General features: G+C 43.5%; 7 protein-coding genes, 1 long non-coding RNA gene, 1 other non-coding gene and 4 pseudogenes across 18 annotated transcripts; 6 read left to right on the top strand and 7 right to left on the bottom strand.

Moving 5' to 3' along the window:
- The first annotated feature begins 85,408 nt into the window (after positions 1 to 85,408).
- On the top strand, positions 85,409 to 85,510 carry LOC123926287 (annotated as a pseudogene).
- A 155,442-nt stretch (positions 85,511 to 240,952) lies between these two features.
- On the bottom strand, positions 240,953 to 262,084 carry LOC123926165 (cytochrome P450 26B1). 2 transcript variants are annotated; one of them, XM_045979959.1, is made up of 8 exons: positions 261,840 to 262,084; positions 260,997 to 261,075; positions 259,489 to 260,161; positions 255,696 to 255,920; positions 246,997 to 247,272; positions 246,570 to 246,725; positions 244,818 to 245,102; positions 240,953 to 244,450 (listed from the first exon to the last, which is right to left on the bottom strand). In XM_045979959.1, the coding sequence occupies exons 3-8, from the start codon at positions 259,690 to 259,692 to the stop codon at positions 244,058 to 244,060; spliced, it is 1,539 nt and encodes a 512-aa protein (XP_045835915.1). In that variant the 5' UTR covers positions 259,693 to 260,161; positions 260,997 to 261,075; positions 261,840 to 262,084; the 3' UTR covers positions 240,953 to 244,057. The 2 variants fall into 2 exon arrangements, with proteins under 2 accessions (XP_045835915.1, XP_045835914.1); XM_045979958.1 differs by lacking the exons at positions 260,997 to 261,075; positions 261,840 to 262,084 and having other exon boundaries at positions 259,489 to 260,329.
- A 24,972-nt stretch (positions 262,085 to 287,056) lies between these two features.
- Positions 287,057 to 911,179, bottom strand: EXOC6B (exocyst complex component 6B). Of its 3 annotated transcripts, XM_045979317.1 has the most exons (23): positions 910,967 to 911,179; positions 827,225 to 827,390; positions 820,682 to 820,729; positions 818,258 to 818,348; positions 818,101 to 818,146; positions 796,755 to 796,959; positions 657,828 to 658,004; positions 642,035 to 642,103; positions 599,241 to 599,324; positions 598,833 to 598,879; positions 597,392 to 597,512; positions 585,711 to 585,782; positions 584,892 to 584,989; positions 583,097 to 583,202; positions 582,135 to 582,244; positions 572,595 to 572,706; positions 560,364 to 560,498; positions 546,719 to 546,898; positions 474,741 to 474,882; positions 444,914 to 444,987; positions 294,597 to 294,709; positions 293,478 to 293,489; positions 287,057 to 290,463 (listed from the first exon to the last, which is right to left on the bottom strand). In XM_045979317.1, exons 1-23 carry the CDS (start codon positions 911,077 to 911,079, stop codon positions 290,337 to 290,339), a joined length of 2,448 nt encoding a protein of 815 aa, XP_045835273.1. In that variant the 5' UTR covers positions 911,080 to 911,179; the 3' UTR covers positions 287,057 to 290,336. The 3 variants fall into 3 exon arrangements, with proteins under 3 accessions (XP_045835273.1, XP_045835274.1, XP_045835275.1); XM_045979318.1 differs by lacking the exon at positions 293,478 to 293,489; XM_045979319.1 differs by lacking the exon at positions 657,828 to 658,004.
- Positions 475,615 to 475,687, top strand: TRNAR-CCU. Its single transcript has one exon. It is a non-coding gene; the product is annotated as a tRNA-Arg (tRNA).
- On the bottom strand, positions 508,211 to 513,738 carry LOC123926140 (annotated as a pseudogene).
- On the top strand, positions 517,952 to 519,076 carry LOC123925791 (annotated as a pseudogene).
- LOC123925792 (transcription factor BTF3-like) lies at positions 688,757 to 689,509 on the top strand. Its single transcript, XM_045979320.1, has one exon. The coding sequence runs from the start codon at positions 688,762 to 688,764 to the stop codon at positions 689,245 to 689,247; it is 486 nt and encodes a 161-aa protein (XP_045835276.1). The 5' UTR covers positions 688,757 to 688,761; the 3' UTR covers positions 689,248 to 689,509.
- A 14,637-nt stretch (positions 911,180 to 925,816) lies between the features above and the next one.
- On the bottom strand, positions 925,817 to 944,841 carry LOC123926020. Its single transcript, XR_006815141.1, has 4 exons — positions 944,532 to 944,841; positions 942,268 to 942,403; positions 929,717 to 929,837; positions 925,817 to 926,226 (listed from the first exon to the last, which is right to left on the bottom strand). It is a non-coding gene; the product is annotated as an uncharacterized LOC123926020 (long non-coding RNA).
- On the bottom strand, positions 933,581 to 934,212 carry LOC123926019 (annotated as a pseudogene).
- A 23-nt stretch (positions 944,842 to 944,864) lies between the features above and the next one.
- Positions 944,865 to 951,089, top strand: SPR (sepiapterin reductase). Its single transcript, XM_045979706.1, has 3 exons — positions 944,865 to 945,260; positions 945,844 to 946,134; positions 950,293 to 951,089. Exons 1-3 carry the CDS (start codon positions 944,939 to 944,941, stop codon positions 950,481 to 950,483), a joined length of 804 nt encoding a protein of 267 aa, XP_045835662.1. The 5' UTR covers positions 944,865 to 944,938; the 3' UTR covers positions 950,484 to 951,089.
- Positions 951,090 to 978,553: 27,464 nt separating this feature from the next.
- Positions 978,554 to 995,121, top strand: EMX1 (empty spiracles homeobox 1). 2 transcript variants are annotated; one of them, XM_045979945.1, is made up of 3 exons: positions 978,554 to 979,418; positions 985,163 to 985,347; positions 987,314 to 987,343. In XM_045979945.1, the coding sequence occupies exons 1-3, from the start codon at positions 978,881 to 978,883 to the stop codon at positions 987,326 to 987,328; spliced, it is 738 nt and encodes a 245-aa protein (XP_045835901.1). In that variant the 5' UTR covers positions 978,554 to 978,880; the 3' UTR covers positions 987,329 to 987,343. The 2 variants fall into 2 exon arrangements, with proteins under 2 accessions (XP_045835901.1, XP_045835900.1); XM_045979944.1 differs by lacking the exon at positions 987,314 to 987,343 and adding an exon at positions 994,556 to 995,121 and having other exon boundaries at positions 978,557 to 979,418.
- Positions 995,122 to 1,002,786: 7,665 nt separating this feature from the next.
- Positions 1,002,787 to 1,115,392, bottom strand: SFXN5 (sideroflexin 5). 5 transcript variants are annotated; one of them, XM_045979794.1, is made up of 14 exons: positions 1,115,151 to 1,115,366; positions 1,103,559 to 1,103,627; positions 1,092,207 to 1,092,284; positions 1,077,970 to 1,077,996; positions 1,077,438 to 1,077,492; positions 1,075,497 to 1,075,522; positions 1,056,130 to 1,056,183; positions 1,055,287 to 1,055,343; positions 1,053,813 to 1,053,878; positions 1,042,937 to 1,043,027; positions 1,028,969 to 1,029,084; positions 1,026,899 to 1,026,984; positions 1,021,176 to 1,021,293; positions 1,002,787 to 1,005,918 (listed from the first exon to the last, which is right to left on the bottom strand). In XM_045979794.1, exons 1-14 carry the CDS (start codon positions 1,115,250 to 1,115,252, stop codon positions 1,005,841 to 1,005,843), a joined length of 1,023 nt encoding a protein of 340 aa, XP_045835750.1. In that variant the 5' UTR covers positions 1,115,253 to 1,115,366; the 3' UTR covers positions 1,002,787 to 1,005,840. The 5 variants fall into 5 exon arrangements, with proteins under 5 accessions (XP_045835750.1, XP_045835753.1, XP_045835751.1 ...); XM_045979797.1 differs by lacking the exon at positions 1,115,151 to 1,115,366 and adding an exon at positions 1,114,623 to 1,114,854 and having other exon boundaries at positions 1,092,207 to 1,092,282; XM_045979795.1 differs by lacking the exon at positions 1,103,559 to 1,103,627 and having other exon boundaries at positions 1,115,151 to 1,115,377.
- A 1,504-nt stretch (positions 1,115,393 to 1,116,896) lies between these two features.
- Positions 1,116,897 to 1,152,949, bottom strand: RAB11FIP5 (RAB11 family interacting protein 5). Of its 2 annotated transcripts, none has more exons than XM_045979616.1 (6): positions 1,152,223 to 1,152,949; positions 1,132,669 to 1,133,105; positions 1,131,858 to 1,132,557; positions 1,122,909 to 1,124,876; positions 1,119,429 to 1,119,618; positions 1,116,897 to 1,119,170 (listed from the first exon to the last, which is right to left on the bottom strand). In XM_045979616.1, exons 1-6 carry the CDS (start codon positions 1,152,651 to 1,152,653, stop codon positions 1,118,967 to 1,118,969), a joined length of 3,930 nt encoding a protein of 1,309 aa, XP_045835572.1. In that variant the 5' UTR covers positions 1,152,654 to 1,152,949; the 3' UTR covers positions 1,116,897 to 1,118,966. The 2 variants fall into 2 exon arrangements, with proteins under 2 accessions (XP_045835572.1, XP_045835573.1); XM_045979617.1 differs by having other exon boundaries at positions 1,122,909 to 1,124,564; positions 1,152,223 to 1,152,947.
- Between the last annotated feature and the right edge of the window lie 484 nt (positions 1,152,950 to 1,153,433).

Genomic DNA, 1,153,433 nt, shown 5'->3' with positions numbered 1-1,153,433 from the left:
CTCAGGAAACAGAAATCTCAAACACCCAGTTGGCATATGCATCATTACAACTTTTTTGGAGGTCATGGCAAGATCTATCCACATTGAAGTATTAACAGGACAAATCTCGGGATAGTTAAGATTGAAGTTGGCTTTGGTTTTGTGTTTTTTAGTTTGATGTAGTCCCACTTGTCCATTTCAGTTATGCGAGATGAATAAGTTCTAGAGATCTCCTCTGCAACATCATTCTTATAGTTAACAATACAATAGTGCATACATAAAAAATTATCAAGAAGATAGATCTCATGTTACATAGTCTTACCATGATTATATATAACATATATGAAAAATAACAAATAAACCAGAGATAATCTGCTTTTCAGCGATGCTCAAATAGAAAATGATAACCTACACCAAAAATTGGTAAGAATTAGTGTTCCTGATTCCTACCAAGATACAATATTCATGATCATGATGGCTCCCTCCCTGAGCATCGGCCCCAGAAAATCTATAGTAAGAAATACAGAATCTAGTAAATAAAAGCACAGCCATCACCACCACCAACACACACACACACACACACACACACACACCAAAAACAATCCCCAAAACTAGAATCATGTAGGGAGATCTAAGGCTGTTTGAACTGCTATGTTGGGTGTGCAAAGGCTAAGATGGAGAGTGTCTGATGATGACAATGAGAGGTTAAATTAGAGAAAAGTGGTTCAAAATCTGTTCTTGTTTTCCCCTAGATCACACTTGGACAAACACTGCGTACCTCTTATTACAGATTTTGGAGGAAGCGGTCCAGGAATGTGGGCAAGTGTCCATGGGGATAGTAGCAAGGAAGTGCACAGACCCCTCTGGAGGGGGTAATTGGGGAGAACAGGTTGGGACTGCCTCAGGATTCTAGTCTCCCCTCTCTTACCCCATACTGGTGGATGGCCTCTAAGAGACCATCTCCTTCTGATCTGAGGAGTTGCTTTGTAGTATGATGACAAACAGGTGCATGGGACTCTCTGCATATAACTGGGGGGTGTCCTTTGCCTTTCATCCTTCCTCAGCTCTTCTCAAAGAGTAGCTGAGGCTCCTGGAAAATATGTGCCAAAATAACTCAATTCCTGGGGATATGCTACCATCTCAATAGGAAAACCACAATTGGATGACGCATTCCCTCTGAAGCAGAAATTTTAGAAAAATAGATAAATACTTAAATACATTTAAGCAAAATAGAGCACAAAATATGTAATATGAAACAAGAACAAAAAAATCTTAGAGGGGCGCCTGGGTGGCTCAGTGGGTTAAAGCCTCTGCCTTCGGCTCAGGTCATGATCCCAGGGTCCTGGGATCAAGCCCCGCATCGGGCTCTCTGCTCCGCAGGGAGCCGGCTTCCCCTTCTCTCTCTGCCTGCCTCTCTGCCTAGTTGTGATTTCTCTCTGTCAAATAAATAATAAAAAAAAATAAAAAAAATCTTAGAAAGTAGCAACTAGAAATATTAGCTGAAAAAAACTTAATAGTTGATATGAATGTAACATATTAAATAGTGGAATGGATACAGCTGAAGAACAAATCAGTGAACTGGAAGATCAGATGTTGAGGAAGTCTCCCAGAAGGTAGAGGGGAAGGATAAAGAAATAGAAAATCTACAAGAAGAATTAGGAAACACAGTACAAGTGTTAACATCCAGCTGAGAGGGTCCCAGGAGAAGTTAAAGATATGTAGAAAGAATATATTTGATGAATAATAGAGATGTATTTCTCCGAATTAAAGACAATCTCAGATAAAAAGGATTGATAGAGTGCAAATACGGGAGAGAAGGAAAACCTCACTCCTAGATACACTGTGGCAAATTTTAAGAAGATCAAAGACAAAAAGAATATTTTAGAAGTTTCTATAGAAAAAGGGGTGAACAGTTACAAGGAATGAGAGTCACAGCATCAGACTTCTGAACAGAAACACCAGATACAAAAACACAATAGAATAATATGATTCAAATATTGAAAGAAAAACTTGGAACAAGGACTTTTGTATCTAATCAAGTTGACATGTGAATGATGATGCATAGTTAAAATATTCTTCATGATACAGGCCTCAAGTCACCAGCCACAAAAAACCCACATTGAAGACTTTTTGAAGTATTCTTTAAGAAAATGAATTCAAGGGGCGCCTGGGTGGCTCAGTGGGTTAACGCCTCTGCCTTCGGCTCAGGTCATGATCCCAGGGTCCTGGGATCGAGCCCCGCATCGGGCTCCCTGCTCAGCGGGGAGCCTGCTTCTCCCTCTCTCTCTAACTGCCTCTCTGCCTACTTGTGATCTCTGTTTGTCAAATAAATAAAATCTTTAAAAAAAAAAAAAGAAAGAAAATGAATTCAAGCAATGCAGCAAGATATAGTAGAAGCAAATGTAATAAAACCTCTTGGTAAATTTATTTGTTTGCTTTTATGGACAGGATCAAAGGAAAAAAAGGAAAGAACCTATACAACATGGATGAATCATAGTAGCATAATTTTAACTGAAAAAGGGGTATTTCAGAACGTGCTGGTGCTCAGCCATTATCACCCAAGTTTGAAAATGAATAAAACTAACATATATATGCTTATATTTGTGCATATATGTAAATATGATATATTTGTATTATATATGTGTAAATATGTATATATGTAAATATGATATATTTGTATTTAATATATATGTGTATACATATATATTTAAATATACATATACATATGATAAAACTACCTATTTTTAATAGGATTACCTATTTTTAGTAAAAACTACCTGTTTTTAAACTACCTATTTTTAAAAGTAAACATGATATTCAGCATAGTTACTCTGAGAAAATGGGGTCAGGGGCAGGATGGGAGAGGAATATAGGTAGTTGTAAGTTATCTGTAATGTTGGGTGGTGGTCTGTGATGTTCGGTTCCTACAAATTAACAAATATGTACATAAAAAGTAAAGGAGAGCCATGTATGAACCATGATCCTAATGGGCCAGGAACTAGGATTAGTATTACTGTAGCTTTTGCACCTGAAGTCCATACGAACATGCAGTTAAGGGAATGTGTGATGGTGCTATTCATTTGTCTTCTAGAGGTTGCATACTGTTTCCCAGCCAGTGTGAGCTTGCCCACAAGCCCCCTGCATGAAGTCAGCCTGGCCAGAGACAGGCCCCAAGGTTCCCATGTGGCCACAGGCTAGGGTCCCTCACCTTAGGTGCCTATAAGGATGCGTTTGTTACAAGGAGGGGTTTGAACACGTGGCCAAAGAGAGAGAGCTAGAGAGCGATCAAGGCACAAGTTTTGAGGTCAAACAGGCTGGGTTCAACTCCCATCCATGCCCCAGAGGAACAACTGCCATCCGATTACTGAACCCCTTCTAAGCTTGATGAAATGATACACTATCACATCTCAAAGCACTTAGCACATGGCACGTGCTCAAAAATATTAGCAGAATATACAAAGAGAATGAAGATTAGAATCATAAAATAAGAATAAGAAATAAGAAGCACTTCTCTAGAAACAAACAAACAAAAATCTTGGGGGTATTTGGGTCAGGTTCTTTGACCTAAAATTGTTGATGAATTCTGGAATTCTGTGATTGTTCCTCAACCTTTGTCATTTGCCTTTAGTTTTGCTTTGTTTGTTTCTTAGTTTCCTAGTAAACATTTTGAAAAAGTCCAACCTTATTTTGGCTGAGTGAAGGGGGAAAGGGACTTGGCTGGAAGAGCAAGGAGGAAGCTATTTGCATTCCTGCTGAAGGGGGCCACCCAGGCCTCCTGAGCTGCAGCGTTGGGACAGGGACAGTAAGTGGACCTCACGTTCTTTGAGCCCCTACTCAGAGCCAGGCACTGTGTTCATTGTTTTTGTGAAGGTCGGAGCAAGGTTGAGTGGTGTCGCAGCTGCTCCTAAAATGCCAGGATTCTATACATTAGGTTTCCTAGCTCTCAGTGAGTGAAGGTGAACTCAGAGAAGCAGTTAGCAGGTTTGTTCTTCATCACCTCGTTTAAGGTGAGGATGTGAATGGCAGGGCCCCTGCAGGCCATTCCTGCAGGAGTCCACCTGCCTGTGGTAGCCCCATGAACGCTCTAAGGTGCTTCACCCCCTCCAGGCCCCCAGGGAGGTTGGAGCCCCACCCCTACCCTCCTCCCTACACCGCCACTTCAGTTGCTAGTAAGGACCCAGAGGTGTAGAGGTGCATGCGATCTACTTGCCCCCCTTTTGGAAGCCAGTGGCCTCTGGGCCTTCCTGAGGTCATGTAGGCCTCTACGATCACCCAGGCTCTCCCCGCAGCTTGTTCTGGGGTTTCTGGGAGTTTCCCGGATTGTCTCCAGTTTGCCTGAAATGCAGCCTCTTTTCTCCATCCCGCTGCCCCTCCAGCTCCCTTCCGGCAAACCCTTGGGAAGATGCCAGTGTTCCCTCTCCCAGCGTGCGAAAGCTTGGATCACTGAGGGCCCTGGGTCCTCACTGGCAGCTGGCACTGCACACACAGAGAGCCTGCGGGTGGGGCTGGTCCCAGAGTGGAAAGCAGCCCTGAGAGGTGGCTGTCGATAGACGGCGGTCCCGGCCCCATGCTGACTCCTCCGTGACATCTGAGTCTTCGTTGCATTCGACGCTTCATCTTTTGTCTTCCTGCTTTCCTGAAATAAGGAATGACAAATCATCCCAGAACCGGAGCCACATGTCCCCAAATGCGTGTGGCTCAGCATCAGTCATGTTTTTCCAATTATCCCTTGTTCCGAATGCCATAGTTAATACGCGCGTGCACACTCACACACATACCCAGGACAATTTTTAGCTAGACATCCAGGCTCCTCTTTTCCCAGAACCCCATGGCCCTTCAAGGTCGCACCCCATCCAGTCCCTCCATCTCTGCTCCACACCCCCTGGAGCCCCCTGGCCTCTGGGCTCGCCCCTGCTCTGGGAAGGCCAGTGTTTCAAGACAGGATGTACTTATTTTTGTGTTGTCTGGAACGCCCTCTCCCCACCCCCACCCCGCCCCGCCTCTGGATTTCTAAATCCTGCCCATCCTTAGGACCCAGGGCAAGGCGGTCTGTCATGACCGCTTCCCCAGGCCTGACACCCACGCCCACACCCCAGAAACCCGAGGTCGTCCCGCACTCAGGCGCCCAAATGAGCGCCTCCCAGACTTTCGGAATCGAAGAGTAATTCCTGTGAATATTTAAAAATGGTATTTGGGACTGATAACAAAAGGAGAATAGGTTCAACGGAAATATAAATAAAAAAATAAAAAATGGTATTTGGGACTGATAACAAAAGGAGAATAGATTCACCGGAAATACAAATAAAAAAATAAAAAATAAGTAAAAATCACTCCGTTCCTTTTACCTAGAGGTAACCGCCAATCACATCTCCATGAGGGTCTGAAAGAGAGACACACACACGCACTCATACTTTTTAAAGAAAAAGAATTGAAGTCATAATTACATATGGCTTTAGAGCCGCTTTTCCTACCTTAACAATGTAACAGCTTTCCACAAAGAATCCCTTTCTACGAAGAACCCCTGTCAAAAGATTCCATGCATGACCACAAAAGAGCATTTATACTTTTTAGAAAAAAAAAATGATTTATTATGGAAAACTTTAAACATACAAAAGTAGAGACAACAATATCATAGCCCCCCATGTACTCATCATCCAACTTGAATAATTATTAACATTCTTTCCCAGTTTTGTCCACCCCCTGCCTTTTTCCCCTGGAGTATTTTAAAGGAGAGCCCAGATACGATTTTATTTCACTGTAAGTAAGAGTTGTCTTTATAAGGTCCGCTGCTAGAGATGAGGCTTAGCAACCTACAGGCAGTTTGCCTGCAGGCCCATTTTCTAGCGAATCTGTTTCATTCATGACAGCAGCATCGATGATTTGAAAAATAGTCACACATACACGTGCAAGTTGTATTATTTATTCAGCCTTCGGTTGGTGCTTGTAGGGCATATGGATGTACAGCTCCTTTGCAAGAGTTCCAGCCCGCAAACCAGGCCCTGCTGGTCTGATCCACTCACCCAGGCATTCCATCAAACTGCCTAGCATTTGTCTCTGGTTGGTTCCCACATGTGAGTTTTCTCTCTCAACCTCAGCACTCTGCCTTTACGTTCGTTTGGTGTCTGTGCTGTGCACAAGGCGGCGGGCGTCAAACTGAATTCCGACCATCAAGATGCGCGGGGGTCTTCTAGACCTATCTTCTCAGTCTGCATGTGGGCAGACCAAAGACCAAATGCAGGAGGAAGGATCCCCTTGGGGGCAGAGCCAGGACAAAATCTCAAGTCTCCTTTTTCCCTGCCTGTTTTCTACACCTTATCACTCTGTCTGTAGGCAGAACTTGGTGGAGTGGCCAGGACATGGGGAAAGTGTGACCTTGAGAATGACATCTTTTGCATCTTGGCTGAGTTGCTGTGGCGTTGGTCCCTTGTGGGGGGTTCCAGGGACGTTTGGAGCCTCGATCCTACTGCTTCCCTCCCTTCCTTCTAGGTTTCCTGCCGAGGGAGGCTTGAACAGGAAGATAAAATCCAAAAGGGAAACAAAGTAGTAGCTTTCTAATCTCTGCCCGAGTGCCCAGCATCTCCTTATGCCAGGGCTGCTCTGATATAGTAAGGTGGAAAGGAGGCTCAGCCTGGAAACCAGACGGGAACTTCCTTTTCCCAAGTCCCTGTGTCTCCGTGTGTCAGCCCCGCGTGGCAGACTCTGCGTCTGTTCCCCTGACCCTCTGTAAGCTGGGCATACCTTGTGCACCCAGCCACAGGCAAGCCGTGAAGGACACAACTGTTTTTGCTCCTGGGCGCCACACTATAGCATCACAAGTGAGAGTTGGCAGGAGGCTGGCTGGGCCTACCTAGGAGAGCTGAGTCCCAGGAAGGAGGGAAGTAAGTGGCACCGGGGTGAAATCTAGCCAGGGGAGCGTCAGCTCTGACAAGACCAGAAACTCTTTGAGTAAGGAACAGATAAGAGAGAGATGAGAACAAGGTCTTAGTTGCCCCCTGCTGACCTTTCCTAGATTGGAGAGAAGCTGGGGTGAACCCCCGCTCTGTGAACCAAACTGAACTGTGGGGCTCTGAATCTTGGGCCTCCCCATGCCTATGCAAAGGCTTAATGTTTACTGTTTTGCCTATAACCTATAGTCACTTGATTAAAACTGCAATCAGTTGTCTTTGTGAGCCACTGTGCCAGCCAGTTGTGTGCCTCAGACATACCAAACTGTGCTACAGAAAGTAAAACTATTGTATTCCCTATTTTTTTTTTTTTACATTTACTCTTCTTCTACCAGAACTTTTAGATCTGAAAGCTGATTTTCTTCTCCCATCCTCTTCCCTCCTCTCCCGTCCTTTCTTGCACCCATCTGCATCTTTGGGGGTACTTACTGAGTAAGTACTGACTGAGATTTTTCTGCCAGGCTCAGGGCTTCTGCCATTCAAAGACTTCCAGATGGGAAGGAGGCAGCTGGACAGAGGCAGTGGGAAGGAGAGGGGCCTGCGAGAAAAGTCGTAAAAACTTGGCCAGCCATTAGACACACACTCAGCTCCATGCATCCTCACCCCTGGCACTGAGGAACAGAAATCAGTCACCATAGCAGCAACCGAACCAAAGCCTCTGCTTTGGAGTCTGTCCAGCAGAGCTCCTGGGTCTTCAGACAAAGTGAGGAGGCTCAGGGTAAGACCTACCCTGCGTAGCATAAAACCCAGGGGCACTGGCTCCTCAGAGCGTCCAGGGCTGTTTTGAGAACCCCAGGACTTACTCAGTCATCTCAAACAGTCTAGCTCTTTCCTTTAGATTAGTACAGAGTCTCCCTTGTGTGGCATACAGGGAGCAGGTGCAAGCTCGCACACACGCAGACACACACACACACACACACGCACGCAGTGAGATAAAGCTCCCGTCCCTCCCCTAGTCTACATACCTCCCCAAGTTTCCTTCCCACCCTCTCATTCCTATCACCAAGAAGCTGGGCACGTTCAAGTGGATGAACTCTGAGGCATCTGGGTGGCTCATGGGACCGAGTCGGGCTCCCTGCGAAGCGGGAAGGCTGCTTCTTCCTCTCTCTCTGCCTGCCGCTCCCCTGCTTGTGTTCTCTCTCTCTCTCTGGCAAATAAGTAAATAAAATCTTTTAAAAAATGGATGAACCCTTTCTATGTATTGGATTGATTACAAACATTTATAAGCACCCACTATGTGCTTAATTTTAGGCTGGGTGCCTTTGGAGACAGAAGGAAAAAAATATAAAAGTCCTCCTCTCCTTGGCCCCATGAAAGATTTTATTATGGCTTTATAAGGCGTCAGTCTAACCTTCAGAAACTGAGGGAAAGACAGGCCATCCAGTTGTGTGGTTCAGGTTCTTGGACTGGGAACTCCAAGTGGGAAGCGGTCTTGGGGGTTTCCTGGAGAAGGTCTTGAGGGGATCTGTGACATGAGTCCTGGACAAGTTGGGGGTAAATGCTCTTCCAAGGGTGGGAGGAGGAGAGTGGTGTCCCAGGTGGAGGATAGAGCGTAGGCGAAGGCCTGAGGCAGGAATGAGCCCAGCCTGCACCCGGGATGGAAAGGAGCCAGGCCAGGGTGGAGGGCAGGTGCGCAAGCCAGAGAAGAATGTGAGGAAAAGGCTGGTGTGGGAACAGCCGACAGCAGGGGCCTGCGTCACACATTTGTAGGACACTCTGCCTGGAATTTTTCCGGAGAGGTAGAGAATTTGGGTCTGCATGTATTTTTAGCCTCGTCTTTTCCGCCCTCTTCTAAGCAACGATCCTGAGAGCTTTCAGCCTGAGGTCATCTGTTTTCCTAGTCCCCGTTCCAGGGAAGCAGATGCCAGCACCACCACCTCACAAGGAGGCTGCTGCCGCCCCGGCGCTGACCCCAGGAGAGCGACGTGTCCACTGGACCACAGGAGCAGCCTGTGGGAGGCCACCCCTGTGGCAGGCTCAGCAGTCTCGGGCTCTGCCAGGACGGCACCCCTCTGTTCTGGCATGACCCTCTGTGGTGCTGAGAAACTCTCCGAGGCCTGTACCCACTTCCCTTCAGGGCTGACAGGGTGGGAGGCTGTGGAGGGACCTGGGGTATCAGATCTAGCTTTCGCTACTCTGCTGGTTGTAGGGGACTCTGCCTTTCTTAGCTCCCTGTCCGCCTGCTTGCTCCCTCTCTGTCTCTGGCTCAGCGACTCCCTTCCCTGCCCCCACTGTGGCTACTTCCCAAGGGCCACCGGCTCCATGGAAGCATCTGCAGCACACCCCAGTCACCCTTGGAGGAAAGCTCATTTGCTTCTTTGCCTTCTAGACCCACATTTTCAAGTTTCTGGTAGACATGACTACGGGGGAAAAAAGAAACAAAAACAAAAACAAAAAACAGGACCCAAAACAACTCATAATCTTTCCTCTGGAACCTAACTCCTTTCAACCATCTTGTTCCTGTGAGAGGTAATAATCTCTAATCTCCATACTGGAAGCCCCTTAGGCAGGCCCCTTGCCTCCTCTTTAATGCTTCTATCCAGTGAAAGGACAAGACAGATTCATTCTTTCTCTGCCTGTCTTTTGCGTTGATGCTATACCCACCCCTTCGATCTTGGCTCTCATCGATGCTTGGTTGGATGAGCCTAACAGCCTCAGATGGGCTCTTCCCTGCAAGCCATGCTTACCCCACTGCTCTACACGGCCACTTCCTGCCCAATGGAGGGTCTTCTGGGTCACCTCTTTTCTCGTCTCATCAAATCTCAGGTCCTCTCCTTGGCTTCCCAGTCCTCACCTTGGCCCCTTCTCCTGTTCAGCTTTAGCTTCTCCCCTCCTCCACTCCACTCGCTGGGGACTGCTCCCCAGGCCAGGAACGTATCAAGCCCATCTCATCTCGAGGTCTTTGTCCTGGGCTTCCCCCACCTTCCTCCCATCTCTCCACTCCATTCCAAGTTCCTAGAAAAGATTCAGTCCTGTAGAAGGGAACTTTACTTCTTGGTTCAAAGTACACAACCCATTCCAGCCTGGAAATGTCCTCAGAGAAAGTTTGCAAGTCAGAGAGGAAAACCCTTCTCATTGTTAAAATGGTTTCTCTATTTCTGTTTGTATCCCAGTGGTACAAAGCATTCAGGCTTATGAGTTTGGGTCTTCTGCAAAAGCTTGCAAGACATGAGTAGACATGAAAGAGATTTCTTGGGAGAAAGGCCTGTGAATGATAAAGGAAAGGGAGCTCGAGAAGGTGAGATGAGCCTTCACATAGCAGTGCAGATCTGCCCCTGATGAAGGACAGAGGAATGGAAGGATGACTGGGGAGGAGGAGTCTGAGACCGCGGTGCAGTTACAGCAAAGTCTCAGTCGGGATGAGGAGTCTGATGGGGCATCCCTTGGCTGCAGTCAGCTGGCCAAAATGTCCTCCATCTCCAGGAATGGGCCAGCCTCCGTGCTGCCATTGCCCTTGGAAAGCATGGCCTCATCACCAACGCTGTGACAGATCTGGCCGGCAGCACCTGCGGCCGTCTTCCCATATGCTCATCAAATCAGGAGTTCCGAGCCATGCATTTGCTTGTCTGCCTCTCGAGGCTTGATTTCTGCTGCTGAAGAAATATTCGAGTAAGGCCTCAGATACTGAATCGTTCCAAAGTTGAAGAGTAGAGCCAAAGTTGCTGGAATAAGCTAGGCATTCCTAAAGAGAATTCCTTGAGGGAAGGGGGATCTGTCTTCATGGTCACATGACTCCATCATTGCTGTGATTACCATCATTACCACCACCGTCACGGCCATCATCACCACCATTATCCCTACTGCCACCACCATGACCACCATCACTACTCCCGTCGTCATCGTCGTCACTACCAACAAGTGTCATCACAAGGATGAAGTCAGAGAGTATGGCGTGGGGGAGAGGATTCTGCTTGAAGACTTAACACCTGGGCTTTAACCCTGTGTCTGCCACTGGTTTTCTGTACGACCTCAGGCAACACTCCCTGTGAATCTTTATAGCATTTTTCCATGTAGCAGATAACTACAGTGCATCTTCTCTAAGCCAGGCAGTCCTGGGTGAAGCAAAGCATAGGCTGAGATTGTCATAAGTCTGATTAACTGCCAATTCTGAAGCCAAAGAATCAATGGCATTGCCTGATGATTGACCACACCCAAGGTTTTGTGAAAACGGTGGTCATGGTAGCTGCTGAATGGGATGTGACCTTGCCCTGATTAGAATACCCAAGGGCAATAAAAGAGGTTTTATATTTTATCCAGTTCCTGTGGGGAGCCAAAAAATATACCAGTAAGCTCAAAGTCCTCAGAAATGAGGAGGAAATTCAGGAGAGGACTTGGGGCTTAAACTTCAGCACACATCTATTGAGGCCCAGGGAGGGTAAGGCCTCCCGCACGGGTAGCACAACACGATATGGCTGAGCTGGGCCCGTGATTCTCGGCCGCCAAGTCTTCTCTGGAGCTGCTGGAGGAGGATGGTGGCTGGGGTGCGGCCTGTCTGGGACGGGGACAGGAATGTTGCTAGAATACAGCTCGAGGGTGAAATGAAGGCCATAGGCCCTGGGTGATGACAGAGGCAGCTGCCGCAAGCCAGAGTCCCAGCCACATCTGGGCTGCTGATTGCACAACCCAGCTGTCGGCTGGGCCTCCTGACTCCCCAGTGGGATGGGCTGGCTGGGGGACTGGAAGAGGGTGGGCTGGAGGCCTTGGGAAAATTCAGCACCTGCAGATGGGTCTGGTGAGTCCCTTCTCTTTTCAGAGGATTCCCTGGCTAAGGATGAAAGTTGGGGGTGGGGGCAGGAAGCCAAGGGGTCCTTCTCAGTTTTTAGTATTCCCTTTGTTTCCACCAGCCTCTGCTCTCTAGGTCACCCCCATGTTCCTGAAAAGGGAATTTCCATAGTTCCCTTCCCACCCATCCTAGGGACTGGCAGGGGTGGAGGGTGAACCGAGGGGCAAAGGGGAGGTGGAAATTCCCTTAAAGTTGGCAGTAGTGGGGGATGCCATGTGTAGGACTAAAACTACTAATCTGTGACTTCAAGTCCATTCCAGGAAGGATGTGCTTTCTGCTCCACCCCCCTCACCGCCCCCCCCCCGGAACCCCTGTGTTCCCTGGAATCTGAAACAGGTCCTGATCCTGCTCAAGTTGTCCACCTTTTCATCAATCTCTGCCCCTTATCTGCTCCCGCTTCATGCAGATGTTAAGGCTGATAGCTGGCAAGAGAAAGACAGAGTCCTGAGCCATCCCTGAGGTCAAGTTCTGTGTCATTCCTGCCCCATGGTCCTGGGATTCCCTAGGGAATGGATACAGAGTATTCAAGGGATCAGGGAGAAAGGGACCTTCCTTCTTCATGAACAGGAAGAGCTAGGCTCTGTGATGTGTGAGCTGCTCATTTTGGTGCTCTTGTTTGTTTGTTTGTTTGTTTGTTTCTGAGAACTGGCACCAGAGCCCAGAAAATACCACATTTTCTCAATTCGAAAGCTTTTTGTTTAGTTGTGTTGTTATTTAGTGAGGGGAGTTTTGGGGGGTGGGGCGGCAGGTCTTCTTATCAGCAGGATTTGTTGTTTTCCAAGATGGAGGCAAAATTCTAACTATCCAGGCTTCTTTCTGCAATGGTGGCTTGGATAGAGGTGAAAGGGCTGGGTGAGAAAGTAGAGTCCTCTCTCTTCTTTCCATGACCCCATACCTAACTCACTTCCCGCACAAGGGGGACAAGTCTCCAAGGGCTGGAAGGGAACTTAAAAACATGCCCAGGCTATGTTCAGATGTATCTAGGAGCAGGAATCACAGAAGACACCCAAAGAATTCTATCCTATGTCAGGACCACTTGGAAGGTGGACGATTTCTTTTTCATGTGGAATTGGAAAAGATCCCCTTGGAGCTCTGTGGTTTGAGTTCTACCCATAGAAACAACAGAGAATAAGTGCCATCTTTAAGAAAAGGATATATCTTAGGTTTTCTCTTATTTTACATAGTTTTTTTTCTTTTAAAACATGCTTTCTAAATCCCTCCCCCATTGAGAAGTTCTTTCTGTTTGCCAACATTCTTTTGAAGTGTTGAGCCCACCACTAACCACAGTGCATCAGTGATGATGCTGAGCCTAGGACCTTTCTCAATGATGACCTGGCACTTTCATTTCTTCATTCCAAGCAGCACATTTTTTTGGTGTATGTCTTTCCTACTAAGGTTGTAGTCAATTAAAATTCTTAAGCTCTTTACACATTATAAAGTAGTCTTCTGTATCCTCAGAAATCTCAATTTGGCTGTTTTCTTTGACCTTGATGTAAAATTGTGTATTAAATCTGTATTTTTAAATATTTTACTTTGTTAAGCCATCCTGCACTTTTTCAGCAAATTTATTAGTTTTCTCTTGCTGCTGTAGCAAATTATTACCATTCTGGTGGCTCAGAACAACATACATTTATTATCTTGTAATTCTGGGAATCAGAAATCTAAAATGAGTTTCATTGGACTAAAATCAAAGTGTAGGCAAGGCTGCATAATTCTGAAGACTCCAGGAGGAAATCATGTTCCTTGCCTTTTCTAGCTTCTAAAGGTTTCCTACATTTCTCGGCTCATGATACTTTCCCCCAACTTTAAATCCAGAAGCATAGCATCTTCAAACCTCTCCCTGACTCGACTTCTGTCATCACATCCCCTTCTTCTGCTCTTCAAAGGATTATTTGATTATGTTTGGCCTAACCAGCTAATCTAGAATAATCTGTCCTTCTCAAGGTGTTTAATGTAATGACATCTACAAAGTTTCCTTTCCCATGTAAAGTTACATACATGTTCATAGGTTCCAGGGAATAGAACTTGGACATTTTTTTTTGGTGGGAGGCATTGTTCTGCCTACCACAGTCAGTCAAGATTTTTGGTCCTGACTCTATCACCTAAGGCACTAGTTAATTTTATTATATAGCATCTGTCATGTTAGCATTCAGTTATTATTCTGATCCTAATTACTGATTTAAAAAAAACATTGAGGAAGACAGGATTTTGAACTAAAATCCTTCATCAGGCTGACACTGATTCATTAGCTAAGTCTATATATAGCCTTCTTTTCCCCCTCCCTATCTTCCTTTTTTCTTCTACCTTCCCTCCCTTCTTATGTGAATCCAAATTGCATAAGCACTGCACCAAGTTTCAATGTACGGGGGGGGGGGGGGACACAAAATAGAAATTGTTCCTTCCAAATTGGATCTTTATGGTAGACTGACGAAGAAATATTACTGAACAATTCTATCAGTTAATATTAGATTTGGCAGTGCTTACTAACAATCCAACTTAAATTCCTTAAACAAAATCTGTTAACTTTCCCGCATGAGAGAAGCCTAAAGGTAGTCAGCCCAAAGTTGGTACATGTGCATTTATCTTATTTGGAAAATACATATTCATTTTTGTTTTATGAGACTTACATTTTCTTTACATTACTCTGTGACAAAGTCTAAAGTTACTCAATCTATAAACTCTTTTTCTAAGCAGTACGAAGACCAAGCACTCCCCAAATTTCATTAATATCATTTTCTAGTATTTCATTCCCACTTATGTACTTGCCAAATTTAATCATCACAATGATTATCGTTTTATAGATTTGATACTTGTTTAGATTCACCTGCATGCTGATCAATTTCTTTGCTCATTATCATTTCTCCCATACCATTGCTGAGCTCTGAGAAACTTTCTTTCCTTCTGAAAAACACCCTTCTGTAGTGTACTCTCTCTTACCTTTGTGAAAATATTATTTGATTTTCATTTTTTACTTTTATGGTAACTGAGTGCAGAATTCTAGTTGACACTGAATGAGTTGCAGGGTTTATTACTTTGAAGATGCCCCACTTGTAAATTGACTTCTTTTATTACTGATGAAAGTCTGCTGACTGTTTAAATGTTGGTCCTTTGTGAGTAATTTTTTTCCTCTGGCTACTTTTAATATCTCCTCATTATTTTTTGGGTTCTGTGATGTGTCTAGATATGGGTTTATTTTTATATCTCCCATTTGAAGTGGTTATTTCTTGAATGTGAGTTGTATCTTTCATCAAGAACTTGGAAGGTTCTTGGCAGTTATCTTCAAATATAACATCTCCTTCATTCTCTGTTCTCCCATTCATAAACTTTTATTAGAAACATGTATTTTCTCATTCTATCTTCCATATTTCTTGAACTCTCATTATATTGCCCATTTGTGTTTCTTTCTGTCCTGCAATTTTTGGGTACTGCAATTCAGAAATGACTTCCAGTTTACTGATCTTCTCTTCAGGTGTGTTTAATATGCCCATTCACTGAGTTTTCAATTTTGATGATTGCATTTTTCATTTCTAGAAGTTCTACTTGGTTTTTTTCAAACTCATCTGATCTTTTTTAGGGAGCATTTTGTTCTTTTATCATATATTTAATTTTTTGTCTTTGATAATTAAGAAGTTTATTTCACACTATTTATTTGGTAGTTTTACTATCTGAAATCTAAAGAGTATAATCCAGTTACTTGTTCTGTTTACCAACTCTTACTCACGACAGAACTTTTTCCTTCTGAGTTTTATCTTCAGAAGGTCTTTATTTATAGGCACCATGTGCAATCTGGGTTGAGTATTTTCTCTTTAAGGATTTTGTTTGCTTCTGCCTGACATCCTAGGGATATGCCTAGGATGGAAATTTTTTTCATGAAGATCCTGCAAAGTATGAAAACATGAAGCTCAAACTTGCATGAGGGCAGGTGAATGGTTAAATATTCTCAGAGGTTAATTTTTTCCACATCTAGGTCATAGAGAGAGAAAGTAGGTAGTTGAATAGAATACTATTCTATTCTTGTGCTAAGGATATATCCCAAGATCCTGGCATTATGAAGGATGATAAATTCCAACTCCCTAACATTCAGTTATTTCCAGTAGAGCATTAAAACCAAAGCATCTTAATTTCTGAGTTTTAGAAACCTTTATGTATATGAAACCATCCAAAACAGAATCTCTTATCTTGGTGGGAATCCAACTAACCTTCACATACTGGAAAAACAAACAAATAAAGAGAAACAGTTGTTTTTGAAGATAATCCAGGCTTTCTGCTGAACACTGTATATCTACTGAACACTGCATCATCTCATTTAATTCCCAGAGCAATTCTAAAGACAAATATTACCTTCATTTTTACATATAAGAAAACAAATCCTTGGAGAAGTTAAGTAATTTTCTCAAAGTCACACAGCTGTAAGTTTCATAGACAGGCCAAAATCCTAAATTTAATAGATGTTACAGCCCAGGCTTTCTCTCATTACATACACATATACATATGGTATATTAATATGATAATATTAATATAGTGTTGGTATTATAATAAACATTAGAATATTATTATATTATTAATATTAAATATTATCCAGTATATACTAAAATGCTACCTCCTTCCATCTTTAAAAAAAAATGTCTTCCATTATCTGTGCTTCCCTTTGGTTAATGCCCTAATTCTCAACTTAATCACAAAATGGAGGTTTTTGGAAGATTGGTGGAGCATGACCCTATTCAGGAGTCTTTGCCATCAGACTTCCCCTTCCTCTGTATCCCAAGAACACTTCTGCTTTTGTCTCTAATGCTGCATCTGTAGCCTTTGTCCACCTTGTCTTTGGCAGAATATTTTATTGTTTCTCACATCCTTGTTTAAAGCACCTTCCTCCTTTAGCTTATTAAATTCTGCTGATTCTTCATTTCTTTCTCTGCTTTATATCTCCTCCCTTTTTTTTCATTTCAAAGTGTATGTATTTTCCCACTTTTCCTCATATTCTCCTTGACACCAATCCCATGGCTTTGAGTTCTGCCTATAAGCAGATGGCCCTTGAGTCTCCCCTCCAGCTCAGGCTTCTCACTCCAGCTCAGGCCCACATGTGAAACTACCAACTAGACCTCTCTGCCTGGATGATTCACAGAGGACACAGATTCAATGTACCCAAACCTCTACTCATCATCTTTCTCCTAAAACCTGCCTTGGTCCTGTCACAGACAGTACCGCATCAGTTTCCATTCAAGCCTAGATCTCTGGTCTTCTCATAATTTCCTTGGATTGTATATCACCTTGCAAATTTTCTCAACCCATGACTCTTCTAAGATTCTACTATTCTTGTGGTCTCAATTTCTCAAACTTACTCTTGTTTTCCCCTATCCACGAATGCCTCTTCTCTGTTTCTGGCATTCAGACCTTCCCCAGCCTTCAGAATCTACCTACATTTAACTCTTATAGGAGACATTCTTATCTTTGCCTCCTTTAAACAAACTCCATAGTACATTATAATAGATGCTTTTGGTGCCCACATCTTCTTGCCCTTTTCATTTTAGTGCATCATGGTTCAACTGCCAACCAACCACACTCACACTTTCCTGCAGGGTTTATCTGGTTACCGGTAGCTTTGTTCTCTGTATAGTAGGCTTGAAGTATCTGGGAGTATTAACGCTCCCTGAAAACAGTTCTCAACCAATAAATACCTAGCTCCCTCACTCCTGGGTAAAATAAATGAGTGGGTGTCTTATGCTGGCCCCCAGAGAATCTCCAGTAGAATTAGATTCTGGTTGCTGGCTTGTTGGAGCACCCGTTGACCACACCCTATTCCCTGTCCCATGTTCCTGCTCCAGTATTGGTGTTTCTGGGAAGCACCTTTCAAATAAACTACTCAGCTCAGATCCTTATTTCAGGGTTGGCTTCGGGGGAACCCTAATTAGGAAGCATGTCGTCTCTGTCTCTGCTAGCACACTCAGGTCTTGGAGGGCCAGGGTGGGCTCAATCTCTCTCTGCAGCTCTGGTTGAGCCTCTACCCATCTAGAGCAAGGGAATGGTAGTTTAATGAAGAGGCTTTGGAGACTAGGGAGGAGTAAGCTATGGCCTGCTCACGATGTGTCCTGTCAGAAGGAGGATACTGGACTCTCATCAAAGGGTGGGTGAAGAGGGGTTATTACTGAAGCCATATGAAGACGAGAACACCCAGAAGAGAGAGACAGGGGGAAGTAGAGTCCTTAGTGCTATGGAGGCCAGCCTGGGAAATCACGAATGGATGTTCCAATAAGCCAAGCTGAGACAGGTGAAGCTGAAGGTCATGAGTGGAGAAAAAGGGAAAGATTTACTCTAAAACAAACAAACAAACAAACAATGAAACTTGAAGGATATGCCACTACTCAGGCATGACAATTCTACCTTCTGTCCCAGGTAGGTCACACTAGACTACTGTGGCCTTATGGGGTTTCTCCAGGCCAGTAGCTCCCAGAGCCCCATGCCCTGGACACCTACCTATCCATCAACAACTATTCTTAGTGAACCAGTGCCCCTCCTGGGAGCCTAGGGTTTCTCCAGGGCCTAGATAGCAGGACCCAGCCTCCTGAGTGCCCTGACCCTTATGTCAGACACTTCCCATGTATCTGCTCTGCTATTAACCTTAGCTTTACCTCTGAGTTGTTCCTGACTCACTCTTGTCCTTTCCTCTCTGTCCTTCCAGGACAGGCTTGGGAGCCCAATGAGCCTGGGAACTGTTCTGAGGAGGGAATGTTTCAAGCCTTCATTGCCTCCCTCCCCCTTCTGCAGGCTGGGACTGTGCCAATAGGACACTTCTTCCAGTAAATATCCCAAACTCATCTGCAGGCGCCTCAGCTAGAACCACAGAGGTGTGGCCCTAGAGTAGGTTTGGAATGTGTCAGAATTCAAGGGGATAGGAACAAGACCAGAAGGCCCCACAAGGTCATGCTTTAAGGCCAACATTTGGCTGGGGTGCCTTCCTACCTGCCTCAGAGACCAGGACCTCAGGCGGCGGCGCTCACCCAGCCTGCCCAGGGAAACAAATGGAAGTTCTGCAGAAAGTTTCAAAGTCTGTAATGATAGGCAGCTGTCAGAGGGAGATGAACAGGGATCAGCATGGAAAGAGAAAGTTGTCAGGAGTTAAAGAATTGTCCCTGGCAACTCTGTTCCAAAGATTTAAACTAGGTGGGAGCTGCATGGATTCAGGGTAAGCACCAAGAAAGGACATTTTTGAAAATCAATTTAATAAAGAAATGTTGGCCACCCAACCCTCACATCCCGTGGTCAGAGGCAGAGAAGACTCTTCTCCTGGTAAAGGCCTGCTTTCCTTCATGTTCCTTATCGGAGCCACTCTGGCTTCCTACCATCCCATAGGTCTCTGCTCTGGTTCTCTCTTCATAGGAGCCTTGAATCAGGTCCTCCCCAATGCTGTGTCCTCTTATCACCCTCAGAAATGATATTACATATTTACTTGCTCATTCTGTCCTCCCCTTCTTCCTCCTCTTTACTTTTAAACCAGAGGTTAAGCCTGATCTCCCTCTGGCCCTGCCACTAGACCATACTTCTGGAACTTGGGCCACAAGTCCAGCAGAGAAAGCCAGAGGGGACAAGGCACCTCAGATGAAGGGAGAATAGGCCTGGAAGTGAAGGGAGGGGAGGCAGAGGTCAGAAAGGGCTGCAACGAGGGTTGGGGGGTGCTGTGGTAGGTGACCCAACCAGCCCAACTGACTGTCTCCTTCTAGGTCATCTTCCTGGAGTATCCCCTCAGCATTAGCAAGGTTTGGCGGAGATGCCTCAGGGCAAGGAGCTCAGGCCCAAGGTCTCAGGCCCCAGTCCCACAGGCCTGGAGTGAGAACCACTTTCCTGAGAGAAGTGTGACAAAGTCTTTCCTGGTGCTGACTGTGAGGCTGTGGTAACTCAGGGCTCCTGGTGAACCCTGGCAGACATCACAGGAAGTGACTGGTATGGTAATTAGAGTGACTGAGTTCAGCTCTAGGATGGGGTGTTTCTCATCTCTCCTCAGCCACAGACAGAACCTCTCACAGCCCCAGCAGGCTGGAGTTTGACCCCAACTCTGCTGTGGGCAAGATTGCTACTGTTTCCTAATATCTGGTTTCCTGCCCTCGAGGTACTTGGGGGATTGTACTTCCCCATTCCCTGGACATTGAGTGGTCATGTGACTTGTGTTGGCCAATCCAATGTGGGTGGGGGGTGCAACCCTTTCCAGTGGAAAGATTAAACCAGCTGTGCTCACCCGGGCACCTCTTCCTCTTCCAATATGGCAGCTGTGGAGGCATCTGTTGGTGTGGAGGTACAACATTAAGACATTACATGGAAGGAAGGCCCTGCCCTAGAGAGATACCCAGACTCAAATACTGTTATTTGAGGGTTATTTGTCCCTGTATCAATACCTGGCCTGTCCTGACTGACACCAAGCTGAACACAGTGTTCCTTCTGTGTGGGGAATGGGAAGTGGAGAGAGGACATATGAGCAGTGCAGGTGGGGAAGAGGGATGGAATATCCTTCTGAATTTAATTCTGAACAGCAAGGGGAAGTTAGGAAAGAAAAAGACAGAGGAAACCTCATGAATGGGAACCATTCTATAGCCAGAGAGGTTTCCAAAAGTTCTGAGAAAAATACTTGTTCAGTCATTCATTCAGTCAGTCAGTCCTTCTCTATCTAGTCACCCAGCAGTTACAGAGGGCTAGGCCTGCTGCTGTGACTGAGACACCAACATCAAAATGGAAGGCTGCTGCCCTCAAGAAGCTCCTGGAGAGCAGAGGCCAGGATAGCCTTGACCCCTAAGAGCTCCACTGCTGGGAGAATCTTGAATGAGCATGATGACGAAAGGGAAGACAAGGAGCCCAAGATTAGACACGAGCAACACGCGGGACGCAGAAGGTGGAAAAGAAGATGGCAGCTCTGGTTGAGAAAACCCAGTTCCATTGCAATCACAAGTTCCGCTGATGGTAACTGAGTGCCTACATGTGCCAGCCTCTGTCCCCAGGGTGCGGCCACAAGCCAGGCCTGGAGGGAATAAATGTGCAACAATGTCATATGCGACAAGAGTAAGAAAGAAGGGGTAGATCTGGAGTGAGGGAATCTGCCTTGGTGTGTGAGGACAGAATAGGAGTTTGCGTTTCACCCTTCATGCATTTATTCTTTTGCTGATTCTCCCTTTTGGACCCCTGGAAACCTGGGTCTGGGCAGGCTAAAGAGGGGCAGGTGCCTCCCCAGGCCAAGGAGAGTGTGAACCATACTCCCCAGTTCCAGGAAGGAGTGAACAGCAGGTTGCAGGGTGAGGTGAGGGCTTTGGAAGGAGACAAACCACCATGCCCAAATCTGAAGACCGGAATCAGGTCAGATAGAGGAGTAAGGGCTGCTTGTGGGCTTTTCAGGGAGAAGCCTGAGCATGTCCAAAGCCTCAGTGGGCTGGTGGGATATGTGGGGTAGAGGGAGTTTCCCACCACAATGTGTTGAAAATGTGTCCAAATGGAAAAAATCTTAGAAACAGACCTGCTTTTGCTAAAAAGAGAAAGATATGCTTGAGAGGAAGGTCAGCTACTTCTCTAGAATGGGCTTTGCTCAGTACCAGGGAACATTAGCCCTCATTGCCCCGAGATGGGCAGGGAGTGGCCATGTTCCAAGGTGTGAGCTCTGCCTTCTGAACACTGGGGCTGGCTAGCTTGGGGGAAAGTCTCTAAGATGTGGACTTTGCTGACTAGAGCCACCACACTGCCTGGTTCATAGCCTAGGAAGGACTGAGGGCCCCCGGGGCCTTCTGAACCTGCTGTAGACAAGGTTGGCTCCCAAAGGCTCCGTTTCTGGGGGCCCCAGAACTCTGTGCCCAGACTTCCCACCTCTCAGGCCAGGACTTCAGGGCCGGAATGCCACTTTTCCCATGTGTGTGTGATTTTTTGGGTTTCTGTTGGTCTTTTTCTGTCTTTAATTAAATTCCTTTGGAAAAAATCCATCTCCACAGAATTAAGGGATTAAAAGTTTTCAGTTTTGTTTTTTGATGTTTGTTTTCACCCGATCTGTGCATGGCTTGAGGCCCTGAGTGACTGATTTTCCTGATGGGGACAACAGGCACCTGACTGAGCTGTGTTTGTGTGTGTGTGTGTGTGTGGTGAGGGGCTGTTCAGTGAGGTGACAGCGTGAGGCCAGACAAACAGAAAGCCAAGGGAAATGTCTTCCTCTTAAGCTTACATATACCTACTCTTAAATGCCCATCCTTGGCGAGCTTCCCAAGGGATTGGAGCCCCCAAAGCCCACGACTGTCAGCCTGACCACCCCCAGCTTGGCTCCCCTCTCTCCCAGGCTGTCCCCTCTCTCCCAGGCTGTCCCCTCTCCTCCTGTGTGGCCAAGGCCCAGCCTGGACACTCCATCTTCAAAGGGAGAAGACAAAGCCTGCTTGTTGCCCTGTATTTGTCTTGGGCGCTCCTGTTCCTAGGAGAGCCTCCTGGCCTCCCAGGCCAGGAATAGCGCCGAGTCTACACGGCTAGCCTGCCCGCCCCACCAGACCTTCTGAATTGCTTGTTTTTATTAAAATTCTTCTGCACGCGCAATCCCGGATGGTGTGTGGATCTTGGATGAGGTGGTGTGGGGGACCCGGGGAGAGGAAGGCCTCGGGCTTATTCGGCTTGGTGTTTATTCGGCCTGCCTTTCCAGAGTAGTCACGAATGGAAGTCCATAAAAGCAACCCAAGACTGGTGCCTCAGAGTGTGGCGGGGTGTGACCCAGAGGCCGTGGCAGGCCTCAGCCTGCCTCTGGACTGCCAGCCCCCAGACGGTACAGGAAACGCTCTGGAGAGCTGTGGGGGCAGGAAGAGGACAGGGCCCCAAACGAATGGTGAGGCAGAGCTCATAAGAACCGCTCCGTCTCGCCTCAGCTCCTACCTGCAGGCTCCCTCAGGGGGACTGTTAGCTTGGCAGCTCTTCCCTGACCACAAGCTGCGTTCTGGAGCAGGCAAGGGCTGCCTGGGACAACGTCAGCAGTGTAAGCCTGCTGGGAGTGGGGCTGGGCTCCCGGCTTCCGGTTCTGCTCAGGTGTGGGCTGGTCGCAGTGCTCCTCTGGGCTTCACGGGTCACCTTACCGGGCCTGGACACTCTTCAGCATTCCCCCTAGGGCCAGTGCTGGCCCCAGACTCCAGAGGAAGATTGCTCTGTATGGCTGGAGTTACACACAGAAACTATTCCCATCATTCTAGCCCATTTACCTGGAGATTGATTTCCTTCTTGCCCCACTGCTGTCCACTCTGCTGGGCCTTGAAGCCTGTCATTCTCCCGGGAGGCCCTCAGTGAGCCAGGCAGACAATGGCAGAACAGGGCAAGGGAGCTCCCAGCCCCCTGAGTGCACGTTCCAATGTCAAGGTTGAAGACCCAGGCTTGTGCTCCCAATAGTCTGGGCTCCGAGGCCCTGCAGGGGTGACCACCCCACAAGACCTGGGGGGATGCGGTGGAGGGCGTAGGAATGGGGGAGCAGTTTTTGAGTCAGGAAATTGCAAAAGTTCCAGCGTCTGCAGCCAAAGGCTCGGTGTGGAAAATTTCAGGCTCCAAGCAGGGTTCCAGAGGAGGGAGAAAGGAGCCCAGGGGCCAAGATGCTTGTCCCAGGTTTCTCAGACCTGGGCCCTCCCCCGACAGGCAGGAGGAGTGGTGAGGGCACAGGGCAGGAGTCTCTGACAGAAAACAGGGAGTCTGGGGGTGCTGGCTCAACCCTTTTGCTGCCCATGAGGGGTTCACACTGGTCAGAGAGAGAAACAGAGAAGAGGGTCCTAGTTCCCAGGATGGTGCTAGAGAGGAATATCAGCCCCAGTGTTCAGAGGGAAACTGAGGCACAGTGAAATTAAATTTGCTCTAGACAAGACCTGAGTTTCAGCATGGAAACCGTCTCCCCCACATAAGGGGTAAACACCCTAGCAGGACATAGGGAGAGAGGTGCCTATAGAGGGGACATAGGGAGAGAGGTGCCTTCACGGGGGATGTTTTAGAGTGGGAGGGATGGTCTGGTGGGGAGTGCCTTCCCCTCTCCCCAGATCTATTGTAGGGGCTTTCTCTAGGGTCCCCAGGACAATGAGTGGTGGGGATGAAGTGGGAATGGGGGTGCCAGGCATAGAGGCCAAAAGAGGCTGCATTCCCAGCCAGGCTGCCCCTCCAGACTTCCTCTTTCCTGGGCCAGGCCTCTGTGCAGTGCACCCCCCCCTCCCACCCCTGCCCGGCAAGGACCCCTGCTCTGCTCAGCTGTGGAGCTCCAAGTGGCAGGGCTCCCACCTGTCATCGGGAATCACTGGGGCCCCACAAGCACCCCACTGACCCCGCATCCGGGCCAGGACCATTTGACTGGGCCTGGGGGGAGCTGCAGGCCGCCACCAGCATCTCTGCTGCTTGCTCGGGCCTCCTCAGGGCTCCTGGAGCAGGGCCGAGAGCGTGCAGCCCGCCGGCTTGTGGCTGGGGATTTCACTTGGAGCCGCTACATTTGGAACCCATTATTTAATCATTAATTTCCTCCTCTCGTCGACCCCTTCCACCCCGCCTCAGCTCTGCGCCCCCGCCCCAGATTAGATCTCCACGTGGTGCTTTGCAGTGATCCCTGACAGGGCTTCTGTGCTGGGGATGGGGAGGCAGGGAGGGGAACAAGGAGGCGGCCGCAGCTCTCCCAGGCTGCTCTGTCTCGTAGGCTTGGGAGAGGAGATGGGGCAGCCCAGGGCCTGGATCAGCAGTAGTGGAGGGTGCAAAGTGTCCCAACGCTGACCCCGGGAACTGAGGGTACAAGCTGTGCCCCCCTGGAGGGCATCAGAGCAGGGAGGGCCTTCTCCCAGGCTGGCTGGGGTTGTTGAGCCAACCGAGTGCTGGTGCTTTTGGAGGCCAGGGGCTCCCCAAACCCCTGTAAGCCTCTATGGAAGGTTGAGACACAGCTCCCTGTCCTCTTCTCCCCTGGGGTTCATGGAGGAGAGGAACCATGTGGGGAAGTGAGACCATGCTTGGTAAACTGAGTCAGTGCTTGCCCCTGTTCTGAGGATCAATCTCCACCCTTGGTCCCAGGCCCAGCCAGGTAGCAGGCACATCCCCCTTCCCTGGGGAGCTTCCAATCCACGAAGAAGAGACTGCCCAAGAGGGATTAGACCTCAGCCCCACATACGGAGCACTGGCCCAGTTCAGGGGAGGCCAGCGGGTTGGGTGGGCCTCTGCTGGGCTTTGCAGGAAGTAAGGCAGGTGAAGCTAAGGAGACACAGCCTCCCTCTGTTCTCTCCACATGTTCAGAAAGTTGAGGGATGGTCGTGACCTGAATCTGGGGAGAGGCAGCCCCACATTCACTGGGCACCCGGGGAAGGAGAGGGGGCACTGACATCAGGGAAAGAGGGAAGGAACAGGTTTCTAGGGTGCCAGCTCCATACTTGGCCAACATGATAGGCTCTTCCCTGCACCGGCATCGTCAGCCACACCAGCAGCACGACTAACCCTGGCATTGAGCTTTTCTGTACCAACAACGTTCCTAGGACCGTACGTGTGGTGCCTCACTGCAGTCCTCCCAGGAGGATTAAGACAGAGGCTCTACTCTGACGCTGACCTTTGAGATGGGGACATGGAGGCTCAGGGATATGGAGTCACCTGATCTAAGGGAGAAGAGGCAGGACCAGATCTGAAGTCCATGCTTTTTCCCATAGCCAGAAGGTGTCTAGCTATGGCCTCCTGGTCAGCTGGGCTCCAGTCTGAGTGCTGCCTACTTCTACCCTCCCCTGCCCCCTGCCCCTTGGCCCTGGAGGAGGTTGGCCAGCCCTGGGATACCCCAGCTCATCTCAGCAGGAGATGGGGGAGGGGATGGGAAGCTTCTCTTGCTCACTGACCCCCTCACCGCAAAATACCCTCCCTCACGCCCCTATTCTGAAACACCTGCCTTCTTCTGAGGCCTGGCTCGGTGCTAAGCCCTCCCTGACATTCCCACCTCTTCTCCAAAGTCTTAAAAACTCCTCAAGTCTGAGACCCACCCTTTGTCTTGCACTGTTCTCCAGGTGTTTCCTGTGGGTGAGCATTTTCCCTCCCCGGCCCAGAAGCCCCTGAAGACAGAAAGGGCATCAGCCTCTTGTTGAATATCAGTGGGCCCCAGCGGCAGGGGTGAGGCTCAGAGGCCAGGGTGCTCAGGCTCTAGCTCTGTGCCCCACGGCTTTCCTATCGGGGTCGTCCCCCCAGAGGGCACGAACAGGGCTGGAAAGCTAGGGGGTAGGCGGACAGGCTCCCCTCCCTCCTTTTCTTCTCCATGCACTGACCACATGAGCTGCTGGTTGCTGGCTAAGCCTAGTTGTTCTGTTTGGTTTGGTTTTGCTTGGTTTGATTTGGTTTGGTTGTTGTTTTGTTTTATTTTCACTTTGTCCTTAGTCTCTGAACTTTTTTACTGTGCTTGGGGAAATCCTCAACTGAACAAGTCCTAGAGAAGGCCGATGCCACCTCTCACTACAGACCTGGATACCAGATAATTCCTCTGCAGATGGGACATGGGCATCTGACCCAGCCCAGGCCAACTGCAGGGTTTCTAGCTCGACTTTAAACCCGGGACAGGGAAGAATTATTCCGGGGCTGGCTGTGGCTGCAGCAGGGCCAAAAAGCATTAGGACTCCGTGCTTGGGGCTGTGTTCTGGCTTTTCAGCCTTCTCTCTGTTCATGTGTCTTCTGAGCCCATCTTCTTATCCTTGGTGTAATTCTGGGAAATACTGAATAGCTTTCTCTGCTTAAACCAGCCAGACTAAGTTTCTGTTTCTTGCAATTGACAATCTGGATTCTCAGAGCCTCTCTTCACGGCCCCTCCACCCATATCTTGAAGCCTACGTGGCCTGCAGTCAGATACTCAGTGACACAATACCAAGCTGACATTCTGTCCAGTGCTGGTTTCCCAAGTAAGACGCTTGTTCTTTCCCAGTAAGACTCTAGGGAAAAAGTAAGGACACATGATGTAATGAGTGAAAAGAGGCTTCAGTCCAGCCAGAACCAGAGTTGAGATCCTGCCCTTCCCTTTCATAGGTGATATATGACTGAAGATCTTTGACCAATAGGTTTTGTAAATGTGCAAAGTAAGCTTAATAAGATCTGTTTCCTATCAGCTGTTGCAAAGGTGAAATGAGGAGATTAATGAACACAACGCACCTGAGATGGTGTCTGACACAAAAGAGGCACCCAGCATTCGTTCATTTAGCAAGTATTTTCTGATTATTGGTTCCAATACTTCACTCCTGTTTACACCCTTTGCCATGTGAATTTGCTGTTCCTCATCAGAGGTAGAGTGTACTTGGCCAGCCTTCGACTGTGTGGGCTCCTTTATGAGACTTGCTTGGGCTAATGGGATGTTTGCAGATGTGATACAGAAACTTGACATGTGTTTGCCCAGTTGAACTTGCCCCCTTGTCATCCTCCTTCCTGTTGGTAGGAGGAAGAACATGCTCTGGGCAGGTGCTAGACCTAGGAGGATGAAAGACACATGGAGCTGACCCAACCTACAGCATGAAGCCCAGACCAGCTGATTCTCAGATGCAAGAGTAAGGATAAATGGTTGTTGACTTTGAGGATGATTTGTTCTGTAGCGCTGTTGAGGCTATTGCTAACTGACACTCACTACCAAGAAGTCCAAAGACAGATAATCCTGGGATGGCACACTCTGTTTATTAGAGACCTATGCTTTTTCTACCATTCTGCTTTGCTATCCTAGGTGTCATATGATTCCTCGTTGCTTACTGTACCTCTGAATATCATGTCCATGTTCTAGGTCAGAAGAAAGATGGGAGGGGGAGGGATGAAGGGTGAAGGACAAAAGCTGAAAAGGAATGTGTCACTTGAGTCTGCCTCTTTAACAAGTTTTCCCAGAAGCCCTATCCACTATATATTTTATATATTCTATTCTATTCTCTTATATAATATTATCCCACTTTTATTTTATTATCCAGAACACTGTTTTATGCCACCCTAGCCTCAAGCGTTTCCAGGTAGCTGAGTAGTTTTAATGAATTGCATTGTTTCCCTGAACAGATTGAGCTTCTGTTAATAAGGGAGGAGGACAATATCTGCTTCAGATTTATTGAGAACCTGCAATGTGCCAGGGAGTGTGCAAGAGCTGGAGATGCCCCTCGTCTAGGGCTCCTGGCCTTGTGTGGAAGAGAGATGAATATAACAGGTATGTGCATTCTTCTCTACTGCCCTGTATTCAGGAACATCTTGAGTGGGCTCTGTTCTGTCACATCTGAAATAGGTGTGGAGAGTTCTTCTTTCCCCAGTATCCCACCTCCCTCTTCCTCTTCAGAGCTCCACGTATCTGAGATATTGCAAAGTTGGTGGGGCTTCCCCCCTGGATGAATCAGATGGGGATTGAGTGGACATGAAGCATAGGGAGAAGCATCCTTATCTCTGGATAGTCAATAAGCAACATTCTGGCTGCTGCCATCACAAGTGCATTGAGCTATCAGGGAGGACACCATAGGGGATCCATTTAAGTGGAGATCAGGGAGTTTAGGATTGTACCAACCTGGCTTCTGCATGGCTGCCTGCTATTGATAATGAAAGATACCTACTAAAGACAGACCAGGCACCAGATGCTGATCCCATCCCTGGTTTCTCTGGGTGCAGTGCCTTCCTTCTTGTCCAGGCCCACTCCTCTCTTCACATCTCCCCTTCTCTCCCTTTGTCCTAATCAGGGGCATCCTATCTACACTCATCATTTATTCCATCCTCTCAGGGTCTATGCTTGGAATATCCAAAGTCTATTTCTGCCTTTCTACTGAAACAGACTTTCCTGGAAGCATATATGCTTTACAGTCTAAGTTGAATGGGAGAAAGCCATGGGATGAAAATAAATACTGAAATGAAAAAGCACAACAAAAATGCTAAAATCCTATCATATATGTAAATTGTCAAGCTAGTTCACTATAACCTGAAAAAAAGCTTGGGAAGCCTAACCCAGCTAGAGCTGCCCCACCTGGCTTGAGGGAAGGGAGGGAGGGCAGAATAGGAAACACTCATTTGTTCCGCATTGTTTATTGGCACCTATTTGGTGCCAGGCGCTGTCCTTGGTGCTGGGACAAGACGTCTTAACCAGGTGCATGGCAGAGGGTATTGTCTTGGCAGAGGGGGCAGCCTGTGTGGGCACAGGAAGAGTGCAGAACACTCACGGAATTACGAATGGTGTGAAGTGGGAACAAGAATGCTGGCCAGGTGGGGGTGTCAGGGTGTGGAGTTACAGTGACAGGAGGGTGCCCGGTCAGGGAGGATCTTTGGGGACAGACTTGGGAACTTGACCTCTGTGATGAAATCTGAGGAAAAACATTGATGAATTTTAAGGCAAGACAGGGGTTCATATCTGAGGAGAGGTAGATGACTTGGCTGTGATCTGGAGCATGGCTCTAAGGGGGCTCAGAGTGCATTCAGGGGGCTCACATCCCAGATGGAAGCAGCAGGCATGGAGAGAAGGGGACAGATGTGAATTTTCTCCTCTCCAGTAAAAGTCAACAGGGCAGAGTCACTGCTTCCTCCTGGTAACAAGAATGTTAGACTGCCCCCTGGTAGTCACTGCTACCACTATAGTTTCCTTCTCGAGACCAAGCCTGGTGTTCTTCAGGGGAAGACTCTGCCTGCATGGGGAGGTGGGAGTGAGGGGAGGTAGGAGAAAGGAGCTGTGGGCCAAAGTGAGCTGAAGACTATAATGAGCAAGGACACAAGATGGGAGCAGGTGCAAGTACTGAATGACTGACCGACTACCTTCTCCCTCTTGCCCACCACCAAACCTGGAGACCTCCTGCTGCCTATAGGCCCCTCAAGGAGCCTTGGACATCTCCAGCCAGGAAGGATCACCCATGCTGTAGCTGCTCGTGTTCTGGCTCTAACCTCCTGACGACGATCCCCCAGCAGCCCACTGTGGGGAGACCCACCCCCGACTTTCCTTCATTCTCTGCTCAGAGGCTAGACAGACCACCCCCTTCCTTGGCCCCCTGGTCCAGGGCCTCCTGCAGATCCTGCCCACAGCCTCCATCTGGCCTTCAAGGCACCGCTTCATTTTCTTTGGCTGTTGCTTTTTCCTCTTTCCACATACCTGGTTGGCTTCCAGGATCAGCCGAAGCTCAGACTTGGCTATATGGAAATAGAGATAGACACAGTCCCTCCATTATTTAATTTAGTGAAAGAAAAAAAAGAAAGAAAGAAAGAAGAATTCTTGGCTAGGGTGGTACCTCTCAAGCCAGGAGACCCCACATAAGACCCTGGTAGCTTGGACAGGAAGTAGCCAGCAAGGATCTCCCTTCCAAGCTCAAATGGCCTTCTCACCCCACCTCAGGTCCTCTCTTCTGGCAGGCTTCAGGCCTCCCGGCTGCCCTCTGCCTCCTACCTCCCTTGTTCCCAACCCCCCAGGGCAGTAGCCCCTGCCAAGCCCTGGCAGTGACACATTGCTCAGTCCCCGTCTGGGGCCCTCCCAGCTCCAGCGACCTCTGGATGCCTCCCCAGGCCCACCACACACTATGGGCTGTTCCAGCCGAAATTCCCTTGCACTGTGGAAAGAGGAAATGAGAGCAGGGGTGGGGGCAAGGGATAGCAGAAAAAAAGAAAATGAGATGGAACCAAGTCCTGGAAGGAGAGAGAACTGAAGGAAGAAAGAGGCAAGAGTTGGCTTGCTTGGTTGGGACTACTTTGGGGCCATGGCAGTGGGTCTTGTCAGGTCATCTTCAAAGGGAGCATGGTCCACACTCTTATATGACAATGTCTAGAGATGGATCTTGTCTTGGTCTGGCCTTGGTAAGCCTTTTGCTCTGCCTTTTCCTAAGTAGACATTACTGTCCACCAGAGTGACCCAAAGTAGCAAGGGGGCATCCGAGAGCCCTCAGGAAGCAGGGGAAGTATCTGCTCTGGCTGGTCTCACAACAGGAGCTCTGGGACAGTAGTCCCCACCCTGCAATGTTCCAGTGGGCTCGGCATATCCCTTCCTGGCCCCCTTTCTCACTTTCTGACTCCCGACTCTCAGCACCCCGTCCAGGGCCTTTCCCTACTCCACTACCTATCCCCTGCCCTGAAAAGAGCATCCCATCCAATAGATTTCACAGCACCCTATTTCACACTTTTATCAACCCACTAACTGCTTTCCAAAATGCATCATGTTGATCGTGTAACTACTGTATTGCTTCTACAAAGCTCTTTGGGAATGGGTTCTTAATACCTGCTTCTGTTCCCAGGTGTGGGGTTCCCTAGTATAGCTGCATCTGGGAACAAGCCAGGATGTCCTACCTCTTACCTGGGTCAAGGAAGAGCCCCTGGAGAGTGACTTGATTCTTGGCTGAGGTGCCTATATGACATCAGTCTCTCACCAGTTTTGCCAGTGGTAGAGGCAGTACTAAGTACTTGCTTAATGAATTAAATAAATTTATAAAGGCAGTACATTTAATTAATCCAGACTAAGGTGTATTCTCCCCAAACAAGGTGTTCCCATGTATGATGAATCTGTTCATTAAACTAAGAACAGCTCTCTCAAGCTGGGACACTTGATAGAATGATGAGAATCTTCTAAAACTGGGTTGTGGTGATGATTGCCCAACTATGAATTTCCTGCAATCATTGACAACATTGCATTACAAGTGAATATAATGGCATGTAAAATATACCTCAAAAAAGCTGTAAAGAAACCAAAAAGATAATTTTCCTTTATTTGTGTCCTTTATGCTAGGGCTGTGGAGACATGGGGAGCAGATGGGGGGCACTGTGATGAGAGCCTGGTGTTCCCTGAGCTCCTCAGCTAAGGGTTAGTTCCCTGCAGGCAAGAGATAGGATCCTGCTCTGTTCCTAATCCAACTGTACCAGGGGATGCTACACTTGGAAATCATTGGGATTCTGACCTTGTGTTTTGATCCCTATTTCATGCTGAATTATTGGAAACAGAGAGTGTGTGTGCGAGTATGTGAGTGCACATTTGCATGTGAGCATATGAGTGCATGTAAGGGTCTATGCCTGTGTATGCACACAAGGGTGTGTGTGAATACCTGGGAGTGTGTGTTCCTGTCTGTGATCTGCACCCAGAGCCTCCATCAGTGGCTCTCCACCCTGCGGTGATAGTGGATGAAACAGCTCATGGACCGGCCAGCAGAGAGGGGTGCAGCCTGCAGCCTGCAGCCAGCTTGGGAGAAGAGAACCACCAGAGGTTTTCTCCACATGCCACATACCGTGCCATTTGCGCGTGCGTGCACACACACACACACACACACACACACACATGCACACATACTGTTCTGGACTGAGACCACAGTCAACAAGATAGCCACCACCATTTCCGGGCCCGAGACACTAAGGAGTGGAGAGGATCCTGAGTTCTCCTGTTGACCCTCTTGCTGTCATCACACCATCATGAGGAGGACAAACTGGAGGGAATAACAAATATGTGGTCCTCAAATCTTTCCACTTTGTTTCAGGACCTACTTCTCATCTAGCACAGGGTGGAGAGAAAAGGGTGGACGCACCATCCTGAGTGGCTTTTAGCCAGAAACGCTTTCTCCCACCCCCATTCCATTAAATCATAAATCATAAGGTCCAGACCCCTTTTCAACCATCCCTCTATCCACCCACTTGTTTTCTCAGTGAATGTTTACTAGGCACTTACTAGATGCCAGGCACCCAGCCAGGCCCCAAGAAGGCAGTGGCAAGAAGCCCAGCTTGCTGCCCTTAGGGGGTTCACGGTCCACTGGAGAAGACAGAAAAGCTACTAGGTCTGTGCAATCACAGAGACAGAGTTTGCATGGGTGTATGTGGGTGAATGTGTGCCATAAGAGGGGTGGGTAGCATATGAGGGTTCATGGAACAGGGTCACCCAATTGAGCTTCTGAGAAGGAAGGCTGGTTAAGAGAAGATTCCAACGGGAGGTGATACAAGATGAATAGGAGTTGGCCCCACAGACAAGGGGAAAGGGTGTAGCAGGTAGAGGGAGAAGCTTTTGTAAACCCTGCCAATGAAGCTGACCTTGACTAGCACTGGGGCTGCAGGTGTGATAGGAGACGGTTGGCCTCCATATGTTCCTTGACATGCTGGAGGAAGAGGACAGGCTTTGGGCTCAGTACTGAGGCTACAATGCAACCAAGTATCCCAGCCCCACAGGAGTCCCAGCCATAGTCCTGCTATGTGTGTGGAGGCTGGAAGGTGTAGGAGGGAAGAAATGGAAGGGCGGGGATGGGGGAGGACTATGAAAGCTTACAGAAAGCTTCCCTGACCCTGGGCTGTCCGGGGACTGGAGGTTGTAAAATGCTGGTCTAGAGGGTCTCCAGCACTCCATAAAGCTCATGTTCTAGCCTTCCTAGTCCACAAACAGCAATGCTAGACCCTTTTCTCCCAAATGTCAGAGATCTCTGGATGAAACCATGCCAAAGAATGTGGGAGAATACAGGCCAAATACCTCCTCAGCAGACCCCAGATGATGGCTTCATAGTCTGTCCTCAAGGCACCGCCACCTGATGGGGGAAGGCAGGGGTCTCTCTTGCTCCCTTAAAAGAGCCAAGAAGATATAAATGGCAAGGGAGGCCCCCTCTGAGGTACGAGGTCCTGGCTGAACGGTAGCCCTGAGGAGCTGGGCTCAGGGCCAGAGGCACTCACACAGCTCCACTCTCAGGCACCAACATGGTCACAGATGTTCAGAATCTTCTAATCCCATTGAGTGTGTCACCAAAAATTTCATTTTTTGAGTGTGCCTTGAACACTCACAACATCTAAAGCACTTCTTGGAAGAAGAGCAGATGTGGGGATGTGAGACAACCTGCCCCGCACAGGTGTCTTTGAGCAGCGGAACAGGAAGTGAGTGGAGACCCCATCATGGCAAACGCATGGTTATACCCCGAAACAAGAGAATCCAAATGTCTGACCTTCCCAGCAAGACAAAAGCAGGCAAACTCAGCCCTCCTTGGGGCTGTGAATGGTCAGCACTGCACTCATATCAGGTCCCAACTTGGCATATGTCCCTCATTCAGCGGGGACACCATCCCTGCTGTGGACCAACCTACCTTTCCAAGGCCAGGCTTTGTTCTGTTGTCTGCAACTCTGCGAGGCTCCACATGGCTCTTGCCACCTTATGTCTGTTACTAAGTTGCTTGGAAGCTGTGCCAGCTCCTCTCTCAGAGTTCTCGGAGAGCAGATGGTCTCTTGCTCTATGTATCCCTGATATCCACCTATAGCAGGTCCGGTGCTGGTACCGACCAGTGGGGCCCAATAAATGTATGGCCTGCAATTTGAGTTCCCCTCCAGGTGGACCAACTGTTGCGTTCTCCAGGTTGCAAGCTTTATCTTCCCAGCTAGAATGGAAGCAAACTAAGGTCGATGTGGCCTCCTCTTTTGCTTCTTAGAGTCCTGGAAAATCTGAGCAGGCACAGTCTCTCAGGAACCCCTGATGGCTCCCCAGCTTTACTTGGAGAAAACTTGGGCCTGGGTGCAGGGGAATGGTGTGAAGGAAGACGTACTATACCTGGTCTTGCAAGGGAGGTATATCCTGTTGGTAGGACATGGGTCTCATAAACATATTAATCCTGCTTTATTAACTTTATCATTCAGATGCTCTGTACTCTTGCTTTCGTAGTTATTTTAGTAATTAAATGGTGACACGAGCATGGTAAATCTCCCATAATGCCATGCTCCTTTCAATTTCTCCTTACGTATTTGAAGTTCAGCAGTGTATTAATAGACGCGTAAAGGTTTATGAGTACTGAGGCACACATATCCTCTAGCATTTGTCAAGTGACCTTTTGGCACATTGTTTTGTTTGGTATTCTCATGCCTCCTGCTATCTTTTTTTTTTCCTCATTTGTCAGGCCTTCTTTTACTTCTGAGTCTCTGTGCCACTTCGATATAGGTGTATCTTTTGTGATTAGCATATAATAATACTTATTATCATATTTTTATCATAGGTCATCATATTTCATTCATGTTGTTTACAGATCTATGTAGGGCTCTGTTTCACGTCCTTTATAGGTTTTGTTTGCTATATGCACTACATTGCCTTACTCTTCACCCCAGTTGGCATCAAGTTCATGTGGAAAGAGAAGAGAAGCCATCTGGGGACGACAGCTCATATCTGGGGCACACTCTGCAGGTTTTGCCTAGGATTTTTATCCTTCAGGACAGTACCCAGACGTGGTGCAAATTACACTGTCATCTGAGAGTGTGTCCTCAATACCAAAGCCAAAATCTTGATGCCTGGATGAGGGACTAGCCCGTGTGAGCTGCCGGGAGCCCTAGAATCCATGTCAAAGTTGGAAGGAAGCTGGAAAGCTCTCTGAACTTGATTTACAACCTGCGAGGGCAGCTTGCTCGATACTGGATGCCTCAGACAGAGAACTGAGGTCATGTAGGGTTATATCAACTCACTAAAGTAAGTCTAACAGGGTCCCTGGTGAAAACAGTAGGCCTTGATAGATAAACAATTTCTTTAAAAATTAGTGTCTTTCCTGGAAGGGGAAGGGAGATTCCTGCCAGATTCCTTTTCGCTTCCACGACCCCGATTCACCTGCTGACATGCTTCCCTGACCCTGGGGCTGTTTTTTTTTTTTTTTTTATTTCTTTTCAGCGTAACAGATTCATTGTTTTTGCACCACACCCAGTGCTCCATGCAATATGCGCCCTCCCTATTACCCACCACCTGGTTCCCCAACCTCCCACCCCCCCCTTCAAAACCCTCAGGTTGTTTTTCAGAGTCCATAGTCTCTCATGGTTCATCTCCTGGGGCTGTTTTTTTTGTTTTGTTTTTGTTTTTAATTTATTTGACAGACAGAGATCACAAGTAGGCAGAGAGACAGGCAGAGAGAGAGAGGAAGCAGGCTCCCCACTGAGCAGAGAGCCAGATGCGGGGCTCAATCCCAGGACCCTGGGATCATGACCTGAGCTGAAGGCAGAGGCTTAACCCACTGAGCCACCCAGGTGCCCCTCCTGGGGCTGTTTTGAAGGGTAGTGCTTCCAGAAATCTAGGGTCCCTGTGTGACTTTCATGGACCCTGGGTATCGTTGCCTTTGTGGGCCTCCTCCTCCTCCTCCATAACACACACACACACGCGCGCGCGCGCACACACACACACACACACACATAAAATGACATGTTATAATGTGCTAGTGTAAAGAGGTATTCTATTATTTTATGTCATTATTATTAAGTTCCTTTTTTCTTATGATTGTAATAGATAAAATGAAAACATTCTCAAGCACACCTAAAATTACTGTGAGCCCTCATGCCTAATAAATGGGATAAATGGACCCTGCAGAGAAACCAGAACCATGTGTGGGGAGCTGCTAACCCAGAGAGATAAGGGCAAGGACCTCAGGCGGTGCTCAGAACCTCTGGTAACCAGCCAGAGAGCTCAGACTGAGAGGAAGTTTGACAGGTCAGTCAGACAGTAGGAGCATATGTGGCCTCAAAGCCACCAAAGTCTCTCCATCTGTGACAGGCACAAGGCCTGCCAGCCCTTGAATGGGCATGTGGTGGTGTGGGAAGGTGCTGGAATGCTCCGGCCACAATCAACAAGCAGGAGGAAAGGCCTCCATGGCGATGCTGGGACAGGAGAGGTTTTGTTTGGAGCCATGGTCCAAGGCTAAGGGGGAAATACTCCATAATTCGACCCTTCTCCCAGAACAAGCTGCTACCAGAGAGTCCTGGGAAGCCTGGGCTGTATCAGGGGAGACCCCATTCCCTGAGTGAGGCTTAATGATGGTTCTCTTAAAACAGACTCTCAACCTCAGCACAGCTGGGTAATCCGGGGAGAGGGCACCATCTTATGTTCTGTGGGCTGTTCAAGAAGCACCCCCCAACCTCAGCCTCCCTAGAGACCAGTAGCGACTCCCCTCCCCAGGGTGTGACAACCAAAGATGTCTCCGGACTTTGCCAAATGTTCCTGCCAGCATACTCACCCCTGGTTGAAAAGCACTGTTTCTAGATAGACAATAAGGAGTACATTTTAGGACACCAAGGAGCCAAGATGGGTCATGGGTTACGCTGAATGTTCCTTAACACTTAGATTTTACCCTGGCCACCTGCTGGCAAGTTTTCCTCCCTCCCTCCCTTCTTTTCCCGCTTTCAAATAAGGTCTAAGCATATCTTTTAGATGCCACAGTGTCAGTGGGACCGAATGGATACAGACAATTTTGCACACCGCTAACCATTTGCTTAGCTGAACCTTAGGGAGGTACGCTGAACTTTTTGTAACTTAGTTCTCCTGGGGCTGAAATTACTGGCTATTATTAGCATCAGTCATAACCCTACTATCTCGTTTGAGGATAATGGGGGAGTTTCCCTGTGCCCTGTAATAGTAACCTCTAACAAACAGACATGATTTGGGAATCATTTCTCACAAGAATTTTGTCAGTCATTATTAACGTGCACTTGTTACAACTTGTGAAATTCACCCTTAGGGAAAGGCACAGAAAATTTCTAGTGCCACTGATCTCTTTACAGTAGAAAACTATTACAATTTGTTAATCCTATTTATTCTGTGAAATTAATCAATTCTATGAAAAGAATTATGGGGCTTAAGACGTGTCAAGAGACATGAACACTATACGTTCATGAGAACAACGGTGCCCTCAGATTCTTGTAGTCAGTATCATTAATTCAGAGAGAGAAAGAGGAGGTGGGGGACAGAGGGTAAACAGGGGAAGGGAGCAGGTGGCATGGAGGCAGACCTGGAGAGCTTGGAAGAGTGAGTCAGTAGGCTTCCAAAGGAAACCTGGGGCCTTCTGGAGACTGCTCGTTCGTTTATCTCCTTTTAGGGTGTCCAGTCGCAAATGGGGCAAAGTAACCAACTCTCAGTTCACCCCCTCCCAGTCGATGGGGCCAGGTTGATTTAAGAAAAGACAAGGGATTTTTGAGCAGTTCTAGGTCCAAGGTCATTCGTTCATTTCTGGCAAGGCATCTTACAGCGAGCTTATGACACATCCCAAGACAAACTTCCCTTGTGCAGAGAATCTAGCATTTTACCCGAGAAATGAAGTTTGGAAATAAGGAATGGGTCTGTGCTGATGAACTTGGCCAGTGAGGCAAGAAAACAGCCCAGGACCACACAGCATGTGGCCTGCTCTGATGGGCTCCCGCTCCAGGTTGATGGGGGCAGAGGCTGTGGCAGAAGGGGTAGAAGAAGGCAGCACTGCTGAGGTGAAACCAGAGTTTAGGCAGGTTGTGGACTGCACAAGCTCCCCATAGCCGAGGCTATTATCATTGAATCATAACCATGAAAGATGTGTGTATTTATTACCACAATTTTTAAGAAACGAAAGGAAAGGATTTGGGGAAAGTGGAAGGCATTTTCCAATGTGCCCAAAGACATCGTGCGAACAGCGAAAGGGCACCCAGTTAATGGTATTTATTCTCAGGGGTGAGAGTTCCAACGCTTTTGATATAGGTGGATTTGGGAGGAGTCTTTCATTTTGTCTACCTGTATGAACATCACTCACATCACAGTAGCACATTAATGGGCCAGGCAATTCCTCATGGTCAAACAAGCATCATGTCCTGAAGAGAAGCTGCACGTAGAAAGGCTGGTTAGGTGGCGGGTATCCCCTCTCCAATTTTGGATGGGAGCAATCATTTTTCTTTAAACTCTATTAACCACAAAGTCTGTATTTAGCAGTGCTCACTGTCATCCCATGCTCTGCTCTTACCATTCTTGAGTTCTGTATTGGCTGGATTATGTCTTCAAGTGGATTATGTTGTACATGTACTTGAAATAAATGCTTACTTATAAATGTTATAAACGTATCTATTTCTTCCAGGAAGAGTATGTAGGTGTGATACTCTGAGCCCTTTCCTATCTGACATGGCCTTCCCACATAGATGGCAACGTGGCTGGTTTGTGCTTTTAATCCCAGACTTTCTCAAAGCTCCTCCATAAGACCTTATTCCTGTGCCTTCTATTGTAAGTGAACTGTGTTCTTTTTCATCATGATGCTTTTCATCTTTGAGTTTTGGATATTTTCCTAGAGGTATATCCAATGGGTTGATTCCTTTTCAGGTCGTTGCTCAACTCAGGAAACTTCCGTTTCTGTTGTTATGCCAATAGTTGAACCTACACTGACTCCTTATTACCACCCAAAGTCCAAGGTTTACATTGGGATCAACTCTTGGTGTTGTGCATTTTAGGGGTTTTGACAAATGTGTAATGACATGTATTTACCATTGTAGTAAGATTTTATTATATATCACAGAACAGTTTCACTGCCCTAAAAATCCTCTTGTGTTCTGCCTCTTCCTTCCTCCCACAAGTTTTGCCTTTTCTAGAATGTCATATGGTCAAAATCCTACAGTGGGTAGTGTATTCAGATTGGCTTCTTTTACTTAGTGATATGCATTTGAGTTTCCTCCATTTTGGCTTGATGGCTCATTTCTTTATAGCACTGAATAGTATTCCGTGGTCTAGATGGACCACAGTTGTTTATCCACTCATCTTCCGAAGGACATCTTGGTTGCTTCCAGTTTTGGCAGTTATGAATAAAGCTGTTCAAACATTCACATGCAGATTTTGTGTGGACATATGTTTTCAACTTATTTGGGTAAGTACCAAGGAGTATAATTTCTGGGTCACAGGATGAGAGTATGTTTATTTTTGTAAGAAACTGCTAAGCGGTCTTCCAGAGTGGCTGCACCATTTTACATTCCCACTGGCAATTAATGAGAGTTCCTGTTGCTCCACATCCCTATTAGCTGTTTTCAGTGTTCTGGAATTTGGCCTTTCTAATAGGTGTGTGTAGTTGTTTTAATTTTCATTTTCCTGATGACATAGGATGTGGAGTGTCTTTTTATCTGCTTATTTTCCACCTGCATGTCTTCTTTGGTGGGGTGTCTGCTTAGGTCTTTTGCCCATTTTTTAATCAAGTTGCTCATTTTTAAAAATTTTACGATTTCTTTATATACTTTGGATAACACTGCTTTATCTAATGTCTTTTGCAAAAACTTTCTTCTGGTCTGTGGCTTGTCTTTTCATTCCTTTACAGTGTCTTTCATGGAGCAGCAACATATTTCAATGTAGTCCAGCTTATCAATTATTTTTCTCATGGATTGCCTCTTGGTGTTCTTTCTAAGAGGTCATTGCCAATCTGAAGGTATCTAAGTTCACTTCTGTGTTACCTTCCAGAAGCTTTCTAGTTCTGCATTTTACATTCAGGTCAATGAACTCCATTTTGAGCTCATATTTGTAAAGGTTAAAAATTTGTATCTGCATTCATTTTCTTTGTTTGTGTGGATGTGTAGTTGTTCAGCCCCGTTTGTTGAAGAGGCGATCTTTGTGCTATCAAATTGCCGCTGCTCCTTTATCAAAGATAAATTGTCTGTCTTGACGGAAGTCTGTTTCTGGGTCCTCTGTTCTGTTTTACTGATCTTTAAGTCTATTTTTTTCACCAATACCACACCATCTTGTTTACTGTAGCTTTATAGTAAGTCTTGACATGAGGTGGTGCCAGTCCTCCAACTTTGTTCTCCTCCTTTAATGTCATGTTGGCTCGCCAGGATCTTTTGCCTCTCTGAAATTTGTAAACTTTAGAACCAGCTTGTCAGTATCCACAAAATGACTTACTTCAATTTTTATTGGAAATGCCTTGAAACTATAGATAAACTTGGAAAGAACTGACATCTTGACAATACTGACAATGGAGATCCATTACCTTTTAAAATCATTCTATATATATATATTTTTTTTGTTCTTTTCCTTGGCATTCTGAGAAAAATTCTCAAATAACTTTTATGTCACTGACTTTGTTTTCTTTAGGGTCAAATCCCTCTTTCTGCTCTAATGAAGATTTTGACTCTTCAATGGTATTTTCAGTTTCCTTCCTCTTTTCCGCATCACCAAACTCCCTTTTCTCTTAAACCCTGAGTCTTATCCCTTTCCATCTCAGTCTAACATTTCATCATCTCATCTGTTACCTCTTTTTTCATAGAGTTCACATTTTCTTGAATTATTTTAGAACACAAAGCAGCTATTTCCTAACCTTTCTTCTATTTCCTGTACTAAGTAATGGAGAAAAGCATATTTGTTATCTGCATTGTGGTTATGACACTTTATTTTGCAGAATCTTTTTGGTCCATGCTGGCTTCTTTGGCTTCCTCCCAAAGACAAATCAGTAAGACCTAGAGTTTGCCCAGCCACTTCAGCCATGGAATGGCTTGTTCTTAGTTCCTCTCATGTCTTTTTTGGTTGCTGTATAAATCCTGCTGCCAGATCTTAGGCTACAATATAATAATTTACACAATCAATTTAGAGTACAAGGAAGGCAGAGCTGTGAACAGTGCTACCAGGGGACTGTGTATCTGGGAGTTTGACTCAGTGTTGGCAGAAGTTATTTTCTACTTCCACTTTCTTGTTAGGTCTGGCCTTCAGACCAGGTATAAATCACAGCTGGACCCAGCCTCCTTCTGTGATGACCATTGCCCACTCCACTGGGGGCAACTCTACTTCCCTGCTGACTTGATATGAGAAGTTGCTGCTCCAAGCTCTGGGGCCTCCAGGTACCTCTTACACAGGCAGCTGCTCTGCGGAATGGAGGGAGTCCATGTGCTGTGTTCCTCATCTGTTCTTAGTCCTGTCTGTCCCCTAATCCTCAACCCTCAAACTAGGAAGTGGAGGTAGGGTCTATAGTCTCTCTTCTTCTCATTTTCCTATCAGGGTGCTGCTCCTCAGGTAAGGCTACTGCAGAATGGCTCAGCTACTGTCCTTCAATCTGTCATCGCTTAGAGGCCACTTGGTTTTCTGGATGTGAATCATACTCTTCCATGTTAACAGTGATTCTGCACATTCCTCATTTCCACATTTCTCATATTTTGGACATTTTCATGAGAATCTTGGGTAACGTGAATGGGTGAGAAGGAGGATAGAACACCTGTGCTCACATCATTATCTTACTCAGAACTCAGTTGGCCTGTCCATCTCTCCATCTATCTAGTTAACAGTCCAGCAGTTAAATTTGGATTAAGCCTCATCACCCTGCTATTTCCTTCTGACTCAGCTCTCTTAGCTTCATCCTCCCTTTCCCATATTGGGAACCTGACCTCTTTGCTCTAGACATGTTTTCATGCGTTGAGGGTTATCTGATATTATATTTCTTTGTCCTGGCCAGCCCAGAGGAACTAAGTAAAAGTCAGTTGAAATCAGTAGGTATGGATGGACCAGAGACATTTCCTTAAAGAGGAAAAGGTACAGTCTTAATGGGCCTTGGGTACTGGTCAGGCTTCTAGTTTCATGATTAATAAACTGGGCTGCCTAGAAAGTATGGTTTCCTTTTATAGGGTCTCAACTTTCCTCCTTTGTTAAATGAGAGCATTGAATTTCCAAGACCTCCCTCACTGTGATATTTTTGGATTTTTCAGTGAGCCAAATTCTGCTGAGGAGGAGACAAGAGAAAGTCCTGCTCAGATTTCTGGTTAATGAGGCAAGACTTACACTTGAATCAGCTCGAGAAGCCCTAAAATTGCAGGTGAAACTAAACTTTGCAAATAAGTACAAGATGTTTCATATTTTGCTGAGAAAAGAAAGGGGAAAGAACCAGAAGATGGATATAGAGAAATTGGATGGGAAAGAGAGAGGATGTGAAAAACAAGAGGAAGACTGAAAATAAGAAAATATGAGTGAAAGGGAGAGAGAGAGAGAGAGCGAAGGGGGAACAAGAGGCAGAGGGATGGAGCATGTGCAAGATGTTGCAGGATGGAAGGAGTAGGAGGAAGTCCCAGCAGAGGGCAGGTGGTTGTGGAAATGAGGGCCTAGACTGGACAGGGTGTCCACTGAGGGGGGTTTCACTCCTTCTGGTCACTGTTGGAGATGACAAACAAAGCTCCAGTGGTCTGTCATGTCCTAGTGGCTGCTTCCTACTCACATTACCACTCAGATTTCCAGCTCATCCCTGAGCCCTGGTGGAGGGAGAGACAACACTGATGCAGTGACATCCGGGCCCCACTAGGCGGCCGTGGGCCTCTTTTGAACTCCAGGCTTAGCAGAGAAGTCCTCCTCGTGGAATGGGAGATCCATTTCCTATTTCCTCTGTTCCCTGGAGAAGATGGGATGGAATTGTGATGAAAGGAATTCTAAATAGAATAAAGGAAACACACACACACACGCACGCGCATGTGCTCATACTTCTTCACAGAAGCAGCTATTGTGAGTGAAAACCCTAACCTCTGCGGAGGGGCTGAGGCTGGCTGCCACCATTTCTTGCCTGGTTTTCCTTCGCAGCTAGTAGCTTTTCTCTGAAGGTCGGCAGGTGAGAGTTGGGGGTTGAGTTTGAGCATAGGGTTAGGATCTACCTTTGGTTAGGGTTAGATTCAGTTCACAGTCAGTGTTAGGATTATTATGAGGTCAAGATCAAGGCTCTGATTGAGGTCAGAGTTGGGAGTTAGAGTGGGAAACAGAATGACTATAAGCTCGCATAAGAAATGAAGTCATGCCATTTTGAGCTCTGCTCTCTAAGAGAAAAAAACCAGGGATGATTTTCTGGATGGACTAAACTTCAGGTGAGACTCTGAAGAAGAAACCTGGCAAGACAAAGTGAAACCATAAGGGACTAGGAAGAATGGCCAGAAACAACAGAATGTAATGTTTAGTCCCCAAAGTGTGGTGTGTCTTATCAGGGCCCAGCTCATCGCCAGATGCCTGAACTCTCAGGTCACCTTCCCCTTCCCCATGGGGGAAGAGAACTCTCCACTGGCTTTGGCCAAGGGCACTTCTCCACACATTCTTGGATCCTGTGCCACTGGGTCCTGTGTCTGCACTTGACGCTGCTAGGGCAGGGGCTGGCGCCAGGCTGGGTAGACACAACCTGGAAACAGGGAGCGGCTACGGAAACAATGTGAGTCTGGCACACACCACTGGCCACTCCCAGCCTGGAGATGAACTGGGTCATCCCTGGGGAAGCCAGAGCCTTGGGACAGCTGCTGCAAGGTGCTTACTCAACCCAGAGCCACCTTCTTCAGGAGGCCTTACCGTCATGATCACTCTGGTTAGCAGGTGTGAGATCCATTCCGCTGGGTTACCCAGCAATTTTTAGTAAGGATTGTGATATGCATCTTAGCTCTTTTCTCAAATAATAGTCTCGGTGAGGCGTCTGATCTCTTCTCTCCCTGCTCCCTTCCTCAGGGGACCCTTGAGTCTGTCGGCAGTCTTTGACCTCCATGAGGGGAAGGCCCTCTCCTGTTAGTCAAAGGCTTCCCTACAGAGGGTCCACCTCAGTTAGAACATGGCCCTCTGAAAAGGCTCTTTTCATCATTATGAGGTGGGGACTTCCTCAGGAAATGCCTTCTTCAGCCATCTGGGAACCCCTGAGGAAATTCCTCCCCCATCAGTCTGGAGAGTCTTCTCTCTTCAGTCTAGGGGATTCATCAGTACGGTTAATTAATGAGGGACCCTCTCCAGTGCAGAAACCAGAAGAATATGTCTCCCCAGTAGTCTGGGTCGGTGGGGGGAGAGGGGGGGATGCCATCAGTCTCAGCAGAATGGGCAGCCCATGTGCATCCCCGTTCTGGAGCAGTCACAGCAAGGTGGAAGAACCAACTAAGAACCCAAGTCAGGCTCGAGGGAAGATCGAGATGAGATGGAAGCCCACGTCCATGTCCATGCAAATTCTGTGAAGGAAATGATGGCAGACATAATATGCTTGTGGTATTGGTGATTAAGGAGGCTGCGTTGGCGTGAAGGCGGTGGTGGTCCTATTGTTGGTGGTGTTGACGTCAGCACTTCTAGTGGTGGGGGAAGCAGCAGAGAATGGTGGGGGCCATGAAAGCTAAGGACATGGCGGTGATGGTTGAGGATGCAGTGGGTGACTGCAGGGACGGGGGCATTGGTGGTAGAGGGCGTGGAGGCTGCAAACCCACTACCGCCGTCCTAAGAAGGAAGGGTCCGGGGCAATGGGTGCATAGAATGGGAGAAAAGACCTGAAAGAGCTGGAGGGGCGCCTGGGTGGCTCAGTGGGTTAAGGCCTCTGCCTTCGGCTCAGGTCATGATCCCAGGATCCTGGGATCGAGCCCCACATCGGGCTCTCTGTTCAGCAGGGAGCCTGCTTCCTCCTCTCTCTCTGCCTGCCTCTCTGCCTACTTGTGATCTCTAGTCTGTCAGATAAATAAATAAAATCTTAAAAAAAAATAAAATAAAAGAGCTGGAAGGAGAATCTCAACCATAATTAAAAAGGGCAACGGAAGCTGTTTTCAAAAGTGGTTCAGGTGAGATCTGAAACAGGGCTACCAACTACAGAGTCCAAAGCTGTGGGTTTTCCAAGCACTGCAAGATGTGAGGGAGAAAGCCCATAGGACCAAGACTGTGAACCTGAGACAGGAGAAAGCCCACGTGGATGTAGCTCCTAGCCAGGGGGGCTCTGAAAGGTGAAACCCAGAGGCCTCCATGCCTCCAGATAATCCAGAGGAGGTCACAGTGTCCAGAGCTGCCTGGATGGGGGAGAACTGAGATCAGATCTGTGGACTTCTCTGATCCCTTAGCCTCTTTGTTTTCAACTCATGGTGGGAGGGGGCTGGAGAAAGGATGCCAGAATCAGCTGGCCAATGTGAAAAATATAAACATACCACCTCGCAACATGTCCCAGAAAATCTGACTCAGTTTCCGGGGTGGGTCCTAGACATGTGTATTTTTAATAAGCTCCCAAGGTGATGATACAAACACACACACACACACACACACACATACACACAGAGGATACTTGACCAGATACTATATTCAGCACCCCCCACCCCCCACCTCTGCCAATGGGCCTGGGGGGAGGGTGTATTTATAGTTAAAGGCAATAACATTTCCATATCATCACCACTTCACAGGCCCATCCACAGGGTCCTGAAGGCCAGTGACTGGATGGTAGGAGAGACCGGAGTTGGCGGGGGAGGGGAGTTGGAGGCAGGACAGCAGCAGGGACAGAGGACCAACATTTCCCAGTAAAGAAAGCTGCCAGCCTCAAAGAGGGACAGGAAGCGTTGGTGGCAGCCATAACCCCATACCCAGGCCCCACGTTTCCTAGAGATGTGGGGGTCATGCAGGAGGTTGGGGGAAGGACATGGGGAGCTCTCAGAGGATCAAAGCTGAAGGAAGAGAAGGAAGGCTGAGGCTCACGAGGTGCTGAGAGGGAGCAGGCCCAGGCTGCCATCCCTCTGAGGGAGGCTTTTGCTTGCCCTGCCCTCTGCACTGCTAGTCAGGTCAAGCCTGCCCCACGTCCAGGCCAGCTCCCACTCACTTGGTCCAGGAAGCCCTCCCAGGCCCCAGAATCTGCAAGACCCTCTTCCTCTGCTACGCTCTCAGAGTGTGTTCTTTGTCTTTGGGATTAGACACACTCAGGTCTTGTATTTTACCCTTTCTGAGAGGTTTTGAAGGGGGTTCTGTGTTAAATTTTTTTTTTTTCCCTCACAGCTGTCTTCCCTTTCTTCCCCCACCTAACTGACTTGGGTCCTCAGCCACCAATGCCCCATGTTGAGCATGTTAGTCAAAGGAAAGCATTTATTAAAATGTGTGGACTTGATTTGAGGGTGGGATGAGCCCCTCGTGGGAAGTCAGGGATCTTGGGTTTTAGCCCCAGTCCTCTACTTTCCCAGCTTCTGGGATCCTACTCCAACAGCAAAGACATGGGGAATAGCTCCTTCCCATGTTTTCTCTCTCTTCATCAAGCCCTGGGGATCCTGTGTCCCTTGTTCTAACATGACAGCCTGAGTCTACCAGCAGCAGAAGGATGAATCCCTCCACCTGGGGCCTGGCATGGTTCAGATTGCAAGCAGAGAAGGGGAACTTGAGGCAGCCTCTGAGATATGAACAATCCTGTCTCTCTCCTCAGTGTTCTGCAAGGGGATTCACTTCAGGTCATAGGCTTTTGAAAAAGGACTAAGGGTTGGCAAATCAGGTTGAGGGAGTGACTTGAGCTGATCAAAGGAATCTTCTTGAAGGGGAAAGTTAGAGAGGCCTTGGGAGCAAGGCCCAGGGATAGGAATGACTTGCTTTGAAGACAGGGAACCCTGAGGTGAAAGAAGGGAATGTCCTATGGCAGACTGACTGGAGGGAGGGAGGGTTTTAAAGACTGGTTTGTGGAAGTGGTGACTGCAGCCAGGGTTGGTGGGGTGGAGGTGGGGACGTGGGGGCCGGATGTAGACGGGGTGCGGGAGAATGCAAGGAGGACCGGAGTGGGAGGTTGAGGGACCAAAGGATTGTCTGGCTGAGGTCCAGGAGGAATGGAAAATGAGCCGCAGGATTAAAGGCAGCTCACCTACCAAGGGGGCTTTTCAAACTCCCCAATATCTCAGCTGCCCCCTCAGTGACCCCACAGTCACCTGAGGCCAGGCCAGAGCAGCTGTTTCCAGTGAGGAGATAACGTGTGTGAGCTCCATTTCCCCGCCAGGAAGCCCACCTCTAGAGTCTAAGGGAGCTCTTACTTTCCAGGCCCTCAGCCCCACAGCCCCTAGTTTCCCCAGGAGCTGCAGAGGAGCGTGTGTGTGTGTGTGTGTGTGTGTGTGTGTGTGTGTGTGTGTGTGGTGTGTGCATGCGTGTGCACACACACATACATGCTCTTGGGAGAGAGGCATCAGTTGTGGGGAGGGAAGATTTCCTGCCCCATCCCACTGGGAATAGAATGTGCTGGTAGCACCTTCTCCACTCTAAGCAGAGCATGTGTGAAGAAGTCTCTGATGCTTGGTCTATCATCGGTGGCCTGCAGAGACAGCTAACGGCGAGTCCAGAGCCCCTAGTGAAGGCTGGCACCTGCTGGGCAAGCAGACCCACCCTCTCACAGCTTCTGGGGACCTGTGGCAAGGCCTTAGCCCATCAGGCTTGTGTTCACTCCTGCTTGCTCCTTGCTGGCCCCCCTCTCGGGATGTCTTCCTAACCAGGCCCCTGTCCTTGCACCGGAGGAGGCCATGCATGGAGGCTGTGGGAGATGGAAGCTTACGTCCATACGAAGGTTGTGCAAAGCCTCAGACACAGATGCCAGGTGACTTTATCCAGAGTATCCCCAAACTGAAGACAACCCAAACACCCACCAGCAGGTGCATGGCTAGACCAGTGGGGTGGGAGTGCGGGGGGCAACCCTTGCTGAGGACTGTCAGCCGGTCCCACCCAGGGGGCCCTGAGGGTCCCTGGGGCAACAGGAATGAAGTAAGAAGGTTACAGCTTATACGTCCGTCCAGGGGAACACCAGTCAGCTATAAAAAGGAACAAACTGGGCGCCTGGGTGGCTCAGTGGGTTGAGCCGCTGCCTTTGGCTCGGGTCATGATCTCGGGGTCCTGGGGTCGAGTCCCGCATCGGGCTCTCTGCTCAGCAGGGGGCCTGCTTCCCTCTCTCTCTCTGCCTGCCTCTCTGCCTACTTGTGATCTCTTTCTGTCAAGTAAATAAATAAAATCTTTAAAAAAAAAAAAAAGGAACAAACTACTGCAACCCCTCGGATGAATCTCAAGGTAATTGTGCCGAGGTAAGGGAGCCTGGCCAACAAAGGGCACACCCTGTATGGTTCCATTGAGAGCAGACTCTGAGAAATGCAAACTAATCTGTACCGACAGAAAGCAGAGTCTTGGCTGCCTGGAGTCAGGGAGTGGCGGGGGTGGGCAAGAGGAGGGATTACAGGAAGCAGAAGGAAACTTCTGGAGTGAGAGAAACATTCATTCTCTGGCTGGCGGATGTGAATGTCAGAACTCGATCTGCCCGCACGTGTTAAATAGTCTGTTTATTCTGTGTTACTTACACCTCCATAAAAGGCTTGAAGAAGTGGGGGGCAGGTTGAGCATAATGGTGGCACCAAAGCCACCGTCGAAGTTGCCGACAAGCCCACTGCAGGCATGAGTGAGGCCACTGTCTTAAGTGTTTTAGGTCCTTGCCTTTCCCTGTAAGCTGTGGGGATGGATGGAACACCTATGTCCCTAGCACCCAGCATAGGGCTCAAAATGCAGCGGGCATAAAATAAATAGTCTATTTGTTCATCTCAGCGATGACAGCCAGCACAATAAATGCTATAATATGAGAAACAGGGAGGGGGCATGGATTGTGGGAGCATGGAGGAACGTCACCGTCAGCCCATGAAGGCTTCCTGGAAGAAGTCAGATCTGAGTTGGGACTGGATGGACAAGTAGGGGCTCGACAGGTGAAGAGGGCTTCGGTGGGGGAGGCATGCCGCAAGCATAGGAAACAGCTGTGTCAAGGTCTGGAAGCTTCACATAACAGGGGATGCTAAGGATGTTCAACGTGGCATGGCGGGAGCCAGAGTAGGAAAAGGGAGAAACAGGATGTCAGATGGGTGGGTGGGTAGATGGATGGATGGGTAGGTGGACAGTTGGATGGGTGGATGGAGGCACAGTGGGATGCGTGGCTGGATGTGTGGCTGGATGGATGAGTTTCTTGTGTCTGCAGAGCCACAGGGAGCTCCTGAAGTGAAGTGGGTGTAGAGAATGTCACTGGAGCATGACGGTGGTTCCTAGAGATTTTCTCACAGTGTGAGAGAGGCCTCCGCCATTTGTCTATCTGGTCCAGTACCCATGTGCCTGTCCTGGTACTGGCCCAATGAAAGCAGGGGCAAGAAGACGCAGGGGTTTGTAGAGATGCCCCCAATCCCTACCAGCTGCCTCCCTCACTGAGGAAAGAGTCTGTGACTCGATGGAGGGCAGACAAGTGGGTTTCCGCTCAGGCAGTGCTAAGTTCTGCTGCGGTCAGGTCTGGAGTGAGGCGGTGATGTAAACAAGGCTGGGCCAGGGGTTTGGGGCGGGGTGGGGGGGTGGGGGGGCAACCCTTTCTGAGGGCTGTCAGCCGGTCTGACCCGGGCTGGCCCTGCTGGTCTCTGGGGGCGACAGGAATGAAGTGAGAAGGTTACAGCTTGTGCTGGGCTCTTCCAGGCAAGCCAGCTGTGCTCCCCACACTCAGGGTGGCCTTGGGCGGCACAGCCAGATCTGCCCTGCAGTACTGGGGTGAGCCAGAGAGGCGAACTCCTGCCCTGGCTCGCGCCCACCCTGTGTGTGTGTGGCCGCGGCTTCCCCGGCACATGGCTCGCCTTGTGCCCCAGCTCAGCCTGGATTTGTAGGGCGCAGTCCCCTACCAGGGCTGAACCCTGCCCCCAATCCCGAGGATCCATGTCGTTGGAACTCAGTGACTGGGGGTCACAGAGACCACCCGTTCGTGGGCGAGGAGATCCCAGGGGACTGGATTTGTCTTGACATTCTGCAGCACCACGCCTTTCCCTCCCGATGCCATGGTTCCAGAACCGTTGTTCCTTCGACAGGACAATCCCCTTCCCACCCCTGATGCTATCATCAAATGCCCTTATCATCCCCTGCCCACCCTCGTCCCCGCCCCTATGTCACCCTAGTCACCTCCCAGCTCACGCCCAAGCCATGGCCACCAGCCCTGCCTTGTGACCGAGACCCTGACCCAGCTGGAGCATCAGTTTACAACTTGGGTGACTGTTACAACTGCCATCGGCTGTGCCCATGAGGGTTGCCACACGGTAAAGGGCTGCCTCCTTGCTTTCCTTGGGGCTGCTGGTTCTAACAGGCTCTGGGCTCCAGGATAAGTAGTTCCAGGGATGCTGCCGCTGCAGGGATGGCTCGCGGCTCTCCCTGGCCTCCCTCCAGCTTCGACAAATGCCATGTGAGGGACAGGGGCAGGTACCCATCCTGCCTACCCCGGCCCATGCCCAGCTGAACCCCACTCCCCTGCCTCACCGCAGGTGCAGCTTTCAAAAGGCCTGCCCTCCCACGGCCCCGGTCACTCTCCAGTTCTGGGGAGGCGCCATGTCCCTCTTTTTCCAAGGTGGCCCCACCAGTGTCCACAAAGTAGTATATTCCAGGCCCTGGGTCCTTCCAGCTATTCCACTCATGAGTCACAGTCCCGCAGGGGCCACATGTCCACCACGTTCTTAAAGAAGAAAACGACAGAGGAAAAGGGAATGTCATGGTAACTGCCACATCCCCTATTCCAGGGACCTTGAAGACTTTGGGGAAAACACCAATGTGACTCCCAAGTCAGCAGTGGCAGGAGAGGGACAAGGAAGGTCTCTGCTCGTTGTGGCAGAAATCACTTGGCTTCAACAGAAATCAGTCTCTCCCTCTGCGGCTTCTTTCTTATCCTCTGCAGGTGTCAGTGTTGCCCAGAGAGGCCTGGTGGCCTTTGCTACACCTTTCCATACGCCTCCAGACTACAGATCGCAAAAGGAACTTAGGGATAGAATAAACATCCATTTCAGGCTCAAGCCAAAGCCATGCCTGAAAAGAGCAAGTGGTGGGGCGCCTGGGTGGCTCAGTTGGTTAAGTGTCTGCCTTCAGCTCAGGTCATGACCCTGGTGTCCTGGGATTGAGCCCCGTGTCGGGCTCCCCGCTCAGCGGGGATCCTGCTTCTCCCTCTGCCTACCGCTCCTCCTGCTTGTGCTTTCTCTCTCCCTCTCTCAAATAAAATCTTAAAAAAAAAAAAAATGAGAAGGGCAAGTGGGGTTCGGGAGGCAATGCATTTAAGTGCCGGTTCTGGAAAAGCTGGCAAGCAGGTATGGACGCTAATAGGCCGAGTCCAAATGTTCACCTTACAGATGGGGAACTTGAGTTCTGCCCTGCCCGATCGGGAATTTCTGAAGGCAGGGCCCGAGGACTCCTAGGGGATACGCAGGCAGGCACACCCCCGAGCTCTTGCTGTCTACACACGGACCAGCACACACACGCATGTATGCATACATACACACGCATGCGCGTACCAGCGCGATTAATTGACAGGTGGCTGACTCCTCTATGGCCTCAAGATTGTGAGAGTGACTGTAAGCGTGTGAATGGCATGTCCCTTAGGCTTGCATCTCACCAGGTTCAGTGAAACCTCTGGGCAGGCTGTGGGCAGAGCTGGCTGCACCAGGCGACCTCCTGACCTAGGGTTTTCCCTCTGAAGCAGTCTGTAGCCTTAAGCCCTTTGACTGGATGTTAGGGACTGGGCGGGGGGGTAAAATGAGAGATTTGGGGAGTAGGTCCAAAAGAAGGGACTCTCCAACCCCAACGGGTGCCTGATCAGCACTGGTAGGCCAGGCACAGAGACAGGGAAGCCAGAGGCCCTGTCCCCACGCTGCAGAGCCCAGGCAGTCAGACGCAGAGAGAGAGAGCTGGCAGCCAGGGAAAGGTCTTGGACCAATTTTTTCCACTGGTGAATCAGAGGAGAGTGGTAATGGGGGCCAGGCTGGCCTGACCCCAGTCACCCGTGTGAGTCAGAGCTGAGGCCCCTGTGCTAATCTTAGCCCCTCCAAGAGGACTTGTTGGGACTTGTCGCCGAGTCCTGACCACCAAGCTACTCTGGGAGCTGACGTCATCACCCTGGGAAGGCCTGGCCCATCAAGGCAAGCTCTGAGCATGGAGCCAGGGTGGAGAGGGGCTGGTCTGGCATAAGACCCACTCCCAGCTCACCTGGTCATAGCAAGCCATCCAGCAAGATGAGCTTCCAGTTCCTCCCAGCTCAGACATTCTGCCAGACCAGGGCTGAGCCAGGGCCGGCAGTGAACGGCGGCCAGGACCAGGCAAGCAGGAGACCTTTGGGCCAGACCTGGCCCTGCCCCTGTCACAGCTATTGCTCACTAAGGACCTGACTATGAAGGATGAACAACAGAAGATATAGCCTGGGTCCTGGGGCCAAGGGCACTCTGAATTTGTTGTGTGCTTTTTAACAGATGGCTCCCCAAATCCCTTTTCTACCCTGGAGGCAATACAGTTAATGATTTAAGGCATTGGAGTTTGAAGTCAGACTAACTTGGGTTGGAATCTCTGTTCTGACACTTTGAACGTTTTGTTCTAACACTTGAGTAGGTCATTTGACTGTACCAAGTCTCAGTCTTCTCGTCTGTAAAATGGAGAGAGTAACAGTACTTTTCTCAGGAGATTGTTGGGAGGATTAAATGAGGGAATGCTTATGAAACGCTGAGCCCAAGGTCTCTCTGTCATAGAGAAAACATTCAGTAAATCCTCGTGGCTGTCGTTAGCCACTACAACCTCTGGGCTTCACTTACACCCCATAAAGAGCGAGGACAACAGTGAGGATGATGTCTGAACCCTTCTCTCCAAGCAGCAACTCCAGCCTGCACGATTGGTCCAGCACTGGGACTTGCAGGGAATGAAAAGTGGCAAGTTGTGGGAAGATCTCCAGGGCTGCAGAGACGGGGTTTGAGACACTACAGAGGGACTGCAGTGAAACAGGGGTGGGTTCCGGAACACTGGGTGTGGGAGCCGAAGCCTCGCCCAGTTCCGAATCTCAGGGTCGGGGAGCCCAGGGGGGAGCCCCTGGTCTTGGAGAGGAAGTCTTCTCCTTGTGCTCAGGCTGATAATCAGTTTCCCACTGAATTCCAGCAGAAGGAGCTTTCTTTTCACACTGTTTCCCCAGGCGGTCTTTTCATCATGATCTTAACCACAGTGGGTGTCAAATGTGTGTTGAAAATGCTACTTTTAGAAAAGGTTGGGGTCCATATTCCCCCCCCTTCCTCCTAGCATGCTGGGGTGTGTGTGTGTGTGTGTGTGCGTGTGTGTGTGAGAGAGAAAGAGAGAGACAGACAGACAGACATTCCAAGATGCAGAAACACAGAGAGAGAGAGAGAGAGAGAGAGTCAGAGAGAAGGGAGAGGGAGAGAGAAAGAAGAGGTTGCAGCTATGATCTGAACTCACAGATATGGGCTCCCTCTCTGTCTGCCAAGGAAGCTGGGGCAGCCATGGGACCGTGACCTGATGCTAAGGCTGGACCCACATCTCAAGACTCCTACACAGGCCAGAAAGGGGCCCTGTCCCCTTCCTACCCAACATGAGGACCTGCCCTCCAGCAGTCCTGGGGGCCAAGAAAGAACAGAAGCTGTCTTCTCTCTGGGGGAATGGTGCCAGGGTGAGAGGGAGCCCAAGTGTGACCAGGGCCAGGGCAGAAGGAACAGAGGTGTCCCCTCTGGGGAAGACGAGGCCATGTGGAGGCCCTAAAAGGACCGCGGTGCCTGGGAGGGGCGAGGCACTGTGTCTGGAGCACCTCATGTGCTCCGGGCTTTCCGGACTATCTTCCCTCAGTCAGGAGGATTCGGGAGCATTTGGAGGACCTGAACACCTGGTGGTGGAGACCAGCCCTGCGAATCTGGGAGTCATGGTGCAGGGGGCACAAGAAAGGCATGATAAGCGTCCTTTGTCTTGTTGCAGAATGTTGGGAGTCTCCAGGGGCTGCTAAGGAGCTGGGGCCCAGAGAGAAAACTGCAGTTAGAAAGACAGTCCTGGGACCCTCAGTTTCTGCCCTGGTCAGACAGTGGGGGGTGGGGGGCAGGGCTAATATGGAAGGAGTGGGGAGGGCCAGGGGCAATCCCTTGACCTAGAGTGCTTTGACTCAGGGGTCAAGGGAACAGCTGTGAAAGCCACGGGCACATCTGGCGGGGCTGGGCTGGAGGAGGGAGAGCCTGTGGCCGGCAGGGAGCCAGGGACATGGTGGAGGCAGATAGGGCCCGTGTTTACGGCCGGACTGAGGTGTTGCAACAGGAAGAGGGCTGGGGGAGGACAAGGCAGCTCAGGCGGAAACAATTTATCTGGAGCACGAGGAACAGCTGGGGAGGGAGGCCAGCTCTGCTGCTTTCCAAGGCCAAGCGGAATGTGAGGAAGGGATGCTGGGTGCCAAAGCAGCTAGTGGTCCCTGTCTCCTGCCCGCCACCCCCCCCACCTTCCCTGCAGCCTTGGAATCCAGCCCTCCTGTCCTTGCCCAGAACAGAGCCCATTGTCAGCCATCCCCACTCCTAGTCCCCAGGTTGGGGCTGCCCTTCCCAGTGGGACACCACACCAGACCATAGGTTTTCTCTACTGCTGAATGTGTGAAGGCTTGTGGGATGGCTTCTCCTCTAGCCTCAGGACCCCTCACTTCCATTCAACTCACAGCCCACCCCCAAGAGACTGGCAGGCTCTACAGACACCCTTCTCCCACCAGAGATAGGTCAGGAAGCCCTGGCTGTCACCTGCCTCTCCTAAGTCTTGGCGCCCACAGTTGGACACACGGAAACAGCAGTAGCTTCCGAGCGATTTATGGAGCACACGTGGAAGGGAACCTGTCGCTGGCGGACTTCTCCGGACCTCTCTCTCTTCTCTTGGGGTGGATTTCCAGAATGACCTCGACAGCTGCAATAGCCATGTTCCACTGGCTTCCCTCCTAAAGGACACCTGGAGAGATGGGGGCAGGCGCAAACGAGCAAAGCGGGCACTGCTTAGAAAGACCCATTTACGAAATGGGGAAAAAGAGCATTGGGGAGCTCTGCCAAAGCAGGAACAGCAGACCTCACCTCAGCCCCGCTTTTAAAAAACCCACCAGCTGAAAAACAGGAATGGAGGCTCCAGCCCCACATTCAGCCGATTCTCAGGGAATGTCATTTCCCACTCAGAGAGATGTCACACAACCTGTCTCACATTGTGCCCTGAATGAGACTGGGACCTCCTTCAGGTTGGGGTCTGTGCCTCCTACTTCTTTGTGTCGCGTTCGTGGCAGAGGAAGTGAAATGAACAAGATGTGTGTGTGGCCCATAAGGAGCCATGCACTGTCACATTCCGTCCTTACAACAATCTTACAAAGCAAGTGTCACTGCCCCCATTTTTCAGGTGAAGAAACTGAGGCCCAAAGAGGAAGGGACTGGCCCAAGGTCATAGAGGCAGCAGGTAGCTGTAACTCAAATGGATGGGTATTGTGTGCGTACCATGGAGTGGTAACAGTAAGTGTGGTTGTGCTGCCGTGACCAAGAGCCCCTAAATCTTAATATGACGAAGGCTTGTTTTCTACTCCCTCAAAGCCTGCGGTTAGATTCTTCAGCACAACCATCTTCTGCTCTTGTTTCTGGCCACTTGGCTCTGGGGCTCTGTCATCTCTTTTCAGAAAACTTCTTACTCCCAGGGCAGGTAATGAAACAGTTGACTATGCCACAGTCTGAGCCAGCCACATGGTCCTGCTCCCCCACAAGGTGATAGGGGCCAGTTGCAGGGCAGGTGGGATGTTGGGGGGCACTGCTGTCTATCCACATCCAGGCAAGACGCTAGCCCAGACCCAGGAGCCCGTGTCCCTAGGGACATGGCCTCCAGGGCCTCTGGGTTTTGCAATGGGCCTTTCAGACTAAGCTCCCTCAGCTGGTGTGAGCGTAGGGCTCAGACTCAGGCAAGCTCAGAAGAACTCTGTGATTCTCCAGGTCCATTTTGAGGTCGTCCCGCCTCCGAGGCTACTTCTCTAGGTCATGTTCTGTGGCCCTATGCCCTGGGATCTCTTCTTAAGCTCTCTGCCTTCACTCTGTCCTCCAATCCCTTCTCTGCAACAGCACGGGCAGCTGGTTCCCCATCACGTGCCACACAGACAGGGACCTGAGTTACAGGACAAATCCAGGCCATTGCCCTAACACAGCCTGTTCCCTGGCAGATGCACCGTTACTGTCCTGGGGCAGTCTGCTTTCTCCCTCTGCTCAGCACCCTGGCTATTTCTCTGATCCCCGGATTCCTGGGGAGGCACCCTTCTTTGCCTCTGTGCTCCAGGTCTCCCCCTGTGTCTAGGGCTGAGCTGTGTCCCTAAGCACCTCCCCCAGACTCTGAGGCTCCCCTTTATTTGCCTGCAGAATTCCACTAAATCAGGCTGTGCTCTCCCCTACAGACACCGGCTCAAGAGAGGCTGTTTCTCCTCTCTTCCACGAAGATGTGCAAGAGGCCCCACAGGAGTCTGGAAGCCTCAAAGACCTTTTCCATACGTTCCATACAGGAACAAAACCGAACCATGTGGCTTCAAAGAGCCTCTGGTTGCCTGGGATTCAAGTTCCTCTAGGGTATTAGGAAGCTTAATGAGTAATCATGCAAAGTGCCTAGCACAGCATTCAAAAAATATTAGAAAAACATACGTCGCGACATTACCTTTAAAATCTCTGACATGGAATGTTCTCCTAACCTGTGTGTGTGACTGCTTGCCATCGCCACCTGAGGGCCGTTTCCACAAGCAGCCTGGCTCGAACCTCCCCAACAGCCGCTCTTCCCTCATGGCCCTTTCTCTCTGTCAGAGCCCACCTTCCGCGCAGGGGCTGAAAGCCCACATGGCTGTTTTCTCAGCCCCCCCTTGTTGTTGAGGACAAGGACCTGTGACATTTTGATCAATGGATCCGAGAGCTTGGGGAAGTTTTCCTCTCTACTAAAATGGGCTCATAAACGGAAACTCTGCTCTTCGCTGGCTAGAAGTTAGCTTCTAGAGGTCGTTCCTAGAGCTCCAGCAGCCGCTTTGTGATCATAAGTCAAACCCAGTGCGTCGAGGTTGGTGGAATAAAAGTACCGGTGACTCTTGCATCGTGAACGATATGACTGAACCAGCAAACTAACCCTGGGACCGCTAAACTCATTACTCCTTTCAGTCAGGAATTTTGTTACCTGTAGCTGAAACCGTTCTAGCAAGCACACATCTCATGATCAACAAATCCACAGACAGACTCATCAACCCCTTCCAAATCACTCTTCCTCCAAAGTTCCTCACATCAGCCAATGACAGTTTCCTTTGCTAGAAATTCCAGTCATCTGTTTCTTTCTCCCTCATCTCTCTCATCCAGCCTGTCACCAAACACCTTTGCCTCTTTTTCTGAAGTCTCTTCGGTTGCTTGCCACTGCCAGGATGGTGATGGGTATCTCCTGCTGTTTCGCCCTACTCTGAGTGCTTCCCCGCAGTCCCGTTCTGCGCCATGTGCTGATCCTCTCTCTTCCCCAGTTTCGCCATGCCAGCTGCATGCCCATGCTCTTGCACTTGCTCTTCCCTCTACTGGATGCCCTCCTCCCTCCCTTCTCACAGAACACCCCTGCAGCCTAGACCGTTACAAGGTGTCCTTCCCTCTGGGGACCTTTCATTAACTTGCCCAAAAATGAGAGCTACTTGAACTTGCTGTTGTGTTCTACCCATAGCTCTGGTTTTAGCAGTCAGCAAATTCTAGTGACCTCATTACCCATATATCTCCCCTGCAAAACTTCAGGCAGCTTGAGGTGACAGACCGTGTCTTAGTGACCTCTGAACTGCCGGGACCCAATAAGGTGAGGCAGCAGTGGCCTGGAAATTCTTAACCCAGTGAATGAGCCGCTGTGTCGAAGAAATTGACTTCCTCTTGAATGTGGGTACCTGTCCTGGCTATCTATGGCCATGACACAAAACTTCGTGGCTTAAAACAAAAGCAGCATTTATTTCATTTACAAATCTGAAATTTTGGCAAGACTCAGGGGAAACAGGTCTACCTGGCATTGGTCGGGCTGGGTCAAAGGCTGGAAGCTCGAATCATCCCAAGGTCCATTTGCTCATGTGTCTGACGGTTGGTGCTGGCTGTTGGCTAAGACCTTAGCTGAGGCTGGTCAGCTATGAACTTGTCTGTTACAAGTCTCTGATGGGCTGGGCTTCCCCACGACATGGCAGCTAGGTTCTCAGGGTGAGCCAGACAGAAGGTGTACAGGTGTACTGACTCTTCTGGGTCGACCTCAGGAGTCACACAACACTGCTGTCGGCACATTCCTTCCAGCAAGGCAGTCGCAAAGGCCTGCCCACGTTCAAGGGTGGGGAAATGGGCTCTGCTTCCTGATGGGGGAGGGATAAAGTTCAGGAAGAGCCCGTGGGAGCAGAAATATTGCTGTGGCTGTTTTTTAAGAAAATGCAATCTGTTTCGGGACCCCTTTAAATATTTGAAGGCAACACTTTTGTCTACCATTCTCCCCAGACTGTCTTTAGTCTTCCTTGTGAGACCTGGCATGCAGACTCCCTTGGTGTTCTCCTCAGGATGTGCTTTTCTGAAAGTAATGGGATATGTTTCTCTGAACATGCTTTAGTGAGCAAATTGCAAGCTGTTGGAAAGCTGGGTTTGTAACCCACCTCTGCCACAGTCTGATTCTGTGACCTTGGATAAGTTATTTGAATTCCATAGGCTTCGCTTTTTTCCTTAGTCAACAAGGAGCTGAGGATACCTACCCCCTCAGCCTCATAGGTCCCTCATAGTGGGAAACCACACAGTTTCTTTGCCAGTCCCCAAATGGTAGAAGCAGGGATTAGGACCCTCAGCAGCGTGGTGAGGGGATCATTTGGTAGTAGGCACCATGTAGGCCAGCCCGATTGGTACCACTGAAGGCTGGAACATTGCCGGCCCTGATCACACTTGACCAAAGCAAGAGCTGAAGTTGTGGGAAGATGGCCCTTGTCACAATTCTGCCTTCCAAATTCCATGGCCTATTGGCCAAACCTAATTACATCCAGAATCATAGCTTTAGGGGAATCTAGGAAATGTCATTCTTAGCTATCCAGGCTCTACAACACAGGAAGACATTATCAAAGGATGGCCTCTGAGACTCAGCATTTACCCACCAGAGTAAACACACACTGAGTGCTAAGGGCACTTCAGGGCCTAGCTGGGTGACAGGAACCTACAGCCTGATAATGGGGCCAAACAAGGCAGGATGAAGGGAATGAGGGTATAAAATCACATGTGATGGGCTTGGGAGGGCAGGTGGAGGAGATGGAGTCTGTGTTGACTTTCTTTCTTTTTTTTAATTTTATTTTTTCAGAGTTCCGAGATTCATTGTTTATATACACCCAGTGCTCCATGCAATCCCTGCCCTCTTTAATACCCACCATCAGGCTCACCCATTCCTCCCACCCCTCCTCCCTTCCAAAACCCTCAGTTTGTTTCTCAGAGTCCATAGTCTCTCATGGCTCATCTCTCCCTCCCATTTCCCCCAACTTACTTTTCCTTTCCTTCTCCTAATGTCCTCCGTGTTATTCCTTATGCTCCACAAGTAAGTGAAACCATGTGATAATCGCCTCTCTGCTTGACTTATTTCACTCAGCATAATCTCCTCCAGTCCCGTCCATGTTGATGCAAAAGTTAGGTATTCATCCTTTCTGATGGCTGAGTAATATTCCATTGTGTATATGGACCACATCTTCTTTATCCATTCATCTGTTGAAGGGCATCTTGGCTCTTTCCACAGTTTGGCAATTGTGGCCATTGCTTCTATGACTTTCTCTCTCAAATGAAGACCACTCTGGTATCAGGATATAGCACGTATGTAAGTCCTGAAAGTATTTCAAAGACCTCAAGCCCAGCTGACTGAATATATTTTTGCTTTATAAGGATTGCCTTATAAATTATGACATGCTATGCAAAATACCGCATAACAGGGTAGCATGAACCCGTGAGCTCTGGACATACAGGGAATGTGTCTCCTTCGTCCATGTGCACTTTGCCCCCAGCACTGTGATGGACAATTAGTAGGAATTCGATAAATGCTTGACGAAGGAGTGAATTTGTCAGTGTTCCACCGAGAAACTGACTTAGAGGACTTGACTCGATGTTCCCGGTGTGGTCTGATTAATCACCCTGGCGGGAACGCCCCCTCCCCTGGTCTTAATATTAGACTTCTCTTAACGTGGCCCAAGATTCTATTAGTCTCCTTGGCAGCCACACCACACAGATGATTCACATTGAGCTTGAGGTCAACTATAGTCTCTGGGTCTGTTTCACATGAGCGACTATTAAGTAAGGCAGGGCTTTCCCATCCTGTCCATATGCAGTTGATTTTTGGAGCAGAACGCCTTATGTAACATTTCATCCCACGGAGTTATAACCCATCCTTCTAGCTTCTCAAGACCTATTCAAGTCTTAAGTCTTTTTAACTCGGGGCATTATTCATCCCTCTTAGAGTTGCTTCATCGGTGATTGTGACAAAATACAAAAAGACAAAATAGGACCAGAGACAGTTCTGGGCTGAGACAATGGAGTATAGAGAATCCCATTGCCCCCCCGCCCCGCCCCAGTCTCTGGTACCGAGGCTGAATGGGAGAATGGACAGTTTGTTGTTACTCACTCTTCACAAAGTGACTCTGGCTCCTCGGCATCTTTGCTTTTTCCTATAGGCTGTTAAAGTATGTATTTTACTGGTATGTATCTAGGTGTTCAAATCTATAAGGGCGCCTGGGTGGCTCAGTCAGTTAAGCATCTGACTTCGACTCAGGTCATAATCCCACGGTTCTGGGATCAAGCCCACATTGGGCTTCCTGCTCAGTGGAGAGTCTGCTTCTCCCTCTGCCTACTTATCTCTCTCTTTCTCTCTCTGTCAAATAAATAAATAATCTTAAAAAAATGATGTTCAAATCTATAGACCTGATAACCTCACCAGGATACTAGCTGATGTGGTCTGAAGGTCTAGATGCAGGGAAATGGCAAAGTTGATGTGGCACAAACTTTCCATGGAACAAATGGGCACTATTGAAACAGTAATTATTAAAAAAAAAAAAAACAGGGGGTGGGGGGGCTTAGATATAATGTGAAGTCAAAATACCAAGCTATAAAATAATGAGCCCCCCTTGCGTGTGAATATGTTAAATCACGTGCGTGCATGAGAGGCACCCAAATATTGTAGAAGTTGGGTGAAGGAGACAGGACTAAGGGTGATTTATTCTATTTTCCAAACTTTCAGTAACCCCGTCAAAAAGAGCTTCTGAGACAAAGGTCAAATGAAGGCATTTTACTGAGGACCGTATCCAGAGAGCAGGAAGGGGGGGACAATGAAGTAGGGGGAGGGATAGAGTTGACCTTTAGTACAGAGGGCCACTGGGCTCCACAGGCCCGCCCAACGAGCCTTGCAAAGTGCACCCCAGGACTGTTGGCCTGTGAGGGCAAGTGGGGAGCACTCATCAACTCCAGCTTCATGCCCTGGGATCTAACTCCCCACACCCCCTGTTTGTACGTGAAGGTACCTAGAAGGTTCCCGGGGTGCTCCTGCTGGGCTGTGGGCCATGCAGCGGTGCCCATGGTGAGTTGGCCGATGGCACAGAGCTAGAACATGGAGGGCAAGGTTGTGGGGGCAGGGGAATAGGACTCACAGAATCTGGTGCGCCACACGGGGTGGGTTATGCCTGCTCCTGGTTATGCCTGCAGAAGCCTGCTCCATGCCCTCTAATGCTGGACACTGGCTTCGCTGTGTCCTGATGACCAGGAGAACCTTTATCCACCTCTGGTTTTAATCTTGCCTCCTTTCATCCAGGGGCGACACTGTCAATTTCTTTCAAAACCTAGCCCTCCAGACCTGTCAGCCACGTGCACCCTCCCACATCTGACATCTCCACACACTTGTCGGGGCATCAGAGTGCTGCTCCGACGTGTGCATGGGGCCCAGAGAGGCTCACCCCCCCGCCCAGGACGGTGGGAGGGGACGGTTCAGCCGTCTCTCTCATCAATGTCCCTTTTAAACTCTGACATATTCTGTAGTGAGCCTGACAAGCTTTGCATCATCTGATCTGAGGAAATCTTTGGGGGGGGGCGGGCATGGGAAATCGTTTTCCCATCATCTTATTCCTCGTTTGTTGTGAGTGATAGTTTTTGTTTTTCTTCCTGGTTTTGAGTTTTTCATGGGGCCACATTGATCTTTTGAGTCATCTTTTCCAGGCCACTGTGTTTCCTCCATTTGAAAACTATCTAGCGGTCCACCCTTCACAACGGCTTTGGCCCACCGCTCCCTTCCTGTGACACTGGGAATGCCAGGATGATAAAGTCCTTTCCTTCCTAGGTCCCCATCCTCTCGTTTTGCCACCGCATGCCTCTTGGTTGATCAGAATTTGCAGTATCCTGCCAGTTCCGTGTGTTGCTTTTTCAGAGATTAAATTATCAGGCAGGCAAGAATGTATCAGGCATCCTGGCTTTGGCAGATGTCCTTGTAACTGGAGTCCCATCACCCAAGACCTGGCTTCTGCCGACTTGAGGACTCTGATCTTGGACGTGGAGAAATACTTCTCACTCTCCACAGAGGGACAGGAATCCTCTGAGCCCTCAAGGAGGGGCCTGGGAGACAGTTGTTGGTAAACATGGCTGGGTTCTCAGAGCAAGTCTTGCTATCCACTGGAAGCAGAGGAGAGGGGAATGCCAGCCCTCAAGCCTCAACTCCATCACTCATTGGCTGTGTGGCTTTGGGGAAGTTACTAAACCTCTCTGGGCATCAGTTTCCAAATCTCTAGATGCCGGAACTCTCTTGATCTTTCCAGAAAGTGTCAGAAGAAGGTCTTCCATGTGTAGCCACGATGATGTGTGATGATGTGACAGGGATCACAAGATGCCATTGGCTATATTCTGATTTCAGAGAAGCTTGGTATAAAAAAAAAATTATGAGTCTTGGAACCCGTGAAATAGGGTGTTGCTGAGAAGTACATGATTTAAAAGATGCAAAGCAGCGAGAGCGATGGCACTGTGTGTGGGTGTGGGCACCTGTTGTGTGTTTGTGTGTGTTAGTGTGTGTTAGGTCTAGACAATGAGGAGACTGGCAAGGACGAATGCCTCTGAGGAGTAGACAGCGAGAAGCCTTACTCTCCATTGTAGAGATTTTCGTTTTTCTGAGAATCAACTGCTCAGTGAGGTACTGTCCCTGGCCCCCCCTTTCTTCCAGGTGTCCTCTGTGCTATGTGACTAATTCTCACCAATGGTGAATGGAAATGGTCACTTTCCTGCTATGGGGTTTCAAAAAGGAGCATGACTTTTCCATACATGACCGATCACTGGACATACAGGAAGGCCTCGGGGCCCCGTGGGATGATGGAACCACAAGATGGAAGAAGCTGGTGATTCCTGAATCACCACCTGGAGAAAATTCACAGGCTAACCAGGAACACCCACATGGACTCCACCACGTAAAGGAGCAACAAGCCACTGTTAATGCCACCACGGACATTTTGGGGTTAACTGATGATGGCACCTAGCCTGACCTTGGCTAAACAGACAGTCAGTGGCACCTGTGGAGAGAACTTAGAAAAATGGGAGAATGCTTCAGAGAATTGCAAGAGACTACAGAATCTGGGTCTCCCTCACTGTATTCTTGTGCCTCAGAGAACAGTTGACAGCGTCCAGCCTTCCCCGGCCTCCCCCACACAGTGCCGACTTTATACTGAAGTTTTCATCAACGGACCATTCATTCAACAGGCAGTGTGTCTCTCCCACACGTTAGCACGGTCCCTGCGTGATGGGGCTCTGCTGGGTGTGGTCTCGGCCCGGCCCCCCATCCTGTGGTCAGGCCCACTCCCGCAGCCCATTCATCATCCTGACATCCAGAAGAGACCCCATCCATCACGACACCTCATTTACTAATGCGACTTCCCCCAGCGGCGCTCCGCCAGGGAGGGAAAGCCAGCCGGCCTGTGGTGGGTGGGGAAAGTCGGGGACAGCGGTCTGCACCCCCGCAGACCCGCAGCAGGGCTTCCAGACCTCAGTTCCAGTTCCAGGTCCTGGGGTTAAGACCCCAAGGGCTCCTGTCTGTGGTGGGGTCACCGCAGCTGAGCCCAGCAAGATTTCCTCCAGGAAGCTTGCAGGGGAGCGCTGGGGAGGGGGGGGTGTTGGTGAGTAGGGACCACTCTAGCTCCGCCTGGAAGACTACACAAACCCCAGCACCACTACCTGAAGTCAGCTCTGAGTTTTATTTCTTTTTTGTTTGGAAATGTAAATAAAAAAATCCAAATGCGAACGGTTTGTCTGCATTTTCGTTCAGTGTTAGTATCAAGATTAAATAGTCTGTGGCTGCTCCCCATTTCACCTCTCAGATCATAAAACCTCTGTAGTGACTGAAAGCAGGAGTCCCTCAAGTGGCTTTCTGTTCTCCTCTGCGCTCCCAGGGCCAGTTACCAGGAATCCAGGTTACAAAGTGCAGGCACCCCCTGGCCGGGCCCCAGGTGGCCTCCAAAGTCACCCTGCCTGGGATGAGTTTCTCGCAACCCCAGGCCCACAATGGGGTGTGACATGTTGACGCACAGGTTTTCGGAGGTCCCTCTCCCAGACTCCTGGGCAGGGGCTCCTTCCCCCCTCCCCCCAGCCCTGGCTCTTGCCTGGTCCAGTGGGTGGACTCTGGCCTTGCAGGCAGGGCAACTGGAGGAAGGACCATCCAGAAGAAAGTGGCGCAGCCTGGCAGGTGAGACGAGCCTCCATCTCCCTCACCCTTCCAGCACTGCTTTACTGTAACCCTTTCACAGGAAAGTCAACCCTATGAAGTATTTGCAACCCACGAGCTCTAGTCCTCAAACATTGCAACCTGCGGAGAACGAAGTTGCTCCAAAACACAAAAGAGCAAAATTGGAAATAATAAAATTTTAATGAATACATTCAAACATCATTAATTGTTCAATTTGATACTCATGAAAATTTCCTTCCATTTGAAAACAATTTGTACCTTTTATTTTCTCGCCTTGTACAGATTCCTGCGTACACGCGATGATGGCTGGGAAGTTGGAGCCCACTGTAAACTAAATGAGTAAACTTCAGCCAAATAATTTCAAAAGCAAAATTATAAAAATTCTTTCCAAGTATTTTATGGCAAAATAATTCTATTTAATGTGGGATGTGGGTACATTTTAATTCTTTTATATACTCTGGGGTGAAACCTACAAAAATAAGACTGTCTGGTACCCCGGGAGTCCTGCCCCCCTCCTCGGCCCCTCCTCTTCTCACCCTCCCTCCTCTCCTCCTTGTCTCTCTTTTCAAAAGCCTCCTTCTCTGGAGTTTCAAGGAAGCACCAACAGAGTCTCCTACAAAAAATATTAATTTTTATGAAGACACCACTTCTTAACATTCGGAGGCCTCTTCTTGGGAGTGGTAAATGTTGCATGAAAGGATTGTTATTTCTGTCTGTCTCTCTCTCTGCTCCCTTAGCTACTCGTAAGGATAACATGCTCTGCTGGAAGGGACACTTCCTCCCAGCAGAGAAACTGAGGACACACGGCCGCTGGCTCCTCCGTGGATGGCCAGTCCCCTCTTTTTAGCTGGCTGGGCCATGGGTTGCCATCATGGCGCTGGGATTCGGGAGGAGCCCGGAGGTTCAGCCCGCAGCAAACAGATGCTGCCAGCTGTGGTTTAGCTCAAAGGGCCCTTTTCCATGAGACAGGCGGGCCACCCAGCAGCCTGGTACCTTCCTGCCCAAATGCTCTGACCCTCAGGACTCACTGGTAGCCTTCCTGTCTCCTGGGAAAACAGCCTTTGGCACCTGAGTGACCCATGGGGTCAGGGTGTGACCCCCAGGTCCCCCAGCAGGAGCTGCTGGCAGAGCTCCTCGGTCAGCAGAGAGGCTCCAGTGACACCCTCTAAAAGCCACCAGGGACCCTGAGTTGGGCCATTTGTCTCAGCCTGGGGAATCCTATTCCAGAAGGTGCTCTGAGGCCCTCGCAGAGGCTAGCCCGCTTAGTTCTGCAGCTTCCCTCCTTCCTCTTCCCTCAGGCCCTGCTCTCCAGATGGCAACCCCCAAGTGGCACCAGTCCTGCCTCCTCAGCGCGGCGTCGGTCCATGCGTGGCCCGTGGCCCTGGGCCCGCACCCGACTAGCTCCCCATCTCCTTCAAGACAGAGCTAAGGTACCCCTTCTCCCAGGAAGCTTTCCTGGACTACTCCCCCTGCCCAGATGCTCTGCTCTGTTCACGACAGCAGATAGACAGATGATAGCTTATAGATAATAGAGAGAGGACATGTTTCATTGTTGCTCCATCAGACTGAGGGCCCCCCCGTCACAGTGCAACCCCACAGCGGTGCTGAACGCGTGCATGATGGTTGGGCAAAGGCCAAGCTTGGGGAAGCAGGACGTCGAGACAGCTTTCCAGGACGTGTCTAAAATAAACTGCCAGCAGCTGCTGTCCCCCATGCTCCAGGAGCATCGTGGGGTCCTGTGAGGCCCAGAGACCAGGGTGCTGCCCTCCCCTCCTTCCTCAGCCACAGGGCGGGGCCCACCATGGCAGGTGAGCCCCAGCTTCGGGGGGCCAGACCACCTGAGCTCCCTCCCCACCTCTGCCGCCTGCTCCCTGTGGACTGCGATACAGATTCTTCTGTGCACTGGGACTTGCCAAGCTGTTGGGTGCATTTAAATGCATAAGCCCCCCCACCCCGCCTCCCTCACCAGCCTGCACACAGGTCGGGGTCAGTCTGGATTCAGGGGCGGGGTACAGTTGCGGTTCCGCTGCACGTGGTTGGGGGACTCCTGAACGCGCCACCACAGCCCCCATGAATCAGGGAAGGGGGAGCTGCAGGAAGCCTGCTGCCGTGCTGCCTCAGGGATGCGGGGAAAGCGGGGTTTTGCTCTCAGGGGCCGGCCTCCCGCATGCGGCCCCATCACAGAAGAGTTTCCGCCCGGCGCTGCGCGGCCATGAACACTACGCCTTGTCGAGGGGAGGCCGGGCCCTGGCCCCCAGCGTGTGGGAAACACTATGCCTATTGTCACCCTTCCTGCCTCGTTCCGAAGCCAAGGACAACAGGGCACCACCCCCAAGCCCTGTGCTCAGTGCCTGCCTGCCAGGAGGAAGCCTTCCCAGGGTGAATGGGAAGCAAGAAAGACACCTTCTATTCTGGAAATGTCGACTTGCCTCCCTGCCCCTTTGGCTCTGCACTGTTCAGCGGCTTCCCCCACAGACCCGACAGCCCTCTGTCCCAGACCTTGTCCCATTCACCTCCAGGGCCCAAAACACGAGACTGGGGCCTCGTCAGAAGCATAGCCTCCTCTGAGTTCATCTTTCCACCTGAGACCGGCCGGAAATTTGGGAGATGCAGAAAGGCCCATGGAAGACAAGGACGTGGTCACACAATGAGGGGTGGCTTTTCTAAGGTTTGCTTTATAGAAATCTGGGGGGGAAAAGTTCCATCCAGATGTCCAACCTGGCTATAGGTTCAAGGCCAAGTTTACCCCCTATTCCAGAGAACCTTCCCTGACTGTCCCAGTCCACAATCCCTCCCTTTTCTCAGTTTTTCTGCAGCTATTCTAAACTGCCCCATAAAAAAGCACGTTTGAGAAGGCTGGTGGCCAGCCCGAGGGGGGCCTGGGGCCTGGGAGTACAAAGGCTGCCCCCTGATGGCTCCTGTGTCTGTGTTGGGCCTCCCCACGATCTCTCATCTTGCCCACAGCACGCTTCAGGGAGGAACAAAAGGCAGCTGCCTGCCTTGCCCTGCTGGGGTCACACGTCTAGAACCACTTACTTGTCAGCGTCGGAGGTTTCCAAACGCAGAACTCAGGGCTGGGGGAAGGTGCTTGGGAACCCAGGCTGTTCTGCAAGATACCGGGTCTGTGGCTGGTCTTCGCTCTGCTCCCCTAGGCAAGACCCCCTAGCTCCCTTGCTTTGGGGGAGAAGCAGGGCTCAGGGAAGCTTCCTCCTCTTTCCCCTGCCTCCTGACAGCCAAACTCCAATCTGTGCAGGACCAATGGGAGCTGCTCCGTCTCTTCTAGAAACTGGACAAGCTCTTCCACCTGTATCTGCTGAACATCCAGACAATGTTCTCCTTTATCTGACCCATGTCCTCAGGTCCCATTCTCCAGAGAGGCGGGGAACCACGTCTCCCTCCTCACGGGGCTGTCCCTGAGTCATTCCCTTTTATTCACTTTCCCCTCCTGAGCCCTCCTGTTGCTGGCCACCTCCCCACTTGTCTGTGGCCAGTCCTGGTTGGCCAGGGCCACCAAAGGACACCGTTGGCACTTGCAAGCCCTTCCCTCCTCCTAGGGGAGACGTGAAGGACAGACACCCCCCCCCCCACCCCGCCTCACTGGACTTCCAGCGACCTCAGGGCATCCATGTTCCTTCTGCAGACCCTGCAGGGACCTTGGAGTTCCCGAGGGGCCATGCCTACCTTCAACCCTTTCTCTCTTTGCTCTCTATCCCCTACCGGTGACACCAAGGAATAAAAGTTTCATCAAACTGTCGGATGTATGTGATTCATGAGGCGAGGAGTGAGATACACTGGGACCCCCTCACAGGCCCTAAAACCTAAATGGGCAACACCATTACCCAAGGGACTGTTGTCAGCATATTCCCTGCTACCCTTGCCCAGTGATTCCGTTTTATAGACCTAGAGCGGGGCCTGGGACGCTGAATTTTTGATGAGCACCCAGGCCACGTGCCTCTTGTCTCTGACCCCTGTGTTAGCTACACTGTGAGGGAATGGAGGATCATGGGGTCGGTAGCCCCAGGAAGCTGCCCCCCACTGCCCTGGTGCCCCATGGAGCACGGAATGGAGAAGGAGGAAATAGAGAAGAATGGGCTCCAAGAAAGGTGGGAACTGAAGGTTTCAAGTATCTGGCTGAGCCCTTAATTCTGAGTTCTAATGTCATTTCTGTCTTTCAGCCCCTAGTCAGGGCAAGGGTACAGATGAAGCTGGACCCGGGATGGGGAGCACAGGTGGGTGAGGGTCTGGACTCGGGCAGGATGTTCCAAGGCCCCACGTCACTCTTGCTATGGCCCTGTACCCAAGCCTCAGCCTCTCCTAGCCAGGACGGCTGGCCTCTGGCCACGAAAGCATCTTGAAAGCTCGCTGTCCTGGTTTGAGGCCAGCTGCTGCCCACCTCCCTGCCACGGCACCTGGCTCGGGGACTGGCCTTGACCTCCTCATGAATGACCTCACACGGACTCCCCACCTCATCTCATGCTCACTGTGCTTATGCGTGCGGGCCGTGTTCAAGAGTCCCCTCTCCCAGGCAAGATGAGGGAGCGTTGAAAGCCAGTGCCAGCAAGGAGTAAAGCATGAAGGAGACGTGATGAGGAATGACCCCAAGGCCCCCAGGAGAGGGAGCTCTGGCCTGGGAGACCGCACGCTTCGCTTCTGGTCAGGGTTCTGTCGGGCGGTCTTGGGCTGGCCATTTTCCTTTCTGGGCCTCGGATCTCCCGCCCCAGAAAAATGAAGGGCTTGAAAGAGCTTATCCTGCTCCCAGGTGCTATATCGGGGGAAGACCTACAAGGAGAACATTAACGAGAAGTTAAACCAAGACCAGGATTTTGAGGTCAGCAGTGTCTGGGAGAAACCGTTTGGATGACCCAACGGAGGGGACTTTTGTCTCTGAGATGGAGGCCGCAGCCCAGAGGGTCGTGAAGAGAAGACACACCAACGGTGTTCACCACAACCTGCTAGCAGGCGTTGTGAAGCGAGTTTTGACGGGTAATGAGCCCTGTTTGGACACGCAGGGGTTACCTTCATCTCAGCTGTGGGGAAACCAGCTCCCAATGCCCACATATCCCAGGTCGAATGGCTTCTCCGGGGAGGCACCTCGCGCTGGTCCAGACAGAACGTGGTCACAAATCAGGACGCTGGGAGGCCACTGGGAGAGCTGCTTTGTGCGAGACGCCTTGCTCTGCTGCAGGGAGGAAGCTGCCCCTGAGCCCTCTCCGCCCCCACTCTGGCTCCAGGAGCCCTGTTACCAGAGCTGCCTCTGGGCCTAACCTTTGCCCACCCCAGCTCCACGGAGCCAGCCTCTTCACTTTTTTGGCCATGAAGCAGGCCCTGTGGATGTGGAAGGGAAGCTGGACCTCCCAGAACAGAGACTCCATGAACACCCCAAGCCAACCCAGTCAGTCACTGGCTAAAGCACAGCTGGGGTGTTTCAGATTAAACTGGCCTCTGCTCTGAGAAAAGGAAATGAGAGAAAAGAGAGAGACCCAGGAGGGCTCAACATGGCTCAGCTTCTCTACTGATAGCTGAGCCCCGGCAGAAGAACTGCTGGGGACAGGAGTGATGCTCTGTGTCTTTTTTGAAACAACTTTTAAATGAAAATGGAATTTCAAATATTCGCTAATATTTTTGAATACTTTGTGCCAGTAACTGTTTTAAATGCTTCAAATGAACTAGCCGAGTGAATCCTCACAGTAGGTCTCTGAGAGAGGTATTGTTGTTATTAGCTCACCTTACAATGTGGAAACTGAGGCACAGGGAGGGAAGTGACTTGTCCAGGGTCACGAAGCAGATGGGTAGCAGGGCAAGGAGTTAAGTAGAGCAAGGCTACTCTCCTGACTCGGATGGCACAGGCCAGGTACGGGCCTGACAGTCCTCCCCAGCAGCCCTCAGGGCCCCATCCTCCGTGGGTTTCTGCACGGGGGATCAGTCTCCGTGGCCTCTCACTGGGGAGAAGGGGCACCTGGGATCTCCCACAGCAATCAGGAAGGTCAGCCCTCACTTCAGGGACTGCTGTTGTTCTGAATGGCCCCCAGTCTTCGACAGGCAGCACTCGGCTTACAACACAGAATGGCTGGAGCACCTGGGTAGCTCAGTCATTAAGCTCTGCCTTCAGCTCTGGTCATGGTCTTGAGGTCCTGAGATCTAGCCCAGCATCAGGCTCCCACCTCAGTGGGGAGTCCGCTTCTCCCTCTCTCTCTGCTGCTCCCCCTGCTTGTGCTCTCTCTCTCTCAACTGAATAAATAAAATCTTCAAAAAACAACAACTGGAAAAAGAAAATAAAACAGAGAAGGGCTGGCTCATTGCCTGTTCCCTGCAAAGCCTTCCCTAATGCTTGAGACCTTCCCCTCAGCGTCTCCTGTCTGCCTGCTGCTTTATCCCCAAAGAACATGTGTATCTTTGTATTTTTCCATTACAAATTGCCTGCTTATGTTTGTCACTCATTTTTTTCTTTCAAGGATCTCATCTTTTTTTTTTACGGATGGGCAGTAGTACTGTCGTATCTGCACACTCTCCTTCACTGTCATGGCCTCTTTGTGCAAGCTTTCCATGTACTTGGGGCATTACATTGCCCCGTGGGTAAGGGAGTCGGCTCCGCAGCTACCCTGCATGGGTTCAGATCCCGCCCACTCTTCATTAGCTGTAGAACCTTGCATGAGTTATTTAAGCTCTCCACACCTCAGTGTTCCTGTACATAAAATGGGGACAACAGTAGTACTTCCTTCCAAGGGGTCATTGAGAGGATGAAGTGACACACTCAATGTGAAACGTTTAGCATCGTGTCTGGCACAACATACATATTCAAGGGAGAAGTTCTCTCTAATGTGAATGTGTAGGAAAAACACGCTCAGTACCTGGCTTGAGAGCGGCACTGGCATTCAGGAAGGGCTCGGGTTATAGTGAATTTAATGACGTGCTAAGTGTTTATTGTTGCATCTACGGTTTAAGCGTACTCACACTAGATTTTAGGTGCTAGGTGAAACATCATATGTACAGATGTCTAAAATCTAAAAAGAGAAAATATAATGCACAATAGGTTTTCTCCTCATTTCCTTGCTTTCTGTCTCTGCCTTTCCATATCCTGCAGGTCTCCATGAATAATCTTAAAATAAAGAAATGAATAAAAGTTCGAGGGGGAGCTGTTATATTAGTAGGAAGGATATTGACCCTCTGGCTGCCATTTGTCAGACATGTAACCGAAATTGACTGCACCCTGAGATTGGAGGATCCTGTGAGGTTGGCAGGCTCTCCGTTCTGCTGAGCTCCTAGAAGGACTGGGGTATGTTTGCTCCTGAGATAAGACAGAGTGAGAGGAGCTAAAGTGCTCTGCATGACAGAGGGAGAAGAATTTGGAGCTGGAGGAATTCTGGGATGTAGGGAGGAAAGGGGAGATGGGGGTAGGAGAAGAGGGGTGTGGGTGTAGGCAAAGTGTGGGTGGGTTCTAGCATATGGCTCCCGACCTTCTGAGAAGCTCAGTGTTTGGTTTGAATGGGGTCCCTTTGGTCTGAATCTGCATCCCAGTTGACATGAAATAACTTTCTTGGGTGCCAAGAAGTCAGAGCCCAGCGGAGCCAGTTACCCCCTTGCTCCCTGACCTGGCAAACCCACACCATTGAGAGGGCTGGGAGCACTGGGAATGATATTCCGATTGCACACGTCTTTTTAAACCCAGTTTATCATTTGGCTGTGTGTTGGAATGGACACCGTGATGAACCAACCAAGTCTCTTTTAAGACTGTGGGGCTTGATCCCCCCCTTGTAGGGAAATGTTGAGCAGAGAGCCGCCATGCCCAGGATCACAGGTCTAACAGTCTGATGCTCGGAAATAGATCACTCCAAATCATGGGAGCTCAAAACAACCTTTACGATCTTGCAGTTTCTGTGGATAAGGAATTTGGGAGCTGCTGAGTGGGTGGTTCTGGCTTCGGGTGTCTGATGAGGTTGTAGTCCAAATATCGACCAAGGCTGCTATCGCTGAAGACTTCACCGGGGGACCAGCTTATAGAGGTGGCTCACTAGAATGGCTGTGGGTGGGAGGCCTTGGGTTCTCACATGGTGCCCTCTTGATGGGCCTGCTTGAGTCTCCTCACAACATGGCAGCTTTCCTTCCTTCCAAGAGGGAAGCCCAAAGAGAAGCTGTGATGGTCGTCATAACCTAATCTTGCCATCACTTCCGCCATGACCTGTTTGTTAGAAAGGACCAAATCCAGGCTTCGTCCAGAAGGAGGGGAGGTAGTCTCCACCTTTTGGAAGGATGAATGTTAAACAACGCATGGACATTTTTTAAAGCCACTAAAATGCTCCACTCCTGGAGGAGCCCATATCCAAGGATGCAACCCCCCCCCCCAAAGTGGGACAGCTCGGAAAGACCATCTCAGCTTCAGAGTTCCCTGTGGGGCCAGCCCAGCCTTCACTGAGATGCAACAGGGCTCATCTTCTCCCTGCCCAACCCTGTCAGCACATGTGATATTCCCAAGAACACCACTAACAAACCTCCCACGCTCTTCACCTCAGAGCTGGCTTCCCAGGGAACCCACCTGTGAACATGATGTGTTCTCTTACTGAGCTAAAGTTTTCCTATGTCTTCTGCCTCTCTCTCTCTTTCTTTGTGCATTCTGCTCTTGTGAGTGTTCTTACAAAGGCCTTCTAATCCCCAGATGAGCTAAATACCTAGATCTTATTCTATGTTATCTATGATTTCAAACTTTACCCTTAATTAAGTAAGATAATTGGAGTTTATTTCATTTATTTATTTATTTATTTATTTGAAAGGGAGAGGGCGTGTGGGGGTGGAGGGAGGGAGAGGGAGAGACTGAATCTTAAGTACACTCCACACCCAGTGTGAGCTGGAGCCGGGGCTTGATCTCATGACCCTGAGATCATGACCTGAGCCGAAATCAAGTCAGATGCTTACCCAACTCAGTCACCTAAGCACCCCTAATTGAAGCTTACTTTACCCTATCTTGTGAGATATGAACTTTTCTCTGATGCTTCATCAATTGTCCTAATACCAGTTTTTTAAAAAAATCATTTTTCTACTGATTTGAAATAAATCTTTCTAACATTTAATTAGGTTGGTTTCTGAGCTTTCTATTCTATTCTGAACCCCAGCCACATCATTTTATTATATTTCTGAAGTATGTTCTAACAGTACAGGCCATTCTTCCTTTTTCTCCTTTTTTTTGATATTGTCATGAGTTTATTCTTTAGGGATACTTCTATAGTAAATCTGACAGCTGTCCTACTTCCCAAAATCACCCTGAGATTTTGGTTGGGACATGCTAGGTGTTTTGATATCAGTTCTCCCAAAATATCTTTACAATATTAAACTTCCTATTTTAAGAATATAATATGTCAGGGAACCTGGGTGACTCAGTTGGTTAAGCATCTGCCTTCGGCTCATGTCATGATCCCAAGGTCCTGGAATTGAGCCCCACGTTGGGCTTCCAGTGCCGAGGCTCAGTGCGGAGCCTGCTTCTCTCTCTCCCTGAACTTATGCTAGCAGTCTCTCTCTTTTTCTCAAATAAATAAATTTTTAAAATCTTTTTTAAAAGAATATAATATGTCTTTTTTTTAGTAAAAGCTCATTTAAAGTTCTTTCTGGGTATGGCTATATGCGTAGAGGATATATGTGGGGAAATATGTGTATGTATGTGTGAGTATGGGTGTGTATGTATGTGTGAGTATGGGTGTGTATGTGTGTGTGTGTGTGTGTTTCCATGTAGCTTCCACTGGGCTTAGAAAACCTCTTCCTAAATATGTAATAGATTTTGTTGCTATTGGTGATATTTTTTTTGTTATGTTTCCTAGTTGGTTATTTATGAAAGCCAATGAAATCTGTATACCTATTTTTTAATAAGTCACTGTTCCCTCTTACTATTTCTAGTACTTTTCCTACTGATTTGCTTTGGTTTTCTTAGGCAAGCAATTATATCATCAAACAATAATTTTCTTTTCCCCTCCAATCTTGACCCTCAAGATTCAGAGGAAGAGCACATTCCTGTGTTGTGCCAGCTTTCTTTTTCATACATGAGTAATATATGAGCACGGTACAAGTATTAAAAAATAAATTTTAAAAACCACACATCTGAAGTAACACAATGGTTTGCAACTTGTCCATGTATTTTCTTTTTAGATTGTTTTCTGTGGAAATATATATGGGTGTATGCACATGTATGTGCGTATATGTAAAACCATATGTGAATTTATAAATAGTATAAAAAGGAACACTAGTTGTATTGTGAATCTTAAACTTCCTATAGCATGAAAGTGTTTTCAGGAAAATAAATGTGTGTCCTAATTTTATATCGCTTTTTGTCGTTTTGTCATCATCTACTCACTCAAGCTTCTAATTTACGACATTTAAGTTGTCTCCAGTTTTTAAAATTCTCAATCATCTTGCAATAAATCCTTTTTAGAATAGTCTGATTTCTGCCCCAGCTGCACTGGGCATAAATTCCTGAAAATGGAACTGGTGAGTCAAATGATACATGTTCTTAAAATATCTTTGATTTATGCAGTATTGTCCTACCAATGGTTACAGGGGGATTTTAATCCTGTTCATTTCATTGGGTCATGCCTGTCTCCATTCTCTCCAATGCTGATTGTATCACTCCTTTCCTTCTTTACCACTCTGAAAAGAAAAAGAAAAAAAGATGTGTTGCATTTCAGTATAAGTTTCTTTGATTAGTAAGGAGGTTGGATACAACTGGAAATTGTATCCTTTCAAGACTGCCTACCTAGATAGTTTACCTAGATTTGGATTTTGAGAGGGATGATTGTGTAATTTTGTTATTGAATGTCAAATATCCATATATAAAAACAATATTAACCCCCTTTGTCATATATTTTTTGCAAACATTTTTCTCAGTTTACATTGTGAACTGTAATATCCATATATGTTTTCACATGAAATATCGATTTGTCAATCTGCCTTTGATTTTTTTAAAGAAATAAAACATTTCATTACAACTGATATACTTTGTGTTTCTCTCCATAATTGCATTCTACTTCCTCTTTCACTAAATCTGATCATTATCCCACTTCTGGAGGGATATTATTCCCATGCATGTTTTAATAGCGACACTATTTATGTGTAGATAAATGATGTACATGCTTCTATTTTGCACATTAGATTTTGAAAATTTGCATGAATTGAATCATACTGTAGATATTCTCTAATTGGCTTCTGCTCGATATTTTGTTCAGAAATATATGCATACTGAAATATAGACCTAGAATACATTCATTTTAATGGAGGCATACTATTCTATTTTATAAATACGTGGCAATTTATCCATTTTCCTGTTGTTGGGCACTTAGGATTTTAATTTTTCTAAACTTTCATGTAAACTTTCATGTAATGGCTATTACTGTACATGACTCTTTCTGGGCTTGTACAAGAATCTCCCTAGGCACACGACGAAATGGGGGGTTGTTCAGGTCACTGGTGCACACAATTTCAGATTCTTTAGATGGTACCAACAGCTCTCATAATCAGGTACCATTTTAGTCTCTCTCGGATATTGTTTCTCTATGCCAACTCATAGTGGTACCAAACTTATAATTTTTGTCAGTGTTATGGGTAAAAAACTCACTGTTTTACTTTTATATTTTCTTGGAACAGGTCAGTTTGGTTGTCTTTTCACACATTTATTGGCCACTGGGGTACCCTCTTCCATAAATCTTTATATACTTTGCCCATTCTTCTATTTATTTTTCTTAAGTAATTTTATAGTTATACATGTTACAGATTGTTTCATAGTTTATGATTAGTTGAGGAATTTTTGTGGTATTTTTGTTGAGAAATATCTTAAACTTTAATGGAGGCTCACTTACCAATCTTTTCTTTTTTTCCCCCCCAGGTTTGGGCTGTGCGTGTGTGCGTGTGTGTGTGTGGTTGTGTGTGTGTGTGTGCGTTGAATCTGTCTTTCTTATACAAAAATCAGAAAGATGGTCTCCTATATTTTCTTCTAAAAGTCAAAATTTTTCGCTTTTTATATGAAGTTCTTTAATCAACCTGGAGTTTATTTTGTATATGGAGTGAGGTGAAGATCTAAATTCGTTCCCATATGGATAACTGGCTATCCCAGGACCATTCGTCAAACAGTCCATCCTTTTGCTGCTGGTCTATTACTGCCTTTTCTGTCATATCAACTTTCATATATGAGTGAGTCAGTTTCTGTGTTCTCTGTTCTGTTCCACTGGTGTCTTTGTTAGTCCCTCTACCAACAACACATTATAATAATTATATCTTTGAAATGATGTGATACATGCCCAAAAAAGTCCCTGTACCAGGTTTTTTCCAAAAGTTGTTTTTTAATGTAGTTAAATATATCATTATCCCCTTCTTATTTTGTTTTATGTTATAGAGGTGCACCTAACCCAACATTGTATGTCAAAGTGAAAATGTATAAATATTTGATAGCTTCCCCACCCTCACCATGCCAAACAATATTTGTATCTATTTGCTTAGATCCCTGATTTTCTGTTATATTTTAAAACACTTGGTACAGAAAGCTGCAGAACCAGAAAGATTTAAAAAGGCGGGGGGAGGTACATATATATTTTACATATACAAAATGCATAGCCAGAGGAGAGGAGTGGGGAAGTTGAACCATACATTCTCATTTTCTGAATGAATTTTGCTTGGGAATTTAAGAGTGGAATAAATACCAAATTTTGTAGCCATCCGCTGTTGTACATGTGGAGGATATGGAGAATGACAGAGATGGGGAGAGAATTTTTTTAATGTTTTGTGGTTCATTAAAAATATACTTCTCTCTTTCTCTCTCTCTCTTTCACACACACACACACACACACACACACACACACAGTCACTAGGACCCATTGGCGTTTACTCAAGAGAGTAAAGATTTAAACTTTCAGTTCGTTTTTCTGTGTGGTTTCTGTTTAATGGCAATTCCATGGTAAGAGTAGACAATGTACCTACTTAAGTTTTATTTCAATAAATGAATAATAATTTGTTTTTTGCTAGTACTTTCATAACTCTGCAATTTATTTTAGTAACAAATGCACATAGCAGAAAGTAGATGTCTCTTCCCTACCTGTTCTCCAGTCTCTCAACTGTCTTTTCTGAGTCAAATTGTGTGACCAGTTTCTTAGGAATCTAGAGATACTCAAGGATTATCCCCCTACAGAGTAGCATACTACTTCAAGTGAGCTATTCCTTACCTCTATCCCTACTGAACACATTATCTGGAGATCATTCCTTATCTGTGTATAAACATCTCCCTGGGTTTTTTTTTTTAATTTTATTATTCATCTGACAGACAGAGATCACAAGTAGGCAGAGAGGCAGGCAGAGAGAGAGGAAGGGAAGCAGGCTCCCTGCTGAGCAGAGAGCCTGATGCAGGGCTCGATCCCAGGATCCTGGGATCATGACCTGAGCGGAAGGCAGAGGTTTTAACCACCCAGGCACCCCGGGTCTGGTTATTTTAACACCAGCATAATATTTACTATGCAAACTCATCAGTGTATTTATCTAGTCTTTTTTTTTTTTTTGGAGCCTTTATGTTTTCCCAGTGTTTTACTGCTGTAATCGATATGTTGAACAAGCACACCTAATGGTACAATCGAAATAAAACTTTTTTTTTCCATTATCCATTTAGAAGTATTTCTTTAGGATAATACTTCTTGTCTTTGTTTGAAAACACTAGCAGTTCTCATGGATTTTCATTTTCAGTCAAAAACACAGCCTCAATTCAGAAATTATAATCTTTGTTCCCACGTGATAGACCAAACCCCTGAACTTGACTTAGTGTCATATCTTCTTGCCCCAGCTCTGGCCAGCTACCAGTAGGAAGACCGTTGTGGGGAAATGGGGTCTGTCTGCCTCTTTTTCTTACACCAACCCGCTGCTAGTTGTGATTTCACTTCCCATGAGAGCCAGGATGGGAGAAGGGGTAAATGAACAAGGAAAGATAAAGGGATGAAGTGGTGGTTATCGTTGGTTGGGTGATTTTGAGGTCTCTGCCCCTGACTGATGGCTCATGCTGCCTCTTTCTCTTAGGGAGTTTTGTGTGGCTATGGGAGGTTCTCTAGAAAGCAGTTCTCCTGACCTGTTCCTGATTGTAGTTTAGGACTCCTTTCATGGCATGACCAGCCTTGTTTTACCAAGTTCTCCTTGACCCTTGGGGCAGCCCTACTGAACCCGACCCAAGGACACCCTATGCTGGTTCTTGGCACATATCTGACCTCGGAAACACTCATATATCCTAAAAAATCCCTGATCCCAACACAGGTGCAATTGCAGGGTTCTGACACCAAAGCCACAAGATAGGCCCTCTCTGACTTCTGGATTTCTGAGGACAGTCAGCCCCTGACCCCAGGCCAGTTTAGCACCCCCATCGCTGGGGCAGGCACTGGTCTTCCTTTTCTCCCATTGCTGGAAAAGTCTCTTGAAGCTCCCCAAGAAACTCCTTGAAATTCTCCTTCCTAATCTTAAATAGCTGTCTTCTCTACTGGCCCCCCAAATTTGGGGTGAAGACCCAGAAAGGCAACAGCTCTCTAAAGAATCCCCTCCCTAAAATCCCACTCTTATTTTCATCCTTGATGTGGCTGAGCAGTTCAAGAACCATCACACCGATTCTTGGCCAAATCCCTCAGTCAAGTTGCAGAAAGGAAGGAGTCTATGGCACATTCACTTTGGTGTCCTGAGCCAAGAAGAGTTCTGTTCTCATGTTTTTTATACTATCATAAGCAATACTGCCATTAATATTCTTGTCCAAGGATATTTATTTGTGCACTTGGACCAGTGTATCTACATAAATTGCCCAGTGAATGAACAGAAAAAGAATTGTGGGGCCAAAGTATATGGACATTTCTTTATTATTAAAATATTGATGTAAGATTTTTTAAAGAAGATTTTATTTATTTATTTGACAGGCAGAGATCACAAGTAGGCAGATAGGCAGGTAGAGAGAGGGGAGAAAGCAGGCTCCCTGCTGAGCAGAGAGCCCGATGTGGGACTCGATCCCAGGACCCTGGGATCATGACCTGAGCTGAAAGCAGAGGCTTTAACCCACTGAGCCACCCAGGCGCCTCCTTGATGTAAGATATTACCAAATTGTCCTCCAAAGGGTTATACAAATTACTGTGCACTAAGAATATATAAGAGTGTCTGTTTGCCACCTTTTGAATAAGCTTCATAGTTTACATTTAAGCTTTTAACCTACCTGGATTTATTCTGACACAAATTATGTTTTAACTCCTCATACATCCCCTGCCCCCAACTGTATTAGATAGTAAATGCAAACGTACTTATTGAAGAAATTCACCTATTCCCCACTGACTTAAAATGCCACTCTTATTCTGCAATACATTCTTGAATATTTTTGGACTTGTTCTGGGCTTTGTCTTTTTGCTCCACTGATCTGTTTTGTCTATTCCTGTTCTAGTTCCATACGATTGTGATTATCATAACTTTATTATAAATTTCAATATCTGGTAGGGATACTCCCATTTCATTAGTCTCCTTTTTTCAAAATTCCCTGGGTCTTATCAAACTTTATTCTTTCAATTATTTTTAGAAACATTCTGCCTAGTTTTTAAAAATCCCATAGGATTTTGATGAGGATTACAAATTATGGTTAAGTATGTGGGAAATGGACGACTTTCTAGTATTTAATATTCCTGAATGAGAACACAATATTCTTACTAGTTATTTAAAGAATTCAAGTGAGCTTTGTAATTTTCTTCTTACAAATTTTTTCTGTATATTTCCATAAACCTAATTACATATATATGTGGCATTGCATATATTTGTTGCTATTATAATAAAGCTCTTTTTTCCCATTATACTTTCTAATTACAGTTGATCCGTGAACAACATAGGTTTGAACTGCACTAGTCTGGACTTTTTGGATACAGTACTGTGAGTGTATTTTCTCTTCCTTGTGATTTTCTTAATAACATATTCTTTTCTCTATCTTATTTTGTTTTAAGAATACAGTATATAAACATAAATACAAAATATGTGTTAATTGATTGATTATGTTACCATTAAGACTTCTGGTCAATAGTAGGCTATTACCAGGTAAGTTTTGGGGAAGTCAAAAGTTATATGTAGATTTTCTACCACATGGGAGTTGGTGCCCCTAAACCTCACGTTATTCAAGAATCAGTTAATATTGATGTATAAATTAGTTAATATTATATTAGTTAATATTGATGTATAAAATTTTTCATTTTGAAAACTATTACTATTTTAGGTCATGTTAGTTTATCTTCTTGGGTCTTCTAAATAGGTAATCATATTATCTGTAAATAATCATAAAATTACTAGCTCCATTCCAAGATTTATACTACTTACTTTTGTTTCTCCAATTACCAAGGCTTCATCATCCACTACAAAGTTAAAGTTATGAACCCATACCTATAAGCATCACCAGGTATAGACAAAAGTTGCAAAGACATATGACAAAATATTAACAGTGGTTATTTCCTTTGTCATATCCTCTGTACTTTGGTAATATTTTCAATAAACATGAGGAAAATCAACAAAGCTAATTTCTGCAATTTATTTAAGTCTGTATTATGGTAATTATCCAAGTCAAGAAGTAAAAGAATACTTACCCTTCTAATTCCAGTGATCATGGATTAATGTGGATGGGCTTACTTTTCCAATTTAAACAACTAGAAATTAGATAAATATATGAAATAACTGCTTCCAGATACTGGAATAGGTAGCTCAGGAGATATAAACAAACAGACAAATGAAGGCTCACTTTGGCTCTCTGCCTGGAGGCACCTTCTGGACACAGAACAGAGAGAGAATCCCAAGCTCTGTATGGCAATCTCACCGAGTTGAGGAAACAGAGATTGAAGTTCAGGGATTCTGAGACAGTTAAAGTATTGGCGGGAAGAATTCCCAGGTGGAACAAACTATTTAGAAAAAGAACTTGAGAAATATGCATAGGAATCCTTTTAGGAATCTTTGATTAATACCAAAATGGCTGTGTGTAGAATTAAGCTCCATGAGAGTGGAAAAGAATAATCAGCGAGTCAGAGGTGAATAACTCTAAGATCTCAAACGGGGCTGTACATTGTAGTACATTCAGTAGAGATCCAAGGAAGAATCACACATTAACTAACAGTAGGACTAAATCACTCATTCAAAGCCCACCAGAAAAATGCTTTTAAAAAGGCCTTGAAAGGATCAAACTAGATCACTGGTACCTTTGCTGCCTACAACAACAAAGCCCAATGCTCTTGGAAAAAAGATAACAAAATCTTGAATTTCAAGAATGTATTACTTACAATTTCCAATCTCCAATCTAAAATTTCTAGAGATGACTAGAAGCTGAAATATGTGACCCATAATCAGGACAAAAAACATTCAACAGAAAGAGATGTAGATGGTATAGGTGAAGGAAATATCACTTTAATACTTAAATATTTACTACTTAAATAGCTATTATGAATATGTTCAATAATTTAAAGAAAACTTAAGATATGTATATACATACATGTATGTATGTATATGTATCATACATAATCCATAAAGCAGTACAAGGCCATTTGAAGGCAGACTGAGATTATTTAAAGATACATATAAAAAAATTAGAACAATCTTTAAAAATAAAACAAAGAAGCTAATAAAGCAATAGTGGAGGCAAAACAATAAAAAATAATTCAAAGGAGGATGTGGAGAAAGGGGAACCCTCTTACACTGTTGGTGGGAATGCAAGTTAGTGCAGCCACTTTGGAGAACAGTGTGGAGATTCCTGAAGAAATTAAGAATAGAGCTTCCCTATGACCCTGCAATTGCACTGCTGGGTATTTACCCCAAAGATACAGATGTAGTGAAAAGAAGGGCCATCTGTTCCCCAATGTTTATTGCAGCAATGGCTACGGTCGCCAAACTGTGGAAAGAACCAAGATGCCCTTCAACGGATGAATGGATAAGGAAGATGTGGTCCATATACACAATGGAGTATTATGCCTCCATCAGAAAGGATGAATACCCAACTTTTGTAGCAACATGGACGGGACTGGAAGAAATTATGCTGAGTGAAATAAGTCAAGCAGAGAGAGTCAAGTATCATATGGTCTCACTTATTTGTGGAGCGTAACAAATAACATGGAGGACATGGGGAGATGGAGAGGAGAAGGGAGTTGAGGGAAACTGGAAGGGGAGATGAACCATGAGAGACTATGGACTCTGAAAAACAACCAGAGGGTTTTGAAGGGGCGGGGGGGTAGGAGGTTGAGGAACCAGGTGGTGGGTAATAGGGAGGGCACGTACTGCATGGAGCACTGGGTGTGATGCCAGAACAATGAACACAGTTATGCTATAAATAAACAAATAAACAAATAAATAAATAAATTAAAAAAAATTCAAAGGAGAAAAAAATGAATAAATGCGACAAATAGAAAATAAATAGAAAGATGGTATGTGAAAAGGTGCTCAATGGCACTAATCATCAGGGAAATACAAATCAAAACCCCAATAAGATGTCACCTCACATGGGTTGGCATGACTGTTACAAAAAAGACAATAGATAACAAATATTAATGAATATGTGAAGAAAAGGGAATCCTTATACACTGTTGGTAAGAATGTAAATATGTACAGCCATAGTGGAAAATGGTATGATGATTCCTCAAAAAATTAAAAATAGAACTACCGTATAATCCAGCAATCCTATTTCTGGGTATTTATCTGAAAGAATTGGTATTGTTGTCTCAAGGAGATATTTGCATACCCATGTTCATTGCAGCATTATTCACAATAGCTATGATATGGAAACAATCAAAGTGTCTTTTAATGGATGAATGGATAAAGAAAATGTTATAAATATAACACATATATAACATATATAGTATATGTGTTCTACATTATGTGTGTGTGTATATATATATACACATATATATATGCATGTATATATCTCACATGATAGAATATTGTTCGGCCACTAAAAAAAAGAGAAATCCTGCTATTTGTGACAAGATGCATGAACCTAAAGCCATTATGTGAAGTAAAGTCAGACAGAAAAAGACAAATACTGTATGATATCACTTATATTTAGAATGTAAAAAAAAAAGACAATTTTATAGGAATAGAAGAGAATAGTAGTTTCTAGGGGCTGGGGGAGGAGAAAATAGGATAATGTTGGTCAAATGGTATGAATTTTCAGTTATAAGAAGGGAAGTTCTGAGGATTTAATGTGCAACATAGTGACTATAATTAATAATATGGTATTGCATACTTGAAAGTTGCTGAGAGTAGATCTTATGCATTCTTACCACATACATAAATAATTAAGTCCGTGAGTTGATGGCTGTGTGAATTATCTTGATCTGGGTAATCATTTCACAATGAATATGTATATCAAATCATCACATTATACATTTTAAGTACATACAATTATACTCACCAATTATACCCAATTATTCTTCAATTAAAAAAAACAGAATAAGTAGACAGAAAATCAGTAAGCGTATAGAAAAGTCAACACTATCAAGCAACATGACCTAATTGAAATTTATCCTAAGAACATAACATCAACAGCAGAACATTCATTCTTTTCGAGAGCATATGGAATAGTTACCAGACAGATCATTTGGTGAGTCATTTTTTTCAAATCTCAAAAAATTAGAAAAACACTGAAATCTTACATAGTATGTTATCTGAAAACAGTTAAACTGAAAATCAATAAAAGAAAGATATTTGGGTAGTTCCCAAGTGTTCTGAAATTAAACAAGACATTTCTAAATAACAAATAGATCAAAGAAGAAATAACACATAAAATTTGAAAGTATGTTGAGGAAAATGAAAAAGGCTTATCAATGGTTTATCAAAGTTGTGGGATTTAATTACAGCAGTACTTAGAGGTAAATTCATATCACTAACTATTTATGTTAGAAAAGAAGAAAGGCCCCAAATTAATAACATAACTAACCAATCTAAGAAGTTACAGAAAGAAGAGAAAAATAAGCCTAAAGCCAGTAGAAAAAGAAAAAAGAAAAAAAGAAAGGCAAGGCAAGAGCAGTAAAAAATGATATAGGAAATAAACATATGAGAGAAAATTAACAAAAACAGAAGTTTGTTCCTTATTTTTTTTAATTTTTATTTATTTTTTAAATTTCTTTTCAGCATAACAGAATTCATTGTTTATGCACCACATCCAGTGCTCCATGCAATATGTGCCCTCCCCAATACCCACCACCAGGCTCACCCAACCTCCCACGCCCCTTCCCTCCAAAACCCTCAGATTGTTTCTCAGAGTCCACAGTCTCTCATGGTTTGTCTCCCCCCTCAATTTCCCCCAACTCCCTTCAAAAAGAATGATGTTTAATTAGAAATCTTAGCTAAATTTATGAAGAAAAAAAGGAAGATGAAAATGACCAATATTAGGAATAAAGGACAGGGAGTCAATTTAGATTCTATTTATGCCAAAAGGTAATAAAATAATATTAAGAATTAGTTTGATAAATTACAGAAAATGCCTAAATTTATTTATACAATGAATAAAATTTCAAAATTTGAATTTGTAATTAAAAATAGTACCACAAATAAAACTGCAGATTCAGGTGACTTCACTCATAAATTCTATTTCCATTTCTATTATTTCTTTTTCTACTTAAAAAGAAATAATACTAGTTTGATATAAACTCTTTCATAAAATAGAGGAGGAAGTCAATTTTATCATAATATTGAACTATATAAAAACATTGTAAGAGAAAACAGCAGACCAATATCCTTCATGAATATTAAAAAATCCTTAACAAAATACTAGCAAATTGAAACCAGTAATACATATATAAATCATGACCAAGAGAAGCATTTCCTAAGAATGCAGGATTGGTTTAACACTCAAAAATCCAATCAATACATCTCACCATGTTAAAAACAAAGGTGATCACTTCTCAGTCTTTTGGCAGGGATCAAGTGCAGTATCTGTTCTTATCAATTTAATATCTGATAAATTCTCTATTGATTTTAAGGCTTATTATACTATACCGAAGAAAAGAAGCCAGATACAAAAGAGTACATAGACAGTAGTATTATGTCAAGTGTTTTTCCTCATGTATCAAATGTTTTCTTTATTATTTTCAGCTTTACTTTTATTTTTATTTTATTTATTTTTTTAATAAGGTGGGGGCTGCATCATTCCTAGAGGTACTGCAGTACCAGGTTGATGCACAGGGTGGACAGAGCAAGCTCCTATTGCATCTCCCTGCTCCAAAACCCATTTATCCAAAAGAGTACATATTACATGACTCTGTTTATATTAAACTCTAGAAAAACTAATCTAGAGAAATAGAAAACAAATTAAAGGTTTTCTGGGGTCAGGGGTAGGGGTGGAGGACAGAGATCAACCAGGTAGAGGCAAGAGTGAAACTTCTAAGACAATTAAAATTCTGTTTCTTGACTGTAGTGGTGGTTATGAGGTTGTATATATTTGTCAAAACTCATTGGCCCATATGCTTAAAATATGTGCATTTTATTGTAAATGATACCTCAATAAAATGTATCTTTTTTTTAAGATTTTAGTTATTTATTTGTCAGAGAGAGAGAGGGAGAGACAGCGAGTGAGCACAGGCAGACAGAGTAGCAGGCAGAGACAGAGGGAGAAGCAGGCTCCCTGCCAAGCAAGGAGTCCCATGTGGGACTCAATCCCAGGACACTGGGATCATGACCTGAGCTGAAGGCAGCTGCTTAACCAACTGACCCACCCAGGTGTCCCAATAAAATGTATCTTTTAAAAGAGTATTATTAGGACACCCCTGTGAATGATACAGAACCAGTATATGTTTACATCATACTTCTCCTGAATTCCTCCTCTCAATTTTTGCCATAATGATTTGACATTTTTACTTTAGTTTTATTATTATTATTTTTATATTTTAAATGTTTCTAAGAAAGTAATCAGCTTCACAACAATAATTGCAATGATTTAGACTTAGCTCTGTGTCCATATCACTTTAATGTTACCAGTTTCTTTCTTAACATGACTCTCCCATTTGTGAACTTTCTTGTTTTATCTACTTGTTAATTGAATTGTATTCTTAAGGTGGTTTTTTTTTCACAGAAGATCAGTATGTGGTATTTTTCCTGAAGAGGTATATAAATAAAAATGTTTTCTATTGACTTTTTTTCTTTTTTAATTAATTTATTTATTTTCAGCATAACAGTATTCATTGTTTTTGCACCACACCCAGTGCTCCATGCAATACGTGCACTCCCTATTACCCACCACCTGGTTCCCCAACCTCCTACCCCCCGCCCCTTCAAAACCCTCTGGTTGTTTTTCAGAGTCCATAGTCTCTCATGGTTCATCTCCCCTTCCAGTTTCCCTCAACTCCCTTCTCCTCTCCATCTCCCCATGTCCTCCATGTTCTTTGTTATGCTCCACAAAGAAGTGAAGCCATATGATACTTGACTCTCTCTTTTTGACTTATTTCACTCAGCATAATCTCTTCCAGTCCCGTCCATGTTGCTACAAAAGTTGGGTATTCATCCTTTCTGATGGAGGCATAATACTCCATCATGTATACAATGGAAACTTACCTTACAAAGAGAATTCTTGAATCTTTTTTTTTTCCTTCAAAATTCTGGATAAATTTCTAGTTTCTTCAGTTACCTAATGTGACAAAGAAATATGGGCCCAGCTTGATTACTTTCAATCTTGAAAAATCTCTTTTCCTGTGGTTCCAGACTCTCACAAACTCCTAGATTTTCACATTTCTTAGGATTCTCCTGCTCAACACTCTTATGTAATATTTCTTCCTCCTCTGCTCTTGAATATTGGTGCTCCCAGAGGCTCTACCTAAGGTCCTCTTTCTCATCCTATACCAAGGGTTACAAATCCAGTCAAGTCTAAACTTTAAGGAACTCAATAAAATAAATAATTTTCTTGGAAAATACAAATAACCATAAGGAATTCAAGAAACAGAATGTCTTCAAAGACCAATAATTAGGGAAGAAATTGAAAAGGTTGATACAGAACTACTTCAGAAAATGGTGCAATGACTATTTTATCACTTAAATGTTCATGAAATTAAGGATTTCCACGATACATAAACATTTACAGAGAATAGAAAGATATAAAAGATCCAGTTGATTTTATAAACCTAGATTAATCATGACACCAAAACATGAGAAATATAGTAAGGAAATAAAATGGCCTATCAATGCTAGAAAATCAAAATAGCTCTACAATAAAAGAATAATACAACATGATGCAATGGGCATTATCACAATAATATAAACACAGTTTAATAGAAAACCATTAAAATAATTCACTACATCTTTAGATCAAAGGAGAAAAGCCTATGATCTTATAGATAGGGGTGAAAAGGCAAGAATATTCTACTTTCTCTTAGGATGTAGTAAGTCACAAGGCAACATTGCTTCCCCACATAACCATGTTTTGTTTTGTTTTAAGCCAGATGACCTACAAAGTTATGAGTTTCTTAAACCTATCAGAGAGCTGTTGTCACAAAGGTACCAGATGAACTAGATTTCAGAGTGAATAGCCCATTTAAGGAGAGGTGGATCACACAAACTGTTTCACTTTAGCAGAGCACAGAAGAAAGAATGGTAAGTAGTGGGTGGATAGTAGTAGCCCACTGCTGGAGGAATTTGCAAGACATGTGAAAATAACTATGACAACAACAATACTCAAACCCATTTTAAACATCAACAAGAGCAACTCAACAACCACACCCGCACACCCACACAGATGAATGGTCTCACAGAAAAAGAATCATGCCCATCTCCAGGCAAAAGTACTATTTACCTCAGTCTCTGCTATTTTTCTAATAATATGTCCAACTTTCAACAAAAAATTACAAGAAACACAAAAAAGCAAAAAAAAAAAAAAAAAGTCAAGAGATAAGGTAGTCAATAGAACTAGACCCAGAAATGACCCAGATATTGAAATGCTCAAATAAGAACCTTAAAATAATTGCGACTGATATTTTAAAGGATCTAATGGGAAAAGTGGACAACAGGCTTACACAGGTGGGGAACTTCAACATTGAAGTTAAAACTATTGGAATGTCAAATAGAAATACAGGTGGGGGATGTGATATCAGAGATAGAGAAAAATTCTTTTGGCAGGTTTATCCATAGATTAGATGCAGAAGAGAAAAGAATCACTGTATTTAAAGGTAGCTTAAGAGATATTTTTTAAACTAAAGCACAAAGAGAAAAAAGATTAAAAATACAGAAGACCCAAAAGCTGAGGACAATATAAAATTGGAGTCCCAGAAGAAGAGAGAAAAAACTTGGAAGAGGAAATATTTGAAGAGATAAAAGCTGATAAATTTTCCAAAATTACTGAAGGATAACAAACCACAGATCCAAGAAACTCAGAGAAGAAACAAATATTAAAAAGAAACAAGTAAATCTAAACATTAGTCAAACTGCCAAAACCCTAAAATATTCCCTGTATTAGTTTATGCTTTCGGTGAAAGCCCAATAAAAATCTCAGTGAGATTTTTTTAAAGATTTTTAAAATTTATTATTTATTTATTTATTTAACAGAGAGAAAGAGAGCACAAGTAGGCAGAGTGGCAGGCAGAGGGGGAGAGAGGCAGGCTCTCTGCTGAGCAGGGAACCTGATGTGGGGCTCAATCCCAGGACCCTGGAATCATGACCTGAGCCAAAGGCAGCTGCTTAACCAACTAAGGCACCCAGGTCCCCCCCACCCAGTGATAATTTTGATAGAAATTGGCCAACTACCCCTAAGCTGTATATGAAAAAGCAAAGGAACTGGAATAGTTGAAATAATTTTGGAAAAGAAAGTTGAAAGTCTCATACTATCTGATCTCAAGGCAATATAAAACTATAATAATCAAGATGGTGGTATTGGTAAAAAGACACATAGATTAATAGAACAGAATAAAGTCCAAAAATAGACCCTCATGTATATGGTTAATTGATTTTTGACAAAGGACCAAAAGTAATTCATTAGAAAAAGAATACTCTTTCAACAAAAACTTGGACATCTACATTAAAAAAAACCAACACTAACTTCACTCCATCTCTCCCTCCATGTAACATTTAACTCAAATGTATCATAGATCTAAATGTAAATCCTAGAACTATAAAACTTCTAGAAAAAAATTCTGGGGAAAATCTTTGTGACTCTGAGTTGGACAAAATTGTGAAACTCTGAGTTAAAAAAATATAATCTACAAGGGAAAAAATAAATATTGGACTTCATCAAATTAAAAAATTATGCTCTTCAAAAGACATTTAAAAAAATTAAAAGACAAGACACAGGTTGGGAGAAAATATTTACAAAACATATATATGATAAAGAATTTTTATCCAGAAAAATTGTAAAGAGTTCTTACAACTTAACAATAGGAAAACAATTAACCCAACTTTAAAATGTGCTTTAAAATTATTTAAACACTTAGCCAAAGAAAATATATGGGTGGCAAATAAGCCCATGAGAAGAGGCTCAATATCATTAGGCATTAGGAAAATGTAAATTAAAACCACAATGTGATAACCACTACACTCCTACTGAATGGCTAAAATTTTAAAAATGGACATTACCAGGGTACCTGTGTGGTTTAGTCAGTTAAACATCCAACTCTTGGTTGCAACTCAGGCTGTGATCTCACAGTTGTGAGATCAAGATCTGTGTCAGGCTTCACACTCAGGACGGTGTGTGTTTCAGATTCTATCTCCCTCTCCCTCCTCCTATGCCCCTCCCCCCATGCTCGCTCTCTCTCTCTCTCTCTCTCTCTCTCTCAAATCAAATCAACCAATCTTTTAAAAAACAGACATTACTAAGTGCTATCAAAGAATATTATTGATGAGAACTCTCAAATATTGTTTGTGGAGATGCAAAAATAGTTCAGCTTCTTAGGAAAATAGTGTGGCAATTTCCTATAAAGTTAAACATACAGTCACTATCTAAACATAACTTGGTGATTCTATTCCCAGGAATTTACCCCAGAAGAATGAAAACATATGTCCACCAATGACTGGCCTGTGAACTCTTAAGAGTTTTAATCATAACAGGCAAATTGGAAGTAATCCAGAGGTTTGTCAACTAGTAAGTGGGTAAGAAAATTATTATATCCATATGATGGAATACTGCACAGCAATAAAAAAGATTGCAGGAGCAACACATGCAATGATATGAATGAGTCTCAAAGCATTTTGCAAAGTGAAAGAAGCCAGGCACAAGACACTACACACTTTATTCCATTTATTTGATTGTGGAAAAGGCAAAACTCTCAGACTAGAAACCACCTGTATCCCAGCAAATTCATAAACATAAATATTCTCCAGGTTAATTCTCTCCCATGCAAAATAAGTTATGCAAAAGGATACTTAAGTAAAAACAACTGACTCCAGCTTGAACCTCCTTAGAATGCAGAAAAATGTCCATCACAGTGTTATTTGTAACATACACTTAAAGGAAGTGTGGGATGAATCGTCTACGACAAGAATGTGGCCCTTCAATCGTGCGATGGAGAACGTTAGTAACATAGGAAGCCTGTGGCATAGATACACAAAGAAAGACAGGACACTAAGTGGAAACACTACTAGCTAACAACGGCTGAGTGGCTGCTATGCACTAGGCATTCCTCTAAGTGCTTTATGAATATTATACCATTCAATCCTACCAAATACCATATTGTTATTATTATTGTTGTGTTGTTGTTGTTGTCAGTGGTGGGTTCTGAAGTCTGGGAAACTTGATGTAACACACAGTAAATGATGGAGATGGAATTGGACCCCAAGTAGTCTATTCTAGACTCAGAATTCTGACTAATAACTTTACTATCTCTATTTTGCGTGGCCATAAGCCTGTACGTTGCAAAAAGCGCACAGAAGCCTGGAAGGGACTGACCCAAAATGTTAATAAGCACCCCCCGGGTGGGGGTTACAGGTAGCTTTTATTTTGTTATTTTGTTTCTCTGTGCTTTTACAATGTGTTCTCTGGAAAGAGCATGATGTTTATAATAAAGTAAAATAATATTTAAATAGATTTAAATAGGTGAAGACTTAGTCTTGTCTGAAAAGTTGCCTCCTCATGAGACGTGACATTCTAAGACCGGGGTCTAGTCCCCGCCAGTCTGAGTGTGGCACCCTGCACTCTCTCTGGCTCACCCCTCCTCCATGTCACCCCACTTCAGAAATCTAGGATGAGCAGCGAAGCACTGACTCCAGAGAAAAACCTTCCAGCTACTTCTGCCAGGCATCCTGGACAGCCGCCGGAGGGGGGCTGGGTGAGTCCAGCTCCCCCTGAGTCTGACGCCGGCAGGGCTGGCCCAGGGTCCTCAGCGGAGCTCAGGCAGCAAAGACCCAGGTCTCCCCCACTGGGGGTGGGATTGGGTGAGATGGGAGAAGACAGGAGCCTTGAGGCAGTGGTGACAAACATTAACAGAAGAAAAGACCTGTTTGATTAAGCCACGTCTCTCCTCCCCAGAACCCCCCTTCCCTCCCTCAGCTGTATTCAAACCCCATTGCATTTGGAGGGAAATCCAACCCATGTGTTTCTGATTCATTTACACTTAACTCATCAAAATCCTGTTTTGAAAGAGGCCATTGGATGGTCTACAAAGTCTGAGCAAAGATCCCCGCCGCTGCGGGCTGGTTGTGGACTCACCAAATACCCCTTCTAATCCACCAGGCCTGTGGGCAGGCTCTGCACCACGGTACAGGCTGTCTGAATGTCTGTTCCCCAGCCTCGGCCCCCCTTGGAGCCCTTCCCCAATGCCTTCTGTCTCTTTACGAGTTCTCAGCCTGCCTGCAGGGGCCTGGGAAACTCACCCCGCCCCAGGGAGAGCCACAGAACATGGCGCCCTTCCTGGGCAAGGCTGGGTTTGAGGTGAACCCCTAGAGGAGAACGCAAAGGAAGGGAACTAATAGGTCTCAGGCCCAGAGAGTGTATTTTAGGTCAAAGGGGTCTGCACGGGCCCTCCATCACAGTAGGTGCAGCGCTCATCTCAGAGTTGGTGATGAGAGGACTAAGCAGCCCACCATGTTGCCAAGCCTGCCTCTCCCACCAGAGTTTGAACCTGCAGCCTCGGACCTTGGATTGGATTGTAATGAAGAGCTGATCTTCCAGCAAGAGCCGGCCATCGAGTCCCTTGTCAGTGCCCCGCAGGTGTGCTTGGGTCAGCGTGGGGTGGTGCTTGGGCGTCAACCACTGGTGCAAAAGCGAGCTCTCTCAAACAGACATTTGGAAGTCATTAAATCAAAAAATGGTTGACTCAGATGCAAAGCACGCCCAAGCTAGAAAAGACCTTAGAGAACTTTGTGGGCCAACCCCCACGTTTACAGATCGATCCTCACGAGATCCCCTCCAGAAGGCTTTGGAGTAAGCCAAGCTCCTCCAGCTTGCTGTTTTGGGAGAACATGGGGTGTGGTCAGAAGAGACAAGGAAGGCTGGGCCCCCTCCAAGCAAGGCTTAGATGAAACACATGGGAAACAAGAACAGAACCAAGAGAGTGGGGACGTGGGTCCTTTTGTGTCACCATCACAATGGGTTTTAACCTTGAGATAACCTTACCCTTCCCTGTGTGCATGTTGCTCGCTTTTCCCTAGCAGGGATTAGTAGCAGGGAAAATTCTCTAGAACTTGCCATGAGGATATGGACAGTTGGGAACCAGAAGGCAAGCAGTGTCTTGTTGGGCGCCAGGAGGAGGACAGCAGAAGCTGACTGAGACAAGAGGTCGGAAGATGAATAATGAGAGTAGTGACCGTTTACTGGGGGAATTCTTCAATCATGAAGCTCAGAGAGGTTTAGTAATTGTCACACAGCTACTAAGTGTTGGCGTCAGAGTTCAAATCCAGATCTGCCTGGCTCTAAAATCCAAAGAATATAGAAATAGGGAATGGGCGGACAGAAGGGAAAAGCTCGATTTGGCTCTGGGCTCCCCGGCGTGCATACTTGATAATCAAGGAAGCTCCCAGAAGGAGGTGCTGTTGCGCAGAGTCTGGAAGGACAGGAGGAGCAGGGTTTCCTGGGGGTGTGCTTGGGGGGGGGGGGGGTGCTTGTAGAATGGTCCAAACAGAGAAATCAAGTTGGGTGCCGGTTTGGGCACTCAGTGGCTTGGGGCACTAACTGGTATATGGTGGTTGCACCTGGAACTTACCAGCAGGTGGCAGTATTTCAGAACAAGAAGGTCACCAGAGTAGGTTAGGTCCATAGGTTGGGAGTTACTGAACTCTTAGTATGTGCCAGGCATTGTCAAAAATGTTTTATGCAGAGCATCTCATTAAACCTTCACAACAACTCTATGAGGCAAGTGTTATTATCAGCCTTGTTTTACACACAGGAATGCTTTAGCGACTTGTTCAAGGCCACAGATCCAGGAGGTACTGGACCCAAGACTCATATAGGAGCCTAACTCCAAATTCAGAGCACGGCATAGTGGTCAGATCTCAGTCCGCAAGCTCTGCTGAATCTTCCACCATGGGCGCCCCCTGTGCTGGGCGCTCCAGACCCAGGAATGGTCTAGACATCACCTCTGTTCCAGCTGTTCCACTGATGGTTCCAGTGCCCCGGGGTGATGGAGGGAGGTCCTCACAGGCAAGCCGGTAAGGGGCTAGCCACCGACCAGGTCCTCAGACCTAACTCAGGTCTGGCTGTCCCGCTCACAGTTGGGTGGACTTGGTTATATTGACGGATGTCTCAGGACCCCGGTTTTGTTCAACTGTTGATAATTGGGTTTAAGGTCAACCTCACAAGGATCAAACGGAACAAGAATCAGGCATGGCATAGGTAGAGGGCTTTACGAAATGACCACAAATACCAAGCACCAAAGGCACCGGGAGCCCAGAAGAGGGCCATCTAAGTGGGTTTCTGGGACTGAACCGCGGACTGCAAGAGGGTGAGCCTGAGAAAGCACGAGGACTTGGGGTGGGGGGAGCTCAGTGAGCATCTCCCCACCCATGGAACCAGGCCATGGGGAATGGTAGAAGATGGGGAAATGTGATCTTCAGAGGGCTTCAAAGTGAGCTAGATCTGAATAGGGAAGTAAAGGATTCAGAGCACTCTGGTCAGCACACCGCCATCCAGCAGGCATCTATCTCATGGACTTGCCAAAGGTCCAAGCACCTATCCTGAATTGGCTCAGCCTGGACCTTCCTTCCTGCACTGTGCATGCATCCTGGCACTGTCTTGCCAATGACTGAACTAAGCCCCACCTAGAGCCACCTGCTAGCTGCCCAGCAGGTCTGTACGCAACCTGGTGCCAGAAGTCCCCTTACGTGCTCTGCATAACCCACTCTACCTGGGATCCTACCAGTCACACCCTCAGAGTACCCCCATCAGGGCAGGAGATGGCAACACAGTCTCCACGCCGGGAGTGGTTGAGTTGTTCTGAGAGGGTGCACGCCCCAGAATGCAGTGATAGACAAGCAATTGCGGGCGGACATGTAGAGTTGGGCCCCATTGACGGGCAAACACAGTGCCCTTTGAGGTTGCTCAGGCAACAGGGCCCATCTCTCCTCTCTGCTTGCCTTTCTGACTTTTAAGTCTTCAGAAGCAGCAGTGAGGACAACTTCTCGCTCTGCTCCAACACCACCACGCCTTCACCCACCACCCCTACCATGCTTCTAGCCTTCCTCGTCAAGATATTGCAGGAACAAAAGCTACAGGCTCTTCAGGGTGGGAGGGGGTGATGGGAGCACATGTCTGGCTCTGGTCTTATCTGCACAGAGGCGCATTCCTTCCCTGGATCACCCCCACCCAGAAACCTCATCATTCATTCCATCATACACACAGCTGGGGCTGGGGGAGGCCTTGACTGGTGGGCCAGCCCCGGAGGTGGGGATGGGGCACTGCGGCCTTTTCCCCACCCCCCAAACAAGACAGATATGTCCCCTCTGAACATGCTGGGGGAGATTATTTTAACAAGCACTTTTGTACCAGGAAATCAGTGTGTTTAACCTAACAAGCAAAGAACAGCCCAGTGGGGCCCATAAATCTCGTTCCCACCTATTAATTTTACGGCCTACATAAAGCAGTGTTGAAGTCCAAAGTAGATGTGACCTAAAAAGGCATTGCTCATTCTGACACATATACGACGTGGCCAGGACTCGAACCCTGACCCTGACCCTCACTCCAGGAAGCCAGCTCCCAAGCCTCACAGGGTGCAGGGGCTCACACTGCAGAAACCCGCCTAGCCTCCTCTCAGAACAACAGGACAGCTGGAGGAGATGGCCTGGGAGGAGGCTGGAGGATGTAGCTATTCCTGAGGCTGGGTCAGCAGGAAGCCCCTGCCCCAAGCCCCTCGAATGCCCCCAGGGCTGCTATGTGGAGCTGTGCAGGTTGGTCACTGCCCAAAGACACCCAGACAAGACGACAAGTGAGGGCTGAAATCCAGCCTGCACTCCCTTCCCCATGGCTCTCCCTGGGGCACAGATGCGTCTTCCAGAGCAGGGCATTTTTTGAAAATCCACTGGATTGGCAGCAGTGCTCACAGCCCCCTTGGATAAACCCTGGTCTCTATCCTGACTATTTCAAATATTGACCCCCAACTCCAATGACTCACTGTTCCCCCAAAGCAATTACATAGTGCTCTTACCAAAAAATCCTGGTAGGAATTGACTATTAGTTGTTGACTCCCGACTTCAGTTACATGCCAACCCCTCCCAACCCTCAGCAGGCTTCAGCTGTCTCTCTCACCACATAATGACTGACCCTGGGTCACTCTGGCCACCCCACAGTGACTGCATATTGTCCCCCACAAACTCACCAGGACAGGGGCCACCCCAATGCAACTTAAGCCTAAGCCAAGCCACCTCAATCCCTCATGGGCGCCACAATAGGAGAGGAGACTGAGGACCCCCAAACCCAGTGCACACTTACTGCACCCCAGTCATACGCTAAACTCCCAAACTCAAGTGCACGGCTGTGCTCAGTATCTTCTGTTTGTTCCCCCTTCCCACCCTAGCTTCATGCTCCATCCTCTCTATGCCTGGAAGGCTTACCTCTAGGGACTTACATTCTGGTTTCCAGCCCAGTTCACAAATTAGAGCCCCTATGAGTGAGGTAAGGGAGGGGAATCCTGTGGGCCAGAGACATGCACTCTTCTTCACGGGTTTTGCTTCATCTTGAAAAGTCATGTGGAATTTCATGCTCTCATAATATATCTTTGTTGGCTTTATTATAAAAATGTTTCTCTTAGGTCAGGTTCCCCAGAAGCAAACCCGACAAGGATCTGAAGGCAAGTCATTTGTTTGGGCCATGATCCCAGGAAGCACCATAGGGGAGGGAGGATGTGAGCTGGGGAAGGGAAGGAAGCCCGCACAGGGTGTATTAATGAACAAGGGATGACTGTAGGGAAGGGACTCAGTCCTGCTGAGAACCTGCAGCCGCGGTATTTATCCACCTGTTCCGATAGTGTCGGGCTATCGCCGAGGGGGTGAGGGGCAGTAACTCCAGGCCCTTCTGGGGTGCCCAGTGAAGATGGAACCTGCACCCACAGTCAGACAACATCCCCAGGAAGAGTTGCAGGAGCCGTAGCAAAAAAATCTATGGGCATTTAAGAAATTTCAGCTACTGAGGGGATGTGGGCAGGGCAACGTTAACATTTGCTACAGAGTTTTTGCTCAAATATTCAAGTCAATTTGACCCTGAAATCTCCCCTGGACTCTGCATTCTCTAAGAAGCTCAGTTTGAGAAGCCTGCATCCAGAACTCTTCACCCTAAAGAGGGTACCGACTCCCCATACATGTTCTTTCCACCAATTCCTATAACCCTTTCTTACTCCCATGGCCACACGCTGGCCTGCTGACCTCTAAATCCCACCACACGTGGAACCAAGGGCCTGCGCTTCCAGCGGATCCCAATTCAACCTTGGAGTCTTTGCTTATGGGGCTCCCTTCCTCTGGGCAGAGACCACTTGCTCACCCCCATCCTTTAATGCCATCCATGCTCTACCATCTCCATCTGAAGGTCCATATGTCCACCTGATCCCTAAACACACTTTGACCCTCAAAAACCCGGCTGCACCTTGACCCTCCAGGACAATGACACAACCGACAAAGACCCACACACTAAACCATATCTTGAATCCTCAACCACAGGTGACCCCAAATCACACTGACCCTCCCCCGGCCACGCCAACCACACACTTGATACCTCAGCTCCGACTCTAGCCACACAATGACCCATGCTGACCCACAACCACACTGGAATACCCAGTCTGGGTACATACTTATCCCTGAAGTCAGTCCCACGTGGTGATACCCAGCCTTTAATACACACCGGCACTCCAGTTCCAAACAGCACAGCTGCTAACTGTCTACATGCAACGAGATGCCAATCAACTGAAGCACAAAGAAGGCGGGCCACCATCCAACCCCATCCCCAATCCCAACCACTGTCTGTCCCTCCTATCTCAGGTCCTACATGAATGCCCACCACCCAATTTAGAACGGCTGGCATAGACCCCTCTGCTTGAATGGCCATTGACTGTGTGAACTTCAGCCAACAGTGAACTTGGCCCCAGTCATGGACCTCAACCAAATAATGGCCTTAATCCCAGCTACCCCATGATCAGGCACTCTGACCCCCCAAACAGGGCTAGATCTTAATCCCAGATCTTCCCCTCACAATCAGACCCAATGAAACTTAACCTCAGAGTGATCCTGTCTCGAGCGTGAACTGACCCTGACCCTGAAGCCCCATCCATGCTCTTACACTTAGCCCAAAGTCATCTTGATCCCCAAAGACGCAAGCTGTATACCCTCTGCCAAACTCCCCCACTCCTCCCCCTAGAGAGAAGGTACTCTGATGGCAGCCCCAGTCCAGCCACTGTTCATTGATTCCCCTCAGCCGCATTGAACCCCCAGCTACACTGGGCCTTCACATCCTGTACACACACCAACTCACCACAAAACATTCCCAACCCAACCTCACTCTACCCTCCAGCCTCCCTACATACCACATAGATCACACAAGTTCAACTACACCTTTGTTCTCTAACACAACCTCAACCTCCAGACCCCGAGACCCACACAGCGAGCACCCACAGGGATGGTATTCACAGAGGGATCATCTCCAGACTCCAGCAGGCAGCAGCCCCTAGACTGACCCAGGGAAGGCACAGGAAGCTCTTGCCGAGCAGCATTGGGACGACCAGCTCCATTCCTTCCTCCTATTATTTGTAGATCCAACTTGACGAAGCCTCAAATTCCTCTCCAACTTTGAGCATACTGACCTCTTCCATGGGGCACAATTCCCTGGTGCCAAGTTCAGGTTTCCAGGGAACCATCCTGGACCTCGGTCAGCTACACTGAGTTGGGTCACACAAGTGCATGCAGCCCGCTGGGCAGAGGGGTCGGGAGCATGGGGGATGGTCCTGCTCACTCGCCCACAGGGTGTGTGACCTCAGCTTGTCTCTTCACCTGTCTGGGACTCATTTGATCCCATATATCAGGGGTCTGCAAATTAGCACTGGCAGATCAAATCTGGCCATGACCGATCTCATTTTTGTGTTGTGTGTGGCAGCCTTCTCAAAACAATGGCAGACACGAGTAGTTGTGACAGAAACTGTGTGGAGCTCTAAGGCGACAATATTTACCACCTGGCCCTTACAGGAAAAGTTTGCCAACTCTGCTGTGAGTCCCCTACCTTCCTCCCAGACGGTTTAATCACACTGGAAAATTCTGCGGGTGAAGGCATGGACACAAGATACCTCCCTTTCTTCTCTTCCAGTGGGCTTCTCCAGGGAGATGAGCTCCTTAACGATGTGGGGATTGTCCACTACAATGATACTAGAACCTGGGATCGCCTGCCCCCCAACCAGTGGAAGAGGGGCCAAGGAAGGATCACAGGGTCAGAAAACAAGCCATAGGGCTTGGGGAGCAGAATTGGGATGTCCCAGTCTCTCTGTTTATTGTGGAGGTTCTTCCAACATTATTGCTTTTGTTTATTGAAACCAACCCCCATGGCGTTCACCACCCTTGGCAGGAGGCCCAGACCTGCCCAGGCCCCAGCCTGCCAGTCCTGGCCAAGAGGGCTGGGGGCAGAGGGAGCACTGGCCAGGCCCCATTCCAGGAGCTCTGCTTGCTTACAGCCTGAGGCACTAACCCCCACCCCCTTCTTAACGTCTTGCTTACAAGACAGCATTTGGAGACAATTTCTCATCAGACCTTCTTGTAAACATCCTCCTGGACGAAGCAAGCCTAAAGGAGCCCTTATTAGAAACACCTGCGCCAGACAACGGGTCTGGTGAACGACAGCTTGCAGAACCGCCACCGGCCCCCCTGCCAATCCTGGGGGTGGTGAAGCAGGAGGGGTGGGAAATGGGAGTGAGGGTTTGGGAGGGGGACAGTTTCTTCCCTCCCTTTCCCCTCCTCCCTAATCTCCCACCAGAGGGCCAGTGTTTGCTGAGACAGTGCCCTTCCCGCTGCGGTGTGAAGGCTCAATGAGCAGGAACCTCTCAGCGGGTTCTTATGGTGCCCCCAAACGCCCCCTCGTTACTCACTCCTTGGATCTCAGACTTAGTCATTGCCCTCTTCAGATTCTCTAAGCAAGATGGCAGCCACACTTCTTTGTCTTCCCCCCCCACCCACACACACACCAGAAGTGTTAAGACGCTGAGCTGTGTACCACTTGAAATGAATGAGACTATTCGAGACTTCCGGCACTGTCCAAGTTGGAGCAGAGGGAGAGGACAGGCAGATCGAAGTTGCCCTATGTGGAATTCCTAGGCTGGAAGTAACCTTGACATGCCAGCAAAACAAAACAAAACAAAACCTCCAAAAAACAGGAAAAGCAAAAATCAGAATCCAAAGGCCATGTCTTCCACTGTAAGGTAGTTTCAAGCCATCTCCCTCGCTGCCACCAAACATTTTGGTGGGTGGTGACCCAAATCCCTATTTTTCTCAGAGAAGGCAGCAAGAGAGGGAAGGAGGAGGAGGAATATGGACTATATAAATTGGGCCGTGAACTCCAAAGAAATCAGAAATTCTAGAAACCATGAGCAGTGGTCTGTGATGGCATCTTCCAGAACTCCCTGCGCCCCTCCCCCTCCCACCACACCTGGGACTCCTGGCCAAACCCCTTTGCACCTCTTCCTGCAATCCTGCTCACCCATTCTCTCTGCCACTTGTCTACGGACATATCCCAGGACCTGCCAAGGCCAGACCCTGCTCTGGGTTGTCCCTCGGCCCTCGTGGGGCCTGGAAAAGAATCTTCTAGTTCTGGGGCTGCAAAGACTATAATTTCAGGCATCATTTCTATAGTTTGTTACGACTTCTGGGGCTGGACACCCTGTGGAGGCACCCTTGCTAAGGTGAAGCAGATAGTTCTAGAGGGAGCACAGGCATGAGCATCTGTTTGTCTCTGCCCAAGAGCCACGTTCCCGCCACCCTTTACCCCGACTTCCCTGCTGTCAGGCCACAGAGCTCCAAGTGGGACCGAGGCAAGGGAGACTCACCAAGGACCGGTCTTTAATGAGTTGGGCAGAAAGAGGAAGCACGAGGCTCCATGAAATAAATTAGTGAAATCTCAATTCCGATAAATCCAGTTTCTTAAAAAAAAAAAAAAAAAAAAGCCAGCAACTGGTAAGAAAAGAGAATGTAATTTATGCCTATTGAAAGGAGGCCAGGTTTAAATTGATGAAGTCTCCTGTTTATGTAATAAATCCATTTCCATTCATGTCACCAATATATTTATCCACACATCCTGGTCCAAGTCAAATCTTCATTATTTTATTATTCAACGGAGGGCAGAGGGGAGGGCAGGGGAACAGAGTTCTGTGTCGAATTAATAAAGTCTCACTCTCTCCCCCAGATCCCTCCTTGCACAGGGACAATTTATTCCTAAGAAGAAGGCAGAAGAACTGGATGCAATTTATGTGCTTTGAAAGAGACCCAAACGTAATTAGGCAAAGTCTCAAGTTCACCGAGAAATAAATCCCAGAGAAAGTAGCCGGGGGTAAAATTTACGTTCCCTGAAAGTCTGAAAGCCTCTCCCCCATCGGTCTCCCGCCCCTCCCCCAGGCCACCGTGCTCGGTTCCCAGTTCCCAAAGCCAGCCAGGCCCCAGGGGTTCTCTCCAGCACCCCATTTCCTGCAGGTCCCAACATGTCCACAGGCACCCCCCTCATCCTGCAGGTCCTCGGGGTGCTCACCCTGCCTGTCCATCCCCCCCCTTTGACACATACACACCCGTCAGACCACTGTCAGGACAGTTATAGGACTGAGGGACTTCTTAGCTTGTTGGGGCATTTGCCCCAGAGAAATGAAGACCATATGGAGGTGCCCATGCCCCCACGCTGAGTCAGAGGCTCTTCCTGGAGCGAGGTGGTTTCCCTGACAGAAACTCCACATGGAGCCCCTCACCAGGTCCGGGGGCTCTCACGTCATTCCTGAGACCCCAGCTTCCTTCTTTCAGGAGGGAGGCACAAGTTATGCTCTTTCCCCAGGGGGGTGGGTATTTGGTATTTGGGCCAGGGTGGTTCAGGTTTTTCAAGTTATCAATTTGGAGAATCCAGAGTGGCTCTGGGGGAAAACAATGATCTGGTGGGGGGTGTTTTCCCAAGGAAAAAGGCTGCGAGTGGGGTGGGCAGAGCAGAGCACCACGCCCCATGGGAAAACACAGGGGTTGCCTGGAGCTCTGTGTGGGGAGGGCACCTCCATAGGAGGTTTACAGTTGGGAAACTTCCGTTCCTCTCCTCTACCCACCAGCTGAGTCCCTGGGAATGTAGCTTTGCGCCACCTCAAGAATCAAGATGGCCCTAGGACTGATTCTGCCTGGCTGAGAGGCTTCTGGGCACACACAGCCAATGAGTGAAGGCTCCTGTTGCTCCAGAAAGACTGTGGGAACTTCACCTAGGTCCAGCCCTACTTAAGATTCCCCCAGTGAGGAGCTAGGCTCATGGTCCATTCCTAGCCCTGCCTGTTCCCTTAAGAAATGGGCCATCTTGCTCCTGGTGATCAGGCAACAGCACTTGGGAAGGTGCTAGAAGGTGAGGTTGAGGGTTGCGCAGAGCCTGGCCACAGAGAGAGAGAGGACAGACATAGCAAGTAATGGGTAGAAAAAAATCAATAGGATGTCATGCAGGACCACAGAATTTCTGATAGGAGCACCTGGGTGACCAACCTTCCCACCAGAGGAGGGTTGGGGAGAAGGAGCCAGGTGGGTAAAAAAGATGATGAGTTCACCTGGAGAAGACTGGGTTTGGGGGAAAAGCAGGGATTCGATGGGTTCAGTTTGGAGCAAGTGAGTTGGCCAAGACTTTGCCATCCCCAGAGAGATGTCTGGTGGAAACACAATCTAGCGTTCAGGAGACAGCATAGAAGCTTCTGGCACCAGGTAGCTCCTGACCAGGGAGGTGCACTTATCCAGGGAGAGTGAGGAGGAGCGAGAGAGGGGCTGAGGACCCGGGGACCCGGGAAGGCATGGCTAGAGGGAGGTGGGAGGAGACAGAGAAGATGATGTTAAAAAGGGAGACACCCCAACAGCCGAGAGAGGACAATGCACTAAAGACTGAGAAGCCTCCATCACTGGTAGCAGAGAATACTGAAGACCTCGGTGAGAGCCCTTTGGGTGGAGCGAGGGGACAGAGCAGAGGCCAGACCTCAGGAGGTGGAGGCAGGGAGCCCCACCCCGTGTGTTGCTCTGAGATGGGATTAACCTTACAGGCTGACTGACAGGGTACCCACCACAAAACTAAGTCTTGGGAGAGGGTGTCGGAGAAGGCATTAGGAAGTAGGTTCTCAGAGCAGAAGGCCTCTGCACCCCTGGAGACCACGCAAGGCACTTTTCCCTCCAAGATGGAAGGGAAGGTGACTCGACATGAGATGGAGGGCTGTGCCTAGCTCGGGGAAGGGCAGGGAAGGGCCCAGTTAGAAGGGGAGGTGGGACCCTTCATTTGGAGCCCTAGACCCAACCCCTTCCTTCCAAGTCAATGTTCCTTCTAAGAGCCCTTTGTTCTAAGAGCCACTGGCTGACAAGGGGGCCAGCAAGAGGCTGCCACCTTACCCCTGGAGAACATCAGGTACCTGACTGAACCTGACATGACCTGACAGAACCTGACAGGACCAGTTCCAGAGCCTACTTCCTTTGTTTCTGCTCAGGGGTTTCTCCTTGGGTGCAGGATCCCAGCTGGAGAACCTTTTGAGCTTCCTTACCCAGCACGGCCCTGATTGCTGTGCTAATTGGAAGTGATCTCAATGCTGGGAATGCTGATGCCTTTCTCAAAAAGGCCCAGGCTGGGCTGCCTTCAAAGACTGCTTCCCCTCGGGCCACACCTCTGGGAAAGTCATCACAACGACCAAAGGGGGCCGTCTCATCTGACTGACACACTATTGCTCAACAGCAGCCCCTGGCATACATTGATGGGAAATGGGCTTGCAGTTCAGCCAAAGGGCTAGTGTTCTGGATGATGCAACAACGGCTGTATCTGTGAAATGGGCATTCTAGAAGGTTCAGATAGGGCGCCCTTGCACCCTCAAACTCCCTCTGCCCATAGGCAGCTTCAGGTCAACTCTGGGCAACCTGAACAAGTCTGGCAGGTGGTTTTGAAGACACCAGAGGGGGTTAGGACCATCCCATAGCCCGAAGGGTGGCCGGATCATCACTGCTGTGCACCTCCAAGGGTGCTTTCCTTGCAGTGACACACCACCTATGGGGACCGCTTGATCATGGTCTAACTTCCCTGATTAGGGCAGAAGAGACTCTGCTTATAAAATTCTTGTTTTACGAGGTCCTCTGGGAAGCCAAAACTCCCCTGGCAAGCCTACCAGGCAGCCCCGGAGGAACGCGGCAAAGGAAGCCCTATTGCCAAGACGCACTGCATCTCAGTCTCTCCAGGAACCTCTTGTGTCTCAAAAGCCCGAACATCCAGTCACTTGCCACGGATCTCGAGGAGGTCTCTGGCTCCATCAGGAAGGGCGGACTCTAAACAAAGACCCTGGGGTCCTACTGTCCTTGACCCAAGCACCGTGAAAGGAATAGGGAGTGGGGGAGGTGTCAGTGCAAGCCCAGGACTCCCCCTTCATGGTGCCTCGGGCCCCGGAAAGCCCCCTTACTGGACCTGCCGTCTCCGAGAAGCAGACCCTGAGAAGGGGATTCAAGCCCAAGTGATTCATCAACGAAGTGCTCCCAGGAGAAACCAGTCAGGGGAATGGGGGAAGTGGGACAGGGATGGGGAGAAGCCAAGTCACGCTGTGATTTCAGGTGAAGCTCCCGCGTCTATTTGATCCTGCAGGAAGCTCTGGGGCATAAATTACACCCAGAGCTTATCCCTCTGGAGGCAAGGAACCGCATTCCTTCATCAATCAGAGGAGTCAGCCCTGGGGGGATAGAAGCTCAGCATTTCCAGAGCTCCAGGAGTCTGGATCAAGTGGCTGCAGTGACCCGAAGTAGCCTGGAAAGGTGCAAACTCTCAGCAGCAAAGCTCATGAGAGCTGCAGGACGGGCACCCACAAATGGCCAAGGAGGAGCACCTGGGACGAGCCCAGGAGCATCGTTCCTCTTTGGTAATCTTCAACTTGGGGATGACAGCTATTGCCTGTGCTGATCCCTGTCACACCATTCCACCCAACAAAGGCAGCAACTGAAAACCATCCACCCTCTTCCCAGCATGGGTTCCACTGTCCTGGCCTCTGACTCCCAGCCAGGAACCATGGTGGGGCCAGCTGTGTGGTTTTATATGGCTCAGGTGTGTCCTAAAAACCTCAGTGACCCCACTACCACTTTGGGAAACGTAGGAGTAACCATCTGACGGTCTCTTTTTGCAATGGGGTAAAGGAGGACTGGTTTCAAGGCCCCTCCTTACTCTCTGGAACAGGGAGCACTTGGTTCAGGCACACAGCTTTTGTCACGACCACTAGAAAGACAGGGCTAAGGGACAAGACAAGTATTCACTCCTCTGGGGGCTGGAAGGTTTAGACTCAGGAGCCACCAAAGCTGTCTCCTTGGATCGTGACCAGGACATGTCAGAACTGAAGTCTGTAAACTTCTACAAAGAAGCCGTATCGGAACTCCATGTGGTCATTGTCCGTTTTCCTTTTGGCTACAAGGAAGCTCTCAACATTTTGTGATTAGAAATGAACCACAGCTTACATTTTTGTGTATTTTTTTAAAGTATTTTCTCTTATTTACCTATACTTCTTTCTCTACATGCCTCTGGATTGGGGTAACTATCTATCTAGACACTATTGCTGGTAAAGACCCCTCAATTTTCATGAAAAGATAGCAGTTTTCTTGCTTATGGCAATTTTCTTTGCCATCAGCAAAGCTCACGGTCATGTCTTAAATCAACAGCAGAGGATATTTTCACTCTGGTTGTTTGCCTGAAATTATCACCTGAACTCTCTGCTACTCAGCTGTATTTAAAAGCTTCATTTGGAGAAATGGTCATCATGGGGTGGTGTGGGGGATGGGTAGGGAGGGCTCCTTGTGATATTAAAAATCTGATTCTAGAATCAAGCCACCTAGAGCTAATTCTTGGACTACACAGCTTTGAACTCTCCTGTAATTGCTGTTACTAAATTTCCTTCTTCTCCTCAACTTGCATTTCATCCCTAGAATCAAAAGTAAGTTTCAGGTAACAGTATACATGTTTTGAAATTTAGTAAGTTGCATGCAATTTACTATTAAGGGGATTTTGTCTAAGATTGTGTCTATTAAAGTACACGTTGCTATCAGGAGAAATCCACAGGACAAAATTTTCTCTGACCTCATGGCCAGAACGCCAGAGGCACAGATTTACTTTTTTATTAAATGGGTATTGAGAATTTTGTATTAGATGGGCATTAATCACCTGCTCCTCTTGGCTTGGCTGCTAGGAAGCTCAGATCCAAATTAACGTGTCATCTATATCCATTGTACATATGTGTGAGACTTCCTATAGAACAGCCGGGTGGAGGGAATGCTCATCTTCGACTTTACTAGCTCTTATCAAATTATTGTCCGAGGAGGTTGTCGTCAAGCGACCCAGGGTTCCTGTTTCTCCCCCTCCTCAGCAACACTGGATATGATCACAATGTGTAACTTCTGCCAAGCCAAGGAGTTTGAAGTGGTCGTCTCTTTCCATTGCATTTCCCTAGTTCCTCAGGAGCATCTTTTCATGTGTTGATTAGTCTCGAGCTTAATTTACTTGCAAGCTACCTATTGAGAGCCTCTATCTCTTTTTTTCCCATTAAAATATTGTTCTTTCTCTTACTGATCTGTAAGATTTGCAAGACCTGAAGACTTCTTTTACCCCTGACTTCATCCTATGTCCCTAATCTCTTGGCCCCCATCTTGATTTCCTAGCTATCTCTATCTATATTCTTGAGATATATATAGATATATATATATATGCATATATATATACACACACGTATACATGTATATGTATATATAGGATAGGAGATATATATAATATATATATATCCTCTCTCTCTCTCTCTCTCTCTCTATATATATATATATATATAGGGCAGGAGATATTGTGTGTGTGGTGGGGGGAGTGGTTCTCAGGCCTAGGCATGGAGTGCCCTCCGTCACTTCTGCACATGTCCCATTGGTCAGAACTCAGTTCCTACAAAGGAGGTGGGAAATGCCAGGTCCAGGAGGCAGAGAAAGTGAGTTTTGGAGATTATAACCACCACCTCTGTCATTCTATGGACATGAACACATATTGACTTTGTCTTTCACTTCGTGTTGATGGCTCACTAAGATTGTGTCATCTTTCAGGCCATCTAGACTGGTTTATTTGACAACAACAAAGCATAAGTATGTGCAGACAGGGAGTACGAAGGTCTATGTGAAAGAGCTCAGACCCGTGTTGGAGGGACCTTTCTCAGAACTTTCCTGAATTGGAATCGCCTTGAAGTATTATCTGTACTAAACTTTGCTATGAAGAATAGGGAAAGGGAGTGGCCAGAGCACAGACAAAACTTGAGAAAATAATGACACATGCAAAAGGTAAAAATCATTTCTAGAAAAAAGAGTGGCCCACGTAATTAGGCAGACAGAAGGAGAAAGCCAGCAAAATGTAGACCAGCAATCGGGGCAATGGGTGGCTCACCTCGGAGATGAAGTAGCAGGTCTTAACGTGGCCGGAGGGCAGGTGTTTGGGGACTGCCGAGAGTTGTCCCAGCAGCGTCCCCTCCTGAGCCAGGAGGGAGCAAACAGGTGAAGTAAGAGGGCACAGCCCCTGCCCTCAGGGCCTTACCGTCTGGAAGGACAGACGTCTCATCAACTAATTACAGCCAGATCGCGATAAATCACACAATAAAGCTGTCGCCAAGCTTCTAGCTGGATAGAAATCAGGGAAAATGAATTCTGCCAAGAGGCATGAGAAGGCATTCACAACAGGCTTTGAAAGATGAATGGAATGTGTAACAGGTGGACAAGGGGACACGGTGAGAACTCCACAGATAACAATCCTTGGAACTAAGGCACCCACTTCTGAATGCACGTAGTGTCTGTTTTCTCATTTAATGGCTCCTAACCACACTCTGTTGTCATCAGCCCCCACTTTGCTGATGAGAAGACTGAGGTGTGAAGATATGTGAGGAGACTGGCCTGGACACGGGGGCCATTTCAGGCATGGGGGGGTGGGGCAGTGGCAAGGGGGACTCTGGACTCAGACAGGTGACCGGGAGTCTTCCCAGCACGTGCGCTCCAGCTGTGGCTGGTTCGGCTCTGGGCTCTGGGTCTCCTCATTCAGGAGATGAGGCTGATAAGACGAACACTGCAGGGCTGTGAGGATTGTGGAAGGAAACTAGATGCTGTGTTTCACACAGTCCCCTGGGCTTTGCAGGAAGCCGGAGAGGAGGATTGAGGAATCTTAATTATCTAGGGTATTTCTGGGCAGAAGGTTCTCCCCAGGGCCCCTCTCACTGCCCCTAGTCAGCATTGTGGTCTTTAGAGGGATTTCCGGCTCTGGCCTTCTGCCTACCCTCCTCCCCTCAGCCTGTGGGAGCAGAACCACTGCTCTCCCAGGCCTCCCACATAACGACCTTGCCAAATCCAGTGCATCTCACCTGAGCGGCCGCAGGTCAGCGCATGGGACTGCCATCACGGCCCACCCTTACTCACAGCCTGCAGTGGCTCCCTCTTACCAATCGCCAGACTGAGCTCCTCTTCCTGGACCACAAGCCTTCATACCTTGTCCCTCCAGCACATCTCCACACTGCCCCTTCTCCCCAGCAAGGACCTGGGTTCTCACCTTCCCACTGCCACACTAATACCCACGGGTGTCCTCTGCCTAGAATGTTCTCTCCCACCTCAGCTGACAGTGGTTCCCTGGATATCCCTTCCATCTGAGGCCCTTCCCTACTCAGAGCCAGGCCCAAACATCTGAGACAGGGAAGGATGGACTAAACCACCTGGGCCACCAGGCAGGAGGAGGCCGGGTCTGGCAGAAGCACCATCTTATTCTTACATTGCTCTAGGCTGAGGCGCTTCTCAGCCAAGAACCAGGGGAGTCCTACGTAGGAGGCACCTACCCTGAGGTTCATGTGGCCCACTTGCTTATTCTGTTGAAGCAACTGTGGCCCAGGAAGGGCCAGCTACTGGTGAGTTCCCCACAGCCAGCGGCTCCCTGCCAGGCCCTGGGGCTGCGCCGACTGCTGCCAAGGGAGCCCACATGATGGCGTTGGTCTGGGCTCTTTGGCCCTAACTACTCAAAAGCTGAATGGAAATGAGCTGCTTGGGAGGAGGCAAGAGGGGGGTGCGGCAATCGTGGCCTAGCCTGAACCAAATAAAATTTTATGTTCCTTAAATACATGAAGTCACCCTGAACAGCCATCAGCAAAGCGAGGTCCAGGAAAGTTACTGGCTGCTTCAGAGCTGAGGTCAGAGTTCACTCGTGATGGGCAGGCTAACTGCTCCCACGCAAGCGGGCATTGCCAAAGGAGCCAGCACTCTCTCTGCCATCTGGAGCGCACCCTCCGCTTGCGGGCCGGGAGCTCCTGGTATTACTATCTTGTTCCCACTAGGAGTTCGCTCAGGGCGCATTCCCAGTAGCAGGGTCTGATCCCTCTCCGGCCTTGCGAAAGCGTCACAAATTTCTACATGAGAGGTGTCTGAGCTGACAAGGGCCTGTCTCCGCTCTGCTTCCATTTCTTCCATTGTGCGTTCCTCCTCTGCGTCCCCAGCCCGCAGCTAGGTCTGTGATTCCCTGGAGACCGGGGGCAGGGTGGGGGGCGTGTGTTCTGTTTCATCCATTCAGCAAGCTTTGACTGACCACCTGTTGCGGGTTATGCCAGGTGCTTTGGGGAATACAAAACACAGGAAAGCGCCATCCCCACCTTCAAGGAAGACAAGATGACCCTGTTGTGACTACACTGCCTGGCTTTGTGAAGCCATCAGGCTCTTCAGATACTAGCTCCCTTGGCTTACGCACAAGGCTCGTTAAGGGGGCGCAGAGCTAGCATTGTTCCCATTTGTCAGACATGTAGACTGAGGCCCCCAGAGGCTACCTGATTCCCTCGGAGCCACTGTCTATGGGTGACAGAGCTTGGGCTAGGACTCCCTGTTCTCTGTTCCTGCTAGTGGGCAGCTAGGCCCGTGTGCTTGCGTGTAGAGCCGCCAGGGTCTGCTCATCTGAGGGGGCTTGCATTGTGCCTCCCTTCTTCTGGCCCCACCCAGTCTAGCACCAAACGCCCCACTCCCACCCAGTCTGCACAGTTGAAGCCCACATAGCTTTATAAGTCACTGGAGACGAAAACCAGAAAATGATAAAAGGCAATGAAAAAACTGCCATGAAAAGATTTGGTGTTCAGCCAAGTGCTCATAAGACAGGAGGGGGCCTCACTGGGAGGAAGGAGCCTGCACCCCACTCCATCGCTCCCACAGGCACTGCCAAGGGCCCCGTGAAGCAGGAACTCCTTAAAGGAGGATCTGTTCAGTGATGATTCTTGCCTGGAGTTTTAGAGAAAACGGGGGCCCCTAGTTAAATAGAGCATTGTTCTTGGAGCTCCCCAGGGGCAGCAAAGCTGTGCCCTCCCCAAGGACGTCCAGAAGACAACTGATTCTGTCTGCAGGCCACACCAGTCTTTCGTCTCTCACCTCAGGGAGTCAATGCAAGGCCACTGGCTTGGTGTCGCTTCTCTCCACTGCTAGGGACAGGGTTCTGGGGTGGAAAGGGGAGCCTGGTGGACTGAAGGGGCATCGCCCTGCCCTTGCTCCAAGCCACCCCATTCATTCTGCTGCCCAGAATGTTCTCCATGGATGACACCGGCCCCTCTGAGGACACCGCACAAATGTGGCAGGCCAAGCTGGGCGCGGCAGGGGGAGGGGAACACGGCAGCAGATGGGGCCACCTGGCCTTCATTCCCACAGCCCCCCGGGGGTGATGGGAGCAGGAATAAGCTTGAAGAGCTAGAGTCCAGATGGATGAAAGGACTTGTGGGGGGAGGCAGGGTTCGGCCCTGGAGGGGCCGCTGGGGCTTCCTCTCAGGGAGAGCCGCTGAAGAGAAACATCTCCCTTTTCTGGGAAGTTTGGTGCCAGGACAGCCGAGCCTCCACAACTGGAGTGTGCCTCTGAGTCCCCTGGGCTGGGGGGTGGGAGAGGGGGAGGACATGCTCACAAAAACGTGGATTCTGACGGCCCAACCTCAGAGCTTCTGATTCAGTGAGTCTGGGGTTGGGCCTAGGAAGGTGCATTTCTTTCTTTTCTTTTCTTTCCTTTTTTTTTTTTTTTAAGATTGTATTTATTTATTTGACAGGATCACAAGAAGGCAGAGAGGCAGGCAGAGAGAGAGGGAAGCAGGCTCCCTGCAGAGCAGAAAGCCCGATGCAGTGCTCAATCCCAGGACCCTGAGATCATGACCTGAGCTGAAGGCAGAGGCTTAACCCACTGAGCCACCCAGATGCCCCTTTTCTTCCTTTTTTTTTTAAAAAAGAGAGAGAGGGTGAGCACATGAGTGGGGTGGGCAGAGAGTGAGGGAGAGAGAGAACTCTAAGCAGACTCCCCGCTGAGCGTGGAGTCAGACACCAGGCTCCATCTCATGACCCTAAGATCATGACCTGAGGTGAAATCAAGAGTCAGACGCTCAATCAACGGAGCCCCCCAGGCGCCCCAGGGGTGTACGTTTCTATCAAGTTCCCAGCTGATGCTGATGCGGCCCGTCTGGGGTCCAGGCCTTGAGAGCCATGGCATTTTCTAGAGACCCAGACGAGCTGACTGGCTCTGTGAGGAAGATCAGAACAAAGGGTCAGCCCTGGCTGTCTTAGAAATCTCTTATCTGGGGGCAGTAGGGATGGTGAGGCAGGGAAGTGGACAAGTGACTGCTCGGTCTTCTTTCCGCCTCATCAAGGGAGAGGGAGATATGAAGGCTGTGGGGGGAGATCAGGAGCAGCCGGGCGAGGCCTCCAGAAAGTGTACCTACTTGAGCACACACGTGTGTGCACGTGTGCTTGAGTGTGTTGGGGAGGTAGAGCTGGCCCTTCCCTGCCCCACGAGTTCATCGGAGCTGCTGACTCTGCCTCCGGCTCCCATGGTTTGACCTCAAGTAAGTGCCCACAGCTTTCTAGGACTCTCTTTCCACCACGCTCTCTGGCTGTGTGGGCCCTTCCCGCTGCCCCAGCTCTCCTCACGTCGCCGAAGCAGGACCACGTGGGCTCCTCCCGTTTCTCCCACGGTGGCCTTCACGTGGCTGGGCCACAGCAGGTGCTCAGTAAACAATATGGAGCTGGATTTGATTTGGAGCAGAGCTGAGACAACCAGGAGTGGGAGGCAAGGAATGGCAAGGCCATGGGCTCCCAACTGCTGAGCTAAAAGTGGAAAGTACAGTCACAGCCGCGGAGCCTTGGCCTTCTTCCTTCCCTCACCATCTGCTCTGCAAGGAAGGGAGCAGGGAGAGGCCACAGCACATGTTACTCACTTGCTGGAGTCACGGGTTGAGACAGTCAGGGACGGAGGTTAGGGAAGGAAGCTGACATTCCTGATCCGGCGAGCGGCCCCTCCAGCTCCCCTGCTTATCCAGACCCCGGACTTAGGACGCTCCCTGCCCCTCACCCCCATACCCCATCCTGCAGGAAATCAGGGAAGGTCTCTTTCCAACATGTATTCAAATCCATCCGCTTCTCTCCAGCTAACTGATGCCTCCCAGGTCCTTCTTCGCTCACCTGGACCCCCAAAGAGTCTCCTCTGTGCTGCTGTGTCCTACTTCTGCTCCCTCAAATTCACTCCCGTCAGTGGTGCTGCAGAAATGGCAATTAATCTCAGCATTTCCCTGCTTAAAGCCTTTTGAAAGCATCCCTACCGCTCTTTGAATAAAATCCTGACCCTTGGCCATGGTCTTCCAGAACCTTCCCAAGCTGATCCCTGCTCCAAACTCATTCCTCTCAAATCTCCTCCTGCCTTCACTCCTCGCCCCTCACTGTAGCCCCCCTCAGCTCCCCCGTGCTGAACCTGCCATGCTGTCTCCCAGCCTCTGGGGCACTTCTGCTTCTGACCTCTCTGCACTGGCTCTTCCTGTCAGGACACCCGGTTTGGGCCTCTCACTTAGCACGTGTTCACCTACAATTCAGGCTCCTGCTGCAAGGTACTGGCCGCCTTTGGCTGGGTGAGTGAGTGACCAGTTGTTGGAGGCAATGCTACCCTAGTGAGACGACTCTAACCCCAGGAGGGATTAGCAAGGCGGGATCTTGAGCTCCATGACAACCCAGAAGAGGACAGAACTCAAAGTGGATGCCCAGTTCCACCCTGCCCCAACTCCTAGTCAGAGACACGGACACCTCTGAGGCCCGGACAAGCAGGGATTCCTCACTGTGCCCTGAGGAGGCCAGAAGTCCCATCTCCTGCTTGGGTGGGCCTCGTAAAAGCTCCATGGGCCAGCCGGGGCTCTCATTCACATCCTGGTCCCTGTGAAGAGTGCTCCCGGGGCTTTTCAGCACATGGCCTGCAGGGCCCTATGTCACCCTCCTAAGAAGTGATTGCTAGAATCTGTTTCTCAGGGGAGCCGGGAAAAAGACTGGTGAGTGGTGCCTTTTTGAGGGGAGGAGAGGTCAGTGAGAAAAGGGAATCCATGTCCCCCTGCACATTTTTACACAACGGTCTCTGCTGGGAGGATGATGGGCACTGCTTGGACTTCAGTAGTTCAAGTGGGTCTGCCCCAATCCCCTGCAGGTCCACTTTAGGTCCTGCTTTGGTGGTTACAGTGTCTCTGGGTAAGATACAAAATCCTGAGTGGTCAGTAGAAGCAAAATGTCAATATCGGACCCCCATCTCCCCAGCCCCACCTCCAGCAGTCCTCCATCCCCTCCTAGGGGAGACCGAGCCTCCCTGCTGGGCTGTTGGGACAATTGTATAAGCAAGCAGACCTAAAGCGCCGGGCACCATGCCTGTCACAGGTGGGTCACGGGTTTTCTCTGTGGGGCCGGGGGCAGGGATACGGATGGGGATGGGGAGAGAGACTTGGAAAAAGGGTGTTCTTCCTAGCACCCACAAAATCATACTGCAGAGAGAAAGAATTAGAAGAAAGAACGGAAAGGGGGGATGACAGGACTGCTTCTCGATATGCTTCTAATTTGGAGATTCTGGCAAAGGGCTGGGAGACGGCGTGGCAGGCTCAGTGGAACATGGACCAGCAGCCAGGAGCCTGGGGTCTAGGAGCTGCTCTGTCGCAGCCCCAGGGCCTGCCACCGCCCCCCTCTGTCTCCATGTCCCCGTGCCCAGGAAGGGGCCAAGGGGAGAGCACTCCGGGCCGGCTCCCGCCCAGCACTGCGAGTCTGGGATTCTATTTAAGAGCACGTAGCCCATCTGGTTCCCATTGAGAAGGCTGCGTTTTCTCAAGTGCCGCCAGCCCCCCCTGCAATCCAGATCCCCACCATGTGACCCCATCTTCTCCCAATGGTGTTCCGTTTTATGGCTTGTTGTTCTGTGTGCGTGATTTGAGTTTGGGGACTTTTTTTTATCCCCCACACACAGATTTCCCTCCCTCTTCCAGAAAACGTGGAGCCTGAACTTTTGACTGCCTGCAACCCTCAGGGGAATGGTGATGAGGACAGAGGGCACGAGGAGATGGATGTCTCTGCCTGTCTCCTCCTGCCGATTTCTCGGCTTCTTCGTTTGTTTCTTCTCCTCCTCCGTTTGGAGCACGGCTCCTCATGGCCCCTCACATGAATCAGCCTGAGCGCTGAGGCCAGAGAGGAGACTGGAGAGAGAAGAGCTGGTTCGGTTCAACAGTTCAAGCCCGTTGACGGAGCTGCCCGGGCCTGTGCGTGCCGGAGCTGCAGAGGGGAGAGGCTGGGCTCGGGGCTGGAAGAAGCCGCGGGCTTGCGGATGGCGGGAGCACACAGGCCCCCAGATCACCTGATTGGGGGCCAAGGGTGCCCACCTGGCCGCTCACAGGGTCCCCAGCAGAGAACATGGTGTGGGGGGGGGGTACCTAGAGCTAGGCGGGGCAGGGAAGGTGCACCGTGAAGGCCCCCTGGAAGCTTCCAGGCCCAGTCCTTGGTTCATGCCGTCATTGTGCACTGCTTATCAGGTCCCCTTGCAGGTGGCAGGCCCCACACTGCGTGCACTGTCACTAGAGTGGTAGATACAACAAACATGGTCCCTGTGCTCAGAGAAGGAGCTTCCAGTCTCTAGGAAGAGAAAGGCATCAAACAGATAACAGCACGCACGCACGCACACACACACACACGTATATGTACGTATATATAAAGTGTGAAAATGCTGACAGCAATTATAAAGGGGGGCTCAGTGAAAAGCACTGATCTTTAAGGAAGTGACATTTAAGCAAGATTGAAAGAAAGAGTAGGAGTTGGTAGAGAAAGAGTGTTCCTGGCGGGGGCAAGTGGGTGCCTGACCGGGAGCCGAGAGCCAGGAGCCGGAGGTGCTGACACCAGAAAGATCTTTACTCCCTCAAGCAACTGAAAGACAAGCAACGTGGTGGGAACACGGGGTGGGTTGTGGGGAGCAACAGATGATCCAGGGAGGGAGGCAGGGGCCAGGTCATGCAGGCCCTGGGGAGGCTAGGACTCCGCCGGAGGTCAGGGCCTGGGGTCATTCTGAGGTCAAGTTTAGGGGCCAGTTTGAAGCAGGGCTGAGTGCTCAGGCACTAGCAGAAGAGGCTGCGCTCAGGCTGTGGCCAGGATGAGACCTCTGATGCCAGAATTTGGGATTGGTCTGTGGCCAGGTCGAGTCAGTCTGAATCCAGGGCCAGAGTCATTCTGAGGTCAAGTTTAGGGGTCAATCTGAGGACAGTATTAGGATCAGTCATTCATTAAATATTCACCGAACAACTCTCTGGTTGACTCCCTAAGAATATAGTGACAGCCGGACTGTATTCCTTGCCTTCCTGGAACTTAAGAGTTGAATGGGAAAGACCGTCATTAATGAAGAAATTTCCTGAATAGTTAGTTCATTAATTACCATTGCAGTGAGTCCTGTGGAGGAGGAATGTTTAGGTGCCTGTGATCTCAGGGCATCTGTTCTGGTTACTACGGCCACGGAGCAAACAATCCCATGACGTCACCACATGAAACAGCCATTTGCTATGCTCACAGAATCTGTGGGTCAGGAATTGGAAAGGGCACGGTAGGGACAGCTTATCTCTGTTCCATGCTGTCTGAGCTTCTGCTGGGAGGACCTGAGGGCTGGGAGTGGCTTGACAGCTGGGGACTGGAGTCATCTGAAGGCTTCTCATTCACACATTTGGCACTTGGACCAAGACGGAAGGTGGGAAGAGCTACATGTGGCCTGTCCGTGTGGCTGGGCTTCCTGACAACATGGCAGCCTCAAGGTATCTGGGCTTCTTACATAAGCATAACTGTTATGGGGGAAAGGCAGAAACTGCCTCACCTTCTAGGACCAGGCTCAAAAGTCATACCTCATCGCTTCCACGGTGCTCCATTGTTTAAGGAATCAGTGCCACCAAGAAACAAGGAAGAAGTAGACTGTACCCCACAATTGGAGAGCAGAATGTACGATTGCAGATATTCGGAAATCTCTGGAAAATACCATCTGCCACAGATACCAGCAGAGGACAGGTCAGTTTGCACTGTGGTTAAGGAGTCCATCTCTGAACAGCTTCAGAAGGAGGGGGAAAGGGTATGCTTCTGGATGGCACACGGGCTTCTGACAGAGTGGGAGCTCATCACTTAGCTCAGCAGCCCAGAGCCTGGGGTTAGCTGGGAGGCTTCAAGGTTGAAGACGCCCTGCAACAGACCGGGTTCCAGACACATCCTCCCCGGCACCGAAGAGAGGGCAGACAGTTTCCAAGTCTTGGCTCTCATTCCTTACTGCGGCATCAATTTTTCCTTTATAAAATGGGGTTAAATTCTCCTGGCCCAGGCAGATTGGAGGCTGGCATAGTCCAAACTGATTTTGGGTTCCCTGACGCTTGAGGAACCAACCGGCGAGCCCAACTTTGATTGTATGCCATATTTTAAAAACCTTTGGTGCCTTACAGATGGTAACTGTTAATAACATTTTGTTGAAATTAGAAGTTTTGTGAATCAAATTCCATATGAAATACACCAGGGAACGCCTTGTCTTAGTGGAATCCTATGGTGAAATTTTCTCTAAAATGAAGAATAGTTAGTAAAGTGAAGAATTTATCCCACTCCAGTTTTTTTTTTAATTTTTATTTTTTTTTTTAAAAAACCACAGATTCATGTTGACCTGGTTGGAGGAAGCAGAGGCTCCCTTCCCAGGCTCCAGAACTCAAATAAAACCTTTCCTTTGTTCACACTGGTCTCTCTTTGCCATCTGGAGCTTTGTCGTCTGTCCTAGGGGGTGAGAGGAAAAGAGACGGGTTCCAATAGCAGCAAGGATGTAAATCAGAAGTGGACAGAGCCTGAATTATGTGGGTCTCTAGGAAAACAAAAACAGCTGGAGCGTGCACCAACCTGGAGACTGTGAGGCTGAATGGGGACAGTGCTGCCTCCAGGACCCGTTCAGAAGGGAGGCCAGAGGGCCTTATGCAGGAGCCCAAGCACTGTTCCAGTTCAGGTTCAGTGGCTAACTCCGTGAGTGGATTTGGGGCCTTGCGCTCTGGGCCTCAGTTTCCCGCATCACCCCTGAGGTCCCTTCTGCAGCTCTTGGGCTCTGACCCTAATGGCACCCCATCCCACCTACCTCTGTCCCCTTCACAATGGCTGCGCCCCTGCAGCAGTCAGGGCGTGACCCCCTTTCTCACTGGCCTTGGGAAACTCCCTGAACTTGGCCCTGTGGCTGGGGTCAGGCGGGAAGTGTAGCCCAGATGACCTCATGCTGGGTTCTTGCCCCGAAGTTCATCCCTTGCAGGCAGCTCAGTGACTCACCTCAGGGCGGGTGAGCCAGAGCCATTTGAAAACTGAAAGCCCTTGTGGGGCCCTTCCCTTCCAAGGGCTCCAAGAACAGGCCTCTGGCAGCTCCTAAGCTCTTCTCTTCCCAGGGACCCAGCATGAAAGGCTAGATGTGTCCCAGCCAGGACTGTTGTTCCCCAAGGAGAGCTCGAGCATCCTGCCTTCCCCAGTTTCTCTTGTCTGAGCCAGGGCCTCAGGACGCTAGGCCTGGACTGTCTGGGTGTTGGTAATTACACTCTTCGTCCTCTCTAGGCCTGTCTTGACATCTTGAAGCTATGATCTCCTTGCTCTCTCTCTAGAGCCTTCTGAATCTGTGTCCCCAAGCCCCATTCATCTCAGCCCCAGAAAGGCTTAAGGAGAGCTCTGTGGCAAAGCTATTTCTTGCTCTCTAGGTAATCATGGGGCCCCCACACTTTCCAGTTGCCTTGCAGTTAGGTGGGGCCTACTGACCAGCTCTGACCAGCGATGCCTTCTCGACCGAGCGCAGAAAAGCAGATGAGTTTCTCCACATGCTCTCTTTGGCCGGCACCCGGGACAGGGACGTGGAGACCTCATGCTACTCACCTGCGTGGCGAGTAAAAGTCATTACAGTTCAATGAAATTCAACATGCTGCTTCTCAGTCACTCTAGTCACAGAGGTCATATCCGACAGCACACGTGAGGCATTCCATCACTGCCAAATGTTCTATGGGACAGCACCGTTCCACATGGTGAAGCTGCAAGATGTCAGGTCATCATTGGCCTAGCTCCTCAAGCGAGAAAGGAGGAGGTCCTCCCACCAACCCACCGCAGACACGTAGCATGAGCAAGAAATCAGCTCGCACCATGCGAAGGGACTGAGTTTTCAGAGTAGAGCAATCGCTTCCACAGAGCTTGGCCTCCTCTGACTGACACGGCCCACCTGCGAGAAATGAACAGGGAGCCACAAAATCAGGCAGGAGAGAACCAAGTTCTAGCTCACTGGGCCAATGCCATATGCAATCCAGACCATCTGCAGGATGGAGTCAGTGCTTCTCTGGCATTCCAGGGGGAGCTGGCTAGGCGTAGTCATGGGAGAGCTTCTAGAAGAGGTGAGACCGGGGATGAGCCCTAGAGAGTGGGCAGGCTTCACACAGGCCTGTAGTCTTCAAACTACAAGAACTCTTGGCTGTGCACCTGGGAAGGCAGAGATAAGCACAAAGAAGGGCAGGCACCCTAGTGGGCGCGCTAGGAGGGGCAAGACACATGAGCGAAAATATTGTTGAGAACACAGAAGTCGTGGGCCGCACAATTTTTCCTTGGGGTTGCCAGGGAGCCTTTGGGGAGCTCAAGGGACAAGCCAGATGGGAATTGTGAGGTGAGTCTCTTGGTGTGTTTCCACCCAGAGTTGGCCAAGAGTAGGGAGTAGAGTGTGTGGAGAATGGATGAACTCATGTTATCATTACTGATAGTCAAGGGTGGGGTTGACCTCAGGAATGACAGGCTGGAACTCCGTAACAGGGGTTGCGGAGTTTGACTGGAAAGTATGGGAATTCACAGAGGCGGCATTTTGTTTATGGAATAATTGGTTAATTGGTGATTAATTCACACCAGAAGCTAGTTAATTCCAGAGCTCCTCCCTCCCTCTGAGTTCCAGACTCAACTCTCCGATGCTCTGCTGGGCTTCCGCAGCTGAGAGTCCTCTCAGCACCTCAACCTCAGCCTCGCCAGAGAGACCCGCACACCCACCCTCCACCCGGCACCAAGCGCCATGATAATCCAAGCGCATGGCCGTGGTCTTGGAATTCTCTGGAATTCTCACCACCACCACCAATCCCACGGCCACCCACGCATACACACATGCATACACGCACGTGTGTGCACGCGCACAGCTCATCTCTCAACAAGTTCTGCTGGGGCCTCTGCCAGCATTGCCCCAGCCTCTCCTCCTGCCCCAACTTTTCGGACTCCCCCATAGTCACACTAGACTATTCTAGACCCCAGCCACCTTGGGATGGTAGGCTCCACCTCCGGCCTCTCTGCTCCCTCCAACCCACCCTGCATTCCAGCACCAAACAAGATTTCCAATATTTCCCTGGGTCATGCCTCTGCTCAAAAGCCTTCAGGGATCTCCAAAGAAATCAAACTCCTCCGCCTGCCATTCAAAGTCTTCCACTTGTTGATCTCAACGCCCATTCAGTGTGATTCTTAATGTTCCTTCGGCACAACCCCGCACTGGGTGACACAGATCCCCTTATCGCTGCCTCTGCCCTTTGCTCTGAGAGACCCCTCCAGCCCTGTGAAGACTTGCCCTGTCCCCAGCTGTTCTGGGGAAGGCATTTCTGGGTAGAGGGAGGTCAAGTGTGATGAGATGAGGTGGCATGGACTTGTGTTTCCACTTCCCGACTACAAGTGCCCCTATCGTTGCTGACAGGGGCCTCATACCCAAACCTGGGCCACGGCAACCAACAGCTTCCTGTCAAACCTACGGTCTGAACTGTCTGCTCTCACTAGCAAGGCTATATGTGATCTGGCCCCTGGCAGCCTCCCTAGCCTCAGACTCCTCCACATCCCTCCCTCCCTCCCAGTTCTGCACCCTTAGCAGTCTCCAGCTGCCCCCAAGGGCCCTTCTACAGGAGGTTCCCTCGAATCCTACACCATCCTAGGCTGCAGGTCCCAGTTCAAAGATGGCTTCCCCAGAACCCTAACCACCACACTCCCCTGTTCTCTAGATTCATAGTCCTTTTCTCTCCATAGCACCTTCACAGTGTGTAACTAGTGCATGGCTTATTTAAGCTGGAATGTAAGCTCCCTAGGGCTGGGACCAGGCCTATCGAACCCACCTTGGAATCCCCAGCAATCAACCTGGCATATAGTAGGTGCTCAATAAAGGCATGAGGGCTGAATGAGTGAATGAATGACTGGAGGAGAACCATGCAGAAGGCCCTTAGCGCCACGGGGGCACTGCCCTCCAGGCCCAGCTCTTCATCATCACCTAGACTCCTGCCTTTGCCCCACTCATCCCTACTGGACAGGGAAGGGGGCCGCGCCACACCACTTCAGCTGGCTTGGACCTCACACCGAGCCTGGCTGGGCCTGCACTTGTGGAGAATAAACAGTTCTAATCCAGAGGGCCTTTCTTTTCTCAGGAACTGGGTTTAAGACACATAGAATTCTGTGAATCTGATTTCCCCAGACCCCAGGCCCCTCCAGGAGCAGCAGCCTTTGCTCCCCTGGCGGGCCTCTGGATAGAAGCCAGGATGCTGTACCCTCTAGGTCTCCTGCCTCCCACAACTCTTGGGCCCCCCCAGATCATAATCTCTCCTCCAAGATATAAAAATATGTTTCAAGGCACTAACTGGGGAGGTCATTACTTCAAAGACCCTCTTGGCAAATTCCTTTACTGGCCTCAGTTTAAAAAGCCAGAGTCTTCTTATAATGGGGCTCCTTAGAGCAGGACCCACCTGTGAAAATACTGCCCTCTTCAGGGACTGAGCGGAGCAGAGAAGGGCAGGCGCCAGGCTGCTTGGCTGCTCCCAGAGGAAGGGTGGGGAGGAGGTTCAGAAGAGCTTAAGAAATGGTCTTTTCCTGAAGAGAGGCAAACTCCTCCTGGCCAAAGACTCCAGATGGGAATTAACGCTTTCAGGGCCTAGTGGAGGGACCTGCGGTGTTCTGGCCTCAGGCGGCCCTCTCGTTTGTCCTAAAGGGACTGACGTTGTGGAAGAAGAAACAAAACCATTCTCCCTCCATTCCCAGCCCTCTAAGCAGGTGGCCTCACTGCCCATCTCTCAGTGATGGGAGTCCCTGAATCACAGTCTTCAGCCATAAAGGGCTCCCTGTACCCAGACCTTTCTGATCTCAGTCCCCTCCCCTCAGTTAACACGGGGAAGCTGTCGGTTCCAAGCCTCCCCCGCCCTGAGCTGCACCCGCAGTGAGAGTCACCCAGACCTCTCCTCCTGCCTTCTCAGGACACCCTCCTGCAGTGAGTACCCCTGCCCCCTATGATTTGGTCTCTCCTTCCCTACTTGCCCCTCCCACCGGCATTTATGATGCCCAAGAGTTCGCCATGTTTACATGGCAGGGCTCCCGCCACAGCCCCAGCTCCTCCTGCCATTTATGGCCAACTGTGTTGGAGGTGCTCACACTTGCTATCTTTCCTTCCTCGCCCCTGCTTTCTCCTCAGCCCACAGTAGTATGGCTTTGATCCTCATCACTTTCCTGAAACTGCTCTCTGCGAGTACCCCGAACTTAGCTTCTTGCTAAGCAGCCTGTCTCTCCATCTCGAAGTGCTCCTTTACCTTGTCTTTCTCAGCACAGCGTACCTGTGTTGGCTCCTGCCCTCTGGCTGCAGCTTCTCCGTCTGCATTGCGGGCTCCCTTCAGAATTCTGTCTGATGTTCCTCGTTTTATCTCCTCTCCACACTGCCCAGGTGATCTCATCTACTTCTATGGCGTCAGTAACTCTAGAATCTTTTATCTTGAGCCCAAAGCTCTCTCCTGAGCTTGGGACCAATATAGTAATTCATTCATTCATTCATTCATTTGTTCACTCACTCAACAGACGGAGCACCTGCCATCTGCCAGGCACTGTTCTCAGTAACAGAACAGAAGAAGACCCTGCTCTCGCTTGCCAGTGTAGCGGAGACAAACCCCAGACAAGGAGACGAGGTCACTCCATGTGGGATAAATGCTAGCAGAGAAACAGGCCAGTGTAGTGGGGGGGGAGGCGCGGGGGTGGCATCATTCAGGGTTAGGTCAGGAAGCAGAGATGCAGTGAGGATGAAGAAACGGGGGACATATTATAGGAATAAGACGTGTAAAGCTGTGGGGAAAACTAGGGGAAGCAGAAGTCCTAAACGGGGAGTTGGAAGAGCCAAAGAAAGTCATGAACCAGTGCCCTGAGCCAGGTGTGCCCAACCCGAGTGGGCCCGAGCAAAGTCAGTGGAAGACTGTTTCCTCTACAGCTGGAGGTGGGCAGGGCTGGAAGCAGGTGAGACCCATTCTGACAGCCATTGGATTGCAACTGGATTGTGACCAGTTCTCCCAGTTGGGCTCCCTGATGCTCTGCTCTCCTTCCAATGTGTCCTTCACTGCACAACAGAAGCAACCTTCCCGACATGCTGTCCTAACCCGCCCTTCCCTTTCTTCAAATGCCTCCTGCTCCCCATTACCTTCCAGATCCCTTTCAGACTTTTTGGCAGGCTGATTCTGCCTACCACGCCCTCCCCCACCCCTCGCCCGCATGCTTCCCCACTTGGAGAGCCTGCCCCACTCTGGGCTCATCCCCACTCTCCAGACCCTCGCCAGATAAAACTTCCTGCACGTTCTCATGCCCTCACTCTCTTCCAGACTTCAGAACACTCTTTTCTCTTCCCTCACTTTCTTTTCCTGCCAACTCTCACCCAACCCCACAGGACTCCGCTTACACACCTCCTCCTCCAGGAAGCTTCCGTGATACCCACCCCCACAGACAGCTGGGCCCCTCCCATGGGATCCTCCAGATCCTGCATTTCTCTCTGCCCTTGTCTCATGCTCAGGTACCTGAGAATCTTTTTTTGTCCTTGTGCTTCACTGCACCATGAAAACCAAGAGGAAAGAGGCCCCACTCTGACCAGCCCAGGCCTGGGCACTGCAGGTGTGTGATAAGCTGTTCATTGAATTAACAGAAGTTTACAAAGCATAAATATGACTTATTGTGTAATGTTCTTGTAAAAAGCAGAACACAAAATTTCATGTATGTTAAGATTATAATTTGCCAAATTCAAATAGAAGGAAAATGTATGCACACTTAAAGGGCGGTGGAAGGAGTGAGATACGAGTGTTGATAAAGGCTTACCTCTGGCTGGGGGAACTGCGGATGACTTTTCTATATTGCAGTTTCAAACTGTTCTGTAAAGTAAAAAAAAAAAAAATTACCATTAAATATTTTTCAAAAGCAATAAATTCCTCTCTTACCACCTCCTTCTGTTTTTATATTCACATTCCTTCCTAACCACATTTGCTCTCTACTTCTAAGAATGATGATTTCTGTCTTGGGCAGAGAAAGCCAAATTTTCCCTTTCCGTAGGAGTTGACTGACCTGTCTTGTCCGTGTCATCTGTTCCCAGATACCATCTGCCAGAAAACATGTTCCCATCCCTTTCTTACTCTTCTTGCTTTGTGAGACAAAAAGTAATTATGAGGATTTTGATTTCTATCACAACACCATACGGATGGATATTTTTAGATACATAAATGGCCCAGGTGTGGGGTCCCAAATCTGACCTTCAAGAACAAGCTCTTCCCTAGATTCCCCAAAGGGAATATAAGCTCAGAAGACAAAAGATAAGGCCAAGGAGCCCTGGTTCCTGGTGGAGGCTTTGCCCCAAACCCCACTGCAGAGCCGAGGCAGATCTCCCTTGGCTTTGTTGGGTGACCTTCTCCTCTCCAGGTAAGCCCAGCCTCAAATCCTAGAACTGCCACCCTGTGAGGAAGGGCGATCCTGAACACTCCTACCCAGGGGAGTAGAAGGGAGCACATGAGGAGTATGTTGGCCCCAGAACCCAGAGCCCCAGTGATCTGGGAAGCCCACCTAGCAGTGGGACTACCCCTAACCCAGTACAAGTAAGTAACTACTAAATGCAGGAGAGAAAGCAGATCACACCCCTAGCACTGTGGACCCATCTTTGACTCTAAGCATCCCCATTACAGGAGGGAAAGGGGAGGAGAAAATCAGATAGGAGGAGCCTGGTCCAACTTGAGACCAATACATAAGTTGCCATTTGCATTCTGAAATTTAGTTTTCTTTAGATGTACCACTCACTCCATCTTTGCACATGTCTTGCATCTGTATTCACAAGAGAATGCCCTTGGGAACTTTATAGGCAACCACTTGGAGTAATTTCCCCTGAGGAGACGTTTCGATCAATTTTGTCATTTTGGGCCATGTTAAAATGTTTGGATTCAATGTGGTGGGAAAAGGGTGAGCCTTAAAAAATTGCCAAGCAGTGGATGGGCTTGGTGGGTTTAGTGCCCTGAAAAGAACTCTCCAACATCCGTGTCAGGAATGGGTAGGTTGTACTCGTTCAGTAAGAGTTAATAAAAGCCTTAACTATGGCAGTTTGAGGAGGCGGGTCTGAGGGAGGAGGGGAAGGTTTGAGAGAGCCATTCCAGGGAAGAGCTGATGGGATTAGAAGAGGAATGAAAGTCCTGTCCAAGGTTATAGCTTGGGAAACAAAGTGTGTAGTGAAGGCTGTAATCCAGACATGTAACAGAGATCGAGAAGTAGGCCTTTGAGGAAGGGATAATGAGTTTGAGATGCCTGAGAGATACCTTGGCAGAAATTTTCAGTATATATTTGAAGATATGGGCCTGGAGCTTGTGATAGAGATCGGGGGTCTAAATATGGTATAGAAAATAGTTATAGATGTGCAGATACAGATATATGGTAGATATGTGTGAGACACACTGGCAGAGATTGAGGTAGATCTAGATAGATCTTGACACATGGCAATTAGAGTCCAAGTATGGATGACTCCAAGAATTTTTTCAAGGAAGAAATAATGGTAGTTGGTAGTTGATAGTTGGTAACCATTTAAGTGTATGTGATAAAACCATTGTAAGCAGTGAAGTGACTCCAAACATCTGAGTCTGGGTGTCTGGAAGGACAGGGGTCCCATGGGCAGAGAAAACAAGGACAGGTTGTAGGAGGAGATGATGACCAGTGTCCGAGTCACTGAGTTGGAGATAATGGCAGGACATACAGCTGGAAGGGCCAACCAGGCAGATGTAGGAGCAGAGCTCTGGTGGGGTCAGCCTGAAGGTGCAGAATTCAGAATCATAAAATCCCAAGATGTTAGTGCTGGAAGGAACTTTCGACTCCATCTCACCTGATGCCTTCCTTTTATACCTGAGGAAACTGAGATAAATTAAAAGCTCTACTCAAGCTTACACAGCTTTTGCTAGCAGAACCAGAAGCAGAAACCTAGTCTCTCCATTCCTAGTTCAGAACTTTTGAGAATGTGAAGATGGAGAAGACGGCTTTCTGAGAGAGAATGGCAAAGGGCTGTTGCAGTATTAAGTAAGTCATGGTGACTCTGAGTACGTTAGTATATTAAGTTAGAACATGTGCATGGTTGGAAGGGATGGAAATTCATTGTAACAAGTCACAGTGAGGCTAGGAATGGCCTTTGAGGATAGCTGGATCAAGGGACCAAATGCCATCTGGACTGTTTCTTTTAAGCATCTCTCTTCTCCGTATGAGCCTGATGCTCTCAGATTGTGTTTCACTCACGATAGCGGACACGGCCACTGGTGTACTCCAGACTCTTCTCCTTTTAGCCTTTGGCCAGAGAGGGAAAAAGGCTTGCCCAGGAAGGGGTATTGATTGGCCAGTTTACATCATGCCAATATCTGACCAAAATGCTATGATCCACAAGGCATCACATGACTACAACTGGGAAATTGTTTCTAATTGAAAGAAAGAAGGTAGGGGAGGAATGCTGGGAAGAAGGAGTCAGCAGGTCTAGTGTACTTGACAGAAACTTTGAGCATAGACAGGAAAACCTGAGCATCGAGGGATCAGCCACATGAGAGAGATGAAAGAGGGAAGGCTCAGGGCACAAACCAAGTAATCTGAAGGTTGAGGATCGGGGAACCAAAGGAGGTCTCTGTCTGTAAGTGATGAGGTACAAGGGAGGGAAAATAGGAAAGGATTAGGTGAGTGGAGCAGGATAGAGAAGTAGAGAAAGTAGGCAGTTAGGGTGTCAAGTACCACCTGGACTTGAGGTCACACTAAATCCAGGAGCTGTGCCTAGTGAAGAGCTGAAAAGGGCTCTTTCCTCAAGGACAGGAGGGGACACAGAGGGAAACATGGCTCATTACGTAGGCAGTCAGAAAGGGTAGATGAGCCAATGAGAGGAGCCAGAACACAGATCCCTTGGATTATGTTTTCTAGGAAATAAGGATTAATTATGATGACCCATAAAAACATGGACCAGTTTTTGATAGGGTTACTAGACCAGTAGATTAGAAGCATGAAGAAAACATAGAGGCTCAAAAAGAAAAATAAGCTGTAATCACAATTCCCAGAAGTAACACTATTGAATTTCACACGTTACTTTATATAAATGCTTTTCTTATTTACAAAAATTGAATCTTACTGCACATATTCTTTTAAAACTTGCCTTTTCACTTAACAATATAATGCAAACATCTTTTTGTGTCAACACATATAGTTCTGTAATATTTTTATTGGCCGCATATGATTCTAATGTTTACATATATCATCATTTATTTAACTCCCTACTGGGGCCACTTAGGCAATATCTAATTTCTTTTTTTTTTTAAGCTCTATTTATTTAAATCAACTCTATACCCAACGTGGGGCTCGAACTCGTGACCCCGAGGTCAAGATCACTTGCTCTTTTACAAAACAAACTGGGGGTTGCTGGGGGGAGGTGGGATTGGGAGAGGGGGAGCGGGCTATGGACATTGGGGAGGGGAGGCGAACCATAAGAGACTATGGACTCTGAAAAACAACCTGAGGGTTTTGAAGGGTCAGGGGTGGGAGGTTGGGGGAACAGGTGGTGGGTAATGGGGAGGGCACGTTTTGCATGGAGCACTGGGTGTTGTACAAAAAGAATGAATAGTGTTACGCTGAAAAAATAAATAAAATGGGCAAAATGACAAAAAAAAAAAAAAAAAAAAGATCACTTGCTCTTTTGACTAAGCCAGCCAGGTACCCTAGTAATATCCAGTTCCTTATAATTTTCTTTAGCTAAACCTTTATGTACATGACTTTTAACTTAGAACAAATTACTGGAAATATAATTTCTTCAAAGAGAGTGTGCATACTATAAAAACCAAAATTACCCTTCAGAAGGATTGTACCACTTTCTCTCCTTCTCAATGATGGTAAAGAAATAACTATTTTTTCTTTTTTTGATGGTAGTATTCTTTTCCAACTATTACTAGTAAGCATAATACACATGTCTAGTATTGGGAATTATTATAAGGGTCCCTGTTCAAATATTGGGGAACCAGACAAGAAACAAAGGGAAAAGATGATATTTTGTAGGTTTTTACTTGGTTGTTTTTCTTCTAATCAACAGATTCTAAGAGTTCTTTATATATTGTCAACATAAGTACTTTGTCAGACAGTGTATTGCAAATATTTTTCCAACTCTGTGGGTTCTCTTCTTATTTTCATAAATGGAATTTTTTAAATAGCAGAAGTTTTTCTTTTTGATGAAATTTAATTTTTCAAAATGTTTCTCTATGGTTCATGCTTTTTGTGTCCATACTAAGAAATACTCACTCACCCCAAAGTCATAAAGATTATCTATGATTTCTCCTAAAAAGTTTACAGTTTTAGCTTTTACATTTAGGTACCTGATCCATTTTAAGTAATGTTTAGTATGACGTGAGGTAAGGGCTAGGGTTCTTTTTTTCCACATGAATCTCCTTTTGATTGAGCATCATTTGTTGAAAACACTATCCTTTTCCTCATTGAATCAGTTTGCCCCCTTTGTTGGAAATCAATTGGTCATATTTGTTTGGGTCTATTGCTGAACTCCTTATTGTGTTTGATCGATCTACCCTGGTGCTAAGTTGACATGGGCTTACTTACTGTGACTTCATAGTCAGATTTAAAATTACTATAAATTTTTTAACTTCTTGATTTAATAGCTTTTTAAATTTTTATTTTTAATCTTAACTTGTTTAATGGTGAAAACATTTAGGAGTACAAATTTGCCTCTGAATAACACTTTGAGTAATTTTTGCTACATGGAATGACCTTGGACGACCACACATTAAGACATATTTTAAAGCTAAGATAGGAGTGCATGGGTGGCTCAGATGGTTGGGCATCTGCCTTCAGCTCAGGTCATGATCTCCATGTCCTGAGATGGAGCCCCACATCAGGCTCCCAGCTCAGTGGGGACTCTGCTTCTCCTCCCTCTGCCTGCTGGTCCCCCTGCATGTGCTCACTCTGTCTTTAAAAAAAAAAAAGAAAGAAAGAAAATTAAAACTTATGTTAATGGCACAGACACAAAAAAGATATTAGGTACAAAAAAGAATTTAGGAACTGACTGCTTAAAGAAAAGTAGTAAAAGAACAATAAGTTTAGTATAAAAGTCCCAGACCTTTAGGTTAAAGGCACCAACCCGCCTCTTCGGCATTCCTAAGAGACAGCCCAGCCCCACCACAACAGTACCAAATATGTTCCCATGAATCTCTTCAGGCTGCTGGTCACTGCTGGTCTTGCTTGCTCTAAAAGACACAGCTACAGTGGCCTCCATCACTGTGCACTACCCCTCACACCCTGCCGCCATTGACACCGGTGGTTCCTGAGGGTTCTCCTTTCTTTTCTCCAGTCTTCCCTTCCCCCAAGGACTTTTCCCTGAGGATTCACACTGGCAAATTTCTGTGCTCAACCAAACGATACTGAGGTAGTTCAAAATCTCTTCCAGGGTGAGAAGAATGAATGCTCCTTCCTGGGATAGTGTACTGGGTAGGTAGGTGGGTGAGGTCCTCATCAGGATCCCTTGGGCTCCTGAAAAACTACACGGTTTTGTGAAAATGGCTTACTTCTTAGCCAGCTTAAGCCTTTCACAATTGTGTTGTTCTTTTAAAACTACACAGTGTTATAAAAGTAGTACATACTCAATGTAGAACATCTGGAGCACAGAGAAAAGTAGAGACAGACAAAAATCATCTGTAATTCACCACTGGTGTGAACACTATTAATATCCTTCTATGTATATTTTTAACCTCATTAAGACTTAAACTGTTTCTATAGTTTTATATCCTGCCATGATAAGTTAATATTATTTGGGGATTATTGTCTTGTTTAATTTTTTTTGAAAACCCTATTTTAATGTCTGTATATTTGTCCATAGATACATCATAATGTAACCATCAACCATTGTTGATTATGTAGACTATTCCCATTTTGCTCTTATAAATAACATGTGCTATGCATCCTTAAACACATCTGCATTATTTATTATTTCTTTATAATAAATTCCTAGAAGTAGAATTACTGGTTGAAAGAGCATAAATCTTTATAAGGCTCTTGATACATAGAGGACAAATTTCTTTCTAGAAAATTTTTATCAGTTCATACTCCCACCAGCTGTGAATAACAGTGTTATATCACACTCTGGCAGGCACTATTTTTTTTTCAATCTTTGTTAATTTGATAGGCTAAAAAAAGACATCTTGTTGTCTTAATTTGCATATTTTGATTACCAGCCATGTTAAAAATTTTTATATGTGTTTATTAACCTTTCATAATTTTGTTTCAAAGCTCTTTACATTTTAAGACCATTATCTTTCTGCCATATTTTCTGGAGATAATCAAGGTATTGTTCAATGTTCTTGATTGTCAGTGGTCATTTGAAATAGTACAAATTCTTTTTAGCTAGGATGCAAATTTTACATTACTGCTTACACTATTTAGATGGATAGTGGTTGGTTAAAAATGTCTCAAGAAATCTTGCTTCTATAAATCTCTTTCTACCATTCTAATAGCTTTTGCTTTGTGCTTTTTGATGCTATAATGTTGGAGTATTAAGCATCAATCAGGTTCTGAAAGGAAACAGATGGCCCACTATAAGTGGGTAATTTGAGGAGAGCCTAATAAAGAAACTAAAGGCAAAGGTGTGGTTCTGGTACAGTGAAACCACCATGGTAGTACAGTACCCTAGGGCTAGCAGGGATCCATCATCTTCCTTAGGTTGGAAGGAGCAAAGGTGAGAGCAGATCTGGGAACCTGAAAACAAGGAGGGCCATATGGAAAGGGCTCTCTCCAGTGAGAACTATGACCTCGGGGGAGGGACAGAGCCAACCTGTGAGACTCTTGCAGAAAGGATGCTGGGGAACTAAGCACCCCAACTCTACCTTTCAACCTCCCCTTAATCTGCAGCTGGTGTTCTCCATTGGCCAAACCCAAGTAGAAGCAGAGAGCAAGGGAGCTGTTCACGTAGTCCCTACAGGCTCCCCTGTTGGGGCTCACAGGACCCAAGGGGATGAAGCAAGAGCAGATCTGGTAGGCTACATGAAAAGTGCCCAGCACAAAGACTTCTTACTGTTAAAAAGTCCCTACAACTTTTAACTCTTATCCATAGAAACTGACCTTTTATGATACTTTTTATCTTAATTCTGCTTTTTCTGATATCCTACTGACTAGTTTTTCTAATGTGATTTAGCCTGTGCATTTTCTAATGGTGCCAGATTAATTTGACTTGGTTTATGTTCTACATAGCTTGCACTGAGCTAAGAGAAAGGGGAAAATGCACAGACACTGGGCAGAGGCTGCAGGCTGTCCTCTTATACCCATTTCCCTCTCCTCGGTAATACGAACACTCTCAATTGTCATCTGGCCACATGGCTGCTCAGACCAAAGCCTGTGTTTCTCAGCCTTCCTTATGGCTCAGGTGACATGGGACTAAGACCTGGCCAGTGGGATGTGCAGAGAATCTATGTAGGCAATACTGGTCATCTCCCTGAAGGATGGAGCATGAGCCTTTCCCCCACTCCTCCACACTGCTGCTTGAAGCATATGTATGGCAGAGAATCACCGGGATGATAAGGGATGCTGGAGCAGTCGGGTCCCTGGACTGCCTGATTGTTTATCTACAAACCCTAGATGAGAAAGACATAAACTTCTTGTTTCAGTTACTGTTGCTTTGTGTATGATGCTAAAGTCAAGCCTAATTCCTAACTAACTGCCACAGATCCCAAGGAGCAGAATTTCAGCCATCTATTCAAAGGGGGAAAGAGAATGGAGATCAACACTTTCTGAGCACCCACTGTGTGCTTTCGCCTATATTACTGCACTTAATCCTCCCAGTAATCCTACTATTATCACCATTTTCACTCATGAGGAGACTGAGGCTCAGTTTGCTTAGGAAACTTGCCCATAGTCACACAGTTAATACCCTGAAAAGGTAGGAGTTCCAACAAAGGTGTGGCTATCTGACTCCAAAGCCCTAGTTCCCTTCACATGAGAGAACAAAAAAGAGATTCCCAACTGGGCCAAGAGCGAGCTCATGTATAGGCTTTAATTGCCTCATATCCTCTTGCGTGCTTCCGGGAACCAAATAGATAAACCATAACACCTTGTCATCATAGCAACCATTGTTTACAACTGGAATTCATTCTTCAGCTCTGAGGAATGGCGAGGAGCCCTCAGCTCTGGGGATTTATGAGTAATAGGAAATGCTAGAACTCCAGCCTTCTGCTGTCAAACAGAGAGGCCTTGGAAGACGAAGATACGTACTACACAACGTCAAGCATTCGTGACTCACGAATCGTCAAGAATTCGTGACGCCAGCATCGTCCTAAAAACTCCCTTGGTTCAAAGAAAATCACTTTCCCCAGTGAGATTCCCATTTCATTTACATACCAAAGGTGGGCAACAGGAGGAGAAGAATTATGGAAGCTTGGATCATTTTTATACTTCTCAAGGGTAGTAAGAAAAGGAATTGGGTTAGGGAATGTGCCTGGTGCCCAGGTCTTATCGAGCTGTTACCATAACTTAATGAAGTCTCCACATTTGTACTTTCCTGGGCTCTCTTTCAGAGAGCTGCGTTGGGCCAGAACTTTGGGGGGCGTGCTGTGAAGTTAGTTCATCTCTAAAAATAGTCAAGTTCTCTCTGTTGCGATGTAGCAAGAGCTCCCCTTATCCATACCCAGGTGTGTGTTCCATGTGCTACTAAAGCTTCCAGTCCTTGAGGTGACAAAACTGGCCTGGGTCCGATGTCAGAAGGAAGAGAATGACCCCTGCTCTCTCTCTTGACCATTTGACCCCAAACACTCTGGAAGCTGGCGTTCTCTCCAAGTTTCTCTTTAAACTAACTTATGGACTTCTTTCTCTCTTCTAAGCCACAGGCTGAGATTCATCTTTCTTGCATATGAATGTTACAAGACCATTTGTTGAAAAGACTATCCTTTCTTCATTGAAGGGCTTTTGCATCTTAGTAAAAAATCAACTTACCAACCTCATGCCATATACAAAATTAATTTAAAATGGACAAAAGACCTAAATATAAATATACAAGAACGGAAACAATAGAATTCTTGGAAGAAGATGGGTATGAACCTCCATGATCTTTGCTTTGTAGATATGACAATAACAACATGAACAATGGGATAAAAAAATAGATAAATTGGCCTGTAAAAAGTTAAAAACTTCTGTGCATCGAAGGACACTGTCCAAAATTGGCAAGGCAATCCAAAGAATGGAAGAAAATATTTGTAAATCGTCTATCTGCTAAAAGTCTAATATCAAGAATATTTTAAAACCTTTACCACTTAACAACAAGAAGACAGCAACTTAGTTAAAAAGCAGGTAAAAGATGTGACATTTCTCCAAAAATGTACTAACAACCAATCGATAGCTCATGAAAAGGTATTCAACATCACAGTCATTAGGGAAAGGCACATCAAAGCCACAGTGAGCTCTCACCTCACACTCACTAGGATGGTCACAATAAACCAAAACAAAACCAAGGAAATAGGAAGTGTGGTGAGGATGTGAAGAAATGGAAATCCTCATACATTGCTGGTGGGAAAGTGAAATGACGCAGCAGGTGTAGGAAACAGTTTGGTTGTTCCTTAGTAAGTGAAACAAAGAATTATCATATGATCCAGCAATTCCCTTTCTAGGCATATGCCCAAAAGACTTGAAAACAGGTGTTCAAACAGAAATCTGTACACAAAGATTCATAGCGACACTACTCACAATAGTGAAAAAGTAGAAGCAACCGAAATATCCATTAGCTGATGAGAAGATAAACAAAACATGGTATATCCATACAATGCTATATTATTCAGGCATAAAAAGGAATGAGGATTGAAACATGCTGTAACACGAATAAATCTTGAAAACATTATGCTAAGTAAATGAAGCCAGACACAAAAAGCCATGTATGGTATGATTTCATTTATGTGAAATACCCAGAATAGACAAATCCTTTGAGGCAGAAATCAGATTAGTGGTTGCCCAGGGCTGAGGACAGAGGGGAAAGTGGTGTGATTGCTTGATGGGGACAGTGTTTCTTTCTGGGGTGAGTTTTGCTTTGTTTGTTTGTATGTAGAGTCTACATATAAGTGAAATCATATGGCATTTGTCATTCTCTGACTTATTTTACTCAGCATAGTACTGCCCTCGAGGTATTATTCATTCATGTTGTCACAGAAGACAAGATTCCTTCTTTTCTCTCTTTCTATCTTTCTTCCTTTCTTTCCTTCTTTCTTTCTGCTGAGTAGTAATTCCTTGTGTGTATATACCATATCTTCTTTATCTATTCATCCATCGATGGACACTGGGTCACTTTCATATCTTGACTATTGTAAATAATGCTGCAATGAACTTAGGGGTGCATATATCTTTTTGAATTAGTGTTTTTATTTTCTTCAGATAAATGCCCATAAGTGGAATAGCTGGATCATAGGGTAGCTCTATTTCTAATTTTTTGAGGAGGCTCCAAAATGTTTTCCACAGTGGCTGCACCAATTTACATTCCCACTAACAGTGCATGAGGGTTCCTTTCTTCACATCCTCTTTAACACTTGCTTCCTGTCTTTTTGAAAACAGTCATTCTAACAGTTGTGAGGGGCTATCTCATCATGGTTTTGATTTGCGTTTCCCTGATCATTAGTGACGTTGAGCATCTTTTCATGTGTCTGTTGGCCATCTGTAGGTCTTCTTTGGGAAAATGTCTATTTAGATCCCCTGCTCATTTTTTTTTAAATCAGATATTTTTTGCTGTTGAGTTGTTGGTGTAGCTCTGCCTCTCTTCCTGGTCATGATGTGGCCCTTCTCTCCATTGCTGTTGAGTAGCTGTTCCACTAGTTTGTCAGACTTTTTTCAGAGGGGACCGAGCCTTATAGTTGTAGATCCGGTTTGTCCATGGAAAGAGGTGAGCTCAGGATCTTCTCATACCGCCATCCTGCACTACGTATATTTTAAACACTGAATCTGTAATTTGAAACCTTTCCACAAAGAGTTCTGGCCCAGAAGTTTACACTAAACACTTAAGGAAGAAATAATGCCAGTGTTATACAAACTGTTCCAAAGAATGTAAAAAGAGTAAGCACTTCCCAATTTATTTTATGAAGATAGATGGAAAAAAATAAACAAATTGTGAGCAAAGCAAATCTAGTGATGTGTTTAAAAAACCAAGTTGGGTTTATTCCAAGAAAACATGGTGAAAGGTTAGTTTAACATTCAAAAACTCAAGTAATATAACTCACTATATTAATTATAATTGAGAAGAAAAATCAAATAATTATCTCAGTAGATGTAGAAAAATGTATAAAGTTCTTGGGAGGTTGGGTGAACCTGGTGGTGGGTATTATGGAGGGCATGTATTGCATGGAGCACTGGGTGTGGTGCATAAACAATGAATTCTGGAACACTGAAAAGAAATTTTCAAATAAATAAAAAATTTTAAAAAGACACTATTAGATTAAAAAATGTATAAAGTTCTCTCTCTGTATATATAGAGAGAGATTATTTGACCATAGAGTTGAGGGTCCATATCTGGGCTCTCTACTCTGTTCCACTGGTCTATGTGTCTGTTTTTATGCCAGGACCATGCTGTCTTGATGATCACAGCTTCGTAGTAAAGCTTGAAATCAGGTAACGTGATGCCGCCGGTTTTGTTTTTGTTTTTCAACATTCCCTTAGCAATTCGGGGTCTCTTCTGATTCCATACAAATTTTAGGATTATTTGCTCCAGCTCTTTGAAAAATACCGGTGGAATTTTGATCGGAATGGCATTAAAAGTATAGATTGCTCTAGGCAGTATAGACATTTTAACAAGGTTTATTCTTCCGATCCAAGAGCATGGAATGGTCTTCCATCTTTTTGTGTCTTCTTCAATTTCTTTCATGAGGGTTCTGTAGTTCTTCGGGTAAAGATCCTTTACCTCTTTGGTTAGGTTTATTTCCAGGTATCTTATGGTTCTTGGTGCTATAGTAAATGGAATCGATTCTCTAATTTCCCTTTCTGTATTTTCATTGTTAGTGTACAAGAAAGCCACTGATTTCTGTACATTGACTTTGTATCCTGCCATGTTACTGAATTGCTGTATGAGTTCTAGTAGTTTGGGGGTGGAGTCTTTGGGGTTTTCCATATAAAGAATCATGTCATCTGCGAAGAGAGAGTTTGACTTCTTCATTGCCAATTTGGATACCTTTTATGTCTCTCTGTTGTCTGATTGCCGTTGCTAGGACTTCTAATACCATGTTGAACAAGAGTGGTGAGAGTGGGCATCCTTGTTGTGTTCCTGATCTCAACAGGAAGGCTACAAGCTTTTTCCCATTGAGGATGATATTTGCTGTGGGTCTTTCATAGATAGATTTTTTTGAAGTTCAGGAATGTTCCCTCTATCCCTATACTTTGAAGCGTTTTAATCAGGAACAGATGCTGGATTTTGTCAAATGTTTTTTCTGCATCAATTGAGAGGACCATGTGGTTCTTCTCTCTTCCCTTATTGATTTGTTCTATCACATTGATTGATTTGCGAATGTTGAACCATCCTTGTAACCCAGGGATGAATCCCACCTGGTCATGGTGGATAATCTTTTTAATGTGCTGCTGGATCCTGTTTGCTAGGATCTTGTTGAGATCTTAGCATCCATATTCATCAGTGATATTGGTCTGAAATTCTCCTTTTTGATGGGGTCTTTGCCTGGTTTGGGGACCAGGGTAATGCTGGCTTCATAAAAAGAGTCTGGAAGTTTTCCTTCTGCTTCAATTTTTGAAACAGCTTCAGGAGAATTGGTGTTATTTATGCTTTGAAAGTTTGGTAGAATTCCCCAGGGAATCCGTCAGGTCCTGGGCTCTTATTTTTTGGGAGGTTTTTGATCACTGCTTCAATCTTGTTACTAGATATTGGTCTATTTCGGTCTATTCAGGTTGTCAATTTCTTCCTGGTTCAGTTTTGGGAGTTTATAGTTTTCCAGGAATGCATCCATTTCATCTAGGTTGCTTAGCTTATTGGCATTTAACTTTTGGTAATAATTTCTGATGATTGTTTCTATTTCCTTGGTGTTAGTTGTGATCTCTCCCTTTTCATTCATAATTTTATATATATAGAGAGAGAATATATTATATATTATATGTATGTATATGTTCATGATAAAAAAATAAATAAAAACTGTTAGCAACTAAGAATAAAAGGAAACTTGCTGAATCTGGTAAATTATATATACAAAAAACTTATAGCAAATATTGTACTTAATAATGAAGTATTGAAACCTTTCCCCCTGAGTTCAGGAATAAGACAAAGGTATCTACTATTACTTCTCTTCAATGTTTAATAAAGATTTCAGTCAATGTGTTAAGGCAAGAAAATAAAAATTAATAAAAAGATACAGACGGGGCGCCTGGGTGGCTCAGTGGGTTAAAGCCTCTGCATTCAGCTCAGGTCATGGTCCCAGAGTCCTGGGATTGAGCCCCACATCAGGCTCTCTGCTCCACAGGGAGCCTGCTTCCTCCTCTCTCTCTCTGCCTGCCTCTCTGCCTACTTGTGATCTCTGTCTGTCAAATAAATAAATAAAATCTTAAAAAAAGATACAGACATTAGAAATAAAGAAATAAAAGTCATTATTCACAGGTGATATAATAGTGCTCATAGAAAACTCGAAACAATTTCAGATAAATTATTACAACTAATAATGGATTTAACAACATCACTGGGAATAAAATTAATATAGGATAATCAATTGTACCTCTATATACTATCAGCATACAATTAAAGAGCAGAGTACTGCTCTTTAGGATACTACTTACAGGATACTACTTATAAGATACTACTTATGACCTATCAAGAAAACCAAATACCTAGGACTTAATCTAATAAACTGTAATAGGGAGGGCATGTACTGCATGGAGCACTGGGTGTGATGCCAAAACAATGAACACTGTTATGCTGTAAATAAACAAATAAAAAATAAAATAAAATAAAATAAACTGTGTATAAGAACTTTACAAGAAAAATACAAATATCATTGGGAGAACTTTGAAATATTTAAATAAACAGAAGTATATACCATGTCAAGAATTAGAAAGCTCAATATTACAAAGCTATCTGGAGTCCCCAGACTATGTCCACACAGAGAGACTCACACATACACATCGATTTAGACAAAGGTTGACACTACAACACAATGGGGAAAGGATGGCCTTTTCAGTAGATAATGCTGGGTAAGCTGGAATCTCACATGTAAGTAAACATCAGAGGCAAAAATTAAATCCCCAGTGGATTGTGGATCTAAATGTGAAAGGTAAATCTACAAACTTCTAGAGAAGTGGTTGGCAAATATTTTTTGTAAAGGGCCAGATAGTAAGCACTTAATGCTTTGTGTGCTATATGGTCTCTGTTGCAACTACTCAACTCTGTGATTATAGCACACAAAAGCAGCCATAAACAATATACTAACAAACAAGCATGGCTGTGTCCCAATAAAACTTTATTTATAAAAATAGGTGGTAGACTTTTATTTGCCAATGCCATTGTGTGAATTCTCAAAGGAACCAGTATCTCCCCAGGGAGTGAAAATTCATTCTTGTGGGGGGGGGCAGACATGTTATTATTATTTTTTATGCAGATAAATACAGGTTTAATGATCCATTGTTCTTCACACAGATGGCTACAGAGTCTTTATAATCCCAGAATATACAACCATACAACAAAGACCAATCAGCCAATACTAAAATAAACTTGGCTTCTTACAACTATCCTGTAAACACTGTAGCCCTTCTTCCATCCAAAATGACCCTCATCTCACATGGAAAGTTCTTATAGGGCTACCGGAAACATAGTTTTGTGGCCAACAGTAAAAACCAAAGAAAAAATAGTAATTCGGTGGTTAGTTGGTGAAAGAAGACATTTGGTGCCCTTCCGTGTGCTCCTTTGCTCTTCTTACTCTTCCTCTTTTTGTCCCTCTTCTTCAGCCCACCCATGTTAGCTCTCAGTAGGATTGAGTAAGCCATCTGAAACTCGTTCACCTCTTTGGAGTTCACCACAGTGCTGACCTTCTTTTTCCCATCAGTAACTCTTAACAGACACTTGTTGTCTGAGGGCTCAAAGCCCTCTATAGAGCCTTTCCTTGGAATGGGTTTAGTTCAGCCATCACACATCTTCAGGGTGATGAACACGCTGCCTGACAACCTTCTGAAAGAGTCTGATCAGCTCCATCAGGAACTGCTCACTCTCCAGCAGCACCGTCCGATGCCTCGAGCTCCCCTGAGTCAGCATAAGGCCCATTATATTTATGTAAAAAACATAGATATATGTACAGCACATAAACGGATAATATATGGGTAGTATTAAAGCTTTACAGAGGAGACAGCAGTGATTAGGAAGAAAATATTAAAGAAGTCTCCTTTAGGAGTAGGATTTTTAGTTATCCATTGCTGCAAAACAATATTACTACAAACTTAGTGACATAAAGCAACTCATCTCCTATGTCACAGCTTCTGTGCTCCACGAATCTGACCACAACTTAGCCGGGTCTCCAAGAAGACTATTATCAAGGCATCAGCTAGGGCTAGGTCATCTGAAACTTTTCCCGAGGAAGGATCCACTTCTAAGCTCACATGGTTATTTGCAGCACTCTGTTTCTTGCAGGCTTTGGGCCCAAGGACTACAGTTTCTTCCTGTCATCCAGAGGTCACCCTCAGATCCTTGCTACATGGCTGTCCTCATCAGGAAGCTCACCATACGGAATCCTTCTTCTTCAAAACTAGCAAAGGAGAGTGTCCCCAAGCAAGACAGCTGTTATAATCTCGGGTAACATAATGGCAGAAGTGACAACCCATCACCTTTACTGTGTTCTATTAGCAAGAAGTAAATTGCAGGTCTCTCCTGCACTCAAGGAGGGTGAGGATGATGGGACCCACCTGTCAAACACAGGTGATAATAAGAAAGGTTAATAAGAAAGGTTAAGAAACCTTGTTCTAGAACTAGAGAATGTCTTCATAATCTGAAGGTAAGCAAGGATTTCCTAAGCAGTACACAAAAAGCACTAAGCACAATGGGACAAAATGATAAAGTAGACAACGTTAACACAAATAACTTCTATTCCTCAAAAAACACCATTAGGATAAAGAAAAGACAAGCAACAAAGTGGGAGGAGACATTTAAAATATACATGTCTGACAAAGATGTAAAAAACTTGTATCCAGCATGTAGCCAGAACTCTTGTAAGTCATGAAAGACAGATGCACCACTAGAGAAATGGGCAAAAGACTTGAATAGGTATGTCTCAAGAAGGATATCTAAATGCTCAAGAAACAAATGAAAAAGTGTGCTGTCATTAATCATCAGGGAAATGCAAATAAAAACACACCCAAAAGGCTAAAACCAAAAGACAAAAATACCCACAAGGATATAGAGCAACTAGAACTCCCCATCACTGCTAGACTAATGTAAATTGGTAAAAATAATTTTTGACAGTAGATCTTTGCCAGTATTTAGTGAAAATGAACACACAGCTACCCTGTGGTCTGGCAATTCCACTGCTAGACGTGAACTCAACAGAAGTGACATGTACCAAAATGCTCTCAGCAGCACTGTTCGTTAGTAGCCAAAACTCAAAACAACCAAGATGCCCATGAATGACTGAATAGATAAATGGTGCTGTACTTACCTAATGTAAATCTAGATAGCAAAGAGAGGAAAAAAGGCTTACTACTTCATGCAAAAACATCAACGACTCTCACAAAATAATACTGGGCAAGGGGACAGAAGGTGCGACTTGCTCATATAAATTTCAAAAATGGGAAAAGCTAATCAACGGTGAATGGAAGTCAGAATAGAGATTTCCCCTGTGGGCAGAGGAGCCAGTGACTGGTAGGGCTCACGGAGAAACTTCTGGGGAGTTGGTAATATTCTCTCTCTCCATTTGGATGCTGGTTATAATGATTCGTTCACTGGGCTGCACACTTATAATTTATGCACTTGACTGTGTGCACGTAAAGCTTCTAGAAAAAGTTTACTTTAAAATTATATTCACTGAATTACTAACACCCAAATACAAAATCTAAATCACCAGTAGACAGAGAAACACAGATTAAAGTAATAATGAAATGTCGCTTCATCCAACAACATCTATTCCTAGAGGACATGTGGAGGGAAAGGAACTCTAGCATATTGTTGACGCCGATATGAACTGTTTTAGCTGTTTTGAAAAGCAACCTGTAAACACCCATAAAATTAAACTATATAGATATATGTATCCACCTAGCCATAATATTAAAAGAACTAGGATATATAAGGACATATATTCAAGGACATTTATTGCTGCCTTGTTATTGTGGGGGAAAAAACTGGAAGCAAAATTAATGCCTATAACTAGGGGAATGGCTGAAAAATATGTTTTGGCCATACCATGGAATATTAGGCAGCTGTTTTATAAAAATGGGAAATATACTTTTTTTCCCTAGAGGGATTTACATGAGGTTTGATGAAGCAAGATGTAGAGAAGGGTAAATAATATCTGGTCTTTATATTTTGATAAAAAATGACAGAGAAACAAAGACTCTTATGTATATGAATGTGTGTATGTGTGTGTGTGCCTGCATATGAAATGACCACATTAGCAATGAGAAAAATACAGAAGGTTCCATACTAGTTCACTAAGATGGGTTGGCATGCAGTTTTATAGAGGGATGAGCGATAAGAAGGGGGAAAGACATTCCAAAAGAAAAAAAGGGGAAAGCAAAGCAAGGCATTTATGTGAATTGCCTGCATGTGTGTAAAGAAACTCAGTAACTTAAAAAAACAAAGACCGAATAACAACTTCGTAGTCATTTTACGAAAGAGCAAATAAACGAGTTCTTTTGCCTCTTCCATTTTTCAAGTCATTTCAGTCATATGAAAAACTTAATCCACAGTTAACAAAGTCCATCATTTGCTTCTAAAATATAACTGAGCTGTTTTTCTTTATTTTATATTTTTATTTTATAATTAAAACATTTTTACTTAAGATCTTTGTCTTAAAAATGCTCAGTGCGATAATTATGGCTTGCCCTACCTTTCCTTGCCTTTTTTTTTTTTTTTAAATAACACTCAGTGCCTACTGACGGCACACCATCTGTTCATTTACCTTCTGTCCTCCACACGGGAATGAGCATGCGCCGAGGCAGGGCCGGGCCCCAGGGTTTGCCCCTGTGTCACCAGTGTCTGGATGGGTATCTGGCAAACCATAGGTGCCCAAACAATGCTTGACTGGATTTCTGAATGAATACCTTTTCTATTTTGACTCCCCTCCACGTGAGTCTGCTTCAGTTACTCATGGATTTCTTTAGCACATGTTTAAAGCACACTTACCATACACGACATAGGAGCAAACAAAGGAAGACGACATGACCCATTCCTCCCCAAACAGCATGCATTGCCATGGGAGAAAAGGCCAGAAAGTCACTAACTGTACAGGACACAGTGACATACATAAGCTTGATGTGCTAATGGAGTGCCAAGTAATGGGACTTCACTCCTAACTCAGCCTCTGTGCAAGGGTAGGAAAGCTTCCAGAAAGCAGTCATCTCATGAGGGAAGGTACCAAGGCTGGGGAGGAAATCACTCTGAGGGCAGGGAACAGGCCATACTGCAGGAGCCAGAGTGTCCAAAAGAATACTCAGGAAGAAAAAAAAAAAAAAAAGAATACTCAGGAAGCCTGATTGGAAGGGGCAGGAGGGGCCAGGCAAGGAAGGGCTGGGAAGGGCGTCTGGGTAGTACGAAGGTCGGTATCAAGTCTTCCCGGTCCAGGCATGACTATCTACTGAGGGATCCAAATAGAATCGCAGTATAAATCTTGTCACCTCTGCCAGAGTTGAGCTTCAGGGGAATGGATCAAGGCAGGTTGGTATTAAATTCTCAGTGCTCTTTTCTGGTGGAATTTGCTGGGTTAACACGCTCCTTAGGCTCATCTCTGGGCCTCTGCCAGTGGTTTTCTACCACTGTGACTCTGCTTAGGGAAGGTGAGGTTCAAGGCTTCGGAGATGCTGCTATAGGACCAAGTTCTCCAGTTCAGTTGGTTTGCAGACCAAGAGGCAGCCTGAGGGCTTCCCAGGAGCTCCTTGGTTCACCGGATTCCCAGATCAGGATTATAGTCTCCTCCCTGACTCAGTGATGAGCTAAGACTTCCTCTTCTCTATGCAACCGTTCTATCTACGCACTTGGTGTGAATTCCCTTGGCAATTAGTCGTACTGATTTTTGCTCAGTACACTCATTCCCTTTTCCCGGCACCCCTAGGGTTACCGATGATAACATCAGAAGTTGCTTTGAATTGGATTACTACCATGGCCTGTTTAATCTTCACAAGAATCCTATGAGGCCATCACTATTATTATCCCCATTGCCCAGATGGAGAAACAGACTTGCAACGATAAGTCGCTTGCACAGTGCCTAGCAGCCACAAGGCGACACAGTTGCACACCCTGACATCCCAGGCTTTACCAACTTAGGAAGCCATGCATCCCCATAACCCCTGATACACAGAAGACTGAGCTTCTGTTCCTTCTCAGCTCTGTCTGGGCTTCCTGGGGAATGTTGGTGTGTTCACCAAATGCCTCCTAGTTTCTTCCCACCTCAGGGCATCATCTGGCTCTGAAACATGGCTTACTCTTCTGAATGTTGCCTTTGTAAGTTCAGGATCAGTTTCCCCTGATGTGTTCCCCCTCTCCTTGAGCCAACTCTTTCCCAAATGTGGGAATAGCCCCCTCCTGCCTTTCCTCTGCTGATTGGAACTTAACACAAGTGGGCCAAAGGGTTAGCTCTGAAGATGGGATTACCACACAAAGGGTTACACTGGGTGTTAGTGATGGTCACCCTGAGTCCACAGACTCATGGGGACCCGTTACTGCCCTCCTCTTTCCCTTGATGTTAAGGGATGTTAAGCTGGCCTCCCTGCCTTACCCCAATCTCCTTGTCTCTAGGTCTACTCCAAAAGATGTGTCCTCGAGCATAACGGCTCAATCTAAAATCCAGCTGAATCATTTCCCAACGCCCACAGACAGGATCCAGTTTTCTCTATTTAATTCTAGGCCCACCTTCCAAGTACTTATTTTCCAGTCCCATGATTAATCTCTTACAAGTATGAATGACAATGAGAAATCAACTTCCTTGGAGAAAAACCCAACCCTACCCACAGGAACAGTCTTTCCCTTTGGTCCTTAAAATATATACAAACCCAAATTTATAAATCAAGACATTTCCCAAACTCTAGCTTTGTCTTGAAAAATACCATGTGTGAGCTATCAATAGTCCAAGCATGCCAAAAACATTCCTTTTTCCTCTTTCTTCCAGCAACAGTGTTGACCAGACTGGCCCAGGCTTTCTGTCACCCTCAGGATCTCCTCCAGAAACTTGTGACCAAATGTTTGAAGAGTAACATAGAAATACCTCCCAAGAACAAGCATTATTATACCAAGAAAGACAGCCTAATCCAGTAGTTGTGAAAGAATATAGGAAGTATTTCTGAAGAGGTGCAATTCAGTCCACCCCTCCCCACCTCCAACACTATCATTCAAGGTGACCTGTTAGCATTGTTATGCATAGACACTTCGTTCTTTGGAAATCCACATTATTTGTTTTGCTTAATCATATGGGGACATTGCCCAAGAATGAACCCAAGAATGAACCCAAGAACCCACCCACCCCCAGCAACAAAGAAAATCACTCGAACTTTTGAAATCACCGTCTGTTTCAGCTTTGACCTTCCTTGTCAGGACTACATAAACCCCAGGACCAATTTTTGGCTTGAGGACCAAACTTAGAATGTCTTGGCTTTATCTTCTCTCAATAGCCTCTGCACAGAGGAAGTTTCCAAAGGAGATGGTCTAAGAGTAATAGTCACTGACATCCCTCTGCGCTGTGTGTCTTGTACCACCACATTGAGCACCCTTTATCATTTTCCAGCAAGGGCAGTGAAATCCAGAAAGGATAAATGGTAGACCCAAGGTCCCATAACTAATAACTGGGAGAGGCACCATTTGAACCCAATCAGTGTGACTCCAGCCCTCTGAACTGTGACTTTCAGGTGGGGTATGAGAGCCCCAGCTAGGGAAGAGAGCCACTGAAGATACTTCCCCATCCACAGCAGAATGTGGGTATCATGACATTCTCGGTGCACACGGAGAAGTCAATGTCCCTCCATGGTACATACCTCCAGCTCTGTTGCAACTGCCGCTTTTCCACTATCAAGAACACTGAGTGTGGTCCCTTTGGTTCTCTTCTCAACATTGTTATTTGTTTTAGGACTGGCTCATTATCCAGGGCCAACACCTGCTGTAGATGCTCACTGGTCCCTGTGGGTCACTGTGGGTCCTTATCAACAAGCTCTCTCTGCTGGCACGCTGCAGAGATCAGTTGGGGGAAGGGATTGCTCAGGGGAAAGAAGAGACTGGAACTCAATCTAACTCAGGAGAAGTCACCAGCTTAATTCATTCCTCTCTGTTTTTCTTTCTCCGCAGAGTCCTTCTCATGCCCTGTGGGATCTCCAGGGGTTCTTTTCCCCCTTAGTTCGCCAAACATCCCAGCTATTTGTTTTGGATGCAGAGGTGGAGCCTGACAACTCTTCATGGTGTTTCTTAATCAGGCCCCATGTTTAATAGACACTCCTTTGCCTTGTGGTATTTGGTTGTGTAAGTGTATTGGCTCCTTTATTTAAATTCTTCTACGCAAAGGGTGATTTATAAGTGAATTTCATGTCTTGCATGAATGAAGCCTCAGAGCACCAAATATTGCAAATGTGATTACTGAACCATTGTTGATAATGTTTGAGAGCTTGTAGAGAACTAGAGAGAGGCCATGAAAGAGGAGACAGACAAGCGCTGAATATTTTTCATATCGACAAGAATGGAAGGCATGTGGGAATTGCAGACTGATGAGTGTGACGCCTCATACCAGCAAAACACTAGAGTGGACTAATAATCAGATGGTTTCTGTACACTAAATCACCAGGCACAAACATGGGTTTTCAACAAATAGCTTACACCAAATAACCTGCTCTCTTCCTACTTGGTTATTTGCCTAATGGATCAGGGACCATTGTGGGTCAGTCACTGTGAACCATTTGACAAGGTCTCTCTGGAAATCTTAATAGATAAGATGAAGAAATGTGAGTTGACTGCTGACAAATGAGGTGATTTTGTAACTAGCTGAAGAACTATACCCAAAGGATGTTGATAAAATATTTTTAATCAACTCAGACAAGAGTATTTATGCCATGCTTATCAGATTTGCAAACAATGCCAAACTGGGAGAGGTAACTAATAATTAAACAATAAATTTGGATTCCAAAGGCCCTTGATAGACCATTACCTGGACTAAAGCTAGCAATAACAAAGTGAATGGGGGTAGTGTACAAAAAAAAAATTCAATAACACAAGCCCCAGAAAGAGTAGATATGAGTTAGCAGTAATTCCTGTATTAGAGGGGGATGCTTTTGGTTGCAAGTAACAAAAATACCTGATTCAAGATGGATACGGCAGTTCGTTATCTCCTATAACAAAGAAACTGAGGAAAAGTAGCTTCAGATGTGAAAGCTTTACTCCTCTGAGACACTCTAAGCTAGTGGTTCTCAACCATGGTGGAAGGATGAGGGACAGATTTGCTCCTGAGGGGTGCTTGGCAATGTCCGAAGACAGTTTTGGTTATCACAACTGAGGAGAAGAAGGTGTTTCTCCAACCAGTGAATAGAGAAAGGCCAGGGGTGCTGCTAAACTTCCTGCAAAGAATAGCAAGCCCTCCACAACAAATAACTAGCTGGCTTATAATGTCAATAGCTCTAAGAAGCCCTGATTTGGAGTAAAATCTATGCCTGAGGGTAGGGGTGTGAATGGATTGCCTTCCTCAAAGTCTCATGGGAGAAGTGTGGATAGCTGAACAAAACTGGGGTTTGGTAGGAGGGAAGAAGGGAAAAAGTTCACTGGAGAGTCCACCATAAAGACAAGGCACCCACATTAAAAATATTGCTTTTGAGAGAGTCAAGTATCATATGGTTTCACTTATTTGTGGAGCATAACAAATGACATGGAGGACATTGGGAGATGGAGAGGAGAAGGAAGTTGGGGGAAATTGGAAGGGGAGGCAAACCATGAGAGACTATGGACTCTGAGAAACAACCTGGGGGTTTTGAAGGAGCGGAGGTGGGAGGTTGGGGGAACCAAGTGGTGGGTAATAGGGAGGGCACGTGTTGCATGGAGCACTGGGTGTTGTGTAAAAACAATGAATACTGTTATGCTGAAAAAATAAATTAATTAATTAAAAAATATATTGCTTTTGATGACCATGAGCCAGGGTCATTTTTAGCATGTGGAAGGTCTTTGTATGAAGTTTAAAAGGCACCCCCTTCCTCAGACATTTTATTGCCATCTACTGGAAAATTATCATAAGAACTATATAAATCTACAATATGTTGTAAATAGAGCCCCCTAGAGTTGTGCAGTACATAAACTCACAATAGTTTAGAGCACCTCTTCTGTGAGTCTAATACGATCCAGCTATGGGCAATGACACTCAAAGAGGTAGCTTAGGAATTTATAAACAGAACTGTACATCCCACCTCAGGGTCCTGGGATCGAGCCCCGCATCGGGCTCTCTGCTCGGCAGGGAGCCTGCTTCCCTCTCACTCTCTCTGCCTGCCTCTCTGCCTACTTGTGATCTCTCTCTGTCAAATAAGTATTAAAAAAAAAAAAAATCTGACTACATTCTACATTCGTCAGATCACGACTAGAATTCTTAATCAAATGTTTGGTTCCATAGTTCAAAAAGTGACCAAAGGAAATTGGGCCAGAAGATGAAGAGCCAAGAAGTCATAATATATAAGAAGTGTTTAAAAAAATAAAAAAGGAAGTGGAGCTGTAAGCTGTAGAGAACACCAGTAGGGTCCTCTACAATTATCCGAAGGGTGTCCCAGGAGGACGTTTCAGAGAGTCGGATTTGCTTTACATAAGGAAGGTTCTGCAACCAGGATTTCCACTCAAAGTCTTCCCAAAAAAGATGGACCGATATTTGTCAGCGATTGGGTTTCTCAGCTATAAAATGAAAGCATTAAATCTAGATCTCCAGGTACTTTTCTGGTGTCCAAGTGGAGCATGGCCCTGGGGCTACAAAATTAGAAGTGTGATGTGCGAACATAGAGCTAACTATGTGGCTGCCAAGCTTTTCCTCCCAGTTCCTCACCCTCCTTGTACACACTTGCACAGCTGGGTGCTTGGATTTACCATAATTAATTTAATCATTCCCCAACTGATAAACCTTCAGGTTGTTTCCAATTTGTCATGATTATAAACCTTACTGCAATAAAGAAACTTATATATAACTTTTGGGCACTGATGTAAATATTTTTATAGGTTAAGTTCCCAGGAATGTAATTGCTGAGTAAAAGGGACAGACACTGCAAAGTTAGTCCTCCTTAATGATTTCCTTCAATTTATACTCACACCACACTAAAACTGGACAATTGTACTGAAACTTATCTGTCAAACTGAAAATTTTGAACTTGAATTTCTTTGACTTTTAGTAAGGTGGAGCATCTTTTCTTATGTTCCTCGATTTCTATGAATTATGTTTCATAATCTTTGCCTATTTTTATGAGTTATAGACATTATATAGAATGTTTATGTATTGTAGATATTATGTCCAGTTTTGCCTTTGTCTTTTTAAGTCTATTTAGGTCTTTCACTTGGCAGAAATCATTAACAAATCAGATTTAATGCAATCTGACATTGTTTTATAACTTTCAGGTTTTAAATTATGATTAGAAGGGTGTTTCATATGGAAAGATTATGTAGGTATTTGCCAATATTTTATGGCAAGACGCTTTACACTTAATTACTTAATTAGTCTGAAATTTATTTCTGTGCGTGGTTTAAAGGAGCTAAAAGCATCATATTTTTTTCAGACGGATATCCACGTGTTCTGACTCCATTTATTTAAAAAAATCCTTCCCACATTAATACAATTGTAACCTTTTTATATACTTTACATAGTTTGTTATGTGTGTGTACGTTTGTCTGTTATTACACTCCATTCTCTTCCATTAACCAAGTTTTCTTTTTTGTATCTCTCTCACATGATTTCCATCACTGTACCTTTATGGTCTTTTTTTTGTCCCGTATAGTTGGTATACAATGCTGTTAGTTTCAGGTGCACGAAAGAGGGATTTGACAATTCTAGGCATTGTGCAATACTTACCATAAGTGTAGTTGCATCTGTCACCACACAACATTACGGTATTATCAGCTATATTCCCTATGTGATACTTTTCATCATTGTGATGTAGTCCTTCTTTTATAGTTCATAAAACGAATTCCCTTTTCTTATTTTGTGAAATTTTACTTGATTTTCTATGTTCAAATGTTAAAATCCCATTGGGCTTTTTAACGGAATTACATTAAATAACAATTAACAGCCATTTGGGAAGAATTGATATTTTTACACAAGTACATATACCCACCCAAGAATTTTTTGTGTCTCTCTATTTATTAATTCAAACATTGCTATATATTTTACAAATATATTTTTTTCACATACATCTTATACATTACTTGTTAAATTTGCTCCTGGTTATATTGTAGTTAAGCATCCTCACTGAATTACTTTTTTTTTACATTTTATTTTCTAACAGGTTGGTGGTGGTCTTTAGGAAGCCTATAGATATTTAGTTTTTTATATAGATTTAATCTGGCTGCCTCACAGAACTTACTTACTGTCTGCATACTTGATGGCTGATACTCTTGGGTATTTCAGTTACTCATATCACCCATAATAATGAGTAATAAAAAGTGTTCTCTTTCTATTTACTGTATGTAATTATTTATTTGGTTTTCTTATCTCACTGCTTGGGTTAGAACTTTCAACATAATGATAAATAATAGCAGTGATGGTTCACATCTTTGTCTTATTCTTGGCTTTAATGGTGTTACTAGTATTTCTAGTATTGGTGTTATTAGTAATAACACCAATTGGTGTTATTAGTAAACTGGTATTTCTAGTAATGGTGTTACTAGTACTAGTATTAAGGATAATGGTAGCAATAGTTTTTTAATGACTAATTTTTATCAAGTTAATAAACTGCCTTATTTTTCTGGCTTACTATTTTTTTCTTGTTTGTTTTTTGTTTTCATCAAGGACAGAATTTAAATGTTGTCAAATGACATTCTGGCATCTATTGAGATGATCACAATTTTTTCTTTCATCTATTAATAGAAACTAATGAGCTGTCTTATATCTAACTAGGTTTGAATTTCTGGAATACTTAATCATAATATTTTTATATTTTAATACATTGCTTACATGGAAATTTCTAATGATTTACATAGGGCTTATTTTGGTGCTATCTTTGTTAGATTTTAGTATCAGCACTAAGTGAGTCTCCTAAAATTATTCCAGAAGGACTTTATTGCTAAGTATATATAAGAAACCTATGTTCTTTGGAGATCCAGTAGAACTCACTTGTAAAACCACCTAGGGTGTTAGTATTTTATTACATTTATACTTTATTTATTAGGGTGTTAAGTATTTTATTACATTTATTACATTTATACTTTCTTCTGTGGTTATTGATCTTTTTAGAGATCTGCCATCTCTTGAGCCAATTTTACTATTATATTTGTCATGAAAAGAGCTCATTTCATTTAGAATTTCAAATTGATAGACACAAATCTGTACATGATTTTGAATTTTTAAAACATTCCTCCAAATATATGATTATGTCCACTTTCCTATTTATAAAATTATACATTTATATTTTTACACTCTTTTCTCTTTTCTTTTTTCTTTTCCAGTCTTGAAAGAGGTTTGTCTCTTTTTAAAAATCTTTTCAAAGGAACGCACAAGAACACTAATCATATCTGCTGTGCTCATCTGAGGATCCCCACTGGTTATGTGTAGTACCTGGCCTACATCTGGCACACATTAAATATTTACTGACAGGGTAGTTGAAAGATCCTTGTTTTTGACTTCCTGCATCAATTCTTCTTTTTTTTTTTCCTTACGCATCAGTTTCTTCCGCCTACTTGCTGTTGGTGTTTTATTGTTTGTCTTCTAGTTTCTGAAACACACCTTGTAGTCAGTCCCTTTCAATCTTTTATTTTTAAGGAAATAATTAAAGCAATGAATTTTACTCTGAATGCAGCTTTGGCTTCCCCACATAAGTTTTGACATATTCTGTTTCCATTCCTGTTCATTTTTTGCTAGAAAAGAATTTTTAAAAATCATTTCTAGTGATTCCATTTTTAGAAAATTTTTTGGTTTTATAATTGCTACCTTTATTGCACTATGGCCAGTTTTGGAAATTTATTGAGAATCTGTTTAGGTATTTGTACATGGTCAATTTTTGTAGATGACTCACTGGTATTTGAAAAGAAGATATTTTTCTATGTGTTGGATAAAAAGTTCTATTGTGATCATCAAATCAAACTTAATAATTGTGTTATCTTAATCCTTTAGAGTGCTTGTCCAGTTCTGACAAAAATGTAGTAGAACCTCCCACTATGATTGTTGTTTCATTAAGTTCTTGCATTTCTAGCAGTTTTCTAGTAATAGAAATACCTTTCTATTACTAGCCTTCAATGAATAAAGCTTTATGAATATGCATAAAGCTTCATGAATTGCATATTTTCATTGATTATAATTTTAATAAATATAAATAAATTATCCTATTTTTCCAATCTAATCTTTGCCTTGAATTCTAATTATTCTGATACCAATATTGCCATCCCTGATTCTATTTTCCTAATTCTCATTCATCCTCTTCTTCCTGTCTCTCTCTCTCTCTCTCTCATGCATTTCCCAATATATCTTTGTTTATATCATTATTTTACACCTTTTGTATCAGTTTGGTTTATGTGTTTCCCTTTAGACAGCACAATACTGGATCTGGCTTTTATAGCCAATCTGAGATGTGTTGTGTTTTGTTTGTTTTGTTTTTTTAATAGACTTAGTCACACTTATTTTTGTTATTTTTGTGTTTGATATGATCCTTGACATTTTATCTTCTGGGTTCTATTTATTAATAGGAGATTTAGAACTTTTCTAATTTTTACTGGATAAGTTTCTTGTTCCTTTCATTCTTTAATAGTTTCAAAGTCCCACATCCTACTTCCAGCTTACCATTGGTTATCTCTAAATTTTATCAAATGAATCTGAATAAAATATGCACATGAATAAATAACCAGTATCTTAAAAAACAAAATGAAAATTTTAATATGCTTTTTTAATTGTCTTCTTCCCCTATCTCTCTATTCCCTAGATTTTTACAGTTATGTTTTTCTTTTTATAATCCTTCAATGAAAACTTGCATTAAGTTTCCAAATCCTATTATTAACACATTTATTTGGGTTAAACTGTTTTTTATATCCTGGATCTTCCTGTTGCCTGAGTTTATTTTTCTCTGATTCATTTCCATTTTGTTTCTCTCCAAACCTTCCACACTCCCCTTCCAGAAAGGGCATACAAGTATTTTGACTTTTGGGTTCAAGGAATGCCTTTCTCTGTCTCTCACATAAAAACATCAGTTTTTATCAGTTGGGCAGTTGGCCCAACATCAGTTGGGCAGGTATAGATTTCCAGGTCCCCATCATTTTCCCTAGAAAAGTTAGGTTTGCACTAGCTTCTAGGCTCCAGGTGTGGGGGTTGCCTAGGGTGGGAACGGAACCACCAAACTAATGGTGGCTTCTTTTCAGAGTATGTGGGCTAGGAGTAGAACAGCAGGCCAGAGTTCTCAGTAAAAGACCCATGGCTATAAGGGCTCCCATCTCATGCTCAGGTGCTATGCATTCTGCTTCTAATGGGAGTTTGGTGGCTTGGAGAGCATTGGCCAACAGCTGGGGTGAGGAGCTTTGGACAAACCCTAGAGACCATCAGGTTGCTCCCTGCTGATGGCTTCTTGGCCTCTAGCAAAGCCATTAATGTCAACAGTTCAGTGTCAACAGGAAGAAGGAAAGGAGTTGCCTCTGTGGGTGCTAAGGCCTTAGGGGATTTCACCATCCTTCAGATTCCTTTCAATTCTCCATATTTGTGGTACTGCTCAGAGTTAACTGGGGCCCTGCTACACCCTCTTCATTCTTCAGGCCACACTGAGACTTGGTAAGGAACACACACAACATGAACTTGCCACTCTTGCCGGGGGGGGGGGTGCAGCGAGAGGGATGACCCAGTTTCTGGTTCATGTCTACTCAACTTGCCAAGTGAGACTGTCCCACCACATACCCATTAGCTGTCCCTATGGCTGCAAACTTTGGGTCCTTTGAAGATCTATAGGGAAGACCCTTGCCCTTACTTCCAGGGGGTATCCTCTTTACCTGTAACACCTGCTCACCTGTATATAATCAGCTGTCCCTTCAATACGACCCTGTCTACTTAATTTCCTCCAGAAATGCCTATAAATGCCTTCCTGGTCTGGACTTTTTCTAACTCTTATTCTCACTGGTGTTTTTAGTACATCTTTGGGAGATGGAAGACTCAACCTGCCATCCTAGAGCTGTATTATGAAGGTCCAAAAAGAGTGGTCAGAGGGAGCTAGGGAGTGGGCACCAGGCTGGGAGAACAGGAGATACAAAGGCAAGTGATGTGAAAGGGCATGGCCTGACCGGGGGTGGACAGGAATAGCTGGGCCACTGACATCGTTTGCAGGCTGGAGGAGTGTGGCCAGGGTCAAGGTTGGGAGATGCCAGTGGTGGGCAGGGAACACATCATGAAGAGCCAGCATGCAATGCCAGAGTCTGAACTGTGTTCTGCAGACTCTGGCACTTGTAGAAATGGGAGTGAAGCAATTGATTTTTGTGTTTTAGAAACCTCAGTGTGGTGACAGGGTGGAGAGAGAAGGATGGTGCTAGGAAATGAGAGGTGAGGAGAAGGAAACAACTGCACCAGAGGGGGCAGGAACTGCAAGCACCGGAACTAGGGCAGTGGCCTGGAGCTCCAAGGAGCAGATGGATGGCAGAGATAATAGGAAACTCTAGTCACTCAGACCTAACGACCTATTGGATAGGGGGGTAAGGCAGAGGTAGAGTCATGGATGACTCAGAGGTTTCTGGTTTGGGCAACTCAGAGGATTATGTTGCTATTCATCAAGATAGAGAATACAGGAGGAGAAGCAGGTTTGGGGGGAAGATAACAAGTTCAGTCTTAAACTTATCCTTTTAAGGTGCCTGCAAAGTGACAAAGTGTTGATTTCAATAGATTGGGCCAGCAATTGGGTCTGGGCTCAGGAAAGAAGATGCGTGTGAGAGTCATTGGTATGTGTGGTAGTCAATGGACGCATGTGTGAGATTGTCCCAAGAACACAGAACAGGCAAGGCCAACTTTGTGGGTGTGTGACCATGCGGAGCCCTGGGCTCAGAAGGGAGCTCTCCTGTCGCCATCTTGAATCTCTCAATTTTCACATTTTCATTTGCACCGGGCCCCACAAATTGTGCAGCAATTTTTGAGGGTAAGAAGGACAAAAAGCTGATGCTCTAAAGTGCCAAGCTGCCCGGGGCGGGTGATGCAAGAGAAGGCTGGTCAGGCTGCGACAGAGCCCTGAGCCAGGTGAAAGGAGATACAGGAGAGGTAGGTTGTGGCAGTAAAAGGGGTGAGGGTCCCAGGAGCGCCATGCCATGTGGAGGGGAGCTGACATGCTGTGAGGGAATGGGGGGCCACAGCCAGGTTGCACTGTTGGAAGTAGAAAAGGTCGGGACTTGGGCAAGAAGAGTCAACAAAACAGACATCTATGTTGGTGAGAGGATATGGAGAAAGTTTCACAATCAGACCACTTCTTAGCTCTTGGGCTGCCACTATCACAGTGCAAGCCCCACAAGCTTTCGCCCGGACTGCCGCAATAGTTTCCTCACTCATCTCCCTGCTTCGTTGTCCTTGCTCCCAATGTCATGGCAATCGTGCTGAAACTTAAATCAGGTCATGTCATGTCTGTGCCCAGACCCACCAAGGCTTCTCATCTCAGCAGTACATCACGTCTTTATTGTGGCGGGTGAGGGAGTCCCAGCCCCAGGTCGGCTAACACTCTACTCCACATTCAGTGAGGCCTAGCCAGGCCTGCCTCCTGAGATCCTCCGACGTTCTCAGTTTTGCACTAGCCAGCCCCTCTGCCTGCCATCCTCTTTCTTCGCGGATGCCCTGATACTTACCCCACTTCCTTGGGCTCCTCTCAAATATCCCCTCTCAGCGAGATCGCCCCTGGCCAGGCTGTCTGTGTCCTCTTCCCCCTACCCTGCTTTATCTTCACTGCAGCTCTTAATGTCTCCAACTTTTAGTTAGTTACTTGCTTTTGCCTCCCGCCGACCTCGGAAAGTGGAGACTTGGCTTTGTTCAGTTTATCTGGCTGGTCTTGTAGAGGAATGATGGCCCTGGGGACAGTGGGAGCTAGACAGACCATATTTCCCGTGCCAAAAATTGTCGTTATGTCGTCTAGTGGTGAGACAGAATATGCATTTGTTTGTTTGTCTGTTTGTATATATACCTCTTTGTTGCACACAAGGATTTAAAGCAGCTTACAAAGATGTATTGAATTTAGCAAGATGACATAAATTAGAAGCAGGTGAGAGAGAAAAAAATGGAAAAGCATGGGTAAAGCCATAAAATGGAGCCAAGGATGGGACTAATACAAAATAAACATACCATAAACTTTGATCCACTTGCTGGGGGTGGGCCACAAATTTGGCTCTGAAGCTTCTAACAGTCAGTGCCAAGATGAAACCCGATCAGCTGCACGGTTCCCAGGACCCTCAAGATTAAAGCAAACCACTTGCCTACGAGAAGCACCAGCATTCCTGATGTCCCAGAGAAAGCAAAGCAATGTCTCCTTAACCCCTCCCAAAGAGGACAGTGGATAAGACTGTGAGCCCCAGGCTCAGAAGTACACGTCTTTGCAGGCGGCCTCAGGCTCTGTTTCTGGCATTCACCGGTGAGGTGGAAGGGAGTCCTGCCTAATGGGAAGTGCATTTAACGGAGGGCGGGGCACGTGAGGCTCAGGGCAGCAAGGGGAGCCCCGGTGGGCCTAATGTGGTCCCACAGTAGATGTTAGAATGCATAGTGGAGGGTGTCGTCCACCAGTCTCTGAAGTCATGCTGTAGAAGGAGAGCATCTCAAGGCCAGGTTCAGGTAAATGCTGGGCGGCTGCAGATTCTCATGACGGGCGCCTTGCATGAAGCCCTTTCTAAGTGATGAAGTTTCGCATGAGACCCAATGACCTACCAAATGCCAAGCTGGTGACAGGCTGGACATGTCCTTGTGAAAAATCAGAAGGGCCTGTTGAGAGCCATGAGTCTTCCCCCAAAATAATGATGGGCCCAAGTGAGATCTATGGCTAGCCACTTGAGCCTGGGAACATTTCATAGCAGAGGCAGCCAAACATCAACCCACTTTTATTTAAGTGTCAATAAAGTCTCCAGGGGTGCCTGACTGCGCAGTCTCCTTCCTGCTATCCCTTCCAAGATAAACCTTTTGTGAAATGCACCCCAAGGTCGTTGTGAGAAGGCCTGTGTGGGAGGAATCACTACCATCAAAACTAATGACAGCCACCTCAAATAACGACTCGCCGATGGAGTATTTGATCTGAAGTCTTTCTTTCTGGCAATAATTAGACTGCTGCAGGCCCGCTGTCTCCTGGGCCCGAATGCGAAAATCCAGCGGCCCGCAGGAACTCCGGCTGCAGAATCGAGACTGAGGCGCCCCTCCCCAGCCCCGCGCCCTGCCCCTGATAAGGATCCTAGTTGCCTCCCCGCCTCCCCCGGTGTTGAAAGGCTCGGAGATAACGAAGCACCCGCCCCTCGTCCGAGTTCCTGGGAAGGAAGGTGCTAGGCAAATAAAAAAGCCAAGGCCTGGGCACAGAGCACCAGGAAGACCTGAAGTGCAAGGCGGGCTCCAGTTCACCAGCCCCTCCACACCCCTCAGAGCCCCAGCTCATGAGAACTAGGTTCTCAGCACCATGACCCGGTCAAAGAAATGGATTGGTGGTTCTTCTGGGGATCATCCCTGAACTTTTCTTGCCAGGGAGTAAAACACCCTGTCAAATCCACAAATCTGGAGCATACCGCACGACCCATGTCCGGTGTATCCAGAGCCCTAGGAAGTCCCCGCCTCATTCAGAGCCGGCTTCTAGCTTCCTGGCTCTGTGACAGCAGCCTCTGGAAACCCCATCCACCACCCTCACCAACCCCTTGTACGTCTTGCTTCTCTCCGCGGCCCGGTGGTAGAATTGGCCCTGTGGAGGCTCAGCCCTGCCACCCTCAGCTACGTGCCCCCCAGCCTCCTCCGTCCTCTGAACTTTGACCTGCTGGACTCTGTCATTCTGCTCACTGCTCGCTGACTCTTTGGGGTTGGTCCTAGGGACCCATCATGTTAACAGGGCAGGAGATCGCCCCTCAACCTGCCCCACAACCACAAGAAGGCTGGTGGAGGTTAATTGTTATTTCAATTTCACAAAAAAAGAAGCTCAGAATTGATGTAGTTTTTTGGAGTAGTGCTGTTGGGGTCCAGAGCCCAGAAAGAATTTTTTTTCTTCTTCTTCTTCTTTTTTTTTCTTTTTCATTATGTCCTGTTAGCCAACATATAGGACATCGTGAAGGTTTTGTTGAAGCATTCCACAATTCATGAGTTGCGCAGAATGCCCAGTGCTCGGCCGAGAGAGCTAAAAACATCTTGAGTGCAAAAAGGTGGCTTCATGAAAGCACTGGGGCAGGCCGGGTGGGCAGGAAGAGCTGCTGTCCTGGGACTGTGAGGCCAGCTGATAACAGACTTTGGGGGCGGAGGAAGTAAAGACAAAGGGAAGTTCCAGAAGGATTTTCAGATGCTGAAGAAGACTGGCTGGATGCTGGAGGCCTGGCTCTTGTCAAGCTAAGGCAGTTTTTCCCTCTAGCAAGGCATTAACGTTAAGACAGTTGGGAGTTTCCTGGAGGAATTATTACTCCGCTTGCCTCAAGGGTTTGTCAGTGGGCCGAAGGTTTTAAGGACATTTGATTTTATCTGCATTTCCTTCTGCCTCTGTTTCCCACATTAGACTCATTCCCTGGTTTTCCCACAGACAGGTCACTAGTGAGTATCTACAAGGGAGCCGAACTCAAAACTCCAGGCTCCCAGCCTGGAAGTCACCACGAAAAGCCAGGCGAGGGGAGGGAGGCTTGAAGCACCTCTCCACACCTCTCGCTTCATTTCACAGTACCAGGGAATGACCCAGCCGCAGGGAACCCAAGAGTTCCCCCATTGTAGCCCTTCACTTCATGGGGAAACTGAGGCTCAGAGAGAGGGATGGGGGTACAAGCTCGAAGCTTCTACAAAGCGTGCCCACTCCGTGATCAGAGCTGGGCAAACTGCAGGGCTCAGTCAGGAGCCGGGGGGAGGGGGAAGACGGAGCACCCCCTGCCGAGGGCTGGGGTGCCAGATTCTCAGTCACCCTCTCATGCCCACCCAAACACCTGCCCTCCACCTTCCACACATCTAAGCTGCCCTGGACAAGTTCTGGCCGCTAGATCTTCTGGAAAGAATAAGAAGTTGGGCATCAGCAGTTCCAATTGGTAGCTGTGCCTCTGGGTGGCCTTGGTCTTGGTCTCGGAGCTGCTGAATACACAGCTCATGAAGAGAGGCTCGGAATCTAGGAAGGCTTCCCGTCAGGTAATCAGAAGGGTCCTGCCCCAGATATCAATATTTCGTGTTCAATACTAGACTCACCCTTCCGTTAATCTTTCGATTCCTTCCACTCCCCTTTCACGTGCCCAGGTTTTCGTGCCACACTGTGGTTTCACAGTCTGTTGAGGGCAGGGGCTTTAAAATGATCTTGCATGTTAGTGTTATGGGACCCTTGAGTGTTGCTGGAATGTCGGGGGGGAAGGGCCCACCCTCTCCCCAGACCAGGGGCCTGGAACCTCCAAAGCTCGGTGGAAAAGCCGTGTCCTCAGTTGCGTCTGTGGGGCGAGGAGTGGAGACTGTGGGAGCCGAGAGGAGGAGGGAAGAGAAAGAGCCTGAGAGAGCTGTAAAAGTGAGGAGGTAATCACGGGAGAAGTTCCTCTCCATCATTAAAGAGGCTCTTAATTAAGGTCCCCGAAATAATACTGAAAACAAGCAGCAGCTGTGGGAACCAGATCTGGCAGGGATAGCCAGGCCGCCCAGAGGTGCTGGGTGTTAGCCGGCCGGCTCCTCACCTGTCATTAGGGAGTGGGAAATGGCCCCACATCAAAGCCAGCCAGGAAGGAATGTGACAAATGCCATTCACCTTTAAATGGTGATGAAAATAAGTGCAAAGTCTGCCAACCATTGTGTGCGAAAACTCCTCAGGCAGAAGGACAATCCCCAGAGAGAAAGAGAGAGAGAGGGAGAGAGAGAGAGTCAAGGTGTGTCCAGCCAGGAAGCAAAGACAGGATGCCTGCATCTGGGAAAAGAGTCCTCCCTCTGCTGTGGGTCTTGTCCTGGACACGCCTCTTCTGACCTTTGACCTTTGGGTGACTTGGGGCTGAGACCCTGGGTGACCGTAGGAGAAGAAAAAGCAGTTGAGTTGCCCCTTTCTGCCTGTGGTCCCACCACCCTGTCCAATCACCTGCCCACGTGTGTTCCTTCACTTCCTGCCCATCTGCCAAGTCAGAGTCTTGGTGGGAGAGGCTGTCAGGGGACACCCCTGACTAAGACTGACGCTAGGTCGTGGACACTCTGTCTTGGAGTCCCTGATTTCCATCTCAGGGGAGGCAATTATTTTCTGTCTTTGTTGTGACTGTAGATAATCCCAGACAAAAAAATAATAATAATAATAAAGAGAAAATAACCTCTGGACTGAGGGTGCTTCATTTCCGCATAATCCAGAATGTGAGGGAATGGCGGCAGGTTAACATCTCCAGGTCAGCTGACGGCTGACGCTGACAGGAATTTGCGAGTGTCAGCCTGGGAAATGGATCCCTGGGAGTCAGCCGGCCAGTCTTTTGTCCTGGCAACGTGCTGATACAGTCTTAGATGGGGGTCTGGCCACAGGGGGTGGAAGAATGTTCTTTGTGCCAAGGCTGGGTCTACACAATCACCCAGCTGTGGGAGAATTGTCCATCCCAACATCGTTTGAGGCTGCCTTGAGTAGAAAGCAAAGAAACAGTGGCACAGAGATCTGGAGATAGAAGCAGGGACAAAGAAAGATTCAAAGAGAATGAGGAAGGCAGGGCGGGGCACATCAGCAGAGCAGTCTTGACTGAAACCCTGGTTTTCCCAAAGAGCTTTCTCTTGGCACTTGACTTCCAAATCCAATCCTGAGAGAGGCCAGCCTGTCCTCTCTTGTCCCAGCCTTTCACTTTGAATCCTTTAAGCATCCCATGGCAAGTTCAAAGCAAGGTCCAATGACTCTTCCTTTCCCTCCAGCGGCAGGTGTGGCCAGGGTTCCCTCACAGTCTTGTGCAGGGGAGAACACTTGAGCTCCCCAAGGGCAGGAACACAGGTCTGCTTCTTCGCTTCTGAAGAGACAGAAACGTACAGGAAAGCCAGAGGTGTGTGTTTTCCACCAGGTGCAGAGAGAAGGCCCGTCTGTTCAACAAGGCCAGAGAGAGCAAAGGAGGGGGCCTGGCCAGACTACCACCAGGTGCTAGGAAGATGCTAGATCTAGGGCTGGCAGCTCCGAACCCCAGTAGAGGCAGGGGTGGAGATGAACACTGCTATCTTCCATACCAGGTGACCATGAAGGTGGCTTCCCCCTCTGCAGGAGAATTCGTGCGGCTTGGACTGGCACACACCGGCCCATGCTCTTGGGATCTCACCATCTGGGATGGATGTAAGAGAAAGCAGACAGGTAGCAGACCAAGAGCCTTAAGTCACGCTTCCTCAGGATGACATCCCCAAGGCCTGTCACTGGCACTCTGGCTGCAAGCCCACCCCTCCTGGTAGAACCCCAAAGAGAGGTCCCGAGCCCAGCAAAGAGATGGGTCAGAGTTGTGCTGTTTCTAGCATCCTCACGACCCAACTGTCAATTTCCAGTGTGAACAGAGAGGAAAGGGGCTCAGCCATGCATTTGCAGTCACTCGTGCAGCAAACCAAGTGTTAACTCCACCACACACCACAAGTGTGTGTGTGTGAGAGACTGAGGGGAGAGGGGGAAACTGGGCCAGTATAATGGAACAGGCTTCCTGGCAGAGGCCTCGAGAACCTACTTGACAAGTGGAATTTCCACTCCCATCCTGGGAGAATGGCACACACACGGGCATGATTAGCTCACCTTGCTTTAACGATCCCAAAGTTTCCCCAGCTCAGAAATAACAGCTGGGCAAATCCCCAGCTGGGTGAGTGCGGGTGAGAGGGTGTTTGTGGGTGGAGGCCCTGTCCTTTCTCCGGTGGAGAAAGCCATTTATGACCTCACAGGATGAAAGGAACCAACCCAGGCCCGCTGAGCTGTTATTATAACAATTATCGAGACCTATCGCCTCCCTCTGGGAAATGTTCCCTTTCAAGTTGCAGTGCCCTCGTGTACCCTGGCTCACAGCCGCTCACGATCATTACCGGGTGCCCAGGGCAACTTATTAATAATGCTTTCTTTCCGACATGGATGGACGTGATCTGCTTAAAGAGCCATAACTTCGCAAGGGCTCGTTAAAGCCACGGCAAGGTGGTGAGGAGGAAGCGTGAGCCTGCCGTCCTTGTGACATTCGTGGCAGCCTCCCCCAAGCTCGCCCAGGTGACTAAACACGCTGATGTCTTGTCTCAGGACATGTGCGTGGCTTTGATCCAGCTCAGCCTCCCTGCCTTGCTCTGGAGCACGAGATGAGGGAAAGGAGGAGGACGAGGGGAATGCTTTCCCAATTTCGTCCCCCAACCCCCACTCTGGGTAACTCACTGCTACCCTTCCGGCACCTGAGCTGCAGAAGCCTCCAAATATTTGGGTTTGGGGCTTTGGGACCTGCACAGACCCCATTTCCTTCTAGAAGTTGACTCAGGACCACAAGCTGACTCCCATCTGGGTCTTTTTCCTGGATTCAGGCTCTTCTCCCCATTCCCGTTACCCTGTTTGACGGTCCCCATTGCCACGGGCGAACAACAAAAAACAGGGACGTTGGATTCTTGAGGAAATAATGTCAAACCTGTAGGAACTTCAGAACTATCTATCATGGGCTCCTCGTCTTACAGATCGGCATGCGGCAGGCAAGCGACAGAGACAAAGCGGGAGCCAGCATTTCCATTCTGCGAGGCCAAAGGACCGTTGGACCCCGCGTCATTGCTTAGGATGCTGTTCATGCTTCACTTGCAAATATTTTGAAATGGGGCACTATTTAGAAATGTGCTTTCTTTAAAGCCAAAATGTATCAAGCCCTTTGAGAGTTAGTCCGTAAGCCTCACAAACACTGTGGGATTGGTATGAAAATTATTACCATTATAAAGATGAGAAAACCAAGCCCCAGTAAGTCACATGTTCAGGGTCACACAGCTGGGAAGGATGGGACTGGAACCCGGTGGGTCCTGGGCCTGCCCCTCGCAGGCCTGCCCCCACACCTTGGCACTAGGGCTCCCAATTCCTCATGTTCTAGAGGCAAAACAACCCTTTCAAGAAGGCTTCCCACCTTTCAACCCCTCTTCTCCCTTCTCTCTCCGCGTTCCACCCCACCCCATGGGAACTGAATTATTCTTCCTCATCATGCGGAGCCTCTTCATAGCCTTCAGGCATCTGGTCTACTGACAGGAGCTCTAAAGGACGGACAGGGATGGCTGTAGTTCCTTGACCCTCCCAGAGCCTGTCAACACCTTTTATCCCTCGTTATGCTCACAGACCAGAATTGACAAAGCACACAAAAACCTGCTTTCCATTTCTTTCCACACCAAACTTCCTGTCCAAAATTGTCCTTTCTAACTCATCTTGCTCACCTTCTGGGTCATCATAGCTTTGAATTTTGTCATTGTTGTTGTTGTTGAAGGTCACTTCTGTCCTTAAGGAGGAGCAGGAGATTTACCTTAGGAACACATGCCAAAGAAAGTACCACAGGTCCCCTGGGCTTCTGAGCGACATTTGTGTCCTCTACTGGGCCCCCCTGTACTCCTCTTAATGGCTGATAGCAGCAGCTGCTGCCTACTCAGTCTAGACCCTCAACCTCCTCCCATGTGCAGTCTAGAAGCTTCTGTCTCCTGCAGGTGTAGGGGCTGCTCCTGCCTCAGGGACAGAGATGCATTGGTGAATGGTGGTGGTGGAGGGGAGGGGGTCTGGGACAGTTAAGTGTCAGAGGAGGGTACAGAACAAGGATGGGAAGTATTTGCAATCAGAAAGACAGTCTGTGGGAGTAGGCACACAGGAAGGGGAGGAGGAGAGACAGAGCAAAAAGCAGAGAGTCAAGGGAAAGAACAACACCGTCCCCAGAAAGGGACGGTGCTATGCAAGGGGCTGGGGTGGGACTGGTTTCCTGTACCCTGGGGCTGCCAAGGCTGTCCTTGGGAATAGCACCTGCAACTGGGCTGCCCCCGAGTGAGGCCTGGGGAAAGCAAGTCCCAGAGTGGGTGAAGAGAGGCAGAGGAGGGCAGAGAGCCTGCACAGGAAGCCCGGGCACAGGAGGAGAAGGAAGCTGGGGTACGGGGCGACGAGGGGAGGGAAGGGAAGAGAGAAGAAGGGATAAGGAGGCCATGCCAGACCATGTCTCAGCGGGCTTCTGTGGCTCCTGTGGCCCCCTTGTGCCATCTTCGCAAGTGGGCCTCTCCTTCCTCCAGGCTCAAGCTCTACCTAACCCCCTTGGCCAGCCCGGAAGACCCTGGCAGACACATCCCCTCTTTCCATCACAGTCCAAGAGGAAGAGAGGGTGTGCTGAGAAATCCGAGCACAATGCCCTCTTTGGCAGCACCTCCCTCTGGCCCCATAAGGCGCAGTTCCCCATTAAGGATTCTTCTACCCATTCTATAGACGGGGAGACTGAGGCTCCAAGCGGCGCATCTTACTGCCTATCATTGACAAAGTGCTTAGGACAGGGCCTAGGCAAACAGCCAATGCTCAATCAATGTCAACTACAGTTGTTATCTCAAAGCCTAGACACCTCTGTCTTGTTTGGAGCTATCCCAGAGCATGCCATCTCCACACTTCCCTGGTCCAACACCCAGCTCTCACTTTAAGGGAATGGGCAATAAGGAAAAGCCACTGGGGCACCAGCCAGAGGGGTCAGAGGGCAGATGGAGGGCTCCTGTTACCCCAAGCATAGCGAACCTGTGGGGTCTCGGTCCAGGCTTCAGGGGGGTCTAGATATATATATGCTGCAAGAGAGAGGGAAGATAGGATGCTCTTCTGCCCAGGCCCCAAAATGCACATATCACAATACTCTTGAGGACTCAGGTGTCTCCTGGGGTACAAGGGGAAATCACAGGGCGGTTGGAGAAGTCCCATGACCTGAAAACCTACCCTCATCGGGGTATAACACATTCTAGTCCTGTTCCTGAGGGACCCAGGCAAAGCCAGCATGCGGACCCCAGGGAGCAGGGAGCCGGGATCACCTGGTTTAGGACCCTGTTTACCTGTCTCTTGGGAAGGAAGGCATGGCATGTTGGAAGCAGCCCAGGCTTGGGCCGCAAACCCAGTGCTGACCCTCCTCCTGACCAGGTGAACTTGGGGAAGTGACTCCTCTGCCCCGGATCTCAGTTTCATCATCTGTAAAATGGAGATGTTGATATTCAGGAGAGAACCACAGGGCCAGCGCCTTGCATCCTTGGGTGCTCCACAAATACGAGTTCCTTCCCCTTCCCTGAAAGGGGACCCTGGGAGCCTCCCTTTGCCCAGTTAATGGTGTGTGTGTCCATCTTGGAGAGGTTGTGTGGAGAGCTGTCCCAAGTGCAAGACACTCGAAAGTCAGGCTGCAAGTCTGGCCTGGGCCCTGCCACAGACGGCCAGTAGGGCTGCTCAGGCACCAGCAGGAGGGCCCACCCAGAGAGCAGAGGCAGCAAAGTCAGGGCTGCAGGCAACGGCGTGCCAGGCCTGTCTTCCTCACAGTCCCCCGGTACCTAGCACAGTGCCCAGGCGGAGGAGAGGAAACCCCATGGCCTGGAAGTGGATGAGGCTGGGGCTGAGCACAGGCATCCCTTGAAATGCAAGTTGTGAAATGTCAACATAATTATGAAAATGCAAACACAGGAACATTTGCTTATGGAAACTAATGGTTTTTAATGAAGGTAATCAGCTGACTTAAATCAAATTATTAGCTTTGACAATAGATGTGTAAACAGGAACCTAATGAATTTGTTGATCGCTCTTGCCTGCCAAGAAGACATTACAGTAGTCTCCAGTCTAGCCTGGGTGCATGTACCTGGCTTCCCCTCCCCTGCGTGGGCAACGCCCCCCACCCCCATCACTGCAGCCTCCCCCCCCCCACATACCAGGAGCTCCCTAGGGAGAGAATGCATCTCTCCCATCAGCTCAGAAGTCCACAAAGGGTGGGGCTCTTCTCCTTTATTAAAAACTTGTGTTTTTGTTTCTCTTCCGTATCCTCTGGACACAGCTGCTGCCCAAGAGACAGTTCTGGAGAATACAGGATTGAGGGGACGGAGTCCGGAAGAGAAAGAATGTTAAGACCCTGGGTACCTGCATCCCAGCACTTGCTCGCACGTGATCTCCTTTAGCCCCAGTGGGACTCTCCCTACTCTTATTCCCATTTCACAGCTTTGAAAACCGAGGGGCCACGGGAGAGGTGGCTGGTGTGGTGGTTCACAAGCTTCTGGGGGAGTTCGAGCCAGGCTGGGCAATTAGTTCCTCGTCTTCTCTGACCTCAGGAGGGACTGGGGGCCAGGAAGGGGAGAGAGCAGAGAGGAAATCTCCCACGGGTGTGGAGGACGATGTTTCGAGGCCATTTGGGAACGGAAGCCAGATGTCAAGGCTCAATGCTGGGATTCTTTGTGAGCTAGGAGATGGAGATGGGGCCGCCTGTCTCCGGAGACACCCCAGCAGCTAAGATGTCTCCATGGCTTCTACTTAGGATCTCATCCCAGGAGAAATGCTGGGGTTTAGTTCAAGAGGAGGTATAGAGAAGAAGTCTCCTGAAACACATGCATACACACACACACACACACACACACACACACACACACACACAGCGCCAGTATCAGCCAGACAGGTGTCTCCTACTGCTGGGGGCAGGGCCGCTGGTCCTAGGGTTCCATGAATACGATAATGAGCTGGGGCAGGGACTGAGGTGAGGGCCAGGTGGGGGCTGAGGCAAACAACAGACAGACGCTCCCAAAAGACAGCTCACCAACCACCCTCCGAGATACCATCAGGCAGTTATACCGCAAAATGCTCGTTGGAGCAGTCGCGGGAGACGCTGCCCCAGCTGTCTCTCACCTGGGCCTTGCAGATGGGAGCATTAGTCAGACAGAGAGAGGGAGAGTGTGCTGAAACCACCGCAGGGCCCTGACTGGGGTTCTCCCCATAAATGGGCCAGCCTGCAAGGCTCCGTGAGCTCATTGCTGCTCTGGAGCTGGGGAGAGAGGAAGGGCGAGGCTCCAGCCCCTGCCTGCCCCAGGCTGCTGGAACAGACACAACCCTTGCCATCTGAGCCCTACAGGGCGAAGGCAGCAACCACCATGTCACAGTTTGGGGGACTCCTGTCTTCTTCAGGGGAAGCACATTTCAAGAAATTCACTCTGACCCTTGGAGCCTGCAATTAGTTAGAGGCAAAACAGTCATTCCCCATGGGGACCCCCAAGATGGAGAGCCATTACTAAGAGACCTAAACCAAGGGCCAAAGGGCAGGTAGGGGTGGAGGGTAGCAGAGTAGAGGGGTACAAGAGGAACTTCTGGGCCACTGTCCACTCCTGTCAATAAGAGGGAGTGGAGATAGTTCCAAACTGGGTAGAACAATATGGTATCCATGGTCTTGCCACTCCAGTGATTGGAAGTGGATTGGACACTATGTCCGTATCTCCCTGAGAGAGTCTTTATTGAGGAAGAGAGCCTATCTCCAGAGAAGGTGGCTATGACCTCAGGGTGCCTGGCCCGGTGTGATGGACTAATTTGGTAACTTCAGAATTCCTTCCCGGAAGGAACAAGTTCTCTTCTCAAGTTGAACCCAGTGATTTAGAATCAGGAACCTGAAAAAATAGCCTGCCGCTAGACCCCGCTCTAAGATAGGGGTTGCCCCGGTGGCAAGGGCAGAAGAGTTAGCCCAAGGAGAGAAGGAAGAGACCTCCTTTCCAGCCCCCGGCCCCCGCCATAAATGGTCCCACCCTCTCCAGAACTCTCTTTACATACTGTACATTCTTCTGCTAGCACAGTGTGTTGTAATTAAACACGTACCTCTTTCACTGCACAACAAGGTCCTTGAGGGTAGAGATGGTGTGTCTGACTCAGAGCGTGGGTTCCCAGTATGTGCTACAGTGATGGATGGATGAATAGTTGAAGTAAGCAGATGGAGGGATGGCAGATGGATGAATGGATGGGTAGATGGATGGGTGGCATGTAGAAGCATGAATGGATGGATGGATGGTTGGCATATGGATGAAGAGATGAATACTAAACCCACATCTGCCGGCACCCCTAGTGGCCACGGTGTGCTTCGTCTCACTCTCGGGTTGGAGTCCTATCAGCCCTTCTCCATTCTAGCCCCATGATCCCAGTGTCCACACAGATGTCCTCACATGCAAAATTTCCTTTAGACACCAAGGCCTATTTCTTCCCACTCTTCTAAAACCCCACTCGGAATTGTGGTTGTATCAAAGAACTTCCACAGTCCTATTGACATAAGGGCAGAGAACTGGTTGAGGAATGGAAAGGCTTCCAAGGGAAAAGTAAGACAGAGCCCCACATGCCCCCATTCAATACTGACCTGGTCTCCAGAGATGGAGCAAAGGAAGGGCATCCCAAAGGAGGGAAATTCTGGTACTCCCCCTCCGCAGACCCCCCCCCTTGACCAAGAGGTAGGATGTCCAGTAATTGGTGGAATCATGAACCAGAGTCTCCCTTACCCCGAAACTAACCCAGCTCCCACCCCAATAACATTAAATAACAAACACTTACCTAGCAACTACCATATGCCAGGCACCAGTCCAAGAGTTTTACATTTATTAACTCATTTAAACCCCATAACAACCCTGTGAGGCAAGGGTTCTTGTTCTCATTTTGCAAATGAGGTTACATAACCTGTTTAAGGTCAATAGCTAGTAAATGGTAGAGCCACAATTCAAACCCAGAAATCCTGGGTCTGAGTCTTTGCTCTTAACCACTAGACCATTCTGCAGCTCTGAATTCAGACCTGGACCCAACGCAACATTAACATCACCCTCTCCAATATTACCCTAACCCCACCCCCAATGCTCACTGCCCCATTCACTCTTTATACCCTGACCTCACCAGATAGAATCTTCTAGAAATAAATTCCACTGCCAGAAAATGTAGAGAATAAAGGAACAAAGTAAATAATTCCAGAAGGAGGCAAACGGACAAAATACAGAACATGGGACATTTCACAGAGTAATTGACCCAGTATCTGCAAAAAGTCAATGGCATGAATTAAAAGGGGAGGGAGAAATGCTCTAGATTCAGAAGCTTACGAATCATAACAACCTATTTCATATTGGGTTCATTACAAATCATAACAACCATTTCATAAGTGACTCTTGTTTGTATCCTGCCCAGTTTGAATAAATCAACCATAAAAAGACATTTTGAGGCAGTTGAAATAATTTGATACCAGGGTATCTGTGTTAATTTTGTTAGGTGTGATAACGATGTGGTGGTTTTGTAAGGAAATAGTCATCATTCTGATGTACAGTTGATTTTCCTTGTTCTTGGAAGTTACGTTATATAAAATCACCACAACACTGAGTTATCCAGTACTGACCCGTTGCTCCCATGGGAAATTCAGGATAGGTCCCTGTGAATTTCGGGTCACATTTTCATCAACCGATCAATACACAGTCTTGTTTTATGTCTGTGTCTATTTAAAGACACCTTATCTTATCCATAGTATGGTTTCATTAGCCTTGAATTTGACCAATAGCACTATAATTCATGAAAGTGAGTAATTCATACAAGCCTGAATGACCTTTCTCTAACACACGTTATTTTTTGTTTTTTAGATTTTATTTATTTATTTGACAGAGAGGGACACAGTGAGAGAGGGAACACAAGCAGGGGGAGCAGGAGAGGGAGAAGCAGGCTTCCCGCTGAGCAGGGAGCCCGATGTGGGGCTCGATCCCATGACCCTGGGATCATGACCTGAGCTGAAGGAAGACACTTCACAACTGAGCCACCCAGTCACCCCTAACACACGTATTTTTTTTTTCCAGAAGTTCCCTTCGTAGCTTTCTTGAACCCAGGAGCCTTACACAGCACTGTAGCACCACAGTTGGGGCCCATCGTAAACAGAAAAACCACCAAAGAAAAGCATAAAAAGGTAAAAAACTGGGGCACTAGATAGTCGGCGTGAAGGACACTTACTACGGTATGAAAGCTGAAACAAAAAGGCAGAAGGAAGTCCTTATGAGAGTAGATCTTAAATGTTCTCCCCACAAAGACGAGGTAGTAATTACGTGACGTGATAAAGGTGTCAGCTCCCGCCACGGGGGTAATCATTTTGCAATATATAAGTGTATCAAATCAACACCTCATCCACCTTACACTTACACAATGGTACATGTCAATTATATCTCAATAAAGCTGAGGAAAGAAATAAAAAATGAAAGAAAAAAAAAAGGGCAGAACACTGGCTTGTTTCACCTCCGCTGAGAAGAGCTGGAGACACGAATTCTTCATCGCTCTGCATGTCCGTGAGTGACTGCGGAAACACGGCCAGGGGTGATCTGGGAGTTCTAAATTTTAGCAGGAGATGAACTCACAGATACAGAATCCGTGAATAACGAGTAACAACTGTTTTCAGACTGAAACGGCCTGGTGTCCGGGATTTGCTTTAAATCACTCCAGGAGGGGGGATGAGAAAGGATGGGGCAAAGCTAGAGGACACGAAAGTGACAGACTATTGGTAACAGCTGATTGCAGATGTTGGGTCTGTGAGCCCAGGAGCGGCGTGGAGGGACCAGGGGGAACTTAGTGTCTGAGACGCAGACACCAAGATGGGATTAAAGGTTTTATCTTATTAGAGGAAACCCCTGCAAGAAAGAAAGTAGAGGAAGAACCAGAAAGGTTGGGAGAGCCATCATCCTCGATGCTAGTCTGACCGTGTGGGATGAGGAAGGAGGAGAAGGTTGGACTGAGTCACCCCGAGACTGCAGCGCCGTCGTGGGGTCTGAGGACACTTGGGTGAAGCTGTGGGGGAGTCCTCGAGGGGAAGTCACCCGCAGAGGAGCCCATGTCTCCCAGGACAAGGTTGCCTTTGTCTCCCTGCCACACTGGTGGGGTCCGGCCCTAGGGTGGGTGTGGGCTCTGCCCACATCAGTTAGGGCCCCTACAGCCTGCCGTCCTCTGAGCATGCGCTCTTGGCTATCACATGAATAGTTCATTAAACAACCTCTCTCCTTTTGAATATGTTTGAAACTTTTCTCAATGCATACTCCAAAAAGACCAAAGAACAGAGAAAGCAGGAAATCCTAGGCAAGAGGAAGCATAAGCAAGTGAGCACAGGCTATAGGCTGATTGATGGCTGGGAGTCCTTGCAAGCAATCCTTCCCATTTTAATTCTATGCGTTTGTGCCACAGGACAACACGGTTTCCAAATCACCTCCACTCGTTTGCCTCAAACCCTCACATCTACCTCAAGAGACGATGAGGGAGGGAGGGCATGGGGTATTATTATACCCATTGGACAGATGAGTAAATCTCTCTGAGCATTCGAAGCTCACTTTGGTCAAGAGAGTTGCCCGCAGTCATCTTGCTGAGTGGGGGCCAAGGTGGAAGGTTGGTCCTGATCCCCATTCCAGTGGCCTTCCACAGACTTTCCATGGTCCGCCCTCCAAGCTTTAAGACTCAGACTGTGAGCCGAGTCCTCTGAACCCACACGGAGCTGCCCCCACTGCTGTGCCCAATCTCTCTTGGAATGAAGAATGCTTGCTTTGTAATATGGATGAGGTTCAGAGATGAGCCTGGGGGAGAAGCTTCAAGTTGGGTCTGAGGCCAGGGTGAGGGTTTGTCTGAGGCTAGAACAGGGTCACTTTGAGGTCAGGGTTAAGGGATAGGTCTGTGAGTGGGGAGTGACACTCCTCAGCCCAGGGCTGACCGCTGTGGGTGGGGATCACCCCTGCCTGGCCTGGTCCTCAGCCTTCTAACCATGCTCTCCTCAGCCCCCCTGGCCCTATGGACAGGAGGGGTGACCACACCTATGGCGGATGTGCCCGGCGTTTGTCCCTCAGGCTCATTAGCATATGTCGCACCTTGGACTCACCCAGGACAATTTCTCAGGAGCATTTCATAAGCCACCTGCCTGTGTTTAAGCCCATTGACAGCAAGAACAGCTTTGGGACAAGATCTGTCCGATCCCCCGCCCATTGCTACAGACTTAATTACAGAGCCCGCCACAGTAAGTGGCCACCTTCCGCCCCCACACGGGGCAGGGGAGGGGACAGGTTTGGGCTCCACGAGGCGGTATCAGAGAGAGAAATCAAGGAGCCTTTCCCAGTAATGTGATCAGCCTGGGCAGAATCTGTGAGCACGGTGGTGACATCTTCTCAGATTGCTTCTCATTCCCCAGGCCTGGGTTCCTTCCTCCATTTCAGCAATATTCTCCCCAGTGTGGCTGGGGAGCCTCTGCCTTCTTTAGCCCTAAAAGGGAAAGCCTGGATGCCCCGCCACCTTGGCAAAGGAATCTGAAGAGGCAGAGCTAGGGCCAACGGAGGACCACCTGCTGGTGGGACCAATGCCCCCGGTGACCGGCCAATGTCGAGGCCCTTTCTGGCCCCGGTATCTTCCTGGCTCCTGGTGGCAGTAAGGCCCTGACAGACTGTGGTAGAAGCAATGTCCTTTCCTTCTTTAGTGTCTAGACCCTTAGCCAAGGGTTCCCAGTGTGCTCCCCACAAAAGCATCTGCAAAAGGAGGGGGCTGGGGAGACCACGGGCTTCAGGGAGGACACAGTGCTTCCCTGTGCCGGGTTGTGACTCCCCCCAACACTGTCTGCGGGGTCCTCTCCCTCTCCTCACACCTCATCACCGGTCCCCCGAGCCCACCTCACAAGATCCTAGCACACCTGCTCTGCCTCCCCACGCACACTGCCCTCGCCCTGAGGTGGGCCGCCTCATCTCCCCCAGGACCTCTCCCAGGACCACAGGGCTAAAGCAGGGCTGGCGGACGACATTCAGCCATGAGCCAAATCCCACCCACCATTTGTGTCCCTAAGGCCCCACAGAAGGAGAGTGGTCTTTACAGGTGAACCCTTGCCATCAGGGAGATGATAGCGACCACTAATGTTAAGCTCCAATTCAGCAAAATGTTATAGCCTTCAAAAAAATGTCCATTTTTTTATATTCTTTTTTTTTAATTGTACTCATTACATTTTAAGTTCCATTGATTAAAAAACTGGTACAAATTTGTTTTCCTGCTTTTGTGATTTTAAGCGCCTATGATTTCCTCAATTTGTCCACTTGGCCTGTGAAGTCTAAAATATTTACTATCGGATCCTCATGGGAAAACTTTGCTAACCACTGGTCTAAATCCTTCCTTTGGACATTGGAGTTCCTTAACCATAAGCACCTCTGCTTCCTCCCAACCCAACCAGACTTTTTGAGTTCAAATCCTAGCCCTTCTGTGTTCCATCTTGGGTAGGTTATTTATAGTCATTGGGCCTCAGTTTCCACATCTATAAAATAGGGATAATAACAGTATGATAATAATTCAGTAAGTTATTATGAGGATTGAATCAGTTAATATTTATGAAGCTTGAAAACAATGCCCGGCACATAATGAGCCTAGGTACAAGTTTGATAAATAAATAAAGCCCCTCCCAGCTCAGTGTAACCTTGAGCACTCCAAGCTTCATCTCCTCACGCAGCTCCCTTCTCCTTTCACTGAAACCCTATCTGCATATCTTATCTCTGGCACACAATGAGAGCAGTGATAACATAGGCACTGTACTCCTTCTGTTCTTCCCTGCAAGCTCCTTGAGGGCAGGAATATTGTCTTCTATTCCTAGTTTCTTACCTGATTACAGAGCTGAATTATAAAATGAAGCCACACACACACACACACACACACACACACACACACACACACAGGTGATATTCAATCTCTAGAGCAGGCAAGCACATCTTAAAAGTGAATGGAGCAGTTGTGAAGGAAAAAAAATTAAATTTAAAATTAGTTAGAATTGGTTAGAATGCAAGTTTTCTGTATGTCAAAAAAAATTAAACAGATTGTAAAGTCGAGTAGAGAATGTAGAAACAGTATTTGAAACAATTTTGGCCAGTAGAGAGAGAGTTAGTGTCCTTGTTATATAAAGAGTATTTAGAAATCAATACACACACAAAAAAGCTAGGAACAAAATAAATAAATGGTAAAAAGGACTTAAGTAGAAAAAAAGTGAAAATATAAACAGCTAACAAACATGTAAAAATGTTTGTAATCATTATTTATCCACAAATGCAAATCAAAAGAATGACAAAATGTAATTTTGCACATTGAATTCATAAATAGTTTTTAAAATAAGAGTATCTAGGCTTTGGGTGCCTGGGTGGCTCAGTGGGTTAAAGCCTCTGCCTTTGGCTCAGGTCATGATCCCAGGGTCCTGAGATGGAGCCCTACACCAGGCTCTCTGCTCAACAGGGAGCCTGCTTCCCTTCCTCTCTCTCTGACTGCTTCTCTGTCTGCTTGTGATTTCTGTCTGTCAAATAAATAAATAAAATCTTTTAAACAAAAGAGTATCTAGGCTTGGTAAAGACACTGCTAGTGGGCATGTAAATTGATCATTTCAGTAAATTTGGCAATATGAATCAAAGACTTTAAAAAAATCTTATCTTTTTACATGTTAATTATATCTCAATATAATATGGGGACAGAGAAGGAGGAGAGATTTACCCTTTGACAGCATTGTGACTCCTGGGAACTCGGCACAAGGAAATCATCTGTTAGGTGGATAAAGATTTATTAACAATCTTGCAAAAAACTGAAAATAGCTTACATGTTCAATAATAGGGGGTTGGTTGAAGAAATTATGGTCTGCCCATATGACAGTAGCTTACATAATGATTCAAAATAATGTTTACAAAAAGCATTTCATGACACAAGATACAAAATTATACCAACAGTTCAACTCCAAGTATGGTTTGTAGTGCATAGAAGAGATTGGAAGGAAATCTGCCTGACTGCCCACCTTCCGGATAGTCACGAAGCTTCTTGGGGAACTGAGCCTGCCGGTGGAGACTGTTCTGTCTACCTGGCACAGAGGGCTCTGTGCCTTGGTGCATGGGAGCCTAGTCATACCTGCCATCATGTGAAAGAATGTCTTCATTTGTGGAGATGAGTGGGAAAGCCCTTGCCAGGGTAAGCTCTGGATTTGTACACATATGTTTTCTGCTTCATGGTAAGCAAATTATTTAGCAAATGATATGGACATTTCTCACCCTGCACGCCCTGAGCATAAGGGGACAGTAGCCGCTGTCCCCATAAAAAAGCACCAGAGGGCACCTGGGTGGCTCAGTGGGTTAAGCCGCTGCCTTCGGCTCAGGTCATGATCTCAGGGTCCTGGGATGGAGTCCCGCATCGGGCTCTCTGCTCAGCAGGGAGCCTGCTTCCCTTCCTCTCTCTGCCTGCCTCTCTGCCTACTTGTGATCTCTCTCTCTCTCTGTCAATTAAATAAATAAAATCTTTAAAAAAAAAAAAAAGCACCAGAAACGCTCAGTTCCCAAGCTGGCCCTAGCCAAGGGTACATTCACACCCAAGCTAGAGGTAGGAGACCTCAGGGAACCATGACTGGAGCTGGTCCATGGCAGCCAGGTCTGATCTGAGGTGATCTTGAAGACGCCTGAAAGCCTAGGAGGCTGCTGTTGCTCGCCTTGGCTCTGGAAGGCCAAGTTCTACACAGCCTGGGACTAACCTTCAGTTCACCTTCACCTGGTCTAAGCATTGTCCGTGTGAGGGTTCTGCAGGGAAGAGGCCCGCTGCCTCCAGTCTGAGATGGGTCTAAGTGCCCTCCACAGACCCAGATACTTGGTGACAGCCCTCTGACCCAGTGTCTGCCAGGCTCTTTCTGTTTCTATTCCCAGGAAGGGGCAACACGCTGAGGTGATTTTCCACTGAGAAGTTCCTACATGATTGTCATCTCCCCAGAGCCAGGCCAGCTCCGCCCATTGGCCTGGTTGGCGATAAGTGAGCCCCACCTGCTGCCCCGGCCCCAGGAGCAGGTGGGAACAGATTGCTGGGGCTGTGCCGGGATCGTATCTGGAGCACCCAGCCCAGATCGCAGGGTGTGAAACTCCCCCAGAGTCCCCAGCATCTTCCCCTGGCCTTGGCCTGCCACCTAGCCCTGAATCAAACCCTGACCTCAGGCACCTGGCCCTCAGAAGGGCCCACCCTCCTCCAATCAGGTCACCCTGTCCATCCCTCCACCTCTAAGCCTGGCTGACGCCCAACTCGGCACACGTCTGCTAGCACCTTCTCGGTCTTGGGGAGCTCCCTCGGAATCAGGGCCAGTCACACCGAGTCTGAGTCACTGGCCCTCACCTGCAAAACCAGTCAGCGATGACTTAGCCAGCCAGGGTGGAAATAGCCTCTGAAGCCCAGCTGGGGGTGCCCAGACTCTGGAGAGTCCGGGAGGGACAAGGATCATGGGCACAGAGAACTTGCTCATCCCATCACCCCCACTGAGTGGCAGGCGCACCAGAGGGGCTGGGCACTGACGGATACCATGTGGCTTTCTCAGAACTTACAGTCTGATGGGAAGATCAAAGACAAGTAGAACTGCAACAGCATGAGGGGCTTTAGACCAAAGTTTCATGGTGCTGGGAGAGCCCAAACAAGCATGGTGTACGGCTTATGGAGGGGGGCGGCCTGTCTCCACCCTGTGCCCCAGGCCTATGGACGTGGTGCTCCCAGCTCTGTGTGAGTTCCTAAAGTGAGGACCCATGAGCCCCAAGACAGAGCTCTCCTAGGGCTGCGAGGTCCTCCCAGGTGGCAGGACGGCACCCCGTGTTTGGCATCGAAGGACCTCCACCTATCCCCAGGCTGAGAGGGAAAATGCACCCTATAATAACCCATCACTGACTGGGGCAGCCAGCGTGGACGGGCAGCGCCGAGGAGAGCAGGGCAGGTGCCCAGACAAAGTCATATCTTAAGGAGAGCTGAGGGCTTCATCAGGTGTGGAGCTGAGCTAGAGGATGACCGCCCCCCAACCCCAACCCCAGCAGAAGGAACATCCAGGGGTCAGGCTGGGTGGACCAGCATGAGGCATGAACCAGGAAGTGAAAGATGGCAAATGTGGGTAAGGAGGGGCCGGTGGGAGATGAATTTAGGGGCAGCCATCTGGGCCCTGGGGGCCGAGGTCTGCCTCCTATTCCCATCCTAAGCACACTCAGAAGCCCCTGAAGGATTTTAAGCAGAGTGGAATGAGGACCTTTGCATCCTGCTGTCCCCTTGGCAGTCATATGGAAAACCAACGAGAGGGCAGCTGACAGGAGCAGGGAGCCAGTCCGGAGGCCCTGGAAGCAGGCCAGCCAGAGGCCCCGGCTCAGAGTGGGCACGGAGGCAGGCAGACATGGGCAGAGTGGGAAGCCATGAGTAGCAGCTGTGAGGGGAGCCTGTGGGGAGGCGAGACACAGCCACAGACCAGATGACCATGAGGTCGGCAGTGGGCGGTGTATAGTCAGCCCCCCGAGTCTCACCCTCCAGCCATTTGCATTGTGGGCTTGGGTTGAAGCACAGCTTCCAAGGCCAAGATCCTTATCCTGGGGTCCCTGGACCCCTTGGGAGTCTGTGGATAGGATACAAGCTTTGAGAATTGGATGATCCAAAAAAAAAAAAAAATTACCTTTCTTTTCACTAATCCCTAACTGAATTCTCTTTCAACTGTGTAGACCACAGACCACAGCAGGACACCGAGTGCCTGTGACTGTAACCCATAGAGATCAGATATTTTCATATCACATCGCAGTTAGGAAGATTCCTTGAAATTGCACAGATGCTCATCATTGCGCTGGAATTGCAATCATTATTGGACTTTCTGCTAGATCTTGTTGTTTAAAACACTTAGAGGAAGCACACGTATTATTATATGGCAACCTCAGACCTGGGTCGTTCCCAGCTGATGGCTTTCCCACAGGCAGCCTCTATGCCGCCAGCCATCCTCGCCAGCTGAGAAAAAAAGCACCCGCCAACCCAAGAAAGCTAATAACTAGTGTCCCAACAACCCATTAAAACTGTTTGGTGTTCAGCTTTTATTTAGTGGAAATGGAGAAACAGATTTTCAATTAATATAAATTATATACTTTTTTATGTTCGAAATAAATCAATCAACTGCTTGCAGTAAATGTGATACATTTTCATTGACTCGGAGTTGTCTATATTTCAAAATCTTCCCCTTATTTATAACTGGCCGCGACTAGCCGCACCCTCTAACTCACACACATGCCATTACTGAGCCTTATTCACCATGTATTTAAACATGACTTGTATTCAGGTTCACGGTCATCCTCTGGCCACATTCCTCAAGTTCTCAGTTCTCCTTTCTCGAAGCTGGACCTGTTTGGAGGGTCATGTCAGAGCCTTTGAACTTAATACAGTAAAACAAATCCCTCCTTCCCAATAAAAGTGCTCCGTGCATCATGCGTTATTTTGTGGCAGGATTTCGGGTCATCGCCGTTTGGAATGGGTCCCAGGTGAGAGGCTTGTCATGTAACTTCATCGTGCAACCTGTACTTGCTTATTGCAGACATACAGACAAGCTAGGGCGGCATGAAATTGCCTTAATGTTACTCAGGGGCATTGCCTACTAGGATTGCCTACTCCAGTGGGAGAGGAGCTAACTGGCATAGATGGGGTCACAGTTATAGATGGGGTCACAGGCAGAAGCCTCAATTAGGTGGCACCATTCTCCTGCTTGAATCTTTTGTGCCCTCTACAAACTGGTTCCTGTGGGATACCCAGGTTTGCTTTCCCTGAATTAGGTTCTGCCTACTAAGGGGAACTGGGCTCCAGGGCAACCCCTTATGGTCACTCCAAATCAGCCCCTATACCCGCTATTCAAAGAGACCCACAAAAGTCTCACTGAAAGAGGGCAAGTGTTGACCTAGCTGTTGGGGCACTGGAGAATGTGGGGATGGGTTACTGGGAAGCTTCCAAATGGACCTCATCCTCCCACGGCACAGGTGTGAAGTGGCCCGAGGTGCCTCTGGTACCTGGCCAGCCCATGGGGTTCTCGGGCTGCTCTCCTTTTCTCTGCTCCCCCATCCTGCTCCCTTCACCCACCTGGGGAGGAAAGTATTGGGTTATGGCATCCATGGTGCTGGGAACAGTGATACTCCTCCCCAGGAAATCAGCCTGTAATAAGGCGAGGTGCCGTAGTCCAAAAGGGTGAGTCTCCACTGCTCAAATTCTGGGCAGCATAACATTTGGCTAGAGCTATCCAGAAGGAGGCTTCTGAACTTACCTCTGGTAAAACACAGTGTACCTATCTGTGAGGTCGGCCCTCCTTCTGAACTTGATCCTTCTTGGGAAAGTCTCTGGCTTCCTGCCACCTCACAGGTCCTATCGGATGTAGTGTAGACATCCTGTGAGCTGCCCCAAGACCTGTTCCCCAGGAAAGAGGGCACGACCCAGGAAGTCTCGTGCTTCTCTTCTGAAGTACAGTCTATACCGGGGAAGGAAGGAGAGCCTGCTGGGGCTGAGCAACCAGCGGAATTAGTACAGGAAGCCTTCCTGGGGGAAGAGGCACCTCAGCCCCTCACTAGTGCTGCCCAGAACATTCCACAGGCATTCACAAACTTCTGCAATCTGACCCTCCCCTTACCCCTCCCCCACCCACCACGCACACCCTCTGATCTGGTCCTTGAATACAAATTCATTCCATTCCTCTGGCTATTTCCTTGCCGGGAGAGCCTTCTACCCCAGCTTGCATCTTCTCTGATGGTTTTCTTTCAGGGCACTGCTGCTAAGCCCCCCACCCACCAAGACCCACCACCCACAGCCACTGCCCAACCCCTGCGGCTGCCCATCCCTGAGGCTGTTACTCCCCTGGCCTCTGTCTCCTTCTTCTCCCATTGCCTAAAGTATCAGTTGAATCAAATCATTTCCCCAAGGTCATGTCTCGAGTCCCTAGGGCAGAGAATCAGGGCCAAGAGTTAGGAAATGGCAGTCAGGCTTAGGGTCAGTTAGTGAGAATAAATGGAAGAGCTCCTGGGGCCAGACAGGCTGTCTGTCCCTTATTAACTAGCTAGCTGGGCACTGTCCAGCCTTAGTCTTCTCATCTGTAAAACAGGGCTATTTGAAGGCTGTTTGTGACCCAAACGATGCTGAGCACCTGAACGGAGATGGTTACTCGGGAATGGCCAAATCGGTGACAAGTGAGCAAATTCCAGGCCGGGGCAGGGATCTGGGGCAGGAGTGGGTGGCTGACCGCCTCACCTAGACACAGGACCAACCCTGGGCCCGAGTTCCCATTCCTCCCCGCTGGATCCAGGTATTTGTCAAACAGGCAGCTCTCCCCTGGAAAGAAAGTGACTCAGGCCGCCAGGAGAGCTGGAATGAATCAGGGAGGCAGGGACCGAGTGTGGGGCCCCCACCCAGGGGCCTGGGCCTCTCCCAGCAGGAAGAGCGTGAGCCAGTCCCCAGAGCTCACTGGGTGAGAGGGCGATCCTGCCGAAATGTGCCCCTGGCCAGCCAATGGGGCATCATAATAATCACCGCCACACTCACTCCCACATTCCAGACCTGTCGGGGCGCTTCCACCGGTGCTATCTTGTCAGGCACAAATCTCTGAGCCCCGCGTCGGGGAGGCCTGGGTTCTAGCTCTGCCGCTTGTCCTCGCCAGCCCAGGCAAGTCTCACAGGCCTCAGTTCCGTCTCTGTTAGAGGCCATGGCGGGCCCAGCCAGTCCTAGCCCCTTCCTGCCCTGGCTGTCGCCAGGAGGCTGTGGATGCAGGACCCAGGAGCCCCTGTCCTGGGGAATAGCACAGGTGTGCATCCCAGACTGCCGCCCACCTGCCACCTGGCCAGACCTGTTTCCTCAGCAATCACCATGCTCCTGTTCTGTCCTGACAGGGGGACCATCGGAGCCAAGACCTCCGCCTAGACCCCTCCCTGTACCCCAGACCCTGCAGGCCCCACGGCTCTGCCTGGTATGCGCCATAACCCGCCCAAGACTATACTCTGATCATCCCCCAAACCATAGGAGAAACTTCTCTGCCCTGTCGTCCCCTAAGTGGGAGCTCGTCCTCCCCGTTGTTCAGGCCACAGGACTTCAGCTCCTCTAGTTTTCAGCCGCCCCCCATCCAGTCCAGCGACAAATCATTCGGCGGGACCCAGAATCCCGCTGTTCCTCAACACACCTCCCTCCCACCCTCACCCTCTTCGAGTCTTGGCAGAGATGAGGTCTTCCCTGGCCATCCCACTGAAACTGCAGCCCCCTCCCCCAGCGTCCGCAGTCCACTTTACTCTTACCTTTTCCCATAATTCTTATTACCCTCTAACATGCTCTATAATTTACATGTCTACCGTGTGTCCTGTTTATTGTCTTTCTCCTCCTTCTGGAATGTCAGCTCCAGGTGGGCTGGGCTTCTTGTCTGCCTCACTAACTCATAGATCTGACACAAGGTACGTACTCTATAAAAACTTCTGGAATGGATGGATGGATGGATGGATGGGTGGGTGGGTGGGTGGGTAGAAGGATGGATGGATGGGTGAATTAATGAATGAGTCTGTAGATTATAATGTTTAAGAAAACTTTGGTAATCCACCATTTCCTGTGTGACACAACATCTTTGTGCCTCAGTTTCCAAATTTATAAAAATTAAGCTAATAAAAAAGGTACCTGACTTATGGGGCTATTGTGTGGATCAAATAAACTGTTCCCCTCAGCTAGGGGTACATGCCTTGGGCTCAGTAAATGTTGGTGTGTCCATGATGTCGTCTGCACAGCGTCATTGGAAGCCAGGTGAGTCAAGGGTGCACTGAGCCCATTTCCAGACCAGGAGATGCTCCTAGAAGCTCCTCTCAGCCCACTTAGCATCCCCTTGCTCAGAGCCTAGAGAGGGTGCCCCCAGTGAGAAGCAGACTCCTGCTCCAAGGGAGTCAGGCAGTTCTGAGGCAAGCACTGAGTCACCCTGAGATTCTGGAACTGTGACATGCAGGGACCATGACCAGTGGAAGAAGCAGTGGCCAGAGGCTGAGGGTACCAGGCCTCAGGTGGTGAGTGGGTCTCTCTGCACCCAGGGAGAAGTTATTCCTATAACACATGGATTCTCCTTTTAGGAGCTGGGTACAGGGGGCCTTTTGGGTCCAGGAATCTAAGTAAACCCTCCTAGTTTCCTCTGAGCAGCAGGAGAAGTGTGCCAACCAGCCCTGATCAGGGAAATCATTAAAATCACCCCCGGGCTCAGGGGAGCCATTGGGGAGCCCAGTGAAAGCCAAGGTCAGGCCCCTTGTCATCCGCATCCTACCCCTCACCATATCCAGAGGCCCACTGAGGCAAGAGGTTGCCCAGGTCCCACTACCAGAGAAATGTGGAGCTAGGGTCAAAAGTGAGGCTCGCGTCCCTAAACCCAGACCACTTTCCCTCCACAGAGAGACAGAGTTCGGGCCCAGGCTGTGCTACTCCTCCCCCCAGCCAGAAGCTACAGCGACAATTTGTTTCCGGGTCTTCAGACTCTGGAAAACTCCCTCTTTCTACAACCTGTAACTTGAGATGACCTCCAACCAAAAGGCAAGACAGAGGTGTTCCCGCAAGCCCCCTCAATGGTCTGCAAGTGTCTGTGGACCCGTCCTTTGGAGTTTTCTTTTATAATCTGCTTACTTCCAGAGAAGACATGAGGCAGCTTACCATGACTTACATGCACATAACGCTGCTCCCAGCAAAGAAATAATAATAACAGATACAAGTTCAAGAGGAGAAAGACACAAATATGTCAGACAATCATATCCCCAACAGCCAAGGTCAAAGGAGTCCCCAGGAGTCGCGGAACTATCTTTTTCATCCTTCCCCCAAAACCTGGCATCCAGGGTGCCCTTGAATATTGCTTGTGGCTGGTTAAAAAGTGGGTGCCCCAATCTTTGGGGCAGCCTCAGTTCACACCTTACTTTGGCCAAGTGACTCCAGGGAGCATCTTGACCTTGTTTTCTTGGTCTCTCCCCTAGAGGTCATGCATGGGGATGCCTTACTTACTCTCTCTCTCCCTTGAGAAATGGTCGATGGGCAGGACCCCCCAGCCCACCTATAGGAAGTGTGCTCCTGGCGCATGGGGTCATTGCTGACCTTGGCACCTGTCCTGTTGTCTTAATGAATCAGGCCTCACTAAGGAGAAAGCCCCGAGGGGTCAACTGGAGTCATTCAAAATGACTTAATTGATTTACTTAATTGAAAAGAGGGGAAAAGAAGCCAAACCCTCCTGAGGGCAGTTTGTGTATCTGTTTGGGTCATGAGGGCCATGGAGAGGTCCCCAACACCGTGACTCTGACTCAGGGGACTCACTCCACCACCCCCCACCCCAGGTCTGTCTTAGAATCCTCGGTGGGAGGGGCAGTTTGGAGCCTGGATCCTCACTGTCTCCAGGGAACCAGGCAGCTGAGGATGATGGCAAGACCATCTACAGCAAAGGATCAGCCCTGGCTTTTGTGACCTAGCCTTAGAGAGCCGGGCCCTGGCAGATGTCAACCCAAGAGACTGCCTGGAGGGGGTGGACTGGGCCCAGCAACCCACAAAGAATGGTGGCTGTAGGGAAGTGAGGCCAGGAAGGAGGGGCCTTCTCCGGGGGAAGAGCAGAGAGGAACTATGGAGAGGCTAGACCAAGCCCTGCAGGCTCAGAGTGAAGCAAGAGTGACAGGGGAGGCCAACTTAGGCACCGCCATCTGATCTCCATCCAATGAGAGAGACCTGGTATGCATGTGGTGGGATAGGGGGAGGGGGAGGGGGGTCTTGGCCTCACCACTTCTCCCTGCCCCTTGCAGAAGGCTGGCATGGCGGAGCTACAGTCTCCATGATTGCTGACGTCCACAGTGCGGTCCGCAGTGCCCGTACTACACCTGGGGCTCCCTGTAGTCCCTCTCATTGAATCCTCAGGGCCCTACCAGCCAAGTGACATCACTGCTCCACCTCACAGCTGACGCCGCTGAGCCGCAGGACACGGAGCTACAGCAGGATGGAGCCCAGCTGTGAATGCAATTTGACAGCTCTAGTACCCCAGAAATTCATTCCTGTCCCTTCCTTGGAGACGTTTCTTGGATGACTGAGACACAACTCAGACTGTCAGGGAGACCCTAATCTGATGGAAGAAACACAGTTCTATCCTTAACAAACCTGCTCCAAGTGGGGAGCCCTGTTGCTGCTCTTAGGGAACCTCTGGGCTAGCAGGGGGCGGGTGTCAGTCACTTCTGTCTGGGAGCTTCAGTCAGAGGGGGTGGGAGGAAGGACGCTCCTCAGTGGGCATCACTGGTAAGTAGGCTAAGGAGACAAAGATAGCCTCTTCTCCTCCCAGACTGAGTTCCCCTCTCCACGTGACCACTCCCAGAAAGGGAGAGGAGGCAGGCATTGGCCTTCAGAAGTCCAGGGATCAGAAGGAAGGACAAGTGATCCAGAGAGACGAACTTCATCCCAGAAGCCCCGTGGGTGCCTTCCTGTCTGGGAGATGGGTCAGGCTACAACTAGGGCCAGAGCTCAGCCAGAGACCAGAAGAGAGGCTGTCCAAGTCCAGAATTCCATCAAACGTCAGGACCACACATCAGTCAGAGGCAGCCTGGGGTCCTGGCCAGAGGTAGGGTCGATGATGCATCTGAGGCTGGGGATTTTCCTGGAAGCCGCCGGCAGCCTGACAGAAAGGAACCAAGGGGTCCCATGCATTAGGTCTGGATCAAGAGGTCACAGTGAGGAACTGGGGTGACCCCTGGAGTCCTGCTGCCTTTTGGTCACCTGCTAGGGAGCAGGTACAAGAAAGGGCTGGGAGGGCCCCAGGGGCAGGCAGGGGCCCACACCCAGCCCTATAGTCTCCGCGCCCCTCATTCCTCCCGTCTGAGGTCATTTCACGGGCCCAGCCACCCCAGGCCTGGGAGGGGAAGCAGAGGTTCCGAGGCGGCTCCCCCAGAGTACTGTGAGTCATGATTCCTGGGACTACGGCTCCTGGGACAAGCAAAGGATGGGGGTACCCCATCAGCCACTGTCTCTAGCCCCTGAACTTCATGCATTAGCTACCAAGGGTCAACTAGTGGCCAGACCATGCTGTGCTAGCCACAATTATAAAGCTTTATATAACTTGTTTCTTTTAATCCAATGCGTGTAATCACCTCATTTATAAATGAGGAAACTGAGGCAGAGTGTTTGAACATGTGGCTCTGGCCTTTCAACCCAGGCACTGTTCTAGCCCCAGGCAGTCAGTCCCATTCTAGCTGGTGTTCCCAGCCTTAATGCATCTGGGGTTAAAATACAGGGAGGACAAGGGCTTGTGAGGGCAGGAAGAGGAATCAGTAAAGATAGCGAAGGTATGCGGGGCCCCGGGGCACAGCAGTGCCCTTCACCCTTCTGGGGGGCATTCACAGCTCCCTGAGTTCCTCTCACAGGGGACGCGGTGACCACAGCTGAGATAACCAACCTATTTCACAGATGAGCACACAGAGGCCTCCCCTGGGTTAAGGGCTGCAGATACATCATTGCCTTTCCAGCTGACTCTCAGCTCCGCCTCCTTCTCTGTTGCTGGGAACCCCCAATTCTGTCCTGAAATTCATCATCCCAGCTGCTCAAGGAAGATGCCTGCTCTCCGCCCCAGGGATGAACTCCCTTAGCCTAAGCCAGCAGCTCACAACCTTTTCCAACCCTACATCCTCTTTCGACAGCAAATCTTTTAATCTATTCTCTTTTCTATTCTGAAGTGAAATCCATAGATGGTACAGTGTCAAAGAAAAAAAATTTATACAATGCCACGTCTAGAATAAAGGAGGAACACGAGGAAAACACTTTCTAAGAGGATAATAAAGATCATAAAAAGCAGGTTTTTTGCCCCTACGAATGGCGGGCATGACATTCAAAGGCCATGGAAAATGCCAGCCACCGCACGTGCGGGAGGACCCCTCCAGCTGCCCACCCCCGGACGTCACAGCACGCCGTGCCCATGACAATCACAGCACACCCACAGTTTTCCTCTGAGAGCCAGTCATGCAAGCTGAGGACAGGGTCTCGCCCTTCTGGCCTGAACGTGCCCTCCCACCCGACCTTGGTCAAGGGACCTGAGGACCATAAGAAAAAGCTTTCTAACTATTGAGAGAAGAGGGGGTCTCCCTGCGTTCTCACCAGACGTCATTTTAGCCTTCACCACCCTGAGGGCGACACTGCCAACTGCTGTATGAGGGGGGGGAGGCTGAGCGTCCCCCAGGCCCTCAAGGGTTGAGGGGATCCTTGGCCCGCCAGGTCAATCAGCCCTGGATCACCCCTACGTCAGACTCCCTGCTGTGTGGGAAGACAAACCAGCCTCTTGTTTAAGCTGCTTCGAGGTGGGCATTTGGGTACCTGTTGCTTGTTTGCTTGTTCAGCTACAAGAAGCGATTTTTTCAGACCTCGCAGCCGTTCTGGAAATCGGAGGGTTGATCTCCTGACTGGCTCCTCCCTCTCTCTTGTCCTGAGGGACAAAAACAACCGGGACCGGGGCACAGCTCAGGGGTTGCTTCCTGGAAAGGGAGTCTCCTGGGGCCCAGCCCGTGGGTGCAGACCCCAAAGGGGCAGATCTCCCCGAGATGGGAAGGAGACGGTCCAGGAGCTTCTTGGGGCTGTTCCCTCCCTGGTTCCTCCTCTGACTCAAGAAACACTGGGATTAGCAGCTACATTCCTCCCTGGTGTCATCCTTTATGCTTCCAAGTGCTTTACAGGAGACAATTAGCCGCAAAACGCCCCACCCGAAGGTGCCTCCTCAGGAACCGTGAATGTGACACAGGACAGACCATCCCTCATCTGGGCAGTGGGGAGGCCTGCGAGTGGGGAAGAGCAAGTAGGCTGAGAGGAAGCACCTGGGAAGATGGTCGAAGCCGGCTCTAGGAGACGCGGGAGGATGCGGGCTCCAGGCCACGCAGAGTGTGGCTTTAAGCTTATCCCAGCGACAGGGGAGGCCACGAAAAGGTTTGAGTGCAAGTGCTGTAGTCATCACAAGCCCTTTCCCTGACCTGCCAGGGTGTATCTTTCCCACAGCAGACAGATGCTATGGGCTAGAGTACGGTCCTCAGTGGGGACACAGTTGCCTTCGTGGACTGGGACCATGTCCCTGGTCCAAGCCCTTTGGTGCTTGGCATCACGGGCAGAAACAGGCTGCGCTGCAGACTGGGGTTGCTTCCTGACACGTAGTTTGAGCCCCAATATCCCCGTGTTCAAGGAGCTACTTCCACTCCCTCCTGCCCAACAAGTCAAGTCCAGGGCCGCTCTCTGGGCTCAAGCGGCCCCTCAGCCTTCTCCCATTTGTCCACAGGCACCATCATCGAGACCCCGGCAATCTCCCCTCCCGGGACCCTGGCTCTGAGCAGTGCCCACATCTGCACCACTGCGCCCGCGGCCCCAGGCTGGACGTACTGCCCCCGCATGCACATCCCTCGTCCACAAATCCCACCCAGCTCTCAGCAGCTTCTTCTTCCCCTCCAGACTCCGTATGGATTTGTAAGCCCTCTCAGCCCACCAGAACGCCTGAGTCCTCAAAACAGGAGGGGCGATGCAGCTGCACATTCCACAAGAGCTCCCGTTATGGCTTTGAATGGTTGCTGTCACCTGACATTGTCACCCCTTCTTTCAGCATTTGTGTTCTCCCTGCACACATTCTCTCACCCCTCCCCCACCCCATCATAAACTCCTGGATGATGCCCAGCCCGGTGCTGCCACCTGCTAGGAAGCTCAGAGAGTGTCCCGTGGTTTTGAATGGCCTCCAGTCCAAGAAGGGACTCGCCAATGAGGATTCCTAAACAGGGACCGTTGGGTGGCAGGAGATTGAAGGGGAGCATCCCCTCCCCACAAATTATTCTCACCACCAACGGGTATTTGTCATACGGTTCTATTGCCAAGTAACTGGGGAATGAGACCTGCCTTTCCAATCTATGACTGTTGGAGAGAGAAGCCTGCAAGTAGGATTCACAGACAGAAAGGGGGAGAAGCAACGAGACAGATGGAGACCAGGCAGGGAAGCGGAGATAGAGTGTGGGAGCAGGACAGCGACAGGGACAGGGACACACAGAAACAAGGGTCAGGGCAAGAGGAGGAGAGGCTCAAGCAGGGACAGGAAGAGGCAGGGGCTGGGTGGGGCGAGGACCCAGAGAGAGCAAACAAGGAAGACAGAGAGGGAGAGAGAGGCAGAAAGGCAGCGGGAGCTCAGCTCCTCCCTCCCTGGCTGCCTCAGTGCCAGGCTGGCTTCTGCATCCCCAAAGCCTCTCCTGAAACTCCTGCATGTTGGAGCATGAAGGCCCGGAGGAAGGTAGCCAAGCTGAAGGCCAGCTGCTAGGGAGGCGTGCCCCCAGGAGGGTGGCAGTGGGACAAGGAGACACAGTGGCCCCCATCATCACATCTCTGCCCCACCCACCTGAGCCTAGGGACAGCTCCCACACCCCGCAGGCTGTGGGCTAGATGGGGAGTCCTTCTCCAAAGTCCTGACTCAGGTGTCTGCTGGGGACAGTGAAAGGGAGTGGCTGAGACCATGGCAGTTACGGGGGCCAGGAATAAAAGAAAAGCCAGAATTAAAGTTTCAGTAACCTCTCTTGAAAGCACCGAGACATTGTGTAGACCAGGATTCCTGGGCACTGAGTAAGGAAGGCAGTCATCCCGACATCAGCCGCTGGTTGGAGAGAGGTGGGCAAGGGGATGGAGAGCCCCTCTACCCCCCACCGTGCAGGCCTTTCCTCACAATGCAGGCCAGGCACCCACAGCCTGGGGCTCTGACCCAAGCTAGTGAGAACAGGTCATGGTGGCGGATTGGGACTCAGGGATGGCTGAGCCCAGGGAGGTCTGCAAGAGACGCCTGTATGCGTGTGTGATGGGGAGACAGGAAGCCAAGGGAAGGGACCAAGAAAGGCAGAGGTTGAGGGGCTTTGAGAATAGCCAAGCCAAATTTGCAGTTTTCCGTGCACTTAAGCAACATTGACTGACACAGGGGAAAATGGGATCCAATCAGAAACGAGCATCTGCCAACAAACCCTAACTCTGATCGCACAATGAACCCTAAAGTCGGCCTCAGACTGAACTTTACCCCTGGCCACAGACTCACCGCTAAACCTGTCCTCAGACGTACTCTAATCCCAACTCCTCCAGCTTCACTGAGCCTAATTTTGGCTACTGGCCACCTCCGAACTGGGTGTTTCGATCTCAAACGTACAGGAAAAGAGCATAGATGTTTCTGGAGAAATCCTACAAAGCACATAGCTGCAGGGACTTGCAGGAGTGACATTTGGCGGCATCTTGGGAACGACCACATCATTCCTTCAAAGCCCGTGGTCCTCAGCATCGCCTTAAGGACCCCAACTGGATCTCTCCTCCTCCCCCATATCCCATCCTTGCCTTCCAGGCAAGAGTGCCCACTCCTCCCCTGACCTTGGCCTCCTACCGTTCACCGTGGGGGGTCCTCGCTAAGCCCCTGCCCCTGAGGCCACTGTGTCCCAGCTTACCAGCCCAGCTTTCATCTCGTTCCCCAGACCGATCCCAACCAGAAGGCTCTCTCTCCTCTGAACTCCTGCAGGACTGTGACCCGAACATTCCATCTGGCCACTAATCACAGACACTTCTGCTATTATCTTCTGTGGCTGTTACTCTTCTGGACACATTGATTGCACCTAAGACCTACGCTCAAACGATCTCCCCAAGCAGACAATGATTTTTTTCACGATCCTAATCAATGCTGAGATGAACATCCTTACAATACATCTTTATAGACTTGGAAACCTGAAAGACATCTCTTGCACCGGAGGAATAACCCTGAACCTAACTTTAAAAAATTTTTTTCTTTCATGGTGAACACAAGTAGTGCCTGGTTCACTCCTGCCCTCACCTGAGACATTTGTGGTGTCTTTGACCATTTCTCTGGTCTTTAACTGCATACATCTGAATTGTTTGTTTATATTCTGCTTTCTTAATTAGCCAGGCTGGAACTGTGAGTAGATTAAAGATGTGGAGACTTGCTGCTGCGGAAAGGGAGCACGCTTCCAGCCACACACAAATACTTCCCCCAGTTCGTGCTACTGACGAACTGATGAACCCGGGTTGGAGCCCTGTGGTGTACTATGATGACATCACCTTTCCTGCATCCTTCCTGGAGTTCCGGGGCAGGGTGTCATGTTGCAAAGGAAAACACTTAATTTGCTAATGTTTTATTGTTGTTTTATTCGGGAGCTTACTATTCAGTAACTTTCTGTTTGGTGCTGTTCTATAAAGCTTTTGGATTAGGGTAGAATGGATTTCATTAAATAAATTGAAAACTTTTCCATCTTTAGCTAAGTCACCACAGCCATGCAAGTTGCACAGGAGTTCTCGTAGGTTTGAAATAAATCACTGGTAAATAGATCCACCTTCGCTCCCTACGGTACCGCTCGCTTGTAAGGGATGGAGAAATGGGGCAAGGTCTCTGACAAGCTTTTTGATTTAGTCCATGTTTTGTTTTGTTTTGTTGTTTTGCTCTCATCAGACTTTCTTTCTATTCCTGACTCTGTTTTAGTTGTATTTTCCCTAAAACTCCACCAGTTCCTTTAGATTTTCAAATTTTCCTTAACATAAGCTTTGCTGAAGTGGAATTTACATTAAAAAAAAATTCACCCATCTTAAGTGTCCTCTCAATGGTGCGTTCTTGTAACCTCTACCAAAAATATAGAGCATTTCCGTGGTGCTAGAAAGTTCCCTCACGCCCCCTTGTAGTCAATACCCACCCTGGCCCCAACTCTGCCCCAGGCAAGAACTAATCCACTTTCTCTAGGCCCCCGGTAGTTGTGCCTTTCCTAGAATTTTGTGCGAATAGAATCAGAAAGAATTTGTGTTTTCTGACTTCTTCTGCACAATATGTTTTTGAGACTCATGCATGCATCAGGAATTCATCCCTTTTTATTACTGATCAGTATTCTACTGTATGGATATACTAAAATTTGTGTATCCATTGATCAATTGATGACAATTTGGAATATTTTCCAGTTGGAGGCTATGGTGAGCTGAAAAAATGACCCCCCAAGAGATATTCACATACTGATCCCTGGAATCAGCAAATGTTGCTTTCGATGGAAGGAGCATCTTTGCAGACGTGATTAAGAATCTTGAAGGGCACCTGGGTGGCTCAGTGGATTAAAGCCTCTGCCTTCAGCTCAAGTCATATCTCAGGGTCCTGGGATCAAGCCCCGCATCAGGCTCTCTGCTCAGTGGGGAGTCTGCTTCCCCCTCTCTCTCTTCCTGCCTCTCTGCCTACTTGTGATCTGTCTGTCAAATAAATAAATAGATAGATAATCTTAAAAAAAAAAAAAAAAAGAATCTTGAAATGGGGCACCTGGGTGGCTCAGTGGGTTAAGCCACTGCCTTCGGCTCAGGTCATGATCTCAGAGTCCTGGGATTGAGCCCCACATCGGGCTCTTTGCTCAGCGGGGAGCCTGCTTCTCTCTTTCTCTGCCTGCCTCTCTGCCTACTTGTGATCTTTCTCTGTCAAATAAATAAACTAAATCTTAAAAAAAAAATAATCTTGACATGGGCTCATTGTCCTGGAATACCAGGGTGGGCGCTAAATGCCATCATGTGTATTCTCGGAAGAAGGAGGCAGAGGAAGCGTTGGCACACACAGCGGAGAAGGTGGGTGGAGACTTAGCAGGGAGAAATTTGAAGGTTACCGCGATGAGGCCACAAGCAAAGGCAGGCAGCAGCCCCTAGAAGCTGCGGGAGGCAAGACATGGGTTCTCCCCTAGAGCTTCCAGAAGAAGCAGGCCCATGTCCACGCTTTGATCTCATCCCAGCGAAACTTTTGGAGATCTGGACTCTAGAACCCTGAGAGCCTGAGAGAGTCAAGTTGTGTTGTTTTAAGCCACCAAGTTTGTAGTGATTTGTTAGAGCAGTTTCCCGGAGCTAACTCAGGTCTATTACAAATAACACTGTTACGCAAACCTCTGTGCGGACGCGTCATTCATCTCTCTCCGATAAATGGGAAGAAGATTGCTGGAATATACGTTTAAATTTATAAGAAGTTGACTGTTTCCGGAAGTGGCTGCACCATGTTGCGTTCCCATCAGCAGTCTACGAGAGTAGTTTCACTGTTCCGCATCCTTGCCGACACTTGATATCGTCAGTCTTTTAAAATTTTAATACGTGCATCGTGATATCTCATTGCTGTTTTAATACTGGACCCCTGTCGTCTCACGGTGCTAAGCATCTGCTCATGGGCTTCTTGGCTACTTGTGTATCTTCTTTGGTGATGTATTTATTCAAATCCTTTACCCACCTTTTACCCAATGGTTTCCCTTCTCGTTACTAATGTATAAGAATTCTCTATATGACAAATATAGTTACACATATTTTCTCCCAATCTTATAGCCACGTATTTTCAATTTCTTAAGGGTCTCTCAGGTAATAAGAGTTTTTTTATTTTGATAAAGTCCTATTTAATAATTTTTTCTTTTATACTTTACGGTTTTTTGTGTGTCCTAGGAAATTAGCCTAATGGAACATCACAAGGATTTTCTTCAGTTTTCTTTTAGAAACTTTCTAGTTTAAACTCTAACATTTAGGTCTATGATCTATTTCATGTTAATTTACTTTATGGTATATGGAGGTAAGGATTAAGGTTCACTTCTTTACATATGGATAGCTAACTGTTCTATTTCCATGTTTATTTTTTAATACCTTTTTAATACTTTGGCACCTTTGTAGAAAACCAACCTGACTGTGTATGTCCCATTGATCTGTATCTCTGTCCTCACACTTCATCATACTTGATGATTGTAGCTTTTTAAAAAAATTTTTTTAAACTGAATCTTTTTTTTTAAGATTTTATTTATTTATTTGACAGACAGAGATCATAAGTAGGCAGAGAAGCAGGCAGAGAGAGAGAGGAGGAAGCAGGCTCCCCGCTGAGCAGAGAGCCCAAAGCGGGGCTCGATCCCCGGACCCTGGGATGATGACCTGAGCTGAAGGCAGAGGCTTAACCCACTGAGCCTCCCAGGCGCCCCTGACTGTAGCTTTATAATCATGAAATCAAAGTTTAATTAAGTCCTCCAACTACATCCTTTTTAACAAAATTGTTTTGGTTTTTCCAGATCTTTTGCATTTCTTTTTTTTCTTTTTTATAATTTTTTAAAATGTTATTTTGTTTACATTGACAATTAATTAACATATGGTGTATTATTAGTTGCAGAGGTAGAATTTAGTGATTCATCAGTTGCATAGAATACCCAGTGCTCATTCCATCATGTGCCCTCCTTCCCACCACCCAATTACCCCATCCTCCCCACCGCCCCTCCAGCAACCCTCAGTTTGTTTCCTATAGTTTAGAGTCTGTCGCGGTTTGTCTCACTCTCTGATTTTGTCTTGTTTTATTTTTCCCTCTCTTCCCCTATGTTTTATTCCTAAATTTCACGAGTGAAATAATACAATTGTCTTTCTCTGATTGACTTATTTCACTTAGCATAATAGTTCCATCCACGTCATTGCAAATGTACGATTTCATTTTTTTTATCTTTTTTCTAAGATTTTATTTATTTATTTATTTGTCAGAGAGAGAGAGAGGGAGAGAGAGCGAGCGAGCGAGCACAGGCAGACAGACTGACAGGCAGAGGCAGAGAGAGAAGCAGGCTCCCTGCCGAGCAAGGAGCCCGATGTGGGACTCGATCCCAGGATGCTGGGATCATGACCTGACCCGAAGGCAGCTGCTTAACCAACTGAGCCTCCCAGGCATCCCACGATTTCACTTTTTGATGGCTGAGTAATATTCCATTGTGTGTGTGTGTGTGTGTATTACATCTTCTTTTGCATTTCCATATGCACTTCAGAATCAGTTTAGTTATTTCTATCCTCTATCTTCTCTCTCCCCAACACCCACACACAAGTCCTGCTGGGGTTTTAATTTGTTTTATATTCATAGACAATTTGGGGAACAATTGAAATTTTAATAATATTAAGTCCTCCAGTTCACAAACACAGTATATCTCTCTTTTAATTTCAGCTCTATTCAATTTCTCAGCAAGGATTTCCAATTTTCAGTGTATATGTCATGCACATAATTTGTTATATTTACCCTTATTACTTTAAGGCTTTGATGCTCTTACAACTGGCATTTTGATTTTTTTGATTTAAATTCAATTAATTAACATATAATGCATTATTAGTTTCAGAAATGGAGTTCAGTGATTCATCAGTCTTATATAACACGCAATGCTCATTTAATTTGAATCTCCAATTGTTTATTGCTATCGTTTTTTTAGAAATCACTTTTTCTAGGGTTTTGTGCTGTTCCTCACTCATAACATTTTGTGTGTTCTTTCTTTCTTTGATTGGCACTGTTCAAGATTGTCTTATTTTATTACTTTCCACAAATGAACACTTGGGTTTGTTTAATAAGTATATTGAGTCTTTATTTCCTGATTTATTGTTTTGCTTTTGTCTGTATGAATTTTTTCCTTTTACTTTCATTAGGTTTGCATACTACTGTTCTCTAAAGTATTCAGTTAACTCTGGAATGCTTTTGCTTTCTGTCTCTGATTTAATTCTTGTGATGGGTTTCCACTGAGACCACTTGGCTAGGCTGGAAGCCCTCCATTTCACGGAATTCCTTCCCTTATGTGGCTGTGAGTTGAGCAGGCCCCCAGAGAAATTTATGTGGGATTTGGAAGACAGAGTGGGGGAGCAGCCACTTTTTTTACACCAAAGGTCAATGCTGGGCCAAGGACTATTGTTGTTACCCAGTGCTGTGTATGAGCTGAGTGATCTTGGTGTGGACATTGGCCCTCAGCAGCCCTGGATCACTCCTGCTTCTGAGAACACTGGTCCTGTTGCATGTTCCATTAGTGGCAGCTGTTTGGATGGTGAGAGACAAACATTGTTCTTGTGTGTCCTGGTGGGTTGCGGTTTGCTTTTACTCTCTCACACTTCACCTGCAGCCCCCTTCCTGCCTTCACCAAAGCTGAGGATTTTCTTTGGAATAACCAGAGGTTTTGGGGTGTAGATTATTCCTACAAAATTCCTTTCACTTTGGTTAGCTCTCTAAAGAGTTTTGTTCTCATTTTATTAAATTTCTAACTCCATTACCAGCCATAACTTCTACATTAACATAAGTTTTACAGTTTTATTGCTTGCCACCATTTCTTTTATGGCATAGCTTCCATATTGGAGTTCTTATTTTGATTCATTGCTCAGTTATATTTCTTCAAGCAATTTTTCAGAAGGAGTAATGGGTGGTTTACTTTCTGAATCCTAGCATATCTGAAAATGCCTCTATGTTGCCTTCCACATGAATAATTATTAGGTTGGGTAAGTGAACAGTTGTTTTTGCTGGCCCAGTACCCAACTCTTCCTCTTAGGAACCAACTCGTCCTCATTCTCCATTCATGTAGGCTGGGTGGAATTGATGCCTTCTCCAGAGTGCAGGGCTGAACAGACATATGACAATGAAAACATGGCAGTCCCCTGGCCGTATGATCAATAGAGCAATGGCAATGACCAAGACCCGGTCAATGAGACTGACCCCAGTGCTGCCAATGGCTGATTGAACCACCCTGTAGACATCCCACCTAAGAAAGAAGCCAACCCAAAGGAACTGCAGAGCTAAGGCATGACAAGAGACAGAGTCTTAAGCACCTGGATCTTGCCAGAAAGGAAAATGTATTGATTAACAACTAAAAAACCCAAAGATAGATTCAATTACTGCTGGATCCTGATTTCAGATTCCTCCTTCATCTCATTGGTAATATGAATGTAGAGTATCTCTGTCTTTAAAAAAAAAAAAAAAAGATTTATTTATTTATTTGAGAGAGTGAGAGCAAACAGGGGAAGGGATGGAGGAAGAGGGAGAGAATCCCAAGCAGACTCCCCGCTGAGCATAGACCCCCAAAGTGGGGCTCAATTGCACAACCCTGAGATCACAACCCCATATTCTGTGATCTTGACCTGAATTGAAATCAAGAGTCAGACGCTTAACCTGCTGAGCTCCTCGGGCATCCTGAGTGTTTCTTTTTTAACTTGAGTTTTAATTTAATTTAATTAATTAATTAAGAATTAATTTGTTTTATATTTTCTTATGTATTTCCCTGTTTCTCTGAGTGATCCCTTGTTTAGGGCTGCTTAATTTATTTGTGTGTCTGGTGATTCTGTTTACCTATCAGACTGTATATGTATTTCTCCAGGATTAGGATCTATAAAATAGTCTGGCAAAAATAGTTTATATATTGACTCCTACTTAAATTGTTTAGTCCTGGATAAAATATAACTTTTCTGTGCTTTTATTCTGCCAGATTTGTGTTGGAGGTGACTTTCAGTTGCCCAGGAGGATGGAGTAGGAGAGAACCAAGTGATCCATACAGAGAGATTTCTGTTCCTATGATTTTTGTGACATCCCAAGGTTAGCCAGGTCATTGGCTCCCTTGTCTACTTGAAACAGTGACATCGAAGTGTTCCCACCGGGGCACCTGCCTGGCTCAGTCGGTTAAGTGTCTGACTCCTGGTTTCAGCTCAGGTCATGATCTTGCAGTAGTGGGATCAAGCCCCACATTGGGCTCTAAGCTCAGCATGGAGTCTGCTTCAGATTCTCTCTCCCTCTCTCAAATAAATGAATAAATAAAATTAAAAAAAAAAAAAGATGTCCCCACCAAATGCAGGTTGTAGCCTCAGGCCTTGGCCAAATTCTCGCCTCACTGGTTTCTGCCACATCTTCCAAAACAATCATGGGGTTGAAATTCCTGCCTCTTCTGCATCTCCTGCCACCGTACTCCACAGTCACCCCAATTGTTCTATAACTAGTCTTCAATTCTGCTCCAGTCTGCCCAAATCTTGGGCTTTCTGTAGGTTTTCTGGGTAACCTGTACACTTACTTCTCATGCAAGCTGTAAACTGGCTACACTTCTCTCAATCCCAATGGTTCTCAAACCCCAAGAGGCATACTTCCTTTGGGAGCCCAGCAAAACACATGTGGGGAGAGGGGTGCTGCAGTGAGGGCCACGTGCAGTGGGAAAAAGAAGAGTCTGTATTCTTAAATTCATACCAAACTCAAAGCAAACTTCAAATCTTCTTTTTTTTTTAGATTATTTATTTATTTGACAGACAGAGATCACAAGTAGGCAGAGAGGCAGGCAGAGAGAGAGAGGGAAGCAGGCTCCCTACTGAGCAGAGAGCCCGATGTGGGGCTCGATCCCAGGACCCTGGGATCATGACCTGAGCCGAAGGCAGAGGCTTTAACCCACTGAGCCACTCAGGTGAACCGTAAACTTCAAATCTTCTTAATTGGAGACACACAGGCTGGGGCAAGAATAGTGTGTAGGAGCAGAGACGTTGAGAAACACAGCATCCAATTTTACCAGGAAGTTCCTAACTGACTAATGGCTTCTTTCCTTTGTTTTAAGAGCTAATGTCAGATATATAAAGGTGGGTGGCTGGATAGGTGGATCAATGGATAGAAATCCCACAAAGAAAACAAATGTTATTTCAAAAATTCAACTACGGTTTGCGATCCCTTGCCTGTCAGAGGACAGCATTCCATTTAGGAAGACAATTTCCCTTTTTACCATAATTTCCATTGTTTTATGAAGATATGAAAATACTTTGGTAGTTGTAGCAGAAACAATTAGCTACCACCAAAATAGCATCTCCCTTTTGTCTACAGTGATGGTTCCATCTGGGAAGCAGCTATGCAGGCTGACACCACATTTCCTAGTGTTCTTTGCCTCCCAAGGCCAGGCCACCTGACCAGTCCCACAAGAGAATGTGAGCAGCTAAGATGTGTGCCACTGCCAGGCCTGACCCATAGTCCCTGCTCACTCACTTCTCCTCATTCTTCCAGCTGACTAAGACAGTAAGGACTAGAACATACTGGGAAGCCATGCTCAAGCTGGCAGAGCTGCCGTCAGTCTAGTTCCTTGAATGACTGGAAGGAGCATAGGCTTCCACGTGCTCCCCTTAAATGAGAGAAATAAGTTGTTTTCAACCATACAACTGTGGAGTCGTCTTTCCAGAAATTTACCATTTTCCCCTAATGCAATGGGAGTCTTTGAGTCAAAATCAATCCCTTCCCACCCCCATCTTCCTGCCATTTCCATGGTGTGAAAAGAATAGGGAAGAAATAGCTCAATCGTTCCATAGAAAATTGCGAGAGAAATTTTGAGTTTTCATGGGCAGCTTGAGAAAAAGAGAATGAAGTCACCCAAAATGTGGAGAGACTAGAATGCAGAAAGAAGACCAGAGTAGGGAGTATCATGGGAGCCAAAGAAAAAGAAGTAGTCAGTGATAAAATCCCAGTAGTGGGAATAACTGAGTATTAAAACGTCTAGTACTCAGCTGTATGATGTAGCCCTCCCTCCATTACTTCCCCGGAACCTTCAGTAAATCCTACTGCACAAATTGTCTGATGATAAATGATCATTGGAGAAATGACAAAAGGGTAGGTCAAGCAAGTGTGGCATGGTAGAAACAGCACAGGATTTAGAACCAGATCCAGGTTCAAGTCCCTTCACTACTTACATGCCCTTGCACAGCTCTCATCCTCTGTGATTTTGAGTTTCCTCACTATGAAGTGAGGACTTCCAATTAAACATGGAAGACTGAACCCCTCTCTCAGAAGTCCCACTAAAACAAACATGAAATAAATTTTTAATGTACAAACCCACAAGGACAGATGGAATAGAAGAGGAATAAACAGTCATGAAGTATTGGAAGGCAGGGAGTGGATGACCAAATGGTAACGGACAATACACAAGGGAAAGCTGAAACCCCCAAAATTGTTGGGGAACACCAAAGATAAGTTAAATAGGCTTCGGTGCCCCCTGAAATCTGACAGTTAGAAGTACCAGTTACCCCTGAGAGGGTGCAGGTGAGGCTGAAAATAAGAGGTTTCTTTGAAAGCTTTGGAAGGGTAATTAGACTCCCCAGTGCATTCTCCCATCCTGGCACAAGACTAGAGTTTTCCCTCTCTAGGGAGACTGGAACAAGAGAAGCTCTGAATGCAGAAGCACTAGGAGCAGCCACAGATGGCTCTCGATAGGGAACTAGGTGATGGGAGCATACAGTCCATTCCGACAGCCCCATTGACTCCCACATTCTGCCAGCTCCATTGACTCCCAGGTTCCTGCAACAGGATTTATGGAACACTCCCCTGCTTGGGCAGGAGATTGTGGATGCCTCTCTGATTAAACCAACCAGTCCTGAAGAAAAAGCCTGTAGATACTGACAGTCAGTGGTATCCCCAACAAATCAACCCACAAATCTATCACATACACTCAAAAAGCTTCACTCATGCAGTTTCCAAGTAGATTTTTGGTGTCCCACTCTTAAATATGAGCAGAGAGCCAAGGACTATCAACATATGATGAAGGATATTGACAAGAATAAAATGGAGTTGATCAACTATCAGTATTAATTACAATATGGCTGAACATATTGAGAGGATTTTTCACTTCCTTTGGAGAGTTACAGGATTAATAAAGTGATAGGTATGAAATCTAAGCAACCGAAAATGGAGATTAATTAACGTCAAGGAAAACAGAAAGTTGCACAAGGAAATGTGATCATAGTACACTTCGTGGTTCAGCGGTGAAGAGCAGATTATGTGGCTGAAATGTCAAGACTAATAATAGTCCAATCAAAAAGCTATCTAAAAATAAGATATAATTCTATGGCAAGGCTGGAAAGAGAGCAGGTGTGTCTGTATGTTGGGGAAGGAGTGGTGGCTAAAATCTCACTTTTATAGTGGGAACCAACAGATAATATCTAAAACTCCCTAAAAAACCTATATAAGCATAATAGTTTTAAAAATGGAGACAATCAGAGAAAGACAATTATATGATCTCTCTGATATGAGGTATTTGAGAGGCAGGGCAGGGAGTTGTGAGGGGTAGGGAAGGAAAAATGAAACAAGGTGGGATCTGAAGGGAGACAAACCATAAGAGACTCTAAATCTCATGAAACAAACTGAGGGTTGTTGGTGGGGTGGGGGGCTAGGGATAGGGTGGTTGGGTGATGGACATTGGGGAGGGTATGTGCTATGGTGAGTGCTGTGAATTGTGTAAGCCTGATGATTCACAGACCTGTACCCCTGGGGCAAATAATACATTATATGTTAATAAAAAAATAATAATAAAAAATGGAGACAGAGTTAAAACTAGCTATCTCTAGGAAGTGGGACTCAGAACTGGGGAGGGGCAGTACTTCTAGACTTTTTTAGCCATGTATATAGATAATTTTGTCAAAATAAAATGCATGCTTGAGTGAGGTGCTGAAGTTTGCAAAGGCATTTGTAAATTGACGTGTGCTGCGAGGCATAAATTATTTTCTCTTTATATGCTTTAATTAACGGTGTTTGTCTCTGCAATTACTAGTGTTCCTGAAGATTTTCTTTTTCCTCTTCTTTCCTTCTCCTCCTAGTTGGAGCCTAATGATTAAGGACAATATTGACAGTAAATCACAGCTACTTACCTTCATTATCTTATTAAGTCCTTGCAATAGCATGCTCAGATAGGTGCTACTTCCTGTTCTGTCTTCCAGAAAAGGAACCGGAAGTTCGGGGCTGTGCAATAACTCTGTCCGGGTTGCCTAATAGCAAGTGGTGGGTCAGGGTTTTGAATGTAGGCATGCTGACCCCAGGGCCTGTGCACTGACCCCTCATGATGTAGAAGCTTCAGTCCAACTTTCAGAAGTGTGCCAGCCTTGAACCATCAGCGGCCAAGAGCCCAGGAGTGAGAGTTTTCATTTTTTTAAAATATTTTATTTATTTGACAGAGAGAAATCACAACTAGGCAGAGAGGCAGGCAGAGAGAGAGGAGGAAGCAGGCTCCCCGCGGAGCAGAAAGCCCAATGCGGGGGCTCGATCCCAGGACCCTGGGATCATGACCTGAGCCGAAGACAGAGGCTTTAACCCACTGAGCCACCCAGGCGCCCCGAGAGTTGTCATTTTTGAGATAGCAAACGTCCTGCCCATTCTAACCAGGTGGTGATTTCATCACCTGCTTGGGGCCCCAGATCACCACTCCCTAAAGCAAGTCCTCTGAGCTGCAATATCACAGTCCCACACTTGGACCTGGGGTTTGGAAGGCAGTTCCGGGATGGTATGTGTCATCGGCACGATGGTTGACTTAGGTGACCCCATTCCAGGGAGTGGGGGCCTCTCCTGTTGTTTGTGTTAAACATCTGCTAGGGATAGCCTCTGCCTGCAACACGGGGCCAAGACTTCTCTCTCCTCCCTCCCCAGGAGAGTGCACCCCTGGCTTAGGAAAGCCAAGACCATCGGGGGCCCAGAAGAGTTACAAAGGGTCAATATTATCTGTAAAAACGTGAGAGAGGCCTCACGACTTTGTGAGATGCTGTGGTAGATAAAAGAGGGCTTGAAAGTCTTTGTTAGTCCCCGCCACTGAGAGTGGAAGCTAATTCCCACCACCCGGAATGTGGGGCCAGGGCTGTCACCCAGAAAGCCTGCCCGTGAGGTACTCCTGGAGAGGTTGCCAGTCGACCTCAGCCCAGCAGCTTCTCTCCTGGCCTCCTGGACCGCTCAATCTGGGAGCACCAGAGGGATGAGGAAAAACATTATACCTCCAAACCGGCCCTGTCACCAGCTTTGGACTGTTGAGTGATTTGACTCAACATGATGACGAGCAGAAGGATTGCCCAGCTGAGCCTTGTCCAAATGCCTGACCCACCACATTGTGAGCTGTAATAAAAGTGTTATAAACCTCTCAAGCCTGGGGGATGGTTGTTACACAGCAGTGGAGAGCTGCAGCGGCCCACTCAGGGCTGGGATAAGCATGAAAAGACTTGGTGAGTTGGAGCAAATCGAGATATGGCTTGTGTTGACATTAGGGGAGCCCAGGGAATTTGCATGGGAGGGGACACAGACAATGTCTCTGATGTTGAAGTGAAAAATGGGGTAAGGGAAAAAAGAGGCACTGAATTGGGAGATGATGAGCCCCCAGGTTGGTGAAAAGGGATGAGGGCGCGTGGTTGGTGGAGGAGTCTGAAGGGCACGGGGGCCGAGAGAGCTCCCCTGAATGAAAGGGTTAGAGGGGAGGAGGCTCGGAGAAGACAGCTCCTGGGAAGGAGATGGAAGGGGGCACTAGCCCCCCGAGCCCTCGTGGGGTTCTGGGCACGCAGCCTGCTGTGCTGACTCTGCCCGAGTCAGCTGGGGAGGGAGGTGCCACCTCTGTCTGCCACAGAAGCCTTCCCAGGGCCAAGAGCCATTGGCAGTGGGGCCCACAGCTCCCTGCCCTCACAAGGATAGGTTCCGCTTCCAGGAAAACCAAGACCCAGAGAGAACAAGAAACTGCCCAGGGCCACACAACTAGTCCAAGGGTGGGGCTGGCTGCCTGGGCCCTTGGATTCCCAGTGGTTCTTTCCCCCAGACTGTACCTAGCAATCACCTCAGAGGAAGTGAGAGGAGGAGAGGTGAGCTGAGGTGAGACCATTCACATCCCAGCCCAAAGCTGGTTTCCAGAAAGCACCCTGGTTATTCACTATTCAGGGAGGGAATTCAATGCTCTAGCGGGCACGTGCGCTCGCACACACAATACACACACGCACACACATGTATCAGACGGCAAGGAGCTGTGAGTCACACAGCATGTCCCGCTCCAGGGTAATGCAGGCTGTGAAGGGTGGAAGGAATGAGGCACGGGCAGCCAGACTCCAAATACAGCTCTCTGCCCACCCTTCATAAGCCATGCTAATGCCCCGGGGCCCGGGAAGGAAGTAGTGCCTGGAGGGGTTTTAGGCAGGGATGGTCCACTCCCAGCATCTGCCCTCATGCTGGGACCCCTTGTGGAGCAGGGCAGCTGTGAGTCCCTCTGGGATGGGGTGAGGGTAAGCCGGGGCCCAAGGAGCAGTTCCCCACCGCGCACCACGACCCCTGAGCCCACGAGCCACAGGTACGCGAGTGCTCACACACCAGCCCGTGAGCTCTCTGTGTCTCTGAGGTTTGTGGGACATCTTACTCTCCTGCAAACCCCAGTGACTCAGAGTTCTCGGGTTTCCAAACCCCCCTCCCTGGAGCTCAAATGGCATAGCTTAGTAACCAGATGGGTTGCAAGGATCAGAGGCACTGGTTTCCCAACCCTCAGGCCATTCTGCAGGGCCTCAAAGACCCCTGTCACAAGGGTCATCTTTGTTCAGAGCCCCAGGCCTGACCAAGCCACCACTCCCAGCCTGGACCCCCAAGCAAGCACCTCGGGCCTATCTCTTGCCCCTTCTTGGTCTCCATCTTGGCAGGCTGGCCTGCCCCCACCCATTAGAATTCTGGGAAAGGCAGAGAGGAATGGAACAATGGCCTAAAATTAGAACCCACAACAGAAGCGTGGAACTCTGAGTCATGCATTGTTCTTTTTCGGCTTCTCTGAGTGCTGCTGGTAACCACGGCTTTCTGGCCCTCATTGATGCTGACAACAGGATTATGGCAAGCCAGGCCTCAGGGAAGAGGGGTTGGGGGGGTGGGGTTGGCCCTACCGAGCTCTGGCTACTGGATGTCTGAAGCCAGTGGAGGACAGAAGGCCAGTGTTGCTCTCATGTCGGCCCCAAAGGACGTGGAGATGGATGCCAGGCTACCCTCTACCTGCCTGGGCCCGGGGCTGTTGGCCTCGCCTCCCCTCAGCACCTCCGTGCAGCGAGCGTGTGACTTGGAGGGACAGTCTCAGCTGTGCACATGAAACAATGGTTGGCTTAGAAGCTGTGTGGGCTGTGCTGGTTATACCCTAGGAATCACTGTGCAGCCAGTTCTTCTCCCCCACCAACCCCCAGGCCCTGCCCCCCAGGCCACACATCTGTCACCTCAGAAAACATTGATTTATTGGTGTGTTCTCACTCCCAGGATAGGAACGGTGTCCTTCCCCCATTAGGTCGGGAACATGGTCAGTCTGGGGAACTCCAGCACGGAGCCTTGCCCCAAAGACTTCTTGTCTGTCTTCCTGCCTCCTTTTAATGAAGGAAACCGGTGTTTTGAGGTTCCCTCTTGTGTGCAGCCCCTTTGCAGTTGCTGGTGACGTGAGCGTGCCCAGCTGCACGCAGGCCACCCCGTGGTGGGTCAGGCCTCACATGGAACATGGATTCCTAGAGCTCCATCTGCACTGGGCTTTGTGTGAGGGATGAAGGCAAGAGTACCCCACCACTTTTCAGTCACCCCCCAAAAGTCCCACAGGGCTCCTCAAAAGTCAGCAAAAGCCAAAACCACCACCAGGACAGCTGGCTGAAGAATCAAGTCCCCATTCCCCAAGGGTCTGAGTCTAAGGGACCTGGGAGGCCATCACCTTGCCTTCCTACCCAGTCTCCCAAGAGAGTCCAACGCCAGTGGTGGGAGAAACAGTTGGAGAAACATGAGCTGAGGCCTGGGTACCAACGGCCTGATTCCAGGGCAGACAAGGCTCTGCCCACTGTCCCTTGAGGGTATGAGGGGAACCCAATAGTCAGGGGAAGGTGTGTGCTGAGCTCGGGAGGTGGTGGCCCAGGGGGAAGCAGGAAGTAGAAGTTAAAATTAGGAAGATGGTGAAGAGCCTTGAATGCCTACCAGGAGCTTGATATCCACCCCTTGAAATGGGACAGTGTGGGGACGGGCACACAGAGCTGGGTGGGGAGGGGCCTGTCAGGGTGTGGAGATGGCCTGGCGAGGAGGCAGGGAGAAGGGAGCACAACTTTCCCGGGTGCTTCTGGGCATCTGATAGCAGCTGCCGATAGACACTTGCGGGGCCAGTGAATCCCGGCTGAGGAGGACGGGAAGTGCGGTGTGGCCCAGGTCACTGAGGTGTGAGGTCAGCCTTGAGGTCTTGGAGTTTGGAGGGTAGGGGCTGGAGCGACCCTGTGCTGCCACAGGCAGGGAATGGGGTGGGGGGAGAGGATGGGGGAGCCCAGACCAGACAGGGAGGTCAGGATCCCAAGTCGAGGCCCGGAGAACATGGTAACACAGCTCTTCCAGGATGACCTCTGCCCCGACGTGGTGTGGCCAAGGGAGGGCGGGGTGTGGGAACCCTCAGCCTCACTGTCAAGCTTCCCATGTGCCCTGGGTCTGGAGGGAGGGAACGTGCCTCTTAACTTCAGTTCCCCTGAGGGGCACGGACCACATCAGCTCCCCCTGTGGCCGTTGGCTGGCGCTGTGAGGGAAGCCACCGGCCGCTGGAAGAATTTCCCACAGCTGGAGAGTCCCCGGCACGTGGCTGGGCTGAGAGAGAGGGAGATGCAGGCGGCCCCTGGCATCCGGGCCTGGAGGAAAGTCAGGTCTGGGGCCTGGGGAGTTTCTGTTTAGATAGAAAATGGTCAGCAAACCCAGAGCTTCGGTTCCAGTTCAGACCGGCTCGTTGGTTTGTTCTCTACTGAAGACGCTGGCTTTGTTTATAAAGAGCGTTTGTATTTGTTTCCATTTGGGATTCGGTGGAGGAGGGCTGCGAATTCCAGGGTCTGCTTCACGGATCAGCTCCCCTTGAACACACGCACATTCCTCACTCAGACTGTGCCGTCTGCTGTCTGTCTGCTGCCAGTGGCCCCAGGATGGAGGGTGCGCTGGGCAGGCGGGAGCTGGAGGCTATGGAGGCAGAAGGCAGGATGCAGAGGCCCCACAGGCCAGGAAGGACCTCTCACCCACCTGCGGTCCCCTCTCAATAACTCTTCATGAGGTCTCTGCCCTGAAGCTCCAGCAAACAGACCCCTGGGCAGCTGTCCAGCCTCAGTCCCCCAAAGCTCCCTCCTACCCAAAGTGGGCCTCCAAGAGGAGGGCTAGTCTTAGGGACGGTAGCCATCTTCATGGACAAGGCACACCCCTGTTCCAGAAAGGCCAAGTTCAGAACAAGGATTAAAAAAAAGGATGAGGGGCGCCTGGGTGGCTCAGTGGGTTAAAGCCTCTGCCTTCAGCTCAGGTCATGATCCCAGGGTCCTAGGATCAAGCCCCATATTGGGCTCTCTGCTCAGCGGGAGCCTGCTTCCCCTTCTCTCTCTACCTGCCTCTCTGCCTACTTGTGATCTCTGCCTGTCAAATAAATAAATAAAATCTTTAAAAAATAAAAATAAATTAAAAAAGGGATGACATGAAGCAGCCAGGCCAAGTACAGGGAAGCAAGGCTGCTGGGCAAAGCTCTAAGCTGTGTGGGAGCCACCAGCTCCTCACCAACCTGGGAAGGCTGCCTGGAGGAAGCCACCTTCTGAGTGCTGCTGGGCATCCCCGAGAGCTCTGGGCTGCAGTCTCAGAGGCCTCTAGCTCCCAACAGCACCAGGGACTGGCCGGCTCCCTCAAGCTCCTCAGCCCACGCTGAGGGGACAAGAGGAAGAAGAGAGGGAGAAGGTGCTTAGCTAGGGAGGAGGCAAGAACGCAGAGCACCTGACCATCTGTACCATCTCCAAACCTTCAATTCTGTGGTCCCCTCCCTGCCCACAGCCTTGCCCCTACCCAGCTCCTCACCCAGAAGCTGACTCTGCCTAATGCAAAGAGAATCAGGACATAGGACCGGGCCACACACACACATTTCCTGCCTCGCCTCGCTGGGTGGGCAGCGTGCATAGCCCCCACGGCTTCACCATGCTCAGGGATTCGTCAGTTACCCCTTCTTCTCCCTCAGTGCTCCCAGAGAGCAGGGCAGGGCACTGAGGCTGAGTATATCCCACTGCCCCCAACCTCCTCCCTCCTGCTCAGGGCCTGAGCCTTTCCTAGACCACAGCAGTGGCTTCCCCACCAGCCAGGGTGCCTCTGGCCGCCAGATCCAGGCTGGCCAACCAATAGAGAGAGACTTAATCAGGTAAGACGTGGAATACTGGTTCTTATTTACCTGCTGTGTGGACTTGGGCATTCTCTGTGCCCAAGTCACTTGGAATCTCTGTGCGTCCACTTCCTCCTCTGTAAGACAATAACCTACAGGGGTTATGTGTATAGTAATAATACATACACGAGTTCTTTAATTTCCTGATGAGGTCCTTAGGAGAAATTAAAGACTCCACATGTGTGACATTCTTGGGACAGCCCTCCATAAAGGTTAGCCACCACTGCTCCACGATGGGCATCCAGGAGGCAAGCAGCCCCAGCACCAGCTAAATCAGCCACCCAGTGATGTCAGAGCTCAGGGTCAGCCTGCCTTGATTCCTGGGATCTCCCCTGGAGTGTTGAAGAAGACGGCCATGGATTCTTGGCAACACATTCTTACAAAGTAAAGTCTAAAGGCAAAGAAGATCCTTACCTCAATTTTCTCTTTTTATCAGGAAGTTTTCTTCCTAGAAACCCCTTCCCCAGGGGGATTCCATTGAGTTCCATCGTCTAATTAGGGTCACATGGCCATATCTAGTCGCAAAGGAGGCTGGGAAGGCACGTGTCCAATATTTTCAGCCCTTTACCCAGAGGATGGTTTCTGCCAGGAGAACGAAGGCTATCGTTCTGGTTACCTGCCCTTGATTCTCTGGACACAAGCTGCTCTGCAAAACTTCTTCGGCCTCCTTGTTCGTTTGTGAGGCCACATACCCACCACGGTGCCAGACCAGAGGCGTTCAATCAGTGCTTGATAAGGAGAGGAGGGAAGAAAGGAGGAAGGATGGGAGGACAAGGATGACGCCCTGGGTACCACTGGCCTCTCACCCCTCCCATGAGTACCCACAACTAGAGTAGCCCTATGAAGCCTCCTGGGGCATGACATCTTGTCCCAGACCATCAGTGAAAGTTGAATTAGAGATCACACTCTCTTATTATAAGACTTGAACATTTTGGCTTTTCCCTGTGGGGCAACTTCCTCACCCTGTGAACCATTTTCCTGTAGTCAGTGAGATATGCCAAGTATTTTTTAAGAGCTGTAGTGCCGTAATCTGGTTGGGGGGAGCATTTTCCATTTGTCTTTTGAGTGTCCTGTATTGAATTTGGCCCATCTCTCCAGCCTGATGCTAGGTCTCTTTGACCTTTGACCCTGACACCATTCTTTATCCCTCTCTGTCCTGGTTACACCCTCGTGTGATAAGCCTGTCAACTATGGCTTCATCTCCTTCACTACTAAATCATTAAACAGGACAGGACATTCTACTGAAACCTCCCTCCCTCTGACCTCAATCTTTTCCCAAAATCAACACCCTTTGGGTGTGGCTGTTCACCCCTAGAGAAGCCATGTAGGGACCTAGCCTGGCTCAAGGTAACCTAGGGAAGATGGGAAAGTGAGAAAAACCTGCCTCAGTCAAGTCTGAGGGAGGGAGAAGGGGACCAGCCGGATACCCAGGAGGCTCAACATGGCTGCAGAGTTGTGTCTTCCCCATCTCTAAGGCAAGCATCCCTCCTGCCCCTTCTCTGCCTTTGTTTCTCCTTTTTACTGCCTGACTCCTATGAGTTTACCTCATTTTTGAAATTCCCAAGAGAAGATCTGATTGGGCCAGCTAGTCACTGTCCAATACGCCACACTCCCGTGGGCAAAATCTTACCCCCTGGGTAGCTCACAGGTGGCTCATCTGCCCTGCGTCCAGGCGATACGTGGCCTCTGTGGACTCCAGTCTCGATTCCTGGGCCAACCCTCTGTTGGCCAGAGAGGAGCACGGTCCCAGACCATAACACCTGGCACTCACTAGCAAAGAGCGGCCTGAGGCCACTTTTCCTAGAAGGGGGGAATGCAGATGGCAGGTGCCTGGAGCTCCAGCAACCGGCGCAACCTGTGAGAACAGGGGCTCCAGGCTTCTAGGCTATGGGAGAGCTGGGGTCTTGGAACGAGACACGACCCAGAGCAGCCATGATGGAGAAACCGGCCATCATCAGGGGCAGGAAGAACAGCTTGGCCGGGGTGGGGGGTGGGGGGTGGGGGGAGCAGACAGGCAACAGAGACTGCCCGGGCAGGCCAGCCTGACAGGCCCAGGGTAGCAGCCCGAGAGCACGGCCTCAGCCCTGGCAGGCAGGACTGACGGCATGGGCCTCCCCGGGAAACGGGACAGAGCTGGCTGGTAAGGACAAGACACAGACTCAGGACTTGGATGGTATGGAGATCCTACAAGGACTCGGGGAAAAGAGGGAGTGCATGTGAGACTGGGTTTAAGGCAGGCCCTAGTCTCTAGATCTGGGGCTTGAAGTCATGGCAAGCCCCCAGACAAGACAGAGCGGTGCTGTCTTATCCACTTCCAGACCTACCAGACTCCTTCCATTTCCCAAAACCCCAGCTGGGATTTACTCCTGGATCAACATTCCAGGTAGCTAGAGATCCACCTGGTCTTAACTGTAAGGTGAGGGAAGAAGCAGAGTCAGAGAAGGGCAAGGTCATCCCAGTCCCCAGGTCTCCAGCAGGCACCGCTCAGGTGACATGAAACAGACACACCCCCCTCCAAATCCCCTCTGCCAACACCTCCTACTTAACCCGTCAAAAATGAACATGAAGGGGCGCCTGGGTGGCTCAGTGGGTTAAGCCGCTGCCTTCGGCTCAGGTCATAATCCCAGGGTCCTGGGATCGAGCCCCATGTCGGACTCTCTGCTCAGCGGGGAGCCTGCTTCCCTTCCTCTCTCTCTCTCTGCCTGCCTCTCTCCCTACTTGTGATCTCTGTCAAATAAATAAAAATCTAAAAAAAAAAAAAAACCAAAAATGAACATGAAGGTAGGTGCCCTGGTGGCTCAGTGGGCTCAGCATCTGATTCTTAGTTTCAGCTCAGGTCATGATCTCAGGGTTCTGAAATTCAGCCCCTCATCAGGCTCACGCTGGGTGTGAAGCCTGCCTAAGATTCTCTCTCTCCCTCTCCATCTGTCCCTCCCCACCCTCTCCTTCTCAAAAACAAAAACAAAAAAAAAAAAAAAGGAAGGAAGGAATGTCCTGAGTCTTTCTGTAGTGAAGTCAGGGCAGTTCCCAGCAGGGACGACTTGTCTTTCTACAGATTTGCAAACTGCGTCATTACCCATCCAAGCAAGAAGCCTCCTTGGGCATGATATCTTCGGCCATAATCCATCTTCTCTCCAGCTTTTTAAATTCAGAAGAGTGACATTTGCCCCAGTTTCCTGATCCTCTCCCAGCTTCCACGCTGACCCAGAATTGTGCAATGCGCAGTTGTCTCCAGGCAGGCGGGTCCTAACCCCATTGTACCAACAGGCTATCAGCACTGCATTGATTACCCTGGGGCCGTTGTCGGTATTGTCTGAGTAATCAAGTTCAAAAGGGCAGTGATGGCATTAAACATCAGTGTTGGTTCTGGATCATTCACCAGAGGGAAGGAAGATTCAGCCAGGGGCAACAGGAGGAGGCCCGCTTACACTAGGGGGTGGTTAGCACGGAAGCCAATTTCTCACTCATTTTGTAAGATCAAGTCCAAACTCCTCACCCTCACATGAGGAAATGACTCCACTGGAGGCCAAGGATTTCCAATGTATTGCCACTGCACATTTTGAAACATGAATATAAGAACAGTGACAAGATTCCCAAAAATGTTCTCACGTGAAGGATGAGAGGGAGGCCCTGGGCTCGGAAAAAGCTACTGGCTTCAGCTGAAAGAGCTTACTCATCGTTCTGCCTTATGCATCGTTTCCTCCAAATGTGCAGGGGAAATCAGAGGGCTCCCTGGGCTTGAAGCAGGGGGCTCCGAGGTCCTGGGGGGACTGTCAGCTTGGAGCGGGGCATCTCATTCTCTCCTGGACCCTCAGCTTCTCCCCTGCACTAACTCTCCCTCAGCATGAAAGTTCTGACCGTCTTAATAAACAAAGCAAAATAACTTCACCAACAGAGAAATAGTGAAATAAATTACAAGATGATTTAATATATACGAGTTTTATATGCACATAATACATCCATCAACTCTGGGACACCTGAGTGGCTCAGCCAGTTAAGCGTCTGACTTTGGCTCAGCTCATGATCCCAGGGTCCTGGGTTTGGTCCCACATCACATGTGGCTCCCTGCTCAGTGGGGAGCCTGCTTCTCCCTCTCCCTCTGCCCCTCCTTCTCTTTCCCCTCCCCGCTTGTGCTCTCTGGATCTACCTCTCTGTCAAATAAACAAAATCTGTTAAGAAAAAAATTAAGGCTGGAGTTTTAAGCAACATGTACTGCTTTTACAGAAGAAAACATCAGATTACTAAACAAAAGCTAAAATCATCGGTTTAATCACTGCCTTTTTACAAGTCTACATTAACACTCAATTTCTTTTCCTTCAGTAAAGTCCTGCATTCATCTAATTGTCTAACTCAATTATTTGGTTTTTAAATGTCATAGAAGTAGCTTTCACATTTGCCTGAACCCTCTGTGTGTCCCATCTTCCCTCCCGCCTGCCACCATCTGGTCCTTCCCCCCGGAAGGGTCTGACTCGAGGCTTACCTCACCCAGCCTCCCTGATCCCCCACGTTGGTAATCAGACCTCAGAGCCATCAGTGCAGGAAATGGTCCCAGGGCCACAGCAGCTTCCAGGTTCTTCCAGGCCTACCTTACTCGACTTCCCCGTACTGTCCAGTCTGATGCCGGGCAGCTTCTTGCTTCCCCTGCTGAGGTGCGCACCCCCCCCCCCCACCACCACCACCACCAAGGTCTCCTTTTAGCCCTCCATCATCTCTCATCCCAGCCTGTCCTTCTCCAACTTTCTCTCCTGAGTGCCCTTTCTTCTCCCTTTCGGTGCAGACCCCTCCACTGATAAAATTCCATTGATTAGATGACGATGGCCCGAGGTCCAGATTGAAACCCCACCTACCATCTCCTGCCCACGTCCCTCCCCATGCCCCCGCCTCAGCTCCCACCCCTGAGCTTCATCTCTTTTGGTGGTTTCACCATCCAGTCAGTAGTCTGGGTTAGAAATGTGAGAAATATCCCCACTCCTTCCTTTCCCTTGCCTTTCTTACTCAACCCATCCCCAAATCTTCTGAGCGCCTCCTTCTGAGGAGCTCTCAAACCCATGTCTTCCTCTCCACCCCCTTCTTAATCCCGAGGGTCATCTGGCCTCACCCAGGGCCCAGCCGTAGTCCCCTAACTTCCTAACTTCCTACTGGCTGTCCCACCCCTGCCAGCCCATCTCCACCTTTATTCCAAACCATCCTCTACACATAAAATGCAAATCTGATGATATCAGTCCTCTTTTGGATCAAAGGACCCTCATTACCTGTGGGAGCAGATGGCCATCCCTGGCCTGGCCTGCAGCCCTTGTGTCTGTGACACTAGCTGCCCACCTCTCCAGCTCTTGCCCTGCCTAGTCCATCCTCCCCAACTTGGGCAGGAAATGGTACCCAAGCCTCCAGGTCTTATTCCAACATCCTACAACTCCATAACCTGGGCTGGCCAAGGCCTCACAGACCTCTGGGAACAAAGGAGGTCACCTTTTTGATAATAACCCTGACTTTTCTGGTCTTTGTTTTACAAGAATTTGGCCTCTTACCATCTGCACTCCCAACATTTCCGGGAGTCCCCAGGAGTGTGTCACCGATGTTCACATACGTCCAGTTGCCACCTACTGGACTGCCGGGCCCTTGTGGAGGGTGGCACACTGCCTACTCAGCCTGCATTTCACCCTTCCTGCATGTGTACTAGCCAAGCAGTTCGCATGGTTCTGCCTCATCTCAGTTGCCGGAGTGGGGATCCCAACTGGTTCAAGCCAGGATTTCTCAACTTCAGCACTGTGGAACATTTTGGGCTGGCCAGTTCTTGGTGGGGAGTGGGGAATGGGGCTGCTCTGTGCCTTGTAGGATATTTAGCAGCATCTCTGACCTTTATCCACTAGATGCCAGTCATGAACACTCACCCATTGTGACAGGGTGTCTTCAGGCATCACCAAAGGACTGCTGGCAGGCAAAATGGCCCCTGGCTGAGAACTGCTGTCTGAGCTAATTACTTAAGGCCGTTCCCTTCCGCAGTTACTAGTTTGGATATATGACCTAAACTGGTCCAATGGGAATGAAGTTCAAGGACTGGGTTCAGCGTTCAGTGCTTCTGTTTTCTCACGGACTTGATGTAGCCTCGGAGTGGAGGCAGCCATCTTGTGAAAGCAGGGGAGCCAACTGTGGGATGAAGCCGATCTCACGGATAGAAAACAGAAGTGAAAAGAAATCAAGTCTTGAGTGACCTCCTTGGACCTCTAGATTAAATTGCCTGAAGCTCACCCCATTGCTGGACATTTCCAGATACTAAGCCTACAAATTCCCTTGATTGTTTATATTGTTGATAATCCTGTTACTTGCAACTAAAACCACCATTGCTACATTGTCTGCTCAGGCCAGATCCACAGCCTAATGCAGGACCCTGCACCATCATTTGCCATTTCTACTCGTGCCAGTTCCTACCGGGCTCTGTCTGATCTCTTCCCCTGAGCATGGCTCCTATGGGCTGTACTTTCCAATGGGCTCTGAACCTTCAAGATGCAAAGCCATCCGTAAGTCCAGGGCAAAGAGAGATAGAATCTCTCTCTCCCCGTAGTGTTACATTCTGGGAGAGGATCTCAGAGCTCATTGTTCTATCCACAAAATTGTTCAGTCTTAATGAAATGGATATTTTGCTTTTATTAGCATTGCCACTCTCTCCCTAGGGCAAGATATGAGTTCATGGGACATGGCCAAGGACATGTTTAAGTAATAGATAGCACCCCATATTGGACTTTCTTAGCCTCTCCAAGGCCAACGAGGAGCTTTCTAATCTTAGCGCACATTCCTTCCCAGAAGGTCTCTGAGTTTCTCACTGAAGGACACTTTAATTTATTAGACCAGTATTGGTGTATCAGTTAGCCTGTGCCAGCTCAACCAGCAGTAACCAGCAACCCTCAAACCTCAGTGGCTTGCAGCAACAGGAATTTGCACATTTTCAATATTATATTTGAAAAGTAAACATAATGGTTCTATACGTAAATTCATTCAAGATTCATAACCCACCCTTTCGTATTTTACTGGTTTCTCCATTCCACAGTTCTTTATTTAAATTCATCTCTAGATCAGTTGGATTCCATGACCAGGTAATTCTCAGGGATGCCAGAGTCTCGGCGTATTTCCATCTTTGTGAACGACTATTGCCTTTCGACTTTGCCTGAACCAGAACCTGTCGTGTTACACGTCCCTCAGAACTTGTAGACAATACTCCACTAACTCACTACTGAATGTGACTGGGGATAAGCCTCAGACCAATTGATAACTGTTTGCTCCCTTGTGAGTGACCTGCTTTTTCTGCCTGTATGCCTATATGATTTCTTCTTTAGCTTTAATACTTAATTTCCTCACTGGGATGCGTTCTTTCTGGAACGTGATGTGCCCTTTCAAACTGTATACACAGATGTCCCTTTATGGGACAGTTTTCTTTTTTTTCTCATTTTTTCTACTCCATTTATTCTGTCTACTTCCACTGAAACAATAATGGCATATACGCTGGAGATCTTCGGTCTATCTTAACACTCCCTATTTTTTTCTCTCTCTGTTCTCCAAGTCATTTTATGAGATTTTCCTCATACTTATCTACTATGCCTCTTACTCTGGTTTAAAAAAAACCTGCTCTGTTTTTCTGATTGCTAATAAGGTTTTTGTCTTTCTTACACATTTATTATTGTCCTACATTTCTGGTTTTTGATCTTTATCAGCTCCCTTTCAAGCTTTCTCCTGTCTTAATGTTGCTTTTTCAATCTCTTTGCTCTGAGCTCTTCTGTTTCCCCTTGAGGAGTTCATGTTCTCATTAATTTCTTTGTGATCATGGACAGAATATTTTTCCAAAGTGTTCCTCTGTTTCCTGAAGTAATTCTTTTTCTGGGATACATTCTTCACCAGCTCCTTGCTTGTTTTATGTCTTTTCTCCTTTCTCTGTTGTAATGGGGTTTTTTTTTCTTTTTCTTTTAAGATTTTATTTATTCATTTGAGACACAGAGACACAGAGAAAGAGAGCACAAGCAGGGGAAGAGGCAGAGGGAAAGAGAAGCAGACTCCCCGCTGAGCAGGGAGCCCAATGTGGGACTTGATCCCAGGACCCCAAGATCATGACCTGAGCCGAAGGCAGATGCTTAACAGACTGAGCCACCCAGGCATCCCTGTAACAGAGTTCTTGATGAGTCCTTTCTGTTTCTTACTCACCTTTGGGGGAAGTGTTATCTAGGCCAGCATTTTGCTTGAGAATTATGTTGGGGAGGTATGGATGAGGGCATCAGGACAGCTGACCGCCTGGATTTAGGTATGACTTCCTCACTAAGAGCAAGAGTTCTCTCTCCGGGGTCACAACATCCCTGTTTCCTGTGACCCTCGGATTCCCCCATCCCACTTTGAGATGCACAGGAAATCTTTTGGCCTTTCCCTCTTCTTTGAACGTCCCTCCTCTTGTGTTTCTATTTTCTAAAATAGTTCTCAAAATTAGCTGTACTTAAGTAATACGTGCTCAGAGTAGAAAATTTAAAAATTCATACAGGATGAAAAGAAAAAAAAAAAAGAATCTGTGGTCTCACTGCCCAGAATTTAATGCACTACCCAGAGGTCTCCAAGGCTCTATTTCAGACAGTCCCCCTCAAAAACAGTTCTCAACAGTTCTCTTTGCCGACCTGATAAGTGAACCTTACCATTTTTTCTATTTTGGATTTATTTGATTGGTATTAAAGTTTTCATATGTTCACTGGTCATTGTATTTCTCCTTTGTGAATCTTCTTGTCTTTCCCTGATTTTCTCTTAATATGTTCATGTTTTCTTAATAATGGGTGCAGGCTTTTTGTATTTTTAAGGATTTTGTTTTGCAAGATACATATGTTTATCTAGTTTATCTGGTTTGTCATTTGTTTTGTCTTCACCTACGAAATTGTGTCGTGCACTTACTATGCACCAGACACCTTGTTAGATACAGAAAAGTCATCAGTGAACAAGATAAGATTTAAAAAAAAAACATGCCCTCATGAGCTTATACTCTTAAGCAGGAGCCCATAAACCTTTTCCAGAGAAGAAACAGAATAAATCATTTCAGCCAGCCGGCAAATTCCACATAGATACTCACGTAAAAGAGAGAAAGTTTTCACCCCTCTCTCCCCGACTGCTGGGGCAGTGAGCACAATTTGTGCTGCTGGTTGTCCACCGCACACATTCTTGGGAGGAGGACTAACTATCCCAAGGGTTGTGGGGGGGGGGGAGTAGCCACAATGGTCGCTTTTGCTCTCTGCCCTGGTGACAATTCTGACCAAACCCAGCTTTGCTCTTTCAGGACATCCTGGCCATCTCCGCTAGAGTGGCTGGTCAGCGATGAGGCTGTTTGCTGAGTTGCTGTCTCCTGGATTGAGAGCCCACCACTAGAGGCTGGACAGTTGCTGAAAGCATGTAGGTGACTGCCGCCAGGTCCTGGGAAGCTGGGAGGTGGGGCAGAGGAGGTAGACACTGGAAGCTGAGCGGTAAACAGAGATGCAGGAGGGCGCTCCTACTGGATCTCCATAGCTTATAGTACAGACCCAGGCTGTGGGCCGCATTTAACCCACATGCTGTAGTTTGCAACCTCCGCTCTAGAAGAATGAGACATGCAATACAATACATACATACGTATGTACATATGTCAGATTATAGAGATGCTACAGGAAAACATATCTGTAAAGCAGGAAAGAGGGACAAAGAGTGTGGGTAGGGAGATAGGGATTGTTAAGTCTAAACAAGGAAAACTTCAGTGAGAAACAACCGTCTGAGGAAGATTTGAAGGAAGTGAAGGAGCCAAGCCATTCAGATATTTTAGGAAAGAGGTTCTGGGCAGGAGGGAATAGTATGTGCAAAGGCCCTGAGGCGAGAGCATGCAAGGTGTGCTTGAGAGCAACAAAAAGGCTTGCTCTGTTGGAATGGAGTAAGCAAGGAAGGAAGGAGAAGCTTGTAGGAGATGAGGACAGAGAGGTAACAGAGCAGATCATGTAGGCCAGGAGTTATCCATCTGTCCACACTTGAGGACCCCTAGGAGCCTACATACACTCCCAGAGACTGCCATTTAATTGGCCCAGTTCCAGGCATCTCCACTTCTTTTAAAGCTTCCAAATGATTCTGACATGAAGCCCAAGTGAAGAACCAAAGTTGCTGAGCTGTGAAAGCTGTTGTGAGGACAACGTGGGCTTCTTTTCTAAGATGTGTGAGAGCAGGGAATGGGGTTACGGTGATTCTGATGGACCAATGGTGTGAACTGAGTAAGCTGGGGAGGGAGAGAGACATTTGGGAGTCACAGTGGCTATCTAAGTGAAGATCTTGAATGGGCAGCCGAGCATACTAGTCTGGGGTCCAGAAGAGAAGCCCAGGCTAAGGATGTAACTTTTCTACTCATCAGAACACATGGTCCTCAAAGCCATAAGATTGAATAAGATAACCAAAGGAAGAACTGTGGGCAAAGAAGAGAAGAAATCTGAGAAATGAATACTGAGGCCTCCCAGCATTTTATTTATGATGAATTCCTAGAGATGGTCCAAAAATTTGTGCATGGTTAAATCTGTGGGTTTTGACTTCGATGTCATATTTTTTTAAAGATTTATTTATTTGACAGAGAGAGATCACAAGTAGGCAGAGAGGCAGGCGGCGGGGTGGGGATGAGCAGAGAACTGATGCGGGACTCAATCCCAGGACCCCGAGATCATGACCCGAGCCGGAGGCAGAGGCTTAACCCTCTGAGCCACCCAGGTGCCCTGATGTCATATTTTAAATTTCTTTCTCACCCAAAGATTATATAGCTGTTCATCTATGGTTCTTCCATGACTTAACTTTTTTACATTTAAAGATGCCCAAATCTTTATTCCTCCACACCATCTCCCAATCAATGGAACCAGAATTCCTTAGAGAAATGGCTGATTCCATGTCTGGGGCGGAGAAAGTACAAAACGATCCTGGGACATATTGTTGTGCCAGAATGCAAAGAAAGGCTCAAAAACTGATTGGAACAGGTCAAAGGGCACGGGACCCACTGGCTAAATCAGAAACAATTTGAGCATCAAAATGAATAATGACAGTAATGGGTGATGGCCAAGTGAGTACGAGAGTCCATGAGTCCACACTGATAGGAAAGAAGGAGAGAGAGGGAAGAGGGCAGAGAGAAGAGAGAAGGAAGAAAGCTCTTGCTTACAAAAAAATGTTAACTAACAAACAAAGAAAGGTAGAATTAGAAAATCACCATCTTACAGCAGCCTCACTAACAATTAACTTAGGTAAAAAGTGTCACAGATATTTACACAGCCTCAAAGTATCCAACCCCCTATAGATTTGGTATTAATCACACACACACACACACACACACACACACACACACACACACACACACACAAACAGAGTAACTTCACAGTGGAGAAATCTGTTGAACACTACCTAACCAAGCGATCGATCAAAGTTGACAACATCAACAATGGAAAAAACCTACATCATGTATTTCCTAAAGAGATACACTGAGAAGGACATAATGTGTCCCACAAAATGCAGAACCTGACTCCAATCATGAAGAAGTACTAGATACATACAGACGGAGAGAGTTTCTTTGAAACTACTGGCCTCTATATTTAAAAAAAAAAAAATACCAGTAACACGAAAAACAAAGAAACACTAAGGAATTATGCCAGGTTAAAGGGAACTAAAAACATGAAAAGTAAATGCAGTGAATAACTTAGCTTGGATACTGCGTGGATTGGGGGGAATGCCTGTAAAGGTTATTACTGGCAAATCTGGCACAATTTGAATATGGACTAAGTATTAGGTTAAGAATACTGTATCCATGTTCAATCTTTTTTTTAAGATTTATTTATTTATTTATTTGTGAGAGAGAGAGAGAGAGCATGGGAAGGGGTAGGGTCTGGAGAGGGAGAGGGAGAGAATCCTCAAGCAGGCTCCCTGCTGAGCACAGAGCCCCACACGGGGCTCCATCTAAGGACCCTGAGATCACAACCTGAGCCAAAATGAAGAGTTGGACGCTTAACCAATTGAGCCACCCTGGTGCTCCTCAATCTTAAATATTTTTAATTTGATCCTTGCATTGTGGCTACAGAAAAAAAATGGCCTTGTTCTTTGGAGAATCTCACTGAAGTATTTGAGGATAAAGGATACATGTTACTTGAATCTTACTCTCAATGGTTATAGGAGAAACAAAACAAAACAATAGTTTCCACCGTTAGGAAACAAAAAGCCAGGGTTTGAATGCATATGCTATACAGATCTGGAGAATAAAGCCATTGTACAGTGTTAAGTGTTGTGAATCATTATGACGGATATGATGGAATTTATTAAACTATTTGTACACCTTCTCTGAAAGTTTGATATCTTTTCATAACAAAAAGTCAAAAGCAGAAATATGCAAATTAGGAGCTGAGATGCGTTTTCCTGTGCTTTTTGAGACCAGAATCTAAATTAGCCATTATTTATTGACTGGTCTTTGAAAAACCTCCATAATCAATAATAAATTCTCACATACACTGGGATTCCTAGTCCATCTCATGAATCCACCTGTTTTTATGTACCAGGGAATGTGTTTTAATTGTCAGAGTCTTTAATTATATTTAGTATCTGGTAGGGCAAGTCCATCCACCTTGCTGTCTTCCTCAAAAATTTCCTTTCCACACTTCTAGTCTTGCAGAGAAATGTGCAATCATTTCATCAAGATTTCCTTAAGAAAACAAATCTCATTGAAATTTGGTTTGGAATGTGTTCATTTGTAGATGATTTGGAACAACAGAAAACTTGAATTTTGATTCTTCTTAGAAGAGTGTTTGTCTCTCTCCTTTTGTTGGTCTCATTTTGAGTTTTTCCATAAAGACTTTCTGTTTTCTATATATAAATCTTTCCCATCTCTTGTTAAGTTCACTCCCATGAATTTTGTTGCTGTTGTCAATGTAATATATTTCCATGATGTGCACTAACGTCTTGCTCATTATTGTAGGAAAAGTCTTGGTTTTTACATCTATATTTCTACAGTTTGTAAGTGCTTCCCTACTAAACTCATTTGCTTGAGTTGAGTTGAGAGAAAACTATGACGTTTTCCATAGATTTTTTTTTGAGATGTCCAAATTACAAAAAAAAAAAAAATCCCCCAAAACGATGATGATAATATTTCCTCCTTGGGAATATTTATGACCCTTATTTTATCTTCTTGTTTAATTCCATTGCTAGAACTTCTGCAACATTATAAGTAATAGTGGATAGATCCTGAACTTAATTGGGATGTCACTAATGTTTTCACAGTTAATTATGATGTTGCTTTGGTTTGAGAGAGATTATCTTCGTAATATGAAAGGAGTGTTCCTCAGTTCTTGCTTTATTTACAAAAACATCACTGGAATGAATGGCAACGTCTTGGAATTTTTCTAAAACTCTCATTTACTCAGTCCTTGATTCCATGCCACGCTCCGTGCCAAGAGTCTTGCCGTCCTTATGTAATACACACATGACCCCAACTTTAGACATTATTTTCCAAACTCGAAGATAGGGGAAATGTCCAAAAGTCCACAGTTAAGAAGTGAAAAGGATAGGATTTGTACTCAGGCTTTCTGTCTTTAAAAACCCAAGCTCTTCAAACAGTGATAATGTGGTTTTTCACTTCACTTTCTTCACATAATTAATCGCATTAAGCCATTTCCTCCTATTGAACAACATTTGCATTGCTGGCATTAGCCCTGTTTGTAAATAGCGAACCTTATTTTGCCCATATGGCCGCATTCAATTTTCTAATATTTTGTGTCTGAATTTGTGAAATTGGGCTGCCGTTCCTATCTTGGCCATCTGTCTGGTTAGCTTTTGTGTCGTGGGGGCGACACTCACTCAGGAAGATGACTTGGGACACTGCCCTTCTAGTTGCCATTACTAACCCTGCCTAAACGCCCCTTAGGCGATCTGCTACCGGCAGGTCTGAAAGAATTCGGCTCCACAACTGGGAACCGGTCTGGACTTAATACTTTCGTCAACAGTTTTGTTCAGCATCTTCTGGGGTGATTCATCTAATTCAGGTTTTCTACCGCTTCTTTGGTCAAATTTGGTAAATGTGTCTCTTCATGGAAAACTCTCCACTTCATTGAGATTTGCAAGTTTATTAGCATAAAGTTATAAAACCCATTTCTTTCTGTTTTTCGCTTACTCCCTATCATTTCTCACGTCGGCATCTCCTATTTTCTTCTTCTTGATTGAGCTTGCCGATGGTTTCTGGAAGTCATTGGTCTTTGGAAGGAGCCAGACTCTGAATGTGTTTATCACTTTACATTTCCTATTTTCTAACCCATTAATTTCTGGGGGTGGGGGAGGTTCATGATTCACTTCTCCTTGTTTCCTTGGGTTGTGTTGGTGGTGATGGTGGTGGTTTGCTTTTCTCTTTTTCTGGGGTCCGGAGAGAAATGCCTGGCTCATTTATTTCCCTGTATTGTTATCATTAGCATTCTGTTCTATACTTCCTGTTATGGATGTTTGTATTCCTTCTCAGACCCAAGAGTGACTTAGGAAAGTGATTTTTAATTTCCCAAGTGGTTCAGTGTTTTGTTCTTTGCTTCTCCTTTGGTTTGTAATTTCTAGTTTTCTTGAATTCCAGTCAGAGAATGTGACCTGTACAATTTGTACATTTTAGAGGCTATTGATAATGTCTTTATGACCTGGCATAAGAATACGCTTTTAAAATATTTTCAAAAGCGATTGAAGGGAATTTCTATCCTCCATAGAATTCTCTGAGATGACCCCTGAGAAAGCTGGAAGGATGGAATGCCATATGACTCTAAACTGTCCCCGCCGGCCAGTCAAACCCAGTTTTCTCAACACCAGAGAGAAAGAGAAGAGGATGAGGGTGGGGTCCTGGGGATGGCAAAGGCACAGAATGGAAAAGCGAGACCACCCCACTCTGTCATACTGTCCATCTTGAGGCAGGACCTAAGGGTGGCCTGGAAGCTCTCCCTTAGGATAACCGTGGCAGGCAGTGTGAGGGGGCATGTTGACCCTTCTAGGAGCACTGCTTGGCTGCTTGGGATCCCAATTTTATCTGCTTTTAATTTTTTCTTAAGATTTTATTTATTTATTTGGGAGAGAATGAGAGAGAGAGAGAGAGCAAGAGAGGGGGAGTGTTGGAGGGAGAAGCAGATTCCCCACCAAGCAAGGAGCCCAGTGTGGGACTTGATCCCGGGACTCCAGCATCAGGACCTGAGTCAAAGGCATTTGCTTAATCAACTGAGCCACCCAGGTGTCCTTTTATCTGCTTTTTAAACAGCAAAAGGCAAAGGGATCCAGTAACACCTCAAGGTGTCATCTGAACCAGCCAGACTTGCCAAGAACAGGCCTGCTTCTCACTGGCCCTTCTCCTCACCTGTGACATTAGAGCTGGGGGAGGAGGGAGAGTCATTTAGTCCTGACACAACCTCAGAGAGAAGAGAACCGAATTATCATTGGCTCCGTTCATGCTGAATAAGACAAAATGCAGTAACACGTTTCCAGAAATCAAAAGGTGCGTGAGTGTGGCCAGCACGGAACCCTCGTTCATCTTCAAGAAGCACATCCCAGCCTGTTCCAAACCACGGCCCACATGCCATCCCCTGGCTCCTCGCCTGCCTCCGGGACTCTCTGGGACCAACCACCTGCCCTTTCCTTGCACTCTGAATCCCTCTCCCCACCTCTCTCTTTTTCTGCCCTTCATCCCTGGCCCCTCCTCTGTCTTCTCCTTACTAGATTACCCAGAAAGGTCTAGTCCCTCTGGTGACGCCCCCTTTCCAGACTGCGCCCTGGGCCTTACTTCTGCTGCTAGTTCACAGGATGGCCTCAGAGGCTCCTTTACCTCTGACCCTCACTGTTGTCCCTTCACGCTTCGTTCAGCGAGAGACCTCATTCAGTCCCCCCGCCCTTAAGTTGAAAAGTGGAACAATGTTTTTTTCTCTTTCTCACCTTTGGATCCTAACAATTGCTTGATGTCCCAAAACTGACTCAGTTCGGTAACTGAAAGTGTTCAAGCCTGTGAGGTAATAAAATCATCAGACCTGATTTTGGTTTTCTCTCCTAGCTCAGCAAGGGCAGCCTGCACCCTTGTGGGGGTGTCTATAGAGAGGGGTCGGAGGGGCGTTGGGCATAAGTCACCGCCTGGCATTTCTCTACCTCCCCTAGTTAACAGCTGTGGCATCGCCTGCAGGGCTGGGGGGAGAGGGAGAAGAGACGGAAGAGCAGGAAGCAGGGGGGCGAGCTCTCACCTGACAGGCATCGCTAGTGCTGTTATTTAAAGATGATTTTCTTAGGGGGCATTTTCACGGAACCTTCAGAGGCCACACAGGGAACATCTGACTGCCCTTGCTGGGAAGCGGGCGACGCGTTCTCTCCCATGGCCCCTTTGCATTTTCCCTGTCCCTGGAGGGGTCCCCCTGAGCAAGATTTTTTAATAGCTCTGGGCCAGGTGATGAATTCTCTGTCTCTGGCCCATAAGAAACAGGTGCTTCCAGGCCAGGCCTGCGTGGAAAGGAGAAAGCCAGGCCCCCTCTACCCTGCCATCTCACCTGAGAACCACAGCCTCTCAGGCAGGTGTTGGACCCCAGGCCACCAAGTCCCCCAGTGCCTTGCAGACCAAGCTCTCCCAGGGGCCCGCTCAATGGCCGTGAGGTGAAGGGAGACCAAGGCTCACTCACTCTCGCACTCTCCAAGGGGACCCTCCCTCTTGAATCCTCACTACCCACAGCCTGGCCCTCCCACACTGGTTTATGTCCCTGATCTGAGAAAGGGGCCCAAGAATCCCAGCACCAGATTTTTTTTAACTAACCCTTTGTAACCTCCATGTATGCCCTCAAACCGCTGTTCACAACTTGGGTGCACATTGAAATCACTTGAGGTGTTTTATTTTATTTATTTCTTTAAGGTTTTATTTATTTATTTGACAGAGAGAGAGCAAGAGAGGGAACACAAGCACGGGGAGCGGGAGAGGGAGAAGCAGGCTTCCTGCTAGGCAGGGAGCCCAATATGGGGTTCGATCCCAGGACCCTCATAACCTGAGCCAAAGGCAGATACTTAATGACTGAGCCACCCAGGTGCCCCACTTGAGGTGTTTTAAAAAGAGGAATCCCTTGGGCCGCAGCCCCCAGGTTCTCATGTCATTGGCCTGTGCTGCGGCCTGGGCGTCGGAATTTTTAAAAACTCTGCAGACAATTTCAGGCAGCAGTCAAGAATGAGAGCCCATGGGTCAGCCCAGGGCTTCTCAAACTTAAATGTGCTTGTTAAGCGACCACGGTGTCCTAAGACAACAGGCTCCCGTTCAGCAGGCCTGGCACAGGGTGGAGAGCCTGCATTTCTAACAAGCTCCCAGGTAATGCTGGTGCATCAGAACCGAGGACCACTGAGTGTCAAAGAGCTAGGACATCTATGTGGCTTGGTGAAATTCGGCTTGCTTGCTCCTTTCTTTTTCTTTCTCTCTCTCTCTTTCTTTCTTTCTTTTTCTTTCCTTTAAATATTTTATTCATTTATTTGACAGAGAGCACTAGCGGGCCAAGCCATAGGCAGAGGAAGAGGCAAGCTCCCTGCTGAGCAGAGAACCTCCCCCACCCCACCCCACCCCCCACCCCCCCCCCACCCCCCACCCCCCCCACCCCCCCACCCCCTGCCAATGTGAGGTTCCATCTTAGGATCCCATGATTGTGACCTGAGCAGAAGGCAGACACTTAACTGACTGAGCCACCCGGGTGTCGCTTTTTTTTTTTTTTTTTTTAAGATTTTATTTATTTATTTGACAGAGAGAGAGATCACAAGTAGGCAGAGAGGCAGGCAGAGAGAGAGGAGGAAGCAGGCTCCCTGCGGAGCAGAGAGCCCGATGTGGGGCTCGATCCCAGGACCCTGAGATCATGACCTGAGCCGAAGGCAGCGGCTTAACCCACTGAGCCACCCAGGTGCCCCGCTTTTTTTTTTTTTTTTTTAATAGACTATTTCTTAGAGAATTTTGGGTTCACAGCAAGACTGCGTAGAAGGTACAGAGTTTCCCCCTCTGTCCCCTGCCCCCACACATGCCCGTGCTCCCTCGCTATCAACATCCCCCACCATCCGTGCAAGTGCCCCTTGGGGTTCACTCTTGGTCTTATTCGCCGCACGGGTTCTGACAAATCTGTCATGTAAATGCGGCTGTGTGTCCCCTACGCTAGTGTCCTGCAGAGCAGTTCCACACCCTGCAAATCCGTGTTCCAGCTACTCTTCTCTCCCTCCCTGACGGTTTACTTCCTATGGCTTTCTAACATGCGGATGATTTTCTTTCTCCCATATGGATGATTTTTACAACCCTAGGAAGTCCTCTTCCTAAACTAAGAAGGCGGTACTGACTCTACGGCAGAGTTTCCCAAACTCAGCAGTATTATTTGGGGGCAGATGGTCTCTGTGCTGGGAGCTGCCCCGTTCAGGGTGTAGGACACTTACCAGCACCCTGGTTTTTACTCACTGGTTTCCGGGACCAATCCCCCCACCAAACTGCGGCAACCAAAAATATCTCCAGACAGTACCAAACATTCCCAGGGGGCCAAAATCACGCCCCCCTCCCGAGTCCAGAACCACTGATTTAGAGCAACACAAAGAACTTGTTGGCTTTTAAAAAGTTTTGTGTTTAAAATTTCATTCAGACATGCGTTATATTCTTGAGCCAATACTATTGTGTGCCAAATGGAGTTTTAGTGGTGAGGATACGAAGGTGAACAAGCCAAATGCTTATATAATCATATAACATCAAGTGGTGAGGAAGGTGTACAGAGAAATAAATGAAATATAAATAATACTGATGGCCCGGAGCAGGGGCCAGCCAGCAGGGAAAATCCCATCATAAGGAGGCAAGGAAAGCCTCCTTGAGGAGGTGATTTTGAGCTTTTAGGAAAATGAAGTGAAGATGAATCAGAGAACAGATGGGTGAGAACAGAGGCCAGGTGTTCCAACCTAAGAGAAAAGCTGATGCAAAGGCCCGGAGGTGAGAGTGTGGTTTAATCCCAGAAAACAATCTTAGGCCGGGCTGAGGATGAAGTGTTTGTGCTCCTCTCTTCCCCAGCAGACTGTGAGAGGCGCAGGGTGGTAGAAGGTGATTCTGCGCTGTTCAGGTGAAACCTCAGGAGTCGCCGCTTTCCCCCTTTACTGTTAAACCTGTGTTATTCAATTTCCCCATAGCTTTTCTTCGTGGTCTTGATCTGTCAAATACAAGGATTTATATGTTTAAAATCCTCCCTAATACCATGGATGGGTGCATTTCTTCTTTTGTTTATAATATTTTTGTTTTCTATTTTTTAATGAGCTGTTATTTGGTTCATACAATTTTATGATGGGGCACCTGGGTAGCTCAGTTGTTAAGTGTCTGCCTTCGGCTCAGGTCATGATCCCAGGGTCCTAAGATCAAGACCTGCATCGGGCTCCCTGCTCAGCGGGAAGCCTGCTTCTCCCTCTCCCACTCCCCCTGCTTGTGTTCCCTCTCTCGCTGTATCTCTGTCAAATAAATAAATAAAACTTTTTTAAAAGTTTTTTTTTCAGTATTTAAATTTATTTATTTTTTCAGCGTAACAGTATTCATTGTTTTTGCACAACACCCAGTGCTCCATGCAATACGTGCCCTCCCTAATACCCACCACCTGTTCCCCCAACCTCCCACCCCTGACCCTTCAAAACCCTCAGGTTGTTTTTCATAGTCCATAGTCTCTTATGGTTTGTCTCCCCTTCCAATTTTTTTTTATAAACATATAATGTATTTTTATCCCCAGGGTTACAGGTCTGTGAATCGCCAGGTTTACACACTTCACAGCACTCACGATAGCACATACCCAACCCAATGTCCATAACCCCCTCCCCCTCTCCCAATCCCACCTCCCCCCAGCAACCCCCAGTTTGTTTTGTGAGATTAAGAGTCATTTATGGTTTGTCTCCCTCCCAATCCCATCTTGTTTCATTTATTCTTTTCCTATCCCCCTAACCCCCCATGTTGCATCTCCACGTCCTCATATCAGGGAGATCATATGATAGTTATCTTTCTCCGATTGACTTATTTCACTAAGCATGATACCCTCTAGTTCCATCCACGTCGTCGCAAATGGCAAGATTTCATTTCTTTTGATGGCTGCATAGTATTCCATTGTGTATATATACCACATCTTCTGTATCCATTCATCTGTTGATGGACATCTAGGTTCTTTCCATAGTTTGGCTATTGTAGACATTGCTGCTATAAACATTTGGGTACACGTGCCCCTTCGGATCACTGCGTTTGTATCTTTAGGGTAAATACTCAGTAGTGCAATTGCTGGGTCATAGTTCTATTTTCAACATTTTGAGGAACCTCCATGCTGTTTTCCAGAGTGGTTGCACCAGCTTGCATTCCCACCAACAGTGTAGGAGGGTTCCCCTTTCTCCACATCTTCGCCAGCATCTCTCATTTCCTGACTTGTTAGTTTTAGCCGTTCTGACTGGTGTGAGGTGATATCTCATTGTGGTTTTGATTTGTATTTCCCTGATGCCGAGTGACGTGGAGCACTTTTTCATGTGTCTGTTGGCCATCTGGATGTCTTCTTTGCAGAAAGTTTTTGATGTATCTTTATGGTGCAGTGACATTTTGATCAATATAAAATAGCACTCTTACTTGTATTTTCCCTTAAATTCCGCTTCATATACTTCTAATATTGCTACTTCTGCTTCTTTTTTGTTTGCATTTCTTGTGTATAATAATTTCCCATTCATTTATTTTTCACCCTTCTCTAACACTGTATGTTTCTGGTAAACAGAATGTACTTTGATTTTTTTTACACAATGCAAAATTTTCATCTATTAACAGTAGAATATCATACATGCATATTTGAATGAAACTTGTATATTTGACATTATTTTTGTAAAATTCTTTTGTGGTTTGTTTTTTCTTTTCTTGCTGTTTTTTTCTTCTAAATTTTGTTTAGGTGGTCAATTTTTCTTGGCCCCCTTTTCTATAATAATTTGAAAGTTATATACCTATAGAATAAAACAAAATATTTAAAGCAAAAAATGTCTACCAATATCTAGAATTAAATCATATATATATATATATATATATATATATATATATATTATATAATGACAGTGAAGTTACATGAGACATTTAGGGCCCTTTCATTTCCTTCTTGGCCTTCCCCTCATCTTAAATTTTTGTTGGAATAATTTTGTATTTGGGATTTACACTTCTTTTCCTTAAAGAATTAACCATGTTCCAAAACATAACCACGGAACATAAGCATGTTCCAAACAATGATTTAGACATTATCCTTTACTGGCTTCGTTACTCATGGTTGTTTCTTTTGTGCCGCTCCTTTCGTTTTTGGGTTCTTTATTTTGACTCATTTCTCCGTTGATTGGTGAACCTTTGGGGGCATTGTTTTTCAGACAGATTACGTGAGTCCTTACATGTCTAAGAATATCTTTCTTTTGACCAGTACATGAATGACATCTTAGCTATGTACAGAATTCTTCACAACTATTGCTTCTGAAAATTCTACAGAAACTGTTTCGTTCTCTTCTAGAATTTAGAATTACAGAAACATAAGTAAAGTATGGGACAAGTCCATTTTTTTCTGCCTTTGTGTTTCTACCCTACTTATACACTAAAAGTGTTATTCTTTTATCCTTGAAACTAGAGATTTTATGAAGCTGTACATACACAGCATCATATAAAGTATGCATAGGTCCCTTTATTTTAATTTTGCCCCTTAAATCTGATCACATTTTATGGTGGGGCTCACATTTCCCTTTGCATCGGAGAAGTTTTCTTCTATTATATCTTTGATTATAGAAATAGTAGATTACAGAAAATCATTAACAAAACCTTTAACTGGGACCTTTCCTTTTGGAATTTTTTTGTTCAGCTTGATTGAAATACAACTGACATGCTACACTGTGTAAAAGTTAGAGTGTATGGCATAAGGACTTGATTTGCACGTAATGTGAGATGGTTACCAGCATGTTCAGTTAACATCCATCCCCTCAAACAGTTACAAGAAAATTGAGAGAGAGAGAAAATATTTTTTCTTGTGATGAGAACTTTTGAGATGTACTCTCCTTGCAACTTTTAAATATACCACACAGCGGGGCAAGATATAATCATCATTTTGTACATTATGCTCCCAGTTCTTACTTATACCTGGATGTTTGCTTTTTTGGACCACCTTCCTCCAATTCCCCCCTCCCCATCTCTGGTGACCACAAATCTGATCTTTTTTTCCTATGAGTTTATTTTTAAGATTCCACATATAAGTGAGATCATACAGCATTTATCTTTCTCTGTCTTCATTAGAAACTTTAAATGAGTACACAAAATCTCCAATGCTGGTTGGCTCATAATAGGATCAATAAATATATGTTGAATGAATAATAAATGAATAGATAAATGCATCTTTTTTTCTCCTTTTTGTTGTCTTCCTTATATACGAAGTTTGGGTCACCTGAATTCTCTGTTTCTTATGTTTTCCCTCTTCTCTTTAGTCGTTTTCTAGTAGGTACTGGTAGAAATTTGCAAGCTGATTTTCTAATATTGTTTGGTTTCATGCTTTTCACAGTTTATACATTTTAAATTTTCTAGTACTGATTTTTCATGAAAAGGCATTTTTTGTATTTGAGATTATTCTTTTCCTATAGGTACAATTAAGTTTGAAGAAACTATAAAGAAAAATATAATATTTCTTTGCATTTCATTTTGTTTCCTCTTGTTTCGTGCTATAACTGTGCCACAGAGGAACATCTGTTCAGTTTCCTTGGTGTAGCTGTCCCCGGGTAGCTAGCCTCCAAAATGTGGCCCCCACCAAAGCCCCACCTCCTACTATCCCTGCCCTTGTGTGTTCTCCCACAGTGAGCCAGGGACGACCTGTGAGACCAATAGAGTCTTGCAACTATGCAGATGTGATGGTGTACGACTTTCAAGGCCAGACCGTAAAAGGCACCTTGGCTTTCTCCTTGTGCTCTGGGATCTCTCACTCTTCGGGAGGTCCACCATTGTCATGAGGATGCTCAAGAAGCCCAGTGGAAGGGCCCACCTGGGAAAGAAATAAGGGGTCCTTCCAGCAGCCAGTGCCAACTTTCCGCCTGTGTGAGGGAACCATCTTGTAACCAGGTTGTCCTAACCTAAGCTTTCAGATGACAGCAGCCCAACTGACATATTGGAGGACTACCCTCATGAGAGACCTCAGGACAGAACCATCCCACCATCCCTCTCCCAAATTCCTGACGGACACAGATCGTGAGAGATCATAAGTGTTGGTTATTGTGTTAGGTCACTAGGTTTTGAGGTCATTTGTTAGGCAACAAGAGATAACCGGTAGAGTCCCCTTCTTTTTTTTTTTTTTTTAATTTTTTTTTAAAGATTTTATTTATTTATTTGACAGAGAGAGAGATCACAAGTAGGCGGAGAGGCAGGCAGAGAGAGAGGAGGAAGCAGGCTCCCCGTGGAGCAGAGAGCCTGATGCGGGGCTCGATCCCAGGACCCTGAGATCATGACCCGAGCCGAAGGCAGCGGCTTAATCCACTGAGCCACCCAGGCGCCCCGAGTCCCCTTCTTTTGAACTATTTGCTCATTTCAATAAAGGTCACTTTCCCTCCCTCTATCTAGGATTGAGATTTGAGATCCATTCTGCCAGAGAGCCTGTGGGTCTCTATTCAACTCTTCCACTCCTTGGGGAGGGAGAAGAGAATGTCTGAGCTGTGCTATAGATTTACTTTTCCTGTGCAGAGGTCTAGCTGTTCATGAGGAGCACAGAGGTTTCTGCCCCTTGGTAAGTCCGATGGAAGGGTTTTCTGTATGGGTATATTTGAAAGCTGGTGGAAGTAGGGGCTTCGCCCTGCTCCCAACCGTTATAGCCAGCAAGCTCCCCAGTCCTCTCTCCATCTCTGCCAGCCTTGAAGCCACAGTGTTGGTCTTCTTGCTCACTTGCCTAGGTCTCCCTGAGGACTCGAGTCTCCCAGGGACAGTTCCAGGTCCCGGTGGGTTCACACTGAAGGACATTCAAGAACCAAATGCCCCCTTTCCCGCCACGAAACCCATCTGTCCCCCATCAAGTTAGCTCTGCAGACCACAGAGTTGAAACTACATCCTCAGTAGAAGCATGAGGGCCAGAACAGGAGTGAGGAGCTACACAGGAAGAACAAGCTTTGGGAGATAGGCATCATCTTGTAATGTTGAACACTCACACTTACGTATCTTACGACCGATCTCTAAAGAAACTCTGGAATTTGTTCATCGGGACCCAAAAATATTCATAGCAGTCCTGCTTCTGGCAGGGGGAAAAAAACTTGCAAACAATCCAATGTTCACCTACGGTAGAACGGATAGATAAATCAAGGTATGTTTACCACGTATAATGAGATATTATATCGTCGTGAAAGAATGCTCTGCAATTCTTTCCACACATCAATGTCATCTTGTGGAATCTCGAAATTCATAATGTGGAGCGGAAGAAGCAAGTGGATGAGGAAGGACGCCATTTACAAGATGGCGGCCGACACGAAATACTGTTCCGCTTAGGGCTCCATTTCAAGGCGGGAAATAGAATAATAAACTCAAAATTGAGAAGGATGGTCTGCAAGGAGGGCGCAGTTGAGGCGAGTGTCACTGGGTGCGCGACAGACCTGGCAGACTTCTTTGGCTCATCCTCAGGGCTGGTTGCGGGGTACTTGCTTTACTGTTATTCTTGAAACCTCTACACATATTTACATGCTCTTCACTATGTAAGAAATACTTCACAAGGTGACAAATCGAAAAGAAAAGATTCTAGTTCTAAAAGCTCCATCACTCAGGTCTTTCCAGGGGCTGTCCTTCTGGCCTGGACATTCGCTCCCTTCCTCCACCCTCCATTAGAGTCCCGAAAGCAGTTGCGCCTCCCCGTGCAGGGAACCTCACCCCTTCCTCAGGGTCCTCAGTCTCAAAAAGCCCCTCAGTTGGCCAGATTGGCATCGGGTCGGCATCTCTTGGGCCCGTGCTCAGCTTGTCCCTGGGCTGCCTTAATACGAGGCAATAAATTCCTTCATGTGTGTGAGTTAGTATGAGTGGGATTTCTGTCACTTGCAACTAAAAGCATCCTGAATAATACACAAGGTTTGTTCATTGAGCCTTTCTCCGAAGGTACGGGATTTATTCTGACATATATAGGAAGGTCTGAGAATTGTTTTCTAGATCCTTCAAGGGTCTGGTTTCTGAGTAGGGGACTCATTCACTGATTCAGTTGTCCGGGCAGCAGAGGCCGCTGGGCAGCTAGCTGGCCTGAGAGCAAACACAGCCAGGTTTGTCCAATAGCTGGGGTCTGAACCATCTGGCTGGTTATGCACCCCTCAGCTTTCCTTCTGAGGTCTCAGATGCTTCACCTGTTAAGTGGTAAGTTTGGACCAAACAAAGCTCACATTTCTTTTTAACTTCACCGTCCCTAGATTTCTACTTGTAAGCATTTACAGAGTGTGAGGCTCCCTGTTGAGTGACAAGTTACTTCAGCGCCGAGGGTAATCTCCTTGAAGAAATAGGCTACAACACTCAGTCAGAGAGCAGCACTGGGGAGGCTGAGTCTTGCAGCCAGGTCCCCGGCACCGAGGGCACCATACACAGACACAGAGAGAAGTCACCTGTGGAGGGGGTGAGAGCCAGGGATCCCTGGAACCAAATGTTTTGTGGATTCAGAGAAGCCTAGAAGGTTCTCCCTGCCTGTTTCTGGAACAGGCCTGAAGTCTCACGTAGAACCAAGGGTAGGCTTGGGAGAAGCAAGCCTCAGGGGTTCGGATCTGGAGGAACATGGGCAGGTTGTATGCTGCCTCCAGCAGAGATGGGAAGCTGTGTGGAGCTGCGGAATAGGGGAGCCACTTCCAGAAGGAAGCACACTCTGGAGGGTGCCCGGTGCCCCCTCCTTGTGCATGAAGTTCTCTTGCTGGATGCAGGGGTGAGGGTCCCTCAGACCTTCTCCGGTGCCAAATGTTCAGTCTGTAGAAAGTTTAGGGTTGTTCTCACAACAGGCCTCCAGCAGCTGTGCTGAGTGTGACCCTGCTGGGCGCTGACAGAACCCAGGGCAGGCCATGCTAGTGGTCCCGTGCCCCCTGCCCCATGCCACCTTGCACCTGGTGTTTAGAAGATTTGGGAGCTGGTGGTTTGTGGCTGGGCCAAGGGAGGGAGGTGGGAGATAGGAATGAACTTGTTCTCGTTTCCTTAGCAATTCGGGGTCTCTTCTGATTCCATACAAATTTTAAACTGGCGGCATCACGTTACCCGATTTCAAGCTTTACTACAAAGCTGTGATCACCAAGACAGCGTGGTACTGGCATAAAAACAGACACATTGACCAGTGGAACAGAGTGGAGAGCCCAGATATAGACCCTCAACTCTATGGTCAAATAATCTTTGACAAAACAGGAAGAAATATACAATGGAAAAAAGACAGTCTCTTCAATAAATGGTGCTGGGAAAACTGGACAGCGATATGTAGAAGAATGAAACTCGACCATTCTCTTACACCGTACACAAAGATAAACTCGAAATGGATAAAAGACCTCAATGTGAGACAGGAATCCCTCAGAATCCTAGAGGAGAACATAGGCAGTAACCTCTTCGATATCAGCCACAGCAACTTCTTTCAAGATATGTCTCCAAAGGCCAAGGAAACAAAAGCAAAAATGAACTTTTGGGACTTCATCAAGATCAAAAGCTTCTGCACAGCAAAGGAAACAGTCAACAAAACAAAGAGGCAACCCACAGAATGGGAGAAGATATTTGCAAATGACAGTACAGACAAAAGGTTGATATCCAGGATCTATAAAGAACTCCTCAAACTCAACACACACAAAACAGATAATCATATCAAAAAATGGGCAGAAGATATGAACAGACACTTCTCCAACGAAGACATACAAATGGCTATCAGACACATGAAAAAATGTTCATCATCACTAGCCATCAGGGAGATTCAAATTAAAACGACATTGAGATACCACCTGACACCAGTTAGAATGGCCAAAATTAGCAAGACAGGAAACAACGTGTGTTGGAGAGGATGTGGAGAAAGGGGAACCCTCTTCCACTGTTGGTGGGAATGCAAGTTAGTGCAGCCACTTTGGAGAACAGTGTGGAGATTCCTCAAGAAATTAAGAATAGAGCTTCCCTATGACCCTGCAATTGTACTGCTGGGTATTTACCCCCAAAATACAGATATAGTGAAAAGAAGAGCCATCTGTACTCCAATGTTTATTGCAGCAATGGCCACGGTCACCAAACTGTGGAAAGAACCAAGATGCCCTTCAACGGATGAATGGATAAGGAAGATGTGGTCCATATACACGATGGAGTATTATGCCTCCATCAGAAAGGATGAATACCCAACTTTTGTAGCAACATGGACGGGACTGGAAGTGATTATGCTGAGCGAAATAAGTCAAGCAGAGAGAGTTAAGTATCATATGGTCTCACTTATTTGTGGAGCATAACAAAGAACATGGTGGACATGGGGAGATGGAGAGGAGAGGGAGTTGATGGAAACTGGAAGGGGAGATGAACCATGAGAGACTATGGACTCTGAAAAACAACCAGAGGGTTTTGAAGGGTGGGGGGGGGGTGGGAGGTTGAGGAACCAGGTGGTGGGTAATAGGGAGGGCACGTGTTGCATGGAGCACTGGGTGTGGTGCAAAAACAATGAACACTGTTACGCTGAAAATAAACAAAAAAAAAAAAAAAAGGAATGAACTTGTTCTTAACAGATTCTCCTCTGCTTGGCATCCCAGAGAGGGAGCTGACCTCCAGCAGAGCCCCCTAAAACTACCCCCACAGCCTTTGGTCCTTCTCCCACATGCCACGGCTGGCCTGGCCAGATCCCTGGGAGCTGCCCCCAGATAAATAGGCTACAAGGACCCAAATGTCCCTGCCGGCCCCTTATTCAGCTGCCCCGGAGGGCCCAGCAAGCGGGTACGACCTGGCCCGTGTCTTCTTTTTCTGGACTCCAGAGGAAAAGAAATTTCCCTGTGGGATGTTGCCGCCTCAGATTGGCTTGAAATCCCATTACTGAAACGAGGGTTCTGCCACAGTCTCCCACCTGAGTCCCCGAGGGTCCATTAGCCCCCTGAGCCATTAGCCTCACCACAGTCATACGGGTCAGAGCTGCAAAGGCCCACGAGCACGCCTGCCCCATGTCACCCCCACAGCTCTGCAACCCCCGCTCCAGCAGCCAGAGAACCCCCAGCCCCAGGAACAGAGGCCCAGATGCAGGCTGGGGTGGGTTGCCTCAGAGCACAGCTGCCGGCTTCCACCGGGAGCCAAAGTCCCCTCCTCAGGAACGCAGATTTCTCCAGAGCTGGTCCATAGTGTGTCCACTCAGAGGCTTACTCTTTAGCTTGAAAATATGTGTTGTGTCTCATTCAGACAAAATGTGAACTCCAAGCTCATGATGGGACTATTTTTGAACCACAGCACAAAAATTAGTGCAGCCCTCCCAATCTTGGGGCGTTGAGGAAGCCGGGCTCTGGCAGGGGCTGGGGAGGGCTCGAGTGTCATTTTGAGCCAGCGGTGAGGATGGCTGTCCTGAGCACAGGCAGGGTTTGTGTCAGGCTCCAGAGCAGAAGGAGACCCACGTCAGAGCCCTGCAGGCAGGGCTCCCCAGGCACAGGGAGCAGCCTGTCCAAGACAGACACCCCGGTGCCCCTTGCTAGGGGAGGAGCGGCCCGGGAGACAGAGGCCCGTGTGCTTCCCCAGCCCTCACCCCCTTAGCGTGTTGTGACAGGGAGGGGCAGAGACTGGGGAAACCAGTCAGCCATTCTTCGTGAGTCAGGTCTTTGGCAGGCGGCCCCGAACCCCAGGGCATCTCTGACTCAGCCTGCTGACTGACAGACAGGAGACTGACAGACAGGAGGCAGTGAAAGTGCCGGGAAAGGGCGGCACTGAGGGCAGACTCTGCTTCCAGCTTCCCCAGAAAGCCTGTATGAGGCGCCCCCTCCAAAGGCCCAGCCCTGTGGGGCCCTCCATGTCTAGCTTCCCTTTGCTCCTACTCCTCATATCCCCCCACCCCCAAACCTGAGAGGCTAACCAGAGGAGTGAATCCTGAGGGACAGACCAAGCACCCCCTTCACGGTGGTCACCTAACTCCAAGGAAGACATCAGTTTGCCCTTCAAAGGACAGGACACTCCAGTGAGGGTGGGGTTGATGCTGAGGGCTGAGGAAAGATCACTTCCTGGCCCTCAACCCTTCCACACCCTGCCACGAGCCCCACCCCACAACCAGTTCTCTAGGTGCTGCTCACCACTGGTGTGGGGCCAGCCCTGACCCTGAGGTCGTTTTCTTAAGCATGCGTGCCTCATCGGCTTCCCCCACCCTGTATTCATGCCGCCGGTTTGGCCCCTCAGGACACACCTTATGTTCACTCCTCCACTGTGAGCCCACACATGCCCCGGCTCTTCTTTACGCTCAACTGTCACTCCACCCAGCCTCCCAGGTGCACATCCCAGCCCGCCACTGCCGAGGAGCCCCCCAGGCTCACCCTGAGCCCCGGGACCACCTAAAAGCCAGAGAAGGGGCTGCTGCAGGGAGCCGTTCTTCCTCAGGCTACCTCAGAACCTGAGGTAGGGACTGTTAGTCCTTTTATTCAGCTCTTCCCCTGCCACCTCACAGGAGGAAACAGAGGAGGCCATGCCTGGCCTGACAGCTTCTACACCAGCATCCCAGGCTCACAAGGCAGCCATCCCTCCTGAGCCAGGAGAGGCCCAGGCCTCCTGCAAGCTGCACATGGGGGCCCTTCCTGTGCCTCCTCTCACCAGGAGAAAACCCCAAGAGATAGCAGCTGTTTGAGTATTCCAGCTGTGTAGCTGTGGGAACCTGGACAGATTAATTAGCACTCTGGACGTCAGTCTCCTCACCTGTGAAAAGGGAAAAATGGGGGGCCTGAGATACAGATGAAGATGAATAAAGACTATCTCTTCTTGTTTGACTATTATTGACCCAATGCAGAGCCCTGATTCACAAGCTCCCTACACATCCCTGGGTCCCTTTGGAAAGTTCTGGATGCTATGAACTCTCACCCCCATGAAGGAACATCACACAAACTTTATAAATATAGTATTAGGGGCATCAAGACCCCCACAGCCTGCCACGGAACTCAGGTTAGAAACTTGCTCCACTCATGTAGTCTGGGGTCAAGCTCAGGGCTCAGGGCTCAATCTGAGGCCAGCGATCGTGGTCACTCGGCCTGCAACACAGGGCTTTTTCTGTACCTCTGATCGTCCACCCCAAGAGCAGCAACCTCTGTCTGTGCAAGCCAGAAAGGGGATCCCAGGTGGCTTTGGTCCTTAATCTAGCCTGGGCCTAGAGATAGCCGAGCCAGGGGAAGTCAGTGGGGTGTGCAGGTCCCCCTCCCACACACCCTCCTCCCCAAGCAGGCATCTTGGCACAGGCAGCTCCAGGCGGTGTGGATGTCTTCAGAGGGACATGGTCCATGGGAGGCTCCTCACCTCCTCGCCTCTCTTGCTGAAGCCAAATCTCCTGTCCATTTTTACATCAGAAGTTCTGTATGCCTAAAATACAACAGGCCTATCCAAATAGTGCAGACGAAGGTACCGACGTCTAGTACAGAAAACATTTTATAAGCAGACACTATTGTAACTGCCTGTATCACCAGGGTCAGGAAAGAATATTCTTGCTTCGTGGCTGTCCAGGCAGAGCTCTTGGGTGACTCGAAGCTTCCTGCCCCGGGTGGACCACGCATGTGTGTAAGTGGGACAGTGACCACCTGTTTCACCCTGGCCATTAGGCTATATTACACAGCAAAGGGGAAAGGGGCTGGAAAATGTGATTAAAGCTCCAGATCCACTAAATTTACATTAATCCGAAGATGACCCTGATGTAATCAGAAGTCAGAGGTCAGGGACAGGAGAAATGGCTGAGGCACCATTCTGTGGCCTCAGACAAGCCAGCCGCCGTGTGGTCACAGGGCCACACGGCAGAAGTAGCCGGTGGCCTTCAGGAACTGAGGGCCTCCATTCCAGAGCTTCGAGGATCAGAAGTCTGCCAACAACACTTGGGTTCTCGACCAAACTCCAGGTGAAAATGCAGCCTCGTGAGACCCCAGGTGCAGAATCGGCTGCACGGGGTCAGGGCTCCTGACCCATGGAAACTGTCAGACTCTGACATCTGTCTCCAAGGCCCACATGCAGAGTGGCTCCAGGTAATCCCCGGATGAAGTGGCCCATCGGCTCAAAGAGCTTCTTCCAACCCATTTTCCGGAGTGCTTCACCATCTCACGTTGCCCTCACCGTGTGCGAGAATTCCCATTTGTTCCACTTTCTCACCGGCACCCATGCCCCTCTCATGCATCCCTTCACCAGGCACCAGGGGTCCCCCAGGAGGGAAGGGCAAGAACTCTGCCAGCCCCGAGAGACCTCCGGCTGGAGTTAGCCCCTCTCCAAGGAAGCTCTGCTTTGTGTCTCCTTGAAGCCTGCTCAGTCTCATGCAATACCTCCTGTTTTGTGGATGAAAAATGGAGGCAGAGATACACTAAGTTCTTTGCTCGGTAGAACTGGGCTTAAGGTCACATGACACACCAACGTTATTTGTGCAACAAGAGAATTCGGGGCCCCCTGAGTAGACATCGGGCCCTGACCTAGTACTTGAGGGTGGCAAGGATTGGGGTGACTTGAAGAAGAAGCCAGGGCTGGTGCTTTTCCAGACAAGCCATCTACATAGGACCATGTGAAAAAAAAGTGGAACTTCTTCCTGCAGGAAGCCTTCCCTGATTTACTCTATCTGAGAAACTGAAATGTAAGACTGGAAGACCTATCGCCAAGGAGTCCCCTGGGGTTGTCACCCTGGAGAGAGGGCAATTTCACAATGCTCACCTCCCCCCACTGCTGACATCTCCAGGACAACCTTGCTTTGCTCTTCCAATAGCTTGGGGTTCAGGTCTTCCTCGGAGTCCGTGACACAAACTGGCCTCCTCCCCATGAATTCCCCTTTGTGCCAAAGCTACTTCTGTTTAGTCTCTCGATGCAGTAGAAAGAATCTGAATGGTGCTAATGGTGGTGCAGGGAGGAAGCCTAGAATCCAGCACTTCATTTTCGCGTGGGAGAACAGAAGCCCAGAGAGGGGAGGCTGGTGGTCGTGCATCTCTCACAGGTGGAGGGCGATTGAGCTTGGGCCAGACCTCAGCCCCAGGCTTCCCGTGCACAGTCCGACACACGTAGTGTCGACTCTGAGAATCACAGCGGGGCTCCCCACCCCTGCACTCCCCCAGCAGCAGGCAGCTCGAGCTGGGAGTCGGGTCAGGCAGAGGAGAGGAACGCGGTGTCAGGGGAGATCTGGGGAGGAGGCGGGTGAGAGTCAACTGCAGCAGGGAGTACAGATTTGTACTTGGAAGTCGGCATTGCTTTTTCAAACTAACTCCTGCCTGAACTGGCATATGGAGTTATTCACAAGTTAGGGAGCTTCACTGAGACTTGAACGATGAACTTAAAAAAGAAGAGGCGTCTGGCTTATGATGGACACAGGTGTGTAGGTTGGGCCTCGGGTCTGCATAGCACGTTCAGCCTCTGTGGGTGCGAAGGCCTTGGCAGGTGTCACTAGGTGACAGCCTCACAAAAAGGGTTGATGCATCTTCCAGCCGCCAAGCAGGGGGGGCACAGCAGAAGGGCAGGTTAGAACTTGAGGATGATTTCTATGTTTGCTAACTCCAGAAGATATCCCAGTTTTTTGTTTTTGGGGTTTTTGTGGGGGTTTTTGTTGTTGTCGTTGTTGTAACTGGAACGTGGCTTCATGGACTTTGCTTGGGTAGGGCCTGGTGGTCTTGAAGTGTGGTTGGGATGGGTGTTGGTGATGGATTGGGTTGGGTGCCTCCTCTCTACCCCTGCTCCAGGGCCACCCATCAGAGGTCCTTTCCCAAGAACGAACCCGGGACACAGGTCGGGGAAGAATCCTAGCGGAGGGTTGCCACGTGAGTACCGCAGTACCGGGTCAGGGCGAGACCTTCTCGCCGCACACCCTCAGGGGGTTCCAGTCACCGTGTGTTCTATGGCACACGTGGCTCAGAGGGGATCCAAGCCTGCGTCCCAGAGGAGGAAGCTGTGGGAAGGAAGGGCTTACCAAAACATCAAGTTCGCACCAGGGAGGGCCCAAAGGGCTGGTGTAAGTGTCTTCTGGGACGCCAGGGTCCCTGGGGTGGGGGTGGGGGTGGGCAGAGCAATCTCTTCTGGGATAAGAGAGGTCATATAAGAGTTGAGGCACCGAGCCCACGTCCCTGCCCGCTGTTTGGTCCCCCGGGCTGCTATGCCGAGCTCAGCCCTCCGGAGCCTTGTCCAGGCTGGCTGGGCCCAAAGACTCTGAGGCCAGCCTGGTTTGTTTTCCCTTTAGCCCCCAGCACAGACACACAGTCATTCTCCCACTCTCTCACTTCCCCTCTAAGGCACGTCGAAGCCGCGCGGGCTGGCTCTGACCCAGTGCTGTCTCCGGCCTCACCTGCTTACCTCACACTGCTGGCCCCGAGGCCCCGCTTTCCCCCGCCCCGTTCCCGGCTCCTGGGCCGCGGCCACCCCGGTCAGCCAGGCCCAGCCAAGACCAGGCTGTTTTGGAAAAGTGCTGGGAGGCGGCAGAATGTGCGGTCTGTGAGTTCCCTCCAAACCGGCGCCCCGATCCCTGGACAAACAGTGGTCATGCTGGCCTGTCCACAACAGCCTGCCTTCTCCTTCCAGGCCAGGAGATCCTAGGGGGGCAGGAGGCCGTGTGGGGGACCTCAGTGACCCGCTGGTCCCACAGGAGAGAGGTACAGACTGACGGGGCGATGACAGGCCAGCCACCCGCCTGGCGGGGCCCTCCCACACCATGGCGGGGCGGTCAGACCCAGGGCAGCCCGAGGCCTAAGCTTCCTTCACCTCCGCTGCCACACGGCATCCTCCCCCGGGAGACGTGGAATGGCCACTTTGAAAAACCACGACCTTCTGCTGGCGTGGCTCCTAGTGGAAGCTGGGGGTGTTCACTGAGGGAGCCTGTGAGGCCACAGGCCGGGTGATTCCCGGTCGGGGACTACTCTGCCCTCTGCTTCTGTGTGGCCATGGGAGAGTGGCTGCCACTCAAAAACTCGGCTTTAGTTCATGGAAAACAGGGGACTCTCCCTTGCTCTCTCCCTCCCCAGGTGGAGATTAGGACTGGGGAGGGCAGACCTCAGCCCTGCAGGGAAAGGTGAGGGAAGCAGCAGGACAGACTGATGGACTGACGGGTGTGGGGGACAGGGCTTGCTGGGAGCCCTGTCTTGGTGGCGTGGTTCAGGAGATGTTGGTGACCCTCTCCAGGGGTGGCCAGGCTCTGTGCCCGGGTGGCCAGGTGGGGAGGGGCCCTGCACCCCGGTCTGGGCCTGAGGACTCTGAACTGAAGCTGGGTCTGACTAACTAATGGGAACCAAAAAACCCCAAACAAACAAATAAACAACACCCAGAGCCACACAACACACAAAAAAAGCCTTTCTCAGGCCAACCGGGAGGCAGTGGGTCCCTCCCCAGACAGTGGGGAGGGGACGGGGCACTGCCAAGGACAGGACCAGCCTGGGCACTGCGAGGCCCTCTCTCCCCACCCCTGGTGCCTCGGTCCTGGAGACCACCCCAGATGTTCCTTGTCCCTGCCCTGGACGTCCTGCCCTTCCCTGGCCTCACCTCTGGCCTCTGTGAACCAGGTTGCAGACCACCTTTAGACAGAGTGTGATAAACAGGAACGAGGACATGATTTCAGTCATCAAATGGGATTGGGGAGCCCCACGACCTGTGTCAATGCCATGGAGCCCCCTGAGTGCACCATCCTTGGGCTCAAGGTCCTGGCAAGTCCTGCAGTGAAGGAAGCTGCCCAGCTCTACTTAACCCTTTCCCTAAACTTATTTGATCAGGGAACCCATTTGCTCCTATAACACCCATGTCATAGGCTTTGAGAAGTGCCTCATGGGACACGAGGCCAGAAGTCAGGAGAACTGAACTCTGCTCCCCTATTTGTCCCCGGGCCATGGACATCAGTGTCCTCGCTCAAGAAAACAGGATGGACTCTGAGGACAGGCCCTCAGCACTGGGTTGCCTCATCCAGCACTAAGCTGCCTGGCCTGGCTGGTCATGGCCACACTCGGCCAGCAGAGCTGGTTCCCAGCTGCCCCAACACCCAACGATCCTCGGGGACCAGTGGTCAGACAGTTACACCCCCCACACCAACCCATGGCAACCTACTACTCGCAGGGCATTGCCGTGGACTTCTCTGTGCCTACGCACAAGGAATGGTGGGCGTGTCTCCCAGGACAAAACTTATGAGGAAAAATTTCCCGCCTGACAGGTGGGCATCTTGGAAGGGAATGTGTGGTTGGCTGGGAGATGATGATGGTGATACAGAGAAGACAGAGACCAGACAGCCAAACCAGGGTGAGTCCCCACGGTTTATTATGGAAGCCTATAAAAGAGCCAGGTTGAGTATTTCCAAAATCACAAAATGCACAACATTCATTTTTTTTAATATGCAACATGGAATATTATATACAGATTAAAACCACATGACGGCAAAAACACTCACACGGCACCAGTTTCATATCAAAACAAAACACACAAGTGCTTCTTCAATATTAAAACAACTGTGATAAAAACATATTAATATTTTGAGCCATGTTTACAATAGAGAAAAAAATTCATATTTTACTAAATAACAAATATTTAACAGCAAAAACTTTATACTAAATATCTATTTTGAATTATAACAAAAATAGTACTTATAATAGTTTATAAAGACAGACACAAAATTATAACATTTATGAAAAAAAGTTTTGTGTATAAAATAATATTATAGTGACCTGGGCAGGGTCAGGATGGTGCCCAGGTCACAAACACCAGCGCCCAACATCGAAAGTGCTTCAATCTGCAAGCCCGTGGCAGGAAGAGTGTTGTGGGGTTTTGTCTTTTTAAGATCAAGTTATAAGAGTTAGGAATGGTACTGAGGAAGCGTCACCCATCTAGCACTACCTGTACAGACCTGCACACAGACACACAGGCACGGGTGGACAGAGACGGCCACATTTCAACACTGGAACCCTCCTGTCAGCCAGTCAAGAGTCAAGAGCGTCTTTCAGTTCTCTTCTTGTTGCCTTTGAGACCCAGCGGGGCAAATAATCCTTCCTTCCTCCTCACAGGGACCCCCTCAGCCTTTCCCTCCGCCCCTCCCAGGCTGGTCACCCCAACAGAAGGTGCCTCCCAGAACCCGCCATCTCCTACCCCACCCAACACCCTCGCCAGGGCCAGGCCTGGTGGGCTTCCTGTCTGGAGTAGCACTTACTGCCTTCTTAGAAAGTCAGTCCAAAAAAACCACTGATTCAGCTGGGGCAGCTTGGAGCGTGAACCTTCCTGACACTGGGTTTTTCTTCTGGGTAACCAATTCCGGGGCACCGTGCAGCTCTTTTGCAAGCTTTGATGAGTCTTTACACGTGTTTGCCTGTTTTTTCAGAAAGTGTGTGTGTGTATGTGTGTGTGGTGTGTTGGGGTGGACTGAGGGATTTTGCTGATTTTTTTAAAAAATGTCTTTTTGCCAGTGATGTATGTTCTGCACGGATTCTTTAGTGGTGGAAAAGTAGGGACCAAACGAAACCCTTGAGAACAGGGGTTACAGAGCCGTTGCCGGGCACGAGCCCATTCCCCTAATGCTGACCACCAGGGTGTGTGAGTGAGGGTGGGGGGGCCAGCAGTCCTCCCACTGAGCACCATGGAGGGGGCCACACAGCTGCCCACGGCGGTCACTGCTATGGAGAAGGGCTGGAGAGACTGGTCTCCAGCACTCTTTGAGTGTTTTTTTCTTACAAAGAGGATTCGTTGCTTTTATAACATCAAAAGCCAAAAGAGAAACACAGAAAGCAAAGAACAAAACAGACAAAATCACTTAGAGACTCACCAAAGACCCCAGATCATCCTGGGAGGCATCCCAAATTGCCAACACTCAAAATGCCAGTGGCAGGAGCCACTCCTCTTTCCCCCAGTCATCCCCTGACCAGCCAGTTTTCCACCAAATCACTTCTGACAAATCGCACATTCCCTCCTCCTCGGCACTGCAGCACACCCGGGGCGGCCGCCTCAAGACCACAGCAGAGGACCCGAGTCAGCACGTCCAAAGGGCTGCCTCCTATGCTCACCTCCCTTTGCTCTCATCTTGTCCCCACACCCCTGAGCTGGGCTAAGCAGACAGTGGCATAGAGGTGAGAACGACTTCAAGGACATCTTTCCAAGGGCAAAGGGCCAAGGGTGAAGGTCAAGGGAGGGACGACAGAAGCCCTTGCTCCCTGTCAGAAGAAAGAACCCGTATACTTCCCCATGCTCACTAGCAGGAGTGGGGGGCACCGGGGTGAACCGTGGCCAAGCAGGAGCTTATGGCAGTCTCCAAATCCTCATATGTTCAGGGCTTTTGACCGAGCAGGGAGGGAGGCAGTGGGCCATTTCCCCATCTCCACCAGGGCAAAGGCAGAGGCACTGGACTTCACCCGGGGAATGAGGCTCTGAGGTTGAACCCACAGAAGGTCTGGAGCCTAGGGGCAGGGAGACGGCATCATTCGCAGAAGTCTTGCCCTGGACAGCTGGGATGGAGGCTAGGGGACAGACGAGAGGCTCGTTCCAGTCCCCAGGAACGCCAAGGTTCGGTTATGTCAGTGAATAAATATGGAGGGGAACGGGTGGCGGGGGGCAGGGGTGCGGCCCATGAGTCAAAGGCCTTGGGTGTGTGTGTAACAGGGGAGCAGGATGGGCTCAAGGCTGCCTGGCAGGAAGGTGGGGACGTCAGTGCGCATGCCCAGGGCCACCAGGGAACATGCTGGGAGGACAGGGCCTGGAGCTCCTTTGCCCCAAGGTCAGAAGAGAGAAAAAGTAGCAGCAATAGGTAATTTCAAATGTCCAAACTGGCAAAGGGGTGGGGCCCCTCCAGGCTTCTTGCAGCCCACCCCCCCAAGCAAGGGTGACTTGTATTCTATTACCCAGGATGCTGTTCTTTGGCGGCCACACCAGGAGGGACATTCCACCAGTCTGGGTCAAAGCCGGAAGGGGGGTGGTGCTGAAGAGAGAGCTAAAGGGGGCCCCTCCTTGCATCCCTCCCCCACATCAACCACCTGCCCTCAGACTAAAAGGGTCCAAAAGAAATGGAGAGCTGGGACCAGTTGGGAACATCACAAGCAAATGCTGCAGCTGAGCCACTGACATTTAACACTGTAACGGGCATGCGGAGTGCCCGGCCCTGCCACTTCCCCCGGGGGCTAAGCCCGTGGGAACTGGAGGGACTGGGTAGAAATAGAAGCCAGGGGAAGGGCCCTTCCCCTGGAAGGATGGGGCCCTTCTGCCTTTGGGTAGGGTTTGCCGGGGTGGGGGGGGGAGGAACGGGGAGGGCAAGGTATGGGGGCGCCATTCCCCAGGTTCCCGCCCCCTCCCCCACACAGGTTTCGACCCTTCTGGTGCCTCCCGCCACCCCTGCCACCCCCCAAGACCTGGCTTGGCTGAGGTGGGGGTACGGGCTAGGCGCCGTTAGACTGTGGCACTCAGCATGGCCTCCGTCTCCGGCAGGATCTTGTTCTGGTTAGAGTCCAGGCCAAAGAACTTGACGCTGAGGCCATCCACAGGGTGCAGGACAGGGACCAAGGTGATGCGGGGAAAGGTCCGGGTAGCCAGCTCGAAGCGGCTCGTGCTGGCCAGCTCCACCGCCAGCACCTTCAGGAACAGCTTGGCCAGGTGTTTGCCCAGGCAGGTGCGGACTCCGCCACCGAATGGGAGGTAGTGGAAGCGGCCATCCTTGTCTTCACTCCGGGCCTGACCGAAGCGATCCGGGTCGAACACGTTCACGTCTTTGAACACGGGCGCCGTGTCGTGGGTGTCCCGGATGCTATACATGACGCTCCAGCCTTTGGGGATCTGGAAACCCTGGAGGCAAGAAGGGGGGGGCAGGAGTAGAGGAAGGTGGTGAGAGCCAGAGGAGGTCTAAGAGGGCCAAGGACTTCCTACCCGCTGGCCCCCCAGCACCCTGTCCCCGGCTGTGGTTCCCCAGTCCTGGCCAGCATCCCCTCCCCTGCCGCAGCCTGTGAGTCCTCTCTCCTGTTCACAGACGTCCACATGCAGCTTTCCCATATGACAGCCCGGTCAGCTTCATCTGACCCAGCCTCTGGGGTCGGCTCTCCCCCATCCCACTGCGGCACCCCGACAGGAAGGCGGGTCTTTCCCACAGGCCAGCACCCACCCTCCCCAGGCAGCGTTCCCACCAGAGGCCCAGCCCTGCAGGGCCCAGCCTCACATCGAGCTCGAAGGTCTGCAGCACGGTCCGGTAGCCACCGGAAATGGGTGTGAAGAGGCGCATGACCTCCTTGATGACGCAGTCCAGGTAGTGGAGCCCACTGAGAGTGTCGAGGCGCAGCGTGCCCTCGCAAGGGCAGCCGCCGCTGTGCAGGATGCCCTGGGCCCGCAGCTCCTCGCGCAGCTTCTCCAGCACGGCCGGGTGCTTCAGCAGCTGCATGATGAGGGACGTGCTGGCGCTGGCCGTGGTGGCGTAGGCTGCGAAGATCAGCTCCAGGGTCCCGTCCTGCAGCGGCAAGCGGGGATCCAGGCTCAGCACCCCCTCTGCCAGTACCGGGCCTCCTGTCATGCCGCAAGGTCATCTAGCTAGGCCCTGCCTCCGAGCCTCACGTTGCTGTGGCTTCAGGCCACAATGGACACAGGTCACAGGGTCAGTCCCCCCGCTGGGCAGACAACATAGCCGCCACGGCCCAGAGCAGAAGCACTAGCCTGGAATCCTTTGGAGAGATAGGGCCGCTTCTCACTCACTGCTGGATTCCAGAGCCTGCCCGAGCAGGCCTCATCAGGGCAGTCAGCTCCCAGAAGGAAAAGAACAAATCCCAGGGAGCCAGGCCCTGTGCAGGCAAGGAGGGTGGGTCTGCCCCTGGGCTTTCTACCTGGCAGTCGCAGCCCCTTCCTCCGTCCCCAGGACATTTGGTGGGAGGGCAAGAGCATGGATGGGGTTGGGGAGGCAACCTGGGACCATAGCCATGGGGACCTGTGCTGGGACAGCAGTGAGAAGGCTGAGGGGAGGGCACCCCCAGAAGACTCAGACCCCACCAGGTTTCTCAGGAGAGCAAGACATCTGGGCATTGGGAGCCTGAGGGCAAGGTCCCAGCAGGTCATCTCATTCTGAAGCCTGTATTTTACAAAGGAAGGCCCAGAGAAGAGAGGGAAGGGACCTGAGTCCCTGACTTGCCATGGCACCATCTAGAAGCCATAATACTTCTTGTGAAATGGGAAGGTCATCAGAGCTCCTCCTGGCTCAGCAAGGGGAAAGCCAGAGTCAGACCAGGGGTAAGCACAGACAGGGAATGGAGAAGTCTGTGGTCAGACCCCCGCGGGAGCGACAGTCTAGACAAGGATGTGTTAACGAATCTGCATCAGGTGGTGCACCCAGCCCACAAAGGGTTGGGCAGAAAGTCCTTCTTGGAGCCCAGTGTAGGCCATCCTGGCGCTGGCAGCCCAGCTGGGCTTCACAGTGACCCGCAGGCCGGGAGAGAGTGTCAAGTGTTACCAGCTAAAAAAGGCTGGTGGGAGGGGAGGAGACCAGAGTTAGGTCAGAACCTCCCTGCTCTTCCCCCAAGGGCTGAGGCTGCCTTTCTGAGGACCATGAAATGCACTGAAATGGTGACTGTTGAGGGTGGAAGGGGGTGAGGGGGTCCACAAGGCAACTGGCACAGAGTCTGTCCTGAGGTTCCTAGAGGCCAATTTTCAGTGTCTTTGCTGTGGGGACCCACTCACTCCGAGGACTGGGTGCACAGAAGCTGTGGTGGGGGGCAGCCCCACCCATCATGGCTGTTTCTCAGCCTCCCCATCAGACCACCCACACGAAGCAGGCCGGGACACAGCCTCTTTACTGGCTACGTCCCCCCAGCCCCCGGTGGGGTTGGCCACCACCGCCATGCAGAGACAGTCACTGTGGGAGGGGAGCAGGATGGGCAGAAACAGAACCTGGGGCACTCATGCCGCCCAATGGGGAGGCCGCCCCCACCTTCAGCTCCTGCATGGTCATCTCCTTGCCATGCTCCTTGCTGCTCTCGATGAGGATGTCCAGGGCATCCGAGTAGTCCTTGCCTTGGGTGCACTGAAGCTTCTCCCGGATCGCCTTTTCCAGGCCCTTTTGCAGGATCTGCCGCGCCTGAATGCCCTGGGGGGGAGAAGGGGGCGATCTGGTCACCAAAGACAAAGGGTAGGATCACCAGAGGCCCCCTCCCAAGGCCAGGAAGGGCAGGGAAGGGACTCCTCTGAGATCTTCCCATCTAAGCTGCTGAGACCAGCGGGTGAAGTCTCCCCTCCCCCGCCCACGGCCCTTCTGCGGATGCCTCCTCTCTGTCTGTGTGACTGGTGAGTGACTGAGTGGCCAGCCACCCTCTCCCACAGATGCCCACCTCCTCTCCTCCCAGGCCCTGGGGGCTCACCCGCCGGTAACCGCTGAAGGGCAAGTCGACGGGCAGGGAGAAGACGTTCTCCACAAACTGCTGGTAGACTTCGAAGAGATGGCCCAGGTCCTCTTCTGGGATGCTGAAGCCCAGCAGCACCCGGATGGCCATGCGGAAGGTGAGCTTCTGCGTCTCCTGGTACACGTTGATGGCCTCCGGGTGGCTGCTCCAGGCACGGAGCGTGTCCTGGATCACCAGCCGGATCTTGGGCAGGTAGCTCTGCAGGGCCTCGTGACTGAAGATCTTGGAGAAGACCTGGAGGGCAAGGGGGGAATTGGGAGGAGCTCGCGCCTGCCCACGCAGCCCCCACGGGGCCCCAGTGAAGCACGCACCCAGGACTGCGGCCACAGAGACGCTGGGTCCTCGCCCCAACCGGGCTCCACTTTCCACCTCCGGTCACAACCCCCCGCTGGTGCTCCAGCTCTGAACCCCCTCCTTCTGCCTGCGCCTTGGGGCAGAGGCAGGGGAAGGACAGGCATAAAGCACAGTGTACAGGCACTTCTATTCTAAGTCAGGACCTTCCGTGTCACTCACAGAGAGATCGGAGCTGTCCTCTCCTTTCCTGTCCCTCAGAAAAGCATGAGCTGCACACAGTGGCAAAGCCCTGGGGACTAGGCAGCCCAGCTGCCAGTAGGTCTACTGAGGAGCTGGTCCCTCCACTGCAGGGACCCCTTCCCAAATTCCCAGGCAGAAGTGCCCAGGAGGAGTGGAACACAGGTGCGTGGACTGGACAAGGAGGTGCAAGGCAGTAAGGTGGATCGTCTCCTCTACTGGAAGAATGAGAGAGTCTGAAGCTAGACTGCAAGCAGGACTTCCCAAGAGCCCCCCACCCCCATCACCAAACTGCTCTCAGTCCCTGGGAAACACCTAATGGGTGGAGACCCTAGGCAGTCTATTAATAGATGGGCCATCAAAATGTCTTCAGTGTGGCAGAGTCTGGAGGCAGGGGGACGGGGGCAAGATTTTCCACCCTGAAAGATCACAATGCCAAACAGAAGCCCTTTTAATTCCTTGCATCTCCCTGGTCCATTTTAAGTAGCCGGCGAGTCGCTATTTCTACCTTCTCTGCTTTCCTCCTGCTTCCTCAGTAACCCCCTCCTGCCCCCTCCTTACCCAAATGCCCCAGCACGCAGTTTCATGCTGCTGCCCAGGGCGAACAGGAGAGGGGAGAACACGAGTTTATTTACTGATACCTCTGCATGTCACTCATAACCAATATCCTCTATCCACACACCCCCAACCAGAGGGGCCACCAGAGCGAAGGGGGCCACCCCCACCACCACCAAGGGAAAGGTCACTGGGGAAGGCAGAGTTGGGAGAGACAGCAGAGGAAGGAGATGCATATCCCCCCCTGTTCCCCTGCCCTGCCCCACGCAAACCACACACACGCGCCCGGCCTCCCCTCCCGTCCCCCCAAACACAACCACCGCACAAACTGTAAATGTGAGAATTTCCCCTGCAGTCAGCTCAAGGAGGAAAAGGTAACATTTTCCTGGCCTCAGCCCTGCATGGCTAATGGGAGGGCTGGTTTGCAGAAATAACAGAGCTGGCCCTTCAGTGGCCCAGCCAGGCATTCACAATAGCACTTTCATTCCCAAATTCCCGGTGGGCAGATGGAGGGAGGGAAGGAGGCCGGTGAGGGGCAGAGAAGCCAGTGCTGTTTGGGGCTGTTCCTGCTATTAAGGGACAGCTGAAATGTAGAAGGATGGGAAGTGGCCAAGGGCAGCCCAGGTCTGGATGGGTCACTCACACCTTGCTCAGCAGCGGGGGTCCCAGGAACTTCCAAGGGAGACTTCAGCCGCCACCCCCCTTCAGAGGAGGCTATGTGGATATATGGATATAGGCGGGTCTCTCTGCTTCAGCACCCCCTCCCTGGTGTCCTTAGGATGCCAAGTTCAGCTCCTGATCGGAGTCTGACAGGGTGGGACTGGGGCCTCATCCCCAGAGCCCAGTGCTGGCTAACCAAGGGCCCTTACAAAATTGTAAGATGCTCATGGGGGAGGAGGAAAGATACTCTGTGGCTCCCAGCCTCGATGGGGAGACTGGGAGTAGGGGCCGGCAAAGATAGGGAGGCCACACCTGGCCTAGAGGAGGACTGCCAGGGACGGGATGGGGCAAGGGCTAGCCGGGGCCCCCAGCGAACAGGAAACCCAACCTCAGAGGTGGGCATGTGGAGGGGACAATGGGGCGGAGGCCACGCCAACCTAGATTGGTCAAAGTCAAAGCCAGCTTGGCTCTACAGGGCAGCGGGGTGGTGGAACAAGGCAGGCTGGGGACCCAGAGACCTAAGGTTTAAGCCCCGGATCATACACCCGTTTACTGCAACACTATGGCCAAGTCATGCCCCCCTGCCTCAGCTTCCTCACATATGAAATGGTGAGGAGTTGATCTCTGTGGCTCCTTTCAAGGTACAGAGCCCATAAATGCTCATATCTAGGTGTCCCAAAGTAGACACTGTCCCCTCAAGTTACCTGATGCCTACCAGGCCCCCAAATATACACTCCACGGAGGCTACAGTGGCCCAGGAAGGGTTCCCAGGAGTCACCAAAGGAGGCTCCCTGAGGACCCCCCTGCACTCTCAGAAGGGGCCAGACATGACCCACCCACAGGCCCTACCCAGCCTTGCCCTGCCCCGAAGGTTACATTCCCTGCGCCCTCTAGTGATGACCAGCTGAATCGCTCCTTCTCAAGCTTGGGGTCCGGAGGGCAGGAGGACGGAGGGAGACTTGGGACTGAGTAGATGGACTCCAAAGGTGGGGGATCCACGTGTTACCTCCAGGTAGCCAGGGGTCCTGAGCAGGAGCTGGAATGACCCCAGGAAGCTCTCTGTCATTCTTCACCTGAAGGCCTCTGGGCTGGGGCTTCTGGAAAGGTCCAAGGCTCTTATCTTGACCCAGCCCCTGACTCACCAGGGGCAGCCAGCAGGTCACTGACCTCTCTGGGGCTCAGCTTCCCCATTGGTTTCATGAAGGGTCTAACTGGACTTTCTTGGATCCCTTTCCACCTAGCTGTCCTGCCCATGATTCCTCTCAGAGCCCCCACGAGGCAGAGAAAATGACCACAGGAGAAGCAAAGCAAAGCAAAACAGCAGGCACTCTGAGTCAAGGGACTCCGCTCAGAGGTCATCCCGTCCGTGCCCCTGCCTCCAGCCCAGCTCTTCCCCAGGCATTGGGGCCTCCCAGGCACCAGGAAAACTCCAGGTCCTCATCCCTGGGTTGGTGCCCAGGATTAACAAAGAGGGCACTTCCCACAGCCGAGGCAGCCCAGAAACCACCACCCACCACAAAGGCCAGGAGGAGGCGGAGGTGCTGGCCCAGAGCAGAGGGAGGCCTGGGCCACGTCGGGCGGGCGGGGTCAGGAGTCGGGCACATGGGCAAGTGCCCAGCTGAGCTGCTCAGTGTGAAGAGAGGAAGGGTTCCCAGCCCCCAGAGCCGTCTGCCCTGACCACAGCTGTAACAGGAGCCAAAGCTGCTTTGTTTCCCTCTGGGGCTTCCCTAGGAATTCCCAAAAGTGAGCCAAGAATGTTGGACAAAGGTCATCGGGAACCAGCTTGGGCCCAGGCAAAGCCCTGCAGAGGGAACAGCAGGTATGGACTTCCCTAGGGTTGGTGCCCAGGGAGAGAAGGCAGAGCGTCCCAGGAGGACCAGGACCTCCCAGGCACAGGCTGGGCCCCCCATCAGCTTCTCCAGCAAAGCAACTGGTCCAAGGGCCCACTTCCCTGGTTCTCTCTCCACCGTGAGTGGAAGGCGGTGGGACACCAGGGGGCTTGCCAAGGCTCCGATTCTCCATAACTGTCTCTACAGACACTTGCCCCTCCTTCCTCTTGCACCGCCGTACCTCTGGGAGGAGAGCGGCTCACTGGAGCCCCAGGACCCTGGGCTCTGACTGCTCAGCCAGGTGCCCTCCCCCTTCTCAGCTGGTGCCTGTGGATGGACAGATAGACAGACAGCCTCTGGACAGGCAGTCTCGGGAGTCCGAAGAGCCAGAGCAGGAACCTACTCCTTGGGCCAGTGAGTCAGACTGGGAGGAATGGAAGCGGGTGCCTGGGAGGGCGGGGGCCCGGGCAGGCTACCCACCGAGCCAAGCCGCTGGAGGAGAGCCGCAGCTTCGGAGTGGGAAGAGCAACAGAGGGCAGGCAGCGCCGCCGCAGCTGTCTGCAGGGCACACGGGACGCCGAGGTGTGTATTTTATACTCAAGTAAGGGGGAGGACGAGAGATAGCGTCATCTTCCCAGGGGCCTGGCATTTCCACTGGGTCTTGACTTCACCCTGGCTGCCTCCTGAGCCAATCCCCCACTCAGCCACTCTGGCAGGGAGGGGCCAGCACAGACCCCCCAGCCTGTGCAGAAAGTGAAGGCCCAATAGGGAAGGGCTCTCCCAGGGTCACAGTCCTGGCCGTGACTGGCCACACCAACCAATGGCCCTGAACCCCATCTCCCACCACTCCCCAAGCCCCACTGAGACACTGTGTACCTGTTCTGGGGCTCTGAATTTATCTGAGAGCCCCAAGGGGACCCTTCTTTATGGCCAAACTTCTCAGGAGAAGGCCAGCTGTGTGGCTCCTCTGTCCCTGCTTCGGCATTTCCCACCCCTGGAGGGACACCCCCAGCTGCAGCCCTTCAGCCTGGGCAGCCTGAATGGATACAATGGTAGGCACAGGGGGCTCAGGGCCAGAGTAGACCCCAGCCAAACCTGCCCACTCTCTGTCAAGGCCAGAATTGTCTCCCAAGGCTGGAAGAATGAGCAGACGCATCAGCATCACAGCCTTGGACAGGAAAGGAGGGAAAAAGGAGGGAAAAAGGAGGAGACAGACCCTAGGCCTGGCCAGAAGCCCCCCCCCCCCACTACCCCCACCCACTGCCTGGCACCAGGCGCATGGAGGGAGGCATCCACTCTCAGGCGCTCTGGTGGCTGCCTGGCCACGGGCTCCCTCCCACATTGACCTTCAGAGAGATCCGCTCCCGCCACCCTCCCCCTCATCAGTCCCTGCACCCACTGGCTGGTGCTACAGTAACTCTTGAGTGAAGGACTTCTTGGGCTGGCAGAACAAAGGCTCTGTGCCTATGGCAGGGGGCTGGGCAGAGCTCTCAGGGGCAGGGCTGCCTGGCTGGGCCACCCACTTTCCTAATGCAGGTGGGAGCAGCTGCCTTGGGTTGAACCAGAGGATGTGCACGGGTCTCAAGGCCATCAAGAGCCAGGCTGGGCTGGCCTCCCTAAAGACCCCAGACTTCCTGGCTCTGCCCTCCTGCTGATCCACTTCTCGGACTCTGCACCCCAACACACACACTGCAGGATGGACAGGGTTTCTGAGAGAAGTGCAGTGATCCTGAGCCTGCCTTCCGCCCCCACCCCAGACAGAGCCCCAGGGCCAAGCAAGTGAGGGCTGGGATGTGCGTAGACAAGGCTTCTTCATCCTACCTCCAAAGCCTGGGGAGCTGTTCCCCCACCTTCGACTTCGTACAGAAGTCCCTGTAGCCAGGAGTCTGGGTTGGGAGGGCAAGAGAGCCATGCTCGGAGTCTCTAGGACACCAGGAATCCAAGACTAAGTGCATCCTCTGGGATGTTCTCCAGGTTTGGGGAGGGCTACTGAAGCTGTTGGCCTCCCCATTTCCAAAGGAAAAGAGGAAATGCCTGCTTCTGGGGTGTGGGGCTGTGCAGTGGGGATTCTAGAACCAACTCCCCTCCCACTCCTCCTCTGTGTCTCTGACAACCTCCTTCTACCCTTCCCTACCACACTCCTTCCAGGGCAATTCCCTAGCTTCCCCTCACACAGAGAAGGGTGGCATCCCTCTCCCATTCTTCAGAGACACCCCAGGCCCCTGGGGGAGGGAAGGTTACAAAAACGAATGGACAGAGTCTGGGGTGGTGGCTATAGGGACACGGGACTGGCTCCTGGAGAAGATGTTGTTAGACTGGGCAAGACTTTCTGGATTTTCTCCCTGGCAACCCCAGCCATCTTGGCCCTAGACCACCAGGACAGGCGGGCAAACACCTGGAGTGCAGCGATGGCTGTAAGGAGCCCCTTCCCAGCACATCTGGTCAGACCTCCCAGAGAAGGGGCGGGCCACCAGCCCCAGTGGAAACAGTGACGCTCCTCGTTCTCCCGTTCTCCCGACTGCCAGGCCCCAGCACACCTGGGCCTTACTTCCCGTGAGTACATCCCAACTAGCCTGCACACCCACCAGGTCCCTGACTGCAGTGCAGACTGGATCAAGCAGTGTGCATGGCATACCCCCGACCCTGGCCAGGCTGGGCCCACTGTGCACTGGGGTCCAGCAGCCTGGCCATTTTTTCCAGGACATAAACAAGCCCTGAATGTTCTCGTCTCATCCCTCCAGCTAGACTCTACTTCTTGAGGCAAGGACCAAGTGTCCCACTTCTGGGTCTACCTCACCCAAAGCCTTCAATTTGGTTCAGTAAACCCAAGTTGCTGGGACATGAATTAGAGAGATTTGGGGGAAAGGGCCCTTTTGTCCACCCCTTTCCCACAGGCCCCAGACACTGGCTACATAGCAAGCACACACTAGAACACATAAAGAGAGGGCCCCTGCACCGGGTTCCTAAGCCTCTGTCAGGATGAACTGCTTTCTGTCTGCTTCCTATCCCCCAACAGCTAGAGGATAGGGTATCCCAAAGAGGGAGACCATCGAGGACTCTTCTGTGGTTCTCAGTTTTGGCCCCCGCCCCTGCCCCATCCCCAGCTCTCCCTGGCATTCCTCTGGCAGTGTGCTCTGGGGCATCTCCTTCCCTCCTTCCAAATGGACCATGTGGGCCCAAACCATGGGGCTTTCCAGGTGGGTCCTCCCCATGTGGAGACCCACAGCCAAGTCAGGAACAGGGTGGGTGGAACCACAAGGCAGCCCTGCCCCCTAAGCCCTCTGCACCCCCAGGGTCTCACAGTCTTGTCCTGATCCAGCCCTCCCTTTCCTCCCAGCACCTCCTCCCTACTCCCACCACCAGCTCTGGCAATCCTAGGTCCGCAGGACTAAATAAGGCTCCGCTTCAGCTTCGTGGGCTAGAAACAACTCTTTCCCGTGGATGCCTGTGTTGCATGCCCTGTCCTGCCCTTTCTTTGCTTCCTGACCTGATTCAAGTCTCTCAAACTCCCAAGCCTCAGTGTCCCCTTCTGTGAGAAGGGGACAATGACTGTTTTCTTGTCAAAGTCTCTATATAGATAAAATGAGGAAGCAGATAGTCCTCGGAGCTGGGTTTCTGAGTCTCAGGCTGTCTCCTCACTCTTTGGAAAGGGGTTTTTTGGGTGGAGCCCTAAAGACTAAGAAAAAATAGTGTCGAACACATTTTATAAGCCCTCCCCAGGGCTGAGCCCTTAGCCCCCTTCCAGGCACTTTCCATCTCTCCTCTGGACCTGTTAGCTACTTCCTGCTCTAATGAGGCAGACTACTCTAGAAACCCCTTTCCAGTCCCTGAAATCCGTGCTTTATGGGAGCGGGGCGGGGGGCGGGGTGTGCCTCCTCCATCGGATTTTGCCTTCTTTTGTCTGCTATGGAAAACTACTCTTCGCAGGCCGTTCAAAGACATCAGATACTACAAGATGAATTCCTACGTTCACAAAGACCTCTTCACATAGACTTCTGGAGGAGGGAGCCGCTCACGGTTGCCTGCCCCCCTCCCACACTCTTCCACTGTTCTGGGCAGATCTGAGGCTGCCTCTCTCTTTCCTTAAGGTTTCAAACCTGGATGAGTCCTCTGACCCAGTGGAAAACGGGGAGGGAGGGGAGGTCGTGCAGCGCCCCCTCACTGGCCGCCTGAAGCTGACGGCCCGCCGCCCCGCCCGCCGGCGGCCCAGCTTTGGGGTTACTGCAGTTCAAACAGCACGTGCCGCCCGCGCTCAGAGCGGCGGCGGCGGCGGCGCAGCCCTGGGAGGGGGCGGGGAGGCTCGGCTCGCTGCGTGCGCTCTGGCTCGCCTCCTCCGCGCCTCTTCCAGGCGCTCGGGAAATCCACAGGATAAACACCCACTTTCTCTTCCTCTGTACGGGAGGGGGTGGGTGCGCTCTAATCCTCCGCAGCGCCGCCACTGCTCTCCCACCCTTCGCCCTTCCTCCGCCGTCCAGACCTGGGCGGCAGTGCCCCAAACTTCATCTCCCCGTCACCTCCACATCCTCCCCCGCCCCGCCAAGGCAAGGCCCTGCTACCGTCGTGCACCGGGTGCTCCGCTCCCTGAGCCTGCCCGCGTCGCCCTTAAGGAACCAGTGGCAGAAAGGCTAGGTTTGGTTTTCCAAAGATCGGTTTTCTGTCCTCAGAATTCCCGAGGGAAACAGGGCGAAAAGGGGAGCGGGGACCACCATCTGCCCTTATCTTTTCTTGGTTTTGTGGAGGACGCAAGGACAGGAGTTGGATGCCCTACTCCCTGCATGTTTGATCTCTGTCCAAACCACCTCCCGCAACAGCCACCTTTGGGCCTGGCCTTGGGAATGGGAATGGCACAGCGGACCAATAGTGGGACAGACCCGGAGGAGGCCTTCGGGCTCTGGATCCCGGACCGCAGTCGTCTAGGCACGGGACTGTGGGATCCTCTAGCATGGTGTGCAAACGGGGGCGCAGATTCGGGTGGAACTGTCCCCCTGGGCTCCTCAAACTCCTTACACCGGAGACGGGTGCACGGAAGAAGAGGGTCAGAGCAGGGCTGCGGGGCTCTTAGCCAAGAGAGAGAGCTCTTACCTTGCGCTTATTACGGTGGATGTCCCCGATGGAGTTAGCCACCGTGTTCGGGCCCAGCAGCATGCGCGTGCTGCGTGGCCACTCAGTGCTCACCAGGTGGTGCTCGCCCATGAGGATCTTGCGCACGTTTTCTGCGCCTGTCACGCGGATCAGTGGCCGCCCTAGCAAGTGCGTTTTGAACACGTTGCCATACTTTTCCCTCCGCGACGACTGGAAGCCGGAACCCTGCGGAAACCAGGGAAGAGACCTCTCTCAGGGTGTACATCGCCGGATGGGATGTCCCAGAGGCCCAGCCTGGAGGGCCCGCGGCGGAGGTGGGGGGGGGGGGAACAGAAGATTCAGCCCAGGCCACCAGTCCCCTGTCACCCCACCACCACCAACATACACACACACACACACACACACACACACACACACACGAAGGTTTTATTTTTCATAGCATGCACGGAGAACTGGGAAGTAGGGCCTAGAGGATAATAAATAATGCAAGAAGGCGGGAGGCCCGGGGCACCCCTCGGGAGGGTGTTTTTTGGTAATGGCTTGCGAGAGGAAAAAGGTATCCCGGACGGCGGGACCCGAAGCTAAAGCCTCCGCCCCCCTCCTCCTCGCTCCCCCGCCTCACGCTTCGGAGACTCTCGGAATAAATATTTCCAGGCTCCCGGCCACGGGCTGGCGAGACCCCGCGGGGTGGCCTCAGGCCAAAGATTATTTATAGCGGTGAGCGGTCCGTGCCCAGAGGCAATCACTACAGAAGGGGGTTGGGGTTTCCTCCGTTCTCAGGGGTGGGCCGCGAAGGGACCCGGCGGCCCTCTAAGGGATCTGCAAGGTAGGGTCACGGGGCCGCGAGCCGCGATTTTCCTAATGCAATCTGTCCTGGGAATAACTGAGGAGTTTCGTCGCCGCCCTGGAGTTTGGAACGGGAGCTCTGAGGAAGGCGCTTCCCGCGGGGCGGGACGGGGCGGGGCTGCCGTCACAGGTAACCGGATCCCCCGCGGCTGCAGCGACCGCGCGAGCCCGGGAAGGCTAGGACCCGGCCCCGGCCCGGCGCGCGGTGGAGCTGGCTGAGCTGGCCCCCGAGCGGGTACCGGAAACCGAGGGGACCTCCGAGGGGCGGGGGCAGGGGCGTCCAGCTCACCTTTGACGTAGGCGCTCGCCACCCCACCCCGCATTAACCCTTCTCCCGCCGGGGCAGCACCCGGTGCCAAGGGGAGAGGCGCCACCTGTCCCGCACTCTTGCTTGGCGGGCAACGACCAGCGGATGCGGACTCCAGACCTACGGAGTCCTGTACCCCGAAGGAACACCTCAGCATCCCCTTTTCCCGGGTTGATCCCTCTGCTCACTTCCCTTTCTTCTACGGAAAAGAATTCTCCAGCTAAATGTGAACACACCCAGCACCGCCGAAAAGTGACTCTGCAGAACCCGGGGCCCTAATCACTTTTCCACATGCGCCTCCGGCCCCGGCGCGCGACAGGGAGCGAGCCCAGAGCGGCCGTGCCTCCTAGAGGGGGGCTGGGCCGCGGGGGACGCCACCCGACTCCCAGGTTGGCGGGTCGAAGAGAGCTCCTCCACCCCACCGCAGTTCTAGACGGCGTCTTCCCCTTTAAGAGAAATCTAGGCGAGGGTGGAGGTGCGACCAAGGGGGGGTTGAGGAGCGGGATTCCCTCCCTCCGTTCTGCTATACCCGTCTCCCTCGCTCCGTCTGACTCTCCGTCGCTCCTCTCCTTCTTTTCCTCTGTTTTTCTTTTCTTTCGACACAAAAGTTGGGTTGTGAATTTTCCGAGGTCGCCGCCGCCTCTCTCCCGCCGCCCTCCTCCCGTCTCTGATCTGCCTAACTATAATTAAAGTGCGTTTTTTTGTGGCATTAATAAAGAGTTATTTGTCCGCCGTTTCCATGGTCTTCACAAAGAGGACTTTCATAGGGGCGGCCGCTCGGGCCGCGAGTCCAATTTATACAAAAATGTTGTATTTTTAGCCCTAGGCTCTGTTTAGATGGCGCACGGTGGAAACGGAGAGCCCTTGGAGGTCTCCCCGTAAAATCTGATAAATGACTCCAAAAAAATAAAGCTGGGATTCAGAGGGCTCCCATTAACCCCTTCAGCGCTCTTCTACAGGCATCCCCCCATTTCCCTCCCATGGGGGAGTCTAGGGACCCGCCGGCTGATGGAAGGGGAGGCGTAGGCCTGGTTCCCTTTCCCCAACTTCAGTGCGGGTTGGGCACGGAGCCTCAGGGGCCCTTGTGGGATTCGGAGAAAAGGTCAGGGGGATGGATGTTCGGGGTAGCAGAGAAAGGTCAAGAAAGGGGGGCGACAGACCACGGATTCCGCAGACTGGCTCTAAGGAGACGGGAGCTGATGCCCGCGTGAGTTATTTTATTTCCTAAATTCTCGGCCAAAAGCCTAGACCACCGCCGCAGTTAACTCTTTAAGTGTGATGGTGGCATGGGAGAGGCTCTGGGGACTTCTTTACGGAGGGTAGCCCTATTGGTTAAAGCGAATCCCACCCGTCTACATGAGCATCCCCAAAAGAGATGGGCCGATTCTGGAACTTGGGAAGACCACAACGTAGAGGAACCTCGTGCCCCCCTCCCCGCCCCCGCTCCGCTGTCACTCTGCGCAGGGCGGGGCCGGGCAGGGTGTCCGTGTGTGCGCTCGCGGATTGCACGCGTCTGTTAATTTCAAGCCATGCTCTCGCACTTCTAAACCCACGGGTCTCTGCCGTCGCCTCCCGCCTCACCTTACCCTTGCCGGGGTTGCCTTCAGGACATTCATCCTTCTCTTAACTCCCACCAGCATCCTCCGGACAAACACGGGTGTTCACCGGAACACAACACACCTCCCGCGGTTAACCAGAGGCGCCCCCCACCCCCCCAAAACCTGGTGTATATCAAGTTGCAAAAGCGTTTGTCTATCACTTGACGAGGTTAATTCCAGGTTAATCTCCCCATTACTTACCTGAGTCTGGTCCCCGACGCACCCACCCCCATTATCACCAGCAGTATGCGGTTGTGTGGCGTCTAGCAACACACACACACACACACACACATGCACACACATACACACGCACTCTTTGGATCTCATACACCAATCCCAAGTTTCTCTCCCCTGCTCAAGTGTCCCCACCCAATAAGTAAATAGACCCTTTTCCTTAAAAGCCAAGAACCCTCTGGTCTCGGGCTTCTCATCTTCCTTGGGTTACCTCCTTCCTTCCCCACCACTAAATACACACATTTTCTTGGACTGTAGACCAGGGCGATTGTACCTAGCGCAGCGACGACGCGGCAGGAACATAGCCAGGGTCTTAAGGGGGCAATTCTGGCTGCCATTGGCTCCTTCCTCTCCCCGACTCAATTTTCGGGTCCCAGTGATACCTCCCAAGCCCCGGCAGCCGCCGGCGACAGGGGCCTGGAGCGAGAAGGTGAGGCGAAAGCTGCTCACCACCCGACTCCCCCTCCGGCTGGCATCGCGCGGGGAAACCCCCGGACGGTCCATGCACCCCTGCTGGGTCGCCCGCGACTGGGGAAAGTCAATCTTGGGAGCCCTCCTAGTCAATCTTGGGAGTCCAGGGACCTCTCCTATCAGCCCCCAGAATTTGCGCACCCGGCGCCAATGGGCTCCGAACCACACCGCAGTCGGGCAAAGGAAGCCCCGGCTGCACCCGCAAAGAGGAGGGAAGGGGCGGGGCGGGGACCAGTGCGTTCAGGCTCCCGGCGCCCCCTGGCCGGCCCGCGGCTCCAACGGCCCGGAGCTCGCCGCTAGCGGACCCCGGAGAGCAGCGGAGCGAGCGCACCCTTACCTGTAGCAACCAGTGGCCGGTCTCTCCGATGAGCGGGAAGCCCATGGAGCCTTTGGGGATGGGCAGCTTGCAGCTCTTGTCGCGGGTAGCAGCCCAGCGCAGCTGCCACAGCTGCTGCGACACGGCCAGCAGCAGCGTCACCGACACCAGGCACGCGGCGAGGGTGGCCAGCGCCGACACCAGCTCCAAGCCCTCAAAGAGCATGTTGGCGGCCGCTCGGGGGATTGGCTGTGCCGGCCGCGGCGGGGGAGGGGAGGGCCAGATGAGAAGGGGCGCGAGCGGCGGGGGAGGGGAGGCTGCGGCCGGGGGTCCTGGCACCTCCAGCCGAAACAGAGAAGGAGGAAGGGGCCGAGGGAAGGGGCCGAGGGAAGGGGAGTGGAGGCTGCGAGGGGAGCGGAGAGAGGGAGGAAAAAAATTGCCTAAAAGAAGAGAGGAGACACGAGGCGACTCGGAGTGTAACTTTGTTTGTTTGTTTGTTTGTTCTCTTATAGCGGGCTTAGGGGCTGCTCGAGGGGTGGTGAGATGAAGTCGTGAATCAAGCTGGTGGATTAGCTCTCCCCGAAACCATCACACTCGGAAAACTTTGGAAAACTTTGTCCAGCGGGAGCCTCTCTCGTAAGAGCTATCGGAGAGAAAGTGCGATCGATTTGTCAAAAGTTCTCCCCTCAAATTCCTAGGTGAAAAAAAAAAAGAAAAAAATTCTGAATCCAAAAATTCCAAAGAACCCAGAAACTTTAGGGGTCAGGGGGAAGGCTCCCCAGCCGAGGCGAGTGGAGAGGCCCGAGCCCAGAGTCCCTGGGCTGCCCCGGGCGGCGCGCCGGAGCCGCAGAGCCGCCGCTGCACCCCCGAGGCGGGCGCGGCGGGCGAGGCGGCGCGGCGGGCGCTGCGCGGGTGCGGAGCCGGCGGACCACAGCCGGGACGGGACGCGGCCGGCGACAGAGCCCCGGGCGGGCGCTGGGGCGGCGGCGGCGGCGGCGGCGGCCGGCGGGCGGGCGGGGTGAGGCGGGGTGGGGTTGGGGGAGGAGGTGAAAACCCGAGCTGGGCTATTGTATCAATTAAGAAAAGGCAATCCGTCCCGGGACGCGGCCTCTCGGTTCTGGAGTTGCTGCTGGGGGAAGAAAGGGGGAAAAAAGAAAGGAAGGCAAAAGGAATGAAAGAAGGGGAAAAGCAGGAGGCAGGATTTCAGGGCTGGTGGTTTTAAAAGCTTCTCTCAATGTGAATTTGAGTCCAAAGCGAGGCGATGCGTGTGTTTATATAGAGGCGGGAGGCTGCGCCGTGGGCGCTCTGCCAGCCCGCCCCCCCACCCCACCCCCACCCCACCCCCACCCCCACCCCACCCCACCCCACCCCCAAACTCCCCCCCCCCCGCATCCCGCCACCCCCCCCCCGCCCCGCGCGCTCACAAAGCCGGAGGCGTGGTGAGAGGCCGGCGGCCGGAGCGTGTGAGCGCCCGCCGGCCTCCCGCCCCGCCCCGGCCGCCTGCCGCCCGCCGCCCGCCCGGGACCCACTTGTAGCCGCCGCAGGATCAAACTCAGTTCACCTCTCGCCTCCTCTTCCTTCTCGCTGGCGTCTCGCGGAGCCCGGCACCTACAGACGGACGAGAGGAGACACACACACACACACACACACACACACACCGTGCGCGCTCGCACAGTGCCCGCTTGGCTGCTAGGCTACTTCCCTCCCTCTTTTCCTCCCTCCTGGTCCCCGGCCCCCTCCTCCCGCCCCGGGCAGTCCCGTGTGGGCCGTAGCCCCAGAGGCTGAGGTCTCCGCCAGACTGCCCCTCCATTGAGAGCCACCGAAAGTCTCTGGACCTGTGCTTGGGGTCCCAAGCTCCAATCCCGCGGAACCCCGCCGGCTCTTATCTCCCTGGACCCCATCAAGCCTCCCAATTTGCCCCCTCCCAATTACTCCTAGCCGGGGTCCCCTATCCCGGATCCGGGCATCCCCAAACCTCGGATGCCAAGGTCTTTCCGCCACCGCTGCCCCCACCCCTGCTCCGGGCAGATGTCTCTCATCCTCCAAGACTCCTGTGTTACCCTCTCCCCGTCCGCATCCAGGGAGGCTCACGCTACAGCCCTTCCTTTCGGACCCCCTAACTTTGTAGTCCCCTTCGCCCTCCGCAGCGTCGGAGGAACCCCAGTGCCGGTCCCGGTGAGTGTCCCGCGCCGGGGACAAATGCGGCAGCCGGCAGCCTCGGCACCCGGAGGCGGGAGGAGTCGGGCACAAACGTTCATTGATACAAATGAGTAAATAAACACGCTGGGAGAGCGCGGCCACCTTCTCTGAAGGGCCGCAGAGGCCCCGGCGCGCGTGCCTGTGCGAGGTGTGCGTGTGGCCCGGGGCCGCACCTGTGTGTGCGCGCGCGTGTCCTCGGGTCGCCCCGACATCTGTGGAGCTGGGTGGTGTGTCTGCGGGTCTGTGTGTTCTCTCTGGAGCTATACGTGTGTCTGTGCATCGGTGCATCCGTCTGTCATCTGGCCTCTCCTTCTGCGTGTCTGTAATACATGGAGCTCCGCGTGCCAAGCCCGGCATCATCTAGCTAGTGCCTGGCTCGCCCTCTCCCGTAGGTCCTCTTTTCCCCCAGCCCCCTGGTGTCTGCCGTTCACTCTCCCGCACTCCCAGAGCAGAAGATTGGATATCCCACCTTCAGTTTAGGGTGGTGTGTGTGTAAACGAAACTCGACTCCCCTTTTAACACCTCCCCTGCACCCAGTACGTGTTCTATTTTAGAGTTCACTAGAAGAGAATGTGTGTGAGCGTCTAAGGTGCGAGCATATGTGCTGTCCCTCCCTGTATGAGCGCTTGGGAGGTTGAAGTGACGGAGGAAATTTGAAAGCTGGTCTCTCGCTGTTAGAGCTCTGTCATCGCGACTCTCACTCTCTGCCTTGGAACCCCACCTGGTGGACAATTGGAGTACTACAGATTCGCGGGGAAGCAATTCCTGGGCCTCCCGTCCCCGCAATCTCCCTTCGAAGTGGGAGATCAGCCCTAAAAGGGCCGGCCTGCCAGCAACCAAAGGGCTCCTCTCCACCCCACCCCACCCCACCAGAGCCCTCAGATTTCCTTTCCAGGCAGCTTGGGGCCCAGATATTCACAGCACTACTGTGGCCCCAGAAATACAAAGCTGGGGCACACTCCTCACAACAGGGAGGTCTCACAGAACAGTCAACTGGACTGGCACCGGGAAGTGGCGAGACCAGAGCCACCTCCCTCTCAGCGTGAGGCTGAAGCTGGGTGAGAATGGGGCAGGGGTGCAATTGTTGAGGCTCCACTATTTTGAAGAGCCCTAAGACTCTAGCCCAACCCCCAGACACAGCAGTGGTCCCACGGTGGGGAAATGGCCAAGATGACCTTGGGGAACGCACCCATGGAGACCTCCATCTCTGAAAGGATATACACACACACACACACATCTGTGAAATGATGGACACGCAGCCTTACTGAGCTACAGACAGATCCACAAATAGTGAACACACACATATGTACAAATGCATGTGCACTCAGAATCATCATTAACAAATTCACACAACACCCACCTCCCAGCCACCAGCCTCAAAAGTCCACAAGGGCATCGTCTCTGTGGGGATCACAGCCCCGGAAGGCATTGCTTTCCCCTTCCCTGCCCATACTCCGGGAGATGAATTTTGTGCACTTTTCTCCTCTCCTCCTGTTCTGCCGCAGAGTGGGAGTTGGGAGGGGGCATGGGGAAGTCATTCTGAGTCCTTTTTGCTCAGCCACCAAGTGGGGTCCTGGAGAATGTCCACAGGGACAGCCTGGCCCCACAACAATAGTTGCTGGATTTCCTAATTGGAACCATCTCTTTGCTCAAATCCCCCAAAGCACTTAGGACAAAAGAGAAGAAAAGTCATGGTGGTATAATTCTCTAAGACGTGCCAGAGATGCTGGGAGAAGTAGGACCGCTGGGTCTGTAAGGCAGGCTGGCCAGGCAGGGCCAGGACAGAGAAGGGTCAGCAACCATCTTCACCAGTTGGATTCCATCCCGAGACATTCCTTCATCCACCTCACATGGACTTCTGACCCTGGCCCCAGACCTCAGTCTGACCCATCACCCCGACCTAAAATAAACCCCTGCGCCTAATTTCCAGATGGACCCTTAATCCTGGTCACAGATCGACCCTGCTCCTGGCCCCAGACTGAACCCCAGTCCTTTTGAACATCACCCAATCCCTCCTTTGACCAAAGGAATTTGGCTGGCCCCTGGCAGACTGCCCCAAAGGTGGGTCGCAGCTCAACCCGTGAGGCTCAGGGAGCAAGAGTGGACTATGGGACAGAATATTTTTCTCATTCTGGCCTGAGAATGATCTACCCCCCTCCACCCCCCATCAGCATCCTTCTCCCTACAGACTGGCGGCAGCTAGTATCTCAAGGAATCCTGTGGACTCTCCCCTAACACCCCCCTCCCCCCACAAGCCATTCTACAATCCTTTCCCCTGGGACCCAGGCCACACACCCAGCCTCCAGCTACTGCTTGTAGTGCCCTGAGGCCTTGGCTCACAACTTGTCTTTCATATCCCTGTAGGCCTTCAGGCATCTCAAAATCAGTCAGAACAGACAGGGGATCTGTCCTGAGGATGCTGGTTCAAATGGAGTTCTGGATGGATGCACTTGGCAATGCTTGGCAGAAGGGGCGGGAAGAATATGGAGGGCAGGCTGCAGACACTCAGAATATGCACACGAAGGGCAGGGCACAGCCTCTAGACCCTCTCCCTGGGCTCAGAAAACACCCATCCACAGAGGCAAATTGGCCTTCATGCCTGTTCCTCATCAAAGCACAGAGCTCCCAGGAGTGTCCCAGAATTTCTATGCCCGAAGGAAAGAAGGCATTGTACCTTGCAAATCCCTTCCATGCTCATGGTCTGTAGAGCCCACAGTTCTCTTTGGCTGCGCTGTTTTGGTTTCATCTCCATACAGTCCCATGAGATAATACTCTTTTTAGGTATTAGTTATACGTATTACTTTTTGTACTAATGAGAAAACTGAGGCCCAGAGGACCCCCCCCCCCCGCCGCCATGCCTACTGTACTGTCCTACTCTCTCTTCCCCCAAGCGAGCCCGCAGCCCCATGAGACCTGAGATCCTATCCCACACGGCAGCTGTCCCTTTGTTTAATGTCCATTCTGACCGTGAAAGCCGACAACAGAGTCGTCAGTTTTACATTCGAGTTTGCATAGTTTTGGTCTGGATTTTTAAAAACTTACACTTATTTACTTTCTTTTCCCTAAAAATGTCTCTGCTTCTTCCAACCGGAGCCAAAGGAGAACAGTGACCAGAGAACAGAGACCAGGAGGCATTGGGCAGGACACAGAGCTGGTTTTTAGGGGTCTACACTGTATGCAAGGTTTTCCAGGTCTCTCCCCTGGACCTGGGTAGTCTAGCTGAAGGGATAGAGCTCAGAATGTGACCTCAGGAAGTCCTGTCTGCTCTTTGCCCCATTCTATCTCGCTGGCAGGCAGAAGTTCTGAGACATCAGCTCTCCACTCCCTCTCGACCTTCCCCAGGCCTCCGGCTGGTCCTCATTGCATTCTAAGACCTCTCCGTGGCAAGGGCTCTTTCCTGAAAAACCCCAAGTCCAGCGGGGAAGCAACCTTCTGTTTCCTTCCTAGGAGCTGTGTAGGAGAGGTCCCTCCCCAGGACACCCACTCCTGCTCAGATTCATCCCTCCACGCCTTCTCTGAGATCGTGGGAGAAACTGCTACTCCCATGTGTGTCCCTTTGGCCCTGGATCCAAACTGACAACCCCAGATACTCATCCCAAAGGCGTGCTTGTCTACCTTCTCCCGCTCTATGCCCTCCTTCCAGCACAGGCATGCCAAGGCTGGCAGTGCCCCTCCGGAGGAGCCCCATCCTCAAGGGCAGTTTAGAGGACGCTCCCTGACTGTGCTCTGGATATCCTGGGGGTGGGAGGGATCCCTCCTTGTCCCTGGCTGCTTAGGGCTGGGGAGTCATGCCAGCTCTTCTTGAAAATCACCACGGTGATATGACTGCTGCCTTCCTAGAACCCCAGGAGCTAGATCTTCCTCCATCCCCCTTCCTTGCCTTTTCAGACGCCCCGAAGCTGTTGTTCAGAACATTTACGGACTGCTTCAAAACCGTCACCTGACAGACTCTCACCCAGCCCACCCACCTCTTGGAGGGCGCAGTCCTGCCGTTTGTGATGCTGTGGACCCGAGCTGATTTCCCGATTCTGGTTATTTATTTCTCTTCTTCTTCTTTGTCCCTTAGCGTGACTGCTCCTGCCCCACCCCCCAGGTATCTTGTCATCATTGGCTGTCTAGATTTTTTATTTTTTATTTTAGTTCTGGTTTATAGACAAAGACCCTTCTCCAAGTGTCAGAGGCCGGCACAGCCCCGCTCCTTACTCCCGACCTCCCTGAGACCCCCAGCGAGGAGAGAGCCCCTCACCCCCTCTTGCTGCCCTGGGAAGGTGGCGGGGGGCGGGGGGGAGGCCCTTGGGAGAGAAGTTTGCTGCTTTCTCCTTTGCCGGGATAAGGAATGAACCTCACCCCAAACCTCATCTCGGAAATCTCAGCTTCAGAGACTTGCCCCGGAAGGAATCTTACAAAGAAATAGACATCCCCCCATCCTCCCTGTTGAAGCCCCCAAACCCCGTCCTTCCCCTTCCACCCCACACCCAACCCAGACGAAAGCAACCCAAAAAGGGACTTGCCGATGGTCTAGGTAGGAGGAACGCAGCTGACAGCTGTGTCCAAATCTGGACGAGTAGCCTGCCTCGTGGCGATGGGGCACCGGCAATGCCCCAAGCTGGCTGTGGCTGCCAGGGACACTGCCGCAGCGATGGCGTTCCCTCTGGCCCGGGCAGCCAAGAGCCCTTTATAGCCTGAAACCTGCCCTGGCACCGCCCACTGGGCGGCTGCAACCAGGCCTGCAACTGGGGGAGTCGCTGGGAGCTGGGAGGGCATCCGCCCCGGGGACCCCAGGCCCAGGCCCCCACGCGCCAGACTCTGGGATTCCACCTTCTCCCATCCCGGGCAACTCTATGTCCTGGTATGTGCATGAGACTGTGTGTGTGTGTGTGTGTGTGTGTGTGTGTGTGTGTGCGCGCGCGCGCGTGCGCTCGTGCTTAAACATCCATTCAAAGACCTCAGATCTCTTTCCCTCAGCCTCTTTCTCTGGCAGTAACAGTTTTTGAAAGGATGGGGAGAGAGCAGTGTGTTTCTGCTCAGTTTATCAAATTACACTCAGTGACAAAGGACTGAAGTGCATTTTCTTGAAGGCTTGACAATTGGGACCCAGGAAGAGAAAAGAAAGCATGACAGAGAACCCAGAGCTTTTGTGGAAGGTAGAACACCGCTATAAAAGGCAGGGGATGTGGTTCGGTGGCTCTGAGTGAATTTGCCTTCATGTGGTTTGGGGTGAAAAACTGCTGCCCCCACCCTCAACCCAAGCTGCAAAAATCCCACAGATCCCAGAAATCGCAAGATGGTTTTTTAAAAAGGAACACTGTTCATTTGCACATGGGCTGAGCTAGACAAGCTGGAGCACGGCTTCCTCCCTCCCGGGCTCTCTTCCCAGCCCTTGGGCCAGGGAAACCCTCTCATGGGGTGGGGGGGCCACTCACAGAGGTGCAGTGCCCTCTGAGACCCCCACCCACACCCCCCTGACTCAGCCTGTGCAGCCGGCTTCTCTTTAGGGGTCTGATGAGGAGAGAGATGGACGGACAGGGAGGCTTTTCCTTGCCAAGTGTTGTCCTGCCCCTGAGCTCTGAGGACTGTTAGACAGGGAGGCACTGTGGGGCCGTCTGGGGCCTGAGGCAGAGCATACAGGGGCATCGGACTGCTCGGTTCCCATTCTTGGGAGTCAGAGGGAAGGGTAACAACTCAAGTCACCAGCCTCAGGCCCAGAAGAACTAAGAGGGAAATATGGCCTCATCCAGAGATTGGAGCAGGGGTCTGAAACCAGCCTACCCCCTACACTGCCTTCCCACTCCCAGCTGGCTTTTGTTCAGAGGTCAGCCTGCAGGCAGGCCGGCAGACTGACCAGCAGCCTTTTCTGCAGAACTCAGAGAGAGAGCTAACCTGAGCAGCCCACTGACGGAGCTCCCCACCGCCCCCGGAGCGCGCCCCCCAGCATGACCCATGGCTCCTGCTGATGCTCTCCCAGGAGGAGGAGAGGCAGAGCGGAACACTATGTGGTTGACCTCCAAAACACCCCCTACCTCTCTTCTCACACTTAAACCAGCTCCACTCTAATATGGGCGGGGGAGATCCTGGATGCTACCGCTTCCCTTAGTTTCCTCCCCAGCTACTGAGATGGTGAGCAAAAATAAGAGATGCCCCTTGTCTGACTGCTCTGATGGCCAAAGCTATCTAGGCCTACACCTGCGGTCCCTCCAGGCTCTCACCTGGTTCCCATGCTTGGGCCTGATCCCTCAGGCGGTACCAGGAGGTTCTTGGGAGGACTTTGACCCTCTAACCCACTCTGTCCATCAGTGTCCCCACTAAAACGCAATGCTTCCTCTTCTAATCAAGCTTCGGTACCAGGCCCCCGTCTCACTTCCTGCAGCTAGATGGCTGCCCAGAAATGCCTAATGCAGGGAAACTCTGGACTGCCTCTGCCTTTCTTAGTTTTCCCTCCATTGGTTTCATTGCTTCCTCACTGTCCTGCTTTCCAAATCTACGCATTCTTGGTACTGGCAAATAGGCGGAGGGGCTTGGTAGCTACAAACAAGGGTTCTGGAGTCACTAGACCTCGGCCCCAAATCTGCCCTGCCTCTTAGTAGCAGATCACCATACTTTCCCTATGCGAGCCTCAGGGCTTCTCCAGGGTGGTGGGCGGGTTAGAAGGGAAGAGAGCTGGGGCAGGGAGACCTATCAGGAGACTGGGGACAACTCAGGTAGTAGTAACAGTTATAACAATAGTGATAACAATAGCACACCAATCATAGCCAACGGCCTTTCCTACCTGTCCGGCCCTTCTTTAAGTGGGTAACATGTATTATTTCATTTAATCCCCACAGTGACCCCAGAAAGTGGAGACTATTACCGCCATTTACAGAGGAAGAATCTGAGTTACCAAGTAGTTCAAAAACTTGCCCAAGGGAACCCTGCTGTATTTGAGGGGTTAGGTATAATCGTCTCTGAACTTCAAACCCAGGGAATCTGTATTAGTCTGAGCTGTTAGCCAGGATCCTAAGAACTAAGCCAACTGGTAGTAGGAAAGATAGAGAAATGTGGACAGATTTTAGGAATATTTACAGGTCCAATCACCAAGGGGACGGGATGAGGAAGGGGGGGTAGGATTTCAGGTGCACAGTGGTGTTATCTACTAAGCCAAGGAACTCAGAAGAAGGGTGAGGCATGAGGTACAAGATGAGTTTGATTTTGCCCCAGAATGTCCCAGGTGATTAAGGGATATTCAAATGGAGCCATCTGGCGGGCTGTCGGCTCTGGAAGTCTGCAGCAAAAAAGAGAGATCTGGACTGGAGAGAGATGTGTACATGCTAGCGGACGATGTGGAAATAGAGAAGCCTGCAGAGAAAAGCAGGGCTAGGAGAGAGTCCCAAGAAGCTCCAAGTCCAAGTAGAGGAAAAGGAGTCAGGAGAGAGGAGCGAGCCTCTTTCCTTTGCTCATCACACACGTCCTAGTTAATTTCACTCGGCACTGATTACTCTGTTTCCCTTCAGCACTTAAAATATCCGGGTTTTCAAGAACTCTGCTTAGCCATTTCAGCCCACTCAACATGGGCGCACACACACACATACACACACACCCACATGCACAAATGCTCACAGGCCTGTGCACGCATATAGAGCTTCCAGACCTACTGACTCCCATCAGTAGGATTCTTTTCCAGCTGCCTTTTTAGGAGTTTGTTTTGGTATCTTGAAATTGTGTATACAGCCATCTACTTCACTGAGGTACTTCACCCCATTACATAGTGATCTGAACATTTTAGGGGTCCCTCCTAAGCGGGTAGGGTCTCATCTGCCCCCAGGTGGAGACTCTGTCCAGGTCGCCCGTCTTGCACCAGGGAGAGGTGCCCAAGGCACTGTGTTCTCCCCCAGTCCCTGGCTTCCTGGAGAACACAAGTGGACTCTATGCCTTCTGCCATGTGCTGGGGAAGGAGACAGGAAGGGGACCTCTGAAGGATCAGGGATGAGGAGGACCCAGTGAGCTCAGAAGGAGGACATCACCTATAGGTCCTGTTCACACAAAAGCCCCCTGTGGGAGTGGGGGATGGGAAAGTATGGGAAGAGAAGCAGACACATAGTGGAGGGGGTGCAGTCACTCCCCTTGCTCTGTTCCCACCCCCTGCTGGGAAGCCCATGTACCAGAAGAGAAAGCAAGGGTGCGCACTTGGGAAAGGCTGGGGGAAGGCAGGCAGGCGGCCCGTGAGGGAAGAGGAAGAGGACGGGGAGCTAGTTATTAAAGCACCAGCTCAGGTAGCGCTGGGCGAGGCCTGCCTTCCAAGAGGGGACAAGGCATCGTCGGGTGCAAGCGGTGACCGTGGGGAGGAGACCAGACGCCATGGCTGTAACACGCGGCGCGCACGGGCAGAGCATGGCGCCTGACGCTTCCTCTCCTGGGTGGGCGCGCACATTCTGTTCCCACAGAGGCTCCTACTGCGCTCGCGCTGCTCAAGGACAGTCATGCGCTGTTCCCTCACAAGACACAAGCCCATCCCGCTCCCCATTCTCCACAAGCTGGGTGCAATGCTGAACTCCAGGACTTTCCTACCTTGGCCTGGCAGGAGGGAAACCTGGCCCGCCATCCTCTGCACCTTAGTACCCGGCTGAGCCGTGAGGGCCACACTTCCATGAAAAGGATCCCTCATGGCCTTCTGCCTAGGCCCCGGATATGGGCTTCTGGCTCAGCTCAGCAGATGAACTCCTCCCCCGGGGACCCAGCTCAGCTGGGGCCATGGTCGGTTTTGGGGGGAAACAAGATTCACTGCTGTGGGGATGGGGCAGCCCTGAGCTCACAGTCCCCATGGCTGATCCCTCAGGGTCCACTGTTACAAGAATGTCCTAGTCCTGGGACCCACTGGTCCCTCTCAGGCCCCCCAAGGCAGGTGCAGCCTGGGGGACGGAGCAACAGTGGAGAGAGGGGACACCCTGTCCACAGTGAGAGCGCGGTCTGGAAAGGAAACGTTTGAGCTAGGGACCCCTCTCCGCCCACCACATGACCAGCCAGCTTGACTCAGGCCCAGCAGGGGTGGAAGGAGCACAAGCGGGGCTCAGTCCTGCCATCCACAGTTGTAGGGTCTTGGCCCAAGTCACTTCTCTCTGAGGCTCAATTTTCTCATAAAAATGGGGAGAGTAAGTTCTTGCCTTTTTGCGGTTGGCAGTTGTGAGGCTTAAAAAAAAGAAGAAGGTGCTCTGTGTAAACTGTTGATGTCGTGGCCAACTCACCACGGGGGCAGATTCAAGGAGAAGCTGAGGAAACCGAAGCTCTGGGGTCTCTCCCTTCTCCAGGCTTCTTCAGAAAACCCGGGAGTGGCCCTAGCAATTCATATTTTTGCATAATTTTCTCACAGATCATACAGACTTCAGTTTTCCTAAGCCCTGGGACCTGAATGGCGTTTTCTCCCTTCTCATTCCCTCTCATCTTCCATCCTCTCCAGGTATATTCCAGGTGCAGAAGGAGAATGGCCCAGGCTGGCAGCCAGAGCTGACAAGAGCCCTGGGCCGGGTCTCACGAAGAGGGAAGGTCTAGGTGAAACGACCACTCCTGCGCAGCTTGCCCCAGGACCGGTCCCCTTGCTGAGTGGGGCTCGGGTCTGCTCCTCCCCATCCTCCACTCCCAGCAGCCGGCCCAACCCAGGGATACGGTGAAATGGATTCCCTGGGTTCTCAGAAGTCATGGCTGACTCTGGGCATCGTGTCCCAGTCTGGCTGGGGCTTTGCTCCAAAAATTAGGAACTCCTGGAAAAGCTAGTTGTGGGGCCGTGTGTGCTGGGCAACCCAGGGGCTCAGGAATGGGCCTTCAGGAGAACAAAAGCAACTTGGCTGGCTTCTCCATTAGCACCCGTTTCCCTAAGGAGCCTTGGAGGGAGTGGGGACACAGGGCTTCCTCCTCAGTGTCTGGGAGATGGATGGGGCTGATTTTTTTCCACGATTCCTCCCCATAAATCTGATTTGGCCCCTCATCCGTCTAGGCCAGTCTCCATGGAGGTGTGTGGTGGTGATGAATGGGCTGCTTGACTAATGTGACTGGGGTGGCAGGGACTTGGGGAGGGGCCCTGCTCTGATGGATGGTCCTCATGAGGACATATTACATTAGACACCCATAATGCAATCAGCAGGGACATTACGATCCCAATTTGTTGCTCCTCCTCACCAGGGTGGGGCAGTGGAGCCGGAAGATTGAGGAGGATGTCAGGACTTGGGAGACACCTGGGGGGAATGTCAGGAGGGGGCAAGATTTCCCTGTGGGGGGCTATTGCTAGGGGAATAATATGAAGCCCAAGAAAGTACCCGCTGGAAAGGGAAGAGAGAGGGAGAGAGAAGGTGTGACCTGTTCAAGGTCATTCCTGGAGCCAGAGGGGAGAGCTGGAATTAGCACTTGAGTCCCCCGTTTTGTGTGCCAGGGTGAGCAGGGATAGAGGAGGGGGTGGGACTAGGAGAGAGAGATGCACCACTGGCTTCTATATGTCTGGAAGCATTCCCACTCCTCCGAAGAATCCCCAAATGAGTGACACCAAGGATGCCTCTGTGAAGAAACGCGTGGTCCACCGCAGGCTCCCACACGGGCCCTAGACAGCCCTCACTCCGGACCACCATCTACCCACATTACTTGTGATCCGTGTCTTTCTCTGTGATTATAAGTAGTCGCCCGAACACTACACTGTCTCTGGTCTTTCCTTGTCCTCCAGGTCACCAGAAGAAAACCTTTAAATCAAAACGTTCCTCCCTGCTTGAAAGCTGTCCCCAGCTCCCAGTACCCCTCAGGATGGTGCCCAGGCTGGCTCTCTGACCCCAGAGAGGGTCAGACCCCTAGCTAGACCCCTGAGCCTTTCTCCCAGCCTCAGACCAAGGGCTCCCCTCCACTCCGCCAGCCTCTTCTGTGGTGAGAGCAGACCTCCAACTTTCTTGCTCCTGGATCCTTTTTTGGGACTCTGGGACAGAAAACAGGGCCATGTGCCCTTTAGTTCTGGGGACATTCAGTGAATCCTGGCTTCATTCCTACTGCCTGTGTCCCAGCCCTCCCCTAGGTCCCTCTCTTCACCCCCAGACTCACACTCCACTGCGTTGCTCCCGCCCTTGGTGAAGTACGCGCATATCTTGGAAAACCATGCTATCTTATGTACGCAGGTATTCTTAGCTATGAATGATCTTGTACTACAGATCTCGTTTTGGATTTCTAAAGAGTTTATCGCTATATTTGAGATCCATTTATGTGGCTTTATGTGTGTCTATTTTGTTACTTCTGACTGTGCCAAAGTGTGTATAAAATGCAGTAAACACACATTTTACCTTAGTGACAGACACCTAGATTGCTTCCAGCTCCTTATTCCTACAAACGCTGCTCACTGGATGCCATTTTCTCCGGGTGAATGACCAAGAATGAGCCTATGAGGTCCTCAAAGATGTGGCGACTTGGTCCGAGCTCTGCTGCGGGGCTGGGACTCCAGAGAGGCTGCACGAGGCCACACTCACATAGGGGCTCCCGGCTGCCCTCGTTCGTGGTCAACAGCTCTTCCCTCCTCCACTCTGTGATCCTGTCAGTCGGAGAGATGTGAGGCCACCCGAGCCTTAACATATTCCAGTAGCCACTACGCTGAAGAGCCTTCCTTTTTTATATTACCTTGAATGGCCTCCCACTTTAAATATTCTTTCATTGACCGGTAACTACTTATCTTTTAAAACCCAATTCCAATGCCATATTCTTCGTGGTGTCTAGTTTGTCTCCCTTTCGTCAGAGCTCCAGAACATTCTGTACATTCCATCTTAGCACCGATTGTATCCTTGTGATCTTTCCTCTCTTTCTTATTAAGGCAGATGCGGTCCCCGCCTCTCGGAGCTGTGGGGGAAGAGGAGGAAGGAGGAGCGAGGGAATGCGGTGGGTGGTATTGGTGTGAACTGGGAAAGTGGGAATTTTATCTTATGCACCTTTCTCTTGTTGGATTGAGAAGACATCGAGTCCAGAAGCTGCGTTTTCTTCCTCTTCAGAGCTCCTGTGTCTATGTTCTCAGTCAGTGGTTTTCTGGATGAATCCTCTCACATATGCCAGGACCTATAGCTCATTTCCATCTCAAGCAACTTTATTCTGGCCATTTCGAAATGTTTCTTCCCTTCTGCCCAGAACCAAGCCAATATCTCTCTTAGCCTGAAAAGACTTTCCCTCGATGCCAGTGAACTCTAGACTGGCTCCTAAAGGATGTGATTAAAGGGCATGACTGTTAGGATCAAAAGAACTCAAGCCTTCCCGGGCCTCTGCTTCCGGATCTGTAGATTGGAGATAGGGTAGTTGTGAGGTTGTATACACCGTTTGATGGCACTCTGTGCCCAATCTCTTTCCTTCATCGGGTTTCTAAAAGATAATCATCTCCAAGTGTCTAAAAACAGAATTCCTCACCTTCTTACAAACCAACAGTCCCCTGGTACCTGGCAACCCCATTTCTGGTGACTCTGTCATTTTCCACAGCAAACCAAGTGAACATTAGCTTACATCTCCCACCTCCAAAGCTGCTTAGTTAACCAAAGGTCAACTGGTTTACCACTTTGATTCTTGAATCCACCCCTCATCTCCATCCCCATTTCCACTGTCCTCAGAGGAGAGGAATCTTCAGGTTGGGTAAGGGTTTGTTTAGAGATCATCTGTACAGTTAAGTGTGCTGCTATAACCCTGTTTGTCCAGGTTACCTCCCACCCTGTTTCTCACTCATCTATACTCACCTGACGGTTTATAGGAGTCACAGACAACAATGACCAGCACCCCAGGTGCCTCCCCCTGCCCCAGACGAAGATAATTTTATAAGTTATGTCAAGGAACAGATAACCCTTGTTATACCACTGCAGAGAATAAAGATAAAATTTCTCCAAACAATTCTTTCTGCATACCAAAACAACACAAGAACAGTGTTAGTTCAGACAAGTCTTAGTTAAGAATACTTATACAACAATCCTGATCTTCAAATGACATGGAGGACATTGGGAGATGGAGAGGAGAAGGAAGTTGAGGGAAATTGGAAGGGGAGGTGAACCATAAGAGACTATGGACTCTGAAAAACAACCTGAGGGTTTTGAAGGGGCGAGGGTGGGAGGTTGGGGGAACCAGGTGGCGGGTAATAAGGAGGGCATGTATTGCGTGGAGCACTGGGTGTTGTGCAAAATCAATGAATACTGTTATGCTGAAAAAATAAATTAATTAATTAAAACAACAACAACAACAATAACAAAAAATCCTGATCAAATGCTACCAAATTCAGAAGTTCATCAAAATAATAAGACATCATAACCAAATGGGGTTGAACTCACAAATGAGCCAAAAGATGTTTCAACATTAGGACTTGCTCTATTAATAGGTGAAGGAAGAAGACTGACCACTTCAGTCTGTGCTGGGAAAAATACATTTAATAAAATTTAAGATGAATTTCTTATAGAAAGCTTGCAATAAAAGAGAAAGCTAGAAATAGTACAAAACTTTAACCTTAGAATTCACAACTTTAAATTAAAACAAGGGACGAATTCTAACCATGACCTCTATTATTCAACAATGTGTGGTTGTCTTAATTTTTTAAAAAAGTCAGAAATGCAAGGAAAAATCGAAAGTATGAATATAACAAAACAGATGAACAGAGAAAGGAAAAAGAGACAAAAGAATAGACAAATACAGAGAATAAACTGGTGGTTGACAGAGGGGATGTGGAAGGGGGAGGGGTGGGCAAAATTGATAAAGGGCGTTGAGGGTACACTTACAGTGATGAGCACTGATAACGTATAGAATCATTGATACACTGTATTGCACACCTGAAACTAATATAACACTGCATGTTAATTATATTTGAATAAAAAAATAAGCCAGCAATAGTAACGCAAAAAAAGTATGAATATAAAAAAAAGATAGTTCTTGAACAACTTTCTGAAATTTTGGGGTTTTCTCTCCCTTTCTGGGTCAGTTTTGGCAATATGCATTTTTCTGGAAGCATCAGCCATCCTTAGGTTTATGGATTTATTTCACAAAACTTATATTTCAGTTATTTTTTGAAACTAAACGTTTCCTCAAGTCTGTGGTTATTTTAATTTTCTGATGCCTAATTTTGTCTAGGAATTAGGAAAGAATTTGTACTTTTTTACATTGTTTTTCCTTGGTGAGGTTTGCTTAGTAATCTGTCTGTTTCATTCCCCCACCAATATATAGCTCTTTGATTGAGAAAGGAATAGGGCATTGTTATTATTACGGCTATTAGGACTGCCTGCAATACAATCTCCTAGGGAATCAACTAAAAATCCCATTAGGTCTAATAAAAGCATGTAGTAACTTGTTCAGATACATGACAAACATATAATCAACAGCTTTCTTATATGTTAGCATGAATAAATTTAAAAATATAATTTAAAATGCAGAATGAATAATATGAATACTCATGTGAATTTATGTGAATTCATGAATAATGCAAGACTTATGGGGAGAAACCATAAAACTTTATGAAAGACATAAAAGAAGACCTAAATGTTGGGATGTCAGTTTCTCCAAAATTGGATAAATTCAATGTAATCACAATCAAAATCCCTATGGGATTTTGTAAATGAAATTTCACAAATTAGTTCTAAAGCTCATCTGTGAGAATTAACATAAAAGAATAGCCAAGAAATTTCTGAAAAAGATCAATGATGGGAGACTTTCCATACTCGATATCAGAATATATTTTATGGTATCAAAAACTAAAGTAGTGTCCTATTGAAATAGACTCATGTATTGCAAATCAGTAAGGAGAGGATTGGCTAATAGGCATTTAGGACCTTCAGATAGCCATTTGAGAGAGAAAAAAGAGTTTAGAGCTTCATCTTATATAACCCCCAAATAAAATCCAGATAGATTGAATATCAAAATGTAAAGCAAAAATATTTTTATAATCTGGTGGTTGATGGTGGCTGGAAAAGCTTTTCTAACTGAGATACAGAACTCAGATGCTTAAAGGAAAAGACTGACAAACTACATTAAATTTCAAAATTCTGTAGGATCAAAACTAGTACAAACAACTAAAGATAGGTGAATGTGAAGTGAAAAGTTAGCAATTCTGAAACTGTGCAGTGGGCTTGGATAAATAAGTAAATGCCTCGTTTGATACATTGTGGGAACCAGGTTCTCATTACTGGAGAGAAGGAAAGGTTAGAATTATCCTTGTGGTACTAGATTGGAGTTTGAAACATCTGTATCAATTCATTTATATATATACCCATCCCCCCACACAGATGTACAGATACAGAAACAAATATAGATATGCATGTATACATGGGTTAGTCTATATAATAAAATATCTAGTCCTATCTGTTGAGAGCCCCTAAACAACACCCCAGTAGTAATGAGCACACCAAGCACCCAGATCTTGGTTTCTAAATATCATTCTACCATAAAAGGAGCAAGGACTCTGTGGAGAATTGGTTAATTCTAGGACTGGAACAGGAAAAGTACAAGATAAGCCTGGAGCATCTTATAGTTCACACATCTAGGCAATGTTAGAATAAATGAAAGGATGGAGGTTTTTCAAAGTAGACAGGACCCAACCTGAAAGAACTTCCCAACGGCCAAACCTGAGCAAAGAAATAAATAACATGGTGTTGGGTTTAACCCGAAGTATAAAATAAATACACAAGTCCAAAGATAGACATATAGACTCAAGAGTGGAATAAAACCAAGAACTCAGAAATTGTCACTTGATTTCAACAAGGATGCCAAAACCACTCAATGGTCTTTTCAATGAATGATTCTGGAACAATTAGACCTCCACCCATAAGAGAATGAGTTAGGACCCTTAACTTATACCACATGCAAAAATCAACTCAAGATGGATGAAAGACCTAAATGTAAGAACTTAAAAGTATAAAACTCTTAGAAGGCAATAAAGGTATAAAGCTCCACACCTTTGTATTCAGCAATAGTTTCTTAGATCACAACAAAAGCACAAGCAACAACAACAAAAGGTAAATGGAGACTTAATCAAAATTTAGAAACTTGGGCCATGAAAGGCCCTGTCAAAAAGTAAAAAGATTCACAGAATGGGAGAAAATATTTGCAAATCATGTGTCTGATAGGGGTCTAGTATCCAGATTATAAAGAATTCTTTAAACTTAACAATAAAAAAACCCCAATTTTTAAAAAGAGCAAAGGCTCTGAATAGACATTTTTCCAAATATGATATACGAAGGGCAGTAAGCACACAGAAAGAGTCTTAACATCCTTAGTCATTATGGATAGGCACATCAAGGGCTCCTGGGTGGCTCAGTCAGTTGAGCGTTCAACTCTTGGTTTCAGCTCAGGGCACAATCTCAGGGTTGTGAGATCGAGCCCTCTGTCAGGCTCCATGCTCAGTGCCTCATCTGCTGGAGATTCTCTCCCTCTCACTCCTCCTCTGCCCCTCTCCCCACTCTTGTGTGCTCTCTCTAAAATAAATAAATAAAATCTTTTTAAAAAAAGAATGCACATCAAAACTATAATGAGATACCACTTCACAGCCACTAGGTTGGCAATTTTAGAAAAACAAGCCAAAAGCCAGAGACTAGCAAATGTTGGCAAGCCCTGGTGAGTGTTCACACACTGTTGGCAGGAATGTCAAATGACGCAGCCACTTTGGAGAACAGTCTGGAAGTTTCTCCAAAAGTTAAACATGGAGTCACCATATGACCCAACAATCCCATTTCTAGGTATGTATCTAAGAAAATTGAAAATACATGTTCCAAAAAACTTCCCACCAAAGTTCATGGCAGCATTATTCATATAATGCTGGACAAAGGTCCATCAAACCTGATTGGATAAACATAGTATAGCCATACAATGGAATATTATTCAGCCCTAAAAGGAATAAAGGACCGATACACGCTATATACAAGGAGAAACTTTGAAAACATTATGCTAAATGGATGAAGCCAGATGGTGAAAGTCACATATTAGAGATTCCATTTATATGAAATGTCCAGAATAGGCAAATTAATAGGGACAGAAAGTAGATTGGGGGGACAGGGGAAGAAGAGGATTGGGAGTAACTGCTCATAAGTACAGGATTTCTTTTGGGATGATGGAAATGTTCTGAGATTAAGGATGGTTGCATGATATTGTGAGTATAGAAAAATCCCCTGAATTGCGTGCTCTGCATTTTATGTTGTGTGAGTTATGTTGCAATACAAAATTACAGAAAGAAGAAAATAACCCAGCACTGGTGCAAAAACATGTGCACGAGTCCCTGCTGAGATAAATGGGTGATTTCAGTAAATTTAAATAAATTTTAATTTAATTTTTTATCTAATTTAAATAAGTTTATTTAAGTTAGAGCCAAACTTCGGCAGAGCCAAAACTTTCCTATTGAAGAATTCCAAATGTTCTTTAGAGACCCTTTCTAGAAGGTAAAGCTTAACCCCCACCCCTCCCTGTCATCTTCTTAGTGGTGCACTGCGGTTAGTGACTTGCTTCTAAGAACTCAAATATGGAAAGGGATAAATAGTCACTTTGCAGTGGAGAAGCATGGCAGACATTGTCATACCCCAGTGCTCAACGCTCACACCACTAGTGATGTCAGGTAACTTCCGACATAGAATGAGGACACTTCGCCTCTGTGGTGTTCTTTCAAAAAACCCATAACCCCTGTCTACTCAAGAGAAAAGCAACAGATAAAAGCCAACCGAGGACCTTCTACAAAAACGCCTAACCAGAATACCTCAAAACCATTACGGTGATGAAAAAAATAAGGAAGAGAAACTGTCACAGACCAAAAGAAACTAAGGAGATACAGCAACTAAACGCCCTGTGGTATCCTAGATTGAATCCCGGAATGGCAAAGATGGTGAAATCCCACTGAAGTCTGGGCTTACTTCATACAAATGCACCAATGTTGGTTTTTAAAACTGCCACAAATGTCCATGGTAATACGTTAACAGGAGAGTAGCTAGGTGAGGGGTAGATGAGAACTCTGAATTTCTTTGCAACTTCTCCATAAACTTAAAATTATTTCAAAATAAAAGGCTTATTTAAAAAATAAGTGCAAGACTAGAAGAGAATATTTGTCCATGTACAACACACACACACAGTTTGCCTCGCTTGGCTCAATGGGTCAAGGATATTGTGACAGACCTGATCTCTGGATGACATTCACTTCCCCCTAGTTCCTGACTGGTGGGACTCAGATCGGCTCACATAGTGGGGCAGACTTCTGGATCTCCTGCCCCTCTCCCAGCTCCACTTACCTTTCCATTGATAACATGCAGTCAGTTCACTCAAGAAAATGCAATGAGCGTATTTTAGGTGGTAGAAACTCTTCTACACACTGAGGACAAAGCTGTGCCCCAAATATTCGGTTCTCACAGAACATAGGGACTGAACCATAGTTGGTCTAAACCAGACATAACTTCCTTCCCTTTGGCTGTGATTAGTGTTGGTGGTGGCCATGTGGTTCCATTCCCGCCAGTAAGATATAAGAGGAGGTAATATAAAGAGATAATTTTTAATAGGAATTTAAATTTAATAATTTAATAAATTTAATTTATTAATTATTAATTAAAAATATATTAAAATATATATAAATATATATTATATATATTTAAATATATAAATTATTAATTTAATAATTTTGAGAACACGTTACATAATTTTAAGGAAGCAAATCTGGAAACCTGAAGAAATCTGTAAACCTGATAGAAATCACGGTCTCGTAAGGAAGGACCAGATTTGGCCAGCACAGGCCTTTCTTTATCTCTTTGACTTTCCTTCTTCCTCCTTCTCCTTTCCTCCTGCCTGGAAGGTGATGTGATGTGATGCCTGGAGGTGAGGCAGCCGTCCTGTGCCTATGAAACGCTAAGCATGCTAAGCATGACAGAACAGAAAGACAAGAAAATGCCTGGGTCTCTGCTGCTCAGCTGCCCTAGTCCTGTATCGCTTATGCTTAACCCTCCAGAATTCTTAGGATCGAGAGCATTATTTAGAATACAAATCTGTGTATTTGTAAAAACATTTCAACATTTGGCCGTATTCATTTCAGATTCTGAAAAAAAAGTAATTAGACTTACGGATAAAGCAAAAAAAGCCTGCTGTGTACCCTGGGGGACCTCATTTTCCCCTCGTCCTGCAGAGACTGGCAACTATACTGAATTCGGGGTTTATCATCCTCATGTCTGTTTTCAAGCTTAAAATTGTATTGCACTGTTATTGTTCTTCAAGTTGCTTTTTTATTCAACAAATTTTAAAAGATTTGTTCATGTTGACACATGTAGTTCATTTCAACCACTATTCAGTCTCTTTTAGATGAATAGATCACAGTTGATCTATTCTCCCACTGATGGACATTTAGGTGATTTCTAATCTTTCTTTCTTTCTTTTTTGTAAAAAAAAATTATTTATTCATTTGACAGAGAGAGATCACAAGTAGGCAGAGAGGCAGGCAAGAAACAGGAGGAAGCAGGCTCCCTGTTGAGCAGAGAGCCCGATGCAGGGCTCAATCCCAGGATCCTGGGATCATGACCTGAGCCAAAGGCAGAGGCTTAACCCATTGAGCCACCCAAGTGCCCTGGTTTCTAATCTTTTAAACGACACTAGAATGAACGCTCTTAAGTTTCCTTGTGGAGAGATTTCTCTCAGGAATTGTGGAGTCTTAGCGTATTCACATCTTCAACTTTACTGCACACAGGCCCACTATACTTTATTCACACTTGTGGGACCAAACGTGTTTCGGAAGAAGAACTGTTTGGACTGGAGAGAGGCAGAAAGGTATGTGTGTCATAGGTCATATTCTAGCAGGGCGTGGGGAAAGTGTCCCATAATCAAATATATAACTTCTTCTGTGGTGACAAGTAAAAATATCCACATCAAGTGGGATAAATAAAAACCATATATAATCTCACATCATGGCCGGTTTTGCCACCAAATGTGTTAGGAAAGAATTTCCAGTTTTCAGGGTTTTTTGTTTGTTTGTTTGTTTTGCTGTTTTTTCTTTTTGGATTTTTGAATTGCAGATTAGATTTTGAATCTGCAGCACAAAACTGCTTTTAAAAGTTGTTTCATCCATCTTTCCACCACTGTTTCTGCATAGCATCCTCAACATCTGTTAATATGGGCCCATAGGACTTGGCCAATCTGATGGATGTTCACATATTCCATCAGTAAAACAGAATGGAAAATGCAGAACATGGAAGGAGAGATCTCACTTCCAATGGTAATGAAAATGTTAAAGATCCGTGGTTGTACTAGACAAGAAATGTGAAGAATCCAAATGCAGAGCATGTTAAAACTGCTAGAGAAACACGGCTGTGATGAATAAGTGGACAGATACTTTTCATCCATGAAGGTAGACTGTGTCATAAAGATGCTATCTATCCGCAACTTACTCTATACTATCAATGGGGTTCCAATCAAAATCACAACAGAACTTTTGAAACTTGAAAAAAAATTATAAAATTACCATGGAAGAATATCCAAATATTCCGGAACAATCTGAAAGAGAAAAGCACGATGTAGGAAGGGATTAGTAGATAGTAAAACAGGTCCAAAAGATACGGCAGTTAGAGCAATGTGGTAGTGATTCAGGAACAGAATGCTCATGGAGCCGCAAACAAGTCCAGAAGTAGGCCCAAAGATAAGTGGGATTTTAATATAGGATAAACATGATATTTACAAATTAACCAGTGATGCTGTGGGACAACTGGTCAGCCACTTGGAGAAAAGAACCAACTGGACCCCTGCCGCATTCTTTACCTGCAAGTAAACTTCAAACTGATGAATGATTAACAAGTTAAACATGAACTATCAGAAGAAAACATGGGCTATATAATTTTGGAGAGAGGACAGTCTGACATGAAGTCTAAACACCATAAAGGAGAAGAATGATAAACTGACGTTTCAAAAATGAAAAACTTCTCTATGGGGGGGGGGGGAGCCAGCTGGTGAATATTGTGGCTCATCTCTTCAATATTCCTTCCACCAGTTCCCTGGTGGGTAGCTGCCCTGCAGTTTGTTTGGGGGTGAGTAGTAACACCTCTTTACCCCAGAGCCCCAGGGTGAGAACTGATCGTTTTAAACCACAGGAGCAATTCCACTGCCCTTGCCACAGTGTTGGCTCAAGTGACCCATGTCTCACCAGTAAACCCACAGAATGGTCCTTGTCAAAAAGAAGGACACGTCATCCCATTCAGGGCTCTGCATATTGGAGGCTATGGGTCAGCAGGTGCCTTACTCTTCTCAGAGGGCCTTTGGCAGAAGTTTCTGTACAGCGTAGTGTGGAGGTGTGAAAGCTGGAAGAATGACAGCCATGTAGCTACCAGCAGGGACCTGAACTTTAGGACAGCCTTGCTCCTAGAAAAGGCAGAGCAGACAGAAGGAAAGAAGCAGGACCTTGACATATTTTAGTCATCGAGTCAAATCAACCCTGAACTACCTTTGGAATTTCAGTCAGCAAATCTTCTCTGAGTTAGGTTGTATGTTACTTGCAGAATCAGGAGTTGTAAATGATATGGACCATGAACAAACCCAAAAGATGAACTGGGGAAAAAGTCTGCAAATGCAGATGACAAATACTTAAAACCCCTAAAATACAAACAGCTACACGTGAACATGAAAAGGAAAACAACCTATTTTTTTTTTAAAGAAAGGCAGAATATATGGATAGCTGCTTTATATAAGAGGAAATAAAAATGGCTAATTCAAATGGATGCTTAAGCCCACTATCAATTCATGTACAGAAAACAAATATTGATATTACATGGGGCTGAGGATAGATAGAGAAACAGACTATCATATCCTGTAGGAGACAGTGTAAATGGGTGATTTTCAGAAGAGTGATATGCAATTTCTATTAACATTTATAACACTTTCGATCTTTAACCAATCAATTCTACTCCTGAAACTTTATACTACAGGAGTACCTACGTGAGAAGGCAGAGGTGTACAGAAGTGTCTTGTAATACTGTTCACAGCGAAATACCAGGAACATCCCAGATATTGACTAGTTCAGAATTAAATAGACTCCAGGGACACCCATGCCAGAGAAATATTCATGGGCGTCATAGAGGAAGAAATCCTATCATATTGCCATGAAAGACGTCCGAGATACATTAAGTGGGAGAGAAACCTGTAATGTAGTATATTACAATCATATTTTTTGGTGAAAATAGTATATACACACTCAAAGGAGCAGGAAGAACATCACCCCACGGTTAACAGTGGTTCCATGTGGGATCAGGGCTCCATGGGGGAGGCCCGAATTCTTTTAGATATCCATGTACGCGTGCACACGCCCGCGTACACACGCCTTCACCAGCACCACCACCGGGACTCACCCCCTGCCTGTCCGGAATTAAACTGCTATTTTGGTTTCTCACCTGACTCAATCTGATTTCAACCTGTTCCTTATTCCATGGCATGCCAAGAGGCGGGTGATACATGGTTGTAGAGAATTTTAAAACCGTAGCAAAACTAACTATAAGTTAGTTTGCTTTTTATCCTCAATACCTCTCCTAAACAGTGTCAGCTGCAGGACACTCCTCTGGGCAGGGAGTGCTGCTCTCCCGGCCCCTTCCCTTGGTAGTGACTGTCCCCACTCCAAGTGGGACTCAATGGGGCCCGAGGCCCCAGGTGCCATGCGTGGGGCAGAATCTGGCAAAGGATTCAGACAGGCATAGAAGGTCATTCCTGACTTCGAAGAGCATCAGACAAGGTCACGGTTACTAGAAATCCTCAGTGTCTCCGGCATGACCTGTCTCCCCATAGCAGGCTCTTCCCCCTGCCCCGACGGGGGTCTACCCTCACTCCTCCCCACCTGATGCCCTCATGCTGCCTGCACCTGAGGCCTTCCTCTTTCTCCTCAGCCTGTGGGGAAAAAAAGGAATCTCTCTGATTCTTGGCTCTTATTTCTCCCGCGCCCATCTTTGCCTCTCCTTGTCTCCAGGGTCCAGATCATCCCTTAACCCCTCACTTTGCTCCTGAGGGGGACACCCTGAAAACTCCTTCCCTAAAGCCTTGGAAACATACCTGGGAAGAAAAAGTGAAATGGTTGCCCAGAACTTGTTATCTGAAAAGCCTTTAGCCGGGCAGAGGCCGCTTTCCCGGGCCCGCGGAAGTGGTGTTTCCCCAGCGGGCTTCTCTGGAGAAGAGGTTCACTGGAGAGGGCAAGGCCTTACTCCATCAGCTTTAAAAATGAGCACTCCGTGGAATAGAGAGAAAGAAAAGCCATCCACCCGGCTTAACCTGAGCCTTGTAACTGAGAGGGGAGTGTGTAGGGAGAACAAGAGGGAGATCCAATTAATTACCCTTAGAAGCAAGGTAAAAGTTGAAGATTACGAGACCCATTTACAGGCGGAAATAGACCCATCATTGAGCCTAGAGAATGGAAGGATTGTTTGGGGCCAGAAAAGCGTCTCAATGTTCAGATTCCATTCCTTTTCTGGAGCTTTGGAGAGAGGAAGGTCATGGCTTGGGCCTGTTGTCTTGGGCCGGTCCTGGGCCCACATCCTGCCCCCACCCGGAGGGAACAGGAGCTTCGATCCTCTCTGGGAGTTGATGTGGGCTGGCCGGCCAAGGGCAGCCAGCACACCCCTCCCTTCCCGTGAGAGAGGCCCCTCCATTACCATCACAACGGCTGATGTCACAGACCCCACAAAGCGCTGGGGCCCCAAGTGCAGGGTAACCCTAACCCCAGCAGTGACTGAAACAGATAGAGGGGTGGCTCTCCCACACAATGCCCAGGCCCCCACTTCTCTCCTCCTCCTCCTTGCACTTCCTCAAGAGCTTTTGTCTTCTGGTCCCTTGGGCCCCGAGGCTCTCTCATTCCCCGGCAACCACTGCCCATTAAACTCAAAGCTGAGGCCTCTGGGGGAAAGGAAAGGGTCTGGCACTTTCTCTCCCTCTGCTTATCTCCCACTAGCTAGTCCCGGTCCTCATCTACCTGGTGAGCAGATACCCCTTGCCGAGAGCAAAGGGGCAAGCTGGTGACGGCCTCACATCCGTCCCAGGTACCCCCCTTCCCTCTCTGCTCTGGGAACCGCTGCTATTCCCTCTCTGGATAAGGCCTTGGGTTAGGCCCTGCACGGGTCAGTGCTCAGAAGCTACAGAGAATGTTCTGGGGTGAGTCAGGTTCAGTTTGGCTTTTGCTTCCGTGTCCGCAAAGCCCTCTGGTTTGCAATCTCCCCAACCGGCCGTAAGTCTCTGCGGTCTCAGAGACGCAAGGTCCTCATGCCCACCCTAGCACGCTGACCCGGCTGGGGAGAGAAAGCTAGGAATGGTGGCTGTCCTGGTTTTTAAGTGTGATCTGGGGATCATGTGGGGACCTCTGGGAAAAGGCTGGTGGGAGAGCTGTTGGTGTTGAAAAGTCTGCCAGAGTTGTAGGAGAGGGGAGGTACGGCTCAGAGCTTCTGGCTTTCCCTCGGGAGAACTGTTATTTCCAACGGGATTTGGTTACCATTCAGGGTTTTAGTCCTGAATCTTTCCTAGACATGATGGAAGCCATGGACTTTCCATCCAGAAAACTGGGTGAACCCGTGCTGGGGCACCCACGTGAACATGGACACTCCCACACACACGGTCCAAGGGGTCACCAACTCTGGGTTAAGAACTCCTGAATGCTAGTAGAAGTTTTGGCACCAAAGAGACGGCAGAGAATGTTCTAGGTGGTGGTGACGAGAAGATGCCCCCGGAGGACTGGCTCTACTCTGAGCCAGGCAGCTGGTTGATTTGAAGGGCTTGTACCCGGTTCACGAACAAGGAGCCCTTGGGACAAGCGCAGCGGGTGCTGTTAGCCCATTTCTGGCCTTATTCCCCATGGTTTGATGTGTGCCCCCCACCCCTTGACCCCTGGGCTCTGCACTGATCCTCCAGACCCCAGCCAACTTTTCACTCTAGCATGGTCTGCCCTTGCGACCCTCCCACAGCTTAACACAATCTGAACTGAATTCCTTCAAGACCCAGCTAGTGAACACCCAGCTTCCTCCACACCTTCTTGCCTAACCAGACCTGCTCTGGCAGCAGGACCTGAGTCCCGTCCCCTCCCCGCACGGGGCTCTAAAACAGGCTCGTTCCTCCCCTTCCCCCTCTCGGCTTCATTCTGGATGCTACATCCTCCTTCTGTTTGGACTAGGAGCCCTTTCGTAGCAAGAGCTGTTGTTCAAGTCACAGGAGGGCTCAGGCTGCCCAGACCAGCACTCCCCTCGACGGCGAGGGTACCCGTGTTAACTGAATTGGCGGGAAACCCAACCCAGTGGTTCAGGACATTTCCAAGGGCTCCTTGCCTTGCGCAGCAGGTAGGCTTCCTCCCCCCCAGTGGGCCTTTGCCTGCTCTAGTCCTCAGTCAGGTCCAGGGGGTGCGATGGCTGCCGTCCAGTTCGCCCACCGCAGCTGCAATGTGCGAGAGGGGCTGAAGAACCAAAAAACCATGAGACAACACCGTGGCTTTTGAAACAGGTACATAGGCTCCCTTGTTTAATAGCAGTTAAGACAGGAAAATGTACAGGAGGGATCAACATGCTCTTTCCACAGGGGAGGCTCCCACGAACCGCGAGGCCCGTCTGCACTGGTAGCTTTAGGAGTGAGTCTTCAAGAAAAAAAAGTTCCCTTTAGAGTTAAAAATGGACTCTCCTAAATTTCCTCCATAAATGTGCGACTATTTGTGCAAAATAAAAACTCTATTTCCAACACATTAGTGAAAAGTAATAACGAACGCAGGCAATGGAAAAGAAAAAGAAAAAAAAAAAAGAGGCAGTTGAAGCAGCCAGGAGCAGAGTCCTGGGAGAAGGGAGGCGACGGGAGGGGAGCTCTATAGCAGGCCCCAGGGAGTGTGGAGAGGCTTTATGAAGGAGGTCATGGCCATTGCCGATCTTGGGGATAGAGAGCCCTGGGTCTGGGGCTTGCTGAGCAGACTCTTGTTAGGTATGCGATGGAGCCAGGCTGGCTTTGAGGCCGAGAGACCACTAGGCCTGGTATGCGATGAAAACACTGGCAGCACTCCTTGGAAGTTGGACACTCCTTTCGTCAACAGGGACTCCACTGGTTCCAATCTCTACCCTCAACAGCTTCAATCACAGTCCCAAGAGATTTCCTGTGGACGTCCAAACTATACGAGCTGCCTACACTACTACTGAAACCTATGAGGGTCCCAACCCAGAAGGTCCCTTTAGAAACATGGACCTGGTTTCCCCAAGAACTTGGCTATGACACGCTAACCCCAGGCCGTAGGCTTCTAGCCACCGCTGCTCTTGCTCTGCTGTCGGGGCCTGCTGGGGCACTTCCGCATCTCTGGGCGCCTGAGGCCAGGTCTTAGGAGTCTGAGGGGCATGGCCCCATGTGCACAAGTCCTCTCTCAAGGCCTGGCCCGACAAGAGGCCTGGAGATAAGACTCAAAAATCCAACTTCGCCAATTCAAACAACTTGGACATTGCCGGTCCCTGTTTTTGGACCTTCCCTTGCCCAACGAGAGTGTGTCTCTAGACACAACTCAGTAGCAGCACGTTGGTTTCGTCAGAGAAGACTGAAGACAGACTGAGAGGGAAGAGAGCCACCAAAGGGTCCTCCCCTAGGAGTCTTGAGCTGGGTAAGTGTTTTCTTTAGAGGGAGGTCATGAATGAGATGCAGAGGAAGCCCCATTCCGCCGCCCTGTCTGCTTTTCCTCTACAGCAGTCTTTCCAGGGTACCGGCTTGAGACCAGCCCAGCAATGATGACTCGGAAAAGGCAAAAACTGTGACATGCTTAAGGTTCTCTCTGTCCCATGTCCCAAGATCCATCTGAAAGGATCTTGCTGCAAACGGGAGACTAGTGAAGGAGTGTGTTGGGCCCTTCTTAAGTAACAGGACTTTAGATTAGTGTAAGCATTTCTTGCTCTCTTTCAATCGAACCCAGGCCCACCACTTTTCCTTGCGTTTTGCAATTCTGGGTGGCAGCATTCATCCCTGACCCTCATCCTGAGACCCTGGGCCAAGCACTGACGCCTCAAGGTAAGCCTTAGAAAGCTTCTCTACAGCGTCCACGCGGCCTGGCCTCTCCAGCTTTGAGGAAGGCTCACGTCTCTTCCCCTTGGTTTGCAAGTTGGGATGGGATTCTGGGGGGATCGGAGTGGGGAATGAAAAAGGAAGCACTGCCCTCCCCAGAAGCAGCTCAGTAGCTGACAAAGGTAGTGAAGAATTCTGTTTGATGAGTCTCTCCTCCCACTAGTCCAAGCTGGAAATGCCTGTGTGGCTTATTTGTCATTGTTTGGTGATGCACAATTACACGTTTGCCGGTAGACACAGAAGTACCTTCCCAAAGAGTCTTAGAGTGCAGGCTCCTTTGGCTGACCTCACAGCAAAGCCCTTGCACCAGGTGTCAGGAGCCCATCTGCGACAGCGGACACAGCCTCCCGGCTAGCTAGTCCAGGCTCCCTTGGCACACTCCAGAATGTGCGGGATGGGATTATAGACAGCCTCTCTCAGATGAGGCCAAAAGATGGCTATGGGGGTCTCAGGAGAGGACAAAAGGCTTGGGCTTGAGTAAGAAGAGCTTCACATTGAGGATATGACTTAGTAACGGACTGCTGGGCCAAAGGCGACAAACTACTAGCCACAACTGGCCCCGTCTGCTTCATGGGAACAATGGTTCCATCCCAACAGGCATGCTGTCCAGCTGCGGCTTGCCCCCACAGTATAGAGCTGATAATGTTTCCTGTAAAGATGGTGGCCAGAGAGCTGGTTTTCAGTCACAAGGGGCACTCCCCAGTAACCTTCAGGTTTTACTGAAGGGTTAAGGAAGGGCCATTTTCAGGCTTCTAGAATCTGACTGAACCCAATGACACTACTGAAGAAGGTCAAGTCTGAGACTCTGTGAAGATCTATGGAAATAACTGCTGATCTCTGCTCTGAATCCAGTGCCTTGACCCTGAAAGAAGACGATGAGATGAACAGGGAAGGGACCGAGGCTCTGATTCCATTCACACTGGCTTCCAAGAGCTAATAAAACTCTTCCTGGTGTGGAGCAACCTGCGGTTAGTCATGGGGTCCAATTACCACCACGGTATACTCAGCTCTGTCTTGCCCCAGAAAAGTCAGCAATAAAAGCACTGGGTCAGATCTGGGCTGAAGAAACGGCCACTCTTAGGGGACTGGAGTGAAGCTGTCGTCTGGCCACACACCATGCTTGTCCCCCCGCTGATGAACATTGGTGGACTGGGGAGATACAAACTTCCAGAACCGTGTGTGCTGGTCTTTCATATGTGCTGGTCTTTCATACACTAAACAGTAATGTTTTCCAGGTCCTCTCCTTGCGTCAGGAAGGACCAACCTCCCCTGTGTGGTGAATGGGGTGCCGGGAGTGAACAGGATATACTTTGTTATCTTTTCGCCTACTCACCTTACCTCCCAGGACCAAGGACCCATTACGTCTGTGTCATTCCTGAGCCCCAGACCGAGGCTCTAGGGCAGCGATGAAAGGTGGTTCATCGTCCTGGGACTGGTGACACCACCATCTCTAGGCCACTACAGAGTCCAGTATGACTTCCCCGGAGTCCCAGCCTAGCAACACCTCATGTACTTGCTTTTTCTTGTGCCTCTTTTACTATAGGGAAAGGTTACGCGAATACTGTACACAGGTTATTAAAAAAATACATTTGCTCTCTTTGAAGAAGAATGCACAAAGGCAGGGCCAGCCGGGCCTGGGTCCCGGCCTCCGGGGCTGGCGTGAGCAGCCTCTGCAGGCCTGAGGCTAGCTTTCATGAGTGGTGGCTGCTGATGAGTCCCCGGAGCTGCTTGGCCACAGTGTCAATCAATTTCTGCTTGTCTCGCTCATTTTTCCGGAACTGTGCAAACATGTTGTTCTTGCGGCTGGTGTCCCTCATCCTAAACAGAGGAAGAAAGAAGGAGAGCAAAGTGTTTGAGGAGACAATGGTGGAAGGAGACCGGGCGGGAGGTGGGATGGCTCCGTACATCTCCACCTCCGCCCAGACCTGAGAGTCCAAAATATTTCCATTGTCAAGCCCCTACTTACCTACTGTTCAGGAAGCTGTCCTGCGGCACCCACTGCCCTCCCAACCTCAGTCACCTCTGGAAGAGAGTCCAAAGCCAGTGATGGAGGGGCCAGCCTCCTGATCACCCACACCCCCCACTGCACCTCTTTCCTTCTCGTCTAGCTCCGGGTGTGCAGCTCCTGTAGGAATCCTGGGCGTGCTGAAGCCCTGGGGGTCAACAGGCTCTTACAGAATATCTAGATTCAGGATCCACTTATCATCTCCTGAGCTCATGAAATCCCGCTGTGACCTCAGAGCTGGTATTTGAAAGATAAAGCAGGAACAAACTCTCAGCTAGTAATTCTAAGAGGAGATGAGTAACTGAAAGCCACTGTGTATTTCTAAACTTCACTGGCCGGTTGCTCTGTCCCATCCCTAACGAAACTAAGGGCCTGACCGATCTCTTTTGTCTCAGAGTAAGGACCCAGAGACAGCAAGGCTGTTGAGTGCATCATTAGGAGGAGAGCAGATGGACCATCCTTTGGCTTGTGGAGCCAGAACTTTAGCCAGGAGAAGCCCCTGAGAACCCGAGGGTTGTCCATATCCTCACACCTTTGACCTTCGCAGAGCTTTCTAATACCGGGTCCTGCCAAAGCTCCAGAGACGGCATATTCCTAGAGGACAAACTGTGGGGTTCTGGCCAATGGTTGTGGCTAGATGGAAAGCCCTAACCAGGAAGCATAGGTAAAGTCATGACCAGGCTATGGTGTCACAGAAAGGCCCAAGTCTGGGTAAGCCACAGTTATAAAATGTGGGAATGTGCTAATCCCTGCAGAGTCTACAACCTCTGACATCTGACCGTGACCTCTAGCCTCAGTCTCTGCACACTGGACCTCCAGCCCACTGCTAGTTCTGGTGTCAGAGAATTAAGAACACTGCCCAGACCAATTTCGCCTTGGGGTAGGCATAGGTGGTTTTCACCACCATCCCGTAGGATCTGGGCTGGCTTTCTGGCTTCACAGTCTCTGGGCTGTACGTAGACAGGTCCGAAGGAACCTGATAAGCCTGGTAATCTACGGCCAGGCATACTTCCCAGGGGCCTTTGGCCAATCCTGGTCCCCCTCTTTTTTTTTCCTCCTGTGTGGTGGTCTTTGTTCAGAGAGGCAATTGTGAGGCCAATGGGTTAAAGCTAGAGATGCCACAAGGGCAGTTATATTCATGAGGCTGGAAGATTCTGATGAGCACCAAAGCTGTGTAGTTTGGGCCGACACTGACCACCACAGATGAGTTGCGACTTCTTTCACAGATCTAAGCTTAAGGGCCTTCAGACTGGAATTACTCAAGTAAACGCAGAACACTGAGTTCTGTAAGGTACAACCGCCCACCTGTACAGGACTGAGCTTGGAGGGGAGGAAGAAGAGATGACAGAGGCTGGTTGAAAAGAAAGCACACGAGTCCTCAGGCTCTGATGATGACTGTATTTGGTCCCTTATGCATGGACTGGACCATTATGTCTGTGGAACTGGCCTGGCTTTAGATTATTTATCCCAGAGAAGAACTCCTTTTCCTTTGCTGAATATGCTATGATTCTAAAGAAAAACAACGCAAAACAAGGAAGGAAGAAAGGAAGGAAGGAAGCAGAGAAACACTCCCTACATGTATACGGCGTTCATTTTAATGTCCTTTGTGATCATGAATTTCATGACTCCTTGAAGCTGCCCAGAGATAGGGAGCCAGAGTTGGCTTTCGGCTCTCATAAAAGAAGCTCTCCAATAAAGTAGGAGAAAGGGAAGAAGAAGGTAGACCCTGAGCCTCAGAGGCTAGAAGTTCTCGGCCATTAAGGCCCAGAGTTGGGATTATTCAAAAGATAAACTCAAGTGCCCTGACGGCTGATGACAGCATGCCGGTTTGTGCCCTGGGATGCACCCAAACCAAAGCGGGGGGCCCTCCTCTCCTCCCCTCCCATTCTGTAAGCCTGGGGTCCTGATCTGCTTTGGCTAGGGCCACCTCTCAATGACACAGGTGCCTCCTCTGTTTCCTGAATGTCCTCGGCAGGTTGAAAAGGAGAGATAGTCAAGTTCTGGTGGTAGATCTGGCTGGGGCGAAAGCAGGAAAGGGCAGGCAAAGGGACTGATTCCTATGAGGCTGGGAAGTAGGGATTTTGTGATCCGGGTGGCCTTTGGCCCTCCTGGGTTTGGGAGGAAGCTTTTAAACCCTGCTGATGGCTGGGGATAAGCACACGGCTTTGTTACTGTCAGGCCTCCAGAATGCCATGGAGAGGCTGACTGTTTCAGCCCATTGCTGATCCTCTCAGATCTAGAGATTCTTAGGAACAGACAAGCGAAGGATTGTTGAGAGAAGGAAATGGAAGGGAATCCCACAGCCCATTTGGACACAGTGAATACAACATTAAACACCACCTGGAAGGCCCAAACGTCCCTCATTTCAGCTGGGATTAGGCCTTGCCTCTAATAAAAAGGTTTCTCCGGGAGATGTAGGTTCCAGAGCTTAATGCCATGGGCTTCACCACCAGGAGGTGGTGGAGAAGGGGAGACTGCTGAGCAGCTCCCTTCTGTCAGGGCCCAGTTTTAAGCTTTGCACTAGCAAGAGTATGGAGCATGCCAGGAAGCTGTGTGGGAACAAGCTTTTCCCTGGCACCCATGGGGGAAAGAAAATCCCTGCCACCACCTCCAGCCCCATAGGGATTGGTATGCCAAGGGTCACTTTAAGGACCGAGGACAGAGGAGACAGCCAGCCAGTTGGCACCAGACTAGTTTAGTAGATTAGTATGTCAGGGGGCAGAAAACTCAGAGGGTAAGGATTTAGTGTAGTCGTTAGTGTCAGTGAGGAAACCAGAAGGACTTGCCTCAAAGTGATGGAAAAGGCCCAAGTGAATAATATACTTACTCTCTAGATATCCTAGGGAGGAAGGTCATCAGGAGAGAGAATCATGGGAAACAAAGTTAAAATGGAAACATCAGTCTGTCTTGGTCTGGCGAAAGCTGCACCCTGGGCTCTTGGTTTCTTGGCTCCAAACACTTTCCTCTGCGTCCTGTTCTTGCTTCCTTTCCACTCCTTCCCCTCCCACTCTCATAACTGCATAGTAGGGAGTATGTACTTTAGCCTTTCCTCTGCTTACAGCTGCACTCTGACCTCCTAGCTGCTGATCCATGTGCCCAAGTTCGCATATGGTCACATATGTACTTGCTGTACTGCTTAGATGCGGGGTACACTTCTAAGAAGCTTCAAAGAAGCTGGCAGTTAACTAGTGCGATGACAAGAAAAACCCTCCCTTTTATGCGGATCTTGGTCTCTGGCCTGCCAGCTCTCAACTAGGTTAGGAAAAGCCATCGCTAGGCTGCATAACAGATCCCAGCACCTGGGTGATGTACTGGTTAACCATGAGACGTTCTGGAGCTGTCTAACCCAGTCTCAGTGGGAGCACCTCTGCTGGCCAGTGACTGCCCAGAGCAAGAATGAGACTCCATGTCCAACAGTTTTCTTGGGACAGTCGGCACAAGGCTCAATCTGGCAGGGAGTTTGGGGGTGGGGGGGGGTGAATGGGGATGGCGCTGCTGAAGGTTTTAGGCATTCTAGGAACTTCTCTGCTAGAAACCACAGAAGCCATCTTTCATGGGGCTCTTCTGCCCATTGTCCCCAGATGATTTGGGGCCAGTCTCACTCTGTTCACCAGATGGCCTGAACCCAACCTTAAGGCATCTTCCTTTCTCCTCTTGTCATCTTTAGCTAAAGAGATGTTGCTCCATTCAGCTCCAAGGGATTGCCAGAGTCCACCTGACCCATATTTGGCCTTAGCTTCTTGGGGCTCAGGAGCTAAGAGGCTACAAGAGGAAGGCCAGCCTGCCCAATTCAATAGCGGAGACTACGGGTAGCACTTACGGTAACTCCAAGAACAGGCCTCTCTGCTGTGTTTGGAAGGTATTGGCCAAGAGAAGATTATCCCTGACACTGATCCCCATGCCCTTTCCCCACCTCCCAACAGAGACCACTGGACTGTGTACTCACTTCTCAAGCAGGGTCAGAGCTGTCACTGGGTTCACTCGCAAGTACTTGCAGTTGGGCTGACCATAGTCAGCAAGGTAGGTCGACCAGTCCCACTGGATGAAGAGATCCAAAAGCTGTAAAATATTGAAACCCCACCCCAGGGATTAATCAGACAAGACAAACCAGGATTTTAGAAAACCCCTAACATCATCCACTACCAGCTAACAGTAAATCTGAAAAACAAAAATAAAAATGTAGTAAGAGAAAGAATGGCTGAAGATTGTTCATGCAACTACAGAAATCAGTGAGTCATCAGCAGAAGGCTGAGTCGTCTTGGCCATAAGCATTGTGATGCTGCTAAGACTACGGGGCCAGCATTTAGCTCTCAATGGTGGGCCTGAGACTGTCATAATAACTGGTGACTTCTTCATTTAATAAATACTTTTCCAAATGCTTCCCCTGTGCCAGGGACCACTCTAGGAGCTCAGAATTCAATAATGAACAAATGAAGACGGATACAGTCCATGGCACATACACACTGTACAAAGCTTTGAGGTTAAAAGATGTGGGTTCAAGAACCAGGGGGCGCCTGGTGGCTCAGTGGGTTAAAAGCCTCTGCTTTTGGCTCAGGTCATGATCCCAGGGTCCTGGGATCGAGCCCCGCATCGGGCTCTCTGCTCAGCAGGAAGCCTGCTTCCCTTCCTCTCTCTCTGCCTGCCTCTCTGCCTATTGTGATCTCTGTCTGTCAAATAAATAAATAAAATCTTGGAAAAAAAAAAAAAAGAACCAGTTTCCTGACTTGCTGCATTGACTTTGCCCAAGTTGCTCAACAGATACCCCGAGATATACTGAGAAAATATATATCTTGGTCTCTGGCCCTCATTACCAGCAAACAAAATTACAAACCCTTGTAATTTCCTAAGTGATAAGAATACTAGGAGCATCTCTTGTCCTAATATTGGCCTGTGACCCCTGTTCTTGATACCCATCTCCTCAAAAGCGTGTGATTTCCTGGGTGGCAGGAGTGTCTTTTGTTCTAATGAGGTGATCCTGGGTGGGATCCCGGATAAGGGTTGGAAAGATCAAGCCATGATTAGAAGCTTGGAATTTTTGGTTCCACCACCCATTCTCTTGAGAAGGGAGAAAAGCTGAAAACAGGGTTCACAATTCATCGTGCCCATGTGGTGACATTTGCATAAAATCCCTGAAGTACAGGGTTTGGAGAGCTTCCGGGCTGGCGAACACGTGGAAATTTGGAGAGTGGTGTGCCTAGAGAGAGCACGGGAGCGCCTTCACGCCCTTTTCCCCAGACCTTGCCCCACGCATCTCTTCCACCTGGAGGTTCCTGAGTTATGGCCTTTTCCAATAAACCTGTGATCTAGTAAGTAAGATGTTTCCTGACTTCTGGGAGCTGTTCCAGCAATTCAGCAAACCTGAGGAGGGGGTCAGGGAAACTCCATCTGCAGCAGGTGGTCAGAAGCCCGGGTGGATAGCCAGGTGGCTGGTGTCTCAACTGGGGGGAGGGTCTTGTGGAACTGAGCCCTTAACCTGTGTGAGCGGACGCTGTCTGCACGTAAACAGTGTCAGAATTGAGTCAAATTGTAGGACATCCAGCTGGTGTCGCAGGGAACTGCTTGATGTGGGGAAAAATGTCCACGCATTTGGTGACCAGAAGTGTCAGAAACGAAATGTTTCACATGGGTAATAAAGGAGACTTGGGGGAGAAACACAGTAGGGAAGAACGAAGTTTTTCCCTACGTAGAAAGCAAAGAACTGAGTTTTTCCTTTATACATCGACGTATACACATGCGTCTAGTATGTAAATAGGACACAGAAACAACACAGAAACACGGAACTAAGGCATGAACGGATCACGTCGCATTACATGAGGCCATCTGCGTTGCATCTGTGTGGACACTGGCTCAGTAGATGAAAACAAGGGCCACGGTAGGTCAGGACTCAAAAATGGGCTTAAGTCCATGCTTGAGGGCACAGAGCCTGGCGCTGTCGGGAGTGTCTAAGAAGAATGCCATGGAGTTAGGAGTGCCAAGACCTAGATGGGTCTAAGAAGATAATGAGAGCACTGTGAGGGTAGGCTGAGTTCTGAGTCTGGGGGAGATACTGACTTAGAGAAACTTAAAAGAATTTTGTCAAAGGCTTTGGTTTCCAGTTGGATTTAGCCTCAGCTTATCACTCTAACAAAGTACTTGAAAACTGTACCTGAGTAAAACTAATAAAGAAATCGGTGCATTTCAAAGGCAGTTGTGACGAAAGGGAAACTGTTGGCTGCCCTCTGTAAGCTTCCTGAGGGGGTAAAGTCCCGTTCTCACATTGCTGCATAGGGGGAGGGCCCCTAAGCAATCTTTTTGGTAATGAGATACATGTAAGGCTTTTGGGACTCAAGACATGTCCCTGCTTCTCCCTTTCCAAGCAGTAACTGCTGACGGAGATGAGTGGGTGGCCATCTCTCTGTGCAGAACAAAGACCAGAGAGGCCTAGAGTCAAATCCAATGCCAGAGCCTGGGCTCCAGGCACACCTTCCTCCCCTGTCTGTCTTCACTGTGCAGCTGGGCAAACAGGCACTGTGGGCCTTGCCCTGCTTGGCCAAGCCTCCTCTTCCAACCATTCTTTTAGAATAGTTGTTATAAACCTCCTCAGGCAGGATAGGAATTGGCTGACATCCTGAGCCTAAAACTGAGAAAAGCCCCTATGCCCTCAGCCAAGAAAGGGGCGTTACAGATGAGAGGAGACGGGGAGAGCGCAGACATGTCGGTTGGTCTAGGCTGGCCTGGCCCCAAAGGGCTGTCTCAGGCCTCTTTCAGGTCAGGCCTATTTTAGTTGGCAAGTAAAAGGCCTTCTACCACTTCCTTTCACTGCCCCAAGGCCTCACAGAGCTCTGCTTGAGGAGAGAATTTTCCCTGACTTCCCATTCTCACTGTGGTGGTTCTGTGCTGTAGTGTCCGAAGACCACGTGAGGCAGTTCTCTTTCCCTGCTCCTAGGAGTGCGAGAGACACTTGGGGTGTCCTTGGTTCTCTGCAGTCCTCCCACTACTGTGCTTTACAAAACACAATTATGCCTTTCCCTCAAATCCCAGGAAAAAATTATGAAAAAAGATAGCATTCTTTTAATTAAAATTTCTTCTCAGAAAAAGGTGAAAAACCTGGGGGAGCCTCTTACTGTTTGCCCAGGAGGGAGTGAATACCAAAAAACTGGATGAATAACAAGTTTAATTGGAAGATTCGGAAAACCCGATTTCCTAAAAGTTATTCTAGGTATTTTCAGATGTGCACACACGCGCGCGCATTTGATGAAACTACCTTCTCTATTAACGAATCCCTAATTTCTGTGATGGAATTAATGGTATGCGTATTTTCTGATTTATCACAAAGAATGCCATGTCCTTCTGGATGCTGACACCTGGGTAAATCACCAGTGGGGTGTGGAGGGAGGTTCATGATTTAGCTTCTTCGTTTTCTATTTTTATCTTCCTGCCCAAGTCTCTCAGTGCCAGTATCGCGCCTAAAAGCTCTGGGATGATGAACTTAAAAACTTAATCCCACTCTGGGCATGAAAACTACACAGCTCTACTAAGCTCAACAAGTCTGAGCCTGTTGATCACAGTCTGAGTCTGTGTTGCTTTCCGTGGTCCCTACAGGGGCTGGTGCCCAGATCTTCTGGCTGCCCTTAGAGAGATGGACGTAGACTAGAGTCTGGGGAGCACACAACCAAGTCAGCGGCATGGGGCATGGTTCCGCTGGATTCCACGGAAGTGTCAGGAGGCCAGGAGACCCGCAGGCCAGCACTGATCAACACAGCACTGATTCCACACTGACCCGCAATGGTGAGTCCGCCCCTCTGAGCCTGGACCTCCACATACAATGGCCCTGTTAGGGCTCAGCGAAGACTCTCTCAGGGATGCAAAACATTTGGTCATCACTAGTGAGCCCATTCTTCTTAATTTGTAAGATTTTTCATTTGGAACTAATTTCAAACTTATCCCAAGGTTGCAAGAATAAGCAGAGACTAAAGAACATCGTATGCCTTCCTCCCACACCCATCACCAACATTTCACGCCATATGCTCCAGCTTTCGTGTGCTCTTTCTCTCTTTACACACATGGGGACACAAGAGCTTCCTTTTCTGAGTCACTTGAGAGGAACTTGAGTGTACCATGGCCCTCTATTCCCAAGTACTTCAGCATTCCCAAGTATCAGGGATATTCTCTTGCATAACCATAATAGTTTCCAACTGCAGAGAATTTAATACTGACACGGTCCATATTCTAATTTTAGAAATTGAGCCAATAATGTCCTGTATATAGACTTCAGTTTGGGTTTTGCTGCAATGTATCATATCACTTAGGATGCAGTATTACATTTAATTGTCTTCTGTTGAGTCTCCTTTAATCTGGACTATTTCCACAGCCTTTCTTATATTGACATTTTTGAAGAACAGCGTCCACTGCTACCTTTTTCCCCACTCAGTTTTGTTTTTTTCTAGTGCTTTCTCATATTTAGATTTTAGACCTGCCCTTCTGGCTGGAATTCTACCTCAGTGCTGCTGTGTACTTCTCAGAGGAACCCTGTCTGGAGGGGTACACCGTTTATTTGTCTCTCCTTGGTGGTATTAATTTTGAGCACTCTGTCAAGGTGTCGTCTGATCTCTCCCTGACTAGGTATTGTGCTTTCGTTTGCAACAGTTTAAGACCATGCGAGTATACAGCTCCCGATTAAAATTTCCCCTCAGCTTTAGCGTCCACCGAAGATTCTCGTCGGCTTCAGCTTCACTGTCGTGGTTACAAACAGATGGCATTCCAACTCCACTCTTCCTTGCACATTTATCACTTGTCACTCAGCATTTCTCCCCCATTAACTTACGTATTTATTTATGGGTACGGACTCATCGGCTCCCATTTTCTCAATGGCTTATAGTCATTACTATACCTAATTCATTATTTTGGCGCTCAAATTGTCCCTGATTGGACAAGTGGGAACCCATGTGAGCTGGAGCCTGTGTCCTTATGCCCCATATACTTTCTGAGGACGTGCTTCCTTTCCTGACATAATACGGTGTTTCAGGTTTGTCTTGCATCAACCATGCCCCAGCCATTTCTCTGAGGAGCTCTGGTTTCTTTTAGTGGTAATGTTATAGAGACCAGGATTTGGGGGCTAGGTGTGGTCATTGCTCCTGGAGCATCCTGGTTCATTGCTACTGGGGGGCAAACCATGGGGAGTTAAGACGCACGGCGCTAGGAAACACATGCATGTAAACATATACATACATATGTGAGCACATGCACACACAGGTGTTGTACACGGGTGTAAGCATGTACACATTCCTGCTTTAGAAACGACAAGTTGATACCAACACCTCCAATTCTAATCATTCTCCCAGAGTTCTTTCTTGCCTTCCTCCATTCTGTATTTGCATGTGCTTTCTTCCACAGCGGCGAACCTGGCTCTCAAGAACGTCATCTCAGTTGCTAATTTGCTCAGGCCTGGAAGATACCTAAATAGGTTCGGAACTATTTGTATAGGCCACTACAGAAAAAAAAAAGTGCAATTTTCCCCTCCCAACTTAAGACTGAGTGTACAATCCAACACCATGTTTCTAAGTCACTTGGGCTCATTCTTAATTCTCTCTTCAGTGTAGTTATGGTATTCATCTAAATAAATGGGTTCATTTGTGTCCACTCGCTTTTAGTTTTAGGCTCTTCTCTCCCATCCTTGTTCATTTTTTAAATATGCAGGACATTAACATGCTTCCAAAAGTCAACTCAGAGAAGCGCTGTTCCCTCCCTTGCAGTATCTCTTTTACTCTCATCCCTTCCTCAGCTCACGGGTAACCAACTCCTTTGGTTTTGGATTTGGGCTCCTTATGCTTCTATTTGTGAAGAAAGGCAGAGGCACTCATGCTCTCTTATTTCTCTTTCTTTCTTTCACAGAAAGTAGCCTATTATATATGCACTTTAAGAACTCTTACCTCTTGAGGTTCAGAAGTAGGTGGTAGATGGAGGAGAAGAGAGGAGGGCCGGGGTGGAAGACTGAAGTTAAGATCACTTCCACAATCTTTATGATTTGAACATCACCTTGCAACTTTTACCATATTCTCAAGCTTTGTGTTCTTATTTACTTAGCATTTTTTTCTTTGTTATCGATTCACATTTGGATCTTAAGAAACATGTAAAAAGAACACCCGACGTCACTATCACAAATGGGAACCCACTCCTACTTGCCATAAATGGAAGATATTCCAAACACTAGCCCACCAGGAGGTGTTGCCCCTGCAACAAAGATTAAAAGGGAATGGCTTAGGTCATGCTTTCGCCTTTTGTGGTACCTCTAGGTGTTATCTAAACCTGCATTGTGACTACTGGAATGCCTTCTGTACCTCCAGTATTCCGTCCACCCTATGTTTTGGGTTTAGGCTGTGACTTTTAGCCAAGAGTTCAGGGAAGCCTGTGTGCGTGGAACAGAGTTAAGTGACTTGTGTGTACCAAGGAGCACTCAGGACAGAAGTTTTAGCCAAGTGTCAGTCTCATTCTGAGAGACAATCAGTGTATGCACGACTTCTGTGGTCAAGAAGGGCCAGAGCCAAGGGTCTGCTTTGGCTGGTGAGGCCTACCTAGCAAGACTGGCTGGGCTGGGAAACTTGTTAACACAACCATAAGGGTAGTTCACTTTGCTTACAATCAGGTAACCTCATTAGCGTATTTCTCTGTAGTTGGTTTTTAGGGAGTTCTTACTTCTGCATGAGAACACTGTTACAATTCCCGATTCTGCATGGGATGTCTTCTGATAGGATTTACAGAACCACATTTGGGCTGCACTCTGCTCATTCTGTTTATATTTAAGAGGAGTTTTCCCCCCCTTTTTAAAAAAATTATTTTTAAGCAATCTCTACACCCAGCATGGGGCTCAAATTTATAATCCCAAGATCAAGAGTTGTATGCTCTACTGACTGAGCTGTCCAGGTGCCTTATAGTTCTTAAAAGTATAAAAATTATAACCTACTACCATTTAAAAAGTTCAAATGAAGTAACCTCTTCTAATATTTACTCAAAGGATTTGAAACGGTAATAATAAAACACATTTGCTTGTCTCAGATATTCTCAATGAAGATGCAAGCCCATGGAATGTGGCGAATATTTTTAAAGCATCCCCCATGTGCAAAGAACAGGACTGGGCCTTCCAAGTGCCATTAAAGTAAACGGTTTACCTTCATAGAGGAGAATAAAAGAAAAGCAAGAATAACTGTAATCCAAGCCAAATCAGTGAAATGCTATATTACATGACATACTGACTATTACTCCTTTTGAATTATCAACTAAACATTTTGCAAAACTTTTACTTACCACAAAATTTAAAATTTAAATTTAGGACAAAATTTAAAGAAATTGTGGTGCAAACCACAACTCATTCACTCTCTTTCTCTCTCTCCACGTGCCTCACGTTTAATGCCCTAGAGGTGGTGGGAATCATCTCAGTGATATTAAATACCAGTTAGACTTATATCACGGTCATAGAGTTTAATATGGAAATGTGCTTGCATTTTATTAACATCAGTGTCATATTTTTAAAAACTTTTTCTTTTGAAATAATTTTAGGCTTACGTAAAAGTTGCAAAAATAGTTTAGATAGTCCCTCTGTACCATTCACCCACCCTCTCAAATGTTCACCATTGCCATGGTATAATGGCAGAACCAAGAAATTAACATTGGCACAATACTAGTATCTAAACTACGACTTTATTCTGCTTTCACTAGATTTTCCACTAATGTCCTTTTTCTGATCCATTCCGGGATCCCGCCTTGAACTTATTCATCATGTCTCCTTTGTCTCTTCCAATCTGTCACAGTTCCTCTTCTAATCCTTCAAGACCTTGATACTTATGAACAGTGTACCTTTGGTCTTTTATTTTATAGACTGTCCCCAATTTGGGTCTGCCCAATATTTTCTATGGTTAGACTGAATCTGTAGTTCTTAGCCAAGGGGGAGCATACTTCCAAAGGGACATCTGGCTATGCTTGGAGACATTTTTGGTTGTAACGAGTCTGGGGGTAGAGGGGGTGTTGGTGGTGATACTGCTTCTAGTGGGCAGAAGCCAGGGATGCTGTTAAACATCCTACAATGCTCAGGACAGCCCTCATGACAAAAAATTACACAATCCAAAATGTCATTAGTGTTGAGGTTATGCATTTTCTTGCAAGAATACTACAGAAGTGATATCATGCCCTGTTCAGTGTGTCAACATCAGATCCACAGCAAAGTTACTATTTTCACCTTTGGAATTAATACGCTCCTGGAGGGAGCTCTACTTTGAGGCTATGCAAATATCCTGTTTCCCTTCCAACTTTTGTCCACCAACTTTAATATCCATTGCCAGATTCTGCCTGCAACAATATTGACGGTGGTGGTTGACTAGTTCTCGCATTCCTTTGGTAGTTATTAACTGGAATTCTTCTGTGAGGAAAAGTACTGTCCTTTCATCTCCATTTATTTATTGGTCCAATTATTTATATCAGTATTACCTCATGAATATTTATTTTATTTCCCAGGTTATAATCTACTATGATCATTATTCATATTTTGTTTTTCAAATTGTTCCAGTTTTGGTCAGTAGGAATTCCTGCAGATTCATTCCCCAGTGTATTTTCGGCCAGTCCTACCTTTTTCTGAACACTTGCTTACTTTCTGGCACTAAGACATTGCCAGCTCATCTTGTACCTTCCCTGCCCCTGCTCTGCAGTCAGTCACTTTTCCAAGAAGCTCTGGTTTCTTTTACTGAAGAATGGTTTTTAGAAGCCAAGATCTGGGCAATTAGCACGCTCATTTCTACTGGGGTGTTACTGCTTTGAGGGCATCTCAGTGGACAGAGCTAAGAGATCTATGTGTGTTTACTAACTTGCCTATCATCTACATTTATTTCTGTAACTATTTATGTATCTGTATTAAAATCACGAGTTCCTATCTGATGTCTCCAATTGCATTCCCAGCACCACGGGGTTCATGCTAGCCTTTCCCTCTTTCCTCCTTTATTACTTCTTTCTCCAACAGTAAGAAACCTGGCTTGCATTATTTTAGAATATATTTTACTTATTTGTTCAATCCTAGCACAAATTTTGGAATTGCTAATCCATGCTCCTGTGAGAAGAAAATTTACTAACTAGAGTGTACTATTTTTTTTTCTTTTTGTATTTAGGCTTATAATTTCCACTCAAAATACTGGTTTTTAAATTACTTGGGTTAGTTCTTTTCTTCCTTATTCCTTTCAGTGTGGTTATATTATTCTTTCATAATTCAGTTAGACTTATTTTTCACTGCTTGTGTTCCATTTTGGATTCCTCCCACATTCCAGTTGACTTTTATTATTTATTTATTTGGGGGAATGAGTCAGAGCCATATAAAATTGTATGCAGAAGAATCGCTCCCTCCTCATCCCAACTAACCTGTTCTAGCTTCTCCACTTCTTTCTACATCTTTCCTAGCCACCCATTGCATGTACCCAGTTTCGCTTCTGGTTTATCCTTCTTTTATTACTTTTGTATAAATGAGAATGTACATGGGCATTTTCTTATATCCTTTTCTTTCTCACAGATACTCTTCTGTGCTTTGCTTTTTTCACATAATGATGTGTCCTAGAACTCTCTCCCTAAATGCTAATTTCTTATTAACGATCATATTCTTTTTTTTTTTTAAGATTTTATTTATTTATTTATTTGACAGACAGAGATCACAAGTAGGCAGAGAGGCAGGCAGAGAGAGAGAGAGAGAGGAGGAAGCAGGCTCTGACGCGGAGCTGAGCAGAGAGCCCGACGTGGGGCTCGATCTCAGGATCCTGGGATCATGACCTGAACTGAAGGCAGAGGCTTTAACCCACTGAGCCATCCAGGTGCCCCTAACGATCATATTCTTGATGTATTCATATAAATGCTCTTTTTGTAAACCCAGGTAAGTCATTTTTTTTTTTTAATATTTTACTTATTTATTTGACAGAGAGAGAGAAGTCACAAGTAGTCAGAGAGGCAGGCAGAGAGAGAGGGAGAAACAGGCTCCTCACCGAACCGAGAGCCCGATGCGGGGCTCGATCCCAGGACCCTGAGATCATGACCTGAGCCGAAGGCAGAGGCTTAAACCACTGAGCCACCCAGGTGCCCCGTAAGTCATTTTTTAAGGAACAGGCCAGACATTATGTTTGGGGGCATTTCATTATTAAACTGGCGGCATAGGAGAGTTTTCAGTACTCACCGAGTAGGACATACTGATAAATAATATGGCTACTTCTATCAAAAACACTCAACCGTGGGCGCCTGGGTGGCTCAGTGGGTTAAAGCCTCTGCTTTCGGCTCAGGTCACGATCCCAGAGTCCTGGGATCGAGCCCCGCATCGGGCTCTCTGCTCAGCGGGGAGCCTGCTTCCTCCTCTCTCTGCCTGCCTCTCTGCCTACTTGTGATCTCTGTCTGTCAAATAAATAAATAAAATCTTAAAAAAAAACCACTCAGCCGATCACTAATGATGCTTTGACTGCAAACAGAGTTATCTGTCCATGTTATTTATCAGAAGAGGACAACTCAACTAGTGTAGTAGTTGATGTGACACTTTACAAGCTACATAGGTTAACAAAAACTGTAAATTATATCATTACCGGTTATTATACAAAAATATGTCCAAGGGGGAAAGGATAGGACAAGGAAAGACATTTGAATCATGTCATACCAAACAGCTACTAAAATGGACTCTCTCTCTTTCTCTCACTTTTTGCCTCCTGTATGACTTTTAATCTATATCACTTTTATTTATTTATTTTTAAAAGATTTTATTTATGTATTTGTCAGAGAGAGAGAGTGAGAGTGAGCACAAGCAGGGAGAGCAGCAGGCAGACGGAGAAGCACATTCCAGGCAGAGTAGGGAGCCTGATGCAGGACTCGATCCTGGGACCCTGGAATCATGACCCAAGCTGAAGGCAGACGCCTCACTGACTGAGTCACCCAGGCGTCCCTCAATATGACTTTTCATTAGAGCTTTGGCAGTTCTAAAGTTGTCTCTACTATATTTCTTAGTTATTTCAGAACACACCCATGGTTTAATAGGATTCAAATTAAAATTCTGATTTCTTGGGAGATGTGGTGGGGAGGACCAAGAGGCGGAAAGGAGAGGCAAGTTGCTGAAAATCATGGGATAAACATGTGGTAGAGATGGCTTAATAGCTTAAACTCCCCAAGATGCCACAGCTATTTATTTTAAAAAATCCTCATTGGTCCAGGGATGCCTAGGGGGCTCAGTCGGTTGGGCGTTCAACTGTGGATTTCGGTTCAGATCACGATTTCAGGGTCGTGAGATCAGTCTCCATGCTGGGTGTGGAGCCTGCTTAAGATTCTCTCTTTTCCCTCCCCCTTTCCCATGCACGTGTGAGCACACATGCAGTCACTCTCTCTAAAAAAAAAGAAAAGAAAAAAATGTCCTCCCTGATCCAGGCTCTGGGTTGGGTTCTTGGCTGAGGCTAGGTCAAACTTCTAAACAGACTTTCTTTTTTGCAGGGTAACTGAGAATTACTAGAAAAATCCAAATGACTCAAAGTGAAAACTAGTCCAAGGCCACAGGGTGAGTTAACTGGACAGAGCATATCGTAATAGCAGAACAAATGCCAACTTCCAGAAACGGTTTTTGGGATGAGATTTTAAGATAAAGGAGGACCCTGCTGATCTTCGTTAGTGCGTACCAACGTACATGCTTCTCTAACAGAAAGTGTACAAGTATTTCAAATGGATGAGCTATGCATGGGCAAAGGAATAGAAGGAAATCTTCAAGTAAGAATTATAGATTAATATTTAAGCAAACAATTCAGAGGGTGCCCCTGTGATCGCACAGGCAGAAGGGCTGCCTGAAGAACTCAGAAAGTAAAGACGAAGAGACTGGAGAAGACTGCCCTGCCAGTGCCCGCTACTGGACTAGTGCTTGTCACCCACACCATTTCATATCGTGCCTACTCTTGGGGAAGAGAGTTTACATATTTTTTGCCTTCCTTTCTAATTTTGTGATCTGAGCCTCATCTCCCATGTAGATGGGGAGCTCGCCAAAGATGGGGATCATGGGGGCGCCTGGGTGGCTCAGTGGATTAAGCCGCTGCATTCGGCTCAGGTCGTGATCTCAGGGTCCTGGGATCGAGCCCCGCATCGGGCTCTCTGCTCTGCAGGGAGACTGCTTCCTCCTCTCTCTCTGCCTGCCTCTCTGCCTACTTGTGATCTCTCTCTCTGTCAAATAAATAAATAAAATCTTAAAAAAAAAAAAAAAAAAAAAAAGATGGGGATCATGTTTTCTCCTTCTGACTGCTCCACGGTGTGGACGAATATAGGGCTAGAATCCTAGCAGTCATCAGAGACATGTTACATGGAATTCAAATAGGGGAACGAACGTTTTGTAGGTACAATATTGGCTAGATGGTGCGACAGGCTTGTAATGTGTGTTTTGCACAGGAAACTTTCCGATGGACCAAACCTAAGGCCCTCTTGACCAGCACTAGAAGGGTGACTGAATGAGGAAGAAGGAAACATCAAACAGGAGAGATAATTCCTGTCACACGTGGGTGGGGACCCAGCCCTGGATATGTGGTTCCGAGGTTCCAGAGGAGCACCCCCAGGACTACCAAATGGGAACTCGGCAGCTGTTTGGCACCAAAGTGACATGTGGGCTGGCTCCTAGTGGGCAGTGTGCGGCCTACCCGGCATTAGGGAGAGCCTCCTCTTTCTAGAATGTCTGCAAAGATTCCATGGGAGTAAAGGATCGTAGGAGCTAAGGTACACACAGACAGACACAGATACAAAGACACACTGACAACAGCCACACCTCTTTCCCCTGGGGGTGCTTTTCTTTACATGTTTTCTCTTGAACAGGCACACTGAGTCTTGTAGAGAATTGTGCTCCCAAAGCAGGTGTGTCTGTGAAGTAAACTTGCTGTACAAAACCCTGAATTTGTACTTTATATATACCCCAGAAGAATTTCTCAGGTTAAAGAGGAGAGACAACAAAACGAGTCCTTATAAGTTACTCTTCTGAGACATTTAACATAATCTCACTGACAAAATTCTCAATACGCTACCTCTTCAGAACATGGCCGCTATATCAGAGTAAACTTACTCAAGAGAATAGAAACATACAGCACATAAGCCAGGCAGTTTCTTTTGTCTGTTCCCTGCCTTCACAGGATGAAACCAATTGCAACATTACAAAGTATTTTTCATAATCACTGATTCACAGGTACCTTTTAGGAGGCAGGTTAACACAGCAAAAAAGAGCCTCAGGCTGGGGGTTCCCTGACTGACGATGTGACCCCAGATAGGCCACTCAATCTGGTTTCTCCTTCTGGTGATGGAATCAGAACAGCTCCTATCAACAGCTGAGGGCAGATCAAGAGAGAGGAGCATGGAATTGACTACTGGTCCCTTCGTGTTCACTGCCCAAGATCTCCCTCAACTCCCTGGCCCTGACTGAAATCTGGGCAAATGAAGGAAAGAGAAAGCAGGAATGATTTTAACAAACATAAACTGAGTACCAACAATGTATCAGGCACTCTTTTGAAAGGATAATCAGATATCTCCAGGCTGACAAGTAACAGATACAGAATGATGGGAGCCTCTAAGAGGTACGCTAACAGAGAGGACAGAAAGTTCAGGAGAAGGGCATCTAAGCCGGAGCCAGGTAGGTGGGGACTGCCTTAGAAGTAAGCAGGACAAATCAGCAAGTGATAAATGGCGTCATATGCTTAGCTAAGGAGACTGAATTTTAGCCTCGAGCCTTCTCTCCTTGTTTTCATCAAAGCTGCTATCTGCTCTCCTCTAGATCATGGGATGGAAAACTACAGTCACCACTTGTTTACCTAAATAAAGTTTTATTGGAGCACAGCCATGCTCATTGGTTAACATACTATCTAGGACTTCGTAGTGCCTTAATAGCTCAGTTAAGTAGTTGTGACAGACCAAAGGCCTGAAAACCCTAAAATATTCTCTATCCAGTCCTTTACAGACAAAGTTTGCCTTCAGATCTAGGCCAGGGAGGGCAGTGTGCTCTGAAATTTTCTCAGACGTGAGATGTCTAATATCTCCTAAAATAAAGAAAAGAGAGAAAGAAACTAGCTTCATGGAAATCCTTCTGATTGTAATGAGGGGGCAAAAAACTTTATTATCTTAACATCTGACATCAGAATTCTTTTAAGGCAGAAAAATGGGTTTGTGTCTCACTTTGTAAGGAGAGGGAAGGAATTTGTTCTGCTGGTTCTCGAGAGGCAGGGAGCTGATCTGAAGAGAGGGGACTTGACCAACACGTGTAAGAAGGGCCAAGAGGGAAGTTTCTACTGGTATTACGGCCCCAAATGACTTTGAAGAGCTGGGATGTCTGATAAGTGACTGTTCTAAAGCTGTTTGCTGTGTAGTACAGGATATAAATCTCCCTTAACAAGCCATGTCCTCAATCCTAATCTTTGGTCAAATCAACTCTGTTCTCAATTGCTTGGGTGGATGGGTTATTTATTTATTTCTTGGGGGAACTCAAAGAGGTGGAGTTTCACACCGCAATCTGCACAACTGCGCCATGGAAATGGGAGCCCAGGAAAGAAGACTGGAGGTTTCTAGCGATTCACAGAAATCTGAAGAAGGCTGCAGGATTTTCCACAGGCCAAGGAACTGGAGTGGGGAGAGGCACCGAGTTTCTCTGGATCTCTACAGGCTAAAGGGACCTGGCTTATACCTGAATTTTACCACAATGGCCATTCAAGAGGCTGGTTCCTGGGCCTTCCAGAAAGATCAGACCTCCTGCTCTCCCCACCCCCGCCCCGGTTGAGTGAGGGGAGGAAAAGGGCCAGTAGTGGCAGTGAGGTCCCCCGCTCTCCCGCCAGCCCAGCTGCCAGGCACGGGGCAGGGGGTGGGGGAGGCCTCATTAAGCTCTTTATCAGAGACCCACTGCACATCAGCAGCTTCTCCTGAAAGGGAACGTCACTCTGAGAAATATTTATATGCCTCATAAATGTGGGTTTATAGGTTTGCTATCTAAACTCTTCACCTCTGAAACTACCTTGGTGAAGAGAAAAAGAAAGCCAGGGAGGCTTAAGGCTTTCCCATTGTCATCAGCTCGTGCCTGGGGGGAGACTCCCAAATAAAAAACGCCAACACCAAGCATCCCTTTGTCAGAGACTGTCCTGTAAGGCCATTTCTCATGGATGACAGCACCTGTCCTGCTGCAGGGGCAGAAGGAAAACCTATCATCAGGTTCCATCACAACCATACTGTACATCCATGTTCCAGGGGAGAATGGGAAGCCTTTCCCATGGGCTGACAGACTTGCCCCTGGTCAGGGTGGGGAAGGCAGGCGGGTGTGGGCTTTGGATGGAGCTGCTGCCCTAGATGTGGTGGGAGAAGGAGCCACGAGCTGTGGGCCGGTGCTCTCTCTCCTTCCGCCTACTGTGATTTGTTCAAGGTTCTTAGGTAAGTGGATTGGGACCCACACGGTTGAGTTTTTATATAAACACCCTCCCTCTCTGGCCCAAACTGAGTAAGGGGTTTAAAGCCACACCCCCTGCGAGGATACTCGGGATTGAAGGTTTAACATTAACAGGGTGAGTATAAGCAAACACCAAGGAAACGGCAGGGCTCACCAGTCTCTGTCCTGTGCAAGCTCTTTCTCATCCACATTCTAAAGTAAACACGGTGATGAGCTAATCAGGTTTGATAAAGCAGCCCTCCAAATTTGAAATTGTTAAAGAGGCTATTTAACATGGGATCTGTATCCCCTATTGTAAATAATGAACTTGACTCAGCCTAAGTACATATTGTGCCTTGAAATATTAATGACGGGAATGAGTGTGTACACTCACATGGGCTTACGCACAAGCCAACTTCCAAAGGCAATGATGGGGAGGGGTGCGGTAGGTGTGGGATTGTCCTTTTGTAGATATTCAGCATCTAATTGTAATAAATAGTTCACAAATTGTTATATACACAAATATAAGGGGTGAGTCCTTAAGACTTTTTACCAGGAGTGGCAGCCAATCAAAAAAGTTTGGAGACAGTGGTTAGGTCATCTGCAGGAAACGCTCTCTATCCAACATCCATAATGACAATGGTCTGGGCTCTCTTTTATAAACGGATGAATTAAGAAATTTTAGTTGTAAAAAATTACTTCTTGCCTTATATGAGTCATTACAAATTACAGCCCGGGAACTTTATGGTAGGCATAAAAAATACGTCTAACATTATAGGGCAGTAAAGCTGGGAATGTCCTGATACCCTGGGTAAGTTTAGAATACACTAGAATCTCAATGGTCTGGGAAACATGCTTGGGTCTAGACCAAAGGCTTGGCCTAGAGAGCCAACTTCTGAAGACCCTTAGTGCAATCGGATACGCATTTGGTCAAAACCTATTTTGAACTGGGTTTGAGGGACAGGAGATGGAATAAAATTGCTACTCAGAGTCCACTGCCAAATTGTAGAAGTAACCAACAAACCAAGCAAAGAAGCATGAGAAAAGTGACTCTCAACCACCAAGAGGTCTTTTCTGTTTGTTTTCCCTCTAGAAACTCCAAATTTCAGAAGAGTTCTTCCATCTTCCAAAGACTGTGTTAAGTAAACACTAGTTCCTACGAAGGTCATAGTCTTGGTCCTCTTGGGGTTGCTATATTTGTTATTTCCTTTGTCGTTAAATTTCTTTCTTTCCATTCAATTCTATTTTCCAAGTTATAGTAATGTATCATTTTAATGAGCCACCTCAAGACCATTTTGGAAATAGGTGGGATTAAGTAAATTTGATAAAAATTGCTAGTGAGCATGGTACGGGCCCTTGAGAGCCAAATGAAGGGCCCAGAGAGTGAGTAGAGTATTGCTCAGCGCAAGGGAAGATGGCCACAATTTACATAGAGAAGAGAGAATTTCAAACAAGAGATTAATGGATACCACGGTGCAGAAACAGGAGTAGATGAGACTTGTTTAAAGACAGAAGAAACTGGACATTTCTTGAATACTATGTGACAGATACTGGGATGGGCATCTTACCTATTTCATTGAATCCCCAGGAAAATCAACAGCCTGGACGGGTAGATATCTCATTTTACAGATGAAGAAATGAAGGCCCCCAAAGGTTAAAAGAAGGGGTCAAGAGGAACATTATTCAGAAAGTGATAGAGTCAGGACTCAGAGGCAGGGCAGTGTGATTCCCAAGACTGGGCCCTTCTCTTTATTCTCTTTTGGGCCTCTCTGCATGGCCCACTGGTGTACAACCTGGCTGAGCAGAGGTGTCCCATAAAGGAGTAGCCGTGGGAAGACTGAAGAGGTAGTAGACTATTGACAGTGTAAGGATTTAAGAAATTTTGGTCTATTCCAAGGAGAGAGGTAACATTTCATGAGCAGTCTATTTGTTGGATCAGTAGCCTCGAGGAGAATGTTTGCAGGCAGCAAGATGTGAGGTGAAGAGGACCTGGGCTAGGATGGCAGCAGCAGGACAGCAGAGAAAAGGCTGGCCTCTGTATCAGGTCCGACGGGAGGACGGGAGGCTGACGGACTGTTGCAAAGAGACAGGAAGACTCAACCATGAGCGAGAGGCAGTTTTCATAATCCATTTCCCCTGGGGACCAGGCATACAAGCAGACAAATCAGGCAGGTGGCCCCATGATTGTTCTCATTCCCAACAAAAGCAGGTGAATCAGTATGGCTCCGGGTTCTCGCACTGATCTTTTGCTTAAACTCTGCAGGAAGTGGAGAGATATGTCTTGCCTTTTGCACTGTCTTTGCTCACTGTGAATTTTGTAGACAGAGAGGAAGGGTGGCCGGGGGCCCGCAGCAGGTCCAATGTGACCAGAATCAGCTACGGTTCACGAAAGAGTGAAACCTTAGAATTACCTAACTCCACCACAAATATCCTCCCTCTTCTATCAAAATCTCCTTCTAAAATTGTCCTCATGTCAGAAACTGTCAAAATATTACTTCTCAGAATTCTCATTCGAGGGAGGAACAATTTTTGCTGGAATTCGGCCTGGCATTTCATAAAAACAGTCTGGACACCCAACTTTTTCAGTTTGTTCTGTGTTATCTCTTGGCTGGTAACACACCTTTCTTGATCCTGCTTTCCTTTGCTAGCTTTAAATGTATTCCTTTGCCTTGTGAGGGGTTTTCAGATTCCAAAGTAGAAGACAGAAGGACAGCATTAGACCTGGCTGTGTCACCAGCAGTCAGTCCTAATGCCAAGCGCGACTCCTCTCAAGATAACTTTTACCGATGACCAATGGCCATCAGTGTCCCTTCCCGTTCTAAGATTCGCAATCTGGAGAATTCTTTATTAGGACGTAAATAGCTATGGGACACAGAGAGTCATTCTCATCACTTAGCAGGAATGAGGCTGCTAAAGTGGCAGACCGGGAGGAATTGCAGTGAACAGCACCACTCCTTCACCTCACAGGGGAGGAAATTGAGGTCCAGAAAGATTCATGATAATGTGCAGAAGCTACCATGAATGGGGCTGGGGTGAGAACAGAAGTATGTGACTTGTAGCCCACTCTTCTTTCTACTACGAGCAGCAATTTAATCAGCTGGTGGAGAACCAGAGTCCTGAGACCAGAATACAAGTCAGATGCACAGAGAGATGGAGAAGGAAAGGGAGATTTTTTTTTAATTAAAAAAAAAGTAAAAAAAAAAAAAGAATATAAAATCTATTTTACCCCTAGTGAACAGATGTTAATGATTTGCCTACTTTACTTTCAATCCTCCTTTGTTTTAAAGGACTGAAATCCCCCTTCCCTTCCTCTGTCCCTTTTGCCTGATTTTGTTATGTATCCCCTACAGGATTTTTATGCTTTTGATAGAGAAACTATATTTGGTAAGGTTTTGTGCTTTAGTTTACATACACAATAATGTAGGCAATGTTCATAATTTGCCTTTTTTCACTCAATATTATGTTTTCAAGATCTCTCCATGTTGATCCGTGGAAACCTAGTTCATTGGTTCTACCTGCCAAATGGCATCCTACACGCCGGAAACAGACTTAAATACACTACGATGTACGTTATCGACTCAGTGATGGGAATTTGTATGATTGTGTGTCCAGCTGACCAGGGAGTCTCCGAAGGGGGGCACTTGCCTGTACCCAGGAAGTGGCAGCATGCTAGGCAAGCATGCTGAGATCTTTAAACCACCGGCTGTATCTGCAAGGACGTACAAAAGGCCACGTAGTGGGCCCACTTCAGAAATACCCTGGCATTTGATACCACAGCAAGCGGCACAGAGAAAACTCGTATGACCGGTCTAGGCCAAGACTCTCAATGAAATAATTAAAAGGAAATCTCTCTCTTCTTGGGAAAGAACATGCAGAAGAATAAAGAGGAACAGTAAAGCTGAGGTCATTAAGCCCACTCTGACCAGAATGAAGATAAACACAAAATATTTCCTGTCTGAATAGTGAGCACAGAAAGTTATATCCCCAGTTCGGAGTCTCCGGGAATGGAGCACGAAGTCCCTGCAGGATTTTCAAGGGGACCTGAGGTTGACCAGAGGCGGCAGAGAAGGACCAGCTGTGCTTCTATAGCTCCTGTCCTCTAGTTCCCAGGATGGGGAGAGACTCTCCGATATCTTCCCCAAAGCACCCAAGTGCCCATTAGCTAGTGTGCGAATTGGGTGAAGGAGACACGAGGAGAAGAAAGAAGCCTTCTTGGGGGAGTTAGGTGTCATTCCTGGGGGTCCCAGGACGGAGAGATTACTTCTCCCACTCTGCACAGACAAGCTTGGTCTTCCAATTCCTTGTCTGGCCACAGCAACAAGGCCTTTCGTCTGCGATGGCCTAGGAGCCTTTAGCCAACACGAGGTCCTTGTTTTCATCTCCCCTGGGTCAGAGTCAGGCTTGTCAAGGCGCTCTTGAATCAGTATAGGTTTCTGACTCATTTTCTCCATCAGTTACGAGCCTTTGTTAAGAACCTGCTCCAATTTATTATATAAGGGTAGGAAGAAAGATAGAGTCAGTGAAAGCACTTGAAAATTTCGCAGTGTTGTTATACTTACTAGCACTATTATCACAGGGAGTATTATCATTCAAAGAGATTTTTTAAAAAGCAACTAAACATTACTCTTCGTGAACTTTAAAGCAATCAAACTTATCGGACTTTCTGCTTCAATGTTGTCAACTAGAGCCCCTGGAGCTCTTCCAAGCTACAACTCCCCTGTCCTGACCCCAGAACCACCGTGTCCATACCCTCTGCGAGCCGGGGCAAGGGACAGTCTCCAGTTTAGCATTTGTCCCTGTGGCTCGCTCCTGGGAGCAGAGCTCCTGCGGGGACCTTAAACGAGGGCCAGATTATAAGCTGTGGTTTTTTAGAGTAGTTTTTAGAGGGGACCACCCACAGTTTACATGCCACGATCAAGCTGGGGGAAAAACAATTTATCCTTTCACCTGAGATCTCTCCCACGACTACCAAAAAATACCCCCAAAGGAGGTACCATGAGGTACTGGCAAATCACCACCATCTGGTCACCCGGCCCCATTCCTCACCTGAGGGCATGCTCTGTAGCAGCTAAAGAGTCCCACACTTGCCCCTGTCCCCTCTACGGATCTCAAGGGCAGACACTCTCCAACGCTGGGCTTGGGGCAGAGGGCGAGCTGGGGAATCTCCAGGCACAAAGACAAGCATGGGGCGGGGCTGAGTGAGCCCCCAGTCGTTCTGCATTCTGCCTGGGAGCTGCATTCAGCTCAGGGTTTCTGCAGCCCTGTCTTCCTCCCCGGTCACGGGGCAAGACACCAGCCTCTCTCCAAGGTGGACAGAATAACTGCTACCCTGGGAAAGTGCTCAGCACAGTGCCTGGCATGTAGTAAGTGCTCAGTAACTGCTAGTGATGAGGAGGAGAAGGTGGGGGATGACAGAGACGAAGGAGGACGAGGAGGACTAGGCAGAGAAGGAGGAGGAGGAGAAAAGGACAGGCCCAGCAACTTATTTCTGCCTTCACAACTCCACCCGTGCTGCTCTCTGATTTGGAATACCTGCCCCTTTCTCTTTATCCCATCCAGATCCTTCCCTTTCTAAAGAGATCCTTAAGAAGAAGCCTTTTTTTTTTTTTAAAGTGTTCAATGATTCATTAGTTGCGTATAACACCTAGTGTTTATCCCATCGCGTGTCCTCCTTAAAAAAAAAAAAGAAGTAGAAGCGGCAGCCTTCTTCAATTGCACCAGGCATGGTCTCTTGCTGGGTAGTATCACACAGCCCCTCTTAAACTCCTAATCATTCTACTGGTCTTGCCTCCTCGGGGAGATCCTAAGCTTAAGGGCAGGATCTAGCTTTTCTCTGCCTCCACCTGGCAGAGAACCTATGTTAACTATGTTAACTATGTTAACACCTATGTTAACTATGAATTGCTCAGGGCTGAGCAGAGTCATGGAAGTTCCTATTTCCTGGGCCCAGAGTGGTACTGAGCAAAGCACAAAGGGAATTCCACAGCTCAAAGCTGTCTTCCTGGCTGCTCCATATGCCTGGACTGTCTCTACCGCCCCACACAGCTAACCCTGTGTGGGGTTGGGGGGGAAAAGCCCACCACCTAAATACTCCTCAAATGAGTAAGGGATTCTAGAAGCTGGTTTGAGAGGTCACACTTGCCACAGCTAGTTCCCTAAGCAATCATTCCCGCTCTGGCTGCTGGAGTACTAATTACATCCCACATTTCCAAGAAGGCTGCCGAGGTACAGTGGAGGCATGTTCCCAGAGCATGCCTGCACTGGTCCAGAGGCTCCAGACTGCCAAGAAATTGGGTTTATAGCAAATCAGAGTTGCTCGAAATCATGAAGTGGCCACTGCTCTACACCCTGTGGAAGCCCAGGCTGTGGGCCCCCCTCCTGTTCATACTGAGTGACTCTGGAAGCTTCTGGAATTCTCTGGCCTGGAAACATCTCTGAAAATGGGATGTCCCACCAAAGCACAGCTGGACAATTGAGGGGAACTTGGGATAGGCTTCCGTCCCAGAACGGTCTTTGGCTTTGTCTGGATACCAGCAAAGTCCCTCTCCTTCATTCCCTTACCTCGTAGGCCAGATCAAAGGGGCTGCAACGTCTCAGCCTGGAAGCATCTTATGGGCTTGTCCAGGTTTACTTTCTCGAGTGTTTAGCACTGTGTGGTGGAGCAGAAAACATAAATGTGTGCTGATGGCTGTGAGACAGCGTCTCGGAAAGCCTGGGTCCTGGGGCCCTGAACGCATCAGAGCAAAGCACATTTGCCCGAGGTCTTCCTTTGGGCCCCCCTGGGGTCCCTGCAGCTCTTTGGGGCACCTGGGCTGCTTCCACAAGGCGCTGGTCTCTGCCTTTCTGTGGGTGTTTCTTCATGCTCTCCAAAAGGCAGAGAATGGGTGGAAAGGCTCAGCCACAGGATATTGGACTGTTTACAGTTGGCCAGGCCAAGATTAGCGTGAGCACAACATATGCCAAGTTCATTGGAAGTTACATTTTCCCTTTGTTTACACATTAAAGGGGAGAAGACCAGAAGGGGGGGGGAAGCAGGTGACCTCCTGTTAACCTCACTCGTCTGCAAGAGGCTGCTGCCCTCACCTCTGAATGAACTTTCAGATTATCTCAGACAAGATTCACCTTGCGCTGAACTTGTATGCCTGCTCTGAAGCCCCCAGTCACGTAGCTGTGATTAAACATTACAGAGTGGCCATAAATTTACAGAAGTATTATTGTGGCTTGCTTTCCTCTTTCTTCTTTGGGAGAGGAAGAGAGCAATGGGTTTAGGGTGGGGGGAGCTCAAAAAGGGGAAACTCGTCGTCAAACAAACAGTTCCTTTTCACAGCTCAGAACAAAAGAGAACACATTGCATAGGTGTCCCAGAAAGAAGGGCAAAGAAATTTGGCCCTGGGAGAGAAATTAAAGCTCCAGAAGACTTCTAAAGCCCCAAACTCAACAAAACGGCCGAGGTGTCCCCAGTCCCATTGCCAGGCAATCTCAACGTTTGCAGGTGAAGCACGAACGTGTTCTGCCCTCGCTCCTGCCTCTTCTTGAAGGGTATCCCTGCCTGGGAGAGAGAGGCGCCCTCCCCGGGGTTGGCCGCAGGGTGTAGGGCAGGCTGACAGGGGGCTGACAGGGAGGCCGGTGGGGGAAAGACGACTGCGGGAAAGCCTGGTTCATTTTGTTCTTTGAGCAGCTATGAGAGATGAGGACGGCCTAACATCTGGGATATTTAAATGGAGACTGGACAAAGACTAGACCGTATTCAAAGGAAACACCCTGTAGCTGTGCCCAGGAGATTGACCAGATGACTTCAGAACATTTCTTTCTATGATTCACTGTTTTATGCTGAAAGTAGGGTGGGTGGGGGGAATGGATGTTCCATTGAAGTAACGTTTGCTGAAACCTTCTAGGATCCCAAAACCAAGATACGCCTGCACAAAGCCTGTGCCGCCCCTCAAACAATGAGACCTCTATAACCAGAAAAGGCCACGGAGTGCTCTATTTGATCCAAAAGAATTGTAAAAAGTGGTCAGGAAGCCCAGACTGAGGTGATAGGCTCTGGCCAGCAGAGTCACCTTTGGAAAGGAATCCTTCGGTCTCTGGTTACCCTATGGCAGGGACAGGGGCGCTAAAGAGGCTCATTGTTTCTCCAGTTGGCAAGGCCTTGTCCAGAAAAGCAGCAAAGCACGGGGTCCCTCCAACGAGGAAAGCAGCCGAGGGCTTAGCTCGGAATCAGCCAGGAGTCTGACAACAGCCTTTGGGACTACTCAGGCGTTCCCTCTGACACACAGAACCGAGCCAGGAAGAGAAAAGGCCACAGAGCCAGGACGGTATTGGGGATAGCAAAGGAGTTCTGAAGGCGACCTCTGGTACCGGGGCCCACCTGCATTCAAAGCTCTGCTCAGAACTTAGCGAAGGGAGAGAACAGGTGCTTGCTCTCCGTGTGAGTTCCGTGTGCGGCGGCAAGGCCAGGAGCTGGGATAGGGCGGTTAGGGGAAAGCTGAGAGCAAACAGGAGCTGTACTGAAGCCAGCAGTCCGCAGGCAGGCAAACAACCGCGTCATCACCCAGGTAGGACCGACGGCAATGACACAAAGACTCCACCGGGCAGCTAGGAACCAGGAAGGCAGGCGCAATAGGAAGAAAGGCAAATCTGTGCCAAGAGTTAGAAAATACGAGATTAGACTACTGGGTGGAAATTTAGGGTGGGGGTGGAGGGAAGAGCGTAATAAGTTACATCTGTTGAGAGCTGAAAGCCAGCCAGACACAAGATTCAACGCTTTATTGGCACCCTCTCATTTAATGCTCTTCTAGGAGGGAAATACTACTACGCCCACTTTAAAGATAAGGAAATTGAGGCACCGGGCAGGCGAGCCACTGCTCAAAGTCACACGGCTTATGAGCAAGGAAGTCAGAATTTGAATCCAGTCCTACCTGACTCAGTGATCTAGAAATGTGAGAGCAGAATCGTAGAACCACAGAATTAAGGAAATCTACAAAAGTTCACGTGGGCCAGACTGAATGGAACATCCTCCTCCGTTTCCCACCATCCTTCAAGGTTTGCGTAAGCCCTCACCCCCTCTAGGAAACCGTGAATACTGCTATCAGCTTCTGAGATTTCCCCCTTCCCCTGTCTCCGAACTCTGTTTGTGCTCACTGTTTGCGGGGCACAGGAAGCTCTATGTCACATGTTTTTCTATTCTTCCAACTGTTTGTCCCTCACAACTGAATAGCTGATTATGTCAGTAAGCCAGATGTTGATATAGAGAGAAACCCAAGTGTTTCATGTTTGTACATCCCAGAATAGAAAGTCAATTCTCTGAGGTCTGAGATTCACGATGCTTAATATATTGAACGGCACACAGTGGGACCTCAGTACCTTCGTGACCAAGCCCCCCAGAAGCCAACGAAAGCTCTCCATGTATAGAGCAAGGAAACATTTTCTAAGGAGGAAAGCTGTTCCTTAGTGGTATGCGCAGGAGTAAAGGGTGTAAGGAATATGCATGTGAGAGTAGATGAGCTCGACTTCTTTTGTGCATATTTTTTCCCTCAAAATGATGGAGCTTTATTGTGTATTTTCTGTATAAAAACTAAATATGCTTTTTCAAAAAAAAATCAGGAAAAACTTCCTTAACTCAAAAAAGCATAATGGGCCAATTATCACCCATAATCTCATCTCCTTGTAATACTAATTGGTAAGGATTTGGAATCGAACCTTCAAGACTTTTTTCTCACCAAAAATAGAGCACATTAGACATACTTTCAAAAACTGATTTTTCTCCACTAACAGCACAGACATCTTCTACATGTAAACATCTATATAGATAAATGTCATCATTTTAAAAGACTCAATAGCGTCTATTGCCATACGAAATGAACAAACCCGTCACTGGTAGGTATTTTGGTTCCCTCCATCCCCAATACTTCCCCATATCACCCAATGCCTTGATGAAATATTTGAATATGCGTATGCATCTCTGTGCATTTCTTCACTGTCTCCTTAGGAAGTAACACAAGTTACAATATAGTAGCGTGGTTCAAAGTGTTGACCCTGGATCTAGACAGATTAAGTTACATTCTTAGCTCTTCCACTTACTAACTTTGTGACCTCAGGCAAAGTATCTAACGTCTCTATCATCCAGTTTCATCATCTACTTAATGGGGATGATAATAGTACATAGGGTTGCTGTGTGGACTGAAAGACTTGATTCATGCACAGCCCTTAGAACAGTGCCTTTCACACGGTGAATGTACGACAAATGTTAACCACAACGATGCTGATGATGACAGAGGAGAAAATCCTGGAGGCAGAATTGCAGGTCACAGCTTTTGCCACTCACTGATAAACCGCACTCCAGAATGGAGTATCAATTTATTCTCCCATTAGCAAGTATCAGAATGTTTTTGAATGGAAATGCCTAAACACAGTGGAGATGAGCATTTTCCAGAAACACGAGTGGGGCTATCTCACGGAATAAAAATCTTTACATTTATTATCTTGATGGTTTCTATTCTACCATGAAATTCCATGCTTCTCTGCACTCTTTCTAATCTCATAAACGTAATGCAAATCAGGAGAACATGTTAAAAATACCTGGAACCCTTTGGAAGGAGAGTGATAACTTACATTTAGGTGGTGCTTTGTAATTTACAAAATGTTTTCAGCTATATTCTCATTTTGTGGAACAAATATCACCTAACTTATTGGCTGTGAGTTCTCCTACTTTTCAACTGGAACAATCTGAGTGAGGGATGATTGGGTTACAAAGTAACCAAAGGGATGCCCATTCCCATCTTAACCTTTTTCTAGATCCTAAGACCCACCTCTCCACCTCAGAATGAAATGGGCCCAGGGTGCCTGGACCCTTCACCCCACCCCACCCCCTATGGAAAGCTCTGTACACGTCTCTTATCTTCCACGGTCACTCTCCAAGCATTCAGATGCTTTTCGCTTGTATTTTAACCTTGCAACCACAGCTCTTTCTCTTTCCTCTGTGGTAACTTTTGTGTCGAGTGAACACACAGGCAAGGAGTTAAAGATACAATCTTGTTAAGTGAAGTAGCTTGAACAATTTTAGTCTGCTCAGTTGTTTCTCCCTTCATCAAGGGGGAGCAATGACTAGAAATTGACAAGTAAATGCCCCTGAGCTCTTTCTATCCTACTGTTCCCCTCTCCCCACAAAACCTTCATTCTTCATTTTTCAGGCTTCTAAAGAAGCAAAGTTCAGCCTGGTATCTTCAGAACCTCCCTAGATTCTCCATTTCAGCACCCTGGCCTTCCCAGAAGAAGAGTACTGTATTTTTTTTTTTAAAGATTTTATTTATTTATTTGACAGATAGAGATCACAAGTAGGGAGAGAGGCAGGCAGAGAGAGAGAGAGAGAGAGAGGAGGAAGCAGGCTCCCTGCCAAGCAGAGAGCCCGATGCGGGGCTCGATCCCAGGACCCTGGGATCATGACCTGAGCCGAAGGCAGAGGCTTTAACCCACTGAGCCACCCAGGCGCCCCAAGAGTACTGTATTTTGTTGGAAGTTCTATGTGTTTCAGCCAAAGACCCTCAGCAGAGACATGCTCGTGGCATAAAAGAACAAGTGACTTGTTTAAAAACTGGGCTCTAGTTCCATGTCTGATCCCTGCAGTGTTGGCTGACGTAAAGGCTTATGTCCACATTAGAGAAGGAACGCCAAAACTTGTACCTTGAATGTTAAAATCAAGAATGTGCTTGAAATGGAGCACTGGGTGTTGTGCAAAAACAATGAATACTGTTACGCTGAAAAAATAAATAAAATGGAAAAAAAAAAAAAAAGAATGTGCTTGAAGGGGCGCCTGGGTGGCTCAGTGGGTTAAGCTTCTGCCTTCGGCTCAGGTCATGATCTCAGGGTCCTGGAATCAACTCCCGCATTGGGCTTTCTGCTCAGCAGGGAGCCTGCTCCCCACCCCCCCAACCCCGCCTGCCTCTCTGCCTACTTGTGATCTTTCTCTCTCTCTCTCTGTGAAATAAATAAATAAATAAATCTTTAAAAAAAAAAAAAAAAAGAACATGCTTAAAATACAATTGTGGGGGTGCCTGGGCGGCTCAGTCGGTTAAGCATCTGCCTTCGGCTCAGGTCATGATCCCAGAGTCCTGGGATCGAGCCCCACATTGGCTCCCTGCTCGGTGGGGAGCCTTCTTCTCCCTCTCCCTCTCCCTCTGCTTCCCATTTCCTTTGGTTGTGCTCTCTCTCTCTCTCCCTCTCTCACTCTCTGTCAAATAAATAAAATCTAATAAAAAATAGAGAAAATACAACTGTGGGCATTAAAATATGCTCTTACATAATTACCCATGGCCATAATCAGGGCAGTCCCTCTGTCTTAAAATATATGGTGTTTAATTTTGGTCTTCAGTGATGACATTTTTATATTGTTGCTCTTTACATTCAATTATGATATGACTAATGAAGATGCTAGGACACAGATTACCCAGGCACACATTAAAAAAGAAAAAAAGAGAAAAAAAAAAACTACTGCAAACTGTAAGGCTTTCCTTTGCTGGGTATCTGCAGCTGCCATCTCCAGGGTGTGCTGTTCTTTTGGGTCCTAAGTCTTTGCTTGTTATCAGCCTCTTCCTTAATTCTCTTTGGTTGGTCCACAGATATTATCAACCACCCTTTGCTCAGTATTTTCTCTCATTTGCCATTGTGCAAAATGCTATAAGGACTACAACGGAAAGAGCAGATACTACCTCTCCCCTCAAGGAGTCTATAAATTAGTTGGGGGTCCAGGCCAACATATTTAAGTTAATAAATATGCCATCTTTTTTTTTTTTTTTGGATGGCATATGACCTTTCCACTAATGCTAAATAAAGTGAGCATATCGACGTGAAGTAAGGTATAGGTGACCACAGAAGGTTTAAAAGAAAGAGCGGTGGAGAATGATAATAGTTTGTTCATATTGTATGCCCATTTCCTAGAACGGCGGCTGACATGTAGAAGACACCCAATAAATATTTATAGAACAAAGTCTCTCCTCTCATGACCTGCCATCTATTTTAAAGCTAAGGGACCAGGTGTTTTCCAGGACATGTACCTTCCCCAAAGGGCCCCTGAGTCATTACAGTTTCCATCAAGTTGTGCAGTTTTCTGGCAGTCATCCCAGAGGGCGCGATGCCTTGTCTCCCAAGTTCACGTGTGCCGCTTCTCTGGAGACAGTGCCCCCGGAGCTTGGTCTGCACTTCTAATGAGACTGGGGCGTTTCGGTGGGTGGTGGGGAGCAGCACTCACCCCCACCCTCAGTGGCCGCCTCGTAGCCCGGAAAGGGCATTCAGCCACGCCATCTTGGATCTTAGGGCTGGGTTACAGGAGAGCCACACTTGTTTACAAAGGCATGTCCACAGTGTGCTCTCACTTAGCACTTCTTTGAGGATGCTGATGAGGAAAGAGAACCTGAGGCTGAGTCAAACCGTAGAAGGTAAAAACACCACCTCGCCCTCTCTAGGCGGGGAAGCTTCCTCCTGGGAGAGCCGTCCAGGAAAGGGTTAGCGTTGTTCTGTTCCTCCCTCCACCCGAAACAGCCTTCAGTCCTTGCCAGTGCCTGAGCACCTGCAACCCCAAAGACTCAGGCCCCCGTGGGCCAGTTTGCTTGCCCCACTGGCGGAGATTCAGTTACAGATGTGCTGATAGGGGACGCTGGAAAAAGTCCTATTTCTGGACTCCATTTCCCCACCTATAAAATGAAGTTTGGGAGCTAATTGATTTCTCAGGGCCCTTTTCTAGCTCAAAACTTCATCTTTAAATGGGCCGTGTTCTCCAGGGAGAGGCTGAGGTGGACAAAGGAGCCCGCCTCTTCTGCTGGAGCCTGAAAGATCAGGGAAAGGCCAGCCTTCAGAGAGGTCTGGTGCAAGGTCAGGACTAAGGCTGGCGTGGTTCCTTCCATGCAAATGTTCACGTTCTCACCTCCTCATTAATAAAGTCTACGATGAACGCTTACCACGTGCCCCAAAGAGTGCAAAGCCATAACAGAAAGAGAAGCTTTGTCCCCGCATGGAATGAAACAGCTACCTCACCCACCATAGGCCAGGTTATGGAGATTTTAAGGAGGCACCATGAATGGTGAGGTTACTAGAAGGTGATGGGCAGACTTATGAATGATTTCTCATCACACAACTCCTCACTGCTCACTATAAATTTAGTACGTAGTCAGGTAGCATAATCTGGGATTACTGTAAAACCAATGTGATTTTGGAAAATGTATGTTTTGTTTTGTTAACCCCAGAGGCTGTGTGAGGAGTTGAGAAGATATATATAGGCTGGGTTTTACCCGTTTCTTTGATTTGGCTTTCTCCACCACCCAGTGTTACCTTATGCTACTTAAAGTTTAATCCCAGTGATTCTCAATGGTGGACTTTTCCCAAACCACAGAGCCCTTCACTGCCCTAATGAGCCTCTACACTGATAGAAGTGTGTGAAATCCCTTAGGTGTGTTGAGGTGGAAAAAAAAAAAAAAAAGAGGCTCCATTGCTTTGGGATATGCTGAGGGCATTTCTCCCTTTGGCTCAAGAATGCTCTGTCAAAAGGAGTGCTGTCTCAAAGGTGACTGTCTGGCCCAGGCTGGTGTCTCTCTTTGTAGAAAGGTGATGTCTTTGCCCTCGGGGGACCTCAAGCATGTCTAGAGGTAAGGAGCAAAAATAGTGTTTCCAAGGGTGTCATGGTGGTTATCAGTCACCAATCCAGCTTTTTGTCTCTGTCTGATTCAGCTCCCAGTCCTCTCTGTAGTTACAGTTTCTTGGGGCAGGGCAAGCTGTTTTATGGCTTGCTGTAGAGATTTGCTTTAATTACTAACATATCACAGAGATAAACCCAAGTTTCCAACACACACAGGAATAGAACAGCCCTAGAAAATAATAGCCCTATAAAAGAGGACTTGGAGTGGCTGGAACTGAGAAGGAATAAAAAAAGAGTAATAAAAAAAAATTAAATGTCAGTATCAAGCATATTAGTGGAACTGAAAATCCCTGTGAGAATAATAAAATGTCTTCAACTTAATAATAATAAAGATGCATTTGACTTAATAATGGGGGAGATGAACCAAGAATTTGCATCTTGCTTCCTTCTAGGTTTTTCTTCACAAATTCTATTTTACTTAAGAGAAGTGAAGTTCAAACCTACTGGATAATCAGCCTTTCAGGGATGTATGGAGGGTAGGGACTCCCATAGCCTCTATTTCCACTATGAAGTGATCAAAAAAGCATGACTGCTAATTGCAGTGCATAGAGCTCCAGTTAACCATAAAACAGCTCCTACCAGAGCAGAATTTGAGCCCTGGAAGGGTAGTCTGAGGAGGTGTCGTAGATTGTGTTTCAAAAGATGGCTGCAACAATCTCTTCCATCAACAGGTGGAGTCTGTTTCTCCTCCTTTTAAATCTGGGTTAGCCCCAGGCCTTGTTTTTATCAAAAGAAGATGATGAGTGGTGGTATGCACCTTCTCACGCTAGGCCCTAAGAGATTATAGCTTCTGCTTCACCACCGGGAATACTCATTCTTGGAATGCAGCTGCCATGTAAAGCCCCAAGTCAGCCAAGTGGAGAGGCAGAGACGGGCCCCAGCCTCCTCGCCAACCCTGCTAAGGGACCACACACGTGAGCGAAGCCATCCTGGTCCTCCAACTCCAGCTGTCATCCGAGAGCAGCCTCATGAAACATGCCAGCTGATACCGTGTAAAGCAGATGGACAATATGTCTGACTGGGCCCTGGCCAATGCCTGACCCCTAGAGTTGTGAACAAATGAAATGGTTCTTGATAAAAGGCACTAAATTTGGGGGTAGCTCGTTAATGTAGCAAAAGATAATCAAGAAAGGTGAAAACCTCCATTTTAGGAACAGGTTAGTCACTTATTTTGAGAACTCGGGCAAAGACAGTTTGAGAATTCAACCCCACCTTTCTGGTTTTTAACAATCCACTGAACACGGGGAAAGAGGAGGAATTAATTTCCTTAGAGTCTCCATAGTGAGTCTTGTTAGCACTTCCGGATGGGACTTCCTAATAGGAAGCTTTCAAGAGGAAATTGGTGTTTCTCTGTAAGCTCTTGAAACAGAAACTCTTCATTTCCTTTCAAGAAGGGGCTTCACTTATGCTCTTTTGCCCACTACCCTCAGAGCCCCTTCCTACTGTGGAAAACTAAAGTCATTTCTGTTCATATAATCACTTGATATTACAGGGAATTATCGCTGGTGTCTGGGGTACAAGATATGTTCTAGAGTCTCCTCCCTGGTGAGTGTTACCACACACCATACTCCTCCCTGGTGAGTGTTACCAAAAGGGCATCCCAAGCCCCTTTTCAGTGTCTGATTCTGGCTATGATTCCCCAGCCATTCAACACCGCCTCTATGAAATCATCTCTTCTATTTCCTTCTGGCTAGCCATACTGTGTGCTCTTGGGTGATCTGCAGTTAGAATGCATCAGGTAGGTGGAGAGGTGGCTGCTTGCTGGCTTCTTCCTTTTAGACCACATCATTGCCACTGATGGGAGGTTCCCACCTACCATAAAAGGATTAATTTGATTTAATGAACAGAAGCACAGGCTGAGGGCTTAGGAGAAGCTTTCCCAAAGGTTTAGTTGATGCTATGTTTTCGTATGTGAAAATTTTGCTTTGGGGTTGTGAACTCTTTAAAACAAACAGTTGAAGTCATTGTTAATGGGAGACAGGATGACTCGCATAGCTTCTGTCAAGACTGCTTTTAGGGAGGAAATGCAGCAAACAGGGTTGGGCCTTTTCACAATGATCCATCTTTCAAAAGCATGAGTGAATGCTCCATCTCATTAATCATAAGACTCTGGCTTACACTGCAAATGGGGAGCAAGAGCTACTCATGAGGCCATCACATCTTTCCTCTCCCTGAGTAGTGAGAGAGGGCCAAATAATCTCATCTTCTTCCTACTTGCTATTGAACAACGCCTCTCTGGGCAGGCTGTACACAGAAAAAAGGGGTGGACATTCAAATTATTAAGTCCTATTGTCCTATGTCTCTCTTCTGAGGTAAGACGTTAGAGAGGAAAAATCTTATTTCATTCCGGGATTGCCCTGGGCTAGGCACAAGTTCTATCACATCTCTTCAATTTACCACCTGACTGTCACCTGGTAACCAAGAAGGCCAAAGCAGATGCATCTTCTGCCTCCCATGATCTCCCCAACATGTCTTACTCTCCTACCTAACACAATGCTTATTTCACATAACCTTAACTTTCAAGAAAGAAACCTTTACCCTACACAAAAATGACCAAGGAAATCGAAGAAAGATAAAAGCTCTGCAGGAAGGTAGAGCTCTTGAACTTATCAGACAGTTGAGGTTGCAAAACCAACTAGCCTAAAACTCAAAAGAAGACAAGTACTTTCAAGCAGACATGAAACATGAGTGCTTGGTTACCTGGGGAAGATGCTGGGTACCAGGCAAGTAGTCAGCTAGAACTGTTAACAAGTTGCTAGTGTGGACTAGCATGAGTGTGGACTAGCATAAGAGTATAAAATTTTGGGGAGCAATACACAAGAGGAATCTTCACACAAAAGGAGACTTTCTCACAAACTTCATTGTTCAGGAGATATTGGGAGCAGAACAAGAGACAAGAGAAGGCTTCCTTCATGGTGGAGGCCTGGGGAGATGTACAGTTGCCACTTTAGGAAAGGAACAAAACCCTGTCCCAGACGTTTCTACCGTTTCTCCACTACAAAACAAAGCCTTAAGTTGCTTAGGAAAACAAAACGAAACAAAAACAATCCACAACCCTGTATCTACAGGGGAGAAACAGAAAAAGGACTGGGTCCAGATCATTAAAGATCCCTGACTGCTGAGGGAGGGACAGGATCACTGAGAATAGAAAATGTGAACACCTCCACTCTTCATCACCAAGCTAGCAAGCAACAAATAACCCATGTTAGCAGTAAACTGCTGGCACAGAGATACTCTGAGATGAAGCACAAAGTGAAGACCTAAAACATGGAAGATCACTCTTATTATGTTCTTCAACATTGTAGTGAAGGTTTCAGGTAATGCAATAAGGCCAGAAAAAAAGGGCTCACAGATTAAAAAGGGATAAATAGCACTATTCACATATGATAAAACTGTCTAGATGGAAAGTCCCTCCAAAATCTACAAAAAAGCCATTAGTACTAATAAGTAAGTTTAGTTTAGTAAGATCACAGGATACAAGACCACTATATGAAAATTAAAAAAAAAAAAAACCAACCCACTCTATTCTAATGTTATATACTAGCAACACACAACTGGAAATTGAAGAAGGTTAAAAAAAAAGTGCCATCTATAACAATACCAAAAACCATGAAATACTTAGGTGCCAGATTTGTATGTTGAAAACTACAAAATGATGAAAGAAATCAAAGACAACCTAAACAAATGGAAAGATATACTATGTTCATGGATTGGGGAACTCAAAGTTGGTAAGATGTCAAATTTCCCCAAACAGACCTACAGATTAAACACAACCCCAATTAAAGTACCAGCAGACTATTTTCAGTAGGAATTGACAAACTGATTCTAGAGTTTATATAGAAAAGCCAAAAAAATTTGAAAAAGAAGAGCAAAGCTGGAGGATTCACATTACTCATTTTCAAAACTTACTTCAAAAGTAGTCATGACAATGTAGTATTAGTGAAATTACAGACCTACAGATCAATGGACCAGAAAGAGAGTCCAGCAATAGATGTAACACACATGTATGATCATGTTTTTGACAGAGGTGAGAAGGAAATTCAATGAAGAAAGGAGAGCTTTACCAACAAACGGTGCTGGAAGAATTGGATAGCCATTATATTAGTATCCTGTGACTACTGTAACAAAGTAACACAAACTCACTGGCTTAAAACAATAGAAATTGATTCCTTCTCAATCCTACAGATGAGAAGTGCAAAATCAAGGTGTTAGCAGGGCTGCATTCTGTCTGAAGGCTCTAGGGGAGAAGCTATTCCTTGCCTCTTCCAGCTTCTCATGGCAGCAAATATTCACTGGCTGTGGGCACATCATTCCAGTCTCTGCTGCTGTGGTCACGTTGTCTCCTCCTCTTCTGCATGTTTCAAAAATCCCTCTGCTTCTTTCTTATAAGCAAACATGGGATTGCATTTAGGGCCCATCTGAATAATACAGGATAAATGCATCCTTTCAAGATTTGTAATCATGGAGCACCTGGGTGGCTCAGTGGGTTAAGGCCTCTGCCTTCTGCTCGGGTCATGATCCCAGGGTCCTGGGATCGAGCCCCGCATCGGACTCTCTGCTCAGCAGGGAGCCTGCTTCCCTTCCCCTCTCTCTGCCTGCCTCTCTCCCTACCTGTGATCTCTGTCCGTCAAATCAATAAATAAAATCTTAAAAAAAAAAAAAAAGATTCGTAATCACGTGTTTCGCCTCATAAGGTAATATATATAGGTTCTATAGATTCAGGCATGGACATACCTTTTAGGGGGCCACAACGCAGCCCACTACAGCCATATATAAAAAAAATATGCATTATCTCATATACAAAAGTTAACTCAAAATGTATCATACATCTAAAATCTAAATGTAAAATCTAAAACTCAAAGAAAACATGGAAGTAAATTTTTGTGATCTTCTCTTGGGCAAAGATTTTTTAGCTATATCACAAAGTGCACAATACATAAAATTTTAAAAAATTGATAAAATCAGACCTCATTGAAATTAAGAACCTCGGCTCTTTAAGACAGGATGACAAAATAGCATGGACTAGGAGGAAATTTTCTCAAACCGCATACATGATAAAGAACTTGTATCCGGGATATAAAATGAACTTTCAAAACTCAGCAATAAGAAAAAGAGCCCCACTTGAAAAATGGGAACAAGATTTAGATAGATGCTTCACCTTAGAAGAGACAAAGATGACAAACAGGCACAGGAAAAGATGATTAGCATCATCAGTCATTCGGGAAACACAGATTAAAGCTGCAATAAGATCACTATGCACCTATCAGAATTGCTCAAATTTAAAACGAAGTTATACACCCAGTTTGGAAAACACTTTGGGAATTTTTCATTAAGGCTCAGCGCACAACTCAGCAAGTCCACTTGTAGGTATTTAAAAAAGCTAAATGAAAACTTATGTTCACAGCAAAACCTGTATATGAATGCTTACAGGGGAGGGATTCATAACTGCAAAAAAACTGGGAACAACCCAGATGTCCTTTAACTAATGGTGAGTGGATAAACAAATGGTGGTCCACCCATACAAGGGAATACTACCCACCAATAAAAAGGCACGAGTTACAGATCATGCTACAATGTGGGTGACTCTCAAATGCAAAGCAAAAGAAACCAAACTGCAAAAGCTCCATATTGATTGGGGAGGGTATGTGATACGGTGAGTGCTGTGAAGTGTATAAACCTGGCGATTCACAGACCTGTACCCCGGGGCTAATAATACATTATATGTTTATTAAAAAAGTAAAAAAAAAAAAAGCTCCATATTGTAGGATTTCATTTATATCACATTCTGGGAAAGGCACTATATGGGAACAAAACTCAGATGAGTGACTTTCAGAGATTGAGCATGAAGAGAGGGTTTGACTGCAAAAAGGATGAAGGAATTCTTTAGCATGATGGAACTTTCTACATCTTGGTGATGATGATGGTTGCATGACTGCATGTACCTGTTAGAGCTGTACAACACAAAGTAAATTTTGATGTAGTAAATATGGAAATTATATCTCGATAATAAACCACCACCACCAATAAACCAACAATGACAATAAAAGCGGTGCTAATTTCTGTCCCAAGTAGCAGTAGATGTCAAAGCCAGTCTCTGTACCTGTTCCGGTAATGCATATATTATCTTTTTGAAAATGTACTACCTTGATAGAAATATTATCTTATTATTGCTTTTATTTTCACATTCTTGGTTATGGAAGAATCCACATATTTATTGTCTTTTTGTGGTATTTTGTGGGTTTCCTGTTCACATCTGTTGTCTACTTTTCTATAGGCTTTACCTTATTACTGACTAATGGGAGGTCTATCTATATTCTGGATATTAATCTTCAATTTTAGGTATTGAACATATTTTCTGCGAGTCTGCCACTTGTATTTTAACTCTGTTTAATAAATTCTTATCAAATATCAATAAACTTTCTATTTATTCTTTTACATTTTCCTAGCAGACAATTATTTATAATCACTAACAATTTTTTTCTTTTCCTTATCTCTTATATCTGCTTGTCTTATTCAATAGTCAGACTATACAGTACCCTAATACTGATGACAGTGAGCATTCTCTCACTTTTTTTTTTTTTAAGATTTTATTTTTTGGTTGAGAGAGAGCACAAACAGGGGGAGCAGCAGAGGGAGAGAGAGAAGCAGGCTTCCCACCAAGCAGGGAGCCCAATGCGGGGCTCGATCCCAGGACCCCAGGATCATGACCCGAGTCGAAGGCAGTTGCCCAGCTGACTGAGCCACCCAGGCGCCTCATTTTTTAAAAAGATTTATTTATTTGAGAGAGTAACAGAGCTGTGCGTGCACACCGCATGACAGCAGTGGGGCGGGGGGGAGGATGGGCAGAGTGTGGAGCCCAATGTGGGCCTACCTCAGGGCTTGATCCCAGGACCCTGAGATCATAACCTGAGCTGAAATCAAGACTGGGACGCTTAACTGACTGAACTACTCAGGCACACCGGCAGTGAACATTCTTGTTTAATTTTCTTACTTTAGTGATTTTTTTTTTTTTTTTCTATTTTCCTCTGCTGGTAATGTTAGACAGCCTGGTGTTTCTCAGATAAACCTTATTTGGTCAAAACAGATTATTCTTTTAATATGCTGTTGAATTCATTCACTAGTATTTTGTTTGAGATTTAAAAATCTATGTCCTGGGGCGCCTGGGTGGCTCAGTGGGTTAAAGCCTCTGCCTTTAGCTCAGGTCATGATCCCAGGGTCCTGGGATTGAGCCTCGCATCCGGCTCTCTGCTCAGCGGGGAGCTTGCTTCCCTGCCTCTCTCTGCCTACTTGTGATCTCTGTCAAATAAATAATAAAATCTTTAAAGAAAAATCTATGTCCTAATTCAAAATGATGTATAGTTTGCTTTTTTGTACTTTTAGAAATGCAACTTCCAGAATTAGGCTAATTTTATAAAGTGAACTAAGAAAATGTTCTGTTTTTTCTTAAGTTCCGATAGAATGTGAAGAGATTGTACAGGAACAAATTAAATAGAATTATTCACTATAAATGTAGAGGGAATACCCTCTTCAGAGCATTGTTCAGTCCTCAGTCCTCTTCACTTATTTTAAATTAGTCCCTCTCTTTCAGTAAAAATTTTTGTTCCTAATGACAGTAATATGTTTAGCTGCTTACCTATAAAATACATAAGATGGATTCAAAGTGTAACACCAATATTATCAGACTATAATGAACCTGTGAGTAAAATTACAACTTTTTTTGCAATTCTTTTGTGTTAAGAAAACTTAGCTGTTTTCAAAAATAACTTGAAATTATTATTTGCTCTTCGTGTTATGTTATCAATTTAATATATAATTAGTTTAATTTATTTCTGTTTTCATGCAATTATTGTCTGCTTTACTTCTTCCCTTTTGATTTAATTAAAAATTTTAGATTTTGAAATAATCACAAACTTACAGAAAAATTGAAAAGTGTGGTACAACGAACTTTTACAACATTTTTTTCCTAAGCCCTTTGAGAGCAAATTGCCAGTATGATGCCCTACTATAAGCACAATACAATAATCAAAGTCAGGAAATTAACACTGATATATTACTATCATCTCGCTCTCAAATCCTATCCAAGTTTCTCCAATTGTCTCAGTGTCTTTTAGAACCAAAGGATCCAGGTGAGAATTACAAATTGCATTTAGTTATCATTTCTTTAGTTGTCTGAAAACTACAACAGCTCCTTGGCTTTCCTTGGCTTTCATGATCTTAAGACTTGAAGATTATAGATCAGTAATTTTAAAGAACATCTCTTCATTTGGATTATTTGTCTCATGTTCTCCTATGATTAAATTCATATGATTCATTTTTGGTAAGAACATTACACAAATGATGCCTTTTTTTTTCCTTCACTGCATCTTATCAAGTGGCACATTATTTCAAATTGCCCTGTCCCTGATGATGTTCACTTTGATCACTTGAATAAGGTGGTATCTGCCAGGTTTTTCCACTATAAATATTTATTTTTCTCTCTCTTAGTAAGTATTTTATGGGGAAGTCCTTTGAATGTATGTAAATATCCTTTCCTCATCAAACGTTCAATGTATTCAGTTATTTATTCACATCTGTGTGGACTTATGATTTCGATATAACTTTTTACTATAATAATTTACTTTGGTGTTCAAATTATCCCTAACTGAGCCAGCAGGAGCCCCTTCAAGCCGGCAGACCCCCATCATTCTTTCACCACTCAATTTTTGGTACAAAAAGATATTCCAGGCTTATCTGTACTTTCCCTCGAAACAGCAATTTGTCCAAAATGTCCTAGTTCCTTTTAGTGGAAAATTATACTAAAAAGCCAGGATATAGCATCAGACAAGCTTGTTCACTGTCACTGGAGTGTTACTGCTCCCAGACAATTTTAGGGAATACATATGCACTACGTACGTTGCTATGTATGTATGTATGTATATATAACACACAGATATCACTACACACATATTTACCTCTAAATTTTGCTATTTATTTATTTTTTAATATTTTATTTATTTATTTAGCAGAGAGAGATATCACAAGTAGGCAGAGAGGCAGGCAGAGAGAGAGAGGAGGAAGCAGGCTCCCTGCTGAGCAGAGAGCCCAATGTGAGGCTCGATCCCAGGACCCTGAGATCATGACCTGAGCCGAAGGCAGAGGCTTAACCCACTGAGCCACCCAGGTGCCCCTACCTCTATATTTATTTCTGAATTTATTTCCAATAAAAATTATGAGTTTACACCATAGGGTTCATTTGAGTTCTTCCCCCTTTCCATATGTAAACCCCTTTTCTTTTCTTTTTTTAAGATTTTATTTGTTTGTCAGAGAGACAGAGAGAGCATGGGTAGGCAGAGTGGCAGGCAGAGGAACAGGGAGAAGCAGGCTCCCTGTGGAACACGGAGCTTAACGTGGGGCTCGATCCCAGGACGCTGGGATCATGACCGCAGCTGAAGGCAGCCACTTAACTGACTGAGCCGCCCAGGCGTCCCTGTAAACCCCTTTTCTGACAGAAAGTGGCTTCCATTATCCTTCATATACTCACTGATTTAATCAATCTCCCTTTAGATAATGAGTCTCCTATCTCAGCTGCTACCTTCTCCCCGAGTACAAGCCCTTACACTACCTCTGAGTTCCGACTCCCCATGCTGGACTGTCCCCTGAGTGTGTGTTCTTCTTGGCCCTCACTGGTTGACACTTGGAGCTAGACTGGCCCCACACATGCCAGCCTGCCTCACCATTTTTGGGACCTGACGCCCCAGGCCACGTCACTTCTCTGTGGGGATGCCCTCCTCACCAATGTGGGCACCAGGCCACCCTTCACACACAGACACCTTCATCCTGCTCAGACTCTGACAGCCCACACCACACCATTCCTCTGAAGATATTCCTCACCCTTACTTTTATCGTTTTCAGTATATAATGTTCAAGGGCTCCTGGAGAAGTAGAATGATGGAATCTTAGAGTTGACCAATGTCTCAGTTTCTAAAAACGGGGAAGAAAGTGGGTTCTGAAGACTAAAGCAGACATCTCATATAACTACCATTGATATTCTTTGACATAGTAATTTTACTGCTGGTACTGAATTTTATTCAGTTTATACTGAATCATCTGACATGCTTTTAAAAAAGCCTTATATACCGAAATGATCACAACAGATTTACTTGTAATAACTTAAAACTGGCAATATCCAGCAATAGGGGAATGATAGTGTAACTTACAGTGCGTCCATGACAATTTTAATTATGTCTACAAAATACAGGAGAAAAGTTTTTTAAAGTTATTTCTTTGAGAGAGAGAGGGAGAGGGAGGGAGGGAGGGCAGGAGTGGGGGAGAGGGGCAGAGGGAGAGGGAGAGAATCTCAAGCAGACTCCCCACTGATCACGGATCCCGACACCGGGCTTATTCTCACGACCCTGAGACCATGACCTGAGCTGAAATCAACAGCTGGAGGTTTAACCAACTGAGCCACCCAGGCACCTCCAGGAGAAATTTTTAAGTAGTATATAAAAATCATATAAAACTGAATATACAGTATAAGCTCAATTAGGCAAAAATACACCAAAAATTTATAGTGATTACTCTGGGTTATATGACAATGGGTATTTTTTCCCTTCTGAATTGTATCTTTTATACTTTCTAAATTTATTTAATAAGCATGCATTGGTTTTTAAAATGGGGAAAATAAGCTTTAAGGCATTAGCCAGTATGTCTCTTCACTACACTCTAAGGAAGACAAAGGAAGGCTACATACTGCTTTTAATGAACTAATATGGTAGCAGCTCTTCATACCCATGACCAAAGACTGACTCTTCTGGATAGGAGAAGAGTCCTAAGTTCCATACTTGCTCCTTACAAGCAAGTATGGAACATCAGAAGCCAAGAGGAAGGGCGCTATCATCTGACTATAGTAGTAGCAGCAGCGACGGCAGCTAACATTTGTTGAGTACTAACCCTATGCCAAGTATTGTTGTGTCTCTCCTTCTAACCCTTGGTAGTTCCAAGGGATTCTGTTATTATTTTCTTTTTACAAATGGGGAGACCGAGGCACTGAAAGGTTAACTCCCTCATGGTCAGACAGCTAGCATGTGGCAGAGCCAGGATTTCATAGACTAGTCCAGACCAGGCGGGTTGTAGAGGCATGAAGTTTACTAATCAGAGGAGGGAAAGGCACTGCAGCTCAGAGACCTTGCATTGTTCTCATCTGATACATGATTCCAGACGTCAGGGAGAGAGCACTTACTGCCATGATAGAGAGCAATGGTTACGGATTCTTGGATGGGGAGAGAGGACTTCCATCTCACAACAACATGGGAAGTCATCAGACCTTGAGACAGGCAGCAGGGAGACCAAGTAAGGAAAGCTGTAGTAATTGAGGTAAGAGAAGGTAGCCCCAACCAAGGTGTCTTTCTTCTAGAGGCCAGCTCAGTGGATTAAAGGTCTACACTCTGTGCTTCCCACGGACTCCCACTATTATGCCCTATTTTCCCATTCCGGACCCGCCCTGGATAATACAAATATTTGCAGGTCAGGAGAAGGTGAGGATTAAAAACCATTATGCATTTCTGGTACATGAACTTCACCATCCCTCCCTCTTAACTACTTTTCTTCCCCTTTACTCAAATTAGGATAAGGAAAGAACACACAGAGGAGGATCAAGCAGCAGGATTTCCTGAGTTTACAGCTTGGATACCCAAGTGGGCTTCAAGACTCAGTGGTATGGAATGAGGGCACCGACCACCTCTGCTACGTACAGTCCCTCAGCTCCAAAAAGGAGATGCACATTCCAAGCACTCCCTATGTGTAAGACTCACTCTGCACCCAGCACCTGCCAGCAGAGGAAGTAAAAGTCCCCCCAACAGGGGAGCTCCTGGTCAAACAGTCAAGACACAGTCTTCTAATAGGGACATTCCTTGTTCAAGGTAGGACAGAGGGAACTTGCCTTCAAGGGGCCAGACAGAAGAGTGTACGGCAGGGGAAAAGACATGAGACAGCCACAGTGTGAATATCGATGTCCAAGGGGCACAATCAGAGTCTACTTCGAGGGACTGGTCTCCGGCATTTTTGGTCGGAAATCTCCACGAATTAAAGCGAGGATGAGCATCTTGGAGTCTTTTTGATCATGCTTTATTTTCTTTGTGCCTTGAACGGGACTTGGCACACAACAGACATTCTGTAAGTAGTAAATGCTAATCTAGTGACTGAATGTGCCACGTGTGGAGATAATACTTTCTCTATCATTTTAATCACCTCCAAACAACCCTATGAGGCAGGGTTTAGTAATGAGCCCACTTTACAGATGACGAGAATGAGGCTAAAGAGGTTAAGTAATTGGTTCTAAATCACTCATGGACTCCGGAGAAAAGAGAACATGTGGTATTAGGAGCCATGAAGACGTATAATTTTGTGAGTTTGTAGGTCCATGTGTCAGACGAAAAATATCACCTGCCTTCCGCCGACCAAGAGCATTCTTCATAAATGTGTTATGCATGGATGTGGACAGCAAGGCCTATGCAGTGGCTGTCTACCATTCACGATACTGGCAAGGTGAATTTTTCAAGCCTGGGTTCTTTGATCCTGCCTTAATTTCTAGGGACTCAAGCTAGAACAAGGAGGCCACCCAGCAAAGGTCTCAGAACACTGTATGTGTGTCTAAGTTTGTGCACAAGCATGTACCTACATGTGTGTATCTGTGGATGTGCTCATACCTAGAACAACTACTAATCATGTTAACTAACCAAATTCAGGTGATTAGTAATGATTTATCTGTCCACTGTCCTCCAACGCTGTTGGGCCTCACCTTGCTGAGTTTTCATTTGTTCTCAGGACCTCTTCTTTTGCCTTTATCCCTCACTACCTATTCCAGCTTTTATATTTCCTTAAAAGTTCCATTTTAAAAAAAAAAGGAATGAAGAAAGACTCTGGAGAGAATGAGAGAAAGAACCAATGTTTTAGCAACAGGATTGTACCTGCAGATGCTTGTATCTGGGGGGGTTTGCTTTCCGCAGGCAACAGGAGGCCCAGGTGTTCCCCGGGGATATGACTGCTGAAGCCAGAGAAAGAAGGGTGAAGGGGATGCCAGTTGCAACCGTCAGGTGGTCCGCTGGCATGTGGATCCTGACAACCAGCTTACTGGTCTCGTTTCCTGGAGCAGGTGGTGGTGTGGAGGGAAACAGTACAGGACTACATGATCTTGAAAGGTCATTACCAGAGCTGGGACACAGACCAATGGTTTGGAACACAGAATCCAGCTACGGAAGCATCGTCCGCCCTTGTATTTTCAACTCCGTGGTCCTGGCCGCCATACTGCCGGAGTGCAGACAGTGCTTCCGCTGCCAAGATCAGCAGTTTATAGCATGGCTATACACAATTTTACCTCTTTCATTTTTCTCCTCCTAGCATTACTCATTCTTTTAATTGTTAGTTTACTACTCTTGTGTTCCTTCTCTTCCCTCCTCTAATCTAAGCTGAGTCAAATGAGGGAGAGGACTTGGTTTTGCTAGAGGGTCAGCCACAGGCTGTCTCTCCTCCTGTTTTCTGCTCGGGCCCCAAACCGGTAGCACTCCCTAAATATTAAATAATGGGGCTGCTGATGCTTTCAGCCTCAATCCACTCCCTAGTTGTAACTGGTATTATCACACTCTGGTGTGCCTCACTGTATTTTCGTAATCATTCTTTGGGATCGGTACGACAAAGATCACTAGGATCTCATACATCTGTGAAGAAACTCAGGCTCAGAGAGGTTAAGGGATTTATACTGGTGGAGCCATGGCTGAATACTGGTTCATGTACTGTGAAGTTACCGGGGACCTGACTCATGCCACAGCCTCAGGTAAAGCCACTTACCCCATTTGTGTCTAATCTCTAATATGGGGATAAAAGTACCAACTTGCTTCCCAGGGAAGCTGCAGGGATTAATTAGCCAATTAAACAATTATCAAGGGATTTGGAGATTCCAAATGTTACATAAATGTTTTAATAAGCTTTCAATGTTAAGGTTACATTAGGGACTCAAGGGTGGAAATGAAGTGAATTTATCTGTGAGTGCTTCTATTTTATAGGGTCTACAAAGTGCATACACTAAACTGAGCTGGTATAGGGAATATGCCCAGTGCTTTCTAAATGGCTCCTAGGTGTTTGCCCAGCTACTTGCAAGTCCTTTCTCTGCTTTCCCTCCTCTACTTGAACCCAAGCAGATGGTGGCCTCTAGCCGGCCAAGGTAACGAGAAAACACGGAGAAGGGCTGGCTCCCCATGTCCCCTGGGGCAGCTGAGATAATCACAAGCAGACTCCTTACAGTCCTTCCAGATGGGCACTCTGACCTCCAAGAAAACATCCCAAATAATTTCCAGGGCATTCTAAGCATGTACGGTGTGGCAATGGCCATTAAGAAATGACCCAGATGTGTCTAGGGTCTTCATGCTCTGGTTTCCCTCTCTTCACTGAAATTCGTTTAACTTGGATTATGACAAGTCTGTACTATTGCATAGAGAAACCAGCGACAACTTAACTCATAGCAAAGAAAATATCTGAAATCAATTTTACTTTACAAGGCGAGAAACCGCTAAGGCCCAAGGAAGACAGGGTATGTGATGACACGTGAGTCCAGTGCTCATCCTGCTCCCCATTGCTCAGTTCATGACTCTACCCAAGTCAGCACCCCTTCCCTTTCCGGGTCGTGGTTCTGCCAATCTGTAAACAAAGACAATGGCCTCGGTCTGAAAGCTGCCTCAACTGGAAGTCACTTTTAGCTAGAACAGATATTCAACTGGTATATTCAGTTTCTTCATTTGAAAGGGAAGGATAAAAGAAGCCACCCACAAATATTAAATGATAAATCATGCCCTCCGTCCCCTGGAATGCTACTCTTCTCTCAGATATCTGCTTGAATAATTATGTCATCTCCTTCAAGGCACTGTTCAAATCTCATCTCAGTGAGGTCTGGCCTGTCTCATTGAATTCTGTAACTTATCCCCCCAGGCCCCACACTTTCACCCCTTTCCCCTGTTACCCCCGTTTTATTTTCTTATTCTTTCCACAGTACTTCCCACCTACCTAGGACTATATTGCTTATTAAGTATTCTTATTACTTAAGTATCTCCTCTCTCCTCCATCCTCAATTAGAAGCTCCCTTAGGTCAGGAATTTTTGTCCATTTTGTTCAATGATGTATCTCTATTGCTTGGTACATAGCAGAGGCTCAGCAAATATTTATTAAATGAATGAATGACCCTCAAAGAATAATTTATTTTTATTTTTTTTTTAAGATTTTATTTATTTGATAGAGAGAGAGATCACTAGTAGGCAGAGAGGCAGGCAGAGACAGAGGGGGAAGCAGACTCCCTGCTGAGCAGGGAGCCCAATGTGGGGCTCGATCCCAGGACCCTGAGATCATGACCCGAGCCGAAGGCAGAGGCTTAACCCACTAAGCCACCAAGGCACCCCAGAATAATTTATTTTAAATTACTCGAGGGTGAGAGGTTAACTTTCTTTGAATAGTCACCATACACAACTCAGGGCTTGTGCCCAGAAGATATTTAAAACCACATTCTAGTTGACTGACGTACGTATCTGAAAACCATAAATACTTTGTCACTGTCTTCTTCTATATGTTTTCTCTTTGGTTTTGGGAAACCCTGAGGATTAACCAGCCGGGTAAGAGGTCCAAGCAAGGGAGGTGAAGCTGGGTAGAGTCAAGGGATATGAAGGAAAGACTAAGCAGACATCCAGAGTACTCACAGTGCTAAGTCATGAAGAGCTTCACAGAACCTGGGAGATTCACTAATGGTACAGTCGGAGAGAATGGGGGACGTTAAAAAACATTTACAACTTCTGTCCTTTTGCTGGCTGGACCCCACTACATTCTAGGCACTGGAATAATAATCCTGTAAGATATAGGGAATACTAAGATTGCCACCGAAAAACAGAGAGCCAAGTGACACACCACACAGATGAACACCTGCATGTTGTAGCGGGGAAAGGCTCCGTACGAGAAAAGTTCATGAGGCCATGTGTGTGTCCAGAATTTATCATAGAAAACTTTCTACAGGAAAGGCAGACCAGAGAGAATGAAAGGAAATGTTTTTGTGTAGACACAAGAACAAGCATGGAAAAATTATATTTTTTACAGGCAGAGGTGAAGGCATTGAACAATTCATTCAAGAAACTTCTTAATCATTTTTATAATAAATATAATTCTGTTTCACCATAATCCAATTTAACTTTTATTATTTCCAGAATCGTTTTTAAAGAGACATCTTTACCGTGTATTTGAGTGTCACTGAACCTAGTTATGGAATCTCAAAAACAAACAAACAGCCCTGGGCTAGAAGCTACTAAGCTGGCTGTCAGCTGGGGAGAGCACACAGCCTTTCTTCTTGCGATTAAGTGCTTTGTAATTGGGTCCTTTTGGGGGCACTGGTACGATTCGCAGCAAATATCTAATACTCATCCTGGCCTATCCTGAAGACAGGTCATGCGGCCAGCTGGGCTACATGAGTGATTTTCCTGGAAAATACTATTATCGCACCATGAGCTGGGTATTTCACTTAACATAGCCCCAACACTTCAAATACCTCATCACAGGCTATGCCGAGCCCTAACTGGGCAGGGGAAACGTTTATGCTGGGGGTCCCCTCATATATTCATTATTCTTCCTTAGTAACTGAACCCATCAGGGAAGGCTGACGGCGAAGACACCAAGAGAAGGAGAGGAGACGCTTGCTTTCCTGTGAGGGCCTGAAGTACATTTTCTCTTCAGAGACCAAAGCTTTCTCTGTGAGTCACCAGCACCGAGAATGTGTGGTGGTGACAGCATGTGTGGTCAGTGCGTCTGAGACCATCCACTCTGTCCACTCTGTCCCGAACCTCCCAAAGAATACTGCTGCGTTTTTCTTGGTCACCAGCCCCCACTTTATCTGGCCAGAAGGTAGAAAGACAGAAGAAGTTATAAGGGTTCACTGATTTCAATAGCTAATAGCCACTGGGAGACCACTATTCAGAAAATGTGGGGAAAACACACACACACACACACACACACACACACACACACACACACACACACTCTCTCTCTCCACCTTGTTTTAAATCATTGGTCCAAACACATTTCGATTTTGGGAAAGTGAGTAAGGCACCAAGTTATGAAGTTATGAGTGCAGTTTATAAAAGATAAAGATCTGAGTCATCCCTTTGTGGTTACAGATTATGAAACCACTTCGGGCTCTCCCTAGACCGTGTTCCCCGTGAATGTTAGGCTACAAACAGCGCGAGCAGAAGGGAAGTGTCTCTGACTACGACCCCTGCTGAGGTTTTGTCATAAGCATCCTTGCGTACTTTACGATTTGATTTTTTACCTTTGTGATCCTTAGCCCTTGGGTGTATATATCATCTAATGAAAAGGCCTTTTTTGAATTAACATGGTATTTGGAAAAAGAACGTGTGCTTCTGGGTGCCTGGGTGACTCAGTGGGTTAAGCCTCTGTCTTCAGCTCAGGTCATGATCTCAGGGTCCGGGGATAAAGCCCCCCATCGGGCTCTCTGCTCAGTGAGGAGCCTGCTTCCCCCTCTCTCTCTCTGCCTGCCTCTCTGCCTACTTGTGATCTGTCTGTCAAATACATAAATAAAATCTAAAAAAAAAAAAGAACATGTGTTTCTGTTCTATTATTAAATACATTTATAAAAATGCCTGTTATAAAGATGCCTGTTTTTTGTTTGTTTGTTTGTTTGTTTGTTTGTTTTAAAGCAAGAATCCTGTAACACTTCAGGAAAATAGAGTCCTTAACATAAACGCTCAAATGGTGTGGGCCATGATAGGTTTTTGGGCAGAGAGTGACTGTGGAGCTTAGGAATTCAGATTTGCCTCATCTGACCACCTTGGGGGTAAACACACTGCTCTGCCTTTTCCCAGCTAGTTGGTGATCTTGGCATCTCTTAAGCAGAACATTCTGGGATACAGACCATTCCAATTACCACAACGGTCTTGTGTTTCAAGACTGCTTGTTTATAAACACAGTCACTTTCTAGTTTAATTTCTTTCCTTTTTCAGTTTGTTGAAGCTCCAAAATCTTTTCAGAGTGCAAAAGCTTAAATAAGGATTTTTTTTAGATTGCCTGGCCATATGCATTAAAATAATAAAAGACACCTGAAACGCGCGCTGCATAAACTCCCTTCCATTCACTAGTCATCAAGGAAATGGACATTAACGCAATGAGAAGTGGCCATTTTGCACCTAAGAATCAGCAAGTGTATTAACCACATTAACTCTTGACGTCTGCAAGGTTTTGGTCAAATCAGTATACTCATGCACTGCAAACAGCACGATAACACAGCCCATGGCACTGGAAGATACATTACCTTCTGTTTTGTGAATTACAACACAAAACGATTTCTATCCTTTGGCACAAAGATTCCAGCCTTAGAAATTTACCTGAGGGGAATAATTGACTAAACTAAAAATGTTACATAAAGATGTGTATTACAGAATTCTCAGAGAAAAAAAAAAAAAAGAGAGAGACAACATCTATAAAATTAAAAGCAAGCTGAACAAGGGTGCGAGCGCCCTTTTATGGGGGAGGGAAGTATCTCAGAATCTTCCTAGGGAAAAAGGAAAGAAACAAATATACGTGTAGTTTTAAAAGCATACTGAGAATTACCCATTGCTTTCAATTACTTTTAGACACAGGGTTGCTTTATTTTATAATTTTAAATAATATTATATTATTCATGTTCATATGTATATATGAGCATTCAATATATTAGAATATTCATGTTCATTAAAAAGAGGTAGGGGTAAAGAAAGTTTGGTACATTTCAATAGCCAGTCTAACAAGCAGAGAACTAGAAAAAGCAACTTAACCCATGACAGTTCGTAGTTGTTGAGTATTTTATGTGTCAGCTCTGGAGCTAAGTTCTTGCATTACCCTTTCTGTAATCTTTGTATCCCTAGGTGGGAGAGGAGTTGTAACATGTGAAAAATCACGATCAGAACCAGGTAGTAAAGGGAAGAATTCATTGGTTGTCCCAGAGGGCAGGGAGGTGTCTGAAGTTTGGGTTTTTAAGCCCGCGTGGGGCCTGGAGACAACAACTCAGATGTGTCTACGGAGTGGGTTAGAATTGGAAGTTGCCGTGTAAAGATAAGACCCTTCATGGGCTGAACTTCAGTGAAACCACAAACCAGAAAACAAATCTATCCTCTGGTGTAGGAGGATATAAGGAAATCTATTTATTTATAACAAAAGAAATATACTGTTCTGAATTTTCCTTTCCTCGAATATTTTTCCAATATTTCCCAATATATTCCAAATAATATATTGGGCATTAGTTCATATCAGTCTATAAAATTTCTTCATTAGTATCCTTTAAACAGTTATAAATCACAATGCACTGAATGACTTCATACGTATGTACAAGTACATAAATCTGTAGGACCAAGTCCTTGGAGGGGAACTCTGGATCAAACGATAGACACCTTATTTTCCCTCCTTAGCAGATGTACCCATCTATATGACTACAGCAATGCATGTGCCGATCTCTTTATATCCTAGCAAACACAGTGTGTTGGTAACTTCTAAAAGAATAGAAATAGAATGTAAAACAATCAGACGAAAGGGAAAAAGGGCAAAGGAGATTTAAAAAAATCAATCAAATAGAAGGAAGGCAAAGAGACCAGAGGTACAATGCCCAAATGCAAGGGAGTACCCTGGACGGGATCCTGAAATAGAAAAAGACTTTGGTAGAAAAACTGGTGAAATATGACTAAAGTCTATGGTTAGTTAATAATAATGTACCAATGTTAATTTCTTATTGTGATAAATGTACCATGTAATAAAAAAGATACTAACATTCAGGGCAACTGGGTAAGGGCATACAGAAACTCTCTGCATTATCTTTGCAACTTTTCTATAAATTCAAAATTATTCCCCTCCAAATTTTATTTTAAAAAACAACAGGGAAAAGAGGAAGGTCATCCTAGCAGGGGAGGAGGGTATTATAAGCAAAGGCATGGAAGGGAAAAAAAGCACCAATCGTGCAAGGAACTAACTACACGGTTTGGCATTCTGAAGAGTAAAGTTGTATCTTTGAATGCATGAGTTCATTATTATTTCTTTTCTCCAACATCCCTTTAACAATCTTGATCTATGTATATGTGGGTTTTCATGTTTTAAAGAAAAAGTGTGAATTTAGGTTTTGCATTCACTTTGATTAGATCATAGCACCATCACCAAAGTATTGCCATTCTGGTAGTAATGAGGGAGGAACTAACTTCATTCATGAAGTCAGTAGGCTTGGGACATCAATGAATGGGTGTTCGAGTTATGTAAGCAGCCAAGTGGTGGTGGATATATTAAACTGGACATCTCCATCAACTAAATAATGGCAAAAGCAGAATAAATGCTTTGAAATTAGGGACAGTATGTTTCCTACCCTCTTAATCAGAAGCAAATAGTCTGTATATTGGTCAGGTAGATATGAAACAGGGGATGGTAAATAGTGTGGAGTTACTTCAAAATAAAATCTTTAAAACAAGCTATAAAACCTCAAGAAACACCATATTCTTTGAATCAGTGCAGTGAAGTTACAAATACACTCATCTCTGTGTCTTCATCATCTTCCTCGTTTTTCTTTTTAACAAGACAGTCTTTCACCAGGAAGCTTATAATTTTACTCAGCTTACAAAAAACCAACGTGGTGGGGCAAAAAAAGCTAAGTGGGTGATACCTTCATTTCAGCTTTATATAACTAATATTCACTCATGGTATTCATCAGGCCAAGAAGAACACCGCTGATGGAGGAATAGTATTTGTAAAGGCAAAAAGATCTGAAAGAGCAAGGCCTTCCAGAGGAAAGCATGACTGAGGCATTGGATGAGAGGGAAAAGCACAAAACAAGCTATTAATGGGGAAAAACTGAGAACTTTTCCTCTGAGGTCAGGAACAAGGCAACGATGTCCACTCTCACCATTTCTATTCAACAGAGTGCTGGAAGTCCTGCCATAATGATAAGACAACCAAAAGAAATAAAAGGCAGCCAAACTGGTAAGGAAGAAGTAAAACTCTCACTGTTTGCAAATGACGTGATACTGTATTATACAACACACTAAAGAGTCCACCAAAAAACTACTAGGACTGATAATTCAGTAAAGTCACAGGATAGAGAATCTGTGTATAGAAATCTGTTGCATTCCTATACACTAATAATGAAGCAGCAGAAAGTGAAATTAAGAAAACAATCTCATTTACAATTGTACCAAAAATCATAAAGTATCTAGGAGTAAATTTAACCAAAGAGTTAAAAGATGTGTATTCTGAAAACTATAAAACACTGATGAGGGGTGCCTGGGTGGCTCAGACAGTTAAGCGTCTGTCTTCAGCTCAGGTCATGATCTCTAGGTCCTGGGATGGAGCCCCATGATAAGCTCCCATCTCAGCAGGGAGTCTGCTTCTCCCTCTCCCTCACCCCCTGCTTATGCTCTCTCTGTCTCTCTCTCAAATGAATAAGATCTTTTTAAAAAACTAGGAAAGAAATTGAAGATGGCATAAACAAATGGAAAGATATTCCAATACTCATGGATTAAAAGAGCAAGTAATGCTAAATGCCTGTACTACCCAAAACAGTTTACACATTTAATGCAATCTCTATCAAAATACCAATAGTATTTTTCACAGAACTAGAACAAACAATCCTAAAATGTGTAGGAAACACAAAAGACCCTGAATAGCCAAAGCAGTCTTGAACAAGAAAAACAAAGCTGGGGTATCACAATCCCAGGATTCAAGTTACATTACAAAGATACAGTAGTCAAAACAGTATGGTACTGGAATAAAAACAGACACACAGATTGATGGAGCAGAATAGAAAACCCAGAAATAAAGCCACAAATGTATGGTCAATTAATCTTTCACAAAGGAGGAAAGAAGGGTGCCTGGGTGCCTCAGTTGGAGTTGGTTAAGTGACTGCCTTTGGCTCAGGTCATGATCCTGGGGTTCTAGGATTGAGTCCCACATGGGCTCCCTGCTCAGCAGGGGCTCCCTGCTCAGCAGGGAGCCTGCTTCTCCCTCTGACCCTCCCCCATCTCATGCTCTCTCTCATTCTCTCTCAAGTAAATAAATAAAATCTTTTTTTTTTCCATTTTATTTATTTTTTCAGCGTAACAGTATTCATTCTTTTTGCACAACACCCAGTGCTCCATGCAAAACGTGCCCTCCCCATTACCCACCATCTGTTCCCCCAACCTCCCACCCCTGACCCTTCAAAACCCTCAGGTTGTTTTTCAGAGTCCATAGTCTCTTATGGTTCGCCTCCCCTCCCCAATGTCCATAGCCCGCTCCCCCTCTCCCAATCCCACCTCCCCCCAGCAACCCCCAGTTTGTTTTGTGAGATTAAGAGTCATTTATGGTTTGTCTCCCTGGGGGGGTAGGGGGATAGGAGAAGAATAAATGAAAATCTTTTTTTAAAAAAAGGAGGAAAGATGGGGGAGCCTGGGTGGCTCAGTGGATTAAGCCGCTGCCTTTCGCTCAGGTCATGATCTCAGGGTCCTGGGATCGAGCCCCACATCGGGCTCTCTGCTCCGCAGGGAGCCTGCTTCCTCCTCTCTCTCTGCCTGCCTCTCTGCCTGCTTGTGATCTCTCTCTCTGTCAAATAAATAAATAAATAAATCTTTAAAAAAAAAAAAAAGGAGGAAAGAATATTCGATGGGATAAAAAGGCAGTCCCCTCAACAAATGGTTTTGGGAAAACTGGACTACTTTCCTACACCATACACAAAAATAAACTCAAAATGGATTAAAGACATAAATATGAGACATGAAACCATAAAAATCCTGGAAGAGAGTGCAGACAATAATTTCTCTGACATTGGCCATAACAACATTTTTCTAGCTATGTATCCTGAGGCAAGGGAAAAAAAAGCAAAAATAAAGTACTGGGACTACACCAAAATAAAAAACTTCTGCACAGTAAAGAAAACAATGAATAAGATTAAAAGACAGCCTACCGAATGCGAGAGAATATATGGAGATGACATATTTGATAAAGGGTTAGTTTCCACAATACAGAAAGTACTGACACAACTCAATACCCAAAAAACAAATAATCCCATCAAAAATGGGCGAAGACATGAACAGACATTTCTCCAAAGAAGATATAGAAATGACCAACACACACATGAACGGATGCTCAACATCACTCAGAATCAGGGAAATGCAAATCAAAACCACAGTGAGATACCACCTCACACCTGTCAGAACCTAAATTCAAACTACTTTGGAATATTACTCAGCCATCAAAAGAAGAAATCTTACCATTTGCAACAACATGGATGGAACTAGAGGATGTTATGCTACGTGAAGTCAGTCAGAGAAAGACAAATACCATATGATTTCACTCATATGTGGAATTTAAGAAACAAATGAACAAAGAGAGAAAGACTCTTAACTATAGAGAACAAACTGATGGTTACCAAAGGGGAGGCAGGGGGAGAATGGATGAAAGAGGTGATTGGGGAAGGAGTGCACTTGGGATGAGCACTGGGTGACGTGTGGAAGTGCTGAATCACTTTATTGTACACCTGAAACTAATGTAACAGTGTTAACTATACTGGAATTAAAAGAAAAAACTTAATAAAGAAAAGAAAAAAGAGTCTGTTATGGTAGACTGGAGTCAGCAAGTTTACGTTCCATCCAGGAGCAGAATATTTGGACTTTATCATATAGGCAAAGGGGAATGATCACAGGTGTCTAAGCACGAGGTTGATAAATCTGATCATTCTACTCCACTGTGGAGGATGGACTCACTCAAGAAACCAGAGATCACTTGAAGGAGCTTCAAGTGGGGCGGAAGCAATGGAGATACAGAGGGACAAACTGGTTTGAGGTTCTATAAGGTTACGGAGTTGACATCACTCGATAATTTACCTGAAAACCAGGGGACTGAGCAAGGGGGAGGAGAAGAGGAATCAAGGATAAACCAAAGATCTCTTAGTTGGAGGGCCTGATTGGGTAGTGATTCTGCGAATGGGGAGAAGGAATGGAGAAGAAAGAAAAGCAGGTAGAAGCGGAGGAAAATATAACACAGTATTCAGGACATGCTGCGCTTAAAGGATTGGTGGGACAGCGGTGGGAGAGTTTAGAGGAAGTAATAGGGAGCCAGGGGGGAAACAGGTAGCGATTAGTGGCTGAAAAGATTCAAATCAGCAGAAAATCATCAACCAGAATCCACCTGCCATTTGCTATAAAATCACAATCTTTATGACAAGTTTGGTCCTGATAATTTATGGTCTGTAACAATAAATCAGACATCTATTCCAGACCTGGAAGAAAGCATATAATCATCAGAGGGACATTAGGCAAGGAATTCCCCCAATTGAATGCTGAAGAAGGAAGGATGCCACGAAAGGAAGGGAGAGACAATTCACTGATTCAAGTATCTGTTCCATTTTCATTCTTCTATAGTTACAACTGCATGAAAATGTATGTTATGAAGTCCCTTGATAGCAAACATGAGAAGCCATGTAAATTCCCAACAATGAGTCAAATCGCTAAATTATAGCACATTAACTCAAAATATTTCTTTGAGAAAAGCTGCCTGTGTTCAGAGAAATAGATACCACATGCCACCCAGTAACATTCCTTGAAATGGTAAAGCTTTGGCTGTTTTTATGGGTCCTGGATGTAATTATATCAAGGTAGGGGTTCTCTCCGACAGGCAGTTCCTCTCGGAGCATCTTACAAAAGGCAAGATCAACTTCCTGTACAATGCATCCTAGATAGAAAACCAAAATCAGAATATAAGAAGCAGGAAAGAAAGGGATGAGTGCAGAGGGAAAGGAGTAGAACAGCACGATCTCCCAGAGTATGTTCACAGATTCTCTGCAGGGGGCAGTGGGGAAAGAGTTCTGTAGGCAGCAAGTTTGAATCCCTGTATTAAGTACCATAGGCGGGTTCTTGAGAAGTTCTGCTGTAAAGAAACCCTCTGGAATTCATTTAACTCAGCATATCCCAAATTTATTTGTTATGGAACTCTTTCACTGCTAGACTTATTAGCATGGCATGGGACTACGGTTCTGTAGAACACACTTTGAGAAATAGCAGCTAAATTAAAAAAAATTATTTGTGAACACAGTAGCTTTGGAAAGGGAAGAACTAGTAGAAAGACCGAAAGATTGAATTTGGGAGGTTACTTCTGAGTGATGTCTTTTTGTGTTACAATTCTTTCTTGAGTCAAATGGGGATCATTTCTTTTAGCTCTGTCTTACAGAGACCCTGATACTTGGGTCTCTGTAAAGTGGTAAATACATAACACTGGGTCCTCTGCATTCTCCTATTTTAGCTAATGACCCAATCCACATATTTAAGTGAGATTTAAAAAAATTCGTAGTGTTGGGTGCTGAGGAAGAGAAGAAATAATCTCTGCAAGAAGCTTATTTGGTAAAACAAGATTTAGCATGGGGTAAAATGAGTTTCAGTGTTCAATTGGTATGTACAGATTATTAGTCCTACTAGAATTCAGAGGATCCAACAAGGCTAGCTAGAAGAATTAGTATTTGAAGTCCTGCTGAAAGATGGCTAGAAAGAGGGCATTTTAGGCAAAACAACAACAACAACAAAACAGTGTGGGTGAAAGCAGGAATAAAAGTGACATATTCCTAAGCGTGAAGAAACCATTATGTGTCAGAGAACAGTGGTTAAAAAAAAAAAAAAAAAAGAAAAAGGAGTCAATAAAGAAACATTTAAAGTGCTCTTCCCATCCATGAGAACAGCTGGTGATAAAGATAAAACAGTTAACATTGATTTGATCAAATCAAATTCACTGAGAATGTTTGATTCCAAAGTTCCCATAGAAAACAGAATCTAGTTCTGATTAAACATGGTGGAAGATTTTCCCAACTTTCCCAACTTCCCATTTCCCATGAAATGACAACACACACACACACACACACACACACACACACACACACACACTCTTTAAATAGTAAAGGCACTGTAAATTTAAAGATCTGGTTGCCAAATCTGGGGAAATGGATTAATTGACAACAGTGCTGGGAAAATGAATTACATCAGACAAAAATAAACTAAACCCTCATTTCAGACCTTTGTCCAAAATAAATTCTACATGCATTTTTAACCTAATTTTAAAAATGGACCAATAAAGAAGAAGGTATTAATCTTCTTTCCGACTGTGGAAGGACTTGCAGTAAGAGAAATTACAACACAAAGTTACAGATATGACTACATACAAATTTAAAGCTTCGGTAGATAATAAGACAATAATAAAAGGCAAATAAACCAGGAAAAATATCTTCAGTAAACATGATAAGGGAGTAATAACTCTACCATGAAGAGCTACAATTGATAAGAACATAACACTCTTAATGAAACATGGGCAAAAGACTGTGAACGTTATTACATAGTTCACAGATAAAGAACTATAAATGGCTAATAAGCCTCAAAGAATATATAGCCTTAGGAGCTATCAAAGAAATAAAAATGAAAATAATGAGATACCTTTTGCTTATCAAATGACCAAAGATTTTTAAAAACTGGAAATATTTAATACTGGTCATAGCAAGATTAAAATGGGCCCTTTCATGTAACATACAGGCAAGACAACTCTAGAAAGCAACTTGTTAATATACATCAGGACCGCTAAATGTTTACAACATTTAACATAGTAGTTCTACTTCTAAGAATTGATCCTAAGGAAGCAATCAGAAAATCTAGACAAAGATATATGTAGAGGATGTTCATCATAGTGTTACTTACACTAGGCTAAAACTGGAAACAATCTAAATGCCTAACCACGGTGTGTGTGTGTGTGTGTGTGTGTGTGTGTGTGTGTGTGTGTGTGTGGTGTGTGTGTTTAAAATTATATTCCCTAAGGTGGGATATAAAAAAATGACATTTGTATAGTTCTGATCAATATGAGAAGATTCCTTAGGTACTCTTAAATGAAAACTATAAGACACAAATCTATGCAAATAATATATCATTATTATTTCAAATGTCTAATTATCCTTATTTTAACAATGTTCTATAATACGTAGGTATCACAATTTTATAATCAGGGAAACAAACCCACTACATATGGTAACCTTTAAAAAGTGACAGTGGAACTAAGAATCTCAAAACATCACCTACCTGACTGTGGAAACATATTTTTTGATTAAGCAAAGGGAACTAGGACATTCAGGCAGAATTGATAAATATGGATTCTGAACGGTACTGTCTAGAAGCTGAGTGAAACAGAATAATTCCACTTCACAGGCATAAAGGGCTTTTCGTTTATAACTGCCTTTACTCTAGCCCCCTTTCCCAGCCATGCTTTATGGCTGTGCTGTGCTCCTTCTGGGGTACAGTCCTGCCTGCCCCCCTGCTGCACAGTGAAGGCCCTTGGGTCTCTCCAACTACCTTTCCACACCACTGCAGCCTCTGCTACCACTTCTTGCCACTGCTTACACCACTTATTTGGCCCGCATCAGACACTATTTTGTACTGTGGCTTACGTTTTTGTAGGTGTAGTTTGCCCCCTCGTTAAGGCTAACACAGCCGTACAAAAGTGCTTAACAGATGTCATTTGGGGCGCCTGGGTGGCTCAGTGGGTTAAGCCTCTGCCTTCGGCTCAGGTCATGATCTTAGGGTCCTGGGATTAAGCCTCACACTGAGCTCTCTAATCAGCAGGGAGTCTGCCCCCCCCCCCCCCGCCTGCCTCTCTGCCTACTTGTGATCTCTGTCTGTCAAATAAATAAAATCCTTAAAAAAAAAAACAACAGAAGTCAGTTGATGACAGAGCTTAAAACATCTAATAAATGCTGTATTAATCATTCTGACAATGCCTTAGAAGAAAGGATTCCTACCCACATTTTATGGAAACCGACATCTAGAAGAGTCAAGTTTCTTCCTTTAGATTCTTGAGCTGAACCAAAATGGACAGAGAATGTTCCTGTCCTAACCAGATCAGGCAGCCTCTTGGCAAATCAAAGGACATAATCCCCTCAGTAACACGCTAGCATACCAGCATAGCTGGTATTGATTTATGCTTCTAGGCACAGGGCCGTTGGAGAACAGGGCTGTAATATCAGGCCAATGCATATACAAGGGGAGATTAAATGGTTTGAAATATTTAGAATCTGGTTTTCTTTGAGCTTGGAAAATAACCTTCTGGGTACACTATTCTGGGGCAAAAGGAAATAAATCACATCCTGGCACTGACTTGTCAAGACTCTCTTGAATTCAGACTTTCAGAATCAGTAAATATTTGGTTACCAAATATAATAAACTTTCCTTTTTTTAAAAAAAGATTTATTTATTTTAAAGAGAGAGAGAGAGTGCGCGTACAAGCAGGGGGAGGGCTGTGGAGAGGGAGAGAGGGAATCCTCAAGGGGACTCCCCACAATGTGGGGCTTGATCCCAGGACCCCGAGATCATGACTTGATGAAACCAAGAGATGGCTGCTCAACAAACTGAGCCACCCAGACGCCCCATAATATAACTTTGAACATGCTTTCCTGCAACACAACTACCAATAAATTAAAATATTCTTAGGTTCTGCTGAATTCCCTGGAAACTTCATGCCAGCACTGTCCTGGTCTCTGAATTGTTTTGACATGTTTGACCCATAATGACTCAATCAATTAGTGATGCTAATCCACAGGCAAAGTGGCTGGGATTTCTGTGACTCAGCAGAAGAGTCTTGAAAGACATGGTTCTTTTCCTGGCAACTTTTGACTTAACTGTCATTTATCCAAATCTAGTGCAAACAGATAAATAGTAGAATTGCAAACAAGGAAGGACATCAAAATCCAGGGGACTATGGGTAGTCTCCATTTCCCCTATAGAGTTTCAAGGGATTCCATTGGTCTTTGGCCAAGCCGATGTCACCTCTGGTCACTATCAACACATTATGAGCCTCGTATTCAAAACACAGAGAAGTAGTAGTCACGTTTTTCTCTTCTTCTACTTGTTGGATAGAAAGGTAACATGGCTGTAAACTCTAAAGAGTCAATACTTCCAGAGACTTCAAGACAGAAAGGTAGGTTTGGAGAAGAAAAAGGCATAGTGGCCCATGGAGAATCAAAGAATACCTACCAGTGCTAGGTAGAGACTATCCAGATAGTCCATTTGTAGATTCATTTATTCATTCATAAATAATTATGGAACACATATGAGAGGTCAGGCAGTATGTTAGACAGTGGGAACGTAAACTGTTAAACTCTTTAAGTTTAATAAGTTAGGTATTTGGTTAAGCTAGGAAAGTTACGTGTGCTGTGTGACAGGTTATCTGGTAATTGGGATGCTATCTCCTTTACTTCTTTTTTTTTGTTTTTTTTTTAAGATTTTATTTATTTATTTGGCAGAGAGAGATCACAAGTTGGCAGAGAGGCAGGCAGAGAGAGAGAGAGAGAGAGAGAGAGAGAGAGAAGCAGGCTCCCTGCTGAGCAGAGAGAGAGCCCGACGCGGTACTCGATCCCAGGACCCTGAGATCATAACCTGAGCCGAAGGCAGCGGCTTAACCCACTGAGCCACCCAGGCGCCCCTCTCCTTTACTTCTGATCAATGATTCTCATCATGGGCCAAAAAGGCTTTTCTTTCTTGGAATATAATCAGGAAGTTGAAAATGTACACATGTAAATTTCAAATCAGATATATGTGATAGAAGAAAGGGCAAGTACTACAGAAGAACAAAGCATCAGTAGAGGTGCCTAATAAAACCGTGAAAAGAACCCAACACAAAGATTATGAACAAAACACAGCAAATTGGAAAACTGACTATACTTGAAGGAAATCCTCTAGCTGACAATATACAGCAAGCTACATGGCAAAGAGAATTTAAACATGTTCCAGAGTCAACTTTGTCCTTCTTCTTACCCTCGCCCTCTGCCTGACCTCTCAATCTCTGTGTAATTGCCAGTTTGTGGGGAACTTCACATACTATGACTTTTTGATTTCTGCTCTGTAGAACATATTTCTACAGAGTTTGACACTGTGGCAGCAAGGACTGTAAACTGAGTGCTCCTTGGAGGCTACTGACTTGAAGTGTGGGTGGAGAAGAGGCAGGAGAGAGCCAAGGCCAGAGAAAGAAGGAAACAAAAATTTCTCTCACTTTTGGACTTGGAGGAGCATTTGCTATTTTTTTTCTTTTAACAGTTTAGTTAAGACACAATTCACATACCATATAATTCACCCACTTAGAGTGTACAACTTAATGGTCTTTAGGATGTTCACAGAATTGTGCAATGAGCACCACAATCACTTCTATAACATTTTCGTCACTCTATAAAGAAACCCTGTACCTATTTTCAGTATTCAACTTGAAATACACCCAGAGCATTCTGTTCTTAGCAAGGCTTGCTCTCAACAAAACCTATTTTACAAGAGCCTAACTGGCGTTCTAACAGAGCCTAACTAACCTGGGAAAGGGAAATACTCAGGTCCAGACTTCCATGTAGGGGAAGGAGAATACCAGACTTCAGCCCTCTCTTGCCTTCCTATCTCATCAAAGTGGGTGGGGGGAGCTAAGATGCACTTGTGAAGGTAATATCCTGGGGCAAAGGCTCACTAAAAGATATACCAAACAATAAAACTAAAACACTAGCCCTTTCCCCTCATAACATATCAACAGAGCCCCTGTATGATACGAGGGGAATATAGCCGAAAGAACAGCATATCTCAGACATTATTTTTCTTTTAACTGTTTAGGTAAATCTGAAGATAACAAGGGAGACAAAGCAAAGACACCAGAGGAAATTTTAGCCTTAGAAACACCTAAAGCAAATGGTAAACACAATATAACTCCTATCAAGATAATCATAAAACCTCACATTAAAGGAATATTTGTGTCAGTTTCTTTTACCCAATATACATCACATCTGGCTTTCCACAAAAACATACGAGACATACTGAAAGGCAAAACACAAAGTCTGAAGTGATAGAACAAGTACCAGAACAAGACTCACATATGACAGGGTTGTTGGAATGATCAGACTAGGAATAAAACTACTACGGCTAGTATGCTAAGGGCTCTAATGGAAAAAGTAGACAACATGTAAGACCAGATGGTTAAATTAAGCAGATACATGAAAACTCAAAGAAAGAATTAAAAAGGAGATGCTAGAAATGAAAAACACACTGTAATAAAGATCACAAATGATTTTGATGGGCTCACTGTTAGACTGGACATGGCTGAGGAAAGAATCAGTGAACTTGAAGAGATGTCAACAGAAACTTACAAAATAGAAAAAAACTGAAAAAGACAGAACAGAGTATCCAAGAACTGTGGGACAATTACAAAAGATGTAACAGATCTGTAATTGGAAATACCAGAAGGAGGAGAAAGAAAGGAAATAATAATGGCTGAGAATTTTCCAAAATTAAAGACAGATACCAAATCGCAGATCCAGGAAGTGCATAGAACACCAGCTGGATAATTGCTAAAAAATCAACAGCTAAGCATATCATATTCAAACTTCAGGAAATCAAAGACAAGAGAAAATCTTTAAAAAGACAGAAGAGAAAACATAATCTACCTATAAAGGAATATGGAGAAGAATTATTTCAGGCTTCTCTGGAGAAGAATTATTTCAGGCTTCTCTTTAAGTATGCAAGCAAGAAGAGAGTGGAATGAAATATTAAAGTGCTGAAAGAAAAAAGCCCACCAAGGTAGAATCTTACACCCAGCTAAATTAACCTTCAAAAGTGAAGAAGAAAAAAAGCCTTTTCCAGAAAGATAAAAAATGAGGATATTTATGGCCAAAAGACTTGTTTTGCAAGAAATTTTAAAGGAAGTTCTTTAGAAAGGAAGAAAACATATACATAAAAAATCAGATCTAAATAAAGAATGAGCATTAGGGGCGCCTGGGTGGCTCAGTGGTTTAAGCCGCTGCCTTTGGCTCGGGTCATGGTCTCAGGGTCCTGGGATCGAGTCCCGCATCGGGCTCTCTGCTCGGCAGGGAGCCTGCTTCCCTCTCACTCTCTCTGCCTGCCTCTCTGCCTACTTGTATCTCTCTCTGTCAAATAAATAAATAAAAAATCTTTAAAAAAAAAAAAAAAAAGAAAAGGAATAAATGAAGGTAATGTAAAATACATTTCTTATTCTTAAAATTGAATTAACAAATAAGTCTGTTCAAAGCAAAAATGAATTTGGCAAGTATATACGGCTAATGATAAATGAAATGATTGACAGCTATGTTTTAAAGGACAGGAGGAAAGAATTGAGAATAGCATATTATCATATACTTGCACTACCTATGAAATAATTTATTTCATTTGAATATGGACTCCCAACTCACTATTATGGTTGGGCAACCTCAACACACCACTATCAGTAATTGACAAATCCAGCAGCCAGAAAATCAGCACAGAAACAGCTGAACTGAACAGCACCACTAAATGAATCTAATTGACATTTATGAAAATTTATCCAATGAGAGGAGGATACACATCTTCTTGAGGTCCTATGTTAGAACACTCACTAGTATTGATCACTTTCTGAGCCATATAATATATCTTAACAAATTTAAAAGAATAGAAATCATACAATAGTGCTCTAAGCCATATTAGATATGAAAAACTAGATACTAAACACAGAAAGATGGCTTAAATACCCCCCAAATACTTGAAAATTAAACACACTTCTAAATAACACACGAGTCACGTGTTATTTCTCAACAGAGAAAAAGTATTCTGAACTAAAAATAAAACTTCTGAAAATTTATGGGATGCAGCAAAAGCAGTTCTTAGAGGGAAATTTATAGATGGAATGCATATATTGGGGGGATCTAAAATCAATAATCAAAGCAACAAGCAAGGAAAACTAGAAAAGCAAGGGCTAATTAAATCTAAAGCAAGCAGGAAAAAAATTAAAATTTGAAAAGAAATCAATAAAATTGAAAACAGGAAATCAATAAAGAAAATCAATGAAAATTTGGTTCTTTATAAAAATGAGTAAAATTGATAAACCTCTAACCAGGCTAGAAAAAAAGACTGAAGACATCAGAAAGGAAAGCAGGAGGACTGTCACTCCTGATACCATTGGCACTAAAAGGTCAGAAAAATGGAAGAGTAGATGGTCCCTGACTTCATTCACCAATATATAGAGGCCAACTGGCAACCATCGATAGACATCTATTCACGATCTTTGTGAAAATCCTGGAATCTGAGGTAAGGTTGAAGCACCCCTTTGGATACAGAGACCAAGAAAAACTGTATTAGACGAGTAAGAGGAACAGTTTCACTTTGATTATAGTGCTCCTCCCCCAGGCTGGCACAGTTCCACACTGAGAGGGCCCACCTGGGCCTTTGGTTTCCACTTCTTCAGTGGGAAAAAGAGCCCAGTGTTCCCGAACATTGATGGATGATTCCCAGAAGGCCCACCTGCATCCGGCTTCAAAGGAATCACTTGGGGAGTAAGTGGGGGCTGGATAATGGGGGATTAGACACACAGTGGAGGACAGAGTTTAAGAAGCTGGTGGATGGATCTTGGAAAACTGTATTCCTGCTGGCAGTGGTAGCACTCAACAGACTCTAGCTAGTGGCACTGCCCATTTGCATAGCTGTTCTGGGGTACCTGTGTGGCCGGGGAGATTGTTCAGCCATTCTCCCTGGTTTGGCTCCCTGGTAAATGGATCATACCAGCTGTGCAGTCCTTTTGGCAGCACTGCCGAAACAGGGAAGCAAGTCAGTAGCCCTGCCCACGCTCTGAACTTAGCCTTAGCCCTGTCTATCAAGGAAGGCTGGCCAGATACCCCAGGAAGTCACAGAACAAATGCTACAGCCCTTCCTATGGGAAGAAAGGACCAAGCCAGCAGCCTTGCCCAACTTCTGAGCAAACCTTCCAGCCCTGCTTGAGTAGGTAGTCTGAACAGTGACCCTGGGAAGTCTTGGAGCCCAGCTTATAGCCAGACCCAATTGCTGAGTAAAGCCTCCAGTCTTACCCAGGCAGAGAGACTAGCCAGTGATCCCGCCCAATTGTGACTACCCTGTGATAGGTCCCACCAGATAACAATACCACCTGACTGTAGAGAACATTGTCCATCTCCACCCAGCTGCCACAGTATTGCTGGAGGTCCTGCCTGACCAGAGGCCTGCAACCTCATCCAACAGCAGAGGACAGCCAGTGGCCTATCCTATCCAATGGTGGAACCCAGCATGCAGTACCACTTGATCATGGGTCATAGCCTGAAGCACTCTATTGCGAAGCCCTGCCTGTGGTCCTGATTGAATAGAATCTAGCCTGTGGCACCACCTGGATGTGGAGCACAGACTGAGGCCCATGATCAGGAGTGATTAAAGAGCCCAGCCTGCAGCCCTGTCCAGTCACAGAGTTCAGCTAGTGGTGCCACGCTGCTAGGAGGCACAGTCTGCTTCCCTGTCCAAACACAGGTGATTGCAGACTCTAGCTAGTGGCCTTACCTGACTACAGAGCACAGAGCACAGTTTCATGTGACCAGAGAACATGAACAGTGGCTCTAATTGAATGTGGAGCATAGCCAGCATGTCCATTCAGTCAGAGCCCAGCCAGTGACTCCCTGGGTAGCAGCCTCACCCAACTCGATCCCAACATCAATCCTAGCCTTCTTGTGGATGTTATCAGATGACCTGTCCAGAATATCATGCTCAGTTGAGTAGTGAAGGTCTTTCCATGCAAAAGCAAACCCATAAAGTCTGGAAGAAGAAACTGCTTCCTCAAATGTGCAGATATCAACACAGGGTACAAGGATCACCAAGGATTAGGTACCTGTGACACCATCAGAGAAAAATAATAAAGCTCCAATAACGGATCCTAAAACAAATTATTAACTGTCTAACAAAGAATTCAGAATAATCTTAGAAATTCAGTTAACTATAGGAACATATAGGTAGGCAAAATTAGAAAAACAAAGCAATAACGAAATAGAAAGTTCAACAAAGAAATAGAAACCATAAAAAAGAAAGAAAACGGAAATCCTAAAACTGAAGAATTTAACACAGAGTTTCATTAGAATACTTGAGCAAGCAAAAAAAAAATCAGTGAACTTGAAGCCAGATCACTTGAAATGATGATACAGTTGGAGGAACAAAAAGAAAAAGGAGAAGAAAAAGTGAAGAAGCCCTACTAGACTTATGGAATAACATTAACAGAAACAATACATGCATTATGGGAATCCTAGGAGAAGAAAGAGAGAGAGAGAGAGAGAGTCTCTCCAAAGAAATAATGGCTGTAAATCCCCAAACACAGGGAAAAGATTCATGAGATCCAAAAGTCACCAAGTACGTTAAACCAAAAAAGTCTTCAATGAGACACATAATTAAACTGCCAAAACTAAAGACAAAGAACTTTTTTAAGTTGAAATATAGTTGATACACAATGTTACTTTAGTTTCAAGTGTAAATCATAGTGATCCAACAACTTTATCTGTTATGCTATGTTCAAGACAAGATGAAGAGTTTTGAAAGAAGCTAGAGAAGAGTGACTTGTAACATACAAGGGATCCTCCATAAGATTATGAGTGGCTTTGTCAGCAGAAACCCTGACAGACCAAGAGAGAGTGAGAGGTTATATTCAAAACAATAGGCTATATCCAAAATAAGATAGAAAAAAACTATCAAGCAATAGTACTATTCCCAACAAAGTTGTTCTTCAGAAATGAAGGAGAGATAAAGACTTTTCCAAACAACAAAGGCTGGGGGAGTTCATTACCATTAGACCAGCCTAACAAGAAATCCTAAGGGAATTTTTCAAGCTGAAATGAAAGAACTCTAATTAAAAATGTCAAAATAGGGGCGCCTGGGTGGCTCAGTGGGTTGAAGCCTTTGCCTTCAGCTCAGGTCATGATCCCAGGCTCCTCGGATCAAGCCCTGCATCAGGTTGTCTGCTTACCAGGGAATCTGCTTCCTCCTCTCTCTCTCTCTGCCTGCCTCTCTGTCTACCTGTGGATCTCTGTCTGTCAAATAAAGAGATAAAATCTTTTTAAAAATGTCAAAATATAGGAATGTTTAAAACTCAATGGTAATGGTAAATATATAGTCAAAGTCAGACTCTAATATTGTAATGGTGGTGAATAAATAGCTTTCAACTCTAGTTTAAAAGTTAAAAAAAAGTACAAAAAGAATTATTATTATAATAATTATTATTGGATAAATATATAAAAGATGTAAATTGTCACATCAATAACCTAAAATGTAAAGGGTGGAGAAATGAAAGTATAGTTTTTGTATGCTAGCAAAGAGAAGTTGTTACCAGCTTAAAATGGGACATTGTAACTATAAGATATTTTATATAAAGCCTAATTGTAACTGCAAAGGAAAAACCTGCAGCAGATACACAAAAATTAAGATAAATAAATCAAAGCATACCACCACAAAAATCATCAAATCACAAAGGAAGAAAGCAAGGGAAGAAAAAAGGAACAAAGGAACTACAGAGCAGTTGGAAAAGAATTGACAAATTGGCAATAGTAAGCCTTTATCAATAATTACTTTATTTTTTAAAAAGATTTATTTATTTGAGAGAGAGAGAGAGAGAGAGAAGGAAAACACAAGTCAGGGGAGGGGCAGAGGGAGAGAGAGATCCTGGAGCAGACTCCCTGCTGAGTGCAGAGCCCAAGGCTGGGCTTGATCCGAGGATCCTGAGATCATGACCTGAGCTGAAATCAAGTTGGACACTTAATTGACTGGTCACCCAGGCGTCCCATATCAATAATTACTTTAAATGTAAATGGATTAAATTATCCAATCAAGAGACACAGAATGGATAGTAAAACAAGATGCAATAGTATAATGCCTATAAGAGACTAATTTTAGCTTTAGGTTCACACATAGGCTGTTAGTAAAAGGATGACAAAAGATATTCCAAGCAAATGGCAACCAGAAGAGAGGAGAGATAGTTAGACTTTTATCAGATAAAATAGGCTTTAAGCTAAAAATGGTCAGAAGTAAGAAAGAAGATCCTTATGTAAATATTGGAGTCAATTCATCAATAAGACAGAACAATGATAAATATTTATGCACTCAACACTGGAACAGCTAAGTATGTAAAGCAAATACTGAACTCCAATGTACTCCAGCAATTCTACTTTTGGGTATTTAGGCAGAGAAAATAAAAATACTAGCTCAAAAAGATATATGTACCTCTTTGTTCACTGCAGCATTATTTACAATAGCCAGGATATAGAAACAACCTAAGTGTCCACAGATAGAAGCATTGGCAAGAAAAATTTGCAGAGTGTGTCTATCTATCTAGGCATTATGCTAAGTAAAATTAGTCAAAGAAACACTCATATGATCTCACTTATGTGTGGAATCCAAAACAAACAAATAAACAAAAAGCCCAGCTCATAGATATAAGGAACAGATGGGTGGTTGCCAGCGGCAGGGGTTGGAAGCTGGACAAAAATGAGTGAAGGGAGTCAAAAGGAACAAATTTCTAGTAATAAAATAAATAAGTCATGGGGATGTAATGCACGGCAATAACTCTTAATAATACTATATTTGTATATTTGAAAGTTACTAAGATAGTACATCTTAAAAGCTCTCATCACTCACAAAAATTTCTGTAATTATGTATGGGGATGGAGGTTAACTAGACTTACTGTGGTGATGACTTCACAATATACAAAAACATTGAATCACTATGTTGTATACCTGAAACTAATATAATGCATGTTAATTATACCTCAATAAAAAAATAAATACTAACAGTACTAAATAGTAATACTAATACTATGAATACTGAAAGGAGAAATAAACAGTAACACAGTAAGAGCAGAGACTTTATCACCTTACTCTCAGCAATGGATAAATCATTAAGACAGAAAATCCATAAAACAGAGTAAATTTTAACAACACCATAGACCAGATATATATAGAACATTCTATTTCACAGGAACAGAATGCACATTCTTCTCAAGTGCAAACAGGACATTTTCCAGGCAGATCATGTATTAGGCCATAAACTAAGTCTCAACAAATTTAAGAGATCAGAAATTACATCAAGTATCTTTTCTAATCACAATGGTATAAAACTAGAAATAAAATGCCTGAACAGCCAAAACAATCTAAAGAAAGAAGAAAAAAGCTGGAGGCATATCACGCTTCCTGATTTCAGACTATATTGCAAAGCTATCATAATCAAAACAGGATGGTATTTACATTAAAACAGACACATAGACTAATGGAACAAAATTAAGAGCTCAGAAATAACCCCATGCACATATGGTCAATTACTATTTGACAAGAGAGCAAAGAATACTCAACTGGGAAAAGAAAGTCTCTTCAGTAAATGGTGCTGGGTAAACTAGATATTTACATGCAGAAGAATGAAACGGTACTCTTATCTCACACCATTTACAAAAAATAACTTGCAATTGATTAAAGACTTAAATGTAAGACCTTTTTTTTAAAATTTTTTTAAAAGATTTTATTTATTTACTTGACAGATAGAGACCACAAGTAGGGAGAGAGGCAGGCAGAGAGAGAGAGAGGAGGAAGCAGGCTACCCGCCAAGCAGAGAGCCCGATGCGGGGCTTGATCCCAGGATCCCGGGATCACGACCTGAGCGAAAGGCAGAGGCTTTAACCCACTGAGCCACCCAGGCGCCCCAATGTAAGACCTTTTAAAGTTTCAACTTTAAAACTCCTAGAAAGGAGAGCCTGGGTAGTTCAGTGGGTTAAGCCGCTGCCTTTGGCTCAGGTCACGATCTCAGGGTTCTGAGATCGAGTCCCGCATCAGGCTCTCTTCTCAGCAGGGAGCCTGCTTCCCTCTCTCTCTCTCTCTCCCTCTCTCTCTGCCTGCCTCTCTGTCTACTTGTGATCTCTCTCTGTCAAATAAATAAATAAAATAAAATCTTTAAAAAATAAAAAATAAAACTCCTAGAAAGGACCTAGGAAAAATCTCCTTGAAATGCATCTTGGCAATGATTTTTTTGGATATGACACAAAAACCATAAGCAACAAAGTAAAATAAACAAGTGAGACAATATCAAACCACAGCACAAGAAACAATCAATAAAATGAAAAGGCAACTTATGGAACAAGAAAAAAAAATCTGCATACCATCTATCTTACAGGGGTTAATATCTGAAATACATAACATAGTCATACAGCTCAATATCTAAAAAACAAACAGTATCATTAAAAAATAGGCAAGAGATCTGAATAGACTTTTTTTCCCCTAAGGGCAACATACAAATGGCTAACAGGTATATCAAAAGGTGCTCAACAGAGAGTAAATTGGTGGTTTCCAGAAGCAGGGGAGTGAGGGAAATGGGGAGATGTTGGTCATGGATTCAAACTTACATATGTAACATGAATGACTTCTGGGGTTCTAATGTACAGCTCAGTGCCTAATACTATATTTTACACTTAAAGAGTAGATCTTAAATGCTCTCACTGGAAAAAAAAAAGTATGTGAGGTTATGGATGCATTAATTAACTTTATATATATATTAACATACAAATGTCAAATCTACAGACTATACAACTTAAAGATAATGTTATAGAAATATTACAGAAACTATTAAGTACTTTACAGAAATGTTGCAGGCACAGGGTTAATATACAAAAGTAAATTTCTTTCCTATATACCGGAATTGAAGATAAAAAAATTGAATTCAAAAATATATTATGGAGTGCCTGGGTGGCTCAGTTGGCTAAGTGACTGCCCTCAGCTCAGGTCATGATCCCAGGGTCCTGGGATTGAGGCCCATATTGGGCTCCTTGCTCAGCGGGGAGTCTGCTTCTCCCCCTCCCTCTACCTGCTACTCTGCCTACTTGTGCTCTCTCTCTCACCATGTCAAATAAATAAATAAAATTTTAAAAATACATTATACTTGCAATTATATTAGCATTCCAAAAATGAAATGCTTACATACAAATATAACAAACCATGTACAAGATTTATAAACCATGTACAAGATTTATATAAAAAAATCTATAAAACTCTGATGAAAGAAAGCAAAGATGTAAAGAAATGAAGAGATATTCCATGTTCATGGATAGTAAAACTCAATTATTAACAAGATGTTCTTCCTAACTTGATCTATAGATTCAATGCAATCCCAATCAAATTCCTAGCAAGTTATTTTGTGGATATCAACAACCTGGTTCTAAAGTTTATTTGGAGAGGCAAAAGACCCAGAACAGCCAACATAAAAGTAAAGAGCAAAGCTCGAAGACTGAAACTATCTTACTTCAAAACTTTTTTATAATGCTACAGTAAACAAGATAGTATAGTATTGATTAAAGAATATGCAAGTAGATTAATGGAACAAAGTAGAAAGCCCAGAAATAAACCTGCTCATCTGATCTTTGAGAACAGCAAAGGCAATTTAACAAAGAAAGGATAGTCTTTTTAACAAATATTGCTAGAACAAGTGAATGTCCACATCTCCCCCCCAAAAAAAATCCAGACCCTCCATAAACTTAAATACCCTATAAAAATTAATTCAAACAGAACACAGATCTAAATAGAAAACAAAAAAATATAAAGCTCCTATAAGATAACATAAGAGAAAATCTAGATGACCTTGGGTTTGGTGATGACTTTCTAGATACCAAAAGCAAATAGGCTGCACCTCATTAAAATAAAAAGCTTCAGCTATGTGGGGTGCCTAGATGGCTCCGTTAAGCTTCTTCCTTTGACTCAGGTCATAATCCCAGGGCCCTGGGCTGGAACCCCACATTGGGCTCCCTGCTCAGTAGGGAACCTGCTTCTCCCTCTCCCTCTGTGGCTCCCCCTGCTTGTGCTCTCTCTCTCAAATAAATGAATAAAATCTTTTTTTTAAAAAAAGCTTCAGCTCTGCAAAAGACATTGTTAAGAGAATTAAAAGATAAACCAGAGACTGGGAGAACATATTTGTAAAACACATATCTGAAAAAGGACTTGTATTGAAAATACATGAAGAATTCTTAAAATACACCAATAAGAAAATAATCTAATTTAAAAATGGACAAAGGATATGAACAGACACCTGACCAAAGAAGATAAATAGCAAATTAACATGTGAAAAACACCACATAAAAAAAAAAAAAAAGAAAAAGAAAAACACCACATATCACATTTGCATACAAAGGTGCTATCATCAGATTATCAGAAATTAAAACAATATGAGATACCAATATACACCCATTAAAATGATGAAATCCAAAACTGACAACATGAGATGCTGGTGAGGAAGAGGAGCAACAAAAACTCTCACTCAGGGTTAGCGGGAATGCAAAATCGTACAGTCCCTTTAGAAGATTCTGCCAGTTTCTCACAAAACTAAACCTACTCTTAGCATATGGTTGAGAAAATGTGCTCCTTGGGGTTTACTCAAGTAAGATGAAAACTTAGAGCCACACAAAAACCTCCACAGGAATGTTTACAGGAGCTTTAGTCATAACTGCCAAAACTTAAAAGCACTTAGAGGTCCTTCCGGAGGTGAATGGAAAACAAAAGGAAGTACGTCCATACAGTGGAATATTATTCAGTGATGAAAACAAAGGAGCCATCAATCTACAAAAAGACATGGAGCACCCAGGAAAGCATATTGCTTAGCAAAGAAAGCCAATCTGGAAAGTCTAAATGAATATGAATCCAAGTGTCTGACCTAGAAAAGGCGAAACTAGGAAGATGGTTAATAGATCAGTGGTTACCAGTGGTGTGGGTGGAAAGAGGAAAGGAAAGATGAGCAGAACGCGGGATTTTGAAGGAAGTGAAACTCTTCTTATGATGGATAATGACACATATATGTCATTAGGTATTTGTCAGAACCCATATAATATACAATATAGAGAGAACCCTAAACTGTGGATTTTAGTTAATAATAATTTACCATTATTTGTTTAATTTAACAAATATAACATACTAACACAAGATGTAAATAATAGGGGAAGATATGGCAGGGAGGGGATGGAAGGAGGCATCTCTGTATTTTCAGATGAACCTTTCTGTAAACCTAAGAGTCTCTTAAAAAAAATCTTAATTTTTTAAAAGGCAAAATATGTCTTAGATCTACCATAGCTCTTTTAAATAAATAGACATGAATAATCAAGGAACTGAACTCATATTCCTGTTAAATATTTCCCCCTTTTATGTTCCATATTTAAATAAACAGCACACTCTTAATCCAAATGTTCAAGCTAGAAATCTTGATGTATGATTGTGTATTCATTTATTTATTCAAAAAATATTTAAATACCTCCTATATGCTATATACTAAGGATACAACAAAAACTAAACACCTTAACAAAACCAAGCCTTCTCAGAACTCCTGGTTTATGCACTATATATCCTTTTTTTTAAAAAAGATTTTATTTATTTATTTGACAGAGAGAGATCACAAGTAGCAGAGAGGCAGGCAGAGAGAGAGAGGGAAGCAGGCTCCCTCCTGAGCAGAGAGCCTGATGCGGGACTCAATCCCAGGACCCTGAGACCATGGCCTGAGCCGAAGGCAGCAGCTTAACTCACTGAGCCACCCAGGCGCCCCATGCACTATATATCCTTGATTCTTTCTTCTTTGTATCTAAAACTTCTGTCGAATATTGGCAATTTTACTTCTTTCTAACCTACCCACTTTTCTTTATTATAAGTGGTTCAAGGTATCCTCCTCCCTTCCTTTTTTATTTTTTAAACATCTGAACTACTGCTAAAACCTCCAGATTGGTCTCTTCTATTGATTACTTTTTTTTTTTTTTTTTTTAGGATTTATTTATTTACTTGAGAGAGAAAGAGAACACAAGCAGGGAAGAGGAAGCAGAGGGAGAGTGAGAAGCAGACCCCCACACTGAGCAGGAGCCCAATTCAGGATGCGGGACTTGACTCCAGGACCCTGGGATCATAACTTGAGCTGAAGGCAGAGGCTTAAGTGACTGAGCCACCGCCCTACCATCTTGCACTGATTCTTAGATTTCCCTACTGTGTAGTTAGGGTGATTTAAAAAACAAACAAACAAACAAAAAAACCCCAGTTACATCAACGCTTTGCTTGAAACTGACCAATGGCTTACTGCTCTTTGGATAACATTTTTTAAATATTAAAAATGTACTCTCACCTACAAAGCCATGATCCAGCCTGTCTACAACCTCATCATTTATCCACCTCGGGAAGCTCCAAAGATCCTGCATTCTCGGAGTTCCTCAAACGCACCAGTCTTTGTCGGGCTTCGTCTTCAAGGCTCAGTTTAGGTGTTGCTTTTCCACAAAGGCCATCTCTAACTCCTCCAGTTTAGGCTCGGTCCCTATAAATTAGGCTTCCAATAATTTATACTCTCCCTTTCATAACATCTGTCACCTTTGTCATATACCGCTTGCTAACTCTGTGAAGGGAGGGCCATTAGCCTTCACTGTTGTACCTGCGGCATCTAGCATACGGTGGGTATTCAGAATTAGTTGACTGACTGACTGACTGACTGACTGACATTCCAGAATAGGTTTATTTAGGAAGCAGTTGTTACCCTATTCCTGGAGACAGAGCTAAACAGATCTGGAATGCTCATTAAGAGGTTCGATGACGTTTCTCTGAGATCATTTTCTGTTGTAAATCTATAAAAGCAGGGAGTTGAAAGAGATGACCTTTGAAGACCCTGTTCTGTTGAGGTTTTTGAGTTTCCACAATGAAGTTCCCTGTGGTGTGGTCCAAATTTAACAACAGTTATCTGCCTACAGAGGAAAGTGGCCCACATGGTACCAAAGACACATTTCTAAGAGGGTAATAAACCCTGCTACTTAGAAATGAAGGCAAACATCAAGAAGATATCATGGAGAAGGTGAAGAGAATTTCTCAAAAATTATATTTATTTATTTATGGGAGAGAGAGGGAGCACGCAGGAGCGAGCAGGGGGAAGGGCAGAGGGCGAGGGAGAGAGAATCTCAAGCCAACTCCATGCTGAGCGCAGAGCCTGATGCGGGACTCCATCCCAGGACCCTGAGATCATACCCTGAGCTGAAGTCAAGAGTCAGATGCTTAACGGAATTGAGCCACTCAGACATCCCGAGAATTTTTCTGATCGATGTTCTGTATTTAAAGAAATGCCGGGTCTCTTCTGTGGCATAGTTGTTTGGTCAAATCTTATGTCTGCCTCAGGAATGAAGACATAGAAAGGCAAAGACGTGGACAGACATCAGGAATTCTATGATACCACTATGTGTACAAGACAGGGAATTACAACCCCTCCCTTGAGAAGCCAGAAGTCTCTGAAGGTATAGCCGTAGGATACTGAAGGTAGTAGGGGGAAAATTCCAGCAGAGACTACTGCCTGAGAGAAAAAGGACACTTAGGACGCTATCATTACCACGCAGATGCTGTTGTTTGCTTAGTGCCTTTTACAAGTTTCAGATCTTCCTCTAGCTCTTCTTTCCAGGGTTTCCCAAGGATAATACACTACACTGACCTGATGGTGTACCTCTGGCCTTTCCAGCTCCAGCCAGATGTCAGAAGTCCTCCCTCGTAGATCTGCTATGAAATTAAGACACTTTTTGGCAGCCTGAAGTCTGTGACTGTAACTACTCATGTAAACTCCCAGCAACTTCTCTACAGCTGCCTTGGAAGGCAAACATGGGAAATTTGCAGATTTATCAGAACATGATGACTGGCTCATGGATGAGATTCTTTTTGTGGGGAGAGGGGAAGGACAGTTGGTAGTTTTTTTTCAGAGTTGAATACTGTTGGTCGTTTAATGATTTGTTTTGATTCATCTTATGAGGAAGTTTGGAAGGCATATTAAGATGCTCTGAATCTGAACTTGGATCTCTTTCTTGAGAATCCTGGGGAGCTGGAAAAGCTGTCATCTATCTTTTTATGGTGTAGTGGATATCTGGAGAAGGGGGGGTGGACTAGCTGTCCCTGAAGAGCCTCTCTCTGAGATTCTCTAGTAATATACAACCAAATCTCGGAGTGATTCTGTTGATGGCTGTGCTTGCCAGTAGCCCTCTAGTCCCTCTCTCAAGCATTTCTCCACATTGCCCAATTCCCTCTTCCAGAGCCTGAATGACTCAGAGAACACAAAAACAGTAGTAACAACCAAAAATAGCTTAGAGATCTTTTGTTATTCTAATTCCATTTCCCATGGCAGGTATGGGTACCATACCTAGACTGGCAGTCTAGGTTTGATAAATCATCATTTTAACATAAATAGCACTTAGAGACACGTAAGAAATAATAGTTATAGGTAGATTTGTTGAGCTTTAAGTTCTTTGCAGGCAGAGGCATTTTAGCTTAAATTTGGCTAAGCTTTCACCATTTCACCATGTGCCATATGCAGTGTAGGTTCATTCGAAGATTATTACCTGACTGTGTCTCGGGTTCCCAAATGTCCATAGATTTCCACCAAAACATCCAGCTCTAACTGTTCATTTCTTTGGGCACACCAAAAATCCATTTTCACCTGTAATTTCCTTCTATGGACCTTGTCTATCTTGTTCATTGCTCTCTCTCTTATGCCCAGCATAGTAAATGTTCAATACATATTTATAGAACAAATGAAACATAGTTATTAAATTACTGATTAAATTATTATTTGTTATTGTTTATACCCTACTACCAAAAGAACATAAAGTTGCCTGTGATATTAAAACATATAAATAGAAAAAAGATTAAAAATAGAAAATTAAAAAAAATAGAAGAAACTAAAAATACATAAGAAGAACAGAAATACTGGGGCACCTGGGTGGCTCAGTGGGTTAAGCCTCTGCCTTCAGCTCAGGTCATGATCCCAGGGTCCTGGGATCGAGCCCCGCATCGGGTTCTCTGCTCCGTGGGGAGCCTGCTTCTCCCTCTCTCTCTGCCTGCCTCTCTGCCTACTTGTGATCTCTCTGTCGAATAAATAAATAAAATCTTTAAAAAAAAAAGAACAGAAATACTAAAAATATATACTACAAATATATGTTAATATAATAATGTATTATAATAATAATATAATAATGTATTATAATATAATAGAAACATATAGAAAAATATAATAAAATTTAAAATGGACAAAAGTAGAAAAAAGTTAGGTTACACCCCCTCTCCCCCACCCCACCTGGGGTGCCTGGGTGACTCAGTCAGTTAAGTGTCTGACTTTTGATCTCAGGGTTATGAGTTCGAGTCCTAAGTTGAGTTCCACAATGGGCATGGAGCCTACTTAAAAAGAAATAAACAAACAAAACCCCCCAAGAATAGGAGAGAAAGAAAGAAGGATGAACTGAGAATCTGCGCAAATTTATCACTATGATGGAGCAATAAAGATTTTTGGCTTCCTGGCCACCAAACAAAAAGAGAAATACACTGAATTTCTAGTTTCAATAGAGTTCATTTGAAGAAGCAAACATTTTCTCGGCACTGAATTCTAGGAGAAAAAATATCTTTTTTGCATGATCCTTCTATGATGGATGATAGACAAAAAATATAGAGGGCCTTTATCTTTAATTTTATAAAAGATTTGTAAAAATTTCTCCCAATGGATATTTCTTATATCAACAGCCAAATAGTCAAATGTATATGGTTTATTTTCATTTAAACTGATCACTACCTGATAATTTATTATTTATTTGTATGGTCACTTATTTACTGTCTGTCTCCATCAGCTTGTAATCACACTGGGAACCAGCCTATCTTATTCAACATTGTGTCCCTGACTACAGAAGAATGCATGGTACAGAAAAAGTGCTCAATAAATGCTTGCTGAATAAATGAATAAATTTAAGCCAATGGCTTAACTTGTTTCTTATAGTTATTTCTGGTTTATAGACATAAAACTCATTAAAAAATTTTAAAAACTAAATATTTAAATAATATGTAAATAAGTAAAGCTATGTCAATGGCACAGAAAAAAATGTATATCTTCTTTGATATGGGAGGTAGACATTCACCCAATTAATAGTTGGTTGAACTGCATGAAATCACTGTTTTGTTGAATATTGGAACTTTCATACCTTTCAACCTAATATAATACGTTTATCAAGTTATTTAGGTTAAACATCAAGGGTGAGTAAGATCAATCTTGATTGACATTATTTAGAACTATCCATTAAAATGGGAGCTTCCTGAAAAATAGTGATTCGGCCTCACTTATTTACTGCTGAATCTTTAATGTCTGGCACACAAGTGTTCAATAATGCTTTGTTGAATTAATGGATGTTTTACTTTCTGATTATTTTAAGAAACTCTTTCATCCAGAAAGTAACATAAAGCTTGAGTGACATAGTTGAGGGAATCATCATCCAGTGTCAATCATTTTTATAATTGTGGGGATGAAAAGAATCTCCAAATTCTTGTATAAGCATGGCAATCAAAGTCATAATGTGTTGTCCCTCTATGGTCTCTAGTACGTGGACCCAAACTGATCAGTACCTTTCTGATCCTGAGAACACTGTGTTGATATTAACATACTCTACAAAAGTGTAAGCTAATATGTTTATTTGGTTTGAAATCTATTCAGAATTGTGGGACAATTTATGGTTCCTTTTCCTCTCATCACTTATTGCAAACTCAGTTTCAATTTCTTTCCCGAAAATGAAGGAGGCACAGGTCTTCCTTCCTTCTTTTACTTGCTTACTTCCTACTTGATATTGGCAGTGTCTCCATATCTGCCTTCTCCCCTACCACCCCGTCTACTTGATTCCTTAGCAAGCCTCTTCCCAATCTCATTCTTTGATGAACTTTTCCTATTTGGAACCCAAGACTTTCATTATAAACCAATCTCTTAGAATAGGTTTTCTAAGCACATAATTTGTTTATCAGAGTCTAATATTCTAAAGAATTAATCAATTTAAACAGCTTATTTGGAGGAAATGGGTATAACAATGATATCCTTGCTATCAAATGTCAACTGGATGATTCCTTCAGTGTAGGAATAGATAGGAACCAAACCCAGGCCCGCTGTTATTCACTTGAAACTAAAGGTAAACATTTGCAAGATGGTTAAAAGTGCTAAGAAGTTAGTTAATGAAATACAGGTGTGAGTTTGGGGATAGCGTTTTACTTTTCCTTTTCCTAAGTAGGAAAAATGACATGGATGAGGTTTGAAACCCTCATTTCACTAGCGCTTGAGACAATTGTCTCAGGCAAATATACATTTACTCATATTGTGATACTTCCTACAGAGAAATGCATAAATGCATTGGTCATGGGGTATAATGAGACTTCATTTAGCATTTCCTCAGTTCTACTTTTTTTAACTTTAGCCACTAACATAATCATGAATAGTGTAGTGATAGCTGAAATAAAAATGTGACCTTTTGTTTACACTTAGCAAATGTGAAGCTTAAATAACTTCATACCTGATCAACATTGACTTTCGATAACTATTTTTGACACTATCTTATTACCACCATATCTATTTGCACCTTTGTATCTACACCTGTATCTTCTACTTCTTCCTCTATCACAGTGAATGAACTATCCTTCACTTGTACTCTAATCCCACTCCTTTTTGTCTACTCCAGGGCTCTGTTCCTGAAATTATCTCCTCTTTCTCCAGAATCAACTTTTCTCTCTTTATTGATACCATCAACCCATAAAAATGTTATATTATCTCCCAAGCTGATAACTTCTGAGTAATAGAGCATAGGAAAAGGAAGAAGGGCATCGGAGCCACGGAAGGGGCTATAGCCATTTTTGGAAAGTATACAATTTTATTTAACTGAGTTTATGTAAACAAAGGTAAAATGTCTGCCATTATTCCTGTATATAGACATTCTTTCTTCTTGGGGTGTGTGTGGTGTGTGTGTGTGTGTATATGTGTGTGTGTGTGTGTGTGTGTGTGTGTGTGTTGGTTGGTTGGAGGGCTGATGGAATATTTATCCTTACTGCCTTCAAATATCATAGGAGAGATATACTGCTCCTCATAAGCTATAGTCTGAAAAAAATATTGGGAGGCAATATAAAAAGTAAAAACATTCAGCTTTGTCATCTGACAGACTTAGATTCAAATCTCGGTTCTGTCATATACTTTGTGATCCTGATGAAGTCAGTGCTCACTTCTGAGCCTCGGTTCCTCAACTGTACAATGGCAATACTAATACCTGCTCTTTAAGTTGTTTGTGAGAGTTGAATAATACACAGAAAGCATGCTGACACTTTTAGTAGTTTCAGTAATGAAAATACTTGAAAATCACAGATCGTAGTTCTAGAAGGGAGCTTTAGATACAATGTGCTCTTCTTAACTTTTGTCAAGTGTAGTGGGTTGAATGGTGACCCTTAAAAGGAGGGTCCCATCCCCCAATGCCTATGAATATGACCTTATTTGGAGCAATAGTCTTTGTAGATATTATGAAGTTAAGGACCTCAAGATAAGCTGTAACTTAGTTAAGAATCTTAAGACAAGATCATTCCTGGATTAAACAGGTGAGCCTTCAATCCAGCGGCATGGAGAGAAGTGAAGGCCATGTTAATACAGGGGCAAACACTGGAGTTGTGCAAACCACAAGCCAAGAAACCCCTGGAGATTGCAGAAGCTGGAAGAGGCAAGGAAGAATTCTCTCCTTTAGGCTTTGGACAGAGCACAGCCCTGCTGACATTTTGATTTTGTAATTCTGGACCCCCAAACTGTTAGGAAATAAATTTTTTGCTTTAAGCCATCAAGTTAGTTGGTAGTTAGTTGTGGTAGTCCTAGGAAAACAACACAGCTACCAGAGACCTCATCAAACCATTTCTCAGAGATGGTACCTAAATGTTACAGAACTTCTGTGATTTCCGTTCAAAGAAAAAGTATGAAACAGATGGTCTTTGCAAGTGCTGCTACAAGGTAGACTGAAAAGACACTGGACTGAAAATTAGGAGCCTGGAGTTCCGTGCTGGCTTTAGCTGTGTGACTCTGGGCAAGTCCCAACTTCCCTGGGCATTAGTTGCCTCACTTGTGAAACTGAGAGTGGGGTACTGGTGAGTGTAGCTCAAAACTGGCTGACCAACCGAATCACACAAAAAGCTTACTTAAAACTACAGACTCGCAGCTCTCACTACATCACTCCTGTCCAACCTAACTTGGAATCACTGAACTCCCAGCTAATTCAGGATTGACGGAGTCTGGATATCACAGGGCTAGATGATTACTAAGCAAATCCCTTCTCATGCCAGATTTTATATTAGAGGTCTATCCACCTAGTTTTCAGCACTGAAGTGTCTGCCTTAGACTGTATGTATTTGTGAACATGGAGAGGCTGAACATAAAATCAGGAATCTGGAACCTATTTATTCAAGCTTCCAGGGGCATGGAATTTGGGCCTAAAGTCACCCTTAATATCCTTTGTTCTATGTAACCAGTCACTGTCCCTAGGCCGACTCCCTCCTGTCCCATCTCATCAGGTCCTGCGAACAAAATGACTGTGCAACGTGTTTTCTCTCCACAAAGGGAAAGCACCCATGTGACGTGACACAGGCCGACTTAAACAGGTATTGTTCAAAGTGTCTGCATATAAGCCAGTCTTGCCAGCAAGGATCTGTCACATCTGAGAATAATATTCACAAAATCTTTTCCATCTTTCAGAAGTCACACAGCTTTAAAGAATAAAATAAAACACGTCTTCTTTCTTAGAAAAGGCTCAGTTTGACTAAATATGGTTTTTGTTTGTTTGTTTTCAAACCTAACTTGGGTTGTCTTCTTGGCTCTCCAGATAAACTTTCTTTTCCCCCCTCCTGAATTTAATCTCTAACTGCAATTATCAGGGTTGAGAAAATCACATTTGTATTACAGTCTAAATTTAATCATTAAAATTGGTTGATCCTGAATAAACCAAATGTTAGCAGAATGAAAACTCACTATCAATCTTTGGTCATGATGTTTACCATTAGCAGAACACAGGGTGTTAACAAGGCCTGTTAACACACAGAGCCTGAATGACATGTCTGTCATCTGCTAGAAGAGCCTTACGAAGACAGGATTTGTGAATTCTGCAGAATTAGGAAGACCTAAAAAGATCAGTGAAACACTGATGCCTCCTTATCTCCAGGAAGATCAAAGCAGGAGTTACTTCTTCTGTTCCCTCCAAAGCACCCCGTATCTCAGGGCTGCGTTAGGCCCCAACAACCTCCACAGTCACGGAACGATAGGAGGTTGATGGGAGGGATCACATGGTCCCAGACAGTACTCGGATGCCTACAACTCCAGGCTCTTTGAAGACTCTTTGATGAGCTGAAGTTAAATGGGCACAGAAATAATCTCAATCAGGCAGCTGGGACTCTTCCCACGGTTCTGCGTTAGGTCCTGGAAAAAGGACACCCTCTGGGAACTTCCTTCCTGAGATTATCAGGAGGCAGTTGGCTCACTCACTAAATTTCACATTTGGAGTCTTTAAGTAGTTTAAAGCGAAGAGCCTGTGGTTAGATTTTCATATATTCTTTAAACCTAAATGGTCTAGAATTCTTTCAGGTGTTTCTTTTTAAATTCTCAGACTCCTAGACATAGACAGCCAGGAAACAGAGCTGTCCCTCCTGGAATGTGGAGCATGAATACCACCGACGCATCTCTGATCCTGCGCGTTAGACTGTGAGCTCCTCAAGGGCAGGATTTAGGTTTTTTTCATCCTGGCATTCCCAGCACCTAGAGTAGGGCTTGAGGCAGAATAGCTCTAGAAATGCTTGTTGAATGAATGAATGAATGATAATAGTACCAGAAGGCCCTGATAGAAACAGACTAAGATAATAATTGTTCCACTGAAACTTTTAAGCTCCGCTTCTCTTGTCACTGCAGCTGTTACTGCTTCCCGACGAGCCCCCCAACTCTGCCACCAACATTTTAGGACAAATTTTAGATACACAGAAAAACTGAAACAACTTCATAGCGAACACCCATATATCCACTCCACTATTTACATTTTACTATGTTTGCCACACATATTCATCAATCGTTCTTTTTTTGATGCTTTTCAAGTGAGTTAGAGACCATTTCATCCTGTGGATCATTAACTAGCATTTGATATTTGTTTACAGATCACCTTTTCCTTTTGAGGTAAAATTTACTCATGATGAAGTGCACAAATCTTAAGTGTACATTTCAGATGAGCTTTGACAAATGCACAAATGTGTAACCCAAACCCCTCTTGAGAGAAAATATTTCCATCACTCAGTCCCTATCCTTCAGAGACACTGTTTTGATCTTTTTCTACCTTAGATTAGTTTTGCTTGGTCCACGAATATTATACAGTAGAGAGTTACCTACTCTAAAATTTCACATAAACAACAGCATAAAATTTGTCTTCTTTTGCATAAGATTTCTTTCAGTCAGTATGATGTTTTGGATGGAGCTGCCATCCGTGCTATTTTATGTGTTAACAGTTTTCATTTTCATTCTACCCACATACAACATTTTATCCATTCTCTTATTGATGGACACCATGGATATTTTAGTTTTTTATAATTCTGAATATGGTCACCATGAACATTCTTTTATAAGTCTTTTTGTGGACATGTTTTCATCTCAGTTAAATGCTTAGGATTGGAATTGGTGGGTTATAAGGTAAATACTTATGTACTTTCACAAGAAACCACCAGACCGTTTTCCAAAGTGGTTGTACCATTTTATACTCCCATCAACAGTGTATGAGAGTTCTGAGTTCTACTCAGCCCATTTTTTTTAAAGATTTTATTTATTTATTTGAGAGAGAATGAGTGAGAGAGAGCATGAGAGAGGAGAAGGTCAGAGGGAGAAGCAGACTCCCCAAGGAGCTGGGAGCCAGATGCGGGACTCGATCCTGGAAGTCCGGGATCATGACCTGAGCCCAAGGCAGTCGCTCAACCAACTGAGCCACCCAGGCGCCCAACTCAGCCCATTTTTGACTGAACAATTCAGCTCTAGCTAGTGTTGCCCCCCGCAGCATGTCATTCTGGGTTCTTTTGACTTGGAAGAGTAGCAGTGGTTCAACTCTCCCTTCAAGTTTATGTATAATAAAGTTTATATATACAAATAGAGCAGTATTATAGATTACACATTATAGAAATGTAGATATATGAAGGAAATTGCACTCTGTGTATATATCTAAGGGGAATGGTGTGGCCCACGGAGACTGGTGGTCTCTCATCTGTATCAGAGCGTGAGATGAGCCTGATTCGGGCATTAAGAAAGAATGGCAATTTACTTCTGAAAATCCAGGCTTGGGAACTAGCTTGTAGGATAACAGAAGTCATATCCAGTTCTGAGTACGTGAGACAACCATTATGAACAGGGAGTCACCAGCACAACTTCTGTGAAGTTGGAAGAGATTTAAAAAAAAAAAAATGTTGCCACACAGATCAAGTTCAAAGATTCCCTTTCTCTGCCCCATGGCCAGTGATTTAGACATGATTTCAAACACCCTGAAAGTGTCATAGAAAAAAATCTTCTATAAAACACGGGTTCCGGCAGATTTCAGAAAGTGGAATGGGGCAAGTGAAAGAGAAAAAAAAACCAACCACCCAAAACCAACGCGCCCCCCCCCCCAACCACCAGCCATCCAGATAATTTGATAAGAGAACAGAGAAGATCTTGGCAATTTCCTCGTAATAGCCGCAATTCTTGGTAACTTAATCCTTGGGGGGATGGTAAGGTGAAGACAGTCCCACATGCAAGAGCATATTTCAACAGATTTCCAATTAGAGACACCGTCCACCATAATTGGTCTTATTTTCTATCTGGTGATAATCTACGGCATTTCTTTTCCTTAGACCACGGGCTTAGAGACAGAAAAGTTATTAAGCTTATCCAGTTTAGAGCCTACTATAATTCTGCTGGAGCCTGTACGCGTCTGCGTGACATCTGTGACATCCCGAACCACCTCTGTCTGTTCTTCAGAGTGACGGGGAGATGAATAAGGAGTTTATGTTGACAAGGACTATGAACTAAGCAGCTCCAAATACACTCCCCCAGGCTCCCAGAACACAAAGAAAAAAGTAATCACTCCAAATGACCCCCAACTCTTTAGAATTTCATACCATCAAGTCAGATGAACCAAAATTGCTACCACCTGTAAAGATTCAAAGAAATACAAAAATCACTAGGAAGGGGGAACGTGGCAGATGTGCGTGGAGGGGGGCAGAAAACAAGCAGAGGAAGAACATGCTTGCAGCACCCCCTCCAGGGAACTGGGGATCCTATCAGAGACTGAGAAGTTCTGCCAGGTTGGAAAGTCATAAAACAACATGCTTATCTATTCTTCTCCTACTTGGGATATTAAGAAAGGTTTGTTAAAACTTATAGATCTTTTAGGGTCATAGAACTGAAGGCTGGGAGGAGTTCAGGTTTGTCTATGCACAAAATCATAGACCTTTAGCTTTGGAAGGGACCTTGGGAATCATTTAGTATAATTTGCTACCCAATATGAAACATCCTTTATAAATGCGAATCTGTTTTCTGCCTGCATGGCTCTAGTTATAGGAAATGTAGTCTGCTCCAATTTTTGAGAGCTTTAGCTGTTGACAAGTTTTTCTCTGATATTGAGGCAATCTGCTTCCCTTTAACTTCTAATCATGGGTCCTAGTTAGCAAAACAGCAATAAGGCTCTATTCATAGTTCTCTACAAGTTAGGTCTTTCTAAGTTTGAAGCTATCATGAATCCTGAGTCTCCTCTTTTCCAGGCTGAGTTCTTTAAACAGCTCTTTAAACAGGGTTTTCAGATCTCCTGATAGCCTGCTTAATTTTTTTCTTCTAAATGCACCTTATCAGTGTCTTGCTTAAAACACGGTGCTCTAGGTCAAATACAATGCTTCAGGTATGGGCTTAGTATCATCGCATACGGCCTCCAGTTACAGCTGACAGGAAAGGTGAGATTACTTGCTCACATTTACTCAAGCAGATTGTAGCAGAGAGAGAAATAGGAAGTCGATCTCCTGATTCTCAGGTCAGTATTTCTATTTCAGCATCACACCGAACATAGCCTACTGGATAGGAAAAATATATATATTTCTTCACCATGGATAAGAGTTTTTGTGATAATAAAGGGAATGAATGGAAAACGATGAGTCTTGGGATTAAGAACTTCCTTCTCCCAGGCCAGGTTAATTCCCTCACTGGGATCTCCACTCCTGTCCACAAAGGAAAATGAGATTCACTCTTAGGCAGCCTCTCTGAGTAAAGGTCTTCTAGGATCTAGTAACAGAGGATGGAAACATAGCAGTACCCTCTGGTCTTTGTTGAAGAGGTCCAGCGAGGTCCAGACATGTTCCCTGCAGTTCCCCACTAAAATCCCAACACTTCCTTGTCTAGGCAGTAGTATCCCCCGACATTATAGGCAGCTTACAAACAAATCATAAAGAAATCTGATCCGATGGATCTGGACGGTGATGGCCACCATAGGGGGATGGGGGAAGCCCTGGCATATAAGCAGTACTCACCTTTTAATCGGAATTTTGAACATCAAACTACAGATAGCAAAGGCATGAAATGAAGTGATGTAGTGTCTCTGGAGCGGAAGTAAAAATTTAGGGGGAGCACTGGGCAAAACAGGCATTCTGGTTGGGATTTGGCTTTCTTTGCATCTTCAAGTTCTGAATTCAGCTCTCAAAATACATATGGAATTAATTCAATATATACTTACTGCAAATCAACAAGACAAAAGGCACTGAAAAGTGAAATTCATACACGAAAAGAACAAGGCCTGCCCTGAAGTTGCTCGGCAACTAATGTCAAAAAGACAAACGCGCAGACAGTAAACAAGCTATGCTGATATGAGAGAAAATGGAAGCTCACAGTATAAACACACCTCAACCCAAGCCTCTCCTCTGAAAGTGAATTCCAGAGTTGGGGGATAATTTAGAATGGGGACTCATTTACTCCTGACAATCAGATCGAAAATTCCATGAAATCTGGGCATCGCAGAAATCACAGAATAAAAATCCCACATGAAAGACCCAGGACCTCTCCTTCTGCCGATGAAATAACCTTGCCCTCTGAAATTACGTGGCCCCTCCAGTGGGCAGTTCTGTATAACGAGGTTGCCGGAGCAGGTTAATGGGAGGATGGCAGCCACTGCCACACTTGGCCCGCACGGCCCTGTGCAATACTTGGACTCTGATATACTGGAACTTTCCAGGACTGAAGATCGGCTGCTGGGAAGAGGTTGCTCCATGGTTAAAAGTGACCCTCAATCCTTGTTTGTTTGCGAGTGGGGCGCTGCTATATTTGGAGCAGAATATGCAAAGAACAACTGAGATCAGGCCAGAGTGAGCCACGTTGTCCTTCCCCTCCTGTCACTGGGTAGACTAGTAAGCAAGAAACTATTATGCTGGATGTGAGCCATTCTTATCCCCAAAGCGATGGATTTTACAAGCCAAAGAACAAATAGAAACCAAATCTAGGAATGCTGAATTCACTGAGAAATCCAAAAGAGAAATATCAATTGTCAATGCTTTCCCAAAGGGGTTGGAAGGAAAGGCTGAATAAAGCAATTCTATAAAATGCAATCCAAAAGCCCTCATTGTTTACTGCACGGTAAATCATAATGGCAGGAGTGGTCTTATCCTGTTACGCTGGAAAATGAGCTAGAAGAAGATAAAGTCACAGCCTTAGCCACTAAATAAAGTAAATAAATACTTTATACATACAGGAGAATGCCCAGACAATGCCCAGTCTCACTATTCTCAGCCACTCCTGAGAAGGGAAATTCTCTCCCCGTACGGGTTCCGCTGAAGGCATCACAATAAAGCATTCTGACAGGCAGTCGCAATGTTCGGAAGATCGCAAAGGCTGACTGCTTAGGACACCATGGAGCTGGCTGATGTCTGATTTCTGGGCAGAAGATATTTTATTTCCTTTTTCAGAATTAAGAACTGGGTCTATCCATCAATGTAAAAAAGAAGGATAATGCACCGATAAGGAGGAGGTGCTGCATGTAATCAACTAAACCACGTTCATCTCTCCTGACTATAGAGCTGAAGACTGCCATTCTGTCTGCTGAACGGGAACAATGGTAGAGACAGCCAGGCGACCCGGCGTCTCTCATTTCTCTATTCTGCATTGGCATTATCCCCACTCTTCTCTCATTGTAAACATACACCTATGGTTTCACTTAGGGTCATCTCAACAAATAAAAATCTTATGTGCATTAAGGACAAAATGAGCCAGTAATTTTACTTCTAGGTAAAAAGTCTCAAGAAACAGGCATATGCATGCACAAGCATAAGAATATTCCATGAAATGCTAGTTGTAACAACACCAACAAGAAGATGGAAACTATTTAAATGTTCTCCAATAGGTGAAAGGATGATAAGATGTGGCATATGAATATAATAGAATACTATACTACAGATAAAGAGAACAAATCAGACCTCCTTATTGGCAGAGAGAAATCTTAAAAATACTATTGAATGAAAAAGAAATAGTGCAAAATAACACAGAGTGTGATCTACATACATAAATTCAGAAAACATGCAAGGTAACATTGCATATTATTCATAGGTACTCAGATACGGCTTAAAAGTATAAAAAAATAGGGGGCGCCTGGGTGGCTCAGTGGGTTGAGCCTCTGCCTTCGGCTCGGTCATGGTCTTAGGGTCCTGGGATCGAGCCCCGCATCGGGCTCTCTGCTCAGCAGGGAGCCTGCTTCCCCTTCTCTCTCTGCCTGCCTCTCTGCCTACTTGTGATCACTGTCTGTCAAATAAATAAATAAAATCTTAAAAAAGAGTATTAAAAAAAAACTGAAAGGATAAATGGACAAATTCATGTCAAGAATAGGCCTGCCTAGAGCCACTATGGAAAACACTATAAAGGTTCCTCAAAAAGTTAAAAACAGAACTTCTGATCCAGCAATCACACTACTGGGTATTTACCCCCAAAATACAAAAACACTAATTCAGGGGCGCCTGGGTGGCTCAGTGGGTTAGGCCACTGCCTTCAGCTCGGGTCATGATCTCAGGGTCCTGGGATTGAGTCCCGCATCGGGCTCTCTGCTCAGCAGCGAGCCTGCTTCCTCCTCTCTCTGCCTGCCTCGCTGCCTACTTGTAATCTCTCTCTGTCAAATAAATAAAATCTTTAAAAAGAAAAAAAAAAAACACTAATTCAAAGGGATACATGCACCCCTATGTTTATTACAGCATTACTTATTCAAATAATGGAAGCAGTTCAAGCACCCATGGATAGATGAATGGATATATATATAATGAAATATTATTCACCCACAAAAAAGAATAAAATCTTGCCATTTGCAGCAATACAGATGGCTAGAGAGAATGCTAAGCAAAATAAGCCAGTCAGAGAAAGACAAATATGATATGATTTCACTCATATGTGGAATTTAAGAAACAAGCAAAGGAAAAGAGAGAGAGAGAGAGAGAGAGAGAGAGAGAGAAACCAAGAAACAGAAAACAAGCTGATGGTTACCAGAGGGGAGGTGAGTGGGGGATGGGTGAAACAGGTGAGCTCTTAGCACGATGAGCATTGAGTAATGCAAATTGTGGAATTACTATATTGTACACTTGAAACCAATATAACACTGTGTAACTATACTGGATTTAAAATAAAAAAAAAATAAGTTTTTGTTTTTTGTTAAGAGGGAAAAAAAAAGTGGGCCTACCTAGGCCTGGGATAAAATATACTTCAGTATTTTGCTTCTTTTGTTTCCATGTAATTCTTTTTTCTTTATTTTTATATTTCTTCTTGCCTATTGTGTAGATTTTAAAATAAAAAATGAAACAAACTCCAAAAATGTTGAATTTTCAAGTCTAGTTAGCAGAAATCTAGTATTCGTTATATTTAAATTTCTCAGAAAACATGAGGTCTCAAAGGGGCCAATCACTTGACAATATTGACTCTGAGGTATGAAAAAGTCTATCTATTGGAATGTCAAGGCCTTCTGAAGTAAGTAAAGACTTAGCACTGCCTCGTGTTTCCTCTCAAAGGCGGAGAACTGACGGCTATCTGAGTGAACGTTTGCTACCTCAGACACGAGCCTGCTGCTCAGCTAGGCCGGTGTCTGATGAGGCCACTGGAGAGCCAAGGCAGAAGAGCATGACAACTGAGTAGCTCTGGCATCAGACAGATCTGAGTTTGACTCCTGACTCAGCCACTTCGTGGGAGTTTGGCTAAGCTGTTTAACCCCTTTGAGTACCAATTTCCTCAGCTATAAAGCAGAAATAATTCTTACCCCACAGAGTCTTTGGAAAAGTACTTGAGATGGGGTATGGATATGGCTACACAGCTTAGTTTTTGCCCAGCACGTAGGAAATAATCAAATGGGCAAGGAAAATGAAAGGGATGAGGAAGCATTGATTGAGGGCTCTTAAAAGTTAACCATTCTTTTGTTAATTCTGTGTACGTGATGAAGATGGGACATGGCCCTCATGAAATGGGGGGTATACGAAGAGGTGAACAGTACAGGATGTGAGGTGGTGCCCGGGGATAGGAGGCCATGTGAGATGTGCCCCAAACCACCATGGCTTCCCATCATCACTGAGAATCACCGTTCTAGTTTAGGAGAACCTAGTTTAGGAGAACCAAGGCCCCGTAGAACTGCAGAGGTGTAGCTGGTAGGTGTAGCAATTCTGGATCATGGCTCCCTCTGGGAACCTGGCTTCCAGAGATCACAGAAATAGGAGGCTTCCTGTTGGCAGCAGCTGAAACCCCTGGGTAGACAAAATTCTGGGTCACCAGAAGGGGAGGATGGCTGTTACTCAGTGTAAGCAGCCTGCAAGCCGTGTCAGTGGTCTCAGGGGACCCCGTCCTGAATAAGAGGCTCCGAGGGTCCCAAATGAAGGCCAGCAGGTGGTCCTAAGATACCTGTCTGCTCCAAGTCTTGCTTCCTTCAGAAAGAGAGACAATGCTATATGTATCTTTCTTCGCAATAGCGATAAGGCCGCAGAACACAAGATGACGAAAGATGAACTCTTCAGACACATTTGGTCACAAATTCTGAAGAAGGAACCCCACGCGGAGTCCACGTGCACACCCGTCCTCCCTTCCCCACCTCCTCCCCCACACTAGCCCAAACACGTCCTATGTTGCTGGTGCAAACACAAAACTGCTTTTCTTAGCTATTTACGTTCCTCAAAAACATTTCCTGTCCAACAAAGTATCAGCAGCAGATACCTTCTTTTCCTACGGTTTTTAATCTTCAAAACTCACAACGATCGGAAAATGAGCGAAACTAACTTTCCTTCGTATTGAGCCTCACCCAAATGGCTCCTTCCCTAGACAGATAGGTGGCAGGGCGCTCCTAGGCTCCTTGGAATGTTTCTCACTGAAACTGAAATTTCTGCTCTCTTATCTTCTTGATGGGCACAGAACAGTTTGGAAAGAAGAACTCAGCGACCCAAACAGTGTTCTCCAGCAGTTCCCGAGTATGCAACTGCTCCAGGTGTCCCCCTCAGTCCAGAGACAGTGCCCATCACTTCAGCAGCCAGGTTGACATGTTTCCTATTACGTTCAGAAAATGGCGAAACAGATGGTGGGAGGGATTAAGTGACATGATTGAGGCCAAGAAAAAAGGTTTTAAAACACTCCCCCTTTCATTTATTGGGAGATATTCTCTCTGCATTCTGGTCTGCATTCTCTCAAGAGTTTAAACTAAGTAGGCGAATATCACGAGGAATGCTCTGTCTACTTGGAAGTAAGAGTTAAATATCTCAGCCTCTTGTGTATCTTGCCTGTCACTGAATCCTTGAGTGAGTCTGCCTACGTTAATCAGTATCTCCTGAGGGGATGCCTGGAGAGTAAGGGTTAGTGAAATGAGGCTTTTCAAGACAGAGAGGTGTACTGAAGGAGGGGGTGAAGGCGGGAGGGGGGGCAGGAGAGAGAGAGAAAGAGGGAGGGGAGTTAAGAACTCCACTCTACCCTTCCATTTTGGGGGGGGGGAACCTCGTGATGTTGGTGCTAATATGAGGTAAAGTGGTCTGTGTACCTATGAGGAAAAGTTTCAATTTTAATCTTGATAAAGAGTTCTGGGTTTGCATATATACCGCAACAGATTATAGTTCAAGATCAAAACGGCACCTGCAGTTCACAATGACCTATTTTTTGCCCCAGTCCCCCAAAGTTGCTCTGTAGCAAAGCCAAGTCAAAACAATGCTCAAAAAAAGGCTGCAAGTTCCTGGCAATTTCCCTTCCACTCCACATGCTGCCAAGGTCACCTAGAGGTGAGGCTGAACTCTCCATTTGGCCTTTTTTTTTTTTTTTTTCCCCTTTTTCCTCCCCTTTCCCCCTCCCTCTACTTACGTACATACTGATATGGTTTATAGCCTGTACCTCAACAGCATTATCACCCTGGATTTTTATCAGACCTAGGGTCAGGGAAGCAGGAAAGGAGATTGGCCAGTGGGTCTGGGTGTGGCAAAGTCCCGTTGCCTTATCAGGGAGGTAAGAAAGTGAATCCACCTGGTGTGCTTCTGGCTGTGAAGTGCAGAGAGGTGAGCCAAGGTGCCAAGGGGTCATTAGGAGTTCACTTTGGACCAGTGCCCAATGTTTGTAGAACTTAGCTCATCAACTCTTCTAATTTGCAAAGATGTATTTCCTGTCCGGTTTCTTCCTCCCTGTCATCTAGGCAAAAGAATCCAGTATGCAGCTCATTTGGGGTGTACAGGAAATCTCTCTTTCCTGAATTAAGTCCAATTATGGTAATTCATTCAGAAAATCCTTGGGATCACTGGTGCAGGTTAAACTGCCCAGGGTGGAGGTGACGGGTGTTTAGCCAGGGGACTCTGTGTCAAGGATCCCTGGGTGCTTTCCTTACCACCGCACTGACCTGCACCTGAACCTACCCAACGTCATCTCGCAAACTATGTAACCTTGGTGTGCCTGCTTTTACTCTCCAATAAAATGGCGGTCCTCGCTTACTTATTTCTAAGCTGATTCTATTACCTGTTTAAAGAGCCCTGGAGAGTAGAACAACTAAGTCTCAGTGACAGAGAAAGAAACCCAAGATCAGATTTCAAGAGTTTGTGCTTCAGGACTTTGGGACTGGGGTTTGGCTGACGGGGGCCCCTGAGGCTGGCCCTGAGTAGAATGTCAATGGCACTGTTCTTTTATGCTAATTTCAGATAGAACTAGCCATTGCTTGGGTCCTGCTAGAGGATAATTACAAAACAGGTGGGAATACTGACTAATTCCCTCTGATTAAGATCCTGGCTAAAAATATTGCAAAATGCTAAGGAAAAGTGTTCATTTTCTGAAACTGGTATCGATTTAAAAAGAAGGTACAAAGATGAGACCAAAGACTCCCCTTTTCTAGTCAATCAGACTTGCACCCATCTGACCTACTTTGAAATCCAGGTGTGATCAACAGTAGCAATAACAACTTCCGCCCAAACCAGAAGACTTTCTCAAGTCAAGTACCACGGTCAAGACACATGGCAGGGGGCTGGATCTCTCCTGAAATATGCGGAGAGTGTCCACCCAAGTCCCCTTAGCAAGAAGCTCATTTATGAACACAAAACCAGGAATTTATAGACAGAAAATAATTTATAAGCATCTCTTTCACTGGAAATCATTTGGCTTTCTTTTCATTGCATTAAAAAAAAGTTTCTTTGTTCATTCATTCATTCATTCATTCATTCAACACACATTTTTGAACAGGGGCTGTGTGCCAGGAACTGAGATAAGGATATAACAATGAGTAAGACAGCAGTCTATCTTAACTAGTTTACAGCTAGTAGAGGAGACATTTAGGAAAATAAATACAGTAGGGTATGATACACTATAACAGAGTTTTGTGTAAGGTGTCAAGGAGGTGGAGAGGGCTGGCCAGTTCCTGCCTGAGAAAGTCAGACAAAGTTTCCCAGAAGAGGAAACATCTGACCTGAGCCTTAAAAGTTGAGTAAATGTTTGCCAGGGGAGTAAGTGCCTAGCTAAAAGGAAGAAACTTTGTATGCCATGTTCACTGAATAGCAACAAATTCTGTGTGGGTATACCAAAGGAATGATAGAGGAGGCAGCTGGAAAGGCAGGTAGGGGCTAGCCTGAGAAGGCACTTAAAAACAAGGGCTTTTTAATTTTTTTCTTCTTTCTCTTCTCCGGAGGTGGACAGATCCTAAAGAGTTATATGCAGAAGAACGATCAGATTTTTAGTGTGGAAAGTTTGGCAGCAACTGCAGAGGGAAGAAGGCTTTACCACACAGAAACAGAAGGGCTATTGACACAAGTGTGCAAAACACCCACGATAAAGTTTCTGATAAGGGCTGACGCTGACGCGGGTACCGGTATAAGTTTGGTCAAAAACCGGCCACCATTATGAGTGTTACAGAAAGTCAATAGAAGAGTTCAGAGATTGCAGTGTAGGCAAGGGAAGCTTCATGGAGAAGGCAGGAGGGAATGAAGAAACTGCTGAAGCTCAGAGCAGCCCAGAATGCAGAAACAGCACAGATGAAGTGTGACGCCTCTAACTACAGGCTAGAAACATGATGTACCCTGGAAATGGACAATACCTCTCAGACCGATGGGGAAACAAGAGAAATAAAATTATGTGAAGCCTTAGGCATTAGGGCAGATAGACCAAGTAACACAGAAGTCCACCAAAATCTACATGGCATTCCAAAGTGGGACAAGGCAGCTAATATCTGTGGACACCGAGCCTCCACGATCATGCGCGTAATAAGAGTTTCGTCGATTTCTAAGCTTGTGCTTTTGACTGAGAGGAAGCATCCTGGACAGATACAAAGCATCTTCTTTCAAAAAGACATAGATTCCTCTAGTCTGTCAGCAACACTGAACTTGAATCACCAGCCAAGTGAAATGACATTAACATGAGATAAACAGGCCTCATGGGTTAGCACCTTGTGAGTTTCCTCTTGGTTTAAGAGATGTACACGAATTACAAGAGTAGACACCTCGCGGCCACTAAGAGAGGAGTGGGGAAGGCCAAGAGTGCTTGGATTCGTGTCCCAGCTGAAAACTCCTCTGAGCCAGGAAAACCTCGGTGTGAAGCATATATTTAACGCATACACTAAGCAGAGATGTGAACAATTAGATCATTCCAATCCTATGAATGGGCTATTTCCACCCAGTAATGAAACGCATTGTGGATTATTATTCTTTGTTTATTCAGCCAACAAGAGCACTCATTCTAGTCAGGCTGTCACAAGCACAAAGTGAACTAAATGGTTTGTTTAGTCTAACGATAGATGCTCTCTGCCAAACAAGGAGGATCCCAGAATAAAACGTGACTTTACCCTGGAATGATGTTACATAATTAGAGGGAAGAGATGTAAAGACGGGGCAACGGAATGACGCACTTCTTTCTTATTCAGCATGACCAGAGATGGCCCGGCTTTCTTGCCAGTTTCAAGCACAAGGTGTGACAAGGTGTAGGGCTCATGACTGGCTCCGCCAAGAAATAAATTGCTGATGGTCTCCCCTCACCTAGTACACCCTTGTTAACTACAGCACTATTTTGCAGCTCTGTTGATGATAAAAGGCGGTGCGCCACACGCTGACTTTCCGAGAACATTTCATGGACGACGAAGAGTTAACAAAGTTTATCTCGGACCCATTCACTCTACATCACAAATGATCCCTCTACCCCTCCTAGTCGTTAACAGTGCCAAGTTACCACTGTAGGATTGTGCCTACCTCATTTTGAATAGTTCCAGAAAGTCGTTCAGCCCACATGTGTCAAAAGGCCACTTGGAGTCCCAGCAACACTCCATAGCTCTCAGCTGGTAATTAGAATGTTTTCCTAAATATGTAGCTGATACGTGATTTCCAAATTGCAAGGCTCTTCCCCGGCCACTCTCAGGTCTGGTAACCTCTCAGCACGTCAGGAATCAATTCACAAAGTGGGCAAGTAGAGTCATTTCCCTCAGCAGTTTTAACAAATTTTATGCTTCACGAAGACATGGATGGTCAAAACCCATTTTTATTTTCTGATTAGTGCTGCTCAATTAATCCTCAACTCTCTTACAATCGGCACTAAAAGAGACATAATCTTCCTTCTAAAAGTACACTTGGCCCCGGACATATCCTGATTTCACCTGTTCAGGTCTCTGGGTATTCAATAAAGCAAGTTCAGCCACTGTGCCAAGAGGCCACACAGAGTTCAAGGTAACACCTCACAGCCATCAGCAGGTTAATTATAATTTCATTTTCAAACACACCGACTGCATGCTTGTTTCAACTCCAAGTGACCTTAACCTGCTTAATTTGGGGGGGGGGGGGAGTCCTGCGTGGAGTAAATTTCTGTCAGCAAAGCTGAAAGGCCACTCAGAGTTCATGGTAACAATTCATATTTTTAACAGGTTGCCCAGACCTAAATCCTCACCTTCCAACATTCCAGAGAGAACACTTAGTAGCTATGAAGAAAGTAGGGCACGGGGGACGGGGAAGGGAGAAGGGTAAGAAAGGGAAGGAGAGCCATGGCTCCCAACTTCTGGACTTTGGGGAGGTTCAGTGCCAAAGGCTATCTCTGTGAGCTGACTGGCTTATGGGGGAAGGCCCTTGCTTTGGGGTGGAGCCTTCTAGGAGTTTCTATATGCGTACTCGATGACTACATCATTGCCAAAAAGCAGTCTTGTGTTACATTCTGAAGGGATGGCAATAGTGGAAGCTCGATGCTGCACGGAAGGTGGCTGGGACTGATGCTGATTTCCTTCTGCTCTCTCAGGGAATAGGAACAGAGCAGAAGTTCTCCGATGGGTCAATGCTTTCTGCAGACAAAGGCTTTTCTCTTATCAGTTAGGCTGAAAGAGCCCAGGTAACATCAATGAGAGAAGTCATTTCAGATGTAGTTTTTCTCATCCCCTGCTGCCTATACTGAATCACATGCCAGAATGACCAGTTTTGTGGGAATGTTCTATAGGACCAACTGACTCATTTTCCTACTTAAAAACTAAACCAAAACAAGTGGCCCCCAAGCTTTTGTTCAGAAATGCTTTCTGTGTAACACATCACTCATCCTGGATGGAAATCTCATTTTCCATTTCACAGAGCTTAGCTATTTTTTTTGTTTGTTATCATTCTTTTATCTTTTCCAAACTATGTACACTGCTTATGGTATTATTCATGTGAGCAACTTGAAGGGACAAAAAAATAAGTACAGACCCCACTAACACATTTCATTCTTGGCAATTTATTCCCCTTGAGACAATCATTAGTTGTGTGGGACTCTGCCTCCAGTTGCTTAAGAACACTCTTCCCTGGCCCTTGGATCACTACCTGGCTTGGGCTGCGTTTCCTTCCTTACAGCCAGATCTGCCTCGTCCAGACTCTTCGAATGACAGAATGAAAGGACAATTTCTATAATGTTCACTCATTCCCTCCACAGAGGTTCCTTGTCTTGGCAAACAAGTGGGTGGTCTAACAACCATTTCACTCTCAATATGTGACCACAGTCAATCTCAATACTGCTTTTCAAATGAGGGAGGTAATTTCTGGTTGCTGCGGGAGCACAAAGCATTTAGTTGAGTGCCCCGCCATCAAGCCTGAATGTTTCATTATTGTTGCATAATCCAGTGATTTAAATTTTTTAGTTGCAGAGCTGGTTATCTTCCCCCAAATGAACCTTATGAAGAAACCCAATATAGAAAACATGTAACATCAAAGCCATTAGGCAAATTTAGGATAAATCACCTGGGGACCTATCAGCTCAGGCTTCTACTAACTTCTACCATCACAGCATAGCATCGCACCCAAGGGAGCTCAATGGAACCACTAGCTACCATGCAACACGGCTTAAGAGCTACTAAAATATGGATGTTGGAAGTAACGAGAGAGTAGATATTTGTAAGTGGGCAAATCAATTCCCCAAACTTAATTAACTCAGAGCTATAGGAACATGTTAGAACACTTTCTTCCCTCCATTACATTATCATCTCTTGAAGGCAGAAGCTTTGGCTTGTTTATATATACTCCCCACAATACCCAGCTCGTACTAAATGTTCAATACATGTTACACTAGGCTACCTTGCCTCAGACTGGGAAAAAAATTACTTTCTGTGTAAAACATGGCATTTTAAGGGTGCCAGGAAGGATATCTTCTTCCTCCCTTACTCCGCACTCACCCAGAAATCTCTAGTCATCACAGTGATTGCAAGAGACTGGGCATCACATCAGACTCTCTTCATCACTGAAACATTCCATCTGACCTTCAAACAAGGCGACGACCTGCATCCTTAGTGAGAAATGTAGAATGCCAATCGAAAGTTGAAGCATTAAAGAAAGCGTATTGGGTCTCAACTTCCCCACCTATAAATGGCAACAACTGAACTGATCATTTCCCTTGGCTGGAATTCCCAAGGAGGTGGTTACTGTTCAACCGGGGCAAGAAAGTAATTTGAAGTCTGCTTTTCATTTTAGGGGGATTGTTCCTTCTCAGTCAACAAGCAACCAAGTATTTATTGATCTCTTTTGGGGTCCAAAAAAGAGCCCTGAACTTGAAGTTGGAACACTGGAGCCCCAGTTTAGGATTGCTCCTTCATAGCAGCATGACATTGCTCAGGAACACCTTGAGTATCATTTCCTTGTTACTGTCAGTGGAATAATAAGTGGTACCTCACAAGATGATTTGTAAGAGAAAAAGATAATATTTATGAAAATATCTAGTGTTCCTGGTGAATATAGGATTCAGGATCCTTTCTGGGATCCCAGGAATGGAAAGGGTTAAAGGAGAGATACTAAAGAAATGTACTGCAACTTTGTACATCAACTGCCATAAGGTTGAAACACCCAGGAAATTTGTATTTTAATGCCCTGACCACTCGGGGGGTACCAGCTTAGCTTTAGGAATTAAAGTTGTGGGATGGTAAGAGAGGAACCTAGGGCTCTGGGTTTGTTTCTAAGTGAGCTTCAGGATATATCAAATTGATCTAGATTCAGAACCCTACTGAGATTAAAGGCAGAACCTGAGCCACATTCCATCTGTGGAACAATCATACTCATGGTTGCTCCATGACACGGAAAGGATTTTCATTTCAATTGTCGTATCTTTTCCAATACTCTCTTTCCCTTTCCCTCTTTTATGCTGGAATCAGGGCTGAACTGGAGCTAGAACAGAGACTGGATATTCTCAGAAGTATAAAGAACACTATGGTCATAGACCTGTTTACCAGTGTTAAGATCTGTTCCTTTAGGCAATTCTTTCTCTGCCAAACTTTCTGGAGCTACGCAGTTATATTTTAGATTCCCCCTGGGGATAACCTGACCAGTTCTTAAGATTAGAATCAAAGTAGCCAGGGTAAAGGATCAGACGACTTAGAAAATTTGGGCCTTGGTCCACCCAAAAATTGTATAAAGGGTCCAAATGCTAAAGAATTGCTTTTTGTAGGTGGTCAAATAGGATTTTGAGCTGGAGGCCATTTTTTACTCCTCTCAAAGTTATGATGAGCAAGGAACTCCAGATTTAATTCTCCTTTTTGGATCAGCATTGATGAACAAAGTAAGGACAGACATTTTTTCTAAAGCTATTGAGTCATTTAGAAACATACGACTAACATTGTCATCAACAATAACCTGCTTAACCGAACCGAGGAATGCTTCCTAAAAATACATTTTTCATTTGGCTTGCAGCAAACATGTACTGAGTACTTAATCTGTGTAGAATTGTAGTCATTACAATCTCTGGTCTTCATTAATCTCTTCCTGTCACTCTGGTTCTATTTTGCCCTTTTCTCGTTTTTGTACTTAAAAAAAAAGATTTTATTTATTTATTTGATGGAGAGAGAGGACAAGCAGGGAGAGTGGAAAAGAGAGAAGCAGGCTCCCTGCAGAGCAGGGAGCCCTGTGCAGGACTCGATCCCAGGACCCTGAGACCATGACCTGAGCTGAAGGCAGACGCTTAACCAACTGAACTACCCAGTTACCCCTTTTTTGTACTTTTTTAATGGCATTATAACAAAGCATTTTCTCTATGAGGTCAATTCAAATAACACATTCTGACATTTCTTTCTGTACTTTTATTTCCCTGTTTGACCCTCATATTCTTTCCAGGGATTCTCTCCATTGCCTGTATCACCTCTGACTCCTTCACAAATTAATTCAGGTATGTTTCAACTATGTAACTCACTTTTTCCTCCTTTTCACATTCCTTGTGCTTATAAGCCTTTTTTGAGTAAAGTGTTCTGAGATAAAACAGATGTCAGAATTAAGCAAAAGTAAATGACCATTTCCCATGCACCAAATATGGATATAAAAGTCCATGATATTAACCTGAAAGAACCAATGGAAGTTAAAACTAAACATATCTTCAGACATTTCATCCAGACATGGTTGGGAACCCATGAGGCTTCAAAGCATTAACAGTGGTAATGGCATCAATACGAATTTCTACCATAAATCAATAAACAGGTTTTGGGTATGATGAGTAATTTGCAGCAGACCAACACCTTTGCCAAAAAGAATTAGAAAAGACAGAAACAAAATTAAAAAAAAAAAAAAAAAAGCTGCTTGAAGGCATCGAATTGCTGCCGAGACATCCAGGATTTGAGAAGACAAGATCTGGGAGAAAAGAGACGTTCTTGGGGATAAGCCCAAAATTCTGCATACCAGATTCCTGGTGTTGGGAGAGAGGCAAGGAAGCCAGGAGAACTTCTGGCAAACTTACAGGGCTGGAGAGAAAAAACTGGAGTTTGGTGTTACCAAGGGAGAAAGAATTTAAGTAATCAAGATTACAGAGAGACAACGGGGACAGAAAAGCAAGCCTATTGGCATGTGCTGATGCGAAACCAGAGCAGGCGGGGGCTGAGAAGCCAAGCAGAAAATAGCTGAAAAGTAGAGCAGAGTTTTCTGCAGGCTCGTGGTGCTGCATAAACAAAAATTAAGAGTCCACCTTCCAGCTAGGAGGGGCCTTACTAAAATGTCCTGGCCTCTTACTTGGGAAACAGTGAGGGATTCCTAGAATAATGGATATGAACAAAGTGTATATGGAACCTTATATAAACTGCACCCCAATCACAAGGCTCCATAATTCCTGAATGGACGGCACTGATGTCTCCCTCACTCCAAGTACCTGCTAAAGGACAAGATCAATCTCTGGAGGTGAATATCATTGTCAAGGGCAACTAAAAATTTTCATGCACAATGGCTGGGATTCAATAGTAATACAGATTTTCTAAGAACAGAAGCAAGAAAAACAGATAACAGAAACAGTCCTATGGGTGAACAAAATCAGACACAAACTTTAAAATAACTGTGACTAACACATGTAATAAAATAGAGGACAAAATGCAGAATTTCACCTTGCAACTGAAAAATAAAAAAAGAGGAAAGTCCAGCACTAAAAAACACAATACCTAAATAATGGTAAGTTTCAGAGCAGACTGCACACTGCTGAAGAGAGTATTAGTAAACTGGAATATTGGTAAGTACAAGATATCTAGACTGAAACAAATACCTAGAGTGAACCAAAAAGATAAAACATACGAGACACAGTAAGAAGAGCCAAAATATTTATGGTTAGAGTTTCAAAAACAAGGAGTAGACAATGAAGGAAATGAAAATTTAAAGTTATAGTAGTTGCAAATTTTTTAAACTGATGAGTGATATCAAGTCACAGATTCAAAAGGAATTTTAAATTTCATGGAGGAAAAACACAAAGAAAACCACACCAATTCCTCTGTAAAAGTGGAAGCAACAAGGTGAAAAGTGTTTTGTAAAGACTAGTAAAGATGATAAGTTCTATCAACAATGATCAGTGGAAAAAAAGGAATAAATTACCGATATTAGGAATGAAAAAGAGCACATAACTACAGATCCTACAGATAATTAATATAATAATATAATGAGATAATATTATGAAAGACTTTATGCCAATGGATTAGGAAATGTGAATAAAACAAATTCCTAGAACACAATTTACCAAAACAGACACAAGAATAGAGGCTCTGACCAATCACTCTTGTATTAAAGAAACTGAGTCTATAATAAGTTTCCCAAAAAGAAATCGCCTCATCCATATAATTTCACTAGTGAAGTCTTCAAAACATTGAAGGGAGCAATAATTACTTCACAAATGTTTTTTTTTAATTTAAATTCAATTAGCCAACATAAAGTACATCTTAGTTTCACATGTAGTGTTCAATAAATTTTCAGCTGTGTATAACACCCAGGGCTCATCACATCATGTCACAAATGATATTATTTTTTTAACATATGAAGAGGCTGCTCAATACCATTAGCATTAGGGAAATAATACTAATTATTATATTATTTTGCTTTACAACATATGATTACTACATAAAATAAACTCACAATGAGATACAGGTACACACCCACTAGAATCGTTAAAATTAAAAAGAATGTAATGCCACGTGTTGTTGAGGACGTGGAGCAAGTTGAATGATCATCATTCTTGGTATAAACTGATTATAATCACTTTGAAAAACTGGTTGTGTGCTACTAAAGCTGATATACACACATCCTATGACCAGCAATTTCAATTGTAGGTATATGTCCCACAGAAACGGGTGCATCGAAAGGCATATACAAGACGGTTTAAGGCAGCACTATTTGTAAAAACCACAATCAAGAAACCCCAAATGTCCATCAACCATCAGAGATTAATAAATTGCGGTCTAATCATATAACAGAAACCTCACAGCAGTAAGAAAGAATAAAATACTGCTTCAGGCAACAGTTTGGGCGAATTTCATAAATATAATGTTTAATAAAAGAAGTTAGATGTAGAGAAGTCCATCCTGTATGATCCCACTCATATAAAGTTCAAAGCAGGCCAAACTAATCAATGCTGATAGAAATAAGCATAATAACTTTACTGGGTGGGAGGCAGGAGAGACTGGGTGCAGGTATAAAGGGGAACCTTTACACCAACCTCAAGGGGTGGTTAGTAATATTTAAGCTTTTAATCTGGCTTTTATGGGTGCATTCACTTTATGAAAATATTACCGAAGTGCACAGTTATGAGGTATCATTACTTAGTTCTACAATAGCATGTTTATTTAAAGTGTCAGTAAATGGAATACTTACTTTCCCCCTTAAATTTGAACTGCTTGAGATCTTCTAAGTGGGTGTAAAGTAAGACATGAGTGGTAGCCAAAGGAATTCAGAAGACTTTGTTCATGATCTAGTCAGTTGGTCTTCCACTCAAATGAACACAGCTAGTAAGTGGTATGTGTGTGTGTATTTTTGCCACTATAAAATTTGAAAATGTTTTCATTTTTATTCTTTCTGATGGTTAATTTTAAGTGTCAATTCAACTGGGCTGCAGGGTCCCCAGACATTTTGTCAAGCATTATTTTGGGTGTGTGTGGGGGAGTATTTCTGGATGACATTAAGATTTGAACCAGTAGACTGGAGTAAAGCAGATTGTTGGTCCCAATGTGGGTAGGCCTCATCCGGTCAGCTGAAGGACTGACTAGAACAAAAAGGTTGACCTCCTTCTGTTTCCATGCCTTGACCTAGGACATCAGTTTTTTTCTGGCCTTAGGACTGGAACTGAAACATCAGCTCCTTTTGTGTCTCAAGCCCACTAGCGGTCAGACAGGAACTGTACCATTGGCTCTCCTAGGTTTCAGGCTTACCCGCTGTAGATCTTGGGAAACGTGTCAGCCTCCATAATCACATGAGCCAATTCCTTACAACAAATCTCTTAGAAGAAACAAATAGATATATAAATATATACATATGCATCTACACACATGTCTTATTGGTTCTGTTTCTCTGGAGAACTCACACTCATACACTGCTTCATTTTTGCCCATAATCAATTGTTTGCTAAAGGGGAAAACATAAAGAACACTGAAATAATAAAAATAAATGAAGACCATAAAAATGGTAATTTTGCAAATATGTTCAAAGATGATTTAAATAAACTTGTAATTACATTCACTGATCAGACTCTTTATAAAAACATATTTGAAGAGAGGAAATAGTTTGTATTCAATTGGACTTTGTATTCATTAGGGTTTAAGAGTATAATCATATTGACACTGGTTTTTTGAAAAATACTTGCATTTCCTACCTTTCCTTATCTCATTTAGATATACAACTTGAAAATTATATAAACAAATCAGTCTTTAATATTCAAAGTTAAATATGTCAAACAATAGATCTTATAAATAGATTTGGCTTTTTGGAGTCATATTTTAATAACTGGAACTTGTTATATTTGATCTCCAAACAATTCATTAAAATATTACAACTGGATTATTCCATAAATTCTGCTTTCTCTTATATAATGTTTAAAATAAATACTATGTATGATTTTTATACAAGAAAAGGTGGCATATATTTAATATTTCTGGATATTATTTTGAAATTAATCTTAGAGTCTTTGATAATATGCAAAATCTGAATTTTTTTTTAAAGATTTTACTTATTTATTTGAGAGCCAGAGAGTGAATGAGAGGGAGAGGGAGAGAGCACAAGCTGGAGGAGGGGTAGAGGAAGAGGGATAAACAGGTTCCCTGCTCAGCAGAGAGGCTGATGTGGGGCTCGATCCCAGAACCCTGGGATCATGATCTGAGCCAGAGGCAGCCACCTAACTGACTGAGCCACTCAGGAGCCCCGCAAAATCTGAACTTTTAATTTGCTTCTTTATCACATGCCATGAAAAGTATGACAATATTATTTTTAAATTCCAAAAGGGGGGTGATTATGAGATTACGTTTACTCATAAATGTTTGAAAAATGCTAATTTACTCTAATGTCTACCTCCAGCTTTTACAGATAAGGAAAACGAGACCCTGAGCAGTTAAGCAATGTGGCAAGGTTACATTTTCAGTTAGCAGTAGAGTGAGAGTAAACACTCAAGTGTCCTGATTATTGGTCCAGGGTTTTTCGTACCACAGCATAAAAAAACTATCTCCCTTCTAGCACTATGCATCCTATTAGCTCCTTAACTGTTTTTTTTTTTTTATAAATGCAAAAAAGAATCTGGTCAGCTCTACTATTAAAACGTTGCCATGTCTGACTGAGAAATTCGCAAATATAATGGCCCTTTACATTCTCCTCCACCTTCAATAAATTTGGCTTTCACCAACTAATGTCTGAAAACATCTTTGGATAATTTTCAGCAGAGAAACAATAAATCAGGGATGTCAGTGGGCTGAGAGGGGAGAAGTTTTCCAATTTCATAAACAAAAACTTCAGTGACAGCTGCTTTCAGGTTTTGAATGTAATTTTCCTAACTGATGTCTTCACTGTGGTGTGCCTTGGCTGTCTTCCACTCACTAGCCAATCTTGGGGGAAATGTGATTTATGTTGACGCCACATCAATGTGAAAATCTGATCAAGTAAAGTAGAACTCTGCAGCCTCACTGGGGAAAGCTGGAGGCAAGTCACCATTCACACGTGGATAAGGCACAGACAAGGTTCATCTATGAAAGGACTACTGCCTTGCTTCTGGTTTAAATTGCCAACTGATTAGTAGCTAAGGACGCAGCCTCAACAAACTTCCCACTGAACTAGCTATAAAAACTTTGAAAAAAATAAAAACTCTTAACGATGCTAAAATCCAAAATGAACAGCTAATCTATTGCCAGAATTCAGAAGGATCTAGAATCACAATCCGGAGCTCATACAGAACATACTCCTCCGTCTTTCCCACTCCTTCCCCTGGCTCAAAAACCAGCTCTATAACAAGGTTTCCTAATCTTGGAAAATTTTCTGCAAGTACAGATTCTTTGGCTTCATTTCCAGAGATACTTGTCCAAAGGCCCAGGGTGGAGGTGGGGGGTGCAATCCAGAGTGAATTTTTTAAAATAAAGCTTATTAATTTAATCTGATGATCTCCCAGGTTTGAACACTACTAGTCTCTAACGTTCAGAAAAATTGAGTGGTCATTGCTCTGCTGCATAGTTGCTGCTTTTTTTTTAAACATTGCTTTTTACTTTGAAATGGACTCATGAGAAGTTGCAAAAATGGTACGAGTTTCCATAAACCATTCAGCCAGCTTCGCCCCATCAAAGCTTTTATAACCAAAGTACATTGTCAAAACCAGGAAACTGACATTGGTACAATACTAGGAATTCTGGTGGAAGAGACCTTATTTGGATTTTTACCAGTTTTTACATGGATTCTTGGTTATGTGTGCCTTAAATGCACCTGTATGTATACAATGTACAAAATTTTATCATATGTAGATTTGTGTAACCATCTTTACAATGAGAATGCAGAACTGTCCCATCACTATAAAGGAACTCCTTTGTTTTACTTGGCACTAGTCACACCTTTCCCTAACCCCCAACCCTAACCTCCGGCAACCACTGATTTGTTCTTTATCACTATAATTTTTGTCACTTAGAGAATATTATATAAATGGAATCATGCACTATGTAACTGTCTTGAGATTGGCTTTTATCTTTCATTCAGCATAACGGCCCTTGAGAGCCATTCATGTTTTTGCATATATCAATAGCTCAATCCCTTTTATTGCCAAGTAGTTAGGATTCTATTGTATAAATCTATCACAAATTGCATGTACCTTCAGAGCACATAGCCATTCATTCCTCGAAGTACCTCTGGACTGTACATTGCAAGTACATTTCCAATTTCCGGTTATTACAAATAAAGCTGCTATGAACGTTCATGGACAGTGTTTTGTGTAAATGTAAGTTTTCATTTCTCTAGGATTAATACCCAGGAGTGTGACTGCTAGTTTACAGGGTTAGTATATATTTAATTTTATACGAAACTGCTAAGGCATTTTCCAGTAATAGTAGCATTTTATATTCCCACCAGTAATGCATGCATGAGAAATCCCATTGTTCTGCGTTCTTATCAGCAGCTGCTTTCTAAGGTGCACAAAGCTGGACAGCCTTTTCTCTCAGGCTCTACATATTACCTACCCTTTTATAATACAGCAGAAGGCAAGAGTGCTTGAGTGATGCAAAGCATTATGGAGTCACAATGCAGCACAGGCTAGAAGATTGCAGGAAGAGAACAGGATGGGGAACAGAATATCCATTTATCCTACTGGTTAATGTCAGAGAAAGAGACAATGCGGATAGGTGTAAGATAAACAATAAATCAGTAATGTTGCCTTTGATGAATAATTGCTGAAAGTGGGATGCTTGGGCAGGAATTGTGCATATCAACATGTTCCCCAGCTGCAGGTCTGAGGACAGGGTTAACAGGTATCTGGTTTTTACAACTGAAAATCTGGTATTTAAGCTTTTGGCCTAGAAATAAATACATACTGTGATGTGGCTTATGAGCCAACATTCTTGCCCTAGGCTTATAAAACGTGCTACTGTGCTGAGTCCTAACATGGATACGAGAGCATGAACTTTCTTTTTTGATGTTTCTGGGATGCTATACGGCAAACCCAAGTAAACAGGACTTCAGTGAACCACAGATCCTGTCTGTTGAAACACATAATGCACCTAAATATTCTTTCTAGATTAAGTATTGGGGGGAAAAAACTTATGGAAAAACAATAGGATCATTGCAAGGGACTATCATTCTTAAGGCTCAAGAGGGAAACATATTTTTGGAAAAGATTTAATATAGAAAACAGAAGGAAATTAAAAATGAAAAATTGATTTGCACTCCCAATATGATCCAAGGACGCAGAAATACACAGCAAAAGAACAGTTGAGGGCACCTGGGTGGCTCAGTGGGTTAAGCCGCTGCCTTCAGCTCAGGTCATGATCCTGGGATCGAGTCCCACATCGGGCTCTCTGCTCAGCGGAGAGCCTGCTTCCCTTCCTCTCTCTCTGCCTGCCTCTCTTGTGATTTCTCTCTGTCAAATAAATAAATAAAACTCTAAAAAAAAAAAAAAGAACAGTTGATAAGGGAGACAGTGTAGACAATGTAAAAAACCCATAATGCAATAGTAGAATTTTAATAAATGTTAAAGGTAGCAATGACCATAACTTTAGCAACTTAAATATAGATTAAAGGACAAATCAGACTTTGATAAGAGTGCAGAAGTGAAAACAAAACGGAGACAAATAGAAAAAGATGACTTGCAATGGGGAGATAAGCCCTAAGAATTGAATCAACATGATTCTTCATTCTCCTAAGTTAACATTTATTACAGTCATTCTATCTTCCTTTATTATATTTATTACATAGTATATCTATTTATTAAAATATATATATTTATTACAGTCATTCTATCTTCCTTTCCCCAGTTTGGCTCTTCACAGCAGAAGCAACCATTGACGATCTGACATGACTGCTCAGCTCTAGAGTTCTGGCTGCATGGCTCTAACTGCACACGTAGAAGGGAGGCAAACATTACCTCCATCTTTCTTTCCTCGGAAACTTGGGCTTATTCAGCTGCTCCTCTCCAGACTGTCTTCCTCTTTCACACACAAACACACAAATTTAAAGCCTAGGACCTCCAGGCTGAGACAGTAACTACAGCACGCATGTGTTTTCTGGGATGATGGGCCCGAGTGAGCCCACGTCATCGTTCACTCAGTAACGAGGCGCTCAGTGAAGTTAACTGCCGTCGCACTGGAACTTCTTCAACTAAAATTCAACATATCAATGTTACTACTACAGCCTCTACTTCACCTTAAATTATACGTGTTTGCGTTTTTGTCTTTTATTTGTCTTTTAACATCTCAGAGTCACTTTTTGATGTCTGGATTTTTTTAAAAAGCCAATCTGAGCCTTTAGTAGGAACACAATGTATTTACATTCATTACCATAATGAACCTGGTCTTGTGTTATCTGGTTTCACGTCTTCCACTTTGTGTTCTTTGTCGTTTCTTTCACTGCACGGAGATTTTCTCCTGTTTTGTTTTTTCTAATGATTTACAAAGTATACAATCTTGATTCAGTTTTTAAGATATGGACTTCTAATAATTATCAGTGTCAAGAAAAAAAGAGCATCTATGTACTGAACACTTTTTCTCGTCCCCCAGTGTGATCGACATTATTAGGGATTTCAGACCCAGCTCGTTATTTTTAAGTATTTTTAAGTATTTATGTATCTTACTATATTACCTTAATAAAATATTTTAAATATTTAGAAATGTCTCTCAAAAACTACCCAGACTTCAAAATGTTTTAAAAGGTTTTAATATCACCAACCAGGTCTTTCCATATAATCACATCCTTTTATTTAAAACAAAACAAAACAAAACATGATTCTATTACCGAAAAATACAAACATCTTGATTTCATTAAGGAGACTTTTTATTCTTCCAAGTTTGTAAATGTTTTCGCTTTCTTGCATTTAATACTCCAGAGAAGGGGGTGGCACACTTAGGACAGGTAGTAAATGTTTTCGGTTTTGTGGGCCGTATATTTCTTCTCTGTATTAAATACTCAAGTTGGCCCCTGCAGTGCCAAAGCAGCCACAGACAATAGGCAAGTGAGTAGGCGTGGTTATGTCCCCATCAAACTTTATTCATAAAAATATGCGGGAGGCCTTAGTGTGCTGGCTTTTGCTGTGGAGAAAAGGCCTGGGCCAGCCGTATTGAGTTAAATCCTTCTCTGCTCTTAGATGATACCATATGAAATAAGAGGCACAGCTCTAAACTCTCTGTTCCCCTTGTAAGAGACTGGGACATAAATCTGATAGATATTCACTCATTATTTATTATGCCTTTTCAAAAAAAAAAGTAAAACTAGAGCTTTAATGAGTATTTTAAAACCAGAATGAGCATGTGAAAATATGTTCTCATTAAAGAGCATAATCTCTGAGAGCCTGCTTAATTTCTTTTCACATGCTCATTTTATCAAGTAAAAAATGGATTTTTCTGTCATACAAAAGCAAGCTCCCGGGACACCTGGGTGGCTCAGTCAGTTGAGCATCTGACTCTTGGTTTTGGCATGGGCCAGGATCTCAGGGTCATGGGATCAAGCCCTGCATCGTGCTCCACACTCAGCATGGAGTCTGCTCAAGATTCTCTCTCCCTCTCTCTCGTCATCCCCCTCTCCCCACTGCCCCACTCCCTTATGCTCTCTCTCTAAAATAAATAAATAAAATTTTTTGGGAAAAAAGTAAGCTTCGTATCACATGCATCTCTGATAAATGCAGCAACAATAGAACTTTACTCTAGGGTAAATCCTAAAGGTTCTGTGCCTCTTTGTAAGTATGACAAATCCAGACTAAAGAGTAATAACAGAATGAAGAGTAATAAATAACATCAATAATAAAATAAAATAAAGTAAAACAACAGAAAAAAAGGAAAAAATATAAAATAAAAAAAATCTGCTTCTTGAACATGGCTGGAGAAAGAATGGTGAAAGATGTGTAATGTAAGTACCTTAGAGTATCATGAGATGGATGGTGCCCTCAATGATTCTAATGGGCAGGGCTCTCATTTTCACCAAATTGGAATTGTAAGAGCAGTAAAGGCGGATGTTTGTACTCCAGGTGGAAGGAGGAGAAAGGGGGAGAGATAAAGTCAATTACCAGGAAAGCAGAACTATGGCACTCCTGATAAATCCAGACAAAGACGAGGTATAATCTAGTGGGACCAGTGTTCACTGCAACTATAGGCACAGCCGAAACAAATCCACAAATTTCTGAGCTTCAATTATCGTTTAAAATAGGAATAAGGAAATCTTCTTGATTTTCAGAGCAGATATCCTTGGTTTGGCTCTTTTAAAATCTCTCTTAATTTACCATAGAATTCCCAGAATAAACATCCATGTTAGGTATTATGGTCTCTTTCTTTCTATTTTAATCACAAGAATGTAAAAAAAAAAAAGTATTTGCTAGAAAGGGGCAGTTAGGTTTCTTGGGGGAAATAAATGCTCTCAAATATATTTATAAATGATTTTCTTTTTCTCCCCTATATATATATTTCTCTCATCATATCTTTATATATTTGAGGGGATCTCAAACATAAAAATATAATCCTATAATCCCTACTCTATTTGTCAAAAAAAAAAAAAAAAGAAAGAAAGATTAGAGTGAGGAACAGGATGAAAGGCTTATAAGCAAATAACCAAAGTCACAGCTATATGAGAATATCTATCAAAATACTTGGCAGTGAAGCTCTCAGAACTATGGAGATAGAAAAAAGTCCATTAAAATTGCAAAGAATGCCTTAAGCCACAAGGGTTAAAAGATGGAACACAGTTTCTAGAAGAGCCTAATAAAACTGGGGAGAGCTGAACTTTGAGAAGGATGAGAAGGAGAGTCCCTCAAGTATGTACCTGTTTGCATACATTCAGTGTAACACATGTCCATCTCCTACTGTGATCCAAAATTAATGCAGTAATGGTTTTGAATAAGCTCAACCAAGGCCAGGATTATTTTATTTTATTTTATGTGTTTTCCTTTTTTTCTGTTGTTTTATTTTATTGTTATATTAGTTATCATACAGTACAACGTTAGTTTTTTATCTAGTGTTCCATGACTCATTGTTTGCATATAACACTCAGGGCTCCACGCAACTCATGCCCTCCTTAATACCCATCACCAGGCTCCAGGCCAGGATGATTTTAAACAATAGGTTTTAAAGGTTGAAAACACTGGAATGAGGTTCCCAGGAGACGGCAAAGACCATTTGCCCACCTAACAAACTATGCCCTGATTTCCCAAGCTGGGTAAGCTTCAGTATATATGACCTAGAGACAAAGAGAGCCCCGTACTTTGTTAGTTCAAGAAGCACCTTCCCCTGCTGTAACCCGCCGCAGCCTTGTTTCAGAAGTACATCTTCCACTGGTGATAGGGTTCTGCTGGTCACTGCCTGGTCCCTCGTTATGGGCCATAACCTCTGCAGGCCAGAAATAAGCCTAGCTTTACATGTGTGTTCTTCTAGTTTACAGTGAAAATGTTTCATCATCAGTACAAGTCAGAACTTCTGAGACACACAGGCCTCAAGCTAGCTTTTATTTCAATCTTGGAGGCAACCTGAGAAAAGAGGAAGACGTGGAGAATATTTGGTTTCAAGATTCTGCCCAGTGATTTGCTGAATCAAGCCTTAGTTTGAATCCCGGTCCTAGTGTATATTCTGTTGACTACAAACTGGTGCAGATCTTAACCCTCCTCAGCTACATATTCATAAGAAACATCCAGCTCTTTGTTCTCATGTGTCTGGATATGTCAGCAGGAAGAGTATGAGCATTTCCTCAAACCCAGACTAGAAGGAAAGAACAGGATATGGCAAAAGTTATGGGATGTCACTTTTGGGACTAATGAAGTCCCCAAAGATGGTGACTTCCATCTTCCTACCATGCTCTCTGTTTCCCGCTCTGTTGCTCTGATGAGGCCAGGTATCATGTTTTGAGATGCTCTATGGAGAGGCACACATGGCAAGGAATGGAAGGTCTGTCTGTGGCCAGCAGCACTTGCATAGCTGAGGCCCTGGGGTAGCAACCCGTGCGGAACTGGATCCCCCACCAATCACTGAGTAAGTAAGGAAATGGATCCTTCTGAAAGAGCTTAGAAGTGACCACAGCTTTGTGGGAGACCCTGGGCCAGAACACCCACCTAAGCCAAACGCATTCTGGATCCACAGAAACTTCAAGATCATAAGTATGTGTCATTTTATGCCAAGTTTTGGGTAATTCGTTATGCAACAGTAGATAACTAACGGAAATGATTAAGAGCTAATTAAAATTGACCAGTAAGTCTAGGGAGTGGTTCATATGAGTAGATAATATTCTCTGCAGTCAAGGAATGTCAGTTAGTGCTTAATAATAAAACACTAAGAGCTGGAACATTTTTTACTGAAAATCAGGGGTTCCATGCTGAATGAGTGAAAAAGGAAGATGTGAAGTTTGTATTTTCCTAGATTTTTCAAGAAGAGAAAAAATGACTCTCTCTTAAGTTCTTGAAGCATCTTCTTGCCTAAGGCTTATTATTAGACCAGATGACATTTTGAAGTCTCTCCTAATATATTTACTATTTAATATATATTTATATATATATATAATATATATATTATATATAATATATTTATATAAATATATATTTATATAAATATATAATATATATTTACTATATTTACTATTTAATAGATTAGATAATTGTATATAGAATAAATTAAGACAAGAAAAAGAAAACTTTTGCATTTGTTTTTTTTTCAGAGTACAGTGAAAGAGAATGTATAAAAGAGGAAGGAGAAGTTAAATATTTATAAGGAGCTTGCCCAATAAGAATCATACTTTGTAATTGTCTGTAAAATACATAGGAAGACATCCCCTTCAAGACGAAGAACTGAAGGCCAAGAGTGGTTATGGATTTGTCTGGGGGTACACACAGAAAGAGAATCTGAACAGAATCCTGAACACGTATGTCTCAAATTTTACATGATATTAAATGATGGTATCTTAAAAACAATAGATTTGCTTCCAAATAAATTAGTATGCAATCCTGAAGTGCTGAATATAAGCTTATATTCCTTCTGGCAGTTTCTCATAGAAAACAGGAAGTGTCCAGTGTAATACAGTCTGAACTAGCTGAAATGATACTTTGACATGCTTGGGAGAGAAGAAAACACAAGTCTTCCAGACTCTTCTAGTGGAAAAGCTTTCTGAGTTGCTAGAACTCAAAGGGCCAAATTCCCATGGCTTTTCTAGTGACAATGCCACTGTTCTTTTTCATAGGGAAGAAGAGGAGTTCTAAAGAAGCCCCTCAATATTTAGATGAAGATAGTTCATGCAGAATTTCCTGGGGGCCTCTTATATGTCCAGCATGCATTTCAGTGGTATAGATAAGAGTAGCAGATAGATAAAGATATCATGATTTATTAGGACTATTTTGCTCTCTATTTTGCCTGCTCCCAATAAGTGTTTTGGGGGTTTCACGATAAAGGATATATGTAGAACAATGTTTTAAAAATGGAAATAGAAAAGACACGGTACAATCATATGACTATTCTCTAGGTATTTAAAGAACGTGACTATCGAGGAGGAGGGAAAAGAAAGCATCTCAAGAGACTTAAACTAACTAGGTGTAATGGAATGAAATTAGGTAAAGGAAAACTCAGGATAAACAGAATGTTTTTCCGATTTTTCCCAAGTTTCTACTTGTGAACTAAATTCCCTGAGGAAGACTGTTTGCAAGTGGTGTGAAAAGACTGTTCTTTTTGTAGTACTCTATAGAGAAGAAACCTGCAGAAAGAAAGGTAAGATATGAACAAAATAATCTAACAGGGATTTTCTACCTCTAAATGTACCCTTTAAAATTAAATGTAGCTTGAGGGACACCTGGGTGGCTCAGTTGGTTAAGCATCTGCCTTTGGCTCAGGTCATGATCCCAGGGTTCTGGGATCGAGTCCCGTATCAGGCTCCTTGCTCGGCAGGGAGCCTGCTCCTCCCTCTGCCTCTGCCTGCTTGTGCTCTCTCTCTCTCTCTCTCTGACAAATAAATAAATAAATAAAAACTTCAAAAAAAAAAATGTACTTTGAAAAAGTACGCAAGTAAGGGGCGCTTGGGTGGCTCAGTGGGTTAAAGCCTCTGCCTTCAGCTCAGGTCATGATCTCAGGGTCCTGGGATCAAGCCCCACATCGGGCTCTCTGCTCCGCAGAGAGCCTGCTTCCTCTTCTCTCTCTGCCTGCCTCTCTGCCTACTTGTAATCTCTGTCTGTCAAATAAATAAATAAAATCTTTAAAAAAAAAGAAAAGAAAAAGTATGCAAGTAATACAGAAACACATTCTCAAAAGTTAAAAGAAGACAATCAAATAGAAGTTGAAATTCTCCCTTTCCTCCCTTCTGAAAATTCCCTTTCTTCTTCAAGATGAAAGGATGATTTCACTGTTAACATGCATGATATAGACAGATATTTGCATACAGATAAGATGTTTAAGTATTGTCTGCTGACTGAGCTTTTTATACTTAGTACGTCTTAGAGACCTTTTCATACTGGTGTATGTACTGTTTCTATCTTTTGAAGGGGTGTATAATATCCCAAGTATGAATGGGCCATAATTTAGCTGTTCTTGTACCAATGGCTATTTAGGTTTGTTCTAATTTCTCCCTGTTACATATAGTACTGTCACGAATATTTTATATTCATATTCTTATTCATATGTGAGAGATATCACATGTGAGAGATACAACTGCTAGAAATGAAACGGAAGGTGCAATTTACAATATTGATAGCTACTGCCAAACTGTCCTCAAACACACTACCAATTTGTACCCCAATTTATAGCTTCAAATAGTGCAGTTTCTTCTCTCATTTTTTCAACAGCAGATAGTATAACTTAAATTTTTTTTTCGTTAATCTGATAGCTGAAAAATGATGCCCCATTATTATTTTAATTTTCCTTACTGAATGTAAGTATCTTTTCATTTTGGGTGGGGGAACACTTTTAGTTCTGATTTTCCCAACCATCTGTTGATATGATAGCCTTTGCTCCTTTTCCCACTGGTTGTTAGCCTTTTTTCTTATTGACGCCTTAGAGTTTTTTTAATATATTCTGGATATTAATCATTATTCCATTACAGATACTGCCATTATTCTCCCAGACTGTGATTTAACTTTGGTTATGCTCTCTTCTATCACATTAAAGTCTTAAATCTTGTCAATCTTATTTTATGGCTTTAGATTTTGTATTTTAGAAAGTCTTTCCCACTCTGAGAGCATGAAAATGTTTTCTTATTTTTCTTTTAATACTTTTAATGTTTAGGTTTTTAATACATTTGGAATTTATTTATGGGCATGGGATAAAGCAGGAGTCTAATTTAAGTGCTGCCCCAAAGAGATAGCAAATTGCCTCAGCACAGTTTACTTAAACATTTTCTAATGGATTTGAAATTGCCCCTTTATCATAAAGAAACTAAATTCCCATGGGTCTATCTTTTTCCTATTGTACTACTTTATTCTTGCACCAAAGTAATAATTTTCTATTTGATATAGCTTTATATGATGTTTTGATATTGAGTAGTGAAAATACCCCTTGGTATACAAGCAGGACTACAGTGGTTAAGAACAGGGGCTGGAATCAGACCTTAGTAAAATCCCAGCTGTATTATTTACTATTTACTAGTTGGGTATATTACTGATCTTGCTACCTACTAACCTTGGGCAGGTTACTCAATCTCTCTGTACTGTTCTAGAAGACATGATCTGAAAAACGGTTAAACTAACAGTTCCTACATTTTATTATTAGGAGGATTCAATGAGTAAAGACATGTAATGTACTTAAACCAATACTGGACACATAATAAGAATTTGAATATGATAGCTCCTATTCCAAATCTTCTTTATTCTCACACATTTTATCTTCTACAGAAGTTTGAGAATCAGCCTCTTAGGTTTCATAAAAACACTTCCATAGGGTGTTTGATTAGTATCCCACTGAACGCACTGAGGAGTTTCAAGATATTGACAGAATTCTTAGATCTTTGGAATTCAGGAACATGGTGTATCTCTCCATTTATTCTTCTTTTAGTTCCTTCTGCAAAGTGTCATTTTTTTTCCCTACATATGCTGTACATTCTAATTAGGCTTATTCTCCAGGAATGTTACTAATTTTGTTCTTATTTTAAATGAGATTTTTTTTTTGCCTCTGTTGACACTTGCTGTTATATAGGAAAGCCATTTGCTTTAATACATTACTTTTATGCCCGACTGTCTTTTTTTTTTTTTTTTAAATTTCATTTATTTATTTATTTGCTAGAGAGAGAGAGCGAGAGCGAGCACAGGCAGGCAGAGTGGCAGCAGAGGCAGAGGGAGAAGCAGGCTCCCTGCCAAGCAAGGAGTCCGATGCGGGACTCGATCCCAGGACGCTGGGATCATGACCTGAGCCAAAGGCAGCCGCTTAACCAACTGAGCTACCCAGGCGTCCCTATGCCTGACCATCTTTTATTAGTACATAAGCATATCTTGTTTTACTGCACTTCACAGACACTGTGTTTTGTACAAACTGAAGGTTTTTGTAACCCTAATGTCAAACAAGTCTACAGGTGCCACTTTCCCAACAGTCTTTGCTCCCATCATGTCTTGGTGTCACATTCTGGTAGTTCTCACATGATTTCAAACTTTTTCCTTATTATTATACCTGTTATGGTGATCTGTGATCAGTGATTAAGACCAGTTGAAAGCTCAAATGATGGTTAGCATTTTTTTCAGCAACAAAGTATTTTTTAATTAAGGTATGTACATTTCTTAGACATAATACAATGACATAGTACAGTAGCATATAAAAATAACTTTTGTATGTACTGAGAAACCAAAATATTCATTTGACTCATTTTATTAAGTGATCTGGAACAGATCTTGCAGTATCTCCAAGGTATACCTGTATTGTTTCTCAGTCAATTTACTTGAAATATTTAGGTTGATGGTGGTATAATGTTAATAAGGACAGCTGTGTTTCTTCCTTTCCAATATTTTTTGATATTTAGTAAAAAACACTGAGGAAAAAATTATCCTTTCTCCCTGTCTTCTGGTTGAGAGGCAAGAGTCACAGGGTAATAATTCACTAGAAGTTTTGTTCCATTTAATACTGCATGGCTCAAATAAAAACTCAAAAATAACAACAAGAAACATATATAGTGCTTCCTACATGCTAGGTATTCTTCTAATGAAATATATTAACTCATTTAATCCTTACAAACTCACAAGGGATAAAGGGAATTAATTTCCCCAAATATGACTCTCATTGGAAAGAGATTCTGACAGTCCGCCACCCCACCAAGGCAAGTTAAACTACTTGCCTCTTGGACCAATCAGTGTGAACTCTAAAATCTCACTCTTAACTTAATCAGAATAAACACAAGGCCCATAAGAACTCACTTTGACTTTTCATGGCCACATGGACCAGGAGTGGCTATGAGCAAATCCTTGAAAATCCTTGGCATTAAATGGATCTCTCAGGGTCATACACAACCTGATTCTGACTTACTGTCAGGGAAGTCGGGTGTTAGAAAAATTAGTCTGTATTTCTGGTCTGTATTCTTAAAAAAATCTTAATTAAAAAAGATTTTTAATATATCCTGCCTGACCTTTCTTTTAGCAACATCATAGATAATGTGTTATTACCTATTTTTCTGTCAATGATACAGTGTGCACAACTAAAATGTTAATAAATATAGATTTGTATTGTCATCTTTTAACAAGTTCGTCATACGTGTGGCTTGAATACGGCATTTTAAAAAAGTACAGTGATTACTAGGTATTAGGCACTGTTCTGATTGCTTTATAAATATCAACTCATTTAATCCTCATTACACCTGACGTATATACCATAGCGTACCATATGGCATGTACATGCCAGGATTTCATCAGATTAAGTACATCAAATTTTTACTTGATTTAATTAAATTTTTAATCAAATTGCTCCAAACTTGTGTCATCACAAACAATAGTGTAACAAGTTCTTGGCATATCTGCCTTTGGGCCTTCGTGCACTTACTTCCTTAGTCCCAGTTAAACAGGTGACTTTTCAATAGCTGTACACTAGCTGATTCAAGCTATGCCAAGAAGCCAGTGAAATAAAAGAATTATAACCCTAGAGCTCTGAATATCTGTTCTAGTTTACATAGCACACGATTGGGGCCTCCTTCCTGTCTTGGTCCCCTATTCCGAAAGGGGGAGCAAGCAGCATGGTCTCAGAGTCTTAAAAGTCCTGGATACATTTCCCTTCTTGGGGAGAGCAGGCCCCACTGAAAGAAAGGAAAAATGCTTCTTGAAATCCTGAATTGGCTGAATCAGATTAAGGCATCTCTCAAGATATATTCATATATAGTGCCCATTTAAACTAATACATACATCACGAAAAAGTTTATCTTGATAATCCAATATCCTCATTTCACAGGTGATAAAACTGAGTCCAAGAGGCATAACTGACTTCATCTTAAAAAACTCCCCAAACTCTACAAGTGTTCGTAACATCTTCGTTGTTATCTTCACCATTACAAAAATACATCTCTATACAATTGTATCCTTGTGGACATGCTGTTTTTCTGATCTTCTATTTTTTAAGATTACGCTACTGTACTTGTGCTCCTTACATGTGCCAACCTGGTTCACAAACCTGTGGTTTTTATGACAATATTCCACTATGATTAACGTACAACATTTTAACTCTTCTTAACTGTTAGATATCTATATCTATCTATATTGTTTTCATTTTTTAAATAAAAAATAGTAATGATGCAGATACAAGTGCCTTCTGTTTTATCCCCTCCCTCTCATCCCCTTCAGTAGTTTTATAAAGATAAAGAGTATTTTTAGGTTAAAAAAAAAAAAAACAGTGGCCAGTTTTATGATCTTCATTGCATACTGTGAAACTCTTCTCCAGAAAGACTCTGGCAATTTATTCAGTTGCATCTAAGTCTACATCTTCAAAAATCCTTGTCTGTTGTAATTGTTGGTGACTTTCCATTTGCTCTCAATCTCTACAATTCTGGGAAAACATGGTAATAGTTCCTAATTACTCATCGTAAATTTCAAAGTAATTCTATTAAAGTTGAATTCTATTTCATTTCAGACATTTGCATCCGTGTTTATAAATGAAATTACTGTCATTGTCACATGTTAGGTGCTCACTTTAGTGCACATTTTAGAATCACGACCATGTTTATTTACCTCTTATAATAAGCTAAGGAACCTACAAAGCTTGTTTTCCCAAGTCTGTGGGTGCCCTCCTTCAATCCTTCCACATCACAATCAGAATAACCTTTTAAAAACTCAAGTCTCATCACATCCCATTCTTAAAAAAAAATTTTTTTTAAATATTTTATTTACTTGACAGAGAGAAATCACAACTAGGCAGAGAGGCAGGCAGAGAGAGAGGAGGAAGCGGGCTCCCTGCGGAGCAGAGAGCCCGATGCGGGGCTTGATCCCAGGACCCTGGGATCACGACCTGAGCTGAAGGCAGAGGCTTTAACCCACTGAGCCACCCAGGCACCCCAGCCCATTCTTAAAATTTTTAATGGCTTTCCATTACTCTTATCATATAGTCTAAAATCCTAACTTGGTCTATATGGTTCTGGAACATCTGGCCATATAGGCCTCACCTTTTCCTGCTTGGGGTCTTCAGTGTACTCCCCATAGGACTTCCACTCCCTCTCAAGCTACTCTTTTTTTTTTTTTTAAGATTTTATTTATTTATTTGACAGAGAGAGAGATCACAAGTAGGCAGAGAGGCAGGCTGAGAGAGAGAGAGAGAGAGAGAGAGGAGGAAGCAGGCTCCCCGCTGAGCAGAAAGCCCAATGCGGGGCTCGATCCCAGGACCCTGAGATCATGACTTGAGCTAAAGGCAGAGGCTTTAACCCACTGAGCCACCCAGGCACTCCTCGAGCTACTCTTAAATGTCACTAACATCTGGGTTAAAGCTCTCTCATTATCCAGCTCATTTTATTCAAAATTACTCTTTCAATGTCTGGTCTCTCTGGTAAACTGAAGAAAACTCTGTAGGAGCAAAGAACCTTTGGGTTTGGTGGTGGTGGTGGTGGTGGTTGTTTTAGGCCAGCAGTAAGTAGGCATTCTGTACCTCAGGAATTTAAGAACTTGACCCTGTATCTGTCTTCCTACTAGAGTACAAAGCAAGGATAAGGACTAGTTCTTCTGTATGTTTTCTGCCCAAAAAGTTCAGCACAGTGCCTTGGACTCAATTACAAGTTCAACAGATTTGTATCAGCACATCCTCTAGAGGAGTAACACAAAGTTAACAAAACTTGAATATGGCGTATACTCGTTAATGTTTGAATGTAAACCATCATATAAAGCATAACAAATGTTTACAAAATAGAATATAAACTAGAGGAGACCATCATCCACCACAAAGACAGAGCCATACTGACTTCCAGAGTCCATTGCCGAAACTCATCAGAATTGCTGAGTTGAAACAGTTGACTCATTTGAAAGCCTTATACAACCAAATGAGTAAAGTCCTTTAAATACTCCGAAGTGAGGAAATCTTCATGCAGAGATGGCAAAGAAGGAAAATTCAACGAAGACCACCTAAATATTTTCTGCTTTTACCAGTTACTTCACTAAGTCCAAATGATCCTAAAGTCTCTAGGAAATGCCCATGTGTCTACTGTATATGTCCAACCAGACCGAGCAACCCTTTCCACAATGGTGGATCATCGTTCGAAAGATCTCAGCCTTAGAGTCTCATGTCCTATGGCATTACTAATTTTCAAAATCAACCCTCATTTACTGTAAATATACTAAAAGCCTAAACCAAGAGACTAAACAAAGGGGTAAGAGGGACAGGTATGCAATAAATAAGCAATGGTATGGCTGTGGAATGGGCAAGTGAGAAGAAACACATTCAAGTAAAACAACCCTGCTAACTGATCGAGTCTGTGACTAAGAGGACATCTGTAAAATGGGAATAATAGGAGTATCTACCTCAAAGAGCTGTCGTAAAATGGGAGTGACAGGAATTTCTACCTCACAGAGCTGTTGTAAGGATCAAATGAGTCAATGCACATAAAGTTCTTAGCACATTCACTATTATCGGTTTCTTTTTCCTATTTCTCATTAGGCAGCTGGAGCTTACAGCTTTAAGTAAATAAAAATAACTGGCTAAGAAGAGACATTCTGGTTTATTCATGGCTGATGACAGTCTCCACATATGTACACTTCGAGGGAGGCCCTGATACCCCAATTATTACTTTCCCCCATTATAACAGGCAATTTTTCAAAACATTTAAAACTATTTCAGAAAAATTTTTTATCTACTCCTTTTTTAAATTAGTAGGACAAGAAAGGTGTTTGTTATAATTTAAATGAAGATGATGACTCTAAATGTATAAGGAAATTACTCAAATGGTTTTTATTATCATAAGAAAAAGTAATTTCTAACATAAAAAACATGGTAAATCTGATAGAAAGGAGAGTGATTAGAAACTTTAAGAAATAAGTCATCTCAGGCAGAATTATAAGAAATCAAAGGATAGCCTTTATGAACTGAGTATCTGTGTCCCTCCCCAAATTCACACATTGAAAAAAGTTCAAAAGATTATTTTCTCAAAGTCATTCAGTAGGATATGAGAGACATGAATCAAATTGAGCTTTGTCTAAAAGAAGTGTGTACAGATCACACACCTTCTGGTTTGTCTGTTTGTTTGTTTGTTTTTTCATTTAAATTCAAGTTAGTTGACATACAGTGTAGTATTGGTTTCAGCAGCAGAATTTAGTAATTCATCACTTACATATAACACTCAGTGCTCATCCCAATTAAGTGCCCTCCTTGATGTCCATCACCCATTCCTCCCATCCCCCCATCCACCTCCCCTCCAGCAATTCTCAGTTTGTTCTCTATATTTAAGACTCTTATGGTTTGCCTCTCTCTGTTTTTATCTTATTTTTCCTTCCCTTCCTCTATGTTCATTTGTTTTCTCAAATTCCATGTATGAGTGAAAACATAGGATAATTGTCTATCTCTAAGTTATTTCGCTTAGCATAATACATTCTAGTTCTACCCATGCCGTTATAAATGGCAAGATTTCATTCTTTTTGATTGCCTAGTAATATTCCTCTCTCTCTCTCTCTCTCTCTCTCTCTCTCTCTCTGTGTGTGTGTGTGTGTGTGTGTGTGTGTGTGTGTGTGTGTCTTCTTTATCTACTCATCAGTCAATGGACATTTGAGATCTTTCCATAATTTGGCTATTGTTGACAATGTTGCTATAAACACTGGGGTGCAGGTGCTCCTTCAAATCGGCATTTTTGTACCCTTTGGACAAATACCTAGTAGTGCAGTTGCTGGTTGTACTTTTAACTTCTTGGGGAACGTCCATACTGTTTCCAGAGTGGCTACGCCAGTTTGCATTCCCATCAACAGTGCAGAAAGGGTTTCCCTTTCTCTGCTCTTCACCAACATCCACTGTTTCCTGTGTTATTAATTTTAGCCATTCTGACAGGTGTGAGGTGGTATCTCATTGTGGTTTTGATTCGTATTCCCTGAAGATGAGTGTCTGTTGGTCATCTGTACGCTTCTTTGGAAAAATGTCTATCCATGTCTTCTGCCCATTTCTTAACTGGATTATTTGGTTTTTGGGTGTTGAGTTTGATAAGTTCTTTATAGATTTTGGATACTAACATTTATCCGAGATGTTATTTGCGAATGTCTTCTCCCATTCTGCCGGCTGCCTTTTAGGTTTGTTCATTGTTTCCTTTGCTGTGCAGAAGCTTCTTATCTCGATGAAGTCCCAATTGTTCATTTTTGCTTTCATTTCCCTTGCCTCCAGAGACGTGTCTAGTAAGAAGTTGCTGTGGCCGAGGTCAAAGAGGTTGCTGCCTGCTCTCTCCTCTAGGATTTTGATGGCTTCCTGGCTCGCATTTAGGTCTTTCATCCATTTTGAATTTACTTTTGTGTACGGTGTGAGATGGTGGTTCAATCTCACTCTTCTTCATGTCACTCTCCCATTTTCCCAACATTATTCAGGTAACACTCTTTTCTCCTGCACTACATTACTGAATACCATATGCAGTTTTTAACTTTGGCAACAGAAGAGGTAATGTATGTTGTACTAGTTTTCCACTGCTTCCATTATATATTACCACAAATTCAGTGGCTTAAGCAACACAAATGTATTATCTCACTGTTCTATAAATCCAAAGTCCAATGTGGGCCTCCCGCCAGCTAAAATCAAGGTGTTGGTGGGCTGTATTCTTTCTGGAGGTTCTAGGGGAGAATTTGTTTCTGTGTTCATGTAGGCTATTGACAATTCAGTGCCTTGTGGCATAGGACTGAGATCCCCATTTTCTTGCTAGCTGTCCTCTGAGGGCCATTCCCAGCCCCTTTGACTCACTGCCTCTTTTCAACGTCAAAACCAGCAAGGGAGGTCAAACCTCTCTCACACCTTGTATCTCTCTTTTTCTTCCATCTCATCTCTCTGACCCACTCTTCTGTCTCCTTCTGTGTTTTAAGGACTCACGGGATTAGACTGGACTTGCCCAGGTAACCCGGGATAATCTCTCCATCTCAGAGTTCTCACCATCAAATTTGTGAAGTCCCTTTGGTCCTAAAGGTGGCATAGTCATAGAGGTCTCAGAGATTAAAATGTGGACACCTCTGGGGGAGCAGGGCATTATTCTCTCTCTCTTATACACAGTTTTCTTTTTAGAATATATAAAGTATGAAGAACAGAGGACTAATAGGACTGAGAGAAACTTGAAGTATGATATTAAGAAATGGGTAGAAAAAAATACCCCCCCCCAAAAAAAAGGAGCCTGAGAAGGAGCAATCAGAGAGGTAGATCTTGAAGCAGACACTGATCTTGAAGATTCTTATGTGAAGTTTTGCCTGTACATGACTTACTGCTTTCCTCTTTTAACTTGGAAATGATTTTCTCAAAACTCTTTTGCCTAGTCTTTTACATCCTAATCCAGTCATCTTTCATGTGCTGCTACTTGGGCAGTGACCACACAAATGTCAATTTTGCACATAATATCCTGAAATATCTCAGAACACTCAGCCAATGCATTGCTAACTTGGCTGAACATTCAGAGACCTCTTTTCCAGGAACATCTTGCTCTCAGCAATAGAATAATAATAGATCATTGCTAGAACTCCCTAAAGCAAGGTAGCTGTGGCAAGCTGAAATAGCTAGATGGCAGGTTCAACTGCTGGTAAGCAAGACGATTACCCAGGTTTTCAAAAAAAGAAAGCAAGCAGGGAGAATCCTGGTGTCAATATTCTTTTTTTCCCAACCGAGTCAAGTAAATTCCATGAGATTCAGATACGTGGACTGGTAAGTATTATTTGAACTAAAGGGATCACGTAGATCCTGTGTTATAAACAGAGGATCATCAGTTCTAAGAAAGCTAAAAATCTTCCTATTAAATAAATGTTATCTTCTAAAATTGAAATAAAGGAATCTAATCAAGTGTGGATAAGAAATTAGGAAGGAACATCTTGAAAGAGGGCAAGTCTAAAGCCAGTAAAGATGATCCAGAATCACAGAACATAGGACATCCTAGGGAACATGAAGATTACCTAATTTTTTCAGTTTACATCAGGGAAATTAAAATACAAAGAAGAGTCTTTCCCAAGATAACCCAGTGTCTGGCATCATCACAGATATCCTGACTGCCCCTTCAATGTTCTACCCCCTGTGGTAGTGAGGACGAGATGGCTCTACCATTAGTTGCAAAATTGGATTCTAAACTCGCCACCTTATTCTGGGACCTCAACGAGGAGGACAAAAATGTGGGCGAAATAATACCAATCTTTGCCAACATAAGCAATTCTAGCCTCAGCTCTACTGGAAACTCTGTTCTATCATCTTGGAGCCTTAAGAACATCTCTTCAAAAGTAATAAGGGTTGGCTTATGAAAAGCAATGATCTCCAGTCTCTCCCAGGGGCCCGCGTACCTAAAAGATGGTAAAACAGTGCACAACTCAAGACTCAATACGTGCCTGAGAGATTTTAGAATTGTGTGTGCATTTAAAATTACCACTGGATTCTGGGGGAAAAATGGGAAAGACAAAGTAGGAAGAAGGGTTACGGCTTCACCTCTGCCACAGCCAGGTTTCTGCCAAGACTTTTTTAGTTCTATTACCATAAACTCATAAAAAGCAGGAGCCATAATAGAAAAATCTCTGAAACCTATGTTGCTCAGCACATTACAGGATCCGACTAATATAAAACCACAACTATTTTGTTCTGTTACAGACCGGGAAATTAAAAAAAAAAAAAAAATCCACATTTTGAGGAGTCGAGTTGGCCCGTCTAGGCCTTCTAACCTTAGCATCTATGCAATCAGCCAGTCGCAGATTTAGAGATTCAATCTTACGATCCCTGTCCAGGCCATCTGCTACGTAAGGACCGTGCACTGTTGCCTGCTGCCCTCTGTGAAAGCAGGCTGTGTAGTCCACAGATCAGTCTCCATTCTCTGGGCCTAATGCCCTTCCAGACACCGACAACCACCCCGAGTAAGGGGATGAAGGAAAAGGACATAAAGAAAGTATCAGAAGGTGTCTAATTAGCCCGGGATATCTCATTTCAGATTTCTCTGCCACGACTCAGGATGGGCTACTGAATTTGTAGACTCTAGTTTTAGGTTAGGCAGTTTTAATACCTATTTTTTGTTTCTTTGGATCCATGAAACTGTACTTAAATGATCACAGTTGCAGGGAGGACTTCTGTCTCTCTCTCCTTGTTTACTGAACTCATTATCCCAGGTTATCATGTTACCATGTTCACCCACTATCCCCTGATTTTCCAAACTTCCCACATATCATCATACTCTACTGTACTCTGCTAGAAAAAAAGAGGTGATTCCATCCCTATATAACATTAAAAGTCCTCTGTAAAAGTCTCGACACACCTTTCCAATCAGGAACACATTTTCGGTTTACCTAAACATTCCTCCCCAACTGTTCTTTCAAGTTACTTTGAGTATTTCTTGATCAGCTGGGTTGCCTTGAGTTTCACTGTAACTTGTGATCAGACTTTCCCATCTGGCTCACAGTTTTCTTCTCTACATACTTAATCCCATCAAAAATCTCGCCATCAACATCACCGTCCTGGACCACATGTTATTAGGGACGGATATTTATCAGCAGGTCTCTATGAATCTATATTGTAAAGCAAAGAAATCTATAGCCAAGAATACTTTTAGGAAACATCCTTTCTCTACTTCATTAAAAGGTATAGAGTTTATATCTAACAAGTAGAACACATTTTTAAGCCACTGATCAAAAACCCTCTGAAATCCCTACTTTTAAAGTACAACAGTTGCTCTGTAGAATTCATACCTAAGGCTGTTAACCTCTTAGTACTTAAAACCAAGGCAACCATATAGAGATCACACTTTTCTCTTTTAATGAAAGGTCACTACATGCTAGGCATACATGCTAGGCATTATTCTAGACACTAAGAATAAAGCTGTTCACAAAACAGGCAAAATCCATATCCCCATGAAATAATTTTCCAGTGGGCGGAAAACAAATTACGCAAGATATGTAAGGCATAAAATATACGAGATGATCAATTCTTTACAGAAAAATAAAGCAGGGAAGAGGATAGAGAACTTTACTCTGGTTTTTGGTTTGGTGGCAGAGATAGTGGGAGAGAAAAGCAGTGACCTTAAACAGGAAAGGCCTCAATGAGAAGGTGAACTTGAAATGACCTGAATTTCATTCCTCAGACCGAGGAAGAAAAAGAAGCAAGCAATATAGGTATCTGGAAAAGAGCCTTCTAGGAAGAGATGATATCAAGTACACAGGACTTGAGATGGGAATGCACCATGTTTGAGAAATGATACAGAGGCTAAGAGAGTGAGGAGAAAAGCAGCAGGGGAGCTTAGAGAGTTAAGGGGTATGCGTGTGTGTGCAAAGATTCTGTGGGATCTTGCAGGTCATTAAAAGCACTTGGCTTTTACTCAGAATGCAATGGGAAGCTATTGTGAAGTTCGTGACAGAGGAGTGACACAATCTGACTTTTGTTTTAACTGTTTTGCTTTGGCTCCACATTAAGAATGGTCTGTAGCGGAGCAAAGGCACAATGGTAGAGACCAATTAAGAAGCTATTCCAAATGATCTCCCTGATATGAGGACATGGAGAAGCAACATGGGGGGTTAGGGGGATAGGAGAGGAATAAATGAAACAAGATGGGATTGGGAGGGAGACAAACCATAAATGACTCTTAATCTTGCAAAACAAACTGGGGGTTGCTGGGGGGAGGTGGGACTGGGAGAGGGGGAGGGGGCTATGGACATTGGGGAGGGGAGGCGAACCATAAGAGACTATGGACTCTGAAAAACAACCTGAGGGTTTTGAAGGGTCAGGGATGGGAAGTTGGGGGAACAGGTGGTGGGTAATAGGGAGGGCACGTTTTGCATGGAGCACTGGGTGTTGTGCAAAAACAATGAATACTGTTACGCTGAAAAAAATAAATAAAATGGGAAAAAAAAATTAAAAAAAAAAAGAAGCTATTCCAAGAATACAGTGAGAAATACTCATTACTTGAATCCAGAAAAGAGAAATGATAGCTATAAATGGTTGGTTTCTGGGTATATTTTGAAGAGAGGGAAAACACAACTTGCTAACAGACTGAATGGAGGATATGAGAGAAAGAATGGAGAAAAGGATGACTGCAAGGCTTCTATTACTAGAAGATCAGAGTTGCTATTAATTGAGATACGGAAGACTGCAGAAGGAACAGGTGTTCATGGGGGGAATGAGGAAATCAGGGACTTCATTTTAGAAGGCTCAAATGAAGGTATAATTGATGTCCAACATTTATTACTTTTAGGTGTAGAGCATAATGATGTAATATTCATATATACTGCAAAATGATCACCACAGTAAGTCTAGTTAACATCATCACCAACACAGAAACAGAATTTCTTTTCTTATTATGTACATTACATCCCCATGGCTTATTTATTTGACAACTGGAATTTTGTTCCTTTTGACTCCCTTCATCCATTTCACCCCCCTCCTCCCACTCCCAGCACCTGGCAATCACGAATTTGCCCTGTTTCTATGAGCTTGGGATTTACTGTTGGTGTTTGTTTGTTTTAGATTCCACATATAAGTGAGATCATACAGTATTTGTCTTTGTCTGTTTGATTTATTTTACTTAGCATAATGCTCTCAAGGTCCATCCATGTTGTTACATATAGTAAGATTCCATTCTCTTTAATGGCTGAATAATATTCCACTGTGTGTGTGTGTGTGTGTGTGTGTGTGTGTGTGTGTGTGTGTGTATCACATCTTCTTTATCTATTCATCTGTCAGTAGACATATATCTTGGCTGTTGTAAATAATGATGCAATGAACATGGGGGTGCAGATATCTTTCCCAGTTAGTGCTTTTGTTTTCTTTGGGCAAACAACCAGAAGTAGAGTTGCTGGATCATATGGTAGTTGTTTTTAATGTTTTTGAGGAACTTCCAAACTGTTTTCCATAGTGGCTGCACCAATTTACATTCCCAAAGACAGTGCATGAGGGTTTCCTTTTTTCTACATGCTTGACAAGGCTTGGTATCTTTTGTCTTTTTGATAAGAGCCATTCTAACAATTATGAGGTGATACCTCACTGTGGTTTTGATTTGCATTTCCCTGATTAGTATTGTTGAGCATCTTTTCATTTACTGTTAGCCACCTGTATATCTTCTTTGGAAAAAGGTCTATTCAGATCCTCAGATCTGCCCATTTTAAATCGAATTGCTTGGAGATTTTATTGCTATAGAGTTATATAAATTCTTTATAACTTTGGATATTAACCCCTTACTGGCTATACAATTTGCAAATACTTTCTCCCATTCAGTAGGTTGCCTTTTCATTTTGTTGATGGTTTCCTTTGCTGTGCAGAAGTTTTTTAGTTTGACATATTCTCACTTGTTGATTTTTGCTTTTGTTGCTTTGGCTTTTGTTGATGAATTCAAAAAAATCATTGCAAAGACTGATGTCAAAGAGTTTACTTACCTCTGTTTTCTTCCAGGAGTTTCATGGTTTCAGGTCTTATATTCAAGTCTTTAAACCATTTTGAATTAATTTTTGTGTATGGTATAAGATAGTGCTCCAATTCTATTCTTATGCATGTGGCTGCCCAGCTTTCCCAACACCATTAATTAAAGATACTTTCCCCCTTGTATACTCTTGGAGTTTCTGTGGTAAATTAATTGGCCATATATACAGGGGTTTATTTCTGGGCTCTCTATTCTGTTCTAGTAATCTACATGTCTGTTTTTATGCCAATACAATATTGTTTTTATTTAGTATAGCATTGTAATGAAGTTTGAAATTAGAACATTTTAAGCTATAACAATGTAACACATTCAGAGTTTTTTTTTTTTATCATCATACATGATGACGATTTGCATATTTCTGGTGGAGAGAATAAGACCATGTTATATGTTCAACACATTAATCACTTTCATTCAAAATTCCTCACTGCCTCACCAGGAATTATTTGTAAACTACTTTGGAAGTCAATCCTAGAAAGATTTCAATATCTTCACTTGTTTTCAGAGTTTGAATTGACATTCTGGCCTAATTTTGGAGCTCAGTTAGTAGGCCATGTGTGTCCCAGAGGGATATAACAAGGATGAGATTCTGGATGAACTCCAAGGGTGGATTTTCATTGAGAAAACAGCCTCCATTTGGGAATAGAAATAGAAAGGCAACACCTGACACTTGACACAGGTGCTCACCAGGGTTGAAAGAATACGATCAAGTGTTTCATCTGAGAAGTCATCTGTTGAAGCAGTAAGAATAATTTATCGGATGAGGAGCTGTTTTCCTTTCCAGCACGAAACATTTAGCTGCATAGGCAGCCTTTCCTCATGGCTCTGGCTAGAGAAGTCCTCATCTATATGCTAGGTCTGGGAGACAACTGGCTGGGTTCCCTTTCCCCATATTTAGTCCTGCCTTCCTCAGGGCTGGACCTCCACACTTCATTTAACAGGATTAAAGTAAAGTGAAAATTAAGAGCACGTTCTGGGAGAAAAATTATGAATACTATTTATCTAAGGGAGTTTGAGGGCAAATATTATTCAGAAACTCCATCTAATTCCATTTATTTTTGAAATGCCACAAAACGATATTAGGTCAATGCATTCGGCAAGCAGTTACAAAAGCACAATACCTAACATGAACTATGCTACCCACTGGGGGGGAGGGGAGTTCAAGGACAAATAAAACAGGGTTCCTGCCCCTGGTGAACGCAGAATCTAATGGGGAAGGCGGATGACTGAACAAGTAATTATAAGAGAATTAGTAATGAAGGGACATACAAAATGTCAGGGACCCAAAGGGGGAACAATTAAATCTGCCTGAGGAGGTTGGATAGAATTTATAAAGGAGATGACATTTGAGCCATGCTGTGAAGGCAGAGACGGAGTTTGTCACTCTACCAAGAGAGCACATTCTGTGATAGGCAGAGGGGGCCTAACGCTTACTGGGTTTTGGGATCGTGGAGGTGTGAAGAGTGGTCTTGGTAGAAGTTACCTGGGGAAGAGTGACAGGAAAAGGAGACCAGAACAACAAGCTAGGACCAAACCTGCTTTGCTAGGAGTTGGTCCTCTGTTCTTTGGACAACAGAGAGCTCTCAGGCTTTGTAAGCAGGCAAATGACATGATCATGACTGTGCTTTAAAGAAATAGTAGGTGGCAGAATGGAAGAAAATAAATAAAATATCCTCAATGGCAGGGACATAAAACAGGAGAAGAGAAGGAGTAAGAATAGAGTTTCATACTTAACAGAAAGAACCATGAACATATCCACTCCTATGCCATTTCTCCAAACCAACATTACCTCCCACCAATGAAATTCATTGCATCCTTTCATGGTCACTTCATCAAGCAGGCGGTGCTTCTCCACAAAGAAAGATAGACACAGGAAGTGGTAGCCAGAGTAATCACATGGAAAACTACCTTCTCACTTTAAATGATTTCTATCAGGGGTTTAAGGAAAGGTAAAATTAACAGCATCATATGGCACTCTAACCACATGTGGATTTAGAATAGGAAAAACATGCATGGAAAAATACACACACACACACACACACACATACGCACGCACACACACACACAAACACACACCATCACCACATTACACCACATGCACAAATGCCGTAGTGACCAATGATACTCAGTATATACTCTAAAAAGAATAATTATATATCCCCTTACCTCATAACACATACTTGCTTTTAATGACATTGTCAGTTTACTACGGTGTGATAGTTCTTTTTAGTATAGTCATCTATGTAACCAGTGTTACCAGTAGCTTCCAAGAACCACTTTTCCTCACAGTCTCCTCTGGTCTGACATCACTGAACAGTACAGACTGTACAAGTAGTAGCTCATAAGGAGGTCATACCATTGTCATCGAGAACCTGCTGTTTGCCTTGACCAGGCCCAAAGCACAGAGGACTAGGGAGAATTTGGGAGGCCTTTCTATGACTGATGTTTGGCTTAGACAGACATCTAATCTTCAGATGAAGTCTCTACAGCACATTTTTTAGCACAGTCTGGAAAACAGAAAATTTATACCTTCACTCTGCCAGCCAACAGCAGGCTAATTTGTTCTTTACTGCAGTAACACTGAAGCAAAGTAACAGTCTAGACATTTTTTATCACGAGCATGGGATGAAATTTCTTCAGGTGACCACAATTTTCACAGATACCATGAATGTTTTGTCATTGAATGCTTTTAGAAAAATTAAATAACCTAAGTCAAAGCAAGAAAGAAAATCAGCTCCCTGACTCATTATAAAAACAATAACCAAAATGGCAAAAATCATCACTTCTAACGGCACAGCCATACCTTCCCCCTTCAAACCCACACAATGCTTACATGGTACTTAATTTGCTGCTTAAATCATATGCTGCTTCTTACTAATAGTTAGCTTTTTAGAAGTATCAGTCTCACCTTTCTTATTAGATTGTAATAAGCTAAAGTGAAAATACCAGTGCATCATCAAATTGGATTGCAAAATCTTACCCCAGGACCTGGTAGTGAGAACTGAAAATTGGGACACTCGTGAAGTCATACCCTTATTGATGTTCATGGGCCATTCATTTTTTTTCATGTGTACAGAAAAAGAAAAAAAATGTGGAATGAAAGAGTGAGGTACCTTCTTATACCTATTAAATTTACCAAAACACTTAAAATTTATATATTATAGACTCAGTGTTGGTGAGGTGCTGTATTCAGTGCATGAAAAAACCACTGGTGTTCTTTAAGTTGGTATGACCCTTTGTTGGAGGAACTAGCCATACATAGAAAAGCCATAAAAGTGTTTTCATAACTCTTATACAAGTTACTTTAAGAAGTAATTCAGAGGAAAAGGCCTTTAAGTATGAGTATATATCTTACAACTTCAGTGTAAAAACAAAACATTAGAAATAACTTTAAAGTACAAAGAATAATGGCTAATTAAACAATAGACTATAAAACTGATATACCCTTCATAATAAGAACTCTTAGCAAATTAAGAATTAAAAGACACTTGCTCAACTGATGAAGGATGTAAAAAACTTACACCTGTTATATTTAATGGTGAAAACTGACCACTTCCCCATTAAGATCAGGAATAAGTTCTCAGTCCTCCTACTTGACATTGTAGTGGAGGTCCTGTTGCAAAAAGGCAAGAAACAAAAGGCATCTAGATTGGACAGGAGAAGTAAAATGGTCTTTATTCACAGATGTCATCAATGTCTACCTAGAAAATCCACCTAAATGTACAAAATATTATTAGATCTAATAAATGAGTTTAACAAGTTTGAAATTCAAGGTCAACATACAAATACTAATTGTGTTTCCTACACTAGTGATGAACAATTAAAAATTAACATTAGGAATGCCTGGGTGGCTCAGTGGGTTAAGCCTCTGCCTTCGCCTCAGGTCATGATCTCAGGGTCCTGGGATCAAGTGCCACATCGCGCCCTCTGCTCGGCGGGGAGCCTGCTTCTCCCTCTCTATCTGCCTGCCTCTCTGCCTACTTGTGATCTCTGTCTGTCAAATAAATAAATAAAATCTTTTTTTAAAACTGACATTAAAAGAACAATACCATTTACAACAAACATGAAATGCTATGAAATTAATCTTAAAAATACATGCAAGATTTGCTAAAAAATAAAAAGCATTGATGAGAGAAATCAAAGATGTAAATAAATGGAGAGATAGACTATATGTATATGTGTATATATACATATAGTCTGTAAACATATATGTGGATTAGAAGATTCAATAGTGTCAGAATGTCCATTCTTCTCAGACTGATCTAAAAATCCTAGCCAAAATTCCAACAAGCTTTTTTGTAGTAATTGACTAGCTGATTCTAAAATGTATATGTAAAGGACCTAGAATAAACAAAAGGATTTTGGGGAAAAAAAAAAGTTGGGAGAACTCATACCATACTATCTGATTTCAAGATTAACATAAAAGTAAGATCAAATGGCACCTGGGTGGCTCAGTGAGTTAAGGGTTTGCCTTTGGCTCAGGTCATGATCCCAGAGTCCCAGGATCGAGCCCTGCATCAGGCTCCCTACTGAGTGGGGAGTCTGCTTCTCCCCTTGAAACTCCCCCATCTCATGCTCTCTCTCTCACTCTGTTTCAATAAATAAATAAAATATTTTTTTTAAAAAAGTAAGATCAAAACACAGTAAAAGTACAAACATATGGATCAATGGCACAGAATCTAGAGTCTAGAAACAGAACAATACATACATGGTCAACTGATTTTTTTAAATGTGTCAAGGCAAATCAGCAATGAAAGCACAGTATTTTTAACCAATGGTGCTGGAACAATTAACTATACATTCTACATAAAAATTCAAAACATGACCACATCTTCTGTTGCACTGAAAAATTAATTCAAAATATATCATCAGGGGCCTAAATGTAAAACTTATACTATAAAACTCCCTGAAGAAAACATAGGAGAGATAATCTTTGTGAATTTGGATTAGGTAAACACTTCTTAAGATAGGACATACAGACTATAAGCCATGAAAGGAAAAAATGATGTCATTATAAACTATGTATTATTAAAACAAAAAAACTCTAAACTTTTCAAAAGATACTGATAAGAAGGGAAAAAAAAAAAGCCACAGACTGGGAGAAAAGGGTTGCCAAATACCTAACTGATAACAGACTGGTAACCAGAATATTTTAAGAATTATTTTTAAAAACTGGGCAAAAGATTTGAACAAACACCTCACAAAAGAAGAGCTATGGATGCTAAATGAGTATACAAATTGATGCTGAGCATCAAGAGTCATTTGGGAATGCACATTAAAACCACCACAAAATACTACTACATAACTGTTAGAACAGAGCAGGTAACAAAAATCAACAATACCAAACACTAGTCAGGGTGCAGTGCAGTTGCAACTCTCCTATGTTGCTAATGGAAATGCAAAATGGTAAAGGCACTTTGGAAAAGAGCTTGACAACTTCTTATAACTTAAGCATATACTTTCTGACCCAGCTGCCTCATTCCTAAGTATCTACTCTAGAAAAATAAAAACATATGTCCGCATAAAAACCTCTACATAAATACATGGCTTTATTCATGAGATCTTCAAACTGGGAACAATCCAAATATTCATCAAATGGTGAATGAATAAATAATCCCTAAATGGAATACTATTCTGCAATAAAAATGAAGGGACTACCAATATATGCAATAACAGGGATGAATCTTGAAAGCATTCTGCTAAGTGAAAGAGGCCAAAATTAAAAGTATGATTCCACTTATATGACAAAATTAGAATGTCAGAGAGCAGAGAAGTCATCGCCTGGGGTTGGAAATGGGAAGAGTAGACTCACTGCAGAGGCATAAAGAATTTTTTGAGTGATGGGAAGTATTCTTGACTTTTGTAGCAGTTACACAATTGCTATAAGTTTGTAAAAACTTATAGAGCTGTCTATCGAAGAAGGACGAATTTTACTCTCCATAAATTAAGCCTCAATAAATCAACAGACAAATAAAAGACTGTCGAACCAAGTGTTAAAGAGAACCTGAAACACCCAAACTCTCGTTCACTGCTGGTGGGTGTGGAATATGGCACAACCACTTTGGAAGAGTTTGACATTTTTTAAAATAAAGTTAAACATACTCTTAGCTCACTCAACAATCCCACTCCTTATACTACCCAAGAGACATGAAGACACATATCCTCACAAGCACTTCCACATGAATGTCCACTGCAGCCTTATTCATATTCCAAGACTGGAAATAACAAAGTGTTAGTAAATACAACAGGTGAGTGACTAAATTATAATATATCCATATAGACAAATATCAGTCATCAACTAAAAAAATGAACTACTGATACAGCCAATACCATGGATGAATTTCAAAACATTACACCAAATGAAAATAAGAATACAAACTCTAGAATTTTATATATAGAATGTTATATATACTTTTCAGACTCAACAAAATTTTATTAAAATATAACTTAATATACAAGAAAATAAATCTATTTTACATAGACAATTCCATAAAGTGACAAATACATACACTGATGTAACTACCACCACCACCAAGAACATGTCTATCATCCCGAGAAGCTCCCTTGTACTTTCTTTGACATCAGTCCTGTCCCATTATTCCTAAGCAACCACTGACCTACTCTCTTATCACTACAGATAAGTTTGCATTTTCTAGAACCTCATATAAATTTTAGAATTAGATTATCAAATAGCTCCTTTTTATTGATGGGCAATATTTAGGCATACCATAATTTATTTAGTTATTCATTATATTTATGAACTAACCAACTGAAAACAGATCCTAGGCTATTAAAAAAAAGATTTTATAATAACTTCTAAGGCTTAAAATGCTGGAGTAAGCATTATCATGTTACTTAATATTTGTTAAGCATATAATCAAAGATAGTAGGAAGCTACATCTTAGGGAGGTCAAATAATTTGCCAAATGTCACAGCTAGTAACCCAGGTCTGCCCAATTCCAAGCTTCTTAACCACTATGCTGTCCTAACACCCGGTACAGGGTTCCTGGAATTTGAGGATATAAAAGAGACCCATTTTCCCTAATATTTAAGGGGTTGAGACACACAACGAAGACACTAGAAGTTTAAGAGGCCAACGAAGAGTTTTCTTTCTCCACACTTAGGGGATTTGGAAAACTGTTAAGTGCTCAGCATTTAGGAGAGACTCTATGAGCATGGAATGCTCATCCATCTTTTTGTGTCTTCTTTAATTTCTTTCATGAGTGTTCTGTAGTTCCTCGAGTAAAGATCCTTTAACTCTTTGGTTAGGTTTATTCCCAGATATCTTATGGTCTTGGTGCTATAGTAAATGGAATCAATTCTCTAATTTCCCTTTCATATTTTCATTGTTAGTGTATAAGAAAGCAACTGATTTCTGTACATTGATTTTGTATCCTGCCACATTACTGAATTGCTGTGTGAGTTCTAGTAGTTTGGGGGTGGAGTCCTTTGGCTTTTTCATATAAAGTATCATGCCATTTGCAAAGAGAGAGAGTTTGTCTTCTTCATTGCCAATTTGAATACTTTTATTTATTTCTTTTTTTTTTTTAAAGATTTTGTCAGAGAGAGAGAGAGCGAGAGTGAGCACAGGCAGACAGAGTGGCAGGCAGAGACAGAGAGAGAAGCAGGCTCCCCGCCGAGCACGGAGCCCGATGTGGGACTCGATCCCAGGAAGCTGGGATCATGACCTGAGCCGAAGGCAGCCGCTTAACCAACTGAGCCACCCAGGCATCCCTGAATACTTTTATTTCTTTTTGTTTTCTGATTGATGTTGCTAGGATTTCTAGTACTATGTGAACAACAGTGGCAAGAGTGGACATCCTTGTCATGCCCCTGATCTCAAAGGAGAGGCTCTCAGCTTCTCCCTACTGAGGATGACATTCGCTGGGGTTTTTCATAGATAGATTTTATGAAGTTGAGGAATGTCCCCTCTATCCCTATACTTTGAAACGTTTTAGTAAGGAATGGATGCTATATCTTGTCAAATGCTTTTTCTGCATCAATTGAGAGGACCATGTGGTTCTTCTCTCTTCTCTTATTGATTTTTTCTATCACAGTGATTGATTTTCAAATGTTGAACCATCCCTGCATCCCATGGATAAATCCCACCTGGCCATGGTGAATAAGCATTTTAATGTACTGTTGGATCCTACTAGCTAGGATCTTGTTGAGAATCTTGGCATCCATATTCATCAGGGATATTAGTCTGAAATTCTCCTTTTTTTTTAATATATATTTTATTTATTTGACAGAGAGAAATCACAAGCAGGCAGAGAGGCAGGCAGAGAGAGAGGAGGAAGCAGGCTCCCTGTGGAGCAGAGAGCCCGATGCGGGGCTCGATCCCAGGACCCTGAGATCATGACCTGAGGCAAAGGCAGAGGCTTTAACCCACTGAGCCACCCAGGCGCCCCTGAAATTCTCCTTTTTGATGGGGTCTTTGTCTGGTTTGGGGATCAGGGTAATGCTGGCTTCATAGAGTCTGGAAGTTTTCCTTCTGTTTCTGTTTTTTGAAAGAGCTTCAGGAGAATAGGTATTATTTCTTCTTTGAATGTTTGGTAGAATTCTCCAGGGAATCTGTCAGGTTCTGGGCTCTTGTTTTTTGGGAGATTTTTGATCACTGCTTCAATCTCGTTACTAGCTATTGGTCTATTCAGGTTGTCAATTTCTTCCTGATTCAGTTTTGGAAGTTTATAAAAGTTATAAAAGTTTCATCTAGGTTGCTTAAGTTATATGCTTATTGGCATATAACTATTGATATTTCTGATGACTGTTTCTATTTCCCTGGTGTTAGTTGTGATCTCTCCCTTTTCATTCATAATTTTATTAATTTGGGTCCTCTCTTTATTCTTTTGGACTAGTTTGGCCAGTGGTTTATCAATCTTATTGATTCTTTCAAAAAACCACCTTCTAGTTTCGTTGATGTGTTCTACTGTATCTCTAGTTTCTATCTCATTGATCTCTGCTCTAATCTTGATTATTTTCCTTCTTGTGCATGGGGTTGGCTAAATTTGTTATTGATTTTCCAGTTCTTCAAGGTGTAAAGAGAGCTGACGTATTCTGGATTTTTCAGTTTTTTGGGGTGAGGCTTGGATGGCTATGTATTTCCCCCTTCGGACCGCCTTTGCTGTATCCCATAGGTTTTGGACCGATGTGTCTTCATTCTCATTGGTTTCCATGAATTGTTTAAGTTCTTCTTTGATTTCCTGGTTGATCTAAACATTCTTAAGCAGGGTGGTCTTTAGCTTCCAAGTGTTTGAATTCCTTCCAAACTTTTTCTTGTGGTTGAGTTCCAGTTTCAAAGCATTGTGGTCTGAGAAAATGCAAGGAATAACCTCAGTCTTTCGGTATCAGCTGAGCCCTGATTTGTGACCAGTATGTGGTCTATTCTGAAGAAAGTTCCATGTGCACTTGAGAAGAATAAATATTCTGTTGTTTTAGGGTGGAATGTTCTGTATGTATCTATGAGGTCCATTTGGTCCAACATGTCATTCAATGCTCTAGTTTCTTTATTGATTTTCTGCTTGGATGACCTGTCTATTACTGAGAGTGGTATGTTAAGATCCCCTACTATTAATGTATTCACAACAATATGACTATTTATCTTGACTAACAGTTGTCTTATGTAGTTGGGGGCATAATATTTACAATTGTTAGATCTTCTTGGTGGACAGACACTTTAAGAATGATGTAGTGTCCTTCTTTATCTCTGACTACAGTATTTAGTTTAAAATCTAATTTATCTGATATGAGAATTGCTACCCCAGCTTTCTTTTGAGGCCCACTGGCATGAAAGATGCTTCTCCATCCCTTCACTTTCAGGCTGGGTGTATCTTTAGGTTCCAAATGGGTCTCTTGTAGACAGCATATGGAAGGGTCCTGTCATTTTATCCAATCTGCAACCCTGTCCCATTTTATGGGAGCATTTAGGCCGTTCCCAGGAGAGTGATTATTGATATGTTTTTATTGATATCATGTTGTCTGTGAAGTCCTTGTTGCTATAGATTGTCTCTGTGAATTTCTATGTCACTCTTGGGTTCTTCTATTATAGAACCCCCCTTAATATCTCATGCTTATGGATAAGAAGAATAAACATTGTTAAAATGTCTGTACTGCCTAGAGCCATCTATACTTTCAATGCCATCCCGATCAAAATTCCACCGGCATTTTTCAAAGAGCTGGAATAAACAATTCTAAAATGTGTATGGAACCAGAAGAGACCCCGCATGGCTAAGGAAATGCTGAAAAAGAAAAACAAAACTGGGGGCACCATGTTGCCTGATATCAAGCTTTACTACAAAGCTGTGATCATGAAGACAGCATGGTACTGGCACAAAAACAGACACATAGACCAGTGGAACAGGTTATGGACCCATAACTCTATGGTCAAATAATCTTTGACAAAGCCGGAAAAAATATACAGTGGAAAAAAGACAGTCTCTTCAATAAATGGTGCTGGGAAAATTGGACAGCTAAGTGTAGAAGAATGAAACTCAACCATTCTCTTACACCATACACAAAGATAAACTCGAAATGGATAAAAGACCTCAACGTGAGGCAAGAATCTACCAAAATCCTAGAGGAGAACATAGGCAGTAACCTCTTTGACATCGGCCACAGCAACTTCTTTCAAGACATGTCTCGAAAGGCAACGGAAATAAAAGCAAAAATGAACTTTTGGAACTCCATCAAGATCAAAAGCTTCTGCACAGCATAGGAAACAGCCAATAAAACAACCCATGGAATGGGAGAAGATATTCGCAAATGGCACTACAGACAAAGGGCTGATATCCAAGATCTATTAAGAACTCCTTAAACTCAACACATACAAAACAGACCATCACGTCAAAAAATGGGCAGAAGGGGCGCCTGGGTGGCTCAGTGGTTTAAGCCGCTGCCTTCGGCTCAGGTCATGATCTCAGGGTCCTGGGATCGAGCCCCGCATCGGGCTCTCTGCTTGGCAGGGAGCCTGCTTCCCTCTCAGTCTCTCTGCCTGCCTCTCTGCCTACTTGTGATCCCTCTCTGTCAAATAAATAAATAAAATCTTAAAAAAAAAAATGGGCAGAAGACATGAACAGACACTTCTCCAAAGTAGACATACAAATGGCTAACAGACACATGAAAAAATGTTCATCATCATTAGCCATCAGGGAGATTCAAATCAAAACCACATTGAGGTACCACCTTACTTCAGTTAGAATGGTCAAAATCAACAAGACAGTAAATAAGTGTTGGAGAGGATGCGGAGAAAGGGTAACCCTCTTACACTGCTGGTGGGAATGCCAGTTGGTGCAGCCACTTTGGAAAACACTGTGGAGATTCCTTAAGAAATTAAAAATAGAGCTACCCTATGACCCTAAGATTGCACTATTGAGTATTTACCCCAAAGATATAGATGTAGTGAAAAGAAGGGCCACCTATACCCCAGTGTTCATAGCAGCAATGGCCACAATTGCCAAACTGTGGAAAGAGCCAAGATGCCCTTCAACAGACGAATGGATAAAGAAGATGTGGTCCGTATATACAATGGAGTATTATGCCTCCATCAGAAAAGATGAATACCCAACTTTTATATCAACATGGACGGGACTGGAGGAGATTATGCTTAGTGAAATAAGTCAAGCAGAGAGAGTCAAGTATCACATGGTTTCACTTACTTGTGGAGCATAAGGAATAACACGGAAGACACTGGGAGATGGAGAGGAGAAGTGAGTTGAGGGAAATCGGAGAGGGAGACAGACCATGAGAGACTATGGACTCTGAGAAACAAACTGAGGCTTTTGGAGGGGAGGGGGGTGAGGGTTGGGTGAAACTGGTGGTGGTTATTAAGGAGGGCACATACTCCATGCAGCACTGGGTGTGGTGTATAAACAATGAATCTTGGAATACTGAAAAGAAATAAAAAGAAAGGGTGAAGTAGAACTTGGGAAAAAAAAAAAAAAAAGAGAGACTCTAACCAGCTCCCTGCTAACTACTGGGAACAGATCCTAAGTCTCTGGATTTACTAGGATCTTGCCTGTATAACTTGTTTGTCAGAGCCAGTTTTTCTTTTCCATGGGATAATATTAGCGAATGTTACAGAATAAAATGTGAAAAGGTAACATCAGAAACTTATCTAGGAAAGTGAACTGTCCTTTCATACCAATGCTATCCAGAAGAGCTTCATGCCCAATTTCAACTTCATTTCATGTTAAGAATCCCTTATTCATATCTTAGAATGTTATACTATCTTTCTCTTTGGCCACAACCTCAATGAGTTATTTTGCTCTTGAAATCAAGAAAGACTAAGAAAGAAACGCTCTAGATTAATCAAGAAGGAGCTACTTTTAAGAGATGAGAAGCTCACAGATCTGAGCGTGCCGCCATGCCTGAAATTGGTCCTTTTGCAGCTCTCTGTCTGATGATATGCGCCCTACAAATGGCTCCTTCCTGCATACAGCTGTCTCAGGGGATCCAATCTTTCCTGACTGTACCTTTGCCTCCGTAACTCGCTCACTCTAGTTTGTCTCCCACCAAAGTTCTTCTTTCCTTTGGTTCCTGTTCCATTTTTGCTTCTCTCTTGATACTTAACACTTTTGACTGTCTTATTGGTTCCCTACCTTTATCGTAGCTGTCTGGTTCCCCTTTTCCAATCAGTCCTATCTCATTTCTTTATGCATTTCTAAGAACTTGCCTAGAAGGAGGGTTTTAATCTTCATATCAGGGTTCTAGATGTTCTTTTGGTCCTTGTTCCCCAGGAGCCTATGCTCGCAACTGTGGCTCCCGGGTAGCGAATTCTCATAAAGCTAAGGGGCTTCTTTCTTGGCAAATTGAAATATGCCCCAATTCCCTCAATCTAGCCCTTTGTTGTCACTCTCTGCTGCCCTCCAGCGGTTGCTGAGAGGTTGCAGTGGTTAGTAGTTAGATCCAAGGCCTGGCCCTTTTGCCCTTTCCATGGCCTGTAAGTGTTCACTAGTAGCACACTAAAGACATTGCAGTTTCAGAGATAAGATTTGTGTTCAGAACCTATCAGGCTTTAAATTCTACCAGCACTACTGCAACAGCCTTTGATACCACTGTTACCCCCAGAGAAATTCATGGGCGATGACTCGTCCTTTCTTCCGAGATGGGACTATCTCAGAAATTTACCAATTCCAGGTTTGTGGGTATGCAGATTCATGCTGCGTGCTGAGGTACGGGAGAAACCTGAATTTCTGAGGCTTGGTTTGCTGGGAGAAGAAGAGAGCAGTACAGAGCTTTGCACGAGCCCAGGTAGCATGCCTCGTGGCTGACCTTGGTCTCTCCCATGATATAGCACTGGAAGATCACCAACGCTGTCCACAAGCAAAGGGAGAAACTGCCAGGTGGCTTTTCCTGCACTTATGCTTACTAGCTCGTCCCACAAGAGCCGAAATGGAATGAAACTCTAGCCTCTGAGTAGATGACTTTGCTCTGAGGCTATCCAGTGTGATGTTGGCAACAACGTATTTTAAAAGTGACAGTCATTCTATTGGAGCAAAGGGGTAGAAGGTTGTTGCAGACTAGACTCACACTTTCAGAAAAAGTCCTTCTAGCATCTGCTGCAAGGGCTGTTCGATGTTCTGCTGGAACTCCTAAGTGGCAGAGCTCTGCCTCTGGGTTAAAGCAGGAAGTACTAGACAACTCTATTGACCAAACTTTAGATTACACTTCCCACCTAACCCAAGACTGTGCCAATATGGGTTGACGGCAACAATGGATAATGTTAACCAGGGGGGTGATGGCGGAGCCATGAATCAAAGGCCAAACCCAATTCATGGGAAAATATATCCAAAATCTGGTGTTTTGTTTCCTGCTAGCCAAAAGATTATCCACAACTACTCCTAACTAAAGGTCCTTCGCCGACTCCTTGTCTCCACATAACTGCCATTATGTGGCTTAAGGGTCCTGACAGGGCCCATAGTGCCAGCCATTCATGAGTCAGCAGTTCTAGACACACAAACTCTAAAAGAGAGGTTCCTCAAAGAGGCTCAGAAGCTACCTCTTTAGCAAGCACAAATGTGCAAAGAATCAAATGTTTGCCACCCACATTCCTGCTCAGTGGTTATGCTTTCTCTCTGAGGAAAAGCAAAGCCCCTGGAAAGTACAGAGGGGGTACTCATCAGACCTTCCACCTTCCTTCCAAAGACCCCAACTATTCTCCGTTGTGAAAAATCAATGAGGAGTCTACCTCTTATAAACTAACATGGTCTCATCGTGGTTGGCATCCACTACTAATATTTGCTCCTTCTCTGATTTTCAACCTCTTGAAACAATTCTATGAGACTTTAAGAAATCAGACTTCCAAATTGCTAAAGCGATTTCCATAGCGAGAGGATAATGAATAGAAAATGGCCTTCCCAACATGCTGTGATGTCATTTAGCCCATTAAGATGTCTGGGTTTTTTCCTAGCATTTAAATGACATCTTACGTGATTTTTTTAATACCAAAGACTTGTACTCTGCTTGGATATTATTTCATGATATCCAGGTCTGGAAAAAAAAAATGAATTCTGTGTTTTTAAAAAAAAGCCCGGAGACAGAGTTTCTGCGCTCTCTTCCTCTCTAGTTAGAAGTTGGTACGAGGTGAGACAAAGTTTCAGCAGTTTTAGAATAGACTCTCTTCCAATCAACGAAAGGTGTTCAGTAAATCCCAGGACGTGTTACATATTACTGGCAATTCCTTCTATGAATGTACCATGATGGCCCAGTTATAATACCCCAGGCAAGGTAAGGAAAGAGACCTTACTTACAGCGGCTGCAGCAGCATCCCAGTGGCTGAAGACCTCATTTACCTGGGCCCCATCCTGTGTGTGTGCAGATCCAGCCTTGACTTATATGAGGTCAAAAGTCTAGCTCAGTGGGGTCTATTCTCAGTAATGTTCCTTCTTATATTTTTTACAGAACCAGACCCAAAGGTGTTAGCTTTCCCCTGCTCAGGAACAGAGCTTCCTCTGAGGTTAAAGGTATCATTCTAAAGGTTACTTCTGTCTGTCAAAACAACTTGGACCAAAGAATTTTGTCACAACAACCACAAAACCCTGCTTTCTAAAACCAAAGGACAGCCTTTCGAAGCATTTCAGGCTGACCATCTTATTTATGCCAGGCTGCCAAATCACAGCTACAAGTTCTTTGCTGAAAGTCTGTGTATCAGTATACGACAGACTTGGCCTTGCCCTGGGGATCTTGCCAGAGCTCTGCAGCTATCTCTAAAAGTGACCAATATAGCATCAATAAAAAAAAAAAAAAAAAAAAAAATTAGCTCAAGTGGCATCCCCTTGGGGGACACTTGAAGGGAGATTCTGGCAAAAGCAGGATGTTGAAGAGGCCTGCTTTATAAGCACAGGCAACTACACAAGAATGGGAGCTCCACAAGGGCAGGGACTATGTTTGATTCACTGCCCTGTACCAAGTTCACCACTAAACGCATTATAGCAGTGCTAGACATAGTGCTCAGTGAATGAATGAATGCTTCCTGATTGGGGAGGTCTAGAGCTATATCTAAGTGTTACCTATGCCTACATTAAAACATGGACTATGGTCTTCAGGAAACTTCAGTAACTCTGTATCGGTAAGAGATCTGTGCAGGCAGCCTGATATTATTTCTTTACCTTCCTCTAACCACCCAATGTCTTCGGGATATGATGACTCTGGATTTCATCTCCTAAATGACATCTAACCACAGAGACATGCTACCGTACCAGTAGTGCTGACGATCTCTTAGAAGATAATGTGCTGAATGGCTTAACCCATTCCTTCTGACCCCACCAAACGCATCAGTCATAGCAATGACATCTTTCAATTCCGTGAGTCATCAAGCTGTTTGATTTCTGACCCTGGTGCAGATGACTCTCAATTTTGCAGGCCATTATTTATTCAAGTTCATACACAATCTGGAGGTCAAAAGAACACTTCAAGTGAGCACTTGGAGAGTCCTTCTACTGACAACACTACTGGTCCAAGACACGTTACCACCAGTGGATTTGGGGATTTGCATACCACCCTGTCTTCCTCCACTAAGAACATCCTTTCACAAAAACATTCCCTTATCAACTCTCCGCACACCTCTAATTTTCCCTACTATTACTTCTTGGCAACAGCTGGGAAAACTACAGGCTACCCTCCACCCCCCCCCAAAAAAAACCCCAGGTTACACTCCAGCAGGTTAAAAACCAGTATGAAGAAGTACATGTGGGAAATGGCTTTCTTTGTGTTAAATAGAGCTTAACCATTGCGATGAAAAAAAGAAGCCTGCCACCGAGGCCCTGTAAGATGTGGGTCTGCCCTACCCTGACCCAGGCCTCCTATGCAGTCTTCTAGTGTGGGCTTGTTTAGACTGGTTAGGGAGAAACATTTAAAAAAGAAAATCTATTTACTATATATTATTTTGTTATGTGCTATATCACACAAACTCAGTTTTTGCATCAATGGGTATCCCACAGAGGTTAAAACATAAGTGGTTATTAAGAAAGATTGTTCCACAAGAGCCAGGGTTAGTCAAGCAAAGGGGGAATGTTCCTCTTCGTGAGAATGTTGCTCATTAGACTTGTTGGCCGGGCAAAAGAAAAGAGTAAGCAATTTGATTCCAAAAGCGAAATTTCATTGACTAGGATCAAGTTAGGATGGGGAGTGGGAGGGGCAGCTGTACATGGTTGGGCTCTTGAGCTCTTCTCAGGTCTGCACACCCAACAGTAGCCAATAGGACTGATTTCGCCCATATACCTCTAACAGGACTAACATCGGAATTCGTTCAACATCTCCAAAGAAATATACAATTATTTCTCTCAGGTCCTATAGTTGTTTTTAAGGCAAGTTAAGTGCCTGCAATGGAAATGCACCGTGTTTACTTTAGACTGAAGGTTTAGAAATTGGGGAATAACTGGCCTAGGGGGAATGTCACCAGCTCCATCTAAAAAAAGCCGTAGATATCTTGGGATGGCTTTGCTGTTAAGAGTCGTTGCCAACAAGCTCTATTCAGGAGATCTGATGCAATGTCACAACCTGGTTCATTCAGCGCTATAAACACTCAGGATATCGGAAGTAAATAACAGTCAAGGCCAAGGAACAGAAATGTCACTGAAGAAAAGAACCCATTCAACTTTTCCTGTTGGTCAAATATGTAAGGTGAACAGCCAGAGATTAAATGAGTAATGTAAATAATTAATTAATCTGGGGAAGTTAAGATGCCCTCATGATGAATGTGAGTAACAGAAAAGTGAAATGTTCCAGGGTGGCCCACAATAAGCAGGGTTTGATGAGAAGTATAGGACATTAAAAAAAAAAAGAGGTCCATGAGGAAGCTGAACAGTGAAAGGAAAGAAGAGGAGAAGTTAAGAAGCGGAGGGTTTAAAGAGATTAGTCTAATTCTTTTAAGATTTTATTTATTTGACAGGCAGAGATCACAAGTAGGCAGAGGCAGGCAGAGAGAGAGAGGAGGAAGCAGGCTCCCTGTGAGCGAAGAGCCCGATGTGGGGCTCCATCTCAGGACCCTGAGATCATGACCTGAGCTGAAGGCAGAGGCTTAACCCACTGAGCCATCCAGGTGCCCTGAGATTCGTCTAATTCTTAAAAGAAGTAAAGATAGTTGGGATCCTGGTTAAACAGACCCCCCATCTGTTTTTAAACAAAACTTAAAACTGGCTATTTTCTATGCTTAAAACACTTTCCTCCCTCACCAATGCCTGGATTTCTTTCAGTTTAACTTTCTACTTTTCAAATGATTTTATATATTTGATGTATATGAAATATATAATTTTATATATTTAAATGATTTTAAACATTTTATAACTACTTAGGCTCACAAAGACCTCTCCACTCTAAGGCCTCTTTCTGCATTTATAGATACATCGTTTGTATAAAGGTCTTCTATCCCAACCAGAGGATAAGCTGAAGTCAATTTTTCCACATCCTTGACTCTGGGCTGACCGTGTAACCAGCTCTGGACAACAGAATGTGGTGGGAATGAGGGCTTGCCAGTTCCAAGGGTAGACCTCAACTCAAGCAATTTCCCCTTGCTCTCTTGGAACCTGCCAATATGTTAAGTGATCCAGCCTGGGTTAGGCAGTTGGTGGATGAGAGATCACAGGGAGCAGAGAAGAGTCCGCCTAGCTAAGGCAACCTAGACCAGGCAGCCCCTAGCCAATCTAGCCCCTAGCCAATCTGACCTCAAAGTATGATGAGTGAGCCCACTGAAGCTATCCTGATTGACAATCTGTAGAATCTCGAGTTAAATTAATGCTCCTTCTATTAAGACAACACATTTTGGGGCACTTTGCTATGCAGCAAAACATACTGAAATAATTGAAACATACACAATGCTCCATCCTTCCAATGTAATACTTATGACAGTGTGACTTATATTAAAATTAAGTATTTGCTGGTCACCTCTTTGCTCCTGGGGGACAGAGACTGTATTATATTCATTTGTGGATTCCCACCGCACCTGGGTTGTGCATTTGTTCACAGGAGGCACTCAGTGTGATAAAAGAAGTTGAAATGAACATCAACTGAAGTTCAAATTCTATTGTTCATCAGCACTATGCACTTACTGCTTATCAACAAAAGAAAAACACCAACCGTAGCATCGTTAAAGAATCAGATCACTACCGAGAATCTAGCATTGGCCTTGTATTGCAATTCCAGTTATGAAGCATTCAGGGCTGGCAATTACTAGGACTTGGGGTGCACACACCACTTCAAAATCGTTCATAAGTGAGCCCTTTAAGGCGTCCTTGTCAAGATTTCACACTGACCCAAGTCTGGATTTTGACAGAAATCTGCACGTATATTTGACATATGAATGTGAAGTCGTACTGCAAACCCACTTTTATGAACTTGGAAGTTTAGAAAACATAAAGTGGCAAAGGAGAATTTGATTTGTACTGTCTAATTAACATTATGATTAACAGCAGGTTTTCTATGCCCGGAAGTCTGACAAACGAGAGAAGGACATTCATGTGCATCAACTACGAGTCGCTTCGCACGTGTGAAATATCGTGAAAGCTTGTGTATTCAAAATGTCATTTCACTCTTTACCTCATGAATTAGGAAACTGAGACTAGACGGGACAGGTGGGAAAGGATGAAGAGTTTTGCCGTCCATATCTGATTTGCTTCCTAATTGAATTTCTGGAGCTTTTAAATGACACTCTGCTATTATGAGATGATCTCTCATAGAGGTGATCTCATCAAATATTCCATGTGTTGATTAGTTTAACAGTTCCCGTTCACTGACAGTGTCTGAGACAGTCTCAAGCGAGAGAACAGGAGAGTATGCTCAGAGTGAGTAAGCTCCTAAGCCGGTGAGGCACATACAGATGATGACAGCGAAGGAGCGTCCTTGCTGTCTTGTGGCTGTGCGGTCCTCCACCGGCCTATATGCTGGAACCTGCCCTAACTTCCATTTCTCCCTCTAACTCCCGCCCTGCCTGTTGAATAGTGCCACCACAGACTAATAAAGGACATAAAGATGAAATCAGTTAATAAGCTGCAACACTGAATCAGGACCTAAAGAGGTTGGGCCCAGCTGGAAGGATACAAATCTATGTTGTCAATAATATGAAAGAAAAATTAAATCAGCTGTATAAGGGACTGCATGAGGCCTGGGTAAGCATGCTACACAAAGGTCCAGTTACTTAGCAGAGGACGCTCAGTGAATCGGGAGAGGAAGCCTGTCCCCCAAACTGGGAAGCAGGAATAAAAACATAAAGAATCAGAGGGTCAGAGTTAAGTGAGATAGATTTCAGCAACTTAAGAAATAGTTTCCTAATAATCAGATTGTCCGATGGCGGCCTATGCTGCTTTGGGGAGGTGAGTTCTCTTCAGGGGGGATATGCGAACACACTCTGGGGTGCTATACAGGGTTTCAAGTATCAAGCCAAAGGTTATACTGCGTGATTTTCGAAATTGGCCCCCAACCCCAAAATTCCGTAACCCTATTACAGGATTCCAAAGGGAACATGCAAAAGGACAATATACTCAAGGACACTTAATAGTGCTTCACTCAAGATCAACCTATCTCTTCTGGAGACACACTCCAAGGTCCTCTCCTTATGGCCTGAGCATCTCCACAGATCGGAAGAGGTCTCCTTCTAAGAGGACGCTTGTGTAAAATAAGTTATGGGAATGACTAAGAGGGACTGTAAAGAGATTAATATCTGCAGCCTGGGCTGTGGAGGGATCATTTTCCTCACAATGATTCAACCTATTGGGGCCTGCTGCTCCCGAGCCTCAGCCTGAGACCTGGGGAAGTTCTTCCAGATGATCTAGGTTAGAAAAGTTTAAGCTGTTTTAACAGAGACAGCCGTAACTAGGAATCAGGTGATAGATTCAATAAGAAGAGGCATACTCTTCTTAGGATTAAATTTTGGAGTTCTCGTTTCTCCTGCTAAAATTTCATAAAAGGAACTCTGAGAACAGAAATGCAATGGCAAACAGGAACTTAAGGGTAAACAACAGCGCTCGCTGAGAGCTCACAAGAATTTGAGCATTCTTCCCCGGCACAGATACATCCTATTTTGGCTGTGCTGTCTAACGCACTCCCTTAGTTAACATTTTCTGCGAACGCTAGTCGCTTTCCATAGGGACCGAAACCACAAACTAGAGAGAGCAACCATGCTTCCCTCTCATCAACAGCGAGAAAGGAAAAATTTTTCCTTGGGTATGTCTCTCCAATGAAATTCAGCGTCTGCTTTCCAAGAAAAGCCAATTGGCTCAGAAGTTTCTGAGAAGAAACAGGGGAGAAAAGTGGAACAGACAACACTCCCCAAAAGCCTAAAGCAAAAATCCCAATCTTTCAGTCTCACATCTACCAAGGGCTTAAAACCTGTCTCTGTTGAGTGGCTGAATCCACAGGTGGAAGGTCTTAAGTGTGGAGAGAGATACTCAGCTCCATTTGTGACCATGCTGGGAAAGCCTTTATGTGTAGGAGAACCCCCCACCTCGGCCCCCAAATATTAAGTTGACACACGTTTCTGGGACACGGCCTGAATCCTCAAACTTTGGCGGGTCTATAGAGACACAATTTTCTGTTTTCTGCTTAACAGGGCTTTCCAGAATTGTCATCAGATGACAGATTACACCACCCATCCACAAGGATGCAGGGGTAGCTCAGGCCATCCATTATGGGTTAAAAGCTGTTCCGGCATGAATCGAGTCACAGTGGTAAGGAGACGACCAATACAAGGGGTCCTATAGCTTTAAGAAATACTCTGGGCATCTAAAAGTTTTCAGAATGCAAACTATGTCAGCTCTGAAAACAAGAGGCACTGCATCATTATGGCAGGAGAAACAAAGCCAGCCCCCTTTTTAAAACAGACAAAAAAAAAAAAAGATTGTTTTAATAGGAGAGAAGCATCAGTCATTGATTCTTACTTCATTCACACTTTCTATCCAACCCCATCCATCTTCAGAGTGAAGAGATGACAGAGCCCAGTTAACTCTCTCCCTCTTTCGGCCCCCGCCCATCCTGTTCCTCTCCACCCAAACCACCAAGGCCCACCAACCTACCCATTTCAATCTGCAAGCCTCAGCCCTCCAGAACAACTCTTTCTATCCGACGGGCTTGTGAACCTCGGATATGGCCGAGTACCGGCTTTCATCCACGTTACTTTAACAGGGTTGCCCGCCGGGTTGGCAAGACCAGGTCGGGGCCTTTGCTAATCTAATCACCTTCTAAAACCACCACTTAGTCACTCATGGCTGACCACATTCTACAAAGGAGGGGATGGGAAGACGTAAGGCAACAGAAAAGAGTCAACAAGCCAAATCAACAATCCACAACGGAAAACATTTCATTTTCCTTTACATGCTGCCGCCCTCATTCTCTCTGCAGACAAAATGTCCTCCGGACAGGCAGTCTCTGCATTGGTGCACCTGCTCAGCACTGGTTTGCCGAGTTATCTTTTTGCTGTGTCTGCAGAAGCCAACTAGAGCACAATGGGTCACATCACTTGAGGGTCACTTGAGTCCCTCTAGTCTCTGGGTCCCTCCTCCCACCTCCTGCCTTTCCTTCTACCCACAAAACCTTTAACTCCACCATAGCTAAGGATCCCAGATAGCTAAATAAAAGAGGTGGCCTCAAACACAGGGAAAAACCCTTAGGTCTCCAGTGTGAATCGCCAACGCCAATCCCCCTCCCCTCCCCTTTTCCTTAAGACCTGATGGTCTTCAGTCACACATCTTAAAAGAAAAACAAAAAACAAAAACACAAAGACTTACTTGTCTCAAGTCGATGAAGGCCAACTGCAGCGTGTCCTCCTGGAACCCAGGCACCGGGCCGGATCTGGCAAACTCTGTGGGAAAGAAAAGAGGATAAAAAGCGCCTTTAACTAACCATGGACAGGGAGATTGGCAGACGGATGACAGGGAAGACAAGAGAGGCTGGGGGAGAGGAGGACCAAGCTTCTAAGGAGTCATGTCTCTCTCCCTTCAGCTTCTTTGTTTGCCCTTCAAAATTCGTGTCATCAAAACACCATTAATTCCAGCATCCTGACAGCAAGGAAACTGTACTAATTCGACCTGAAATTTATTCCCATGAGCCGCGCTGGGCTTCAGAGTGTTTGTTTTGTGAATGGACAAACAACTTGCAAAGGAGGAGGGAGTGGGGGAGAGAAAAAAGTTTTTCCTCTCAACACAATAAAATCTTCAGCTGTGAAACTCTTTTCAGTTCCGAAAGCTATTTATATTTTAGATCGCTGAAGGAATTTTCTAATTTCACGCCTGTCACCTCATTCCCCAAGCATTTATCAAAAAATATTCCCTGCCACATCATTAATTATTCCCTCACTGATTATTTGTATTATCTCATGACTACATTATTGCCAACACACACACACACACACACACACACACACCCGCAGAAGCTGTCCTAATCTACCGCCTGGCTCTTGAGCAAAGGAGTATTTGCAGATATGAAAAGGCCCATCTAAATAAATCTCACTGCAAAAACTTAGGGAACATTTGCACATGTCCATCCTACTAGCGTACTCTTTGTCCTTGACTTCTACTTCTTCTCCACTCTCGAAAATTCTTTGTTCTCTTCCTGCTACCCCAGTTTAGTCTTAGGTCAAAGAGACCACATGAATGTTATTTGCAATTTACACTAGCGCCTTGGGTACAAGCTCAGTTTATGGCTCTGTCTTGTACATCATTAATAAGAAGGCAACTGCACAGGGCTATAGGGACAGACACTAGTAACAGTTAAGAATGTCAAGTTTTATCGTCCCTAAGCCCAGCTTATTATGAAATCAAAAGGTCTCATTTAAGCTCCCTACACATATGCGCCCGTGCACGTGCGCGCACACACACACACACACACCATGCAGAGAGAGAGAGAGAAAATTAAAGAGTCGGATAGTTACCATGTCTTGAATTCTGTCCGTAAAGCCAAAGTGCGATAGACATTTAATATCAATCTACTATTTACCTCAAAAACAACTCAAGTATTGGCTCAAAGCAAATATGAAAAGGAATGTTTTCCTTCTATTATGTTCTTTCTCCAGGAATGAATTTAAGAAATTATACAGACTCGGTATCATACTTTTCTTCTGAAATTAAATAAACTCCATCAAGATATTTGCATAAATGCCTGGAAAACTACTTGCAACATCCAGTAGCTGGATAGATTTAAATGATGATTTGTGAACAATTATAGGAATTCCTGTTGTTGTTTTTTTTAATATTTTCCATCTGGGGCTTCTTAGACATAATAGGTTTTCATAACATCCTTGTCCCACTTAAAAAAAATAATGCTAGCAAGTTAAGTTGCAGGGATTATGGAAACATCATGTGAAATACAATTTAATACAATTTATTATTTAATACAATTTATTAAGCTAACATATAGCACAGATGTATTCTACCACTGCACATAAAATATTCTTATTTTAGACATTTCAACAAAAATGACTCGTAAGTGGAAGGAGAGAAACTGTATTTAGCATGATTAGCAGCACTAGGTTTCTATTTGCATTGAAAAGAAAATTCAAGTACCATTTGTAAGTTAATTCTATCATATTACAGCCCAAATGACTCAAGTTTTAAAAGAGTAAAATCCTACAACCGTACAAATACTTGATAAGGCCATGTTAATAGAATGCCTGGCCTCCTCTGTCCTTCCTATCTTACGGGAGCCATTATGTGTGCTAACCTTCTAGACAGTGGCTGTTCACGTCAGACATACAATTTTCCCATATCCTGCTCTTACAGAAAGCAGTTCTTTGAATTATAGCCACAGTCACTCTCTTTGACAGCCAGGATCGTTGGTGGTCAGCTTAAATAAGCTTTCCATGCCTGCTGGTTTCATCTAAGGTCGGTAGCTCTCCCCCACTGCTCCTCCAAGAGTTGAGGCTTTGTTGAATCATTTGAGGTACTGAAGTCCTCTCTGTCGGTGGGAACCTTTCTTGAGTCAAAGGCAGCCACGATCAAGGTGTTCTGCTTACCTACACATGTCCGACTCAACAGAACTACCCTGGGATACGTGGTTCGAATGCCTGATTTCATATACAGTTTATGGAAATGTCTAATTACTGTATATTTGACTTCATCTTTGTATTTTTACCTCATTGTTTTATGCATCTAATTCTTGTCTTCTCATTAGATAAGGAAACTCCTTAAGGATAAGGACCAAACTGCTGAACCTAACAAGTATTTAAAATAGTAGATGCTCAACAGATACTCATTTCTTCATTAAATAAGTTACAAAAACAGCAAGAATTGTTAATCACACATATTCTTCACTACCAACGAAAGTCTGTGGATCGCAACAGGTAATGTGTCCTTAACATGAGTATCAAAAAGCAGAATTTAGAAATTTATGAGTCCCTTAAAACCAGATGCACAATGATTGAGGGGCTGGGTTTTGAAGTCATACTATCAGAGTTTGAGCCCAAGATACGGGGTCTATGGGAATGGGCAAATTACTTAATCTCCTTAAAGCTTCAACAGCTTTTTCTCAAAAATGAAGAAGAGAGTACATTCCTTATGGTGCTACTATGAGGATTAAATGAAATAACACATAGAAAGCAGTTGGCAAAGTGCCTGGCATATCATAATTGATTATCATTACAATTAGTTTTTTGTGTGAATATACAGTTCTCTGGGAAGAAGTTTCAGAGCCTTTACTGAATTCTCAGAGGGCTGGTGAGCCAACGAAAGTTAAAGAAATGCTGTTCTTGGGGCGCCTGGGTGGCTCAGTGGGTTAAGCCTCTGCCTTCGGCTCAGGTCATGATCCCAGGGTCCTGGGATTGAGCCCCGCATAAGGCTCGCTGCTCAGCAGGGAGCCTGCTTTCTCCTCTCTCTCTGCCTGCCTCTCTGCGCTACTTGTGATCTCTGCCTGTCAAATAAATAAATAAATCTTAAAAAGAAAGAAAGAAATGCTATTCTATATCCAGGAAAAAACAGTAAAATTAATTCAGCTACCATTCAGTGATGAGTTAGGGAGTTGGCACTACAAATTTATTTATAGGCAAATATTTAAGTCTTTCACTTAGAGGAAGCTGATATGACTAATTAACAGTATGTTAGCCACAACACAGTAATTTTTATTGGTGTTACTTAAGAATTGCAATAAATGCATCAAATGGGTCTCCTCTCATTTTCTGACTCAATATACCTTTAAAAACATGGCTAGTCACCTAGAGTTAATCCTTTAGACATACAAAAAGTGCTAATAGCATAGGGAAGTATGAATATTTTAAATAAATGAGCATTTGTATATAGTCTGATTCTGACTCTATAAAAGGTAATATCTATGGAAAACATGACAGTAAGTGCTCATTTTATTTGTTAATTGAGGCTATTACAGACATAAAGATTACGAGAGGGTTTTAGTTTTTGGTACTTTATAAACTTTTTTTTTTAAAGATTTTTATTCATTTATTTGACAGAGATCACAAGTAGGAAGAGAGGCATGCAGAGAGAGAGGAGGGTAAGCAGGCTCCCTGCTGAGCAGAGAGCCCGATGTGGGGCTTCATCCCAAGACCCTGGGATCATGACCTGAGTAGAAGGCAGAGGCTTTAACCCACTGAGCCACCCAGGCGCTCCAGTACTTTATAAACTTTTTTTAAAATATTTTATTTATTTATTTGACAGAGAGAGAGGTCACAAGTAGGCAGAGAGGCAGGCAGAGAGAGAGGGAGAAACAGGCTCCTCACCGAGCAGAGAGCCTGATGCGGGGCTCGATCCCAAGACCCTGAGATCATGACCTGAGCCAAAGGCAGAGGCTTAAACCACTGAGCCACCCAGGCGCCCCACTTTATAAACTTTTTAAATGAGTACAGACCACTTTCATAATTAAAAAAAGGGAAACAGAACACACACACACACACACACACACACACACACACACATGCATATACACCAAAATTACTTAGTGGTACTGATTTAGTCATACTTTGTCTAGTGACGAGAGAGATAACTTGTTCAAGATTTAGCATTACAGGCTAAACATTACATTACAGCATTACAACTGGGATTGGTCTGCAAACCCAAATTCCCAGAGGTTGCTTGATAGAAAAAGAAGAAAATTACACATTGGCAGGGGGTGGGGAGCAGCAAAAAGCCCTAGTCTATGTAGTAGGCTGATGCCCACACAGATTGATCACATGTACAAGAAGCCTCTCTTTAGTGTCACAAATGGAAACCTACCTTCCTTTGCAATCATAAAAGGGGTACAAGTACGCAATCCTGAGAACAAATGTACATATGGGGCACGATGGACAAGTCCCTTTCTGTACTTGGACTTCTCTAGATTCTACGATCTATAGCAGGTTTCCAATCTCTAAGTGTTTCTGACACTTTGGTGTTTCCAAGTGTTTCCAAACCCTGGTGCTCTGCAGAGAAGCCAAAGCATCCCAAGACCAGAAGGTACTTTCTCTATTTCACACAGAACCAAAACCGAACCTTTGACCACCATGCGTTACTTGGGGATTAAGTCAAGGTTCCAGGGAGGCTGGCAAGGAAGCTTCCTCTTCAAAACATGGTTCTACCAGTTGGTTGAGCTCCTGACTACCACTGATGTGTTTTCCAGAGGGCTCTGCTCTGCCCAGCACTTTTTCATGCCCTTGTACTATCACGGTAGGGACTCTTGGAGTCGAAGATGATATCAGGTCTTGACTCCAAGAACCAATTTGCAAACATAAAAAACCTTTTAATGAGGAAATGGCCAACTCATTGAAGTTTTATGAAGGAAATCTTTTCATTAAAAAAAAATTAAAAGGAATGTAAAAGTTACAGAAAAGAAGGTATATTGTTACGTGAAGGCACAAGTGGGGAAAGAAAACCCCACAAAAAAATGTACTTTGCTTGGGGCGCCTGGGTGGCTCAGTGGTTTAAGCCGCTGCCTTCGGCTCAGGTCATGATCTCAGGGTCCTGGGATCCAGTCCCACATCGGGCTCTCTGCTCAGTGGGGAGCCTGTTTCTCCCTCTCTCTCTCTGCCCGCCTCTCTGCCTACTTGTGACCTCTCTCTCTGTCAAATAAATAAATAAAATACTTTTTTAAAAAAGTATTTTGCTTAACAAATAGTCAACATTCCTTCACATTCTTACATACATTTAAGTCTATGAGATCTGGCAACCATTTTTTAAAACAATATTAATTTCTCAAAAATATCCAGTAGGTTTACATTCCTAATAATCTTTATATTATAGTGATGCAAAATTACCAAAGGAGAAAAAGAAGGTATTCCATTAATTTCAAAATGCTTTCTAGACTTCTTGAAAGCTGATCTTATAATTAAATAACACAATCACTTAGAGGGGAAAGGAAAAAAAATTAAATAAACTTTAAAATTATCTGCTACACTCACATTTGGCTGAAGAAAAAAATATAAACACCATGAAACCTTAATTAGAATAAAATGGTAGAGTCAGATTAGAAGGGGTTTTGAGAAGTCAAAATAACTGCCTTAGTCTATAATCAGTGTATCTAGATAGGACATCTGGGCGTTTATCAAGAGCAAGTTGTGAGAAACAGAAAATAAAACCAGTTCTTCAGAACAGACCAAAGGGGAACAATCATGTTCTTAAGGGTATATGGAGTCACAAAACGACAGACCTGCTTTATGAAAATTGTCCATGGGGCAAGAACAATTTTCAAAAGAAGAAGAGCAACAAGATAAAATTTATTTCTGAAAAGCAAATTAGAACAATATCTGACAAATAGGTAAAACAGCAATTGTTGGAGGAAACCACAGTTGGTTTAAATAAGAGGAAGCTGTGAAGACAGTGGGCAAAACGGTAACCAGAGGGTCCCTGGATACCGTCATTTACTTTGGCTCCCAGTGACCATCCAGGTCAGACACACGATGAAGATTGCCATCACCAGCCCTCATGAAAGGGATTCGAGGTTTGGTTCTGGCCAAAATGCCAGGTGAGAAAGAAAACTCTACCCAGGAGCCCAAAGTACGTTGGCTACTTGTTTATACCTTAGGATCATGTCAGGTCACATGTGGTTTTTGTGGGATCGAAAAAGTAAGAGCCGCTGTTGCTGTATTCACATAATGGTTTCCTGGTATCTGGCTCCCTGGGGCTGCAGGTGAGGGGTGTGCCAGACTTGGAAGTGTGGCTCTGGGGAAGCTAACCCCTTCTTGCATCACTTCTCCGCGGCTCCACTAAGCTAATTACAGAGAGATGCTGAAAGACTCCCCAGGGAATCCACTCAGGGCCCTGCTGGTCAGAGAGAGGTCGGCCAGAACCTAAGGAAGTACAACCGAAGGAGCTAGACAGTCAGGACACGGGAAAAGGGGGCTAGGAGGGAAAAAAACACCTTGCAGATGCCACTGACTCTACGGGTCTAAGTGTGTTTTCATGGACACGTGATCATAAAAACCACACAGCCTTATTTAGCCAGGGGAAGACTCTGGGCTGCATATCATTCCCTGCTTTCACACACCTTAAGTATAAAACTCACCACATCTCCCACCCCAAGAAGGGCAGAGGAGAACACAGGCTCACTCGAACAGATTCTCCAAGTTCTGGGAGAGAAACCTGATGAAAAGTGATGATGCTAAAATCTGATCGCAAATGCCAAACCGGTACTCCAAACAGACTTACAATTACTATCCGTATTTATTGTTCTAAGTTCAATTCTCCAAGCTCCTTTTGCTCTGAAAGACCACGGAAAGCTAGGATGGAGAGACGTGGCTTTTTAATTAAGAAAGACTTAATCTCCCATTAGTGAAGAAACAGCCCCCAGCAAGAAGGAACTTCCCCGCTCCTGCTAAGTAAGTGGGCCCATCAGTCTCCACCTGGCTGTCCCCCGACAATACCGCTGAGAGGAAAGGACGGTCCTGGCACTTTCATGACTGGTGTCAGTGACAGCACACATTCACCTGGAGAGAAAAGCTGTTTTATGCAGAATAATCCTAGAAAAGCAGAGAAGCGGATTTCTACTTCTTACTTAACATGTAAGAATAATCAGTAAACAGTCTAATGAAACTGATTAGCTGAATCTAGTAAAGCAAACTAAAAAATAATTCCATTCAAGTTCAAAAAGACAGCGATGATCGAAGTTCCTACCATGTCATGGAGCCCAGGGGACACTGGGAGCATTTACGGAAATAAAGTGCTGTTCTTTGTCTGAAGAAATAATACTTTAAATGATGGATAAGAATCCGTAGCTGCCGTCACTAAATTAAACAGAGTGACTTTTGCCTTGTGTGGTTCTTTGCAGAGGAAGAAGGGTTGAGGAAAGTGAAGACCGTAACGAGTGGCAGAACAATGTCAGGCCAATGGCAGTGGACTTTACCTTAATATTCCACAGAAAAATAACAGCCAAAAGCACAGCAGAAGACGACCTAGGACTCGAGTCTACAACCTACAATCCTAAAGCTGCATTTCTAACTACTGAGGACTCCTGCGGATGAGAAAATGAAGGCCCAAAAGGTTAAGTCAGTGACCTAGTTAGAATCTGATCCTTCTGGGTCCATCCTTCAAATATTTCAATATGCATCCCCCACCTGGAATGTCTAAAAGCAAATATTCCCTTTATATGCATATTAAATATTCCTCCCCACTTAGTGAGGAATAATAAAATCATAAAAATATGCAGATTGGTACAAAGCCATAATTTTCCTCTAAAGTTCCTGAATGCTTCACAATTTTACAAAACAAGGGCCAACTGCATAATGTATATTTTAAAATTAGGGTGAAAAGAAGCTTCTCCCAATTAGCAATCAGCAGGGCTCCTGTGTATAATCTCTGGAAAGCTGAGGCTCTGTCATGAGAGAGGTGGGCTTCCTGAGAGATGAGAAAGACTCGTGCTCTGAAGTAGTAACTTTATATCCTTGGCATTTTTACTATGCTTTTAAGGACTTAATTTTATCCATGTGTTTGTTCAGCACTGATGATTCTGCTGCATGAACATATACACAAAGCTGTGGCTATCTGAAATTTTACATAAGAATTTGGAGAAGGATTCTGCAGGTCATTTAACATAACAGGGAAAATCAAATTTCTAGAAAAGCACTGTCCAAAGAGAAACACAAGCCCCATATGTAATTGCAGGATTTCTAGTAGACACATTAAAAACAGAACCAAAATAATTAATTTAAAATTAGTAATGTATCTTGTTTGCTCTAATATATACATGTATTTCAATTTTAACACGAAACTAATATTTTAGGGGCACCTGGGTGGCTCAGTGGGTTAAGCCTCTGCCCTTGGCTCAGATCATGATCTCAGGGTCCTGGGATCTGTCCCACATTGGGCTTTCTCCTCAGCAGGGAGTCTGCTTTTCCCTCTTGCTCTCCCTTTGTGTTCTTCCCCACCCCCACTCTCTCAAATAATAAAGTAAAATCTTAAAAAAAAATGAAACTAATATTTTAAAAAGTATTCATGTTTGGGGCACCTGGCTGCCTCAGTTGGTAGAGCATGTGACTCGTGATCTCAGAGCTGTGAGTTCAAGTCTCATGTTGGGCATGGTGATTCAGTATGTATTTTACATTTACAGCACATCTCCTTTTCTGACTGGCTACATTTCAAATGTTCAAATGGCCACTTAAGGCTGGTAGCTATAGCACTGGACAACACAGCTTTAGATGACGTCAACTGTAATGCATGTAAATTAAAATTAATTGTGCCAAGGGGTGCCTGGGTGGCTTAGCTGGTTAACTGTCCAACTTTTGGTTTCGGCTCAGGTCATGATCTCAGGGTGGTGAGATCCAGTCCTGTGTTGGGCTCTGGCTCAGTGGGGAGTGTGCTTGGGGTTCTCTCTCTCCCTCTGCCCATCCCCCAGCTCATGTTTTCTCTTTCTCTCTCAAAGATTAAAAAAAAACATAAATCTTTAAATTTTTTTTTTTAATTTTATTTATTTGTCAGAGAGAAGGAGAGAGAGAGAGAGCACACAGGCAGGCAGAGGTGGAGAGAGAAGCAGGCTCCCTGCCGAGCAAGGAGACCATGCGGGACTCGATCCCAGGACTCTGGGATCATGACCCGAGCCGAAGGCAGCGGCTTAACCCACTGAGCCACCCAGGCGTCCCCAAAACATAAATCTTTAAAAAAATTAATTCTGCCCAAGAATGACTTCAGATTTCGAAATGACAAAGAATGACCCTTCCTAAAATTCACAGCAGGATGAATTCTATTTTTCACATTGGCTGTGAAATTAGGATTGAAGCAAATGTCCATGATGCTATACAATGGGTTCTACTCAGCTCATATTAAAATATTATATATAATTATATATATCATAATTCCTATGCCCTCAGAGAGCTACATACTTTGTATAATATATTCTTCACCTTTCCTGTCAACACATTTTTCTATTACCTCTCTTTTAATCCTGATACTTGTATTCTCATCTTTCTTCTCTTCAACCCATTTTTTCTTTCTTACACATCTGCCCCCCCGTATCTGTGGGGGGATATGTACCAACTCACCCAGTGGATGAGTACTGAACCCCATATATACATACTATGTTTTTTCCTATATATACATACCTATGTTAATTTATAAAATAGGCACAGTAAGAGATCAACAATAGAACAATTATAATAATATACTGTACTAAAAGTTATGAGAATGTGGTCTCTCTCTCAAAATATCTTATTGTACAATTCTCATCCTTCTTGTGATGACGTAAGAAGATAAAATGCTTGCGTGATGAGATAAAGGAGATGAGAGATGTGGGCTTTGTCTTGCAGTGTTAGTCTACTACTGACTTTCTGATGATGCCTTAGGAGGATCAACTGCTTCCAGATCACAGCTGATCTTGGGTAATGGAAACCGCAGGAAGGAAAACTATGGATAATTGGAAGCTCTGGTACCTAATTTACTTATGTTTTCAATTTACCCGTTGAAAGTGATCTCAAATCATTTTTGGAAAAAGCAGTAGGGTGTCCATTTTTTCAAATGATGAGAGTTGATGAGTATGGAAGTTTCTGGGCAAAGCTTACTGCCTCAGTTTCCCCAACCAGTGATGACAGTGACAATCCTGATCTATAACTGCAAAATATTTTATAATGTGCAACAGAAAACAAATGCTGATTCCTTTAAAGGAAAAGGATCAAGACTCACTATCAGAACTCCAAACACGGTGGACGAGTATCATACCACACTATGAAAAATGCTGAAAGTCAGAGAAATGACTAAGGTAGGTTCCACATGGGAAGTTTCCAAAGTTAAAAAAACTAGATTATTTTTTAAATTATATTAATATAATTCTTTCCAAACAGAGTAGTTAGTATTTCTTTGATATATATTTCATGGATGTTCCCACAATTTGCTAGGAAAACTGAGTCTCATAATGTAAGCTGATGTCCACAAAAGATAGATGTATCATTAGATGAGATTCTAGTCCTTTCTAAAATCTGCTTATGTGACCTTGGGCCAATCATGTAAGTTTTTAGTACCAGATGTCTCTTCTGTAAAATGAAGGTAATAATATTTTGCTTACTTAAAGCTATAGGACTAAATCAAATATACTCTTGAGGTCTGTGATATGGTAAAGAACATATCTGGTCTTTTCCCCCAGGAATCGAGTTTCAAATACCCTGAAAGCTCCTGAACAATTGGAGTTGCTATTCAAAATGAGCTTCTTTGGACCATACCTATGTTTATACTAACAAGGTTGCTCAAGTATGCCCTCAGTTTTAAAGACAAAGCTCAGCCCCAACCCCAGTCTCCAGCAAGGGTAAAGGGGCTAGAGACTGATTTCATTTATGTAGCCAATTACTTACTCAATCATGCCCATGTAATGCAAGCCCATATAAAAACTCTGGACACTGAAGCTCAGTAAATCTTCTTGATTAGTGAACACATTGATGTGCTGGAAGGGTGACATGCCCAAACTCTAATGAGGAAAGGTTGTGAAAATTCTGTGCTGTCTTCCTCCTCCCCAGGACCCTGATCTGTACATATTTTCCACTTGGGTGTTCCCAAGTTACAGCCTTTATAATGAACCTATAATCCATAGTACAGAACTTTCAATGATTTCTGAGAGTTTTCTAGTGAATTATTGAAACCCAGGGAGCATGGGGAACCCTGAGTCTGCAGTCACCTCAGAAGAAGTATGAGTGGCTTGGACATCTGAGACTTGTGGTTGATGTCTGAAGAGAGGCAGTCTTATGGGACCAGCTCCTTAACTTGTGGGGTCTGTAATAACTCCAGGTTGTTAGTGCTAGAATTGGATTGAAATGTAGGACACCCAACTGGTGTCAGAGAATTGCTGTTGGAACACAAAGTCCCATACGATCAAGTGTGATAGAACTTGATATGGGGTCCACTTTAACATCCAGGATATAGCCACAAACATGCCACAGCATAATTAACATGAAAATTACTGGAATTGGATACAATAAAATAACAGGCTTTCCCCCTCTACATGGTCATTTCTTCATTGAATTAAAAATTTAAGGATATTAAATTAAAACAAGTCTTCATTATTAGACACCATTTCTCACATGGCCAAGTAAAAAGTTCTGTGTATCTTGCCCAGGAAAGTTAACATTTTCTATATTTACTAGATTTGCTTCTTGGCTTCATGAAATTGTTTGACTATCTGCTGCGAAGTTTTCCCCCTACAATGGAAATCTAATGTAAAGTATTAAAACAATGATCTGACATCCATGCTAAATGTTTGCATTAGATCAATATCAACATAAATACTATTCTGGTTACATAGGCTAATGGATTTACCTATAGAGGCCAAGACCTAAATGTGGGATCCTCCGGATCCATCTTACTTAGAGAACGTAAACTGTGCCACTGAGAACTCAGTTAAGGGTGTGTTTTCCCTTTTCTCTTTGCCCCCTAAAACAAACAAAGAAATAAACAAAAACAAAAGAAGAGAATCTCTGTTTGCGCAACCGGAGCCCTTGGGCTGATCGTTGCTAGGTAAAGGTCAAGGAACAGACTTCCAACACAGCTCTGGAGCTCTAGAAGAAGGATTAAGGATTTTAACTCCTAGGTACTGCTGAAAGGGAGATGAGTGTTTAAAGAGAATTTACATTAGCTGGAAGAAAAGGAAATGAAAATAATTGTTTTTTAAGGCACATAAGCAACTTCTTTCCATGATACACTGGTGCTTTTAAAGGACTACCTTAAGGGCTAGAAGGTATAGGAGATAAATGAACGTTTCAAGTATTAAAAGCACTCTGGTTGTGCTTCAAATGATCCTTGCTGATCCTTGCTGAAAAGCTCTCTAAAATGCTTTTCTAGCCAAGAGTAGAGAACCTCACCCTTTCCCCTGGTTAATTGTCCAGGCAGGGGCTTAGGCTATACCTTGTTTCCATCTGCTGACAGGAGAACAGTTGACAAAGATTCCAGTGACTCGGAGGGGAAGGGCAGGTCTCAAGCAGGCTGACTGCTGAGATTTGGTGGAAAATGGTTATTTGAATTTCTCTAGAAAAGTACTTCATTCAGAAGAAAGGGATGAGGATGACAGAAAGAAAAGGAAAATGACTAGGCAAATTTTACTGATGCCCACAAAGAAAATGAAGGAAGAATTATTTTTCTTTTCTTCTCGGTTACATTATATAAAATGTTTGGCATTATTTGCTATTAAACAGTCCCAAATCATTAGGCTGAACTATGGCAACATAAAGAAAAATAACCACTGAAATTCTCAGAGGCAATAAAATAACCTATTCTTTCTTCTCTTTCAAACTGTTCCTAAAAGAGCTGTTTACAAGCACTGATTCAACTTCTTTATCTTCCACTCATTCCTGACCTCTCTGTAATCTAGTTTCTACTACCCTAACATCCACCAAAAGTACTGTCTCTAGAATTTACTTTGGCTTCCTTCTTACTAAAGCAATACTTTTCCAGTCCTTATCTTACCTGACATTTGCACGACCATGCAGTATTACAAAAAATTATTCACGGTTTTTTAAAAGATTTTATTTATTTATTTATTTGACACAGGAAGAGAGAGAGAGAGAGGGGGAGACCGCGCAGGGTCAAGTGTACAAGCACGGGGAGTAGAAAAGAGAGAGGGAGAAGCAGGCTCCCCGCTGAGCGGAGAGCCTGATGCAGGGCCCACTCCCTGGACCCTCATATCATGACCTGAGCCAAACACAGCTATGCAACCAACTGATCACCCAGGCACTCAAAATTATTCACTGTTTATCTGAAATTCAATTTTCCCCAGTGAAATTCACATTTCACTGGGTGTCCTGTTTTTTATCTGACTACCCTACTAGTTCCTATATTTAGGCTTGTCCCTCCTCTATGCATTTTTCATAATTTTACTACAGTGGTTTTCCTAAAGCAGAAAATGACCATGTTGCGTTCATGCAATAAAACATAACCAGCTCCCTATGTACCTAGAATGAAATATATACTTCTCAATAAGTCTTCCACGAGCTAACAGGGATTATATTTTCATCATTTCCTCCTGGCTATCCTACTTCATTTCATCCTATTTCTGGTCATAATCAACTAGTTTTAGTTCTCTAATATGCAACGCTTTTTATTTCTTCCCAGAATTTATACGAACACCTGCCTTAGAACATCCTTCCTAACCTACATCCTCCTTGAGAGGCTAACTCCTACCCATGTATTTCAATTGGATAGCCTAGTCCAAACCATTATATTTAACAAATGAGTAAGGAGATTTTAAAAGAAATTAAGTGTATTATTCACAGCTACTTAGTGATCAAACAAAGAGAAAGACAGTGACCTATCATACCACTTTCTCCTCCCAGGAAAGAAGTAGAAAATAGAAGTAAAATACAGATCAACCACAATCACAGAACCTTATAGCCAAAACCTACAAAATTCTATACAATGAAACATAGGAAACTTAGCTTTTCTAAATGGAAGTGTTGGCAATGATATTTCCCTCATGTTTTCCAAATTCCAATCTTATAAATATAAAAATTAGAAATGCTAAGGTGATCTTCTGGAGAAATTCAGGTCTCCTCAACTTCTCTCTCTCTCCTCTCTCTCATTCACGCACACATATACATATACTAATAAAACAGAGGAAGAGAGAAAAAAAGACAAATTTTTATCATTTGCAATGCTAAAAGTAGACTAGATGGTTTAACTCAAATCAGAATCTGTTAAATGCTGAAATGCCAGAGTAAGTAATGATTGAGAAACATGAATTTTTTTTCTTTTAAAATGTCTTACAAAAACTAGGACTTTCATCAGTTTTTTGAGATGTATAAGGTATGTTCCACCTAAAGGTAGCAGATGGATTAGAATGTTATGGGAACTTCTTGCAGACCTGGGTAGAAGTCTGTCAACCGTCAACAATTAAAATAATTTTTAAATAAATGTGCTATTTAATATGGCTTCCTGATTTACACCCTATAAAATGGCCCAATTAAAATTAATAGTTTACTGGTCTCAGCCCCAAAGACATGAAGTGAGGGCCAAAGAAAATACGAAATGTACAAAATGCCCCAGTGTAAACACTTGGAGACAAGCGAGAGCAGTGAACACATGAGATATTCTTGGGAGACTCTGGCTTATTACAAAGCATTAAGATTTGGGCCTACGTGAGTAAAAGGGATATACAAATGGCTTGATGGAAGGAGGCAGCAATGCTAGAGAAATAAAATAACTTTCAGCTGAGGGCCTGTTTGGAGCTAGTTGATAGAGCAGAAAGACATGGCCATATGCGGCTCAGGGCTAGTGGTGAGGCCTCAGGTTTGCAACGATTAAGAAGAGCAATGATTTCTACCAGCTCATTTCTCCCTAAAAATGCTTTTGGGTGTTTTAAAGCAAATCATGCAGATTAATGAAACATTTTAAATAACTGGGTTTTATTTTTTAAGAGTTTCTAATGAACAAACAATTAAACAGGCTTTGTAGAATAATAAATTGCTATGATATACTCCTTCTACTGTAAGAAAACCACGTTTTCTAAGTCTGGGACGAGGGTCAAGTTACAGGAAAGTAGCAATAACCACCATATAGTTTTAATTTTTTCCTTCCTTGAAATGGCATTTCTTAATTGTTCTGGTCCCTGAAATTTCAAAGTGTATAAGGTCTCAAAGTTGTGGAAAAATAAGAAATAAAATCGGAAACAGCTAAAATGGGAAATGTAGAGAAAGAGGGAAGGAGCACCAAGTTTGGAGTATCACTTAAACAAAAAAACAAACAAATCTGGTATTCTCCTTTCCAAAACCAAGCAGCAGGAAAGTAGCCTTTTGGAAACTACTAGTTGTTTAAGGTAAATCTCTTACCTCCCCCCACACCCCCCCAAGCACCCCTTGAAATAAAATCAGGAAGAAAAATCTAAACAATTTCAAAGAGGAATCAGTCACTGTCCTTATTTAGAGATGGGACAAGTACCACATTTTCCAAACAGAGAGACAGAATTTAGGGTATTGAGAGATTTTGTCACAGAAAGGGAACCTTGATTCAAAATTTTGATCCTTCAGGTAGCAGGTCCTTTGTATTATGCCCCACAAACAATCCAAAGTAACATTCATTACGAGAAAAAGTACTTTGTCTGTGTTGGCCAATCTCTGGAAGCCAACGGCAGGCTTGACAGTGATGTATAAGAAGGTTAGAGAAGCACGATCCATCTCCATTTGCTTGACAAGGATGGCATCTTAGGCCATGGTGAGGAAGAGCAGGTTGCCTGCCCTCACTGCTCAGGTTGGCAGCACCTACTATCAAATGATCAGGTGTCTGGCAGTGGGCTCAGAGACACAATGACTTCCTTATCTTCTGGAATTCAAGGAACTTCAGCCCATGAGCCAAAGTAAGTGCTGAGTGGGCACTACTCACTGACCCATGTCTGAGAAGAGTCCTCTTAGAGGGTACAGGTCCATCATCCATAGTCAAAGAGAAGTGACACTGCCCTTTTAATGGCAGGGAAAACTTGTATTTGGGTTCTCCAAAGCAGAGAGACACATCGTAATAGCACAGCACCTAGCATGACAAACGTTACTTACAGTCATGGGAAGACTACAGCAAACAAAGCAGGGCTTTCGTACCACCTATTTTGGATAGAAGGAAGATGTTTGCACTTTGTGCTCTTCCCACATCATTTTAGATCTGAAAATGCAAGCTCGACCCTGCATTTAAAAAGAACTGGTAAGGATCTGGGAAGTGGGAGAGGGACGAAGCCCTACAATCAAATCAGTAAGTTTCAAAGAAGATTTTTGCATAATATGTTGATTGGGAGCTGTGTACCTAAGAGGCCATCGCCTCTGTTTTCATCCTACAAATTCCCATTTGAGCTTAAAATCTGACTTCTTGCATAGGATATCTACAGTGTTCCAGGTCTTGCAGAGAAAGCAAAGAATGCAGAGAATGAACTCCTGATTTCTGCATATATACATACACAATCGCCAACTTCATGATTCTCCCTTGCATCTGTAAGTTTCAGATCCTGAAACAAAATGAGAATTAGAAACAGGAATAAAAAATGAAATGGAGAAAAGGGAAAAACAAATGATAAAATAGATAAACAAAATATGCTCTGTTAAGACTGGCTACCCAAATTCCTGTAGACTTCCAGTAGAGAGAGGAAGAGATATAAAATATTTTTCTGATTCCATTAACCAGTCAATCAACCAAAAGACAAAACTCATTAGCCATGGAAGTTGCCTCATGGAACAAGTTATTGTCTCCATCATATTAAAAGTAATAATGACTAATTATCCTTAGATTTGCCCATGCGCAGAGCCCTGCAAATTGTAAAAAACAAGTTTATTTTTCTGCACACGAACTCAAAGTCTATCATCAATCTTCTTACCTTATTGTTTCTCAGATGGAAGACAGCAGAAAGAGAAAGCTTGTTTTAAAATTATAATTAGAAAGATGAAGTTGAAGATAGAAGCTAGGGGATCTGAAATTAATGACACTGAAACACACAAAATGTCCTTCAATACTCTACCCATAGGTCATTTACATCTTCAAGACAGACCCTATGAAGAGAGGCATCTGTTATTTTCATATAACCCACAGAGATCAGATTTAAAATTTTACTCAGCTCAAATTTCTTCCTTTTGTCTCTCTTCGAACCTTAGATTCTTCAGATGGCTCCCTTTTAAGACTTGAAGAGGTACCAAATGCTTAAGATATAATCTGAAAAGTGTCCTTTAGATAAAGTATAAAAAATATACTTTAATTGGAAAGGAAGTCAATTCTAAACTTTTCACAAGAATCCCTTAGGAAATGGTGCCATTTGCTACAATGATTTAACATTTCCAAGATTTATTTAATTTCATAGAGATCCAACTTCTCTCCTTTAAATCTATTTCTACCAGTATTCATGTCCCAATAACTGAGTTCCCAAGACATGGATTCATATTCTTTAGCATCCTCTGAAATTCAGGACTGCTTAACCAACATGGTTCATCGTGGCAACTCCAAGTTTGCCCACGACCACCCTGACCTCTCCATAGGCTACTGCAGTGCTTCTGGGCTTCGTTATGCAGCTTGACTTTCTTCCTAAGTCCATGTTATCCAAAAGGCAATAGTATGAAGCAGACTCTGAGACAATCCTGCCTTAAAGAATCATACAAAAAGTGTCTTTGAGAAAAAAATTATTGACGTATTCCAACTCTCATCGAATGTTTAAGAACCCCTGAGAGCCATCACTCAAAGCCTGTTCTCTGCTTCTGCGTACTCTGAGTCTAAGTCCCCCGGGGAACATGTCACTGAATATAACCACAATGAAAAGTAATAAACACTTGATACTTACTGATACTGACAAATATTTATGTATGTAGGATCTGTAAAGCATTTCACATGCATTATCTTATTTAATCCTTATAACAACTCTCTACCGACATCAAAATATCCACAGGATCTCTCCTCCCACACTAAATGATGCTATCTTTAAACTAGACAGAAATTTAGAAATCATCTAGCCCAACATTCTCACTTTGTAAATAAGGAGCCACAGGCCCAAACAGGCTTAAAGAGTTCCCAAGGCCATACAGCTGGTCGGTGGCAACAATGAGGTTGTAGAATACAAGTTATAAATGATAAAATACGAATTAAAAAAAATTTATAAATTATAAAATACAAGTTTCCTGACTTTCAGCCCACTTACGCTTTCTACTGATAAGGACAGTGACAGTGACAAGGAGGATGGTGGCTAACAGTTATTGAGAATTTTCTAGGAGTGATTACTTAATCATCACAACAAGTCTATGAGTTACACCAACCATAACTTCATTCTACAAAAAGAAACCGAGGTGTAATGGAGGAGTTAAGTATGCCCAAACTGCTAAATGAAGATATAGGTTTCAAAGGCCAATCCGTCTATCACCTACAATTTTAATTACTATGCATCACCTGGCTTATACATTGCGAATTAACCTTCGGTGGCAAAGATGGCTTTATATTCCACAGAGGCTGGTGGAAGGATATGTGTATACTGAAGTTGCCGATCATTGCCCTGAGAGGTGCACATCCTCCTAAAAGAATATTCCTTAGGATTCCAACTATATCTCAGGTTGTCTTGCTATGCATAACACAGGATATCCATCCAAGCTACTTCCTACTTGGACTCCTTCCCATTCTCAGAGCTGACAGAAGAGCTCCAGAAATGGAGGCAGTTGCTAATCAAGTCATTCTTACTCACTCAATAAGTATTTATTAAGCAAGCACCATATGTCAGGCACTGTGCTAAGTGCTAAGGAGACAGGAACAATCAGGGCAGGCATGATCCCTAACCTGACCGATTTACTGTTTATGTTTTTCTTGGAGTCTACGAAATGCATATATTTAAAATAAGCTTTCCTTTATTCTTAAACTGGTTTGAGGAGAGTTCTGTTCCTTGCAAATAAACATAGTCTAATTAAGACAGATTGTTAGGGATTGAGCTGGCAAACAAAAAGATTGTGGAGAAAAAGTAGAATGTTTGAAACTGGTTAGCAGGTGATAGCAGGGAAAAGGGCATTGAGACCTCCCATCGTTTCCCAGGAAGTCAACAGTCTGAGGAATGTGGCAGCCAAGCTCACAATTAAGGCATTATCTTAAGTCACTGGGGAACTAAGTTCCCACTGAGGGTGAAGCTTTGGAGGACTAGACCGTGCTGCCACTGATCAGTGGAAAGAAACTGAAGAACATGAGTTCCAGGAAAGCTTTGAATGACATCGGGCAAACATGAAAATGGGGCAAACTCTGGTCCTTGCTAGAAGGTGGACTTCAACAATCTAAGCAAACAAAGGACAGTCGTGAGGCTCTATTGCAAGAATTCCCCTCTCTGCAGCTGGAGAGCTGAGTGGGTTGAAAAAGCAGCCGAGACATTGATCTTTTAAGTTACGAACTAATATACCAGCTGTCTTCATAATCTCGACATATTTCCTTGGTAAATGCAAGAGTACTGCAAGAAATCATGGAACCTTACTCCCTCGGCTTTCTCCCAAACGGTCTCCACCATGTCCTCCCTCTCCACCTGTCCTCCCTGCAGTCTGCTCTGCTATAGTCCATCCCTCCCTGAATCTCGCCCCGTGACTCGGATCTAAACACAACCTGGGCTCAAAGGGTGCTATGCAAAATAAAAGTAAAGAAGAAAAGAACTATATCAGGAAGGAAACATAAATAAGAGTTTCCTCGGGACTCTCAGCAGAAATAGGGAAAACGGTAGGGATATGCATTTTGCAGTACTTATTCAAGGACGACTAAACATCATCTTGATTGACGAATTAATTACTATAGGGCATCTCCCTGGAGAGGCTTGATTGAATGTACGAGCTAGCAGTTATTTTAACAGTTTGTTTGGTGGGCTGATGCAGACTGAGGTTTAGCACTGGCTTAGATGTTATAAGGGCCAGAACTCCCTTTGCATAATATAAACTTCAAAGGCTGCAAAAGAAGAATGATACAGTGTGGGTGTGTCCCATATGCTTCCCTTATGTTTCTCACTAGGTCCTGAAGATTCTGTTCTCTCTCCCTCGCTTCAAGACATAGGTAAAGAAATGCCTGGAGCCCTCTCTAAGACAGACTCCCATGTGAGTCACCAAAGGTAGGTAATTAACTACACGGAAAGGGAGTCAAGGGTGGGTGGGCTCAAGCAGTGCAGAAAATCAGAAGAAGTGAGTGCATTTATCCCAACTGGCAGTTGTTCGGGCCGGGCATTTAAGGTTCACAGAGATCACTTTATGAAGATTCTTTAGTTCTGAAACCCCAATGGCAAAATCATAAGCAAGCCTATTAAGGTTAGCCTGATTAACATTAGCTAGAACACACCCAAGTCTGTATCACGAGGGGACTCAAAGCCATTTATTTTAGTGAATATATACAGAGATATTGAAATGTTAATACTTCTTAGGAACTGTCAGATCTTTGGAGCTATAACTAATTCTTTAGGGATTCAGAAAGCTATCTGATCTTTCAGTGAGAGTGGAGACTTATGGAGGGTAAGTGACAAATGGTGTTCTGCCATTATGTTCTATCATAGTAGGCTTAGTGAGATCATAGATCTACTTTGAAGTTGTTTGCCAGAATCCTGAGTTTCAGCAGATTCTCCATATTGGTTTCCTGACCTGTAAAGTGAGGGTTATTATAAGAATGGTGAAATGGAAGACTTTGGAGCCCTTCCCAAAACAGTAAACGAAGGCCAGATTAACGATTATTAAAGAACTGAATTTTAGGCAAGGTGCACTCTCTCTTACTTTCTTGTTCAAGGGCCCAGTTTATCCTGTGAAAAAGACTGATGGGTCCTGGGAAATGGATTCCTCTAAATTTTAAAAGAAATACAACCAAATGTGCCCTGGATTTGGTTTAATTATATTATACTTTCAATATACTAATCTTCTGAATAATTTAGGGACCTGAGTAGGTAACTAAAAACTGAAAACATTTAACACTATGAACCATATCATAGTGCAAGTAGGAAAGAAAACAAGAAAAACACATTAAAGGATATGGAAAAAGAAATGACTAATGTAATAAAATTCCCATGGCTGTTTGCAAATGAATTTATACACAATATCTCATTTCACTTCCTAACAATACTGTGAGACAGAGCAGAGATTAGTACTTCTAGTTTATTAATGGACTTAGGGAGGTTAAATGAGTTGATTCATTCATTTTCATGAAGCTCCCAACTCATCTGTATCATGTATCTCCATACTGTAGCAGCCTTGTTACTGGTCTTGATGGCTCCTGATAAATGCAGAGTCCCTTTTAAAAATACAAATGTGGGGTGCCTGGGTGGCCCTGTTGGTTAAGTGTCTGCCTTCAGTTCAGGTCATGATCTCAGGGTCCTGGGATCTGGCCCCACACTGTGCTCCCTGCTCAGCTGGAAGTCTGCTTTTCCCTCTCTCTGCTCCAGTTGTGTGCTCTCTTGTTATCCATCTCTCTCTCCCAAATAAACAAATAAAATCTTAAAAAAAAAAAAGAATTCGACAAAGTATTCTAAAATTATGAAAGAAAAAGAACATATGAATGGACAGAACAGGAGAACGTAGAGTCTAACTGTATAAAGGGGGGGGGGGAGAAATGGCTAAGACAAAAACAAAAACAAAAAGGCCAAAACATTCTTGAAAAACAGAACTGTAATGAAAAGGACTTGTACCCTAGATATTTAAATGTTTTAATGAAATTGTGATTACTATGTAAAGCATAAAGAAGGCAGTTCACAAAATGAAGTCTAAAATAAAATCTACCTATACATTTATAAAGACTCAGAATATGATTAAAATAGTAATTCAAGGAATGCCTGAGTGGCTCAGTCAGTTGAGCATCTGCCTTCTGCTCTGGTCATGATCCCAGAGTCCTGGGATCGAGTTCCTTGGGCTCCTTGCTCAGTGGGGAGTCTGCTTCTCCCTCCACCTCCTGCTCCCCCTGCTTGTGTGTGCTCTCTCTCTTTCTGAGAACTAAATAAATAAAATTTTAAAAAAATAAGCAAATTGAACCAAATCACTCTCCTATTTACTCTTTTTTTTTTTTTAAAGATTTTATTTATTTATTTGACAGAGAGAGATCACAAGTAGATAGAGAGGCAGGCAGAGAGAGAGAGAGAAGCAGGCTCCCTGCTGAGCAGAGAGCCCGACGTGGGGCTCGATCCCAGGACCCTGAGATCATGACCTGAGCCGAAGGCAGCGGCTTAACCCACTGAGCCACCCAGGCGCCCCTCTCCTATTTAAAATCCATTGTTTCCCATTGTATTTCCAGCCTCCAGCATGATACTCAGCACCGCGTAGGGGCCCCACATATATCTGTCGAATAAGCGAACAGATTACTGAACTGATGTTCTAAACAAGTAATTCAGCTTGACTATGAAGCTAGACCTCTTTGTTCAGAACGCACAAAGAGAAAACCCAGGAAATTCCCAATCCAGGCACAGACTGACTAGGAAGTACATGAATGACAAACAGCCGACATTTGGCGAAGGAAGTAAAATATGAGGCTATCAAGACTTGCTGGTATTTAAAATCCAGTCTCTTTGCCAGGTTCCAAGGCTCCCACATCCAAAAGCAAATCTAAGACGTGCAGACATACAGAGGTGTAAGATGAAATCTATACAAAGCAGAAAAACCTAGAGGTTACTGTCAATTCTGGAAGGGGGAGGAATATTTTCTTCACGCCTCCTGAATTCCCAAGAGCTTCCTTGTTAAAGGTATTTGGTTTAGCATCTCATCAGGAAGAATTACATAACAACATTCCTGTTAGATAATGATGCCCTAAGCATTAGTATTGCCTGTAAACAGCTGAGCCCACTGACTGGTATCTTACAAGGGCATCAAGCTGAGAATCGGAAAATCACTGGTTCTGGACCAGACCTTTCAGGACAACAGCAGCAGTTTCACAGACAGTTACTGGAAACAAAAATGAATTTCTTACACCAAATAAAAGGGCATCTCCAAACCTCCCTGATTTATAAACCGCAGACAAACGTCCGAGTGGCCCGCACGAGACCTTGTGGATATTAATCAGCAGCCGTGCTGCTTCCCCTGCTTGTGAGAACAGGGGAAGCCGCTACTTCATGCATACTTAGTGCTTTATCGGCCACAAAATAAACCCTTCCATGCATTCTCTTATTTAATTCTGCCCCCGTCCCTGTAGTATTAGTTACTATTATTATTCCTATTTCACAAATGGTGCTGGGAGAGGTTAAATAACGGACCCACAGCCACACTAAATCTAAGTGGGGACTTGAATCCATTTGGTTGAGCTGACCCTGAACTCAATGGTCTTCATGACTGTACTGCACTAGCTGAATTTCTCAGGCTCATGGTAATGCCTACAATTTCTCTGTGTACTTGGATCTATGAAAATGACAGCCCAGGCCTCAGAGTCAAACACTTAAGGTACATTCGTATTCTACCTTGTCCAGAGTTTGATTTCTTTCAGGACATCTACAGTTCTTGCAAGGACTCACAGACAATAGAGAAAATACTGCAGGCACACACCACTGGGTAGAAAGATGTAAGTGTTAATTATCTTGTCATTTGGGGCTGCTTTTATACGCCTCTGTATAGTTACTTGAATCTTATGTATCATTTCTTTAAGATTTTTTATAGACCACTGAGCATCTAAAGAAAAAAAAAGAATTAGGGGGATGGTATAGCAAAAGACGCAGAATAGAATTCTTTCTTTTAAAATAACATAAATGTCCATGGAAAGTTTCTTGACAGACAAATTACTGACAATCAGAAGTGAAACATTAAAACTCTACATCGATGAATCTTAATGGTTCCACAATATATGGAGAAAAAATATTCAGTGGTAATATGGTTACTGGAGGCATTGTCTCGGGCCCTACAAATGTGGGCTTCGAGCTGATCCTAAGTCTGAACAAGGCTATTACCAATATCAAATGGCTTTTTAGATACAGTACTGACTCTCTGGAACCACTTAGGCATGGTTAACAAACTCTAGTAGGATTCCACCCTTTCATTAAGGGATCTCTCCACCTCTCAGCCTTAACTGAAAGCTAGCTCTGTGCTAAGGATATCAATTCCCCTACCGTTCTCTCAAGTAGAAGCTGCTCATTCTCCTACGTAAAATGTCCTTCAGAATCAGGCAACAGGATGGGCATCTTACTAACTCCCCAGTGCTTCTCTTAGACCATCACTCTTCCTCAAGGCTCACGTATTTTAGCCTCATCACTTTCATTCCTCTTTATCTTTTAGCTATGACTAAATACAGTCATGTAGTCATTCCCAATCATTCATCAGACTTTGTTAAGCCAATGACATTGGTTGGTTTACCCACTCCAAAGCCCTGTCCTGCCTTTTGTTTATATCACAGTGAGGTTCTACTCTTTCTTCAAAACTTGGAAAGGGTTGACTTTATACCCAATATTAAAAATCAATTTTGAGAAGGAAGTTGAGGGAAATTGGAAGGGGAGGCGAACCATAAGAGACTATGGACTCTGAAAAACAACCTGAGGGTTTTGAAAGGGCGGGGGTGGGAGGTTGGGGGAACCAGGTAGTGGGTAGTAGGGAGGGCACATATTGCATGGAGCACTAGGTGTTGTGCAAAAACAATGAATACTGTTTTGCTGAAAAAATAAATTAATTAATTAAAAAAAGATCAATTTTGACCGGCCTAGCCAATCATTATGTTTTTATCCTCCTGGAAAATAACTGGTCAAGATAGAGGCATGTAAAACAATTTGGAATAACTAAATGCAAGGAATCTGATGGATGATTTCTAGAAAAAGTTCTGTGGCTGCTAGATATTATCATTTCTGAATACAATCCCTAGAATTGTACTTACTTCTGAATGATGAGAATATGGTGATTTTTATTTTCTCTTTGTACTCATCTTTTTTTTCCTAAAAATTCTACAAAGAGCAGTTTCTGTTTCTGCAAAATATAAAATTTTTAAAAAGCACGAGAGGATGTTTGATTCTGGTACTGGTCATGATGTTGTAATAGGAAGAGAACTCACCTTCCCACTGGATAAAAAACAGAAAACAAGAAAAACCCCTCAAGAATGGACAGAGCACGTGAAGGAGTGGTTTTAGAAACTACATGACAGTGCAGGACTGTGATCTCAGAAAGAAGGAAAACCAATCAGGTAAGCATACCTAGAGGCAGTTTCCAGGCTGTGATGCAAAGCAGGCATAGGGAGGGAATCCAAACAAAACATGGCCATCTGAGTTGAAGTCAGAGACTATGGTCCAGAATGCCAAGGCAACTAATATTTTCTAGCCAAATCCCAGAATGGTGGAAGTTACAAATGAGAGGACTCAGGAAAATTGCAGAAGGGTCCCACTGAATACTTGGCTGAGTGTTAGTCTGGGCATGTATGAGAAGACACTACTCAAGACTGGGGAAAGAACCACCAGAAATAAACATGCTGAATAATTTATGGAGCTTTTACAGAGATGGGCATATTTTGTATTCCCACCAGCCAGAACTGAAGGGTCTCCAGATACCTGGGACATCGGTAGAATCCTTTGAAAGGCATTGCTTTAGATTTGGGTTGTTAAGACCTACAGAAGAAGTGGCTCTGGACCCGATGTAAACATAAAAGCAAGCTTTGAAAGATTCCAACCAAACCCACAAAATGTAAATACAGGTCACAACACAATCTAACACTATTTAAAGGAATATAACAAAATACAGCACCAAGAACATCAAATTTAAAATGTCAGGCCATCAGAGCTTCCCCAGGTGGTCTTCCCACAGAAACTGACTTGGAGCTCCTTACATCTTCGAGGCCTTAAGGCAGTTGGACTTCTTAGGCAGCAGCTAACTAAGGGGATGGTGGCAGCAATGCCTTTTATGACTGAGCCACCTAAGTCACCAAGGCCACTTCTGCCACATTCTGTTGGTTATAATCAAGTCACAAACTTGCCCAGATTCAAGAAAAGGGGAGTTAAATGTCCTGTCTTAATAAGGTCACGTGAAGGTTCTAGACAAAGATGTGTCTATTGCTTTAGACCTCTTTGAACAATGTCATCTGCCTCATAGCTCTGAGTTAGCCTCTAGTATTACCCTTCAACTGGAAAAACTACCTTTTAAATGACTTGTAGTACAAACCTGGGAAGCAAATTTTCTTAACTTCTCTTCATTTGAAATGTCTTTATCTTATCTTGATTTGTGAAGGGTATGTTTTACAAAACAGTTTTAGGTTCACAGGCCTTTTCTGTTTTTCTTTCCTTTCCTTTGAAGATACTCTATTGCCTTCTGGTTGCACTGATTCTGATAAGCAGCAGTCATTTTTATCATTGCCTTTCATTATGTCTTTTCTTCTTGGGATGCTTTTAAGACTTTCTCTTTTATTTTTATTTATTTATTTATTTATTTATTAGCAATCTGACTGTAATGTACTTCAGCGTGGCTCTGTGTTTATCCTGCTTAAGTTTCGTTGAGCTTTTTGAATCAATGGGTTAATGCTTTTTATGAAAGGTGGAAAAAAATTCAGCTATAGTTTATATTGAATATAGGCAGATTTTTAAAGGACCTGTCTGCTGTTTTCAACATTTCTGTTATCAGTGGGTCTATTTCTATTGCTTGTCCTTTCTTGTTATGGGTCACATTTTCCTTTCTCTTTGCAGGCCAAATCTTAACTTCTTGCTATAAAATTGTTGAGGCTATGTGGTTAAGAGTCTGAAATTTTGTATATGTTTTTCTTCCTTCAAAGACAATTGAGTTTGGTTTTTAGCAGGCAGTTATTTTATTGGTAGATGACCTTTATCTTGTTAAGTATTATTATTAGGTTTTGTTAGGGTGGATCAAGATTGGCTCTTACTCAAGAGCTTCAGTACTCTTAAGGCCTAACTTTCTGGGGTCTTACTGAATGTACATGATGATTAGCTGGTCTACAACTTTGGTTGGTCAGAATTCCAATGTCTGGCATTCCTACACAGATCCTCTGTGGCTACACTCTGCTGGGCCTCACGGGATTTTACCCTCTGCAAATGGCAACTTAGTTTTTGACCAAAGACTCATGGGCTCTCCCATGTAGACATTTAGAGCTAAACAATTCTTTTCTCTCTCATATCTTGCCCTCCAAATCCCAGCTGCCTCACCAGAGCTTGGGCCAATCTCTGTTTTTTTTTGTTTGTTTGTTTGTTTTGTTTTGTTCTGTTTTATTTTTTCTGTGTAGAACTCCAGTTTTGATTTGGGCTCTACTTTCCTGGGCACCTGTTTGGATAGTGCCCCCAGACAGAAAACGAGACTGAATGTCAAGTTTACCTTATGCATTTCCCCTTTCTAAAAGATCACAGCCTTGTGCTATCTACTGCCCAATACATGAAAAGAATTGCTCTATCCAGTTTTACAGTTGTTTATGGCAAAAAGGTAACGTTGCTATTCTGTGGTGACTAAAACTGGAAGTCTCCAGTAAGTAATTAATTAAAACCAGCATTGCCAATAAACCTTAATTTCTAGCCTCTAGCCATCAAAAATCCATTGGGGAGGGTATGTACTATGGTGAGTGCTGTGAGGTGTGTAAACCTGGCGATTCATAGACCTGTACCCCTGGGGTTAATAATACATTACATGTTTATTAAAAAAATTAAAAAATTATTTAAAAAATCAATCAAGGGAAACCAACAGGCAGTAAAAACCTTAAAAATGGGGAAGAAGTATTAGCACACTTTTAGAATTTTCCACTGATTTTCTTAGAATCAGAAAAAAAATTTTCAAGTTGTCATAGAATTTCTGTTCATTTTCATTTCTCATTGATAGCACAGTGAACACCAGAACACTCTCTATTTCTTCCTTCTCTTTCCTAACCAGAACTAATTTTGCGTTCAACTCCAAGGGGATGATTCACGATGAAATCAACTATCCCAATAATGATGGTCCTCTGTCACTTTGCCAGATAATCTTGTGGCCTCCCTCAAAGCTGGAGGTGACTATGTTATGTAATTGTGCCATTACCAATGAGACAGACAGGGAAGTTTGTTAGGGATCTCCTGAAAAGGTCTTAATTTTCTTAATAAAAGAAGTAAGTGACATTGGACTCTTTTATCCTGTCTTGAATGTAAGTCTCCTCCTCTTTTTTTTTTTTCTTCTAATTGAAGTACAGCTGACATACAATATTATATTATAGTTTCAGGTGTACAACATAGTGATTTGATAATTATATGCATTACAAAATGCTGACCACAAGTGAGCCACCATACAAAGTTATTACAGTATTGATTATATTCCCTAAGCTCTAATTTTCACCTCTGTCATGTTCTTATTTTTTAAGTAGAATTTTGTACCTCGTAATCCCCATCACATATTTTACCCACTCCCCACCCTCCCTCTGGCATTCACCAGTTGGTTTTCTGTATTTATGAGTCTATTTCTGGGGGGTTTTGTTTTATTTTTTAGATTCCACATTTAAGTGGAATTTAAGTGGAATAACATGTGTTATTGTCTTTTTCTTTCTGACTTAGTTCACTTAGTACAATACTTTCTAGGTCCATCCATGTTGTTGTGAATGAAAAGACAGTATTCTTTTTTATGGCTGAATAATATTCCATTGTAGATATATGTCACATCTTCTTTCTCCATTCATCTATCTATGGACACTTAGGTTGTTTCCATATTTTGGCTACTGTAAGTAATGCTGCAATCAACACAGGAGTGCATATATCTTTTCAAAATTAGTGTTTCTGTTTTCTTTGGGTAAATTCTTAGAAGTGGAATTACTGGGTCAGATGGCATTTCTGTTTTTACTTTTTTTTTTTTTTTTGAGGGAATGTGAGTCTCTTCTGACTATAATATATGTATGAGAAGGACTAATATGTATGAAGAGGAAAAGTCCACACCACTCTAAGTATGGCATAAGAAAGGGAACAAAAGAGCTTGGGTCCTCTAAATGCCATATAATTTCACTCATCTGTGGAATCTAAAATGACAAAACAAATGAATAAACAAACAAAAAGCAGAATCAGACCTATAAATACAGAGAACAAACTGATGGTTGCCAGAGAGGAGCGGATGGAAGGATAGGCAAAGGGGTGAAGGGGAGTGGAAGATATAGGCTTCTCGTTAAGGAACGAAGAAGTCATGGGGATAAAAGGCACAGCCCAGGAATAGTCAGTAATACTGTAATAGCACTGTATGGTGACAGATGGTAGCTACACTTGTGGTGAGCATAGCATAAGGTACAGAGAAGCTGAATCACTATGTTGTACACCTGAAACTAATGTAACACTGTGTGTCAACTCTACTATAGAAAAAAAAAGAGCCCAAGTCCTTGATGACATCACTGAGCAACTAAATCAATATAGCAACTCATTGTCTCTAAGAAAAATAAAACCTATTTTTTTAAACCACTCTGTCTAACATTTTGTTTCTACCTACAATAGAAAAGCATCTCTGATAGACGCACACACATTTGTTCTTCGGGTGAAGAAGAGTTTACAGATAAGATGTTTAAAATTTTAAAAAAAAAAAAGTGGCTGGGCACTACATTCTTCTGAAGTCTTTGGACAAATCAGGTTTTCTTTGGTGTGTACTAAATGCATGTCTGCCTTGTATCCTCCTCTAGATGGCAAACTTGTTTGTGGCCAGAGATCTCTGTTCTGTGTAGGGGCCTAGGCACCTCTGGGTGCTCAAATCAGCTTACTGATGGACCATTTCTACACGCCCTTCAAGTTGTCTCTGCCATCCAGGTATTCGACTCCATCAGGAACGAAGACCCCACAGACCTTATTTTTTTTTCCATAGAAGTGAGTACACACACAGGTGAAACAAACAAGCGAAGGGATGGTTCCCTATCTTACGTTCACATTCTCTGACATCCAAGTTGAACTGCTGTAGTGCTCCCAGGGTGAGCTGTCTTACTTCAGCTTCCAGCAAGAGCTGCATCAAGGATGTGGCTAAATGCTTGCAAGCTGACATACACGCCGTCTGGGCCACCTTTCCCTGGAATAACAAGAGTGTAAATCATAATGTTAATGGACTGAAATGAAACCCCAACAAAAATTATCAGAATTTATTTTTCCATTAGGGATTCCTTTAAGGTTTTCTCCATCATGATATCCTCGGCATTGAAAAATCTTGGATTAATAGTGCCTGGTGGCAATCATCTTAAAGATTACCTTCATCACCATGAGCAATATAGCTATAACATTAAACTAAGATTTATAAAGCCCAGCTATTTATTCAAGAAGCACTTTTTCCCCCAAAATCAATAATAGATAAGCAATATTCAAAATCTTAATTAGATTAAAAAGGAATTTTTCTGTAGAGAATAAATTTCAGAAAGTCCCTTCCAAAATTACTATGATTCTAAAGATTTATTATTTATTTATTTATTTGAGAGAGAAAGAGAACAAGACGGGAAAGGTGCAGAGGGAGAGGGAGAAGCTGACTCCCCGCTGAGCAGGGGGCCAGATGTGGGTCTCAATCCCAGGACTATGGGATCATGATCTGAGCCAAAAGCACACACTTAACTGACTGAGCCACCTAAGCAATCCTGAAATTATTATAATCCTTAAGAAATGAATGTAAACATCATCCCCTAAGTTACCTAGAAACCAGAGTACTTATGGCTTTATGATATAACACACAAAAAATTAAAAGAACAATTAAAATTTCCAGAAAAATAATTAAAAGGGTGAATTGTGTTTTTTTAAAAAATGAACACTGAGGGGTGCCTGGCTGGCTCAATTGGTAGAGCATGTGACTCCTGACCTCAGGGTTGTGAGTTCAAGCCCCACGTTGGGTGTAGAGATTACTTAAAAAAATAAAATAAAATCTTAACAACAAAAAAAGTGTTCTTCAACTATATGGTTCTGTTTGTTATGTTCTGAAGATCCCCACTCTGGATGATTTAAGACAACAAATGGAAATACTTAAGTTAGGGAGTACTATACAGGCCAACTGAGAAAGAAGTTACATTATAAACAAAATCCACATTAAATGGTTTGCATTCATTCAGTTAAACCCACTGGAGACTGGGAACCAAGAACACTTGAAGGAGAGCCAGAACATTCACCAGTTACAGGCTCTGGGCGAACAATCAAGAGAAGGCATATCAAAGATGTGAGAAGCCTTGTCTGTGGCTTTTGAACAGTGAGAGTGGGAGTGGAGTGAAGCAATGAGGATAAGACTAAAGCAGATGCCCAGAGACAGCAGTGCAGATCAGAAGCCAGAAAAGGGGGTAAGAAACTACCTCTTGGGCATTACCATAGGCCCAAGATATGCTACAGTTAAGCGGCTGACATCTTATGCTATTTCATTTCATTCTCAGAATCACCGCAAGAAGTTGGTATTCTTTCTTCTTGTAGATGACTACACTAAAGCTTCCTGGGAAGTTCAGAAATTTTGACAAACTCATACAGCTCTTTGGTATTTCGACCCAGTCCTAAATCTGTATCTTTCCACTATACCATCACCTAAAAGGCAGTAATAATTCTTACACTGTCTTACACTGAACCGTGGAGCAAAACCTGGTCCAGGTGATAACAGGGTTTATGGGTTATCCAAGGCCTAGACTAGGCCCACACAGGTACGAGGGTGGCAGTTCAGGAGCCAACTCCTCAAATACTGACTATTGGCTGTGGCTTTCTTTTTAATGTGTAACCCAACATAATTATCTAGGCCAAGACAGATACTTAAGGAACCTGACAAGCTGAACATAGAGATGCTGTGAAAATCAAAGAGTGAAAAGCCCAGTGAAACTAGAGGCTGAAGAAGATAGCATTTGAAAGGCTTGTTTCAGTGGCCAAAACAGATTGCCAAGGAGAAGCAAAACTGGACTGGTAAAATGAAAAGATAGCTTAAGAGTCAGAAAGTTCCAACTTTTATTCACCACCATTACTGGCTGTGCAATTTGGGATAAGATAGTTGATCCTCCTGAATCATTATTCATCTCAAAATAGTAAAGGGCTTATTAACCTTAATATATTAACATGAAACACAGACTTGGCTTTTAAGTTCCAATCAATATATATCAATCAATAAGGCCAAATGCACTTATACATGACCACATGTTATACTGCTCTTAATATACTGTTATTTAACTGCCCTCCAATTACATTTCACCTCACTTCCCCTCAAGTTAATTATTTATTTCCAAACAAAATGATATTGCAGAAATGAATGTTTTCATTGTTAAATATTTTGCTAAATCAAGAAAGCATTTTGGAACTTTGCTAATTCACAGTTCGCTAGCCATTCCCCCTTTCACTTCCAGTTTCCATTACGACCACAGTGTCCATAGGTTTTCTAAGAACAGATAAACACAGACTCAGGCAATAACAACCAACACACTATGCAATAAAGATTGGTGGTTTCACCCTATTTTTTAAGTAATCTTATTATGAAGTGGATTCTAAGAACATACAGCCAAAATCTCTAGAACAGGATAAGAATTTAGGACTTAAGAAAACCTAAACTTATGAAAAGTCCCATAAAACTCCCTTTTGGATACCTCTAAGAAGACTTTCAAATCAGTCTCATCACATCTAGGCTGTATCTTTGAAGCTGTAATAGTGCCAATGTACAATGCACAAAAATAAAGATGGAATGCAAGACAAAATGAAAAATGAGCTAAGAATTATCACCATATTTTGAATATACGAGGAACCTGGGATACAGGGAGATTTTGAGTCACAAGGTCTTATAGGTAGCTCAATCGGCAACATCATGTTGCCTCTCAGTGCATCTATACTATTAATATACTCCAAGACAATCAGTAAATAACACCTAAATGAACTGAAAGTCCACTGCAAAAGCACTTAAATAGTTCACACTAGTTTTCAATCCAGTTACAATTACTTTTTCTTTTTTTAAGTTTGGGAAAGGGAGAGAGTCAACCAAAGAGAAAACTCAAGATGTTAATTCAATGTCAGGCTTATGACCATAGCGAGAACCATTGCTGGGCATGAATCAAGACCCATGAAAATTCTTTTTTGATTTTCACCATGTAGCTCTTTGGTAACCAAATCAACTCACTTACTTCAAAAACATATCCAGATTCATATTCTCTAATTCCAATTATCTTTTCTATCTCCTATTCTATTTACTGTCTTCCTTGTATCATAATACTTCACACAGGGTGATATACTGCATTATCATATCACGTATGTACATTTGCTCAAAAAGCATAGGGTTTGCAAGGAAAGAAACTATGGCACCCAAACTATGCAAAGTAGGTATGCACTAATGGCTAACTTTGTATCTCAGAAGTATCTGATTCTCTTTACAAAAAGGGAAGAGATACCCATTGTTTCTGACAAAAGACACAACTAAACTCAATTATAACAAATGTGTAAGAGGGGCACCTGGGTGGCTCAGTAGGTTAAGAGTTTGCTGTAGGCTCAGGTCATGATCCCAGCATCCAGCTCCCTGCACAGTGGGGAGTCTGCTTCTCCCTCTCCCTCTGCTGCTCCCCCCATTTCTGCTTTCTCGCCCTCTCTCTCTTGCAAATAAATAAACAAAATCTTTTAAAAAACCACAAATGTACAGAAATCTTCCAGACTCCATCAAAGTCCTACAGAAAGCTCGGTACTCATCACTTCCAATTACGATGTACTTCGATGACACACTAAGTGCAATTCACTGTACACAAGTGAACAGAGGTGAAAAGCTTAGAGAAAGCATCACCATCATCAACCAAATATCTCTACCACTATCACCAGAGCAGCTGCCTCAATTTATTGAGCACTGACTATGTTCCAAAGTTTTGAAAGTACTCTCACATAATTCTTGTAAGAACCCCATGAGGCATTTAATCCTTGATTTACATATGTGAGGAGAGGGGGGTTAAGCTATTGACTATATCTTGTAACTGGTGGATCTAGAATATGAATCCAACCAACCCTGTCAGACGTCAAAGACTTAACAGTCATTTGATCCTGCTTCCCAGGAAAGGGACTTTGGTAGTTGCTACATGTTTCTCTTGCTCGTGACATGGGATAAGGGAATGAAGAAGACAAGAAGATACAAAGCATACAAAGGCCAGGATACTGAGCGAAAAGTTTTTTCTCCTTTCCCCATCAAAAGAAAGCTGAATTCACAGTAGGAACTGAGAATGGACTCCAACCACAGCTCTCTGTCAACCTACTGGGATCAAACCCTGAGTCCAAGATCACCAAGGATCTTGTCTTACTCACTGCAAATGGCCAAAGCCAAATTCCTCCTTCTCTGGATAATTTTAGCAAGTTTCAAAGTAAGAGAAAAGCAGAGTGCCAGGAACTATGCTGTGAAAGAGAGCTGTCCTTTCACACTAACTTCTGCTTCTGCTTCCTGAATAACACTCCCTTGCTCACATTTTGGTTTGTCAAATTTTTCTTTCTCAAGTTATTTAATGAATTATTTCACTGTGAAACAGGGAAAGGTTCAGACACAGAAACTGATGTCTAGCAAGGAGAGTACGAACTACTTAGAATGCAAAGCACCCTATAAATTGTTCTCTCTCTCTCTCTCTCTGTATACCTAGGTACCTCTGCTTCCTTAACCTTCAACCCTGACCTCTATGGTAGGCATTTCCTTTAAGATAGATCTTTGTCTTACCTCTGCCTGCCTCATGGAACTTGATTTTTAAGTTCCTTTCCTTCACTGAACAAGGAAGCTACCTTGTTCCTTTTTCCTCAATAGCCCGTAGTTCTGGATGAGGCCACTTCATTCCTGAGCACTAAGCCTCCTATCTACTTAGGATGGACAGTCCATAAGCTACATTTGGAGGAGCTCTGGATCTTTCCATATGTTTCTGTCAATCGGAAACCATGCCTGGAGCATGTGCCCCAGAAATCCCACAACAAATTTTTACTTCACTATGATACTTACTTCACTATGATACTTAAGCTACCTTAAAAATCACACATTCTCCCCAAGTAGATTTTCCCCACAACTGAATTCATGTCTTACAATCCTGTCCAAAGAACATTCTTAAAATCAATGAAAGAATCTGTATAAATATTCACTCATTAAAATCATTCATAAGGGGCGCCTGGGTGGCTCAGTGGGTTAAGCAGCTGCCTTTGGCTCAGGTCATGATCTCGGGGTCCTGGGATGGAGTCCCGCATCGGGCTCTCTGCTCAGTGGGGGGCCTGCTTCCCTCTCTCTCTCTCTGCCTGCCTCTCTATCTACCTGTGATCTTTCTCTGTCAAATAAATAAATAAAATCTTTTTAAAAAAATCATGCATAAATCCCCATTCTAAAAAAATGAAAGTTCCCCAATAGCTTAAAAAAAAATGAGGCCCAAGGATGATGGTCAAAATATCCTGGACAACATACGTAGTGTTCTTTGAGCCATCAGTAGAGCCTACAATGAGATGGTGAATCCCTACAAATAAAAAATAAGAAGAGCATAGCAAAAAAATAAAACAATCCTTACCTAACTTGGTTGTCAAAAAATTAAGAAGTCCAGGGGCGCCTGGGTGGCTCAGTGGGTTAAAGCCTCTGCCTTCAGCTCAGGTCACGATCCCAGAGTCCTGGGATCGAGCCCCACATTGGGCTCTCTGCTTGGCAGGGAGCCTGCTTTCCCCTCTCTCTCTCTGCCTGCCTCTCTGACTACTTGTGATCTCTGTCTGTCAAATAAATAAATAAAATCTTAAAAAAAAATTAAGGAGTCCAAAGATAAAAGCCTAGTCCAAAGAAAACTGGGAGTTTCTACTCAGGAAGAGGATGGAAGGAGAAGTCAGAGGAGGGATTTATCAGATGCTATAAACTCAGTTCAGAGACATATCCACTTGCTTTACTTATTCTCAATCATGTTTTAAGAAACACAAGAAATCTTTAAGAAACACTTTTTGCGATGCAAGCTTTTGTTGAGGTATAATTACAAACAGTACATATGCAAATCTTAGGAATATTGCTTGATGACCTTTTCATATGTAAAAACCTATAAAACTGCCATCCAGCTCAAGATACAGAACATTTCCATAAACTCAGAAGTTTCTCATGCCCTTTTCAAATCCGTAGATTCACCCACACCATGAGATAACTCTTCTGACTTACAGCCCCATAGATTAGTTCTGCTTGTTCTTGAACTTCGTATAAAAAGAATCCTACAGTCCTCCTCTGTGCCTAGTTTTTTGCACTCGGCATGTTTTTGAGATTCATCCATGGCATTGTATGTATCTACAGTTTGCTCCTTTTTATCGTGGAGGAGTATGACTAAATCACCATTTGTTCATTCATTTTGTTCTCCTGGTATGTATTTGGGTTACTTCTATTTGGGGGCTATTGTGAATAAAGTCTTTTAAGTGGAAATACTCATTTTCCTTGGAAAAAATACCTAGGAATAAGTTGCTAGATCACGGGGTGCCTGGGTGGCTCAGTGTAAAGCGTCTGCCTTCAGCTCAGGTCATAGTCCCAGGACCTGGGATCGAGCCCTCCATCGGGCCCTCTGCTCAGCAGGGAGCCTGCTTCCTCCTCTGTCTCTGCCTGCCTCTCTGCCTACTTGTGATCTTTATCTGTCAAATAAATAAATTAAAAAAAAATCTTTAAAAAAAGATTGCTAGATCACATAGTTATATATTTAATTTTATTAGAAACTGCCAAAGTTCTTCAGAGTGATTGTGCCATTTCATACTCCCAAGAGCAATGTACGAGAGTTATTCCCTATCCACTCCAACACTTGGTATTGTAAGACTTTTTAATTCATGCTATTTTGCCAGTGTGTAGTGGTATCTTATTGTAGTCTCAATTTGAATTCCTTCATGAGTCATTCTGTTAAAGCATCTTTTCATATGCCTACTGGCCAAATGGATAACCTCTTTTAAAAAGTACCTGTTCGAGTTTATTGTCCAGGCAGGTAATGAGTGGAGGTAGAGACAGGCAAACATATTTTTATTTATTTTTTAAAAGTTTTTATGTAAATTCCACGTAGACAACATATGGTATGATATTAGCTTCAATACATCGTACACTCCAGTGTTCATTATTAGTGTACAACATAGTGATACGGCGTAAGCACCTTTGTTAAAAATCAGACAACCTATTCTGTTCCATTGATCTTTTTGTCAATCTTTACGCCAATACTTCACTCTTACTTACTAAAGCTTTACAGTGAATATAGAAATCAGGTGGCATAAAGTTCTCTAACATTAGTCCCCCTTTTCAAAATAGTCTTGGTTATTTTATTTAAAATTTTTAAATTTCCATATTAATCTTAAAATCAGCTTATAAGCATCTGTACTCATTTCCTTCAAGACTGGTATAGCTGGTACAATTCAACATACATAGAAGAAATGTTGCTTCATTATATATCATGGATGCCCTAGGGCATTGGGGTTTAATACTCACCTACAGCCTGGTGGAAAAGAGCTTTACATTTACATTTTGGGAGAACTGACATTTAAGTAATATTGCATCCATAAATGCAGTATTTAGTTAGATTTTCTTTAATTTTGGGGGGGTAATGTTTTACAGTTTTGAGTGCACGAGTTTAGCACATACTACTTTGTTATAGAGTATTTCCTGGTTTTTGATGTTGTAAATGACATTGATTTTTAATTTCAGATTCTAATTTCAGATTTTAATTTCAGATTCAGATTCCTCTTTATTAGTACACAGAAATAGATCTGCTTTGGGGCGCCTGAGTGGCTCAGCTGGTTGAGCATCCAACTCTTGGGCTTTGGCTCAGGTCATGATCTCAGGGTTGTGAGATGAAGCCCAGTGTAGGGCTCCACTTGAGTCTCTCTTCCTTCCCTTCTGCCCCTTCACACCCTCCCATCGCCTTCACAGCCTCCCATTGTGCTTGTGCTGATGTGCTCTCTCTCCCTCTAAAATGAATAAAATCTTTTAAAAAAAGAAACAGACCCTTTTTTTGCATAGTGACCTTGTACCTTGTGGTCTTACTAAACTTAGTTTCACTACCTTCCTAAAAAAAATCCCTTAGAATTTTCTACGTAGACAATGATGTTATCTTTTTTTTTAAAAAAGATTTTATTTATTTATTTGACAGACAGAGATCACAAATAGACAGAGAGGCAGGTAGAGAGAGAGGAGGAAGCAGGCTCCATGTTGAGCAGAGAGCCCAATATGGGGCTCGATCCCGGAACCCTGGGATCATGACCTGAGCCGAAAGCAGAGGCTTAACCCACTGAGCCACCCAGGCACCCCTGATGTTATCTTTTTTAAGAAGAAAACATTTTTTATTCTCCGCTCTTGAAATTAGCTCACTTTGTATGTCTTTTACTTGTTATTTTGCATGAGCTAGCTCCAAGAGCATGCTGAGTTAGAATGCTGAGAGCAGACATACTTGTCTTGTTCCTGGTCTTAGAGGTCAAACATTCAGTCTTTTACCATTAAATAAAAAGTAAGAGTAAAAAGATACTCTTCTATTAGATTAAATAAGACTAGATTTGTCTGCTGCGAAGTCGGTTGTTGTTGTTTTATTTAAGGGTGTCCGTTTTTGCTAAATGCTTTATCTGCATCTCCTGAGACTCTCTCTCTCTCTCTCTCCCTCTCTCACACAAACACACACACACCTCACACACACACACACACACACACACATTAAATAAGCTTATTTCTAACAAAGAAACTGAATTTATATTTTATAACCTTCCAATGAAGAAACTTCAGACTCCAATTATTTCACTAGTGAATTCTATCAAGTATTAATGGAAGAAATGAAACTAAGTCTAGACAAAACCTTTCCCAAAATATGAAAAAATAAATAAAATGAGAAAAAAAAAAATAAATAAAAAATAAAAAAAAATAAAAAAAAAAAAAGCGAACCATAAGAGACTATGGACTCTGAAAAACAACCTGAGGGTTTTGAAGGGTCAGGGGTGGGAGGTTGGGGCAACCTGAGGGTTTTGAAGGGTCAGGGGTGGGAGGTTGGGGGAACAGGTGGTGGGTAATGGAGAGGGCACGTTTTGCATGGAGCACTGGGTGTTGTGCAAAAAGAATGAATACTGTTACGCTGAAAAAATAAATAAAATGAGAAAAAAAAAAAAAAAAAAAAAACCTTTCCCAAAATAAAGATGGGGGAGAAAACATTTCTAAAATGCATTTTATGAGATCAACATTACCTTAATGGCAAAATCCAAGGCAAAGATGATATAAGAACAGAAAACTATAAAGAAACATCCTACATAAACACACACACAATTTCAACACAATAGCAAATCAAATCCAGCATTACATAAAAAAGATGATATGTTATGTCAAAGTGAGGTATATTACATAAATACGTCTGCTATTGATTTCTAATTTATTTCTGTTGCAGATGGCAAACATGGTAAGAATTTATACCTTTTATATTTATTAAGACTTATTTTATGGTCTAGAATGTGTTCTAGCTTAGTGAATGTTGCATGTGCACTAGGGAAAAAAATGGTGCTGTTGGTGGAATGTCAAGTTGTTTGAAATTACAATTCAAGTCTTCTATAGTCTTATTGGTATTTTGTCTACTTGTTTTATCAGTTACTGAAGGAATGTTAAAATAACCAACTATAACTGTGAATCTATCTATTTGTCCTTTCAGTTCTATCAGTTGTATTTGTTTTTTAATACAGTTGAAGATCTATTACTGAGTGCAGACACATTAAAGCCTCTGAACAATTCTCATTCTCTCCTCTATTTCTGGGTCTCCAAGGACATGCATATTACACCTTTCAACTGTGCTCCACCTCTCTTTTATGCCCTATTACATTTTTAAAAAATTAAAAGTAAAATTTGTATTCTTTTTTTCTATTGTCTAAGTTTTGGTGTTTTCTATAGATCTTTGAGTTGACTTATCTTGACTTCTGCTTTATTGAGTCTGTTGTTAAACACATTTAATCCATTTTTAAGAGCATACATTAATGGGCTCTTCACTACAAATCTGTATTTTGCTATCTAAAACACATATTTGATTTTTAATATATGTTCAGATAATTTTTTTGATATTGTCTATTCTTTCATCTGTCTTCTTTAAATATTAATCAGTTATTTTGAAATCTCTATCTCCTAGCATATCTGGATTATCTAACTATCTGTTTCTATTGATTGTTTTAACTTTTGATTACAGATCAGTTTTTCTGCTTATTATCACATTAAAAACCTCTATTTCATATGCCATACATTATAGATAAGATGCTATAGAGGCACTACATTATTTTATCTTCCTCAGTAGAGTTTTAAGTTTGGTTTAGGCAGGCAGTTAAATCATTAGTAGATCACTTTCCTTTTGTCAGGCTTGTTTTTAAAGTTATAGTGGGTCTATTTTAATTTCATCCTTCATCTTAGGAGCTTGTCCTTAATCCCTACCAATGGCTTTACCGATATTTAAACAGAAAGGCCACGTGCTCATCAGGTCTCTCTGTGGATCCAGTCCTCAATGTCTCTGCTGTGCAACTCCAGAATATTTGTTCCCTTACTAATATTACAGCAGCTGATGTCTTGTACAGCTCCAGAGTACACCCTATTCATGTGAAGCTTAGGAATCAGCCAGGAACTGAAGGGGAATTTTATAAAGACATTTGGGGGGTTCTTTCTTGGTGTTTCTTTCTTCTTTGGCATCCTATTCCTCTGAAACCAATTGCTATTTACATCCCAAGCATGGGTTCCCTTCATTTTATTGACAATTCTCTGGTTTTGTATTTTGTATATAAATACACAAATATAAACATAAAAATATTTATAACTAGAAAATAAGTCTGGTTGAGCTTTGAGAGCACAACTAGAACGCAGAAAGAACCTTTTTAATTTGCCAATATATATTAACCAGAAAAAACTATATTTTATATGCCCTAGTCTTAATTTCCATTATCAGCTTGGCAAACATTTTGCTTTATAAAGAAAATGCGTTCACATATGGGTCTTATGAACTCAAATTCACAATAAAGGATAAAAGGCATTGCTAGTTAATCATAATCAGTACATGCCCATTACAAAACAACAAAACACCAGCAAATACCTTGACTTTTATGTTCTACTGTCATAGACCAAAACAGTGTTAAGAGAAAAAACAAACAGGAAAATATATAAAGGTAAATAGACAAATTACAGACGTGTGGTTTAAAGAAAATAAACACTAAATACGATGCCCTAGAACACTGATGTTAATCTTTGCCTCAGTTTTGTCATCGGAAAAACAGAACTGTTGTAATGTTTAAATAAAGAGAATTCCTATGCGGTATTTACCATGGTATCTGGCTTATATGAAGCACTCAGTAAATGTCTTATGATTATTTTCATAATTTTTATTCCTCTGATCCTGAGCATGAAAAACAGTTGACAAGACATTGGGTATATTTGCTTAAAATGTAAGTATTTTATGAGTTCGTAATATTTTACTAACCGTTTATGCCTTTTATAGAGTCATATGATTTTCTTTTTAACCAAAAAAATTCTGTCACACAAAAAAGTGGAAAGTGTACTTCCCGTTCTGAAGCAAATCAAGGAGAACATGCAATTAAGTGCTAAATTGAGCAGAATAAACTCTAAGTGCTATATGATTTTAGAAGAAACGGTTATGAGGCCAAAACAGTCAGAGAAGCCTTCACAAAAGTGGTAGGATTTTTCTGGGTGACCTTCATTACATCCCAAAAACAACAACACGGAAATGTTTTCGAGTGGCTTCCAATTTGAAATGAGGTCATATAAAGTACTCTACAAATAACAATTATTACTACACAAACCTCCATAGAATAAGAAGTCCTCATAATGAGAAATAAAAACTCTTCCTTTCTTCCCTCAATTCCTGTTCAGGTTAAAGGTCAACTTCATCAAGTCATCTCATTAACACAGAAATGTCTTTGAAGGTATTCAGTCTTTGCCATGCTTGACATTTCACCAGACTGCAACCAAGACGCCAAAGAATCAGATTCAAATATTAATGAGCAAAAGGTCACAATGAGGTAATCTCCAAAGTTCTATTAGTTCCTGTTTTCTGACCCTATCCAATTCCCCCTCTCCCTCTCCAGTTCTCTCTTACCACCTACATTTACAATCCCTGGCTTCATTTCAAGGTATACCCTCTAAACTGTAATTTCACTTTAAGTGAATTTTAAGTGGAGGCCTCCCAGATGCTGATTCCCAATCCAAGGGTAATCTGTAGAGCCATCAAGTTAAAATAAAAAGAAGAGAGAGAATCAGCTAAAAACTATATCGAATTTTGATATTTAACTGCTAGAACAAAAAAAAAAGAAAAAGAAAAAAGAAACACTCTCTTTCAAACTTTCCAATAAGCTATTTAATAATGTGACAAAGCAGAGCGTATTAAAATATTAACCAAAGCTTCCAGGAAAACCTCTATAATCTCAATTGTTTATTCAAGACCTTTACAAACCTCATAAAAAATTAAGTGGGCTTGGAAAAAACACACCACAGCCATAGGAGAAAGTTTACAAAACACAATGGTACAGACGCCTGACTGTCTGCCAACCAGTCGCTTTTAACTTCCACATACAACTTATTACTCGGTTCCTAACTGGTCGATGCCCTAAATAAGAGCATTCCTCCTCCCAAACACCTCATTAGCCTGAGTTTCTTTTTCACTTTTTTGAGCTAACGTATCCTGTAGGTGCTTTGGTTCATTATTTTCTGCCAATACAAATACTTCATTTCAGAATATTTAAAACCTTAGGCTTCTCTGAGGGAAATCATTTAAGATCTTCTTTACAACAATTTCATTAGCTCTCTAATTAATCTTACTATGGGAGAACAGTGCCTGAGCCATCACGTCCATTTTACGGTACGTGGTAGTGAAAACAAGACAGGACTAGACTGGGAGAGAAATGCAGAGAAAGAGCAAGGACTTTGGCTCATATTAATTTAGGTTCAAATCTCGGTCCTATCACTTACGTGACCTTTAGGAAAGTTATTCGATCTTGATTAGACTTAGCTTGTTCATCAGTGAAGTGGAGATAATGACACCAACCTTGCAGAAATTTATGCAATAAATGGGATAATAGAATACAGAGACCAGTACAGTATCTGGCACATATGAGGGTCTCAATGAGTGATAGGTAGTTTTTATAAAATGTTCTTATCTTTGGGAGGAGTACTGCAGATAGCTCAAGGAGATGTTTAAATGAAAACTGACTTGGGTCCCAGGCAGAATTAAATATTCCACGATTCCGGAGAGGCAGTTGCAGAGAGTCAACATACAAATTCTAATGTGAGCTGGATTTGATCAACTTTCATATGTGAAGAAATCCACTCTGAGTTACTCCTGTCCTAGGAAATTGAGCATGAATTATGAGTACTTCATTCAGTCTCAGTAAGTAAAATCTCTTAAACCATTTATATTCTAAGGAAACACACTGCATACTCTCCCCATCCCCATCTTTCCCCTTCTGAAAGGCCCTACAGGAGCTGTAAAGTGGAAACTTTTCATCACAGTGTATCTGTGTGAAAGCACCAAAATATGTTAACAATTAGAAAAGCGGAAACCTGAAAGACTGCCTTGTTAATTAAGGAACTCGCTATCAAAGAACTCATTAAAAGGTAATGAAACCAAATGGCTATTAAAATAAATACCCACTGAATAAAGACTGCCTGGCTAACAGCCCTTCAGTGTAGCTTTTTACAAACACTCCTAATAGAAAAGAGCCTGAAAAAGATGAAAAAACCACGAAAATGCTAAAACCAAGACTGAAAACACAGCATTGAAGTTATTCTGAATAGGAAGTAGAAGCTGAATTAAGAAAAATGTTGCTAGAATTCAGAATATGGGGCATCAAACATTGGTGAAAAGTCTTCTACCATCCATCCCTTGATCTCAGAGACCCTGAGCATCACATAATCCAGAACCAGGCAGCTGTTCCTCTCTATACTTGCTACTCCTGGCCAGTAAGAATATGGTTCTCCCTATTCCTCGTGTGTCCCTCAACTACCCCCAGCCACCTAGCGTCTTAATCTGAGCAGAAGCTGTAGAACTTGAAGAGATAGCATAAAGCTACAGTTAAAGGAAAACTGTTGAAATATAATGTAATCTCAGAGGCACAGCCCCGTCAGCAAAGGAAGAACAAGAATGGAAGAGTCTCTATGATAGGACATGCTAGAAATTGACCATTTACATCGTACTCCACAAATTTAGAAAATTTTTAGAGAAGCAGACAATGGTCATAGGAAGACAGCACCTCCACTCAAAAAATACGTGCAGACTATGTTAGTTGCCTACTCGTTATCCCTGCTCCCTTCTACATTAACGAAATAATCCTTGGCAACACAAGTGGAATAATTACGTTTCTCAGCCTCTTGTCAGATATGGAAGGCAAATGACTTGAAAGCAGAAATGTCTTCAGAAACCCTCTTGCCTGCTCCCTCCTTCTTTCTGCTGTCTAAATAGGGACATAATGGCTAAATTTCTAGTTACCTTGAAACCCTTAGAAAGGGGTCAAGAGGTTATAAATGCCTTAGCCGTGACATTCCTGAGCTTCTATGTGATTATAATTACGGGACTTGTTACTATGTGAGAAAAGACAGTCTTAGGTATGAAAGCCACTGAAGTTAATTAGCTGTAATAACTGATAACTTAAAAGCCAGTAGAATCAAAACCAGAGATGAGATGTGCATGCATATCATTACTAAGTACACAAAGAGTTTGGGAAAGGGATGTGACTACCATTAAATGGAGAAAAGGAAAGGATGAAAAGCTGTCTACTCTCTTTGTTTTTTGACAAAGATACAATATGTGAAGAACTATATCTGAGGTCAAGTGGGAGAATAAAATACTAGCACATGGCCCAAGTAAAAATGCCATAAAATGAAAAGGGGGGGCGGTTACAGCAATCTGCAAAGGTTAACTTTATGTATCAACTTGACTGGGTCACAAGGTACTCAAATATGTGGTCCAACATTAAACTGGATATGTTTGGGAGAGTATTTTTAAATGATCTTAATATTTAAATAGACTGAATAAAGCAGTTTCCCCTCCCTAAAGTGGGTGGGCTTCATCCAATCAGTTGAAGGCATAAACAGAACAAAAAGGCATATCCTCCTGTGAGTAAGAGGGACTCCTGTCTAACTGCTTTGAGCTGGAACATCAGTCTTATCCAGGCTTCAGACTTGAACTAAAAAACGGCTCTTAATGGGTCTTGAGCCTGCAGGCTTTCACTCCAGAACTTACACAAACTTCCTGGGTCTCTAGCTTAACAACTGCAGATCTTAGGGCTGCTCAGAAGCCATAATCACATGGGCCAATTCCTATAATAAACCTTATACACACACAACAAACCTTTCTCACACAGACACACAAACACACACACACACACCCCTTATTGGTTCGATTTCTCGGGAGAATTCAGACTAATACAGCATCTAAAAGACACAATTCCCAAGCCTCAGAAAATTATATATTAGAGGATAAAAAGGAAACTTTCAAGAAAGTTGTTGGTATCATTATCTAAAAGATAAAATAATCATTTCCAATAAAAGAGGAGCATAAAGCAATAAGGAGAAAATAGTGTGAGGGGAAATAACATAATAAATCCAAAAATCAACAGGAAATATAAAGAGAGATGGGTACGATAAAAGGGTTCTAAGAATACCAAAAGCACAGTAGCTAAACTGAGTTCCATATGAGAGGGAATAAATGCAGAACTCATGCTAGAGAAAATTAACCAAGTTATGTGGAAAACAAACACAAGATATTCTCTTGGAACTTGGTATGAAGCTAAAAATGGTAACAGAAAAAATGATCAATTTGAACACAGAAGATAAAGTTAGCATCAGGTCAAATGATGTTGTAAAGGGAAGTCAAGAAAAAAATGAAACATTAAGAATAATCAACACAGTCAGTTAAGTTCTGACTCTTGGTTTCAGCGCACATCATGATCCTGGGGTCATGAGATCAAGCCCCACATCAAATTCTACACTCAGTGCAGAGTCTGCTTAAGACTCTCTCCCTCTCCCTATGCCCCTCTACCCTAAAATAAGTAAATAAAATCTTAAAAAAAAAAAAAAAGAGAAGACTCAATGTATCAGGAAAAAATATTTACAGAAGAGTACAAGCATTCAGGTAGAAAATTATGTTGTTAAACAAAATCAGATTTCTCTACCGCAACACTAAGAGGTAGATAATAGTGGAACAACAAAGACAGAGTATCATAGGAAAAAGGGGATATAAAAAATTATTTCGATCAAGCTAAAAGGTGAGAAGAAAACATCATGAAATATACACAAGGCCTCAAAATATGCAACAAATATCTTTACTTAAAGATATGTATTGTGAAAGCCATGGTCTAAAGCAAGCAAACTAACTGAAAGTGAGATAAATTTACTACTTGTCTTGAAAATGAATGTAAATTTCAGTATTTACTGCTGGAAAAGACATAATATAGAATATAATACTGTAATAATAATAGCAATACTCTTGATCTAAAACACTGAGACATGCTAAAAATATAGAAGAGGAAGAGGAGGATAATGAAAATGTATTAGTAAACCACTTATATTAAATATGTCACAAATAAAACTTTTCATACTAATTCTAACACTTAGAGGATTATAAGTTGAAGAATATTTTGAAAAAAAAAAAAGAAAGAAAGAACAAACGAACATACGTTCTTTAAAGCCCTGGAGATGCACAAAGCTAAAAAATATGGCATATGCACCAAACAAAGGAAACAAAAGAAACTTTTAAAAGACAAAGAACAGGGGCGCCTGGGTGGCTCAGTTGGTTAAGTGACTGCCTTTGGCTCAGGTCATGATCCCAGAGTCCCAGGATTGAGTCCTGCATCAGGCTCCCAGCTCCACAGGGAATCTGCTTCTCTCTCTGACCTTCTCCCCCCTCATGCTCTCTCTCACTCCCTCTCTCAAATGGATAAATAAAATCTTAAAAAAAAGAGAAAGAACAAAACTAAACACAGCGAAATAAACAGCACAATAACTGTATATCATTTAAATTATCTTATTAGAAGACAAAGGTAAGACAAAAAATTAACGAAACTGACAGATAAAATAATGGGTAAAGGCATATAAAGAAAAAACAAATGTAAAAGAAGAAGTAGTAATATATTAATAAGATGTAAGTTCAAATTCAAGGCAAACATTATTAAACAAAAATCATTTCCTATCAGCATTCTAAAAAAAGGTCTCACTGCCACAAGCTCTAACATGATGCATAATATTGCATGAGAATGCGTTTTAAAAAACCATAGAACAGGGAAAGTACCAGAAACCACAGACAGCACAATGATAGTAAGAGATCTTGAGAGAATACACTGAGACTTGGACAGATCAACCAGAAAAAAATTATCATGGTAAGTGAGGCCTGAATAATAATATAATAACATGGATTTAAAAGACACATATATTGAACTTTGTGTGTTGTGGCCAGGAAATGTCTTCTCGTCAGTAAATGGGATAATGTCCAATGAAATCTTAAAAGAGCTTTTTAGCATTGGTGCTTGAACAAATGGATAGCCACATGCCTAAACATAAACCTCTACTGTTTCATCATTCTGATATATAGAAGAAAATACCTAAATGGATCACATACCCAAACAAAAAGTTACAGTTTAACAAATCTTCTAGAAAAAACACAAGAGAAAAGTTTTTAGAACTCAGAGTACAGGATTTCTTAGGACACGATGAAAAGCTAAGGATCCAGGATATATATAAAACTGAATATAGAAACTACAGTAGAACTGGTATCCAGAATATATAAAATACTCTTCCAACTTAATAAGAAGAAAAACAGCCCAATGTAATATGGGGAAAAGATATGAATAGGCACTTGATAAAAGAAGATCTATGAATAGCCAATGAGCATATGAAAGGTGCTCACTTAGCAGGAGGAACTGGGGAAATGATAAAACCACAAAAAAAAAAAAAACCAAAAAACAAAAAAAAAACACCAGTACCTACTCATTACCATGACTATAATTAACAAAAGGATGACAATACCAAATGTTGACAAGAATTTTGAGCAACTGGAACTTTCATACATTGTCTTTAGAAACATAAAATGGTATAGCTACCATTAAAGACCATTTGGCACTTTCTTACAAAGTTAAAGACATACATTTATTTATCGTTTGACACAAATGCAAGTTAAAATTAAAATCAACATATGGGCTAATTTTTAACATTCAAAAATAGAGAAAACTAGACATTATGAGACTCCCAACTCAATGCAATTAGAAATGTACATAAGTATTTATAAAGTTTTTGTCAAAATTACATCTATATTTAACCACCAACTTAAGAGCACAGAAGAACATGTTTAGTGACACCACAGGGATGTATCAGGGGAAATCTTATAAAAATAAGTAGCTGATTTTCTTTAACAAATAACTAACAAAGTATTAAAAAAAAAAATGAAGAGTATCCACAGATAAAAAGAGACTTAGGAGCCTTGCAAGGACAATGCAGCTGATATAAAACAAACCTTCCCACCAAGACCCACTGTAAAACTTGATGAAATAATGCAAACAAAACAAAATAAAAACAGCTGTTTGACGGCATCAGAGAGCAAAGGAGGATACAAAGACTTAGGGAAACAAGAGAAAAGTTAAACACTGAGGTGACCTGGAATTTCTCCAGTGTTTCTTCCCTTTGGGGAATTTGCTTATTCCCAACACGGGGGAATGGAAGTTGAGAAGAAAACTGGAACTGCTCAATCATGTGGAGTCAAATAACAATGAATTCAGCACTCTTACTCCAGGCCCCCTAGTCAAAATTAGGGAAGAAGATGATGTTAGAGGAAAGTATACTGCAGAGAAAAGAGATTGACATTCTTTACACTGTTTGCTTTTACTTAATCCTAAACTGTAAAGGGGGCATGAAACAGAATGACAATCAAGAAGAACTGCCAAGAGGTGAGAAAGCCAAGCAGAATTTAAAAGTAGTCTCAAGGGGCTAGGCAGAAGTTTGAAGATCAAGGTCCACCAAGGAGGAAGGGTTCTGGCAAACAGCCCAAGATTCAAGCTGAAATTCCAGCAGGACTATACCTTTTGATTATACATAAACCAGAAACAGGCTAATCTTTACAAAACCTTAAGGATAGCCTACTTTGCAGTGAGAATACATGGTCCAGAACTTAAAAAGTTATCAGAAATATCAAATAACAGAAATATTATCATGATAGGGGGTGGGGCAAAACAAGATAAAAAAATAGAAAACAAAAACCCTTGGATAATTCAGATATTGTAATTATTGTATGAAATAATGTTTACAAAACTGGTAACACGATAGATAATTTTAGACCAGAGATCCATCAATAGAAAACTGATAAAAATTCTAAACTGAAAAACACAAATCCTGAAATTAAGAGCTCAAAAGATGTTTTTAATGCCATATTAGATATAGCAGAAGGATTAATTTACTAGAAGATAGGTCCAACCAGATATTCAGACTCCAAGAAAGAAAATCAGATGTATAAAACAAATTATTATATGAAAAGTATGAAACACAGTAAAAAAAATCTAATATATTTTTAATACAGCTAATGTAACTAAAATTCCTAGGAATAAAATGAAAAAAGAAAGAACTGAAAAGAAAAAATAGTTGATGAGATCCTGGCTGGGAATTTTTCAAAACTAATGAAGGACATTAAGCCTCAGATCCAAAAAGCTCCATGAATGTCAGATAAAATAAATAAGAAGAATCTCACATCTAGAAACATTTTAGTACAAATACAGACAATTATAGGAAAAAAGAAAATATTCCTTTCTATTTCTAGTTGTCTGAGTGTTTTTCACCACAAAAGGGTATTGGATTTTTTTTTATGATTACTTTTCTGTGAGAATTGAAATGATAATGTAGTATTCTTCCTTCACTCATTAATGTAGTGTATTAATGTAGTATATTGATTCCATTATGGTGGACCAGCACCACATTCACAGGTAAGATCCCAGTTGGCCCAGGTGCACAACCCTTTCAATATTACTGGATTCACTTTGCTAGTATTTTTTTGAGGGTTTGTCCTTCTATATTTATGCAGAATATTGGTCTGTAATTTTTCTTGTGGTGTCTTTATTTGGCTTTGGTAGCAGGGTTAATGCTGATCTCATGGAATGAGTTAGGAAGTCTTCCCTGCTCTTATATTTCCAGCAGAGTTTATGGAGAATTGGTATTAATTCCTTTTAAATCTTCGGTAGAATTCACTAGAGAAGCCATCTAGTCCTAGACTTTTTTGGGGAGGTTTTTGATTACTGATTCAATCTCTTTACTTATTACATAGTCTATTACAATATTCTCTTCCTTCTGAAGCCAGTTTAGATAAAGTGTATTTCTAGAATTTTGTCCTTTTCATCTAGGTTACCTGTAGTTGCCACAAATTACAACATTCCTATACATTTATATATATTGTGTACCCAGTAAGATACATTTGAAATCCTTTTTAGGGATTTGTCTTTTAAATCAAGTAGAAATGCAAAGCAGAAATACCCCCCTCCCCAAAATACTGATTTTTATATGTATTTACCTTTACTGGAATTCTTTATTTCCTTACAAAGCTTCAAGTTACCATCTAGGGCCCTTTCATTTAAAGCTAAATGAATCCGTTTAGCACTTCTTGTAGGGATGAACTCCTTCAGTTTTTGTTTATCTAGACATGTTTTAATTTCTAATTCATTTTTGAAGGACAGTTTTGTCAATTTTTGGTTGATAGGCTTTTTTTTTTTTCCAGCACTTTGAACATACAAACCTACTGCCTTCTGTTCTACAAAGCTTCTCATGAAGCATCCCATGAGATGAAGAATCTCATGAAGCATCCTGGGATAATTTTTTTTTAATTGTGTTATGTTAGTCACCATATGGTACATCATTAGTTTTTGATGCAGTGTTCCATGATTCACTGTTTGTATATAAAACCCAGTGCTCCATGCAATCCCTGCCCTCCTTAATACTCCTCACCAGGCTCACCTAACCCCCTAACCCCCTCCCTTCTAAAATGCTCCATTTGTTTCCTGGAGTCTCTCATGGTTCGTCTCCCACTCTGATTTCTCCCCCTTCAGTTTTCCCTTCTCCTAATGTCCTCCATGCTATTTCTTATGTTCCACAAATAAATGAAATCATGTGATAATTGACTATCTCTGTTTGACTTATTTCACTCAGCATAATCTCCTCCAGTCCCAACCACATTGATGCAAAAGTTGAGTATTCACCCTTTTGGATGGCTGAGTAATACTCCATTGTGTATATGGACCACATCTTCTTTATCCATTCATCTGTTGAAGGGCATCTTGGCTCCTTCCAGTTTGGCTATTGTGGACATTGCTGCTGTGAACATTGGGGAGCATATGGCCCTTCTTTTCACTACTTTTGTGTCTTTGAGGTAAATACCCAGTAATGCAATTGCTGGCTCATAGGGTAGCTCTATTTTTAATTTTTTGAGGAAACTCCACACTGTTTTTAAAAGTGGCCGCATCAATTTGCATTCCCACCAACAGTGTAAGAGGGTTCCCCTTTCTCCATATCCTCTCCAACACTTGTTTCTTGCCTTGTCGATTTTTGCCATTCTAACTGGTGTAAGGTTGTATCTCAGTGTGGTTTTGATTTGAATTTCCCTGATGGCTTATGATGATGAACACTTTTTCACGTGTCTGTTAGCCATTTGTATGTTTTCTTTGGAGAAGTGTCTGCTCATGTCTTCTGCCCATTTTTTGCTTTATTATCTGTTTTTTGGGTGTTGAGTTTGATAAGTTCTTTATAGATCTTGAATATCAGCGCTTTGTCTGTAGTGTCATTTGCAAATATCTTCCCCCATTCCATGGATTGTCTCTTTGTTTTGTTGACTGTTTCCTTTGCTGTGCAGAAGCTTTTGATCTTGATAAAGTTCCAAAAGTTCATTTTTGCTTTGTTTCCCTCATCTTTGGAGATGAAACTTAAAAGACATTGCTGTGGCCAGTGTCAAAGAGGTTACTGCCTATGTTCTCCTCCAGGATTTTCATGGATTCCTGTCTCACACTGAGGTCTTTCATCCATTTAGAGTTTAACTTTGTGTATGGTATAAGAGAATGGTCCAGTTTCATTCTTCTATATAGAGCTTTCCAATTTTACCAGCACCATTTATTGAATAGACTTTCTTCCTTCCACTGGATATTTTATCCTACTTTGTTGAAGATTAGTTCACCATAGAGTTGAGAGCCCATTCTGTTCCACTGGTCTATATGTCTGTTTTTGTGCCAGTACCATGTTGTCTTGGTGATCACAGCTTTGCAATACAGCTGAAATCAGGCAACGTGAAGCCCTGAGCTTTGTTTTTCTTTTTCAATATTTCCTTGGTGATTCAGGGTCTTTTCTGGTTCCACACAAATTTTAGGATTGTTTGTTCCAGCATTTTGAAAAATGCTGTTGGTGTTTTGATTGGGATGGCACTAAAGGATAGATTGCTCTGGGCAGCACAGTCATTTTAATGATGAAAAACTGAGATAATTTGAGCATGAGGTAGCCCTCAAACAGGCTGGAAGAAACAGACACAATAATTTGCATTAAAGATATGCTCTGATCCTTCTGCAGTCAGTAAACAGGGACCCACATTCATGAACATGGGCCATTACTGCTTCAAAACTACCAATGTGCTGGTGGGAAAGTGGGTAAAAGGCAAGTAAAAATACCACGCAGATTTCCTACTGTTATCAGACTGCCTTTTTCTTGACTCAGCATTTATTTGGTCGATGTTTTTGTGGAGGGATGAGAATTTGGAGCTGCCTACTCCACCAATTTCCTGGCATCATTTCCAGAGATGACTCTTCAAGCAGGTAGTTCACAAGTATATGTCACAGATCAGAGTTCCCCAAACCGGTTTAAAGAAACCAGTTCTATGGTTCTATGGTCCTGGATGGGACATTTTCCACATTTTTGTGATTGTCTAAAAACATAAGTTAATTGTGGTGTGTTTTATGTGAATACTTGTTTTTATCATTGAAAACCATTATGCTATTTTAGTGTTTGCCCTTGCATTTGTGTTTACAATTAGAATGGTATCAAGTAATGGGATATTTTTGCCATGAGCAGAAGGGCAGACATGGACTTTATGCACCTGTATCAAGTGAAAGTCAAAACAGTTTACCATACAGTACAAAAAAGTTTCACCATAGGTTAACTAGACAAAGTTGGTAGAAAATTGAAAAATCACACATCACATGTGACTGAAAATTCTGCACTGATATTCAATATGATTCATGTTGGATATAGCACTTTCGTTTTAGCAAAACCACAAATTGATCTTACTAAGTTAATGTTGTTAATTTTAATTTTATTCATTGTAAATTTTTAGATTTAAGTTATAAATCTGTTTAGGTTTATAGTTTGGATATTTATATCTACTTTCTATATACACAAATATATGTGACACTATAAAAAAAAATGGGAGATTTGAGACCAAGAAATTTTTACACTGACAATATGGCAGATGAGCTGACATAAAACATAGAAATTATGAATTCAATATCATAGTATTTTTTAGTTAAAGAGCTGAGTTTGAAAGAATAGGAAATATCTAGGTACTGGGGCAAAACCAAACCAAAACAAAAACTAACTAAAAACCAGAGCAATGTGATCCTGAGCTGATCCTCTCAGATCTCAGAAGGACATGAAGCCAGAACTACCTAACAGCTACATACTGGATTTTAGGGTCAATACAGGGATAGACCTCGGGTTCCACAGAAGGATGGAGATATAAACTAGACTCCTGCTTCTTAGCAGCTAAGACAACAAAGTACTTGCTGCTACAACAAAGTACCATAGACTGGGTAGCTTATAGACATCAGAAACTTATTACTCATAGTTCTGGAGACTAGAAGTCCAAGATCAGGATGCCAACATGACTGGGTTCTGTTGACAGCCCTCATCTGAGTTGCATACTGCCAACCTCTTACTGCATCCTCACATGGTTGAGAAGAAAACAAGCTGGCTCTCTGGCCTCTTCTTATAAGGCACTAAGATTTATGGGGTACCTGGGTGGCTCAGCCCAGGTTGAACATCAGTTGGTTGAGCATCTGTCTCTGGCTCAGGTCATGGTCCCAGGGTCCTAGGATTAAGCCCTATGTCGGGCTCCCTGCTCAATGGGGAGCCTGATTTTCCCTCTCCTTCTGCCCCTCCTCCCCACTCTCAAGCTCTCTCTCAAATAAATACATAAAATCCTAAAAAAAGAAAAAAAAGTACTAAGATTTAGATTTCAATATATATTAATTTTTAGGGGGATACAAATATTAAGTCCCTAACACTGCATACTTCTGAGACTCTGAAAGGCTATACTTTCAAGGAGAAGAGATCAATCCATGGAAGCTTTGCTTTAACTATGCACTTGCTGTTGGGGAAAAAAAAATAATAATCTCCCATGAGAAATCAAATTTCAAATGTTGGTGTGTTGCCAGAATATACAATACTCATGTAGTCCAGGAATCTCTAAGCTGGGATATGAACAAAAAAACAGTTCTGGATCACTGAAACTCCGAGACAACCAGGAAAAACAAATACAAAGGGGGCTCAATAGGGACACTTCCATTAATCTAGGAAATACACATTCCCACAGAAAAACAATTCTTGCCAAAGATAAGCTCATTATCAAAAATTTAAAACTGTATAAAGAACTGATTTTTCAGGGCATTTGGGGGGCTCAGTCGGTTAAGTGTCTGCCTTCAGCTCAGGTCATGATCCTGGAGTCCGAGGATACAGCCCCACATCCGTCTTCCTACTCAGTGGGGAATCTGCTTCTCCCTCTGTTCCTCACCCCGCTCATACTCTCTCTCACTTCCTCGCTCTCTCCCTCAAAAAAATAAAATCTTTAAAAAAAAATAAGAACTGAAAAAAAAAACCTGATTTTTCATGAGGTAGAGTCTAAAGATCCAAGAAAAGAATAAAAAGCATAGAGACCTGAGATAAAAAGAACTTTTGAAAGGTAAAATAAAAGAGATATTTAAGATGACAAACAAGATAAAAAGGATTTAAATAATTACAGAATAACAGAACATTAACAGACAATAGGAAAAAGAACCAAATAGGACTTCTAGAAAAATACACACTAAAATGTAAAATTCAATAGATTATCTACACAATAGATTGGACTACAAGACAGATATGATGAATTACACAGAATAGGAAACAGAGACATAAAGAGATAAAAATCTTGGAGTGCGTGGGTGGCTCAGTCAGTTGAGTGTTGGACTCTTGATTTTGACTCAAGTCATGATCTCAGAGTCCTGGGATCGAGCCGCACCTGGAGCTACATGCTGAAGGTGGAGCTTGCTTAGAAGTCTCTCTTTCCGGGGCACCTGGGTGGCTCAGTGGGTTAAGCCGCTGCCTTCGGCTCAGGTCATGATCCCAGGGTCCTGGGATCAAGCCCCACATCGGGCTCTCTGCTCAGCAGGAAGCCTGTTTCCTCCTCTCTCTCTCTCTCTGCCTGCTTGTGATCTCTATCTGTCAAATAAATAAATCTTTAAAAAAAAAAAAAGTTCAAGTAAATGTGAATTTAAAAAAAAAAAAAAAGAAGTCTCTCTTTCCCTTTCCATCTGCTCCTCCTTCCACTCATGCTCTAAATTAATTAATTAATTAACAACAAATAAAATCTTTTTTAAAAAGTGATAAGAAAAGACAAGTTTCCCACAAAGGAACAATGAATCAGGCTGACAGCAACAAGAAGAGGCTAGAGGATGAGGAAATAATATCTTCCCAAGGCAGAAGGAAAATAAGGCTTAATTCAGAATTCTAATACTAGTTAGAGATGAACTGAGGTAAAATAAGAACGTCTTCAGATAAAAGGGTTTCATCCATCACTTAAATATGAGAAAACTGCTTAGGTAAGAACCAGGAGTGCACCCAGAGTAAGGTGATTTGGGGCAAGTCGTGGATACATACTTCCTAAGTCTAGAGAAGACAGTGGTCACCTGACTAGACCCACAACAAGAATGACTACTACAGCAGTACCACTTAACACAAATAACACAAATACTTCCGAAGAAGTGAAGCTCACTAAATCGACAGAGTATATAACACTTTTGCCAGAAGGTTTTTCTGCCTTTTGTCCTATCTTCATGGAGATAAGATAGCCCTTTAGCTAAATAAAGGAAACAATTATTGGCTTCAGTCTTTAAGTTATCTTTTCTTTAGGCCAGATAAACCAATTTTTTTTTTCCAAATATCTCCATAAGATTCAGCTTCTAGTCCTTTCTTTCTTTTTTTCTTTGGAGAGAGAGAGAGCTTGTGCATATACTCGGGGGGAGTGGGGTGGAGAAGGGTGGGGTAGACGGTGAGGGAGAGAGAGAATGCTAAGCAGCCCTCACTCCCAGCATGGAGCTGGACATAGGGCTTGATCTCATGACCCTGAGAGCACAATCTGAGCTGAATTCAAGAGTCAGATGCTTAACCAACTGAGCCACACAGGCACCCCAAGTTCCTAGTCCTTTTTATACAATAGCATTTTCTTTTAGAAGCCCTCCAAGTTGTCAGCATCTTTTATAGAATATAAAATAAAAGCAGAATATATGTGATCCAGGAATGTTCTGATCAACATCAAGTAGAAGAGGGTATTGTTCTAGATCAGTAGTTCTTAAACTTTAGCATGTATCAGAATTCCCTGGAGGACTTACTGAAACAGATTCCTAGAACAAAACATTGAATTTCTGATTCAGCTTGCACTTTTTTAACAGGTTCTTTGGTGATGCTAATAATGTTGTTCCAGGGACCACACTCTGAAAACTGTTAAATAATATTCTGTAACACAATCTAGATCAATTTAGCTTTTTGGTAGACTATAGTGTTGCTTATTTAACCTGAACTTGCAATCTACTCAAATTCTCAAGTTGTTACAGGCACATTGATTTGAATAACCTATTAAACATTCCCATTCCTTGTTTTCTAACTTTATTGAAAAATGAACAAAAAGCATGTTATGGATGGTAGGTCATTAATGACATATTCACCTAGGAAAGACAGTATATTATGCTTTATATTTTAGCTTTAGTTCATCAAGCTAAAAAGAGTTCCAGACCTCTGTCATCCCTAATTTATAAGTGAGTCAGGTTTTTTTTTTTTTTTAGTTCTCTTGGTATCCTTTCTATGACATTAACAGAACTCAAAGGCTCTGTCTGCACTGAGTATTCTTCAAATAATTTTTTAATTCCATAATGACAGAATTGCTAAGGATGTCAAAAAACAATGAATCAACCACATAACGCTTTCCAAAGACCGTTGAAAAATAGCTATTGGCTCCTCAACTGTATGAACAGTTTATCTAACTGTCTTTTTACTAGTTGTCTAAAAAACCAGTTTTACGAATACTTATCCAAAGCTGAAAAAAAATTGCATTCAACTTTGAGTGCTTGACTCCAGTTAGCTAATGAGACAAGAAGACAACACTGCCATTTCCATACCACGGACAGAGGCTCTCCAGGGATATATTAACATGCTAAGAGAACAGCCTATCAAGGAACAGATGTACTCACTGTCAATCAGTTACACTTGAGAAATTAATGACCTTTACTGGTTTTGCTTAGTTATTTTTTGTGCCAACTTCTTGGGTACCAAAGTTCAATTCAAGCCAGTTAGACCTAAGATAAATCCCAGAGTACAATCTCCAAGTCTATAAAATTTTGCCAGTTTGCTGAAATTGCCCAGCTCTGCTCCAACTTACTTCAATTCAAGATGGTTTGGTTAGCAGAGGATCAACAGTCAGAGAATTACTAGATTACAATATAACTTTAATAATTCTTTTTATTGCTACCCAATGTTAAGACTCTATGCCCACTGCCTTAGCTGAATTAACCAGGTAAGAGGCATTCTCCTATCACTGAATTGGCGAAATCATTTTTGGAAGGAATATGAACATGCTGTGTTTCTACATATCTATCTTTTATGAACCATAATGAAATTCTATAGCAACCCTGAGGGATTGTGAAAATTCAGGTACTCACTGGCATTATCAAGTCAGGAAAGATAATGAGCCATAAGGTTCTCCATTAGCTAAATTAAAGAAGACAAATCTTCTGACTACTGTTTCTGCCCCAATCTCCTAAATTTAGCTACAGAGTTCTGAAAATTTGCAAATCAAAGAACAAAGGAAAAGCCACTGAGCCTGGGATCCTGCAAAGAATAAAGTGATCAAAGGCCGAATCATTGTGGCTGTGGGAAACAAGCAAAGTCTTCTCAAGTTAAAACAAAACAAAACCAAAAAAACCTCAAAAAACTATGTATGAATTATCTTGAAAACTCTGAAAAATGTCCTGACACTGTAGTTTGAAATGTATGGAAGACTTCCCATGTGTTTTTTGACTGCATTCAATCACAGACAGATGCTACAACTCACTGTTTCTCAGTGTCCAAAGTATGATTGACAAAATTAGATCACAGCTTCTAGAATGAACCACGCCAATGTAAAAGCCAAGAGAACAAAACTACTGCAAACACTGGCTCACTACACTGATGAGGAGGAACAGGTAGTACAAAGTGAAATTCTGACTACTGACACTGAGTTTACAATAAAACGGGACCTTGGAACTGTGAAAAATAACAATAGTATATATAGCATATATGGAGGAGTGCCAAATAGCAATACTAGTTTTTACTCCATATCTTTCTTTAGCCAAGTGTAGAGAAAAAGTGATTTTTTTAAAGGGGATTTTGGAGGCCAAGCATCTTTAGGATTCTAGAAATGAAAACAAAAACCAAATATTGACCAAATACTGATTTATCAGAAACTTACACTAGGTTATGCGGCAATAACAAACAATCCCCAGATCTCCGTGGTTTACAACTATAAAGATTTATTTCTTGCTCATGTTACATGTCAGCTGGGGGTCAGGCTGAAGAAGCAGCCCCTTCCTGGCACAAAGGTGAGACAGCCATGGCAGAACGATGTAATGATTCTCAAGGATTCTGCTCGAAGGTGACATCCATCCATTCTGTTCACATTTCACTGGACACAGGACATCGCATGGCCAAACTTGAGGTCACTGGGTAGAGAATTTTAATTCTCTCACAAGAAGAGGCAATAAATAATTGGGGAAAATAATAACACCACCATCTGCCAACTGGTCACAAATATTTGCTTTTTCCTTCCACATACAAATTACACACACCCTGCTCCCCAGAGGGGATAACCAGAAATTCCTATCCAATCATGCCAACAGAGTCACAAAAAAGTCCATAATCTTGTAATAGACTCTTTTTAAAGTCTAGATCTGGCACCTTTTACTCTGGAGACCAATAACTAAAAAGACAAGTTAGCTGCCCCTCAAACATCCAAACTATAATTACAGAATGGGAATACTACAATTGGAAAAATCTTTAATTTGTAAAGGGGAAGACAGGAAACACATGGCAGTCTCTTATCCATGTGAATTCTGAAACTTTGCTGGACAGAAGTTGTAAGAGCCACTTGCCCTGGGAGTAAAGAACATTCCTTAATGGGGCCTGCAGTGGCTTCCTTGTTCACTGCTCTCTGAGGCTGCTGGTTCTGGCCTCAGGGAGGACATTCACTTTTCTCGATTCTTGACTCAACTTTAACTCAACTTTAACTGAATCTGAGGTTTTAACAAAACTGTGCGAGCTTTAGCTCTGATGTGGTCTTTGATAGTGGCTGAAATATAATGAGTTTCTGTCCATTCGAATAATTTTCAATTATATATTTAATCAGTTGAAAAAGAGAAACGGATAAATATGGTTGACTCTTCAACTGCTGGGATTTCTAGATTCTCCCTATTTCCTTTATACCCTGTTAATAAACAGGCCAATTCTTTCCTGAGTTTATCTCTACTTTGTAAGAAAAGGAAGGCAACAGAAACCAAAGAACATTGGTCACATTTTGTTTCCCAAACTCTTCTACTGCCTAATACCACATAATCTGGTTTATTATCTGATTTCGCTACCTTAGGTGACAATTTTGCCAAAGTTTTATCATGGAAACCACTATATTATATTACGAATATATACATATTCTTTCTTAGTTTTTCTATTGAGCTTGTTCTTAATAATAAGATTTAGATCTTAATCTTTCTTATATATACATATTTTCTTGGTTTGTCTTTAATGACCTAGAATTATCTTTTATTTTTTATTATATTAGCTTCCTTCATATATGAATTTCAACTTTTATGTGGTCAAGCACCTTGAAAATGTAATTTTGGTCTATTCTACATCATTGTTATCTTTTCTATTACTAAACCTCACTATTTTAGATGCTGTTGCTTTATACTGATTACTTCATATCCTCAATCTTTCCATCCAGGAATGCTGCTTTGTCTTCCTGCTAACAATCTGGTTTTCTTCTAGGTCCCTCATTTTTAAATTGCTTCTTATAGGTCATACATACTTCTTATTACATTTATTTCTACCTAGTTCATCATGTTTCTTGCAATGGTGAATGCAATCCATTTTCATCACATTTTGTAATATGGCATAAGGTATAGACAGGCTGAAGAACATGTACATAATATTGTATCTGGCATTATTACTAAACTCTTACTAATTCTAATATTTTGCAATTGATTGTCTTGGATTGTGTCGAGTGGATAATCACATTGTCTACAAACTGGACCTTTCTCACTTCCTTTCCAACAGTCCCACTACTTATTATTTTTCTTGTCTTACTGCAATGGCTTGGATCTCCAGAAAAACGCTGAATGGCAGTGGTGACAATGGGTTTGTTTGTTCTGGCTCTTGCATAATGTTTTCACCATTAAACATGATGTTTATTCCACATCCCTGGTAAACAGCAATGATTAAATTAATGGAGTTTCTGTTCACTATTAGCTTGCTGGGCTTCTATCAGGAATAGCCATTAAATTATATCAAATGTTACACTGTTAATTTCAAGTTAAATTATCAAACTATTTTCAATACTCAAGAGGTAACCATACAGTTTTTCCCTTTTAATCTTCCTGTATTGTGCTTTTTTTTTTTTTAACAATGTGACATAAACTTCTCTTACTTAATTTTGAGGTTGTTTGCCTTCATTCTATTTTCTATAATGTTAATATTGCTTTCTTTTTCTTACATATTCCTGGAATATTTTCTCACACATTTATTTGAGTAGGGAGGGAGAGGAAGGGATGATGGGTATTGAGGAGGGCACATGCTGAGATGAACACTGGGTGTTATACTTAACTAATGAATCACTGAACACTACATCAAAAACTAATTATATACTATAGAGTGGGTAACTGAACATAATAAAAAAAAGTTATTTTATTTGAGTAGTATTTCTTACAAACAATACGAAGTCAAATTTTTATTTAAGGCAAATCTGACAGTCTCTATGTTTAAAAGGAAATTTTATAATTTTCACATTAGGCGTCATTTTTGACACACTTGGACTTATTACCACCATCTTATTTCATATTTTCTCTTTTATCACATTTCCTTTTTATGTTCTCCTGATCTGAATTGGTTAAATTCTCCTATCTTCATTTTTACCTCTTCTGTTATACATTTTTGTTTTGCTATTTTTAATTGTTATTCTGAAATTTTTTAAAACATTTGAAAGACATATTTCAGTTAGTTATTAGAGATATCAGATAGTTATTAGAGATAATCAATATTGAGAATCTCCAGTAGAATATGACAAAAATCTTGGATGCTTTCTCTCACCTTGTATCCACTACATGTTGAGATTTTCTGAGATCTGCCATTTACAATATACATGGATATCATTAATTTTAAGTATAAATTTACTGGTTTCTTTGCTCATTGTTCTTGCCTGGATTTAGGTTTAACTCTTCCTGAGTGATTGCAGAGAAAGATGGGAAGCTTTTGAGTTCTGCCACATCCTTTTTTTTTTTTTTTGCAGTGCTGCTATAAATACAAGTTCAGGCATAACAGAAGTCTAATTTCAAATGATTTACCTTCAGAAATATAACAATATTGATTCACTTTCTTCTAGTATCCAATGTTGCTAATACTCATTTAATCAATCTTACTAGATGATTCCTCAGCAGTGTCTATTCTATTTAGCTAATATATTGTGTTCTTAAAAATTCATTTAGTGTATTTTTAACTTTGAAATTTTCATTCTTTTTAATTTCTCTGAGCATTTAAACTTACTTTTGGAAGTTCTTCGAAGTCAGATGTTAGTTCTTCTCTTTGTCATTTAGTGCCTGCCTTTCATGTTGTTGGTTTCTTCAATTATTGGCTTGATTTGTCTGTTCATCATTGTATCTAAGAATCTACTTATCTTTCTGTTAATGGCTGGTTATATCTACAGTAAGATGTCCCCAGTGACTATGGTACAGGATGGGACACATTCCGAGGAGAATGAATTGGCAGTTTATATTTAAGCTGTGAGTGATGCCCATCTCTCCTTAAGGGGCAGTATCTTCATAAGGACTACCTTACCAAGTCAGCTATGGTATCCACACATACTCTGTTAGATACATGGGCCACTTCTCAACTATCCGTTGAAAAGAAATTGGAAAGGTTTAGAGGGCCACTGCGCCAACTTCTCTCCAAGAAAAATCACTGATAATTGTCCCTGAGTCCATTCTCTGTTAGTGTCAACAGTGTTGAGTAAGAATCATCAGAAAGGATATTTATTATAGGAAAAGGGAAAGACGTCAAGAAGACATCATTAAATTTGGAAGAATTCTGTAGAGGTAAGACAAACCTTGTAGGAAAAAGGTCAGACCTGCTAGAGAAAGATAAATGTATAACTACTAGAAAAGGTGGTCAGAACCTTAGAATGATTTGAACCCTTTTAATCATGCATGAGGGCAGATAGGGAAACAGAAATAATCACATAAAGAGGAGTTAAAAGGGTTACTGAAAGATGCATGGCACATAATTCATTCCTAGTTGCCTTGATAATAGGACCCCACACCATGACAATGAGGAAAAAAAGCATGAAATAATAAGTAAAAATTGGGCCAAATATGCTCTGGTTAACTACACCTTGGGTATTGGTGAAGTGTGAGAGAGGGAGCTATGCCACTGAAAAAAGAAATAAGGCATGAAGAATATGATTTATCTGTAGAAGAGTTAAGCTTATCCTGATAACTCAAGATAGCTTCTGGGAAGTGTTACCATGGGTATCATGAAGTTACGTACTCATGCTGTCCTGACATCCCTGCAGAGAAGGAATCTTGGGCTTTCTATCCTGGAGTACTATATCAATAGGCTAGAGTCTGGATAAATCCAGGAGCCATCTGCTTACTTTGTGCTCAGTACCCTTATCCTGATCACCCTAGAACTGAGCTAGTCAGCAGGGCAATAAAAGAATAAGGAGTCAACATGCTGGCTCTCTGCTTGGTATACGTGGTACACAATTTCATACTTGACCTTTAGAGAACGGTTTACTCCAGTATTCTTTCAGTATTCTTTCCCCAAATAATTTCATATATATAATCCCTTACCTTGTGTGCCAATGGAATTCTTTTTTTTTTTCCCTTATTAATACAGTATTTATTTGTCTTCCCTTTGTCAAACCCTAGGCCAACCATTTCCCCCAACCTGTCCGGGAACGTGTAAGAAAAGGAACATACAGGGCAGACAAGATAAAGGAGAAAGACCCATGGGAGGTGAAGATGGTGAAGAGGATGAGAAGGGCCACTGTCAGGCAAAATAGCCTCATGATCTCCATGAGGGAATAGCCTAAAACGGCACAGGAGAAGAGCTATTGCTTCAGAGGGGGGGTTCCTGGCATAATCAATGATAAGGCTTCCAAACACAGTCCTAATTCCAGCCCCAGAACCAGCCATCCCAACCGCAGCTGCCCCAGACCTCAGAACTTGGCTGCTGTGTGAATGTTGCTTTAAAATGATGCCAGTTTGGAAGCTGCAGCGAGGAATAAGTGAGGTCAGGGTACATGGGGCTGCTAAGCTGCTGTTTTGGTACCACTGCAGTGACGGGCTCAACAGCTGACAGGTGCTCCTGACCCAGCAGACAGTGGACAGAACTTTGCACAGGTGTGTATTTTCAAAGGATGTGGCCAAGAGCAGCTCCCAGTGCCCAGAAGATAGGGACAACACCAGATATATGTTCTTCTTTCCTCACACTGCTACTATTTCCACTCAAAAAATATATCTGCTCTACTATGTTATGGGGTTGGAGGGTTAAAGAATATTTGAACATGTGTACCTAGTCTATCTTGATCATATACATACATTTTTTATTACTAGTCTTTTAACTCAATTATCTAAGAGCATCTTATATGCTTTTAATATTATATGCTCTTAATATATGAGCATGCCATTTATTATGAAATTAGACCTGTCTGTTCCTACTACGCTTTTGACTGTTTATAGTGATTTTGACAGAGAAGTATTAAGAGTTTTCATAATTAAATATAACATTTCTCCTTTATGGCCCCTGAGTTTTGTACCACAATAAGAAAATCTCCACTACATTTTCTTCCAATACTGTTGCAACTTTTTAAAAACATATTTAAATCTTTGGTGTAGGCAGCAAAAGGAATTTTTCCCCATCTTAAGCCTATTGTTATACCATTTATTCAATAATCCATCTTTATTCCCAGTGATCTCAAATATATTTATCAGCTATTAAATTCTCAAATAGTCTTGGCTCTTTTTCTGTATTAACTACTATATTCCATGGAACTATATATTCATATTCCTCCAAGTGCAGCCTTCCAAGCTAGTTAAGAAAAGTGTGTTCTCTCTAATTTTCTTTCTTAGAACCTAAGTGATTATTCCTTTCCTCATATTCTTTCTTCCAGATAAATTTTTACATAACTGTAATAAATCCAATGCAAGTCCCACTGGGATTTTTATTGTGTTGCTTTTGATTAATGGATAACTGACATTTTGACAAACTTTTAATTGTATGGAAAGATTACTTTATGATACTGAGTAGAGTTTTATAAATTATATATTATATAAAATTTTATATTCACGTATTTCATGTTTATAATATAAAATATATATTTATATTTATGATGTATTATATATATTAATTATATATTATATAAAATTTTATATTCACGTATTTCATGTTTATAATATAAAATATATATTTATATTTATGATGTATTATATATATTAATTATATATAAAATATATAAAATTTAGACTATATATTCATATATTTTATGTTTATTCCTAAATGTTCGAATCTTTTTGTTACTATTATGAATGTGATTTTTATACCCAGTACATTTTGCATGGATTTATATCCATGGGTTTATACATGGATAACCACAAATTAATGTATTTATTAAATATATATTTTTTGCTTCTAACCAATTGTTCCTTAGTTAAGGTTCATGGTATTCCAGATTTTAGACCATATAATTAGCAAGTAGTAATAATTTTACCACTTCTTTTCACAGTATTTAACATTTGTTGCTCTTACATAATTGTCTTAGCTACTAGCACTTTCCAGAAGAAAATCATTAAATAATAATGCTAGGAAACAACCTTCGTCTTGTTTTACACACACACACACATTTATTTTAAGAAATTGTTTATCCATTCACGTTTACCTGAGGATTTTATATAGGACTCAATTATATCAAATATTTTAGGTATTTAAAAATTTAATCTTTTTATTTCAATATAATCTCAGAATTATATCGAACTAACCCTGCATTCCTAGATAAATTTCATTTGGCCATGGTTTATGATCTTTTTAATACACTGGCTTATTGCATTTGCTGAATTTCTTTTTCTTTGCGTTCGCTGAATTTTTAAAGATGGTTTTTACCAATGTCGTACAAGATAGACTTGCAGGGGTCTTTGTTGTTGTTGTTGTTGTTGTTGTTGTTGTTTTACTTTTTAAGGTCAGGTTTTTATACTAATATTATGCTGTCTCAGGAATGTAATTATTAATTATGCCTTCTATCTCCCAGATCCAGGACAGTTTTAATGGCATTAATATTATCTATTCCTTATTAGTTAAGCAGAATTCATCCATTAAGCCATCTAGAAGGCATTTTAGTTAAGACACAGGGAGGGATATGCTCTTTGTAACAATTTTATTCTTATTTTTTTGTTTCAATTTTTCTATCCCCTATTGAATTTGCTTAAAATTTCCTAGAAAATCATAAATTTCATCTAAAATTTCAAATTTGTAGGAGCGCCTGGATAGCACAGGTCTGTTAAGCATTCCACTCCTGGTTTTGGCTCAGGTCATGATCTCTGGGTTGTGAGATCAAGCCCATGTCAGGCTCTGTGCTCAGCTCAGAGTCATTAGGACTCACTGTCTCCCTTTCCCACTGCCCCTCCCCCCATAAAATAAATAAATCTTTAAAAATAAATAAGTAAAATTTCAAATTTGTAGTATAGATTTGTGCAAATAGTAGCATTCAATTTTGTCTCTATCTTCAGTCATCTCCCAATTCTCATCTTTAATTTTGGATATTTCTGGCTTTCTTCCTTTCCTTAACTTTAGACTAATGACTCTTACATTATCAAAGAAAAAACATTTTAATCTATCAGTTCAATTGATATAGATTTCATTGATTAATGGTTTTATCATTATTATTTAGTTCCTGTTGCTATACTTTTTGTTGCTGATTTTTAAAAAATGTATATAAGTGTTGCTTCATTCTTGATAGATTAAAACTGGAAACATTCAAGTTATGAACTTCCCTTGATGTATGCTTCTTTGACATGTTTTGATTTTATGAACCATTATTTTAAAAGTTTCCAGAAGTTACACTTTTGACTTCTATGATCACTGAAGTATATAGTAAGAAATTTTCTGTTAGTGTCACTATTACACAGATAATCTGACTGTTATCTCCACATTTGCTGATCTTGCCATCTAAGCCCATGTCAGTCTGATGCCATGGTTTGAGCTTGCAATTATAGTATTTTCTATTACCTCCTCCCTCAGCATTTCTTTTGTTTTCATCTTTTACTTTATGGCTTATATTTTATTATTTTTTCACTCCCCTTCTTCCTTTCAATCATTAATTTAAAAAATACATAAAATTGCCAAGTTTTAGTTTTATTAGTGATGACTTTGTATGTTTAACATCAATATTTAACGCACTTTAAAATGTTAATAATTAGGGGCACCTAGGTGGCTAGATGGGTTGAAGACTCTGGCTTCGGCTCGGGTCATGATCCCGGGGTCCTGGATCGAGCCCCACATCAGGCTCTCTGCTCAGCAGGGAGCCTGCTTCCTCCTCTTTCTCTGCCTGCCTCTCTGCCTACTTGTGATCTCTGTCTATCAAGTAAATAAATGAAATCTTTAAAAAAAAAAAAAAAGCTGCTTACCTTTAAAAAAATAAAAAATAAAAAAAAAATGTTAATAATTAGGGGTACCTGGGTGATTCAGTCAGTTGATTTCAGCTCAGGTCACAATCTCAGGGTTGTGAGATGAGCCCTGTGTCAGGCTCCATGCTGGGCATAGAGCCTCCTTAAGATTCTCTCTCACCTTCTCCTTCTCTCTCCCACTCCCCCAAATAAATAAATAAATAAATAAATAAAATATCAATAATTATAAGATGCATTGTTATTTTTAAGTGACCAAGAAAGAAAACATGGTACCAGTTATAGCTGTAGGTCACAATTGATTAGAAGACAAATTCCAAGTCCAGAGACGTTAAAGTGTGAAAAGAAATGTTCTTTACAACTGATGAAATATACCAGTATGCTGAAGCCATACTTTTCCATTTATATACTTCAAAAATAAATTCCCTTATGAACTATGAAGCAACTCGTATGTTAATATGAGGCTCCCTCCCAACCCTACCCCTACCAAAATACTACATTTTGCTGGTTCTACTTTGACTTTTTATCCCAGCTGACTATCATCAAATTACTACTTCCAAATGCTATATCTTCTATTTAAACATTTGAATATTACATTCTTTTCCCCTAGACTAGCATGCTCATCTCCAATTTTCTATATGGTAATTTTACCATTTATACATTTCTTCTTTTGACTCATCTTCTAAGTAAACTTTTACATGGGGTTCATAGAGGTTATAATTGCTTACTTTTTAAAAATATTTTTTAATTTTTATTTTATTACATAATTTCTTACTTTTTAACTTAAGTCACCTATTTTTTCCCCCTTCAACATTACATAGGCATTATTACAGTGTCATTTGGGGGTCTGAGAAAAAAATACGGGGACAACTCAATTTTTTTTTTTTTTTTTTTACTTTGTAGGTGACTTTTTTCTTACTCTAGTAATACTTGGAGAAATTTTTAAATAGCAAAGTCACCAGGATGCCAAGTCTTCATTACTTTTCCCTGCTATTTAGTAAACTCTTTTCAATCTGTAGATTAAAGTCTTTTATTTCCGGGATGAGTTTTTTTCCCTCTGTATCAATAAATTTCCACTAATAGTTTTTAATCTCTCTTACTGCCTTTTATGTGATTTTTCTCAAGAACGCCCTAAGTCATTGAGTCCATCTGCTGCAGCATTCGCTCTACATCTTCCTGTATCTAATGTGGTTTTAATTATTTGAATAGTTTTACTCATCCCCCCTCTGCCAACTGTCTTTTAATCTTACTTTAGTGTCCTTTTATCTGTATCTTAATCTCTTAAACTCTTCTTTGATCTCTTATCATACAGTCTATGCTCACTTTTATCTCCATGAGAGTGTTGAGAATTATTTTTTCCTAAAGTGTTCTTCAGTTTCCTAAAGCAATTCTTCTTTCAAAATATATTCCTCCATTGCCTTTTATGTTCCCACTTATTTTACTTATTTTTAGTAGCCCTCCTATACAGGTTCCAAGTTGTGTTCATCATTTAGCTAAAAGAAGAACAACTTGGTTATCACTGCTATTTACTATGATTAATGTGGTTGGACTCTCTTGCTTCTCAGGAGCTTTTTAAAAGCATACTTTATAATCTGAGCTGGAAGTCTATAAACTGGTTGAATATAATGTCTGTTCATTCCTTCAGATACTTTGGGAAGTGGGGAGAGGTTGGTAGAGAAGAATGAATCTAGAAGAGATAACCTACTAACTACATTGTCTCCAAATACTCTTACCAAATTGGATGACTCCCTTGGCCCGAGTTAATGTTAAGATCCATGAGGGTAACTCTTTTTGATTTTAGAAATTATCCACTTCAGTCTACGGCCATACCACCCTGAACGCGCCCGATCTCGTCTGATCTCGGAAGCTAAGCAGGGTCGGGCCTGGTTAGTACATGGATGGGAGAAATTATCCACTTCAGAGCCAACAGCAGAACTGGATGGACTTTTCCACAACAGGAAGTCAGAATGAGAAAAGTAAAGACAAAACAACCCAAGCCTCTATCAACTTCACCTCTCCTGTCATTCTCTACTCTGAAGTATGAAAATTAGCGTGAATTTGGTATTGCCATTTGTATCCTTAGTGCTTCTAACTCTAAGGTAAGCATTATTGATAAGGTCTTTCTGAACTTTCTCACTTATTTTGCAGAACCTAGAACCTGTTGGAAACTGGGGGTAATGTATCAGTCTTTGACACTCAATTTTGATTTAGTTAAATTTTATTAAAATCAAGAATATTCTTTGTAATAAATGGAATGGGGCTAGGGTCAATCCTACTGTTTCATTTTTGGCTGAAGCTTACAACTCTATTTTTGTTTCTTTATGTCCATTTTGGAGAATGTTTCAGGTAGGGCAATCTGCCAAGTTAGCCATCTTTCCTAGAACTCATCAATTTCACTTTTCACATAAATTTCAGATAATTTCACGTAAGACTTGATGAAATCAAATTTAAGGATATCAAATAATAGGCCTTTGTAATTAATGATAATTATGTTTGAATTCTACCTTGAACTTTAAGTACTCTAAGATAATTTCATTAACTTAGTCCCATTAAGAGACAAGTAGACAAAACAAAAAGTTACCTTTAGCTTTTGATTCCAGTGACACTGTCAGTACTCCAGTAAGTTTTCTGAAAGTCATTATGGGAGTCACATATCCTGATATTTGCATTTGATCTCTACAAGTATTCTGGCACTTTCTGTCGAATGAGCTCCCAGTTGTCTCCAATAGACTATTCTTGCCCTTTCCGAAAATGGAAAAGGCAGATAAAAAGATGAAGATGTTGGAAGATAATGAAAACATTTTTTAAATTGAAGATTATTTAAGATGGTAAAACATGTCTGATTAAAAGCCAACAGGCCACATTAGGAGACATGAATAAAGTGCCAAGGGCAAGTAATGATATAAAATATAAGCATAGAGTGGTATAATTTTTTAAATAAACATTTTGTAACTTAGATAACCACAGGAGGCTATACAGTCATGCTAATCACTCTCTGAATATTCTTTTTTTAATTTAAATTCCATTAGCCAATATGCAGTACATTAGTTTTTGATATAATGTTCAATGACTCATTAGTTGTACGTAACACCCAGTGCTCATCACATCACGTGTCCTCCTTAATGCCCATCATTGAGCGGTCCACCCCCCCACCCCTCCCTTTCTGCCACCCTCAGTTTGTTTCCCAGAGTCAAGAGCCTCATATGGTTTGTCTCCCTCTCTGATTTTTTCGCCTTCAGTTTTCCCTCCCTTCCCCTATTGTCCTCTGCACTATTCCTTATATTCCACATATGAGTGAAACCATAAGATAATTGTCTTTCTCTGCTTGACTTATTTCATTTAGCATAATCCCCTCCAGTTCCATCCATGTCTATGTAAATGGTAGATATTCATCTTTTCTGACGGCTGAGTAATAGTCTTGAAACTCCTCTTTTACAACAGCTTTCATGGCCATTACTACATTAGTTTCAGTGGAAGCAATTATTCACCATTTGAGTGATAATTTTTTTTAAAATTTTTAATTCAGACATTAGAGCAGTGATGATTTTGTTTTCCAGGGGACATCAGACAAAGTCTGGAAACATTTTGGTTGTCACAATTTAGGCAGAAGGTGGGGTGGGACCATTGGCATCTGATGGGTACAGGACAGGGATGTTGCTAAACATCCTAGAGTGCACAGCCCCCACAACAAAGAATTATCCAGCACCAAAAGTCAACAGTGCCATGACTGAGGACCCCTGCTTTAGAGCCAAGACTGAGGAATAAAAGGGTAGATTGCTTAAGGATGGTTTCTTGCATTCTTTAGGCAACAAAATTTTTGGATGAAGAAATAGTTAAATTGAATGGCACTCTTTGTGATAATAAATAATAATTATGAAACAAGAAGATCCATAAAATGGCTCTAAATATATTGCTTTGGGGGAAACTATATACCTTCCAAGAAGACTGTATCAAAGGACAAAGTTTATTTACAAGTGTGTTTTAATTGCCTTAAAAGCTACAAACACACACACACACACACACACACACTCAGCTAAAGACACATAACATAACCGAGAAGGTTACATTTCTTCATCTTATTAGCTGCAGAGTTTTATAAGAAAGCAAAAACAAACTGTGCATACAGTCAGCATCTTCTGCTCATCTATAAAGGTGGTCTTTGCTTCCAAGTATATGCATGAAACATATGGTTCTCCCTGTAAGTTTTGAAGACTCTTTATGATAAAGTTTGAGTGGGAAAAAAGATGTAAAGGAAAGCAGAACCTATAAAAACTCTAGTATCTTGAAAAGTCATAACAGAGGGAAAACTCAACTTTATAACTCACTTAAGGTATCATTTCACCACCAAGTTCCACTGAAAGAAATGGATAACCTCAACTAAAGGCAAATAAAAAGGCAGAAAAAGTCCTGAAGTTCTCTATTTGGGTTAAACTATTCAAAGAAACTGAAGGGCCGATCCTGCCGGTGAGAACTGTTAACATATTGTACATTAAAAGGAACAAATTTTGGAGCTGGAGATTTGACATCGACTTGGGGGTCAACAAATTCATGACTATGGGAACACAGACGAGGTCTTAAACATAAGGATCCCAAGTCCCTCCACTGTAAATTGGGGATACTAAAATCTATCTTCTCAAATGCTGTGTGCTATTATGATCTTAAATCATAGTAGAGACCAAAAGATCAGACAGTTCAGCCTACCTGATTTAATTTCCTAGACTGAAAAGACCACAGAATCATTTTTAAGTTACTGTAGGACTCTTACCTAGTATAGAAATTCTCACTCTACATATACTTTTCCAGAATCGGTATTACAGCTTCAAATAAGATTCACCAATGACTTTATAATGAATTGAAACAGTTACTTGGTGAGTAGCTTATTTATTTAGATTTTGCTGTGCATTACCCCTACTAATACTAGACCCCAAATGAAGGATCAGTTTATGCTCTTGCCTCGATCTTTAGTGAGGGTGAAGAATTAAATCTGGAGTAAATAGCTATCTACTGACCACAGCTTATTTCAGTGATGGATTATTCTTAAAAAGCATCTTCAGGACAGCTAGATTAGAAATACATCCCATGTAGTTAAATCAACAATACTCCAGGGGCGCCTGGGTGGCTCAGGCGGTTAAGCACCTGACTTTGGCTAACGTCCTGACTTCAGGGTCCTGGGATTCAGCCCCATGTCCAGCTCTGTGCTCAGGGAAGAGTCTGCTTCTCCCTCTCCCTCTGCCCCTCCCCCCTGCTCATTCTCTCTCTCTCTGTCTCAAATAACTAAGTAAAATCTGGGGGAAAAAAAAAACAGCAACACTCCAAATCACTACAGCATATTTTTCCTTAGAGATTTTATCCTTATAACCTTCCCAAGCAACACAGTGCCTTGTTGAGCACATAGTAGGTGCTCAGTAAACATCGGTCAAACTAAATTGAAACCAGTGAACCTCAAATTCTAGGAGCTTGAGTTATTCTAAAGTTACACACCGAAGAATAAAATAAATTAAGCAACGAGAAGGAAGTATCATAGAATCAGACTGCATTACTACCAATCTATCTAAGGCATTAGACTACAAAGATACATTAAAACCTGATCAGGAACACACCACAGAGAAAATACGGTCATTCGGAAACTTGGGCCTATAATACTCAATCTTTATAAGTAAGCACTCATACAGACCAGTGTATACACTTTTCCCTAATCTAATCATCTCTAAGATGATTTCAGAAATCTTCTTCCACTCACATTTAATGATTCTCTTTTCATTAACACTTCAGAACACAGTTTAGAGTCTTGCTACATGAATACCTAAAGCAAGATATACAAATGCCAAGGCAACGGACTAGGATTTCTTTTTGAAAATTTTCCTAAAGCCCAATTTTATTTTCCTCCTGCCATATTACCCAGAAAAAAAACATGCCTCAAAAAAGCACTACAGAGCAATCAGAACTTCCAGACGTGCCTCTCTCCTGGTTTCCTGGAGTTTCCTCGCAGCATGGCCCCCAAACGCCAGTCTTCACTCCTGCCTCAAACGAAGAAACCGAGACTGCCTCCTGCCCCCAAGCCAGGACAGACGTCCACATCTCAGCACTTGCATAAGGGAGAAAAAGAACAGCAAGAAGCAATTGAACATATTGATGAAGCACAAAATGAAATAGACAGACTTAATGAACAAGCCAGTGAGGAGATTTTGAAAGGAGAACAGAAATATAACAAACTCCGCCAACCGTTTTTTCAGAAGAGGTCGGAATTGATCGCCCAAACCCCATTTGTCAACCATCCGCAAGTGTCTGCACTGCTTGGGGAGGAGGATGAAGAGGCGCTGCGTTATCTGACAAGACTCGAAGTGACAGAATTTGAAGATATAAATCAGGTTGCAGAATAGATTTTTATTTTGATGAAAACCCTTACTTCGAAAATAAAGTTTTCTCCAAAGAATTTCATCTGAATGAGAGTGGTGATCCATCTTCAAGGTCCACTGAAATGAAATGGAAATCTGGAAAGGATTTGACGAAACGTTCAAGCCAAACACAGAATAAAGCCAGCAGGAAGAGACAGCATGAGGAGCCAGAGGGCTTCTTCACCTGGTTTACTGGCCACTCTGATGCAGGCGCAGGTGAGCGAGGAGAGGTCATCAACGATGATATTTGGCCAAATCCGTTACAGTACTACTCGGTTCCCGATATGGATGACGAAGAAGGGGAAGGAGAAGAAGAAGATGATGATGATGAAGAAGAAGAAGGATTGGAAGATATTGATGAAGGAGATGAGGATGAAGGTGAAGAAGATGATGATGATGATGAGGGGGAGGAAGGAGAGGAGGATGAAGGAGAAGATGACTAATGGAACACTGATGGATTCCAACCTTCCTTTTTTAATTTTCTTCAGTCCCTGGGAGCAATTTGCCGTCTTTTTTTTTCCCCCCTTTTTCTTTTTCTTTTCTCCTCTCGTGCTCCTTCACCCTGTTGTTTGAAGTCTCCTTTTTCTCTCCCTTTATACCATGGTTCTCAGCTTATTTTGGGAGGAAATACCTTGAGCAGAATACAGTGGGAAAAGAATCTCTACCCCTTTTTGATCCAAATTCATTTTTGTCCCTTCCTGTCTCAACAAAAACAAAAACTTTATGGAATCAACACCACTGTGCTCTGTGGGAAAAAAGAAAAACCTTCTGCTCCCTTAGCTCTGCTGGCCCTGTGTAGTAGTGCATAGAATTCTAGCTTTTTTCCTCCTTTCTCTGTATATTGGGCTCAGAGATTACACTGTGTCTCTATGTGAATATGGACAGTTAGCATTTACCAACATGCACCTGTCTACTTTCTCTTGTTTAAAAAAAAGAAAAAAATCCTGAAAAAAAATGGGGTTATAGAAGGTCAGCAAAGGGTGGGTTTGAGATGTTTGGGTGGGTTAAGTGGGCATTTTGACAACATGGCTTCTCTTTTGGCATGTTTAATTGTGATGTTTAACGGACATCCTTGCAGTTTAAGATGACACTTTTAAAATAAAACTCTCCTAATGATGACTTGAGCCCTGCCACTCGATGGGAGAATCAGCAGAACTTGTAGGATCTTATTTGGAATTGACAGTCTCTATTGTAATTTTGTTCCTGTTTATTTTTAAATTTTCTTTTTGTTTCACTGGAAAGGAAAGATGATGCTCAGTTTTAAACGTTAAAAGTGTACAAGTTGCTTTGTTACAATAAAACTAAATGTGTACACACACACAAAAAAAGCACTACAATGATTCTGTATAAGACTGATGTTTTTACTCAGGAACTCGAGGCAACAAAATTCCACCTCTGCCACTTTCAAGCTCTGTGACCTGGGCAACTTAAGTTCTCTGTGCCTGAGTTTCCTCATCTGTTAAATGAGTAAAATACTACCAGTCTCACAGGATTCTTAAACAATCAATATTTGTAAAGTAACTCAGAAAAGTCTGTGTATACTACTGGTGTATAGTTTTTGTTAAGTAAATAAGATCTATTTGGGGAGGAACAGCCTCAAAAGACTTATTTTACAGATATACAAATATAAAAATTATTGTAAAATCCATAAATTAAAACATTTTAACTTAACCTTTTATGTTTTTACATCTGGCTGCATTTAAGACATTTCTTTTTCTAAAATAAAAATGGAATCTTGAGTGTTACTCTGATCTGGGATCCTATTCTGGCTCTTGTAATGAAAAAAGTCCCCAGAATCATAATAACATAGCTAAGTGTTTCTTGCTATATAAATTATCACCAACAATATATACAATATAGAAGCAACATGCATCCCACTGAGTTAACACATTTAAGAAATGTCATTATCAGTAATATGCTTTCATTAAATACAGGACAGTAACTTCTCCATTAAACTTTCTATTAAAGGACTAAGTTGAAAGACATAGAGTCACATAAATAAAAGGAATCATTTAGGTCTATTTATTCCGAATATTTTACACAATGTCATATGTGTAACACTCTAATCTGAAGAATAAGTACATATTCAACAACCTCAAAGTCATGTCCAAATCTAAATTCATCCCTTCTTCTTACAACTGCTCTTTAGAGGTTATTCACCTTCTTGATACTATCACCCCTAACCTCTGGCTCAAAGCTTTCGGTTATCTATAACTCAACCCTTGCTCTAAACACCCACTCATTATCCATTTATTCCCTCTACCTCCATATTATCTCTCTTCATCTCTATTCTGTCAATTCAAACATTCTTTATTTTCTTTTACTTTTTTTTAAATTTTTTTCCCATTTTATTTATTTTTTCAGCGTAACAGTATTCATTGTTTTTGCACAACACCCAGTGCTCCATGCAAAACGTGCCCTCCCCATTACCCACCACCTGTTCCCCCAACCTCCCACCCCTGACCCTTCAAAACCCTCAGGTTGTTTTTCAGAGTCCATAGTCTCTTATGGTTCGCCTCCCCTTCCAAAAATTTTTTTTTAATAAACATATAATGTATTTTACTTTTTAAAGAAGATTTTATTTATTTATTTATTTGACAGAGAGAGACACCGAGGGAGGGAACATGAGTAGGGGGAGTGGGAGAGGGAGAAGCAGGCTTCGCACTGAGCGGGAAGCCCAATGCGGGACTTGATCCCAGGACTCTGGGACTATGACCTGAGCCAAAGGCAGACGTTTAACGACTGAACTATCCAGGAGCCCCAATTCAAACATTCTTTAATCTGAACTTGATGTACTAGGAGACATTTTTGCAAATATTAGTTTTCCTATCTATAATTTGTTCTATTTCCAATCCAATTTCCTGCAATCAAATTAATTTTCCAGAAACAAAGTATGACTTTAATACTTCCTTGCTCAAAATCCATCAGTGATTCTCCATTTTCCTTAACTTGCTGTAGGGATCTCTCATAGTCTGGCCCCAAGTATCGCCTTTTCTAATTCATTTTTCCCTGCTATTTTTTTCTTTATATATCTTACACTCAGCAAATATCACATTACTCATTATTTCCCATCCACCACCACCCCTACGCTTCCAGGCTTTATTGCTTTTTTTTTTAATAGGGTTACTTCTTTCTTAAAAGATCTTTCTTAAAAATTCTTGAAAAGAATTGTGTTATTTTCTTCATAAAATCATTCCTAAACTTCCTCTCCCTTAGAACTCCTGCATGGACGTCGACTGTGCTTTACCTATAGCACTCTCAGGGCATGAATCGTATTTTACATTGAGCTGTCATCCTTAAAATACCTGTAGGTGTTTGACAAACGCATTTGAATGACTGCTGAATGTAATGTCTATCTTCATATGAAGAAATGGAGGTACTAGCGTTTGAAGCTACCACTCCAAGATCATACTGAGTGTTTACTAGAAGGAGGATTACTATATACCACACTGTACTTTCCTTTCACCTGGACTATTTAAGTGTCAGTCATTCAATCAATCTATCATGTCTCTATATATATGCATAGAGACATTACTACATACATAGTACCTGTATGTATATATGTACATACACAAACAAACACACACATATTACAGTGGAAAAGAATCTTGAAAGCACTATGGAATCTAAATAGAATGCTGGACTAGAAATCAGGGGATCTGGGTTTTATTTTATTTAATAATTTTGCTTGCCATTAAATAATTGTAATAAACTAAGTCAAGTCACTAAAGGCCTCTGAAATTCATTTCACTAATCTATGTGGAATGAAGTATATTAGGCATCAGGGAAGAAACTATAGTAATATAAAAAGACACAGGTTGCTCCATTAGCAAAGAGTGTTACTGATTTGCTGTGTTCTCTATGCTCACGCAAAGCTAAGGTTGTCTTTTCTCTTCTATCAGATTATATAGTATGCCAAACTGTTATATAATTATTTGTTTTTGAAAAACATGGTTATGTTTATTTAACTCTATGTACAGAAGGATACTCTCCATCCTCTATTAATTTAAGAAACTGATGCTCAAGTAAGTTTCACTTACTTGTGCAGCATAAGGAATAACATGGAGGATATTAAGGAAAGGAAAAGTGAATTGGGGGAAATCGGAGTGGGAGATGAAGCATGAGAGACTGTGGACTCTGAGAAACAAACTGAGGGTTTTGGAGGGGAGGAGGGTGAGGATAGGTGAGCTTGGTGGTGGGTGTTAAGGAGGGCATGGATTGCATGGAGCACTAGGTGTGGTGCATAAACAATCTTGGAACACTGGAAAAATAAAATTAAATTAAAACAAAGAAAAAGAAACTGATGCTCAATTTATGTGATTAGACTACTGTTCACAAAATCAACTTATGATAAATAGGTAACAGCTTGCACAGATAGTGGAAAATACTGTATTTTCAATATATTTTTTCATGCATTCTCACTTGAGGTGTACTTGAAACAATTTCCTGTGGGAGGAAAGTTTAGATAGTTTATCATAGTCTCTCAATTAACAAAAGGACTTTATTGGGGAACACAGAATAAATATGTTAATATTTATTAATTAATAATTAATCAATATAGCTTTTAAATTAATCAATATATTTAATAAATTAGTTTTAATAATTTATCAAATTTAATAACTTATATGTGAATGATAAGTAATAAATTTTATTTATTTATTTGATGATTGTTAATATAATAAATAAATAAACTAAATGTTAAACCAAATATACCACCTAGACAACTAAGATAGTGCCTATACACAACATTAAAGTAGAATACGAAAATTAGCAAAAATGACTCTATGTTAGTTTAGAGCATCTACTTAAATTAATTATAATATTCAAATCTAAATGGCTCAAATCAGAGTTCTTTATAAAGATAGGACTGAGTGCAGTCCTATCTTCAAACATCTGAACAGGAGCTTCACCATGGATCAGACCACTTCAGTAGCAGCTCTGCCCACTTACGGACAGGACACTGTAGTTGTCACAATTGCATCTGGGCAGACAGCTAAGGACTCTGAGGAAAAATGCAGTGTCATCGGCATTCTTTATATATTCACAAATTTATTTTAAAATTTATTTATATTAAATTCTTTATATAGTCACAAATTTAAAAAAGAGTCCTATGAGATTCCAGAGTGCCAGAGAGGGAAATAAAAGAAAAGCACATAATTGCCAGTCTATTGTTTCACTTGTATTCAAGCCTATAAGGAAAATAACCTTAGCTCATATTATGCGGACTCTGGAAGTCTTATGCCAGAGCAGTAAACTATAAATTATGTTCTAATTCTTTATCTATACAAGGTGAAAGATCTATACTCTGAAAACTTTAGTTATGATGAAAGAAACTGAAGACAATACAAACGAATGAAAAGATAGCCCATGCTCATGGATTGGAAGAACAAATATTGCTAAATGTCCATACTACCCAAAGCAATCTATAGATTTAATATAATCCCTGTCAATCTTATTGATATTCTCCTGAAACTGTTCCAAAAAATAGAAATGGAAGGAAAACTTCCAAACTCATTTTATGAGGCCAGCATCACCTTGATCCCAAAACCAGACAAGGATCCCACCAAAAAAGAGAACTACAGACCAATAGCCTTGATGAACACAGACGCAAAAATTCTCGCCAAAATACTAGCCAATAGGATTCAACAGTACATTAAAAGGATTATTCACCACGATCAAGTGGGATTTATTCCAGGGCTGCAGGGTTGGTTCAACATCCGCAAATCAATCAATGTGATACAACACATTAATAAAAGAAAGAACAAGAACCATATGATACTCTCAATAGATGCTGAAAAAGCATTTGACAAAGTACAGCATCCCTTCCTGATCAAAACTCTTCAAAGTGTAGGGATAGAGGGCACTTACCTCAATATTATCAAAGCCATCTATGAAAAACCCACCGCAAATATCATTCTCAATGGAGAAAAACTGAAAGCTTTTCCGTTAAGGTCAGGAACATGGCAGGGATGTCCATTATCACCACTGCTATTTAACATAGTACTAGAAGTCCTAGCCTCAGCAATCAGACAACAAAAAGAAATTAAAGGCATCCAAATTGGTAAAGAAGAAGTCAAACTATCACTCTTCGCAGATGATATGATACTATATGTGGAAAACCCAAAAGACTCCACTCCAAAGCTGCTAGAACTTGTACAGGAATTCAGTAAAGTGTCAGGATATAAAATCAATGCACAGAAATCAGTTGCATTTCTGTACACCAACAACAAGACTGAAGAAAGAGAAATTAAGGAGTCAATCCCATTTACAATTGTACCCAAAACTATAAGATACCTAGGAATAAACCTAACCAAAGAGACTAAGAATCTATACACAGAAAATTATAAAGTACTCATGAAAGAAATTGAGGAAGACACAAAAAAATGGAAAAATGTTCCATGCTCCTGGATTGGAAGAATAAATATTGTGAAAATGTCTATGCTACCTAAAGCAATCTACACATTTAATGCAATCCCTATCAAAATACCATCCATTTTTTTTCAAAGAAATGGAACAAATAATCCTAAAATTTATATGGAACCAGAAAAGACCTCGAATAGCCAAAGGAATATTGAAGAACAAAGCCAAAGTTGGTGGCATCACAATTCCGGACTTCAAGCTCTATTACAAAGCTGTCATCATCAAGACAGCATGGTACTGGCACAAAAACAGACACATAGATCAGTGGAACAGAATAGAGAGCCCAGAAATCGACCCTCAACTCTATGGTCAACTAATCTTCGACAAAGCAGGAAAGAATGTCCAATGGAAAAAAGACAGCCTCTTCAATAAATGGTGCTGGGAAAATTGGACAGCCACATGCAGAAAAATGAAATTGGACCACTTCCTTACACCACACACGAAAATAGACTCCAAATGGATGAAGGACCTCAATGTGAGAAAGGAATCCATCAAAATCCTTGAGGAGAATGCAGGCAGCAACCTCTTCGACCTCAGCCATAGCAACATCTTCCTAGGAACAACGGCAAAGGCAAGGGAAGCAAGGGCAAAAATGAACTATTGGGATTTCATCAAGATCAAAAGCTTTTGCACAGCAAAGGAAACAGTTCACAAAACCAAAAGACAACTGCCAGAATGGGAGAAGATATTTGCAAACGACATATCAGATAAAGGGCTAGTATCCAAAATCTATAAGGAACTTAGCAAACTCAACACCCAAAGAACAAACAATCCAATCAAGAAATGGGCAGAGGACATGAACAGACATTTCTGCAAAGAAGACATCCAGATGGCCAACAGACACATGAAAAAGTGCTCCATGTCACTCGGCATCAGGGAAATACAAATCAAAACCACAATGAGATATCACCTCACACCAGTCAGAATGGCTAAAATTAACAAGTCAGGAAATGACAGATGCTGGCGAGGATGTGGAGAAAGGGGAACCCTCCTCCACTGTTGGTGGGAATGCAAGCTGGTGCAACCACTCTGGAAAACAGCATGGAGGTTCCTCAAAATGTTGAAAACAGAACTACCCTATGACCCAGCAATTGCACTACTGAGTATTTACCCTAAAGATACAAACATAGTGATCCGAAGGGGCACGTGTACCCGAATGTTTATAGCAGCAATGTCTACAATAGCCAGACTATGGAAAGAACCTAGATGTCCATCAACAGATGAATGGATAAAGAAGCGGTGGTCTATATACACAATGGAATACTATGCAGCCATCAAAAGAAATGAAATCTTGCCATTTGCGACGACGTGGATGGAACTAGAGCGTATCATGCTTAGTGAAATAAGTCAATCGGAGAAAGACAACTATCATATGATCTCCCTGATATGAGGACATGGAGAAGCAACATGGGGGGGTAGGGGGATAGGAGAAGAATAAATGAAACAAGATGGGATTGGGAGGGAGACAAACCATAAATGACTCTTAATCTCACAAAACAAACTGGGGGTTGCTGGGGGGAGGTGGGATTGGGAGAGGGGGAGCGGGCTATGGACATTGGGGAGGGGAGGCGAACCATAAGAGACTATGGACTCTGAAAAACAACCTGAGGGTTTTGAAGGGTCAGGGGTGGGAGGTTGGGGCAACCTGAGGGTTTTGAAGGGTCAGGGGTGGGAGGTTGGGGGAACAGGTGGTGGGTAATAGGGAGGGCACGTTTTGCATGGAGCACTGGGTGTTGTGCAAAAAGAATGAATACTGTTACGCTGAAAAAATAAATAAAATGGGAAAGAAAAAAATATATATAATCCCTGTCAAAATACCAACAGCATTTTCACAGAACTAGAACAAATAATCCTAAAATTTGTATAGAACCACAAAAAACCCCAAATACCCAAAGCAATCCTAAAACAGAAGAACAAAACTGGAGGTATCAGAATCCCTGATTTCAAAATATACTACAAAGCTGCGGAAATCAAAACAGTATGGTAAGGCACAAAAACAGACATAAAGATCAATGGAGCAGAACAGACAACCCAGAAATAAACGTCCATGATTATGTGGTCAATTAATCTTTGACAAAGCAGGAAAGAATATAATAGAAAAAAGTCTCTTCAACAGGATTACGTTGGGAAAACTGGACACCTACATGCAAAAGAATGAAACTGGAACAGTTCCTCAGACCACACACAAAAATAAACTCAAAATGGATTAAAGACCTAAATGTGAGACCTGAAACCATAAAAATTCTAGAAGAGAGGACATAATTTCTCTGTCAAGCCATAGCAACATTTTCCTAGATATGTTTCCTGAGGCAAGGGAAACAACAGCAAAAATAAACGATTCGGTCTCCATCAAAATAAAAAGCTTCTGCACAGCAAAGGAAACAAACAAAAATACTAAAAGGCAACCACTTAATGAAGGAAGATATTTGCAAATGACATATTTGATAAACAGTAGTTTCCAAAATACATAAAGAACTGATACAACTCAACACCCAAAACCCAAATAACCCAATTAAAACATGGGCAGAAGACACAAACAGACATTTCTCCAAAGTCATGCGGATGGCCAACAGACACAGGAAACAGTGCTCAACATCACACATCCTCAGGGAAATGCAAATCAAAACCACAATGAGGTTATTACCTCACACCTCTCAGAATGGCTAGAATCAAAAACACAAGAAACAGCACATGTTGGCAAGGATATAGAGAATGCACTGTTGGTAGAAATGCAAACTGGTGCAGCCACTGTGGAAAACAGAATGGAGTTTCCTCAAAAAATTAAAAATAGAATTACTATATGATCCAGTAATTGCACTATTGGGTATTTATCCAAAGAATACAAAAAGATTAATTCAAAAAGATATACACACCCTATGTATATTGAAGCATTATTTACAATAGCCAAATTACGGAAGCAGCCTAAATGTCCATCAATAGATGAATGGATAAAGAAGATGTGGTGTATATACACAATGTAATATTACTCAACCATAAAAAAGAATAAAACCTTGCCATTTGCAACAACATGGATGGAGCTAGAGAATGTAATGCTTAATGAAGTAAGTCAGAGAAAGACAAATGCCATAGGATTCCACTTATGTGTGGAATTTAAGAAACAAATGAACAACAAAAAAAAGGAGACAAACCAAAAACCAGACACTTAATTACAGAGAACAAACTGATGGTTACCAGAGGAGAGGTGGGGGGGGGAGGGGATGGGTGAAAGAGGTGATGAGGATTAAACTGTGCATTTATCATGATGAGCCCTGAGAAAGGCATAGAATTGTTGAACCACTACATTGTACATCTGAAACTAATATAACACTGTATGTTAACTATAATGGAATTAAAATTTTAAAAAATAAAATAAATCCTTTATCTTTCCTATTTATATTCTTAATTCCATTTTCCAGTTTGTCTTACAGCATTATCTTTTTCTCCCCCCAGTGCAGTTATTGGAAGACAGAGTTATAACAAACTTTTAGAATAGATCCCTCCCATAAGATCTACAACCATGTTGGATCGAACGTAAGTATTTGATAACCAAAGAAGAACAATACAAGAAATACAAGGTCAAAATTACTCCCAACCCAGGCCCCGATTTAAAATTACCTTCACTATTAGTACAATTTTTAATATGTTTTTATAGTTACTATGCTGGATGACCTCTAAACATCATACACACACCGTGTCATATTACTCACCAAGTTCTTCCTCACACGTGATGCTAGCACACGGAAGAGGCAGCACAGGAATCTCAGAGTTGGGAGACTCAGATTCCGAGTCTAACCTTCTGTCCTACGCATGTATTACCTTTACAATGTTATACTGAAAATCATCTGTTCTCTCTTCTAATGTCGACCGTGAATTAACTAGTTCATGCTTTATTTAATTTTCCTCTCTCTAACTTCTACTTGTTATATCCATTCAAAACAGGTCTAATCCATGTTCTATGCAACCACTTTTTCCAGCATTTGGCTTTCCCATTTCTAGAAGAAGAAACAGAGGGCCACTGGGTATCCAAATTTTGCTCTAAATAAAAGGTTGCGAATTAATGGTAAGAGTCAGTAACAAACTCACTCTACTCTTTGGAAAATTAATAAATAGACAAAATGAGCTCTCCAGAAAATTGTGCCAAGTTCCCCAGTATTCACACACCCTGCTAACAGGGTAAAATAGACTCCAGGGAGATCCGAAGAAGAAAGGGAAAAGAAGCTAAACTCTAGTATTTAGATAAGATCACGTTCTCAGAGTGCCTCCCAGGTTTTTGGACCAGAAGCACTTAAGTCAAGTATCTACTCAATCTCCGTACAGGCATCAGAGACAGTCTGGCAGGTCTACCAGAGGGCCCCAAAAGGCACACGTCATATACTGTAAAGTGCACAGAGCCATTAAAAGTTGATCACATGACTTTCACATGATTTAAAAAAAAGTAGAGGAATTAAACAGTCGGAGAGATTACTTGTTAACTCGTGGCAAAACAGTATCAAGGTGACTCATAGACAAGTTATCCATAAAGACATTGGCATTCGGTAGTCTTGGGTTAGTGCTAGTTTTTCACGAAAAGTGGATCAAATGTTATATAACGTAATTAGAGGAATTCATCGAATCAGACAAAAGGTCAGTGGACATTCCTCATGACTTTCTGCAGTTCTCATCAGTAATACAATTGTGCCAGTTCTGGCAAACTTGCCTCAAGGGTATAAAATAGGTGTGATTAGGTCTAATCATAGCTATATTAGTTGCAGGAGCCTGGGGCCATGAACTAGCATCTGGGGCTGAACTAGGACTGAGTGTGGAGCATTACGACTGAAACTCAACATGCTATAAAACTCATGCTCATTAGACTCAGACCCTGCCCTACACCTGGGAGCCAGGTTCCACAAGGAAGGTAAAGAGATAAACAAAAAACACTGGAAGGATCCCCACGGGCCACTGTTAAAGGAAAGGGAAACCCTAAAGAAAGAGCGCAATTAAATGCCCCCTTAGGAACTGACATTTCTTATTTCCTTTACCACCTATGAGGTAGCAAATCAACACTATTCTTTTAACAATGAAATAACTAATGTCTCTTGTACATACTATAGAAGAATTTTTAAGTTTTAATAATAATAATATCTACACGTAAGATTTAACATTACCTGCTATAAATATCATAGCTGGTATCTATTAAGTGCTTACTACATGTAGGCTATGTTGTTATTTACTACCTATAGAGGTTGATGATTTTAAGATAATCTGGAATAATTCATTTCCTGAAATAAAAAACTCTTCTAGGCTTATAATAGTTAATGAAAAAATATCTGTGATCTCGAGGAATCTAACATACAAACATTTGAGATTTACTTTTGTAATCTTTCCCTTGCTCTCTCCAACATACCAGTTAATATCGTGAATGCATCAAGTTACCTGCAATGTTTGAATTATAAATAAAAGTATACTGAAGCCATTTAATTAAAAAAAGTTCCACGTGGATGGAACTAGAGCGTATCATGCTTAGTGAAATAAGTCAATCGGAGAAAGACAACTATCATATGATCTCCCTGATATGAGGACATGGAGAAGCAATATGGGGGGGTAGGAGATAGGAGAAGAATAAATGAAACAAGATGGGATTGGGAGGGAGACAAACCATAAATGACTCTTAATCTCACAAAACAAACGGGGGGTTGCTGCGGGGAGGTGGGATTGGGGGAGGGGGAGCGGGCTATGGACATTGGGGAGGGGAAGCGAACCATAAGAGACTATGGACTCTGAAAAACAACCTGAGGGTTTTGAAGGGTCAGGGGTGGGAAGTTGGGGCAACCTGAGGGTTTTGAAGGGTCAGGGGTGGGAGGTTGGGGGAACAGGTGGTGGGTAATGGAGAGGGCACGTTTTGCATGGAGCACTGGGTGTTGTGCAAAAAGAATGAATACTGTTACGCTGAAAAAAATAAAATGAGAAAAAAAAAAAAAAAATCTTTAAAAAAAAAAAAAAAAAAAAAAAAATGGAGACTTATAAGGAGCAGAGATCACAAACACTAACACTACAGAATCAACAACTCCATCCTGCTAAGGAAGAAAGCAAAAGGACTAGAGATCAGAGGTATGGCACAGAGAATAGGAAAATGGTAATGTGCTCAATTTGCCATGACCAATATTTCAATTCCTTAGGGAGGAAAAAAGTTTAATTTTAAAAATTATAGTAGGAAACAAATCTATACTTCTTAAAAGGCAATACATATCATCAAAAGACACCAGTAAAAGAGTGAAAAGGCAAGCTAAAAACCTGGAGAAAACGTTTGTGATACATACATCCTGTAAAGGATAATCACATAATCACAAGAGTAGTTCTCAAAGTGTCACCTGCAGATGCCTGAGGGTCCTTTGGACCCCTCTCAAGGTGTCCACCTTGACATAAAACATATGTCAGTTTCATTTAAGAATGAACTTAATAATGCAGTAAACGTTCTTAATTTTATTAAATCTCAACTCTTCAGTAGATCTTTCTGATATTCTGTGAGACAAACCGGGAAGTATTCCTAAAACATTTATGTTGCATAGCAAAGTATGATAACTGTCTCAAGGAAATGCATTTGTGTCATTGTTTGGGTTGCAAGCTGAACTAGCCCAGTCTTCATGGAACGCCCTTTTCACTTGAAAGATAGCTGACAGACAAATTACGGTTATTCATGCTTGGGTTTTGGTAGGCATTTTCTTCGAGATGATTGAAATGAGCCTGCCACTTTAAAGAGAACAACTGACAGTTAGTTGCCAATGACACAAGTCAAGCTTAGAAGCAAAATTTCCAATTTTGGAAAACTAGTATCTGCCACCATGATATAGCTTCCCAATACTTAAAAGACTTTTTAAATGAGACTGGTGGGAATATTACTGAGTGCAGGATGTGCTTTTTGATACTAAAAAGTGTCAACATTGGGAAGATCTGCATAACTAGGTGAAATGATATATCCATGATACTACAAAATCACACACGGGTAAAAGATCTGTTTAAAAGACAAAACCGATTAATGAACTTCAAGGTAACAGACTATGAAAAGTTCATCGATAAGGCTTCAGATTCTACATTACAACTAACCTTTACAAAACTATCAGGTGTCAAGTATTGCTGTAATATCTAAGAATATTAACAATAATCTGAAAAGATTATTTTATTAAAATAATAAAATTAAAGATTATTATTATTAAATCTGCAGATATATTATCCAACATATCTGCAAGCCCAGATTTTCTCATATACTTTAAACAAAACAACTTACCACAACAGACTGATACAGACGCAGATTTGAAATATCTGACATTCTTCTACTAAGCTAGACATTAAAGTTGTATAAACTATAAAATAATGCCATTTCTCTCACTAAATTTATTTTGTTTTGGAACCCAGAGCTAGTTTTCTTGAAAAACGTATTATTCAGGTTAACAGATAATGAGTATATTATTGTTATTTTAAAATTACTCAGTCTCAATTTCAAATATGATAAATATTATTGATCACTTTGAATTCCTCAATAACTTTTACTTTTTTTTCTTTTCCTTTCTTTTTTTTTAATTTTTTTTTTTTTTTTTAATTTGACAGAGAGAGATCGCAAGTAGGCAGAGAGGCAGGCAGAGAGAGTGAAAGGGAAGCAGGCTCCCCGCTGAGCAGAGAGCCCGACACGGGACTCGATCCCAGGACCCCGAGACCACGACCCGAGCCGAAGGCAGCAGCCCAAACCACTGAGCCACCAAAGGTCGGGGATGAGGAGGGAAAGAGGGAGAATGAGAGGGAGAATCCACACTGGGCATGAAGCCTGATGTAGGGCTCGATCTCATGACCCTGAGGTCATGACCTGAGCCAAAACCAAGAGGCTGATGCTTAACTGACTGAGCCACCCAGGCACTCCCTTCAAAAACTTTTAATAATGTAAAGAGTCTGAAGACTGAAAAGTTTGAGTTTAGCTATATTAGCTTCCTATTTGCTCCTATAGCAAATAACCAAAACTTTATTGGCTTAAAACAATACAGATTTATTATCCTACAGTTCTGACGGTTAGATGTCCAAAATTGCTCTTATTAAAACTAAAGCAACATTTCTTCTGAAGGCTCTAGGAAGGGGAAAACCTCTTCCTTGCTTTTTTTCAACTTCTAGAGGCTTCTCACATTCCTCGGCTCCTGGCTACATCACTCTGACTTTTGTTTCTGTCATTACAGAAATGACCATTGAGATTATATTGATTAATCTATATTACTTTTATATGCAATGGATATACCTCACCATTGTTATACTGAGCCTAAGAAATGACACAAAAGAGTATATACTCTATCATTCCACCAGCTGGCAAACCAAACTATGGTATTAAAAGTACAGATAGGGGCACCTGGGTTGCTCAGTCAGTTAAGCATCTGCCTTTGGCTCAGGTCACGATCCCAGGGGCCTGGGATCCAGAGAGTTGGGCTTGCTGCTCAATGGAGAGCTTGCTTCTCCCTCTCCTTCTCCCCATGTTTGTGCTCTCTCTCTCTCTCTCTCTCACTCTCTCCCAAATAAATAAAATCTTTTAAAAAATAAAATAAAAGTATGGTTCATGATTACCTTCAGGAAGGTAAGGATTACCTTCAGGAAGAAAGGGACAGATTTGATGGGGGAAAGCTAAAAAGGTCTTCTGGGAAACTGATAATGTTCTGTCCCTTGATCTGCATGCTGAAAACACAAGACTATTTTGTGAACATTCTTTAAACTATATGTAATTTGTTTATTTTTCTATGTTTGTTATTCTTCAATTTAAAAACAAACAGCAGGGCGCCTGGGTGGCTCAGTTGACTAAACGTCTACCTTCAGGTCAGGTCACGATCTCAGGGTCCTGGGATTGAGCCCCACATTGGGCTCCCTGCTCAACAGGGAGTCTGCCTCTCACTCTCCCTCTGTGCTCACTCTCTCTCAAATTAAAAAACAATCTTTAAAAAAGAAAGAAAAAATAAAAAATAAAAACAAACAGCAAGTGAAGTGATTCCCTTTTCTAAAAGATAAACTATTTAAAAAAAGAATACGTTTTTCCAGGGGCCTCTTAACCAAAAAAATGAGCCACAGGAGTCACCATATCCGTTTTACAACAGAGAAATATAGACATGACCAACATGACACCAAAAATATAATTCTAAAAAAAAATCCTCAAATTGTATACAGCTCTAGTCGGATACTAGGTTCACATGTAGGAAAAAATAGGCACAGAAGAAAATTATCTTTAAAAGGGGTTTAGTTAGACTGCTTGAAACTGTAGAATTAGGATCTGTCTATTGAAAGACAGCTTCCTTATGATTTCAGCTCGGTCATGATCTCAAAGGTCTTTGGATTAAGCCCTGACCTGGGAGCCTGCTTGAAATTCTTCCTCTCTCTCCCTCTGTCCCTCCCCCTAATTGCACCCACACTCTCTCTCAAGACAGCTTCCCATCTTCAGGTCCTTGTCACCTCTTGATCCTAGCACTAACTTCCAAAGGAGTTCTCAAGATACACATCGATCAAAGGAAACTTAAAATAAAAATAATAAACAGCACCTACCAAAACAGAACAAAACACACATATACAAACACAGAACTTAAAACTTCCTTGCTTTGTTACTTTGACAATCACTCTAAGTATTGACAAAAGTCTCCATCCTGGAATAGTTAAAGATAGTAAATCATTTATTTTCAGAAATACTGTAAAGGCAATCAGATTATCCTAAATGAAATACAATTAACAAGTGTATATTCTAAACAGAAACTCTTTTTAAAAATAGTGTATTTTTATCCCCAGGGGTACAGGTCTGTGAATCGCCAGGTTTACACACTTCACAGCACTCACGATAAAAATACATTATATGTTTGTTAAAAAAAAAAATTTGGAAGGGGAGGCGAACCATAAGAGACTATGGACTCTGAAAAACAACCTGAGGGTTTTGAAGGGTCAGGGGTGGGAGGTTGGGGGAACAGGTGGTGGGTAATGGGGAGGGCACGTTTTGCATGGAGCACTGGGTGTTGTGCAAAAGAATGAATACTGTTACACTAAAAAAATAAATAAAATGGAAAAAAAAAATAGAATGCATTCGGGGAGCCTGGGTGGCTCGCGCCTGGTTGGCTCAATGGGTTAAAGCCTCCGCCTTCGGCTCAGGTCGTGATCCCAGGGTCCTGGGATGGAGCTCCACATCGGGCTCTCTACTCAGCAGGGAGCCTGCTTCCCTTCCTCTCTCTGCCTGCCTCTCTGCCTACTTGTGATCTCTGTCAAATAAATAAATAAACTCTTTAAAAAAAAAAAAAGAAGAAGAAAGTTGTTTTTTCCTTGAACGGGGTCTGGACCTCATCTACAGTCAGGGAGAGCAACAAGCCTGTAGTTGCTAATTCAAAGTAAGAGGGGTCCCCAGGGGCAAGTATGCACTGTGTCTGATTTCCAATAATGTGTGTTATTTGTTTGGAGAAGTTCAAGCACTTACTAAACCATATTAAAACTGTGGCTATAAACCACTATGAAAGTATTACAGAACAGTGGCATGTACCAGATTCCTGTTCAGTGAACTGTGAACTCCTCACCCCACAACATGTGCACTGAATGTGCTCAAGTATCTTGGCACCAATCCGCAGGCTCAAATTTGCCATCTTGTCAAAGAAGTAAAAATGTAACTTAGAATGACCTAACTGCCATATTCCCAAGTAGCAGTATTTTCTTCCTTGTGAACTTGAATACCTTTGCAGTGTTTTCCCAACTTTACTCTCAATGAAACAGAATTGTAAAGCCAAGTAAATTTATGTGAAAGAGTTGTAATAGAAAAGATGTCCTGTGATGGCGAGCAGTCATCTGAGTTGAAAGTCGCCGTTCCATGTTCCATGTTCCTGCTAGGCACATCCAATCTCATTATGACATTCACTGGATACTCAGGGCCGGGGGATATATTAAAAAGTCTAAGACATTTTCCTGCTAAGAACTTGTAACCTGAGAGATGATAAAGGGAATGTATTTTTTAAAAATCCTAAAACCAATCGTTTCAGATGACGTATCTTAAGTTTTAAGTGGAGAATGGAGACAATAAGATCTATAGGAGTTTACAAGAAAGTCAAACCCTTGGGATCGACTTGTGGGGAAGAGGGACACTAGTCCAGAAAGATTTCATTGGGAAAAGAGGCCTTGAATTTCATTTTCAAGGAAAGAAAGACTTGAAAGTGAGATGAGAAGTCCTTCCAAGGAGAAAGAAATCCATGAATAAAAGTCTACAGCCATACATTGGGGAAGGTATGGGCTATGCTGAGTGCTGTGAAGTGTGTAAGCCTGACAATTCACACACCTGTCCCCCTGGGGCAAATAATACATTATATGTTAATAAAAATAATTAATTAAAAAATAGTAAAATGCCCAGTTTAAAAAAAAAAAAAAAAGTCAGGGCGCCTGGGTGGCTGAGTTGGTTAAGCGACTGCCTTCGGCTAAGGTCATGATCCTGGAGTCCTGGGATCGAGTCCCACATCAGGGAGTCTGCTTCTCCCGCTGACCTCTCTCTTCTCATGCTCTCTCTCTCTCTCTCAAATAAATAAATAAAATCTTTTAAAAAAAGAAAGTCTACAGCCAGAAGGAAGCATAGTATGTTTGGGAATAATGAACAGATATACTTTGCTAAAGTCAAGGGTTTATGTGGAGGAATTACAGGAAATACATGTAATATGAATAAGAACTACCCTAGAAAAAGTACAAATCATTGAAATTTTCTGAGCAAAGGGCATGACAGAAACACCAGTGTTTATGAAATACACATCCGAAAATAAACCTGCATAAAGAGAAACTCTATTACGTTCTTCCTCTAATGACCACACACCCTCAGTTGTCCTCAGTAGTGACTCATTACTTCTGATCTAATCTTCATCATGCTTTGCCAGTCCCCTTGCCTAGAACTTTGCTAGGATACCTCAGTTCAACAGAACCCCTACAAATTCCAAATCTCCACCTTTTTAGTCTTTGAAATTTTAGGGAAAAAGCAACTAGTTATTGTAGCAAAAAGACCCTGGGCTTCAGCAGGAGAGGCCTCAACCTAAATCTCTATTCCACTCTATATTGACTTGGGTGATTTTGGCCAATAATTTACCTATCTATGCCTAAATTCAGTCTATAAAAGGGGATTGCTCTAAAGAATGAAATGAGCTAAATGAAGAAGACTGAAATCTTTCACTATTGTAATTTATGAACAAAGGGAAGTCTGACCTGGAAGAAGTCCCCCAAAGATCTAAACATTTCTTTCTTTCTTTTTTTTTTTTTAAAGATTTTATTTATTTGTCAGAGAGAGAGCGCACAAGCAGGCAGAGGCGGAAAGAGAAGCAGGTTCCCTGACAAATAAGGAGCCCCATGAGGGACTCGATCCCAGGACCCTGCGATCATGACCTGAGCCCAAGGCAGTGGCTTAACCCACTGAGCCACCTAGGCAGGCATCCTTAAACATTTCTTAATAAAGCAAACAATTAAATATGTTTTAAATGCCAATTAACAAAAAAATTATAAAACAGCCATTTTGTAAAGATTAGGAAGCTACATCACAATTATTTACATTTCATATATTTCCTATTGAACATTTTTCCCACTAACATGTTTTTAGAGTTTTTACATACTTACAATCATTTTTGTTAAATTTTCATACTGCTTTTATCATTTAATGTTATGTTATAAATACTCTGCAGTGCAGTTTATTAATATTCATAAAATTAGCTTTAACAAATGCATAATAGTTCCTTGATCAATAGTGTATAGTTTATATAGCCATTTACCTGTATTACAGTTAAGGTTGTTTTTAATTACTTGATCCTATAAGCAATGTTGAAATAATTGTTTTGTCCTCAGAGAATACCCAGCTTCCCACTACCCCAGAACCAATGCAAAAGACTCAGAGAAGTCTCCTTCCCATTTGAAAAAGGTATCTGAGATATTAATATCTGAGACAGTAAAGTGAGAGATTAAAGACCGAGCGACATCCAACATGTTCCCATCGGTACCTCTGACTCTAACTAGTGTATTAGATATGGAGAGCTGGAGCACTTAGTGGTCCTTGAAGCACGAGATTCTCCTTCTTTTCTACCTTATCTCAGCCCCAAAAACAAGATCAGAAGCAGATGCCTCTTGGTATTTGGAATCAAACATTCTTAATCTTTTATTTAGTAATTATGAGAGCAAGAGACCAATATTGAAGAGTTAAAGGACTACTGGCGGGGTACTACCAGATACATTGGCTGGGGCTGTGGGCAAATGGTTTTCTGGAGGACGAGTGCTACCTAACAGCTCAACACACAAAGATGTCTCTAGAGAAATATAAACTCCTAAAGGATATAAGTCACTAACTAAACTCACAACCCCAATACCACAGCAGAGAGCAAATCTTTTGATTTCAAAATACTCTATGTAGCGCCAATGACCAAAATCTTAACAGCACAGAAACAGGGAATACTGATTTCTCAGTAGGCCAAGAAATCATCCGCAAATCTATAATTTGCTGCATCGGAGGGGAGAAAACATCAAAAAAGAAAAAAATGTTCAGAAACTAGCTCTACCTATTTAGTTATTCTGAAGAAAAACTTGTTTGATATCCCGAAGGCTCTGATGCCTTGGGTTCCTTGAGAACACCCGAAACTTCCTGAAGGGCCTGTCTCGTTTTATTGCACTTCACCCTGCTTTACGTGGAGATACCGGTTGTTTTTTTTTTGGTAAATTGAAGGTTCAAGGCCGTGAAGGAAGTAACTGAAGATGTGGTGGAAATAGCAAAAACAACTAGAATGAGAAGTGAAGCCTGAAGATGGGACTAAATTACTGGGATCTCATGATAAAACTTGAGCAAATAAGGAGTCATTTCTTACAGGTGCGTGAAGAAAGTGATCTCTTGAGATGGAAGCTACTCTTGGTGAAGATGTTGTGAAGACTGTTGAAATGACAACAAATGACTCAGTAGAACATTACATAAACTTAGTGGAGAAAGCAGTGACAGGGTTGGAGAGAATTGATTCCAATCTTGAAAGAGGTTCTGCTGTGGGTAAAATGTTATGAAAGAGCATCATATGCTACAGAGAAATTATTCCTGAAAAAGAAAGACAATCAATGCAGCAAACTTCATCATTTTACTTGTAAAAGCTTGCCACAGCCACCCTGATCTTCAGTAATCGTCACCCTGATCTGTTGTCATCATCAAGACGAGACCCTCTACCAGCAAAAAAATTATAACTCTTTAAAAGCTCAGAGATGATGGCAAGCACTTTTTAGCAATAAAACATTTTTCAAATAAGTTATATATATTGGTATCTTAAGCATAATGTTACTGTACACTTAATAGACTACAGTATAGTGTAAACATAACCTACACACACTGGGGAAACAAAAAAAATTATTTGACTTGCTTAATTGCGATATTTGATTTATTGCTGTGATCTGGAACCAAACCCACAATATCTCCAAGGCACCCCTATATTTTGTTCAAGAGAAAACCACAGGGATTAAGATAACTTAGAGAAGTGTTATTACCATTAGATAAGAGAATTTCCACATGAGATGTCAGCTAAGGGAACTAGGTGAGGTTAGAAACAGGCAACCTATTTTTAAGATTAAAATTCTGTCACTTGAAAAACAGTGATTTTTTTTTTAACTGGGTAAGTTTAAGGGAATACGGAAGGAGAAGGATCCAACTGGAATTTTAACCCAAACAAACTTTAGGTCCTTGTATCAGAATAATACTTTGTGACTTTGCTTTTTAATAATTAAGTGATTACTTTTAATGATATATATGATCTAAAAATGGCTCCCAATCCCTAGGTAAGAATTCACTTAATTTTATTATACAGAAGAAGTAAACTTATCTATTCCTATTTCATGGAAGGTTCTGTACCACACACACTGACAGAGATGATTCAAGCAAGGTCTCTATCGATCCACAGTTTGTAGCTAGAAATCAATCAGTAGGCACAATGATATAATGGAAAAATTTTAAAATCAAGGAAATCTGTTTAAATCCTGACCCAGCCACCTATTTGTTGTATCTCTTACAAGGTACATAACTTCCCTGAGTTCATGTTCTCGTTACTAAAATATACTACTACTCATCTGACTGAGGTATCCTGAATCATCTTAGTTGAGATGACATGTAACACAAGTAAAACATCTAGAACACAGTAGGTACTTCTAAATCACCGTGTTTCCCTTTCCGGACATAACCACACATATCCGTAACACATCCCACCCAAGGCAGGATTCGGTTAGTGCCATATAATAAGTACCACAAAAAAGAAAGATGTCACCTCTGGTTAGTAGAACTGGAGAAGACTTCAGGGAAGGTACGGGATTTGAAATGAGCCTTGAAGGATGGGTGAGAGTCCAACACACATAGTTAAAGTAGACAAAAGGGTTTAACAACACCAAAGGCAGAAAGCAGTTGAGACGCTTGTTTGTCTAACATGAAGTATATGATCTTCCCACCAGTGGAGTTTTGACGTTTCTTGCAGGTCTATACTGTAAGTAATTTGTTGGGGATTTTTCCTTTTTTGGGGTCTACTTTGAGCTGCCTTTGCTACCTCAACACTATAACCTCTCAGTGTTGAGCAGGTTGATTGTAGTATCCAGAATCAAAGTTAGAGGTAACACCCAGCCCTAAATCCTCAGTATTGCTTCCACAAATGCCATGTTTCTGTGTAGCCGAGTATATAGAGTTTCTTTCTGAAACTGACAAAGAATATTACTTCAGTTTGGAAGGAATATGTTGGGCAAAGAGAAAACTGAGACACAGACGAAATGGAGGTCATATGAATGGAAAGTCCTGATGGTCACAGAGAAGATTTTATACTTAATGGGAGGCACTGACACTTTATAAGTACCAGAATCATTTGGTTAGTCCCGAGATGACAGCAGTTCACAGATTTAAATGCAGTGCTAAGAGAAATGCGTTTAAAAGGCTTTTAGTGAGGAAGAATCTCAGGAACTTAAATATAGAAAATGACTTTCCCTTAAAGATGGCCCATCACATAACTGCCCGAGAAGGAAGGCCAAGGACAGGTATCACTGTACTTTCAGACCAAGAAGCTAAGGCAAACTGAAATGGGTTCAAAGAGATATTGACCCAGGTCATATAAATTAATATTCATAGCAGACAGAGAAAACAAAGTCAGGATTCCCTCTTCTGGGTCCGTTACTTGAGACAGCATTGCCTCTCCCATGCATTTCTGAAAAGATAATTATCAGGATAACAAAGATAAATTCTCAAAAGTACGCTCTTATGCTGAGCAGGCAAAATGGGTAGCTGTGATGTAATTCTGTCAGACAACTGGGGCTGCGAACCAGCTTGTGGACCTACCTCGCCTCTTAAAGGACAAGGCAACACTTTAGAATTCGAACTCTGGAAAACCTTATTATTACAATCATTTCTGGAGGCCACCTTGGTCATCAAAACTTCAAGAGGAAATTAGTTGCAAATTTCTATAATTGTCCCCCCTGACCATTCAGTCAGTGTTCAGTGAAATATAATCTAGGACATCCAGCATTCACACACACGTTCTCTCTCTCTCTCTATCTCTCTCTCACATACAAACACCGACACACTGCCCTGTCCCTTTCGTTACGTTGCTAGCGTGGTGACAAAACCTCCTGAGAACTGAGAAAACCTGGGGATTTCAAAATATAATATAACAAGGGTTTTTCTTTACAGTTCTTGCCATATATGTATTTCCTATTATTCAATCTCCCTTTGACAAGGAAGCCCCTCTCATTAGGGAATTAAAATATGGAAAGAAATATTCATATTAATTCATATTAATTAAAAAACAAATGATTTTTTTTGTTTTTGTTTTTTCTCAGAAATCGCTCCTTCCTCTCTCATCTTTCATTAGTGCACAAGAGCAAATCTCAGACACGTATCTGTTTGCATAATCCATTTTACTACTACGAGCTTCCATGAAGGCACTATCTAGGATGCCAGGGAACACAAACACAAAGGCTGGGCAGTCTCTTTTGCTGTCTGTAAAAACCAGAAGGCACGGTTTTTAGAAGCCATACCAATTTGATTCTAGAGTATCAGTTGGTGAATATAAGCGCTTTTTGAAATAGTGGCTTCAGAAAGAAACTCTCTATACTCGGCTACACAGAAACATGGCATTTGTGGAAGCAATACTGAGGATTTAGGGCTGTGAGTTACCTCTGACTTTGATCCTGGATACTACGATCAACCTGCTCAACACCGAGAGGTTATAGTATTTAGGTGGCAAAGGCAGCTCAAAGTAGACCAAAAAAAAAAAAAAAAAAGGAAAAATCCCCAAGAAATTACTTACAATATAGACCTACAAGAAAGGTCAAAACTCTACTGGTGGGAAAATCATATATTTCATGTTAGAGAAACAAGAGTCTCATTAAAAGTACTGCTTCTAAATGGCCAGGACATTAAAGTAAGTATGAGGGGGACATATGATAGCTGTTGTATATATAGGAACCAATGTATTATATGACATGTATAAACAGTCATGCTTACTATGGTGTCATTTTTTATATTTTAAGAACAGAAAAAAAACAAGGAAGATGAATATAGGGAACACCTGTCCAGGATGGCTTCAAATTTGAACTACTGCATTTTATTTCCCATGAATTCCAAAATCTGACTCATTCAAGGAACTGTACAATGGTCGGGTAAATATTACAACCAAAACATGATGAGCCATTTTCCTTCCACAAAATGAAACACATTTGTAGAAATCTTTCTTCAATAAGTGATTTTTTTTTAATATACATTAGTTATCAAGGACAGAATACTCTTGGAACAGAGAATAGTAATCCTAAATATCACCTTCCACTACCCCCAGAACTATAAAAGCAGCAAATGTTTCATGACAGAAAACATTTTTTTAAACAAAGATAAACAAAAAGAAAAAAAAAATAAAAGTTATACTGAGACTAGGATAGTTAAATTAGGGAGTGTGTAATTCTGGAGTTTTACTATATGTTATGTTGATGATTAATGTGTGTGTGTCTCTATTAATAAAAGTGAGATCATAGAGTATAAAACTATTTTACAATCTGCTTTTCCAATCAAGAAATAATTAACATATTTTAAGTTGATAAATATCCATCTCCACTAATTTAATGAATGGCTGAGATCATATTATGTGAATATATAATAAGTTACTGAGCTAACACATCTGTTACTGGCTTTTAACTATTCCCCACTTCACTACACAAAAGACAATACTATGTTGAACACACTTACTGTGAATTGTATGATACACCCGTGATTATTTCATGAAGTAAGATTTCTGAAAGTGGGACTAGATTGCAGGGTCAAAGGTAAGCAAATTTTAAGAGATTTTTGAGGCATTCTGAGAAACTGACCACCAAGAAGAATATACCAATTTACATACCTTCCAGCAATGTAACAGAATACCTATTTGGGGAAATGTTTCTCATAAATATTGAATATTATCATTTTCGTATATACTTTTGGCAAGTTTATAGTCAAGAATATCCCACAATATTAATATGCATGTCTTATTACCAGAGTTATACATTTTGCTCATGTTATCATTAGTCTTTTATTTTTCTTCTTTTCTGCCTAAACTACCACATCTGCAAATTTTCCCAATAAGTTGTGCAGTCTTCATACTGAGTTTGAAACAATGGGTTATATTGTTATATATTAGAGATAATAGCCTTTTGGCATACTTGTCAATTTTGCAGTAAGCTTACATTTTATTTCCTTTATCAACGATTGTTAGGTAACTTACAAAACATTTTATGTGGCCAAATTATTAACCTTTTCCTTAATGATTTCACTCTTTGGTGTCATCCTTATAATGGTGACTTATTTTCAGATTACAGAAATATTTGCTAATATTTTTATTGGCTCTCCCATAACTTCTTTCTTTTTAAAAACGTAAACATGTGGGTGGGAGGACGGGGTAACTGGGTGATGGGCATTAAGGAGGGCACGTGATGTAATGAGCACCAATTGTTATACGTAACTGACGAATCACTAAATTCTACCCCTGAAACTAATAATACACTACATGTTAACTAACTTGAGTTTAGATAAAATCTAGAAAACAATTTTTAATAAAATGTAAACATGTATTTGATCTAGAATTTATTTTGATATATGAAAACATCTTTTTATCCAAATTAGCAGATAGTAGTGGCCACAGCAATTGCTAATGCCACCTTTATCATATACGAAATTCTTACAGGTACTTTGAACTATTGCTAGATTTTATGTTCTCTTTCTCTAATCTATCAGTCTATTCCAGTGTGAAAAGGGAAAAAAAAGGTTATTTTTGGTTTATAGTAATATTTCTACACTTGATAGGAAAAGACCACACTGAATTTACTGTTTCTTATTTTTTGGCAAATACTGTCCATTTTTGTCTGCAAATAAATCTTAGAATTATTCTGTTAAAATAATCCACCATCATCAAATTCACTTGTTATTCATGGCAATTAGATTAATTTTGGAAAAATTCTTTGCAATATTAAATATTCTCACCTAAAATGCTACATAATAAAGTCTCTTCTAAATTATTCTGACATGTTCTGCACAGTAGTCCTACATATAACTTGTTAAGTATATTTACAGAGATTTTATAATCCAAAATGAATAGGGTATTTTTTTTTTGGCAATATATTTTCTATGAGGGTATTGCTAACATAAGAGAAGCTGATTTGTTTTCTAAGTGGACAACCAAACCAACTAAAGTCTTACTGGTCTTAATTACTTTTTAGTTGATTTGGGAGGGGTTACCCAACCACATAGTAATAATCTATGAATAATGATAACATTTATTATTTTTTTAACTATATTTCATAGAACTTCTAAAGCACTAGTAAGTATCTTTGCCATACTTTTGATGTAAATGCAAATAAGTGCTTCCAGTGTTTCACTGTTAAATCTATGGTCATTGCTGAATTTCACATAGATGCTCCTTATCACGTTACTGAAATATTATATTGCTTGAATATTAGCAATTTTTTTAAAATCTGGAGTGCAGGCTGGATATCGTGCCATGCCTTTTTAGAATAAAAAAAGCTGATCCTTATCTCTTCTACCTGGTAATGTGATAAATTAGATCAAAAGATTTTTAAATATCAAACCATCCTTGCATATCTAGAATGAATCCTACATGGTAGTGGTAAATTATTTTCTTAAAACACTTAGGAAATGACTTGCTAAAATTTATTTATTGGTTCTTTGTTTGCTCTTTTGTGCTACTTTTGTCTTGCTTTGATGTCACGGTAAAACTAGATGAAATAACCTAGTTTTCTGCAGGCCAATGCTCCCACCAAACAGTGTAAGAGGCAGTGAAAAACGGAGAAACACCACACAGTTAGGAAACAATGAGGATGAAAGGGAATAAAGCTGCAAAGAAGGCAAACCTTTTCAAGGTGAGCTGAGCCTCTACAGCCATCCCTGGAGGGATCTGTCCCATGTACACATAGGAAGAGAGTAAGAATCTGGGTTAGGTACAGGCAGAGAGTGACTCCTGGGCTGAAACAAAATCACTGAATTATTGTTCCTTCCATGGGGCTGAAGTGCCAGAATTGGAGCTCTGAGGGCCAGTTACTTCCTCAAGACATTTTCTGAATTCTAAAGCTACACACCTGAGGAAAATAAGGGTCTAAGCCATAATCTCTGAAAAGCAAAGTAAGATTTCCCAGTCTTAGTGTTTCATAGAAAAAGACTCACTAATAGGAGGATTCATGAGGATCTCAGGCGGGAGCTAAAGATCTTGAGGGAGTGGTGAACTGACATTGACAATCTCCAGCCACTTCCTTCCTATAGGAAATGGCTGATCTGGGTAAGCCTCCCTCTCAAGACATTTGCCAAACTATAAAATTTTAAAAGGAGGCTGAAGAGATAAGGTTTTTATGAAAAGTAGAAAGTTCCATAGTTCTCTTGGTCCCAAAGAGACGACGATGTGCCAGACTCTCATTAACAGCTCTGAAGGACCACATCCTAGCAACCGGGGCAAATCAAAGGTACACTGCATCTGCAACCCAGGCAGGCCCCAGGTTAGCCCATGATGGGATTAAGACGATGAGGCTCAAACCACAACCTACCTGCCCATTCTACCTAATTCTCAATGGAAGGGATAAACCAGTTCTTCTGGGAGATGTTACCACCTGGAACCCCGACGTGTTTTAAATGCAATGTTTAACACCAACCAAAAAATAATAGGAAAAGATAGGATTATATGACTGATAACTAAGAAAAAAAAATCAGAAACAATTCCATCTACATGTAGGTGAATGACGCTTCACCATTAGTGAAAAAACCACTTTAAAATGACTAATTAATATGCTCAAGAAAATAGAGAAAAGATGGACAAATTAGATAAAAAGATAGAGAACTTCACCAGAGAATTTGAGGTTAAAAAAAGAAAAATTAAATGGACGGGTGCCTGAGTGGCTTAGTCTGTTAAGCGTCTGCCTTCGGCTTAGGTCATGATCCCAAGGTCATAAGATCAAGGCCCACATCAGGCTCCTTGCTCAGGGGGAAGCCTGCTTCTCCCTCTGCCTGCCACTCCCCCTCCTTGCACTCACTCTCTCTCTCTCTCTCTCTCTCTGACAAATAAATAAAATCTTTAAAAAAAAAATTAAATGGATATTCTAGGACTAAAAGATATATACCTGGAATTTTAACTCCTAAGATTTTCTTCTACCATGGCATTCACTATGTGTTTGCACAAATTACTTTAGGTGAAGTTAAGAGGAACAGAAACAGACATAATATTACAGACCATTTTCAAAATAAACAAAATGCAAAAGTCAATGAAAAAATGATGGGCAAGGCCTCTAGATCTCAACAAGGCATGATAATTATAGCGTGAGCTTTTATATCCTAAACAGCTACCCAGTTAGTTAAAGCCCAAAAAGCATCTTTCACCAAACTAGATTTTTAAGAAAACTTTTTTCTACATGATGGGCAATGTAAGAGCAATTGTCACTTACAGGAAGGTGTGTGAATACTGCAAAAGTGCTTCGTAGAAAGGCAATGAGGTCTACTAAGTAATCACTAGCTTTGTTGCCCAAATCTCCAGTCATCCAGTCATAGTCGGCCAGCTGTAGAAACTGGTCGATCTTCTGGTTTAAGTTGGTATAAATTTCTTCTTCAGCTGCATGTCTGGCATCCTGTGAAACACAGAATTTTAAAAATCATTCATACTTCCAATATAATCGAAAATTTCCACTTGGAGACATTAACAGTTACATCCACTAAGGAAGAGAATTGGGAATATTAAGCAATATCACAGTCTCTGTCAATTTTTCTTTTTCAGAAGCACAGTAAAGACTTTTCTATTCTGTATCTGCAAGACAAGCTAATGCTTTGCTTCACCAAATAGAGAATCTACCTTTACTGCCCTCAACTATCTGCATCATTTTTCACTTTCCTACATTTGTTCAAAACCATATTCACTCTCAGGGTCTTATTCCGTTCATCCCTTCCAAGACTCCAAGAACCTCCCTTCCTATAATAACCTCTCTATAGCCCCCACTCTCCTCACTTTGCTTAAAATAAGTATGCTGAAGTCTCAGCTTCATGCTATAAATATTCCCACTAGCTACTATCCTACCTCTCTCGTGTCTCTGTCATCAAGGACATTCAGATTGGTATATGCCGATGTTTCCTGAAATTTGTTCCAAGGAACACCAGATCTGGAAAATGCTAACACAACAGCACAAGAGTTCCAAGATCAAGTAAGTTTGAGAAACCCTGTTTAAGAGAATCATGATGTACACTAGCATATAAAAGGCTGTAAGAAGTATCATGGGACCAACGTTCCAAGAAAAATATTTTCAGGACAAACAGATCTACCTGATCCAGGGCAATTGAGATTCCAGTGCTAACCATCTGTCAACATGGTTTGGTCCACAGTAACCCGTAACATCATGCTACAACGTGCAATATTTATTTTTCAGTCTGATCTTACTTGGTCTCCGTTAAATCCTCTCCTAGAACTCTGTTTTCCTTTGGCTTTCACAATATAGTTTTCTCCTGGTTTTATTTTTACTTTTCTGGCCTGTAATGCTCTTAATTTCACTGGGTGATTACATCAACTCCTAGAGCTTACACTATCTCTATCCAAACCTACCCTTGTTAAAGACCCATATATCTTTTTTTATGTATATATTTATTCTTTTTCTTAGAGAGTGAGAGCTCGAGTAGAGGGAGGTGAGGTGGGCAGAGGGAGTGAGAGAGAGAATCTTAAGCTGGCTCCCAACTCAGCACAGAGCCCTATATGGGGCTCAGTCTCAGGAGTCTGAGGTCATGACGTGAACCAAAATCAAGAGTCAGATGCTTAACCAACTGAGCCATTCAGGTGGCCCAAAGACCCTTTAAGTCTGATTATTCCTGAGCATTGTGACCCACGGAAACTCTAAACACAGTGAGTCCAACACTAGATGGAACATAATCCCCACTCGTCACCTGCCTAGTTCAGTCCAAGGTAGAGATCTACACAAGATATTGGATTCATTCTTTCCTTTAAACTCAGTCACTGAGTCCTGTAAATTCCAATTCCTAAATTTCTGACTCTGATCTTCCTCTCCATTCGCATCATTTTAGTGGCTGCATAATTTGTCAATATATTTACATACTATAATTATAGGCACTGACTATATTTATAAGAACCATGTTTCAATGAGCATTTTTGTGGTTAGATAGTTACAAACTTGTATGATAATCTAATACTGTCCTTGAATTCCCATTTTACTGAGTTTTCTTTTCATTAATAAACATTATTCTTACAAATTAAGATTTACAGAAAAACTGAAAAGAAAGGACAGAGCATTCATGTATTCTGTCCTACATATTCCCCTCCCACTGTTTACCCTATATTAAAACTTCATTAGTCGGGTACATCTGTTACAACTCATGAACGAGCATTGATATTTTATTATTAACTAAAATCTATGGTTTGCATTGGGGTTTGGTCTTAGCATGAAACAGTTCTATGGGTACTGGCAAATGTATAATGTCATATATTCACCATTATAGTATCATAGAAATAGCTTTCCTGTCCTACAATTCCACTCAGTTCTATCTATTCGTTCCTCCTTTGCTCATCCCCTGAATCCTGGCAATGACTGACCTTTTTACTTTCTCCATAACTTTGCCTTTTCCAAAATGTCATATACCTGGAATCTGACAGTATGTAGATTTCCAGATTGACTTCTTTTCCTTAGCAATGTACATTTAAGCTTCCTCCATGTCTTTTCATAGCTTGATAGTCCTTTCCTTTTCATCACTGAATAATACTTCATTGTCTGAATGTATCATAGTTTGTTTATCCATTCCCTTATAGGAGGACATGTTGGTAGTTTCCAAGTTTGGCCAATTATAATAAATCTGCTCTAAACATTTATGTGTGAGGTTTTGTATGGATTAAGTTTTCAACTCACTTGGATAATACGAAAAAGCATGACTGGTGGATTGTATGGTAAGACTATCTATGTTCAGACTTGAAAGAAACTGATAAACTGTCTTCCAAAATGGCATTACCATTTTGCATTAGCAACAGCAACGAATGAGAGTTGTTGCTGCTCCAGTATTTAGTGTTGTCAGTGTTTTGGATTTTAGCCATTGTAACAGTTGTGTAATGGCATATCACTATAGTTTAATTTTAATTAAACTCACTTTAATTTACAATTCTCTCTCCATTCCTTAATGGGGTGTACGTTCAGATCTTTTGCCTGTTTTTAAATTGGGTTGTTTGTTTTCTTATTGTTGAGTTTTACCAGTTCTTTGTATATTTTGGATATGTCTTTATTAGCTCTGTTTTGCAAATACTTTTTCCCTACCTATGGCATATCTTTTCATTCTCATCATGATGTCTTTCCAAGAGAACAAGTTTTTCATTTTAATAAAGTCCAAATTAGCAATATTTTCCTTGATGGATCATGGTTTTGGTGATGCATCCAAAAAGTCATAGCCATACCCAATGCAACTGAGATTTTTCCTTTTTCCCATATTCTATAAGTTTTATAGTTTTGTGTTTTACATAAGTCTATGATCCATTTTGCATTAATTTTTGGGAACAGTAATATCTGTAATAAGTCTGTAAGATCTGTAATAAAAGTAAAAGTCTAATAAGTGTAATAATCTGTCTAGACTATTTTCACTTTTTTGTGTGTGGATGTCCAGTTGTTCCAACACCATTTACTAAAAAGACTTTCCTTTCTCCATTAAATTTACTTTACTTGCTATCAACATTCAGTTAACTATATTAGTATGGGTCTATTTCTGGGCCCCTTATTCTATTCCTTTGATCTATTATCTATTCTTTTGCCAACAGCACATAGTCTTGATCACTGTTGCTTTATAGTGAAGTCTTGAAGTCAGGCGCTGTCAGTCCTCTGTCAGTCCTCTAACTGACAAGTAACTAGTTAGAGAACTGTTAGTCCTCTAACACTGTTCTTCTTCAATATAGTGTTGGCTATTCTGGGTGTTTTGCCTCCTCATACATACTTCAGAATCACTTTGTCAATATCACAAAATAACCAGGGGGGTTTGGATTGAAGTTGCATTGAATTAACAAACGTACTTGAGAAGAACAGATATATTGATAAAATTTTAAGTCTTCCTATACATGAACATGGAACAAATTTCCATTTATTTAGATCTTTTTCTTTGACTTCTTTTCATCAGAATTTTACAAATTTACACATAGATCTTGTTTATTTGCTAATTTTATACCCATTTCTCTTTTTTGATGTTAATGTAAATGGCCCTGATAATTTCCGTTGCTGTGCTGTTATAATAAGAAAGTATATGACTTCTGTATATTAACCTTGTATCCTGAGCCCTGCTATATGCACTTATTATTTCCAGTAGTCTTTTTGTTAAATTTTTCGTATTTTCTCCCTTTTTCCCTCACCTCTCAGCCCCTGGCAACAACTCTTCTACTCTCTTGTTTCTATGAGTTCAACTATTTTCTTAGATTCCACATTTAAGGGATACCATGCAGTTTTGTCATTCTCTGTCTGGCATATTTCATTTAGCAGAATGTCTTATAGGTTTATCCCTGTTGTTGCAAATGACAGAATTTCCTTCTAAGGTTGGATGATATTCCATTGTGTATATGATATGTGTGTGTGTGTGTGTGTGTGTGTGTGTGTGTGTGTGCGCGCGTGCATGCACATATATAATTTCATTATCTATTCATCCACTGATGAACAATTAGGTTGTTTACATATCTTGGCTATTGTGAATAATGCTGGAATGAACACAGAAGTATAGATAAGTCTTCAAGATGATGATTTCAATTTCTCTGGACACACACCCAGAAATTATATATGGATTGCTGGATGATAAGATACCTCTATTTTTACTTTGGAGGAATCTCCAAACTGTCTTCCACAGAAGTTGTAACCACTTTATATGCCCACCAAGAGTATAAGAGTTCCCTTTTCTCCACACTTTTGTCAGCATTTATCTTTTGTCTTATTAAAAAGTTTGAGATGATATTTCACTGTGGTTTTGATTTGCATTTCCTTGATGGTTAGTGATGCTGAACACCTTTGCAAATATCTGTTGGCCATTTCTAAGTCTTCTTTGGAAAAATGTCTATTCACGTCCTTTGCTCAGTTTTTACTTGGATTATTTGGGGTTTTTGCTATTGATTTGTATGAGTTCCTTGTATAATTTAGATATTAAACTGTTACGGGGATATGTGGTTTACACATATTTTCTCACATTCCATCAGTTGTCTTTTCATTTTGTTGATAGTTTCCTTTGCTGTGCAGAAGAGCGGTAGCTTGATGTAGTCCCACGTGTTCATACTTGCCTTTGTTACCTTTGCTTTGGTGTCAAATACAAAAAAATCAGGGTCAAGATTAACGTCAAACAGCTTACCCACTATGTTTTCTTCCAGGAGTTTTATGGTTCAGTCTTAGGTTCAAGTCTTTGAGTTGATTTTGGTGGATGATGTCAGATAGAGGTCTGATTTCATTCTTTTGTATATGGCTGTCCAGTTTTCCCAATACCATTTATTGAAGAGACTATCCTATCCCCATTTTATGCATTCTTAGCTCCTTTGGTTGTAAACTAACTGAGCATGTATGCATTTACTTCTGGGCTCTCTGTTCTGTTCCATTGATCCATGTGTTTGTTTTTATGTCAATACCCACACTGTTTTGATTATTGTAGGTTTGTAATAAAATTTGACATCAGCAAGCATGATGCCTCCGGTTTTGTTCTTTCTCAAGATTACTTCAGCTTTTCACAGTCTTTTATAGTCCCATGCAAACTTTAATACTGTTTTTTTTCTATTTCTGTTAAAAATACCAATGGTATTTTAATAGAGATTGCATTGAATCTGTAAATTACTTTGAGTAGAATGGACATTTTAACAATATTAATTCTTCCAAAACCATGAACATGGACTATCTATTTACCTGTGTCTTCTTCAATTACTTTCAACAGGCCTAGTGTTTTCTGCTTTAGAAGGCCATTAATTATTGATTCAATTTCTTCAATAGATATAAAGCTATTCAGATTATCTATTTCTCCTTGTGTGACTTTTGGTAAACTATGTCTTTCAGTGAATTGATTCAATTCATGTCAGTTACCAAACTGTGGGTATAGAGTTGTTCATAATAGCCCTATTAATTATTCTTTTAATATCCATGGAATCAGCAGTGATAGTCCCTCTTTCTATGATATTAATAATTTGAGTCTTCTCTCTTTTATTTTTGGTTAGCTTGGCTCAAGGTTTATCAGTTTTATTGATCTATGAACCAGCCTTTGGTTTCATTACCTCTTTTGATTTTCTATATCAAAACTATTTGTTTCTGCTCTAATTTTTATTCTTTTTTTCTGATTACTTTGGACTTAATTTGCTCTTCTTTTTCTACCTTCTTAAAATAGCTGAGATTATTGATTTTAGAAATTTCTTCCTTTCTGGGGTGCCTGGGTGGCTCTTCAGTTAAGCATCTGCCATCAGCTCAGGGAATGATCCCAGGATCCTGGGACCAAGTCCAGGTCAGGCTCCCTGCTCGGGGGGGAGTCTGCTTCTCCCTCTCTCTCTGCCTCTGCAGCCTACTTATGTGCTCTCTCCCTCTCCTTCTCTCTCTCAAGTAAATAAATAAATCTTTTTAAAAAAAGATATTTCTCCTTTATATAAAATTAATGCTATAAATTCCTTTCCAAGCACCGGTTTTGGTGATGCCACAAATTCTGATAAGTTGAATTTATTTTCAATTAGTTGAAAATACTTTTTAAAAATCATTTATTTATTTATTTATTTATTTATTTATTTATTTATTTACTGCAGAGAGAGAGCACGAAAGCAAGCACAAGCAGGGGAGCAGCAGGCAGAGGGAGAAGCAGGCTCCCCACTGAGCAAGGAGCCTGATATGGGACTCCATCCCAGGACCTAGAGATCATGACTTGAGCTGAACAGACACTTAACCAACAGAGCCATCTAGACACTCCTTAATTGAAATACTTTTTTAAAAAAAGATTTTATTTACTTTTTTGACAGAGAGAGATCACAAGTTGGCAGAGAGGCAGGCATAGAGAGAGAGGGAGGAAACAGGCTACCTGCTGGGCAGAGAGCCCTATGCGGGGCTCGATCCCAAGACCCTGGGATCATGACCTGAGCTGAAGGCAGAGGCTTTAACCCACTGAGCCACCCAGGCACCCCTTGAAATACTTTTTAATTTCTCTTTAAGACCTTTTATTTGATCCACATGTTTTTTGAAGTATGTTGGTTAATCTCCAAATATTCTGGGATTTTAATTCCATGTAGAGAGAGCAAGTTTTGCATAATTTCTATTCTTTAAAATTTGTAAAGATGTGTTTATTAGCCAGAATATGGCCTGTTTAGGTGAATCCTCTTATGGGCTTGAGAGGAATGTGTATTCCACTGTTGCTGGATGAACTATTCTACAAATGTCAATTTGATCTAGTTGATTAATACTACAATTCAGTTCAACTACCTCCTTTCTGATATTCTGCCTGCTGGATCTGTCAATTACTGACAGATGGGTTTACCAAGATATCTTAGCAGGAAGAGTATTTATATAAAATACCATTTTAGTATCTTTTAAATACTCATGTATTTTTTTCTCATTTGATCTACTAAAGAAGTTGACAATTGTAAACAATTTTCTACTACTAATCATCCTTGTATTCTTAATGTTATTTTTATTTCTACTTTTTATGTCCTTCTAGATTATGTTTAATAGTATATTATTTGAGATTTTTACTTCAATATTTAAATTTAATTGTTCAAATTATTCTTTGTGGCTTCTCTTTTTTTAAAATCATTATATTGACTTTGTACAAATGAACTGAGACAGTTTCCCTTTTTTAACTCTACAATCTGAAATAGTTTAAATTATAGAGAAATTATCTGCTTCATGAAGACCTAAACAAATTCCTGATAAAATCATATGGATCTTGCCCAAATTTTAGAAGTCTTTAATAACTTTTTAATTTCTTTCATAGTTAATTTTCTATGTCTTCATGAATCATTTATCACAATTTTCTTATAGATTCTCAAATTTATTAGCACAGTTACACAAAGTATTCTAGGTATTTAATTTCCTCTGATTATGAATCTCAAGTGATTGTGATTTATTTATTCCTTCCTTTCTTCTTTCTCTTCTTTCCTTTCTTCCTTCCACCCGTCTTTCAATCCTTCCTTCTTTTTCATTAGGCAAGATAAAAATTATTTTTTAAAATGCAACATATCCAGAGAGAGACAAATACCATATGATTTCACTCACATGTGGAATTTGAAAGAACAGATGAACATAGGGGAAGGAAAAAAAAAGTAAAATAAGACAAAAACAGACAGGGAGGCAAACCGTAAGAGACTCCTAACTACAGGAAACAAACTGAAGGTTGCTGGAGAGGAGGTGGGTGGGGGCTGGCGTAACTCTGTGATGGGCATTAAGGAGGGCACTTGATGGAATGAGCACCGGGTGTTGTATGCAACTGATGAATTATTAAATTCTACCTCTGAAACTAATAATATAGTATATATTAATTAAATTGAATTTAAATTAAAAAATCTAATTTTCAAAATGCAATATATCCTTGCTTGAAGTCTCTCAAAGATTTTAGTAGGATAAAATCTAAATTACCTATTAATACAAAACAAAGTGCTCTACAAGTTGGCATATAACTACTTCTCTATCTCATTGCTACCCTTATTCTACACTGAATATGTCTGGTTTTATTATATTCTTTCATCTTTTTTTAATGATTTTATTTATCTATTTGAGAGAGAGAGAGAAAATACGAGCAGGAGGCAGGGAGAGAGAGAAGCAGACTCCACGCTGAGCAGGGAGCCCGATGTGGGGTTTGATCCCAAGACCCGAGGGCCTGAGCCCAAGGCAGATGCTTAATCGACTGAGCCATCCCAGCACCCCTTATTCTTTCATCTAAACGAAACTGTCTCTCCTAAAAATGTCCCTTACCCTGTCCTCAGCTTTTCTCTCTCTGGACACCTTCTGCTGGTCCCAAGACCCACCATGTTGTGCCCTTTCTGGGAAGTCCGCCCTGAAGGTCTCAAAGCTGAGATAAGTATCCTCATCTTCTGTGGCGTTCTCCTCTTCTTCTAGACCTAGAAATGCTGATTTCCCTTGGAGCCTAATCCTCTCACTTTTTCTCTATCTTCAATCCCAGAAGAAAGCCAGCCTCACGACATTAAATACCATGTTTACAGAGATGAGTTCTGTATTTTTTATTTCCAGCTATGACTTTGCCCTGTCCATTTAATATCTCTATGCAGACAACTACTTGATACCTGAAGCACAATGTATCCAAAATGGAAAGCTTGACCCCACTGCCTCTCCCCAAGTCTGTTATTCTCTCCCCGCTCCCCATCTCACAGAACAACGCCAATACTCATCCAGTTTGTTTAGTTCAAAATCTTGGGAGTTATCCTTGCCTCTACTCTTTCTCTTATAACCCCATCCCCAGTCTAGTAGTAAAACTTGACCTCTCTACCTTCAACAATATTTCTTACCACTTTCATCCTACCCCAGTTGTCCAACAAAGCATTATTTCCTACCTAGATTACACCCATAACGTTCCAATTAATGACCCCTTTTCTTCCACACTTACTGACCTATAGCATATTTATTCTCCACACAGCAATCAGTGTTACCCTTTAATATGTAAGTCAGATTATCACCACCACTCCCAATTTTCCAATGGCCTCATGTTTCAATTCAGAATAAAATCCTAAGTATTAACTGCGGCCTACAAGGCCAGAAAATATCTGACTCCTGACTATCTCATTTCGTGCCACTTCTACCTCCAATGATAGATACATCACTGCCACACTAAATCCCTTGTTATTCCTTGAACACACCAATGCCTACTCTTGTACTATTCCCTCAAAATGGAAAGCTTATCTCTTGGAAATCCAAATGATTCTATTTCTCATTTCATTCAGGTCATTTATTTTTCTTCTAAGTTCTTGTCATTACCTGAGATTAAATAAGATTCATCCCTAGCACATTATAAACTCTGTAAAGTCAGGAGACTTGTTTATGACATACATACCTATAAATTGCCTGGTATGCAGTAGGTGCTTCATAAAAACTTATAGAATCGATGAGGGATTGAATGTATTTATGGTGCTATCCTAGTACTTTTCACATGGTTCTTTATAGAAGTCACAGTGTCTGTCCTCCCTGCAGATTATAAACTCTAAATCCAATGACCAAGTCTACCCAAGAACCTACCAGATTGTTACACAGGAGGTACACAAACAACATCTGTGATGGAGTAATTTAATAAATAACTTCATTCTATTTTGTAGGAGAGTAAGGAAATTCTTATGAACAAGGAAAGCTAAGAATGCCAGCTTAATTATGTCACATATGGCAGAAACAAGAGGCAATTCTGCAGGAAAATACCTTGAAGACCTTCTGATTATTTTGCCCCTTTTTATAGCATAAAGGTTTCCATCTGCAAGGGAAAGTTTTCTGGAAACAGTAGCTTAGGAAAATACACAACATGTAGCTGTTATAATTGCCATGTTTATACTGAGTTCTGGGGTAGTTGGTCTGAAACAGTCCTGGTAAAAATAAACTTTCAGTGTGTTTCAAGCAATCAGCGTTTCCAATAAGCACTTGTCAACATGACCTTTAGTGGTCTCCAGAACCTCTCCTCTACTAAGTATTTAACTGGCTACTCAACTCCTATGGCTTCCTGTCTGCCTTTAATTTTCCCTCAGCAATTTTACTGCTGGAGCAACAGCACACTGCACAAGCCATCCTTTGGGAGGAATTCTGACCATAATTTGAAAAGCTCTTGAAATAAGAAAATTGCAGTGGGTTAAGGGAAGAGTAGCATAGTCCCCATATGAGAGACCAGTATAAATGAACTTCACGTTTTAACTCCCTAAATCCCTCTTTTCTGGTGAACATTAAACTACAGTCCCTCCCACATTTTCTTTCCTGGAGAAGTTTTGGCTTTCACAGTAAATCAAGTGCAAATATTTTTTGATGCAACTATGGCCCATGCTCCACAATAATAATAATATTTAGTAGTAATTGTAATTCCTATTAAACTGTCTAAGGTAATTCTAAAGTTCTTAAAGGTCTTATCATGCTCATTCCTGGGTTGTCTTTATTAGACAAATCTTTTCTTCACTAGAAGTGTTTCAATATTAATATAACAAGACATTGTTGAAAAGATTACAAGTAATAATACCAATATAATACAACATATAATAAAAATTTTTTTAGGTAATTTGAAACGAACCAACCATGGTGACATCATGAATGTATATCTCATCTAGCAGCTGACCTAATCACATATGAACATAAAGAATATTTTGGGAACCTCTCTTTTTTTTTCAGCTTTATTGAGGTTTAATTGAAAACAAAATTATATTTAAAATGTGCACAGGGACACCTGGGTGGCTCAGTCAGTTAAGTGCCTGCCTTTGGCTCAGGTCATCATCCCAGGGTCCTGGGATCAAGTCACACATCGGGTTCCTTGCTCAGCAGGGAGCCTGCTTCTTTCTCCCTCTGCCTGCTGCTCCCCTGCTTATGCTCAGTTTCTCTCTCTAACAAATAAATAAAACCTTTAAAAAAATAAAAATTTCAAAATGTGCATTATGGTTATTTGAGATATATATATATGTATATATATACATATATATATAAAATGAAAGGATTCTCATCATCTAGTTATTAATACTGATTACCTTGCATACTTTTTTTTGGTGAGAACACTTAAGTTATATTCTCTTAGAAAATCTCAATTATACAACACGGTATTATCAACTGTAATTATCACGTTTTACATCAGATCATCAAATCTTACTCATCTTATAGTTGAAGTTTGTACCCCTTTACCAATTTCTATTTCCCCTATCCTCCAGGCCCTGGCAACTACTTTTCTCTGTTTCTGTGAGCTTGACTCCCCCCCACAACCCTTAAGGATTCCACATATATGTGATACCATGCAGTATTTGTCCTTCTCTGGTTTATTTCACTTAGTGTAATGCCCGCAAAGTCCATCCATATTGTCACAAATGGCAGAATTTCCTTATTTTTCTTGCTTGAATAATATTGCACTATGTATATATACCACATTTCCTTGACCCATTCATCTGCTGATACACACTTTAGTTGTTTGCATATCTTGGCTATTGTAAATAATGATGCAATAAATATGGAAGGATAGATATCTCTTCAAGATGATGGTTTTTATTTCTTTGGATATATGGTAGTTCTGTTTGTAATTTCGTGGCTAATCTCCATACTGTTTTCCATAGAGACTGTACCAGTTAACAGACCCAGGTACAGCACACAAGGGTTTCCTTTTTCCTAACAGCTTTGCAAGCATATGTTCTCTCTTGTCTTTTTGATGATAGCTACTCTAACAGGTATGAGGTGATATCTCATTATAGCTTTCATTTGTACCTCCTCTATGATTAGTGTGGTAAACATCTTTTCATGTACCTGTTGGCCATCTGTATGTCTTCTTCAGAAAATGTCTATTCAGTACCTCTGCCCTCTTTGGATTATCTGGGTTTTTGCTGTTGAGTTGTCTGAGTCATTTATACATTTTGGATAGTAACCCCTCATCAGATATATGATTTGGAAATATTTTCTCTCATTAACATCAGTTGCTTTTGTGTTTTGTTGATGGGTTTCCTTTGTTTCACAGAAGCTTTTCATATTAATATACTCATACTTATTTTTTCTTTTGTTGCCTTTACTTTGGGATCAAAAACTCAATGCCAACACCAGTGCCAAGGACTTTACCCACTGTTTTTTCTTCTAGAAGTTTTATAATTTCAAATCTTTCATTCAAATCTTTAGTCTATTTTGAGTTTATTTTTTTTGTACAGTGTAAAAATGGGGTGCAGTTTCATTCTTTTGCGTGTGGCTGTCCATTTATTGAAGAAACTGTTCTTTCCTCACTGTGAATTCTTGTGTATATACTCTGTTGTAAATTAAGTGACCATATAAACACATGGGTTCTGGACTCTCTGCTCTGTTCCACTGACCTATGCATATGTGTTTATGCTAACACCATACTACTTTGATTACTATAGCTTTATAATATAATTTGAAATCAGGAAGTATGATGCTTCCAGTTTTTTTGTTCTTTCTGAAGATTGGTTTGGCTACATGTAGGTTCTTTTTCATTTCATTTCTTATAACAGAAAAAGAGAAGATCTTACTAATAGTTTTTATCTCATAAAATACGATAAGCAGTTATGAATCAAATTTGATTTCTTGTCTTAAATCTCCTTTCAAGGGAAGGTGCCAATAAATAAGCAAAGAGGATAAAAGGATGGTAAAAAGTAGACATCAATGGACATAAATCATGATTTCAACTGACAACTTTATATCTCATTAATATCAACCTCCAGATTTTAAAAGGATGAAAAGATTTGATTCAAAACTAAAATAATCAAATAGTAACAGTAATAACAAAACCCCAAAACACACAGGTTGGCCTTTATGTCAGAATCTACCACTGTAGTGTTGTAGATGTTACCTTATTACTTTTTCTGCTTAATATTAATTTAAATCTAAGACGGCAATATAAAGGAGTTTCGTAAGGCTCTTTTAAATTAAGTCATTTACTCTCCAGAGACTCTCTATCACTCCATCTTTTGTCCACAATAATGTCATTTTTCCCAATTTATCAAAATTTAGATCAAAACTATGTTGGCACCTTGCAAAAGGATTATAAAATTGCTGACTACAATACTAAGGGGCAGAAATTCCTCATTAAAAAGTAAGTTGAAAAAAAATGAACACAGAGAAGCAAGAACAGCTAATGTTAAAAATTTAATTGATGTTGATTGCAGCTATAACCACTATTCTCTAGACCACACTTAAGAACTCTTGACTAAGATGGGAGCCAATTGAGGAAATAGCCCTTTTCAAGTATAAAATACAAGAAGATTTAGCAGACAGAGTTATAGACATTTTTAAGTTTAAAAATCTAGAAATTAGCACTAATATTTGTTCTTCTAAGGAAATCATAAGCACTTCTCCTCAAAACCACGTTAGGAATCACACTACTATGGATATTGAGAGAAACAAAGACTCCTAGGTAGAATGCCCCAGACTATGCGCAGCAGAGGCCCTAGGGCTTTCTCACCTTAAAGGTTGTGGTGCCGTAGAGCTTGGTGGTGTGGACGGTCTCTGGAAGCACATTAGTGATGTTGGTGATGAATTCTTCCAAGTACTTACAGGATTTCTCCAAGTGTGTTGTATTGATGATAATCTGGACAAGCTAGAAAATAACAAGCACATGTAAGAGTCATTTGACTAATCACCCCACAACAAATGGCTCAGTATGAATCTGCTGGTAGAGGAAAAAAAAGAGGCAGAGAGACAGGGCCCATCTGTATTCTACAGAGGGCTTGTTAGGGCATGGGCTTAGGTTGTACTTCCTCTACAAAGCCTTCCCTGGCTCCCAAAGCATCTTGTATTCCCCCTACTATATAGGAGCACTTGTCACTCTCTTTTAAACATATGTCTTCTTCTGTTTAAGAGACTAGACTAAGAACAAAAACTGCTAGTGTTTAGCACAGTGCCTGGCAATAAATAATTGCCAAATGAATTAAATAACACGAACTCCTGCAGAAAGAACAAAAATAACTGAAATCGCAAGAAGTTTCAAAACTAGGCATAATGAACAGTGAGATGTTGGAAGAGGCTGCAGGATATTAACAAACTGCATTAGCTTATGGAAGAAACAACATGGGCATTACGGTCAGAGAAACCAGCGAACTAACTACTCACAAATTATTAATCTTAACTTCTCTAAGTGTTTCTTTTTTTTTTTTTTAAGACTTTATTTATTTATTTGACAGACAAATCACAAGTGGGCAGAGGCAGACAGAGAGAGAGAGGAGAAAACAGGCTCCCTCTGAGCAGAGAGCCGGATGCGGGGCTCGATCCCAGGACCTTGGGATCACAACCCGAGCCGAAGGCAAAGGCTTTAACCCACTGAGCCACCCAGGCGCCCCTCTAAGTGTTTCTTTGTCTGTAAACTGTTAATAGTAATTTCTAACTCACAGGGTTATTTTGAGGATTCAATACCCTTTTGTTACTACTACTTTCCTTTTCTAACAAGAGAAAGCCTGAAAAACAACAGTGCTGGTAAGATAAAAAGTCATCAACATTTTGAGGAACCTCCATGCTGTTTTCCAGAGTGGTTGCACCAGCTTGCAGTCCCACCAACAGTGGAGGAGGGTTCCCCTTTCTCCACATCCTCTCCAGCATCTGTCATTTCCTGACTTGTTAATTTTAGCCATTCTGACTGGTGTGAGGTGATATCTCATTGTGGTTTTGATTTGTATTTCCCTGATGCCGAGTGACGTGGAGCACTTTTTCATGTGTCTGTTGGCCATCTGGATGTCTTCTTTGCAGAAATGTCTGTTCATGTCCTCTGCCCATTTCTTGATTGGATTGTTTGTTCTTTGGGTATCATATGATCTCCCTGATATGAGGACATGGAGAAGCAACATGGGGGGGTAGGGGGATAGGAGAAGAATAAATGAAACAAGATGGGATTGGGAGGGAGACAAACCATAAATGACTCTTAATCTCACAAAACAAACTGGGGGTTGCTGGGGGGAGGTGGGATTGGGAGAGGGGGAGCGGGCTATGGACATTGGGGAGGGGAGGCGAACCATAAGAGACTATGGACTCTGAAAAACAACCTGAGGGTTTTGAAGGGTCAGGGGTGGGAGGTTGGGGGAACAGGTGGTGGGTAATGGGGAGGGCACGTTTTGCATGGAGCACTGGGTGTTGTGCAAAAAGAATGAATACTGTTACGCTGAAAAAATAAATAAAATGGAAAAAAAAAAAGATAAAAAGTCATCTATGAATAACTTTGAGAGGAGGATGAAAAAGAATGACTCTTATTGTCGTGATAGCATTAAAGTTTGTAAAGTAGTTCACAATTCATTTTCTTACATGGTCTTCCCAGCAACCTGGAAAACTAAGTTAAGTGGGCATAATTATTGCTTCTGTTTTACTAAACAGAAACCAAAATGAAATGATTTTCTCTAGATCACAGAACCTAAATGGAATTAGGACTCAATCCAAGTCTTCTACCTCAAATTAGGAACTCATCAAAACAACCTCTGGTAAAGTCTTTTGGCATAAACACAAAATGGCAGCTCTGGAGTGCTGCTCGCTTAGGTACACGAGGCTGAACTCTCACATTCTGGGTCTGTCATCAACTAGACCTCTCCATACTTTGATTCTACTCCACGTAGAAAACAAAATTAAATTTAAAAAAAGGAGGGGTACCCAACCACTTATTTCAACTATGAAAACTATTTCCCAGAGTCTAAAAGAAATACAAAGCGAAAATGAAATAGAACCTTCTTTTTTATTTCCCTTTCCTACATCTTTAGCTTCTTCTTTCCACAAGAACGTGTCTGGTGGTGGGGTTGTGGCAGGCAGGGGGAATTTGGGAGTATAAGGCTATGGATGAACTTAGGTCCTCCTCTAGTCCAGTCAGAGAGGGAGCCAGGAGAGAGTGGATAGATGATAAGAAGGGAAACTGGAAGTGAAGATGTAGGTGGGGGGTAATATACATTTTACAATCAAATGGTACTTCAAAATAATGCTTAAAAGTTGGAATTATACCTCAGTAGAAGTCACTGTATTACACTGTAGAATATTAAACAAAAATATTAATAAGATTATGATAGGAAAGTATACTCTTCTCTCCCCAGCAGCAAACCAGCACAGGACTGACACTGTTCATTCTCAAAAAAATTCATGTCAAATCGTAATGACAACGCTCTAGTAATAGACTGGACTAAGGGAAAAGGTACCTTCTATTCCCCAAGGATTGGCCAGAAAATGTCTACTTTTTTTTTTTTTTTTAATTTTATTTACTTGACAGAGAGTAATCACAACTAGGCAGAGAGGCAGGCAGAGAGAGGAGGAAGCAGGCTCCCTGTGGAGCAGAGAGCCCGATGCGGGGCTTGATCCCAGGACTCTGGGATCATGACCTGAGCCAAAGGCATAGGCTTTAACCCACTGAGCCACCCAGGCACCCCCAGAAAAAGTCTACTTTTGAAACATGAGGACAAAGGGCAGAAACCCAGAGACACAGTCCCCCCTCCAAAAAAAAAGTTAGGGCAACAATAGGACTAAATCTTTGTATTATTTCCCACAATTCATATTCAAGTTCATATTCCTTACTAAGCCCCTTCCCTTCATTCTATGGTTTGAATTGGAAGACTCTTGAGTTTTGGACACAGATACTACCTCTTTCTACAAAATTACCCAAAACATCAGACTTCTAACTGTAGAGTGCTCTAGGAAAAAAACACCTACCAAAATAAGCAACTCATCACCCTCTTCCTTTCAACATGTTTCTCCCTCAGAGAAAGAGTAAAATCATTTAAAAATTTTAAATCGTCTAAATTAAATCACTCCTCTTCCTGAGTGGGAAGGTGGCTACTGGCAAGGTTGTCTTGATGTCTAAGTCAGAAAAGTAAGAGGATTAATTTGGAGAACTGAAGAATTTCTATTTTGAAGTCAGCATTACCTATAGGGAACACATTCCATCTATCAAAAGAAATCCTAATAATAAGGAGGAATTGTGTCATGTTATTGAAATAAAAAACAGTGGCAGTCAAAGAGAAAATTGTCCTGTTTTGCAGGATATTGGCAGTTAAAAAAAAAATAAAAAGGAGGCGGCTTCACTGGGTACAGTAGTAATTTCCCTTGACTTTTTAAAGATCTGTCAACACAAAAGATCACCATGAATTACATCAATTGGCTGTCAGTCACTTTTGAAATGTTTCATTGCTGAGCATAGAATAGACTATTAAAACACTCTAGGATTACATTAGATACCATGTCATTTTCAAAGGGAATAATGTCTGTTAATGAGGTCTAAGTGATCTCTACTCCTGAATGACAGCTAACCAAAATCCTTACAAGGGCATTTACAAATGTAAAGCCAGATACTGTGGGGATAATTCTGAACTTAAGGACGCAATGAAGCAATTTCAGATATCAACTTCCATCAGAGTCTTGAGCTCCTTTGATATTTTTAATCCTCACTTCCCACTCTCTTACAAAAATATATCACTGCAGCAATCCAAACTGTCCTTAACATTCTTTCAAGGACATGGTATTAGCAACAGATTAGGTATTGGTTATGCTTATATAAAGTAGAGTTCTATGACGACTGTCTGAAAAAAAAAAGAAAGAAGAGAGAGAACACTATAAAGCAAGCAATCACCTTTCACAACTAAATGGCAGGAGTCACTTAGGTTAAAAAACCATTAAGAACCGAAAATTTTTCTGTCTCTCATTTCCAGAAGCAGAGAGAATCTAATGAGGACAGCACAGAAGAGATGGTGGAAGTCACCTGTTACCTTCTCTTGTTTCCCAAAGCAGAGAATGCAGGACATTCAGGCTTCAAAAGGACTAACCCAAAGCAAGAAAATGAGAAGTCACACTCTCTTCTCCATACCTCTAAGTCTTCTCCACTGTTAGATTTGCAAGGTAAGGAACTAAATAGCAGTGCTGGTTCCCATTCACAAAAATAAGATCTCCCAAAGATTTCCAGTAATTTTGCCTCCATTTCACCCCAGCAAAGATACAAAAAGCTGGATCAACGACTCATTTTTTTACCAACTCCAAAGCCAATACCTAAAATACTGAAGACTTGGAACTACTGGTTCTAAATTCACAGGTCTAGTACAAGGGTTATATCTGATAGGACTTAATTATAAAATATTAGCAATATTATTAGCAATATCATTGCTGTTAATAGCGGATGCTGAACATTGTTATGTGAGAGATAACACAGGATAGAACCATGTGGTCATCAATCAAATAATATTCAAAAGAAAGGCTGAATGAAAAGCATCGGTTATTTATTCAGGTCTCCTGGGGCACTATTATAAACATAATAAAATATATATATAAATATTTAATAATGAATCACTAATAGGACTCTTAATTTCCTTAACTTTACCCTAATAACCTACCTACCTACTTTCCTTTTTTCTTTCTTCTCTCTTTCATCAATAAAGAACTCCTATGTGCCAAGGAATGAGAGACAGCTATACAATCACACACAAGAAAAAGTCCTTGGTCTTGTGGAAATTAGAGTAACCACACACACATAGAAACATATAGCATAATGTCAAGTAGTAATAAGCATGGGGAACAGCAGTGAAATAAGGAATTACATGGTGATGGTAGATCTCTGAGTGGTCAAGAAAGGCCTCCTTAAGGAACTGACATTTGAGTGGAGACTTAAATAAAGTGCCAGGTGTATTATGTCTATCATCTATAATAAATACATTTTAAAATCCAATTTATATCTTAAGTTTATCAATTCATTCTTCATAAAGATATAGGCTGTTTTTTGATTCATCTTAAAATTTTCTTTCAAACTTAAGTAATTCTCTCATATTCCGAGAGTAATAAACTGGTGGTTTATTTCCTTTTACTCTATGATACTGATGTTTTTAAATTAATGTAGTGAAAGAGCGAAGGTTTAGAACAAAAGAAATTGATTTCAAACCTTACTTCAAATCTTGTTTTTTTAAAAGAAAATTTTGTCTTTCAAAACATCTCAAATTTTATTTCCAAACTACCTACTGGTTATGTGGCCTTAAGCAAAGTTAGTATCTTTCGTCATCTTAAAATTGAGATAACATCAATGTCATATCAAAGAAATAATCAATATAGTATAAATTATTAAATATAAATACTAATATAAATAATAAAACACTGAGTCTAATATATACCAACTTCCTGTAAGCTATTATTGATATGGACGTACTTATTGTATCTCCAGCTAAATATGGCTTAAGAAAATATACAACCATTCTGACTAGTCTCACTTTAACTGCTATCCACTAGCCAAAGCGGACACTTAAGACTACAAAATCACCACATTATCGAGTTCTGACCAAATCTCTTTTCCATACCCCCAGATATACTTTCTCTCTGCTTCAACCCCAACACTTGCTCTGGATCTCTACTTTTAGCTGAAGATCTTTCACTGAGAAAGCAGAGTGTTTGGAGTCTGTCACCATAAAATATGCCCAGCCACCACCATCTGCATCCACATACTCTGAGTCTCGGCTGTTCCCAGAGATGAACTTGACACCACCTAAAGCCAATCCCTCTGCTTGTGCATCAGATTCTAAAGTCGCTCTCCTTCTCCAGGACATTACTCCAAAGATTTCCCTCTTTCTCCTCTATCATCAACTTTTTGCTTTCTGTTGAATCATTCTCATCAGAAATAACATGCTGTTACTTTTCCTATTAAAAAACAAAACAGGGCACCAGGGTGGCTCAGTGGGTTAAGCTACTGCCTTCGGCTCAGGTCATGATCCTGGAGTCCTGGGATCGAGTCCCACATCAGGTTCCCTGCTCAGCGGGGTGTCTGCTTCTCCCTCTGACCTTTCCCCTTTCGTGCTCTCTCTCTATCTCAGTCTTTCTCTCTGAAATAAATAAAAACTTTTAAAAAATAAAAATAAAAAAACAAAATGAACAAAACAAAAAACTTGTGCTTAACCCACTTCCGTTGCCAACTACCTCCTCATTTCCTTGCTTACCTTTGTAACAAAATTCCCTAAATCAGCTGTCCTCTGCTTGTTGGCTCCAAATCCACTTTCCATTCTTCAAATTGTTTAAGTCAACACTTTATTTTAAAATGGTTCTATATTACAAAATAGTTGCAAAGAGATCCCAAATATGCCACACCCAGTTCCCCCTATTCTTACCGTCTCATATTACTATGGTACCTTTTCCACAACTACGGGACCAACATTGGTATATACTACTAACAGAGCAACACACTTTATTTCAATATTACTAGTTTCTCCCTAATGTTCTTTACCATTTTCAGAATCCAGTCTAAGATCCCACATTACATTTGGTTGTCACGTCTCCTTAGCCTCATCTGGTCTGGGACGGTTTCTTAGATTTTCCTTGTTTTTGATGATCCTAACAGTTTTAAGGAGTACTGATGAGGTATTTTGTAGAATATCCTTCAGTTTTGGTTTGTTTAAATTTTTTATCATGGTTAGAGTGTATTTTGGGAGATCACAACTGCCTTCTCATCACATCACATCAAAGGTGCATGCGATCAGTATCACTTACCAATGATTATGTTAACCTTGATCACCTGGCCAAGGTAGTGTCTGGCAGGTTTCTTCACTGTAGAGTAACTTGTTCCCTCTTTCCATACCCTACTTTGTAGATGCAAGTCATAAGCACAAGCTACATACAAGGAGTGGGAGCTAAGCTCCAGCTCCTTGAGAGGGCACAATCTACATCAATTATTTGAAATTCTTCTGTACGGGACCACTCTCTTTTAAACCACTCCCTCAGGAGTTTCCTAGCATCATTCTATTAAAAATGGTCTTACTGAGGTCACCAACATACTCCAAGCTGCTAAGTCCCGTAGTAATTCTTCACCTTCCTCTTCGATCATCAGTATTTGTCAAGCTGACCACTTCCTCCTTCTTGACATACTGTTTTCACTTGACTTCCGAGACACCATACTCCTGTTATTGTTCTTGGTTTGGTTTTGTTTTTTTCCCCTTCTTTAGTGGGTCATTCCCAATTTCCTTTGTGAGTTCCTCTTTTCTCCTGACTCCTTAAATGGAGTGCCCAAGAGTTCGGTCCTTCATCTTCTCTTCTCCATCTTTACAAATTCCCTTAGTAATATTATCTGATCAGGTGGCTATAAATATTATTTGTATTTCCCAAATTTTTATCTCCAGCACAAACCTCTCTTTCAAACTCCAAACTCGTATGCAACTGCTTACTCAATATTGCAAGATATATGTGAGTAAACATTACAAATTAAGTATGTCCAAAACCAAATTTCCAATCTTCCACCCTAAACCTAGCCCTACCCAAAGATTTTGCCATCACGGTGCATGGTATATACAACCTTATAGCTGCTCGAATCAAAACATCTTGGAGTTACCTTCCACTCCTTGCTTTCTCTCTCCCTTCACATCCAGCCATCAGGAAAGCAATGCTGACTCTACCCTCCAAATCTGATCACCTGTCACCACCTCCATGGCTACCACCCATGCTGCCGTCAAATGATTTGCCATCAAATCATTAGTGTCATAGCTTCCTAACTGGTCTCCCTGTTTATACCCTACAGCTGATTCTCAAAACCACAGTCAATGTTATTCCTTTGAAATATGTCACATTGCATCACTCATCAAATTCCTGCAATAGCTTTCCACTTCACTCAAAATAAAAGCCTAACACTTCACACGGGCCCACCACAGATCCCTAGCACCTCTGTGATCTAATCTCCTGCTTGTCTTCCCTCTTCTCACTCCACTCTAGCTTTACCCTAGCTTCCATTTTATTCCCCAAACTGACCAGTAACTTCATACTTTCAGACCTTTGCTCTAACCCCTGCCAAGAATGTTTTTTGCCCTTCAATGATAACTCACCATCTTTTTATTAAGATCAACCTTGAACCTCCACAAGGCCCCTGATTCCCTTAACCCAGGTTCCTTCTTTCTCTTCAATAAAGCATTCACCTCCCTCTATCATACTAGATGATTTACTATTTATTTTGCTTATTATCTGTTGTGTTTTCTGCCACTAGAATGTAAGCAAGGACCTCTTTTGTTGCTGTCCTTGTTGTTCACTTACTTATCTATAAGGTTTAGATTGGTGCCTATAAACAGTAGGTACTCAATTAATACTATGAAGTTAATAAGCAAGTTATTTATCTTAACAGGTTGTCTTGCTCTAATCTTCTAAATTCTCTTAGTTGAAAAACCATCTCTGCAACTAAACCTGACAATCACGGTTTACCTGCCCAGACCTCTTTCTTAACAATACCAGGTAATATGCCTTGAGTATAGGTGCTGTTCTAAACACTTCATATGTTCATCCAATCCTCACAACAACCCTCTGAAATACATGCTCTTATTGTCCACATTCTACACATAAAGCCAAGCCATTTCCCCCAGCACACATTTGTTAAGGGGAGAGAACCCAGGCAGAATTGGAACCCAGGCACTCTGCTTTAGAACACATGTTCTTTTTTTTAATTTTTTTTTATTTTAAGATTTTATTATTTATTTGACAGAAAGACACACAGAGAGAGAGCACAAGCAGGGAGAGTGGGAGAGGGAGAAGCAGGCTTCCCGCTGAGCAGAGAGCCCAATGTGGGGCTCCATCCCAGGACGCTGGGATCATGACCCGAGCCAAAGGCAGACGCTTAATGACTGAGCCCTAGAACACATGTTCTTAACCACGGCTCAGCTGCCCTTCTTCCCACAGACCTAGAGGCAGCAGCCTAAGAAAAACAACTAACCCTGTGCTGACTGAATAGGGATAGGCACATACGGTCTGCAAGGGCAAGGCATTTAAACTACAGCAAGCAAGAACTCAAAGGAAATTTTGTTGTCTTGGCTCAACATGGGGAAGCAAAGAAGCAATGAGGAAAGCAAGAAAGCTAGAGTACAGAGAGAAAAAGATGAAAGGATAGAGTGTATGGACAGGAAAAAAAGAGGACATGAGATATTACGCAAATTCAAACAAGACAGGTCGACAGAGAGACATGAGCTTATGGGAACTTTCAAGTCCTAAAAGATTGTCTGACAACCTGACATAGGACTCAGTGAGTTTTGTCTGCTTATAATACATCTGTTGTTTGAATGGCGATGTGCTCACTGACACAAAATCATCTCTAACTAGAACAATTTCCATGTTACTATGGACTTCTTGTAAAAATCCCTTTGTTACAATGAAATAATTAAATCGATATGAAAGGCAGTACATTACAGTACAAGTGAATTAAGTCTGGGAAAAAAACAACCCAGACATAGGTCTCATTTTTATCATTTTGTTAACTACATAACCGTGGGCAATCTCCCTAAACTTTAATTACGCTTTCCATAAAATGGGAATAATAACACATGCCCAGCGAGTTCCAAATGTGACTGTTCCAAATGAGATGGTATGTGTGATGGGCTTTGCAGAGTACAAACTGTTCCACAAATGTTACCTAGCATGATGATGATTTTAGATGGGAACTCACTTGAGTTTCCTGTAAATGAGGATATAATGTCTTCTTTTCCCAAAGGGGAGTAACACAGTTATTCAAAGATACACTGGATGGTAATAAAAATCACTGGGTCTGTATTTATCTATACATGTATACACCATGGTAATAGCCAAAATAAATAAATGTGCTCAGATGCTCCTTTAGCCATGTGCAAAGATGTTGATAACAAAAGTGCATTATTGCCTAGAAAGAGCCAATGACTTAGGAAGAATAGCCTTCACTGAAATGGTGCCAAGAACTATGATACAGGGGCACCTGGGTGGCTCACTGGATTAAGCCTCTGCCTTCAGCTCAGGTCATGATCTCAGGGATGGAGCCCCGCATCGGGCTTTCTACTCAGCGGAAAGCCTGCTTCCCCTTCTCTCTCTGCCTGCCTCTCTGCCTACTTGTGGTCCCTCTCTGTCAGGCAGATAGATAAAATCTTAAAAAAGAAAAAAAAAAAAAAAGAACTACTGAGTCTTCCTATCCTGACCTGATGTGTGCATTACCCTAAAGGCCAATGGAGTCAGGAAAACTGAAGAACTGAGAAGTTGGGTCTATCTCTTAAGATGACATGGTAAGGGGCGCCTGGGTGGCTCAGTCAGTTAAACATCTGACTTCAGCTCAGATCATGATCCCAGGGTCCTGAGATCGAGCCCCATGCCGGGCTCCCTGCTCAGCAGGGAGTCTGCTTCTCCTTCTCCCTCTGCCCCTCTCCCTGCTTGTGCTTTCTTTTTCTCTCAAATAAATAAATAAAAATCTTAAAAAAAAAAAAAAAGATGTCACAGTAAATCAATGTTACAGCCACAGCTAAACTCAAGACCCTTCTAAGGCCAAAGCTGTTGCTATCACACCAAGTTTACTTGTTTAAAATGTTTGAGGACACTGTTAAATCAAATGGCATCAGAAAAGTTATATCAAGAGTTGTAATACAGAGACAGCTGACAAAAAATAATAAGTTTCCTGTCCTACTTGGGACTCATAAAAAAGGAGAACAGTATGATATAACAAATGTAGGAGGGCCTCCGACTTTTCACTCCACTTCACTCTACTCTCCTTTTTTCTTAGCCTTCGTGATGATGAAAAGAAGTTAACCTATTCTCAGACACATAAAAATAATACCTAATATTTCTATACCAAGCAACAGAAAGGAAGCTCTGCAAAATGAGGGAACTGTCCTTCGAATGTAACTTTCAATTGTAAAAAGTTTGTTCTAAGTGTAACTCAAACAGTGCCTAAGTTCCACATTACAATATTTTAAAATCTTAACACAGGGAAAGGAACAAGCAGTCCAAAATCAGAAGGAGATGTTCACCTGGCTTCCAGCTGTCTTTACCCATGACTCAGCATCATTAACCATTTGCCTACTTCCACCGTTATCTTTGACAGTGTATATCTGAAAATGTCAATTTTTTCTAGAGCAACTGACTTTCAAACTATACCACCTCTATAAGTAAAACAGATGGCCAACAGCCTTTCCCTTTCCCTGTGAAAAAAATTCCTCCAAGCTCTCACTTTTGGCACTATAATTTCCATAAAATGGTAGGTTGACGCTCCCATGCAATCCTGGGTTTCCAAGAGAAAGGAAACTTCACATCTTTCTAAATTTTAGGACTATACGCCAAAGTGCCAAATCTTCAGTTTGCCAAGATACTGTTCTCAACGTGTGTGTAATATCCCTCCTCGTTTTGTGAGATGCTGTAAGCTTCCAGAGAAATTTGACGATTGCCTTTCTCTCACATTTCCGCAATCCCAAATCCCCAGACTTAGATGCTGATAAAGAGTAATTTACCATCCATATACATGAGGTATCTCAAAAACAAAAGCTGAGTCTAACACTAACCATGGACTAGAACCGCCAACATCCTTGGCGTCTGCAACTTACGCAGACAGAACACGATTGCATATTGTATGTTGTTTCAGAACTGCCACTCATTTAGATAGGAACTGGACGGTGACTATATTCTCCCACCAACAATTCTGTTTTTATGTAACTGATGACAAATAGTGCAAATTTAACACAACAACGTTGGAAAGGAAAACCAGTTAAGCTGGTGAAAATAATGAGAGAGAGAGACAGAGAGAGAGAAAGTGACTTTTCAAATATGTAATAGATTTCTCCGAAGTGACCAAAGAGAGAAACAAATGATCTGTTTTGCACTTTCACCATTAGGAATCCATTAGGAAAAACGTGATGGACCATATAGAAAGTTATAATTAACTCACAAACAGGCCCCAGAGCTTAGACATCTGTTCACACATTGCCTTGGCTGCCTCCATTAAGAGCAGCTTTACCTCAGTAAGTCCAATATTCTTCCTTTTAATGACATTCTGCAGGGAGTTGCTCAGAGTCCTGGTTAGCAACAGGTTTGTAGATTTGCGAATCATGTCATCGACTTCAGTGGAGCTGAAAAAGAATTCTCAAGAGTCAGTCATCCCAGGTAGCAGGACTACTTTGCAAACAAACAAGGTGCCAGTGTTACTTCTGATAACAATAACAACAACAACAACAACAACAATGATAATAGTGGCAGCAGCAAATAACATTTACCTTGTGCCAGAAATTAGATTCTAAGTATTTTAATATACGAAAATTCACTTAAACTTCAGACCAATGATACTAAATACTTTTATTATTACTTCTAATTTACAGAGGAGGAAATGAAGGCACAGAGAAGTTAAGTAGCTTATTCAAGGTCACATGGTAGGCACACAGCACAAAAAGGATTTTAACACAGGCCATCTAGCTCTAAAGCCCACAGCATTTAAACACTATGCTACTGTCTCCAGGGTAGATGAAGAATTCCCCTGCATGATTCCTTTCTCCTATGCTTCCAAGTTCCTTCATATATTGTTAATATTTAGAATTTTCCAACATGGACTCCCTATTGGCTTCCTGTACAATTAGCTGGTAAAGGCCCGTAAGAAAAGATCTCTCTGCTCCTCTACTGTCATCTTTCATATAAGGTCTATTTAGCTCTGATTCCAATATAAGTGTTTCAGACCAGCAGTTTAATTCAGCATAAATGTCTTATAATCCTAAATATCCCCAAAATGATCAATCTTTTTTTAACTTATTCACTGATTTTTAATCCAATGGACATTATTAAGCCCTGATCATATGGTGTTGTTGTTGTTTTAAGTAAACTCTATCCCCAGTATGGGGGTAGAACTCACAACCCCAAGATTGGGGGTTGAATAGTCTACCAACTGAGCCAGCCAGGTGCCCCAATAATGACATTTTCTACGCAACAAAGGAAACTAAACATATAGAAAATGATTCAATATCATCTTTATATACAAAGTTTTAAAAAAGACAATAGTCTTGTAACCAATAGGGTAAATTCTGGGCCTATACGGCCTTCATGAGCCCCTGAAAGCATCACCAAAGATGGCTTTCTATAAAAGATGTCCTTTTAAGACAATTATTCCCTCAATGATAAGGTTACTGTTGTAGAAATACTAGATTATAAACTCCAAGACATAACTATGAATAGAGATTTGTGAGTTCTTTGTAAATTTATTACTTGTGGACAGTGGTCACAAAATTTATCTCATCGATTTCTCTTTCTAGAGAAGAAAGTAAGAGGCTTAGTACAGTCAGACTTAAAGTCTTACAATTCTAAATATATAGCAAGCCACATTATCATGCTATGTGAAAAACAGAAAAATACTAAAAAGAAACAAGACTATAGAATGCAAGGACATAATCAGAAAAAAAATGATACATCAAAATATTTTTACAGGGTCCATGCAAAGATACATTTAACTGACCAATACCCTCTAGCCCACTGCTGACCTTTCCAAAATTATTACTGAACTGAAATGCTTCATTCCACAAATAAATGAGGTGCTGTGCATTGTGTTGGTGGAATAATGAGATCAAAATGGCAAATGAACAAAATAGCTATGGTTCCTGCCTTCATATATTAAACTCATAATTACATCAGGTCAATTGTAATATGAGCTACAAATAAGTATAGGTTGCTATAAAAGTGATTAACACAGGTGTCTAAAGTAATCTGGTGCTCCTGATATTAATTGTTCTCATGACATCCTATACTGATTATGTATCTCTACTATGATTTAAGATCCAGCAGAAGTTCCACATTTGGATATGATGTAGAAGATCAAGAAAAACCACCATGACCTCTGTAACAACAAAAAAGTTAGGTCTAATCTTAAAAGCTGTTATTTTCCTTCAATGTCAACACAGTGTAATTAACATAAACATACACACATACACACACGTACAACAGAACAAAACTGCATACCACACCAGGACACATCTTTGAATGGTGAGTGAAGGGTAGCAGTCACTTTCATATGTGAGTCTATTTGCCTAATCTGGGCACAGATGGATAAAGGATAAATGACTGAAACAGTCAGAGGCTGAAAGGCTTTGCTAAGATGAGGAGAAATCAGCCAAACCTTTCACAGTGTGGGCTACTATTACAGTTTGGAATCCGGGAGAGCCACAAAACAAAAATAAAGTAACTGACCCAACAATTCTCCCCTACAAGAGTTCTCCTCCATAAGAAATGGTGAGGGCAGTGTGAGAAATCAGAGAGAGATCTTGCAAATTTTGCAAGGGGTTTTGGATTCAGGGCTACAGAAATGCAATCCAAAAGAGAGAAAAAAAGGAATGCTGAAACCCATCCCAGTTCAAATCTCATTAAGATCAGAGATAAGCTCCTGGATGAAAGCTCTGGAATTTAAGAGCTGGTCTTATGCACAAAGAGACTTCTGCAATAGCATTTGAAATCAGAAGTAATTTGAAGCTAATTAAAACTGAGATATTCAGTTCACTCAAGTAATGATGAAATCTGAATGATCCATCAAGCAGCTAGGAGTTGCAAAAGAAGAAAAAAAGAATGAGAAGGAAGACAACGACATATTTAAAGAAATATAGGCAAAATCATCTCCAAACATGATACAATACTTCAACCCACAGATCCATGAGGCTTAGTACATCCCACACAAAATTAATATAAATAAAACAGTAAGATCATCACAGTCAAATTATAAAGTCCAAAGACAAAAAGAAATCTTAAAAACAAAAGATTTCAGGAAAAAAGGAAAAAAAGACAATACATTCAGAGGAACAACAATAGGAATAATGGCTTATTTCTCTTCAGAAAACAATGGAAGCAGACAGTGGAATACAAACTTTAAAGTGTGGGGAAAGGGAGAACTAGCAACCTAGAATTCTATGCCTTAGAAAATATATTTTTGAAAACAGAGATGATAAAAATACTTTCAGAATAAATTTTTAGTTATTTTAAAGTATTTTAGAGGGGCCCCCGGGTGGCTCAGTTGGTTAAGGGTCCAATCTTGATTTTGCCTTAGATTGTGATCCCAGGGTCCTAGGACAGAGCCCTGTGTCAGGCTCCATGCTGGGTGTGGAGCCGGCTTAAGATTGTCTCTCTCCCTCTCTCCTGCTCCCCCCCCCAAAAAAAATTCAAAAATTTTTAAAAATTAGGTATTTTAGAAATATTTTTTAAAGCTAAGAAAATCCAACACCAGCAGATACAACACTAAAGGAAATGCTAAAAGAAATTTTTCACGCTGAAGGAAGATGATACCAAAGGATAATGTAGATATGGAGGAAAGAATAAGAACGCCTCAAAATGGTATATGCATGGTGGGCAAAAATAAAAACAAAATTTTTTCTTGAACTTTAAAATACTATTAAATGTTCAAAGCAAGCACAGTAAAATATTTTAGAATTAAAAAAAGGTATATATGTGTAAGATATACCAGCAACATCAGAAAAAAAAAGGACAGTAAAGGGGTGCCAGGGTAGCTCAGTAGGTTAAGTGTCTGCCTTTGGCTCAGGTCATGATCCCAGGGGCATCAGGTTCAGGGAGCCTGCTTCTCCCTCTCCGTTGGCCATTCCCCCCACTTGTGCTCTCTGGCTCTATCTCTCTTTCAAAATATTAAATAAAGTAAATAAATAAAATCTTTTTTTAAAGTGTTAGGGAAAAAAAGGAGTAAGAAGATAAATTACTCTATACTGCTGCCTTAAATTACATGCAAAATGATATAATATTATATATATATATTATTATATTATATATATTACATATAATATATATAATTATATATAGATATATAATTATATAATATTATTCAGGGTAAACTATGATAAATTAACAACATACACTGTAATCCCCAGAGCCACCACAAGAACAAGAAATTTAAAAAACCAAAAGGTCATACTCAAGTAAAGCCAATAGGGAAAATAAATCATAATACTAACATAACCTAATCAAGAAGGATGGGAAACAGGAAAAAATGAGCAAGGATGAATGAGACAAATAGAAAAACAATAATAAGACGGCACACTTAAGTCCAACCATATCACTAAATTCAGTAAGGTAATGGAATAAACACTCCAACTAGGCAGACTGCATAAAAAAACAATACATAGGGGCACCTGGGTGGCTCAGTCCATTAAGCATCTGCCTTCAGTTCAGGTCATGATTTCAGGGTCCTGGGATCGAGCCCCATGGAGCCTGGTTCCCTCTCCCTTGGCCCCTTCCCCTGCGCTTGTGCCCTCTTGATCTCTCTCTCTCTCTCAAATATATAAATGAAAAATCTTAAAAAAAAAAAAAGAACAGTATACAACTAATTTGTTGATTCAAAATGACACATTTTAAAATGAAGGCACATGCCCAAATCTTATGTTCAAGATAGCACTCAACACTCAACACTCAAAAGAAAGTGGGCTCCTTGCATAAATCACAAATATAGTAAAGAAATGAACCAAGTGAATTAAATAAGAATCCGTGAGTCTCACCTGATGATAGGTAGATGATAAACAGAGACATGGAGAGAAGATAAGTAGCAAGGAAGCAGATGGAGAAGGACTCCTTAAAAGAGAATGCCAAGTAATACACAAGGAATTAAGAAGCCATAAATTAATTAAAAACAATAAGCCAGTAATTTTCTGAGTGACAAACTGCTTCAGGCAAGAATCATTATGGATACTGTAAGGGGGAGGGAGGTGAAGAACATCTGATAAGTAACAGAACACAAAGTATTTCAACATAAACACAAACATTACTTATTAAAAAAACAAAATGATAATTATACAGGGAGAAAAGACAATATCTCAACTAACTAATCAAAAGAAGGGCCATCTGTACCCCAATGTTTATTGCAGCAATGGCTACGGTCACCAAACTGTGGAAAGAACCAAGATGCCCTTCAACGGATGAATAGATAAGGAAGATGTGGTCCATATACACAATGGAGTATTATGCCTCCATCAGAAAGGATGAATACCCAACTTTTGTAGCAACATGGACGGGACTGGAAGAAATTATGCTGAGCGAAATAAGTCAAGCAGAGAGAGTCAAGTATCATATGGTCTCACTTATTTGTGGAGCATAACAAAGAACATGGAGGACATGGGGAGATGGAGAGGAGAGGGAGTTGAGGGAAACTGGAAGGGGAGATGAACCATGAGAGACTATGGACTCTGAAGAACAACCAGAGGGTTTTGAAGGGGCGGGGGGGGGGGGGGTGGTGGGAGGTTGAGGAACCAGGTAGTGGGTAATAGGGAGGGCACGTACTGCATGGAGCACTGGGTGTGATGCCAAAACAATGAACACTGTTATGTTGTAAATAAACAAATAAACGAATAAAAAAAAAAAAAAAGAACCACACACACACACACAAAATTAATATAAATAAGGCTTCTGATACTATACACACACACACACACACACACAGCAAGAAATAGCTAGGGAAGGAAGGAAAGAAGGAAAGATCACATATATTCTTTCCATATAAAGAATTTCCTTTTGTATCATGCCTGCATAAGACTACAGGTCCGTTGGAAATAACTTATCAGCTTCCGTACAGCTAAAAAACTTTACTTTGTTTCTGAAAGTTATTTCGCTATCTACAGAATTCTCACTTGATTTGTTCTTCTGAGTCCTAGAAGCCTGGCACTCCATCGTCTCAGGCTTGCATAGTTTTTGAGAAGTCTGACATAACACTTCTCACTATCCCTGCATGTAGCATCTTCTCTTTTCTAAATTCTTTCAGCTCTCTCATGGGTTCCAGAAAAATTTTCGTTTTGTAGTTTATCTGTTTTTTTTGGTACTTTTTTCATTGTTAGAGAGGAAACAATACTCTTTCTGGCTTTCTATATTATAAATAGAAGCAGAAATGTCTCATAGTAATTTGCTTTTAAAAAAAGAAGTCTTGAGCATGTACATGTATTCACATGGAAGAAAAACTAAAAATAAAAGATTTCCCAGATATAAAGAGTGGTTATTACTATCTGTTAAAATTTTGAGTCTTTTAAATTTTTCTTCTTTGAACTATTCTGTCTCCTAAATTCTTTGCAGAAATCCAATTTAATAACTTAAAAAACTATGTATGTATATGTGTGGGTGTATTCTTATTTTTTAAGTCAGGTGCAAGTACTAGAACATTATTTTACCAAAGCCATGCCACTTATTTGCTATCTTTAAAAAGAATTTTCTTTCACACAGAAAGAGTTTTGTGTCCTCAGAATTCATATATTTTTTTTCAACATTTCTAATGCTATTCAGCATCTTCCATCCAATGTGAAAGGAGAAATTTTTACAAAAAAAAAAAAATAGGAGTTCCATTTATGAGAATAACTACCTTTCAAGCTTCATAAAAATCTCAATACCGTAGGTTTTCCCATTTTAAGAGTCTTATGTTTAAGAGAGCTAATTGTTTTTATACATATGATGCTCATATCCCAAATTATAATCTCCCCCCATGATTGTCAAAGAGGTCTCCATCACTGCAGGTTATAAGGCAAAGGTAGCCTAGAAAATAAGATAAGTAAACCAAAGACTAAAGGCAGCTGTAAAATCTTCCCAAATTGACTATTTTTGTTAATGTTAAATACAACAAAGGGGGTTTTCAGACTAAAGCTCAAGATATTCAAGCAAGAAAAAGACTTCTGAACAATTTACTCATACTATGCCTTTACCATAATACCTTTCCTCCAACACAGGATAGAAAGGGTCACTATGCAATGAACTTGTAATATTTTCTATACAGTAACATACGTGACAGTACCCTAGAGACCATTCTCGGTTGTTAAGTCATTTGGTTGTGGTGTGAAGGTGGACCTCAAGGGGTAAAAAAAAGTTTTGGTTTATAACTTCCAAAGATAATCTCATTTCCATGCAACCATTTCTATGAAAACAACCTCATTTTCAAAGAACAGAACAAATCAACTATACAAATCCTATGCTTCATTTTTTACTCAGTAAGAATGATTATCAAACAAGTGACTCAAACTATTTTCCAATTATGCTTACTTTCGGAGTTGCCTAGCATGCCATACGTTCCATTCACTCATTCTTTTTTTTTTTTCCTTTCTTTTTTTTTTTTTTTTAATTTACTGAGCTGATACAGGGGATTTTGTGCCGAACAAAACACGAAATGCTTCTGCCCTTCAAGAGGCCTTTTCTAACATCCTTAATCCGTCTCAATTTTTGCCTCCTTTGTTGCCACTATGTCTCTCCATCATAGCACAACTATCCAACTGTTCAGTTCCTCAGCAAGATTACACACTTCTTGAAGAAGGGACCATATTTTCAGCATCTTAATGTCCTCACTACCAAGCACAGCCTGATAAATAGCAGTTTACTTATAATGTAAGGTGAATAAACCAGCAGTGAAATAAACAAAGGAGCCTATAGTCTAGTACATACAGAAACCCAAAGATACAAGTAGAGTAATAAAATCTAAGAGAAGTTTTGATAACAGCACTCACAAGGTACAGAAAGAGCACAAAGGAGTCAGTAGATCAAGTCCATTAGGGATGGAAGTGGTCAGAAAGGTTTCATTCAGTAAAGGCATAAAGTGAGCCTGGAAGGAGGGGCAGAAGCTTGTTAGGAGCACTAACGAGGAAAAGGTAATTTCATGAGGAAAGCCAGGTATAAAATAGCACTTTAGGATCAGAAAACAGCAAATAGGTTGGTAGGGCTGAAGCATGGAATGACACGGAAATTAGCCCAGGATATGAACCTGGAAAGGTACAAGAAGGACTAGGTCAAGGAGCAGGGGAGGAGGCAGGCAGATAGGGAACTGCGTCAAGCTCAAGTTCTAACTTTATGCAGTAGACCACCAGGAATCCTTGGAAAGGTGAGCAGTGTAAAGTTATATCATAAGGTTTGATTTTAGAAGAATTACTCTAGGGAACATACAGAGCAGAATGAGGAGAAAGGGCAGATGATTGGGAAAGCGAAGTTAGACATTTAGAACAATTAGGAGATTATTTAAGTGGCCCAAGTCAATTATAACTACAATGTGAATGAAAGCAGCCACACTGGGAGGAGAGAACTTTAAAGAAAAAAGAGCTGCAAATAAAAAAACATGCAAAAATCAATTTTGTCACCAATTAGGGTTAGAGAGACTAATTTACAAATGAGCACCGCCTTCATTTATTAAATGGGGACAATTAACACTTAACACTGTGACAGCTGAGACAATGCATGTAAAATACTAATACAGTAAAGCCAAGGGGTAAGAACTGTAAACACGGCAGTATTCTCTTTGTTGAAGGTGATGCTGACCAGATTTGAATCCTGGCTTAAACACTTATTCCTGTGTGACCTGATAAAGTTACTAAACCTCTCTCTGCTCACTTTCTTCCTCTGAAAAATGGAGTATACTTTCTAGCACCTTAGGGATTAGTACTATTTTCAGTTTTACAGATGTTTTTAATATATATGTAAAGTGTTTACAAAAATGTAGACCAATGCTTGAAACTTTGTGGTTTTTTTTGTTTTTTGTTTTTTGTTTTTTTTTAAAGATTTTATTTATTTATTTGACAGAGAGAGATCACAAGTAGGCAGGCACAGAGAGAGGAGGAAGCAGGCTCCCTGCGGAGCAGAGAGCCCGATGCGGGGCTCGATCCCAGGACCCTGAGATCATGACCTGAGCCAAAGGCAGCGGCCTAATCCACTGAGCCACCCAGGCACCCCGAAACTTTGTTTTTAATAAAAATAGTTAATAGGAAATAAGGAGTTGAAATGGTTCTTAGATTTCTGGCTTGGGTGAATGGTGTATCATTCACTGAGAAGAGGGGGTTCTTCTAGAAAAGACAATAATCTTTTAGAAAAGACAATCTAAAAGGTTATTATTCAGAAAGATGATCATAATGACTATTCCTCCTCAAGTTCTTTAAGATGAGCTAAGTAGTCTTCTAGGTGTTTTGCAAGTCATTTCTCCATATTTCAACACTCACCATGGTATATTTTGATGCTTAAAACCCTCAGTTCATACTGACAATACCTGAGGCTAAAGAACTGTGTCTTTTACTTCTGCATTCCCAGTAAGAAGGATGTATCTGGTACAGAAATAGGTTCAGCACACATTAGTCAGATAATTTAACTTAAAGGAGATGAGGATGCCTTCAACAAGCCCAGAGAATATCTGGAAAGAAGGATATTTCCAAGAGATTATACTTTCTACTCCCCTAGTGGCCTTAAAATTTCATTAAACAGGAAGCAAAAATTAATATACTGTTTTCTAGTCAATTCTTACTAATAAAAAAGTGTTAAAACACAAATCTACAACAAAAATAGAGAATAAGCTAAGTAATAAACAAAAACAATTTATTCGCAAGTTTCCAACTTGCAAACTTGTTGGAACTTCCCAACTTCCCTTTTACCATGACTTTATAATATAGCAGGTGCCATGCTGTGAACGGCTAATATTAATACTTTCAAAATCAGAGCTGAAGGCGTTATGCAAAGGTTTTCAGAATATTCATGTGCCTAAGAGTCACAATTTCAACATCTGTTACATTTCCATTGTTTCAAAGCATACCTTAGGTGAAGATCTTCCGAAAACTTCAGGCAGGCATAAATAAATTCTTTAATTTGGTTGTAAACTTTTGGCACAAACTCAGAGAAAGGAAACTTTTTTGGAAATGGTTGCTGTAAATGCAAGAATGAATGAAAGCAAGTTACAAACTAACATATGCTGACGATACTTATAAATCAATTAAAATACAAAAGGAATTTTTCTCCACGTTGCAAACTATTTAACAACCTCAAATTAAAGGAAGTGTTTCCAAAAGTTTCCTGATGCTGAAAAAAATAAGATATAAATTTAAATAAATAATAATTCAAATGTCTTTCAACACACGAAGGGCTAAAAAAAAAAAAAAGCTGTGGTAAGTATTCAGCAAAAGTAATGAATTATTGCTACATACACCAACTTAGACGAACCTCCAAAGCATCATACTGAGGGAAAGAAGCCAGCCTCAAAACATTATCTACTGGATGATTCTGTTTATACGGCATTCTTGAAAAGGCAAAAGTAGATGGATAGCAACCAGATCACTTACCAAAAAGTGGGGGTTAGGGTTGGGAGGAACTGATGAAAAAGGAGCAGCATGAGGGAACTTTTGGGAATGATGGAACTGTTTCGATATCATTATTGTGGTAGTACATATATGACAATACACTCTCAAAACCAATGGAATTACATAGCATGGGACAATTTTTACTGTATGTTTGGTGAGAAAATGTCCTAAAACTATAATGAAAGCAAGTATTTCAAAGTATAAACAACACTAGAACATGCCCAGCAATACTCCTAACACTTCAGAGGTGAAAGGACCCTCAGGTCATCTACTGATCCCAAAACAGGAACTTCTGTTCTTTTAAGCCCCAAAATCTCTGAAGGTGTTCTAGAGGGCTAATGCATTGAGTTGGAGGTAATGTATTCAATGAAACTGATAAAATGAAAACTTCCGGAGGATGGCAAAGCAAAAGTACTCTTACCTTTTCCAGCTCTGTATCTTGGAATGGGAACTGTCCTACCACCTTTTTATACATGTCTTCACTTGTTACCGGTATAGGACTGTAGTTGTCAGAATCAAGTATGTTTCTAGGAAGAAAAAGAAGGAAGGAAGGAAGGAAGGGTGGGCTGGTTAATCACTGTAGTGATCACAAGTAATTTTCAGGTAAACTCAAATGGTTGCGTGTTTCTAACCGCCCAAACCAATGTTTTCCAGTCCCTATTCTATTCATTCCACAATGAAGCTATCCGTTTCAGGTAAAAACATCTTTAACAGAAGAGCAAAAGAAAACTATGCTCTGAAACAAAGGGAACACAGTTACGAACATGAGCTCATAGTACCTGAGATTTAAAGATGAGACAAACTTTCATAGCAACATGCAGAAGCCGTAAGGCAGATGAGTAGTAAACAACAAAAGGATGGATGCTTGCAAGAAAAGCAGAAAGGTTTTATTTGGGGTTTTTCTGTTTGTTTGTTTTTAAAGAAAACATATTTGATTATGTTCTTTATTCTTGTACTACATCATCTGTTCTAACTTTCAAAACTGGCAGATGAGGAAAAGTAACTTCCATAATAAATCCAAATTACATTCATTTACTTTCACTTACTGTTCTGTACTAAGGATGAACTTCCCTCCATAGGAACTGGCCCCTTAACGAGACTGGAGGCTCTCTAAAAGCAGAGACCATGCTACCAAAATCAAAGTCAAATTTACTGAAGGGGTCGGATCGAGCACTTTTAAGACCATGGGTAGATGATGTTACTAATTTTCAAGGTTCCTACAGACAGAATCCTCCCTTAAATACAACTGTACCATAGTAAGATTAGAAGAAAAATGTAAGATCTTAAAGTTAGAAGAATCTGAAAACAGGGTAAGCTGATCTGGGGACAGGGTCTTGCGCTAAAGCAGGAAGTCCGCTTTAAATAAAAGCATGAAGGCTCAAAAGGAGAAGAAACTCAAGTGATCTGACATGGGTTATGTGCCAGGAAAACAGTCCAAGGAGCTATCTGTCAGTGTGAGGTGTAACAGGGTAGCTCTCATATTAATGTATACATGATGCATGATGTAATAACTAAATAATACACTTCAAACACTGCATTGTAATAGATCTCTTCTCTAAATGTAGAGAAGGACGCATTAGAGGAAATCACATGAGTAAGTCTTCAAAAACCATTCTCAAAAAAGCCTAAATTGGGTGCCTGGGTGGCTCAGTGGGTTAAGCCGCTGCCTTCAGCTCAGGTCTCAGGGTCCTGGGATCGAGTCCCATATCGGGCTCTCCGCTCAGCAGAGAGCCTGCTTCCCTTCCTCTCTCTCTGCCTGCCTCTCTTGTGATTTCTCTCTGTCAAATAAATAAATAAAATCTTAAAAAAAAAAAAAGCCTAAATTATTCAAAGGGGCTCAAAGCTACTACTCTATGAGTGAGCTATAGACTAGCCATAGTCACCAAAAAATATATTAAGAAGACACAAGATGATAGGAATGGTAGGAACTAAGGTATCGGACATTTATTCAAGGGAGGAAAAAAGCCAAAATGAGGTCTGGAACTCTCCACATAGTAGACCTGATACACTGAGATCAGGTATCTTGGGAGCTTTGAAACATTTCTACAATGTGCTTGAATTCTGAATCGTAACTTGGATCAAAGCTAGAATAGATAACCCACACATACTTGTTGCTTATTATATCTGAGAAGTCTTATGTATAAACATGTGTATACACACCAGGACATATGTGCACACACACATACAACCACACACGACCACAGATCATTTCTCACCTGAAGATACCTGCCCACTTCTTTAGCAAAGTTTCACTGTACTGATCTCTGATTTCCAACAGCATGTCAAAAAGCTGATTTACAGGGAAACCATACACCTGAAACAAAATAAGAAAATGTCTTCATTTTACAGGGCAATTTTTTAGGAGCAACATGAGAGAAATCAGGCACTGAAATACATTATCATTCAATTTAAATGAAAGAATGACAGTAGCATGTTTCATTCCCACCTAACGTCTAGTACTTATCTCTCAAGAATTAAAAGATACCTATAAAAATATTTAAGCCAGTCAGAAAAAAAATAGAAAGATGAAATTAAAATCAATATATTCCATGTACCATGTCCACAAAGTTCTCCCGGCAACTCATGTCCCCTTAGCAAACTTCATGAGGAGGGAGAGAAATTTGAAATGCTACCCACTTCTAATGATATCCTTATGGGATATGACTGGTGGTTCAAATCAACAATTGTTATTCAAGATAGTAGTTAAAAAACTCCAAAATCACTCAAGCACTGTATCTGAGTTAAGGGCATTTTTAAAAAAAAAAAACTATTGTAGTAAGTGGTTCAATTAATTGACTAGCTCTGAGCAAAAAAAAAAAAAAAAAAAAGTGGGGGGGGGAGGAACTATTTATGAGAATGTAAATTGGTCAAGGTAATGATCAGGAAATGCTATAAAACGATAAGACCTAGCTCTAGGAAAAGAAGAAACACAACTAAGAACTAAAATGCGTTTACTCAAGATGGGTAGGTGAGGGAAAGATCTGGAGCTGATGGATACTACCCTAGATCACTCTATGTAAACAGAAGTCACAAACCTGAAGTGTGTCAGCAAAAAGCACAATGAGGTTCTTCAAATCCAACACGAGGTTTGGATCAGAGCAGTAAGACTAAAGGAAATAAAAGACAATGAGGGAAAAAAATCTTAATTATTAAAAATAAAACTAAATTTTGAATTCTTTCAGTGCTTAATGCTTTACCTGGTGAAGGGTCTCTAGAATGGGTCTAACCCTAACCTTTTCCTGGCTCAAGGTAACACCAGATTTAGCCAAGGAAGAGATGGGTAGAGCCTCCCACAAGCCATGATCTACATTTTTAACAGCTGGAAATTTAAAAACATACTTCTAAATAATTCTTCAGTCAAAAAAGAAATCAAAACTGATACTGCAGATTATTTTAGAATAAACAACAATATAATACTTGATATCAAAGCCTATGCAGTGTGCCTAAAGCCATTTCAAAATACATTTATACTTTTAGAGGCAAACAGAAAACACAGAAGATGGAAAATAAATTAAGCACTCAACCCATGAAGCTCTAAAAGCCAAAATTAACCATAAGTATATGACAGATCAATTTTGATCAAATGAGAAGGGGAAATTAACATAGAGAAGCTATGAAAGACTTGATCAATGAAACCAAAAGCTCACTAAAAATATCAGTGAAACAGACAAATCTTGGGCAAGGCTGATTAAACAAGAGAAAAAAGTAAAGAGCACAAGGAATACAAAGAGAAAATAAACATAAATACAGAGGAAAAGTTACAAACGGAGTCCATGTATAATCTCTTATCAATAAAACTGAAAATTGAAATGACATGGAAGATAGGTTCTGTGGGCAGGAGTCAAAGATGCATGTCACTATGTGAAAAATATGAAATTTTGATATTCAAATTCTCTTGATTACAGACTGGTTCCTTCCTCTCTACTGGATCTCTCAATTCCTGAAAGAGGTGTGTTGAATTCTCTCACAATGGTGGGGTTCATCAATTTTTTTTAAGATTTTATTTATTTGACAGAGTGAGAGAGAGCAAGAAAGCACAAGCAAGAGCAGAGGGAGAGGGAGAAGCAGACTCCCTGCTGAGCAGGGCGCCTGATATGGGGCTCGATCCCAGAACCTGAAGATGACCTGAGCTGAAGGCAGACACTTAACCATCTGAGCCACCCAGGCGCTCCATCTAATTGAATTTAAATTTTTTTAAAAGGCTATTGTCTTTTTGGTGGGTTAAAACTAGAATAATACAAAGTATTCCTTTCTTCTCCCACTTAATGGTCTTCAAATTCAACTCTATTTGCCTTGGAGAATATTGTGATTTCTGCTCCTCTGACTTTATTTTCACTCTTTTAAGGTCACCATAAGGCATGAGTAGATCTCAGTAAGCAAAGTGTAAGACAGCCTCTTTGACATTTCCTGTGATTGCTGACATGCTGAATCTACTCCACCTTATTTTCAGTTTTTTATTTACAGTGACTTCTTTCTTTTTTATTTCACGGTTTTCATTGGATCATAGTTTTGTTTTTGGTTTTTTTTAGGGTTTTTTCTTTTCTTTTTTTTTTTAATTTTTTTATGTTTTTAATTGCTTTTCAGTGTACTAGAATTCATTGTTTATGCACCACACCCCAGTTCTCCATGCAATACGTGCCCTCCATAATACCCACCACCAGGCTGGCCCAACTTCCCACCCCTTGCCACTTCAAAATCTTCAGATTGTTTTTCAGAGTCCATAGTCCTCATGGATCATAGTTATTTTTAATTATTTTACAGCGGTCACTAAATAAGTCATACACTTTCTTCCCACTGTTTATATGAAATAATCTGGAGTTTGCATTAAAAAGAAATTTTTTAAAGATTTTAAAAATTTTATTTCTCTCTTTTATTTCTCTCACTGTGTAGTGAGAGAGAGAACATAGGCAGGGGGAGTGCGAGAGGGAGAGGCAGGCTTCCTGCTAGGCAGGGAACCCAATGCGGGGCTCAATGCCAGGCCTCTGAGATTTGACCTGAGCCGAAGGCAGACACTTCACAACTTAGCAACCTAGGTGCCCCTAAAAAAACTTTTTAAACATTAAGTCTCTCTCCTTCTGTACCGATTCTTAATAGAGTTAAACTTTACAAATAATCAAATGCCAGCTAATTAGATTATCTATAACTGCTGCCCATTTTTTGCACACATTTTATTTAATCCTATCCCATCTTATATTCCAGATTTTTCATTTTTTGTAAAATGCCAATAAAATAGGATAAAGATTAAACTTTGAATCCTCATATGTTTGAAAAAGGCTTTCTTATGCCGTTAACCTAAAATGCAAAATTTCTTACGTGAAAGAATTATCTCCCATCCTTTACCCTGCTTGACACGCAATGCAGACTTTCGACTACAGGAATCCAGTCTTTCTTCATTGCGGGGAAATTTCCTTCTTTTAATTCTTTAATTTTTAAAGTCCCCCCCCTTTGTGACTATCCTTTCTTTTGAAATGTCTATTAGATATAATCAAAAATTAGTATCAGATATCCATCCATGTTTCTTAAACTTTCCTTTCACATTTTCCATCTCTTTGTTTGGTCCGTATTTGGGGATATCTATTATGTTTGACTTTTTATTCTTGATCACAGAATGATATGTAGTTTTATCTGTTTGATCTTTGAATTAAATTTCTCTCTTCGGGTAATCAGAGATTTCCAAGAAAGCAACATTTATCTTGGGCTCATGTGCTTCTTTTTCCTTCTTACTACATTTTTTTAAAAATTGTGAGTACAGTATACCTCAAGAAAAAAAATGAACAAAACCTATATATACAATTGTACCAGGCAAACAAAAACGAACAGCGCCAGCATGTGGGACATTCCCACATGCTCTCCTCACAGCTCCCTTCCTCCCCACTCACGGAAATAGTATCATGACTTTTATGATAATTACCTCCATGTCTTTCCTTAGTTTTTTGTTTCTTTGCATTTTTAACTTAACAGACTTTTTTTTGGAACCGTTTCACATTTACAGAGAGTACAGAGAGTTCTCATACACTCTGCACACATACACACAGTTTTCGCTATTACAACACCTAGCGTTTGTGTAGTACATTTGTTACAAGGGATGAACCAATATTCACAATTATTAACTAAAGACCATAATTTATATTAGGGTTTACTCTTGCTTTTGTGTATTTTATAGGTTTTAACATATGTATAATAACATATTCCTCCATTACAGTGGCATGCTTCAAAGCCCTAAAAATCCCCTGTGCTCCATGTAGTCCTCCCTCCCCGAATCCTAGCAACCCCTCATCTTTTTACTGGCTTCGTATTTTTGCGTTTTCCAGAATGTCATAAAGACGATCTTTTAACTGGCTTAAAAATATTAACTTAAAATATTAAGCAGGTTGTAAGGTATTTATCCTCCCCAAAATAAAACTATTCAGATTTTGACTGTCACTGAATTAAATTTACAGGTCAATTTTGAGAGAACTGATACCCACAATAAGACTTCCGATCAATGAACATGACACAACCCTCAATTTTAATTATGTCTTCTTTAATTCATTTTAGTCTCTCAGTAACATTTTAGAATTTTTCTCCACGAAGGGCTTAAACATCTTTTGTTAGGTATAGTGCATTACTTTTTATTTAGGCTAACTGTACAAATTTTAAAAGATAAAATTTGTTTTGCTCCAGGTTTATAAAAACAACTGATTTTGTACAATGGTTTTGCATCCAGGAAACGTGCTAACCTCTCCTATCAACTGTAATAATTTTTCTGGAAGTTCCTTTAGATTTTCAACGTACAAAAATATATCTGCACAAATAGCAATTTTGTTTCCTCCTTTCAAAGGTTAACTTGCTTAATTTATTTATTTTTCTGTCAGGACAGCGCTGGATGTGACTTCAAGTACAAAACAAAATAGGAGCACTGGCAATTAAATATGGTATTTGTTATAGGTTTCTCAGGATGTCTTTTATCGGTTTAAGGAAATTCTCTTACGCTTCTAATTTCCTAAGAGAGTTTAGCATAGGCTTACGGTGTGCTTCATTAAATGCTTTTCTGTATCTATTGAAGTTATTTAAATTAGATAAATTTTTGTCTTTTAATCTAATAATGCATTAAATTACATTAATAGACTTTGTAACATTGCACCAAGTTTGCATTTGCCACTATAAACTCTACATATTAATGCTATTTGTAAGTTGTTGGATTCTGTTATCTAATATTGATTTAGGACTTCTAATCTCTATTTATGAATGAGCCTGATCTATATTTATGAGTTTATGCAATTATACTACCCTCTTCCAGTTTCATTATCAAGATTACATATACTTCATAAAATGAGCTGCTGTTTCCTCTTTTCTGTTTTCTGAGTTTGTGTAGAATAGGAATTGAAGACAAAATTCCCTACACCAGGGGATATCTTTTCTTTTTCTTTTTTTTTTTTTTTTAGAGAAATTTGGGGTATATATATTTTTTTAATTAATTTTTTTTAAGTAATCTGTACACACAACATAGGGCTTGAACTCACAACCCAGAGATCAAGAGTTGCATGCTCCTAAGGACTGAGCCAGCCAGAAGCCCACTGGAGATTTCGTTAAGGGAAAAATTTTGACTACTTTTTCTTTTACTTCTGAAAGGAATAGTCCTTTCCAGCTTAATGTGGGGGGATACCATATTATACACTTTCTATCTTGGGTGGCCCCAAGAGGCTGTCAAAATCAAAGTTCAAATTGTCTGGACTAACAAGCGACCTCAGGGCAAAGGCAGCTCAAGCAGTTAGCCCATCTCTCGAGCCTCTCAACTTCCCTGGATCTGGCTTGATAATTCCTTAATATCCTTACCAAGCATTTGAGAACTACAGAACATTTTATATGGCATATACACAAAAACACAGCATTGTTAGTAGTTTCCAGCTGAAAGGTTGATACGTATAACCTAGTCTCCTAGATTCCCAAAACCAGGAATGATTATTACTTTGTAAATTTTTCTCCAAGTCCATGAATTATTTGTATTTGCGAAAGAACAGCACGGGTCCATTAGTTTCCATTATCTTCTATTTGATGTAATTGGTTTTCCTCAAATATTTTATGACTCTTGACTATCCACATTTTCGAATGAAGGACAAGGATGATTAGTATGGATACTTTGCCGAAGTTGTTGACTCTGTAAATTTAAGTCTGTTTCCCAAGAAAGTGACTACAGGCTCTTTGTAAGGGGCCGGGGTTAGATGAATCACTTTGTTCAAAAGGTAGCACAAGAGAACTTCACTGATCATACTATTATCTCTTTACATAGATGGTAAGCTCGGGCAAAGGAACTGGGTAAGCAGCTGGCTGGCTAAGATTTTTGGAAAGCAGACCTCTAAATAATTTCTTTTATAATTTCTCCCAGGCCCATTCCTGCTCATTGTCAGTGTTAACTCTAAATTTAGAGTGTTCTTATATTCCATTTAGAAGAATATCTTCCTACTTTGACAACACCTCTTTCTACCATATTTAATGTAATATTTTCTTGTCTCAGGTTCAGTTAATTTTCTAATTTCCTTTGTTTTCTAAGTTCAAGGAAAATTTTCAAAACTTCTGGCCTACAGATGGTAATTTGTAGAATTTCTCTTTTTATTTTGTTTTTCCCATGTTATTTGATTAGAAGAATTTGGTTAGAAGATCTAGAAGACAAGAATACTCATATACCCTTTTGATTCAAAAAACCCAAAATACACAAGCAGGATGGGTATGGACATGGCGTGGGTGTGTATAAAACCACTATGACAGTACACACTGCTGTCTACCTACCACATCAGACTAAAATGTCCAATATTTAGTATCTGTATAACATGAGGTTTTTGCCACACAGTATTACATTGTTCCATAATTCTGAGTACCCTTTCAGTATTATCAGATGATGTTTATCATATTATTAAAAACTATATTAGCAAATCTTCTAATACTGAACCATTCCTGACACAAACTCTCCTTTGCAGAAGCAAATTATACTTTAATATACTGCTAAATTTGAATTCCAAGAGAGATGGACCATGTAACATCTATAGTGTTTTGAAATCAGCATTGCAAATACTGTATATATTAATACCTGAAACACTATAGCTTTCAAAATGTTTCCAATTTATGCAATGACTAATAATTCAATCAGAAAAAGAGTAGTTTTAAATGTAACATGGAATGTTAGAAAGATATATAAATTTTTGATAAACAAGTAACAATCATTCAGATACCGTTTCTTTTTGAGATTTGTTTTGATGTTTGGCTTTGCTCTTATTTTGGTTTATTTTGCTGGGTAATATAATACATTAAATAGTGTCATGAAATAGAATTAACATTTGCGGCATCAATTACTCTTGTCTCATAATAAATAGAATGACTGTAAATGTATGTGGTGCTGAGTTATGTTTTAATAGCCTTGTTGAGATATAAATCTCATACCACACAACTCACCTACCTGAAGTATATAATTTAATGGCTTTAGTTATTGTATATTCACAGGCACGTGCAAACATAACCACAGTCCATTTTAGAATTATTTTTTTTGCCTCAAAAAGAAAATGCATGTCATTTAAATTATCCTCCCAGCTATTCCAAGCCCGAAGCAACCACTAGTCTACTTTCTGCCTCTACAGATTGATGCTGAAATATTGGGGAAAAAAAATTATTTTGTTATGTATTCTTCAATTCAGAAAAATACGCAATAGTCTATGGCCATACCACCCTGAACGCGCCCAATCTCGTCTGATCTCAGAAGCTCAGCAGGGTCGGGCCTGGTTAGTACTTAGAAGGGAGAAAAATACGCAATAGATCTACAAAGAAAAGCTCCATTAAGGTTAATTTTCTAGGGGCGCCTGGGTGGCTCAGGGGGTTAAAGCCTCTGCCTTCGGCTCGGGTCATGGTCTCAGGGTCCTGGGATCGAGCCACACATCGGGCTCTCTGCTCAGCAGGGAGCCTGCTTCCTCCTCTCTCTCTCTCTGCCTGCCTCTCTGCCTACTTGTGATCTCTGTCAAATAAATAAATAAAATCTTTAAAAAAAAAAAGGATTAATTTTCTCCAGAGATACACACTTTAATCATTAGCATACTTGGAAAGTATCTTGCTCTTCCTGACATCAACTGCATGATGGAGAAGAGAGGACAGTTTCCTGCTGATCAGATCTGTCGCATGCTCAAATGTATAAGTCACAGAGAAAAAGGTACGAAACTTTGCTTTACAAAACAGAAATTGCTTGCAAGAAATCAATGTTTTCCAAAAGAAAAACGGCTTTTCCCAGGGAAATAATAAAATTGGTGAAATCACTGATATGGACAGATATAAAATAAACAAAATCAAGGACTCCTCTCCAGAGAATACAGTAATATTTGTTAATGAATATGATTGGGGGGAAAAAAACTTTCCTCAAAATATTACCTAAAAAAACCATAAAACATCAAAAATAGGATTTAGATGAAAAGCACACAAAATACTTTACCAAAAACATGTAAGCAAATAATTGAGAAAAATACATATATTCCTGGAGACAAATAACAGGTACTAAAATATGTCAATTAACTCCATTTTAATTTATAGATTCACTGCATAATAACACTATAGTTCAACTCGGGGAGGGGTGTTGTAAGTGGTGAAAGGGATGTGACCAAGTGATTCTCAAATTAATCTGGGAAAATAAGAAGAATGTAAATGGTTAGCATATATTAAAAAGAGGATTTTAGAGAATGTACACGTTCAGTAGGAAACTATGCCATACTACTATATCAATTATAGTAATCAGGTCAATGTTGTATTGCTTCAAGACAGAGAAAAAGAAGAAAAGGAGGGATGAGAATCTAGACCCCAGCAACAGAGCTTAGTATTTACAAAATATATTATTATATGATAAAGGTAGCCTCCAAAATATGTTAGGAAAAAACATGTTATGGACTAAATATTATGCCCCCCAAATTGGTATGTTAGACCCCTAACCCCCAGTGTAGCTATATCTGGAGATGGAACTCCCAGAGATATTTAAGGTCAAATGAGGAAGGGCCCTGATCTGAGGGGCTCGGTATCCTTATAAAAGGAGTAGGAGACACTGGAATGCACACTGAGAAAAGGCCATGTGAGGACATGGTGAGAACATAAATTAAGAAAAGAGTTCTCACCAGAAACCAACCACGCTGGCACCCTGATCTCAGAATTTCAGCCTCCAGAACTGTGAGAAAATAAATTTCTGTTGTTTAAGCACCAGTCTATGACACTTCATTATGGCAATCTAAGCTGAATAAAATAAGAGATTAATACAATAATGTTATTGGAAGTGATGAGTCATTTTAAAAAATAATTAAAGACAGAATCCAAGGACTGCCTGGGGGGCTCAGTTAAGCACTACCTCGGTTTTGGCTCAGGTCATGATCTCAGGGTCACGAGATCAAGCCCATGGCAGGCTCCACGTTCAGTGTAGAGTCTGGTGGGGATTCTCTCCAACTCCCTCTGCCCCTCCTCCCACTTGTGTGCATGTATGACCACTCTCTCTATCAAATAGATAAGTAAAATATTTTTTTTTAAAAAAGATAGAATCCTGGGGCGCCTGGGTGGCTCAGTGGTTTAAACCTCTGCCTTCAGCTCGGGCCATGATCTCAGGGTCCTGGGATTGAGCAGCGCATTGGGCTCTCTGCTCAGTGGGGAGCCTGCTTCTCCCTCTCTCTCTCTGCCTGCTGCTCTGCCTGCTTGTGATCTCTATCTGTCAAATTAATAAATAAAATCTTTAAAAAAAAAAAAAAGAACCCAACCTTACACCCTATACTAAAATAAACTTTTTAAGTCTCTGATATATACATAAAAAAAAGTAACTGTACAGAAATACTAAAATAGAGACAAATAACCAAATATTCTTTGGAACAAGGAAGACATAAATTGTCAAGCTAAAAATCAATATATTTACATAAAATTTTAAGCTTCTGTAAAGCCATGGAAAAGTTAGAGACACATAAAATTCAGAAAAAATATTTGCAGCCTATATACCACACCAGAGATTAACATTCAAATTAAAAACTACATCCATTTTTTATTAAGAAATAATAATATATTTTTAAACTATTAGATATAAAGGCAGTGCATAGGAACAGGAAATTTTAAGAAGATATACAAATAACTAAAAACATCTGAAGAGACTTCCAATATCAGTATTAATCAAAGAAAAACATGTTAAGATACAACTTCTGACACATTAGGAATGATTTTGTTGTTGTTGTTTTTTTTAAGATTTTATTCATTTATTTGACAGAAAGAGAGATCACAAGTAGGCAGAGCAGCAGGCAGAGAGAGAGAGAGGGAGAAGCAGGCTTCCCACTGAGAGGGAGCCCAATGCAGGGCTGGATCCCATCATGACCTGAGCCTAAGCAGATGCTTAACTGACTGAGCCACCCAGGCACCCCTCATTTTTTAAGTAAAAATAAACAACAAGTGGTAGTATGTACATAAAAGTGTAAAAAAAAAAAATTTCAAGTCATAACATAGTTTCAGGACTCCTTTTTAAGTCTCAGAACACGGCAGGAACTTTTATATTTTTAAATATGCCAGACTTTATTATGACAAAAGAATAAAATGGTAAAAATGTCAGATGAAATCCTAGGTCACATACAAGCAATGACAGAAATTTTAAAATTAGATAGATATACAGGGCACCTGGGTGGCTGAGCTTGGTTAAATGTCTGCCTTCGGCTCAGATCATGATCTCAGGGTCCTGGGATCCAGCCCCACGTCAGACTCCCTGCTCAGTGGGGAGTCTGCTTCTTCCTCTGCCCCTCCCCCCTGCTCATGCACTCATTCTCATTCTCTCTCTCTCTCTCCCCCTCAAATAAATAAAATCCTTTTTAAAAAGATCAATATGTAAATAGGCAAACATTTAAAATTTCTAAATACTAAAAAAGAAACCATAAATAAAAATAAAAGGAGAAAAACACTGGAAATGAATTCAATGACATATCCACTTTGGTTTCAAATTCATATATTAACCAAAGTCCTACACCATGCAACTTGGATAACACAAAGGCAGAGTAATCATATCCAAAGGAAACTGAAGACCTCACCACTCTAAACCATCAAAGGGAAAGAAACCATAAACTTAGGTATTACTTTGATATGCTTTTAACGTTACATTCTATATTTAATCCAACACAAAATAAAATTAATCTTACCGCCTAAAAATCTCTCCGATTCATCCACATCTCTCCACATCTACTACCACCCTTGGTCCAGCTGTCATTATCTCTTGCCTGAATATTAGACTATCCTACTAATTGTTCTGCCCACATTTTTTCTCATCCCTCATCCATCATTTAGGCAGAATGGAAATCTGATCTTCTCAGTCCAATTTACCCTACCCCCACAGCGAGCACACACACACTCCATTCAATCCAGTGCTTAAAGCATCAAATAGGTCTTGAGTAATATGACATCTATCTACTTTTTTATTTTGACTTCATACCATGCCTAACTTTCTATGTTCCGTGTTCTGCCCACTCTGAACATTTTTCAAGTCCCAAACGGCTACAATCCCATCAATTACAGATTTTACACATGGTATTTACTCTGGAACACTTGCTGATGGAGAGATAAGAAAGATAACTTAAGTTTCTAGCTGGCACAACTAGATGGATACTAGAGCCATTTACAGAAATATTCTAGACACTAAATTATCTCCTATTATTAACTCCTCACTATCATTCCTCAAACAGTTCAGATAGAAAAGTACCCCCAAAGCCCGTATACTACCATCTCTTATACCTAAAATTCCCTTTTAATTGATCTTTGCTTAAATAGTGTCTCCTTGATCTTCTGATCTCAGAATGCCACTTCTGATCAACTAATCAAAACTAGGCACCTTGTTGTCCTAACCTATCACTGTTTTAATTGCATTGTATATCACTATCTGATATTATTTATTTGTTTATTGGGAACCTCCCCAATGAAAATAACTTTCCAAAAGCAAAGATTTCATCCATCAAGTTCATAGTTGTATTCCCACTACCAACACATAATCAGTGCTTAAGAAGTATTGGATAAGTGATTTATTCAGAGCCAACATTATCTATCTGAAATAAAGTGGATTATCATCAAAAATTTATGCTTTTGATAAAATGTATCAAAATCATGGAAACTCACAATTAGGTAACTTATTGATATGTTGTATGCATTTTTTTCCAAAAAATAAGAATAAAACTGTGAGCCAAACCAGTATTGACTGGCATTATAGAAGGCAATAGGGAGTAGTGGCTGAGCATATGGGCTCTGGAGTCACATATCTGGATTCGAATCCAAGCTCTATCACTTACTGTGTAACAATTAGGCTGGTTACTTAACCTCTCTGAGATTCAGTTCCCCAGACCATAAGGTAAATATAATTAATAATACCTATACCTTATGAAATATATATGAAGTGCATATACCAATCCCTGACACAGAAGATTCCAGTAAATGTCAGCTATTGTCCTTTTTTTGGTTTGTTTTTTTGTTTGGGGTTTTTTTGTTGTTGTTGTTGTTTTGTTTGTTTGCTTTATTACAGAGAGCATCCCAAAAAAATGGGCTCAGTATTAGAAAGGATGGCAATTTGAAGTGGCTGCTTCCATACGTCTTTGAGAGAGATAGCTCCAAGCAGGTGATTCCACACAATACATCCTTGCTGACTTTAAAGCAGTACAACATTGACCAGTACACAGATACTCAGCAGTAAGTGAGAATATCTCACGGGCGTCTTACATACCGAGTGGGTGCGGAGGGCAGCGATGGTTTTTGAAAGTGCCATTTCCCAAAGTTCATCAATGTAGGCTCTATTCACTAAGCCCTGGGTTGTATGTAAAATGTGATCTTCAACCACAAAAAAACTACGATGAAGGGAAAAAAAAGAAAGTACAGAAATTACAGAAAAGTACAGAAAGTTCAGAAATTACAGGTTGACTACTATCCCTGGGGTCTCACAAACATTCAGAGCGGTCACCAAATTCGAAGTTAATAGTCACTTTTACTTAAAGAAAGCTACTACATGTTGTAAACAAAAATCACATTTCTTGGACTTAGAATTTTGTCCAACCACTTTATAGAAATCAGAGTCCCATTTCTATTAAATGTTAACCGGGTCAGCAATTTAAAGGGGAAGAAAATATTTATAGGTAAGGGAAGCTAATTTCACTATATTAAAAACACCAGGCCATTAAGACATTTTAAAAAATTAATCAATTTTTTAATTAATCGATTTTAAAGAGACAATGAAAGCTGAAACACACATTTTTATAAGAGCCCTACATACAAAATATCAAAATGATTCCCTTTATATGCACTTACTCATTACAGGGTTGAAAAGGTTTTTTATGAAGGTCAAAAAAATGCACACTTATTTTTTAACACTCTGTTGTAGCTTTATTGTTGTGCATTTACAACATATTATTAGCTCCCTTGGCTAAATGTTCATACTAAATTAATTCTTTCAATAAGGAATTCTTATGATATATTTTAATCAAAACTATCAAAAAAAATCTAAAAAGTCGGAAATAAAAAAGCAATTTCATGGAACAATCCAACTCCTTTCCCTTTCTTTTAACTTCGAGGTCATTATTTTGCAATTAGAATAAGCTGCCTGTATTTGGGGTGTTTATTTGGGAAATGCAATTCCATATTAGTATGTATACTCTAGATGATGGTGGCAAACTCTATAGCCCATGGGATGAATCTGGCCCACTGCCTGTTTTTATAAATATTGTTTTACTGGAACACAGCCACGTTCATTCATTGCTGTATTGTCTATAGCTGCTTTCACATTGCAACAACAGAGCTGAATGGTTGTGACAGAAACCGTATGGCCTGCGAAGCCTAAAATACTTTACTAGCTGGCCCTTTTAGAAAAAGCTTGCCAACTTTTGCTGATTATTTGGTTCCCTCTTACCAAGAATGGAGAAACCAAACATCAAGGGTAATAAAATTACAATTCAAAGTTTTTTCTCCCTTTCTCCACCAAAACTACTCTCCAACAATATAACGCTGAAACCAATAAGACATTCCTTTAAAATTACCAGAAAGTCAAAAATAAATCTCAAGAATTTAAAATAAAAAAAGAAAAAGAATTTCCCAAGGAAAACTTATTTTTCCAAGTCTCCCGAGTCTAGGTGTTCAAAGTGTATAAATTTAAATAGACACACATATATACCTACCCTACAATTTGATTAAAATACTTCCTGTAGCCATCTAAAGTTTCATGCTGCAACAAAACAAAGAAGAAAAAAGTTATTCTTTCTATTTTGATACATTAAGACAAAGTTAAAATCAGTTACTTGATTTCTTAAGGCTCCCAAGTTCCCAAGACCTAAGTGAATATAACAATAGTACCCTACCTTATAGGGTTACAATGAGGATGAAATGATATCATTCATCCCAGTACTTAAAACAATGCCTGATACACAGCAATCAAAAGATGTTAGCTACTATTTTCTTACTGTCACATCCACCAAAAAGGATCTCAGAGCGAGTTTAAAAAAAAAAAAAAGTACTTATGCAAAATAATAAACAGCTGCCAGAGAAGAAAAGTGAAAAATTGAGAAAAGTTAAGTTGGTGATCCTACCATGTTAGATGGAGGCTGGAGCACCAAGCGGGCCTGTTTTCGCCTCTGTTTTCGGTAGTAGTTCTCAAATGTTTCCCGGGCACCCTGTAAAATAAACAAAAGGAAATGGGTTGACACAATTTGACCAATTATTCTAGTATTTCATGGGAAAAGAGAAGTTCCTAAGATCCCACACTTCTCAAAATCTGCTATTTTGACAATGATGATAATCATAGAAAAAAATAAAATGACATTACCATTTATTGAGACTTACCTACAAATACCGTAAGAATGGATACAAAAGATTCTTAAGAGGACATTACAGAACTCAACCACCAACACACCAAAGCTGGTTGCTCAATCAACTATCACAAATTCATAAGAATGAAGACAAACCAACATTCTCATAAGAGCAGTTGAGAAAATGTTTCTTAAAAACCTCACAGAATATTCCAGAAGAAAAATGTTCAGAATGAAAACCAGTCTCAAATGAATCATGAGCAAAGGGCCAGAGGGAGGCAAGAAAAAGGCAGAAGCGGAGAACAGTGAATCAGTCTTCCCAGCTAGCATATAATCAAGCACAGGATTAACACCAAAAAGGAAATTTTTGTGCTTCGGAGAACGGGAGCTGGCTCATGAGCTCTGTAACTGGGCTGAACAGCAGCCTCTCAAAATTCACGTCCTTCCTGGGATGTCATAATGGGACCTTATTTAGAAATAGGGTCATAGCAGATGTACTTAAATTAAGAGGCAGTCACACTAGATAGAGTAGGCCGCCCCTTAATCTGATGTAACTGGGGTCCTTAAAAGAATAGGAGAAAAGACATGAGACAGACACACAGGGAGACCATCCTGTGACAACAGGACACCGAGGATTGCTGGCCACTGCCAGAAGCTGGGGAGAGGCCAGGAAGGATGCCCCCCAGAGTCTCAGAGGGAGGATGGCCTTCTGACACCTGCTTTTGGATTTCTAGTCTCCGAACCTGGGACCGAATAAATTTCTGCTGTGCAAGCCACCCAACTCGTGATACTTTGCTCCAGCAGTCCTAGGAATCCAAGATAACTCAAAGCTTTTAAAACATGATGCCCCCAGGGGGCGCCTGGGTGGTTCCGTCCATTAAGCTTCTGCCTTGGGCTCAGATCATGATCCCAGCGTCATGGGATCCAGCCCCGCATCTGGCTCCCTGCTCAAAAAGGAGCCTACTTCTCGCTCCGCCTCTGTCGGCTGCTCATGCTGGAGCTCTGTCTCAGTCAAATAAAGAAGTAAAATCTTGAAAGAAAAGAAAAGAAAGAAAGGAAGGAAGGAAGGAAGGAAGGAAGGAAGGAAGGAAGGAAAAAGAAAGAAAAAGAAATGATACTCTGAATCCAAGACCTTTCTCAATGAATAAGAGTAGAAATGGGGAGACAGCATGCATGGTGGATAAGAGCACCAATTTTGGAATCAGATGATGATTTCATTCAAATTGTGAATCTGCGCCTTTCTAGCTGTATAACTCGTATGACCAGCTATGTAACTTTCACTAATTTACCTTCCACCATTTAAGTCTTCGGCTTTCACTAACAGATATGCTATGGTGTCCTCAATCGTAGAAATGTCACACTCATCGTTGTCATGAGGATTCAGATGAGCTAGAAAGCTTTGAGAATGGTGTCTGATAAATAATCACCACTATGCATGTGCTTATTTTTTCAAAAATGAGATGAAATAGATCAATGATGACAATGACTGCCTCACCCATGCGAAAAAGTATAAACTCTACACAATCCCTAAGTTCAGTTTCCTCATCTTCTCAGAAGTCTGAAGAATCGTATTCAAGGTGACTTCTCTGTTAGATCCCTAAACTGGAGAAGCTGATTTAAGGAACTAAATCACACTAACTCAACAGCCTAAGCTCAGCGGTTGGCCAACGTTGCCTCTAAAAGGCAGGATGGTAAATATCGCAGACGTGGTGAGCTCTACAGTCTCACCTCTGCTATTGAAATGCAAAGACAGCCACGGCCAGTACCTACGTGAGTGTGGCTGTGTTCCAGCAAAACTATTTGGGGAAACTGAAATCAGAATGTCATATAATTTTCATCTGCCATGAAATATTCATTTATTTATTTATTTATTTATTTATTTATTTATTTATTTATTACCGACCATGGAGTTCACAGGGGTCACATCGAAACAAGCAGCAGGGTGGCCATGGCCCATGGTTTGCTGACCCCTGGTGTAGCTTAAAAACAAACGTTTTAAAACGCTAACGCGATTTTAACTGTAGACACCTGAGTTTTTCCTGCTATAAAATGAAATCAAACATTAAGACAGCTATTTCAGGGCTTGCTTATTTCTTAGTCCACAAGTTAACGAGGTAGCAAATGGTTCTATTTAAGAAATAAGAAGTGGAAACTGCCTGTTGGTTTGTGAAATTTATTCCCCACTCGTCACCATTTCTCAGCTTAGTGGTATTATTGAATGTCAATTACATTCTGTACACACTGAAGGGCTTTTCATTGTACAGTTAACAGCCCTAAAGTCCCTTTATTATTCTTGTGTGACATTACACATTCAACATGCTTTGGAGCCAAGATACACTCAGCTGAGAATTTAGGGAAAAGTCTTCTCTCAAATTAGACCATTGTATAATAATTTAATTATTTGCTATAAAAGAAAATATACAAGATGAAATTCTATATAAAAACCTATCATAGACCTCTACTTAGTTCTAACTAGATACAATTTGCCTTTCAAATATTCATTTTCTAAAATAAAAACACAAGAAAAGACCAATTTATCTAATAATTCTGGTTTCTCCATTTACAAAATTCGATTTTCCCAAATGGCTACTAAATAAATTCACCTCTGAGTATTCTACTTCCTCTGCCAATTTTGTCAACTCAATGCTTACAGGTGGAATTTACAGTAGATGTCTGACCAGTCCAGCTGGATGACTGTCTTTTCCCAAATAGATCAACAGATGAACTATAAAAGTTTGCCACTTCAGTTTCAAGCTCCTCTAGTCATTAATATTAATTTAAAAAAACTCAAAAGCCAGTGAAAGTATAAGCAAACAGATATAAAATAATAGGCAAGTGAAAAGTTGTTTTAGTGTGTTTTCAGTTTATGTCATTAGTATTACGGTGGTCCAAAAGCTTTGTAATAATTAATAAACACACAAAATATCACAGAAAAACAAGTTACTTTACGTACATAAAGTGCTTACCATACAATAAAGAATAGTTCTTGTCATCATTGAATTTATAGTCTGTAGTGGAAAACTAGCAATTAAATGAACAAAAAGTACAATAGAATCCTATAGATTGGAGAGATATAGAGAGTGTGTGTGTGTGTGTGTGTGTGTGTGTGTGTGTGTGCGCGCGCACGCACATGCATCTGTGTCTATATAGTGGGTGGGAGGAATGTCAGAGAAAGTTTCTTCAGGAAAAAAAAAGCCATTTATATTCATAATTGAAGAATGAGTCAGAATAAGGCACATAAAAAGAAAGGGAAAACTATTTCTCATAGAGACACGGGTTCAAAGAAAAAAGGCATCACGTATCCCATGAACTGAAAGAAGTTCTTCATGGCAGAACCTTTGGAGTGTAAGAGAGAAGAATGACAAGAAATAAAGGCTAGAGGGCTTTGTAAATTTTGTTAAGATATCTGTACTTCAACTCTAGAGACAATCAGAGTTTTGGACATTTGCAAGTTGCAACGTACTGAGTAGAATGAAAAAGGGAACCTTAGATACAAAAAGATCAGTCTCGGGGCCCCTGGGTGGCTCAGTGGGTTAAAGCCTCTGCCTTTAGCTCAGGTCATGATCTCAGGGTCCTGGGTTGAGCCCCACATTGGGCTCTCTGCTCAGCGGGGAGCCTGCTTCCTCCTCTCTCTCTGCCTGCCTCTCCCCCTACTTGTGATCTCTCTCTCTGTCAAATAAACAAATAAAATCTTTTAAAAAAAAATCAGTCTGAACCTGATATATATTTAGGAGGTACAAGTTGATGACTGATCGGATACTGGTAGTAAAGGACAGAAAAGACAGAAAGCTAACCTCAGATTTCTAAGATGGATAATTGGTTTGATGATGGTGTCATTTAATGAGAGAGAAAACATAACAGCTGGGATATGCAGTCAAATACTATTCATGGATTCCATATTTGCAAATGTGCCTACCTGCCAAAATTTATTTGTAACCTCAAAATCAATACTCAAGCTGTTTCATTATCATTCACACATGAGTACAGAGTGTTAAAAATTTGAGCAGTGTGCCTACTGCACGTGTTCCTAGCTGAGGTCAAAAAAGGCCAACACTTTGTCTCCTTTCTTTAGTTCTCATAGTATAAACAATTACCCTTTTCACAGTCATCCAGTGCCTCATTCTTTGTATTTTTGTGCTTTTTAAAAATTGAGATATAATTGACATATAACATCATATTATTTTCAGGTATACAACATAAAGATTCAATATTTATATATAGGGCAAAATGATCATCACCCTAAGTTTAGTTAACGCCTATCATCACATACAATTTTTTTTTCCCTTGGGTTGAGAACTTTTAAGATTTACTCTCTTAGAAAATTTCAATCATCCAATAAAGTATTATTAACTACAGTCAACCATACTATGCATTATATGCCTAGGTAGGACTGATTTATTTTGCAACTGAAAGACTATTCCTTTTCATTACCTTCACCCGACTCCGCCATCTCCCACTTTTGGCAACCACCCATCTCTCTATTTATGAGCTCAGCTGGGTTTTCTATTTATTTGTTTAGTTCCATATATAAATGAGATCATACAGTATTTGTCTGTGTCTGACGTATTTCACTTAGCAGAATGCCCTGAAGGTCCAGCCATGTTGTCACAAATGGCAAGATTTCATTCTTTTTCACAGCTGAATAATACTCCTTTGTATATATAGATTCCCACATGTTCTTTATCCATTCATCCATCAATGAACACTTAGACTGTTTCTACGTCTTGGCTATTGTAAATAATGCCACAATGAACATAGGAGTGCACGCACTTTTTCAGTTAGTGTTTTCATTTCCTTCAGATAAATACCAAGAAATGAAGTTGCTGGAACATATGGCAGTTCTATTTGTAATTTTTTGAGAAACCTCCATACTGTTTTCCATAGTGGTTACACCAGTCTACTTTCCCACCGACATGCAACAAGGGTTCCATTTTCTCAACATCCTCACCAACACTTGTTATTTCTTGTCTTTTTTATAATATTCTAACAGCGGTAAGGTGATTATCTCATTGCAGGCCTGATTTGCATGTTCTTGATAATTAGTGATGTTGAGCACACTTTTGTGCACCTGCTGGCCACCTGTATGTCTTGCATCTCTGTGCTTATGGTTGACTTTGCTCTTTAAAATGGCCTCCGTGTGTCGTACTATAGCGCTGTCTAGTGTTCCTAAGACTTGACACTTACCAAGAAGACAAGATGTGCCTTACAGAGAAAACACATTTAGATAAGATTTGTTTGGCCATGTGTTATAGTGCCGTTGGCCATGAATTCAATGTTAGTCAACAGTATATATTCAATAATATCTTTTAAAGAGAAACACGCAGAAAACAGGGTTATGCATTGATTGACTGATGAAATGTTGTAAGCAGAAGCTCACAGGAACCTAACCCCAGCAGCAATGGTTCAGTATTCATTAACTCAGTGTTTACAGTGACCTTATAAAGTATAACCAACATGAATAACAAGAACTGATTGTACATGAGGACACTGGTAATAATGACCTCTGTCATGAACTTGTTTAGTTTGTGACTTCTAAGTGCTAAGTTTCAGGAGAGGGCATATTTGGGTCTACAGCTCAGGTGAAAGGGCTAAGCTAAAGACAATAGTTTTCAGAATCAAGAATCACTGGCAGAAAGATGGTAACCTAAGCCTAGGAAGACATGAGATCATCTAAGGAATATCTGTAGAATTTAAGTACAAAAGGACCTGCCACGAAAATCCTCAGGGACACCAACAATTAGGAAATATCTGTCTCTTTCCTATAATTAAAATATAACTTTAAATGTCACTTACTGAGAAAACACTTTTCCACTACTCACTCTAACATGTAAAGTTTTGCCAGGGCACCTGGGTGGCTCAGTCAGTTAAAGGGCCAACTCTTGGTTTCAGCTAGGTCATGATCTCAGGCTTAGGAGATCCAGCCCCCTACTCCCCAACCCATCTCAGGCCCTGTGTCTATCTGCACTCAGTGTGGAGTTTGCTTGGGATTCTTTCCCTCTTCCTTTCCCTCCCCCTACTCCCATGGGTGCACGCTCTCTTTCAAATAAATAAAATAAAATAAAGTTTTGTCTAAGACATAGCGCTCTCTTAATTCTTTGCATAGCACAATGTCCATCTGACATTATGTCGTTTGTTTACTGTCTGTCTCCTCTCATTAGGATGCAAGCTCCCCAAGAACAAGTTTATTTGTCTTATTTATTGTTGCGTTCCCAGCCCCTAGAACAATGCCTGGAATAAATGGCACTCTATATATATTTGTTTGAATAAATGACCAAAGGGATTAAGAAATATTAATCAATATTTTCTTTCAAGGCTCCATTTTTATATTTACTCTCTACCAGCAAAATTGCAATAATCATTTCTTTGTAATTTTTCCTATTCCTCTCATCCTGCTGCTATTCTACCTCCATTTATTCTCTTAAAGATTTTTGTTCCTGTTCCATAGAAGTTATGCCTTCTTCATGCCAAACAATTTTCTAAAATTTCCTTTTGGCTCCTGTAGAAAATCATTCTTAGAATCATGTTTCCCCTGAATTTTTAGGATGATGTGCCCCCATCCCATTTTATTCAGGATGTTTTTGCAGATCTCATATTTTATTACGTATTGTTTCATTTTCTCAATTGCTCTATTTTGAACAATAGGCTCTCTTTCTGGACCAGTACTTCCTTCCAGGCTTGTTTTGTGGTTTGCCCGTTCACCAACCATCTGGCTATAGATCTAATATCTTCATGGAAGCAGCAATCGATAGCAGGTTGACAGGCCCAGGTCCAAAGCTGTTTCAAAGCAAAACCACAAACTGGTTCCAGTGTCTAGCAAGCAATGGGCCTAAGTGCACATAAAATATGGTTGAACGTTCTCCTACCACACAGTTTCTAAGTGTTCAACTCTCTGAACTTAAATGAATGAAAACCACAAAATTATGGGGTCTTCCTATCTTGTGCAGCCCTACTGAGTATTCTCCAGCCCAGGATAAACTGTACTGCGACCGAAGGTCCCATTTTCCCCCTCACCCCACTCTCTGGCAGCCTTATAAAGAAGACTCTATAGAGTACAGGGGTAGACAACTAATCTATCCATCAATTTGGGATTGTATTTCTAAGCCAGATGACCCAGAGAGGAAAAGGAACGAAGTATCTTCGGACTTTTAAAGTTTCCTCTGTGTATGGCAGCAAAACACACATCACTCAACAAGTAGGTTTCTCAATCCATTCAATGGGCCCTAATGTTGGAGAAAATTTTATTCAAATTCAGACAATGTAATATTAATTTTAAGCCTTCTTTAACAATGGTGTTGTAATTTTTTAGACTTTTATGCAACTAAAGAATTTTAGAGGAAGTTAAGAAAGGCTTAGAAATTAAATAAGACTTTGCTTTTCTTTTTTTTTTTTTTTTGGTTAAAAAATTTAAATCTGAAATATAGGAGTTTATATTATTATAAAAAATTATTCACCACAAATTTCTTCTCACTACTTACAGAGCAACTACATAAAAAGAGCTAAATGATCACAGAACACACTCTATTTTTACTTAATACTAAAACAAGATAAAGAAATATATCCCAGGTTCTATTGACCTTCTCTTCAATTCCCTGGGTTCTTTCCTTTCTAAATTCCTATTTAACTTAAATATTATATCACACCCTATGGTAAACTTGGAGGAAGGTGCTAATGGTCAAATATCCCAAAAGCCATTGCCAATTTCTTAATTAACCCTAGCACTAGAATTAACCAAGAAATAACCCACTTTCTCTCCAGGCTATGCTGAAAATAGTTGTTTGGTTGTTTCTTGTTTATTTAATCTTTAACTTTTTTAATATTATCTCTTTGTAAATTATTAATTACAAAAGTAAAATATGTGACTTTTAGAAAAACCAGGCAATAAAGATAAGGCGAAGAAAGAAAATAAAAGTCATTCATAATCCCATTGCCTGGAGGTAACTACTCTTTACTTTTTCAAGTCCTCCCTCACAGACATTTTTCTATCCTAAACCAATTACTTCACACATTTACATATGTACATACACACACCTAAATCATACTGTGCATACTTTCTTCACTCTTTTCATTTTGCACGCAAAAATCTTTTCTCAAACATCATAATTTAGCATGATCCACTCTTATAGCACAACACTGTGCCAACTTTCTTTCTTTGAACGCGTGCTATAAATTGTCATCATACAAATGCTGGAAGTAACATGGGCTTTCAATAAATGTTTAAAAATAAAAAGAGAAATGCAAGTGATAACTCTGAATTCCCCATGTGTCTAGGCATTTGTCTGGATATAAACACAGGAAACACACACAGTATTGCCACTCAGTGTGGGCAAATGAGTGAGACTTTTTGGTTTTGTCTGTAAAAGTGGTGTAATTTCTTGCTAACAAAGCTCAAAGTCAGATTTTAATAAGTCAGGATCATGTGATCCTTACTCTGGAGCAGGGATGGGAAAGGGAAGACCAGGGTTTCTTTTTCTTCACAAAAGGTGACAATGTACCACACACACACAGACACCCTGAACTTCTCATACAATTGCTGAGCCCCATGCCCCCAAATATCAGTGGCATCTACATGTCTACTTTTGTGGAAGAAAAAGTAAAACTTATGGTGGGACAATACAATTTCATTTAGGCAATATGCCTAAATAACAGACAAAAGAGGACAGACCCATCTTCATTAAATATTTACTGTGCCATTATTTGGCGAAACAGCTCTTCATGTAGTGGGTCTTTCCTGGTAGAGATTGATATGTGGGCAACTGGAGAATGGGCTGAGTCCTTCTCATCCATCACAATAACAGAAAATTAACCCTGGGATTAAGAAGCAGCAAAGGACACGTAGACAAAGAACAAGGGAGGGAAATGGAAGGAGGGAAGCACACACCATTGTTCTTCCGGCTTTGCCTACAGGAAGCAATATTTCCATTTGGTCTTGGGCAAAGCCTGTAATTTCACCACCCTGACTGCAGCTGGAGAACTCCCTTTCAACTGTCCCGGCATCCAAGTGAAGACAGGTTTATTCAGAGTTTTTTTAAAAAACCAAAAACCTGAAAGGGCCATTTTAATTTGCTTCCATGTGAAAAGGGGAGCACTTTTCATAGGGCCCCATAATGACGTTCAGCGGGATATTACACTTCGCCATATGGCTAATTTGCACAGCAGGCCCAAAGCAGGATTTTCTTTCATTAGAACTGCCCTAAAGATCAGACTACAGAAACATGTGTAAAGAACAAACCCAAGATGCCCCCTATTGCTTAAATCTAGAAACATTCGATTCCCAGATGTAAAAGCCCATTCAGAGAGTTCCCATGGCAAGGTCATTCAAGAGTCTTGGAGGTGGTCTGTGTCACAGCCCCATTTGCGTATATTAGGGCTTGGAAAATGTCTAAAATTCAAAAGCCACAAAATTGTCAAAACACCTCAAAAAAACCCCACATATACGGAGGTAGGATAATAGCTCTGGTAGGTAATTTATTATTACAAAAACAAAACAAAACAAAAACATTACTTTCCGAATGCCCGAGTTCTTGATACCATTCATTAGCTTACAAAATAAATCTACATAAACTTTTGACCCTTTTTGAAGAAAGCAAAGGCAGTCTGACGTTCTAACAGAGTCCTGTTTATTTTTAAGATGGCCCTTATAACTTATGTTTGTCTTGGCATTTCCTCCTTCTGCCATATCCCAAGCCTCAGCCATAGAAAAGAACATCCCCTCCGGGAATGACAGAGTCTGCAGGATTTAAAAAAAGAAAAAGAAAGAAATCTGATGTCTAATGATTATGGAGTAGTTGAGTCTGTGCTTTTGAAGAAAGTAAACATTATGATTAACAATCTTGGGCTTTGTAATTAGCTTCCCCCTTCCAAGAGAGAGTGTTAATTTATTAAATATTTTAACAAAGAGTCTTTTATTATCAGATTTAGTTTGGCTGGCTCCTTTCATAGCATTACCAATTACAACCAATAAAGCTTTAATTGATGACTACTTTTTATAACCTTTGACCCCAGATGATAAACAGTTGTACCTTAGAAGCGAAAGGGTAAACCTCAAAGGGAACGGTGTCTTAATCATGCTTAGCAAACCAAACTGCTTAAAATTACAACCTACCTACCTGGTTAGAACAAAAACTCAGACTTCCTCCATGATTAGGATAATTGATCAGGAAAAGATTTGGATTTCACTTTTAAGATAAGTATCCTTTTGGTTAGGGAAATCCTAACTAAAATTACCTGCATATAACTGTGTACCATAATGTGCTAATTGTAGATTATAATATGATTTAATCAATTTGTAGACAATCAGCAAGTAAATTTTAATACGTGACACAGCTTCAAATGTAAAATAATTGAAATGCAAGTTATTTTACTATTTTTTAAACAGACATTATAGTTTTAATTCTACCCCCCCCAAGTCCCATCATTTATAGAGCAGTACCTTTATAACACCAGGGGCTGTTAAGATTGTGGGAGCAAAGAAGTAAACCAAATTAACTGCCCAACAATGAGACACCAAAAATTCTTAGAGAATTGGGTGCCTACACATGACAAGCAAGGAGAGTCATTCCTTTAATTAGAGTGAGATAATGAGGTTGTCTGCATTTTCTCCAAAGAACAATTCCCGAAGTTGGTAGTGTTCCAAAGATACTATTCAACTGCCCAATTTCACACTTGCCGATTTTTAAGGAAAATCTTTTCTAACTCACACCTGTCAATCTTTTAAACGAAGATTGCTAAGGTACTGCATAATTTGGAAGTTTAAAATTTCCCAGACAAATTTCTTAATCTGTGTCATGTTGCCAAAATGAATAGGGCCTCTGAACAATTACTAAAGAGCTCATAGGAAAATGTGGCATCTAAAACTGTAAATGAAAATAATACCATCGTGTCACAGTGGCTACCCACCATCACTTCATGGAGATGAAGACAATGAAGACACCATTACTTGTCCTCACAATGGAAGTACTGGCCTAACAGAAGGTATGGTGTAAGATTTTATATAAAAAGAACTAGGCGTGCAGCTTTTAAGTGACTTCTCATGTACATAAAGGAAGTCAATGCCAGGAAAAGCAAAAAAAAAAAAAAAAAAAATCTGGGGTTCAGTCGAAGTACTTTATAAATTGAAAGAGCTATACACGTTATTTTTATGATATATAAATGTATATAATGGCTGTTTTATTAAAGACACATGGCTGCTCTCTGCATTTCAAAATCAAATTTGCCACACACCCAGAAAAAAACAGCTCTTTATATGGTTAAGTGAGGATTGGGGAAATTTTGTATAAATAAATCTATGCTTTCCTCCCCATTAACAGATGCTGTAAAGAAAGAGACAAATATAAAATCTAAGAATACAGAAATATATCATATTGAACTTCAGATGGTCAGGAAAAAACAGGCAGACTACCTAAAAACAAACTGGACAAATATTAAGCTCATATTTGGCTAAAAAACAAAAAAGTAAGAATACAGATTAAAAGAAAAAAGGAAACTAAAAGTTGAATAAAATCTGCTTCAATGCCAATTTTATAAATTAAACTTTTTATCATGGGAGAATTACAGATTGGTACAGAGTTAGAAGAAATAATAGAGACAGACCCCTTGTGTTTTGCCCAGTTCCTCCAGTGGTAAACATTTCAGAAAAGGAAAGCACTGCAGCATAAGCAGAATATTCACACTGACACAGTCAAGGTCCACATTTCCAAAACTACACGGACACCTCGAAGTCTCCTCTGTAGAGCCATATCCACTTTACTCCATCCCTACCCCCGATTCAGCTTCTGGTAAGCACTAATCTAGTCTCCATTTCTAAAATTTTGTCACTTTCAGAATGTTACGTCACTTTCAAAATATGGAATTTTACAGTATGTAACCTGTTGAGATCAGCTCGTTTCACTCAGCATGAGTCTCTGGACATTCACCCAGGTTGTTGCCTCTCTCAATACTTCTTGCCTTTACATTGCTGAGTAATATTCCATGGCATGGTATAAATGTACCAGAGCTGGTTTAACCATTCACCTACTGAAGGACATCAGAACTGTTTGGGGCTGTTACAAATAAAGCTACTATCAACTTTCAGGTACAGCAAATACCTGAACTGAATTTTCATTTCTCTGAGATAAACCCGCAGGAGGGCAATTGCAGGGTCGTATGGTAATTACATGTTTTGCTTTTTAAGAAAATGCCAAACCGTTTTCCAGAATGACTGCACCACTTTACATTCCCACCAGTGTCCTTGCTGCCATTTGGTGTCATCACTATTCTGACGGGAGTGCCGTAATGGCTCACTCTGGCTTTAACTTGAATTCCTCTAATGACTAATAATGTTGAGCATCTTTTCATGTGTCTATTTGCCATTCATATATCTGCCTTGGTGAATTGTTTCTTCAAGTCTTTTGCCCATATTCTAACTGGCTTATTGGGTTTTAAACTATCGAGTTTTAAAAAGCCTTTGTATACTCGAGATACTACTCTTTTGTTGGATATGGTTTGCAGATATTTTCTCCCACTCTGTCCCTTGTCCCTTCATCTTCCTAAAGGGTATTTTGCAGGGGCAAGGTGTTTTATTTTCAGGAGGTCAAATTTTATCATTTTTTTTCCTTTTATGGAGGGCACTTACGGAGTAAATTTTAAGTACTCTTTGCCTCCTCCTAGATTCTGAGGATATTCTCCTATTTTTTCCAAAAGGTTTTTGTTTTGCATTTCACATGTATGTCATGATCCATTTTAAGTTAGTTTTTGTATAAAATGCAGGAAAATAGCTCAAGGTTCACTTTTTTTGTTTTGTTTTGTTTTTTTTTTTTTGCACTGTGGATGTCCTATTGTTCAAGCACCATTTGTTGAATTGCTTTCATGATTTTGTAAAATACTCTCGTGAGTCTGTCTTATCTCTGGATTCTCTACTCCAATCCATTGATCTGTCTATACGTCTGTCAATACCACACAGTCTTGATTACTGTTACCACATAATAAGTCTTAAAACTGAGTATATTGATTCCTCCCACTTCATTAATCTTCTCAAAATTATTTTAGTTATTCTAGTTCCTTTGCTTTTCCATCCAAATTTTAGAATAATCTCGTCCATATCAACAAAAATCTTATTGGGATTATTTTAGAAAGGCAGAGGGACAGAGGGAGAGGGAGAGAAAGAATCTTAAGCAGACTCCACACCCAGCATGCAGCCCAATGTGGGGCTCCATCTCACAACCCAGATATCATGACCTGAGCCAAAATCAAAAGTCAGACGTTTAAGCAACTATTCACCTCTTACTGGGATTTTGATAGGAATCTCACTAAATCTGTGTATCAACTTGGGAAAATTTAATATCCTTACTGTGCTGAGTCTTCCAATCCATAAACATATTATGGCTTTCCACTTTTTACATCTTTGTTGATCTTATCCACCAGCATTTTGTAGCTTTCAGCACATGAGTCCTGTACATTTTTTTTTAATTTATACTTAAGCTTATCTTTTTTATATTTTAAATTATATTGTATTTTTCATTCTGGTATCTATCTATATGTTCATTTCCTGTATACAGGAATACAATATTTTTTTACGATTTTATTTATTTGACAGAGAGAGAGATCACAAGTAGGCAGAGAGGCAGGCGGGAGGGAGGGGGAGGTAGGAGGGGAAGCAGGCTCCCTGCTGGTCAGAGAGCCCTATGCAGGGCTGGATTCCAGGACCCTGAGGTCATGACCTGAGCCAAAGGCAGAGGCTTAACCCACTGAGCCACCCAGGCGCCCCTACAACTCATTTTTATATATCTTATATCTGCCTTGTTTTATTCAATTAGTATCCTGTAGTCTTATCTTGATTCTTTGGGGGTTTCATCAGAAACAATCATGTTATTTACAAATAGGCACCCGTTACATTTCTTCCTTTCTAATCTGCATGCCCCTAATTGCCTTTCCCAGGCTTACCGCACTGACCAGAATGTCTATTCAACATAGAAGGCTATGTTGAATAAGTGCTGACAGCAGACGTCCTTGCTTTGTTCCCGATCTTAAGGGGAAAACAGTCAGTTCTTCACCATTATTATAACGTTAGCTATAGGTGTTTGCATGGGTTCTTTATCATCTGGGAAAGGTTTAGTTAGTTGTTGTTGTTGTTTTTTTGGGGTTTTTTTGTTTTTTTTTTTTAATATATTTTATTTATTTGACAGAGAGAAATCACAGGTAGGCAGAAAGGCAGGCAGAGAGAGAAGAGGAAGCAGGCTCCCTGCGGAGCAGAGAGCCCAATATGGGGCTCGATCCCAGGACCCTGGGATCATGACCTGAGCCGAAGGCAGAGGCCTTAACCACTGAGCCACCCAGGCACCCCCGTTGTTGTTGTTTTTTAACCATGAATGGGTTTGAATTTTCTCAAATGTTTTTTTCTGCATCAACTGGTATGATTGTGATTTTCTTCTTTAGCCTGTTAATGTGGTAAATTACACTGATTGAGTTTTGAATAGTAAACTAGCCTTACAAACCCTACCTAGCCACTTTTCTCCTTTTATATTACTAAATTCTGCTTACTAATATTTTGTTAAGACATTTTACAACTATATTCATGAGGGATACATTGGTCTGTATTTTCACTTTTTGTATTATCTTTGTCTAGTCTGGGCTTCAGAGTACTACTAAGCTCCATAAAATGAACTGGAAAGTGCTCCTTCTATTCCTATATTATGGAAGAGACTATGTTGAACTGGTGTTAATTCTTCTGCTTTGTAGAAGTCTCCAATGAAACTGCCTGGACCTGGAGATTGAAGCCATATGGTTTTAAATTATGAACTCAGTTTCCCTCATAGTCACAGGGCTACTCAAATTATCGATCTCATATTAGGTGAACTCTGAAAATTTGCATTTTTCAAAGAATTGGTCAGTTTTATAAGTTCTCCAATGTATATGTGTAGAGCTGTTCACTATATTCCCTTATTATCCTTTTGATATCTGTAATGTTTATATCAATATATCTTGATATCCCCTATTTTATTCCTGGTAACAGTAAATCTATTTCTTCTTTTTTTCTTTATCAGTCTTAATAGAGATCCACCCATTTTATCAACCCTTTAAAAAGCCAGCACTTTCACTGATTTTCTCCATTATTTTCTTCTTTTCAAAATTGCACTGATTTCTGCTTTTATTATTTCCTTTATTCGGCTTTCTTTGGGTTGATCTTTTGCCTTTCTTCTTCCAGGTTTTCGAGGTGAGAACTTACACTATCAGTTTGAGACTTTTCCTCTTTTCTAATGTACCTAAGTTGGCACTATACATTTTCCTCTCAACACTGCTTTAGCTGTGTCCCACAAATTTTCATTTTCATTCAGCTCAATATATGTTTTTATTTCCTCTGAGACATCCTCTTTGACCCTTCAATTACATAGAAGTGTGTTATTTAATTTCAAAGTGTTTGGAGACTTTCCTATTATATTTCTGTTACTGATTTCTGGTCTGATTTCATTCATGTCTGTATATGATTTCAAATTTTGTAGAGGCTTATTTCATGGCACAGGATATAGTTTAACTTAATACATGTTTTGTGTACACTCGAAAAGACTATGTAACCTGCCACCTTGTGTACAGTGTTCTATAAATATCTATCATTTTGTTAGTTGATGGTGCTGCTGAGTTCTATACCCCTTGATGATTCTCAGTCTACCTGACCCATCAATTGCTGAAAAAGGGGTTTGAGGTCCCCAACTTTAATTTTGAATCTGTTTCTCCGTTCAGTTCTAATAGTTTCTGCTTCACAGTTTAGCAGCTCTGTTTTTGGGGCATACTCATCTAAGATTACAGGTCTTCTTGATATAATGGACCTTTCTCTGTGGTAATTTCTTTTGTTCTAACATCTACTTCATTGATATTAATATTGCCAGCTCCACTTTTCTTTGATCAATGTTTGCATGATGTCCTTTATTGATCATCCTTTTTACTCTCAGCCTGCCTATATACTTGAAGTGATTTTCTTTTCTTTTCTTTTTAAATATTTTATTTATTTATTTGACAGACAGAGATCACAAGTAGGCAGACAGGCAGAGAGAGGGGAGGGGGAGAAGTAGGCTCCCTGCTGAGCAGAGAGCCCAATGCAGGACTCGATTCCAGGACCCTGAGATCATGACCCGAGCCGAAGGCAGAGGATTTAACCCACTGAGCCACCTAGGCGCCCCTTGAAGTGATTTTCTTACAGACAGCAGGTACTTAGGTCATGTTTCTTAATCCACTCTACAAATATCTGCCTTTTCATTGGTGTAGTCAGATAATTTATATTTAGGGCAATTATTTATATGTTAGGGATTATGTCTGTCTTTTTAGTTGTTCTTTTTTTTAATATTGGTTCTCCTTGTTTCCAGTTTTTTTCTTTTTCCTGCCTTCCTGTGAGTAACTTGAATATTATATCCAACTTAACACATAAGGAAAAGTGACAGATTGATTTACAAAAAAATTTTTAAATATCTAAAAATGAAAATGAAGGAAACAAAATTTAAAAATAATATACTAAGAAAATACAACAGATACACATCAGACCAAAAAAGTACTTACCTGAATGAATAAAATATAAACATTCCATGAACACACAAAAAGGAATGAGTGGCCTCTAAACATTAGAAAAATGTCCACAGTCAATACTGATTTTTAAAATGCAAATGAAATTCACAATGTACTTTTTTTTTAACCTATCAAATTAGCAAAAGAAAAAAGACAACACCCAATATTACTGAGAATATGGGAAAACTGCAATTCTCTGCTCTTTTGTTAAGGAATCCAATGTTATGTTATGACTTTTCTGAGAGTTTAGGTATCAGGAAGTTGAAAATGTGTATGCCCTTTAATTCACTTTAATAAATTCACCTAAAGTGATAATCAAATAAGTGATGAAAAAAATGTCTAAACTAAGCACAGCTGAAAGAACTTGGGTTCAGATTCTAATAGTATGGGCTAGAACCCTGGGTTACCCCTAACTTTGTGATTTAAGCAACTTATTCTCTGTAAGTCTGAACTGCCGTGCCTATAAAATAAGGATATGTAACATACATACTTGTCAGGGTTGCTATGAGAATTAAATAAAACAATGTACGCAAAACATATAATATGATGCCTAGTATATAGTAAGTATTCAATAAATGATAATCATCATCATCATCACTACATGATTAATTCTAACTACATTGGAATAAATAAACTTACGCAGAGGAAATAAAGACAATAATGTTGGGTCTACATTTGATGTGAATAGATATTTGTGATATGGTATATCTTAATGGGGGGAGAAGCAAATCAAAATCATAAACACCCATAATACAATCAAATTTTTATAAAAAATATATCAAAAATGTTCACAGAATAACATCTGCAAAGAAGCAGACCAATACTATGGTAGAACTGTAATTTTGTTTCTTCAAATTTTTGTATTTTTTCAAAAGAGGGAATAATGACATTTAGTGGGGGGGGGGAATTCAGTTATTTCCTTAGTTCCCTTTTATCAAAGGCATTAGAGTGTCTGTTAACTAATCCTACCAGCTCGGTTGCAGAAAGAGCCTAGAGCAGACAATGGTGGAACAATTAGTACAGAAACTACCAGATGCCAGGATAAAGAACACTGGAAGAGAGGGGGGAAAAGTACTCTCTCTGAAGTGGATAGGTGAGAATAAAAGGGGTTAGAAGTAACCCTGCTGGCACCTGGAAAGGAACTCACCGTCCTGGTAGCAGTAAGATGACCATAAAACTAATACTGTGTTGACCTTGTCACCTATCACTCCTTACTACAGACAAGGTGGCTGGCTGTCTGATGACTCTTCCCTGTGAAGGCCAAGTATGCAACTCTACAGTAATTGTGTGGGATGAATTCAGGCAACAGAAGGCACCCTGTACAGTAGAAACTTTCAACAAAAGACCTTTGAAATAGACAAGTATCTGAAAGTCTCCCTTAAAAGGGTAATAAAGCGATGCCTGGAAAGAGGGGAAATTTTTGCTCTTTGCTGAATGGGAGGGCCCAAATGAAGTCTGATCCTGGAACAAACTGCACAATAACCTGGCATTATGAAGGGCTATTTGGCAAGTCAAGGAAGGATGATCTACCCAAAGACTAGGCCAGAGTAAGTTTGGCTGTGCCTAACTTAGTGCTGGCAGGGATCCTTTTAAAACAGCAGTATTAGCACCTGCCCCTCCTCTCCCGATTTTCCCAAGCCATGTCTAGAGTGAAGAGCAGGGAGGGGGCACAGGGTAATTTCTAATTAAAAATAAACCTTTAGGATGAACTGCAGAGAGGGATCCCAGCAAGGCTGAACTTTTACACAGCAACTACAGAACAATGACAGGCCTGATGAGACCTGGTATGAGGACACTACCACATTATTAGAGCTCCTCATCAGGCAATACTCCCAATCTAAAGGGCAAACGATGGAATAGATTTTGCCCATCTTCTCTCTCCACTGCAGTCATTTTTCTAAGCCAAACCAATGTGGTTTATGTGACTGTCTTTCTCCAGGTCCTTATATCTGATTTCCAAGTCTTTGCCAGGATTAGAAGGTGAGGCATGACTCTTATTTTTAAATACTTCCATTTTTTTCCAGAAACCACTAAGAGCATTGCTTTCTTAATTAAAGAATTTATGAACAGTTCTTTCTCTTCAAACTTCAAGGACCAGATATTAATGCAAAACAATGCCAATGTGTTTACTTTTTTGTAATACTGTCAGAATGTGCTGTTATGGAAAAAGTCCTTTCCCTTACTTTAGAGAAGTTGTCCCTGCAACTGAAACATGAATGATACAGGAAAGTTTTGAAAAAGAGGTTTTCATCACAACTCATAAAATCAGACTTAGCTCCTACTTTGGCCAATCAGTAGCTCTGTGATCCAACGGGCCAATTAGTGAATCTCAGAACCTCAATTCCCTCAACCACCACTCCATGTAAAAAGCTCACTACAAAACCTGCCTATGTCAAACTGGTATCTTGAGGCTCGAGTAAGATGAAGTGTGTGTGTAAATGCTGTGGAAGAAAACACAAAACCCCAAACTTAAAAGGAGTCAGCAGTTTAATACGTTGACTACAGAAGAGCTTCAGGCTATGCCTAACACTGTCCGAGAAAAAAGACGAAACTACAGTTCCTTCTAATGCGGATTATATGATCCTTTTCTGTTTTTGTGCTTCCCAAACCTGTTTGAAGAGGAGATAGATAGAGCACTAAAACTTAGGCAGGATTGTCTGTACTTGCCATTTTCATTAAGGATATTTTGCTGAAGACACAAGGAAACCAATATTTTTAATTTTAGAAAAGAGAGAATGGAAACTGGAATAATCTACACTTCAGGCTTTAAAAACATAGTAAAATTTTCTCTTCAAGATCGTATTTTAACTACATACTCCATAAAAATAAACCTCACCTAAGAAGCTTGATGAGGTAGGGGTTGGATTTAAGATTTGAGGAAGTAAGGGCATTAAAGTGACTCAGTCCATTAAAGTTCTGCCTTCAGCTCAGGTCAAGATCCCTGCCTCCTGGGACTGAACCCTGAATCCTCTCCCTTTGCCCCTCCCCCTGCTCATGCGCACTCATGTGTGTTTTCTCTCAAATAAATAAATAAAATCTTTAAAAAAAAGATTTGAGGAAGTAGATGAGGCAAGTTTATACATGCTTAAGAAAAAAAATTTATTACAAAGAATTAATATAGAGAAAGCAATCACTACATCTACTGTGTGCTTTATAAAAACTCTTATTATCTCATTTATTCTTCTCAAACGGGTAGATTTTCCTATCCCTGTAAGCAAACTGAAAGCCAGAGTTATAAAGTTCACTGAGAGCAAGAAAACTTCGTCTGATCCCAGATCGGGTTATCCTTATTACACCTCCCTTTACCTATCCAGGTTTTTTCTGTCTAGCTCCATAACCTGACAGAGGTAGCTTTTTACCCCCTTCTCCAAGAATGGGTGAAGCTTTTCTTCTGAAACTGCCCCCTCAAATCAAACTTCTAAAACTAAGTCATACTAAACTTCAGGGGAGGTAGACAGCCTAATGTGGTTTCAGGAAACTTCCATCAAGATTGTTTTAATGAAGAAATGTGTTTCACTCATTGACCACAAATGAAAAGCTTAAAATGAAACAGAGCAGTTGCTAATCATATCACTGACATCTCTTTCCCTCTTTAAGAACAAGAACCATCTCAATGTCTTTCATGCTTACAAAGGTGCTGAGACTTTTAGTGAGGAACTCTTTTTTTTTTTTTTTCAACCAAGGAACCCTTGGTGTACCTCTTCGGAGTCCAGAATGCTAACTGTTTTGAAACCTACTCATACAGAATAAAATATATCTGCAATAAATATTTGTTGAATGAATATGGTATTACTTTGTTTTTTGATATTGTTGTTTTTCTTTGAAAGAGTGGCCTTTAAAGAATGTATGGTGACTAAAATTCACTTTATAGATACTAGATGTGTACATACTCCTTGCTATAAAGCATCAAATTCTTTTCTATTTTGTGTGGCCTGACATGCACATCAATGACCTTAAAAAGAAATACACGTTTTCAAGTAGCACAAAAAAAAAAAAAAGAAATACATAAAACCTTCCACCTGTGTTCCGTGACAATTCTGCCTAGATTTGAAGGGTAGAGGTGGTGCCCAGGAAATTCCCAGAGCCCTTTGACAAATCCTAAAGGGATTTCTCTGATACCATCACATTCAAGTAGAAACAGTTTAGAGTATTTTGTTAGGGCCTCACTTGCAAAGACTTCATTTTATAACATTACCCTAGTTCAGGACATACTCTTCGAGAATGTAGTATTACACATTCTTATTTTCTTTTATGCCCCACCCCTAATCCCATTCCCCTTATCAACACAGGTACATACTCTAATATGTAGAAGACATGTTGTTTAAATGAAACTTTTACATTTTTATTATATATTTATCTTATACTTATTTATATAAAGATGTGCCTTTTAAATAAGTATATATAGTGGTATTTTATGGGTTTAATTTATATAAATGACATTGAGCTATCAATTGTATTCTTTTTTTTTTTTTAAGATTTTATTTATTTATTTGACAGACAGAGATCACAAGTAGGCAGAGAGAGAGAGAGAGGAGGAAGCAGGCTCCCCACCGAGCAGAGAGCCCAATGCGGGGCTCGATCCCTGGACTCTGGGATCCTGACCCGAGCTCAAGGCAGACGCTTTAGCCCACTGAGCCACCCAGGCGACCCTCAATTGTACTGTTTCTAACTTTGATCCTCTAGCACTATATTTCTGAAACCTTTACATATCGTTATGTGTAACTATTGTTCATCATTTAAAATAGCTTGGTATATGTTGCATATTACATTCAATCATATGTAAGTACCGAATTTACTCATCAGTCTCCCAGTGATGAAAACCTAGATTGCTTCTACTATTTTCTACCAGAAACAATACGAAAATCAACACCCTCATAAATGCATTCTTGTGGAAATAGAGTTGAGCTTCTTATGGGGTACAGGGCCATCACAATGTGGCCTCAAGTCTTCCCAGCAAGCCACTAGCCTCTACACCACAGCAACTTCGGATGAATTAGGAAAAGAGTTGCCAAGTTACCACAAACTTCCTATTGGATTTCCTTTAATTTCATTGATTTTACAAAGTAAATCACGGAGAAACTGACAATTTTACAATGTGTAGACAGCCTATTCAAAGAGTATCTCTCTCTTCATTTACCCAGTACCTCCTAAATGTCTTCTAATAGAATTTTGAAATTTTTGCAATAAAGGCCTTATTGTACAACTTTTAAAATCTATCCGTCTTCTTTCCATTTTACTTTTTTCCTTGGCCTAGGACTTTAGGAATAATGAACACAATGGGTGGCAGTAGGCATCTTTGAGTATTTGTTTTTGTGTTCTTCTTGATTTGTTAGGAATCTTTCTAAAATTTGCTCATTAAGCATGATCTTTGCTGGGGATTTTTTTAGAGCTGCCCTTTGCCAAATTAAAAAACCTCCATATATATTGGTAGTCACCTCACATCTATATCAACTTTTCGTGAATGTAATAATATGCCTCATGTTTCTCTGTCTCTCCTCAATGTATAAGACATTGTGGAAACAATAGTTTCAAAATGACTGAGCTTTTCCATAGCAAGCCCATTGCAAAAATGTGTCCACACCAGGTAACAGCAACAGCAGCCAAAAAAGAAGGAGGAGGAGGAGGTGAAGAAGAAAACAAAAAAGAGAAAGAAAACAGACGGTATTTCCCATCATGGAGCTGGGCTCGTCTGCACATATAGGATGCTTCTTGGCTCAAAACCATTTTTCTACCTCCTGCTTAAGCAGCTCCACTACAGCAGAAAGTCCCTTTGTTGTTCTCCACCCTCAAAGTCGCCTATAGCTTTGTTCCTCATCAGGACTGCTCCCTGCTGGGGCCTCAAGTCACAGAAGCCCCTACAGCCCTGAAAATTATACCATGGTTGAGACTTAGATTAAAAACTGTCCCAAAGTCATCCATGCCACTATACCCAATATGACCTACCTAATGAAAGACAAACTAAATCTAAACCATGCAACTGTGATGACAAAAGATGTTAAGACTGCCGCAATCATTTGCAGAGGTCCAACACTGGTATATATACATCGTAATGTATACAATGAAGATTGAGCTTCAAGCTTCTAAAAAATAAAGCCATCTGTAGGGCACTGCAATACTTATGTCTTGGCAGCCTTCCCAGGGCATGAAAGAACCAACATTTCCAAGACAGAGCCAGGCAGCCATCAAAAAAAATTTTTCCCAGTCCAATCTCCTCGGAGCAGAGTGCACTGTAGATTTTAACAACAAAAGGTAATCTTCACAAATAAGTACTGAACATCTTTTACATCATTTTGTGCTGATTTATAATTTGATAAATGACTAAATGTTCAAGATTATGGTGAATTTTTCTTTCATATTTTATAACCCATTATATTATGCAATTACCATGATCTTACTACCCTGTAGCTAGAACAGTTATTAAAAAAAAGAAGGAAAGAAGGAAAAAAACAATAGAGACTTTCCTTAACATTTTGGTAGCAAATATAAAAGTTTTACCAGAGTTCAGGAAAATACTACCATCAAGATTTATGGGTCATATTAATCAGTTTTACAAACATTAGCTTGTTATTAATGAATCTGGTTGCCCAGAGATATTCACCAAGATTCCAAATTTAGTCAGAAATGGTATACCAAGAATTTTAAAATTGGGTAAGAATTGGTATTTTTGAGATATACTGACCATTATCAAAATTGGGGGGAAAAGGTATAATAATCATGGCTGATATTCTTTCACTGAAAATGTTGAACATTCTAATACTAGGGGCACCAGGGTGGCTCAGTTGATTAAGCGTCTGACTCGAGCTCAGCTCGGGTCCTAATCTCAGGGTCATGAATTCAAGACCCACACTGGGCTCCATGCTGGATATGAAGCCTACTTAAAACATAAAAATACAAATAAAAACATAAAAACATACTAATAAGAGAAATGACCAGAAACTCTTCATGATGAGAGAGAGGGAAAAAATACTCAGGGTTTATACATATTACGTCACATTTGATGAGCAGCAATGTTCTACAGAAATGTAACACAAGCCATAAAGGTGAGCCACGCTACAATTTTAAAATTTTCTAAGAAGCCACAGTAGAAAAGTAAAAAACAGGTGATGCAAAGTATCTTACTTTCCCTTTTTTGTACCAAGCCTTTGAAATCCGGTGTGTATGTTACACTTACAGCACATCTCATTTAGGACTCTCCGTGTTTCAAGTGCCCAAAAGCCTCATGTGGCTCGTGGCTATCCTACTGAATAGCACAAGTCTCCATCATCCGGAATAGAGATTCGAGCCAAAGGCAGAAGGACAGACCGCATGCTCTGCATACAATGAGCAGGCGGTATTTGTTGAATGAATGAATGAATGAATGAACAAAATGAAAAAAGTGAGACAAAATCCTAAAGCAGCAACAACAACAAAATGACAACACGAGAACATACATGGAAAAATAAGCCATTGAAGAGGACATGACTCCCTGTGGAGGCCCCAGCATCAAGCATCTCTATCTGCTGTGCTGTTACTACAGTTCTGAAGTTATAGGGACAGAACTCTATATGGGGGAGCCTCTTGAGGTGAGAGTAGACGTCAGATGAAATAATGACTCTCGGGTCATGGTCAGAGGAGTCCGTGAAGTATAACAGTGTCTCACTAAACCTCAAGTACCATTTTTCTATTAATGGGATCAACTCAAAGTATCTAATTCACTAGAACACACCACTATCCACAAAACTGAAAAACACAAAAGCTGTCCCTAAAGCCCAGAGTCTCGCAAGATCTCCAGCTGACAAAACAGCCTGCCTCAGAACTGCTGGATTTGCCCGTAGAGCAAGGGGGGTGGGGGTGGGGGGGAGGGAGAAGAAGAAGGGGGAGGGGAAGATCTAACATACTTCTTCTGCCCTGTTATTTCTACTCCCCACGACGACAAGACCTTTGTAAGCAGGCAAGGGAGTTGAGAAGAGAGAAGTCAATCTCTGCAGCCCAGGCTGCTTCACATTTTTCAGAAATTACTGCATGTTCAAACAATGGAATATTTGTCAAAGTACAACTTGATCACCAGAATTCATCTGTTTTTCATAACCACATTTGACCTAAACTGTGCTGACTAAACAAGGTACCCTGTGTTTCGCAGTCTGGAAAATGTGGCTCCCACCATCATTTTCAGACCGCACTAAAACCTCTGGCCCCCTAGACTACAGCCGCTTGGTAACTAAGTGCATTCAGATTAGGCCAAGGATGATGTCTGCTGGCTTCCCTTGTTACATCAATCACAGATTTTCATTTTCAATTCATATTTTGGTTAATCTCTCTCTTTTTTTTTTTCTGGGTATCTATCAAGAAACTGTAAAGGAGCTACAATTATTTTTATATTTTTCCCTCTCTCTGGGCTATGTATATACATATAAATTCACATATACTAACACACATACTCTTTAAACCTCCTATTTGGAAACCATTACAATTTACAGAAAAATTGTAAGACTGGTATGAAGAAACACCCACATACTACGATTTACTCAGATTCACCCCCTGTCAATATTTTGCCCCATCTCCTTTATCATTTGCTCTCTAAATATTTTTTTCCTTAGCCATTTGAAAGTATGTTCTATACATCAGATCTCTTTACTCCTAAGTACCTCATTACGCATTTCCTGAGAATAAGAATAATTTCTCTAACAACAAAATAGTTACAAATTCCAGAAAATTTAAGATTTTCCTAATCCACTGTCCATATTCCAGTTTTATCAATGGATCCAGAAAATGTCCTTTATAGCACATTTTTCCTCAAGTACAAGATTCGGTCTAGGGCAGGGATCAGCAAAGCACGGCCCATGGGTCAAATCCATCGCATTACTTGTTATGTAAATAAAGTTTTATTGGAATACAACCATACTCATCCATTTATATATGGTGTCTGGCCCCTTTTGAGGTATAACTTGAGTGGTTGTGACAGATAGCCTATGGCCCACAAAGCCTCAAATGTAACTATCAGGCCCTTCAGAGAAAATGGTTGCCAATTCTGGTCTAGAACAATGCAGTGCATTTAGCTGTCATGGTGCTTTAGCTTCCTTTAATTTGAAACAGTTCCTCAGCTTTTCCTTATTTCTTCTGACTGACATTTTTGTAAAATATTCTCTATTTCTCTCTTTCATAACAGAATGCTTCTCATCTGGAGTCTCTGTGATTTTTCCTCATAAATTAGATTCAGGCTGTGTATTCCAGATCAGAATAAAATACACAAAGTAATGCAGCCTCACTCCCGGGCAGCTTACTCAGAGGCACACGGTGTTTATCTGATCCCCAGTTATGAAGTAAGTTTTAATCACCTAATAAAAAGGGCGCCCAATTCTATTTCTTGTCTCACTATTAATAAGTAGTCCTGGGAGACACTTTAAGACCATACAAATATACTACTACTTACCAAAATTTCCCCCCTAGATTTGGTATCGATGACTGATTCCTGCCCAAATAAATCTTTATTGGAATGACTGTAAAATGAAGAACCACTAAGAATCTCGGATTTTACTCACCTGCAAGCCAACAAATTAATGGGCCACAATTCCGTGGATGCTAGAAGGCACCAAACCCAGTCGGAAAGAAAGGACTTAATTACTAGTATCAGCAGCAGCAGCTGGAGTATCAGCATTTACACCTCCATTAATCCCCAGAATGCCAATCTCCACAGAGCGATGTGAAACAGTCCCGGAGACACCTGCGCCTACAGTGGTTTGCTTTAAAGGAGAGGAACCCTGAGCACACGGAACCCATATATCTCTGCCGCAGAGAAAAACACTATCTTGATCTTCCAGAGCTGGAAAACATACCTGCTTCTTGCTCTGGCAGGAGACATCCTCCCCACCTTACAAAGCTTTTGGCTACACAAAGATGTCTGAAAAGATGATCCGGAAAAGACACAGACAGTGCCTTTCCTCGAAAGATGTACAGAGATGCAAGAGAACCATTAAGTGTCTGCCAACAGTCAGCACTCAACATTCTACTATAAGAAGTAAGAACATAGGCTTCTCCCCTGTTCACATATGCATGTATTTAGATAGATACACATCCGTTCATTCATTTACATATCTGTTTATTATTAGTAATGACTCATGGTTTTCTATTTTTTTTTTCCCCCAATGAAAATGCCCTTACTCACAAACTCTCCTACTTTTTTCTTTCCATTAAGATTTTAAAGCCCAGCTGCTTTTTATTGCATTACTTGGTGGAAGGAATTACACAGCTGAATTTCTGAATAGTGCAGGAAAATCTAGAAAGACAATAGGTCAAATGCAACTAAAACTTAGGGAAAGTGTCCTCGAGGCACTCCCAAAAACTTTAGTAACAGCTTAAACAAACTTCACAAGTAGCCACTGTTGATTGCTTACGCCCACAACTAGTTGCAGCCAAGTGCGGTTTGGACTGGACTGTTGACTGTCTCAGAGATACTAGTTTCAATGGCATCTTTTTATGTTACAAGGGAGAAAAAAAAAAAAAAACAAGTAAGCAGACAGACCATTTTCATAGAAAGTAACTCATCTTACTGTTTAAGAAAGGAACACCCCATTCTTTTCCCTATGATGACTATGGCAAATCAGGCTTCCCCATAAGGCGGTTCTAGAAAACCAGAGCACAAAGTTTTTGACAAACAAAGTCACATAAAATTGTTATAGTCACATAGTCACAGCATTGTTGAAGTATGGACCGAAGGCAAATCTGAAAGAGAAAAGAAAAGTTTTGAAAAGGTAGACTAAAAAAATGTAGAAGGTCTTCCCACCTCCATCCCTACTTTTGATCATTATTGACAAGACACTAGGTCCAGTCCCTTACTGGTGGTAGAAAAAGAAAAACCATGTGATGAGTATTTTTATAAAGTTAATGTGTCTATTATATATCATATTAGGGTACAACATGATATAATGAATAACTTAATACTTGTAAACACTTTGAATAGTTTTCCACACTTAGTTTGATAAATCGAGCCACTTTAATGATAATGACAAATGACTGTCAGAGGAGAGAACACAAGATAGAGAATTTATATTTACCTTTGAGTTCTAACTCAGCTACCTCCCACTTATGACTATAGGTGAGTGAACTGCCCAAGGCCAAGGTTTCCCCTTCTGGGAAAAGAGATGGATAAAAGAAAGGGTAGGCAAAAGTCCTTCTTGCCCTGATAGTTCATGATTTCTAGATTCGTATTTTATAAAAGTACATTAAACGAGGATGGATTGTAGGAGGAGGAGCACGTGTGTTCTTGTATTATTTGTATTCTGCATATTTATGTCTACTCACACATTAGTCTCATTCCTTATTCTTCGCTGAATTCTTAAAGAGTCCTTTTTATAATATGAAAATTTAATGAAGGGGTAGGAGTGAGCAGGACATGTATAAGTTGGAAAGAGAAATCTTTTTTTAAGATTTAAAGGTAGGGACGCCTGGGTGGCTCAGTGGGTTAAGCCGCTGCCTTCGGCTCGGGTCATGATCCCAGAGTCCTGGGATCGAGTCCCGCATGGTCTCCTTGCTCGGCAGGGAGCCGCTTCTCTCTCCACCTCTGCCTGCCTGTGTTCTCTCTCTCTTTCCTTCTCTCTGACAAATAAATAAAAAAAATTAAAAAAAAAAAAAAAAAAGATTTAAAGGTAGCAGGCCAGGTGTTTTTACATACCTTCTTTCACTGCATTCTCCCAGAAACACTGTGTGATGAACACCATTATTTGAATTTTTTAAATGCAGAAAATTGAGGCTGTGAGACATTCAGTAACATGTCTAAGTCGAGATTTAGAGTCAAGCTTTCCCAATGTCTCTAATTTTAAACAACACCGTGCTGACCAGAAATCACTTGGTTTCTAATTTTGGTTTTTTTCAGTTACAACAGGCTTCAGCATTTTTACGAAACCTTTTATTCTTTGAGGCTACTGCTCTCCTGATGAACAGAAACGGACTCAGATTGTGGCGGGGAGAAAGGGGATAAAAACAGGTTCTGAAAAAAAAAGAAAAAAAAATTTTTAAAAATAAAACAAATAAAAAAATATAAAAAAGAAAGAAAAAATATATATATTTAGATGAACTAGTCAAAAAACGTTAAAAAAAGGGTAAAAGTTTTAAAAAATTTAGCAGAAGAAGAAAAAAGAAAAAAGAAAAAAAAATTGAAAAAAGAAAAAAAAATTGAAGTAGCCGCAAGACTAAAGAATCATGGGGAGAAAACCATGAGTTCTGTGCTTTGCTTTCTCCTCCTCTGGAATTGCTCTGCTGTCTTAAGAATTGAATCTGCTTTCTCCTTGATAGATGAACTTCGTCCTGGCTGGATATTTTGTTGATCTTCTGGGGGAGGGGCCTGTTGTAGTGACTCTCAAGTGTCTTTGCCCGAGGCGGGATTGCACCGCCCTTACCGGCGGCCGGACTAAGTAATCGGCTCGGGTTCGCTTTTGGGAGCTTCTGTTCCCTGAACGCTTTCCGTAGAGTTCCGGAGGACGGGAATGAAAATGCGGCCTCCCAGTCTCCGGCCCGGAGGAGCCGAGAGCCTGGGGCCCCACTCCTCAGTGCGCCCCCAGAGGACAGCACCCAATCACTCCCGTATCCCCAGCCTCTAGCTGCGCTCCGAGCTCACCCAGCCCGCGACCAGTTCAAGGTAACCCCGAGCTGAGAGTTCAGTCCTCGGCTCTGTCTCTGCAGCCGGCTTCTCCGTTCTAATACCTGCAAGCTGACTATGGAAAGAACCTAGATGTCCATCAACAGATGAATGGATAAAGAAGATGTGGTATATATACACAATGGAATACTATGCAGCCATCAAAAGAAGTGAAATCTTGCCATTTGCTACGACGTGGATGGAACTAGAGCGTATCATGCTTAGTGAAATAAGTCAATCGGAGAAAGACAACTATCATATGATCTCCCTGATATGAGGACATGGAGAAGCAACATGGGGGGGTAGGGGGATAGGAGAAGAATAAATGAAACAAGATGGGATTGGGAGGGAGACAAACCATAAATGACTCTTAATCTCACAAAACAAACTGGGGGTTGCTGGGGGGAGGTGGGATTGGGAGAGGGGGAGTGGGCTATGGACATTGGGGAGGGGAGGCGAACCATAAGAGACTATGGACTCTGAAAAACAACCTGAGGGTTTTGAAGGGTCAGGGGTGGGAGGTTGGGGGAACAGGTGGTGGGTAATAGGGAGGGCACGTTTTGCATGGAGCACTGGGTGTTGTGCAAAAAGAATGAATACTGTTACGCTGAAAAAATAAATAAAATGGGGAAAAAAATAAATAAATAAATTAAAAAAAAAAAACTGGAGAAAAAAAAAAAAAAAAAAAAAAAAAGAAACGGACTCAGATGGGAGCGCAGTTTCTACACCGTGGCCTTCCCACCTGCTTTCCTTCTGCGACACCACAGAGCTGCCTGAAGCTGTAGCATCCATGTTGAAAGGACAAAAATAGGAACTACATGCTCCAGATGGAGGACAGGAACAGCTATAAGAACCTCCCTGAGTCTCTGGGAGTGTGGGGCCACCGCAGAGACAGTGAGGTGCCTGGGACTTTCTGTCACGTCATTTTTAAAAAATCATATTTGTTTAAACCACTAAAGTTGGTTGTTTTGTTTTGTTTTGCTTTTACATTTACTGAAATATAACCCATACTGTTACAAACACCACCATTAAACATCATAAATGACCTCACTGTCATACCTAAAAAAATGTTAGCGTATCTTATTTTTTTTAATTTTTTTAAAGATTTTTTATTTATTTATTTGACAGAGAGATATCACAAGCAGGCAGAGAGAGAGCGAGAGGGAAGCAGGCTCCCCGCGGAGCAGAGAGCCCGATGCAGGACTCGATCCCAGGACCCTGAGATCATGACCTGAGCCGAAGGCAGCGGCCTAAACCACTGAGCCACCCAGGCGCCCCTGTTAGCGTATCTTATACTTTGTTTCAGGGTAAGAAGAAATCCCAAACCTAAGCTAGTAACACCCATATAATAGATGGATGAACTATATTAACCTCTGCCAAAATGACTGTATCTTCTTTGATGACAGCGTCTTTGATAGTCCTTTTTTAGGTCTCCATGAATTTTTCACATTGTACTTTCCTGAGGCATTTTGAACATTCATTCACTCATTCGTTTCACAACAATTAGTTAAGTTCCTTCTGTGTGGTGAGCATAACACAGCAGGCTGGGAGTTCCAGGAGTTCTAGTTAAAGACATTCAGAGAAGGAAATAAAATGAATTCTGCCTCCATTCCCTAAGCAAATCTAGAGTGTTACAGGCAGAGTCTGAGTTTCTACCCCAGCGCTGAGGTCCTAAACTACTTCACCTCTAGACTGTGGTGTGAGTTATAAAAATCTGAAAAAGTAAAGAATCCAGTGGAGGCCCGAACTCAGCTTTTCCAAATCCATCACTATTTAAAAGAAATCCGTTCTGTTCACAGGTTAAAAACAAACTCTTCATTACACCTGCCACAGCCGGCTATATTTAAGCATGAGCTCCAGTTATGGCATTTGCTTCTGGTTAGATCATTCTGGTATATGCAACTTACATAACTGAATGACCAAATTTCCTCTATAAAACAAAAGGAAACCCCTCCCCTACATGTCCTCTTGTTCAAATCACGAGGCTCTGGCCACATAATATCCAAAACGACTGGAACAATGTATTAAATAAACTAAGTAGCCAGTAAAGATGGCATTTTAGGAAAGCAAAAGAACCCAAAATTTTTTAATTTAAAGACTGAAAATAAACAAAAATCTGGCAGTCACAATCAAAATAGGAAGAAGAAGAAAAAGATTTGAGAGATCTGGTTGGATATATGAGAGGAGGGAGAGAAGATGGTTAAATGCCAAATCCAGATATCTCAGTAATGGGAGAAATTTGGCATAACTAATAGGAAGAAATATCAAAAGGAAGACAGAAAATATGCAATATGTTTCAGGAAAGAGAACTGCCTGGGGGCACCTGGATGGCTCAGTTGGTTAAGCATCTGCCTTTGGCTCAGGTCATGATCTCAGGGTCCTGGGATCGAGTCCCACGTTGGGCTCCCTGCTCAGCGGGAGCCTGCTTCTCACTCTCTCTCCTGCTCTCTCTCACACCATCTCTCTCTCTTTCGCTGTCTCAGATAAATAAAATCTTAAAAAAAAAAAAAAAGGAAGAACTGCATGTACAAAGTCATCATCATGAGAGAACATGGGATCAATATATCTGGAGCATAGCCTGCGAGCAGCCAGGAGGAAAAGAGCGACCAGAAATGAGGTAAGAGAGTCAAGCCAAGGATAAAACAGGGGAGACTATACAGACCAAGTTAAGAAGTTTACTTTATTCTGAGAAGAATGAGAAACTAAAGTATCTGAAGCAGAGTTTTATATGATTTAAACTGTGTTTCAAAGGGCGTTACTGGGTGTGATATGGAAAATGATTTATTTATTGTTCATTTTGTCAGAGCTTAAAAAATAATTATGCTAGTATGGGATCTAAATCTGTTTAAGTGAGACATTATTGTTAGGGGAAAAAACACACACACACAAGTAAGCACCCTTGAGGAGTTCAATCTTCTCAGTGTAAGCATTTTGAAAAACAAATGTGAGTACATGTAGAAAAAAAATTTTTGATCACATTTTTTTGCCTCTTGTTTTTATTCACAGCCAAATGATATGTATGCTCATGGGTAACAAGGTCACCAGGTTAAAAGAGCAATATGACAATTATAAACAGTTAGATTACGGCGGCTACAAACCAGGGCCCATTAGCCCATACTACAGGACAGTTATCGCTATAAATGGCTTTTCCTGTGTCCTTATCAATGCAGCACACAAAGTATCTCACCCTTAGCTTTTCTCTAGGATCTATGTCGTGTTTATGCCTATCTAACCTCACCAGGCACCAGTGGGTCAGCGCAGCTGGGAGGCAGGGAGATACGGCAGCAGAGTGATGGGACAATCTGCTAAGTGTCAGAGATGGACTAGGAGTCACCAAATATTTCAGGGCAAAACTTTCCACATTAAAAAAAATATATATCTCTAAAGAAAATACTCAAACTATGCTCTTATTGCTCAGAAATACTCAAGATCACCATGGAAGCAAACCAGAAAGCTCCCAGCTCTGTTCTGTGGAAGTTGGCTCCCCAAACAGTGCAACTTGCATTTGTCTTAGATAGTGGGGGAAAGGAAGATGAATATTTCTGAGACGAGAAAGAGAGTCCATTTCAAATGAAAATAAAACAACACTTACGAAAAGAGTCGAGAGGAATAGTGTCTAAATCTCAGAGCCTAAAATATAAGCTACTTGAAGTTCTTACAAAATAAATATCAAGTATATAAACATCAGCATTCCTTCCTGATGTCATTACTATCCCAAAGATTTAAAAATGGTACCTACTCATTTCATATTACTGTTCTCAAGAAGGCTTTTCCATTAAAAGTTCAATGTTCTTTTCTTATTTCCCCCCAAAAATGCATATATTTCAAATAAACATGACGGATTTAAAACAAAACAAAAACCAGGTCTCTTCACAGTCTTCTACAAGTAGCTTTTCTCTAGACCCATTAAGTTAGGAACTTTTGAGAACACAAAGTACCCTGGTCATCCTTAACCTCTTTCACTATATTAAGAAGTAGCAGCTGAAATAAAATTTAACATGTTTGTTCTTTGCAGTTCTTCTTAGAACACACTCAAATATACTAATGTGATCCATACAAAACAAAAAAACCCAAGACAGAGGTACAGTACACAGAGTTCTGATGCTATCTGAAACAGGAGCCCCCCTCCTTTTTTTTTTTTTTTTTTTAACAGATCATCTGATGAGCCTGGTGTTCCCTAGAAATTTAGCTCCAGAAACAACTTTAAGAAGATCTAGATGATTAAGCTATGTGCCTCTGGCAATGCTGGAATTCTATATCCACAATTTCCAATTTTGTGTGACTAGAGAAATAAAGTGATATTTTCCTCTCCCTGTAACACCATCTTTGGAAATGTCAAATGAGAATAAAAACTTACAAACTCTAAGCCCCTAGAATTTTGCATATAGGCCTTTCTTGTTTGTCTTAATTTCTACCACAGTAGTAGTAAATGACCCTGTTTGTGTTTTCACCCAAACCAAATATTCAAATGTTCATTAAAGTGTCTTTGTAAAAAAACTGAAAGAGTTTAAGTAATGGATTTCTACTATAGCTACATAAAATGAATACAAGTCAATAGTGTTGATGTTTAAAACAGAATCAGGATTAGTCTAAAAAAATGGGCAATAGTAAAGTACAATCAATTTTAATGAAAACTCAAAAGCCAGTCAGAGCTCTATTTATCAGCGTTCACTGCCAGATCAATGGTCTGTGAGAAACATGAGGACAATTGTATGAAGCTGATGTATGAATATCTTTTTTTCATTAGGCAATCAACTGTCCTAATAACTAGATGTAGCAGAAATGTCTTACTATTTTTATAAAAGGGAGTCTCATCTTTTTAAGCCAATTAATGATTTAAAAAATCTGAGCATCAGAAATACACCCAATCCTTCAGACCTGCTTTAAGTGGATGCTCCAATTCTCATTGTTCAATTTACCTGATTTTTAAACAGCAATAGTGCCTTCTGATAAAAGTACCGGAGTAAGAACCCTAAAATCTTACCTCTGGTGCCAACAAAAGAACCATCTCATGGCTTGATTCAGAGTGCGGCCAGTCTCTACCAAGTGAGATTTTTTTTTTCACACTTACCATATGAATATGGGTCACTTACTTAATAGAGTCAAATTTGCGAAACATTATGAGATTGTTGCACAGAGTGTTATATAAAGTCCAAGGTAACACTATTACAAATACATACATAAATAATAACCCTTCAATGGTCGCTATTTGAAAGTAGCTGGAAGTTTAACATTAGAATGCCAAAACTAATCATTTTTCTTTAATTGAAAATTTCAGCAGTGTCTTAGGCCCTTCAAGTATCTATTTCCCAAATGCCTTAACGTAACAGTCAACTACTGCCAAAGTTCTTTATGTAATTTCATTAAGTAATTCCCTTAACACCTCAAGAAATATGTCACTTAAAACTGCTTATATCCACTCCTTTTTCCACTCTCCAAATACTTTCCTTGCTATTATCAGCAGTCACAGGACCACTGATTTGGCATTTTCCTCCAGCTGCCACTGTAGACCATTCAAGTAGAAATCCTCAGATTACAAAGGGAGAAGTAAGTTCCAGGAAGATTCCAGCCCCTATCCCACCCCACCCCTACCCCAGCAATGATCACGAAGGATGGTAAAGACATTGTGTATAAATTCTAGCTCTGCCACTCACTTATCTCTCCAAATTAGAGCCAAGTACTTTAAAAGGGATATTATTAAAAGCAAGTAAGAGATAAAATATCCTGAAACTTCACAAAATTATATCCAGAGAGATAAATTACTAACTATAATCTCATACATATTTTTAAATCTCTGTCTGAATCCTGTTAGTAAACGAATTCAGGGAACAAATCTATTAGTTTAGGTGCTGGGGCTAACATATTCTTCATAGAAAAGCAAGTCACCAGCTTGCCATGCATGATGACTGCCCAGGGAAGAAAGATTTATGACACAGAAATAAGTTCACTTTGAAATATGCTTTTAAATTTAGATTTTGGCAAGGCTTCCAAACCTAAGAGAAAGATAAGTGGTAGGGTGTCCTTAGGAGGCTTATAAAAGGGGATACTCAACTGGAATTCGGGTAAGCTAGTTCTGGGGCAGAGGTCTGTAGTCAGTAGGCACCTGAAACCTAATTCAGCCTCTAGCTCCTTTTACACGAGGGGTTCTTTCTAGGTCTAATAAAATTCAGGAGTTGAGGAAGCCTCTGAAATTCTAAGCAAAATATCACATGCCTGTACATATGTGCATTTTGTCTGGGGAAAGGGTTCACAGCTTTCATCAAATTCTCAGAGGCCCCTTGCCCAAGAAAATTTAAAAGAAATACTGCACTTGCTAGAGCCTTTGTAATATGAATTCACTGCATGACAACATTCTGCATTCCCTTACATCTCAGGCTGTTTTATAATCCCCATTAGTAACTGAAAGTGAATTAAATAAAAATGAGATTCTCATGATTCATGTAATACTCAGAGGTTGCTGCTTACTTAAAAAAAAAAAAAAAAGAATCCACATATTGCTTATGATAGGCTATTCCTGGATCCAAGATGTCAGAAATCTTTAAAAAGTACACTTTTAACACAAATGCAGGAAAGTGGGCGCCTGGGTGGCTCAGTGGGTTAAAGCCTCTGCTTTCGGCTCAGGTCATGATCCCAGGGTCCTGGGATCGAGGCCCACATCGGGCTCTCTGCTCAGCAGGGAGCCTGCTTCCCTTCCTCTCTCTCTGCCTGCCTCTCTGCCTACTTGTGATCTCTGTCTGTCAAGTAAATAAATAAAATCTTTAAAAAAAAAAAAAAAATGCAGGAAAGTACCTAAATCAAAGGTATACAATGGTCAGCATTTGTTAATCCAGGACTTTTTTTAATTATTAATAAGCAGATTATGTAAAGCACTGGAGAATAAGAGAGCACAAGAAGATAAGATTATAAATGAGACCCACAAATTAGGAACATGGTTGTTTTTACAGGTTTGCTCCTCCAGGTTCTTAATGACACCCATGCTCCTTGACATGGGACACTCTTCCAGTGAATGAACAGCACATTTGGAGAAGAGTCCGAAAGATGTTGCAGTGTGCAGAGGAGCTTGTAGTACATACAAATCTTTGTCCAAACTGAACTGGTTCAAAGCCTGGAGCCCATAAACATGGCAGACATCCCTGGGTTGATAGAGTTTTCAGAAAATCTGTAAGACAGGCTGGTTTCTGTCTTCATTCGACAGATAGGCCATCCATCTTCATAACTACTACCATCCTATGTACAAAAATCTCCAATTATTATTCTTTATCACTTCTCTTCCAGTAAAATTTTTAGTTTGTTATTTTCTCCCTCCTAAAAAAATGATCCTTAATGACTGTAAAATGATGTTTTATATTCTGCCTCTTACCTGTCCATCTCTAAACTGTATATTAAGATTTAAACAGTATAAGTTGTTTAAAACAATTCTGTAAAATGCACCCTACATTTGCCCTGCACACTTCCACTGCATTACTATACCAAGAACCAAGTCTCAATTAACCACTATCTGACCCTTGTTCACTTTCTTCCCTCCCCTCCTCCTGCCAAAGTTTGCCCTTCCTGCCAAAGTTCAGCACTTCCTAGAAAAGTCTCACTGCCTGTTTGATATTGTACTTCACTTTAGTCACCAAAGGAAGAATTTACAGGTGCTTGGCCCCATCTATAAGACCATGACCGAAATCTGACCTCCTGTTACAATACGTGAACTCCTGCCCTACTGATAAGGCTGGCAGATATAAGTAGGATTTTTCAAATAATCCTTTGGGAATTTATAAGCAGCACAGCCATAAAAGGGGGGTGAATGGAAGGTCGGTTTCACTAAAAATAATAAATATTGCCATGTTTATTCAAAGTGTGCCTTGTTATCCTCCAGGCCAAAAGTTCAGATAAACACTATTGTAAATGACAAAATATTAGAACTTTTTGTTACTTCTGTTATGATCCTTCCGTTGGACACCAATAGAACTGTTTTCCCTCGTAGAAGTCCCAGCCCTGATATTGTATAACACTGCCTGAGGCCAGAATCCTGGATTCATTTTCAGGTCAAAAGGAGGGCAGTTATCTTTCAAAATCAAAAACAAACATTTATTGAGTATCATATACTACTAATACTAAGTGCTAAGTGCTAGGGCTAAAAAAGATGAATAAAACATGGTACCTGCCCTAAACGAGCTTACAGTCTATTGAGGAAAAAGAATACATATTAGGATAAGATGATATAATATAGCTAGCACTGATACAATTATATACTGTGTCCTACAATAGTGGAAAGAGGAAGGGGGTCCACTGAACGCCACGTGGAACATCAAGAAAATGTGCTGGAGGACACAAGTATGAAATAAGTATGAACCCATAAAACAAAAAGAGAGAATACTCATTCAGGCAGAAGGACGAGAACGAGGAAAGGACAGTAGGCCAGAAGCAGCATGGTGCATTCAAAGAATGGGAAGCATTTCAGTATCATTAAAGCAAGGTAGTCAACAGCAGAGAACATGGCAGAGAGGACATGGAAAACCTTCCATACTTCTGTATTTTACTCCATTTACACCAATTAGAGAATTTTAAGCAGGTAACATATATGTCAGATACGTATGATTCACAAATCGCTATCACTACAGTGAAAAGATGAGTTAGGGACTTACGATATAAGTTAAGGAGAACAGTTAAGAATGTTCTCAATAATCCTGATGATCTAGGGCAATCATTTTAGGATAGAGCAGGATGAGAGAAAGTAAAACTGTACTTAGGAGGTCACATCTGCAAGAAACAGAGATCTGGATATGGTACTGAGAAAAAAGAAAAGGTTTGGATTTCAGCCTGGGGACTTGATAAAATGCTGTTATTACCTGAGATCATGGTATACCCCCAAAAGAGTAGATTTTAGGGAACAGGGACATAATGAGTTCATTTTGAAACATACTGAGTTTGTGCTACCTATGGAATTTGTAAAAATGTTAATATTAACTACATCAAGAAATGAAAAAAAAATCTGTTACCAATTTTTATATTAAGTAATCCGTTTTTAAATATGTTTGTCATTAATATTATGAAGACATGCCCTCCACTACACAGTCATACAAATCAGTGATTTGAGAATGGGGAAACAAATACAGAGAAGTAAAAAATTATACCACCCAAAAAAGCTATGAAAAGAATCCACTCTAGAAGTCATACATGGTCTGGCTCTTCCTTTAGCAAAAGAGATATCTGAGTGCTTCTCTAAAGTCCATCTAGGTCTGGAACAGCAGTGTCTAAAAAATAAACATGTATTCCAGAAATGGAGCGGAGCTCTTACCACTATGTATTTTTTCAAAACTAGGAAACATTATGAATGTGTGAATGAGGGAAGAGGCCTGTCTCTGCCACATAAACAACGCCTTATCAAATTATTACAGAACATTTATGACTAACAAATATTTCAACACTACAGAGGATCAGGGTGTGGAATTTATTTTTAAATCAGCAGTTTAAGGTCTTCTTTAAACTCACAGTTTAGGATGACACAGACTTTGTGTATTTAAGAATGTGTACGTTTTAAATAATTGATAAACTTTGTATGTTGATGGCAGAGACTAGAACCTCTGCCAACATGCCTATACTTTACATCATACACTTTAAAAAGTATCAATGATGTGTCTAATAATCAGCATCAGAGATGCATAACTCTTGCCGGATTAACTGCCACTGCAATGATGTGCCAGAGACGGAGTGAGGCACCACCATTCATGTATAATCTGTAACTGTGCTGAGCAGATCATTATTATCAGAGCTCACATAGGAGAAAGCTAAGGTTTAGGTAACTTGCCTCACACCACACAGCTAGTAGGTATGCAAACTAATTACTTCAGTACCCTTATGAATCACTGTTAGAGTTCTCATTTGAGGAAAATTTGTTACATTTTCTAAATCATCAAATCTTAATAAAGCTTACAAAAACTAGCCAATACACTGCGATGAAATAAAGTGCTGTCATATTATAGTCATTCAAAGACCATAACTCCTCTCCTGGTAGACTGTAATTTTTTAAAAGCATTAGTCCTTGACTTATTTATACATCTTAGCTCACCAAACTATTTCATGCAGAACAAAAATTCAGTAAGTGTTTAGTGAAGAAGTAAATGAGTGATAAAGTTTGAATTAGCATATGCTCAAACAAACATACTGCATATTTAGCTACCACTTACTTATTCATTCAGTTAGTATTTATTGAGTACCTACTGTATGCCAAGTACAGTTGTTGGCACTGAAGATATAACACTAAACTAAACAAACTACTGATTTTCATACTCTTAGAGTATTTGAGAGGAAAAGTACATGTGATTTTGCAATTATGAGACTTAATAATGAATTACCAAAAAAAAACTACAAACAAAAATAAAAGGAGTTGATTCCAGATTCTTGAGAGGGAAAAAAAGGCAGTAATGCATCCTCATCAAGTTGGATTTATCTAAAGAATAAAAGGATCACTTAATATCACAAAAATCTATCAGAGAAACTCACCACATTCATGAACTAAAGGATAAAGACCACAGGACTGTATCAATCTATTGGAAAACAAATCCAATAAAATTCAATACTCATTTATGTTTTTACAAAAAATATCAGGAGTCTAGGAATAACTAGATAAAGAGTATTTACCAAAAATTTATTGCAAACATCATTAATGGAGAAATTTTAGAATTTAGAAATTTAGAAATCTTCTGTTAAGAGATCAAAAATCAGACAAGGATGCCTACTATTATCTTCCTGAACAAAAAAGTAATGATGATCCTAGTCAATACAATAAGACAATATAAAAAACAATGAGCTATATGGATAGAAGAAAATAAGTCAGTATCTGCAGATCAACTACACAGAAAATCTATCATAAACCAAAAAGCAAACCATAATAAAAGAGTTGAGCAAGGTTGCCAGATTTAAGTTGACTTAGAAAAATCAAGAGCATTCCTCAACATCAGCAATTATTAATTAAAAAGGAAAGCAGAAAACAGCAACAAAAACTGTATTTTGCTATTAAACTTAAAAGAATCCCCAAGACTGTTAACATAAAGTTTAGTAATTTAAAAATAGACTTTTCTCTTCCACAAGTAGCATGACTCAGCATGATAAAGTTGTTAATTCTTCCCAAAATTTACCTATAAATTCAATCAATTCAAATCAAAATTCTAGAAGAAATTTTTTAGTGAACTCAGAGATTCTAAAATATATAGAGAGAACCACTAAAATCTACTCCTGAAACTAAGATTACACTAAATCACTCTATGTTAACTAACTAGAATTTCACTAAAAACTTGAAAAAAAATACAAGAAGATGATGAAGAAGAAGAAACAGGAGTAAGAGGAGGAGGAAGAAGAGGAAGAAAAGAAGAAAAAGAAAAGAAAATGATTGTAGAAAATGATTCTTTCAGAAGATAAGCCTCAAGGAAGTCATAACCTTAAGGTAGCCCCAATTTATTTTAGCTTCTTTGGGGAAAAAGCTACGGAATCCTTTCCATTTAAAAAAAAAACAAAAAACAAAAAAAACTCTACTTATACAGACAGCTGTTTTCATTTTGACGATTCATTCTATACTTGAATAAAATAATTTGGTTTTGAAAGAAGGGAAGGAAGGAAGGAAGAAAGAAAGAAAAGAAAGGTTCATAAATAGTGAAGGCAATTTAAAAGAGAAGAAATGAGAAGGGACCTGTTTTACTATGCATGTGGATGTATCACAAAATCAAATTTAACAAACTAGAGAACTGAGAAACAGATTTTCATATATGGATATTTAGTATATGCCTAAGATACTACCAGGAATCACGGGCAATAAATAGATTATGTATAGATGGACTGGTAAAACAGAATTCATCATATAAAAAAATTAATTTGGATTCCCATTTCATACTACAGTGAATACAAGATGATCAATATCAAGATATGATGGGAAAAATATTAAAGGTAGCATAAAGGGAATACCCTATAACCTTGAATAAAAGAGAGTTGTTGTTGTTTTTTAAACAAGGCTTAAAAAGTACAAACTATAAGGTTAAAATTGATGGACCTGATTACATAAAAATCAAGGATTTCTGCTTGTGAAAGATAATTACACATAGTTTAAAGTCTGGGGGCAAACTGGAAAGAAGACACTGGCAACATCCTAAACTGTCAATAGCTATAACATATAAGGAACTTCTGAGACTTCTCTTTCTAACAAAAAAAAAAATTAAAATAAGAAAGTCAATACAAAATTGAACAAAGGTTAAAAATAGGCGTTTCAGAGACGAAAAGTCTTAAATGATTAGTGAGTCTATAAAGAGAAGCACAATGTTATCAGTAATAAAAGAAATGCAAATTAAAAGAAAGAGATATCCTTCAATATCTATCAGGTTAGTAAAAATCAACGATTATTTAAAATAAGTATTATATATATACCTTGGACTTATATAAAATAATGATAATAGTGTGTCACAAACTAAGATGTATATGATTTATTTAATTCTCTGTACATGAGATTAAAAACAATTATCTACTTATTTTAGCTGTCTTGAGACAACTCAATCTGTATCTTGCTCCATCTTTATATGATAAGGAATGTTAGGAGAGAAGGAGTGGAGAGAGAAAGAAGAAAGGAAGAGGGAAGAGGAAATCAGAGAGCAAGGAGAAGTAGGAGGAGGAAGGAGAGGAGGGGAGAAAAAATTAGCAAGTCTTTTCTCAGACGAATGGAAATCACCTCAAAGTACTCTGGTCGTGAAGCCCATAGACCAGTGTCCCAACCTGTCTGGAGTAATGACTAAGTGATACTATATTAAACATATGAAGAAGAAAATAGATAGAAGACTGGCAAAAAGACTCACTTGATCATATTATAAAATAACCTGATAGAGGCTTCATAGAACTTTGTTATTTAAAAAGATCAATAATGGACTTCTCTCATCAATCTTTGATGATACTTATTAATTTTTTGATTGTCTTTATCTATGTGTCTGCATGAGGTGTACTATCAAGATGGAGAAAGGGTTATTTCTTATAATACCATTAACACCCATAATAACTTCCCCCAGAGAGATTCCTCTTTGCCTAGGTTTTACAGGACAGAAGGAATAAGAGTCATCAGGAATAAAAAAATGAAGTTTTTATAAATATTATTTTGATATATAAAGACAGGCCCTTTTTATTTAAATAAACTACATCATTAAATTAAGAACAGAAATCTGTGTATATGTGACTATTTCTAGGTATAATTTTATCATTTTGATGATAGAAATTGATGTTATTCACTTATATCATTACATGGCAAACAAAAGATTCAAGAAGAAAAGAAAGGATAATTTTTTATAATTAATACTCCTTAAATAATAGTTTCTTTTTTCTTACTCTTCATAATAAACAGAAAAACTATCAAAAATAAGAAAGAAGAGTTTTGAACGCAATGTACATCTTTATTAGTCAGAGCCAGAGAAAGACTCACCAGGACAGAATATATGTGTAGACATCGATAAACCGGAGAGAAATCCACCAAATCCTGGGCTCCAGGTACCTGCAAAACGAGCAAGACTGTCAAAAATATGAAAGCAAAGCTATGAAGAACTTTGAGCTGCATTCATTTTTACTATTCAAGTCTAAAAAATAAAAGCCAGTTCTAGTTTCTGGAGAAAAACACAGAACAAACAAGCAAACAAACCATGCTTCCAGAAACCTAGTTTTGGTATTTTCGACATAGGATCCATAAACCGTGAAGATGTCAGCAAGGCTGGGACACACAACAGAAGGATAAATAACAGCGAAGAGTAACAGGTGCCACGGGCCCTGCATCTGCTTTGACAGATTTAGGCTTCAAACGGAAGCCTCCAAAGAGGAAGAGAAGGAGGTGGGAATGTGACTTTGAGAACGTGACTGCATCTTCTTAGATTCACGGCGGTCTATCTAAAAGACTAAGTTTCGATGGCCAAAACCAAAACTTGCCACACTGGAGGAATTAAATGACCTGCCAGACAGCTTCTGAAGGGTAAGAATTAGTGAGTATTTACATCAACACGCAATCAAAATACAGAAATATGCTAGAAAGAGAGAGGAATCATGTAAAAAGTAAGATAATAAATGGAAAAAGCCAAACCTAGAAGTAATACCAGAAAATTACAATTTGAACAATGTAGACAGATAAAACTGAGACATCCAAAGACAAAGTAAAACAATCAGCATGAGGTAAGAACTGGAGATAGTCACAGTGCTAAAACTGTTTGGTTATGTGACATGACGATGAGCAACTCACAATTTACTTTGGCCTCAATTTCCTCAACTGAAAAAGGAAACTATTCCCTATATTGTTGACCTACAGGAATTAAACAAGAATAAAAGGACACAGTAAATTTTGAATTTATTTTGAACAAAACAAAATAAAGCAAAAAAGAAAAGATAAAATTGCAGAAAGAAATAATCAGAATAAAAGACCTAGCTGTAGTTTCTACAGCAACACTGGTAACTGTAGGATTCATCAGAATATGAGCAGCAGGCGTGTCTACATTGGGTTAAACTGACTCGATTACAAGGTCATTTTCCCTTAGTCCATCAAGCAAGCCTCATTTCTTCCTTGGGAGGCATAGCGTCCTTCACTAAGATGTTTTTCTCTACAACTTGGCAGCACAATAGCTACTTTCCTGTCCCTCCAAAACCATCACCTCTCTACATTTATTGGTTCCACTTCTTTGATTATTCTATTAATTTGCTATATACCCATGATAGCACACACTAAATCTCTTGTTTAAGAACCTCCCAGTGCTACTCTGTGAGTGCTCAAAACCAAACCAAACCAAACCAAACCAAAACAAAACAAAACAAAAAAACCTCTTGATCCTATACCATGGCCCAAACATAGATTTATTTAAAAAAAAAAAAAGCCATTAGAAAAGCTAGTGAGCATTACAAAACCACTGAGAAAAACATTTTATGGACTGATAAACACCACGTAGTTAAAAAGAAAAAAGATTAAAACGCATGTAAAAATTGTAACTTTAAGAGTACAAAGGGACACTAGTTTTCATCTTAATAACACAAAAAGACAAGAGGCTTTTATATTAGGCACTCTTGTTTGAAATGATCACGACATTAGAGCATCTTTACAGTCTCCCCTGTTGAGTTGCAAGGTAAAGAGGTGAAGGAAATTTATTTTAGCTTGCCAGAAAAACAGAGCCTACTAGTGAAAACTTCAACTAAGCAAAATACAAGTGCAAAAAGTGAAAAATACAAAAATTCATAAAATTATATTGGTAGTATTTTAACTACATAAAAATTACACATACATATGAAAAAAGAAACATAAAAAAGTTTTTGATCTGTATAGGAAACGAACCTTGTTTCTTTCATTTAGAATTAACGACTATAAAGTTATTTATTGAAATTTAAGGAAATTTAAGTAAATTCAATCACAGCTTCATTCCCATGTTGTTCTTCATGCAGTTTATTTACTTTGTTTTGCTTTGACTCAGAACCATGAGTGTCACACAAAGGAAACTGCTCGTAAGCCATTCCTCAGACAGAGCCGTGGCCCCTTCCCACGTCAGACCCATCCTTACAGAAGGAACATCCACATTAGGGAAGAGTTTCCCTAAAAATCTGTGATGAATGAGGTAGTGGTACCCCTTGCTAATGGGCTAAAAAGAGAGGTTTATCTGGGCTGACTTAAAAGATACAGATATATTTAGAGAGGACAAAAAGGTTTCCCTGTCATCTCCAACAAATATTCACAACCAAATCTAGTCTCTGTGAGGCTGTCTTGACATCCTCATCCTCAGCTTCAAACCATTTAAAATGCCCTGACCCGGAAGTATAGGCTTTGCTATTTCTTAGCCTCTGCCACCATAATCCAGTTAAGTCTCCTTAAGCAAAGGACTGCCTGCTTTGCAGGCAGCGCACAGAAATCTAGATGAGAAAAGAAGCAGCGAAACGGGGCTTCAGTTCACAAACTTTACCTCGACCCCCAAAGTAGCCTACTATTTAGAAATCCTTTTTCCTCCATGCTCCCTTCTGTGAGGAACGCTAGGAGCCCTGCGAGGAACCAAGAAGAGTGCTGTGAGGAGAAAGGTATGTAAAGCATGCACTGACTCATGTTGCTTTGAGCTAGATGTGTTTTCTCTGCTTCCACTAATGAAAAAGAATCACATCGACCGAAAGGCAAAAGAAGGAGGGCAACATACGCTATACGTGAAGGAATGCCACACGTTTGGAAGGGTAAGAAATGAACTTTCAAAAACCTAAAGAGACGGGAGTGGGAAAGAGAACCAAAGGCTGTTTCTCCTGACTCGCATAAATAGGTCTGTTTTAAGGGCCACATTTTGCTCCCCATTTAAAAGGCACAATCTCTGTCAAGGTTGTCTTCATTCTTCCTCCCCCTCCTGTTTGCCCTTCTTTCCCCTCAAGTGCAAAGAATGATTCAAGCAGGGTTAGGTTTCAGCTGGGGCAGAGGGAAGGGTCCAAGGACACTCTCCTAAGCTAACAATGACTGTCCCTAAAGGCTTCTGTCTCCTAACAAAAGCCAGGACTCCGTCTTTATCAGCTTCATCTAATTTTTCCTTTCCAAAGTAAATAACACAGCCCTTGCATTTTTACACATGTCCAAGTTTGACAAATCATTATCGACTGGGACTATAACTGATAAGAGATAACTTTGTGGTAGGACGTTGTCATTTCCTCTCATAAGGGCTTTCTTTCTGAGATACAGAAACATGATTAAAATAGTTAAACATTTCCTCTGCCTGGCAGTCAGGAACTCAAGACATTAAGATACTGGAGTCTGTATTTTTCTAGTTCAAATAGATCTATGGAGATACCAACAGCAGCCACAAACAGTATACTCAAGATTATCCTGCTTTTTTAACTAGTTGTTTTCCTTACGAATTCATAGGAAATAATTTCATCACCAAGGACAGCAGCTGCCTAATTCCCTATATAGTTTCTGAATGGAGAGCATTAGTGCTTTCTGTCAACTCAAACCTCTTTATTATCAGGGAGGAGCAAATTGCAGGCAAGATTTTAGGTTCTGTAACTAGCAAATCAGTGCCACAGAGCACGTTATAATATTATATGTTACGATATTAAAATAACAGATAAATAACAAGCTATTGAAAGAATTTAGGAGTGGCTGGACTCCAACAATCAGAAGTAGATATCATGAAGGCAAGGCTTAACATTCTACAATTACACATTCCCACACCAGTTAGAGATCATGCACCACTAGAGGCCAATATCCATGGCAGGTCTGTCCATTTCAATGTGCTTCTTACATTTGTAGGATACATATTGAGAGCTTCCATCAAAGCTGCAGTTTTTGTCACTTACTGTCTGTAGATTCTGTTAAATAGCATTATATCCTATCAATATACATCAGCTATCACATGATCCCATTATGTAGGTGACCAAAAAAAAGTCTGGGGACAAAGGAAGCTATAAAATAAGAAAAGTAAATTTATAAGCAGGATCCATGAATGGCACCCTGAAAAAAATGACCATATGAGCCTCTGCAGGCAAGATATATTGGAGTAGATGTCAAGATTCAGCGTAGAAGTGGAAATATTAGATGGTCAGAAAGAAAAGAAGCATAAACATTTTCTTTTTTTAAGGATTTTATTTATTTGAGAGAACAAGCAGAGGGGAAAGGCAGAGGGAAAGGGAGAAGCAGAAGCAGGCTCCCCGCTGAGTGGGGAGCCAGACCGGGACTCAATCCCAGTGATCAGGGATCATGACCTGAGCCAAAGGCAGACACGCAGCTGACTGAGCCACACAGGCGCCACCAACATTTTTGATCATAAAAATTCTTGTGAAGCATTAGGATATTTTTGATATATTCTTCTTCTTCTTCTCTAATATACCTTAGATCAAGTCAAAGAAAGTCTCTGAAAATGGAAATGTTAATGGGTAAGTTCCTCTCATAAAGAATAAGGAAAATGACTTTACTTACTAAAGAAAAAGGGAGATTTGGGTTTTAAAATAAATAATGACATTCAAGCTTTAACAGATACATCTGTTCAACATTTTTATAATACTTTCCTCTCCCCGCCCAACAAAGGACATGAAAGTTAGTAGCTATTTCTACTATCTTAATTAAGACTCACTAATGAAGGGAGGCAGGGAAAAAAAGGTATCTGCAGGTAACAATCTGATAGATCTACCTGCTTTACTAGTGGGCAAGCATATCGTTAGGAAAACGGAATAGAGTGTAAGAAAAGACTGCTTGGCTCCTTCCACTCAACAATATTCACCTATACTGCTGATAAGGATAGTACTTGAAAGAAAGAAATGCATTAGCGTGCTCTAGTCTTGTTGTTCACAGCTGTCCCAGGAGATACACATACACACAATACAGGCCACTTATTTTTCTCTTATGAAACCTTTCGAAGTAGGTGGATCATCCAAAAAGACTATGATAAAAATTTGCAAGGAATTTAGATATGTTTCTTACTAATCATTTGAGTCATTCTCCTTCTTGAAAATACTTCTGATTACCACTTTACACAAAACAGTTCCTTGGTATTAGTAAATGAATGCAGGGACTTGGTGCCTATTTCTGAGAATTAGTTGGATCTCAAGTCATTAAAATGTCCCAGGCATCTTTCTGAAGGGAGAAAACAACAAATGGTTAGCTGAAAGAGCATTACCTTTGCACTCAAAGGATCAATTTTAACTGCCCATATTATGTCTGGAAGCCAGGAAATACCTGGCAAACATTTTTCATCAGTGTGTTTTTCTGTACGACTTTGCTTCCAAAACTTCAGAGAAAAGAAAGGTAGAATTCATGTGGACATAATCTTCCACAGAGCTATACTAAACACCATGGATGTATCAACATACTAGAAGGCCTAGGATTCTAAGCGACAAAAATTAGCAAAACTATAAGAGAATTTTCTAGAACTCTGAAAATGAAAGCATACCATGAACAGAGCCCCATCCTAAAAACTGCAGGATTTGACTGTAGAGCTTCTCACAAGTTACTAGGATTCTCCCTGAGAAATCTCTAAAAAAATTACCACTTAATTTACTCGAATGTTTGCACTAAACAGAAGAAAATCAGGAAAAATCACCATTTTTCCTTTACCAAGACACTGCAAAAAACCTTGTGGCCAAAATCAAGATACTGCCTCAAGAATTCTCTGCTTGAAGCTGAACACTGGGGCAGTAAAAATTCAAATTCTAGTAATATATACAGTTGCTAGGCACCCTGCCAGTATGTGGTATCATCAGTATTTTTTTAAAGCTAATTCTAATAGCTGCGTAGCCAAAACACTATCTTATAATAAGAAAACATTGGAAATCATTAAATGTAGTTTTATGTAGGAGATTGGCTCAATAAACTACTGTATATTCAAACAATGGAGTACTATTTAGCAGTAAAAATAGAATGAAAAAGATTTCTATGAACTAATATGGAATAATTTTCAGGATATATTTTCAAGTGGAAAATCAAGGTACAAAAATACATATGTATTATATTACTAATAGTCATGTTGTATAAGGTATGAGGAAGGGTACTTGTATAAACACACACACACATTCATTATACTGATTACTTTCGAAGAAGTGGGTAGGATCAGGGTGGAAGGGATAAAGAGAAGAATGGAATATCACTGAATATATCTTCTTATATAATTTTGCATTTTGAGACATATTTATATTTTATGTAATCAAAAAATTAAGTTAATAAGGATGGGGTACTCTAAAAAAATATACAAAAGAAACAAATAAACCGAATTATATATCAACTTGGTAACAATCACACAGAAGAAAAAGTAGCAAAAATTTCTGAATAAGATACTCTGAACTCTAGCCCCAGTGGGATATATTGTAGGATAAAAAGTATTGCAAAGAAATCTTGAGCCTAGTAAGTTTACTGCTTTTAGTGATATTTGCATAGCAATTCTGAAACTATTTTGTATTATATGAGTAAGCAAATGATTAAATATATTAACTCTCTGGGATCCAGAATTCTCAGAGGTACAAATATGGAATAGGAGAAGAAGACCTATGATATCCGGGTGAAATTTAGAAGCATCAGTTTTAATTCAAGAGTTATAAAACTCTCTATGTGTTAGTGCAATGTGTGTATTTCTCAGCTCTATCCACAGAAGGAATGTACCTAATGCCCACATCTCAATTTCTATATACAATGCTCCAATAAAAGGGACAAGAGCTCTTCGATGAAAGAACTGATTCCAGAGCTAGTGCAGAACTTGGAGTGAACCAAGAACATCCTGTGCTAGAAAAAAAGGAAATGCTCAAAAATTGATGGAAACATGTCAAAGGATGAGTAGACTCCCACTGGCCAAATGTGGAACAACTGGAGAGTCAAAATGAAAGACAAGAACAGAATATAACCCATTTTACATAAGATAAGGACTCATGTGGCAATACTTACACTAAAAAAAAGGAAAGTTCTTCTTTATAGAAGAATACCAGCTAATAAAAGTGAAAGAAATGAAAAAAAAAAAAAGAGAAATCACTGTTTTAAAATCAACAGAGTAATACACGATTCAGGAACAAATCATCAATGAATACTAAATCACCAAATCAGAAAACCTTCTAGGGAACAGGACAGCCCCAGGATCTGAAAGTACTACACCACAGATCCCTTATTAATTACAAAAAGAGAAGGGTACCTTTACAGTGCTGAAATCTGGTAGACACCACCTTAACCAACTGTGTGCCTCCTGATATGATGCACTAAAAAGGACAATAATATGACTTTTGTAATATTCCTGTCAAAAATGATTAGCTGAACCTAATCATGAGGATTACCAGATGTACCAAAATAGAGGGATATTAAAGGAGAGTAAACAAACATAAAAATTAAATATAATGCATGATACTCGTTTAGATGTGGCTGCAGGAAAAAGTGAAAAAATAATCTGCCATCAAGGACATTACTGGGACAACTGGGGAAATGTGTACATGGGTTGTATGTTAAGTGGTAATACTATCAATGTTGCAGTCCCTGAGTGTGACCACTGCCCTATAGTTATGCAGAAGAATGCCATTCTTGGCAAACTATAGATTATTGTATTGAGATTTCAAATATGATGAAGCATGCTACTTTCTTTCAAATGGCTCAGCTTTGGTGGGGAGAAGAAGACTGATGAAATTGATCCTCCCAAAATCAAATTTTTAATAACAAAAGTGCCAAATTTTAAATAAGTGGCCTATTTAAGTGAAGGTACATGGATACTCACTTTACCACTCTTAGAACTTTTCTGATGATCTAAAATGCTTAAAAAAAATAAATGCTCATAAAGAAGGTACTACTCTAGAGGCGGGGTTGGGAGGTGAGCAAGATAGGTGAAAGGGGTCAAAAGGTATAAATTTTCTATCATAAAATTAAGAAGTCATAGAGATGTAAAGTACAGCATGGTGACTATAGTTAGTAACACTGCGTTGCACATTTGAAGGTTTCTAAGAGGAATCTGAAAGTTCTCATCACAAGAAAACAAAATCCTATAACTATGTATTCTGATGGATGGGAACCAGACTCTTATGGTGATCATTTTCCAATATATGCAAATACTGAATCATTATGCTGTACCCCCTGAAATTAATATAATGTTACATATCAATTATACCCCAATTTAAAATAAAAATGAATGGATGGATGGATGGATGGATGGATGGATGGATGGATGGATGGATGGAAAAATAGACAGATGGATGGGTGATGGGTATTCAGAAGAGGTCACATTGAGCTAGTCCTCAGGGGAAAGTAGAATTCAGTATTTTAGACAAGAATAAGAGAAAAAGGAGTATATTCCCTAATTAGGGTTATTAGCAACTTAGTACAGAGTGAAGGGAATGATTGAATAAGAAATTGGTATATAGGGGCGCCTGGGTGGCTCAGTGGGTTAAAGCCTCTGCCTTCGGCTCAGGTCATGATCCCAGGGTCCTGGGATGGAGCCCCACATTGGGCTCTCTGCCCAGCAGGGAGCCTGCTTCCTTTCCTCTCTCTGCCTACTTGTGATCTCTGTCTGTCAAATAAATAAATTTTTAAAATCTTTAAAAAAAAAAAGAAATTTGTATATAAAGGAGAAATTGTAGACCTGAAAAGTCAGTAGATGTTCATAATTGAAGTAAATAATTCCAAAATGAAAAGAACTTTATACTATCCATACAATGAAAAATTTTAAAGATATTAAGTCAATGTGAGCCATAATACATCCTTGCCAATAGACCTAAAAGATAAAATAAGAAAACCAAAACAGAATGTCTAGAAAGTATGCCACAGTTACTCAACTTTCTAAATTGCTTTTATTGCTTTTGACTTTAAGCATGGATATTTACTCTTCATTTGACTATATATAATCTTAGTAGAACAGTTTGATTAAGAATTAAAGAAAAGGGTGCCTGGGTGGCTCAGTCAGTTAAGCACCCAACTCTTGATCTCAGCTCAGATCTGGATCTCAGGGTCCTGACTTAAGCCCCACATTGGGCTCCACATATATACATACATACATACATACATACATACATACATACATACATAAACTAACTAACCAAAATGTCCTCTGTTGGGGTGCCTGGGTGGCACAGTTAGTTGAGTGTCTGACTCTTGGTTTCGGCTCAGTTTGAGATCTCAGGGTTGTGAAACTAAACACCACACCGGGCTTCACATTCAGCATGGAGTCTGCCTTGGTTTCTCACTCCCTCTCTCTCTGCCTCTCCCCTCCTACCACCAAATAAATAAAGGAACATCAAAAAAAGAAAGAAAGAAAAAGAAAAAGAACTGAGGGTGGGTGGGTATTAGGCATAAGTGAATCAGGGCAGCTTTTCAAATTATATTCTCTCTTTTTTTTTTCCCCAAAGATTTTATTTATTTGGGGGGTGGGGGGGACAGAGAAAGAAAGGGTGAGTCAGAGGGAGAAGCAGATTCCCCGCTGAGCAAAGAGTCTGACACAGGGCTCAACCCCAGGATCCTAGGATCACGACCTGAGCCAAAGGCAGATGCTTAACCAACTGAGCCACCCAGGCGCCCCAAATCCTATTCTCTTAATAGACATACTCTGTGAAATATCTAGAACTGTTACTCATTTTTACAAAGAACTCTGTTCTTATCATTTTTCTTCCAAACATATGGCCCTGTCAGTCTACCTTCCAATTCGCCATTTTTAATACAGATCCAATATAAGAAATAACATATTTCTCTAATAGTGCAAATGTGAAAACAAATGGCAATCTCCGATGTGCAGACACAACAGAGATTGTAGCTTACAGAAAAAAACATATCCCTGGTGGCAACCTTACTGATCGAGGTGATTATTTCTACCACACTTAGAAAGAGGCTAAGTTGGAAATACAGATTTTTATGTAAATTCAACTAAAATTTGACAAATAATTTAAAAAACTTTAAGCACTATGCAAGCCAACAGGCATTTTGTAAGCTCTTTCCGGTCCACGGGCTGCCATATGCAGCTCTGACTTTAACTCTAAAGTACTAATGGCATCCTTTAGTTCACTTAAACTTACTGAGAAATAACCCTCATTTAGTCACCTTGCTGTCATTTGAAAGCATTGCGATAAGCAGTTTGAAATTTGGGTCAAACATCATCATAACCACAATTTTTCACAAGCAATTTAGCATTAATTAATTACTGTCACTACTTTATAAGTGAGGAAAGAGATGCTCAGAGAAATTACATGACTTGCTCCAATAACAGAAAGCTGACAGAACCTGTACTTTCTAAATACAAATCTTGTGTTCTTTCTAATCATCCTGTGTTATGGTCTGAATTGTGTCTCCCCCAAAGTTCCTATGTTGAAGCCCTAACCCCAGTGTGACTGTATGGAAATAGGGCCTTTCAGGAGATAATTAGGGTTAACTGAAGTCAGAGTACATTTTGGTTAGTGTATGTATGTATGTATGTACATATGTATGTGGGGCCCAGTGCAGGGCTTGAACTCACCACCCTGAGATCAATCATGCGAAAACAGGATTGGTGTCCTTTTAAAAAAAAAAAAGGAAGACATACCAGGGCATACGATCACAGAGAAAAAGCTGTGTGAGGACACAGCAAGAAGGCAGTCACCTGCAAGCCAAGAAAAAAGGCCTACGGAGAAAATCAATCCTGATGGCACCTTGATCTTGGGACTTCTACCCTCCACAACTGTGAGGAAATAAATTTCTGTTGCTTGAGCTGGGCAACCTATGGTATTTTGTTATAGCGTCTGGCAAACAAATAATCTTATTATCTCAAAATTAGTACAGTACCACGATCATAAAGACAGTTCAGAAGGCATGATATATTGTATGATATTTGTATTTAATTCAGCAATTCCATCCTCTTAACTCCATATTTCAAAAAGGACACCAGAATCACTTGAGAGCTAAACCTGACATGGATCATTTGGTCCACAAACATTTATTTGCCTCACACTGTATAGAGTTGAGGAAGAAAACAGTGACAACTGCTCTTTCACAGTATAAACAATTTAAAAAGATACAAACTAGAATAAGAGATGTGCCAGAAGTATGGTACCAAGGAAGTGTTCTAAGAATGCAGAAGCTCTGAAGTAATCTAGAAACAAAAAAAGAAATCATAGGCCCTGTGTCTTCAAACTATTTCTTAACCCAATACTGCTTTTTTTTTAAAGCAGACTGTTTGTTTACAGTAGACAATGTTCCATGAGTCCATGCAAATATGTTAGCAAAAACTGTATCAACTTGTATTTCACTTTGATTCCCCAAAGAAGGACACAGTCATAATGCCTTAATAGTATCTACTGATAGTATTGTGCATGCCACGCACTGTGATGCGAGTCTATACACATTACTTCAGTCAATCCTTACAACTCTGCCCTCACAAGGCATTATTGTCCCCCTTCTCACAAATAATATAACACCTAGAGTGTTTTTTGTATTTTATCATCAAATATCTCAAAAATGATACACCTGGGGCGGCCAGGTGGCTCAGACGATTAAGCGACCAACTCATGATTTCAGCTCAGGTCCTGATCTCAGGGTGGTAAGATCAAGTCCCAAGCCCATGTTGGGCTCCGCGCTCAGTGGGGAATCAGCTTGAGATCCTCTCTCTCTCTCTCTGCCCCTTCTCTGCTCAAATGCTCATGCATGCACACACTCTCTCTAAATAAATAAATCTCTAAGATAAGAAGAGATTCCTGATGAAGCTAACACCACAAGTACATTCGCAATCGAAAAAGTTCACCAATTCTTTTTTTTTTTTTTTTTTTTTTTTAAAGATTTTTTTATTTATTTACTTGATAGAGAGAGAGATCACAAGTAGGCAGAGAGGCAGGCAGAGAGAGAGGAGGAAGCAGGCTCCCTACGGAGCAGAGAGCCCGATGCGGGGCTCGATCCCAGGACCCTGAGATCATGACCTGAGCCGAAGGCAGCGGCTTAATCCACTGAGCCACCCAGGTGCCCCAAGTTCACCAATTCTTAAACAAAATGGTGAAGTCCTATCTAGATATTTAGAGAAGACCAATAACGTCCGCATACTCCTCAGGATAATATAGAGATTAAGAATAAATTCCCCATTATATGTTAATTTTTTAAAAATTTTTAAAAAGAAGATTAGATAAAACAGCAGACATTGGTCCATGTCTTCCTCAAATCTTGCTGAATTAACATTAGAAAAGACCTCTAACCAGGAAGTGAATTAAAAAAAAGAATAAATTTCCCAAGTCATACATATTTTCACTGAAAACCAACTGAATTAAGTTCTTAGTCAAAAATCATCAAATGTGGGGCACCTGGGTGGCTCAGTGGTTAAGCCGCTGCCTTCGGCTCAGGTCATGATCTCAGGGTCCTGGGATCCAGCCCCGCATCGGGCTCTCTGCTCAGCAGGGAGCCTGCTTCCTTCCCCTCTCTCTGCCTGCCTCTCTGCCTACTTGTGATCTCTCTCTGTCAAATAAATAAAAAAAAAAAAAACTTAAAAAAAAAATCATCAAATGTCAGCCATTTATATAGTTCAACTTTAATATATGACCAGTAAAAACAAAACACCTTACTTTAATTGAGGTGGCTCTTCCATTAACTTAGACAAAAATAAAGTACAAAAAGATAATTGTACAGAGGACTACTTTTCCTACAAGATTCTCAGTGATTGAGACTGACTCTGTCAGTTGGCTCTCCATGGGAGCTGGTCTTTTCATCCAAGATGACTTCATCTTTAGTTTGCAGCCTATTTAGTTTAGCTGTGTCTGACACAAACTTTATTTCAGTTCAACAATATATGAAATACCTGCTTACTATGTTCTAAGCCATTTTCTAGGTGTTTGTGTTTTTGTACCCACCTCATTTTGTGGTCTCCCATTAAGTACCATCACGCTGAAGACATAGTTAATAGCCTACAAATGTCACTTGACTCAAAGAATGAACTAAATATCCCTTTCATTAAAAGCACAGGAAAAAGAAAAAGTCCACATTTCAGTGAATAAGAAAATATCTAAACTTAAGTATATTAAATCAGAATCATTACATTTCATAAAAATATAAAAGTTCATTAAAGTATTTTTAAAAATTTATTACAAGCAACAGATTTTAGAAAACAAAAATGTAACTTTCTCTTCCAAGTACTGTATTCATTGTTGGAAAATTTTTAAGACATAGTAATGAAAAATCAGTAAGAGACCCAAACATTCAAGGTTTTGTCTTCTTTATCTACTAAAAATGCTTCCTTGTGGTCCTCTATAGCCCTGTGACTCCAAGTGTGTTCTGCAAACAGAAGCGCCATTCCCAACTGGAAGCCTGTTAAAAATGCAGATTCTCAGATTTCATGTCCAACTTGCAGAATTTCCAAATCTGCATTTTATTACGAGTTTGAAGGTGATTCTCGTGCACATTAAAATTTCAGCACTTAACCTACAACTTAGGCTCTTAACATGGCTCCTAAGAGCAACGTGAGTTTCAGGAATCCCCTGAAATTTCATGCAGAACTTTTTGTGAGCGAATATATGCATATTTCACTGGGAAAAGATTCCATATTTTTTTTATCAAACTCTCAAAGGAATATATGACCCCAAATAGATTAAGAATCACTGCCCTACAGGATTCTGTGCCACAGTTTAGAAGTCAAAATATTTCAGAAACTATTTACGCTGCTCTCAATGAGGTCTGTTGAAGAATGACAAGAATGAAGGTCAGAACGTCACAGTGGGTCACGAAAGACCTTATCTGAAGAATTTATTCACACCATGCAAGAACTATGCCAAGAAACCAGTTTGGAGACATCTAAATAAATAATTCTCTACATGAGGTTTGAGATTAAGAATGTGCACTTGAAGAAGATTCAAACTGAGAAGTAAATAAATAGAAGGTAGGATTTTTTTTAAGATAGGATGCCATTAGATGACAGTGAAGTGCTGAATTCTTGTTGTAAGAGCTCAATCAGCAAATCTTGAACAGGATTCTGTTTGATTTGGGATATATGACCATTTAAAAATGCTCACGTCCAAGTGCATTCTTACAATACTTCATTTATGAGGAGCCCTCAACACATTGTACTAGTCCCACTTTCTTTATCTTCTCTAGGCCTCAGAAGACAAAACAAAGAGAAATATAGCACAAAAATTAAAATGGATTTGCCCGGGATCTTCAATGAGTTTATGATAAAGAAGTGCGTGTATCCATATGGTTCCACTATATATGATAACAATGGATCTGTTTCTTTCTTTCATCTTATCATCTAGCCATCTCTTTGGGATGTGTATTACCCAGGGCATAGACTTCTATTTCCTCAGGTCATAGTGGTGAATAGAATTTAATTTTCTTAACAAACACCCAAAATGTAAATAAAAGGCATTAACTGGACTTTGCTGATTCTGATACTTGACTGTTGTCATCAATGATGGGCCCAATACTCGACAGTCTGGTCTCCAGGGTAGATCCCTACCTACCACACCAGTCACCCCCGGCAAGAGGAGAGAATGCTAGAAAATACTCTGGAGGACGAAGTCTTCTCTGCCCCTTTCTATTTCTATAGCTATCAGGCAAATACCTGGTTCTTGTCTTAGCTCCATTTCTTATCCAGGTACAATAGGGATTTTGATGAAACTTTCACACACTGTTAACTATTAATGTACTTCATTTATGTAATAAACATATCCTGATGAAGAATATGGTGGTGGTGATACCTAACAGAAGTGGGCAAAAAAGAGTAACAAGAGAACAGACACTAACATTTGCTGACCACCTTCTACGGCTCAGGCACTTGTGCAATCCTATGGGGTAGAGACGCCTAAGGTCCCAACAGATTAAATCGTTACCTAAGATTCCCAAGTTAGACGGTGACAAGTTTGAGGGTATAGTTCTTGGGTGGGAGGGGAGCAGGACAGAACAAAGGATGGGGAAGACAGTGAACCCAATTTTATCTGGAAAAACAAAACAATGAAAAGGAGCCAAACATTTAAAGGCAAACAGGTGACAGAGCACAGGCATAAATGGTTCCTCACACAGGTCACTGGACATTTAACGAGTAAATGATACGAGCATTAATGATAATTTTTAAAAAAGAAAACAGAAACAAAATGGCAAGGCCAGGATCTGAATGCAATCTGTATGACTCCCAAGTTCATGCTCCTAATCACTACATTCCCAAGAAACTTATCCAGGTTATCCAAATGATAAGTATTTAGAAAAACATTTTAACAAGCGATCTCAAGTGTCATTGCAGTTTTGTTTTTAAAACCACATTAAATATACTTTCAACAACAAACCAGGATAAAAATATATGCCCTACTTAAGCAACTTAATCTTATTCTTTACCTGAAAGTGACAGAACTAATGTAAGAGGTTATGGATATCCCCAGATTCTCAGATTCTCTATTATCACTCATATATTTATTCCCTCCAGAAATGTATTCTCAACTTTCTGGAGCCTTTTTACATTTTCAGCCTAAGACCCCTTTATTTGCACCCCACTGTTTAAAGTAACATCTTCTGTCTCAAGTAATGATGTTCAGAGGAGTTTATCTAGATCTTTCTCTAGGTCAGGTAAAGTCTACTCTTTCCTTAATGTAGAACCTGGGCGGTATATAATCAAAAACCTTGAAACTTAAAAAAAAAAAAAGGATCAGTATATTCAAAATCTAAGTAATTAGAATCTAAGATATCATGGTGTATCTTCAGTTTCCCTATATCGAGGCCCATTTGTATTTAAAATGATATCTAATAGTCAGAAGATCACACAAGCTACGTTACATGGATAAACTCTTCTTCACATCTCAAAGATTAAACCTAACATTAGTCTTATTTCCCCAGTTCAAATGTTGGTTACCTCTTCATCATCTTCCTCATCTTCAACATCCAGAATTCCTGAATCCTGTTCAGACTTGGGGCTAGTGCTTTCTATCTCTGTATCAAAAATTGTGTATACATCTTTTTTAGATTTTCTCCTGCTACCTATTCTGGGTTGTTGCAAGACGATGTTATCCAGGTTTCTTTGTTGTTGAGCCTAGGATAGAAACACATACACACACATTGAAAAAGAAGAAGAAGAAGAAAGAAAGAAGAAACAGCTTAATTCAGCATTCGAAGAACTTCTCATTTTGAACAAGTTGGTACCTTAAAGAAAATACAATAAAATGCCTTGGGATATAGTTTTAGCCCTAGAAATAAAACCAAACACAGTAATACATACATTTTTAACCCTGAAGTTATCCATCTTGATTCATTTTCCCATGTCAATATTATCAGAAGACTTTCCAAATATACCCACTACATCACCACAGAAATGAAGCCTACCCTCCTTCATCTAAGTAGCCAAGAGATTGGCACCTAAGGACTAAACACACATCTCCTACAAGACACAGGCCATGCTGGGATCACTGTGGCTGGGGGAGGAGGGACAAGCTTAGCCAACTCCAAGAACAGTTCTGTGGTTATAAGAGACCAATAGAATGTAATCAGGGGAATGAAACATCTTAATAGAGTAATTTGAACTAACTAATCCTTGAGGATTGCATGACCTTAATCTGTAGAAAACAGAGTTTTAAAGGGTTTCTTCTTCTGAACCTTAAAAAAGGAATTGTAATCCCCTCAGCTTTACAAAACAGATTCAGATGGTGTGGTTTCGATCCATACAAAGAGGTGGAAAGTGTGACTATGTGGAGTCAACAACGTAAGTATTAAACCACACAGTTTTAGAGCTGGAAGTGACTTTAGTCAGGACTCGGGAAACTGAGGCTAGAAGACAAAGCATTTGTTTGAGGTCAGAAAGCTAGTTAGTGGTAAATCAGAAGCTCAACGTGTGATCTCCTCAGTCCCAGAGGAGAGATCTTCCCACTACACCAACAGTTCCTCAAAACAGGACAAAATATTTCCCCCACAAAAGGTTCTGTTGTCAAATACATGGGAAGCACTGTTGTCATGGAGCCTTCTTGTAGGTACACAATGCACATTAACAGAATAAAAACCGAGAGAAATCCTGCCTAAGGAAACTTCTTTAATTTAGTTTAATCCAGCATGTTCCAAAATATTTCACAATGGAACTTCCAGGTTTGTTTGTTGTTGTTTTTTTTAAATAATACTCAGCGTCATCCTAAGACACAAAGTTTAAAAGGGATGGCCTCTCAAAATACATATTTCTTAATCAATATATAACATTTCTCCTTGGTGACAGGCAGAAATTAGTTCTGGAGAAAATCAGAGTCTCCAGATATTCTGAATGAGATTAAGAAATTCAAGATAAATATTAAGTATGTTAGTCCAGGCACTGCTTAAATGAGACAATTATAATAGGACAGAGGAAAAACTTGAACTACGGGAGCTAGTTTCTGCCAAGAAAATGAAAAGAATCTACATTCCAGAGATCTGAATCAATGGACAAGCTTGTTTCCATGCATAATACTCACTGATACTTTGGTTTGACTTACATAAAACGTACCTGACTTCAGTAACAAACTGAGAAAGAGAAGGTACCCAAGAACATTTACATTTGTACATAAAACATACTTATCCTCCAAGCATCTGAGAACCTAAATTAGATAGAACAGTCTTTCTCTTCCTCTCAAAAGTAGTAAGTTCTTTTCCACTTCCAACTAAACCACACAAAAAGCGATTAAGGACTCTGGGAAGGCACAAAGGAAGGGAGAACTTCCTAGAGCTTTCATATTTAAAAAAGCAGGCCCAGGACTGGAGTGATCACTTGTCTCTCAAGCCTGTGCTTCAGTACAACACAACCAAAAGCTTTTCATAAGGTGGTCGTATTCTATTCAATCTCAAGTCATTTATTTTTCTTCACAATTGGTAAAATACTACCAGTATATCAAAAGCAAACAAGAGGAGACACATTTAAGTACTGTCATTTAAACTTGAAATGATACAAATCTGAAAGTATCCTATGGAAGTAATTTTAGATCTGTGATTTGTTCTTTGTAGGTGGCATCTGGTTTTCCCATCAATGTAAGGGAACGCAGTTTGGGCCAAACAGGCGAATAAACATCGCAAACCCTAGAGCTAGAAATCAAAACACTGCACGCTGTATTTCAAGGCTCTATCAGTACTTGGGGGTCTCTCAAGATGATCAAGGCTTCAGTCTGCAGAAGTCTGCAGTGAGGGCAGATCTGCTTAAACAGAAGCGGCCAAGGTGGAAACACTGAGTCTCAGGTAGAACAAGGAAATACTAAGATATTACCCATTATGGATGCAAATGAAAATTACCATCTATCCAAACTGTATGTTATGGCATTGGCAGGAAGTGGGAGAGAGTAGACGTAAATACATACATGCAGGTAATAGATGCTAAAATTAAAATGTAACACTAAAGTCCATGAAAAACAACAACAATAAAAGCCCTTCAGAGCTCTGTTCTAATATGCTAAACTATCTCACCAGGACCATTTCTTCTGTCCCTCCAGAGACAACCTTTATAGCCTTGAACTAAAGTAGAGATCAGTGGACTGATTCCTCCAACCTGTGCTAGAGATGGGGCAGGAGGATACCAAGCAGACAGTCAGACCTTAGAAAACATTTAGGTGTTTTCTTTTTCTTTCTTTTTTTTTTCTTTAAGATTTTATTTATTTATTTGACAGACAGAGAGAAATCATAAGTAGGCAGAGAGGCAGACAGAGAGAGAGAGGGGGAAGCAGGCTCCCTGCTGAACAGAGAGCCTGATGCAGGGCTTGATCCCAGGACCCTGAGATCATGACCTCAGACAAAGGCAGAGGCTTAACCCACTGAGCCACTCAGGCACCCCAGTGTTTTCTTTTTCTTAATTGTTCTCTTTGTGATTAATTTTTACACATTTAATGATCTCTTCCTCAAGATTCCCTCATACATATTCTTCTCTGATTTCCTAATATAAAGAAGTCAAGCCAGCTCTCTTCCTCAAGCCCCCTTCTCTTCCCACTCTGTCCATTCTCCCAAAACCTAGTACCCCATTGCCTCTAGTTGTGAGTTCCACCACCGCTTCACTTCCAACAAACCTAAAATGGAACTCATCACCTTCTCACTAGAATTCCCCTGCATATTACAGCCAGGCACGTCCTCCTCCTCCTCTTCTTCTTCTTCTTTTATTAATTTCTTTTTAGCGTAACAGAATTCATTGTTTACGCACCACACCCAGTGCTCCATGCCAAATGTGCCCTCCCTATTACCCACCACCTGGTTCCCCCAACTTCCCACCCCCCGCCCCTTCAAAACCCTCAGGTTGTTTTTCAGAGTCTACAGTCTCTCATGGTTCACCTCCCCTTCCAATTTCCCTCAACTCCCTTCTCTTCTCCATTTCCCTATGTTCTCGTTATGCTCCACAAATAAGTGAGACCATATGATAATTGACTCTCTCTGCTTGACTTATTTCACTCAGCATAATCTCTTCCAGTCCCATCCATGTTGATACAAAAGTTGGGTATTCATCCTTTCTGATGGAGGCATAATACTCCATAGTGTATACGGACCACATCTTCCTTATCCATTCGTCCGTTGAAGGGCATCTTGGTTCTTTCCACAGTTTGGCGACCTTGGCCATTGCTGCTATAAACATTGGGGTACAGATGGCCCTTCTTTTCACTACATCTGTATCTTTGGGGTAAATACCCAGTAGTACAGCCAGGCTCTTCTTAAACCATATTATTCATCACACAGATTGAGCATGAGGGAAACTGGGAGAAGAAAAAATGTACACAAATCCACACCCCAACTCCATCCCAACGTCCCTTGGACTCCACCATAATGGAAGCTGAGCCTAATTTTCCAGTATACTTATTCGGTACTCTCCAACATGAATCTTCCACTTGGATCAAGTTCTACCACATACTATACTAGAAATAGCATGCCATTTCTCTACTGGATGACCCCTCCCTGCCTGCATCCAGCCTGTCCTCTGAATCCGAACTAGAACTCTTCTTCCCTTAGGAAGCCTCCTCTCGCTGTGCTAACTCATGGTGCACCCTCTCCGTAGCCCTGCTTTCAGTCAAACGTGTACTGAATATCTGCTGGCACCAGGCATTATGCTGCATCCCGGGCCTACAGAGAATAAGATGGAGTTCATGACCCATGAACCTCAGGTCATACTGTTACAGGAAGCATAGGTAGGCAAGTAAGTGGCTCAAATTCAGTGCAATTAGCATAACAACAAAAATACAGGTGTAACAACTGGACATAGGAGAAAGCACTTGTATCCGCTTGGAAGGAACGCCAAACAGCCATCACAGAGGAAGGGGTAGCAAACTATCTTTTTAAAAGATAAATATGATTTTTCCAAAGGGAGAGAGGTAAAAGAAGAAGGAAACAGCTTGAGAAAAGATCCCCATGTGTGAAATAACATTACCCACCCAAGGAGTAAGTAATCTTATATAAAAGCACGGTGATAAAGAATACCAAGAGACAAAGCAGTCTCAAGCTTACTAGCAGACAAGGGAGAAACAGTGAAAGAAGGTAAGCAGGGGAAGAACAGCATCGGCTTTACAATTCAGGCAAGTTCTTCAGGAGCAGAGGAGTGGGGTCAACCGGGAGAAGGTAAGGACTAGAAAAAGAAAAACGAAAACAGATCACAGTAACCGTCCAAACAACAATGAGGAGGACTTGAATTAAGGTAGCAGTGGATAGGTGACTGGCAGAAGAAGTGGAATTTACTGATTGCAGTGTAGTACCTAGAAGAGAGGAAGGGACTAAGAAGAACCCCAAGTGTTCTGGTCCTGATGACTAGATGGTGGGGTCATTCCGAAGAGAAGAACCACGGAAATAATACGCTGAAGGAAGAGAGAAAAGGAGTTCAGTAAACCTGTCAGGTAGCCAGGTTAAAAAAATCACAGGACAGTACTTCAGTATGTAACTCTTCTCTCTTTGAGGATAGGAAACACGTTTTACCAGTCTTAGAATCCCCCGAACCCAGATCCAGTGACACATACATAGTAAATTTAGATAAATGTTTACTATATACAGGCAGTGGACAACAAAGGAATGTATGTAAGAATGAGATCTGGCGTAATAAAAGAGATGATTGGGATGTTCTCCTACCTACTAAAAGATGGGGAACAAAACAGGAGGGGGGGGGGAAAGGAGAGGGGGAACACCCATAAGAATGATCTACTCTGAACTATTAACTTCATATGTCTACATATGCTAATAAATAAAGTTTTATTGTGAAAATACAACTTCCAACTTACCTAACAGTAAGACTCAGTTAAAATCCTGTGAATCATATGGCAAAGGCTCCTGTCTTGATCAACCCAATACTGACCTCTAGTGGATTAAAGAAATACATACACATGACCTTCAGAATCAGAAACCAGTTGAAGACAGGTCTAGGCTTATAGGTTTGGGGGTCTGATAGGATTACATGAACTTCAATTATAGGGTGCGATATATATGGGGGGCCCTTCTTGGAGTCAGACAAGTCTTTAAATCTAAGCTCTTCAACCTAGTAATCCTATAGTTTTGGGTAAATTCTTTCCTTCTCTGTGTAACATCCCTATCTATTAAAAAAAAAAAAAAAGGTTAAAAAAATGTACCTCAGAGCTGTCACAAAGGTTAACAATATTACAAAAAGTACCTTGAATTAAAAGATAAATCAAACAAAAAAACACTAAGAATTTTTAAGCTCCGTCTTCTCTCTGAAAATGAAATAGGAACCTTGTTTTTCTACCTACCATAGAAGCATGTGAGCTAGCATATTTAATGAATGATCATTAATGGCATCTAATACTGCTACACACTGCTGCTCAGTCTTGCCTTTGTACTACAGCTCAAGTCTGACATATCTGTCCTGGACACCTCCTGTGCTCCACAGCAGATCCTCTCTGTCTCAGCTTACTCCAGCTCGAGTATCAGCAACCTGCTGTGAGCAGCCTGGGAAGGAGGGTCACATAGCAGAACCTAAGACCAGCTCTCACACTTACACCACACCTCTAGCTTCCTGCCCTGGCGCTTTGGACACTACAAGAACTACGTAGCATTCATGACTTTCAGCACACAAGTGAGACCGCCCTTGACCCAAGAGCAGACAGATGAATGCTTCCCCATTCTGTTGCTCCCGCTGCCATCAGTTCCATCTGGCTTCTCAGAAGGTCCCATGGACTAAGACACCAGCCTGCCCTACACTTGTACCGCTATAAGGACTCTACCAACTTGTCTTCTCTCCCCTCCTGACCCCTGATCCAACAGGTCATGTGCTGGAAGAAAGCACCCAAATACAACCTCCCAGGTTCCCTCAGGGAAACCAAAGCTAAAATAACATCCCATACAACAATAAAGTGAAGTAGGAGGGTGACCCCATATTTCATTGAAGCCCAAATGATAACCATGAAGATTCATAGAAGATGAAGATACAAACACTCCAAAGTTGCCTCTCTGAGGCTCACCCAAGAAGGGGAGTACGGAAGAGCTACAACGTCAAAACAGAGTTTCTTCCCATTTACCAGCACTCGCTCTGGCAACGAGCATGCGTTAGCCGCCAGCTCCAGGATCAGATTCAAGCAAATAGACAGTGATTCAAAAGTAAGGGAAAATAACATACCAAGATCATATAAAAAGGTTATTACTGCATAGTAGTGTCCATAGGGATATATGAATGTATACACGGATGTGGACTTTGTGTGATACTTTCAAGGAGGGATAAACAAATAGTTTTTCATGTAATCAGATCCCAAAGAATTTCCATCAGTAGGAAGAGTCATCTAGGAATATGATAGCCTTGGAACTTTTTTTTTTCCATTGAGGAAGGCGGTCACTCTATTACCTTTAAAATTATTACTGAGATCCTCAGCCCTTTGAAAGTGTCCAGTCCATATTTAAACTTGTATTTCCTTGAGTGGGGGGAATTTTTGCACTAACAAAATTCACACAGTAAGATGTAGGGTATTACACTTTGTATGACACAATAGCAAAATTGGGGAATTCTTTTGTGAGCTAGGATAATTCTCAGCTCTTTTTAAACACCCTCTTTTTCCTTTGTCAACACACAAACACACAGACCACATACACACAAACATATGTTAACTACAGTTAATTGCAAAATAAATTAGAAAAAAAAAGGAAAAAATGTATCAAAATCTCCATTCAGTAATACCAGTTACTTTGATGAATGGCAACCCAGCATATAAAGATTTCTGTACATGTGAAAGACTGCTCTTTTTGCTTTTCTGTATTTTCTATTTATCAGCATTTAACATTTATATTGGTAGGCTGAAAAAAGAACCATACAAAATAAAGTTCCTTTACTCTGTCTTCCCTCAATAATGTATCACAAATATCTTCCTCTACAAATAAAAACATTTATAACAGTATTTGCATTGTAATGCATTTAAAAGAACACGTTTATTTAAACATAGCCTACTTGGGGCGCCTGAGTGGCTCAGTGGGTTAAGCCGCTGCCTTCAGCTCAGGTCATGATCTCAGGATCCTGGGATCAAGTCCCACATGGGGCTCTCTGCTCGGCGGAGAGCCTGCTTCCCTTCCTCTCTCTCTGCCTGCCTCTCTTGTGATTTCTCTCTGTCAAATAAATAAATAAATAAATAAATAAAAACATAGCCTACTATAAGATATTTATATTGCTTCCAATATTTTGCTGTTTAATAATGCGATGCAGACTATCTCCAGAGCTAAAATTTTGTGTGTATCCTTCATTATTTTATTAGGGGAATTCCTAGAAGTAGAGAATCTAGATGCAAGGAATGCTACACATAAATAAATACTGGGAAACTGCCCTCCAGAAAAATGATGCCACTTCATAGCAGCACATGTAAGTATATGAATGTTTATCTCCCAGCCCCTACAACACCACCAGGCACAATTTCCCTCTGCCCACTGAATGTAAAGGTTTCTAAACATGACAACAAAGGAAGAAGCTGTAATATAAAATGCAATCAGATTTGGCCATGTAAAAAATACTTCATTTCCATTCTACAATTTTATTAGTACTTATTTTCCTCTAATATTTCTAAGATTTACTTTAAAATAGTATGTTTAATCCTTCTACAACCTTAACTTGAGTGTTACACAGAGGTATAACCACTCACTCAAATGGTTATTTACCCCACCTGAATTTTTTAGAAAACTTCATCTTTTCCCAACTAATTTACTTCACTTTTTTTCCTATTCTTTTTTTTAAGATATTATTTATTTATTTGAGAGAAAGAGAGAGCACAAGTGAGGTGAGGGGGCAGAGGGAGAAGCCAGCTCTCTGCTGAACAAGGAGCCTGATGCAGAACTCGATCCCAGGACCCTGGGATCATGACCTAAACCAAAGGCAGACGCTTAACTGACTGAGCCACTCAAGCACCCCAATTTATTTCAGTTTAAATGTCTGCCAAATGCATATAAGTTCATGGTTTTAAAAATCTGATAATGCTACAGCTGGTGTCAGCATCATACTAAAAGCAATGTGAAATCAAACTAAAGATTAAAGACTAAAATTCGTTTTTGCAATAAAAAAAAATCTGATAATACTAAAATTATTTTATGAGAAACAATAGTACCTTCTTAGGCTTTTTCCAACCCCCAATTCTGTTCTGTAGAGTTAACATTTTTACATCCACATTTCTAAATAATACCCTTAAACTTTATGGTAAAAACTTAGCTCACTTAAAAATCTACACCCCCTACCGTACTGCTTCTTCAATTATCTTCCCAGCAAAGTATTTTAAGTTAAAGCAATAATCAGTGTTAATCATTATGTCACGTAAGCCTTCTGTCTCACCAAAGAACCAAGTATAAACGTAATGATCACATACAGTTAATGACAGATTTTTGTTTTGATTACAGCTTTTGTTTTTGAGTTTCAAATTCTCCAATTTTCTTAATTCTCTAATATTCTAACTACAATAATCTTTATTTCTTCAAAAAGCTTACCATACTAGGTATAATATGGACCCTACCCAGACCCTATTATTCCTGAAGGCATGTGTAACCTGAGTTGATTTTCCTATAGACCTGCTTCATAAATGTAATTTCTAGAGGGGACTTACTTTCATCTCTCACTGGGGTTAGAGCCATAGTTTTCTAAATTCTGTATTTACCTAATAAAATAAAATAATTATAAAATTATTATTTAAAATTATAATTAAATTATAATTATAATTAATTATTTAAAATTATAATTTAAAATTATTTTAAAATTATAAATTATAATTATAAAATAATTATTTTTTAATTTATTTTATTTATTTATTTTAAAGATTTATTTATTTATTTATTTGACAGACAGAGATCACAAGTAGGCAGAGAGGCAGGCAGAGAGAGAAAGGAGGAAGCAGGCTCCCTGCTGAGCAGAGAGCCCGATGCGGGGCTCAATCCCAGGACCCTGAGATCATGACCTGAGCCGAAGGCAGTGGCTTAACCCACGGAGCCACCCAGGCGCCCTACCTTTTAATTATTTTAATCCCACATATTGTTGGACCACATCTTCAAGTGACTTTTTTTTTTAAGATTTACTTATTTATTAGGAGGGGGCGCAGAGGGAGAGGGAGAGGGAGAGAGAGAGAATCTCAAATAGACTCCAGGCTGAGCATGGAGCCCAACATGGAGCTCAATATCATGACCCCAAGATCACAACCTGAGCCAAAACCAAGAATCGGACACATAACCTACTGCACAACCCAGGCACCCCTCTTCAAGTAATTCTTAAGAAATGAAACATGAGAGTTAAATTTCCTGAGTTCTGTGATCCAAAAATGACCAATCATTCTTCACATAAACTGGTAAAAAATTTAACTGAGTATAGAGTTCAAGGCTCCTCAGATTCTTAAAGACATTGTTCCATTGTCTTCTAGCTTCCAGTATTGCTAATGAGAAAAACAATGTCATTTTGATCTTCATTCTTTTGCATATGACGTTACTTTTTCCCTCTGGAAGTTTTTCAAACCTCTTTACCCTATGTGTTCTAAGTTTCACAATGGCACACCTTGATGTAAATCTTTCTTTCATTCATTACACTGAGTAAGTAATATATGCATGAACCTGAAAATCCGAGTCCTTCAGAAAAAGGGAATTTTCTTGTATTACTGTTCTGATCAGTTTCTTCCTTTGTCTGGAACTCCTAATGGATACTGAATTCTCCTATAAAACCTCCTGATGATCTCTGCAACATTTTTACATAAAGAACCAATTTTTTAATTTTTAAGAATACCAACTAATTTTTTTTTGCTTTATCAAGCTAATCCTCATTTATTTATTTTTTTGATTTTTATCTTTTTTATTTTTTTATAAACATATAATGTATTTTTATCCCCAGGGTTACAGGTCTGTGAATCGCCAGGTTTACACACTTCACAGCACTCACCATAGCACGTACCCTCCCCATTGTCCATAACCCCACTCCCCTCTCCCCATCCCCCGACCCCCAGCAACCCTCAGTTTGTTTTGTGAGATTGAGTCACTTATGGTTTGTCTCCCTCCTGATCCCATCTTGTTTCATTTATTCTTTTCCTACCCCCCAAACCCCTCATGTTACATCTCCACGTCCTCATATCAGGGAGATCATATGATAGTTGTCTTTCTCTGATTGACTTATTTCACTAAGCATGATACCCTCTAGTTCCATCCACGTCGTCGCAAATGGCAAGATTTCATTTCTTTTGATGGCTGCATAGTATTCCATTGTGTGTATATACCACCTCTTCTTTATCCATTCATCTGTTGATGGACATCTAGGTTCTTTCCATAGTTTGGCTATTGTAGACATTGCTGCTATAAACATTCGGGTGCACGTGCCCCTTCAGATCACTACGTTTGTATTTTTAGGGTAAATACCCAGTCCAACTAATTTTTTGATGTATTATTCTGTTTCTACATTATCTGTTGCCTCCTGATAATTTTTATTGCTGTTACTTGTTTTCACGTATTGGTAGATTTGGGTCCCTCTTTTTCCAGGTGGGTATTTTCCCCTCAAATGTCTGCTAAACCTTGGGCAGCCTTTCGTATTGAACAGGAAGTCACTTGAGACCTTTACAAAAAGGTCTGTGAGCATGGAAAGACTAGTCAACCAGGCTTCACTTTAGGGAGTTCTAGGAGGGAAATAACCTCTTTGCTGGTGAAATCCAGATGGCACTTCATGGCAGTCTTTTATGAACTTCCCTAGAAAAGAATCTTCTATCTTCCACCTGGGGATTGAAGTACGAATATTCTATGCATGGGGCAGGAGAAGAAAGAAGAAGAAAGAACTGTGTTGTACATGAACTTTCAACAAATCACACTATTTTAAACCTCTCATCTTAGCCCACCACCTATTACTTCTTTTTTAAGATTTATTTATTTATTTGAGAGAGAGGGTGAGAGTGCACACACACACTAGTACATGAGTGGGGGGAGGGGAAGAGGGAGAGAGAGATTCTCAAGAAGACTCCCAGCTGAGTGGGGAGCCCCACCTCAGGGCTCCATCCCATGACCCCGAGATCATGACCTGAGCCGAAATCAAGAGTCTGATGCTCAACCGCGCCACTCAGGCACCCCCCAACACCCATTATTAACTCACATCTCCAAAGTCTCAGTTTCTCTGGAGTAATCAATAGGTACTGGACTGTTTTCACCATTCCATGTGTACCTCTGTTTCTGCTTCCCCTTGTGGCTGCATATAATCTGCTGTGTCAGTTACCACTCTTCCCAGCACTTTTTTTCCTTCCACCTTTACTATTACTGATACATAAATAAGTTCAAGTTGGATAATGTGCTGTTTTGATATGCATATACACTGCAACATGATTACCACAATATGTTACTTAAAATTTCCATCCACTCACATAATTATCATTTTTGTGTGTGGTGATAACTACTTGCCTAACAACTTTCAAATATATAATAAACTATTGTTAATTATAATGATCATGCTGTCTGCTACATCACCCGAACATACTCATCCTACAGCTAGAAAATTTGTGCCCTTTGACCAACAGCTACCCATTTCCTCTACTTCTTGGGCCCTAAAAATCACTATTTTACCTCTTATTTCTAAAAAATTGGCTTTTTACATCTCACATGTAAGTGATACCATACGGTTTTGGTTTTTCTCTCCCTGACTTATTTATCTTACAATAATGCCTTCCAGGCCATTCCATGTTGTCACAAGAGTCAGGATTTCCTTCTTTTTACGGCTGAACAATATTCTATAGTATATATACACTATATTTTCTTTATCTGTTCATCCATCGATGGACATTCAGTTGTTTCCATGTTTGGTTATTTAAATAATGTCTCCAACTTTGTTCTTTTTCAGGACAGCTTTGTCTATTCAAGTTCCTCTGTAGTTCCATACAGATTTTAGAACAGTTTTTTGTTATTGTTGTTTTTTTGTTATTTCTTTGAAAAATGCCACTGGACTTTTGACTGGAACTGCACTGAATCTATGAGTCACGCTGGGTACTAAGGCCATTTTAACAGTATTAATTCTTCCAATCAATAAACACAGGATATGTTTTTAATTATTTGTGTCTTCTTCACTTTTTTTCCTTAGTGTCTTGTAGTTTTCAGGATATAGATATTTCACCTCCATGGTTACATTTATTCTTAATTATTTATTATGCTTGATGTTACTGTAAATAAAACAATTTTCTTTATTTCTTTTATAGATAGTATATGGTTAGTATATAGAAATGAAACTGATTTGGGGGCGTTGATATTGGATCCTGAAACTGTACTGAATTTGTTAATTAGTTGTAACAGTTTTTTTTGTGAAGTCTATAAAGATTTTCTAAATATAAGATCATATCATCCATAAACATTACTGCTTTCTAATTTGGATAACTTTTATTTATTTTTCTTGACTAATCTCTCTGGCTAGGATTTCTAGTAGTATATTGAATAGGAGCACCCAGAGTGAGCACCTTGTCTTCTTCCTGATTTTAGCACATTTTCGACACATCACTGTTAAGTACGATGTTAGCTCTGGGTTTGTCATATATAGCCTTTATTGGAACACCTGGGTGGTATAGTCAGTTAGGCATTCAACCCTTGGTTTCAGCTCAGGTTGTGACCTCAAGGTTTTGAAATCAAGCCCCACAGTGGGCTCCAGGCTCATCATGGAGTCTGCTTGAGATCCTCTCTCCCTCTCCCTCTGCCCCTCCCACTCATGCTCACTCATGTACTCTCAAATAAATAAATATGTGAGTGGCTTTGTTATACTGAGGTACATTTCTTCCATATCCAATTTATTGAGTTTTATGATGAAATGATGTTCTATTTTGACAAATGCTTTTTCTGCATCTATTGAGATGACTGTATGATCTTTACCTTTCATTCTATTAATGTGACATATCAATTTTTTATTTGAATATCTTCAACCATCCACATATCCTAGGGATGAATTGCACTTGATCATGGTGTATAATACTTTTAATGTGCTGATGAATTTGTTTGCTAATACTTTGTTGACAGTTTTGCATCTATATTTATCAGGAATATTTGCCTATAGTGCTCTTTTCTTCTACTGTCCTTATTTGGGTAATGCTGGCCTCATAAAATGAGTTTGGGAGAGTTCCCTCCTCCTCAAATTTTTGGGAAAGTTTAAGAAGGATTGACGTTAATTCTTCTTTAGATGTTTGGCAAAATTCACCAGTGAAGCCATCTGGCCCTGGACTTCTCTTTGTTGGGAGATTTTTGATTACTGCTTCAATCTCCTTACTTGTTACTGGCCAATTCAATTTTTTTATTTCTTTTGGACTCAGTCATGCTAAGTTTTATGTTTCTATAAATTTATCTATTTCTTCTAAGTTATCAAATTTGTTTGCAATTACTCATTTCTTATTATCATATATTTGTGGTGTCAACTGTAATGTCTCCTCTTGCATTTCTGATTTTATTACACTCTTCTGTATTTTTTCCTTGGTCTAGCTAAAGGTGTGTCAGTTTTTTCATCTTTTCAAAAACACAGCTCTTAGTTTCAGTGATATTTTCTATTGCTTTTCTGGTCTCTGTTTCATTTACTTCTGCTTTGATCTTTGTTATTTCTTTCCTTCTCTTAACTCTGGGCTTAGTTTGTTGGTTTGTTTGTTTGTTTTTTTTTCCCTAGTTCCTTAAGGTGTAGAGTTAGGTGGCTTGTTTGTCATCTTTTATTTCCTTAATGTACATGTTAACTGCCATAGACTTAGCTCTTAGAACTGCTTTTGGTACATCCCATACGTTTTGGTACATTCTATATCTATTTTTGCTTCTTTAAAGGTATTTTTAGATTTCCCTTTTGATTTCTTTTTTGACCCACTTGTGCAGGAGTCTATTGTTTAAATTCCACACATGTATTAATTTTCTAGTTTTCCTCCTATTACTGATTTCTAGTTTCATACCTTTGTGATTGGAAAACATATGTGATATGATTTCAATCTTATTATATTTGCTAAGGCTTGTTTTGTGACCTAACATATAATCATCCTGGAGAATATCCCATGTGAGCTTGAGAAGAATGTGTATTCTGCTACTGTTGGTTAGAATAATGTGTATATGTTTGTTAAATTTATTTGGTGTGAGGTATAGTGCAAGTTCAATGTTTCCTTATTGACTTTCCCTCTCAATGACCTATTCATTGTTGAAGATGGGGCACAAAAGTCCCCTTACTATTATTGTACTGTTATCTGTTTCTACCTTCAGATCTGTATTTGCTTAATATATTTTGGGGCTCCAATGTTGGGTGCACATGCACCTCCTGCTTTCATTCTTCCAAAGATTTACTACGCTCTCTTCATTCTCTTTATCATTCTGATTCAATTTATACACTGGATGAATTTTTAAAGCAGTTATCATAACTACACTTAAGGAGTTAAAGAAAAATATGCTCACAATGAATTAAAATACAGTAAATCTCAGCCAAGAAATAGAAATTACATTAAAAGGCCAAAGGGAAATTCTAGAACCTTTTGAAAAGTATAATACTTGAAATAAAGGAGTTCATCATTTAATTGGCTTAAAAGCCAAATAGAGATAACAAAAGAAAAAAGTCAGTGAACTTGGAGACAGATCAACAAAAATTATTCAATCAGAAAATAAAAAATAAAAATGAAAAATTAAACAAACAAACACCAAAACCAGAGCCAGAGGAATGGGGGAAATAATACTAAAAGATTTAATATAAGTGAAACTAGAGTCCTGAAAAAGAAGAAATAAAATAGTGGAGAAAAAATATTTGAAAAAATAACAGATGAAAATGTCCCACATTTGATAAAAGACTTAAAGGAAGAGTTAAAAAACTTAGTGAATCCTAACATATATAAATGCAAAGAAACCAGGCCTAGATACATCAGAGTCAAAACACTGAAAATTAAGATCAAGAGAAAAACCTGAAAGCCTTAAGAAAAAACTTTATATATAGCAGAGAAATAATACAAATGACTATTGATGTCTCATCAGAAACTACAGGGGCCAGCAAGCAATAAAAAAGAAAAGAAAATGAAAAAGAAAAAAAAAATCACCCCAAAATCTATGTGACGAATTGTATCTTCTAGAAAGATATACTGAAGTCCTAAGCCCTGGCATCTCATGATGTAACCTTATTTGAAAACAGTATCAATGCATTTAAGACAAAGTCATATGGCATCAAGATGGGCCTTTAAGCCAATATGACTGATGTCCTCATAAGAAGAGGACAAGACAGAAACAGAAGACACAGATAACAGTATCAGGTAATAAAGGAACCTTGGAAAGGCGAAGAAGGATTCTTGGAACCTTGGAACCTTGGAAAAGTCAAAGAAGGATTCTCCCTTACTGGTATCAGAGCAAGCATGGCCCAGATGACACTTGGATTTTGAACTTCTAGTCTCCAGAACTATGAGATGGTAAAAAAATTTTTAAGCCACCCAATTTGTGGTACCTTATTATGGCAGTCCTAGGACACTAACACAGAAATGAAAGCAAAAGGAAAATATTTCACATAAAAGAAAACTATAAGGGAATTTAAGACCAGCACATCTGCACTATTAAAAAATGCTGAAGGAAGTTCTTCAGCTGAAGGGAAATGATTCCAGATGGAAACTTGGATCTTCAGGAATGAATGAATGAATAAATGAATGGTATCAGAAATGGCGAATAGTTGAACAAATATAAAAGAAGGAAAAGGTTGCTTTTTTAATACAGAGTGGTCAAGGAGAGTTCTCGTAAGTGGTGTTGTGTTTCAGACCATATTGTTTATTTATTTAACACTGACAGGGGCTAAGAAAAGAAAGACAAATACATATTGGTCAGTCCTTTAATCCTGAGCTCTCACAGATTTTAAACTATTATAAACATCACATTCCAATATCTGGAAGGGCATTGCCAACCCTGTTGATCACGTTTCAAGACTTTCTCAAGTCAATTTAAAATACGATATGAATGAGAGCTACCTGAAGACAGGAGCATTATGGTAGCTTTTGCGTAATGTCTAGCACAGTAACAGATCATTCGATTTCATTTATGTGTGATTCTAAGATAGGCTGATAGGTTTATCAGTGAACTAAATTTCATGATAATTATTATTTCTGATAATAGCATTAACTCTTCTTCACAATTTTTTTAACCACATATTAGTTTGAGTTTTACACCCTAACTATCATTATCAATCTTTTAGGTGGTGATGAAAATGACCCAAAGCAGAAGTAAAGTTGGGAGGAAAAGTAGTACTCTCAGAGTAGTACTCCTCTAAGTGATTAATATTTTATATTTTAACCTAGTCTCCCAGAAAAGATAAGGTCTATAAAAGCAAGGCTTTGTCCAAGGACCACCCAATCCCACCCGAAAAGAGCCAAAAAAGTTATAATTAAAACTATTAGTCCAATCAACGTTTCAACCAAACCAATAGTTTCACCTCCAACTATAGTACCAACAAAGATGCCAATTAAACATCCTACTTCTAAGTTCTCATTGTAACAAATAATAAAATTATACAAACAACATAGGAACATGTTACTATACTATTATCCAATCCATTTTTTCCCCAGAAGACAACTGCTAAAATTAGGGAGTGGGGGGAGAGAGTGGGCATATATCCACTAACTACTCACACTCTGTGATCAAGCTAAATACCTCACAAAGCTTTTAAATCACGTCTCTTAGTCAAGAGAACCTAAATGGAACCTAAAAAATAAATACCTAATTAATATATCACCAGACAGCATAGTCCTAGTACATCAATCAGCAGACTGGATAATAAGCCATTTTCTCCATGTCCCTTCCATCTACCTTATAAAGCAAACTCAGAGAAAAATGCCTTCTATTTACTATTCCATTTATAAGACTTATAATCAAAAGCTGCATGAAAAACAAAAATGGAAGAATACAATGAAGAACTGGAGTGACAGAAAGTAAAATCAATGGCATCTTGGGCAGCAGGAATTATTCTATAATTATATGTACTATTGAGTCACGTTTTCAGCAAAATAAACATTCCAATAAATCAATCTTTATTTACCCACTATCTTCCTTCTAGGAAACTAGGTGAGGCTTGTCTTTTGACCACACCTTTAAATTTTGGAATAACATTCCTAATAAAAGCCAGAGTCTCAAGAGTCTCAGATGCGGAGGAGATTCCCATCTTTCCAAAATTTCAGAAACAAGTCACTTTACCCAATGCAAGTATTATTACATTATTAACACATTTTCCTCATCCCTTCCAAACTCTGATGATTCCTCTCTCCTTGAGAGGAAAGTAAGGAGGAGGAGGGGAAAGGGGAGGAGGAGATCAGATATCCTACTAATAGATCCCAAAGGGCAAATGCTTCCAATTATAAGAACATTATATTGAAGACATCAATCCAGTATAATATTCTCTTCAAATGTACTGTTAGGCTTTCTCTCTGTAACACCTACCATAAGAAAAGGAATGCTATTAGGCCCAGTTTGGAACTGTCTGTCAGACTTCTCCTGACAGATTCCTTCCCAAGGAAGTTAAAATTAAAGTAATAGCTATGACAAAACAACAAACAGTGTGACTAAGAAGAAAAATCTTATTGAACAAAGAATCATGAGATGTAACTTGTAGTTCTAACTGCTACTAATAAATTGCACGACCTTGTGTAATTTTAGTTTGCTGAAAAAATAAAATTCTGAATTGCTAAAGACAATGCTAACATTAATATTTATACATTTATTACTTCAACACCTGAAACAACACAAACTCAGCTTAAAAATGTAGGATAAATCTTTATCAGATGTTGAAAATTTAAAAATTGATTTTTTTTAAAATACCATAACTCTTTCTGACAGGACTGATGGTACAAAGTCAAGAATTCCTGTAATAATTAAAATCCACACAATCTGACTGGAAATAGTAACTTTAGTTCTATATAAGCAATAAATTGTTTTTCCCTCTCTTTCATTTTCATCAATAAAGTGTTACAAAGTGCTCTGAGTTTCTTAAATGTTATCAGGATGGAAAATATTCAGCAGTATATATTGAATATTCAAAAAACACTAAGCACATAATCCAGGAAAAAAAAACTATTCTTTTGTTAATAGAATCAGTTTTAAATTTTGGAAAGGAGCAGGATATTACATGCATACCTTTAATTTCGTTGTACCCAAATGATCTGTTGAGACATATGATCTGCCTAAAAATTAGTTTTCCCCTAGCAAAATTAAGAAGTCTAAAAACAAGTTACTGTATGTGCTCTGAGTCACTAGAATTATTCTCCCATGTCTACCTACTTACTATCTTCTCCTTATGTTTCTGCACCAAAAAAATAATATAGCAGATCCAACATAACTTACTTGACATGGTAGTGAATGAAAGAAAAAATGATGTGTTAGAAAGCCACAGTTGAATTTAAACATTCTGTTTCAAATAAAGGCTTCTGTAAGAAGTCCAATGAAGAGAAGAAATTTAAAGACCACATCAAAGTGAAGGGCAATACTCCAAACTGCCCTCTAAAGAGGGGAGAATGATGAAGGAAGCCAATTTTTAGCAGAAGAAACCAGTACCTTTAGTGTGGTTTACTAGGAAAGCCAGGGTATGCTTTTCCTACCCTGTAAATTACCTTGACTTTGGGGCATGATCTTAGGGCTACAGTAAAGTTACTGGATATAAGTCATTGGCTATGTAAAGTGCTATTGAGACCAAGGATGGGGAATCCAAATGTAGAGAAGACAATTTCCCACAGAAAAAACTCCACACAAGGGAACACTTGGTTATGCTTCTAGTAAAATTAATATGTTATATAAATTATTGGCAACAAACAAAATCTGGAAAAATAACATGGATAATACTGTTTATAAATATAAATTGAAATGTTATGAAAACACTAAGCTTATGTCCACATTTTTACACAGAGTGTCTAAAGAAAAACTATCAGAAGACCTAATCTATTAAGAATAGAAATATTTACAAGAAAATCATGTTACTATTTTGTGCTTGATTCATATCTTCTGGAAATAGCAAAAAAAAAAAAAAGGAAGAAGAAGAGGAAAAGGAGGAGGAGAAGGGAGGAAGAAAGAGGAGGAGGAAGAGGAAGGCGACGAAGAAGAGGAAGAAGAAGAAGTGGTAGTAGTAGTAGAAGAAGAAGAAGAAGCAGCAGCAGTAGCAGAAGAAGAAGAAGCAGCAGCAGCAGCAGCAGCAGAAGAAGAAGAAGCAGCAGCAGCAGCAGCAGCAGCAGCAGCAGCAGCAGCAGCAGAAGAAGAAGAAATAATTGAAAACATTAAGATTTCCAAAGCTTTAATTACAACCACCTTGAGAAGTTTGCACCTTGAGAAGTATTAAAAGTTCTAAACAAATCATTCTCCCCATTTTATGTTAAGAGGGCCTAGCCCTATAACTGGCACAGAATAAACATTTGAAAATGACAGTTTCTTTTTTCCTTCCATATTCTAACGTTCCCTTGCTTTATCAATAGCTTCCCATCAACACAGAAGACATGCTTTTCATGAACCACACTAGAAGGGTAAGAAGAGGATCAAACAGGGAAAGCATATCTCTGTCACCCAGCCCTTTAAGAAGTGCCATAGGAGGGCGCCTGGGTGGCTCAGTGGGTTAAAGCCTCTGCCTTCGGCTCAGGTCATGATCCCAGGGTCCTGGGATCGAGTCCCACTTCAGGCTCTCTGCTCAGTGGGGAGCCTGCTTCCTCTCTCTCTCTCTCTCTCTGCCTACCTCTCTGCCTAGTTGTGATCTCTGTCTGTCAAGTGAATAAATAAAAAAATCTTAAAAAAAAAAAAAAAAGAAGTGCCATAGGAAAGGAACAGCATAATTGCAGTTTAATCAACCTACAAAAAAACTAAACATAACAACCATGACCCAGTTCATAATAAAAAACTGAACCAAATTTCCCAAAAAAACTGAGGTCTGATGAATCATAATAGAGAGGAAGAGTGTCATGGAATAGAGGGAACATGTCTTTACTGCCTAAAAAAAAATGCCACAGAATAAAGAACAGCAATAATTACAATTTAACCAATCTATGAAAGACCACCATTACAAATATGAACTAGTGTACAAAAGCAAATAAAAAGACTATAGCAAATATTGCACAAAAACTGAATACTAAGTTATAAGACTTAATCTCAATGATGTTATTAAAATTTCCAATTTGAATATCTACTTATAAAAGGGATTTTAAATGCCTTACTCCCTACTCACAGAAGAAGTTAGTGATGTTGGTTTCAAAAAGAAAAATTAATTTGCTGTTTTGTGATGATCATTACAAGCTGATTTATTATGACACAGAACTAAAAGTGAGTTAAGGTTAACTCTGTGGCTCTGATTAGTTACTGCATATTTTGTGATATGATGTTTTATGAGTCTATTTAATGGACTGAGATACATGATTTTAAGACACCATTTTACAATATCCTTTTGAATAGAATCATATTTTTAAAAAACAATATTATAAAAAGCAGGCTTTCTATAAGAAGAAAAAGAGAACAAAGTTAATAAAAAATGACAGCAAAAATGGCTCAGGGCCAAAGACCCATTTGAAACTTATAAAAATCCTCCTAAGATCAGATGGACATGTGTTCTCTTATTGCTAGGTGTAAAACTATACACCAACACAAGCTTCTGTTTCTAGTCTTAACTTAAAAGCCAGCTGTTTCTCAAGATATTAAAGGTTCCTATGCATCTTCATAACAAAATTCAATTCTGTTATCACAGCAGGGATCTAGTTCAGTAAGGATGACCAAGTTTGCATTCATAAAATGTGTAAAGTAGAGGGTCTATAAATAATTTTGAATCTAGAAATATCATTATGTAGGAAATACATAGAAAAAATGTAAATGTCTGGTGATAGGACATTAGACCAGAAAAAAGAATGGGAAATTATACAGCACAGTGTGAATAAATAATTTGATAAATTAAAAACTATCTCCTTGGGATGCCTGGGTGGCTTAGTTACTTAAGTGATTGCCTTTGGCTCAGGTCATGATCCCAGGGTCTTGGGATCAAGCCCCACATCGGGCTCCTTGCTCAGCGAGGAGCCTGCTTCTCCCTCTCCTTGCTCTGCCTGCCGTTTCCCCCTTGCTTGTGCTCTCTCTCTGACAAATAAAATAAAATCTTAAAAATAAAAATATTTCCTTAAAGAATATTTATTTACATGGAGAAATAATACTTAATATTATGATAAGTTTTTAAAAATCAAGATAAAATTTACATATATAATTTCATCAAAATTTTATAAAACAAATGTATACATAAAGAACTATAAAGGAATAGTCACTTCAGGCAATGCTGAACTAAATAATTCAGACAAGAAAAGCAGAACAAAATATAAAAGCCATCTGCATAAAGGCTTCAGAGAGCTAACAAGATGGTGAAAACTTAATAGGCCAGGATGCAGGAAAAGGAAATGACACGGGAAAGAAATGCCAACATTTGAAGCCATTCTTCCTTTGACGACATTTACCAATACTAAAAGGGTAACAGACTGGCTAAATGCACTATTTATAATGCCAAAAGATTACAACACAAGAATAAAAGTCAAGTTCCATCAGAAAGGAATGACCTTGGTGAACCATTCATTATGGGTTGGAACCTTGAGTAGTTGCACTCTATGACAAGGTTAAACCAGGAGTCAGACAGACCCTTACAGGAATTCACAGTTAAGGATTAAATTGGATAAAAGTGATCCCAAAGTACTATTGTCACCCAGCATTCTAGAATAACCCTGTCTACTGGTATCTGGTAAAGGCAAGCACAACTCCTTTCCAAGGAAGAACACCATCATTCTAGACTTAAATTGTTTCTACAAACAATTTTGAAACCACAGTGCCCAGCATGCAATCAAAATAATCAAACACAAAAGGAGATAAGACAACATGCATGGAAACCAACTGGGAGAGAGGAGACAAAGAAAATATATCCGAACCTTAAAATTCATAATTTATTAGATATGGACTTTAAAGATTCAAAATCAGGTAATCAGTACATATCCAACAGACATTCACCAGATTAGGGAATATTGTGAGCAACTGTATATCTACATATTCAACAACTTAGATGAAAGAGACAAATTCCTTGAAATACATAAACTACTGAAGTTCACTTAAGAAAAGATAACCTGAATAGCCCTGTATGCATTAAAGAAATGAAATTTGTAGATAAAAACTTTCAACAAATAAAACTACAACCATAGATGATTCACTAGTAAATTCAAACACTTAATGAATAAATACATATATATGTATGTGTGTATATGTATATACACACATATACATACATACATTTTTAATATATATAAAACTTATTCCACACAATGCTTCCAGAAAATAAAAGAGAACATATCCAAACTCATTTTAAGAGGTCAGTACCATATTGATATAAATAAAAACTGTTCAAGAAACTATTTAGAGGCACCTGGTGGCTCAGTTGGTTAAGTTTCTGCCTTCAGCTCAGGTCATGATCCCGGGGTCCTGGGATGGAGCCCCACATTGGTCTCCCTGCTCAGCAGGAAGCCTGCTTCTCCCTCTTCTATGCCCCCTGCTTGTGTTCCCTCTCTCACTCTCTCTCTGTCAAATAAATAAATAAAATCTTTAAAAAGAAACTACAAATATCCCTTGTGAAAATAGATAGAAACGTATTTAACACTTTAGCAGACTAAATCAAACTCCAGAATTGTGTGTGTGTGTGCGTGTTGCTTATACTTAATGACCAGATACGGTTAATCTTAGGAATGTAATTTTGGGCTAAGATCACTTTTTTACATACAACATGTCTGACACCAAAAGTGTGGATTTTTTCCATAAACCAATCCCACTCCACATACCAATTGGATGTTCTAAATTTCAATTCAATCCTGACAACCCTGAGTTAGTGTAAGTCCACAAGTGTAAGGTCTCAGTCTCATAATTTTGCCATCATTTCAAACAACAGCCACAAGTATTGGGTTCCCATGGTACCCACCCTTCTGTCCAACTTGGCTATAAACTGGAAGTTCTATAACCTTTTCAGGTTCAAAAATTTGCTGGAATGGCTCAGGAAAGTGCTTTATTTACTAATCGAGGTTTATTATATAGGGTACAACTCAGGAACAGCCAAGTGAAAGAGGTGTACAAAGAAAAGTAAGGGAATGAGCCCAGAAGGAGGGATGGTGTCCAGAAATTCCATGCCCTCTCCTGGTACACCACCCTCCCAGCACCTTGATATGTTCACCAACTTGGAAGCTTTCCAAATCCCGTGGCTTACAGATTTTTATGAAGGCTGTTATTTAGGCACAATGGATTAAATATTGGCTAATGATTATTTTTTTTTTTTTCTCATTTTATTTATTTTTTCAGCGTAACAGTATTCATTCTTTTTGCACAACACCCAGTGCTCCATGCAAAACGTGCCCTCTCCATTACCCACCACCTGTTCCCCCAACCTCCCACCCCTGACCCTTCAAAACCCTCAGGTTGCCCCAACCTCCCACCCCTGGCTAATGATTATTAATGCAATCTCTAGTCCCTCCCTCATTTACTCTTCCCAGACGTAAAGGAGTAGGGTTGAAAGTTGCAACTCTTGGGGCTCCTGGGTGGCTCAGGCAGTTAAGCAACTACCTTCGGCTCAGGTCATGATCCCAGGATCCTGGGATCAAGCCCCACATCTGGCTCGTCTGCTTCTCCCTCTGCCCCTTCCCCCCACTTGTGCTCTCTCTCTCTCTGCTCTCAAATAAACAAAATCTGTTAAAAAGAAAAAGGAGAAGGAGAAGAAAACAACAAAGATGAAGAAGAAGAGGAGGAGGGGAAGAAGAAGATGAGGAGAAAGTTACAACTCTCTAATCATATGGTTGGTTCCCCCTGGTGACCAGTATCCATCCAGGAGCTATTCAAGGACCCACATAGAGTCACCTCATTAGCATAAATTCAGTTATGACTGAAAGAAGTTTGTTATGAATAACAAAAGATGCTCCTCTCACTCCTATAACTCAAAAAATTCCAAGGGTTTTAGCATTTCGGTGCAAGGAACCAGGGATGAAGATCAAATATGTATGTTTTATTATACCACAATATCACAGAGATTCACATTAAAAAATTAACCAGGGTAATTCACTATATTAAGAGACTCAAAATGAAAAACCAATGATCACCTCAATAGAAGCACAACAGAGCAATTGAAAAACAACACACTTTTGGGGTAAAAACTTTCAGCAAACCACAAATAGAAGGGAACTTCCTCAAATTAATAAAGGCCTTTATTTGAATTAAGTGTATAACATTAGACTTAATGGTAAATAATTAAATACTTGTCTTCTTAGAAGGGGAACAAGGCAAAGATAGTTGTTTCCACCACTTTTATTCAGCACAGAACTGGAAATCTCGGCCAGAATAAAAAGGCAAAACCAAGAAATAAAAGGCATAGAGATTAGCAGGTCAGGATTGTGAACCTATTTCTGCAGATGATCATCTACAGAAAATCATAATCTCAAGAAACAAAAAACAAAACAAAACAAAACCCAACGTACTAGAACTGATAAGAAAATTTAACAAGTTCATAGGATACAAGGTCAATACACAAAAATCAATTGTATTTCCACATTCTAACAATAAACAATCTGGAAGAAGACTATTTACAATAGTATCAAAAATATGAAATACCTAATAAATACTTTTAACCAATGGTGTTTCACACCTGTACAGTAAAAAATGCCAAGTATTGCTGAGAGAAATCAACAAACCAAAATAAGTGGAGAAGTACATCATTACCATGGACAAGAGTTATTGTTGTTAAGATGTTTATTCTCCACAAATTGATTATAGATACAATAAATGCCCAATCAAAATCCCAGCACGTTTTGGCAGAAACTGACAGGCTGATTTGAAATTTTATGGAAATGCAAGGATACAGAATAGCCAAAATAATTTTGCAGAAGAAAAGTATACACAACCTGATTTCAAGATTTCAGTATTATAAAACTGCAGTGATAAGACAGCATCAGTATATATTGCTATAAAGAGAGACATGTATACAAATGCAACAAAACAAGACACTTGAGGCCAACTGATACTTCTAATTACAAAGGGAAAATAGGTAACTTTCTATTGGAGTACCCTGGCAGACATCACATTAACCAACCAATCAAGGTTAGTAATAAATACTGATATCATGCAACCCCAGCATGATGCACTGAGAACATACTACCTCTTTGGTAGTCATTCTAATGGTGCACAACCTCAATCTAATCTTGAGAAAACATCAGACAAACCCAAACTCAGGGGCATTCTACAAAATAACCAAACAGTGTGAAGGTCATAAAAGAGAAAAGACTGAGGAACAGCCACAGATTAAAAAAGAAGAATGAGACAGAGGCACTAAATATAACAACGGATCCTAGATTTGATTCTGGAACAAGAAAAGGATATCAGTGGCAACTGGTGAAATCTAAGTAAGTTCTGTGCAATAGTTAATAGATCTGTGTCAAGGTTAATTCTTTAATGTTAGTAAATGTTAATGTTCTATGGTTATGATGTTATCACAGAGGAAGATGGGTGAAGGTATGTGGGAAATCTCTACATTATTTTTTACAACTCTTAATGTAATTCTATAATTATCTCCAAAAAATTTTTTAAAATACAAAACAATAAAAATGTACTAAATGTCATTAAATTGTTCACTTTATTTTTTTTAAGATTTTATTTATTTATTTGACAGACAGAGACCACAAGTAGGCAGAGACACAGGCAGAAAGAGAGAGGAGGAAGCAGGCTCCCTGCTGAGCAGAGAGCCCAACCCGGGGCTCGATCCCAGGACCCTGGGATCATGACCTGAGCCGAAGGCAGAGGCTTTAACCCATTGAGCCACCCAGGTGACCTAAATTGTTCACTTTAAAATGGTTAATTTTATTTCACTGAAGTTCATCTAAATAAAAGAATTACAATTTTTAATAATAATAAGCTAAATGTATTGGGTTATAACACTTCATGGATAAGGGAAATGTACAAGAGCAATGATGTAAGTGGTAGGAACTGGGAATTCTGTTATAGCTACTCTACTTATAAAGTGTTGTAGCATTATTTGAAATGGACTTAGATTAATTATAAAAGTATGCTGCAAATCCTAGAGCAGCCAGTAAAAATAAATAAATAAAGTATAATTAGTTGCTGAAAGAAGAAAGAAAATGAAATCATTAAACACTCAGTTAAAACCAGAGAAGGCAGAAAAAGAGAAGATTTTAAAAAAAGAACAAACATGGGGCACCTGGGTGGCTCAATGAGTTGGGCCTCTGCCTTCGGCTCGGGTCATGATCTCAGGGTCCTGGGATCGAGTCCCGCACTGGGCTATCTGCTTGGCAGGGAGCCTGCTCCTCCTCTCAGGGTCCTGGGATCAAGCCCCTCATTGGGCTCTCTGCTTGGCAGGGAGCCTGCTCCCCCTCTCTCTCTGCCTGCCTCTCTGCCTACTTGTGACCTCTGTCTGTGAAATAAATGAATAAAATCTTTAATTTAAAAAAAAAACAAATGAAATGAATTTAAAAATTACAAACATGCTATATATTAATCCAATTACATCAATAATCATTTTGTGTGAATGGTTAAAGAACAGCAGTTAAAAGCAACTGAAAGAATAGATAAAAAATAAGACCCAACAATATGTTCCCTGTAAGAAACCCACTTTGAAAATAAAATCGCAGGGGCGCCTGGCTGGCTCAGTAGAGTAAGTGTCTGACTCTTGGTTTTGGCTCAGATCACAATATCAGGGTCATGTGATCAAGTCCCAAGTTGGGCACTGTGCTCCATGTGGAGTCTGCTTAGAATTTTCTGCCTTTCCCTCTCCCTTTACCTCTCCCCCTACTCAGACTTTCTCTCTCTAAAATAAATAAAATCTTTAAGATAATTAAGTAATTAAGTACAAAGTCACAGTTAGATTGGAAAAGTAAAGGGATGGAGAAAGCTCTACCAGGCTAACACTAATCCAAAGAAAGATGGACTAACCACATCCTTTTCCAACAAATTTCAGATAAGTCAGAACAAAGAAAATTACCAGGAATAAAAGGTATATATATTACATAATTATATTATTTCCTAAACCTGATAAAGAACATCTATGAAAGAAATCTATAGCACATACTTAATCTTGAGAAACTAAATGCTTTCCTCCTAAGATCAGGAAGAGGGCAAAGATATCCCCTCCATCACTCCAATTCAACATCCAAATGGACGTCCTAGCGAAAACAATATGGCAAAAAAAAGTAAATTAGATGTCTACAAATTGGGAATGAAGAAATAAAACTGTCTTTGTTTGAAGATGACATGATTGTCTATGTAGAAATTTCAAAAAAATCAACTTTAAAAAGCTCCTAGAACTATTAAGTGATTAGAGAAAGATTGCAGGATGAATGGGGAATATAGAAAAGTCAATGATTCACTAAATTCTTTCAAGAAACAATTAAATTAGAAAATTAAAATATAATGCTACTTACATTAGCACCCAAAAGAAATACTTAGGTAAAAATCTATCAAAATATGCATAAAACCTATAGGAAGATTAACTACAAAATTAAAGAAATCAAAGAAGATCTAAATAAATGGAGAAAAATCTCATATCCATTGATAACAAGACTCAATATTGTTAAGGTATCAGTTCTTCCCAATTTGATCTATAGATTCAACCCAATAGCAATAAAATTTCAGCAAGTTACTTTGTAGTTATCAATAGCTAATTTTATATGAAAAACGAAAGACACAGAATTGTCAACATAACACCGCCGGCAAAAAAGACCAGAGAACTAACAGCTTCCAACTTCAAGACTTAGTATAAAGCTATAGTCATCAAGACAGTGTGATATTGGCAAAAACAAAATAAAAAACAAACAAACAAAAACAAAACAACCTGAGGGTTTTGAAGGGTCAGGGGTGGGAGGTTGGGGGAACAGGTGGTGGGTGATGGGGAGGGCACGTTTTGCATGGAGCACTGGGTGTTGTGCAAAAAGAATGAATACTGTTACGCTGAAAAAATAAATAAAATGGAAAAAAAAAACTGAAAAAAAAAAAAAAAAACAAAACCACAAGAACAAAGAGCAAATAGATCAATGGGAACAGAATTGAGAGTACATAAATAGACTCAAACAAATACAGTCATCTGATCTTTGACAATAAAACAAAGACAATTCGGTGGAAAAGGAATAGTCATCTCAACTAATGATCTTAGAACTGGACATTTACATGCAATAAAATGAATGTAGACACAAATCTTAATACCACTCACAAAAATAATTAATTCAAATGGATCATAGACCTAAATATAAATGCAAAAATGTAAAACTACCAGAAAAGAATATTAGAGAAAAACCAGGTGACCTTGGGTTTGGTGAAGACATTTTAGCTAACCATTTGAAATGCATGCCCCATGAAAGAAAAACTGATAAGTTAGAGTTCATTAAAGCTAAGAAACACCTTTTCTGTGAAAGACACTATTAGAAGAATAAAAAGAACACACAAACTGTGATAAAAATCTTTACAGAATGCCTATCTGATCAAAGAACTGGCATCCAAAATATATAAAGGACTCTCAAAACACAAACAACCCAATCAAAAAATGAGCAAAAATTCTGAATAGACACCTCACCAAAGGAGATGTACAGGTGGCAAATAAGCGTATGAAAAGATGCTGAACATCATCTGTTATTAGAAAATTGCTAATTAAAAACAACAAGAAGATACCACTATTATGGCTAAAACTTAAAAAAAAAAATTGACAGTACCAAGTGCTGGTGAGAATGTGGAGCAACAGGAACTCTCATTTACTGCTGGAGGCAATGCAAAATGATACAGCCACTTTGGAGGGCACTTCAGTGGTTTCTTTAAAAAGCTAAATATAGTCTTATCGCCTGAGCCATCAACTGCACTCTTAGGTATTTACCCAAAAACATTCAGAATTTATGTGCATACAAATGTTTATAGCAGCTACATTCATAATTGCCAAAAGTTGGAAGCTACCAAGATGTCCCTCAATAGGAGAATGGAAAACAAACTATGGTACATCCATATAATGGAATATTCTTCTAAAAATCAAGAGAAATGGGCTACCATGCCATAAAAAGACACAGAGGAAACTTAAATGCATACCACTAAGTGAAAAAAAAACCCATTCTGGAAGGCTATACACTATACAAATCTAATCATATGACATTTTGGAAAAAGCTACTGAGCTTTTGGAAAAAGGCTACTGAGCAATGAAAAGATCACTGGTTGTCAGAGGTTTGAGGGTGGGGGAAGGAGTAAATAAAGAGTTGTGAAGAACAGAGGATTTTTAACATGGTGAAACTATTCTGTATGACATTTCAATGATGAATATATGACATTATGTATTTCAACATAAAGAATAAATCCTAGTGTAAATTATGAACTTGGGTTAACAATATATTATGTTGTCACAATATAAAAATAATAATATGTCGTCATAAGCAGCAGCATTTCCTTTTTTCTCATAGCTAAATATTTCATTATATATAGTTATAAAGCTACCAATACAGACACACACACACACACACACCCCTCCCACTTCATCTTTATCCATTCATTCATTGACAGACACTTAGCTTGTTTTCTACCTTGGTTATTGTAAATGATGCTGCAATAAACACAGGAGAAAATATCTGAGAAATCTTGCCATTTTCGACAGCATGGATGGACCGAAGACATTGTGCTAAACAAGTTAAGTTAGGCAGAGAAAGACAAATACAATACAATTCCAGTTATAAGTGGAATCTATAAAAGCCAAATTCATAACAACAGAGGGTAGAATGGTGGTTACTAGGGGCTAGGGAGTGGAATAACCTGGGAGATGTTAAGAGCTCAAATCTGCAACTAGTCACTAAATAAGCTCTAGAGTAATTAGCCACAAAAATACTGTATTATAAACATCACAGCTGCCAAGACTAAATGTTTTAACCACAAAAAAGAAATAATTATGTGACATGATAGAGGTGTTAGCTATCACATAGTGGTAATCATACTGCTGTATAAAAATATATCAAATCAATACAGCTTAAATATACAGCTTAAACTTATACAATGTTATATGTCAATTATATCTCAATTTTTAAAAATAATATCAATATTGGTTTATCAACTGTAACAACTATACCCCAATATGCAAGATAATAATAAGGAAAACTGCTAGAAAGAAAAAAGCATATAGGACCTCTCTGCTCTATTTTTCTTTTTTTTTTTTTTAATCATGTCACCATGCAGTACATCACTAGTTTTTGATGTAGCGTTGCATGATTCATTGTTTGTGTATAACACCCAGTCTTCCCTGTAATGTGTGCTTTCTTTGACCTAAAACTTTCCTAAAAAATACAGTCTGTTGCTCTAGGTGCCATCTTGCATGCCCGCATGTGTGCACCTAATCTCAGCTGGTCCGCTCGAGACCCCCTGAGCGCCAACCCTAGTCCCCCGCGCAGTCCCATTTCTGCTCCAACAAGATGAAAGAAACTATCATGAACCAGGAGAAACTCGCCAAACTGCAAGCACAAGTGTGCATTGGTGGGAAAGGAACTGCTCACCAAAAGAAGGTGGTTCATAGAACAGCTACAGCAGATGATAAAAAACTTCAGTTCACCTTAAAGAGGTTAGGGGTAAACAATATCTCTGGTATTGAAGAAGTGAATATGTTCACAAACCAAGGAACAGTGATCCACTTTAACAACCCCAAAGTTCAGGCATCGCTGGCAGCGAACACTTTCACCATTCCAGGCCATGCTGAGACAAAGCAGCTGACAGAAATGCTACCCAGTATCTTAAACCAACGTGGTGCAGACAGTCTGACTAGTTTAGGAAGACTGGCTGAAGCTCTGCCCAAACAATCTGTGGATGGAAAAGCACCACTTGCTACCGGAGAGGAGGATGATGATGAAGTTCCAGATCTTGTGGGGAATTTTGATGAAGCTTCCAAGAATGAAGCAAACTGAACTGAGTCAACTTCTGAAGAAGATAAAACTTGAAGAAGTTACTAGGAGCTGCTATTTTATATTATGACTGCTTTTTAAAATTTTGTTCATGGATCTGATAAAATCTAGATCTCTAATATTTTTAAGCCCAAGCCCCTTGGACACTGCAGCTCTTTTCAGTTTTTGCTTATACACAATTCATTCTTTGCAGCTAATTAAGCTGAAGAAGCCTGGGAATAAAGTTTGAAACAAGATTAATAAAGTTCTCTGCCTAGGAAAAAAAGAATACGGTCTGTTAATTTAGGGGGGAAAAAAGGCTAAGAAGACATTTTAAAATAATAAGTATTAGGGAGACAGATTCATATATTTTAAAAAACCTCCCTAAGTAAAAATTGCATTTTAAGAACCATCTTGAAAACTCTACTTGAAGTTAGAAATGCAACTAATCTTGATTCAAAATAAATTACTCATGGCTACAGAAGTTAACTATGAAGGGATCAGAACATTGATTATTTTAAAATTAGTTCAAAATAACTTATCACACATTGATAAGACAACAGGAAACCTCTATACTTAGAAGCTTTATATTGAATAAAAATTATCACATATAAAAAAACTTCATTTTATAGAAAAAAAGAGCAGGATTTATCCAAAGGAAATGAAAACAGGATATCAAAAAGATATATATACTCCTATGTTTACTGCAGCATTATTTTAATTATAATCATAACCAGATCTCACCCCTCACCCCCACACAACAAAAGATAAGAATAGAAGAGATGAAAAAAAAAGGGATGTAAGAGCATTAATTTTTATCCTTCATTAGGAGAATCACCAGAGGTTCAATAAAAGGTAAGAATCCAAAGACAGGTTGAAGGCATACTGTGAATGCCAGGGTAAGTTCCCACAGCACTGAGTACACAGCTCTATTAAAGCATCTATCACCTAATATCATAACTAGGCCTAATCTCTTTACTAGACTGAAATATACCTAAACTCTTAGGACAGAGAGGCTGGAGCTGGCTGATCTTTGTAATAAGCACATACTAAGTCTCAGTAAATACCGAATTGAACTAAAAAACTTCAACTATATGCCCACAAAAGCATTAAAAAGAACTATAAAGCTAACATTCCATTCAAGAGGGCAGTATGGCTAAAAGAATAGTTACTTTCTTTTTCATTCTTTAAATAGTATTATAAAGTACAAGACCAAGTTTGTGAGCGGAAGAAAAAGAGCCAAACAAGGCACTGAAAACATAAGTAAGAGAGGAAATCACTTAAAGCAGCATTTTAGAAAAATTAGGAAGAATCAGGATCAAAAAAGCCTTGTATTAAGGAAGCCAAATAATTCTTTCCCTGAAATAGAAAAGGGAGGGTGAATGGCCCAGGGGAAATTTGAAATAGAAAAAAAAAGGAATTTGAGAGAATTATCCTAATGGCCTAGATCTCTACCTAATGATCTTCCTTTTCTAGGTAAAAGGTCATTCGCTCAAATATAGAACAGAAGTAAAGTTGTGGAATTGAGTGACATGAGAAAAGTTCAAAACAATCACCCTTTAAAAAAAACCCAGAACTTATGAGATAATTATAATTATTTATAAGTAGCCATGAATGTCTAGGTAAGTTCAGGTAGCATGATTATAGTGGAGAAAATCTGGATAATTATATTACTTTTCCCGGAAACGCATTCTCAGTATCACAATTTTTTTCTAGTTCTGGATTTTACTGCCTAAGTCTCTTGCTGGTTCAGCAAAACCAGGACACTTTATGTGAGAAACAGAACAACAATGAACATTGTGGTTAACGGTTAATAGAACATTCACCAACATGAGAACGGACCAACCATGTTGACAGCTCACATGCCTAACTATTAATTAAAATCTTATCAAATACCTTGTTACATCAGAACCCATTTGCCCTAACAGACTGCTTATATAGTACAGCAATATGATATGAACTTTAATTCCCACTAACACTTAGTAACTTCATGCCAAATGTGTCTTTGATTATGAATACCATACACAATTCCTACACAGACCATTGACTTCTGCTAACATATCCAAGACATACAAACAGAAATGAACCCCAGATTCAAAAGAAGCAGTCTAAGACTGAACAGCAGCCTTAGATCAAAATTAAGCATTCTTCCTCCTCACTCAATATCCTTGGATCTGGATTAAATTAATCAGAGCCATCAATGTATGAAAATGACAGCTTGTGGGAGATGGTGACACACAATTTTTGTGAGACCAAAGATCTGGCTTTAACCTGAGTCTTTGACCAAAAAAAAAGAGGAGGAAGAGAAGGAGGAAGAAGGAAAATAGTCAGGGTTAACTTGTGTAAGGACAGATGGATTTTTTTAAAGCACTTTCTTTTCCACCAGGGAATATCAATAGCCTTTTAAGCAGTCTCGCATTTAAATGTGTGTTCTGACAGTCATGTCAGAGCCTGGGTAAAAAGCCTTTTCATGGAAATCATTAAAACGAAAAGATCCAGACAAGAGGCCTGTTTTTTTCCAGGGAGAGAGGGTAAAACAGAATAATGCCTTTTTTTTTTTTTTAAATGGTAGTACCTTAAGCACTGATGGGATAGATGAAACACCTTCCTTCCCCTCCTATCCTTACCCTATCCCCCCACCCAGCACCTGAAAAATTTTACCTGCTGTTTTCTAGAACATTCTATTATAAATAGTCAAGGAACCTTGGGGGTAGGGTTAGCAGTGGGGAGGAAAAAGAAGAAAAAACCTATAAGCACACCTCAGCCTGAGATTCAAAGCAGAAGGGAATAGAGCCATCCCAGAAGTATTCCAAGGGAGCTGACCCTCCTGGGTCCTATGTTCCCCATGTGTAACTCACAAAGTCTCACAGCTCTCAACTTTAAAGTGCTGAATCATTTCAGCAAGTAATGTGTACCTATCTGCTGGTGAGAAATAACAGTCATTCCTCACTTCAACCATCATTTCCTTGCTTCCCACTGGTAAGTGTTCTGCTGCCCACTGTCAAGCACTCTAGCAATGCTGACCAACTCTCCCCAGGAAAACCTGAGGTTGAGCCAGCCAGCCATGAAGGTCACTTCATATCTTGGCTCAAACACCAGCCCTCTGCAAAAGATGTTTTTTGTTCCTGAAAGACCACAGTGATACTGGTATTTCCCTGACCCAAGTGAACAACTTTTTAAGGACTTCCCCCACCCATCACATTTTTTCCCTTATGGTCCTGGAGTTTGGGGGGAGGGGACCTTACCCCTTAATATCAAGACTAGATCTTGATTTTTTAGAATGTTTTTTCATTTATATGTTCCATCAAAGTAGTTTCTGAACAATTGTGTACTGTGCCAGAAAAAAAAAATCATCTTAGATTTATTAGTCCCTGGTCACTTGATGCTGATGGAAGTTTCTGTCACAGCAATCTTCTTGAGTCCCCAAATGATTTAGTGGCTCTAACCACCTTAGGAAGGAGAATAACACAAAACCCAAAGTCAGTATTATTGAAGTAAATCTCAAAGATGCATGAGAGATTTCCCCCTGAGACTTGGTGTTATTCACAGTCTTAAACCAAATAGGAAAAAAAAAAAAAATCTGTGAACTAAATCTGGTTTCAGGGCCTTCAAAAATACTTTTAAATTTTCACTTTACCCTTGAAATGAGGAAAGCTTTCTAATTTTTTGAGTTTAAAAAAATAATTATACAAAGGAATCCTATAATAACAATAAAAATGTTTGTGTGTTCTTTATGCACCCAGTACTATCCTAGGCACATAATCTGAATAATTTTATTTGAATCACAAACAACTCTACAATGTAACTTTTGTTATTCCCACTCTAGAGAAGGGGAACCTAAAGTTTAGAGGGGGACTGTAAGGGACCACGGTTGGTCATAAACCCCAGAGAGTGGTAGAACCAAGATGTGTAGGCAAAATTAACGATAGTGGTGGTACCATTCATCATTTCAAGTATATTCTTATGTGCCTAATAATGACATTTCTCTTACTGATCATATCATACTACCTATTATATTTAAATTATTTAGTTCCAATTCTGGCCTATATTATACCAAATAGTAAGAGACATTATTAAAACATTCCTGCCCCCCCAAAAAAAAAGTCTTTCTCAACAATAAAGTTTTCTGTAGTTTTCAGACTTTCTACAAATTATTTCTTCAGAATCACTCATGCATTTACTCAGTTTCCAAACCACTGACAACTAAACAACATAAGGAAATAGTGGTAGCCCTGTGTATTTGATTATTCCATGGTATGTGTACAAAAATACCAGCAACTCTTACACACTTGAGAAGTTCATAAATCTGAAAATCTGAACACAAAATGCTACAAGGATACAGTTAAGACTCTCCAGGGGCGCCTGGGTGGCTCAGTCCCTTAAGCATCTGACTTCACCTCAGGTCATGATCGAGCCCCAGGTCCTGGGATGAAGCCCCACGTTGGGCCTTGGGCTCTGTGCTCAGTGAGAAGCTTTCCCTTTACCCCACCCCCCGCACTCACTCTCTCTTGCTCTTGTTCTCTCTCAAATAAATAAATGAAATCTTTAAAAAAAAAAAAAAGGATTGTCCAACGCACAGAAGAGGAATACTAAAACCCTAGCAGGAGAAGGCATGCTGATCTGTTGACTGGGTGAGGGGAAACCTGGGGGAGAGCTTCACAACTCCCAGTCCCAGCTTTCCCCATTCTTGCCTTGATTTTATAACTCTCCTCTCAGACCAGAGGAAGAGCATTTCGTAAGTTTTTACTACAGTTCTCACCATATCACATTAACTTGTAAAGAAAATGCTTTCTTTGCATTTTAAGTCCATGAAATGCCTGCAATTAAGAAATCTTTATTCTTTTAGTTGTTGTTGTTCAATGGCAAAGGACCACTTCCGTGGCATTTCACGAAAGATCAGACTAGCACACGTACATTAAAGCCTAATTCATAAACTAATCTGTTCCAGCCAAACAACTCTTAGGAAGCTTTATTTATATGTCCTCAAAATCCCTTTACGCCTAGTTCCTTCGTTTAGTCCTCAGAAAAGATGAAACCACAGTTAAAGAAAATATTATTGTAACAAAAAATGCACTGTAATTGAATTAGTTTTATAGTTGTGTAACTATCTTTTACCTCAACCCAATATCAGTAAAGATAATAATCCTGCTATTTATGACATATCATAGAATATGTAAATAATAACTCGGGACCTATTCCCCTTATACAGGACTTGAGATGAAAATGAAAAATACAAAGCTGTATTTACCAGACATGTAATGCCCTCTACAGGCCATCAGTGGAATGAATCAGAAAGGGAACTAAATAAAGATTTCTGCAACAGGTTCATTTATTAGGCATTAATAAGACTTTATTTTCTAGATAGGCCAATAATAACTGCTCTCATTTTCAACCTAAATAAATTTCAAACAAATATTCCACATGCTTTCAACTCTTTAAACGAAATATTACACAAGTCCAATTACATCATTTACCAAGCTTACCTAAATTCAATCTTATAAAGATAAAATGATTTATATATCTACCACTATATATATATATATATATATATGCCATAAATAAATAAACACACACACACTACTGGACAGGCTTATGGAGTTAACATTAAAAATCTGTTCCATATTAGTGAAAACTTCTATCAATCCCCTTTCTATAAGAAAAGAGATAATAATGAGGATTACTTAATCGTACAGAAATATAAAAACACTCCACTCACATTCTTTCTAACCTAATGTTATCAAGATTCACTCTAATCTAATTCTAATGTCAAACTTAACAAAACCACCCTCATGGCTAAAGCATATAACACAACAAACAAGAAATCTATTTAAGTGAAATCATTTCTCATGGCATTTAAAATATTGACATTCTTAGAACAGCAATAAGGAAAAAGAGTGAGCACACACTGTAACACCAAAAAAAAAAAATCTATTTCCCAAAGAGGGTTAAATTTTGCACTAAACCTAACTCTAAATCTCAAGTTCTTTCCCCAAATACTTAGGACAATCTTGTATCTCATAGCTTACTAAAGATAAAAACTATACCTACTTAATTTTTTAAAATCATCTAAGTTTCAGAAATTCTCTTTCTCTCTCAAGAAATAGTATTTTTACAAATACCACATAATGCTCAATCCAAGTCTTTAGGTAAATGTTTGGAAAAATGTATGTTCCATTCTATAGTCCAGATAATCAGACACTCCTTGATCTATAAATAGGGAAAATCGGTCCTACATTTTAAAGAGCTTTACACGATAAGTGGGCAATTTAAAACTGATTAAAAAACATGATGAATTAAAAACATGATAAATTCTTCTAAGTTTAGAAAAAATGTATGTAAATATCTTTTCAAAGATTCTGGGAAACACAGAATCAATCGAATGTCCATGTGTTAGTATCACTTATGTGTGTATATACATAATCTAAAAACAAAGAAAGTCAAACTCACAGAAACGGAGAGTTGAAAAGTAGTTGTCAGAGGCTAGAGGCAGGGGATGGGGGAAATTGGGAGAGGTTCTTAAAAAGGAACAAAATTGGGGCGCCTGGGTGGCTTAGTCAGTTATGGGTCTGCCTTCAGTTCAGGTCATGGTCCCAAGGTCCTGGGATTGAGCCCCAAGTCCGGCTCCCTGCTCAGTGGGGAGCCTACTTCTCCCTCTTCCTCTGCCCTCCCGCCAGCTCTTATGAATGTGCATGCTCTCTATCTCAAATAAATACATAAAATCTTAAAAAAAAAAAAAAGGTACAAACTTTCATTTATAAGAAGAATAAAGTTTGAGGGTCTAATGTATAACATGGTGATTACATTTGATAACACTGTATTGTATATCTAAAATTTGCTTTAAAATAGAACTTAAATATTCTCAACAATAAAAGCGTAAACATGTGAGGTGATGGATATGGTCATTAACTCAATGGGGGAAATCCTTTCACAAAGTATACATACATCAAATCATCACATTGTATACTTTAAATAGCTTACACTTTTATTTATCAATAAAAGGTTGAAAATGCCCATTGTAAAGAAAGGAGGGATATATGTATTTAATACACAAAGAGCTAACACAGGAGAACTTGAATATTTTATAGTATTCAATGTGATAACCTAAGAAAATATGGGTACAATACCCTAAGACTGCTAACCTACTAGCTAACAGGTCACACCTAACACTGGTAGAAGTTTCAAAGACACCAGATAGAACTTCAGCAAGTAGTGGGTGGCCAGAAGCCTAGGACTAAAATTTTGAAGAGTCATTATAAAAGTGTGGCAAAATTGCAAGAAAAAGATCCCAATTCAAAGTAAACAAAAGACACTAGGGAAATTATCAGACATGAGTCAAAACATGTGGAATATCTTGTTTGAAGGAATGAGAGTGCCATATAAATTCAGCCAATATGAAAGGTCATCTTCAAAAATAAGTTTATATGAACTAAACAGTGCTATATAGACCATAAAGCACAGTGCTAAATAAACGAAAACAGAATACAATATACAAGATTCTAACAATTCTATCCCTGAACTCTTAGCTTTATGGATCTCAGAATGGAACATTAATATTAATACATAAAGACCTGAAGCTTTAAGGAACTTTAAAAACTCTTAAGAACTAAATAAGGTACTCAGTACTATCACAAAGAAGATATTAAAGGGATGCAGGTATAAAAAGCAGAGAATAAGGAACAAACAATAAAGCTTAGCAAGATTTCCAGATACTAAAGATAATTAAATTCCAAAGTTTCTTGTAAGGAGTCAAAAATCACTGATCTTGGAAATCACTGAGTAATTTATTAACTGAAAGACTTTGTATGCCTTAGATTTAATGGTCATCAGTAACCTAATCTTCCTATATCCAACCTTTTCCCTCCTGCTGCCCAAGATAGTCACATAGGCACACAAGCATTACTGAACCAAAGATTCTTTATAATTTCTTTTATTGCATGCACACATACACATACACACACATAGAGTAGCCATGAGATTTCAATCTACTTTCCCTTCATGCTAATGTTTCAGCAATGAATGTCGAAGCTGAAAGAAACTTTTTAAAACTAAATGCAAAGAAGAAAAAGGAGATTCAATTCTAATTATACTGTAGAAAACCATAATAGGTCATTGCTTTCACCGTACCAATGAAAATACATACCAAAAAGTAAATATATCTCTCTTCTTTAAAAACACACAATAGATATGGACGGAACAAAAGTCTAAATGAACAGGGGCATCTGGGTGGCTCGGTCAGTTAAGCATCTGCCTTTGGCTCGGATCATGATCCCAAGGTCTTGGGATTGAGTCCTACATGAGGCTTCCTGCTCAGTGGGGAAGAATCTGTTTTTCCTTCCTCCTGCTTGTGTACTCACACTTGCTCTCTCTCTCTCTCTCTCTTTCTCTCCCCCCCCCCTCTCAAACTCTCCCTCTCAAGTAAATAAATAAAATCTTAATTTTATTTCTTGTTTGATACAGAGAGAGAGGAAATAAACCCTTCTTAAGGTTAGCAGATAATGACATCCACTATTCTCATGGGGGACAGCTGTCAAGTCTGGGTCACAGGAGAGTAAAGGAATAATCCTACCATAGATTTTTTTTTTTTTAACTGTTGGAACAAATAAAATTCAGTCAAATTTTTAATACAGACACTTGGGCTGATATGGAGGATTGAAATCTAGAGATGTCCATACACACAATTAGTTACTCCTACTTTCCAATTACCACTTCATTGTCTACCTCCACTCACAGGTCTATAACCAAGTAAGCAACATGTGGGAAGGCAGAAATGGTATTGGAAAGTATAGGGAAATCTGCAGCCTTAAGTGCTCTGATCTCAAAGCCCTGCTGGAAGAGCAAAGGAATCAAAAATTGAGACATGGAAAGAAGTAAAAAAATGTAACTTGTAATCAGGAGAAGTTAACAGCAATAGAAGTAGACCCACAGACGACCTACTTGTCCAAATTAGCAGACAAAAAATTTTAAATATCTACTATAAATATGTAAAGAATTTATAAAACTGGAAGAAAGGTGAGAGAATGTGTAAACCCTATCAGCAGAGAAACAAAAACTCAAAAAATAATCAAATAGACATTCCAGTACTGAAAACTACAATATCTGAAATGAGGGATTTATTGGATGTTCTTAGAAGCAGACTGAATAAACCAGAGGAAAGCATTAATGAAATCAAATAAACTATGAAAGAAAAAAAAAAAAAGGACCAGAGATCAATGAGTCAATATCTAACAATATGACAGATGTATAACTGAATTCTCAGAAGGAAAAGAGGCACAATATGGGGAGGAAAGTATTCAAAGAGATACTGAATAAGAATTTCCCCAAGATTAATGAAAGATTTTAAACCAGAGACCAAGAAGCTCAGTATACTCCAAGAAGGCTAAAAACTGATACACATGCATCCCCAAAACCCTCACCTGTACACTGCACAATTCAGCAATAAAAAAATATATTAAGAGCAGCTAGAAAAATGACATGTATTACGTTCAGGTAAAGAACAATTAGAATACAATGGATCTCTCTTATCAGAAAAATGGAAGCAGAAGACAATGGAATGACATGCTTAAAGTGCCGAAGAAAAAATAAGCTAACCTAGAATTACAAGAATGAAACAAATTACTATATTTACTAAATAATAAATACAAAGATTATGGGTATCATAAAAGTCCAAAGAATGTTAAATGAGAACACAGAACAAAACAGTGTGCATAATCTCTTATAGTTATGTAAAAACATGGAATATAAAATATGGATTAGAAAGGATAGTAAAATCTGAAATAGGAAGTGTTTTGTCATTTTTTTCATGTTTTGTGATATATTACTTAATATGAAATGATAAAATAAATATGAATCTGGAGATATGAATATATATATCTCTCTAGATTCATATATATGACTCATATATATATGAATATATATAATATCTTGAATCCTAACATTGCAAAACACCAAAAATTGCTAAATAAAACAAAAAATATTCTTTTGATTTTATATTAAAATTAGTATTAAGCCTTCTTTTTTTTTTAAGATTTTATTTATTTATTTGACAGATAGAGATCACAAGCAGGCAGAGAGAGAAGAAGGGAAGCAGGCTCCCTGCCGAGCAGAGAGCCCGATGCGGGGCTCGATCCCAGGACCCTAGGACCATGACCTGAGCCGAAGGCAGAGGCTTTAACCCACTGAGCCACCCAGGCAACCCAGTATTAAGCCTTCTTAAGCTTGCATGTAAGTGAGAAAAATTCTAAAAAGGCCAAGAATGACACCAGCAAGGAGGAAAGATATCTTAATAACCTAAAACATGGATCGGAAAAACTACAGTCAAGAAGCCAAAACCCGCTTACAGTCCTAAGCTAAGAACATTTTTTTAATTTTTAAATGGTTGAAAAGAAAAAAGAAAAATTTTAACAAGTGGAAATTACATGAAATTCAAACGGCAGTGCCAGTAAAGTTTTTCAGTCATGCTCATTCATTTAAGAATTGTCTACAACTGCTTTCATATCACAACAGCAGAACTAAGTAGTTACAACAGAGACTGTATGACCGGTAAAGTCTAAAATATTTTTTATCTCGCCCTTTACAGAAAAAGTTTGCCAACCCCTGGCCTACAACTTCATTTTTAATGAATACACAAGGGGGATAAGAAAAAAAGCCTCTGGCTCATACAGGACAAGGAATTTAAGTGGAGATGCAGTAAAAAGGCAGTAACAACAAAGGGCTAGACACTTAATAAAAACTGAACTAGAGAAATACATATCCACAAAAATCACATGGCATAGATAAAAGCCTGCTTCCACAGATACTCTTCATGGAGAGGGGAGCAGGGCAGGGGGCAGGGAATCAGAAGGTGAGCTTTCCTAAGCATTTGTGGCCACTGAACACCTTGCATATGGGTCTGTGGCTCAAAAAATACCAAGTTGAAATTTAACTTAAATTAGATTCATGGGGGCACCTGGGTAGCTGAGTGGCCTAAAGCCTCCACCTTTGGCTCAGGTCATGATCCGAGGGGTCCTGGGATGGAGCCCCACATCAGGCTCTCTGCTCAGCAGGGAATCTGCTTCCCTTCCTCTCTCTGCCTGCCTCTCTGCCTACTTGTGATCTCTGCCTGTCAAATAAATAAATAAATCTTTAAATAAATAAACAAATAAATAAATTAGATTCATGTAATCAGTGTCCCCCACCTCATAAGCACCTGACTAAAAACTACTACAAATTTTCTCAAACTACTACAAATTTACACAACCCATAAATAAATATTGTTCCAAAGAAACTGAGTTAGCACTAACAACAACAAATCATAACAGCAATTCTATGTCTAATAATAGAAAACTAGCTTACTCAAACCAACATTTCTGCTTAAAACAAGCAAAAATGTTAGCTAAAATACTAAAAATTAAAAAACATCGTCGAAAAAGCACTGAAGTGCTAAATAAGCTACTTATGAAACCACCACAACAAATTCCAGGAGAAAACTTATACCCAAAGAAGTAAGAACACTAGAGCACCAAAGCTAATTGTGAACTGAGGGCATTTGCCAGTTACAATTCCAGAAACTTCAAACTCGGGTTCATTTTGGAAACCTGAAAGAGTGAGGAGACTAGAAGTTAAGGCTCAAGGGATGCCTGGGTGGCTCAGTTGGTTGAGCAGCTGCCTTCAGCTCAGGTCATGATCCCAGGGTCCTGAAATCAAGCCCTGCATCAGGCTCCCTGCTCTGCGGGAGCCTGCTTCTCCCTCTCCCTCTGCCTGCTGCTCTGCCTACTTGTGCTCTCTATCTCTCTGTCAAATAAATAAATAAAATCTTAAAAAAAAAAAAAAAAAAAAGGTAAGGTTCAAGTTCATCCAAGATGAGGAATGTTATAAAGATTTTCTCCAATCTGAAGTTTCAAAGGACTATATGCTAGAGGTAAAGATACATCCTAACTAAATCCTTCCTGGCTCCAACCAGAACAGAGTCCAAGGAAGGTGGCCACAGGAAAGAGCAGGACACAATATTTGTTTTTGAAGGGGAGGGAGAGGAACGAAAATTTAAAAAAAGATGCTGAAGAAACTGTGGTCATAGACAAGGCCTCACAAGTCTTGGAGCCCAAGCCTGGATGGACCACATGAGCCTGGTTTAAGAAAGTTCCTTATTGGCAGTGCTCCAAGGTACCTGACAGAAATAAACAAAATTCATCTTGGGAGAAAGGAACTTTCATCCTAGGCCCCAAGAACACACACATGTGCATGGGCACAAACTCACACACAAATTTTCTCAAAGGCAATAGCCAGGTCAAAGTCAAAGAAAACCAGGCACAAAAGAAAATCAAGATCCATGAATGTGAACTAGCAGGAAAGCACTCCTAAAGACTTCTGGTCTTAGAATTAATAGGCACAGATACTGCAACTCTTCTTACTCTGTTTGAAGAAATAAAACTGTTGAAAATCCCAGAAACAGGAAACTAGTAAGAAAGAAATGGAGAGAGAGAGAGATATTTCAGATTTGGGGAAACAATGGAAACTAGAAAAGAAAAAAACCTGAAATTCAAAATTTCGTGAATATTATTGATAGATGGAACAGAGCAGAAAAAAAGAATTAGTTAAGTGGAAAAAGGTCAGAAGAAATTATACAGAATGAAGCCAGAGAGAAATGAGGAAAACACAGAGCAGGAAATAACAAGCAGTTTAGAGTAAAATTAATCTAATACGCATTTAATTAAAGTTTCAGATAGAAAATGCAGAGACTGAGGCAAGGATGATATTTAAAGGCAGAATGGCTGGGAATTTTCCTCAATTGATTAAAGACACCAATCCACATATTTAAGATGTACAACAAATCCCAGATAGTGTAATTTTTTTTTAAGAAAATCTACATACAAACATAATCACAATGAAACTGCTGAAAACCAAAGACATGGAGAATATTTAAAACCACAAAGGGAAAAGGGGGGATAAATTAAATTAAAAATGGCAGCCAGGCTGACAGCTGACTTAAACCATCAAAAAGAGAAGCTAGAAGACAGTGAAATAACATGTAATGTAGTAAAGAAAAATAACTGCAAGTCCAGAACGACCTACCTACTTTAAGAATAAGGGTGAAATAAAAGAGCAGGGGGGAAGGCAGAGACTGAAAATGTTTGCTACAGACAACTTCTATCAATGGAAAATGTAAAGGACATACTTCAGGCAGAAGGGAAGTCATCTCAAATGGAAAGTCCAAGATTGAGGGAAAGAAGGAATAAAGAGTTAAATGTGGGCAAATATAAACTAACAGTGATTGTATGAAACAACAATACAGTCTAGTAGAATTAAAAAGTGGAGAAAAAAGTCTTGATTAACTTCAGACTTTAGCATGTTAAGGTATTTCCAGGCTAACCACAAAGAACAGGAAGTGTATATGACTTTCAAAAGAGGAAAGGGGGTTTGAGAGATAGGGGATGGCAGATTTTTAAAAATCAATCCAAAAACAGGCAAGAAAATGTAAAAAAGAAACAAAGAAGAGCCAAGAGAGAGAAAGCTCAAATTCAGATGATAGATAAAAATTCAAACACCATCAGTAGTAGATTAAGTGCAGACTGAATGCCCCTATTAATAAACACCATTAGGGATCACACTAGATTGGCTTAAGGGTCTAGCCATATGCTATTTACAAGAGAGACACCTAAAAACTTATTTTCAAAAAAAGTGAAAATTAATATTATACCATGAAAATAGTACTAACAACAAAAAGTTAGTATAATTTTTTAATATACCATAAAGTATCAAGCAAAAGCATTACTAAAGATAAAAATAATCTCGTAAGAGTCAAACACCTAATAACACAGCTTCAGCATAAGTAAAACAAAAAGTACTAGTATGTACAATATAACATGCATATATATAACCATTATATATGTATAATTTTACATGCCAAATCATAATATACTACTTTCAGGTCATCAAACTTACAATTTTTCAATGTCCACCTTCAACTGAACAGTGCAATACATCCTACTGTTTTTCTAGAGCAAGGAAAATAAACAAGCTACAAAGAAATGTAGCAACATAAGTGTTGGGTGTAAAATGCGAGCCCAAGATATGTTACCTTTTTAAAAAAATTTTTAAGATTTTATTTATTTGACAGACATAGAGAGTGTACAAGCAGGCAAAGGGAGAGGGAGAAGCAGGCTCTCTGCTGAGCAGGGAGCCGGATGGGGGGCTCAGTCCCAGGACCCTAGGATTGTGACCTGAGCTGAAGGCAGATGCTTAATGACTGAGCCACCCAGGTGCCCCGTTATGTTACCTTTTTTAGCAGGATCAAAAACAAGGAAAACTAAATAATATGTTACCTTTGGTTACCCACATATCTACCAAAAAAAAAAAAAAAAAAAGTAAATGATGTATACAAAATGTAGTATTATTGATTGTCTCTGATGGAGGAGGAAGTAGGGGTATAACGAAGTAGAGCAACTCAGAGGGCTTCAAAGTTGTTGATACTAACTACCTTAAACTGAAGAGCAGTACAAAGATTTTTATCTTATTTTTATGCTTTGTAATTTGCATATATTATATATTTCAGTGAATTAAGTATTTCATAACAAACGAAAAACATAAATACTAAACTACATCCAATAATTCATTTATAAATGATGCCAATGTTATTAATAAATGAATATATGGGCTGGTATATACTTAAAAAATAAAATCTATCCAGATGGTAATACCTCTTCCTAGATGACATATCACTGATGATGTATATCTCTTCACTGTACCTCTTAGCATTTTCTAAGTCCTTTAGAATGAACATGTATTACTTTTACAATCAGAAAAAAGTTAGTTTCCATAAAATTAAAAATAGAAACAACAGCTCAGGCAAATGTTTGGAAAAATTTCTGCCTTAGTGTTCACTGGAATTGCAACTGATTTTAATAAAAAAAAATATGGTTGCAATTTTTAAAACAACAACAATAACACTTTCATGTTTTACATAAGGAAAGTCCCCAGTAATGTACCCCTTGGGGAACTTTAAAAAATAGTAGAATACTGCAATAGTCACGGTGTTCTCAGGCCAAGAGCACTATCAAAAGCAAAAGATGTGGGTATCAAACTATTTCAAATATCCACAACTGAAATTGGATGTAGAAAAAAACGTTCTCAACTTTTATTTCTATTTATGATAAACCAAAAGTGTACGACACACAAAAAAAAAACATATTGTGTGAATTGATAATTAGCTGTCTATAGATTGATCATTTCCATGCAAGACCAAGGTCAACAAAGAAATAGGCAACTTAAGCCAGCTGAAGTATTCTCAAAATATAAAAGGTGAAAGAGAGGTTTACCCCATGTCTTCCCTCTCTCTATCCCCTGCAGTATTCTATTCTTTCACAATTGTGGAAGGGGATAAAATCACAGAAGCAATCATTTTGATGTTTGTCATCATGACAAGATGAAGAGTGGGGCTAAGAAAAAGGTAAAGGAAAAGCAGGTTAAGGGTAAAGAATAAGAGGATTAAAATACAAACAGAATACAAAGTCAAATGTGGGAGAAGACTGAGCCTCAAGATTTATAACTAGAATCTACCGTTAAAAGATCTAGAAGGTCAGCTAATTCCTTACAAAGTATTTAGCAAGTATTCCCAGAATTGCTAATTCTGCTAGCAGCTCATATAATTTCATTTTTTCTAGGTGGTAACCATCTCAGGTGATGGTTGGGAAAATATATTCAAGAAGTTTGAATGACTTCAACTGAAGTCGTAAGACAAATCTAGAGCAAAACTAGAACTGAGTATACCCACGACATCCTTCTTCACATGCTAGTGCTAGAAGAAGTTGCTTAAAATCTACCCATAATCACCATTATATACTGATTCACATGTACTGTAGCATAAATAAAAATGGAAATGACAGTCGACAAAAAGTTAAAACTTACATGGCAAAAAATTCATTTTTAGATAATGTCACTCTCAAGGAATCCAGAGTAAGCACAGAATGAAAAGTTAAGCATATTTTTTTTCTTCTTACTGAGAAATTTGGTGAGCACAAAGCTCATCCTCTCATTTTTTCATCTTATCCAACAGAAATCCTAAAGATGGGACAGGGATTAAACAGTCAATGCAAAGCACTTAGAATGCTACTAGATTACAGCTGTGTAACAAATGTAAAAGAATTCTTTTTTTCAGTGTTTTACATGCCAAGTATTCAAAAATACAGGGGGAACAACAACAAAGGACACATTTTTTAATCGGATTTAAAGAATGAGAAAGCACAATCTGGCAGGACATAGTAAGGGTGCTGTTAAGACTATACGAGTAAGTTTTGACATCACCAACACCAGAGGGAGAACACACACATGTGCATACACACACACATGCACACACACCCAACCGAAAACTGAAAACCAAAAATCAATAGAAGGGTAGAGGCAAGAATTAGCTTATTTAGAAAATAGAATCATTATTTAGAAAATAGAAAGAATCACCCAAAATGTCTAGGCTAAATGATTCCCAAGAGACCTAAACAAACCCAGTGACAAGAGCCAGTCACCATAGGAAAAAACAGAGTTTGGGAGAATATACCAAGAGTGGATCAGGACAAAAGGCAAACATTTATGGATGTGCTGAGGATGGTCTAGTAATTTCCAATCACATTTATGTACTTTGGCCTATGGAGACTATCAGCATTAACTGCCAGCATTTCCAGGTGAAAAAACCCAAGTTCAAAGTTATATATGTCTTACTGGTCCAGTATCACTCAGCAAAGCAGAAGCAAGACGTGAAATACCACATCCAACATACCATGCTTCTAGTGAAATACTTTATAAAAAGCATTTTACTTACCTTTTAATTACTGATTCCAGATATTTAGATGAATAAATGAAACATTTCAAACATGGGCCATTTTAGGAATAAACTTTGCCACATCCTTCTGTTAGTATCATTTCATTATGCAATGAAAAACACTGCACAGCTTCATACCAACAAATGAACTCATTTAACACATATTTAGATAGCAACAAGTATATGACACATACATTGGTTAATATGAGAAATATAAAGATGAACGTAACAATTAGCTCAACCCTACAAACATCTATTAAATAGTTACTGTGTGTCAGGCACTTTACTGATGCTTTACACAAATATCAATGTAACATGGTTTCTACCCTCAAAGAACCCAACTGGGTAGGCAAGACCACCAACAGATCAGTGCACTGCAGACTAAGTGCAATGATGGAGGTATGGACAGGGCACCACGTGAGCCCATTAAGGGAGGAGAGGGAAAGAAAAAAATTCAGGGAAATCTTCTCAGATGAGGTGACCCAGAATTTAATCTTTCAGTTTGTTCAGCAAAAAAAGAAGACCAAAACAAGCACAGGAGAAAAGATGAGCAAAGGCAGAGTGGCAAGAAAATGGAAAGAGAAGATTCTTGGGCTACAGTGGAACATCAAAAGTAGAAGACGGAGAAGGAGCCCATGAAGAAATTAGAAAACTAATGCTCACACAAACCAGTTTCTGGTATAAATGACTTCAGAAGCCATCCAAGTTAGAGTTGCTAGAATGAAAGGGGTAACACAAGAGGGGACAGGAGAAGAGCAGAGAGGAACCAGATAATGGACATCCCTTGGATATGGGGATAAGAAGCCTGGACACTACTTTCAGGTAGTGAGGGAACTACTGCTCTTTGTGAAGAGGAGTTACCCTCGGCTGCTGTCATCCCAGCGATGATGTAGAGAATGGATTTAAAGGAAAAAGCAATGGAAAGCTGAAAGATTGGTTAACTGATGACACCCAAGGTGAAGAGAGTCTGACCTGGGGCATTAGTAGTAGGGATGACTATGAGGCTATGAGATGACTTGAGGAAGACTCAAAAAATATCAAGATACAATTACTAAAGTTTGGTAAGAGCAGAGGCTCTAGAGCCAGACTGCCAAAACCTGCCAAGCTCTTCCACTTTTTAGCTGTACAATTTTGGGCAATTTAACCTCTTAGTGTCTCAGATCCTTCACTTGTAAAATAGGGGTAATTAGAGTATGTCCCTTAATGGTGTGCCATGAGAACTCAGTGAGGATGAATATTGGCAAATGGGTTGGTAGCTACAGGAGTAAAAATGGTGACGATGGCTACAGTAATGAAATGAATGTCAAAAGAGGGGGAGGGGCGATGAATGCCTAGATCTCTAATTTGTAACCCTAGTTAGTACAACTACCAAGAAAGAAAGAAAAGAGATATTTTTGTTCAGGCTTACAGTATGAAGGAACATGCATTTAATTTTGGATATTTTGAGTGTCAGGTGTCATCCTGAATTTCATCAGGGTGAAGTGGAAGTCAAGGGAGAGTTCAGAGCAGATGAAGGTATTTGGGAGTCAACGAGAAATGGATAGCAGTTGGAGTCCCGAGTGTTTTCATATTTCCTTACGCAGAAAACTTAAGAGTAGAAACAGAAAAAATGGCCAAGGACAAAACTTGGACATCATTATAAGTGGATCAAAGCAGGCTATAAAGTCCTTTGGGAGAGGAAGGATATGTGCTATATCTTAAAAAAAAAAAAAAAAAAAAAAAAGTTCTTAAAACAGCTTGAACCACTAGCAAATCATGAAGATGATAATGGAAAAATGAGAAAGGTACTGAAAAGGAGGAATAAAAAACATGGCAACCAGAGAGAAAGGGAGAAAGAGAGAGGAAAGAAGAGACAAAGATGAGGACATGGATAGAGAGAAAAGAAAAGAAGGCGGGCTACTCCTGCCCAGAACTCTTGTTTCCATTCGACTGCCCAACTCCTTATCAAAAACATCATTTTAGTCCTTCCATCTTTCCTGCCAGTATTTCCCATATAACAGTTGAAATGTACCACACTCACTGAGACAGATATAGCCAGTCTACAGCAGTGACATAAAGAGGAGACACGAGTAACTCACCAAATGCAAAGTTTTTAGATACTGATTAAGATCAAGACAGTGTATTAGAAGCCAAAGATGAAATGAGGTACAGGAGGCTAATCATTCATTTAAATAATTTAAAACCTCACTACAGATTAGTCAAGGCAAACAGAAAAAGAAATAAGGCTCAATTAAAAATCATATGAAGATCACCAAATTAAAGATCAGAGAATAAATGCTATACTCATTCAAATGAAGGAGAAATGCTCTAAAGGCTGAAGTGACTGAGAAGCAAAAATAATAGAGTGGGGGATAATGTAGACTCAGAAATGCTTAATTTCTGATCCGGGCTATGCCCTTGAATTTCTTTTTAATCCTCCAATCCCAATTCTAAATCTATTAAATGTATAAAATAATAACAACAGCTACACCACATTAAGTTTCTTAGGAGAATCAAGTGAGATGATGCATATAAAAGTATTTTGTCAACAATAATAAAAATAAAAAGAGTTAACTAAGGAAACATGAAGTAGACCAAACTTCTCCCTACTCCTCCAACTAAGTAGAACTAAAAATCCTGGAAATTATACATAAAGCAGACGTAAGAAGATTCAGAGAGGTGGACAGAAGTAGAAAGACTGGTTAGGGACCTCAGAAATTGAGGAACATTAGGTGATGAGTTCCCTGGTGGGTATTTGTTTGTTTGTTTGTTTGCTTTGTTCTTTTTGGCTTCTTATATCCCAGAGTAGGTAGAAGACTAACAACCAGGTAAAGCTAAAGCAGACAAGGTCAAAGAAAAGCTCCTTCTCTCTAGCCACAGGACTAGAGAGGGGCAACCTACCAGGACAGCAAACTTTTAGATAGTAATAATCCCACTCCAGACAACACCACAGGCAAAAAATAGAAACCCCACAACTACACCATCAGAAAAGGCTGAGTGGGAAGCCTAGATTTCCACCCTCATCAGGCAGTTAACAAGGCCCGCCACTATGGGTGTCAGTGGAAGTCATATGGGGATCCTGGATTTCAACTCCCATAAAGTGGTAGGGAGAGCACGGTAGTATCAGAGAAGGCCCAATGAGAAGTCAGATTCAAGAAGCTGAGTCAACCCCAGGCAAGATAAACTCAAAGAAATCTATACCAAGACACATCATAATTAAATTCCTGAAAACTAAAGGTAATGAAAAAAGTCTTCAAAGCAGCCAGAGAAAAATGGTATCTCACCTACAGAAAAAGAACAATTCAAACAATAGCAGATATTTCATCAAAAACTATGGAAAACCAAAGGAAATTATGCAATATCTTTCAAGTGCTGAAAGAAAAGAATAGTAGGCCCCAAATTTTATACCCAGCAAAATTATCCTTCGGAACTAAAGCAGAAATCAAGACATGTCTTAGATATGTTCAACAGAATGTCTTGAGACATTCAAGATGAAGGAACACTAAGAGAATTTGTCAGCAACAGACCTACCCTAGGGAATGTCTAAAAGATGCTTTCTAAATAGAAAGGAAATGATAAATGAATGAATCTTGGAACATCAGAAAGGACAAATAATAAAAAGAGAGAAAAAATGAGTAAGTACAGTAGGCTTTCTTACTCCTTCTGAGGCTTCTAAATTATATTTGATGATCAAAGCAAAAGTATAATATTGTGTGACACAGAATTCAATATACACAGAGAAAATTTTTAAGACAATTATAGTATCAACAGAAGAGGGTAAAGAGACATAACAAAGGTAAGATTTCTACACTTCATTTGGTAAACTGTTGATAGCAGTAGATCTTTGCAGTGATGGAATAATTCTACATATTGACTGTGATAATGGTTACAGGAATCTAATCTAGGGGTGTTATACATAGTGAATCATGGAATACTCCATCAAAAACTAATGATGTACTATATGATGAATGACATAACATAATTAAAATAAATAAAAACACACAAATACATTGTACCAATGTCGGTTTCCTGATTTTGATATTGTACTGTATTTATGTAAGAAGTTCTGTCTGGGGGAAACGGTGAATTGTGCACAGGATTCTTTAAACTATCTTTGCAATTTTCTGTTAATTCTATAATTTCAAAATAAAGCTTTTAAAGAAAGCTAACTGAGGATACATACCAAAAACCTATTCAAAGAAGGTGGCAACTGGCCAGGGATTTAGATGTATTGCTGAGTTTTAAGTACAAGCAAAAAATATAGGTCAGCTGAGGTCCTGATGTGTTCACAGGACAATCTTGGTAGGAAGAGAATATTCGAGTGAAGGAGCAGAGGACAATGAGATACAGCGACAGGTTGGGATAGGCTCTGGAGAGCCTTGATGGCTGATCTCTGTAACTTGTAACTATTCTGTAGTCAATAGAAATCTTAGAAATAAGTCCAAAAAAAAAAAAAAAGAAAAAAGTCCAACATGAACAATTTTCACTAACAGTATGGTAAGACTTAAGTTTAACAAATAACACTAAAATAACAAAATAACACTAAATATAGGAACATAACTAACATGGTTAGAAAAACAAAACACCACATTATTTTGGGCATGCTCCAGTAAGCACTGAGATTAAGGAAAGCACAGACTACAGACTGAGACAATAAAAGGGAACACTCATGATGGGATAAAGCAGTGCCCCATTCAACCACAGAAGCAGTAATATCGCTGGAAAGCAGGTAGCATCAGTGTTTTCTTTTCCCTATGTCTCTTCTCCATATATGTCCAAATAACAAGACTCTCAGAGAGGAAATACCAGTAAACAAGATCAGTTTTTAAATAATAACAATAATAATAAATACTAGCTATTTGGAGAACATATGACATGGTAAAAGCAGTACAGGAAATCAGTTAAATGTGGGCTATACCATTTACTAGGTATGTGACTCAGATTAAATAATTTAACTTTTAATGCCTCAGTTTTTACCTTTATAAAAATGAGATGATATCAACCTCACATGGTTATTGTAAAAGTTAAATGAGATGATGTAGAAAGCAATTAAAGGAACAAAATAACTAGTGGCCTGTATAGTTTTGCATCTGGGTATATTATATCTCAGCTTTTTTAAAAATCTAAAGTCCACATAAATGTAAACCCCATGAATTTTTTAAGGGATGAAAGAAAGCAAGTGTGAAATTTCTTTGTAAATTAGAGTGATATTTAAATTTTTCACAAAGCCAAAAATCAGAAGAAGTCTAATTTAGAGATCATTAAAGCCTGCCTCATCTGTCAGTCTTTAATAAATGATCATCAATATAAAAAAGCAAGCACTATTCAGAGTAACCAAAGTCATTTGGGCTGAGTTTTGTGTGCTAAATTACCTTTCATTTGCCCCTAGACTCATAAATGGAAAACAAAAATTTCAGAAAAATCTCTAACCTTATTATCTCATATTATAGGAATGGGAACAGTCACAGTTATTTTGACCTGCTTAAATATTTGGATACAGTCCAGAAAGGAGGCATAATACTACATTTTCCTATATTATCTTCTTTATTAGTGTTTGAATTAAAAAAACATAAATGAAATTTCAATAGGAGATAACTACAATTTTTTCTAAATTTGCAATTCATTGTTGACTCTCTTGAAACCCATGATTCATTTCTGGGAAATAAATGTCAAAAGGATACAATGAAGTAAAATCAGATATTCTTAAGGTTTAAAAAGGTTTATTTAGTCCATCTCAATTAGAGCCATCAGAGATATTTTTAAATGAAAAGCACATTTTTATGGATATTAGAGTTAGATTGATTCTATTTTTTACAACCGGCAATATACACGAGATCTTTTAAAGAGCTGCCATTTGGCCCTAATATTTGGGTTGGACATAATTTAAATATCCAGTAGTAGAAGAATGACTGACTAGACTGTGGCACAACAGTATGATGATACAATCACTTAAAAATGGGGAGGCGAACCATAAGAGACTATGGACTCTGAAAAACAACCTGAGGGTTTTGAAGGGTCAGGGGTGGGAGGCTGGGGGAACAGGTGGTGGGTAATAGGGAGGGCACGTTTTGCATGGAGCACTGGGTGTTGTGCAAACAATGAATACTGTTACGCTGAAAAAATAAATAAATTAAAAAAAAATAAAATAAAATAAAATAAATGTTTAGTTGTGTGAAGAAATACTCAAAGCATTATTTTAAAGATAAAAACCTACATGCAAAAAGTATACACACTGTATGATCCCAATTTTACTTAAAAATTATTGTCTATAAAAAAAAATATGAGAGCTATCTTTGGGTTATAAAATTCCATGCAATGAAATTACATGTTACATTCTAAATTTTCTACAATGAGCATGTATCATCTTTACAATTAAAAAAATGTAAGCAATCCATATTACTACTCAAAAGATTCGGAAACCACTAACTTAAGTCCTGTCCTAGAACTCACTGGCTAGAACTCCTTCTGGGTAGGGTAGAAAGAATGGTGACAAACCGTCATAGGACTCCAACTCCAGTTCAAATGCAGTCATCACAAAGTTCTAGGCTTGCTATCCAACTGTTCAAAACCTCTGAATATAAGCTGTTCCAGTGTATCATCAAACCCCAGCTCCTCTCTCTAAGTGTCTGTGTACATTTCTGTAATTCAGAAACACATTTACTTTTTATTGTATTACTGTCTATTTGCCTATCTCCAGATGGGATAACCAAATTAGATGATAAAATCTCTTCAAGTAGCTCCATTCTGAGAGACTTGGAGATAAACAAGCACTTCTACAAGAAGAATAGTCCTTGAATTCCTAGAAATTAAGGAAATTAAAATTCTAATACTTTCAATGTGAAAAAAAGGTACTCTTATGGGAATTGGAAAATATTTCATGAATTCAGGTTCACATAATGTAGGTAAATCTGTAGCAAATAAGACTATTTTGGTTTATTAAAAACAGCTATATGTTCTCTAATACCATTATTAAGTATAACAAATGCATAGATTTTTTAATTCTACTATGTTCTTCCTATACTTAACTGATCAAATAAGCTAGTGCTATATCTACTTAATGTCTGATATCATGAAAAATGTAAATCTGTGTTTATCCATATTGGAAAATTATTCTGACAAATTGTATTTCAACAGTAACTATGTCAGCTTCAAGACAATTTCCAATATCTTTACGTAACTTAAAGCTTTGGACTAACACTGAATTTAGTTAATTAATGGGCAGTCATTAGCTACTGCATTATTTCTAAGTAAGACAGAATATTAAAACACTTTACTAAACATAAGTTTGTACGCTTTTGCTGCTTATTTTAGTTTGCTACAGAGAGGCTAATATACTTGAATCTGTTAATGAATGAATTCAGTTTTGCCACTTTGAAATGTGTATGAATAAGGAAAACTACAAAGTTTTGGAAAAAAATTTTATTTGTCATGGTCAAAGCTGACTAAGATTTGGTGGACCTATTTTAGGGTTTTCATATAGAACTTTAGTAACAGGTATTACATTAATACAGAACTACAATTTGGTTTTCCCTGTTAAAAATGGCAATTTTTTCTGGGATTCTTGGTCTACTCTCAAGAAGAGGTATAAAAGATTATTATTTACCCTCTTGAAGTCTGCCCAGATAGCAAAGATTCTGTACCTTAATCAAAAAGCTTTCTACTGGCTATGTTGACTTTATTATGTCCTTGATTATTTAAGAAAAGAAACATCTCTCCTTAGAAAAAAGGTTTCTTTAGAACCATGTTGCCTCCAATTTTTGCTTTTATAATCTTTATTGTTGCTTTGATTAAATAGATAACCAAGTACTACTTCATGGTTATGAACCTTTAAGTATGCAAATCTCTTAACAACCTTTGATATTTTACATTCCTAAAATTGAATCCTAAATGATATCTTTTGCGCACAGATCTTACTTTTAGATTTCCAAGAGGGACCCGGGAAAATCACAAAGGACTTGTTCTTTGACCTTGTAAAAACAGAAGTGCTAGAAATATTTAGGTTTAGTTGACAGATTACTATTGATGAGTTAGCAAATCAGAAGAGATGCTTAGCCTTCCCTAGATTAAATCTGGAAAATGTGGTGTTTCAGAAATTGTATGCTATAAGAGAAGATCCAAGAAAACTGTAATGTCCTCGCTGTCCATGATAGATTTCCATTTATCAGGGTTTTGGTGCTGATTTGCCTTATATTACATAAGAGTACAGTGTCATCCATCATAATTTCTGCTATTATTTAAAGTGTTAACTTGGCCACAACTCTACTTCTTTAAGTTAAATCTTCCAAAACAGTGGTTTTCACCTAGGGATTCACATCACTTATCCATTTAATTTTATTAATATAAAGATGTTTAGGACTAACTCCAGACCTGTAGAATCTCTTTACTTGATATATTATGTGATATGTTATATCAGGATTAGTGTGATAGCTAAAGATATATCTTTTAAAGATTTTATTTATTCATTTGACAGACAGAGAACACAAGTAGGCAGAGAGGCAGGCAGAGAGAGAGAGGGAGCAGGGTAGAAGCAGGCTCCCCGCTGAGCAGAGAGCTCAATGCGGGACTCGATCCCAGAACGCTGGGATCATGACCTGAGCCAAAGGCAGCGGCTTAACCCACTGAGCCACCCAGGCGCCCCGCTAAAGATATTTTTATCTGTAAAGACTGTGTTTGTCCATTTTTATAAATTAGAGGTAATATGCATTCTTCTTTGGAAATATAGTTAACATTTTTAGACTAAATATTTATAAAAAAATTTTAATTGACTTTTATGTTTTCCATGCCACAGAAACAACCAAATTATAGTTACCTTATTATCATAATAAACCCTCATTAGGTATCCCACTTTTATTTTTTTTTCCATTTTATTTATTTTTTCAGCGTAACAGTATTCATTCTTTTTGCACAACACCCAGTGCTCCATGCAAAACGTGCCCTCCCCATTACCCACCACCTGTTCCCCCAACCTCCCACCCCTGACCCTTCAAAACCCTCAGGTTGCCCCAACCTCCCACCCCTGACCCTTCAAAATCCTCGCCTCCCCAATGTCCATAGCCCGCTCCCCCTCTCCCAATCCCACCTCCCCCCAGCAACCCCCAGTTTGTTTTGTGAGATTAAGAGTCATTTATGGTTTGTCTCCCTCCCAATCCCATCTTGTTTCATTTATTCTTCTCCTATCCCCCTACCCCCCCATGTTGCTTCTCCATGTCCTCATATCAGGGAGATCATATGATAGTTGTCTTTCTCCGATTGACTTATTTCACTAAGCATGATACGCTCTAGCTCCATCCACGTCGTCGCAAATGGCAAGATTTCATTTCTTTTGATGGCTGCATAGTATTCCATTGTTTATATATACCACATCTTCTTTATCCATTCATCTGTTGATGGACATTTAGGTTCTTTCCATAGTCTGGCTATTGTAGACATTGCTGCTATAAACATTCGGGTACACGTGCCCCTTCGGATCACTATGTTTGTATCTTTAGGGTAAATACCCAGTAGTGCAATTGCTGGGTCATAGGGTAGTTCTATTTTCAACATTTTGAGGAACCTCCATGCTGTTTTCCAGAGTGGTTGCACCAGCTTGCATTCCCACCAACAGTGGAGGAGGGTTCCCCTTTCTCCACATCCTCGCCAGCATCTGTCATTTCCTGACTTGTTAATTTTAGCCATTCTGACTGGTGTGAGGTGATATCTCATTGTGGTTTTGATTTGTATTTCCCTGATGCCGAGTGACGTGGAGCACTTTTTCATGTGTCTGTTGGCCATCTGGATGTCTTCTTTGCAGAAATGTCTGTTCATGTCCTCTGCCCATTTCTTGATTGGATTGTGTGTTCTTTGGGTGTTGAGTTTGCTAAGTTCCTTATAGATTTTGGATACTAGCCCTTTATCTGATATGTCGTTTGCAAATATCTTCTCCCATTCTGTCAGTTGTCTTTTGGTTTTGTGAACTGTTTCCTTTGCTGTGCAAAAGCTTTTGATCTTGATGAAATCCCAATAGTTCATTTTTGCCCTCGCTTCCCTTGCCTTTGCCATTGTTCCTAGGAAGATGTTGCTACGGCTGAGGTCGAAGAGGTTGCTGCCTGCATTCTCCTCAAGGATTTTGATGGATTCCTTTCTCACATTGAGGTCCTTCATCCATTTGGAGTCTATTTTCGTGTGTGGTGTAAGGAAGTGGTCCAATTTCATTTTTCTGCATGTGGCTGTCCAATTTTCCCAGCACCATTTATTGAAGAGGCTGTCTTTTTTCCATTGGACATTCTTTCCTGCTTTGTCGAAGATTAGTTGATCATAGAGTTGAGGGTCTATTTCTGGGCTCTCTATTCTGTTCCACTGATCTATGTGTCTGTTTTTGTGCCAGTACCATGCTGTCTTGATGATGACAGCTTTGTAATAGAGCTTGAAGTCCGGAATTGTGATGCCACCAACTTTGGCTTTGTTCTTCAATATTCCTTTGGCTATTCTAGGTCTTTTCTGGTTCCATATAAATTTTAGGATTATTTGTTCCATTTCTTTGAAAAAAATGGATGGTATTTTGATAGGGATTGCATTAAATGTGCAGATTGCTTTAGGTAGCATAGACATTTTCACAATATTTATTCTTCCAATCCAGGAGCATGGAACATTTTTCCATTTTTTTGTGTCTTCCTCAATTTCTTTCATGAGTACTTTATAATTTTCTGTGTACAGATTCTTAGTCTCTTTGGTTAGGTTTATTCCTAGGTATCTTATAGTTTTGGGTACAATTGTAAATGGGATTGACTCCTTAATTTCTCTTTCTTCAGTCATGTTGTTGGTGTACAGAAATGCAACTGATTTCTGTGCATTGATTTTATATCCTGACACTTTACTGAATTCCTGTACAAGTTCTAGCAGTTTTGGAGTGGAGTCTTTTGGGTTTTCCACATATAGTATCATATCATCTGCGAAGAGTGATAGTTTGACTTCTTCTTTACCAATTTGGATGCCTTTAATTTCTTTTTGTTGTCTGATTGCTGAGGCTAGGACTTCTAGTACTATGTTGAATAGCAGTGGTGATAATGGACATCCCTGCCGTGTTCCTGACCTTAACGGAAAAGCTTTCAGTTTTTCTCCATTGAGAATGATATTTGCGGTGGGTTTTTCATAGATGGCTTTGATAATATTGAGGTATGTGCCCTCTATCCCTACACTTTGAAGAGTTTTGATCAGGAAGGGATGCTGTACTTTGTCAAATGCTTTTTCAGCATCTATTGAGAGTATCATATGGTTCTTGTTCTTTCTTTTATTAATGTGTTCTATCACATTGATTGATTTGCGGATGTTGAACCAACCCTGCAGCCCTGGAATAAATCCCACTTGATCGTGGTGAATAATCCTTTTAATGTACTGTTGAATCCTATTGGCTAGTATTTTGGCGAGAATTTTTGCGTCTGTGTTCATCAAGGATATTTGTCTGTAGTTCTCTTTTTTGGTGGGATCCTTGTCTGGTTTGGGGATCAAGGTGATGCTGGCCTCATAAAATGAGTTTGGAAGTTTTCCTTCCGTTTCTATTTTTTGGAACAGTTTCAGGAGAATAGGAATGAGTTCTTCTTTAAATGTTTGGTAGAATTCCCCTGGGAAGCCGTCTGGCCCAGGGCTTTTGTTTGTTTGGAGATTTTTGATGACTGTTTCAATCTCCTTACTGGTTATGGGCCTGTTCAGGTTTTCTATTTCTTCCTGGTTCAGTTGTGGTAGTTTATATGTCTCTAGGAATGCATCCATTTCTTCCAGATTGTCCAATTTGTTGGCGTAGAGTTGCTCATAGTATGTTCTTATAATTGTCTGTATTTCTTTGGTGTTAGTTGTGATCTCTCCTCTTTCATTCATGATTTTATTGATTTGGGTCCTTTCTCTTTTCTTTTTGATGAGTCTGGCCAGGGGTTTATCAATCTTATTGATTCTTTCAAAGAACCAGCTCCTAGTTTCATTGATTTTTTCTATTGTTTTTTTGGTTTCTATTTCATTGATTTCTGCTCTGATCTTTATGATTTCTCTTCTCCTGCTGGGTTTAGGGTTTCCTTCTTGTTCTTTCTCCAGCTCCTTTACGCGTAGGGTTAGGTTGTGTACTTGAGACCTTTCTTGTTTCTTGAGAAAGGCTTGTACCGCTATATATTTTCCTCTCAGGACTGCCTTTGCTGTGTCCCACAGATTTTGAACTGTTGTGTTTTCATTATCATTTGTTTCCATGAATTTTTTCAATTCTTCTTTAATTTCCTGGTTAACCCATTCATTCTTTAGAAGGATGCTGTCTAGTCTCCATGTATTTGGGTTCTTTCCAGCTTTCCTCTTGTGATTGAGTTCTAGCTTCAGAGCATTGTGGTCTGAAAATATGCAGGGAATAATCCTAATCTTTTGAGGTATCCCACTTTTAAAAGTTAAGTCAAACACAGCCAATATAAATCTCCTGTTGCCTACAGATAATTTTCTGATGTTTTCCTAAAAATACCCGCAACCAGCTACAGGCTAGAATACTTCATCTTTAACAAAGAAATCTCAGAACCCTTTGGAAAAGGATTTTGGCAGGTCCTTTTGGGTACAGGACTCTGATGCATCACTTAACAACTTTGAGGCAGTACTATTAGAATAAGTATGGATTTCTAGAAAAATACTGAAAGCGGATGAGTTCATGAGACTGATAACCCAAGATGAAGCCAGAACAAGAATTAATTAGAGAGGACTAAATGAACTGGTGAATGATTGTAATTTTTTACTGGAATACTGCTCATGTTTAGTTCTATTTCTGAATATATAAGGAAATGCTTTCCAGTCACACTTCCGTAGACATTAACCAAAACTGAATGCTATTAGAGAAGTTTACCCTATATACTGTTTTCAGTCCCCAGTAGAAATGAAGAGTAAGATACAAAGAGAGTAACTTTCTATATTTTCTCCCATTAGATCAAGATCAGAGGATCTTATTTTACTGTATTTTACTGTGAAGAGCATTTATATAGTATCTACCATTTGCCATTCTAAGTACTTTACACATTGTACCTTATTTAATTTTCCTATCAACCCTGTGAAAGAAGAAACAGACCCCAAGAAGTTAGGTAGCTTCTCAAGGCCACACATACGATAGATGACAGAGTTGGGATTTGAAACAGACTATCTGGCCTCAGAGTCCACACAGTATTAACCACTACACTCTTCTACCTACTAGTCAACAATACCAGCCTGGTGGTCTGTCTTTCCGTATCTTTTTCCATGCTCAAGAACATAATAGTTTTTATTTCATATAAAAAGAGATATAAAAAGACTTTTGATACTATGTAACATTTGTTCACTTATAAAATTCCAACTGAGACTAAAACAGTCTTTTCATATTTTTCTATAATTACATAGTCAAACACATGTACAGAGTCCTAAAGACAGCTCTGCTAGGATCACTGCTCTCAGTTATCCCTCGCACAAAATTTATTGCCAGTCTCTGGAGAAGGACTGGCCCTCTTCCCTGTCCATAGGGATGGCAAAGAAACATCAGTTTCTTGTTTCCCCTATTGTCCTCATTCCAGCAACTCATGAGAAACTCTTGCATGTAACACATCTGGAAGAGAACTTTTTTTTCCCAAAAGTTGCTAGCATGTGCCAAGAAAGTCTCCAGGCCATACCAATTACCACCAAATTCCTGCATTATTCTTCAAGATCCGAAATGTCATGCATTCTCCCAGGACTGCTGGTCTTTTACTGATTTGTATAAATATCCAAGGATATTCCAATTCTCCTTCCATTACTACAAGACCACCACAACAGATCCTAACTTCAGGAGAAACAGAATCTAACTTCAGGAAATTCACTTTCAATTCACGTTTGGTCATTGTTTACACTGAAAAATGGTTTTCAATTGAACTTACCGTGGTTTTCACAAAACTATAACTTTTCCATGGTTTCAAAGAGACTAAACTTATATATTCTGAGTATCCTTCAAAGTTTCTACTAATCTATCCATCCCTTCTGAATTCACCCTCATTCAAAATTTAAAATAGCTTTTCCTTTCCTTTTTCAGGGCTACTGCACAAATCGAGAATTTACAGCAATATTTTCCCCATCTCCCAGAATGCCTCACCAAATCTAGAAAAAAAAATGAAAATTCCAAAACACTTTTTTTTCACTTAAAGAATAAGAAATGATGAAATAGAACACTATCCTAAATTCATTCTTGTAGATGAACTCACAGTCAACAATAGAAATGAATGGCTCTTGCAACATTCATCTGGCTGGATCTATCAAGAAGAGAACAAACACTAAATGCTTATCAAAAGGAGAATAACAAGGACTCCAAAGGGTATTTAAAGTTCCTCACAAGGCAATAAATAGCTAGCATTAAAGCTCTCAAATCTAAATCAAGGAAAATTTTAGACTTAGCCTCATCCAAACAATGTGAAATTTCCCATTTTTAGGTGTCTGACTGTAGACCAGCCAATCCCTACATGGGTTACTTGACAAGATGATTTGGGGTCCCTTCAAACTGTGAGAGTCTGTCAATCTCTTATTTAGCTCTCTTTGACTATCCCACCAACAGTAATCTTTCCCTGTTCTGAAAACTTTTACTATGCAATGCCTATACTATTTGCTGTTTATAGACCATCGCTGAAGTTGCTGCGTGGAACAGTTTTGTCTTCCTGTTTAGACTATAATAATATTAAAGACAACATCATGACTTTTTAATAATTTCTTGGCATCTAACTGGCACAACACTTTACACATACTACTAAACATCATTAAGTATGAGAGAGGGAGCATTTTCCCTCCCCAATACCCTATAATCTACATAAATGAGAGAGAAACCCTTTTGGTTTTGATAGGATTTTTAAATATGTTTATTAGCAATCTAAGGTATACTAATCTTGTGCTGTGGGCTGAAGTTTAATCACACTGGGCAAAGATGTTAATTTAGATTACTCTGACCTATGTCATATGGGATAGATACTGGTATTCAGAAGCAACTTTAATCTCTGTTTGATGAGGCTGACCGAGTATTCTGTTACAGAGAGGGGACCAGTTAAAGACTTAAGGAGGAGGGCAGGTTCGAATGAATAGCTGAGTACCTTGGGTGAGGAAAGGCTGCCCTCTGAGCTATTATGAAGGCAGGAAATGGAAGCAGAAATCATGCACAGGCTTTTAGTAAGCAAAATGGAAAAGCAGTGTCTTGTTTTGCTTTAGCTGTTCTGAATGCTGTTCTGCATGCAAAATTGTTCCGTTCTTCATCTCTGCATCTCAGGTTACTGAAAGTCAGGGCAAACTGCAAACCAAATTCCTTCCCTAATTGAGTCTAAGCCCCTACAAATGTACATATTAAAAACACTCTCCATGTCAGCAGTGCTCCCCTTACTGGTGCCACATCACAGATCCTTGCCCAACTGTATCATGACTTGTTGCTCATAGAGCAGAACCTTTATAATTTAACAAACTATGCTGTACACTCTTACGCCACCAGTGTTCCATCCACAGAAACCATTCCTGAGGTTGAAAAGCTTTTTGATGGAGTTAGCTTCCAGTAGAAAATATTTTTTTATATTCAAAGGAAACAATAAAATTACTCGTAAAAGTTCTTACATGAATTCAGGAAAAGTGATGGCTGTTTGTACTCACATTAATCAACTATCATACATAATGTGGTCACCTTAGAAGCAAGTGTTCTGCAGAAACCTGGCATAAGGCTGTCCCTTTTTCCGCAATCTCTCTCCCTCTCTCCCTCCCTCTCCCTCTTTTTGTTTTTTTCTGCAGAGAAAATGATACAGTGTATCCTTGATGCTTTAGGTCCTTGTATTCAGAAAATTACAAGGTTGGCAAATCCACTCACAAGAAACACAAAGATGGGAGCACCTGGGTGGCTCAGTGGGTTAAGTCTCTGCCTTGGGCCAGGGTCCTGGGATCGAGTCCCTCATGGGACTCTCTGCTCAGCAGGGAGCCTGCTTCCTGCCTCCCCCAGTCTGTCTCTCTGCCTACTTGTGACCTCTGTCTGTTAAATAAATAAATAAAATCTTGAAAAAAACACACAAAGATGTAGTATATAGAAGGTTGACATTCCTTTGTTACTCCTTTCTCGCTGTGATAATTTTATAATACATGAATTCTTGCAGATGTATTTGTTATTCTTTGCTAGTTTTGTACATGCAGGATATAGAAGCCATTTAAAGAAGATGAGCCTTCAAATGCAGTTTTAAGCAAATGTGGAATTAGCAAATTTTCATAAATATTTATTTTAAAATATTTTTACAGAAAATTCAATTATTTTTAAAATAATATTTACTATATAGAATGTTATAAGATTATATAATACATATGAAGTCACATGTAGAGAATGGAATTTTGTTCCCATCCCTTTGCTTTCTTCTTCCTGTACCCTACTCTTTCCCCAACTCCAAAGCTTCTACCCATTTGATATAATGCTACTCTGGGTGCTGAAACATTGCAATTCTAACCAACTTTCCATGTTTAACCCTTTTAAAATATAAAGCCATATCAATGGCCCCAAAAGTTCTCTGTTTTCCAGATTAAAAACATATTTTAGTCCCGGGGCACCTGGGTGTCTCAGTGGGCTAAGCCTCTGCCTTTGGCTAGGGTCATGATCTCAGAGTCCTGAGATCGAGCCCCACATTGGGCTCTCTGCTTGGCGGGGAGCCTGCTTTCCCCTCTCTCTCTGTCTGCCTCTGTGATCTCTCTCTCTCTCTGTCAAATAAATAAATAAAATCTTTAAAAAAAAATCAACACATATTTTAGTCCTTCAATTCTCATATGCAACAATGTTTTGTTGGACAGCTACTCTAGTTTCTAGTTGCTTTCCCCTGAAGATGTTCTGCTTCACTTAGAGCCTATTAAAGTGTGGCTCCAAAAGCTGAAAATAACATTCCAGGTGTGTTTCAAACAAAACAGAATGGAGTGATCATCTCCTTCATCCAGTACGAAACTATTCATGCAGCCTTGGCTTTTTCTGAATGACCACCTTGCGGTGCCCTCCTACACACACACACACACACACACACACACACACACACACCCCTTACAAACTTTTCCCATCTTGTACTTAAGAGTTATTGCAGATTTAAGAACAGTGCAATATACCCAAAATAAAATTTTCTTGGATAAAGCCAATTCATGACCCTGTAGAGAGCCATCAGAATCTTGATTCACTGATTCTATTCATTAACTAGTAAACAGAAATATAACATATACAATAAATATAAAATAAAATCTTTATTCAATGAAAAAGCTAAGAACACAAAGAGCAACAAGGGCAGCAATCGTCTCTCCTCACTAATTCATTTTTCACTGTACTTCATATTCAGTCAATTATCTATTTATTCATCTTTTTACTCAATTCATTGTCTTTCACCATGTATAAACAGTGACTAAGATGTCAATGATATAAACAATGTTAAAAAAAAAAAAAGAAATAGTTACAAGCAATGAATTATTTTCCAATTCCCAAATGCACCATCCTCTCTAGCCTTCAGGCTTTTGCAAACTTTGTTCTCTACCCACATGACCCACCTTCCAAGCCACCTGCATCAGACTCTTTTGTCTCAGCTGATATACCACTTTTTATGGGAGACTTTCCTTGATCACCCAAATCTGGGTGAGCTATCCCTTTCCTAGGATTCAAAAATACCCTGTACTTCCCCTATTATAACAGTCACTGTACTTTATTATAATTTCTTCTTTACTTGTCTTTAATACTCACCAGATTGCAAGCCTTTGGAAACACCATTAGTCATGGGTATCATTACATCATGCCAAGCCTCAAACAGCCAATAAATGCAGAAAGAAATATTAAGGACCAGAGCAAGAGATCTGGTTACCCACCATCCTTTTACAAGCTCCAGGGACTGATTCTATCATGCCTCACATCAGTGATTGAGCCCTAACCCTCTTTAATCATCCCTCATCCTCCAGACTTGTTCCCACATGCTCTCTAGATCTCCTAAGTGAGCAATCACAAATGTGTGACCTGCCAATATACAGAAATTAGGAGAATTCATACCAAAATGCAGGTTTCCAATTTCTCTTGGGGAAAAAAATTAAGGCCTGCTAATAAGGGAAATAATGAAAAAATACAAAAATAATCAGCTAGAGCTGAACAGTAGCTAATCCCTTAGACCTGCACAGTCCTTACTATAGCTTATTTACATACCTCCTTAATTCTTAGAGTTAACTGAAAAGGCAACATCTGTCCAAACATGACCTAGTCCTATCCATGTTCATGATCTCTTCCCCCAACCCTTCCACTGTGACCTCTGGGATCTCATATTGAGATCAAACTCCTATATACCTTCCTGTATCGTACAATAAATGTGTATACATTTTTCTAAACAGAAAACAAAATAAAACCTTTAATATTTTTGAAAGAAATAATGCTACCAGAAGTTAGGAAATACAGGATTACTTTTCAAGTTAAGTAAGAGAAAAGAACTCCCAAGCTAGCTAATTAAACAATTACAGCAGGAGAAATGGCAATCCTAGAACATATTAACTGTATTTTTATCCTGGAAAAAAATTCTAATGCTCAAGTGTAAATCTCAGGAGAAGATAGCAATAGGAGTAATAATGTTACAGTAGTCAACCCTAACGGAGAAACACTGGCACCATATCAAATCACCAAACTAAACTAAATAATCCCAAAGTGATGTCCTAACATAGCAAACTACATAACAGCACATTCATCATGACTTTGCATTACCACCACTAATCAGAACATCCCACAAAAATTAACTTTTACTTAAGAAGGAAAACAGATTGCAGGGTGAACAGGCAATATGGCATAGTTAATATTCCCTTGCAGTTCTAGAGCAAAGAATTGTATGTGCATGTATTCACAGCTGTTTATACATATATGTGTATCTTTGTCTATGTGTAAAACAATGTAACTTAAAGGAGTCAAAGCTAAATTACCTATAATCCCACATCTCTACTCTATAGAACTCCTACTACTCCCTTCCATTATTAAAACCAATCATAATGTTTAACTCTGATATCAAACCTGTGAAAGATAATGTACAAGCACATGGGCATGTGCAGGAGTCAAATTCATAAGAGAATACACGGAATAGCAATCCACGTGATGCCAATTTGGGAAGTAATTTAGACTTTTAAAACACACCACATACCAAAATAAATTCCAGATGTATTAAAGAGTTAAATTAAGAGGAAAAAACAAAAGCTCAAGCCATTAAAAACAAAAACAAGATCAAATATAAATATCCAAACAAAAAAAAACAATAAATCACAAAGAAGAAACAGACGATACTACATGGGAGTGGATACAATTGATCATTTAACCAAAAAAAAAGGAGGGGGAGCGGAGAAAGAAAGAAACTTAGGCATCACCTCCCAATAGAATAGAAGAATGAACAAGGGAAATGAGCACACAATTCACAAAAGAGAAATATATCTAGTGCATAAACACATGCTAAAATGTTTTTGGTCTTAATAGTGGTTAGAGAAATGTAAAATAATACAATGTCTGCTAAATTTTAAGAGACTGAAGAAAATAATAATACATTCCCCTGGCAAGAGAACAACAAAACAGAATCTCTCTGAAAGTATCAGTAAAATGTGAAAAATCAATTTGGAAAACATTTTTTTAATATGTAGAGAGCCTTAAAGATACTTATATTCTTTAACTCAATAACTTCATTTCTCGAGAATCTATCTTAAATGATCTTTTAATTTTTTTTTTAAAGATTTTATTTATTTATTTGACAGATAGAGATCACAAGCAGGCAGAGAGGCAGACAGAGAGGGAGGAGGAAGCAGGCTCCCTGCCAAGCAGAGAGCCCGATGCAGGGCTCGATCCCAGGATCCTGGGATCATGACCTGAGCTGAAGGCAGAGGCTTTAAGCCACTGAGCCACCCAGGCACCCCTATCTTAAATGATCCTAATATGGAAAAGTCTATGGGCACATAAATGGTGTTTTAATATTTTTTTAAAGACTGGAAATAATCTAAATATCCATTATTTAGTAAAAATAACTGAATAACATAGAGCATAATGACTCTCTAGACAAACATATTCTTTAAAAAAGACATCTACACAGAATATATAACATGAAAATACTTATAAGTAAATGTACAAAATAAGATCTATAATTGTACATACAGCATAATTAAGAATGTGTTTTTCAAAGTATCACCATGAAGACAAAAATTCTAGAGAAAAATAAGCAAAAATTAAATAATGATAATCTCTTACATTCTATTTAGTTTACCCTCTGCGTACCCAATATTACATCTCATAAGAAATTACAATAACTGGCCCCCAGGAATGAAGTCCTAGACAACAACTTCTTGATTCACACACTGGTTTCCCAATGATGGGAATGAGATAGGAACTAACTCCTTTAAACTGTCCTGCTGGAATAAACTGTTCCCTCATGAGTATATCCACTGACATATCTTTTTTAAATGTTGTATTACAGCATTTATTTAATTCTGACTTATTAGCTTATTAGCTCAACAGCAAATTACCAAACACAAAATTTGTCTCTCACACCAAATATTAATGCCCTTAACAAAAAGTACTCTATCTGCCAGCAGGTGGAGGTGCAGGGATTCTAAATATAGGAGCATATTCCTGGCCACCTGTCTTCATGCCCCTGAACTGGGGAAGGAACTAGGTAAGGTCATATAGTGTTTGTGTTGTTGTTATTTTAATATCACTTCCCCATCTCCTCTCGCCATCAAGATTCTGAGGCCTTGGTGAGAACCATGGTATAATTAAAATAAAATGAGTTTGGATTCAGACTGCTACCTGAGTCTGGTTCTTTTTATCCCTCCAACCTTAAACAAATTACTTTAGTCCTTAGAGCATCCTTCCCTATAAAAAAGATCTGTCTTACAGATTTATATATTTTTAAAGATTTTATTTATTTGACAGAGATAGTACAAGCAGGGGGAGCAACAGAGGGAAAGGGAGAAGCAGGCTCCCCGCTGAGCAGGGAGTCCAATGTGGGGCTCTATCCCAGGCCCCTGGGATCATGACCTGAGCCAAAGGCAGATGCTTAACTAACTGAGCCACCCAGATACCCCTTACAGATTTATATTAATATTTAATTAGCAAACATCGGTAAAACACCTAGAACAATTATCTCGGAACTCATTCAAATTGAAGTTTTAACTTCCCCTTAATAAAACTACTGAAGTGTCAACTACCATGTTAAGCACTGAAATATTGTTCTAGGGTATTATAAGCTAGTAAATAAAACAGATTTGTTCCGTTAAAGGACTTACAATTTTATGAGAATAAAAATGAAATAGTCACACTTATAAATAATCACACTTTAAACAGTCACACTTATAAATTTAGAATAACACTTATAATACAATAAAAGAAAAGTTGACAGTATTATTAAGTGGCATAAGGGATTGCTAAGGGCCAAGAAAGTTCTTTTTGAAAAGATGATATGTAAGCTGAAATCTAAAGGATAAACAGGAGATATCTAGGGTTACAATGGAGAAAAGAATGATACAGATGAAAGACAAGTGCATGTGTTAAGATTCAAAGACCAAAAAAAAAAAAGGTTGGAAGGTTTACCAAAAAAAAAAAAAAAAAAAAAAAAAGCCAGTGGCTGCAACTTTCTTTAAACAAAGAAAGTTGTACTTTGATTAAAAGGATAACAGGCTATCACACTGGCAAATATAGTCCATGACCCAAATCCACTCCATAGCCTGTTTTTGTACAGTCCTTGAGCTAAGAATGTTTTTTAACATTTTTAAGGATTGTACCCAATAAATAAATAAATAAATAAATAAATAAATAACACTACAAAACAAGATACCACTACACACCTATTAGGATGTCCCAAATACTGATAATACCAAATACTTATAAGGATATGGAGCAACAGGAATTTTCATTCATTACCAGTGGAAATATAAGATTGTATAGCCACTTTGGAAGACAGTTTGGTGCTTTCTTATGAAACTAAACATACTCTTACCATGTGCTCCTTGCTATCTACTCAATAGAGTCGAAAACTTATATCCACACAAAAACCTGCACATAAGTGTTTACAGCAGCTTTATTCATCATTGCCAAGGTTTGAAAGCAACCAAGATATCCTCCAGTCGGTAAATACACTGTAATACATTCAGACAATGGAGTATCATTCAACAGTAAAAGGAAATGAACTATCGAGCCAGGAAGAACATGGAGGAACCCAGATGCATATGACTGAGTTAAAACAACCAATCTGAAAGGACTATATACTTTGTGACTACAGTTACAGGACATTCCAGAAAAGGCAGAACTGTGGAGACAAGAAGACAACCAGCAGTTGCAGGGATGGGTGCGTAGGAGGGAGTAAATAAGCAGAGGACTTCTAGGGCAGTGAAAATACTCTGTGAAATGTACTATAATGGTAGATATATGCTATTATATATTTGTCCAAACCCACAGACTATACACCAAGAGTGAACCACACTGTAAACTATGGACTTCGGGTGATTATGGATTAATATACGTTCATCAATTTTACCAAAGGTACCACTCTTGTGTGGGATTCTGATAATGGGGGTGGCTATGCATGTGTGGGGGTAGGGAATATATGAGAAATCTCTGTACTTTTCTATTTTGCTGTGAACCTAAAACTGCTCTAAACAAACAAAAAAAAAGTCTTAGAAAAATCAACTAATAAAAAACAAAACAAAAACTTCAACTTCCAGAAAAATAGGTGTATTTTTTCCTCTCTACCTAAGTATAGCTAAAACCTCTAGACATTACACAAACAATCAGTGAGCAGGAGGAAAGGCAGCAGACCATCTGGGGACCCAACAAACAACATGGCAGTGAGTTCCCTGGGTTTTATTTTGACTCATATATACCACAATGAATACTAGGGAAGCCAGCAACATGGAAAAGCCAACAAAAGCAGACAAAAAAAAAAAAAAAAAAAAAAGTCCAAAAAGTTCCCTGTCTCTAGCCAAAGGACCAGCAAAGGGGCAGTCTACCAAGACAGAAAACTTTCACACAGTACCCACCCTATTCCCGCCAAACACCATTAAAAAAATTTTAAAATGTAGCCCATCCACCACCACCTCATCAAAGGCCTAATGAGCAGTCAATATTTACACTCCCTCCAGACTATAATGAGGTGCCCTAATTCTTCTCCCCCTCCTTTAGAGATGCCGTCAGAAAAGGGAGTAGGGAGCCAGAGCTTTAATGTCCACCAGGCACTAACTAGGAACCTCTACACGATGTCAATGGAGACCATGTGAGAGAATGGAAAGGAGACACAGACAAATTCACAGTAATAACTGGAGATTCAACACCCCTATCTCAAAACTGATGAAGAAGTAAACAGGAAATCAGCAAGGATAAAGAAGAACTCAACAAGGCCATCAATCACCAAGATCACATTCATAGAACATTCCTCACAATTACAGCAAAATACCCATTCCTTTTAAGTATCCACAGAATATATCAAAGATAGACCATATTCTGGACCATAAAATACATGTCAACCAATTTAAAAGAATTAAAATCAGAGGCACCTGGGTGGCTCAGTCATTAAGTGTCTGCCTCTGGCTCAGGTCACGGTCCCAGGACCCTGGGATGGAGTCCCGCACTGGGTTCCCTGCTCTGCAGGAAGCCTGCTTCTCCCATTCCCACTCCCCCTGCCTGTGTTCCCTCTCTTGCTGTCTCTCTCTCTGTCAAATAAATAAATAAAATCTTAAAAGATAAAAAATTAAAGAACTGAAATCATACAGTGCGAGCTTTGCAAACTTGGAAACTAAGCAAAATACTTCCAAACAACACATAGGTCAAGAGAAATTCTCAAAGGAAATTTAAAAATATACTGAACTGAATGAAAACGTAAAGAACATCAAAATTTGTGGGACAAAACTAAAACAGTGGGAAAATTCATAGTAGTAAATGAACACATTAGAAAAGAAGAAAAAAAATTGCAGATCAATAATCTAAGCTCTTACCCTCAAGAAACAAAAAGAGCAAAATAAACACAAAGAAGTAAAAGAAAGGAAATAATAAGGATAAAAGCACAAATCAATTAACTTGAGAACAGGAAAACAACAGAGAAAAGTCAATGAAACAAAAAGTTTCTTTGAAAATATCAATAAGATTGATAAATTTCTAGCAAGACAAGGAAAAAAGAACAGGAAAGACATAAATCAGGAGTGAACCAGGGGATACCACCACAAACTGTGCTAATATGAAAAGACTAATAAGGCAATGATATAATTCAACACACACAAACCTGACAACATAGATGAAAGGGACTGATTCCCTGAAAACTACACACAATAATCAAACTGTGGTACATCCATAACCCGAAGAATGTATCTTGAGAACAAGTGAAAAAAAAAAACCAATCCCAAAAAAGTCACATACTGGATGATTGCATTCACATAACATTCTCGAATAGCAAAAACAGAAACAGATCAATGGTTTCCAGGGGTTGGGGATGGGTGAGATGGGTGAGATGAGGAGGTGGGTGTGACTATGAATGGGTAGCATGAAGGAATTCTTATGCTTAATGCAGTAGTTCTGTATCTTGATTGTAGACAGAGGTGGAAGTTACAGGAATCTATACACATGATGAAAAAACCACAGAACTAAACACATACACACATACATACAGAGAGAGAGAGAGAGAGAGGTACATCAATTTCCTGGTCTTAATACTGTACTATAACTATGTAACACATAACAACTGAGAAACTCTCTATTACCTTTGCAACTTTCTGTGAATCTATAATTATTCAAAATAAAAAGTTTTTAAGGGAGGTGCCTGGGTGGCTCAGTGGGTTGAGCCTCTGCCTTCGGCTCAGATCGTGGTCTCGGGGTCCTGGGAGCGAGTCCCACATGGGGCTCTCTGCTTGGTGGGTGGGGCTCTCTGCTTGGTGGGGAGTCTGCTTCCCTCCCTCTCTCTGCCTGCCTCTATGCCTACTTGTGATCTCTGTCAAATAAATAAATAAAATCTTTAAAAAAAAAGTTTTTAAGGGGTACCTGGGTGGTTCAGTCAGTTAAGCATCCAACTCTCGGTCTTGGCTTAGGTGGTGATCCCAGGGTAATGAGACCAAGCCCTGCATGGAGCTCCACACTCAGTGCAGAGTCTGCTCGAGATTCTTATTCCCTCTCCCTCTGCCCTTCCCAAAAGTGCACGCTCTCTCTCTCTAAAATAAATAAACAAATCTTTTTTTTTTAAGTTTAAAAAAGAACATATGACAGACCCTTTATGTGGCTCCCAATGCCTAAAATATTTACTATCTGTATTTAATCTCTTACCCTTTATACAAAATATTTGCCAGCACCCGATGTAGAATATTTGGAGAACAGAGAGAAGAATGACAAAAATGGAAACAAGAAAATAATTTAGGAGACTATTTCATCTTGCCTGAAAATGTTATACATATGCCAAGTAGTAAAATCCTGAATCTTTAAGAATTAAGGATTAGCTGAAGATAAGTATTAACCAAGCAGTCACTGAAAAGTGAATTGAATAAAATCAATGACTAAGCAAATGAATAACAAAAAAAAAACAACAGCCAATTTTTACTGAATGTTACTGCGTACCAGGAATTATACTAAGCATTATCTATATTTTATCTGCTTTGACCCTTCAACTACCATTTGAGTTAGGTTTATAACCTTAAACTGTAAATTCTAGAAGTTTAATTCCTCATCCAAAGCCTCACTGTTAGAAAATGTAGAGCCAGGACTCAAAATTCAAATAATCCCACCCACAGAGACTATATTTCTAATCTACAATTCAATACTGCCTCTACTACACCATAATCCCCCTTTATCTGTGAATGAACAACCAAGTAAGATCCAGAAAATTACATTTAACACCAAAATAAAGTCGCTAGACCTAAATTGACATAAATTTAATTGACCTCTGAAAAGGCACTTGAAAGGAAAACTTCTGAAGACACCATTGTTCCAAGAATAACTAACTGATTAGTAAAAGATGTTACAGTAATTTATTTAGTGAGCATTAAGGTTTGTAATTAGAGTATCTACACCTACTATGACTAAAAAATTCAATGCTTTCATTCTACTTGAAGACAAAATATAAGTATGATACAATGATATATACAGATCCAGGTATAATTTGGGCTGCCGCTGGCAAGGGTATGAATTAAATACCTTCTAAAAGTCTTTTCTAAATGATCCACAATCTCTACTTTGTGATGTATCCACTTCACAAATGAGTCAGCGTATGTGACTCTTCCAAATTTCTATAAAACAAAACCATACATTGCCAGGTGAAAGAATTCTGATATATACCACAATAAATTTCAAATTTCTTCCCCAAACTAAGAAAACAAAACTGAGTGATTATACCTAATAAACATAGTAGTTGGAAAGTCAATCTTTAAAAAAGGGGGGGGGGGGGCAGGGGGTTGGGCAGCAGGACAGTGGGTTTAAAAAAAAAAAGTGTAACCATCTGGCAACCATACAATATTTGAGAAAATGTTAGTGTTCTAATTGAGATCTAATTGAGTTTGATTTACTTGTCAAGATAATTGCTTCAGTATTAATTAAATATGTCTCCTGCAGCTGCAGAGAAAGCTAAACCTTACATTCTGCTGATTATATAGGATACACATCACTCATTCATGTCAACGTTGCTAGGCTCATGTTACCCCCAGAATAGCTCTCTGTATATTGATTATTAACATCTCAGATTTTGACAGTATTTTCTCCATAAATTAAGGCTACAGTTTCTTAAATCTTGAAAGGAAACTGCTGAGTTTCCTAGAGATTAGTCAGAAAACGATTCACTTATCAACCAACAATATTTAATTCTGAAAAGCTCTTTCAGAAGAGAAAATTTAGTTTTAAATCCCTTTAGTATCTAAGGTACTACAACTATCTCTATTTTATTGACTGACAAAATGAATATCAGCAATGACCTTTTCAAATTTTCTTTACAATACTTCTTACAAGGTTTTATTTTGCAAATTAAAATTTTTTAAAAAAGCAATTCCCATTATCTCATACAGTAATTCCAGGATTCATTGGCAGTCATTAAATTTTCCTCCATATATTGAATTTAAATTCTTCTATAGAGGGGTGCCTGGGTGGCTCAGTGGATTAAGCCGCTGCCTTCGGCTCAGGTCATGAACTCAGGGTCCTGGGATCGAGCCCCGCTTCGGGCTCTCTGCTCCACAGGGAGCCTGCTTCCTCCTCTCTCTCTGCCTGCTTCTCTGCCTACTCGTGATCTCTCTGTCAAATAAATAAAATAAAATCTAAATTCTGCTATAGAATCAAACTATTTTTCTTGAAATGGTGGAGGATAGGTAATCAATATTCTTAGAAAAATAACGGTACATGCATATATTTAAAGATAGTTATTAGATCATCCTACCAACTTTCAGGCTACTTATACTCCTATCAATTCCTTAATTTTGCCTCATTGGTTCTACTTTCTAGCTCTTTAATCATCAGGGTAATTTCTCTTCCAAATCCTTTCCAAGGGTTTTATCTTCTGGTAGAACAGAACATAAAGAGATTTCCAGTCTAATCAGAGCACATTCCATGAGTTATACTTAGGGCCCTACATCAGTGCATCTCTACATCTCTTCTTCATGTTTCATTTTTCATCCATTCATTTCCTCAGTCATCAACAATTATTTCTGAAGCTCCCAGTCCGGTAGGCACTGGTCCCTACTGTCCCACAGTCCAATGGGTTAACTCAGACAAAGAAAGAGGCAACTAAAATTCCAACAGTATAGGAAGGTACTATGTTAAGAAAGGTAAAGTCCTGGGATTGAGACCTCTATCAGGCTCCCTGCTCAGCGGGGAGACTGCTTCTCCCTCTGCCTGCCACTGCCCCTGCTTGTGTGCATGCTCTCTCTCTCCTCTCTCTCTCTCTCTCTCTGAGACAAATAAATAAATAAAATCTTTAAAAAAAAAAAAAAGTGAAGAGGGCTCCTGGGTGGTGCGGCTGGTTAAGCATCTGACTCTTAGTTTCAGCTCAGGTCAGTCTCAGGCAGGCTCTGCACTCAGCAGGGAGTCTGCTTGACCTTCTCTCTCCCTCTCCCTCTGCCCCTCCCACTTGTGCTGGCACATGCGTTCTCTCTTTCTCTCTCAAATAAATAAGCCTTTGGAAAAAAAAAAAAAAAGTAAAGAATGCCATGGAAGTACACAGAAAGAGTACTTCACCTAGAATTAGGAAGTAGTACCTTGGAAAAAAAATTAGGAAGTAGTACAAGGAAGAAGTACCTTGGAAAAACTTCCCCAGGGAAACATTTATGTCGTAGTCATCGGCAGTTAGTCAGGTCAGAAGTGAAACAGCAGGGAAAGCCCCACAAGCAGTGGGGGGGGGGGGGGGGGGTTCAACCTGAATGGGGGAACTAAAAAAACACTCTACATAAACTAAAGATAAAAGGAGCTTAGAACATCTGGAAAATGGAAGTGAAGAATTACAAAAGACAAAAAAGGAAAGAGTCTGCATTTTATCCTGGCAGTGAAGGACACATTAAGTGCTTAATGTTTCAAATTTGATTACAAAGATTACTCTGGGGGCTGTGTAAATGGATTAGAAAGGAACAAGACTGGAGGTAAGGGAACAAGACAAACAGTCTATTCCAGAAACCCGATGATGACATAACAGACTAAATTGAAGTAATGCAAAAGAATGGCAAGAAGAAAGATTAAAGAAATATTTAGAAAGTAAAATTGATACATCCTTATAACTGATTGCATGTGAAAGATAATAGGGGAGAAAGAAATCATGCATACTTGAGATTTTTAGTTCTCACATTGAACCTGTAAAGAATTAAGTCTTCTTCCACCTTATCTTTTTGGTTTTTAAATTGTATCAGTTTGTCCCTTTATTTAAAAATCTCTCCATTATGGAAAATTTTTAAAACACAGATTAACAAAAAACATTAAAATCACCCACACTTCCATTATACAAAATAACCACTGTAAAGATGTAAAAAAATAACTGAAATTGTATACATGAACAAGTGTACATTATTTATCTCACTTAGAAGAGTAGAATCACATTATCAGCACTGTTTTATAATCTGTATTCTTTCCCTAAATATTTAGCTAAAAAATTGGTTCTCAAATACAGTCCCCAGGCCAGCAATACCACTAGATGCTGGTCAAGTGCAACTTCATGCCCCCAGACCTGGCAAATCAGAATTTCTGAAGATGGGGTACTAGTAATCCTAAAGCAATGCTTAAGCTTGAAAACCTCAGTTCTAGAACACCATTTCAGCACATTTCCCCACAATATACAAAATTTATTTAATGGTGGATATTTAGGTAGTTTCCAATTTTTACTGAGAGAGTACAGTATATATCCTTATAAGTGGATCACTGAACACATCTTTGATGATTTTAAGTGGATTGGCTAATCCCTCAATCTTGAAATTCTAGGTAAAAGCTTTTAATGTGTGTTCTCAAATTTTCTATCAGTGACTAATACTTCCTCCAATCAGAAGTATGTCAGAATGCCTGTTTCTCTACATTCTTAGTCACAGTTTTTATTATCACTTTTTGAGAATCTCTACCAATTTCAAAGGTGATAAATGACATCAGAGTTTTAAAGTACATTTCTATTATTTTTACTGAACTCACCTTCTTTCGTAAACAATCTATTTGTTTTCTTTGCCCATTTTTATGAGGCTCTTAAGAGTTCTCTGAAACTAAACATATTAACTATTTCTTTATGTCCCAGAATATAAATGGTTTCCAGTTGTTTTGCCTGTTTTTTTTAAGACATGATTTTTTTTAAACTAACATTTTGCACTGGTGTGGTACATTTGTTACAACTGATGAACTAATCCTGATAAATATTATTAACTAAAAGTCCATTAGTTAATAATTATATATTATGTATATTAGTTAATAATAGTTAATAACTGTTGCCCAGTTCTGTGAGTTTTGACAAATGTGTAATGTCATGTATCTACCATTACAGTATCATACAGAATAGCTCATATTCCTAAAAAATTCTCTATGTTCTTCCTATTCATTGCCCCCCAGACTTGCATCCCTAACCACTGATCTTTTTACTGCCTCCTATAGTTTTGCCTTTTCCAGAATGTTATATACTTGGAATCATACCATATGTATGTAAGCCTTTTCAGATTGGCTTCATACCCGTAGCAATATGTATTTAAGGTTCTTCTATGTCTTTTCATGGCTTACGAGTTCATTTCTTCTTAATGCTGAATATATCCCACTGTCTGGATGTACCGTGGTCACCTACTAAAGGGCACCTGGTTGCTTCCAAATTTTGGCAATGATGAATAAAGCTGCTATAAACATTCATGTGCAGGTTTTTGTGTGCAAACACAAGTTTTGGGTAGGATTCTAGAAGCGTGACTGCTGGATTTTATGGTAAGAGTATATTTAGCTTTTTGAGAAACTGCCAAACTGGCTTCCAAAGTGGCTGTACCATTTTGTATCATCACCAGCAATGAATGAAAGTCCTTGTTGCTTCATATCAGCACAAGCGTTTGGTGTTGTCAGTGTTTTAAATTTTACAAGGTCTATTAGAAATGTGTAGTGGTAACTCGTTATCTTTTGCAATTCCCTACGGACATATGATGTTCAGCATCTTTTCATGTGCTAATTTTCAAGTGCTGATTTCTTCTTTGGTAAAGTGTCTGTTTGGCACTTTTGCCAACTTTTTAATTGGGCTGTTTATATCTTATTGTTGAGTTATAAAAATTCTTTGTTTATTTTGGATACAGGCCCTTTATCACATATGAAATATTCTTAGGCAGGGTTCCATCATGTAATGGTTAGCACTCTGAACTCTGAAATATTCTTTCCCAGTCTGAAATTGGCCTTTCACTTTTGATTTTGATAATAAGACACGCTTTTAATTTTATAATGAAATCCGCCAAATATTTCCCAGACATTGCTATACTTCTGATATCATGTTTAGAAATCCCCCCTTGAATTCAAGCATTATTTAATGAACAGTTATCATATTGTCCAATACTTTGGTGGATTCTCACATTTAATTCTTTAATCCACCTATAGTATTTGTGTACCACAGTGAACCTTTTAAGTGAACTAATAATTTAAAATGTTGCCTTTATCATGCATCAACTTCTATATGTACTAAGGCTTATTTATGTACTTTCTATTCCAGTCTATTGTTCTGTCTGTCATTACTGTATGTTCTAACTTTACATATTTTCATATGTTGGCGCCAAATCAGCAATATGACCACAGAAACCACACACCATTATTCATGGTAGTATGATTATAGCTACTCCACCAAATGAATTCTGGAATCACTTTTTCATTTTATCCAAAAGAACTCCATTTCATTGTGATCTTCATTATAACTATGCTAAAATTATGATTTTCTACTCAACATGGTATTTTCACTTGTTAAAGTCTTATTTTGTGTCTCTTAATAACGTTTTGTTCACTTCTTCACACAGATCCTGTATCTTCCTTGTTAGTTTAATTTCTTTATCTTATTTTTTCCCAGAAAGTATACATATACTTGAGTGTGTGTAGTTGTTGTCAATGCTCTTGCATACAGTATCTTTTTTCCCATTCTTTCTACTTCTAATTTCTTGCATATGGTAAAGCATTGTTTCATGTATTTGTGGCTAGTCACTAGTCTCTCATTAGTTCAAATCACTTTCCAAATGGTTTTCTTGAGCTTATCTACAACTGCATTGTATTGCAAGTTTAAATAACTCTGCCCTTCTTTACTTTTTTTTACTTTCTTTACAATCCATTTCATATTCTTCTTTATGGCACTGATTGAATTTCTATTAAATGCTGAAAACTGATCATGATAAAGAGTACACTGGGGCACCTGGATGGCTCAGTCAGTCAAGTGTCCAGCTCTTGGTTTTGGTTCAGGTCATGATCTCAGGGTCGTGGGAAATGAGCCCTGTCTTGGGTTCCATGCTCAGCAGGGAGGGAGTCTCTCTCTCTCTCTCAGCTCTCTCAAAAATAAATAAATCTTTATATTTTTTTAAGATTTTATTTATTTAATTGAGAGAGAGAGAGAGACAGGGCAAACAGGGAGGGCCAGAAGGAGAGAGACAAGCAGACCCCCGACTCAGCAGAGACCCCCAATGTAGGGCTTGATCCCAGGACCCTGTGCTCATAACCTGAGCCAAAGTCAGACGCTTAACCGGCTGAGCTACCAAGGCACCCCTAGAAAATAAATCTTTAAAAAAAAAAAGTAGCTTATACATTTCTTACTCTACTCTCACTAAGTTTGCATCTACACGTCTCAGTTTGCTCTGACTTTACATTAAATCCAAATCCTATTATCCGGTGATGGATCTCCCAGCCTCTTCAATCTAATAGCATATTTACACTTATTCAGGTTAGTTACAAAACTACCCAACAACCACAGAACCATTATCAATTACTTGGTACTGCTTGTTCTGCAAAATATTAAAGTAGAGAGACAACTAAGGGAAATAAAATGTGACAACCACTTTATGAAGAGGAAAAGCTGATTAATTTTTGTGCTGAGAAGACAGAGATATCCTACTTTTCAATAGATTTTATTGCCATAGTGCAAATCACATCAAAAATCTGTCATATGACTTCAATAATGATTCATATCACCCAGCAGAATAATGTTGATTTTTAGGCCAATAACACAGAATAAGAGTTTCTAAAGAAAACATACTCTTCCTAACATTTTTCCTGATTAATCAAGTGAAACTGCAATTATCAGCAATGACCAGATGATAGAAATTTTCCTATCTGTTGCTAGAAACAATCTAATTATAGTCTCTATTGCTTACCTTGAGTGAAAATAATTCCATGAAAATAAGCTACACACACACACACACACACAGCTTATTGATATAATAGATTAAAATTTTTATGTATATATACACATGTGTATATACATAATTTATGTATATCTCATATATAGTTTTAAAATATTTCATATATATATGTATGTACATATACATATGAAATTCCACAGAAAAAAGGAAAACTACCACATCAAGTTAAAAGAGACTTTTAAAAATCATCTAGTTTTGCCATGATGACCACCAGGTAATGTATGGAAGTGTTGAATCACTGTATTGTACACCTGAAACTAATATAACACTGTATGTTAACTAACTGAAATTAAAATAAAAACTTAAAAAAATAAATTGACCAAAAACATTAAAAAAATTAAAAATCACCTAGTTTTACTTCTAGTCCTAGATACATAGATGCACTCTGAAGAAAGAATAGTATCAATTGGCTGAGCAAAATTATTGATTTGACACCAAACATTTGAGCCTAACATTTAGCAGAGGCTTTATCAAATATAAATCTTCCCCTATATTTGCTTCAATGGGCTATACCAAGCCTCCATAAGTAATGATTGTAGCATTGCTAGAAAGCAATCTAAGTGGATACTAAGTATTAATAACATGGAAGGACTCTAGGGCTAGTGAAAGTATACTGATTTATAATAAATCTTCGAATACATATCACTGCATAACATCCACCATTTAATTTTTCAAAAAACACACTTTTAGACATCAGATTTTCTTCCAGCTTTCAATCTACACAGATGTCTTTAATAACTATCTTCTAGGAAGTCTTATCTTATTCCCAAAATGTATGCATGTCAAATCCTGAGGTAAGGTTCCTATTTCTTTCACATTTATGATTACCTTGATTAACCAAGAAAAACTCAAAGGAATTTAACAACAATCACTTGGGTTGAAGGGGAAACTAGATTTTAAAACTGACATACAGAGTTTAAGTCCGGTTTTTTTTATTATTTTAAACAAAAAAGTGCTTTTTCTTACTTTCTGAATATATGAAATGTTTACATACTAGGCATTGAGGGTAAGTAACTTCTTTTTCTCTTTCTCTCCTCCCCCCACCCCACCTTGTTTTTGCCTTTCTTGACCACACAACCTTATGCCACAATTATTTTCAATTCAAAGCCCCCAAATATAACACCCAACAGCTGTTATCACCCGTACATCAAGACTGCCACAAATGCTCCAGCCACAAAAAATACCTCAGCAAGTTAGGAGTCTGTATGATTTTATAGACTGGTAAAGCAGAAAATAGACTGAACATGTTTTCTTGGGTTATACTCTACATGAACTATCTTAAATACTTTCCAAGAAAGACACAGGGATTCACTGAAAAAAAAAAAAAAATAACCCCATATATAAACAGTAATACAGAATACATTCTTTTAATTTTCCAATTTATCTTTTGAAAATTTTTAGTCCATATAGAACCAAGTCTCACTCTAAATCTTACTCTACAAGTTATTCACAAATTAACCATACTTCTGCCAACAATTTTCCTTAAGAGAACAAATATGATTTTCTTACAGACATGGGACATATATTCAGTATCCAGAATTACTGAATGATTCAAACAATTAAGTAAAAAGATTTCAGGAACCACTCTATAGAAATCTCTGTTAGGATCATGAAGTTTATGCAAAAATAATTGTAACTATGATCACTTACCTCAATACCTAGGGAATATGAAGGTCAATTAAAAAAATAAAAGCACATATTATAAATAACTGTATGCCAACTTATTCAAAACTATCAAGGATTTTTTTTTTAATATTTTATTTATTTATTTGACAGAGATCACAAGCAGGCAGAGAGGCAGGCAAGGGGGTGGGGGAGAAGCAGAAGCAGGCTCTCCACCAAGCAGAGAACCCGATGCAGGGCTCGATCCCAGGACCCCGGGACCATGACCCGAGCCGAAGGCAGAGGCTTTAATCCACTGAGCCACCCAGGTGCTCCTCAAGGATTTTTTTAAATCCTCAAATTTACAGACTGTTTTTAAAGATAAGCTAAAAAGAAAAATTAAGCAGGTATCGATTGCTACCATAAATGCAAGAAAGCAACGGAGGACAATAATTCTGAGGGGGAAAGCACGTTACACAAGAATTCCACATTCAAAAAAACTGTTATTTGTGAGAGAAGTATAAGGCAGGGTAGAATTCTTCAAATATATGAGTTTCACATGATTTTCATCCACGTAATTGCACAAAAACTTATTGAAAAAGTATTCAGGGGCATCTGGGTGGCTCAGTGAGTTTAGGCTCAGCCCTCAGCTCAGGTCATGATCTCAGGGTCCTGGGATAGAGCCCTGCATCACGTTTTCTCTCGGCAGGGAGCCTGCCTCCCTCTTCTCTCTCTGCCTGCCTCTCTGCCTACTTGTGATCTCTCTCTCTCTCTCTCTCTCTGTCAAATAAGTAAAATCTTAAAAAAAAAAAATTATTCAAAGATGCATCGCAAACACAAGATGAATCAAAGTAAAAACCCAAACATGGAGAAACTCCAGTGTCCAATGCCTGGAAATGAGTACTAAAATATTTAACAAAAAAACAGATTCAAATAATTGTTGAAAGCATCATGACCAAAATTTAAAATTCCACTTTTACATAGAAAATGCCTTCCTACTTTAGCAATGTTGAACTAGTTAACTAACCCTGAGATGAGATATTTTGGAAGGGCTCCCAGTTTAAATTTAATATTTTCTGAACGTATCTCGGTTTATGAAACTTAACAGACATAAAGAAGACCAGAATAAATGAAGATATACACCATGTTCCTGGATGTGATGCCTCTATTGTAAATGTCTATTCAACCACAAATTAGAAATATAATGCAATTATTTTCAAAATTGAACAAATTTCTTATGAAACATAATGACATTTTCAAAGGAAATGTTAGAAATGACAGAATAAATAGATGAAAATGCCTCAAATCATTTTAAACTAAAAATAATGAAAGGAGCTAAAATCCAGAGTATAGCATAAAGTGATGATAGTTGAAATAGTGTGCAATAGAAGAAAAACAAATAGTATTGGTCCAAAAACAGCCAAAATTTGTAAAGATAGCATTTCAAATAAGTGAGGAAAAGATAAATTATTTTGTAATCTGAAAATTATAGAGATTACTGAAATAAGACAACAAACATTGGAAAATGAAGTCCAAAGAACTAGTTAACTATCCAGTCCTGCTCTTCAGTCACAACTTGAGATGTGACTGAAGGTCACATCACACAAAAACATCCTCAAGGAACCAGTGTAAATATATTTTTGACCTTTAAAGGATTAATGTGTCGGAGACAGTCAAAGAGAAAGAGCAGGAGATGGAAGAAATTGAAAGTAATTTATATATAATAGTAAAAGAAAAACTGGCCTTTTAAAAAGTATAAAATCAACTTAAAAGTTTAAAACTTTTAATAATTTAGGAGAACAAAAAAACATTTAATGGCCAAGTGTTCCACACATTTCTCTCTGTTAAAATAATTTGTTAACTATTGTTAGTTTCATGGCCAAGCCCCTTTTATTTTCCAAATATTATAAAGGATCTGAGGAGGAGCAAAGACTCAGTTTCAGCTGCAATGTTCCCTCCCTCCACTGCTTTGTTCCCATCACAGAATTCCACCAATTTCATAGTCCTGACACTGTGGTACTGGAACCAACAAAGGGCTTATTTTTGCCTTTCCTAAATGACTGGTCATTTCATTGTTACAAGTCTGGTTGGCAAGAAGGAGAAAAAGAGAGAGACAGAGAAATACACTTTCTAATAAGTGTATATATTTTTATAGAAAGTAATTTTTTTCACAAATATACTTTGTTTTTCGCCATAGTTACTATTGTACCACCCCATCCCAAATTATCCAGAGTCATCTTTAATTTGAAAAGCAAAACAAAACTCTGCATTCTCTTAGAAACTGCTGGGGGTAGGAGGTAGGGGTAGTCACACTTCTTTTTATCAGACATTGATGAAAATTACCATGAATAAGGTAACATACAGAAATGTAGTGACTTTCTATAGATCAGTTTCCTAGTATACTATTTCCTCTTTTTTTTAAGATTTATTTATTTATTTGAGCTGGGGTGAGAGGGAGAGAGAATCGCAAGCAGACTCCCTGCTAAGTGTGGAGCCCCACACTGGACTTGATTCCACAACCCTGAGATCATGACCTGGGCCAAAACCAAGAATCCAACGTTTAACCAACTGAACCACACAGGCACCCCTAATTATTTCCTCTTCCTTTTCGTTATGCCTCCTATTCACCATCATTTTCATTGCTATATTACTGTTCATTTAACCCAGTATTTGTAGGTCTCTGTCTCTTCCCAGGGATACCCCAAATTATTTTAGGAAGTAGGCAAAAACATATAATAAATTAACAAGCAAATTGGAGGGGCACCTGGGTGTCTCAGTGGGTTAAAGCCTCTGCCTTTGGCTCAGGTCATAATCTCGGGGCCTGGGATCAAGCCCCGCATCGGGCTCTCTGCTCAGCGGGGAGCCTGCTTCCCTTCCTCTGTCTGCCTCTCTGCCTGCTTGTGATCTCTGTCAAATATTTTTTTTTTTTAAATCTAAAAAAAAAAAAAAGCAAATTGGAATATATACAATTTGGAAAGAATGTAGTCTCCTGACCACAGCTCAAATTTAAAAAAAAAAAAAAAAAAAATCACACAACCTAAAACAAGCTATTACCTTCCCATTTGAAAAAGATAAAGTCACACAAAAAGCAAATATCTCTCCATAGGATCTCTATCCTTCAAATGACTGCTAATCTTTTACCAACTGTATAACAAGCAAAATCCTTTCCACCCACCCATGATTCATGTTACTTAATTCCTACAATTCTTATTCTAATTCCTAATTATTTAGTCCTAAGAAAGTGAAAGAATTGTGTGCACAACTATATTTTATTTCCGAAGCCTATCTTAGGGGTTCTTTATCTTGTTAGTCAAATGCAAACAGACTTCTGTGAGTGTTTTGTGTTTTTTTTTATCCAAAATTTCCCTAGTGCAGTGACCACAATGCTGGCAAATGCCTCCTGAGCTGGAAACAGAACAAGATTTCAAATAATTTATAAATAATCATTTCAAGAACACATCTTTTTCTTCTTTTATCCCACAAAAGACAGTATTTTGTTAGGACCCACAAGCTGTCAACTTCTCAGCATACCCCAAATCCCACTTAGTTCTCTGTTGTAAACAGTGTAGTATTTCGCTACCACATCAATAAATAAAATTCTTGAAAGAATCATTTTGTGTTTGATTCACATTTGTTCTGCATATGCCAATGAACCTAAGGTATTTGTAATGTTAAACTCTTAAAGGCCTTAGCTTACAAAAGGGTCAGACAATCTGAAAACAGCAAAAGGTCTATCCCATATAGATCAACCTAGACAAAACCCAAAATAAGGAATCATTCCATCAAGTGGTACAATATTTTCCTAATATTCTCCTTTACTACTCTATCTCACTCTCTCCTTTTAGTAAACTTTTTTAGAGTAATAGTGAAGAGTTGACTTCACTGGTTAAAAATTAGTCTGCAGATTGGCGGTACTATCCTAATTCTTAAAACTGAGATTTACCTAACCAAAAAGATGAAAGAAATAAAGCCTATAGTAAGTAACAGTTGACCCTTGAAATATGCAAGGATGAGGGGGGCCAACCTCTGTACAGTCAGAAATCCAAATATAACTTAATTCCTCCAAAATTTAACTACTAATAACCTACTGTTGACCAGAAACCTTACCAATAACAAAACGGTTGATTAATACATGTTTTATACATTATATGCATATACACTATATTCTTCCATGAAACTAAACTAGAGAAAATAAAATGCTTTTAAGAAAATCACAAAAAAAGGGCATCCCTGGGTGGCTCAGTCAGTTAAGCTCCCATTCCTGATTTCAGCTCAGGTTATGCTCCCAGGGTCATATCCCAGGGATAGAGCCCTGCATTGGGCTCCATGCTCAGCAGGGACTCTGCTTAAGGATTTCTCTTCCTCTCTGTCTGTTCCTCCTCCTACCCTGTCCATCTCTCTCTCTGTGTCAAACAAATAAATAAATTTTTTTTAAAATGAAAATTATAAGGAAGAGGAAATACATTTACTGTATCTATCAAAAAACAAAAAATCCGTGTATATAAGTGGATTCACAGAATTCAACCCATGTTTTCAAGGGTCAATTGTAATGACCTTATATTATAGACAGGGAGCTCTTTCTAATGGCCCAAATAAAGAAGAATTACCCATGATACCCTTGAAATTTCTTTGAGGAGTATGCTCAAAGATACAAATGTTAGGGACACCTGGGTGGCTCAGTTGGTTGAAAGACTGTCTTCAGCTCAGGTCATGATCCTGCAGTTACCAGGATCGGGTCCCACATTGGGCTACCTGCTCGGCGGGGAGTCTGCTTCTCCCTCTGACCCTCCCCCTTCTCATGCTCTCTCTCTCTCAAATAAATAAATAAAGTCTTAAAAAAAAAAAAAAAGATACAAATGCTATACTGATCTAATGCCCCCTAACCACAACTTTGTCGAGGTGCCTGGGTGGCTCAGTCAGTTGAGCGTCTGCCTTTGGCTCAGGTCATGATCCCAGGGTCCTAGTATCAAGCTCCCTAGGATCAAGCATCCAGCTCCCTGCTCAGCAGGGAGTCTGCTTCTCCCTCTCCCTCTGCCTGCTGTTATGCCTACTTCTGCTCTCTCTCTGTCTCCCTGTCAAATAAACAAATAAAATCCTTAAAAAAAAAAAAAAAAAAAAAAGCTTTGTCTTCATTAATGCATTTGCCTATTAATAGCTGTATCACAAAACATTTTCAATCATAACTGTGGCAACATCATGAGCTCATTCATTCTTGATTACTTGAGATTACTTGATTACAAGAGAGATGGTTTAGCTCAATCTCTGTAAAATCCCATTAATGGAGTCCAGTTCCAGGTAAAATGGAGTAAGCATACTCAAACCTTTGACTCCCACTGAATATAGCTACAAAATCTGGACAAAAGGCAGAGAACAGCTCTTTTAGGACTCTGAAAAGGAAATAGTAGCAGGCTGACCACATCTTGAGGTACTACTAAGCTGACAATAAACGTAACCTTTTTTTTTTTTTTTTTTAAAGTTCTGCTATCTCCTAGCTTGGTCTCAATGTAACAGAAACATGGAAGCGGGCAATGAAGCTTCAGGACCAGCCCTCCAGTTTTAGTCCAAGGAGCAGAAAAAATACTACCTAATGCTCAGAGAGTACAGGAATATCTCATCTTTTCCCTCTTTTTCTTCTCCATCCCACCACAGCCTATAAGTAATCTTGAACAACAGGGGTACTGGTCACTAATGGGAGCCCACAGGAGCTAAAACTCTTAAGGGAAAGGAAACGTTCCCTCCATATAGTGGAAATGTGGTCCTAAAAAAGTAGGGCCAAACCCTAGTGCTTTTTCTTCCTGTCCTCTCACTGGCTCAGGATAAGGGGGCAATTGGGAAAGTCTACAGGAAAGCAAAGTAATGAAAGCCCCAGCTTTCTAGCCAGAAGATGGGGGAAAAAAACAAACAAACAAGAAGCTGGGGAACTAAAAAGTACCTGGTCAATGCAGGGTAAGACCAGAAAATGAAAAATAAAGGCATATGGATTAGAAAGAAAAAAGTAAAACTGTCACTACTCACAGATGACATGATTATCTACCTAAAAAAGTACTAAAGAGTCTTTAAAAAAAAAAAAAAACCTCCAACAATAAAAAACTGAGTTTGGCAAGCTTACAGGATAGAAAATCAGCACACAAATGTCAACTGTACTTCTATAAACTATCAGTAACAAGTGAAAACCAAAAAAAATTAGTATCATTTACAACAGCTTAAAAGAAATATGAAATAATTGGTAGAAATCTGACATACATATACAGGACTTATATGATGAAAATTATAAAATGCTAATGAAAAAAATCAAAGGAGACCTAAATATATGGAAAGATATACCATACTGTGGATTAGAAGACCAAACCTAATAAATTATTGATTATCCCCCAAATGGAATCATAGGTTCAGTGAAATTATAAATAAAATCTCAGCACAATTTTTGTAGATATAGACAAGTTGGTACTAAAATGCATATGGAAAGGCAAAGGAACTAGAATTTTTTTTAATTTGTAAAAAGAAGAATAAAGCAAGAAGAAATATGCTACCTGCTTGTAAGACTTACTTTAACACTACAGTAACCAAGACAGTATATTATTGGTGAAAGCATAGACACAAACCCCAATAAAACAGAAATAACAGGAAGACTCACAGAAATATAGCCACAAGATTTTTTACAAAGATGCAAAAATGTTATGGTATTGGAACAATTAGATATCCACATGTCCAAAAAACAAAGAATTCTTAGACATGACACCAAAACCATGATCAATTTTTTAATCTGATAAATCGGATGCCATCAGTATTAAAAACTTGAGCTTTGCAACAGGTACTGTTAAAAAAAAAAATGTTTAGGAAGCTACAGACTAGGAAAAGATATCTGTAAATCACATTATCTCACAAACAACTTGTATCCAGAATATACAAAGAACTCCCAAAATTCAAAATAAGAAAACAAACAAACAAAAAATTTTAAAATAGGCAAAATGTGAGACACCTGGGTAGCTCAGTAGGTTAAGTATCTGCCTTCAACTCAGGTCATGATCTCAGGGTCCTGGGATGGAGCCCCACATCGGGCTCCTTGCTCAGTGGAGAGCCTAGTTCTCTCTCTCCCTCAGCCTGCCATTCCCCCTACATGTGCACATACACATGAGCGCGTTCTCTCTCTCTCTCTCTCTTAATCTGTCAAATAAATAATTATAAAATCTTTTTAAAAAATAGGCAAAATATTTCAGCAGACACTTCACCAATAAGAACACCTGGATGGCATGAAAAGATGCTCATGATCATAGCCAAGGCAGACAGACCAATTAAAACCATGATAACATCACTACACATCTAAAACTCACAGAGAAAAAACTACCAAGTGCTAGAGAGGTTGTTGAGCAACTGGAACTCACAAACATTGCTAGTGGGGCATTCTGAAAACAGTTTGGTCACTTTCTTAAAAGTTAAACATATACTGACCCTATAATCCAGTAACCTCACTCCATGGTATTTATCCTATATTAAAAAAAAAAAAAAAAAAAACTTATGTTCACACAAAATCCTATACACAACTGTTTATAGTAGCTCTGTTAAAAGCTGTAAACAACCCAAATCCCTCTGACAGCTGACTGGATAAACAACTTGTGGTACATCTGCACAATGGAATAATGCTCAACAGTAAACAGGAGTGAATTATGATACACACAATAATTTGGATGACTGTCAAAGACCATACACTGAATGAAATATGCCAGTCTCAAAAGTGTACCTAGGTACACCATTTATACCATTTATGTGACATTCTCAAAGAGACAGAACTACAGTGATGGAGAACATATCAGTGGTTGTCAAGGGTTAGGGATGAGGAGTGGACCATAAAGGAAAAGCACAAGGGAATTTTAAAAATTAATAACATAAAAGATAGCTAGAAAATCCCAAAATACTTGGAGGATAAAATAAAACACACATAAACACACCTAAATAAGGACTCCTGGGTGGCTCAGTGGGTTAAGCCTCTGCCTTCAGCTCAGGTCAGGATCCCAGGGTGCTGGGATCGAGGCCCGCATCAGACTCTCTGCTCAGCGGGGAGCCTGCTTCCCTCTCTTTCTGCCTGCCTCTTTGCCTGCTTGTGATCTCTCTGTCAAATAAATAAATAAAATCTTAAAAAGAAAAAACACATCTAAGTAACACGCGGATCAAAGAAGAAGTCTCAAGAGAAATTTAATGAAAGTACAACTTAGCCAAATTCTTGTGATGAAGAAAAAGCAGTGGATACAGGGAAATTTATAGCTACAGGACTCCAGGTATATGACGTGATGGGAAAAACAAAATTTCAGATAGTGAAAAGATCAGTGGTTGCCAGGGGGTGGACAAGGGAGTGGAGGAGATATGAGTGGGCGGAGCACAAGAGACTGTTAGAACAATGAAACCATTCTATATGATACTAAATATGGTGGACACGTGTCATTACATATGTATTATAATTTATATTTACTCATCATATTATAAAATCTATAGAATATACAACACAAAGAGAGACCCTATACAAATTATGGACTTTTTTAAAGATTTATTTACTTATTTGAGAGAGAGAGAGAGCATGAGTGGGAGGGGCAGAGGAAGAGGGAGAGAGAATTTCAAGCAGACTCCTCACTGACCATGGAGCCCAATGAGGGGCTTGATCTCAAGACACTGAGATCATGACCTGAGCCAAAACCAAGAGTCAGACGCTTAACTGACTGTGCCACCCAGGTGCCCCAAACTATGGATGTTAGTTAATAACAAGGTGTCAATTTGGGCTTATCAATTGTAAAAAATAAACCACACTAGTGCAAGATAAAGCAAAGAGGTCTATGGGAATTTTCTGCAGTTTCCTCTCAAATTCTGAATAAACCTAAAACTGCTTTAAAAAAAAATCTAGGGCGCCTGGGTGGCTCAGTGGGTTAAGCCTCTGCCTTCGGCCCAGGTCATGATCTCAGGGTCCTGGGATTGAGTCCCGCATTGGGCTCTCTACTTGGCGGGCAGCCTGCTTCCTCCTCTCTCTCTGCCTACTTGTGATCTCTCTCTGTCAAATAATAAATAAAATCTTTAAAAAAAAATCTATTAATTTTCTTAAAAAGACAAAAAAGCCACTCATTATTCAAACATGGAAAAATACTTATAAATCTTGGATACAACAGTCACAAGGAACAATACAGCAGCCAAGAGTTCTGGCTACTGCAACTGGCCAAGAAATTCTCACAATGTCCAAGAAACAAGTAAGAGGTTCACTACAAGCTTCCCTTACCTAAAACATAACTGTAACCTAAGCTAATAAAGGCCACTGGAGTTTTTGTAAAATACAAGGGGAAAACAAAGTCAAAGAAATGCGTCTGACATTAAGATTAATATACCATATGGCTGGGATCACAAACTATTTAAATGCACATCTATACAGTTACAGATACACCAAACAGTATCATTTCCTGATGATCCATAAAAAGTTCTGAAATGATACTATAATCCACCATAGGTTTCTCCTCAAAATTCTTTAAAAGGAGGAACACCAAAAACAAAGAGATCGATGCACTATTATGCCTTAAACTTGGGATCTATACTCTGCATGTGTTAGAAAGGAGACATTTAAGAAGCCATGGAGGTTTGGTTATCACAATAACTGGTACATAGCCAGTCACTAATGGTGGTTAAAGGGCAATGCCAGAGATATTAGACAGCCTGACGCATGTGGGATAGTCCTACAAAAGGAAGAAATGTCCCACATCACTCTCAACCATCTGATGCTCTAGTTCACATCCATGTAAGCCAAAAACTCATGAACCCATAACTTACAGCCTCTTTCTGCACAACATTAATATATATTGAACTTTCAAAAATACAATGACTATGTAAATTTGAGGGAAAACTGCATTCTTCGGTTTCTTCAGAACGTAACAAACAGTTGTTTGCTAACTGAGAAAATTAAGCACCAACAGTGATACTGCTTATGATATCTAAACTGCAAACACAACACGCTGGTATGCACCTGTACTACCTCTCTAATATGCAAAGTAAACAAGTACCTGACTGTTTCATTATGTTGTCGATATTTTCCATTATGTCTTCAAGTGTTTTTAAATAGAATACGTAATTATTTGGCTATTGTTGATAATGCTGCTATAAACATCAGTATGCATGTAACCCTTCAAATCACCATTTTTGTATCCTTTGAGTAATTGCCAGGTTATAGGGTAGCTCTATTTTTAACTTTTTGAGGAACTTCAATATTGTTTTCCAAAGTGGCTGCACCAGCTTACATTCCCACCAACAGTGTGAGAGGGCTCCCCTTTCTCCACAAACTCTGCCAACTCCTGTTGCTTCCTGTGCTGTTAATTTTACCCATTCTGACTGGTATGAGGTGATACTTCATTGTAGTTTTGATTTGTATTTTATTTATCGACTGATGAATGGATAAAGATGTGGTATATACATGCAATGGAATATTACTTAGCCATAAAAAAGAATGAAATCTTGTCATTTGCAATGACATGGATGGAGCTAGAGAGTAAGCAAAATACGTCAGTCACAGAAAGGCAAAAAAAAAAACACAAAACAAAAAAAAAACCCCACCATGCTCGCTTTGGCAGCACATGTACTAAAAAAAAAGAGAAAGACAAATACCATATGCTTTCACTCATATGTGGAATTTAAGAAACAAAACAAATAAAGATAGTGAAGGAAAAAAAAGAGACAAACCAAGAAACACTCTTATCTATAGAGAACAAATTGAGGGTTGCTGGAGGGGAGGAGGGATGGTGATGGGTGAAGTAAGTGATGGGGATGAAGGAGGGCACTTGCGGCGAGCACCAGCTGTTGTATTTAAGTGGTGAATCACTAAATTCTACACCTGAAACCAGTATTATACTGTATGTTAACTAACTGGAATTTTTTTTAAAAGTTGAAAAAATAAACATATATATAGAAGCATTAAAAAAGAATACATAATTTATCTATGGAATTTTTGTGTTTATTCATGGACAGATCTATAAACAACATGTTATACAAATCCTGAGCAATTCTTTTACAAACATGTCCAGAATTCATAATATTTTACAAAAACAAAATACAACAGGCCTAAGAAAAAGACATAACTTCAGATTGCAGGGATAAAATAAGACCCCCACCCCTGAAGCAAAGAGTTCCTCACAGAGAGATGGCCAGGATCCACCAGAGAAACACCTTCTTCCCTCCATTATATAAATACTCAGTTCCCAATTACTCATTGGTTCCTCAAGGCTGGAGTGAGAGAAGAGACCTCTGATAGAGGCCCCACTTGCAAAAGCTGCTTAATAAAACCATTTTAAAAGACATAGGCTCAGTTCTATTTTCTGGGCCCACAGCTCTCAGAACTACATTGTACAGCACTGGTCTTAAATGGTGTATGCTTAAGATTCACTCATGCAAACCTAAATAGGTTATAATAACAATACTATACAAGTCAACATATTACTATCATAATATAATTTTTATGTCATGATTATATTTTATTATAAATTTCTTTTACTTCTTATTACTACAATTAGGGTACTACATTAGTTTCTGAATTTTACATATAAGTAGATTATATTATCCATAATTTTATTTCAGGACTGTAAGGCAGGGCATAACAAAACATTTCTCATAAGAAGACAGTGTTAGATCAGACAGGGTTGTACTAGTACATTAAACTATTTCATCTCACCCCTGAAATTCTGCAATACTCTCTCAATTAGATCTCTTTTCGTTTAATCTGGTCATCACACTGCTTACCTGTAAGCCTTCCTAAAACATAAAACCTGGTCATGCCCTTCTGCTGTCCATCAGCATTTATTTTGGCTAACAGAAAAATGGCACTTTGTGATATGATATATTACTTGTCCAACAATCTTTCAGGAACTTCCTCTCCTTGTCATACTAAAAACTTTCCTCACTATGGAAGAACCTAGAACACCTCTATCTTCTGTTCTCCTACTTCATTATTGAAGGCTATTCTTCATATGTTTTGCTGGGCCACACCTCCAATCATCTTCTCAATGTGGGAGAGGTTCTTGTGCTTAGTCTCTGGACTTCTTAACTGCACTTACTCTCTGGGTGATTCCATCCAGTTCAACCATGAGTCTCAAAATTATATTATGGCTTAGATCTCTCCCCTGAACCAGAGACTCATAAATCTCATTACCCTACTCAACATCACTCTACTTGGAGGTCTTTTAGACATCTCACACTCAACATACCCATATTCCCCCTTTTTCTGATGAAGATAATGAGACTTGGGTTTCTGTCATTAGAAAGAAAAGAATTCTTACCACTATTACAAGCATGTATTTAGTTTACAAATGCCTTAAGATTATTCTTTCTCTAACATCAACCCCCAACTAGATACTCAAACCCAAGAACAGAAAGACTAGATATATTCCCTTCACACCTGTATCTACAGGATTAACAATACACTGTCTGATGCACAGTAAATATTTACTGTCTGAGACCAAAAGGGTTTTATAATATTTAAAACTTCCCTCCAGTTAGAAGTACTACTGAAGAAGGACTTCTGCATTGGCAGAAAGGTTAGAGTGTATGACTTTAAAGATTTCCTTTACCATTTTAATTTTATGAATCTATGATTTCTTTATTTCCTGACTTGTACTAAGAAATCCTAGATTTGCCACTTCCCTATCTCCCCAGTTCAGTCCTTTCCACCTCTGCCAATTGCGCATATTCAATGACACCACCCTTCTGAGATTTCTCGCAGGTCTTGCTCTAGATTTAAGAAAGTCCTGTCTTTTACAGATGATCAAGCTCCCTACCTTCCAATATTCTTTCAAGTCCAGAGTTTCATCTCTTACACAAAGTATTTTGTTCATTAATGGCCTTAGAACCAGTGCTATCTGAATTTTCAATGCTCTTCACTTACTTTTCACAATTTTGTACACACGATATAAGACAATTTATTTCCACTACTTATATCTATCCAATAAAATGATTCATATACCTTTTATGCACAACATAAATGTGTTTAATAATAATGATGATGATGATGCTTGAATGCTTCTTAAATACATTGCTTTCCTATCTTTAGGTTAATATGGACCTCCACTGTATATCCTTTCTACAAAATCAAGATGACATGTTTTACATACCACTCAAAACAAGCACAACTAAAATATCTTGCCCCACCATGATAAAGGTATGCACCCGAAACAGTACAATCTAGAAGAGAGGAGAGTTATTGATAAATACTATGTGCTCAGGGCATATCACTATCTGGTTCTTTGAACTTTGTACTTTCATATCTGGAATTCCATATGCAAATTTTCCATAGCTTATTTTCAAAAAAGACATAAGAAGCTGAACCAGATCTCTCCCAGTTTAAAGATAGCATTTAAATATTCTATTAGTCTGATGTCATTGAACAGAATCTCCTTAAAAAAAAAAAAAAAAAAAAAAAAAAAACCTACCATTAAAAGCTGGGATTCTCTGTAAGCAACTGACCCTGCAAACTGGGCCAATTATTTGAATACTCATGTTGTGGAATTTCACAAGATCCCCTTAGGTGGTTTCAAGCAGCTAAATGCCTTAAGCCACCATGTCGAACACCAGGATTAGAAAAACAATACACAAAACACAAATTCTTTTACAAATACTCTTATCTTTGACTCACTAAGACATTTACATGATGCTTTCCTTGGTGTTCTATTAATATGTCCACTGTACCCAAATCAAGCTTTAGCTTCCTCCCCTAGAATTTAAAAAAACAAAAAAATTTTAAAAACCACAAACAAAATACACACGCACACACCCCTCAAAGGCTTTTTCAAAAAAAAAGAAACAAAATTCACTGAATAGAAGGTAGACTGTGAAGAACAGCCCTTATGAAACAGACGAAGTTCTGAACCAATATGTGTGCATCACATTTTAGTTAGGAATGTAGTTTTTCAATTTTCGACGGGGGAAAAAATCAGCTTTGCTTATGATAAGTCATTCTTAGTCTTTAGAGAATGCCCTGGCCATTTTCTGTCTCTCAACTCAACCTTTCAAATGATTTTTTTAAAGGTTCAAACACTACAGAGCATCTGATTTAGTGAAAAGCACTTTAAGTACCTCTCCAAGCACTCCCCACTGGATCAAAATGTCATAGAAATGTTGTAAACACTATCAGTCATGTTCCAGAGAACAATTTAAACAAACACTGTTTTGCTCTTTTGTCTGGAAAAGTCATTTCTGAAGTGAAGAGTTCAAAACTTTTAGCCCCACATACTATGCAGTAAGAAAAAAAAAATACATCTTTTAAGTATCAGAAGCAGAGAACACAATAGGCTTTGTCTTGTTAAACAAAAGAACATGCTTTTCCTTTCAATCATTTCCAGCTGTATGATCTGGCCTTCATGGAATCAGAAATTAACAGCATATGGCATCTGGCTACCTGCACAGACTGCATATAAAATCTGAAGTCTTCAATAAGATTAACGGGCCTAGCGGTTGAGAGTGGAGGGGGAACCACCAAATGCTACTTCCAAAATTGAGGCAATAGCCCTAGCTGAAAGAAGGCAAGAAAAAATTGTGCCTATCTAATCAGATGTCAATTGTACTCTTCCTGCTCCCTAGGCAGCTGAGGAAGATTCCACCACTGACTCACAACTTTTTCGGTTCTCAAACAAGGAAGGAATTGATTTAAAAAAAAATGTTTTTAATTAAAAAACAAAAAAACAAGTTCTGTGTTAACCTACCTCATGACACAGCACACTGACACTCTGGGCCCAAATGAGCCACAGACAAAAAAACTCAAATGACTTATTATTCCTGAAATAAGTTCTAGCAAGTCTTGGTACCAGAATGTGGAAATATACAGAAGCTTCGACTAAAAGGTCTTTAAGGGCCTTCCAAAATAAAAACATTCCAGACAAAACATTAATCTACCTTTCTCATTAAGATCAACAGACCAAAAAGCTACTAACTCCTGGAATATTTTTCAGTTTTTCAGAATCTATACAAACCCTAATCTCTAACCTGATTCTCAGCTGTCAGAGCATAAATCCTAGACCTGCCTTCCTGCAACTTGATAGGGTGGGGGGAATGAGCGCACAATAAAGAGTAACTAAGTACCTTCAAACTTAAAAGAAATAGTTGCCCAAAATGCCAGCAGACTGATCCTTTCCGGTCCCTCCCCAACGCTTTCCTCCACCTTCAGGCACTCAACACCTTCAAGTCTACTCTTCACACTTTTAATCCTATTTAATACTTTTATCTGGATGTTTTCCAAAGCATTCTAGCTGAGCTTCAATGGGCCCAAAAGTCAAACAGTGGTATATGCCTTGACAGTTTACTTCTTAACTCCTAGAGGAGAGAGAAAATATAATTTATTAATAAATATTATGAGAAGTGGGCTTAAAACATTTTCATCAATAAAGTTTAATTTGGCCCTCAAGCATTTGGATCCCATAAAAGAGTTCAACAGTGTTTTAAGTGAAGACAGGAGGAAACCTAAACACATTCAAAGGCAGAATTAAAATCTTATAAAGGCATACAATTCAGAATAGACAAAATAAAAAGATGGGCCACCCATGATAGAGATAACTACTTTAATATTTTTTAAGACATCTATGGTCTAAGCACAACCAACCACTGGAATTTCTATATCAAAAGCTCTTTTACTAACTACGGGATTTACTAGATTCCGGTAGAACTATCTGGATTAAACAACAAAAAAAGCAAAAACCTAAAAGAATAACAAACCCATTTTCATCTCAGATTCTCCCTCTCCTCACAGTTCTCACCAGGACCCTGACAGCCTGACAACATCAATGTATTGCATACCCTGAGGCACCAGGTCAAATGCAGGAATCTATCACAGCTGCTAATGTTTTATCTTCACTTGAAATTTCAGAAATGCAAATGCAATACACCAACAGCTGTTCACACTTTCAACTTTTTCTTGCAAAGCTGGTCATGAAATGTGGCTTGCTGAACATTTGTAACATGATTACCAATTTCTGTTTCAATGGCTACATATGTGGCTGCCACTACCCTGTGATCTGATTTCACTGCCCAGTGGTGAAACAGCGTGGCTGGACTGGCAGTGGTTCCTGAAGGAGATGGCAGTGGGAAGGAGATAGGGTTCTTTATGAAGGAACTGAAGCCGACTAATGGATAAAACATACACAAGAGCAGTCTATTTAAATTAGGAACACAGATATACTTAACATGTGCATACATCAGATTGGTGTGCAATGGAAATTTTTAATAAGTGCATTTGATTAAAATTTGCTTGGACCTACTGTTTTATTGCCTACTAGGATTTCATAAGACACACACACAAATACTTCAAGATGCAATCCCTCTCCTCTAGAAGTTAACAAACTAACAGAGTAATTCTTAAAAGTTTTTCTGGGCTATGGACCCTCTCCCCAGAAATATATGCAAATACACACAATATTGCATTTAATTTCGGAGGGTAAGAGGACCTCTTAGACCTATAGATCATGGACCACAATTAAGAACACCAATTCTGGGGCGCCTGGGTGGCTCAGTTGGTTGGGCAACTGCCTTCAGCTCAGGTCATGATCCTGGAGTCCCAGGATCGAGCTCCGCATCAGGCTCTCTGCTCCGCAGGGAGCCTGCTTCCCTTCCTCTCTCTCTGGCTGCCTGCCTCTCTGCCTACTTGTGACTTCTGTCTGTCAAATAAATAAATAAAATCTTTAAAAAAAAAAAAAACAAACAATTCTGGGGCGCCTGGGTGGCTCAGTGGGTTAAAGCCTCTGCCTTCGGCTAGGTCATGATCCTGGAGTCCCAGGATCGAGTCCCACATCGGGCTCCCTGCTCGCCAGGGAGTCTGCTTCTCCCACTGACTTCTCTCCTCTCATGCTCTCTCTCTCTCTCAAATAAATAAAATAAAATCTTTAAAAAAAAAAAAAGAACACCAATTCTTTAAAATACATACAGATATAGATATAGATATAGATATAGATATAGATATATAGATATATATATATATCCTTTAAGGTAAATAAAGGAAATGTGGGTCTCTTAGTTGTAATCTGTCAAGATTATGTTTTTGAAAATGTATTTTCAGTGAGAGAAGGAAGGGCATTTGGAAGAAAGAATAACACTTTTCTAATCCTAAAAAATTGGTAATTTCATGGGATGCCACTAATAGTACTGTAAAATGAATTGGAAGGAAGTGACAAAAAAGTGTACATTTATAACTGGAGAAAAATTCCTGAAAAAGAGAAAAAAAGGAACCTTAAAATTACTAAATCACGGAAGCTGACAGACATGGCAACAGAAGATTTCGAAAGAAAAATAAAGTATAATCAATATTTAGCTAAAGACGACGACTCTGGTAGTAGCGGCCATAGTACCAGCCTTCACAAAATGGAGATGAAGAGCACAAAGTCAGAAGGGCGCCGGGGTGGCTCAATCAGTTAGGAGCACAAACTCAGCAAACGTGATCCAGGAGTGGATCCTGGACCAGAACAATTTGTTTTTTCTTTTATAAAATTTGAATAAGGTTTATAAATGAGATAATATGAATATTAATTTCCTAATTTTGATAATGTGATTATAAAGGGAAAGCATTTTTTTTACAGGGGACATTATATCTGCAGCTAACTCTAAAACCAACTGAAAAAATAATATATATATGTAACTATATGTAGAGAGAGAAGTATGAAGCAAATACAGTACAATGTTAACATTTAGGCAGTCTGGATAAGGCATATATGGATTGGTTTGTACCACAAAGTTTTTTAAATCTGAAATTACTTAAAAAAAAAAATTAATCACGTGCTCTGAAGTATAGCTGCCTAGGTTCAAATCCTGGTTCTGCTACTAATTAGCTACGTGGCTTTGGGCAATAAATTCTGTGACCTCTCTTTGCCTCTGTTTCCTCATTTGTAAAATGGGGATAATACAGAGTATAATCTCAAGTTGTTGTGAAGAAAAATGATAATTCATGTAAAGTGTTTATTAGAACAGGATCTGACAAATAAGAAGCACTCAAATCTTAGTCATTCCTGTTGTTCCTTTCCAAATATCAGCCTTATTCCCTGCCCCTTTCATCCCAAGAGTCTGTCTAGACGAAGTCATTATCGAAAAAGGACAGAAACAAACTAACAATGGAAAAAGCATGGTTTTTCATCTTTAGCCTCTGGGCAGGCACCCTGCTTCCAGACTGGCTATCCTTAAGCCTACTCTGTTTGCTGGGTGGGGGTGTTTTTTATCTTCTTTTTTTTTTAGGAGGCTCTACACCCAACATGGGGCTTGAACTCACAACCCCTAAATCAAGTTACATGCTCTACTGACTGAGCAGCCAGGTGCCCCAATCAGGGGAATTTCTATACACACAACTCTGAAAAGTCAATGCCTTCCTTAAAACCCTAATATTAGCTTCAAGAATAAAATTCCAATTCCTTTATTATATAAAGTCCATTATGACTTGGTTACAGCATACCCCTCTGTTGTCATCTGTTAAGACATTTACACAAATACTCCTTTACTCGGGCCTCTAAGAACTACTGTAGTTCTCTGGATACAAACTTTCAGTCCCCAAAACAGAATGTTCATTCTCTCTGCTTAGAATAGGATTTCACCCTCATTCATTGAGCCAACTCATATTCACCCTCAAAACTTACCTCAGTTTGATGTAGATGCCCCTTTGAGCACATAAAACCCAACACAGTATCATACTATAATCACTGACCACTCACTAGTGCTCATGATGTTCTAAGTTTCTTTTTTTTTTTTTTTAAGATTTTATTTATTTATTTGACAGATAGAGATCACAAGTAGGGAGAGAGGCAGGCAGAGAGAGAGAGAGGAGGAAGCAGGCTCCCTGCTAAGCAGAGAGCCCAACGCGGGGCTCGATCCCAGGACCCTGGGATCATGACCTGAGCGAAAGGCAGAGGCTTTAACCCACTGAGCCACCCAGGCGCCCCTGTTCTAAGTTTCTTAAAGGCAAGAACTCTAAGTCTTTGAACTTCAAGCACAAAACCTGACATAAGACAGACTTTCAGTTAGTTTTGAATGAATGAATCTTGACAAGAATCTCTTGACAAGGAACCCCAATAGGTGTGTACAGATAGGATAACCCATTCAGTAGCAAACCTTTTTCTCTGTCAAAGGCAGGGGGCTTACACATAAGTCACATCTCTACTTTTACCTAAGTATTGAAAATGTCAGCCATGCAAGTTTCTATCATAAAAAAACTAGCTTCATGCCTCAAGAACTTAGAGAAAGTAGATGGCACTGCAGTTTGGCAAGAAAGGAGATTCCCCTGAACACATGTTCATGGATTTCCTCACAGACACCAGTCACAACAATATTGTGGCATTAAATTGTTAAAAACAATATTAATAAATGAAAATGTTTTTGCTGCCAGAGCAGCCATACACACCATACAAAACAAGAATTCTTCTAGTCCTTCTCTCCACTACCCATGAAATAGAATGGCCTAATTTCAGCTTATAAAGTTATTTCTAACCAGAGTATCTGAAAGAACTAATGCAATCTGTCTGAGAAGGCTTTTAATCTTGCTAGTCACAGTGCCTGGTTAATTCCTGTAGCTAAAGTCTTGACCAGAGTTCCCTTTCACACCATGAGTTGGGCAAAACACATGGCCAAATAAAAAAGGTGCTGGAAACAGGCCCTTGAGCCGTATTAAACACAATGGAAATAACACTTGAAAATAGTATCCTTCCCAGCTGGGTAAGAAACACAATGGCTCCAACCATCTGCTCTTTCTGCTTAAGATTCCTTTACCACAAATGGAAATGACTGACTTATTATTTATTCCACTCAAGAAACAAGATCCCCAGAGTTGAAGATCACAATCTAAACCAGATAAAATTCAGACAGTGATAAGATAAAAAGTGTACCAAGTCCTAGACACGTTTCAGTTTTTCTTTTTATATTATATTCTCCAACTCCTTTACTATCCTGTCTGTAAGAAAGCTCAGTAAGAAGCTTCTGGGAAGAAAACATGTTCTAGAGTAATTCTGAAAGGAGAAATGATGGGCTAGAATGCAAACAAAACACTGGGTGACCATAAGAGATGAGGAGAAAGCACAGGAGAAGACCAACTATTCACTCATTCGATAATTTAAAAAGATTTAAGTCATTGTTGACAAAGTACCCATCTACTGATATGTGAAATGATTTGTCTCTGATTTTATAAATGCGCCAAGGAAGAAACCTATAAGGAAGAAATCCCTCTTGATTCCACACAGAGTTAAAGTAGAAAGGTTATGAAGCTCTTCTATGATATTGTTTTATAATATAGATCTTCAAATCCTACTGTAAACACCAGGAGAGATTATTCCTCCAATGACCCCCATAAAGTTCTCATGCAATTCTGGGGTTCTGTGGAACAACATTTGAAAACTGCAGGAACAGGTTTCTTACTCCTAACGGCAACTCGTCTACCACAGTTCTTAGAATACTAAACTCTATCGAAATTTGGCAAATTTTGAAAGAACTTGGCAAATCTTGCTGCCCAGGTATACTGAAAAAAGACTGACCAGCAACAGATTCCTATAATTCTGACAGTTTTTGTACAAACCACAACACACTGTCTACATTCCTCAAAGAAAAATACTTATTACTTTAAAAGCTTTCAGTGTCTGGTTGAGATTCACTGGATTATGAGTTCCTAGAAGGCAGAACTACATTTTTGTCATTTTTGAATCTCTACCTTCCTCAATTTTTCCCACCCAGTGCCTAGCACAGAGCTTTACACATAAAAAGGGGCTCTTTTAAAAATATGAGAAACAATCAAATATCCAGAAATAGAGGAATAGCTAAATTATGTTATATAAATGCTATTAAAAATTATTCGGTAGATTATACTCATAGACATTAACTATGTCTACGATGTGAATGAAAAGGCTATAGTTTGTATGTACAGTTCAAACCCATTTTTGTAAGTATGTAATGTTGACATGCATATGTACATAAATGACTCTGACTTATCCACAGATAAAAATCTAGACTCTTTTTATCAAAAGGTTATCTGTGAGGGCTCCCGGGTGGCTCAGTCCATTAAGTGCCAGATTCCTAATTTCGGCTTAGGTCATGATCTCGGGACTATGAGATCAAGTTGGGCTCCATGCTCAGTGGGGAGGCTGCTTGAAATTCTCTCTCCTCTGCCCCTCCCCCAACTCACATTTGAGAGAGAGCCTGCACGCTCTCTTTTTCTCTCCTCTAAATAAATAAATAAATAAAATCTTTCTTTTTTTTTTTTTAATGTTATCTGTGAGCTTTGGGATTTTTAAATGTTTCCGCATTTCTGTTTATATACACCGTTATATAGTACATGAAATGCTTATATAATGAATCCCTCCCATAGATACCAAAATAATAAGAACGTTTTCAGTTGGAAAAGGTCAACTAAATTTAACTCTCTGAACCAACTACTACTCTTCTCCTTCCCAAATTCCTGAAGTAACTTCAGCCCTGATATCTCTCTCAGGGTACCGCTCCTTCCTCCCTTGTCTTATCACTCTACTTTCCTGTCTTATTTTTCTTTGTGTTTTGTTAACTCACTTCATCTGTGTCCAACAAGACCCAAAACTCACTCTCTGGGCTATTACAATTTGTTTTTATGTCCCTTTCATCTCTTAGTCCTCACTCCCCACACTAAGCTGAAAATAAATGTTTGACTATAATGAGACAGCACTACACATCCACCAGAAGGACTAAAATTGAATAAGACTGACCACAACAAATGTTGTCAATAAGATCGGGCAATTGAAACCCTTCATATATTAATAGCAGGAATACAAAATGGTACAACCACTTTGCAAAAAAGCTTGGCAGTAGTTCATAAAATTCTCACCCCGAATTCCACTCCAGGTGTATCTACCCAAGAGAAATGAAACACATGTCCGCAGGAAGACTTATACAAATACAAAGACATTCTTTGTGGCCCTAGTCATAATAGCTGAAAACTGAAATGTCTTTAGGGTCCCTCAATAGAAGAATGAATAAACAAATTTTCTTGAATTCATAGAACAGAACAAAATTCAGCAATGAAAAATGAGCTCCTGAAACATGTAACACTATAGATGCACCTCAAAATCACGGTGCTGAGTGAAAGTGGCTTTACTGCCTGATTCCTTTTTTTTTTGGGGGGGGGTCTGATTCCATTTATATAAAGTTCTACAACAGCAAAGCTAATCTGTGATATAAAAAACTGGTTGCCTATGGAGAGGGAAGGGTACATGAGTAGAAAGGAGCATGACAGAATGTTCTGGCATGATGGTAATGTTCTGCATCTTGACATGGGTTTAGCTTCAACAGGTATATACATTTGTCAAAAACTCACTTCAGATTTGTACCTATCATGGTATTTGAAATTGACCTCAAGAGAAAAAATAATCCAATATTAAACTCTAACATTAGGCATGCTGAAGTATTTAGAGATGAAGTGTACTGATGTTTCAAACTTACTTTGAAAAGCATAAAGAAGATGTGATGGGTTGATGGATGACAGATGGAGAGAAATAAAGTAAAGCAAGAATTATGGGACATTAATTGTAGAATCTAGGCGGTGGGGAAACATAGGTGATAACTTTTCTGTAGGTGTGAAGTTTTTAAAAATAAAATGTTAAGACAAAAAGTAAACTCTGATCTCCAACTCAAATTACTTTTTGCTCAGTCTTCAGAGATAGCCAGTCTCATTTTGTAGCTAGCAAAGTCCACTTTTGCTCTACTGAGACCATGAGGCAGGCACAGCATGCTACTTAGCAGAGGAGTCAGAAGTGGTAAATCAGCAAGCTTGCCTGGAGGGAAAACTGGCCTCCAAGGATGAGCCAAACAGGAAACCCATTGGTGCAAAGCAATCAAAGAGCAACTACACTACCACGAACTCCAACAGTCACCCTTGGTGACTACTTTCTTGAGCTAAAACACCAACAGCACTTTCAGCCAGGACAAATCCCCTTTAGGGGGAGTCTGCCACCACCACCCAAATATTCACTAACATTCTTAGGCAGCTTTTCTTCCCTAAGTACAACCAGAAGTACCTTCTAACAAAAACACACACAGCTTTGAATTGTAGCATGGGACAGATTTATGGAATATGGAAGACATTAAAGTATTCGCTTTCTCTCTGAAAATAAAGAGCGCAGACTCATAAACAATGCCTGAAAGGCATTTCAGCAGCTTAATCCACACAGGACATGTTTTGCTTTTTCAGAAAATCAGGAACTGTTGGGTACAGGAAGCCATAAACAACAAGAATTTGGCTTAAAAAGGAGAACAAAATAAATGTTTTTTATGGAAATCACTTAATGTTTTTTTCAAGGGGTTTATTTATATGTGTCAAGGTCTACAAGACACAACTTGTACATAGGCAGCAGCTCTTACAATATATCTAATATTGATTGACTTCTCACAACAGTGGCACCGAGCAGAACCAGTCTGTCAGCGTTTCCATCAACAACTACATTTGTTGGGCTTAATAATTCCCTTTTTCCAATTTTCTCCAGACAGAGAAAACCACTTAGCTAGTTCTCAGCATTCAAACTCAGCCAAGAGGTTTTCTTTTAAGTTCCATCACACATGAAGTCTGGAGTTTTGGAAAGTGCATTTCCTTAGATAGGCACAGTCTTTCAAACTTAAGAGTCAAAAGAGTCATGATAGAAAAACCACCCACAGAATTCTGTAATTTAACAAAGATGCCACACACAAAATTCACTGAGTTAATAAGGTTAAAGATGGAATAAAATAGACAATACCATGGGTGGTAGGAGAAAGATATTCTCTTAGAGAAAAATTACTATTTTCAACAGGTATCTTAGAATTAACAATTAGGATCTGATATTCCTACTGAAGCAAAACAAGTTATGAAGAAACATAGATTTTTTTGGTCAAGGAGTAGTATCTGGAAAATCCAGGTTTCAGAAATGAAAGGTTAATGTTCTGCTTTGAAACTTCTGTGTAGGGGCGCCTGGGTGGCTCAGTGGGTTAAGCCTCTGCCTTCACTTTGGGTCATGATCTCAGGGTCCTGGGATTGAGCCCTGCATTGGGCTCTCTGCTCAGCAGGGGGCCTGCTACCCCACCCTCCCCTCTGCCTGCCTCTCTGCCTACTTGTGCTCTCTTTCTCTGTCAAATAAATAAATAAAATCTTTAAAAAAAAAAAAAGAAAGAAACTTATGTGTAACCATAAGCAAGACTGAATTCTTTATTTACCCATCAATGAAATTAACTCAACTTTCTTAATCATTTATGTTCAAAGAGTCTGAACTTCTCACAGACAACAGTAAATGTATACTGAAGCTATCTTCTTATTTCTTCCCACTATAAGAGGCCCTGTACAACATCTATAAATAGTACTTCTGCCCCCAAATGATGATACTCAGCACAAATTATCCTGAGAATACCTACTCAGTGCACACTAAAATCATAAGATCTTAGTTTCTTCCCCAACTTTCACTTCTGTGTTTTTCTTAGTCAATAATACTTTATGAATACCCTGGAGAGAAATAATTGTTTGAAATGGTTTCCCTCTAATGCTCAAAAATATATAAATTATCAACTATTGGGACACTATGTACAACCCACCATTTTATGCAATACCACTGGCTGCACAGCCTTTTTTTTTTTTTTAAAGGTGAAAAAAAAAAAAAAAAAAGATTGCCCGTGGTGGGTCTGGATGACAGAGCAGACCAATCTGACAAGGGTCTTCGAGAAGAACACTTTGGAGCTGACACTGCAAAAGTAGGTTGGGGTCATATTGGCAAGATTCAAATGACCAACTGTGGGGTTTAGATTTTGTTCTGATGAAAATGCAGAGCCACAGAACATTGTTAGCAGGCAAGTGACAGGTGGAAAGGGGATGCAAGAAAATTAAACATGCACGCTGAAAGGGGTGCCTGGCTGGTTTAGTCGAGAGAGCATGCAACTTGATCTTGGGGTTGTGAGTACGATACCCACAGTGGGTATAGAGATTACTTAAATATAAAAGAAAATAGAAATCTTTAAACAGGCACATTAGATTAAATGCCAGTTAGACAAGGGAAGAGAAATAAGAAGGAAGTCAGAACACAACGTCCAAGCTTCTTTTATTATTTTTCTTTGGTGAAAACTAACTCACATGATTTCTCAGTAGATTTAGTATATGCACTGAGCTCAACTCCCTCCTCAAAACTCCCTAAAACAAACCTAACCAGTCGTTTTCGAAAAGGCATAAACTATAACTAACATCAAAGAGTACAAAAGAACTAAGAGCAACAAAATATTGGAAACTGGAAAGCAGAGGGCCCAGTTGGTAATCAGACAAAGCAAGTAATAGGAAAAGCCAGTGGCAGCCTGACCCTCATCAGGTGCTGGCAGCTCAAGGTATCTGGAAGGGAAGGCAGAAAATGCAGCCTACAAGGGCTAAGCTGAAGATCTGCTTATAAAGCAATTAGACACTTCCTACCCCTGATTCCCCTTTCTAACTTCATCTGGCCAGCACCGATCTTTCCCTCACCACAGCAAAAAGCTAGGGATTTGTTTCACAGAAAAGGTAAAACAGAAGGTCTCAACTTGGAGAGAAATGTACCTAGTGAGAAGATAAGTATCATCCCAAAAATGAGGAATTAAGCATAAGAGTTTACCTACCAACTGTTGAGATCACCAATCTCGTTTTCCCTACTTAGACTCCTTAAAATGAGGATGGGCAAGAATTCTAGAAGTTCCTACTTGGGGTAATTTGATCAGCCCTGGGGCAGGGGGAAGTGGGGAGATCACCAAAGACACTGACAAGGAAGTTTCTCCCCAAGGAAATCACCCATCCAGTTCAGCCTACAAGTGACAGGAGGGGATGCGGAAGTAAGTTCAGTGGAAGTTGGAGTTAAGTGGCTCTGTAAGTGTGCTTCGTCTTGGATCCCCAAGAAACTCACATTTATTGCTGAGTATGTACAGAAATAGGGTCCAGACTTTTTATTGCTATTGACTGCTGTCTTAATTTAAATTCCCCAAGAAGGGGAACCTGAGAAAAGGATTTGAGTCTAAGGAATTTATGTGGGAGAGGACCCCAGGAAGGACTTACAGGGTCATAAAGAAGTGAGACTATACAAAGAATGAAGTGAATAAAGGGTATCAAGCAAGTTAGGCCAACTAAAACTTAATTCCATGGGGAACTCAGAAATAGTATCAAACACTTACCTTAGAGGTAATTCTGATTCCCTACCAACCTCCCACCTGATGCGCAAAGGAGCGGAGGTATTTACAAGCCAGGTTCCATCAGTTATTGATTGAGAGCCACTAGGACAGGAGGACGGGCAGAAAACTGGCATTAATTCCCCATCTCTGGCATCCAAAGAAAGTCTTGAGCCAAGAAGATACAGATGCTGACAACTGGAGGTTTGGTCAGCATGCATTGAAAGGATGAGCACTGAAGGGATGTAAACAGGGTGCCAACAGCATCTGCTAATGTCCATCATGATAACCAAGCTCTTTAATCACTATCTTATCCAATGTAAGAAAGTGTTTCTTATAGGTTCACTCTTGAATCCTTTGCTTTCCTATCTTTTAGAAAGCTAATAATCTAGTAGTAAGTGGAAAGGGTCCCACATTACCAAGCACTTTACAAAATTATCTAGCTAAAGCAGTACACTACTTTGGTTAATGGCATTAACTTTATCACTTTGTACTGGAGATAAACATTGACCACCCTGATTTCACCAATGAGAAAATTACTCCAAAGCAATGAAATGATGCATTAGGTCCAAAAGTAAATGGAGATAAAATTAAAAGCTAAAAATGGCCACAGTCGCCAAACTGTGGAAAGAACCAAGACGCCCTTCAACGGACAAATAGATAAGGAAGATGTGGTACATATACACGATGGAGTATTATGCCTCCATCAGAAAGGATGAATACTCAACTTTTGTAGCAACATGGATGGGACTGGAAGAGATTATGATGAGCGAAATAAGTCAAGCAGAGAGAGTCAAGTATCATATGGTTTCACTTATTTGTGGAGCATAACAAAGAACATGGAGGACATGGGGAGATGGAGAGGAGAAGGGAGTTGAGGGAAATTGGAAGGGGAGACGAACCATGAGAGACTATGGACTCTGAAAAACAACCAGAGGGTTTTGAAGGGGCGGGGGCTGGGAGGTTGGGGAACTAGGTGGTGGGTCATACGGAGGGCACGTACTGCATGGAGCACTGGGTGTGGTGCAAAAACAATGAATACTGTTACGCTAAAAATTTTTAAAAAAAAATTAAAAGCTAAACTCTTGGCTCCTATTTTCAACTTTCAAAATGTATTGCCTGCTAACTTTTACATTCACATTAATTGTGCCCATCCGCAGCTCTAAGAATTTTAGCCCAAAGCAACTGGCCAGAAGGTGCATTGCTTTATTTCACCATTAAGTTACCAAAACTAGAAGTTATACCTGGCTGCAACATTAAATATCTGAAAAGTAAACGCAACCTCAATGTTCCCTAGGTCCATGAACTTGAATATCCAATCAGGTTACTCCAATAACATGTCTCTAAACTCACTGACTCAAAAACTTCATTTATCGAAGTGACTGGACCTCAGTTTCCATTCATGATATTCCCACAGCCCACTTCCTATGAGTTTTTCTCTTCTTTACAGAAATGCCTTCCTTTTTAAAATCTACTTTTTTTTTTTTTTTTTTTTAATTTTTTTAGCGAGGGGCGGGAGGCCACAGAGGGAGACGGGGAGAGAGAGAATCTTAAGCAGGCTCCAAATCCAGCACGGAGCCTAACATGGGATTTGATCTCACAACCCTGAGATCATGACCCAAACCAAAACCAAGAGTCAGATATTTAACCAACTGAACCATCCAGGTGCCCCAATATCTACTTTGTTTAAAGGTGGGCACCCCACAGTAGAAGAATTGGAATTCCCTATGATACCATCTTGAAGTCTCATAACGTAAGGTATTCAATTGTTTGGCACTAAAGTGAGGTTAGAGGAAAAGACTAGGTCAGAATGGATGGATCAATGTTCTTTTCTAATACTCGGGTCCTAGAGTAAAGTCCGGCCCACCATACGAGCATCCTTACTCACACGTTTATTTCTCCTAGGGTCTCCACTCTCTGTCCTTGCAGTGTGATCACCTCAACTCAGTTTTTGTATTTACAATTGTGCACAGCGTCTATCTTCTTTCCCCTGTGCTCCATGATACAGCAGACAAATGAAGGATAGAACTAGGTACTGCTTAAGTGTCCCTGAGATTTCTGTGACAGTTAAGGAGAATGCCCTAAACATTTGTAAGACACAATCAGTGGAGTATCACCTAATTTCTCACTCCAGCCTTGACTCCCCAACACATCCTATTGTATGAGTTTGAAGTCTTCCCAACAGGAGGGCAATGGTAGTTTATTGAAGTACAGGAATTAAACCTTCAGCTCAAACAAGTTTATCATCAAGTTTCCATAGCCAGTCTGCCCAAAGAAGTTGCCTTTTCTCACAGCACTTACTTTTCTAGCCTCTAAGACAGAGAGGAAAAAATACTAACCTAGTCACAAAAATGTCAACAATAGCTACAAAACTTCTACTGAACAGACCATTCATACAATAGGTGATCATTTCAACATTTAAGTACCATCTGAGTACATGATAGCCAAGGACAGCAATATTATAATTAACAAATGACTGATGGCCTTCTTCATGTCCCCATGGGTATGCATATTCCAATCATTTCACATCCACGGAACAAGAAATAAAGAGGAGTATCTTATTTTCCAAATTAAACTAACCCTATTATTCCTTTATCAGACCTCCAAGTTGCTTCAATAGTTATAATATCAGATGACAATACACCAGTTTACCTTTCCTGAAAAGTTCCTCAAGGAAATATTCTTTTAAATCCTTTGTCAGTATCTAATATAAGTCCTTGTACTTAATGCTCACACACAAAAAAAGTCACTGACTACTATTGACTTGATTGCAGTTAGGCCCAACCTGTTGACAGACACTAATAATCAATCACAGATCAGTCTTTCTAATCAGTTTCACAACCCAGTGTACATGGTATTAGTCTGAGTTTCTGAATAATAGAGACTATTTTACCCACTTAGTTTTAATTAGTTTTTTATAAAGTACAGACTCTTTTATGCTAAGATTTCTGGGGCATTTAGGGCTCATTTCTCATTTTCCTTATGGTTTGACAATACAGAGAAAGCTGGTAAGAAGGACATGTCAGACACTCACTAAACTTATATTCTACTGTTGTGAATTAAGTCATGTCCCCCATAATTATAAAAAGATACCTTAAAGTCCTGACTTCCAGAACCTGTAAATGTGACCTTATTTGGAAATTATGTCTTTGTAGATATAATCATCTTAAGAGGAGGTCATCAGTGTGACCCTCAATCCAATATGACTCGTGTCCTTATAAGAAAAGGAGAGGGGACACAGATACACAGAGAGAACATCATGTGATGATAAAAAAAGAAATTGGAGTTATGCTACCACCAGCCAGGGAATACCAAGGATTGCTGACAACTCCCAGAAGCTAGGAGTGAGGCCATAAAATAGATTCTCTCTCTTGAGCCCCAAGAAGCTAGCTAGCAACCCTGCCTACCCCCGAATTTCAGACTTCTAGCTTCCAGAACTATGAAAGAATAAATTTCTATTGTTTCTTTTTTTATAAGCCACCTTATTTGTGGTGCTACGTACAGCAGCCCTGGGAAACTAATACATCCATTTTAAGTTCAACAATAAACTGAGGGATCATATTAAAGAAAAAAAAATCAACACACAATATAGTTAGCAATGAAGCTTCTAGAAAAAAACAGGGTGAATATGCGATTGAATTTATAGAGCTCTTAAAAGGTCAATCAATAATATTTTTAAATCACTTTAATTCAATTTGCAGTTAATATTTCAGAAAACAAAAATATAGAGGTCAAGAAAAATAAAATAGTAACAGGAATGCTTGCAAAAAAGAAAACAGAAAGTAACAAGTAAAGATAAATACAATGTTCTAGAGCTTCTGAGAAGTGTTTCTAGATGGGAGTCCTCAGGGATCCAGACTAATAAGACTCTTAGTTCCTGCAGAGTAAGGGTCAGTAAACTTGCTCTACAAGGGGCAGACAGTAAATAGTTCCATCTCTGGAGGCCATACAGGGCCTATTACAAGTGAACTTCGCCTTGGCGGCACAAAAAGAGACAATATGAAAACCAATTAGTATAGCTGTGTTCCAATTAAACATTACTTACAAAAACAGGTGGTCTACCCACAGGCTACAGTTCCAACCCCTGCTATGGAGTAATGGTTCTTAATTGTCCTGGAATCGTAGACACATAGTTGTAACGTGTCAGCTTAGCTAGGCGGAACTCCATTTCCAACCAATTCCCCCCAGTTGCCGGGAGGCACAAGAGAGAGTCTCATGCAAGATTTAGAGAGGAGCAAGGAGCAGCAGCCATTTTGTAGCTCACACATGTTGCATTTATCTGCTAGTTAAGCTCGTTGGCCTGTTGGCCTGGGGCAGCAGCCACACCTGCAACTGCTCCACTTCCCCCTGCCCCAATCCTCCTTCAGCTTCTCCTGGACAAAGTGTGTATTCAGCTCCACACTGCAGGGCACCAGTTTCTCCTGCAGCTTACCCACGTCGGTATCAGCAGCAGCAAGAATGACCATGAGCTGCAGGCCACCTCCTGGCTTCCAACTTGTCTTTGGCTCTACCTTATTTTATTTTATTTTAAAGATTGTATGTATGTATGTATTTATTTATTTGATATGGAGAGATATCAGAAGTAGGCAGAGACGCAGGCAAGGCGGGGGGGGGTGTTAATTGTTAAATAGGTTGTAATTATTTGTTGATTGAAATAGTATGACATGTTGGGGCACCTGGGTGGCTCAGTGGGTTAAGGCTCTGCCTTCGGCTCGGGTCGTGATCTCAAGGTCCTAGGATCGAGTCTCACATCGGGCTCTCTGCTCAGTGGGGAACCTGCTTCCCCTCCCCTCTCTCTCTGCCTACTTTTGATCTCTGTCTGTCAAATAAATAAATAAAATCTTTAAAAAAAATAATATGTAAAACATCAAGATATTAATCTTGACATTTTTTAAAAACTGTATTCAAATTCTGAGATATTACTAAACAAGGATAATCTTTCACACATAAAATAAATTAGTAAGGTGAAGTGTTATGTAAGGAGAATACGTGATTACTGCCCAGTTCCAAATTCCTTTTTTATTATTCTTCCTTCTCTTTTACAACTTTCGCTACACAAAGAAAGGGGGAAGGATCCTCCTCTTCTTGTTTAATAGTACCCTTTACCAACTAAGATTGCTTTACAGAAGGTGCAACTTCCATTCAGAAACTGACCCATCTGAAACCCTAAGATGGTTCTTGGAAGTAAGTAGCATTCACTAAGATCAGGGGCTGATGACATCCCAGTTGCGTTTTCCGCTCTGTGCAAAACATTCTACAAAAGCCCAGGAGAGGAAACCAAGTAGAATGCTAGGTTTCAAATATTTTTTACAGGAAGTCCATCCTAATATCCTCAGGGTAAATCCTATTTTGATCCAATCAGAACTCTAGGAGGGAGAAAAACAGATTATCGACTTCCCAATCCCAAACCCCTCTTAATAAAAATTTAGTCAAAAATCCTCTCTAGAAGTTAAGTATCTTCATGACTGGAATACGTTTTTCAGGGGGAAAAGAAGAAAATCTATGAAATTCAACAAAAACCCCAAAACGGCAGGCTAACAGGCAGCATTTTCTCTGTTTCCTGCACATTCTCCACCCTCATTTCAAAATTCTCTTACAAAAAGAGTGAAGATAGAGGAGGAGAAGAAGAAATCTGATTTAACAAAGAAATATGATACACATTAAAAACAGATCTGATGGCCTCACCTGGAAAACTGGAATATATCCATAGGTATAAGATTTGCATTACTTTTTTAACATTCTGTTTCTAAAAGCAAGTTCTGAACAATAAAATATATTTGGTATCCCAATCTAGGACGTGCCATACATAGCGCTTTTCTTTGCCTATGAAGTTGCTATGGCTTCCCCCGCCTCAAGTATAATCTAAATAAAAACAAAGTCCTGCGGTGAGTCCCCAAAGCTACCTTTGGGCCATTTAGAAAAACAAAAGAATACTGCAAAGGATCAAACAATTCTTCATTCTCTGGAGCAGGGAATGATTGTGATGAAATACATCAGTGTTGGGCAGGGTTATCTAAATCCATAAATCAGTATAATAGTGGTCACTTTTACTGCTATTTCATACCCCCTCCATACTCTGTGATCACTAATCTTCTACCTGTTCCCTCTGGTTCAATTCTGGTTAATTCCATGAATTAAAAGCCTAATTCATCTTTCTCTATTCACTCCCCTCTTCCCAGCAATTTCTTCAACCGTTCTTTCTGTCTCCCCCTGCCATAGCACGTGTACCACTCATCCTTCTTACTCTATGTTCCTTACATTTCCTTAAAAAATGTCTAACTTTCCTTTAAAGAACTGACGGTTGGTCTCTCTATCCTAACCCAAGGCAAGATGTCTAAGGAGCTGTGACTTGAGAAACTAATGTTGTGTATGTTGCCTTTGAGAAGAGTGGATCTATGCTTATGATAAACTCTTTTAAGATAAAATCTTTTCAGAGAGAAATTCTAGGAAAACTTGAACCTAAAAAGCTCTAGATACAAATGTATCTGCTGTGTACAAGCGTATTTCCTTCAAGAATGAACTTCATAGATCTCACCCCAATTACCCATAAATCTAGATTCAGAAGGTAGGTAAGTCTTCTAGCTCTGTGTCTGTGGTCCACGTTAGGTTTTTAATAAGTGTTCAGTGCGTTAGGTTTTTAATAAGTGTTCAGTGGGGATGGCACACTGAAGGACAGTTGATGCAAACTATCATTTCCATATGGGTTTTGCTGTTGTTGTTGTTGTTTAAAGAAAGAAAATGAAAAGGCTTTCTTTCCTCTTACAATGCCAGAGGAACAAAGGAGTTGCTAAAGAATCCTGGATTCTCCACAGGCTGTGTATGCACACGTGCCCAGAGCCACCTTTCCATCTGCAGGCTTGCATACCACTAAAATAGACAGAATTCAGCCCTTCCGTTTGTAGCAAGACATTTCTCTGTATGTCATTTGGCAGATGCAGTTGTGGGGCTCTGCCAATTCACCCTGGAGCCCTCCATTTTAATCAGTATCACATAAAGTTTAACACATGCTTTGAAATGTGCACCAGATCCAAAGCTTTGCCTGGGGATGGGGGGTGGGGGTGCTTTCTACAAAAACACACACAGTCCCAGCTGTGACCCCACAAGCAATTATCTTTCACCTTTGGCTGAACCAGGAGAACTGTCAACACCAGCACACTGCCAACCAAAGGAGAGGTTATGGGGTCAAAGTGGGGGGGAAAGGCTGAATGTTTTGGGGTTCAGCTTGGCCCTTTGCGAATCCTGCCGCCTGCATGGAAGAAGCATTCTTTGTAGCGAGCTGGACACTGAAAAGCACAGCTACCAGAGTAGAAGCTGTGAGTACAGTGGAATTTTACCAAGGTTGTTCAAGAAGTAAACTCCTTAGTACAAGCTCAATGTTCCAATAGTACAACAGGATAAACATGTACCAAAAGCTAAAGAACTCATATAGGTAAACTCACATACATCAGGAAACTGCATCTGTGAATTGACTTTTGCAGGGAAGAGGATTAAAACAAACCTCATACTTTGGAAAGAAATCGTTTTCACCTCCTGTCTCAACACAAGTTAAAAATATATGAAATTGTCTTAGAAGTTTTCTTTTGAATATGGAAACCAAAAGAGATTGTCATTGATGGTATAAAAAATAATGACTAAAGTAGAGATGGAAGGCCATAGTCTCCCCAACGTCCCCATATAAACCCCAAATACATATATATACATACACACACACTGCTGATGAGATCTTTCCAAAAATGCCAACCATGAAATATATGAATGTTCTGCCTCTTCCACAAGTGAAATTAATCTCTCACAACCAGAGGAAGAACACATTTTATCTCTTGTACCATCTATGATCCGTTTGTGAAGCCTGGTCTCAGTCACTGTATCAAGAAGGACTCTAAGGCTTAGGCTATTACGGGGGTAAGAACGCCAGCTGAATCACTGACTTCTGTCAGCACTGACACTAACGGGCATACCGGTGCCACAGAGTGGCACATAACTGTTCCACATCAGTTAGACCAGTGGTCTCCAAAGTGGGGTGGGTCTATCCCCCAATGCTATGCATAACAATCCATCAGTACTTATATTTCTTTTCATCTTGTAAAAAAAAAAAAAAAATGGGAGCACCTGGGTGGCTCAGTCATTAAGCATCTGCCTTCAGCTCAAGTCATGATCCCAGAGTCCTGGGATCTAGCAGCACATCAGACTCCCTGCTTAGCGGGGCACCTGCTCCTCCCTTTCCCCCTGCCTGTCATTCTCATGCTCTCTCTCTTTCTCTCTCTCTGTCAAATAAATAATAAATACTTAAAAAAAAAACTAAACTTTACTAACATTTGGTTTAAGAGATGATGCTGACACTCTCACTCTCTGCACGTCAGAAAGTCATGTACCACACATGGAATTTCAGAACATTTTAGGGTGCCTGGGTGGCTCCACCAGCTGAGCACCTGACTCTTGATCTCAGGGTTGGGAGTTTGAGCCCCACGTTGGGGTCCACACTGGGTGTGAATCCGACTTTAAAAAAAAATAATACTGGGGCGCCTGGGTGGCTCAGTGGTTTAAAGCCTCTGCCTTCAGCTCAGGTCATGATCTCAGGGTCCTGGGATCGACCCCGCATCGGGCTCTCTGCTCAGCAGGGACCCTGCTTCCCTTCCTCTCTCTCTGGCTGCCTCTCTGCCTGCCTGTGATCTCTGTCTGTCAAATAAATAAATAAATAAAATTTTAAAAAAAAAAAACTTAAAAAAATATAATAATACTACAGTGAGGAAAGATAGTGCAGTGTGACCGATACTAATACTCTCCCTTGTTGATTCTCTTTCCTTTTTTTGTGATCTATTGTGGACTGCATGTGTTTAGATAACATTAGATTATGTTACCTAGTTTTAGTTAAACTTCTAGAAAATGGACAAATGGTTTTAACATATTCCTAGAAAGAAACTGTAGTTTGAAAATAATATTAATAATGCTAGTATATGCAAATGACAGGAAAATAGCACGGTTAATACTTGTCTTCATCCTAGTGTGGTAAGACCATTACAATACTGGTCCCCAGGGAATCTTGCTTCCCGGGTGCATGCCCCTCAGCAAAGTAATACTGCTGCTTCTCCTATCAAGAGGCGGAGACCACTTCTCCACCTTCCTGAATCTAGACTGGCTCCATGACTTCCTTCGGCTAAGAGAACGTGACAGATGTGGTCCAACTCTGGAGTTTAGAGGCCTAGCAGCATCAGCTCTTTCTGTGTAAACCGGAAGACCACCATGCCATGAGGCCTACTGGTGGATGAGAGTCCATGCAGAGATCCAGGATAACAGCTGGCACCAACTGCCAGCCAGCCATGGGCTGGGTTCCTGGTGAGGCCAACAAACTCTCTAGCTGTGCCTAGCCTCAAGTGCTGACCCACAGAAACATAAGAAATAATAACTGTACTATTTTAATCCATTAAATTTTCGGTGGCTTGTTAACCTGCAATGGATAACAAATACTCCTGGTATGAGCCCCATGTCAAAAGCATTGTATAGTAAATATAAGGATGATTGAAGCATGTCCGACAGAAAGTAACCCCTCCAGAATTATCTAGAATTAGATAATTCTAGAATTATCTAGAAGACTATTTGAAAATGCATTATTAACAATGGATCTCTCTCTAAATATATCTCCTGCTCTAGGATAGTAACTGAGAGTAGCACATGTATATATGACTTTAAATAAGTTTTATATATATATATATATATATATATATGGTGAATATATACTCAAAAATGTTTACCAAAGGAAGTCCACAATCCAAAAAGTTTAGAACCACTGAGTTAATGAAAGTAGTACACATATATAATGTATAAATATAAATATACAGGTATAGGTACAAAAGTTCAACTTCTTTTGAAGTAAGAGTGTCAAAATCTTTGACAAGTTCTAGTGAGCTGCCATGTACGAGTTCATGTAGTAAAGCTGATCAAAGACCCTCCAGAGCGATCCTGTCCACCTCTATTTCTAGGCAATACAAGTTCCAAACCATCCCAAAAATAGGAATCTCCATAGTTCTAACATTTTGCTTTTACTACAATGCATTTTTACTTTGCAATATTATATATACCCCTCCCCATCCCACAACCTTTTATTTATTACATTACTTGCTACATTTAGATCACTACATAACTACCAATTTTCTTATCATGGCAGATTTCTACCTCGGATGAACAGAGGCATCATTCAATGATGCAGGAAATGTGGAAGAGAGGGTCGTGTGGTGATGGGAAGAGGGCCTGAGGTGATATGGCCAATGAAAGGGAGACCTGAGCATGTCAAGTACAAAGTGGTAAGAGTCACTGAAAGGGAAAGGTTGAAAAAAAAGAGAAGTAAGAGGGAATGACCAACAGAGTAAAGAAATGAGACTGAGCAGGAGGGGAATGACGCCGTGAGCAGGAGGAACAGCCTCTTTTCGGAGAGGTGGAGCAGAAACAGTGAAGAATGGTGGAGATACAGATAGTTGAGGAACAAGAGTGCTGAAAGCCAAGAGAGTTTCTGCCTAAGAGTCTTCAGATTCTCTGTGACATTGCTTAAAAGGCAAGGTCATCCATAAAGAAAAAGGGGCATTGACTCTGTGAAGAAAAAGATGAAGTCTTCACCTTTTTGTGTCTTATGGAATATTTAAATGAACACCAACTTTAAGCTTACTCATACTATGCTATCTCTAGGTATTTCAAATCAATATTGGAACATTTTTTTCTTTGTCATTTAGCCCTTCTGTTTCTTTCTTTTTTTTTTTTCTTTTTAAGATTTTATTTATTTATTTGACAGAGAGAGAGAGAGCCAGAGAGCACAAGTGGGGGAAATGGCAGAGGGAGAAAGAAAATAAGGCTCCCTGCAGCCCAGTGCGGGGCTCAATTCTAGGCCCTTGGAATCATGATCTGAGCCAAAGGCAGATGCTTAACCAACTGAGCCACCCTCTTAACCAAATGAGCCACCCAAGCATCCCACACCCTTCTGTATTTCTTCTGTACTACCCTCACAACATTCAAGGAGGTCGGGGGGGAGGGGACAAAAATACATGAGCAGTCATAGCCAAACCCAAGCCTGTCAACATAATCTTATCCAACGTACACAGTCAAATAAAATATAGGTCCACTCATTCCCTGACTATCCACCATCTAAACTGGGTCACTCAGAAAAGTTTACCAACACCTTGAATCTACCTGTCAATGTGTTAGAGAAGATGGCATCCTTTTCCACTAATGATATAAATTAAACTCTGAGATGGCTACAAACTCCTCTAGTCAACCCTTTCTACTACGTAATTTTCACAAATCATAATTAAACTAGAAAGGGAGCATCCCGGAATATATTACTGAATCTGACACTGATATAGCACCTTAATAATTCAGATGTCTCCCACAAGAGATATATAATTGGATACATTTCAGAGAGTGCCTAAGTCCCTTGACATTTCATAAAGAATTTGTATTCACACAATAATTTTTCTAAGGAAAGCATGCATGACTTTCATTAGATTCTCAAAAGGTTTATGTACCAAAAATGTCTATGAACTATCATTATAGATCTTCTCTTCTCCAATGTTAAAAGAGCAACTCCGCTTGAAGACCTACCAGAAAAGGCAAACAGAACACATGCCCAGGGAGGCCACAGCCTCTTCATCAGGGCGGCAGGGAGAGCCATATGTTTAGCTGACTAAGACTAGCAAAAGTCATGCTGCTGGGAAGCAGGCTGTAGTATTTTGTGGCATTTGCTTGTTTTCTCATATAGTTTATTTAGAAATAAAGGAAAGGTACAAATTCATAACAGATTTCAGCCTAAATCAAAAAATAAGATTATAGGACTGGGGGAAAAAAGGTATTCCTTTCCTTATCCTTAAATTCTCTGACACCAGGATAAAAATTACCATATTCAAGGACAGTGTAGCTCTTAAAAGTAGATTAAGACCACTATGGTTCCATGACAGACTATGGACTTTGAAAAACTACCTGAGGGTTTTGAAGGGGGGGGGGGTTGGGAGTGGGGGGGGGCGGGGGGTGGGAGGTTGGGGGAACAGGTGGTGGGTAATAGGGAGGGCACATATTGCATGAAGCACTGGGTGTGGTGCAAAAACAATGAATACTGTTACGCTGAAAAGAAATAATAAATAAATAAATAAATAAATAAATAAATAAATAAATAAAAAGACCGCTATGGTTCAAGCGGGCCAGTAGCCGCACTAAACACAAAACTAAGGTAGATATATTTCTATATACGTTGTTAGATACAAAGACCACAGAAATACACACACATCCAGACTGCAAAGACTCTAATGGTGTAAGGGCAACTCCCAGTGCTGCTTTTGAACAAAATTTTTAAGGAAACTGAAGTACAGATAAACCTATCTATAAACTTTGGGAATTACAACCTATTTAAAAGACTACTGTGTGGGGCGCCTGGGTGGCTCAGTGGGTGAAAGCCTCTGCCTTCAGCTCAGGTCATGATCTCAGGGTCCTGGGATCGAGCCCTGCATCAGGCTCTCTGCTCAAGCCGGGAGCATGCTTCCTCCTCTCTCTCTCTGCCTGGCTCTCTGCCTACTTGTGATCTCTGTCTGTCAAATAAATAAATAAAATTCTTTTTAAAAAATAAACAAATAAATAAAAGGCACTGTGTGAATTCCAGTTTTGTTCTTTTGCCTCATTTTCTTCCCTATAAAGTGATCATGAGTTCCTCAATGTACATACAAAATACTGTATTTGTTCAATCAGTACTAGAGCTCCGAATGCAAGCTCAAAATTTTACTGGTTACAGGGTTTCATTTCTGGAAGATGAAAAAGTTCTGGAGACAGATGCTGGTGATGGTTATACAATGACGTAAATGTTCTTATGAATGTCCTTATTAATGCCACAAAGCTGCAGCACGTTGAAAAATGATGGAAAAGTCAAATTTTATGTTATATATACTTTACCACAATAAAAAAAAAAATGCACTGCTGTATCGAAGGGAGAAAAACTCACTGGAAGAGCATCCAGATAAAATTTTACCTAAGCAAAAACAAAACAAACAAACAAAAAAAAAACAATAAAACAAAAAACCTCTAGGATTTCAAAGATAAACTGCATCTTGAGAGATCAACTTTGAATATAATAGTCATAGGTTTTGACACAAAATTATGAGCCTAAAAAGAGGAAAATATTAAAACTTTTATATATCCATGTAGATTCCCTGTACTTAATTGCAAAAGTGCTCTGCCAAGGGAAAAGGAAGTTTATGTAGGTATAATACAACAAGAATTTGCCAAATGCCTAGTGTGTACAATGTAGTGAGCTAGATTCTTTGGGAACAGAAAAAAAAAAAAAAAGAAAAGAAAGAAAGAAAAAAGAAACCAATTCAGATACATGTCCTTGAAAAATGCTAGTAAATGACTATCATCTTAGTTCTACTTCCTGAACTCGATCAGGGCTACAGGTTCCCCTCCTCCAAACACCTGCCCCAGATCCCTTTTATTACCTAGGATTCTGCAAGCGGGTCCTGTGTGATTTACAGTCCACTTTCTTCATCGTGGTGTGCTACAAGACAGAACACCCCTCCTAAGCCCTGGCATTGCATGACTGTTCTCAAAAATAAAGACTCTCAAATAAATAAATAAATAAATAAAGACTCTCTTAAATTTTCTGCTTCCTTCCCAATCTCATTAACATCTCATTGATATAGAGTGCAAATCATCTTCCCTGAAAGGATATTTTGATTTCTAAAACAATATTTTTTCAATTTTTAGAAATTTCGAAATAGTTAAAAATTTATATAAACACCCATTATCACTGTTCTGTTTTAACAGCTAACCACACTCAGAGGCCTCAACGGTTGGCTGACTTTTGAGTTTAAGCAAACACACACACGTGCAAGGAGGCACCACAACCTGACAAAGCCTTTTCCTTCCCCCCAGACAAATGCTCTAATCTGCAGAGAATTTTCTCCTCCACACACATACACAAGCAATAACTGAAAGCTGTTCTAAATTTGCTATAGATGTGCAATTAGAAAAGTATGTCAGGAAGGTAAAGTAGCCTGAATTTGTCAACAAAACCACCTCTTTTTTGCAAGCTTTCAAAACAAATAAAATGTAGCCAACTGAAAACTTTCAGCTCACAGTATAAATTCTTGTTCATTGTTTTGGTCTGTAGTTTCTCACAAAGAACAAAGAGTCCATGAGTAAAAAATCCAATTCTAATGATCTGACCACTTCTCAGACTTATCCTTGTCCAAAGTGTTACACTCCCTAGCCATCTTGGAGCAGTTACATATCAAATCACCTTCTCATGAAGACAGAAGGAATCCATCCAGTAGTCAGGTTCAAAGGTCACAAAGTCTCTAAAGCTTAGAAATGCATACGCCTAGAAAACGCAAAAACTTGCGTGATCATCTGTCCCTATTTAATTGGGAAAATTTAATTTTTCTGTGTTTTGGTTTGAAGTTTATTTCTCTACTGAGATCCTAAACAAAAGGGAGTAAGTGAAATGCCACATTTCCAATCAGTGAGGACCTGAGCAATAATTCAAGTTTCCAGTAGTCATTACCCCGTTTGATATGCTTCTTATCCTATATTTCTGATACATGTCATGATCAATGGCCAGGGGTTCTGGGTAGAGAGAAGGTTTCACTACAAAGGGCAGCCCAAGGGAATTTGGAGAGGTGACAGAAGTGTTTCGTATCCTGTTTGGAATGGTGGTCACGTGAATCTAACTATGCATGTTTTTTAAAAACCTCATGTACACCAGAGCAAAAAATTATTGCATGTAAATTAAAAAAAATTTTTTTAACTACTTTGGCATCACCTGCTATAACTCTATAACATTAGAGTTATAGGGAAATCTAGAAGGATGTAAGAATATACAACTAAGCTAGATTCCTCATGTTCTAGAACACCTGTAGGTCAGTTTCTCTAGCCCTCCTGAATATGTTTGAATATTTCTCTTTCTTCCTTTCTTTTTTTTCTCCCTCACATATCAGTTCCCTGAGCATTATTTTGATGGGAGTTTTTGTGCTCAGTAACGAAAACATCTGGCAGAGGACAAGAATAAAGCACTTGCTGAGAATACAACAACCCCAGGAATTTTCAACTGGATTTCTCCAGGGCCAGTAAAGAGCTATCACCCAGGTCAAAGGACACACTACAGGGATTTACGGAATGCTCTAGATCCAAACCTCAGACTTGGCTCCACTATGCTCTGCAACACGTGGCTGGGGTCTAGGGATGTTGAAAAGAGGATAAAGTACAAATACCAAAAAGTATCAGCACAGAAGGAGATAAGAAAATGCTTTGAGCTCAGTGTACAGGTCAATCTAGTAACTAAAATAAAAATAAAATCACCAGATGCAGAGTGAAGTTATTTGAGGAGACTGTAGAGAGGCTGCGGGCCCCAAATCAGATTTCCAACAACGAAATAGAGATACATGTAAGTCTTACTAATTTCTGTGACCTGAATTACTTATTTAAACAGATATAGTTTAGTTTCTCACTGACATGAAAGCAATCATTACAAATAAAGTAAAAAAAAAAAAAAGAAAAGAAAAGAAACAAATAAAACCCTGCATTTATTACCACTGAAGCCTAAAAATAATAAGGAAAACCTCTTTAGGTTAAACAACAATTTCTCCCCTCCCCTCATGCTTTCCCAGATTAGTTTGTTTTAAAACACTCGTGGTGGGGCGCCTGGGTGGCTCAGTGGGTTAAAGCCTCTGCCTTCAGCTCAGGTCATGATCCCAGAGTCCTGGGATCGAGCCCTGCATCAGGCTCTCTGCTCGGTGGAGCGCCTGCTTCCCCCTCTCTCTGTCTCTGCCTGCCTCTCTGCCCACTTGTGATCTCTATCAAATAAATAAAAAAATCTTAAAACACTCATGGAAAAATGCAGTTGCAAACATTTACTAAGAAGATGGAGAGATGGAGACCCGGCTGGTATCAGGCTTTCAGTACCTGGGGCACCCCAATGAAGACTTCAGTTACCTAATAAAATTATATAGCTCTCGAAACACAAACATCTCAACATGCCATGTTTATTAAGTACCTGTTGTGTGGGACACAGTGCTAAGTACTTTATATATATCATTATACTTGACCTTTACTAATAAAAGAGCATGCTAAGGCTCAGGTTAAGTATTTTATTCAGTCATGTTATAAGTGATAGATCCCAGCTTTTCTGTGATGTAATCCAGCTTTTCTGACTCCAAACCTATGCTTTTAATATTGAAAATACTACAGGCTTTTCTACAAAAAAGACTTTATTTCTAAGATTTTATTTATCTATTTGAGAGAGAGAGAAAAAGAGCACAGCAGAGGGAGAGGGAGAAGCAGGCTCCCTGCAGGGAGCCTGATGCGGGGCTCAATCCCAGGACCCTGAGATCATGACCTGAGCCAAAGCCAGACACTTAACTGACTGAGCCACCCAGGCACCTCTACTCTACAAGAAAGACTTGATCAGGAATAGACATGAGTTTACTTTATCTAAAAATTATCACAGAGAGGGTTGACGGCTTCTCTGTAGGCTGTATTATCAGTAAAACTGCATGATGAAAATAAGAAGCTATCACCTCTCCTAGTCTTCAATTAGTGCAAGTCAAGTTAATAAAAATAAAAGCCTGTTGTCCTTGAGAGTGTCGGCAATGGAACCTTTCTTCCACTCCTAAATCTATTAAAGTCTCCTTTCTTCCAATCCTAAATCTATTAAAGGGTCTAACATTCTCAGACCACTATCTCAATGTGTTTTTAACCATTGTAATGAAACACAATCTCTTTAAAATAAAAGTAGCCTTGCCTGGTGTTAATTCCTCTTTGATTATAATATTTCATAACTCATAATTCTACTTAGATAATGTTACAGTAACTTCTATAGTCACTTACATAAGAAACCTATTTTTTTAGGTATAATAATCCCTGCTAGTCCAATGAAAGTATTAATAAAATAAAAGACATTAGAAATGACCAAATATATCCATCATGCTCTATGAGATCTATTTTATAGAATTATATTAATTAGATCTAAACATAGGGTAGAGAAAAAAATGTGAGAAAACACTCACCAAATTTAAGATGGAATTCAAGCAATAAATTACTATCTGCCCGCAGGGTCCAAGGATTTAATCACATTGAAGTAAAAAATGGGAAAGATTTACCACCACTTTTTTAAAAGATCGTATTTATTTATTTGTCAGAGAAAGAGAGAGAGACTGCACAAGCAGGGGAAGCAGCAGGCAGAGGGAGAAGCAGGCTCCCCACCGAGCAAGGAACCCCATGCGGGACTCCATCTCTGGACCCTGTAATCATGACCTGAGCCAAAGGCAGACGCTTAACCGACTGAGCCACCCAAGTATCCCAGATTTACAACCATTTTAAAACAAATCCTTGCCATCCTTGTTTGCTTGTATACTTTTCACTGTATAGATATCGGATTAGACATTAGAATTTATCTAATCTAATGAGAATCAGTAGTGAAGATATATCAGAGTATCAGGAAAATCTGGGATCTGGGACTAACAGAACTGATTAGTCTTTATCCTTGAATTTAAACCCTCTAAAAACATCATACTTTTAATTGTTCTTTAGACCAAGGAACATTATCCTTACAGGTAAACATGACCCGAGATGAGGGCAGACACTTAACCGATTGAGCCATCCAGGCTCCCTCTATTATGGTTTTAAATCTTATACCATAGTTGATTTTTGAAAAATAAAAGATTCTCAGGTGGGGTGGTCAGCATGTAAGCCCACTTCAAGCTGAATCCTGACGTCTTGGAAGCCAGATTTCTAGAACTCAGAGAGAGGAAAAAGGAAGGGAGACGGGAAAAAAGCGGGGCACACCTAACCATGTAAAGAGGTAGAAAGTAAAAGGGATGTAAGTCTTTGCTTTTTAATATTTATTCTGTATTTCAATCATGCAGTTATATCTGACTTGAAAAAACAACATCTATACACAAGCGAAGCAGAATAGTAACTTTATAAACAGATATAACACAAGAATACTAGCTTATTCAGATGTGTAAAGAGAGATCACTACCTTTAAACATAAGCTTTAATAGTTCATTCCAACGATGAGATGAAAAATACATTCTGCTTCCATTTATCTTTTAGAAAGGTAGATAGATGCTGTCCCTGACCACATATAAACATTATCTGATGGTAAGGTAGTTATTCTTAGGCCTCAATATAGTAATGTTTAACAGCACTTAGGCTGTGTATTTATATATTCTATTTAAAGCATTATTTTATTTTATCTTTTAAAAAAGATTTTATTTATTTATTTGACAGACAAGATCACAAGTAGGCAGAGAGGCAGGCAGAGAGAGAGGAGGAAGCAGGCTTCCCGCTGAGCAGAGCCCGATGCAGGGCTCCATCCCAGGACCCTGAGATCATGACCTGAGCCAAAGGCAGAGGCTTAACCCAGGTGCCCCTAAAGCATCATTTTAAATAACCTCTTTCATACACTTGCATATTTCAGAGGTTAAATTACATAATAAAAAAATAATGAGATAGCATCTTATTTGTTAGTAAGATCCATTTATTTCCACCTCATAACTCAGATCTAAAGTACTGGTCTCAAGTTCAAGTCAAAAAGTAGAATTCAGTGAACTGAACCTCATTTCCACATTAGTGTGGCACATTTATTCATGATACTTGGGGGCGTAGGAAATCCCAGGAGTGTTGTAATGGAATGAGGTTCAGTTATTGTACAAACCACCCAAGAAAAACTTTGTAGTGTGGGTCATGTTCCTTTATTTTAAATTCAACAGAAAGTTCAGATTCCTAATGAAGTAATAATGAGGCCACTGGCTCTTTCCCACAAAATTCTGAGGCCAAGCCAATTATAGGAAGCCTGGCCTATCAGCACTAATTTCCTTCACTGTTCTAATTCCCTCTTTTCTCCTCTTCTTCTGAAACTATGCAGGGCCACTCACTCACTCATCAGAACACATGCCCATGGATGATCGAAATGAGCGTGTAGGTCTGCAGTAGTTAGTGGCAGGGGCGGGTAGTATGACAATTATTTTGCAACATAAAGAGGGTGCTGAAGCACTCGTATTCTCTACTGAACAGGGGCAAATATTTAAGATTTCAAGGCAAGGGAAAGACATTCAGATTATCACAAATTTTCAATCTTTATCAACACCCTCGAGATTTTTATATTTATAGGGGTGCCTGGGTAACTCAGTCAATTAAGCATCTGCCTTCAGCTCAGGTCATGATCCCACCATCCTGGGTTCAAGCCCCGCATCAGGCTCTCTACTCAGCAGACAGTTTGCTTCTCCCTCTGCCTGCTGCTGCCCCTGCTTGTACTCTCTCTGTCCCTTTTTCTCTCTGTCAAATAAATAAAATCTTTTTAAAAAATGGATTTTTATATTTACAAACATATATTATATACATATAATGTTGCTCATTATCTTAAATTTAACCTGTTCTCTTCTTTAATAAGGCACACAATACAACAGAGAACCAAATGGACCTTAATTTAACTTACATCTAACACATAATTACAATTACAATTCCATCTTATTACAGCTATGAATCTGAAAAACAGACTCCTCCACTACCCCACATAGAGCAGGAAAAAAAACAATAATAATAAAGCTAAGTAGACCCTGAGAGTTGGAATTTTTCCTACCTCATATTCCAGCCCACCAATATCTACTACACATGTATTCCAAATCTGATGACTTGTATTTCTTTTCTATTTCATTCAATATATTTTATCTAAGTTATATATTCAAAGTCATGCTTGATTAAGTTGTACACAGTCAAATCATTCCATAGGGTTTATTATGAAAAGAAACCGTCTCCTCCTCTCCTTCTTCCCCCTAAACCCTGCTTTCCAGAGGCAACCACTCTTTTAAAGTTTACCCTCTATCTCTAGCTAGCGTCTGTATTTGTGCTATTGCCTAATTTTCCAGGTTTTTTTAATTATGGTAAATATACATAACATAGAATTTTCCATGTCTACCAGTTTTAAGTGTACAGTCCTACGATATAGGGACATTCACACTGTATAACCATCACTACCATCCATCTTCAGAACTTCTCCATCTTCCCCAGCTGAGACTCTGTACCCATTAAACATTCATTCATCAACTCTCTAGGTCAGGCCCTGGAAACCATCATTCTACTTTCTGTCTTTATAAATCTGACTAGTTCAGAAACCTCAGACATGTGGAATCATACACTATTTGTCCTCTTGTGCCTGGCTTAGTTCACTTAGCATCATGTCTTCAAGGTTCATCTGTGTCGTAGCATGTATCAGTTTCTTTCCTTTTAAAGGCTGGACAATATTCCACTGTATGTATGTGTCACATTTTGTTTATCCATTCATCTGTCAATGGACCCTGGCGTTGTTTCTGCCTTTTCCTGCGTGTGTTAGATTTTTTTTTTTTTTAAGATCTTATTTAACAGAGAGAGAGAGAGAGATCACAAGTAGGGCAGGGAGGCAGGCAGAGAGAGAGGGGGAAGCAGGCTCCCCACCGAGCAGAGAGCCCGATGCGGGGCTCAATCCCAGGACCCTGAGACCATGACCTGAGTGGAAGGCAGAGGCTTAACCCACTGAGCCACCCAGGCACCCTCCTGTGTGTTAGATTTAAGCATGATCTGCTGATGTCCCACCAGGAGGGATGAGGACTTAGCTTGGCCTCTTTCACATGCATACCACACCAGCACCACACATCTGTACACAGTGTCCATTCACCTATTCCTCCAAAACGGAGAAAAATCAATGGATCCATTAGATAAGTTAGCTTTCAGCCATTATTATAACTATATAAATGCAAGTCACAGCCAAGCCCTATAAGAAACTATCATGACTTTCCCTGTTTTACATAACTTGTTTTCTGGGGTTAAGTTTTCTTATTTTTAAGTTTACCTAAGTTTTTATGTATTTAGCATTACTCTGTTTCCAAACTCTCCCCAACTATCTAAATTTCCTCTCAATATGTTCAAATACATCCAGTATTCTACTACTTTCACCTTTTCAGGATACCTCTCTTAAACTTTCTAAAATGCTCCAGACTGTGCTGGTTGTACTTTCTGCCTGCTACCCCACTGTCAACCAACTATCTCCCTTTTAATCATCATCTTAGAAATTCTATTTGCCCCTCTTCTCTCTTAGGTTATCTATGTCCTTAATACCTCCTATCTAGGGGGTGGGGACTATGGGAAGCAAATTTTTGAAGACTTTCATTACTGAAAACATATTTATCTCACCCTTATACTTGCTTGGTATTGTGTAGCTAGATAGGGAAATGTGGATGAGTAATCATTTTCCCTTAGAACTTTAAAGACGCTGCTCCATTTCAGTCTACCTTCCAGTATTGCTATAGTCCCAAATCATTTTGACACTGAATCCTGTTTTATATCTCTAGAGGCATTTTTATCTATCTCTAGAGGATTTTCTATTTGTCCTCTGGCTTCTGAAATCTCACAACATACCTGGATGTAAGACTATTTTCATCCCTTATATTAGGCATCTTTTAATCTGGAATTTCATGTCTTAGAATTTGGGGAAATTTTCCCACATTATTTCTATGAATTCCTTTCCTTCATTTTCTCTTTCTTTTTTCCAGAACACCTAGTATTCAAACACAAGATCTCCTGGACTGACCTCTAATATTTTTCTATCTTTTCTATTTCCTATGTTCTATCTCTTTTTCTCTTTACTCTCTCACTTTCTCTCTGAGGGATCTTCCCCCACTTTATTTTCCAAATCCTTAAGGTTTCTGCTATCATATTTTTAATTCTTTTTTTTAAGATTTTATTTTTTTGTCAGAGAAAGAGAGCACAAGCAGGGGGAGGAGCAGACAGAGCAGGCAGAGGGAGAAGCAGGCTCCCCATTGAGCAAGGAGCCAGATGCTGGACTCTATCCCACGACCCCAAGATCATGACCCGAGCCGAAGGCAGACGTTCAACCAACTGAGCCACCCAGGCGTCCCATATATTTTTAATTTTTTTTAACATTTTATTTATTTATCTGACAGACAGAGATCACAAGCAGGCAGAGCAGCAGGCAGAGAGAGAGGTGGAAGCAGGCTCCCTGCTGAGCAGAAAGCCTGATGCGGGGCTCGATGCCAGGACCCTGGAATCATGACCTGAGCCAAAGGCAGAGGCTTTAACCCACTGAGCCACCCAGGTGCCCCTATATTTTTAATTCTTAAACATTCTTTTTTGCTCTCTGAATTTCTCCTTTTGTGTAGCTTTCTGATCCTCTTGCATGTACAATTTTTCTTCTCTTATCTTTCTAACACTATTGATTGTTTTGTTATGCCTTTTAGTTTTCCTCTTCTTGCACAGTCTCTATCCTTTCCAAGTTGCTTCATCGTATGTGTTTGTTCTGACCTCTAACCATAACGTTAGAGAATTTTTTTTCAAATATCTGCTGATCCTTGGTGATCTGCCCATATCTCAAATTGGGAAAGTAAAAAGCTGACTGAAAGTTCTGTGCATGTACATCAGTCTAGTCAACTGTGGACTTTAAAGTGATCTGACCTGTCCATTTGACTGGGGACTACTGAGTGGACATACCTCTAAGACAGTTCTCTTGGACTAATCCTATTATTCACAGTACCTTCCAATCTCATACCTGAAGGATATAAACCTGGCTATTAGAGTCCTGGGAACCAAATCAGAGAGGAGGGCTATGAAATGCAAGATGAACCTCAACACTCAGTATACAAACTTCCACTGCTTTTGGTTTGGTAACCTTACCATCAACTTACGTCTACTGTCCTGTGGTCTATTGCTAGAGCTGGGATAGGGCAGTTAACTGGTGGGAAAAGCTGGGGAAAGAATCAGGGTGTCTAACTGCAATTTTTTTAAAGGTTTCCATTTATTTATTTGAGAGAGAGAGAGAGAGAGAGAGAACATGAGCGGGGAGGAGAAGCAAAGGGAGAAGCAGACTCCCCGCTAAGCAGGGAGCCCAATACAGGACTCTTGATCCTAGGACCCCGAGATCATGACCTGAGCCAAAGGCAAACACTTAACCAACTGAGCCACCAAGATGCCCCTAGCTATTGTTTTTACAAGTCTAGAGAGGCAGAAAATATAAATGTATATGTTGAATTCAACATTTTTAACAAGCCTGTTTGATAACCTCTTAGTACCTCCACAGTACTTTCAGAAAGGGTCAAAATCTATTCAAGAAGCGATTTTAGACATTTTCATATACTTAAGAATGTAACTGGAAACTAAGAGCATATACCTTTGAATATTTTTTAAAAGATGTCTCTTCCTGAAAAATGTTAAGGTGTAGGTACATTGAATTTTATTAAATAATACGACAGTCATTAATTGATGTATTAACTATTTATTAACTATCTACTGTCCCCAAGTACTATGTCAGTAAGGCACTGGAGCCATAAAAATAAAACATACTTCTGTCCTTACAAACCACAGGCTAGTGGGGAAGACAGATATGGAAAGCAACAATCATGCTAATGGAGTTCCCCACTGCTATGAGATGTCACCTTGGAGGGCCCTAGTGGCTCTGTACCCTCGCCATTCTCATAGCTCAGCAATATACAGGTTCGGGAAAACTGAGTTAGCTCATCTGAAAAAGACGAGGTCTGCTTAGCTGATATCAGTGGCACTGACATGACAATTACCCTTACCAAGATATTTCTTGGACCAGGAAGGATCCACCTAATATACACTGACCATCTTCAGCTTCTTCCCAGCTTCCCTATAAATGATCTGAAAACAGGGTCCCTCTCCTGAGACACATCCTGCTGTTTGTACAGCAAAGCTGAACCCATCACATCCTTCCAGAGAAAGGTAGTAGAGTGATGTTCCCATGCACTCCACTGACCTTTCTACCTGTAAGACTGACTGAAGGAAACCCTACTTTACACCTATATGGTGTGATGCTAATTTGTGTGTATTTATGCTTCTTGTATGACACCACCTTTGTCACTTATTAAATTCATATATATATACACGTGTTTGGTCAATTTCTATACTTGTATTCTGTTCTACTTGATGGTATATTCTTACGATACTATATTGTATTATTGCTCACAAGCCAAGACTCAGTAAAAGGAATATTCCCAAAAGAATTTAATCTTAAAATAACTGAAATACACACACACACACACACACACACACACCCCACACACACACATGTATATGTATATATATTTGTAAGAGATGGAGTAAGTATTGTAAATAACTGCTCTTCCTCTAGATTTTCTAAGCAATGTTCTATTTTAGGATTAGCACACCACAAAACCACCAACTGTATTGAGAATCCATATGATAATTTTCTCTTAAGTTTAATTAAAGGGAAAATTTCTCCTAATAAGCTGGTATGCCTGGCTTAGTCAAAGCAAATAAATATTGTGTTTATTATCTATGCACACATATACATACTGTAGTTTTCTTTTCACCCTGAAAAGAGAAAGCTCAAAACCGAACTGCAATACTGCTTTCAAATGAAATTTAAGAAATAAATTATCTTTCTTCTCTCATCCCAACTCGATACTGGTAAAAAGATACTGATGCTTTATATTTAACAGTCTTCTAATATATGCATGATTTTTAATTGAAATCAGGTTCAAAATATTTTAGAAGTACATATAACAAATAATTTTTTAAGGCAAAGAGAAAAAACTGTTTAAAAGCATTTATTATATGCCTGGGACCGAACTAAGTACTTGATTTCCCTACATGTTTTCACATCTTTGAAAAGAAGATTAAAAATTCCTACTATAGAGTTGTGAAGACTGAATGGGATGCTTGGTAACTTGCTCATTGTCATATAGCTAACAAATGCCAAATCTAGGAGTCTGAGCCAGACTCCAAAATCTGTTCTGTTAACTATCATATGACTTAATAGTAAACTGAACCCCTACTACCTGACCATCTACCATATTCTGATTGCAAGCTACTCTGATTGCTGCCTATTTCAAGAATCTCTATAAAACAGCTTCACACTCCCTGCCCTACCCCCATGCCATCCCCATAATCAGAGACCAAGGAGTAAAGAGTAGTACAAATATATAAATACAGAAATCAAGAGGAAAAGAGAATATCAAGTAAATCTAAGAACACCAGACCAACTGAACACCAGCTTCTCTGACCCCAAAACCATATTGCACTGGAGTATTGGACAGCACACAGCACAAAAGAAGTTTCAACAGTGAGACTGCTTTTACTTGGCAGTCATCACATGGCCTGTGTTAACTCAGTTGGTAGTACTGTGCCAGGTCTAAGTCAAAAGATGTTCAACACAATAAATAAAAGAGCACATTTTGCTAGTCAAGACTTAACCAAAGAAAGTCAAGGGTTTAAAGAACCTTGGAGACAACTAATCCCACCCAAGAGTCAGCTTCTTTAAAACCAGTTACTAAAGGAAGACTGCCTAGGAGCCTTCCATCTCCTTTATGGGCAACGGGTTCCTTTTCTAACCAACAGTTATATAACCTGTATAATTTAGCAAAGCCAAGTTAAAATTTTAAAAGTAAATAAATCCTTTCCTTTGTTAAACAGCCTCACATAGAAATCAACCTAGCCAAGAGTGTTTATATTACAAATGTTATTTAGCCTCACAAGGCCAAAGGCAAACTAATCAAAATAAGAAATACAGAACTTCCCTCCTACACAAATCAATTCCATAACAAGTGAATTACAGAAATCAATGTCAACAGGACAACTAGAATAAAGCAGACAATTAATGAAGAATTTCTTTAGACATTTTTTATAAAATCACTTCAAGCTAAAATGATAATTCTAAAATAAGATTTACACAGTATTTTGGAAGCATACAGGAAGAAGACCAACATAAAAAACAAGACAGGATAAAAGGTCGGGGGAGGGGCGCCTGGGTGGTTCAGTGGTTTAAAGCCTCTGCCTTCAGCTCAGGTCATGATCTCAGGGTCCTAGGATCGAGTCCCGCATCAGGCTCTCTGCTCAGCAGGGAGCCTGCTTCCTCCTCTCTCTCTCTCCGCCTCTCTGCCTACTTGTGATCTCTATCTGTCAAATAAATAAATAAAATCTTTAAAAAAAAAAAAAAAAAAAAGGTCGGGGGATTTTTCTCCCTACTTTGCAGATGGTTCTATTTCCCATGGCAGAACCCACAGTTGGGTTCACTAAATGCTGTCAATCCAATACCATGTTAAAACATAAAAATATATATATGTATATTGATATTGGATTTATGCATATATATTTTTAACATGGTATTGTTAAATATATTAAAACATGGTATTTGTTAATACCATGTTAATATATATTTATATTTAATATTTATATTTTAACATGATATTGGATATATGCATATATAGAGAATATGAAAGATTTTTTGAAAATACAAACAAGACTGTTTAGCTTAAAATTCAACAGGTAATAAACAGCAGAATGAACAATTTTATAATTCCTCCTCAAATTCTGCTAAATGGTTGAATTTCTCTCCTAGTTTTCCTACTTAACTATTTTCTTACTTTTTTGCAGCCTCATAGGCATACTGGAAAATAGATGAAAAACTCAGAGACTTCTTGTGAGATATCACTTTAAACTAGACTATACCATTGTACAGTTTAGTAAAATAAAAAATAAAGATGTATAGTTTAGTAAAAAGTAATTCTATTCAACACCCAAGTATGCTCACTTGCATTCTCTCTCTCTCTCTCAAATAAATAAATAAATCTTTTTAAAATGGTAGAGGGTGCCTGGGTAGTGGAATCAATTGAGCTCCCACTCTTGGTTTCAGCTTGGGTCATGGTCTCTGGATTGGAAGATCAAGCCCCACATTGGGCTCTGCACCCAATGTGGAGTCTGCTTGGGATTCTCTCTCTCTCTCCCACTGCCCCTCCTCCTGATGCCCTCTCTTTCTCTCAAATAAATAAATCTTAAAACAACAACAACAAAAAAGACCAAAATAAAAGAGCATATTAATTTTCTATTGTTGTAACAAATCCCTATAAACTTAGTGGGTTAAAGCCAAACAGTTACTATCTCAGTTTCCATGGTTCAGGAATTCAGCATTTTTTGCCAGGTCTTCTGCTCAGGGTCTCACCAGGCTGAAATCATGGTGTCAGTCAGAGCTGTGGTCTTATCTGGAACTCAGGGTCCTCTTCCAAATTCATTCATGTTATAGGCAGAATTCAGTTCCCTGTGGTTGTGGGATTCTGGTTCCCAATTCCTTGCTGGCTGTCAGTTAGCGATAGCTCTTAGCACCTCTAGTGGCCTACAGTTCCCTGCCATGGGTCCTTCTCCAAAACTCAGCCCTTTATCTCTTCTGTTGCAGAGCATCTGCTGCAGCTTTAAATCTAACTTCTATACCTGAACTCCATTCACTCTTTTAAAAGACTCTACCTGATTATATACCAGGCCCACACACTCAAGGAGGGGGATTTTACAGGATGCATGCACCAGGGGACAGGAACCCTGGGGTCATCCTAGAATTCTGCGTACCACAGGTGATCAAAACTAAGAGCTTCCTACTGATAAAGCTTTATCCAGAGATCATACACCACTTTGAATACAGAGGAATCGATAAACTACATATCCTTTAGATCCCCATTTTTTGCAACATATCTTCTGATAAAATGGGACAGCAAGCAGTTTAAGATTATAATAACAGATAAAAGTATTGAGCCTAATTTGCACATTAAAGTTTAATTAGGGTGGAGCTCTTTCCGGTAGTTTGTTTTGGCTGCTTTAACCTCAAAAGAAACCAATCTGCCGCTTTTTCCATCATTTCACAGTACCAAGGACAAAGTCCCCCCAGAGATCAATGTAGTAACCCAGGATACATTGGGGAGATGACAAAGGGAAATGTCCGCCATGAAAAAGCACAATCACCTACCTAATTTCTAGAAGAGCCCAGACCAATGATCAGTATTAAGACTTTCAAACCTATTTTCTCAGATGGTTCTCAAGAAAACAGCTTAAAATATTTTTTTTAAAGAGGACAAGAACAGAGGGTTAGAAAGCCCATCTGGATCTGGAGGCTCATCTGGATCTGATGGTGAGTTCTGAGAATCCCTGGCAGATACTAGACTCTGAAATGGATGTCATAACTAGATGGGATCCTGGGTTGCCTTTCTTGAGAAGCATGTGTGTTCTATGGACAAGAGGAAAGGTGAAGAGATATTTGATGACCAAAGAGTAGCCTGTACCAGAGACTAGCTGCTATTCACCAAACCTGAGTCCTTCTCCTCTTTGTGACAGAGTGAGATTTTATTTTCTCAGCCTCCCCTGCAGGTCAGTAAAAGCCAAGTAATTAGGTTCTGGCCAGTGAAATGTGAGTATAAGTGATAATATGTTGCATTCATGAGTAGCTCTTAAAAGCTCTCCCACAGGCAATACTCCCTGGCCTTTCCTTCTGCAGCAACCTTCAAAGCCACATTAAAAATGGCAGAGCCACACAATGGAAAGATTCCCTAAATGACCAATGCAAAGAAAACCATCCCAAGTCACAAACACCATTTTGGGTTTGATATAAGTGAAAAATAAATCATATCCTTTCCCTCTTTTCCAACATCCACAAATTCAAATAAATATTTACTGAACAACTACTATGTACAAAGTATATGGTAATTTCTCTTCTTCCCACCTTCCTTACTTTTTAGGTACTACAGATCTTAAAGTGTGTTAAGATATTTTTATTCAACGATCTCAACTAACATAGCATAGGATAACAATACATGCAATAAAAGCTACACCTGATTTTACATTTTACAGGGTTATCAGTTAATTAAAAGTTCTGAATCCATGATGGTTTTCTTCAGTTCTTTATATAACACAAATATACCAAATAGTTAATAGTTTACACAGACTGAGCGCCATGGTAGGCAAAATCACCTCAAACTACCCTCAATTCTACTACAGGACCTGACCTTTACAAGCTGTGTGAACTTGAGCAAGTCATTTCCCTGCCCTGGCCCTAAATTTCTTTAGATAATTAAGAGGTAAAACCAGATAATCCACAGTAAGTGAAATAATAGTATTTTCATGGAATCATCCAAAAAGGAACTGAAGTTAATTTCTCAAGCAGAGGCCTAAAAAAGAGGTAACTTTAAAAAAACGCTTCCACAGAGACTCTGTACTACACTCTCCTATTTTTGAAAGTTTAGAAAAAACTTGTCAGACACAATAGAGACTTGCCTTGCAGAATACCTTCATTCCTGTACTCAAAATATATACCCCCCCCCAAAAAAAATATATATATACACACACACCCAGTAATATGGATACACTAGCAATTTCTTTCTTTCTTCACCACTAAAAAATGACATATGATTATTTCCATCATGTTTATCATCAAATAGTTTTAAACATTCCCCATTATACAGTATAAAACTGACAAAACTTAAGAAAAAGAGAGGGGGAAAGAGTATCTCTAATGCTTTAGGAAAGGAATTTCTAAGACGCAAATCTCTTCTGCAGAATCAGACATCTGAAAGATTACCAAGACTGGCTGAGATCAAAAATGTGATGTGCTCCCTCCTTCTTGCCAGAATGATAACTACAAATGACTTCTTGGAGAACACAGTTGTTGGCAGAACCAAACAACACTTTCCATAAACAACCAAGTCTTCTATTTGTTGTTGCAGGCTACATCTTAAGATATACCCAGATATTTTAATAAAATCAATGTGATTTAAATTTTAAGAGCAAGCTGCACTGCAAATCATTAGTGCTCTTTTATTCAAAATGACGAGAAAGAAATCAAGACATTCCTTGGTAGCTTTCATTACTTAGAGATGAAGATATTAAAAAAAAAAAAAAAACCCTAAAAATTTCTAACACTTTTGTTCACTTATAAGCTGTAAATAAATCCTTTTCGATGATCATAGTTCACATTATTTCCCAAAAGGACTTTCTTCATTGATACCCAATGATACCAGAAATAAGTTATAGAAATATTTATAAATAACATGACATCTTGCTTACATGATAAGTAATCAACCAAAGATACCTACAGCATAAGTTAGCTCATTACCTAGAAAGAGACCTTTTAAAAATCCTGGGCTTCAAATCATATCCAAAGTGAAGGAAAATATTTAAAAAATAGAAAAACCTCTTTATAGTCCCTATATAACCATCACAATTGATCCATATTTACTGAACTTCTCAGAGCAAAGCAATCTACGAGTAAATAATTCATTGCTGTTAAAACAATGAAACACATCTTTTAACCATGTGTTCCCATAAAGAGGAAGGGCTTTCCTAAAATGACATGAAACAATTAAGATACTTAGCAGAGAGAAACCCATGTTTAACAGAATACTAGCAAAGTCACCAGCCAACCTATCTTAAACCCAAGACCTACTTGCTTCATGGCAGTCTCTCCAATTTTGTCTGAATGTTTGCGGATACTCTCCAGAAAGTCTTTGAGATCAGACATAGAAACATCCTTAATTTCTTCTCGAAGCTTGGGGATGTTGTCCACCATCACCTTGCAGAATCGATAGTGGCTTACTTGAGGCAGATAGGTATGCTCTAGATGTTCCAGAGTTTTCAGTGCAGGATAATGCCTGTAAAAGGAATTGTATCATCTTTAGCTCAACTCAATCTACTTTAGGGCCACAGGTGTATTCCTCAGGTAGAATTTCTAGACTGAATTAGTTTTCACTGTACATTAAGACAAATCCAGTATTAAGTTTTAATAAAAACATCAATGGAAAAATGTCAAATTATTCAAAATTAATATATGTATTAAAGGACTTAACAAATTACAATCAAAAAATATTTTAGTCCGAGAACAGAGAAAACTTAGAAAATCTACCAGTGAAATTCCTTATGCAAAAATAAAATACAAAATGATCATATAAATGCCAGAACAATCATCCTATAAAATAAAATACTCAAGTCTAAACTTCCAACTATAGCACAAGGAAGAGCTTAGCAAATCTTCTACCCGAAAAACAAATATAAACTAAACAAAACTGTCCCAAACAACCATTTCAGGGCTCTGGAAATAGACCAAAGGAGAACATTGAAAAAAGTGTTTATTCATGAAAACTGCTGAACAATGACTCTGTGGTGTTCTTCCCTGGGGCTACCTCCCAAACCTCCAACTCCACCCACCCTCCACTCCTCCCTCCCTCCCACTGGTTATATTGGCTTGTCCTAAAAATCAGCAGCTTCCCCACCATTAGAAGCCAATGGGAATGGCGTTTTTAGGAAAGTAGAAAACTCCAGATTAAGGAAGGAAGGAAAGAAGAAAGGAAGAAAGGAAGGAAGGACAAACAGACAAACAAACAAATAAACAAATAGGTGAAACTACTCCAACTCTCCTGGCCTGAATATAGTCTGGGTTGGGTCAAAGGGTAGATTAGAGGACTAACCAGAAATTTAAGAGGAAAGTACAGAAATAAGACACCCAATAGCTCTTTGCCCATCCATAAGCTGACTGAGGCTGTGTACTCGCACAACAGGACACCCAAAAGGGACTAAGCACTCCACACATCCCTGGTTGACTAGGAAGCAGCAGGCACACATGTAGTAGAAGCGCTGGCAGAAAATTAAAAGCTCAGGCTGTTTTGAAAACTGCATGAATCTTTAAGGTATTCCATAGCTCACACACAAATCCACTGACAACAGATAGAAACGTTACTGGCTCAAGTCTGAGCACAAACCTTGGACCAATCTTTAGCTGATGACTATCCTTTAGAAATGAAAATGAAATAAATACATTTCCTGATACACAAAGACCAAGGATTCCTTGCTACCAGTTCTGTCTTGAAAAAAATCCTAAAGAAGCCAGAAAGGAACTGACAACAGAAACTAACTTGAATTCACAGAAGGAAATGAAGAGCATAATAAATAGTAAATATATGTAAAATATAAAAGACTAAATAAATATTTCTTTCTCTTTTTGTCTTTTAATTTCACTAAAAGAAATTTTTTTAAATTATTATAATTCTGTATTGCTGGGTTTATAAAATGTACAGATATATGACAAAAATAGCACAAAAAGGGAAAAAAGAAATGGAGCTAAGTTGAAGCAAAACCTCTACTACATATTCTGCCAAAACTACATGAGCATTGACCTAAAGTAGACTGATATGTTAAGATACAGATTATAATCCATAGAGCAACCTCTAAGAAAAAATAACTCAAATTATACCATTAAAAAAAAATCAACAGAAGAATTAAAATAGTACACTACAAAATATTTAAGACAAAAAAGAGAGTAAAGGATAAGAACAAAAAGACATGAAAAACAGAAAAATAAAAGAGTAAAATTCATCCATATTAATAATTACATTAAATGTAAATGGACTAATAAACACTCCAATCAAAAGGCACAATGTCAGACAAGATTTTAAAAAGTATGAGCATAACAAATATCACGGAGGACATGGGGAGATGGAGAGGAGAAGGGATTTGAGGGAAATTGGAGGGGGAGATGAGCCCTGAGAGACTATGGACTCTGAAAAACAACCTGAGGGTTTTGAAGGGGTGGGGGGTGGGAGGTTGGGGGAGCCAAGTGGTAGGTATTATGAAGGGCACACATTGCATGGACAATTGGGTGTGGGGCAAAAAAACAATGAATTCTGTTACACTGAAAAGAAAAAAAAAAAAAGCATCTGCCTTCAGCTCAGGTCATGATCCCTGATGGAGCTCTGCATGGGGCTCCATGATCAGTGGGAAGTCTCCTCTCCCTCTCCCACTCCCCCTGCTTGTGTTCCCTCTCTCCCTGTGTCTCTCTCTGTCAAATAAATAAATAAAATCTTTTAAAAAATAAATAAAATAAATAAAAAATAAAAAGTATGATCCAATTAAATGTCCTCTACAAGCAACACGCTTTAGATTCAAAGATACAAATGGATGAAAGTAAAAGATAGAATAAGGTATACCATGCACAAAGTAACCATAGAAATGCTGGAGTGCCTATATTAATATCAGATATAACAGATTTTAAGAAAAGAAACATTGCTGGTTATGTAAAAGTGAATACTGCTGGTAATGGAATAGTAAAGGGGTCAATATTTATCTGATAAGTAGGGAAGCTTCTGTAAGCATAAGAGAACAAATAAAACTAAAATTGATAAAGTTGACAAAGTAAAAACAAAGTAAGTTATATATTAAAAAGACATAAGAATAAAGACAAAACAAAAACTTGGTAAAGATTATTTACAACATATAAACTTAAGTTTTTTTTTAAAAAGTAATGAACAAAGAAAAATCCCAGAAGAACATAAAAAAGGCCAATATATGGGGCATGGGGGACTGGGGGGTGGGGGGGAGTTGAACAGATATGTGAAAAAATGCAAATCAAAATGTGATTTTGTCACTCAAACTCCCAAAGAGTTCTTAGAAGATAATGGGTATTATTTTTTTTAATTTTTTTATTTACTTCTATTCAGCGTAACAGAATTCATTGTTTATGCACCATACCCAGTGCTCCATGCAATACATGCCCTCCATAATACCCACCACCTGGCTCCCCCAACCTCCCACCCCCCCCCCCGCCCCTTCAGAACCCTCAGATTGTTTTTCAGAGTCCATAGTCTCTCATGGTTCGTCTCCCCTTCCAATTTCCCTCAACTCCCTTCTCCTCTCAATCTCCCTATGTCCTCCATGTTATTTGTTATGCTCCACAAATAAGTGAAACCATATGATAATTGACTCTCTCTGCTTGACTTATTTCACTCAGCATAATCTGTTCCAGTCTCATCCATGTTGATACAAAAGTTGGGTATTCATCCTTTCTGATGGAGGCATAGTACTCCATAGTGTATATGGACCGCATCTTCCTTATCCATTCGTCTATTGAAGGGCATCTTGGTTCTTTGATAATGGGTATTATTATCAGGGGTTTCAATAAAGGAGAATTCACTGCTTTCTGGTAAACAAATTTGTATTAATGATACAGTTTTCACTGAAGAATTTTACCAAAACAAGCATTCTAACCAGTTGCATTTCCAAAAAGAAATATTAGATTTATAAAAGCATGTAAGCCTCTTGAATTGTAGGTATTTACATTAGTCAATAAAAAAACTAATCTAGATGTCTAATAACAAGGAATTGGTTAAATACATCACGATACATCCATGTGGTAAAAGACAGCAAAATGTTTACAATATTGTTGCATAAAAGCTATTGCAAAAAATAAAATTTGTAAGTACAATTGTAACATTTTTCACAGCCATAATTATGCATACATGTATAAATTATGAATATATGTGCATGTATGAGCTATATATCACTAAACACATACATACACAAATACATAAGTACACAGAAAATGACTAGAAAAATAGATACAAAAATGTTAACCATGATTTTTTTTTTCCTTTGGATATACACATTACGGGTGATAATTTTTCTTATGTTTTTAGTTTTTAGTTTCCTAATTTCCTAACGTCCCATGATATATTTAGTATAGGAAAAAATTCAGTTCCAATCTTATAAATAAAAAACTGATCACTCTATTTTGATTTTAAGAATGAATTTCACCAAAAAAAAAAAAAAAAAAAAAAAGAATGAATTTCACAGTAGACACTTAAGCTTTCTTGCTCCAATGTACTTAGTACCACAAACACCAAAGACTAGAGATTGGCTTTACTATTTTTTTTTTTTAATGTCTTGACCTCATATGTTCTAAAAATCAAAATCTTAGTCCAAATAAATGGAAGGGAGAAAGATTTATTTCCCCAATTTAGAAATAAAAGTAAAAATATAGTTAATGTGAATTGGTAGCTTTTATAACAATTTTACAGACTCAAAAACAGTACAATTCACATGGTTCAGTGTAAACAGAATGGTGTTTATACTGCAATTAGGTATGAAGAACTATGTGCAATAAAATGCAGTTCCTCTAAAGAGAAACCTTAGAATGGATAGAAAGCCAGAAATTAAGCCAAAAAGATAAACATACTTTGGGGTTTAGTTATATTTTGGAACATTGTTTATAAAATGAGAAAAATCTAACAATGTTGCCTGCGGACACAGACACATACACTGATGAGACACATGGCTGCATGCTGAAAACATCTGGTCTGTCAAATAACTCCACATTTTTCAAGGCTAATTAGTACAAAACCCAGGGATTCCTGGCAACAAAGAATGTCACCTTATTTCCCCATTGTCCTTTCCCTAACATATTCATGTTCCAACTATGAGAGACCAATAAGATTATTCAAATTTCTGGTGTATTTTTTTTTCTGGTTTATTTTAATATCAGTGACAGGTTAAAGAATGATAGCCAGCTAGACACCTGTATGGCAGACACCAAAAGAAAAAGTTCTATTTCAGGCAACCAAGGAAATCTAAAACCAGATTTTGACATTATTTTTGACAACCTCTAGACATTATTAAAACTGAATCAAAAGCCAAATTCTTAAGTTTCATTTGCACGCATGTCCCCCTCATTACACTCCGTAATAGAAACGTGAACAGAAAAAAGTAAATGAAACAAAAGCAGGGAATATAAAAGAAAAAGGAAGGAAAAGACATTTAAATAATCCTATAAATTGGGTAACTAAGGTCAGAATAACTTAGACATAGTTGAATGCTATGTGAAAAGAGAATGTTAATTAAATTAAATTATGGCAAATTAAATTATGGTCCTTTCTTGCCATGGTATGGAACTCTTTCAGAATAATAATTTTTAAAATTCTAATAAATGATCTTTTAAAGCAGATCACAACTACCCATGAGAAATTTTTATAAATTCAAAGTATGATAAGAATATGAATAAAAGCTTTCACCACGGGCACCATTAACAAATACTTATCCTTTCGATGTGTTAGAGGTAGAAAGATGGTCAGATATCTTTCCTTAGGGAGCACAGAACCTCGTAGTATTAACACTATTTATAGCTAAAAAACAAAACAAAACTAGGCATCCAGCTATGAAGGAGTAACAAACAAGGAACAGACACGAACTCCCGATCTTAAAAAGCAGAAAAACTGATTTGGATAGTGGACATTCAGTGGTCTCTGAAAAAAGGGAAACAAAAAAGATGAGTTTCAGTTTCAATAAATTACCCAGGTTATCTACCTGAGTGTGATTTCTAGATCATGGGCATAGTCAGAGAAAACACAGCCCAGCAGCTTAGTGGAGTTAAGTCAGAGACAGAAGTCTAGGAAAACTTGACATAACTTAAGGTTGTACAGACACAAGGAAGATACATGATAAAAACTTCAAGGATCTCAGACAATGCAGAAAAACCTTGATGAAAAATCTCTGGGGATTCCTGAGTTACTCAGAGTAGATGAATACTACTCTGAACTACTCCTGGAATGAAGGTGCAGCTAGCAAAGATATAAAATGGGATTTGGGGTGCTTGGGTGGCCCAGTCAGTTAAGCATCTGACTCGATTTCAGCTCGGGTCATGGTCTCAGGGTTGTGAGGTTGAGCCCTGTGTCAGGCTTGGAGCCTGCTTAAGATACTCTCTGTCTCTTTCTTCCTCTGCACCCCTCCCTGTCTAAATAAATAAACAAATAAATAAATAAAAATGGGGTTTGATGAGATCAAACAGATCTGCAAACAACTATTTGCCGAAACAAAGAGCAATCCTCTAAGAAAAAAATAACCCTCCAAAATCCACACTCAGCAACATAATATGATAATGTTCATTATCTAATCAAAATTACTAAACATGATAAGAACCAACAAAATTGACCTATAACTAGGAAAAATCAAGTCAGTCTGCAAACAGAAACCCAAAAATGTCAGAAGTGACAGAACTATCAAAGAAGTACATGAAAGAAATATCAGAGCCATATACATGTATTTTTAAAAAGACACAAAAATAACAAGAAATTAAACATTTTAAAAAATCCAATGGAACTCTAAAAGATGAAAAATATATTACCTGAAATGAAAATTCACCAGATAAGATTAAAAGAAGATTAGACAGTACAAAAAAGAGAGATCAGTGCACTTGAGCACAGGAATAAAATCTATCAAATATAAAGCATGGACAGAAAAAAGACTGGGGTGGGGGGGAAACAGATCCTCAAGTCACCAGGGGAATTACATGAAGCTGTTCAACATAACATGTAACTGAAGTCCTAGAATGAGGATGGGAAAAGGACAGAAAAAAATGTTTGGAAAACAAGTACCTGAACTTTCCAGGGTTTATAAAAACTATAAAGCTACAAATCCAAGAAGCTAAATAAACCACAAGCAGGATAAATTCACACATACACACATGTACACACACATACATACAGCAACAAGCATCAAAATCAAATTGCTAAAATCAAATGATACAGACAAACGCTTTAGAACAGCTGAAGACACATTAAATACAAAGTGACAAAAAACACATACCCCTCCCTCAGAATCTACATAAATGAGAGGACAAAGAAATAATGTCTTTTTTTATTTTATTTTATTTTATTTATTTGAGAGAGAGACAGAGTGAGAGAGAACATGAGAGGGGAGGTCAGAGGGAGAAGCAGACTCCCCATGGAGCTGGGAGCCTGATGTGGGACCCGAACCCAGGATCATGACCTGAGTTGAAGGCAGTCACTTAACCAACTGAGCCACGCAGGTACCCCGAAATAATGTCTTAACTAATAAATCTGTAAACCTAGAAATGAATACCCTTCAAAAATATTTTTCTTTTTTTTTTTCATTAAATTTTTTTTTCAGTGTTCCAAATTCATTGTTTATGCACCACACTCAGTGCTCCATGCAGTATGTGCCCTCCTTAATACCCACCACAAGGCTTACCCAACCCCTCATCCCCCTCCCCTCCAAAACCCTCTCTATTTCTTAGAATCCACAGTCTCTCATCATTTGTCTCCCCTTCTGATTTCCCACAACTCACTTCTCTCCATCTCCCAATGTCCTCTGTGTTATTCCTTATGCTCCACAAGTAAGTGAAACCATACGATAATTGACTCTCTCTGCTTGATCTATTTCACTCAGCATAATGTCCTCCAGTCCCATCCATGTTAATACAAAGTTGGGTATTCATCCTTTCTGATGGAGGCATAATACTCCATTGTATATATGGACCATATCTTCTTTATCCATTAGTCTGCTGAAGGGCATCTTGGTTCATTCCATAGTTTGGCGACTGTGGCTACTGCTGCTATGAACATTGGGGTACAGATGGCCCTTCTTTTCACTACATCTGTATCTTTGGGGTAAAAAACCCAGTAGTGTAAGTCATAGGGTCAGAGTCACAGGGTAGCTCTATTTTTACTTTCTTAAGGAATCGCCACACTGTTTTCCAAAGTGGCTACACCAACTTGCATTCCCACCAACAGTGTAAGAGGGTTACCCTTTCTCCACATCCTCTCCAACACTTGTTGTTTACTGTCTTGTTAATTTTGGCCATTTTAACTGGTGTAAGATGGTATCTCAATGTGGTTTTGATTTGAATCTCCCTGATGGCTAATAATGATGAACATTTTCGCATGTGTCTGTTAACCATTTGTATGTCTTCTTTGGAGAAGTGTCTGCTCAAGTCTTCTGCCCATTTTTTGATGTTTTATCTGTTTTGTGTGTGTTAAGTTTGAGTTCTTTATAGATCTTGGATATTAGCCCTTTCTCTGTACTGTGATCTGATCTTCTTCCCATTCCATGGGTTGTCTTTTTGTTTTGTTGACTGTCTCCTTTGCTGTGCAGAAGCTTTTGATCTTGATGAAGTCCCAAAAGTTCTTTTTGCTTTTGTTTCCTTTGCCTTTGGAGACGTATCTTGAAAGAAGTTGCTGTGCTGGAAGTCGAAGAGGTTACTGCCTATGTTCTCCTTTAGGATTCTGATGGATTCCTGCCTCACGTTGAGAGCTTTTATCCATTTCTAGTTTATCTTTGTGTATGGTGTAAGAGAAAGGTCACGTTTCATTCTTCTATACATAGCTGTCCAATTATCCCAGCACTATTTATTGAAGAGACTGTCATTTTTCCCCTGTATATTTGTTCCTGCTTTGTCGAAGATTATTTGACCATAGAGTTGAGGGTCCATATTTGGGCTCTCTGTTCTGTTCCACTGATCTATGTGTCTGTTTTTGTGCCACTACCATGTTGTCTTGGTGATCACAGCTTTGTAGTAAAGCTTGAAATCAGTCAACATGATGCCCCCAGTTTTGTTTTTCTTTTTCAACATTTCCTTAGCAATTTGGGGTCTCTTCTGGTTCCATACAAATTTTAGGATTATTTGTTCCAGCTCTTTGAAAAATGCTGGTGGAATTTTGATCGGGATGGCACTGAAAGTATAGATGGCTCTAGGCAGTATAGACATTTTAACAATGTTTATTCTTCCAATCCATGAGCATGGAATGCTCTTCCATCTTTTTGTGTCTTCTTCAATTTCTTTCATGAGTGTTCCGTAGTTCCTCGAGTACAGATACCTTACCTCTTTGGTTAGGTTTATTCCCAGTTGTCTTATGATTCTTGGTGCTACAGTAAATTGAATCAATTCTCTAATTTCCCTTTCTATATTTTCATTGTTAGTGTATAAAAGAGCAACTATTTTCAGTACATTGATTTTGTATCCTGCCACATTACTGAATTGCTGTATGAGTTCTAGTAGTTTAGGGGTACAGTCTTTTGGGTTGTCCATATAAAGTATCATGTCATCTGCAAAGAGAGAGTTTGACTTCTACTTTCCCAATCTGAATACTTTTTATTGCTTTTTGTTGTCTGATTGCTGTTGCTAGGACTTCTAGTACTATGTCAAAAATATTTTTCAAAAACAGAGGTGAACAATAAGATACTATGTCACACTCACCAAGATGGTCATAATCCAAAAAAACCAACCAAACAAACAAACAAAAAAACCCGACAATAATAAGTACTGACTAGAATTTACAGAAATTGGGAGTCTTCATGTGCTGAGAGTAGAAGGTAAAATGGCATATCTGCTTTGGAAAATAGTCTGACAGTTCCTCAAATGATTAAACATAGAGTTACCATGCGATCCAATAATTCCACTCCTAGGTATGCAGCCAAGAGAACTGAAAACATATGTCCACACAAAAAACTTAAAAACAAAAATTCATAGCGGCATTATTCATAAAAGCCAAAAAGTAGAAACAACTCAAATGTTCATCAACTAATGAATGGATAAACAAAATGTGGTATATCCATACGATGGAATATTATTCAGCAAATTAAAAAAATGAAGTACTGAAAATGGTACAACAGGATGAACCCTAACAACATTATGTTACATGAAAGAAGAACCACACATTGTAGGATTCCATTTATATGAAATAACCAGGATAGGCAAATTTACAGAGACAAAGTAAATTAGCAGTTCCCAGGAGCTGGAAAGGTGTAGGGAGCAGGGGGACAGACAGGAAAGAATTGGGTACTGACAGCTAAGGGGCTCAGAGTTTCTTTTGAAAATAACATAAGTATTCTAAAGTCAATTGTAGTGATGGTTGTACACTCTGTGAGTACACTAAAAGCCACTGGATTACACATTTTAAATGGATGAAATGAATACTATATAAATTACATCTCAAAAAAGGATACTTTATTTTATTTTTTTAACTCTTTATTTTTTATTCTTTTTTCTTTATTTTTATTGTATGTTGAACTAATTAACGGGAAAATTTAAAACTCAATTCTTTTTTTTTTTTAATTTTTTTTTTTTTATAAACATATAATGTATTTTTATCCCCAGGGGTACAGGTCTGTGAATCGCCAGGTTTACACACTTCACAGCACTCACCATAGCACATACCCTCCCCAATGTCCATAACCCCACTCCCCCTCTTCCAACCACCCCTCCCCCCAGCAACCCTCAGTTTGTTTTGTGAGATTAAGAGTCACTTATGGTTTGTCTCCCTCCCAATCCCATCTTGTTTCATTTATTCTTCTCCTATCCCCCTAACCCCCCATGTTGCATCTCCACTTCCTCATATCAGGGAGATCATATGATAGCTGTCTTTCTCTAATTGACTTATTTCACTAAACATGATACCCTCTAGTTCCATCCATGTCATCGCAAATGGCAAGATTTCATTTCTTTTGATGGCTGCATAGTATTCCATTGTGTATCTACACCACATCTTCTTTATTCATTCATCTGTTGATGGACATCTAGGTTTTTTCCATAGTTTGGCTATTGTAGACATTGCTGCTATAAACATTCGGGTGCACGTGCCCCTTCAGATCACTACGTTTGTACCTTCAGGGTAAATATCCAGTAGTGCAATTGCTGGGTCATAGGGTAGTTCTATTTTCAACATTTTGAGGAACCTCCATGCTGTTTTCCAGAGTGGTTGCACCAGCTTGCATTCCCACCAACAATGTAGAAGGGTTCCCCTTTCTCCGCATCCTCGCCAGCATCTCTCATTTCCTGACTTGTTAATTTTAGCCATCTGACTGGTGTGAGGTGATATCTCATTGTGGTTTTGATTTGTATTTCCCTGATGCCGAGTGATGTGGAGCACTTTTCATGTGGCTGTTGGCCATCTGGATGTCTTCTTTGCAGAAATGTCTGTTCATGTCTTCTGCCCATTTCTTGATTAGATTATTTGTTCTTTGGGGGTGTTGAGTTTGCTAAGTTCCTTATAGATTATGGACACTAGCCCTTTATCTGATATGTCGTTTGCAAATATCTTCTCCCATTCTGTCAGTTGTCTTTTGGTTTTGTTAACTATTTCCTTTGCTGTGCAAAAGCTTTTGATCTTGATGAAATCCCAATAGTTCATTTTTGCCCTTGCTTCCCTTGCCTTTGGCAATGTTCCTAAGAAGATGTTGCTGCGGCTGAGGTTGAAGAGGTTGTTGCCTGCGTTCTCCTCAAGGATTTTGATGGATTCCTTTCTCACATTGAGGTCCTTCATCCATTTTGAGTCTGTTTTTGTGTGTGGTGTAAGGAAATGGTCCAATTTCATTTTTCTGCATGTGGCTGTCCAATTTTCCCAGCACCATTTATTGAAGAGGCTGTCTTTTTTCCATTGGACATTCTTTCCTGCTTTGTCGAAGATTAGTTGACCATAGAGTTGAGGGTCTATTTCTGGGCTCTCTATTCTGTTCCATTGATCTATGTGTCTGTTTTTGTGCCAGTACCATGCTGTCTTGATGATGACAGCTTTGTAATAGAGCTTCAAGTCCGGAATTGTAATGCCACCAACTTTGGCTTTCTTTTTCAATATTCCTTTGGCTATTCGAGGTCTTTTCTGGTTCCATATAAATTTTATGATTATTTGTTCCATTTCTTTGAAAAAAAATGGGTGGTATTTTGATAGGGATTGCATTAAATGTGTAGATTTAGGTAGTATAGACATTTTCACAATATTTATTCTTCCAATCCAGGCGCATGGAACTTTTTTCCATTTCTTTGTGTCTTCCTCAATTTCTTTCATGAGTACTTTATAGTTTTCTGAGTATAGATTCTTAGTCTCTTTGGTTAGGTTTATTCCTAGGTATCTTATAGTTTTGGGTGCAATTGTAAATGGGAGTGACTCCTTAATTTCTCTTTCTTCTGTCTTGTTGTTGGTGTAGAGAAATGCAACTGATTTCTGTGCATTGATTTTATATCCTGACACTTTACTGAATTCCTGTACAAGTTCTAGCAGTTTTGGAGTGGAGTCTTTTGGGTTTTCCACATATAGTATCATATCGTCTGTGAAGAGTGATAGTTTGACTTCTTCTTTGCCGATTTGGATGCCTTTAATTTCCTTTTGTTGTCTGATTGCTGAGGCTAGGACTTCTAGTACTATGTTGAATAGCAGTGGTGATAATGGACATCCCTGCCGTGTTCCTGACCTTAGCGGAAAAGCTTTCAGTTTTTCTCCATTAAGAATGATATTTGCAGTGGGTTTTTCATAGATGGCTTTGATAATATTGAGGTAAGTGCCCTCTATCCCTACACTTTGAAGAGTTTTGATCAGGAAGGGATGCTGTACTTTGTCAAATGCTTTTTCAGCATCTATTGAGAGGATCATATGGTTCTTGTTCTTTCATTTATTAATGTGTTGTATCACATTGATTGATTTGCGGATGTTGAACCAAACTTGCAGCCCTGGAATAAATCCCACTTGGTCGTGGTGAATAATCCTTTAAATGTACTGTTGAATCCTACTGGCTAGTATTTTGGTGAGAATTTTTGCATCTGTGTTCATCAAGGATATTGGTCTGTAGTTCTCTTTTTTGATGGGATCCTTGTCTCGTTTTGGGATCAAGGTGATGCTGGCCTCATAAAATGAGTTTGGAAGTTTTCCTTCCATTTCTATTTTTTGGAACAGTTTCAGGAGAATAGGAATTAGTTGTTCTTTAAATGTTTGGTAGAATTCCCCTGCGAAGCCGTCTGGCCCTGGGCTTTTGTTTGTTTGGAGATTTTTGATGACTGTTTCAATCTCCTTACTGGTGATGGGTCTGTTCAGGTTTCCTATTTCTTCCTGGTTCAGTTGTGGTAGTTTATATGTCTCTAGGAATGCATCCATTTCTTCCAGATTGTCCAATTTGTTGGCGTAGAGTTGCTCATAGTATGTTCTTATAATTGTCTGTATTTCTTTGGTGTTAGTTGTGATCTCTCCTCTTTCATTCATGATTTTATTTATTTGGGTCCTTTCTCTTTTCTTTTTGATGAGTCTGGCCAGCGGTTTATCAATCTTATTGATTCTTTCAAAGAACCAGCTCCTAGTTTCGTTGATTTGTTCTATTGTTTTTTTGGTTTCTATTTCATTGATTTCTGCTCTGATCTTTATGATTTCTCTTCTCCTGCTGGGTTTAGGGTTTCTTTCTTGTTCTTTCTCCAGCTCCTTTAGGTGTAGGGTTAGGTTGTGTACTTGAGACCTTTCTTGTTTCTTGAGAAAGGCTCGTACCGCTATAGATTTTCCTCTCAGGACTGCTTTGCTGTGTCCCACAGATTTTGAACCGTTGTGTTTTCATTATCATTTGTTTCCATGAATTTTTTCAATTCTTCTTTAATTTCCTGGTTGACCCATTCATTCTTTAGAAAAAAGGATATTTTAAAATAGACAATGTGGGATGCCTGGGTAGCTCGTTGGTTAATACTCTGTCTTCAGCTCAGGTCATGATCCCCGGGTCCTGGGATTGAGTCCTGCATCAGGCTCCCAAGAAGACTGCTTCTCCCTCTGCCTATCTCTGTCTCTCTCTCTCTCAAAAATAAATAAGTAAAATCTTTTTTAAAAATAGACAATGTAAAAACTAAACAAAAAGAAAGCAGCAGTGGGTATATTAATACCAAACAACATATGCCTTTTTGAAAAAGAATATTACTAGAGATAAAAAGGAAACTTTCATAATAATAAATAGGTCATCTCATCAAGAAGATAAAACAATGCTAAATGTGCACAAACCCAATAAGAAATCTTCATAATACAACAACAGTGAGAACTGAAAGAACAGAAAAAAGACATTTGCAAATCCACAATTGCAACAATCTCAACACTCCTGTCAGCAACTGCCAAATAAAAAATCACTACGATGCAGAAAACCTAACAACACTATCAATCAAGTATATCTGAATGATAATTAAAGAATGTCCTACACAAACAGAATACACATAATTTTGAAGCATACATGAAATTTTCACCAAAACAGACCATATGCCAGACGATTAAAACAAGCCTCAGCACAACTGAACCATGTACTTGTGATGCAACTTTGTGACAATACTAATAGGAATTTCATGTCATACTGAAAAAATAATAATAATAATAAAATAGAATAAGACAAGTCTCAACAAATGTAAAAAAGGTTGAAATCATACATTTACATTTATAAATACAATGACCTATAATTATTAATCAATTTTTAAAAATCTAGAAATCTTCTACTATTTGGAAATTATCCAACCCATTCCTAAATCATAAGCAGATTAAATTTTTAAAATAAAAAAGGAAATTAGAAAATATTTCAGATAAAGAAATTTAAAAAAAAAAGAACTTTAGGCAGCCATAATGTTTAACAGTTACATGTGGTTTTCAATAAATGCCTGGGGGGGGGGGAATATTTCAGATAAATGAAAAAAACACATCATAAAACATGTAAGATGCAATTAATACACTGCTGAGAAAAATTTACAGATAGCTATATTAGAAAAGAACCAAAATCCACCTTATAAAGCTAGAAAAGAAGAAATTAAACCCCAAATAAGTAAGAGAAAGAAAATACTAAATAGCAGATATCAGTAAAATAGACAACACAAAAATATTAGGAAAAACTCAATAAAACCTAAAGATGCTTTTTTTGAAAAATAAATTACTGAAAAACCTCTAACTAGAATAATCAGAGAGACAGAGAAAAGACTTATCAACATAAGTAATGAAAAAAAAAGCTTTACTATAGATCTTACACATGTTGAAATAATAAGGAAGTACCTAGAACAATTTTTGTTAATGAATTCAACAACTTGGATGACATGACAAATTACTTGAAAGACACAAATAAGCAAAATTTACTCAAGAAACACAAAATGCAAACAGCACTGTATTTATTTTTTAAATTAAATTTGTAGCTTAAAAACCTTCTCACCAAAACCAAACAAACAGATCTCCTGGTCCAAGTGGCTTCACTGTTGGATTCAACCAAATATTTGAGGAGGATAATGCCAATGCTATACAAATACTTCCAGAAAATTAAAGAGGAAATACTTTCCTTATATTTCCTTATATTCTACAAGGCCAGCATTAATCTGAAGTCAGTGACATTACCAAAACAAACAAAAATAACACTATGATAAATATTCTTCATGAACACAGATACAAAAATCCTCAACAAAATTTTAACAAAGCAGGGGCGCCTGGGTGGCTCAGTCGGTTACAGTCTAACTTCAGCTCAGGTCATGATCCTAAGGGTTCTGGGATCGATCCCTGAGTTGGGTTCCCTGCTCAATGGAGCACCCGAATGCCCACTCTGGATCTTTCTCTCTCTCTCTCTCAAATAAATAAAATCTTTAAAAAAAAAATCTTTTTAACAAAACAAATACTGCATCATATAAAAAGGATAATATAGCATGACCCAGGGGGATATATAACACAAACCCAAGTTCAGTTTAACAGTCAATAAATTAATCATATAATTCATATTAATAAGCAAAAAACAATTTTCAACATATGATCAACTCGAATGATATAGAAAAAGCATTTGACAAAAACAATGTTCATTCCTGGTACAAATTTTCAACAACCAGAAATAGAAGGAAATTTCCCAACTTTATAAATGGCATATACAAAAAAACTACACCTAACATTGTACTTAATGGTGACATGCTTTCCCCCTAAGATCAGGAACAGGGCAAGGACAGTCACTACTTCTTTTCAACATTGTACAGGAGATTCTAGCCAGTTCAGCAAGACAAGAAAGACAAACCAAAAAGAAAGCTTTCCAACTGTAAAGAAAGAAATATAACTTTTAATTTTCAGACAAGATGATCATCTACACAGAAAATTCAACAGGTTAAACCACCAAAACTGCCATAATTAATGACTTTAGAAGGTTTCAAGAGATAAGAAAAACATACAAAAAATAAAATAGTGTATTAGTAATAAATAACTGGAAATTGAAATTTAAAAATCGAGGGTGCCTGGGTGGCTCAGATGGTTAAGCATCTGCCTTGGGCTCAGGTCATGATCCCAGGGTCCTAGGATCAAGGCCCACATCGGGCTCCCTAGGTCAGCAGGGAGTCTGCTTCTCATTCCCCCTCTGCTCTCCCTGCTTGAGCTCTCTCACTCACTCTGTCAAATAAATAAACAAAAATAAAATCTTTCAGGGCGCCTAGGTGGCTCAGTGGGTTAGGCCTCTGCCTTCAGCTCAGGTCATGATCTCAGGGTCCTGGGATCAAGCCCTGAATCAGGCTCTCTGCTCAATGGGGAGCCTGCTTCTCCCTCTCTCTCTGCCTACTTGTAATCTCTCTCTCTCTTTGTCAAATAAATAAATAAAATCTTTAAAAAAAAAAGAAAAGAAATTTAAAAATCGATACCATTTAAAACAAGTATCAAAAAACATTAAATATTTAAAGATAAATATGACAAAAGATACATAAGACTTACTCACTGAAAACTACAAACATTGCTGAAAAAATTAAAGGAAGATCTAAATAAATGACAATATCCATATCAGTTGGGGACAGAAGGAGAAGACAGACCAGCATGTTACACAAGGGACCCAGTGAAGTAAGGAGGATGTCCATATTGAAAGGTAGCCTGGTACGGAATGTCAAAGCCAGTTAGGGATGAGAAGGGCAGTCAAGCAGAAGCATGCCAGAGTATTACAGCTCAAGAGAAATAAGGAGGATATAATACAGGGGGGAACTTAATGTATAGTTATAGCAAGCTAAAGAGTTGCAAGACAGCAATAATAGGTAATCAGTTTCATAAAAGGAACTAACCTAGTAAGTAAATATTTTACAAGTAATGAGGGGTGCCTGAGGGGCTCAGTCCACTAAACATGTGCCTTTGGCTCAGGTCATGATCCCAGGGTCCGGGAATCAAGCCCCTCACTGGGCTCCCTGCTCAATGGGGAGTCTGTTTCTCCCTCTTCCTCTGCCTTTCCCACTGTTCATACTCTCTCTCTCTCTCAAATAAATAAATAAGATCTTTAAAAAAAAAAAAAAAAGAGTAATGAAAGCCAGGGTACTCAGTAGTAATGAGCACACCAAGCGCAGAGATACTGGTTTCTAAATAACATTCTCTACTTAGAGAAATCACTGATTCCAGAGCTGCAGCAGGCAAAGTACAAGATAAATCTGAAAAATCTCTCCTTTTGTTAGTAACAAAGTACTCAAAAAATTATGAGGACATATAAAAAAGAAAAAAACACAGAAGCCAGATTGAAGGGGCCACTCTGGTGCCATTCAGAATAATTTGAACAACAAAATAAATAATATTTACAAATTATGACTCATCAAATAAAATAAGAATAACTATGAGTCCATACTGACATAAAGAACTTAAAGTGAAAATTCAATGAAAAATGATTAATTTATATAACTATAAAATACCTCCCCAAAGAATTTTTCATTACAAATCTAAAAAAGAGCAACTTCATAATGGAAAAGAATCAAAGGGAACATCATCACTGACAGGACAGATCAAATTTATGTGCGACCTGGTAAGACACAATGAGAACACAGCAACACTTTTGTGATATCCCAGCCAAAGACATACAATGTGAATGTAATCATGAGGCAATATCAGACATACCCAAACTGAGGGGCATTCTAAATAACTGGCCTGTAATCTTCAAAAGTGACAAGGTCATGAGAGTCAAGGAAAGACTGAGGACAGCTCCAGGCTGAAGAAGAATAAAGAGACAAGACCACTAAATGCAACACATGTTTTTAACTGGATTCTTTTGCTGTAAAGAACATGACTGAGACAATTAGCAAAATCTGAACTGGGTATGAGGGTTAGAGGCTACTAATATATCAATGTTAATGTTTATTCTCTCTTGCATTGTGGCCACAAAGAAGAATGTCTTTATTTGTAGAAAATGACACCAAAGTATTTGGGGATGACAGGGCATCACATCAGCAACTTACTTTGTAAGGGTTCAGAAAAACACATAGCTAAGCTTTAAGTACTTAATAATGTTTAAAAATAAAACTTTTTAAAGACCACAAGATAAATGACAACAAAATTTACAACCACTATATAACAAAAAGTACTAACTTTAAAAATTAATAGATAAGCCATGCATTGAAAGCAAATATTTGCAGGATATTCCTAGTAAGAGGAAAAGGTATCCAAAGTATCTAATGAATCCTTATAAATGAACAATAACAACAAACAACCTAAGAAAAAAATGGACAAAATATATGAAAGAAAATCCAAATGTCCAAAAACCAGTATTAGTAGTAATTGAAGAAGTGAAATCATAGAACAATTATCTATCATTTCACAACCATCAGACTGAGACCAAAAAGTCTCACGATACAGATGTTACTTAGAGGTGGAGTAACAGACCTCCACAAAATGCCAGTGGGAGTCTAAACTGATAGGCTGAATTCACTTTGGAGAATAATGCCAAGTCGAATACATGAATGAATGCGTGGACATCCTCTCTTTGATCCAGCTGATCTCCTTCTAGGGATAAACCCTAGGCCAGCAGAACGGGCACTACCTGAGAGCTTGGTAGAAAATGAAGAATCACAGGCATGAACCCAGACCTCCCAATCAGAATCTACATTTTTTTTTTTTAAGATTTATTTTTATTTGACACAGAGAGGCAGCAAGTGAAAGAACACAAGCAGGGGGAGTGGGAGAGGGAGAAGCAGGCTTCCCGCTGAGCAGAGAGCCCGATGCAGAGTTGGATCCCAGGACCCTGGGATCACAACCTGAGCTGAAGGCAGATGCCTAATGACTGTGCCACCTAGCCTCTCCAGAATCTACATTTAACAAATCCCCATGTAATTTGTATATATAACAACATTTGAAAAGCACTGTTGTTAAGAAACTTTGAATGTGTGAACAGAGACATGACCAAGAATATTTACTGAACCTCTGTCTGCACAGGAAACAACTGGAAACACACCAAATGTCTTTCACAGTATCAGTGAGAACAGTTATCCTACAGTAACAACAATCCCAAAAGTCTCAGTGTCTTAAAGATTTAGAACTTACTCATATTACATACATCCATAACAGGTTGGCAGGAAAGTTCTGTTCATTAGAATTACTCAGGGCTTCAACCAACATCTTGAAAGTTACCATTTCTCATAACCAAGGGACAAGAGAACTCTGGAGGGACTTGGGCTAGAAATTAACTTCTAAGCCCAAAAGTAATATTCATCACTTCTGTTCACATCTTATCAGCCATCTTATCAATTCATATTTTATCAGTCACACAGCCCAAGGGAGCCCAGGAAATATAATCCTACTATGAAACAGATGAAGGTTGAGTTAGAAATAACTGGTGGACAGCACTTATGATAACCACTGGAAATGAGAGCAGAAATGTGAATTATTCACATAATGGACTATTATAAAGGACTAAGGTAAGTGAACATAAGGAAAATAAACTCTTCACTAGTATGTAAGCCCCATAAGAATAGATAATTTTGTCTGTTCTCTTCAGAGCTGTATCCCCAAGAACAATGCCCAGCATACAGTAAGTACTCCATTCATCTTTGTTGAATGAGTGAATCTCAAAAAAACAAGGACAGAGAACCATTCATGTAAGTGTCTTTTAAAACACAATACAATATATGATTTGTAGACATGGACTAGAAAGACACCATATTTAAAAACACGGACTAGAAAGACACCATATTTATGATACTGGTTTCCTTACAGGAGTAGGGAAAGAAATATAGCTGAGGAAAGGGACATAAGTTTTATCTGTAATTTTTTTTTAAATGTCTCTCTTTAACTCTCTCTGTCCATACATGTTTATCTACTTTCATATATATTTACATATATAGGAATCAAAACTGGAGAACTATTAATATCTTAATTCAAAGAACTTGGTACACGGTTTGTTTTTATTTTTCACTATAAACTTCTGTAATTCAAGAACTTCACTAAAAGGTTATCAGGGAAATAATACTATTCATATCTCACTGAACAGAACTTTTCATACTGCCCTACCTATGTTCTTGTATGTGAACACATCCTCTTGGGGAAAAGAAGGGAGTCTAAGAAATTCAAAAAATTTTGATGCTTTAGGCTTTAAAATTCTTGAAATTTTAGTCCTTTTATTCACAATATTTCTATTGTTATTTCAATATCACATTTCAATTCTATACTTTTTCCCTCAAAACCTAGGTAAAAATCAACGTTCCAGAAAAGTATGTCCTGTTTATCGCAGCTTCACACACCCCTTCATACTGCAGTACACTCCACGGTAGAGAGGGTGGGATGCTTACTCTAGCTTGGGAAGAAGAGCGAAAGAGTCATTACATTCTCTCCTGAGGAATAAAACCAGAGGAAAACAACACACAGGAGAGTAATCCTCTGAACTTAATCTTGCCTTTGCTCCCTGTGATGATTAAGTTTATGTGTCAACTTAACTAGATCATGGTACTCAAATATTTGATCAATTATTATTCTATATTTCTATGAAGGTATTTTTTTAGATGAAACTATTGACACTTAATCAGTAGACTAGAGTGAGTAAGATTACTCTCCATAACTGAGGGGGGGGCTTCACTTAATCAGCTGAAGACCTTAACAGAAAAAAGACTGACTCCTCCAGGGAGAAGGAATTCTCCCAGCACACCACCTTCAAACTCAGGCTACAATATCTATTCTTCCCTGACACCTCACCTACCACCTTATTCTGCAGATTTTGGACTTGCCAGCCTCTGTAACCTTGTGAACCAATTCCCCAAGATCAATAAACCAGTCAATCAATCTCTCTCTCTCTACACACACACACACACACACACACACACACACACACACACACACTCTACTGATTCCGTTTCAACGAAGAACCCGGACTAATTCATCCCTATACCAGAACCAGTAACTATTTTTTTTACTACAATACTAAACCAAAGCATGTTACTCAAATCAACTATCACTAAAAGTTTTACCCGTGAAAGACCAGGTCTTCTAAAAACCAAACTATGAGTAGTGGGTTTGTTCTTTTTTAATTAAACATAATACATGACAAAATACATTAGCATACCATACTAGCATGTAAATAAGTCTCAGGATGAATCAGCAGATATATATAAAAGGCTAGAGAAGATATTATATGGACTTAATTATTTCACGACAGGTTATGCAAAATATGGACCTTAAAAATTCAAGATAAGATGTTCAATAAAAAAAAAATCTTACCTTTTAGTTTTCATCTGGTCCCTCAGTTTGCTATACATCTCCAGGACTTGAAAGAAAAGGGAAAAAAGAGCACACAAGCGTTATTTAGAGAAAGTGAGAAACTTATTAAAGCTAAAGGAACTGCATCAAGAACCCTAATCCATTTCTAGTTCCTCACCTGGAAGACACAGCATTAACTTATCAACAGTGGCTGAAATATTTCTCTGTTGTAGTCGACACTGCTTCAGCTCTTCCATTGCTATTACCAGCTTGGCAAGAGGAAAAAAAAACGAATTATGCCAGTAGCTGTAAATAAAAAGCTTTCAGTCACATGTTTCCACACTGTGTTCAATTCATCAGAAAATCCCAGACAGTTTCATAGAAAGACCTGCCAAGTGAACTAAGAAACTGCCCTTCTCAACTAGTAAAACATTCCTGCGTGGTTGCCCATTTTCTCCCCAAGATACATACTATACTGGAAAAGGCTAACTGAAATGAAATCCTGAAATCTAGGAGCTATTCAGAAGAAAAGAAAAAATTTGCAGATTTTCTCCAAACTTTACTCAGACTCTTCAACATTTATGGTTTCATCAAATCTTCTGAGAAGACCCTATGTTTCTTTCATCACTGCTAGACTCAAGGGAAACAATCCTCCCTATATAGCTTCAGTTGAGTCTTAAAAATTATCTTCAACTAAATCTCTATTTTAACAAATAAACCACACGCTTAGAAGTTATGGCTTTTCCAAGAGTTCCAGTTTAGTGAAAAGTAATTCATTTTCCTTCCCATAGCTGTTTTAAAGGCTTCCATCTGAAGTCGTACCACAGTATAACTGGAAGAAAATGCACTCCACATAATTTCAAATATGTGAGACAAACTTTCAAAAAGCAATAATCTACATAAGCCTCTTGTAGTATTCATCCCAAACCTATACCTAAACACATTATCTACCGAGATTCCATGAAAAAAGAGCAAAAGAGAACTGCTCTAAGTCACTGATAAAACAATCAAAAGCTAATCTTAAAAATTATTAAAATTAAACATTAAATAATTACTAGCTGGTAAAAAAGGTACATGATACAACAGTAATGGACTGCAAGTCAGAAAGCAAGTTTTAGTCCCAGCCTTGCCAATTACTATGTAACTGTTAGCAAATCATCTGTTTTAGCTTCCTCACCAATAAACAGGGATAATACCTGTCCTGCCTCTGTGATAGGCCTATCATGAGGATCAAGTGAGAAAAAGGGTATAAAAAATCTTGTAAACTGTGATGGTTTAAATGGTGATTATATCAATTAACAGAATCATTGATACACTTTTTTAACAAATATTTATGGAGCACCCCCTTTGGGCCAGTCACTGTTTAGGCAGGTAGAGGGAATACAGCAATGAATAAAACAAACAAAAATTCCTGACTTCATGGAGCTTAATTTCTAATGGCAGGAGACAGACGAAAAACAAACATACAACTAAAAATATACAATAGTAGAGCATGATAGGTGCAGTGGAGAAAAAAAAAGGAAGAAAAGTACAAAGAACACATGGGTGAAAGTAAGTCTGCAATTTCAAATAAAAGAACTCATTAAGGAGGGAACATCTGAGCAAAGTCTGAAGTGGGAGAATATTGGTGAAAGAGCATTCCAGACGGAGGGAAGAGCACTGGCTGTATTATGACTACTTGTGATTTAATAACATAGTGAAGAGTTGGTGGGAATGCAAACTGGTACACCACTATGGAAAACAGTGTGGAGGGTCCCCAAAAAATTAAAAATAGAGCTACCTTATGACCCAGCAATTGCACTACTGGGCATTTACCCCAAAGAAACAGATGTAGTGAAAAGAAGGGCCATCTGTACCGCTACGTTCATAGCAGCAATGTCCACAATCGCCAAACCATGCAAAGAGCCAAGATGCCATTCAATAGACAAATGGATAAAGAAGATGTGGTCCATATACACAATGGGATATTACTCAGCCATCAGAAAGGATGAACACCCAACTTTTGTATCAACATGCATGGGACTAGAGGAAATTATGCTAAGTGAAATAAGTCAAGTGGAGAAAGTCAATTATCATAAAAAATGGTTTCACTTATTTGTGGAACATAAGAAATAGCATGGAGGACATTAGGAGAAGGAAGGGAAAAATGAAGGGGGGGGCAATTGGAGTGGAAGATGAACCATGAGAGACTATGGACTCTGGGAAACAAACTGAGGATTTCAAAGGGGAGTGGGATGGGCAAATGGCTCCACCTGGTGACAGGTATTAAGGAGGGCACGGATTGCATGGACCACTGGGTATTTTACGCAAAAATGAATCATGGAGCACTACATCAAAAATAAATGATACTGTATGGTGACTAACATAACACAATTTAAAAAAAAAAAAAAACCCCAGTGAAGAAATCTACAACTTCTCTCACCAAGTTTTCTAGTGGTTATATTCATATAATTCAGAGAAACATTAGGGGAAGCAACAATTAATGTCCAAGATCCTCCAACAAACTCCTGATGGTCTTACAAGTCACTATATCAAGAATGCAGTCATCAAAAGAGAATGACAGGAAACAGAGAAGATTTTTTCAAAAGGTAAATGGCCTTACTTCCTTTCCCTCATGTTGCAGTTTTCTATTAGTATCCGTCACTTGATTCTGTGGAGAAAAGACAATTTAAATTCATAAAAAGCAAACATTTAGACAATTGTTGGGTAAGATCACATTTTAAATGAAAAGACTAAACTCAGTTACTCAGATAGTTTTGGTTTCCCAACACATCTTGGTTTAATGGCATTCTCTTGGGTCTAAATTATATCAACTTTTCTACCATATGATTTTTTGAACAACAAAAAGAAAAATTTAGTGAATGATGTGTTCAGCTTAGAATATTCCAAACTAAGATACAAAAGCAACTAAAGATCACACTTTAATTTTGGAAAGAAAAGAGAAAAAACAGAAAAAATAACTCAAAGAATCTCACCATCTCCATTATGTGTACAAAGAACAAATTTTGTCATAGATACTATTCCTCAACTCACCACTGTATTCCTGGTGTATTGGGTATAAACTGAAGTTTTTAACTCAGGCCAAATCTTCCCTATTTATTATCCTAATTTTGGAAAATATTTTATCTTGGGGCACCTGGGTGGCTCAGTTGGTCAAGCGTCTGTCTTTGGCTCAGGTCATGATCACAGGGTCCTGGGATGGAGCCCCAACTCAGGCTCCCCCAGCAGGGACCCTGCTTCTCCCTCTCCCACCCCAACCCCCTGCTTATTCTCTCTCTCTGTGTCAAATAAATACTAAATTCAATCTTTAAAATTTTTTATTTTAATTTTTTTGGATCATTAATTCTTAACAGTTCCTAACATTTCCACTTTCCCATTTTTCTAAATTAATTTCTCCATCAGATACTCAAAATTATGTAAACAAGCCTTAAAATTTATCTAGAGTTTGTAATATAAAGGAACTAGTACCAAGTTTTTTGATATCCACTTTCAGAGACTTGACTGATATAAAAAAATTAAGTACACAGAACAGTAATTTCCTGAGCAGCTCAGATAGTATCAAAACATGAGCAATATTAACTTTTAAAGCTTACTTTAATAGAGGCTTTCTACCCTTCCACCAATAATTGCCATTCCTTACACTTTGAAGGAGTTCCCTTAGCCCAGTGTTTCCTATTATGTCCCTTAGCACACCAAGAAATGCTGGTTAATAGGTACTCTGCACATGCACAGAGAGGTGCACACCCGTGCGCGCGCGCACACACACACACACACACACACACACACACCCCAAATACATATGGGATAGTCCACTCAACAGGTTAGTTTATTCAGGACTTTTTTTTTTTTTTTTTTTAAGATTTTATTTATTTGGCAGACAGAGATCACAGGTAGGCAGAGAGGCAGGCAGAGAGAGAGGAGGAAGCAGGCTCCCTGCTGAGCAGAGAGCCCGATGCAGGGCTCAATCCCATGACTCTGGGATCACGACCTGAGCTGAAGGCAGAGGCTTTAACCCACTGAGCCACCCAAGTGCCCCTATTCAGGACTTCTTAAAGCCTTTAATATTCTACATGCTCTGTGAATGCCCAATAAGGGGATATCATTACAGAATGTTTCCAGTCTTTTTTAACATAATACCCTCTTATTAAGGATCATCTTAAGAAACTAGTTTTTCAGGAACACATGTCCAAAAACTTTGCCCTAAACTATATACTACACCTGGACTACCGTTTTCAGAGCCAATTATCACTCACTATACCCGGACACTATATACTATACACCATACCTAAGTAATAGCTGTCCCTCAAATATCTGGAGAGCTATTAGAAGAAAGGTGCTGTCTAAAAATAGTGCTTATTACTTAAACTAATAAATGGATATTACTAGAACACAGGATTAATATCAGTTTACTATAAGAAAAAGCTTTTAAGTAATGTGAATAAAAATGGGGTGGCACGCCTTGAAATGTGTACTGCTATCTCCCCCTTCGGAGTGTTTATTCAAGAATAATTAGTTGTTTAGGGGCGCCTGGGTGGCTCAGTGGGTTAAGCCTCTGCCTTCAGCTCGGGTCATGATCCCAGAGTCTTGGGATCAAGCCCAGCATCGGGCTCTCTGCTCAGTGGAGAGCCTGCTTGCCGCTCCTCTCTCTCTCTGCCTGCCTCTCTTCCTACTTGTGATCTCTCTCTGTCAAATAAATTTTTAAAATCTTAAAAAAAAAAAATTAGAATCAGTTATTTAATACTAAACTAGAGACACATAAAATTCAACGTTCCATAAATACTACTAAATTCAAAATCAGTGTCTACTTTATTTACCTTACAAAAGACACCACATCTAAATTTTTTTTACCTCAAACTCATTGTGAGAAATACATTTTGCATTGCAACCAGTACAAAAGTATAGGGCACACATGCATGAGCACACACACACACACACACACCTGAAACAAACTTCTCAAGAAAGTGTTCATCCTCACTACGTGTAATACACTTTATTGCTTTCCATTCTGTTCTGTTCTATCTCACTTCAATTTTTATTAAAAATACTGACTATGGCCCACCACTTTGACCTTGTGCAAACAATGGTTCTAAAACACTCCATAGAAGCCTAACCAATGCCTCTAATAAGAAGATAATTACCACTTCATCAGTATTTTAACATAAAAATGAAAATAGAGTATATTGCCTATCTAGCCTGCTACCTCTTGATGCAGAAAACATAAATATGGACAGAGATAATATATATACTATGAATCAAAAGAAATAGTGGGCATCCTAGAGAGTGTAGTTTCTTTTCCTTGTTATGTTAAAACAATACTGACAGTAGTTAATACTTAACTTTTTGCATTTTCTAAACTCTTTCCTAGAGCTCAAGAATCCGTAATTTTCATAGCTTCCTAACGCAGGCTGAATGTCCCCCCTCCCCACTTCGTACCCCCCCTTCTAGGGTGTGCTGCTAGACTCTAACACCCTCAGGTTTCAGAGGAGATGAGCGGGAGCCTGCAGCAAACACCGGGAGCCGGTAGTCTTCCTGTCATGCTTTCTCTCAGGGGCAACCTGAGTAATTTGAAGGCATCTACAACTTGAAACAGATTGGAGGAAGGAAGAGGAGAGGAGCACCAACCAGCAAGGGATACCAGCAACTGGTGAGCATTATGGGCAACGTTCAGGGAAAGTACCCCAAGAAGGAACTCTACTACGTGACTACTTCGGTAACCAGAGACAGGGCTTTGGGTCGCCCGTCACGGATAGGGGGCCCAGGGAGCAGAGGGAAAAGTCTGGAATATACACGTCCAAGTAACACAGAAAAGAACAGCTTGAAGGGAGAATGGAAAGCTGGGATGGCTGAGTGAGGACAAACAGCATACATGGCTCCTGGAAGGAGCCTCCTACCTTTGTTTTCAAACATTTCAGATACTTTTGTCCATCTGAAGCCTCAATTGTCCATTTCAGCCCCCCCAAATTCAGCACTTTTTATTTAAAATATAATCAAATTGTTCATACTTTTTAACAGCTTTATACATTAAGCAAACATTTCTAATACTTTCTCATGTAAGATATCCCTCTAAAATAAACCATAGTTTATTAGTCTTTTAAATGAATGTATCATGACCTATTTTACTCATCTTCTACTAAATGACTTTAGGAACATTTTAAAGTTTTACACGTTAGAGGGCAGAGGGAGGAAAAAATGAATAAAATAAAATAAAATAAAAGCTTTATACATCAAAAAAATCATATGAATATCCTTATACATGCATCTATAGCCTCAGAATAAGTCTTAGGGCATCGTGGGTGTCTTGGCCAGCCACCTCGTAGTTTCAGCTTGGGTCATGATCTCAGTGTTGAGAAATCAAGCCCCACACTGGGCTCTGCGCTCAGTGCAGAGTCTGCTTCGGATTCTCTCTCTCCTCCACTGCTTGCCCCTCCCAGACCCTTGTGGGCATAAAACAAAATAAATAAAATCTTTAAAAAAAAAAAAAGAGTAAGTCTTCAAAACAATGTGGAATTTTAAGTATTCCTAAATAAAATTGCTCTCTTCAAAGGTTGTAACAATCTACACTCCAACCAGGCATACTCTGGTTGACTAGTATCATATCTCTAATCTTAAATATCATTTTTCTCATCTCTATCATTTTATCAGGCAGCATTTTACTACGCTTCCATTCTTTTAATTTTCTAAATTGTAGAGTTCCCTTGTATTTCTTCTTACATACACTGTATATTAATGTATATTTCTGTTTCCTATTAGAATGTTCATATTTTTCCTTTTAATTTATATAGATCTTTCTTCTATGTTACAGATATTAGTCATTTCGGCAAATGTATCTTTAAATAGTTTTTACTTATTATTTATATTTAATTTTTACCTTATACATAGAAAAGATTCTTTCATTTTAATGTCATATCTATCAACTTTTTTCTTTCTGGCTTTAGGAATTTTGCTTAGAAATGTATTCCTCACTCCCAAAATCATACAAACATTCATCTATACTTCCTATTAGCTCCTGGATGGTTTTGTATTTTACACTTAACTGTTTCGTTCATCTGAAATTAATGTCGGTATACTGAATGAAAAGCAGGTTAAATTTAATTTCAGCTAAAGTAGTTAAGCATTAAGCATAGTAATAACAAATCAGAAGAATCATTACTTTGGGAGAAAGGGTAAAGGGAGCAACTAAGGATACAAAAGAGAAATTTAATTGTGCTGGCAACAACATACTTCTTAAGAAGGTTAGACAGTTGTTGTACAGCACCATAAACTCTTATTTGGAACCTTGGGACCCTGTGTTTTAGACTTCAGAAATTTGGAGATTTTGTAAAGATAATATGGTACATACTGTATATTACATAACACCCCTACCCAATGGATAGTAGGACAGGATCCCGCAATCAAACACATTAATATTTGTGCAGCAAAAGACAAAATTTTACATTAAATAAAACATATTAAGAAGCTTGATAGCTTCATGCAGGTTAGGTTTTACAGACAAATTAGCTCTTTTTTTTAAAGTTTATTTATTTATAAATCTTTTTTTTAAGATTTTATTTATTTATTAGACAGAGAGAAGGATAGCAAGAGAGGGAACACAAGCAGGGGGAGTGGGAGAGGGAGAAGCAGGCTTCCCGCCAGGCGGGGAGCCCAATGTAGGGCTTGATCCCAGGACCTTGTGATCATGACCTGAGCTGAAGGCAGACGCTTTACGACTGAGCCACCCAGGTGCCCCAAGAGTTTATTTATTTAATTTAGAGACTGGGGAGGGGGAGAGGGAGAGAGAATCCCAAGCAGACTCTGCTGGGAGCACAGAGCCCAACGCAAAGCTCAATCTCACAACTCCAAGACGATGACCTGAGCTGAAATGGAGAGTCAGACCAACTGAGCCACCTCAAATTAGCTTTTAAATCATTGTAGCTTTAAATAATCCACTTTCCTTCTCAATAAAATCAGTACTTTACTTTTCTTACCAATGTATTCTTTTTTATGAATTTTATACTCACTATCAAGTTCACCCCATGCCCCGGAAAATTCTTTTGGGATTTTAATCCGAATTCCAATAGGAGAAGGATGAGGAAGAGGAGAAGGAGAAAAAGATGAAGAGAAAGAAAGAAAGGTGGGGGGGTAAGAAAGGAAGAAACAAAGAGGAAGAGAAAAAAAATAAGGGGAGGAGGGAAAGTAGTAAGGAAGGTAAAACATGGGAGGGAAGAAGGAAGGGAGAAAGGGAGGAAGGAAGGAAGAAAGGAAGGAGGGAAGGAAGGAAGGAATTAGAGCCATAAGGACCAAAAAGAAAGAAAAAAGTTATTACTTATAGAGCATATGAGTGTTTACATAGAAAACTCAAAAGAAGTCCACACAAAACTTATTAGAAATAATAGAAGAGGGGCGCCTGGGTGGCTCAGTGGGTTAAAGCCTCTGCCTTCGGCTCAGGTCATGATCCCAGGGTCCTGGGATCGAGCCCCACATCAGGTTATCTGCTCAGCGGGGAACCTGCTTCCTCCTCTCTCTCTGCCTGCCTCTCTGCCTACTTGTGATCTTTGTCTGTCAAATAAAGAAATAAAATCTTAAAAAAAAAAAAAGATTAAAAAAAAAAGAAATAATAGAAGAGTTTAGTGAAGCTATCAAATTTAAGATCAAAAGCAAAGTCAATTATCTAAGATAAGGAACCAGACCAATATGGCTGGTCTCCTTCCTGAATTTGAATCTGTCATATCAAGAAAGAATTTCCATGCTTTGGTAGAAGATATCCCACAGCTACCACTGATTTGTTTTCCTGGGGTCTTGGTTGCTCTGCTGCAAAGACTTCTACAACCCTGTCATGCCCTACCACCCTGTCATCCTACAGTGATGCTTTTATCTGGCAAGGAAGTACATGGATGACCTGAAGAATCAACTGGGTTTCTATTTGAAATGAACTGTTACTGATTCTGTTGCTGGTTCTCATCCACATGCAGTCATCCAAAATAAGATTTAACTTAGAAGAGTATTCTTTTTAGCTAAAATAATCCCAATGATCTATGTTTCAGTACAAATTCCTTCCTTAGTTTCTTTACTACAAACATACAACCTGCAATGTATTCCCTACTCCTTTAATGCTAATCAAAACCCCAGCAGAGAACAGAAAAACAAGTCCCTCTTGGAGCCTTCTTACTTTGAGTTTCTGAGCTTCCCCTCTCACTTTCAGCAGTTCAGTTATAGAGTCCACAAAGCCTTGGTAATGAAAGTTGCACATTTTCTCAATTTCCCGGTCATGATTGCGGATGCGAGTTTCAAGCTTCTCCATGAATCGTCCATGTTCCTCACCATCATAGACAGACCTTTAAAAAAAAAAAAAAAAATCACTTGAAGATTATACCAGATTTACTTCTAAGAAAGAGAAATAGAATTACAAACCCAGAAGTGAACTTATTTGGAGATTTCATACTGAAGGTACATTAACCACAGAGTAATCCAATGATATTAATATTGCCCCAATTCTAGATGAGGCTTTTTTTTTTTTTAGGAAAACAGAAATTTTGCTTCCTATCTGTTCAAAAATACTTAAATATTTGACAGTACTCATCACAGAATTGTTGTCATAAAATGAAAGGACTGAATTACAACTTCTTTGCAACTTTCTTTCTGAAACTTCCCTAGAAAAACTCACTTCTGGATAAAGCCACTACCCAATCACGCCGTAACTATACCCAAGAAGCTGATGCTGCCGGAGAAAAACAGCTGTGCTAGGTTGACTCTGTTTAGCTATATAAGCACAAATCTACATTGGCCATTCAATAAATATTGCTAGATAATACTACTAAAACTATCCCCCACCACCACCATCACCACCACAAAATCACTTTGTAACTTCAAAAACTATGTGTGAGAACCTTACTTTGTCCCTTCCTCAAATGTCCATCCCCTCCCTCACTCTCAGCTGCTGATGTGACGACACATTTCAGAGGAAAAACAGAAAGATATTTCTTCTCCCACTAAAATCAACCAAGCTTCTTACCTCAGTAACTCCTGTAATAATGGAAAAAGTGTTTCAAGCTCTTATCTGTCAATCTTTCTTGTTGTCTCATGAACTTAATACCTTCAATTATTCCCTTTTATCCATCCTGTACAGCATACATTCCCCCAGTCTGCTAAGTCATTCTCATGGGCATAAAACATGACTTAAAGAAACTGTCCTTACCTATACATTTCCCTCCAGCTAACAATCCTATTTCCATGCTCTCCTCCCAGCAAACCCCTCTGTTGCTTCCTCACCTCCCAATAGTTAGCATTCATGTTGCTCCACCTAATAGCAGCATTTGCTGTAATATGATACAATCTTCTTGTATCATACTTCTCCTTCTTGAAACAATCTTTTCTCTAGAATTCAGTGATATCACAATAGTGTGGTTTTTATCCTTTCACAGACAAGCCTTCTCAATCTCCTTTCTGGGCTCCTCCTCCTCTAGTCCCTTTCTAAATATTCCTAAAACAACATACATTTTCTAACTATGCTCTCTTACCAAACAATGTCATCTAATGCCATGGCTTTAAAATACCATGTACATAATAATGACTTCCTAATCTATACCTTTAATTCAGAGCACTTTGACGAGCACTAGACTCTCAAATATCCAGCGACTATTTAACAATTACAACTGGATTTTTAAAAGCTATCTCAAATTTTAAAATCATCTATCACCAAAGTATCTCCACTCCCAAACCTGTTCTTCCCCAAATCTCTCCACCACTCACCCACCTCATTACAACTAAGGGCACTCTCCAGTTGCCCAAATCAAATATCCAAATGCAGGAATTACTCCTAATCCACCATCCTAATCCATCACACACCCCATCCAAACGATTAATAAATTCTAACAACTCAACCACCAGAACATATCTTAACTGTGGACTGCATCTCATCATTTCCACTAAAAACCTAGTCCAAATCTGTATCATTGGCACAAGGTAATAGCTTCCCAAAAGTTTCTCCCTCCCCCATCTCCCCACCTCCATGCAGACACCCTCCACACAGCAGTTAAAATGATCTTTATAAAGTAATAACTCAGATGTTATCCCTCTGCTTAAATCTTTCTAATGGTTTCTCTTCACCAGAAGAATAAAAATCTCACACCATTACCATAGCTAGTAAGATCCTACACAATCTAGCCTCTGATATCTCCCCAACCTCATTTCTCTCTAGTTCCCACCCCACGCCACCCTCTGTCCTCTAATGTTCTAGCTACAATGACTTTTTTTTCAAGCCTCTTCTTCCCTCACAAATTTTATTTTTGCAGTTCTTATGCTAGTAATATTCATCTTCTATATCTTCAAACAACTTTCTCATTCTCATCATCCAGGTTTGTTGCCTATCTCTCCCCCCAACCCATCCCAATTAGTTATAAGCTCCAGGGCAAGAATTCTGTCTGCAGTATTCTTCACTGTACCTCTACAACAGTGCCAGACAGGTAGTAGGCAATGAGTAAATATTTGTTGACTAAATGAGTGACTAATATAATCTCTAAAACCTCTCTGACATCTGACATTTGTCTAACAAATATACATTTGTTCATTGCCAACACCTTGGGGTGCTAGAATCATTTGCAGGTACTAGATCATGACCCTGATCTTGTATAGTCTCAGCAGATTAGTTTCATTGCCCAAAACTCAGCAGTAACTACAGATAATACATACACAAATTTGGCTTCCAGTAAAAATTCTGATCACTTACTTCAGAAAACCCGCAGCAATCTAGATTCATTCTCCTTCTTTTGAAATAGTAAGATCTTCAAATACATTATAAACAATACCCACTTTGACAATTAAGACACACTATAGAATAACCAACTGCCTAAAGGAGCTATCTGAAATACAGACGGAGGGCAGAATCTAGCACTGGCATTTCAACTAACCTCAAATAAGCATAAATTTCCCCTTCCAAAGAAAAGGAAAAGGTTTCCCTGTGAAGATACTAATATTCTTTGCCACATTTAGAAAAGCAATAACCAATGGAAATGTATCAATCTAAATGACATGAGCAGATAGTATTCAATATTAGACAACTCTCTGGTTCCAAATTCAGTTATAGCTTGACTATACTTCTAAGTAGCATACCTACTTCCTTCTACCACGTAGAACTTCTCTTCATTTCTCCTTTCCAAAGATCTATATTAATATCACAAAAGATAACTCAAAGAGAAGAAAATCTCCAAATTAAGAAATTTGTAACATGTTAATAATACCTCCCTAGCAACATAGTTCCTTGAACTTCCTATTTAAAAAAATATAAATCAAAGAAAGGAAAGGTGGATTTTAGCTGCCTAACTATATAGCCTTGGTTTTAGCAATGCAACTAACCAGCTATGAATCTTTGAGCAACTCAGTTAATCTCTCTGACCCTCAGCTTTCCCATTAAGAAAATAGGAAGCAATCAGTTACAAACTCTCTTAAGTATCAACCCACCACGAAGTGTCTACAATTAACTTCCACTTTCAACTTAAGTCAATAAACTGTAAAATCATACATTTTTCAGAGAAGTGTTAACAGGCAGTAGTTCAAAACATCTTATGAATTCTCCACATCCTTATCACTAGCCTTTAACTATTTCTCCCATCTTAGGGCCTTTAGGAGTCTACTATTCTCTTTAATTATAATAATGCTGAATAACATCAAAGGGTTTTAGCAAATCCTTTGAGGATCTTGAGTGTTTAAAAGGTTAGAATAAATATAAAACCCACATATTTAAAACAAGGGTGTTGGGACTATATGTAACAAACTTGTGTTTCAGGGTTCCAGATCAAGAAATCCACAATTTCCAGATTTAATGTATATATAGGGAGAAGTACATATATGTAATTGTAAGAGAAACTGACCCATAGTTTCCATCTGGTTATCAAAGAAGTTAAAGAAATCACTGATTTAAAAGTTTTGTTTCAAATTGCCCAGCATAGGAAAAGGCAGTTATAGATCACTACTTAACAGCCCAATTTCTACCAGCAGTTCAAGTGTATCTCACCCTTAGTGCTAACCAACATATCTATTAGATAGAGAACATTAAAAATAAAATTCTGGAAAGGTTATAGACCTACAGAAGTTAACCTAAGATTCATTGTCAACATTGCACTTGAACAAAGACTAGCTTCCCCACCCCCACCCCAACCTGGAATAAACGACTTAAACTAGAGAAAGACTGCCATCTAGTGATGACCCATTTCTAACATCCCTTGAAACTCCAACTTGATGTGGCCAAGAGGAACTGCTTAAAGATCTAAAACTTATATTCTGTAATATCTCCTCACCAAAAACTTATAAGTAGTTATTAAATGATACTTTATATAAAGCACCCTAATATTTAATCTTCCATATGTAATATAAGGCAGGATTTTTTAAAGATTTTTTTTTTAATTTATTTATTTGTCAGAGAGAGAGAGCACAGGCAAAGGCAGAGAGAGAAGCAGCCGAGCAAGGAGCCCGATGTGGGACTCGATCCCAGGACGCTGGGATCATGACCTGAGCCGAAGGCAGCTGCCCAACCAACAAGGAACCTGAAACCCAAGAAAATGAGCCACCCAGGCGTCCCTAAGGCAGGATTTTTTAAAATTTTTCATTTATTTGAGAGAGAAAGTGCACACACCAGTAGGGGAGTGGGGACAGAGGGAGAGGGACAAGTAGACTCCGTGCTGGGCAAGGAACCTGATATAGGGCTGGATCCCACAACCCTCAGATCATAACCTGAACCAATATCAAGAGTCAGACACTTAACTGACTAAGCCACCCAGGCACCCCTCTAACATAGAGCAGGATTTAGAGAAAAACTCCATGCTTTCGACATATCTTTGCCACAGGTAAATAAGACTGTCTATGAAATAAACAAACTGTACCACTGGTTTCATTATTTATCATAATCCAAAGAATATTCTAGTACCTGGTAAAAGGTAAACAAGAAGAAATGTTTGAGAATGAACAAGTTTTTAAAGTCTAAATTTTGATTCAGTCACATAAAGGCTTCCTTGTAGAGTCTAATTTCACACACACTCAAAACACAAAAACAAAAAACAACCAAACAAAAACATGCACGCACAAACGCACACACAGAGGTTTCTACAAAAAGCAACATGTTTTACTCTAGTGGCTCTCTGATGCATACTTTCACACATCCCACCTAGATTTCATGGGCATTTTATTTTTTTTTAAGATTTTATTTATTTATTTGACAGACCGAGATCACAAGTAGGCAGAAAGGCAGGCAGAGAGAGAGGAAGAAGCAGGCTCCCCGCTGAGCAGAGAGCCCGATGTGGGGCTCGATCCCAGGACTCTGGGATCATGACCTGAGCGGAAGGCAGAGGCTTTAACCCACTGAGCCACCCAGGCGCCCCTGATTTCATGGGCATTTTTTTTTTTAAGATTTCATTTATTTATTTGACAGAGAGAGAGAGAGATCACAAGTAGGCAGAGAGGCAGGCAGAGAGAGGAGGAAGCAGGCTCCCTGCGGAGCAGAGAGCCCGATGCGGGGCTCGATCCCAGGACCCTGAGATCATGACCTGAGCCGAAGGCAGCGGCTTAATTTACATTGAGCCACCCAGGCGCCCTTCATGGGCATTTTAAAAGAGAGATTTCAACTTCTAAAATGGTACTTCAGGAATTCTATTCAACAACTATTTATCATTCCCCGGTAATTAATCATTACAGGACTAAGCCATTTGCTACAGCCTACATCAGCTCAAATCTCTTTGTCCAAAGAGAAAAATAATGTTATGAGCATATGTTATCTCATTTAAATCCTATGAACCTTATAAATTAGACAATATTCCCATTTTATAAACGAGGAACCTGAAACCCAAGAAGATGAAGCAACCTGACAAATTCATACAGCTAGAAAGTGTCCTCTGTGGTACATCGGTCAGTCTCCTTTTTTAGCAAAGAAAGCAAAAAAGTCCCATGAACCCCTAAGATGTTAGAGTTGGAAGAGGTCTTGGAGATTGAATACAAAGCTCTCATTGTAAAATGGAGGAAACCGAGGCCAAAGAAAGTTAAAATGCCATAGTCAAAATTACATTGCTTGTTACTAATACATCTGGACCCGACTCCCAAAGAAAACACAGTTAGGAAAAGCTAATATCAGACACGAAGCTTAAGTGGTTTAAAAAAAAAAAAAAAAAAAGACACACACACACACACACACACTTCTACTTCAGGATGAGTCAGTTGCCTATCCAGTCATGGTTATTCCACCCCCATGCCAGAGACCAGCTAACAGGTGATACAACTTTCACCAGTGCAAAGTAAGGAGAAGCCTTGAAGTGAAGATCCAAGAAGAGGTTTTCTTTCCTGAAGGACGAAGGAAAAGAAACTGTTTTCCTACTTCACACTTTCCTATACAATGCTTGGAGAGGCAGCAACCATCCCAAGGTGAGAGGAGATACTGCCCACAGTCTGAGGGTGACAAGGGGGAAAGATGGAAAACACGTGGGTCCTTGATGATGAACCAATGCTGAAGCAGTCCCATTGGATGTGAGTTAATAAATTTCCTATTTTAAGGGAGATTTCCAATTTTTAGGAAGTTTCCTATTTCCACTTTCCCTCAATATTCTGCTACTTGGAAAGGAAAGTATCCTAAAAGCACAGTGTTGTTTAGTCTTCAAAGGCAGCGGACAAATCAGAGAAAAGTCAACAGCAAATCAAAGTCTACACAGTGCCAAAGAATCCTGTTCCCAGGACTGCTAGACTGCTAGACTGCTCCTCTCCATTTTCTTCCAAGAGTTAACTCCCATTCATTCTTCAAATCTCAGTTTGCACTTTACTTTTTCTAGGAAAACTACACTAGCTACACAGACTCTGTTATGTGTTCCTCTTCCATCACAGAATTCACAAAGAAACTATTCTGTCCCAGGACCCTGGGATCATGACCTGAGCTAAAGGCACAAGCTTAACCGACTGAGCCACCTAGGCATCCCAAGAAACTGTATTTTGATTGCCCACTCACTTGTCAATTTCTCCTCACTAGAACATTAATATCCTTATGGGCAGAGACTGTGTCTTGCCCATTTTATCGCCAGCTCCTAGCACAGAGCCTGGCACAGAGGAGATCCTTCATGTATGATGAAGATGGGGAAAGAGAAGGAAAGGTAGATGTGGGTTTCTGATTGTCTCAAAGAGAGATGCAAAGCATATCACCTCCAACAACATTTAGCTGTTGAAATGTTTTTAGAACCAAGGAGAACTTCATGACACAAAGACCGAACATTTTTTCTTTTTGTTTTTGATTAATCCAAGAAAAAATTCCAGAGTTTATTCTGGTCTTTTCTTTTTCATATATATTTTTCTTAACTTCTGTCATGGTTTTAGTCCTGAAACATTTTCTTCTCGTTAAGTTCCATAAAAGCATCATTAGTATTTCTGTTTATTCCAGAAGTTAAAAATAAAGTGGAAAAACAGATTTGAGCATGATGTTGAAAGAGAAACTGCAGAAGGTCAAGCGGAGTTTAAGATCCCTTCCTCTTCTTACTTCAGTTTATCTATCACTTTAATTCAGGCCTTACTATGGCAGTTTGGATGCTCAGAGTCCGTAAAGGTGAAAGTAGATCGCTGTATATCATCATCATCAAGGACAGCCGAAGCATATGCTAGTTAAGGAGGTCTAAGCTGAAGACCACACCCAAGTGTTCCTGCGCTTCCACAGGAGCTCAAATACATTCAAATCCTTTCATCCTGCCGATACCAAGGCTTACAACTGGCTTCACCAAAATAAACCGTGCAACCAAAAGTATGTTAGTGATGGAGATCTCCCTCAAGGCAGAAAGGGAACCCCACATTTCTATGATGGTTATTTTCAGAGGGATAAAAACAGGGTGGAGAAGTTTCAACTCGCACCTAGCCAAAGAGCCTACTAAAAAACCAGGTATTGTCTAAACAGCACAGGAAAGTGGAGAAGGGGAACTTGTCACAAAACGTCAGTCAAATCAACAACAGTATTAGAAAATAAACTAACGAGGGCACCTGGGTGACTCAGAGGGTTAAGCCTCTGCCTTAGGCTCAGGTCATGATCCCAGGACCCTGGGATCAAGCCCCACATGGGGCTCTGCTCAGTAGGGAGCCTGCTTCCTCCCTCTCTCTCTGCCGGACTCTCTGCCTACTTGTGATCTTTCTCTCTGTCAAATAAATAAATAAAATCTTTAAAAAAGAGAGAGAGAGAATAAACTAATGAAAGCAAGGAAACTCCAAATTAAAGATAAAGAGACCATAACGGCTACATAATGATAATGTCACACTTATTAGAACAATTAATCACCCTAAGTAACTGAAGACACGTATTAATTGAAGAAATTCCACATTTAATATTATGGGTCCAATGACAGAGATCATAAAGCTATTAATACAGAGGAACAAACCAAATAGAAGCAGGGTGTTGGAAACACCGAAATAGGCCCAGGCTCTTTAGGCATATAGATTTAAAGTAGGCCTAACAAAAGCAGACCAACCAACTTCCCCAAAATCACTAAATCAAACTATATAAATAATGTTACAGATGTCATTTGTACATGTGTGTTGTGTATAATACACATGTACATGTGTATGCGCATTGCAGAGTGTGTATGCGATATATATGTGTGTGATGTACACCCATATGCACAAAACACACACATATACACACACCTTTCTGATTTTCTGAGAAAGAAGCAGACTTTCCAACATCACATTCAATTCCTGGTCCAATTTCACGTGTCGGGGCTTGTTTACTGACACCCCACAGCCAAAGTGACCACAATTTAAAGCTCTATAAATCTATAAGCAATTTAAGACCCTGAAGAAGGGTGGATAAACAGTATCAGAATAGTTTCCATCCTAAAAAGGAAGAGAGAACAAAGTAGGGAAAATAAGATCAAGTGCCACGAACAATATGGAAGATTGGAAGAAAAAACTTTCTACTCCTAAACTCCCAAAATTGCTGGGATTAAGTTTCTAAATCTTTTTTAGTGCATGGCCAAGGAAAAGGCAAGACGAGAAAAATTTTCAGAGGCTAAAGCAAAACTGGAACAGGAATCCAGATTCGACCAATCCCCTAAAACCTAATGCTTCTATTTGAGAGCCATATACAGAAAAAGAAACCCACAAAAGGTGAGAAGCCCAAATCAGAAGCCTCCAAATGAAAAAAGCCAAGATACCCACAGGCTATACCCTTAATGAAAGAAAGGTAGAAAAACTCTTCCCCATAAGAATTAAAGGAATCAGTAGTTTTATAAAGGGAGGCTGAAAGGAAACCTACCTGTCTGGGACTTGATCTTGGGTAGGGAAAGGGGGAAATCTCTCATGATAATATGAAACCACAAGATGGCCTTTTCAAAGAAGAGAAGCCCAAACTCATACTATTAATACTACCGTTGTGGTCTGAGAGATCTCAAATTAAGAAATTTATTTTAGGGGTGCCTGGGTGGCACAGTCGGTTGAGCACCCACTCTTGGTTTCAGCTCAGGTCTGATCTCAGGGTTATGAGATCCAGCCCCAAGATGGGTTCCATGTTCAGTGGACAGTCTGCTTGAGTTTCTCTCTCCTTCTGCTCCTCCCCCTGCTTGCACACATGCTCTTGCTCTCCCTCTCTCCCTCTCTCTATCGTAAATAAATAAATAAATAAATACTGTTAAATTAAAATCTCTGTTCTGATCATTTTCCTTCTGGCATCCTTTCTCTTACTCTCTTTCTCCTTTCACAGCTAAGATTCTTAAAAGAGCAGTCTATACCCAGTGCCTCCACTTCCTCAGATTGGACCTGCTCTTCAACACAGCGTAACCTGTTTCTTCCCCATATCACCCCAATGAATCTATTCCCGCTAAGATTAGTAAAGGCCTAGTGTGCTTTTAGAGCCTGGGTGGCTCAGTCAGTTAATTAAGCATCTGCCTTTGGTTCGGGTCATGATCTCGGGGTCCTAGAATCAAGCCCCACATCATACTCCCTGCTCAACAGGGAGTCTGCTTCTCCCTTTCCCACTGCCCCTCCCTCCTGCTTGTGCACTCATGCTCTCTCTCTCTCAAATACATAACTAAAATCTTTTAAAAATAAATCAATTAAAAAATAAAAGCCTATTGATGGCTGCATTAAGAAACTATGGACTCTGAAAAACAACCTGAGGGTTTTGAAGGGTCAGGGGTGGGAGGTTGGGGGAACAGGTGGTGGGTAATAGGGAGGGCACGTTTTGCATGGAGCACTGGGTGTTGTGCAAAAACAATGAATACTGTTACGCTGAAAAAAATAAATAAATAAAATGAAAAAAATAAATAAATAAATAAAAAATTAAAAAAATAAAAGCCTAACTGTCAAATCAAATATTCACTCTTCAGCTCATCATTTACTTGACTCCTCTTTTGTATGCACCACCACTGACCATGTCCTCTCCTGAAGTATCTATTCCCAGGGTTTCCATGACATTCCCCTTCTCGGTCTCCACCAATTCTCCTTCCTTCTGGCTCTCAATGCTTGTTTGGCCTTCATCTCCTCTCACTCTCATGTATACATGCTCAGAAGTGTCACAAATACTTCAATTTTTACTATAAATTAAACATCTCTGGCTCCCAAATCAGTAATGCCAGGGCATATCCTGTCAAATCCTATAAGCCCAAATAATCAACCACCATTCATTCTCAAAAACATCTCAAAACTGTGCATGTCAAAAGCTGAAATCATTAGCCTGCCACCCAAACCTCCAATTCCCTCCTATATTCGCCACCTCAGTTGAAAGTACCAACATTCATCCAGTCACCCAAGTTAGAAATATGTAAGTTAACCTTGACTCCTCATTCCACCTCACACCTCTCTCCAGCTCATCAATCACCAAGACCAACTAATTCTGATTCCACAACCTCTCTTCCATGCCGTTCTTCCTCCCTACTCTCCCTTGCCACTGCTCTGGCTCGTGTCTTATCTCTCTTAATACCTGTTTCATCCCCCTCCGTATTTCCCTAACAATCCTTGTTTGATACTTCTTTCACAGTAATCTTTAATGAAGTATGATCGTGGGGTGGCTCAGTTGGTTAAGCATCAGACACTTGATTTCTGCTCAGGTCATAATCTCAGGCTTGTGAGATCGACCCCCATGTCAGGCTCCGTGCTGGGCGTGGAGCATGATTAAGATTCTCTCTCCCTCTGCCCCTCCCCACATCTAAAAGAGTAAAATAAAATTAAAAAGGAATAAAAGGAAATATGATCATGAAACACACATACACACTCCCCCTTTTAGAATTAAGTCCTGCCTCAGGATCAAGTCAAAGTCCCCAACATAATACATAGGCCCTCTCCATGTGCAGACTTCTCTGAACACTCTCCTCGTTCTCTCTACAACTCTACTTGAAGTTCCCTGAGTGTACTCAGTACTCTCTCTGCCCACAGTCTTCTTACTATCACTTTAGCTGGCAAGCATCCTTCAAGACTCGCTCAAAATTCACTTCTGGAAAACCTCCCTCCTTACTACAACTCCCATGACCTGGTATAGAAGCTTCCTTCCTTACCAATTAAGTAGAACCTAAGCAACTTTTGGTAAAACCTGAGAGAATTTAAGCTTTGGGGTCAATGCCCCCTGACAGTGAGCACTAGGAGTTCATTCTTTGAAGATGCATCCTGAAGGTTTTACTTTTCTCCTACTTACTGATAAGCTGGCATTAGGCATCTTTTCCGCAAGAAGCCAATTTCAACTATTCTAAAAATCCACTGCAGCCTGTAACAGTCCAGTTTATCGAGGAAAACACGTAAAAATCTATTTTTAAAAATGAAGAAGCAAAATCTGTTGAAGCACCCAGCACTGTCCCTGGTCAACAATCGATACAGTATAAGCAGTAAACCTCAACAGCCACAGCACCCACAATGACCACCTTGCCCTCATTTTGACACCGTGTCAATGTAAACTGGCCCTGAATCTATGAAACTATGTGTGGTTTGAGGTAAATTTCACCAGAGGTACTATCATCCCGCTTTGCCTTCAAGTTTTTCAACAAATGCCTCGTATTATTCTAGAAATGAATGGGCACCACCACTAAGGGCATTCACAGATGGAAAGCTGAGTCAATACTCTTCAGTTTTGAGATGTCTATTTGTTCGTATTTTTGAGAGGGTACCTCAGTACCAAGCACTCTACATCACAATGACTTATTTATACGTCTATCTTCCCTACTGGACCTTGTGTTCCTTGAGGGTTTACTCCTGGAACAATGCCTGTACCCCCAGGGCGAAGGCACTGAGTCAAAAAGTGTCTCAAGCAGTGCCTGAAAAATGTTCCAACATTTAAACTTTCTCCAAAGACAAACACTAGCGTAAAAAGTAAAATTTCTTACTTGAAAAGTAAGTTCAAGTTCTAGCAGCGCAATAACTTGGACCTTCAGTTAAAATGCAAGAGAGGAAAAGGAGGAAGAAAGAAGGAACTTAGAGAGTTCAAGGAAACCTACTGTAGAAGTGTCTGGGAATAATTTGTTATTTCCCCAGCTCTCCTCTAACCTTCTCTGGAAGCTAGGAGAAAGATGATTAAACAGCAACAAGACTCTGAAGGGAACTGGTGTTTCTGGCCCTTGTTGCCAGCAGAAGGGGGAGGGTGACAGCATCCCTAAGGGCTTTTAGAAAAAATTGCTTCCAGGTGGAAAGTTTTTATGGTACTGTGCAGCCTAGAGCCATTTTTTTGCTTTCCTTCTTAACTGCTGATGATTAAACCATGGACAATCAGGCTACAACAATGGAAACAGTTAGATAACTCCCAAACATCATGGTTATATGCTCCAAATTACCAACTGAACTCTCAAAGGAGAGAAAAAATTTGTTGGCAAAGTCTTTCTTTTTTTTAAAGGGGGAGAGTGGGGTACAGTCTGTTAAAGATTTGTATTTTGGAAAACATAAAAGTAGTCACGAACTCTGTATCATTATAATAAACCTCGATCTCATACCCAGACTAGACACTGTAATGTACAGTCATGGGGACCTGAACAAAGGACAATGCTAAATCTCCTGTTATTTAGCCATTTTTCATCATTGCAACCTGGATTAAGCGTTCTATTAAACAATTATCATAGGGGTATACAGAGAAATCCCACCACATATCACGTAGGGCAGCAAAGACAATTTATACCTGATCATGGTTCTGAAATGTCTGAGGTGTATGTATGAATTTGTAATGATGGCTCAAGAACATCAGGGGAAAGTTACTTATAGAACCAACTCAGAAGAAAAGCAAGGAAATTTGGGGCCAATCATTCAAGCACCCAGCAATGGAATCTAGAAAATCTTACTATACCAATATCACCCATCCATTAAAAGGATAAATCCAGCTCAAAACTATAATAGTAAAAGTAAGCATTTTAAAGATATATCCAAGCTCTCTGTTGAACATTCTGCATAACTAATTCACTTACTCTCAAAGATAACCCTACTGGAGTAAGCCTTACCGTCATTTCACACAAGAAGCCAACTTTCTGACACTGCCCATACACAGAAACACTCATCTTCCCCAGGCAGCCACAATTACATCAAGGATAAGATGAAAGGAAAAGGATGAGAGGGAAAAAGAGGAAGATGAGACAGAGGATGAGGGCAAGGGGGAGGTGAAACATAAACACACCAAAATGATACAAATGGCAATGTGTGGATAATGCAGTTGTGACTTTTTTTTTTCCTACTTTTCTGTAACTTCAATTTTTCTTTAAATAAACATGTATTCCTTTTATCATTAAAAAAAACGGAATGAAAAAGAATGAATACTGTTACGCTGAAAAAATAAATAAAATGGAAAAAAAAAAACGGAATGTATCTTTAAAAGTCTACAATCACACCTGGTTCATTATAGATAGACATTCAATAAAATGTTAACTGAAATAAAAACCAAATAAAAACAATCACTTCAGGGTAACCTGGGGTTTAATGTTTAATAATTATCCAAAAATCAAATACATGTAAAAAAAAAAATAAAACAGAATGAGAATTTCTTCTCACAGTCTATCCCCTACAAACCTAAGAAGGAATCACTGCTGGTCAGAATTTTTAAAATTCAGTACCTTTTCTATATTCTAACCTCTTCTTACTGATGAGAATCTCAAAATGTATTTAAAACATAAATATATATGATCCCCTGAAATTCTCAATTTGAAAATTGATGTATGGAGCTTCTGGGTGGCTCAGTCAGTTAAGCATCTGCCTTCGGCTCAGGTCATGATCCCAGGGTCCTGGGATCAAGTCCCACATCAAGCTCCTTGCTCAGCGGGGAATCTGCCTCTCCCTCTGCTATTCTCTCCCTCCCCCCTGTCAAATAAATAAATAAAATCTTAAAAAACAAAGAAAGAAAGAAAGAAAATTGATGTAGCAGTTTCCTAAAGCCCTTCTATTTCAACCGTGAGGCCAGCCAATTAATGTGAGCCTTCAAACGGGAGGGGAATAGGGGAGCCTCAATGGTTATTATGGAATCTCTGATCTATTACTAAGTTTCCATTAGAGATCAATGCTGTGTGCTTTTTTCATAAAAGAATTTGTTTAAGGACATTACAGTCTACCCCATTTTAAAGATCTTTAAAATAAAAATGTTCAGAAAAAGGGAGTTTCAGAGATGATCCAACACAAATTCACAGACACGAGTTCAATTTTTTTCTAGATATCTTAATCACATACTTCTCCAGCTTTTGCTAAAACATCTGTGATAAAAGAAAGTTCATTATGAGGCAACTGTTCCCATTTCAATGGCTGTTGCAAAGTTCTTATTCAAAAATAAAATCTGCCTTCCTATAATTTTCACCATCTATCTTATTTTTGCCCTCAAAGGACCACTGAGAAGAAGTCCTTGATCCCTCCCTTCCCTTCACCAGACTAAACAATCTCAAATTATTCAACTATTCCACATATAAACAGCCTTTCAATTCAGGTTTTTACCCTCTGGACACATTCCAATAGTCAACATTCTTCTTAAAGTGTAATAAAACAGGCAGTATGGGACAATGGTCAAGAGCACAGGCTTCAAAGCCAATACTTCCTGGATTCAAGTTTGGTTCTGCTACCTATTAATTGTGTGACCTTGGGCAAGTTATTAAACTTCTCTATATTTAAGTTTTCACATCTGTAAAATGCAAATAATAATAGCAATCCACTTCTCACAGTTGTGTGAAGATTAAATGGCATAATAGAAGTAAAGCATTCAAAACAAAGACTGGCACACAGAAAGCACGCTATAAATATGAGCAATTTTAAAATCAAGCATGGTCAAGCTAAGAAAAAAAAAGACAACTCTTCTTTAACTTTTTTATTCACCTTCTATTAAAATAGTCTAACAATAATGCTTTAACAGTTTGGGCAGTTATATCATGCCACATATTGAGCTCAAAGTCACATAAAATCTTTCAATTTACTTGTATATATTGCTATCCTCACTCAGTTGATCTCCTAAACCTACAACTTACTGCCTATTACAATTATAGTCTACTTTTCCAGTCTTCTGAGATCTTTCGAGATAATGATTTTGTCATTCCACCTTCCATTTCCACATTTCCCATTGTTATATGGGTACATAAATATTTTCACAAAAGAAAACTCTGTTATGGAGAAGGGCAGAAACCGAAGCAACTCTAAGAGCTAAGACAGGAGATCCCTAGAAAACACCAACATATAAAACTGTGAAATTATCTGGTTCCATGTTAAGGGGGAACAAGAGACCATTAATCACAGAGAGTCAGGTAGAAAGCTTGAAAAAGTTAATGTTCAGTCTTAAAAAAAAAAAAAAAAAAAAGTCCAGGTTATAGAAGAAGTCCCCAACACCACTTCCTTTAGCCAACATTCAGCCCCCCAACTGCATCCAACTTGGAGAACACTTGTCATGAGCCAAAGCTTTTAATGTCCCTCCCTTTTGAAGGCACAGTGGAAACAATTCCCCAGAACAAAGGAGTTGCGTCAGAGAGCTCTCTGCTCTTTCAAGTTGGAAGGACAGTTGATTCACACCATGTGTCAGAGAGAAACACCAATTAGAACACCAAGTGAGATAAATTTTAGGCCCTCTGAGCTGTTTAATATTAAACTGTAATAAATCATCTTTACAGCAAATTATAAACAAAATATTTTGTTTACCCTCCCTCTCATATGCATCTTCTCTTGAAAAGAAATTCTAAGAGAATTCATAATTCCAAGGTCACATATTCTCTATCAAGAAATCATTTTCAAATGTTAGCATCCAGAATCAACGATCTGGTTCAGACTTCCAAAACAATGCTCTGACATATCACAATTTCTCCTTGCCATATGGCCTTCTGTGTTCCAAAACAGGGTTAGTTTGGTGATGGTCATGGTCTTTGATTAAGATCTCACTTGTCATTAATTGTCTCTACACTAAGTCATCTTAGTGTCGATTCCAGTTAATAATTATACTTTATACCTAAACCATGAAATCAAATATATGCCCAACTACATAAATGATATTACAATGATGTTTAATATCCTGAAAGAAAAAAACAAAATCTAAAACAACCTTGATCTATGTAGATTCATTTGGGAAAATGGCCCTAAAACAATCAAATTAAAATTTAACAGAATGAGTGATACCAAAACTCAAAGCATAAAATAAAGGTTGGGGAAAGACGAGCTTAACGTGTTAAGAAACATGTTTCTGAAAAGAGAGGTTACTAAAACTACAGGATTGGTTCAATAAAAGGAATTAAGGAATTATAATGAGTAACTGTGGGGAAAGTAAATTGCCTAACAAATTAAAATTTGTTATCATTTCCCTGAGGTCTAGTGCATGTTTTCACCATTCATCTATTATCAATTATCTGTTACCAATCAATCTGGTCTGGATCTTAAAATTTCTTAAAGAATCTGCTATCCTATACAGGCTAACTCTGAAGTCAACAAAATAAGGATCCAATACGGACCCAACATCACTAAAAAAAAACAAAGACTGCTCACCAATAGAGAGTTACGTTTGGCTTACTTCCCCAAAGTTATGAATATTACTATTACATTCTACATCTCCAATCTACAGAGTAACTTCATTATTTATTTCATAAGGAAAAATGGGGACAATTTTTTTCGATGTTCAAGAAACACTAAATGGAAAGAAATAAACTTTTAAAGGACAGGAGAAACTTGACTATTAAATAATAGAATAAAATTACCACAGCAAGTTAAATAGAAACCAATGCTACATTATGTAGGTTAGACATTTTTCCATCATAGGTTCATTTAATAAATATTTACTGAGAATTTACTAAAAAGAAAAAGACAAGAATGTTGACCTTTGAGGGAACTCATACTGTAATTAATAAGGAAAGACAGAAGGAAACACAAAGGCAATTATAAACCTGTACAGAAATTAATGTAATGGTTAAATCTGTACACTTAAATCTGTAGACTTTGCATTATAATAATGTAAAATAATGTTCAGTGTCAAAATAAACTAGTCAGAAAACGATTCTTGGAGTTGCTGAAAATCAATAATAAAGGAGGGGAAAGAAGCCTTAAAAGCAAACAGAGGAGGAAAACAGGGCACATTACACACAAAGAAACAAAATAAAATTACTGCAGACTTGTCATCCAAATTATGGAAGCAAGCAGACAGTGGAAAGATATTCTTAATGTGCCAAAGAAGAAACTGTAGACCTTGACTTCTCTACGCAGCAAACATATTCTTCAAAATCTAAGGACAAATTTTTTTTTTAGACAAATAAAATCTGAGAGAATATGTTGCCAGCAGACTGGCACTATAAGAAATATTAAAGGAAGCTCTTGAAGCAAAAAGAAAATGAAATCAGTTCAAAATATGGATCCACACAAAGGAATAAAGAGCACAGGAATAAAAATTTTTATCATATTTTACTTTCTTTAACTATAACAATATTTAAACCAAAAATAGTTAGCAATGAATTGTAGAATTTGTAACATATATAGAAGTAAAATATATGTTAGCAGTAACTGAAGGTCATTGGGGTAAATGAAAATACACTGTTGAAAGGATCTTGTGTTACACATGAATAGGCAAGATATCATTTGAAGGGAGACTGTTGGTTAATCAAATCAGGCTGCTATAACAAATTATCATGGACTGGATGGCTATTTTTTAAAGATTTTATTTATTTATTTATTTGAGAGAAAGAGAGAATGAGAGGGAGGGAGAGAGCACAAGACACAGGAGAGTCAGAGGGAGAAGCAGACTCCCTGATGAGCAGGGAGCCGGATGCGGAACTCAATCTTGGGACTCCAGAATCATGGCCGGAGCCAAAGTCAGCCACTTAACCAACTGAGCCACCCAGGCACCCATGGACTGGATGGCTTAAACAACATTTTTTTTTTCACAGTTCAGGAAACTAAGAAGCCCAAGATCAAGACACTGGCAAATCCAGGGCTGGGTAGGGGTTCGCTTCCTGGTTTGCCAGAGAGCCATCTTCTCATTGTATCCTCACACTGCAGAGAGCAGAGAAAGACCAAGCTCTCATGTCTCTTCTTACAGGGGCACAAATCCCATTCATGAGGGCTCCATCTTTCCGATCTAACCACCTCCCAAAGGCTCCACCTCCTAACACCATCACACTGAGGGTTAGGAATATTAACATATGAATATTAAAGGGACACAAAATATTCAAGCCATGGCAACCGTGATGATGTTGAAGATGCATATTGTAACCCCTATAGCAAACACTTAAATAAATAAATAAATTAAACAAAAGGCAGACCTAATAAGCCAATAATGCAGTACCCCAGAATCCTAAAATATATTTGGTTAATCTCATTCAGTTGAAGAAAGTAAGGAAAGAGAAAGGGGGGACCCAAAAAATGAGGTAAATGAAAAATAAATAGCAAGATAATAGATATAAGTCAAATAGGTAATTAGATTAATATAATGGTTTCCTCTTTTCCTGCTTTCTTTTTAACTGAGTACACCTTCACTTTCCTCCTTCCCATCTTTTCAGCTATTGTTGTCATTCCTTTGTGAAGTGCTTTGGTGTAGTTTTGTTGCTTATGTTTATCCTGCTTAAAGATCTTTAAGCTTCTTGGATTTCTATTCTAATTTTCCAGGAAAAAAAAAAAAAAAAACACTTTAAATGGTCCTAAATGTTTCTGGTTTTAATTTTCTGGAGGTAAGCCCATATCTGTAAAAACTATGATAATACTGCTACTTTCTTTTTTTCAGTTTTATATATCATCTACTTTCTGCTATAATCAGATCAAACTCACCTTATTCCATATGATATCTCTCCCTCTCTTCTCAATATACTTACACACTAAGGTAATCAGAAATTAAAGGAACAAAATGCTGGGAAACCAGGAGAAAATTAAGAAGAGCTGAGCCTACATTCTTTAGTCACTTTTTCCCCTCAAGGCATTTGCTAAATCTGTGCACAAGTAAAGAAGCTAAGTTTCCAGTGAAAAAACTGAGCAGAAGGCCATGACTAAGAGGTACAGAAATCAGTTTTCGACAGTTTTTGTAGAGCTGAAGTGACATAAATTAGAGACTTAAGAGATAAAGATCCTGGAGAGGAAAAATGGGAAGAAAACAACACTGTTCTGTGCTTCCCTGAGCACACTTGCTGAATTCTTAAGCTACACGGGGCAAAGGCTAAGACGACAAGAAAACACAGGACAGGGCATTAGGTAGTTTTGAGGTATGGAGGAAATAAAGATTAGCTCTTTATGCACCTGGAAGAGGGGGCCCTAATCACCACCCCAAGGCTCTCTGTGATGTGATATCACAAGGCAGTACTGAACCAGGGATAACCACAGCCTTACCAAAGCCCAACCCTGGATTTAGCAAGATCTGACTGGACTAGGAAGATCACTGCCACTCTATCTGCCTTACAAACAAAGAGGGAGGAGGAGTAAACCTCTTCTTAGAGAAGAAAAGGTTATCCAGAACCTCCAAAATGTTGGTTTTTTTTTAAGATTTTATTTATTTATTTGACAGAGAGAGATCACAAGTAGATATAGAGGCAGGCAGAGAGAGAGAGAGGGAAGCAGGCTCCCCGCTGAGCAGAGAGCCCGATGCGGGACTCGATCCCAGGACCCTGAGATCATGACCCAAGCCGAAGGCAGCGGCTCAACCCACTGAGCCACCCAGGCGCCCCAAAATGTTTTTATCCTCATTCAGTCCAAAATCACTAGGCATGCTAAAAGAGAGGATCACATGACTGAAAGCCAAGATCCACTGATGACCCAGATATTGACATTATCATGAAAGGATTTTAAAATGGTTATGATTAATAATAAGAAAAAAAGAGAAAAAATTAATAAAATTGATAAGATAGAAAATTTCACCAGAGCCTTAAAATCTATATTATTTAAAAATTGAGGGAAAAAATTCAGAAGGAAAAACTATGATTTTTTAGAATTAAGAATTGCATAGGTTTATCAGCAAGAGAGGATAAATGAAGATAAATCAATAGAAAATCTCCAGATTGGGGGAGCCTGGGTGGCTCAGTCATTAAGCGTCTGCCTTAGGCTCAGGTCCTGATCCCAGGGTCCCGGGATGGAGTCCCGCCTCAGGCTCCCTGCTCGGCAGGAGGCCTGCTTCTCCCTCTCCCACTCCCACAGCTTGTGTTCCCTCTCTTGCTATGTCTCTGTCAAATAAATAAAATCCTTAAAAAATAAAAATAAAGCTTAGAAAAAAAGAAAGAAAATCTCCAGATTGAAGCAGGAAAAGTTAAATAAAAGGATGTAAAACACAGAACACTGTAAGAAACATGACGCATATGGCACTCAGTCAAAAGGCCCACCCCAGAAGTTCTCAAACTTTTTCACCTAAGGATATTTTCATACTTTAAAAAAATACTGAGGGCCTCAAGAACTTTTGTATATATGGTTATATTCATTGACATTTGTCACATTAAAAATTAAAACTGGGGCGCCTGGGTGACCCAGTTGATTAGGCAGCTGCCTTAGACTCAGGTCATGATTCCAGGGTCCTGGGACTGAGCCCTGTATCAGGCTCCCTGCTCGGCAGAGGGCATACTTCTCTCTCTCCCTCTGCCTGCTGCTCTGCTTACTTGTGCTTTCTCTATCTGTCAAATAAATAATAAAATCTTTTTTTTTTTTAATTGGGGGAGACAAACCATGAGAGACTGTGGACTCTGAGAAACAAGCTAAAGGTTTTGGAGGGGAGGGGGGTGGGGGGTTGGGTGAGCCTAATGGTGGGTATTGTGGAGGGCACGTATTGCATGGAGCACTGGGTGTGGTGCATAAACAATGAATTTTGGAACATTGAAAAGAAATAAAATAAAATGAAAAAAAATTAAAACTAAAAAAGACTTTTTTTACACATTTTATTTATTTGAGTTAGAGAGACAAAGACAGCATGAGTGGGGGAAGAGAGAGAAGACAAGCAGATTCCTGCTGCACATGGAGTCCGACTGGGAGCTCTATCCAAGGACCCTGAGATCATGACCTGAGCCAAAGTCTGATGCTTAACCAACTGAGCCACAAAGGCACCCTAAAATGAAAAAAGAATTTAACCATAAGAATACACAAACAGGGGTGCCTGTGTGGCTCAGTGGGTTAAAGCCTCTGCCTTCAGCTCAGATCATGATCCCAGGGTCCTGGGATAGAGCCCCACATCAGGCTTTCTGCTCAGTAGGGAGCCTGCTTCCCTTCCTCTCTCTCTGCCTGCCTCTCGGCCTACTTGTGATCTCGGTCTGTCAAATAAATAAATAAAATCTTAAAAAAAAAAAAAGAATACATAAACAGTATCACATCTGCCATTAAAACAATGTTATCTTCATATATCATGTAGCCTCTGGGATACTATATTATAATTTCTGCAGAAATGTGAGTAAAAGAAGCAAAAATATCTTAGTGATATTACTTCTGAATTTGTGACTTCCATGAAAGGAGTTTCGCCTTTCTGTTACAGGGCAGAAACAATATCTGAAGATACCCTAGTCCACTATTTCCCAAAACTAATGAAAGACATCACTCCATTGTTTCAAGCCCTACAAACCCCAAGCATGATAAATACAAAGAAAACTATACCTAAACACATCATAGTAAGACTGCAGAAAACCAAAAACAAAGGAGAAAATATTAAAGGAACAACAATAATATTAAGAGCTGACTTTTAAACAGAAAAAAAAAATTTGTCAAGCAACAATTAAATGATACCTTGGCAGTTCCTCAAAAAAAAAAACAAAAATGAAATTACCATGTGATCCAACAATTCCATTTGTGGGTATGTATACAACTGAAAGCTGGGACTCAAAGAATTATTTCTACAGCTATGTTCATAGTAGCATTATTCACAAGCCAAAAGGAAGAAGCAACCCAAGACTTCACCTACAGATGATTGGATAAACAAAATGAGATACACATATGATAAAATATTATTCAGCCTTAAAAAGGAAAGAAATTCTGGCATATGTTACAACATGGATGAACCCTGAAGACATTATGCTATATGAAATAAACCACCCACAAAAGAACAAATACTGTATGATTCCACTTGTAGGAAGTACCCAGAATAGTCAGATTCATAGAGACAGAAAGTAGAACGGTGGCTGCCAGGGGCAGGGGTGAGGGAGGACTGGGAGTCACTGTTTAATGTGTACGGTTTGGGAACATTAGGGAAGTTCTGGAGATGGATGATGGTGAGGGCCATACAACAATGTGTAAACAATGAATGCCACTGAACTGTCCATTTGAAAATGGTTAAAATGATAAATTTTATGTTACATATGTTTTACCATAATTTCAAAAGAATTAAGGTAATTTTTACCTTTTTCATACAAACTTTTCATACAAACAAGCAAAAACAGGAAAAACGTCACTAGGAAGCTTGCAGAAATGTTAGAGAGAGTTCTCCATGCAAAAACGAAGTAATCTCAGAATGAAGCACAAAATGGTGGAAGAAATGAAAATCAACCAAAAAGGGTAAACATTAATGAATGCTGACTCTACACAGTAATAAGGATAATGTCTTATGGGCACTATATGACACATAAAATCAAATCCATGACAGCAATAGCTTAAGAGGTAGGAGAGAATAAATTAAAACAAAGTGTTCTAAGTGTCAAGGAAGTGTCATGTGTCAAGGAAGTAACACTGGAGTGTCAAGGAAATAAACTGGAGTGTCAAGGAAGTAATCAAAGTAATAATTTATATTACACTCTATGAGTCAAAGATGCATGTTGTGATCCTTAGAGTAATTCCTAATGATTAAAAAGAAACCAGTGGGGGCACCTGGGTGGCTCAGTGGGTTAATCCTCTGTGCCTTCAGCTCAGGTCGTGATCTCGGGGTCCTGGATGGAGCCCCTCAGCAGGCTCTCTGCTCAGCGGGGAGCCCGCGTCCCCCTCGCTCTGCCTGCCTCTCTGCCTATGTGTGCTCTCTCGCTCTCTGTCAAATACATAAATAAAAAATCTTTAAAAAAATAAGTAAAGGGGCCCCTGGGTGGCTCAGTGGGTTAAAGCCTTTGCCTTCGGCTCAGGTCATGATCCCAGGGTCCTGGGATCGAGCCCCGCATCGGGCTCTCTGCACCTGCTTCTCCCTCTCCCTCTGCCTGCCGCTCTGCCTAATTGTGCTTTCTCTCTCTGTCAAATAAATAAATATTTTTAATTAATTAATTAAATAAATAAAAAGGAACCAATGAAGGGGGGGGGAATTCTATTATCAAGAAAAGAAAACCCAAGATTTTTCAGCTCAACCAAGCTCTCTTTTGAGTATGAAGTCTATATACAGAGAAGCCATTCTGAATATATAATTAATTGAAAAATTTGTTCACACAAATCCTAATTAAGACAACTACTAGAGAAGGAACTCCAAACAAACTAAATGACAAGAGAAACTTGAACCAGAAAGGCTGGCAATACTGGATGAACATATTTAACTGCAACTTGAAGACAAAAACAATATCAGATAAACAGTGATGGAACACAGCATGTAAAAATTATACAACTAATGGGGCGTCTAGGTGGTACAGTCGGTTAAGCATCCAACTCTACATTTCAGCTCAGGTCATGATCTCAGGATCTTGAGATCAAGCCCCACATCTGGCTCTGCCCTCAGCATAGAGTCTGCTTAAGACTCTTCTTCCCTCGGGGCGCCTGGGTGGCTCAGTGGGTTAAAGCCTCTGCCTTTGGCTCAGGTCATGATCCCAGCATCCTGGGATCGAGCCCCACTTCGGGCTCTCTGCTCAGCAGGGAGCCTGCTTCCCTTCCTCTCTCTCTCTCTCTCTCTCTCTCTCTGCCTACTTGTGATCTCTGTCTGTCAAATAAATAAAAATTAAATCTTTAAAAAAAGAAGACTCTTCTTCCCTCTCCCTCTGCCCATCCTCCCCACACTTGCTGTCTCTCTCTCTCTCTAATAGATAAATAGAATCTTTAAAAAAAAAAAAACTTATACAACTAATAAAAACAAAAAAGAAAAGACAAAGTAGCATAAGCTGGTAGACTGCTTCATACCTAATAACTAGGAGTCAAAGCCAAGGAAATCAGGTACAGGTCTACAATCCCTAACCTAAAAATCCTTGCAACAGAAATGTTTCATAATTCAGAATTTTTCAGATTTTAAAAAGTAAATACTGGGCATTTTATAACATCCCAGTGAGGTCTTAAGAAGCATTCTCTAACCTATCACATTAATATTGCTGCAGAAAAACACAGGAATAGTTACACAAAGATAAGTACAAAGACTATCACTATCTCAGATCAACACCTGTCAGGTTTTGTTGCCAACTGATTTTAGACAAGTTTGACAACAAATGGTTTTCTGGGCCTTTGGATTTTTGAACCACAAATGAGAGATTATAGACTAGCAGAATTCTAAGCATACCAGACTATAAAGTAAAACACTACAGTAACATTATTGACTAATATCTCGTGGTAAAAGAAAAGAGAAAGAAAAATAAAATACAGTGAATAAATACTATCTTAAAAAACAGAGATGGAAAAAAGAGGGCACTAAGGATACAATACTAAGGAACCACAAGAACAAAAATACAATTTCTTTTTTTTTTTCTTTAAGATTTTATTTATTTATCTGACAAAGCACGAGCAGGGTGAGGGGCAGAGGGAGAAGCAGACCCCCTGCTGAGCAGGGAGTCAGGGCTCAATCCCAGAACGGCAGGATCATGACCTGAGCCAAAGGCAGCCACTCAAACAACTGAGCCTCCCAGGGACCCTCAAAAATACAATTCCTTTTTTAATTCAAAGAAAAAAAGATCCTGAGATATGGCTTCACAGTAGTATCTTCCTCCCTGCCCCCTGTACAAAAACAAAATAAAAATAAAATTAAGAAAAGAAAAAAAACAAGCACTTCTTTTACTTAATACTAAGTTATTGTTAGGTGACTACAGTACTCTAAATTCCCAAGTTGTTTCACTTGCAGAGTAAATTGCTGGTGAGCATAAAAATCACTAGGGGGCAGCAGAGTACAAAGAGTGTCCCTGAAAAGTGGTAAAACTTTCAAAGTACTTAACAGAGTACCAATTGCTCAAAATATTTTAGTCATTCTCTAGAACAATAAAACACTCACCGATTACCCTGTAAAATCTGCTTCTAAGAAATTCATTATATTACTGAATAATTTTTTAATTTTTATCTTTACAGAATTTCACATTGCATGGGTAGTACAGAGAACTTCTGTATATACAAACTTTACGCAGAATTCACCAATCCGTGAGTTTGCTACATTTGTTTTATCATTTTCCCTATATATGTGTGCATGCATTTTTGTTTTTCTGAATCACTACATCACATACATTGTACCCTTAAAACTGCAATGTGTATTTCTTCTCTTACCTAGAACTATAGCGGTTATCAAATTCAAGAAATTTACATTGATAGAATTATAAGCTATGCCACAGTCTATATTCCAGTTTTTTCAACTGTTCCGATAATGTTCTTTAGAGCATTTTCAATTTCTTTCTGAAGGGTGTCCAATCCAGGATCCTGTATGAGATTCAGTTGTCACATCTCTTCGGTTTCCTTTCATCTAAACCAGCAGTTCTCAACCTTTTTAGACACAGAACCCCATTACATTATTAACAATTGGTACCCTAGAGAACTTCTGTTTACATGGGAAATATATATATATATATATATATATATATATATATATGCTGTATTAGAAATTCAAACTGAAAGTACAAAATATTAATTCATTCAAAATTAACAACCCATTACACATGTTAAAGAACATATTTTATGCCTCCATCAGAAAGGATGAATACTTGGGGGCGCCTGGGTGGCTCAGTGGGTTAAGCCTCTGCCTTCGGCTCAGGTCATGATCTCAGGGTTCTGGGATCGAGCCCCGCATCGGGCTCTCTGCTCAGAGGGGAGCCTGCTTCCTCCTGTCTCTCTGCCTGCCTCTCTGCCTACTTGTGACCTCTGTCTGTCAAATAAATAAATAAAATCTTTAAAAAAAAAAAAAAAGAAAGGATGAATACTCAACTTTTGTATCAACATGGACGGGGCTGCAGGAGATTATGCTGAGTGAAATAAGTCAAGCAGAGAGAGTCGATTATCATATGGTATCACTTACTTGTGGAGCATAAAGAATAACATGGAGGACATTGGGAGATGGAGAGAAGTGCGTTGGGGGAAATTGGAGGGGGAGATGAACCATGAGAGACTATGGACTCTGAGAAACAAACTGAGGGCTCTGAAGGGTGGGGGTTGGGTGAGCCTGTTGGTGGGTGTTAAGGAGGGCATGGACTGCATGGAGCACTGGGTGTGGTGCATAAACAATGAATCTTAAAACACGGAAAAAAATAAAATAAAATGTTTTTTAAAAGAATATATTTTATGAGAGATAATTATATATTCCAAAACAAATAAAAAATAGAAAAGTTTATTTCACATTCATGCAAATCTCTTTAATGTCTAGCTTAACAGGCAAGATCTGGATTCTATGGCTAATTCTGCATTTAATCCATTGCAATGTAGGGCTTCGGTTGCAGGATATGAAGAAAACCCTTGCATGTATACAGTTGGAAAAACTACAATGTATTTTAAAGGTTATACACATACACACACACACACACAAACTTATGATTTGTGTGTATATGCATATACACATATATACACAAATTTATGATACAACCTCAAAACCTTGTGAGTTTCAGAATAGAATCCACTGGTCTTACACTCTGAATGAATCTTTTACCCATATATGATTTCGTAACATCAGACATTGGTCATCTGAAAAATACTGGTTCACTGGGTTTTGTAAGTCTTCCAAATGTTGATATATTTCACATTCCAAATGTTGATATATTTCATGTTGATATAATATCAAAAACTTATATTCATTAATATCACACCCAGTCTCATAAGCAAAGTTTTCTAAATACTAGAAATCTTTAGGAGGGCAACAGGCCACATCTATGAAAATATAAAGGGAATAATAGTAAATCCTACACAAATAATAAATCGGTCGTGCTACAGAACACAATAATAAAGATGCACTTAAAATCTAATCATGGTAAAAAATGTTACAGTATCAGTGTACTTCAGAATGGCTCAAAAAAAATTAGTGACAACTCCAAATCTCCAAAGACTGGTTAAACTTTATCTCTTACGCATTACTGGTGGGAATGTACAAAACACTACAGCCACTCAGGAAAACAGCCTGGCAGTTTCCTAAAAAACTAAACATACACTTACCATAAAATCCAACAACTGCACTCCTGGGTATTTATTCCAGAAAAACGACCACTTACGTTGAAAACAAACAAACAAACAAACAAACAAACAACAACAAAAAACACCAGAAAAATCTGTATGCAAATGTTCGCAGAAGCTTTATCCAAAATACTCAGGAAAGGTTCTTTCTCCTCTTGAAACCAAATATGTGTTGTCTTTACCAACACCAATTCTGATTCCCTGACACCAAGGGGATGTCTGACAATTCAATTCTGACACTAATTTCTGGAGTAAATGTCAGACCCCACAAGTTGAGGAAGAATGCCCCACTTCAGACACCAGCCACACAGAGGGTACCCAAGTTACCCACATTTCTGTCTGAACAACTACAAACTCAGGGGTTCCTATACCCCTCTCTTCCAGTTCAGGTTTAGTAAGTCACTACAACTCACAAAACTCAGGAAAGCACTTACTTACTTACTACTGTATTATTTAAAAAGATATACCTCAGGAAGAGCCAAATAAAAGAGATCTGTAAAGCAAACGTGGGAAAAAGGGTGTAGGGAGCTTCCATGCCCTCTCCAGGCACATCACTTTCCCAAGCTTTCTGATGTGTTCATTGGCTCAAAAGCTCACCAATCCTTTCTTTAGGGAATTTGATCAAATCACTGGTCATTGGTGACTGGACTCCAGCTCCAGCCTCTTTCCCCTCCCCAGGGGCTGGGGAATGGGGCTAAAAGCTCTAACCCTCTAACAAAGGATATGTCTCTCTGGTGACCAGCCACCATCCTAAAGCTATCTAAGGGTCCACCAAGGGTCACTTAATTAGCATAAATTGAGGTATGGTTGAAAGGGGTTAGGAATAACAAAAGATGCTCCTATCACTCAAGAAATTCCAAGAGTTGGGGTGCCTGGGTGAAGCCTCTGCCTTTGGCTCAGGTCATGATCTCAGGGTCCTGGGATGGAGCCCCACATCGCATGGGGCTGTCTGCTCAGCAGGGAGCCTGCTTTACCCTCTGTCTCTGCCTGCCTCTCTGCCTACTTGTGATCTCTCTCTGTCAAATAAATAAAATCTTAAAAAAAAAAAAAAAAATTCCAAGAGTCTTAGGAGCTCTGAGCCAGTAACTAGAGACAAAGAACTAATATATATTTCATATTGAACCAATATATTTAATATTGTAGCACAGTTAAGAAACTGGAAACAGCCTAGATGTCCTTCCAAGGGAGTGGCTAAGCTGTGACACTGTATCACGGAATACTACTCAGCAACAACAAGGAATAATTAATACATGGAACTACGTGAATGAATCTCCAGAGAATTACACTGAGTGAAAAGAGAGTCTGATCCCAAAAGGTAAAAAACACATATTGTATGATTCCATTTATACAACAATTTTGAAACAATAAAACTTCAGAAATGGAGCGAGATTAGTGGTTACCAGGAGTAGGCTGGGGCAGCAGGGAGGTGCCTGTAATCATAAAAGGGTAATTCAAGGGATCCTTACGGTGATGAAACTGTTCAATATACTGACTGTGGTGCTACATGTACCAACTTACATGAGATAAAACTGTACAAAACTAAATACATATACACAGATGACCTCATGGTAGACATAGAAGCCTGACTAATACTGGTGAATTGTATCATGTCAACATCTTAGTTGTAATATTCTACTACTGTTTTACAGAAAGTTATTACTGGCAGGAAACTGGGTAAAGAGTACATACGATCTTTCTATTATTTCTTACAACTATGTGAACCTACAATGATCTTAACAGAAATAGCAATTTTAAAAAATCAATACTATATACCTAAAGAAAATTCAGAATACTGTTTTTGTCATTTTGGTGTAAGAAAGGCCCTTTTAAGCAAGACATAACACTCAGAAGCCACAAGGGGAAAAGACTGTTAGATTTTACTACAAGAGTATGTTAAAGTTCTGTGTAAAAGTCAAAAAACAAAATGAAGAAATGTATTTATAAAACATATAATAAAAGATTGATATACATGATATATAAAGATTCCTACAAATCAGTAAATAAGAGCAAACAACCCAGTAGAAAAACCTGGAAAAGGTTTATGAGGTTCCAACTGATAGAAGAAATAAAACTAGTCAATATACATAAGAAAGATGCCCAACTTCTTTGATCATTAAAATTGTGAATAAAAACAAAAATCGAATACTATATAATAGTGCTGACCAGCACCAATAAATGTTAGTCAGCTTCCTATCCCTCTTGCCCTCAGGCTTTGCCAGGAAGGAAGCTCAGTATTTTGGATGCTGTATATGAGCAAGTCCCAGCAGTCTGGAACACAGCAAGAACTCAGTTAAGTGTTTATTCAGTGAATAAATACTTATTCACTCCTCAAAAGGAGTGGCTCCTCTAGAGTCAGGGGCAAAAATGGCAGGGTAAGAAACTCCAAAAGTCCATCCCGCCACAAGAGTAATGAATGAATAAGCTTATTAATAAGAATAGTCAGTCAGGGACCTGAGTGGCTCAGTCAGTTAAGCATCTGTCTTCAGCTCAGGTCATGATCCCAGGGTCCTGGGATGAGCCTATGTCAGGCTCTCTGCTCAGCGGGGAACCTGCTTCTGCTCCCCCTGTTTATATGCACGCTCTCTCTCTGCTGAACAAATAACTAAATAAAACCTTAAAAAAGAGAGAGAGAGAGAGAGAGAGAGAAAGAAATACAGAAACAACAACAAAAAAGAATGGTCAGAATCAACTCTCTCAGAATTCCTGATACTAATCAAAGGCTTGCTGTGACCAAGGGAATGATTAATCAATAGAAACAGCTAAAAATATCTCCATCAAATGATTAGTTGACCACTAAATAAAGCAACAGATGCTTCAGAGGCCACACTCAACAAATAATACAGACTTAACAAAGTTCTGAAAATTCAAACAAGTACAACCAGCAGCAAAAACAAACCCTGGAAAGGGTTATCACATGATGATATTCAAACTGCCTGGTTTTCAACAAAAAATTATGAGGCATGCAAAGAAATAATAAAGTACAGACCATGAGCAGGAAAAAAGTAAATGATAGGGGCGCCTGGGTGGCTCAGTGGGTTAAAGCCTCTGCCTTTCGCTCAGGTCATGATCCCAGGGTCCGGGATCGAGCCCCGCATCGGGCTCCTTGGCGGGGAGCCTGCTTCCTCCTCTCTCTCTCTCTGCCTGCCTCTCTACTTGTGATCTCTATCTGTCAAATAAATAAATAAAATCTTTAAAAAAAAAAAAAAAAAAAAAAGTAAATGATAAAAACTGTCCCTAAAGAAACTAAGATTGTGGATTTACTAGCCAAAGACTTCAATCAACTATTTTAAATATGCTCAAAGAGCTAAAAGAAACCACAAAGACCTAAAGGAACCATGAGAATAAAATAGATATATATATAACCAAATAGAGGATATCAATAAAGAGATAAAAACTACAAAAAAAAAGGGAATTCTGGAGTTGAAAAGTGCAATAATTGAAATAAAAAATTTACTAGATAGGTTTAATAGCAGATTTAAGCAGACAAATAATCAACTACTTGATGACAGATCAACAGAAATTATCCAGTCTGAGGCACAAAAAGAAAAAATATTTTGAGGAGCAGAAAGAAAAAAGAAAAGTGAAACAGCTAAGACATTTATACCAACATACACACTATGAAAGTCCCAGAAAGAAAGGAGAGACAAAAAGGAACAGAAAGACTATTTGAAAAAATAATGTACAAAAATTCCCAAAACTTGATGAAAGACATGAAAATATGCATTCAAAAAAAATCAACAAACTCCAAATAGGGTAAACTTAAGAGATGCAGATTAAAGCACATTATAATAAAACTGTCAAAAGAATCTTGAAAGTAGCAAGAAACATGACTTGTCAGGTACTGGGAAGTCTCAGTAAGATTAACAGCCAATTTCTCATCAGAAACCATAGAGGTCAGAAGGTAGTGAGATGACATATTCAAAGTGTTAAAAGAGAAAAATGTTAACCAAGAATTAGTTATCTGGCAAAATTATCCTTCAAAATTGAGCAGAAATTAAGATATTCTTGGCAAAATAAAAACTGAAAGAGTCCACCACTCGTAAAACTGCCCTACAAAAAAAAATTCAAAAAGAATACTTTAGACTCAAATGAAAAGATAGTAACTCAAATGCACATGAGAAAATAAAGAAAATCAGTAAAGGTTAACTCCATGGGTAAATATAAAAGTCAGTATTAATGTACTTTGGGTTTATAAGTTGTCTTTTTTCCTATCTGATTTAAAAATAACTGTACAAAAAAAATTAATCTGTTTTGGTGAGCACATAATGTATTAAGACATAATTATGACAATAAAGGCAGAAGGAAATTATGTAGGATAAAATTTTTATATACTATTGAATTCAAGTTGGTAGAATACCATAATTTAAGATATTAACTGTAATCCTCAAGAGCGACCACTAAGAAAATAAGTGTAAAATATTAGTAAAAGAAAAGAGATGGAATCAAGTTATTAAAAGTAGAAAACACCTATTAATACAAAAGAATAATAGAGATTGAGGAATGGAAAAAATGTAAGACAAACGAAACAAATAGCAAAATGACAAAAGTAAATCCTTCCTTATCAATTAAGACAATAACTGAAAATGGACTTCTCTTTCAAACTAAAAGGCAGAGATTGATGAAATGGATTTAAAACGAAACAGGGCACCTGGGTCATTCAGTCTGAGCAACCAGCTCGAGGTTTCAGCTCAGGTCAGAATCTCAGATTCATAGAGCCGTAGGTTAGGCTCCATGCTCAGTGGGGAGTCTGCTTCTCTCTCTCTCTCTCTCTTTCCCTCTGACCCTACCCCCTCACACTCACTCTCTCTCTCCCAAAGAAATAAATAAATCTTTAAAAAATAATAAAATAGGGGCACTTGGGTGGCTCAGTGGGTTAAAGCCTCTGCCTTCAGCTCAGGTCATGATCCCAGGGTCCTAGAGATCGAGCCCCATATCGGGCTCTTCGCTCAGCGGGGAGCCTGCTTCCTCCTCTCTCTCTGCCTGCCTCTCTGCCTACTTGTGATCTCTGTCTGTCAAATAAATAAATAAAATCTTTAAATAATAATAATAAAATAAAACAAAACAGAAAAAACATGATCCAACAGAGACTCATTTTAGATCCAGAGAGACAAATAAGTTGAAATCTAAAGGATAGAAAAAGATACTCCATGCACACAGTAACCAAAAGATTAACAGGACAAACCAAAAGAAGCTAAACTTAGACAAAATAAACCTGAAGATAAAAATATTTGCAAAAGAAAGAAAAGGACATTATATAATGATAAAACTGCCAATCCATCAAGATGATACGATAATTATGAGATAAACAGTATAACAGTAGTAATATTGTCATCTCTACTCCAGAGGTTCAAAAAACTAGTACTCAAACACTAGTCTGCAGACTGCTTTCTCTACAATAATGTACTATCTACAACAGAAACAGAATCAACTCTTCAGTGTGTTAATAGGAATTAACATATTAATAATGAAAAACACTGTCATTTTGGGGCACCTGGGTGGCTTAAGTGGGTTAAGCCTCTGCCTTCAGTCAGCTCAGTCAGGTCATGAACTCAGGATCCTGGGATCGAGTCCCACATCGGGCTCTCTGCTCAGCAAGGAGCCTGCTTTGCCCCCCCCCCCACCCCCGTCTCTCTCTGCCTGGCTCTCTGCCTACTTCTGATCTCTGTCTGTCAAATAAATTTTAGAAATCTTAAAAAAAAAAAAAAAACTGTCATTTTGTTATTAATAAAGAGTCTCTCATTGATCTTTAGTCTGTTCATGCCAGTCATCTTTTCAACTCAGGAAAGGGATACACTAATTGCACTAATCAACAAATTCAAGCCAAAAACTGTAAATCATGACTAAGATTCGCCTTTAGTCATCTCACCTTCCTTCTGAACACATCACATCTTTGAGTTAACAGCTAGCATACTCAAACAATGTTTTTCCCAAAATGCCAATTTTCAGAGGAAAATAAGATCACCAGCAAACTCAAAGTTTATTTTCTTTAGTTTTGTGAGGTTTCTAAAAAGTTGAATTTCAGGGCACCTGGGTGGCTCAGTGGGTTAAGCTTCTGCCTTTGGCTCAGGTCATGATGTCGGGGTCCTGGGATGGAGCCCCACGTCGGGCTCTCTGCTCAGCGTGGAGCCTGTTTCCCCCTCTCCCTCTGCCTGCCTCTCTGCCTGCTTGTGATCTGTCTGTCAAATAAATAAATGAAAATCTTTTAAAAAAATTTTTAAAAATCTATAAAAAGCTGAAGTTCAAAACATAATATAAAAAACAGGTTAGTGAGAAAATCAGAATACAAAATCCATGACACCTATTCAAATACTAACACAATAAATATATACAGTGTCTATGTCCATAGTGTAATATGAACATTACAGTTTATAGTAATAAATATAGTAATAATACTCAGGGGTGTCTGGCAGGTTCAGTTAGTAGAGCATAGGACTCTTGATCTCAGGACTGTAAATTCAAGCCCCATGCTGGGTGTAGAGATTACTAAAAAAGTAAAATCTTTAAAAAATAGTAACAATAATAATATTTATTATGTGTTCACTACTTATAAAGGACCGTTCTAAACATTATTTATGTATTACCTTACTTAACCTGAAACCATCCCATAATATAGGGTAATAGTATTACTTTCATTTTACACAAAAAGAAACTGAGCCACAGATGTTTGCCAAGTCACAGAGCTGTGATTAAGGTGTAAGTACACTGACACAGAATCCCACAGTCATCTATTTCTCTATCTGCCCATAAAAATAGGTCTGTGTATGTATGTATGTGTGTGTATACATATATATATAATGTACATATTATAGCTTGCTGCCCCTCATACAATAAACATATTATATAACATTATAAATACACATTATATATATATATACACACAAAACTTTATTGCATATATACATATATGTATTTTTCAACTACACAGAAAAAAATGTTAAAAATGTAAAGCACATTGGGGCGCTTGGGTGGCTCAGCTCTTGATTTTGGCAGGATCGTGGGATCAAGCCCCTTGTCAGGATCCACGCTCAGTAAGGAGTCTGCTTCAAATTTTCTTTCCATCTGCCTCTGCCCCTCCCCCCCCAAATAAATATGTAAATCTTTAAAAAAAATGTAAAATGCACACTGCCAACAGGTCAATACAAGAGTCCCAAATCGCGGTCTTAAACCTAACACCAGCTTCACCCTATGTTCAGATGCTTGCTCATGGTTTTGCTGAAGTTAATTCATGCTGAGTTTCTGTCACCCACAACCAGAGTCCCAACCAATATAAACATGTATTATTTTCATAATCAGAAAAAAGGTAAAAAATATTTCTATACTATTTCTTTTTTTAGTCTATATGTAATATGTTGTATTATTAAAATATAAACTCCAAGAGAAACATAATGAGTAGCTTAAAAAGCAACAAAAACATGCCTGCAATACACTGAATCAAGATTCTCAAATGCCCTTACCACAATATAATCAAAACAAGTTGAAAAATCATTTCTTTCACTAAAGTAAAACAAGATTAAAAGAATAAGCCCTTCCACCACTTTACAAAATAACCTGATTATACAGGGGTTTTCTACAGCATTTACTGTTGTTATTCTATATTTTTTTTTCTGTGTATCTTCAGAACAGCATATGCAGGATGACGCTGCTTTTAGGAAACCTGAAGGATTCAGCACAGTAAAATATATTAAATATACTTACAGTATAATACGCAGTAAAATATATTTTAACCTTAAGTTGCAGCTATATACTCTTAGTTGGCAAACTGACAAAAAGTTTCTGTCAGCACATCCATAGCAGATTAAGTAACAGGAAATGGAGTAAAACCTAAGTCTGTTTTTCACTTTAAACTACTTTAGGCTATCTGACACCAAATTTCATTGAGTTGATGGAAGCATTTGATGTATGTGTTTTAATTTAAAAAGAGAAACTCCAAGAAAGAAAGGAGGAAGGAAGGAAGAAACTGGTGCTCAGCTCTCAGAACTCCTTTGACAATGACGTTTCCTCACCTATGTAACCGCTGAAATCACCAAAAATCAGAAGTTGCTACTAAGCATTAAACAGGACAAGAATCTGAGGCATTACCACTTTTTCAATTAAAAAAAAAAAAAAAAGCCTCCAGTCAAATTACTGTCAGTCAGGTCTTCAAGGACTGTAGCTTTTTTTTACAGAAATCAAATTCCTGACTCAATTACTGCTCCTAGCCCTTCTATAATTACTGGCAGATTAATCTTTTTATCAGGAAGTTCTTACCTACTATTCTTCTGTCCCTTGAAAGAAGTCCCAAATCCTGATTCTATACTGAGGATTCTAAATAAAATCTAATCTAAATCTAATAAAATCTAATAAAAATCTAAATAAAATCTAAACACCTGAGCCTAACAGTCTAGTACTTTCACAACATTACCTGAACATTCCCATCCACAGTTTCTTCAGAAGACTCCTCTCCATCAGGTTTCCTCCTCTCCAAGCAAGCTGAACTTCTTTTCTTATAAACAGCCTGATTGCCAGGATGGGCTGCATTTGGCTACCATAACAAGTAACCCCAAAGTATCAGTGACTTAAAACAACAAAAATTCACTTCTTGCTGATGGCATATGTCCACTGGGGGTCAACAGGAGACTGAACTCCACAACGTCCTCACTCTAAAAGCAGCCAACATCTAGAGCAGTTGTCAGAAAAATTTTTCTGTAAATGGTCACAGAAAATATTTTCAGCTTTGTGAGACATATGGTCTCTGTCACAACTATTCAACTTAGGTGTTATAGTGCAAAAGCAGTAACAGACAATACATAAAGAAATAACACAGTTACACAGGTGAGGAAACTGGCTCAGTTGGTAGAACATATGACTCCTGAACTCTGAAGTTGTGAATTTGAGCGCCACATTAGGCGTAGAGATTACTTTAAAAAACCCTTCAGTGTGCCTGGCTAGTTTAGTTGGGAGAGCATAGGACTCTTGATCTCAGGGTTGTGAGTTCAAGCCCCACACTGGTTATAGAGATTATGTAAAAAAAATTTTTTTAATTTAAAAGAAATTAAAAAAACAAAAATCTTAAAATGAAAATAATAATAAAGACAGAAATGACTATGCCTATTTTCCAATAAAAGTTTATTTACAAATACAGGCAACAGACATCTTTGGCCCACATGCCAATCAGACCACTGCAGGTTACTACGGCTGAGGAAGAAAGGATAGTGAATGCATGAACTCTTTAAAACCTCTAGTTTGAAATGACTCATGCCACTTCAGTTTGCATGTCATTGGTCAAAGCAACTCACATGGCCACACCTTAGTCCCAAGGGGCAAGGTCATCATAACAAATGCCTGGGAGGAGGAAGAAATATTGGGTAGATAATCCTAATGAATATCACAAAGTATATTTTCTTAAGACATATTTTGTTGTTTCTGCCCACTAGAATGCCCAATCCTTCCTTTCTCTACAAACCCAAATCCTAGCCGTCTCTCAAGGTTCAGTTTAAATGTCACCTTCTCCAGAAGCATTCCCTGAGTCTCCCAAGTCTATGTCTCTCATCAGCTCCTGAAGCCCTCCTGTCTAACTTTCTTGAGTGTTTTCTACTTTAACAAATTCAATTGCCTTAGGACAGATATTGTGTTATTTATCTCTGTGTATTCCACAGAACTTAGTACTATGCCTTAAGAAGGGGTTCAGTGGAAGTGCTGCTGGTTTCTCCATCTATGATTTGCTAATTTTAGGATTTTTTTTTTCAGATTTATTTATTTATTTGAGAGACAGAACAAGTGGGAGGGGCAGAGGGCGAGAGAGAGAGAATCTCAAGCTGATTCCATGCTGAGCACAAAGCCAGATATGGGGTTCATCATTTGCAACAAATGATGTAACCCTTAAATAAATATAGGAGAGCTATCAGTACAAAGGACAGCAACCTAAGACCATAAGTGAAGAGGTCACATAAGATGCATGTATCAAGAAATCGTATCTTCTTTGAAAGAGAGCCACAAATTGAGCTGTTAAGTATTCTAATAGGCCAACAGAAGCAAGATCCATCTTACCAATCACCATATCAATAAGATAAATAGTTGTTTAGGATAGGCATGAAATTAAATAAGACCCTTTAAATAAAATTTTTGAATTTTTTTCTTTAAATAAAGTAAGACATTCTGCAAAGCAACAAGCAACAGACCAAGAAATGTTTTTTTTTCTAAATAATAGAGCTAGCATGCGGAAGATACTGAAAGAATAATAGTAGTGAGTAAATGTTCATCTAAGGATATATTATGTCTTCTGCACCAACCTAGATGTCAGAAGATTCTATGACAGCTTATAACCTAGCAGGTGGGGAAACGAAACATAACATACATGATATGGCAGCACGTACTAAGATTATACCATAGTCCAATCATTTATGGAGCTCTTATAATCCAGACTCTGTGTAAGACTGAAGATAAAATAATAACCAAGGAACCATTATCTCTAATTTTCAGAAACTTGCAAACTATCAGATACAAACAGCTATACAAACAACTATAATACAGCATAATGAATACTCTGATGAAGATTTTTATAAAGTATTAGGGAAACCAGGATAAAAAAAAATAATTACTTCTGTTTCTAAGGAGAAATCAGAGACAGCTTCATTGGAAAAGTCCTTTTAATGCCACAACTTGACTATGAAGAGCCTACAGTAGGCAAAGATGTGATGTGGATTTTAGAAAAAGCTTATGGCAATGGTACGGAAAATGAACAGACCAGTAGACTATACACTCTGCTAGGGCAAGACCATGCCTGTCTTGTTTACTGCCAACACCCTTAGTGCTGAACACAGCAAATCACACACAATAGACCTTGTTGAGTGTACAGTTGTTGAAAAAATTGGAAAGGAATGAAACAGAGACACCATTACGGAAATTAATGTCCAAGTAAAACATAGGGCCTGAATTAGGCCAATAACAGGTGTAAGTGGGGATGGCATCAACACTGAGTTAAGTCTTTATTAAAATGCTACATTTTATGGCTTATGAACTATAGGAACTTAGAGAACACAGCTATAGAGACTAGAGAAGGTATCTGGTCCACTAAGAAACCTCATAAAGAACTCTAAGTTAGAACAACTATCTGACAACCAAAAGTGTATTACATATTATTGGAAAGTAAGCCTTTCAACTAGTTTGACTGTGAATTCACCTCGGAAGATCTTTAAAAAGTCTGTACGCCTCGGAGTGCCAGGTAGCTCAGTCTGGTGTCTGATTCTTGATTTCAGCTCAGGTCACAATCTCAGGGTCATGGGATCAAGCCTCACATCCGGCTCCATGATCAGCACAGAGAACCTGTTGTCCCTCTCCCTTTGCTCCTTTCGCTCTCTTTCTTACTCTCTTTCTCTCAAATAAATTTTCTTTTTTAAGCCTATATGCCTCAATCTTCAGGTTTCTCTTTTTTCATATTCTCTGTAAGAGACAGTTTTAAGGAAAGTTAAAGATTATAATTTATTTTTAATTACAACGCAAACTTCAAGAAGGTTTCAGTTAGGATACGGAAAGAGAGTACTGGTTTAATTTCTGTGACATAGCACTACAAATTCAAAAGACTAAATGGAAGACCCATCAAGCCATCTGAGCTGGATAAAAAAGACATGATTAAAAGAGTTTTCTAATACTTGATATTCACTTGTTTCCTATTCAAGCATGATGTTAAAAGAAATAATTCATAAAAGGGATGAGATCATTCTTACCTTACAGTATTTTCCTAATACAGCATAATGGTTTTGATAGAACGGAGCAGTCGAGAATGGAGACACTAGATTCAGACTCCCTAGGTTCAAATTCCAGTTCCCTTGCCTAGTCAAGATCCCAGCATTAATCAACCTCTTGTGCTTGTTTCCTCGTTTACCTCACAAAGTGGTTGTATTATATGAATTAATCTGTGTAAAACTGCTAGAGCTTACTACAAAGTACTCAATAAATATTAACACCCTTATCAAAAATAATATCTAGTACAAATACAGAGGGTTTTTTTCAAATACGGGTATTAAGTTGAATGTGAATTCTAGTCATTTAGCTCATGTGTGAGCCTCGCAAACTACCATACATCAACATTTCAACTGGCAATGTTCTAGAAATGGAGACTTTTAACAGTATATATCCTTCAAGAGCAAAGAAACTTCCCCAGATTTCTACTGTTACTACTGGCAGAATCCTGAGGAAATTACGATCCCTTTTGTTGCTTCAGCTTCCTTCTTAGATCTTCATATGAGCTTTTTCTCCAAGATCCTGAGGTGAGTCACAACCTCTCCAATGAATTCCTGATTTAGGCTCTTTTATGAGCTGCGCCTGGCTGATTCTGGGTGTGGTGCCGCGGCTGGCACATCCCTTCTGAGAATGCTGATGTGGTGAAATTCGGCTGTATTTAGGCTAGTTTACCTTGTAATTTCCACTGTTTCTTTACCAGGATGAGCAAAAACAAAAAACCTAACTATCACTTAGTATTATCAACCCCTGAAATCCCAAAGGAACAAAGTTCTTCGTCAACTATCCTCTAAGAAGCAGTACTAACAAGTCCCACCCAGACTGCCAGTCATGTGAGACTTAAATAATTTATCCAACGATTAAAGAACCATTTCTCCTGAGATCCCTAAGTCAAATGTACCTGATGGGAGTACCTGGGGGGCTCAGTCGGTTAAGCATCTGCTTTTGGCTCAGGTCATTATCCCGAGATCTGTATCAGCCTCCCTGCTCAGCGGGTGGTTCTGCTTTTCCCTCTCCCATGCCCCTCCCCTGCTCTGTGCGCTCTCTCTTTCTCTCTTTCACTCACTCTCTCAAATACATATATAAGTATCTTTTTAAAAAAAGTACCTGATGTACTGTCATCACAGTGACCTGAAAATAACAGAGTTTTGGTGTTTGTTTTTTTTAATTAAAAAATACTTCTTCTCTACTAACTACTACTGTGTGACTTTGGGCAAAACTCTTACTTATCTGAACCTCAATCTTCTTGGCTATAAAATGGGTATACTAGTATCTATAATGACATTATTACTACGCGAGCTAACGTACATAATACATCTAGCTCCAATCAATAAGTGCTAGTATCTTTCCAACCTTTCTCACCCTACATCATCCCCACTGCCAGGTATTATATCATGGGAAAGTTTGGGAGAGAGACTAGGATGGGTATCTGTCATTAGCTTGCTGGAGCACAACTTGGAGCCACTGGGGTTCTTGACCACAATTCAACATCTTCTGAGCTCGCTGTGAATTAATATCAGCATCCTACTTCTTCATTTTAGCTATGCCTCCCAAGTTCCTAAAAGGTATGAGTCATTTTATGTTTAATGTTTGAATGATCATTAACATCAGTATCAGCAAGAAAACAGCTTCACTTTATGACTCAGAAATCAAAATGTTTTACTTGTTGGCAGAATGCAAAAATCAGAACTACTAACTGATAACACCGAACCTAATTTTCTTTCAACCATATAAAAGCCAATTTGACACTCAAATGGGAAAATATACATAAAGTAAATATGGCAAATGTTAATAATTGATTACTGAATCTAAAGGGTTGTTCTTTCCCTTTTGCTGTAAATCGGAAATTTTGCTTAATAAAAAGTTGGGGCAGCAGAGAGTTGGGCAACAGAATTTGACATAATCATATACTAACACTCCTAGAGTCCAGGAAAAAATAATTACTCTTTACACTACCTAATTAACAGAAAGCAAAGTCTGACCGTGTCCTCTCTTTATAAATTTTACTAGGTCTAAAACCAATCCACCTAGATGTTCACAGACTCCCTAGGGCTGCAACACTCGAAGGAATGGCACAGGGCTACTCTAGAAATGGTGTTAGCCGTAAATAATGGCCATAATCCCCTTGCTCTCTAATCTTGAAATGGATTGGTCTGGGGGCACCTGGGTGGTGCAGTGGGTTAAGCGTCTGATTCTCGGTTTCAGGTCAGGTCATGGTCTCAGGGTTATGAGATCAAGCCCTGTGTTGGGCTCTGCACTCAGTGCAGAATCTGCTTGAGACTCTCCCTCTCCCTCTGCCCCTACCCCCTGTGCTCTCTCTCTAAAATAAGTAAAATAAATCTTAAAAAAAAAAAAAAGAAAGAAATGGATTGGTCTGTTGAGAATATTCCCAAACCTTCACAATGCATAATACCTCTACTCGAAGGGAGCATTAGAAACCATTACTGAGATAAATTTTTAAAATTTTAAAGCCAAGGGGGGTCTGGGTGGCTCAGTGGGTTAAAGCCTCTGCCTTCAGCTCAGGTCATGATCCCAGGGTCCTGGGATCGAGCCCCGAATCGGGCTCTCTGCTCAGCGGGGAGCCTGCTTTTCCCCCACCCCCGCCTGCCTCTCTGCCTACTTGTGAGCTCTCTCTGTAAAATAAATAAATACAATCTTTAAAAAAAAATTTTTTTTTAACCCAAGAAGGAAAATATTGAGTACAATCAAATAAATCTAAGAAAAACAGAACGGTGTGGTAAATAAAAGCAGTAAGTAGCAAGTTTCTACAACCTAAGTAGCAAAAAAGAGGGGTTTTTTTGTTTTTAAGATTTTTATTCATTCATTTATTTGAGAGAGAGAAAGAGAGCATGAGAGGAGAGAGGTCAGTGGGAGAAGGAGACTCCCTTCTGAGCAGGGAGCCCGATGTGGGACTCGATCCCAGGACTCCAGGATCATGACCTGAGCCCAAGGCAAGCCACTTAACCAGCTGAGCCACACAGGCACCCGAAAAAGAGGGTTTTTCTTCCACCTAAATAGAAATAAGGAAAAAACTGTATATTTAGTATCCCATCAATATTTCAACTGCCGGGAGACCTAATCTACAACATGTTCTTTAATATGTAATAATGTAATAACAATATAAAATATAATTACACAAAATATGTATAACTTATAATATAAGTATAATAATATAAACTATAAACAATTACATACTATATAAAATGACAAGATAAATAAAAAATAATAATATAAAAATAGGAACTTTTGGGGCACCTGGGTGGCTCAGTCCTTAAGTGTCTTCCTTCCTGGGATCAAGCCCCGCGTCGGGCTGCCTACTCAGCAGGAAGTCTGCTTCTCCCTCTCCCCCTCCTCCTGCTTGTGTTCTCTCTCTCTGTCAAATAAATAAATAAAATCTTCCCAAAAAAAAAAAATAGGAACTTTTTTAAAAGCTCAGTAATTAACTTATTAAAAGGTCACGCAAATAGTTTTTGGAACCTAAAGCCGTCCCACAAAAAGCTATGCTTTTGGCTTAGTCTGGCTTCCTAAAATTTTAAAGCTAAATATAGTGAACAAACTGTTCGTATCTCCTTTCTTAAGCAATGTAGGAGGCAAGACAAAAGCGGTCCATTTTAATCCAAAATGGCTCAGTAGAAAAACAGGAGTCTAGCAAATCAGACTAGAGGATTACTATTAGCACTAACAAGCAATCTGGAGCTGAGAATACACAACTTGATATCACTACAGCCTCTCTGAGTGGTATTTAAAAACCATTTAATTTTATCTTATGCTTAAACTGAAACCAATACTAACCATACATTCTGAACTGAAAATAAGCCTAATGAAAGTAAACTTAAAACCAAAGGCTATAAAAATGTTTATTAACAAACAATAATAATGAGAAAACAAATACAGCAGGGAAGGAGTCAATACCCAAAAGATAGACTTGGATAAGCAATCCTTCATGAAGTCATCTTTTTAAGCCTTAGAGCATACTGTAAGTCTAACTGCAAACTATCAAATCTGGCTTCACCACAGTGAACATCAAAGGCAGTGAATACATCATAAATCAACATGCAATGTACTATAGCAACCAACCCTGTAAAATTTTGCCTGTCATGTTGCATTCATTGATATTTAGATTCCAAATAATTTCCCCAAGTCCCAGCTTCAGCCTTTCAGATTAGATCCTGTTAAATTAGAATTAATCCTAGAGGCCTGGAATAAACTAAATTAGTTTAAGAATTAGTTTTCATTGCACAGCCATGGAAAAGGGAGTCCCTCCCTGGAAATGGATATAATCGAATGGTCTTCACTAGAACTTTCTCAGGGTATAACTCAGTTAAATACTTCTAAAAGAATTTACATGTCGACTGTATTTACATGTATTTCCTGCATTTCCTGCATTTACATGTACAATGAAATGTAGATGAACAGCTATTTTCTGATAACTTTCATGTCATTGGCAACAGCACAATGAAAACAAATGTTGATTCAAAGCCCAGCTCAACCACTTATTAGCCATAAAATGCTGAGAAACTTACCTAACTGACCTGTTGTAAGGTGGTGATAATGACACTTGGGTTAACTCTGCCTATTAGAGTTGAGTCTGGTCTCAGGGTTATTCTGAAGATTAAATACAATAGCATGCCCAACTAGCAAGGCATATAACACAAAGTAGCAGTAACATCCAAATAGTTTCCTTATTTTTATCATTATTTCTAGATTTTCTCCTTATTTCTACTCTACCCAATTCTTTTGAACTTTAGTCTCACTACCAAAAGCCAACAACATCTGTCAAGTTGCAGTGAGAGACACAATACAGTAAGAAAACACTACCGTTTCGTTTTTAGTGTTTGCTATTAGCCAAACTCCAAGTTAACTCCTTTGTATAGTTTATGTCACTTAATTGCTACAATTTTCACAAGGTGGTTATTTCATTTCGGTTTACAGTCAAAGACAGTGAGGCTAAGAGGTTAGATAATTGGCCTAGGATCACTGTGCTACCAGAATCGGTGCTGCTTTTGTCCTACACAGCCAGTATCTGTCCCCATCACTACCTCATTCTTCTCCCCAGAGGTCACCATTAACCCAGTTTATGAGGAACATTTCCTTACTCTTCTTTAAATTTTACCATACCTGTATGCACCTACAAACAATACGGTTGGTTTTGACTCTTCTTGAATATTATAAAAAGGAAATACAGAACCATATTCTGTCGTGCCCTGTTTCTTTCAGTATCATATGAATAATGAGATGAATCCATATTGCTCTATCTTGCCTATGGCTCACCTATTTTCTTTTTTTTATTAACTTTTTATTTTAATGCCAGTGTATTTAACATCCATTTTTGTTTTTGGACATCTGAATTGTTTCCATGTTTTAGCTCTTATGTACATTGGTGCTGTTACCATTTTCTTTACAGATAACCTGATGTGAATACACCAGAATTTCTTTAGGGCAGTGATCTTCAGACAGACATATACCTACACAAAGGGCACACCAAAACTTTCCAAATGGTAAGTAGGCATATAGTATCTCAAAAATCCAATTTCAGGGTGCCTGGGTGGCTCAGTGGGTTAAGCCTCTGCCTTCGGCTCAGGTCATGATCACAGGGTCCTGGGATCAAGGCCCACATTAGACTCTCTGCTCAGCAGGGAGCCTGCTTCCCCCTCTGTCTCTCTGCCTGTCTCTCTGCCTACCTGTGATCTCTCTCTGTCAAATAAATAAATAAAATCTTTTTTTAAAAAAATCCAATTTCAGCCCCATAACTTCCATATATATACTCTTTCCTAAAATTGATCTGCCTAAAAACAGGTTGCATTTATAATATAGTAACTTTTACAAATAAAGGCCTACTCTCCACTCATCCCAAATTATTATTACAATGCACTGGTTCTAAATATAAAACTCACAGAAAAAGAAAAAACTCACAGGAAGGTAAAATGTTTAGTCTTGAGAGGAAGGCAAATTGACAAGAATAATGTGATAAATTCTATAATAGAGATATGAGCAACATTCTTTCAAAGCAAAGAAAATGAACTACTTCACCACCTGGAGGAGATAGGAAAAAAGAGATGACAGACTACTGAAGCGGGCCTTGTAGAGTGGGTATGGTTTGCAGGTGGAAAATGGCTGGAAAGATAACACTTGCAAACAGGGCAATGAGATGTCACAGGAAGTGATTAGGGAGAGCTTCAAAAAAAATACCATTAAAGGAAGATAATTCAGCACTGGGAAGCTTAAGATTTGAACCAGAAAGCATAAAGAAAGGAAAATGCCAGAATAATTTGTACCTAGAATAACAAATATTACATGGGCATATTGGTAGATAGTACATAAGACATATTAACAAAAGGGACATGAAAGGGATACTCAGGGAAACTAAAACTCAGACTCAATCCCCTCACTGCAGCGATGGCCAGCAGGTACTGCCTGAAATCCCATTCCAAAAGAGAGGCGTCCACTGGTAAAGGCTGTTCCTTGACATTACATATCACAGATAAATACAAATTATGAGCAACAAATTGCCCTCCCACTAACCACTGCCATGCTGCTCAATAAACTCATTAACCATCGTGCCAATCAAGAAACCGTGTCACATGCTATACAGAGATGTCCTTGTTAGAAGCAGATCAATTTTGATCAAACACAGATAACCTGCCCTTTGACTTTTCATTTGGAGTCCATATTTGAAGCCATTGTTCCTCTATCTACGGCATTTTATATATATATGATACAACCCTCCAAACCTGCAGTCACATGAACCACTTAACCAAACTCAGCATAAGCTGCTCCAGAATGAAAAATAACTAGCTTTGAGGTGAACCTCCCTCCGGAGGTGAAGTCAATGTCAAACAATCCTAAATATAATCTTGAAATTTGGTGAATATCACCCAGACATTTTAGTGAGATGTGGAGCAACAAACTGGAAAAGAAAGTTTATGCACATAAAATCCACTAATAAAAACACTTTAATCTGTTCCTACCACTTTATAAATTTCTACTTCCTTTGTTCACTCCCTAGAGAAGGTGCTGACGGTTTATGACCTAATCCTAAGTACATGAATCATAAGTAACTGCTATTTGATAAGCGATCAAAGTAAACGCTGAGTACCCACCATGACTCATTTACTATAGTAGGCGCTAGAAATAAGGAATTCATAACCTGTTTGAGAAACGAATGTGAACATCTAAACATTATGAGCTAATCGTTATAAAAGAAATGTAAAAAGTGTGAAATGTAAAGAGAAAAGAAAGAAGAGGGAAGTTCTAATAGGAACTGAGTCAGGAAAACATCACATAAGAGATGCCATCTCACCTGGACCTTGAAAAATACTAGGAATTTACATAGTGGAGGGGAGGAGCGGGGAGGAGAGAGATGAAATTCTCCAGGAATGACAGCCCAGTGTGGCTACATCAGTGGTTCTCAACCCTGGCTGGAAAGGGGCAGAGTCTTAGACACGTAATTTTATATACCATTTCACAGAGGTTTCTGTGGTACAGCCAGGTTTGAGAAGCACTGGGTTAGAAAACCAGATTACTAGGGTCAGGAGACGGAGCCAGAGAAAGAAGAGAGCTAGAGGCTAGGCTAGGGCTAGACTGAAAAAGCTTCACAAGCTAGCTTTAAGAAGCCCTCCCAAGGGGCGCCTGGGTGGCTCAGTGGATTAAGTCGCTGCCTTCGGCTCAGGTCATGATCTCAGGGTCCTGGGATCCAGCCCAGCATCAGGCTCTCTGCTCCGCAGGGAGCCTGCTTCCTCCTCTCTCTCTCTGCCTGCCTCTCTGCCTATTTGTGATCTCTCTCGCTGTCAAATAAATAAATAAAATCTTTAAAAAAAAAAAAAAAAGAAGCCCTCCCAAGGGGCATCTGGCTGGCTCAGTCAGGGAGCGAGAGACTCTTGATCTCAGGGTTGTGAGTTCAAGCCCCATACTGGGTGTTGAGATTACTTAAATAAATAAAACTTTATTTAAAAAAAGAAGAAGAAGCCCTCCCAAAACTATTACAGAATTTCTTTGTGACCATTATTTTGGTAAAAGCGATCCTACATTTCATCACATTTGAATTCAGGTCCTGGGCCCCTACTGCCAAAAAGTGAGAATCTCTTTTTGTAAGCAGTAACTTAACCAAGTTTTTAAGCAGCAGAATGGCATAAAAACCATTCTTTCCTGCGGCAGGTAGAATAATGCCTGCACTGCCACCACCCCCTTCCCCCAGGCAAGATGCCCGTGTGCTAATCCCTAGAACTTGTCAATGTATTTATTAGGTTATATGGCAAAGTGGAATTAAAGTTGCTAATCAGCTGTGAGACAGGGTGACTAACCAGGATTACCAAGATGGACCCAGTGTAATCATAAAGGGTTTTGAAAGTGGAAGAGGGTGAAAAGAGAAAAAGATACGAGGAAGGAAACAAGGTCAGAGAGATGTTCGGCTGCTGGCTTTCATTATGGAGGAAAGAAGCCATAAGCCAAGAAGTGGAGAAGGCCTCCAAAAGCAGGGAAAGGCAAGGAAAAAGACTACTCCCCCAGAGTGTACAGAAAGGAACGCAGTTCTACTGAAACCTCAATTTTAGCTCAGTAAGACTCATGTCAAACTTTTGAATTATAAAACTACATTATAATAAATCTGTGTTGTTGTAAGCCAGTAAGCTTCTGGTAATTCGTCACAGAAGCCGTAGACAACTGATATACTTCCTTACTTAAAAATAGATTTAAGGGGCGCCTGGGTGGCTCAGTGGGTTAAAGCCTCTGCCTTCAGCTCAGGTCATGATCTCAGGGTCCTGGGATCGAGCCCTCTGCCTACTTGTGATCTCTGTCTGTCAAATAAATAAATAAATAAATAATCTTTAAAAAAATAGATTTAAATTCATCATCTCAGGTCCAGCTCAAATAACAACTCTTCTTCAAGAACTAAAAACTATTTTGCCTGCCTTTCCTTATAAATATATACACTTACCATATGATACCATAATTAGATGTTTATGTAATCCTCTTCCCCACCAGACAATGTGCTCTTTAAGAACATGGAGCATATTTTATTCACCCTTCTATCCTGAACACATATTAGGCACTAAATTATTATTTAACAAATGAATCTCTCTCCTCACCCTCATTTCTAGGTCCCTTCCTCCTGGCACCTGCTCAGAGTCCTTAATCCCCAGCCCCCAAAAAATCTTCCATCCAATAAATCTTTTTTTTTTTTTTTTAAGATTTTATTTATTTGGGGCACCTGGGTGGCTCAGTGGGTTAAAGCCTCTGCCTTTCGGCTCAGGTTATGATCCCAGGGTCCTGGGATCGAGCCCCTCATCGGGCTCTCTGCTCAGCCTGGAGCCTGCTTTCGTCCTCTCTCTGCCTGCCTCTCTGCCTACTGGTGATCTCTGTCTGTCAAATAAATAAATAAAATCTTTTTTTTTTTTAAGATTTTATTTATTTATTTGACAGAGATCACCAGTAGGCAGAGAGGCAGGCGGGGGGGGGGGGGGGGGGAGCAGGCTCCCTACTGAGATAACTATTGTTTGGGGTTCACAGTATCTCAAAATAATAGAATATTACACAGACATTAAAAATTATGAATACGGCTAGGACCTGGGTGGTGCAGTCGAGTGAACATCCAACTCTTGGTTTCGGCTGAGGTCATGATCTCAGGGTCATGGGATCGAGCCCCGCTTCAGGCTTCATGCTTCATGCTCAGCAAGGAGTCTGTTTGAGACTTTCTATCCCTCTCCCCGTGCCCCTCCCCAGCCCCACACTCTCTCTCTCAAATTAATTTTTTTTTAAATCATGAATACAACCAAAATAAGAATATGAAAATATATTATTAAATAATTTACTTAACCAACTAAAATTTATCATTTTATTTTTTAAGTATCTGTAAAGAATAAAATATATAGTTTATATTGATCACTCACAACACCCAGGCATTTTTCTAAGCACTATACCTGTAATAATCCATTTAATTTTTGTAACAACTTTTAATCACTCATTTAAATGATGAGTAACCAGAGGCAAACCTAAACTGATTCAACCAAGGTGACTTAGCTAGTAACTAATAAAGCCAGGATTCAAACCCAAGCAGTAGAACTCCAGAAAGACATGCCACTCTGCTTTTCATAAAATATCAAAATACCTGATAGTAGATTTATAGGAGAATTATAGTTCTAATTTAATTTAAATTTTCTTTCTTATATTACTTGGAAGTTAATTTCACAATAGTGAATGAATAGTAGTAATAATAGTAAAAATATTGACTATAAGATAGACCATTTCTCACAAGAACCTCCTATGATAGACGCTCTCATTAGCCCCATTCTACAGATGAGGAAAGTAAGGCACAAAAAGGAAAAGTAACTCACCAAAGATCACACAGTGAATATGTAACAGTCAGAAACTGAATCCAAGTAATCTAACTCCAGAGTCTGTGATTGGGCTCTTAACCGCTACACTATACCAAAATCTAGGTAATCAAGAGAAATGAGACAAAATGATTTCCACTACCTTTTATAAATTCTATGGTTCTAAACAGAACTGGATCTGAAGTCAAAGTAATATATGCTCTATAAATGATGTTAAATAGAATTTTACCAAGTACCTAAAGGAACAAATAATGTCTTCTTCCTTCTCATTCTACACTATGGTGATTTACAAATAACTTAGTTTTTCAGAACTTGATAAACGTAAAATGCATTGAAACATTCACAAACAAACTATCAAAACAGGCATTTGGCCTGTGATAGGTATAAAAGTTCCATTCAGGTATACACCTCAAATTAGGAAGCTCCTTTTCTCTGTAGAAAATGATGCTTAAGTAATAAAGCCAGCGAAGAACGGGCAGTTTCTACTGAGATACAGAAAGAAAAACAGCACCTTTACTATCAATATCTTAATCTCACCCTTTTAAATTTCTATTTTCCTGTGTATGTTACAGTATATATTTTCGTACTTGCATATAATTTATAAATGAATACACTTCAAGAGGGTGCATGTGTTCATTGTTTACTGATAGAAATAACCAAACAGACAACTCACAAAAAAAAAAAAAGAAAAACAATTTACATCACTGAAAAGATGATTTGACTTTTATTTTAAAGGTTTCCTTTTACACCCTAAAGTTTTCAGGATATTTTTAGCTGGTTAGCTGATCACCAGATGATTCCTAAAGCACTATGTTGACTGCTTCTACCTTGCAATAGGGCCTTTTTGTTTGTTTGTTTTTTTAAAGATTTTATTTATTTATTTGACAGAGAGAGAGATTACAAGTAGGCAGAGAGGCAGACAGAGAGAGAGGAGGAAGCAGGCTCCCTGCGGAGCAGAGAGCCAGATGCGGGGCTCGATCCCAGGACCCTGAGATCATGACCTGAGCCGAAGGCAGCGGCTTAATCCACTGAGCCACCCAGGCGCCCCGCAATAGGGCCTTTTTGAAAACTTTTCACAAAGGTTAAATGAAGGACAGATAACAGTTGTCATCTGAGGTCCTTTCATTATCATGAATCTAAAGATGTGTCTGGAAAAGTGTTTTGAGGCCTACCAAGATTAAATAATCTTATCAGAACTATGATGAAACTTGAGGGGTAGAGCTAATAACTTTCCATCCCAGAGCTATTAGAATTTTTGTCCATCTTAGATAAAACATTTTCTAAAGTTTCTAACATAAGAAGATAAAAGAAATTTGCTACCTTAAAAAACATTTCAGGTTCCAAATAAAATGTAGACATTGTTAGCAAAAGTGTTAATTCACAGTACCTTTTCTGGAGGTAAGCTGGCAATATTTACAAAAAAAAATTTTTTTAAGATTTTATTTATTTATTTGACAGAGGGAGAGAGAGAGAGAGATCACAAGTAGGCAGAGAGGCAGGCAGAGAGAGAAGGGGGAAGCAGACTCCCTGCCAAGCAGGGAGCCCGATGTGGGGCTTGATCCCAGGACCCTGGGATCACGACCTGAGCCGAAGGCAGAGGCTTAATCAGCTGAGCCACCCCGGTGCCCCTATTTATCAAAATTTTAAATGTATATCTCCTTTGATCTAACACTACCATTTTCTGGAATTCACAAAAAAAAAAATGATTAGACATCTATACAAAGATATACTATAAGAGCTGTGACTGCTAGAAAACTGGAGACAATGTATGTATTTATCACTATCAGTGGTTTAATAAATTGTGCAATCTATGTAACAAAATACTAATTTGATATATATCTGTGTCTATTGCATATTGGTGAATTTTAGAAGTAGGTTACAAAACATCAGGTATAAACAAAACTATCTTTTAATGAAATTATAAATTTTTTTTAAAGATTTTATTTATTTATTTGACAGAGAGAGATCACAAGTAGGCAGAGAGGCAGGCAGAGAGAGAGGAAGAGAAGCAGGCTCCCTGCTGAGCAGAGAGCCTGATGTGGGGTTCGATCCCAGGACCCTGGGATCATGATCTGAGCCCAAGGCAGAGACTTTAACCCACCGAGCCACCCAGGCACCGCCATAAATTTTTATAACTGCATACAAAAACATCTAGAATGAAGTTTACCAAAATTGGTTTACTGTATTGATAATGGGTTTTAAGCAATGTTTACTTTCATCTTTAAGCTTTCTTTATGTTTCAAATTTTTTACCCTACAAATATATTATTTTCAAAATCAGGAAAAATAATATCTTCTCATCTTGGAAAAAAAAGAATTCTAAGACTCTTAATAGTTTTCTCAAAGACAGAGCCTATAAATTTAAAGAATAAAGTGATCTTATCTTAGGGCAGTGGTCCTCAAAGTGTGGTACCTGAACCAGCAGCATCAATTGTCACCTGAAATTAGTTGGAAAAGCAAACTCTCAGGCCCCACTCCAGACCTACAGAATTAGAAACTCTGGGAATGGAGCCCACATTCTGTATTAGAGTCCTCCAGGTGACTCTGATCAGTGATCCAGTCTGAGAACCATTAACATGAACTCAAAACCTAGTGACCTGAAAGGTCAATTTAAACTCCGCTTGGGGGCACCTGGGTGGCTCAGTCAGTTAATTGTCTGCCTTTGGCTTGGGTCATGAGCACAGGGTCCTGGAATCAAGTCCCGCATAGGACTTTCTGCTCAATGGGGAGTCTGCTTCTCCCTCCGCCTCTGTCCCCCACTTGTGCTCCCTCTCACTCTCTCTAAAATAAATAAATAAAATCTTTTTAAAAAAAAATTTTTAAATAAAATAAGCACCTTTTGGTACTGTATGTCACATAAACCCAAACAAGTTTGGTCATGTCCCTACCAGGAGAGCCTACTTGCTGGTAAACTTTGGGGATAGAGACATCAAAAAACATTTGAAATACCAGAAGTAAAACTGTGACTAATCTTGATGCAAAAGAAACAAGTAACAAGACTCCAAATCCCAACCTTAGAAACAAAAGCACCAGATGGTGAATACTATCAAAAGCCTGGTGCTACTCAGGGCAACCTTCTGGAAACTCTGAAAAATAACAAATGAACTTGGAATCCCAGCTGACCACATACTGACAGAATCACAACTGAGTAATACCCAAACCTCTGGCAAAGATGTGAGGTTTATTCAACATACAATGGAGCTATTAACTGGATCCAAACATTAGGTCATCTCAACATGATAGGAACATCCATATTGAGGCCTCAGAGTCGCTAAACTGTGAACAAACACATCAAAAATAAAAATCCAAAACACTTTCATACAAATCCCCTTAAGAGCTCATTTCCCCAAGGGTGAGGAGAGGGGGATCGAGGAACACTGTCAGTATTAAGGAAAATGTGGAAGAAATAATAAACACAGGAAACAGGGGATAAATATACAGATTATGCACTTAAAATTATTGCATCTATAAATACAACTTAAAAAAGAGTTCTAAGTTTTTGTAGGGTCTGCACTTGCTCATATAGTATCTTTCCCCTCTTAAAGATACCTGCCTACCATCTGCTAGAAAATTGTCCCTAACGAATATATAAATCTACCTTACCTATCCTATCTCTAAATGGTACCACCTTAAATACGGCCCAGCTATGCACTGTACAACCTGTACAACTGTGCAAAGAAGCCATACTTGAAAATTAACCTAATTTGGAAGATACCTGAACCTCCATAGTGAATTATAGTCTTTTTTAAGCATTCTTTAAAAAAAAAAAAAGATTTTATGTATTTATTTGACCAAGAGAGAGAGCACACAAGCAGGGGGATCGGGAGGAGAAGCAGGCTCCCCGCTGAACAGGCAGCATGACACGGGGCTCTATACCAGGACCCTGAGCCAGAGCCGAAGGCAGTCGCTTAACCAATTGAGCCACCCAGGGGTCCTAGAAGTCTTTTAAGATGTCAGGCTATATAAAGTTCATAGAGATTATGCTGACAGGAGCCTCCCAGCTATGTACATAACTTATAACCTTCTCTTTCCAAGTAATTAATGATAAAACTGTATCTCGCTTTGGGGCTCCAACTTCAAGTAGATAAAGAATAACAGGTTGTTCTCTGACCCTTAGCTTCCATTAAACAGGATGAAGCTGCTTTGGCTCTGAAGTCTAACGTATAGGAAAACAAAACTAGTTTGAGAATTTTGTTGTACTCATTCTCTTCATTTGCTTGAGTCAGTTTTTTACTTGTTTTCAAAAGGCTTGGCTGCCTATTTTGTCTGTTATAACTCTGAGAACAAGAACACTACAACACACAGCAGTCTGATGCAGCCCATCCTAGAGCCATGGAGAAATGAGTAGTGTGATGACTAGCAAATAATTATTTTAGTGACAACATACTGATGTGAATGAAAGATTCGGTAAGATTTGTATTTGATGAACAGAATGTAATAATGCAGAATGGCAGCACCAGAAATAAATCTGCTCAGATATACAGCAACCTGGATTTGCAGCCCTTCTTTACTTCTGGACCAGATGGATGATCGTTTCTCCATCGTTTAACTCTTAAAAAGAACTGTTCTTAAAATTTGAAAAGAAAAAGAAAAAAAAAGCACTATTCTGGAGGCAATCTTCATGCATGACCGCCTCTGGTAGACTAGCAAACTTAAGGAAACGAGGAGGACTGAGGAATTTCCAAGTCTTTCTAGTAACTTCTTATAATAAAATGAAACGTTTATAACTCTGCTTCAAGTAACTTGAGAAATTTTCTCTCTGCTTCTCCCATCAGCAAGCTGTTGTAATTTAGAACTGATTCTGAGTTACATGGGACTCGTCCTCCTAGTCTATAAAAGACTGCCAGGAGCCAAAAATAAAACTCCTGACCAACCTTCTGTAGTGACATGGGAAATAAAACCACAAAAGGACACCTGAATTTCTGGCTTCATGGAGGGCTTTTGGGTTTTTGGTTTGGGTTTTGGTTTTTGGGTTTTTTTTAGAATTAAATAATTATAAGCTTCTGACTTTTTAAAGTCAGTCTGGTTAATAAGGGCAAATTCTGGGTCGTGCTGTCCAAAACTGGTAAGTAAGACGAGGACAGTTTAAAGCTGGTATACCTCTGGGAGATGGTTTTCCCAGCTTTTTATAATGCCAGAACTTGGTATATGAAAAGAGGCCACTTTCTAAAAGTTCCAGTCACAGGCTCCCATACTACACAATCAATTTAAAAGATCAAGCTAATAAAGCCCTTGGAATGATTTTCTTCCTCCAGAACTATTCAAGAACCACTTTGCCAAATTATCTACTTCACATGAATGGTCTTTTCTGATCGGAGAGAAGAGCCTGAGTCATTATTCTAAAGGATAACATTTTGCTCGTCCTCAAAAGAAAAAGAGTAGTACCTTATTAAATAATCCATTACAATTACATGCTAGCATCCTCAATAAATGCAATCTTGGGCTTCTCTAGTCAACATCATTCACGGAGCTGTCAAACTTAAGGCATAGCTATTCTAACACTGATCACAGAAATAATTAGAAAGAATATCAATTGTATGAGGGTTTTATTGACCCTTATTCAGCTTACATTTTTACTCTGGGTAAAAATTGTGTAAGCTTAGGGGTGCCTGAGTTAGTTAAGCATCCAACTTTTGGTTTCAGCTCAGGTCATTTTCTCAGGCTCCTAAGACTGAATCCCATTTGGGGCTCTGCACTCAGCACGGAATTCACTTAAAACTCTCTCTCCCTCTCCCTCTGTCCCTCCACCATGCTCTTTAAATAAATAAATCTTTTTTAAAAAACACTGTATACACTTTAAAAAAAAAAAAAAAGGCTTTTTCCTGATACTTAGAGCTTATTCCTTAAATTTAGCACAGAAGTCGGGAACTGTAGGCAGTTTTCTGGAAGATCAGATGATCATTTTCAGTGAGACAAACAAGGATTTTTGTTGTTGTTCTTTGGTCTTATACACTACAGATTTGATAACTATTGAGTTGAGCTGAGTGTATGCCCTTCTTCCCCTCCTTTTTGCCCCCCCCCCACCATCCCACACAGAATGGAAAGAAAAGCTATATATCCTATATGCTGATTGCATGTTTTTAGGTATGGTCTTCAAAAACTGGTCTTGCTGCCTAATTATTGCCAAAATGAATAATTTCAAACTAAGTACAGACAGTCCTTGACTTACTCATTGAACAGGTTCCAGGGACCCTAATAATGAAGCAAAAATCTGTAAATCAAAGCAAAATCTCCCAGAAGTAATATGGGTAATACTGAAGTGTTCACAGATGAAATGATATGTTTAGAACATACTTCAAAATTAGCAAAGGTAGGGGGCACCTGGGTGGCTCAGTGGGTTAAGCCTCTGCCTTTGGTCCAGGTCATGATCCCAGGGTCCTGGGATCGAGCCCCGCATCGGGCTGTCTGCTCAGCAGTGAGCCTGCTTCCTCCTCTCTCTCTGCCTGCCTCTCTGCCTACTTGTGATCTCTGTCTGTCAAATAAATAAATAAAATCTTAAAAAAAAAAAAAATTAGCAAAGGTAGGCATGGCGGGAAATGGGTAAGCAGTGAGAGGATTAGAAAAACAAGATTTGCTATGTGTTTGTAACCACTAAGCCTATAAGAAGGGTATATGGGGATTTATTGTACTATTTTCTCAACTTCTGTGTTTTAAATTTTCCACAGGAACTAACTTGGAAAGGAAAAAGAATGGGCTGTGCCTTAGTTTTACTTATCGAAGCTTTAAATTTACAAAACTCATTCTCAGCAATCCCACATTTAAGTATCTATCCTACAGAAATACCACTATCAATATGTAAAGAAACATTTATCAGAATACAGAATTGTTTGTAAGAACAACGTGGGGAGGGATAAGACCATTGAAATGTCCATCAACAGAGAAGCATGTAATTCCACATAACAGAATACTAGAAGTTTCAAATTAGAAAGATATGACATACTTATATATTGTTAAGTAGAAAAAAACCACATGTCTATCAAAATGTATATGATAACACCCTTTAAAAAGAAAAGTTTGGAGATGCCTGGGAGCCTCAGTTGGTTAAGCATCTCCCTTCTGCTCAGGTCATGATCCCAGGATCCTAGGATCAAGCCCATCTCAGCAGCAGCCTGCTACTCCCTCTGCCTGCTGCTCCCCCTGCTTGTGTTCTCTCTCTCTGACAAATAAATAAATTAATCTTTAAAAAAATAATAAAGAAAAGGAAACTTGGAGTGCCCAGGTGGCTGTTGGTTATGTGTCCAACTCTTGATTTCATCTCAGGTCATGATCTCCGGGTCATGAGATCAAGCCCCACATAGGGCTCTGTGCTGGGAATGGAGCTTGCTTAAGATTCCTTCTCTCCCTCTCATTCTCTCCCTCCCTCCTTTTCCTCTGTGTGTGTGTGTGTGTGTGTGTGTGTGTGTGTCTCAAAAATAAATAAATAAAGAATAAAAGAAAAAGAAAACTGTAGACTGTATATGTATATAAAAATGTGAGGGGTGCCTGGATGGCTCAGTTGGTTAAGTGTCTGCCTTTGGCTCAGGTCATGATCCCAGGGTCCTGGGATGGAGCCCCACATTGGGCTCCCTGCTCAGCAGGGAGCCTGCTTCTCCCTCTCGATCTGCCTGCTACTCCCCCTGCTTGTGCCTCTCTCTTTCTCTCTCTGTGAAATTAATTAATTAATTTAAAAAAAAAGAATATGAGTATGTATATAAACATGCTTATATAAGCATAGGAAAAAAGTCTAGAAAATTACACATCAAACACTAATAATGCTTTGAAGAGGTAAGTTTAGAACAGGGAAGAGAAGGAATGTTACTCATAAATGCTTAAATTATTTTTTTTTACAATAAAGTTATATAAAACTTTGAAGTATTTAAGAGCTATTACGGTTTAAAAATAAAGTACCTGGGGGCGCCTGGGTGGCTCAGTGGATTAAAGTCTCTGCCTTCGGCTCAGGTCATGATCTCAGGGTCCTGGGATCGCTCTCTGCTCAGCGGGGAGCCTGCTTCCCCTTCTCTCTCTGCCTGCCTCTCTGCCTACTTGTGATCTCTGTCTGTCAAATAAATAAATAAAATCTTTTTTTAAAAAATTAATTAATTAATTAAGTACCTGGTACATAAAGGTTACTCAATGAACAAAAAGAAATGCTAGATGAATGGGCTAGGTAGGAACTGTCACAGGCACAAAGGTATGACAAAGTAATTTCACATAAAATAGAAAATAATAAAGTTTAAAGGAAAATCATGTAAACCAATATACTTCTTACAAAATATGAAAGAAAAAAAAGACACACAAACAGGGACAAGTGTATAAAGGAGTCCGCAAGACGGCTGCTCCGGGAGGCTTACGCACGGAGTAGTGCAGCAGACTGGGTGAAAAATGACTGCCTGGGTACAAGTGAGGGGAGAGAGAGACTGAGAAAAAAACATGTGGGAGGAAAGTGAGGAGAAAGTGAGAGAGCCACGTAAATGGGTAAAGTCCTAACACTGTACAAAAGTAGTGAAAAACGGGGGATGGAAGATGGGACAGGACAGTTAGTGGCTATGGAAAACGCTGTTTTCCTTCATATTAAAAAAAGAAATCTAGTGACTATCTACTATTTACTGTACTCTGGCTTCAACCTAGAGTATAATCGGCTTCCAGGCTTCCATGTCAATGCGATGAGACAACCATGTGCATTTATCTTCCGCCCTCCTGAGACCCCACTAAAGGAAAAGGCACAAACCAATTACTCTAAGAACAAAAAAAGAGCCCGCAGCTAACAAGAAATAGCAACAAATTTCTGGAACGCAAAAGCTGATAAACAGCAGTAAGGACGAAGTAGAGTAGTACAAAAAAGAGTCTAGAGTATTTGCCAAAGGAATGAAATCCAAAAGGGAGTCCGAGTACCAGCCATAAACCATGGAGAAGGTCAGGATTCAGAATGCCAAGAATAGCAGAAGCACTGAAAACAAACAGATTATCTGAAAGAAGGAATACAGAACAGTCAAACCCTTACACACTCATCCCATAAATGGATATTTCAGCAGCCAAATACTTAACCCTAGGCCAGGTATCAAGAGACTTTTCTCTGGTGAAATTATGTAGCCTGAGAATATACTAAAAACCATGGAATTGTACACTTTGGGTGAATTTTACGGTATGTGAATTATACCTCAATAAAACTGTTTTGAAGAAGAAAAAGCACTAATTTTCCTCTTCTTCCACAGTGGGAAATCAATTAATATTGCCTAAAATTGAATGTGAGGTGTTTTTTGTTTTTGGAAGATTTTATTTATTTATTTGAGAGAGAGTGTGTGCAAGAAAGAAAAGGAGAAACAGCAGGAGGAAGGGCAGAAACAGACTCCCCACTGAGCAAGGAGCCCAACATGGGACTCACTCCCAGGACTTTAGGATCATGATCTGAGCGGAAGGCAAACACCTGACCCAGTGAGCCACCCAGGTGCCCCTGAATGTGAGGGTTTTTTTTTTAATTACAAAGATAGAAACTGACTTTTTACTTTCTTAAGAGATCTTAAAAAATGAACATCATTTGTGACAAAAAAAAAAATTACCTGAAATTCAATAATTTCATAAGTTGCATTTCAGTATCCATTTCAAGTAAAATAACATTTAATACTTTTTATTAGAAGTAGCATTATAGTATAGCCAATTTTTTATGAAAATTATTTTCTTCTCTTCACCCTCCTGTTTGTATTTTTGTGTGAAGTGATACTGATCTGGGAGGATAATTACCTGAAGTTAATGAGAGTTAGTTCTCAGAAACAGATTTTTGCTTATTGTATTTGTGTCATCTTTATACTCTTCTATACTGTCTGATTTTATTTTTACTAATAAATATATACCATATTTATAAAAATGAAAAATAATTTGAAAATTTAAAAACATAACGGAACTTTCCCATCCTGGAAAATGGAGCAAACGCAGTTTTTCCTATTCCTCCCACTAAGCATAACTAAAAACTCCAGACATTATACACAAAATAAACATTAAAGAATCTGAAAGATGGGAAGGAAAAGACAAACTGGCTTGGAACCTTAGGACCAAAGGAACAACAGTGTTAAGTTTTGTTTTGTTTTGTTTAAAGATTTTATTTATCCATTTGACAGAGAGAGATCACAAGTAGGCAGAGAGGCAGGCAGAGAGAGAGGAGGAAGCAGGCTCCCTGCGAAGCAGAGAGCCCGATGCGGGACTCGATCCCAGGACCCTAAGATCATGACCTGAGCTTAACCCACTGAGCCACCCAGGCACCCAACAGTGGTAAGTTTCCTGAGTTTTCTTTTTGGCCTCATATCCGAGACTTCAAACTAAATAGACTGGCAATCCAGAAACATAAACAAGTGCAAACAAAACAAAACCCCAACAAAAGCCCGCTCTCCCTGGCCCAAAGAGGTAGCCTACCAAGACAGAACACGTTCATACAGTCACTATTCTATTCCAGACAAACACCACAGAAAAGAACTGTGACCACATGCACACCAGCACAAACAGAGAGGGCATCTAGACTTGCACCTTCACGAGATGATAACAAAGCACCCTACACCCCAGTCAGGGTGTCAGAGAAGGCCAAGAAGGGAGCTGGGACTTTCTTCACCACCAGATACTACATACCTCTCTCCCACACCATGGTGTCAGCACAGACCATGTATGGAGCCAGAACTCCCATCTCCAGCAATAATTAGGAGTCCCTCTCAGGAGTAAACAGAGGCCAAGTGGGAAACATCTGCAGCCACCTCTACCTAGCAATTGTGAAGCAGTAATCTGCACCTTCTCCCACCAAAGTAGTGTCAAAGGAAGCCAGATAAAAGAAGAGGTTTAAATGAGACCCAGAGTCTCATAACATAATATGAAAATGACAAGTTTCACTTAAAAATCATTCTTCAGGGCTGCCTGGGCGGTTCAGTTGTTAAGCGGCTGCCTTCGGCTCAGGTCATGATACCAGGGTCCTGGGATCAAGCCCCACGTTGGGCTCCCTGCTGGGCAGGAAGCCTGCTTCTCCCTCTCCCACTCCCTCTGCTTGTGTTTCCTCTCTCAATGTGTCTCTCTCTGTCAAATCAATAAATAAAATCTTTAAAAAAAAAAAATCATTCTTCATACCAAGAACCAAGAAGCAGGAAGTTATCAAACTAATGAAAAAGAACAATCATTAATGCCCAAACAGAGTTGACATGTTAGAATTCTCTGATGAAGACTGTAAAGCACTCATGATAAAAATGTTTTAACAAATAATTATGAACATGCTTGAAACAAAAGGACTAAAAGCTTCAGGGGGAAAAAAAGAGGAAAATATAATCAAATGTAGAGTTTAGAACTGAAAAATAAAAAAAAAAAAAAGTATAAAAACTCCATGAATGGGCTCAAGAGCAGAATGGAAGGAATGGAGAAAAGAATTAGTAAACCAAAACACAGAAAAATAGAAATTATATTATCTGAACATGTAGGGTAAAAAAAACAAAACAACAACAACAAAAAAAAACTGAAAGAAATAAGCAGAGCCTCAGGGGCTGTTGGACTGTAACAAAAGATCTGGTGACACATTTGTGTCATGAGAGTCCCAGAAGGAGAATAGAAAGAAAGTGGGGTGAGAAAGTACTTAGAGAAATAATGCATAAAAAACCCAAGCTGGCAAGGGACATAAACCAGCACACGAAGCTTAGCAAAGTCCAAACAGAATAAACCCAAAGAAATCCATACCCAAAACACATCATAATTAAACTCCTGAAAACTAAAGACAAAGAAAAAATACTGTAAGTAGCCACAGAAAAATGATACTTTTGCTATAGAGAACAAACAACTTGAATGATAGCAAACTCTCATCAGAAACCATGAAGGCCAGAAAAAAGTCGCACGGTGTTTGCTGTATTAAAGAATTGTCAAACCAGAATCCCACACCCAGCAAAAATATCCTCAAAACATTTTCATGTGATGGAAAACTAAGCCATTCTCATGTAAAGGCAATTTGTTGCCAGCAGGCCTACTCCAGAGGACTGTTTATAGGAAGTGCTCTAAACAGAAAGAAATGATTTTTTTTTTTAAATCTCGGAACATCAGAAGGAAAAAATAACACAGTAAGCAAAAGTATGAGTAAATACAATAGGCTTGGGTTTTTTACAATAGGCTTTACTTCTGTTAAGTTCTCTAAACTGGTTTGCTGCTTGATGCAAAAATTAAAACACTGACATGGTTCTACATGTTCGTAGAGGAAATATTTAAGAGATTATAAATTAAGAAGAATAAAGGGACATAAAGGGAGGTAGGATTTCTACACTTTACTTAAACTGACAACACGATGTCACTAGTAAACTATGATAAGTTATATATAAATAATGTTAACACCTGGAGAACACCAAAAAAACTATACAAAAAGGTACACACTAAAAAACACTATTTATAAATCAAAATGGAATTCTATAAAAATATTCAAGGGGCGCCTGGGTGGCTCAGTGGGTTAAGCCTCCGCTTTCATCTCAGGTCACGATCTCAGGGTCCTGGGATCAAGCCCCGCATTGGGCTCTCTGCTCAGCAGGAAGCCTGCTTCCCCCCCTCTCTCTGCCTGCCTCTCTGCCTACTTGTGATCTCTGTCTGTCAAATAAATAAATAAAATCTTAAAAAAAAAAAAAAAGGAAAAAATATTCAAGTAACTCAAAGAAAGTCATGAAAAACAGGAGAGGCTAATCAGGAAACAACAAATAAAACAGTAGTTAAGCCTTACCATATCAATAATAGACAAAATGTAAATGTTCTAAATACACCAGGTAGAAACTGATAGAGTAAATTAAAAAACACAATACAACTGTATGCTATTAACATGAAAATCACTTCAAATATGATAGAGGTCAGTTAAAAATAAAAGGATGAAAAATACATCATTCAAACATTAATTGTAACTATATTATCATAAGATAAAGTAGACTTCATAGCAAAGAAGGTCATTATATAATGAAATGCTCAATCCAGTAAAAATGGGGGGCCTGAATGGCTCAGTCAGTTAAGTTCTGACTCTTGAATTCAGCTGAGGTCATGGTCTTAGGGTCATGGGATTGAGCCTCATGTTGGGCTTCAAGCTCAGCATGGAGTCTGCTTGTCCCTCTCCCTCTGCTCCTCCCCTACTGCTCACTTGTAGACACACGCTCAATCTCTCAAATAAATAGATAAATAAAATCTTTTTCTTTTAAATGCTCTATCTATTAAGATACAGCACTCCTAAATGTGTAAGTATCAAACAACAGAGCTGCTAAACATGTGAGGGAAAAACTGACAGATTTCAAAGGAGAAATAGACAATTTCACAATTATACTTAGAGACTTCAACATCTCTCTCAACAACTGACAGAAACAGACAAAAAAATCAGCAAGGATATAGAACATACCACCACCATCAACCAACGGGATCTAATGAACGTTTGTAAAACACTCTATCCAAAAGCAGTGGAATGCATATTCTCTTAAAGTGGGCACAGAATATATACCAAGAAAGACCATCCTGTGGGCCATAAAACAAACCCAACAAATTCAAAAGAACTGAAACCAAACACAGTATGTTCTCCAACCAAAATGGAATCAATCTAGAAATCAATAACAGGGTAACAGGGTAATAGGAAATGTTCAAACCCTTGGAAAGTAAACAACACACTTCTAAATAATTCATGGGTCAAAGAGAAGTCTAAAGAGAAATTGAAAAATACACTAAACTGAATGAAAATGAAAATACGACACCCCGAAATTTACAGGACATGGGTAAGGCAATGCTGAGAGAGATATTTACAGCTTTAAATGCATACATTAGCGATTACTCACATCAGTACTCTAAGCTCCTATACCTCAAGAACCTAAAGAGTCAAAATAAATTTAAAAGACAAGCAGCAGGAAGGAAATAATAATAAAGGGCAGAAATTAATAAAATTAAAAATAGAAAAAAATCAATGAAAAAATCTGGTTCTTGAAAAGATAAATAGGGTGCCTGGGTGGCTCAGTGGGTTAAGCCGCTGCCTTCGGCTCAGGTCATGATCTCGGGGTCCTGGGATCGAGTCCCGCATCGGGCTCTCTGCTCAGCAGGGAGCCTGCTTCCCTCTCTCTCTCTCTCTGCCTGCCTCTCTATCTACTTGTGATCTCTCTCTGTCAAATAAATAAATTTAAAAAATCTTTAAAAAAAAAAAAAGAAAAGATAAATAAAATTGGCAAATATGTAACAAAGGAAAAAAGGGAAGATACAAATTACCAATATAAGCAATGAAAACAGAGATAGCACCACACACCATGCAGCATCAAAAAGATAATAAGAGAGGATTCTTTTAACATAAATTTGACAACTTGGATAAAATAAAACAATTCCTAGAAAATCACAAACTATCACAATTCACTCAAATACAAAATAGCAAGCAATTAATATAGCCCTAGAACTACGAAAAAAATAAATTTGTAATTAAAACTATCCCAAAAAAGGAATCTTCAGACCTACTATGGTTTCACTGGAGAATTCTACAAAACGTTTAAAGCAGAATTAACATCAATTCTAAAATCTCTTCCAGAAAATAACTTTAGGAAGCTAGTATTGCCCTACCATCAAAACCAGAAGACAGGGGACGCCTGGGTGGCTCAGTTGGTTAGGCAGCTGCCTTCGGCTGGGGTCATGATCCCAGCGTCCTGGGATCAAATCCCATATCCAGCTCCTTGCTCAGCAGGGAGCCTGCTTCTCCCTCTGCCTCTGCCTGCCACTCTGTCTGCCTGTGCTCACTCTCTCTGACAAATAAATAAATAAAACCTTTAAAAAAAAAAAAAAAAGAAGATAGTAAATACATACATACATACATGAACCTACAGACCAATAGCTCTCATAAACACAAAAATCCTTAAGAAATACAGACAGTGGGGTGCCTGGGTGGCTCAGTGGGTTAAAGCCTCTGCCTTCGGCTCAGGTCATGATCTCTGGGTCCTGGGATCGAGCCCCACATCGGGCTCTCTGCTCCACGGGGAGCCTGCTTCCTCCTCTCTCTCTGCCTGCCTCTCTGCCTAGTTGTGATTTCTCTCTGTCAAATAAATAAAATATAAAAAAAAAAAAAAGAAGAAAGAAATACAGTCCCCAACTTACAGTGGTTTGACTTACAATTTTTCAGTTTTTACTCAGTAGTCCAAAACAATATGCATTGGGTAGAAACCATACTTTAAATTTTGAATTGTGATCTTTTCACAGGCTAGTGATACGCAGTACAATACTCTCATGGATGTTGGGCAGAACAGTGAGCTGCAGCTCTTGTTCCATGTACCAGACACGAAATCATGAGTATAAACAACCAATACATTTACGACCACTCTGAACCCACAGTTGGGTTCAACTGAAATACTGTATTAAATATGGTATTCAATAAATTATATGAGAAATTACGTAATTTATTATAAAATAGACTGTGAATTAGATGGTATTACCCAACTGCAAGCTAATGTTAAATTTCCTGAGCATGTTTAAGGTAGGCTAACCTAAGCTATGATGTTAGGTAGGTTAGGTGTATTAAATGGATTTTCAACTTAGGGTATTTTCAGTTTAAGACAGGTTCATCAGGATAGATCAAGGAAGATCTGTACTGGCAAACAGAACTCAGCAGTACATAAAAAGAAATATACATGGGGCACCTGGGTGGCTCAATCTGTTAAGTGTCTGCCTTCAGCTCCAGTCATGATCCCAGGGTCCTGGGGTCGAGCCCCACATCAGGCTCCCCCCCTCAGCAGACAGTCTGCCTCTTTCTCTTCTTCTGCCCCTCCTCCTGCTCGTACTCTCTCTTTCTCTCTCAAATAAATACATAAAATCTTAAAAAAGAAAAAAAGAAATATACACAATGACTAAGTTAGGTTTATTTCAGAGAGGCAGGCTCATTCGATATTCAAAAATCAGTCAATGTAATTCACCAAGGTAAAGATGAAAAATCACATGAACATATAATCAATCAATGCAGTAGAAGCACTGGACAAAATTCAACATTCTTCTAAAATAAATTTCTCAGAAAAGACGAATAGAAGGGAACTTTCTCAACTTCATAAAAAGCATCTGCAAAAACTTTAAAACACCGTATTTACTGAGGGGAAACTGAATGCTTTCTAAGATCAGGAAAAAGGCAAAGATGTCCACTTTCACCAGTCTTATTCAACATAGTTCTAGAAGTTCTAGCCAGTGAAAGCAAATGAAAGAAAAGGCATACAGATCAAAAAAGAACTACACTGTCCCTATTTGTAGATGACACTATTATCTACATAGAAAACTCCAAGGAATCTACCAAAAAACTCCTATACTAAGTTTAGCAGTCACAAAGCTACAAGATAAAAAACAAGTATATATCAATATATTAGCAATGAACACAATGACACCAAAATTTTAAATGTAATAAATATAACACCATTTACAACCACTTTTCTTTTTTTTTTTTTTAAAGATTTTATTTATTTATTTGACAGACGAAGATCACAAGTAGGCAGAGAGGCAGGCAGAGAGAGAGAGGAGGAAGCAGGCTCCCTGCTGAGCAGAGAGCCCAGTGCGGGGCTTGATCCCAGGACCCTGAGATCATGACCTGAGCCAAAGGCAGAGGCTTTAACCCACTGAGCCACCCAGGCGCCCCTACAACCACTTTTCTAACAAAACACATACTCACTTTGTATGTTAACCACTACATAATGCTGAAGAGATGAAGCCTAAAGAGAAGTAAATACACTGAGAGACATTCCGTGCTTATGGACTGAAAAAGTCATGAAATAAGGATGCCAATTCTCTATAAAGGGATGTCAAGGCTTAATCTAATTCCTATCAAAGTCACAGTAAGATATTTTTGTAGATATAGACAAGACTATTCTAAATTTTACATGAAAAAACAAAGGAACAAAATTAGCTAAAACTTTTGAAAAAGAACATAAAGTGGGAAGAATTAGTCTACCCAATATCAAGAGAGTAATCAAGACTAATATTAGCAGAGGGACAGACACATAGATGAACACAAAAGAGAGAACCTAGAAATAGAACTACACCAATAATGCCCAAGAAATTTGTTGTTGTTGTTGTTATTGTTGTTTTAGAGAGAGAGAAAGAGCAAGCACAAGTTGGGGTGTGGATGGGCTGAGGGAGAGGGAGAGAAGAGAATCTTAAGCAGGCTCCATGCCCAAAGCAGAACCCCATGCAGGGCTGATCTCAGAACCCTGAGATCATGACCACAGCTGAAATCAATAGTGGAACACTTAGGGGCACCTGGGTGTTGCAGTCAGTTAAGCTGCAAACTCTTTTTTTTTTTTTTTTTTTTATTTATTTGACAGAGAGAAATCACAACTAGGCAGAGAAGCAGGCAGAGAGAGAGGAGGAAGCAGGCTCCCCGCCGAGCAGAGAGACTGCTGCGGGGCTCGATCCCAGGACCCTGGGATCATAACCTGAGCCGAAGGCAGAGGCTTTAACCCACTGAGCCACCCAGGTGCCCCAAGCTGCAGACTCTTGATTTTAGCTCAGGTCCTAATCTCATGGATCATGATATCAAACTCCACACTGGGCTCTGAGCTCAGCAGAGTCTGCTTGGGATTCTCTCTCCCTCGCCCTCTCCCTCTGCCCTTTCCACTCATGCTCTCTCCCTAAAAATAGACAAACCTTCAAAAAAAAAAAAAGTCAGATGTTTAACCCACTGAGCCACCCAGGTGCCCCCCAAGAAATTCTGACAAAGGTACAAAAGCTGCTCCGTATGGCAAAAACAGTCTTCTCTATAAATGCACATACTATAGCAACTGACCGACCACAGGCAAAAATAAAATTCTTTGAAATTAAGACTCACTCCTTACACAAAAGTTATAAAATTACAAAAATTGACTCAAAATGGATCACAGATGTTACATTTTAGTACAACCATAAAACTTTTAGAAAAAAAAATGGGAGAAAATCTTCAAGATCTAGGGCTAGGCAAAGTTGTTAGAATTGACACCAAAAGCATGATTCATACAAGGAAAAATTGATCAATTAGTCCTCATCAAAACTAAAAACTTCAGATCTGCAAGAGATCCTGTTAAGAGAATGAAAAGACGGGCTATAGAGTGGAATAAACTACCTGCATACCACGCATCAACAAAAGACTAGTATCTATAATCATGCAGAATTTTCAAAAACTCAATGTTAAAAAAAAACATCTAATTAGAAAATGGGCAAAAGACATGAAGAGGCAATTCAATAAATGGATATACATATGGCAAATAAGCATATGAAAATATGTTCAACATAATTAGCAATTGGAGAAATGCAAATTAAAACCACAATGAGATATTACTATACACGTTATCTGAATAACTAAAATACAACAGTGACAATACCAAATGCTAGCAAGGATCTGAAGAAACTGGAACCCTCACACACTGCTGCTGGGAATGTAAAATGGCAAAGACAGTTTGGAAAATAAGTCTGGCAGTTCCTCGAAAAGTTAAACATAGAGTTAGCATATGCCCCAGCAATTCCACGCCTAGGTATACACCCAAAAGAAATGAAAACATATGTGCACACAAAAACCTTTACACAAATGTTTATAACAGCTTTACTTTTAATAGTCAAAAACGGGAAACAACCCAGATCTGCTTCAGTGGGTGAGTAACTCAACGAACTGTTGCACAGCTATCCCACGGAATACTACTCAGCAATAAAAAGGAACAAACTATAGATACACCAGCTGGGATGAATCTCCAGGGAATTAAAGCTGAGTGAGAAGCGCCAATTCCATAAACTTACATACTGTATGATTCCCTGCATACAACATTCTTGAAATGACAAAATTATAGAAATAGAGGACAGATTAGTGGTTGTCAGGGGCTAAGCGGGAATGGAGACAAAAAGAAAGTGGTTGTGTCTGTAAAAAGGCAATGTAAGGGATCCCCGTAGTGATGGAAGTATACTAAATCTTGACCTTGAAGACATAAGGTCAATATCTTGGTCAAATATAGTGTACTACTGTTTTGCCAAATGTTACCACTGTAGGGGTAAAGGCACAAGGGATCTGTGTATTATTTCTTACAACTGCACATGAATCTATAACTATCTCAAAATGAAAATTTTAATTTTTAAAAGAGCAAATAATGTATATAGTCACAGCCATATTTACCATTTAAAATGCTTTAATAGCCTATTTTTCTTTGGATTTCAAAAGCTCCTCTCATTTCACTTTCCTCTTACTTCTGCTACTCCAATGCCAAAAGATCATCATTGTACACTTCTTCCTTACAAATGTCAAGAAATTCTTCTACCTCATCAAAACCAAATCACTTGGCTAGGTCCCTTATTTCTTTTCTTTTTTAAAAATATGTTACACAGGGGCGCCTGGGTGGCTCAGTGGTTTAAGCCGCTGCCTTCGGCTCAGGTCATGGTCTCAGGGTCCTGGGATCGAGTCCCACATCGGGCTCTCTGCTCTGCAGGGAGCCTGCTTCCCTCTCACTCTCTCTGCCTGCCTCTCTGCCTACTTGTGATCTCTCTCTGTCAAATAAATAAATAAAATCTTTAAAAAAAATAAAAATAAAAATATGTTACACAAAATGTCTTCCCAAAATCAAACTTCATACCAAAAATGTTTCATAACACAGATTCAGTCAACCTTGATGTCTGCTGTTTTTACTCATTCCTATTGCTTGATAAGGTCACATTTTATATCAATACCTTTAGAATTTTATTTTTTATTGGCAGTAGAGCTATCCCAGCAAGTAGAAGTTAGTTGCACTGTGGTAATTCTTGTCTGCTTAGATGTTTCACTGAACAATATGTGTTTTAAAGTTCTAAATTACAGGAAATAGAAGGCGGGGGGTACAAAAACAAAAAGCAAGCAAATATGAAGAAAGAAACAAAGGTACAATTTTGAAAGAGAAAAACAAAGAAGCAAGTTGCAAAAACAGAGCTATTAAGAACAATAGGAGTAAAGACACCTGGCTTACAACATATTACGAGATGTCAATGCTCCATTAGATAATACAGTGCCAAAAGATGTACTTTTGCCAGGGTTTGTCATGTTCCAAGTATATAAAAGCACAATCAAAATTAGAAGCCCAGGGGCGCCTGGGTGGCTCAGTGGGTTAAAGCCTCTGCCTTAGGCTCAGGTCGTGATCCCAGGGTCCTGGGATGGAGCACCGCATCAGGTTCCCTGTTTAGCGGGAAGCCTGCTTCCCCATCTCTCTGCTTCTCTGCCTACTTGTGATCTCTGTCAAATAAATAAATAAATAAAATCTTAAAAAAAAAAAAAAAAGAAAAAACAAAATTAGAAGCCTGTGTTACTCCACAACTTCTTAATCAAAAACAAATATAGCAAAAGAGCTTGTATTTTTAAGCCAAATCATTATTTTTGGCAAATGGCCTTCATCATTTATCTAACATACAAGAGAATATTTATCTAGCATTCTCAACACGGGAGGGATCTAAAAATTCAAAAAATGATAGAACTGTTTAAAAAAAAAAGTGTTATTGTTGTCATTGTTTTTACTTTTGCTTTAATCCATTGATCAATCTGAATTACCAAACCACAGTATGTGACTAAAGGTAAATTTACAGTGCAAGGTACATATTAATGTGATTATCTTCAAGACTGAAAGGCAGGCAGGTATTTGTAACAGAGCTCCAATCCATACGGATCATCACAAATCACATTAAGGTAATTTAGTTGGTTGCACTGTGAGAGATCTTGTTCACTTGGATGTTTCACCAGATAAGGAGTATTTCAAAGTTCTAAATTTTAGTTATACAAAGATATATCACATGCTTAAATTTCTTTTATCAATCAGGCACCTGGGTGGCTCAGTCGGTTAAGCGTCTGCCTTGGGCTCAGGTCATGATCCCAGAGTCCTGGGATCAAGCCCCTCACTGGGCTCCCTGCCTAGTGGGGAGTCTGCTTCTCCCTCTTCCTCTGCCCCTCCCCCGCAGCTTCTGCTCTCTCTCTAGCTCACTCTCTCTCAAATAAATAAATAAATAAAGTATTCTAAAAAATTTATTTCACTATTCATTATGCTCTTGGAGTTACATATTTCAATTTTTTTCTTACTTTATAAACCTAGAACAGGGTAGGTTCCAAGTAAATAACCTCCTTAGTGAGGCATACATTTTCTAGACAGTATATTCCAAATTCTACAGCTTAAGGCAAATATCTATGGTTATTTTATTCATTGGCAATTTTTTAAATGGCCAAGGTAGGTTGGTTATTTTTTAACATTAAATTTAAGATTATTCCAAATAAAATCATTGTGGATTTAACAGCATTTATTTCAGTGCTAGAACACATCCCAAATTACCTCCAAGGAAGAATCTTAGCCCTATCAATAGATACTCCCACTCTACTTCTTCTGGAGGAATAAGGTGGCTTTTATCAGCCTCTTCAACTTTCATAAAAAGGTATTAATCTAACCCACAGCTAGTTTATTTACTTTTAAAGCATATATAGCTCTGTGCTTAATTAAAAATATAGGCAAGTGACACGTTCAGAAAAATGGCAAAAAAATACATAACCTTGAACTTACTGATAATCTTTAACTATCAAAAACCTTGACTATTAAAAGCAGTACTTCTGAAGAATTAACCAGCATATATGCAATGTACATAATCTTCCACATCAGAAATCATGGAGACTGCATACATATGCATTTTACTAAGGAAAGGGAGATAGAGTTATAAGTTTCTCAAAGTGATCAATGATCAAAAAATAAAAGGGCAGAGGGATAATGCACTTTCAACTTCCACTATAGGTATTATAAAATCTATGCCTTTATTAAGCCAAGACTAGCACACAACTGAATTCCTTTGGCTCCCTGAAGATCTGCCTTTACTAAATTGTATTTTGGTTATGCCATATGCTTTCACTAAAGGACAATATAAGAAACAGCCTGTTACATATTGCTGCATTTACTATATGGATATTAAAGTTACATTATACAGGGCCGCCTTTGTGAGGACATATGGGAGAAACAGTTCTCTGGTCTTACTCTGAACCAAGAATAGCTATGCTTCTCCTTAAGTAACTACTTTTTAATTTTATAACACCATAACTCAAATAACAGAGCATGTCTCTTTTTTGCACTAGCTGCTGGAAAGCCTAGAGCCAAACTGATGGCCTACCTTTAGAAAATGTACAGGCCTTCAAATATGAATCTTTTAATTGCTCTCTCTTGACTTCATAGTCTTCCTACCTTTGTTTTCTCATACCCAAATGTCCTCACCATTTTTGATGTATCTATTATGTGTGCTTTTTAAATCATGTGGTTTTTTTTTTTTAAGATTTTATATATTTATTTGACAGAGAGAGATCACAAGTAGGCAGAGAGGCAGGCAGAGAGAGATGGGGGAGAAGCAGGCTTCCTGCTGAGCAGAGAGCCCAATGTGGGACTCGATCCCAGGACCCTGAGATCATGACCCGAGCTGAAGGCAGAGGCTCAATCCACTGAGCCACCCAGGTACCCAAATCATGTAGATTTTTAGAAATTGTCTAATTCCTTTCTAGAACAAGGCAAGGAGAAAATCAGAGAAAAAGAGACAAAGAACAGTCAACTGTCAATTAAGCAGAATAAGAGAAGGCTGGTCAGATGTGGCAGAAATATTAAGTTACCCGCAGTTTAGGGGAAAATATTTACCATTTTGCAGACATCTAGAAATGGAAAATATAATATAAATATAATTTATAGGTACACATCACAAAGTGCTTTTTAAAAATAGCCAAAGTATTAAAATATTTCATTACTGTTATCCCTGATTTCTCCTCCATTCAAATATTGGAACAAAGTTTGTGCAATACTGGTAAGTCTTTGAACAAAGTGTTGTCTTTGTCTTCTAAACACTCCAGCAGATACGACTTTAAAATGGCTTTACTCTTTTTCCACCTGCCACAACACAAATCTCTAAGAAACAGCCTATTAATAATCACCTTGGGGGGGGCGGGGGGACACACCTGGGTGGCTCAGTGGGTTAAGCCTCTGCCTTCGGCTCGGGTCATGATTCCAAAGTCCTGGGATCAAGCCCCGCATCAGGCTCTCTGCTCAGCGGGGAGCCTGCTTCTCCGTCTCTCTCTGCCTGCCTCTCTGCCTGCTTGTGCTCTCTGTCTGTCAAATAAATAAATAAAATCTTTGGAAAATAATAATAATAATAATCACCTTGGGTCTCATGTGTTTCAGCTCAGCTCTGTGTGCAACTCGGCTTTGATTTTTACTAAGTCTTCCCTTCGCCTCCACCAACTATCTCTGCTGCTTCCCCCAATCAAATTTAAATGTCATCATTGCTCAGCATCTCAACCCCAAATCACAAATTTCATAGGTAAGCCACTCACTAGTTTTATTTATTGAAGTTGTCTTCAGCTGAAAGCTTTGTTATAGTATATGAGTAAGTCAATTATTCTATCATTAGCAAATACATTATTAACTTCGATGATGTAAAGAATCAGAAAATCTTTGCTTTCCTCAACAACCTATATCACATATATCATATCCCAAACTAAAACTATGTCACAAACATCATCTAAAATTCTAAACTGCTTCCAAAACCATACTAAATAGTTGTCCTTATCAATAACTTTTTGCAACAAATTTCATATACTAGTTGTACTGATGCTAGAAATTATGTAAACATGTGAAGAGATGCCATAATATCTTAAGGTCAAGAATTTATTAAAATGTTGACAACCTCTGATTTATTAACAATTTTATTTATATATAAAGCAGCCTTACCTAATGTTACTGCATTTCACCAGAAGTCTTCTGATTTCAAATGATCAATTTCCTGACACAAGTTATTTTTTAAAGATTTTATTTATTTATTTGTGAGAGAGAGAGGGAGGAGGGAGAAGCAGACTCCCCACCGAGCAGGGAACCTGATGCAGGGCTGGATCCCAGGACTCTGGGATCATGACCTGAGCCAAAGGCAGATGCTTAACCAACTGAGCCACCCAGGTGCCCAGATATAAGATTTTCTTTTTTAATTCTTTTAAAATTTCTGCTTATTTATATCCCTTTACAACTAAAAGTTTGAAGCTTTCATTCCTTAAAAAACAATGGTTTCTCTGTTTTAGTAATCAGAATTTACTGTGTTCTGTATACTCCTGGTGTATTTAAGCAAAGCATAACAACAAAAGGTTCTTTACTGATGCTGCAAAATCAAAGAAAAGTAAGCGAGGATATAGACAGTACACACACACACACAGATAATACAAAAAGCCTTAAACATACGAAGAGATGTTCAGCCTCACTCATAGTGAAAGTACAAATGAAAACTACAATGAAATACCTTTTAATATTTATCATGCTGACAAAAAAAATCAAGTCTAATACAGACTTTATGGAAAAAACTATGGAGAAATAAGCAATATAGATTGCTAGAGGGAAAGCAAAATAGTCCAACCTCTAAAGAGTGTAATACCTACCAAGTTACATATACATTCACCAGTTTACTCAGCAATCATTCTTTATTTTTTAAGAATTTTTTTAAGATTTTATTTATTTATCTAAGAGAGACAGAGAGAGCAAGCATGAGCCAGGAGAGGGGCAGAGCCGGCAGGAGAGGACCCTGAGATCATGACCTGAGCCAAAGTCAGACACTTAACCAGCAGAGCCACCCAGGCGCACCCCCCTCCCCAGCAATCATTCTTCTGGGAATCCACCCTAAAATATAAAGTATGAAAAGTACAGTAAGAAATAACAAATGGGGGGGTTCTCCCCCTCTGCCTCTCCCCTCCCTTCACACACCCACACATTCTCTCTCTTTAAAAAAAAAAAAAGAAAGAAAGAAAGAAATGACGAATGTTCAAGGTTAATCATTGCTGCCTTATTTTGTCCAACAAAAGACTAGAAATAACCCCACTATACATAAATAGGGGACTGGCTGAATGGTTGGTGGTAGATTCACATAATGGAATACTAGAAGCTGTAAAAAGTAAAGAAAACCTTGGGGCACCTGGGTGGCTCAGTGGATTAAGCTGCTGCCTTCGGCTCAGGTCATGATCTCAGGGTCCTGGGATCCAGCCCAGCATCGGGCTCTCTGTTCCGCAGGGAGCCTGCTTCCTCCTCTCTCTCTGCCTGCCTCTCTGCCTACTTGTGATCTCTCTCTCTGTCAAATAAATAAAATAAAATCTTTAAAAAAAGTAAAGAAAACCTCTGCATATAGGTATGCACAGCTCTTCAAAAGATATTGATGAGCTGCAGAACTGGCTATAGAGCATACTACTTATTGTGTGAAAAGGCGAGAAAATAAAATTATAAATGCTTATATCTGCATTAAGAACATAATGGAAGAATAAATAACAAACTAATAAAATGGGGAAATAGAGGGAGTGGGGAAAAAATTGAATAAATATTTCAAATCCAGACAAATAAAGATAATTCATCTATTCTTTTTTTATTTTCAACATTATATTTCCAGGAGATGAGTCTCACCAGCATTATATATTGGATCTGATAACAAATAAACTCTTGGTATTCACCAAAGGAATGACTGCCAAATACTGTCCTCCCACTTAACTTCTCTTTCTGACTATTAATGTTTGTGTGTTTTGAATCTAATCAATCAGATGACACATCAGAATAACCTTCCACGGGAAGAACTTCAATGAAAATTTCTGTTTATTTCGCTCAAATAAAATCAGACACAGAGTCCACTGCTAACTGAACCACATCAGTACTGTCTTATCAGCTACAAGAGGGTTTTTTCAGTTATTCATTTTTCCAATTTGCTTAACAATTCAATGACGTTATTAAAATAAAACATAACTTCTCTTTATCAAACCACAAAAAAGTCATTCTCCTACTTCCTATGGTAATAAAACCTATTTAATGCTACCCACCCCCTTTTCCCCAAAAGTACAGTTCTAATTTTCTGAATGCTAAGCTTTATTTACACAATGTGCCCGTAGGTTATAATGTTTTAATCACTGTTTATCATACTAAATTTATCATACTAAAATTTGCAAACTTTTAACAACACAACACAAAATACTAAACAGGTTTTAGGGGACAATTATTTTAGATTACACTTCTGATTAATAGTTAATCTACAAATCAGTTAATCAACCCCCACATAATTAACAGTTTGTGGTAAAATTCTTATATTCTATTCATTCAATAAATACTTATTGAACACCAACTGTATACCAGGGACTCCTTCAGGTTCCCAGGATACAGCAGCAAAGAAAGAAAGAAAATCTCTCCCCTCCTGGAAAATCAATTTTAATGGAAGAGCCTATATGTCAAGGAGGAGTTCAAGTGTTATGAAGAAAAATAAAGTTCCTCACCCTGGACTCCCTATCTCAATAAATGGCAACGACATTCACCCAGTTACTTAAGCAAGAGCCTTGGAATCATCCTTGATTCTTTTTTCTTTAACTTTCATAATTAATCCAACATTTTGGTTCTACTTTTTTTTTACATTTATTTTTATTTAAATTCAATTAACATACAATGTATTATTGGTTTCAGAAGTAGTGGTCATTGAGTCATCAGTCTTATATAACCCCCAGCGCTCATTACATCCTGTGCGTTCCTTAATGTCCATCACCCAGTTACCCCATTCCCCCACCCCTCTTGGCTTCACTTTCAAAATGTATTTCAAATCCAGCTACTCTTACCACCTCCTCCCAACACTTTATTACATGCCACAGCCACCTCTTGCCTCTCATTACTGCAAATACCCCTTGACCGACTTCCCTCTTTCCTCTCTTACTCCTTCTCCGCATAGCACCCAATGTTTCTCGTTTAATCTAAGTTAGAGCATATGACTCTGCTGCTCAAAACGTTCCTGTACCTCCTTCTTAGCCTACATGATCTGGACTCAGACTGATCTACCATTGCCTCCCACCACTATGCTTCTCCTGAAGGTTTTCACACTGAACTGTGCCCTCTGTCCAGAAAAGACTTCTGGAGAGCCACAAGCCTTGCTCCTTCACTGTAGTCAAGCCTTTGCCAGAGCAACTTTTCTAAACACCTAGTGGAAAACAATACCCAACTGTGTGTAACACTAGTCACTAAACAGCATTACTCTATGTATTTGTTTGTTCGTTTATTCTGTGAGTGTTCCACAAGAATGTAATGTCCATAAGGGCAGGAACTCGTCTGTTTTGTTCCTTGCTGTACCCCAGAGCTGAGAAGAGTATCTGGTGCATAAAAGTTGCTCAATAAATATTTGTTGAACGAATAAAGCCACTAAAATGATATAGCTGTGTAATAGGTAACCATGTATGAAACTGTATCAACATATTAACTGAAAAACCAAGATAAAACATGATAGTACTCTTGTAATAATACCTAGTGAAATAAAATGCATACAGAAAAAGTTAAAAAGAAATATGCAAATACAAGAGTTTTGACAGGGTGGTAGGATTAAGTTTTTGTTGTCTGTTTCTTCTATCTTTCCTAAAAGTCATCTAACATTTAGAATTAAAATAGAAAACTGTTACTTTTAAAAGGGAGCTATTATTAAAAATAAGCAATCACCAATGAGAGATCGTATCTTTCCCCTCACTGATTGTCAAGGAGGATTATATCAGAATCCCTGGAGGGGCTTTTATAACTGTTTCCTAATCTCCTCCTCCATTCTCCACTCCATCCCAAAATAATTATTTGATGGGTCTGATTATTGATCATTATTATGTCCCTCAAAGAGGTGAGTACAGGGGCGCCTGGGTGGCTCAGTGAGTTAAAGCCTCTGCCTTCAGCTCAGGTCATGATCCCAGGGTCCTGGGATCCAGCCCCACATTGGGCTCTCTGCTCCGTGGGGAGCCTGTTTCCCCCCACCACCACCACCTGCCTGACTCTCTGCCTACTTGTGATCTCTGTCTAGCAAATAAATAAATAAAAATCTTTAAAAAAAAAAAAAGAGGTGAGTACAAACAAACAAACAAACAAAAAGGGGTAAGAACCATTAAACTAACATAACTCCCAAAACAGAAATATTTAAGTCCACAGAGCAAACTCAAAGGTAACAGGGAAGAAGACGACTCATGCTATCTGAGTAACTACCACACAGCAGGTACCCATGAAGAATACTTTATCTCTTTGTTTAAAAATACTGTTCCTGCAACGTACATGGTATCATCCCCATTTTAGCAGAAGAGAAAAATTTGCCCACTCAGGTGGTAAGTTGCTTAATAAAATAATTAATTGCTTAAAGAGGTCCATGCATGTGCCAATAATGATAACCTGTCATGAACCAAAGGTTCTGCTTAACTGGTTTCTGCACAACTTAGGTAATAGGGGATGGCAGAGGATGGAAAACAAAGCCATGTAGCTAAAGGCACAAAAGCAGTAAATGAAGAAAACAGGGCCCCGTTTTTAATTACCAAATGACATTGAACAAAACAGCAACTGAAAACATCCCAATTTGTTTTCTCTAAGAGACAGCTTTACAAACAACTTAGCTAAATAAACAAGATAAAAAATTGTCCCTATACCAATAGTACAGGTTTGTAACAACAAAATATATTAATATATTTTGAGGAAGGAAAAGCACAAGCAAAAAGAAATTTTAAAAGACAGACTGGAGGGGTGCCTGTGTGGCTCAGTGGGTTAAAGCCTCTGCCTTTGTCTCAGGTCATGATCCCAAGGTCCTGGGATCGAGCCCCACATCAGGCTCTCTGCTCCTCAGGAAGCCTGCTTCCTCCTTTCTCTCTCTGCCTGCCTCTCTGCCTACTTGTGATCTCTATCTGTCAAATAAATAAAATAAAATCTTAAAAAAAAAAAAAAAGACAGATTGGACTACATAAAAATTAAACTTCTGTGCAGAAAATGATACCACCAAGAAAATGGAAAAACAACTCACAGAATGGAAGAAAGTATTTGCAAATCATATATCTGGTAAGAAATTTATATCCAGAATATATAAAGAACTAAAACTCAACAATAGAAAGACAACCCAATTAAAAACTGAGCAAAGGATCTGAACAGACTTTTCTCCAAAGAAGATAAACAAATGACTAATAAGCACATGAAAAGAGTAGCCATTGGGGAAATGCAAATCAAAACTACAGTGAATTGCAGCTTCAAACCCACTAAGATACCTAATATAAAAAAATAATAATAATAATAAGTGGTGACAAGAACAGGGAGAAACTGGAACCCTCATGCATTGCTGGTGGGAATGTAAAATGGTGCTGACATTTTAGAGAACAGTTTGGCAGGGGCACCTGGGTGGCTCAGTTGATTAAGCATCCAGCTCTTGGTTTCGGCTCAGGTCATGATCTCAGGGTCATGAGATCAAGCCGGCAGTGGGCCCCATGCTGGATGGAGGCTGGCTGCTTACCTAGAAATTCTACTCCCAGGTACATATCCAAGAGAAGAGAATACATATGTCCACACAAAAATTAGTACAATCATGTTCACAGAAGCAGTGTTCTAAAGCCCCAAATGGAAATAACCCAAATGTCAATCAACTCAGGAATAAATAAAATGTGGTATACCCACACAATGGAATACTACTCAACCGTGAAAAAAAATGAAGTACTGACACAAGCTACCACACGGATGAGCCCTGAAAATATTATACTAAGTCACTCACACACACACACACACACACACACACACACACAGTACAGTTCCATCTATATGAAATGTCCAGAAGAGGCAAATGCATAAAGACAGAAAGTTGTGATTGCCTGGGGAAGTGGGTAAAGAATGGAGTACGACTACTAATGGATGCTGAAGTGATAAAAATGTTCTAAAATTAAATTATGGTAGTGGCTACACAATTCTGTGAATATACTAAAAACCAGTGAATTGTATACTTTAAAAGGGTGAACTATTTGCTGTATTAATTATACCTCAATAAAGCTACATTTTTAAAGGTTATATATTTCACTGTTACATTTAAAAGCTTAAAAACAAAATCTTAAATAGCAATTAAGGGATGCCTGTGGCTCGGTCAGTTAAGGGTCTGCCTTCAGCTCAGGTCATGATCTCAGGGTCCTGGAACTGAGTACTGCACTGGGCTCCCTGCTCAGCCGGGAAGCTGCCTCTCCCTCTGCCTGCTGCTCCCCCTGCATGTGCACTCTCTCCCTTGCTCTCTGACAAATAAATAAATAAATAAATAACTTTTTTTAAAAAGGCAATAAGACTGAATGTTAATTGCTAGTATCCAAAGAGCAAAATGAGGAAATGATTCCTACTGAATAGTGTTATGAAAGAAGACTAGAAATAAGAGACAGGATTTGAAAAATGAAAATATGGAGCCATTGTTCATGAGTGATTTCTTTTTTTTTTTTTAAGATTTTATTTATTTATTTGACAGACAGAGATCACAAGTAGGCAGAGAGGCAGGCAGAGAGAGGGGGAAGCAGGCTCCCCGCTGAGCAGAGAGCCCGACGGACGCGGGGCTTGATCCCAGGACCCTGAGATCATGACCCGAGCTGAAGGCAGAGGCTTTAACCCACTGAGCCACCCAGGCGCCCCTCATGAGTGATTTCTGATCAATATTTTAGTATTAGCACTACACAGGAGGAATCAATATTATTTTAAAAATAAGACAGGCCCTGGGGCGCATGGGTGGCTCAGTTGGTTAAGCATACAACTCTTGATTTCAGCTCAGGTCATGATTTCACAGAAATCAAGCTCCGTGATGGGCTTAGCACTCAGCACAGATTCTGCTTGAGTCTCTCTCCCTCTGCCCCTCCTCCTGCTCACGCAGGCACTCTCTCTCAAAGAAATTAAATCTTTTTTAAAAAACTAATTAAAAATAAAAATTTTTTTAAAAGACAGGCCTCAGGGGCGCCTGGGTGGCTCAGTGGTTTGGGCTGCTGCCTTCGGCTCAGGTCATGATCTCGGGGTCCTGGGATCGAGTCCCGCATCGGGCTCTCTGCTCGGCAGGGAGCCTGCTTCCCTCTCACTCTCTCTGCCTGCCTCTCTGCCTACTTGTATCTCTCTTTGTCAAATAAATAAATAAAATCTTTAAAAAAAAAAAAAAAAAGACAGGCCTCAATATCTTATGGTTCTCTTTCCTCATCTGCAAAATTAGGACTTGCAGCTAACGAAATAATTTTTAAGAGGAAGACAGAGAAGAAAGAGATGGTTGCTTTCCCAAAAGAATGTGTTAGGCAACAGCCTCTGTATGCATGGATATGCTTGGGCCTTTCAGAATATAATGAAAAAGGAGGCACTCCCTTATGATGTATGGGAACTGACTACCTTTGCATGCACTGTTCAAGATTAAAATAAGGAGAGTTACGCAATGAAAAAGTCAAGCCACTGTGGCTCCTCAAACAAAAAGGGGTAAGATTGGAAGAAAAATTTGGTATCACAGAAGGGAAAGAAAGCACATGATGGTTCACAAGCAATAGCTGGCGAAGGAAAGACTGGTTGGGCAGCGCAGCTTCGTGGATTTTTGTGAGGAGCAGGAACTGTGGGGATGGGGATGGGGATATTAATCCTGTATTTACCACAATTCACTGTTCTCTTCTTTAGCTCCTCTTCAGTTACAAAGCCTAGCTCAGGAACAGCTAAGAACCTGGTGCTTTAGAAATGCCACTTCAAAAGACAGAAGAAATAGAAAGGACTATGAAAAGGGGTAAAGGAACTCGAGATTTACAGTTGAGGGGAAAGTTTAGGAAGAGAGCCTACCTCCTTAATCAAACCTACATAATGACTGTGATGGAAAAACAGAGGGGCTAGTTATGATGGAGGGGCATCCAGGGTAAGGCATGGGCTCTGAAACATCAAGTCTGTGCCTGCTGCTGTCTCTGAATGGGACAGGGGGTGAGATCATCCCCTATGAATATGGGCAGAAACTACCCAGACTGAAGACAAAAACAGTAGGTACTAGTCTTGCATTACAGGATGTTCAAGTGATTGAATCTTGGGGATGATAGGAAGATTTAGGGTTACCTGCAAAACACAGGATAAGGTCAAAAATGAAGAGTCCCTAACAATGATCCAGGGAGTCAGGAAAAGTAATTAAAACTTGTAGGACAGGGCAGTAGTTCCCAAAAGTTGTTTTTTTTTTTTTTAAACCATGTCCCCTTAGGGCAAAAGATCCCATAATCCACCTACCCCCCATAAAACCCCACCTTCTAGGGAAAAAAGAACTTGGTGATAATAATGAAGCAAATTTGGGGGAGAATGGGTAACATACTTTTTTTTTTTTTTTTAAAGATTTTATTTATTTATTTGACAGAGAGATCACAAGTAGGCAGAGAGGCAGGCAGAGAGAGAGGAGGAAGCAGGATCCCTGCGGAGCAGAGAGCCCGACGCGGGGCTCGATCCCAGGACCCTGAGATCATGACCTGAGCCGAAGGCAGCGGCTTAATCCACTGAGCCACCCAGGCGCCCCTGGGTAACATACTTTAACCATAACACATATAGCCTAAGTCAAGACACTAGAAAATTATAGGCTGAACAGATATGCCCTATGAATCAGTGGAGAGTTAACATAATAAATCACAACAAACTACACTGATAACACTAAATTAAAGTCACTTATCATAGAAACCAAGAACCACAGGAATTGAAAACCATAACCAACTCAAGACAATATTGATGGTGTTCTGATAAAGAATCCTTCCTAAAAACTCTGGTAATCCCAACTGCTCCAGTAGGAACTTTGCTTGGCTCCAAACTGCAGCTCAGTGGCCAAATTTCTTAGTAAAATACTGAGACAGCATCCTCAGTAACTCCAGTAACATTCTGTGCCATAAAAACCCAATGTTAATAACCATTAATAATGCGCTTAGAATATGTGCGTTATTATAGTATATTATATAGTATATATTATATATGCTATATAATATATAGTATATATATTTATATTATTATATATTACATATCATACATATATGTATAATATATATTAGAATATAGAATAATGCACTTCTGTAGTTTTTATAAAAGATAATGAAATAAGGATCATTCACCCTTAAGAGCTCAAGAAAATGGAAAAAGAAAGGAATATGAAGGTCATGATCCCAGTGCAATGAGGGACAAAGTCAAACTACTCAGGATGGTCATGACCAGAGAAGGCACAGAGGGAAGTAGGCTAACAATGTGCACCGGAGAAGAAAGACCTGAAGGTGGAGATGTGGGGGAAAGCCTCCAGCCTGCCCCCCTCCAAACACTCTTTCATTAGGCAACTCTCCCTATGGGAGAAAAGAAAAAAAGCATTGAGTAATAACTCCTTTTTTGAAGATAGGAACAGTGTCCCAAGACTGTACAAGGTGGGTAGGAGAATTAACCATCTACTGATTGCATGGAGATCAGGAGGTACAACAGGGAGGATGAAGATGAGTTAGTTCCAGGGCACTAGCGAACAGAGGGGAAAGGGAAAGGTGATTTGAAATTGAATTTGGTGAGTAATTAACAGGAAGTACAGAGAGATGATAATCACCAACTGAGACATAACAACAGAGATTAAGAATGCAGACCCTGGGTCCAGGCAGCCTGAGTAGGAATCACTACTCCGCCACTTTTCTGTGTGACCTTGGGGAAGTCACTTAACATCTCTGTACCTCATCTGTAAATGAGGGTAATAAGACCCACCTAATAGGATTGTTCCGCGACTGAAATAAGTTTCATTTGTAAATTGCTTAATACAGTGTCTTGTACTGTACATAGTAAGTGGTGCCTAAGTTTTGATAAATACATGAAGTTGGGGTAGGTGGAGGTTTGTTTTGACATCTACGAATAAAATGGGGGTGAGGGGGCAAAGTGAGAGTATAAGGGGGTAGGCAGAAGGGGTAATAACTTTTTCTCAACGGTTAGACTACGATGAGGCTTCACCTTTGGAAAAGGTCTTCCTACTAACAGGGTTCAGCAAGTACCCGATCCCAGGAGAGGGGCGCGGGTTGAGGGGAACTTCCTTCCTTCCAGGCCTAAGATTTTCGGAAACTCGTTTCTGAGAAGTGACTGTGATTTTAAGGAGGCACGAGTTTAACTTCCGATCATCAGACCGTGGGTGAATTTATGTTTTGTCTGTAAAGCAGGACTTGTGTCTAGGACAGGATGGAGTTTGAGTCGGAGGGGAAGAGTGATGTCCCCAGGGGGAAGATCTGCTAAGAGCCACCATCTGCCGGGCGCGCTCTAGCCGCCCAGCTCCGTACTAGCCTCGGAGGGAGAATCAAGACTGCCCCTGCCTGGAAGAAGGCAAGAGGAGTCTCCAGAGCAACTGGGCTGTGCGCGCCGGCGATCGAGGAGGGACCCCATGTCCGGGCTGCCGAGGGAGACCCGCCTCGCCGAGGGTGGAGGTCGCTCTCTGGGATCCCCAAAGGGAGGGGCTGGCACTGGCCCTGCGGGCGGCCGGCCGGGCGCACAGCCCTGAAGGAGCCTGGCCCCAGTCCCGTCCGTGCCCGCCCATCGATGGCCCGGGTCTCCGGGGTACCTGAGGGTGGGCCCGATGCAGGCCGTGTCGGTGCTCTCGATCTCTCGCAGGATCCGCTCGTGCTCCGCAGCTGTCTCCAGGCTCTCCGCTTCCGCCATCTTACCCCGCTCCATAGACTGGGGGAGCCCCGCAGCGCGTCCCCTCCTTCGACTCAGCTCACCTTTCGCTCCCTCTCTTACCCTAGGCTCTAGAGCCTCCCCGGCCTCCGGCTACCCGCAGGGCGACCCCTCCCTCGGGCTCGGCACGCCCCCTTGCATCACCGCGTCCGCCGTCGTCCCGCGCAACGCCTGCTGGAACTTGTAGTTCTCTGGGCAATGACCGACTGGGTCCTGCTCATTTATTCTTAGAATCTACAAATACGTGTAGAAAACCCCACTATAAGCCAAGAACAGTTAACGACACCGCATGTGCAACGTTGACCAACCCAGGCAACGGCACTGATTCTACAAATTCTTGTTTAAGACCCTTGCCACAAAGTGCACAAGGTTCTGTACACGCGAATAAGAAGAAAGAGCAATCTGGGTTTCTGCAGATAGCAATCTTACAAGCTCTCAGGGGGAGAAAGCTGGAGAATCCCCCAACTAAGAAATAAGACAGAATGTGGCTGTGAGCCAGTTCTGAGAATCGAGTTCAGGGATCACTTCTGGCTGTGAAGGATTCATAGAAAGACTGGGCCTGGTAGTTTAAAAGGTGTGATTGGAAGGTGTTAGGAGCATTCAGAAACCCAACAAAAAAACTTTATACGCTCTGGTGTGTAGAGAAGCAGTAGTAAAAGATGGGACCACAAAGGTACCCTGAAGAGAAATACTGGGCTGATTTGTACTTTATTCTGATGGCTCCACCAGGCCAACAACTGACTGCATCAGAAGCACTTGGAAACTTTTTTTTTTAATAGAGACTGAAGGTCCTAAACTATCTGGACATTCTGATCCAGGCATTTGCATTTCATAAATTCCCCAGATTAGAATTTCACAATCATATTTATTTTTTTCACTTTTTTTTTAAATTTCTTTTCACCGTAACAGTATTCATTGTTTTTGCACCACACCCAGTGCTCCATGCAATATGTGCCCTCCCTATTACCCACCACCTCGTTCCCCAACCTCCCACCCCCTGCCCCTTCAAAACCCTCTGGTTGTTTTTCAGAGTCCATAGTCTCTCATGATTCATCTCCCCTTCCAGTTTCCCTCAACTCCCTTTTCCTCTCCATCTCCCCATGTCCTCCATGTTATTTGTTATGCTCCACAAATAAGTGAGACCATGTGATACTTGACTCTCTCTGCTTGACTTCACAGTCATATTTATTGATCACTACTTGAGCTTTTACATAATACAGAGAATGGAAATCCACTGCAGGTTTTTAAGAGTGACACAATCAGAACCTTGGCATGAGTTTGATCAAGAACAAGTGTGTGATGTCTGCAGAGACAGAAAATTTAGAGCTGGCTGAACACTATAGGAATTCTAAGGCCTAACCCAGGAAGTAGCCATGAGAATGAAAGAGAGTGGAGAAATGGAAAAAAGCAGAATTGGCATGACTTACTAGATATGGGGATGGAGGACCTCGGGTATCACTCAAGGTTTGGAACAGAGTGACTGGGAGAATGGTTTGCCATCAACAAAAAGGCGTGTAAGAACCACACTGGAAGTGGAGGGTAAATCATTTCTACTCCAGCTATATACCATGGAGTATTTATTATGTAATCATTAAAGAGAAAAAGAAAACACTCTATATTCAGATACGAAACTGTCTCCAATTTATAGGATTGAGCAGGGAAAAAGCAAGGCATGAAACAGTATACAGAACATGTTTTCATTTTTTTGGAAAAGAATATTTATATATACATATATATGCTTATATATACTTGAAATATGACATAGAACATTTCTGAAAAGATTCCCAAGGAGCACCTGCGTGGCATAGTTGGGTAAGCGTCTGACTCTTGCTTTTGGCTAAGGTTATGATCTCAGGGTCCTGGGATCGAGCCCCACATTGGGCTTTTCAATCAGCATGGAGTCTGCTTGAGATTCTCTCTCCCTCTCCCTCTGCCCCTCCCATTCATGCTCTCCCTCTCTCAAATAAATAAATAAATCTTAAAAAAAAAAAAAAAAAAAAAAGATGGCCAAGAAACTGTTAACAGTAGTGGCAGCCAGAAGCAGGATTGGAAGGAAGGGGCCTGAAGTAAGAGAAAGGTCATTTTGAATTATGTATGCACTTTTGGAATTCTTTCCCTTGTGCATATATTGCTTTTTTCAATAAAGTAGTAGTTATTAACTGGAAACACATTTTTAAAAATAAACCAACAGAGAGGAGAATGAGTTACAAGTCCTAGTGTTTGCCAAGAACTGAGTAAGTTGCTAAACCTGTCTGTTTCTCGATAATCTCTGGCTGTCCTCATTTTATTTAATTACTCATGCTTAAACAATCCCAGACAGATGTAGGAGAGGCAGGGAAAGTATGGAGCCTTTCATATTTCTAAAGATCTCTTGAAATACATGACAGAGGATCCCTTCAGACACACATTTTAACATCTCACTCAGCAAAAAACTTTTTGTCCATTACAGGAAGCAGACTGGTACGTAGACCAGATATGTATAGTAGCGATTAAAGTAGCTTCCGCTGCTGTCAGCAGCTTTTTTGAGGCCTCGCGGAATCCAGAAATCTCACACATGACCAACAAGGGTGTCTGGAGCGACGGGTGTACAAAGCTCCAGTGAAGACGGCCTGCCTGATGGGAGTGGCTCTGAATAGAGAGGATGTCAGGTCAGTGTGGAAATGACCAGACAAGCACCGAAATGAGAGTCAGAGAGCCTTTAATCCAGTCCCACCACTGGCAGTTAAACTGTATGGAGCGTTTTCTGAGCGCCAGCCATAATACACAAAGTAAGCACTTCACCTACATCACTGAATTCTTACATTAATCTTTCGCAGTAGACATTGTGTGTTCCATTTTACAGATGAGAAAGCTGGGAGATTTTAAAGCTGAGGAAATGCTTCAAGTCTCACGGCTAGTAAATGCTGAAACGGATATTCGAACTGAGGTCCCATTGCCCATTTCCTGATCATCCAGCCAGACCTTCCCACCCACACCTCCCCACTGCCATGAGTGGCTTGTAAAAGCTGACACAAATCATTCTGTCTGCATCCACTTTACTGGCATGGATTGTATAATTTCTCAGCCCCCTTCCAAATTGTCCTGAAGGCCTCTTCACAGAACTACCTTCAGGGAAAGGCAACTCAACCATTATACAGCTTGGCTGAGACTTTTTTCTCAAATTGTCACACAGCAGCAAACCTTCTCTAACAAACGTACTGAAAAACATCCTCACAGAAGTGGGCCTGCACAGTTCAAAGCCATGTTCAAGGGTCGACCGTATTGATACGTGCCTCTACCTTGTTTCCATCACACTGGGTGGTCTTGGGCAGTAGCAGTAACGACGCTACCGATCATGAAATGGCTGTGGGACTCCAGGAACATGATAGGATTTCCCTCCCTCAGGCTTCACCTCCATCGTGCTGTGATGAAATGATGAAATGATGAAAAACTAAGGCCCGGTGTGGTTCAGTAACTTGCCCAAGGTCAGATGGCAAATAACTAGACAGACTGAGGTTAGTGGCCAGGCCCAACCTCAAAGCTCATACACTTTCTTTGATTGTTTTGACTGTTCAAGTCTGTCTCTCCCAGCTGTACCCTGGGGGCAGGAAGCTTGCCCGTTAGACCCAACATGTCCTGAATATGGAGCATCATGCTCATTCCTTCAGTCTCTCTCCACAGTCCTGAGGTAGGATTCTATGTCGGAGGGAGGGTGAAGGAGAACAATCACTGAACAGCCCATGACAGCCGCTCAGCCCCCAGGGCTCTCTTTGTCATGTTTGCTGCTCCAACCTCTTTAGGGGCTATGAGGAGGCCTCCCTGGAGCCTGAGCTCACTGGGTCCCCTGGGCGGTGATGTCAGCCTCTCGCTCTGCCAGACCCTTGAGGCCACAATCACACTGACATCACCCATGTTTCCATGGCACTTAGTAAGGAACTGAGAACTTGTCCACAGGCCTCTGCCTGAGACAACTTCTGTAATCATGATTTTTGGGGTCCTTTCCTTTGCCCAGAGATCTATCTCAATTTCATGTGTGAGCAGCTTTTCTTGCCATCTCTCATCCTAATTTGCCTGTCTCTGAAAACAGTAAGCTGCACTCATTCCTTCACTCTACACATAACACTGCCTGAAATCTCTGATATGCCACATAAATAAATCTGGAAACACAAGAATTTAAAAAAAAAAATCTTCCCCAAAGATCTTGTCAGACTGGAGAAGGGAGAAGTGAAGCAAGAGGAAATTAGGACAACTTGTCAACTTTTCCAGGACCTGACTGTCGCAGGGCGGCTCCACTTTAAAGAGGTCGGGGACTTGTAAGGGCTTCAACCCTGAACTTTTGGGTTTTTAACTTTTTTTTAGCAGTTTTTGTTAGCGATAAAGAAGCCATCTCTCTGGGGCGCCTGGGTGGCTCAGTGGGTTAAAGCCTCTGCCTTCAGCTCAGGTCATGATCCCAGGGTCCTGGGATCAAGCCCCACATCGGGCTCTCTGCTCAGCAGGGAGCCTGCTTCCTCCTCTCTCTCCCTGCCTGCCTCTCTGACTAGTTGCAATCTCTGTCTATCAAATAAATAAATAAAATCTTAAAAAAAAAAAAAAAGAAGCCAGCTCCCTAGAGGGTTTCTCCTCTCCATTCACCAACTCCTAGTTTCATTCATTTTGGCATGTTGTCCTCAAACAACCAAATAGTCACTTACCCAAATACCTGGCACCATGGGATGTGGTTGAAAACACAAATTAGACAGACATTCCTCAAGTTCAATTCCTCACATCATTCCCATCGCACTTAGAACAAAATCCAAACTTAAACCATCATCCTGCGCACCTTCTCCCCGGACCATCCCAGCTTCATCTCGCACTGCTCTCTCTGACTTTCAGTCATCTTAAAGACCTGCAAACACACCAAAATCTTGACCACTTCAGGCTTCACAATGTACGCTTCTGTGGAGGGCTGCAGGATGAGTGGGAGTTAGTAGGTCTTAGGTCAGTTATCTCCTGGAGAGACCGTGACAAACAGAATGTGACTGAAGTGACTAATGACTTGAGCACGGTGTTTAGAAACTGGGAATGCAAGAAATGGTGCATTACATTAATTCTCGTCAATCGGATTGAATCTGCCTCCTGGTGAGCACAGATTTAGTCTCAGTCCAGGCTTGGGCAAAGGTCTAGGGGGCTTTCCTGCAGCAGAACATTCAAGGGGTGCTCCTCAGCTGTCATGTTCATTGTCCCTGGCCTGGGTGGGGGGGGGGGGGTCCTGGGAAGTAGCTCCACTGCCTCCAAACCACCCTTCCCCTTAGGAAGCATTGTAGGGTCGGTAACCCTGGTGTCTGGGGTGCATTGGTTGGCCATCCCCTTCTCCCCTCTCACCACCTCCACAGCGCATCCCAAGGGGACAGGCCAGGGTTCCCAGATGTTTGAGAACCCCTAAGTCACCCCCCAAATCTTGGAGAACTCTTCCCTCCCTTCTACCCTCTCCACTTCAGCCTTATTCCTCCAAACACTGGCATGCTCCCTCTCCCAATACCCTAGGGTGACCCCACTGAGGAACTCAGACTTCCCTCTGACTACTTTCATTTCTGCCTTGCCATTAAAATGGCTCTGAGACAATGGTATCCGAAGATAGACTGTCTCCTTGGAATGGGAGAAAGAAATCAGGAGAGTGAAAGACAAAGTAGAAGCTCAAGACATTATTCTGCTCTACACCAAATAGGAAGCTTCACAAAGACAATACAATCAAGTACTCTATTGAAAACAGCCAAGTCCCAAAGGGTACGGTGTGATCAGGGATGTTTGGGTCATTTTTTCCTCCATCTCACCAAGCGTGTCTTAAGCTGCCTCTCACAACCCGTGTGCCCGTCCTAGAAAATCTCATTCTCTTGTACACTAGAGAGACATTCCTGAATACACATTTATGCCATTAAAGTCTTGTCAATGATTCTCCTTCCACAGTGGCTTGGTCCCACCCTTGGTCTAGAACCACCGCTATCCTCAGTGGTAAAAAGAGAGGCAAAAATCCCTGTCCTGGGGCATCTGGGTGGCTCAGTCAGTAAAGTGTCCCACTCGATTTCGGCTCAGGTCATGATCTCAGGGTTGTGAGATGAAGCTCTTTCTCTCCCTCCCCTTCTCCCTGTCATTCCCCCACCTCCCTCTCTTTAAAAAAAAAAAAAAAAAAAAAAAAAAAAAAATCCCTGTTCTTACAGAGCTTACAGCATTGGGTGTAGGACAATAAAAGTGTGTGTGTGTGTGTGTGTGTGTGTGTGTAAAAATCTCAGCCAGTTACAGGGGTTATTTACAGAATTAAATAAAATGGAGTGATATACCACTTTACACCCATTAGGATGATTATTATTAAAAAAAACAGAGGGGCACCTGGGTGGCTCAGTGAGTTAAGCCTCTGCCTTCAGCTCAGGTCATGATCCCAAAGTCCTGGGATCGAGCCCCACATCAGGCTCTCTGCTCAGCAGAGAACATGCTTCCCTCCCCCCCACCACCTGCCTCTCTGCCTACTTTCGATCTCTCTCTGTCAAAAAAATAAAATCTTTAAAAAAAAAAAAAGAAAATAGCAAGGGATTGGTGTGGATATGGAGAAATTGGAACACTTCTATTACTGGGAATATAAAATGGCGCAGTCACTGTGAAAACCAGTATGGCAGTTCTTAAAAAAAATTAAGCATTGAATTATCATATGATCCAGCAATTCCGCTCCTGGGTATACATCCAAAAGAACTGAAACCAGGGACTCGAATGGATATTTGTACCCCAGTATTCATAATAGCACTTCTCAAAATGGCAAAAAGGTGGAAACTACCCAAAGGTCCATTCACCTGTATGCATGTGTGTGTGTGCATATAATATGTTATACATAATATAAATTACATATATGTGAATATTATTCAGCCTTAAAAAGCAATAGAATTCTGACACTACAACATGGCTGAAACTTGGAGACCTGATGCTAAAATAAGCTAGATACAAAAGGACAAATATTGTGTGATTCCACTTCCGCGAGGTACCTAGAAGAGGCAAATTCAAACAGCCAGAAACTAAATAGTGGTTGGCAGGGGCTGGAGGTGCAGAGGGAGATGAGAGCTGTTGTTCAATGGGTAGATACAGTCTCAGTTTGGAAAGATGATGAAGTTCTGGAGATGTGTGGTGGTGACAGTTACACAACAATGTTTTAATTACACAGTTGAAATTATTAAGATCGTGAATCTTATGTTACGTATATTTTGCCACCATAAAAATGCATAAACACTTTTCTAAAAAGCAGAGTGACATAATCGTGCCTGCGCATGTAATTTCTAGATCAATGGTCAGAGAAGGTGTTTCTCTGAATGACAAGAAGAAGCCAGCCATGTGAAAATGGCAGGCGAGGGGGAAGCAGTCAAGACAAAGGGTACAGACAGGGCAAAGCCCTGAGGCAGAAACACGTTTGAAGTGTTCTGGAAACCTGAGGAAGGCTCATGTGGTAGGAGCATATGGAGCAAAGGAGGGAGAGTGGCTGGAATGGAAGGGTGAACCCAATAACCACAGACAACTGTCTCAAGAAATTTTTCTATAAAGGGAAACAGAAATGGGGCAAATGTCAAAAGGACGTGTGGGGAGATTTTTAGTTTAGTTTTGTTTTCAAGAGGGAATGATCCAGCAGAGAGAGAGAGACAAGGCTAACAGAGAGGCAAAGTTGTAGGACAATATCCGAGAGTAAAGAGAAGGAATCAGAACCACACTAGTGGAGTTTCTGGTGAGTGGTGATCCCAGCCTAAGTCCCCGTTCCTGTATTTCTCAATACTGGGACTGCGCATACTTTCCTGTCCTTGTGTTAAACAATTCTGGTGGGTCCAGGAAGACCTGCTCCTGGAAGAGAAGACTGTGACCCAACTAAAATGACTTTTTCATTAAGACCTTAAACCTTCACCTCACTGAAGACTTCACCTCATGCCTACCATCCCAAAACTGTTACCCAGCCCTCCTCCTGTCAGGAGACACCTTAAAAATCGCCCAGGCCTAGCCCTGAAACTCAATAAACATCCTTGTCCCCACGTCCCTGTTTGGAGAGACTGCCAAGATTCCTGCAAGTGCTGTTCTCCCCTAGTGCAGTGAGTCTAACAAACTAAGTGTACCTTGATGAACAAATTTTACTGATGGTCTTCTGGGGGGTTAATACTGGCTTTTGATGGGGGCTGGGAAGTTCATCCATTGGAATAGGAAGTCGGGTACAGATGCAAGTGTTTGGAGGGTTAGGTGGTGGAGAGGTGATGGAGCCATCTTTCTAAAACACAGAAATGGGGAGCCTGGGTGGCTCAGTGGGTTAAGCCTCTGCCTTCAGCTCTGACAGAAGCAGAGCTCAGAGCGGCAGGAGCGGTGGCTTTAAATGGAATGTAATTAACAGGGAGAAGCTGTGCAGGGTAAAGAGATGGATTCTCCCCTGTATCCTTTAGAAGGAATGCAGCCCAGGTGACACGTTGATTTTAGACCAGTGAGACCCACTTCAGACTTCTGACCTACAGAACTGTGAGATGACACATTCGTACTGTTTCAGGCCACTGAGTTTGTGGGAATTTGGGACTACAGCAGTAGGGAACTAATACATGGTAGTGGTGGTATCATTTCTGTGTTTTATTTTTATTTTTATTTTTTTAAAAGATTTTATTTATTTATTTGACAGACGGAGATCACAAGTAGGCAGAGAAGCAGGCAGAGAGAGGGGAGGAAGCAGGCTCCCCGCTGAGCAGAGAGCCCGATACAGGGCTCAATCCCAGGACCCTGGCTCCATCCCAGGACCCTGGGATCATGACCTGAGCTCTGCTTCTGTCATTACAACTCCTTCTCTGACCCAGACGTTCCTGGGTCCCTCTTTCACTCAGAAAGGCCCTCATAAGTCCTCTCACATTAGGCCTGCCTAGAACATCCTGGACAAAAACCCAAGTCAAGATCCTTAATCACATCTTCGCAGTCCCTTTTGTCATGTTAAGGTAACATATTCATAGTTTCTAGAGATTGAAACACAGAATTCTTTGGGGGCCACTATTCTGCCTACTACATACTATTATAAATCTATGATGTTGTAATTTATAAGAAATATATATGCTTTGTCTTCACCCATAGTTCCTAGCTCACAGCTCCCCAAACCCTTGGAATTTCCCAAAGGATGGCAGCGATGGGATCATCTTTTGTTATAACATACGGTTTTTTTGTCCTCAGTTTCTGAGTGGAAAGGTAAAAGTGGTGTCTTGTTATTCATAACAAGTCCTCCCAACCACACAAGAGTTTATGTTAATAAGGTTACTTTTGGAAAGCCCCCCAGGCAACCTAAGGATGGAAGCTGGGTTGCCAGGGAAACCAGCCTGGTGATTAAAGGTTTGGAACTTTCAGTTCCACCCTCCAACCTCCAGGGAGGGTCCAGGGAGGGAAGAAGGGCTAGAGATTGAGTTTTTGGTTTTGTTTTTGTTTTTAAGATTTTATTTTTTTATGTGAGAGAGAGAGCGCTCAAGCACATGCACGCAAGTTGGGGGTGGGGGGGAGAGACAGAAAGAGACATACACTCCCCACGAAGCACGAAGCCCAATGCAGGGCTTGACCCTGGGAATCTGGGATCACGACCCAAGCCTAAGGCAGAAACTTAACTGATTTAGGTGTCAGTTAAGGAGATTGAGTTCAGTTACCAGTGGTCAATGGTTTAACCAGTCATACCTACTTAACAGGGCTCCATAAAACAAACCCTGAAGGGGCACCTGGGTGGCTCAGTAGGTTAAGCCTCTGCCTTCGGCTCAGGTCATGATCTTAGGGTTCTGGGATCAAGCCCCACATCAGGCTCAGCAGGGAGCCTGCTTCCCCGACCCCCACCTCTCTCTGCCTGCCTCTCTGCCTACTTGTGATCTCTCTCTCTCTCTCTCTGTCAAATAAATAAATAAAATCTTAAAAAAAAAAAAAAACCTGAAATCTGGGGTTTGGAGAGATCCCAGGTTGGGAACCCAGAATCCACCCCATGCCAGAAGGATGATGCCCCCCCACCCCCCACTGCACTGGGAGAGAAGCTCCTTCGCTCAGATCCCTTCCAGACAAACCCTGTTAGATCTCTTTATCTGGCTGTTAATTTGCACCCTTTAATATCCTTTGCATACACTGGTAACCTAATAAGTAAACTGGTTTCCTTCGCTCTGTGAGCTCCCTGGCAAATGAACCAAACCCAAGGAAGGGTGCGTTGGGTCTATAGCTGCTTTGATTATAACTGATGCTGGAAGGGTGTGGGGAGACAGTCGTTTCCTACATTTTTGGTGGAAATCCAAATTGGTTCAACCTCTAGGGAAGGCAGTTGGACAGTTCTGGCCAAAATGAGGGCCAAAATTTTTAATCCAACAACTGTACTTCTGGAAATTTATTCTACAGATATTCTCCCACATGTAAAAATGACGTACATCCATGCACCACTGTCTTGTAATAGCGAAAAGACTAGAAACAACCTAAATATCCATCAGTAGAAAAATGTTTCAATAAATTACGGGCATACCACGGAGATATTGCAGGTTCAGTTCCAGACCACTGCAATAAAGCAAAGAGTACAATAAAGTGAGTCAGATGCGGTTTTTTGTTTCCGAGTACGTAGCAAAGTTGTTTAAACTACATTGTAGCCTAATAAGTATACAACAGCATTATGTCCCAAAAAACCCTACAACGTTTATATCTTTTTAAGATTACTTATTTATTTGACAGAGAGAGATCACAAGTAGGCAGAGAGGCAAGCTGAGAGAGGGAGGAAGCAGGCTCCCTGCTGAACAGAGAGCCCGATGCAGGGCTAGATCCCAGGACTCTGAGATCATGACCTGAGCCGAAGACAGAGGCTTTAACCCACTGAGCTACCAAGGCGCCCCCAATGTCTATATCTTAATTTAAAAATATTTTATTGCTAAAAAAATGCTAACCATCGTCTGAGCTTTCAGTGAGTTGTAATCACTGACTACAGATCATGTAACAAATATGACAATGAAAAAGTTCGAAATAGTATGAGAATTACCAAAATGTGACCTAGAGACATGAGGTGAACAAATGTTGGAAAAATGGTGCCCATATACTCACTTGACAGACACCACAAACTTTCAATTGGTCAAAAAAAAAAAAAAATAGTATCTGTGAAGCACAAGAGAGGGAAGGGTAGTAAAATGAGGTTATGTCTGAACAGTGAATCCATACAATGAAGTATGACGCTCTGGGAAGAACAAATGGGAAAGCTCCCTGTGTACTGAATCAGTTATCTCTTAGATAAGTTATTTTTAATCAGCCTGTTATTTGGAATAATTGTAGACTTAGAGAAAAATTGTGAAAATAGTAGAGACTTCCTCTAGACCCCTCAGCCAGTTCAGTCTCCCTTGGCGTTACCCGCTTATGTTACATGTGTCAAACTGTCCCGATCCAAAATGGAACTGGAGGGTATGAACTGAGGAATCTCATGCGTGCACCCTCCAAGGGATGGAACTTAAGAACTGAAAGACTGGGGCACCTGGGTGGCTCAGCTGGTTAAGCGTCTGCCTTCAGCTCAGAGGGTGATCCTGGAGTCCTGGGATCGAGCCTCAACTTGGGTTCTCCCTCTCCTCCCAGCTCATGTTCTCTCTTGCTATCTCTGTTGCTATCTCTGTCTCTCTCTCTCTCTCAAATAAATAATATCTTAAAAAAAAAAAACAAACTGAAGACTGTTTGCCCATAAATGCCCAATTTACAGAAGACAGACTTCTTTCTGACCAATGAACATCTGCCAAGAAGATCTCCCCTTTCCCAAACCAGTGAACTTACTGCTTGGAGTCTGGCTGGACTTCCCCCATCTTTGCACTCCTCACCCATAAATCAGTCACCCCAAACCCTCAGAGGACCTGCCTGTAGCTTGCTATAACACGCATTTCCCAAAATGCAATTCCTCCGCTATTTCCAACTAAACCCAGTTTCTGGCAGCTTGAACTTTCCTCAGTTTACCTCTTTATTAAGGTCGACGCATGATAAATTGCCAAAACTAAAAACCAAATATGGGGACACTTCTGCTAAATAAACTCTAGACATCATTCAGATTTCACTGGACTTTTCCATTAACATCCTCTTTTTCCTCCAGGATCCAATCCAGGATCTCCAGCCTATGGCAGCGTTTCAGGCTTTCCTTATTTTTCATGACTGGGTGAATTCCTTGAATATCCTCCTACATTAAATGAAATTTGGGGAAAAGGAAGATTCCCCACCTCCACACACACCATTTACTTACTTATATTGATCTTTATTTTATGTTTTGGGTAACAATGCAATACCACATTATTTATTTTACTGCTCAAATTCTTCCAGCTTTGGAAGTGCCTTCAGGTTGGTTCCTGCATCCTTCCCACGGACCCTGATCCTGTCATTTCTTTGAGTGTTTCCTTATTTTTGATTGTTGCTTGGAAGCCTGCAATTACCCCCTCTCTCTCAGCACCTGCTCCTTCTTTTGTGGCTTCTGGTATTTCCTCCCCTTAGGCCTGGAGCAACCCCCACCCCCCCATGATTTTGCTCAGCCTGGGCTACACTAGCCCTCCGTGGAGGGCTGAAGTCAGAAACACCACACCTCCTCTGTCTGTCCTTGAGACAATTAAGAGGCCCTGCCTGAAAGCCCAGGGGCTCCTGCTCCCAAACCTCTTTCCACCTGTGGTGCACTGAGTCCTTGGGGCATGGAGGTGGGGGCCCCCGTCTCTCATGTGACCACTGTCACCATGGCACTCTGGTGCAACCTCTCCAGGGACCAGGACCCAGGGAGCCAGGTCTGCAGGGGAGTAGCTGGCAAGCCTTTCTCTAGAGTTCTCAGGGAGGGCCTGGTGAGATGAAGTCACAGCTTTGTTGAGCTCCAGTGACCCACGCCTTGGGAGCTCGAGCTTCTCAGCTTTCCTGTCCGAAGTTCATCTCCTCATCCAAAGGTACCAAGTGCGAGTTTTCCTTCTGAGATGAGTGACAGAGAAAACTTTCCCTCCGAGAATACTGAGGGAAAAAAACGCAGGGACATGGGCTTCTGTTGGTATCCATGCATTCCACCAAGCACCAAGTGGCAGGTGAAGATGGAGTGCAAGTGTGAATGGAGGTGTGAGTGGGCACGGAAGCGTGAGTGTGACCTCACCCTTGAGCTGTAGGTGCATCTTTCGCTCCTTGCTCACAGATTCTAAATAGGGCTGCTCCCCGAGACCACTGCCGACCCCCTCGTCCTGCCATCCCCTCACACTTAGACCCTCGCTCTACCCTATTAAGACCACGCTTATCCTGCTCCAATCCTAGCACAGATCGGTTTGTTTTAGAACACACATCACGTTCTATCACTAATCTGTTTCAAAGCCTTGAATGGTTCTTCATTTCTATTATGATAAAGACCCTCAACTCCTCACCTTACAGGGTACCGCTCCCCCCTCACTGTCCAAACTGCAGTCACCTTGGCTGTCTTTGATGCTGGCTCATTACCCTGGGTCCTCCTCCCTCCACTGCAATCCCCATCCGTTCACCCCCCCGTTCTCCTTCATCCTTCAGACATAAGGGATCTGTTAAGTGAATGTAACTCTTTGGGGTCATTTCCCTCAACTGCCAAATACAAAGGGGGAAAAACACTACAAACTTGTCAGGGGCTGGAACACTTGGCTATGGGGAGATGATGGTCGTGGGGGAGAGGCCGCCACAGTGGTGACCCCCAACCTTCAGAGTGGGGTCTCCGGGTGCCGAGGCAGGTCACACCCTCTCTCTAGCTCGTAGTGCAAGAGCAGAGGTTCCCAAATGTCTGAGACTTCATGAGAGAGCAGCTGTAGAGACAAGACCTTTGTGAGGTGGGGCCATCACCAGGCTGTGGTCTCATAGCACGGTCTCAGGAGCACAGTGGTCTCAGGAGCACAGTGGTCTCAGGAGCACAGACCCAAGGGAGCCCTGGTCAGTAAGACCACCATGGAAGAGAAGGAGCCACAAGGAGACCCCCCTCCCACTCCCCCTCAGCCTTGACTGAACATAAGAGAAGAGGGCAGAATTTTCTGAAGCAGTCAAGATCATCTTTCTGGCTTTTTTCCTCCGGGGCAACACTCCTGTGAGTCTTTTCCAGAGCCACAGACATTTGTATCTAGTCAGACCTCCCTTACATTCCTAAAGAGGGTGAGAAGCGAGAACGGTGGCAAGGGATGGACGGAGAGGGAAGGTTTCCACTGCCCCCAGTGCCAACTCTGGGAAGCTCCAAGTTCAGTATCTGGCTGTTCCACAGGACTTTGACGGATTCTGCCCAACTGTGTTTTGAGAGGATGTTCTGGCCAACAGTCCTCAACGCAACTCCTTTCAACTTTGCAGCAAAACGCCCACACAACACTGAACAAAAAGGAAAGGCAAAAACCACTGCAAACATACGCCAGAGCTCAGAGAAACTGCTGATAATAATTGTAGCCAGATAGAGCCAGGTCTAGCAAACCTTAGGGACACCAAGGCAGTTTTAGGAATTTTAGTCTTCTCACCCTTGGGATGCTCTCCCAATGCTCGAATTTAGCAAGGTGTAGGGAGCCCACGGATTTTGCTTAAGATTGGACAGCAAAATGCGGGGGAAATGGATGACGTGGCAAATCAGGAAAACCTTACAGTATTAATAAATCCAAACAAACACTGCGAAAAAATAAATTTCAATAACAGTATAAGGTAGGCATTTTACATGTTATATCTTTTTTTAAAATATTTTATTTATTTATTTGACACAGAGAAATCACAAGTAGGCAGAGAGCCAGGCATGGGGGTAGGGGAAGCAGGCTCCCCACTAAGCAGAGAGGCCGATGCGGGGCTCGATGCCACGACCCCGAGACCATGACCTGAGCTGAAGGCGGAGGCTTAACCCACTGAGCCACCCAGGTGACGCTACATAGTATATCTTGAAGAGGACCCAAGTACAGAGGAATCACTGTGTACTAGCAGCTGCAGTGTTCTAATGCTGGCCGGGGCCACGTTTGCTCATGTGTGAGAAGCAGCAGACCAGAATGATGAAAAGCAGATTCTGAGGCCAGACTAGAGACCAAAGGATTATGAGATCAAGGAGATCTTCCCACCGGGGCAGATTATGGCAGGCAAGAAGGGGTCTGGACTTGACGCAAGTGAAAAACCTCCAGATTCTGCGGCCACCTTACAGAGGTCATACAACAACACAGTGTCGGGTCACACCTAGAGCTGAAAAAGACCAAGGCAGACAGACATAGTATTTTTTATATGCACACAACAAGAATGGAGAAAAAATACTTTTCAAAGCATTGGAGAAAAAATAATTTAAAAATAACTTAAACATATTTTTATTATAAAAGAAACCTTATTATGCTTTCTATAGCAAAATGGTAAGACCATTTACCATTTGTATGGATACCATTTGTATGGCTCCCAATAGTATCTTGGGAGGTCAGCACTGGGATAGGTGTGTGATGCAGGGCACAAACCTTTAACCCTTCTGAGCCCTAGCTATCTCTTGATGGGAATAATAGCATGTCCTCCATAATGAAAGGTTAACTGAGATAATGACTGTTTTGCACTGAGTCGCTGGTATATGATGCTGATATTACAGGTGATTGATATAGGTGGATAAGAAAAGGTAGTTCCCTTCTGGTTTTTCCTTTGGGGTGCATACTTTGAATTCATTGAAATCCTTGGTTTATAATAATGTCTATCAGTAGTTGCAGAGAACGTAAAAAATGTACTTCTGGGGATGCCCATGTGGCTCAGTCGGGTAAGCATCCGCATTTAGCTCGGGTCATGATCCTGGGGTCCTGGGATCAAGTCCCACACTGGGCTGCTTGCTCAGTGGGGAGCCTGCTTCTCCCTCTCCCACTCCCCCTGCTTGTGTTCCCTGTCTTGCTGTGTCTCTCTGTCAAATAAAGAAATAAAATATTTTTTCAAAAATGTACTTCTGGGTTGAGAATGGATACTTCAAGACCATCTGGATTCAACAATTCAGAATATTTCAAAGATTGAAAGAAAACAACATATCCCTGCACTTGCACGCCCACCCACACTTATACAGACCCACACTTGTATATCCACACACTATACTTGTACACACATCCCTACACTTGTACACACACCCCACCCTTGTACACCCATATCTGAACACGCATACCTATGCACAGCCTTACCCTTGTACATGCACTACACACATAGGTGTAAGCACTTCACAACTGGTCAGTGACTCCTATCAACCAGCTATCATCCTCAGAAGGGATGTTCCCAATCTCATCCTGGCTATGTAGGGGTGGGAACTTCAGGATTTTGAAGATTATGTCAGCTCTTATGGCAGTGGGCTCTAACCTACGAGGAAGGGTGTATAGTGACTCTCCTTAGAGGGGCACAGTAGACAAATTGGAAGGAAAATAGGGCCGACTGCTCAGACAGTGGGGCAGCTAAGGACTTTCTGAAGGACAAGGTAAGTAAGAGATGTATATTTTGCATTTTCTTTTAGTATAAATTGTGTATTCGTTTTTTAAAATAACTAGCTCTACTCTTTTTTCTAATTAACTCATCTCTGCACTTATTTATTTACTCCTATCTTAAGGATTTGTTGTTTTGGGGGATGTCTGGGTGGCTCAGTCAGTTAAGTGTCTGCCTTCAGCTCAGGTCATGATCATGGAGTCCTGGGATTGAGCTCCACATTGGGCTCCTTACCCGAGGAGTCTGATGCTCCCTTTCCCTCTGCTCCTCCCCCCAGGCTCATGCTCAATCTCTGTGTCTCCCTCTCAGATAAATAAATAAAAATCTTTTTTTAAAGGCTTTTGTTTCTCTAAAATTCTAAGTGGAGTAGCCAGTAAATTAAATTCTCTTTGTGCCAGCTAACAAAAGCATTTAAAGCCACGAGTTTATAGCTGAAAACACAGCTTTGTCCATATACCTGAGCATTGATATGTTATTTTCTTATTTATTCTTTTTCTAAAGATTCTGGTATTCTAATCTCAATTTTGCTATGACTCTAGGGCTGTTTAAAATAATTCCCTCCCCCCCTTTTGTGATGTTCAAGTGGCTGGGTTTTCTTTTGCTTTGACATATTTATTGGTTACAATAGCTACAGCATATAGTCTGTACAATTTCTGCTTTGGGGGATTTTTTAAGGTTTCTTATATGCAATCAATTTTTAGGAATATTTATAGCTGATCTGCATTTCACAGGCTAAGACCTAGATTTGGCAAAACAAAATGTAATTTTATTTTTCTGTGACAAAACTTGTCATCTTTTGTGAGTATCTATTACTCCCAATGGCCATTAAAACAATAAAACCCATCAGTCACCCACAAATATTAGTTACTTCCAGGCAAACTCAGCTATTTCTGTTTTTTTTCAGGAATTTACCAGTCATTTAGGGTTTCTCCCTTCCCACCTTCCCACAGCAGGATGCATCTAAGACGTGAGTGGGGGTGGGGGGATGGGGAGAGGGTACTTTGTAGCATTAAGGGAAGGTCTTCTGAATGCTGGTCCTTTCCTGCCCACTATGGCATCCCTAGAGATCATCTTCTCCCCCCCCAGGCCTGCCACCTGCCAGGGCATACCTATGCATACATTAGTTTCATAGCCTGTCTCCCTCACTTCCTGGCTTGGGACCCCAAGTCCACTTGTACTCTCCCACCCTCTCCCGCCCACTTTCGTGAAAACTTCCCATCCTCAGGTCCTCCAGTCCTGATACAGTCTTGACACCTCTCGGGGCCGCCTGTCCGTCCACCCCAGAGAATCTGCACTTTGGGACCTCACATCCCTAACTGGGGTTACGGAGAGGGCAAAGGGCAGGGCCCCTTCTCCAGAGAGCACGCAGAGTCTGATCCTCAGGCTTCCCCAGTTTTTCCAGTGTGTGGCTGCACGACGCCAATCCCCCGGGTCTCGGCTGCGCTTTGGCGCCACCTAGTGGCGGCTGCACAGCTCGGGCGTAAACCCTGCCTGGGGTCCTGGTGCTGTTGCCGCGGATCTCCGCATTGCCGCGACTCCCAAGAGAGCCCCCCTTTCCAGAATCCGCCCGGATAGATGGCGCCCGCTTTGTTGGGTGATCTGGGGATACTGGGGAGCGACAATAGCGAAGACAACACCTTTTGCGGCCCGATTTCCAAAAATAAGGTGGCCTGTGTTTTCACGGCCCAGCCTTCCCTCCACCCCCAACTCCTACCCTAGCAACAAAAACGAACGACTTCAACTCTCACCTCAGCCCTTGGAGAATAGAAAACAGTCACCACGGGCGGCAGCAGAATTCGCAGGGTGTCGTTTTTTACTCATTAGCCCTCTACGTATTATGAGAACTTGAAAGGCGGTGATAACCCCACTCTGTAAATGTCTGATTCCCCCTTCCCTGACAAATGGGGGATCGGGATGCTGAGTGCTGGGGTCAGTCAGAGGGGGCGGGAACTAAGGCGGCAGCAGAGGAGGGAGACCCAGTCCCAAACCAGTCCACCCAGCCAGGACACCAAAGCAGAGGAAGGAGGTGGGAGAGGGGAATAGATTCCCTATTTTCCGAAAGTATAGTCCGTGCATTCCCAGAACCCCTTTCCTAAACCGAAAGAAGCAATGACTAGGTCCTAAAAGCAAAAATCCTCTTCAGATTTCCTTCCGTTAGGAAAACAGGTACTGATGTGGGTCACTTGTAAAAGTGAAATGGGGTAAAGCCACACTCCCAGATTGGAGGGAAAGGGGACACCGGTACCTCAGGGCGGTGGGAAGAACCTTCAAGAGCCAGGATATTCAAAGCCAGCCAGCCAACAGGAGACACCGCTGGAGGGGTTTCCTGAGTCACAGCGGTAGCGAGCGTTCTCGCCCAGAATTGCCTGTGAGAATATGCGCACATTTAATTCTTTCTGCTTAAATTCATTTTGTCTGACATTAAATTTACTAGCCTTTTTTAGAGCCACAATTTTAAACAATAAGTTTTGTTGTGGGAAAATATGGCAATTTGGGGAAAATAAACTTCATATATTGGCTCTATCTATCCATCTATCTACAACGAGATTGCTGTTATTTTGTGTGTGTATGTGTGTGTGAAATAGATAGATTCCTGTTGTTTTCAGCCACCCAGTTTGTGGTAACAAATTACCACAAACTGGATGGTTTAAAACAACAAATTCAGTCTCTCACAGTTATGGTGAGTGAAAGTCTAAAATCAAGGTGTCAGGAGGACTACATTCTTGTCGAAGGCTCTAGAAGAGATTCACTTCTTGCCTCTTCCAGCTTCTGGCGGCTTTAGACATTCCTTGACTTGTGACTACTTTTATCTCTGTCTTCCTATGGCGGTGGCCTTCTCTGCAGTTTGTGTCTTCTCTTCTGCCTCCTACAAGGACACTGGGGCGTTGGATTTGGGGCCCATGGGGATAATCAAGGATGATCTCCTCTCAAGATCATTAATTTAATTATTTCTACAGCTACAAAAATCTCTTCTCCAAATAAGGTCATATTACAAGTTTGGGTATTAGGATGTAGACACACACCCATCACATTCTTGCGCATTCTCTTCAGGTGTTGGTTATGCGCATAAATAAAACTTTTAGAACTAGACTTAATCCACAGACTCTATACAGTTTATATTCAATTTTTCCATAGCAAGTTTCTCAGGCTTTAAATATTGATCCAAAACACAATTACTAATGGCTGCATCATAGACCATCTTAAATGTGCTGTATTTTATTTAACTGTTCAGCTAATATTGAGCACTCATGATTTTTGGTATTATAGATAAATGCTATAGTGAACAGACTCACAAAAATCTACTTTCTAAAAGTGTGGAATGGACAGTTTGTTGTTTTTTGCCACTCTGAATCTATTGCCCCTTGTTCTGATAAACTACCTCAGTTTTTGCTGTGGAACTAAACCTTCCCTATTGGCCATCTGAAACCATCAGTGAAAATGCACGGAACTTTTCTAGATTTAAAAAAAAAAGACATGAAACCTGACCTAGGTTAATTTGATGCTCTCTCCATGGCAACTAAATCTTAAGCAAATGGCAAGACCTAAAACAGCTGTAGCTGAATCATCCTATACCTGATTCATTCGTTTCTGTTACCTGGTTCAGCAAGCAACCCCAGAGCCACCTGGGGTTTCTGCCCTTTTTGGACCTGTTTTTCAGCTTGATCTTTCAGGGCTATAAATCAAATCAAAAATATATTTGTTTGTTTGTTTGTTTTGTTTTTTTAGATATATTTCTTTACTTGACAGAGAGATCACAAGTAGGCAGGCAGAGAGAGAGAAGGAAGCAGGCTCCCTGCTGAGCAGAGAGCCCAATGCGGAACTCCATCCCAGCACCCTATCATCATGACCTGAGACGAAGGCAGAAGCTTAACCCACTGAGCCACCCAGGCACCCCATTTTTTTCTGTTGTATCTTGTCTGAATTGATTTCTGGTTTTTGCAGACACTTGGTTCATTTTTTTTCTTTTTTGCTTTCTAATAAAATATTTAGTGATTATAAATTTTCCTCAGAGCACAATTCCATTGGTGTATAAAGTAGTGTTCTCACTATTATTATTTCATGAATGGACTTATATGTCTTCTTTGAACTGCGTTATTTGGGAATGTGGTTTAGGAATTTAAAGTGATTTTTTTTTAAAGAAAATCATTTTATTACATTGTGTTAAGAGAATTTTGGAGATTTATGAGATCATTATGTACATGATGATTTTTGTAAATGTTCTTTAGGTCATTAAAAAATAGGTATTGTCTATTTGTGGATACAAATGCCCCCCTTTCTCTCTCTTTTCACACACACACACACACACACGCATATACACAAATGGTATAGCTAAAAACTGAACTCAGTGAAGTTGCAGGATACAAAATTAACACATAAAAATCAGTTGTATTTCTATATACTACTAGCAAAAAGAAATGAGAATTTCCAGAAAGAAAATTAAGAAAATAATTCCATTTAAAATAGCACCAAAAGAAAATGCTCAGGAGTAAAGTCAACTAAGGAAACACAAGACTTTTTTTTTTTAAGATTTTATTTATTTGACAAAGAGTGATATCACAAGTAGGCAGAGAGGAAGGCAGAGAGAGAGAGAGGAGGAAGCAGGCTCCCCTCTGAGCAGAAAGCCTGATGTGGGGCTCGATCCCAGGACCCTGGGATCATGACCCAAGTCGAAGGCAGAGGCTTTAACCCACTGAGCCACCCAGGTGCCCCAGGAAACACAAGACTTATGTACCGAAAGCTACAAAACATCGCTGAAAGAAATTCAAGGAGACCTAAGTAAATGGAAAAATATCCCATGTTCATAGATTGGAAATATACAGATTCAATGCAATCCCTATCAAAATCCCAATGGTATTTTTTTTTTTTTTTTTTGACAGAGAGAAATCACACTAGGCAGAGAGAGAGAGGAGGAGGAAGCGGGCTCCCTGTGGAGCAGAGAGCCCGATGTGGGGCTCGATCCCAGGACCCTGGGATCATGACCTGAGCTGAAGGCAGAGGCCTTAACCCACTGAGCCACCCAGGTGCCCCTCCCAATGGTATTTATTTGGTCTTTTTTCTTTCCCAAAAAGTTAAAGCTCATCCTAAAATTTCTATGAAATTTCAAAGGACTCTGAATAGCCCAAACAATCTTGAAAAAAAAAAGAACAAATTTGAAGAACTCACAATTCCCAATTTCAAAAACTTACTACGAAGCTATAGTCACAAAAACAGTATGGTACTGGCATTAGGATAGACATACAGATCAACAGAATAAAATAAAAAATGCAGAAATAAATCCTCACATCTCTGGTCAATTAATTTTTGACAGGTCAATGAGGAAAAGGTTGATCTGCTCAAGAAAGTATTTTAAGAAAACAGGATATCCACAGGTAAAAAAAAGTTGGACCTTTACTTCATACCATATACAAACTAATTCAGGATGGATCAAAAATTTAAATTTAAGAGCAAAAAGTATAAAATTCAGTTGTGCAATGATCATCACAATCATTTTAGAACACTTCTATCACCCCCAAATAGTTTGCTCATGACTATTTGCAGCTAATTCTTGCTTCCATTCTTGGTCTTGAATAAACATTGACTTGCGTTCTGTCTCTATTGTTTTGATCTTTCTAAAAATTTTACACAAATAGAATCATACAAGATGTAGTTATTTGTGTCTGGCTGCTCTCATGAGGTTCACCTATGTTGTAGCATGTATCAACACTTTGTTCCTTTTCTTTGCTGAGTAGTAGTCCATTGTGTGACTCTGCCACATTTAGTTTATCCATTCACCAGTTGCTGGACACTGAAATTGCTTCTAGCTTGGGCTATTGTGAATAATGCTGCTACGATTGTTTCCAAACATGTCATTGTACAGACACAGGTTTCCATTTCTCTTGGGTAGATACCTAGGAGTGGAATTGCTGAGTCGACCTCCTAGATTTTACTATCAACAACTACTATAGTTGCTTGCATACATGTCTATCCAACTAGTCAGCCCTCTATCCTTCCATTAATCCATCTAAATTTTTGGATGCATTTGGGGGGGGTACCAAATTACTTTATTTGAAGGAATGGTACAAATGAAAGAAGTTAAGTAGATGTTTTGGCACAACTTATAGAAAAGGTAAAGGTAACCCCAACATGCATGCACAGCCTCAGGGACCAGGTGGCTCTGGGAAGACAGCCTAAGGCTTAGCTCTCACTATCACTGTTTCCCAAGGTGTGCTTGTCAAAGAGATACTCTGCCATGCCAGATTCGGGGGCCCCCATCTTGCGCAGGTTGGTTATGTGGTCACCCAATTCTTTGATGGATTTCACCTGCTCATTCAGGTAATGAGTCTCAATGAAGTCACACAAATGGAGGTCACTTTTATCAGTGGCCAGTTTGTGCAGTTCCAGTAGTGACTGATTCACACTCTTTTCCAAGTGCAATGCACACTCCATTGCATTCAGCCCGTTCTCCCAATCATCACGGTCTGGTTTCTTGATATCCTGAAGGAAGAGTCAGCCACCTCGTTGGTTCTGCAGCTTCATCAGTTTCTCAGCATGTTCCCTCTCCTCATGAGATTGGTGGAGAAAATATTTGGTGAAGTTCTTCAAAGCCACATCATCGCAGTCAAAGTAGTAAGACATGGGCAGGTAGACGAAGGAGGCGTAGAGCTCCAGGTTGATCTGGTGGTTGATGGCGGCCTCCGAGTCCTGGTGGTAGTTCTGGCGCACCTGCGAGGGGGTCGCCGACGTCATGGCGGCGGCTGAGGAGAGGCTGCGCGGCGCTGGAGCAGCGACAGGGGGCCTTGGAGCGGTCAGAGGGCGCTGTGAGGAGATGGCAGAGGGTTGGCTCTGAGCGGCCGGCCGAGGCCAGGGGACGAGCGCCGGGTTCCGTCCAAGCACTGTTGAAGCCCGCGGCGACTCTCAGCAGAGATATGGATGCATTTTTTTAAAAAGATTTATTTATTTGAGAGAAAGAGAGAGAGAGCATGAACAGGGGGAAGGGCAAAGGGAGAGGGAGAGAACCTCAAGCAGACTCCCCTGCTGAGCATGTAGCCTGTCTCAGGACTCAATCCCATGACCCTGATATCATGACCTGACCCAGCAGCTCAACTGACTGAGCCAACCAGGTGTCCTTTTTTGGATACACTGGATCAGACATAAGAACATATCTACCTAAATTCAGGTAATTGTTTAAAAGAAACTATGGGTTAATAAGTGGATCGTTATTTTTTTAGAATCGTTTTAGGTTTACAGAAAAACTATGGGCTGTGAAGTTCACATCCAGCTTCCCCTATTTTCAATATTTTGCATTAATGTGGAACATTTGCTCACAACTAGTGAGCAACTAGTGCACACAACCAGTGAGCAAATTATTACTATTTCCTAAAGTCAACCTTTATTCAGATTTTAGTTTTCACTTATTCTTTTTCTGTTCCAGGATCCCATATTACATTTAGTTACTACATCTCCTTAGTGTCCTTTTGACAATGACAAGTTACTCAGGCTTTCCATGTTTTTGATAACCTTGCCATTTTTGAGGAGTATTGTCCAAGTATTTGGTAGAATGTCCTCAATTTGGGTTTGTCTAATGTCTTTCTCCTGATTATATGGGATTATGGGTTTTGAAGAAGACCACAGAGTAAAGCAACATTCCTATCACATCATATCCAAGGTACATGGTATCAACATGATTCATGATTCATGTTGACCTTGATCTCCAGGCTGAGGTAATTTTTGTCAGGTTTGTCCACTATAATGTTACTTTTTACCCCTTTACATACCATACAATTTGGAAAGAATTCAGTATGCCTGGCCCACACATAAGAAGTGGGGAGTTATGCTCCGTCATCTTGAGGTAAAGCATAAGATGGAGCGTAACTATTCCCTTGAGGTATCTACATAAGTTGTTTGGAGTTCTTCTGTATGGGAGATTTGTCTATTCTCCTCCATGTATACTTTTATATATTTAACCATTTATTTATGGCATATGGACTCATGGATAATTATTTTACACTTTGGGTTATAATCCAATACTACTTGGTATTATTGCTCAATTTGCCCTGCTTTGGCCACTGGGAGCACTTTCAGTTGTGTCTTGTGTCTCTTTGACACATTCCTCTCATTTTAGGTGTTTTTATTTTTTAAGCATTTTTTTGTTTGTTTGTTTTTTTTTCCTTTCAGGCACTACAAGTTGCTCCACGCTATTTCCTACCCCAGTTTTAGAATCAGCCATTTTCCAGGGAGCCCTGGTTCTTTTTCTAGGAGAATGGAATGAGAAATGAAGATGTGGGCACTGGGTATGCTCATCTCTACTGAATATCCAAGAAGCAGACGCTTCTTGACTGTCTCAGAGGACAGAGCTTGGAAATATATGCAGATAGTATCTGTAATTTTTTGTCTATTTATCTCTCTGGATCTATATTAAGCTAAATGAGTACATGTTGATGTCGGCAATGTGAATCTATCATCCCATGGTTTATTCTAGCCTCCTCCCGGCTCTTGTTTATCTGTAAATTCCCACTCCAACAGCAAATTTCACGTATGAAGACTGAGTTGATTACTTCTTCAGCAGTTTCCGGCAAATAAGCTCCCTTTTTTTTTTTTTTTGAAAGACTTTATTTATTTATTTGACAGAGAGAGAGAGAACAAGCAAAGGAATGGGAGGGAGGAGCAAAGTGAGAGGGAGAAGGGACAGACTGTCTTTTTCACATTGGATATTCTTTCCTGCTTTGTCAAAGATTAATTGACCATGTAGTTGGGTGTAGTCTTACCTGTTTTTTGCTTTTGAAAGAGGGGGCTGGTTAAATACACTGTGGTACTTCATTATACTTCGGTGTATAATATAAAGCTGTAAAAGTGAATGAAAATTTCTCTATATACTGATGTGAAAATTGAATGAAAAGGCAAAGCGAAGAACTGGAAAGAAGTGTATACTGTTACATTTTGCACAATAAAAAGGGGGAAATAATATATATATGTATACATATATATACACACACACTTAGATTTTCTTACACTCACATATTAAACACTAGAAAAATCCCAAATAAATTATAAAACTAGTTAACTATAGAGGACAGAGAGGGGGGTTGGTGTGGAAGTGAATATACACAGAGCATACCTTTTTGTATTATTTTGACTTTTCAAAGCCATGTCAGTGTATTCTTTATTCAAAAGTAAATAGATTCTTAAATGATACATAAATGTACTAAGAAAAAAAAGATTATATTAGAATTTTAATCATTGTAGACTTGCTTGGCATTTTAACATTCATAACATTAAACAAACTAATGTTTAGGACTCTATTTAACTTTTGCTATTTAATTTTATTTAGCTTTGAGTCTTTCAAGAAAAAGTCCCCTTTGGGAATTCTTCACATCTTGCAAGGATAACTTACAAGAAGAACATCAACTTTGCCACCCCAAAAGTTCATGAGGTGGAAAACTATAAAATTATGTAAAGAACATCCATGCTGAAACAACTTTGACCCAGATATAACTAAGAATATAGACTATGAATAAAAGGAGAAAGTTTCAGAGAAAAATGAGACACCCTAAACCCTTTCTGTTCTTACGAATCAAGTTACAAAACAACAGACTTCGTAAAAATACTTCAAGAGCATAATCTCTTCTACTTTTGAGACAAAAAAATTGAAACATAAAGCTTGACAAAATTATTGCCATGGACTGCCAACTATTTTGAGTGGTAGAAGATGGAGGATTTTTGACATTTGATGAAGACACAAACTGCCTTCTATAAAATATGTTACTAAAAACAGTTTTTACAGTTAAAGTCTGCTGTGTAGATGAAGGTTAATAATATTATTAAATATGCTACTTCTGTATTCTGTACCTCAGATACTTGAATATGCAGAAGCAAGCAGAAGTCTTTTTAAAAAAAATAAGATATCATCATAGATTGTTGGCAATAAACAGAGTAGGCCTTCTACAAAGCAGGAAAGAATATCCAATTGGAGAAAGATAGCCTCTTCAATAAACGGTCTTAGGAAAATTGGACAGCAACATGCAAAAGAAACCAGACCACTTTCTTACAGCATACACAAAAATAAGTTCAAAATGGGTGAAAGACCTACATGTGAGACCTGAAACTATAAAAATCCTAGAAGAGAACACAGGCAGTAAACTCTTCAACACCAGCCATAGCAACTTTTTTCTAGATGTTTCCTGAGGCAAGGGAAACAAAAGCAAAAATAAACTATTGGGATTACATCAAAACGAAAAGCTTCTGCACAGCAAAGGAAACAGTCAACAAAACTAAAAGACAACCTACGGAACGGGAGAAGATATTTGCAAACGGCATATCTGATAAAGGGTTAATATCCAAAATACATAATGAACTTATAAAACTCAATACCCAAAACCAAATAATCCATTTTTAAAATGGGCAGAAGACATGCACAGACATTCCTCCAAAGAGGATATGCATATGGCCAACATACACATGAACAGATGCTCAACATCACTCATGATCAGGGAAATGCACATCAAAATCACAATGAGTTTTTACCTCACACCTATCAGAATGTCTAAAGTCAACAACACAGGAAACAAAAGGTATTGGCAATGATGTGGAGGAAAAGGTACTCTTGTGTACTGCTGGTTAGGAATGCAAACGGGCACAGTTACTGTGGAAAAAGGTATGGACAGTCCCCAAAAAGCTAAAGATAGAACTACCCTATGATCCAGCAATTGCATTAAATAGGGTATTTACCCAAAGAACACAAAAGCACTAATTCAAAGGGATATACACACCTTTATGTCTATAGCAACATTATTAAAATAGCCAAGATATGAAACCAGCCCAAGTGTCCATTGATTGGTGAATGGATAAAGAAGATGCAGTATATATACACAATGGAATGAAATCTCACCATTTGCAATACATTGGGTGAAGCTAGAGAGTATAATTCTAAGTGAAATAAGTCAGAGAAAGAAAAATACCATATGACTTCACTCACATGTGAAATTTAAGAAACAAAACAAGCAAAGGGAAAAGAGAAAGAGAGACAAATCAAGAAACAGATTCAAATTATAGAGAACAAATGGATGGTCACCAGAGGGGTGGTGGGTCAGGAATGGGTTACATAGGCAATGGGGATCAAGGAGGACGCTTGTCATTATGAGCAGTGGGTGATGTATGAAAGTATTGAATCACTATATTGTATACTTGAGACTAATATAACACAGTATGTTAACTAACTGGAATTAAAATAAAAACTTGAAAAGCTGGGGCGCCTGGGTGGCTCAGTGGGTTAAAGCCTCTGCCTTCGGCTCAGGTCATGATCCCGGGGTTCCGGGATCGAGCCCCGCATCGGGCTCTCCGCTCAGTGGGGAGCCTGCTTCCTCCTCTCTCTCTGCCTGCCTCTCTGCCTACTTGTCATCTCTGTCAAATAAATAAATAAAATCTTAAAAAAAAAAAAATAGGGGCGCCTGGGTGGCTCAGTGGGTTAAAGCCTCTGCCTTTGGCCTCAGGTCATGATCTCAGAGTCCTGGGATCGAGCCCTGCATCGGGCTCTCTGCTCAGTGGGGAGCCTGCTTCCCCTTCTCTCTCTGCCTGCCTCTCTGCCTACTTGTGATCTCTCTGTCAAATAAATAAATCTTTAAAAAAAAAAAAAGTGTTTAAAAAAAAAAACTTGAAAAGCCAAAGACAAAAAACACAACAGCTAGGACTACATCAAACAAAGAAGCTTCTACACAGCAAAGGAAACTACCAACAAAATGTAAAGGCAACCTAGTGAGTGGGAGAAAATAGTTGCCCTTCATATATTTGATAAGGGGTTAATATCCAAAATATATGAAGAACTCATACAATTCAATAGCAAAACAAAAAACAAAACAATCTAATTAAAAAAAGGGCAGGAGAGCTGAATAGGCATTTTTCTAAAGAAGACATACAGATGGCCCACAGATATAAGGAAAGATGCTCTGTATCATTAATCATCAGGGAAATGCAAATCAAAACCACAATGAGCTATCTCCTCACACCTGTTAGAATGGCTATCATCAAAAGACAAGAAACAGCAGGTGTTAATAACAAGAGTGAGGATGTGGAGAAAAGAGAACCCTGTGCATTGCTGGTAGGAATGCAAATTGGTGTAACCACTATGGAAAGGAATATGGGGGTTCCTCAAAAAATTAAAAATAGGACTACCATATGATCCAGTAATTCCACTTCTGGGTATTTATGCAAACAAAACAAAAATACCAACTTGAAAAGATATCTGCAGCACCATGTTCACTGCAGCATTATTTACAATAGCTAAGATATGGTAACAACCTAAATATCCATAGATAAACGAATGGATAAATATTATTCAGCCACAAAACAAAAGAATGAAATCTTTCCATTTGCAACATCATGAATGGACCTCAAGGACATTATGCTATGTGAAATAAAGTCAGACAGAGAATATAAACACAGTATAATCTCTCTTATACGTGAAATCTAAAACAAAAACAAAAACAAACCAGAAACAAAACAAACACATAGATACAGAGAACAGACTAGTGGTGAGATGGAGGTGGGGAGAAATGGGTGAATTCTTTTCTTCTCTCTCCCTCTTTCTCTCTCTCTTTTTTTTTTTTTTTTCAGTTTAAGTACCTTGAAAAAAAAATTTTATCCAAAAATTCCTAAGTCCAGGCCTGTGGGACACAGGCATGAGTGTTTTTGTCATTCCCCAGTGACTCCAATGTGCAGACAAATTTGGGGATCACTGTCCAGTTATAAAGGGATTCTATGGGTTGTGTTGTCCCTGAAATATTACTGCTTGACATAAGACTGGCAGGGGCGCCTGGGTAGCTCAGTCAGTTAAAAGCGACTGCCTTCAGCTCAGGTCATGGTCTCAGGGTCCTGGGATGGAGCCCCACAGCAGGCATCCTGCTCAGTGGGGAGGCTGTTCCTTCCTGTGCCTCTGCCTTTCCCCCTGCTCGTGCTCTCCTTTTCTCTCTCAAATAAATAAAATCTTTTAAAAAAAGAAAAGAAAAGAAAAAGACTGGCAGTGTATGTGTGTGTTGGGGGGAGGGGGGAGTTGGCAGATAATCATCTTTGTTAGAAAAGGAAGATTTTCCAAACTTTCTCCTAGTCCAGGTAAACCATGCTGTCCTTGGGGGCTATTTCCAAACAGGTCCTTTTAGAACAGCAAGGTTTAGGAAAGGCTAGATCTGAAAATATCTGGAAGCCTTAAGTTACTGCTACTTGTTGGAGAGTCTATGTTATGTGAATGGAGGTCTCAGTGTTTGGATTCCGCACAGAAGGTACGTGAGGATCCACACTCAAAGAAGGTAGCAGGCACAAAGCTGTTTATGAAGGATAGTACGCCGTCAAGAAGGGAGTGCGGGCAGGCCCAGAGAAGGCAACTGCACAGGGATTCAGGGCGTCTTTTTCTTTTTATGTTTGCATAGGTTATTGGTCACAGCTAGGGCAGTCTCTGACTGAAGTTGTTTCAAATCATCTAAAGGGATGCCTTCAATCGGTTGGGAGGGGTAGCGTTTGGAGCTACGAGGTTCCTGCTGGAACTGTCATGGCCGTCTTCCCCTACAGCAGTGGGGTTGTAACCGTGATGTAAATATAGGACAATGAAGCTGTAGGTTACCCAAGGGCAGAGGTGGAAGAGGAGAGGGCTTGCTCTGCCCCCATGGCTCTTGGCCTGTTGTCTTAGAAGGCACAAAGTCATGTTGTGGTGTCCCCAGCCTTCTAATGTGCAATGTTGTGCCCCTAGGCTTCTAATGTGTAACCTCTTTATCACCATCCTTGCTTCCAACTCACTTCTAATTAACTGCCTACTCTAACGATAACATTTAAAATAGGCATCCCATTCTTTTTTTCTTAAGGAGCATTCTAATTTAATTTTGAGTAAACTAGGTTTAGAGAGATCAGAAGTTCCCCATTATGGCCATTGTTGTTCTTAATTACTTTTGGTTAAGTCAATCTATTTAGTTATAAATGTGCAGGCAGAGGGACCATAGTTTTGTTTTTGTTTTTAAAGATTTTATTTATTTGACAGACAGAGATCACAAGTAGGCAGAGAGGCAGGCATAGAGAGAGAGGAGGAAGCACAGAGCCCGATGTGGGACTCGATCCCAGGACCCTGGGACCATGACCTGAGCTGAAAGCAGAGGCTTTAAACCCCTGAGCCACCCAGGCGCCCCAGAGACCATAGTTTTTAAACATAAAACCAGCCAGAGTCCCAGTAAGGGCATGCCAGAGGTGGTGGGGGAGGGGGCAGTGGGGGTGGCAGAACCCTCAGAGCATTTTGATGACTGTGATCCCATTTTGTAGAGGTTTTTCTCTAGGGCAAAGAGAAAAAATCCTGAACAGCACAGCTGCATCAGAAACAGCCCGATTCCAGGGGCACCTGGGTGGCTCAGTGGGTTAAGCCTCTGCCTTCAGCTCGGGTCATGGTCTCAGGGTCCTGGGATCGAGCCCCACATCGGGCTCTCTGCTCAGCGGGGAGCCTGCTTCTCCATCTTTCTCTGCCTACTTGTGATCTTTGTCAAATAAATAAAATCTTTAAAAAAAGAAAGAAAGAAACAGACCGATTCCAGAAGGAATCAGACTAAAGGCCAACCCAGTTCCAGTAGGAACAGTCTGGTTCCAAACAGGAGTCTGATAGAAGGCTAGTGCTACTCCAACAGGCACAGCTCCAACAGGAACAGGAACAGTCCCCAAAAGAAGTCTGACAAAAAGCCAAATGAGCACTCTCAGAGAACAAAAAAACAAACAGCGAGGCCTTTCAAAACATCCTAATAAAGCCTGGAGAGTGCCACACAAAGTACAGAGCTCAAAATCCAGGAGAAAACTTACCTCAAACTCCAGGGTCAGCCAGAAAGCAGTAGGCGCCCAGCTGACTCTGTGGCCGTGCTGGCATGTCTGTTCACCAGCCTTGGAGTTGGTGGGGGTCTTCTTAGCATTCCACTTCTAATCACCAAGTAACATTAACCTTAAAAAACAAAACTCAGTTATTTTGCCAGCAAAAATGGGTTAATTTGGGAATAGCAGAGAATCACCATCCAGAGAATGCGCTCTTCTACAGAACATCAGGTAAGTCACCCCCACAGAAGAGAGGAATGCTCTTTTCTAGAGGAAAAGGGGAAGTTGGGAACTTATACACAGAAAGCCCACTAGAGCAGACTGGGAGTTCAAAGCAGAGCGGCCATAACAGTTCCAGCAACAACCTTGTAGGGCCAATGGCTTTTCATTGGCTGAGTTCTTGCCGTCTCCCATTGGCTGGGCTGTTACCAGGGCAGGAGAAAAGTCTTTCTTCCTCCTGCTAGAATAATAAAGCAGTATCCCAGTGCAAGGTCTTTTCTCCCCTTGTGTCTGTAAGTGATAAGTAATAGGGCATAAGAGCTCACCCTGAGGGCCTCCCAACTCCGTTCTACAGGAGATTTCTTTTTTCTTAAAGATTTTATTTACTTATTTGACAGAGAGAAAGCAGAAGTAGGCAGAGCAGCAGGTAGAGGGAGAGGAAGAAGCATGCTCTCTGCAGAGCGGGGAGCCCGATGCAGACTTGATCCCAGGACCCTGGGACCATGACCTGAGCTGAAGGCAGCCACTTAACCGACTGAGCCACCCAGGCGCCCCTCTTTTTTTTTTTTTTTTTTTTTTTTAAGCAGATTTCCTTTTTTAAATTTTCACAGGGCATACTCTAATCTCTGCCATTGTTGTAGGAAGAACTCTTAAAAAAGGTTAGGTATAGGTACTGGAGAACCAGCCAACACACCCAGAAGAGAAAAACATGGTTTTAGAGTCATTGTATAATAGCAAAAGTAGTTGCAATAAATATTACAATTTTCTGGCTTCCGATTCAAATTCAGTTTTACAGACTTTCCCCTTACCTTCCTTCGATTTATACCTGGTCTCTTTAACACTGAAAAGTGGGGCTTCTAACAACATTAACATAAGTACTTTTTTTTTTCGCTCCTACTTTTCATCAAATAATTTCAAAATAATACTGTGCATATTGACAATAAATCTACTAAATGATGTTTAAGATTTCTTTGCAGTTTCATTTGTCGTTAGAGTATGTTCCCGGTGCAATCTGAACTGCACATATTACAAAAAGTTTGCAATAAGGGCACCCATGCTAACCAGTAAGAAACTTTCCCTACAAGCTGTTTTGTTGTTGATATGATAGCCGACACAGCGCCAGCAAGCAAAACGCTTTTCTTTTTTTTTTTTCTGGAGCCTTGAAAGGCAACTTTGCTGTCTATCCTTGGAGACAGAACAGCCTTGTGAGGACTTGGACCGAGTTATCCGAGGTTACTTCCACCCTTACTAGACTCTGAAGGGTCTCCTCGTTAAGATTCTCATCTTCCCTCTCTTCTTGAAAAAAACCGGAAATGTGGGTTTTCTGAAGTACAGGTCTGAATCAGATTCAGCTGATTACGTAAACCTGAAGCGTAGCCGGGGCACAAGCGAGCAAGGACAGTTGGCTCAGAGGGTCCCAAACAGACCAGGGTTGGCCATTCACCGCTGACAAAATCCAAAGGCAGAGAGAGGAGTGGTGGTGAAACCAGAGAGGAATTGATTTCAGGGAGGCCAACACTGAAAAAACAGCCGGCTAATGTGTCAAGAGACTGTCTTCAAAGTGCCAAATATACTTCCAGGTTTGTATAAGGGAAGTGTAGGACAAAGGTCGGTGGGTACCGCAGATGGGCAGTGAAGGTCAAACCAACCATTGTCTTGAGGTCGGGGACTTTCCATTGCCCGAGTTCACAGATAAGCTAGAATGAAGTTAAGCAGAAAGTTGAAAGACAAAAGTAGTAGTCGCAGTCCTCTTTTAGAAGTTGAGAGTCGGTGCAATTGACGCTGGGAAAAGTGTAGCGTGAGTGGGTGCAGAAATCCGGGTAACACAGACCTGTAAAAGCAGGTGGACCCCGAAAGCTCAGAGGAAGGGGAACCGACTGGAGTCGCCCTGAGTCTAGAAAGGGAGAATAGGTTTTTACATCACTTGGAGGAGCCACTGCGGTGCTCCTAGAGGGTAGTTCCCGTAAAGCTGAGAGCGATGAGTTCCCAGAGCCCTAAAGGGACAGACGCCGCATTCGGGACTCTTGCTGGCCACTTACAGGGGTGCCCAGCACCGAGCCGGAGGGCCTGGCCTGGAGGAGGATCCTCGTGCAATTAAGGTGGGCTGTGAACTTGAGAGTCTGAGGCGCCCCTGCGGGGGAATGAACGTGCGGCAGTGCGGGAAGGGGTGCGGGTGGCGGTGGTAGAACCACCGCAGGCCCAGAACTGGGCTAGGATTCCGGGTGGAGGCCGCGCCCCCCGACGCGCTAGGTGCAGCCCCTTCGCGCAGAGACCGCGCAGGCGCCTACGCGTCCGCCCCCTGGAGGCCACGGAAAGTGGCGCCCAGCAGTCGCCACCGAAGCTTTCGGTCCCCGCCCCTCCGGTCGGGCCTCCGCCTACTCCAACCGCGGCCGCCCCGCCCCGTGCCTCTCTCGGGTCGCCGCACTAGCGGTCGCGGATCGCCGGCATGCAGGGTGGCAGCGGCAAGGACGGCGGCTTGGGCCTCGCGGTGTGCGTGCTGACTGGCGCCTCCCGTGGCTTCGGCCGGGCCTTGGCACCGCTCCTGGGCCGGCTGCTGTTGCCCGGCTCCGTGCTGGTCCTAAGCGCCCGCAACGACGAGGCGCTCCGGCAGCTGGAGGCGGAGCTGGACGCCGGGAGGCCCGGGCTGCGCGTGGTGCGGGTGCCCGCCGACCTGGGCGTCCAGGCCGATTTGCAGCGACTGCTTGGTGCCATGCGCGAGCTGCCCAGGCCCGAAGGGCTGCAGCGGGTGCTGCTTATCAACAACGCGGGTAAGGCCCCAGCCCGCGGCGGCGGAGGACTCCAGTGGGGCCCCGGGAATACTGCTTAGCGCCCCGTCTCTTCTCCCTCCTTCTCACTTAGCCCACCGCAAGGAACTTTTAGGAGTCAGAAGATTCCTTAAATTCCGAGTAGTTTCAGTAAGGTATGGACGGAGACTCAACTGCGGCTCATTCTTCCGCCACACCCCCTCCCCCACCCTTTTCCTATTCCTGGGCAAATTTTCCAAAATGCCTGTAGAACTTTCCCGATCGCCTTGCTCCGCGCCCTCTGGCGGAGGCCTGAGCCAGAGCATGAGGTCTTCCTGCAGAAGTAAATTACCCTCTTTTCCAAATGGTGCCCTGAGTTCTTCCCCCAGGCCCAGAGCAGGGCATGCGAACTTTAACTTCCCAACTAGGGATGAGTGAGCAAGCCCAGGTGTGTCTGTTTGCAGAGCTGGGAAGGGAAAGGCGTCTTCAGAAGCCCTAGAGAGACCCTTCTAGGTTTGGATGGGAAGGAAGTGTCTAGAATTTAGAGAGGGCTGGGGGAAGAGAAAACCCATCTGCAAAGAGTTATTCTTAAGGTCTGGTTTTTCAGGCACTCTTGGGGATGTGTCCAAAGGCCTCGTGGACCTGTCCGACCCAGCTGAAGTGAACAACTACTGGGCTCTCAACCTGACCTCCATGCTCTGCCTGACTTCCTGCTTCCTGAAGGCCTTTCCGGACAGCCCTGGCCTGAGCAGGACCGTGGTTAACATCTCATCCCTCTGTGCTCTGCAGCCCTTCAAGGGCTGGGGATTGTACTGTTCGGGGAAGGCTGCCCGTGACATGATGTTCCAGGTTCTAGCCGCAGAGGAACCTGGTGTGAGGGTGCTCAGCTATGCCCCAGGTAGGTGGGACGTTACTGCCATCACTGTCGCCCAGAACGGGCTGCTTCCTCTCTGGGGGTGGGGAAAGGGGTTTCCTAGTCTGTTCCCTCCAAGAAAGAACCCACAGAGTATATTGTCCCTGAATCATTAACCATCACACCTCTAGGGAAATACAGGCTCCAGAAGTTAGAGCTGACTGCTTTAGGGAGTGTGGTTTAGAGATAAAGAGACAGACTGGGGAGTTGCCCCGCCCTTGGGGGCCAGAAAGTCTGAGATGCCAGAGTGAAGAGACAATGAGACTTTGAACTTCAGCGCTGTATCCTCTTTCCTTATGTGAAACCCAGAAGGTGCTACCTGCCTACCAGGCAGTTTGGAGGACTGGTTGAGGTAATATATAAGAAAATGATCCCTAGCTGTGAAGTGCTATCTGATGTTAGAACTTATCATACCATATTCTCTTCATGTCTGTACTTCTTTCTCCTAATAGGAAAGCCTTGAAGGCAGGAACTTTGTACTGCGCACCTCTGTGTCCCCAGCACCTAGCAAAGCGCCTCACTGTGTCAGTCTTCAGTAAATGTTAGTTGAAGGAAGAGCAGGAAGGTGTCTTGTGACACGTGGTCTGGTTTCTCACCACCCTGCAATGATGCCACTGTGCCCCCATTCTGGAAAGAGGCTTTGATACTGGCTTGAGGCTGGTGGAAATAGAAGGTGGTCACAAAGCTGTTGTACAATGTAAATGAGTGATTTAGACGGAGATCCATTATCTATTCTCCTTGGAACCTGGGGACAAAGAGGTAGAAAGATGTGACCAAAGCCCAGTGTGGCAGAGCCATTTACTTCCCCATACTCTCTAGTACCCAATCCTTCCTTCCTCCCTAACACAGACACTGTTATTCTTGTAGTCATCATTGAACGCAGCACCCCTCTGAGCTTAGCCTTGGACTCACTCAGTCAAGTGGGCCAGTAGAAACCACAGCCAGGTGTGGAGCCAATTCCAGAATGTCATTTGGTTGGGTTGGGTCTTAGGGAGTCCTGAGATGATACAACATCTGCAAATCAATCAGTATAAATACCACATTAATAAAATGAAGTATAAAAATCATATCATCTCAATAGATGTAGAAAAAGTATTTGACAAAATTTAACGTCGATTTATGAAAAAAAAAAACTCAAAAAAGTGGGTATAAAGGGAATGTGTTCAACATAATAAAAACCACAGATGACAAGCCCACAGCTAATAGCATACCCAGTGATCAGAAGCTTAAAAAAAAAACAAAAAAAAAAAACCTTTCCCTCTAAGATCAGGAACAAGACAAGGGAACCACTCTCACCACTTTTATTTAACATAGTACTGGAAGTCCTAGCCAGAGCAATTAGGCAAGAAAATTAAATAAAAGACATCTAGATTGGAAGGGAAGGGGTAAAACTGTCTATTTGCAGATGACGTATTATATATAGGAAACTCAAAAGACTCCACCAAAAAAATTAGGACTAATAAATTTAGTAAAGTTGTAGCATACAAAATAATGTGCAAAAATCAGCTGCATTTCTATACACTAATAATGATCTATCAGAGAAATTAAGAAAACAGTCCCATTTACAATTGCATCAAAAAGAATAAAATAGGAATAACTTTAACCAAAGAGATGAAAAACTTGTACACTGACAACTATAAAACATTGATGAAAGAAATTCAGGGAGATACAAATAAATGGAAAGACATTCTATGTTCATGGATTGGAAGAATTAATATTACTGAACTGTCCATACTACCCAAATCAATCTGCAGATTCAGTGCAATCCCTTTCAAAACTCCAATGGCATTTTTCATAGAAATAGAACAAACAATCCTAAAATTTGTTTGAAACCACAAAAGACCCCAAATAACCAAAGCAATCTTGAGAAAGGAAAACAAACCTGGAAGCATCACACTCCCTGTTTTCAACCTATTATTACCAAGGAATAGTAATGAAAACACTGTGGTATTGGCATAAAAACATGCAACTTACCAGTGGAATCATGTAGGCCTGGTGTCTTAAAGAAGCTAACTTTGGGTAGAAATTTTGTAGTGACCTATTAGCTCCATGAACTTGGATGTACAAATCTTTTCCCAGATTTGGGAAGTTCTCAGCCATTATTTCTCTGGGATTCCAATAATGTATAAATTGTCTCTTCTGATGGGAACCCCCAAGTCATCTTTACTCTTTTGTTCTTTTTTCTTTTTGCTCTTCTGACTGGATAAATCTCTAATGAGCTGTCTTTTGATTCACTAATTTCTTTCTTCTGCTTGGTTGAGTCTGCTATTGACTTCTCTTGAATTCTTTAGTCATTTTATTCTTCCACTCTGGGATTTTGGTTTCTTGAGTTCTTTTTTTTATTTTTTTAAGTGGTTTCTATTTCTTCATTGAACTCATTTTGTTCATGCATTGTTTCATAATTTCATTTAGTTGTCTATCTACATTTTCTTTTTTTGTTTTTTGAAGATTTTATGTATTTATTTTAGAGAGAACACCTGAGCAGGAAGAGGGGGAAAGGGCAAAGGGGGAGAGAGAGGGAAAGGGAGAAAATCTCCAGCAGACTCCACACCAAACACAGAGCCCAACATGGGGCTCAGTCCCATGACCCTGAGAACACCACCTGAGCTGAAACCCAGAGTCAGATGCTTAACCAACTGAGCCAGCCATCTATCTTCGTTTTCTTGTAGTTCACTGAATTTCTCTAAGATTATTTTGAAGTCGTTTGTTCATAGATTTATTTCTTTAGGGTCAGTCATTGAAGTTTTATAGGTTTCCTTTGGTGGTGTCACATGTCCTTGATTTTTCATGATCCTTGTGGCCCCATGTTGGTATCTGTGCATTTGAGGAACTAGGCACCTCTCCCCGTCTTTACAGGCTGACTTCAGTAGGCAAGGCCCTTTACCAGTCCATCCACCCAGTGATTCTGGGTGAGCAATCTGGTGATGTCTATAGCAGGCTTGCTGCTGGAGTCTTTAGGCAGTCTGTTGCTGGGGTGGGTTGAATGCCTGGGTCTATGGTGGTCAGTCTGGCACTGGGCCTGGAGGGACCCTGGGTTTACAGGCACTGATTGCAAGCTTGGAGGCATCTAGGGCTACAGGAGCTGGCTGGAATGTTCATGCGAGCTTGTCAGGAGTCTGGTGCCATGGGAGCAACCCCAGGCCACAAGAGCCAGCTGATACTGGAATGGATTGGGGGCCTGGGTGTCTTGAGGCTTTCTGGGAGCCTGGAGCTGCCTGGGGCCATTGGAGCTGGCTGGAACCAGCAGGTACCAGAGTGAGCCTGGGGCCTAGGTTTGTGGGAACCTGTGTCAGAGGAGCTGCCTGAGAGTGTGGGAGCCACTTGGGGATGCTGAGGCCAAGGGTTAGCTGGGGGCCTGGGTTCATGGGAGCTCAGAGGGAGCCACCTTAGGTCCATGGGAGTTGGCCTGGTGTTAGGGTAGGATGGCTCTGGGATCCCCCGTGAAGTTGGGTGCTTACTTCACTCTCCTCCCAGAGGGAGGGTGTCTCTACGCTGGGATGCCCGGGCTTAGGGGCAGATGATAAGGGTAGTACAAGGCTGTATTTCCTACCTTCCGCAATGCATCCGTTCTTATTTCTGTGATTCACCCAGGTAGTGTAATCCCTTATCTGGAATCCTTGGCTTTTGTGAAGGTAATTTCATGGCAGCTACTAGTTCATAATCGCTATTTCTGCAGAAAAGTGCTAGAAATTCCTATGCCACCCCTTGTCCGACCCCAGTGATATTTTAGCAAGATGCGTTTACCAGAGGGCTACAGAAGGAGCTAAAGCAAAGAGAGAACCAGGGCCATATAAAGCGCCCTGTAGAAGCAGAAGTGTACATCCTACTTGGTGACTGTTCAGCTGTGGGAACAGAGTGGAGAGGGAGGGAGTGGGGATGGAAGTTTTGAGCTTCCATTAATGGAAACAGAAAAGTCAGGAGGAGGAGGTGCTGGTTGGACAGGAGGTGATAAGCTTGATTGTAGACACAGTGGTCTGGAGATGCCATGGGGATTTGGGTCTGGAGCTCAATAGTGACAGAATGACCCTGACCACACTTGTCAGCCAGGCTGAGGTCTTGCCGGTGACCAGACCTGACTCCACACGCACAGCAGGGGCCCCTACCTTGGCCATGTCCCCTCAACTTCTGCTTTTCATGCCCCAGGTCCCCTGGACACAGACATGCAGCAGTTGGCCCGGGAGACCTCAATGGACCCAGACTTACGCAACAGGCTGCAGGACCTGAAGACAAAAGGGGAGCTTGTGGACTGTAAGATGTCAGCCCAGAAACTGCTAAGCTTGCTGCAAAAGGACACATTCAAGTCTGGAGCCCATGTTGACTTCTACGATAAATAAGCCAATGTCCTTGGCTTCCTGGGACTTTCTTTCCCCTTCTCTCAGGCATACCAGGAGCTCTTTGTGACACCCCCACCCCACAACCTGCCACAGAGGCACTGCCAACACTGCCTTCCCCACTAATACCTACTGTCCTGCCCTCAGATCCAGCCAGCAGTGAGGGCCTCGGGTTACCGGAATCCCAGTTCTCAGGAGTCTGTTGGCTGCCGTGAGTTAGGGGGAGCTTGGGAGAGAGAAGTTATGATGGTTGGTATTCTGTCTCCCCAGAAATTGAATTTTAGGGATGGGAAAAGCAGAACAAGATGCTGCAACCCTGAAGAGAAGAGGTTGGGGATCTCATGGCCAGTGTCTGGCTGGGCTGGTGTCAAATGGGAGGGCCCATGTAGAGTCACAGCCCACGGGGGAGGGAGGACGGTGCAAGTTTATTGCACAAGAATGCCCCATACTCACAGTAGCAGGACCTTGTGTCGAACTTCGTGTCCTCATTCTGATGCCTCCTCCCTCAGAAACGTACTCTCTGTCCCCCAGGTGGGAGGAAGGGGCCCCTGAGAGTTTATGTACAAGTAAAAAGCAGATACAAATAAAATGTGGATTATCCTTTATTCACCCCTGCCTTCTCCTCTGATACAGGGCCCATGACTGACTCCCAGCTTGCTGGGTCCAGGGATGTTCCTTAAATGCAATTAACCCAAACTTGGGAAGTTACCCTTATTTCCAAGGAATTTGTCTTGGGGTTGTCTACCTCTTCTCACAGAGTCCTACCCAGTGGCAAGCTCAGGTTCACAGTTGGCCAAGATAGACCTGCCCAGATCCCTATGCTGACCCCAATCTTTATTACCCTTTCTTCAACCTTGACCTATTCAAAGAGTATTTAGGCTACAGGGCCGGTCCACTCTCAGCCTCCCAGGCCTTGTTGGATTCCCAACTCTACCCTTTGCCCACATGGCAGTGTTCTGAATAGATCTCCTTAAGGGGGCTTTCTGTCATGGGTTCTCCTGCTAAAGTCCATGTGGCACATGGTCCTGGTCCTCAGTGGGGTGGGCTTAGGACCAACCTGCCTTTGAGGGAGGCAGGCAATATTCCAAGAGAGGGAAGCCCTAAGAAACCAGGTGTGTAAACAAACCCATCCTTCCTCCCGTCAGCAGACTCAGCAGAGCTGGGAGCTCCACAGTGGTGGGGGTCTACAGGCAGTCCACCAGCCCCTTGCCCCGGGCCTTATTTAGGAGGAGGGAATATGGTATGGTTCCTGCTAGCCAACTTCCACGAGTCAGCCCTGCCGCTGAGCAGGTAGGACGGAACCCTTTGTTCCTTTTCTTGGCCTGCAGAGGGCGCACTGAGGCCGTTCCTCCAGGAGAACCCTTGGCTGCTCAGCTGCAGACGCAGGCTCTGGGCGGGAGCTGCCAAGGTCCTGATAGGTTCCCTAGGAGGGAGCCAGCAATTCATGCTCTTTTGTTGCCCAGCAGAGCATTTGCCCTCACTGGAGTCAAAAGCCCTGCACGCCTATCCCTGCCCTGCCATTTGCCAGCTCGTCACCCAGCGTAAATTGTGTAAATTGCTTTTCTGCAGTATTTCGCTTTCCTTAACTAAGACCCTCCCTCAGAGGGTCATTGGGAGCCGTAAGCAACCTCATGTTTGCAAATATTTAGCACAGTGCTGGCATTGCGGTAGGTGCCCAAGCTTCGGATAGTATTGCTTTTTAATATCAAGATCCAGCTCAACCTGGAGCCCCACACGCAGCCCGGAGGCCCTCCCCCTTGCTGACCTACAGCAAGAACTCTCACTCAGCTCTCCCTGCCTGGGGCGTCAGGGGGGCTGGAGTTCACGCTGGACAGCTTGTTCTGGACTCGCCAGACCCATGGGGAAATGCGTGCACTTCGAAGTCAGAAACCCTTAGTCTCACTTCCCTCTGTAATGTCTTTGCCCAGGGCCCTCTTCCCTCTGAGCTCCGTTTTCTCAGAGCAAAGGAGCTCTGAGACTCCGTCCCGCAGGTGGGGCTGGGCCAGCCGGGGCTGCCCGCTCTGTCCGGTGAGTGTTGGGTGGGCCCCTGCTCCATCGGGAGTATGAGACCCATCGGAGCCTGGTGGGTCAGGATTGTTTCCTTCTCCCCGCCAGGCTGGTTGGAGTACCACACGTGCCCACCAGGGGGCGAGGCCTTCCCACGCTTGACACTTGTCCTCCCCGAGCCCTGAGATTTAAAAACCTTGGAAACAACTCCCTTCTTTCTTTCTCCCTGTACTCTAGGATTGAGAACTCTCAGGCGGTTCCCCAGGGAGCTAGGACAGACCCAAGCACTGGGATCAGGGGTCGCTCTTCCTAGCAGGCCCAAGGCCTCCTTAGTGGCCCCAGGGCTCCAGCGCAAGGATTTCCCAGCCCTTGTTCCTCAGGCCCCACCACTGCAGCCCGGAGATTTCCTGGGCAGCCTCTGGGGGCTGACCATCTGTGTTCCCAGGAGTTGGTCACCACACACGTGAGCACACGCAGGCCCATACGCAATACATGCCTGCACATCCCCAGCGTCCAGCGGCAGGGTCGAGCAGGGCCTCGGATTAGCCAGAAGACAAACAAGCTTTCTCTTTGTCTTGGACGCAAACGAGCCGGGCAGTTTTGGGGTTTTGTGTTTAATACCCTGAGCTGGAGGCCAGCAGCTGGCCTGTGAGGAGCAGGGGAGGGGATTCCGGGCCCACCCCCAGGGACATCCAGCACCTCTGTCCATGAACATGACCAGCTGGGACTAGACTGTTCAGGAGGGTCCTCCACGCCCCACCCGCAATTCTTGTCCTTCATCCCCTGAATACAAGGCAGGCTGGAGCCTGTGTCCACTGTTAGCCAGACCTGGAGGTGCCCAGGGTCTCCTACCTCCTCACTCAGAACAGCAACTGGGTACATGCTCCATCCCAGCATCTCCCCATGTCTCTCATCGGGGGTTGGGCTCCGGGATACTTCCTCAGGCCTCCTTCACCCATGCTCTTTCCCCAAGGAATATGGCCTTTTAGGCCGACATGTGTTTGCATAATTCATGCTCACGGACTCGGGTACACACTCTTGCTTACGAGGGTGCCCAGCTGTGTTCCCTCACCATCCAGGTCCTGTGTGGTGACAGAGAGGGGAGTGGAGAGCACTTCCAGTCCCCGGAGCGGAGATCCCAGAGCAGTGATCCCTGATTCCGGTGCTTCCGGTGTTTCCCAAAGGAGCCACTAGGCAGCAGGCCGGAAAGGGTGCTGAATGTGCCCTCTGAGCTCCTGGGGCTGGCTGGGGCTAGGGTTACATGGTGGCTGAGAAACCATTCTTGCTCCCCCAGACAGGTCCTGAGCTCTTTTGCCTGCAAGGTTGGGAGGCAGGGTAGAGGGAGGGCGGATGTTCCCTCAGACTTTTAAAGAAGCCCACCTCCTTATTCTCACCCTGGAATGGTTGCTCCCTCCCAGCCAGACTCCCTTTCCTCACCCTTTCTCTCCCATTTCATCCATCATGCACTCCCCCTTGGCCCTAATGGCCCTAACTGGGAACTGAGAGAGCCCTGGATTTCTATTTTCTGGGAAGGTTTGGGGGAAAGGAGGCAGGAGGAAGGGAGGGAGAAGGAAGTTCTTTTTTTTCTCTGGGGGACCCACATCTCAGACCCACCAGCTGACCCCAATGGCTCAGCATGTTTCCAACCCGAAAGCTATCCGGTGGTCTCTTAGTCCTTGGGCACGTGTTCCCTATCCCCAACCCAAGGGCAAGGGAAGAGAAGGAAGGGCCTGCCCCCCATTCCCCAGAACTGGTGTCTCCTCTTAGAGCTGCAGGAATCTCTCTGGCCCACACTCTGGTTCAGGTCTTCGTCCCACTCTTGCAGAGGCCTTTTCTGCCCCCTTCCTGTTCTTCTAAAGCCCAGCTTGATCCCAGGAACAGGCCCAAAAGGCTGTGTGTATTCCGCAGACCTTACACAGACCTAACCCAGTGAGGACCCGTACAGTGGGGAAAGAATGAATGAATGAATGAGTGAGTGAATAAATGAGTGAAGAGAGTGAGCAAGTAAGCCAGCCAGTGAATGCTGGAGCGGCTCACTGCCAGGTGTTTAGTGAAGCCTTTGAAATGGCTCAGGTGTGATGACCTTGCCTGTGGGTCAGGTCTGCAGACAAACCCCCACCATCCCAGGCAGCCCTGTGTGGGGGTTCAAACCCACCTTGGATTCCTCCTTGGAATCCCTAAAGGAAAGCCCAAACGTGTGTATTATGGAAGTGGGTGGGTCTGTCCTGTGTCAGAATCACCTGGGCAATTAAAAAAAAAAAAAATGACTTTCCCATTGCTCCTTCTTCACCCCACATTTCAATTCACTGGATCTGGGTGTGTCCCCACGAGCACTAGAACATTGAAAAGTGAGCTGTGAGAAATGATTAATTCATTAATTTAGAAAGCGAGCTGTGAACCTTGCAAACCCAGGTGGTATTCGCAGAGATCAAAGCAGGCAGCTGCTCAGGGAAAGGAAGTTTAGCGAACAGAGTCTCAGGGTTAGGCGTTGGGGCTAGTCTGAGATCAGAATTAAGGATCAGTATGCGGCCAGGGTCAGGGTCACTGTGAGTCCAGATTTGGGGTCAGGACAGGGCCAGGGCTAGGTTCAGTCTGTGTTGGGGGCTGGGAATAAAGAGAGGGAAATAATTTTGGAATATTTGGGGAGGCAAAAGAGGCCTGAGCTCCTGGCTTTGAAAATATTGATTTGCATATAAATGATGAGTGTCAGGGTGAGCTAGCTCATTAGGAAAAGACAGACCGGGCCTGAAGACCAAGGTTGGGGGGCTGCTCTCTCCAGCCCATGAGAGCCCCAGATTGCCCACCCTGTCCTGCTGGGCAGGAGCCCTGTGCACAGGGCAGGGACATTATCTGGAACAAAATGGGCTTTCTTTAAGGGTCCCTCCTTGTGGCCAGCCTGGGTGGCACATGAAAAGGAGCTGGGGCAAACCGAAGAAGTTGAGCAGTGGGGAGTCTCCTCTCCTCTCTCGAGAACAGACACAGCAGGGCTCAGCGAGACTGAGGTAGGGTGAGCAGGACCGCGATGGGAAGCCAAGCAACACGGGGAGAAACACAGACAGAGACAGAAAGACTTGAAAATGTAGTAAGACAGATTTAGATGGAGGGAGAGAGATTGAGAGAAGCCACACACTCACACACACTCATCTGCTCGCGTTCATACACACACTCACACACACTGGGGCGTGCGCTCACGTAGCCACCCTGAGTCTTACTGGAAATAATCCCACTCGCGACGCCAGGGCCTCAGCTGCACAGGCGGTGCCGAGCTGTTACCTTGCACATCTGTCAGCTCCAAATGTAGAAGCTGTCACAGGGGTGTGTGTGTGTGTGAGAGAGAGAGAGAGTGTGTGTGTGTGTGAGAGAGAGTGCGTGTGTGCGTGCCTGTTTCTCCCAGAGAGTTCTGAGGGCTTACTTACCCTCACAGAGGGAGATCCCCAAAACCCAGAGACTCTCGGGCAGGGCCACAAGGCAGGAAGCCGGCTGTGTTCCTTCCCACCCTGCCCAGGGAGAGGCCGGCGCACCGCCCAGCTTTAGGACATAGCCCTGTGGACTTGGCTTCTGTGGCCTGGTTTGGCCACTTAGACCCATGAGGCCCCGGCAATCAAAGCAGCCGGGTCTCCTCCTCTGTCAGGTGGGCCGGTAAAGTAGCCAAGCCCTCTGGATCCCGGAGGGGCCGTGATGAGCGCCTGGCCTAAGGGCATGGTCAGTCCTGGAACATCAGGGATGCTTTTCAGCCTGTTTTTTATGACCGGGAATTCCCTCTGTGGCTGATTTTTGACTTCTAGGATTGAACCTAGCATGCCGGTTCCTCGGCATTGCCCTTCTCCGGCCTGTTTTTCTCCCAGGTGTTTTCCGTGATCAGACCAGAGGTTGTACCTAGAGCGCCAACTCTTGACTGTAGAGGACTGAGAACCTCTGACCCGGAGCCTCCAGGAGCAGAGAGGGTTGGTACAAAACCCAGGGACACGGGGATACTAAACCCTTTCTTACAACGATCCTTGGACAGAACCATGTGCTCTTTCTCTCTGGAGAAAGAGACCCCCTGTGACGTAAGTTACGTCATGATGTAATGGCCCCCCACCGTCCTCATGTGTCAGGAAGTTCTTTTCTGTGTCTGCACTCTGTCCTGCTTTAAGCTAAGCTTAGCATAAAGGGATGTTACAGCAATGTGGAAGAGGCCCCAGACACCATCCAGAAGGGAGGGCAGACTTTTCATTCTTTTTTTTTTTTTTAAGATTATATTTATTTAGTTGACAGAGAGAAAGAGGGAGAGAGAGAGAGAACACAAGCAGGGGGAAGCCGCAGAGCGAGAGGGAGAAGCAGGGTCCCCACTGAGCATGGAGCCGGAAGCAGGGCTCAGTGATCCCAGGACCCTGGGATTATGACCTGAGATGAAAGCAGACGTTTAACCGACTGAGCCACACTGGCACCCTAGCCTTTTCATTCTTTGTACAAGAAAACAGGGCCCTTGGTCGAAGGGTCCAGTCCCTGTGTCAGAGCTCTTCCACAGTGCGATGCCCACTCAGTGTAGGCCTCCCCAGTCCCACAGAACTGACTCTTTGAATGTGGGGAGAGAGAATATAAGCCCAGCCCCTCATCCCACAGGCTGGCAGCCTTTCTGCTGATGTGCCCTGTCAAATCCCACTCTGAACCCCGGGGCCGTATCTCCCTCATTCCTCAGATCCACCATCCCTCCTGCCCAAAGGTTGGATGAAACATTCTAGATAGGTTTTGGGAGCTCACGTTGCTCAAGATGGGGGTTCTGAGAGAGAAGATGAGAACTAAGGCCTTGTATCGGTAGCTCTGGCCTTGTTTTTTTTCAGGAAGGCAAGAGGCCATGATCTGGGCTGTGTTCTTTCCTGGGGCCAGGGTCTCTGTGTGTGTCTCGAAGTATATGAACCACACGTGGCCCTGCTCTGGGCCCCGGCTACGTGTGTGTGTAACTATTTGCCACCTTAGTGTTAATATTAGTCGTACAGGTGGTTGAACATTTGGCTTTGCTTATGCGTGCTGGGGGGTTTGTGTAATTGTGTGTGTACCTGTCTGTAAGCGCTTTGATATAAAACTTGCCAGAGAACAGCGTGTGCACCCAAATTGGAGATTGGGTGTGGGACTGTGCACACACCCCTGTAAGGTGAGTGTGAGTGTCTGTGTAAACTACGGGCAGTTCACATCCACGTTCATATCTGAAGGACAGTGGGTTTGTAGGTTCAAAGGAGGCGTGCGTACTGTTGTGTGCAAGCACACCTATGCACATGAACATGCACACGTGGTTACATGGGATCTTGGGAGAGCGCATGTTGTGTCCCTGGGGCGCTCTCGGCGGGTCAGCGGGCACGCACCCGTACACAGAGGGCAGGGTGTGACCTTGCTGGTACTGACCTGGGCAAAGCCAAGGGTGAGATCCAACCAGCACGTGCGTGTGCGTGCGCGTGACTGGGTGTGAATCAGACACGGTGCAGGCGGTCCAGAGACACGGGTCGCCAGCGGGCCTGCGACCAAGGGGCAACAATTGTGTGTTGACAAACTCCAGCCGCCCCGTTAGCCACGTCCAGTGAGAAGGAAACGTGTAAACGTGCCTGTTAAACACAAAACAGATCGGCCACAAAAGGCCAGGTCCTGGCGTGGTAGGAGTGAATCGGGAAGGCTCTCTCCCACTCCCTCCCTCTCCGGCTTCTCGCCCCTCGCTGGTGCTGGCGCTGGCGTCGTTCCCTCACACCTAAGCCCAGTGGTGTTTTGCAGTCTTTCAGCTGTTACCTCGGTCCCTCCTCGCCTCATTCCTGATTCACTCGGTTGCTATAGGTATGTTTGAAACCCCAGCGTGGTAGATTTTAATTAGTCTTCCTACAGATGGCCAATTAACATTCATTACTTTTGCCTTGAGCGATTAATTATGAGTTTGGATAGAAAGGGAGAGAAGAGGAGAGAAGATGGGCAGGTGAATGAAAGGAGAAAAGAGAAGGGGTTTGATTGGAGTCTGGGATTTTTACACAGAGCAAGCTGCTGGGGGAGAGGGTGGGAAAGAGCTGTTTGAATCCCCTCACTCCCAGCGGCCTCCCTCGGCCCACAGCTGCTCCGGGCCCCTAATCGGCTTGGCTGGCCCAGCCCTCCAGGAAAATAGAGCTCACACCCTTGTTGGGGGCTTCCCGAAGCCTTTGGTGTTCCCTGACCCCAGCCCCTTTCATAATCCTGGCCCTCTTGTCTTTCGTGCCAGAGCTGGGTGGGAACTATGTCAGGAATCGTCTTAAATGCAGCAGAGGACCCAGTAGCGAGGCTCCGTGGGCAATCACCCATTTCTATAATGGTAGCAGCTCATTATACAGATGAGGAAACTGAGGCAGGACAGGAAATGACCCCCAACTGGCACCTGGGAGAGTCCAGCTCTGTTGACCCCTGGGCCCGTTCTCATTCTGCAGCAACCAGGGTGTTCGTGAAGACTCTGTGCAATGTCTAGTGCTGCCCTCTGGAACATTCTCCCTGCATCGGACAGAAGCGTTCTTCAAGGCTGCAAATGTAACTCACGCCCTCCAGTGTGCACCCAGCTGCCGAATGCTCACATGGTTTCCCAGCTCATTAAAACACCTCTTGGGTGATGGGGCCCAGTTTAAGAGCCGTGGCTAGGTTCCTAATCCTAAATTTATTCCAGGAATGGAAGAGAAACTCCTAAATGTAAACACTGGCCTTTTGAGTTGTAAGATTACAAATGGTAGGATTACAATTTTTTTTTAACCTCTGTAAAATTATCTGTACTTTTCACTTGCCCTAGCCCAAATATATCACCTGAATGATATTAAGTATATAAAGTACAACTACATATTATTTGAAATTTTCCCAAAATATATTTGTAGGAAAAAGCAAAAAAAGAGTCCGTGTTCCTTTATGATCTTCTTTAAAAGACCATAAATATTATACCCAAAATTTTAACACTGGTTGAACTTGAGTTAGTTACCACCTGCCTGGATTCAATGTGCAGTTCTGCTTAAACTGTGTCTCGGTTTCCTCATCTGTCAGTAAAAAGAATACCCATCTCAAAGGTTGAGAGGATTAAACAAAATCATGCATGGAACATCGTAGAACAGTGTGTTGTGACTAGAAAGAGCTCAGTAAATATTAGCTATTATTAATATTAATAACAGCATAATTTTTAAACATGATATCTAGGGGCTAGGATTTTGAAAAAAAATTTTTGCCCTTTTGCTTTTCTGTATTTTGAAGTTTCTCCATAGAGAAGGCACATTACCTTGGCAATAAGAAGTAATAAGAAAAAGAGAGACAGAAGGAAGGAAAAGGGGAAGGAAGGAAGAGGAAGGGAGGGAGGGAGGGCCAGAGGGCAGTGTATGTATTGGGCTCAAAGCAAATATAGTTCTGCTATTTTTTTAAAGATTTTATTTATTTGACAGAGAGAGAGAGATCACAAGCAGGCAGAGAGGCAGGCAGAGAGAGAGGGGGAAAGCAGGGTTCCTGCTAAGCAGAGAGCCCAATGCTGGGCTCTATCCCAGGACTCTGAGATCATGACCTGAGCTGAAGGCAGAGGCTTAACCCACTGAGCCACCCAGGTGCCCCTAGTTCTGCTATTTTAAATTTCTGTTAAATTTCTCCTGTCTGGCTCAAACTGGGCAAATACAGCTGTATAGCCTATGTCCCCTGGAGATCTCACTTACACTGGGACAAACCCTTTCCTCCAGGAAATGCCCTCCTTCTCCTCTCCTGGGTAGCTAAGTCTTCCTCATCCCCACATCCCCAGGAGCCCTCTTGGCCTATCGCTTTCCTTGCTCAAGTCTGACCCAGAGCCTTCTCTGATTTGGTTTCCTTTGTTTGGGGATTGTGTGGGTCACTGTGTCCCCAGGTGTCTGGGAGCAGGAATGGGAGCCCCTGGCCTTCCCCTTAGGGAAGAGGTCTGCAGGTCACCTCCCTTCTGTCTCCCTGCACACTTCCTCTTTGTTCCCTTGGGACTTCAGCAGCGTGCACACCGTTAATTCCCTCTGCATCCCTTACTGACTTTTCTGAGAGCGAGCCCCTCTATACATCACCGGCCAGGACAGGAACGAGCCCTGTGGATTGCATGTCCATCCTTGATGCGACAAACTGTGGAGTGGCAGGGCCCTGGGCAGCAGGTTCTTCCAGAATATGTCTGTTTGACATAAGATGGGGGTCTGGGTGGAACAAGAGATGATTGGCATATTTGATATTGTGTTCTGCTGTGGGCTCCCAAGACATCTCCAGCCACCCACACGACACCATTCATATGATACCATCAATGTCTGGTGGCTTGTTCTACTCCACCACACCCCATGCTAAGCTCCATGAGAGGAACAACCATGTTTGTCTCGCTCACAGCTTTGTCCTCAGCACTGAGTACAATGCTCGGCACAAAGTAAGTGTTCAGTAAACACCTGTTGAATGTTGGCAAAGCACATCGTATAATCACACATTCTACGTATTCATAAAGGTCTTACAGAAATGCAGGAGGTGGGGCGCCTGGGTGGCTCAGTGGATTAAGCCACTGCCTTTGGCTCAGGTCATGATCTCAGGGTCCTGGGATCGAGCCCCGCATCGGGCTCTCTGCTCCGCAGGGAGCCTGCTTCCTCCTCTCTCTCTGCCTGCCTCTCTGCCTACTTGTGATCTCTCTCTCTGTCAAATAAGTAAATAAAATCTTTAAAAAAAAAAAAAAAAAGAAAGAAAGAAATGCAGGAGGTGAACACGTGTTAGAGAACCACTTCTGAGCTTCAGATTTCTCTGGAAAGACTTGGTAGGGCCGGGGGATTTTGACTTAGTCAGGGAAGGTTTCCTGGAGGAGAAGCAAATTGCACTGAAGAAAGCAAGATGGGACTTCCACTGGAGCAAGAGAAAGCTTGGCTAAGCATGCTCGGGCCTTTTCTGTGACTCATGTCTGAACTACCAGTCATGGTGTTGGTCAGGGCCTGGCATCAGGCTCCCAGAAAACAGGGAACGGGAGCAGCAAGACTGAGGCCTGAGCTGCAGTCGACGGCAGGGTGGGAAGGGCGAAGCTAATCCATTGGTGCAAAGGAGGGGATGAAGTCTGATCTCCGGAGAAAGAAGATGATCTCCAGAAGAGCTGCCAGGCAGCTCATTAGTGTGACGAGAGGCCCGCCCCAGCTTATGGAGAATCCTGGGCTCACTACACCTGAGCACTAATGTGCTCATTGAAGTGTGCTGGGTACGGGGCTGGGCTGGGGGCCCCTGCTCATGCTGCAGCATGGGGCAGACGGGCAGCCTACTCGGCTGTGTAGGGGTGCAGACTGGGAGAAGCATCTTGTGCCTTTGTGGAGGCTGGAGAGAGAATAGCAGAAACCAGAGTCCTCCTGGGCATGAGAAGAGGAGTCCTGGATAGCTGGACAGGGTGTGGGAGAAAGGAACCTCTTCTGGCTCTCCTTTCTCTTTGGGGCCATGGAAGGAAGCAAAATGGGGTTGGGAGGGAGCCTGAATTTCTGGTGTGGGAACCAAGGGCAGAGAGTGCCTTGTTCTTATCATGCCACAGTCCCAGAGAGTCCTAGGCTCCTGCTGTGTGCCTTCCCTGAGCTACGTAAATGCAAGTGTAAGTTGTGGTCTTGAAGATGCCAAAGGACAATCTTTAAGGGAGGGAATGCCAGGAGGGCTGCCCAGAAGAAGTGAGACCAGAAAAGGACTTGAAGTTTGCACAGGATTGGCATTGGTGGTGAAGAAGTGATGCTATGTGGCAGAAGTATCATTAGCAAAAGCACAGGGAGGTGGGGGAGAATGAGCATGACATGTGGGACGAGGACACAAACTAGCTGGGTGGCTCATGGTCTGTTAGAGGGGAGTGGATGTGGCCAGGTGACAGATGTCTTCAAGGCACCCGGGCTAAGGATTTGGGGCATACATGAGCTGCCCTCCTGGGGTTGAGTGTCCACCTTATCAGTCCCCAATCTCAACATGAAGCTCCTGAGACTTCCCAGGGCTCTCCCACGATATTCCTCCAGGCCTCTCCCCGGCAACTGACACCACCTCTATACTCTGGCCACCTTCCAGGGGTCCAGTAAAAGACTGGCGGTCCCCTCTTGCACTGCCTTTCATACTCATTATATCCTTCATCTGGCTGGATTTCCTACCTGCGCTTTTATCCTAATGAATCCATTTCTTGAGGAACTTGATAAACATGCACTGTGAGGAGAAGTGACATAACAAACATAAGAACGGTTCTCAAGCACTTAAGAGCTGCTCAAGGGGGACAGAAATAAGTCACCCAGTTCCATGACAAAGGCTGCGCTCCAGACTTACAGCATAACAGGACTTTGGCTTGACACCAGGGTGGCCTCTCCACAGAGGTTGAGCCCTGGGCTCCCACTGAGGTCCAGCCCTCAGGGGGTTCCTGGCCTTGTTCCTACCTCCCTGGTTTGCCATACTTTCTGCCTCTCTGCCCACCACCAAGTGTCATGGCCCTCTGGGTCACTTAATTCAAAGGCCTGAGGGAGAAGCTCATTGTTTGAGCCCACCCCAAATCAAGGTCCCCAGCAAGCTCATGGACCTCAGTCCAATCAGCTGTGGTCAGCAGGATGACCGTGCTGTTCTCTGGGGACAGTCGGGTGAGAGTGGAGGCATGGACAAGCAGACAGGCATACGGAAAATTCTGGCATGCATTCTGCTGTTTCTTCAAGGAATATACTTTTCCACAAAACGCTGTTTCTGAAACTTCTCTCAAGTTGTTGTGACTGGCTTTTGAAAACACAAATTTAGTAATATGGCTACTATTTATTAGAAACAAACATGTATTAGAAATTGTTTTTTCTGGGACACCTGGGTGGCTTAGTCGGTTTAGCAGCTGCCTTGGCTCAGGTCATGATCCCAGGGTCCTGGGATCGAATCCCATATCGGGCTCCTTGCTTGGTGGGGAGCCTGCTTCTCTCTCTGCCTCTGCCTGCCACTCTGCCAGCTTGTACATACACACACACACACTCTCTCTCTCTCTCTCTGACAAATAAATAAATAAATAAAATCTTAAAAAAAAAAGAAATTGTTTTCTAATGTAATAGGGGAAAGATACTACCTGAATTGCCATGAACTTTTTTCCTTCAAATAATTTTTTCTTTTTTTTTTTTTAAGGTTTTATTTATTTATTCAAGAGAGAGACAGAGAGAGTGAGAGAGGGAGAACACAAGCGGGAATGAAGGGCAGAGGGAGAAGCAGATGCCCTGCTGAGCAGGGAGTCCGATGTGTGGCTTGATCCTGGGACCCCAGGATCATGATCTAGCCGAAGGCAGCTGCTCAACCAACTGAGCCATCCAGGCACCCAAGCAATTTTTTTTCTACTTTAGAACCTTCGGGGATTACTTTTTGGCATAATTTCTCCGTTCTGTCCCAAACATCTTTGGGATTTGAAATATATCACTTCTCTTGAATGATAAACCATGAAATTTTTCTCCTAATTTTGATGGCAAAGAGAAAAATGTCTGTAGCTTCAGTTAAAAGATCTTTAAGGTGGGGGGGGGAAACATGCCCACAATGGTTGGCCCATTGTTTAAAATTTGTAAAAATCTGTAAACAAAAGGTGAATTCCAACTTGGAAACCAGAGTCAGCCAAGACTTCGCTGCACCAGCCACCCTCCCCTTTCAGGAATAGCTTGACACAATTTCCCATGTTTGAAGAATTTGCAGAAGTTCCCCAATGGCAACCAACAATCCAACATATTTCCAACAACCTTGGAGCTTCCTGTATGTTATGCCTTCACTCCGCTTACAAATGTTTTGAAAATTTGCCAGCTTTTCAGAGATGCATGAATAGTGTCATAAAAAGAATTGACAGGACTGAGATCACTGTGGAGCTCTTTCATATCCCGACAAATCCCAACACCATTAAACCCCCAAGACATGCATGACAACGTGTGTATAAAGCTCTTGGCTCGTCCTCTGTAAACGTTGTAGCAACAACATTAAAATCTTTCACTCGTGTCAAGCTCCTGTGTAGACACTGCTCTGCATTTTATTCAAATCAGCTTTCGTAATAATTCGGCACGAGAGCCTTCCGGTGATCTTAACCATAGCCGTGGCACCCGTGAGTGTCTGCTTCATCAAGAGAGTTTGGGACATTTTCTGTAGGAACCTTACTCAGGGTGAGAACGCCGTCATCGCATTGTATCTCATGAGTCATTTATGGAAACATCATCCATCTTTATGATTTTATTAATAATTCTGAGCGGTTACTCTGCGCCAAGGACTATTTGAAGTGCTTTACGTTCATATACTCTTCCAGTCCTCTCAACTAACTAGACAGCAGGTTCTATGATTTATTCCTATTTTTCAGAAAAGGAAATTGGCACTGAAAGGTTAAGTAACTGGCCCAAGTTTCACAGAACGCTCACATTAGTTGTAGAAACCAATTTAAAATTAGTTGTAAGTTCTCTTTCTACTTTTCTTTGAGTTCCAACTCAAAATACATATCCTTGTTCACAAACTGGATTCCCTATGTTCTTGGTAGCCACGGTTTTTCCAGAAATAAAATATTTTTCAACTTTGGACACATGCTACTTTTCTCATGAGGATTCAAGTAATCAGATAATAGTTTGTAAAAGACAATGACACCAAAACATAGATATTCATGATGAAACAACACCAATACAAATGCAGGCATTTCCCATTTTTCTGGTTTCCTGAAATTTTCCAGTAATTTTTTCAAGTTTTAATTGTTCTTTCGTTCCTGAATTTTTTGTTAGCAGAGCAGCTGGGATGGGCACCAGAATAAAAACATCTTTTGTAAGGCTCTGTTCCATTCATCCACAATCCGACTGCAAAGGTTTTAAAAGAATATTTTAATTCCTTCGAAGTTTTCATACTTTGAGGGTAGTTTGAGGGTGGTTTTGGATCCATAAGGCCTCTTGCTTTCTTTCATAAATTTCAAACCATGTACAGAATCTTGGCTTGAAGATTGTTACTGTCTGTATCAACCCATCAACCCTGATTAACTTTTGAGGCTGAAATACTCGATTACCCCCTCACAATACTATTGGCATCATAATTTGATGGTAAACTCTTAGAAATTTTTGTGAAAAACAGAAACTCAAACTTTTGTTTTGACATCACTTTTTGAATTCCTGTGATTTCAGTATTTATTTAGAATTGCTCAGTGATTGTGCTCCATCTCCAAGAAGAGAATGCCAGTGACAGATTCTCTAACACTTCTTGTTATGACACTTTCCATGTTCTCTCAGTTATTTTCCAACAGGATTAATGTCCCAAAGCTGGGCTCTTTCAGCCTCGTGGCGTACCACCATTAGAGCCTAGAAACCCCGGATTTCAGACGTTTCCACTGACTACAGTTCCTACTAAGAAACAGTTTTATTGTTTTTAATTACCTTTCATCCTGCATTTTTAAAAATTCAATTTTTCCCCCTCGTTTGTTAATTTGGAAGTAATGCTCTATTTCTCTTCCATTGGTGGTTACCCTAGACATTTTATCAGGCATATTTAATTTCCAAAACCTAAAGTTAGTCACTATCTTTACCTCCTTCAGGAAAACACATCATCCAAATATGCTTTACCTTGGTCACCGCTCTGCCCTGTCTATGTGCTGCTGTTGTTCAATATCTAATTCTATGTTTTTCATCCTACAAAGTATATGGGAAGCTTAAGGTGTTATACAGTCAATATTTATATGTGGGAGAAGGGGTGTTGCTGTTTATATTTTGCCAAAAAGATCTATATTAAGAGACACACACTACTTGCTACTGTCAGTTTTTTGTTTACTTATTTATGTATGTGTTTCTATTTTAACTTACTTTTTATTGTGGTAAAACACACATAACATAAATTTTATCATCTTAATGATTTTTTAAAACTTTTTTAAAAGATTTTATTTATTTGTTAGAGAGAGCATGAGCCACAGGAGGGGCAGAGGAAGAAGAAGAAGCAGTCTCCCCAAAGAGCAGGGAGTCTGATGTGGGGCTTGATCCCAGGACCCTGAGATCAAGACCTGAGCCGAGCAGATGTTGAGTGACTGAGCCACCCAGGCGCCCCTATCTTAATGATTTTTAAATGTCTAGTTCAGCAGTATTAAGTACATCCATATTGTTAAGCAACCATCACTTATGTAGCTCTGGAATTCTTTTCATCTTGCAAAGCTAAAACTCCATATCCACTAAACAATAAGTCCCCATTTTCCCCTTCCCTCACAGCCTCTGGTGACCCCCATTCTATTTTCTATCTTTAGGAGTTTCACTATTCTAAGTCCATCATGTAAGTGGAATCAGACAGTATTTGTCTTTTTGTGATTGGTTTGTTTAAGCACAATGTCCTCAAGTTTCCTCCATGTGTAGCAAAAGGCAAAATTCCTTCCTTTTTAAGGCTGAATAAAATTCTACTGTATGCACATACCACATTCTGCTTATCCAGTCATCTGTCGATGGATCCTTGGTTTGCTTCCACGTTTTAGCTGTTGTGGGAAATGCTGCAATGACCATAACACAGGTGTACAAAAATCTCCTCAAAACTATGCTTTCAGTTCTTTTGAGTGTACATCCAGAAGGGGAATTGCTAGATTATGTGATTTTTCTAGTGTGAAGGTTTTGAGGCGCTCCTATGCTATTTTCCACAGGGGCAGCGCCATTTTACATTCTCGCCAAGAGTGCACAAGGGCTCCAGCTTCTTCACATCCTTGCTAACACTTGTTATTTTCTGTTTTGCTGACAGTAGTAATGGTTGTGAGGGGTGTTTCATTGTAGTTTTGAAGTGCCTTTTTCCAGTGATTAGTGACATTAAACATCTGTTCATGAGCTCATGGGCCGTTTCTGTATCTTCTCTGAAGAAGTGTCCATTTGAGTCTCTGCCCATTTTGAATCAGTCAGTACTTATCAACTTTACCCACCATTCATCGTTCCATCTCAGACTTTCCTTCCGCAATCATTTTTCTTCTGCCTGAAATGCCTTCAGTGAGGGTTGGTTGGTAGAAATGTTCATTTTTTGCTTTCCCAATTCTATCGTTATTTCACTCATACTCTTGAAAGACCATTTTTGCTAGAGATACAGTTCTGGGTTGTAAGTGATTTTCTCTCAGTGCTTTGAAGTTCTGTCCCCTTCTTGCCTGGCCTCCATTGTTAAGAGCCTTCAGTCACCAGTTTGTGTCTGACTTTTTGGTCTAATCTGTCTTCTTTCTCTGGCTACTTTTAAGATCCCCTTTCCTTAGGTGTTCTGTGATTCCATTGTCTATGTGCAGATTTCTTTTATTGATCATGTTGGAATTCGATGGGCATCCCAAATCCAAGGATTGGTGTTACTCATCAATTTAAAAAAATTCTTAGCTTTTAGTTCTTCAAATGAAGCCTCTGTGCCATTACCACTCTTCTCTGTTTCTAGAATCCTGATCAGATAAAAAAAAATTTTTTTTAAGTAGGCTCCATGCCCAGCATGGGGTCCAATTAGGAGCATGAACTCAAGAACCTGAGATCAAGACCTGAGCTGAGATCAAGAGTTGGTCATTTAAGGGACTGAGCCACCCAGGTGCCCTGAGATATAATCTTTTATACACAACCCTCCGTATCACTTGCTAAGTCTCTCCATGATTTTTATGACTGTGTCTCTCTTTGTGTTGCATTTCTTCCATTCTTCAGATCTTTCAGTTCACAAGCTCTCTCTTCTGTGATGTCTAATCTGATAATTTCTTACAAATTGAATTTCTAATTTTAGTGATTATAGTTTATATTTCTCTTTGGTACCTTTCCAAATTAGCTGGGTCCCATAAATATATGGGAGATATAGATATATAGATATATAGGTGTATATCTATATATATAATTTACATATTGTAAAATGCATCAATCTTAAGTGTATATCATGATGAATTTTGAAATATGTGTACATCCGTGATAACACCACCCGGGGAAAAACATAGAATATCTCTAAGACTTCAGAACTTCCATTGTGCCACTTTCCAGTCAATAATCTCTTGGAGGTAATGATTATTCTAACTTCTCTCAACCCAATAAAGTATCTGATATCTACCCATGGTGTTAACATGCATCCATTATTCATTTTTATTGCTCTCCATTGGATGAATCTAATTATTTACTTATTCATCCTACGGTTGATGGGCATGCATATTATTTCAAGGTTTTGGTGATTATAAATGAAGTCTTTGTGGGACATATGCACTCATTTCTCTTGATATATACTCAGGAGTAGAATATTTTAACTTTATTTAAAACTGCCAAATAATTTCCCAAAGTTGCACCAATTTCCCCATGCATTCTAGGTTCTTTTAAATATGATTTCTTAGGTTTTAAAATACAGTAAATGTGAGTATTTTATATTCTACATGTGATAATTCTAATACATGCTGTCTCTGCAGGTCTGATTCTGCAGTTTATAGTTTCTGCTAATTCTCAGGGTGGTTTATATCCCTGTGTATTTTATGATTTTTGATTGCGAGTTCATCTTCCTTGGAACTTTGTCTGGGGAAGTTATTTGAAGTTTGGCTTTCAAGTATAGTCTTCTAAAAAGGAGGATAAATATACTTATTTGCTTCTGCCAGTGGATACTAAATTCTCAGCTTGGAATCTTTTAGGGCCTCCTGAAATTTCTGGCCCTAAATCCAAGTAAAGTGAGGCTGTGGTTAGGAACTCTCAAGAAAATATGTTTTCTTTTTTTCCCTTCCACACAGAGCCAAAGCTAAGCCAGACACATATGTCCACCACCTCCTTTTGTAGGGCTGGTATTTTTTTCTCATTCACTCAGTAAAGATGTCACTTTGCAAGGGTCTCTGATGGGACTTCCTGCCTCAAACTTTGTCCTCTGCCCCTCTCATTTGTGGCCCCTTGAAACCCAAGCTCTGTGCCACCACTGAACTGGGGTTTGTTCCAACATAAACTCCAGCTTCACAATCCACTTCCTTGTCTCAGTTCAAGCTTTCTGTAATTTCTGGGCATTTGAGGATTTTTCCTTATTTTTGTGCCAGCTCAGCCATCATTCAAAAAGATGTTTTTAAGACTGGCAAAAGATTGATAATTGAAGTTGAGTGATAAACATGTGGAGATTCATTATACCATTCTCTCTGCAAAGCATGTTTGGAATTTCACATAATAAAAAGTCCTGTTATTTTTTAAAAGATTTTATTTATTTGTGTGTGTGTGTGTGTGAGAGAGAGAGAGAGAGAGAGAAAGAGAAAGAGAAAGAGGGAGAGAGAGGAGCTGGGGGAGGGGCAGAGGGAGAGGGACAATCTGACTCCCCACTGAGTGCAGAGCCCATCACAGGCAGATCCCAGGACTCTGAGTTCATAACCTGAGCTGAGATCAACCCCTTAACCTACTGAGCCAGCCAGGTGCCCCCAAAAGTCCTATTTAAAAAAAAAAAAAGAGTTCTTCATAGAGATTCAAAATGAGATATTCATGGATAAAATATCACCATGGCTGTAGTTTCCTTTAAAATACTTCAGAAAGGGGCACCTGGATGGCTCAGCCCTTAAGCGTCTGCCTTTGGCTCGGGTCATGGTCCCAGGTCCTGGGATCAAGCCCCATGTCTGGCTCCCTGCTCAGCAGGAAGCCTGCTTTCCTGCTCCCACTCCCCCTGCTTGTGTTCCTGCTTGTTCTCTCTCTCTGTCAAATAAATAAATAAAATCTTTCAAAAAAAATCTAAAATACTTCAGAAAAAAATGGATAAGGTAAAATGGAAAAATGTTAATACTTACAAAGGTTTTGGTGATAGGGTGACAGGTGTGACAGGGTATTTGGGTGTTCATCATACTATTTTGTCTACTTCTAATTATGCTCAGAAATTTTTATAGTACAAAGTCAAAAATATGATAAAAAGGATTCTTAGGTGTTCTGTGCTAGGAGGGGTCTCTGGACATCTAGTCTACCACATTATTAGAAACAAATATAACATCACATTCAATGATTGTACTTACAAGGAAAGAATCCACAAATGACCCCAGCCAAATTGTTGAACAACTGAAGGAAAGGAAGAAATGTATGTGTTGTGTTGCAAAACTGTTCAGATCCAGATTTGAACTAACGACTTTGTGTGAGAGGACAATGGGGGAAGCAGGAAGGTGAATAGGTTGGCAGAACATGAAGTCGAGTAGGGACGGGCCTGCCAACGTGTCTTCACATCAAGCTGTATCCCACTGGGCTTAGTTTCCATTAGTTATCTGCAAGTTGGTAGCCCCGTCCAAGTAATAGCAGGATGTAGCTTACCCTTCCCTTGGGTCTAGCCTTCCTGGTTTGGGGGAAGGAGGGACTGTCACCCAGCTCCAGCCCAAATCTCACCTGCTCTCTAAGTGCCCCCATTCTAGCCCATTCTTCTGCCTTGCAGGATGCCTATGAATCGTCATGCCCATTCCAAAACTCCCAGGGGCTGGTCTTGTCTGGAGCCCCTCTGGGATCTGACATGAGTACATTTCCCAAAGCCAGGGAACTCCTTTTTGGACTGAACCCCCCTGTGAGTATTCAGCAGAATAAACATCTCAGGGTGGCTTCGGCCACTCTGGTCAAGACCCCTTGACCAGTGGGAAGTGAAGATAGAGGCACCCATCCCTTCATTTTCCACTTCTTTGGAGAACTATTTGAATAAGGACACATCTGCACTGTCAAGAAAGAGCCTCAATTCTCAGGGACAGAGCAGCCTAGACCCGTGTGTTGTTGAAAAGAAACATTTCCTTCAAGTAATAGTCATCTGCAAAGATAACATCTCGTTACAGAGAAGACATTTATATTGTTATGCAAAACACTGAGACACTGAGCCTGGGGTTCTTTAATTGCTCCATTTAGGAATTAAGTCTGCGGTTTATCTTTGTAAAAATAAGGCATCCGTTGACCCAGAGGAAAGAGATACTTGCTCCAGTTCACACATCTTGCTGAGTAGAAAGACAGTGGAAAGTTTTAATTTAGAGTTCTTCCCACCCAAGAGTTTAGCCAATTACTGGGCAGGGTTCAACTTCGAAGTGTGTGGGTTTCCTTTGCCATCAATCAGAGGCTCTGCTGGAGAAATCTTTCAAGGTGAGGCCTAGATCCAATTCTCCTTCTATGACAAAGCTCCCAGGGCATGGACAGCCTCTTTTTTGTGTCCTAATGTGATGTAATTTTACATTATTACATGGTCTCAAAACAGACATAATCTTCTAAAAAAATATTTTGTTTATTTATTTATTTATTTTGAAAAAGAGAGAGTGGGAGAGTGGGCATACTTGGGAGCGGGGCGTGAGCATGAGAAGAGAAAGAGAATCTTCAGCAGACTCTGCCCTGAGCACAGAGCCCAACCTGGGGCTCAAACCCAAGAACCCAAGATCATGACCTGAGCCAAAATCAAGAGTTGGTTGCTCAACTGACTGAGCGACACAGGCACCCCAGAACAAACGTAATTTTAAACCATGTCTCTCAAATTCATATGTCAGTTGACGAATCTTTAATGAGCAGCTATTACATGCCAGGCAGTTGTGCCAGTGTTGGGAACATAGGAGCAAAAAATATGAAGGAAGTTCTCATGATGTTAGCATTCTATGTAGTTGACTTCATGTACTTTTGCCAAGTAATTTTGCCAATTTCCTTCCTCTCAGAAGTTGGACTGACACATGCTGTAATGTTTTTGAGCAAGGTTTGGAGGGGAAGTGTGTAGGGCATGCACAGAAGGGCACAGAGTGCTAGGACTCCCTTGACAAACACGCTGGATGATGCCAGTGTTGCTACAGTGAGGGCTACCCACAGAGGACGTGAGGCTAGAAAGGTAGGCACTTGCTCATGGAAGGCCTTGAATGTCAAGATAAGAGTTTGAACTTCGTTGAAAATAGTGACTCTACCAGTTAGAGCTTACTGAGTTCTCTGTGCACTAATAGCTATACATGAATTGCCTCATTTCAGTTCTCTCGACAACTCTCCAGGTACTATTATTATCTCCAGATTACAGGTGACAAACTGAGTCACAGAGAGGTGAAGAAACTGCTCTTGGGTCCCACAGTTGTGTGAAAACATTTTTACATGGAGTTGTGTCATAGAAATCTGGCAGCCACAAGTCAGATGAATTGCAGAAGAGGGGAGACAGCAAATGTTTATCATTAAGAGAGTCACCAGAGAAAGGTAACAAGAATCCGAAGTCAAACAGGAGAGGAGGGAATGGCAAGAAAGGAAAGGATCTGAGGACTGAGTGGATGTGCTGGGCGGTGACAGAGGAAGAGATCACAGATGCCTCTTGGGGGCTGAGACTAGATGTTCTACGTCTGTAGGTGTGTCATCAGGAGAGGCTGAGACAGGGAGAGGCACAGATATGGTGGGGAAGAGGTGGAGCTCAGTTTTGGGGTATAGTGAATGCCTAAGGAGCCTGTGGGACCCCCCAGGAAGGTTATCTCACACGCACTGAAAACTAGCGACTTGATCAGGGGAAAAATAGAGTTGGGTTTACAAACCTGTAAGAGTTTGCATGGAGACATTGCTTGAAACTGTGGGAGTAAAGACAGATGATGGATGATTAGAAGATGATAGATAGATAGATAGATAGATAGATAGATAGATAGATAGATAGATAAGAAGGATAGACTAGGCAAAGGTGCCTTGTAGACATCCACAATCAGGGGAAGAAAGGGGAGCCCATGGAGGAAGCATTCTCAGAGGTGGCAGGACCAGGTAGATACCATGTTAGGAAAATAAAGGGAAGAGAGAGTTTCCAAAAGAAAGGGGAGTTGAAGTCAAATGCTGAAAAGTCCACAGACAATTATGACTAAAAAAGACAGGAATTTGGAAATAGGGTCCAGATGAGCATTTCAGAGAATGAAGGGCACCCCTTAAACTCTGCTCACGGGGGAATACATGGGTATATTTTTGAGATCAAATTGACAATATGGGTCACAAGAGTTAAATACTACACATCTGGAAATTTTAACTCCTGAAATTATACCTCTAGAAATGTATATTGAAAAGCAATACTCCTGAAGACGTGGTAAGATGGAGCTACGGGGGTGTTGGTCAAAATTTTGTTTAAAATAGTCAAGGGGTAGGGTGCCTGAGTGGCTCAGTGGGTTAAGCCTCTGCCTTTGGCTCAGGTCATGTTCTCAGGGTCCTAGGATCAAGCCCCACATCAGGCTTTCTGCTCAGCAGGGAGCCTGATTCCCTCTCACTCTCTCTGCCTGCCTCTCTGCTTACTTGTGATCTCTGTCAAATAAATAAATAAAATCTAAAAAAAAAAAAAAAGAAAGAAAGAAAAATAGTCAAGGGGCACCTGGGTATCTCAGTCGGTTAAGCATCTGCCTTGGGCTCAAGGCAGGTTGTGATCCTTCTGTCCTAGGATCCATTGTGTCAGGCTCCCTGATGAGCAGAGCGTCTGCTTCTCCTTCTGCCTGTTCCCCTTGCCCTGCTCATGCTCTCTCCCTCAAATAAATAAATAAAAATCTTTATAAATAAAATAGTGCAAATTTGTCAACAGCACAAATGTCCAATCATAGAAAATATTTAATGCATACAAAGAGGATTGTGGTTAGTGATAAAGATAATGAAGCAGGTTACAAAAACTGTGTGTTTCTCCCACCCCACCCCACCCCACCCCTTTTAAAGGAAAGCAATAGAGAGAGAAAGAACTGGAAGAATATACTGTAAGAACCTCATGATAGTTGTTTCTTGGTGGTAGGATATGATAATTATGAGTTCTGTTTTTCCTTTCGCACATTTACCCTCCCTCCCTCCTTTGGATTACCTGTGTCTTCTAAAACAACCCTGTCCAACAGAAAAATAATGTGAGCCACACATATAATTTTAAATATTCTTGCAACCACATTTTAAAAATAAAAAGAAACAGATAAAAATAACCTTAATAATATGTTTTTAACCCCAATGTATCAATGTTATCATTATAACATGTAACCAACACAAGAAAATATTAATGATATCTTAGATTTTTCAAAACACTCAGCCTTCCAAATCTGGTATGTATTTTACATTTACAGAATATTTCAATTTGGGCCATCCACATTTTAAGCACTCAGTGGCCATATGGCTTCCATATTGGACAGCAAAGTTGTATAAAATTAATAGCTAACATTTATCGAGTGCTTACTAGGTGCTAGGCACTGCTGTAAGCCCATTAGATGGGGAGTATAACTCATTCAATCTCACAATAACTCCTTAAGGTCGTTATGATTATTGCCTCCATAAGCACGTGTTGCTATTGTAATAACACCACAGTCAAAGTTTTGGAGCTTTTTTGGTGAACATCTCCCCAGTCGGATGGGGGTGGAAGCCAGGTTGCAAAGCCTTATTGAGTCAAGGGGAACTGAGGGAATCAGAGAGATTAAAACCTACAAAGTTAGATGGTGAAAAGCAGTTAGCAGAAACAGGAAGACAGGGCGGAGAGACCTGAAGGTGAAGTAGGCAAAAGAGGAGGGAGGGGGATGAGAGGTAAAAGAAATGGCCAGGGATGTATTCAGACCCAGGACTCTGAGGAGGAGACCCAGGGCTCTGTTGGATAAACTTTGCCGGGCTGGTGCTGGCGGTTGTGATGGATGCCACCGCTCCCCAACTGGGGGTGGAGGTGGAGGGGTCATAGCCTGGGAGTCAGGGGGCAGACACTGGTGACTCCATTCTGCAGGTGGATGCTGGGTCAGAGTGGGGGCGGGTCTTCCCTGGGGGACGGGGAGGTGAACTGAGTGGTGAAGAATGAAGTTAGCCAGCAAAGGAGCAAAAAGGGAGGGGAGATGGGCTTGAGAAATACTTGACTCCAAGACCTGGGAGTCAAGGATAGATGAGGGAGATGAGAAAGTGAGGATCTGAGGACAGTTCCCAGGTTTCCCGCATGGGCAAAGGCAGAGACAGTAAGGCTTGCCTCCCCGGAGTCACACTTTGGTCCTGTGCAGGGCATACTAATCTCACTCATCCTCACAGAGGACCTAGATCATGCTCCCCCTTCTGCAGATGTGCACGCTGAGGCAAGACTATTGGCCCTGTGTCTCACCTTAGTAAGTGGAAGTCAGGACTTGAGCCCAGGTTATTCCAGAGATGGAGGGAAGGAGGAGAAAAATGATGAGGGTCCAGAGCTGGGACGGATGGTTCAGGAGGGTGGGGGGGGGGGTGAGGTGCAGGCAAGCTTGGAATGAAAGGGAAGCAGCTGTATGGGGTGGGAGGGCCCTCCAGCCAGAGGAAGGCAGGCACGATCAATCTTTGGGCAGAACTCAGCAACTTGGGAGGGAGGACCCACAGGTGGAAAGGCAGGGTTGGGGAACAGATATGGGAGAGGGGGCAGCAGGTTTGGTTTAAGGTGGGCTGCGGTCCGCTGGTGAGAAGAAGAGGCATTTATGTACCGGGTCAGCTGGGGGGCATCAGAGGCAGAGACTGGGCAAGTGAGAAGGCACAGGAAGAGATGGGGGTCAGGGGGCTAAGGCGGCAAGAACACAGTGGCAGGCTTAGAGACACCCTGAAGGTGACAAGTTCTTCTCTTAACCTACAGCAAAAAAAGCGACAATAGAGGAAGAGGCCCTAAGAGGAGCGGAAATAGAGGAAACCTGGTAAGGGGTAAATGTCTGCAGAGGGAGGGAAAGGATGGAGGGAGGTTGGGGGGTTATGGGAGAGGAATGCCCAAGAAAGCTGGCTGGGCAAAGGGAAAGGGGAGGGAGGATTAAGGTAGAACTGCACCCAGTGCACCCAGCACACTAACCCTGCGGCCGCCAGCCTAGGGAGTCAGAGGCAGCTGCAGGGGTGCGGATGCAATGAGAGTTAGAACGGGATCACTGAGTTGTCCCAACTCAATCCAGACTGAGACCAGACTCAAGTCACGGGTCCCGCGGACTCTCTCCACGTGTAAAATGGGGTTAGTGACTAGACGGGTAGATGTCAAAGTATTTCACAAGCACCACCACAAGGGAAGGTGTTATTATAAAGATCTATCAAGTTAATAGGAATATGTATCCCCAGAACCATACAGATGAAAACAGATGTGGCCGGTGTAGATACAAGTCTAGGAAAGGCCCGGTAGATTGCAAGCTCTTCTGCCTGCCCAGTTTAGCGAGTTCGTGGCCACCATCCAGCCTCTCCGTAGGGTAGGAGGTGAGGGCCTGCGGCTGGACCGATGGGGTTTATCTCCGACTAGGGGCACAAGGCTCCGGGGAGGCTTAAACTTGCTTGGGCTCCTGTCTTCTCCGTGGCAGCCCCCTGTCGCCGCAGAGCACAGGCCCAGGCAATGCTTATCCAACTGAACTCGCGTTCCTGCGGGGATCTTGCTCCAACAAAATACCCAGTTATCTCCCTCTATATAAAGCGGAAAAACTCGAGCTGTGCCTTTGCCCAGCTCCGCACCCTCGCCCCCTTCGTGCTGTGGCCTGCTTAGGTCTCCACTCGGAGCTTCGCTTTTCCTGGACTGAGGCTGGAGCAAAGGAGGAGGGGGAAGAAATAAATGAAAAGTCGGGGTGGGGGGTGGAGCAGCGAGACAGGGAAGGGGATAGACAGGCTGAGACGGAAACCGGAGAGAGAGAGACCGGTAAAGAGAGCCAAAAAGAGCCGGAGAGGTCGCAAAGAGGGCACAGGCGCTCGCGAGGATTCGGTACCGACTCCTTCCGCAGGCGTTTCTGCCGCGGCTCCGCAGCGCTCGGCTCCGGGCTGCCCCGGTCGCGAAGGGCTGCAGGGTGCGGTCGCCTCGCTGCCCCCCCACCGCCGCCCTCCCCCACCGCCGCCCCCTCCCCACCTCGCCCAAGGGGGCCGGAACGGCGTCGGCGCGCGGGGGCTTTTCGGAGCAGTCAGGTGGAAAATAGACTTTAACCCGCTTTGTGGCTACAAGGGCGCCCGAAGCGCTCTCGCGGACTAGGGCTCCCGGCGCTCAGGCGGGCCACTCCCAAGACCCGGCCTGGAGTCCCTGCAGAGTCACGCAGCACGCGGAACCCCTGGCCTCGGGGCGCCGGCAGGCCCGACCCAGGTCTGCGCACCTGGCCCCGGCCGCGCCGCCCTCACTGACCCCGGCGGCGGCGAGGAAGCTGAGCGCGCTGCGGTCCCCTCCTCGCAGTGCGTTGGCAGGGTCCGGGTCATAGCCTCCCCACCACTGCCCGGAGCCCTCCTAGGCCTCGGGGAGGTGTTTCCTGCGGCCTGGAAGGCCCGGGTGAAAAAGTTTGCGGAGTGCTGGTTCTCCTCTCCCACTCACCCCCAGGAAATTATTGCAAGAAATGGAAACCTGACGGAGCAGAGTCGTCCGCGGCTCCGCGGTCGCAGGTGGAAGGTGAGGGTCAGGGGAGGCCAGGAGGCCGCTGCGTTCCGGGGATGGCTGGTGTGTATTCTTGGAGACAGGGTCGACTTGCTCGGCCAGCTCCAGGTTAAGGCCCGAGGCTCGGGCCTGGCCCGGCCCTCCTGCACCTGAGCCCCACGACCAGAGAAGGCGAGGAAAGCAGCAGATAGCCTTGTGCTGAGGCCCGCCGTCCCGGTGCGAGCAGATCGCGGCCGCCGTGGTTGGGCCAAGGAGGTGCTTCCGAACCCGGATTTGCGGCTTGAGGTCTGCAAAGTGACCGCTCCGGCAGCTCCTCTCGCGCTGTCCCCGGCCTGGCCCCTTGTGAAAAGAATTGGGCGTCCCCCTTTCTGGAGCTGTCCCCCGCAACCCTCAGAAAACGCGAAACCTCACGAGCAAGGCCTCGGCTTTCAGAACGTGGCCCAGGAGAGAGACGGTGGGTGAGCGGGAGGGTGCCCGAGACCCGGGGAGCAGTGACCTGGTTATCAGGGAATGTATTTATCGGGCAAAAATATACCCTCCCTCCCTCCGCTCGGATCCAAGTTGCCTGAGAACTGAAACGACATCCCAGGATGAATTGGAGAGGGTTCAACTGAGTTACACATGGGGAAGTGGGGTTGGAGTTTCTCCGAAGCCCCAGGCCCCTCGGACGCCTTCTTGGGCTCCCGCGTGGGCTGAGAAGGTTGGGATGATCGCCAGACTCAGCTAAAAGGGCAGAGACGTGAAGAGAAGCCCTTGGCGAGGGGCGGATGGGGGCTGGGGGGAGGCCTAGACAGCCCGGGAGAGGCTCCAGTCCGCTTTTTGCCTCCGACTGCTGGCTCCTTCCCCACCCGCCGTCCCTCGCCCCGCCCCGCCCCGCCCCCCACCTTGGGGCAGGTGAGCGGCGGCCAATGGGCGAGCGCGGGGCAGGTGCCGGCTAACTCGCGCCTCGCAGTACAGCGGCCGAAGCTGAGCTGGGCAGTGCTGGGAGACCAGGGGCGGGGGTCTGTCCTGGCTGGACTCGGGAGGGAGGGGGCCGGGCTCAGCCCCCAGGCCATAGAGGCAGCTCGCAGCATCGCACGGAACCCGCGCCAGTGCCCGCTCCGGGAGCTGCCCGCTCGGCCCCAGAGGCCGGCGCGCCTTGGTGCGCGCCGTGGCCAGACTCCGCGTTCGCTCGCTCTCACGCCCCTCGCCTCTCCGCGCCTGGCTCGCCGGCAGGGTCTGAGCGCGGGCGGGCGGGCGGGGGAGGTGAGGGGTGCTGGTGTGTGTGCATGTGCCTGGCTGGGTGCACACCCCGCACGGCGGCGGCGCCAGGACGCGGAGCGCTCCCCAGAGCCCGGCTGCCTCGCTCGGCTCTGGCGACCGCGACCATGTTCCAGCCCACAGCCAAGCGCGGCTTTACCATCGAGTCCTTGGTAGCCAAGGACGGCGGCACCGGCGGGGGCACTGGCGGCGGGGGCGCCGGCTCCCATCCCCTGGCGGCGGCCGCCTCGGAGGAGCCACTCCGGCCCACGGCGCTCAATTACCCTCACCCCGGCGCGGCCGAGGCGGCCTTCGTGAGCGGCTTCCCCGCCGCCGCCGCCGCCGCCGCCGCCGCCGCCGCGGGCGCCGGTCGCTCGCTGTACGGTGGGCCCGAGCTCGTGTTCCCCGAGGCCATGAACCACCCCGCGCTGACCGTGCACCCGGCGCACCAGCTGGGCGCCTCTCCGCTGCAGCCCCCGCACTCCTTCTTCGGCGCCCAGCACCGGGACCCTCTGCACTTCTACCCCTGGGTCCTGCGGAACCGCTTCTTCGGCCACCGCTTCCAGGGTGAGTGCCCATGCTGTGCCCGCTTAGGCGGCCGGCCAGCGCCGGCGCTGCGGTGGCGCGGGGGAGGCTCGGGGGCGTGCGGGGCTGTTCAGAAGTTGCTGAAACAAGGCTGTGGGGTCCGCAGAGGCCGATTCCCAAACCGGGAAGAGCCGTGCCGGATCCGTTCGTGCTTCCGCGGCGTTGGGTTTCCTCCCAGAGAGCCAGGTTGGGACCTCCAGGCTTGCCCAGAAAACGGTGCGGGTTCGGACGCCAAACCCGGGCGCATCCCTAGAGCTTCTCCTGATCCTCCCCGCGGCCTGCCAGAATCTCTCGGTGCTAAGCCAGTCCCAGTCCAGAGAGCGCAGCGCCCGCAGCGCCCGCCTCCCCCTCCCTCTGCACCGGCTGGACCTGGGACCCTACTTCCCTCTCACATCCACCACCAATTCCCAGATATCCGCCCTCGCTGGCGCGTCCAGGCGGGGCAAAGTCCACGCGCGTGCCCCTGGTCTGCCGAGAGAAGGGGCAGAGGGGAGGAGAGACTGGAGAGTTAATGTTCCGTGAGGAGTGCTCCACCGTCTTGGGGTGTTTCTCAACAACCTCGACCCGACTTTGTCGAGTCACAAGTGCCTCTCGACCCAGGGTCGGGAAGGGTTGCAATAGCAACCGGCTTCCTTCGCCATGCCCCGACTCTAGGAGTCCACCCGGCGGCTACGGGACCCACGGCAGTCCTCCCAAGCAGGGGGGCGGAGGCTTTTAAGGTCGCAGGCTAGCCAAGCTCCCACGTCTTTACTGAGCAACGGGTTTGCTAATGAAGATCCCCCACTAGCCTTACAAACGCGCGCGCGCACACACACACACACACGTTTCCATTATCTGACTTTCCCAAAGGAAAGAGTTGGATTTGTTGGAGTACGTTTTCTTCCTGGAATTTGTTAAAGTTTGTTTCTCTTTTCTTGCCTTTTTTTCTTTTTAAAGAATGGCCTAATTTGTACAGTAATTGCTTTAGTTTCCAGTTTTATTTTGTTAGTGTAGACGGGACTGGACCTCAGTCTTTTGAGGTTCCCTGACTCAGAGCTAGGTAACCCGGCTTTTAGTAAAACCAATGAAAAGGATGTGGCTAGAGCTTCGGCTGCCAACCTAATCTGAGGATAAACCGCGGTATACACAAAGTCAACCAGATGCTTGGTACCATTTTCTAGATAACAGACGAAAAATGATCTTTTTTGAAGCTTTGGCTATAGCTGCTGAACTGTTTCATGGGAAGCTGCTTTCCTGGTCCAATTTGTCAATTTGCTTAGTCCCATCTGACAAGTAGATACTGACCCAGCAGATCCCAACAATATAAAAGGCTGTAATTACTTGAACAAGAATTTTTGTGGGCAGACTTGTTTCCCCATCAGATTTCAAAGATTTGCCTAAATTATGCTGTGGGGGAGGGAGCCTATGGTGTCAGCCGTTTTGGGCATGAAATCTGTCAATTACAATGATTGTTTATTGCTATAAATGAATGAAGTTTTATTCAAAACTGAGTAAACCATCTCGGTGCTCCTCGGGCCCAGCCCAGCCTGGGTCTCAAAACATGGCACCCATGGGCCGATGTGAGAGTCGCGGATATTTTTGAACGTCGGGCTGGGGCAGTAGAAGGACCCGTGGTTAGGAGGCTGGTAGAGGGACATGGGCTCTGAGGAGAGGGCAGAACCGGTCCTAAGCCCTGGGGTCCCCGATCATCCAGGGAAGGCCTCCCCCGCCAAGCCCGCTGCTTCAGACCCGGCGACCCACGCCCTCCTAGATGCTTTTCCCGCCTCTAGCCTCGTCCCCACGGGCACGGGGCGCCGAGGGCCGGGGACAGCTCGCGACAGATCCAGCTCTGGCTCTGAGCATTCCCAGCCAATCGAGCCCACATGAATTCTCCGAAAAACCTCGGAAATTGCCGCGGCTCCCTGAGCCATCAGTCCCGGCGGGCACGTTGTCGAGTTGCAAAAACGGTTGAAATTTTCTCTTAAGAACCGTTTCTGGACGCGGAGATGGAGCCATGTGTGGCCGCATTTTTGAACTCGGAAATCCGTTGGACACGGAAGGACTTTGCCGACCCTGAGACGTTTCGGCTTTGGGTCGGGTTTTCGTCGCCGCGGCCCGATGCGCGGCCCGGCAGCTGTGAGCCTGGCGGGCCCAGCTGGGCCTCGGGGCTGCGGGCCGAGCCGTCCCAGGCCCTCCGGCGCCGCGTTTTCTAGAGAACCGGGTCTCTGCGATGCTCATTTCAGCCCCGTTTTAATGCAAGAAACGAAACCCTACACGAACGAAAAGGAACATGTCTGCGCTCCGTGCGCAGCGCGGACCAGCGCGCGTGGAAGCGGCTTCTCGGCGGAGCGAGGCGGTGAAAAAGGAAGAGCCCACGGGGGATGGTCTGGATCAGGCGGCGGGATCCTGAAGCCCGTAGCTTCGAGGCCTGAAGGGGAGGAGCCGGCGGAAACCGGGAATTGGCCGCACTTCGGTGCCATTTCCCGGACGCAGGAACTTTCCAGGCTGGGAACGGCGTCTGGAGAGGGCCTGGGAAGCCCAGCCCTCAGGGATCCACGTCGGTAATGGGCCGGTGCTTCAAAGGGCGCCTTTGTTCCGGCAGGAGGAGGGGGAATGAGGTTATCTCCGCAGCTTGGCGGGCCTTTCCCACTGTCGCCCCAGGCTCCTCTGCCCAGCCGGCCGGCCCAGAGCTCCTGGCCGGCCGTGGCCTCTCTAGAAGGGAGTTCAGCGGCCAGCAACGGCACTTCGGATCCTTTAGTTCCAACGTCCCGCCACCTCAGTCCTGGGAGTCTCTCCTGCCAGTCCCTGCCTTCCCTGCATTGAGAGGCGGGAGAAAAATGGGGTGGGTTCAGTTCCTCCTGGCTCTAGGGAAGCTGGTCATCCTTCTTCCACTTTTCCATCTCTCCTTGTCTGAAACTGACAGCCCACTGCCAGAGGTGAGAACTACTGCAGGGAAACAGGCCACACTGGCCCCAGCCCCAAGCTTGTTCTGCTCTTGCGGTCCAGTTAAGGGAAACTGAAGCTGTGGTAGGGACTGTTGAGGCCCCCTACCCATAACGAGAGGGGCCCAGGAACTTGGGCGCCTAAAGCATCACTCTATCCTTACAGAAACATGGAGCTATTTGATCAGTTTGTCCGGATAGTTAGTTTTGCACTAAACCCCCTCTCTCTTACAGGAAAAAAAACCCTTGCTTCTTTTTAAATCCAGTCTGTCATCACCTTTCAGTATACTGAGTCATTTTCCTGCCCCTTGCTTCTTCGTGGTTGGGTCAGATGGACCCCTATGTTTCTGCTGGTACATGTGGACATAGCCTGAAGGACACAGTCTATCTGCCCCAACAGGGCATGACAGTAAACCAAGCCTAGCTTTTCCTAAAATAACCAGACTTGAGGCAACGGGATGTGCGTATGTCCCAAGGACAGAGTAAGCTTGTTGCTTCCATCCTCCACTTCGGGTTTATGAAGACAAACACAGAGAAGTCCACCATGCAAGGGACCAACACATACCCCCAGAATCACAAAACAGCCATCAAACCATACACACCGAGGCAGACTGCAGTCCTGCTCTCCCAGTCACAGATTGTCCCTGACACCCCTGCACCTCATTCACTCCCATCTACAGGGTCTCTCCGGGCTGCCACCTCACTTTTGACAAGCCTGGGCCGATTGAGCGGCTGAGGCCAACACTGGAACTCTGGGATGAGAGAGGCCTTCTCCTTGCCCAGCTTATTTGTCCAGAGGCAAAACTACTGTTGGGACTCCACCCAGGCTCAGAACCACACCGTGTGCTGAAGCAGTTTAACATCAGCAAGAAGGGTTTGCTTCCCACCCACCTCTTCCATCTTTCTCTGGCCTATCACACTGGTACTCACTTAAGACTTTAATTCTTATTCCTACTTGGATCAGACTCCTCCTTTCATTCCTTCTTACTCCTCTCTGCCAGACCACTTCCCTTGATCATCTATCCCCTCCACCACCACCAGTTAAACTTCTTCATTCAGGCCTAACAGCCCTGGGCCTGCCTCCACCTTGAAGGGCCCACTGGGCAGAGCATCCCCCTCCATCTCCCCAAGGTGTGATGCCACTCCCTTTTGTAGCTGCACAGATCCAGCCACTTGAAACAGAAAAGTGATTGTCAGGGGGACTTCATTTCCCCTCTGGCAACCTTGTTTTAGAAGGGGGGGGGGCAAAACCCAGCAATAAAAGTCACCTGTGTAAGCGTGCAAAGCCCAAGGAGCTGGAGAAAGTTTCCACCAGCAGAGGGACATGAACAGCTACCTGGAGAGTTTTAGCAATATCATGTCCATAATGTGCCCTTACTTCCCTTACAGAGGTATTTCCAGAAATAGAAAATCTCAGCTGAGATCCAAACAATTGCCTTAAACAAAACAACAGGTCGAACTGGGTAAAACCAGTGGGCCATTGCTGGAGAAATTCGTTGGCTCAGTCAATCTCAATGGCTAACTGTGTGAAAACATTCCATGTCGGGCTCTTCATTGTCAGTGGCTCAAGGGTACTGATATTTGCCCCTGCATGAGAACCCACGGGTGATGTCAAGGCCTGTTTCAAGTCTGAGAGCATGTGCAACCAAGCCAGAGATTGCACAAAGACCTGGTGGGGGGTTTACTGAATGTGGGGTGGTAGGTGGAGGATCATTTTGGCTTTTGTACTTCCTGACCTCACCACCCCAGGGCAGGGGCAGGGGGCCTTATCCCACCCAGGGTCAGCCCCTCCTCCTGCTTGTAGGAGCTGAGTTCCCATGATGGCCAACACTTGCCAAGGGACAATTACACTCTTTGAAAATCCTGTATGGTAGATGGGAGAAAAAGACAGTAGGGAGGCTGGAGCATATATTTACACACGCCCATGCAGAAACCAATATATCTATATCTATATATATTAGAGAGAAAGATGACATCTAGATATTTATACACGTGTTTCTTCTGCACGGGACTATTCAGGGATGAAGCAAGGCCTTTTCCCACTGGAGAGCATTAGGAGTCTCCTGGGGGCAGTGAGCTTTACCTGAAGGCTTGGGGGAGAGAGGAGGGAAAGGGGGAGGAAGAAGCCTGATCTTAGACCTTTAGGTGTTGCCTGGACATTGACCTAGCCGCTGGCCTATTTTTACCACTTGCAAGGTAGAGCCTGGGCCTGCTGGCAGGAATTTTCAGAGGGCTAGCGGCCTGAGCATTTAGCTGCAAGGGTGGTTTAAACAGGTGTGAAAAGAGAATGCCTTGGGTCCCTTCTAGTTCCTGAAATGTGTTTGGCATGAGGGTGGTGAGCAGCCTCACTGTTCCCCATATCACCTTTGTGACTCTCAGCCCTGTCCCTCCTCGCGTAGCAGGGCCAGGGGACAAAGAGAGCTAAGGGATTTTTCCCACCCTGGCTTCTTCTGCTGCTCCAGGCGCCTCGCTAGGCCTGGGCCCTCCTCCTGGCCCATCTAGTGATCCGCTGCTCTGCTCCTCCAGGCCTCGGTCGACCGACGGGGTAGCTTTTCGAACCCTCAGGAAGTATGGGGGAGGAGAGAGGAGTGGACTTAAGGAAGGGGCGGCACAAGGGAAAGGGGAGAAGTGGGGGCGGGAGCCAAGGACTGGAGAGGGCAACGGAGCGCCAAGGGCGTTTGCGAGCGGGGCCACGGGGCCGAGCTCGGCCGGCTCCCGGGGGCGGCCCGGCGGCCGGGCTGCGGCTCACGGCGCCCCTTCTCTCTGTCTGTACCTGCTGTGTTGCCGTCGGCGGCGCGGCCGCAGCGAGCGACGTGCCCCAGGACGGGCTGCTTCTGCACGGCCCCTTCGCGCGCAAGCCCAAGCGGATCCGCACGGCCTTTTCGCCCTCGCAGCTCCTGCGGCTGGAGCGCGCCTTCGAGAAGAACCACTACGTGGTGGGCGCCGAGCGGAAGCAGCTGGCCGGCAGCCTCAGCCTCTCGGAGACGCAGGTAATCAATCACCACGCCGCCGGCCCGCGCTCGGCCCACGGGCCCAGGTGCAGGTGGGGGCGGGCAGGTGCAGGAGGGGCCCGAGGCGCACGCCCCCGCCTTCCCCGGAGCTCGGTCCCACTCAGTTCCAAAAGCCACCCCTACCCCCCGCGGCCCTCCGGCAAAGCCTATCTCTAGAGCCCCTTCCCTCCCGCTGCGGTTAGCCTCGCCGAGGCCGCAGGACCTCTGTCAAGCTCTGAGGACCCACCAGGAGTCTGGACTCAAACCACAGCCCAGCCTGCTCTCAAAGCCCACAGGAGGCACCGGGTTCTCAGGAGGAGGCAGGGCCACGCCGCAGTCACTCCCGAGCTGTCCCAGTGTCCCCTGGAGCCGGTTCAACCCTGTGGTTACTGTGGCTCTTCTCCCGCCTCTCCTCTGGGGTGCTCACGGTTTTGTGGGAGGCCCGGGCCTTCCTCACCCCCCGCACCGGCTTTGCTGCTGTTCATGGGCCGAGTTGGCGGAGGCCTGGGCTGCCCACCAGCGGCTGTGGTGTGGGGAGAAAGCCCACGTGTCCTCGGGCTATAAACATCAAAAGTCGAGGAATCAGCCAGGAAGGGGCCAGCCTTGCTTGGGGTCGGAGGGGGGCGCTGATCTCTGCGCAGGCAGACTGCTAGGACTCTGGAAACTGGTGTTTGGGGCGCGCAGACATGGGAGGAAAGTGGGAATGGTGGAAAAGTAGATTCGGGGACTCCGGGACTGCGTTCAAACACTTGGAGGGCTGTTGAGTTGGGGAGGGAACAAGCTCCAGTGGCGTTGGGGAGGTTTTGAACTGGGTGAAATTAGGGTCACCACGGAGTATTTTTGTAACTGGTAATTAGGAAAAGAAAAAACTAAAGAACTAGATTAGAGTCCTATGGAGGCAGATTTGGGTTTATTGTAAGTGAAGACTTCGCTTTAAATAAATGCTGTGTGGAAGCACCGCCTGAGCTCTTGGTCCCTGGGAGTCGTCTGATATAGCTGTAGGGGCTGGCTACTGCCCTGGAGGCCGATTTCAGTATCCGGATGGGCCTTGGGAGATGGTACTCCCTTCCATCCCTCAAAGCTCCCAGATGTGCAAATGAGAGAAGGCTGCTGGCTTGCCCAGGGGCCCCTCGGGCTTTTTATCACCCTCTCCCCATTCTTGATGGTTTGGCCCCTACTATCTTCCTTCGTAGTGCCCTGAGGAGGTGTCTTGGGGGGAGGGAGACGGGCCTGGGGTCTCCCGGGGAGTAGTGAAAATAGGAAGGGGGCCCAGTGGGGAATCCAGACCCTAAGTGCCTCCCCAGTCCCCTGGCAGACAGCACTGGCTGGTCCTCACGTCCTATATTAATTTCTATTGTCAAGACATCTTATCTGTCTGATGTTCCATTTAATCACACATTGCTCTCTCCTCTACCGCAGGACCCGTGCTTTTTCAGATTTGCTGGTTGGGCTGTTCTAACTGCAGAGCTAAAGCTTACAAAACAGCCAACTTAATTTTTAAAATGTTTAAAAGAAATATATGCTAAAAACACAAGCTAATAAAATAATACCCTCGTTCCCTCCTGGCAAACAGTGTTTTAAAGTTGCCTAAAACAAGGTGTCAATTTAAGAATGGTGTTTATAGTTAACATCATTTAAAAAATAATAGTTATTAAATTTTAATTGCAGAAGTGTAAGAAAACAAAACAGTTTATAATCCTCCCACCCACAGATTAACACTTGTTGAAATAATGTCATTGTTTTTAAACTTTTAATTTTTTAGCTCAGTGAGGGCATTTTTAATGAACTTTCTTTCAAACCGAATCTAGCTGCCTGTTTGCTCCCCACAATGCCAGTTAGTCAATGTAATGATTGTTTCCTTCATTTTTGTTATGTTTCAAACACATTTAAAACAAAACCGGGTAGAATAATATAGTATATCCAGCTTAACTATCAAAACTCATGTCTAATCTCATTCTATCTATAGATGAGCTGGTTTTAGCATATGGAACAACAACAAAAAAAACCCCACAATAGAACTACAGGAGTCTTGAGCCTGAGAAACCATCCTGTAAAGGCTCCTCTTTTCAGGTGAGGACTGAGATAGTGAGATGGAGTGGGCAGAGCTCCCTAGGAGGACAGATTGGATTTTATTATCTGCCTCCTTGCTAATTGACTGTGTGACCTTGTGCAAGTTACTTAACCTCTCTGAGCTCTAATTTTCTCATCTGGAAAATAGATTGTTTGAGGATTAAAGGCACGTAATAGGAATTCAAATAATATGAATTCTTATCCCCGGTCCTTCCCTTCCCTCTGTGTAAAGTAGTATATATATCAAGTTGGTTAGTGTAACAGTAAACCCCCAGCCTAGACTGGGCTTCCTGAATTAGTCTGGTGTTTCTTCTGCCATATCTGGTCTCCTTCACCATCATAGCTGTCTTTCTGTCCCTCTTGTAACTTATCATTTGGACTTAGGCTACCTAATTAATTATCCATCTTTCAGTATTTACTGGGCAAGCCTACCTGTCATTTCCAACTATTGGCTATTTGTCAAACGTCCATCTCTGCCGTCAGTCCCCTGCCATCTATTTCTACTGTCAGTAACTACATTAGCTACATTTGTCTCTGGGAGCTCTCCAATCCGTCCTGCACAGATAGCTGTTTTATATCTAGCCACATACTTCTCTGTCTGAGCTCCTTAAAATGCCTCTCCAAAGCTGTTTAATTTATACTTCCTGTTTTCTATTCATTACATTCTTCTTCCTCCTAACTAACACTAGCTCTCACTTACCCAACTGTTGATTATTTCCTTATCATCTATTCTGTTTATCTTCTGTGTACCTACCATCCTTCTCAAGCTTCCCTCTATACAGATCTAGTTAGCTACTGACAGGGTGTTCATATGCCTGCTACTGCTTACCTATGGTGTCATCAGCTCTGTCTTTGTTTTCTTTCTGGGCCTCAGTTGCTGTATCTGTAACATTTAATGAAATGAACTCCATGGTTCTTTCCAGCCCTGAGTTTCTGTCTCATCTCTATTCTCCTCTGTATTTCTGTATAGCGCTCCCTCCAAGTTTTCAGAGCTCACAGTACATCTCCTGTATATCATAATATGCATAGGACTTTGCTGCTGCGAAATTATCCACCACGTCCAAATGTCACTCTGTAGACTGGCTAGTTCCATCTCGTGAGGAAATCTCAACATACAGATTCCCAGACCCTATTCAGGAGATCCTCTTAGGAGTTCCAGGATAGGATCCAGGAAATGTGTTTAAAACAGCTCTCTGGGTGATTCTGAAGCTGAACAACAGGCCAGCTTTGGGAGCCAGGGGTCAAGCCTTCCTGCTTCTCTCTATACTCTATAGGGTCAGTGATGAGCAAGGAGTCAATGCTCCATAAACATGTATGGAATAAAGAGGCAAATTTCTGTGGATTGTACACATCTCCATGCGTTAACTTTATCAGTCATTTCCCTTGCTTTCTGTAGTCACTGACACCTCCCTGTGTCTCTGTTTTCTGTTTTTCCCTTGGACTTTATTTTAGATGTTCTAGTTTTATCCACCAGTTCGTGGGTAAAACTCCTGGTAGGGTTAAGGAAATCAGTGTGTGGGTCTTAATCTAGGGCTCAGGGGTCTCTGTATGCTCAAAGCTTTAGTATGGAGTGTTGGGAGGTGGGCAAGCTGAACTTCTTTGTCGGGGCAGGTTTGTGCGTTTGGTGGAGTGTTGGGTATCTATGCAGGGAAGGCCATGGGTCAATCCAGGAAGTGGAGGGAGTGGTCCCAGGAAAGGTGTGGTTCTCCTTTCTGGCTCTGATCACTTGCTCCTCACTGCTGTGGCGCTGCTTTGGAGTCTGACGCAGATGACTGGGTGATGTCCACCTGAGCTTCAGTCCCTGTGGGCAGACCCAGATTGGGGTCAGATCAGAGCTGTGAGTGGAAGTGAATGTGTGTGTGTATGTGTAATGGGTGTGTGTAACATGTATGTGCTACAGTGTGGGGCACATGCAGGCAGTGTGATTGATGCCCAGAGTCGGGTGATATCACATAGACGTGGCGTGGAAGGCAGCTCGGGTGCTTACGTGCATGCGTGGGGGTGGCATGTTAGGTGTATGGGGAAGGAGTCCGGGCTGATCAGCCGGTCAGTGTTTCCAGCTGCCCCTCCTGCTCTGAACCGTTCAGCAGGTGTTTCTTCACCTTCTCTGGCTTTGAGTTCAGTTGAGCTGTGAGAAAGGGGTGCAGAAATGGAGTCCTTGGCCTTGGAGATTCGTGATGGGGGGAACTGTAAAGTGTGCACACTGGCAGAATATGCATAAGGAGTGACTAGAGTCTCCTTGAAGTCACAGCTGTGGGCTGAGGGAAATGAGGGAGACCTGCAGGGGTGGAAGGTTTCCAGAAGACCTCAGGCCCAGAAAGCTTGGAGGGATGCACAGGTTTCTACACTGGTGGGAAGGAAGGGGAGGGTTTGACGTGGATTAAGATGCAGCAGGAGGTGTCAAGTCTGGCCACCATCCTGGGGCCCAAGAAGAACAGGTGGGGAGGTCTCAGAAGGAAAGAGTGTCTGATTACCTGCCGGTGGGTTTTCCCCCCTGGAGTATTGGTAAGGAGATTTCTTGGGGTCCATTCCTGCTCTGAAAAACTCTGCTTTTGAGGTGATGGTTGAGAAGGAGATATCCAAATGACTTGAATTTTAGGGAAGGTCAAGAGACCTTTGTTACTAGCTCACTGTCGGTTCTGAGATGGACTCATCTCTTCTCCAGGTCTTGGTTCTTTTCCAAGAATTTCTGCGTCACTCAAGTTCCAGAGTCCAGTGGGAGGCAGAATAGGGCAGGGGAGGGTGAGGGAGACTGGAGAAGGTCCCTAGGGCCTCATCCTAAGGGGGCAGATGACCCTGTGATGTCTTTCTGAGAGTGAGGGCAAGCATCCATATGATGCTTGATGGATGCAGAGGAGGAGGCAGGAAGGCTTAGGACGAGTTGGGCTATGGTTGATGGGGAGTCAGAGGTGACCTCCCTCAGTTTGGTGGGCCTAGCATGGCATTGGGCTTGACCCTGAGAGTGGGAGTAGCTCATATGATCAAATAATAGGAAATGGATCCCCAGCAGAGTGGGCTATTACCTTGATAGAGTGTTTGAACACCTTGCGGACAAGTATTCTCCTGAATGCAGGCAGGCAGGGGCCACAGACTCTTCCCTTTGGGATGGGCTAAAGTTGGGGACCAGTGGAAATGAATGATCCAAATCTGGGTCATTCAAATAGCAGGTTACTCAAAAGTAAAGTGAAATAATTGGCTGGAGCTGTAGTTTGCTTGTGTGTTAGTTCCTTCGTCCATTCATTTGCTCATCGGTACATGCACACCTTCTTACACACACCAGTCAGTCCTCTCGTACATTAACGCACGCATGCGTTCATTCATTCCTCCCCAGCACCTTCCTCATCCTGTTTGACCCATGCTGACCCCTGTGCCTCCCAGCAGTATGTGTCCCTCCCTCCCCCAGATTCTCCCTAGAAGTGGTTAACCCAGTCCACAACGTGGAGAATTAAGAATTGACCCTGTTGTAGAAGTATCCACTGAACTAGGCCTGAAAAGAATCCCATGTCTCCAGCCATCGCACTTCCCAAACCGCTTCTCTGATTAGACCTCCATCCCTCCACCATTGATTTTCTCCGGCTCTCCATGTCTGGCCGAGGCACCTCTTGCCCAGAGCACAGGGCCAGGTACGTCGCCTGTGGCCAGCTTGCTGAACAGACCGGCACGTGCCCAGGGGGATGCCAGCCCACACTACTACGCTGCTTTGGTTCTCCAGGTTCCCACGGCCTGATAAGGAGACAGAGTTTCGAGAAGTACATGAACGCGCTGCTGGGGTCCCTGTTGCTGAGACAGGGAAAGTTACTCGGGAAGCACAGACAGGAAGCAGGGCAGGTCCAGCCCAGGAATATCTGAGCAGGCTTTTGAAGGCTAAGCAAGAGTACTCCAGGCAGTGAAACTCAGGTGGATGTGGAGAAGCTTGGAAGGATCTGGCTTCTCTGAAAAACTGAGACATTCGGTGAGACGGGGGCTTGGGAGGCACAAGGAACCTCTCTCCAAACTCACAGGAGTCACAGATGGGGGAGGGGTTCCTTCAGCCAACATCCCGATGGTGCCCGGGGCCAGTGTGCGGGTATGATGGGGAAGCGGGTACAGAATAAACATCGCTTCATAAAGCTAGCACTCAGAGCGGGACCCACATTGCATGACCTGGTTCCTTTCTAGGGCCTCTGTCCTCCAGGGAGAGGGCTCTGGGGTGACTCCAGATCGCCCCGCTGGATTCCAGGGTAATGTCACTCTGGCCTCCTACTACACTCAGAGCCCAATTCTTCCTCTTTTTTCTAAGAAAAAATAACTTAATTGTCATCAGTAATGTATCAAGGAAAAGACAAAAAGTGGAAAGAAGAAAGAAATGTCACCCACACTTTAAGTACATTTCCTTCTAGTCTTTTTTCCCCATGCATAGATTTTGTTTTCCCATGGTTGTGATCACACTGTGCCCAAACTGTATTCTGCCCTTTTCACTGACATTATTAAGTCATAAGCAGCCCCCTGTTATTACAGTCTTTGTAAACAGCATCTGGTCACTCAGCCTAAGGCTGTTCAGATAGCCAGTCTGCCTTGGGAGACAGTTTACCTCCCTGTTTCTAGAAACCTGCCTCCTTGACCCTGGTCATTTTCATGGAGAAAATATTCAGAATCCCCTTTCATTTGGGTGGGCCAGGAAAGGTGGCTCTTGCCAGAAAACGTACCGTGTGCCTGGAGCTCCACCATTGAGGACTTTCCTCCTTCGGGCCGGTGTTGTGGGGTGAGGGTAGCAGGCTGGGTCCATCCCTCTCCAAACAAGTCTCCTTCCCGAAAGGAGCCTCGGAGTGTGTGTGGGAGGGAGAAGATGCAGAAAGGGGCCAGAGCTTCCCCAATTGCCCCATCCCTTGGCTGGGCTCGCTTAGCCCTTGGCCAGCCCCTCGGGCCCTCGATAATGCCACTCCGGCCCCGCTTCCAGGCCTCCCAGGCACTCACCCACCTATTGGCTGGCGTGGTGTCAGTGGGCTCTCGGGTGGGGTTGAGGGCAGTCAGGGGCCAGATGCAGCTATGCTGAGAACCACCCAGAGCCCAGCCTGCCCTGTACCCCAGAAAGGTGGTTATGGGATCTGAAGTCTTGCCCCCAGAGCATCTACCATTTTCCTTTGTCTGTCTGAGGTGAGACAGGCAGGCGGTAGGTTTGCCCCCTGCCTTAGAGACAGGGAAGAAGCTCCTCCCTCCCTTACTCTATCCACTGAGGCCAGGGGCCTCATTTCTTCCTATCCCTAGCTCGATGTCCTCCCTGCCCCGCCCAGTGCTCTAAAATTAAAGGGCAGGGCAGACCCTGGGGAGAGGGAGCTGTTAGGGGAAGCCTTGGACTGGGTGGGCTCCACGAAGCAGACAGGGCTGTGTCTGGTGGGAAGCATGAAGGCAGAGCACCTTGGGCAGGAAACTGCTCCCTGTGCCCTGACATGAGGCCTGCTTTTGGCCCAACACTGCCTTGTTTTATAGCTATAGCCTGCGCTTTTCCGCCATTCTTGGAGTGGGTCATCTTCTGAGGACAGCCCCTGTCCTCACCCAGGGTTCCAGGATTTTCCCTCAGCATTCACTGCTGCTGCTAAAACCAAGTATGCTCACCATCATTCCACACACACGACCTCCCACTCCACCGGCAAGGACACCAGGGCTCACCCAGCGGCAGCCAACAGCACCTGCTGGCTTTGTAAATGAGCTCTCGTTTTCAGGAAACTATCCAAGTCTCTGCCATCTCTGTGTCACCTCCCCCAGGGACCCTCTGGAGCAAAAGCCCAGGAGGTGCCCTGGAGCTGCAAAGCAGCCAGAAAAACATCTCTCCTACAGATGAGGGGCTTAAGCCTAGAATAGGGAAGAAACTTAGCAAAGGATCTGCGCCCAGGCCCACTTTCGCCAACTCTGAGGATGGGGGTGGGCGGGAGATGGCCTGGCTCTGCAAGGCCAGGAGGAGCGGACAGACTGAGTGAGGCTTCCTCCACCGTTTCGAGCACTAGGTCTAGTTAGGGAGCTGGGATAGCCCTCCTTGATCATGCATAAGAGGATGTTAAAGGCTGTATCCTGGACATTGAGCAAATGCTGGGGAAGGTGGGAGAAGTGAGGGGTGAGGAGAGATACGGCTAAATCTGGGGCAGCTTCCTGGAGGAGGTGAGCTTAGCATTGTTTACCTGTTCCTCCAAGCCCCCCCCCCCCATCACAGAGGACAGCTATCAGCTTTTGAACCCTCCCTTTGTCAGGACTCTCACTGCCTGACACAGAAGCAGGGGGCCCTCTCTAAGAGGAGCTCACTTCTGTACCCTGCGGTTTCTCCTGTGTAACCTGTTCCCATATTTGGATGGGCTGCAGAGGCCAGTGCTCCGGGGGCAAGAAGTTTAGAGCACTGTGTCTAAGGAGGAGGCCTCATTAGTGGGATTCAGGCCACCCTGAGTAGCTGCCCCCCGAGGAAGCAGCCATCCACCTGCCCAGCTCAACCTCTGATGTGGGGTGGGGGGATTTCCGCCTGACATTGTTCACAGGGTCCTCTAGAGAAGCTGACTGACCTAGACGGTGTGTGAGTTGGAACTTTGAGTGGCGGCGTATGTGACCCTAGGAGTGCTCTGGCTGTCCTGGGCACTGCTCTTGGAGTGGACATCGCCTCCTGGTTATTAGTCATGTCCACTCTGCCTCATTGTGCTGCAAAGAGCACAGGGTGGCTGGGGGTGGGAGTACATCGGGGCCACAGGCGCTCATCAGGACTCATGCAATGGCTTTTTATACGTTCGCCTACTCACTCTACCTCCACCTCTTGAAGGAGTGATTATTATCTCTTCCTAGAAACGGGTAGGGACCCAGGCCTGCTGGGCTCCAGAGCCTGGCTTCCTCCCCTCTACTGTGCTGTGGCTACAGGATGCTCGGCAGCTCCGTGATTGCTCCCTGCCCTCTGCGAGAGGGACTGGAAGATGGCCCCATCTTGGCCCCCTGTGTCCTCTCCCCTCTCATTCACACCTGGAAGCGTAGTCTTTCAGATCCAGCAGGCAGCACCTGGCCAGAGGAGAGGACCCTGGCCTTGGTTTCCCCATCTGGCTCCCAGCTCAGCCTGGGCACTGAGACCCCAGGAGCTGCTCTGGGGGCCTCCTGGGTGTTTCTTACTTCTGCCCCTCCCTCCCTGGCCCAGGTGAAGGTGTGGTTCCAGAACCGGAGGACAAAGTACAAGCGGCAGAAGCTGGAGGAAGAGGGGCCGGAGTCTGAGCAGAAGAAGAAGGGCTCCCACCACATCAACCGGTGGCGCATCGCCACGAAGCAGGCCAACGGGGAGGACATCGACGTCACCTCCAATGACTAGGGTGGGCAGCCACGGATCCACGAGAGCAGAGCACCTGCTCGCTGCCGGCCAGGGCCCCCGGGTGGGCCCAGCTGGACTCTGGCCGCTCCCCCGCCAGGCTTCGGGGAGGCCTCGAGCCACGGCCGCGCAGGGCTTGGAGCCTGGGGCCACTGCTGACGGAGGGACAAGAAATGGGCTGGCTGAGGCCTGGGACTCCTCCACCTTCTCCTCAGAGAGCCCGCCTGCCTGGGCAGGCTGCCGGCCACAGCAGCCTCCCAGCAACTCTCCACTTCTCTGATCTCCTGTTTGTTTTGATGCGTTTCTGTTTTAATTTATTTTCCAGGCACCCACTGTAGTTCTTAGTGATTCCCTTGTATCTCCCTTCCCTATGGGAATAATAAAAGTCTCTCTCTTAATGACATGGGCATCCAGCTCCACCCCCCGGGAGCCTGTGAGCCTGGGGGGTGGATTCGGGCTCTGGGGACCAGTGGGGACGGGCAGAGCAAGCTTGTACAGCACCTGGGAGCCTGGGGCGGGGCCCGGGAGACTCAACCCATTACCTTTTCTCCTCTGATGGTGGTCCACCCTGATCTTGAGCTCCAGCTCTAGAGAAAGGGAAACTGAGGCTAGACGTGGGGAAAGACCAACCTGTGTCTTAAGGGAGGCTAGCTATGCTCAGGCCTTTCCAAGCTTATGGAGCAGTGGGAAGCAGGCGCATGTGGCTTAGGGGAGAGACAGAATATGCCCACTTCTGCGTGCTGAGAGATGCGCGTACTGAGAGATGCTGGGGGCTCCTTCAAGTGAGGAGACACTGGGAGTGAAAGGGAGTACTGGGGGCTGGGGGCAGAGCACCATTCACAGAAGCTGACCATCCCAGGTTCTGGCCCCGCTGGGACACTCATCCGTCCCCAGAGCACCCCCCACCCCGCCCCATGCAGAGGAAAGCTTCCAAGATGGGGCATAAGGCTGAGCCCACCACCTGTCCCCAAGGACGCAGGCCTCTAGCCGGGAAAGAGCAACAGGGCAGGGCCCGACTGAGCTCTTTAGTCCACCTATCCTTCTGCTCATCCACTAGCCTTTCCTCCTGTCACACATCCTTCATCTTTAAAACGCAAGACCTGTATTCCTAACAACCTTTCCCTTACGACCTCCAGACCTGTCTCCACTTCTTCACCTCCTGTGTGCTCCCCAACTCTCTGCCTGTGCTGCTGACATCACCAATCACCGATTACCAGCACCCCTGGGGCCAAACTCAGCTGCCACCTGTTCGGCTTTACCTACACCGTTCTCTTCCGGCCGTTCCCTCCTTGACTCCCACACCCCTGCCTTCATTTCAGTGCCTCTGACACTGTCACCTGCCCCTCCGTCCTCCTGTCTTGTCCATGCCTCGTCGGCCCTGTCCTCATCAGGGCCAGTCCCTGTGCCTCCTGCCTCTTCACTGTGCCCTGCCCCTGGGGCTTCACATCTATGTCGGGAACTTCTCCTGGCTCCCCAGACTCCCTCCAGCGGACCCCTGCCGAGCTGCAGCCCCACCAAGCCTGCCGCCCACATCTGCTGCCTCCAGGCCCCCTGGCACCTCGAATCCAACACATTCACCACTGACTCATCTCCCCACCAGTTCTCCTTCAGGACTGCCCACCTTGGCAAACAGCCAAGGTTTCTTCTACCTTGGGAAGGAGTGCCCATGGCTCCCAGGGTGTGGGGAGGAGCGGGAAGGGAAGGAGTGGTAGGCGTAATGAGGTTTGTGTGGATGTCAAAGAGGAGGTCCCTCCACCCTGTGGCTAGCGCACAGGACTGTGTCACGCCCATCCTAAGCCCCCCGCTCTACCCCCACTTCTCTCCCAGCCTTGGCCTCTCCTACCTCACTCCTGGTGCCCTCTACTTCAGTCTCACCCCTGTCATCCCTGTCCCCCAGTAAGCCATGGGTTTCGCCTGTGCTGTGCCTTTACTGGTGTTTCTCTGGGCTCCTGGAATGTGCTGGGGGCTTGATCAATGTTGACGTCCATGTGGAAGACCTGCTGCCTGGGGCACGTGCAGGGATCCAAGCACAGAAGGTCCTTTTGCCGGGACTGTCAGCATCTCTCTTGGGTCCGGTCAATGCTAGAAACCAAAGGGCTTTCTCCCATCCCGATGCCCCTCCCCACCCCCTCCACCAGGAAACACACTCCTTACATCTTGAAAGTCCTAACCTCAAGGTGCGTTCTCTTGCTGCCAAGCAGGCGGATAACCTCTGGGGAGCATGTACACCCCAGTGGGGTGAGGTGGAGAAGGGGAGGCGTCCTTTTGGCACCGGTGGGGGCAGAGGAATGGGAGAACTGTTCCTCTCCAGATTCTCTCACTTGGTGGGGGAGGGGGTGCATGAGGATCACAGCAGAGCCGCCCCTGTCATCCAGATAAAGGGCTGGAAAGGACCCAAAGAAACCTGCCAATCTTCCTAGGCCAGGCCCGCGAGGGGCGGGGCGGGAGTCCCCACCGCACTCCCATCCATCCCCCATGTTGTGCCTCTCCCTGCAGACGGTAAATATTGGTGTTGTGACTTCATTAATAAAGGCTTCTGTGAGCCTGAAAAACATGGAATCAGGATGAACTATTTTCTGAGCTGCCGGCTTGCCAGGTTTGCTAATTTGGGAGTTTTTGGGCCCTCTCCAGGGAACAAACCAAAGTTTCTCTCGAAGAGACACAGATGCAGCCGGGAAGGGGAGAAGAAGCCGAGGAATGACGCTCCCGTCCCCTCCCTCGACTGCTCCTTGCTCTTGGAGATCGGGGCCCTGCAGGCAGACAGGTGGACAGGGGTTACTTGGCCTGGCTTTCCCCGAAGGAGCCTGGCATTGTCATGCCCCCTCAGCTGGGCTGGCCTCCGAAGCCCTGCAGGGTCAGATGGCTGAGACACTGACAAGAGGCAACCCCACGCGGCATGCGGCTTGAGTGGAGGGAACGCAGGGCAGCCGTTCTTAATTCTCATGGCCCGAGCCACGTGCCTCCGCTTCAGGGAATGATCTTTACACTGGTGGCATCCATGGAACTTTCCGAGATTAGCCCCCACAGTTCTGTAGCCGCAGGGCTTGTGCTCTTGGCGTCTCTGCACTCGGTTTTCACCAGCTCCTCCTCAGGGGCGCAGTGATTGCCTCCTGTGGGGCTTCCCAGAACCCGGGCCCAGTGAGCTGGGTTCTGACCAGGAGGGAGCCAGGCGAGGGGGGGGGGGAGGGGGGCGCCCAGGCCTCCGCCGGAGCCCCTGCTCCCGGGCAGCCCTGCAGGGGGAGGGGCAGGGAGGCCAGCAGGCTGAGTGGTGCAGGCCCAGCCAGCTTTCCTGTCAGACAGGCGCTGCCAATGCGGAGCCAGACATCGGGAACAGGTTTAACCAATTACCCGAGCGCCCCATCTGCTGTCTGGGGTGTGTGTGAGGGTGAGTGCATGTGAGGGTGTCTGGGAGTGTCTGGGAGGGCTGTGGGCGTGTGTGCGCGAGTGTGACTGTGTGGGTGTGTGTGGGCGTGCGGCAGTGCACGTGGGCGGGGTGTGCCACCTGTCCCATCGTACCCCCTCATTTGTCAGGCTGTGGCCACCGGCGTATGGTCTTCCTGTCTCCCCAAGACCTGGGGAGACATTCACTCCATGAATGACCCACCCAGTGCCCCAGGCCCTCACCCCCTACTCCCCTCATCACCACTCTCGCTCCCAGGGCTTATGAGACCCCGGAATCACGCCTTCTCTCAAATCACACATTTGGATGTCCTTTTCCTAACAGACCACATGTTCTTCCCGCTCACTCTCTCAATTTTCTTCTACATCGACACTTTGACCTCCTCACGGGCCGCTCCTGGCCGTGCACCCCTCTGCTCTCTCTCCTGCATCCCCTGGTCCCACGATTCCTTGCTTGCACCTGCTTGGCAAAATCAAAAACTTTCTTGAACCTGTTCCCCCGTCTGCCCTTGCAGCTGAGTCTGTGAGGACATCGGGCAAGAGCGCTGGATGGCACCCCTTGAAGTCCGAGGTCCCAGCCTTCGTTTCGGCCTCACCCCTGTTGATAAACCCACTCCTTCTCCACAGGGGATGTCTCAAACAGTCACCCTTCTCCCCAAACCTTTTTTCCTGCTTACCCTCAACAGGAGACCTTATTTCCATCTCTAGAGGGAAATGAGAAGCTCTGGAAGTGAACACCTTCATATCAATCGGGGGCCGGGAAGAAAGAGGTGGTCTCTTCAAGCAGGGCAGTCTGAGGAGAGTTGGATAAAGGAACAATTCACAAATTTGGGGACCCAACAATGGATGTTGTAGTGCCCCAAGGCTAACAACAGTGGCCCACAGCCCTGGGACCAGAAAAGGCAGGGGCAGGAGCAGTTATCAGAACCTGAGAGGACAGATGGAGGGAGGTGGCCCCAGACAGGAGCTGTGGTCTTCAGTAGCGGGGGCCCAGGGAGGCAGGAGAGACCATGGGAATGAATCCCCCAGGGTCACTCTCCTCAAATCCTTCACTGGGGACTCCCAATCAGAGGAGCCAGATGGCAAGTCCATACGAGTCAGCCTCCCAGGACAGAGAGCAGGTGGAGAGCGGTGCAGTGTGGATCTGCAAGGGCCAGGCAAGCTAGCCTCTCACGCCCCAACTTCCACCACCACCACCCAGCCCATCCTCTCCACCTCCTTCCTGTTACCCGAGACCCTTCTTTCCTATCGGCTTGCCCTTCTCCTCTCTGGGGACCTCACTTCTCTTTCCCCCCTCCCCCGGTTCCTCTTCTCTCACCCGTTACTGTCCACCTGCCCAAGTCTTCCTTCTAATGCCTTCCCTTAGCCCCACATGGTGTTGCAGCCATTATCATGTCTCAACGCCCAGCTCACAGCCCACTTTCACTTCTTGGAAATTCTTTGTTTTACAAGTTACGGTACACTGGCATCCAGTCGGAGTCCTACTAACTCCTCAGCTATGGAGATCTGGCTTTTGCCTGACCACACTCCACTGAGACTATTCTTTCCAGGTCCTTCCGGGGGACACGCTGTGTGTGCATCTTCTGTCATCTTTAGCATCTGTTCAGTATGTGGACAACCCCCCCTCCCCACCACTGGAAGCATCCTTGTCTCTTGTCCTCTGGGATCCCACGTTGTCCTCACACTTCCTTTTACCCCGGCATTATTAGTGGGCGGGCTGTCAGGACAAACACCACAGGCCGGCGGCTTAAATGACAGGAATTTATTTTCTCACAGTTCCAGAGGCTAGACATCTGAGCTCAAAGTGCCAGCAAGGTTGATTTCTCCTGAAGCTTTTTTTCTTGGCTTGAAGATGGCTGTCTTCATGTTCACGCGGAGTTTCCCTCTATGGGTGTCTGTGTCTGAATTTCCACTTTTTACATGGTCACCAGTCACATCGGATTAGGAGCCGCCCTCATGAACTTGTTTTACCTTAACTACCTCTCTAAAGATCCTACCTCTGAATCCAGTCACATTCTGAGGTACTGGGGGCTGAGGCATCAACATTTGAATTTAGGGGGACACAATTCAGCCCATAACACCCTTCTTGTGGCTGAACTCCTTAGCAGCCTTCTGTCTCTGGCTGGGCCTCAGAGGTGAGGGGCTCCTCAAGGTTCCATCTCAAGTCTCCCTCTTCTCACCCCACATACTCCCCCTGGGTGGTTGCTGCTGTTCCTTTAGCTCCAGGTGCTCTCAATAAATGGCTAACCTGCCAAGCTACGTATCTAGTTCCCACCTGGCTCCTGAGCTCCCAAAAAGCACACCCAACCGTGTCCTGACGTCTGGACTTGGGTCTCTCACAGGAACTTCTAATAACCTGTAAAACAAACGCATAGATTTGTTCTTCCTTTTCTGTCCCTTAGCTCTGAGAAAAGGCACCACAGTCTGTGTCCTCAGTTATCTGAGCCATGAAGCTGGGGCCATCTCTGACATCTCTGCCACCCTCTCTGCCATCAGTCACCAAGATCTGAGCTGAGCTCTTCCTTCTCTCCATCCCCATTCCACCACCTGGTCTAGGCTCCATCTTCCCCCACCCGGACTCTCGGCTGATTTCCCCAGTAGTCTTGCCTGTGTCCATGACCCACTCTACTCTGTTGCCAGATGAATCCACTTCTCTACTTAAAGCCTCCAGTGACTGCCAGCTGGCCCACTCCTACCTCCAGTGTCTTGTCTTGCCCCCTATTCCCCAACACTGAGGTTGCAGTTCACCCCTGGACTGAGCGAGGGCCCTAATGTACTGTCCCTCCCTCCGCAGTGCTTACCTGTGAAGAGGAGAACCGGCTCGGGTGGCCAGAGACTGAGAGAGCCTTCTTTCCTCTCCTCCTCACTGGGTTTGTATGGCGTCCTCAAGGGGAACACCTGGTGCCTCTGTCTGCCAGCCACTTATCTACCTTCTCTTTCTCCTTCCTTCTCTTTACCCTCCCACAAGGCCCAGGGAACTGGGGTGAGGTGGGGGCCCCGTCCTTGTCAGGAAGGAGCCAGGCTCTGAGCTTAGGCAACATTGCCAACAGCTACATTGGAGTGGGGAATGAGAAGTGAACAGACATTTTTCAGCCACTGCCTTGGGAGACACCTGGCATTGCAGGGAAGCAAGGGCACATGGGAGTTAGGCCTATTGGGAGTGGCTGTGATTTTCCTGTTTAAGGGGCTAATCAGTGGCAGGGGTGTGGGTGAGATGGCAGGAGCGGCAGCAGCTGTGGGGGGCTGAGGGCGCTCCATTCTGAAAATGACCCTGGGCCTTGAGAAAGCCTCACTCATCACTGGCTTCATCCCATAGCATTCTGACCCTCCTTCTAACCATGGCCTGAGTGGGAGGAGGAGGCCTTAGGGGCCAGTAGGTGGGGATGGGGCCAGGGGAAGCCACATTCCTGGAGTGTTAATGATCTCCGGGCTGGGCAGGAGCTGAGCCCCCAAACCAGCTAAAAACAACAAACAGCTCCCAGGAGGGATTTGTGGCTGTCCTGAGAGTCAAGGATTTCCGCCGCTGCCCCCGAATGGGGGCTGTGGCCAGTGGGGCTCTTCCAGAAAGAAATTCCCCAGAGACCAGAAGCCTGTGACCTAGAAGTATCGCTTTGAGAACAGGCCCCACCCCCACCCCTTTCCTCCCACTCACCTAGGGAGGCCCAGTGCCCAGGTGAGGGGAGGCAGCCGCCCTCCTGACACTTGGGAGGCATAAGAGAGGAGTCTGGGTGCCTTCCTCACCTGGTCTCTCCAGTCCTTACACCAGCCCAGCAAGTGATGCTATTCTTGACATTTTATGGCTAAGGACACCATGACTCTGCTAGAGAACATGTTCCGCAAACGTGTGATGGAATTGGGGAAAGAAAAGATGGAATTGGGGAAAGAAAGGAAGAGACTGGCTGGAAGTCAGAGAGTCCAGCTGCGGCTAAGCTGGGGCTGGAACCTGGGCCAGCCTGACCCCGACCATGGACCTCACCTCTACTACATGGTCCCCCTGGCGTGGGAGACCATCAGCTGCTCCCTGCAGAGGTAGAAGGTGCTTGGAGATCCTGGAGAAGAGTTCAGGTCTCAGTCCCCTAGGAATTCTGGGGGCTGCTTAAAGGAAGAGCAGCCAGCACTGTCAGGAGGCATCTGGGGCCTGGCCCTGAGCGACTGTGGAGTGGCTAGGAAGGGGCAGAGTTCCCGAGGGCAGTGCCATGCCCGCTGCAGATATTGCAACCTTGCCACTTGGCTCAAATCCTGCCTCCCTGTGAAGCCTCTCTGGGCCACCGGGTAACCGGGAACTACCCTCCCCACTGCACTCCCTCTCCCCATCCCCTGGAGATCAACAGTAGGAGAAACTACCCAAATCTCTGTCTGCTCACGTTCCTCGCAGTGGGGCCCTTAGTGAATGCTCAGCATCTGCTCTGTAAAAATGGGTCCTTCTGCAGAGCTCAGCCCACCTGCTCTGTCCCGCCTGCTGCCCTCACATGCTCTTCCATCCTTTCCTCTCCCTTTTCCTCAGGGCCTCCCAGTGGGCCTGGCCCCTCCCAGGGCCTGGGGCTGCCCCACGAAACCCTCAGGCAGCACTGGCTTGTCCTCACTGTGCTTCCGTAAGTAACCCCCTCGCTGTGCTTCCGTAAGTAACCCCCTCGCTCCCACCCACAAGCCACAAAGCCAAGCCCCGAGGCTTTAAATCCATCATTTATTGCCCACAGCTCATTAGTATTACATAAATCAGACACTGAGAAATTTTCTGAGAAGGTTAAAAAGACACTGCAGAGTCTCCTGGGTGTGGCTAAGGCATGAGTGCGGTGCCTCACTCACACCCGGCCCCGGGGCTGGAGAACCACCTTGCCGCTGGCCTCTGGCTTTTCTTCCCTCAGGACCCCATCCTCCTCCCAGGCCAGCAGGGGCTCAGGACCGAAACCAAGCGGGCTCACAATCAGGAAGTAGAAAAGGGGGCTGTCGGCCACCTGGCCCCAGCTGCCATCCAGACATCTTAGGCTCCTGGTACCCGCACCACCGGCTTATTCTCTGGAAATGGGAGAAGGGCGTCCCGAAGTCTGAGGGAATGTCTGAAGTGACCGGGAGAAGGCAGGCCAGTACACTGGGCCTAGAGAACCAGGGTGGCAGGGGAGACCTGTATTCTGACACGGCAGGGCCGGCTACCCCCTAGCTGTGGGACCCGGCCCAGTCTCCTCCCCAGTCATGAGCCAGTCTGCCCACGACGCCTCCCTTCCTCTGACCTCAGCCAAGTGGGGTTGGGATGTTGGGCAAAAGTTCTCCCTCGAGGTGTTTTCCACAGCTAAGCCAAGGCTCATCTTAGCAGCACTGCCCACTGGACCTCCGCCATCACACTGAGCTGTACAGATCCTTTGCCAATCCCCTCCCCAAAGAGAAGTCCCCTTAGCTCACCTGAAATTGCATTTGGGAGCATGACCAGAAATGATCCGGGAGACAAAGTAAGTTGGTTATGAGATGCCAAGGCCACAGGGTCAGGGCTGGGGTGGGGCCAGGCCAGGGCAGCCAGCACTGCGGGGAGTCAGAGAGACCCCCATTTCTTCCAGGCCTCCAGAGGGAGTGGGAGTGGGGCTGGGGTGAGCATTTTTGGTCTCAAGGTGAAGTGCACAAGAACAGGACACTGAGAGGTGAGGCAGAGTGAGCTAGAAGAGAGCTTTTCAAAAGGGGACCCAGACATGCCCAGTCTGTCTCTGGCCCAGTCATATCATGGCAGGATTAGCTCAAAAATACTTGCCCCTCTGACATGGAGGCAACCTTTCCCTCTACTGTTTTGTTCTCCCTACTGTTTCTGCTTTTACCCTTTCTTGATTGGCTGGGGGTGGGGGGGCGTTGGGAAGGGGGTGCTGCTCCTCAAGACAGTGTGGGAGGGGTCCTTCAGGGCAGCATCCTGCAGAAAACGCATGCTGGCTGGGAGTGAGGGCAGCAAGGGCTTCTGAGGGGGCACCTGGTGTCACCCCGGCACTGAGGATGGTAAGAGCAGCCCATGGCCATAAGCCCCATACTAGATTTTCCTGCAGGTGTTCACTGCCAGCCGTGTCTTTCCCCAGGTGGAGTCACCGGGGGCTGCCATGTTGAGGGCTCGGTTCCAGCTGGGGTCAGATGAGGGGTCCAATGAGGCCCACACTTCCTCTTTGTTTGCCCCATCCACCCCCACCTCGGCCCAGAGCCCCTGCAGACCTCTCCTCTTCTTGGCCCACCAGTGGGAGGAGACAGCAGCAAGGGGGCCAGTGCAGGGGGAGAGATGGCACATGGGTTTGGAGCTACACGTAGGCGCAGCCACCCACGCTAGCTCCCCATTCAGAACCGAAAAGTGTTTGGCAGAGGTCAAGTGTGCCCAGGATGTGGGCTCACACACAGAAAGTGAAGGTCCAGGTTCTGAGACCAACTGCTGGCCATTCCCAAAGGGGCCTGCCCCTTTCCCAGTCCAGTGTCCACACTGGGAATGTGCCTGGGATGACCAGCATCTGAGTGGAACAGGCAAAGACGAAGTTCAGCTAGAAGAGCCGGTGGGAACCCCTTGATCCAGTCCTCTGGTTCTGGCCAGGAAGTAGAGGCTCAGAGAGGGGAGCAGACTTCTCCAAGGTCACACAGCCCATTCGTGTCACAACCACGGGCATGTGATTACTGGCTTGAGGCTGACTCTCAGGTGCCTAGAAACCTGGCCTCCATCCTCAGGCAGAAGACCCTCCCATTCAGGAAGTGGGGGTGTGGAGGGGCAGGCAGCCTGCGGGTGGGGGCTGGAGAGACCTCCCCACCCCCCAGATGGCAGTCAGCCAGGCTCCAGCTCCAGCCCCCCAGCCCCGCTCAGTCCAACTTCCAGCCTGGTGACTACAAGGAGGATCTTTCCACAGAGGTCGAAGCGCAGGCCCACAATTCCAGTCAAACATCCTTCCTTCTTGGGGCTTCTTGCCTGGAGCTGGGGTCATTTCAGGGGCCTCAAATGGATCAACAGGGTTCTATGAAGAGTGACCCAGCTTCTGGCACCGGGCTTCATGTGGAGGGATTGGTTCTGCAGGTTGTGGCGTGGCTGAGGGCCAGCCACACTCAGAACCAACTGCCCACAAAATCTTTCAGAGGCCTACAGTGTCCCTGACTCCCTGGGCCACCTCCTGAGGACCTCGGTCATACTGGTTCATCCTGTGAGGTGCAGACTGCCTCCCCTCCCCAGCCCAGGCCAGCCCAGCCCAGCTCAGGGAGCCACAGGGCATGGCCACCAGAGTATCTTGCATCTACCAGCCCCACTACCAAACCAACCCAGCCCCCAGGCCTACTCCTACGCCACCACTGGCCAGCTGCTACATCCAGGCAGTGGCTACCAAGGCTCAGACTTGATTCTGATAAAAAAGAAACAGAAAAAAGAAAACCAAAGTATAAAAGGATCCTAATTCTACCCCATGGACACTCTACAAATTTTCAGCTTCACACATAATTGTGCTGAGTAGAGTTTTGACAACCCCACGTAAGGCCCAGAAATGCACTTGATTATTTTTTTTTATAGGAAATGTGTCAGAATTCCTCTCCCATGTGTTAACATGTAAATAGATTAGTCTCCCTACCTCTGCGGGGGTCCAGCGCTCCCCTAGGACCTTCAGGACTGGTGGGGTGAGCTTGCCCCCCTCCCTGCAGGTGCAGTCCCAGAGTCTCTGTCCCCACCCCGGATCTCCCCCCTAACCCCCCCGGCCTGGATTGCACTCAGCCCCAGGCCGGCTGGCCACCACTCACAGCCCCTTGTTGTACACCACTGTCCGACTACTCGTGGCCCGGGCAATCTCAGGCTCTAACTGGGATGTCTCGATCTGAGGAGAGAGAGAGAACAGAGAAGAAAGGTGAGGGGGGCGGGCAGGAGGGATGAGCTTGGAAGCTGGGAGTAGCATTAGGAGCAAGCTGGTGCCCACAGTTCTCCCCCTCTGCCACCTACTGACACATCCTCTTTACCACCGTCCTGCCGAGGGGCTCACGGTATCCCTTCCCATCTAGGTCTTGTCTCTTCCTCTGCTGGCGTGTCTCTGTGTGTGAGCGTCCTACACTCCGATCTCCGAGTTGTGTCTTCCTCATCTCCAAGGGCCTGTACTGCGCCACAGCCTGGGCCTGGCCCCCCACAGTGACCAGCAAACCTCTCCCTGCCAACCCCCTCACCCAGTCAGCTCTTTCTCCCATTCTGCGCAGAGAAGCGCCTGAAACCATCCCTGCCCTCCTCAGCTCCCCACTCATTCTGAGCACCAGAGCTGTCTTTCTCCTTCAGAGAAAAAACAGAAGACAACAGAAGGAACCCCTCAGCATCCCACCACCAAATCCATGAACTACCCATCCACACTGCCCTACGCCTGCCCTCCTGCCACCCCTCCCCTCAGAAGGCAGAACCCCCTGGGGTCCACCTTCCCCACGCCCACTCTGGAAGTCCACTCCCAGACTGTGCTCCCCGTCTCCCACCTTCGCAGCCCACTGACTCCTGACCACCAGCATTTCAACACTGACAAAACCTCCCATCTGATAAAACATCCTGTTAACCCTGTGTCATGCTCCATCTACTGCCTGGTCTCTCTCCTCCCCAGCAACCACATTTCTTTAAGGCACTGTCTCCACTGGCCTTTTCCACCTCCTCATCTCCCACTGACTTCTCAACGCACAGCAAATCTGGCTTCTCTTCCCACCGTACTCCACAAAAATCCTTCTCTCCAAGTTCACTGCTGCCCCCATGCTTTGTGACATCCACTGGACCCTTGTCAGGGTCGCTGGTGCTCAGCCTAGTGGGCCCTCTTCCCTGCACAACCCCTGGGGGTGAGTCAACCTTCCTGGTGACTCCCAGATCGGAGGGGTCTCCCGCCATTATCTCTGCCCTGAATCCTGGGCCCATGGGGACTGCCTACCAGAACTCACGGATATCTCACAGGCACTTGAACTCAACCCTAAGATCTAAATCACAACTGAGGTCGCCATCTCCCCCTCCCCCACCCCGGCTCCCCATACCACCACCTAATGGTGCCCTGGGACTGCCTCACCTCCTCTATGCACCCTTCCGCTTGAGTCCCAGCCACCCCAGTCCACCCACCTCGGACAGCATGAGCCTTCTCAACTGCGTTGGGCCACCCGTCTGTTCCTTACAAAATGGCTGCCCTCAGGTACTCAGTCTAGACTCTTGTGCTGTCCAGTCCTTGCCCAACTCTACCCTGCCCCTTGGACCGGAAACACCACACACACCTACTTATTTCAGGGCCTTGGGTCCACTGGGCTTTCCCCAGCCTGACTCTTTGCCTGAGCTGGTTCCTCTGCCCCCACCTCTCTTCCTCCCCCTCCCCCCTCCCCGGCAGCTTTAGATATCTTCCTTCCCCCAGCCTGGGTATGGCCACTTCCTCAGCCCCCCGCAGCTCCTGGCGTTTCTCATATCCCAGTTGTATCACTTGCTGCTGAGGCTGACTGTCCACTCGTCTCCCCCGCCCCCTCCACTCTAGATCGCAAGCTCCATGAGGCAGCAAACATGCGGTGTGATCGTGTTCATCCCAGCATCCTCAAGGCCTAGTGCCAATACACAGGAGGTATTCAGTAAGTGTTGAATAAATGAATGGGAAGAAGGGAGGCAGAAGGCCTGGAGGCTCTACGGCAGCCTGGGGGTTGGTCTGCTGCTCCAGGGATTAAGCCAGTAGGGATACCTGAGGCTCCAGCCTGAGGGCGCCGGCAAGAGAGGTGCTACCTCAGTGAGGGGGGCCCCCCGGGGCCTGATCTCCAGCCTGGGCAGAGTCAAGGAAGTGCAGAGTCAACTAAGCCTTCGTGGCTTAGTTCAACGGAAACTGCTCCCAGGTATCTGCTCTATGTCAAGACCTGAAAGCCCTGAAGAGTAGGCAGAAGGTTCCATAGACCAGCCCTGCCTTCAAAGAACACAGTCATGCCCGGGGCCGGGCCCGTCAGAGGCCAGGCAAGAGGGAGCTCAGGGCGGACGGGAGCTGCTGGGCATGGTGGAGTTCCTGGAGAAGGGGGACCCTTCCCCTGTCGTCCACGCTACCCCGATACCCAGACTCTGGCCGTTGGAGAGGGCCAAAGAGACAAGAGCGAGGCTGGAGGCCCAGGCCTCTTCCCCACCCCCTCTCCTCAAGCCACCTCTTCCCTCCCTACCCCTGCCGGCCTCCGAGTCCCCTCCACCCCACCAGTTCCCCTCGTCCCCATGCTGCCACTGACACAATGCACAGCGCCCACGCTTAAAAATCTAAATGCTTTTGAAAATGTTTAACCTAGTTAGACAAATTAGCAAAAATTTGTGCAAAACAATTTAGGTATTTAAAATATTCAATGTTTTTAAAAAACTGGAAAACTGTTCTTAGCTTTCAGCTGCAAAAACCAACAAAATATAACATCCCAGCAATCTTACCATGAGGTGTAACATAACCCTTCGGGAAAGCTGTTAAACAGCTACTGAGGCATCCTGGGAAATAGCACTTCATTTATTCAAATGCACATATGTCAGGCTTTTGCACCATATGTCATTCCAAGCTATTTACAGTAATAATTAAATCTTAATCAACGTTTAACCTCTGTAAAATGTTTGAAGAATCCTAATCACCCTTCAGACTGCACTAATGAAGGAGAAATATATAAACATAAAAGGAAAATGATGCACAGATATCACACTGGAAAGAACAGTAATTGCAAAATTGTATTTCTTTTAAATATAATCAGTAAATGATGTAAAGTAAGCCAAGGAGTATTTTAAGTTAAGACATCTTGGATGTCAGAGGTGTGAGCAGCTAATTTTGTTCTGCTACCCATAACAGATGTAGCATATTTTATTTTAGTGCCATTATTAGCAACTTCCCATGCCGGCTTTCACCGAAGCACTGAGGCCCGCATTAAAATCGGAGAGGCTGCTCACCACCGCGGTGGAGGACCACGGGCCGGGGCCACAGCCCACTTGACCCACTCGACCCATTCCCTGGAGAGCGCTGGCCCGGGCGTAGACTGAGGCCTCATCCCCTCAGCGGGACGCTGCCGTCACAGACCCGGGACCCCCCCCCCCCCCCCAGGCTTCCCACCGTGCCCGGGGCAGCTGGTAGGAGGGATGCAGGCGGGAGGTTCGGGCAGAGGAAAGGCCCTGGGGAGGGGAAGGTGGCTGAGGTACTCAGGAGCAGAGACTTGGGACAGAGTGCCATTCAAGGCTTTTTCTCTCGTTTCAATGCAATCAGCCCTCACATCAGATGTCTCTGGCGGCCAACGCCATCCTCCAGGGCTGGGCACACAGAGATGGACGAGGCGTCTCCTCCACGCCCTTGAGGAGCTCAGAGTCTAGGGGAGGAGTCACATAGGAAAGCACATGGATCCCAGAGAGACGAGGTGCCATGGAAACTGGGGAGGGGGTGGGGGTTACCATGTATTGATGAAGGAACAAGGAAGAAAGGCTTCTCAGAGGAGGTAGGCCAGGAAGAAAATGGAGGATTTTGATACGAGAGGGTAAGAAATGCTTGGTGGATGAAGGGAGGAGCATCGGCCGGCCAGCATGGCCTGTTTGGTACAGGTGACATTGCGCGTATAGGGAATGTGGCAGGAAATGGAGGTGGCCGTAGGACAGGCCCTTGTAGGCCTCATGAGTGTGTCAGTGAGGGGCCATGGGGAGCCAAGGGAGGATTCTGAGCAAGGGCGGGCTGTGATCCAGACTCTGTTTTAGAAATGCTGGTGGCCGCAGATGTGGAGGATGGACGGGAGGGTAAGGCAGGGGGCAGCTGTGGGAATGAGAGGCGCCAGGTCCTGCCCTGTGATGCTGCCAGAGGGGCTGTGAGGCGGGTGGCACTGGGATTGTCTCTGAAGAGAAATCCATAGGAGTTGATGACCAATCCCATGTGGGGGTGAGAGGGAGGTGTCGAGGATGACTGTGCGTTGGATGACTCCTAATTCTAGCTCAGGAGCTGGGGTGGCTGGTGACGCCGTTCTGAGGCAGGGAATACGGGAGGGGGACGGGTCAGGGGGGAGGGGGACGGGCTCAGGCTGGGCCATGTTGAGACCCCTGGGTGCAGAGGCCTGGGAGGCAGACAGGGTGTGGGTTCTGGAGCTCTGGGCAGGGGTCTGGGCAGGAGAGCGAGCAGGGATGTGTAAGCACAGCCGGAGCCCCCGGAGTGGGGGAGCTTGCCCAGGAAAGCAGATGGAAGGGGAGGGCGCCAGGCCTGGAGAACAAGCACATTTGAGGGGCGGGTGAAGGGAACAAGCCCATGATGGTGGCCTTGAGGGACCAGCCCAGGGAGCAGAAACAGTGACAGAGGGTGCCACACGGCACCAGGCAACATGGGTATCAGGCGAACAGTTTCCTGAGTGGTCCCAGTGAGGGCTGAAAGACTTCAGCCTTCATGACAGGATGTAGTGACCTCTGGAGTCCAGATTTCCTACCCCCAGCCCACTGCTGGCCCCAGGCCCAGACTCTTTCCCCCATCCTGGGTCAACTCGAGTGGCTCTTCCTTTAGCCTCTTCTAGCCTTGGCTGGGGCTTGGGCAATGGCAGCTCTCACGGGTGTCAGGACCACTGGGGGAGGACCCTGGGCTGCTTGAAAGTCACCTCTCTGAGGTGTGGGGGTGCTGGGTCTCCCCCACAAAAATCACAGCCAGGGCTCTGCTGACAAACGGATGTGGTTCAGCTCCTGGGTGAGGGCACCAGAGCTCCCTGCTGCTGCCTCAACCAGGGACAGAGACCAACGGCTGTGCTGTGGTCTTGGGGAGTCCCTCCTGCTGGGGGGCTAATGAACAAGCAGCTGGCTTTATGTACCATATAGGCAACAGAACCAATAGTGTGGTGGTCACAGAGGCTCATGGGTGGCTTGGGGAATGAGGGAGGTGCCAAGGCCCGGTAAGGGGAGTGGGTGCTGTGGGTTTGGGGGACACCAGTAGCAGCCCAGTAAAGGCTTTGAAGCTCCAGGGTTATAGGCTGAGGGCAGGGGCTTGGTTCTGACCGCAGACTAGCTCTGAGGGTCCTCCTCCAGGGAGAAAGTGATAAGGAGAAAAGGGGTTGGGCAAGGAGTGGCCACAGGGGGAAGGGGTGACCCAACCCCAGGCAGGTAGCGGCGGGCAGGCAGGAACCCATAGATCCCTCCGTTCATCTGGCAGACGCCTCCCCAGGGAACTGACCCACATTCAGCAGGGGACGGGGAGCCAGAACCCGGGAGAGTGGGGGCCGCAGAGCCCAGGGAGGAAGCAGAAGTTCTCGTCCCTGTGTGATCATCCCCCTTAGCCCCAAGACTGGCAGTGCCAGGAAGCTGTGGGCCTGCCGGGGACATGTCCCGCTCGCCATGAGAAAAGTAGTGTCACCCAGCTAAAGTTTCCTGCCCATTACATCTGAGCCCTCACCCCGTCCTCCACACTCAGCCAGACACTCACAGCAGAGAGCCCCCAACTTCTGGTTGCATCTAAAGTCAGTGGCAGAAAACACAAAGCACCGTGTCCAGGAAACCCAGCCTCCCCTGAGCACCCCAATGCTCCGCTGGCCCCAGAGTCCCCGAGAGCAGCCTCATAGGGTCTTCCTTGGTGGTGCAGGAAGGGTTAACCCTGAGCTAGCCGCCTGTCTCCTGGCTGGGCTGGCTGGGCTGGGCTGGGCTCACTAGGGTGGGGGGCCAGAGTCAGGAATGTGTGTGGGGCCACCTCGGCCTCCCAGCCTGGGAGCACACACACCTGCAGCCCCCGGCCAGCGGATAGTTTACATATTTGAACCTGGAGCTAAGGTGCCGAGACATAAACAGGAAACTGGATCCCTGGCCTGTGCCCCATTCTCAGGGGCTTTTACCTACTACAAAGAACTTCCTCCTCCTTGCCTTTCTTCTGGTGGCTTTTCTGCCTCCTTTTCAAAGGCACAGGGCTGGGGGGTGGGCTGTTCAGTGTGACCCTGTGACACGGCTCAAAGCTGCCTCCTGCTCCTGGCCAGGGTTCTGGGCTTCTGAGCATCCGCAGGTGGTGGTGACATTGACATGGGGTCCAACACCCAGGCCGGCACCTGACGGACTCTGTGTGCCCAAGGCCCCTTCAGGCCTGGAACCTACTGGACAGCACAGCCCACGCTCTCTCTCTCTGAGGCTGAGCCGGCCTTAGGTCCCGCTCACACACAAAAGTCCAGGCCCCATCTTTGGTGAAGCTGACCCAAGTGTCCTGGAGGGCAGAGGTGTTAGGACAGGGCTGGGGGAACAGCTGAGGCCTGAGCCCGGACCCCCCTGGGTCAGGCCTCTGATGCTGGCTCTGGGCTCCCACTGCCTTCCCAACGAATGTTAGATTCCTTGGCTGGACACTAAAGGCCTTCTGGGGCCTTCTCCAGGTTCCTCACCTACTGGCTGCTCTCCATTTCCAGCACATTGTGTATTTAGCCTTCGAGGCCCAAGTCTCTAGGCCCAAGAGCCCTAATCCTCTAAGATCTCCTCCTCCAGGAAGTCTCCCCTGACTTTCTCAGACCAAATCCACTGCTGCTGCCCCTGGTGCCCCTGGCACTGATTTCCATCTCCTTCACATCCCCAGTCCCCCGCAATTTGTTCACTCACCATCTGCGAATACAGCAGTCCCCCACCTCACCCCAGTTCAAGCGAGTAGGTCCTTGATAAAAGTCTAATCCAACGAACCGAAGCTCCCCAAATGCAGGAATCCCGTCTTACACTCTTCCATCTCCCCTGTGCAATGTGCACCCAGGAAAGGCTCAGACCCTCTCCCCATTTTGGAGCTTTGTGCTGCTCCTGGGTGCCCCCTGGTGGACCAATCTGGGAATCATTCTCTGTCTTCCATCTTTTGGGCTGGGAGGCCTCAGTTTACCTGTATGTGTGGTGGGAAGATTTTCTGCTTCCGGGGACTGAGATGAGAATAATATCAAGAAACAGGTGAGAGAGCCCTGTGGAATCTTAGAAAACCTGTGTGTTGCTGCATAAGGAAGCCTGGAACCCCATGGCTCTCCTAGACTCTAGGCCCAGGCTTGCTCACAGGAGTCCCCTCATGGTTCACAAGGCTGAGCCCTTGCTTGTGGGCCAGGCATGTCCTATGCTGCTTCACACATACTGATGCTTTTAATCCTCTCAGCAGCAGCTTTACAAAACCAAGCCTCCTCCCTCCCTGTCCTGAATTCAGCGAGGCTTTCTAGAAGGTCCTAGAAAGAACCAAGAGGGCTAGGCTGAGAGGTGGCCCTGCTGAGGCCTGTCACTAGGGCATGTGTGTGCACGTTCGTGTGTGGGCCTGCGTGCACGCACAGGTTTGGGCCGGGGGTGTGGGGAACAGGCGACTTGACAGGTGGCGTTGGCGTTCCTGGGCTCTGAGTGGCTCTGCCATTCCCATCCGTCCCTCCTGGGGGGTCCTGTGGGCAAACTCCAAGAAAGCAGCGGGCGGGGAGGCGGCAGATTTCTGACGGCAAAAATAGCCCACTTTGGAGTTCAGTAAAGACTGATTAAACCAGTAAATGAGAAAAACCCCAAACAAACATCTCCAAGCAAAGTGGGAGATGGATTTGAGATTAGAGGGGAAGAGGCCCCTGCTCTGGGAGAAGGTGAAAATCTGTGGACTCGGGAAGGACACAATGCCCTCTAGACTTTGCCTCTGCCTCACATCAGGACCGGAAGAGCAGGAGAAGCAGGAACCAAAAAATACAACCAACATGCTCTGTGTCAGGTTTTCATAGAGCGCTCATTCTCAGCCTTAGGGCCACCTACATGATGAGGAAGGGAGAAAGGACTATTGACCCGAGGAGCTAGATGGGACACAGGAAACACATGTCACCAGAGCCTACCTGTGCGAGGTGAGACAGAGCCTAGGGGGGCTCATCAGAGAGGACTTCCTGGAGGAGGAGTCATTTCTAGAACCACCCGAATGTAGAACTGAGCTCATTCCCGGCTCTTCCCCATTCTTGGTGGGGAGTTCAAATGCCTTCTCAGAGAAAGCAAGGCAAGCTGGGGGAGTTATTTGCTTTTGGTGAGTCACAGCTTCCAGCCAAGCTGGTTCACCTCAGAGCTGGTGATGGGGAGAGAGAGGTTCTGGTGCCCACTGGGGTTACCCATATTCTTTTCCCACACAGGGAAGACATGTCTCTTTGTTTCTTAACTTTTAAAGTTGGAAGGGGGACCAAGGATGGGTAGAGGGTGGGGAGTGAGAAGAGGGGGCTGAACTTGACCCTCAGATACCTTACCTATGGCGGGGAGGTAGCCTTTAAGAGCCACCCTCGGGGGCCAGGGCGAGCTGCAGTTTGTGAGTGGTATGAGGACATGATGAGGGCCTTTGCCTTCTTCAGATCCTGCCTTCTCGTGCCCTGGACCCGGTAAGGCTGAGGTGAGGAGAGGCTAGGCTGGGGGAGGGAGTGGGACTGGCAGGGTCGACATGGGAGACTCTGAGCAGGAACCCCGTGGACCTCTGATGATGTCTTTTCTTCCAGACAAGGTGTTTGGCAGAAGCTGGAGGGGTAGAGTGAGTGAGGGGGTCCCCTGCTGAGTTGTCAGGGAAGGCCAAAGAGCAAAGGCCAAAAACCACCAGCAGGGCAGCTGGGCGGGCCAACAGAGCAAACAGGCCTGACAGGATACAACCCTAGCTACTAGTGAACCTGACTCCTTGCCTCCCGCTTGGCACCTGAAAAGCCGTTGCCAGGAGGAGGGACACACACGCTCAGAGAGCCCCTAGCCCTCAGAAGCAGCCCAGAGCTCTGTTCTCCACCTGTCGCCAGCCAGAGCGCAGAGCCCCTCTTTCCTGTGCCCCCATTCCAGTCCCTCTTGCTGCTGGGAGGCCAGAAGAGCTGAGGGAGGGTCCAGGGGCCACCAGGCATGTCCCCAGGAAGGCGAGGCTCTGCCCACCAGAGGCATACTCCAGTTTAGCGGCATTCTCGAGTCACGCCAGGCCCCAGGAGGTGGCTCCCAGAGGGCATATCCATGCTGCAGAAAAGACACCGGACGGTCAGCCTCTGACTGAAGATCACACAGCCCTTCCAACTCTAGACCTCGGCCCTGGCCTTGTGGCTTCACTTCTAGAATCCTGACTGCAGGGCCAGGAGAAACGTAGCTCTGCCCCCCTATGGCCGGGGAAACTGAGGTCTCTGAGGTTCAGAAAGGTCATATGGATAGTTGAGGCTGAGGGAATGCCAGCCAGAGGGGAGGTGGGTCGGCCTGCGGGATGTGGGGTGACCCCAGCCCCAATTCCACCTACGGACCAGGCAGAGCCCCCCCGTACCTCACTCATCCCCAGAAAAGCCCCACCTTTTCCTGTGGACACATTTCAGCCTCACCAAATCAGCTAATTATTGACAGTTGGTGAAGAGGAGATTTCACTTTTTCCTCCTGTTAAACTGTTCCTAATTAGTTCCCTGTTACCGTGGCTGGCTCGCCCGCCCGCCGCCCGCCCGTCCGCGCAGTAAGCCCGCTGCACAGTGCCTCATTAACCTTTTGCTCCTCTCCTGCCGCCTGCCAACAAGATGAAGACAAAAACAGATTGTCAAACAATGGCTCCGGCTTGTATGTGCAGCCCCGTCCCCCAGCCCCTGAGCTCCCAGGGGAGTAGTGGGGAAAAGAGAGGGGAATGAGGTTGGGGAAGGGGGGGGGAGCCTGAGAAGAATCGAGGAAGGAAGAAAGAGGCACAAAGACAGAGAGACAGACAGGCAGGGCCATGGGGAGAGGACTTGGCCAAGGTACTGCTTCTTGCTCCAAGGAGACATGAGGTTCGTTAAATGGGATTGGAAGCACTCCCAGGTGGGGAACACTGCTGTCGGAGTCGGAGGGACATTCGCCATCCCCTGGTCCAGCCTCCCGTGGCAGCCCAGACTGGGAGCATGAAGACAGGACCCTGGACATCTCCCTCTAGGGACCTGGGCGCTCTGTGTGTGTGTGTGTGTGTGCGCGCGCGCACGTGTGTATCTAGGGGAAGATGGAGATGACCACATTTGCTGGAACCCAGGGCCCCAATCTCCACAGAGGACATGGCCAGAAGGGCCACCATGAATCGGTCCCCACGTGCCACGGAGGCCTCCACAATCCACGAATCACCCACGGGCACCCCCCACACAGCCCTCTACTTTATTTTCATGTTATTACATCAGCACCTGACATTCTTTGTTCATTGCATTTCTGTCCATCCCCTCAGAATGGAGGCTCTCGGAGACCAGGGGCTATGGCACGGCCCTCCCAGGTACAAGAAGAAGGGGGAGGCAACCCAGCATCTCTGGGGTGGGGAACAGAATCTAGGTGTGGATGAGTCCATGCCTGGGTACAGCCTGAACTAAGCTGGCCTTGGCCAATGCCCCCACAGCCTTAATCTACAGGTCCCAGGTTCTGCTAGGACACACCCGACACTCCCTGCATGGTGCCAGGCCTGGGTCTGGAAGGAAGGACAGCCCTTACACCCCTGTTCTCACATCCAACTTCCTAAGGAGGTTCCCTGTACCACCTACTGGCCCATTAGACCACCCCCCCCTTCCACCCCCAGCTCTGGGTTATAGATTCTTAGGCACAAATACCTCCTCCAGAAGGTCCCTGTGAACATGGTCTCCCTGAAGGGAAGAAAGGCTGGCTGAGGTGCCGGAATGTTCCTACGGCTACATTAGCAGGGAGTCATCTCTGGCTCTGACTCGGGCCTTCTCACTTTATAGTGAGGTGGAGGAGGGCTGGGGAGGGGTTCTAAAATCCTTCTGTGAGTATAGAGCCGACACCGTCATTACCAACCTTGGACCTTGGGCAAAGCATGCCTCATTTGTTTCCTCATTTGCAAATAGGGAATAATACTGCTGCCTACTTCATAGGACAGTTGTGTTCTGGACCCTCGTTTCCCTTCCGCAGCCAAGCAGGCTGCTCTGCTGACCAGACCCAGGGCCATGCCTGTCTGTCCTGGGCGATGTGCATTCCTTCCTGCGCCTTCCTACCCATACTGCCCCTCTCCAGGCTCCCATCCCCATCTCCTGGAACACCCAGGGAGTGGAATTTTCTTTGCTGCTCTCCAGTGCTTTCCCATCCATAAGCTCACTTCTGTGAACACAGAGAAACTTGACTACCATACGCCTCCTGGACGGTGTTGTCTCCTACGCCCACCCCCAGCTGCTGAGCTCTTCAGCTGGTCCCTCTCACTCCGTGGAGAGCCCCTCGTCCTTGAAACGCCCTTGTCCTCGGGGTCCATGAAGGCACTCCCTCAGTGTCATCTCCTACGCCCCTGTCTGCTCCTGCCTTTTCCTGATGCCTTTCCTTCCTCCCACAATGACCTCATCCCTTCCTTGGCTTCAGCTCCCCCCATGCACCAAAGGTTCCACATCTCCAGCCAAAACCTCTCCCCCGAGTCTGAGACGCGGACATCTAACGGTTTAGGTAACATCCCTTAAGAGTCACTAATGCCTCGGACGTGAAGGGCACAGGGAGGGCTTAATACAACAAGGCAAGCAGTCACCAGCATGATGACTGGCCTAGGAGACGCTTGGCAAGTGGTCACTAGTATTATTCTTTACAATTTTCATTTCAAAATTAGCACCGTTTTAATAGGCAGAAACATGAGTTTGGAAAGAGCAGGCAAAACTCTCTCCCAGGGATTGAAGGGAGGATTGAAGTTCTTTCTTCAACCTCTGGGGTTAGCCAGTTGGAAACTCCACACCAATCACTGCGGGCCTGCCATTCTAGAAACAAGTTCCTGAACTCTACCTCCAAGTCCCCTAATTAATTAATTAGCGTTCCAGCTATTACTCCTGTTGACAACCTTGGTGGCTCTTGGCAAGGGTGGGTCAGCCCAAGCAAGTCCAGACGTATTGTGGCAAATCCCACCGGCTTCTGGGATGTGAGACATGATCCCCATAAGGCAGGAGCGCTACCTTGTTAGAATTAATTGGGAGGATGAATGGGGGGAACGAGGTCCTCTCAGCCAATGGACTGATGGCCTCCGTGCTATAGGTCACAGGCCTCAATATGCCCAATAGGGCCCAGGCCGGCCTGCATCCTGGTAGAGCCGATGTAGGTGAGGAAGGGGCACTGAGCCCACAGCCCTGCCCTCCTTTCTCAGAGAATGCACTTCTCAGGCAATGATGACGTTCTTCCCAGCCTAGAGAAAAGGCTTGGGTTTCAATGAGAGCGACTCTGGTTAGACACTCAGAAGAACTAATTGCTGTGGCCTAGTTGAGGCAGGCATGAATGAAGAGAGGAGCCCGGACCTTGACAGGGAGCCTCTGTGAGGCCAGGCCTGCTCACAGAGACCCCTTCCTGCAGCCACAGCCAGCGGCTCGGGTGGGCAGACTGGGGCCATCTCTCCACTATTAACCCCAGAGGAACACCTGCTGAAGGCCCACAGCACTCGGAGACTCTCCCCCAACCCCGGGCTCCCTGAGGGTGCCCCCTAGCTCCCTCCTCTCTCCACTAGCCCAGGACAGACAAAGCGGTTGAGGGAGAAGAGAAAATCCTGTAGAACAAACAAGATGCCGCATTTCTCCCAGAGCTCTGGCTTGGGATTGGGTCTCTGGGGTTTCCTCTCATATCGGCCCCTGGCTTCTGTGACTTTGGGCTGGTGCCTGGGCTGCTCTGGGCCTCCGTTTCCCCAGCAGACCCAGGAGGATGGTGCTGGATGACCCTGAGAGATCCTTCCACCGTGTGAGTCCCCAATTCGGTACTCTGAGGCTTCTCTGCCTGGGGTCCCTCCGCAGGCAGACAGGTAGAGCTCTGAAGCTTCTGAGCACGGTGGGGCCTCCAGGCCCCTCTGACCCTCACCTAGGGCTGCACACTCTGCCTGGCTGTACAGAGAGATGCCACCGCCTGGGGGAGTGCTGGGCACAGCCCTTCCAAAACGGGGAAGCCAAAGACCACAAGGAAGTGCCTTCCCTCCCATCTTCCCAACTTCCAGGCAATCTGGAGCCCTTGGCTCCCTTCAGAGTCCCCTGACATCAGGTAACAGCTCTTCAGCCGTCGCAGGAGGAGAGGTACCCCTGGCTTCCCGGGAGGCTGGGCGCTGTTGGCCTGAAGGCTCTCCCGGCACATATCACACCCCGTGCTCCCCACCCGAGGGTGCCTTGGCCTGGTGTCAGTTTCCTGCTAAATCTCGGGGGCTCAGTAGAGGGAAATGACTCCCGTCCTCACCTTCCCAGGACCTCGGGGCCTGGAGGCTGGCTCACCACCTCCTCCTCAGGACCCTGGGTCTTCAGTCCCCACAATCCAGGCCCCTCATTTTCACGTTTCCGACTTCCCTCCAGGAACCTGCCCCCCATCAAACCTGGTTTTCCCCGCTCAGCTTACTCACCCATTATCACCCTCACCCAGCTAAGATTCTGGGGCCCACCGCTCCGCCCGATGGCTTACTCCCCAAATGCCGCATCCAGCCAGATGAAGCCTGCTGGGTGAACCCTGTGACTCTTGTAGCCCCCAGCATCTCTAGAGAGACAGGCCCTGGCCACGCCCACAGCCCTGTGTCCTCCTTCAGCCATCCCCTCCGCAGACCCCTTGCACAGCCTACCAGGGTCCTCTGATTTCCTTGGTCAGCTCTCTCTCCCGTTCTCCCCTCTGAATGACTTCATGTCCCCAAACCACCCCCCTCCTCCACCCTCATCCTCTGCTTGGTCCTGAGCACACGGAAGTCATCAGAACAGCTTCCTTAACCTCCCTACCCCCAGACACTGTCCCCAGCAGCATCCCTGTTGCTGAAGGGGGGAAGCAGGCTCTCCGCAGCCAAGGCAAGGCCCCAGAATCCCCAGTCTGTGCTCTGCCTTGCCCCCACTTCAGGGACTTTGCTCTCCCTGTCTTCTTCCTACGTCCTCTCCTTTTCCCCTGGTGCCCTCCCTTTTGCATGTACACAAGCTCCAGTCTCTCTGTTTAAAAAAGGCAAAAATAAGCAAATAAAAGCCCCTCTTGATCCCACCTCTTGTTGCTGCTGCAGGTCTGTTTTTCTGTTTTCTCTTGGGGCGCCAAGCCTCTGGCCAGAGGGGTCAGTCCTGCCACCCCATTTTCTCACCCCTCAGCTGGGTCCACCCCTGGAGAGAGGGTTTACCTTCATCGCCCCGGACTCCAACGGACACTCCTCAGCTTGGTGGAGTTCAGCCTATCAGGAGTGTCTGCCCTGTGCACGGCCCTCCTCCTGCTGGCCCCTCTTAGCTCTGGCCTCACCACCCTGGCCTCTGGTCCTTGGACACCACCCCTCCCCAGGGCCTCTTCTCTCCACCCGCTCCCTGGCTGCCGTGCCTGTCTTCATGCCGGTGGCCTTACTCTCCTCCCTCCAGCACGGGCCTCTCTCCTGGATTCCAGACCCAGAGCTGACTTCCCATAGGACAGCCCCATTCGCGCATTCCACCGGCTCCTCAGAGCCCCCGCGTCCGTCCAACTGGACATGCCATCCTCCCTCAAACCGCCCCTCCTCATGTCTCCATCTCGTTCAGTAGTGCCTACGTCTGCCCCCTCGCTCAAAAGCAGCGAGCGGGACGCACGCCCTGCCAGCCCCTCCCCGCTCCCCCATCTGAGATCCTCACAGTCCTTTCTCTCCCTTCAAGGACCCACTCCTCGATGCCCACTGCCAGCAGCCTGGTCCAAGCCGCCACCATCTCTTGCTGGACACCCGCCAGCGCCTCCTGATGGCTCCTTCTCCTCCAGAGCTCCAGCCAGGCTCATAGTCAGGAATGTGCAGTCCTCCATTGCCGAGCCTTTCGGAGGACACCTGCCCTCTCGGCTTCGGCCTCCCAGTGCCCAGTTCCAACTGCCGTGGCCCGCCTTGCTCTGCTCACTCTCTGCTTGTGAGGCGGGTTTTCCTTGGCTCTATGCTGTGTGCTGCCTCTGCTGAGAACCTTCACCCTAGGTGATGCAGCCCAGTGTGTCCCCTCTGGCCAACTCCAGCTCATCCGCCAGGCCCCATGAAACACCATTTCCCTCCAGGTTGGGTCTGGGCCCTCTACTCTGCCCTCCCACATCCAGCTGGACTCATGCCCTCCTTGTCCTTGCCCTTCATTTGCTAGTCCCTGTTTAGTTGTCATGTTTACCACTTGGCCCTGGGCTCAGGAGAGGTCAGAGCCTGGACTTGCCTCATTTGTGGTTCTATTCCCAGTGCCTAGCTCCGGGCTAAGGAGCTGGACTTGAATAAGTGCCTGTTAATAAACACTGCACCCCTCCCTGCCTTGCCCTCCCCACACCCACCCTCCCTGCACTGACCTCTGACATCTGCGGGAAGAGGCTGATGGCCAGTGGCAGGGCCAGGCCGAAGGCCGCCAGGCACACGAGGCTTTGCACGGGGAGGAGGAGCCGGGGCCGTGCCTGCAGGAGAGCTGTCCTGTGGGGAAGAGAGGAGGGAGCGCCATGAGACCAGAAGACAGGCTGAGCTGGCTGCCAGCCACCATGCAGGGTCCCACTCAGAGTCCCAGGGCCTGGGCAGCATGGTCCTGGGCCAGTGCCAGTCCATATGTAGCTAAATAGTTGTGGAATTCTGTCTTTGGGGCCTTCCCCAGGTGGCACCCTTTCCCCCAGGCCCTGTCCTGAAGGACACTGCTGCTTGAACTCTCAATCACACATCATAAGTGAGTACTTGGGGGGCACCCATTGCACCCTGTGTCCAGCCCTGTGCAAAGAAGGCCACATGTGGGGGAGACACAAGAGGAGGCTGTCAGCCTCCGCCCCTGGGGAGATTTACAACAGAGAAAGATGGTCCTCAAGGGCAGGGCATAAGAAAATGCTGAACAAGACAGAGTAGAAGCCAGGTCCAGGGTAGGAGACAAACGGCACCCACATGCCTGCACACACATATAGACACACACGGGGACACATGCACAAGCACGCATACATGTACACACACAGCCAAGTACGGGAACAGAACACACCCCGCTGACCACCTGGTCTGGTTTGATCCAACAGCCACAGAGAAAGGCAGTGACTGGCCCAGGGTCATAGCCACATCTACAGTAGGCAGGCCGGGCTGCCCAAGGTCACAGCCATGTTTGCAGGATGCAGGCTGGGCTGCTGCCCAAGGTCATGGCCACAGCTGCAGAAGGCAGGCCAGGCTCCCAAGGTCATGGCCACGGTTTCCAACAGGCAGGCCGGGCTGCTGCCTGGGCTCTTGACTCCCTGCGAGTGCTATCGCTCTGCTCAGCCCCCAGCTCTTGCCCTCAGAACCCTTCACCAAGGTCATGGCCAGCGTGTCACAGCAGGCCCCCACCCCCACAACAGGATTTCCGGGCGGGAGGAGTATACCAAAAGCCTCCCTCCAGGCCCTGGGGTAGTTGTGCCAGCAGGACAGGTGACAGGACTCTTTGCTAGGGGATGCTGGGTGGGCACTACATCTGACCTCAGTAACTGTTGGCCTCCCCACGCCTGGGACTGGCTCCTGGGATGGAGAGGGTGTAATCAGGCTCTGGCCCTCTCCTGCTGCAACAGGGCTGGCTTGGCCACAGGCAGGTGAGAGACCCTCTGGGAGGCAGGACCTTAGTGGGGGGGGGGCAGGCAAACCCCACCCCGCCTTCACCTCCTGGGACAAGAATCCCGAGGGCAGCTGGCCCTGAGCAGACAGCAAAATTGAGAGCCACCGTTCTCAAACTTCGGTGTCTAGGCACTTGCTTCATGATGCAGATCCCCAAGGGCCCCCTACCCCGATGAGATCCCCATTTTGTTGGTGCTATGACTGGGAATCTGCACTTCAAACAGACCTTCGTGAGTCTAAAACAGGTGATCCCCAGACCACACTTTGGAGAAACCTTGGCCCGGGATGTTCTGCTAAGGTACCAATAAAGCTCCAATTACTTATAAATTCTATGCAGATAAGAGGCCTGGACACAGTAAGTGCACAGTAACTGTGGCATATTGTTGCTGTTTTTGCTCTTGTTAGTGCAAGAAGGAGGGAGGATCCTAGCGGTGCTGCCCTCTAGACCTTCCCACTGGCCCAGACCCCAAGGCCTGCCCAGCTGTTGAATTCAGTCTGAAATGAGCTATCAGAGAGGGCAGTTTCACAGGATTAAGAGCAGCAGGTCAAGGCCCAGATCGACTTTCCCCTCGTCCAGTGCCCCCACCGTCTCTCCCTCCTCCAGGGGAGCCTCACACCCCCCACTGACTGGGCCCCAGGGCCTCCTGGCTTCCCTGGGAGTCACAGTCAGTTGGCTGATAGGGGCTCTGAGACCTTTTCAACTGAGATCAACTTCTCCGGTAGCACAAGGAGGTAGGGACCCAGGATCACTGTCCAGATTTACATAGGAGCACCCCGCCAAGAGGCTGTGGAGGGCTGGGCTACCCTCCTGGCCGGGTGACCCTCCTGGCTGGTTGTGACAGTGACCCGAACCTCAGTCCCTGGTGGGGAATCAGAGCAGGGGGAAAGGGAGAGGAGGATGTGGAAGTCCCTGGCAGCATAGACTGGAGGGGCACCAAGGGCAAAGAGGGTGAAGAGGAGAAAGAGTGAAGCTTCCTCCCCAGTAGATGAGGGGCAGGCCATGGGCTCCATCCTCAGGCCTCCCAGCAGGGACCCCAGGCAGCCTCCTTCCACACAGGGCTGTGACCCTGGCTCCTCTCTCAGGGGTGGCTGGCTGAAATCTGCCCTGGCAAAGGGGCCCAGGAAGCCCCAGGCCTGTGCTCCTGACTCAGGAAGCAGGCAGCCCCGAGACTTCAGCCGAACAGGAACCCCTGAAATCCCAGCCCTGAGCAGGGAGAGTGAACACAGCAGGACGGGGGAGGGGAGGAGGAGAGGGAAATGGCAGGGAGGGATCGGAAAGGCAGCTGGGGGAGTTGAAATATGCAGATGGAGAGATGTGCGTGTGCGAAAGCCTGGAGAAAGGAAAGACCCGGAGCCCAGGGAATGAGGGAGGCTGGGGAGCGGCCTCAGGAACCACAGTGGAGGACACCCGGAACCCTTGCCCCACTGAGACCCCACCTGACTGGAAGGTGAACTCCAGGGCTAGGGATGCAGGGCTGGGGGAGAGAGCCGAGGCACCTGCCTCTGAGACTGTGGCATTACCGGGAAGGATGGATCTCCCAGGCCCAGGACGAACCCCAGCTTCCTTCTCAGGAGGGTAAAGCTGGAGTGGGTGCCCTCAGCCCGAGAGAAGGTACAGTGTGTGTGCTGGAGGGGGGGGGTACATGCTCGGTGCTCCCCCAGGGCTCTGGGCTGGGGATGGAAGCTCCTCTGTCTCTGACTTCAGACTCTTGCCCTCTGGGTCTTAGAGACAGGGACACCTGGACATGCTGGACTCCCTCCCACCTCTCTTCTGTTAGCAGGAACCCCAGGGACCTTGTCTCGGGGTGCTCCTCCCAGCGAGGAGGAGCTGAGGCCAGAGGCAGAGCAAGGCGGCCGCTGTACCACACGACAGCTTGTCTCCCCATGGCCGTGAGTTCCCTCAGCACTTGGAGCAATCTTAGTTTGCACTCCATTAATTTGCAAGTAGGCTGCTTTGTAAGTGTTCTTTTGTCTTCTTCCCCTGGCTGTCCCGACTCTCTCACAGACCTGGGCTCCCAGAGGGGAGGAGCCCCTGCATTGCCCTTCCCCAGGGGAGAAGCTGAGGCCAGGAGAGTCTCCTCAACCAGCCTAGCCTAAATGTGCTGGAGCAGGAACCCCAGTTTCATGTTCCCTCCAGGAGCCTCAGCTGGCGTTGTTACACAGCCCTGCCCATCCTGTCAACCAGTTGTGCGATGCTGGATGGGTATGAGGTTACTAAGTCCTTGAGGGCACAGCCTGGGTCTTGATGCTGCTCAGGGACCCCGAGCTCAGCTGCTTCTCTTCCTCAGAGACCCTCCCAGGCACGTCAGAGAAGGACTAACCCAGTACAGGGCTGCCAGAACCAAATGGCCAACCTGTTTCCACCTACCTGAGGGCCTTCTTCAGACTCTAAGCTGAGCCAGACACATGGCCGCCTGGACTCTGGGCAGATCCCAGGCCGGGAGGTTCAGAACTAGAAAATCCCAGCCAACTTTCCCAAGCTATTTAAGTCCCCACACTAACCATCCCTCCACTCCACTTCCAGCAAACCCAACTCAGATGCCAAATGGAAAGGCATCACAGATAAAACCCCAGGCCCAGGGTTCAGCAGCCTTGAAGACAGAAGCCCAGCCTTCCTTATTTGCCTGGTGGTCTCCTCTCCGGAGACCTGCCTCCGGCAGTCATTCACAGTCACTCGGGTTGGGGGAAAGTCTCAGTTCACGAGGCAGCTACGGACTCAAGGGCCGTGGGCACCAGAGCAATTCCTCTCCCAGATCTCCCACACGAGACTGGTTTTCTTGAATCCTGACACTCAACTCGTCACACGCTCGGGTCCCTCCCACAACTCCCCCTCTTCCATGGCGAGGAAGGGATCATCTCCTTGGCTGGACTCAGGGCTCCCCGTCAGTAGGTCCCAGTGAGCACACTTTGCTTCCGTCTGGCTAGACTCCTCAATTCCTCACACAACGGACCCACACCCTGCCCAGAAAGCTGGCCTTCCACAGAAATCCTCCCCTGCTCTCAGAGTCAGCAGCAGCCCTTCTCCGGTCTAGTGCTCCCTCCCCTCAAGGTCACCTAGGGTCCATTTACATACTGCCCCCTCCCACGTCCAGCTGGCCCGAGTGTGGGTCATGCCCATCTCTCCTATCAAAATAGAGGCTTCCTGAGAAGTCCTGTCTCCATGCAGGACAAGATGCAAAGACATGTTGATCACGTGATGTGATTGGAAGCCCTGAGGCCGCCGGCGTGGTAGGAAGAGCCCAGCTTTGCACTTGCACTCCCAACTCCCTCCCCGCTCTGTCATTTCCTATTGGATTCCTACAGGCAGATGACATAACCTCTTTTTGCCTTGCTTTCCTCATCGGTGAAATGGGACTATTCTACTTACCTCGGTACACACAGCCATACTGTTGTGACGGGTAAATGAGATCACTCACTCATCCGACAAACACTATGCCTCTACTACATGCCAGATGCTGCACAGGGCCATAGATAAAAAGAAGGAATTTGCCTCCATGGAGATGGCATTCTACTGGACCAGACGGATAACGGACAACTAGGTAAAGAGTCTCCGATGTTGCTAAGAGCTACGAATACAAATAAGGCAATGGACGGAAGAGGGAGTCATAGTGCTATGATCTGGATGGGGTGGTCAGGGGAGGGACTGTCGGAGGAGCTGGCATTTGGGCAGAGACCTGGCTGAGAGAGCACTGGAGTAAACGCTTGATAAGTATTAGCTGTTATTGTAAATCGTACTGTGGCAATAGGGAAGTCCCACTTCTGAGCCTCAGCTAGAGCACCCCTGAGCTTGTCCTTATGCCTTGAGGTGCCCCCTGCCAGGCTGGGCTGCCAGGAGAGGAGGCAGTGCTCTCCGCCTCCCTTCTACCTGCATGAGCCCGGCTTCTGCACCTCCGGGCCTGTATTCATCTTGCTGTCTCCACCTAGAATCCTCCTCAGCCCCTTGTCATCCCCCAAGACTCACTCTGACCCTCAGAGCTTGCCCAAACCTATGTGTAGGTCAGGTCTGGTTCCCCCCTTCAGCCCCTCACTTGCCCCTCAAGCAGCATTTCTTCTGCATGATTCAACCTCACACTCGTTAAGTAAAAGGATCACGGCATCGTTCCTATGATCGTGTCCCCTTCTAGCTTTACAGTCATAACAACTACGCATTCTCAGAACATGCTTGGGGGGAAGGCAGGGAGGTCAGTACTACTCGGGTGTTATAAAGGAAAAACTGAGGCTCAGTGAAGTGGTGAGTTGCCTCGTGGTGGGATGCCTGAACAGCGTGGTCCTAACCCAAATCTGGTCTTCCTGCCATAATCCTACTTCCCAGTTCCGGTGGCACTGCCAGGGAGTGTCTGAACGAACGCGGGCAGGGCGGGCTGCCAGCTGCTCCCCTGCCCCCTGCCCTGGGCCAGCTGGTCCCCCCTTCCCTCTCACCCTCCTCCCCAGGGACGGCCCCTCTCTCCTGGCTGCCCCAACTCACTTCTCCAGCATGGACATGACGATCGGGGGGAGCACCAGGATGGGCATGGGGAGGACCACTCGCGTCAGCGCCGTCTCCAGCAGGGCCTGAGGGGCAAGCAGAGGCTGTGGTGAGCAGAGCTCCCCGGACTGGGGGACGGCCACCTGGCAGTGAAGCCCTGTCTGGAGCCCTTGGGTGTGTGCGCCGCTGCTAAGCACATCTGGCGGGATGGGATGATTCAGGGAGCTGCTCACGAAGCCTGATTCCAAACACCAGAGGAGAGCCACCCCCATCTTCCCACCGCGCAGATTTGAAAAGAGCAGATCCGTGTCACCTGCCACGTGTTGGGGAGGGGTGGCAACACAGAGGCGGCCCCGGGAAGGGGGCCTGTGCCCAGGGGGGTGCCCGGGTGGCAGGTGCAGGGGCTGGGGAGAAAGCATATGGAGGACTCGAGATGCTCTAAAAACAAAGCAGGCGCGGGGAGGACCGGAACAAACAGCTGGGACCTGCTGAGCCGCGTGAGTCTCTTGGTGCTGAAGGAGGACAGAGATTCTGGGATTGACTTTTTTTTTTTCCTTCTTGACACCCCTTAAACACAACGATTTGGAGGCTCTTGCATCTCCTGGCTCCTTTCTCAGTAACAAGAGGTCAGCTTTGTAGCAGGAAATGCTTGTGCTGAGTGTTTGCTGTGTCTCCATATGGGGTTGCTGGGGTCCTTGCTCTGGGAGTTCCCTTGGGATTCCTGGGGAGTGGGGGCAGGGTCAAGGCATAGCTTAGAGGCCGGTCTGCACCCTGATGGTCACTGTGGGGAGTTCCTTCAAGGCCATGGGCTTCTGGCCCTCAGAGCAGACTCGAAGAATAGCTCATAGTTCCCAGACCACAAGGGGCTCACCTGGCCAAGCTGAGGGAAGCCCAGGGCTGAAGAAGAGCCTGGGGTTCCCTGCTGTTTGCACCATGAAGAGAGTTACCATGGCTGGCATCCTTCTCAGCACAACAGGGGCAGCACTAGGGTTTGACGGGTGGTTGGGGTTGGGTAGGAAACTGAGGCCAAATCCCCTTCAAGGATGGAGTGGTTCAGGGCTGAAAATTTCTCTCAGGAACCTGAGTCCTTCATGATCAGCCTCTGGAAGGCCTGGGAGAAGGTCCCTCCAGTCTGCTAGACAGGTATGGGAATGACGGGGGTGCCCAGAGCCAGCACAAGGAAGCAGAGGGTGCAGCACAGGCCCTGGGGCCACCGAGCCCTTTGCCCCTCACAAGCCTTGAATGGGCACTCACTTTCTCTGAGACCAGTGGGGAGGGGAGCACTGGTGCAAGAGAAGAGTCTTTCCCGAGTAAGGGATTAGAGAGAAGGTCTCGATGACAGGTGAGGCTTGGGGCCCATCAATGGAGCCCATGAGGAGTAGTGGCCAGGGCAGCGGTGAATGCTCAGCTACTCATGGCTGACCCCCATGCCCTCTCTCAGCGGCCACAGAAAGACAAGCCAGTCATCACCTCTCGGGCAAAGGCCGGGAAAGCATGGGGAGATAGACAAAAGTGCTAGAATTTTCTAAAAAAATTACAGTTGGCGGAGTGGGTGAGGCTGGTGGAATGAGAGGTGGGAGAGGGACTTCCTGCAGTGAGCTGTTCTTCCCCAGACCCCACCTCAGCCACACGGGGTCCCTTGTGAGGCAGCACATGCAGAAGCGCCTGGTAGCCCAGAACAGCCAGCCATCTGCCTCTCTGCCTTCTCTTCTGGCCCGGGAGGACATGAAGGCCCAGGGAGCAGCACCCTGGGTCCCGGGGTGGGGGAAAGAAAGCTCTAGGGCATCTCCTCTGCCCCTTCCAATTAACAGATCCGAGAAGCCAGGTCCTGAGGGGCTGCGACAAGAGATGGGGTGTCTTGCAGTGGCAATGATGGATGGGGAGAAGGAGGGGCCATGTGGGGACGGGCGTGGCTGGGGCCAGACCTGGAGGCCCAGGGCTGATGCAGATGGGAGGCAGGGTGGGTCAAGGAGGGCAGATCCAGAGGACACACAGAAACCCCAGAGGAACGAACCCCTCTCCCAGTCTCTGGCCTCCCCACCGGTGCCCCAAGCCCCCCAGATGACCCACGTGTCTGGCTGCAATCTTGGAGGAGCCCACAAGGTTGCCGTCGCCATCCAGGACATCAATGCCTTCCTCCAGCTCCCCATACCGCATCAGGACCACGTTGCAGATGTTGGCACTGGCTGGAGAGAGAGAGGGTAGCAGGGGGCAGGAGTGAGGGGGGAGAATGCCGCTCTAGCTGGTGGAGAAAGTCACTAGGCTGCACCCAAACCTCCTGGCCCCTAGCAGCAACAGTCCCAAGGGAGTGTCGCGTCCGCGTTCGGACACAGTGGGTGAAGGCATGGTTCTGCAACTCATCACCCCTCCCTCAGCCTGCTGAGGGACTCGGGGGCCCTTGAGAACCTGGTGAACTAAGGCAGAAAATAACCAGTGGGAGAGAGGAAGGAGACAAGGTTCAGGAGCTAGAGAGCGACCACTTTTCAAGGGAGCTGCCTGCCTTTCCCCAGGGGTGGGCCTGGCAGGCAGGCAAAGTGAACGTCCATCAGCAAGGGCTCCCTGGCTTGAAGACGCTCTGCCCGTGCCCCGTCATCAGCAATTCCGTCCCTGGGGCTGCCTTTCCGGGTCTTTTCCTGAGGAGCCCCTCCCACTCTCCCCCTCACCCCTACCCCCCCCCCCCCGCCGCCATTCAGCCCTTTGCTCCTCATAGAGAATCAAGTCCCCAGAGATTTGCTTCTGACAGCAGGTGTCGGAGCAGGCAGGAACCTCAGTGCTCTCCCAGCACCGCCCCCTCATCATATGGAAGGAAAAGTGAGGCTCAGGGGAGGCGGGTGACTTATCTGAGGTCACACAGCAAAGTGGGACAGAACTAAACCTCTGCGGACCCAGAAGACAGGAGCGTCTGGGGAGGGGGGTCAGGCAGAGCTAAAGGCCATCCTTCTACAGTGTCACTTCAGATGGCTGGGTTCCGTCCCTGGGCAACGAGATCATGACAGACCTGGGCTGAGGTGGGGGGCTGGGGGAGGGGGGCTCCTGGCTCCTCAGTTAAACTTTGGATGCCAGAGCTTGGGGGCCTCATGTCAGCTGGTGGCCAGCCCCAGGAGTCTCCCTCTGCTCCTCTCAACTGGAACTCGCAGGGCCGAGCTGGGGCTGACCTAGCTTGACCTCCCCCAACCCAGCTCCAGGCTAAAAGTGGGGGGACTTGAGGGTGGTGGGCGGGTGGGGAGTGGGGGGGTGACAAATGTGGAGGCCGCCTGCTTCACTCCTCCCCCCAAAGCGCCTTGCTGTGTTTAAAGTTTTAATTTTTGCTAATTAATGTCAATTAATTTTGTATAATGAGTGTTTAATTTTGGGGAGTGTGTGAGCCTGGGAGCGACTGCAGTTCTGGGCTGTGAACGCTGATTAGCATCAACACCTGCTGCTTCCCCACTCCCTCCAGTGGGGGGGCATGAGGGTTTGGGGAGCTGCGGGGCTGCCGGGCCTAGTGGGCAGGTGGAGTGGGAGGAGGACCGCAGATGCTCCTGGTGCCCGAGCCAAGGCTGGGGAGCAGGCGGCGAGGGTGCCCGCAGCTGTGGGACGGGGTGCCGCAGGTGAGGGGCGGCTTGAGGCCCTGAGGGTCTCTGAGCCTCAGTCTCCCATTTCGCTACGGTGGGGAGGTGGAATAAACAGAGAGGAGGACCAAGATGCTCTGCAGTCTTTGGAGAAGCAAAGCAGGAAACCGAATACAGTTCTAAAATGTATTTGCAGCACATATGCCGTCCTTGAGTAGCTCCTGTGTTTCCACACGACACTCAGCCGCAGTGGTAACCATGGGCAGACCTTTCCTGCAGCCGGTCCCTCCGGTGCTCCCGGCAGCATCGCTCACCTGCCTCACACAGCCAGGGGCGAGCTCAGGAGACATCTGGCAAGCTTTGGAGACGTTTGTGATGATCCCAGCCTGGGGTGGGGGTGGCTACAGTCATCTATGGTGGAGAGACCAGAGGTGCTGCTCACCATCCTACACGGTGCAAACCCCACCACAAAGCGTTACCTGGTCTGAAATGCAAGTAGTGCTGACATTGAGAAACCCTTGTCTTCCATAGAGACAGACGGAAGACGGAAGGTGAATTGGAGGTAAGGAAGGAGAGGTTGGGAGTCTGGATTTGGGGCCAGTGGGGCTTGAGAGGCAGTCCTGGCTTTGAATCTTGCCCTCCTCGTTCTCAGGGGTGAGCTCCTGCGGGCCCTGGGTGCTGCCAGCCCAGGGGTTAGGGCCCAGAATGGCCCCCAGAGTGGCCTTGGGAAGTGGATACCTGGCCGAGTGTTAGCGCCTCGCCCTCTAGTGGCGGTAGGACCACTCTGCATCCCTCGCGCCTCTGGGGCGGCCAGGCCCGTGGCTCCCAGGAGATCCAACAAAACCACCAGAGAAGATATTGGGCTTTTCTGCCCTCTGAGAACCGCTTACATCACTACCACACCAGCACTGCCGCTGCGGGAGAGGCAAAGTTAAAGGAATGTGGTCCAGGTGGTGAGAATCCGCCTGAAGTCAGGAGCTACCAGCTCATTCTGTGACCCGATGCCACCACCCTTAGCAGGCTTCCCTGGATATAAAAGGACGTGCTGCATTTAGCATCGCTATGGAATCTCTGGGCACTGGCTGAGCCCACATGGAACGTCAGCTTCTGTACGCAGGCCCCCACCACGATAGGGAAGCCAGGGACAGCTGAAACATCTCTAGCCCCAAGGCATGCCCATGTGGGCACAGGTGCAGGGGACAAAGAAGAGATTATTTAGAGGTGGTGGTTCACCAGTCCCAGACTCCTGGTGGCATCTTGCTCGCTCTCTGCCATTTCCAGTGTAGAATGTAGCCACAGCAGATGGAGTAGGACTTTGGTTCAAACACAAAACCACTTGGGATGAAGCACACAGCAGGAAAAGAAGTGAAAACCCAGTGTCCTTCCCTTCAGCCCCCCCAAGACAGTTCAGGCACGAGTAAGCCCTCTCCTCCTCTAAGCTACCTGGATGGAAAAAAGACAGAGAAAATCCTAAAAAACCACCCCCAAATGATGGCACCCCCAGCTCCCTCCCTCAGAACGCCCACTGTTCTTCCTGACTACTCAAATGGCACATGCCCTGCAGTATCTTCTGTTGGACTACACTGGTGGTCCATTTTATTGAGCACCTGCTGTATGCACAGGTGACCAGCTATCCCCATCTTTGAGCAATGAGAACATGAGACGGTTTCAGTGATTTCATTTCCGTGATCTCATCCAGAGCATTCATTTCTGCCGTATTCCATCTGAGGCTCCCTGATCCCTCCTATCCCACTCCTGGCAAGTCCAGCTCCCAAGTCACGAGCACTGAGAGCCGAAGCAAACAAAAAAGAGAGAGAAATAGAGACCAGCCGTGGGCCATGGGTCTCCTTTCTAGCACACCAGCAAGATCTATTATTGACAATATCAGCAGGTTAATTAAGCAGTCTGTTAGTGATCATGTTAAGAAAGCTGGCACATTTTCAACTCGGATTGACGCCATTCAAGACTCAGGCATAACTGATGTTGGAGAAGCTCTGCTGAGAGATGTCACAAGATGAGAGAGGGAGAGAGAGGGAGATCGCTTCACACTGATGGCAAGCTCAGTGTCAAGTCCTGAGGAAAATATGCTCTTGACTGCTGCAGATGTTCTCACATCAGACCCATCGTGATGCAAAATCATGCAGATTGTGAACAGCTAATGAAGCACCCTGTGTAAAAGGGACAGTGCAGGGAAGAAGAGAGAGCAGTAGACAGAAAGACAAATGTGCAAAGAAAAGTCCTCCAAAAGGAGACAGCGGGGGAGCCTACCCCCTGATCTACCACAGGAACGGAGGCGCGGACCAGCGGGGTTAGGAGTCCAGAAACATGCCCACCCATGGGGGAAACGAGTTTTCGGTAAAGCAGTTACTGCATCTCCCAGGACAGGACCATTCAAACACAAAGGGGAAGCTGTGGGCTATTGGGCTTTTCCTTTGGGGACAACAAAATATCTTCACTCCTTGGTTCTAAGATGCATTTCCCCACATTATAATGGTTTAGAAGTCATGAGGTGCCTTACGACGGACGTCGGGGTGGAGGGAGCGGAAGCCCTTACCCGCGGCCCGTGCATGTGTAAACTTGGCCACGTGTAGAGGTTCATTCAAGTGTCACCTCAGCTACCCATAGCAGTCTGCACAGAATCTGAACTTAAACTTAGATTCCTAATTGTTGCCTAAAACATCTTTTTAGAACTTACACTATAATGGAGCACGGACATGAAAAGTTATTGTACATGCAGAAGATCGTCTGCCAGATACCAGGCAATGCAATTAAAGACAGCAGAAATTGCCAAACCATAGATAGCTACCCTAAAGAAATGCTTGCCCATATGCACAAAGAGACATTTACAAGGATGTTAATTATAGCACTGTTTGTAAGAGCAAATAATTAGAAACAACCTAAATGTCCACCATTAGGGAACTCACATGGGAAGATCTCCAAAACAAACTTATATGAAGAAAGCTACCGAGTACGTACAGGGTGATTAACTCTATGTAAAACCTCATAACTGGGATGCGCCTACTGTGTGCCCGGAAATCCACAGGTAAAGTTCCGGAAGGTTCACACCTCACACGGTGATTCCCTTGGGAAGGGAACTAAATTTAGGAATTAGGGGTTGTTGAAAGACTTCCACATTCTTTTTTTTTTTTTTACCCTGTTTTTCTAAATAGCATTTGAATTTTTGCAATGAGAATATAACCGTGCTTTCCTTGTCTAAGAAGTGAAAAGAAATGGCCAAACTTCTAAGCAGATCATAGACATTTGAAAGCCATCAGGGATCGGTGTGACCTACTCATGGTTCCCACACTTCAGGGGCTATAGGTGAGAAACTCCCTAAAGAAGCTGATTAACTTCAGGAATAGTTTTTTCTTCAAGTAAAGAAAAAAAATAAGAAACCACAAATATAACCAAGTAGGAAATGCAGACCAAAAAAGAAAATCCCCCCATATTTTTCTATGCTTTGAAATTATACTGTTGGTTTTAAAGGGGCCCAAAGGGCCAAGACTAGAAGCAGGATGACAGAAAGCAGTGGTGGCCATGATGCTGGGTTTAACAACCCAAGTCCAAAAGAGAAGTGGAGAATGTGAGCGAGGCTCAGATTCAAACTCTGATCTTGAAGAAAGTGACTCAGATTGGTTGTGTAGTGAAGGCTTGTTTATTCCTTCACGTGAGCAGGGAATACAGTTCTCTCCTCTTCTGAAAGGCTATTGTATTAATGCCCCTTGTAACTGAGGCACCTAAGCATTGAGAAATATGGCCCCTGATATCTGTGAATTTTAAGAAATAGGAAGCTGGGAAAATATATTTTTTGTGACAAAGAGCCACTACTACTCATTAGCAGAGGGTCATGGTGACTGACTCCCAACAGCTATTCTACTCCCAGAGGATGAGTCTTAACTAATTGTAGTAAATCCCTCCCTTGCCAGTGATGGATGGAGGAAGGGACATGTGACCAGCCCCAGCCAATGAGGGATGTCTGCAGGGGACTTCCATGAAGGGTCTCCTCTCCTTGAGGAAGAGGCCACAGGCAGAGCCTCCTGACTGACGTCTGGGCTGTGGTGGGTCTGTGTGTGGTGCTTGGATTTCCTGCTGCGATTTTAGGACACAAAAGGGGTGAAGAGCACAGAGGTGGAAGGAAGGGCCCAGGGTGTCTCACTCGGCACTTGACTTCGTGAGGTAATACCTTCATTTATTAGTTAGGCTAGTTTGGGTCTGGTACTTTTGGCCAAAAATATTCATAAAATGTATAAAGAGATTTAACACTTGTTAAGAAAAAGGTAGTCATCAAAATCACCCCAAAAATATTTCAGTAGGAATTCATGAAAGAAATAGTAAAAACTCAATGAATGTGAACTCAAAGACAGATTTTTTAATCTAGAGAAAAATCTATCTGCGGGTGTTCTTTGGATGTGTTGGAGACTAATCCTCATCGGTTAAATGGTTTACGAATAGCGTGCGGCTCTTTTTCCTCACTTTGCTGACCTCTGGCATATAGTGGAACATGTCATCAAATAAGCAATCCTTTCCCTCTTCGGTATATGCTTTTCATGTCATCAAAAAACTCTGCTCCTCCCCAGCGTTCATCTCTATTTTCTTCTAGGACCTTTAAACATTGTACTTTTCACATTTAGGTGTCTCTGGTATTTATCTTTGTGTATGGTATGAAATATGGGTTTTCCTTTCTCTCTCTTTTTTAAGATTTTATTTTTTAAAAAAGATTTTATTTATTTATTTGACACAGAGCAAGCAAGAGGGAGAGAGACAGAGACAGAGTAAGCACAAGCTGGGGGAATGGCAGGCAGGGGAGAAGCAGGCTCCCTGCTGAGCAAGGAGCCCAATGAGGGGCTCAGTCCCAGGACCCCAGGATCATGACCTGAGCCAAAGGCAGATGCTTAACCAATTGAGCCACCCAAACACCCCTTTTCTCTCTTCTCTATTTGAAAACCCAAACGCCCAATAAAGTTAAGAAAAAAATTCTCAACCATTCTGGGAATTGGAAAAATGCAAATTAAAATGAGAAAAGAACCATTTCAGATGGACAAAAAATTTTCAAGATTGATAACACCAAATATAGGGAAACCAAAATGTAATCCTTGCAGGCGGAGTAAAAAGCCAGTATGCTCATTTGGCAATATGCGGCAAAGCTGGGTGTGCGCGTGCCCTCTGACGTGGCCATTCCATTTCTAGGTACCGTGACTCTCGACACTGGATTCACACCTGAAACTAAATCTGAGCTAGGCTCCAGGTCTCTGCATGTCTTAAAGCCCCCTCCCCCCTCAGGTGGCTGTTTGAAAACCTCCATCCTGGGGAGGCTCCTATTTGTGTGCACAGGGACACACGTACAAGGCTGCGTAGTGTGGTACTATTGTGGTTTTTAGGATACATTGAGATTTTAGGACAGCCCTATAAAGGCATCTAAAACTTACTGAGGTTAAGATGCAGTTTACAGAACAGGACACATGGTATGATCTCACTTATATTAAATGTATATTTATACAGGCATATTTATGTTATATAGAGATACAATAAATAGAGATTGCTACAGTTTTAGATGTTTACTCAGATTTGGAGGGATGTACACAGACTTACCATGGAGAGCAAAGTAGGGTTGTTTACTTTAGAAAACAATCATATATTATCGGGGGGAAAAAACAGAACCATCTTAATGAGAACAAAAACAAAAACATTTCAGTGGCAACCAGGAGACAAGCTCCCATCTTGGGTCCAGACTGACCCTGGACAAAGTTCTCCCCACTCTACTTCCTCTCTCGCTCTCTCTCCCACCTGTGGGTCATATGCACACACAGTAAATAATTCAAATTGTGTAGAAGGGTAAATAATAAAGCCAGTCTCCTTCCAACCTTTGGCCCTTCGCTTCCCCACACCCTCCCCAGAGGCAACAACGACTCTAGCCAGGCTCTCACGGCCCTGCCAGACACACTCGGTGTAGTCACAAGTGGAAATGGATGGACGTCACCACCTGAAACACACATACACACACTCGTGCCAGTCCCACCGGAATACAGCCCCAGCCCTGCCGCTGGAGGAGGGATGATTATCAATATGGACGTGCACCCTAGTATTTGCCTGATTTCATGATATTCTCCAATATTCCACCCAAAAGGCAGCGGTATAAGACACAGATTTTCTTTTAAATAGCTTGAGAATTTGGAGAGAGTTTCACAACCCATCCTAACGTGTCACACACTCAGGACTGGGAATTTCAGGACTGAAAAATCAGCCTGTAAGTTTAGGTGTAGGCCGACTCTGAAGTTCAGGATCACTTCACCAAAGATTCCTGCTAACACATTCGTCTTCTGGAAAACTCCCTTTTATCACAGTTGCTCCCAAGCTGAAAATTCTTCAGCAGTTCCCTATTAATCATAGGATAAAGCTCCAACTCCAAGCTAACACCCAGGGCCCAGATAGCCCTTGGCCCTGGCCCTTCCCCCACAGGCCCCGCTCACAGCTCCCCCCCCTCCCAGCCTCCCACATTCATAACCCCCTCCCCTGCCTTGGGTTTCCCACCCAAGCAGATTTCTCTGCTATTCGGGTTTCAGTCATTATAAAATCTCTGACCCGGAAGGCCATTCATTCAATAAGCATTCACTGAGCGCCTACTGTATGCCAGGTCTGGGGCCAGCTGCCCAGGAACAGGTAACTTGATCACACAGGAGTGCCCCTTACAGCTTTTTGGGCCAGGCTGCTACTTGGACGCTTCCCTAACGGGGGGGTCAGGCAGCTCACTGCAATACAAGACTGTCAGTTTTTCAGAAGATCCTGCTGTCGTTGTACTCCCAATTATGTGTGAGCATCTCTTGAGACGTGGGGTCCAGAACCAAACAGACTCCTTTGTTCAGGGCTCTCTGTCTCTAGTAATGCAGCTGAAGTCTGAGTGAGCCTCCTCAGAGCCATATACCACACTGCAGACCTATTCTGAGCACACAGCCCACAAAATCCCCAGATCTTTATCCTAAGCACTCTGGCCAACTCAGGTCTTGGGCAAGCCTACACTTGTGTAGCTACATTTTTTTGAACAGCAAGCCTTACATCAAAACTTGCAATCTTAGATCCCGCACCTCTTGCCCACGAATTCATAGTCACTGCCAAGTTGCTGTGCCTGTTCCTTGAATGCGACCCACAGTTGTATGTGACCAAGGCCGTTCTAACGGAAGGGGACGAGACTGAAGACAGAGCCCACTAGAGACTTCCCTCTGGCTAACGTGGCCTCCCTACCCATGTCTCCTTGGGCCCTGGCACACACTGGGAGCCCGTGTCAGCTCTAGAGCTGTTCATGCTTATGGCACCCAGCCCAGCCCACCCATCCTTCCAGATCCAACCCAGGGAGGTTGGAGAATGTGACCCGGATGACCTGGTAAAGTGGCTCATTGGTCACCCACCCTAGGTTTGCCAACCAAAAGCATGACTGACGGTGTTAGAGAGAAAACTTACATAAGAAAACAGAACATTCAAAAAAAATTTTTTAATGAAAAACAACAACAAACCCAGAATGAATGTCCAAGGAGCCATAGAATGTGGCCACCAGTGTCATCGTGGTGGGCTCCCACAATGGGTCCCCAATTTCAAAGCCTTTCTGCCCAGCTCTCATTTGATCACTGAACAAACCCACACTGAACAGTATGTTCCAGGCATACAGTGAGCCTGGGGGTTGGGGATGAATGAGAGCCAGTCCCTGTCTTGGGGACCTCACAGTCTGATGAAGGAGGCAAACTCAGGAGCAAAATGGGCAGGTCCGGGTGACACACAGGCACCCACACGGTGCTGTGGTCTTGCCCTAACTGGGGCTACCACAGAGGGCGTCTTGGAGGAGGAGGTGTCTGAGCTGAGAAACAAAGGCCTGGCGGTCAGGAGAAGGCAGAAGGTGGGGCTGAGTTAATGGGAAGAGCTGAGATTCCAGGCAAACAGGGCCATGTGCAAAGGCCTGGGGCCCCTGGGAGAGGCAGACAGGAGGTCAAAGATTCACCACAGTGCCAAAGGAATATGAGCAGAGGCCAGGTCAAGGAAAGGACCAGAGGAGCCTAAGGGCTGTGGATGCCACATTGTCACTGACCCAGATGGAAGGAACGCACATCCTAGGCTCGGCTGATACAGGTGCACCCTGCTGTCTTCTAACCACGGGGATGCGGCATGGTGGGGTGCCCAGGACTAACCCTTGGGGCTTGGGCACACTGCTGTGGCCATCTCCCAAGCCAAGCAAGGTGGCTTGAACACCAAGCAAGGAGCCACAAAGGGGGAATCCATGACACCAAGACCCCAGTGGCCTGGGTGGTGAAGGGAGTGAGGAGATGGGGTGGGCCAGATGTGTGGACAGAAGACCTTCTCCCAAGCACTGCCCAGACATCCCGAGGAACGGACTCCCCGGTGAACAGAATATGCGGTGACATTTAACATAAGGGACTACTGTGGACAGCGCAGGAAGAAGTCATGTTCTGGCAAAGGGGTGAGGAGGCTGAGGCTCAGGCCTTGCCTCAGGGAGCTCAGAGCCCACAGGCCCCTGCTGGGAGTGGATGTGACCAGGCAGCTGGGTGGGGCAGGGGGTGTGTGTGACCTTCAGGGCTTCCTTCCCTCACCCCTGCATACACATATGCAGACCCTGGTACCGAGATGTCTTGCCCTGGGGACACCTGGGGATCCCCCCCTCTTGGCCCCTGGCTAGCTGCCCTGCCCCATGCATGCCTCTTCCTCTCACCAGTGTCCCCTTGTGGGACCTGTGACCCCTCATTCCTCCCGCTGGTCTCTCCTGCCAGCTCCCGGTCCAAGGCCTCACGAGAGGGCTGTTTGCAGGGCCTGCCTGTCCTGGAATGGACTCTGCTCATGGAGACTGGCAGTTGGACCTGGGGGGGTGGTGTTTTTCCAATGCCTCCTCGACTGACCTTTAATTACACTGTTTGCCCAGCTCCCCAAACCATTAACTCCCACCTCACAGCAACCATCAATTAATGGAGGGCCTGCTCTGAGCTCGAGCTCCTGAACACAATTAAGCGTGACAGTCCACAAATAAGAAAGAACTGGAGAATTAATTAAGGTCTAAACAAATTAATTACCAGTCCCCAATCGATTCCGATGCCAGCACACATGCTCCTGGGCTCACCGGCTCTCCTAGCATCTCCATGTATAAATAGAAACCGAGATTTCCAACATGATGGCTGCTCTGGACCAGGGCACAGCAATGCTCTGGAACCACCATGAGGGAGAGAAGGGCTCAGTGGGCGTCCTCAGGGCTCCTCACGTGCTCGGCACACATGCGTGCACGCACACACGTACAACCCCCGCTGAAAAACCCGGATCAGCCTGGAGGTGGAGTGCTCCTGGTGGGGCGCCTCTGGGCCAGATCCCTCAGTTTCTCAGCTACGTGGGTGAGGGGCTGTCCAAGGGGGCTGAAAGTAGCTGGGCTGGGCCTTTGCGGTCTGGGCTGTAGCCAACTTAGGATAACTTTCAGAGAGTCGGGATGTGTATCTTCTGCTTTAAAATGGGGATGGCTCACCCTGCCTTGTCCTCCCAGAGAGACAATGTGGGGAACGAGGGGGAACAGAGGCCTGCTGGGGAAGACATGGAGAACGGTAGGGCCCCTGTAGGTCCAGGGGAGGCCTACAGTCTGTCACACACATCCCAGTGGGGAGAGGCTGAAGTGGAGGCTGGTCCAAGGCCAGAGAGGAGTAAGGGCAGTAGGGTCAGGTGGGAGAACGAGGTGTCCTCCTGTCTCCCAAACTGCAGGCTGGAGCAGGGCAGAACTCACTTGGCAGGGCAATGGGAAGAATCAACAGAGCCTGAATTCCCAGCTTGGTCAGGAAGGAGGGGGTGGGGATGTCATCTCTGAGCACAGGGCACACAGGCAGGCCCTTTCAGGACCCTTCCCCCTCAAGAGCCCTTCTGCTCTACACTCACTGCACCCCCCTCCCCTCAGACGCTCACACTCATTCCGCCAACTAGGGCTTAATCCTGTCACTTCAACCTCCTCCTTCCTGTGGGCACGAAAGGGTCCCTGAGTCCTGCCTCCCCAAGGGTCTGAAGGACAATGGACTCTCTACCAGGCAAAGCAAGTCCTGGGAAAGCTTCTTGGTGTCCTCGCTGTTGGTGTGGCCTGGCCTAGCTGGCCGTGGAAAGCAGGGTGATTGCCCGGAGGGACCGAGGCCCTGCCAGCACGCAGTGAGGCCTAGAGAGGCCATCTAAGCCTGAGAATAAGGTGAAGGGTAGCCATGTGCACGGGCTATAGGGCAGCCTGAGAGAACAAGGGGCCCCAAAGCCATGCTTGTTTATCCTGCACACCACCATGTGGGCATCTACCAGGGGGGACTCAGCAGGCGCCATTTGTAGACAGGCCTGGGAGGACATCAGGGGCCTGGAAGGTGGAAGCCTCTGTGTAGGCGAGGAGAAACCAGGGCTGGGGGTGGAAGGAAGGCAGGCACACAGCCAGGACTCGGGAAGCAGCCAGAGAGGATCTGCTGCTCTCAAGATCCTGGCAAACTAGGACTATTGGGACGGCAAACCACATTGTGTGCAACCTGTGCAACTGGCTAGGGAGATCTCAAGACCCCTCAACAACCTGCCAGGTTCCTCTCAGATCAGCCAGGAGGAGAATCAGGCTGGAGCCCAAAGAGGAACGCGTCAGAAAGTCTCCGGTGGGGATGGCAGACAGGGTCAAACCGGAAAGTGGGGTCTTTCTTCTGAAGGAGCTCCAGAGGTTAGGACCACCCCCAAGGTCATCCAGCAAGATGGCCAGCAGAGCCAGGCTGGAACGGACCGGTGGCAAAGTCCTTGTCTGCAGCTTGGCTCAAGGACAGATTACATCTCGGCCGAGTCCCAGATCCAGTCCAGTGCAGCTCAGAGCCGCCCACCTTCTGAGGCTGCCTCTGACCCTCCAGCCCAGGAGAGTGGGGAACGCAAGATCGGTAGCCTTGTTCGCTCAATTAGGCCCCTTAACAAAGTCAGATCTAAAGAGTTATTCCATTAGTGGCCCATGCCAGAAATAGCTGAGAGTTCATTAAAAGTGTGGAGTTGCTATAGCAATTATCTGGGTCAGCTGAGGCTCACCCTGGCAGCTGGGCCTGGGAGTTCATTAGCCTCTGGCCAACAAGGTCGGGGGGCTGTCAGGTAATGATCTCCCACCTCCTCGCAGGGGCTTTGCAGGTGCTCCCAAGCACTTTCCTATGAATGGAATCTGGTCTGTGGTTGTCTGATCCTCCCACAGCTCTGGGCTATAGGAAGGTAGGTACCGGCACTCCCATTTTACAGGTGGGGAAGTTGAGCCCTGGAGGTGAAGCATGAGATTGGGACAAAGAACCTGGATCTGACTCTGGCTCTTCAGCCTTAACCTTGGCACCCGGGAGGTCACAGGACCTCACGCCGCTCCTGGACTGCCCCCCAGCCTTGTCCTCTGGCATCACACTTGAACTTGGTATCATGGTTCAAGTGTATACTTCTCTTTTGATGATGAATCACACACTGCCTCATGCTTCTGCCAATGCTGTTTCTTTTTAGTTTTTAAAAAACTTTCTACTGCAGCGCCCACTTCCAAGCAAGGCGTGGGATTCTCAAGAGCCAGGCTGGGCCTGATGGGATAGCCCAAGGCATCTCCTGGGAGCTCAGAGCCTCCAAAACCAGCAAAGTCTCGGCCAAAGGCAGCGAAATCCCCTACACACACACACACACACACACACACACACACACACGTACCACAATTACCTGACTACAATGGAGGCCTCCAGAACCTCAATGGTCCACAATACCCATGGGCTCGGAACACTAGAAAGAGCTCTGGGCCTTCTTTTGTGCCCGGAATCCCTGTGATGGTCATGGGCCAGGAGAAGCCCATGCACCCCCTCCAAATAATGTCCCCAAATGCGTGACACAAAACACACAGGATTATAAAGGGATTATATTGGAATACATTACCAAACTATTTTTTTCATTGTGGTATAGTAACAGGTATGCTTTTTAATTAATGAGTTAAAAAACAAGACCTACCAGCGGATTAAATAAATATCATAATTTTGACTTAGTGTTGCACATAAACAGTATTTTAGAATCCCCGTAACTGTAATGGGACGTGAAAATATCTGTGATTTCTATGGGTGAAAAAGCCACTTTCTCATCACTGTGGCTTGCTGCCTACAGTCACAATGAAAGGAAATGTTACATTTCAGTTCGAGGCTAGTGTAGACATTTCTCCCAGCCAAGTTCATAGGATCCACCGAATTCTATCTACTAGTTCTTTGGGGGCCTGTGGGCTAATCCCGGTGTTCAAAGCAGGATCTCGGTCACAGGGCTTGCCAGCGGGGCCCCGGTCACCCTTACTTCTGTCCACCCATGTTCTGTCTAGTCGCCCACGCCAGGAGACCCCTGATGTCAGAAACGGTCTGCAAAGGTGGTCCAACTCCCCAAGAGCCCTGAAGCCCCGCCCACCCAGGTGTGACTCTTAGGTGCCCGCCCACCCGCTCATGCGCCTCGGCACAGGTGCAGGTCTTACCTACGGCGGGGAACGGCACAAATCTCTGGACAAGAAGGCGGGTGGCCGGGGTGAACTTGTTGGCTTTCTGAACCAGGACATTAAGGCCCACCTTTGGAAGAGAGAGAGAACGTGCGTGCGTGGTGCTGCAGGGGCCTGGCAGGCTGGGGCAGGAGCAGAGAGTGAGCGGCACTGTCTGCCCAGACCCCAAGTCGTCAGCGTTGCCTGCTGCCGCCTGGCCCCAGTGCCGCCATGCAAAGCGTCACGTGGCCCAGTCATCCCAGTGAAGCAGCCTGTGGGAAGACTGAGGGGAAAGCCTCAGACCTCTCAGAGAAGGGAAGAAGAAATGCTGCTGTTACCAGAGCACAGAATCGGCAAGTAAATTAAGTGTGGGAACCCTCATTCTCTCCTCAGCCTCTGAGCACCCCCTTTCTCAGGCCCCACTGTGGGCTCAGGCATGGGCCTAAGCAGGGCTCCGGAGATCCGCACACGTGCCCACAGGTGACTGCCGAGCTAAGCTGAGCAGAGACCGGAGCAGGACAGGGCGTAGCACACATCCCCGGCTCATGCCCTCTTCACTTCGACCCCAGCCCCCCTACCTCAGCCTGAGACACTGGAGTCCCCTTGCCTTCACCTTGGGCACTCCCTACTCCGTTCAGTCCCCCATGCTGTCCTTTATCCTTCTAGAACACAGGTCCAACCACATGTACCACGACCAGCTCCTCCCCATGACCTGTGTGAAAACATGCAATCTCCTTCAAGTGGCTCCCCTACCTTCTCCTTCCCGGAATCCAGCTTACTGCTCACCAGATGCTATGGGAGCTTTTTGGCCTTGGGGACCTTTGCCCTTGCTTGTCCAGATGGCCCGAATGCCTTCCTTTTCTACCCAGTCCACATCGGTTCCATAAGGCCCACCTCTGAGCAATCCTTCCAGTGACTTTCTAACAGTGGGAGTCACTGAACCATTCCCCGCCTCAGTTTCCTTGTCTGTAGAAAGGGATGGTAATACCTACAGCATCCCAGGGCTGCTATAAGAATGTATGTCTAGTGTTTAGCATGAGCTTGGGGCATAAGAGACCTCGGTGAATGAAGCTGTGTAAGAAGGTCGCCTCTCCCAGGCAGGAACTGGCTTCCTCTTGCTTCCTGAGTCCCTCCTCCCCAGCACACACTGCTCCTGCTGGACTGGGAGGGGGGGACCATGTCTTTCTCATCTTTGTACGACCCGCACTCAGGACAATGGCAGGCATGTAGTACTTGCTCAGTAAATGGAACCGAGGGATACATGCACGAACCAACAAACAGATGAATGGATGGAGATCAGCAAAGGCTGGAAGGGGAGTTGCTTGGAGGAGGGAAAGGTGGGTTAGGCAGAGCAGAAGAAAGAGAATTGTGGTGGGGAAAACAGCACAAGCACATGTGGCATAGAGACAGAAAAGGCGGGATGCACATGGCCAGACCAGAAACGGGTGTAGAGAGGCCACTGCTCCCCCAAACGGAGGCCAGAGCTAGCCCCTACCCTGTAGATCTTTCCTGGGAGGAGGGGCAGCAGGGGCGGCTGTAGGACTGCTGGACTAAGGAGGCCTGGGGCAGCCAGCTCTCAGCTCCAGCTCACCTGGTAGCTAGCAGGCCACCATGCACCTACAGCCCTGCCTCTGGCCTTGACCTTCCAGGTCACTGGAGAAGATGCAGAGCCTGGGGAAGGCCTCCAGGGTGGCAGGGGGACTGCAGCAGTCAAAGCAAGAATGGTGCAGTGACCTGGGCAGACAGGAAGCCCAGGGCCCCATGGAGCTAGAATCCAGCCAGGCAAATCCAGCTTGGGCTCTTGGGGGTCTGGTCTAGATTGGAAGCCTCGAGCTGCTATCCTCAGAGTCCAATTCTTATGCTTTCTGCTTACTCAAGGAAAGGCTGGGAGGCAGGGAGATGTGTGGCAGCTTGGGGACCGCAGGGCAGGCTGGGGGGCTGCCGGCCCACACTAGGTCCTGCTGCCCTGCTTCCAGGGTGCCCTGCCTTGCAGATGGAGCTTAGCGAGTCCAAAGCTCCCCAGCTCTCTGCAGCCAATGACTGTCTATTTCTGTGACCCCCCAGCCCCCAGAGGCCAGGGCCCATGTTCCTATAGAGTGCAGAGAGGGCAAGTGCAGAGGGAGGCAGGAGTTGGTGTTGGTGGTGGGAGAAGAGAGGAAGGGGGCATGGGGAGGTGCCAGGCCATGAGCTGAGCACATTCCCATTAAACGTCTGAATTATACCCCCACCTCAAGACTTCTAGATAGGGCATGTTGGTTCTTTTCACAGATTCAAAGAAGTTCAGACGAGTTCAGAGAGGTTAAGGAACTTTACCTAAGGACATACAGCTATTGTGAGGCATGCAAAATTAGATTTCAATTCAGGGGTCTGCTAATTTCAAAGGTTTGCTCTTAACTGTTGTTCTTTACTTTAAAAGTGTCTTCCATCTCAGTGAAGGATGCCTAAATGTCTGATGTGCTTGAATAGCAAAATCAGCTCTGAAAAGACCAGCTTGAGGCTACAGTCCAGAAGAGAGGAGGATAGCCCCAGTCAGGGAAGATAGGGCCCTTGATCCAGCCCTGCCTGCACCCCCACCCCAGCTATAAAACAAAAGGCCTAAGTTCAAACCCCAGCCCAACCCATATATTCTTTTTAGAAAAAGGCAACTGGGACATTCACCTGGCAGCCTCTTGGGGACAAGAAGGGCTGGAGTGTAATGGAAGGATGAGGAATAGTGGCCACTGGTTGTAGCAAATACTCAGACTTGTCCTCAAGCCTTCCTGCTAGGACTGGCACAGTCCAGAGGGAGTGTCCTAGCCTGTCTCCCCAACTCTGTGTGGGAGGCATGGTAAAGGGGGAGGAAAGAAGAGAAAAGAAATGCCCAGATCCCAGATCTCTTCTGGCCTGCCCTTCCCCGAAACCCACTGGGGTCTTCCCAACATGTTCATCCCTGAATATGGCCAGCATGCCTGAGCCGGGGAAGGGGCAGGGGACTAGCCAAGTGAGGAGACGAGGAGCTGGTGAGGTCACCCTGCTCACCCAACAGTTGAGAGCCAGAGAGCAGGAAGGTGCAAATACAGGGAAGGCAAAGGGCCACTTCCCAACTCCTGCCACAGCCCCCAACTCAGGCCTTCCTGTCCCAGCAGCTAGGATGGCCACAGCCTGGGAAGGAACCAGGCTGGGCTGCACAGTGGGGTTGGGAGCCCGTCTGTGCTGATTCCTCAGGGGCCCTTTGGCCTGGAACATTTGGTGGAGCCCATTAAAATTAAAAAGCCAAGTGGCTGGTGGCTCTGAATGCCAGCTCATTTTCCCTGGCATAGTGGGTCCTGTTTAAGGGAACCAGCTGGCATTAATGGCACACAACTCATCACGAACAGCAGCTAGCGATCAGAAAAATCTGAGCTAATAATCGGGTTCGGGAAAGATAATGAGATATGGAACAATCACTGCTGAGGGTCCCCCGGGGTCTGTTTTAACAGCCTCCAAATAAGCCACAAAATAGAAATTAACCAAACAGGGGGCTCCATTTTGGTGGAGAGGAAAACAAACAGGGTGTGGGTTTTGCACACAACAGTCCCCTTGTGGTCAGCAGACAGGGGTCCCAGGAGAAGCAAGAGCCCAGGACCCATGGGACATCAGCAGGGCCTGAGGAAGCCGTGGACCCTCTCTGGACACTTCTCTCCACGTCCTGGCTCCCAGGCCGGTGAATTTGCCATGGGCAGCAGACAGGAGCAGAAGAGGGAAGATTGCTTCCTGAGAATCCCCGAGGTGGGGTAAAGTGCCGACTAGCACCAAGAAGCAGACTGGGGTGGGGACTTAGTGACACAAGATCTCAGGAGTTGTGAGCTCGCTGATATATGTCCCCTTAGGCACCAGCGTCCTTCCCAGGCCAACAGCAGCCTCCTTTCTGTGAGGCCAGAGAGGAGACGTGGGATGGGGCTTGAGCGATGCATGACAGCTGTGTCCTCAACTTCAGCCTGTGACTGCAAACCCCTGCAGGACGCCTTTATCTAGAGGGGCTTCGGCCATTCCACCTTCACATGCTCCGGATCAAGGTTGTTTGCTCTCCCTCACCCACCCTCTGTCCTCTTCCACTCCCAGCAGCAACTCACACCCGAAACCCAGGAATCTTCCTGGACAGGAGCCTCCCCCTCCCTCCATGCAGCCCAGTGTGCGAAGCTGATCTGAATGTGATGCCTTCTCTCTGCTCCAGCCACTTACCATTAAGCACCCATCTCTTCTCCCTGGACAACTGCCCACTTCCTAACTTGTGCTCTTACTCCCTCCAGTCCACTCTCTACACAGCAGCCAGGACGGTCTTCTAAAGATGGGTATCCATCTGCTTTAGCCTCTCGGGGCTGCTCACTGCTCTCAGAGACCCACAGGGCCCTGCCTGCAAGGCCCCAGCCACCTCACCTTGCCCCACCCCTCCCATGAGCCAATTCTCTTTCTCCTTCTCTGCCTCCCACCCTCCCTCCCTCCTTCCCCGCATTCACCTCTCCTCCCAGTGCCTTCAAGCGCTGCTGGCCTCAGCCTCCTCACCTTTCAGCTTAAATGTCAGAGAGGCCTCCTCTTCACTCAGGGTGCCCCTCTCGCAGCTTCTCACAGAACCCAGACCCCTTCCTTCCCTGTCCCGATCACAGTCTCGTGATTTATATTTGTTCACCTCCTCAAAATGTTGGGACTCAAAGTAATACATGTATCTTGTTTAAAAAAAACTGAATAGCACAGAAATGCTTTTACCTGTGGCCTCTTTACTCTCCCAGTAGGTCCTAAGCACTGGGCGCAGGGCCTGTGTCTCTCTCACTCCTTACTGAATTCCTGGTGCCTGGGGACATGGGTCGGTGCTTAATACATATTCTAGAATAAGTCAAGGGAATGGTTTCTGAGGCAGGAGGAAATAAGCCACAAAGGAAATCTGTCCTGTGCACTCTCTGCTGTCCACCTTAGCAAACACAGCTCTGTGGGGCTAAATGCCACACACACGGGGCGGAGTCCTCCCGAGTGGACGGCATGCGGTGGCCCCAAGGCTGCGAAGCATTCTGAGAAAGCGGGAGCTTGACTGAGTCCTGAAGGGTAAGTGGGAGGTACAGCCAGATAAGAAGGGAGGAGGCTCAGTAGAACTTTCGAAGCAGGAAATACCAGGGGGTCTGTAGCCAGCTGTGGATTCCACTAGCACCTGTCATAACGGGACCAAGGGGTCGTGGAGAACAATGGGGAAGAGAACATGCCTGAAAGGAGAGATTACATGAGATTCCAAAACTAGATCTACTCTTGGGTGCTGGATAATAATGTAAGCAGATGGTTAGGGGTTTTTGTGAGCCTTAGTGGGGCCAGGGCTGGGGTGGGTCGAAGAATCTTGGAGGTGCCAAAAATGCCCAGCAGAGGGCGCCTGTTGTAGCATAAACTCTTGGTAATCACGGGGACCCTATGACCCTCTATGGAGGTCAATTGGGGTCCACAGGCAACGGGCCAAGGTGGCTGGGACAGAGTCATATGTGGGCTAAAATGCCAGTCAACTTCAGCGGCAGTTGAGTGTCTTCTTTGCTAGCAACAGTGACCAATCCTGACCCCTGAACCATGTCCTGCAGGGACCTGCTGGCCACCTGCTGGAAAACAAGTTACATCAGACTCCTTACATGTGGGAAGGGACAACAACTTGTCCTCCCCAGAATAGAATAGATGTAGAACTGATATTCATGTCAGACTCACCACTGCCAATATCACCATCTGCAGGCTTCTGGAAAACTTCAGATTCTGCTTCAGGGTCCATGCAATGGGCCCCCCAACCCGAAAGCCAATCACAGTGAGGGCAGTGAGACAATAGTCTGACCTGGGATTCCCAGGCCAATGGCCCCTACCTCCATTAGGCACAAAGAAGGACAGCAGGGCCAGAAGTATACTCAGGATCCCAGAGAGCACCCTGAACTACTACCACAGAGAACATCCTGAGGTACACCTCAACTACAGAGAACACCCTGGGGTGCACCCTCGATCACAGGGAACACTCTGAGGTATACTCTCAATCACAGAGAACAGACTGAGGTACACCCTGGATCACAGAGAACACTCTGAGGTACACCTCAACTACAGAGAACACCCTGAGGTATACTCTCAACCACAGAGAACAGACTGAGGTACACCTTGGGTCACAGAGAACACTCTGAGGTACAACTTGGATCCCAGGGAAGATAGTGAGGTAGACCCTGGGTCACAGGGAACACTCTGAGGTATACCTCAACCACAGAGAACAGACTGAGGTATACCCTGGATCACAGGGAACATTCTGAGGTACAACTTGGATCACAGAGAACACCCTGAGGTATACTCTCAACCACAGAGAACGGACTGAGGTACACCCTGGATCACAGGGAACATTCTGAGGTACAACTTAGATCACAGAGAACACCCTGAGGTACACCTCAACTACAGAGAACACCCTGAGGTATACTCTCAACCACAGAAAACAGACTGAGGTACACCTTGAGAGAGTAGACCCTGAATACAGAGTACAGAGAACACCTTGAGGTACAACTTGGATCCCAGGGAAGATTGTGAGGTACATGTTGGATCACAGGGAACACTCTGAGGTACCACAGAACCACCCTTGAGCACAGAACCAGCCAGACATGGTCTTGCAGGAGGTGGGACACGCTCTGGACCAGGGACAAATACATGCTGCTGACGCAACCTTGGCCAGAAAGCACAGGTGCAGAAACCAAGTATGAAGTTGGAGAGAGGGTCTAACCCCATTACACCTGAAGAGCCTCTCAAAATTTTTCTTCCAGTCCCTGCTGTTCCAAGGGTACCTGGGGGGCAGACTTAACTGTCAGGAGGCATGGTAACAGTTCCTCTAAACTGGAAGCCAAGAACATGGCTTGGCTTTTCCCTCCTCCTCAGGCCACAGTGGGAGCAGGAAGAAAACTGGGTGTTTGTATTAGCCAAAGAGTGTTTGACTAAATCTGTGTTCGAATCCTAGTTCTGTCACTGGTCTCACCTCTGCGCTTCAGTTTCCTCGTCTGTGAAACCAGGAGAGAACTTAAGTGGTGCTTGGCACATAAAGGCCCTCCAAAAATGTTGGCCATTAGGATTCTTGTGATTATTTGCCACTTTAATACTGGGACTTGGAGCTGCCAGTGGCCGATGGGAACTGGGAGGGGTAGGGGTTCAGCCCGGGGAGCCCCCCTCGAACACCTCCTTGGATTCCAGTATCTAGTAAAGGTTAACAGACAATTACCGTATCCTATACAGAAAGGATCCCTCAGGGCCCAGACGCTTGGGGAATGGAGACCAGGAATGCCCCAACAGGGAAAGACCTCAGTCACCCACCGACCTGGCTGGAGGTGAGGGGTCTGAGGACCAGGTGTGAAGTGTCTCTCACACTTTGGCTCCACCAACCCCTCCTGACTTTAGCAAGTAGGACTTCAGCCCCGAGCTTTCCTCTCCAGCCACAGGTCCATTCTCATCCAGGAGGTGGTTGTCCATGAGGGAGGTCATCTGCTGGGCCTGCCACCCCATCACAACTTCTCCTCCAGCCCACTCTGCCTACACCTTCTGCGGCACCCAGCTTCCTGAGTTGAGGCAGGGCAGCTGACATGGCCCCCTAACTCCCGGGTGGGCCCTGCTCCTCCCCAGTTCCCCATCACCTCATCCCCATCCCTTGTCCCATGGTGGCTACACTCATCTCCCCAACTCCGGAATCCATCATGTTCTCTTGTGTGCCTCTCCGCGTGCTGTGCCCTCCAACTGGACCCCCCTCCCAACCCTGGCGGGGCTCCTGGAAGAGTTGGCCCCGTGTGACTGAGGGGCCCCTTCCCTAGTTCCCACCGCACCCAAGGGTCACCTTCATCATAATTCTCCTTTTACCACAGAGAATCCTCAGCTTTTCCTCTCCACATCTTGAAGGACACACCAATCTGTGCCCACCCCCCCGCCAGGACCTCCCAAATGCCTGAAGGGAAAAACACACCCCTGAAGGGAGAGAGTGGGTCTCAGGCTCGTGTAGCCAGCACCCGGGGAAGCTGACCACAGAAGGGCTCAACATGAATCCCCAAACTCAAATACACTGAGGACTGACAGAGGCTTCCTTTGTTAAAAGACAGCAAACTGTTAGATTTCAAAAATAACTTAAGACAAAATTTCTTTTTTATTCTCGAGCAAGAAGCCAGACATTGCCAAATCTATTTAGAGAGTTCACCAAAAGGCTGCTACCCCTGCACTGGGGTCCTGCAGCCGCCGTGAGACTTTATTCAGGAGGCCATGCATACTGGGGGTCCTTGATTCTGGGGATGGCTGGCCAAGGTCAGGGCTCTGGCTCTTCTGAAGGAGACGAAAGGTTCAGGGAGGAGGCTGGCCTCTCGGGCCTGGCCTCCACTCCGGCTTGTCCCCAGTCCCTGGGATTTGCCCTCAGCCTGTCAGCCCCCCCATCCACACCGCCTGCTTGTAGGGACTCGTTTTAATTAATGCCAGAGCTGGGCCAACCACTGGGGCCGTGACACTTGTTTGCAGGTCATCGCCTTCTAACGGGTTCTCCCTGGGAGGGGATTTGTCACTAATTGAAGCAGAGATCGGTTAATGAGGCCGCGGGCCCAGGGTTCCAGAGAACAAGGGAAAGGAAAATAAAATAAAGCCTCTTTCTTTGGAGGTTTTGTGATTTACACACACAAAAGAAAAGCAAGCAAGCTGCAGATTTTCTAAGTCAGAAACTCCCGCTCCATCTGCCGGAGTTAGACCCTCACTGTGTGAAGACGTCAGGCAGAGGGACGCCACCACCGCTGAGACTGGGGATCTAGGCAGAGAGGGGCCTCCTGAGCCCGGCAATCAATCAGCAACCTAATTAACAAGTATTTATGGAGCAGTGCTGGCGCCCCCTCTGTGGGGGAGAAGACGCAGGGCCTGTCCCTGCTTAACTTGTAATCCAGTGGCAAGATGACAGGACGGGACACACGGAGTGTGTGGTAAGGACGGAAGTTTCTAGGACTTGGGGGTGGGGGGACAGTTTGGGCTGGCATGGTCAGGAAAAGCCTCTGAGCACTCTGCAGCTAGGCAGGGAGTTGGAAGACGGGTGTCCCCGGCACAGACACAGTCCCTGAGGGCACAATCCCCAGCGTGAGGTACCTAGTCCTTGACGGTAAGACCTTGGCTCTGAGAGCCTGGAGGGTTTCCAGTCCCCAGTAACTGCAGCTTCCACATCAGAGCCCCCACCCCACAATCTGGGCTGGGTCTGATCCTAGGAAGTGATAGGGATGGAATGACCACAGGCCCCTTGCATGGGATAGTGGGGAGTGGGGATGCAAACAGCCTGGAGCGCCAAGCCTGCAGGAGGAGGCCGTCCCACCAGGACAGTGGTCCCCTTCACTCAAGCTCTTCCCAGGCTGCTCAGTATTATCCCTGACGGGGTTTCCTCCCCTCAGCTCCGCCCCACCTCACCCTTCACCTCAAAGAAGGAAAATGGGATTTTCAAGCTGCTGAACTAGGTAGGGCCGTCAGCTCCTCTTGTTGTAAAAAGCAAGGAGGAGGCAACAGAGCCCCTTATTCTCACAAGAGCCCTGACCTTTGCCAATCACCCCCCAGAATTGGGGACTGCCAATTTGTATAACCCCAAATGAAGTCTCCGCTGGGTTGAGGACCAGCAGGGTAGGGTTTGTGGTCTCTGGGCAAGCCATGTGAATAGATTTAGCAATGTCTGCCTTCTTGTTGGGTCTAAGGCAAGGATTCGGGGAGGGAGCTCAAATCTTGGGCATGAAACAGGGATCACTCCCCCACAGGGCATTTGGAGAGGAGGTGGTCTGCATGGGAGCAGAGTAAATGAAGCCACCCCAAGACAATCCCAAATCCCTACTTTCCCAGAACAGTGAAATCAATGACGGCGTATGGTGCAACGGGTTAGTACATAGTTGTGAACAATTATTATATTTAATGACAAGGCAAAGATGAGGAAAGTGGGATTTACAAAAAAGAGGATTATATGTGAGTTCTTTCATTACATGTGAATTTTTCTATTTGCATCTTCTAAGTGTTTTCTTACTAACTGTGTGTATTTATTGTGTGATGAATGGAATGACAAAGTTGTGAAGTGAATTTTACCCTCTAGAAGTCCACTCTGGAGAGCCCCTAATCAGGATCTAGAGAGTACAGATGGAGGTGTGAGGGTGGGTTCAAGAGTGGGATGAATGTAGCCAAGGTCCTGAGAACTTGAGCTTCCACTCTGGCTCTGGCCCAGGCCCCTCACTGTGTCACCTGCGCTCAGCCCTCCTCTGGGATCCAGACTTAGGCTCACATAGTCGGTTTACAAACCTAGCCTACTTCCAAGCTGCTCCCGTCTCAAAGTCCTGTGGGATTCAAACGAACCTATCGGCCTTGTCTTGAAGAGCTCATAGGCATCCAAGGGGAAGTGGGCCATGTGGCCACTTGACCCAGGCCACCGAGAGGAGACAGCAGTGCCCTGGGAGCTCAGGCAGAAGGCAAAGGGGAGCCAGCCTGTGGCCCAGCCCTGAAACTGTTCCTGAGCAACTTGCTTCCTGCATCAGCCACGTCACCAAGAGAGAAGAGCAGCTCCCCTGAGGAGGGTGCTGGGTAAACATGGACCCCTCTAGCAATAGACCCCCTGCCCTCAGCTTGGAGCATGCGGCCCTTTGCATCACTCATGGGCACTGCCCCCCTCCACACCTGCTCTCCAAAATCTGCAGCACTCTCTCTATTCAAGTTCATGTCTCCCTGTTAAAGTGTCACCAAAATCTTCTCTGCCTAGAAAGCCTGCCCTGGTGGCCCACCCACAGAACCCTCTGTCTCCCACACCCTCGCCTGGCCCTGACCTCAGACAGGTGTGGCCAGAGCTGCTGGGGAGGGGGGCACCCACAGCACAGCAGGACAGAGAAGTGGGGACGGAGTTACTCACAGCGATGGAGACGGCACTAATGACAGCTCCCAGGTAGCCCTGGATGAACTTGGACGCAGGAGAAGGCTGGAAGGCAGAGAGAGATTTCCAGGCTCACTGGGCGCCCAAAGCAGCCATACCCCGCCCTTGCCAAGAGCCCCAGCCAGCAAGAGATGATCCTGCCCACCAGCAGGTGAGTAGGCAAAGGTCCCTCTGGAAGCCAAAGGGACCCGGGCCTCCCTCTGCATAGCTCCAGACATGGAAACGCAGGGGGGCAATGTCCCGGGAGAGTCGAAGGGCCCATGGCACTTTCGCTCTGTTCTCAAGAGCTCACTGGCAGGCCCTGCTGGCTGGAGGGAGACAATGGCGAGGGCCAAAATGGGACATCCACAGCTGAGCCAAGCAGGGCCAGCAGAGGGACGAATGCTGGATGTGGGCTGCTGGCACCCGGCAGCCTGCCGAGGCGGAAATGGCTGGCTACACCTGGCTGGCTCTTCCGCAAATGGTCAACCCAGGTGGCAGACCAGGTGGCCGTGCCAAAAGATGACAACTGCTCAACGTTTCCACAGAAAAACGCAACCCAAGTTGCAGCAGATCACATTAAGGAGCTAAGGAACTTGCCTTTAGCGGCGCTCTGACTGCAATTTGGGGGATGTTTGGTTTAAGGTAGACGGGAGCCATCCAAATAGAGCTGTACACATGGGGATCACACAGGCCAGATGCAGATTGAAGGTTCAGATGGGGGAGGGGGTGTCCTTAGAGTTTCAGGCCCAGAAGATCCTACCTCCCAGGCCAGCTCCTAGCTCTCCCCTGCTCTGCCCCAGGGTTAGAGAATGCCCACACCTCCCCCTCCCAAACTGAGCACCCCCCAGTGGGACCTGGACTCCTCCTCCCCTCTCCCTGCCTTGGGACAGAAGTGCAGGACAGACAGCCTTGCTGGGGAAGAAGGGGCCCAGCTCCTTCCTAGACAAGGGAAGGGTGACAGGGCCTCCAGCGAGAGCTTGTCCCAGGAGCACAGGGGACTTGGGGGAGAGGGGGGCCTGGTCCCCTCAGAATCTCTCACCCCTCAAGAGCAGCCCTTCCACTCTACAGCCGACCGTCTAGGGGCACCAAGATAGCTTCCAGGCGAGCTTGGAGGAAGCTTGAGGGGAATTCCGTCCCCGTGTGGCTGATGCCATCCTAATCCAAGATCGGGGGGATAAGAGCTGCCCAAGGAGGATGCTGAAGCCAACAGAGCTCGTCCCTCCCACCGCCTCCACTCTATTCCCATTTTATGGGCCTTCCTCACTTCATGTGAACAGCCCCTCCCCGGTGGGCCCTTCCAGAAGGGTTGGCAGTTTCAATCAGGTGCTTAGAAGAGTACAAGGCTTAATGCAGAGGAAGCCACCAACGCCTCCCCCCACAACCCCACCGATGGTGGCAGGCCACACTGTAGGGAGGAGGGTCTCCCCACCCTGCTCCCTGCCACTGCATGTGGGTGGTCTGCGGCGCTCACCTTGGTGGCATTGCGGTTTGCATAGTTGACACAAGCGTTATGGCTCTGGTTCAGCCACTGAAAGGGAACGGGGGAGAGGAGATGTCAGGGAAGGGGTGGAAGCCGGGCCTGGACCCCGGGTGGTCACAGCCTCCAGAAAGACACGGGATGCTGTCTCCAACTCACGGCTGGTTCTGTCTACAGTTCTGACCATTCCCATCTGCCCAGCAGCATGGAAACCCCGGTAAACCCCTCAGTTCCTGGCAAACCAGGATAGGGGTCCTGCCCCTGCGGGCAGTTCTTCCCAACCCAGAGACCGTCCCCTCTCCCAGAATCACGGCGTTCACTGCCCCAGATGGCCTCACTGCCTTTGACACATCACCCTTGTTGTATTACTTCTCGGGCAGAAAGTGGACATTTAGCCCCGGGAATTACCGACAGCCCCGAACCTCTTCCAAAAATACGCCAGCCCAGTGTCTTGTACCAAATACTCTCCACCTTGGGGTTGGTGGTGGATTTACCCTCCCTGAAGATTTAGGGAGGCTTATATCAAAATGAGGCTGAGGGCCTTGAGGTCACAGGCCTTGGGACAAACAGCCAAGGAGCATGGGGCAGCCACAAAGAAGCCCTCATCCCCTTGTGCAAAAATTAGAGTCACATAAGATGGCCTAGGCGTGGGCTACTGGGACCTGCTTAGCCGAATCTGAGTTCCGGGCTTCCCCCAGGGGCCACTGGGTCAGGGAGGGGTGGGAGGTAGGGTGACTTTTCCCGAGGGGCCTGGAGGGGAGACACTGGGACCAGGGAGTTCTAAAGAGCACTTGGTGGATCCTTCCTTCAGAAGACCTCTTGGCCAGGGACCGTTACCTGCCAGAAGACAGTGGACGCCAGCGTCTGGTTGGGCAAGAGAAGACCCACTACCTGCGAGAGAGAAAGAGGGGAGAGCCTGGATAAAGCCAAAGAAACACCCTATACATTTGCCAAGGAAAAATGACACAGTCGCAAAGCAAAGTAAACCAGATCTGTACAAACTGAGATGGACGACGGGTACGCATAGACCGCTGATGGCGGCGGGAGGGTGCAAGAAGCATGGGAACTGGGTTGAGGAATTACATTGCAGCACAATCCCACTTTGGTAAAGAAAAGAAGCCACATCATCTGTATAACCATATACACAAACATAGGCCTATCCGTATCTCCATGTGAAAATCCATAGCTCAGCATGTAGATGTCTCTGGAGGCTGGGTGACAGTAGTTTCTCACAGTCTTCTAGAATATTCCTCTATTCTTTTAAACATTGGACACATATTATTTCCATAACTGGGGGCAGAGGGGCAATAAAAACAGAGAAGCAAACCAAAGGAACATCTTTACTTCCACTCAGCTAACCCTGCTCTTTCATACCCTCGCCACCCCCATAGGATTTCTGTGAGGATTAAAATATGATGACAGGGGTGTCTGGGTGGGGGGAGGCTCAGTCAGTGAAGTGTCTGCCTGTGGCGCAGGTCATGACCCGGGGGGGGGGGGGTCCTGGGATGGAGCTCCTGCAGCGGGCTCCCTGCTTGGGGGGAGTCTGTTTCTCCCTCTGCCTCTCGCCCAGCTCATGCTCTCTCGCTATCAAATAAATAAACAAAACTTTCAAAAACGTAAAATATGATGATAAAAATCATTTTTGTAAAAGATTTTATTTATGTATTTGTCAGAGAGACAGAGTGAGAGAGAGAGCACAAGCAGAGGCGAGCAGCAAGCAGAGGGAAAAGCAGGCTCCCCACTGAGCAGGGACCCCGATGTGGGGCTCGATCCCAGGACCCTGAGATCATGACGTGAGCTGAAGGCAGATGCTTACCCAGCAGAGTCACCCAGGCGCCCCAGATAAAAATCATTTTGAGTACCGGTAGCTAGGTGTGGATTCATTATTCCCAGAGCCCAAATGTCATCTAAGAGCTCGACTTGCTGACTCCATTTTTTTTGGTTTACATCAAGATGAATTGTCTCATCTCATCTTGACAACTGGCCAAACTTTGGCCTGCGGGGATTCACGTGTCTCTCTCGAGTTTACCTTTTGAGCGCTTGTGTGCAAAATAACGTCTACCAAGCACCACTGCGTATGGGGGAAATGTGCACAACCATCACATACTGACTTATTTATTATTCCTGTAGATAAAATGGCTCTTTGGCAAGGATTTCTGTAAGGAGCAAGTATAAACATTCAATACTATGCAGTAAATCAAATTCTAGACATCCTCAGCAGCATTTGTAAATCATGTTTTAAACATTAAAATGTTTTAAGACAGCAAACACACACACACGCACATTTATATTTATTGGCCCATATCAGTTTGAATAAAATTATATAATGTAAAGCCACTCCATAGCTCCAGTGAGGAATTACGAGATTTCTCTCCCCAAAAGGAGATCCCAGTTTGATTTTTCTCTGCGGCAACAGCTTAGGGCACTGGAGTGAGAATCAGGAGATTCTGGAGCCCAGCCTCGGCCCCGTCCTGGTGTGATCTCCAGCTAACAGTGTCACCAGCCAAAGACAGTCCCCTTTCCGGCTCTAGCTTTCTTACCTATAGAGTGAGGGGGTTGGGCTTGGAGGTCCTACCTTGGTGTAAAATTCTATTCTCGGGTTCCAAGTAGCAGGTATGAAATCAACTGAGATCACCCCACTGCCTGTAAAGGGAACCCCTCCTCACCCAGCCTGGCAGAGAAGTATTGATGGGGACCCAGACCTCCTCCCAGTCAGGCTCCAGCCACCAGGAGCCAGACCACAGAGAGGAAGCTGTGCCTAGAGAGGCCTGAAATTGGGAGCCGACCATGGGACCCAGCGAGTGTGTGCGTGCGTCCGCGTGTGGATGTCTGTGTACACTTGTGCCTGTCTGACCGCCTCTCAAAGCCTGAAGAGATGAAAGCTGTTCTTCCCTGCTGGGAACTCAGCCATTCATTCCCCTAACCTGGTCTAGAGCACGTGTGTATTATGGACCATGCTGTCTTCTCCTTCTCGATCCCCCTCACATCCCCTGCCCTGAGCTTGGGCCATCAGAAGTGTCATAAGATACAGCCTCTTGGGACAACCGTAGTCCAGGACACTCACAGCTCCTTTCATCGCAGAGAGTCCCTTTTATGAACCCCCCTGGGGGACATTTTTCTAGTCTTGGGGTCAGAAATGTATACTTCTGAGCATCTGGTTTGCATCTATCTTGCAGACTTTGAGCATTTAACCGTGTCTCTCTTTGCACCGACTGTCAAGGACCTCAGGCCAGATCTCCATGGCTCACATCTGTCCAGGGCACAGGCCCTCACTACATGCATTTTATGCCCAAACGTCACTCCTAGCTTCTTCCCTTTCCTAAACTCTTTCATTTTTGTCTTCACTTATATTTTCTATGGCAGCCTTTTTTTTTTTTTTAAATGTGACATCAAGTCTTTTCCAGAACAAACCACAGCCCTAAACTAAACTGAAATAATAGTCAGGCTATGTCACACACACACACACACACACACACACACACACACACACACCCCTTGTAACCTGTGAGCTCTTCTTGTTGGCCAAACCTGGCCAGCCTCCTGTCCCAAACCCTGCTCTAACCATGCTGGACACCTCTGACCCCTTACGTGTTCTTAAAGAGATTGACTGACTGACTGATTGATTGATTTTGCTAAGCATTTCCCCTATGTCACTTACCATGATCCTTATCAGAACTCTGGGGCTCAGGGGGCACCTGGGTGGCTCAGTGGGTTAAGGCCTCTGCCTTTGGTCATGATCTCAGGGTCCTGGGATCGAGCCCCACATCAGGCTCTCTGTTCAGCAGGGAGCCTGCTTCCCTTCCTCTCTCTCTGCCTGCCTCTCTCCTTACTTGTGATCTCTGTCTGTCAAATAAATAAATTAAAAAAAAAAAAAAAGAACTCTGGGGCTCAGAGAAAAGAGAGATTAGGTTCTATATTTTACAAATGGGGAAACTGAGGCTTAGAGAAATTCAGTGATTTGCCTAAAGCTTCACAGCAAGCTAGAGAAAGTCAGAAAGATCTCCTGATTCCTGGCTTGAGGGCGCCAACTCTCTGATCTGAGGGCTCCCTTTTCCAGCTCATTCACTGGAGCACAAAGGAAGAGTCACGCTCATGCCCATTTCTAAGCATCTTCTAGGCACCAGGTTCCATGGTGCTCTCAATAGAGAATACAGAAAGAGAGGAATATACGGCACTTAACCACAGTTAACACAAAGACCAAACGGAAGAATGGATGAGAATATCCTTTATAACACCTGGCCGTGAAAATGACCAGACGGTTGAATCAGGTACTTGGGTATGTCAAGTGGATAAATGCAAACATCCCAACCAGAGCTCAGGAAGGAGAGATCAGTGTGCTCTGGCTGCCGAAGGAGGTGGTGGGCCGGAGCGGAGGCGTGCACGCGTGTGTGTGTGTGCGTGTGCGTGGGGGGCGGTGAGAGTGCACACTCACAGGAGCAGGGACAGCCAAGAGACTGGTCTCCTTAAAGGAGGAGGTTTGAAGAATCAGCAGACCTGGGAGGGTGAGGTTAGAGGCAGCGGAAAGTCTTGCTGCATTGGGCCCCCAAACAGGACCCAGGGGAACCATCCGAGGCTGAGGCAAGGGGAACAGGGATCCCACTTTGCAGGTCCTACAGTCAGGCTGCCGGGGCCAGGAGCACATGGGTGCCAGCCCCGTTCCCTATTAGGCAACTCGCAGCACCATCTGCACAGTCCCAGGAGCAAGAGCAGATATTTTATAACTTCCTTTTTTCTTTTTAAGTCGAAATTAAAAATAAATGTTCCTTCAGTTCTCAGATGTATATCTCTGGTGCAACCTGCCCACATTCCCGCACGCTGCCCTTTCCAGAACATGGCAGGGGAAAGGAGGAAAGAGATGGATAGAGAGAGGGAGCCAGTCCACCCGGCTTCAATGCCAGTGGGTTGCACCTCTTCCAAGAGGGAAACGCTTCAGGCGTGGCCGCGCAGACGGGTGGAGAGCGCCCAGAAAGCGGCTGGTACCAGGGAGAGTGGAAGGAGAGCCAACAGCCAGAATTTCCAGCCCAGCCTCCACCCGATCTTGCTGCAGGACCTTGGCCAAATCGCACATCCTATCTGTGCTCCCATTTATAGTTCGTAACACGGCTGGGGTCCCCTCCGCAGCTCCCGCCCCCTGGCAGCTGTCCTCTTCACACATCTGTCCACTTTTGCTGCCTCCCTTCCCTCAAGTGGCCGGCCATGGGCCCTGGGGATTAACGCGCAGGCTCTGGTCACAGGAAGAGCTAGACTCAGATCCTGGTTCTAGTATTTAGCAGCCACGTGACCGCACACAAGTTACTTGAGCTCTTTGTGCCTCCATTTTTCCCCCCATCTGTTAAATGGCAACTGCCCTGGTACTTATCTGGATGACCATGGGGGGAGGCAGGCATGGGAGGAATTTGGTCCAGTGTCTGCGTGCAGCAAGTACTTGTTAAGTATAAAGTGTAAGGCCTCGTTCTTCTCCTCCTCTCTCACTCTTTTCTAGTTTTTGCTGGTCTCTCTTTTGTCTGAACTCCACGATCCACGTTATATAATTGAGCATCATCTTGCCCCCATCTTGTCTCCAACACAAGCCTCATCCCTCAAAGAATGGGGAGCTCCTGAAGGTAGAATCAGGGCTTTTCTCTCCGATGTCCCCCAGAGTACTCGGCACCAAGCTGGGCCCACACTGTGTTGTACGTCCTAGAAGAATATTGCTAATTCATTATTAAGAACATTAAATCTTGGGGGCGCCTGGGTGGCTCAGTCAGTTAAGCATCTGACTCCTGATTTCGGCTCGGGTCATGATCTCAGGATGGTGGGATCGAGCCCCACATTGGGCTCCATGCTCGTGCGGAATTTGCTTCTCCCTCTCCTTCTGCTCCTCCTCCCCCTACCTCTAAAATAAATAAATACAGGGCGCCTGGGTGGCTCAGTGCGTTAACGCCTCTGCCATCGGCTCAGGTCATGATCCCGGGGTCGTGGGATGGAGACCCACATCGGGCTCTCTGCTCAGCAGGGAGCCTGCTTCCCCCTCTCTTTATGCCTGCCTCTCTGCCTCCTTGTGATCTCTGTCAAATAAATAAATAAAATCTTAAAAAAATAAATTAAATAAATACAATCTTAAAAAATAAATAACATGAATTATTGGTCCGGGAAAACATCTGGGATGGTCTGTGACCATGACCACCACCTCCCATTTCTTCCTTACTCCTTTTATTAAAGTCTGAATTGCACGGTGGTGTGGGCCTTTGGAGAGGGGCAGATTGAGTTTTTGGTCCCGATTCTTCACTCCTCCCTGCATTCATACCCGTACCATGGGAAGAACATATTTCCATGCTCTGGCCAGGGGCAAGTGGGAGGAAGTGGCAGCATGCCAGACTGGAGCTCAGGCCTCAGAGGCCACATGTGTTTCTGCTGGTCATCTTGGGCGTCTAACATGGCCACAAGGAGGCACACCCTGACTAGTGTCCTGGTCTGAAGAGGGTAAAAGGCATGGGAAGCAAGGCACAGCCCGTGGCAGCTGACTCCCAGTTGACCCCGGGCCCGCAATGAGCAGGACTGCCTCCATCAAGCATGGTGTAGACCAGCTGAACCCCAGTAATCACAGACCCCCTAAGAATAAATGCTTACGGTCGCCACGGAAATTCTGTGGGTATTTGCTACCCAGCACGGTCTTAGCAAAAGCCGTTTAATACAGGAGTTGCTATATATGAAGAGTGAATGTGGGTGCTTTGTGGTCCAAAATTCTGTACTGTAACTAGTGCACCTGAACTACGTCTTCACCAGTGATATTGGTTCCTGAGCAGCCTAGCTTATCATTCCACCTGGTGACCAACCGCCCAACTCTGGGGCTGTCCGGGCCAGTCCAGGAAGAAGGGTGCTTTGGGCCTGAGCCTCATCTCAGGACAGAATCCAGAATGAGGCCAATGGCACCCGTATAGCAAATGGCCCACAAGAAAAATCACATCTTCACTTCAGGACTCCTTTGGAGGATTCTAACCTCTGCAGAGAGCTACGGTGTCGCTCGGAGAGACGGGCACCACCCGATACCCTGAGCCACTTGGCCAGAGGTGGACCGTGAACAGCAGAAGACGAAGACAGGGGAGCAGGGCCCCTGGTCACAATTCTGTGTCCTGTGATCCTGGGGCTCAGAAAGAGAGAACTGAGCAGCTCCCACTTCCTTGGCAGCCGCCCATGCAAAACTGACTCAAGGAATAGCAGAACGATGTTTTTAAAGTACAGAAAATCCAGAGAGGAAACCATGTGTGTCAAAACAATCAGGTGGCAAAACCCACGTCAGGGGATGAGTACAGCACCGGGTCCAGCAATTGTCCTTGTCCGCTCCACCCCATCCCTACGGACCTAATCCCTCCTCATTCTCCAGGTTTCAGCTTAGCTGTCACTTCCTCCAGGAAGCCTTCCCTGGCCCTCGAGGTGAGTTAGGTCCCCTGTCATACGCTCCCCCAGCACCCTGCCTGCCTTCTTTGCAGTATTCATTTCAATAGTAAGAATCTGTTTAAAGTCTTTCTCAAGAGCTTCCAGAACCTTCAGAGGGGTGAAAACATCAGCGTTCACTTATCACGTACCTGGGAGTCCTCACTGGTAAAGCAACAGGCCGACAGCCCCTGGCATCAGACCCGTTTCCTCCAATCTGACTCACTCAATTCGAGAAGGCTCCTCTTCGTTTTTCAAAGACCTGCCTCAGGCCCCAGTACTCAACAATGTGCCCGTTTTTTCCTTCTACTTTGTCTCCATCTTCTGATTTATATGGCTAACGATCTGAAAAGTAACACTTCAGTGCATGAGGGGTGCTATTTAAAGGATCCCAACCAGTTAAAGAGAATATCTCTGGTCAAAGGAATGTTTGTCCCTGACCGGTCGATTCTAGCTTAACCGAGCAACACCTCTGGTGGGGTATAAACCAGGCCCAACTGACTGGTGGCAGGTTACAATGGAGGTAGGCCAGGAAGAAAATTGTGATTGGCATTTAAATGTGTGAAAAAGCAGAGTCTGGGATGAGGAGGGTTGGGAGACACCAGGAAGACTCTGGGACCCAGCCAAATCCTCACGCAAAGTGAACCCTCTGTGGTCTACCCCTCCCCCCCGGCGACGAAGTGACCCACACCAGCGCCTTCTGAGGTTTCTAAGTCCACGCACACAGCGGCAGTGTTAAAACCCACGGGGTTCAGCGCAAAGAATCCCAGCTCTGAAGGTCCCAAGGTAGGGATCTGGTTTGGAAGCGACACAAGGGCCCTCGACTCAGTGACTGGGGCTCCGGTCTGCCCTCCTCGGTCTCCCAGCAGGAGAGAAGGGATCGGGGCCTTGAGTTCCAAGAGTTCAAAAATGACAAGGGGAAGGGAGAGGAGGACAGCAGTGTCATGGGAGGCTCGGAGCAGAGGAGGGAGGCACAGAGAGCCCCCCTGGGAGGAGGTCAGGCCCACAAGAGAAACCTAGCTCCTGGCATGTGAGGCATTCTGGAAGCCAAGGGTGCAGGGTACGCTGGTGAGGAAGTGCAGAGAGGATAGGATGGGGACCGCCACAGCAGCCCTGCCTCCCCCCGGCCACGTGTGCGTGGAAGGGACAGTGCTGCGCACCGCTTAGTGGAAACCTGGGAACAGAACTGCCCGACATAAGCAACAACAGTTGGCAGGGTTCTTTGGGGAAGGTACCCGAAGAAGAGGTGCCATGAACCGACCGCACTAGCCTCGGGAACAGCCTTGGTGCACTGGCTTAGCCACCATGCTTGTGTATAAATTGGGATCTCTTTGCCACACACCGAAGGGGGAAAAGTTCCCATCTTCAAATGTTAAGCTTAAAATAAGACACTACATGGGTGCCAGTGGATCTGTGAAATCTGCTGACTAAACTGGCACCAGCCTCTGGGAGAAAACCAGCTCGCTTCTCCTGAGCTCCAGAGAGTGAGCGGGGTGGGGGTGGGGGGACTCTCAGGCAAGGCGGGAACCACACGGGGTCGAGCCCGGGATGCTCACCTAGGCAGGAAGCGCGGATGTTGTTTCCAGAAGCATGTCGGCTGAGGCATCTGCCAGCCTTAACCACCCCTCCCCTTCACCACTCAGGGACCCAGCTCCTAGCACATTCGCCAGCACCCCATTTCTATTTTGGTAAGCACTTGAGTGGCTTCTGCGTGTATATGTTTCTTACGTACTCTGTCACACCAGGGGCTTCCCTAAGGTGTGGACTGGAACCTTCACTCCCCTTCAGACCAGGCATTTGCTGAGATGTTCGATGCTGCCAGGCACTGGTGGGGGGGACCTCAGGGGAGCTGAAGTGGCCAGTGGGAGCCGGGCTCTGGTAGAAGGGCTGGAACAGCCACAGTGCACCTTCATACAAGGCCAGGCGGTGGCCCAGGAAGGAAAGGGACCATGAGTTCTAGGATTGCTGATCTGCAATTGAAGGACCAAGACAGAAGGCTGTGGGTTCTCCTCATCCAATGACCCCTCTCAGGACCCGGCCTCTGGGCCAGCTATTCTGAATCCTGGGATATGAATATTTGGGACTAGGAAGTGGGGCTAGGTGAGCACTGTCATTTTTGGCTCTGGCAGCCACTGAGGCCAGCTGGGAGACGTCCCAGCTCATGTTGCCCATTCTCCTCCATCAAGTGTTCACACAGGGCCGGGGCACCCTGTTCTCATACCCTAAACATTCACTCACAGAAGGGATGTTTGCTCCGGGCTGGAAGCATCTGCTTCAGCAGTAAACCCCTGACGCACAAATGAGTGGACAGCACCCAAGTTCCCAGGATGCCTGCAAGGCTTTAGTAGAAATAACTGACTCGTCTTGGGTAGGAAAAAGAGAATAGAAAATGATGAGGTGCCATCAATCACACCTGGTGAGCCAGAGACAGTGCTGGTGTCCCTTGGGTTAGCTGTTTCATCCCAGTTAGTGACAGCCATTGATTGTATAAGCAAGGGTCCATTTGGCCTCTTATGGGGAAATGAGCCCCAAATTCAACTTCTCTGGTTTGGTAAAGAGATGATACTGCTAAGTGATGTATCTTTCTTTTTCAAGTGCTGACAGAATATTTATTAAAATTATTATGGCAGATTTTTTTGCCTACGTATCAACCATTCTTCCCCTTTTTCTTAGTAACGGAGTCCCTATAGTTGGGACTATACTTAGTATATATAGTGTAGTATATATATAGTTAGTATATATACAGTATAGTATAGTATATATATAGTTAGGATATATATATATAGTATAGTATAGTCCCTAGAATTGGGGGATTCTACATGAAAGGTAAACAGAACTTCTGTGTGAGACTTCGAAGAAGTCTCCTTAAAGGGAACTGACTCAGTTGGGAAGTACATCGTTTACTCCTCCCATCTTTCTCCTCCCTGTAATGTAGATGTGATGGCTGGAAGTCTGACAACCGTATTGGGTTATAAGGTGATTCTGATGACAGTGGCCAGCACTGAGAATGGTGCAGAAAAATGGAAGTCTGGGTTCCTGGTAGCATTATGTGGATCCGCCTGCCTCTAACCTTCTTTGATGTGAGAGAGTAATAAATTACTTTATTTAAGCCACTGTTATTTTAAACTTTTTAATATGCAGATGGTCCTAATCCCAGCAGGCCTAATCGTATAATATGTTACAAAGAAAACCATAATACAACTCAAATGGCAGAATTGTAAAGGTCATAACAAAATACAATAAAGTAGAAAACAATGAGAAAAGAATACATGTTAAAAAGGCCAATCACTTGTGATTTAAAAAGTGTTCTTCTGGGGGGTCTGGGTGGCTCCGTCAGTTAAGCATCTGACTCTTGATTTTGGCTCAGGTCATGACCTCAGAGTCATGAGATCAAGCCCTATGTCAGGCTCTGTGCTCAGCAGGGAGTCTGCTTGAGATTCCCCTCCCCCCTCTCTGCCCCCACCCACCACTCTCGCTCACTCTCTAAATAAATAAAATCTTTTTAAAAAGTAAAATAAAATGTGTTCTTCTGACTATCTAATTGATTAAAGATGATTCAAAACTTTAATTTCAAACTCATTTAGAATAAAAACACAGATCACCACCTATGACCACATATTAAATAAAGCCAGGTATTAGATACACTCAGAAGCAAATTCACAGCCCTAAGCACTTTTATTAGAAAGAAAGAATGAGAATAAATAAAGCATTCAAGGTAAAAAGTAAAAAATAACAACAAACCAAAACAACAACAACAAAAATCCCACAAACATACCAAAGAAAAGAGAAAAGGATATTATAACAACAAAAGCAGAAATGGATAAATTAGGAAATGGAAACAGAAGAACTGATAAATATACCCAAGAGCTGGTTCCGGGATGGGACTCTCACAAATCTGCTTATTCTAATAAAAGAGACGGAGGTGAAAAGGGGGACAGGACTCAAAACCAATCCAAGGAAAGGTCATTACATATCTTTTACAGATTTTCTTTATTTATTTTACTTAATTTTAAAAAGATTTCATTTATTTATTTATCAGAGAGAGAGAGTACAAGCAGGGCGAGCGGCAGGCAGAGGAAAGAAGCAGGCTCTCTGCTGCTCAAGGAGCCCAACGTGGGGATCCCAGGACGCTGGGATCATGACCTGAGCAAAAAGCAGATGATTACCCCCACTGAGCCACCCAGGCGTCCCTTATTTATTTATTTCAGAAAGAGAGAAAGCATGGAGATGGAGGGGGAGAGAGAGAATCCCAAGCAGATTCTGAGCTGAGCTTGGAGTCCAATGTGGGGCTCAATCTCGGGACCCTCAAATAATGACCTGAGCAGAAAATCAAGGGTCAGACGCTCAACTGACCGAGCCACCCAGTTGCCCCCTGGGACGATCATTATATTTAAAACCATCAACATTAGAACTTTCTACAGCAAAGACACCAAAGAGTGAGGAGGAAATAGTTGGGAGAAGAGATTTACAATGTGTATAATTCAAAGGATTATTATCCAAATACATAAAGAACTCCTACAAACCAATTAGGAACATACAACTAATGGAAGAATGGACAAAGGATGTGAACACGTAATTCACAGAAGAGGAAGTATAAATGATAAATAAATAGATGAAAAACAGCACAATCTTTTGGTATTCAGGGAAATAAAAATTAAAACCATAGTGAGATGCTACCTTTCTTCCATCAGGTTGGCATATAGAAAAGTCTAAAAATATGAATACCGACGTTACTAAGGGGTAGTGAAATAGAGCCTTCCCGAAAGATAATTGGGCAATAGCTATCAAAAATGTAGATGGCACAGCCATTTACACAGCAAATTCACTTTCTAGAATGGACCTCTGAGCAGTCTTCATACTTGTGCAAAAAGAAGTTTGCAAGGATTTTTTACAGCACTGTTATTTCTAATAGCAAATAATCAGAAACAACCAAAATCCATCACTAGGGAGAGACTACTACTCAGCAGGAAGAAACGAATGAATGAAGCAGATCTTTATGTAGACAAACTGCTAAGTGTAATAAGGTAATTCTAGATAAATAGGCATACTATTGTATTTTTAATGGAAAAAAAAACAAAACAAAATAGAATGTTTAAATGTATGCGGATGCCTAGAAAAAAGCCTTAAAGTTCACACCAAAGTTCTTTTTTTTTTTTAAAAGATTTTATTTATTTATTTGACAGAGAGAGAGATCACAAGTAGGCAGAGAGGCAGGCAGAGAGAGAGGAGGAAGCAGGCTCCCCGAGGAGCAGAGAGCCCGATGCCGGGCTCAATCCCAGGACCCTGAGATCATGACCTGAGCCGAAGGCAGCGGCTTAATCCACTGAGCCACCCAGGTGCCCCCAACCAAAGTTCTAACAGAGGTTAGTTTAGTTCTGGGAGCAGATTTGGGGTTGAGCTTGTCAGGGGAATTTCTACTTTTTTTTTTTTTTTTTTTTTTGTATTGTTTGAATTCTAGAGCCGAGAGAACATATTCATGTATTACTTGTATAACTTTTAAAATATTCTTTAAAAAAATCTTGGTGATATTTTTGAATTCTAAAGAACATATTCATGTATTACTTGTATAATTTTATAAAATATACAGAGAAGATTTTTTTAAATCCTGAGGATATTTCTGAACTCCAGAGATAAAGAGGAAAAATACCAAAGGATCCCAAGGGGAGTGGGGGAGGTTTACCTACAAAGGAAAAGAGAATCAGGCCAACTATTGTTCATGTATGAGAGAGAAAAAAAAGACATTTCCAGATATGCAAGAACTCAAAAAGTATATTGCCCACACACTCTGAATATTATTCAAAGAAGTGCTCCAGCCAAACATAGAATACACACACACACAGAGCCCAAATAATTGTGAAGTTTCATACAGGTGTTAATTAAGCAAGGATTCAAAAATCTGATGAAATTTCAAATTATTTCCAAAATCTTGGCAGGTGTGTATGGGTAAATGGTAGAGGGTTCAGTAAAACAGTATGTTAAAAGTCTCTTCCTGGGGCACCTGGGTGGCTCAGTCCTTTAAGCGTTCTCATGTGTTATGGGATTGCACCCCGAGATGCACTCTGCACCCAGAGGGAAGTCTGCTTGAGATTCTCTCCCTCTACGCCTCCCCCAACTCATGTGCACACACTCTCTCCTTCTCAAATAAGTAAACAAATCTTTTAGAAGTCTCTTCCTATGTGGGGAGGGTTGAGAAGGTCATATTTATTATTCAATTATTGATACTGATAGGGTAAATGTAATGGAACCAGTACGTAAAATATTACAGATCAATAGTAATTAGAGAAAAGTCAGATGTTTCCCCTTCCAAACCACTTAAGAAACTAAAGGACTGCTGAAAAGATCACTCCAGCACAAAATGGGAAAAGAAGTGAAAACGATAGCAAAGCTTAGTAAACCAACCAACAGAATACTCGAGGGCTGGGATAAGTGGTCACGATAACCAGGGGCAGAACAAATATGAATGTGTTCCATTTATTATTAAAATTAAAGACCAGGGATGCCTGGGTGGCTCAGTCATGAAGCATCTGCCTTCAGCTCAGCTCATGATCCCAGGGTCCTGGGATTGAGCCCCGCATCAGGCTCTCTGCTCAGTGGGAAGCCTGCTTCCCCCCTCCCACTCCCCCTGCTTGTGTTTCCTCTCTTGTTGTCTCTCTCTGTCAAATAAATACATAAAGTCTTTAAAAAAAAAATGAAAGACCATATTTCTCACACTAGGGCGAAGAAGTAAAATTCAGCTATAGTTTGTCAGAAGACATATAATACAAAACAACACAGAAATCAAACGTCACTCATATAAAGGTGTAGGCAATGATTTACAAGGCGAATAAACAAAACAGGAATAGAAACATTGATGTCAGACGAAGTAGAATTCAAGACAATATTCACTGAAACAGGGATCCTTGTGCATGCATGAGTGAGGCAGACTGAGAGATGCTAACATTCATCACCACGCAACACTATCACAACACCACGGACTACATTCCCTGCGCTGTGCCTTTCACTCCTAGGACTTACTCATTCAGTACCTGGAAGACTGTATCTCTCATTCCCCTTCACCCATTTTGCCCATTCCCCCACCCCCTTCCTCTGGCTAATAATCAGTTTGTTCTCTGTATTTATAGGTCTGCTTCTGCTGTTTGGTTATTCATTTGTTTTGGTTTTTTAGATTTCACAAATAAGTGAAATCATATGGTATTTGTCTTTCTCTGACTTACTTCACTTCGCATAATACTTTCTAAAGGTCCATTTATGTTGTCACAAATGCAAGATCTCATCCTTTTTATGGCTGGGTAATGTTCCATGGTTCCATGCGGAACACCGCATCTTCCTTACCCATTCATCTATGGATGGACACTTAAATTGCTTCCATATCTTGGCTATTATAACCATGCTGCAATAAACATAGGACTACATGTATCTTTTTGAATTAGTGTTTTCATTTTCTTTAGGTTAACAGAATTACTGGATTATACAGTACTTCTATTTTTAATTTTTTGAGGAACCTCCACACCGTTTTCTGCAATGGCTGTACCAGTCTACATTCCCACCAACAGTGCACGAGGGGTCCTCTTTCTCCACATCCTCGCCAACACTTGCTATTTCATCTTTTTGATTCTAGCTATTCTGACAGGTATGAGGTGATATCTCACTGTGGTTTGGATTTGCATTTCCCTAAGGATGAGTGATGTCGAGCATTCTTTCACGTGTCTGTTGGCCATCTGCATGTCTTCTTTAGAAAAATGTCTATTCAGGTCCTCTGGCCATGTTCTAATTGGATTATTTGGTTTCTGGTGTTGAGTCATGTAAGTGTTTTGTATATTTTGGATATTAATACCTTATCGGATGTATCATTTGCAAATATCTTCTCCCATTTGGTAGGCTGCCTTTTAGTTTTGTTGATTTCTTTTATTGTGCAGAAACTTTTTATTTTGATGTAGTCCCAATAGTTTATTTTTGCTTTTGTTTTGCTTGTCTCAGGAGACAAACCTTGAGAAATGTTGCTCCAATACATTATAGTTTTAAGTGCGATTGTAAATGGTTTTTTAAAAAAATATGTCATATTCTAAATGTTTTTTATAGGTTCATGGGCCTCCAACAATTTTTTATACTGTTCTAACATCCAGATATCTTTTAAAAATAGTAGATCTTTTTTTTTTTAAGATTTTATTTATTTATTTGACACAGAGAGAGAGAGGTCTCTCTCTGTCAAATAAAGAGAGAGAGACAGAGGCGGGGTGGGGGGGGGAAGCAGGCTCCCTCTCGAGCAGAAGGCCCGATGCAATGCGGGGCTCCATCTCAGGACCCTGGGATCATGACCTGAGCTGAAGGCAGAGGCTTAACCCACTGAGCCACCTAGGCACCCCTAAAAATAGTAGTTCTAATAGTTTGCCTATCCTCATGAATGATTTTGTTTCCTCCTTTCCTATCCTATTACTGCTTATTTATTTTTTCATATTAGTCTCCCAGGAAAATGTTGGAAATAGGTATTCTTACACTGTTCCAGACAAAGTTCCCTTCTGAATCTAATCCACTCTTTAAAAAAAAAAAAAAGTCATAAATGGAGCTATGTTTTATCTTATCAAATGATTTTTCTAAATCTACCAGGATTATCACATTTCTTCTTCCATTTCCATTAATGTGACGAACTATATCAATACATTCTCTAATATTACCATTCTTGGTAAAAATTACTTGGTGGTCGGGGCACCTGGGTGGCTCAGTGAATTAAGCCGCTGCCTTCCGCGCAGGTCAGGATCTCAGAGTCCTGGGATAGAGCCCCGCATCATCGGGCTCTCTGCTCAGCAGGGAGCCTGCTTCCCCCTCTCTCTCTGCCTGACTCTCTGCCTACTTGTGATCTCTCTGTCAAATAAATAAAATATTTAAAAAAAAAATTACTTGGTGGTGATGGGGCACCTGGGTGGCTCAGTGGGTCAAAAATTATTTGGTGATGAACATGGTTTTTTTTTTTTTTTAAAGATTTTATTTATTTATTTGACAGAGAGAGATCACAAATAGGCAGAGAGAGTGAGAGGGAAGCAGGCTCCCTGCTGAGCAGAGAGCCCGATGCGAGACTCGATCCCAGGACCCTGAGATCATGACCTGAGCCAAAGGCAGCAGCTTAAACCACTGAGCCACCCAGGCGCCTGGTGATGAACATGTTTTAATGCACTGTTGGATTCAACTTGTTATTTCACTTAGACTCCTAGATGCAATTTCATAAGTGATATTAGCCTATAATTTTTCTTTCTTCAATTTATTTCTTTGGTATTTGTCTCAAAGTGCCTCATAGATGAGTTGGGAGACATTTCCTCTTTTTCTTTCTTTCTTTTTTTTTTAATATTTTATTTCTTTATTTGAGAGAGAGAGAGAAACAGAGGGAACACAAGCAGGACAGAGGGAGAGGGAGAAGCAGGCTCCCCACCGAGCAGGGAGCCCATGCGGGGCTCTATCCCAGGAATCTGGGGTCATGACCTAAGCCGAAGGCAGCTTAACAACTGAGCCACCCAGGTGCCCCACATTTCCTCTTTTTTTTTTTTTTTTTTTAGATTTTATTTATTTATTTGACATAGCAAGACACAGGGAGAGAGAATGAACCCAAGAAGGGGAAGTGGGAGAGGGAGAAGCAGGCTTCCCGAGAGCAGGGAGCGCCATGCAGGAGATCCCAGGAGACTGGGATCATGACCTGAGCTGAAGGCAGACGCTTCACGAATGAGCCACCCAGGCACCCTGCATTTCCTCTTTTTAATTCTCTTTTTCCTAAAAGAAACAAAAATTGAGTTTGGCTATTCTTCCAAGAGTGGTCACCGGGAAGACCGTGGGCGTCTATTAGTGATGTTTTGTTTGTTTGTTCTTTGGTGCATATATTTTAAACAACTGATTTAATTTCTCTCTATTCATAGTCTATTAAAACTCGGTATTTCCTTTTGGCGATCTCTGGAAAGCTATACTTCCTCAGAAAGGTGTCCTGTTCTTACAGGTCTTCAAATTTATTACCCCAGATTGTTCAATGTGTCTGGTTTTAAACTCCTATTGTATCTATAGTTATTGTACTTTTTTATTCCTAATATGTTTATTTGCATCTTCTTTTTTCTTGCTCAGTGGTTCCAGAAATGTCTATTTAATTAGTCATTTCACAGAAGTTAGAAATTTACCCTCAAGATATATCTCTAACAGCATCAAAACAATATGCCCAGGATTACCCATTTTGGCATTCTTCATAATAGCAAAACAATGAAAATAGTCTCAACTTCCACATGCAAGAAATTAGCTGAATCAATTATGGTACTTGCACATAGTAGACTACCATATAGCTATTAAAAAAAAAAAAAGAATGAAGACCTCTATAAACTGATGGGTCATGATTTCCAGAATATGTCATTAACTGTGCACAGAGTATTGTAGAATGAGACCTTTTGTATAAGAAAAAAGGGGAAATATGTTTGCATCTGCTCATTTTTACAAAAAGAAATAAGGATAAAATTGTTTACCCATAGAGGATGGGTGGGGAGGAGATAAAAGGGATAAGGAGGGGAATGGAATTTGTATCATGCCTTTTTTATGTAGCTTTGACTTTTGAATGATGCTAATATTTTACAAGTTTCAAAATAAACAAATCGGGGCACCTGGGTGGCTCAGTTGGTTAAGTGACTGCCTTCGGCTCAGGTCATGATCCTGGAGTCCTGGGATCGATCCCCTCATCGGGCTCTCTGCTCAGACGGAAACCTGCTTCTCCCTCTGACCCTCCCCTTCTCGTGCCCTCTCTCTCTCTCATTCTCTCTCTCTCTCAAATAAATAAATGAAATCTTTAAAAAAAAATCAATAAGAAGGAGGAAGCAACTAAAACCAAACGCCAACAACAACAAATAAACCTAATTGTATATCAAACAAATAACAACCACACAGAAGAAACACACAATTCAAATAACTTTTGAACACAATTCTCTGTATACCCTCAGTAGGATATATTCTAAGAACGTCAAAGAAATCTCAAGTTAATACACTTAGCGGGGGTAGGGCTGATGTAGCAATTCTGAAATGCTTTCCTCTGTGTATAAGACTTGGTAAGTGAGTACATATATGGTCGTTGGACTCTCATTCAGGGCCAAGGGTCTGAAGTCGTATCTCCTGGCTCTGAATGCTAAGAAGAGGGCCTAGGAACAATGACTCTCCAGTAACCGTGAGCGTACCTCACATCCAGATCTTGGTGTCCAAACACCATTCTCCTCTGAACGGAACGAGAGCGCTTTGGAGAAACACACAATTCCAGGACTGGGGCTCAGCAAGTACAAGATGGGTCTGGAACACCCACACATCGTGCCAGGAAGTTTTGAAGTTCTCAGAGGATATGGAAGACATGTCATATGGACAGAGAAATCGCTCTAAAGGGTTCCTAATCGTCACATTTGGCACAATGTGTCTATCAACATGAATAATAACAGAAGTAAATTGTTACTGAATCACAAAAAAATTGCCCTGAACATACTGATCATTGTAAAAACATTAAAGGGGGAGGTAGAAGGGGGAAACTCTTATTCACAGGAGAGGGCCTGCCCATAAATATAGAAAGAACAATATCTATGAGATATATAGGAAATATTGCGACTAGGTGATGACTCTGTTTCCAGTCAGGTTTTCACTCATGGTTTTAGTATCTGCTGGTCATTCTTTTCTTTATTTCAACTTTAAGCTAATAGGAAGAAAGCAACGATTAACATTTGTGTACTCCTTTCTCTTGAAGTAAATGCCCAAAATCACAGTTGCTGGCTCACGCTGGATATTAGTGTAAGTTTCACTTCACAAGAGACCACACAACACTTCACACACACCCCCCATCCTGATCGCAGATCTAGGATTGAGAGCTACCTTCGGTGGTTCTCTAATCCTGTGGTATCATCAGGGAGAAATGAGGGGAAATGGCCTCTAAAAGACTTGTGCAATCACGTTCAAAGCCGCATGGCTTGTTGTGAACTCCAAACCGGAACCAGCCCCAGGGTTCACCCAAAGTCAAATGGATAAATCTCGATATAGTTGTTAACGACGGGGCTACGAACCCGTCAGCCTTGAGAAATGACTACGACATGCAACAATACGGATGAGTCTCACCATGTTGAGTGAAGAGAGCCAGACCCAGCCAGGGACATCCTGACGATTCCACTTACATAACGGTCAGTAACAGGCCGAACAGGACCACAGTGAGGGAAGTCAGAAAAGTGATTCCCTGGGTGACTGGGGGCTGTGGGAGAGGGTGCTGAGAGGCTGCTCATGCTCTAACCCTACCTCAGTGAGCCTTACTTGGATGTGTTTGCTTTGTGAAACCCTACCACGCTGTATATTAGTTTTGCTCTAATATATATATATGTATATATATATATATTTTAAACAGAACAAACCTAACCCTGATTCGAGAACTAAGCAAAAAGAATACTGACTCCTTTCTGAGTTCTTTTTAAAGTTTAGGTTTCAGAAGGCATGCTTATTTTCTGACTTCCTAAGTTTTTGGGAAAACTCGCCTGTGACCAGCATGTCCTGGTGACGATACTCGGGATGGGAGCCGGCAGGGAGAACGCACTTTGAGGCTCTGTGTTGGCTACACGTGGGCACACATGACTTTATGGAAAGAAACTGGACAATACGGATCAAGAGAATGAAAAAGACTTAAACGCCACTTTATCTGATAATTCCCCTCCAGGAATTTATCCTAAATCAACATCTCAAATATTTATGATGAATGCTGTAAAGTTATACATTAAAAAATGTTTTAGAGAAGAAAACCCTTTGCAGGTGATACTTACAATTGGCGTTCCAAAAGGAATGTAACCTGAAGGGGGGAGAGAAGAGGGTCAGGTCTTCTGGTCCCACCCGTCGCCATCCTACCACCACTCGACAGAGACACTGGAAGGGGCTTCTGGGTTTGCTCTGGTCAGTGGCCCTGATGAGGCTCTTCCAGCTTCCAGACTTTTTCCTGGCTCAGCCCTCCCCAGGATAGAGGGCTCCCTTGTGTCCCTCTGCCGCCCTCTCTCTGTCCCCCTTTAGCCAGACACTTCTCACTTCCCTCCAAAACTCAGGGGCCCATTGCCGAGGGCAGGCTGCCCATGGCTGGCGGGCCATCACGCTATATTCAGTGTTCCTCCCATGAGGTATGACATTCCCGGCCCACACCACTCCACACACTCCACAGCTTTCGAAGGCTCTGGAATGTTCTCCTTCTCTGACCTTGCCTTTCTAGCACACATCTTTACTTCCCCGGCATCATGACCAATTCTGGAAAGGGAACTCCCCACACACTAACCCTAACTCTAACCCCCTAACCCTAACCTAAACCCTCTACGTGCCAGAGGTCCTCTCTAACTTTCTTGTACCCTGGCCAGCAACCCTGAGGAGGGCAGGATAGAGCACCGTTTCCTCACTGCTCACTGCCCCCACACTGCGGGAGGCTCCCTCCACAGCCCCCACTCTGCTGTCACTGGGCAGCCTCATGTCCCTGACCTCTGACTTACACAGTCAGTCAGCTGGGGAGGGACCACATACGACCACCCTTATCTGAATCGTCTAAAGCAAGGGTCCGTGAGCTGTCACTCTCCTACCCACATTCCTCTGGAGACAGATCCAAGGTTTGATGGGAGAGTGACAAAAGAGAATCCAGGACCCAGGTGAGAGGCTGCTATGGCCACGTGCAGGGACTGGGCGCACCAACAGCCACAGCTATGAGGCGCTCGAGACTTTGGTGCCTGGGACCCCCCTCTCGGCCAAGCACAGAGACTCAGGGGGCACTCACTGCCTCAGTGGGCACAATGGTGTCACGTGCTTGTGTGTTCTGTCACCCACATGAGGTCAGGCTCCCTGGGGGTGGGGATCCTGACTGAGCCAGCTGAGAACAGCCCCCGAGGGAACAGTCCCCTTTCTCCAGTTCCCTGAGGACTTTCTGAGGCAGCAGCCAGCAGCCCTACTTGCAATCCTGCCAGAGTGCCCCGGTGCACTGAGAAATGTCCTCAGCACTCTGGTGTGACGCTGACCTCCGCTGTGTGACTCTGGACAAGGCCTGGAGCCTCTCGGAACTACAGGCAGGATGGACACGCTGGCCCCGGGCTCGGGGCGTGCAAGCGCTCTCTAGACTACGAAGCTGGGCATATAGAGCTCTCCCTCTTGTGACCCCAGGGCAGGGACTTCCTGGTGGCAGGGATCTTTGGCCCACTTCCCCACGCCACCACCTCCACCACCGGTCTCCACGGAACAGGATCCACCTCCTGTGTGTGGGCACTCGTGCCAATGCAGCATTGTGGAGTAGAGGGGAGCCTGGGGATTAAGCGCCTCTAAGGGAGCGTGGTTCGGAGGGAAAGAGCACGATGTGCACAGGGAAGGTTAGGGAGGAATGACTCACAGAAAGCAGGGCCTGCGCAACTCCGATTCCGGTGTCACCCCTGAGGCTGTCGCTAAGTAAGTAGTGTCTAACTGGGCTGGGGCACCCGATTCCCCCCATGGAGGCCTCCGCTCCACCCCCACTGCTCAGGCAGAAGAGGAAGACGGGCACATTTTTTTTTAAAGTCCTATAGGTGATTCTGAGGCCTGGCCAGAGGTCTGTAAAGTCGAGCCAAGGTGAACATGCAGGGGAAAATGTGGCTCAGCATGTCACAGGTTCCATCCCTCCATGGATTGTGGCCCCTGGGTGCTCCCAGAGCTGGGACCATGGTCAGCACCCGAGGCTGGGCAGAATCAGAAGGATCCCATGGGCTTACCTGACATTCTGAAGGGCATGAAGATCTTCTCATTGGTATCTGGGTGTAGAATAGCCTGGCAAGAGCAGGAAACAAGGCACAGGGTGACTGTGGGGAGGGGAGGGGAGCGGACAGGGGGACAAGAGAGGGAGGAAAGAGGGAAAGGAGAGCTCCCCAAGAAGGACTGGCCGGTCAGTCCTTTCCCACCATTCAAGGCAAGAGAAAACCAGAACATGGGCCCCCAACAGGACTTTTCCTGACACCCACTCAAAGCTGAATGCAGGGGAATGGGACTGTGTCCACCTGGCAGATCCTCCGTCCCCGGGGCCTGGTGTTCGGTAGGCACGTAAGGATTCTGTGGAAGGCCCCCACAGGGAAGGAGCTCAGGGGCCCAGGGAAAGGCAAGGGGCCTGAGTTCTGGCAGTCAGAAACTCAGGCCCCGGTTATGGGGGAAGGAGAAAGGGCAAGGCAGCTGGGCTGGCTCATGGGCATGACCGTGCATCCCCAGGGCAGAGCAGGCCAAGGGAAGGAAACAAATCCAAAACAGAGTTACCTGCTTGATTTTCTGTGCACTCCAGAGCTGCAAGGAAGGAGGGATGGGATTGGGGTGGGAGGCGGGGGGGAGAAGGAAAAGAAAATAAAGGACAAAAATTAAAAGCACATATCAATTGACAGTCTCATAAGCCACATTTTTTAACCAAGAGATCTAGCCCCAAAGGGTACAAGAGGCTCAGGCTGCCCGCACCCCCAAGCCTGGCAGCTTCCCTGGGGCTGTGGCATCGCACATCCCAGGACAGCAGAACCAGGGATCTCATGCAGACCACGCAAACCAAGGGTTTTCTCCTCTGGCTGTACTATAAAGCTACCTGAAAAATTCTTCCACCAATGTTCTAGTTGATTCTAAGGTACAGCCAGGTATGAAGCCCTGATTTGAATGAAGACACTCCCACTGTCTTCCAGAATCACTAGAAGCAGCATAGCATGGGTTCTTCTGGACGGACTGCTCAGATTCCTGGCTTTGCCCCTCCTTCCTCTGAGCCTCCATTTCCTCACCTGCAAAATGGGGATAATAGCGGTGCCTCCACCATCACGGAAGAGGTCTGGGAAAGGTGCCTGGAGCAGTGCTGGGCACAGAGTAGGTGCTTTATGGCTGCTGACCGCCGTGGGTATTATTATTCCCATTGTTGTGGTTCTTATAAGAAGGTTGCAAGAGGAAGAAAGTTGCTTTCAAACGAGCAGTGATGTTGTCTCTCCCGCATGGCGTAGGAGACAGGCTGGACCAACAGAGCCATTCCTGATTCCTTCAAATGATATCAATACTGAACCTCGCTGAGTCTAAGAGATCACTGATCCTAAGATGTACTGTCATGTGCCACTGAGAAGGAAAACTATAAACCATCCCAAGACCTCTATCCATTAAAAGACTCATCCATTTGAGAGACATTAAAATGTGGTAAGATGAACTGTTTAGAATCAAGAAAAACATAGTAAATAAAAATGTGCATGTGGGCAAAGCAAAGGCAGTGCATTTAAAAAAAATATGTTATTTATTTATTTGACAGAGATCACAAGTAGGCAGAAAGGCAGGCAGGGGTGGGGGGAAGCAGGCTCCCTGCTGAGCAGAGAGCCTGATGTGGGGCTCGATCCCAGGACCCTGGGATCATGACCTGAGCCAAAGGCAGAGGCTTTAACCCACTGAGCCACCCAGGTACCCCAAGGCAGTGCATTTTTAAAGGAGCAAGAAGGTATGAGGCGAGAGGGAAGAGGTGGCCAACAGTTGAGGTTGATTTTAACAACAGCACAGTTCAGTTACGCTTCAGTTACGTGGCAATGTCATCTGGAATATAAATTAAGCTGCAGAAGGCCGCTGGGTAGCAGAAACAGAAGCATAAGATTGAGAAGCTCACGTTTATGCGTCTTCCATCAGAGTCCCTCAACCCTTCATTCGCAGCCTAATTACCCTGACATGTTACAAACATATTTGATTTTTTACAATTCCAGATCAATGAAGATTAGAAGTGGTCGATTTAAAAAATTCTAAGTATGGAAAAAGGGGACGGAAGGGAGAAAAACCAAATGCAGAATCCTGTTGGCCAAAGACACAAAGTCAGAGCATAACAGCAAAGACGTAAAAGGAAGCGATAAAAGGCTGATCCCCTTTGCCCAGGAAGTGCCTTTACGCAGTGTATCTCCAACCCCAGCACCACCTTCGGTGCGACCCCAGGCCCTGTGCACAGACTCCTGACACCCCATATTTCCCACCTAGGATCCGAAGCTCCCATTTCTGGGTCTAGCTCCTTGGAGGCAGGGGATTGTCCTCCAAGGTTGTCCCCCCAGCATCTCCCACAGTGCTGAGCACACCGGAAATATAAAATTAAAATTTTATTTAAAAAAAAAGTAAGATCTCCTCATATAATTCTGAAAGAAAGAAAGAGAGAGGGGGGGAGGAAGGAGAAAAGAAGGGAGGGAAGGAGGGAGGGAGGGAGGACAGATAAGAGAGAGAAAGAGAGAAAGAAAAATTCCCCATGATTCTGAAGGAGGGAAAGAAGGAAGGGAAGAAGGAAGGAAGGAGGGAAGGGAGGGAGCGAGAGAAAGAGAAAAAGAGAAAGAAATAAAAATTCCCCATTATTCCAGGAACAGCCTGAGCGGCAAACATGGATCTAAGACATCAAAGAACAGTGTAAAGAACAGGTATTTAAATCAGCCAGGCCTGTGTTCAAATCACTTACTGGATATGTGGCACTGGGCCAATTACTTTGCCTGTGTGCCTCAGTCTCTCCATCCGTACAATGGAGGGGTGTAAGAGCAGGGCAGAACCACACTGGCTGCTCCCGTGCCGTGTGCATTTCCCTCTGGGCACAGGCGAAGCCTGCATCCCCAGCCTCCCTCACCGTCAGGAAGGCTCACATGAGGGGTGCCGGCGCGTGGACTGGGATAGAGGTGACATTGGCCAGCCTCCCGTGGAGGATCCAGTGGAGGCTGGCGGGGCAGCACAGCCATGAGGGGAAAGGAGCCCAGTGTCCGATCAGCACTGAAGGGGAGAAACAGACCTTAGTGTTTAAGTTCTTGAAATCTGGGGCTGTTGGTCACAGCGCCTGGCTCACCCTAACACCGAGATTTAGATGAGATGTGTGTATCTCGAATACTCAGGCTGCAGAACATGCTTCGTGAATGCCTCAAACAGAGAAGTCATTCAAATAAGCAATATATTTTTTAATGGACTTATTTTTCAAAGCAGTTTCATCTCTAGTGTCTTATTCCTACAACACGCCAGGGAGGTGGACAGATTATTTTCAGACAAGCCAACTCATCTGCAAGAGACTGAGTAACTCAGCAGGGTCCTAGGGGCTGGTGGCAGGATGGAGATGGGCCCTCTCAGGCCTCCTGGCCTCCAGGCTCACGTGCTCCCTACTCTCCAGGGGTCTCTGGGGCAGATCGATGTCTGATCAGGCCAGAGTGGCTGCCAGGTCTGAGGCACAAGAAGAGGAGGAGAGTTAACTGACATCCTCCTGGGGTCCCAAAACCTCCTCCTTGCAGCCAGGGGAAGGGGGGCTATTGTCCCTCGCCAGTCCCTGCTGCTCCCCTCCTGCCCAAGTTTGACTGAGCAGCACAGAGCTGGCAACCCATGGCCACGACCAAGCCCCTCAAGTTCAAGGACTGCCTCCTCCACCCCCAAGGCCAGAGGCCCACCCTGCAGTGACCCCCCCAACACCCACAAGCCCAGGGCAGACCGGTGCCACAGAGACAAGCGGTGACAAAGCCTCACACACTAATTCCATGCTTCTCCCTTTGGCTGAGCACCTTCCCTCCCGTTAATTATTCGATTGTCACACTTGGAAACTTGTTCTACAGGCCAGGTGAGGAAACCACAGCTCGGAGCCACCTCCAAGGGGTGGGACAGAGCCAGGACACCTCGTGACCTTAGACTCAGATTTATTCATCCTCGCTCATGCATTCACATTTATGCACAAGCGGGATGTGTCGGACCCCTCCTGAGGGCCTTGTATCTCCTGACTTATCGAATCTCCTCAACACCCCAGGAGGCGGGGAGGGGGGCTCGTCTATCCCTCACTTCACAGATACAGAAACGGAGGACCCAACAATGTACCTGACTTGCCCAAAATCCCAAGCAGCAGTGGGCTCAGAAGCCAAGCAGTCTGGTTCCTGAATCCCCAGTCTTGACCACCGCCTTCACCCGTCTCTAAATGTCAGCACACCGGTGCACACCGTCCCGCCCCCTTAGGCATCTCTATATTGCAGAGATATTTCCGTGACAGTGCGCGGGGAGCAGCCCTCTGCTTCCTAACAGAAACCTTGAATGAATGTACTGTAAACTGTATCCTACGAGTGGACTTTGAGCCTATTTTCCGCCTTTTTTTTCTTCTGAAAAAATATGCATAACTGCACATTTACCATTTTCATCATTTTTAAGCGTCAGTTCAGTGGCACTAACTTCTTGTACCGCCAGCCATCATTCACCTCCAGAACCTTTCCAGACCCCCCCACCCGAAACTTTGTACCCAGGAAGTCCTAACACCTTATTCCTCCCTCCCCCAGCTCCTGGCACCCACCTCCCCGCTCTCTGTCTCTGTGAATCTGACCGCTCCAGCTATTTCACGAAAGTGGAATCATACAGCATCTGTCCCTTTTGTGGCTGACCCATCTTTTACTTTTATGTGTCCCATCTTTTTATTTTTACTTGTGACCACGCTCCAGTGAAGTTCCTGGAACTTATCATTATCCTGGCATCAGCATGTAAAGGAAAAGGATAAATGGACACAGATATCCCTGGCAGGATACAGAAGAAATGGAAGGTCACTCTAGGGAGAGGAAGGGAGCCATCGGGGAAACTTGTCTTTTATCCTCTACTCGCTGTACAGCTTTAGAAGTCTATAGACTGTTCACATGTTCCCCATTCAAAATAACTGCTGGAAAATTAAGAGTCATCGCTAGAAAACTAGAAACGGGGCCTGCGACTTCTAAGCTCTTTATTCACCTCTATGGCACAGATTGTCAAGTGTCCAACAAAGTCTGTGTCTCCTCCTCCCAAAATAATAGAATGGTGGTGGGCAGTGGCCTCCCCTACAGTTAGGCTCAGCCACATGACTGAGGCCCCCAATGGCATCCGAGGACACGTGAGATGGGCCTCTCCCTGCCCAGCACCCGCCACCCCTGTAACCATGCTTTTTGTCCCCTTCCCATGAACCGGAGCAAGTACGTGGCCGCAGCCCAGGCTGGGCCACGCAGAGAAGACAGTCCAAGGAGATGAGGGAGAAACGGGATGGAAGTAGGCTGGGTCCCTGAGTGATCCTATGGAGCTGGGCCCTCTGCCCACCTGGAACCTGAATTGTTTGAAGGGAGAGGAAGAAACTTCTACCTCACTTGAGCTGGTACATTTTGAGATCTTTTCATGACAGCATTTAGTCTAACCCCAACTAAGGCTACCCCATTTGGGATTATAGGAAACCGCCTCCCAGGATTCTCAGGGAGGTCTTTCCAGAGACAGAAGGAGGAATGAAAGCTAACATAGCATTTGAGGCTCTTTTCCTGACATCGAGCAATGCTCCCACCTCAGGAGGCCAGTGAGATGGGACATCTTCATTTTAAACTAAAATTCCCAGTCATGACCTGATCTTGGCGGCAACAGTCCGAGTCATGGATTTGGGGTTTGGTTCAGCCACTAATGTGCACAGTTTCCTGTGCGAGCCACTGCACACCTTAGACTTAGATTTTTTTTTTTTTAAATTAAGCAGGCAGGAGAGAGGGCAGAAGGGCCCCTTCCTGTGTGACAAGGCCAGACCCAGTCTGTAGAGACAGCAGGACAAGGAACTTGGGTCTGATGCCTTGGGTCCAGGCTTTTCCCGGGGACCCAGTGGACCCATGAGTCGGATGCTGGAGGCGGGAATGGCAGCCGAACCACAAGCCGAGAGTTGGTTGCTAGCTTGACGTTTCACAAGCCAGGCCTGCACACAGGTTACAGGCCAAGGATCAGCCTGGGAGGTCAAGCATTTGATGGGAGCCCAAACAGGGGAACAGTCCAGCCACACTGAGAAGCTAGGACAGGGAGTCCTTCTCTCCAGCCTGGGAAACAACTGCACTTTAACTTGCAAATTCCTCCACATGGCCTATCTCCTCCAGGCTCAGCCCATGGCCCTCTGCACCTCTGGTGGAACGTAAAAATGCATGGCCCCAATCCTTTGGACCTTACTTGCTGCAGCAACAAACCGGTGTGGCCAGGAGACCTTGGATCTTGCTTGGTTTCTCAGCTTGGACAATGAGGACAGAGTGGGGGCAGGGGAAGCAGCCTGGGTGAGGGGTTGCTGGAACAATGCAGAAGTTGGCTGCTTTCAGAAGCAGCCAGTGTCTCAGCTGAGCTGCCCTCTGAAATCTATTCGAACCCTGAACCCCAGCACAGGGGTCAGGGGAGAGCCAGAGGGTAGGCCCCAAACATGCTGCAGAAGGAAAAACCCTGCCTCCTCAGGGCAGAGCAGGGCATACCCCCAGCGCCCAGACCCCAGATGGAGGAGAAACCGCCCCCAGTCTGGCTCACTCCCCTTCCCCTCTGCCTCCTTCCAAGCTGCTTCTCCAAACCTCTAAAGGCAGCAGAGACAGAGCCTATTTAAAACAACCTCCAGAAGGTAATTAAACAGAGCCTGAAGGGGATCCTTCTGTAAAGCAAAGGATGCCTCCCTAAAACAAACAAAAAAACTTCCTAATTTATCATTTGGGCCAATCCCATTACTCCTTATCATTAATTTTGTTGCTATGGTGACTCCCAGGTAATTCATACATATGCAAGTCTATGTGGAGTGAAGGTACCACCTCCCAATCCTACAGATTCCTGAAAGGAGAAAGAACATTTCCCCCTAGATCTGCAGCGGTCTCTTCTGTACACATGCAGCTTCTCTAAGAGGACAGACCTGGAGTCAAAGCCTGGTTTGAATTCTAGATCCCGCACTTGCTGGCCATGTGATCTGGGGCAATTCACTTAATCCTTTTGTACCTTCACTTCCTCATTGGTAATGTGGGGATAAGAATACTTACTTGCAATGTTCTTCTGAAGATTAAAGAAAATGCATTTATTCAACAGAAATATTTACTAAGCACCTATCATGTGCTGGGCTCTACTCTAGGCACTAAGAACACATCAACAGACAAAAAAAGACCAAATTGTATTAGAAGGGTGGGTGCTTCAGGAAACATGGGAAAGTGCATCAGGGCAAGGATAGAGGGCATGTGTGTGGTGGCAGGAGGGAGGAGGGTACAGCAGCAGGGAAGGTGGTCTGGGGAGTTTTCATTCAGGTAACACTGAAGGAAATACTTGAAGGAGAGAGTGAGTCATCCAGATATCTAGTGGGAGACTGTTCTGGCAGCCAGAACAGCCTGTGCAAAGGCCCTGAGGCAGAAGTGGGTATGCCCAGCATGTCTGAGGGATAGCAAAGAAGGCCAGTGTGACTGGCATGGACTGAATAAGAGAAGAGTGATAGGAGAGAAGATCACAGAGGGATGCGGGCTTTGCCGGCCCTTCTAAGGATTGTGGCTTTTACTTTGAGTCGAAAGCAGGAATGCTACGTAGTTTCTGGAGCAGTAGTTCTTACAGAAGGGTGATTTTGCACTCAGGGGACCCTTGGCGATGTGTGGTTGTCATGAGGTGGGAGGGGGTGGATCCTGGCATCTAGTTGATAAAAACCACGGCCACTGCTAACCATCCTACAACCAAGAATTTTCTGGCCCCAGATGCCACTAGCACCAAGGCTGAGAAATCCTAGAACCAAGAAGCAAATACAATAATGTATGTGTTCACAGATGACTCTGGGTACTTTACTGAAAAGGCACAGAGCGCCCCAGGTAGAACAGGGAGACCCCTCAGGAGGCCGCCGCAGTGCCCCAGCCCAGTGATGCAGCCACAGATGTTGCCACCCATGCAACACCCAACACGTCCTACAAATGCTTCAGCTACGACTGCTCCCTGGCCTGGCCTACGCTAATGCTAAGGGCCAGGCTGTGGCTAGCCCAGCAGAGTGGGCTTCTGAACGGGATCCCAGAGGCTGGGAGCAAGAGGTCAGGGTAAGGAAGGGGAGGTGTCAGCCAAGCCTTCCTTTCAGCCAGCTTCCCGCAAACCTGCTGACACCCAGAGAAGATTCGGGGTGCAAGTATTTTTGACTCCCTGGGATTTTCTCTGCTATTTTCAGCAGAGCCCAAATACAGCTGACCCCATTTCTGCTCTGCCGGAAGCAGAGACTTGCAGGATCTCTGACACCAGCTGGCCTTTCTCCTTGGCAGGTTGCTGGCAGAATCCTCCCTTCATGGGGCTCCTGGGGTGACCAACAGGTTACGCTGGGTGCAGAGCAGACACTTAATAAGGCAAGCCGGTCTCCGGCTCCTGGGGAATGTGGAACGATGGGCAAGAGCCGCACTCAGAAGTCTACAGGGGCTCCCAGAGACCTGCTCAGCTCACTCCTGCCCACTCCGTAGCTTCCAAGCTGGTTTCCCTAACGGCACTTACCCTCTCCCAACCACCTGGCCCTCAGAACAACATTACCCCAGGACGCATTCAGGCTACTCCCTTGCCCAAGAGCTTCCCGAAGCTTCTCCTTGCCCCACACAGCACATTGAGTCTCAACACTTTTGCAGTCTGTAACTTCCCAACTGCCTCTCCAGCTTCCTCTCTCTGGTCTCACCTTGCCTCCCTGCTCCTCTCCCTCCCCCGACCCCATCTCTCTCTCTGCTCCACTCCGCTTCTCCCTCTGGTCCCAGTCACTGCAGAGGGTCTCTGTCTACACTAGGCTACACCAACCACTTGTGTCCCCTCCCCAAGGCCTTCCTCACCCCTCTGCATTCTCCAGATTCCCTCCCTGCCGGACTCCTACCTGCCTCGGCATGAATGTCCCACGGCTTAGCCTCCAGCCCGGCCCCTCGCACCCACCTCTGTGTGGCCACCTCACCAGTTCTGGGAGCCGGCTGCAGGAGGGCAGCCATGGGCTGTGCTCATCTTCCCCCTCGGGCCCACCACCTGGAGCCCCTATTACATACAGGGTGCTAGGCAGGCGCCTGGGGCCCGCACTACTGTGTGTGAACTGCACGGATATAACTGGGCTCCAGACCTTCCAAATGCCAAGCTCGTCTGCCCCCCACGTTTGCACATACGGGGCCACTCTGCGGAGGAACCCTTCCCTTCCAAATCCACCTTCAAGTACCAGGTGAAAGATGGGCATTGGATCTACCTGGCTATGGGACCTAAGGTAAGAAAGGCAAGCTCCCGGAGACTCAGTGTTCTTGCCTGTAAAATGGGGTTAATACAGGCACCTACCAAAGAGGGTTCCTGTGAATATTAACTGAAATATGTGTGAAGTGCTCGTACTTGGTGCAATGCCTAGCACTTGGTCAGCACCAAGGGAGTGGCAGCTTGTCACCGTGAGGGAGTCTTTGACCTCTCACCCTGCCTACCTCCACGCCCACCAAACCATCGCAGCAACACCCCAGCATGGAAAGTGCCCGCAGCAGAGTCAACATCCAGAACTCCAGCTGCCAGAGAGTCCAGCTGCCCGGACTCTCATCTATGGTTTAGTTGGGCAGCTGATAGCTACAGTCTTTACTGGGGCTCCTAGCACATCCAATCTCTACTTGTCGAGCCCAAAGGGTAAAAATTATACCTATTTTTATTTTATCCTAAGGATGAATTTTTCACTGGTATAGCAAACTTTTAACACGTTAACAGTCTCTGGAGGAGATATCAGCCATCCACTCACGGAAGACCAAACAAAGGCCATCGGGTATGAACAGAGTAGCGATCCACTTATGGAGGCCCGCCTGTGAGATGGCCTAACCGGAGGCCGGGTTGGATAACAAACCAGTAGGCAGGTGACCCAGTGTGGCCTGTGACCTGGGGACAGGCCCACTGGCGCCGGGAGGCAGCCACAGGCTTCTGACCCACATGCCTGCAAAGGACTTCAGAGTGGCCACAGAGCCCAGGGCAGACGAGGCAGCTGTCCAGGCTGAGATCAAGAGCCACCCTGGGCCTGGATGTGACTCATGACCTGGGCCTGCCTGGACCAGGAACAGGGGACCGTCCTTAACTCCAGACTGCTGGGGCTTCCCCAAACCCTGGGCTTCCGTGTCGTCACCCAGCTACTCGGTTCCTCTCTGTGGAGGCCAGAGGGGGAGTGCGGCTTTGTAGAGGAGGCCCAGAGAGGGAAGACTTGTGACCCCTGAGTCCACAGAGTCTGATCCCTGGTGCTCTGGAGAATCAGGGGCACCAGCAAGGGGGGAGAGGGAGGATCTGATTAGTCAGGGGGCCGAGCAGCAGCTCACACCTAGAGCACTAGGCTACCCAGCCGCCAGATGGACACTGCAGGCCTTACCCACAGGAGCCAGAACTGGGAAGTACGACTAGTGCCAAGAACCCTGCTCCCCACCCCCACCTCCCCTCCTCCGGGCTCTCTGGAGGCACATGGGGGCTTTCAGGACAGAAAACAAAAGAGGCCCAGGAAACAGGACAGGCAACTTTAAGCTACTGAAGGCAGCAAAGATGAGAAACATGGCCTCATTCCCCAAACTCTGGAGGCTGGAGGGAGTCCCAAGAGGCCAACCTCAGCCAGAGGGAGCTTGGTGAGGAAGGGCCAGGGGGCTGAACTCACCCCGACAGGTCCAAGAGGAACTGCAGAGGTCTGAGCACTACTTCGGCCTAGAGAGGGGCACCTCAGGTCATGCCACCCAGGCTCCTCAGTGCCCACGCCACAGCCCACAGGGAAGCTGTGCTTAGGGATGATCTGGTCACGGCCTGTCCTTCCTAACGGCAGCACAGGTGCCTGAAGATAGACCCTGCCTAGCCAGCACTGCCCTGTCTCCCATCACTCCCCAGGGGCCTGCACAAGGACGTCAGGCCAAGGTGCTCCATCAGCTCACACCTCTGCCCTCCTTTCAAGTGGCCAGGCCTCAATCCGGCACATTCTCCTCAACCTCCCCTGGAAGGGCTTGCTGTCTCTGCTCGTGAGGTGTCTCCTCACCTGGACAGCTCCTACCCCAGCACTTCTCCTGGCCAGCCCCTTCTCATTCCTCAAGTCTCAGACAAGAATCTCCTTCAGAGATGCTTGTTTGGGCAGGTTACGCCTTCCTCTGCTCTCCCGCAGTATCATGGCTTTTCACAATCACTGCCTAGATTCTGGGGATCCATGAAGTGAGAACCTCATCGACTTTCTTCCTTGTTCCCTCCCCAGGCTCCAGCACCAAAACTGGCCTGCAGGTGCTCCATAAATACATAATGAATTGGGAAATATATAAATAAATACATAAATGAATTGGGTTGGGGAGAGCTGATGGCTAAGCCACCTACCCCAGAAACATCAAGCCAGGCACCGGTGTATGTTACGTTGGCAGCCCAGAGCCCCAGCATGGGCTTTGCACCTAAAGGTACTAGAAGGCAAGGGCAGTGCCACCTCATAGAGTTACCAAAAGAATGGAAGAGGAGACAACAGCAGAGGATGGACAGCAACATGTTTCTGGATGGAGAATCAGTAGAGTGTTAGTAACTGATCCAGTAGAGAGGAAGAAGCCATCCCCTAAACGCCCCCAGACTCCATCCTGAAGGAGCCAGTCCATTGGCCTCAAAACACCAGCAAAGCTCAGGACTTGGAGGGACCAGGCACCGTAGGAAAGAAGGGCTAATTGTAAGACTAAACACAGGGGATTGGTTAAAAGTCTGTCCTCAAAGCAATAGATCCCAAGGCCTTCACCATAGGTGAAGGTGACTCTTACCACCCTCACCTGTGTTCCCCAGAGACTAGAGGCTTATCAGCCTCCTGGAGAAACTGAACCCAAGCGATCCCAGACTTGGGAACACCAGCACAGTGGAGGACGGGAGTGAGATGCAAAGCAGGGAAATTACTGAAAGTCTGCAAAGCGAATATTGGGACTCCGGCCTCCCCCACTTCCTGGCTTCCGGAATGCAGAGAGATGAGATGGCTACTGTATTCACAAAACAGGAAAAGAATTCTATCAAGAAGAATTTTAAAAATAAACAATCTAAGAGCTCTTGGAAATTAAAAGTATACTAGCTGAAGTTAAAATTTCAACCAATATGTTGAAAACAAACTCAAGGAAATTTCCTGCAAAGCCACACAGAAGGACAAAGTGATAGAAGAGAAGCGAAAAAGATACCAGATAATTTAAGTGTCAATCTAAAATGTTGACTATTTGACTAATAGGAGTTCCAGAATAAGAAGAAATTATCAAAGAAAGTATAAGAAAATTTGCTAGAACTGAGAGTAGGAGTCTTCAGATTGAAAAGGGTCACCAGGAGCCCAAAATAGTGAATTTTAAAAGAGATGCCATTGTGGAACTTCAGAAATAAATTTAATAGAAAGCATACTAAACATTTCCAAAGAGGGAAAATGGGTTACTTGAAAAGAATCAGAAATGAAACGCATCAGGTTTCCAAAAGCTATTCTGACAGTGAGAAGACAATAGAGCAATGTCTTCAAAATTCTGAAAGAAAATATCTGTCAACCTGGAATTTTCTTCTCAGCCAAACTGTCAATTAAGACGGAGTGTAGAGGTGCCTGGGTAGCTCAGTCAGTTGAGGTCTGGTTCTTGATTTCTGGTCAAGTCATGGGATCAAGCCCTGCATTGGGCTCTGTGCTGGGCGTGGAACCTGCTTAAGATTCTCTCTCCCTCCCCGACTCTCTCTCTCTTTCTCTCAAAAAAAAAAAAAAAAGTCTGAGAGTAGAAATACAACTTTCAGGGCACCTGCGTGGCTCAGTGGGTTAAGCCTCTGCCTTCGGCTCAGGTCATGATCTGGGGGTCCGGGATGGAGCCCCACATCGGGCTCTCTGCTCAGTGGAGAGCCTGCTTCCCCCTCTCTCTGCCTGCTGCTCTGCCTACTTGTGATTTCTCTCTCTGTCAAATAAGTAAATAAAATCTTTAAAGAAAAAAAAAGAAAGAAATACAACTTTCAGACATAAAAGGGCTCACAATTTTTTTCCCATTTATTCTTTTTATAGGAAGCCACTAAAAGAGCTTTCCACCACCCATTTTCCACCAAAATGAAAGTGTGCACCAACAGAAAGCCCTGGAGCTGGAGGAGATGGACACCAGAAAGGAAAACTTCAGGGGGAGAATAGAACTGAAGGACAGGAGTCTTCAAATTGAAAGGAGGTACTAAAAATATCAAAAGGCTGCTAGAGGATATAGTAAGAGGTAGAGACAGTATAAAGAAAACCATGCCAATGTGAAAAACATAGGCAGTCATTCCCTCCAGGTAAAACATAAAGTTGAACAGAGAAAACAAAACAAAACAAAACAAAAAAAAGTAAATACTATTTATCATGGTAATAATGTGAATAGTGAATATCCATACACCCCCAAATCCATAATAACTATTTTAGGAGAGTGATGAGGATGAGGGAGAGACGTGCTTTTGTTTTTTTGTTGTTTTCTTTTGTTTCATTTAGATTTTACTTATTTATTTGACAGAGAGAGAGAGACACAGCGAGAGAGTGAAGAGAAGCAGGGGGAGTGGGAGAGGGAGAAGCAGGCTTCCCGCCAAGCAGGGAGACCGATGAGGGGCTCAATCCCGGGATGTTGGGATCATGAGCTGAGCCAAAGGTGGACACTTAACAACTGAGCCACCCAGGCACCCTGAGATATGTGTTTTTTAATGGGGGTAAATAACAAGATAGCTGAATCAAGGTGAATACAAAATGACTAATTGAAAAATAGGACATAGATAAACATATTAGTTTGACATAGATTTCTATCTGAAGAAATAACTAAAAGTATTTGTCTCTGGAGAAAAGGAATGGGAATTAAGGAAAGATGGGGGCAGCATACTATTTCTCCTTCAGGTATTTTAGTACTATTGGACTTTTTGAACTATGCATACATATTACTTTGGTTTTGGGTTTTGTTTTTTTTTAAGATTTTGTTTATTTATTTGAGAGACAGAGAACGGCAAGCAAGAGAGCACAAGCAAGGGGAGCATCAGAGGGAGAGGGAGAAGCAGGCTCCCGGTTGAACAGGAGCCAACTAGGTGCTCAATCCTAGGACAATGGGATCATGACCTGAGCCAAAGGCAGATGCTTAATCAACTGGGCCACCCAGGCACCACTGTGTACATATTACTTTAGGGAAAAAAAAGTCTGAAGTTAATTTTTTTTAAAAGATCTTGAAGTAAAGTTTACAAACAGAAAGAAAAACTTTGGCATATTAACCATCAGTCTCTATAATCACTGAAGAAGCCCTACAATGCATCCCTCTACCTTTCCTCCAAACTGAACACAACCAGTAACCGTTCACTTAGCTCTAGTTCAAGTTCCTACCTGATATACATTTTAAAAAAATGAATTTAGTGTTCTAGCCTAATCTCCACTATTCTCCCGTGTCTTTCCCATTCTCAACCTGAACTTTTGTGTAGTAGTATACTAGTAAATGTTTAAAAATCAGTTCTTTGGGGAAGAAAGTCCTGATTAGTAGCATTTGCCAATTTCCATAGTATAAATACTCACACAGCTGATTTCAAGCTACCACTGTGACATCACTAAATGTGGAACTGGGAAGAGATACACACTCAGCTCCAGGAAACTACTGCCTTTGGGCCTGTCTTGCCTTATCAGCCTCCATGCTTCCCACGAGACCCAGGGTATGGGAAAGACCTGAGTGTCTCCTCCAAAAAGCCAGAAATCTACATGGCTATGTAGTAGTAGTAGAAGTGGATAATGAAGGAAAGAGAGTGGTTCTGGCCGCAGGGAAGGGAATGTGACTTTGCGCCTTCCTTCTCCACTTCCAGCAGATCACCTGTTCATTGGTGACGCCCGGGCGCAGGGTCCCGTGTTTGTAGTCCTCCAGCAGCTGCACAGCCTCTCTGAGACGTCTCTGCAGGGGAAAGAAAACAGACATTGAGGTGCACAGATCCAAGGCTCTTACAACTCTTTCCCTTGCAAACAATAAAGAAGGATATAACTTAAGTGTCCTTCCATAAGAAAATGGCTAAATGACAGTGGTCTGATAATACTATGCAACATTATTGGGCAGTTTAAACAGTGAAGATCGGTATGTGATTCCATCTCTAACATATTTTTTTGAGCAAGAAAGTAAATTGCAGAGCCGTATGATGCCATTCATTATACCAAACAAACAAAGCCCACACACACATAGAAACAAATATTTTCTATGAGAATATTTATGTGTGCAAATGCATCAAAAAAGCTCTGGAAGGAGACCCACCAAATTAGTGACAGGAGTTACCCTAGGGTAGGAGGAAAGGATCCAGATTTGGCAAGGGGTATCAGGAGGAAAGTTAATCTTAATTGTAATACTGAAAGTTTTTTATAAAGATAACATACTTATGTAATACTCATACAATTTCTTTGCAATGTTTTAAAAACACTAGAAGAGATTTACATACTAAAGTGCATATGGGCTACAGTAACTGATGGAGAGAGAGAGGGAAAAAAAGAAGATAGAATTGTATCATCTGTAAAATGTTAAAAGCTAAAGAGACAGCAACAGTGATAGAAGGCAGCCTTTGTCCACCAAAATATTTGTATAAGAATATTCATAGCAGCACTATTCAGGGGCACCTGGGTGGCTTAGTCATTAAGCGTCTGCCTTCGGCTCAGGTCATGATCCCGTGATCATGGGATCCCATGATTCCAGGATCCAGGGTCCTGGAATCGAGTCCCACATCGGGCTCCCTGTTCTGCAGAGAACCTGCTTCTCTCCCTCTCCCTCTGCCGTTCCCCCTGCTTGTGCTCCCTCTCTCTCTGTCTCAAATAAATAAATAAAATCTTTAAAAAAAAAGAATATTCATAGCAGCACTATTCAAATAGTTCCAAAGTGCAAACAATCCAAAGGTCAGTACTAGACTAGATAGGTAAATTATAGTACATGTACACAATGAAATATTGTGCAACAATTTAAAAAGCAAACTACAAACACATGTTATAACATGGATGAATCTCACAGACATATTGTGGCAAAATGTATTTTCCAAAAAGGGACACTCTAATATCTGCCATGCCCTATTCTCTTCTAGAACCTTCCCATATCCCCCTCAAGAGGTAGAGTCCATGTGTCCATGTGTCCATGTGTCCTCCTGCTGATCCTGGGCAGGACTCATGACTGCCTCAACAAATAGGGTATGGCTGAAATGAGATTATGCGACATCTGAGGCTATGTCACAAAAATGCCTTGCATTTCCCCCTTGTTCTCTTGGGATGGTCGCTCTTTGGGAACTCAGCCATCATACTGTAAGAGAGCCTGAGCAGCATATGGAGAGACCCACCTGGATGGGAACCAAGGTGCTGCCCATGGCTACAGCCGAGCTATCAGCTGATAGTCCGAGCTATCAGCTGACCGTCTGTACCAACCTGCCTGCCATGCAAGGGAGCCATCTTGAAATGGACTTTCCGGCTCCCCATCAAACCGTCCTAATGGACCCCACATGGAAGAGTGATGAAATGTCCCCTCTGAGCCCTGCCCAAACTGAAGACTGTGAACAAAACAACTGAGTGGTGTTTTAAGCCACTACATTTTGGGGTGATCTGTTATATCGCAATGAAAGGCTGATATACTTAACGAAGTCAGATGCCAAAGAGTACGTATAAAGTTCAAGAACAGGCAAAGCTGATCTAACTAACCGTGTGGAGGTCATGATAGTGTTACTTTTGTGGGGGGTGGAAGGGGGAGGCAGGGCCCTGATTTGGAAAGGGCATAAGGGAACCCTTTGAGGTCATGGAAATGTTCGATGTCTTCATCTGAGTGGTGGTTACATGGGTATAAACATAAGTCAAAATGGAGTAAGCCATAAACTTGGGATTTGTGCATTTTACCATATGTATGCTCTACCTCAAAAAATTAACAAGAAACAGACAACAGCCATAGAAGGCAGCCTATGTCAAGGTTGGCTGAGGGATCCAGACATCAGGGTTGCCCAGTGTGGGCAAAGAAACCCAGTGAAGTTGCCCTGTTCCCCCTCTTTTTTTTTTTGTTCCCCCTTGGATAGAAGGACAAGGTCAGCTGAGGATGGAAATGCAGAGAGACCTCCGCAGAAGCCCCGGGGTCTGAAGGCAGGATGCTGCCCCAGGAAGGACCCATCCTTGTTGGATGTTGCCCTACCTACATGGGGCAGGTAGGGTGTTTGCTGAGACATCCGACAGGGCAGTCCCATAGGACAGGAAAGGAAGAGCCACCTGCTATAATGGAACGGACAGACTGACTGCTGCCCAGATGCGCCAGCCAGACCACCTGACCCATCAGGCCTGCCTGAGAAGCATCTGAGACCAACACGGTCTAATCCAGGACATCAGGGAAACTTCTTGATTAGGAGGAGCCTGACTGGGTGGGGTTGGGGCAGGGGGATGTACTGCCTTTCCCTCTCAAAAGTATGCATATCAATTCCAAAATTCCGGAGTCTCTTCCCAGAATCTGTTTCCAACATGGAGATGGCTTGGTGGGATTTTTTTGGCAGGGGTGTGGAGTCCCGGGAGGGCCAATTAACCCATGCTATTTAGAGAGAATGTCAGAAAACAATAGAGAAGCACAAAAGATCATTTTAAATCCCTCATCAATACACCGCTGAGATAACCACCGCAGAAATGAGAATGGTTGAAAAAGAGTGAGGGGGATTTTTCTTCTGGATTTAATGCGTTTGTTTTTTAACAACATGGGATCATGTTGATGGTTTTACCTTGCTTCAGGTCACAGGACTACAACGTGAGAAGTTTAGTCTTCCTACCCAGAGTTTAGTCAGACCCTTGATGTGTGCACCCCACTCCGGCCGCCCCCCTCCCCCTGCCCCAGAAAGCCCTGTAGTGATGCGGCAAGCTCCCCACCCCAAGCCTGCTTCCTCCCACACTGCGGCCTCTGCCACGGGACAATGACTGCTCTACTTTCCAGCGCTGAATGGTGAATGGCCCCGTGTTCTCATTATTTTCCCACTCCAGGGATTCTCCCGAGTTCCTATAACAACCTGGCCAGGCTCCATTTCATTTGACACAGTCATCAAAGGGAGGCCTCCTGCCACAGGAATAAGTTCCAGAGAGCCCCAATCTTGGCATGAGTTGAGGGAGAACTAAATCCAAAGTTCCTGAAGAACAAGTCTGGGAAATTAGGACTGGAGGAAGCTAGAACATGCCTTTCTCTTGCCTGGGCCTTACTAAGCCTCAGCCAGGCCCCTCTGTTAGAGGCTGAGGGGCTGGGGCTCTAGGCCACTCTGTGGGACAGCCAAACCCCAGGACACTTGCTTTAAGAGGTCCCTGAGGCCTGACTCTTCTGGGGGCTGGGGGGCCCTTCACTACAGAGAATGGGGTTATTACCAGGGAGTCCTGAGGGATGGGAGGAGGGTCTCCCTGCTTTAAACCCTCCCCCACTCCCTACATTGTGAGGCTTGACAGAGGAGCCCTGGGCACTTAAGAGGTGGGGATAGCTGGAGGTCCCTGGTGGGTGAACTTTGCAGGAAGTCTTTCCAACCAGAAACAAACAGGCAGCCAGGCCCTGGATGCAAAGGCAGCAAGGAGCGGATGAAAGACTGCAGGCCCTTCTCTAGAGCCATGGGCCAGGGGGAGGGACGGCCCTGGTTGCTTCCCAGACTCCCTCATTGGCTTGCCTGCCTCTAGCTCACCTGCCAGAAAGCGTCACCTTGAGGTTATCTCCTGTATTTTATTGGGGCATGGTTTCCAGAAGCTTCTTCTGGAAACGCTGGCACCTGGGAGGTCTGCTCCAGGGCAGAGAATTCGAAGAGAGAAGGAACCTGGCCTCGAGGGTCCTGCCCCAAGCCTTGAGGGGCAGAAGAAGGAAGTAAAGGGGCAGGCATGGAGTGTTAGAGTGGTGGCCAGAGAGGGCAAGAGATCGTGCCTGACATAACAGGGACAGTGGGACCCAGGAAGGAAAGGACACAGAAAGGAAAGCTGGGAAAAGAGTCAGCAAAAAGTCCCTCAATGGTGACGCTTGTTTGACCATCCCAGAATTACAAGAGACCATTCCGTATTCACAAAGGTTGTGGATAAGAACACCCCTTTGCATGTATCTATCATAGAACCATCTAGGCTACCCCCTTGCTGAAATCACTGGGGCCAGAAAAGGAAGGGCATTTCCATGCCCAGGGTCACAGGGTAGGTGGGAGGCAACTTAGAAATCCCCTCCATCCCAGTTCTGGGCCATTTCCACAAAACATCAGCATGGAAGACCGTCCAGTCCTCATAAGAGTAACTGAAAGGGTTGTCGCCCAACGATTTCAAAGCAATGCCTACATCCCCCAAAGCTGAGGCCTATGGGGGCAGGGCACATCAGGTAAGAAAAGGAAGGGTCTTCTTTACTCTCATTCAAAGCCAGGCCTGATCTGACACAGAAAATGGAGCATTCAAACTTTAGGCAAAGTGGGGAATTTGGGAGTCCCCAGAGCTTGCAGAACTTAAAAAGAGAGAGAGAGAGAAAGAAAAGCAGCATCAGGGGTGGGGAGAATGAATTGGCAATGGAGGGTGAGTGAGAGAACAAAGCAGGGATGGCTGATGGGAGGCAGGGGGAGAGGAGGGCAGCAGCTTAGGTCACTTCAGGCCTCGATTGATTAGTATCTGATTGTTCTCACCTGCGTCAGTCTTGCACCTGCCCAAGGCAGGGCCGTGCACTCTCACCTTGCCAGCAATGACTGCTTGAGCTATTTTTATTGTGCTCCCAAGTGCTGGGACTTGGGGCTGGAAGATAATGATTTAAATGCAGACAGACAAGGCCCTTCTCTTGTCTTCCCTCAGTCTTCTGAAGCCCCCTTCTTATTCCCTCTTTGCAGTCCTGGGACCCCCAGGATTAAATGTCTATGCTGAGATTGGTCCTTGGGTCCCCGAAGCCCCAGGCCACTGGAGGCCCCAAGAGAAGAGGAAACCAGGGATACATGGGGAGAGGCTCTGTCTTCCCTATGAAACTTCTGGTCGCCTTCAGGGGGCCCATGCGAGGCAGATAGAATTCTGGCAGCATGACAGGAGACCCAACTCTTTAGAAAATAAATCTGTCCAGCTAGCCCAAGAACTTTAGAAACAATCAGCCCTCCAGCCTGGATAGCCTACTCTTGAGAATTTATTCTAGAAAATAAATGTAGCAGAAGTGAAAAATGATAGGTCCAACACTATTTCTTGGAAAAGCCAAGCTAGGGAACCACCCATGGGTTAGATCTAAGCATTGAACAGGGATGGTTATTTAGACTTTAAAACTTGATTTTTAGAAAGTATAAAGGGGGCCCATGGGTGGCACAGTCAGTTAAGCATCCAACTCTTGGTTTTGGCTCAGGTCATGATCTCAAGGTCCTGGGATACAGCTCCACACCGGGCTCCCCGCTCACAGGGAGTCTGCTTAGGGACTCTCCCTCTGTCCCTCCCACTCATGCTCTCTCTCTGTAAAATAAATAAATAAATCTAAAAAACAAAAAAGAATACATTAAAATAAATTAAAAATTATAAAGACTTGGAAATGATTGAAAAAAGCAAATAAGTGTTCAGTGTAATAGTATGCCAAAAATGCATGCAGATAGGCAAGAACTTGAAGTGTGTAAAGGTATTGACATTTGAGTATTTTTTATTAAAAATTCCATGAAAGATTTTAAAATTAGAATATCAGGTGCTATCTAGAAGGTATTCAAATGGACCTCCTCAAAGGGATTAAGAGTACACTTACCATGATGAGCACTGAATAATGTATAGCATTGTTGAATCGCTATATTGTATACTGACTATATTGAAATTTTTTGAAAGTGTAGAGAAACATTGTAATTAAAAAAGTATTTAGTTGAGTGGCACCTGGATGTCCAGTTGCTTAAGCATCTGACTCTTGATCTCAGCTCAGGTCTTGATCTCAGGGTCATGAGTTCAAGCCCCATGTTGAGCTCCATGCCCAGCATGGAGCCTACTTAAAAAAAAAATTCAATGAAAAATTAAAGGACAAAAATAAATACAATCTCATCACTCACTACTACTGAGACTATACACTGATATAATCTTGATACAGGTTGATATAATCTATAGGGCAATTTGGCATTATATATCAAATGTCTTAAAATGTCTTTCATTCAGAAATTCCACTTCTAGGAATTTATCCAAAGAAAATAAAGAGAAATATGGGGAGATTTATGTCCATGGATATTTACTGCAGTACTATTTATAACAGCAAAAGACATAAACCACCCAAGTGGGTCACAATAGAGAAAATTATTAAGTACATTATAGAATAATCATATGATGGATTACTATGTAGTTATTAAATATATTTTGAAATAACATTTAATAACGAAGAAAAATGCTCATGATATGCTACATGGAAAAAAGCGTATATATCATGTATACATATATGTTATGTAAATGTAAACATATATATCATGATTCTCTCTGTATATATCCTACATAAGGAGATACAGATATATATAGATATATCTATATATAGATATATACATACATACACACATACACATCTTATATAAATCATCCCAATTTTGTACATATGCATACACCAAAAGGTCGATGGTGACTATTTCTGGCAGGTGGGATTATGGGTTATTTTTATTTCCTTCTTCAGGCTTTCATTTATTCCAGTATTTAGGGATTACTACCAGAATCGTATCACATCAGAAGGCACACAATGTCAGTTTTTTCATGGCTAGTGAGGCTGTTTGGCCACCTGGTTAAAGTGGGGTCCTGCAAGCTCTTCACTATAAAGGTAAATTTTCCCCTTTGCTAACTAATCTTCAGGGTGAAACTTACTTGAGAGCATACGCGTATCCCTATCCCATTGCCCTACAACTCCTTACTCTGTGCAGGCATCCACTAACGGTCCTGGCCAGAGGCAGTTAGTTCACTGAGGGTTACACAAGGCCAATTTCTTCTACATTTATCAGCTGACATTCTTCAGTGAAGGTGAGCTTCCCTCTCCCATACCAGTACTAGTATTACTATGGATTCATGGATTTCTCCTCCTCCTTCCTGTTACTCTTACTATTGACGCGCAGATGTATTAGTATTACTATTATGATTATTTAGTGTGTCATAACCATTGCTTGTATTCTCCTTAAGGTTCAGACTCTCCCAAGTGTGGCTGCTGGGTTTCCCTTCAAGCTGGCTGCTATGTCTCCATCACTCTTTGAGCTCCCTCCTACTTTCTGTAGCTGCTCTCCTTGTCCCAGAGGTGGATCTGGCTACCTCTCCAAGAAGTTCCAGTTTCTTTTAGTAGGTTGTGGCATTTAGAAATCAAGATCTGAGAGCTAAGTGTGTTCACTGTCACCAGAGGTCATTGCTTCCTGGCCCTTTCAATGAAGAGAGTCAGGAAACCAGGAAATATAAATACCAGTGTGTATCTGTGTGTGTGTGTGTGTATGTGTGTGTGTGTGTGTGTGAGAGAGAGAGTCATGAGTTCATATCCATACCCCTGATTCAGTAAAACATCACATAGTTCTTTGTCCTTTCCCCTACTCCAGATCTGTAGCCCCCTACCTCCACGGTGAGAAACCTGGTTCCCAACATTAATATAATTACTTAGCTATTCTATCCTGTAATATAACCCAGACAGTTTCCGATTATGACACCAATACTCCTATGGAGTCTATGTTATTAACACCAATATTTCAGTCAGTTTTCTCTGCCCTTCAGGATGATATAATCTGTCAACCATTCATTCCCTTAAATAATTATGAATTCAGAATAGCAAATTCCTTTCATCTTCAGTCCATAATTAAAAGTAACTTCAATGTCAGCTGGTACACCTTTGCCCTCAGAGATCTAGATCGAATTCCATGACATGGGTGCAAAGTCAACGCTGGGCTTCTGCCAACTCCTGGTGGTTTGCTTCCTCGGGTCTGAGCCTGCACATACCGCACCCCGACAGGAGACTCACAGCCCCTCAAGATCTGCCCCTCAAAGAGTCTACTCTTGCAGAGATTTCAAGAACCAGGCAGACTTTATTGGCAACTTCCCAGGAATGATGGCAGAGGGAGCAACAGTACAACATGTCAACTTTCACAACTCAGTAGGCATGACCAGTCTCAAGATAGCCCCAGCCACTGGCCTCTCAGCTCATCCCAGATGCTTGCTCTCCTTCCCACTGTTTCCCCTTTTCCTTCTCTCCCCTCTTGGCAGGATCAGAAAAGCACCATTCTTCCCCTCTGTCAAGCAGACCAACTTTCTCCCCTGAAGCCTTGCTCAAGACGTCCTTATGACAAAGACAGCCTTCTTCCTGAGAGAAATTACAGTGAATGAAATTGCCTCCGCCTCATTACACATGAGGGTTGGAATCTTTTTAAAGCTTGGTCAGTTATAAATGACAAACAAATTGCTGCAAAATTCTCTCAAGATAAGCCTATCCATTGACTCAGCGAATGCCTCTCAGAACCAGGTCACCAGATGGCTCAAGCTGCCCAGGATCTTTCTACCTCAAGAACTACCAGCTTCCAGAACCACCTCCTCATGACCCCACAAACCTATCCCCGTCGCAGGCAGACAGGCCTGTCCAGATCTCTTCCAGTGGGGTGACCGCCACCTCACACTCCCTCTCAGAAACCCAGCCAAGGACCCTGAGAGAAACAGTTCTCTGTAGATATGAATCATGTCCTGTGGATGGAGCGGGGAAGGAGGGGAGTCTGGCCTCCCGGCAGCATCACAGTTCCTGGGGGAGAGCCTCGGGTAATGGGCTCTCCACTCTACTTCCAATTTCTCATCCCTTCTCTGCCAATGGCCTTGCTAAGTAACCCGCCTGGACTAGACCCAGTGAGTCGTGGCCCTTCCAGAGATTTCAGGGCTTAGATGATGATCTTCTGTGGGCAAAATGTTTCCAAAAGGCAGGCATGTGGTGCTGAAAACAGTCCCCAACCAGGGGAGGGCACATGTGAAATTTGAAAAATATTCCAAAGTTTCTGTTGTATCGGTGATTTTCTAGGCAGTAAATCGTCAAGTTGTTTTGCCATGTCAGTTGCTGATAGGGGACACAGGCCAAAAGTGGTTTAGAGATGTATGAGAATATTGGGGCCATTCAAAATGCAAGAAAGATGTGGTACAAGGAGAATAGGAAATGAAATGGTCTGGGAGTGAGAAGAGGGTGGACAGGGGAGTGGGGGATGGAGGCCCACCGGGACCGATAGGTCGCCCCCTTGTAGCTACCCATCCATCCTCAAAGCCCCTGCCTGCTCGTGGTTATGTGGGGAGCCCTGAAGGGCCTCCGACCTTCTGTCTCCCTCCACCATTTCTCAACATGCCTCAAAATCACCCTCTGCACCTATCCTTTGAGTTAAGCACAAGCCCCTGTCCTCTTCTCCAACAAGCAGGTGGCATTTTTGTTGGGACAGATGTTGTAACTGTATCTAGTTTTGCACCATTCTGGAGCTTTCTAAAAAAGACACATAACCTAGGCTAGGGAAGTAGTTTCTCTAGTGTGCTGCTTTTCCAAATTCTCATACAGTCACACTGATTACTCCTGAGGTGAATCCCGACAGAGCCCAGGGTACAGCAGCCTTGCCCTTCAGAGCTGGTAGGCCCAGAGGGGCAGGTAAAGTCAGCCAGTGAAACACCTGAGCCCACTGTCCTCACTGAGATGCAGTAGGAAACCACACGCTAGGGTAATTCCCACATTTCACATTACTGGGAGGCTCTCCCAGGGCCCCTGGGGATTGTTCTCGGCCCAGGTGCCCAGAAGGCCTGTGCTTCTTTCCATCACGGCTTTGACCTCGCAGACGGATCCAGGCTGGGGCTGGGGCAAGCCAACCACAGAGATGTGTAGAGAAGCACCACCCCTCCCCCAGCCCCCTTCCCACACCTGGCAAGCCAACTCAAAGGTTCGGGATGGGGGGGTGGGGAGACCCAGCATGGGAACTCAGGCCCTCTGCTCGCTGGGTAATCTTGGGAGTGTTACCCAAACAGGAAGCAAACTGGCTAAGAATAAGGGGTCTGCAGAAAGCTCACCTGCGTCAAACCCTGGCTCCACCACTGGCCAGCACCATGGGCCTGAGACCTAACTTCTGTCTGTTTGCACATCTGTAAAACAGAACTTAGAGCCATCTCTACCTTGTAGCGTTGCTCTGTGCCAAGCTGATGAGCTGATGCACGTAAGACGCTTGCAACACAGCCCTGCTCACAGAAGGGCCTTCGTAACGACCTGTGACTTCATATGCGTGTGCATTGCTCCGCACACTTGAAGGGTATAAAGACATACTTCTTACGATGGCCGAGATAAATTTGGCACTAAGTTTAAATCGGACAATACCACTCGTTGGTGAGGATGTGGAGACCTGGAACACTGCGGATGGGAAGGTTAAATGGAGAGCCACTCGGAACAACGGTCTGACAACTTCCTATGAAGTTAAACATATGCTCACCACAGTTACCACATGAGCTAATGAGCCATTCCTCATTATTTCCTCATGAGAAATGAACACCTACGTCCACACAAAGAATGTTCACGGCGCTTTATTTCTCATAGCCCCAGACCAGAAGCAGTCCAGGTGTTGTCCACATTGGCAAGTGGACAAAAAACCAAATTCTAGAACATCCTTTAAACGGAATACGACCCAGCAGTAAGAAGTTACCAAGCCCCGACACACGCCACAGCGTGGATGAATCTTGAAATGATTATGCCAAGGAAAGAAGCCAGACATGCAAGACCACGCACTGTAGGACGACATCTCTAGGACATTTAAACCAGGACAACAGCAGGGGCAGAGAACAGGTGAGTGGTAGCCAGAGGCTGGCAGCAGCAGGGGAGCGAGTGTCTGAGCGAACACCGTAGGGTGATGGATGGAAGCGTTCTAGGGGTTTGTGGTGGGGTGGGAGGGAGACGTGACTGCATATGTTTGTCAGAAGACGGAACGGCACATGTACCGAAAGTAAACTCTACCTCAGGAAATCCAACCTTACCTATGAGAGGAGGGGCTTGGGCAGGGAGAGGATACTTTCTCGTTCCACTTAGACACACCCGTACCATTCAAACTTTTGTCCTGAGTGCGTCCTTCAGGTCCTGGGTGATAACTTCACTAGAGTCTGAAGTCGGAATGGTGCTATATATCCACTTGGAAGGGATGCTGTGACGTGCAAATGGGATTAGATCACACGTAGAAGGCACACACAGAGGTGACCCACAGATCTTCGAAAGGAACGGGGGCCTCCGTGGAGAGTGATGGCCCTGACTTACCTCGGTGACAAAGAGTGTACGAGGATCGATGATGTCCAAGAAGTGCCTGAAGCGACCGTAGAAGGACGTCTGGAGAAGGGGATGGGAGAGGAGAGGAAATCAGCTGCTGTAGACTATCCTCCAGCCCCCATGGACCACACCCCACAGCGTACCCTCATCCATGGGATCCCACTGCCCCAGGACTCCCCACATGATAAATACCAGTGAGAACTCACTTCTTGGTCAGCCGAGGCCAGCTTTCCAAGGTCTGAAGGCTTTTTAAAGTCAACGCATAAAGACCATTAAGGTACTCAGTGACTGTCCTGGGGCCTCTCCAGAGTACCTCCTGTTTTCCTCCTTCTTCCCCAGTTCCCTGAGGTCCTCTCCAAGCCTCCCACAGTTTCCCAGCACCAGTGAGCACACAGGTTGGAGAGGCCTCTCCACGCTTCCCTGTGCACCACAGGCCTCCCTGCCTTGCTTTGGACCTCTCAAGTAGAGGGAGGGTCCCTCCCCAGGGTCTAGCTCAGGCTCCACCCCCAGAGAAAGCTCCCCACAGGCAAAGCTCAAGGATGACCGCACCCAGCTCACAGACCTCAAGCCCTCCTTTACCCCTAGTCCTGGAGCAGCTGTGAGGCTCAGGATGGGGGCCTGCTTGCCCTGGCCTCGCCCCAGAGCAGGGGCCCCAGAAAAGGAGGGCTTTGTGCAAAGCAGGCCATGGGCATTAGCCCACAATGAAAGGAAACCGAGCAACGAAAAACATTGCTACTGGGCCCTCTGCCCTAGGGAAAAAGCTGAGCTCAAGGGGGTGAGAAGATGCCAAGCTGGAGGATAAAGGGGAAGTTGCAAACACTGGGGGTTCATGCCTCACTTCACTCCGGGCTCTGCCCCAAATCCTCCCTAGAGCTCTGCATGGGGAAGGAAGCAGAAGCCTCCACACTCCCCCCGCCTTGCTCATTAGGACACCAGACCCTACAGCCACCTTCTGCTTTCTCTTCTCAGTAAGGACCCTTTCCCTGAAAGTTCCCGTGCATACCAGACCCCATGCTGCCTCCACTCTCTGCTCGCTCTGACATCCCCCTGCACCCTCTCCACCCCCTCCTGCCACCCTCTTGAGGTATTGCCGTTCACAAACCAGATCAAGCTTCAGTACTATTCCTTAACTCAAACAGTTGCTTCTCTAACCTCTTGTAACTCAAGGGGCCTAAACCGTTACCCCACTTATACACAAGGCTCACACCGCCATCCTGGCAAAATTTCCCCTCTAAGTATTTAGCCTAAGGAAACAACCAGAGATGTTCAGAGGTGTGGTTAGAAGTACAGGCCGATGATGCTCACCGCTGCGTTATTTGCAAAGGTGGATGGTTCCGTAAATAATGGTCCATTCATACGACTGTGTAGCCATCTAAATCATATTTTCAGACATTTATGATATGAAAAAATGCTCATGATTTTGTGAAATGCATACAAACAGGGTAATTCCAACTTTTAAAAAAACAAAGAGATAAACAGAGCTAGAGGGACAGTGAGTGGATAGCAAAGACACACAATGACATCCAGGCCCTGGTCTACCAGATCCAGCCGGGGGTCCTTACAGAAGTGGCTGATTCCAGGGCTGGGGAAGGGAAGCGACAAGCTGGAACCAGCTCATCTTGTTGGGCCAGAATGTGATGAAGTTGCCAGCTGACAAAATGGTGGGGACATGCTCAAAGGACCAATGGGGGACAGATGGACATCATGTGCCTCTGGATATGACACGCTGAGAAATTCATGGTGTCACTCAAAGAGTATTCTGGAGGGACTGAAGCTAATCATGAGTAGGCCTGGGGCAAATCCAAATTGAGGAGCATTCCATAAAATGGCCAGTCTGTTCATCGAGTATGTCAATGTCATCAAGACAAAAACGGGAATGAGTCCGCATGAATGGAAGCCCAAGAAACAAGACAACTACAAGTAATCTGCGATTCCGGACTGTGTTAAGGAAAGATGCTCTCAAGGATGTTACTGAGACAACTGACAAACTTGGAATAGGGATCACAGATTAATAAAAGTAGTCGAACCATGCTGGATTCCTGAATGTCATAACTCTACTTCCTAGATACTGAATGTTTGTGCCTCTCCACCAATTCACATGTTAACCTAACACCCAAAGTGGTGGTATTTCAAGGTGGGGCCCTTTGGAAGTTAGATGAGGGCAGAGCCCTTACGAATGACATCAGTGCCATTGTGAGAGCCCCCAGAGGGCCCCTTGGCCCTTCTACCACGTGAGATCTCAGAAGATGGCTGTCTATGAACAGTGAATCTGCCAGGCCCTTGAGCTTAGACAGCCTAGCCTCCTGAACTGGGAGAAGTTCATTTCTGTTGTTGATAAGCAGCCATGGTATTTTTGTTATACCCGCCCAAGCGGGTGAAGACAGCAATGTCAGAATACCCTCGTTCTTATGATACACGAAAGTAGTCAGGGATCAATGGATATAACCCACTCTCAAAGGGCTGAGAAAAATTACACGTGTAAACACAGAGGGCAACAGTGCAATCTGGAAAGTGAATACTTTCATGTGAGTTCTTTTCTTTACAGACTGAAGATGTCCTTGATGATATCATGGATATTTGCTCTGTTTCTGGACTTTCTGATCACCTGCAGACAAAAAGAATAACAAAGGAAGTGCAACAAGAATGTTAAAAACTGGTGGACCTAGGCCAAGAGCATATGAAAGTTCTGTTTATTCTTACTGCAAATTTCTGTAAGATCAAAACTGTTTCAAAATAGAAAGTACAGGAGCACCTGGTTGGCTCAGGCAGTTGAGTCTCTGCCTTTGGCTTGGGTCATGGTTTCAGGGTCCTGGGATCGAGCCCACATAGGGTTCCATGCTCACTGGGAAGCCTGCCTCTCGCTCTGCCCCCTCCCCACCTTGTACTCTCTCTCTCCCCTTCTCTCTCAAATAAATAAATAAAATCTTTAAAAAAAAATAGAAAGTACAAAATTTTTTTTAAGTTAGATGAAAATATATTAAAATGTTAACAGGGATTGACTCTGGGTAACAGGAATATGGATTATTCTTTCTTTTTAAAACGAAAAAAAGAGGGACACCTGGGTGGCTCAGCCGGTTAAGCCGCGGCCTTTGGCTTGGGTCATGATCCCAGGGTCCTCGGATCAAGTCCCGCATCAGGCTCCTTGCTTAGCAGGGAGCCTGCTCCTCTCTCTACCTCTGCCTGCCACTCTGTCTGCTTGTGCGCTCTCTCTCTCTGACAAATAAATACATAAATAAATAAATAAAACCTTAAAAAAAAAAAAGAACTAGCATTCTGTATAATATATAGAAGTAATAGTCTATTTTAAAAATACATACTTAATTTAAAATACTATCTACTCTATTACTTGATTACAAGCTCCTGAAGGAGGTAGACTGTTGGGTGTTCCTTCCATAGCCTCATCCTCCCTGGATCCTAGTCTCCTGTCTCACACCTAGAAGGGGCTCTGGCCACATCCCTGCCATAAGAATGAATGAGTGGGCAGGTAAGACACCTATGGTCCGGAGGCTGCCTGGAGGGCATGTAGCCCAGGCTGGGCTTCCAAGGGAGACTTCCAAGGGAGCCTAGGATTTGAAAGGGACAACAGGGTGCAAGTTAGTGGCCCAAGTAGGGAAGAGAAGCAGCAGGGGCAGAGGGGAGGGCCTGGAAAGAGAACAGCCAAAGTGAAGCAACCTCTTAAAGATGGTCTAGTGGAGACTTCCGGTCTCTGACTGCCCTGTGGTTTGGCACTGTCTTCATCCTGTCCTAGCCCTGCTAGCCCCCTGTGTCACTCTCCACCATAGCCACTGAGAGAGTGTCCTAAGTAAAACACTTTGCTCCACAGATATCCTCACTGCCTTCTGAGCTGGGCTCCGGGAACACAGTGAACAAGCGTTCGAGAAGCTGAGTCCATCAAGAAAGACAAGTAAACAAGCCACTACAAAATGCTGTGGTCAGACCTTAAATGAAGCATCATAAAGCACAGTGAGGACACAGATGACCTCTTCCTGGTGAGTCAAGGAGGCTTCCCGGAGGTGCTGGGTTGGGTGGATGGATGAATTTACCAAGGAGAGAGGAGTATCCATAAGGGCTCTCATGAGTGAAGGATGGACTTGGAAACTGCTCAATGTCAGCCAAGAGGAGGGACTGAAGTATGATAGAGGACATTTTAGAAAAAGAGGGCAAGGCCAAGAACAGATAGGGTCTGCCTGGAATGCTCTGATATTTTAAAAAAAATAATAATTCCTATAGTGCCTGGGGAATAAGCTGTATTACTGTATTCATTCAGTCTATATGCATTAAATACCTACTGTGTGCCAATAGCTGAGCTGAGAAGTATAAGGCAAACAAGGTAAAGATCCACCCCCAGCCCGAAACAATCTTATCACCTGGAAGAAAATTTCAAAAAATTGGGGTGCCTAGTGGCTCACTGGGTTAAGCCTCTGTCTTCAGCTCAGGTCATGATCCCAGAGTCCACATCAGGCTCTCTGCTCAGCAGGGTGCCTGCTTCCCCTCTCTCTCTGCCTGCCTCTCTGCCTACTTGTGATCTCTCTCTGTCAAATAAATAAATAAAATCTTTTTTAAAAAAAAAGGAAAATTTCAAAAAATTAAAAGAAAAGCAACTTCACCAGAATTCTGTGGTTTTATTCATTCATTCACCAATGAGCTCCTGAGGACCGACTGTGTGCTTAGCACTGTCTGAGTTCTGGGGTACAGCAAGGGGCTGCCTGACTAGAAGAAGGAGGAAGAACAGAATGTGGATAATGCCTTGATTTCTAGTTAAATACTAAGGCCTATTAATTAGGACAGGGAAAACAAGAAGCATATGACTTAGTGGAGGGAAGACCAAAGTTCTTTCCTGGTCCTGTGAGTCTGAAATACTTAAAGGGCCTTCCGGATTTAACATTGCAGTAAATACTGGAAGCAGAGACCTGAGATTCAAGAAAGGGGTTCTGAGTTGTAAATGCTAAGCACAGAGGATAGTGTACTTATCCGGTCAGCCTAAGACCCCCCCGCCCCCCGCCAGCCAGGGACAAAGTTACATCTACTGACTCACTGCGGTGAGGGAGGCCATACAGCAGAGGAAGCTTGGGGCGCATCACCAAACAGAGGGGAAAATTGAGTTGGGATTTTCTGGGCAAAGATGGAGGAAAATTTAAATGACATGGTGCTTTAATAGGCTCAAAGCAAAGCAAAGAGATGAGGAAAGGGGTCCATCTAGGTCTAGACTGAGAAATGGCCACAGGGTCTTGTTTCCTTAGAAACTATAAAATTAAGATAAACGTGGAAGGGTGTGTCCAGAGATGGCTTATTTAAAGCACTGCACTTGGGTTAATCTCTGAGTCAAAGTGCCTTAGCCCCACCTCTCAAGAGGGGAATGTTTCATTCCTACAGATATTATTATTATTTTTTAAAGATTTTATTTATTTATTTGACAGAGAAACAGCGAGAGAGGGAAAACAAGCATTGGGTATGGGAGAGGGAGAAGCAGGTTCCCCACTGAGCTGGGTGCCCAATGCGGGGCTCGATGCCAGGACCCTGGGATCATGACCTGAGCTGAAGGCAGAGCCGCCCAGGCCCTCCCCCCCCCCAACTAGTAATATTTTAAAAAGCAAAGTTTCTGGCAGCTTATGGTCTTAGAGAATGCTACTTCTCAGTGAGTATGGTGGAGGGTCACTCAAAGAAGTAAGTCACTGGGACAATTTACAGCTGCAGGGGGTCCTGGGGAGAACCACTAATTCTTTGTAGGGAGGGGGTTTCTCTGTCTGTCATTTCAGAATGAAAAATGGCAAAGAAGCGTTTCACTTTCTCAGTCTGTGTTATTTTTATTTTCTCGAGAGTTTTAAGTGTATGGCCTTTTTTTTCCCCTCCAAAATTCAGCCCCCATCTCTACCCAATCAGCCAGTGGATGTTTTTCCTTCCCTTTTACATCACTGGAAGAATGAGTCAGCCAAGTGATTCCTTCTCCTCCCCTTCACAAGAAAGGTGAGTCAGCTCATTCTCAGCAGGACCTGCTGCACAGACATTCCCACCTCCACAGCCGCTGGGGAGAGCAGGCCTTGGGAGCAGCAGCCAAGGGCCAAGGCCTATAAGAAACTGGCAGCCCTCCAATAAATATATACCTAACCAGACCTCTAAGTCAGGACTCTTCCGGATCAAGGATAAAATAAGAACTGAACCTCTAGCCCAAAGGCAGAAAGGCTGGGCGGGCTCAGTATCCCTCAGCCAGGCTGCACAAGGAGACACCCGGGCATCCCCAGATGAGGTCTTCTACCCAGGGACTCAAATTCTATTGACTGGGGTGGGCTCCAGGCATCAGTGTCCACGGAAAACCCTGCCCCAGTGATTCTAACGTGCAGCAGGGACTGAGAGCCACTGGACTAGAAGGTGTTGACCTTGTCCACGGCACAAACTAGCTCCAGGACCAGCCTCGGAAACAGTCACTGTCCAGCCTATAGGATGTAAATGATTCAAACACATAACTACCTGCTGGCCATTTTTCATTCTGGAACTGGAGTTCAGGCAAACTATTTAAGAAACCTCCCTACCATCTCCCAACTTTCAGCCCACACACAGCTCTCACCCTGGGAGTGAAGAGTGCACTTTCCTGCTCCAGCCAGGAGCCCCATGCTCCCCACCTGCTCTGCTGCCTCGGTTCATTTCCAAATTTCCCATGAACACGCGAAGCATGCACACACCCAGAGTTAGCTTCGCAGCTAAATGACTCTCCCAAAGGAGCCAGGAAGTTTCAAAACAAAACAAAATGAAAAACAACTCATGTCTGGGTAGACTGAAACAAAGATGGGAAGAAGCACATGTGTTTGCTCCCTGTCCTCAGACCCGACTTGCCAAAAATGGTATCTGGGCCCAAAGCAAGTTCAGGAGAGCAACTGAGCAGACAAGTAGGAAAGGGAGCACAGTCAGGTCACAGAGCTTCCCCGGGGGGTTGTCCTATTGTCTTCCACCCCTTTGCTAGACAATATGGGGGCAGTGGTTAAAAGCATGGACTTAGGGGCACTTGGCTGGTGCGGTTGGTTAAACATTGGACACTTGGTTTCAGCTCAGGTTGTGATCTCAGGGTTGTGAGCGCACAGCCTGCTTAAGATTCTCTCTTTACCTCTACCCTTCCCCATTCCTCCTTCCTCTCTCTCTCTCCCTCTCTCAAATAAATAAATAAATTTTAAAAAACAAAACAAAATATAGACTTAAAGTTTATAGGAAGCACAGGGGACAAAAGAACGTGTTAAATAATACCACAGAACTGCCATCAGTCACATTCAGAATGAGGGAAATCCTACAAAACAAATAAGACAAGACAGTTTCTCCAATAAATAGAGGAAAAAAAGAGAGAAGGAGGACCAATAGATTAGAAGAGACTTATCAGTCAAATATAATGTGTGGGGTTTCCGGGTTCCTGATTCAAACAAACCAATTATTTTAAAAATGATGAGACAGGCATGCCTGTTGCCTCAGATGGTTAAGTGTCTGCCTTCGGTCAGATCATGATTTCCAGGTCCTGGGATTGAACCCCATGTCAGGCTCCCAGCTCAGCAGGGAGTCTGCTTCTCCTTCTCTTTCTGCCGTTCCCCCTGCTTGTGTTTTCTCTGTCTCTGTCTCTCTCTCAACTGAATAAATAAAATCTTTAAAAAAAAAAAAAATGAGGGGCGCCTGGGTGGCTCAGTGGGTTAAAGCCTCTGCCTTCGGCTCAGGTCATGATCCCAGGATCGAGCCCCACATCAGGCTCTCTGCTCGGCAGGGAGCCTGCTTCCCTTCCTCTCTCTCTGCCTGCCTCTCTGGCTGCTTGTGATCTGTCTGTCAAATAAATAAATAAAATCTTGAAAAAAAAAAAAAACCTTTAAAAAAAAAATGATGTGACAATCATGGAAATGTGAATAGCTCGATGGACTGGATGTTGGTATTCCCCCCAAAGTCATGTGTTGACTCTTAACCTCTCCCGTGTGAGGTGAAGTGATGGTATTAGGTCGTGGAGTCTTTGGTAGGTGCCTTCATGAATGGGATTAGTGCCCTTAAAAAAGAGACTCCAGAAAGATCCTTCCACTCTTCCGCCATGTGAGGCTATAGCTAGAAGGGACAGTCTATGAACCAGAAAGCTGGCTTTCATCAGTTGCCAGCACCTTGATCTTGAACTTCCAGCTTCCAGAACTGTGAAAAGTAAATTTCTATTGTTCATATGCTACCCCATCTCTGGTGTTTGTTAGAGCAGCCCAAACAGACTAAGACAAACTGTGACTGATTTGATGATATTAAGGAATAATTATTTTAGGTGTTTTAATGGTATTGTGGTTGTTAAAACAAATTTAAAAAACCCATACCATGTGAGAAAAAAGGCACATCACCTCTGTGATATTCTTCCCCCAAAATGCATAACCCCAGTTAGACCCAGTCTAACCATAACTGGACAAACCCAAACTGGGAGATACCCTATGAATCTCCACTTCTCCACTGTCTCCACTTCTGCATGTCTGTAAAACTTAATAAAACAAACAAGCAAGGATCCTGGAGAGAGACTGCCTCAGAAGTGTTAATCTGTCTGTGTGCTGCAGGTTCGTTACCTATAATATATGGGATGATTGTACCTGCCTCACGGCGTTGTGAAAATTCAGTGAGTCAACATGCCAAAAGGCTGGAGAAATGCTTAGCTATTCTCATCATCTTATGGGAGGAAAGGTGGTCACAGACCAAAGCCCGGCAAGGCAAGTAAGTCATCTTTCTCCACTCTCTGACACTGCTCAACGTCCTTTCTCCCCCAGCCCTCCTGCACAGAGATCTTGAAGGACGGAAGGAAGAAGGGCTCTAGGGCAACACTAGCGAGTAAGGAAAGACCTCCGCACTCAGTCTTGCAACAAGCAATGAGACTAGCTGGGGACGGAGGGTGGCGTTCCTGGCATGGGCTCTGGGAGTTAGACCCTGGATTATGAGCCACTGGGTTCAAGTGGCTGAAAGCAGCTAATGTGGTGGAAAGGAGGGCTGGCAGGGGAGGGGTTCTGATTTCAGAAAGTAGAGGTCAGCAGGGGCAGGCCATGCCGGCCTTTGGGGCCCTTCCAAAAGTGAGCTCCTTGTCTCAGAAGCAGGGGAAGCCACTGGAGAAAGTTCAAGTGTGCGGTGGGGGTGGGGGTGGGGGTGGGGAGGGGAGGGAGTCACCCGATCAGACCTGCATTGTTGAGACTGCCAAGGGGAAGAAGGAAGCATTGGAAGAGGGCCAGAGGGAAGCAGGGAGAGCTCTTCAGCTTCCATAGTGGCTCAGGATGTAGATAATGGGAGCTTGATCTAGGATTCCAGCAGGGGAGGCCAGTGGATTTGAGAACTGTTTTAGAGAACACTGGGCCTCTGGCTGTGTTTGGAGGGTGAGGGTGAGAAAGGAAGTACGCAGGGGATTTGCAGGTTTCTTGGGAGTCAACTGGGTGGCAGTTGGGCTGCCTGCACAGCGGGGAGTGGTGTGGGAGGAGCAGGGGGTGTGGAGGGGGCGTGCAGGGTGCAGAGAGAAGTTCCTTAACAGGGACAATCACCTCCACTGTGCTTTATGCAAGTCACTATGCTGGAGGAGGGGAGCTTCCAAAGCAAATACGGCAAACGCTTTCAGTGCCCTCAAGATCAGTGCCAAAAAAAGTCAAGATCAGTGCCAAAAAAAGATCCACCGGCAATGGCTGAGTGGAGGAATCTCAAATGTGCGTTTATGGCTCTGGCGGTGATCACAGCAAAGGGCTCAGTCACTAAAGGCACTGGGAAGTCTTCAATAACTGTGCGTTGTGTGACTGAATGTCCCAAAACAGGTTTCAGAAAAAAGACAACCCACAAACCTTTATTCAGCCATTATCATGTGTCTAGCCCCAGCTTGGCGTAAGACGGAGACAAGAAGGGCAGGATTAGCCCCCTCCCTCAAAAGATGCATACAAGGGTTGAGAACAAGTAACAACACATGAGTTTTAGAGGAACACAGTGCAGACTGTCACTAAAGGCTGACCTAAAAGGATCCCACTTGAGGGGGCCAAAGAGGGGGGCAGGATTGGGTAAGAGACCTGGTCCCACCAGGGGGAGTATCACATAGGAAGAAGGGAGTAAAGTGCTTCCAGAGAAGGGGGGTCCTGCCTGATCCTGGAGGAGTGAGTGGAGGGTGGAGGGCGGGCTGGGAAAGGGAGACAGCCAATGAAGGGTCACCAGAGTCCTGGGAGAAGCACCCCTAACCATCTCGCAGTAGGGGGGCATCCTACATGGGTAGGAAGATGCCAGTCTTGCCTCGGACAACTACATGCTGAGATGGTTTATTTCTTTAAAGGAATTTAAAGTCCTGTCTTAAAAGTGGGTACATTTTCTCAGTCCGAAGGCTCAGGAGGACAGTTCCTTCATTATCAGCAAAGCTCGGTGCACCACTTTCCTGCCCCAGTCCCTCTCCCACACAAGCACCACCACCAAGAAAACAAAAACACAAAACACAAAACACCACCGCACCGACCTTTGCACAATTTCCTTTCTTCCTGCAAACTTCTGTCTGCCTCCGCTGCCCCCCACCCAAGGCAGGCCTGGTTCGCTTCACCTCTTTGCCCTTTTCCTAATAAAGTCCACTTCCTCGGCGCTGGAGGCAGTGGAGGACCGAGGGTACGAGGCGGCCCGAGACGTGGGAATGGCCCCTCCAAGCCTTCAGCCCCCGCCGCACGTCGGGCTGTGGGTTCGATCCCCGTCTGCATGGCCGCGTCGGGGGTCCCCGAGTAAAAGGGCCACTGTCACCGTGCTCCGAAGAGACCGACAGGGTCGGACAGAGGCAAGCTCTCGGCCGCGCCAGGGCCCGGGCGCCAGAGACCCTCCTCGGAGGTCGCACGGGAGGAGGGGGCTGAGGCGGGCTGCCGGGGACGCGGACTCTCGCTACAGCCCGCGGCCCCAGGGGATGACACAGCGTTTCCTCCGCACCCCGGCTCTCCCCGCATGTCCTCGTTCCATCCCCGGCAGGGCAGCAGCCGGCCGACTCGCTGCGTCAGCGGATCCCCCGCTGGAAAGGACCGGGGTCGCCGGGGCCGCGGGGACCCCTCGGCTCGTGGCCCTAAACCATCGCGCCCTGCGGACCTGGCTTGGGGGTCGAGGGCTGGGAGCATGACCGCGGGGGTGCGGACGCTGCCCGGGAGCTCCGCCAGCAGCTCGCAAAGAATGTCCGTCCCCACCCACGGAAAGTTAGAAGGAATCTCCGCCACGCCAACTTATCATCCAGAGCCGGAGTCGAACTTTCCGCGGGGAGTGACTGGCTGCACAGCCCAAAGCGACCCTGCAGAAGCCGCTCGGAGCCGAACGCCCCAGATCCCGGGCCGCGGCCGGCAGCGACCAATCACAGAGCGTCTCGGGCGGGAAAGGCAGGAGGGCGCGCGCAGCTGAGGAGTGACGGCACCGGCGGCCAATAGAGAGCTAAGGTGGGAGTCCTCGCCCATCCTGCTCACCAATGGGAAAGGGATGGCTGGGGCCGAGGTCCCCGAGGCAATAGCTGCAGGCTCCCCGGTGGCCGCGGGTCGGAGACCCTAGGACTAAAGGGAATTGGGGAGAGGAGTTGGCTCGCCCTCCCTGGGCCACCCTCCAACCCTCAGACCATAGCCTGGTCCTCACCTGCTGAAAGCGGGGTTTGCCCAGCTGGAAAGGAGGTGCATCGGTCGAGGTGTTAGCGGCACTAGCCGCCGCCGCCGATGCTGTGGTCGCTGTATCCGCCATGGCCACTGACGCCTGCAATCTCCGGCCCTTTTAAAATGTCCCTCCTCGGCCCCCGCCACAGCTGCTTCTCCCGATTGGCCATAAGCAACCGCAGCGAGCCGGAGGCGCAAGGGGTTGTGGGGAGCGTAGTTTTTCTCGTCACGGAGGTTGACAACCCTAGACTGCGGAGAGTTACACCGACTCAGACCCAGTCTCGATTCCTGCCGCCAGATCTGCAGGGATCGGCAGCGTGGGGAAGAGTGTGAGGGTACGACTCTAAGGTTCGGACAGGGGGGCACGGGGCTACCCCTCGCCGGTTACCTTCCCCTAGAAGTTTAGTTACTGCGGAGGGCATCGCTCCTGGGGCGCTAGCCCAGAAGAGCCCTACTCAAGCGGGTCCAACCGAAGACCAGATGGGCAAGGACTCCAGGATGTGTAGGGTTAATCCCGGAAAGCTTTCTGCAAGGATTTGCACTGCGGAATCTTCACGCAGTTCCTTCTGTGGCTACCCTGCCCCTCCCCTTGTGCTCTCCAGCCATCCTGACACCCAGAGCATGCTGGGGGCTCCCCGACCCTGACCCTTGAACATTCTGAACCCAGAGAACTCCGTAACTTTTTATCTTTGCCTGACTCTGGCTCTCCTGACCTCAGCCTACACATTGCATTTCCCGATCCATCACCCTACTTCCCCATAATCCACTTCCGCTCCTATAGTACCCAGCACTTTTTTGCAGCCCGAGTACTTACAGTTACTTATGGTTCTGCGTATGTGTTTCCTACTGTAAGGACCACAGGACAGGAGGTGTTCTACTGCTGAGTCCTCAGTGCCAGGCTTGGCAGGCAGGGCTTGCAGCAATACTCAAATATTTGCTGACTGTGTGAGTTAAACAGTGGGAGCTTCAGAGCCTGGGCAGGTTCCACTTTCTTTGTCCAATGAAGAAGATCCCTCCCCAGTCTAATTCCCAAGCAGGAGAGAATTGGGAGCGGGGAGTGGGGTTCAGTAGTGTTTATTAAGCACTACAAGGACTTTAGGTAAGAGAGAGCCGCGCATACACAGAGCAAGACACCAGCAAGGATGATAATAAACCCACTTGTGTAGTACAGAGTAGAAGATTCCTAGCTGAATTAGCTGGTCAGTGAGCCAAGCTGGGGAGAGGGGAGGAAAGCTGTCTGTCCAAGAGGACAGTAGAAATAATTTTGACCTTAGGGAACCCCACTTTAGGTCTCCCTCATCTCATGGTGAGGTGGTGAGGTGCGGCGTTGGCTCGTGCCTGCCCGTGTCTTTCTGGACAGTGCACGATATAGAGCGGTCAGTTCCTCGTCTGTCAACAAGAACCACAAGAAACAGGCTATTCCTAAAACCAGAGAGAGGTGCTAACTAGCCATGAAGAATCATTTGTATCTTGGATTTGTATCTTTCCCAGCCAGACTAAGCGGTCTCAGAATAAGAATCAGGTCTTTTACCCTCTGTATTCTCCCACAGTACTCAAGGAATGTAGGTCTCTTGGCAAAGACAAGACTGAGTGCAGGCCACTGGGCAATGCTGTGCTGCCCCTAGTGTTAGTACAGAGGCAGTGACACTCCAAAACCCCATCACCTGCCTTCTCCCCCAGAAAGCCTCCTTTTCATACATTTATCAGAACAGGAACACCATTGAGCCACCTGCAGTATGGGAACTTTTTATTCTTCATAAAGTGCTCAAAACATGAAGAACAAGCTCTTTATAAACAGGAGTTACAACTAGGAAGACAAACAGCAAAGCAGAACTGTGCCTGCTCTCTGCCCACCCCGCCTGCAACTCTCCAAGTTGTGGCCAGGAGCAGAAACGTCTGACAAGAACCTTGGGCTTCAACTCACAACTCTCCTGAAGACATCCTTGCCCTGGGCATTTTGGAGGGCCATGGTCAAGGACGAGCAGAAGATCAGGGTCAGGGCTGGTAATGAGTAGAGCCCGGAAGAATGTGTAGTAGAAGAGGTCTCCCCTTCCCCCAGAAGAGATACCTACCCAACTCCCAATGACCCCCCAAAAACATGACCCAAGACCTGGACACCTGTGGACATTTTCTCAGCTTTGATGAGTGATCCTTAGGGTAGGTAACATTACAGGGACTTTCCCCTCATGTGTGTGTGTGGGGGGGGGGGGAACCTCTGTTTCATCCTGGCAGAAGACATCAACCCATAGTGCACATTTCTTTCCAAGGCTTTCAGAGAGATCCCATAGGCCCTCTCAGGAAGAAAAGGAGGTCCCAGAGGAGCTCTTGCCTCCTTGCTGGGTCAACAGTATCCTCCTTCAGCACCTCCTCACCCCGAAACCTTTGCTCAAGCAGAGTACCCCAAGTCACTAGAGGTTCCCTGCAGATGCCATGGGAAGCCTGCCATATTTTCTGTAAGCAAACCAGGGGCTGGGCCAAAGGACAGACACTTCATTTCAAAGTGCACTGCAGCCAAGCCAGGCAAGGCCATGGGCAGAAGGGACAGGCTGGGAGAGCAGCTAGCAGATGACAGGAGGGCAACGAAGGCTTTTTCCTAAGTATAGGCAGAATGGGACCTCCTACTTCCAGAATGTAGTTGTTATCCCAGGAACCTTCTCAGTTGGGGTTGAGGGAAGAGAAGGTGGCAGGAACGTTAAAGGAGCAGTGGCAGCTTCGCCAGTCCCTTAACTGAAATTAACTCTACTGGAGGGACACAGGGCACAGCAAGGCTGACCCATCCTCCTTTCCCATACCCAGGGCCTGACAGATCGGGCCCCATGTGCTCAAGAGGGAGGGAGGGGAACACCAAACAGAGAGAGAGAGAGAGGTCTACATCCAGAGTCTCTTGACCCCACCCACAAAAGGCACATTTTAATTGGTTTCCAAAAGTTCAAACCCCGCAGCAGCACAGAGTTTTGGCATCTGGACAGGCAACAAAAACAAACATGGAGGCTTGATCCCCAAACATAAGCAGCCCAAAGCCCCGAGGGCTCTGCAGAGGGGCCCACAGCCCAGAGGCATGTGAGGAGTGTTCTCCCCACCCTTTCCCCAGCTTTCCATGCATTCACATGAGAGATGCTCAATGGGAAGACCAGAGAAGGAGGGCGGGAGGGCCCTGGAGAATCCACATCTCCATCTCCCTTCGTCCACATGGCCCTCGCTCTGACAACTGCTGGAAACACACAGAATCGGGACACAGCAGAGACGAGACCAAATCATGCTCCTTGCTCTCAAGGGAACAGACGTGAGGCTCCAGTTACCTAGAACTGCAAACTGGGCAGCCTGGTTCCTGCCACAGCCCCGGTAATGCTAGAAGCCCTCTAGGGGCCGAAGACAGACAACGACGGAGACAAGGGTTTAGCCTTGGATGAAATGACTGTTGTTGTGGGGTAATAAAGTGCGTCCCAGATGCCACATCAAATTGTTGCTCACCCCGGCTCTGACTTGAGGGCTGAATTCTTTGTTCCAATTCCCTGGAGCCCCCAAAACTAAGGGACATGAAAATAGGCAGGTGGGAGAGACCCACGGAGGGTTCCCAAACACCCGAATTGTACATGGAACCTAATGCTTCCAATGGGAGTCCCGAGGGCCCCTCTTCCAGCAACCCCCACAGAGGCAGGAGGTAGGGGGAGCAAGGAGTGACAATGGAGGACAGACAGCAGCCTTCCCCGGGTGAGAGTGAGTTCAGTGGGAGGGAGGGCAGCACAGGCCCGGTTTGGGCAGTGGGCCCATGTGACCCTCCCAGGGGCAGGGGTGGTGAGGGCTACTTGGGGGGGTCAGGGGGGATCTGCAGCAGTGTGGGTGAGGTCTCCATGATCCGCACCAGCAGCCGGTCAATGTAGCTCTCCAGCTCCTGCACGTGCTCGTCCCGCTGGCTCAGCTCCCGCTCCCGCTGCAGGAGCAGGCCGATGAGCTCGTCGTGGGTCAGGTGGTAGTACTTGGCCGACTGGTCCAGCACACCTGAGTCCTGAGGCCCAGGAGGACAGTGAGCAGAGCGGCCTCAGGCCTACCTGCCCACCCACCCACCAACACCCAGGTTTCACCCCTATAGGCCCCGGAGCAGCCTCTGTCTCCAATGCAAGAGACCACCTAACTGGCTTCAGGGCCCCAGCGTGGGGGACTGGGCCTGTTCTTCCCTCCACCCTGCCCAGCACACAGCTCCTGAGCTCGGGGCGCCTGGCTGCTCTCCACCGCACCACACGCCTAGCATCCTGTCAGGCCTCACCTTCAGCCTCTTGGTGTCCACAGTCTGGCCCACGTGGGGGGCTGGAGCCACAGGCTGAATGCCGCCAGATGTGACCGTCTTGAGCTTCTCCAGCCCGCTGCTCAGAGCTGTACTCAGACTGGAGCGGGGCTGCTTCCTGTCTGGGCTGCCCTCCGCGGGAGCAGCACTGAGCGGCTTCACAGGGTGGGGACTGCGGAGACAGAAAGAAGAGGCGTTATGGGGAGGGGGGAGCAGCATAAAGGAATCAGGAGTTGGGGGGGGCGGGGGACGGGGGGCAGTGCACCAGCACTTGGCGGCAGCTGCGCAGCACCACAAGGCCTCAGGGCGGCTGCCACCAGTGCTCCTCAGCAGGACTTCCTCCCTCCTCCCTCACGGCTCTCCTCACTCCTCTCCATTTTACTCCCTCAGAAGGCCGGCCCCCCTCACAGGAGCAGCAGGACCTTCCTAGCCCCTCCAGCCAGTCTTTACCAGGACTGCCCCCTCTGCTTCCCTCCCTCTACCACACTGTGACCTTTCTCTAGGGGACTGAACAACCCTTCCAGGGTCCCCATTTTCCCATGACTGGGGACTCACAGGCTGTGGGGCTTTCAGTGCTAAAACCTGGAAAGACTTGGGCAAACTGGGACACTTTACTGTTGTCTCTAAACTGGTTTCTTTCTCATCAGCATTGACAATGGCCCGAGAAAGACACCTGGCTATCTGCCCTCAGTCATGCCCAGCTCTTTACCCAGCCCCACCAGAGCACACAGACTGCACTGTCTCTAGAAGTTCTTACCTTTCATTGATTCCTCAACCCATGAGAATGGGGACCTTGGCCCCGCCAGCCCAGCACAAGTGCTCCTGCCGAGCCCACCAACCCCTCAGCTCTCCACTCACTGACCTCTCTGTGGACTTGACTCCTGGACCACTCCTTGCTTTGGCTTGCTCTCCCTCATTTCCCACCAAGACCTCCATCTGGTTTTCTGACTTCTCTCAGTCTCTTAACTGCTAGCGTGCCCTTGGATCCCTCCCTTTCCCACCTTGGCCCCCACCGCCCCTAATGTCATCCCCAGCCTGGACCTCAGCCCCGAGCTCTAGGCCCACACAGAGTTGGAGGCTGGCTGGCTCCACTCTGGGTCCAGCTTGGGCGCACTGCACTGGCCTCTACACGTATCCTCTCCTGCGTTTCCCCCCACCCCGGCTGCGTAATGGCTCCAGCCAGACCCTCGAGAATCCCTGATTCCTGGGCCTCAGCTCCAGGGCTAACAAACATTGAACCTGCTGCCTCTCACCTTCTCTCGCACTGGCCCCTTCGCTCCCTGTCAGTGCTGGCTACACCGCCTTCGGCTACACCTGCTGCCACTCATCTCCTCGGAGGGAGTCTTGCCCACCTCCAACCACTGCTCTATTCTAATGGGATGGTGCTCTCAGCTTCTTCGATGTTCGAACAGCCTCTACGGGCTCCCTATCAAATAAGAAAACACAGTCTCTAATAGAATCAGGCCCTGCCCTTTCTTCCTGGGCCTCCACTCCACACACTGCTGCAAACCAGGAAAAGCGCTCTTTCTCACCTTCAGGCGGTCCCTCTGCACAGCACCTGCCCTTCGCCTGCTGACCCTTCCCCTGCTGGCCGGCTAACTCCTCATCTTTCAAAGCCATGCAAGGACACTTCCTCTAGGAAACTTTCCTGATTCCCCTAAGCTGACTACAGGGACCCCGCTCTGGGATCCCTCAGCACCCCAGACCTGTGACAGGTATGCAAACTGCTAGCACCAGACCCCAAATCAATTAACTTTTCCCCAAGGGACCTCTTAAAATCTATGGTCAATTCAGAGAGCTTTTGGACTATTTAGAAGGAGGAAGCAAAATGATTGAGCCCAAGGCCCTGGACTCCACCAGAAGAGGGACAGCCCAGACCCAGAGAAGCCAGTTCTGTTACTCAGGATAGGGCCATGGATTCCTGGGACGAGTGGCAGAGAGGCCAGGCGGGGGGCCGACAATAGGGAAACCAACGTCTCTCCTCCCCTCTAGGAGTCTGCATTAGGGACAGGAGCTTAAAAGCCGCTCTCCTGCGACCCACAGACTGTGCCCCGGGAGGGAAGGAATAGCCGGGTGGCATACAGAAACCCTGAACAGGTCCTGGGCTCTCAGATTGACCCCACACATCGGAGGGACCCTGGACCCAGAGCTCTCAAGACCATTTCCTCTGAGAAATGGGGACAGCTCTATTTGGCCCATCTACTTGAGGATGAAGGGACATGCGGAATTCAGACGTGAAACCCACTGTAAAGGGAATGAAGCGTCCCAAAGGTAGTTAGTATAATCAGAAGTGAGACTAGAATACAGCAGGACCAGCTAAGGACGCTCTCATCACTCCAAGGACGCCGTGACCACCTCCTCTCCCCAACCTCTGGGGACGGCTTCACTACCTGCCACTGGCACAGCAGCCCAGGGTAGCCCAGACTCCTTCCCTCCCACTTCTCATGTACCAGCAGGGGCCCCCTCGGCCAGCTCCTCATGCGTGCCTGTCTGTCTCCCTCACTGGATTGGGAACTGTCCAGGCACACCGTGGGAACAGCGTCCCTCATCTCTATGCAGTGTCTGACACAGAGTGGAGGTGCAGTGAACTGGGGTGACTACACGTATGAGCTGGCAAGCAGGGGCTCCGGTCCAGGACCCCCACCCTGTCCTGCTCAGCAGAAAAAGCAGCCGCCTCTGCTCCCCCCACCTCTTCAGTCAGGGCTTCTAGGGTACTAGCCTCCTTCTGGACTTCGCTGCCCCCATCAACTCCAAGCGACCTGTGTCTCCTGACCTCAGCTCTGGTCATCCCTCACCAATCAACCTAGTGGGGAGGTCACAGCCTCATCATTCTTCTTAAACAAACCAATGCCACAGTGACCACAATCACAGAGGCATCCACAGGCCACCCAGCCCCATCTTAAGCACCTCAGGACCACTCCCTGAAAAGGTGCAGACGCAAGCCAATGAGGCACCTGATAGGGCTACAGACCGCTTCTTTCTGGGGGCAGGGGCGTGGTCATTTCATTTTCTTTTTGTCCTCTAAACAGCACTTGGGCTTTCTCTCCAACAGAGCTCGGTACCGGTCCCTCCTTTGCCTCTCTGCCTCCCACAGCCCACTTCCCTGTGGCCCCCTTCTGACAAGCATCACTGCCCCTGGCACCCAGCGCCCCTTGCAGCCTGAGCTCTTCTCCCTTCCCCCACCAGCCCACACCGGCTCTGCCCACCCCGTTCCTCACTCCCTGCACCTCAAACTTTGCGGGGCGCTCTGCTTGTCCAAGGACCCTGAGAGGAGACAGCTTCCAAGCCAGAGTCTCACTGAAGGGCTCCATTCTTCAAAGCCTCCCCTCTCCTGCCTTTCGGGGAAGAAATGCTCCATCTCCCCGGAGGGCTGAGGCTGGAATGTGAACACCTCGGCCCCTGGGCTGCTCTGCCCCCTTTTCCCACCTTCTCCTGCAGAGTCTTCTCAGGGTGACAGCTCACCTGGCGCTGGACTGTGGCTCCTCAGCTGGTCGTGTCTCCAAGGGCAGAAGCACAAGCGGGGAGGCTGGGGTGGTTGCAGCGTGGTCTTCCCCGGGTGGGGCAGGGGAGCCCCCGGGGGAGGAGGCTGGCTCCCCGAGGGTTGGGGAGGAAGAAGTCAGGGGCTGAGCTCCAGGCAGAGGGGAACATGGAGGGCTGGGCCCCCCATGATGGTGGCCGGCCCAGGGCGGGAGAGGGGGTGGTGGAAAAGCAGGCTCTGGGGGAGTGGGCAGCTCTTCTGCGCCAGAGAGGATGGAAGGTTCCCTGGACCCTGGAGGGGATATGGACGGGAGACTGGGAGGGTCTTGGCTCCCCTGAGACAAGAAGGGGTTCGGGGCATCCTCCTCTGATGCCCAGAGGTCAGTGTGTTGGGAGCTGTCTGGCAGGGGTCCAAGCTCTTCTACTGGTCCCTGCCTCCGGGCCTCAGGACCCTCAGGGCTTTCTCCTTTCTCTGGAGCCCCCCAGATCTGCGGACTCTGAGGAGCCACGCTCTCTGAGTAACAGGGTATGGGGGTGGGACCCTCAGGGCAACTGGTGGGCGGGGATAAGGGCGGCTGAGGCACGGGAGGGCTGGCACCCTCCGCTGTATCTTGCAGGCCTGGCCCGCCCGGCAGGGTTCCAGAAGAATGGCTGTCAGACTCTGCCCCCGGCATCTGGCCCTCCTCCTTGGCCTCCTGTGGACCAGCAACCAGTGGACCTGGAAGGCTGTCTTCTCCTCCTGTCTCTGCCCCGGTGCTTCTCAGCCCCCCTGCAGCAGCCGCCGCCACTGCCACCTCCTCCTCCTTCTCCTGGGAATCTGAAGGCGTGAAGAGGCGTGGTGGCTTGGGAGGTGGCCTGCCGGGCTGCGGCCCCTGGTCCGACACCTGCTCAGGTTTGGGCTCCGGCTCCGGCTCCGGCTCCCGGGGGACAGGCCCCTCACTTCCCCCAGGGCTCACAGGTTCTGGTGACTCTAGCTGCATCTGCTCATCAGATTCTCCCCGCAGGACTGGTGAGGACGTCTCGGCTACAGGAGAGATGGTGACCACATCCCAGGGCCATGAATCATCGGTATTGAGCTCGTGCGAAAGCTGGCCTTTGCCTCGGGAGGCCGCCTCCTGGACCTCAGGGGTGTCATCGGGACCAGGCAGCCTTTCCCACACACTGATCACTTCAGGGGAGCTAAACAGCGATGTCGCACTGTCTGCCGGACTCTGCCCTGCATCCCCTCCAGGGGCTGGCGGCTCCCTGTCTGCTTCGGAGTCTGCGGCTCTTGGCTGCAGCTGGGCTGACGAAGAGGGCAGGCCGGCCCCAGCTGGCCCCAGGGGCCCCAGCTCAGCCACACTGCTGCTCCGGCGGTCCAGTCCCAAGTCCAGAGGAAGCCTGGGCTCCAGCCACACGCTGCTCCCACCTCTTCCTCCTCCCCCAGGGGCCCCCCGGGGCTCGGCCGCCTTCACTGTCACGGCCCCGCGGCCTTGCTCCTGCGGCCCAGTCACCTCCAGCCCCACTCCTCCTGCAGGGGCCAGGATCTTGCTCCTGGCCTCTGGACGCAGCCTGCTGGCGGCAAAGACGTTGAAGGTGTCGTCCCACTCAGGCGGGGCTTTCCCAGGGGAGGCCAGGGGGGTGGGGCTGGGCCTCGAGGCACTGGGGAGAGAGGGAGCAGGTGAAGGACAGTTTAGTGCTATGTCGGCTAGGAGCTCCTCGAAGAAAGGGTTGCTCTGCATGGAGGTGAGGAATGGGTTGGTGAGACCCGAGAATCCAGATGGGGTGGCTTCGGGGGCGGCGGAGGCGGCAGCGGTGGCAGCAGCAGCAGGGGAGGCGGCTGCAAAAAGGTTAGTGCTTAGCATGGGAGCAGCGGTGGGAGCAGGAGTGGGGAGGGCCGGAGCACAGGGGGAGCAGGGGAGGTGGTGAGGAAGAGCAGCTGGGTCAGGTTCTACCTGAGGAGACACGTCCAGGCTGTGGAGGGAGACAAAACCGTGAGCCTCCTGGTTAATGCCAAGACCGGAACCGGCCTTGCTGAACACCCCTCGCCTGCCCACCTCCCCACACCTGCCTCGGGCCGGGTACTGCACGCCCCACCTGCACAGGCTGGGTTCAGGCCGGTGTGCCAGGGGACAAAAGGAAGACCTCAACACATAACATGATTCAGGGCTGCCCAAGGAGGGAGACGCTGGGCAGAGCTCATGTAATCCCATGTCCAGGCAGGATCCCAGCCTCCACCAAAGGTTCTTCAGGGGCCCAGAGGCTGAAGAGTCTTGTCAACACCAGACTTACGCCCACAGAACCAATCAGGTGTCTTACAGCCCCTCAAGGACAGAGAGGAAAGAAATACTAGCTGCATGAAGAGGATAAAGAAGCCAGAGAAAGGCCAGGCCTCGAGATCCGGCTGGGCAAAGCCAGCGCGAATGGAAGCCCGCAAGGTCCCTGGGATTCTGGCGGCTGGCAGAGATGGGTTCTCCTGACCTCTTGCAGAAACAGGAGGTAATGACAGGGCAGGCATCGGACAGGACAAAGTGTCCATCAAACAAACCTGCCTCTCCCATTTCTTGGAGGGGTACCGTCACCTGTCCAGATGGATGGCAAGACCCTGCTGAGGCTAGCTCCTGCCAGGTGCCCACCTGAGGGTGCCCCTCCCCAAGGGCACCCATGGGCCAGCCTTGAAAGTAGCCCCACTCTGGAGACGAAGGCTGGAATGCAGCAGCCGCGGTGACTCCGGAGGTCACCTGGGGCCTCTTGGGGTCTTCCCCACACAGACCACTGGCTCCCCTGGGAAAACCATTCCATGGCAGTGGCCCTACACTCCCACAGATGCTGGAGAACACTGGCTGGCCTCTGGGGGAGGGAGCACGGCCCTGCACTTGCGCCTCGCCCATGGTGCATGGCTGACTCGTGCACAGGAAAAGACTCAGAAACCAGAGCTCTTGGCTTCCTGGGGATGACCCCAGCAGACAGAAAACCGGGAAGACAGTGCACGCCCCAGTTTTAGCACGGACTGTGGTTGGCAGCTGCCTCGTGGCTGAGCCCACCTGTCAGGCCCAGACCTGGGTGGCCTCTCCTACTGCCTGCTTCCCATCTTCCAGCTGCCACTCTAAGGCCCAAGACCCCCATTCCTTGATCCCTGCCCAAGTGAACATCTCAGGGACTCCTCCACCTCCATCTTCTCCACTCAAGCTGCTGCTTCTCACGGGGAAACACTGGGGGGGGGCAAGCCCAGGGCGGCAGAAGCCAGGCTTTACCAGCCAGCTGGTGAGGCATGCAGGCGGGGGTCGGGGAGGGCACCTATGGAAGGAGGCCAGGAATTCTGGAGCTCCTCAGGATTCTTCTGGGAACCGGGGCCCAGAAAGAGCGGGCCACACACAGAGCTGGGCAGAGTCTGGGCCGGCTTGTCTACAAACACTGGGGGCAGACAACGGGAAGGACTCCAGCAAAGGTGGGCTTCCCAAGACAACCTGGGAGTCTGGGATTCTCACCCCATGGGCAGGGCACAGCCGGGTCCCAAACCCTGGCTTTCTGTGAAGAATCCAGCTTCCAGAGACTCTCCTGACTCTTTCGTCCTATAACTCCCCATTCAAGGGTGACTTCTCAGCCTCATACTACCACTTACAGATCGGGCCATGGGGTTGGGGAGGTAAGAGTCCTGTTGACTCCCACCCCACCAGGCTTCCCAGCACTTCTCTGCCTCTGCGGTCCTGACATAGTGAAGATACTGAAAGAGTCCTAGGCGCAGAGTCCCAACCCCCACAAACAACCCTTCCCCCTTTACTCCAAGTAGGCCACAGGCAGACCCAGGCATTGTGTGCCTACCTCAGGGCACCCATACCGGACACGGCCCAACTCTACCAGCACGACTCAGCCCACAGGAACAGAGCCACCAGAGCCACCTCTCTCTCCAGAACCTGTTCTGACAAGTGACCAAAGGCGTCTGGAGGAAGAGAGCTCCATCAACATTAAAGAGCACCAGGCTTAGCTCTGCATACTCCCCGCCCCCTTACCCCTGGCCTGGCCCCACTCACCCTTGTGGTCTGACAATAATCTGGCTGGCTGTCAAGACTGCAGGGCAGGAGAGCAGCAGGGAAGTAGGCTGGGAGCCCCAGGCAAGGCTAGCACCCTCCCCCCCACTGGCTCCCCAGAGGTACACACAAACCCGTTGGTATGGAACCAGCGAAGGGCTCTCCCTAGAGGAAGAGACTCCAGGTGCCAGGCCCAGCAGACTCCCAAAAGCCGGGGACACCTCTGAGAGTGCCCCATCCATTCCTTCTACCCAGTGACATGCCCCCCCCACCCACTTCCCCACATAACTCCCTTGCCCTGGATCCACACCAGGGGCACACCTGTCCCCTCCCTACCACTCCAGCTGGCACAGATCAGAGACCCATTCCCATATGGGGTTATCTCTGCAGGTTATGCTCTGAGGACAGAGCCTGCCGAGCCAGCTAGCACAGCTCCATCCCCCCAGCACACAGAGGGGACTTCAACACATGAGGACTTGTCTTCTCTTTAAGGAACAAGGTTGGGGGAAGAAATGAGAAGTCCAAATGTCTCTGCCCCCACAACCTGAGAGAATAAAACTTTAGGGTCTGCAGGAACCTTAGGACAACTGGTGAAACCTTAACACAGGAATCCCCCCTTCTCTCTGCAGCCCCCTCTGCTTAAACATCGCCGTGGCTGGGTGACAGACTGCATCACCAGGCCAGGCCTGCAGCTGGTGGACAGCTCCTCCCCAGGCTGAGAGGAGCTGCGTGTCCTTGTCATTTCCACGCACTGGTCCCCAAGGTGGCATGTGTATGTGCCAAGGCTCTCCACCGGGCAGTCCCCGGAGAGGCCATAGCCAGCCAGCCTTCAAGGCATGTGCCCCCCCCCAGCCAACATGCCCTTCAGCCCTCCTTCCGGAGGCAGGAGCCCCTGGGCCCTCCTGAGAGGGGCCTGATGTCCAGGAAAGGTGTCCAGGAGACTGGACATACCCTCCCCCATCATCTGGGCACAAAGAGGTGACAGAGAAGGGCCCAAGAATCTCTAAGTAGGGACACCACATAATTTACCTTCCAAACCGGGATATTTTTACCATGGTAAAAGGGCAGTATTAACTACAGCAGGAAAACAGGCCCAAACAGGATGGATGGCCACACTAGCTCGTGGTCACTGGACACATATCACGTCCCTCATTTACCCATGGGGAATGAGACTCTGAGCTTTCAGCAGCCAGCACACACTCCGGGCTCAACAGGACCTCGATGTCCTACTTCCGGTGAGGGGCCAGGACAGATGCACAGACCTGCAAAGGCCACCACGATACACTTGCCCCCATGCTGTACCACACTTACCCCAGTTAAAAAATACTTGCATCCCACACTTGATCCCCTACTGTACACAGGGTTCTGTGGTTAATGTGAGGAAGATGGTGCAGGCAAGCTCCGGTGGCCTGCCCACAGGGAGCTTATACTCCAAAAGGGTCAGAGAAGAATAAACACATAGACAAGCCTGCATGGCCTTGACAGTCCTCAGACACATGGTACATGGCTCATGGGGCCGCTCAGGACTCATGGCTCCCAGCCCAGTAAGCAGCCGGTCCCACGGCTCAGACCTTAGTCTCAACAATCGCCACCCCCTCCCCAACCCAAGCACACACCCAGCCATGGAACCCAGCAGACTAGAGCCAGGTCAGGACGAAAATGAGGACCATCTTTTCAAGCCCGCACACCCTCGTTAATTTTCTCCCAGCCACTGGCTTCTCCGAAAACAGCCACTTTTTCCCTGGTTGCTGTGTGGACACCGATTGCTTCAGGCCTCTCCGTGGGGTACCAGTGCCACGTGGGAGCACTAGAGGGCGCCGCTGCCCTTTCCAGTGAGGAGCGCCCAGCCATCAGCACTGGCACCCAGAACCTTTGGCCTGTGGACAGACCCCAGAGCCCCGACAGGAACCTGCAGCTACCTTCAGTCACTCCGGTTCTGGGTGTCTGACTACAGCTTCCTGCCATGGATTAGCTCACTTCTCATTCTCTCCTCAAAAGCCCAGAGCAAGCCTTCTGGGCAAGGGCCAAGAGTTGTTAGTTTCTGGCCACCTTCCTGGCTCTGTCAAGGCCCAGGGCCAGGGTGATGCCAACGGGCTCAATGGCCAGGTCTCGAGCCTATCCAGGCCAGCCCACTTTACCCAAAGAACCCTTGCCCCTGCAGCTACGCCCTCAAATGAGCCTCTGGGAGGGAAGGAATCCCTGGATGCCCTCCATCCTGCTGAGGACAAGCTCAGAATTCAAGGAGAAGGGCAAAAACCTCAGCTGCCTTATAGCCACCGGGGACCCAACTTGACTCTGAAGGGCAGTTGGGAGACCTGGAGACACAGGAGAAGGAAAGCAGGGGCTGTAAGCAAGAGTGAGGACAACCCCAGCATCATTCAAAGTCTGGCCTGCAGGGGTCTGAGCCCAAAGCCTGGGCACATGCACAGAAATGAGCTCACGAGAGATGTCCGCCAGCATCTATCTGTCCTGGAGAAGGCCCTGAGCTGATCCACAGACACGCTGAGCCTGTGGTCTATGTTCCATCTGACCCAGGCACCCCAGCTCCTCCCAGCAAATGTTCTATCTGGGCCTCCTGCCACCTCCCTCCACAGAACCACCCACAAACCCAAGCCGTCACAGGGCAGCAGGCCCATCCCCTTCTTGCCCATCTTCCCTCGGCTACAGGTGGCCAGCAGTTCCCCTGGGGTCTGATGAGCAGGGGCTGGGTTGCAGGGACAGAAGCTGACGTACCCAGCAGAGGAGGCAGAGGGCGGTATCAGCCAGAGACTGAGCCACTCCACTGGCCCAGCTACAAGGTGTACGAGAGGCGCCAGGAGGCCAGGCCTGAACCCAGAAAGGCCTGGCATTTCTTTCCCCACCCCTCTCAGTGGACCCGAATTGCACAAGGAAAGAGAAGAACCAGGACCACAGGAGACCTCTCCCCACTGCTGGGGAGTGGCTATAGGAGCCTCTCTCTGGACCCTTCCTTACATGTCCAGCCTTGGTGCCCCACCTGCTACCCACACACCTGTCAACAGGAGCAGGGCAGGCTGACTGAGAGCAGAAACAGCTGCCCGGCCACACCAGCTGTCCGGCCACAGACGCTCCCTGTCCAGGGCCAGCCCCAGGACCTTGAAAAGTGGGGATGTCTGCTCCTAGGACCCATGTCTGGCGGCCCTCCCTGCTCCCTGCTGGACAGTGCAGCAGCCTCGGATGGTCAGAACTAGGAGGAGACAAAGGGCCGGGGTGGCGGCCGGGGCTGGGATACTGCGATCCGGTCATCTGAATGACCAAATGTATACTTCTCATGTGTATGGGTCTTTGTCCACAGTTTCTGGTTCAAGGCTTGCAAAACCCTTGGAATTTCCTGAGTAAGAGCATCTTTTGATGTCTGGTCTCTCGTCCTCACTTCCTGAAAGGCTGTAGAGCAGGAAGAGTGAAGTGGGCGCCTCGTGATTCGTAACAAGCCCTTTCCACCACAACTGGGTTTGTGTTGATGAGGGGACTTTTTAGAAAGCCCGTGAGGACCCTAAGGCTGGTTGCTGGGGGAATCAAGTGTGAACAGAAGGGTGGTGTTTTCAGTCCCACCCTGATTTCTGCAGAGGAGAGGGGCTGGAAGGTGAACTGACCACCAATGGCCAATGACTTAATCACTCACACCTGTGGGAGGAAGTCTCCGCAAGAACTCCAAAGGATGGGGTTCAGGTGCTGAACACGTGGAGATGCAGGGGGAGTGGGGTGCCTGGAGAGAGCATGTAAGTCCTGTGCCCTTTCCCCAGACCTTGTCCTGTGTGTCTTTTCTACCAGGTTGCTCCTGAGTTACAGCCTTGTATAATAAACCACTGAAAGCAAAATGTTCCTGAGTTCTATGAACCAAGCGAGCAAATGAATCAAACCCAAGGAAGGAGGCAGTCACTAAGACCTCTGATCTATAGCTGGCTGGTCAGGAGCACAGGTGACAACCTGGACTTTCGACAGGCATCTGAAATAGCCAGTTGGGGGTGGGGGTAGGGTGTCAATCCTGTAGCTCTGAGCCTCTGTGAGGTCCGAGGCGTCGCTGGGTCAACAGTGTCAGCACTGAGCTGAACAGCAGGGCACCCACCTGGTGTCAGAGATCGGCTTGGGCATGTGGGAAACCAGTCCCCACAGTGGAACTGGGTGCAGAATCCTAGTTAGTATTAGGACCCTCTTGAGAGCTCTGCCAGGGCCTGAGCGCAAGGACTCCTGCATCCCTTCTAAGGGTGGGACTCAGCACATTCGGAACACAGCAGCCGTCCTCAGCTTGCTATACCCCAAGAGCAAGAGATAACAGAGGGCCAGAGCCCCAACAGTGTCCAAGGACAGAAGGTTGGTAGCAGATTTTAAAGGAGTTGTCTATAGCCCCTTGCCAGGCCAGGGGCACAACTGGGCGTGAGTGTATGAAGAGAGGGGTGGGGGCATCAGTGACTTGATGGCCATCTCTCAGAGGGATGGGGTCACAGAGCCAGCTGGGGCAGCTGGGGTGGGGGAGGGGAGGGTTGGAGGTATAGACCCCGTCCCACCTCTCCACCTGCCAAGGTTTCCTGACCTTGAGGCCAGAAGGCGAGGGGTGGAGGCTGGGAAGCCAAGAATTGACAGGAGTGGCCTTCCCTGCTTTTCTCCCCTTCCCCCACCTCCCTTGGGGGCAGGCGTGCCAACTGGCGAAGGGAGACCCATGAGGAGATGGGAGTCCTCATTCCATATGGCCCCCAGAGCGCTGTGCCCTTGTGACTTACCTGCGTCCATGTGCCAACAACGAGCCTCAGCCTGGGAAAGTGGTACCCCCCACCATTCAACCATGCGAAGCCAGAGCCACAGCAGCCTGCCCAAGGGCCCCATCTGCTCCAAACTTCCTGCCCCAGGATCCAGGCTGCAAACACCCCAGCATGCTCCCCGAAGAGCAAAGCTGCTTTTGCCAAGGACATACCTGGGTTTCTGAGTTGGTTCCTTGGCTTCTCTCAAGCCAAACCAGCTACTCTTGGCCTTTTCCTCCCCGCTGGGTGGGTGGTGGGGGGAGGCCCCCAGGGTGGGACCCCCCTTCTCCCCCAGAGAGCCGCGGCGCCCCAGCTCGCTCCGACTCAGCCCCTGGTGGTGATGGTGGAAGAGACCCATCCGGGGCTTCCGCTCCTCCTTCCGGGCTCCCTCCTTCTCGGCCACAACCTCAGAGGAGGCCACCATGGGCGTGGCAACCTGTACCGGCTTTCCCTCAGGGAGCCGGGCCCCCTCCTCCTCTCCGGAGCGGCTGGTGCCAGGGACCAAGACTTTGGCCCGAGAGCTCAGCTCCTCCTGTCCCGACAGCACCTCTGAGATGCTGGTGCGGCGGCTGCCTCTGCCCCCAGAGTCATCTGTAGGCCGAGCGCCCTCCTCAGTGGGCCGGGGAGACACACTATGCAGCGAGCCGGAGGTTGGAAACGGGCCGGAGATGGAGCTGCGGTGCCGTGGGAGTGCCTGGGGCTCCTCACTGTAAATGTGGCTCCCGTTGACACAAAGCGAGGAGCGGGAGGCGGTCTCCAGGTGGCCCTGCGGGTCCAGGAGGGATCGGGGCGGCGGCGCTCGCATCTGGCTGGCCTCATCGCTGTAGGTCCTTTTGTGGGTGAGCAACTTGGGGGACTGGGTGGCGTCCCTGCCTGAAAAAGAAGCACCCATGAGTGAGCAGCAGGAAGAGCAGACTAGTTCCTGGCCCGGGACCCCCCAACCCTCATCTGCCCCCCAGCGGGGCAGGGCCCTTGCTCACTCACCTCCTTCACTGGACAGCCAGCTGCTGCGGCTGGGCGAGCGGGTGAGGAGCTCGGCACCCGGGCCCTGGTAGGCCAGGCTCCCGCTGGCAGAAGACAGGGTGCTGTCCGAGCCCAGGGAGGTGCTGGACTGCGTCAGGGAGGACTTGCGCAGCTTGTTGCGGAGGAAGAAGCCTTTGGCTTTGCCCATCTTGCCCAGGCTGCCCAGCTCAGGGTCCTCCAGGGCACTGCTTGGGAGGATGGCCGAGGCAGACTCCAGCTCAAACTTCTTCTTGCCCTTCATCTTGTCTTTGATCTTGCTGAAAGGGGACCGCGGCTTGTCCTTCATGGACAGGTCAAACATGCTGGCGCTCAGGTTGTTTCGAGTGAACTGGATTGTGACTTGGATCTCTCCGCGCTCCTTCTCCTTCTTGCCCGCCTTGGAGTGCAGCTTGTACCACCTGGAAGAAGGGGGGCAGGATGGAGCTCCGGTCAGGTCATGGTCAGGGCCCAGGCAGCCCGCCCTCCCCTGCCAGGCACCCCGCACAGCCTCTCCCCCACAACCCAGGTCCAGCCTTCTGAGCCACAGGCAGAGCCGAGAAAGTGTCTACATCTTGTCCGTGGTGGGGAAAACCTGAGCAGGGGAATCTCTATGGTGCTACTGGGAAGGGCCACAGTCACCACCCCATGCTGCCTTCCCATCCCCCTTCCTGGGGGCTCAGAGATCTCCCCGCTGTCCCTCCCCACTCCATCTGAAATTCTGAGGCCCAAAGGGGTGAGGCTGGGCGTGGGAGGAACTCTTAACCATCCAGGCCCCTGGGGTAGACAGACCCACCCACATTTCTGCCTGTTTACATCATCTCCTTGAGCTCATCCCAGCCGAAGCTCTACTCTGAGCCACCGGTGAGCCCAGGAAAGAACAGCGCATCAGAGGCACAGGGCTGGAACACCAGCCCACACGAACACACACCTCACTCACTCACCGACTGGTTCCACACCCCACCAGGAACACCTCTGCACACAATGGCATACAGGGGCCTCAAGTAAGAGACCTGAGGTAGTGGGGGCATGGGCACTCGCATCTGCTGAGCATCTCACGTCTATCACGATGGACTACAAGGGTCTTCACTCCCACGTACACACAACAAGCCTCGAGGGTCAGAACTGTGGCCCTGATTTATACAGCAGGAAGTCAGGGCTCAGAGGTAAAGTAACTCCTCCAAGAGCAAGCAGCCAGAAAGGAGAGAGGAGAAGGAGAGCCAGTTTCCATCCCTCCAAAGCCATGTTCTTCCCACTACACACTGCCAGAGAGACCCCCCACATGACCACAGCACAGGGTGGGTGGAGGCCACCCTACAGGGGAGGGGTGTGCACAGAGCTCTTCCTTCCTCTGCTGCCCAAATCCTCCTGCCTGACCAGACTCCTGGCCAGCGGCAGCACACTTTGCTCCACACAGCATCTTGTGTGGAGCCACTAGACACCCCCCACCTGGGTCCCCTCCCATTCTACTCAGCAGGCCATGCCCCATCCCCTCTCCCACAGATATGAGCACAGACACCGCACGGAGAAACTGAACCAGAACGTTCTGGATGTAGGGACACCAAGCCCAAATGACGGGCTCCAGTGCAGGGCTGAAAACAGGACTAACTGAAAATCGGTCCCCCTTTCTCACACCAGCACCCAGAATGCGTAACCTCCCTTGCACATTAGAGCTTAATACAACACTCAAAGGATGTGTTCCAGATAAGCTGGAGGAAATCTCCCGGAAAGTAGAAGGGCAACAATGAGGTGATGCTAGGTCAGTCCAAGGAGGTTCATGACCAAGTTACCTGGCGAGTCAAGAAAGAAAAAGGAGTCTGCTCCCACGTGTGAGGGACCTGGGAGTCCCCTCTCCCATCCACGAAACAGGAGAAAAGCTGAGCAAAAGCTGAAAATCAACAACTCCCTGGGGATTTTTAGGGCAGTGGAACTATTTTGTAGGATACTGTAATGGATTTTTAGGGCAGTGGAACTATTTTGTAGGATACTGTAATGGTAAACACGTGTCATTATATATTTGGCTGTACCCACAAAATAAATAGAAAAGACAAAGTTTTATGTATAATATAATCTACAGGCTCAAATTAATAATGATGCATTGCGATTGGTTCATCAGTTGTAACAGGGTGCCACACTAATGTGAGATGCTAATAAAAGAAGAAAAAATGGAGGGGGGAGGAGAAAGGCCAGAGTTAGGGAGTGTATGTGAACACTCTGTACCTTCCATGCTTTTCTGTAAGCCTAAAGCTGCTCATCAACCAACCAATCAATCAACCAATCCTCTAGTAATTTAAAACAAGGTGAGGGGAGAAGGACTGGGCAGGACCAGAACACACAACGAGGAAGAAACCGGGCAGAAATAACACAAGAAAGTCTTCCTGACCTGAAGGACATGAGCAGCGGCACAGAAGGGCCACGCGCATGCAGCACAAGGAACAGAGACCAGGCCGGGAAGTGCCCGGTGAGGTTTCAGAACACCGGGCAGAGAAGGAGACCCTGCAAGCTTCCAAACACAAGACACACAGGTTCGTACGTTCAGGAATTAGAATAACCCTGGGTCCTCACTCCCAACACTGGGTAACCTATGGAGTCATGCCTTCAAAATTCGGAGGGAAAGTTTTCTGCCTAGAATTCTAGACGCAGCCGGTGAAGCACGAAGGTGGAACGAGGCCTGGTGGAGATGTCAGATGGGTCACTGAAGGGCTCAAAGTCATACACACTCAGTGCACACATACACCACACCCACACCCCCCACCGCTACACCAACCCCGCATCTGCCTCAGTCAGTGCTCCGGCAGTCTCTGCCCAACCCTAAGATCTGTCCCCTGACAGCACCAGCTCCCTGAACTTCTCAGGCATAAACAGGTTGGGAGTGGGGGGATCTGCTGCATGAAAAGAGCTCTGCCCAGGGGCCTATGCAGTTGCACCCATTTGGGACCATCCATCAAGACTGCTTCCTCGTGTGCCCATCATGGGCTATGCGTCAGGCCTCTAACGGGTGACCCACATCATGCCCCAAACAGTGGGAACCAGGGTTGCTGGTTTTCCCTTCTACACCTGAGAGACCATCTCCTGGGCAGGCTGCAGCAGGACAGACGGCACAACCAGGGAGGGTAGACGGCCACGCTCCGAGTATGGTTGCATATCTTCATGCTCTCCTGGTAAGCAGGGGCAGGGGGAGGGTGGGAAGAGTGCAGGGAGAAGAGAGAGAGCTAAGAGACACAGATTGAAGACACAGGGCAGAGGATGTGTACATGGGGGTGAAAGGGGAAGGAAGGGAGATTTTCTAGAAAAAATGAACCAGCTTGCATCGACATCCTCACACCCCTACTTTCTCAAGCCAACGCCCACCCTGGCCCTGACACCCAACTCTTGAAAGACCAAGCCCTGGTCACTTTCCCCAAACCTAGACTAGGCCCTATGCAGCACAGGAATATCCTGGGATGTGGGGCAAAAGAGTAGTGTCCGGACCTACCCCGGCCCACTAGGCTCTGGGTAACTGGAAGGGGCAGGCACACACATCCTTGCGAGGGCATAAAGGTCAGGGGCCCTCACAGTCCCAGCTGCTCCCTCCCCAAGTCGCAGCATTAACAGTCACTATCTGGCGGGGGGCAGCTGCAGGGAACAATGACTGTCTACATCATAGAATATTAATATTTTTGTCCAGTTTGAATTTTTTATAAGGAGCATACATTCTGTCCCAATACGGAAAAGAGACAGGTAAACACCCACTCCTATCTTATCTCCTCAGTTGCTTGGGCCACAGAGTAGGCTGCTGGCCTCTCTGTCCCACCCCCTCAGCTGAAGGGAGGAAGCATCATCAGCCCATGGTGACACTTGGTGTCCTCTGCCCAAAGGATCCTTGCCTCCTGCCCTTCCCCAACCCCGCCCCCCCCCAATAAGGTCATCTCTGTTTCTCGGCCTCTCCTGCTCTTCCCCAGGGAATTTGGGTCTGCTGGTCTGCCTATCTGTCTCTCTCTCTGACCTGCTTTTCAGGAAGGCCAGAGTAAGGAGAAAAGACTTTCCGTACCATTTTCTGAGACTTCCCTATCCAGAGCAGAGTTAGGCTTTGAATGGCAGCTGGGCCCCAGCCGTTGTCCCCCACCTACCTCCCTACCAGTCTAGGGCAGGACTGCACTGGACCCTGCTAGGCACCTTGGGTGCTGTGGGACTCAAGAGCAGGCCTTCTCCCAGGAGTGTGACCCACACAGGCAAGGACGGCAAGGCCACACAAACACCAGCTCCCTGACAAAGGTGATATCCCTCCCCTCAACTCCTTGCTCCTGCTTCCTCCTGCCTGTCCAGACGTCCCCCTAAGAGACGCCGGACCTGCCAGGCCCTGTGGCACACAGTCCCCTGCCGGCTAGAAGGCCACAGACATTGCTGGCGTGGGCTGATGATCCCTCCATGAAGCGATGGAGACTTTCTCTGTACAGAGCCCCAACGCAGCAGATCCCAGAGCAAACGGGCACTGGGCATCCCATCCACACAGACTGGGGCTCCCACCGAGAATGTGACTGCAGGGTCCTACGGCCCAGCCCAAGTCCCACTTCCTCTAAGAAGACGTCAGAGCCGCAGCATCCTGGCCTGGCCAGATCCCTCCTCTTTCTGACCAGGCACACGCACTCTGAACCAAATTCACTCTACACACCAGACCAGGCTCTACTCTGCTCCACAGTTAGCAGGTACTGTCATTTCCTGGGTGCCTGGGGTCTCCCTAGTGGGACTGGGTTCCCTGCAGATGCTTACTGAGTATCTCCCAGGTACGGAGTTACAAAGTAAATGAAGAGTGCACGGCAGTAAATCTCGAGATGCTACGAGGCCTCCGTGAGTCCCTGCCTGCGCTCCCTCTTGCTTCCCTCTCGCTCTGCCCACTCCCTGCTTAGATGCCTGTGGCGGCAAAGCCTGGTGACTAAGAGCTAGGCTCCGCATCCTCAGTGCACACCTGGGCCTTCTCACTCACCAGGATACTTCCCTAACCCTCTGTTTCCTCAGCCTTCCGGTGGGAGACCCTCCTCTCAGGGCCGCCGGTCAGCACGGAGCCAAGGCTTCCCATCTACTCTCAGATGGTGTGAGAGTCATGGCAGGTGGTGCACCTGAACGCGCCAAGGCCCAGGCAGCACGCACTCGGGAGACAAGGGTTTGGCAGAGAGGATCACTGTCTGGGACCTGTCCCAGGCACGCTGACAGCCACGCCATGGAGGCCGAGGGCATCGGAGAGGCTCCATTTCCATACAGCTTCCAGGGGAGGCCTGCCCTGTTGCAGGCCACATGTGAGAGACGGGAAAACATGTGATGGAGCCAGAGAGCCGTCAGAGCTAGCCTTCTGGCAACCCCCCATCCACACCGATAGTTCCCCCTTTACTATCCACACTGTCCAGGAGGCCAGGTCCATTATCCCTGTTCTGGGCTTGGGGAAACTAACCTACAGAGAAGCTCTGTCACTTGCCCAAATCACCCAGAGAGTAAGCAACAGAGCTGGAACCTGAACATCAAGACGCCCAACTCTCAGCCCATGCCCTTAACCTTTAAGATGTAGCATTTCTCGGGGTGCCTGGGTGGCTCAGTGGGTTAAAGCCTCTGCCTTTGGCTCAGGTCATGATCCCAGGGTCCTGGGATGGAGCCCCGCATCGGTCTCTCTGCTCGGCAGGGAGCCTGCTTCCCCTTCTCTCTCTGCCTGCCTCTCTGCCTACTAGTGATCTCTGTCAAATAAATAAACAAAATCTTGAAGAAGAAGAAGAAGAAGAAGAAGAAGAAGAAGAAGAAGAAGAAGAAGAAGAAGAAGAAGAAGAAGAAGATCTATCTTAAAAAGAAAAAGATGTAGCATTTCTCGTGACACCCAGGTGGCTCAGTTGGTTAAGCGTCTGCCTTCAGCTCAGGTCACAAAACCAGAGTCCTGGGATCGAGTCCTGCATGGGGCTCCGTGTGCTGAGTAGGGAACCTGCTTCTCCCTCTGCCTGCTGCTCCCCCTGCTTGTGCTCTCCCTCTCTCCCTGACAAATAAATAAATAAAATCTTTAAAAAAATTTTTTTAAAAGAGGTAGCACTTATCATACAGCTGAATCCAAACACTCAGTCCTCTGACACCCTGAGGGGATGGAGGCCGGAAAAGGCCTGGATGTACACCACAGATGCAGGCATGATCCCAGGGGCATACAGCCCCGGAAGGTCACCGAGGGAACCTTGGGGTTTTGTCCTGTGTCCAGGCCATGAAAACCTTGTCTGAGGGCAGCCCAGCCTCCCAGTGGCCATCAGAGGCCAGAATTCCTGGGGGGCACAGAACCATGGAGAAGCCTTCATGGCCACCTGCTCATCAGCCAAACCTCCCCTAAATTCCCAAGGCGCCTGACCAAAGTTCAGCAGGCCCAGCTTGTACTGAGGACTCAGCCCTTAGCCTCTTCCCTGGCAAGACACCCCCTCCCCCCTGCTGCACACACACACCCAGGGGGCAGAGGACAAAGGTGGGATGGAAGGGGTGGGGGGCTAGTGGACCCACCTGTTACCAGGATTATGGCCTTAGTTACTCCTCCGCCGGCCACCTCCACCTGTCTCTCAGGGAACAGCGCAGCTGGGCTAATGGCTACCACACACCATAAGTGACCTAGGGCTGATGTCAAACTCACACGTGCCAGAGACGGGGCAGCAGGGGCTGTAACACGCAGTCCGGCCACACCTGACTCATCCCTGGTTCTTATCAGTCCCAGATTCAGCTTAAGATCCAAATCATGGCACCCTCCCTAAGCCCCCACACATCACTTGTTTCAGTACCCAAACCCAGGAACCATCTTGGTCTCTTTTTTCCCCCTCACAGCCCATATCCCAACTTTGAACTCTGCTGGCTCTATGGGCAAATTAGAGCCAGAATGCTCCCCCTTCACCCCATGGCCCTGCTGGACGTGACGGTCCCCCCACTTCCCTGCTCCTCCTGCAAATACGCACATCACAGCCTCCTCCTCAGAATGGTGGAAAGGTCCCATCTTTTGAGTCCTGGCTCCACTCTCTGAGTCACTCCTTCCACATTGGCCTTCTTGATGTCCCTGAACCTGTCGGGCTTGTTCCCACCACAAGGCCACTGCACTTGCTTCTCCCTCTGCCTGAGACACAGGCCTGGTCTTCAGGCCACGGTTCACTCCCTCCCTCCCTCCCATCAGGCGTCAGTTCACCTGAACCTCCTCAGTCTTCCCTGAGCCCCTCCGCTGCCAGTGCTCCTTGCCCTATTCTGTTTCTTCAGTGTACTCAACACTACCCGACATCGTGTGTGTGTGTGTGTGTGTCCCATTCAGGACAACGATGTACGTATACCTGGCTGTGTGAAGTCTGTCTTCCCCTGCTCTGTAGGCAGCAACGGTATTCTGCTCATCTCTGCGTCCCCAGCACTTAAAATAGCAGCCACTCAAACAGCTGTTCAATGAACTAACAAATTAATCTATGAATTGACTTAGGAACTTGTCCGTCCCTGTTCACAACTGAACAACTGTGTAACGCTTCTCTCATTACAAACCCACGGGTCTCACCCAGGAGACCAGAAGCTCCCAAAAAGCAAAGAAGGTGTTCCCTGCTTACCACCTCCAACAAGAGGCCTCTGAGGGCAGGAGCCCCAAGTACCAAGCTTAAAGGGGACAATCCCAGAAGGGGGCCTTTTTTAATCCTGACAGCCTCATTTCCCAGCTCTGAATGAAGAGTCTCATTCACTTCTCCGAGAGAGAAGGCACCGGTCAGGTCCGGGAGTGGCGCAGCCGGTGAATGGCGGCCTATGAAGGGAGGTTGGGTGTTGACCCCACTCGAGCCCACCACTAGGACACAAATCGTCTCACCCGTAGACGGCTATGCCTCTCCTTTATCGATTGGTGTGTGCTGGACACTATACTCGGCACTCACCACACTGGACCGTATCTTGCTAATCCTTCTAACAACCCTGTGAGGTGGGTGTGGGAGGCAGACCTCGAGAGAGCCAGGCAGCCTGCTTTAAGCCCCAGCCCCACCGCCTGTATGACCTGGGGGAGGTCACATAACCTCTCTGTGTTTCATACCTATGTATCATGCAGGGAGAACGCATGTCTGCTCTCCTCACAAGACCACCGTGAGGACGCAGCAGGCTATCTGTGGAGTACTCGGAGAACGGGGCCCAGCACGCGAGACCTGCCACTCAAGTGTCAGCTCACGTATTTTTGCCCACGCAGACACCGGGGCACAGAGAAGTCAGCTGGGGTAAGTCGCACTTCTTGTCAGTAAGCCGCAGAGCCAGGATATGAACTCAAGCTCCATCTCCAGAGCCTCTGACCTTGATCACCGCACTAGACTGCCCCTCTCTGCAAGCACAACTCTTGGGTCACCAAGAGAAACCAGACATCCTCATATCCCATTACAGCCGTGGCAGATGTCACAGAATGTGGTTCCTACTCACCAGTACTCTGAATTTAAACGTTATTAGACAACCCCTGCACTCTATCACTTAGCACAGGGATAAAGGACATGTTACTGCAGCAAATGCTTTCATATAGTGATAAATGAACGTCAGTATCACTGGTGTACTTTATAATCCTACACATTTGAAGACCTTCTTTGGAGAAGGGGTCTAGAGGCTTCGACCAGAGACCAAAGCGGTCCATGGCCCAGAAAGGGCTAAGAGTATCTGCTCTAGAGCAGGGAGGGCACAAAGGCAGCAGAAAGGCAGGTCTCCTCCTGCCCCACTACATGGCACCCAGGCTGAGATTTCCAAGCACAGGAGAGGCACTGCTCCCCATGTCCTACCCAGGGGCACGAGAGGGCCTGGCCAGGTGCCAGAGGCTGGCTCAAGGCCCCGAGTCTTGCCAGCGTCACGCTACAGTGCTCCATCTAGCCCTTGGATACCCTGCATGCTGCTGAAGGTGACCCCCAAAAATGAAAACAGCCAAGTGCACTTGCTAGCTAGGGAGCCAGCAAATACGTTTTGCTCGCACCCCCGCCCAAACCACAACCTCTCACACCTCGGGGGGGGGGGCTCCTCACCTGCCCCAGCTATAACCCCTCGGGGGTGCAGTTTCTCTCTGATGCCCCAGATGCCACCCCGGCCTCTCCAGAGACAGGGCTCACCTCCAGCTACCGAACGGCCACCACCAGGTTGTGGGTGAGGGGTCCTGCAAAGCTGGCAGATGCCGGCAACATGACCCCACCCGCCCCGAGGCAAACGAAGCTAAGAGGCCTGAGGTACTGGCTGGAGAATCTTCCAGAAGGGAAAGTGAGGAGCCGGCACAAAGGAGAGAGGGATACATGGACCCAGTTCTCTCTTCCTGGCTTCACTCTCCCCAGCTGGAGAGTTAGTACAAACGAGGGGCTGAGGGCTCTGGAGTAGAGAGGATATGCAACCCAAAAAGTCGATGTTGGGGAAAACTGCAGCAGAAAACAGCAAAATATCTGTCCTTCACATTATCTGGCCCCGTATCCCTACTCCACGCCAGCCATCAGCCATTTCAAGTGATGCTGTACAGAGTAAAACATTTGTCCTCCAGCCACCTGCTGCCCCAAAGACGAGTCACCTCTTGCCCCCATCCCTGGGCTCACAAGGCCCTCAATCTCCGCTCTGGCAGGAAACTCCTACAGGGTAGATGACTAGTATCATGCACACTGTCCTGGGGCGGGCGGTGGGGGCAGGTCACCTGAAAGTCACCACTAATTGAAAAATGCTGGCAAACACCTGCTGTTCCCGGTGTTCCTTAGCGAACGGCACCATCCTGCCCACTCCTATGCAGAGGGACCAAAGACACTCCTCCATGAACGCTAGAACCACTGTGTCGGGCACCTTCGTGATGACTGGGTCGGGCTAACGGGACCCGCTGCCCCACCCGGGGCCTCGCTGATGGAGGGACATGGAAAGCAGGGCCATGGCATGGCTGATGGAAGGACTCCTGCCTGCAGGCAGGGCGTGGGGACCGGGCTTGGCAGACCCAGCAACTAGGGCTCAGGCGTCGGAGAACTGGGGCCACAGTGTCAGACAGCCTCACGGACAGCTCCTCCATCTGGCAGGGGTCCGAGATAAAGACCGACATCCCGGGAGCCCTGACCAGGCCCAGGATGGGAGCTCTTGTCTGGATCCTGACTCGACAAACCACCCATGAAGATGCAGTTCTGATATCAGGGGAAACTGGGAATGGTCTGGACACTGGGTGATGGTTACGGAACTATAGATTTTGTGTGTGATAAGGGCACTGTGGCTATGTTGGGGAGCACGGACTCACTGGCACTCTCCTTCTGGTCCCACTTGGAACTAACAGTGCAGTTTCCATTAGACCCCAGAGGTCGGGGGTAGCCTTGGGCCAGGACACAGGCTTTTTCTCCGTATCCTATGTCTCTCTGAGCCTTCTGCTGCCCCGAGAGTTCAGTCCTGCCCACTCATGGCCGCACTCGAGCACAGGGTCTGGCACTTGATGCCAAAATCATCCCTCTTAGAGGCACAGGGCTCTTGCCCATGAAATCCGCCCAAACATGGGAGGTCTCGGCTGGCTAGGCCTTCACTCAAAATATTTTGCAAGTATCTGCCAGGAATAAGAAAGGGAGAGAGTCCTTGAGAAGCTCACATCTTGGTGGGGAAATAAGATAGCCACACAAATCAGGAAAGTGATCCATGCTGCAAAAATGCACAAAGCAGTAAAATGATTTCGGGAGGGGTGGTGAAGGACATGACATTGATCCTGGGCCTTGAGCAAAGGGGAGCAAAGAGGCAAGGAGCCAGACAGACATTCCAGGTGGAAGAAACAAAATACGCAGATGCCAGGACTGACAGGGAAAGTGAGGCAGAAAGGTGCCCTGGGGAAGGTAGGAGACTGCCTCGAACACCACACAAAATGGCTGAGCTCCCGGTTTGGACCCCAAAGAGCGCTACAGGGTATAAACAAGGACAGGGCCTGCTGGAGGCTGTGCTGGAGGAAGAGTATAGGACAGGTGGGAGAGGGACAGCACCGAGGTGAGGCAGGGGTAACAGGCAGGAGCCGACACAAGCCAGGGCCGGTCCCCTGCCTGGGCTGACCTGAACAACTCCTTACACCTCCACAGGAGTAATAATTGCTCATCCTAAATTAATAAACTCGCATTCTGGTTTATAAAAAGGCAGCAGCAGCTATGATAACAGTCCAGAACAGAAATTTAAAAAAAAAAAAAAAAGAAAGAAAGAAAGAGAGAAAAAAGAATCCAAAACTAGGACAGGAGCAATGGGGAAGGCAGGAGGGGCCCCTTTCCTCTAGCAGCAGGCCTTGGCCCTGAGCTCTCTGTCCTTAGTGACAGCAGGGACTGCCACTCACCTTGTATCCCCCAAGCCCAGGGGCGGGGCCTGACTTATGGAACACATTCCAATACCTGCTGGATAAATGAGATTGGCAAGGGCTCAGCTAGTCCCAAAAATCAGTTGAAAAAAATTATCTTAAGGGCATAGCGGGAAGGCAGGAGACCCAGGTTCTAGTCCATGAATCTGACTTACTAAGAGGGTTTAAAGCTGCCATTTCACCCCTGTAACAGTGGGGTGATAAGAGGAGCCAGTGAGGGGCAGGGGGGACAGCTGGAAAACATCGTCCCCAGAGTCTCCTCCATCGGAGGCCTTCAAACCCGCCCCACGAGCATTCCTCCTCACATGCTATCAGACAGGAGTCGAGCAGGGCCTCAGGCCCAACTTCTTCTGGCTCCCCACACCCACCATCATACCCACCCTTTGACTTGGTCTCTACAGCAAAACTGCGAGCCAGGCACAGTCCTCCTGCAGGATATTGCCTCTTATCAGGCCCCACGATGATTCTATCACCTACTCTAGCACGGAAGGTCCTCAGAGCCCAGACCCATCACTTCCTGAGCCACCCCAGCCTCTGTGAGCATGGCTTGCCTAACTCACCTCAGAACCAGCCAGGTCCCCCCCCCCCCCCACCCTCCCAGGCACAAACATCTCAGCAGATCCTCATGCCCCTACTCCAGTGGGTTCCAGAGCCCTGCTGCTGTCGGCTGGCCTCAGACTGGCTAGCGACCATACTCACTCGGCAGAGAAAAAGCTATTAAAATGCCTAGAAACAAGTTTAGCCACCCTGATAGCAGCAGAAAATATGTAACAGCCAAAAGCATGAAGCAGGGGAAAAAGCACCGTGCCTGGAAGTCAGAAATCCGGCTGCATAATCTGGTCACACAAGTCATGTGATCTTGGACAAGTCATTTCACCTCCTGAGACCCCAGTCTCCACATCTGTAAAAAATGGGGGTCACCTTGTCTGCCCTTAGGAAAGAATGAAATGAGGTGATGCCAGGAAAGCACTCTGAAAAATAGGCCAAACCACACATAAAGATTTGGGTTCACGGTCTATCAAGGGCCTTTTATAAGCTGTCATCAACCCCATGGGAGCAAGGTGGCCCCCAAGTGATGACCCTGCCCAGGGAGAAGGAGGGAACCAGCAAGATGACCTCTCCCAGGTGGTCTTGGTCAGAAGGGGGGTGGGGAATAGGAAGAAATTCTGCTTACTCCCCCCCCCCCCCCCAGTTTGCTCCTAACCTCATATTCACCCAAAACAAGAGTCTTGGGTCACGGAGGACAAAGCTAAGTAGAGCCTGGCCCCTCAGCCAGGGTCTTGGTTTAGATGCACAACAGATGGAGACAATAAAAAAACATCCTGTGTGGGAAAGTCAAGCTGATCATAGGTATAACCTATGTGCAGAGAACACTGCGTTTGTGCAAACAAATGTTAAATGCATAGAATAACTTTGGATGAATACCCAAGAACTGGCAATATTGGTTCCCTCTGAAAAAAGGAGCTGGATGACTCAAGGTCAGGGCAAGGGAGACTTTTCAATGCATACATTCTGTACCTTCAGAATTTGAACCAGGTGAACTAAAAAAAAAAAAAAAAAGTCAAGTCAGGCTGTTTTGCTGAAAGAGACACAGGGGAAAGAAAAATCAGCTCTCCTTCACTCCCTCTCCTCACCCAGCCCCAAAACACTCACTTCCCCTTTCCAAGGCAGTCTCTGTCCCTGAAACTCTCCCAGTCTCCATCACAGCCTCAATGGTCATTCCGGGACCTGCTTCCCCCAGGAGGCCCACCCTGATCATTCCAACCCTGCTGAGTTCACCCCACTCCTGACCCTTTCTTTCTCTCACACTTGTACATGCTGTTTTATAGGGTAATTATTGTTCCTGGATAAGTCTAGTCTCAAACACATTTTGCCCTTCTAGGGAAAAGGCTATACATTTCTTTCTCTTGTTTTCTCCAAAGCCCTGACCTAGGCACAGTGGTTGCCTCCTAATAGCTTCCTAGATACTTAACAAAAGAAAATGAAAGAAAAAGCAAATGACGGCATCGCTGTAAGGCCCTAGATGGCTCAGAGCATTCTGTCACAGTAAAACAAGCATGTGATTCTTGAGAAAGGTCAGGAAGTCTCGTATCTGCTGATGCTCCCAAGCTCCGCTCTACTGCACAAGCCAATGGGAGCAAATCTGCCCAGGGTGGGAGTGCCTGGGGCCAAGGCAGAGCCTCCCAGGCCTCCCCCCACTCTTGAGAGACACTCTGCTGGTGCTGATACCCTCCTTCCCGAAGTACTCCGCAACACCCCCAGCCCTGGGAGGCAGACGCGACCGGATTCGGAGCCGCAGCTCAAACACGCTTACCCCAGTCAGCCGAGGCCTCACATAGGAGAAAGCAGGCCACGCTTACAGAGCCGTGGGACGAACCACAGATATGGGCTCTGGGGAGGTCAGTGGAACCCTCAGGAAGGCAGCGGCCAAGCCCCGGTCCTATGCAGAGCTAGCTCACAGAAGGAGGGAAACTGAGGGTGGGCAGTACAGAGTGGTGGTGAAGTGCCTGGGTCCAAATCCTGGCTCTGCCTTGCACTGTGTGTCTTTAGAAAAGTCACTTCACCTCTCTGTGTCTTTGTTTCTCCATCCGTTAAACAGTAAGAGTACCTCCACCTCCAGGGGTTCCCGTGAGCTAAGTTGAGTCCTTAGGACAACGGCAGCACAAAGGGCTTCATTGATGGTACGCCTCGCTAAGGAGCCCATAACGGCCCCCCAAGACAGTGCTACATGCTGCCGGGGAGGACCTCACAGGTCTTCAGAGTATGTCTCTTCCTCAAGGAGGTGTCCCTGACCACGGTTGAGACGGGCAGCCCTGTCTGCTCTGAATATCTCCAGTGCTCTCTGGCAAGGCCTGAAAATACAGCACTTGCCTACGGCCCTTCCTCCAAATGTGGGGCTCATCTTTCTAACCAAGCCGCACCTTCCGGGCATGCAGGCTGGGAGAGCCACGTCCTCCCCTCCTCGGAACTCACCCCACCACACCCAGTGGCCCCTGCAGGCCTCTGTCCAGGCTCTCCAGAAAAGCTTTTGCATGAGACCACCCCTCCCAGTCCACAGATAAACCCCAAGGCCCCCTCCCCTATCCCAGTAGAAATGTTCCCCTTTCTTTCTAAAATCCCACAGGCACTTCCACAGAAACCTGGGAGGCACACAGGGCCCCAAATGCCATCTCTCCCTTACCCTAAATCCTACAGCTCTGCCAAGCCTAACAGAGCCCCACCCCTCCCCAGCCTCAGTCCCCACAGGGCTAAGCCCTCTGCTAGCTCTGACATTAGAATTCCACGAGCAAGGGCTGTGTTCCCGCCCGGCCCCCCACCCCTGGGTCAGCTGAAGGCCGAGGTGGCCTGGGACAAAGCCCCTCCCCTGGGCAGCTCCTCTGGAACTTGCAGGGGCCCTGCTTGCTTCCCCTTCGCTAAGGAGAGGCCTGGGCCCAGCCCCACACAGCGGCCTCAGCCTGACCTGCCAAGCTCAGCTCTCCTCACTGGCTGCCATCCTTCCTGAGGCAAGAAGTAACCTAAGGGGTTTAGTAAGAGCAAAACTATAAGACTCTTCCCTGGCAGGACCGCCAGGTATAGAAAGGACCCACACGTGGACTTATTACTTTTTTTTTTAACTTGGCTGTGGAAAAGGGCAATGCTTTTTCATGACGATACCATTTTGCAGAGGATTGGCCCTGCACAAGGAAAAAACAGAGTACTGATTCCCAGAGAGCTCCTGCCATTGTGTTAATTATCTGTCCCACCGCAGGGTGGGAAGGGCAGGGGAAACATCTGGACAAGGCCTGACTAGTCATTTTGCGTAGGCAAGAGCGTCACAGCACCAGGGAAGCAGCAGTAACAGGCGGAGCGGGCAGCCCCCTTTGGAGGAAAGGACAGCCCTTGTGGCTGCCCCGGGGCCAAGGATCTGCTGAGCTGTGCCTATCCCTGGCTGGCTACAGGGAGAACAGTACAGGGCAGAGCCAGGGCTCCCACCCAGGGCCAGGGCCTGAGGGAAGAGGAAGTTGCTGTGCCAACCAGGAGCCGCCCAGTCTGATGGAGGAGTCACTTCCTCCCCTCCCCTCTCCCCCAGCCACTGCTGCTCAAGCAACCCCAAATAAAAACCACCCCAGAACTAAGGGAGTTGGAGTCTCCTGCACCCTAATGACTGGCTTTTAAATATGGCCACACCCTCCCCAACAGGAACACTCCCATCCAAAGCAGACTCCCCCAGCAGCCCCACAGGTCTGGGGCTAGAGCCAGAATTGAACCTTAGGGTTGGGCCCAGGACCCTTGGGGTCTCAGCTGCTTCCTGGGGAGCAGTCACATCTGGAAACCAGTGGTGAGAGGGTCACATGCACAGGAAGGTGCAGGCCGTGTGGAGGCTGAGAGATGAATGGAAACCCTCAAAAACCATCCCAACCTTAGGCCAGCAGGCTGCATTTTCCTTCAGGTGCCTCCCCCAGTGCCCCCAAACCCACCACCCTTGAGGGGATCTCAGGCCACCGTGATCAGTCAGGCAGAAGACAACTATCTCAAACCGCAGTGGTCCTGGGCAGCCACAGGCCTCCCAAAGGCCCTCCATAAAATCAACGGCCCCTGACGAGGGCCGACAAAATCTCAGGGTGCCGCAGTTAGCAGCCTGCCCAACGGTTTTACTCTTCGGGAGGAAAAAAAGATGAAATGGTCCTGAACCAAATTAAGCCCAGACTCAGGCTCCCCAAGGGGCCAGGCTCTACCATCAATCTGATGGGCCCAGGATGGGGGTTCTTTAGGGCAGGGACTCTTTTACTTCATACATAACACCCCCTCCACACACAGTACCCACCAAGGGTACTAGAGCTAAAAACCAGAAAGGAAATAGTGGAGAAGCATCTTAGGATTTTCAGACCCATGATGATCCATGAATGGCTTCACTGAGGGGAAAAGGTCATAATCAGTTTCCTCATGTATCATGTTAAATTATGTTTTGAGAACTTCCTCTTCAGTTCTTTGAAAGCCTCTGGTGAAATCCGGACCTCAACGAGCACCCCTTGACAAAGGAGCATCACGGAACATTGAGGTGTCCCATACCATCCACCCCATCAAGGTCCTCAGAGAAACCACAACTCCCACCCTGTGAAGGCTTACTCTAGGTCTAGAACTATACTAAGGTCTTTTCAGACATGGTCTTATTTAATCTTATCATTCCATAATTATAACCGTGACCTTTGTAGAAATGAAGAAACAGGTTAAGTAACTTGCCTGCTAATAAGTCACAGAACTGGGAATGAAAGCCATCTCCATGTTCTGAAACACTGGGCGGTCTTGCCTTCCGGAGAGGGCAGGGGCAGCTGCAGTCCAGGCTGCTGGGGAGGCCTGCAAGCTGACCCAAGTCTGGATTGAGCACTGCTGAGTCCAAGCCCAAACCTCTAGCAGCAAAAAGAATGGAGGCCTGCAAAGGGCCAGCCTATTTTGTTAGGAGCTCTCCTACTCCTGCACGTAATTGGCCACCCACGTTCCTGGGGCTTTCCCAAACCGAGGCTCTCAGCTCTGTATTGTCTCCGCCATCACATGAGAGGCTCTTCAAGGGCAGGGACATCTTCCAGACCAGAGCTACCAGACACTGTTATCAAAACTTCCCTCCACTATCACTGCTGTTTACTCGCCAGCAGCCACGCCTAGGTGCTTTAACTGCATTCTCATTTCAGGCCTTACATCAGTCTTGTAACACTAGCCCCACTGGACAGTTGAGAAAACTGAGGCACCAAGTGTTTACTTGACTCACCACAAGGTGGGAAGTTTCTTGTAGCTCTGCAGCCCCCTCCCCATAACCATGAGGCTGCCCTTCCCCAGTCAGGTTCTGTCTTAGCAACACAGGGCTGCCATTTGTCTTCCCTGAAACCACCACAGCTGGCTCCTGGCATTAGAGTGGATACTGTTCTTTTCCATCATTACCCAAAGCTGAGGAGGGTACACCCTGATCCTCTCCATCTTGCCCTCTCTCCACTGGGGAATGTGCGACTCACTACCTCAGCAGCTCATGCCGGGGTGCTCCCAGGAAATGGCCATTAAAATCAGAGGCCAGATGGGGCCCCTGGTTGGCTCAGTGGGTTAAGCCTCTGCCTTCTGCTCAGGTCATGATCTCAAGGTCCTGGGATGGCCTGCTTCCACCACCCCCCCGAACCCCCCCCTCCTGCTGCCTGCCTCTCTGCCTATTTGTGATCTCTCTCTGTCAAATAAATAAATAAAATCTTAAAAAAAAATAAGAAAAAAAAATCAGAGGCCAGAGGGGGGGACCCAAGTGGGAGCAGCAGCCCTCACCCTCCGTCAGTTGGTACGCTGTTAGGTCCAGTGTACCAGAAGATCAGGCAGATTTCATGGACTTTGCCTGTGCCCACCAGGAGTGCCCCTCTCCTCTCCTACCCCCTCTAGGTTCTATAAATAACCCAGGTCAACACACCAGAGGAAAGCAGGGGGTAGGTTTGGAAAGATCCTGGTGGGAAAGATGACTTCTATAAAGTAAATTAATCTTGATCTAAATGGGGTGGCAAGTCAAATTCTCAAAGAAGGACTGTCCTCGGCTGAAAACAGGCCCACCTGGGCCTACAAACAGTTCAGCTAAGGAAGATTCAAAGGCCAAGAAGAAAGCAAGGGCAGAAACTGAAAAAAATCAAAGCTCCCCCCACCCTAAGGCACTGACTTCACAGAGGCCTTTCCCCACAAGCCCCGAGACTTTGTCTTCCCCTCCACCCCCCCACCAGCAATGCCATCTGACCACATGAGCCTAGTGGTGGGGACTGAAGGACTAGGAAAGAAAGGGATGGAATGAATTTGGGGACAGGAACCGCTTGGGGAAAAGAAAGGGCTAAGAGACCCATAGGAGAGCTTTCTGCCCCACCCCCACCCCGTGGCTTCCCTCAGGCAGAAAGGGAAGGAGAGGACAGAAAAGGAGAGGAAAAAAAAAACAAAATAAGAGCCAAACTATACCACATGATTCCACGACCAAACAGCAAGTCAGGAGGAAAGGAGAGGAGAAGGCCGGGGTGGGGGAGATGGAGCCAGGTCACAGCCCTGCCTGGAACCTGCCCCATGTTAACCAGCTTCCCACTCCAGCCCCGCAGAGCCACCAAGGCCCTTTCCTACATACACACGTTTTGAAAAATGTTCAAGGTCGGATCCTTTCTAACCAAATCCTGCTCTCACATGGGTCTGCACCAGGCTCATCCCTCTCTAATAAGCCTTTCTAGATTTACTCAGATGCCATTCCACATGGGCAAACCTTTTCAGCACCTGTCCCCACCCAGGGCATACCTGCCCATCCCCTTATCCTCCCCATCCAGGGCCCACGGGGTCCAGGGGAGGTATCACCCCAGTTAACCCCTCAAAAGGATCCACAGCAGGTGGTCAGTCCTGGGGACTGGCTTTCAGATCCTGCCCAAGTCCAAACAGGAAATGGGGCTCCAAGTCTGAAGCCTTGATCTTAACACAGGGAAGGTTAAACAAGGCCAAGACAAATGATTAAAAAACGCACAGGCCCTTCTAGGTGGAAGTGGCTGGGAGATTATCCCCTGCTGTGCATTAACCATGACGCTGCCTTCACCTCAAGCAGGACAGGTAGGACACTTGAAAGCTCACTGAAGGGTTTCCTTCCTTTAGTTAGGAGGTTCTCAGGCTTTCTGAACAGGGGACACAAGAGGGCCAGGGGTCCAGAGGCGTCTGTCTCTAGGTGGCAGAGGGCATCCAAAGAAGCAAAGAAGGCAAGAAGGAGATGCCCTCTGCAATCTCCAGATTTAGTGGGGCATCTCTGGTCAATGTCGCCCTCAAGTAGAACACTGCACCTTCCTTCCCCCACAAGGGGAGGCAGCGCCTCTCCACTCCTCTGCGGGCCTGGCTTGGGGCAGGCGGCTGCAGTGCCCCTCCCTTTCCAGGAAAGGGAGACAGGCCCGGAGGCCCTAAGAAAGGCCCCCAAATCTTCCTTCTTGAGGTTCCCACAGTCCAAGGGCTTCTGGATCCCACTCCTAACTTTACTTGGCAATCTACTCGTAAGGCTAGCCCACCAGTTATACCTCCCCCTGGGCTTCGCAAGGACACACCAGCAGCCAAGCACAGACCGTCGTCGCAGGGAAGGGTACCCAAAATGCAAAAGAGCAACTGGTCGGTTTACGCCCTTGAGCTCGAGGCAAAGGGCGCACCGCCCAGGTCGAGGTTCGGGGGTCCTGCTCCCCCGCCAGCCCCGCCCAGCGAGCTCTCCTTTAACCGTTTCCGCGCTCTAGGCGCCCCTCACTCACTGCGTATGCTGGGCGCGGCCTGCGCCAAAGACCTCGTCCAGCGCCACCGTGGCCTGGCCCAGGAACTTGTCGACGCCGATGAGCGAGCGGTGCATGGTGGTGAGCACCAGCTCGCAGGCGGCGGCAGAGCCCGCCGCCCAGGGAGCCGGGCCCGCATCGGCCTCCTGCGCCCGCAGCAGGCCGTCCAGGGCACCGGGTGGCAGCTCGAAAGAGCACTCCTCGCGCCACTCGGGGCAGCCGGGCGTCTTCTCCACCACCGACGTGCTGTACTTCTCGCGGCCCACCTGGATCACCGTGTACGCGTCGCTGGTGCTGCCCGCTCCTGAGCTCTTGCCCCGCAGCCCGCGGGCCCGCAGCACAGTCACCTGGACGTGCGTGGGTAGCCAGCGGGAGGGCCCCGCGGCTGGCTCGGCGCCCCGCACCAGGGCCATGGCGGAGGCGGCGGACGAGGCCGGCAGAAGCGGCCACAAACACGGGGACCGCGAGAGGAGCCGGGCAGCGGCGGAGGGCGGTCAAGAGCCGGCTCCGAGCGCCGCCGCCGCCGCCGCCACCACCCGGCCGCCGCAGCTGCTGGCTGGGCTGGGCCGAGCGGGCAGCCGCCTCCCTGCCTCCCCGGCCGCCGGCCGCGCCGCGACGTCAGCGCCCCGCCTCCCGCCCCGCCCCGCCCCGCGACCCAGACCCGCGAGGCGGTGCGGCAGTGCGGCGGGGGCTTGGCTCTCGCGCCGCCGCACCGGCCTCCGCACCCCCGCCTGCAGCTGGAGAGGACAACTGGGACCAAGGGGTGCGGCCTCCGCAGGGGGGTGGGCGGGGCTCCCGCATAGGCCCCGCCTCGGGCTGGGGGCGCCCGCGGAACCCCGCCTCGCTTGCGGGAGCTCGGCATCCTCTCTCGGTTATGAAAATCCCGCTCCGCGTCTCCTGGCCAATCCCAAATCTTTCTCCGAGCTGTCCCTGCTCCGAAAGTCCTGCCCTAAAACTGCCCCGGCCCGCCCCTCCAGGGATGGCCATCCCGTTGGCGTGGGCAAGTGGGTGTGGGGCGGGACCCCGCGGCCCCCCTCATCCCAAGTCGCGCTCCCCATTCTCCAGCCCGCCCCTGCCCGGGAAGATGCTGCGTGAAACCAGAACTGATTCCCGCTCCGGCACGTGACAGTCCCGCATCAGCGAGCTGGAAGCCTGTGAACTGCTGCCGCTTCCAACCTCCTCCCGCTTCAGGG

Source organism: Meles meles, chromosome 15, assembly GCF_922984935.1.
Source record: "Meles meles chromosome 15, mMelMel3.1 paternal haplotype, whole genome shotgun sequence".
NCBI lineage: Eukaryota > Metazoa > Chordata > Mammalia > Carnivora > Mustelidae > Meles > Meles meles.
Note: the sequence above shows the minus strand (reverse complement) of the source record. Positions and strands in the feature narration are given on the sequence as shown.

Excerpts from the sequence above, each read along its gene's own strand:
- LOC123926165 (XM_045979959.1), bottom strand. The coding sequence starts at position 259,692 with ATGCTCTTTGAGGGCTTGGAGCTGGTGTCGGCGCTGGCCACCCTCGCC. Across the intron at positions 245,103-246,569 it reads TGACCATGCAGGAGCTGAAG|GACGGGACCCTGGAGCTGAT; the intron begins GTGGGGGCGGCC and ends TTGCCGCTGCAG. Across the intron at positions 244,451-244,817 it reads TGCAGACCTTCGAGCTCGAT|GGTTTCCAGATCCCCAAAGG; the intron begins GTGAGGCTGGGC and ends TCTTGCCTCCAG.
- LOC123925792 (XM_045979320.1), top strand. The coding sequence starts at position 688,762 with ATGAAAGAAACTATCATGAACCAGGAGAAACTCGCCAAACTGCAAGCA.
- EXOC6B (XM_045979317.1), bottom strand. The coding sequence starts at position 911,079 with ATGGAGCGGGGTAAGATGGCGGAAGCGGAGAGCCTGGAGACAGCTGCG. Across the intron at positions 560,499-572,594 it reads AGAATATTGGACTTACTGAG|CTTGTCCAGATTATCATCAA; the intron begins GTAAAGCTGCTC and ends GTTATTTTCTAG. Across the intron at positions 444,988-474,740 it reads GGATGTCAGAGAATGTGAAC|AGTTTGCCAGATCCGGCCCG; the intron begins GTAAGATAGGGA and ends TCTTTCCCACAG.
- SPR (XM_045979706.1), top strand. The coding sequence starts at position 944,939 with ATGCAGGGTGGCAGCGGCAAGGACGGCGGCTTGGGCCTCGCGGTGTGC. Across the intron at positions 945,261-945,843 it reads GCTGCTTATCAACAACGCGG|GCACTCTTGGGGATGTGTCC; the intron begins GTAAGGCCCCAG and ends CTGGTTTTTCAG. Across the intron at positions 946,135-950,292 it reads GGTGCTCAGCTATGCCCCAG|GTCCCCTGGACACAGACATG; the intron begins GTAGGTGGGACG and ends TTCATGCCCCAG.
- EMX1 (XM_045979944.1), top strand. The coding sequence starts at position 978,881 with ATGTGCCTGGCTGGGTGCACACCCCGCACGGCGGCGGCGCCAGGACGC. Across the intron at positions 979,419-985,162 it reads CTTCGGCCACCGCTTCCAGG|CGAGCGACGTGCCCCAGGAC; the intron begins GTGAGTGCCCAT and ends GCGCGGCCGCAG. Across the intron at positions 985,348-994,555 it reads TCAGCCTCTCGGAGACGCAG|GTGAAGGTGTGGTTCCAGAA; the intron begins GTAATCAATCAC and ends TCCCTGGCCCAG.
- SFXN5 (XM_045979794.1), bottom strand. The coding sequence starts at position 1,115,252 with ATGGCGGATACAGCGACCACAGCATCGGCGGCGGCGGCTAGTGCCGCT. Across the intron at positions 1,077,493-1,077,969 it reads GTGCACAGAAAATCAAGCAG|GCTATTCTACACCCAGATAC; the intron begins GTAACTCTGTTT and ends TGCTCTTGCCAG. Across the intron at positions 1,029,085-1,042,936 it reads TGTGCCGTTCCCCGCCGTAG|CCAGTGCCAACATCTGCAAC; the intron begins GTAAGACCTGCA and ends CTCTCTCTCCAG.
- RAB11FIP5 (XM_045979616.1), bottom strand. The coding sequence starts at position 1,152,653 with ATGGCCCTGGTGCGGGGCGCCGAGCCAGCCGCGGGGCCCTCCCGCTGG. Across the intron at positions 1,133,106-1,152,222 it reads GGCCGCGCCCAGCATACGCA|GTGGTACAAGCTGCACTCCA; the intron begins GTGAGTGAGGGG and ends CCCTTCTTCCAG. Across the intron at positions 1,132,558-1,132,668 it reads CTGGCTGTCCAGTGAAGGAG|GCAGGGACGCCACCCAGTCC; the intron begins GTGAGTGAGCAA and ends CTTCTTTTTCAG.